General features: G+C 40.9%; 15 protein-coding genes and 6 long non-coding RNA genes across 52 annotated transcripts; 12 read left to right on the plus strand and 9 right to left on the minus strand.

Annotated features, from left to right (window-relative positions):
- Positions 1-47,450: 47,450 nt before the first annotated feature.
- On the minus strand, positions 47,451-69,917 carry LOC134421007 (uncharacterized). The gene is made up of 6 exons (XR_010028488.1): positions 69,811-69,917; positions 68,924-69,200; positions 68,329-68,660; positions 67,987-68,110; positions 65,484-65,655; positions 47,451-48,018 (listed from the first exon to the last, which is right to left on the minus strand). It is a non-coding gene; the product is annotated as an uncharacterized LOC134421007 (long non-coding RNA).
- Positions 69,918-72,202: 2,285 nt separating this feature from the next.
- LOC134421008 (uncharacterized) lies at positions 72,203-74,818 on the minus strand. Its single transcript, XR_010028489.1, has 3 exons — positions 74,680-74,818; positions 73,715-73,766; positions 72,203-72,571 (listed from the first exon to the last, which is right to left on the minus strand). It is a non-coding gene; the product is annotated as an uncharacterized LOC134421008 (long non-coding RNA).
- Positions 74,819-85,291: 10,473 nt separating this feature from the next.
- On the minus strand, positions 85,292-101,088 carry LOC134421460 (uncharacterized). Its single transcript, XR_010028597.1, has 3 exons — positions 100,440-101,088; positions 85,534-85,595; positions 85,292-85,405 (listed from the first exon to the last, which is right to left on the minus strand). It is a non-coding gene; the product is annotated as an uncharacterized LOC134421460 (long non-coding RNA).
- LOC134421461 (uncharacterized) lies at positions 88,826-162,472 on the plus strand. The gene is made up of 3 exons (XR_010028598.1): positions 88,826-88,885; positions 89,447-89,501; positions 162,426-162,472. It is a non-coding gene; the product is annotated as an uncharacterized LOC134421461 (long non-coding RNA).
- Positions 115,237-294,550, minus strand: PLCL1 (phospholipase C like 1 (inactive)). Its single transcript, XM_063162440.1, has 6 exons — positions 294,081-294,550; positions 153,015-155,486; positions 150,640-150,843; positions 141,037-141,112; positions 137,830-137,939; positions 115,237-117,150 (listed from the first exon to the last, which is right to left on the minus strand). Exons 1-6 carry the CDS (start codon positions 294,339-294,341, stop codon positions 116,968-116,970), a joined length of 3,306 nt encoding a protein of 1,101 aa, XP_063018510.1. The 5' UTR covers positions 294,342-294,550; the 3' UTR covers positions 115,237-116,967.
- Positions 294,551-296,021: 1,471 nt separating this feature from the next.
- On the plus strand, positions 296,022-325,774 carry BOLL (boule homolog, RNA binding protein). Of its 2 annotated transcripts, none has more exons than XM_063161393.1 (15): positions 296,022-296,265; positions 298,666-298,838; positions 299,901-299,969; positions 302,196-302,257; positions 307,487-307,630; positions 310,509-310,600; positions 312,731-312,785; positions 313,228-313,306; positions 315,764-315,930; positions 316,456-316,527; positions 317,202-317,249; positions 318,312-318,437; positions 319,898-319,972; positions 323,270-323,336; positions 325,152-325,774. In XM_063161393.1, the coding sequence occupies exons 5-14, from the start codon at positions 307,502-307,504 to the stop codon at positions 323,285-323,287; spliced, it is 861 nt and encodes a 286-aa protein (XP_063017463.1). In that variant the 5' UTR covers positions 296,022-296,265; positions 298,666-298,838; positions 299,901-299,969; positions 302,196-302,257; positions 307,487-307,501; the 3' UTR covers positions 323,288-323,336; positions 325,152-325,774. The 2 variants fall into 2 exon arrangements, with proteins under 2 accessions (XP_063017463.1, XP_063017464.1); XM_063161394.1 differs by lacking the exon at positions 296,022-296,265 and adding an exon at positions 296,931-297,127.
- A 7,619-nt stretch (positions 325,775-333,393) lies between these two features.
- RFTN2 (raftlin family member 2) lies at positions 333,394-360,564 on the plus strand. Of its 2 annotated transcripts, none has more exons than XM_063162442.1 (10): positions 333,394-333,599; positions 333,992-334,196; positions 339,050-339,233; positions 341,152-341,263; positions 341,977-342,289; positions 345,230-345,430; positions 347,714-347,835; positions 348,935-349,038; positions 354,625-354,703; positions 358,179-360,564. In XM_063162442.1, exons 2-10 carry the CDS (start codon positions 334,058-334,060, stop codon positions 358,446-358,448), a joined length of 1,524 nt encoding a protein of 507 aa, XP_063018512.1. In that variant the 5' UTR covers positions 333,394-333,599; positions 333,992-334,057; the 3' UTR covers positions 358,449-360,564. The 2 variants fall into 2 exon arrangements, with proteins under 2 accessions (XP_063018512.1, XP_063018513.1); XM_063162443.1 differs by having other exon boundaries at positions 334,050-334,196.
- A 2,260-nt stretch (positions 360,565-362,824) lies between these two features.
- Positions 362,825-381,345, minus strand: LOC134421463 (MOB-like protein phocein). Of its 2 annotated transcripts, XM_063162444.1 has the most exons (8): positions 372,163-372,265; positions 370,141-370,203; positions 369,597-369,697; positions 368,914-368,956; positions 368,583-368,669; positions 366,930-367,009; positions 366,057-366,168; positions 362,825-365,178 (listed from the first exon to the last, which is right to left on the minus strand). In XM_063162444.1, exons 1-8 carry the CDS (start codon positions 372,220-372,222, stop codon positions 365,047-365,049), a joined length of 678 nt encoding a protein of 225 aa, XP_063018514.1. In that variant the 5' UTR covers positions 372,223-372,265; the 3' UTR covers positions 362,825-365,046. The 2 variants fall into 2 exon arrangements, with proteins under 2 accessions (XP_063018514.1, XP_063018515.1); XM_063162445.1 differs by lacking the exons at positions 362,825-365,178; positions 366,057-366,168; positions 366,930-367,009; ... (3 more) ...; positions 370,141-370,203; positions 372,163-372,265 and adding exons at positions 377,058-377,414; positions 377,959-378,048; positions 379,241-379,405; positions 381,240-381,345.
- Positions 372,467-375,295, plus strand: LOC134421464 (uncharacterized). Its single transcript, XR_010028599.1, has 2 exons — positions 372,467-372,797; positions 374,665-375,295. It is a non-coding gene; the product is annotated as an uncharacterized LOC134421464 (long non-coding RNA).
- Positions 381,346-381,736: 391 nt separating the features above from the next.
- HSPD1 (heat shock protein family D (Hsp60) member 1) lies at positions 381,737-391,406 on the plus strand. Its single transcript, XM_063162446.1, has 12 exons — positions 381,737-381,830; positions 382,624-382,799; positions 385,530-385,782; positions 386,295-386,377; positions 386,886-386,981; positions 387,282-387,375; positions 387,751-387,919; positions 388,162-388,261; positions 389,073-389,318; positions 389,523-389,697; positions 390,292-390,470; positions 390,560-391,406. Exons 2-12 carry the CDS (start codon positions 382,626-382,628, stop codon positions 390,710-390,712), a joined length of 1,722 nt encoding a protein of 573 aa, XP_063018516.1. The 5' UTR covers positions 381,737-381,830; positions 382,624-382,625; the 3' UTR covers positions 390,713-391,406.
- Positions 391,407-393,060: 1,654 nt separating this feature from the next.
- On the minus strand, positions 393,061-402,883 carry COQ10B (coenzyme Q10B). 2 transcript variants are annotated; one of them, XM_063162448.1, is made up of 5 exons: positions 402,828-402,883; positions 399,302-399,436; positions 397,850-398,042; positions 395,661-395,762; positions 393,061-393,274 (listed from the first exon to the last, which is right to left on the minus strand). In XM_063162448.1, the coding sequence occupies exons 1-5, from the start codon at positions 402,881-402,883 to the stop codon at positions 393,107-393,109; spliced, it is 654 nt and encodes a 217-aa protein (XP_063018518.1). In that variant the 3' UTR covers positions 393,061-393,106. The 2 variants fall into 2 exon arrangements, with proteins under 2 accessions (XP_063018518.1, XP_063018517.1); XM_063162447.1 differs by lacking the exon at positions 402,828-402,883 and adding an exon at positions 401,428-401,558.
- A 6,156-nt stretch (positions 402,884-409,039) lies between these two features.
- Positions 409,040-432,893, plus strand: SF3B1 (splicing factor 3b subunit 1). Of its 5 annotated transcripts, XM_063162449.1 has the most exons (25): positions 409,040-409,123; positions 414,942-415,108; positions 417,175-417,276; positions 417,956-418,070; positions 419,902-419,981; positions 421,135-421,302; positions 421,455-421,689; positions 422,481-422,693; positions 423,094-423,215; positions 423,840-424,037; positions 424,129-424,230; positions 425,595-425,774; positions 426,216-426,302; positions 426,430-426,700; positions 426,974-427,119; positions 427,207-427,353; positions 427,474-427,599; positions 428,010-428,231; positions 428,478-428,660; positions 428,753-428,864; positions 428,952-429,072; positions 429,352-429,483; positions 430,349-430,621; positions 431,102-431,318; positions 432,271-432,893. In XM_063162449.1, the coding sequence occupies exons 1-25, from the start codon at positions 409,096-409,098 to the stop codon at positions 432,427-432,429; spliced, it is 3,906 nt and encodes a 1,301-aa protein (XP_063018519.1). In that variant the 5' UTR covers positions 409,040-409,095; the 3' UTR covers positions 432,430-432,893. The 5 variants fall into 5 exon arrangements, 4 of the variants coding, with proteins under 4 accessions (XP_063018519.1, XP_063018524.1, XP_063018523.1 ...); XM_063162453.1 differs by lacking the exons at positions 409,040-409,123; positions 414,942-415,108; positions 417,175-417,276 and adding an exon at positions 419,533-419,588 and having other exon boundaries at positions 418,004-418,070; XM_063162452.1 differs by lacking the exons at positions 409,040-409,123; positions 414,942-415,108; positions 417,175-417,276; positions 417,956-418,070 and adding an exon at positions 418,318-419,588.
- Positions 432,894-451,742: 18,849 nt separating this feature from the next.
- Positions 451,743-582,902, plus strand: ANKRD44 (ankyrin repeat domain 44). 9 transcript variants are annotated; one of them, XM_063162463.1, is made up of 30 exons: positions 451,743-451,840; positions 513,355-513,438; positions 522,009-522,087; positions 528,133-528,203; positions 531,755-531,955; positions 533,195-533,282; positions 535,064-535,206; positions 536,548-536,760; positions 537,669-537,747; positions 540,914-541,028; positions 543,953-544,035; positions 545,333-545,396; positions 547,712-547,780; positions 548,479-548,619; positions 550,525-550,608; positions 551,580-551,691; positions 556,964-556,990; positions 562,543-562,614; positions 564,014-564,215; positions 567,989-568,067; positions 569,130-569,247; positions 569,885-570,101; positions 570,740-570,827; positions 571,662-571,745; positions 572,951-573,096; positions 573,910-573,992; positions 575,131-575,213; positions 576,297-576,388; positions 576,697-576,768; positions 578,560-578,653. In XM_063162463.1, exons 1-29 carry the CDS (start codon positions 451,814-451,816, stop codon positions 576,732-576,734), a joined length of 2,982 nt encoding a protein of 993 aa, XP_063018533.1. In that variant the 5' UTR covers positions 451,743-451,813; the 3' UTR covers positions 576,735-576,768; positions 578,560-578,653. The 9 variants fall into 9 exon arrangements, with proteins under 9 accessions (XP_063018533.1, XP_063018525.1, XP_063018532.1 ...); XM_063162455.1 differs by lacking the exon at positions 576,697-576,768 and having other exon boundaries at positions 578,560-582,902; XM_063162462.1 differs by lacking the exons at positions 576,697-576,768; positions 578,560-578,653 and adding an exon at positions 579,981-582,902.
- Positions 582,903-583,912: 1,010 nt separating this feature from the next.
- Positions 583,913-614,507, plus strand: PGAP1 (post-GPI attachment to proteins inositol deacylase 1). Of its 3 annotated transcripts, XM_063162465.1 has the most exons (27): positions 583,913-584,065; positions 588,158-588,311; positions 590,938-591,113; positions 591,728-591,899; positions 592,974-593,134; positions 594,695-594,747; positions 594,924-594,990; positions 596,041-596,146; positions 597,889-597,944; positions 598,061-598,144; positions 599,499-599,548; positions 601,070-601,121; positions 601,346-601,423; positions 602,344-602,419; positions 602,692-602,765; positions 602,852-602,903; positions 603,594-603,660; positions 604,523-604,631; positions 604,985-605,023; positions 606,087-606,180; positions 606,862-606,952; positions 607,155-607,352; positions 607,584-607,716; positions 608,122-608,172; positions 609,347-609,570; positions 609,908-610,012; positions 610,835-614,507. In XM_063162465.1, exons 1-27 carry the CDS (start codon positions 583,913-583,915, stop codon positions 610,971-610,973), a joined length of 2,814 nt encoding a protein of 937 aa, XP_063018535.1. In that variant the 3' UTR covers positions 610,974-614,507. The 3 variants fall into 3 exon arrangements, with proteins under 3 accessions (XP_063018535.1, XP_063018537.1, XP_063018536.1); XM_063162467.1 differs by lacking the exon at positions 608,122-608,172 and having other exon boundaries at positions 583,926-584,065; positions 609,308-609,570; XM_063162466.1 differs by lacking the exons at positions 583,913-584,065; positions 588,158-588,311; positions 590,938-591,113; ... (1 more) ...; positions 592,974-593,134; positions 594,695-594,747 and having other exon boundaries at positions 594,923-594,990; positions 598,061-598,136.
- Positions 614,508-618,678: 4,171 nt separating this feature from the next.
- On the plus strand, positions 618,679-623,896 carry C8H2orf66 (chromosome 8 C2orf66 homolog). The gene is made up of 4 exons (XM_063162468.1): positions 618,679-620,937; positions 621,458-621,600; positions 622,483-622,674; positions 623,665-623,896. The coding sequence occupies exons 2-3, from the start codon at positions 621,478-621,480 to the stop codon at positions 622,654-622,656; spliced, it is 297 nt and encodes a 98-aa protein (XP_063018538.1). The 5' UTR covers positions 618,679-620,937; positions 621,458-621,477; the 3' UTR covers positions 622,657-622,674; positions 623,665-623,896.
- Positions 623,897-624,257: 361 nt separating this feature from the next.
- GTF3C3 (general transcription factor IIIC subunit 3) lies at positions 624,258-641,266 on the plus strand. 2 transcript variants are annotated; one of them, XM_063162469.1, is made up of 19 exons: positions 624,258-624,408; positions 625,440-625,542; positions 626,618-626,847; positions 627,211-627,334; positions 627,820-628,011; positions 628,258-628,423; positions 629,307-629,454; positions 630,528-630,600; positions 631,618-631,704; positions 632,741-632,844; positions 633,438-633,609; positions 634,051-634,253; positions 634,814-634,915; positions 635,829-635,964; positions 636,619-636,856; positions 637,216-637,406; positions 638,034-638,158; positions 639,446-639,598; positions 640,509-641,266. In XM_063162469.1, exons 1-19 carry the CDS (start codon positions 624,310-624,312, stop codon positions 640,629-640,631), a joined length of 2,769 nt encoding a protein of 922 aa, XP_063018539.1. In that variant the 5' UTR covers positions 624,258-624,309; the 3' UTR covers positions 640,632-641,266. The 2 variants fall into 2 exon arrangements, with proteins under 2 accessions (XP_063018539.1, XP_063018540.1); XM_063162470.1 differs by lacking the exons at positions 635,829-635,964; positions 637,216-637,406; positions 638,034-638,158; positions 639,446-639,598; positions 640,509-641,266 and having other exon boundaries at positions 636,619-636,780.
- Positions 641,267-663,744: 22,478 nt separating this feature from the next.
- Positions 663,745-807,505, plus strand: HECW2 (HECT, C2 and WW domain containing E3 ubiquitin protein ligase 2). 2 transcript variants are annotated; one of them, XM_063162472.1, is made up of 29 exons: positions 663,745-663,825; positions 708,783-709,123; positions 735,686-735,793; positions 747,239-747,333; positions 751,392-751,467; positions 753,211-753,380; positions 755,839-755,981; positions 758,751-758,851; positions 759,418-760,767; positions 762,013-762,108; positions 764,461-764,611; positions 764,965-765,068; positions 768,186-768,310; positions 768,905-769,090; positions 773,442-773,576; positions 776,282-776,384; positions 777,414-777,510; positions 780,997-781,080; positions 782,894-783,003; positions 786,444-786,564; positions 788,567-788,680; positions 792,281-792,433; positions 794,473-794,571; positions 795,694-795,823; positions 796,406-796,552; positions 796,950-797,064; positions 797,838-797,923; positions 799,280-799,392; positions 804,834-807,505. In XM_063162472.1, the coding sequence occupies exons 2-29, from the start codon at positions 708,832-708,834 to the stop codon at positions 804,943-804,945; spliced, it is 4,716 nt and encodes a 1,571-aa protein (XP_063018542.1). In that variant the 5' UTR covers positions 663,745-663,825; positions 708,783-708,831; the 3' UTR covers positions 804,946-807,505. The 2 variants fall into 2 exon arrangements, with proteins under 2 accessions (XP_063018542.1, XP_063018543.1); XM_063162473.1 differs by lacking the exons at positions 663,745-663,825; positions 708,783-709,123 and adding an exon at positions 729,557-730,000.
- Positions 807,506-818,061: 10,556 nt separating this feature from the next.
- On the plus strand, positions 818,062-832,031 carry STK17B (serine/threonine kinase 17b). Of its 2 annotated transcripts, none has more exons than XM_063162474.1 (8): positions 818,062-818,114; positions 820,216-820,374; positions 824,017-824,229; positions 825,873-826,017; positions 826,256-826,382; positions 827,241-827,289; positions 828,329-828,508; positions 830,360-832,031. In XM_063162474.1, the coding sequence occupies exons 2-8, from the start codon at positions 820,253-820,255 to the stop codon at positions 830,628-830,630; spliced, it is 1,107 nt and encodes a 368-aa protein (XP_063018544.1). In that variant the 5' UTR covers positions 818,062-818,114; positions 820,216-820,252; the 3' UTR covers positions 830,631-832,031. The 2 variants fall into 2 exon arrangements, with proteins under 2 accessions (XP_063018544.1, XP_063018545.1); XM_063162475.1 differs by having other exon boundaries at positions 818,071-818,114; positions 820,213-820,374.
- A 24,058-nt stretch (positions 832,032-856,089) lies between these two features.
- On the minus strand, positions 856,090-858,919 carry LOC134421010 (baculoviral IAP repeat-containing protein 5.1-like). The gene is made up of 4 exons (XM_063161395.1): positions 858,782-858,919; positions 858,041-858,150; positions 857,634-857,748; positions 856,090-856,488 (listed from the first exon to the last, which is right to left on the minus strand). Exons 1-4 carry the CDS (start codon positions 858,917-858,919, stop codon positions 856,300-856,302), a joined length of 552 nt encoding a protein of 183 aa, XP_063017465.1. The 3' UTR covers positions 856,090-856,299.
- A 5,875-nt stretch (positions 858,920-864,794) lies between these two features.
- SLC39A10 (solute carrier family 39 member 10) lies at positions 864,795-955,788 on the minus strand. Of its 11 annotated transcripts, none has more exons than XM_063162483.1 (11): positions 955,721-955,788; positions 938,155-938,302; positions 882,629-883,702; positions 881,561-881,762; positions 877,365-877,534; positions 876,196-876,414; positions 874,813-874,933; positions 873,135-873,503; positions 871,253-871,333; positions 869,348-869,538; positions 864,795-868,007 (listed from the first exon to the last, which is right to left on the minus strand). In XM_063162483.1, the coding sequence occupies exons 3-11, from the start codon at positions 883,691-883,693 to the stop codon at positions 867,849-867,851; spliced, it is 2,577 nt and encodes an 858-aa protein (XP_063018553.1). In that variant the 5' UTR covers positions 883,694-883,702; positions 938,155-938,302; positions 955,721-955,788; the 3' UTR covers positions 864,795-867,848. The 11 variants fall into 11 exon arrangements, with proteins under 11 accessions (XP_063018553.1, XP_063018555.1, XP_063018549.1 ...); XM_063162485.1 differs by lacking the exons at positions 938,155-938,302; positions 955,721-955,788 and adding exons at positions 909,043-909,134; positions 915,557-915,683; XM_063162479.1 differs by lacking the exons at positions 938,155-938,302; positions 955,721-955,788 and adding exons at positions 895,533-895,686; positions 915,557-915,588.
- Positions 955,789-1,058,289: 102,501 nt separating this feature from the next.
- LOC134421476 (uncharacterized) lies at positions 1,058,290-1,098,598 on the minus strand. Its single transcript, XR_010028601.1, has 6 exons — positions 1,098,491-1,098,598; positions 1,097,927-1,098,018; positions 1,076,722-1,076,825; positions 1,073,272-1,073,394; positions 1,059,231-1,059,395; positions 1,058,290-1,058,482 (listed from the first exon to the last, which is right to left on the minus strand). It is a non-coding gene; the product is annotated as an uncharacterized LOC134421476 (long non-coding RNA).
- Positions 1,098,599-1,101,104: the final 2,506 nt, after the last annotated feature.

Genomic DNA, 1,101,104 nt, shown 5'->3' on the forward strand with positions numbered 1-1,101,104 from the left:
GGCCATTTGCTTACTGCTGATCCCTGTGTGGAGTTGTGCCAAACTGTCCCCTCAGCACTGGGGAGTGTCTGTCACAGGTAGGGAGAATCTCAGGGCCCGGTGCTGAGCTCTCAGCTCACACCTGACTGTTCATAAGCAGTATAAACTAAAATCTAAGGCTACAGGCTAACGTGGACAGCAGCTTTTTCCTCCTTTCCTCTCCCCTCTTGGAGGATGTAGATGTGCAGTTGCCAAAGTCACAGCCAAAGCCTTCTTAGCCCTGAGCTCTCAGGGATGCTGTGCCATTTTAAAGACAGTAACCTCTATGCTGTGTGTAAGCAGCTAGAGAAAGGTAATCCAAAAAGAGCATGAACAGAAGGCTGGAGAAAGAACCTCTTGATTATTCAGTTTCTAAGAGGGGAAAATGCTGCAAGAGCACCAGAACCTAGGAATCCTGTTTTCTCACTGATGCTCTCTCCCATGGCTTTATTATCTCATGCTCATCCTGATAAAGGCTTTTCTGGTAGCTGGAGTATAGCATTGCTTTCCCATGCAGGATTTGGGGTATCTAATAGCATGGGTAATTTTATATGGTAGTCTTATTTTTCAGAGAGGACAGCAGTTCAAGTCTCTCTACATATTTTCTTGAGACTCCTAGGAATTTGTTGCATCTGAGATTCCTAAGTGGCATTAATTTTGACTGAAATCAGCCATCAGAGCATAGCAATACCAGAAAATACTGGAAAGTAAATAGCACAGTTGCATAAATCTTGCCTCCTTAACAAATCTTACCATGAAAAAATCTAAATATTTTAACAACATGTTATTGAATGCCAGGGTTATTTCTTCTCCCACATCCCCAGCTGAAGGTTCACATGGTGCTTTCAGCACACCTGTACTCTTATTAGGTTCTGATATTGCAAACAGTTAGCACTTTTTTTGCTTCAACAAGTGCTCTGGGAGCTGCAGAGCTCTTGCAGGACTGAAATGAGGCACACAGGCTGCTGGGCAGCCAGGGTTTTAGCCTGGATCCTGGTGGAGGGGTATAGCCTGCATTCCTGATGAGGCTTCCCAAACTGCTACTGCTGGTGGCTGAAAGTGTTTAAACACCATTCCCATGGGCAGAGGGATGTGCTGGCCCAGCTCAGGTGAAGAGTGCAACACAAGGTGCCCTGTTGTGAGGGGCATCATGGGTGACAAGGGCAAAGTCCATACTAGAGAGGGCTGGGCATGATGCTGGTATTGGTGTCCCAGTTTTGGCACAAGCACATGGCAGCTGTGCTCATGCCAGGAAGAAATAGGTTTTTTTCAGGACCTATGGCCTTTGGTGTGACCTGATGTAGGAAATGAAGTGCCTGTGGGAGGCATTAAGCCCTAGCTTTGGGGAGGAAGGAACTCAAAGTTTACCAAAATATTCCTAATCTCAGAAAAATGCTTTGCTTCAAAGCTCACGGGAGGATCCAAGCAGTCTGACATGCTTGTAGTGCTGTCCCAGCTCAGTGCGCAGGATCCAGCGTGAAGCCCACTGCCGATCGATCAGCGGGCATGGCCAAGCGCTGCTGGCACTCGCTCCCTGCTCAGCGCCGGCGCCAGCCAGAAACAAACAGGCAAAGTGCCGCGCCAAGGAGAAGGGAAACATCTCCTCCTTATTGCATCAATATCAACAGACATATTAACAATCGCGTGTCAACACGCACAGTTATTTATAGCCCCCCAGTAAACACGCTGCTAGGCCAAGTCTGGAGGTGCCCTGTGGAGGCACAAGGCAGGGGTGTGTTTGGGGGTGTGCTGTTCCCCTGGGAGCTGCCGGCGGGCTGGGTGCAGGCTGCTGCAGGCACAAAGCTGTGGAGGGCAGTGCTGGCGCTCCTGAGCATCGCAGCTCCGTTGGTGCCACGTGTCACATGATGGCAAAGCCATCTCCTCTGCCAGAAGGGGTCTGCAGCAACCACCACATCTGCTCTGGGCCCCACATGTGTTTACCCCTGTGCAAGCTTTGTACAGAGGCCTAGAGCTTCATTGGTGGCTGTCTGTAAGTGGAAATATTGCAGATTTGTGTTGTGTGTGCCATGGGCTAGAATAAAAGTGGTATCTAATAAGTAGAAGTAGGTCTGGCCTACAGCAGAGTGATGGAGGCCTTGGTGCTTGGACTCTGCAGGCTCTGGCAGTGACAGAGCAGCTTGCAGCAGGGATGGTGTCAGTCAGTGGTTCACAGCCTGCCATGGATGGGTGGGGACAGGGAAAGCAGCATTCCCGGAGTGGTCCAGGGAGGACCTGCAGGAAGGCTGATGATGATGAGTGAGCCAGAGCAACCTGAGGCTTCAGGTTCTCCCTCATCTGTGCAAGAGGTGGAAGTGGCAGTGTGGTGCTGTTGTAATGGCATTGGTTTAAGAATAAACTAAGCCTCAGTCCTATTCCATGTGAAAGCCGAAAGCATCCAGTCTCAGGCTTCTCCTTTCTTCCCTTGAACAACAGAAGTTTATTGAGTCCTACTGACTGCAATGAGGCTATATCCATAAGGAGAGGTAAATTAAGATCTCTGCTTTAATTTGAGAAATGTAAGTTTTTCTCTAGTAGCAAAAGTCCCGCTCTGCCCCCCAGGTGAATGTACTATCAAATACAAATATGTGCAGACAAGGCTGCACGGACCATTTGGGTGGTGGGTTGGTGGAGGAGATGCTGCCTCTCCCCTCCTGTTGCCAAGGGACATTGTGGCTGCCCTGTGTGGGGAGTACCAAAGCTCGGGTCTGGGCTGCTTTCCTGAGCCCCTGTCTGGATGGCAGCTCAAAGACCATCCGCTCCCTGCAATATTTACAAATATATCTGCCTCTGAAATCTGCCCAAGTTTATCAATGAGACAGGAATAACATTACAGAGCTATGCACACACATGTTATACATTCCCCCAGCAATAATTCCTTCCTCCAGCTATGCTATGTATTTAGTACATTCCTCCAGAATGATAATCATCAACATGCCTTTTAAAAAAGAAATTTTAAAAAAGCCAAAAAGATGAAAACAAAACCTAGAAACCTGACCAGATAGTGGGAAGAGAGTGCTGCAGGCCCTGAGGCTGGGGCTTCACTGTCCTGGCAGCCTCTGCCCTCTCAGAGGACAGCAGAGCTGCTGCCTGCTGCGAGAGCAGCAGTGCTGTGGTGAGGAGGGTGACAGCAGCCAGCCCCACTCACTGCCTGCCGGGCAAACGGAGGGGGCTGGCAGGGGCATAGGGGAAAGGAAGGCTGAAACATAACAGAAGTAATAGAAAGCAGCTTGAAAATCTTTTCTCTATTTATGTATGGACCCACAGAGGCAGGGGGAAGCCGTGTGGTGCGTTCAGCTGTTGTTAGCTGCCTTCCCTGTGCCGAGGGTGGGTGAAGTGCCATGAGACCACAGCGGGACCCGTGGGCCAGCTCTGAGTCCCTCAAGAGAGGGGTGTGCTGTTCTTTTCCAAAGCAGATGCTTTGTTCTTGGGCTCAAAACCTGCTTTCCCGCAGTTTGCACGTGAAGCAGTACATGGTGCAAGGCTGTTAGCTGTGTCATGGGGTTTTGTTTGTTTTTAAAACTGATTTGAAGGCTCCGTATCTGCTGATGTTCAGCTAATAATGAAATGTTCTCGGATTTTCTGGGCCAGGCTCTTGTCTTTGGCTTGTTCTCAGAGGAAAGCTGCTTCTCAAACTGGCCTCAGCACAAGGCAATTGCTGTTCCTTTCCTTTCATTCCACTTGCTTGAGCACAAGCACCCTGTGGCCAGTAGCTGCTCTCAAGCCAGCAAGATTGCAGGTGACTGTCCTGTGCTCGCTCTCTTCCCCTTGCTATCATCAGATGATGCTGTCTTTGGCCCCAGATATTTCTTCTGATTATTCCTGTGGTACCCCGGCCTGCAGTACTGCTAGGAGTGCTTTGGGCAGCATCTTCCAAGGCTTTCCTGGTTCAGGACTGGTGGGCAGTGTCTTTTGAGGGAGAGAAAGATGAGGAGGAGTTGTCTGTGTCTGTGCAGGATTGTGAGCCTGGCAGGAGCCATTAACCCAGCAGGTCTGGGTAGGAATTAGCAGCTGGAGATGCATTTCTCCCCCCTGCATCCTGCTCCCTTGCTTTGTGGGAGCTGTTAGCTATCTTGGTGAAGCACATGCTCAAGCATCTCAATGACAGCATGCTCCTTTCAGCTTGAACATGTTACCTGTTTGTTAGTAAGCACAAGAAATGGTGGAATGCATCAAAGATGGCCTTTACCTCAAAGGCTTGCATGGATTCCCAAGTTGCCCAGCTTCCTTCCAGCTGCTCCATGTTTCCCATGCCTCCCTGCACAGGGACACCTCACCCTGCAACTGTCACCAACTGAGCTGTGAGGCCATGGCATACCCAGAGATCCAAGCAGCAGCCACAGGTATCCAGGAGACCTGGTGGCAAGTGGTACCTGGAGGATCACCATGGTTAGGAATCCCCACCTTTGTCACCAAGCTGTGTCAGCTCCAATGCATGCAACCTCTGCTCTGTTGACAGGTACTGTATCCCACCCCACTGCCAGAGGAAAGGCTTCTGGGTTTGGGAAAAATCCCAGTCCTTCATGGATATATACCAGTACTGAATACTTCCTTAGACATTTTTATTCTCCCTAAAGGCAAGATGTTTAGGAAAAGCAAGCAGTTTTTTGCTTCTAACCCTCCCCATTCCAATTCTTATTTTCCATTCCCCAGGACAATTTAATCCTAGCATTTCAGCCAGGCAGCAAACTAAACTCTCCTGATATCCAAGGGGCAAAAGTACATGAAGTGGGGTTGCATGAAGGTCTGGGGAGGTGGAGGTGGTGGTGGCTTGAGTTTAGTGCCTGAAGTGCAAATAGTTGGTTGGGAGCGCGTGTGGAAGCACTGCTGTGCGCAGCACTCTCTGTCTGCATTCATCTTTCAGGCAACAAGCGGCAGCACGTTATCGGGTGTGTGAATACATATTTACTACGGTAGGCCCAGAAGGGCTTTTCAACAACTTTCCTTGCATGTGTTGCTAACAAGTCACTCTACAGATTTACCAAGTGAGCAGAATCGCAAATGTTTCTCTTTACAATGAGAAGTAATCAGAGGAGGTCTAAATGGCAAACAGCGATCCAATATATACATTTGTCACAGATATAATGTGAAGTCAGCTCAGCCTCTTTGATGTCACATAAACATGTCATTTTGAAGCGACTCAGTTTCGCTGGCATTTCATCAGCCAGTGCACAACAAACAGCGCCAATTACGCTCCTTCGCTGTTTATCGTTTGCCTCCTTTAAAATGCCCGTCCATTACCAGCAGAGTGGTTTGCAGTGTTTAGTCTCTGGTGGGAATGGTATTCCACAGCCCTCAGCCCCGAGGCAGATTCTCTCTTCTGCTGCTTAACCCACTGGTTTAATTATTGTGTGGGTTCAAGAAAAACCCCAAAAACCTACCCTGAAATGTCCTGTATGCCAAACCTTTGTAATATTTAGCCTCTGAAAAAAGAGGTGCTGTGGAGAGATGTGTTAGGAGTAAGATTTCTGTTTGTGGAGAAAGGGAAGGGTATGTCTCCTTGAACATCCCTGCTATTTTTTCTGGTTTCCTTTTCCCAAGGGGGAGGTCAGGTATGGCTCTCATGGCTGGGCCTGGGGGATTGCCATCATGGCGCAGGCACGGTGATCACAGCATGTCCCATTAGCTCAGCTGCACTGGGTCCCACTGCAGCCAGGAGAGTGCATGGAGAGCCAGTGTGAATTCCCACCGAAGTGGCTGAATCCCAGCACTTGTGCTGTAGCACACATTGCCAGTTAATGGAAGGAGGATGCAGTGCAGTCCCTTGTGTGCTGGCAGATGCATCACTTGTGACATACGTCAGCCCCCACGCGTACATGTGCGCATGACGTAGGCATCAGATCCTTCAGGATGTGCTTTCAAAGACTTTGGGAGATGGGATATTGCAAATGTGCTGCTTGAAACACTAATGCTACTAGCTGCTGAACTCACCGAAAAGAATACAGTTCTTCTGTTTGCTGCCCTGCTAGTAGTTAAAAAGTAATGAATCCTTTTATGCTTTCTTTACATAATAGGCTCTAGCCAGAAAACTGGATGTTTCCTCGTCAATAAAATAAAAAAGAAATTCCCAATATTAAAGGAACAAAGATGAAATTGAGCAAGTCTGATGTTATTGTGGTTAACAGTCAATAAGGAAAACCAGAGTTTTGTTCTGCTGACTTAAAAAAGCATTAAGCTGTAAATATCTTACTCTGTTCTATTTTAGTATTGGGGTTTCTTTCCTTTAAGTTTAATTCATGACAAAATTCCCTCCCAAAGTTTTGGTGTTAGTTTTCTTCCCCTTCTTTCCTCAAAACATCAAGCAATTTGCATATAAGGCCTTGTCTTCCTAAAATCTACCAAATTTCGTGGAAGGCAGTAATTCTTCATGTGCTAAAGTAATTCTGGGACTGCTGCATGGTTAAAATGGGATTTCACCACTCATGGAAATCCAGTCAAAGAATAGGACCACAATGTCTGAGGTTTGTGCTTGTGTGGGCAGAGCAGGGAGTGAGGTGGCTGCAGAAAGGCTGATGTAGCTGCAGCTTGAGGTTCAGCCATGGGTGATGGGACAAATACCTCTGAAAGTGATTAAGATACCTGAGCCAACATTAAATGTGGATACCCTCTGCTGACTCGTTATCAGAATGTTTTTGATGAGGCTTTTGTACATGTCTGAAGATGTTCTATGACAAATGCTTGTCTGGCGGGAAAGCCTAGTGACCCTTTCCTGACACATGGGAACCCAGATCCCAAATAATTTTACTTCTAGGGGGAATAGGTTCAGGCACACAAGTTGGAGCCAAGGGCTGCAAATCCAGCATGGCAGGGAACATGCTGGAAGAATAAGATACCTGAATAATTCTGAGCAGTTTATATACGAGCAAAGTTGGACCCTCGCATGAACTTGAGTTAGCAGGCAGATCACATTGGTCATAAATATAGCTGTGCTGTAAAGTGTGTGCACACAAATCCTCTCTATATATTTTAAGTGCACTGACAAAGACTTTGGTTGCAGTATTTAGAGGAGAAAACTGTTTTCTTTCCCCTGAGCCCAAACTGTTCCCAATGAATAATTTGTCCAGTTCTAATGTATAATTAACATCCGAAGGTGGAGGCTGCTGTCGCCTATAAACATTACCATATTTCTATATTCCTACTCTGCAAGTTATCAGTTTTAAAAAGGAAACTGCACATGGATGCACACAGGAGCGAAGCTGGCCCTGTGACCTGGCAGCAGCGAGTGCCACTGGCGGCAGTGTGGTCACCAGAGCCCCTCGCCTTGTGTCCCTTCACATTCCTCAGCCTGCCCTTTACCCCCAAAGCCACCTTCACAGCCTTTTCATGCTTCCCTGAAGGCTTTTTTTAAGGCTTTTACCAAGTCGTAGGTGGCCATAGCGGGACTGACACGAAAGCAGCTGCTGGTCCCTTCCTGCCTGTGAATGGGGGCTGATTGCTGCCTGCTGAAAACTTCTCAGGGATCCGTCCACAGAAACTATGGATGGGTTTTGGATCATCTGCAGAAATTTGATTTATTTGGAGTTTGTTTGTCAGTTTAGCTCTCTTTAATCTACTTCACTGAACAGACCCTAGGAACTTTTTTCCTGGCTTTTTGGGCTTTTACCATCTGCTAGCATTAATCACTCGATGCCAAACAGTGCCTATCATTTAGGAACAAGCACGTTGCAGAGGCCTCAGCCTTCTCTGGAGGGGGACCAGAGCTGGGCTGTGTGGTGCTCTGGCAGGGCAGTCACACAGCAGCTGCCCACTGGCATGGCTGTATTGATGCCTGTGCAGCTGCTAACTGGAGGGGAGATGGGAATCGGTGCTCCTGAGAGCAGAGCCCTGTGCCCCACATATCAGCTTGGTGAAACTCCATTCTGGGCTAGGGGAATAAATTAATAGCACAGCACTGGTGGTTGAGCCATGCCAGCACAATGAGCAAGTGGGTTGTGAGGAAGGAATTCACCTGTATCACCCCAGGGCCCCTGTGCTGCTATCAGAGAGGAGCCTTTTTGTTGCCTTTCATCTTCCGAGTTGGTTGAAGGAGGCAAGCACCAGGATCCCCCCCAGCAAGGCTGCAGCCCCAAGCCTTCACACAACTCTGTGTGTGTGTGTGTGTGTGTGGGATGGAGGGGCTCACCAGTGGCTCCAGCCTGCGTGTGCCCAAGCTGTGCCTTGCCTCCATCCTGGGGCTTTGTGGAGGCTCTCTTGGCACAGCCATTGGTGGGGCTGTGGGGTCTCTGTGCTGTGTTGCAATAACTCTCTTTGCGGTGTGCAGTGCATGGGAGCATATGGCTCTGTCTGGTTTGTTTGTTTGTTTTAGGGTTTTTTTGTTTCTTTCTATTTTGGTTTACTGTCACAAATAATTTAATTATTCCATGACTTGCCACTTCAGTTATGCATTGTCTCTGTTCCTGTTTGACTTGGGGGTAGCTGTTGAGCTCTCCAGATTTAGGGCTCAAATCTGCTCATCATTATGTGTGAACACAACACAGCCCATCTTGTAAAACTGGCAACTCTGCACAAGGTAGGCATGTGTGAGAGCTGATGTGCTGTGATGTGCTGTGATGCAGCTCACATCCCACAGCAGCCCTCAGCCCCCAGGAGTGCCCTGTGGGACCCAGAGAAGCCTGAGCACACAGTGGGTGTTTGTTAGCAGCTAGCAAATGGTGACCCACCTGAAGCGCTCATGGACTGTGAGGCAAGCTAAAAATCAGCTCAGAAGTATTAGTTGTTGCTATCAACAAAACCAGCCATGAATCTTTCTTAATTTGCCCTTTTTGTTCAGAGTCTCAAGTCTAGAGTCCCTCCTGTTCTCAAATTTTCCCCTCTTAGCTCTGAGACTAAGTAGTTTTAAACCTTTAAAACCACTTGTGTAACTGGAGAGGTCAATGAATGAGAGACAGAGATCAAGGAATCCCCTGAATTCAGCAAGCTGGGGCTTGAAGAAAAACACCTTTCAATAAAATGCCAAGAGATGGCTGTACTTAGCACTGTGTTGATGACTGACAGATTAGGTGTGGCAGCCCTTGCTCAGAAAATGGAATCACCTTGTGCGTTGGTCCATCACTTTTTATCAAACTATTCGTGTTCATATTTATATCTGTGAATCCCAAAAAGTAGCAGTAAACTCTCTGCTGGAGATGGATGGGTGACTTTAGCCTAGAAGCATGTGCCCAGAGGAGAACATTTGTTTGGCTTTTACCTATGCTTTTCTCCCATGAAGTGGATTTAGGAGGCATGTCCTGTGGGAAGATAGGGAAGCAAACAATTCAGCAGTATCTCAGTGGAGCTCTGAAGACATTTTTAAGACATACAGCTGTTTCTCTTTTTAATTTGGAGGAATACAGGCCTCACAAACAGGGTGGTTGGTTGTTCCTACAAATAAAAGCCCACAGCTTAAAGGCAAAATATTTTGAAGACAATGTACAATAAGACCCTTTTTTTTTAGCCATGTAAAAGCTGTTTTATGAAATTAAGCTGGAAATATCATAAGTGGGAAATGACCACAGAATAAATAGAACCTTTTAGAAAGACAGCAAACATGTGTTATTTATTTTCCTAGTAAATGGAAGTGGCAGATCCAATCAGCAAGAAACATCAGATAGTTATGACCATTTTAATCACATAAAAAAAGTTCATAAGTTTTGTTTGTGGTACATTTAACATTTTCAGTTTAGTGAAAGGGAGGAGGGGGGAAACAAGTAACTTGTGTTTACCAGCAAGCAAGAGATGAGACTGATTCTTCTTATACTGCCAGAAAGGGGACAAGAGGTAGAACAGTGAAGTGTCTGTGCCATTACCTTTTGCACTCCGTCTACCCATCTGGAAAGCATTATGACCCATTGCATCAGAAATATTTTAAAACTATCAAACAGTTCCAAAGCATGCACTGTACCCCATGAAGAGAGCCAGCCTTCATGCCTGCCATTTCAGGAGGCTTGCCATCATGCCAAGGAAACCTATTTTACATAGATCCATCTCTGCTTGTATTTGCTTGAAGGCTTTAAAGTCACATTCAAAAATGCTAATGCTAGATGTTAATTTTAGAGATGGGACAAAGCAAGGGTTATAAAATAGCTGAGATGAAATCCCTACATAATGACAAGATGCTGATATGCCATCAGTAGCTGCAAAAGGAAAGTGGAAGGAGGGTCAAGGAAATGTGGCGTGTCTTGGCTCTGGGGTGTGTGTGTCAATGCTGACCAAAGCCAACATAGTGTTTGTCCATCTTTCCCTGTCTTTTGGAAGTCATGCATCTCAAGTTGAAACCTGCCTCATGGATTTGTGCATTATAAAGAAAATAGTCATAAACAGATGCATTGAGGGCTTGATCTTCCAAGTGTCCTTGTAGCTGAAGTGTGTCACTGTGTCAGCCCCAGCACACTGTACAAGTCACAGAAGTTACAAAATATTCTGATTGGAAGGGACCCATGTGGATCATTGAGTGCAGCTCTTAAATGAATGTCCCATACAGGGATTGAGCTGAATGTGTGGTCTGGAAGAGCTGTACAACTTCAACTGCTCAGTGAGAAAGGTTAATTTTCTTCTTGGCAAATGTTCTATTACAGCAAGAGGGAAAGGCTTGTATGTGAGGGACACAGAAAGAAAATATACAAGCAATATAAATACAAGGGAGTATTAACTGTATGTGGAATGGACTGATTTATTAAAGGAGACAGTGTGCTTTTGCGGATACCACATGTGCTGTTTTCTTTAGAGTCAGCAGTAGATACAAAGCAAGCTCATATCAGCTCTATTGACTTCTACAGAGCAGTGAATCCAACGAGACTAGAAAGCAAAAGCTCAGGGAAGTTTATCTGGGAGAAGAAAAAGGAATTAGCAGTAGGACAGCAGAGAAGAAATAAACCCCAGAAAAATTTAGGTGGAAATATGCTCAAAGTCAAGGAACAGTGATGTTCTTTGAGCACCTTAAGTATTAGTGCAGGCAGCACAAGCATTGCCTCTCTGCTCTCCTCCACCTCACTTGCTTTCCATGTAAAACAAAAACTTGTTAGATCTGGTCTAAGAGTTCAGGGATTAACCTACAAAATGGGGTTTGGTGATACCTGGAGTATAACTGCCTGGGGCGTGCCAAGATCCCATTTTAGTGGGATTGTCCTTGGTGGGAAAGTGTAGACATTTAAACATAGGCATGTCCTCCTCTGGCCCCTTGGCAGGTTCAGTTCTGGGTATGTCAAAGATTTGAGGGGTTCTGGGCTCTCCAGAGGTTGCTCTTGCTCATTGGCAAAAAGAGCCTGATGCAACTCTTCTGTTGGAGAAAGCCTTGTATCACCTAAGAGATGTGACAGGTGTGTTGCTGTGTTTGTGTGGAGCAAATACAGGTTACAGATAAATGACCTCCAGAGCTGGATACCTTGGTTTAGCAGCAGTAGGAGAAGCAGCCTGGGAAAGCACAAACAGCTGGAAAAACCAGCTCTGCACAGGTTTTGGGGAGTAAGAGCACAGCATGTTACTATGGGGCTCACTGCCAGAGCAAGTCTCTTCAGTGTCCTTCAAAGTGCAAGGTCCGATGGGGGCACTAGCACATGGGGGCTCCTTTCCCAAAGGTTGGATTTGGGGTCAGCCTTTCTTGGAGGCTCATCACTGCCACTGCTTTGTCAGGGACCTAGAATCATCACCCCAGGATGGGATGGAGAGAGGTTAAAGCAAGATTTTGGCATGTGAGAAAAAATATGTTTCCACTTTTTTGAAACACTGAAATGTCAGAAGCACAGGCACATCTTGGCTGCTCCATCAGTGCTCAGTACAGGGCTGCTGACTCTCACAGGTCTCTGTCATGCACGTGCTCTGCCTCTGCATGTACACATACATAGTTAGCTTAAAATAAGCAATGCCACACAGCTGCTGAGTCAGAGACTTGGCCTGCCCGGCAGCCGCAGCTTGGCATCACCTCTGCTCCCTCAGAGGATTTCCAGCATAATTTAGCCTTGAGCTTGTTTAAGACCTTGGTTTGCAGCAGTCGAATAAAGGCTTATAATAACCAGGAAGATAAAAACAAGTCATAATGCTGGGTAGGAGAAAAGCAGAGCCCAAGTGTGGCGTGGCAGGAGGAGCAGCCACTGTTGTGTAGCAAAGCAGCCTCACATGTGGCGCTGCGGTGGATCCTGGGCACAGTGCTGCTGCTGCTGCTTCCAGTGCAGCCAGCATACAACAACAAAGTCATGCAACAGATGATGCCCTTTTCCTCTGACCCCTGATGTTTTCTAGAAAAAAGGAGCATCCATGACTCAACAAACATTAAATTAGTTCAAGTTACACTGTGGAAACACAGCACCACACCAGTGAGCAACCTCAAGGCAGGTTCTGTTGCCTGCTAGGCATGTTGTGCCACCCAAGGTGGGGATTGAAGTCCTTCTGGTATATGGAGACAGCCCTCAGAAATTTTTTGTGCTGACTTTTGGGCGGGAAAATGGCAAGCTCAGCACCTTAGAGAGATGAAAAACTGGTTTATGGTGACCCACACACAGCCAATATTTCTGCATCAAAGCATGAGTGATGCTACTGGGCTCAGATACGATGGTGGAAAGGTGCAAGTGTGCACTCATGAACAGGGGAAGAGCCCCTCACTGCAGTTTGGTGACCAGCACTGGACTTGACAGTGCAGAGTAATGTCTGTTCTGTATTCAGGATTCTCTCTCTCTCTCTTTGCCCCAAACACACACAACTGGGTAATTAAAGTCACCAAAATCTCCTAATGCAGGAAAGGTAGTCTGCATTTCATCAGGAGAAAAAAAAAAAAGCCAGCACTAGCTGCTATGCAGTGCTACGGACGATAGCTGGAAGAAGCCTAGCTCTTTTCTCCCTTGGAAACAGATTTCCCTTACTAAAATAGACTTTGGCTGTTGCACTCTTCCTACAGGGTTAAAGAGACAATTTATAGAAAAAAAAAAAATCCAGGACATGATGCTAATTCATCTTTGCATATTAGGGATCATTTATCCCTGCACATTGCTGCTCTGTGCCAGGAGCACCTTTGGGCTGTTGCGGCCCTGGGGTTGGTGACAGGATGGGAGCTGTGCCACAGACTGTCTTCATGGGAGCAGAGTGGGATGCTTCACTGCCAGGCTGAGCTGGGACTGGGTCTGGCATCCATGGCAGCAATGGTGGCTTGTAAAAGGAAGATCTAACCCTTGTACATGCCTTGGGTGGCAGCGTCCAGCACAGGACTGGTTACCAGCTGTGGGGAGCAGGAGGGCTCATGGCAACTCTCCACCATGTGGGAGTGATTAAAGAAAGAATTGTGCTGGATAGATCCCAGATGAGTTAACTTAATAAAGTTGTGGTCTAATTAAACCACATCCCTTGCATCTTATCTGTCTTCCTGCATGTTCAGAGCAGTGCCCAAAGACTGTGTTGGAAGCAAGCATTCACCTTGTGCTGCAGCCCAGTAACCACTACCTGCACCCAGTCACTGGGCAGAGCTAATGGAATTGCAGGGGGATATAATCTGATTTCAGGTTCTCGCTACCTGGCGTCATTGCATGCTGGTCAAGTGCTCCAGGGTTACCCTTTCCTATAAAAAGAGAGGCAGATGCATGGAACTCTTTCAAACATGGCTGTTTCTATTAAGTTTATCCAATTAACCTTGAGTAGTACAGAGGTCTGAGACCCGGGAACAAAACTCATCATGTAAAAGGCACATGAAGTCTTCAGTAATGAAGTAAAATGCCTGTGAGTTTAAAGGGTCTCTCCTGCTTACCCAGCACTTCAGGAGGTTTATTACTACCTAGCCTCTTGGTGGCCAGGCTGGAGATGTCACCTGGAGGTGACAAATCTGTGTCTGGTGCCAGTTAAACAGGGGAGGTGGTGTTAGGGGGGACTCGGCAGGGTGTTTTTGCAAGTGAAGCCTCACATCTGCACCTGTGGGCAACTGCTCAGTAAATGCAGAAGCTGCCAGTGTGGTTTGCTGTGAGTAGATGTGAATTTTATTGCAGTTCTGTAAAAGCCAGAACCAGAAGGTGTCTGGTATTGCTGGAGCAGCCCTGTGGGCTTTCCTCAGCCTAGCTGGAGCAGTAGAATGGCTCCAGGGCAGGACCTGACAGGGACCTGGGGTGGCTGTGTCAAAAAGAGCATTCTTGGCATGTCCATTGGTGCCTCTGTCTGCTGGCACTAGGAAGGGCTACCCACAAGCTGCTCCTCAGCATGGAGCTGACACTGGACAGCTTGGGGGACTGCTGCTATACTGATTTCAAAAAGAAAGGAAAAGAAAAAAACATTTTGCTCTACTTTTATTTAGGGAAACTAATGGTGACCTGTAAAATGCCATTGCTAACACATATAGAAGTCCTCTTGTGGAAATTTGTGACTGACTTGTGAGAAGATAAATAAAAGCTTCTCTTAAGTGGGAGTGTAGGGGGTGTCTGCAGGCAGACCAGACAGGCTAGTTACGTCCCACTTGGCACAATGATCACGGCTGCATTTTTGATTCCTAGCTCACACACAGCCAGAAAGCTGATCCCCAAAATTGTGTGCCATTGAATATTTTGGAAGGAAAAAACCACGAGTGAGTCCTAATAGGAAGGTTTATATTCTGCATATCTGGTCTATGTCTTGCTGCAGAAATAAACAGCCCTTAACTGAGAAATCTTTGTGGGCAGGAATATAATGGATGAAGAAGAGATGCCTGTATCATTTTGCTCAGTTGGTCATTACATGGAATTATAACTATTATCAATAAGCCTCAATGTCATTATTTCATATACTTGCCAAATGCAGGCATGCACTCAAATGAACATTCTCCATTAGAAATATTGCAGCCCATTAGCCAACTCAAGTGCCTGCAGACCAGCAGTGTGCTGCTCACCTGATCCAGGGATACGCTGTGCTGCTTCCACAGCAGCACCAGGGCCCCCCACACCCTCTTCCCCACACCCCAAGGGTCTGGGCAGGCTTCAGCAGGATGTGGGCACCAGCAGCCACCTTGTCGTAACATTTTGCTGAGTCTGAATGTCCTTCTTCAAAGGAAATGAAATTTTAGTGCCTGTGTAGCCATATCAGCATCTGCACTCTGTGCAGTAAATCTTGTTGCAAGTTTCAGGATATTTGTTTTTAAAGAGAGAATTAATAATAATTGTTTCCTTCCTAATGAAGATAAGTGTCACAGGAGACTCGAGCTAGCGTGTATTTCATGTATATGGTCTCAAATTCTTCTGTATCTCTCAGCAATTTATTTTCACTCAATTAATTTTATTTTATGATAAAGTAAATGGCCCACAGTGCTGATGGGCATTAGCTGTGGAGCTATCACATTATAATACAATCAGGTTAACTCCTAGCACTATGAGTTAACACTCCCATCTGCCACACATGTCCAAAAAATTATTATCTTTCTGGAAAAGCACATCTCTAAGTCTGCTGGTAACCTGCAGCTGGTTACTGTCACAGGCTGAAGGAGTGTGCACCCCATGGGGCTGCAGTGCAGGACCTGTGTTGCCTCTGAGAAGCACCAGAGCAGGTCAAGTGTGTTTAATGTGTTTGCTATTATTTATAGGATTTTTTTAAACTCTGCTATTCTCAATGTGTTAAACTTCTGTGGGTTTTAAGCAGCAATAGGAAAGGCTGAGTTTCAAAATATTGCAGACTTTGAAAAAGAAAGTTGGTATTTCCTGAAGATGTGCTGAAAACTTGTTACAAACATTTCTAGAAGGGTAATTGGCTGCATTTGAGAGAGGACAATATAAGATAATTCTTGTGCCCTAAGTTATGTGTAATATATTCACAGTCAGTAGAAAACACATTTTTGTTCAGGAGGTCAGAGGTGCCTGCCTGCAGCCAGGATGCATTTCCCAGCCTCTGTCCTGGTGTCTTTATTACATCAGTGCCTTGGGGCACTGCATCTCAGCAAGGTGCAGTTGGATGTGTCTCCAGAGGCCTCCCAGCATCCACTGGAAATTGGGGGAGGTGTGCTCCTGCAATGTTGATGCTGTCCTCTTGCTGTGCTCCCTGGACTAAGGATGAGTCAAACCACAGCTGAGACCTAATTCCATTTTACCCATCATGCTGGCATTCCTTTAGGAAAGGCTATTATACTCTTCTGTGACTGCTTCAGTTTGAAGTAAATGAGCTTTTGCTCAGAAAGAGGCTGAGTTCAAAGCCATTGTAAGGTTCAGAGCAAGGCTTAATGGTCATGTTTGAAATTTGTCCCAGGCAGGGGTTTGTTGTGGAAGTGCTGCTGCAGCCTTTGCTGTAGCATCAGCCTGCTCTGCCACAAGCACCCTCCTCTTGCTGGGGCTGCCAGGTGGCACAGGGACAGGCCCCCAAATGCAGGCATCCCACATTTGACAGGGGCCAGGTGGGCTTTGCCCTGCAGCTCCTTGCTGCCACCTCTGCTGGTGCCATGTGGGGCACCCACAGGGGGCAGCATGGGCAGGATGGTTTGCAGGCAGTGCCATGTGTGGCACTCACAGAGGGCAGCATGGGCAGGATGGTTTGCAGGCAGTGCCATGTGTGGCACTCACAGAGGGCAGCATGGGCAGGACTGTTCAGGGGCAGTGCCATGTGTGGCACTCACAGAGGGCAGCATGGGCAGGACTGTTCAGGGGCAGTGGTGGTTCAGGCAGGTCGATGGCTGGGCAGACACAGTTTGGTTTGATGTTGCAAGTCCTGAGCACATCAAGTACTCCACAGTGATTACACTGGGTTGGACACCACAAGTTCTTGCTGACTGGTGAGATTTGGAAACATTTGTTTTCTCACCCCCAGTGTAACTGAAGACTTTCCCTGCAGTCAGTACAACTGTAAACTTTTTTTTAACTTGGCTCTACTGCCCCAAGTATCACTGGGAGGTGATACTTGAGGGAATAACTTTTTACTGATAGAGATAAAAATGCCTTAGCCAATAATAACATACTCCCAGAGTCTGTGCCACCGATTTTCCCTCCCAAAGGAAATCCTTGCAGCCTAGAGCAAGTTTGCTGTGTAGAGAGTGTACAATCTGATGATTAAAAATGAATAGTTAAAAATCTTCCCAAAATTTAAATATTAAATCAACAGCAAAGTTTTTATCTCTTTGGTTTGGCCTACTCTGAACCTGACTTGAAGCAGCCCCTCCTGGGTTGCAGGAGCCTGGGGCAGGCTTGGCCTGGCTGAGGCTGGTTTTAGCTCAAGGGAGAGATCTGCTTGAGCTGCAGTGCCAGGGCAGCATCCCACCTTCCCTCAGCATCCATGCCTGCAGCACTGGGACACCATGGCTGCCCTGGGGAGACTCAGGCCAGCAGGAACCTGTGCAGGGGGCTTCAGGCAGCAAAATGGCAGTTTTATGGCTTAAGTGCAAACAACTAAAAATGCTTTCTGAACAAGCACCCAATAAAATTGCATTATTACATCCTGTGAACAGCTCCAAAATCCTTAACTTGGGGATATCAGCAGCTCCTCAGTGAAACTAAGCTAATAAACAAGTAGATAATTAACAAAGACAAACATGAATCTTGGTACCAGTGACTTCATATTAAGAAAACTTCTGGTTTTAATATTTGGCATGTATGCATGAAATAATTTATTGCTGTTTCAAAGCAATTTCAACTGTTAAACATTCATTGGTTTGCTGAAGGAAATAGTAAAAAAAATTCTTTCATGTGAACATTAGTTCTTAATTTTAACATTTCCTTATTTTCTATAATGGGATTTGATGTGGCAATAAGCTTTAGGAACAGATCTAAGTGGAAAAATATTGCTAGCAGGTGAAGGTTTTCTTACCAGATCCCTGGACTGTCTGCAGAGCAGGAAGGTTTCATCAGCAAGTATGCTCTGAAGCACAGTGCCTGGGTGTTAAAGAGGATCACCTCCCTCCCATGCCTCCCTGAGCAGCAGCCTCAGGGATAGCTAAATACATCCACAGAGGAACACAGAGCCCATCCCTGTGCTGCTGCTGCTGCCCAGAGTTTGGGAAGTATCAATTTATTGAAGGTGGATGTAAATAAGTGCATCAGCTTATGGCTGTGTGAGCAGCTGGGGGACCTGTGCATGGAAAAGTGCCTGTGTAGCCAGTTCAATTCTCACTGTGGGTCTGCCAACCCTTGGCAGCCCAAGCCTGGCCACAGGCATCTGGTAAGCCCTGGTTCACTGTCAGAGCTGGGAGAAAAGCTCTGCTCTGCCCAGAGCTGCTGCCAGTGGTAACTTTAGGTTTGTCAAAAAACTGAGTTGTACATAGAGATCAGGCAGTTTTGCACACACACAAATTCCGTGCCCTGTTATATCTGGTTTATGTTTGTGCATTGATGGAAGAAAGAAGACATTTTACTTGACAGCACTGTGCAGCTGAGAGATAATATACAGAAACATCTCCAAAATAATTCCCATCTATTTTTATTTTTCCAGCAGTTCTGGATAGTGTCATGGAATGGTACACCTTTAACTCTGAAAAACAAAAAGCCCATATGGGGAGGACTCATCATCTGCCCAGTGCCAGAGTGACCTTGTGCTGCCCCTGCTCAGCACGAGTGTTACAGCCACTGTGACCAGCCATGTGGCAGAGAGGTGGCTGCAATGGTGTCAGAGGAGCTTTGGCTGAAAGAAAAATCATTTGATTCTGAAATAATTTCTAACAGCTAATGCAATGAGAGCCACAACTGGGACAGGGTGTGCTGCGCTCTCAGTTTGCCTTGCCAAGTCCCCCTACTTGCTCAGCACTGGTAGCCCGTGGCTACCATCCCTTTGCAGTCCAGGCACCCCATGTGCAACATGCATTGGACGAGGTCCCTGCCTCACCACAGATCTCTGTGCCTGCATTAGAAAGTTTTTATCTAACAGAGGCATGGAAAAGTGATGATACGGTTTTATTTCCTAACCTTATTTTACTATTAGGGCTCTGAGATACAGGGAGGTATGGAGAGGAAGTAAAGCTTTGGCATACTTTTGGATATGAAATTTAGCAATTTCTTTGCAGTGAATTTAATCCCCAACATTTTTCCCACTTTAATATTCACTATTATTAGACACAATTAGAAATTAGTAAAGCTGAGGTACAAATTAACATTTGTAATTAAACTTTCTCTCCCTCCCATGGTTAGCATGAATTTGATGTCAATTTACAAGGAAGACTCCTCTCTGCAGCAATTAGCCTTCGAAGAAGTAGGCAGTAATGGAAAGCACTGGTTGAGTTAAAAAGACTGACAAGCCATGGTTATTTGGAGTTCAGGGGCGCTTTCTGCTCAGTGCGGGGCTGCTGTCAGACTGCATCCATCTCTGCCAGTGCAGACCCCGTGGCCACTGGCAATGCCCCGCTCAGCACCCACCCCAGCACCTGAGTGAGCCCCTGCCCGTGGAAAGGAGCAGCAGGCGAGCCCTGTGCGCTCGCCCAGCAGCCTTGGTGTTGAAGTTGGAGGTGCTCTTGCTCCTCTTGCCGCCACTCTTCCCCCGCGCCGCGAAACCGGGGAGGTGGGAGCTGCCCGCCTGCGCGGCGGCTGCCCTACATAGAGCGACTTCCCAGGCTTGCATCTCATTTCAGTGCAAAAGTCAAACTGAATGACTCATGCCAAATCTTTTTATCTTGTCTCTGCGACTGTCAGCGTAGCAGAACTCCAATGTGACTATACTTATTGGAAGGATTATTTTTAAGTACCAAGCATATATTTATATGTGCGTCGATACTTCATAATTTTCAGCTGAATTGATCTACTGGAGCAGAATAGTCCTTCTTTATAATAATCTCCAACATGTTAACTCATTCATCTGGGTAAGCCAACAAGTTCAAGTGAGGCCTCCAATATGTTAATTATTCATGCATGAATCTTTTATTTCATCGAGCCTCATCCGCCCCAGACTGCCTTTTCTAGGAAAGCTCTCTGTTGAGAAGAAAGCAACAAATACTGTACGGTGATTTGACGGGGGGGGGAAAATCATCTGCATATTCCAAATTATAAATTGTCTAGTCTCAGCCTTTTTTCTCTACTGCCATCTATTGTGCAGCAAAAAATGCATAGTTCAGTGGCTTAAAATTGTGAGTTCTGGTTTAAATGAGAAGGTTTGGTGGTGGCTTCTGGGTGCTTGCAATTGCTTTTGCTTTATAAGAGAAACTATTAAGTTAATAAGAAGAAGTAAAACTGACCAGGAAGCAATAATTAGGAGGCCTTAGGAGCACCTAAGAATATAGATAGGATCTGGTGTTAGAAAGTACAAAATGGGCTGCCGGGCCTTTTCTTGTAAAAAATCCCCATAAAGGGGAAGCAGGCCCTGGTTCCCTGGACAGTTGGCACCTGGATGTCCCAGCACGGGGCCAGCCCATGCGTGGCCTTGGGCAGAGTAGACCCCCAGGCTCCTGTCCCCCTGTTCAGGGCTTGTCCCCACCCCAGGGGAGCCAGGCAGGGCCCCCTTGTCTATGTTTCTGCTCCCCCTATCCCTGCACAGCTGCAGCCCCTCCAAAGGGCAATTGCTGTGCAACAGCAGCAGCTGACCAGAATGGAAATGGAGGTTTTGTCCTCTGCTTCTTCCCTCTTAGGGGCTGCCTCCTCCATCCAGAGTGTCACTGCATTTCTGCAGAATGGGTTGTGCCACCCGTGCAGCGAGATAAAAGACACTGTTGCTGTCTGTAGTGACAGTAACTGGGCAAAAATGCCTGCAGAAAGGTGTGTGCTATGGGCCAAGTGTTCTTCCTTGTGGGATTGGTTCAGGTGTGTCACAGGTGTTTTGTCTCTTGCTCGTATTGATTTTACACTAACCCTGCTCACTGGGTTACTCCTGGTTTACTCAATGTGATGGGAGAGCTCATGGCCAAAGCCAACCTCAGAGAGCCAGGGTTTTCAAAAATGTCATCTGGCTTCAAAACTAGGACCGTGGGAGTTTCCCCCAGGATTTTACTTCCAGCCCTGGTGGCCAAAGACTGGGACCCATGGTGGCAGAATGCAGCAGGCAGCCCTCGCCCTCTCTCCTTGCTCTGCTGATGGGATGTTGTGCATGTGGCCTACAGTGCAGCAGGCTACTGGTGACTCCTGGTTCTTAGGGATGCCTTGTCCAAGTTGGCAAAGACAGACCTGTCAGTAAAGGGAGGATTAGTGCCACTGGAATCTCAGGGCAGGCACCTCACTGGGGCACGGGGAATGCAGGGCAGAGGCACCAGCAGCTGCCTGTCCCGCTGTAGGGGCAAGCTCACATCCCAGCCACTGATTTAAATACACCTGTATGGCACCAAAAACAGTAAATCCACAAAGTAGAGAGAATTCAGCAGCAAAATCAAGTGCAGTATCACAGTAGCATTGATCTATGCTTAAAAAGATAAAATCCTAAAGATTATGATCAGAATATTTTCAGGTGAAAAGAAGGTTAAAATAATGAAAATTAGGATCAAGTAATGGCGAATATATAAAACTTAACAACCATCCTAAATACAACTTGCATGAAAGACAGCTGAAAGCCAGTTACTGGTGGTGTACATATGACAGAGTATTAAATTAGTTTTGAACATGTGAATGGTGTAATGTGCTGTGGCCCCAGGGCAGAAAGGAATACAGCCACCACAGCAAGTACTGTTTCCTCCACCAAGGGCCGTGGCAGTACCTGTTTTACAACTTCACAATTACTAAAAAGTCATCCATCTATATCTAAACCAAAATGACATTACATATTTTCTCAGATTTATTAGTAAACTACTAAGTAGTAACATTAAGCTTTTAGAAAAAGATTAACAACACTGGAGCAGTAACCTGTCATCTTAATTTAAGGGAAAGTCGCTGAGAATGCTCACTCTTTGTGAGGGAACATGCAAAATCCTTTGCTTAATGGATGTGGAAATGGTATTGGATCCCTCTCGCATCAGGACATTAAGAGCATGTTATCGGTTCTTTATTTGTTTGTTTTTTAAGTTTGGAGCTGCTTTTGTCTGGGGTTCGTTCGCTGCTGTGGCCGCTCCCCCGACCCCTCCGGAGCCCCTTCCCTTCCCTTCCCTTCCCTTCCCTTCCCTTCCCTTCCCTTCCCTTCCCTTCCCTTCCCTTCCCTTCCCTTCCCTTCCCTTCCCTTCCCTTCCCTTCCCTTCCCTTCCCTTCCCTTCCCTTCCCTTCCCTTCCCTTCCCTTCCCTTCCCGCTCCGCCGGCCGCGTGTGCGCTGTGCCCGCCGGTCCCGGGCCACGGGCAGCTGCCTCTGTCCCTCCGCTCAGCCCGGCAGCGCTCCTCCGAGCCTTAGACCGTCCTGTTTGGGCTTCAGGCTGATTTCCCCGTTATCAAAGGCTATTTTGGTGGTGCTGGGAGAACACGAACCTTTCAAAGAAGTTAAAAGCAGAGGTGGGAACAAATGCCTGCGTTAGCTGACATGTAACAAACATGATTTTTTTAGGCTGGGAGGAGCAATATCAACACGTATTTTTGTCTTCATTTGCTTCTCTCAAGCATCACGTATGGCAGCAGCTTCAGTCTAGGAGCAGACACTGATCTCTTCTCTCTGGTGACCAGTGACAGGACACGAGGGAATGTCCTGAAGTTCTGTCAGAGGAAGTTTGGGTTGGATATTAGAAAAAGGTTCTGCACCCAGAGGATGGCTGGGCACTGGAACAGGCTCCCCAGGGAAGTGGTCCCAGCACCAAGTCTGACAGAGCTCAGGAAGAGTTTGGACAACGCTGTTCTGTTGTGATTCTTGGGGATGGTGCTGTGCAGGGCCAGGAGTTGGAGTGATGATCCTTGAGGATCGTCACTTGCTTCTAACTCAGCATATTCTGTGATTCTGTGAAAAGTGCTCCTGGTTCCTGCTGTCTGGAACAGAGCTGCCCAGCAGCACCCCACAAACCCTCTTTTCATAGGAAGCTCGTGGTTTGCCAAAGCCAACAGATCTCCACAACACGTACGTTGTCCTGCACCTGTGATGGCAAACCTGCCAGGCTCTGCTCAGTGTTGGTAAATGCTGGAGACAGGGTATCTGTGGACTTGTTCCTGCTGGAATTGTTCCACGAAGCCACCCAGGAGCCCCAAAATTGTAGTGCCTGACTGTGCTGCCCTGCGTGGAGCTGTGTGGCAAGGGCCACCAGGCTCAGCTTCACCTGGTTGCTGCCAGCTGAAATGTGTGTTGGCTTGAAAAATGGTAAATTTGAACTGCATCCCAGCATTAATTTACATTTATATTGGAATCAAAATGCTGCTATGCTACTGTTGGGACCTGGTGACACTGTTGCTTACTATGCCTTAGTGTAAATGAAATAGAAGATGCCAAAATATAGCAAAGCAAACCTTATAAAAGCTTTTGAGTCCATTTGAACACAGAGGCAGGCTAAACAGAATTGTCCATATCAAGGCTGGACAAAAATTCCTGATTGTTTCAGGAATTCAGACAAGAAGTCCTCAATATGTGCTAGTGAAACCACATGTACTCAGACAGCCCGTTTGGCACAAAACTCCAAGCCCACTTTTACCTGCAATTATTGTCCTAAAATCTCTTAGAAAACCACGTAAGGGGAGAGAGCACACAAAAATCTTGCTAATGATTCAACAATAAAATATAATATAGGTACTGAATCAGTATTGCATTCTGGTCCAAAGCTCATTTGGGTCAAAGCATAATTCCAAAGGAATGGGATACAGATTGGATCAGCCCTTAATGAGGTGTCACAAAAGAAGTGTCAGTAAAATATACAGGCCAGCATATATTTTATGGGGAAGATAGTCTGAAGTCAACATTACAATTTACTAATTCAGTAGAACAGCTGGAAAAATAAATTTGTTTAGCTAGAATAGCACATCTATTTATTGAGCCTCCTTCTGAAGCTGTGCACATATCAACAGTAGGATTGGTCTCTAAAACACGGGGGAGGAGAGGAGGGGGATGATGGTGAATTCAAATTGATGCACTACTTATTCCACACTAGTAATTCAATTAATGATTTTATAGACCCTACGCTGTCTCACATTCTCAGTCGTTCTCAGGCAAATGAGATGGGGAATCAAACAATTAGCTGGGGTTGGCAACACAGCGGGTTCAGCCTGAGCAAAGTGCTGCACAAAAGCCACCCCTCTCGCTTCCTGCTGCAGTGTGGGGCAACAGGGAGCCTGCCTTTGGCTTCTGGAGAGGAGGCTGGGCAGCTGCTTTCACACTCTGGCTATCAAAAACTTTGGTCTGTTATTCTCACTAACAGCAGTGGACTGCTCAGCACCAATGCAAAACTCTTTCATCTCGTTACTCGTATCCATAACCTTTTTGGCAGCAGAAAAACCCTAACTGAGGTTTTCCATACTCGATCTTTGCTGAGGGCTGATGACATAAGGAAATAGTTGTGTGTGATTTCTGAGTTATGACCAAACTTTTGGTCAAAGCTACAGCAAAGCCAGTGCTTGAAATTTGAGATGAATGTAAACTTAATGCAGGAAATTGTTTCGGTACCTGCCTAAGGCACTGAAATTGTCCTCCTGCATTCACCTGAATTACTGAAGTGTTTGAAGATAAACATTTGCTGACATCATGGCCTGAGACCCCCTGGTCCATGCTACTCTTAGACCTGAATGAAGACAGGGCAAACAAAGTGAGGGTCTCCCATAAGTCATGGTTTAATATTTCATTTTGCTCGGGTACTTCAGAGCAGTATTTGTTGTTCTGCATCAGCAGACCTGCCATCAGGGAGTTATTTTGGTATGCACATGTGCATGTACATTGCAGACACCAGTCATGATCGTGTCCCCTACCCTGCCTGGGTTGGTTGGCTGGGTGTGTGTGGGTGCCCAACAAGCCCATGCCCTGGCACAGTCTGGGGTAACAGCCTTTCTGGATGAGCAGCAGGCATGCAGCATCAAGGCATTCAGTCTTTTTTTTCTCAACATTCATCCTATTAGTCATTGTTTTGTTTGCAAATGAACTTCTCTCTGAAGACTTCAAACTGCAGTTTTGCTAAGACATCTGACAACTGCCATCCTTGATCTCGAGGATGCTCTGTGCCCATGTGACAGGAGGCAAGCAGGAATGCCAGCTGGACACGCTGCCAGCGCTGCCTGTGCTGGGTCAGAGTTGCACCCTTGGTGCATGTAGGGCATGGCCTCAGTGCTGATGCCTGCTGCTGAAGCACACTCAGTTATTTTCTTCCTATGCAGCAAAACTACCTTTTTTTCAGGAGGCCAGTGGAGGTCTCTATATTTTATTCACATAATCCAGACCTTCAGTGTCAGTGCCTGAAACGAATTACTGTTTATATTAGAAACTTAGTTTAATAAATTAAGTCTGGTCTATGACCTGTCAAAGTTCCTATAGTCTGCAATTCATATAGAACAGATGCCTTTTCCATGACTCTTAACTAGAAGTGGCCAACTTGATTGCTTCCTTTTTGCCATTACTACATTCTGTAGGTTTAGTTATCTACTGCCTACAGAGAATTCAAAACAATTTAAAAGGGCATCTGGTATAAAGCACTCTCTGGGAAAAAAAAATCTTTCCATATACAATAACTTTCTGTTTAGGTCAGAGAATTATTCAATAATTGGCACTTGTTTGACTAGACCATTCAGAATCAGTTTGGTTTGGGTTTTTCAATTGTAGGTAGAATTACAGGACTTTTTTTCTTTCCAAACAAGCAGGTTTATAAGTCCTAATTTCCAGCATATTTGTGGCACTGCTATGATTAAGACCTAACAACTAATTTTTGTACAAGTAACAAACACATATTTCAAAAGTGCCATAAATAATTCAGTGATTTTTTTTTGCCCCAGATTGTTTATAAATTATAAATTTTCATTTACTCTGTCCTAGTTTTAGATAATACTGATAAAAATGAATAGCTAAAAGCAATGGTTTAATTGAAGAACAGAAAACAAGGGTAGGATGGTCAGAGCAGACCTCTCTGACTTGTGTTCCACTTTCTCAGTCCCCATCATTTAAAAGGCTGGACCCGCTAATACGGGCTGTTAGAAGTCCTCACTTCCAATATTTATGTTTTGTGAAGCACTCTTAATGCACAAACAGTTGTCACATGAAAAGTTAATAATGAAGCACATCTATGAGGATGAAAAGGGAGCGGGGCTGATGCTCACTGCATCAGGAGTTGCACATCCAGGCATTTCCAGGTAGTATTTTTTTCCGTGTTGCACATTAAAATGATTCGTCACAGGACCTCGAGCCTGCCAGCACAGCGGAGGGAGGCTGCTGGAGTGGGACGAGTCCCCACAAGGACCACAGGGAACAGCTGCCTGATGAAATTTTCATCGTGCTCCCTGCTAACATGTTAAGCTTTCGGGATGGGCTATAGCCGCGTCGTGGTTGGAAGTGAGAAACATTTTTCCGTGTTCCTGTGTCTGTCACAGCCTGTGAACAGAAACAGCCCCAGGACAGCCTGGGCTGGGGCACTGCAGCTGTGGTGTGGTGTCCTTTGGGCAGAGATCATTCTGTGGTGGCTGGGCAGGGGTGGCTGACAGTGGGGCTGTCGGAACCTCTGCATCCCTCACTTCTCCAGGAAGGCTTAGCTCCGTTACAAACGCATACCCCAGGACAGGGCTGTGGCCCATGAGTTTCCCATCTACATCCAGAGGATATTTAATGAAAGTGGCTATGGTTAGTGCTTTCTTTGGTGATCATTTTCACAGTTCATGCTAGCTGTGTCATGCCATTGGACACAGATTGTGTTCTTCTGGGAAGTTCTTTGCGTTAATGCTCTCCTCTTTGAGCCGAAAACCGGAGTAAGGCCAGAGGAAAAGAGAAATCTAAGCTGGATGGACCATCAGTCTGTCTGGTTTTGCAGCCTGTTCCCACCCATGGCAAAAGCCACTTGAGTTAGAGTACAGTGAAGGAAATTTTGTAATGCTAGGTTTGAAATAAAAAGTTAGTGAGTTTCTGCAAACTAGGAGCTTTCTCATATCCTGAGTTGTGAGAGGCCTCTATCTGCAGCAATGGACTCTGGCAGTCCCAATTGGGAGTGAACACTGTCCTGTCTTGCTGTTTCTTCGGAAATCCTCTTTGGGTTTTTACTGTGAAGATTAGTACTAGTAAATAAATGTGGTAGTGGTGCAAATTGCCAGGAAAGCTGACATGAGGAGGCACATGCTGACACCCCCTACTGCAATAGCTGTGTCAGCCAGTGAGCAACATCAACCTGCAAGACCCAAGGTTTCTGTTTGTGATATAGGGATGCTGCTCCATCCCACTGCAGCTGTGTGAGTTTACACAGCCAAGAACCAGGCCCAGAAGCCTTAAAAAACCCAACCAGTTACCCAGTGCAGGCAGGGAGAGGGGAGTGGGAGCTGCCAGGCCTCTGCAGGGAGCTGTGCTCCTTATCAAGGGATAACCAGCCCCAGGGACAGCCCACCCTGCTCAGGGCTGGGGCACACGGGGTGTGGTGACAGCACTGCCTGCTCCCACAGCCCCAGCTGCCACCGTCACCTCGCAGGGCTGGGCTGGAGTCAGGCACTCAGAAACTCTTTACCCTGCCTGCTCCCATCATTGATCACAACAACGCGGGTGATAGGATTACTCATTAGGTATAAAAGCTGTTTCCTCTGTGGAAAACAGAGCTGCACAAGGACAGTTATATATACATCTCAGTGTTTATAGTAAGTATACATATAAATTATGCATACACGTGTAAGTAATATGTAGAAGCATAATTCTGTTTGTGTGGGAGAGAAACATCTCTTACTGTGTTTGTGTAGACCCACACTCTAATGCAAATATGTTTTGTTGGACATTCAAACTCAAAACAAATAGCAAGTAGAAATCAGGACTGGGAAACCAGAATGTAAAAGGTAGAGCTGGGAGCACACTCTCTGCACAAGTACAGGGCTGGTGCGTGGGCTGCTTTCCTACAGGAGGATGAACAGCACTGGAGATAGGGAGCACTGGAAAAGTCTCATCACCTCACCAGTTTTAGTGCAGCACCTACTTTCTGTAAAATAGATGCCTGCAGAACTCATCCCATTGTAGTTGCTGGCAAAATTCCTGTTGGCTTGGGTGTTTTACATTGTACAATCATCTCAGGTTTCAAGTAAGAAGGAAGGGATGTGGTACTAAACGGCTCCTAAGTGTGTAATTGTAGAGGTTGATGGTCTGTGCCATGCATGTGTTTGGGCACAGGTTCAAGCACCTTGCTGAAAAGGGCTCAGAGTTGCTAACTTGACTGAGGTGCTGCTGCTTCAGTGAAAGGCTTCTCAGTTTATGTAACTGATTTTTTTATTACCTGTCAGGCCAAAACAGGCAAGGATCAATTCAAAGTGTTACTTCCAAAAGTACTTATTCTCTTCTCTCATGCTTCCTCTATGAATTTTTACTTAAGTCCAGTCAGAAATCCTGTGTAATTTCCAGCTGTGTATTTCTTGGCATTTTTAAATTAATTTATTAATCTCAAATTGTTGAAAGGTTGGTCTTTCTTTTCCTTGGTGTGCATGTCCTTTTCCTGCTGTAGAAATGACATGACTCCAATCTGCTGGCTATGCCCTTCTCCTTCAATTATTCTGTTCTGAAACTTTCTTCATGTTTCTAGCCCCCCCTTTTTTTTTAATGGCTTGTCTTTTTTTGACTTCTACCCTTTATTTTACTGTCTCTCCTCTCCACAATGCTCTAATTATCTTGAGTTTCCACAGCCATTTTGCAAGCCACTAGCCAAGGCAATTTCAATATATTTGAGCTTGCCAAAGTATTCTTGGATGGTCCCTGCAATGGAATTATACTGTACTGAACCTAAATTTGACCCGCTGCTGCTGCTCTGATTATAGTCCTGCCTGGTCTGCATTGAAAAACCCCAGCACATTTAAGGGGACAGGTTTCCTATTATCTTAAGAGGCAGCTGTAATTTTCCCACGTTTCTTCTTTGTCTAATTAGTTTAGAGAAGTTGTGTCTGTCAAAGCCACTCTTGATGGTGATCTTTGCGCTCCTTTTCTCAAGCTGAAATGCCATTGTCCCACAAACCATCAAGGCTTACTGTGAGAGACTCCATTATACAGCACTATGAAATGAAGCATTTTTTCAGCCAAATCCACATGTGCCTGCTTCATAGACCACTGGAATTAGAGGGACTCTTTCCACTGACTTCAGGACTTTAGATTCTGCTCTATTTGCCCTAAAAAGTGCAAGCTTTTGGCTAATGCCCCATGGCATTGTCCTCCCAGACTTAGCTTTACCTCTCATGCTTTTCACTCCCCATAAAAAAGTTTCTGCACTCACCCTAGATGACCTCCCAGGGCTGTTTTTCACTCCATTGCAGGACTTCTGTTTTTTCAGCTGTTTCACCCCGGCTGGAATCACACACACAGGGGATTCAGTGGCGGACAGTCAGAGAATTTTACAATAATTCTAAGGGTTCAAACGTAGCAGCTCCCATAGTTCATGTCTATATCCACACGGATGCTGTGTGACCCAGGACTGCACATCCCTTTTAGTGAGCACACGGAAAACCAGTGCACACAAACGCCAGGATCTGATGAAGGCAGAATTCAGGGCCGTTCTTGGGGGCACTTCTGGAGTGAACAAGCAGTGGGATGGCTCAAAATTGCCCACACCAGTCAAGACAGGGGGCACACTGTGCTGCACAGCAGGAGGAGCTGTCAGCCGGCACCTCAGGGCTCCAAACCCTGCTCAGCTTCCTGCTGCAAAGCCATGTCTTGTAACAGCCAGAACAGCACTGATCTGTTGTTTCAATTATTTCATTTCAAGTAATTTTTATCTCATGAAGAAAAAGAAATATCCCAGAATGCACTGGGCAATAGAAATAAGCATCTTCATTTTATTTTATTTTTGTATTCTATCACTGTTATTTCACTTCATCTTCCTCTCAGCTTCACCACACATACCAGCAAGCTCAGCATCATGATTTGTGACAATGTAGGTGTCCCTTGATGTTTTTCCATTTGCAAAGTGTGCTATGAGAGCCAATTTTCATATAAGGAAAGGTTAATCCAGTGATAGCTGCTGAGTAGCTGATACCCACTCTGGTTTGCTTTGAGCATCTCCCTAAATACCTGGGTCCTACCTGAAAGCATTTGGCAGTGAGCTGTTGGGTTCATGAGGCTGTTGCAATGGCACTGTTGAACAACACCTAGTTGAGGGTCTGTTGGGGTTCTGTGGGAATGGATTTGGGGGCAAATGAGCATCTTTGACAACCCAAAGCCTGGGAGAGCTAGGAATTATATGTATCATGGTCAGAGATTGCAAGCTCCTGGCTTCAGAGTCTTGGAAGAGTTCAGTGTGGGCGTCCACACATGAAGTCAGCCTGCAGGGGCAGAAAAGGCAGGAGCAGCTTTGGTTATCTGTCTAGATGAATGTCTCTGTTCCGTCTCACTCAGTAAAGTCACTTCAGAAGAACGTGATTTAAAAGCAACACAGCAAGTTTTTAGTGCATGGAGATGCAATCTCCCCTGGCTCATGCTCCCAGGCAGGAGAGCAAGGGCTGGCTGCAGTCACACACTTGGGTCTCCTCCCTGCACACAGGTTTAGGGTATCTGTGTTCCAGCCTGAGTATGAGCTGGGGGTGTCAGGACAGTGTCTGCAGACCTGGGGACTCACAGGCTGAGACAACTTGTTAGGATGGAGAACCAGTGCCAGGAGGATATTTAAACACTATCAACAAACTCGTCATAAAAAGCTGAATTACCTTAATATTACCTCCATATATATCTGTTGGCCTTTTGGGATGCCAATTCCTTCAAATTTAAAAAATCTATCAATCCCTTTTTGATGCCTGTTTCCTCCTTTCTGTTGGAACATACCCTTATTTCTGAAGCTGCCATACTGATACTTCTTTGCTCTCCTTTCAAGACGATCTAAGGATTAATTGTGAATCTCCCAGATATTTTTCTACAGGTTTAAACTCTGCAGATCCCCAAGCAATATGTGATCTATCTAGTATACCTGATGAGCTCTTGTTCAGTCTTGAAGCTGTTTTTCTCTCATTGATTTCTCAGCCACTCTCTTCCCTCTCTGCTGCAAGGACAGTGAGTAGTCACTGTGTGTGCATGGCTGGTGTCTGTGCTCCCTTTTTTTGCTTGTCCCCAGCTCCCTGATGATGTGTCCAAGGGCTAAAGCTGTAGGGAAGCCCCTGGCCCCTCTCCAGTCCCATAGAGCTGGGAGGGGCAGACCCCTCAGCGCCTCTTGGTTATTTCCCACCTGCCATGAAGCTTTTTCAGGCATTGTCTTGGCAATCAATGGCACTTCAGTGTTTTGTAAAAGGATTCTTCGTCCCTGTCCCTTGATGGTGTTGAGAGTCCCTGCTTACTCGCTTCAAGGTCTCCAGCACAGGCAGAGCGGTGGCATCTGCAGATCACAGGTGGCTCAGGTCCTTGGGTCCTTTTCTTTATCCTTGGAAGCCTTGAAAGTTTTCCCCAGATGGGAGGTGAAGAGTCTGTTAATTTCACACTTCAACATAATCTTTGCCCTCTATTTCTTGTTCTTAAATACGATTGTGTTATCCAAGGAGATGTTTTAGGGACTCAGGAACAATGCAGGCTTCTCCAGCTTTCTCATCCAGTGCTTCCACAATGCTTTTATTTCCATCATCTTGAAGCATTTCTTGCCATTCACAAAAGCTGACCACAATGCCCTGCAGGCTGCTATCCCTCTGGCTCCATGTTTGGAGGCAACCAGCCAGACAAGCTGGTGGTAAATATCCAAATCTTGGCAATGCTAAATAAATTGCCTTCCCCTGTGCTGCAGAAGGTAGGGGACAGAGAACACCTTGGCATGTTTCTGGCAACCTGCATTGCCGAACTGTGGGAAAGCGAAGGAGGAGGAGGCAGCCTCTGCTCCTGCCCACTGGGCATTGGTGCCCCAACAGAGGAGCCAAGTGCTGGGCATGAGCCCAGCAAAGCATGACACCCCCCTACCAGCTGGTGTCTTCTCTTTCCATCCCAGCCCTTTAATCCAAAGAGGTAGAGAGAAACGTGTGGCATTTGCCCGCTGTCCTTACGATTGGTCCTTCCTGCAGTCTGATGCGACCAGTGCAGCCCATTGCCTGAGCACAGCTCCGTGCCACTGGCCCAGTGCCACCCCCACACCATCAGGATCCTCTGGCACTTCAGTCCTTGGGTGCAGCAAGCACCAGGTTTTACCCAGAGACTGGTGATATGAAGAAATTGAGGCAAATAAGCATTTGTAGTTTACCATAAATGGTCACACTTCTAGTCAGATTTTCTCCTACAGCTTTGATTCAATTTCAGCCAATTAAAGTTCTTGTCCTCAGCTTGTCTCATACTGCAGGTCTTGTGCACAGTGGCTGTGGCTTGTGCACAGGGGAAAAACATAAACTTGCTGAGTTCCATCACATTTTTAATGGTGTAAATTTTTCAGATTTTCCAGAGTGGAGCTCGAAATATTTTAAAATTAGAATTTTTATGCAGAAGGATCTAAGAAGTGCTGTGGTGAGGCACCCACATGTGAACAAGAGTGAAGGACAAAATCATGGGCTGAGCTTGGCTGGGAAATAATGAGCCTGGGTAATTGACATGTTCATGCTGCTGCCATGCTACCTGGGGAACATCTAAGCATGGCTTTTGGCTGACACTACTGTCATCTTCTCTTCCTACTAGAGAAGAAACTCTGTGTGTATCTGCTACCAAATACGGACCTTCACTTCTGTGCTGTGGGGCCAGGCAGCTCATGGAGTGCCAGGCTGCCCTGTGCAGCCTGCAGACCACACTCAGACCCCACCCTCACTGAGCTGAGTTTATGGGAAGACTGAGGGATCTCCTGCTTCTCCCCTTCCCTCATGCCCAGATCCCCACCAGGGGCTCCAAGCATGCTGCCCAGTACTGTTCAGGGAGGGGGATTGGGGCAGGCTTGGGAAACAACAGGATGTTTTAATCTTTTCCTGCAAAGCTTTGCACAAGAACGGGTGTTATGTTTGGCTGCATAGAGGCGTCCTGTCTTAAAGAGCTGGTTTCCTTCTTGCCTGAGGGCGAAGGAATGATATCAACCAGATTTGTTGAATACTAGCAGTTTTATATGTCATCGTTGGGATTGTAAACACTTTAGGTTATCAGCCCTCTCTTCTTCCGATGCTTTTGCCTGGGCCCTGCATGAGGAGCCCCTTCCCCTTGTTTTTTGATGCTACAAAGACACTGCTAAGAAATCACAGCAGTATTTCTATTCTGCCCCAAAGGGTTCACAGCTGTAAGGGCTCCTCTAACCCCCAGAGCTGCTGCTGTGCTGTCCCCAGCAACATTTCTGTCATTTTAGGCCACGTGGGCTCTCCTGTGACCTCCTCAGTGGTGGCTGGTCCCTATCCCCAGGCTGCAGCAGCCAGGTGAGGGCACACGTCCCGACACAGGCACCGTTATTTGGAATGAACACATCTTCCTGATCACTTGGGCAAAGAAAAACCATATGTGTTTTGGATTAGTTTTCCCCAGATGTTTTTCAGCTTGCATTTACCCTGGAGCTGAATGGAATTTGTTTATGTGCTGCCCAGGTTTCCTGTTCCCATGGGCCCTGGCACTCTACCCCTGCAATGTCTGCACTGCCCCCTGCCCCTGGGACAGCAGGTCTGATCCCTGAGGGCTTTAGAAACTCTGCAGACTCAATCATCCCAAACCACCCATCCCTCTGGAGACCCTGAGCCCTGTTGTCCCACAGTGCTGGCAGTGCCCTCCTATCCCCAGTGTGGTGATGCACAGGTGGCTGCATCCAGCTGGTCCAGTGGAGTTTTGTCTCCAGCTCTCCCTGCTTCTTGCAGTCCCTCTCTGCTCTGCACCCAAATGCTCTGTCTGTGGCCTGACTGCAGCTGCATTACCCAGCACACAGCATCACAGGTCTGCCCATGGCAGAGCACGTTTCTGGGGATGTGTGTCCTGCTCACACCCTGGCTGCAGGTGAGGCAGCAGCTGCCAACCCTCCTGCCCAGCTGTGGTCTTCCAGGATCTGAGCCGGCCATTCCTGGCCGTAGGAGCAGCCCACGTGCCATACAGCGCATTGCACAGGCCCAGTTATCAGCTTGGGAAACAGCAAAGGGTAGGAGACCATGGTGGGAGGATGGACTTTCAAAAGGTGCTGGCAGCAGGATTCACCCACCCTGAAGACTCTGCCTGCAGCAGGAACCTCTCAGCAAATTGCGTCAGGTCCTGCTTTCAGATGTCAAACTTTCTCACAAGCTGTTTACCAACTCTGTATTCTGACTTCAGGATGTTTATTTTCCTCTATTTTTGTAAGACTTACTTACTTTTGCAAAATTAAGTGACAGAGCAAGGAACTGTGGGATCTTTGATTCAGTATCTTTCATTTTACCAAATAAGTGAAGGCTGTGGTGAGTTTACAATGCACTAACTGATGCTACCTGGTAGCTTGGTAGCAGTGGCATGAACTGGGGGACAAGTGACCCTTGCTGAAGAGCCCATCTTGATCCAGGCTGGCTTTCTCTGGGAGAGGTTAAGTGCACTCCAGCACTGATAACCATGATGTAAGAGGCTCTCAGAGATAACAGCCAGCCCTCCTTAAAACTGAGTGACGGAGAGATGATCATCTCCACTTGGCAAGGAATTGCTCGTACTTGTGTCTCTTCTTGTACTTAAGGAGAGCCTATTTCCTTCAGTCAGGGGGTCAAAATTGTGCTCTGGTTGCAGAGAGCTTGGGAGCAAAACATCCCATGGGTGCAGGAATCCCTCCTCAATTCCTGGTGTGCACTGAACCCATGCTCAGCAGCACCTCTGCATCATTTATACTTTAGTTCCCTTAAGAATAAATACACTGTTTCCTCTCAGCATTTTAAACAACTAGAGAGGCAGCACTACTCCACCAGCAACACTAAGGTCTATGTGCCTTTGACTCCTGCTTCAGTGTCCAAGCCCCTGGTCTCAGTTTCAGTGAGGAAAGGCCATCCCATGCAGCACACCAGTGTCAGAAGAGCTGGAGCTCATTGTTTAAGAGAGCCTATTAACAGAAAACTCAGATGTTTAGTCTTCTCTTCCCTGAGGTTTTAAAAAAAAATGTTTTCCAAATATTGTTGCATGCCATAAGGTCTTTCCCCCACTGCCAGTCGCTTCTGCAGTGCTTGGATGGGAGTCACGAATTCACTGGCAGGCTGTGCACAAACGCCGCTTCTGGCTCCTGCCGCCCCTACACCGGCCCCTGCTAGGAGGGATATGGCAAGTGCTGGGTCTGCTGCCCGTATGGCAGCCCTTATGGGGCAGGCTCAGGGGAAAGGGACGCCTGCCAGGGGGTTGGCCCCCTCTGGCTGCCATCACTCTGCCCCCTGACGCCTCCTCCCCTTCAGAAGCCTGCCTCTGCCGAGACTCCACTCCCCCAGCATCTCCCTGCTGCCATTCCTCGTCCTTGACACAAAAATAGGGGCTGTGGGGTAAATCCCATCAAAATCATGACTTACTGGGATGCTGATGCCCTTTGGGTTTCCTCATCTGCAGAGCATCACTGGTGACCTGCCATCAGCATGGTCCCTCAGTAACCCCATTCTCCCAGCTTGTTTTCCTTGGAAAGGCCGTGGCTCCTGCGGTTGCTGACAAAGTTTCTTTGTAAGCGTCCCGCAGGCTGTCAGTGCCTACTTGCCTGGCCAGCAAGGAGGGCTATCACTAATGTGTGTCATTCATCAAAGCAAAATTACATGTGTCCCAAAAAAAGGGACAGCATGCAGACAAATTACAGCATGCAGCAAATTGCTCACTTGCAGAGGAAAAAAAATACAACCCTCTGTTTTCCTCCCCTCCCAGAAGTAGGTGTTTAATTCAACATATTAACACCGAGAAATCTAATTATAGCTGCCGGATGAGGGAAACCCAACTGCAGCACAGCACAGCTCTTGCCCCATCCGGTGGGTGTGGTGTGCCACATCCCAGCAGGGTCAGCCCACGGCCCGTGCTGCCCTGGCCAGGCAAGGCCCCCGTGCTGCAGCAGGGACCCGGCGTGGGGAGCAGCACCGAGGCCGTCCCGCAGTGCTCCAAAGCACCCGGGGCCACAGAGGAGAGATGGCTGTGCAGGGTTAGAGATTTAGATCACGTTTTTAATCACCTTACTGCATTGAGGGACACTTGCTTTCTGTCTGGCTGCAGCTGTGCTGCTCTGGTGTGAGCTGGGACTGAGGATGAAGAAGAGGGTTGGCTGTGTTGGTGAGTAGCTGGTGCTAGAGAAGAGGGCATGGAGGGAGAGCCCCCAGGCAGGTGTCAGCCACATGCTCTGAGAGCCAGCAGCCCTCCCAGAATCCAAGGGCAGAGCATGAGCCTAGTGCATCCCTGGTGTGGTACCTGCCACAGTTCCTCTGTCCTGAGGGAAGGGGAAAAGGCACCTGGCCCCAGCCACCCTTGATTCCTACCTGGCTGCCCTTGCAAGAGCACCTGCAGGGGTCTGCTCATCAAGTTTTGTCTTTCAGATAGTAAAAGCCCCTCTTACATAGTTAATTGATTTTCATTAATCATGTTCTTCTCATCTGCTTGTTTATGTTCTTCACTATTCTCAGATCTGATCTGACATCTGAGTTACAGATTTCAGAAATTAACCTTCCTCCAATGTTTCTGTTTCAAGGTATCTCTATTTATTTACACTCCTGCCAAGTGCCTTTCAATAGGAGAGATTTCTACTTCTGGCGAGCAGAGGAGCCTATTGTTTTCCATGGAAATCAATTTTGCCAATGGGGCAGAACCTAAATGGATGATTGTGGGTCAGAATGTAACACCCTTACTGGAGCTCAGCAGCCCTGGGCTGCAGTGCAGCCCTGTCACAGCCTGGGCATCCCAGATACCTGCCAGGAAGAGGGAGCTGATGGCAGATCCCTCTGCTCCAGCAGGAGCCAGGCAGTAGGGCCGCCCTCTGCACTGTTGCAGCTCCCCAGCAAAGCTGCAGCCTGGCAATTCAGTTTGGTTTGCCACAGTGACCTGTGTGCTCCTCCATCAAACAGACAACAGCTGCCTCCAGGAGCAGGGCTTCTGTATTTCTCAAGCAACAATTAACCTGGCAATGACATTATTTTTTTATTTGTGGAGGATGGTGTGTGCATTATTACTGAGGCACCTCAGAAATAAAGCTGTCTGGCTCGCTCCATGTTCAAGAGGCAGAGCTACTGTCTTTTATGAAGCATCATGCAAAAGGCAAGAGAAGCTTCTCCCATTGAAGCTGCAATGAACTTTGCACAGGAAAATAAAACAAATCACAATTCTTTATAAGAATAAAGAAAAAGAAAAAGAGAGGGAGAAAAGCAAGGGCACATTGCACTAAAAATTAAAGGTAATTTTGGAGTGGCCCCAAAATAATTGCTCCCGTTTTCCCTGGTGATGGTGGTGCAGGCAGGAGGGGAATCAGGGAGTAAGAGCTGATGGGCAGCACCACACAGAGGCAGTAGTGCCCACATCCATGCTGGCAGAGACAGTGACTTTATATGCTTCAAAGGGATGTATGGCATGAGAGGGTAGGTACTTGCTCGGTTTTTTAAGCATCCTTCTTGGGACCAGACTGTCTGTACTTTAGCAATTTACCTTGACACAAATGTGGTAATGTCCCCATTAAATTTGCTGGGGTGGACAGAGTGGAATGTGGTACTGGAACATCTGGATGGCCAATGTCAGGGGGCTGCCTGGAAGGAAGTGCCATGGTCTTGCACTCAGGAACTCATAATTACTGCTGTTGTTAGCTAGAAGCACCTTGGTCAGGAGGTACGTAAGGGCTGAAGACCCAGCTGAATTAATCAAGCTTTGGGTGAACCAGGAGCCTCAGCTGCAAGGTGGCTATGGAAAGGGGAAAAGCAGTGATGGAATGTGTTGGTCCAGGCAGCCCCAGCAGAAGCAGCACTGAGCAGCACCATTCTGTTTGATGTCAAGGTGGCAGATAACCATTCACCTTCCCGGTGACATCATCGGTGGCTCTTAGCACTGCAAATGAGCCTGACCCCAGAGCAACCTCACAGCTCTTCCTCACCCTTGGCTGCTCTCACCATCAGACCACATTTGAGTCAAATGGCACAGAGGAGTAAAAGCCACAACCTGCAATCACCAACCTGAAATAGCCCAGAGGGACCGGTTCCTGACCTCTCAGGCTCCCTGTGAGTGTCTCTCGCCTGCTGGAGCGTGGGTGGATGCCGACAACCTTGTGGGCCACCTGCACCCCGGGTGCCCTGTGTCATCAGTGACGTGGTGGAGAGCAGTGCACCCAAAATGCCCCCTGTGACAGGATGATTAGGGAATTGCTGGCCAAGCCTGTATGTCCCCAAAGACCAGGTCAGCATTTGGCTGCCCTGCGGTTACAAACCCAGCCCGTGACCTTCCTGCCATCTGTTGTCCGGCCTCACAGTAATGGAGGGGTTTCTATTCTTGCTGAGCTGAGTCCCCTGGCTCTTGCCCATCCTGTAAACAAAACCAGCCCTCTGGAAGTCAGCAGACACCAAGGATGTAATTTAGTTTCTTAACAGCCTTGCTGAGGCTATTTTGGTCCACAGGCTGTGATGGTGGCACGGCGCTCCCTACTGCCTTGGTCAGTGATCGGGGTGAGGAACAGCCGGGGATGAGAGCCTGGCAGGACACGCTGATGGTCAGGGAGCTTCAGCTGCCCGAAGGCTGCCGTGTTAGTCTTGCTTCATTACAATTATCTCTCTCCAATGATCTCCTTACCTTCTTTCTCAGGTGCAGTAAGGTTATTGTACCAAGCACAAGCGTATTGGTTTTTCATGTCCCTCTGAAAAGTGAAGGAGAGCCCAGTTTTCCCCTCAGCCAGGTTTTTCTCACCAGCAGTGTCCTGTTGATAGTTTTACTCCAGGCAAGCCCTAAACTTTTTTCTAAATGGCTATACTTTGCCATGGTGTTGCTACATGGCATACTCATAGTCTCAGTGATAATGCACCATAAATCACTATTTATGAGCGCCCCAAAGAGTGTACTTTATTTTAAGTCATTCACATTAGTTTGGTTTTGGTCTGCAGACCAATGAGTGACTGTCAGAGCAGTGGGGCAGAAGGACGTAATCAGGAATATTTCCCTTTTGGGTACTCTTTAAGAGCAGCCAGGCAGCTGTAAAGGGAAACTTTACTCTTCATAAAATATTAGGGGCAAAAGTTAGTATCTTGTCTGCACTTTGTATTTCAGTTGCTCCCTCTCCTTTCACTCCCTCTCCTTTCACTGTGCAGCTTATTCCCCTGCAGCCACCAGGATTTTCAGTTAAGGCTCCCTTCAGGAACGTGTTCATTGCCATGAATCCAATGGCTGTGGCAGAAGCCTCACACAACCAGCTGAAATCCCATCACCTGCATCCCAAGGCTGCCATGGTGCTGGTCTTGGTCCCAGCATGCCATATGACCCTCTACAGCAACTCCAGTCTTGCCAGCAGCCAGCAACACCAAAACCATGTATTAAGACTTCAGCTGTCTGAAGCACTCGTTCATTAGGAACCAGACCCCTTTCCTCAGTGCTTCAACTCTCTGTATGCATGCAAACTCATTCAAAACCAAAATTCTTTTTCTGAATTAAATTGTCAGCCTCCCACTCAGGCAGATACATAAGCACTGACTGTGTAACATCAGCTCAGCTTTCTGTATAACACATGAATAAGCCTTTAAAATTGTATATTCTGCCCTGCAGCATTTATCTCATATTTTGATCCTGATTTCTCCCTGCTAAAACTCTTATTGGTCCCTTCAAGTGCATTGATGTTTTATGCGCTTCTAATTTAGGGTTCATTTGGGACTTGCCAGTTCTGTGATCATTCTGTATCAGTTTGTTCACTTACTAATGTATTCTCAAGCCACAGATTATGACAAATTTCTGGATCTGGTAAAGATAGCAACAAAATATTTTCTTCACATTTCATAATATGAAGATGTAGCAGTTTATACTTCTGAAGGAGATATTAATCACCATTTTAATTCCCTTTTTGAAAGAAAAAACCTCATTATTTCTATTTAGAAGCAAAGGGCAGCTTCAGGGGTAATTTTGAGGGTAGGGTAAGATAAGATGCTTCAATTAATTAATATTTAAAAAATTATAATGGCAAGTGTTGATACAGTACTCCAAAATTAGCAGAGATTTGGTGCCTGCCACAGACTAGTAGGTTGAAACATGGTGATTAATAATAATGCTTTATACTTTCAGTAAATTTCCAATCTATTGCATTCATGACATTTCTCATGACCAGTTGCTGAGTTCCCAGCAAACGTTAAAGGCCAAGAAATAGCATCTTGGAAGCCATGAGAGGAGGAAAACTCTCTTGGCCCCTGAGCCATGGCAGAGCCCTGGTCATGAGGCTGTGGCAGCCACTGCTGCTATCTGGGAGTCGCTGGGAACTGCCAGTCTCCAGCTCTGGCAGATCCTGCTAGATTATAATAGATGGCAAACCTCCATCGACTTTGAGCAAGGAAAATATCCCATTTTTTCATGTGCAGTGTGAATAATAATTAAAAGAAACATATGGGTTTTCAGCTGATGTACAACCACATAAGGATTATCAATGATATTTTTCCCCCATCCCTGTCCTTTGCCCCATGGATCAATTCGCTTATCTAAAGGCATCAAAACTCAGCAAAAAAAAAAAAAGGCGCCATGCTTCTTTTGTGTGCTTCCAACTGCAGCGCTACCTTTTTCTTCCCTCAGAAAGAAAACGCAGCCCGCCCTGCAATTAGCAGCAAAACCATGAATACTTTCTTCGTTAACCACAAATGGTTCTTTTCGCGACGAGCGGGCTCACATATGTTCTAAATATGTTCAGTTTCATTAGGCGGCGAAGCGCTGTGGATCTGCTATTTTATTCAGGAAGGCAAACAAGAGCTGCATATGTGCAACATAAGTTGAGGAGAATGGGAGAAACTCAAGGCACTTGCAGAGTGCCTGAGATGCTCGGACGTGATGATTTAATGTGGGATTGCACCCAGCTTGTTTCCGTCAGCCTTGTCACTAGCAGAGATCAGCGTGATCCAACCGGTGGTGCTCCCACTGGTGATCATCTGATGATCCTGCCTTTTGCCAGCTTGGAAGTCCTTCAGAAAAGTGCACCTGGGGGCTGCAGGTGGCCAGTGTGTGGGGATTTGTCTCTGCTGCCCAGCAGCAGTCCCCCAGGCTGAGGGACCAACAGCTGCTCCCCAAAAACCCTCAACAAAGGCAGCTGCAGCAGGATGTGCCACTGATTCCTGATACCTGCAGGGTGTGAGGGGTGAATTCATCCCAAGTCCAGGCCCCCACACTGGGGAACAGCCGGACCTCGGGGTGCCACAGCAGTCTGCAAGCTGAGAGAGATGGCTGGGGGCTTCCCCAGTTTATCTCCTATTGGAGAAAAATCTCTCAAGTTTTATCATTTGTAGTCATTAGGGATTTTTTGCTCATTGCTTTGTTTCTCTAGTTATCTGATCAAAATGTTCCAAGAATTGAAATTGGGGTTTTTTTTCATAACTCAGAAGCACATTCACTTTTTCTTTTTTTTTTTTTTCAAGCCATTTTGGACACAGGAAGCAAAGCAGCAGGTTTTTCAGACCTCAGTGTCCCTTTTCTGTCTCTTCCTGGAAGGCATGATGGACCAGTTCTAATCCATGTAGCACGTTTATACAGCGTAGCAAAGGAAGATTTGTGTAAATCACATTTTTTATGTAAACACATACAGTGTTAAAAATATTCACACCCTTGAGTGTTTCCCATCACGTGTGCGCTAATGAGGGGATTATGAAATATGTTTTCTGTGCTTTACACTTGGTCCCTCTGATCCCTCCTCTCCCACCAGAAGGGCAGGGAAATGCTGCGAGGAGTTGCAGGAATGTGCGCTGTGTCCTTGATCCCTCACAAGAGCTGGAGCCGCTGTGTTACTGATGCAGAGCCGTGGGACTTTGCATTCATCAAGGAGAGTTGTGTCCTATGGAATTGCAACCTGTTGCAGGCACCTGGGGGGACTGCAGTAGGTGATGCTGACTGAATGTCCACCCATGCCTGCAGCCTTGCAGTGCCCTCGCTTAAATTGCATGCACGGAGTGATATTCCTCAGAAATAAAGACATCACAATATAAACAAAGAAAAATAGCTCTCTGAGGGCCACAGGAAAGGAGCTGTTAGAAATTAATCTGTTGCTATTTGCTGATGGTGTAGAGATGTGTTTTAAATGCCTGATTTGTGGCACAGAAGCAGTTGTAAAGCACCAAATCAAATAAACGAGTGAGAGCTGCTGTTGTAGGAACAACCAGCAATCAATAAGTATCCCAATGTCTGCCACAACTCTATTCATTTTTCTTTCCCCTAAACCCAGGAATTCTATTAATAATGTCTTAGGCTGTGCATGGACTGCTCTGTAATCTTTGTGCAGTGCTGCTGAGCAATTTTTACCTCGGCACATCCCATGCCTGCTGCCAGGAGCTCAGGAAGCATAGAGTTAAATAAGTTTGCTTTTTCCTCCATCCGAACAATTGGAATCAGCAGTTTGCATTATTTTAAAAATGAATGCTTGGAATCAGCAATTTTCTTTTTCCCTTTTTTTTTTTTTTTTTAAGATCTTGAGGGGTTTTTTTATTTAAAGTGGAAAACTACATTAAGTGCAAGGCACTCAACAAAGAAACAGTCATAAAGCCTAAGTATTCTTAGAGTTATAAAATATGTCCGTGGTGGCAATTCTACTGCCAACAATGAAGTTTTAAGCATTAATATGCCTTCATTGCAGTTTTAATGCCTTAATATTGACTCTATAGCTCTTTTGGGTAATTTTGCTTTCTCTGGTACTTGAAAGGTGATGATGTCAGCGTTCTTCATACTGATTCATATGCAGGTTGATGAAGCTGAGTTATTTATTGAGTTCCATTATATTTTCTATAAACATTAGTTCTCAATAAACAGAGACATTTAGCCGAGGGTTTATTTATTAAATAGGTACTGTACAGATGGTTTTGCCACACATGATGTGCTGCAGAGGATATTACTCAGGAATAATCAGCTGTGTTATAGCTTGGCTAAATTAATAAGATGATAATGATGAAATTGATGCTTTTGAGCTAGGCTTGGTAAATGGTTTTTGCATAAACAAACTGATAAATTTGAGAAGCAATTACTTGCTTGTCAAAGATAAAAACACAACAGGGCCCATTTATAGTTAGGTCCTATTTATTTTTAAAGATTGTACCAGATTTTATGTTTAATACGCTGCAATTAAAAAATAATACTTAAATGAAGAATAATAAAAAACTAACTTTCTGAGCTCTCCTTCAAATCTGAAGATGCAGCATTGCTTGGTTAGACATCAAGTAAACTTTTTTCAAGGCTTTCACTACATCTAGAAAAAATATAATTGTTTTGTAAAAGATGCTGCCTGGAGTTGTGCAATGCAGACTCTGGCAGCGCTTTTGGTAGCAGTATTTGCTCTAAAATTAAGCTGGATTTCAGCTAGAGAAACACAATCTCCAATTCCCTGTTTAATGTGGATTTCTCTGCAGTGATCACACAAGCAAACAAAACACACGTACTCCCCACACATCCACCTCCAGGTACTTGCCAATAAAATAATGAAATGGGTGCGGAGAGAGGTAGGTGTGTACCTCTGTATGCACAACAAAGAAGACATCACTTGACTTGTTTGCTAGGAAGTGTGTGTGTTATGTGATTTTGCACACCAGCCAGAGTAGCTTATTCCTGTTTAGAAAAAACAAAGGGACAGGTGATGTGCAGCCCTTCAGGTGGTCCCACTGGGGGGCAGCTCCTGAGCTTCTGACACTGTGCTCTCAGAGAGGTAGCAGCCTCTACAGTGACCGTGGTTGGTGGTTGGTGGTTTCCTTCTGAGGCTCTGAAGGCACCTTATTACACACATTTTAGTTTCTTAATGTCCCTGAGAGAGAGATGTTGTCACACAGGTTTTTGTCACCTCCATGGTGGGGTCAGGCAGCTCTTGTGTGCACTGCTGCGACAGTGATGCTCCTAACAACTTCTTCACGTTCCCATGCACTGAAAGAAAGACTCAGGCCTCCAGTTATTTCTTTCTTTCCTTGAAAATCTCTGCACACCCATGTCTTCTACATAAAAATGCTGCTGTGGGACTGTCCTAAGTGACTGTACCTGGGGTGAGGAATCAGATGGCCAAACACAGCAAGATGCACAGGCATGTCATAACTTAGGAGTTTCCACTACACACTTTCTGACACAAAAGGCTTTTACTTGTAGTCCTAAAAGGATTTTTGCTTCAGTAATTTTGTCTGTAAGGACCTAAAGCCAATAGCAATGAGTGGGAAGAATCCAGCCCTGCAGGAGCATGCACCAGCACTGGCAGGAGATCCTGCTTGCCCAGGACTTCCCAGCTGGCAGTGGGATGGCACTGTCAGGAGGCTTTGCAAAGGGAGTGGTTGAGGAGCCCTTCCCTTGCTATTTAAAATGTCACACCATGAGCAAAAACCAGATTTCTAACAATCCTCCTTTGCTTTCCTTAAAAACCCTTTTCCTTTTTTTTAGGATATTTGCTCCTGAAGTACTAGTGCAAGGTATTCTATGACTTGATGTTAGCAAGTACTTCAAGTGTTTGTCTTGCAGCTGTTCATAAAGCATTTAAGGTCTTATGCCAACCTGAAACTCTCAGGAGGGATGAGCAAGAAAATGTATGCAACAATGTCTACATAAAGGAAAATTCATAGCATGTCAAAACTTTAGCTATATCTGTAAATTAGTCCACAACTAGACACAGTTTTTGCTGTTAGCTCAGATTGATTACCTGAATTGCAGGTATTCATTGTAACAAAATGAAACAAGAGCACTAGTTTAGCCTTAAAAATCTGAAATGAAGTTTTCTACAGTACTTGTGCCAAAGGTATGAAGCTCACAGGTGGGCTTTTCCCCGCCATGTGGGTCTGGGTGCTGCCTGCCAGGCTGCTGGGAGCAGCACAGCTCCTGCTGCAAAACCCAAACCAAGCTGGCAGCCACCACCTTGGCTCTGCCCAGCTCCCACCACCCCAGAGGGAGATGAGCCACTGGAATGCTGCAGTAAATGTTCTCTGGACCCAGAGCTGCCATGCTGCCTTTTTACAGTTCCCCCAGGTTGTGCTTGTGGGAAACAGAGGAGTTGGTTTGCATTCACAAAAATATTAGTTATATCATTGTAACTATTTATAGGCTTTCACAAATATTTTAAAGTTTTCTTGTTGCTCCTCAGGGAGATTGGAAATGATGTGACTTTTGAAAATAAAAAAATATGGTGCAGATCAACATGCTCAGCTGAGATGGATTTGCAGGGGACAGGGACTTCCCTGCACTGCTCCTCCAGGAACAAACTTAGCCCAGATATCAGTGTGAACTGACATCCCTGCTGCTGAACTGAGCCATTTTTAGCAAGGAGGTGTTGAGTAGGGAAGGATGAAGCCATTCCATGTTGTGGTGCCACATTTACCCAGGCTCGAGGTCAGTGTGAAATGGAGCTGATGGATGGCATGGGTTCACATAAAAGTAGGTCTTGGCAAAAGACTTGGGTGAGAACTTCCTTGGGAAAAAAGAGACTATATTCTTTTGGGAATTGCCAAGGTTCTTGAGGAGGGAAAAAATTAGAAAAGTCGATGTCACTTCAGTGCTTTCAAACAGAATTGCTTTTTATGTATTGCTGGAGATTTCAGGTTTAAAAAGTGAAGCTTTTGTTTGGTTTGTTTGGGGCTTTTTTTTAAAATACCATGTTCAAAGAAAATATTTACTTCAAGTAAAATAGTAAAAATTTTCTGTCAATGAAAATCTTCTCTTCCTGTACAGCTTTACAATACCCAAATATATTACTGGTCAACGAAAACTGAGACAGAATTTTCCCAAAATTCTGTTGAAGTTTTTTCCTCATTTAGACAAGGTCGGTGCTCAACTTTGGTTTTAGTAGGAGATTCAGTTCTGATCTGCGGCCGCCAAAAAAAAAAAAAAAAAAAAAAAAAAAAAAAAAAAAAAAAAGTGCTCTGAATAGAGAGAAAGCTGCAGCTGCCGCTGCCCAGGACGGGTGGCCGCAGGGTGAGCTGTGTGGAGCCTGCGGAGCCCGTGCCCTGCCCCTGCCCCTGCCCGTGCGGCTGAGCAGCGTTTGCTGCCGCGTTTGTCAGCGCACGGAGCAGCCGAGCCACGCTCGCTGGGACTCCTGCGCCCGCCTTGAAACCCCGCGTACGGCGGCGCTCCCAAACAGAATCATTCATTATTAATTAGGTCACAATAAAAAAAAAATCCTACGGATGCATCGGTGACACTAAATGAGCCGATCGCAAATAACGCGACTGTAATGAATTCCAAAGGAATAAATAATGGCTGAGCCATTAGCATAAAGTGCCAGTCGCAGCTCTGCGCTGCCCGCCTGCCCGCCTGGCACCGCTTCCAAAGCCGCCCAGCCGGGCCAGCGCGGGGGTTCCTGCCACAGGCTGCCGGAGCGGGGGGCGGGAGCTGTCCCAGCCCCTGGCATGCTGAGCGGGTCAGGATTCTTCGGTAACTCCCGCTGGGGCTTGCCGTGGCATCACCCCAAGGACGGCCACCCCAGAGTCCCTTTGCAGGCAAGAAATAAGATAATGTGGAAGCATTGAGGAAGATATTTTTGTACCTCTTGCTGTTATATATAATCAAAGCTTTTGTTCCATGTCCTGCGCAAGAAAATTAATTAGGACTTTATCTGACCAGGAGTTCAGTGCAGCGTACATTTAAAGCAGAGGATATCCCTGTGCATTTGTTTGCTGTCCATCATGGAACAATTATCTGCCCATTTAGGAAATTCAGCATTTGTTTCTATTTTAATAGAAGCTTCTAAGCATACAAAAATATCACACTACTTCTGATTGCAGCGTGCTTACAAACCTCCAAGAGGAAAACACCACTTGCAACCTCCCTCCTCTCACCCAGAGCATTGTCCCAGGTGTTTCCAGGAGGCCACTGGGCAGGCAGCAGCTCCAGCCTGCAGTGGGCCAGATCTGCACAGTGCTGTCAGTGACAGCACAGCCACCTGGGCAAAAAGAGAGCTCAGAGAGCAGGAAAATAAGACAGGATGAGCCTGGAGGGAGACGGGTGCAGGGAAGCAAAACAGGGCTGGTGGGGTTCTGGGAAAGTGCTCTTTCCCCCAAGCTATGTGGCTGTGATGTGACAAAGCGACATGGTAAACACTACACCAGTGGCTCTGGGGACTTTGGCCCAGGACAGACCCTTCCAGCCTCACCAGGCACCCTGGCATATTAAATAAGCAGAACAGGTAATGGGGTGGCAGTGGGACCTGTTTTGTCAGCGTCCCTTCCCTCCCAGCATCCAAGCAGACAGGCGCGTCAGGTGCTTATGCCCCTCTCATGTCTGCTGTTAAAAAACCCAGCCAGGGAATGTCATTAGAAACAGCCACACCATCTGCCTTTTCCTCCCCTCCCCTTTAAATAAGGAAACACCTTGTCAAACACATCCCACTAAATATCCCTAACACCCTCCCGCGCGCTTCGCGCTCAGCGGTTCATGGGATCGTGCACCATCTGGACCCTCGCGCTCCATCTCGCTGGCGAGGCCCCGGCTCGGACCCACCGCGTGCCGTGGCCAGGGGCAGGGTTGTACCACCCACATCCATGCGTGCCAGCAGGAGGTCAAGGAATTAAGCAAAAGCAACGAGTTCATGGGGAAAAAAAAAGACCAGCAATTCAGTATCATTAAACCTAGAAAATTAACCAAGGAGGACCTTAAACACAGACATTTATTAACATGTAAATGGACTGAGTCAGCAATTAGTTAATAGTCAGCATAATTGAATGAATATAGCAATGAAGGTGCCATTTAATTATTCTCATTTCGTTTAAGATAAATATTTACTACAATCGTAGGATTTCCCTTGTCTTTGGCAAGGAACACCAATATCAAAGTATCAAACTGTGTCAAAGTTCCTCAAGAACTTTAAAAAGGCAGGTTGCCACTTCCTGTCCTCACAGTGCTGATCCCTGATGCCATGGATGAGCATGGCCAAGGAGCACTTCCCACTCTCCTGTGCTTGGGATGGCTCCTGTGGGACACAGTGACCAGTGTCTGTGGGCCCCAGCCATGCAAGGTGGGCGCTGAGTGTGGTTTGGGGCTTGCACAGGCTCAGCTCCCTCCTGCCACAGCCCTGCAAAGCCAGGCAGTGTCTCAGGCACACGTGTGGCACACGGCCCCCAGCCCTGCTCACTGACCGTGCAGACGAGTCTTTGTTCTTGGTGATTACTGTGCAGACAACACACTCACCCGGCTGCACCGAGACACTGCGTACGCACCACGCGATCTGCTGATAAGGGAAATAGTGTGGAGAAGAGCCTAAGGAGATAGAAGAACATTATTTTAAATTATCTTGAACATAAAAACAAAGTGAGGATTTGGCAACCTTGCAGCAAAAACCTCAAAACCAGCTATTCCTTTTAAATAAAAACAAAAATGAGAAACAGTAACTATTAGAAATCCCACCTGGTGCTTTCTCTGCGTTAATGATGCTTCTTAAATTGCATGTGGGTAAATGGTAATTTTGTCTCACACCATTAAAAACTAATGGAACCCTTGATGATAAGAAATGCCATAGCTAGCTTGTTGGAAAACGTTTAATTAATAAAGTAATAAAATTATTGTAAACTAGTGCAGTTTCACAGAGGATTCAATGGGATATAAAACAGATAAAACATCCATGAGAGTTGATACAAGAAATAAATGCTCCTCTATAAAAAACAGCACTCTAAACTTAAGCTGGTCTGCATTATACTGACTTAATACAAGCTATGATGACACTAAAGCTGTTTGGATGGGCCTTTCATGGGAAGTGGTGGGAAAACCTCCTGAGTACAGACAGGTGTTTTCATGAGGAGCAGAAAGCCAGCACACCTTCCCCTGCACTGGTGTGAGCCCAAAGGCAGCTGCTGATGGGCTCTGCAGCCCTGTGAGCCCATGAGAACAATTCTGATTGTGTTATTGCTGTTACTGTCCTGACCCAGAGGCTCCAAAGTGAGGGACACCACCTCCACTAGCCTGAGTGCCTTCGGGGTGAGGCACCATCCCACCCTGCTGCTACAGCCACTTTGATGCATAATTTTCATTAAACAAGTGGTATCAGAGAGTGGAGAGGAGGCATCAGACACTTTCCTGCCCCAGGGAATTACCCCTCGCGCTCTATGTATCTGGATTTCAGCTCCATGCAGGTGGCCAGCTGGTGGCATGGCTGTGACACCATGCTTGTACACATTAGTGCATGTACATGACATCCCAGCTGCTCCAGGAAAAAAAGGGTTGGAGAGTGGCAGGTATGGGGAAAAACATGTTGGCAGAGAAGGCAGGTTACTGCTCCTCATCCTGCTGCTACCCCAGTTTGTGCTTCACATCGTCCTGCAGACATTTTCTAGCAAGCTTTGGGAACAGTTTCCTGTAACTGGGAGACTGTAGAGAGGCATTCTGCATTGCACGAGCTGTGCCAGGTACCCTGGTATGTACACGCCCACGTTCAGGAACCCATACTTTTCCATTACACTCACACCTCAATAATTTGCACATGTTTAGCTTCAGGATGTCATTTCCCAGGTGTCCAAACTTCCTTTTCTCCTGAGACTCAAGCTGAAATCTCAGTGACAAGCACCATCAGCTCTATTGGTGAGCAGCACTCAGCCCATGCTGACAGGACACGGGAGGAAGGAACGGCTCAGAGAAAGGCACGCACAGGCATGCCCTGGATTTTGGGGTGTCATGAGAGACACTTGCAGCACTGGCACGTGGCAGGCCCTATACAGAACCAGCACTGTCAGGACAGCAATGCCAAGCAATGCCAGCACTCTGAGATGGGCCACAGACAGATCTGGAAGGTTGGAACCAACATGGCCCAGTATTTTTCTAAACCTCCAATGACATTTCTCTGTAAAGAGCTGGAAGTGTTTCTCTAGTGGGCAGGCTTGCCTTCTTTCCCTCCCACATCAGAATAGTTTATGCTCACACTCTGCTGTGCTCCCAGTGTGGATGGTTTCTTTTACCAGAGCTTTGTACAAACACGATCACAGCCAGGGTCTCTGCCTCCCATATAACTAAAAGACATGATATTGCAGTATGTATAACTGGTACATTGCTGCAGCACAAAGGTTAATCTTGTGTTCCTTAGCTGCTTATGTCTTCGTTGTAATAAGGGGATGGTCAGACCTTACTCATAGAAAGTCTGATCTCCCCACCAAGCCACCACAGACACTGCTCTGCCACTCATGTAACCACAGCTTCTGGTTAGTGTTTGAAGCAACATCTACTTTTCATTTTAGTGTTTCTGGTTTCCTCAGCAGTCTCCACCTTGATCATAAGTTAGAAGGCATCCTGCTTGATCTGTAGTTTTAAAATGAAGTGGGTGATTTTTTTAAACAACATCAGCATAAATAACACTGCTGACAATAACAGTCACCCACTGCTGCCCAACTTCCCAGGTGCCACACCACCAAGGACCAAGGGCTCCTTACTTACTTTGGCCTCGACATTTGGAGAGACTGGCAATAGAAAATCTTTTCTCCACCCAAGGCACCATCCGCCTCTGGGAAACCTACTGTGGTTTCCTCTTGTAGGCAGGTTTATTTTTGAGGTAGCCTCAACAATGTGGGCATGGGGAGAAGGCTGCTGCTCTTTACTGAGGCAGAGTGAAAATGTTTATGGGGCTCCATAATTGAACCCCACTGGCAATACCAGCAATGACTTTTCTATTTCTGTGGTATGTGAGAAATGAAAACATAAGCGGCAGTGCATAGAAGATTGGTATGGCCAAAGCTGGGATATTTGTTCCCTGGCAAACTGTGGTTGCTCTTGATTTAGCCACAGTTTTCCCAGCTGATGTTTTGCAAACCCCACAGAAGATTCAGCTTTCAAGGCTGTGAAAGTGAACGTGGGGCTGGAAGCCGCCCCTGCGCGCACTGGCAGGGAGTCAGGCCGAGCCTCCTTCTTTCAGAAGATGTTGCTTGTTCCAGGACTGCGTGGCTGTGGGGGCAGTTTGGGGACAGAGATTTAATCTTTTATTTTTCCCATATGTCATAAGTATGTCTAAGATGATGACAAAATAATAAGTTGGTGGCTGCTGGAAACTTTTTTTTAGCAGCTGTGTTTTTAGAATATTATAATCAACCATCCTTTTGCCTTAATGACTTAAAGACTTCTAAAGTAAGTGGGAGTTTACTGTACCTTTTCTCAACTTAAAGCTCTCCCATGTGGGGATTATGACTTTGTTTTCAGGAAGGGAGGGCAGAAGAAGCATGGCAGAGCTAAAAACATGGAGTAAAGTTTATCAATCTGGATTACAGTATAAATTACAAAAATTACTGCAGTGATTTTAACTTACAGCCATTGTACTAGGAGCAGGAAAAGAGGTGACATTGTATTTCATCTGCACAATGACTGAGTCTCTTTGCCTGGGCTCATTTTTTGCAGAAATTTTAATGAAGCAAATGTAGTATTTTTTGGAAAAAAGAAAGGGTGAACTGTGAATAAAGGGAAAAGAACAATTAAAAGCTGACTGTTAATAAAGCATGTGGGTGACAGGGCTGTCTCCCCACTCGGTTCCGGCGCTAGGCTCAGGTAAAACCCGAGGGCTGTAGCTCAACAACGCACTCCTGTCTGTTAGTGTTAGATTTCGGGGGTTTTTTATAAATGACATGTTTTCTTTTGGCAGATGGGAACAAGCCTTGAAGAATAAATTTTTTGGAGGCAAATTGGCTGCCTGGAAATATATGTATTTAGGAACCTGTCGGGTGCTGTGAGTGTCAGCACCACCCAGCTGAGCTGGCCGGCACGGCTCTGCTGCTTGCCTGCTCCAGTCTCCTCCCAGACCCCCCAATTCCCCAGCCGACCACTGCCAGGTCAGAGCAAAAATAACAACTCCGATACAAGATTTGCTCTGGATATTGCTGATATTGCTTTGTGCCTGCCTTATAAAACTTCCCCGTTGGCTATTTCTCCAGCCAGGGGATTTTACGCAGATGAATGTGCTTGCCTCCCTCTCACCAGCTGCCAAAATCCAACTTATCTGTAAGTGGAAATAATGCTTGGCCTCGGGTCGATCAGAGCCGCAATGCTCTTTACGAGAGGAGGCGAAATAAAACCGTTCCCCGTGTTAACAGCTGCGAAAGCCGCCGTGCTGAGAGGTTAAGTGATTTGCCGGGTGTGAAGGAGGATGGTGCCTGGCTCTCGGGAACCCTTTTTTTGGGAGGGGGGTCAGGAGGGTGGTGGAGGAGGGGGGCACAGACCCCAGGCATCACCACAATTCCCATTCCCACAGGAGCACCTGGTGGGGAGAACCACCTGTAACATGCCTTCCCCCAGGCCAGGCGTAAGCAAAGTTTTACTGGGAAAAAAAATATATTCTGCAAAAATCCTCCTAAAATTAGGTACTGAAAGCGGGTGTTGGGTTTTGTGAGCCAGCATCAGAAATAGGTGGCAGCTGGAAAGATTTTGGAATATTTTAGAACTGCCTAAGTGTTGGGAGGTAAGCAAGGGGAGAGGTAGATTAAGCCAGAAGCCAGATGCCTTGAAGTCTAAATCAGTGCTAAATCAGAGCTCATGACCAGCACAGTCTCTTGTCTGCCTCAGGACATTTAGGCCACATTTAACCAAGAGAAATGAGCACCTTTAGTGATTCAGGACACTATTCAGGATGTCCAAATTAGAGCCTAAGAATCTGTATCCATCTTCAATATAGGTGGTGCAGCATCTGTTCATACTACAGAATAGTTCATTTCTAGAAATGTAGTATTTTTTTCCACTTTATTCAAGGGATGTGCTAGACATGAAGTGGCTATATATGTACAGGTAAAGGTAATAAGGAAGGCACCATAAAAGGCACACTGAAAAATTAGGCAGCGTTGTTCCCCAGTTTTGTAGGGTCGGTAAAACTGATAGCAGCTCCCTAGCAGTGGCTTCATCTCCACGCTCACAGTGTGTGTTCTTAACACCTTCCTTCTCTGCAAAACTGAAGTATTTAACCCAAAACATACAAACAAATCTGTTATTCTTCTCCTTTATTAACCTTCTGAGTCCTCTGAAATCACACACAAGGAGAAAGCTCTTCCCTTTTCCTTTGTCTAGGAGACGAGGTTTAAACTTTACATGCAGACACATGCATACATGTAAACCTACCGTGTAATCAGGCACATGCAGCTCACTTTCTTCTTCTCTATAAATATATATACACATATGTATATCCACAGATATGCAGGCATGTGCGCATATGTGTGTTACAAAGAGAGAGAAAAAGACTTTGAAAATGAAAGACAAATGTTAGAGAATGATATTCCCAAGCCCTCAAATCCCTAATCATGAGTTTGATGCAATATTTGCCCTAATGGGAAATGATAACTGGCACTATTCCAAAGCAAACCTCGAAGAAAGGAGCAATAAAAAAGGAAAATGCTAGCTTGGCAGTTAAAGAAAGAGGAGCCGAAGCGAGAACTGCTGTCGGAGATAATAAAGAATTAACCACAAACCCCTTTTCTATTAAGCACAAAAAAGGATATTAAAATAACATGCCCCCTCCCTAAATGTTTCAAGGCTTGTGTCATGCTTCTCTGCGCAGCTTCCCGGGACGTTGTGCAGTGCAGGGCTGCCGCCAGCCCCTGCAGCCGCCTCCCGCTCCCTTCCCGTGCGAGGGAGCCGCGCTGCTCCAGCGCGCAGCGAGGCACAGGGACGCTCCCGGCTTCCCGAGCTCCCACGGTGCTCCCCAAACCTTGCCCTCTCCAGGGACAGGGCACTTCTGACGGGCTCCCTCTCCCCTTCCCTCCCCTCGGGAATCCTACCCTTTGGGATGACTGCTGTACAATGCAGCTTGGCTGCTGTGTTTCCCACAAGGTCCATAGGCACAAAGATACCATTTAAGTGTACACTGATTCTTAGTGCACTGTTTTCCAGTTACAGCAGCAAGCAAATGTTTTTACCTTCATGTTCTTACTATGATTTTTACATTTAGGGCATTTTCTCGCTAGGAATTACATGCCATATATTACACAGAAAGTGCCACAGGTCTGGGACAAAAAAAAAAAAAAAAAAAAAAAAAAAAAAAGGTGCAAAAAAAATTGAATCAACAGCTGCCAGGTATAGGAAAAAAGAAAACAGAAGGGGGGCCCAAGGCTCTGGAGCCTCCTGGGGCATCCTGTAATGTTACCAACAAATAAAGATGCTGCTCACCATGTGTGTGTGCCTTGGATGCTCTCGTGGAGCTCTCCACAGCCAGGAATGCACTGGAGAGCCCCAAATCAACAGCATTTCTGCCAAATGAAATGTCAAATGATGTGCACGGTTTTAGTAACTGATATTACCCATTTTGTGATTACCCAAACCATTTTAGTAGCAAAATTGAAATTGAGCATTCTTTGAAATTTCCACTTCAACTAAACAGTAGATTTTACTATGACAATTTTGAGTTTGCAAAAGAAGTGGTACTCAGGGCACTGCTAGCCCAAAAGGCTGAAGTTACCCCTTTATATCATGTCAAAAAATCCCTCAATAATCCTACATTTCAAAGACATTTATGACCTAACTTTGGTTCATTGGCACATAAGAAGACATTAATGACACAGAGTAATGAAATATAACAACTCCTTTAGTACTTTCTTATTATCTGGGTCTTTCACATGCAGTTTGACAGGAGCTAGAGCAGCAGCAGTTTTAACAGCATTTTGTACCTGGTGCTCACAAGGAATGCCCCAAACCCAAAAAGGCATAAGCCAAAAAGGTGAAGATGCAGTAAGGAATCATGAAGAGTTTATTGTAAATGTCAAATTAAGTGTATCTGCAAATAAGGGCTTATTTTGAAAAACAATGTGTGGATTGCGCTGATCTTAACCACTGCAAGGGTGGGGCTTTAGAAGGAAAAGAAAAAAATGCCCAGCTGTAGCAGATAGTTTTTAAACCTAAATACCTTGCTTTTCTAGACTTTAAAAAGCCTTTGTGAAGGAGTATAATTCACAACTCAGGAAAATATTAATGTAATCTATCTTTCAGAAACAAAAATCAAAAGTCCCACCTGAACTATGTCCATGCAGAGAAAAGCAGAGTTAAATATCAGCTGCTTTTATCTGAGTGCCTAAATGTAAAAATACTTAACCAGGATTCTACCAACTATTACATTAAAACCCCATCATTTGTCTGCCAATACCAGTCTAGGTTAATTTCTTAGCTGAGCTTAAAAACCCCCAAGAGATCAATAAAGGTGTAGGTTTAAAAAATAACTACTGGAAATGATGAGCCAAGATCTTTGGAACAACATGTCCCTGCCTGAGGTACAGGCAAGCTGGTTTTTACATCAGTCACCTACAACTGTGGTGTCATAAAGTGGAAAAATACCACTGAGAGTAATTTTTAGCAAAGAACACCAACATCTCCTCTCACATTCACATCCAGTGAAACTCCATTCCGGTTAGATTCATTGGCAAATTGTAAATTCTTATTTGATTTATCAATCATAATTTTATATTGTTAATTCATATGTTCATTAGACAAATCCATTCCTCTAAGGTAATCTCTTAAGGTACTGCTGGCATGTGAACATGCACAAATGGATAATTCTTAATGACCTTCCAAGCTGACATATTTTTGGCATCAGTTTTCTGTATCCTAATTTCAAGCTGCCTGCCTCTCTGGTGTTATCATAGGGCTGACTTCACTACACAGTCAAGGAACTCTTGCAATTGGAAGTCGTTAGTAAGGTTGTTCCCATCAGATATCAGCTAACGAGGAACAATTCAAATTCTGTCTCTCCTTGGATGAAACCCCTGTGCTTCCAGCTGCAGAGGTCAGTAAGCAGGCTTCATTTCAGCAGCCCTGAAGGAGGAAACATTCACATCAGACAATTTGACCAGATTTGTGACTTTTTCAGGATTTCTGCAGTACATACTTTTTGCTCTGCAAATGCTTGGTGCAAAAACAAAAGAAAGGGAGGTTGGAACTAGATGATCTTTAAGGTCCCCTCCAATGCAAACCATTCTAGGATTCAAGGAAATTTAATTAAATATAGGTCATCCCAGGCTATTGTTCTGGCAGCTGCTCTGCACATTGCCCTCCCACAAGGCCAGGCAGGGTGCAGGTGAGCCACAGGGCAGTGGAGATACGGCTTAGCCATCACCTCTTTCAGGGGTCTGATGCAGGAGCTCATGAGGAGACCTGTGGGTGGACCCTGCACTGGCTGTGCTCACCAGGTTTGCAGTTGCACAGCAATCAGGTCAAGTACCAGAAAATGCAAGAATGGTTTCCATATTCTCAACGTGAGAGATGGTTTTTGCCCAGCTGAACGACCATTATTCACAGTGGTACCCAAACTCCAGAAGACTCTGGACCAATGTTATCCCTGCTGAGGCTGTCTGGTGTCTCTCTCCATCCCCAGCCTCACACCCTTAGTGCCGCTCATCCAGCACCATGAGAAGAGGAAAAACATGCTATTGTCTTAAACACAGGGTTCTCAGGGTTGCCAGCATTTCCACAGTGCTTCCTAGAGCAGATCCAGACAAGGAAAGGGAAATTTCTGGCATTTCCCAGAGGATGAGGGAGGACGAAGGAATACGCAGGGAAAAGGTGGGGTAGACACCGTCCACTGAGGGTTGGGGTTGGCTTCTGTGGGTTGGGAGGCAGGCTGGGAAGGGAGTGAGGTGCAACAGGGGAGAGAGAAAAGCTCCAGCAAAGAGCCCTTCCCCAGCTGGGGGCCAACGCAGGCGGCAGCCCCCCACAAAGGAGCCGCTGTGGCCTGGGGCTCTGGGTCGCAGTGGAAGCTGCAAGGGGTGAGTGCAGCCTGCGCCCTCCGCACCTGCCCCGCTACAGTCAGGGCCCAGCTGACACCCAAAAGTCAAAGAAAAGAGTTTGCATCCCTTCCTCAAAAGCACAGCTCGGGTTGCAAATCCAAATGTATGGGCAAAATGTAAATGCATTGTGACAAGCTGTACGGGGAATCAAAACAAGGAACAAGGAGCGTATGTTTCTTTTAGAGAAATGTCCTTTATCTCGCAGACAGAACGAAGCGTGTGGCATTCAAATGTTAAGATTTTTACACACTTTCATGAAATACTAAAGAGAAACCAAAAAAAAAAAAAAAAACCCAAAAGAAAAAAAATAAAAAAGAAAGCAACAAGAAAATAACCCAAGTCCATGTCACTTCTCAGCTAGTTTGGTTATTGCTGCTCCTGAGTACTGTAACATATGCACTTTCCCTTTTGAAAATGTATCAAAGTTGTTATTTTGGGGGTGGGATAAACTCTTACCCATGCATATCTTATGTTTTGAAGCCAAGAATGCTTAAGAACCTGCTCTGGATCCGCACATCAGATGCATAAGTGATTAGTGACAAGTGACACAGAAACAGAGAATGTGCTGTGTTACGATGAATAATAAACACGCGCAATTTATGCAGGCAGAGCGAGCGAGGAGATGGCATCCTGCACTTTTTCCATATAAATAATGTGAATCTCTCGGCAATGAAGCCAGGCCGACCAGGGAGTTTCTCCAGCCCGCCAGCCGGCGGGAGAGAGCGGGGACAGGCCAGGAGGGGTCACCCACCAGCAGGGCTGCTCCTGCCTTAGGGGTCATCGCAGAATGAACTGGTGGCCATTAATTGTCTCACAACTAGAATCACCACAGAAACAAAATTCACAGTGGGCACAATTTTTCACTCTCTGGGAGAAAGGAGCTTTTAGATAAAAGGAAAAAAATTACTGAAAAACACTCCCATGGTTTTCTATTTCTTGGGTTTCTGGATAGCATCACTACAATGATAGGGTTAGTGGTTCTTCTCTAAAAAAAATATTTTTGAATGAATAAACTTGATTTTTACATGAAATTTCTCCAGGAAAGGCAAGTACATGTCCCTGGGAGACTGTCGGGGCTGAAGAGAGCTGGCAGCAGGGGTTTCTGAAGGGCCATGGTACACCTGGCAGGTACCTCACCACTCTTGCATTCTGCATTAGCAAAACCACACACAACACCAAAAAATCCCCTAAATGCCAGAGTCATCTAGCCATTCATTCTTAGTCCAGTGATTTTCTTTTTGTGTGCCTCTGCCACACACAAACAGCAGAGCTGCAGGACAATGCACACACATCCTCACACAGTCCCACATCCCTCAGCCTCATGTTCAGCAGAGGGGATGGTCCCAGGCTTGACACAATGGGGTCCTGCAACATCCCCCCTTTGCCACCTTCTTTCCTCTGCCCCTTGCTGCCCTCCCACAAATGAGCCATCCTCCAGGGAAAACAGAAAGACATCATTTTTTTAATTAAAAAAACATCCACTTGCAACTTAACTCTGCACATTTTTTCCTGACTGTCCTGGCCTGCCAACTCCGAGCAAGCTTTTCTCTGTCATTTTTGCACTCTCTCTACACTTCCAGAAATGCACTTGGATAAAAGTAGAACTGAGAGGGGAAAATGCATATTCTGTTAAATAAAAATAAAAAAAAAAAAGTTGAAAAAAGTGTCTAAAAGATGGATGTGTAAAGAAATCATAACCGTACTTTAACTCTGAGTTTGAGTTATATAAACTGTACTGTGGTAATTACCAAGCTCCTCCAGATTAATAAACAATTACCATAGTAACTACACCATCATATAAAACCTATGCTCATGAATTTTTAAAGCATAAATGGATATATACGCTGGTTGAAAAAGTCTCCTATTTATTTTGTTCCTAGAAGACAAGGGAGAGAGATCCATTAAAGGATCTCATCAAGTTATTTCTTCCTCTGCTGGTTCCTGCAGCCACACTTCGGACAAGTGCCATATATTATGTACTAACTAGGAAAGTCCATTATGTGAGCAGGGCCTGGGGCTGGCAGGCAGCAGGGCTGGCCTCACACCCCATTCCCCTGGCAGCCCCTGTGCTCTCAGATCTTGTTTTCTCAGAGGGTTTAGGTGACAAGGTGCACCTCTTTATTTGCCAGAATTTAAGGGGTTTGTCAGCATAGCAAGCTATCCCTAGTGGTGTACTGGCATCTTTTTATTTTTTTTATGGATTATGTGTGAGAAAAATTTCAAGTGATATTGCATGACCACATACAGGGAAGACATCTCCATCAAATATTTGATAAGCTGACTACCATGAGAAAGTGCACACATGCAAATCTAACTTTCCACAGCACAGTGTGCCTTACTTCCAGCACTTCCACCAGTGTCCCACCAGGCTGACCCCACCAGAGGGCATGTCACATCCTGTTTTCTACATCTGGAACAATCTAGTGTGGTCTGCTCTTGTGCCAGTGCCCTGCACCCAGGATCACGCCAGGCACATGCGTTCAGCCACCAGGAAAGGGCTCTCTGCAGCCCCTGTGCCCCTTCATGGAGGGGAAGGGCCAGTGCTCCAGCAGAGCAGCACTACCCAGGGGCAGACCCCTGTTACCTGCAAGCCAACAACACAGACCCCTGAACACCCAGCAGGAAGGGCCTCCCAGTCTGGCATTGCCTTTCCCCCAAAGCCCAAGCAAAGCAGCCCCTCAGGACTGCCCTGCACTCCTCTGTCTCTGAGGTGCTCTTGACAAAATGTGCCCTCAGTTGTAGGAAGCATCAATGATTAAGAGCAGTCTATGAGATGCACCCGAGGTCATTAGGAAAAAAAAAAAGAGGTTTTCTCCTGCCCCAATAGGAACTCTTATTTTTACATTATCATTGACAAAACTTTGGTTTGAAAACTAGTACCCTAGTCCAGAGCTTTAACACAGCTGAGCCTGGCTTTACTGCACTTTGCAATTTGTTTGTAACATGTAAAAAAAAAATCTCAAAATGACAAATAACAAGACTATATATCAACCTGTTGATCATTCTGACAGGAAAGCTAAATAGCAGCCCTGAGTTTAAAAATAGTGTTCAGCATTTGAAGTAATAGTCTAAAACATGAGGCGAGACCTCTATGCTTCAAGTTTGAGCTACTTACTTTTGATAATTTTGATGAGCTGAAATAATATCTCCCTTTTTGCAAGAAAGTATTTCTTGAGACACTCTCAGATTTAGGAAAGCCATTAAATCCTTGTGGATTGAAGGTAGAAAAATAAATTGTATGTATTTTAGACTTTGAATGATCTTCCTATAGCAATTTTCAGGGAAAAAAACTAAGAAGAATTCTGCAATTTTAATCTCCTCAGTAGCTTCCCATTACTAAACAAGCAGAACACCACAGTACAAATGTGGATGTTACATGTCATCTTGATCTGCTGCTTTTTTCTTTCATTAAAGCTTTAATGCAGCAATTATGGCTACGTTGCCCTATAAAAAAAGGAAAAGGCAGTTTACTTTAAAAAGTGAAATTGCATAGCCTACTATTTAATTATACACAAATGTAAATGGCCTATTTTTCCATAACTGGTTATTACAGCACTGTTTTACTTTCTGAGTTTTCACAATCTCTAAAACCTACAACGCTTCCTGCTATATAATTGTTTTGCTACATTATTGTTTTCATCTTATTTTTTCTTTTAATGCGAGTGCAGCGGGATAAATCTTGGTTTTAAGCCAGCCAGTACTTCATCTACTTAAGCTTTTATAGATGAAGATTGCTGTAATTATCAGAATACCCGCTTATTTCTGAAGTATTATCTTGGCAACCTGCTGGCATTTACAACCAATTAACAAGCTTTGCCCATTAGTTGCATAAGGGGTATCACAGAGTAAAGCCATTGTGTGCTAATTTTCTATTTTAGATAATCAGTTTGGCCATCCAAAATGGAAAGGGGAAGAAAAGAAAGGTTTGACACCCAGTGGCAGACATGTAAAAATTACTACATGCCCCCCTGAGACAAAGGTATCCAGCAACTGCATGATTGCTTCACTGTCGTCACCACTGGGTTTTAAGTATTTATTCCCTTTGTCTCTTTTGGAAGAGAAAATAGAAAGTACAGCTTCAGCAAAGTAATCATGTCCTCTTTTTTTATTTTTTAAACAGACTGGCTTCTCCCTCTGTCCTCGCTTGTAATTTCACCAAATTGTACAAGTGTTAAACACGATTTAAAAAAAAAAGAAAAAAAGAAGGGGGAAAAAAGAAAGAGTAAGCAATAGAGAAGGAAGCCTGTTTGCCAGAGCAAATCTCAGCCTTCCTCCCCTAATCGCGGGGCCGAGCAGAGCCCTCATGCCAAAGGCAGCCCCTCGCTCGCGTCGCCGCACCGCGCTTGGTTAAAGCCATGTGCAGGCTGCGGGGTTAACCAGGCGCTGCCATGAGCAAATGGGCTCAGCCCCGGCTGCTGAGCTGCTGCCAGCCCCGGCTGCCTCCTCCCTGCCCTGGGGGGGGTTTAAGCTTTGACCTTTGGTCGAGGCACCGTTTCCTTTCCCTGCTCCTGGTGCAGAGCAGGGAAGATGCATCGCCATGTAGGTGCCCTGGGCAGGAGAATGCTCGTGCCTGTGACTGTAGTGCTGCATCCTCACAGCGCTCCCTGAAGTGCTCATCCCCACCAGACCCATCTCCAGAGCTGCCCCATGAGCACCCCAACCCTGCTCTGCTGCCCCATCCACACAGCCTTTGATGAGGCTCAGTCTTCCCTGATCTCCCACTGACTCCAGGCCGTGAGCTTGGCCCTTCTGAACATCTCCATCCCATTTTACATGCACAGCCAGGACCAGAAGGGTCTCCACCCTTGCCCCACACCACAAGCAACAGGACAAATGAGTCTCTGATCCTACCCAAAAAGCCCCAAGGTAAATAACAATGATTAAATGATTATGCTGGAGGCAACAGGGCTTACCCATTTAATTGTATATAAAATTAGACATTAGACCTGGTATAGATGCCTGTGTTTTGTAATAAGGAGAGAAACTAATCAGTTTAAAGATGAGCACAATTCTTAAAGCGTGGTTAGATCCCATTTACTCCATTGAACAGAATGGATGGATGGTTCATGTTGTAAAATGGTTTTATAAAATGTAGTGAACTGTACAATGACGTGTTTTATTTGCCTCCTGTGGTTTAGATTCATATTTTGCTTTAGCATAAGTTAAACAAAATTAAGACTACGATTATGCTAAGAGGATGTAGCCAGTAAAGACAGAAAATGTTGAACTCCTCAAAGTCATAAAGAATTGTCAACTGTGCAATTAGTAAAGGCTCAACATATACACTGAAGTCTATTAAGTCATAAATTAATGAGAAAAATGTAGTGCTTGGCAATTTAATGTGTATATTTGTCTTAATTATTTTAAATTAATTTCTATTGGCTACAATCATTAGAAAATTTAAGATTTAAGTAAGGTACAGCATAAACCCTCCTATAAAGTAAATCTAGTTATATAGCCAAACTATGTAAAAACTTATGTCAGCCACTGAAAATAAGTAAGAAACGTTGATGAGCAGAGTGCTGGGGACAGTTTGGAGCTCCCTGCAGCCTGTTTCCTCTGATGCTGCCCCAGCTTGAGCACCTTGAAGCCCCTCTACTGCTGTCAGGGAGCACAGATCAGCCACCTCCAGCATCACAAGAGCTCACACATCTCCTTTTTGGGCACCTCGGGGCAATTTTCCCCCTCAGGTTTCCATTTTTCTAACATGAAAAAAGGGAACTTGTATCTTAGAGGAATTTCTTTCAAAGTCTCAGGTGAAAAAGCTGTTATTTGCCCAATTCTAATTAAGTCATTCCCAGTCAAGAGCCGTGTGCCCCAATAGCCTTACCCAAGTTGATGACAGAGGCAACTGGAAAATGAGTGAGCAGAGAAATTCTCCCCAGGGAAATGAAACAGTACCCAAATTACCATAATATCTTCTGCATCTGCAAGGAAGGAGACATGTTCCTCCAGGACTCTACTCTTCATCACTAATATTATTATTAAATATTTACATACCACCCTAAGTTTGCATGACACAGAGATAAAAGATGCTCTCTTTGCACTGAAGATCTTAGAGCCTACATCAGACAGTGAAAGTAAAATTAGCAGAAAGAAGACATGATGACGATTAAGAAAAGGATCTAATGCTGGTGACCCAAAAGCATTTTTAGATTGTAACAGTATGTGGGACTAGGGCCCCTCTCCTGCCTCCAGACGTGGAGGGGACTTGGCAGCCCCAGCAGGAGCCAAGCCCCCCCTGCAGCTCTCTCTCTCTGCAGTGCTGCACCCAAAACTCCCTTGGATGGGAGACTCTGAAGGTAACAGCAGCAAGGACAAGGCCACCAGGCTTGAGAACTAGGGGCAGTGAAAGAGGAGAGATGCTGGAGCCTCCACCACAGGGGTCATGCTTAGGTGGCAAAAACCCCTTCTGGGTCCTCACTGCCCACCTATTATTTTCATTCACAAATTTGGTGATCAAGAAAAATACATTTTCTGCTTTTTATAATTTTTAAACTAATCTTAGCATAATCAATGGCAATGCAAGCTTTCCCCAGATTTCTCAGAAAATACACATTTGTTGATGGACCCGAGGCTTCATGCAGAGAGAAGCAGCAGCATACATCCAATCCCCTGAGACAACAAGAGGCAGGACGTGCAGGGCAGAGAAGGTGCAGTCTGAGGCTTCCAGCAGCACAGAGATGCAGGCACACATGCACACAGACACACACACACATATATGCACAGATACACATGCACAGACATATATAAATGCTCCCAGCAATTCAGTTAGATTAATTTGCTTTGGCTATTCCATTATTTTCCTGGTAGAGTACTTAAAGAATCAGGTTAAGCCTTTGCATTAGATACACAAACAATGCTCCTTTACCTCCACATGGGTGTTGTGAGACTTTAATTAATGTTTGCAAAGTGCTTTCAGAACCGCAGAAGAAAGGCACTATAGAAGTGTATAGTCTGATTATTTCACAGCATACAAAAGTAGAGGTGAAAAGAAGTAGTCTCCTCCTTATACATAAAACTACTGATCTCAACTCCTGCATTAAAAACACCCCAAGATGTTAAGGAAGAAAAGAATTCTGACCATGAACCTACTTCAGGCTTCCCCTTTGCCTTTTTCATCTGATTTCTGGTTGAGTGAAATAATAAGCTATTGTATTGCTGTAAACTCTTTGTAAGTAGATTTGACTAAGACAACAGAGTTCAGTGCCAGCAGCTACTCTGATCATTCTTTTAAATGGAAATTTACCGTCTGCTGCATCACATGGAAAAAATATAGAACTATTTTTCACAGCTTGTTCACTGAACAGATTATTGGAGGGAAGAAAAAATAAAAAGGCTTCATTTTCTACAGATCCCAAATCTTAGCGTAGAAAGTCTTGGCAATTTCCTTTTGAGAGGAGACAGATTTCACTTTCACATTGATTTAACAATGAGAAGTGCATCCAAAATGAGGGCCTGATTCTGAGCATTTAAATGGTTAGCCATAGCTGACTCCACAGCTTATCTATGGGAGCAAAACCGCTCACATCAATAAGCCTTTGTAGGATCTGGTCCTAATATAGAACCAGTTCTCAATGTCATAAAATCTTTTTTAACAGCATCTTGTGTTACATTTAATTTATTTCACATGGCCTCATAAAATAAGATAAAAGCTGGTAAGTCTAAAAGTCATATTAAAAGGATAGAAAAAAACCTCCCTACCATGTATTTGTGTTTATTAAGTATTATCTTCATGCAACTTACATACTTTTAACTCCAGAATTTCCAAATTGTTTCTAATCCTAATGGCAGTCATCAAGAACTAACAGTGAATAATGCAAACATATTACAACACACTCACTTTTTGGAAATGAAATCCCTTCCCAAAGCTCTCACCAGACAGGTCATCCCTTTCAGCTTGAGGCAGGGGCACAGGGCCTTACAAGGTGCCTTAGCCCTCATTTGGGTGGGGCATGGACCGATGAGGTACAGCTGTGTAATTTCCAAACTTAGCCCAGGAAGCTCCTGAATGACAGGCACAAGAAACCCTGGCTTGCCCCATGCATGGTTTAATCTGACAGTGGCCTAAAAAGTGTACAAGCATCTGTTCCTTAATACACAGAAAGTCTCCAGACATAAAAAACCATCCTTGGAGCCAAGAAGGATTCACTTTTTTAATGAAGGTGATAAAGTGCTTCCCCTCCACCACTGAAAATGTGCCTTCTGCTTCTGTCCAGGAAGGGGAAGGAAGGGACTGGAGCCACGGTCCCCAGGACATCAGCTCCACTGGTCAGAGCATGGTGCTAATAATGCCAGCGTTGAGGGTTTGATCCCATAAGAGCTATTCACCTAAGAGTTGGCCTTGATGATCCTTGTGTATCTCTTCCAACTCAGAACGTTCTGTGATCAGGGAGAGCTTACCTAAAGCCCAGGGGACACAGCCAGGGCTTCCCAAAACACATGCATGATAGCCTCTGGTGTGGTGTAGCTTGGCTTTCACAGATTCCCTACAGAAAACAGGCTCCTTTCTCAGTGGTTGAGGGACAATGTTCCTGGATCCTGGGGGATAGGTGGATTCAGGGATGCAAGTCAGGGGGTAAATCCTGGTCTACCTTTAGGGCTCCCAGAGGTGTGTGTGCATCTGAGTGGTTGGGTGTTTCTCCAAGGTTGGTGGTAGGGCAACCAAATGCCAGGTGGGCCACCTTCCTATTCACAGTATGGGTCCCTTACTTGTGCAAGAGTATAGCAGAATTTATTATAAAAGTGCCTTCAGCATCTCAGAACATGTCAGTGACCTTAGAGAGCTAGCTAGTGGTATGAGTACTTGTTTGCCAGCAAGAAAAAAGCTAAAAATTAAAAAATGCCAATACTGTGGTACACGAGCTAAGGCAATGTTCCATTAAAAAAACAAACCACAAAACAAACACATACACACAAACCACTGGCTCTTTTTTTCAGCTTACATTTCCTTAGTTTATCAATGATAACCATTACCATAAGAAAACTATGAGGTCTTACCTGATGCTGCTGCTAGGAAAATGGTTTCACTACAGAAGGCCAACACAGATGTCAATGTTTGAGGAACCAGCAGCAGACCCACTGCCTCTCCCCCAGGATGCACAAGCCAGAGGCAAACCCAGGGGCAATGTGGTAAACAAACACTGTGCTTCCAACTCTTCCAACTTACGCCCTGGAAAAGAAAAGTTACTTTTGATGAACTAAAAGAATTCCTGAGGACAACTTGCAGTAAAGATAAACTTTAACCATGATCTGACATGACAGTCAATAAATAACTTCAATATAATCACAGTACCTCTTTGGTAGGCAGTGGGCTAACCCAGCCGGAGATGCTTTTAGAACATGGCTGTTCTCACCAGCCCTTGATATTTTTCTTGCGATCCAGCAACATCACATTGAAAAACCTACGCCACAGCTGTCAGGGCTTCTCTCCAGCAGATAATTGAATTCCATTGTGACAAGTGAGCTCAAGTTTAGTGACACCATCCCTGCCAACCAAACAAGAATGAGAGCCATCAGCTGCACAGACGTTGATCTCTTTGCTGAAGAAGAGATGCCTGCAAGTACTTACCAGCATCCTCCCAGGGTAGGTGCTCAGCCCCCAGGAGGTACCTGATAATAACATGAGTACGTCTCAAAGGATGATTGTGCTGGGAGCAATGTGCTTATGCAAGAAGGCCTGACAAAAGTGGAGCAAGTCAACAAGTTTAAAGGACATTCAAGATGTTTTCCAAACCAGAAAAATTCAGTGTTTATCTTAGGCAGTTGCATGGTAGGCTTATGCTAAATGCAAAATAGGAAGCCATCGGTGTTTTCTCCCATGGACTGCCCTCTCAGGTTTCCCTTCTAGGTAAAGAGGTGTTTTTTTCCTCATCATATGTACATCCTATATTTTTGCAGATATGTCCATTTTCCTTAGAATATAGCTTTTAAACATAACTTATTCATCAAAAATCAAACTGCACAATAACTAGTGTTAACAACTACCCTTCCTTTGCTATATTGCTTCATATGTAAATCTGTTATTTCTCAGCTTATTACTGAACTATCCAGTTTTAAGTGCAGCTGGAGGAAAGCTGCATTTTTTCCTCACAAGAGAAGAATACTGCTTCTCTGCTGACATCCCAAAGAGACTCCCCCAGTTAATAATGTGTGGCCAGGTCTCACGTTTAAGAACTGCACGAGCCATATCTGTTCACTTACTTTGCTCATGGCTCAAGTGTTTCGAGGCAGCATTCCTGCTGCAGTAGCTCCAGAGACGCTAGTGGGATGTCACAGTTACAGAGGCATACATCTGCCTCAAACGTGCTGTGCCAGCCAGAGAACAGCTCAGATCCCACACAGCCCCCAGGCTCTCCCCTGGTACACAGGAGGAGGTGTATCTGGCCTCCAGGGAGGCACTCCAGGAGCCTACTGCGGAGCCAACAGCCAGAAAATGCAGCGCATTTGAGCAGGAAATTAAACCTGACTCTCCCATAGCCTCAACAAATGGCTCAGCCAGGCTGCTGCAGCCAGTCTCTCGGCAGTGTCTCCATCCCCTCTGAGAACTGAGCACCAACACACACATTCTGAATCAAAGCCGGCTGCCCCAGTCCCTGAAACGTCATCACTGGCAGCTGGGGGGGGAGGCCTGAGGCTTGACAGCACCTACATGCTGGGTGTAGAGACTTGAAAACATGGCTAAATCAGTTGGCCCCTCTCTAGATCTCCTCCTAGGCTCCCAAAATCTGCGTTTATTCATCACCCTATGTGCTTTGCTAGCAGCATTGGCTTCTCTGCTTGTCAACACGCCGACTTCTGAATTCTCAGTGCAAAGGAAGCCTTTCATGGTTTGGCATCTTCTTATATGTTTATGCTTCTCAGGATATATTCTCTAGCCAAGTCTTTAAGTTCTTACATTAGTCCCCAAGCCCAGACATCAATATGTTGCTGATCAGGTCTTTTCACATCATGCTGCTTTTATCTGGAATGTTGTTTCTGATGTATCCAGGGAAGCTGATGTTTTAAAGAATGTGGTTAATTAATCTTTTTCCTTTTTGTTTAAAATAACACTTGAGCACAGCTATTTCTTTTGATATAAGACTTCAGCAAGAAATTTGCCTTCTAAATGCTATTATGCTGGGGAGGTCCTGATCTGCATCTTTGTCCTTGGATAGCATAGATGCAGCACAGGGGTCCACAAACAGAGATTGATTGATTCCCCCCACCGCCCCCCTTTTATAGTCTACAATAAAAAGTTTCTTTAAAGGGGAAGAAAAGAGAAGCACATGCTTAATATTGAAGAATAGCCTGCTTGTGCTTGATACATTGGAGAAACAGTTCAAGAACACTTCATCCTCCTGCAACTATTTCCAGCACTTCTGCCAAGGTTAGGGAAACCTTGGGTTAGCTGCTGCCTGAATACCTTGGGCTGGTATCACTCTGAACAAGTTCAACTGACTGCTTGGATTTCCATCTTTATTCTGCCTCCCGTTGTCTTCCCACTTTGGCAAATAGAAATCACCTTCGACTTTGGGGGAGGCCTCAGCTGAAAGCATCCAACAAAGAGAATTCCTCAAGAGATGCTGGTTGGGGGGTCAAGGTCCTTTCATTGAGGCCCCAACTCAGCTGTGCTGGTGATCAGCCATCTGTCATAAAAATAAGACTGTAGATCAGCCTGGTCTGGGATCAAGTGGGTCAGAAAACACAACAACATAGTCTCATAAATGACTGAAAAATTAGACAAAAAAAAAAGAAAGCAGGAAAAATCCACATCCCTCATACTTAAACTCCCCTTTTTTCACACGAGTAAAGAAAACAGAAGTAACAGAAAGAAAAAGAATCAGGCAAGTATGACAAACTTTACCTCATTTTTCATTTTGGCTTTAAATGAAAAACACTGCTTGCCAGAACAATCCTCGGATGCCGATTGGTTTTGCACTCAGCTCCTCTGACGTAGGAGCCAGAGAGAAGCAGCACAGGACAGAGAACAGAGCGACCGACGGCTCCCAGCTCCCAACAGCTGCGGACAAGCAGCCCAGCACGGCTGCAGATGGAGGCTGCAGTGCTGCTCCTGCCCTCAGCCAAGCTGCCCCTCACACAGGAACCAGCCCTCTCACTGTCCTTTGCACTGCTCTGGCTTCAAGGGCTGCATCATTTTGTGTCTCTTACGGCGACAGGCATGTGGGTAAACCTGACCTGCTGGAAAATAAAAGAAAAATACAGCAAATTTCCCCTCTAATGGTTGGAGGTTTTTGTAATAAGAATCATGGTAACCACTGCTTTTTGTCACAGGACCATGGTCTGGGCCTAATTTTAACATCTTCAGTCATTTATATATAGGAAATGCAGAAAATGGGTGGGGAAGAACTCAAGCACTTCAGCAGATACAGGAGAGCAACACCTTCTTCAGTGAGCTCCCTTGGGGAAACTGCTGAAGGCACATTACCATGGCTACCTACCTTAACAGACAACTCTTTTTTTTCCCAGTTATTTCATGGCAGAAGAAGGAACCCCAGTGCCAGCTTTCTTTTTCTCCTTTCTTCCATGAGGGAATGCCAAGAGTGGTTCCTGCTGGCCAGCCCACCTCCTCCCATGGTGTCTGCATTCACCAACCCCTTCAAAATCTCCTGTGGGCCTGGGGCTGTCCCGCCTCTGCTCTCTGGGCTGCTGCAGATACCCTGGGGATGAGCTGCCAAACCTCTGCCACCATCCTAGAGGCCTGTCAGGGAAAGGGCCCTGCTGGGGGAAAGTTCAGAAGCGGGAAACAACATGAGAAGAATCAGAGATAATGGGGGAAGAGCACACGTTTATTGCCGAGGAGATTTCTGGAAGGACCAGGGTATATTTCATGACTGCCAAGTCTATTTTATGATACCCTTTTTTTTTTCCTTTCTGAACAATTGTGGTTAGAATACCATTATTAGCAGTAATGCTACTACTGGATAATAAAGCCTCACAGACTGGTCTGGAGCTCATGCAAAGAAATACAAAGATTCCCATTATCTTTGTCTCAGCTTCACAAGGAATAGCCAAATTACATAATTAAACACATCTACAGATTTATTTCTCTCCAGTTAAAATTTTTGCTTCCTAAAAACATTGTGTCTAACCTCATCAGAAAGAAAAGAAGGAGAAGTAGAGGGTGAGCAGAGAAAGGAAAGGCATCATATCATAAGCAGCTTGCAATGTTACAAACATGAGAATAATCTTTTTCTAAAAAAGAAAAAAAGCACCACTAACTTTTTCACATTTTAGCAAACTTTTCAATTAGGATTTCTTCCTGGGTATTTAAATATGCTTAAAGTAATGATTTGCTGTAATTTGTCTTTTTCCTTTGGAAACATACCGTGCTATTGTCAGCTTTAAAAAAGAAGCAATTTTCTGACTTTTGAGATTGAGTAGGTCACGGAAAAATTACTACTGTGGGAGCCTATAATTAAATCGAAAATGCAGCTGCACCTATAAAAAAAATAAAATTAAGTTTATTCTATTAATACTTGAGTCTAGAATTGTATTTGACTTTTCAGACACAGATCAGCTCAAACTGTACCTTAACTGCAGAACTTCAGTAGCTGCACAGCCCCTTGCAAAAGCAGACATGATATAGTACATACAGACGTATTTGCTGGTATCTGAATTAGAGTCAGTGTAGCATGATTGTCATTTTCACACGTAGAACCTTTCTTTTCTCTTTTCCTAGAAATGGCACTACATCTTTGGGTGTTGGTTTTGTGCTTGTTTTTTTTTAAGAAACTCAATTAAAATAAATCCAGGTAAAATCACTAATATTTACTGTAAATTTAACTAGAAGAAGTACAGAAGGGGGCTTTTGAGAAAAATAATGTAGTGCATCTGAATTGAATAAAGATCTTTTCCCAGAATTTGACTAGTCATGAAATGAAAACAAGGTTCTATACACTACCATGACACAAAACCAGGCTTTGTGTATTTATAAATAAAATTTATCATAGATCCTGACTGAGTGTTCACACGGTATCAGATACAGGCTTTGAATTAAGTATTAAGTGAAAATTTTGAAAAAAAGTTTGTGACCCACAAGAGATATTAAAACACCTAAAATATACAAAATTGACAAAAGCCTCACCAAGAAAATAAGATACAGATGTTGTCTAACAATTCATGAGACTTATTCTGATGCCTGATGATAAAAAATACTTCCACTGAAATCTTCAAGGAAATATATAAAATCAAAGAAGAAAAAAATCAGTCTAAAATAATGGTATTGATTTTATTTATTAATAGTAATCAAAATAGCTTTTTACAAATAATTGCATTGAGGATTATCACCTTTCATGATTTTCTAGTGTTATAATAGGTGGCATTCTACAGCTCTTCTGTATTGCATGATTCTATATATTACACAATAATTTACAAAACTACATTTCCTTAAAACCTCCTCTAATTCACTAAGTTTAAGCCTTATTATTTTCCTTTCAACCAAGAGGAAGGAAATTCTTCTTCTTCTTTTCATCAGTCACTCTCACATGTCCAGCTTTCCGTGCTATTATAAAGAACATACCTAAACCCATTCAGTTTATATAAATGTCTATACCCTATTTATTACATATAATAGGCTGAAATCCTTTCTTCTGCAAGCTCCACTATTTCAAATACACTTATGTATCATATCTAATACAGCTATCCACAACTACTGTGAGAGTGAAAACAGCATATCAGAAAGGCTAAAAGAAAGAAAAATATTTATGAGGAAGCATTATACACAGCACAGGAGAGATCTCTTTTTCCCGCTTCAGAAATGACTTGTGAGCCACAGCGCTGTTGCAGAAAGCGCCCACAAAACCTGGATCGTCACATACACCACTTGATTAAGCCCAGAAAAGGTCCTGGGAACCAGCAGTTTAATTATTTGATTTCACAGCTACAGATCGCTTTCTCCTGGCTGCCTGTTTGGTCAGAGGCATGATGATTTCTTAATTTTTTTTCTCTTTTCACTTTGTGCCGCAGAGCTGGATTTCTGTTTTCCAGCTGCATATATTCCACGGAGGAAAAGAAAACTGATCCATGAAGTTCCTATTTGCATAAAGTGCAGAAACATCTGTCACAAGATTCTTGTTGGTGGATTGAAGCATCAGGACATAGTGCCACTGATCATCTGCCTTAATACTATGGAATTCTGTTTGTGCCAGCAGGAGCTCCGAGCGAGGGTGTTTGAGGAGGCAGAGAAAGGAGAGTTTGCTCAGAGCAGACATATTCTTACTATGGCTTGAAATGAGGGATCGTGACGCCGACTCTCACTCACACTCGGGAATGAGCTCTGTCCCAGCATCAGTAAATGCCCTGTTCCCTCTGATACCAGTTTTTTTGCAAGTACAGATCTTATAAAGGTATGCAGTGATTTAATCAGCATCCTGCAGTTGCCTATAACACACAGCAGCTTTTTTTTGTTAAACCTCGTGCAATGAATGATCCGTGTAGCAGGGCTGACGTTAGAAAGTGCTCGCTCTACAGTGCTGGTTTGAGTTTTGGTTTTGGTTTAGGGAATCAAATAAAAAATCTCGAGGAATAATTATCTGTGTCTCAGATCAGAAAAAATTTCATTCTGTTTCTGTGTGTATATATAATGCATGACTACCATCATAAATATCAGGTGGAGCAGCCAATTCATTCATACAGAATACACAAATAGAGCAGAATCTCAATGAAATGTAATAGCAACAATTTAAAAAAACAGAATTACTTTAGGTCAAGTGTTATTTCTAAAAACACTAAAAGTACTTTTATTAATATGCAAATTTCATATTTTTGCATTACAGTCTGCTCTTTTTTATTAGAGATGATTTTTAAAACTCACTAGCTCTGTTGATAAAATTGTACAGACAGATTTCAGGCTGGCTTCCTCCCTCACAACTCTGAGAGTCAGAAATCAGTCTAATCTACAGTATGCAGTGCAAACAAAGTGCTCCTCTCAGCTCCTCTGTTTTGTGGAGTTTAACAGCCAGTCTGAGAGGAAAATAAAGTTTCTTCACATTTACTGTCTACTTACATCAGAAGTAGCAGGAAGGTGGTCGATACAGCACTACTCCCTGTTTTCTGTCAAAAAGCTCCGAGACACTCGGCTTCCTAAGCTAGGTCAGCAGAGATTAATGCCACATTAGTAAATTCTCATTCATCATTGTCACTGCAAAGCAACAAAGCTTTAAATATTTCTTATTCATAGCTGATCTCTGTAACATGTATGTGTATTGATTTTTTTTTCCCCCTGCTCCTTTACATTCACAGATACCTCAACTCAACTGCAAATGTCTGAGTGCAGGAAATACCTGCTCAGGAGAGGAGCACAATAGGGTCACAGGAAATTGTGAAACAAACAATTGTAAAAATAATAATAATACCCCAACAACTGCATCAGAAGGGAGCCTTGCTCTCATAAATGTATTTGTATAAAAAGTTTCTTTGGCAGCGGTTCACCAGCAGGCAGTAATCAGCTAAGATACTTCTTTGTAATTTTTTTGTTTCATAAATAATACAGGAGTTTACTAACAGGAAGTTTGTGGGAAGCAACAGTAAACAGTCTAGCAATCCATCTGTTATTGCGGAATGCAAGAAAGCTGAATCAGATTCTGTGCAAGTGGACTATTTTTGCTGTTTGTGCTAGCAAAGATGTGTGGGAAACGGGCATTTAGAGTCATTGTTAACATGAACTCCCGTGGACCTCCTTTCTCCCTCGCCTTGCAGAAAGGGATGCCTGGCTGCAATTTCAGCAAGAAGCCTGAGGATTTCTGTGGCTACAGAGCAGCTCGTAATAAACCTGAGCAAAGCAGGCAAGGCATTTGTATCAGACGTGAGATATTCAAGTGACAGTTACAAAGGGACTTTTGCTTCCTCGAAATCAATCTCAGAAAGAATGACTTCTAAATTAAAACACTCACAAACTCCTGTTAGCGCCTTCCTCAGCATCAAGATATTTATCAGGAAGAAGTTGAAGGGTTGGAGGGAACTGGAGTAGGAGGAAAGGAAACAAGGAAAAATAAGGTAACGATGGAGGTTGTACTGACAGACTTTCTGTGCCAGCACAAGTAGAGAGTCAAGCAAGGGTGAAAAAAAAGCTAGTATCTTTCCTGAAGACAGACTGTTCTGCTGGCATTGGTCCACCCTCGATATATTGCTTATGAATAGAAGGCTAGAAAGAGAGCGGGGGCAGGCGTGTAAATTAGTCACTACTACTACAAAAGCGAGCTTTCCTTGCCAGCGGCAACGCGGTGTCTCACCTCAGAGATTAATTTGTAGCGCTGAAGTGTGTGTCCAAGACAAAAAGTTGTGCTGCGAAATAAATGAGAGTCAGAAGTCTAAGTATAGGATTACACCCTGTGCTTACTAGGAATCACTTAATTTTAACAAGCTAACAAATTCTGCTTATTCACAACGCGTCTGAATATTACGCATTGTACTTGGTTTAGAAGAGACAGTAAATACGCAGAAAACCTCCGTCCAAAACAAAACCTGCTAAAAAGCTGTATGAAGTTGTCAAGAAACAAAAACGTCAAATTGCGGGGCACGGTACCAAGCTGATGGTTGTGCACCGAACAGCGCCGGGGCAGCGGCGGGGAAGGCAGCTCCGGCGGGATGCTCTCAAGTGTTTACAAGGGCAAAGCGACGCCTTTGCCCGCCGGCCGGCCCCTCACGGCGCTGCCGCACGCCGGGAGGAGCGCGGGGGCGATGGGCTCGCTGTGGGGCGGGGGGTGGCCGGTCCCGCACAGGGGAGCCGCTCCCGCCGCCGGGCAGGGCCGGCACCGCCGGGCGCAGCGCGGGCCGAGCCCCGCGGGATCCGCGCCGGGAGGGCCCCGCCGGCCGTGAGGGCCCCGCGCGCCTCCCGCGGCGCTCTGCTGCCCCCTGCCGGCCCCGCGCCCGCCCCGGCCCCGCGCCCTGAGGGGGCGGAGCGCGCGGCCCGGCCCGCCCGGGGACACCCGGGATTCCCCCGGGAAAACGGGAGCGAGCCCGGGGCGTGCAGCCCTCTGCCGGCCGCACAGAGACGCTAACGGAGCGCGGGCCTCGTGGCCCAGACTCACCCCCGCTCGGACAAGGAACATGCGGACTGTCAGTGAGGGTTTCAAGGCTGCGCTGTCTGCCCTGGAACTTCAGCAAAAATGGTTTTGCATGGCAGCACTGGACCCTTGCCATCGCAGCTGATACTGACAATTCAGTTCTTATCCCTCAAAGTGGTAAAGGACATTACCTGTGCTTGAGCAGGGAGCTGGGCCAGATGGCCCTTTGTGGTCCCTTCCAGCCTGACCCGTTCTGTGACCATCATTCTGTGAACTGCGGTTGTTACTAATGTTGCATCCTCTACATCAATTACTCCTGTACAATAGCCAGTAACCTAACTGAAAAAAAAAAAAAAAAAAAAAAAAAAAAAAAAAAAAGACTAAATTTTTGAGCATTTTCACTCAAACTGGTAAAAAAAACCCAGAAAATCCTTGTTTTTAAAATTCAGCATCTGAATCCGTTTGTCAGTGGCTGCACAGTGCCCATCCCTTCCTTGCACAAGCACCCCAGAACTAAATGACACAGCACCGCCACTCTACTGCAGGTCTCCCATAGGGGCACATCAGGGCACAGCAGTAGAAGTGAACTTGTCAAAATGTGTGTCAAATTGTGTGTCAAACAGCTGTGGCACTGCTTCCTATGACTCAGGCTGCAGCCTAGCACTGGCAACACCAAGTGTTTCTAGCTTCTTGATTTGTTTTCGTTTCAGTTTGGTTTTTTGAATATGGTAAAACCTACTGCTCCTGACTGGTTCCTGCCAGCATTCACCTCCAAGTGACAAAGCTCAGCTGAGTGACTTTTTTGCCTTGAAGACTGAGAAGGATACCTTTTATCTGATCATCTAAATCTTACCCACTTTTTCACAGTTCAAGAGATGTGCCACTGAGCTAGTTCTACCCAAAAAGAAAGAAAAAAAATTTGCATGGTAAGAATTGGTGTGATTTTTGTAACAATTAGCTTTTGCAATGCTTGTTTATCTCTGCATCCTGATGGGATTGATTTCAACACTCTTCAGTGTACCAGCACAGCCCAGGTATTGAGTGAGGGAGTTATGATGGTCTGGGGCTCCACCTAGGCACCAAAGCCTCTCCACAGCAGCAGCAGCAGCAGAGCTCACTTGAGCATGGCATGCACAAATGTGCACAGTTTTTCTGTAGTCAGAATGAGACATGGCAAGCTCAACAATCCAGTGTTCTCTGTCACCAGAAACTGCTGTGATGAAGGGTCCTGATGGCATTTCTGAGTATCCACTGATCTGCACTGCTCCTGAAGCCCTGGGTACCCAGAAAAGCCCATCCAGCAAATGTTTGGTGTTAGAGACAAGTGTTTGGTGTCACAGACATTTGTGCACCACAGGAGTTACAAATGTGAGCTAACTGCAGGCTGGCAAAAGGGTCCCAACACTGACCAGTCTGGACACAAAGCTTCCCTTCCATCCCTCACTCCCTCCCAGCCGTGCCAGACACATCTTGTCTCTTCACCCAACAGAAGGGTCTAGCATTGGGTGCCACTTGTACCATTACTTGTCTGGATTTCCTGGCAGAAGTGCTCTCCAGTGGTCCCAACAGGCTGAAGGAGATCCAACAAACTTCATCTCTTTCCCAGTGCTCCAAGGGAGAAAGTGGAGTCTCCACAAGCATGCCAAAACTTCCCACTTTTGTTTAGCCTGCCTTAACAACCCTGTTGGGTCTTTCCTTAGGCCTCACCTCCAGGCTGGCAAAAAGAAGAAGGCTGCTTCATGTCCTCCTTTTACGTGACAATCCTCTCATTCAGACACTTTGCTCAAGCTGCCATTGCCCATGAGAGTCTCTGCTCGGGTTTGTGGCCCTGCTCTGAGCTCTCAGACCTTCTCACACCTTCCACAGCAGTCAGTGCTCCTCCCTGCAATTCCTGCAATTCCTGCAGAGCCTGCAAGCAGGGACTTTCCACAGTGTTCAGGGCTTTCATGGAACCCATAAGAGCCAAGCATTTCTCCTGCAATGTTCAGAAGACACAAGTGAAGTAGATTGGATTCCCAAAATGAGTTTGTCACTGTAATTACAGAAATGGATGGTTATACTTCTCCTACATCTGATGGAGCGACACTACAGGAGGCAGCGTTTTCTAGAGAGATGAAATCTTTTTCTAAGTCCAGTAACCTCACTTGGATGAATCAATCTGTATTTTATACCACCCCTGTTACTGCTACTTCTCTTGCATTTGGAAGTGAACTCATGTTGAAAACCACCAGCCTGTCAATTAAAAGTGTTATAGACAGGGACCTTAGAAATTGATCCTAGACTAGAACCTTTGCCCAGATTTATTGGTTTGTGGTGGCAATTTATTTCCTCTTTACCAGGGGAATCCCTGTCTCTATAGTTATCTTATTTTCTTTGCTCCAGTTTTGTGCCCAGTTCAGTTACCTGATCCTTCTCCTGTTCATGGTGACCAAACCCACTTTATGGGTGGAACAGTATTTCCAATATGGCTTTGAAACTAGTGAGGATCATTTAAAACAGATTAAAATCACTGGAATTTTTTAAGACATCCAAGACAAACAATCCCAGATAAAGGAACTCTGAGATGGACAAACTACTGACATACTTGCTGACAAAAGAATAAATTTTCTTCAAAAAGTGGAATGCATTGCTTCCAGTTTGATTACTTACAGAAAGTGCTGCTGGGGATATATCAGAAATACATGTTATATCAGACCTACATGTTCTTTACTCTCAAATAATGGCAAATACAATTAGCACTAGAGGTGATGAGCACTGATGCATATTTTCTCCTGTTGGTGGTATAGCTCCAAAGTAGGAAAAATTACATTGAAAATACAAGGCATCTAAATAAGGGATGTATTCATGGAACTCAGTTAAAAGAAGACATTGTGTTTTATAAAGAGCAAAATGTCATTCCTAAAGAACAAGCTTAGGTCATCAGTGTAGTGCCCTCTGTGTGGTGTGGTGTGGTGTGAACACAGGACAGATTTAAGCACCTGCAATGGGCATGCCCAAAATGAGCAGAACTACCTAGAATCTACATGAAAATGGTGTGTCCCCAAATAAAGACAAAATTACCTGAAAGACTGAAACACAGGAACAATAATTTTAAATGTTTAACTAAGGAACATTTTAAACTAATTTTGCTCTTAAACAATGATATTTCTACTAGAGAAACAGAGCCTCAGAGATAGAAAAAAAAAAAAAAAGCCAGATCTTTACAACTCTGAATTCTACTAAAGGCCATCATGAGGTCAGTTTTTGTGATGTTCTCTCTGGAGAATTTTTCCAGCCCTAGCACTCTATACATATTTTTCTGTCTTTGCATAGTTTTCCTTCCCAGCCCCTCTCATTTCATGCAATAATACATCCTGTGTTTCAATTTGAGGCTATTGTGTAATGCTCCACATGTCACATCTTGGAACTAGAGCTTTCTTCTTATGCCTTTTTATTTATTTGTTTTCTGCCTTGCTTTGGGAATATCTCCCTCTGTCTGCATTTGCAGTCACGTTCACCAATAGCTCTGGTATTTCTTGAAATAATTCTGATTTCCATCTGCCTAATGTTTTCTCTGTCTACACAACAGCAGCAATACCTGCAGTGAGCAGCAATACCTGAGTGCTGCCCCTCTTTGTAGGACCTTATTTCTCCCAAACTTCTGAGAAGCAACAGGTCGCAGCTGCTCCTGCAGGTGACTCTGTGTATCGCTGTAAAACTGAACGTGTCAGTAAAAGCACCTGCGCCGATCACAAAAGGACAACAAAGATTCTTGCGCTTGAGAAACGAGCTGTGAGCTTCCCGGCCCTGTTCCAGCGTGGGACAGGAGCGGCTGCACCGGGATCCCCGCAAGGCGCGACCCGCGCTGGGCCGGGCCAGGGCGCGCTGCCGCCGCGCCGCCGCCAGAGGGCGCTCCCGGCACCGCCGCTCCCGGCCGGGTGCGGGATCAGCGCGGGGAGAACATCCCGCAGGGAGAAAGAACATCCCGCAGGGAGAACATCCCGCAGGGAGAAAGAGCATCCCGCAGGGAGAAAGAGCATCCCGCAGGGAGAAAGAGCATCCCGCGGGGAGAAAGAACATCCCGCGGGGAGAAAGAACATCCCGCAAGGAGAAAGAACATCCCGCAAGGAGAAAGAACATCCCGCGGGGAGAAAGAACATCCCGCAGGGAGAAAGAACATCCCGCGGGGAGAAAGAACATCCCGCGGGGAGAAAGAGCATCCCGCAGGGAGAAAGAACATCCCGCAGGGAGAAAGAACATCCCGCAGGGAGAAAGAACATCCCGCAGGGAGAAAGAGCATCCCGCGGGGAGAAAGAACATCCCGCAGGGAGAACATCCCGCAGGGAGAAAGAGCATCCCGCAGGGAGAACATCCCGCAGGGAGAAAGAGCATCCCGCAGGGAGAAAGAGCATCCCGCAGGGAGAAAGAGTATCCCGCAGGGAGAAAGAACATCCCGCAGGGAGAAAGAACATCCGGCGGGGAGGAGAACATCCCGCGGGGAGAAAGAACGTCCCGCGGGGAGAAAGAACGTCCCGCAGGGAGAAAGAGCATCCCGCAGGGAGAAAGAACATCCCGCAGAGAGAACATCCCGCGGGGAGGAGAACATCCCGTAGGGAGAAGAGCATCCCGCAGGGAGAAAGAGCATCCTGTAGGGAGAAGAACATCCCGCAGGGAGAAAGAGCATCCCGTAGGGAGAAGAACATCCCGCAGGGAGAACATCCCGCGGGGAGGAGAACATCCCACAGGGAAGAGAACATCCCGCAGGGAAAAGAACATCCCACAGGGAAAAGAACATCCCACAGGGAGAAAGAACGTCCCGCAGGGAGAACGTCCTGCAGGGAAGGTGCCAGTGGCGGTGGGAGGAGCAGGGAGGCTTCCTTGGCAGATGGGCACTTTGGAACACACAGGAAAATACATGAACAGGTGAAAAGGAGTAGGCAAGCGGGTGGGCACTGCACTTACAAATAAGAGGAAGGACGTACGTGATGAGGAATCGAAGCTCTGCTGAGGCTTCCCCAGTGCGTCTTTAGCAGAATGCGGCGTGAGTCTGTGAAACAGAGCATCCAGCATGAGTGAGGCCGAAATGACCCACATCTCACCCACATGTTATGGGATGTCAATCCAAATGTGGACTTCACAAGATGCTGTTTTTCATCCCACAAAATCCTTGAAAATTTTCTCTTAAGGGAACTTCAGGTCTTAAATAAGTCATATTCATTACTTGCAATCCAAACCCTTCCTTTTTAGTATATATGTGGAATCTAGGTATGTATTTTCTCATTGCTTCAGCCTAAAAAAATGCGCCGAACAAATGCTCCAACATTAAAGCTATATTCATTCCAGGACTTGGCAAGGCTGTATAAACCTCAAGTCAATAGCTGTAAGTGAACTGCACATTTTTCTCACAGTACATTTAATTAAACTCCCAAAGGTTTTAATTTTAAAAGACTTTTTAAAATTTTTATATTCTCCTGTTTCTTTCTTAATATAGACTGGAAGATTTATTTGTATGGTCTGATGGGAATATCTACAAGAAAGCATTAGAAACTGCATCTCCAAGCACCTTTCTTTCCCTGCTCAGTTACCAAATTTATTTCCTTCATTGGTGCTCAACCAGCTGCAAGGTCTGAGAAGCGTGTAATGCATTTTCAGCACAAAAGTGTCCTCTGTGTGGATTTAGAATTTGTTTGTGTATTAAAATAATAAAGTCCAGTGATAATTTGAGGCAACCTAGACAAAGGAAACTAGACAATGAGAGTTCAGCAGCTCCTCAAGCCTTTTCAATGATCCCACTAGGTAACTGTTCCCAAGGCTCAGTCACACTACCGGGAAAGAGAAAACAAGTCCGCATGGCATGGATTGGTACCCAGCCCATCTCTGCTTAGTCCCACCAACAGGCAAACAATCAGACAACAGTTACACAGATTTTTTGTGCCCAGCACATTTTCCTTCCCCAGGGAACTCTCAGCAGAGGGGACTAAAGCTGTCCCTGCTCCTTCTTTACCTCTTCAGGACCCAGCTGCAGACAGGGCGAGCAAGAGAACCCCTCCATGGGGTGTGACACAAGTACAAATTGCATCAATGGGAAACTGTTCCAGCCTGGAGATTCCAAAATAATCACAAACATCCACTACTTTCTTGAGGTTGTATTTTCCCAAGGTCATCATGATCAGTGTTTTGCCTATTAGATTTAAATTTCTTGAGAAAGCATGTAACTTTGAAAGGGCCAAGTTAGCTGTTATTGTTACAGTAACATACAGTGTCATTTTATAAATAATGACAAATTATTTTGGAATAATTTTTATGTCAGTGAAAAGCAGCCAGAATGCATGGAATTTGGCTCCTCTAGAAAAGTAGCAAACATTTATTTTATGTTCCACTTTCTTGAGGGGGAGGGAGAAGCTCATTTTGAAAAGGTCAAAATTTACAGGAGGAAAAGGAAAGCTTTAAATCCCTAAAATGCAGCAGGTTTAACTCTGTCCCTTTTAATCATCTGGACTGTATGAGCTTGATCTTGGCTGACACCAAATTAAGGAAAACTGAAACCACATACTGTAGCCAAGGATTTCTGTACTGCTCTTTTGAAGTAGCACAGACACATTTGAAGAGAGGTAAAACACAATTATGTGAGGAAAGCACGAACTGCAACCTGTAAGTGAGAAGTTTCAAAGCACTCAGGTCTTTGGTCGCTGCGTGGTAACAGTGACTGGCAAACACAACATATTCTGAAAATAAATTCCTTTCTCCATTAAATTAACTTGGGTTTTTCGTTCCCATCTCTTCCCCTTTCCACCAGCAGGGGTCTCACAGACATTGAGACAAAGTATAATCTCACAAATAATGTTAGGTTGGGTTTCTTTTTCTAGCCTTCCATTGCACGGCATCATAACGCTATTCCAGAGATATTCCTCTATCAATAGCAAGTTGGCCCTATTTAATGGAGGCTTGGAAAGTACAATGTCAAGTTAAATTTGTACCCACATTAAAAAAGAAAAGAAGAGAAAAGAAAAAAGTTTAGCAGCCCATAAAACTAGTAGGAATGTTTACACAATTTAAAAACATTCCAGCCAGGACTGCAGCTATTAAACAAATCAGCCTGTTCCAGTGTGTTTGAAGCCCAAGCACTGAAACACTATGTACTCAGGAGTATAATTTGAATTTAAACACTTCTTTGAAATTAGATGCTCTTTATTATCAACAAAAATTCCAGTAAAAATAACTGGGGACAAAGCAATCTCCTGAGTGAATACTATAGTCAGGGGGTTACAGGTTTGCAGGGCGAGATCCTGAGCAGGAGTGGTGCTGGTTGCCATGTCAGCTGAGGACTCCAATTATGATTTATAAATTTGCAGTCATTCTGTTAAGGGCACTTCAGCCCTTTAGGATAAGGATCTGGTGAAGAGCCAAGGTTTCAGTGAAGTCAATAGCAAAAATTTTTCATTGCACACGAAGCAGCCCTACTTCTTTCATTTCAAAAATTTCTAGTACTCATACAGAAAGACCTTATTAAATTGCTTGCATAGTACAGCCAAACTATGTTCTAATAGGTGATAAATTCCTCTCCTTTTTTGGCAAAATCCCTTTAGAGGAACTTAGCAACTCAGGACTGGCTTGAGTCCCTTTTCTGCATGACACTTCTAAATATTCCTAGCTGCAGGGCACCAGATCCCTCAGCACAGGGCTGATGGTGAGGCATGCTTTGAAAAGTGTCTCTCATGCAGTGTCTTTTTCTTTCTAAAGAAGGAAGCATGCTCCTAATGGTCATCCTACTGGTGCCTGAAATACTTCTATCAGCCCAGATACTTTTGAGGAGCTACTTCTTTTTTTAGGAGGTATTTTACAGGGAAAATATTATACCAGTTCTTTTAATGATACACTATGAAAGAAGAATACACCTCAGCTTCTCTTAATGTTGTTTTTAGATGTATGAACATAGGGCCTTTAAAAGCTTGATTATCTGTGCTGCTACCTTAGTCAGCAACCAAGACTTAAGATACATCAGCAGGTCATGAAAGAGAACAAGAGGGTGTCATCTTTAGAGGGGCTTTCATCTATCATAAACACAACCAGCACAGCAAAACTTTTCTTTATCACCTTTCCCCACACAGCGCCATCCAGAAGGAATGGAGAAGATTTTGTCCATTTGTGTTACAAACTCATATCAATGCAGTTACCAGATTTAACTATTTACTTTCTGAATCTTCACAAGTAACTTCTTCAGAGGACAGGATTCCCATCCAGTTGAAGCTTCTTGTCTTTCTGTCCCTGTATGTCCTATAAAACTGCCCCTCCTGTTCCTACTGATCCCTTGTGGGTACTTAAGAGTAGCTCCAGAGGACACAGCATTTGGAAAGTGGAACTGGAGATGTATGTGCAGACCACAGGAGTGCACTGAGTCTATTACCATGGCAGGGGCTGCAAACACCATGAAATGACCACACAAAATGTTCTCCTCGTGGGAATTTCAGATCAAATCTGCAAGCAGAAAGTCTGCAGGTGGAACTTCATCCTGGCTGTCCATTAATTCTCGAAAGAATTGAATTCCTTCCTCGTCAGAAACATTCTCTGATGTCCTTAAGAAAAAGAGAAGAATATTTCCACCACTCCAGAGAGATAAACCAAGACAGCAGCCCCAGTCACAAGCTATTGCAGGCTCAGTCACAAGTCTCAGGGCTGTGACTGGGCATACAAGCAAAAGGAACCAGCAGTCAAACTAAAGAGGACCAAAAAAGGAGCCTTTCCAAGTGACTCACTATAAAGGATAAAAAAGGAACTTGCATAGATGGCTAAGTTCTTCAGAGCACGAACGATCTCTTCTGTGTGCATCCCTGCTTTGGAATGTGAGCCAGCATCACAGCATGTGGGCAGAGGACTCTGGACAGCTTTCTCATGACATATCCCTGGCAATCCATCCATGTCTCAGCAGTTTCCTTGGTCATTATCCCACTGAAACAAGGCACAACAGGGAACATTGAACCATACTGCAGATAGCAAGATCCAGAATGTGTGCAAACCACTCTTGTGACATAGAAATTCTAGGACCCAAGTTCACCAACAGAATGGGAAATAGACTCCTCTGGCAACCAGATCTTGCCTGGTTTTGACAGGGAGGACAAAAATCAGATCAAACATGTTCCTGTGCTGTTTAAGACCAGAGTTGTGGAACACTGCTAGAAATGTGCTCAGTGTCCACATAAGAACCTTCATCATAGATATATTTAACACCAGATTAGCATTAAAGGCATTTTCCCTGCATAATTTTGCTTCTTAGTGGAGATACAGCCAGATATAGTGAGTCCATTGGTCTTTAGCACTCCATACAGATTGTCTCACTTCTTCCTGCCCTTGGTGAGCATAAAGCCCTCTTCCTTTCTGACCTGGGATCTCCAGCCATACAGTCCACAGCCTTGCAGGCATTCATAGAGGCAAAACAGCTGTTACAATTCCAGACTTGAGTTCAGCTGGAGTCCCCACTCGAGCTTGTTCCATCTGCTGCAAAGATGCATTTGTCTCTTTGGGAGCTCAAGTACACACCACACCCATACATCTTGTGCAATGTGAATGAAATCAAACAGACCTGCACATATTGGCTGGGTCTCAACTACTCAATACTCAAATAATAATCCATTTAAAATGCAGGGTTAACATGCAACATAAATAAAATGTCAGCTAATGCTACTAAAAGACAAAAATATGATTTGCGTAACTTCAAAAATCTCAAGCACCTAAAAGTCATAAAATGCATGTCTGAAAACATCAGTTCTCACAAACCCCACATTTTTTAAAGCTATAAAAAGCATACTTCGTCAGAACTGTAATGGTATTTGCACACCATTTCATCAAAACTCAACAGTACATACTTGTTTTGATGTGAAACACCAGCAAACTTTCTCAAAAGGCAGCACTTTCTGAAAAATCATTGGTGAGAGGATATCACATCCCTAAAAGTAACTTGTTAAATCCACTGATCAGAACTGAAGTTGTAAGTCAACAGCAATGGTCTTATGTCTGAATGATATGTTTAAGCTGCATGAAGTTAAAAGTCCTGCACTTGATCCCCTGTGTTTGTTTTCTGTGAGGAACATAATAGGCACCACACCGTCACTTCAGCAGGTAAATAGTTTGGTTTGGAATTACTGATCTACCTCAATTTTGTTCCAATTCAAAGTTGTTCTGGCATTTGTTTCAGCTTTCCTTTTTGACCCCCAAAAGAGCAAGATATTTTCTCTTTATACCTAGCTGCCAAGATCCAAATCTGTAGTTTCTGTGTTTCCCTGGTAACAGCTGATGATGTCATAAATTTACTAAATGGTAGAGGGAGATGCTATGCTCTGTGCAGCCATGAAAGTCTGGAAGAGAACAGCACACTGGCTCCCTGCCCAGCTCCAGCAGCATTCACTTTCTCTGCCTCTCCAGCTCTGTATCTGGATCAATTCTGAGTTCTCCAGAAGCCTTGATTCCCCTTGGCAATGGGAGTCAGAGAAATTATTTCTACTGTCTCAGTCTTGAGTGCTTTGTGAGCTCAGTTTGCTGAGAATTGTTTCCTAAGCAGGGTTTGTATCTGAAATGACGCTCTTGAGTTTTGGTTTGTCACCAAGGTAGGTGTGAACCTGCTCAGAGCTGGCAGTGAGCTCTTCTGCCACAGTGCCCTGCTGTGCACGGCCACCCCTGAGCTCCCCTGAAGGGCCGAACCCACAGCAGAGGTTGGCAGCTGGCTCCTGATCAGCCCAGGTCACTCTGCCCACTGCTGTGTCAGGATGCAGCTGGGAAATGGAGAACAAAGACAGCAGGTATAACATTCTGGTGTCTTACCTGGAGAGTGACTTCCAGAAAATGTGCTTATTTCCAAATAACACATTTGAATGTGTTATTTAGTCCATAACACATACCAATGTGCTGCTTCACTGGAAGTTCCATGCTATTTCACAAAGGAGTCACCTGCAAGCATTATAGCATATGCATGAGAGAGAAAAAGCTTTCCCATCATTAAATACTAGGAGGTAAAAGCAACAATCACAGAATGAGATGCATAAGAATTCTGTTGTTTGTGTGCTGCAGTCACTTACCTCCTAGTGTGTACAGGCAATGAAACTGGCATTCCAGTCCTGAGATATAGCTTACAACTACACTGAAAAGAAACAGGACTGCATGTTACTCCTACAGATTAAGAAATACACTATGGATTCTTATTCAGGGTATTTCTCTTTGAGGAAGAGGCCAAGGGAAGAGAAAGGTTTGTCACAGAGCTATCAGTGTGATTTGAATCTGATTTATCTAATGCTTTCAAAGCGAGATCCTTCTTGATCCTTCTAGACACTGTCCCCTGTCATGCCTCAACTGGACACTTTTAAGAAGATAGGAGGTAAGGGAATCTAGTACATAAAAAATCAGGAGGCAGCTGGTTGCCCAGGAGTGAGAGACAAAAGAGATTTTATATTTTTCAAGGTCTGTACTCCTTGTAAGCTAAAACCAAATCGACCAGGAGCAGATACAGAATTCCTGCAGCAGTTTCACCCAACAGAGATATTGTGCCTCTCTAATTTCTACCTGATTTGGAGTTCTGATGTATCAAGACTGAGGAAACACGTGTGCACTGCATTGCAGAGCCATATGGCTTAGGCACCACAACCAAACCCAGCTCAGGTGTCTGTACCTAGCTGTGTGACCTTTTAGCTAATCTTGTTATCCAGGGTTTTACTCTGGGAGTTCATTGTATGGATAATTGTCCCTGGTATTATTTTCAGAGTCAATGCATTGCCCATCTCCAGACAAAGCACAGAAGTTTCACTGGTGATCCCATCTCAGTCAGAGCACAAGAGTTACAAGAAAAAGAAAGAGGTGTAGATGAGCAGGAAAATAATGAGAGCTTTTCCTTCTCCATTTCATTGTTCAGATCCAGTTTTGACACCTAACAGCAGAGTAGTGCCTCACAAACTCTTGTCACAGGGGACATCCCAGGAAAGATCAAAGCTGCATCTCCTCAGAAATATTGCTTTTGTCTACACTGGGTGTTCCTTAAAGTTTGGTCTAAAGGATTTTGGAAAGGCTCTCCATCTGACAGCTGGTGTCTCTTTTTGACCTCTTCCTTTTCTTAAACTGACCAAATAAGGAGTTTGCTTGGGATTTTTTTCAGCACCAACAATTATTAAAAGAAATTACTTTGAGAGAGAAGATCCCCATAATTTCTGGTTTTGTTTATATATCTTTAGCCTAGAGCTCAGTTCTTGCATGAACCATAAGGAAAACAAAACAAAACCCCACAAAACCCAAAGTCCCTAAACAAATAAGACAAATAAAAGGAACTCAGAGCACAATGATAAACTCTATAGCAGTCCCTAGAAAAGACACCTAGGAAGAATACTACTACTAGAAAAGCAATTATCTTCACTACTGGAGCAGAGTGAGAAAAAAGAAAGCCCAAGGCTGAAATTGGTATAGAGCTTATTTTATTATTCTCTTTCATTAAATCATAAAATATTTGAAATCATTAAGAGGCCAAACTGGACAGCTGAGACCAATTATTATGGAAAATAGGACTCTTGGAGAGGAAACCTCTCCTGAATATTAGCAAGAAACATGGGGAGCTGCCCAGTTTCAGTCTCACTGGGGATATGGAAACATTCTTGGTATTTTCAGCATTTCAGCAGTAATGGCTAATGGACATCTGTTAACAGAAAGTAAGTGATGCCTAAAGAGGCAACCTGGAACAGAGGCCAGGCAGTGTTAAAGGAATAAAGTAGGTATTTATTGAAAGACCTTCAAAGGATGCACCTTGGGCAGTACAAGAGCCCAGTTGTGCCTACACCCAAGATGGACACCAGGTCACATGTTTTCATGCTTTTATAAATTTTGGTCCATTTACATATTGGGGTTAATTGTCCAATTACGGCTTCAGGTATGAAGTCCCATCCTCCCAGATTGCTCTCCTCAGCTCACTGTTGTTTATACTTTTTGGGCCTGAAGCTGCAATGGTGTCCTTGGTTCTCGGACTGGAAAAGCATTGTTTTGTCTAACTAAACTGTGAGGAGAACTTGCTAACTCTTTATATGAAGTTCAGAGTTATATACTAATGCAGTACAGGATCTGGAAAATGTGACAGTTAAAACTTAAGGCATCAAAGGATTTAATGCCCCACCAAAATGTTTTGTTAGCTTCTATAATAAACATCAAAGTATACCTGCACCTTAGACCCAAGGGCCAAATAAATATATAAGTATTTTACTATCTCTGTGAAAGCATAAATTATATCTGCTAATACAGCATTAAGAGCTATAAAGCATGAAGTGCATCACCATGTTAGGCTTAGAACAAGCTAATGTCATATTTTAACATCAAGTGTCCTTACTGAAGGTTAATGAAGTCAGGTTGTACGTTTGAAAATAATTGTCAAGGTAATGTTTAACAGTGTGACACTGGTGACGTTGGAATGCAAGAGCAAAGGGTCACTTAACATTAAATAGCTGACTAAGACTTGTTAGTTCTAGCATAAGGGGTGTGAGCAATGCATAAAATCTACAAGCACATATTCATATTTTATGCTTTTAAGGTGATACTGGCATGCCCCATGGTTTACAGGAAGGAAAAGCTGTTAGAAAAATAGATCTCTGTAACTAATTTAGCCTTCTTGCTTCCATCAAGCACAGGAGATTTTCATGATAAGACAGGGAAGAGTGTTATCCTTGAGAAGAAAATGCAGAACACTTGCATGATTTTAGTATAAACTTAAACCCTGTGACTTTAATTGTGCAAACTGCAAGAATTCCAGTGATAACTGCAGCTGATGTCTTATGGCGTTTTAGGACACAAGCCTGTCCAAAACTCCCAGATAATTAAAGTGTGCTGTCTTCACCTGTATGTAAAATGTAACAGCCTGATAGACATGGCTGGCTGTATCTTCCTTATCAGTTTCATTATTTGCAGAATGTGCAGAACACAGATGTGTCCTCCAATGGCCACAGAGTTTCCAATTGTATTTCTACCTTAGGGGCCCCTTATTTTTTCACTGTTCTCAGTGAAAGAGACTTTAAAGCTTGATTGGTACTCAACAAAAATGACACCATTCCTCTGTCCCAAATAACAGTGAGAAGTAGATGGATGTCCACTGAAAAATACCATCTTGGTGAATTTCTGAATTGGTGTCTTGAGGTTTCTGAAGCTGAGAGATGCTTCAGATCCTCTAATCCAAGGGATAAGTGCCAGATGTACTTGAGTTTTCTCATTTTTGTGTTTTTCTTCAGTAAGCAGAACTTAACTCTTTGCTGTGTCAGCATAAACTGCCTTTTTTCATGCACTGAGCTTGGTATGAAGACTGACACCAGCATGACATATCCTGCCCTGCAGAAGAAGCTGTTCCATACAAAGAGGTTCCATTAACAGAGCCAAATGCTGGGATATGAATGGAAATCTGTTCCTGAAGAGGTAATGCTTGAAGTGGCACCACTCCTTTGGCAGCCTCATATCATCACAAGATCTTTACTCAAAAGAGACTTCATCATCACCCCCATATGGTTCTGTCCCTATTTTCCCTCTCTCCATCTTTCATCTCCACCACATATCACAGCTCTTGGTACTTTGAGATCATTCTGTCGGGCATACAATGACCCCCCTGTGATGGGCACCGTGTGCATTCAACAGCTCACCTTGCAGGGAACCCCAGCTCCTGCTGCTGTGTGGATCAACAGCCAAGTTCCCACAGGCAGGCACGGTCAGCCTTTCCACCCTTCAGTGACCTACAAACAAAGGGCCTTTACTGTAAATCTCATTCAAACTCTCCCTCTCACTTAAAATGGCATTAGCCAGTGGCAGCTCTAAACGCACTGTAATGTTTTGACATCAAAAAAGAGACTCTCTATTACACTGCCAGTCTGCTCATGAGTTCACGCAGCAGCAGGGCAAGTTCAGGCTCATGAGGTAGTTACAAAAAGATGTTGGCTAAGGACAGCACAACTCCTAAAGCAAACTTTTCTGTTTATTGTGTAGTGGTATCCAAATCCAGCAGAGAAGTTTTTAGAAGAATTGACAGCTGGATCTCTGAGTAAGTATATTTGTCACTTCTGTCCAATATTGCATTTCAGCTTGATCCCATTGTCTAAACTCAGATCACCACCGTAACCACTCCCTGCCCTGCAAATGGAACTGAACCCATTACATCAAATAGCACAACTGATTTCCTATATCCCTGTCAGTGAAAGCCAGGCAATTGCAGGTACCTCTACTCCAGAGCAGTAGGTGCACACTGCAGATGTGCAGAGATTTGGAGTCACCAGCAGCAGCGAAAAGGTTCAGCTGCTCTCAGCACTGCATTACACAAGCCAACCTTAAAGAACATCTGATACTTATAAAGAAGAGATTAGCCATGGAAATGTTTAAACAACCAAAAGTCAGAATAACAGCTAAGCCTCAATAATTCCCATTTGTGTCTGGGAAAGTTAATTTTGTTAATTAGCAAATAGCAACCGAGTTACAATGGGAGCCTGTACTTTACCGTGTACTAATATATTATTTTTAAAAGGTCATATTGCATTTTCCTATATCATTAGTATTTGTAGCCACAAGAACATTAATAAACTATGAGTTTGCCCTTATATGTAGATAAATAGCTATGTGTATGTGTATGTATGACATACACACCAACATATAAACATTTCTTTAAAACTTGTAAAGCTCTGAAGCCTCAAAAGTGAAGTCAAAACACTTTTACTGCACAGAGTAGAAGATACTAGCAGCTCTCTGCTGCAGGGTCATTCATGCTTCAGAAGAGACACTTGACAAACACCAACAGGAAATTGCCAGTAAAGTAAAGCAGGACAATGTTCTGCTGGAAGGAAGAGTGACTTTCATCACTAATTGTCACTAACTTCCAGCCTTAAGTGTGCAAGGAGGAACCAACTCTCAATTACTTCACTTTTAGGTGTTGGCATGCATTTTCCCCTGGATTGTTGCCTTGTCCTTCTCTCATACCTGCCAACACAAATTGGAATTTACTCCATTCAAAAAAAAAACAGGGAAAGAAACTTAGGCCCTCCATTTGTTTTCCATAAAGAGTATTTACAGTCACTCCTTACCGTTTTATGATGACAAAGCAATCTTTGAATTTAACTTGATCAGCTCCTTCATGTTCTTCAAAGAGTGACATTTGGCACAATTACCATAAGAAAGTTTAAAAAAGAACAGGAGCAGCAATAACAACATACTCTGAACTTGCTCCTTTTGATTAGGAAAATGCCTTATAGCTGTCAACAGCTAAGAATGTCTTGTAGCTCTAACACTTCTTTTAACTGGAGACCTCAAAAGGCCACATACATCACAAAATGAGTCTGACAAACACTTTTGGTAGCAAGGGGCTGAGCAGACTGCAGGCAGAACTGGCACCAATACCCATGAGTGCAGCAGAGTAACTCTCAGGAGCCCACAGCAATACTATGAATACCTCTGTACTGAATGAGGTGCTGTCAAGATCCTCAGGCAGTTTTGAAGTAGACAAGGTTTTCCAGAGCAGGAATGGTTTTAAGTTTTGTTTTCAGTTTTATCATAAATATTATTAACAGGACTTTTCTCAGAATGATCAAATGACATTGGGATAAAGCTCTAACATAAACAGAATATATAATATTAATTGTTGACCCTTGAAGAACAGCTTGCTTCATTTCTAGGTTGCTGGTACTACTGTATGAAGAGTTTATTTAAAATAAATAACAAAGCCTCTGAGCAACAATGTATTCCTGTAATTGAGGAGGAGTGTAGGAAAGTAAAAATTGCAAAGTGATAAGTTTGGTCAGGTTTCCAGCAATACCTCACCCCCAAGACATCTAACTTGAGGTATGTCTATTTTTAACAGCACTCTGTAACTGACAGAGGCAGATTTCATCCTCACCTTTCACATACAATAATGATGAGGCAAAGAAAAGAAGTCAACAAGAAGAAAAGCAGCTGATACATTTCATGTTCTCTTTACCATAAGAAAGTTTATCTTATTAGGGTTTGACTGAAATGTCCAGGAAATGATGCATGAGGGGAGTTTCCCGTCAGTTCTGTTGAGGAACTCAGGATTCCCAGGAGAGTGATGATAAGCTGAAATGATGGGTTATGATAGGAGGCATTGCATATGCAGACAGGAAAACAAACCAGCTTCAGCTAAAGACATCCAAAACGTGTAAGCCTGAAAGTGCACTTAGAAACTATTAGCCTGGAAACATGCCTGCTTCAGCAGGAATGACTTGTCAGAGGAAAGCAGCCACTTTAGGACTTCCTAATCAGTATTTCACAACTGCTGCACTGCAGGCATTCCTCCTGGCAGTATTGCTCACTTGGCTGCCCATATGCCTGATTATAATGGTTGTTTCTTGGCCATGTTATTATTACTTCTACGAGGCAGCAGCCTTGCAGCTGCATGACATATGGAGCCCACAGGAATATACTTTTAACATATGCTGCATCTTGTCCTTTGCACTGCTCCCATTAAGCCAACACAAAATGAGGAGACTGGGACTGCTCTGTCCTCTTAGCAGTCAGTATGTCCTGGAGCAAGAGCTGAAAAGCTCCCAGTGCTGCAAGCCTGGCCTGAAGGATTAGGAACAGTAAGGATTAAACACTGCCATGTGTCTTACTAGACCTTCATGCTGAGTGTTCTTGCCTTGACTTTTTCCAGTAAAAAATCTTTTTTTTTTTTTTAAACTACTTTCTCCTTTCAAATAGAAAAGTGGCCCAGAGTACTCTGGTAAAACTCATTCTGAATAAATACTCAAAACACATTTTAAATTAGATCACATCACCATTGAGCCTTTGAGACTTACCAGAAGGTGAAGTACAGATGCAAGATTTACATGACCTATTCCTGATTTATGCCCATTTAAGTGATAATTAAATCAAAGCAGCTTTTTTACTACAGTCCAAGATCAAAGTCTGTGTCTTACCTGGCTAAAGAAATTGTATCATTCCCTTGGTCATTCATAGTCAGTTTAGAATTTGCAGTTCGACCAGGAGACTTGTATTCTGCTGGATACTGGAAATAAGCATTTGATTGTGGAAAAAAATCCTTCCTACCTCTCCAGTGAGTTGTATAGAAAGCTTCTAATGCCACTAATCTTAGCTTGAGGTTAAGCAATGATGCAGATATCTGTCTAGTCCATAGAAATGAGAAGTGGAAGCAGGTAGATAGTTTACCCTTAGCTTCTCTCACTTACATATACACCATATATACATGTACCTACACAACAGAACCTGCTGCATTCAAAACACAGATGGCACAGTGAGGCACAGTCATGTAATGCAGCATTTAAAATAAACCATCCTTTTCTGAAACAGCAGCTCACAAAGCTGTGCTGGGCATTAAATGGGACCTGAGCAACCTGACTTTCATGCTACAATGTGTTTCCAAACAGTTTGGGCTTATGGATTAGGTGGTTTTCCACTCATATCTATGCATGGTCTACACAGGGAAGGAAGCAATATCTAGAAGGGGAAATTGCTCTCCTATCTCTTCAACTGTCTTCCCCACAAAGGTGTAGGCTCTGATTTTCCATTTCATGATAACTTGCAGAGAGAGCAATATGCACAGGCTCAGCATTACTGAGGGACTCAGTCCTGGCAAAAGAGAAAGAAAAAAGAGGTTTTCAATAACTGGGGTTTTTTTAGCAACTTCAGAAGTTCTGGGAACAAAAGATCCAGCCTGGCTGTACAATTGTAAAACTAGATTGCAGTTTATGAAAGTCTGCTCTCATCAGGAGCTCAGAATCACCTCTTGAAAGGCCAAAGTCCCCTAAGTGCTGGTGACAAGCAGCCCTTTTTCTTTTCCCAATGTCTTTTGGCAGTCTTTACTTCCTATTTGAACCTGGGAGTAATGCCAGGCTGTTTCTGAAATATTCAGACCTGTAGACCATTTGTCAAACCTCTAAAGCAGAGTACAGCAGAGTGCAGAGAACAGGATAAATTTAGCCCATGCTGAGTCTCACAGCTGCATTCTCTGTGATATCCACTGCATTTCATTTAAATCTAACTCATGAACCTCTGTATTCCACCATGACAGAGGCTGTTCCCAGAGACACACTGCCTCTTTAAAGGGGGATCCTGTGCTCCTGGTGAAAAATAATAAAGCAGGAACCACAGAAGCCCTTTGTGTACACTTTATCCCAAGTCCTTTCTGCATTAATCTTTCTTAGCTGAAATGGTCAAAGGGGTCTTTTCCATGGTCATGTTTGGAAGGATGACAGCACTGTGTCAGGGCACTGTGAATGACAGAGGCAGTGGGTGTTCCCAGGGGAGCCCCAGCCAAGGACCAGGGAAGCCTGGGAGCAGCTCCAGCAACTTCCTGGGAATGGGGATAGGACAAGGCCAGGCCAGGATGTACCCCCAGGGGTGGGGGTCAGGTTCAGCTTGGTGCAGGGATCCAGGACCAGCCACAGTGCCAGGATGGCTGGGCAGGGCCTTGGGGATGGAACGGGGCTTGGCAGAGCCGTGGCTGTGCTGAGCTGAGCTCAGGCTCCCGTGGCAGCGCTGGTGCAGGGACTCCAGTGGGGCTCTGGCCCTTGGCTGGGCCCAGGAGAGGCCCCAGGGGAGGCTGGGCAGGGACAGGGACAGGGACAGCCCCCGTCAGTGTCCCACGGCCCTGACAGCCTGGAAGTCACACCATGCGCTCTCAGAGCTGTCACAGGGCTGCTGCCTGACACAAGGCTGCAACCATGTTTGCAAGGTTTAAAACACAAGGAGGAAAAACCTGTATGTAGGTCTCTAGCAGGAAATGAAGAGGCATTAGGGTTTGGATTTTTTGCATTTGGCAGGCAGAGGGCATACTCAGCCTAGACCTAAATATAGCCTTCTTTCTGCTTAGAGGTTATTTATTGTTTCTCTCTCCTGACACCAGTACACACAATATTAATTTAACATGCAGCAGATGCAGCCCTCATACAAAATCATACAATCTGTTCTGGAGAAATCAGTGTGCTGGGAGTGTAGGACTGGCCAGCTTTCCACCAGAAACCTGGAACTGGTATTGGGTATTGAGAAATAAGATGTTCAGAACCAGTTGAGGCAACTGGGATGACTGATCAAGAGTTTTCCACCTGACTGATTTTTCCAATAAAAAGTCTGACTGCTCCCCTCCAAAATTACTTTTTTTTCTGTCAGAAAGTCAGAACCACAGCTCCCTGCCCAGCTTCCTCTACAGCTTTTGCAGTTTTATTCCTGCCTCCAGGAAAATGGTGGGTTTTGTATCTTTGCATGTAAAATAACTGCATGAAAAAAAAGCAACTATTAATGTGTCAAAGCAAAAGCATTATTTTCCAAATAGAGAGACTCTGCTGTCAGTGATTAAATTAGCAGCCTTAATCTTAGCTCACATATTCATTAAACTAATTTTATTATGTATTAAATAGTACAGGACATATATCATCACTTAATTAAATAACTACTCATCTGGTGGAAATCTGACAGATCCTTAATTGTTAGAACTGAAGTATTTTGCACACAAGACTGTCCATTTGCTGGCAAACCCTGATACTGAATACAGTGAGCCAATTTAAATATGTACTATACATGGCACTCAGATAAATATTTACTAAGATGATTTTTTCTTTGCAATATTGCTTGTCTATAAGCAGACATAAGTTGAGTTTCCAGAGGTGGGGTGGGTGCCCCAGATAGTGGTCCTGGGAGTCTCTGTGGCTCCTCAATACCCAAGCTGTGAGAATCCTCAGCCTCCCCAGATCCTGGGATCCCTGCCTTTGGGACGGAAATGCTGCCCCAGCCGTGGCTGCATTTACAGCTGTGGATGAACCCAGCCCTGATGTCACCACTGCACAGCCAAGTGGGGCACAGAGAGATGGCAGGGTTGGGGCACCAGATGATGCTTCAACGATGGCACTTTTCTTATAACACCAAATAGTTTTAGGATGATTCCTTTCCAGGAAAATGTTGTGTTCCCTTGAACAGAACTATAAATGTGGAGAGGAAATTCAGATGTGCTGTTTCTTTTTACCTGACTCTGCTCTCCTCCATGGTGGGTGTGGTTCAAGGACTGGGGTCTGCTCCCAACACGGGCCTGATACAGGAATAGCTTTGTGTGTTGCTGCTGAGCAGCAGGTCCACTGCCCCCTGATCCTTGAGCAGCATTCACAAATCACATTCAACCAGTCCTTCTTTGCTGCTTGTCCAGGTTCCTTCTGTCCATTCAGTAGATGAGTTTGTACTTCACATTGCTGAGTTTGGGTCTACGTGGCTGCAGCTCCTGAAGGGACTCTGGTCTAAGTGCACTGGCTGCACCATGGCACGTGCCTTCTCAACCTCTTTCCCTTCCATTTAAGATCTCAAAACATATCCATGGCAACTGCAGCTCTTGCTTGCAAGAAAACAGAGACATTAAGAAATGCCTGGCTCTCCTTCCAGAGTTTGGTGTCAAAACATAGGATGCAAATTCAATGTCTCTCAGTTTCCTGGGAACCACGGCCATCTCCTTGGTCTCCATGGCCTTCCACAGGGACTCTGGGCCACTAGAGCACTATAGTTACCCTAAATACACAGCAGCAATCAAGCACAGCGCTTGGCTTGAAAAGACCCATTTCATGCTTAAAGAATTCTACAGAGATGTAGAAAAGGAGGGACAGTAGGAAGAAGATAGTGTAGGAAAAGAATTAACTCACTGTAAAGGAGCAAGACATGAAATAGCAAGCAGCTTGCATTTCATATGGGCAGAAAGGTGAGGCCTAGGAGGAAAAAAGTGATGTGTTGGAACAGCCTGTTCCAGCAAAGCACAAAGCTAAATGTGGCACACAGACATGTTATTCACCCACAAGCTCCAAACCTACAGAGGAAGCATACGCCTGTCAACATTTTGACTTATAATAGAATTAGCATCACATTACAGCAAAACCAAAAGAAGGCTTAAAAAGACAACTCTAAAAGGGAAGAGAAAAATGAAGGTATTGAAAGGGCTCATTATACTCTGCTGATCATGGCTGGCACATACCAAGAACAAAGAGGTGAGAGGGGCTGTATTTGTAAGAGTCTGCCACTCCCCAGTATTTGTGTACAGCCACAAACCACACTGATCCTTTGGAGGGACAACAGAGTGACATTAGAATGATGCACACCTGGCAAGGGAGACTGCTCTCTGCTGTTTGACTAGTCATCAAAATATCTGCTGTGCCTTTTTCTTTCTTTTTAATATTTTTTTAACTGCTGCTCAGACAATCAATGATTTGTTCGTAAATGAAAGCCATGTTTCTTTCTTCCCAGGGATACTACATATAAACAAAGAAAAGGGTGTTTCAAGACACCCTACTGTAATGTGTGTCTTGTTCCTTAAGGTTGCAGTGATTCTATCCAAGGCTGAGGTTTTAGAGAAGTTATGTTTCTTAAACCAGCTAATGCTATGGAGAAGAAACAAAGTTTTCTCAACCTTCTTGTGTATTCTGTTTTCTTTTCCCCAAGACCACGCAATTTTGTCTTTACTTTTTATTACGTCTCTCTACAAAGCTAGGTAGATCATGCCAGTTATAGCATTTTATACAGTAGTCATGCTGCTAAATCACAGCAAATTCTTTGTGAAAAGACACCACATACATTAAAGCTAAAAAGAAGTTTTCAGAAAATATTTTATCCTTTTGTGCAGGTTTTGGATCAAGGCATAAAAGCTCAGCATAGATGCTGTAAACTCAGCTGAGGAAAAGGAGTCAACAAGAAAAATTTAATCCTTAGGTGCCTGAGTTCAGGTAGGAGACAGAAAAAGTACCAACATCCCACACAGATACAAAATGGTGTCTTGCTTTTCTCCTCACAAAATTGAAATATTTAGCTTTGGTATCTAAAGGATGAAATCATCACTCTTGTTGGATCTTTGCCTCACACTTGTGTTTGATAAGATCAAACAACACATACCACAGCTCAGCTTTTCCTCCAACCAAGAGATTCTCTATTGGGATTTCAGTAACAACCATGCAATAGCTGGTGTGGCACAGAAACTGTGACCTGCACAGGAACCAACTAAGATTTGAGGGAAATGCAGAGGGTGACCCCTTGGTATTAACCTTTAGACCACGAATAAAGACTTTGAAATGTGATTTTACTTATAATTCTCATCACAGAAATGTAAAACAGCAGGTAAAGGAGGCTCAAATGAGGTTGCTTTTCCAAGTGCTACAACACTTTGGAAGATTAAAAATCAAGAAGCTGTTTAAGAAAAATGCATTACAGTGCAAGTCAGAAAAACACCTGGGACTATTTCTTCTCAAAAATTAGCTGTCTATTGTGTATTAGATTAGCAAAAATTGTTGTTTGAAAAGAGCTGATGGAAGAACCAAGGGCCAGGAGTAGGAGAACAAACACAAAGCAGGATGCACAAGGCCTTCTAGCAGCAGACTGCAAGAGTGTACCAAGAGGAGGGTAGGAAGGTAGGAGTTCTTGAGAGGTAGTAGAGGTACTGATGAGTTTTTCCACCCCACATAATGACACATGCTGTTTGTAATGAGCATCCCCAGCTGCACTGCTGCCATACCTAAACCTTTATCTCCCACCCTGGTTTTCATTTCCAAGCAGTGGAACATCTCTGTGAAACTCAGCTATCCCAATCCTAAAAGGAAAAGCAAGCAACATTGTCTTTCCCATCTCCCCACATCCTTTGGTATCTCTTTCCACATCTCTGAAAACACTGACATTTAACAAAGGTGGGCATACTCTCATTTTCACAGGCAACATCAAGACTCTGCAATCAATGCAGAATAGCACATCACCACTGAGGGACACCAGGGGCATTCCCAGTGGATCCTTCTGTTCCACAGACAGCTAAGAGTGCCAGGGAGGAGTGCCTTTTGGCAGTGATGAGGCTCTGAAGAGGCTGGGGCCTTGACAGTTTTCAGACCAGAAATGGGAGGCAAAGAGCAAGAAATGCCAATGATCCTACAGGGTTTATAGACCTTCTGCTCTTATTGAGTGCTGAGAGATTATTTTGCCTTTACACATCCAGCTGTAACCTCATCAGAGCCCAATGGAAACTAGTTAAAGGGTCTATGTTTGACTTGGGATTCCTTCTAGTTACTCTGGCCTTTTACCAAGTGCATTTGCCCATCAGACCCCCTCTTGTATGTGCCCCAGCACTGTGAAAGCACTACAGGGCTGATTTATAGTTGATTTATTAGGCTTGAGGAAGAGAGGGGGCTCTGACCAATGAAAATGCCCCTGTGTTACACCGAATCCTGAGAAAGCCAAAATGTAGCATACACATGAACAATATAAGATAGGCTACAGTCTTCCTCTTGTTTTTCAGACACAACAGAATAACTCTTTAAAAACCTGGTAAAACCAAGCAGGTTTAGACAGGAGCTACAGCCCATCTATATTTCCATCAGGAGTGGGGGAAAGGTGAGCAGTGTAAGCCTCCTTGGATAGCTCCAAGTATCTACAGACAGACAGACACACACACAGTGCCTGTGTGCAGGCTCCAAGCATGGTGGGAAAACCCTGCAGAACTGCAAGGACTGCACAGGAGCGCCAGCGTCTGCATGGCTCCATTTCAAACCAAACAGGGACAATATTTGTTGTTCTTAGCTTGTTTCTTAGCACTCAGGAAATCAAATACCATGCTATTCTTCCTTTTTATGCTGGGCGTTTAGAAGGCTAGTTGTCATTGGAGTGCTGTCTCTCAGGAAATTTTAATAGGGTTTCTTTTCTTAACAAATTTTATCTTTTCCAAGAAATAACTTCAATGGTTTAGAATGAGTTGCTGTGAAAGTTTATCTGCTTGATAAATATTTGTGAAGCTTGATAGATCCTGGAAAACTGGCAAGCCTGTGGAAGCCTTTACACTGGGTTTCAGTGGGAATATGCTCTGATCCAAAACACACTGCCAAATTTCACACCAGACAGCTAAGACTGGATAGAAAAATACCCAAAAGTAAACTAAAAATCTTTCTTATGAAAATATCAGCTGTTTGCAACATACAGATGAACACTGGATTTACCCCTAATCTGTCATTGCTCCTTTAAACTCTTAAATCACTACTAAACTGACTGTGTCTTCCCTGTAACCCTTCCATATGTCATTCAGGTCCATTGCCTCTGTGCTGTTTATTTAAGCCTACTTTGGCATGTATTTTCCCCTGACACCATTTTTATTGAGTGAGCCCAGCATAGCAGGAGTTTTGATCTCCTGGTGCCAGTTACATAACTCCTCTCCCCTTATCAGGAATTTAGGACACAGGCACATACTGCCCCAGATCCACCTCATGAAAGAGCAGATTAATTCCCTATAGAAAATGAAAAAAACCCCAGTGTTATTGAAGATAAAACATGCAGATAGTTCTATTCCCCTGAGGATGCTTGACTGGCATAGTCAAGGCCCCTTTACTTTACAACATATAATTAAAATAGACTGGAGGTCAGCAGGTTTCTTTCCTACCCACTCCCTTTTACCGCCTCTGCTAACTTGTAGTTAGACTTTCCTCATGAAACTTTACTTTTGCTAGAGAACTTGCACAAAACTTTGAGGCAGAGCTAAGAACAGATGCTGCCACTGAAGAATCAGCCTCATACTCAAATCCCAGCAGCCTCAAAACCGAGACTACCCAGCCCTGAGTGGGGAGACAGGGACAACAAGCCCCTTGGAACTGTGGCCTCCCATGCCACAGCTCTGCCCAACCACCCACCTGGCTGAGGGCAAATACTCTCAGGCCTCCAGAAAGGTCCAGACATCAGGACAAGACTTCTCCCTGCTCTAGGGAGGAGTTCTGCCTGAGAGAGCAGGTTTGGACATTGTGGTGACCAACAAACTGCCCTGCAAAGTGTCAGACATGACAATTTTATGGATCACTGTAATTAAAACAGGTTCAGGTACCTCGTTGCAATGTTCCATTAGAAAGTGATAATCCAAAGACCTCCATTTTTGGGGTTAGGTCATACCTCAAGGTCACCAACTCCTTGCCTTGGACCTCTCCTGGGAAGAAAGCACTGAGCAGAACTCCTGGAACTGCACAGAATCTTGACTTACCTGGTGGACATCCAGCTGCTGAGGGCACGGCATGCTCAGGAGGAGCTCCTTTCTGACTCAGTGGTCTCAAAATAAGGAAACTGTCGTCAGGTCCAAGAGATGACTTTGATCCAGCATCTTGCTCAGTACTTTTGTTGCAGGAGACAGGTTATTGTTACAATAGCATTTGAATACACTCTTTTGGGGCATAAAACATTGAGTACAAAGGGTCCATTTAACATCAGTGCTGAGCCTGGTGCACCAGGTCACACAAACCTTTTAGTGGGACCTTACGTGAAACAGAAGTATCACAACTTTTGTGCCCAAAGGTAGCACAGCTCAGGTTTCTTCTTGGAGTATGGGCCAATCTTTGATAAAGATGGCTCATTGAGGCTCCTTTGAAGTCACTGCAATGCAGGCTTTGCCACATTGCTCTAATAAAATGGCCAGTGAGATCTAGGGGCAAGTTCAGGGAAAGGGAAGCATCCAAGTTCTTTTTGGGTTTGTCTGCAAAATGTGACACATGAAATCTTTTTCTTGTGATGATCTGCTTTCTGGCAGGCAAGTCAAAAGGATTCAGTCATTGTCCAGTAAAGCTTTCGAGCAGGAATAGCCAGGAAATCAGTGCAAGAAGGAACAAACAATCAAACAAACACAAAAACTTCCAGGATTCTCCAACCCTAAAGCAAGGTCAAGCTTATGCTCAAAATGAACCTTTTTTTTTTTTTCCCAAACAGTATCTTGGCAAGAAGAAGAGGACATTTATAAGCACCTTTGGCTTCACTCAGATGACTTCCACTGAAGTCACCACCTTCTTCCTTTGTACGTTTGGCTACTGATGATGTGTTAATATGGGACACGTTCATCTCGTTTGCTTTGTGATCTGTCTCTGGAAGAGGCAGGTGCTGTGCATGCTGACCCAGCCAGGATATCCACAGGGCTGTGCGTGCTGGCCCAGCCAGGATATCCACAGCACCACAGGGCTGTGCGTGCTGACCCAGCCAGGATAACCCCAGCGCCACAGGGCTGTGCATGCTGACCCAGCCAGGATATCCACAGGGCTGTGTGTGCTGACCCAGCCAGGATATCCACAGGGCTGTGTGTGCTGGCCCAGCCAGGATATCCACATCACCACAGGGCTGTGCATGCTGACCCAGCCAGGATATCCACAGGGCTGTGTGTGCTGACCCAGCCAGGATATCCACAGCACCACAGGGCTATGCTGGCCCTGTCCATGGGCACCACAGGGTGACAGCAGTGACACCGCAGGCACAATGCCCTACAAAGGTGAGGTCATGACCAGTTTCCCAAAACAAGCCCTCAACAAGCTGGTGCTCAGGCTGCCCCAGAGAGTTCCTAATATTCATGGAGAGCCAAGTGAGCAGGCAGCCCCTCTGGCACGAGAAAGAAGTGAAAAATTCAGTGTCTGCTTCTGACACAGATGCACACAGACAGATTTTTATGTGCTTAGACTAGATTTCCCATTAGGACTGGGGTGTGCTGGAGCTGCTGGCCACCTGTGTCTCCTGCTGCTGCCCTGCAGCTTTTTTCAGAATACTGTGGGAGAAGAAATGCAGATGTATTTCTGGAAATTACACAGTGCTCAGGACATCTGGAACATCTTTCACCCAGCCAGCACAGCCACTGGCTTCAGCCACTTTGGTTTTATTTCAGCACCATGGTTCAGCACTGCTGTGACATTAAAACTGTCACTCCCACCATGGTGCTGCTGCTATCCCAGAAACCAGACAGGCTCTGGAGTCAATGGCTACTTCCATGGGAGAACAGGTCAGTCACCCAGAGGGGACGTGCACATGTGCAGCTGCTGGGACCAGAAACACAGGGCTTGAGGCTCCAGTTCTGGGGAAAATACATCCACATCTGGCTTATCTCAAAGCTGTTATCTGTTGGATCTCTTTCCCCAGGTCAGCAGGGGGAGAAAGTAGTGACTTTTTTTTTTTTACTATTTCATAGTTACAGTCCTGTGTCTCAGAAGTGCTGCTGGGACAGTTTGAGGCCCGAAACACCCATCCATCAGTCACAGGACAAGCAGCAATCTTTAAAAGCAGTAAAGCCTGAAATCCTGAGGCAGTGACAGTTGTCAAACAGCCAAATAGCCCTGCCCCACAATCCAATGTCCTGGAGAGTAACTTGATGACAGAAGTCATTTTTATATGAACTAGTGATGTACTTTCCACATCCCACATTTCAATTTGTATAGGTATCCTACAGTTAAAGCAAGAATTCTCCAGACAATATCAAGATGCTGTGGTGGCAGGACCTCAAACATACAGTACTGCCACTGCCAGGAAGAACTTGCAACAGGAACAGCCCAGCCTCACTAGAAAAGTACAATTTTTAAGAAGTGGACAAGGACTAGGCACTTTTCCAAAGCAAGATGAGATATCTCAAACTCAGCTTTAGGCTTCAGAGGGCCAAGTCAATGTGTTCTCTATAGGCTATGCTTCCTCTTTTGAAGAACAGAGTCAGATTTTACAAAGTTGCAGCAAAATTTTCTTAGGGTTATAACTGATTGGGAAAATTGCTCTGCTAGTGGTGCTCAGCAGGAAAGCAAACATCACAAGTGGACTGTTTTCCATCCCCTCACATCTTTTAACATTTTAGTGGCAGTGTCAGTAGGGAACAGGAAATCTCAGAAGTACTGAAAATAAAAGCCCTACAATTCCTTCACTGCAACACACAACTGAGTCATCAGCAAAGTTTGCCCTCAGCTCAGAGCTTTCCCATTCAAATAAGCCCATTGAAACCAGCTGTGATCAGAAGGTCTTCATCCTGCATCTAATTTACCCTGTCAAAGTGTTTCTTCCATCTGGGTCTCTGCAGGGAAGACAGTCATCTCTCTGTGATTCCACCCCTAGTCAAATCCCCTGTGCCCTACTGAAGGTGACAAAGAGAATATTTTCTGGAACATCCAACAATTAACTGGTACTGCACATTAGGAGTATCACTGAGTTCATAACATCCTCCTTCATTCCAATGTAGGTGGAAGCAGGACAGGTTTTGTCCTGCAGTGCTTGAGAAACTGTTCAAATACATTCCCTTTTCTGAACTTTTCAAGGTTCTCTGCTGTTCTGTTCATTTTTGCCATAGAAAGACACGTTTCCTGTAAATGTCTGTGAACACAGGAGGAAAATACAGACTCTTCCATGTATCTATCTGCACCTGATCAAATCTAGACTCAGTTTGGAGTGGCTCTGTTGCTATTTCTACTGCACTTCAAAAGAACAAAGCTTCTCTTCTGTCAGAAAATCATTCTGGGGAAGTGTAAGGCAAAATTATTATCTTGCATACTGCATTCCCAGCAGCCAAGCTTTGGAACAGGAAAAAGTCTAAGTTTTCTGTATAGTTTGACTGCTCAAATTACTTCTATTAATAATTTGTCAGAAGGATTTAGGATAAGCTTCTTGAAGGCATATTGATTATTTTGAACCCAGAACAGCATGCACAAGGCTGCCAAGTAAAAGTTATCCGTTCAGATAATCATATTCATGAGGTCAGCAGAGGACACTAACTCTCAGCACTTTGCTTTGTTTCCACATGATCTCTTCTCCCTGGGGTGTGAGATTAGATTGGGAGGAAAACCAGTTACCTCTCATCTCTCAGCCAGGCATCAGCACTCAGTGCTGCTATGAGTCAGCTACAGATGGCAGCAACCTGAACTCACACCAGGCCACTGAGGGAGGGAATTGAAAGGACTGACCCTGATGATGTCCCTTGCTCCTCCTTTGCCTCTCTGCTGCACACCCCACCCAACAGGGGTTTATGGCACTCCTCTGTTCACAGACACCGGCACTCTGCCCTGGCCAGTGCACCAAGGAGATCAGGGCCTCTGGCAGAGTGAAGGTAGAAGGTGGATTGAGGGTTTTCCCCATGGAAAATGGCCACCACATGCATCCAGTCACACATGGCTGACAGTGGGGGGCTGCCTCCCAAAATCATGAATATTACAGGACTTCTCCTGGACTAAACAACTGGGACTCTGCTGCCCTTGGACCCCAAACTCCAACTCTGAGCTGACCCTGAGACACTGGGGGCTCTCCCCATGGAAAATGGCACCGTTCATGCCCAGCCACATGTGGCCGACAGTCACATGAGATTTCAAGGCACAGAGCTGGGAACAGCCAGTAGGAACTCTGGGCCCACTCCTGCCATAGTACTACTTGGAGATTCGGTGTCCCTCACTGCACTGCACCAATCAGTGCAACTTCCTGGGAGCCTGGAGCACAATCCAGGGGCTCAGGCACCCCCTGGGACAGGGGCACTCAGCTCATCATTCTGCAGGACAGCCTGCTCACGTGGCAGGGAGCAGGGCAGGCTGGCACATTTGGGATGATGCAAATGGCTCTGACAGAGGGGCAGAAGAGAAAAGCAGAGACAGAGATAAGGGTGTTATCTCTATGGCAACTGCCAGGGAGCAGCACCGCGCTCACCGGGAGGGAAGGGAAGAAAGGGAGAGGGGAGAATGAAACGCAGAAAGCACAATCAGGAAATTGCTAACCAGGGGAAAATGGAGGTAGAAGAGGAGCAGCAAAGCCACTGTTCTGAAGGGAAAACAAAAGGCTCATGGTTTTTGTTCAAGGAGAAAGCGCTTAAGTTCCCAGCACAGGTCAGCTCTGCCAGCCTCGCCCTCTGCATCCTACAGGACACAGTCTGCTGCAGCCAGGCATGGCTTCTGGCAGGCCGGCAGAAGTTCCCCATCCTCTAATAGGGGACACCAAAAAATGTGTGAGATTCAGGTAACTGCACAGGTCTGTGAGCCTGAGATGGCAGCAGTACAGGCATCATACATAATGTACATGCATAATTTAAAGCGTGAAATATTCATTTTACTCAAACCACAGATGAATATTAAGCTCAGATAAAGATGCCAGATGGGTGGTGAATAAATTATATTCCCTTAAATGCATCTGAAACAATGTAAAATAAATATTGAAAAAATTAGCAGGCTGAAGATCATGCCAGCGGTGTACAACTTGTTTCATGTCTGCACCAGAGTACAATAAAAAGGTAGGCTGGATTAAAAGAAATCACATTTGTTCAGCTTTGCCCCATCCAGGAAGGCTTCAACTGTACAGTCTGGAAATCAAGGTGAGAAATTCACTCCTTATTTCCCACACAGTCACAGCACAAGTTACTCCCCACAGAAACATACTGTGTTTGCACCAGGCCTCCTGTCCCTTCTCCTCTCCCTCCTGGTTAGTCAGCAATCATTCACACGCCCTCATGATTGTCAGGAAGCCAGGTTTTACAGGAAACCAATTCCTGTGACTTCTCTTGACACAGGTCACAGAAAGGGCTCATTTTACCACCTTACCTGGCTATGTGGTATGGGCTCTCCAGCTTGCCTCAATTTCAGTAGCAGTGACAGAGTGGTTTGCACCACCAAACTCTGCTTCAGAAAAAACCACAATGCAAAAGCCTTGGCAAGCAGAGAGATGAACAGCCCCTTCAGAGCTGGGAGGGCATTCAGGCAGCACAGAAAATCTCAGCTGCTCATGCAAACAGAGGACAGGCTGCCAGCTCAGGAGTGGGTCAGGCTGAACAATGTACAAAACCCAGAAACCCCAGGCTGAGAAATGTGCTTCCCCACAAAACCTAGGGTATGGCTTCCTGGGCTGAGGTGCATCTGTGCTATGCCCAACCTCCCTCCGAAATGAAGGCAAGGAAAGCTGTTCTCCAGAGGCCATGGAAAGCAGCCAAATTCACCTGTTAGAAGCATAGGAGATGCTGCTCTCACCTTGGTGCCAGAGGAGATGGAGGCACTCAGGAAGTCACATCCCTCCATGTGACAACGGGCTGGCTCAGGTCCCCAAGCTGTGTTCTTGCTGCTGCAGCCTCCTCAGTGGCTGTGTTTTTGTGAGGGAGAGATGCTACCCTTCAATGATGGACAGGCTTGGCAGGGTGTCCTCAGCTCCTCCAGAGGTTGGGAACAGGGAGGATGGTGGGGGTGAATGAGAGAGCCCTGACCACCAGCCAGCACCTCTGTGCTCCTCTTTTCCTTCTGGCAAGCCTTGGGTGATGGAAGCACATCACCACACTTACTGCTGGGGACTAACTGCAATACCCTGCAGTGCTCACACGGCCACCCAGGGCAGCAGTGCCCCAGCTGACTGCCCAGTGGAGACTGACATCATCTCTTGTTGGCATCTCATTGCAGGGGTTCCATACTGTTATCTCCAACAGTAAAAGTTCCATACCTTCTTGGTGTTTCTCACGGGCAGCTCTCAGAGCACTGACTCCTCCTTCTTCACAAAGCAGCCAACTGACTCCAGCTCCCCTCTCACCCAGCCACCCCACTCTTTTATAGCACTCTGCTTCTCATTGCTTGCAGCTGTGGCCTGGTAAAGTCAGGCCTGTTCCTAATGTTTGATAATTGGCCCAGCTGCAACTCCTTAGGGGTGAGATTACTTTCTACACTATCTTTATTTCCTTTTATTTTATTCCCTACAATTTCTGCCTTGGGGATGAGCTGGGAAAGCTCACTGCCATACAGCTCAACCAAAGCATGAGGGACTGTACTGACAAAACACAGTCTCACAGGCTGGAATTTCTTTAGTTCAGTTAACTGCCCTATTCTCTCACCTTGCTGCCAGTTTTCCATTGCTCAGCTGTAGCCATCCATTAAACCAATGGGAGCTGCTACTGCACTTCAAAAGAACAAAGCTTGTCTTCTGTCAGTTCATCTACAGTCAAAGAAGCCACTTTTCCATGAAGTGAGGGTACACAGGACACCCAACTCTGGCTCACCTCCTCCACTGGAAAGTGGAGCACAGTCATGAAGGCCATTTGCCATCCTCCCACAGGTTCACACAAGACACCTCACACATGTAGCCCTCAGCTCTCAGCACACCCCTGCCAGTGCAGAGCCCTTTACAGGGATGTCCCACCCACAGTGGGAATGTGCTTCAGCTGCAGGAAACCTTTGGTCTTTTGTGCTGCCCTTCAGCACAAAACTCCCACCATCATTGTGATACACGGGCAGTTCCACTGCAGCAAAGAGTAGTCACACAGAGTTTGCTGACCTGCAGCCTGTGCAGACTGGGGTGTCCACACAGAACAATCTCTGAGGAAAAAAAAGTATGTGATCTTGTCCCAAAGGATGAGCTCAGATACCACTGTACGAAGGGACCAGGACAATTCTGTAACTGAAGCATTTTTGGGCAAGCCTCATAATGTGCATCAGCACAGCATAAGAGGAGATGTCTCTGTGGCTTCCTTTGAGATGACAGCATAGGTTCCCTTAAATGGTGGAAGCAGTTTAGATGCTGGAAACAGCTCTAAATCCCTTTCACATGATAAGTGAAACTCTTGAACTCTCTTGTATAACCTATATTTTTTCCTTCTTAAAAGAAGATTCATTGACCTGAAAGAAGGATTATTAAGTAAAAGACATTAGATTTAGGCTACCAGGCAGAAATCCTTACTAATCTTATGCTTGCTTAAATTCTGCTTTCAGAAGTTTCTGTCCAATCACTCACAAAACAACCTGTATTTGAAAGACAGACTGATGTCATTAATTACCTTTATCCCTCATCATCTCTCCGTCATCTGTCTTAAAGAAAAGCTTAACCCTGCAGTTAAAGCTTTATCTTGGACTTGGAAGCTCACAGAGGACAGGGCTGCATGGGAAAGGCAAAGAGCTGCTCTGCATTCCTGGGGAGAAGTTTGGTTCCCTGCTCTGCCACTGACCTCAGGTCCCCATCAGCCAAACTCTGCGCCGTCTCCATGTCCCTCGTGTGTCCAGGGAGCACAAGCTGTCCCAGCTGATGGAGGCAGGAAGCAGAAACATGGCAGGGTGCAATACTGTTAAAATAGTAAACAGTAAAATAATGACAGTCCCAGGCACAGGAGTCCAGGAGTCTCACAGGAGCTCTTCCAGGAAAAGAGGACAAAACTCTCCCTTCCTTGAATGGGCACTACAGAAACAGAGCTTTTATGGCCTATTCCACTGCCATCTGGCACAAACCAGGCTCTCAGCAGGGACCTCACAGGGCTGAGGCGCCTTTTCCAAGATGACATTCACTTGCTGAAGTGCAGTGCGAGCTCAGGGGTTGCTCACCCCGCTCTGGCATCCTCCTGTGCCCGTGCATCCCCCCAGTGCTGAGCCGGGCACGTGCCAGGCCCCAGTGCCCTCTCTGCCCCTGCTCCAGGGCTGACCCTGCCTTGGCAGGAGCTCTGGCGGGGCTGTGCTCCACACTGAGTCTCTCTGGCAGACAGAATCACACAGGCAACCGCCCCAAATCCCTGTCTGACGTCTCAGCCCTTCTGGATGCCGTTAGAGGCAATTTTCCGTCCAGCCGCTGGTTTTAATGGGATGTGCAGTTAAACAGATTCATCCTTTCAGCTTCACTCTGCAGAGCCTTCACTCTCCAGCTGCTGCTGCTCCTGTCCCAGGGAATTAGAGTGCTCTTGGTGTTTCTCTGTTGCAGGCAGGCACATTGCTCAGAGAAGTAGCTCTTGCCAAGAAAACTGTATAATCTAGAAAGCCACCTGCTCAGCTTTTGTTCTTTGAACTCCTTACAATCAATTTCCCTTTCCCAGGAGAAGGTGCAACTGTTTTCAGTGAAGTAGGAAATAGAGGATTCATGATATGCTAGAAAAGCATTGCCAGGGAAAAGGGAAAAGGTTAATTTGCCTCACTGTGGGGGCTGAAACATGTTATGTGGGAAAGCAGAGACCCCACAGGATCCCCAGTGCTGACCTCCCTAATTTCAGGAAACTGTCCCTGTTCCTACTGCAGTACCTTGCAGATTATTGTCATGTTCCCATCAGGCCAGGCTGCAATGTTAGTGCCACACAAAACAAGATGTGGCACTCCAGCTTCCTGGCAGGCCTCCATTTCCTCTCTGTCACTTTCTCTGTGACTCCTGCTTGGGACAGGAGTATTTGGCATTTGTTACAGGGGTTTCTCTCAGCTGCTCCCCCCATGGCAGAGCCACAGTCCACCTCAGGCCCCAGTACCTGGGGCAGTGAGCACAAGGGCTGTGGGACTGAAAGCCACCCCTTCTCCCTGTCCTTTGGTTTTGCAGATGTGCAAATTCATTGCATGATTCAATCATTTATTATGACAAAACTGTTCTTTGCAAACAGCAGCCACATGCAAACATCTGTCCCTATGTCTGCAGGGTAACCTGAATCCCCACCAGCTTCCCTGCATTTTCTTCTTCAAAGAACCTGACAAATGACCATAGAGATACATCACGAGACCTTGTACAAGTGTACACCTTGTGGCAAGCTGTCACAGCCAGCTCTCTTTTATGCAGATTAAAGTTTGGTTTCCCTTAAAAGATTTCCACTATAAATACTTGTAAGACATGGCATAAAACAGTCATGTTGGGATAACTGCACAGTTAAACCAGGTGGGACAAATGGCTGCCTAAAGTTACCTATTTCACTGAAAATAGAGGGTTCAGCTGCCCAGGAAAACCTGCCCTGCACAAGGCCAGCAGCCCATGCCCAGAACTGCTGCTCCAGGCAGTGCTCAGGAGAACCCCTGCTCTCCCCATGGTGCTGAGATGCTGCTGTTTGTGCAGTTTCTCTGAGCAGGAGCCCCTTGGGCCCCTCCTGAGGAGCTCTCAGTGGTTGGAAGGTACCACACAGGGATGCAGCTGAGCCTCTCCAGGATGTGGCTCAGAGAATTGTCTGTGCTCTGTTCACCTACCAGAAAAAAGGGCAGGGCTTAGAGCTACCTGTTCCCTTAGGAATTTGGGAGACTACATGAGCTGTATTTTCCTTGCTGGACAGCTGGGATCCAAAGGCCCTATGGTGTACAGCTTTATTTTACCCCATAAAAATTCCTCACCAGGCCTAAGCCTCCTTCCCATACACATCATTAATAAATACTATTCAGTCAATTTTCACATCCAGATTCACAAAAATAATGAGAGAAATCAAAACTGATATCCTTCTGTCTTCATTAATGCTCTCATCTGACTCCACACTGGGGACTTTCATCTACCCTTAATTTGATGTCCAGTAGAAACGTTTTTTTCCTGTGGATATTTGTGCTTATTTGATGGCAATTATGACCTTTAAGCATTAACAAAAAAAAAAAAAAATCCCAGCCAGCAGCCTCCATGCACAGAATGAGACAAACCATGATGTCAGTTTTCACGTATCTCTTTGAGACCTGGAGGGGGCAATTCCAACTGACTCACAGCTACTGGTTAATTGCAATCACCTTGCTAAGAGATATCAAGTTAGAATCAATAACTTAAGAAGACACCTGGGTTTGCCAACTCCTGGAGCCTGGATTGCAGGCAGTCACTTTCACACATCCTGCCTCTGCTCAGACCCTAAATACCACAGCAGGCTTTCCAGAAATACAGGACCATCTTCTGCTTGCCCTAAGGGCCATGTGCTCAAAGCAAGTCCAAGCCAACCTCAAACAGTTTGCAAACCTGAGCCAGTCTCATGGAGTCAGCATTTTTGGTTTACTCTGATGACATTTCAATGCCATACTCTATTCCTTCCAAAATGTTTTAGCTGATCAGACAAAGGTGCCCTGCCACACCATCAGCTGCCTGTGGGTGTTCACCTCTACATGGTTTTCATGGCCAGTGCATCAAATCCCCCAGAGTAACTCTGTTTCTACACCACAGTCTAACAGCAGTCCTGAAACAGCGCTGCCCCCTTCTCCCTCAGGAGTTGGGACAACACACTGCTTGCCTTGGCAAGGCAGTGGGAAGCTGGGATGGGTCTCACTAGGAATCAGCAGAGCAGTTTGTGTGGATAACCAGTTACTTAAAGACAAGATACCAGCAAAAAGTAGTTACAGCATCAGCAGGAGAAATTACAGCTTGGCTTTGCTGTGGTTCATCTGAGGCTCCTAAAAACAGCTGCACCAGGCAATCTCTGAGGGAGCTGCCACCTGCCCAGGGCAGCCCACACATCCCAGAGAAGGGTCCCTGTGATCACTGACTGGGTGCCCACCAGCCTGGCCCAAAAGCATTTCCTTCTTGCTGCTCAGATTCCATAAAAACTGGAGTCCATCAAGGAGCACACAGAAAAGGAGCAAACCAGATGTCCAAAGGGGAGTTGGTGGCACAGCTCAGCTCTAGTTGTGCTGCCCTGGCTTTGCAAACACCTTGTGCAGGAAGGCTGCTGCAAACCAGCAAAGCACAGCAGAGTCAGGGCTGGCGAATCCTGAAGGCAGAGTACATCCACACCAGCAAGCAATGGCTTTGCCAATACCGGTATGCTCTTCAGTGCTTTGTTTCTGCCCCTCAGCACACTCACCTTCCACCTTGGAAGGACCCAGCAATGCAGCACAGCAGCAGCCCCTACTCTGCCCTGTTTGCCAGGGGCAGGAGGCAGCAGCAGCAGCTTCTCCCCCACAATGGGCACACTCATGCTGCAACTGCAAAGCTCCCCTCTCCATCCATCAGCACCATAAATAATCACAGCAGCTCCTGCTGTCCATAACTTCTATCTTGTTTTTAATTGCTTTATGAGTAGCCTGTTCACCAGACACTATCTGAGGAAGCACACAAATAATTCATCTCTAGCCTCCATACGTGCTTCCAGACAAGCCAGATTAATCCTCCTTCTCCCACCTCAGTAAACCACAGGTCAGGGATGGGACAAATTCCTGTAGCACCTTCTGCTGGTGCAAACCAACCCCACTGGTTACCAGCCTGCTCCCTGGCCAAGCAGCCCTTTGCTGCCACTGCAGGGGCCTGATGGCTCCTCCTGGGCTCTCACCCAGTGCTCCCCCATGCACAGCCCCACACTCAACATGCCACCTCCTCTCCAAGCACACTTTTGGCCTCACATTTGCTTCCCAATTCTACTATATTCATGTCTTTCTAAATGAATGAGTCTCTGCTGTGAAACTTAACAGGGGAAAAAACTTCTAACATCATCAATAACTCAAACTTGCCTTTGGAATCATTCATTTTTCTTCCAGTTCCCAGAGGAGGGTGGTGTGGACTGTGCACAGCAAACAGCTGTCAAACACAACACTGTCTTCTGCTTAAGATTTGTCTGCTGAGAATTTGTTGTCCGCGTGTTTTCTTGGAACTACTCCATGAGTATTTTCTGCAAAAGCAATTTATTCATAAAGTGTTTCAAATAATCAGGAAGAGTGTAACATCCTCATTTAAAACATGACCTGCTTGATCAAGGCCATGTTCACACAGTACTCTCTGTTGCAGAGAAACAGCTGGTGAGACAGAACTTGCATCACATTTCTGGCTGGGTCAGTCACATCTTGGTTACTGAACTCACAAAGCCCTCAACATCACTTCAAAAAGGAAACATTTTTTCAGGGACTTGCCTGAGACTGTGCAAAGGCAACCTGCCAGGACTGTGCCAGAAGAGTGTCAAAGAACACTCAGGCTTTGGACCTGTGAAACACCTCCCAGCAGGTGGTGGGACTCCCCAGCTGCCCTTTGCTTGGTGTGCCAATCTGGAGACAGCTTCACTGGCACCATGTTATGGTAATGATGGACTTTCATGCCTCCCTAGGGCAGGGAGAGGGGCCAAAAAGAACCAAATCCTGGTTTATAGAATGTGTACTTCACCTACTGCTGCTGAGAGATGAGCCAGGGCCACCATGCTCAGCCCCACAGCAAGTGCTGGAGACCTGCAGACACTGCTCCTGTGACCCCCTCACCTTTTTTTGTGAAGCTTCCTGAGTCAGTCCCCTGCCTGAGGCTGCTGTCTAACCCTGCAGGAGTGGGACTGATGCCAAGAAGGCTATGACCTGATGTTTTAGACTGAACAGAGAGATGGGAGAGATGGTATATCCTAAAGGAAAGCGCTCTCTATGCATGCAATTATCTGATAATCCACTTTGGGAGATGAATCTCAGAAAGAGGAACAAAACTTTCACCTTCTTTGCACTGGAAAGCTGCATTATCCCTTTAAAAACAGGGAACTAAATACATGAAAAATGATACAGAAAGCAGTGGAACAGCATGGTGCTTTAAGTCATGCCAAATTCAGGAAAGGGTCAAGTCCTGCTGGTCATGTCAGCACATGAAATTTGGTAAAAACTATTCTTGCTGATTTAAGACTAATCAGGCCTGTGAACAGCTGGACTAATTCAGCTTCTTCCACCACTTCATGGCTGGATTCCTTCATGCATGTATGTAAGCAGCAAAATCCAAGTGAAACCTCTGCATCCATCTTTTTCTCATGGCCCCAGTGTCCCCTCACACGTGCAGGTCACACTGTGCCCCATGCTGGGACCTCTCTGAGCTGCCTGCCCCATCCCTGCTTGGGAAACATGCAGGAATTCAACACCTGAGAGGTGGCTGCCCCTCTGCCACACTTGACCAAGGTGCAGTTTGGTGGGGTCAGACACACAAGCACATGGACAAGACATCCCTGATCCCTGGAGGAACCGAGGCCCCTGGGAGTGGTGACTGTGTGGTGGCTCAGCCCTTCCCACACCTGCTGCCTCACCAGTGCTCACCAGCAGGGGAAGGATTTGGCAGACACTAGTGTCACAGTGCCTGGTTGTCCTCCTGAGAGCAAGAACAAACTCAAAGGTTTTCCAGAAATGTGTAATTAATCTGTGCCTGGGAAGGAAAACATCATCAGTCTTATCTTACAGTTGAGAGAATGACAGAGAAAACAAATACTGTAAAGATGGAGGGCTCAGTGGCAGAGTCAACTCAGGTAGATTCATTCCTGTGCTCCCTTCTGACAGACAGCTCCCCACACCAGTCCCTGAGAGCTTCTCTGATTTCCAGCTGTTCAATTACACTGTAAACACCTGCAAATGCCTGCAGCACCTTCCTGACATAACTCCCACAGAGGTGATACAGATAATACCCACCCATTCACGTGGGACATCAGGCAAATCAAACCAGCACAGGGCCCAGAGAAGGCTGTTGTTCCACTGCAAGAAGCCAGGCATGCCATGAAACACTTCCCAAAAAGGCCAGGCACTCAGTCCCCTCTGTGTGTTTGTTGCTGATGCTGGATATGATTTTTCCATGTGTTTGCCCTCAAGGCTGAATTTTTATTACACCAACTGGCACTTTATCATTCCCTTCCATTCCCAGCGATTTCAAAGGAGCTCAGAGGAAGTGAGATGAGCTTTTGCTGCCAGCCCCTCTCTTGGTGCAGGAGGAAGGGTGGAGCTGCTCCAGCTGTGGGGTTCTGGGTGCCAGCACCATGAACAGTCCCAAGTGCCTAGGGCAATCCAGGGTGCCCCAAATTCTCTGCTCCTGTATCTTGGCACAGAATGTGTGACCTTGGCACAGGACATGACATGAATGCTAAACATGGTATGAAAGGTGTGTGTGCATGCTATGGGACTTCCATCCAGCCACTTTGGGTTCTCCTAATGATCCAGAGTGAGAGCCATGTAGTACCCCCTCTACATGTGAGCACAGAAAGAAGCCCTTCTCTCTGTAATTTCACGTTCATTTGTTCCTAACATAGAGAAGGTATTTTGCCAGCAGTTCCTGTAGACACATTAGGACAGCCCTTTGAGAAAATCAAGATATTTCTAGATTTAAATGAAGCACCAAGAGGCCAGCCACTCACCCTGCCTGAAGCAACCTCTCCCTTCTGAGAGGGATGCTTTCCAAAGGCTGATCCTTTGCAGCTGATGATGCTGGGGTAACAGTTCCCATCATCCCTAACTGTAAGCAGTGAAGGCCAAGTGTTGTTTTTGTACAAACATAACCCAAGATGGCAAAACATGAACATGTACACTTACACCATTGATGTGGGCTTTATGCCTTGCCCGAAACACAAAAAACACTTCTCCAGACCTCAGCGAAGTCTGAATGCACACTCATAATCCAATGGAGAGATAAACACAGCATTTAAGGCTGGATCTGAACAAGGACTGCAAATTTTACTGAAATGGTATTTAAGGCACCTGAGTTATAACCTTTGCCATAACACAGCTGCTGTTAGAGCAGGACCTTCTCTGAAGCAACTTACCCACTCTAACCCACCTTTATCCAGGTTCATGTAAAATCACTGCAAAATCATGGGTCAAAGTTGTTTCATAGCTTTACTCTCTCAGTAATGTGCAACATGAACATAATAGTGTTATTAAGAAGTCAAAAATAACTTAACACAATAGCTATATAAGATTTTCCAATGATCAAACTTTCAGCAATTACTTTTTGTTAAGTTCAGAAAATTAGCATATTTGTTAATCAAATTAATTTAAAAAGTAGCTTTTAAAAATAAAAGCAATGCTTTAAATAAATATAGTCTTTTTATAACCATAAAACACTTAGTCCTGTTAAAGATAACACAAATATTCCACTCAAGCACAGTATTTAAACAATTGAAATGAATGTTGTGAGCACACGTGGGCCGGACATCAGGAGTGACAAGGATGCTCCGGGACATTCTGTGTCTCCTTTCCACAGCAGCACAAAGAGGCAGCCAATTCTCAGAACTTCCCCAAACACATGACATGTCGTAGGATATTTGTAACTGCTGCACAAAAATGCTGGCACCCTGTTTTTCCCCAAGCTATTTCTCTACACTACACCTGTAGCAGTTCTTCAGCCCTGCTTTTAAATCTCTAGCACAGCATGATTTCAACCACAAAAACATTAGGCCAGAGCCTGCTTGCTTCATCCAGCTGGCTCCAACATCTACTCAGAAGGTGGCAAGCAAGGCCTGACCTCTCACACATCTTGCACTAAAGCTCACATTTTGTGAAATCTGGAAAACCTTCCTTTTAATACTGGCACCACTGGCTGTTCCAGAACAGCCTGAAGGTCACCTTCAGCATTCATGACCACCAAAGGGTATTCACAGCTCTCCCCATAATTACAGGGCTGACTAGCTATGGTCATTACTACCCAAGTTAATGCCTATCAGCAAAGACTGTAGCTGTCTTGCAGATCTACAAGGTAGCAATGTTTTGCTGAAATAAACTAAATTAGCTAGTTCTTACGTTAGTATGTGTTGTCTGGGTGTATCCTGAAGAGCAGTTTGCTAAATTCAGCAAAAAATACACCTCAAATCTACTGCTAATCTACTTAGCAACTCTGATCATTTCATATCCTGTTTACTTGGCTGTAATTGTTCACTAAAAATCACCTTCAGGGTCTGCAGCAAACCACCAGCTTTGTCCTCACAAAAACAGCTGTCAGTGAAATTTGTTGTGGTTTGTCTGTTTGTTTGAACAGTGTAACAGTAATATAACCTATAAGTAAAATGATAAAAGCTGGAGAGTAAAGGAAAGCCCAAAACTGATACAAGTGCTCTCAATTTGTTTTGATCTTCAGAATGAATAAGCCTAGGCAAAGATGACAAAGGAACAGATTAGCAAATGGCTAATGCAATGCATGGAAGGGTGTCTACAGGATTTGCATGTGCGCACACACACACGCACTTGCATACAGACAGCTTGGCTTCATTAGAAATCTCACTACCAGAGTTTAACTTGGATAAATTAACTGCATTAAAATACTGACATTGTGAGGATTTTAATACTATCACACCCTGTAGAGGGCACTCCTGCGTGAATTTTTAAATGCTTTAAAAAAATAGTTTAGACTTATTGAAATCTGTGACAAATGTGGCAGCTCTCCCTCTCTCACAGCCTCCCATTCTCATCTCCAGTATCCTTCTCCTGTATTGCCTCCAGGCCCCGCTTTGCCTTGGCATCTGCCTGCCCGCTTCCAGCTTTGCTCAGTCCACACGACAGGCACGCCAGCTGGATCTGCTTCATGTTCTCCAGGGCTTCGTTCTTGGCGTTCTTCAGGAGATCTCCTTGGCCCTGGGGATGCACAGACATGCAGGAGAGAGTCAGGGATTGCACACATCGCTCAGGACCAAAAGCAGCAGTACTGCTCCTGTGTCCCTACAGGTCCCACCTCAAACCATCTCTGGCCCCTGGAAATGGGACTGAAGCCCCTCGTGCAGCTCGGTGCCAGCGCAGTGAGGAAGGCAGCAGCCAGCACGGGAGAGGGTGGGATGGGCACCAGACTCCTCCCACCTGCATGCCACCAGCCTTGGGAGGTAATTTCACCCTGAACAGAAGGAGGCTGCAGGAGAAGGCATTTCCTCTTCCACAGTCAACAGCAAGGTCCTGCCAGGGCAGTGATGGCACATGGCACCCCTCTCCCCAGGCCACTGCTCACTGGCATCACATCCCCCATGGCAATTGGCTGCGTGTTCCCAGCCAGGGGCCCCTCAGGAGCTGAGAGACCTTGATAACCCACCCCTCCTTCCACCTGGACTTGACACCCAGCCTGGGGCCCTCCTTGAGCAGGGCAGGCAAAGTTGTGCCCATATGAAACACATCATCCCACAGCATTCCAGTGAAGCCTTCTGAACCATTTTGTTTGGGACCTTCAAGAAGGCAAGTGGGAATGAACACCCTGCTTCTGTATCTTCTCAGAGCCTGTAAACGTGAGGTGACTAACAGGAGATCAATCCAATTTGTAACAATCAGGAAAACTGTGTTACATGAAATTTGTATTAAGGAGTTGGGGTTCAGAAATGGCAAAATGAATATTTATGCAATATTGATATCTCAAGTGCTGTGAAGCAACAAGGTTCTGGAGCTACAGGATACAAATAAATAAAAGCCAGGAGATGCATCTGGTTATTAAAACTCAGTATCAGTAAGAACTTGAGCTCCTCTTCTCCTAATGTCACCCCAAGCACAGCTTGCAGTACAGCACATGCTGCAGCTGGTTACACTCATGAGGAATTCCTCCACTGACTGAAATGTCACACTCAGATCCCCGCCACCCAGCCTGACCACCTGCAAATCACAGGTACTTTGGTGGCCTCACAGGACACAAGAGACACTTCAGCAGCACCTTGGGCTACTGGAGGGGTGACAGATCACTTCCCCTCCTTGGGTTCTCCAAACCAATCAGATGGGTTGGATGAGTCACAGTGTGACACCTTCCAGCAGCAGGAGCATCTCTGCTCTCCCTTTCCCCAGAGCCAAAAGGAAGGATTTATCCTACAGTGATGAGCACAGTTCCCTTTTTGCCAGTGCCTGGCACTGGGCTCACAGGGTCTGAACCCCTGCACACAATGTTCACAACCAAGGAACAATGGTGGCTTGCAAGGCTGCAGCACTGGTAAACACCACGTGGGACACCACGTCATCCAGGGATGGCAGCCTGTGCCTGAGAACACGATTGCCTCATCTCCTGGTGTCACAAATTTGTCCCTGCTGAACGATGCAAATCACCATCCAGATGCTGGGAATACAACTCAGTGTGAGAATAACAAAAAGCACTGGGACTGTGTGAGCAGCTCTGTGCTATTTGCTGTGAAGCTCTTTTGAAGGGATTTGTGTCTCAGCAGCATGACAGATCTGGGAATACACAGACAAAGAGCTTGGGATCCAGTCAGCAGGCACAATGTGAAAAAACAAAACAAGAATAAATTATGCAGCAGATATTTTTCATAGCTCTGAACTTACTTCTGTGTCAGAGGTTTTGCTTATGGTTAAAGACAGTAGGCAGGAATTCAAGAGCCCAGGGCTGCCTGGCGCACCCAGCCCACCTTGGTGTCCCCTCCCTGTCTGCAAATGGCACAGGAATAGTGGCAGTGTGTAGTGACAGAGACAACACCAACAAATGAACAAAGCACCTATCGTTAACAACATGATAATGTTACCAGAATGGGTTCTCAATCTATCTCCTCAATACATCTTCCATCTCTTCAAACTGCACAAATGCAGTTTTAAATAGTTTGGGTTTAGGATGAAATACCCCTGGCTACTACTTCTTATGCACACAGGACCAAGGACACTAAAGGCTTCACCATCAAACAGGGAAAAATCAGTGTGACCATGCTTTGCAGCCTTAACCTCTCCAAACCAAAACCTGGCACTGTGTGTACATGTCCAAGCACAGAAAAATCCTCTCACTGCAAGAAGCAACCCCTTTGCAGGGTGAGGTCAAAGCTTGGAAATGTTCCTCAGGGTGGCCCACAAACTGTGTTTGTCCAGGGACTGGGACACACGTGGACAGACACTATTTGGGATTAGATGCACTGCCTGGGGACAGCAGCCCGAGTCTGCCCTGCCAAGACTCTCACCTGAAGTCTGCAGAAGCCAAGGGACTTCACACCCCACGTGAAAGAGCCAAGCCACCCACTGTCCCTTATACATATTCTGATTTCACATTTGAGTAAACAGGCAGTTCAGATTACAGATTTTGTCTGAGGCAATGCACAACATGTCTTTGGGTTCCAAGAAGAAACACATGCCTGAGCATACTTCCAATATTTTGAAGACATTCTTATTTTACAGTGATCTAAAAACAGAAGTGGACTTATCAAAATAGTGCAATTCTATTCATGTACAGACCAATTGATTTGTCTTAGTCTCCTTGCGCTTTTTATTTTTAAACAGCTGGTTCCTTTGAGCAATACGAAGAAGCAAAAATTATTTTGAATCATCTGTCATGAGAAAATTAATGACAAAGTAGCCCTCTCTGACAGAGCTGTCATAATTCTAGAGACACATTAAAAAAAAAAATCTGTGTGCAATGCTCCGTTTGAAGAGCCATCTGTTTGCTTTGAAAACTGGCTGTGAGCATAATCCACTTAAGAAGAATGTCAGCAAAATTGTGTCAACACCTTAACAAACTAAATACTGGATAGAAGCTAGAGTAAACTTTACAAGCATGATTGCATTGAAACAACCTTCACAGACCAGTCTGTGAGCATCTCTGTGCACAGAACCATCCTGCTCACACTTACAAACAAAGCCTCTCTTTCAGACAAGGAGAGACCATGACAGTCCACCTCAGCATCTATCCATCTATCTCCCTTCTGCTACTGGTATCATCAGCCTTTCTGAAAATAAAAACTCATGAGAAAGTTTAAACTTTGGCAGGAGAGTGAATTAAGCCAGAAGAGACTAATCAAGTATTCTAACAAAAACTGATCAAGGGGCCATTTTCATTTAGCCTTGGGAACATTAAAAGTCAGGTTTCACACACCTAACTACACCTAACTGCAGAGCCTCAGCACAAATTAACATTACAGGACAAATAATGCAGCTTGTCAAGCAACTGCAAGATTCTAAGTCTTTACCTTAACAAGTTTATATTGCTTAGAAAACCCATCATCTGACATGGTTTTAAATATTGTTCAGTTCTTGTGACAAGCCATGAAAGGCTTTAAGAAGCACAAGTAGCTCTAGACAGACACTGGCAATGGCTACAGATGGGACAAATTCCATGTAGTTGTAGGTTCAGTTGGTTTTTTTTCAAATCAAATACCAAAGTTTTTGAGTCAAGATGACAGCTCTAAATACAACAGCAACTCACTCTGGGGCTGGGGAAATGAAAGCTGAGATTGGTCAGTGGCACCACTTTGTGTTCAACTTCACAATATTATTTATTTATACACATTGCATGTATATGTCTACGAAAATATAAATATATGGGCATGTACACTAATAATGACTGTTTCTGTGATTTCTAGGAAACACCTGCAACACAGAGGCCAGGCTGTGGCACCCCCAGCACCAGGGACCCCAGTTTGGCACTGGCAGCTCCCACAGCAGCACCAGGGGCCACAGGAGCACCCTGAAGGGCAAGAGTGGGCCCATGCAGGAGTGAACTGCACTGCCAGGTGCCCACACGAGCACCTTGCACTGCTCCTGGTGAAGCAGAAAATCCCACACTGTGCATTGGGGCTTTCTTGGCATTCCAAACTGGCTGTGTTTACAGGGAGGCTGAGGCAGTAGCTGTGAAAGCCATTTTCTAATCTGCTGCTTGCTAAAGCAGACAGCAGCTTATCTCCTGAGCAGACACATTCTCTGACAGCACATTATGGGAGCTTTTCTCTCCAATCCTCAAGGGCTGAGTAAATACAAACAAATAACAGAGGCTTTAACACCCATCCCACATCATGCTCGTGATATTACTGTTATTTTTTAACTTATTCTCAAAGAGTCAAGCTCTTTCATTACTATTTAATCACCAAGTAAAATCTCCAGAGGATGCCAGTGGATGCCAGCGGGTGGCTGAAAAAGCCAGACACAGTCAAATGAAACAGCCACTCCACATTTCAGAGGCAACACAGGCACAGCAACAGCATTGACAATCTGTGCCAAGGGACTCCAAATGCTGGAGAGCTGCTCTCACATTGGGATACTCAGTGTGGAGGCAGCATTTACTGCAAGGGGTGCATTTTCAAAGTGTCATAGTAGGACTAATTGCATTTAATATTAATAAGGAGGCACACAATTAAATGAGTGCATATGGCTTTGAAATGTAATCTTGGGTAGGAAATCATTAATGAAAAGATCAGACTGTTATGTTAAACTTATTACAAAAAGCAGATATTTTTCCATGCATCCTTCAAAGCTAAATGTGGGAACAATTGATTTGAATTTGATTATGATACATTCACATTTCAGAACAGACTACTCCAAAAACATAGTGTTGCTGAATCAGTGCAGACTGTAAAAACCCACCCTTTTCATTATTACTGCAGAGAGTTTGTCAACAGCTTTGCTTTATTGTCTGTGACAGAGATCATAATGCACATCCTGGCATGAAAAATTACTGTACACAAAGATTAGACACAAAGCTATAATCACTTCTCACACGCTGAAAATAAAAGATTGCAAAAATGAGTTACACCACAGAAAAAGCAGAGTCCAAATGTAACTTGCCAATTTATCTTTAAACCCTTGCACAGCAGAAATTCACTTCCTAACAGGAAAATAAAAAGGTCACAAATATAAAAGATGGCACTTAAATGGCATTCTTTGTGCTACTGGTGTATCATTTAAAGTCTGGGTTTTGGACACATCTGCTCACTTACCCATTTTAAACCAAATGCAAGAGCTTATTTCTACCTGGCTGAAAGCAGCAACAACTTTGACACTGAATAAATCAGGTGATCAGACCGAATGCTCGCTGGGGCCTGAGTCATCACATTTTGCAGGATGTGCTGGTGATTTCAGACATCAAACTGAGCATTTCATTTTGGTATATCAGCATGTTACTGACAACCAGAGACCTTCTCTCCCATTTCCCAAAGTAGGGTCTAGCAAAAATTTGCAAGAAGGAAACAACTGGGAATCAATTATATCACACAGAGAACAGATCTGAGATGTATGGAAAAGAAAACATCCACCTAGGGAAAGGCAGTCCCCATTACATATAAAGTGCTAAATCTCTGTAAGCAAGAGCAGCAAAGCGTAACTGCTGTGGAATAGATTATTGTGTGCAGTTCTGACACAAGGTTACACAAAGAAAACCAAATGAAATTATCTAAGGTTGTGCCAAGCACCAAGGTCAGAGCTCTAGGGCTGAGCTGCTCAATGCAGTGTAGCCAGCAGCTGGGACACCTAGGAGAACAAGGCTGAGGATGATGACAGAGAGGAGGAGATGGATAGTTAACAGGAACTATCTCCTACTAATTCTCCATCTAACCCAAATTATTCCTCATATTACCTTTTCTCCATTTACTTCATGAATCAGCCATATGGATGCTGGCTCCAGGCTTTCCTGCCTGTTATTGCACAGGGTAGGAACCCAAGCTCCTTCTCCTGGGAAAAGCACCAGAAAGCACAGAACCAACCCTGGCTGCTCTGTACATCCCAACTGGCTTACTCCTTACTCAGGGGAAAAAATCCCATTTGCACCTGATATTTGCACTAGTTTCAAAGACAAAACCACACCTGCAAGAAGCACTCAAGGCCTTGAGGGCACTCACTGCCTCACCAAGACACTCAGCCCCAAGGTGACACATCCCAGCAGCCTCCTGCCAGCAGGCACCTAACCTAAGGACAACTGCTGGGACAAGAGCTAAGGAGCAGCCATCTCTGCCAGTACCATTTACAAGGCACAGTCTCTTTTTCAGTGCAGCCAGCTGTAAGGGAGAGAGGACAACACCAGCATTACTCCAGGGGGCTGGGAAAATTCACAAGGCAACTCTGAAACAATTTGGTCCCATATAAAAGCAGAAAGGTCTTTTAGTAGTTCAAGGGAAAATGGGCAGGAATCTTGGATTATGGCACCATTCAGCAATGGCTTGCCCTAAGACCCAGCAGGATCCAGCGGATCAGCCTGGTCCCCTTTGAGACAAGATCTCTCTAGGTGTTCAGCTACCACAGCAAAGGGACACAGAGGAAGTTAATAACAATTAATAAATACATGACAATAAATAGAATTAATAAATGAATAAATAAATAAATAGATAATCAGCAAAGGAAGCAGAAATTAGAATGGCCCTAGTTTGTAACACAGACCAAACGTTCACCTCACGTGTGGCTCGGATGCCATTACACAGCATGGGCTGCACACACCCAGGGGATATGGGACTGCAGGTGGGCAGTCTGACCCAGGGATGGGGCCTGATGCTAACCATGTAAATGGGGTGTGTTAAAAACAATATTCAGGCTACCTGAAAACCAGTTCCATCTGATTTTAGTTACTTTTATTTAAACTCCCAAACCAGACCAATCTGACAGTTGCTCAGTATCAGGCCATCCCATGCAAAACCCAAAACTTTTACTCTGATTTAATTTGCCATTTGCATCTCACCCCAAAGGTCTGCATTGGGGAGGATGACCTAGAGGGATTTCCAGAGCTGTTCTGCATGAGCCTGGTTAGTTTTCTAGGAGGCTGGTGACAGTTCATTGCACAGCCAAGCAATCAACTCAAAGCACATGGCATGACATAAATGGTTGGGAAGAGGGAACACCATCTGTCTCTGCTGGAATGGCACTCCCTTGAAAAACACCCAAACCATGTCTTGCCTTCTTTTCCAGCTGTTGGAAAGGTGCAATTAAAATCTAAATGGCTGTGCTGGATACCAAGAGACAGCCCCCACTCCACCACACTGGGCAAGGCTCCCCAGTTATGACAGAAGTGCCAGTTCACCACTTGTATGTTCCCAAATTAAGTGGCACAGCCAAACACAGCCCCGAGAGCAGCCTGGGACGTGGAGCTGAACAAACAAGGAGAACCTCAATGAGAACAATCAGGCAACTACCAAAGAAGCAAATACTTAGAAAATCTTCTGATTCTGGCTGCTGGCCTTGCCAGCATGAGGATATCACTGCTTTGTGCAGCCATGGCAACTTAGGAAAGAGGGTCTATATTTGTAATTCTCTCACAGGATTTGCCTAACAAGACAAAGGCGAAGGACATATCTGGCCAGCTTGCTCTCAAACTCAGCTGAGTGCCTCCCCAAACCCTTGATCAAAGCCTGACAAGGAATTAACACCAAGCATTTGTTTGAACACCTAAGTGGCAAAAGCACTCATGCTACAGTCTTCCCTACTGATCTTTAAAAAGACCTCTTCACTGAAATCCAGGGGCTCTTGCAAATCAATTGCACTGTATGACTGCTAATTTATTCCTTTGAGCAGACATTTTATGTATATAAAAAAGTGGTCTTCTATTTTTGTTTTTTAAATAAATGCCTATGCTTCTGTCTCACATGGGCATTTAAATTAAATTATGTTATATCAGGCTGTCAAAAGCAATGAATGTGAACGTTGACTGTAACTGTGCTGCAGCAGGAATTTGCTTTCAGAAATAATGCCATTAATTTGATGTTAGCCATGTGCTGAGCAGTTCAGCTGCCTGTGTCTCTCAGGCACTACGTCAGGCAGACAGTTTGCAAGAACAGCCACAAATGTACAGACTCTTGCTGTCAACCCCTCCATGCTAGGAACCTGGCTTTTTTTCTGGTGATAGGTTTAAAATCATAGGCTTGGCTGGAAGCCCAGGAGTGCACAACTAATACTAAGAAAACCCCACATCTCTGAAGAAATTTGGGTACTGTTTATTTTGATACACAGCCATGAAATGATAATTGAAGCTGTACATCCAGGCATTTATTTTTTAGTTCCCCTTTCATCACAAAACCCAATTGCTCACAGGTACCAGTATCAGCACTAACTGGTAACTCCTGTAAGGACCAGAGAGAGTCCCAGAAAAACAAAACAAGGGGAATAAAGATGAGGCAGAAAGTGCACAATTTTTTTGGATTTGATTTTTCTGAGTAAATAGACCAGCTGCAGGAAAAGAGATGTTTTACAGCTAATGAAAGACCTGTGAAAGGCAAAAAGGCAATCCCCAAGCAAAACATTTGCCTGGCACCCCTTGTTCCCTGGTGCCCTCTGTGCTGACTCTCAGATGCACAGGCTACAAGCACACAGTTAACACCAAAATCATGTCCTTCATCACAAGGTAGCCAGCAAAATGTCCCTTAAGTTCATCAGAGCCTGGAAAGGGTTTAGTGGCCAACTCTGAGCTGATTCTGTTTTGACTGAAGACAACATGCACCTGGTGCTGGTTTGGGTTTGTTTTAGGAGGGAGGGAGTGTTGCAGCAATGTCACACAAACAGTCACTGCTCTCCTTTCAATTGCTGGAGATAACCAGCTTTAAAAATACCTGCAGCTGTGCTTAATGCAAACTGAAATAATCTAATCAAGATGAAATCAAATTGTGCCAGTCAGAGCAGATTGTTTGTGGACAGAGCACCTTCAGCACTGCTGCCACATGCAGCTCCCAAGGCTCTGCTCCTTTCTGCCTGCCACAAGCACCAGTGCCTTAGCAACCATGTGGTTTGCAAATGCTGCTGGTGCCATGGCTGCTGGCCAACACCACCAGCTGACTGGGCCATGGGAATCTGCAGAAGCCATCCAAGCTCCCTATTCCTACTCCCCCAGATGAGACAAGGCACCCCCCTCCTCCCCTTCATGCCTGAAGCTGTGGGCAGCCAGCTTCTAATCAGTTCACAAGCAGCACAGGCCACAAACAACTTTATGCTGATGCAGAAAGCTTTAAGCTGAGACAAAAGCCTCCAAATCACATGAAGGTTTAAGTGCAAAAAGAAAAAACAGCACAAACCACTGTCTAAGTACTAGGAGGGAACAGGTTTTTATAGAATCCCTGACCAAATGCTCTGACTTGCTTCATCCCTGTCCAGGGGTCAGCCCTGTCATTCTGGGGCCCTGTAGTCAAAGGTTTGCTGGTGAGACTGGACAGTGAGCTCAGTAAAAGCAGAGCTGAGCCAGTCTCTGTTCATGTTGTGCCTGCCATGGTTAAAGAGGCTCCTGTGGGCCTTACAGGGCTTGTTTCCCCTGGGAGAACTCCAGCCCTGCCTTCCCAGTGCAGATGTGACATCAAGCACAAACAGGAGCAGATAGGGTTATTTTTGTAAGCAGAACACTGACTGACCCAGCAGGCAGAGAGCTACTGAAAGGAAGCAACTGAGAGGGGAGGAGAAAATCAGCAGGGGTCAGAAACAGGCCTGGGTGGAAGTGAGAAATCTGTTTCTGTTTTTTAGAAGGATGGGAATTGGAACACAGGAAATTGAGTGAGCCAAGCACAAAAATTAGTGGTGCAGGATAGGGGTAGTATTCATTTACAAATTCACTGCCCCAATATGTCAATGAGGGAAACTGAACAAGCATAATTTACAATCCATTACAATACCATGCCACAGAAAATATGAGGCTTTTCAACCAAACTGAACTCAGTGTTTAAGCCATTACTACAGATGGCTGTTACAATAGCTCCACAGTTACTGGGGAGGCTTGGAGAATCTGAGTTTAGACTATCCAGCATCAGACCACTGAGCTACCCTCCAAAGGAAACTGTCCTGCTGCTGCTGCTCCAGTCCCAGCCCGTTTATCCCAGACTGCTAAATTAGGCTGCTCAGGTTGTTCAATTACCACCACTACCAATGTCTGAAAAGGTAAAAAAAAAAACAAAAAAAAAGGGGTTTTTTTGCTGTTCTGTGCCTTCATGTGGCTCAGCTCCTCCCCACTGCTACATACATCAGCATCCCTAGGTCACCAGCCAATGGAGTGGGAAGCCAGGGAACAGAGTGAGAACTTAGCTGCAATTATCACCTCTATTATTACTATTCAGAGCAATCACAGCCTATCAGTCAGGCTCTTCCTGCCAATACCAGACCTATATCTTATCTGTAGCACAGAGGGTACTGGAGAAAAGAGCTACTAAATATGCATTTTTAACTTACTCCTCTAAGTCTGACTGCTCTCATATAATCGCCTTTCTGACATCAGAAATGCCATCTTTTTCTTTTTGTGATCTAAAAATAAATAGCAGCTGCCTCAGCACATGAATCACTGGTTTTGTCTCTGCTTTTCTCCTCAAATGGATCCCACCTGCACCTGGGGAAATGACCCATAAGAAAGTGTCCTTTATCTCCCGCGGGTTTCACCACCTGACACTTGAATTCATCTGACCCATGTAAAAGAAGACTGCAGCTCTCAAAAGTACAAGATTGCAGTTTCCCAATCCTTTGTTCCTACAGTAAAAACTCACTTCCACCCACAAGTGTTTGGGCCTCTCATTTCCCTAGCTCCTGTGCAAGGTTTTTGAAATGCCTGCCGCATTTAGGGCTTATGGGGTCTACCATGATCGAGGGGAGAATAACTGCAGAGTAAATGCCTGGTTCTCACTGAACACCCACAACTTCCACTTAATGCAGTTTGTGGCTTTTCACTGTTCCAGCCATCCCTGCAGACCCATATTTCCAATAATCACACATGTAAACACAGAAGTCTTTACTCCGCAGCCTTCTACTGCCAGTGGCTCCAGACAACAAAAATGAATCAATACCACCATTGAGTGAAAGAGCATTTTACTTTAACCACAACCCTCAGAATATGTAGTGGTGGGGATGAACACTTTTCAATGTCAGGAGGCAGTAACTAGCACAATGAAACTGGGAAGGTCATGCCAGCAAATCACTCCCTGCTGGATTCAGAGTTTGGCTCCTCTGACTCATGTCACACTCACATAAGTACAGAAGAAGTCAGAGGTCCTGGCTAACAATTGCATTTTGCACATTCTGACATGTGGAGAGAGGTTTTCTATCAATGCTCAGGAGGGAGAAGGTGAGGACTTGGCTTTCACACAGAGACATGCCAGCCCCCAGCTTCAACCAAGCACAAGGGCCAGGTACTGCTCCATTACAAAATATATACCTGGATTTCACTGAGGCCACTGACTGTGCCAGGGAAAACCCAAATACCATCTTAGCAACCGCAGAGGAGGAAGTTCCAACGGAGCAACCAGCAGCTTTCATCACCTCCTGAGCTCCCCCAAGGAACTAGCTTAAATGAGACACCCATTCTGCCCCAGGGAGCAGGTTTTGTAGATGCTGGCATGTAATTCACACAACAAAAGGGGCAGTCAGCTTGTCATAATTTCTAAGCTCTGAGAAACTGTATGTGATCAGCTAACAGGAGCTGTAAGGAGCTCTAAATATACCACAAGAGTAATTTTCAGAAGATGTTGAACCTCTTATCACACATCATTCAAACACAACCATTTTAGATGAGTACCAGTTACAGCTCCCAGGGAATGGCACAGCACAGATTTAACAACAAGCAAATGCTGGAAAAAAGCAATGTACAAGCAATTCTCTCTTACAATTGGTAAAAATCAGTGCCCTAGTCTCTCCCTGATACTCAACAAATTCAGAAAGAAGCTGTGGGTGGAGGCTCCCTCATGAAGACCCACCATGGATGCCTTAGAAGCAGAGCCCTCCACTCCCTGACGATTTCAGTGGCATGAATAAACATCCAAGCATGGTACTGTGGGCTGCTGCCAGCCCAGGAAGGAAAAGGTCTCTGCAAACCCCTTGGTGAGTGCCAGGCACTGGGGTCCTGCCTTGGGCACTCACCCAGTGCCACCCAAGGGCTCAGAGCAAAGGCTCCCAGCCCTGCAGCACTGCTGCCTGAGCTGTGTGGGCAGGGCTGGCAGCCTTGCTTGGGTTACACTGCAATCCACAACACCTGACACAGGCAGTGGGTCCTTTTCTCTTGTTCTTTGTTCGTACAGCCATTGACAGATAGAAGCAAGAAATGTGTGGATTTCGGCAGAAACTCGTCCTTTCATTACAGCCTTTTTAATTCTCTGAACAAGGTCACATTGCCAGATTGGCACAAACTAGATTCCCAATTTCTATGTCTTCCATGTTGTGTTAATTAACTCCACTGCAAGCACAGCAGTGTTTGATATCCATACCTCAGATAAAAGCATCCCTGTTACAGGGGAGGGAGGGGGTGGTGGCAGAAGTTGCCTAAGTTCCTATGCCACCTGCAGTTTCTGCCTGCACTGTCTCTTCCTGAGAGTGGTCAGTAAAAACGGACCCAGTTTTTATAGCCAAGCAATCCTCCTTTGGTGGGGAATCACCTACATTCATCCATCTTTCCTTCACGCCACCCCTCCTCCTCCCACTGCCTCCCCTCAATAGCACCAACTTTCCAGCTCAGTTCTGCAGTTCTGCCCAAGCACACACACGCAGGAGTAGCTACTTCTCCTCAAAAGATGACCATCTTCAAGAAACTTGTGACCCTACCTGATGATTTTTCAAATAACCTCTTCATAGGTGATAATCTTGCTGCTGCCCAAAACAGCTTTCAGAGAACAAACTCTTTGTATTCCACCTTGACATTATTAATTACTTTTCCAGTTGCAGAGGCTTTGGACCCAATGAACACCCTCTCAGGAGGAGCTGGCCTTCACACCCAGGTGACAAAATCCCTGCCAGCCTGGTAGAGAACAGTGACGTGAGCAGCACAGATGGGACTCAGGCTGTGATGGGTCTGCCCCAAAGACACAAACACAGAAGTGCCAGGTCCCACACAGCCATCCCAGGACAAAGTTGGCACAAAATACAGGAACTGCATCTTGGTGAGGGACAGCGTTAGAGCCATGCAAAGCTCAGTCTAAACCAAGGGTGGGGGTCCCAGGTGGTTCTCCCCCCACACTGGCATGATTTAGATTATCATCTAAACTGGGGCAATGCAGAGGGAATGGGATTTGAGGCTGAGGAGAAGAAACAGTAAAGACTGAGATGACAATGAGGCACAGAGAGGTAATGGAATTAGGACAGACAATCAAGGAGAGGGCTTCACTGAGCTGCCAGCCACGCAAGAGAGGGAGCTGGGCATGTATTTTGCCTTTCAAACATCTTGACAAGCCTCCATTTGTCAAGTGACACTAAAAGTGGTTTTCTATGCACAGCACCTCAGTGTGCCAACCCTTGGCTGGGCTCAAAGCCCATGCTGCTGAGGTGGCCCTGGCACAAGGGTACCAGGCACAGTGACCCCACATGCTCCTGGCTCTGTCTCCCACCACAACACAATGCATCTCACCCTGCAAGCACAGCCAGCAGCTTGGCATCAGATCCATGGCTTTTGGCAATTTGTCACATCACTCAAAATAAAAGGTATCACAAGATTGCTTGAGATCCATCTCTGGCTTATTTTAGTCAAATTCAAGAACTCAGAAAGGTATCACTCAGGGCTTCTCATACCACCTTTCATTTTTTCTAATCTCTTCCTTTTGTGTCAAAGTTACTGTTGTTTTGCACATATATTTGATGGCTTGTCTCACCTCCTGTATACATACATGCATGTGTGTTTGCACACATACAAACCCACCCCAATGCAACTGAAGGAATAATATTTAGACCTGAGTTTCAGAACTCTGTATTATAGTAAAAAAAAAAAAAAGTTTATATCAAAGGAAGGCATGTCACAGTACTTGTTTTCTGGATGAACTTCAGTGACCCTCCATTTTTGGTCTGTCATACACTTGGGTCCACATTGACTGCAGGAAGGTCTTGTCCCTAAACCCACCATTGTGAAACTCCTGTAGGAACAGAGCCCTGGTGCTGAAGGAAGAAGAGCAAAGTGAGAAAATTGGTGGAAACACCCATTTCTGCTCAGATGACTCTGGCCATCAGCTCTTTGCCCAGCAGCTAGATGGCTCCCTGGGTCTGCCAGGCATTGGGTATCACCGTGGAAAACAGTACAGACTCATACCAAGCACCTTCCATGCCAAATACCTGAGCAGAGCTTAGATCCACAGCAGCTAAATATTCATCAGCAAGAGGAACTACACAGCTTCTCACAGGCCCTTCCAGTCCTAGTCCTATTTTTTTACCCAAATAGGTGATAAAGGCTGGAGAAAAGAGAGCAAACTGTGTGTTCTCCCTGGAAGAACAGAAACTATTCATTGGCTTTGGTTCTGTGTGTGGCTGGGGAGTGAGTGTTGCTCCTCACAAGCCCCAGCACTGCAGGCAGGTGAGTGCAGGCCCATGTGGGTTCCTGAGCCTGGACAGATAAACACAGACTCTGCCTGATCTGAATGTCTGGACAATCATTCCTTGCCAGTCAATGAAACACTCCTGGTGTGACATTGTTCAGTAAAACCCCAGCAATAACTGAGTAACAGGGGACAAAGTCTCTTCTCTTTGTCAGGCTACCCTGGGACTTCATGCCCTGCAGAAACTCACAGGACCATGAAGGAGATCATCAACAGCTGTGAACCCTGGTAATCTTTGCTCTGCTTAGTCCCTGCTATTGCCAGCAGTTGGCACTCAAAGATTTAAGATTGTCTGGGTGGCCTTCAGGCGTATTTTAAACGCACACAAATATTTAGCTTGTTCTAAATCCAACTCGTGTCTCGGAATTTTCCTTGGCCAAGAAAACAGAGACCTTGTCAGAAACACCATTAGGGCTTCAAAAACTCCCAGGGAACAGCCAAGTACCTGGAGAGGTCATGCTGTACTTGTTGAGACCTCTCACTACATCCTCCCCAGAGCAATGCTCTGGCAGCATGGCTGAGGGCCAAGAATAACAGGATATTCCAGTTGATTAACTAGTACTCCTGATGGACTGGGATTACAGTCCTTTTTCCCTAATACATAGTGTCGAAGCAGCTTAAGAAATTTCCATCACCAGATACAACTGACAAAATCCTCGGAGACTGTTGAAGAGCTCTGGCTCCTGCCTTTGGGCTTGGGCAAAACAAACAAAAAGTGCATTCACCACTTATGGAGGAGGTCTTTATCAACCCAATCAGTAGAGAACAGCACTCTGCTAGGTGTGCAGAAAGATCTGCCTATCCTACCTAATAATCACATGGTTTGGTTCCCTTGATTTATAAAATACACTGATCAAAACAGCTTGGCATGTGAAGGACAACACTTAACTCCTTATCTTGTAACTTAAGATCATTCAAAGGACTCTAAATCCCCTATCCATGAAAAATCTTGCAACACCTCCACATACAGAAGAGCCCTGGAGCCTGTGCTGAGAGCCAGGAGCACAGGCTTTGCCCTGGATCCAGCCCTGAAGCTGGCAGCCTCCACTGCACTCACCTCTGCATTCAGAGTACACAAAGGTCTGGGAACAAGCTGTGCTCCCATGTGGCTCCTCCAGACTCTTTCTCAGATTCTATAAAGAAAAACCTATCTACCTCTTCCCTCTTCTTTTAAATTAACTGCTTCCAAGTAAGCAGGTTGGTATTTACAGGACTAAATGGGTGTTGACCTTGATGCCCTCTCCACCTTGTCTCCAGCACTCTCAGAAAGCCAGCTTTTTTATTAATTTTCTCCTTTTTATCCTTCAGTTCATGTGTAAGAGACCAAGCTGATCTATGTGAAGTCACTATGTGAATCATTAGCACAGCCCTGCATGTCTTCATTTTTGTAAAATCTGCCACTCAATCGCAGACTGACTGGCTCAGATTTTCTCCACCGTAGCTGAGCACATCTTGGCATAAGGCAGCAGATCCTTCAAAAGTAGCCAGGGCACAGTCTCTGAAGAGGTTTAAAACTTTGAAACACTGCTCTTAGTTCAAAAGTTTGAACTGCCTCAAAAAGCAAATGCAAACAATGTGGGGACTAGAAAGCAGGAAAGATATTTAGTCTCTCTAGAAAAAGAGCCTTTGGGGTAACCACATTCAAAATGCATTTATCTGGGTATGAGTAGACATGAGGTGAGTTGATATGGAAAAACACAGCTCCAAGCCACACAAACCACTCCTGCCTACTGCTACTGCTGGACTATCACTGTCAGAAGATGACAGCAAATAACAAGAATTTGTTGCTAAGACACTATGGCTTATATTTAATCTATTTTTGACGTTTCACAAATTACTTATGTCCACAGAGATATGCTGGGAAAAAGAGGGAGATATGGTATCAGGAGTTTTTTGGGGTGAGAGGAAAGCCTAACTGACACTTAGAGTGAATAAAATGTATGTACACAGAATACAGCAGCTTTGTTGGGACTCATGAATCCATCATGCTCTCACTTGAGATCCAGATAGCACAAATTGTCATGCAAATCCTTTATTATTTATTTATGCAATAAATAATATGTGGCAGAAGAGATTGTTACCGTTGTGCTTAACTACATATAAGGTTCCCACGATTCTGCTGTGCTGCTCTGTTGTCCACTCTGCAGCATGCCAAGGAAAAAAGCCATGGTTCATGGCTAACTGCAGGAAAAAAGACTGCTATGAAAAGACCCATATAAATGTCTCAAGATTTTATAATACTATGGAGTATCCATTCAAATACATTTCCATAGTGCACTATAATAATCCTTAAATTAAGGCTGGGAATGGACCTAGTCCTTCCAAAGATCATCAGAAACTCTGTGTTTAAGGTGCTTTAGAATATCAATCACTATCTGACAAGTAGTTTTTGTTCAAAACTGATACCTTATAGTGCTGATAAATCTGCCTCAGTTTAGGTGAGGGCAGGCAGTCTGTACGTGCATCTGTCAGAAATCTCCCTTTTATCTCTGCAAGTAGCCTTAAAGTGTTAATTTGGGGCTCTGCCACCCAAGTGAGGGGTCTGGGATGCTGCAGGTCTCCCAAGCAACTGAAGGGCATCATCCTGCAAAAGTGCCATTCCTGCATAGTTCTGCTGCATATAATCACATACACTAGAGCTAACATTGATCACAGCCACATCATAAAATCGTGGAGGCCTCCCCCAAAGAGAGAAGTGCATTAGCAATTTAATAATTGTATGCCTTCTGCACTTGACAGACTTCTCTTGATACAGCTAATCAGCATTCATTTAAATGCAGGATAATTAACAGATACCCTCATGGATGAGAGCTGAAACAAGCCCTGAAAATGTAACCACTTGATGTCTTGTGTCATGCACTGATAGTTGGAGCCTAGTTAGACAGAACAGACAGACTTAAGACAGCAGGGGCAAAATCTTATCATGGGGAGCAAAAAAAGATTTGAAAACACATGCATATTTCAGAGCAGACTAGAATCAAAAATCTGAGTCTTTTGTCCTTCAGCAGAAGACCAAAACAGTAAACACCACTTTTATCTTCTTTTTCCCATGTTTTGTCTTTAAATAAGCAGGCATGTTGGGATATTAACTATCTGGATATTTACCATCAACATACAAGTACCTCTTGGTATTGTTTCTAGACTTTGTATGTGCTGACCCACCAAAGCACAAAGAGCCAAGAAAAATCTGCCTGCAGGCTGCCAAAGCATGTCTACATGAGAACAGTTAATCTGAATCACAGTCAACATACGCAAACTTGGTCTGACTTACTTGCCAGGCTCTTGGGACTCATGCAGATCCCAACTTCTTTGCTTGAGTGAACACCTCCTGGCAGTCTGTGACAGTTTTTCCTCAGCAAGGAGAGTAGTTTTGCAGGCTACAACTTTTTTCCCCTCAAACATTGTCAAAACCTCATATAGCAGTCATTGAGTCAGTGGTTTGCTCATGCGACAGATGCTAAGAGTGCCTCAGTTACTGCAAAATGCTTGGTACAAGATCCCATGGGAGAGGCCAACAGAGTGGGCTGAAGAGCCCCAGGAGAGGTGACAGCTGGCTCTGTCCTGTGCTGAGAAGGACAGGAGCAGACCCAGCCTGGCTCTGCAGGACATCACCCACATGTACCTGACCTGAAAACCACCCAGCGCTCCACAGCGGCACTGAGGGCAGGGGTTGTGTCCCTGCTCTCAGGACTCATCAGCTCAAGGTCAGAACTGCCCCAAGGAGGCTTCTCAGCTTCTGCCTTCCAGGCCCTGGTGCTCCCCTCTCTCCCAGCACAGGCAGGAGGAGCTCACTGCAGAAGCAGCCCCGGCAACCAGAGCAGAGGTGGCCCTGCCAGGCAGGAGGCAGAAGCACCAGCATCTGGGCAGAAACAAACACGAGCCCACACAACTACATAAAAGCTTCTGCTCTGGGAAAGTGGGAGTCATCTGCTTTAAAAACATGAAATACCTTATGAAAATTGATAATGACCTTCTGTGACAAGGGAGGGTCACACCAGAACAATTGCCTCAGCTGAACTGAGCAGCTTTGCGTGCCTCACAGGGTGAAATTAAGGGCTCCTAACACCATGGTCCCTGGGAGAGGGTTAACACAAAACTTCTTTCACTACCTTTGCATTCTACTGGCACTCAAATACAGAGAGAAAAACAGACAGAGCTGGTGCTGCATGGAAATAAAAGTGAAACTAAATTTAAACTATTCCTTCAATATTGCTGTGAGAGCATGATTCTTCTGTCTAGGGTACTTAAGTTATGCCTCTCAGCATTACTGACTGTGAACCTGACAGTGTTCTACACAACACGGAACCAAAAGAGGAAGATGTGACATTTTATAAATAATAATGTCAAAGCTGACTGGTTAGACTGTCACCAAGTTATAACATCCATTCTTTTAGTAACAATTTCACCTTCCAGCAAACAGTTTGTCCTTATAGTGGCTATTACTAACATGTAATTAAGTTTATATAAACTAAGGAAGAAATTGACATACTATTTTGATTCACCTCTAAAAAGTACCCCAGGACATTTTTAAACATGAAAAATGACCACAGTTGGGATTTTTATAAAATACACTTTAATCTTGCAGTCTCTAGCTATTTAATGATTTTGCCAGTAGCAATTTCTTATTGCATCTCTTTTATTCAAAGCTTACCTACTGCAATGAGTCTTTATAAAGAAACACATTAATTAAATATGCCTTGGCTTCACTAGCTTAGGAAAAGACTATTAATCATTTCACAGCACAAGAACAACATAATACCTGCTATTGCCCCCGGGCACCTCACACAAACCGACTCCTGCCACGTGATGTAATTGCCTCCAACAGCCCTGAGCACACAGAGAGTTTTTCTCTCACCAGCCATTCACTCCCCTCACCTAAAGCAGCTGATGCATTTGTGAGACGTTATGGGGTATTTTTTTCCTTTTCTTACAACCCCATAACAACATCTAGTGAAATGTATTTGTAATTCCACCCTGCCACTGGACACAGGGAGGACACCTATGGCTTGAGTGGGGCAGGGCTGTCGGTCCCTTCCCACCAAATCCTCCTGAGTGGCTCTCACCAGCACTGAGAGGACTCAGTGCTAAAGAGGAGATGCAGGTTTGTTATGGGCAGGGTCACTGAAAGACAGCATTTTTAAGGGAAAAAAAGAAAAAATATGACAGAACAATTACTGATGGTTTCATGTCACACACCCAAGACACAACTTCATTCCCAGTTTTCTAATGTCATCCCTGAATTGGACTTTAGTCAGAATGAAAAGATGCTTCATGTGCATTTCATGGATGGTTGTCACAAACTCTGTTAATATTTTATTGTGTGAGAAAGGTACAAAAGAAGTTGTGGATTACAAATGAAACAAGTAAATTATTCCTTGACCTTAACTAGATTTTTTAAAAAGCTCTTTTAAGGAAGTTGACAATGTGTGCTAGGCAGCAATTATTTTCCATGGAAACTGTTTCTTTGATACCCTACTTGTACATTCAATAATCATAGGTCACCCTCAGAGATGCAAACTTCATACTTGACAAACATTTAAAAAATCAAAACATTTAGAGTGACTCTAAATGTTTTGACATTTATTTTATCTAACACAGCAAAAGGTATTCAGATTAATGTTCAGAACTGCCTAGTGTGCTTTGGGGGCAAAGCAGGTGACAAATCTAGCTACTAACCTCAATTGCTCTGTGTGGAATAGGTTATCCATTCGAGTCTGTAACTTTGAACTGGTTGACTTTTCTCTTCATGAGAGGTCTCATTAACTGAGCTGGCACTGACTCCATTCCTCACTTTTCCACTCTCTCATGGTGAATCAAGGTATGCAGGAACCACAGGTGCTCCAGGTCTTCTCTAACCCTTCTTTACCACTAATGGCCTCTCCCACATACTTCTGCCCTTCAGCCTCTCTCTTCCCAACTCCTTTTTCCTTCTCCAGGATCTACAATATTCCTCATGTTTTTTTCTTGACAGCCCCTCCTACCCCCTGTCCTTCCCAAAGAGATGCTCCAGTTCTCATTTTACAAAAGAGGTATTTGACACACAGTGACCTCAAACAGGTCACTTTCAGGGTGCATGGGGCAGAATAGACAAACAAACCCATGTCCCTGGTCATACAAACCATAAGCCATCTTTCCTCTTCTGTTCAAGGCTTAGATAAATTCCCTTCACAGCTTCCAAATCAGAGGTGCAATAGATATATTTGATAAATATCAGTAAGTGGGGGTAATCGATACATCCCATTAAAAAAAGAACAATGTGTCTTCAGAATTAGTAAGATGTACAAACAGAGGAGCTAAAAGAACAAAGGTTTACTTATAAAGTTAATATGAGACAGGAGGTACTTTCTGTGCTTACCTTCAGCACTGTGATATTCCATGCAAAACTCTCAATGGCTTTGCTTAGTTTTCTTCCTTTCAAACCTTCTTTTGTCCCAAGGTTATGAAGCTCTTCATGGAACTCCATTCCTAAAAACACAGATTGTCACATCACTTAACGCACAATTGGTTTTCCCATGAAAATGTTGAGTGAGCATTTTCAGTCTTGCAGCTGGGACATCCTACTGTGCTTCCCCCCTTCCTTTTCTTTTTATTACTCCATCCTGGGAGAACATTTTCCAGAATAAAGGTGCCATGTAAAGTTTTGGGGCTGTGCTTCCACTTGGTTTGTGGCTCTCCTTGCCAATGCTGGGGTTCCACACAGGCACTGGGCCCTGCACAGACACTCCTCCAGCACTTCTCCCTGCAGCCTACACTGCTGACAATACTGTGACAAAAGGCTTGTCACTCTCCTTGAGTTGACGACTTTGCACCTTGGAAGGCTGTCTGGCACATGTGGAAGGTACCTGCTCAGCACAGTAAATGCAGGCTCCAATGCACATCTCCTCATTAATCTTAATCAGCGATACAGAAAAGCCCTTGTATTCCACAATGATAAACTGCATCAGAAGCACATAAACTCTAATCACAGGATTCTGACTCCTGCAGCATGGAGAACTGAGACTTCAACCACAGCCCTGTTGCCTTTCATTGCTAGTTTCTGTGGCAAACATCTGCAGATCTGTTGCTGGATACAAAAATTTTGGAAATCTGGGAGTAAATTAAAAATCTTAAGGTATCCAATTAGCCCACCAATTTCACAGGATCTGCACAGTGTATGCAACTGTGAGTTGCATTTCCTCTGAGTCTGGTGCAGATTGAGAGACAAAATGGAAAAGAGCTGCTTGTGTTCCCTTAATTTGTACCTTACAAAGGCCAAACTGGTACTAAATAACTCCAAAGTATCTGAAGCCTATCCTGGCTGAACAGCCAAGCTCCATCTCCAGTTGTTTCATAGCTCTCCCTCCCTTAACACTTCAGGATAAATGTCACTCATGAATTTGAGCTTCCTTGAAATGCCATCATAGAAATGCCAATGGAGAGAACATCTGTACAGTGCAGATGCAGAGGCAGCTTGGCAGGTGGCTGAAGGAGAGTCCAAGGCAGGCTTGCACTCAGCACAGCTTGCCCAAAGCACTCCTGGAAGACTAACATTGGTTTTCCTTCCTATGTGCCAACTCCAGGAGCTCAGTAACACTGAGGCTGTTCACCCTTAGACAATGCAAGATTTCTCCGTTGTTTATATTCCAAACCTTCACCAACTCACAGACTTTGCTTGTCAAGGCTAACAGAGTTCCTGCAGTACATACTTTGGAAAACTGTCTAAATAACTTCACCCCAAGCAAAATTTCCTTGCAGGTGTGCTTCATGCCAACTGACTTACAAATCATTTAATTAGTAAAAGAAAATCTTCAGATTACTTGCTTTGTCCTGGGAAAACATAAGGTGGCTAATGGATCTTAGCTGTAAGTGGACAGCCCTGCCTTCATGCAGCATCCTTTTAGTTATTCTTCCATCTGGACCTCACTTCTCCCTCTGTAACTTGGATACAGCACTGCCCCAGAAAGAGGGAGCCACAAACATTGTGAGGCTGCAGGCAGCAGGACCAGCTAAAGCTTTTAGCAGAGACAGTCCTTCAGGCTGCTGCTGACCCCTGTGCATTGGGCTGAGCCTACACATTTAAAAAAAAACAACAATAAAACACCAGTCACACAAGCACCAGTCTGGGAGAGCCAGCAGGACCCTGAGGCACACAGAACCCAGACCAAAACAGGCTATGAAGCAGAGGTCTGGTGGAACACATGTTCAAAGGAATCAGCACTGGGGTGAGGTAAAGGACAATGTCACAGGCAATTATACCTCTGACACCTCTTAATTTGGAGTGCTTCATCTCACCACATTTAAAGTGTTAGATAAAAATTTGCCTAGGTAACATTTGCAACAAACTAACTGGCAAATGAGCACGTGGAGGGATACCTCTTCTTAGTCCCTTCCTCTCTAAATCCCATGGCTTCAGAGAAGCACTTCTTATCTCTCCAGTTGCCTTCTCAATCATAAATTTTAAGGCTAAAAGAGCAAACAAAAATGAAAATACAAGATGCAGCAGCAAACTGAACACACTTGAAATAATTTTTTTTTTCCAGGGGGAAGGAAGGAGAGGGGAACTGCATGAAACTCTGGAAATCAGTGTGGTGGCATGGTACTGAATGGTATTTTCCATGCATATCTCCTGCTCACAAAGAGTCCAGTGCCCAGGCAAATGCCATGGGTTCTTCTTTCTGCACAGATCAAGCTCAGCAAAAAGATATTGCTGAGAGTCTGCATAGTTTAGTGCTAAGTATTGCTCTTAAATTTTACCTTCTAGAGATGCTCCTGGTGCTGCATTTCCTTGTTACTGTCCCTCTCCTTAACCCCCTGCACACGATGAAGGCTTGGGCAGAGGAATTTTATGCTGCTTATGCAGATCCACAGAACCCAAGGCATGTCCCAATGATGAGGTCCACACCCTCCAGCCAGACATGGCCACTTGCCTCTTGTCCCTTTGCTACCACAATGCCAGCGTGGCTAAAGAGCAGAGACTGGGCTCCATCTTGCTCTTGCACCACATGAAATCAGTTAAATGCTACTGTTGAAACAGCTTCCAGTTTCTCCTAATTAAAAAGATGAATTAAAGTATTAACTACAAGACAACAGTTTCATTCATTATTTACATTTAATAGAAGGAAAAGGCTGTAGCCTGCATCACTTGCCAAATTCAGAAATGCCTATCAGAAACAATAGTATTTATAATTGTTATAGTCCTGTGGGTATAGAAACCTCTTGCCTGCTCTGTTTTCAAAGGGAAAACTGAGCTAGAGAATGCACTCAAAAGCACCATGCCTTCTCACCCCCCTCTTTTTAGTGCCTTTTTGGTTCATTTGACTAATTTAAATGCTGTCAGACAGTTCAGAGCTGTAGAGCAGATGGAGAAATAGCTTCTAAGGTGAAAGCTGAGTATTTTTGTCTGATCCAACACCTGCATTGCTATTGGAAGATGAGCCTTCAGGAGGGTAGAGCATGCCAGAGAAAGATCAAAATGCTCACTTACATCCAGGTGAAAAACGCTGCATTAGTCACAAACTGTAAGTAAATTATGGCACATTATTTCCCATCATCCACCCAAAACTGCTCCCTATAAATGGATTACCTGCTTTCTGGCACTGAACAATCTTGTCATGAGTGGTGTCTGCCGTCTCAATAAGAACCCTGCTCTCTTGAATCATCTGTCAAAAAAAAAAAAAAAAAAAAAAAAAAAAAAAAATCAGCATTACTAGGGTTTCCTGAAGCATCTACACAGAAAGTACAAAGGTTGAAACTGAAGAGGAGGTTTGCTCTGAGAGCAATATGATAAATATTGGATCCTTCTTTCCTATGGAGGCCTCCCAGATCTGTATCAAGCTAAGTATCAGTTGCTCTGAAAATGTTTTGCTCCAAAAGTTCATGGACAGCTGTTTTACATCCGTGAGACACCACTGCAAACAATATGAAGGAAACACACGTGATTGCAGAAGAAAACAGATTTAGCAGACAAACTTCATTCTGTGTTCAACTAAGCCCTTTCTAGCTGGTGTTTTCTTAAAAGAGGAAGTAAGTATAGTCCTCAACACAGGTGGTTATTAAAAATGTTACCAAGTGTTGAATAGAGCTGATTTCCAGAGGTATCTAAGCCTGGGCTGGATTTTTTTCTATGCAACAGTTCAGACACCTATAGTAGGTCTTGAGTTTCTCCTCTGAGAAACTGAGATTCAAATTCTATCCTATCCTCAATATTTCTGTTGAAATTTAACAGAAAAGACAACACAAAAAACCAAAACAAAACAAAAAAATCCACCTAAAACCAAACAAACCAGAAGCAGCAGTTTCAACAAGCTTACTCACAAGTTTCAAGACACCTCCCTACTTAGACATCTTCCTAAAATAGCCCATTAACAGCAAACAAAGGAAGAGTCCATTACCTGACAAGTTTCCTGACCCTCCCTACATGCAAATACTATTCTCCTTTGATGGTAACAAGCTTCCAAAATCTCTCAGAAGCCCAGGCAGACAAGAATATTGTTCCATGGTTCTGTTTTGTGAAATTGCAAAAGGTGGTACATACATCTGTTACGGAAGGCAAGAACATGCTATTTAACAAACTGTGCCTGAGAATAACCTCACTGTCCTGGGATATCCATCACAAACCTCAATCAAACCCAAACAGCACGAGAGCAGCGCCAGTTAGAAAGGAACCAAACTCAAAAGTGACTGCCTAAAGTTACACCCTGAAATTAGAAAAATCACCACCCGAAAGCTTTGCAAAAATGCAGCAACTGCTAAAAGCCTCCCTGCTTTCAAATACACTAAATATGAAAACCCAACTAGTAGGTTTTGATGGTTTTAGTGGAAGACAGCATAACAGTAATAAATTAACACTTGCAAATTAGCACATCTTACTGTTTTAATTAGACACAAGGAATGAGAGACGCTTCCACTTGTCACACTCAAAGTTCCAAATTCTGGAGGAATTTAGATCCAAATTTTGCTTCTCATCTCATCTTTACTTCTAATTAAATGTACTAAGGCTGCATTTGACAAAAATACCTATGCCTTTCCTTTGATATAAAAAACAACACACGGAAAACAAAATCCATTATCAGCTTCACAGGCAGAGTGAAAAAAGCCTGACATACCTAGAGAGTGCAAAATTGTTTTTTAACAGAACATGCCCAGTGGATATGCCTGAAATTTAAATTACTTTCAATAGTGTCCTTTGCCTTTCATTCTTATTACTTACTTGTTCATGCATCACATTGAATTTTTTGCTCTTTGATATTTTCCCTTGTCATCTGGAAAGAAATGACAATTCTTACCCACTCTCTGGCTTTTCCGTACCACAGCACATTATCCTTTTGTGCTGAAGGAGCCATTCAGCTGACAACTACAAATCCCAAAGGCTGAGCAGTGAACACAGTACGAGTCCCAAAAACCCTGCAGGTCACTGGAGAGGCAGCCAGAGGCCAAATGTGCACCTCTTGCAGGCAGTGCCTGCACTGTCCAGTGCAGCCAGGAGATCCCAGCATCCCCATGGCACCTGCACCCATCACCCTGGGCTCGGGTCCCCACGGGGGCTGTGCCTGCATCCCTACCCAGCAGCAAGGCTTGCCCCGGGAGGTCAGCTGCAGCCAAGCTGGTACAGGACATCCTATGTGTCAGACTCTCCTGTGCTCACATCCCTCAAGCAGAATGTGACTTGTGAGGTTCTTATATATACACGTGCATACATACACACATACATATACATATTTAGAGCCACAAGAAAGTATCTCACCATGCACAAAAAGAGCAGGCTTGAGAATCATTCATCTACTGAGCCTACTCCCAGGAGTTTCTGGTATGCCTTTTTAAGGATTCTCAGATATGAAGGTATTATATTCATTTTTTAAGAGCAAAGTAGCACTAGGATGTCAATTTTCCCTTACTGCAGAGTAGGTAGAGCAATGCTCCACTCCTTTGATGCTGACATCAAAGTCTCACTACTCTCAGCTTGGCAAGAACAAACAATTAAAACCAGATCATGTAGCAGAATTTAACCTGTTCCCATCTTCCTATCTGCAGTAATCTTGACAAAAATAAGCAGCTTTTGTCCCATGACAAATCCTGAAGTGGTTTCAGAGTTCCTCAGCTCACTAACTAGGGTTAAAGGGCAACCTCAGTTCATCACCTGGCATCCTCCCTCACACGTTCTTCTAGGAAATAATGCACTAGGTAGAAATAATGGGACCCAAGGCAGTTTGAGGTAAGATTTTGGCTGGCCTATGGCACCTTTACCACCTCTGAAAACACAGTGTACAGGATCCTTTATCCCTACATGACAGACCAGACTCTGCCCCCAGCAAGAGCTGCATGTGCATTTTCAGGGGGCACGAGATCCTGGTTCCAAATGCTGCTGTAACAAATGGCAACAACAGGACAGGGCAAGGACACGGCCTGGGTGTTCACCTGGGAGAACAGACTGATTCAAACAGACAAGAGTGTAACAGGCAAGTAACTGCTATCCAAGAATAAATTCATAGCATAGGTTCATGGCATCTAGATACACTTTTTCTTTTTTGTCACTTGTTTTGAAATGAGTCCATGATTTCCCAGTTTGAATCATTCCCTCCTTTTTCAGCTGCCATCACATCTGAAACCCTGCTCAACGACGTCATCTACTTCTTCTAGAAGGGACAAGAACCAGAAGCCCTAAAAACACGACATGGAAGGCCCTGAGATTTTCTGCTGGGAAGGTAACCCCATAAATCACAGGATAGCCTGAGGTTTTCAAGCCCACTTTTGCCAGCAATATATCTAAACCCACCAAGCAATCTCAAAAGTGAAGAGTGAGCTTTCTGATGTTTGCAGCATGAATTTCCATGCATCTTTGCTCTGCTCAGATGTGCCCTGAGCAGCCCTCCAGGCAGCTGTGCAGTCCCAGCCATCTGGCTGGAGCCCATCAGGATGCTGTTTAATGCCAGCTCCCAAATGGCAGCTCGCTTCCATGAGTGACTCCCACAGAGCAAGAGATGTCCCACTCCCTCAGGACTCCTGTGTCCCACCAGAGTGTGTTAACTCCTGGATGCTGAGCTTCAAGGGATTACCATCCAAGTGACATTGACTGAAAAGCAGACTTTTGGGGGTGGATGTCGATATCTGGGTCCACTCAGAGGGAGGAAATTTTTATCAGCTGCTGAAGCTGGCAGGATTTCTTGGGATAACTTGCATTTTCCATGTCAAAAGGTAGTGATAAACTTTACTGATTGATATGTTTAACATAACTGGAGGGTTGAGAGGGAAATTGGACAAAAACAAGAATGAAAGCACACAAACCCTGATTCTGGTGTAGAGAAGTATAAACTTGACTCATCTCAATCCACCTGAAGCTCTCTGTAACAATCATGGTGGATTCTCAAAAAAAGCATAGGAAGCAGGAGCTGGCACAAACCCCTGAGTATATGAAACTCAGGAAGTGAAACAGACCAAGAGTTGAAAACATAACTGACCTGTCTCACTTTACTGTCTAAGAATAGCATGGAATATAAAATTTTAAATCCCAGTGCTTCACACAAAGAACAATGCTTTACTTTGTCACTTCTGTTAAACTAAATAAATTTTAAGTGAAATTTAAAATATCTTAATACTGAGGGCATCATATTATTCACATGAAATTAACAGGGTTATTTATTGCCTGTACTAAGGGCAGTTTAATCACAGGATCAGTACCAACTGAACAAAAGAATGTTCTTTTTACTTTAACGAACTCTTGTGCTAAAGACCAATTTCTTCTTTTCATTGTGAATTATTCTATAAATTGAAAAGGAGAGAGGAAATTAACACAGCAGTCTCCCCAAAGGAAGACAAAAAAAGAGGGGAAAAACTCCCGGTGGCAAATTAAAATACTCCTCCTGCTGGAAAGATAAATGAGAAAAAATGGACGGTTCAAGGAAACCTCTCATAAATATTCCAACATTTAAAACAGAAATTGACTGAACATCAGACTAAAAGGAAGCTTTCTCTTAGGTGTCTCCTCATGGCCATTGTCCCAATTTTCTATGCCTTTCATTGACAATGAAGAGTTTTGCCTGGTTCCAAAAAAAAAAAAAAAACCCTCAAAAACCAGCCATACCCACCATCAATCAAAAATAAAAGAGGTTACAAAAACACAATCAATTCAAAAAACAGCTGAAGAGAAAACTGAGCTCATGAAAATTTGAAGAGAATTCCCTTTAGTACTGAGTATTTCTTGCACACGTCTGGGACAAGAAACAACCAAGCCATCAACTGTGTGTCAGCAAGTTTTGCAAGAAAGGAAAGATGGGCATGGAGTGCCAGGACATGGGAAAGAATGCTGCTGGCCACCATTCTGTCCCTCACCTTGTCTCTGTCCCAGTACAGCTCAAGCCAGATTTCTGTATCTGAGTCTTTTCCTGAAGCAGCCCAGCATGAGAAAGAGCTATCAAGGATGGTTACCTGAGCTGGAAAAATTTAAAATACCTTATTGACACAAACAAGAGAAGAAACTGCATAAAATTCACCTTAAATTCCAACTTCATGTCTTCAGTTAGAAATATTTCTGGGAAAATATGGAATCATTGTTGCAGGATGTGATCTATGCATGAAGACCAGTCCTCTACAAAACAGCAGGAGCAGTGGAGGAAAAGAGAGAGGTCAGTTTTCAATATGCTTATGCTAAAACAGCACAACTGAAGTACCCAATTGGAACTTCCTTCTCTAAGGGAAGTTCTGATTTGACTCTCTTCTGGTTCTGTTTTAGAAGTGACTAATGGACATGGGCAATCAGAGCAAGAAACTTTGAGAGTAGCGGGTGAGAGAATTGTAAGAAGCACAGAAAGAAACAGGACTTTCCTTAATAAGAAGTGGAAAAAGAAACGAACTTTCCCATTCTATGTCCAATTTTGGATGGAAAATTCTTTAAAACAAATACAAATTCAAGACAATGTCCATGTGCTGGACCATGTGTTTGACGTCAGTGCATTATGACACTTCTTTGGCAGTGGATGCTCTGCTCTGCAATATCCCTTGTCTTCAGCTGCTTAGAAAATTGTGAAAATGCTCCTCTGGGGATGACTATATCCCAGCTGAGGTATGAATTTCAGTGAAAAAGCTCACAAAAATCTACTTAGTCATTTTGCATTTAGATAATAACTGGTAAAAAGGACTTTCTTCTTGGGAATGTAGTCATGCTTGCACCAAGACAAGCCCAAGAAGACTGAATATGAAAGAGCAGCAGACAAAGAACAGTACACCTCACACACACTTCAGCAGACCTCTGCTAGCATGCATGGATCTATACTCATGTCAACAAAACCACTGCCATTAAAATACCTCTTCTTATTTCCCAGCAAACTCACAGATGCTTCTTGTGAAAGAAGAAATCCCAAATCCATCTCCATGTTGGCCAAGATGTTCTTAACTATCCTGCATTTCTTAGCAGTACCTGCAGCCACCCTGTCCTTCCATAACTGTCTGCTTCAACATAGCTAGATAAGGCTTGAATACAGAGAAAAACATGAACGTCAATGTGAGTTTATATAACAAGTAGCTTCATTGTTCAATCTTTTTTACATTCCTTGTTATTTACGATTTGAAAACACATAAAGATAACTTGGATGTCTCATTTTTCTTAGAAAAAATTCTATATGCATACAACCCAGGAGATTGGGTAAAACCAAGAACATTTATTATCAATAGTTTATTGCTTGTGATTTTCAAATTATTCAATAATTTGATCTTGGAGGAAAAGAATGCTTAGCCAATAACTGAAATGCAAAGTGCACAAGTGTCCCTGAGTTCATGCATGCTTGCATCAGCACATGAATATATCGTGCAGACAAAGTAACCACAATCTGTTTCCAAACAATTCTCAACCAAAAAAAATTCCTAACTTCACAGGAAAACTGTTTGCAATGAATAATTCAACCATCTGTCAGGTCCAGCTGGGCCCCATCCCTTCTCTTCACATGGAGTAACTCCTTTTTAGGTGTGATCAAAGAACACCAGCATGAATTTGACAGGTTGTGAGGCACACTGCACATGCTGCCCACCTGAGCAACCACCAAGGGGAAGCACACAGGTAGAGGGAGAGTGAGAGCCCTTCCTCATGGGAAAGAAAAGCTCTGAAGAACAACTCTAAAAGTGGCAGGGTACACTATCCTAGGATGTGTGTATGTGTGGGAAGCAATGACAGCATGACCAGAATCCATTCAGCACGCTCTATGTAAGGAATCACTAAAGCTGTAAATTGAAATTAGCCACTCTACACTGCATTTCTGATCACTGACACACTTTTCAAAATGGCTGTGTATCGTAAACAGTCCACTTTATTTTCTTGATTTTGGCAAATCCTATTCCCTCCTGTCCTCTGCAGAAACTCTTATACAACCCAGTATTATTATTGAAGCCTCTTCCTACATGAGACATGGCCAACAGTACAGCTCCACTAAAGCACTGCAATATCTCCATAAAATGAGGGAAACACAGTCCCAAAAAACTGTTCCGGTTCCTCAAACAAAGCACATTAAATTTTATTCTAATAAAGTCTCTCTCAAAAGGAAATATTTAATCCAGAGCACAATGGTAAAATTAATTGCCCAGGAAAAAACAAACAAACTACACAAAGGGGTCTTTGTCTATCTCACAGCTGACAAAGGCTGAGCAGGAGGGAACAGACAGCTAATTGTTTTCCAGATCATTGTAGCAGGTTTCTGAGCACTTGCACCTCCATTTCCCTGGACCCTCAGCCCTCTTTATGCCCCATTAAGCACACAGGCAGAGTCTATACTTTCCGTGGTAAAATAAAAAGGTACATTCAGTTGGCAATTTTCTGTAATGGGGAAAAATTCTAACACATTAGAGTTGTTTTTATCAGAAATTATTTTCAAAATAGGCTTTCCAAAGAATGTGGCACATGTAGTGTTTTCAGAGCAGCAGCACTCAAGCTCCCTGTGCTGTGGGGCCCAGTGAGTGGGGCAGACCTGCAGTCACACTGTGAGATTTAGGGTCAAACTTTTATCCGTTTGACTGTAAAAGGAATTAAGAAGTATAGCCTGTTCATACAAGAGACAGGCCAATATAAACAGATTTTATTTTATGCATTTAAAAACGCTCTTAGGCCTTTTCATTCGAAAAGCGCTTTGAAGCGAAGAGACATGCAGCAAGCACTTGTGGATCCAGTTCCTTGAAGTCATATTTATCAACAATATAAAAGGCTGAACTGTAGCATATCTTGAATTAAAATCAATAAATAAGCTAAAATATTTTAATATTGCTTTCTACCAACATCTCCTTGTGTTCTTATTTGCATAAAAAATATTAAAAAGAAATACACACTGGAATATATGAAGTTATTATGTAGCAAGGAGAAGCCCCTTGTCAACATTGAAAATGCAAACCCCTTCCCAGACTGTGATTTCAAATATCAAGATTGATAGAGACAGTTCATTTATTCAAACACAGAAAAGGCTAAATAGATTTCAATATTCTGCTGCTGGCATTGTCTCAAAAGGCAAACATCCAAAATGTAGCAAAACCACTTATTAAATCCAGCTTTCTTTTTCAGAAGTGAATAGTTTTAAAAAAGAGGCAGTCACAGCCAAAGTGGGTAAAAAAAAAAGTATCATGTTCTCCTCAACAGAATTATATCTCAAATCAACCCTTGCATAGGCAAGGCATAACTCCCTTCCTCTCTCTCCGATTTTGAACTGTTTGCATGCTCTCTTGACATTCAAGTAACATTTTCCCCCATCGGAGACAAACGTGAGAACAATCATTATTTAAAACAGTTATACAAGTGTTTCTGTCTACATTCAAAAGAGGCCTTTCACCTATTTAAATTGAAAAAGTGTTTCCAAAGTATAAGGAGGCCTTGAAAAGTCCCATGTGTACTCTTCACTATATAATTACCAAGATAAGAGATGACACGTTCATTTTGGTAAAACTCCATTAAGCAGGCCTCCAAAGACAGAAAAATCTCTTATTTATGTGGTATTTGCTCTGTCCCAAAGACATGAGACCATGTAGCAAATCTACCCCAGAAAGATTCCATCTAAAATAAGGCAATCAACTGGATTTGCAAATCCTTGTTCTGGTATTGTTACAGCTGGCATTTTATTACCATAACTTAATCACTTCCAAGTACTAGAAACTATTCTGGAAGGAACCCAGGGGTTATTTAAGAGTACTTTTAGTATTTCGGTTTTAATCAACATCAGTGTCCCTTGAAAAGTGTGTTATTAAGGCAAAAAAAGAGATGGGAAGGAGGTGAGTATTTGGCACATTGATAGTTGGTCAAAGCTGTGACCACTCTCTGCAACTCATCAGGGTCTCTGGAAACAATTCAATACTCCCACCATCATTCACCATTTTACTCCTTATGAGCACAAGCTGCAGAAAAAACTGCTGTCCTCTGAACATGGGTTGTGATTCAGCCTGGCTGCCACAGTGCACTGTTTCAGTCAGGCCTGGCAGAACTGTGCCTCTTGCTATCGGTTGCTGCAGACTGCCAAAAAGGTTGGGCATCAGCAGGGCACCCCCACAGCCCAAGAGGCACAGTGTGATGGCAACTTCTGCTGCTGCAAGTCACGCACAGCTGTTGCTCAGTCACCCACAGCAGTGACATATGTCATACAACGAGCAGCAGCACTCAGCTGGAATGATTCCAGCTCATGTCTCTACATTTGTGCAAGCATTCCTGTACCACACTGACCTCTCCATCCCTGTGCAAGAAAATGGGTGTTTTAACCTTCCCTTCCAACCCTGCCATGCCCTCCCCAAGAGCAACACTGACTTCATCTGACAGTGCTGCTGCAAAGCGTAGGCAAAGGCAGGGATCAGCTCTGCCTGGGAACTGCCATGCTGCAGCTCCCTATCTACTGGCCTTGTGCTCTGCTGCGGGGAGGCCAGCCAAGGGCGGCACACAAATCTTGCTGCTTCCCAAGGACAAGGACTACCACTGCCAGCATGGGCTGAATTGCCACTAGTTTTGCAAACAAAGTCCTCTTCAAGTGCCAACCTGTGCTAGCCACAACAGTGTTTAAAAAAGGAAACAATAACAAAAAGCCCAGTGTGGCATTGTGGTGACTGAAGGCCAACTTGCAGAGCCCAAGCCATTTGAAGAGCCTTGTTTAACTGGAACACTTGGGTGTGTGAAAGCCATGGGCACAGCCTGATTCACAGCAGTGGGGAAAGGCAGAGGGAGCAGTGCTGAAGCGCTTACCAGGTCATACGCTGCCAGGACCTTTTTCTGCACGTCGGGCACGGTGCCCAGAGGCTCCAGATAAGGAAAGGTGTCCTTCATGCAGAGGGCCACCGAGGGCGCGTTGTCGCTGCTGACGAGGCGCGAGGACAGGGTCAGGATGCACTGCTTGAGGCTGGCGATGGGCGGCAGCCCACACAGCTCCTTCACCGACACCATGGCGTTCTGGGCAAGGACACAAACACTTCAGCGCGTGTGGCCGCTCTCCACTCGGTCGCCCCTGCCTGCCATCCCTTGACAGCCCGTTCCTCTTCTCCCCTCTGATGGGAGACAGTGCTATCCCGCTGTTCACCATCCCCAGGCCCTCCATGGACCATGGGATTCCAGCTCAGACAGGAATTCCCTACCAGCCCCATTCTCTTTCCCGCCAGCTCCAGCTTTCTCCCAGATTCAGGCATCCCAACTCTTCAGCTACTTTGCATTGCAAATCCAGCCCTAACAGGGACAAGGTCTGGTCCCCAGCATATTAAACCACCAGCCTAAAATGCTATTTCTCTTCCCAACTGCTTAGACTCCAATCGCTTTTGATGCTGTAATCACTTTGTTCTCCCATCATTATCATCCTCCAGCAAGAACAAGTTTGACAGACCTTGCATTTCCCATGGGAAAGGCAAGCAGGAAAAACTCACTTTGTTTTCAGCCTTACATTATCACATCATAAAGAAACACACACACTCTTTCTCCTCCATAGGTCACATGTAAGAAAATCAATACCGGATATACAGGTCAAACGAAACTGACACACCAGGATTTATTTATTTACCAGGTCAGAGGATATACAGCTGACATGCACCCATCACTTCGCTTCTTGAGTTGTACAAGAAGTGACCAAGATGCACAAAAACCAAGTAAGAGATTATAACAACCCATACCTTGCAAATGTTCCTCCCACAAGTTGGTGAAAAAAAACCCCAATAATTAGACAATGCCTGGCTATGTTCTTCTCATTAATTAAATATGACATGCAGTTCAACCCAAAAATGTGTCTTTACACAGCATTCTCCGTAACATGATCTTTTACTGAACTTTTGCTTGGAAGGCACAGTAATACTGTTTCTGAATCAAATTCAGAGAATTTTCATTTATATATTTCATATAGAGTGCCTGACCTAGACAGAAGGTGGAGTCAGCAGTTCAAACTAGTTACTTTCAAGGCCTGAAGGAAAGGAAAGGCTGGGAAGAGTTTCCCATTCTTAAAAATATGCTGAGACAATTCCTTTGAGAGTGATTTAAAGCTTATGTCATTTTGTGAACTTTTCCAGCTGTCAACATTTCATTGCTTTAGACTCCATCCAGAAAAGTGGGGTCAATGAAGTGCTACATGTTTTTCTCCTGTTTTCGAGAGAAAAAAATGAACTGTTTCTGTATCTTTACCAAGGAGATAGCTACAGCTGATTCCAGCTATTTGCTATGGAAAACCCATTGTTTAATGCAACTCAGTTTTGTTTCTAGGCAGTGCCTAAAGCTCAGAATTGAGCTGTCCCTTAATCAACCCCCAGTCACTCCCACCACAGAAGAGAGCACTGGAGATGCTGTTTGGCTTTGCTGCCACTTCACATGCTGCCACGCACCAAGGTCCAACCCAAGCCCTTGTGACAGTGCTGTGCACCTGGGCCCTGATGCTGCTGGCCACAGCAGGCTCTGCTGCATGCAGCAGCATGGACAGGGTGCCAGGGGACCTTCTGAGCCAAGACACGGCACTGGTGTCTGTGCCAGCCCTCAACCAGCCCAGACAAAACAGCTATTCAGCAGGGAGGAAACTGCAATCCAAGTGGCATTCACTGCCTATGTTGAACATCTGCAGCCCTGGGGCAAACAGTGGCAACACACACTCAGGAAAACATGCTGCTCTTTGCACAGTGGGTTTCTTTGGTGTACACAAGATCTTAATGACACATTCACTGACTGCTCCTTGTATTTCACCTAAGAAAATTAAGAGCATAACTCTCACTCAATTAGCAAAACAAAAGCTTCTTGATGCTTTATAGAACCAACGAGGAAATAGAGTCTTTGGGAGCAGAGGCAGGGGACACTAATGTACCCTCAATTCTGCTTCCTCAGGAAAAAAAATCAACCGGTAAAACACGTCAGGAAAGGGCATTAAAAATCAATGTGTCATTGATTTTTAAAACATTTCTGCCTAATCCTACGTTTGCTTGTTAGTTAGCACCTGTAACTATCAGCCTGCCAATGTCCATTTAAAGGCTGACAGAGCTGTGGGTCTGAAATTTCCCCAGCTTCCACCAGCTTTAGCGAGCCTGCCCTAGCAGCAGCGCACACCAGGACTTCACTTCCACACTCAGGCCACACCAACACATACAATGGAAGTCTCATACCTGCATATTTTCTCTCATGTCAGTGGCCTCTCGCAATGGGTGCACTGCCAGCTTGAAGATGTCATCAATAACCTTGAGACCAGTGTTCCTCAGCATGGTGTACTCCCTTGCCTTCTTCCCTATCCTCACTGAGAGGCTACGCTTCTGTGCCTTCCCGCCTCCACTTCGGTTGGTTATTGCAATGTGGACAAAGAGGGTAACGTGCTCCATGATGTCGCCAACAAACGAGCGCAGTGGGATGTGCCTGTATCCGGGCTGTAAGCACTCCAGTGGGATGGTGTACTGTCCTATGAACTCATCCCCAATGTAGTCATCATCCAAAACAACAAAGCGGATCATGGCCAGCTCCGGTAGATTGATCTGGAACTCAAAGCTTTCATCAAAAATAGGGTTATCACTGTTCTGCTGCACAGTTTTAGTTCTTTGTTCGGTGCAGTCTGCAGGAATCCCGTGTATTTCTATGCAGACATAGGGGTCTATGACATCCCCTTTTGCACACGCGCCCTTGGGCTTCGGAAAATTCTGCCCACTGATAATTTTGACGTGTAGGACCTGTGGGGAGACCCCAGGAACAATGCCCTTGGTATTTGCGCTGAAGTAAGACACCTCGTCACGCATCACTGAGGGCCTGAGAACATACCCGCACCCCCCGTTCTGTAGAAACCAACCAGTGTGTAGGTCCATCATGGGCCCTGGGGTCTGATAGTTCATTGCCACTATCTGGCAACCACAGTTCCAAAAATCTTGAGGATTTAAGTTACTGGAGTCTATCCTCATTGCACTCGGATATACCCTGGACAGAAACTTTTTGTTGTAGTTAACAAAATCTTCAGGGTATTCGTTTGCAATCCGACTGGCTTCTGCCTCACTGAAGGAGCACATTTCCCAATAATTTTGAGATTTCATGGATGTCTCAAAGTCTTTGTACTGGATAGATTTGCAAAGGGACACCAAGTCAGACAACTCCTTGCAGAGCCAGATCAGCTTTGGTTCCCTCGAGAAGTCCTCTGAAAGTCTTCGGGATATTTCAGCCTCTTCATCCTCATCTGTGACCTCTCCTTCTAATACATCCTGGTTGCAGGGCAGTTTCTTTCCCTTCACAATGATCTTCATTTTCAGTTTCTCAGGTGATGGGAGGTAGGCTTCTGAGGATAAAGGTGCCTCTGTGTACAGCTTGTTTCCAAAGATTCTTTTCATGTGCTGCACCACCACCTTCTGCTGCTGTACAGAGCAGTGGTTCCCCAAGCACAGAATAAGAGGGTATTCTGAGGCAAAGAAGGCCAATTTGTTTATTACTTCGATGACATTTCGAAAGGCAAGCGGCGATGTCATGTTGTTGCGGTTACAAATAATGGGTTCATTATCTGGGCCGTCACAGACGTCCAGTTCAATACTGCGGCAGCTCATCTTCAGAGCTCTGACATAACCATTGATATCAGCCGGCCCTCTGAGCTGGTCTTCTATTAGATATGTATTGTGGGATGCATTGATGTAGTAATGTGACAAAGGCTGTGTCATGTCTTGGACAATTTTTTTGTGCTCTGGGTCAAAAATATCACATTCTGAGGACAGTAAGTATTGAGTAAACCCATCAATGGCAAGAAAACCTTTCAAGCGCCCCTCTTCAGAAAGCTCATACCTGCGTATAATATCTAGACACATTTCTTCTGTTATGTGGGTCACTCCTTGCTCAGCCTCTAAAAACAGCATGAGGTCATTGGCATCCAGGTACTCTTTGTTTTTGGATATCTGCACAAGCAAGAAATACACTTCAGGTCTTGTGCAAAGCTCACTGAACGCTTCACAAAACTCTTCTTTTGTCACTCGTGTTGTCAGTTTCTCTTTGCTTTTCTGAATTTCCTTAAATTTTAATCTAATCTTTGATTCCTTTAAGGTGGGGTTAAGCTTCTTTATTAGTTCCACAGCTGTATCTTCTAACATTATGCCATTGCCATCAACATCTGCTGCTTCAAATACAGCTTTTAACCAGGCAAACCGTGGGGTATTATGGCTGTTTTCCATCAAGTCCAGGGGTTGTTTGCTACGAGAAACTAAGTACCTTAATCCTGATACCCAAATATTGGCCACATCAGCTGAATTGGCAACCAAGTCAAGGGACTCATAGTTCTCACCATGAATTACTGACAGTGCACAGTCCTCAGAAATCTGATCTGCTAGTCCATTATTCCTGAATGTCTCTGTGTTCTTCCCTAGTCTGATTTCTTTTATAGCAGAAATATCAAGCTTGGCTTTGTCCAGATCCTTCTTGGAAGGCTCCCAGCGAAGAGCCTGCAGGTCAGGATCCAGAGTAAAAAAACGGTTATAAATCCGAGAATTTGGACGAACTTTCTTCAATTCACACCCAGCCTGCATAAAGCTGATACAGTCGCTGGCACTGCTAATTTTCTTCTCTGATGGCATGCTGCTGAAGGACACTGTTTTCTTTCTTCCACATTTTTGGTTGGAAGGATCCTGTGGAATAATTACATTTTAAAAAAATTAGCAGGTTTTCTTTGGCCATTCCACAAGTGCATAAATAATAGAAAAGGTACATTTATGTAAAGATAATTAATGTTCTTCTGAACCTCAAAACAAAACATCTTATTCCTTCCCACGACTCAGTTCCCTACTGAGCTATAAAATATACTGAGATATAAAGCAACTTGACTGACTGCAGCATTAGAGATAGCAAGTTTACATGAGTGACATTTGCAGCTATTAAACTGTCCTCCAGATCTCAGCAGCTTGCTACAGCTGTGAGGAGGCAGTACCCAGTTGTGTACGTTATGTCCAGTTTCAAAGCAGATATATCACACTCTCGTCTCCCCACTTGTTTGGAAAAGAAGTTATTCTGGTCATTTCTGTGTACAACAACTACAAAGCACTGCGGGAAAATGGACAGCCAGACAAGAAATCCAAAGCCTTTACCTTTAGGATATATTTTCTAACTCCTCTTGAGAAAATACTCAGCCAGACATGTGATTGTCTTTTCAGTATCAACTACTTCTTGTAAACCCAGCTGCCTACAAAGCTGTCTGTAATGTTAGTGCAGCAACTAAACTTAAACTTTCCCTGCATATTATCAATTCAAAATATCTCACAATAATTATGAAGTATAAATCATTCTTTTCTCTGCATGATTTCCATCTACCCCATTAGTATGTAAACTACCCAACAGCTACCAAAAATATTTTTAAAGCATCACTTAAGACTGCAATTAATTGTGAAAAACTTGTTAAAATTGCTTTCCCTCCTATTTCCCTGGCCACTAGCAATCCTTCCTTAGTTTTCTGCCTTCTGCAGTTGAAGGGACCTCAGCTGCCTGAATTTTTAATGGAAAAGGATCCCCAAGGCAAGGAAATGTTGATGCTGGGACTCAGGCCTCCACTCTGCTGCCTCAGGCCCAGACACCAGACCTGCACCAGGCACCAGCTTCCCAACAGCCCCTGGGGATCTGCTCTGAGATGCTAAAACCCAACTCCCAACCCTCTGCAGCCTGGACTTCCCTTCCCTAGCTGGTTCCTCTCAGCTGCAGTTTATCTGCTGTGTCATTCAACCTGCTCGGGCAATACTCCTCTGCAAATCCTGTGAATAAACTCTAGCAGGGCCCTCCATCCACCCATCTCTGTCCTTTGATGCTCTGCCCTGAGCAGAACCCTGTGTAGCTCCCCAAGCCACAGAGCATCAGTTCTGATGCTCACAAGGGTCTCACCACTCTTCATTTGCATGTCTGTATAGACACTTTCAGCAAAGTAGTCAGTATCAATGTTTCTACAGAATTGCTGCTGTCATTCACTCACTTCATTCAATAACATCCAAAAATATTTCCAAACCCCCAGGCCCCTAACTACTGAATTTAAAGGCATGGGATCTACTGGGAACAAAATTAAGACCTCTAAACTTCGTATGACAAATATTTCTCATTAAACCAGTACAGAGACTTCTACTGACAAGAATAATTACTCTTGCCATTTATTTAGTACTTATGAGAATGGGTCTCAAAGAAACAGGAAGAAAGTCAATGAAGCAAGTGCCTCAGGTCAGCTACTTTTTAAATTACAGTTTTATGCTAAAATATTCTGTTCCTGCATTAATATACTGTGTCTTAATACACAGCTTTGGTTATGAACACCTCCAGGCAGTAGATACTAATGAATACAAACAAATGTAGTAGATTACTCCATGGGTTTTACAAGAGCCTCTTCTTTTTTATTTCCTTATGTTTACAGGAGCAGTATTTATATTTAACATTGATGATTAATTAGGATTATTTTCCTCATGTAGTTAGATGCATTAATGGCCTTGGAATCTGCAGTGATTCATTCCTTCATAGGTTCCTCAGGGCCAGACCTGGAAACCTCATCAGAGCAGCCTATCTGATTTATCTACAGGTCTGACATTTTGTCTTAACTAGGGAGGCACAAATGTTATGCAAATACTTTATTTTCTGCAAAAACTAAAAAACATTTATTTTTTAATAAGATGGGTCTTTTGATCAAAGCAAGTCAGGGAATTAATCAGCCATTTTTCAGGTATTCAGCTGGAAAAAAAACCAACTAATTGACCTCATGGACAAACAACAAAGGTTTCTTTTTAACACTCAGTCCTAACCCCTCAGGGATTCTGGTGGGGATTAGATTATCCTCTGTGTTGTCTTTACCTGCGTTCATTTTTGACAGCTACTTCTGGTTTTGTACTTAGTGATATGTAAGGAACATCAGAATTGTACAACAGCACTTTGTATCAGAGTGGGACTTCCCCGCATCTTTCAATCAATGGAACAGAATTCAAGCCTAATCCACAGACTAATTGCCTACAATTAACAGATTTAATTATTATTGACAGTGATGGGATTATTTTAACTGATACTAACAATGCCCTCCATCTAATGTAAATACACACAAACCCCACAGAACTGCAATTGCAAACTGAGCTCACTGCTGCATCAGCTATTCCCCTCTTGGTCTCTCCAGACTAGGAGCAGCCTCAGTCTTTCAAAGTGAGAGCTGTTACTTTAGATATAATGTGAAAGTTTTCATGCATAATTATCACTAAGTTAATTATTCTGATCTTGCAAAAAGTCAAAAGGTATTTCTTAAGTTCCAAAGCTGTTTTCCCAGACTCACAGCCCGGGAACTCACCTTTGCATTAGCACACACTCCTAATGCTTGAACGAGGCACTCTGGATGCTGACACCATGGTTCAGCCAGGCCACACACCTCCAGAGCCCCAGTGACCACCCTGGGGAGCACAGGAGTGTCCTCCCACCACTGGGCCCCACTCACATCCATGCCTGGAGGGGACTATTTCCATACCCTGTGCCTCCCCACTGATCTTATGCTTGTTCAACTGAGACTCCAGACTTTGTGGTCTAATTTTAGTGTAGCTATTGCTTTCTCTACCTAATCCAATTTCAACAGATTGATCTTCTAAAACAAGACATCCAGCTAAGAATTCTGTGCTGCAGTGTCTCCAGTGGCCAAACTGCTGCTCCATTTTACTGGATACTAAGAACAGGAACAAGTACAGTCACCCAGCAAACAAAAAGCTGCCAACACCATACGTGGATAGATAGGAAACATGATTTCTTGTGCTACCTGCCAAGAACATTCCCACTGCAAGTTATCAAAAAACCTCTCCTCAGTCTTCATCCATGCAAGAGCACTTGCTCCTCTTCATTAACCAAAGCAATCAGAAAGCACAATTAGATGCAGCCCTGAATCTTGGAACTGGAAAGCCCATCTTTCTCCAAGATGCTACAGTCATAAAAATTGATCTTACCTAGGTAACAGGACAGTAACTGGCCTAGGACTGCCCTTTACCCTCAGTCACTTGTACTGATGGAACTGAATTTATTGTGGCAGTGAAAGATGAAAATGTAACGATGATATTTCCTAAAAAAGATCTACATCAATGTGAAAATGAGGACCTAACTCATAGATTTTCCACTCTAGGATCTTTCCTAACAGGGACAATCACACTCTTTACAAAACACTCCTCCTGGAAACAAACAAAATCAGTTTGCATGCCATGTGCAAGCATAGAAAGGAAATCTCTGCTTACATGGGAAACCCTGTGTTTCCAAGGCAAGACACTTTCCACAGTGACCCAAAACTAGGGTTTCCTTCAGTTCTTTGGTTATCCCCTATAAGGTGATCTAACAGGATGACTCCATCTCCCTCCTGCTCCTGAGCCTGCACAGTATCAATTACACAAAATACCTCAAGACATCAAACACAAGACCACATCAATATGCACTCAGATTTCAGCGTATGCGCCGCTGCTCTGAAATCATTAAGGACCAAGGAGATATATCTGTGTGCTGGCCTGACTGCATCCTAACATTTTCTCAATGTTTTTAAAGGAAGGATTCAGAGCACCACTCTAAGCACACTCCCAAAATAGGAGAAGCTCTCCTGTTGAACACATCATCCTCGTCAGAGGGACTGGATACATAAACAGTAGGATCACTAAGCCATCAGCAGTTGTGGGAAAACTCCACCCCATTCACCCTGACCTCTGACTGCCCAAACTTCTGCTGTTTAAATCAAAGAGCTAACAGAAATAAATAAGTGGGATTTAAAAAAACAGAGGAGTTAACATGCTCTCCACCTCATCCCATCCTCTTGGTCAAAACTGTAGGACATAAATTGCCCATTGAAAGTTAGGAACCAGGGCAATAATAAGAACTAGATAGCAAACCTGCACAGAAAGGTCAAGCTCATGAATTATTATTTGTCTGACATTAGGTTTCCTGAACGCTCTCTAAAGCACTGACAGTCTTCCAGGATTCTGCTAAAGAGGATAAGAAAGGCAAAATCCATCACCTACCCAAAGACCCCAAAAACCCTTAAAGACCTGCAGGGTTCTTGTGAAAGGATGTGAAATTCAGTAATAATCCTGAGAAATAAACTCTTTCAATGTGATTAAGAGCTATTTCCCCAAAAAACAATTCACATTTTCACCAGTTTGATTCTAATCTTTGACATTTCTCTGAACCTAGCACTAAGAATCAGTAACAGACAGCTTAGTCTCCTCACAAATAGACTGTAATAAACAGTCCTAAAAGATGTCTGCTCTGGAAATTCCAGGTGATCCAGCTAACTGGCCAACTGATTACCTGATTTTCTGTTTTCTAGGAGAAACTAATTAACTCTACAGGATAATCTTTTTAGAAATTTCAGTTATACAAAGACAGAATCAGAGCCTCTGAAAACCTTAAGGCTTTCTGTACTTGTGGTGGAAAATGTACTTTTGAAGAGAAAGTAAAGAAGCCAGTGAGTCACTAATGGCACTCAAAGCACTGCGTAGCAGGTTGACAAATGACAGAGTAATTTTTCTAGAATGAAGTATGCCAGAGCAGGGAAGATTTATAAAAACCATCCAAAAAACCACAAAGTCAAAGCCTGGGCCAGGGCTGCAGCTGGATCTCATACACAGCCTGTGAGGCTCAGTCCATTTGATCAGATGTAGATCAAAGCTTGAACCCACAGTACCAGCACAATTAGAGCAGTAGAAATGATAACTGGAAACCAGTATTCATCCTTAGCACACAAAGCTTTCTTCTGTGAATCTCAGCCATGTTCTGACCATCCTCAGAGAGTATCCTTGGATTGCCCATTGTGCAGATTTAATCAACTCTTCTCACAGTCCCTGCTATCACACCAAATTAAGGAGCTAAACTGCCTCTAATCTTGCTTGGCAAGGCCTATAGGATCTAAGCATCAGGTACATACCCACTGTGACAACTCACATGTCAACAAAGAAAAGGCTGCCTACTCAAAATTCATTCAGGCTGACAACTCATGGCACAAAGCAGCTACCTTCACACAGGGGCTGAACAGCCAAAGCACCTTATCCCTGCTGCAGGCAGCTATGGGGATGCTGCCAGTCACACTTGTGCGAACACACAGCTCAAAAGATGGCAAGGGCAATGTTACTGCTGTGAGATCAACCTTGGTAGCCCCTTCAAGGCAAAATTCCTACTAATTCAGGGATTTGTGCATGTGGGGAACAAAAACCAGATCAAAAATTTAACACACACACTGTTAAAAGCTGAGCTACACATGTAATGGAACAAATGGAAAACTTAAGGCCAACCAAAAATACAAGATGAACACATACAAGAGAAACAGCTTCAGAACACAGTGTCCAACAACTCTCCAAATACCAAAATAGTCCCACTGGCATGTGTGCAAAGCAGTGAGTTGTCACTAACCAACAGCTTAACTCAAGCACAAACTCCACACAGAAGCCTCAGCACTACCACAGTTCATAGAGAGCAAGGACTGAGGGAGATCAGACACAGGAAAGAAAAGTGTCCTGGGGAACTGTGAGTGATATCTGTATTTACAGCAGGCTTCCTCAGTTCCCCAGGATTTCCAGGACACTGGGGATGGGCACTGGGCTCTCGCCAAGACCCATAATAATAACTACGGTCAGCTTCTCGTGAAAAAAGTCACCCTGCAAAATGGGCACAGTGCAAGGGCAGGAAAACTGAGTGAAGAAAATAGTCCCCATTTTGAAGATCAAGAGGAGGCAAGACTGTAATGGCTTGTCTGATTTCCTCTTTTGCTCCATTACTAAAAAACACTTTCAAGTACTGTTGTGTAAGACTGGAAGGCGATACAAAAGAATGTCTGGAGCAGATCTTCAGGAAAAACACCTGAACCAAAATGATTTGCTGTTTAAGAAATTCTTTGTTGTATACTTGTTTTTTTAATTTTCTTTTTTAAATTACTAGCACTACCAAATTTATTCCATTTTACCTTGAAGAAGATTTACCTTTGCTGTTTAAATGACAAATTAGAGCAAAATAATAAACCAGCAGCACATAAAGACTCCATCTGGAAATGCTTTTTGGAAATGAAAAGCACACAATGCAAGGAGGGTTTATTTTCTGGCATGATACCATGATAAGTTACCACTTTTCCCTTCTTTTTTAGAAATAGGGCCATGAAGCCAAGGTTGAAAAACTTCCAAGAGCACAAAAGATGAGAGCCTGCAATGAGGCTACCACTCTCCAGAGCTTTCTGCCATTGTTGTTGAAGTGTCATCCAACTGGTTTCCATCAGAGCAAATAGCTCTGCCTTTATGCATTAAGCAACATCTACAGAGAGAAACAGCTTCCTGTATGACACTTCAATACACACACACAATGTCTCCATATAAGCCTACAGAGGACACCACCTGATGAAGATTTTTCATGGATAATGTCCATTCTCCCTGTAGAAAAAGCCCCTTCACTAAGGACACCCCAAGTGCCAGATCTACTTTCAGCTGGAAGGAGGCTTATAGTTGGTAAGGGACTGACCCAGCTCATTGGGGTGTAATGTCTCCAACCACTACTACTCCCAAATATTCTGCTATTTTCAAGTGCTTGGGTTGCTTACAGGCTCTAATCCTTCCTAGTGCAATGATGATTGGACTCATCGTCCTGCAAGGAATATAAAGCTGAGAAAAACAGAAAGACGCTTTCTGTCTTCAAGCAGAAGTAGCAACATCAAGGTCTGGAAATGGGGATCTCAGCTGCAGCATTCCCAAGAGAACTCCATTGTACAAAGTTGTTATCCTCATTCTGTTACAGAACCTGAGACAAAAGTTAAGAGAATAAGAGAATGCCAGTAGCAACTCAGAAGGAAAAGCCAAATAAGTTTAGAAAAGACCTGGGTAAGGAAAAACATGCCCAAGTGGTATTTCCCTTCATTAAATCTCTAAATACTTAACTGGCACTGCATCTATGAGTGGGTAATTTTCACTGTCACAATAATGGAAAAGCTGCAAAAAGATTTGATTAAGAATAAAAATATTATTAATATTACCTATTTCCAACATTATGGAAAACAGAACTTGTCAGACTAACCTGATATCTGTGCTTTTATGATATAAAAAGTTTTGATGATACACATAAAGTCACTGTAATAGACTCTAATGTATTATGGTTTTTGCAATGTAGTTAACCTGGTAGTGAATGACATTCTGATCAAGAAGATACAGCAATAAAAATAAACTCAGAAGACATTAAATTAATCAAACACAAGATAAATGATAACTTTCAAATACAGCAGTAAATGTGAAACACTTATCATGAAGAAATGTTTCAAATGGGATCCTGCAGGGACCCATTCTTTATCCCAGTGCTATTTAGAATTTTTAGAGTGACCTGGAAGAAAGCATAAAATCAATACACATGGAGTCTGGAGATGATACAAAGCCAAGTTTCAACAGTGATGAATAACAGAATGTGAGTCAGCCGTCAAAAGACTGCTTGACAGGCAATACATAAAAAAATAAGTATCTTCCAATAAGGAACAAAATACAAGGTCATAATTCTAAAAACACAAGGGCCAGTCCCTATTTACAGGACTCTGACACAGGAGAATAATTTTGGGTAAAAAAATTCAACTGTTTCATCATGGATGATCAGCACAGAATATAACAGAAAGATCACACACAGAACAGTATACTTGGTTGTATAAATATAGTATCTACTCAGGATAGAAAAGTCCTAATATTGTTGTATTTGTCCATCATGTTTCTCAGTTTAGAAACTACCTTGAAAATTGGGAAGCTCACAAGTGCCACAAGAACCAGGAAGATTTTGGAAAACACATTCAAGTAAGGGATTACAGATTCTTTTAGTGTAATACATATATTGTCTGTATTGATAATTATTGTATTAGCATTAATAAAAATGTGCATGATTATAAGGAAAAAACTTAACAGACACCCCGTGCCCTAATTAAGGGATATCTGAGCACTTTTATTCAAAATGTAATGATATCAATTGAGTAGTTTAATTAAACCCTTAATCGATGTACTTTAAGAAGTCCTTCAAATTACATTTCCTTATGGATCTCCTAGAAACTCAAAATATGGATTAATGTTGGCATAGATTTTAGATCACAGAATATTCTGAGCTAGAAGGGATCCACAAGATCCCTTGTGATTATGAAGATGATTATATAAATATTATGTGAAGATCAGCACTATTGAGTGATACATTCTTTTAAATCCTGGAAATTGACACATTCAAAATCAAGCCAAGACTCTAAACAATAAAAGCAAAACTGACAATGGTCATAATGTGCCAAGGATGCTGGAGAGTCTTCATCACTTTTTCATCAGCACCTGACTCCTTCCAAAAGGACATCCCAAAAGATCAAACAGGATTTTATTTAAGCCCTATTTAATAGGGAGCAGACCAGACTTCAGTGCTATTTTTTGGCCTGATTATTTGGGTATTAAGTCAAAAATTAAATCCAGTGTTTTTCCAAGAGAAAACAGTTGAATGCGACTGTGCTTTCTGGTCTGATATCATGGCACTGGAGATTACCAAGCACTGGGGGCCCAAAATAGGGTGACCAATTTAATTTCATTCTGAATCTTACAGCAGTCCTCCAGGAATAAAATGTGTAATCCAATAAGCCACACAAATCTCTATAGGCTAATCACATTATTTTAAACCCTTTTTAATCAACTTAAATTATTTCTTCATTAATCACATTTATGCCAATTCAGATCAGCCCCTATACCTAAAATTAGCTATGAAGTTACAAAAATCAATAAAATTAGGTAATTAAACTGGTTTAACGGGATTTTTTTTAAATTCCAATTGTCAGTCATAACTGAATTAATAAATAGGTTGACATAAAATACATAAAGCTGAATATGAAGTATATGGGCAAGACAGGGCAGTGTTTTATCTGACCTATAATGCACAGGTCCCTGCACAGCTCACCCATGTGCATGGAGGCAGCACTGTCCCCTTTGTGATTTATTAACCCTCATACGGACACCTTGTCAACAAGCTCCATCACAAGGCAAGGATCTGGGAAAGCTTTCTGATTGCTCCTCTACAATATAGGCACTGCAATATGGCTGTATTTAACCAGAGGCTCAAAAATTCCCCATGTATTTTTTACTTTTATTTTACTCCCACCTACAGCTTTTTAGCTTTACATCTATGGGCACGGTGCATACCAGACATTCCCCTTCAGCACCCCTGGGCTGAAAAGCAAGATTTACACATAAATCCTGCCTTCTGGTATCAGAGGAGTTTCAAGGCATGAAATGTGCTCCTACACTGCTAAAGGAGTTGGCAGGGCAGAAAACAACGTACAAGTGAAACAATTATTTCAGTGGCGCACTTAGCAACGGTATGACAAATTAAACATCTCCCTTACAAGCAAAACACAGATTTCTCCATTAATAGAAAGGAAAGAAGGATTCAAGAAACAGCTGTGGTAGCCTCATTAAATCATATTATGTGACTCTCATAAGTAGGCATATTCCAAATTTTTACCAAACAGAATGTTTTCATTGCTCATCAAAATAAGCAGTAAATTAGGCAGGTTACAAGCACCTTGATAAGCTGCAAACTGCAGCATCATAAATATCCAATTTATTTAAAGAATAACTGATTTGCTATGGAGATGTGCTACAATTTTTAATTGCATTCCTTCAAAATTATCCATCTTCAAGTGCAAAACTCTTCTATTTCCCATATCTTCATATCTTTCCTAAGCCCATATCTTAGGGAGAAAAAAAATCCAATTGCTTATTTGGTTTAGGATTTTTTAACAAATAAAGGAATGCAATTATAATGTAGCTTTATCCTGGTCATATAAATATATTTGCTGAATAATCATAAATCTTTTATCTTAGAATTAAACTGTATGCATTCCTGAGTATTACAATCCCTTGGGTTTTATACTGAATTTTTACAGTTTAAGTATATCACCAGCCTGGTGCAATTGCTTCCATCCAGTTAATATTTAATTTTATGAACTAGTGGTTATAGGAGTTTTAGAAAAAAAATGAACTCTAACCACTGCATAACTACACTTCAGCTGTAACATAACTTAGTACTTATGTAGAGGAAGTAACACCTCAAATCTCCAATAGTTTTGTACACTTGCAACATTAAGAAAATGTTGAGCAAGAAGAAAAATGTTGGATTTGCAGCCAGAAGAGTGGGAACCTCCTGGCTTCTAGTTCAGCTCAGAAGCCCAGGAACACTCTGAGGAAGCACTATCTGCTCTGGATTTGTCTCATGGTTTCCACAAGACTCAAATATGTTTCTGATGCACAAATCTCAGCACCTTCGGTGAAAAGGCAGCTTCTGCCAGGGTCTTCACCCACCCCCTCACCAGGGGGGACACATGGCAGAAAAAGGGTGTCCAGCACTGGGGGCAGGAGCAGCTGGGCTGGCGTTTGGAGAAGCTTTTTGTTTTAAGAGGTCCAAGTTTGGTATTTGCCTTCTCAAGGACAGGAAGCCACAAGCCCCACTGCTAAACCACAAGCTTCCCTTATCTCGCACAGTTGTCACCAACACCAACACTGCCCAGAGCAATCTGAGAGGGCACTCAAGGACAGTTAAACACTGGCCACAGTTCTGTGAGTGTGAACAAGTGGTAGCAGAAGAGTGACATAAGTGAGCACTGGGAACCACTTCTGCATAGACAAAAATCAGCTCAGAACTCACAGTTCATTCAATGGGTCCTGTAAAATAGATGATGATTTGCAACAACTGTGTGATTCAGTTGTTGCTCATTTTAAGCTTTAATCTTACAAACACACACAGTTAGTCCCCACTGTCACACTGTTCATTTGTCAATATTGTATTTAGATTAAAATAGCAGTGACTGTGCATTTGTTCATCCAACAGCTCCTCAAATCCTTTTTAAACCCCAGTGCTCTGGCTTTTTGAGACTTTCAAAGGTAATCCCTCCCAGCAGAGAAAGAGAGTCTAAATTTAATGGTGTTTTTTACAAAAGCAGGTACAGTGAAAAGACAAATGTTGAGAAAAAGTCAGCTTCTTCTTGAATTATCAAGTCCTTTCCTTCTTTCTCGTTATTTTTCATCAGTTTCTTTAGTTGGATGTATGAGCAATGAATGCTCCCAAACACATATACTTTTCCCCTTTATTTATTTGGAGCAATATCTCTATTCAGCTGCAGGACTTGCTAACTCTTGGAAAGAAGAGGCCAGAGGGAAGCAAGAAAGCACCCTGGAGGAAACCAGCAGCAGTGAGTCCCTGGGCACAGGGGAGCACACCCATTCTCAGGCTGGACTGCTCCAAACCCAGCACACCTGGGAGAGGGCAATGCCTGAGCTCCATTTTTACAGATTATTAGTTTTTCCTAGTTGGTTGCCTCAGGAAAATATTATTGCTGTAAATAGACTGCTTAAGATTTTTTTTTTTGTAAGTGTCTGTCTTTAAATGGAATACTAAAAAAGGACAAAAATAGAAAAATATAGAAATCACCTGCTTTGCTTGTCAGCTTTCCATTTCAAAGCTCTTGATGAAATTTCTCGTCTTAGCCCTAAAGCAAAGCTTTATGCAATGAAGGGACAACATATTTTATATCTGTTTAATTATAATAATGAAGACTTTGGTAATGCATTTAGAAGAACTACAGTCTAATCAGGGCTGTAACCAGAGAATTGCTTTGTTATATCCAGGAGAATTTGTCCATCTTAATTAAGTCTCCTCTCTTAGACACAGAACACAGGGGCTCTTTCATCTGAACTACCTTATGTAATTGCAGAACAGCTCTACTTGCTGCATACAGCATGCATTGTTTGCAGTGCAGTTTCTAACACTATCATCATGTTTCCTAAAGCAAAAACATAGAAAAGAGAGAAAACAGCCTAGACAATGTCCTTGGATATGGTAAATGGTATGCACATACTTCTGTCTTGTAGTTCAGCAGAGGCTGAAGTAAAATATGAATGCCCTAATGCTCACATTGATCCAAATCACACTGAATTCCCTTAGTTCACACAAGGCAATTGTTGTTTATTTAGCTCAACTTAATGAATCCAGAATCTAGCCCACAGGAGCAATGTATGAGATCTGTGGAAGTCCCATTCTTAACTGTACCATTTTTTCTGGATATACTATTTTAAGGCATATTTGGAGTCAGGAGAAAAGTACAAAAACACTGTAACAGTACCAGATATTTTACACACAGAGTAACAAAAATTAAATATTTTTAGAACTACCATAGATACTAAACTCCATATCTTATTAATTTCAGTGGGATTTGTCACTGCTGTTTTCTCACTTTGCATCAATATTGAAGCTTATTAAAAATATGTTCCTCCTTATGCCTATACATAAGCCAAACCAATTTCTTTTCTTTCCTACAGGGTGTTTTCATCTAGGATCATTAGTAACAAAGAGAAAAATAATCAACTCTTGGTAAAGCAATAAAGTGGCAAACGTGTTTCTTAACTGTGTACTCTGGGAAATAATACATTTCTAACTCACTTTGCAAAGACAATTAAAAGTGACACATGACCTGTCACTGAGCTGCTCAGCTACTAGGTAAATTGAGGCACATCAGATACTCTGTAATTGCTAAATTACCCTGTTGATCAAAGAACACACTGGTAGCTCAGCAAACTGAAATAGCACTACTGCCCTCATATAAAAGGAATGTTCTACCCTGCAACCATTTGCTGGTATTTTAAAACTCAAAAACTGATTTCAGAGCTCCAAGTGAAATGTGTAACTCAACAAGCACTGCACTGTGCACCACCACAGCAATACAGAGATTTTGGTTGTAAAGTTGGTATAACCCCACCTCAATCTGTGGTTCCTTCCTAAACTCTCACAGAAAACTCTTTTCTCCTATTAATAAAAATGTTCCCAAAATAAACTCAGGTGCACTTTCACTGGGAAAGTGTACGAAACTATGAAAACTACACCATCCAGAAATCACTCAAAATACTAAATTACAAAGGAGAAATTTTGAAGGGGTCTGAAGATATCCTTTGATTTCAGGGTCAACATGGTTATCTGAATTGGGAGAAGCGATGTAACTAAACCTGTGAAGAACTGAAGGGAACTTTTAGAGTATTAACTAAGCTGGGTTGTTACCTCCCACAGTTTAGAGTTTATTTTTAGTGACAAAAGTATCATAAAGGTATCATTCTGGACACCTTTATGTGAAGCTTGGAGCTTCCTCTTTCTCTGCTGCCTGGAAATACAGGGCCTGAAATCAAATTCTGAAATCCAATAGGCAAATACACAAGAGTGTGTATGAAGTAGGTTTTCCTTGCATCCTGTTTCTGAAAAACTCAAGTACAGATGTCCCATATATTGTACACAGAGTCAGAGGTACTTACAACCACTGAAGCTACAGATCTGACTCCAGAGTGATATCCACATAAGCACAAGCTCCATTGCTTCGTTTTGCATGAAGCACAGATCTGATGATACATCCCCAGCTCCTGCTGAGTCAATGAAGCATTTAAACACAGACCTACTGTATTCAGTGAAACTTAAGAGATATTTTAGTGCTTTGCTGATCTCTGAGGCATCCACAACCATGCAGGAAACAGAAGGCAGACATGCTGTGAATGCTGCTGACATGTTGTAATACTGAGCCACAAAACCACCCCTCTGTTTTCAGAGACTGCTCGAGCTCTGTATCAAACCTACATGTTTTGTGAATCATATCTTCATGGTAGGAACAGAGCAGCATGCAGCAGAAATAAGTCAAACAGTTGTCTTGGTAAAATAAAATGTTTCTTTGCAGAAAAGACACCACACATCATTCCCAAGTGTTTTTTCAACATGATTGCTTGGAATATCTTCCAGAAGAAAAGACAGACCTCATACCTGAAAAACAACCCTTTTCATTTCTGACCATAAAGATAATCTGAGGGCAGGCAGGAGACATGGACTTGAAGCCTCTTAACCTGAACCATACGCCTTTCACTATGAGTTCCCCAATAATTAAGGTACAATAAATGGCTCAGTTTGGCTAATACTGTATGCTGGTTTCTTAAAAGTTTCATGGTAATTGTTTTTCCTTCTTGTATTTGAGAGCTCTTACTCACATAATACCAGAAAACATACACAAAAGTGCCTCACTACTTCTGCCATTTCCTTTTTAAAGACTTTTACAGTGATGACATGGAAAAATGTTACTTTCTGTAGACCTTGTGCAGAGCTGCTGCACAAACCCAAATCCAGGTTCCAAAGCAGTCCGTTATGCACAGCCTCGCCATTAAAACTGCACGTTGCCCACAGCTTAATCAGAATTTTCAGAGACAGAAAATGTCTCATGTTGATCAGATGCAGGTGTTTATTCTACTGGGAAAAAATGGGACTTAAGGCCTGGAAAATCATCTTGTGTTTTCTATTTAAGCCTTTGCAAAGAGACAATGTTTGGCAAATAGATGCATTTTAAATACACATCCTGGACATGTTTATACTCCATTTGTGACTAACACAAGGAATTGAGAGTAAAGCTGTGCTGAGTCCTGTGGCTTGAGACAGGGTACATGGGCATGAGCACACAGGCACACCAGCACTGGCGTGCAGCTGTGTAAGAACACATCACACACTGACACACAGCTAAGACAGAGCCATGAAGGGATTCCACCAACACTCTCCAAATGCAACCTGCATAACAGTAAAAAACACTTGTTATGTTCTGAGGCATTGCAAGAGCAAACATTTTCTCCACACAAATCTCTCCTTGAAGCCTAGAGGGCAATAGCATCTTGCAGGGATGATTACACAGCATCCAGAAAGAGACAGAAGCAGAACAGGCAAAGAACTCTATCAGAGAGAAACTCGGAAAACCAGCACAAAGCTTTTCTCTCTATAATTATCTTGGTAGAATAATGGCAGAATTATACAAAAAGAACAACTAGAGCCCCTTCCAGCAAACATTGCTACTGCCTGGATTAATCAGACAGAGCTGTTCCTGAAACTGATACATAAATTGACATTAGTTCAGTCTGCGTGTATAATACCAATTCAATCTCATTTTTCATACCAAATTATGTTGGATTTTAATTAAAATCTTTTAACTGAAAATTAAAATGTCAGTGGTGATGCACAGATGCTGCTGAAACAATTTATCTTCTCCCTAATGCACATAAAACAAAAAATAAGAAGAAACACCTAAGAGCAAGAGTTTGAAGCAATAGCAGCAGCTTCTCAGCAGCAGCAGGGACTAGCACCACAGAACTAAGTTTCAGTGGTCTATTTTCTTTCTTTCTAAACTCACATTTCACTGCCAGTAACATGCCAGCAGGATCAGGGACAGCCCAGCTGAACCCTATTAGTCAAATAGCAGGAAAACAAAAGCAAATAGCTCCTAAATGCAGTATAGCAGTAATAATACATGACTCAGGAAACTCCAAACAGCTTTTTCACTCACCAAGCCAAAAATGGCCCCTTAGCAAAACAGAAGCCTTGAACTCCACTAGCAACCCACACAAACACACACAGTGTGTGCTCATCTGCCTCAGCTTCCCCCAGCACTGGGGTGGGACTCAAATGCAGGGGCTGAACACCACCTTCCACCTCCCCAAAAACATTCACCAGGGGAGAAGTGATAACAGGGGAGCCATGCAGTGCAACACCCATTGCTCTAGAGAAGCCTAACCCCACTTCTCCCCACTGCTAATTGCTTCAAATGACCTTACTTAAGCGTGACACCATTTACCTACCAATAGCTCTCAGGGGTACTCCCCAAGGCCCATTTTGGACCTACTCCTAACTTCAAACTCACAACGATTTAAATCAGACTGTTCAATCGGCACATCCACAGGATCTCTGTCATGAAGTGAGATCTGCAGCTCTTCTCTCTAGAGCTATGATTTCTGATGTTTCCAGAGGTTCATCTGTTTGGTTCAAAGAACTAAAAATAATTAATGTTGTCCTCCTCAAACTAGTCACCAGCTTCAGCCTGAATTTCTAAATGCACACATGTTTTGGGCCCAGCACCATACACAACCAGGCTCTACTGATGCTGCTGGTCATTTGTTGAAACACTTTCTCTGAATCCACAAATAAAGCCCATTCCATGACTTAATTTCATTTTCTAGCTATGAAATAAATAAGAGAGACAATGAAATGTTGCATATTGCAATGAACAGTGAGTGGGGAGCCCTTAAGGAGAGTGGGAATATAAACAAAAATAAAGGCATGAGTCACAGAGTTCAAGTCATAGAAGAAAAAAGGAAAAAGACCAGTGAGAATAGCAATACACAAAGAGGGTGAAAAAATTAGAAACAAAGGACAGAAGAAATAAACAGGGGCCCATGTAGAAGTGGCTGTCAGGCATCAGCAGCACACTTCAGAAGGGGACAAGATAGAGCTTTTGACACCTCGCTCAGTTCAGCTTTCCATCCTCATTAAAAAAGCATCTGAAAAAGAAAACCTTGGTTCTCCTGAGAGCACATTTCCTTCTCAACAAATGTTACTGACAGTTGCACTATTGACGTCAATAAAAGGAGGGTACTTTAATCACTACAGCTAGTTTTGGGTTGCTGATTTGATGGTGAGCTGCTGCTCCAGCTGCTAATGGTTTGAGCCTAATTTTGTGACAATCTGACTATATTCATCCTTAGCTTCCTTGCTGCAGAGGTATCTAACATCACTCTAACTGTCAGGTCCTGGGAACTGAAAATGATTTCTCTACAGTATTAAAACAGCTGAAAAAAGAAAATGGATATTACTACTGGGCAGCACCAGCACTGATGTTTGAAAAAATATGGCAGTTCCACAGAGCTGAATTACATTACATATTTGCACAGGGCAATTTGTACAGGAAATACTCTTCTCCTTAAATGAGTCTTGCTCAGATCAGTCTGGGAAAAAAAAAAAAAAAAAAAAAAAAAAAAAAAAAAAAAAATAGAGGTCAGAATGGGAGAAAAGCCAGACTGATCTTTTCATCTGCCTGCAGAGCACCAGCACACCCCCAAGCAGCCCTGCACAGCTAAGACTGGGGATGCAGAAGGCAATCAGCAGTTCTTATCCTTAGGACTAAAGGTCAAACTGAACCAAGGCTCCAGTGGCAGCAGAGGCACAAGTGAGTGCCCAAAGGCAGAGACGCACTGGGTAGCCAGAGACACTCAGTGTGTCACCGCTTCACCAGCAGTGGCTCTGCCCTAACTTGTCAACAACAACAGCATTTTGTGCATGACTGTTTCCAAGGGTTTCCTTCTGCTTGTCCTTTGCAGACCCGAGGCAGGTTGGCCAGCTGGGTAAGCCCATCAGCCGGCACAGAGGCAGCAAATGCCTGTGACATGCAAGACACCCCCCACTCATGCGTGCGCATGGTGACTCACAGCATCCATTTCAGATGCCAAAACTGTTTAATAAACTACTAGTAGGCTTGAGGCTTGAAATTTCACAGGGATGTTTAGACTGAGAGCTTATACAGTTACAAACTTCTGGCTTTGAAAAAGGCTGTTAAAACCTATCTTTGGTCGTTTACACATCCTCTCCTAGTGCGAGACCTGCCATCTGCCTACTGTGATTTGCCAGTTACGCTGCCGTATCCGCAGGCACCGCGCTGCTAAAACACACAGGCAAAAACCTCTCTTGGAGTTCTTACCCACACACTGCTTTTAGACTGAGAAGGAGCAAGTGGCTTAGGGTTAGAGGCAGAGGGCAGAAGGACTTGGGCATTTGTGTCATAAGCACTGCCCTACAGAGAGGCTTTTCCTCTCCAGGAGCACTGGGAAGCAGTACCACCCCCAAAGTCCATGCAGGGAATCCCAGTGAGCTGACATCCCTCTGCTGCCAGTGCATTGCCAGTGGCCCCTCCATCACAACTGCACCCACCCCTAACAACTCCACCACCCGGCTTTTTGGACACTAAGCAATGACAACAGCTCACAAAATTGTCATCCCTCCCACAGACCCCTCATTCGACCTTAGACACAGTCAAATCCTCCCCCCTTGCATCAGTTCATCACCTGCAAGATCAAAACCATTCATGTGATTTCCATTCCTGCTCCACCCCATGAAAGCTGACCTAGGGGACCAGCAGATGGGGCAGCAGCAGCTGTATGTTCAAACAGGGGACTCACCCACCTGGCATACAGTAAATTCATGTCCCCTGTTCCTTCTTCACCTGTCTGAACCCAAATGCATACAGTACAATGTTTAAGAGAGAGGTAATTTGAATTAAATAGTAGTCCTAGCACATTCCAGGAGCATTCCTGAAAACCAAGCATTTGGATGAATTTTCTTCAAAAGCCTCTAAACAAACACCCAGCTCTACTGGAACACTGCTGCTTTTCCCTTACCTTAGTAACTGTGGGAGACTATTTAGCTCATTCCCCTTGCAACATAAAAGCCATTTCTCCAGTGAAGCCTCTACATTATAGATGGTTATTTTTTCCTTTATCATGAGCCTGCTGATAGTCTCTTTCCCAGGGAGGCAAAGCACCCCGCTGAATGATGAAGGTGGCGGCACAGAAACAATCACGCTCGCACAAGGGACCTCTCCCAGGGTTTTATGCTGTTTGCAAAGGCCTGACTCCAGTGCCAGGCTGGCTGTACATCACTGTGATTACACTGACTAGGTTATTCTGATTTACAGCACAGACAGACAGAGGCAGGAAATTGCCCCAGCAATGATGTACTAATGTCTACTCCTCTCCAGAAGCTCAAGGTCTCAAAATACAAAAATTTTTAAACCATGTTTTTGATAAGCATGACAAATCATATAAAGTCATTACAATTTTATTAGAGGAAACATTTTCAAATGCATTGATTAAATTAGGAATAATGACCTGGACCTGAAGTTATAAACCTCTAATCTCATCAGCACTAATGACCTCCTGAAATAAAAGGAAGTCAGCATCCTCATGGCTGAGACAAAGAACGCACAGCACACGACAACAGCTCTTATCAGCCACGCTGCAATGCATAACACTGAGAAGACAAAGAGTGGAGAGAGAAACCACAACCTACATGTTAAAAATAGCTTCAGCTATCTCAGATTTTAAACCCTGTTTAAAACTACTTAATTCTTGAGCACCAACCAACATTGAGAGACTTACTGTAGTCAAAAAGCAGCCTATATAAAAGCAATGTTACTCTGTATGTATTCACAATGAAGCACATGGAAAAATATGAAATGTGTTTGACCTATAATTGTCTTCCCAATGCAAATGGCTTCAGACATGCATATTCCAAGGTGTAAGTTGCATGCAAATATCCCACGCACCCAAGTGCTGATTCTGAAGGACATGCAGCAAGGAGCTAGTCACAAGATGGCATTCACCTTCCCACTCTTCTCTTACTGAAATTCCTCCTCCTCCTTGAACTCCCTTCACAGTCTACTGAGACAAGAAAGAAAAGGGAAGGTGTAGACTTCCACTGCATGTAGAGACTAGAGATTGATCCAGCTGCTCCTTACCTTCCTGGTGCTGACTGACAAAGAAAAAGTATTGTCACTGAAGAGGGCTAACTTATAACCTGTATGTCGAGGTGCCATTGCCAAGATTAGGGAGACCTGAGCCTGATAAAGAGCAAGGAAAAAAACAAATATGACAGTGCATTTTCTTAAATCTTCCCCTGGGTCCTGGAGGTCGTCAGGACTTGCTCTCATCCCTTATGTGACAGAGACAATCTCAGGGTCATGTGAAACCTTAACTCCAAATGCCTGCACACACTCCGCAGAGCAGCTGGAAAGCAAAGCATGGTGCTCACGTTCTGTTTCTAGGGCTGCTGCAAAACCTGAGAAGTCTCTTCCCACTACAGGTATTTCCTCCTGATGGAAACAGCCAGCTAAAACTAAACTGCTCATTCACTAGTGTGTGCCTAATTGGGGCCCTCTATGCTGAATCCTCCTTTTTATCCTCCCCATCAGCAAACATTATAAAGGGTGTTTATCAATTTTCTTTTTTTGCCCTCACATGTTCAGCTTGTTTCTCTCTCACTCTATGAAAACTGGAAGTAAGAGGAAACAATGGAATGAATGCATGCTATGTCTGTCAAAATATAATGTATGGGGAGAAAGCAAACTGATCTTCCTTAAACTCAACAATTACTAGCTCACATGTCTTCTGAAACACCAATATAAGAAACTTGTGATGGAAGAAGGATTGTTTTAATGAAGTTTGCACCTCAAAAATCTAGCCAGAAGAATAAAGTAATAAATCAAATAAGAAGAATAAAATAGCAAATAATGCAATGCTGTGGAAAACCAGCAGAATTATCTGAGTGCTTTTCCTCATCTTCCCTCATTTATGCAGATTTTATATACTTGTCTTTCTTCTAAGGACTACCTCACAAGATAATGCATGATTATTTGTTCATTAAACTTCAGCAGCGTTGTTTCATCTGTCAGAAAAATGGAAAATATTGCTAGTACATAGTTGTGAATTAGCACTATTTTTGCCTGTTTCACCATGAACTGAAATCCAAGAAACAAGTCTCACCTCAAACAGGGAACAATTTAGTATAACTTCCCTTCAAGACCCAAAAAACTCATCTTGCCCCTTCTCCTCCCCAGCTGAAGTAGCCTACATAGTGAAAAACTGAGTTTCAGAGCTCTGGATCTGAACCTCTGGGACCTTGCTGGCTACAGACACATTTCTGCTTGACAGAAATTAAAAAGATGCTCTTTATGCACCTTTGGGATTTCCAGGAACACACAAATAATCTCACTTGTGCATCCAGGAACAGGAGGGATTCACCTTTCACACTGTATGCAAATTTGGTCTAAGAAGAGTGCACACAACTAATTACTAGAAGTGGATCACGATAAGATTATTTTCCTTAAACTGAAATTCCAGATTCATTCTATGAGCTTGCTTGCCATTTGGTTTACCTTTCCTTTATTACAGGAATAAACTTTCTATTATTAGTCTGTCATTAAATATGCAGTGTGTGCAAACACTGATGAGTGTTTCTTTACCAAATTGCTCTGTTCTAACAACTGAGAACAACATCTTTTACTGCATTACACATAGGAAATATTTAGAACAAACAAAAAGAGAACATTGGCTACCCAAGTGCATTAAATATCTGATAGTAAAGTGAAAACAATACATGTGGTACTGCAGCTGCACAACATTAGGATAATTGAGTCTGTTCTCCATCTCTCCAACCACTGAGTTTCAGCCTTTTTTCAGTATTCTTGAGTTATCTTTTTTCATTGTAAATAGACTTCATTTCCAAACTCTTCCCATCTTTTTTTCTTCCCTTGAACTCACCTCTGAGAGACTTAATGAGGACAGAAAATTGATCAGCGAGTACATTTTATTCCTTATTTGAAAGCACATAATGTTTCTCACAAGTCCTCTTTGTAGGAAGATGCGTCTGGAAGTACTTCTCTTCTATAAATATATTAAGAAAGATGAAAGAGAGACACAGCAAAACCCAATGACTGGGTTAGCACAGATGTGCTCCTGAGATACCAAGGCTGCAATACCCCTTCCAGCTATGCACTGCCTCCCCAGATGGTTTTAGAACTTTCTGAGAGATTCTGCTTACTCAGGTCACAAACCTCCAGTTCACTTGGTGAAACTTGGCTCCCTTTGTGCAGTGTGAAGCTCAATCCTATTCTGTATTTTCTTATTAAATTAAAAAATAATTTGCATTAAAAACAAAGTCACAAACAGTGGTTGGTGCTCAAACACACATTTTCATCTGTTTATGGACCATTTCTTACATGGGGGAGTTTTGCCTCCCAGAGCTATCCAATTCAAAATTAATTTATAGCCCTGTCATCAGAAAAATAACAACAACCACAGCCTGACAAGACCTCAGCATGGGTGATATAAACAACCTTCAGCAGAACACACTGGGGTGCAAGTTAGTTAACATGCAAGTACAAGAGTAGTAGGAAATAAAACCAGCTAGCTACCCTTAAAAATACCAACACAGTGTGCTCAACATTTTCTTTTCTATTGTGGAGTGCTATAATTAGTGGTTAGTAAACAGCTGTGTGATGGCAGCAACCAGATGTTGCAACGGGGTACTGCACAGCACTGGTAGGTGTGTGAAAAAAGAGGCAACAGTTGGCCTAAAAGGTTGAATATTGCTTGGATTATTCTAATTTCTAAAAAAAAAAAAAAATCTTAGAAGTAAATTTAATTTAAAAGACACTCAGAAAATACACTGGCTCATCAGTCAGGCTATTAAAACAGTGTGTTAATAATAATTAAAAAGAAATACTGTGTTAACAATAAAGAGAAATTATGAAGAGCAATAACAATAAATTATATAGTTTGAGATAAAGCCTAGTAAGAGCAGAGATTTCCTTCTCCATATTACTACATATATTCTATGGGGTGGTGGTTTAAGACATTTCTCATGTTATACAAGAGTAATTTTAAAATTGAAGTGGAAAAGAGTTTGTGAAAAATGAAAGTATATTTAAGTGCAAAATGGACTCAAGACTTGCATTAAATGAACTGACCTTATCAGGCTCCATTCATCAGCATTTTTCACCCTCAACAAAAATGGAAAGTGGGTGGGGAGCTGTTTCAAGTGCTGTTAAGCTTCCCACTGATGTGAGCAGCTTACTTTAAACAAAAAGTTCAAGGTTTCTGTGAAAAGAGTAACAAACCCATCAGGATTTCAAGGGTGCACTTTCCCATGAATCCCTCTCCATTCTCAGTGCTGTGGCTGTGGGAACACGACGGCCTGCCTCACTCATGGCTCCTGTGTTTAATGTGACCATATCCTGCATGCTCCCTAATCTCCCCCAGTTCCTGCTAAACTTAACACTTATACTACATTGTTCAACATCTCCTTTGAAACTGCAAATTTTTATTTTCATTTGCAAGATATGAAAAACAGGGGTTTAAAACCATTACTCTGGCTATGATCGTTAGCCTGCCATTGATTTTCCATTTAGGTCTTTTCACTCATCTGTTACATTATAGACTAAAACTCCATCTCTGGAGCAAGCCGAGTGTACCCAGTCTGTCTCTGTGGCAGACAGAAAGTTTTCCCCCAGCCACACTGGGAGGTCAAACAGAACAGCTTAGGCACTCACTATAAATAAGTGGTCACAGTCAGCAAGGTGAATACTTTAAGGAGGGAGATCCAAGCCTCATCCCCTGCCAGGAGAAGCCAAGGGAAGGAGAAGGGAGCATATGGAGCCAGTGAAGCTAAGGAAGGGAAGGTCCTTGCTAGCTCATCATGCTGCAGCAGGAACACCCCTGCCAAGCCCATGGCATGTCCCTGCCTAGGGGCTGCAGTTCAACAGGGATGGGGGAGCAATTGCAGGAGGACACAGAAAGGTAAACAAGGATGCACCATGTCCTTTCATACAGATTGAATGCAGCCCATGTGCAAAGCAGTTTCAGCAGGCACACTGCCATGTGCAGCCAGGGGAAGGCAGCCCTTGGCCCACACAAGGGCCGGCAGGACTGAACCTTCGGGAAACACGGGCACTGCTCCCACCCATCTGCTGTGGATGCACAGAGAGCAGGAGGGGAGCAGGAGCCCGGCCCTGCCACAGCACAGCTCCGGGTAACAGCTGCTGCTGGGCTTCCCGGGGCTGCATCCCGCTGCGCACACCGAGACACCCTGCTCTGGTTCTGCTCACAGGGACATTTGCCAAGGGGAAGGCAGCTGGCAACAGCTACTAAATCCTTCAGCTCAAACTAGCGGAGACCCAACCTGCTGTGCCCCAGCCAGCTCTGATGGTGGGTCACATAAAGGGCTCTGCACTCCAGGTAGCTCATAAAAAAAGATTAAAGCATCACAGTCAATGAGACAGTTTCCTTCTATTTGCCCACTCAGGCAGAACAACTTGCCCTACAGATTAAATTCTGCCTTCCTCCACTCAGTGGAGGCACCAGGGTGCACAGGTGGGAGGCAGGGGAAAGGCACATCAGAACAGAGAGTGGCACAGCTGGGAAGGAGGGCCTGTCTCCCTCCTCTCCACTTACTCTCCCAGCAGCGGACCATTCCTGTGGGATGAGTGTGCTTCCTGCTGTGGCACTCACACAGACCCATAAGCTGCAACGCAAATATAAGCAAGCCGTTACAAAAATAAATTTTAAAGCATTTAGTTGTCACACAACTAAACTATTATTTTCATGGCATTTAGAAAGTCCATCCAGACTGACTGGTCTGGGATGGTCCATCAGACTGGGATGTACTCTCTGCTCCTTGCAAATGTGGCTTTAACTGATGAGAGATCACAAGACAAGCATTAGTGACATGCCTTGTTAAACACAGCCAATAATGCAACAGGGAAACCAGAACATACAGGTATGAAAACAACAGATGGATATTCTGCCAAAGCAATACTGCCTTCCTCCAAGGACAGCCTACCCCTACCCCCAGGGATGGTCATCTATCATGTCAGCATCCCTACCTTCCCCAAAAAGGGCAAATCTAGCTCCCCAAAGCTCAATATCCCTTAAAACTCTCCATCAGAAGGGACAAAAGAGAAAAAAGCAACAAATAAATGTAAATGAGGTCCATATGAGCTATTCTTTTCCATAAAATCTGCAGAGCACCACCCAACTGAAGTCCATATGAACAAAAAGCACTGGGCCATCTGGTGGAAGGGAATTCACTGGCCAAGCCTCAGGTATGGACCTGCACAAACATTTTTAAAAGATGAAGGTCTGCAAAGGAATATATACATATTCCTTATATGTATATACATATAAGGAATATATATATATATATATATATATATATACACACGTACATATAAGGAAAATATATGTATATATACTTTCACCTCCATGTGCCTAAAACCTATGAAGTGCTTCATTCCAGGTAACTAATTACAGCAGGACAAACACCATCATCATAGCTTACCAACTGCTTAATAAATCAAAGTTTTGTGGGTGTTAGTTGACATTTCTCAGAAAATGCAGTGTACTACTGAAAAACAGTGTTACAGAATTCTCTTCAAAAGCATTCAGATTGTTCTTCCAAGCTGACTGACAGGTTAATACTTCTAATGCACAGAAAATACCTGCTGCACAGTCCCCAAGAAGCCCTGCTCCCATTAGCACAGGCTGAGGTTTCTGTTACCACAGTCTCAAGAGCAGAGCAAGATAAAGAATCTACATTCTCCTATCTACAGCATCTCTACTGTAACTGCTGCTTACCACACCCCAGCACAATGCCTCCACATTCTTACACCTGGGGTTGCATTTACTGTAAGTTCTTCACAGATAATAAATCTGAACTTTGCGCCCTGTATAAGAACTTTCATCTCCCAATCTGATTCAGGCTTCTATTAATTAACAGTTAAGTACAACATCTGAGGCTTAATGGTCAGATTATTAAAAGCTATTTCAAAATTGTGCGTAACAGAAAGCATCAGCTTTTAACAGGAGCCTATGTGAACAAATAAAAAGACAAAAGAGCCTCTCATCTGTCGTGTGACTATTCACATTTTACTTAGCCTGGTTAGCATATTGCTGCTGTTTTCAAATTAAGATCACAACAATTTGCAGACAAGCATAGTTTTATAAAAAGTAACTCCTGTTGATCTGCACAAGTGTGCCAGTATGTTTGGCCTCACCTCACAATAACAATGGTCTGCTTTACACTAAGCTCTGCCTAACACCATGGTCTTCTGGCATGCTCTGTATTCAGCTGCACCTTCTGGAAAGAGCCTGGCATTTCTAATATACTTTAAATGCTTCAGACTCATTGAAACCAGCCATAGCACCTCCCACATGGTGCTTCTTTCAGGACTCCATTCCTGCAAAGAAGAGCCAAAGGCTTTGCCTTAAGCTCCCTCTGTCCCAATGCTTGCCTGGAGATACTGCAGGGCTCCCACAGCCACACAGCATCCTGGGCACAAGAAGGTCACTTTAATTAGTGGATGACACTGAGATGACTTCAGAAATGGCAAAGTCTTGCTCTCTCATTTTCTATTTCACAGCCTGTCCCCAAGTCTCTAATTATATATATTCACACCTCCACATGGAATTTAATAGGAGTAAAAAGAGATTGCTCATCTGAAGGCAACACGTATTTCTCCAAAATGTGGAAAGTTAAGTAAAATGTCACAAGCAAAGAAATTCCAGGTGACTTCAGATCATTTAACTGTCCTGAAAAAGTCCTCGCACATACCTTGAAATGAAAAGTTTCTTTCTATTAATAAAGTACATATACTTTTAAGAGTTTGGAATTAAAAATGCATCAAAAAAATGTTCTGTCTCCAAGCTGGTGCAAATCTGCATAGTTCTGCTGATTTCAACAGACTGGAGTACAACAAAAATATTTTTAAGTGGAAAAAATCAGTTAAAAATATGTGTACAAATCCTTTATTTCAAAGTTGAGGGAGCAATTCTCTTCTCACACCTATCTCTCAGGAGTTTTGCTAAAAAAAACCCCAAGCAAACAAAAAAAGAAAACCAAACCAAGGCATGAGGGCAGCACCAGCTTCAGAAAGCCAAAGACAGTCAAATTTCATTAGAATTGTCTGTTTTGCCTCTATCAAAATAAAATCCATCACTCATTCTTCTAACAAATTATTCTGGTCAGGTTATTTACTGATGTTTCTACAACTCAGTACAAATGAATATTTTCATCTAGAAACATTTAAGGGATGGGATGCTCAACAGATATATCAATGAACTTCCATTTCTTGGCAATCTGCTAAAGAGATCATTTCAACCAGTTACAGAAACCTAAAGTTCACTTTCAGAACACATTTAAAATTGGACAGTTTTATGCACCTCTGCCACTGTGGAAGGAACACGAGACTCAGCAAGACAACATTAAGCAAAACAGGAAGTTTTCTTTACCACAAACGAGTTTCTGACATAAGAAGAAAAGGTACAAAGTAGGAAGACTTCACTGAAAGAGAAAAGAAAAGCAAGGCTCCAGCGTCAAACCCAAGCATGCTACCTCTCAAGCTCCACCTGGGACTGGGGAAAGGAAGCCTGAGGGCCCCCAGTGAACCAGGGCTCATGGCAGGAGCACTGCCCAGTGCATTTCTCCTACAGCAGGGCAGCATTCACTGCCAGACAGGAGCAACCAGCACCCCACAGTGACCCTGCAGCATCCCACGGGCCATTCCCCACCCTGCCCAAGGGTCTGCTTTGGTTACCAGGACCATAAGCTGCTTCTTCCTCGTGCAGATGCTCTGGACTGTGTCCAGCCCACTGTGTTTCCTTGGAAAAGGCCACCACAGCCTTGTGAGTAGAAGGGTGGTCCGGGCCCACAGCTGAGAGCTGCAGGTCACCTGCACAGGGTGGATGAAAAACTAACACTTGCCCCCAGCCACTCCAACACTGGGACATTCAGGGGTGATGCATCAACTCTGCAAGTATCAGCTGGTTTGCCAATTCTTTGGTTGGGTTTGTTGTGCAACAGCAGGTTCTGTAGGTCCAGCTTCCCTCAAAAACTCTTCTAAAATGCACATGTCTACCACTGAAAGCTGAAAACCAACTGCAGTGACTGTGACTGTTAGGCTATTCACGTGAATGCATGGTCTAGATGGGACATCCTGAACTCTGCAAGGCGGAAATACATTTCCAGTGCTTTTAGTTTATTTAAAGAGGGGCAACTGCAGTTCTGTAAACAGACTATACCTCCAGCACCAAAGGTCTGAAGTCACAAAATGAGCAGGAATATCCATCTCCTGATTGCAAATCCCTTAGTAATCTCAAAAACAGGAAATGAAATAAAAGCCCACAAATCAATTGTATTTCATTCGCCGATCAAAATACCGGACGTTTCTTCCCAGAACCTCTGACCCTTCCTCAATATCTCATGGAAAATAAAGATTCAAGGGATTTCTGCTTAGGATCACATTTTCCCCTCCTATCTGTATCTTCAGCCATCAGGTCAAAGAAACCTTAGGACCCAGAAAGAGAAGAAACCACAGTTCCCTCCAGAGCACAGCTTGCTCTCATTGCTCCTCCAGCTGCATGGAAAGTGCATGGAAGTGACCCCTTCGCCCCCATGTCCTGACCCTGGGGGCTTCCACTCAGCAGGGTGCTGCTGCTCCTCTTCCTCTCCTGATGCTGGCTCAGCAGGATGAAGGCAAAGGTCACCCAGGCACCTGAATCTCCTACCATGTCCATGTCCTGCCACTCCACACCCATGTGGCAGACAACAAAGACACCACATTAATCAGAACCTTCTCCATCCAAGTAGTGTAAACTATTAGAATTATTTACCTAATTCTTGTCAACATCTACACTGCAAGATGTCACAATAGTACTATCAAACCATAGGATCATTTTCCAAATTTTCTGTGATTAAAGTGAAATTGTCCCTCTAGCCTCCTTCTTTACTGGGGGAGAACACTTCAGTTAAACTTGGTTTGGGCTTTGTCCTCCCTACTCCTCTGGCATCTTCTCCCTCTCTTTTAGTTTTTAGAGAAAACAGCAACCACCTAGTGCTTTCTCTGTGTCAGAACAGTCTCTCTGCATGCTATTTATGCTGCACCTTCTTTCTGGTCATGGCAAGTGCCTTCCAGGACACGTTTGCAGAAGTGAGAGACAAAAGCTTTTTTTTGTGCTAACAGGGTTGGCATCTAGTCCTCACGCCACCACTTGCTCACAACTACACTTCACAGACACAGTTCTCTTGCTCTCTTATTCCTTATCATTGCGGATTCTGAGACACATTCCCCTACTTAAATTCTGCTTGAGCTCAAGTTGTGAAGCATTAAAATGTTTTTAATTTCCCAGGAAATGAAGATTTAGACAGACTGTTCTCACTTTTCCAAGTCACAAGCACACACAGCCTTCCCCTGCTCAGTACATCATTAGTATTTCTTTCCAAGAACTTCACTACTTGCCAAATATACTATTTTCAGGAAAATATGCTTGGTGTAAAATCTTGTACGGAGGTGTTCATTAGCCAAATGCCACTCATTTTGCATAGTCTTTTTTTTCCTAGTTTGGATGCTTAGGAACATCCTGGAAGGCTAAGGGATGGATAGGAAAGATTTGTGTAAAATGAGCCACACATTTGCCATGAAATATAGACAAATGGGCATAAGCACCAGCTGCCAGGGATGAATGCAGTTGCAAACATGGACATGGCAGCACATGGAATGAACACGAGGGAAGTACAGCTCTGAGCAAAAGCTATCTTCAGGAACACCAACCAATGTCCTGCCAGTCACACCCTCCGATATGGATGGGACTCCCTGGACAGCTACAACTTCAGCAGATGAGGAAAAACAGTCTATTATTGGGCTGCTTCTGAAAAAATTAACCCACAGGCACAAGAAAAGAAGACGACTTGAAGAAAATTTTTCTGCCATCCTCATTTATGTGACCTTCTGACAGGAAATTAAACTCTCAACTCCATCCATTTAAAAATAGGAAGGAATAAACCCCATGTTTCAGTTAAAAAATGAAGCCACAGTGTTGACCACAAAGACTTGCCTAACTCTGCTTCTGCAGAATTTATATGTAGGTAAGTTGGTAGTTTGTATCACAGACCCAGCTTTGGAGGTCAAAAAAACCCCAAAAACCCAAACAGCACAAACATCAGGATTAGTTCAGTTTTGCTTTGGTTTTTTACACAAACTCATGGAGAAAAGTTAACAGAGACATTTTCACATTGGAAAGCCAAAGCCATACATCTTAGTCCATGTTATATCCCCATATTAAAACCACAGATTACAGCTGGTACTGCAAATACTTGAAGCCTTAAAAAAATCAGGTCATTTATTCAAATGTTCATGTTCTAAGACCCCTTTTAAAGTGATTTACCAAACTCACACAACACTTAAAAATTGTTTTTAAAAACTGCTTGTTCCAGCCAAGATTAGATTTGACTTCAGAATCTGCTCACATAGCTAAGACTACAGAAGGATTCAAACTTGGTGCATCCCATTGCCAATCCACCCATGAACCTGGAATTATTACACTCTAGTATAAAACATTTCTTCTAATTTATAAGCTTTATCTGAGATAACATGGTGAGTGATACTAGAGTAAGGAAGCTCCTCCAAATTTCATTTGAGGTTAAATATCTGATGTTCAGCATACGCAAAAGGGGAAAAAAAGTGTTCTGGTTGGAACATGAAGCTGACATTTCTGAAATGCCAGAGGACTGGCTTCTAATTTTGCCCGAGGAAAGACTACCAATATGTCTTTGCTTCTTTCAGCATTCCTAAATTTTCCCTGTCATCATTTTGAAATAGTGGGAGTCATCCCTCACAGCACAGCAACCCCAAGCCTCCCTGATACCAAAACTGACAGCTATGTAGCAGAAGCTGTGAAAAGTGTTTTGTCAGGTTAAAAGCAGAGCAGAGACATCTTAAAATAGGGCAAAACTCCAGAGATATCGAAAAGAATTCTGAGTGTCTTGAAAAATACCCAAACCAAAACTTTTAGAACAGCCAACAAATATGCTAATTCAGATACACTGAGACTGTGACTAAAAATTGAACCTAACCTAGAAATCCTCTGAAAATGAATAGCTACTGTGCTTCATACTCACAGACAGCAGCATCAGAAAGGCCACACATCTGCCTAGAAACCACGACAAGCTGGATGCTATACCAACAGCAAAGGAAGCCCTCAGTGCAGCTCAGAGAGGCGATGTGATCTATCTTTGCAGTTTACCCAGTCAACAAGTAATAAGGGCAAGCTGTTCAACTCCTGCAGAAATTACGTGAAATTGCAGTGTACAGAAGCACTTGAGTTGGATTAAGGGTAACTGAAAGAAGCTGGCTGATAAAGAGTGAGTTGCATTAGGCACTGAGGTGTTTAAACAAAGATTAAGAAGGAGTACATGTGTTTCGGTTGGGAGAACTGAAATAATTAAACATCACTAATCCCATTGTGTGGTGCAAATGGAGACTGTACTAGGACCATCCAGCACAGAATATCAAAGTTACTTTCTAGGCAACAATACAGCTTAAGTTTTACTTGAAAAAACAGACGAACAGATATTGTGTACAGGTTGAAGAAAATAATCTTCAGGGCACTTTCTTGGATATTTTTTCACACACATTGAATGAAGGGAAAAAAACACAGGGTACTAAAAACAAAGGGTCTCAACAGGTTCTGGTGGCTCATGATACTCCATTCCCTGATATAGCACATAAGCACATAGGGTACCTAACACTGCACCTCCACTCCCCCAGCAGCACGCAGGGCCTACAGTGGTGAAAGGGAGGGGAAGGAGCCACAGGGAGAGAAGTGAAGGCAGAATGGGAAGGAGAACCACAGTGACACCAGAGAGCCACTGAAGGGCTGCAGGAAAAGGACAGTGAGCAGGGGGAAGACAACCAAACTAACTGAATCAAAACACCCAAGAATCTCCAGGTTACCAAGAAGTAAACTGCAGGTGAAGGAACAATGCTGTGGAGGTTCCTCCTGTAGCTTCCTCTGACACTTTGGGAAGCTTGACACCTCTGTCAGCATCAGAGATGTGGAAAATATCAAGGGGTTGGAAAACAGCAGGGTTTTATTAAAAAAAAAAAAAAAAAAAAAAAAAAAAAAAAGAGAAAGCTCAACATTTACAGTATTTCCATTAATTTGTCACACAGAAATTTCTCCTTTGGTTTCACCTTTAATATGGAAGATGAGAAAAAACTGAATTTGGAAAAGAAAGAAGATTAAAAAAAAATCAGAGACAGCTAAGGAGCTTAAATTATGAAAATAACAACAGGAAGGGGTCTTTCCTACGGCCCAAAGCACATGCCCAAAAGACCTCTTTCATCAGCACAGTGAAACAACAGTATGCTTTCCAGCATGGCAGCAACGCTGCTGCCCAGTCTGTTCTAATAGCATTATTACTCTGTTAACCAAAAATCCCTATGGGCAACTCCTTGCTATAAGCTCTCTTTCTGGAAAAAACAAAACAAAACAACAACAACAAAAAAACAACCAACCCCAAAACAACAACAACAAAAAAAAGTCAGCTCTAAAGACCTTTTCCCTTTACCTACATGGTATTTTCATTGAACTGATGAGTTTGGTATTGTAATTCCTACACTCATTAATGCAGCCTACATTCAGAACCAAGACCTGCTCTGGAAGCCATGGCTCCTGTACATCTAGGAGCTGTGTTAACCACAAGGAAAGTAGAAATAAGAAGAAATTCAAACCTTTCTGTGTTCATTAAAACACCTAATGAGAAAATTGCTGCCTAGAGCAGTTAATGGTAACTCGTTATTGCTGACAAAGACAGAAGAGCTCCTTTGTAAATACAGTAAATCCTATTTCAGCTACTCTGGCCCTGAATAAAAGAGCCAGCATATTGTTTATTCTCAAAGAAAAGTGATGGGATTTGTATGGTCTGCAAGTACCTGAACAATGTACATATTCCACTGAAGTGCCAAGCTGTACAGAACAGGATCCTCTTCTCACTGAGGAAAGCTTTTAGCTTAACTGGGAGCAAATTAAAATCTGGCACACCACTAAGCTGGTAGAACAGTCAAGAGGACCTATCATGTCCAGAGATTTAGGAGCAAAGATAAACCAAAAAAAGCTTGAGTGAATCACTACATTGTGCAATAGCACAGAAAGGAGATGTGTACCACCATGGCTGAAAAGCACAGCTAACAAATTCAGACAGACTTACAGCCTGGCACCATTTTTATTGTTCTCAATTGCTTGAACCAACCAAACCTCTGAGGCAACAGGAAAGTCATGCAGATTTCAATCATGGTTATTTCTGGAACTGCCAAACCCAGAAGGGAATATTCTCTCCCACACATTTTTAATCAGCTTGGAAACACAACACAGGAATGTTTTCTTAATGTCTTGTATCACTGAACAGTAACACCTTCATCCCAAAACGAATTTTGCTACAAGAATCTATTCACCAGGGTGATGGAAAGAAAATGTTGCTAAGCTGCTCCTCACTCTATCAGTAGAGGCTGTAACATCACATTTGGGCTCCACCACACCAGTGCCCCGGGCAGACACACAGCACATATTCACACTATGCTAGCACCCACTCTGGAACAAACCAGTCAATGCTGCACTTCCTTGTAATTTATGGAACATAAACTTCAACACCTGTGAGTGCCATTATTGCCATACAAACTGCTACAGGCATGGAACCACCGAGCCTTAACCACAACTTGGATCTGCTATTCTTTCTGTACAGAAACTTTTCTAGCAGAATCTATTATAACCAGTATGGTATAGACTGGCAAGTGACAGCAAAGCAAGCTCTGAAGAACATTCATATGGACCTGCTTTAAGACAAAGACATCTATTTTACCATGCTAAGTTTAATACATTGCATTTCACCTGTTACATTAAGCAAGGGCAAGCCACTTTCACATACTCATGGCAGTGGAATTAAATTATGCAGAGCTAATTATGTGATGCACTGTTTAAAGCCTGTTATTATACATCTCAAATAAGGAGATGAAAAAATGTAGCTCCCAGATAAGTAGGAGAGACATGGATGTGTGTGCAATACAAACTTCCCCTAAAGGACTGCAATGCCCAAGACACCAGCTGTCTATGTGCACCATCTGGACGGAGCTCAGGTGTATGGCAGGGACCATGCAATCCTGATTGCTTTGGTGTCCCAGCTGAGGGTGAGGTATTTTGGCCGATGTGGCTGCCTGATCTCTCCAATTCCAGGTGCCCTCTTAAAGGAGACATGACTGATGAACCATTTTGCAAGGTAGCCTAGCAGGCAGTTGGTTTTTCTCCCCTGGTTTTCCTTGTCATGCACATTTTCTGTAGTCTGGAGGAACAGCTAAGTTTTGAAAGCCATGGAAATCATGCAGCCCCAAACTTTCAGTGAGACTTACTCTGGCACATATCAGGAGCAATCCTCAGTGACCAGTTTGGTTCCCAGCCACCCTCCTGCTCCCCAGGGCCAGCACAGCATCCCCACAGCACCTCTGGAAGCAGCACGGGGAGCCTGCCTGGCAGCCTCCCGGCAGCCGCCACTCCTCTGCCACAAAAGGCTGGCAGGGCTGCAGGGAGCTGTGCAGGGAGGAGCCGGCAAGGAGGAAGTGTTGTATCCTAGCATAAATACAGCTGTTTCCAGATGCATGCCTTTAAACTCACTGCTTCATTCCAGGCAGGAGTGCAAAATCCGACTGGGCTTGCACATGCGGCCACTGTGGCTAACCAAGGCCAGAAATCTCGAGAAAATAATTATTGTTTTTTGACCTGGAAAGGTTTGTCAAAAGTGATGGCAAAATTAGGCTTCATCTGTCCAAAGACTAAATCATAAGATACCCTGAGTTGGAAGGGATCCATGAGGATCATTGAAAACCAACTCCTAAATGAGAATAAAGAAACTCAGGAAAGCCCCCAGGAGCAAGCAGGGACGTGAAGCACAGGACTACCCTGCCATCAGCACTGTGGAATCCCCATCCCTCAGGAACATAAAGTTCTGGCAGATAATGCTGTCGTGGCTCCTGCTGATGCTGCTCCTGTCAGGCTCCCTGCTGCTCCACCCTAAGCCTCCCAGGCAGCTCACAGCCAGTGCTGCCTTCTCCTCCCAGCAGCAAGGGAAAGCTGGGCCTGGGCACAGTGAGCCTGCACCCTCCCAACAGCCCAGCCTGGAGGTTTGTCCTTCTGCAATGAAGCTACTGTAGCTCCTCTTATTTACACTAGGACTGACACCAGGCTAAAAACTGAAGCAAGCTTCAGGATAACAACAAATAAATGGTGTCCTTCAGGGTGATGAAGTTGAACTCCAAAATTCATTTCATGCAAGATAACAACAGTAATTTATAACAGTCTAAAGGATGTTGTACTTCCAAATCCAGTCCTAATAAAGTTATTTAAAAAAAAAACTTGAAAATCTCTGCTTCTTTGTCACAGTGGATATGTAATGTATTTGATTAAAAAGCTGAGCCATCATCAGGACACCAGAACTGTTTGCTCTGTCCTGGTTTGTACTGTGGGTCCAAACAGCCACAGCCAGTGTGATTGCAGATGGCGCAGAAGGTACAGGCACTGCACAGAGGTAAAGCTGCCAAGCAGCAAAAGTAGCCAAGTTGCATTCATCACCGACAGAGTGTCCCGATGCTAAGTCCTTCACATTCATCTTTTCCTGAGCTTTTCACTTTGCAGTTTATTACAACCAGAGCTTGGCTCCAGAACCTCAGTAACCCCTCCCACAAAGCCACATTTTTCAAACTGTCAACCCAAGCTGTCCTGCCACGCTCCTGATCTCCCACAAACGTTACTCCATATTTACATTATCTACATTAAGAACATTTTTAGTTATTCTTCCAGCCCAACAAATGAGCGTTCACAATAATTTGGATGCTGGCACTGCCTGCCTGAGGCAGGCAGATGCTACTGTGCTCAGTAGAAGAGGAAGCTATTTTTATTTTAGCATGAGAGCGGTAAAAGCTTCTCAGAACAAGCAGACACAAGCGAAATTGTTGCCTTTTTTTTTTTTTGCTGCTCCCTGCCCCTTGCTCTTTGGGAGAACAGCACTGCTCCTGTTCACAGCAGGGAGCCCTCATGGGGAGATGCAGTGCCAAAGGACAGCTGCTTTTTGATGGTCCACACGTGTTTATATGAAAAGTACATATCCCTTAATACATGTGGAAAACCAGACTGTACACATTGTACACTTCAGTACTTTGAAAGCAGCATTTTTAAAGGATGTCAGGAACCTCTGCTTGTATTAAAATGGTCGCTATCCTGTGGATCAGCTGCAATTATCTTATGACTCACCTTCCAGTGGTGGCGTGAATTTTGAACAATTACATATTTTAACTAAGTAAGAAGATAAGAAAATTTTCATTTTCCACAGAGCACGATCATTAAAACAAAAGCTTAATAGGTTTTTTTTAATCTTCCTTTCCTCCTCATCACATGATTTGTACCACCCTTTTCCTTAGATCTGACACTAGGTCATTAGGAGATACACACCAGCAAGCACTTAATTCCCTTTGTTCTCTCCATGCCTCTCAGTACTCCTCTGCCTTTCCCATGTCCATTGGCCTGCAGTTACACAGCCTGGCTCTCCCAGGATTTCACAGAAGGGACCACAGTTTAGCGTACAAAGTCTCCTGTGGGTCCTTGTCAACCTCAAATAATGAATGCCCAGACCATTCTCCTCACCTGCTTGAAGCTTCCATGTCTGCAAAATGCTCAGTAACTGCTTATACCCAAAAGAACTGCCCAGGAAAGCATGTAAGAGTTTTATCTGCTACCAGAGAAAGGGGAGCTGGAAAGACCCATGGATGGGATGCAAACACCTTGCAGCCCAGATCCCCAGGCAGATACAAGATGCACTCACCACCTACTCCTTAAAGGTTATGAAGACAACCCAAGTGCTGCACACAATAAAAACCCCTGTAACTACAGCACTGTTCAACCAGCTGAGCCATGCAAAAAGGGTTCTTCAAAAGCCACTCAGGTTCCCCATCACCATGTCATTCCTCAGCTCCACACACAAGCTTTATTGAATTACCAAACTGAATTAACCTGGCACAGCCCAACAACAGCCAGATACCTGAGCTGTCAGTAAATGAGAAACTGTAGCCCAGGTAGGTTTTGTTCACTGGAAGTGCTTGCACCATCCACCATGCTTAGCAAAATTGGTCCCCAAGGTCCCTAACACCAAGGGAAAGCTTCCCATTGATATTAGATTAGGCCAGATAGCAATCTGTTACCTTAGGGTAACTCTGAACTGCAAAGTGAGACTGAACTAGAGACTGCCTTACTGTTATCATCCAATTATCTTTATTTTTAGCTACACTTCTCCTTATCCTCTTCCCAAAACTTCATCTCCTTAGCACAGAAGAAGGCTGTGAGAGCTTTGAGAACATGAAGTACCTTATGACACATCTGTCTGTACATCTTCACAGTGAGAAAGTCTTAAATGCTGGCTGTAATGTCAAAAAATTACTAGGGCAGTTCAAAAGAAAAGACATATTCCTGTGCCAGTGTTCAGAAGCTGATAGGATGCTCAAAGGTCACAATTTTCTTGCCATTCAAATGGCAGCTCAGCTGTGCAAATTCAAAATCAGCAGACTGCAGCAACTACAGATAAGAGTCAATGTACCTTCAATGTACCTTGACTGTTTCCAAGTCAAGGCTATTTAAATTCTAACTCAATAAACTACTTGTGCACTCAGCATTTTGAGATTCAGTGGGCTGCTCGCTCTCCTAAAAGTTAGTGCTTTCCCAGAAATAGCCTCTAACTTACAGAGTAAAGGGGGAGAAAATCTGTTTGCTCAGCTCCATAGAGGCCAAAAACTTCCTGGTTTTGCCAGGAGAAGACTCTCCAATAAAGACACTAAAACTAGCAACAAAAAAAAATCCCTTTTGAGGACTTCTTGTGCCCTGGGGCAGAAGTTACCACTGTGCAGAACAATGCATGGCAAGGCATGTGTAAGTCCCCAGGGACTTAGGTGGTTCTGGTTCACTGTGGTTTCTGTACTCTGTCCAGAATCAGCAAAGCACAAAAACCTCTTAAAAATAATCACTACATCTTTACAAAAGTCTTCTTCCATGCTAAAATACAACCCAAAGCCTTTTAATTGCTTTCTAAAAACATGCCACAGGACATCAGTGATGCTCTGCTAGAAGTCCAACTGCAGACCACAGACACGTGCCTCCAGTGACCACTGAACCCTTCTCTGCTGGGCTCTGGAGTGGCACTCCATACACTAATGCCTCTGCATTCACGATGCAAAGCAATTCTCCAGCCTGGAGCTTCGCTGCATGTAGTAACAAGCTGTAAAAACACGCCAGCAGAATTTGAGCGACGTTGCCAAGCATCAAAATAGGAGAGCATTTAAACATTTGCAAATCTTGCTTATGATACAGCAGCACAAGGCAAACATAGCACCATTAGCATTTCAAAAATAGTTTCTGTATGAAAGGAAGCTTTAAAAATAACTTTGCTTTCTCCTGGCATCCCTATGCTAATAGATTCTTCTTTTAATTAAAAAAGTCTCTTGCATGCAGGCACCAGGCGTCATCATCTACTCAGACAACTCCAGATCCTCTAGCCAAACAAATGAGGATGTGGTGCACCTCCCACTTTCCCCCAACAAACCTGGGGGATTTTTTGCATAGGCTGGGGTCTCATCCTGCTCCAAATGTCCATGTTCCACTTACAGATGACAGTAAACTTGTGGTCATCCCTCCAAGAGAGCTCTTTCAAGTAAGCTACATCTCATCACTGAGAAACACGATTAACTTCTACTGAGCCAAACGGATTTGTTTATCCAAAGCCACCAGATTAATGCTTGTACTATCATTAGTATCATAGCAGACAGTAAAGTATTAAAGCAACAGGAATCAACATAAAATATAAGGTTAAAAAACTAAAAAAGTGAGATTTCTTCTGTAAGAAAGAGTAAGAGGATGTTAAAAACAAAAGTACTGTATTGCACAACTGCAGAGGTGCTGAGTTCCAGTTACACAGGCCTTCCTTCCCCATAAGATGCTTTGCTGGGCAGTGCCAACATTTTTCCAGACCATTTTATGCATGCGTTGCAAAACACATTGAGCTGTTTAATCTACCTTTTAGTACATTGTTTTTCCACTTTGCTCTCATCACCTTCTCAAGTACCCAGTCCAGGTCTGGAGTTTGCAAACACTGGTAACTAATCCAAGATTTATCCACCTGGAAATCTCATTAGCTAAGATACAAAAAGCATTGCTAAAATAAAGATGATTCATTTTATTTCTATTAGCTGAAAGGACATGAGAAACAGCTGAGCAGATTTAGAATTACTTAACATGAAACAACACTAAATCTGAGTACAGTACTGAAACAAAAACCATGAACAAGCAAGAACTGTGCAAGCAAGGTCCTCTGGAAAGCAAGTTAGTTACTAACCTGATTTTTAATCTGCTTCATCCAGTACAGCTTTGGTGGAAGATACACTCTGTCACTGTTTTCATCCAGGAATTTAATAGACTTCATCACTCCTCTTCCCTAATAGTTATTTGCTATAGATCAAAAAATACCATCTTACTTAATATAGCCTTTTACTTCCCAGCTCAAAACAAGCCGACAGACAAAAGCACTGGTAGCAGCCACAGGCAGAGAAGAGACTGCAAAGTTTCAAAGTATTTTGGAGCTGGTTGTTTTACGGAATTTCTATGTAAAGAAATTCATCCATCAGACTTTGACATCAGTTGGGGTAAGGAAGCATTTTTCTCTTACTAATCTGAAGAAAGTAAGTTGACCAGCAGGAAAGGAAGGGGACTCTGCTGTAAAATCAGAATTAAGATGTGCCCCAGTGACAAGGCACAGCCTTTCCAGGCCATCCTTCACCAATTAGCACTACAAACACCATGCCTAGTTTTAGCTTTAAGGCTTCTCGTAACAATATATTTATGTTCATGTTTAAACATTTTAAGAAGTGGGTTCAAATTAATATAAACTGATTAAATTCCTTAACTTCAAAAGTGATGGGTAAGTTTGGGCCTTCTATTTCAAGATAGCCTCCCTGCCACACCCTGGGAGGAGGGGGCTGATTTTCATGAAGTACCAGGAGATCCCCTGCCATGGATCAGAAGGACCAGCCAGAACTGCAGGTCGTGCTGGAGAGCTCAGGGTGAGCTATGCCAAACACCACATTGATCCAACACTCATCTTCAAATCCTGGCCAACTCATTTCCCTCTTAAGTGTCTGTTCCAGAGCACAGAGGCTCAATCTCTGTACCATATGACACACACACCTTGTGCTCCAGAGTGTGGCATTTAGAGTGGGCTCTGCTTTGTCCTAAACAAGAGGATATTCCCTTTCCAGGCTGCAGCCTTTTACAGCCGGTACCTTGTGGAAAAGCCATGTCCTGACACAGCACATCTCCAGGTGTCACACCTCCAGCCTGAAGAGCACTCACCCTACCAAGAGTGTACACTTATAAAGAAATTGCCTGCACAGATTTGAAATCCTATGGTTTTATGCTACATCAACTAAGGAAAAAAAAAAACAAACCCACAAATAAACACCCAAAGAAAACAACAACAAAAAATAAACAAACAAAAAACTCACACAAAGAAAAAAATCCCCAAAAACAGTCCCGAGAAAGAAACGCAGCATAAGCAGGAAGCCATGAGCTTTAGTCAAATCATGTGGGCAGACTGTACAGACACAGAGAGATAAGGAAAACCTACATTTTATGTACAGCAGGGAAGTAGGTCTGGGTAGTGGCACCATAAACTGTGCTGGCTGAAGATACAGTGTACAGCTCAAAACAAGTAGAGTAGATTGTACCAGTTCAGGTAATGGAGAAAGCTGTACCAGGAGCAAAAAAACTTTATTTTTTTCTTGGAAAGTATAGCTCCATTCCAGCTTAACTTTTTTCTTTTCTTCAGACAGTTTTGCCAAAAATATCCAAACTAAGACTAAAATCATCACATGCCATCAACAGCTGAATTACAGCAAATCAACACAGCCTGGGTTTGTACATCTATATCATATATATAACCAGGCTCATGAAGCCAAAATCACATAAGACATACATCAGCACATACTGCCAGTTTTCTATTTCACTCCTAACCTAGGAGCAAGGCAATTAATTTCAGAGGCCTGTGGTGCTCTCAACTCCAAAGCTGCTCTAGGCTCTCCCCAGGCTCTGAACAGCTGGTGGTGCCTGACAGAAGTGGTCATACTGTAGAGGCAGAAGTAGCAATTCCATGTGTGGCTTAAAACTTGTCCAAACCCAAACTCCTGCAGAGTGTGTTCTAAGCCCCAAACCAAACATTTCCACACACTCACTGTCTTGTGTCAGCAGTGCAATCCTAAAACCACACAAAAATGCAGGAAACTGATCCAGGTGTGTGCTAAAATACACGGATAAAATATGGATAATGCATTCCTGCACCTAAGAGTCAGCAACATCCCTGAAGGAGTATTGAGGGACACTTCACCCCTCAAAAAGCACAGAATTTCTCTAGAAGTTTCAGAAATTGTTCATCTGCATTTAAGTCATCTTCCTACATTTTAATACTCACAAGACACCTTGTCAATATTTATCAACAGATTAGACAGCCCTTCCCTAAAACTGCCAAATATCGTTATAGTCATTTTTTGGGAATTAGCACTGAGGAATATAAAAGCAGTTCTGGATAGCACTTTGAGCTGTGGCCCTCATTTCAGCTGAGTCAGTAGAAAAAATGCAGGGGGAAGGACTTACACTATTACACAGAATATGTGTAACACTATACAATACTTATGTCACACTGCACAACTATTGTGTAATAGTGTATTAGATACTGTTACAAAATGTTATATAGAAATATTATGTAATTGGTACCCTCAACCACACTCCACCACAGGCTAGGGAAGAAGGCAAGAAAGATAAGAAGAATTTATGTTGAAAATTCCCTCCATAGAGAAAAAGTCTACTCTGAATTATAGAAAAGATTGATCTCTTTCCTCCTCTCTCTCCTGCCCAAGAACTGTCCCTGTTGGTCAGGTCAACCACCATTCACCCAACAAGGCACACAGCCAGCTCAAGAGAAGCCTTGGAGGCTGCAGTGCTGAGCCCTGCCAGTCTGCCAGCTTTGGGAAGGACCTGCTGTCTTGAGCCAAAGTCCCAGGCACTGTGCCTGAAGCACCAGCCCAAACACGGGGCTGCAATCTTGGCTGGTGCCTTGCACAGGGAGCCACAGCCTCAGCCCTTCTCCCCTGAATGGTGACCAGCACAGCACACTGGGCTCAGCAGCCCCCAGCCAAGCTGCCAGACAGAGAACAAGCTGCCAGAGCACAAGCTGCTTCCCTTGGGCAGCAAAGGAAAAGGACCTTGGACCCCCCACCCCTGAGCAGTGCTGGATGTGCTGCCCCAAGAGACAGCCCAGCACAAGAGATGAGATTCAACGTGAGCATCACGGCTCTGCTCTCATGCCTGGCCTCCAAAGGCCCCCAGACAGCACCGCAGCAGTGCTGAATTGAGCCTCATAAATGTAACTGCTGAACACATTTTATGGGCATAATTCCCAGGGTCTGTGAAAACAATGTGTTCTGTCTCAATAGCATCTAAACCAAACAGGCTCTTTAACCACCCAACAAAGGCCTGTTTGATGTGCCACATTCCAGGAAGCACAGCTCAGTATGATTTTATCTGTGCCTTGTCAGGCCCCTTGCGCCTTTTGTTGAAAAACTAATACAGCTCCACAACAGGGGAGAAAATATTCCTCTCAGAGTATGCAGCCAGAACAAAAAAAAAGTTATTAAAAAAAGAACCATCACACCAACTTTCTCTGTTGTCACACTATTTTCTTCCTTCCATGGTCAAATGCTCACCTCCTAGAGGAGGGTCTTTTCTCAGGCCACCTGCAGTGACCAAAACATTTGTACTAGCCCAGCCAGTAAGATAAAAACATAAATGTGTTTTGTTTACATGCATCCTCTTCAACCCCCAGTATCTGTGCACTACCTATCTTGCTCTTAAGCTCTCTTAAGCATTAGTCATGATGATCATCTCACTAAATTCACTGGGACATCTCACAAGAGAGAAGAATGCTTGCCTTCTCCTGAGGGCAGGATACTTGTTCAAGATAAATTTCATTTTTTATATGCATATAGGCCTACACAAGCAAATAGGCTATGAATTTCTCTAATGACAGTGCATATCCAGGAAGGAAAAGTCAATACCAGAGAAAAAGAAGCCCTACCCAATCTCTCAAGCACTCAGAAATCTCTGAATGATCACATAAACAATGGCTGAAAGAGGTGAATCAAGAACCTGCTGTGCTTTCTTTGACCATTGTGAACACGAGAGACTTAGAAGAGAGTGTTGGGTGGGTGATCCTTTTCTAGTACAGGTCCTCTGGACAAATTTTAGATATCCACGACTAAAAGACTTCCTGGGCCAGCAGTGACATTTTTAATAACTTCCAAACAATTTTGTCATTATGATTTTGCTTTTTTGAAACAAGTTCTGCTTTTAACATTCCCACCAAAATATGTCTGACAGAGTAGTTAAGCTTAATGTTTCTTGTATGAAAAGAAGTATACTCTTTGGGCCTGAAAGTGCCACCTGACAGTTTCACTTGTGGTATCTTTGCTGTGTTATGAACAAAAATAAGCATTTGCTTCCAATCTATTTTATTCATACAGCTCCGAGTTTGTAGAGTCTGTATCTCCTTTCTGCAGTCTTTTTCTGGGATGAAGAACTTTCATCTTGGAAGTCTGTAGTCACTGAGAAGACAACCCATAGCTGAAACCATTGCTGTCACCACCCCACACTGTGCCCTTCCAGTACCATTTAGACTGGTCCAGCCTGGCTGAGATGAGCAGCTCTGCTCACTGAGTCACTGCTTCAGTACATTTTAAAGCACTTGAGAGCTGACAACTCATTTAACATATCTCAAAGCAATGTTTAGCAAATGCCTTGGGGTTATTACTAATAGCTGAAGGCAATCAGCATCCGCCAGCAGCTGCTGGCCACATTCTCTACCAATCTGAAGTCCCAGCTCAATTAATAAAGACACATTCCTGACAGCCTGGCTTGTTCTTTTTAACGATTTCATAGAAGGGCATTGACTAAAGCTTCATTCCTGCAAACAGTGTACACTCAGAGCATTTGCATATCTTGGCACTTTGGTGTCCAATGCAGGTGTCACAAAAGAGTGAAATTATCCTTCTTTTAATTTGTTCCCCTTTCTTTTATTAGTTTCAATTCTTATCTCTGTACTGAGTCCAAGAATGAAAATTTAATTTGCCACTGAGGCACCCACTGAGCTGCAACTGCATCCATGGCAGCCCAGCAGCACGCAGGGCTTTGCAGGGCTAAACACCACGAAGCCCCACTGCTGTTGCTGGTGGCACCCAGCTGTCCAGGATGGAGGACTCTGCCAAACACCTCCCCAGACACTGCCCTGCTGACTGGCACACGGAGCTGCTCCGGAGCAGATGCTGACACAGCCCCTCCACAAATGGCCCCAGAAAATGAGGAGAGCAGATTTACAAAAAAAGGAAAACATCCAAGACAGTTGTGACCATTTTGTTCCAGGGCAGCAAGCTGAAAATCCCTCACATAAGAGAGGGAGAAAATGGGGGAAGAGGGGAAATGTTGAATTAAAGCTGGCACAAAAGGATGCTGCTCTTCCAAGAAGCTGAATACAGCTATCAGGGCCTCAGAAACAGCCATTTAAAAGAGAAGCTCTTTTTAAAACACCTTCCCCAGAGTTTGTGCATAAAAAGATGCCGTTCAATCCATGGGCACTGAATCTGTTGAGCTAAATAACAGTATAATAACAATTCTGCACTCCCACATATCTATTTTATACACAAAACATGTACATATTAGTCAGCATGCCTTTGGAGCTGTGGTGAGCTTGTGAAGCAATCCTGACCTCATCAGCCGCCACTGCAGCGCCAACCATCAACTTCTGCCCACTGTGAGACCCCCCTGCTGCCTGTGCTGCTGCAGCCTTTGCAATTGAGTGCCTGCTCTGAGAAGGGAGCACAGATGGAGCCATCTGCACATTAGAATTGACTTTCATGGTTCTCTACACTACTTCATTTCTCTGTGGTATAGATGTGATCCCTTTTCGAGCTCAGCACCTCTCTCCCTGCATTTCAGGTTGCACTTCAGGCTTCAGGTGCTGGATTGCTTACAGCAGATTTTTTATACTAGCTCAAGCTGGGCTTGGTTATAATAGCTAAAACCAGTTTGGTTAATAATTTCTTACCTTATTTGTGTTAAGTGGGGCTCTTAGCTCCCTGCTCTTTTACCTTACTTTTGGCTGTATGAAAAAAAAAAAAAAGTGATTTACATCACTCTGTAAGCTGATGTTCTCACTATTTGTACTTCCATGTGCAAACTCTACCAACAAAACCTGCACTGTCAACAATAGCTATGGGAAGACATGAACAGGTCTCATTGTTCGTATCTACATGCTAAATTAATTTCAAAAATTCCAAGTTTTAAATCCACTTAGCAGGTTAATTCAATATGATGTGAGGTCTCTGGATTTAGCTTTTAATCAAAAAGACACATATGAATAGTTCCAATGATTTAGAGAAATCCAAGCATATTATATAAAGGCTTTTCTTTTATCATGAAAGCATATAACCCTATCAAAAGAAAAAAAGAGCTGACAAATCTACCAGTGGTTAAACCATAGTAAGTAGGAATTATATTTTTAGCCTTTAATACTTTGGAGTATTAAATTAAAACAGAGTCCCAAACAAGCTGGCCCCTTTATGCCTGTAGCTAACATTAAGCCAACCTAACCTGTGCTCAAGGGTTATGCATTTCAGCCCTTTTTTCAACACCAGAGGGGCCTAAGAGTCCCACAGGCCTTTGGAATCTTCCAAGTTTGTACAGATTTGTTAAGAATCAATATTGTTTCAGAGACTGCTGGAACCAGCCTCCCAAACTCTCCTGGGCATTACTTCTCAGTGCTGAAGGATTTCAAAACACCTGAGCAGACACTGCCTTGTCACCTCTGCTCCCACACAGAATCCCTTTCCATACACCCCCACAGCACAACAGGAGACATCCTGCCCTTCAGCCTGGCTGGAGCCTACACCAAGCATCTCCTCTCACCCAGTAGTTAGCTCTCTGCAAAGTGACACTTAGGCCATTGTCTCCTGAGACTGAATGGCTTATAATGAATTCCCACCTCCATCTTGTATTTACCTAAATATACAGCAGACAAAATAGTTTTCAATATGTAATTTTTATAAATACTACCTCAAGACACAGCCACTGGTGTACTGGCACATTATCTTCTTGTGTAGGCACAGTGCATAAATGAACAGGCAATTGTGGCTTCTCACATATGGATGTGGAAGAAGAGAGAGAAACCCAGTGCTTTGAAGTACTTCATCAACACACTTAGCATAATGCAGTTTGCTGACTGGGGCTTCCAGCAACAACCAGAATGTAAGCAAATTATAAAGATAAGGTTTCTAGAAATTATTGCAAGACTCATGTTTTCTGTTTTACACAGCACCAGTACTTTAACCCAATGACCTGGCACCTAATCTAAATGTGACATTTAATTAACGTTGCTTCCATGCATCACTTCCTCTTGCCACCACATCAGAAAGCTGCTCCCTGCATAAGAGAGCTTTAACCTTCGAGTGTGTGCTGTTTGCACACACACCCTGCAGAATTTGCATGGAGCTTGATAAAGGACACTGAGCCACTGCACTTTGATGATCTCCCCCATAGCTGTGGTCTCTTTGTGCTGGCTTGGCTAGGGTCCCATGGAGCAGAGCTGACCCAGCATGGGCAGGGGACTGGTCTGCCCTGTGGGACAGGGGACCTTGCCCTGCCACGTGGGAGCTGTCTGGGCAACTATTTTGAGCTGATTATGCCTCCTCCCCTGGGTACGGCTGCACCAGCTACTGCAATCTGTGCTCAAAAAGGCTGCCTGATGCCTTTAATGGTCATTTGTGGTCCAAAAAAATTTTAAAGGCAGCTAGAAGGGGCAACAGACATTTGTTAGTTCTACAGAGGAACAGGAATAAATAGTAAATAACATATCATATTCCAGACCCATCTTTTGCATTATGCAAACATCAAGACTCCTGTCTGGCTCCAGAGAACTTTCAGTCCCTCTTCCATGCTCCAAAATAGCAAGGAGCATAACTACAATAAATTTGAAGAGCTGCAGCACAAACTTAAGGATATTTGTATCTATCCTTTCCAAGATGGCAACCAGTCTGCCCCTACTGTTATCATTAGCTGGATCTGTGCCTTCTACTAGTGCCTTCTCACCTTCCATCTTCTATTTTCCCCTCCTCTGACTTGGAGAGGCACCCTGAAACTCCCTGATGTGCTAAAGTAAAGCTGAAAAACAGTCACTATTTAATAAACAAAACTGTGCCTGTTTTATTTATTTAGGCAGCTTCTGTGAACTCATGGTTGTATTTGCATAAGTGCTCCTCATTTTGACTAACTGGATGCTATTAAAAAAACCCAAAAAAATTGATATTTCATGAAAAACATACACTTTATGAGCTATTCTGCCCCTAGAGACCTTTCCCCTGGTTTTATTCTCCTGTTCTTTATTGTTAAGGACATTTCTGGACAACAGAATCAGGGCTTCTTAGTGAACGCCTTCTATTAAAAGCTATGTCCCATGAGAGCCAAATCTTGCTTGCCTTGGCCACACAGTTTTATCAACTTCAACAGAACTATGTTGTGAAGCAGACAGGACTGACCTCTGCCAAGAACTGTGTGCCACATCCCTGAAGGTTGCTCCTGCTACTTTGATGGTCTCACACCCCAAAGTCTTAACTTTAAACAGAAAGATGCTAAAGAACACAATTTCCTGCTGCCATATGTAGCTCTAAAGAAGAGAGAAGACAAAAAAAGTGTAAGACCTTTTTCTTACCAAAATGTTTCTATCACATTTCAGTGCCTGTTTCGCATAGATAAATTTCTCCCAATACTGTTTTTCTCTCCAGTACTTAAAATAGGAAAGTGCTACAAATGCAATCTTCTTGTGTGGGGTTTCTGATACCAGTTTGGGGATTAGTGAATTAGTCATCATTGTGCTGTGCTGGGACATGGAGTGGAAAGTTACTGCAAAAGGGAAACTAAGGTGAGCCCAACCACACCAGCTGGCAAATCTGCAGTGTCTTGAAGGCTGTTACAAGAACCAAGCTTTACACCAAACCCTCCTGCCATTGCGCCTTGCACAGATACATGACTTCATACATAGAAGTAACATCAGGCAATTTCTGAAATATCTCGGTTTAAAGCTACACATATGGAATACCTTCCTACAGGCAGCTCAGGCTGCTGCAAGGGTGTGCTTAGGTGACATTGTTACTGCTTCCTTTGCATTTGTACAATGGGAAAGTGATAAATATAATGCTTAGGAGCAAGGAGATTAACCACACAGTATGCAGTGCTGAGCTCCTCCATTCAGCCATTAACCACAGCAGTTCTACACTGACATCTCAGCTGTAGTGACACATCCTGTCAGAGCTGGACTCCTTTCTATGTATATTTTCAGTCCAAGCCTGCTTTTTTGTTTAAAAAATGATCGCAAAACAACCCACTACTGCCTACATGGGTCCATACAACATATATATTTTACCTCTGAAAGTGCTTTTCTTGCATAGCTGATTCATCCAGAAATTATCCCAGGATTCAAGCGTGCTCCAGTCACGAAGAGAGCTGGCTAATTCCTCACAAAGTGACAGCAAATCCACTAAATAGCATAGTCTTGTGCTCAGCCTTGCTGTGAAGGAGTGAATCTGTGGCTAATCCTTTTAAGACTGTCCATCACACATTGACTAGTAAGGACCAGTGTCACTTCAATGAAAAATGTTGTAACCTGTAAAGTATTCGTTGCTTTAGCAACTAAAGCAACATTAGTTGCTTTATTTCTGATAATTATAGCTGACAACGTGTATAACCTCACCTAGGTTTTTAAACCATTCAGTTTTCTTTTAAGTACAGAAGTTAACACTTAATCCGGAGTCCTTTCTTCTGGTAGTTAAAGCATTTTCAATTTAATTTCCTCAACTGATGAACCGTGTCAGAAAGAGCTATTTAGAACACACGCTTTACATTAGGACCTTAATTTGGTTGTGTTCCTCCTGGGGACTATTGCACTGACATCGCTTAAAAGATGCTGCAAGGGAAGCAACATCATCTTTTACCTGCACTCATACATCTTCAGCAGTGCACCCATAATAACCCCTGGAGGAGCAAGGAAAACCCTTGCATTCCTAGGAAGGGACACCTTAGGAGTAAAACCACCACAAGAAGTGGGCTGGGCTCTGGTGGGGCTGCCAAGTGTCACACACTGCAGGCAGCACTGTATGGAATCCCCTGGCCAAGGGGAGCAGCACAGCTTTCCGAAGGCAGGCAGCAGCCGCCCTGCACGCCCTGCCCACGCTGCCTCCAGCCCGCAGGCAGAGGCACCGACCCGGGCACCTAATGAGGGGAGTTACAGGAGTCCCAATTGTCTCTGCAATCAGTTCTCTCCCAGCTCCTTTTATGGCATTCTACTGTCCAGCTGGTACCAAAACCAGAAAATGAAATGGAAATAATCTGGAACACAAGAGATGATGCTGCTAGTGGGAAATTACCAACTCACTGACTGGAATTCTCTATACATCTTTAAGGGGATTACCAGTAGTTCTACTGAAGTCTCAGAACTGACTAGACATTAGGCTCAGAAAACACATACTTCCTTGGGGAAAAAAATATTATGTATCGCTTTCTCATTCATGTCTTTTTTTTTCCACATTAGAGAAGACAGGGAGGCAACATAGCTGCCTTACAATTCTTTTGCTCTACTTTATTGATTTCTCATATGAAGCCATGTTCCCCAGACAGTGATGTCATTTATTTCCATAGCAACTGTGTAACATCAGAGGACTACACCTAAGCAGGTGGAGGAAAACCTTTAGGGAACAAGAATATATTATGTCTCTGCAAATCTGCCTACAACAGAAAAGGATTTTTAGAAGATGTCTGAAAGCTGGTTCTGAATAGTCTTATTTTAAAAGAGTGAGCAGTAACTGTAACAATTATAATCCATTCTTCATTTGCAGTGGTCAAAGCAAACTCAGATGGGCAAAGCCTACTCCTCTCTTCTCTGCAAAGCACTGCTCTGTACATGCCACGTTCAGAGAAGTGGCAGAAAGACACAACTTTCAGCAGCCCACTCCAACCACCATAATCCCCTTCCTCCTGCACAGAAAGTGCTCACCAAGTTACCAGTGAACTCAGGCTGGTTACCAGCTTTTCAGAAGCAGGACTCAGCTTTCCAGATCAAAACTTAAAACTCAAATCATCCAGTGTGTGCCATCTCCATTGCTCTATGGCTTTGCAGTACAAACTTGTGCAGCAGCTGGCTCCAGCCACACTCGGAGGTTTCTCATTAGGCAGACAAGATAGTACATAAGCAGACCAGGGACAGCACCTTTTGATTAAATGAATCACTAATTATACTCATGATCTCTTTCAAAAGGTAGTTTTACCCAAAGTACCACCACAGGTTCTGGTCATCAAAGCTCAACAAAGTCCTAGACATGGCTCCTCTTCAGCAGTCAGAGTATTTGAGCCAAATGTGATCTTTTCCCTACCAAGCTGGCCCATTTCTCCCCAAAGGCAAAGCAGCTCCCACAGAACCACAAGAAAACCCTGCTAGAGTCCTTTCCTCAGCAGGCACTGCAGTGCTGGTGTCCAGAGGAGGCACCTGTCCCAAGGTCGGGGCAGAAGCACTGGGCCCCGCTGCTCCCACTCATGTGAGTTACAGCAGCGTGAGGAGGGAGAAGGGACACAAAGGGCTCAGAGATCACCAGAAGGTGACAGCAGCTGCACAATGCAGAGGCTTCTCAGCAATGCTGGGCTGGGCACAGACCTGCTCCCTTCCAGTCTTCCCATAGGGAAACACAGGACTTATGACAAATGACCAGATGTGATCAACTCTTCCCACCATCAGCAAATATCAAGTAAGCAACTCTACTTCCATCATTGTAAAATACTTCTATAATCTATACTGATCATATATTCCAGGCTGATTTCTGCTTTGTACAGAAAAAGTGAAGATGCTTCACATGGCAAATAAAAGTAAAAAATAACCTTTTTTTATCTGCAAAAGTCAAGAGATAAACACCTGAAACAACATTCAGCGAATGAATCTCTCATACAACAAAAGCACTCCACTGGCTCCAGCTGCCTGTTCAGCAGGTTGCTAAATCCGTTACTCTGAACTCCTGATCCAGTTCATTTTAGAAAAGGATAAACTGAGGCTTTTGCTTTTAAAAAATAGCAACAAGATGCCGGTCTTCTCTTTTCCTTTTAGCAAAGCAGATAAACTGAAATGAGATGCTTTGGATAAATTCAGGGTTTGAATTATTCATTAGCTTGACTAATTAATCTGCAGTTCAGTAGAGTTAATATTTTCTTTAAAGTAGCCTCAGAACTCAGAGAGATGCAGAGCAACAAATGACAGTGCAAACAGATTTCTCTTTTTTCCTATTACCACCACATTAGGCTGTGCATAAATCTCTCTTTTAACATGCAAATACTTTCCCATTGAGGTAACACACTGAGGATTTAGATTATTGCTGCCAGTAACCAGTATTTTCCATTTTTATGATCTCCATATCCTTCAGACACTTCCCTCTGCTTTATAATTCCATTGCTCATCCATTGTCAGTTCTCTCCTGCATCGGCAACCTGTTGTCAACTGTGATTTGATTTACTTTGTCAGTTATGCATCTTCTTGTGCCCTTTGGTCTGTGCTTACACATAAACTATATTGACAGCTAGAGACTTGACTGACAGCCCTGTGCGTTCCCCTTTCAGAGCTCAGCCTATAAATGCTGGCTGTGGTCTCACGAGGGCACAGAGACAAGGGGCTGACATCACTAAAGATGCCTCAGTGGCAGGCAGCCTCCCTGAAATACCCTGCATATATTCCCCCACTCTCAGATGGACCCCAAAGACATCGTGGGTATTCTTCAGCTGATGGTCCCTGCATGGTTGGATTAGGGAACACGTTAAAAAAATTAAATAAACTACTAATGAGTCATATGATAAAATGCAGTTCTTCCTACAGGATAGCTCATTCTCCAGAGTTGATTGACAGTTTCCTACATTAACTCCTTCTTTTGTATTGAATTATACCAGACATCCTGCTGAGGTGTTTAGCCTGTGCTGCAGTGCCTTATTGCTACTGTACAGCTACTGCAGGAAGGTTGATGGAAAAGCTTGCGAGGCTGCATCCCCTTCCTCCCTTTTCCCGGTACCCCCAAGGAGGAACTGCTCATCTGGGAGCAGAGACTGAGACAAAGAATATCAAACTAATCTGGAATCTCTTTCTAACCCCAACTGATACTGGGATGCACCACTATTACCTCTACCACATAATACCACCTGCCTAGGTGTTCCAAGGGCAATAATGGATTTTGCAGTCTGATATTAGCTGATATTACCTAGAACAGGAAAGTGGAGCATTTGAAAAGTACTTTCAGCTCTCCAATTAAACTTCACAGTGGAAAAATACTTTTGTTCGTGCAATAAGCTACAACCCTAATGTTTTCCTACTGAATTCACCAAGCAACAGTGAGAGCTCAGCCCAAACAGGATCAAAAACAAAGCAAGCTGAAGCAAACCCATTTATGTCTAGTTCTGTTCCTTTGCCTTTTGTGAGCAGAAGGACCATGTATGATGGACAGCTACCAGCCTCTTGAAATCAAATCAGTTTCTTTCAAAGAACATTTGTATTTTGTAAACCAATTAAACCACATGAATAATAGAAGCATGAATAGGCTTTTGTTTTATTCAAATTAAGATATTTTGGATTTGTGAAGCTGCAAATAGATATGACAAAAAAGGTAACAAGGATACAATAGAAAATTATGGAGCAGGGAGAAATTTAATTACATGCCTCTTTGATTGAAAGTTCAAGGTTCTTTTTATATTGCTTCATATTTATAAATTCACAGATCCTGTCTCATTGTTTTCCAAATATGTTCAAGAAAATAACATTGGTTGAAATTGTCCTTCCATGGCCTTTAATTTCAGCTGCATGCTGTTTAGATCCTTTTATTTCTATAAAATTCAAAAGTAGTTCCAAGCCATGAACTAACACGCTTCCTTTTAATGAAGCCTGGATTAAAATCTGCAGTCCCATAAGGTGAAAATCCCGCAGAATTTAACAGTGCACAACAACCCTTCCAAACAAAAAGTTTAGAGAAAATCCAAGCCAGCCAGGCAGAGCTCTATATCACTGAATTCAGCAGCTGGAAGAGCCAGGCTCTCCATCAAGTAGTTTTTTAAGTAGACTATTTAATTTCCATAAGCAAAATCCTCTCACTACGCTTAAAACAGAAACTCCTACTGACACAAGCAATGTGTTCTGTTTACAGCTCAGTTACAGCCTGCAGAGCTGACCACCCTCACCCCATCACCTCCTCATGGGGGAGTCCCAGCCTCCTTCAGCATCACCCACTAATTCCCATGCATTTGAATTTACTGGGATATTTGTGTTTTGCTGGATTGAAAAAAAAACCACCACGACAAAACATCTATAACAAGATGTGAATTTACAAAAATATATGCATGATAACAGCCTTCCTCATTTCAGAGATCATATTCAGGGTAATGGAAGTGCTCCAAATACTTGGAGTTCTGCTGTATGAGTCTTGAACAAGGACTTCAATCTGGGCCTGATCATATTCCCATGAAAATCAAGAGTTTAGTCAGTTTTACTAGGAACTGTGTGATGTGCATGACGCTGACAAGGGAACAAGACACCTATGAAAAAAAAAGGACTGATCTGGGTCTTTATCAACTTGTATGAAATGCATGGGGTCACTGCTGAGCCCCGTGGGGCTAGTGAGAACAAGCATTAGGAACATGACTCCAAAGAATAACGTGGTGTCACAACACACAGAAAACTGCCCCTTTCTTTCAGCAAAGAAAAACAGACTTCAGCCTTTGGGAGTATCTGTTTTCATTCTGCCATCCTTTTGAATGCAATCCACTGCTCTTTGTGGTCCCAGCTGTATAAACAAGCTGCCAGATGACCTAAAGGGATCTGCAGAAGTGGTAGCTCTATCCCTAAAGGTAAACAGCCAAAATATACAGTTTGTCCTGTGCAAGAGGTAAAAAAAAATCCTGACTGTTACAGAACACGAGCCAAAGGAGCCAATAGTGCAAGGTGCCAAGTAGCTCCAGAAAATCAACTCCCCATGTTGCCAGACCTAAAAAAGGACACAGTAATACAGCCTGCTGCTACTGGAAGGACAGTCATATAACACAATTTTTTATCCCTCCACATGACAGAAAAAAAATGTTGTACAAAGAATGACTTACAACAAATGAATTACATGAGGGTGACCTGACTTAGAATTCTGCAGAGGCTGCAGGTGACCTGTCTGTACAGTGTATCTGAATCCAGCTGGCAGCAAGGACACAGCCCTGGTATGCTACCATGTCATTTGGACAGAGATATTTTCCAGAGAAAAGCTGCACTTGAAATAAACTAAGCTGAAGGAAAAACGAGAGCACTGGGAAGTTATTCCAGTCCATTGGGCTGCACAAAACAGTTGTTTTATAAGAGCTCTTGCAGGGCAATAAATGTGGTGTAATTAATACAAATAAACCCTGGAATATAGAAAAGCATATCTGGAGTGAACTGAAGCTGGTAGCACCTACACAGAAGGAAAGATTCAAATAAGAGAAAAGATGTCATAAATGAAGTGAGGTGAAGTTTGCATTTTTGGAGAAACTTATATGGATTGCAGGGCCATGTTTGAAGGTGCTGCTGGCAGTGGTGCAATTGCTTGTGTGCAGACCTTATGCTGAGTTTGAGCTGTGCATGGAACAGAGCTGGGGTAAGGTTTAGGATTAGGAGAGTTGCATGAAAGTCAATTTTATGATGCATTTTCTACTGGGCTTTCTTTCACCTATTTAATGGGGAAGCAACAGAGCCCATAACGAAGTCCCAATTTTTAAACCATATCAATCTCATTGTTCATTGCACATTATGAATGGTATTTCATCAGTTTTAGATGACCTGAACAGATACAAACTTCTATGAAAGAGTAGCAAATGTAATATATAAGGTTTACAAACTGTAGATTAAAGGCCCCAGAACTATGAAGAATTAATATTAAACTTTAGCATATTGATGTTTGTCAGTTTGATATGTTGTTCATACAGCCTGATATGAATAAGGCTCTATATTTCACATAAACTTTTACTATAAATTACTTCTTCATACACAGTTCTCATTCCTGACAACTAAAAATACAACAGATGCTTTCTCATAAAGTTATTACTTATCATACTGCTGTATTGGTTTAAAGTGATTAAAAAGTGAGCACATGATGTGATTAACTATTTAACTGAGTGTAAAGGAAAGCCTGAGCTCTCCAGTTCCCAGCCTCATTGCTGCTTGATCTGGTGTTTTACAAGGCTTTTAAGCTACTATTATAAAAATCAAATCACACCATTGTTTCAGCTGCATCCATTAGTTTTGCTTTTATGAAAGCATGAAAAACACCTTGGAGCCTTAATGAATGTGTTTTAAGTGCAATACTGAGGACTGCTTTTACACCAGTATTAAATGCATTACTCATCCTGGGTTATTAAACAGAGCAGATTTTTTTAGCATCATTGCAGAATGACTTGTGCTCTGTTTATGTAGATATATTTATGTGTACATGGTGTCTTATTTCCAGCAGGTACCACATGACCAATGTCTACTTTGAAGGTCCTTTCTTTAATATCTAAGATATTAAATATCCATCAAGTTGGAGGGTTTCTAAAACAGAAAAGTTGGACCATCCTCACCTTTTATGTCCTTCAGAAACTCTCCTTCAGTGACAACTAGTCTCCTTTTCCAATTTGTTTTTAATTCATGTTGATTTGCTGCAAATGAATTAAGCTCAAAGCACTAAAAACATATAGTTTTTGCAAGTGTTTCAAAAATGTCTTAACCTGATGGGATGGGAGTTCCAGTCTTCTTCCCTCAATTTGGGGAATTCTCTGCTTTATGGTGAACTCAGCTGCAGCACCCACGCTTCCTGAGGGTGCTCAGGAAGTTGTTCTGAAACCCAGAGATTATGAGAAACCCTACTTGAGCTAAGCTGTAGCAAAACCTGCCCGTGCACATGCCTATGCACTCTCCTGCCATTTTCCTACGGGGAGGGACAACATTTGTCTCACTTGAGGTTGCCAGAACAACACTTTTCTTTCCCTTCTATCCCTCACACAAAGTGGTTTTGTAAGATTCAAGACCCTGGTCTGCTTTACAATGTAAATATGTGAAATGGCCTTTCAACATTCCAGTCTTAAGCATGATACATAGCACAGTGCAGAATAAGGGGGACTTTGTCTCTATAGAGCCTTTGGCACCTTTTTTATAATGTAACAAAATCTATGCACTGAATCTGAAAACTGCTAAGAATGATGGCAGTTTTTCATCTGGCTCTGAGCCATGCCTTTTGGCACCTTCATTGTGAAGGGATATGCAAGTGCTGGCTGAAAATACAGAAAGATTATATCACAATTTATCTTCACAAAATGTGTGAAGCCTGAGACTCTCTGGCTGATTCCAGCTGCAGAGTTGAAAGTTCATGTGTTCATGCAGAGTGCAAATATAATGCCAAAGGTTTATGCTCAGGCACATGGGCTCCTTTGTATCTTCATGTTGGTCTGTAGAGCAACAACAGAGCAGGGAAGGTGGGTGTGGACGTGTGTTAGTACAGCAGATTGGATCGTGACTGCAGAGAGGTAAACTGGATTACTTTGCATCTTCCATGAAGCAATCTATTCTATTCTCTTGCTTGCAAATCTTCTTTCACAGGACTTTCAGTTGACATGTTTCAATTTTTGTTATAGGTGAGATGAAAGAGCCAAAGGAGTGTCTGCTCTTGTCACAGTCAGACAGAAGAACATTTTTCTAACAGGATGTTGATTTCACTGCTGGAGAGTCTTCTGGGCAGCGTGGACTCCAGCAGGACCCTTTATACTCCTCTGCCACTGCTGAGGCACTGACAAGAAATGAACATCTACTGTTCATTCAGCAGCTCTTGAAGGTCAGCACGAAGTAACAGAGGGAAGAGAGCCACGGGTGGGTGCTTTCCCAAAGAGGCTTCAGCTTTCTGTGGTGGGAGGTGTTAGGTATTCATCCCTGAGCACACAGCACCCAGTGCCTTTCTGCAATGCCTGCCCGTTAATTCCAGAGAAGCACTAATACATTTTTGCTCATTATTAGGCTCCAAAATAGTAACTGGCACTCAGACTTTTTGAAAAGGAAGCTTTGGAAGGTTTATTTGTTCTACAAAGTATGCAATAGCATTTCTTCTCCTATTGAACCACCAGTCTAGGACTTTGGATCATGTCAACACAGAGCTGTGAATTGATGCTTCTTTCTCAGCTTTTCTTTGATTGTGAGTCCCCTTCCACAGAGGGACTCAGCTGTTATATTTGCAGGTTTCTCTTGTAAAGCTGGGGAGGAGTATGGTATCTTCCTGAAGATACTCTGCTCTCCTACTCTGTGTGTGTTTTGGGTTTGTTTTTAAACAGGGTTGTGGATTTTGAAGTTTATGGTGCCTGAGTGATGTCTGCTTCTCAGAGGTAGGATGAGTTGTTGGTATATCTGACTGGCACATCTGGCTTCCTGAAATACAAGCATGTTGTAGGCAATAGAAAGAGTGCTATATCATTTAAAAATGGGAATGACTATAAAATGCCAGAGGTACTGGAATGACATGTCATGCTCAGCTTGAGAAGGTCTTTGTCATAATAATTAAAATTTCCAGCCTGCTGTACAAATTATAAATTTGAGCAGTCTTCTGGGGCTAGTGTAGAAGATCTCAGTTGAATTGTCTGTTTGAATTTGACAACCAACAGTGATTAACATTTTCCTAAAAATTTAGCAGACAAACTGTGAGCACATGAACCATTTGAAGGACTGAAATTCCCTTACAGTGTTGCAAATACTAGGCTTGTGACTGCTTTATCAAATTTCTTCAGTTGATGCCATTACTGATGGAAATAGTTATTGTAGGTATTTCAGAACTATACCTAAATTACTGTATCTTTTTAAGATATATCAAGACATGGTTTAAATTAGGGAAACAGCTGTGTGTGACTAGAGGTTGGAAGGATACAATATGAACAATATGGAAGGTGAAAATACATAAATTTTAAATTCTGCTTTGTGCAGGAAGTCACATAATTACACTATTATTTCCTAGATTATAAACAACAAAATGAAGTAGAGGAAATAATCAATATTTTGCTGACTACCCAAGTATAAGAATGTTTATTGAGTGGAAGTGTGTGAAGTCACTGAGGTGGAAACCATATGGAAGTGACAGTGATATTAGGTTGTCATTATTAATAAGACTGTTGACTAGAACTGCCCTTTTTGATCAGCTGCTCCTTTATCCAAAGAGAAGCTTTTAACTGGGAAGAGTGAAGAGAACTGGAATTTATATCCACAAAAAGCAGAATACCAACAACCTCGGGGCTCACAGCACTGCCTGTTGTACACACAGCCTGTTTGGGGACTGTAAACCCATTAAATTCTGCAGTTACTGCAGAGATTGTTTTGCAGAAGTAATGTTCAGCTTCCACTGGGCATCCATCATGGCTAGATTTAATAGGGAATGGAAAAAAACTAAAAAAGCCTTGCTGTCTCCAAGTTGTTATGGAAATGAGGTAAGGGGAGGGGATGTGCTGCTGACAAGAGAGCACTAGCTCTTGCTGGACCAAGTCCTGCAGCATTCACTCAGGCAAAGATTGCTCCCAGGATGAAATAACGATCCTATTGGAATCAGCAGCAGATTCCCCACTGATGTTGATGCAGGCAAGATTTCACCCTGAGACTAGTGGAGAACTCCTTGGAAATTTCTACAGGGGAATGTAGGAAGAAGAAAGGAAGGAGCAGTGCTTGTAAATAAGAAGTTGTACTGTATGGAATATAGTAATATCTACCTTTTGTCTGTGCAGAAAGTCTGCAGGTGTAATTGAAATAGAAGGCTTCCTCAAAACCCTAACAATAACACCAATGTAATAAGTGCAGAAACCAATAATTGTGGCTGACTTCACAGCAAAGTTTAGCACAACTCTTCTTCTCAATTCAACCTGCATCTTAAAACTGAGAACCCTAGAATATTTTGCAAGAAATACAAAATCTCACTCGTGTGTTTTCAAAACTTGACCTTAGCAAACTTTAACTCCAGCCTTAAAGTACTCAGATCACCGAAGTTATGTTGAAGATAAACCAGCACGTTCACCCCCCAGCACCAGCTCTCATCCCACCTCAGTGGTCCCTTCAGGATATAGAAAGGGGCTTCTGTTCTTTTCTCACTCTTTCCTCACCACCATGGCCCCAGTGCTAATACCTACAACAAACCTGAACACCCTCTAGCCCCTCCTGCCAAAACCAACTCTCATGCCACACTAGCTGCTCCTGGAGAGGATCCAACAAGAAAGCAATTATTGCTTTCTCCAGGGGAGATAAGGTGGCAGCTCTGACACCTGGCCAGAAGGAAAAAGGGGTCCCCACGCAGACTCTGATGAACCTGTCAGTATTTCAGACCTAAAGCAGGCACCAACTAAGGGACGCTGCCATGCTGACTGTTCAGAAGCTATGGCAATTCTCTGTGCATTTCCCCACGCTCCCAGGCCTCAGGCAGGATGATTAATAGTCCTCTCTCACAGCTCTGTGAATGGGAAGATAACGACAGTGACAGATCACGGTAGCTCAGGCTCTCCCAGCTGCTGCTGGAATGTTATAAAATGCTGTGATTTCTTTACCCCGCGGGGAAGGTGTGTCAGCAAAGCTCGCTCTAGTTAAAACCCACAATTACCGCTTCATGCTGGTAACTCTCAGCTGAGAAAAAATCCTTTAACAGTCTAGCAAAGCACTGATCAGGGTGAGAGAGCTAAAAGGTCAATCACCAACTAAGTCAGAAATGTTTCATTTAAATTTGAAAAAGTTTAAACCGTTTTTTAAAAACTCATTTTTTCCTTTTTTAACTCCCAAGCCAGGAAGACAGATCTGCCATCCTTTCTGAAAGGATGGAGAGCCTGTCACTTGGTCCCTGGCACTTCCCTTCCTGATCCTAAAAACCTCTAAACATCACTAAGTCTAAGCTCCTACAGGGATCCTGATAAACAATAAAGGCAAATCATTCATGTTATCCTCTCGTAAAATCAAGCCTGCTTTTAGACGTCTTCCCTGCTCAGAAATGCTTGCAAATTCAATTTGCATGCTTAATTAGCGTCTATGCCCTCACACTGCTCTGTTTACACGAAGCAGTCTTCCTTACACAGCTATGAATCTGTATTTCCTCTGAGTATACATTGTATATTTTTATTCTTGAATCTAGTCATTGGCTGGTTTGGGTGCGAGACACACCTCAGCACTGAAGTGCCAGCCTGCCACCTTTGTATTTGTTTTGCTCAGGTATATTTATGATCCAGCTCTTGAAATTCCTTTCCATAAAGCTCTTCTGAAATACCTGAAATCCATTGTAGTTTCACCTGTATAACTGTGAAAAGCCTTTTGATGTTGGAAGTAGAAATTACCCTAGAAGCTCACACAAACTTGAAAAGTAACTCAAAGGATGGAGGGCAGGGAAGTTGAAATCTGAATGCTATATCAAAATAATAGCTTTTTAATGAGCATTTTTACCAGTTGTATGCCCTTTCTATTTGGACATGGATTTGGAGCACCTGTCTACCTGCAGCTCTGCTCAGCCTCCAGTGCCCTTTCTTTCACACAGAGAGAGAGGTTCAACCATGAAAGGGAAAATGCCTCCTTAGAGACTGGGAATGGGGCACACACCCACAAAGGTCCTGGAAGAATTAGATATATGTATTGCAGCAACCTATTGCAAGAGGCAATTAAGAACACCATGAACATGTCCTCCTAGGTACATATTAACTGTCTATTTGTGTCCATGATAAAATAACAAGTCTATTGGAAGAAGCAGCAACAACAGAAGTTGTTTAGCAAACAAATTTAACACAACCTGCAAATAGCCCAGATGCTGCTGGTGAAACCAGAAAAGCTTTGTGGCAAGATCATCAGAGCAAGACCAATTAAATAAATAACAAAAATAATCCCATAAAAATAATCCTATCCAGTTTATATCCTATGCCTAATAGCTAGCTAATAAGAGACGGCATCATTTTAAGTCTGGGAACATTTTATATTCCATAACAATACAGTCCTTGGGTAATAAAAGCTTGGAAAACATTGTGTTAAACTGTATTAAAAATATATCTCCATCTTGCAATACACAAAGGCACAATATGTGGTTATTTGTGCGCTGGAGTGCAAGGTGCATGTTGCTACAGTAAGGGTGAGCTCCATCAGAAATTACTCCAAAATCAAGCCCAAGTCATAAAGCTGTTTAATAAAAAGTACAGCATAATAAAGCATGGACTGAACAACACTGTGTAGCCACTGAAAGAGGGATATCCCATGGAGGGAGGAGGTTTTCTGGTATTTCTCTTGCCCAGGAGAAACACAAGCTCTATTGGGGTTGCTCTGCCCATGTGACACAGCACCAGGGCAATGAGAGGGTCAGACTGAATGCCCATCCAGCCCAGCACAGTGGAGAGGCAACAGCACAGAGCTTGATCTCAGTACAGACTGAGACGCTCTCCAGTGTACACTTTCAGTTTTTAGAAATCCAGAAATTACAACCTGCCACACAGATTGAGAAAAATGCATCTTTATAGAGACTCAAAGATGCTCTTGTTCCTCTAGCAAGCAATAAAGTATATTCCTCACAAGGTGCAGCACCTTATAGCCAAATAAAAGGCATGACTCTGCCTCCAGCAGTTTCCAGTAGATAGAGGAAAATATGGTAAAAGGCAGGGAAGTGGAACAAGAGACTTGCATGCAGCATGGTGTCAGGAGGGCACCTGCTTTCATGGTTCAAGCATCCTGCGGTTTATAGCTTTTAAAACACTGGCACAAGCCTTCAGGACCCTGTCCTACTAGCACGAACATGCCAGCATAGCAAGCCTGACTTTCACATGAATGATTCTCTTCTCTAAATCCCTTTTCCTTTGCCTGCAATGCTATTGTTCCCATAAGATCTCATTACGTATTAATAACCATTCACCCATTCATTCTGATTCCAGAAGGGAAGTACCAGCTACATAGTGGCTGACAAAAAGAGATTTTATTAATAGGTCTTAACATTTCACTCATGTTTCCAACTTCACCATGGTTTTTGAAACACAGAAAGTCTGGCACTCAGCCATGCTAACAGTCTACTTGACTTTTTCCAGAACTATAATCTAATTCTGTGCCTGCTTAGATCAACCAAGACTTTGACTCTTCAACTGTCATCTCATTCCTTTGTCAGCTATGTTTTCCAGCCAGCTGTCCTTTCATGCCTTTTTGTCTCCACCTGTTTGATGCAGAAGAGAAAAGTGCAGTGGGTTTAATCACGACGCAGCCTTCTGTGATGTAGAGTCATCAATCTCAAATAAGGATACTGATAAGAAGCATAGTAACCACCATGTGAGAATTTTAATCATTTCACAGTCTTCTCCACAAGAGCTCTGATTGGCATCTCTCAGCAAAACACAATGGCCCCAGACTGCAGCTTTGCAGCCCTGCTCACTTCAACTGCTTGCATGAAATGCAAACATATCCCTGCAATTCTGCATTTTCACTGCCACCATCCTGCACTGTGACCCTGGTAGTGAATGAAAAGGAACAGTATTTAGAGCTCAAATTCTTTGACCTGAGCATTTTTTTTATCTGTTCATAAAGCCCCATACTGTCTGATTTCTCTTGTCTTTCTACTGTTCTGTCCTTGGAAATGGAACAATAATCTATTTTCAACATCACGAAGTAAGTCTGTGTAAAAACAAACAGCCATCTCCATATCACAAGGCAATTATGGCAGTTTAGTGTTCTAGGTCCTCAGGCAAGTTACCCATCTGATAATAACCTAATTACTAGCCAAGGTTTGAGCATACATTTATACCTTAGCTGTGCAAAATAATCATTCTGATTTGAGATATTCTATTAAAAACCCCCTTCCCTTTTAAACGTGAAAAAAGTAGTTACCAGGACAAAAGGGTTCTATACTAAGCAAATCATACCTTCAATATTATTTTTTAAAAAATTTTTGTTGCTGTATTTTAAACAGCAGCATGTATACGTGCAAACAGATTCCACTTATCAGTATGTGAGTTGCACGCATGTGGAAACACATATAATAAGGAGAAGATTCAGTTACACATAAATGTATTTTCCATGTATGATTCACTTCTATTAGCACCTCTTGAAGACTGAAGAAAATGTACTTTGTAAATAAAAGCTAGCACATCCTTTACAACTATTTCCATCCTTTAATGGCCTGCAAGGTTTATTTAACAGTTCATTATTAGGGCAATCACAAAAGCCACCTTCATTCTCCCAGGCTGAACCCACATGGTTCTTTTCCAGATCCGGGCTTGCTTGTTTGCCTCTCGCACCCTCCACCTTCAGTCCCATCAAACAGGTTGCTTATTCCCCATTTCTTAAAGGGCTGACTAAACTCTTTGCCTTGATATCCAAAGATGCTGATCCGTTTGCAAAGCTGTGGGATCTATTCCATTTCATCTGGGAGTCACCAGGCATTTAAACTCATCCCTCTGTGTTCAAAGAATTTAATTTCCCACACATACTATACTGTACTACCTACAGATTTTTCACTATGCCTTTTCACTCTCCCTGCTCCAAATCAGACCATTTTTCTGCAATTGGAAGGCAAAACATCTCTCTACCACTGTCTCCAGCCTCCTCTGTATGCTTGTCTTGAACTAGAAGGTGAGAGAATACTGTAGCCACTATAGAGAAACCAGGCTGCCTACATGCTCATACATGCATACAACAACTGGACAATAACCAAACACATCTCTAGAGGTTATCAGTATCTGCAGTTCTAAAGAAATTATTTTCTATCTTTAGGCACCACTAGATCATGCTTTCATGCTTAAGTTCACGAAGATGCCCAGAAAGACAAGGAAAATCCATACAGTCATTGACAAGTTGATTTCAATTACTCTAACTCTCACTGCCAAGCAACAGTTTGCAGTTAAACTGCAAATATATCTCATCCTGAAAAACACACAAGTGCACTACAAAGAAAGGCATGTGTTCAAGAAGCTCCCCTTAAACAGAAGCATTCCTTGGGCATGAAAAAAAACCCAACCAAGCAAAACCCACTTTCTCAATTACCTATGCCTGGGAAGTTTCCTTTGGGCAAGCCACTTTTTTTTTTTTTTTTTAATTCCTGCAGAATTTAAACTCTGCCTGCAAAACATGAGTTAATAATCTCGGGTGGGTAAAAGACAGGCAGTTTTCAAATTATATCAAATGCAAGGATTCCTCCAGAAACTGCTGGTATCTCTGATACCTCCAAGCACTGCTATCACCTTGTCAATAGAGTAAAATTGGAATGTCTACAATTCAATCCAGCAGGATTCAACAATACTGGAGGACAAAACACACAGAAATAACAGAAATAAACAAGAACCACATCAACTTGTGAGAACACAGAGCAGCAGCTGAGGGCAGACACACGAAACACTGCAAAATAAAGAGCAGGAAGAGCGGGAAAAGTAATGTGTTCTAGCAAACCCCAGGATTCTAAACCCACTCCCAAATGAAACCAGCACTGCTGTCAGGAGGGGAAGAAAGTGAAGTAGCTCTGCTTTGCTTCCAGCTCTTGAGCAGAATATTCCTCCCCCCTGCACTCTTGTAGCACAAGCGGTTATGTAACTGCACAATGAGCCAGAAATAACTCAAATACACAGTAACTAACTATGGATGGAGACTCCAAGGTCAATGAGTGAGAGCAAAGGAAAGAAGGATCATTTCCTTCTCCTTTCCAGTAGTTGAAGGAAGAAGCTGAAATGCCTGAAGTGCAATCCCAGGGTGTCCACACTCAGCTAACACATGCCATTTCTCCCTAGAGCTGTAGCTCCTCAGCATCCTAACCACTGCCACTCATGAACAGGGGTTATTCATCAACCCTAACAGTGCCAAAAATATTGACTAGCCCTTTACAGTTAAAAGCTCAGACCTTCAAGGCTTTGCATGCAAGCATCCTGCTTTCAGCTGAGTTTTCAGTCAAGACTCCTTTGCATTACAATGCATATAAACAGTGATTGCATTTTAAAAGGAGCTGTAAGCAACTGGAGATACCTCCCTCTCTCCCCAAGGTAACTGAGCAGTAGCCACCAATGGAAAGAAAAAAGCAATGAAAATTCAAAGTGCATTAACATATGTTATTACAGAGGTGAGCTCTTTAACCTCTTTCTGACCAGACCCTTTCTTGTGACATTTAGCAGGCAGCCAAAGCTTTTAATGGAGGATTAGTGGAAAACAGCTTTTCAGCAGGCATTGACCAACAGGATTCTGGCACATCAACTTTCACCACTGTCTCACAAGACAGACAAGCATGTTTTATATCCAAATGTACTTTATATTACTTATTTAAACATTTCTGCATGTAAAAACTAACAGGCAGAGGCAATTTGATTCTGCTTGTCCCAACAACAGCTTCAAGGTTTTTTCTAAAGCACTATTTCCTTTCAATCGCCATTTGTGTTTCTCCCCTGCTATGTTATACTTTTCCGAAACTCAAGTTCAGTCATTTACAAGCTTCTAGTAAAAATCCCCTCTAAGACTAAAATTCACTTTATCTACTAATAAAAAGATAATAATCCAGCTTTAGTGGCATGTGTCCAGTCTTCTGTATACTTATGCCAACTTCAAAAAACAGAAGCTATTTAATACTTAGGTCGACTGGGACTTGTATACAAATAAATCCATCAAAAAGCATCATCCTTATTTTCCTTCTTCCTTATGCTAGGCCATCTGTGCAATCCATTGCACAGCTAGAGGGGGAAAAAAAGGAAAAACCAAACTGAAAGGAGATGCTCTAACATTAAAGGGAAACAGTTAGTAGAGACATACGCATTTCTGCTGGTGGCAGTGTCTTCACCAGATAGCACTTTGGAATTGAAGGAGAAAGTAATGCTTGTTTTAGGGGAAGTTTGTCCTTATCCATATCCTGATAGAAACCTCCAGCACACAACTTCCAGCTCCAAAATGTTTCCATCACATTTGGCTCTCAACCACACTAACAGATTTTTACACCACCGCCTTGTTTAAAGGGGTTAGACCATAGCCTTGCACCCTCTCTGCACACAGAGCATTATTTCATACAGAGCACAAGATTTCACTGCACAGCTCACCCCTGTAAATCAGCTCCACTTTACTCCTCAGTCTTGGAGAAACAGTAAATTGAAGACCATCTTGTCTCTCAGCTAATACTAAATCCAGTTGTTGAGAGACAGCACAGAACATTAAGCCTTATACAGGTCAGTGAGTCATTTCTGCAAAGGCAGTTTGGGTCCCTCTTCTTCACATCAGTTTTCTTGGATAATTGTATTTTGGAAGGGAAATAGCATCCCTTAAAACCTTAGCAAATGCACTACAGGAGACAGCCTGCTTGCACTACCTAAGGACAGCACAAGCCAGACTTTGGTTGTAGAAGCACCTCCCTCCTTTTAAGGAGTGACACTGGCATTAACCTGTCTCTCGCACCCTTCCAGGTGCAAAAGTCAGCCAGACTCCAGCAACCATTCACTTCAGCTCCCCAGCCCAGCTGTCAGAGAGGCCGAGGCACAAAAGGAGACTGAGCCCTGCCTGTTTTCCAGGGAGGAACAGGGTGGAGAAAGACCAACACCCATTCTTCTCCCTGACACCTCCAGGCTTGGCAGACAGACACACCCTGAAGATGTGGAGCATCACTGCAGGAGGGGAAACAACGGCACTGCCCAGTGACAAGACCAGAACTTTCTCATCCCTCTCTGCTTGCTACATATGGATAGACCATAAATATCGAGGATGCCTTATTGGAACTCTTAACAGATAAGACTCCACATTCTTAATTATGTGCCTGATAGATCTACACTGTGCCTAAATCACTGCATGTGGTATTGCCAGTAAATTAAATGTAAGAGTAACACAAATAAGATGGTCCAGCTGTTTAAGCCCCTGCTTCCACTTGCAAGCAAAACTGTGACTCCTCATCTACACAGCAGTCTTACAGGAATATAAACTGCCACTGCAGAAGCTGCGAGTGATTATTTTTTCCATATAAAACAAAACAGCCTTGTTAAATGCACAAAATATTCCAAGTTTCCACATTGTGTCACATTTGTGAACGCTTCCACTGAACACATCTTCGTTTTAGTATTTAAAGCCACAGAAAATCTGGAAACTGTTTTACATTATTCAAAAAACCAGAAATACATATGTTTCTTTCATTTGTAATTAAAATGAAATTGTTTTTCACTCTTCACTGTCATTAAATTAAGCTGCAGGCTTTATTGGAGCTAGCCTGTACCTTATCAGTCTGTTTCAGCTGTTCTGTGTAATAAACACAGATTTCAATTTCCACAGAGTCCAGTCTAACAGATTGTGGGTCTTGCCCAACTAACATAGGGCAATGGATGGACTGAAGTGTGCAAGAGAGGTGACTAAGATGACAGCAAGTCTGACTGACCATTCCATTAGAGCACTGGTGTTTCTGTGCTGTCTCTTTCCCACAGGACACTCCTACAGCACTGCAGCCTCAGAAGGGCCATCACTTCTCCATATGCTCTGTTGTGATCCATCCCTAACAGACACCAAGGGGGGCAGGGAGCCCAGCAGGGGAGCCACCTGTACAGACCCACACCTTGTGCTCACTGACTCTATTCAGCCTTTGTTTGCCACTCTCCCCTGCTTCTTCCTTCCCTGCTTGCCAGCTCAAAAAAACATCCGGAATTTCATGCCATTTGCAGGTTACAACCCATTATTATGGGACCTGCAATCCAGAAGCATTTGATATGACTTGCACATCCTGCAGAAAGATAAATGTCTGAAGGATCCCACAAGATGACCTGACTCCAGCCCTTCCACTGATGTGATAAATGAATCCTGCATAGGAAGGTCAGAGCAGCAAACATCTTTGCCTATAGCAAGGTTCTGGCATCTGGCACCACTGTATTCTCTATGTATGTTGCAACAGCCTCTATTTTTAACAGAAAATTGAAAACAAATTTTAAAACCTGTTTTTAAGAGTTACATACAATAGAAATGTGCTAGACAGTTCCACATTTCAACTCCAGATTAAAGCCCAAAGCTTGATAAGACCCATACTTTACATGACAGCATGCCAAGGGTCCAGACCTTCACTCTGCTGGCACTCCCAAGGCCTGGGAGGCTTCCAGAAAATATAAAAATATAAACAATTCAAGATTTCATCTTTTTAAAACAAACCACAGGGAAGCAGGGGGAGCATCAAACATTCCCCATACTTTGTAGCAGATGGAAATTTTCTCCCATGAACATCTACTCGAACAAAAGACTATTTGTCTTTAGAAGTCATTCACCCAAAGATCGCAAACCATCTTTCTCAGTCGCTGCCCCAGACAGCTTTGCAGATCTTCAGCTCAGTGATAGCAGTCATTTACTGAGTCAAAACCAGGTATCTATTGAGTTCGAACAGCTTGTTAGAAAGATGTTTGCTTTTCTCATCGTAATTTAATTTTACAGTTTCATTGTACCCTCCGCCTAATTAATCACCTCGTTTACTATGTTTTATATCCTTAAGTCTTTCAGTAAGTATCCACAGTCAAACCTACAAGTACTCCCCATGGACAGCTCTCCCTAGAACATTTGCTGACTACCCCATAATTAATCTCTAGTTGAATGGCTCAGCAACCATTTTCAGCCTCTACAGAAACAGCCTGCTTTCTATGTTTGTTTCATTCTTCTCAGGACCACTCATAAGAAATAAACAAAAAACCCCTAAAACTACATCATCTAAACAACATGTGACCTTCTGCACTTTTGATTTCAAACAAGAATTAACTTAAGGCATTCCAACAACAAGGGCTGTCCTCTGTATGTGAAGATGGAGAAAGGAACAGCAGAGACTTATGTTTTGGCCTATATTATTTTTCAAACTGCCTTTCAAAACAAGCCAACCATATGGATGTCATTTTTAAAAACTTGAGTCATACTGCCACACACTCTTCAGCATGACCTACCATTATAAATGAAAATTACTGTCAATTGAACATGAATTAGCTCTTTTGTTCCAAAAAGTGAGAGATGACAAATTGTTTGCTCCTAAACTAACATTACCCAAATATCCTCTAGATTGAAATATCACTATCCCCACTTGTCATCATTACCTAGTAGTGCAAACTAATTATAAAATCATTTTAATTGAGATCTAAAGGGTCCAGGAACAGTAAATAGTAAATTTTAAAAAATTTATTTGGATAATTACATTAAGTACATAGATTGTGCAATTATTTCAGCAATTGCAGACTAAAAACTGATTAAATAACTGTGGTTTTATATAGCCTGTCAACCCTGAAGGACCTACAGGCTCTGTAAAGCTACTGAATGAGGACTGTCAACCTTGGAATCTGAAAACCCAAATTTATATCAGCCTCAAAGGAAATCTGACTTGACTTTCTAGAACACAGTTCTTCACGCCAGTTGATGTTACTTTCATTCCCTAGTCTGTGAGAATACATTGACTGCATCCTCAGGAGCAGCCACATTCCCATGAATGAACTTCCATAAAACAACTGCCTGCAAACACATCACAGCAAGTCCTTCCAAACATCCAGTTTCAAAGACATGGGCAGCTAACCAGCCATCAGCATCTGTGGGACTAACACTCTGTAAAATATTTATGACCCTTAACCAGATTTTGCAGACGTTCCACAGCATTTATTTCATGTCTTTTACTACATTCATACTGCATTCGTCTGCCTCAACACTTCTTTTTTCTTAATTTTAATAGTGGCAAGAAAGAAAAAGGTTCATGCATAATAATATGAGTATCAAACACGCAAAAGGGAGTCTTGCTTTCTGAGGCAAGGAAACAAGCCCTCATATCCTCATCAGCTGTACAGCTGGATAGAATAGCTCAGTCCTGAGGGAGCCAGAAAGTAAAAATGCAGACTGAAAATGGTCTCCCTGTATTTCAGTATGAGCTAAAAGGGACAAAATACAGCACGGTCTTAGCAGCTTTTATCAGGGCATATCTGAGGCATTGCAGTATTTTTATACACTAGGAGCAAAGTAATTACAATATGCCAGACTTTGCAGTGTGCTCTCTGCTGACATGGTAAACATGGCCTTTTCAAACAGTCTGAGGTTATTCAGTCCATTTTACTACTAGAGCTGGATTGCTTTTGACAGGGTTTTTCCCATACTTCATCCAGTTTTGTTTCAGATGCCCCTAAATGGAATGTGATTATTTTACTTTGGGAGATAATCCCCAAACTGAAGAGGTCTCAGCGTCTAAGAAGAAATTAAGCCCTGTGAACCCTAAGAGAAATTGACCTCGGCTTTCCTTTTTTTTTTTTTAATTTCACCTCATCAGTCTTAGTCAGAGCCCTTCATAAGTATAAACCAATTGTACCTGATGCTTTCATGATAAAAGCTTGTAATCCATTAGAAAGTCATCTGCAACCTCAAAACTCAATTTACATATGACCTTTTAAGCCATCTGATCAAAATTATTCCAAGTCACTTTGGGTAACGTCAGGTCTGACCTGCAGACTAAGGAAACTCATTAAGGCCATACTGAACTGTAGATGCTGATGTTTCTCCCTGCAAAGGGAGCACATTTCTCAGAGGTTCCTCTTCAATTCCTATGTGAATCATGAGCCATGTCATATGTTTTATCTGCAGCTGACATCTGCTTTTGAACTGTAGGATCAGGAGGGACAATCAAGGGTACAGGCACAGATGCATTAAAACATTCCCTTAAGCCAATTTGTGGGAAGATATAACTTTTCTCTCCTAACTAGCACTTATGGCTTATTGTGAAAAGCAAGAAAATAATGTGAAGGTATTGCAAACTAAGTATGGCATTATGCACAGAAAGAATCCCCAGGACTGGTTTGTTACCATCACTGTAAAGTGATACACCATCCTACTTAGCATTTTTATTTACTTAATTTTACATCAAATACATCAGAGTAATCAATTAGCTAACAGTGTTTCTAGACTTCTTTCCTTGGAAGATGCATCTGATCTTCTGAGAGCTCTGGCTTGCAACATAATGATTTGTACTTCTTTTCCTTGGATAAATTCACATTGGAATTCCTTGGATAAGAGTCCAAAGCAAGCTGCCTTCATACAGCTCAGTTACACAACTGCCTAAAATATTAGCAACTTAGGTGTTTATAGAGGCCATAGGATTCATAACACAAAATCTGTGTGCTCTGACAGCAGATCACTGCTTAGCCTGGAAAGAAAAGAATTATTGTCATTCTGCTGCATTTGCTAAGGAGGGCTCTTCTGCTTGGCTAAAATCTGAACGAACTCCACAGCCTAGGAGGAGTCTTATCTCACACAGCCACATCCAAGGGACTTCATAATTCTTCAAAGCAAAAATCCCCTGCCAATTAACCAAAAATATCTTCTCAATCAAAGTAAGGATTAAAAAATTCCCAAGGGGAGGCTTTGGATCTGAAAAACGCACAGCTGGGTTGGAAGCCTAGAGGGGAGCCACAGTCCCCCAGATCCAGATTACCTCCTACAAGCACAACACCTGAATGAAAATAAAGAACATAAAAGCCTCCACCAGGAAGCCCTGCCCATGCTGTGAGATGAGGAGCCCATAAAGATGACCCAAAGAGACAGAAAGGTAGGCAACAGGATCTTGGCGGCGACTTTCTCATTTTTGTTTATCCCTGCCTTTGTAGAAGGTAAAACTGGGGCTGGAGTATCCTCTCAGTGCCTAGAGTTCACTTCTCTGAAGTGCAGCTCACACCTTAAAGCAAGCTGCACTTGCCAGCAGGGTGGCACTGGCTCCTGGCCTGTACTGGTACAGTCTCAGGTGTGTGCATTGGCTGGGCACACCCTGATACAGCACAGACCCTGAGCAGGCATTTTTAACAGGCAAACTCAAACAGAGGACTGGTTGTGTAGATGAGGAATTGCCAATCTCTACAGCAAGACCACAAGAGGTAAAGCACAGATTGAACACCACACAAAAAGGCATTTCATGAGAGCTTGCCACACCTGGACTGAAGCACTGCAATCACACATAGCTGCTGATAAAGTCCACTTCACAGCTATGGGCCTCACCAAGGCATTAGAAAACACAAAGCCAGCAGGTTAGAGTGAACTTTGTACACTGCCACTAAAAGGAGCTTGCAGCATATTCACAGTTTTCAAAGAGCTGTGAATATTAATACACAATAAGGCACTTACTTGTTGCTTATGTTTAAAAAAACACCTCATTTTAAATGCAAACCATTCACATCTCATTCTGAGATAGGAATGCAGCAGGCTTGAAACCTGCCAACAGGTTAAGTGGCAATTTGGACAAAACACAAGAGGATGCTTTGGATACTCCCCAGTGTGTGTGGCATCCCTTTCCTGCAGTCCTGCTCTAACAGTCTTCCTGCCACTTATAACTACCTATTTTAAGGCTACAAGGTCAGTCAAAGCACGGGCCTGACAAGGCAAGATGTTCTTCCTCTTTTCAGGTTCATTGGTCCACCACAGCCCCTCTGCATGCAAGAATGACTTATGCGGCTGAGGATGTAAAGAGGAACTGAGCTCAACACAGCAGCTACCATAAGGCAGCTCATCCTTCTTAACCAAGAATTTTCCTCCCTGTCTCTGTACCCCACACTGCTCTGTGCACAGCCTTCCACCTCTTCCTAGCACAGGAGAAGATGACTGGTCTCAAAAGCCAGAGCCAGCCCACGAGCTTGGCACTGAACTGCCCTGACACACAGCAACCCGAGCCCAAGCTGCAATGAAGGTCACTTTCTGCTCTGTCCCCAGGCAACTGGGGCCACACTCCGCAAAATGCAAAGCAGGAAGAGACCAGAGTTTCCAAAAGATTGTCCCTACACAGGGGTGCAGATTAACCATAGCCAACTAACAACTAATAGAGTCATGTGCAGTGAAAACAGGAGAACGAGACATGTAAAAGTCTGAAAGAGAAAGAAACTAGGACACAGGAAAGGAGGTGCACTTGGCTTAATTAGCAAAACAGTCAGAAAATATGGGGTATGGGAAGTCTAACAACAGCCCTTCAAAATAGGAATGATCCCTCTCCAACCTGTCTGGGAAGCACCTCCCCTCTCAGTGCAGCATTTGCAGTACTTTTATCTAATTACCACCAACAGGCATCTGCTGCTGTTTGCATCCTGGCTCTAATGAGCCAACGCAGCAGCCAGATCTGGCTGGAGCTGGGGAGCAGTACTGTGACTGCAGAGATTCTTTTGACCTGAAGTTCATCAGAAGTACCTGCTCCTCAAGGAGATCCAGGACTTGCTCAAACCTGAGAAAGAAGCATGAAGAAAGTGCACCAGACATTAAAAGAAGAAGAGTTTTAAAAGCAGGCAGTGAGTGCAACACTGACAGGTACACCCAGACCTAACCCCCACTGCTCAAACCACAGGGAGATATTTTGGAAGGGATCAGAACCAAAAGCTGCCTTTTATTAAGGCTGACAAATTCAAGCTTAGGAAAATCCACGAGGTTGTTTTTTCTACTACTCCACAAAGGAGCTGTATCCTATTTCCAACGTAAACATGAGACATGGTGCTCCAATTAGAGGTGTCTCTAGCTCCTAATGCGACTCTTAAGTGACATTTCTGGTTTACCAGCTTTAACAAAGTCTATTTTAGAAAGCCTCACAATGCACAAGATGCTCTGGGAATAATCTCTCAGCACAGAAGTAAAAAAAAATAAAAAAAAAAAAGATGGTTAGATTTCCTCATTCAAAAAATTAGGTATTTAACTTCTTACAAACATGCCTTTTTAAAAAATGTAGTAACTACTCCATGATTTTGTTCAAAGTGTACATTGGCACAAGGTTACTTACATTGCTGGAAAAACCAAGTCCTCTCCAAAAAAAATGCTTAGGAAAAGCTATTACTGACCCTGACAGAAAGGCACAGATGGTGAATTTAGTTCCAATAAGTCTGATAAAATGCTGCACAGTCAATAGATGGAATTACTCTCTCTTTCACATCATTTAGGCTATCAGCCCTAGACAACAGACGTAAAACATTTGTATCAAAAAAATCACTTTTAAAACATGTTTTCCTATATACACAGACTGAGATTTTAGAGTAGGAGAAAAGTATGGGGATTTTCTCTTCACTGTAATAACCTGAGGTATTTCCTCTTATGTTTTGAGAAGCTCTGACAGCCTTGCCTTAGTAGGAGTTTGAGTCACTCCGTTACCTTGGGTAGGATTATTATGTGAAATGTCAGTCTCCCTCCAATATAATTAACATTTTCCATGTAGCACTTACCAAGTTCATTGTTGATTTCTTTGTGCAAGAGCCTTGCAAAACTTAAGTTTGAGCACAAGCACCAATCTGAAATGCTTTGCCTGTATTTATCCCCTTCTAATCATATAACCTAGGGGCACACGGTTCCATCTACAATGTCAAGGCAGAGCCCTGGGCAGACAAAAGGAATCTAAATTCTGGGAGTATTAAACTGGGGGAATTAGAATTGCAGGGCTCTAACAGCTACAGAAGTGTCACTACCTGCTCATACCAAATATCAAAGTATCAAAGGAGACCTCTGGATGCCCCATAGCTGGATTTTCATGAATCCTTTTCTCCAAGACAGTAACATGCTGAAGTAGTAGCTGCTCTTCAGGTACTACTTCCAGTAGTAGTCCAGTTCCACAGTTACAAGTGTCTATGACTTCACTACCATGAGTGAAATTGCAATGTATTTCCAGCATCAGCACACGGGTTAGCAAAACTGTCCTTCATCAACAGTTTTAGGACATCTTCCTTCTTTGCACCAACAAGTATGATGGAATCAAAAGGAGTCAAAGGAGTCAAAATGCCTCTCTCAGAATGTAACAACCCCCATCCTGCCGTATTGCAGAGCTGTCCAGTTTGGTTTTTCAAACTTAGATGACTGCTCATACTGGTAACAGACCTTTCTATTCTGTTTTCTCAAGCCTGCTTTACACCCCCCCCCCCCCCACAAAATAAGAAAAAAATACTTTTTTTAAAATAACTATGTCTAAAAATCTAGCCGGAAGATGTTTTATACCCTGACTCAAATGTTTGCATAACATTTCCTTAAAAATGTTCTCAGACTACAGACTCACTCATAAAAGCTGTCAGAACATGATGAAACTGTTCTAAGCAACAATTCAAGAAAATGCAGAGATATTATCCTGCTTGTGCTGAACCACTTTTTCCAAAAACAGATCGTGGGGAGGAGACAGATTCTTTCCTGTGAGAAACAGTGTGGGGGGAAGATTATCTATGCCTCTCTATTCCCAAATGAGGGAGTGCTGAGGAAGAGCTACCTCTGTGAGGAAGACCCCCTTCACACTCAGCAGAGCACATGGCAGCTACTGGTACAAATATTTGACTTTAGGCTGCTGCTCAGAAGCCCTCATCAAACAACTTCAAACTTGAACCAATCTTACCAGCATGTTGAGAAGGAAGTCTCTCCAAACACTACCAAAATTATGAATGAAGTACAGGTATTAGGCATTCTCCAGTGACACAACCTGCTTCAGAAGCTGAATGAGACTTCAGGAGTCTGCTGAGGCAGAACAGTGTTTTCTGCAGAGAAATGCTGGGAGATCAGGACCACCCCTGCCTCCCGCTGCTAAGCTCCTGATCCTTAGAAATACATGTTGCTTAACGCTGGGTAGTAAAGTTACTTACAGAGTGAGGTGCCCATTAAAGGACTGGGTCCTTCCCTGAACAGTGAATACGTTCATGGCTTCCCAGTGGCAACTGTTGTGACTGCAGGATATAAGAACATTAACAATTACAACTGGATTGCAGCCATGCCCTTTGGATATATTCTCTGTGAAGGGCAGGTCTACTAATTAGAATGCTACAGCTCTAAAGTAACAAATGTCAAGCAGAAACTTCTGATTTTTTAAACTTCTTCATGCTTTTATTTTAATGTCTGTTTCACACTATTCATATAGTACGCAATTTTGGTGCAAAACCACAAGTATTTACTTCTTTAACCTAGCTGAGACCCTTCTCTCCTAAGACGTTTGAACACTCTAAACCATACATCTCTCCAAAAGAAATAAGATCCAGTTTCAAAATAAAACCTAGAAAGTTTGCTAATGGATCAGTGTCTGAACTTTAAAGACCTTAACCACACAGCTCCTCAAATCTACTTACTTGATGTGCTAAAGTTTGACTGGCGTGCACCAAGTACACTACCAAAGAGTTGCCTTAGGACAATTATATTTCCAGTTGTCTGAGTCAGCCTAAGTTTATCACATAAGCTCTTCCATTCCTGACATTTTGATTCTGCAACCTAGACACTATCACTTATAAAACCAAAACAAAGCTTTTCATTTTTAAAAAAGCGTTTTCAACAGAGTCAGTTGACATTTTTTACCAACAGCTCACTCCTTTTAAAAAACACTTTGAAATACACAAAATCCGTATTTTAAAATCATACCTCCATGCTAATTTTGAAAGAAATGTCAGGCTCACAGCAGGGTCACCAAGAGTCCTGCAGGCAATGTAACAGACATAGATGCTGGCATGTCTTTTCTGCTGCACACCAAGCTCCTGCTGCTCTCCCTTCCTATGATCACCCCCCAGGTCCTTTCCAGCACTGCTGTTTTCTAAGGGTCTTCTTTCACAGAGTGTCTGCATTTTTAATTATTTCCCCAAAAACATGCCAACTTGCATTTTTCCACTGTAAACCTAATTTTATTTCTTAAGTATGTTTTTAAGCTTCCAGAAACTTTCTCTCATTTACATTATTTCTCTGACTTGCCATGCAGCATGAGCAAATAAATTCCACTGTTGAGTTCAACCACCTCTGCAGCTCACTTCTGCCTTTATAGAGAAGCTGTTAAGCAGCACATGCCATTTTATGAAATCACCGCCAGTCTGGGTCAGGACTGCACACACCACCAGCTAGTCAGGCTGGGAAGAAGACCCAAGTCCACATGTCTGACAGCCTCAGTGAAAAATCTGCTTTCATTCTCCTCAGCTGAGCCCTTACACAAAACCCAGTCCCTGGATACTCCTCCCAGCACTGCATACTGCTGTTGCCCACTGTTTCCCTGAGTGGGAACACTCACTTCATCCCATAGCTGAGCAAGAAGCTCCTGCAAGACTAATCCCTTCATTACAAAGCAGTTTCGTCCTTTCCTAGATAGAGCCAGCACTTCATCACTTACTTGTGTAATTTGATCTAAAGTTTTGATCAAATCTGCCTGGCAGAATTTGTCCTTTATAACCTGATGTTGTTTATTGCTCCTTGATCTTCTCCAGACTTCCCTTCCCAGATCAGAGCCAAGAAACTGTCTCATTTGCTACACAGCTATACATAATTGTGTGACTTTGAGGCCTGTTGATTTTATTTCCACTACACCCCACACCCCCCAAGATCCTCCTTTTTGGGGCACCTCTTCCTTCTTTTCACCCAGAAATGAAGGCTGTGGGTTTCCACAGCTCATCTGGCTGTGTATATATTAAGCGTGGTTTACACTTATTTTTGTAATTCGGCTGCAAAAGGCAATTTTTTTTCAGATTTCTGAAAGGAGGTGTTCCCTAGTCCGTTAGCATTATTGGATTATAGATCATTCAAAGGCCTGTTAACAGCTGCTTTGAAGCTCCTGCATTTGCATTTAAGGGACAAAACTGACCTGGGTGCGTGTGAAGAAGTGAGGAAATGCAGGTTATTATAAATACAGCTCATCCCAGCTACCTGTACTAAGCCCCACTTCCAGAACTGCCCTTCAATCCAGTGGGGACCCATAAAAGGTGCCTGCAGGGTGAAGGATGGGGGATATCTCCACCAGAGCCTCCAGAAGGAAGCAATGACCCCAGCCCTGCCTCCAGGCAGGGCAATACCGTGAGCTGCTGGCTCCTGTGGCAGCTAATGGTTTTTACAGGTATTTTTCCACAGCTAGCCTAAATTGCTGTAGAGCCACCAGTGAAATAGCCCAGAGCACCTTCTTAATAGTGAGCATCCTTTAAATACAGACTCACACTGTTGGCAAAAGGGGGTTTCTGGTACAGATCAAGTCTTTCCTAGAGTTTTTTTAGAGATCAGTTCACAGTGTAGCTCTATCTGGAGACAGTGATAACTTTTACTACGTTCCACTGCACTGGGGATTTTATTTTTTTTAAGACACTAAAATGTCTTACACTAAAATGTTTTACACTTTACATACTCTATTCTCTCTGTGCACATAAATCCTTCTGTTGATAATGAGTGGGGTTTTTTTCACATATTTAAAGGAAAAGTGGCCTTTTTTAGAGGGTTAAAAGCGCTCTTGTAAAAAAGGACACCGAGCCAATAGAGAAATTAGGAACACTGCTAAGGACAGTTCCTAAGGAGTAATGTAACAAAATAGACAACTTTAGCACTAATGGTGTCTCATTCTGAGCATCAGGTTAGCATGATAGTTATGTCACATTTTTATTTTTCCTGACTAACAAGGTGGAGAAAGACTGCTCAATGTCAGTAATACACTATGTTAACCACAGGAAGCACCAGTCCATTCTTTCCTTGTACATTGCAGCTCTGTTGAAAACAAGAACCACTTGCATGTGTCTGAGCTCAGCCCTGAAGGCCTCCTCTTGCCAAGACTCATTTATCAGTTTAAGTAAACTGTAATGTAATTTCAAACAAAAGTTATTTGAACTAGTAGCTGGAATATTTCAACAAATAGCTGGACTGCTTGTAGCAGCTATTTGTTGCAGCTACATGGCTATCCTGTAGCAGCTTTCAAGACCAAAATTAGTACAGAGTATGTATTTTCTTCATAAAATAGTAATCTTTAAGGAGCTCTTCTTTTTTCTGAAATTATTGGCCACATATCCCAGTGCATAAAGTTGGCATCTTCCCAGTAAAAGCCAATGGAGCTATACAGCCTTACTCCAACTAAAATCCCAACATTAGCTGTGCTGTATGTTTCATTTGTCCGTGTATTGTTTTGGATTAATCATACCAGAACAGGATGAAAAAATACATTACTACTGTAAAAAGAATCACATGCCCTAACTACTCCTCAATCCTCTCCCATAGCCCTATTAATCATGTTGCTTTCTGTGAGCTGATGTACAGCATCTGTGAGGGTAATTTTCTTCTAAAAATGTGTGAAAAATACATTTCTTGGCTTATACGATACAGTGAAGGGGATCACATGAAATGTTGCAACTTTCATATAAATACAGCTGTTCTCATCTTTTTCCTAGAATATTAACTTTTCCTAATACACACTTACATGAATCACAAGATTCCACCTAACAATTTATGCCTGCTGGTAGCAGTTACTTGGAAAGGAATTATTTCAGCAAAGCCAGTATAATTACTAATGATCTCATGACTAGTTACTCTTTTTAGATGCTCAGTAAACCATCCGTAAATTCATTCCACCTACTATCTGTTTAACTTGTCAGGCAAGCTTACTGACAAGGGAGCAAGAACAACTTTTAAAAGGAAGGAACCAAACCAAACACATACGCCTTTGCCCTGAGCAATAAGTGCAACTACTGAGGCAAACCCAAAAAAATCCTAATCTGCTGTTGTAAATGCCTGTCCTAGCATCAAGCATCACTCCAAACAAGCCTGCGGCCACGTGCAATTACCACATGCACAGCAGCTTAAGCTAGTGGGTTCTGTCCTTTTTTTTGTTTGTTTGTTTTTGCACAATTAACTCTTCCCACTTTTCAGCCTCTGACCCGCTCCTTGCCCTTTGCAACCTCTTTTTCCTTTTATATGGCTCAGCAGTGCTGACAGCAGCTTGGTTCCTCTCGAGCAGAGAAGAAGTCACCTGCAATTATGAGCTGCAAGAGCAGCTACTCCCCATCTTCTACAGGATGGAGTGGAAGAAGCAGACGAAGCAGTTGACAAGAATCTGCTCGTTCCTGATCCATTTAGACACTTTGCAATCTCCTTTAAACTCTCCCACAGCTCTGCTAGAAGACAAAAGCCACCTGGACAAATGCAAGCTGGAGGCAGTATTTCTGTCTGTTCACAAAGCACTCTGAGGTGGCAGAGCAAACCCAACCCTTCACCAGCGCGGTGCTTCCAGGTTCTGCCCTTCTGACTCACTCCAGAAGCATTCAGTGCTCCTGGCTGCCCTTCCAAACACATGCTGGCATACAGAGTCTAAATTCAGCTCCACAGAAGCATGTTCTGGTGGCAAACAGAAGCTCTTGATCAAGTTAAGTGTGTTGTTTGCAGTTCAGCTGGTTGAATGTGAGCTAGATACAACCTGTTCTCCTCCTCAAAACCAATCCCATGGCAATCATGTTTTCTTTTAAATAGATTTAAGTCTAATGTTGTTTATACTCTTCTTAGCAGAGCTACAACCATCACTTTTCTAATTATTCCATACTCCTGCAGGTTATCTAAGTTGTGCAGCTATCAAAAGCCCCCTATCCTTTTACTTGTTTAGTTTCCATATTCTTTTGTGCTTATTTTTTAATAATTCAAAGGAAAATTCTATGGCGTTGGTTTCTGTTTTGTTTTGTTGTTTTGATTTTTTTTTAATAACCAATACTCTTGGCTCCAACAGTTAGTCACAATGGACTGCTCATTTTTTGGCATGTCTTCTGAGTATTTTTCAGCACATTCTCAATGGCATTATGCAATCATTTTGTTAGTCTCCACTGTTTCACTTGGCAGTAAGGTGAGTTATAAAATGATGTCAACTCTTGGAAAAATAGAACAGCCAGAGGACAGTTTCAGGGGTACACAAACACTAAAATCACATCCACCTGGAATTCAGAAATCTCTACTTGAATATCTGTGATCTGTTTTTCACTAACAGCCATATCATCATATCACAGTTATCTAACACACATGGAGCTACACAGCTACTCCCATCACCACTCCATTACCCACCCCACCTCCAACCCAATTAAAAAAGGGCACATTTGGTCCTATTTTTAGAGAACCTTTTGGACAACCAAAAGTGAACTCCCATCCAGTTCCCTGCACAAGACAAAGCAATGATGTACAGCCTCCCTCTCTGTGCTCTTCACTATTGGGGTTTGGTATGATAAGCATGCATGAGTCAGCACAAGGCAACAAAGCATCATTTGTCATCACCTTGCCACCTGAAAACCCTACTGAGCAGTTCTTCCTCTAGAAATAAAGATGTAACTAGATCTTCCAGATGCCTGAATACAGGTAGTCTTTCACAGAAGATACACAGCATGTTTTTGCCTCAAGTCAGTCAGTGGCTTCTGGCAAGCCAAATGTTCCCCGAGGAAACAATAATAAGCATGGATGTGGTGCTGACAGAAAAAAGCTGTTTCTTGAGCAGGCAATCTCCTTCCCCCCATCTTCCATGACACTGTATGCCAGGTGGAATAATCTCTTCAAGGGCTAGGGAATTGAAAACTCTGAATGCTCAGGATTAAAAAGTAAAATGTGAAAAAGTTGATTTTATTATTGAAGAGCAGTTATCTGAAGGTCACCTGACACATTCAAGAACTGCTGGCAAACATGAGACATGGGAATGGACATGTCTTGCCTCTTATCTCTAGACATCTACAATTAAACAAGTAACACAGTAGAGCTTCCCTCACACACAGACCCCGAAACAGTCCAATACTAGTGCTGTTTTTGCAAAACTGGCTCTGAGCATTTGGAACTTTTCCCAACTCCAAAGCAGCTGGCACTGCAGTCTGGAGATCACATTGCTTCATCAGGGCTTGTCATTAGCTGTTAGTGCTCCAGAGGGGACAGGGTAATGTTCACAGGAAGTAAGGGAAAAAGAAAGAGCCACATGGGTGGGGAGAGCCCCTCATCCCCAGTTCAGCCCTCTCAAAACAGCCTGACATAATGTGGCAAAAAGAAGACAAGGGAAAATCCTATTGTGAGGGGAACAGTCACAAACTGAGAGCCCCCAGGAATGTACTGTGCTTTCTCATACAGCTGAGCATGCCATTGTATAAGGAACAATTAGGGCAATGCATAACAGCCAGCAGAGCAAAGAACTGCTGACAAAAGCTAGTGCACCTATATATGTCAATATTTTCTAACCAATATCTACAAGTCTCTCTAAACTCCTGTCAGAATGAAATATGCCCCAAACAAGAATTCACATTTTTAAACAATGTCACTGAAATTAAATACCATACATCAAGTGGATAAATAAGAGTCTACAAGTAAAATCTGTGGGGTAAAGGCAGAGTAACCAAAACCCATGCCTCACTTTTGTAGCTAGAAGAAAGTATTGTTCTTTTTTCAGTGACTGCATTCCATTCTTAACACATGTGAGACCTGGAGAAGAAATGATCCTGAAAGCCTTTAAAAATAAAATTGAGCTACTATTTGTACTTTTCTTCTAAGCCAAGCTCTCCTCTGCCAAGCACTTGTGTAAGTATTTAATTGCAGCCTCAGGCATTAATCAGAATCATTGGGAGCACAGAGAAAAAAATCCACAAGTATCTGCAAAGACCACAAAGGTCAATGTAACAAAAATTTAAATAGTTAGGCTCTGTTTCAAATGCATCTTTAAATACCATCATCATGAACACAAAAATTTTTAAAAAGGCTAACTGTACGAAAAGCCAAGAGAAGATGTACAAGTTATTTATGGCACTACAACAGTATTCTTTCTTTCTTATTTAAAATACAGAAACAGCCCTGGATGCATAGTCTGTGCTTACAGTGTCTAGTGCACCATACAAGTCCCTGCCAAATCTGCTATAGCAATGCATTCAGCACACATAATGCTGACCTGGATTTTTTTTTCCTCAAACTTTATCATTTTGCCTTCAGGGTATTTCAATCCAAACACTGTTCAGAAAACCGTTCCTCAGGTAAGCATTTTTCCCTGTGTTTTATGTAATACACACTCAAAGGAGAGCAAAATAAGATACTGAGCAAGAAGAGCCAACTACTTGTACATCCTTGGAGAAGCTCAGCAGGAGCCATGGTTTGGTGCTTGTAGAGGAATTTCAGGCGGAATGCAACCACTGTTGCATTAACTGGTGCTCTGCCACTTTAGAGGCTCTCACTGGTGAAATCTAAATCTACAGGGGATGCCCAAACTAAGAGAGACTCAAGTCAGCCCACATGGAGAAATGCTAAGTTCATGGCCCCACTCTGAACTAGGGGATTGTGTTTGCTTTACCACGGTATGCAGCTCTCTGTGATGGGCCTCCCACAACAGTCACAGCCAGCTGCAATGAAGGAAGAGGAGGCAACAGGCAGAAAAAGAAGCAAAGGGATGATCTGGTATAAAGCAGAAATAAGGGAAGGAGAAGACCTCAAAATACTTCTCAGGGGCCTTGCTCCTCAGAGCTTTCTATTCTAGGATTCATCTAAATGGAGTCAGCAGACACTTCTCTGCACCCACAGCTTTGCTAAGCTCTCACAGTCTGGTAGCTTCAATAACGCAGAAACAAAGAGTGACTTTGCCTTTATTATGGCACTATGTGGTACACCATAAATAACTGCTTAGAAAGAATAACTAGACAAACACTTCAAATTGCATTTGTCAGATAAACTGGGTAGAAAACATTTGGTGATCATATCAGCCCCGCTATTGTACTTATTAATTTGCTTTTAAATCCAGCAAGCAACAGCACCGACAGCGTGTCTCTTAGTCATACATGACGTCTGGTTGTTCTTTTTACTCCTCATCCCCCAGAGGCCCAGTGAAAAGAATGGGGCATTAGAGAGAGGAAGGCTTGCTAGCCCTGCCAAATCCAGGGAATGCAGCCCAGCCATCAGAGCTCGCTCTCTGGGCCAAGGCAGCAGCGTGCTGTGGGTTCTGGTGCACAGGTACTCTGCCTGGCAGAAAGGAGACACCTCCTCCCCCCACCCAACATCTGCACCTCCTCTGCAGGCACCACGAGGCAGCACCAGGGCCTGTGGGGACAGCAGCCACAGAAGGACTTGAACCCATTGATGATTTAAGCCCTACACAGGATTCACCATCAATCAACAGCATAATGTGTATCAACTTCAACAAATATAACTATATGGAAAGAGTTGCTTAGCTGTTTTAAGTAATCTGAAAATGTGCAAAAAAAACCACTTCCTAACAATAAGGTGTGCATAGCTGGGAGTTTATTTTTCTATTATTTCTATCTGTTAATTTTTTTTTCTATTGGCATACCCTAACATTTGAAAATGTGCCACAGCAAATTGCAATAGAAACTGTCAGACGCTCTCTCAAACCTGTACAGTTAAGAAAAAACTTGTTTCATTGCTATACATTACTCTCTTTCATGCTAATTTTGTGGGTGAAAAACTGGTTAACACATCATCTTCTACGCTGAAAGCAGCCCAACTGGATTTTCCCTGCTAAGGGAGCAGGGGGCACGTGGAGGACAAGCAGCAGTGTCAGGGCCAGCGCTCCTGGAGTGCAGCACTGCAGCTCCCTGCACACCTTCAACAGCACAACTGCAGCTCTCAAATGGCTCCAGCTGCACCTGCTCCCACTTTGAAGCAGATACTCCATCACTGTGCCATAGCTTGCTTGCAGTTGCAACCAGGCTAAAAAATAAGCCTCTTTTTAAAAAGATGGGATTTCTCCAAGACAGCGGTTAATTTTAACGATGGCATTAACAAAGTAACATCCACCCATAGCAATGCCTTGGATGAAAATGGACATTTGTTCGCTGAGTTTACTCCCCGTCAGCTGAGTGAGTTTTCAGCCATAGTAACTATTTATTCAGCACCAATCCTTTATGTGACTGAGGTCACATCTCCTTTTCAATAATAAATTTGTATTTCATATTCGTCTTATGGAAGGAGACACTTGACCATATTGAAAGCTCTAATGCTTGGAATACCTTTACTATCCCCTACACAGCTTTTCTCAAGGCCCAACCAAAGATGAGAACCTTTGTAAACCATCCCAAAGGCATTAATTTTTGTCACTCAAATCTTTTTAAAGGCTCATCAGTGCTAATGAGCATCTTTATTACATTTTCAGCAGTAAGTAACTCAAGCAATGGCTCGCAATTAACTAATTGTATGTGTGCCAAGAAAGAAACACTTGAGTTTCTTTTAATAATGCATCATTATTCATTTACCAGTAGCCTAATAACACCATGACTATTATATTCAAAAAAAGTTCTTCCCATCATAACAGACAACCTGCCTGTATAAAAGAAAAATATCTAGTAACCTCTGTCTTCTAATGGGACTCACAGGAAATCATATGTATCCCTGCAAGTTCCTACAACAACTACTTTACTGCTTCAGGAAGAGGAAAACAAAAAAAATCACTCACAAAGTTAAACAGCTATCATTTCTGCTTGGCATTTTCAAAACAATAAATATATGTGGCAACTGCTTGTGCCTTCAGGCCACTGAGTTCCGACTTGATACCACTATCTAAAGCAAACCTATATCGTAAGAAACATCTCAACAACAAGCATAGTTTGAATTATTCAAATCCAAAATGTGAGCTAACAAATTCCCTTTTTTAAAGAAAAAGTGCCAATAAATTATCCTATCTAATCTGGCCCTGCAAGCAAGAGATTTTTTGTGACTTTTAATGCTATAGGCCTTAGCTGAAAGATGGGATGGGCTAATCCTTAAGCAAATGTTGGAGTTGTCTTGGCTGCTTCCAAGAGCTCCAGAGCATTTAGTGGCATTTAGCCCTGACAGAGTGCAATGTACTTGGATCCTGCAAATGCCATGGCAAACTTGTTCGCCCTTTGGGAGGTCTGTGCCCTCAAATGCAAACATTTGGGCCATGGTTCCTCCTATACAAATGCAGAGCGGTGGGTGGGCTACACTCCATGCGGCCGTGTCCAAACCTCCTGACCTGGCAGCAATCCCCAGTCCAGCAGATTCCCTCAGCATATGCAGAATTTTAACACACACTACAACAACATTTAAAATATGGACATGCTTAGTTTATTGGATCAAGGCATGAGTATCTATGCCTGTGCCTCCACACAGATGAAATATTTTCTGTGGGACTTGCTCTGGGCAAAATTCCTAAGCTTTTGCATTGAAGGTTTTCTTTCCTGTGCTGTCCAAAAACAGTAAAAGCAACCATGAAATGGAGTATATAAACCATTTCTTCCTCCTTCCCTTCAATCACCTTGCAAGTAAAAAAAAAAAAAAAAAAAAAAGGCCTGAACACAGTCTGGAGTTTTTTCCAAGTTTTTTCCATTATAAATATTTGTTTCGGCAGCCTATCCTGATTCCCGATTTGGTATAATTTTGATGTGATACAACCCTGTTTACTTCTGGTCTCTGCCAACATTATCTTCCTTTTCTATTTTGGTTCCACTAAACAAAGCATTTAAATGAAAAGCACACTATTTTTTTTTGTGTTCTAAAATACACACATCTGTTATAAACACCTATCCTTCCTAGAACCCTCAAAACACACACCTCACACACTCCAACATCCCTAGATTTCCCCTTGGCAATATGCACCAAACCAAACTGAGTAAAGCTCATTCTAACATGGGAAGCTGCAGCAAACAAAAACGTTCAGGTTCTTGAGTTTATTTTCAGCAGATTCATCAGTATGAACTTTTTACACCCACTAAACAAGTTTGAGATTGCCAAGTAGCAGCACACACTGGAAGTATCAACAGAGTCTTTCAGGGTGAAACAACATCCTGAGGTCATGTAACTGCTCCATTTTTGAGGAATGTGAGGGAAATGTATAAACAAACAACAGGCATGCTTCCTGTATAGCACACATATGTTACTTGTGTTAAAAATGAAGAAGCGTGGCAGAGGGGGAACCCAACCCAAACCTAAGGTAACTACAATATCAACTCCTTTAACCTGAGCCATTAATAACTCATCTTTTACAGCATAAATGATATGCAGTTCCGCAAGCTCCTAGTTGTTGAATCTCTACGTACATAACCATGACTCCAACTGTTACTTCAAAATAAAGAAATCAAAAAAGTGCTAGATCTCAAGGTCAGAAAAACAAGCAACTTGCAAAACAGGCCAACTGAGTTCTCCTCTCTGCCTACAGGACAGGTAAACCCCATCAGACTTTATGGACTACTGGAACTACAACATCATGCTACAGCTAAGAGTTCTGTTTCTTTATAAGGACCTAATCCAGCCTAACTCCAAAGTGTTCACTCTGTTATGAGTTATCAGATGCTGGCAGCAAATGCCATATTCTTAAGATTTTGCCAGTGGTTCTACAAGTAGACTGGAGACACATGAGACTGACAGCAGCTCCATCCCAATATCCTCAAAGTGCCCTTCCCCTCACTACACTCAGAGACACAGGACATATTCCCAAGTGGTTCCCCACCAAACATTCTCCAGATCCAATCCACAGTCAGCTGTCCTCAGTAGCTAATGGCATTTAAAACAAAGCAGGGCTCTCAGAGCAGACCCACTTTTATGGTCTGAGGAGGGGCATTTTAGGTCATGACAATCACTGGGAAGCCTTTCAAAGAGGGTGAGTATTGAGGTTCCATAAATTTTTAAAATCCCATTTGCACTGTCCCCATGTCCCATAATTGCTGTTACCCTAACACCTATTTTCAGTGGTAACACTGCCTAAGTTTGTAGAGGTCAAGCTTCCCACCAGACTAAGACCAGCATCTCCTTCACAACCACAAAAATAGAACAGATGATTGATCAAAGTCAATAGCTCTGTCCCCTTCTTCCCCCAGCCAAACATCCAGGGAAGTCTGGGCAGTGGTCGATTACCAGTTCAGCTAAATGGAATGCAAATGTACAGTATAATATTTCTACATAATTCTGACAGCAACTGCACACAGAATCTCAGGCTGTGCTGCTGAATACTCAGTATGGGTGTTCACATTCATACAGTGCTTCTCTCTGCTTTCCCAAAATTACTTTTTCCCCATTTCCCTTTATTCTTTATAGATAACAAGAGTGCAGGAGCTGTGGCAGACAGACAGTTTGCTCAAATATGGAATGACTTTGATTCAATTTTATCTTGTAGAATAGCTTGGCCAAGAGTCACTGCTTTTGGTAGGAAAACACTTCAGGCTCTGCTTTCATCAGCTCCACTCCAGCTGTCCTAAAAGACATTTTCAATCAACCAAGCAGCTCATTGTCCTGACCTCAACTGCAGGCAAGGGTTGACTTCTCAGAGCTTGAAATATTCTTCTGGGGAGCAGAGCAGGGATGGGGATCACAGGAGTGTTCATGTGAGGCAGCATTACTCAAGCCCTGTACAGCACTACCAGAACAAAGATGACTGCACTGGTTTAGTTTCTCCACAATCAGATAATCAGCAAGAATCTTGCATACCATAAACCACGGGTTATCTGAGGATCATGGAGATCTTGCTTCCTCCTCCTGAAGCTGCAGGTGCCTTTGCCTTGTGGGTACAATGTTAGGGGCTCTGCCTGCCCTGTGCCTTGAGGAAGGATATGGCTGCAACCCAGCTCCATGAAAGGCAGGCAGTGTCAGGAGACCACAGGGTGGGTGCAAGCAGAGCCCTGCAGGACTCCCCAGGTGCAGCACCAGGAGCCCTTGGCTGTATCCTAGATAAACATCAGTGCAGCCAACACAGTCTCTGGAGCCAGCAGAAAAGCTTGTTTGCTCTGGAGTTGGGTTTCTTTATTTGTTTTGTTAGGAAACAAATAAAACCTTACCAGTGGCAAACTATGCTAAACAGAAAATGTCTTGGACTGCCTCAAGACTTAAAACAAGAGTTTTAACATCAAAATTACTTACATTGCTAATTTAAATCAAGATACACTGCAACATAAAACTTTCAAAAAATAGAGATTTAAATCACTGTGCTATTTTATCAAGTCTGCTTCCTTCCTTGATTACTTTCCTAAGGAAAAGCCCATTCAATCTATGAAAGCACAGCTCAGTTCAGTAATGAAATTGCAGCTCTGTACATCCAATATAATCCTGTCCATTTTCCAGCTTGTAAAGAAACAGAAATAAATAAACCAAAAAAAAAAAATCCACCCAAACCCACAAAAAAGACAAAATTTAAAAATTAAAACAACACCAAGCAATATTTTCTACAATACAATGAGTCATACCTGCTAATGTCTTCATGCAAATGAATAAAAATAATTGCTAAAGTCTAATCTCCTGCATTTCCCAGTTTCTGCTTTTGGGGTTTTTTTAATCCTCATCTTCTCCATGTGATTCCTCTATATTTGGTATTTTATTATGCTCCTCTAGTCTACTTCTAAAGCTAAACCATTTTAAACAGCAGAATTACTCTCATTTCAGTCTCCAGCAGCTGGTATTCCTTGAGCTTTGCATCTTGTTTGTTGCCTTCATGATTGTTTGCACTCTGGCTTCATGGAGATCCTGCTCCTGCAGTCTGACTTCTTCAGGCAGAGCCCTGCAGAGCCAGGCCTACAGAGCTCTATCCCGCCCAATGGCCAGAACAATGTGCTCACACACACCCAGCAGCAATGCTGCACTCCCTTCCTTGCTATTACACTCAAATGGGTGTAGATTTATAGCTTTCTACAGTCTACACTTTGCCAAACTTAATCTGTACTTGCTTCATTCTTCAGACTCTCCGACAACATTTTAGTTATTTATTGCTTTCTTATCTTAACTCCTTCCTGTTAATCTGCATCATCTTTCTGACACTGAAAAATCACAGAAATAAATCAGCATTTTAAATGCAGATACCACAGCTTTATAAACCAGGTCTGTAAGTTACAAGCAGGCTCTCATTTAACTTTGGTCAAAGTCTCCTTGACCCCTGCTGCTTGTCAAATGTCTTGCCCCACTGAAACGTCTGCTTCAGCTTTCTTGTACAGAGAACCACACAATACACTTGATTACCTACAAGGCTGAATTTCATTCTCTCTTATTCACATTCCTCACGTCTCAAGCTGTCATATTTTGCTATTTCCCCCATCTTTAAATGCACTTGCAATTCCTGTCAATATGCTATGATCTGCAAGTTGTCTTGTCTCTGGTGTTCCAGCCTGGAAGCCAGGTCTCCATGCTTGCCTTGTGGAAACCTCAGGCAGACTGAGGACCTGGACAAGGTACACAACAGCTCCCTCCCATTCCAGATGTCTGCATTTGCTTCCAATACAGACCAAGCATCACATTTGAAGGCTGACAGCCATTCTCCACTCAAAACATTTCTCTTGTTACCCCCTCTAGCAGGTCACTCCTAGTCCAGACTGACTGATTTTGCACAAGTCCTGTACAACAGTAACACCTCCTGAATGACATCTGTATGATTTAGTAAGGAACAGTAGCATTCCAACAATTGGGATTCATCTACCCTCACCATGAGGCTCCTGTATTACTACAGACAGCTCTACACAAGTGCAAGCAGATGAATTCTTCACACTACCATTACCCAGAAGTTGTTAAGTCCCCCACAATCATTTTTCTGTGCTTTCCCAGACTTCCTCATTTACCAGTGTTGAGAATCTCAGCCCACACCAGCAGCACCCATCACTCAGTCACTCTGCCAGTGCAAGTGAGCACCAGGGAAGATGTGATGTCTGGAATTCACTGCTGCTCAGCACACAGCTGTGTTTGCTCCTGCCTTTAAGGAGAGAGCCCACACCTACTCCCTGCAAAGGCACAGGCCACAGAGACCTCCACAGCCTTTGTTCAGCATCTCTTGCTGAACACTAACCTTGTGTCTGCCACCATCACTCTTCCTCACTTCTTTCAGCCTGGCCAGAAATCCCAACCACACTCCTGCATGCTCTAAATAATTAGTAACACACGTGTCACACAACATAACCTGCATTATTTTTCGTCCCTCTTTTCTACCATCACTCCTTACTGCAGTAGCTGAGTATCTTCCTGCAAAAATCAATGCTAGGGAAGTCCCTAATGCATTGGTGGAAGCCTCTGGCACTTGTATTTTTGGAAAAATTACTTCCCAATGTAGGATGTAAAACATTTATATTTTAATAATAGCAGTTTCTCATATCTTGGCTACATATTAGGTATTTTTTTAAATAAACTTAATGGAAATTCTGTGATTTTAATTTTACTTGGAATATTGCTAAACCACTAAGTCTACTCTGGAGACCTACTGATTTATGGCCATCTTTTAATAAGTTGTATTTGCTCTGTTGAAGCACCTCTGGGTGCTATTGCAATGGAGCTATTTGTAATTGCAAATGAACAGCGAGACAGATTTTCTAAGCAAAAGAAATCCAGAGGGCTGCAGAAAATACACACAAGAGATACAGCTTCGCCTACATGATTGCATATAATTCAGTGAAATGCCAAATTGCTACATACTGTGTTTGAACTAGACTACAACAGCCCTTAGGAAGAAATGTGGGGTTTTGAGTGCTTCTGTAGGCAAACCTGGACAAACCTGTGTCACAGATGCATTATTCAGAAGATGCATAACAGAATTATAATACATTTATATTTTAACCCCTTAAGATATTTTTAAACAAAAAAGGGATTTCATACAGCCTGTGAAATTAAATCAGCAGTGCCAGGAAATGAGGCAAACTTCCAAAAAACACTAAAACTAACAAAGAGACAGTGGTACTCAGTTTGTAGAAAATATACCACAAGTGCTGGCCACACTACACTTACAATTGCCTTGAAACAATTTAGAGGAGGCTGACAGACCTCTGTCAAAGCTGGATCCTTCCCATCCTGGCATCTTTTATCAAACCACAAGGAGACAATAATAAAGGAAAGAGGAAATAAACACAGAAAAAACTAGCAAATAAAAAACACACCATTAATTGATTTGGCCTATTGCATCCTCCATGGATTTTGGTTTTGCCTTCTCCTTCACATGATTAATTCTTGTGCAGACATTATTACATTTTATGGTACAATGGGGATTTTAGAATCAAAGACAAACTGGTGTTATAAGCAAGTAAACACTGCACAGGATAACAATACACTCCACTGTATTTTGAAACTGCAAAATCAAGACAGCAACTAACTGGCAAGATGATGAGGAGGTCAAATACGTAGAAAGCAAAAGCTACAAGCTGTACTATAAACTAACCACCTCAATAAATTTAATTTTGATCCTTCTCCAAAAAGGTTCCTCTTCTCACCTCCCCATCCCTGAAAAAAAGCACTCCAAAATCAAAAGACAAAACCACCGGTAGGCTGTAAATGCCTTCAGCTCTCCTGGTACTATGCAGAGAAAGCACTACAGAAAATTCAACTTCACCTTGGGATTCAATAACATTATTCAGCATGACAAAAGGGTATTTCAAAAACTTGAAGTAGGATTCCAGACAAACAACCTGCTTCTCAGGAACACTGCATACCTAAGAGCTACTAGATAATTTCCACTTGCCAGCATAAAAAGCCAGGCACTACCTCCAGTGTGACAAGCTGTGCCAGAATCTGTCTCATGAGGATCAAGAGAGCTCTGAAAGTAGCTGGCAAAAATTCTGACTCCTAGAAAAACTGGAATCTCGGAGGGCACAGAATATGGGAGAGGGAAATCTACCCAGAATCTGTCTTCAGATTTTTCAACATTTACTGCAGCATTTGAATGACCTCTCCTGTCCTGCAGGGAAACAAAGACAGTACCAACAGCTACAACCATGTCCACAATCCAGTCATTCCTAGCATGTGGAACAAGTTAAGGCTTGATATAAGTCTTCAAAAACATCCTGAATGATAAATCAAATAGCACAGAAATTAAGTCTAAATACAAGCTATCGCATTGCTGAGAGCATAAATCAGGGGCCTGAAGAGGATGGAGAACACAAGTACACCATTAGAAACAAATTGCTGAGTCAGACTGATAACTTATTCTTTAAGAAAAACCTGATTACATTTTGGCCTTTGCCCCACTCAACCCTCAAAAGAGATTTATTCAGCTGATAAGCAGAAGAGCACGGCAGAAATGGCATATCCACTCCTCTCCCACAGATGAACGTCCCATGGAAGTATAAAAGGATGATTTCTGGAGAGTGATAGTGAAACAGCTGTGCATAATAATTGTTTTCAAACCTCTTTCCCAACTACGCTCCTGCATTTTTTCTAGTGGCAATCTGAAGTGTAAATCTAACAAAAGATCAAAAAAAATTCCCATAAAAGCCCATGAACTGGGTGTCTGTGCCCACATGCTACCCAGGCTCTCCAACTCCCTGCCCTGCTCAGCTCCAATCACTGCCAACCCCTCAGTTCCCTTTTTGTCCCTCAGGGCTACTGCCATCACAAACTTGCAGCCCAGGCTGCTTGGGAGGTGGTGAAGCCAGGAAGATTTGCTTTAGCCTAAAGAGTAGTGTTTAACTGTTTCTCTCCTGAAATACATTTATTATGTTTTTAAACAGTCAAGCCCAACAAACACTTGCTCTCCACCATAATTTCAGGCAATTCACTCCTAATTTCCACCAGACCCTGCTCTAGCACTTCTTGCCCATAGGAGGCAAGAAAACCACTGCCTAGGACAAAATAAAATAGCTCGGTGATGAAATGAGAAATTTGAAAGGCCTGGTCCATCTCCACCTAATGAATATGTGCCCTGCTCACTCCAGGACAACATTTAGAAACGTGTTCTATATAGTTCTCATGAGTTTTATAGCCCTGGGAGGCTGCATCACAAACCTGACCCCTTTGGACCCATCCAAATCACAGCATCTCACCATGCACCACAAATGCTGACAGTAAAATCCTGTTTCCTTGTTTAAAAGAATAGCTTCAGTGGATACAGCACAAAGGATTTCAATTGGATACATAAAGGATTTCAATTTTTATTATAGCTCTCACAGAAGGGCCTTGAATAATTGCTGCCTTCTAATCTTTATAATCTTTAATTTTTGTTTCATAGCACACTGACTGTTTTGTGGTTACGGCAGAAAAGGAAGGAGAATGAATAGGAACAGGGAGTAACTCAAAATCAAACCAGAAAACAGATACACCAGCAAATCCTACCCTTTCCTATTAGCAGAAGTATTTAAACAGAAACAGAGCTTCCCTTACAGGAAGGATAAACATGAAATAAAGTGAAAGAAAATGGTAAGATTGTTGAAAACTCCTTTAAGAATGGGTCCCTTCCAATTCAGCATATTCTATGAGCTAACTTGAGTAGTGCTTGCCCTAAAAAGTGAGTTTATTCATTTTTAACAAAAAAACCAATGTAATGTGGATGTACAAATATTCCAGTGATGTAAAGCCAGACTGAGACATGCAGATTTCTTCTCCCTCTCCCAGACTAAACGAATCCTAGGTGACAGCTCAGTCTTTATAAGAAAATTCACACATGCCCCAAGACCCTAGGAAAGACTTAAGATACATAGGACTCTGAGTATAATGGCGATTACAAGAGAGTAAACAACATATACATGCCGATTTATGATGAGGAGTCCAAACTTTCTTACTTGATATTTATTTTAATACAACAATCTCTAAGCAGCAAATATTCTATTTTTTTTTTTTAGTGCAAAACAAAAGCTATGTTTATTTTGGAGTGTTCCTGTGCCTATTTGTTTGCATAGTATTATGCAAACATTATTTTTGCTTGAGCCAACTGAACACAGTTTGCAGAACTCAGGTATAGAGGCAATGCTCCAGCAATGTGCTCTGAAAAACAGACCTTTCTTCTATTGCTCCTAAGAGAGGAGGTAGAACAAGCTCTTAGGCCTAGTGGGAATTGTGGTCTGACAAGCAGGGATAAGTACAAAAATCATGCAGTGCCTGAGGTTATAAACACAGTGTGCAATTGCTGCTTGCAAAGCTTCAGATACACAGGACACTGGCCATTATCATTGCACTTTATTTTCCCCATATGTCATCTGTGAAGCCAGATAAAACAGTACCAGGCTATAAGAGGTGTGGTATCTTCAAGGACAGGTTAAATCAAACTGTGCCATGAAAACACCATTTTCACACATGTATTTTTAGAATAATCCCAAGGATATAATTTTATCTTGCTCCCACACAGTGTCTTCTTATCAAGTCCTGCAGTCTGTGTTATAATTCAGAGCAAACAGCCCCAGCTGCTGCATGCTGCTGTTGCAAAAAGCCAGGGCTATTTATTGGCTTTCAAGCACCACAAAGTGAACTGCATTGCTTGCATGAAAAATGTGACAGAAATATTCTTAAACTATTGGCCTTTTATTCCAAATAGGAAAGAAGTCACCTCAAAGAACTATAAATTCAGAGTAGGAGGACCAGATCTAAGCACACCTCATTAAGTGATGCCATGATTTAAAAAAATTAATCATAGAATCACAGAAAGGTTGGTCTGAAAGAGACTTTAAATATTATCTAATCCCAACCTCCCTGCCACAGACAGGGACACCTCCCACTAGACCAGGCTGTTTAAAGCCCCATTCAACCTGGCCTTGAAAATTTCCAAGGATGGGGCATCCATAGCCTCTCTGGGCAATTTGTTTCAGTGCCTTACTACTCCCTATAATCTCAGAGTTTAGTTAGAAAAATAAGGTTTTAGCCCTCAAACTGGGAGACTTGAAAGTGTGAACTACGTGAAATCTCTATGTAATTATTAGTGCAGTCCACAATCCCTCTGAAGTTGTTCCAAATAGAGTGAAGGGCATTGTGTATTTGGATTTTTTTTAAGTTAGTAGTCTTGGTGACAGTGGAGGGAGTCTCAAAAAACATTAGCACTTTTTTTTTACAAGCCAAAATTTTACTGGTTCAGATTGCACCTCCATTTCCTTCCCATCTGTTCTGGTTTCTACAACTGCTAATAAAGTTGGGCCTTCGTGCTAAGCTGTGTAAACCCTTTTACATTGCAAATATTTCAGAACTACTCCTCAAGTATGACAGATCCAAGAAACAAATCACTGTAGCAGAAGGCATTAGTAACATCTTCCTCCCCCACTTCTTTTTAACCAAGCATGAGAAATTTGGATATTTCCATCGTTCTCTCACTGTGGGGAAGTCCTTGTCATTGACAAAATAAATACAAATTGTAATACTTTACAATGAAGTACTGTAATGAACAATCTCAAGGTTAAAACCTTGGAGAAGGAACTGGATGTAAGCTGTGGATTCATTATTACAGGCTGCAGCTACAGTGCTAGTATTCTCTAGGAAAAAACCAAAAACTTGCAATCATATCTCCTGAGTAAGTTCTATTGCTCTGGAGTTAACTGATAGGATCACAGCACCTTCACTGCTGATTAAAGGTAAAACAGTGTTCCCCCTTAAAATATTAAATATAAAAGCAATTAATAAGCACATACATGGGGAAAAAAATGACTGGTACATCTGAAGATCAAAGAATAAAGCAACAGCAAAGGAACTTCAAAGTGTTTCCTAACTGCTCAAGTTTTTACAAGGACATTTCCTTTCTCTTTTAATCCCTGATTAAATGTGTGCCAAACAGTCTGGCAAAAACTCCATCACCAAACATGGAAAAACCATTTGATGCAGGTCTCTGTATACTCAAGTGAGTGCACACAGATTTCTGAGAATGTCTGTTTTATCTTCCCCCAGAACCAGCAAGGTCAGTCTCACACACAACAAGTTGGCAGATAAAGCACAGCAGTAGGATTCCTTGCAACACTTCTGTTCTAATGCCCCCTTCTAGATGTTTCTGGTATTTCAGAGTGCTGGGCGTCAGCAGGGCATGTACCTTCTCCTGAAGAGGCAGCTCAAGGGGCCACAGAGCTGTAGCTGCAAAAGCAACACTCTCATCCTGCAAAGTAGACTCAACTGCCTTTCAAATGGGCAAAGGAACTCTCAGAAAAAATACCTTCCTAATATGATTTTTTTGCTAGAGCAGATTTACCCAAGGCATGCTGATGGCCCAGGTCCATTGCTGTACTTTGAATAATCAGGCTCTGTGCCAGGCTGTGGGGGGCTACTGACTGAGACTAGCACTTGGACAGCTTGCCTGGGCTCTGCACTGAGACAGAGGCCCCTTCAGAAGCTCATCAGCATGGCAATAAATTAAAAAGCAAGTGAAAACTTATTTGATGTCTGTGAAAAGTCAATAAACCTCTCATTGCAAAATCAGCAGTAGGTAAACTCCTTTTATCTCAACACTACCATTTTTCTTCTCTACAATACAGAAACCATAGAGCTTTTCTACTTAACAGGCCTCTTGATCTGTGTAAATCCCTGCTGTCTTCATTCTCAGTTATTTTAATAGGTACATGCAATTCTAAAGTACCCAAGCCTATAAACTGTGTGCATGGCTCAAGCCACATCTTCTTTGCACTAATCTGGTTTTAAAAAAAGCACAGGATGTAAGGCTAACATTTTCATTTCATGTTCAAGATATGGGCCTTCTTAAAGTGCTACCAACTGCTTTCCTTTTCTCTGGTCTCCACCCACAAACAGCAGCAGTCAACAGAAACTTTCTGGGGTTTTGTTCATTTTGGGGGGTTTCACTGGGTTTTAAGAGTTGAGTGAATGTTTTAGTCTGTCTTGCCTGTTTTCTATAAACGCAGAACATGAAGAATGAAAACTTTCTATCCATTTGGCACGTCACATTTTTAAAGTTTAACATAAATACAAGTATAATGCGTTTGCCTTTTTTTTAAACAAAATTATTTTAGGGTCTTACTTTTAAAGCAGTTCTCTTACATAGTAAATCTTAGTGTGCCTGATTTCAACAAGATATACAATAGGATGAACTCATTAATACCCATAGCATCACATGCATAAAGCATGCATGAATGGAAACCAGTAGGTGTTGTATTGCCTATAAAATCTGAAGAATTTAATTAATTCATTACTACATGTCAAACTGGTGGTGCAGTGGCACAGCACATCATTGGACCAACATTACTTTAATTAGGTGTTATTTGGAAGGAGATCATTTGCAAGGGGAAAAAAAGATACTGAACCCTGCAGTCACAAGTGTACAGCCAAATTTTGGACGGCTCTTGTACATGAGAAACCTAGATTAAAATCTACAGATGGCAAATCATTCTGAGGAATAAAAAAATCTTTTCTTGATCACTCTTTAAGGGCTGAATACTGTAGTCTTCTCCATGGCTGGATACTGCTTAAAGTTTTGTCATAATTTGAAGGAAAACAAGTGTTTATTTCAACTGGCTCTCCTCACTGTTTTAACTATTAAGCAGATGATTAATACTAACAGTGATTTTTCTGCCACCTCTAATTATATTCTTTGCTTCCACAAAGATTAATATAAAATTGGTACCAAAAAACCCAACTGTGAGTGTGACTACCACACACACCCAAAAAAAAGCTTTATCTGGGGAAAAACTAAAAGCATCATGTATGAACATCATACTCAGCCAATTTACTTGAAGAAGGAGGCCCTTAAAAGACGATTTCATATTCTGACTTCACTTGACAAATACTTTGAAATTAATCTGCAGGCTGAAAAGTAGAGCAGTATAACTGGGAAGGTAAAAGCTACCTTCAGTTATATTTAAAATACCATTTCCCTACTTTAGCAAAACAAGGATTGGTGTTGCCAGAGCCTCTCATTCTCCTCCAGCTTCTGTGCTCTGACTGAACTGACAGCCAAGTCACAGTGCTACAGCAGTAGGAATTGTTCAAAATATCACCCCAGTCCCATTTCCAAGCCAATACACCCCAAAGACAAAGAGGGGCAAAGTGTTCAGTGCCCCAGCCACCCTCAGCCCTCTCGTGGATGCCTGAGAACCCTGATATAAATCTAAGCTTTGGCCAAGTCACAGCACTGACTATCCAAGTTCACCAAATGCTAAAACAGTCTTACAAACTGGTTTAACTTTCAACCTAGAGATAAAAGACTCACTTCTGAGCTACACTGTCTCTAGGGTTTTCCTCTTTTAAATAATTCAGGCATGCATACCATAAGTGGATCATGAAATCATTTAACAGTGTATCAAACCAAAACAACAAGCAGTTATGGCTATTTTTATATCTTGTACAAACTAGGAATTACCCACCTGTTGCACTATAGTTTATTCACATTTACCTCTACCTGGCTTCCATTTTCATGCTAAAATGAGAAAAGTTACCTAAACAACTCCATTCAAATATATTTGCATTCAGATTTCTGTAGAGGTAGAAGGTAGAGCAAAACCAGAAAAAAACCTGCTAAACAAAAATATATTAAGTTCAGTATTCATTCAAAGCATGTGATAAAGAAATGCAACAAATGGTTTGCTGGAGCAGAGCCTTCTCACATTTCTACAAAGTTGTTGTTTGTAACGACCAGCCAAGGACCAAAGTGGGCATTCCTGGGATTTCTGATCCTGCAGCAACTTTTGCTCCTCAGTGTTTTCAGAGATCATTGGCTCTCACTGCCAGGATACACACAGAGGACCAGCCAACTACACTGCACAGCTGAGAGAAGCATGTGTCAGGCTCAATTTTTTCCTCAAAACACAACTAAGCTAATTCTAAAATTTCTTTTTTCTCCCCTAAATGAAGACATCACTAAATTTCATAATAAAATAGAAACCATCTAAGCCCTTCTCCCCCACTGGTAACAAAAAATACCACCCTCAGGGGCGAAGGGGCAGCAGCATCAGGAACTGCAGTGATCAAGGTGCTGCAGGACATCACAGCCCGGGCTCTGCAGCAGAGGAACTGACCACTGCTCCTCACTGGCATCAAAGGTATGTTTCCCTGGAAGGTGATGTTTGTGTAGATGAGTCACATTAGCTTTATTTCAAAGTAAACTAAATAGGGAGAATGTTCAGAACTAGCTCATTAGCTGCCTTCAATAGTACATAAATGTAGCGCAGTTGCCCTTAACTGCAGCTTCACAGTGAAGTCCCCATTCATTGCATTTCTTACCTTTTTAGAGGAACCTTCCCCAGGGTTTTAAAGAAAATCAAGTTTTCCCAACTGTTACATATCAGATGTCAAAAATTATAATAAATTCACAAGCTGAAAAGGACTGTCTTTGTAGAATACCCCTCCAGGCATTCCCATCATACTAGAATTGTCCTTGGATAGCTGGAAGGATCTTTCTCATGGAACAATCTTGCAGCTGTTACCTCACTTCCACATTCTCACAAGGTTGAGCTATTTTAGTTGGCACTTGCAATAAAATCTTTTCTTAAATGTCTTTGGCCCAGCAAGAAGAAACTGAACCCCAGGGACTGATGTCCAGAAATAAAAAATAACATCTATACAACTAAAGCACAGTAAGCAAGCAGTGAATTTTTAGACAAACTCATGTCCTAGTGGGGCCAGCTTTGCCTGCCCCTACAATGAACAAACCCCTCATATGAAAACAAGTTGAAACCGTTTATCTATGACAACAGCATGGACTGCACCTTGCACTAGTAAGAGGTTATGGCACAAGCCAGTAGTGACAGCACTGAGTGGGCAGGTCCAGCTGAATTGACACCCCGAGTCCCCATGCTTGTTTCAAACATCTGCTCTGTCTGTTCTCCTGGTCTACAAGCTCTTGAGAATAAAGAAAATTCTCTGCTTTATATAAATAGCAGGTTTAAAGGGATGTTGAGGACTATAATTAAATATCAAACCAAAATAGCTACCAAGGAACACTGCAGGAACGTTTTAGCTTCATATTTTTAGGGGCTTGGGTTGGCTTGGGTTTTTGGTGTTCTGGGGTTTTTTTTTTTTTTGCTTCTTTTTTTTTTAAAGGACATGTAGTACCATGTGCCTTTAAAAAACATACTCATGGCTGTAGAATAGAATAGTAAACAACAGCTTGAAACAGTCTTAAACTTTTTTTAATCAAAAACGTAATTAAAACCTCCCTAAGATAAAAGTCTAGTTTTTGTTCAAAGACTTATCATGTGTACAAGTTTCCTGCCAAGAAGAATGATTATGATATTGCCTATCAACAACTTGATCTACTTTCTCTTCCTGCTGTCAAAAAATTAAATTTTAATATTTTACAAAGATGAATATCATCACTATGACAACAAACCTATGACCTGGAGGATGCCATGAAATTACGTGGCAATAAAAATCAACAAAAGGAAACAAAGAATGAAGAATGGTTCTGGAAGCATTCCTCTCTCTGGGAATGTTCCTTTGGCAACAAACTCACTTCAGGAAATCTGCAGGTCCACTTAACAAGGAATGTTTTCTTCTAGGTACCAAGTGATAGGCCAAGTTGTGTCAGAGGAATTTTAAGTTGGATATTAGGAAACATGAAGGGTTGTCAAGGACTGGAACAAAGAACCCAAGAAAGGGGTGAAGCTGCCATCCTTGGAGGTATTTAAAGTGCATAGATGTGGGACATGGTTTAATGGTGGACTTGGCAGTGTTGAGTTAATGGTGGGACTCAATGATCTTAAAGACCTTTTCCAACCTAATGGATTTTATGATTCTTTTCTTAAATTTCCTTTAAAGCAGTCAGGTCTTGAAGCAAAAGGTCACCTCTGAGTTATTTTGGTTCCTCAGTTAAAGCATTTTTATGTGAGCTACAGTGGAACAAAGCCTGTACTTTGCACATGGGCATTTTTAAACTCATAGCACAGGTGCCTTGAAAATATGTGACAAATATGGAAAGAAATCAAGATGTATTCCCTTGTCATTCTGAATTGGCTTTGACTCCACTTATGTAAATTTAAAAGAAAAATGTGACCCTACTTTATATACTCTAAATATCAATTACCCTCTTTTACTTTCCATAACTTAAAATCCTTTCATATCTGTTTCATACCTTTTTTTTAATGGCATACAGAAATATTGCCTAAGGCTATCCAGATGTAATAAAGCATCTTTATCATCTTGAGTGATTCCACTTATTAAATCCTAAACCAATGTCAAATTAATATTTATGGAAGAAGTGGATTTCCATAAGTATTTCACAGCCAACACTATAAATGTCATTCCCAGTCCATATTTCTAACTCCTCAGTCTCAGCTACTTTGTGAATGATAATCAGTTCACTGCTCTTACTGTTCTATGACTGTGGCGCTGCATGTACCACAAACAAGGAAATGCAATGGAAATTAAAATATTTTTTTACATTATCAAAAAGTTTCATGCTAACAATCTTATTTTTAATTCGTGTAACCACTGAATTAATTTATAAAATACATAGCCAGTAGAAAAGACAGTTGGCATTTCTCTCTAAAATGAGAACTAGACTTAATATTTTTCAGCTTTTGTTTTAGACAGTTCACTTTGTCAAAATCTGTACTTCAGAGTAACTGAAATAACACGGTGAATTTTCCCAAACACTCTGGCCACAACAAAAGGAAAAATGTTTTGAAATGTTGGGCTTATTTAGCTCAGATTCAGCAAAACACTACACCAGAAAAAATACCTTTTAACAGTTTATTCCAGCAGTTCCAGAATAAACTATAAATATTTCCACAACATTAAATTTTCAAGCTCTCATAATAAACACCTGTCCACTAACAAATTAATGTTAGATTTGCAAACCACTGTTCCCTGTTACACTTCAGCCCCAGTCCCTCCCCACTGTGGAGGATCCACATGATCCTGTTTGCACTACTCTTGACCTACATGAGAAATTGTGGAAACCCCAGTTTCCACTGCCACTACGAACCTGCTAAAGGATGGTGGCTGTTCATGGTGTGCCATGGAGTGCTGGGAATTGGCTCCACAGCCCCTCCAACAGCAATGAAAACCCTGCACATTGCACCTTAGTTCAAGCTTGCACAAAAGGGAATGTAACTTCTGGCCCTGATTTGAGAACTTCACTTTCCTTTACAAAGGGGAAGCCAATGCACTTTTGAAAATGTCAATGCAATTTGCTTCACATACATCAGAATCAATTATTTTGACACATCAAAAACACTGCATTTGACCCAAAATTAAAAATTCCATGTTCCTTTATTTCAGTAAGAATAACCTTTGAATTACTTCTTTTTTTTTCTCCATCCTCCCAGTTTGATCAACAACTGGAAACATCAGGCATTTGCATCAAGTAGATGTTTTTCTGATCCAAAATAAAGAGAAAAGCTGAACAAGAAGACTATCAGTAGTAAAGTAACAGCAGAAACACAATGTTAGTGCTTTTCATGGTCAAAGTTCTTCAAGTACAGAGGAAAAAAAAAATCCCTCTTTTTCATCTGGATTACAATAATACTTGGATGACCCATCTAAGACAAGCTTTCCATTGTGCACAGTAAATGATACCATCCCAACTAACAAAAGACAAGGGCAAAGAGTAGGAGAGGAAACAAAATCATGAAGATATTAAATAACTCACGCACAGTCACCTGAAGTTATTGGAAGAGCCCATGACAAAGCCTCTGTGTTGTGCTCCCCATGCACCAGCTCATACTGAGCCTAAAAGCCTTCCCTGGGAAGCTGTTCTGGAAGAAACACTCCAGATGCAAGAACTACACACATGAAATTTAGAGAAAAACAAGTCACCAGTGCCCCTCCAGCAGCACTGCTACCATGGGACTTGCAGTTTCCAGCAAGGGGGAGCAATGCCAGGAGTGCCAGGATGCCTCACACAGCTCACGAAAATAGCCACAACCAAGAATGGTATCTGTACCTACAGCAGCTTCCTCTGCAGTCTCAAAGCCTTTGAAACACTCAAAGTCCTAGATGGTTAAATCTCACCAAACTCTTACATCTAAACAACAAAAAGGTGATTTGTCTGTCTAGTTTCCAGAGTGCCTGTAATATAAATCCTGCCCTTCCAAGCTAAACCAGGCAGACATGCCTGGAGACACTTTGGCAATCAGAGTGTGTTTTGAGAAGCTAACAAAGATACAAACATCAGATTGTATTCATCAAGGCACTTCCTTCTCTTGCATAGAGTTGTGGTGCTTAGGTAGTTTCATTTAACTAAAAACTCAGGGTCTCTTGGAGAGCAACCTAATTTTGATTATTGAAATGACAGCTTTAGAATATCAGCTCAAAACTTGTTGAATTTAATTCATTTTTTGTTGCACATTCAAATAAAATAAAGCAGCAAACCCAGAGTTTAAGTTACATGAAAGAAACTAACGTGCTATTGTAGGGGCCAACAAAACACAGATCAGTGTTTGTCTGTCATTCACTACAGATCAGCAAAACACTTGGGAATGTGACTTAAAAGCAGTTTTCCCTCCTCCTGAACTTTCTGCATGCTCATTTTCATCAAGCCATGAGAGGGCTAACAAAAACATTAGTACAAACTGAATTCACTTACAGGTAGTTGAAGGAGACAACACAAAAATTTCAGGTTCTCTTTCAGCTCTATTTATCTAGCTTTGAAAAACTGCCATAAATGCATTTCACAAAATTAAAGCCATGTTGATTTTACAAGTAAACAGTGCTGCCTACTTACAAATACAACTCTGCCTAAAGTAGCAATAACTTGATATTTAACAGGAAGCAACCAATTTCCTCCTCAGCCAGTAAATTCTAATACAGCAATGAAATTCTTTTATATATACACACATAGACATTGCTATCAATCATTAGGCACTGGTCCCTACACATGGACACATATTTCCCAATTACACTAGTGAGGCATTATGAAGGTCTTCACTGACAACTGTTTTCTCTGAAGATTATAACACAAATGCAACTTGCATCTGTCCCTCTGAAGAGAAAATGTTTAGAGAATGTGATGTGCATTCATTCATGCTCTTCCTTATGAGTCAATTTGCCTCTGGATTTCAACTTTTCAAGACTTGTATAACTTAAAGGGATGTGAGGCAAAAACGTGTGAATCAAACTTCTTAATTCTTTAGTGTTTTCCTTTTTTCCTTCTCTATGCTCCAAACCACCAAGAGCCCTCACAACAACTTTCTCCTGTTAGCTCCATCTCTCCAGACTCTTTCTTGCTATGTATTTTCCTGCATACCCCTTTCTAGATAGAGTCTCTTCTTTTTTTGGACAGCAGCACCTATTTTCCAGGATTTTGCCCTTTTACCCTAGTACTCAGATCTCTCTCCCAATCTCCTCTGTCACATTGACTCCATGTTGTGAGTAGTTTTTCCCTTCCAGCTGAGCACCTCCATATTTCAGATGACAAATGTCTTCAGTAAGAGACCAAGTTCTCCAAAAGTTTTATGTGCCACTCTAGTTGACCTTCTCAGTACATTATCAAAACAAACCCTTGGTCAGTTTGCCTCCATTGCCCTGCTTCTCCAACACCCTCTCACCCACTCCTTTCCTTTACCCCTTCTGAGAAAAAAAAAAAAAAAAAAAAAAAAAAATAATTAAACATAAGGGTGCTATAAAACTTGAAGAAAGTTTCCTTGTGCCCACACAGCACACCTGGCTGGGTGACAGCAGTAGGGCAAACACACTGCCCATCCTCACTGCTTTCCCACACTGAAAACATGACATGGCACAGCAGTCCCAGCCATTTCAGGCTTCTGCACCACAGTGTGTACCTTCTGTGATTTGGGTATTTGAGTCTAAAATGGAAACAGTGCAAAAACAAGGAAGCAAAATCACTCCAGCCAGATAAGCACATTAATCAAAATCTAACTGCACAGCAATCACTTACCTGCATGCAACATCTACAAACCTTAACAGCCATGAACAAGGGCAAAAGAGTAAGAAATGAGAGTAATAAGTGGCACAGCTACATGCTTTTTTGGATCACTTGATTGAGCGCACAAAATACTAAAAACTTGAGGTGTATTATTTCTTATTAAAAAAATAAAACCAGAACAGTCTGCATCTCTACTGCATAAAAAGTAACTTCAGAAAAGAAAAATTACTGCAAATAGTTCTATCTTTATTTCAAAAGCAACCCCAGAAGAGCCAGCAACAGGACAGTCAGTTTACCCACCTAACCAACACACAGTTATTTAAGAACCAGGAGGTACAACTGAATATCCTTCCCATATAACAGTAAAGGATATTTTAAAAACAAGTCCAGCCTAAGCCACACTGGAAACCAAGGGTCTCAACTTAATTCACAGAGGGTTTTGAGCTAAATCAGAAAACAGTCAGAACACCTAAGAACTTGAACATCAAAGGGCAGAGTGGATGTCAAGGCAGTGGGAAATGAGGTCATGTTGGCCTACAGCAGTGCCGCCTGAAGGGACAGCAGCCCTGAGGAAGGGGGGGAGGGAGGGAGGGAGGGAGGGAGGGAGGGAGGGAGGAAGGGAGGAAGGGAGGAAGGGAGGAAGGGAGGAAGGGAGGAAGGGAGGAAGGGAGGAAGGGAGGAAGGGAGGAAGGGAGGAAGGGAGGAAGGAAGGAAGGAAGGAAGGAAGGAAGGAAGGAAGGAAGGAAGGAAGGAAGGAAGGAAGGAAGGAAGGAAGGAAGGAAGGAAGGAAGGAAGGAACCAACAACACAATAAGTAACACTGGGAAATGGGAAAAATAGTCTCCTTGGTAAGGGGTTTTTCCCTCTTTAGACCTCATTTGATATTTTGTTACATAAACAAGTATTCTTTCCTTACACAGTTAACCATCAGGCTTCAATTTAAAACGCATCCATATTCAGAATAGAAAAAGACATGCTGAAATTCAAACAAGGGATTAAATCCAGCTCTTACGGAGTTTAACAACAGGAAAATATTAAAAGGCTGGTCTTGAATAACAATATCCTTAAGGCTAATATTAAAGTGCTTTCTTGAACAGGGGCCATGAGGAACCATGACCCTGATGATTGGGCAGGTGGAATGGGGAGTTAGAATAAAAACAGTTGTAAATTATTATTAACATCAGGAGCTGCAGGAGTCTATTTGTGTGTTTTGGTTCATTTTGTTCCATATTTATGTGTCTTGCGATCAGCAAGAGATATGTTCATGCAAATGAGTGGTTTGACTCAGAAGGGTTTCAATCCTGCCTGCTAAGAGAAGTTACACCGTGCTGCGCCCAACAGCTTACAAAGGAATAGAAAGAATAAGTGTCAGTGAGTTACAAAAATTGGTACTAAATAAATATATGCTAAGTACACATCCACCACTGTTACACAGGCACAGGTGCTGTGAAATTTTGACACTCAAACATATAAAGCAAGGAAATGATGAAATAAAACACAATTACCTAATTTCTTTTGCTCTGCAAACAGTCCTCCTTACCTGTCCAGTCTACATGATAAATTAACACATACATACAAAAACCACCCCAAAACCCCAAGTTCTTTGTATTACTGCAATACATATCTCTACTCCAAAGGACACAGGCTAATACAGCCATACCATTTCCACTGGCCTTCACAACATGATTCACTGAGAACTATGATTGATGTTTCTGCACTGGATGCATATTATATTGTAGTCAGAAAGCATTCACAATCAGATGAGCTAGATCACTCTGGCCATGGTTCTCCTTACACTAAAGCCCTTTACATTCTTCTGGCATCAAAAAGGAAAAACATTAAAGCAACTATAAATCTAATTGGTCCCCATTTAACTGCTTTTATCAATATGCAAACATCCATTTTCACACTGTCACAGACACAAAGCTGGACCCAGACACAACCCTCCACCGATTCCCTTGGCTCTTTTAAAAGAAAAAGCAAAACAAACAACTTCATAAGGAAAAAGCCCACAGCTAAATGTAATTATTAGCATTTTACTTTGGGTCCCACAAAAACAATGCAAAAAAGCCGATTGGTTGACTGAACTGAGAAGTTTGTACCAGATGCCATGGGATAAGATGGTAAATGGATTTCTCCTGCAACACAGCCCACAGGAACACCCAGCCATGGTGCCATCCTGCATCACATGCAGGGACTCCCCAGGCTGCCCAAGAGCTGCCCTGGGCACCCACTCCCATGGCATGGGTTAGCCAGCCTGGCTTGGTGCATCCCAAAAGCCCTGGCAGCTCCAGCAAACAACATTCAGAGGAGAAGGGGGCAGCAGCCTGATGCCACCTGTTAGTCTTCAGTGCTGCAAGGACTGTAGCTGGTATGGAGGAGGTAGCAACCATCTGCCACTGCCACAAGTGAGTGTGCAGAGCATCACCAGCTCGGAGCAGACAAACTGCAGGGAAAGAGCCGACATCTTCCTCATAAAACAGAGACTTAATTGTTGATAGGCCTGATTAATCCTAAGGTTACCTAACACTCTCTACCTTGTGCAAATTAAGTGCTGTCTTTCACCAGCTGAATTTCAAATCAGACAGATCTGCAATTTACAAGGAGGACATTAGAGGGGGGAAAAAGCCCGGTGCTTTTTCCTTGTCTTCATGTGTCAGAAAAACATGATAACCCTCTTTTTGATCTATTCTTGTAGATATATAATACTAAGGATTCTTCAAAACAAAAGCCTTTTAAATCATGTTCTAAGTAACACTCTTTTCTCCATGTCTCAGTTACTATGCTTATAAAATTAAAGATATGCCCTCAGTTTGTAGGCACAAGTAATTACTGCCTGAGCAACACTAAGCTATTATACTAATGAGAACCAAGGGACAGCTCATGAGTTAGTTAATAATCCTATCCTGAAAGCATCACTTCAACAGCATGCAGGAAATACAGCCTGGGGTATACACAGAACAATGACAAAAACATTCAAGAGATGATCATCAGGTAAAGAGCCACTCCTGTGTGCTGGTCAAACAGGAGTCTCAGAGAAAACATTCTGCGTGTATCCATGGAGGAGAGCATGAAAACATACATACACATGTGGTAAGCCACAGCATGATCACCCAGGCAATAATCTGCCATAGTCTCCCTTCCAAGAGCTGACTTCATCACCACCTTGATGATCTTTCAATACAGGAAAAGCTGTTTGTTTATGAGAGATAAAGGAAAGCACATCCCTGCTCAATTATTTAGGTGAGCTTTAAAGGAAAACACCACACATGGCAAAATGTCCCATGTCCAAGCCCTCACGAGGCTGAGAACTGCTTTCCTGAGGAAACAGGAGCTGCAACCCAGCTGTCTCCAAGTACAGAGCAGCCCGGGGGGGACCCCAGAGGCCAAGGAGTGGGAGTGCTCACAGGCTGGATGAAGGAGCAGCACTTCTTCCCTGGCCCTCACAAAGCAAATAAAAATTACATGGAAATAGTGAGGGGAGGAATATCCAGCATGTTCTTCCAAAACAAGTGGGAGAGGAGCCAGAGAGAGTGCACTGTGTGGAGAGCTGGAAAGAAAGATGCCAAACAGCTCTGGCACAAGCTTCCAGTACTGCAAGACAGCAGCACCAGCACAGCTTTGGTTAAAAAGCAAAGTGCCTCAATACTATTTGGTCTGATGTCAGTGCACAGAATCAGACCTACACACCAGTACAAGAATGATGGAATATAATCAAAAACCAAACCTGTTCTGCAAGATTTAACAGCACACAATGCAGAACAGAACAATTTTTCAGTGGATTAAACCTCATCTCTACAGAGGGGTCAAACTAAAATTAGAAAATAAATTAAATTAATCTGAGCATCTAGCAATTCTGACAAGGCAAAAGTAAGCCTTAAGCAACAATATTAACTTACTTTAGGCTTTCCCTAAATACTGCTGCTTTTACTTCCTCTTTTTTAATGCTTTGGTTATTTTAAATACATATAAAAGCAGAGAAAAGAATCCATGTTTACCTGTTTCTTTCCTGAGAATTAAAATTGTTTAATTATACTTTTCCATATTAATTAATAGCCAAGATATTTATCTGGTTCACCTCAGTCATATAAAACCACAATATAATCATGTTCATGAAACATCCAAAGAAAATAGATCAACACCTTATAATACAAATTTAAGGTGAAGTATCTTAGAAGAAGGAATTAATCAAAAATCCGGCCCAAATTAATTCCAGTAAGATTTTGCTGATTGACTTAAATGGACTTTGGATTGCATGTTTACTAGCTGTGCTCTCAGAAAGCAGCAATGAACATTAATTAACAAACGTGTTTTGATTTAGAGTACTCTCATTTTCAATGTACTGTTCAGCTCCATTGCACTGTTCCCCCACAAGTACTTACAACCAATTTTACACTTGAACTTGCCAACAATCAGCGCTTTCCCACTTAGGGATTTCAAACCAAAGTCTTTTAGCAAGTTAAATATTTTAAATCCTGGGGGAAAGGGAGGGAGAGTAGAAATCAAGAAGCATGCAGTATTGAAACAGTCCCTCCAAATTCAAGAAGCAAACAACACAACCACAAAAGGATTCTCAGTTTTCCATTCATCTCCCTCAGCACCAGGAACCGTCTGGGTCAGTGCCTGCTGACTGCCTCCCCAGCAATTTACAGCACACCACAGGTTTGAATATTGTCCTTTGTATGCACAGGATGGAGGACTGCAGGGACTGCAGAGGTGACAGAACCATGTGATTTGTTTCATTAAAAGCCACAGATAAGAAAGAAAAGTGTTTACAAATGCTGCTTTCTTTACTCAAGATGAAAAGGGGGGGGGAAAAAGGAAAAAAAAAAGTACAACAGAAAACCCAAAAAAGCATTTTTTGTCCATCATGATTCAAATTAAATTGGAGAAACAAACAGCAGCTGATAAGGTATCCAGTGATTGCTTTTCTCCTTAGGAACATCAATACGTGATAGCCACACATGATGCTTCTTTAGATAAAACTTGATCTTAAGGGTTACCTTAGGAGCTATTTTAGTAATCAAGTTGACCATGACCATACAGGTTCACACAGTGGGCACCCCAGAGGTATGTTCTGGGTCTTCATCTGGCACCTGCAAATGCTGTGGTGCTTCCACCAACAGCCCACACAGACAGTATCCACTCCAACATGAATCTCTGTGCTAACACTAATGTGCAGCCTGGGGTACCCAGCCAGGCAGGCAGAAGTACAGAATAAGCCATGATCTCTGCCTAAGCTTCCCAAGTCTTGGTGGCTCCAAGGTACATCCACAAATATCAGTGATTTGTTCAATGACTACCATATTTGCTGCCCCCAAGGAAGGGGAAAAACCACCAGAATTGAAAAGAAACAGAATTGATTTAACAAACATGAAGCTGGAAATGCTTTCTATGATCTTCAACTGTGTTTAAACATGGCCTTACCTCAGATTATCCTGAGCAGAGCCACAATAAATATTTAGCATAATTATTGCATTTGGTTTTGGAGGCAGTCCTAAGCTACTATACTTTGATATACAAACTCCCTCTGCCAGACTACAAACAAACGAAATACTATATTACAGTCTCCACAGCCAAGAAGGGTCCAAAATCCAAAACACAGCATGTGGCATGTGTGCTGCTCTGACAGGAGGGTCTCACCAGGTCCTAGAACTGGCAGAGCCAGCATGGAGGGCAGAGGAACACATCTGCATACACTTGTGGTGGCCACAATTCCCCACAGCTGTAAGGAACAAAGATCTCTGCCTCTCTTCAGCATAATTGTGTCCTCCTACCTTGAAAAAGGAAAGAGGTTGTTGTTTCACAGAAGTGCAACAAACTAAGTATATCCGTGTGAAGAAATATTGACCGTTCGTCAGGGGGTTTAACCAAACCATTAGGGCTTTGGGAAGAAGTAAATGCATTCTCCCTCATTTATTAATCCAATTGCCTATATTTGTAACAAGGCATTAGCACTAAGAAGATGCATTATCTCTGTGTTAATTATCTTTGCTACAGACTATGAAAAATTCTGTAAGAATGAACAATATCTCTATTTCAAATAAACAATACATGCTCATGAAAACACACTACCCCTAGGGTGTGCTGACTAGGTAATGACAAGGTATTGTAAATGCCTTTTTTTCCCCCCTCACATAACAATTAAAAAGAAACAGCTCTACTGTTTCCCCTTAAGGGGAAGATAGGTACTTACAGCATGACATTCTCTGCTGTGGGCAAAGAACTGAGCTGTGCCTTACACATCCTCTGATTCCCAATACCCTGGCACCAGAAGTGCCCAGCTCAGCCCAGCAATGCTACCTTTGAGGGACTGCATTCCTTTGATCCAGTAAACCACAGTTCATTGGTGACAGAGCTATGGTTCCCAGAAAAGGGCTGGAAGACCAAGATGACTACCAGCTCAGCAGAATGCTTTCTTTGAATTTTTCACAGTTGAGATTTGTCTGCAGTTTGCTGCCTAGAGAATAGGAACAAAATAGCAAAACTTTGTGTGCATGTAAGCAAAATTACAGTCCTGCTCACCCAAAAACTTCAGTAGAAAACAGAATTTTTCAGAGACAATAAGATCAAATGGAGCCACAAATGCTCTCCTAATGCAGACAAGATGGAAGGGGCTTTTTGCATTTGAGGGTACAGAGTTTTTATTTTACTTTCTTTACACCCCATAAAAGCTTTATAATGTTAATGCAAACCCATTACTCGTGAAAGTGAGAATACAAGGAAATCAGTGTGACCTACACAAGATGCAAGCAAACTGAAAAAGCAAAACTGATGCTGACTTCCTTGTGATTGTCTTCAAGATTTTTTCAGCAGATTAGACTGCTGTTAGGTAAACTCTGACTAAATAGTGTTGACAAAATATTTTTAGCTCTCTTTGAACCGTATGTTCAGAAGTCATTCACAGTGAAGGCCAATGAAACCATCTACTGATATTTTGCTCACTAGCAAAAGCTTGCCTTTTTCAGTTTCTTTTACATTTGCCAGCTTTCAATTCTGAGCTGAAATTCTCCCTATCAGCTACCTGCCTTTAGAGAACAAGAAAACAAAATTAAAACAACAAAATAATTCAGCAGGAAAGCTAGGAAAAATAAGTTGCCTTGCCAACATCTGGAGAAAGGTCAGGAAAAAGTTTCAAAGGCATAATTGCACACAAGCACCTACACTTGGAACATCTGACTTTGTGACCTTACTCTAAGACTATTTGAAAGAGCTTTTTGTACGTCATGTACTATTAGATAGGGAGTCATGTACCAGTTGAGCTTACCTCAACTTGTAGTTCAAAGCATGTGTAGTGGAAAGCATACAATGCTGTTGTTGAAAGTTGTCTTTTCCCAGTGATGGGGCAATCACTTGTAGAAAGCTTGTAAGAATCAGGCCCTGGAACATTTGTCTTTGCTTTCTGCAATCTGTTTCTATTTTAAAAAAAATATTGCACATATAGCCACAGAATTAAGAACTCCTTACTTACATTAATACCTGCCCTTACTGATACCTACCCTTGACCACGAAACAGAGCAGAGTCCGTATCTGATGTCTGCTCTTCCCTGCAGCCTTCCAAGAACATCAAGATCATATAACAATATTCAGATCAAGCATGAAGAGCAATGCAAGGGACAAGGAAATGAAGAATCATCTCTTGTCATCTTTGTGCTGTAGCAACCCCAGCAGAAGCTGAGTGTGTCAAGAAACAGAATGAGTAAGCAGTCAAGTGGGTGGTTCAATATGTTCATTTTCCTCCACTATTTCCATTTTAAGTGTCAGCTTCCCAAAATGTATTTAATTTGTACTATAAATTTTGATTTCCAAAGGTTTACCATGCTGTTCAATGAAACAGTCTGTACATACACATATAAAAGGAAATATTATACAAAACCAGAACGACAGAAAAGGCCTTTGTATGGAATCTGTTGCAGCTACATTTACTTCCAGACCTAAAAAATGGTAAAAGGTTTTTTGGCTGGATGGATCTAAAGATAAATGAGAAGCAACCCCCTACCATCTTTCCTTCACTATGCAGTCTGCACCGAGCAATCATCCAACAACAGCAGCAGACTGCTGACAGTGTAATTAAAGAGGCTTCTGTAGGCTCTTAATCACAACTGTAGCCTCTATTACAGCAATATCCTTCTGACTCCTCATTAAAGCACAGCACTATGTTGGAATAACCACATTCCATCGCTCCAGTTATTTAACCTTTGGGATGTCCTGTAAACGCAACAGAATTAATGAAAACGCTGATCTCGAGACAGCTTCATTGTAACATGGAGAACGCAAAAAAGGGCTTCTTGTTGCAACAGACAGATGAAACAACCCTTGCCATAGCCCCAGGAGGAATGACAGCATTGGTGAAAGCCCACTCCTCCCTGCCCCCTGCCATGACAGAGTCTCACCCACCCTACTCCTGGCTATGTCAATATGCATCAAGTAGTTTAATCAGAGAGAAAGGGGTCAAATGTGAGAAAATAGCCATATGCAAGTGAGCAGGAGAGAAGCAAAAAGGAGGGCAGCACATGGCAAATGGTACCCAGCAAAAAACCACAACAACAAGCAGAGGAGTTTGCCAACCTGTACCCCTGCCAGCCTCAGCACGCTTTCCACAAGACCATACAGCACTGTAGTCAAGGGGGCCCACTGCAGCCCTGTCCTACATCTGCAAACCATCAATATCTGCAAACCATCAATATGTGCCTCCAGCAATAGAAGCACACCCACTGCAGCAGAACCCCTGCAGAAATCCAGCATGGCAGGCACTTGCTTCAGCCAAACCTCAGGAGGCTCAGGCTGGCAGGGCAGCCAATGAACTCCTCTCATCTCAGAGGCAGACAAAGACACAGCTCCCTAACACTCTGGGGTGTGAGCAGATGAGAATAATCTGTGCACCACCTGTACTGACAGAACCAGAGGGACAGCATAACAAGCAGGTTGTCATAAGTTAGAATTGTAACTAACAGTAAAGCAACATTTAATGAAAAGTAGGAAAACTCACTGATCCAAGCTCAGAGCACATCACTACATAGACAGTAAAGTGGGAGAAAATCCCTAATGATACACTGCACACCATCAAAACCCATTCCTCACTCTAGCTGAATGGCAAAGTGGAATTCTGCAAGCTTGTCATAGAGAGGGATATACTGTATAAGCTCTAAATCTAATTGTCACTTTGCTTCGGAAATGTGATAAAAAATGGTGAATAAATATTAAATAATTGATTGCAGACTTAAAGCTTCAATAACTGCAAAAACTGTTAACCCCCTTATATTTACACTGTTAAAAACAGTGTGTCTCTTTATGCCTATCCAAATACTGCTGCAGAAGTGGTGTGCTTGAAAATGTACATGGAGCAGACAAAGTTACTCATTATCAATACCATGGTCAGTCGTCCTTGTTCTAGATCAAGTATGTATTGGGGCAGAAGCAGTATTCCATTAGGAGAGCTGCAGGATCCCCTCCTGAACTGCAAAGTCCAGCTACAGGAACAGAGGCTGATAAAAACTGCATGAGCCAAGTCTAGGATTTTTCCTTACCTGCAGACATGGCTCTCTTTGGGGAGTTTTCTTCTTCACTGACTTTTCTTTCAGAGCACTACAGACCGAGCTGGAGGGTAATAGAAAGAAAAGCCACAATTTTTTTCACTTAGAGGATGTTTTCCTCTCTGCCTATCAAGAGACAAGGCTGATTCACTTCTCTGCTGGTAAGGCTGGAGAACAACCTGAGGAACAGAACTATTAGGATTAACTGGGTATTCCATAATCAAGAGTTTTATGGGCATTCCTCCATAGCTGTGCAACAGATGTGAAACCTTGAATTTGCTAAGAATTGTGGCAGTTTTTAGGAGGTCTTTCCCTGATAGCACTGAACCATGAGTCTTACATATGAATCAGTTTACATCAACAATGCCCACAAATTGAGAGGGATCTCTAAATCCTATTTGCTGACACCTCCTGCTAAACTCTAGTTCACAATTATCCCACTATTATACTTTAATAATTTATGCTGATTAAAATAATTTCATCCAAGTATTTGCAAGGTCCCTGTTAGCAGTGCATCCGTTATGGTGGTTCCCCGTTCAGGTTTCCACATCCATACCAGTCAATGACCTCAAAAATTGCAGGTCAAGGATCAGCTGAAGCACAAACCCAGATACAACTTCTGTATGTAATGAACCCCCTCATTTGAGACTGAAAAATATTGTACTTTGTGAAAACAATGCCATCTGCCTAGCAATCCATCTCCTTATGAGCTGCAAAACTGCCCCTCCGCAGTACTTCATCCTTTTTGTTCTGTTTGTATAAATATTGGACAAAGACATGTAACAGCAGTTGGTATGGAGAGAAGTCAAATAGTTCAGTCCCCAAATAGATTTTCTATAATCCAAATTCTACCTTGCTGCTTATTCCTATAAGCGTATTCACAAAATCAAGTTATTGCCCACAGAGCCACAAACTTTTACCACAACTGACCCTGAACTTTTCAAAAGCAATACTAAATTGTGAGCTTAACAGTTGTCTGCAGGTTCCAGAGTACACAGTGAAACCAATTTAGAAGGTTTTTTCTTAAGACCAAAGTCACTGTGCACAATCCTAAATTTCCTTCCCAAGCCACCTGAGATCACTGTGGCACTTAAGGCCATTTAGGACAGTGGGAAACAGGTAAGACAGAAGCAATAATTCAATTTATTTTTATTTGTAAAGAAAAAGTTACTTTTATCTGTTAAAAAACCTCATTAAAAGTTTAAGGATGGCACATACCTCTACACAAGTCCCACCCCAAGTGACACTCAACATGTTTTGCTTGTCTTTTTGTTTGGCAGAGGAGTGAGAAGTCCAAGTACCAAGCTCTGAACTGGGCAAGAGGTACAAGCGCACTCTGTGTACCCAGAGTGCCAGTAAACTCCAATTATGGACCTTGCTGATGCAGTCTGTGCTCCTCACACTCATTCAGACCAAGGCACTGGACTTGAAATGTGTGAAGATCATAAAGAGATGATCTTGTACACATGGGCTCACAACAGACAAGTTGCAAGCAAAGTCTTGACCCACATCACTTTTAGATCATACAATATTTCATATTTTTAGTTCCTGCTAAATCCCTCGTTTGTGTTGATACCAGAAAAGGGATAAACAAATGCAACTGCTTGTTTTTAAATCTATATACAGTGAGTTTTACATGAATGTCTGTGTCAGGCAAATCAGTCTCGCATCCTTTCCTGACTTACTGCACATCTCAAATAGTCATCACATCTTTAAGAACAACTTTACAGCTGAGTATGAGCTACATGAAGCTAAATTTACATAGTGTTGTGGGGTTTATCCTGACAGTATTAACTCACTCAAATCAGTATGGGTTAGAGCATCTAATTCACTTTTTAGCTCTAGAAAAACAGGCGAAATAAATTCAAGATTAAGATTATAAAGTGGTGAGAAAATGTGTATATTTTTATACTTTACATGGTGTTCTCTGAACATATTTTGTCCACACACAATGACTTTCTTCACCAATTAAGAAAATTGCCAACTTAGAAAATGAATGTCAGAAAGAGAGGTCTAAGAAGAACTAGAATCATTTAGGTTGGAAAAGACCATCAAGTAAATTGACATTACAACACACATGTTTATGCTTATTTCATAAATTTATCATTCTCAGTGTGGACAAATAGAAAACCTTACTCCATCTCTGCTTTCTTCCTGCTTCTGAAAGAAGCTGCACACAAAGCTGGGGCTCCTTTTACCCCTTGCCTATATATACAAAGGCTTTAGATCACAGGGAACACCCTATGGATCAGCAACAAAGCAATTTTACTAAATCTATAAATTTATCTGTTGCTCATGGCAAACATCAGAGCTGATTTTACTTGCTTCTAGAAATAGTAAGTGACACAAGATTTTACAAAGATGACATATCCAAACCAGGATTTTTGCACACATTAACAGAAGATGCAGCAATGAAGAATGAGATTTGTATTCAAATGTTCAGTGTGAAGATTGCAAAGATCTATCTATTTCAGACATTCACCAGGACATGGAGAAGATTCTTCTTTTATCATTAACCATCATTGGGTGAGCCACAGACTTACCAGGTGCTTCTTATCCAACATTAGAACTGTCAGTAAAACTGCCCAAAGAGACTTGGAATATAAGCAATCTAGAGAGTAGTATTTTGTGTGCATGTGGGCAAATTGTTTCCTGTCTCAGTCTTATTTTTAAAAATGCCTCCATTATTATCTCTGAAGTCCCATCCACAAGTGTGCAGTGGATTAAAAAAGGCAGTATCTGGCTTAGTCTACTTTTGTAGTGATTTACATCACAAATTCAGTGGGAGACCGTCCGGGTGACGCAGAGGGCAAAGAACAGAGCCAGGCATACATAAGTGGTGCTTTGCAAGTCCATTGCCATGATTAAAATGAATAATCCAAGAGATAAGCCTCTCATTTCTCCAAGTACTCAGTCCATACTGCATCACTCTGCAGCAGAACATACTAAGCTTCTGTTTACATCACACAAATTGCTGGGGTAGGAATAAAAATACTTATGAATTACTTTAGCATTTAGACTAACACCTCTGTCTCAGTGACCATGTTTTCCTCTTCACATATCTCTGATGTACAGCTGTTGACAAATTCTGAATCTGAATTTCTCAGCAGAGCAGTATCATTTAGGAGAATTGTATCATCTCCGTTTTCTAACATAGTTCTTGCCTCAAAAAGTTTTGTCTAGTCCAAATTTATCTTTGAAATTTACTTTTATAGAAACTTACGTAACAGCAACACAGTTTAATAGCCCAAGCTCAGTTTTCTTTCCAAGGGCAGGCACTGCTACTACAGTAGGTCCTACAGTCATCTGCCAAAGCAATGAGGGCTTTGCTACCCTGGACTATTTTGTCTCACACCTTTTTAAAGCTGTCAGCTTTATCGCTGTGGAGAGGCTGCTGAGGAGACCCAAAGTCAATCAGAGGCACATCACAATGAGTACATGCACCAGTTTAGCAGCAAGGCTTCCTGAGGTTGCTTCAGCTCAGCAGCAGTTATCTCTCACTGATGCCAGAAAAACTTATCCTTTAAACATAATCTCTAATTCATCTTGATCAACATACATAAAAATTTTGTAAAAACATTTTCACAAGGCCTAACTAACCATTTAAAGATCTTCCTTGGATTAACAGGAAAAACCCAAGGTTTTGCTAAATGAGAACATATTAGTACAAAAAAAAAAAAAAAAAATCCGTGAAAGGCCACAAGTATTTAATTTACAACCAAGCCTGCAGTTCTCTGCTTCCTACTTTCACGACAAAATTGAAAAAATGAAGACAGGAAGAGGAAATAATAATTCATCCATCAGCTTTGAAACCTTTCTGGGCCTTGGAATAATCACCAAGACAGTATTTAGAGGAAGGTCCCACCCAGCACAATAAAAGTTGGCCTTGTCCACCTCTCACAAGTCAGAACTAAAAAAAGGAAACAATCAGTTTCCATTTATAATTACAAGATAATCCAAAAAATAACACATTTTCTTCATGTTTTCAGTTAACTGGATCTTTGAAATATCTCAATATGAACTAATTAGCTAAAACGCATCTTTCCCAAATCATAATACTGTAAGACCTATATTACATCTTAATTCATTGCATCTAGACCTATTTTGATCTAATAGTTTCTATAGAATAAAATATTACCAGTAAACTAACCCAAGGGAAGGTGCTTGTTCTTAACCATCACATTCTTTTAATTTAATGGCCATCTTAGTGCATTAGTTTACCATGCTGCTTTAATGTAGAAACTACATTTGACATCCAAAATTTTGTAGCTCCCAGGGTAAAAAAGGAAAGCATGTTAGCTTCCTTTATTTGGAACTGAAGGACTGTCATAACATGCTCTGCAGAAATGTTGCTTAACAAAGATGAAATAAAAATATTTACAGATTCAACTATTACAAGGCTTGGATCATCAGAAAATAGCTATCATAAAACAAAGCATCTGGAGGAACAGTGAGCAAAAGGACACTTCAGTACGCAAACTCCATGGCAAGGCCAAACACAGCAACTCCAGTGAGGAGAAAATCAAGGCAGTTGGGATGGTCATTATAAACCACTGCAAAATAAACTAACATGAGAAAGATAAGAAATGACACTTCTGAACAAACATCCTCTGAAAATGAGAGGCAAAATAATGTTCTGTACGCCTTGTCCCAAATCCCCTCAGCTGCACAGCAATATCCTCAGCCTCTGCAGCCTTCTTTGCTTCCAACTGTAATTCCCCACCTGTGAGAGCCTGAGGCTGCTGCTCACACACCCCTAACTCCCCAGCACATCCCCCCTGACTGAGCAGGGCTGCCTGTCCCGCTGCAGGGGCACAGCCCCAGCAGAGCTCCCTAGACAGGCTCCACACCCAAGAGGGAGCTGCAGGGACTCTGCCAGAAGTTACAAATTCCACCTCCCCAGCAGCAAGTTCAAAAGGATGGTCACAAACACCATTAGCAACTGGACCTTGGCAAGAAAATACTGCTTGGAATATTTTGCAATATGCCTCTTGCAGAACTTTTCCTCACACAAACTAAGTATGGTATTAAGAAACAAGAAACCAGTTCCTCCAGAAAATATATGCCATAGATTACCTGAATAGTTGTAATAGCCTCTTAAAAAAAAAAAAAAATCATTTGGTTACCAGAAATTGCAGATAGGACCTGAGAATTTCATTGCCTTAAATAACATTCTGGAGGCAAAAATTAGTAATAGGAAGTTAGTTATGAAAACGTTTTCATAAGAAGTACCATAGTTACACCTCTGTCACACAAATCAAAGTAATAGTTCAAACAGGTTTTTATATGCTCTAAAGCTCATACCTCCACCATTTGCTTCTTCAAAGGACGAAACAACTGAGAATTCTATTTATATGTTAACTAGTTTTGTGTCATTACTAGAATCGCCTTGAAGGGGCTTTTCTGCGGAGGGGGTTGTTTTAGCTCATATTTCTCCATCTTTGGAAAAAAATATTAGAGCTTTTATATGCAAAAACATTCAGAAGAACAAGCATCAGGAAGAAATTAAACCAGACTCAACTGCAGAATTTTCAATTATCACTAATATCCACACTACACTATACCTTCTAGACCTGGCTACAGTAATGCAGATTCTTCTCAGTGCTCTTCATATACTTTGCAATTACACCTTTTAATGAACTGATTTTTCAGTAACATCTCATTTAGATTTGACAACCCACTAAAATAAAGGTTTTTCTGTTGAGCAGACCTTCTCATGGATAAAAGGATCTTTGAAGAATAAACAAGTTACCAGTTCAGAATCTGTATATTCTGGCTATATATATATATATATAAATGTTTATATCCTATACATAACATGCAGTATCCAGAATAATAGCTATTTGGTGTCTAACACCAAGAATATTTCTCCTGGTGGTCTCTCTTGTGGGACAAGGAGGTTTCACCACCCTGGAAGTCTAAAAGTTTTGAGAAAGCAATCCACCTTTTCTATAGTAACACATATGTCAAAGTATTTTGCAAAAGAAGCAGAAGTAGATATTTTGTAGTCAGCAAATTTCAGTTCACATGGCTGTAACCTTATCAAGCAAGATATATTTGAAAAACAAAGCAGAACTACATAGATTTTGAGTAAAATAACAACTGCTGACTTCTGGTAACAGTAGTCTCCAGTTTTGCTTGGCTACAGAAGCAATCATTCTAAAATCCTTTTCAGTTTGTATCCAAAATAAATGTCTTAGAAAAGTTTATTTCCCCTCCTAAAAACTGCAGGTTGAGATGATTTTATCCTTCTCAAAAACATGCTTGAAGTAACTCATTGTGCTGTTCCATCATTGCAGCTCTTGCCATTGTTTCCTATGAAACTGATTAGCATAATACTATTTGCATCCTTCAGTTATTTTCTTTATCCACTGAAGTATAGATAATTTCATTCTGAAAATATTTTCAGGGTAGTATTTTTCTTCATAGTAAAAACTTATGATTTATAGGACCTGTAGAATATAACAACATTTGGGGGCTTCTTTCCAAAATAATGGAGTTTTAATGGTGCTGGCAAATTCCAAAGGCCATGTAGGAAGACAACTGAATTAATCTTTGAGACAACTCTATAGGGCAGAGCAGGAAAGAATGAAATATCAGACAGCTCTGATTCCCTATGTGGCAGCAGGAGGTCTTGATTTCAGGAACTAGCAATCAAGGATTTGTTCTCTGACCGAAGGATTCCCAAATAGCCAAGAAATTCAGTTTATAGCAACACCTCTGTCAAGAGTTATTTATGACCTGCCTAAATTATCACCCCACCAAAGCAGTTCCAGGAGAGGAGAGCAAGTCCAAAGGGAAAGTATCCTACCCAGTGAGAACACACAGACTCCAAGAGAGCAATCAAATACCACAGTGAAATTGCCTCGAGCATTGAAAAATTCAGAAAAACGATTGAGAACAATGAAGCCAAGACAGTGTCATTATTACACTGAAAAGAAAAATTCTGAGGCTAAAGAGGCCCCATCAGTCTGCAAAAATACGGAGCCTAAATAGCTCCAGGACACATTCCAACAAAAGGTGAATGCTGAATACCAAGTAGGATCAGCCTCCAAGAATCCTCAGCTTTTCACGTGGCTTGGGAGAGTAATGTACACAACCTCCACCCTCCTGTGCAAAAAGGAAGAACCACTTGCAGAAAGAGAACATGACATAAATACACTAAGATTGAAAGCCAACTGCTGCAGGAAGAGTACCTAATAACTTGTCAGACAAAGCAGTACATGTCATATTTGAGACAAAGGGGTCTACTTCAGTAAAAGCTGTTCCAAAGGAAACCCTGGATTTCCCCACCTGAACAGCTGTGGCCAGCAGGGAGAGCGGCGGTGCAGGCTGGGGCTGCAGCCAACAGCCCAGCACCAGAGACACTGTGTCCTCTTTAACCTCACTGACAGCAAATGCAGAAGAGGTATCTCACACCCTCAAAGCCCAATGAAGAAGACAATCAATTAATTTCTGTTCTCATATAGTGGTTTAAAAGTTTCATCCTTCTACAGAATGATCACAAAGACTCCTCCCATATTCAGTAAAATAATCTCTTTGCTGTTCTTTCTCATTTGTCTCTCCAGCATACTCTTCTTAATCACCATTGTAGACATACTGCTTTTGGGGAAGAAGCTTTTTTAAAAAAGTAAACAACCTTTTATTGCGCTGCATAGTGTCCTTAGGGAGTTTCTGACCTTCTTTCTCTTACCATCTAATCTTAAACACACATGAAGGATGAGGTTTTCATCTCTGAAACTATAACACATGAACTAAAGACTCACCACTATGTTATCATGGCAACAAAAATAAAAACTTTCAACACTACTGTGGAGGTAAAAGAAATAAACACAATAACTCCTACATGATCCAAAGTTAGTTTTCAAGCAAAAACTATCTAGCTTATTCCATGTTCTGAAGTCATGGGACACTGGAAGGGTCTGTCTCACTTTTGTTAAATACAGCAGAAGTTTTCAAAAACATGATAAAAAAATCCAGAACTTACTGAGATTCAACAAGCCTGCTGACAATATGATATTGTCATTCTTAGTAGTCCAGTGCTGGCACCATAGTGCAACACTCCTGCAAGTTTTGGCAAACCCTACTGTTGTCAAGGTGCTGCAAGGTGATCTTGGGCAGAACCCCAAACACACTGAAAGAACTGGGTCAATACTTAGCTTTGATCTGCTCAGGGACAGCACAGATAAAAGAGTGACAAGATAAATGCATCAAGTCAAAACACGTCTCAGAGTTTAACCCGCACTTAGCGGGGAATCACAATGACAGTGAACCTAAACTTTTTTTTCTGATAATCTGGATGTCTATGTGTGTTTTTTATTTCTTTAGTCAAATTGTCTTCCAGTATAGGCAAGGCCACAGACCAAGATCAAGGAGCAGATTTTGAGTTGATAGTAACATGGTTATGCTGGGGAGCAAGTGGGGGCAAAAATAAAAAAAAAAAAAAACTGAGCAAATATTCAGAGGTTGAGCGCCATCGCTGTGGCTTTTCCAGACACTTGCAAAACAGTGATCACATTGCAAACTATTTCAAAGCAGAATACATTTAAATCCAACATAGAGGGCAAATACCATGAATATGTAGAAAAAGTACAGCACATATACATTTTTTAACCTGACAATGTAATTAATGTTCTTTGCCATTAACTGATGACTGGTTGCTTTGCAGTAAAAAAAAATGTCCTATTTTTAAGTGGCAAGATAAGATTGGGAAAATAAGAACAGGCAAGAGCAAAGGTATTTGGCCATCAAGCAAGGTAAAGCAGATATTTAAAAATGGCAAGCAGCCTCTGTCAAAGACTAGAAATACTTACCCAAGGCCACATTAGGTTCCACTGCAAGCATTCTGCACTGCTCCCTGCTCTACACATGCAGCCTATTCCCCCAAGCTGCCAGACACATTCAGACATGCAAGGCTCTGTGTTCCTGACTTTTAACACCAGGCACTGGCTTCACAGCATGGACAAAACATGGCTAGCCAGGATAAAGCTTTCACACATGAACTATTCTTGCTTACAGAAAAAAAAAATTACAGGAAAAATGTTATGAAAAAAATTGAACTGGGCTCATGAGACCCTCCATTTCCCCCCCTTCACTGCCCCAGTCCAAGGGAAGGATTTTGTAGGTCCACCACAAGCCTTGGCTGTCGGTATGAATACATCTTTCCATACTATCCTGTATCTCCCTGTATTTTGCCAGTAATAGACACTCCAACACCATCCTGAATTTCCCTGTTTTGGCTCTGTGCATAGAGTAACTAACACAAGTAACAATTTCTCCAGCAGATTATTTATACAGGATTACATGGGAAAGGTCCTTCCACCAATATTTTTCAAGTTCTGCTTTCTCTTTCAGCCAGTCCTCCCCCTACATTCCACAACACAGGACATACTTTGAAGCGAACAGGAGCACGGAATTACTTCCTGAGCTGCTCTCTTCCAAGTCTCTGAATGCTCCTATGTGCAGTTATTTGGCAGTTAAACTTTTCTTCTTGCTTTTCACACCTCTCAGAACAAGGTACAGCGGTGTCCTCGGGGAAGAAGGCACTCAGACAGATTTGTAAAACCAACTACAAATCCATTATCGTAATGACTCAATTAATTAAGCAGTTAGGCATGGCTGGAAGTGACCTGCTGGGAGAGACAGTGCTAAACTTCTCCTATAGTATATAAACTACCAAGAAACAAACCCTAGAGCAGTCAACAGCAAAGGAAGCATTAATCATTATTATCACTGGAAACACCATGAAGCTTATCTTGAAAGTTAAAGAATCACTTGAGAAAAGCAGCAATTCTCCCTGATGCATTGCCTGGATTATTTTACTGCTATTGAGCACTAAATCATCACAGAAAAGAGAGAAGCCTGGCATTCTCTGGTTCTCAGTGCTCATCTGACACCATTAGAAGCTCATTTAACAGCTGTTATGGGTCCAGCCATCTCAGGTCTTTCCAGAAGGATGCTAAATACCTCCCTGATGTCTTGAGTCCAATGCTCCTGAATTTAGCCTCTCCAGCCTTTTTTAAAAAGGATTTAAAATTATAATTGCAATTGAACTGCCACAACCCATTCATCCAAGCATGACAGGTATCCCAAAAACCTTCCTGATATAGTAAAATGTTTTATACAGCAACCAAAACACATATCATATATGCAAGAGTAAAACAGTAAAAACAAAAAAGTTAAACAAAAAAAGAAAAGAAAACAAAATCCAAAACCAACCAAAACAAACAAACAAAAAAAAGCACCAAACCAAATGGCATACAAAACCCATTGTATTTTCAAAAACACGAAAGAGGGAGGAAATCTTCAAATTTTGTACCTCAACAAAATCTGGTGTAGAGATTAATGGGTAGCCAAGTCACCTGAGGAGCAACTGATGATATTGAGTTATACAAACATGCAGCATGCTTGCGTCCCTTCTACAACATTACTCTTTAATATAATTTAACTTTATATTTGCATTCATCCATTAATTACTTTATTGGAGCATAATAAACCCAAAGGGGCAATACAAGGTTATACCCAAATGCTCCTCATGGATTCAGCTATCAGCTCCTAATTACAAACATACAAAATTCATGAAGAGAAAATGCATTTTGAACAACCACTAAAATACAGGTAGGCATGACAACCAGCCCCCAAAAAAACCCAACCCAAAACCAAACACAAACAACAAAGAAAAACCACCACACAAACTATTTTATTAATTCAACTGTTTAGCTGACCTTTTACATACAGAGCCAGGAAAGTCAAAGAACAATTTGCCCTGCCCAAACTGCAAGTAACTGTAGGGGGATAGAATCCATTTGTTGCCAACTTATTGCAAAAGTTCCATACCTTCTTGGTGACTTCTCATGGGCATCTCCTCACAGCACCGACTCCTTCTTCTTCCCAGCACAGCCAACAAACTCCAGCAGCTCTCCTCATCCAGCTAACCCACTCTTTTGTAGCACTCATCCTTATTGGACACAGCTGTGGCCTGTTAAGGGCAGGGCTCCTCCTAATCTTTGGTGATTGGTACAGCTGCAATTCCTCAGGTGTGAGATTGCCTTCCGCACAATCTTTATTTTCTTACATTCTATCCCCCCACCAGTAACTGCTGTTTTTCTTCTGGGGGCATTCATTGGTCCTACCCTGAAAGATGGCATTCATTTCTAACTCCCACTATCCAGCACTCACAAAGGTAACACTCACTTGGGATACCAAGCTCTTTGTCAAAGGCTCCCAATTAGTCTTTTCTACCTAAGAACCATACAGACCAAATCCTACTTTGGTGTAGCAGGCCAGAAGAACAGACACAATGCCAGAAGAACAGACACAAGCTCCGGCCTGCAACACCTCTGTCCAAGCAATTCTGTTGGCAAGAGGAGTGCTCTGTATCTCAGTCTGCCACAGCAGCACGAGTCAGTCTGCACCTCTCTCCCACCTACAGCAGCTTTTTACAGAAAACACCAGCTCAGGCTGTAGGTAAGCACACCAGTTTTGCAGCACACACATCAATCTATGGATGCAATGTTTGGTCTTCTTCATTCCCTGCTTATTCTTATTTTCATTGCCATCTTACAAGAAACGGGCCCGGGGCCTTTGTCCACGCAGAAACTTGTTTTAATTAAGACCTAATGTAAATTACTATTTATGCACTGTAGTACCAACTTCAGTTTCAGCTACCTCCTGATGACCACCAGTTCTAAACTTGAGACTTGTCCATACAGTTTTTTTTAAAACCTTTCAAATAAACCATTCCAAGTTGTATTTACATTATACTAAAAAAGAGTAGGAGATGGAAACAAATTTTTCCAATACATGCAAGTAATTTAGCAGTGTAAATCATACTTGACCTTCTTATTCACATACTTCTGCTGCAATACTGAATTTAAATGGCCTTTTCTTCCTTTTGAAAAGAAGCTGTATCTCCCAATAACTACCACATTCAGTTCCTGGATTCATGCAAAGAAAAAACACCATAATTTCCCACTGCCAAAACGATGCCATAATGCAAAATTTTGTGCATCAAAAGTCAATTCAACATGTTCTGTGAATTTCTACTATCATGCAAAGTATATACACTACTTATATACATAAATGAAGGAGAAGATAAACTGAGCAAGAGGGAACTATGTTCTTTAGAGCATACACATATCCAGACACAAACATATACATAAATGAAGGAGAAGATAAACTGAGCAAGTGGGAACTATGTTCTTTAGAGCATACACATATCCAGACACAAACACTTCAGTGTTTTCCTTGAGTAGTATTTGGAGAACTGTGCAATATGTGCTCCTGGCTGCAATATGCCACAACACAAGCTAGAGACATTCTGCGATCCTTGAGTAGGTGTACAGATAAATAAACAAAATGGTATTTCAAATGAAATATAAAGTTCTAGATTATACCCCACCAATGGTGGACTTCAGCAGGGTCCTATCTTTTGCCTCACAACTGTTCAAAACACACAGAAAATGCTGCAACCTTCTTAGGTTAGAAAAGCTGGTATTTCTTCTCCTGGTGAACAGAACACTGTGCCCACACTGTTCCTTTCAAATCCTCAAATTTCTAAAAACTATGCCAAATGCACTTGCAGTAGGATATAGCTAGCTGTTTATTCAAGCTGAGAGCTGTGTATCATTGGAGAAGTTAAAAGCTGCTCTGAAGTGAGATACAGTTTCCTCTTTGCAGAGCAGGGCTGTGTGGAAGCCAGGCACCAGCTTTACACCAGTTTTCTTAAGTAAGCTAAGAAAAATGCATGGTGCTCCATAATGGGAAAGCAAGGTACTGCTATACAGGATAAGAGCATACTCTTAAGCTCCAGGGTTTTTTATTTATCAGGATTTAAGTTTTGATAATTTCAAAAGGAACAAAATGGCTCTCTTCCCCAGACATCACAGGCACTGCCACAAGCAGGTACAAGGTGAGGCTTCCCAACATCTCAGCTCTGTGCTCTGCCTTGCCCTGTTTAACATGCTCCCTGTTCCTCAGTCTCAGCTCTTCTTGGTAAACGGGATCATCCATGCAGCCCCAGCTCACACCTAAACATGATACTGGCCATTAGCCCTCAGAAAGGTGAGCTCTTTGGGCAAAGTCACAAGATTTTATCACAAGTGCTTGTATGTCAGCATTTCACAGCGCATGGGGACATCGTTACAGCCTTTCCTGGTCAATGCAAATGAGGATGTTAACCTCATCTCATTAAACCAACCTTTTTTCCTATCACTTAAGCTTTACCTGCTCCCCCACACCCATGCCCCTCCCTGAGCTCCTGAGCCTAGGCAAAGCACGATGCTTAACTCACATTTCACTCTCCCAAGCCAAACAATTTACTTATCCTCCTCCATCTACTGCTGCAGCCCAGCTTCTTCTGCAGGAAAATACCACGGTCCTTGGACTGATCTATGTAATCTATGCTCAGCATGAGAATGTAAAATAATTTAAGTAGTTATAATGGCTAAAATTTTTTTCAAGTCTTCAAAGTTGGAAGGTACTGCTGCAGGGAAAACTCCTCTGACAAGGGCATCAGGAGAATGTTCTGAAGGCCACAGACTCCAATTTGATCTCAAGATCAGAGATTTGGATCAGCCCATTGAAATCACTCACTTCTAAGCACTAGCCCTGTCCATCAAGGTAGTGTACCTCACTACAGTGTATGAGCACCTCCTTTTCATCCATAAGGATGTAGCAAAAAGAAGTATTGGATATGAACAGAATTGTAACCCTGCATCCAGCACACAGATACCACAGCAGCACTGCCAAGCAAACGAATGTATTTGCTGTGAGTTATCTATTCTCAGTTCTAATAAAAACTTAGTCTTTTTTGTGCTTCTAATAAGAACAACTTATCTAGAAATAATCCCCCAAAATTCATTCTTCAGCAGTATTAGTGCTGATATTTAAAGTCATACAGTTTTGCCAAACAAACCTTGCCTAGCTCAAAGTAGAATCAGCATAACATAATTAACCATATTTTGAAGTCTGAAAAACAAAATTGTGAGGTAAAATAACAGGGTTTAGTGATTGGCTATTTGTGTTCAATTCAATCCCTCCTCCGTTGATGGCAATGGGAAAATTGCCACTGATTTCAGACTGCAGAAACTGTGTTTATACTGAAAATCTGCATTGCTTTAGGGAGCAACTGCCACTGTGAATCATAACACTGAGGAAGAAATTCACAGGCTACGTGAATGCCATAACTTGCGTTTCCAAATCATACACAAATACAACCGATTTTACATAACACTGGAAGACAAGCCTTCCTTCAGGATACATCCGTGGGTATGTCCCAGGACAAACCGGTCCTTACCCCCGCCGTGCCAAGGCTTGGGTGTCACCCACAGAGCAAGGCTGGCTCCAGCACGTGAAGGCTCCATTCCCAATGAAGGCTGTGCTGCTTCCAGGCACTCTAGGGGACAGGGCTCCATCTACCTCTGAACACAAAATGTTGGCAGAGTCTTTGTTCTTATGTTGCATGAATTCCAACATCTATTTCTTAGCCAGTGCTTAGAGAATTTTTTATGAGAGCATTTACATGAGGTAGCCTGGAGGTGTGTCATACTCCAATGGAATATAGTACTTTTATTAAACTATTACATTTGCTAAATTAATGCAATAACCTCCTACATAGTCTCATTCAGAAAAAGAGGAAGGATCTTAAAGTAATCCATTCACAGTGCTTTCTCCTGACAGCTCTTGCTCAGAGTTCAGTAGTCCCTCTAGGTGAGCAAATGCAACTTCTAATCAGATATTCATGGAAGTTGTTATAAAATCAAATTAAAAGATCAACAACAAAAAAAATTTACATGGGTCTTCCCAGCAAAACTACAGCTTATAAAAAAATTAAATGCAAGAACCCAGAACTCATCTACATTTATGTTAAGTGTTGCCCATAATGTATTTTGCATCCTAAGAGAAAAACTAACATTAAGTCAAAATTATTCTTCTCCTTCTTCTATGCAAATAGGCTAAAACTGACAGAATCACCAAGATCATCTACTTTCTCAAAAAATCATCCCAACAATGAAAACAAAACTAAAACAACACAGCAATATCAAAGTTCAGTGGTAAGGTTGCCTAAATGCTACAGGGGTATGGAAAGTTTAATAGGTGATGCCCAAACAGGCAGCAGTCCTCACTTAAGAAGAGAGATGCAAGAAATATTCACCACCAAGCTGACAAGAGCAGGACCAGGGCAGCCCTCAATCATCCTCCCACTTCTCTCTCAACCAGAGCTGCCATAAATGTCTGTGGCATAAAAACCCTCTGGCTTCTGGCAGCCACTTTGTGCCCTTTTCCAGGTTCCCCAAAGCTGACATCATTCAGCAGCCAGTCCCCTAAAACACCTACACACCTCTAGCATGGTACATGCCCAGAAGACCACAATACCAGAGCAACCCAGCTCAGGCAGCAAACTGTCATTGTCCTGTGTGACTTTTCCTGCAGCAGAGCTCAGAGCTGCATCTGCAAATGTCATCCCCATGGCTGCGCTCAAAATTCTTCCTCCAGTCGTGGTCCTCCACCTCACCCCTGTCCTGCTTGTGCACCCTTGGCTGACTCCTGACTCCAGTGCCCAATCTCCCAGCCAGGCTCCCTGGTTTTATTTCAGCCTTGCCTGCTCCCCATGACAGCCGTGCTCTCTGCAGCACTCTGATTACATATAATCCAATTTTCTGAATTTCACTTGAGCTTCTAGACATGCTCTCACCCTGCTCTGGCCTGTGGCTTTCCTGGTACACTCAAGCACTAGAATCTGATTCCTGATCAAGGAGTTTTACCTCTTATTGCTATTTACTTCCTGCCTTTTTCTTGCAAGCATGGTGCAGCTGTCACTCTTAGGCAGTCTCCAAAGCACACCTACTCTTCAAAATGCATTGACTGCAGTAGGACCCAATATAACAGAATTTCTTAAATACATGGCATCTTCTTCATCAATACTCCTGGCAGAAGCTTTTGTCTGGCTGCTTGCTCTTCTGGTTTGGTTTTTAAGCAGACACACTCTCTAGAAGATCCATCAACATAAAATGGAAAAAAGTCCACCAGTATACACAAAAGCAAGATAGATATTTCCATGAGCAGCAGGCATCTCATACAACAAGTGCACCCTGCATTTTACCTAAGAAACTCCCTTTTTAGTTGTATTTACTCTCCAAACTACCTGGAAGAGTGAAATAGCATTAAATCTTTTCATAGTCTACAAGCAAAACAAATTAGTCATCCATCAAACCCATCTAATGAATTAAAAAAACACTGTGTTTTTAGCACAATACAGGTAATTAGGTACAAATGACTGGCAGAATCACCATTCAACATTAGCTTAACAGACTTTGGGTCCACAAAATAATAAATGCTGAGCACTGCATTTTACCTGATTCTAGACTTATTTGAAAGGTATGCAATTGAGCAGCCAGCTTCATACTGAATAGATTTCCAACTGATGTTCTTAGTGCTCATTCAGAAGTTGGATCCCAGTTACCAAAACAGGCATCCACTGAACAATGATTATTTGAGTCCTAATTACCAACCACTCTGCATCTTCTATAGCCATTTACACCCACACAAATCAATGTATGACAACTTTGAAGTATTCAAACCCATTTCCACTGTGAACAAATCTCTGAATAAAGAACTAGGCAGCAAATACATGCTCCTTTTACCCCTTCAAAGAGTACCACAGCAGCACAACATAGGTCAACCTGAAGGACAACCAGGATCCAGCAGGATGGAGAGCTTCTGAAGAAAATTCAATATGACTCTAATGAATGTTTTCTGTAGCTGTTTCAGCTGGGATTATCCAAAACATGGTGTGTCAGTACTCCCCTGAATAGGCCACTCAGGAGGAGCAGCCAATCTGAACAGTACACATTTACAGCTAGCATGTATTTTTTTAAATCCCCTCAGTACAGTAATACTTGGGTGCCAGTTACCTTTTAGACTGAGATACATCTTTAAATAGGCATCCCACAATAACATTACTTGATGCACACTGCCTCAAATAATAATCCCAAGGCTAATTTCATTGATGTAAGTGACTCTGGAAGAGGAGGAATACTTTACCTCAGTTTGATTCCAGCACAAAGTCTTAATGGTCAGAGACTTTCAGCTTAATAAATACACACTAAACAGTGAACCACAGCTGAAGATATTCATAATGAAGATATCACAATAATCTCAGCAATTTGAACACATTCCAGGGAGGGGGTTAATAATCACTTAAATGGGAATGGGCTGCCTAGGGAAGTGGTGGAGTCACTGTCCCTGGAGGTGTTTAAGGAAAGACTGGCACTTGGTGCCATGGTCTAATGGACACAGTGGTGTTTGGTCATAGGTTGGACTCTATGATCTCAGAGGTCTTTTCCAACCTAATTGATTCTGTAAAACTGCAAACATTGCACATAAGACTCTTCCAGAAAACAAAATTCTACATAAATAGGCTTCAAACCCCAGAATATTTATGATACAGAAAGATTTAAGAACAAGACTTTGATTGTAAGTACATCTCCAAACCATACAAAGATCATTATGAGTTCTCGGAACTTGTTAGCATTTAGTAAAGGCATTTAGCCATTTGTGGCACTTATTTTTTTAATCAAGTCTGAGTAACTCTTGAATTATCATGCACGTCAAAGCCTTCAAGTCACATTAGGCAAAGAAAAAAATACTAGAATACATGTGTTATTAAAAGTAATATTAATCATCCTTCCTCATATCTTCAAAAAATCACCCAGTATTACCAAAAATTACACCAACCTATCAAATATGTTGATTAAGTTCACAAGAAAAACCAGCTAAATGGTTCACCACAGCAGATGTATTATTGGTTCTACAGTAACTGCCTACATTTTCACATCTACTGTAGGGAAGAACAGAAAAAAAGTATACCATTAACTCAGTTAAAACATTTTTGTTACAGATGGCGATGATCTCAGTGGAGCTACAAAATTAATAAAATATTAGCATGAGAAACAGGATTTGCATCTCCACACAGATAATAAAATCAAGTTTTTGTAACAGCTGCCTAACATATTTGGAAAGCAATAGAAAGCTTTCCTCCTCTGCCACTGCTCTGTCCACCAGCCTCATTACTTCAGAATATTATTTTTAATCATTTGTGTACTTCTGCACAGAAGTCTTCATGCACATAATTTAAAACCAAATCAACCAGTATCACCAACTTCATCTCTTACTCCCAACCTTAACAGCTCCTACCTCTTACCTAGAAAACCTATCAAACAACTTCCTGAAAAAACCTGCCAGAGCTTGTGTTTGCAGAGCACTGGACTTGCTGTTATCCTACAGAAAGGTCACCTTTCAGTAATTCCAGTGCAAGACACTCAAATCACCTTGCCTCCTATGAACTGGTACAGAAAAATACCCCAAACACAAGGCTCTGTCCATCTGTACCCACATGTTCAATGAGATCACTGGTCATGTGTTACATCATGTACCAAGTGGAACCAAACCAAGAAATTGGACTACTACTAGAATAGTTAGCAGACATTTTTGCTATAAACTTCAAAAGAAAGCAGTTTGCCCTAGATGTAGATTGTTTAGGTTTGTTTAAAATTTTTCAAGCAGTAAAGTTTAGACAAGTCAGGGTAAAGGCACCCATTAACTTTTAGAAGACTTTTAGCCAGATGAGCCTTTAGGACAGCTTCCCAAGACCCACATGCCCAAATCTTGCATCTGAATCATTTTATATATAGCAGTTTCCATTGCTGTGATAATTACTATTGATAGCTTGACACAAAAAAATTCCACAAGACCTAAACTTTCTCATTACAGTGTTACCAACTTAGGCACAGCTATACTGGATCTACTGATGTTGCTTTGAGAAAAAAGAGGAAAGAGATGGAAGTCTGAAATTCCTACTGCCCCCCATGAGAATGTATGTTAGTGATAAACACAACAGGTCACATAACAACTGCCCATCCTCACTGATCCTAATTACTGGCTATAACTCATTTGACAAAAGCAGGTCTATAACCAGTACTTGTTCTGTCCAAAATTGTCTTGAATCGATGCTTAAGGAAAAACAGCGGTATATGGAATAGAGGCACAGTGAATATAAATAGCTATGCCACCACAATCCAAAAAGTATTTTTAAACCACTTCTCTTCTGTAAAGGTGGCAAATATTAATTCTAAATAACTAAATTAACAAAGTTTCTTTAATTTCTAAGGAAATTTTGTACTAGCAGTAATAGAAACTAGCTTCCTGGGTCTCTTAACAATTCATTTGAGTTCTTTTAACAAACAGATATTGGGTTAGATAAAGATCAACCTAGGCTGATATCCCAAGAGGAGTACATGCCTGGGGAGACATAAAAAGCAAGAAGTACAAAGTGGTCAATTCTTTGCTGCAGCTTCCCAAAGTTCAAGCACTTGTAGTTTAGGAACTTCCAAAGCCAGATGCCTTTGGTGCATTGTGAAGCTCTCTTCGTCAATTTGTCATTTCAAACCTGCTCAAACCCATTTACATGTCTGACTGCCCTGATTCCTGGGGCTGTAAAGTGCATGATTTACTCACATGCTGCATCAGGAAATACTGTCATTTATTTTCAACCTGCTGCTAAAGAACTGCCACTGGCTTTTTCCCTGACTTCATATTCTGTGAAAGGAGCGAATATCAGTTCCCTGTTTCCCACAATGTTTGGGAATTGACATACATAAAAATATCACCCACCAGTTACCTTTTTCCTGGTAAAAATCTATCTGGTGAATTTCCTATTTCATAGCAGTCTTTGCATGGCTAGATGTGTCATTCTTGCCCTTCTAAATGCCTTTTTAGGCTCTACCACATTATTTAATGTAATCTCAACTTACATATTCTCCTTTTTTTCCTTCTGGTACATATCCATAAAAGAATGCATTCATGATAAAATCAGCATTGGACTATCAAGTAGTTTATCAGCTTTAATGAATTTTACATAGCCATAGTTAAAGATTATTAAGCAGCAAGTGCCTAAATGCAAGCTTACACAACAAAAAGCTATGTAAAATCTTCTGGAGAATCATTACAGTCCTGAAAAACTGTCTTCTGAAAACAATCTTAAATAGTTACATTGCATAGACAGATGTGGTGTGTATTTAAAATACTTGAATTCTGTCACCACACATCAGAACAAACTGAAAGAAACTAAGTCTCACTGCTTTCATTGTAGGGTTGTTTTTCTTTAAACTGAGAACATCACAAACATAAATACAAGTCTTGAAATAAGACAGCTGGCTATCTTGATACACTTCCACTGATTAATTAAACTGCAAAATCCTAAATAAAACTTGCAGTTCTTAGGCTAGTAGTGTATTATAAGCAAGGACAACTCAACCAGCTTTTAAAGGAAAAGAAATCTCTACATGAAGCAGGCAAATAGCCTTTGGAAGAACTTCAGTGAAAGGAGTCACAGCTCTACTGTGACTGAAGTTAAAGTCTCTGAGTTAGAGAGTCTGCAGCTGCTACTTCAAGTTCATTTCATGGGCACAGTCTGCTGCGTTATCTGCTACAGTATCTTAAAACAAAGATCCAGGAAGAAAACAAACACATGATCCCAAAAGTTTGTCTTGCATGCAAACAAAGCAGAGAGAGATGCCTGATAAGAATTGACAGAGAAATATTTTGGTAGAAAGCTACAAAGTATTTCAGTAGCATTACATAACAAATTACACAGCCTTCCTACTCATTTATTAAAGTGCTCATACATGGCAATGGCAGAAGGAACATGCCAGAAGGAAAACAACATCCATTTACTCTGTTTAGACCCCCCCCCCCCAGGAAGGCTTGCAAAACATTACATGCAAAGAAAGCAGGAATCCAGTTCTCCAAGCACTGTCTTCTGCTCTCCTGGCCTAAAAGTGGTTCCAAATATTATTCTATTTGCAAACAACTGAACAACTGGGCCTGGATTATTTACAAGCAACAACAACCAAAAAAAAAAAAAACACAAGAAAAAAAACAAAACACACTTTGCAAATAATTTAGTCAACACATACTCCATCTTTAGACTTCCTAGAAAACATGTCAAGTTCTATGATCTCTTGCCATTCCTCTAGTTTTATCTCCAAGCATTCTTGCCTGATGATTTCAGGTTCCTCGTGGCAAACTCCCTTTCTTGCTCCAGTTCTGTAGTAAGACCACTTACCTCTTCCTTGCAGTAGGAAAAAACCCACAAAACCAAAGCACATAACCTAAAAAAAAACCCAACTAACGCACATTAGTGAAACAACCTAATGCACAAGAACAGCTACAACTATTTCTCATGAAATTTACCTCAATCTACAAAGCTGTGAACATCAGCAAAGCAAAATGGGAATAACAATTTTCTGGCTACACTTTGTTCTTTTTATATAAATGAGTTCTCTTGTTACTGAAGCCAAATATAGAGCACATGAACACACTGAAGATTATTTAGAAGGGCTCATATTTTACTCGCAATATATGCCAAGTGGATTTTGCTGCAGGGAAGGTTTTTAAAGCAAGTCCCTGTTCAGCCTTTGTACTTCACAGTTATACTGTGGGTGCCAGAACACTCCAATGTAAGCAAGTCTGGCTTCCACTGGAATTGAACTCTCAAATGCTAACCTTGAGACTTGCAGAGTTCCAAAAGACATCTGGGGAAAAAATGCTGTTAGAAGTGTACTTTGACCATCTAAATTTACAAAATTTTAACTTTTTTGCTTAACTGAGCAAGACCACTCATGTTTAAAGTACACCTTTAAATAGCTGAGAGATAAATGGGAAAACAGAGCAAGAATGTTCAACTCCTGCAGAGTAAGAGCTTGTCCTTACTGTGCAACTTCCTTTGCTTTCTTAAGTCACATTTTTCAGCAGATAAGATCAGCTTAGAGGAAGCAATGGAATACTATTTTGACTGTAGATTTATATGAACATATGGACATTTTGGAGTAAAATCAATATAATAAATCATTAGAAAATTCATTGCCCTGTAAAATATAATGCTTATGCAGAAATGCTGCATGTTGAAGTCCTGAAAAAAGAAAAAAAAATGGAAGTTGGAGGGTTTTGTCTTAATTCAAACTAAAATTTACATTTAACACCTGATGAATACATCCTAATACATTAGAAATTCCTGAAAACGCAGACAAATACATCATTTAATATCTACCCCAAGTTAATAGCATTTCCTAGTATAACGCCAATGGAAAACTGTGATTCCAAACACATTCATATACCACTGAGACAACCCTGAGGGAAAAGAAATGCAATGCTCTCTAAGAGGTCCCAACACTGTACCGAAGAGATGCACAGCCTGTGAATTCTCAAGTTCAGACACCTGCTATGAGACACAGCCGTGTTATCTAATTTAATCCATTTATTTAACAATTAAATTTAAGACTAATAATGGTATTTTTCATTCCACTCCTATCAAAAGATCATTCCAAACCCTTACAGGGCCCAGAGCAACTTTCTAGTTTCCAGACTGGGTCTACACATAAGAGACCTTTGCTTTTGTCCAAGAAATCTATTTTCCCCCTCATACAGTATTCACTCCAGAGACCTTATCAGCCCATCCTAGCTGTCCCTCTATGGATCTGCTCCAGTTTGAATGCATCATTCCTAAGCATAGGAAACTGAGTTTAGTCAGTATTTCAGATGAGGCCTTACCAGTTCCTCGTTTAAGAACATTAATACATTCTCACCTCTGTCAGGAATCTTCCTCCTTCTAAACACCATCCTGAGATAGGTCGCAAGGAACTTCCTCCAGTTAGAAGAGTGATTGTTAGCACTATGTGCTAATGGGCTGATCATTATCAGATGTGCTAAATTATCAATATCAATTAGCAACCAGTAGTGAAAATGCTACTCAGTCATTGACAATTATACATCGTTTATGAAATTAAAACATCTACCACATGGAACTGGTATAGCCTGTAAAAATAACGGTACATTTTTAACTGAAATTCAAGACTGTGTATTTTCAATTTTTGAAACCTTCACACGATTCTAAGAGAAAATATCATCTCCTTAGCAGTACAGTTACAGAACTTTGGTCCTGATTTAGCAAAGCATTTTTACATTTATGCAACTTCAGACTGGAAGCATTCCCATGTCAAGACATAGTGGGTGTCTTTACAAAACTAAAACCAACCTTAACTCTTTGCTGAACTTAATGGGTTAATACTTCAGCGCGAAACTTACAAAGGACCCTCGAGACTCTTTTGCATTTAACCACCTCGGTCTCCTCTGAACGTTTATAGCTTTAAAATGCAAAAAGCAAGTATTTCGCGTGTCTGTTCTCCCGTTGAATAGACATATTGAGCTGCAAGAGCTAAGCATGCGTCCTGAGCTTCCAGCATTAAGGTAGAGCTCTACCCAGCGCCTTCACACGTTTACAGATGAGAAGTCTTCTTTTCCGCTGTTCTCCCGATGCCTTCCAAGTGCAAATTACTAACAAGAGGATCACGTGTGACCATATGCTAAATTAAGTTCGCCCAGGAGATTTCATTCATCGGTTCCCCAGAAACTGACGATTAAGCCTACACACTTGCAAGGAGATGCCATTTAATTCAAAACCACAGAGTTCATTAAAAAAAAAGCCGGAAAAAAAAGAAGAATCAACATAATCATAAAACCATTTTCCTTACCAAACAATAACAAAGGCGGAGGCTATAAGGTCACGCCCGACCTGTCAATTTCACATTAAAGGTGCTAAACACCCGGTGCTGCTCCGCAACAACCTGTACTACAGTCCGTCTCCAAACACACCTTCTGTTAATTTGTGACACTGCATATTTTACTGCTCAAGAACTAAGAAAGCCAGCGCTGTAGAAGCTATTTACTCTGCCTTCCAGGTGCTTCATCACTGTTAAATAAGAACAGATACGAGCTGCTATGCAAAAACTTTACAACTGAGCGGGAGGCTGCCCCATGGGTCACGCTGATCCCTCTGAGCGCTGGCGGGAGCAGCGCCCCAGCACAGACCCCGAGAGCCGCTCGGGCCGGGCTCGCACCTTGCCCGGGGGCTCCGGGGAGGCGGCGCCGCGGCCCCGCCGTCCTTGCTCGCCGCAGGCAGGGCAGAGGCGCTGCGCGGCGGCTTCACCTGCGCGGGAGTGCGGGCAGCCCGTCCCTGGACGGGTCCCACCGCCCCTCTGCCCACCCCGGCCTCCTCCCACAGGCAGGGCGCACCGAAGGGCGGCTTCAGCCTGGCTAACCCGGCGGCGGGACCCGCGCAAACTTGGCGGCGGCGCGGCACAGCCTCACCTTGATGATGCTGCTCCTCCGCGGGGTGGCCTTGGCCGCCTCCAGCAGGCAGGCGTCGGGGTCGGGCGCTGCCGCTGGCCCCAGGCTGCCGCCGGGGAAGCGCTCCGCGGTACCCACGGCCGAAACGCCGCTCCGGCGCTCCCGCCTCCTGCCCCCGGCGTCCAGGGATGCCGGCTCGGGCTCCTCTTCGGCACGGTAAGCGGCGTCGGGAGGAGCACGGCCCGCCGCCGGCTGCTCTCTGCCGCCAGCAGCCTCTGCCATCGCCCCGCCGAGCGGTGTCAACTTCTCCGGGGTGCTGAGAGGGCGGGGGAGTCACACGGACGGAGGAACGGACGGCGTCCCGCGGCGCTCCTCTCACGGCACGGCGGCTGCAGCGCCAACTTTCCCCGGAGGAGCCATGTCGGTCCCCGGGACGAAGGGTGCCCGCGGGGAACTCCGCGGAGCCAGAGGAGCGGGGTGGGGGACGCGCACAGCGCGCAGGAAGTGCGGCCACAGCCCCGCGCTGTTGTGACAGGAGCCGGGCTTATGTTGACGGACGGCGAGCTCTGCCAATCGGCGGCGCGGCCGCCCCCCGGCGGCGCAGCGGCAGCCAATGGCCCTGAGGAGGGGCGTGCCCGCGGGACGCCTGGACGGGCGGTCGGGGCGGTGCGCGGGGGGCGGCCGGGGCGCTGGAGGAGGACTCGCAACACCTGGTCGCCCCCGCCACGACCTTGACGAAGAGGCCTGTGGAGGACCGGGCTGCCTGTCGGGAGCGTTCGTGCGCCGGGGCGGCCGCGGGAATGCTTCCCCGCGCGTGTTTTAGGCAGGTTTGGGCTGCCTTTGTGCCGGGGTAAAAGCAGCGTGTGGAAGGGGTGATTTAGATTAAATACCCTGCAGTGGTAGCACCGAGAGGAGGCACCGTGGTAAGAACGGGGACGCTGCCAGCGCCGGTTGTGGGGGCTGCGGCTGTAAGGGGCACCTTGAGGCTGCTGACGGCGGGCCGGCAGAGTGGATGCGAGCCGTAAGAGACCGCTCACAAAAGACATCCAAGACTCACGCTGGGCTTCCTCCGCCTCTTAAAAACGAGCCAAAAGCGAAGCAGGTTGTGCGGGGCTGCTCCGCTCGCTCCGCTCTCGGCCGCCGGCCCGGGGCGGTCCCGCTCCTGCCCTGCCCCTCACAGCCCCGGGCCGGCGGCTGGCAGGGCCGACAGCGCCCCCTGGCGGCCGCGGCTCCGCTCGGTGCCCGTGCGGGGATCCAGCGGGAGCCTCAGGGGAAGGGTTCGTGCCGGCGTGGTGCTGCTGTCCCTTGTAATTCTTCAGGGAGTATTTAGTTATAATGAGATTATCCACGTGGACACCTCAGGAAAGGTGGGGTGGAGTGCAGCAAGGGTGAAAGCCCAGGAAAGAAGTGAGAAAAGATTATACAGTGAGATGGAAAATAGAACGCGTAGGGCTGGGCGAGCTGGTAGTTGCTGGGGATGTAGGACTATTCAAAGGGGATGTAGGACTATTCAAAATTACAGTTATCAGCTTTAAAATCAGTCAGGCTCTTCGGGAATATTAATTTCTCCGTTTTCTAAAGTAATTCTCTAATGAACGTGTTTGGCACCTGTTGACAGTCACAGATTAAGGAAGAGAATAAAAGAAAACCTTTTTAGCTTAACCAGTCATTAGCTACTAGCAAATGCCTGGCTACAGGGCATAATTGCTACTTAAAGGATGCGAAATTTATATATATATATAAATTTCGCATAAAATATATAAATTTAGAGTTCCATGTTTAAAAAGGTCTACAACGTCTGTCTAGGGTATTGAGGCACTTATCATATTCAACACCAAGAAATGTTGAGGGACAGATCTAGATACTACTGAACTTTTTTCATTAGCTTCCTTCTAAATTTTATGTTAAAAAGGTAAAAAATACATGTTTACCACAGTTATTTTGCTTTGTTTCAGAGAAAAAAAAAAGTCACAAAATAAGTAACCCTAAAAGAAGATTGAAAATATTCACATTGAAGAAACATTTATGGACAGAACAGACTCTAAGGGAATGAAGGATTTAACCTCAGCCTGCATTGTACAAGACAGAGAATATCATACCAAGTCACTGCAACAAAGAGGAGGGGAAACACCCCAAACCAATTAAAAAAACTTATTATGTATCCACAGACTGACCTAAGAAGACTAATTTAAAGACAACAGAGAAGGTAATTACCATGAAGTGTTTTAATAGAGGCAATTATTGCTTCACGTAGAAATATGTTGCAGATCTTTCCTGTATGTTGTGAAATCATACTAAGTTTAATCATTGGTTTAATTATTTGGGAACAACCCAGTGATGTCATAGCTGAAGTCTGCATCTACCAAAAGCTCTGCAGTGTGTTGCACAGACAGATGTGTATAACTTAGTAAAGAACTTTATCCTTCCTAGCCTACGTTTTACACATTTAAGATGAGATTTATTGTCAAACAAATTGTTTTCTGACATCAAAGGTTTAAAACCTTTTAATTTTCCCCTTACATCACAACCTTTGACACCTGAAGTCTTCAACTGGAAAAGGCCTGCAGGGAATCTACAGATTTTAAGTTTCATGAAAATCAAACCTACAGGGAACACTGGACAAATTGTATTTTTTATCTGTTTGTCCACAAGATGCACAGGTTTTAGAATTATGTATGGTACAGCTAAGTGAGAATTTAGTTAAATTCTTCTGTAGAAAAGAATAAAAGGTTGTCTGTTTTTCTGACTGCATCTCTAGATGCTTCTGAGGCATCTGCATTTATCTGCTTTTCTTTGTAAATAACCATGAATTATGAAGGAAAAGAGCAATTGGTTTTGATACTTCTTGATGTCTAATAAAAAAGAGAGCTGACAAAAAGAAGGTTTACAGTAGAAGTGCTTGCACAGAAAGTTTAAAGAAAGCAAGATTGGTTGGTGATAAGCGTATATAACAGGTTCTGTGTTCAGTTTCATGCATTCCCCTGCACAAAGACACTGCTGTGTTGTCCATACCTACTTCAGATAGGAACAGATTTTTTGAGAAGAGTCAAGGAGTTCAACTAAGAAAGGTAAGGTAGTTAAAAATATCTGTGTGTTTGTCTGAACGTAAGTCAGCAAGTGCCTGCAATATCTATTTTAATGTGGATTTTTTTTACACTCATTTTGCTCCATCTCCATCCTTAAGGCACACAATTGTTCCTCAGTGGGCGTAGTTTGTATCATAAACTGGCTGAAAATACAGTTGTCTTGGAGCTGTGCTGAAGCACAGCTTACATAAGCCAGTACTTGTACCTAGACATTGCATTTTGGGAATGCCTTAAAATTAAGGGTTCTGCTGGGAGCCAAAAGTGGTTCTCCTGTACCAATTGAACAGGGCTGAAGTGTGAAAACTGACAGATTTTCCTATGTGATGAACATCTAATTCACAAGGCAGGGAAAACAATGGGAAAAATGTTTGATTTCTTCACAAATGCATTCACACTGACAGCAAATCATAACCAATTTTAGCATTGATGAGACATAGGCAAAGCTATTGATGAGAAAATGTTTTTCTAGATAGTTCTTAAAGAAGTGATTTTTTTAAAGCCTTAGCAGTTATTGTCTCCACTGTTACATCATGAACGTGATATTATAAAACAATAAAAAAAGAATGATATAATTTATTTATACAAATATGTACTTGTTGCTAAGTTTCACTCACATTTTGGCAAAGCAACCCCAAGTCATATTTTGCCTTTAAAGCTATAATTAAGCTTTTAGGCTGGGTAAAAAATGCAATGTAAAAAAATGCAACTGCAAAATGCAGTGTAAAGCAAATGTAATTAAATCTTCATTTTAAAACATACTGCATATGTTTTCAATTTTTATATTTTAAATATATTTACACACACATTGATTCAATGCTTCCTTTTTTTTTTTTTTTTGGTTAATTCTTGTTTTGTCTTGCTTCCTAGATCTTTAAAAAAGCTTCACTGTACTTACACATCACACTGTATCTTCTAGGTAGTATAAATCTTGTGTCTTCTCTAACTTAACAGGAGAGGCTTTTGTGATATGCCTCTATCTTAATTATGTTCTTATTCCAGGTGAAGTCACTGATGAATTCTTTTCAGTCTGCTGATACTTTCAGGCAAATCTAGTGTTTTTAATAATTAAAATGCTGTTGTTATAGAAGATTCCTGCCAATTATTAGCTCTGAGGAATAATCTTTTGTTTTAGGAGTATTGTTTTCCCCAAAGATATACCAATTAAGTGTGAGAAATGGTAAAATCAGGGCTTCAAATTAGATCATATTTGATCCTATTTTACAGCCTCTGCTTACTATATAGACACAGCCTGAGTGGAGCCTAGATTAGGTAAAGCCTGGAATGAAAAGGGAGGTAAAATCTGAGATAGATTCTGTCAACAGTCATAGCAGATAGCAACACTTGAACCAAATTTTGTAGACAAGAAAGGGTAGATTCTTGGTAAAAAAGCAATTCTTCCACCAAATTTGGCACCAGGTATAAAGAAGAAAGTGACATTAGAAATTTTTAAGGGAGAACGGCAAAATGTCTTATTTAGTTTTGTAATTAACTAACCATTTTTTTCCAATCTGATTTTCAAGGGTGGATGTTTGCCAAGAATTAAGTTCACTTACATGAGGATTCATGTTATAAGTCACACCCATCTTCAGATTTTTGGCCACAGTGATTGAAGTTTGAGAAGATAACGAGTAACTGAAAAAAAGGTTTTTAATGGACAGCCTGAGATAGTCCCAGAAGTCATGCTACAATCTAGGTAAAAAAAGAGTTTATTCATTTGTGCAAACAGTGAAGCTTTCTCAAGCTGCCCATGTTTAGTTTTTGCCTAGTTTTTAGAGAGGGAAGAGAAGGCATATTATATACATTATAGCTGAAATTTTCTTGAGGATTTGAAGGAGTCTTAAAGATGAATTCTTATTCAAATCTAATGATAATAATAATGACTCTTGTTTAAGGTAGGTGTAATTCCACTTAATGAGAACATTTACCAATGACTGTTTTTCTCAGAGTTCTTTTTAACTCCTGATCATTGCTTTTAGTATTTCTTCAGCTGTGACACATACATAGAAATTTAATTGTAGTTGTTGCTAACTTTTAGGCTATGTGAACCTGTTAACTACTGTGAAGAGTAGGATCCAATAGATGTATGATCAATTTCCTCCATTCTTTGGTAATTACTTAAGAGTAGGTTCAAGTGTACTGTGCACCTTGCTAGCTCAATGGATATATTCAGTGCTAGAAATGTGCATGGCACCCACACACTTACCTGCAATTTTTTGGGATTATTTGGCTTATCATGAACTGCACAGTTGCTGGGGAAGCAGCATTAGCTTTAAATGATACCTATTAGCCAGGAATTCATCCTACTAAGGATGGAAAGTATTCTGGTAATATTCTAGTTCAAAAGCTACCCTTACAGTTTCTGATCTTACTACCTCAGAAAGAAATTGCTACCAACATCAGGAGTAATGTAAAGAGTTTTGAGAAAACCTGCTCAATATACTGAGAATGGAATTAAGACTGTTCTTCTGTCTGTTAATCATACAACCTTCCCCCTGACTTGTTCTCTCTGAAAGATATTTTGCATTGCCTAACTAGTTTTGGACATAAGTTAATTGTGAGTATCCTGGACCATTGAGGTGCTATGCAATAGCCTAGCCGCCAGGAGAAAAGAATTCATTTAAATTCTTTCTGCCGGGTCCTGACAAGGATGTGAGGGAAAGTATCAAATAACCCAATAGCAGTGGGTCTGTGTGGGGAGAGCATTGGTGATGAGAGCCTGAAATCAGTTCCGTTGGCACTTCTGGTGCTGGTACAGGTCCAGTCCCAAGGACAGAAGATCTGCACATTGGAGAAGAGAACGGCAGCTCATGGTTTCAACTGAGAGGTCAGTTTGCACTCAGAAACTACTCCATGATGTGAACCAAGTTGCTAAATTAGGATAGTCCAGAGATTTGCTTCAAAACTGCCCCTTGATCCAAACAAAAATGCTAAACCAGATGCACCAGATGAATCAAGTAAGTGTTAAAAGTACATTGCTGTCTTTAGGTCACCTGTGCCTGACTGGCCTCAAGGAAAGAGCTATACCCACACATGCCTCATGTCAAAGAAAGCTGGTTTCCTGTTAAAAAAGTCAAGACAGTATTTCCCAGCAATATTTCTGACAGCTTCTACACTGATTTAAAGTGGTAGTATGTGCATACAGAGAAAAGATACCCTGTAAAGTCTTCCTTTTTAAACTGAAGCTAAAATTATATGCAGGCTGGTCTAGTCCTTGATACCACTTCCAAACACAGGGTTACATGAATTTGAAAACTGCTAAAAACATTTTATGTTTAGTTCTTTTTCATATGTGTAAAGTTGGCCCCTCTCTCTCATTCATTAGGAAAAGTCACCTCAAAAAAAAAAAAAAATCTGCTTAGTATCACAATGTAATCCTCAAAATAACTTAAATTCCTCTGGTATTAATTGAACAGGATTTTAAGAAGATTAAAAATTTTTTCCATCAGGGATGAAGTGTACTTAATCTTTTATTGCAAGAGCTCATGTTCCTTAATGTCAGGTTAGAAGGATGTGGAAAAAAAAGCCTAATGACTAATCTAAGTAAGCTTATTTTCCTGAAATTTGCCACTGTGGGAGTATAACATGCATAAATTGGAAGAATTGTTAATCACTGTTTATCTGTGTCTTTGCTGAGTGGGGTTCAATCAGCTGTTGGTTAAAATCTATATGCTATCCTAACTCCCACTGTACTTTACATCAGGATTAGCATAACTGAAGCATTCTGCAAACACAAGGCCAGGAGTGTTTTTCTCCCAAATACACAGATTTGCAGACTAATCACTAACAAAATGTGTTGGGCAAACTTAGAGTCACCTGTTTCCTTTGTGGTTTGGAAGAATCCTCTCATTCTAACCACTTACCCACTTTTTATCTCAGCCTAGAGGTACAATCAGACTTGGTAGCAAGATTTGGGAGATTCAGGTGTATTAAGTCTTCAGGCTATGCAGATGCCAAAAGGCAACAGAGCTTTTCTCATAGATACTTTGCATGTTTGATGGTCAAAGATGCCAAGAAATGGTTTTATGAGCAGATATTATACACAATGAGCCTCAGTGAGCCATACTTGAACATAGCACTTTTCAAAGGTTTGTGATTTGGGGGACAATAGGAAAAAACTAAGGAAGAATGGAAGAATGATGTCTCTTGTTTTATAAATCCCAAGGTCCATTGTGTGGGCCAAAACTTACACTGGATTATTTCCTATGAGCCACTACAAATAAAACAAAATGAATTTAAATTATCTATTTGTCCAAACACTTAAACCCCCTTGAACTGAATGAAAAGCAAAAGGTAAACATTTCAGAGCTCACAGATGCCCTGAGCCTGTATTCTACCAAATGTAGGAAAGGGAGTGAATTGAAAATTGAGAAAATAATACAGAAACAAAGCATAAAAATCCTGTAATCACTCACACAGATAAGTGATATCATAAAGCTAGATTCTAACTGAAACAATATGGAAAAACCTCTTCAAATTCAGTGCTAAGTAGGAAAATATTAGTAATCCATTTTAAAAATCAATGCTTTCAGTTCTTCCTATGTATCTACTAATTGTTTTTGAATAAGGGGGACAGAGACAAGAGGAGATGAGCAGGAATGTTGTTAGGGCAACCAGAAACAAAGTAGGAGCTAAAGGCTAGAGAGAATGGTGGAAACTTGGAAGGAGTGAGAAGCTCATAGAGGAGAGAGATGTGCCCAACCCAAGAAAGTGAATGCTGTGGGAAAAGGGCCTGCAATATGGAAATATCATATAAGAGAGATGCACCCATTTGAATAAATGGAAAACTTACCAGAAATTAGTAACTTCTGCATTTTCCACATAGCACTGACCATAACTTGTACACAGAACTTCTTAGGTGACCACCATCAGTGCTAACTGCCTCGAGAGGTCTTCTCCAAGTCCTTGAATACCTAAGAGCTCTTGGGTTTCTCAGTTTGAGCTCAGGGTGTAGAGAATCCAGTCACAAGCTTGTAAGAGAAATCAGTGTGTACATCTTCATAAGATACATATTTTTATTTTTTTTCTTTTAATACAATTGTGTATGCAACAGAGACAGAAGCCAATCTTCTAGCAACACCCTAAGAAACATTGTTATGAACTTCAGAGCAGGAAGTAAGTAATCTTTCATCAGGTACACCTTCTGACAAGGATATATTAATGCTTAAATTTCCATGAAAGGATCTTAAAAGGCTAGTGGGAAAACTAGAGTTGTTATCCACAGATAAAAATAATAGTAGCAAAAATGGTAGCACATCTTTTCAAGGTCAGTGAAATAGCAATTTCTTGTAAGGCCCATGTATTACTCATAAAATATACTTGTCTTTTTCTGCCTGGAGAATTGTTTTCCTCCTCCCAATTAATTTTTTCTCCCTATTTTTCTCTCTTGCTTTTTCTTTGGTTTATTTTTCCTCACTTAACCTCCTTCTCTGATGCTAAAAGAAGGACAAAAGGTGAAAACCTACAGGAACCAGCATAGTCAGACTCTTGTCTTTTACTGCCTTTTTACTGTCCAGCACTGCCTTTTAATTTGTGGGAGAGAGCAGCAGGGGAGATCATTTTGTGCTGTATATATTGCTGACATGTGGAATCAGGAAAAACAGTTGCACTCCTGACTTCCTTTGAGAGTGGCTCCCTCAGCCTGGAAACAATTCCCTTAATGAAGCAGCCATGCAGCCAGCAGCCTTTGTTGTGATATTCAAATCTTGTATGCATGGCAGTATTTTATACCAGCTCTACTCCTAATCTTGTTACATTTATAGGTGTGTTGAATTTTCTGGTTTTAAAGCATCACAGTAAAAAACAGCTCAGTCTTTCTCATTTATTTGTAAAAGTCCCATTTTTGTCACAACTGTCTTATTTTAAATGTAAGTGTCCCAAATTTGGGTTTTTAAACTAAAGGACGAGGTATAATGTAGAAGATACAACAATTAAAACTGTAAAATACACTTTCATGTCTCTGAATGTTTGTTTATTCTTTCAGCTGTTCTCACTTTAAATTCTCCAAATCAAGATATGAAGCACATGAAAGGCTTGGGCTATTCTGCCTTTCACATCATTAAAATGTAGTGCTGTTCTCAGGATAAGCTTTATTGCTGTCTGATAAATATTCATAAAATGAATGCAATTCAGCAGAGTTCTATAATCTCACAAAATAAGTGCTTTTAAAAAAATCCTATCAGCTCCACTAAAATTACCTTTACTTTTATACAAAATTGCCTTTACTTTTATAATTTTCGTGGCTAAAAAAACCCAAAAAACAATAGTAAGAGTTAAGCATTATATTGTTATATATTACACACACAGAAAAATTAGAAAGTTTTCTAGGATTGTGTGTTTTTATTCTGTGTGATAAGAGTAATGTTGCAGAAACTGATAGGTGTTGAAGCAACCCTAAAAAATTAAGGAGCAGCGTAGAGTCCCATAGGGACTGCAAGTCTGCTGTGCCTCAGGGAGTCTTACATGATGTGAAGGGCTGTTTGGTTTAGGTGGGATGGGTATAATTTGCATAAAGCAAAACACAAATATTTGAATTCAACTGAAATATAATATAGACATTGTCAAGATGCTCTTCCTTGAAGTCTTTATTTTGAAGCACCAGGAAAACATAAGCCACGAGAGTAACTGTTGTCATTATATTACGAAGGTTCTCTTGTCATTATATTACAAGGGTTCCACGTTGCTAGAGTTTCATACCTCCTTGATGTTTCTCATAGGCAGCTCTTCTAAGCACTGACTCTTCCCTGTCCTCACAGCAGCCAACTGACTCCAGTTGCCCTCAACCAACCACTCCACTCTTTTATAACACTCTTCTTATTTGCTACAACTGTGGCTTGTTAACATCAGGCCTGCTCCTAATCTTTAATAATTGGCTCAGCAGCAACTCTTCAGGGAGTAAGATAACATTCTATACTACCTTTGTTTACTTACATTCTCTCCCCCTACAAGTAACTAATGATAGTAGTGAGCCTGACATTGAGTCTCGGGGTGACTTAGCCTGTGCATGTTTGATCACTTTGAAAAACATTTTCCCTCTGGTGCGGTTCTTTCAGCATACACTTGTCTGAATATCAGCTCCTGCTGTCATCAGATCAAGGATTTTTGTCAGGCTGTACCTTCGTACCTGTATTGATTATGAGTTTGGCATTTGAATGACTCTTTTTTTTCAGACCTGTTTAATACCAGAGATATTCTAAGGGCAAAATGCATTTGCAGACAGGATGAAATCATGGAACAGGAGAGCAGGTTGCAGTGCTGTTCAGTAAATGACCATAGAAGTACACTTGACACAACCATTACTATTGGTGCTTCTCCTCCAGTTCAGTAAGAGCAGAAAAAAGAATATTTTGAGTTGGGGAGTGGTCATTAATGTGCTATTTTCCAGCTCTCTTGACCAGACCAGAAATTTTGTCTCCAAGCTCATCCCAGACCCACAGCTGTTTTCAAGCTAGCCTGCCTACTCAAGAGTCTTTTAGGAACCCTAGGAAGATTCTTTGAGTTGAAGTAGGACTTTTACTTAACATTCATGGCTGTTCAGTCTAAACTATGTTCTGACCCCCATCAAGTATGGCCTGGTAAGCCAAACACAGGTAACTGCCTCCCCGGGCATTTTTGGTTTTCTCCCACAGAAGCCAGATGAAACGTGTTACCCTGTTTTCCTCCCTGTTTCACACCCTAGTTGGGAGGATAAACCCAGCTGGGATTTGCCTCCCCAGGTGACGCGTAAATTGCTGGGGGGAGGTTTCTGGGCTGACTCAGCGCTTCAAAGCACGGTTCCGAGAGGTAGTACTGACACCTCCTCAGAGCTACCACCGCGGGGAGTCAGCCAGGACCACCCACCCCGGTGCCGGGGTACCCGGGGAGGGGGAGCGCAGAGCAGCCGGGCCGCCCGACACCCGCCGAGACATCGGCACAAGCGGCCGGGGCTCCGGGTACTGAGCGGCCGCGAGCCGCCCGCTCCGGGGGGCGCGGGGGGACCGGCAGCGCCAGGGCCTTGAGGCAGGGGGGGTGCCGGGACAGAAGCACGCCAGGCCGCCCCGTCGCAGCGATCCCGTGAAAGTACTCGGGAGCTGCAGAGATTTGGGGAAGGGGAGATTTCTCCGCGGAAGGCGGGCTGAGGTGTGTGAGGGAAGGGTCCCTCCATCGTGCTGAGCGCTGCGCTCACGTCGCCGCCAGGCTGCGCCTTCCCCCGCCCGTTGCAGGCCCGTCCCCCGCGGGCGCGCGTCAGCTGGGCGCGAGGCGGAGCTGAGGAGCGCGACGCGTGCCGGGAACGTGCCGGGGGCCGAGGCGGCTGCGAGGACCGATGGATCCCGAGGGCGCGGTGAGGAGCCCGGCGGGGCCGCGGGGCCCGGCGGCCGCCCCGGAGGGCGGGAGGGCGGGCGGGCAGCGGGGCCGTCCCGCTGGGGCGCCCTGGCTCGCGGCCGCCCGCGCGGGGCCGCCATTTTGTCAGTGGCGGCCTCAGGCTGTGGAGAAGGCGCTGGCGGCCCCGGTGTGCGGGACACGGTGCCGGGGCAACGGGGTCTGGCTCGGACCTTACACACACGGGCTCCGGAAAGCAGAGGTGTTTAGGGAGAGAAGTGCGCTTAATCACCAGGCCTTCGTGGAGTTAGCTTGTCTGACTGGGAGTCTGCTCAGTGTAAAGTGAATGTTGCGGTTCTGCTAGCGAACAGTTGCCAGACGCACTAAGTAATCGATAAAAATATTGATGGATGTAAATATCCGTATTAATTGGGGAAATTGATAAAAAGGAAGTTTACAAAACAGTAGAAACAAATATTTAGGCAAGTGATGTGCTGATGGCACATATTTGGTCTTTTTAATACTGTTTTCTTATTGCCACGCTGATGATGAAGCAGTGGTTATCGCAATACAGATTTTAACATGTGATACTTTAAACTCACTGGGATTTACCGTATTTACTGTTGTGAGTTCATAAGTGGTGTGTTTAATTCCTCATTTCTTCCGTTGGGGTATTTGTGTTTGTGGCTTATTTTAACATGTCAGCTCTTAAAATGCATACAGAGAAAATGCAGTTTGGGCTCTTGGAGGTAAGGAATACATTTTGGCTGTGTTGTCAACTGTTTATTGTTATAGTTGAATCCAGAAGTTTTCGTGCTGAACACAGTTGCCAGATGATGTACATTGGAAATTGCTGTGAGAGATGGAGACTGTAACCTGTCTTGTCTCTCAGGAGTTTTTTGCTGTGAAAACAAATCTTCTTGGGGACTGTAGTGACTGTGTTAGTTCCATGCCTACTAGAGGTGGGGTTTGTGCAGGTTAGTACTCTAGAGTAGTATTCCCGGTAGGAGAGATGTATACTGGATTCTTTTGAACAGATCAGGTTAACAGCCCCCAGGTGTGTGTGTGTGTGTTTTAGTACGTTCGGAAAGGACTTGGGTCTTCTCTAAAACTGAAATTGCATGAACTTAGCTGCATTTATTGTCTTTAAGATATCCACAATAGTATCATTAACCCATTACTTAGAATTAGTAGGAGTAACTCTTAAGTAGCTAAAAAAGTATTAAATAATCCTGTTGGAGAAATCAGTGACAATACTACATGGCTGCTTTCCAGCTATCATCTTCACAGTTAGGGTTGACTTTGTAAGGCAGTATTATTTTGTTTTGAAAAGAGTTTGCAGTTAAATTGTTTCACTGTTCACAAGTGTAAGCATGCTGGAACTTAAAACATCAGGCAGGCTTTACCAAATGATGGTTTCATGACATCCCATTGTGTTATGCTCTTTTACTGGGGCAAGAGCAATCTGGTTGTTCTTCTGCAGAGGGAATTTCTGTTCTGACCACTGTGTTGTGTTTGTAGGCCAAGAGGGCGTTGAATTAAAATACCAGTCTTCAAAACCTGTTTTCATCCAGTCTGTGGAGATTATTGATTTCCTGTGGTGGAATTATGGGTGCTCAGCACTTGGAAAATTAGTCAGAGGCTGTTGCAGAGAGTAGAGTTGCGTAAATGTTTGTGAGAGCACAGATGGAGTTTAAAATTTCCATTCTATATAGGTTGAAAATAAGGGCTTCTAGTAGAGCAAAGATACGTTGTATAATAACCTGAATTTTATGCAGCATGGTGCTTTGCAAGTTGAACCAAGATTGGTGTTTTGTTTGGAAGTGTTTAATATTGGACTTCAGACCATGGTGTATTCACCAAGTTACAGAATTGATTAAGATTGAGCTTGTTTGAACACTGAGCCACATTCTGAATAAAAGTACATGGTTAATGTTCAGCATCTGCTGTGCCTTCTGAAAAATTCCGTATGTATTGTCTGTTAACAGTTGTTTCATTTACTGATAAATAATGAGTAAGATTTTGAAAATGTTTTCTTTCAATCAGCAGGCCACTGATCAGATGCAAACAGAATCTTTACCTTCATGTCCCAACACTGTGTCACCAGTGAGGTTAAACAATCTGATCGGTTCTCCAAGGTTCGGAACAGTCACTCCAAATCGTGTCTTTGTTGGAGGAATTGATTTTAAGGTATTCTTCCCTCTTCTTGCTGCTAAATTATAATTTATAACAGTATAAAAATCAACAAGGAAAAAAGAGAGACAGTCATGTGTATTTGTTTTGCTGGTAAGTCCTCTTCACTTTAATAGCCAAACCTACAGTAGAGAATAAAGCTTTAAGCCTTGATTTCCTTAACAGTCCTACAAAGTTGGCTCTGTACACCTAGCTGCTAGAAGCTTTTCACACACCACTTCTTCAGAGTTTTCTTTTTTCAATAAAAATAGCTTTGTTATCAGCAGAGCTGATGGTAGAAAAACATGTAGAACGTTTTGTTTATGTATACCACTTAGTGTAATTTAATAAACTGTCACAATGTTTCATATGGCCAGTGGAGCAAACCTCCGTGGCTTTTGTTTCTCTAACACTTCTGGTTCACACAAACAATTACAGTGTGTGTGTTCCTTGCCATAGTAATTTTCTTAAAGGCAAGAGTTTGTTTTTAAAAAAGTGTGTAAGCTTCTCTGGGTAATTTGCAGTATTGATCTTAATTCCTAGAATGCTTGGGCCTTTGTGTGTTCCCTAAAATCTTTAAATAGCAGTGAACATTGGGCCACTCTTACCTTGTTCAGTTGCTTTTAACATTTGTGATAAGCTTAAGCTTTTTTCTTTCTTCCCACTTTAGATAATTAATTAAGCCATTGACTTTTGGTGCTTAGCTGTTGCTTTGTTCCCACCAAGAGTATTTTCTCTGCATCAATCCTCCTAGGCTGAGACCTTTTGAGTACTGGCTCATTTGAAGAGGAACAAGAATTGGCAATTCACCGAGAGTATTTTACTTAACAAGTGCAAGAAATTCCAGAATCTTCTATTTTATTTGGCAGGGGTAATTCAAATAGAGGTGTTCATATTCTAAGATGTACAGGGCCTTCAGTACAATTAGACTTCATTAAGTGGCAAGTAGCTTTTTGCACCAACAGTAAGCAAATTTCTGGAGCTATAAAAAGACCTCTCTTGCTCTCTTCTGTCTTCACTGCAATTTCAAAGGTTAAAATACTTTTCTGTCTAACATCAACACTTTTATTAATTGTCATACTTATTGTTCATTTTGAAGGGTCTCTTGACTTGGTTCAGTTGCTGATACTTCAAAATTTATTATGAAATTGTATTTTCGACAGCAGTTTAAGCATGTTTGTAATCATAAAGAGGATGGAATTTTTTTGCAGAGGGGTGAGGAAATAGAAGGGATGAAACCTCTTTAGCCATTTTAGTTGCTTTTCCATTTGGTATGACTCTTTATATCAAACACAGCCTTAAATTTCTGATCTAATCCTCAAAGGGTTTATATGTCAGTCTTGAATTGCTTTCTATTGGCAATCTCATGGCAAAAAGTATTGGGGTTTTTGGCATTTTTTTAAGTCAAAGGTCTTATTCAAGTCACTTGGGGTGATGCAAAAGCTGTTGACTTCATTTTTGTGGGAAAGGGAGACAGTTAATCAACAAAAACTTACTTGCTTACTAACAAGTTCTTTTATGATTTTGCCATTTTGTCTATCACTATGGCAGTGATTCCTGTTTGCAAGAGGAAACACCTGGTCTCTCAAATTTAGAGAAACAATTCAGCAAGGGAAGTTAGAGTTGGGAATATCTTCATCTTGGTCTGATGATGCATCTTTAGTGATGCAGGCCATGTGTCGCTGACAAAGGCTAATCCTAAACCTTTACCCTCCTTAAAGTATCTGAAAAGTGCCTTTGTATTATCATAAACAGGGAAAGGCAAGTCCTCAATGTGTTTCTACTAAGTTTCTAAATACTATGTTTGCACAGATGCTTGCAGATTTCACTGTGCATCTTAGAACAGCATTTCCTTCTCATCCTGCATTAATGCAATGCTCTGCATGTAAACCTTTGTCTTTCCAAATTCATAGTTCGTGTAGCAAGCCCTTATGTCCTTGGGTAGTACTTTGAGCACTACTCAATTTCAGACTTGGATGAGGAACATAAACCTTTGATGTGCTGCCGAGGATTCCCTAAATTGTATACAAACAATCAAAGTCATTTACTTAGAACTCAAACAGTACTTGGTATACTTGAAGTTAAGGAGGAGTAAAGATGAGTGGTGTGTGTGTGTAGCTGTGCTTCTCCCATGTGACGTGTAGCATTAACTAAGGGCTTAAAACTCAGAAGTGATGCTTACTGCAGCATATGTGATCTGTGCTTACATTGTAATAAAATATTCACAGAAGGCAGAGGAGTGTTCACAAAGCTCAGGTGAGTCTTTACATTAGAAAGTTGTCTTATTCCCTGCGTACTTTGGAAGGGGGCAGTTCCTTCCAAGTTGACTTGGACCACTCTCCATGGGAGTAACATTTTCTTTCTTACAGTGGGGAGTTTGTATAGTGTGCCTGTATGTATTTGCAGACTGTCATGTTAAAAACACTTCAGAAGGAGGGATCATGGTATATTCAGTGGATTTGACCACTAAATCACTGTGGTTTAGGGGGATCTATGTGACCTGTGTATATCAGTACGCTCTGTTGTATTGCAGTTGAAAGTATGGCAGTAATTTTTTGTACTGTGAACTGCTCTAGCATGTAATTAGCAGAAAAGAAAGTTTGGATCTAGTACACCTACTCATTGATCTTAACTGTAAAAGGACAGTTGTTACATAAATCTACTAATGAGAAGTTTCTAGAATTACTGTTGAATAATTAATGCAGTAGTTAAGTGGGCCCTGAGGCTCATACTTACTCATCCTTCTGTCTTCATAAGCAGGGTTGTAATTAGTTTGTAGCAAACTTCATCCAAAGTACATCCATTAATAGTCTTTAGGTAAACATTGAACTAATTAATTGAATAACTATGCAAACCAACTTTTCCTTTTTTTTCCCCTTCTTGATTTACTGTCTAGACTAATGAAAATGACCTGAAGAAGTTTTTTGCTCAGTATGGCAGTGTGACAGAAGTGAAGATAATAAATGACAGAGCTGGAGTGTCAAAGGGGTTGGTATAGTAGAATAAGTGTATTGTGGAAATTGAAAATAACAGAAAGCTGACCATAGTAAATTTGGTTTTTATAGTTCACAATATTTTATCACTGATGTTTCAGTTATTCCATGTGTGTGAAAATCTGTTCTTGCCCTTTAATATCTCTATATAAATGTCTCCAATTTGCATAACTAGAACTCTTAGTCATGTTATAAGATGAAGCTGTGTGTGGCTAGGGCAGAATTATTAGTTTCCATTTTTTTCAGGTTTTCTTAGTGACTATTACTTAAGTAGATGATCCTAGCAAGGTTATCTAGTTATTAAATATATTTTTATTACTGAAAGCCAGTGTGGAAAGGAGCCTGAAGTGGAGGAAGAGCTGAGGTACACCTGATTGTGGTGGAGTGCATGGCAGCAACAGATTTTTGTGTGAAGATTTCTGGAACAGCAGCATAGGGGACAAATCTGATATTAAATTGTGATTACTTACAGTGGAGACTGAGACTGGAAGTAACCAGTAGGAGAAATGACAAAGAACAAGTACAGAGAAATATTAAGATTGTGTAGTGGAATTATTGCTGCAACCCAAATGGTTGCATGGTGATGTCAATAAGGTGGGGAAGTGCATTGCCAGAGAAGGGAGGAAAGAGGGCTGAAGCAAAAAGGAATGTGCATGAGAGTTCACCTCAAAAGTTCTCTCCTGAGGAGTAAGGACAGTTTAATGCTGTCAGCTTAACATGTGTCAGCAAGTTTTATGTGCTGAGCTGCAGCTCTTAGCACAGAGAGTGCACTTGCATGACTTGGTCCCAGATCTGTCCCCAAGCCTCTTGCCTTTTTAGTAAATTCCAAGAAGTATCTGAGAATTGAATGTGTGTGTCCATATAGCCCATAATAATTATGCAGCTGTGATTACCAACATATGTCTCACAGCAGATCTGTTGGAAAATAATTACTTTCCATGCTGTTAGGATTTCTGTTGAACTCCAGGCACAGGCTTTGTTGCTTCTGCGTGACAAATGATTTTAAAAACTTGCAAGTTTGTGATTACATCTATTAGTTTATTGTCCAGTCTACAGAATGAAAAATCTGTGTAGCTAAGGTCCCATGCAGGAGAATACTTTGTCTTCTTTGAACTTGGAAATGTTTCCAGTTAAGAGATGCCAATACAAAGTACAGCTAGTCAGATTTATTGAAGTTCTTTATTAAAATTAGCATACAAATGCTCACAAAGAATGAAAACCTTGTATTGCAAAATCTGATCTGCTGGAAGGAGGGGTAGAAGCTCGCACCTTCTGTATTGTGACCCTGAGAAATGAACCATGACCCTAACAAACCATGTGCACAAAAATACACATTTCACAGATTTCAAAAATATTTGAAATTTAGGAAGTCAGATTTATTGGAAGAGGAGGAAGGGGTTTTGGGTTTTCTTATGTATGTGTTGTATACATTTAGATACTTACTTTGCACTGACAGTGCCACCAAGATTACTCTGGGAATTAATTGAGGGGGTTGGAAAAGCAGGAGTTCTGAGTGGAAAGACTGCTTGATTTATTGCAGCAGTTAAAAGGGGTATTGTGGTGTGGAAGACATGCTATGTCACAAGGTATGAGAATGGCTTCATCCTTGATCTCCACAGAACTCTTTTTAATGCTAATCCTGTTGAGAATTACAGGAAAATTCACAGATAATGGCTGCATCACTGCTTTTTTGAGAACTCAGTTTAAAATAGTGGATTGTGTTTGTGGCAGTGGGGAGCATTCGCAGTTGTTGCTGAAGTAGGTGGGAGCTGTACTATGAATTACAGTATAATATTAACTTGGAAAAAATCTCAGGTGTGTCACCTTGGTCACCTCAAGAAATGAAAGGTTTAGATCAAAATCTTTGTTTAATAGCAATGAAGGATTTTAAGGCATAAGCTGAGTAACAAGAACAGCTGATCATTCTTGGTAGTATATTGCCACGTACTTGAATGTAATTAAAAAGGTGCTAAGGATGCAGTTGTTAATTCAATCTTTACTCCTAGGGTGGTTTTTTTACCCATTAATTTACCTTGTAATGCCACTTGTAGTGTACATCAAGTAAGTATGTGCTGTGTTTGTAAATACACACTTGAGAGGCTTAGCTCCTGTCCTCTTTGTTTAGGTATGGCTTTGTTACATTTGAAACCCAAGAAGAGGCACAGAAGATTTTGCAAGATGTAAGTGACAGTCCCCATTATGTTTGTCTCTTAAATGAATTAATTGGTTTTGTACTAGGCCTGAGAACTCTAGTCCTCTGTTTGCCAAGTTGCATTTGAAGACAAGTTTGGTCTGATAGTTAGAATGGTTTAAGGAGATCTAATATAAGATTTTTCTTATATGAAATTCTGGTCATCCTCTGATTTTTTTTTTCTTTTGTCCTACTCTTCTATTTTGACTAATGTCTCCAGAACTTGCTTTTATATTGCAGTCTACTAACTATGTGTTAGTATTAGAAACAGACCCTGAGGAATTTGATCAGGTTCCAGACACATAGCCTAGGATCTGGTTTCAACATAACTTCTCTCGTGCTCAATGTGCCTAACCTACTGAGTTATTTTTCACTTCTCAGATACCTAGATCTGTGTAGAAAATAATCATGTCTTATTTCTTTATTGCTAGGCTAAAAAGCTCAACTATAAGGATAAGAAATTGAATATTGGACCAGCAATAAGAAAACAAGTGCGGAGCCCTAATGCTCGTATGTATTTTTACTTGCATTTGTGTATTATCAATATGAATATAAGTTTTTAACCAAGATGTACCTGGTCTGGCATGTGCTCAGAATGGTTTGCAATGGAAGCAAATGCATGCAAGTGGAAATGTTGAAATAAATAGATTTTTGGTGTCTTGGTTCTTTTATCTCTCAATGTGTTGTTTCTTTTACTTTATTGGAGAGAGTTACCTATCTAGGAATGAAGTGAATGGAAATTCAATTTGCCTGGCAGAATCTTATTTCTAAACATTCAGTGTGTCCTTGCAGGTTCTACAGGATAAAGCAGGCTCTGCTGGTTAGTGGCATTATTATTCATTAATTATGTTATTAAAACCCGTTAGGATTGTTGCAGCTTGCTTTCTTCAGTAGAAACCATAAGCAACGTGTGGTTATAGTCCCCACTCTCTTCTTGAGCTGTTTGTTCTAAGATATTGAATGGATACTGAAAATGTAGGCTATGAACTACCAACTTTGAAGATGAGATCTGTCAGTTGTCTTCAGTAAGGGCTGCATGTCAGAAATGTAAAAGATTTCTTAAGTGCAGCAGACAATGAAGTGTACTTTGGGACTTTGCTGCAGTATTTGTCCTATGGTACCTTTTGGAACAGTTAGGAAAACCCCATCCTTCCTTTTGCTCATCTTCATTCTGAGGCCAGAATACAGAAGAATGTTGATTTAGTTCTGAAGCTTTCTTTAGTTTATCATGCTCTGTTGGAAGTGGTTCATGTGTACACTGCTGCTGTTGGTGCAGGCACACTTGCTGAAGACAGGAAGTTTGCCTCCTCCCCCCCTTGTGCCCAAGTATGCCCCTTTTCCTGGTGTAAGTGTATGGGTTATTATTTGCTATGGGGAAATGGAATACTTGTTCCAACTGTATAGTTTCTTTCTCTAGAAATTATTCAGTATGGTCTTTGCTAAGTCATCATCATGAGATTGTATGCCATTTTCTTGCTATGCTTTATTTCACTTTCCATCTTTGACTTGTGTTTTCTCAGTTGTGTTGCCTGACTTGTGGGAGTTCCTTCCTCTGACTCTTGTAATGAATGTGTAAATTGATAGAAAAGGGGCATCTCTGTGTTTTAATTGAGACATGAGGCAACAGGGGTAAACCAAAAATATTTTTAAAAAGCTTTTCAAAGAAAGCTGCTGTATTCTTTTGAGATCTTTATTTGTAGACCAACTCCCTGTTGTCTCTCATGCCTAGGATAGATCTGTGATAGAGGATCATATTGCCATCCAGACACTTGCTAGGGCCTGGTTTCAGTAAGTCTGCTCTCATGCTCAGTGTATCTCAGTCACCAGAATGCTTTGTCCTACTGCAGCTCATCTTGGCTTCATGAAGCCAGAACACCTGGACTTACAATGTCACTGTAGAGCTGTGGGTTCCATTACATTCCACAGAATTAGAGAGCTGGACAATTAACTGCTGTCCTCTGTAGCCCACATATATAGTGCTTGTCTTTCATACTGTAAAGCAAAATTATTTTTAGCTCTTCTATCGTAGGATCGATTGGGGTGAGAGCTTTGAACATAATTGGGAGAGCCACTTGGTTTGCTTTTCCCCAGCATCAAAATGCAGTTTTTCATCAGTGAATTTTCTGTGTTTAATGAGGAAGATTTCTTTTTTGTTTGCCAGAGACTTATTCAACCCTGGCAAAAAGTTTGTGCAGTTACTTGTGCAAATGCTTGGTAGCTAGTGCACAGGATTGTTGGTCTTGGGATTGTATTGATATACTCATCTGAGATACCAGTAAGTGCTGTTCTAGATTGCTGACTGGAGCTAAAATAGCCTTTAGTTTTCCTAGGGTGTGCTTAACATTATCCTGACAAACATCTTAGTCTGTCTATGGATAATCTATCAGCTGTGTTGTATCCAGGTGTCTTAAGGCTTTTCTAGGAATTAGTCAAACTCTTACTATCCATAAAAGCTCTTGAATCCCTCTGTGACCCTTTTTGGTCATCCACTGAGCATTCTGGTGATCTCTGCAGTGTTCTGTCAGTTCATAAAATGGCACTTCATGGTGGTTTTTACCTTTGCAAGGCAAGGTGAAAAACTAAAACTTACTTAGTGATGTTGTTTATTTTGTGTTCTTCCTGATTTTTTTCTGTACTATGTTACTATTTTGTGATTTCAGCTTCAGCTGCAGAATTAATTTTCCCTTTTTTTCTCTCCAGAAATCTCCACATATTATGTGTTCTGTTTAATTATTTGTATGGATGTCATCTTCTGCAGCCTTTCCCATCTAGCTCTGGAGACATCCTGTGGCCATCTGCTTTCATGATCGTGTTTGAGAGGGAATTGAGATGGCATTAGACAAGCTGCTCCATGCTCTTTCCTTTGAATGTTTTCTTTCTGTGAAAAATCAAAAGTGATCTCTTTTTTCATGGTGTATACATCTGAAAAAAGTTATTTACAAGTAAGTTTTTAAATATTTATTCCAGGTTCTGCTGTGACACCACAAGCTGGTACAATGTATGCCACTACTGCTGTATCACCAGAAGCTGGTACAATGTACTTGACCACTTCCAGTGGATATCCATATGTTTACCATAATGGAGTGGCTTATTTTCATACATCTGAAGTCTCTCCTGTTCAGCAGCCATGGCCAGTAAGGAATTTATTTTGATATTTATGCTTTTCTATGGACCAGGATAGCTGCAGTGTTTTCAAGTCCCTTCTGCTTAATTTTCTTCAGCTATGCCTCATTCTAGATGTTTAATTGGCTTCCTTGTATTAGACTTTATTTTGTGTTGCTTGGTTGTTTTTTTTTTAAATAACACTTCAATTTATTTGCTTCTACGGAGCACTTTTCATTTGGTGTGGCCTATTGAACAGGACAGCTCATAATCAGTCTGGGCCTTGCCCCAGGAATAAGTTTTGCTATCTCTAGATAGTGATGGCCTAGTGCTTTCTAGGAAGGTGTGAGTGAATATGCCAGAGATTTTTGTTTGATCTAACATAAGCTGTTAGAAACACTGGATTTGAAGCAGTTTAAGTGTAGGTTTAAATTTTGTGAATGATTTTCAAAAGGGAGGGGGTGGTTCAGTGCCATAGTACTCCAGAGCTTTCTGTAATAGCAGTGACAGTTTATGAAATTGCTGCATTAAGATTTGTAACTTCTTTTCTTTTGAAGTCTCGCTCTGTTTCCAGTTCACCTGTGATGGTTGCTCCACCAGTTTATCAGTCTCCTACGTACCATTATCAGGTATCTGTTTGAAAATGATTTTCAGACCATCACTAATCCTCCAGCCATGCAGTCCTATTTGCAGCACTGTCCCAGGTCTGTTTATTCTTAGGAAATAGTAGTGTGAAACATATTTTAACTTCATTGAAGACTTTTCAGTAGAATACAGTTTATTTTGCTATGTAACTACATGGAAGTTTATTAATTTACGTCTTCTTTTGTAAAGACAAAAAAAGATTGTTGCAGGACAGCTGGCTTATCATCTAAGTCAGACTCCTGCTTAGAGTAGGGCTGGTTAAAACAGGTTTCTTGGGTACTTGTCCAGTCGAGTTTTGAGCTGCAACGATGAAGATTGCCCACAATGTTTCTGGAGAGCCTCTTCCTATACTTGACTCTTCTCATCATAAAGACCTTTCCCTTAAAGCCACATTTTTTAGTGGTTCAGCTTGGGTTCATTGATTCATGTGCTCTGAGCACCTCTGTTGAGAGCATGACTTAAGTTTTTGAAGTTTATTAAATGGTCAAGTTGGAGGCTGAGTGGAAATAGATAAAACCATGTTCCTGAGTAATTTGGGGCTTAATGAAAATCATATTTCCTCTTTTTAGTTAAGAATTAATTACAGATTTGAGAATAGTAGTATTCTATGTGTATTTGTTCTTCACCACATTAGTGACAACTTCTTGTTCAATTTTAGGCACCAACACAGTGTCTTTCAAGTCAGTGGCAGTGGTCTGTTCCACAGGTAAATACAGTTCATAGTTACAGCATCTTACCATGACTTTTCACCTAGTTAGAAGGCATGCTGTGCTTATCCAAGAGTGAGATATCCCACTATTCACAACTTGGTTGAAATTAGTATTAATTGCTATATTTTAGCAATGTATTTACAACATTTACTGTTGCAATGGAAGGCATAAAATAACATCTGTTGAAACATTAAATATAAGTCTGATGTAGAGCAAGCATCCTCCCCCTCTCCTTCCATTTAGCAAAATATTTGTATCAAATTACCTAACAAATTCTTTAGAAGCAGGTAAAAACTACCAAATCTCACCTGATAAAGAAATAGATATTAACTAACCAGTTAACTGATAACTGTGACATTTCATAGCGGTAGATTTAGCAGGAGCACTTGGACACACATTGGGTAAAATCAGAGCCAGGCCCTTGAAGTAGGAGGAGGTTATTGTTAACTTAGTCATTTTGTGGGGAGAGTTTGTGTTTTGTAAAAGAGCAGCTTAATATGGAAATCTGGACACTTGAGGAACTTGAAGAGTTTGAACCTGAAGGGAGGACCAAGTCCCTTAAGCTTGAGCTGTTGCAATGCAGCCTCGTTACTTTAATAGCAGCCAGCCTTGTCTGGTTATGGTCTGTTCCACTCTAATACATTAATCCATTGCTTTGAAATCAGGGTGCTGAATTACAGAGAGTCTCTAATAATTTTAAAACAAAAAACTTGTTTTGCTAATATAACCATGTTGCAAGGGAAAATTTAACTCTGGTATGTTTCTGTGATTTTGAGATTAAATTAATTTTACAAGTTTTAGGATTTTGCAATGCTCTCCAAAATGTGAATAAAATCTGAAAATCATGTAAAATTAAAGGACTTTTTTTTCTTGTACTACCTGACCTTTCTGTCTACTTCCCTCTTGCTTAGTTTCTTTAAGTAATCAAGGATTAATTTCACATTTTATTTTAAAGCTTTATCTTGTGTTTATATGTAGCAAAGAGGACTGTAAAATAAGCTCTTCTCTTTATCCTGCTTAAATTAGAACATTTATTAGAATAATATGTTTTATTTCAGTCTCCTACCTCTTCACCTCCACTCCTGTACCTGCAACCATCTGAAGTCTTTTATCAGCCAATAGGAATTAACCAGGAAGGTGGATGTATATCTCCACCTCTCCTAATGGAAGCTGCAGTTCCTGAGGTATTACAAAAAACGTAAAAAAGTATACTGAAAATTGAAGTCCTTATTTGTGATTGAAAAATACAACATTTTATTTTAAGCACTGGCTGTTAGAGTAGTGAGGTCAACTGTTCTGGTGCTTATGTTGATGTTAAATAATTTCAGTCGTCCTCAAATTAGAACATGTCTTCCTGTGTAGGAGAATGCTTTGATTCTGAAATATTTTAGAGAGTCACAAATGTATTGCAGACAGCAATATAAGGACTTGTCAGTTGGTTTTGTTTGCAAGTAATGTTTAAATAAAATGACAGTTTATTCTTTGGAATGTTGGGTTGAATATCCCTGAACCACAATAGCTTTCTAAAGTAATTCTTCTGTGAGTAGAAGCTTTTTCTAAATATTCTGGTGATCTGAATTAAGAGTGCTTTATTGTACTTTAAAAATTTCTTAAGCATTAGAAATGTTACTGATATCGAATCAAAAAACTGTAAGCAAAAAATACTTAATCATTCAATCAATCTATTCATGATGGGATATTAGAAATTGTAGTAGATGGCTACAGGAAGAACTGAATTACACACATTTTCACTTTGGTATTAATTGGTGCTTCTCAAACATTCATCCCTCATGAACAGGGAGGCCAAAATAGATGTTAAATTAGGACATCTAATTATTAATACTAGTATTCAAGTATGGTTCCAAAAGTAAATGGGTATTTTATTCCTACGAGAGAAATTCCAAAACTGGTATTTCAGACATCTGAAGTACAAAATTCTGACATTCTGAAGTAATTTAATTTCCCTATGAACATACTGAATAATACAAGGCTTGGGTTATGGGGATTTTTCTTCCTTTCTGAAGGCGCATAAATCTTGGTATATATTTTATAATCATAATAATATTAGCAGTACTATTTTACCTTTACTATTTCATGATTTTGTTATAAAGGTGTACAAAGGTCTGAAATCCATGAGCATTAAGAAAACAGTTGAAATTATTTAAGGAATATTTGGATATAATGTGCTCTTGGTTTACAGGTAGGCAATTCATTCATGTTAAAGGAAACAGTGTGTCAAATATCAGAAGAATGGTGTAAAATTCCAAGAATACTATGTATTACTTGTATGTAAATATTTTATAGGTATGATACTGCTGGGAATCACATTTTCAATGTGCTAGTCTACACATTTAAGCACTGTTCCCATTAGAGCTGAGTGAAATTTGTAGTAGAGAAGCTGCTACTGCTGTCAAGGAAAGTGATTTATGACACTGATTTAAGATAAGTTCACTAAATTTTGCTAATCTGTGGGGAAAACATAGATTTAAATATTGAAATTGGGTTTTTACAAAAGTCACTAGTTCAGATAAGCATAGCCCACATTTTGAAGTTGTAAGGATTCTAAATTCCTATGAAAGGCTTAAAAAACTTAACATCGTGAAAGAAGCTTTTGTGCTAATTTTTTGTGTTCTTTTTGTATCAGCTGTATTCTGATCATGGAGTTCAAACCCTACATCACCAGCCCTATGTCCAGAGTCACATAGCCATGCCTGCAGCTGTGAGTATCAAACCAAGATAGTTACAGCAAGCACAGCAGTATTGCTGTCTTCTTTCTTGAAGCAGTGACAGTAAGATAAGAGGGGAATGCTTGAAAAATCTTTTATTTATTAATTAGTACACGAGGAAATGGGAAATATTGGAAACAAACTGAGATTTTTCTTCAACTGAAGTTTTGTTACAGAGGGACAAGCATGTTACTTATTTTGGAACTAATTCGGGAAACTAAGAAGTCAAAACATGACTAGTTATTTTAAGACTGAGCTACAAAGTAAACTGCAAATAAGAAACGTTTTGAGAGAAAATAGTGAACCTTATTCAGCTCTTTAAGGTGATGGTTACAAATCCTTGTTTCTTTCTCTGGGTCTTTACCTCTTATTCATTACTTCAGCCTTAGAAAAGCACCTCATGTTGTGAAGAGTTGAGATTTTGAAACGCAGAAAATGAAAAACTGTCCCAGTCAGTCACCTGTGGGTGTTTTCTTGTGCAGTTCTGATTTAGAAAGGCCCTTTGAATATTATTCCATGTCACCTATTGCAAGTTGGATTTTTTTTGGTTTCCAATTTAAGGTCCTCTTGCCTAAATTAATAGGACTGTTGATGCCATATGTGAAATAATGTCAAAACTGATTTGACATTATTTGATTTGAAATAATGTCAAAACTGATTTTTAGAGATCTAAAGTTGTCAGTAATTAAACTTGATATTACAGCACTTACTCTTCTGTGAAAGGTGCTTACTCAGGTGCTTACATGAGTGAATAAAAGTCATGTTATAAGCTCTCTTTTCCACACATTTTAAACTTATTTTAGTTTCAGCATTTTTCCAGACCATTGTATAACAATATGTACTGAGTATTTCCAGCAGAGGGGGCTGTCACCCAAGTGTTGTCTTGGAATAAAGTGCTCTCTATTTCTTGCTCATTCTCTCCTGTTTTCTCAGAAGTCTTGTTACCTAGAATTAAAACTCTGCTCTGTTCAGGTCTCAAGTAGATTCATAGTTAGTTAAACCCTTCCAAAGACTTACTGAATTCTGACAATTTTATTCATTGCAGGTAGATGCTGAATAGTCTTTGTTTTAAATTTTATTTATTTCGTTAGTTTCATTTACTAGTAATTAGTAGTTCTAAAATATAACTTTTCCTTTAAAATTTTCTTACTACCTTTTCACATACCACTTGGAGTTTGAATATGTTTCCCAGGTACTGAATATGATCAGTTTGTGTTGTGTGTCTGTGGCTGAGCTCTCATCAATGATTGAAAAAGGCAAATGTTGGCAGCACACTGCTATGTGCTAGGCAAGTGCCTGTGGTATTACCACCTGCTCCCCAGCTGCAGAAGGCAACTGCCTGTTGGCTGAACTCTGCTTAAAATAGCCCAACAAATATATCTGCTGCTGGAAAACTGCCAAGTGGTGGCAGTAGTAATGCCTGAGGTAATGGCTGTACCTTGGAGGTAATCTGCTCATTGCCTCTATTGCACTATGTATTCCCAGTGCAATTCCTGGGCTTTGTCCTAGGAGCTGTAAGTCAGGTGGTGACAGTGGGATGCTACAGCTGCTATCCAGAGATTTTTGACAGCTGTAGACTTATAGCTTTCAAATGCAGCTCACAGCACATCATTCTCTCTGTTCTACCATCAGTACAAATAGTAGTAACTATTGAGTTACATCAACAAAATGCTATTTTTAGTACAAAGTTTTTAATAGTGCTAAATGAAAATTAGAAAACAACATATTCCAACTTCCAACTATAAATTATTTTGAGATCAAATTTTGGTATTTAAGATAAAGTTTGAATCAAAAATGCTAATCCCCTCCCTGTGTTTGTGTGTTTGCTAACGACATTGAATATATTTACTTTAAGCTTAATACTTTTGGCAATTAACAGCATGTTCTGTTGATGAGCATGTGACTTCAGATATTCGCAAATGTACAGATGGATAAGGCTAACATGCATTCTCAAAGGCTGCCAGATGATGCTTTTTTTAGGAAGTGAGAAGATTCTCATCTCTACTGGAGGTTTCAGATCATCTCCATATTAGAAGATAATATAGGAATGTTTGGATGCTTCCAAAGAGTTTACATTAAATAGTGTCTGGTAGCAAAAGTTACCTGGGCTATAATAACAGTGGAACTTTAGTGAGGATTGAAATTTGTCATCTTTGATTTCAGGCCCAGGACAAATACCTGTGAATTAAGTTTTAGTTTTGCTAAGTGTTTATCTGAAGTTCTGAGGCACTGGCCTGGCAAATGTTAGTTCTGTATTCTGTGTGTATATGAGGGAGACCCTGGAGGTAAGCACACAGTTGCAGTCTACAAAGTACACAATTGCAGTCTACAGAGTGAGCAAAGTGTAGAAGGTTCTGGCCTATGGATTGGGTAGGATTTGTTTTATTTCATGCTCTTAGCTTTTCTTTTTATCTGCCCTTTTGAGCTGCAGTGTCCCTTTTGGGGCACAGGCATAGTTCTAGTCTGTTGCAGTTACTGCTTTTCCTGTAGTTTGTGTCAAGCAGAGTTTTTGGGTGGGATCAACAGTACCAGACAATAAAGTGTCCTTTGTGCTATAGTTCATGGATGCTTGCATTCAGATCACAGTGGTGCATGATGGCCTTTGCATGGTGAGTGTTCTGTAAATTTAACTGAACATAGCACACTTTTTCTCTGCAGGTAAGAGTAATAGGGGAATATTTGTGTTCAGTGTGCATAAGCCATATAAATGTACATGTCTTTGTAAATATTTGTATAGATACACATGGAGGTAGATTGATGTAAATTGTGTCTATTATAACAGTTCTGGTGTCATCATTTGGGGGAAAGTTTAGTTATTTTATACTTGTACTGCATGTTATTGTCTGATGTTCCATGTGAAGCAACAAAAAATATTGCTGCGTGTTTTCTGTGTAGGTAAGTGAAATTGAAAGAGGATAAGCCTTTTGTTTATAGATATGTTAGTCTAAGAAATGTGAATCTAAACTTCTAGTTATATGATTGCCAAGAGACTTGTCACTAGCTGCAGCTAGGTCTGTTGCCTCTAAAATGGCTCTTTTAAACTCCACTTGCTAATTGGATATTAACATGGAAAGGTACAGGAAGTGCATGCTTTTTCTCATATTGTTTCATTCTGTGCCCTCTTTACAAACTTCTCCTTTTCTGTTTGTTTGCTCTTACTTCAGTTCAGTGGGTTTTTTTCTTTTGCTTTCTCTTTGTTTGATAACCGTGTGGAGAATCCACTATTAAAACATTTGGGCCACTCTAGTCTATCTTTACTGATTAATTTTTCTTTTTTTTTTTGTGTCCAGTCCTTCCTGTGTGGCTGAGATCCATCATCACCATAGGAGCTAGCAGCTGCCAGTTGTGGCATTTGGGGTCAGTTGTTTCATTGCAATGCTTGCTATTTATGATTTAGTGAATAATAAAATGTGCTCAGATCTAGCACAGTCTGCAGCATCACTTGCCTGCTTCCTGCAGATTGACACTTGCTAATAATTCTCTTCAGAAACCAAACTCTATATAATCAGTGTCATTCATTCCTGAGATGGTAATGTATATGTAAACTCATCATTTTAGTTAAACTGCCTGAATTTTATATGAGTTTGGATTGTTTTCCTTCAGAAAGAATGAATTTTTCTGTACTACCAATGTATGATTCTTTTATTTCTGACAACAGTCTTAATTCTCTTTTGACAACTTCCATTTTTCTTCTCCCTATTTTGTGCAATTTACAGTAGCTCGTGTTTATAGGGCTGTACTCTGGCAGGTGCTGAAGAATGCTTTTACTGTGAAAATGCTGCCTCTAAGTTGCTTACACTTTTTTAAAAATTAGAATTTTGATGAAAGGAGGCCTAGGGAAGAATATATGTTTTGCACATCTTAAAATTGGAGTAATTTTCTTACTTGATAGCCTTTAAACAGCTCACTGATTTGTAGCAGGGCCTTGCTGTATGTTAAGATGTGCCTGCATGATTTACCCCCAGCTGTGGCTTTTAAACAAATATTAGACGCCTACCAGTGTAAAACTGAGCATAATTTTCTCAGTAGACAAAGAGAATGTGTTTGTGTCCTACCTATACTAACAGGAGTTAAACTAAAGAAAAGGAGAAACACATTGGGGTTGAAATCCTGTAAAGTGGATATGAAAACTGAAGAGCATGGAACCTTGGAAGTTTTGAAAAGCAATGCACAAGGTGACGGGGAGTTAGTAGCTGATGAAAAGAGACTGATATCTTGAGATTTATAGTGGTTTGGATATCCTGATAGAGGTGTACGAGCTGCAGCTGTTTGTATTAGGAAACCATCAGAGCCAGAAGGGAGAGTAAAGAGTTAAATTTAATAAAACAAAAAAGTTAGTGATGAAAAGGCCTGGCATAAGAAATAAAGTTAGAAAAAATGGACAGTCTGAGTCTGTCATATGACATAGTTAAGTAAAGAGTAAAAGAGATGGACAGTGTACCTTTGGGATAAGGAGCAGCTGAGATAGGGGGATTGTAAGAGAATTTTATCTGTGGAAGAAGAAACAGAATAGTACAAGTATTCTAAAATCTGTTTGTGCCAATACCTAAAGTGGTAGCTGTGTTTTCTGCATCTTGCCATCCTTTTGTCAGCAGCTAGTGGCATCCACTGACAAATTATGTAAGCACAGTCCATTGCCTCTCAGTTTACAAATAAAACAGCTTTCAGTTTGTTAGCTCAGGTTTTATGGGTCGGGTACTAAAAACTTGATGTCAACATTATTGTAAGTACTCATAGTAAAACATTGCTCTAATCTACATTACAGAGAATGCTGAAGGAAAAAAAAATTGATTTGGTTACATAGGTTTTCACAGAATGCTCTGTAAAAATAAATTTTCTCCATCCAATTAGAAAGAGGATACAATTGCTTTAATACCTTGACATTCTTTAGTAAGACCATATGATCAATGAACAAAACTGGATTATTTTCTTTCAGTAAAAGCTTTCTGAATCCATGCTAAGATTCCATGCTTGCAAATAAAGGAGGGTATTTCCTGCCGCTGTGGGCTTTATGACCTAGGTGCATAAGAAAAATCTGTTTTTCCTGTTTGCACCAAGTCTGTGCAGCTGATGCAATAGTGGACTGTAACTATTCATTGGAGCATTATTAATGCAGTGAGTGGGACACACTTTGGAACAGAAGAAACAACCCAGCATTTTCCCTCTCTTTAGGAATTGAGGTTGCATTCTGTGAGAAGAAATGTTCTGCATCATTCGTCTGTGAGTCTGAAACCTCAGTATGCATCAAGTCATCAGTTGCCTCCTAGAAAAGATTACAGAATGGAAGCTAAAACTTTACACCACCTTCTACAGATGCTGTAAAACACTGGGGTTTTTAGCTCTGCATTTTGCTAAAATACTTCATCACAGAGAGAGTATGTTCTTCCTAACTTCTGATATTTCCTTGCAGGTTCCCCAGTTAAAATACCGCTACTCTCTGTCAAGTAATAGCTTGAAATTTTGTAGTTTGGTCAGGTAAAACCACATGAAATAATAATTTTTTCCCTGCACTTCCCTTCTTAATACAAACCCTGTTACAGGACAAGAAGGTGATTTCTGAAACAGACTACTGTATGTATTCCAGTTACTAGCCCAGACTGAAAGCCAACATACTTCTACTGAAGAGATAATGTCACCTTTAATTTCTGGTTTACATAAACTTTAAAGATTAGTTACAAAGTTGAAGCCGTTTTGCCACATACAGCATTTTTGTACTGTGGATAAAATCTGATTATTTAAATCCATGTGAATTTCATTTCCATTCCAAAATAATTTGTCTGCCTTAATTCTTCTTGTTATCAGTGTTCTCTACTTTTATAAGGTGTTTTACTTTGTGTCATTTTAGTGTTTGCAGTAATAATTTTTTAAAATAAAATTTGGACCCCTAGTTTAATAATGATTTGTTCTCATTCTAATATTTTTATTGCATATGCATTTGGTTTTACAGTTTTTAGCTATAGGAAAAGGAATGAAATGTCTACTTGAATTAGAAAAAGCAATGAAAATTTCTTTGCTTTTTTGGGGTTGTCTGTATGAAAATAAGGAACTCCCTGGTGGTATCACAAATTGAGATGAAAGACTATTTTTTCCTTGATTTCAGGAAAATAACTTTGTTGTTTAGTTGTGGTGTCATTTGTTTGGTTTTTGTTTTTGCTTTTCTCCTCACCTCCTAGGGTTCCTTCTATTCATTACAAAATCAGATTCCCCAAAGGTTGAAAATACAGGCTGTGTATTTACAGTAGTGCAAGTATGGTTTATTGCTTCTGTAGCACTGAAGCCTTTATTTTTTGTATCTAAAATATCCTTGAGTTATTCAATTTTATCTGTTTTGTAGTAATTTGGGGGCTTTCTTTTTGTATGGATTTGTTTTGTTAGTACTTTCTTCTTTTTAATCATTCAGAGATCTTGCCAAGCAGACATTGTAGTCAGTGAATAATCCATGTATGATATGTAAATCTCATTCAAGATTCTTCTGGTGTTCAGTAGTGTTTTGTGGTGTTGTCCAGGAAGAGAGTTAGAGTCTGGTTCTGGTTTTATGCTGTTTTGAAATTGTTAGGAAAGAAGATGCCATGTACTAGGTCTTGGTTGCAAGTTTCCTCAAGTGACTTTGCATCTTCTGCTAGGTAGAAAAATTTACACAAATATAATTTTAATAATTTCTCTTTTTAAGAATTTATTGCTGTAGCAGCTGTAGTGGATTGTTTTATCACTAAGTATCAAAAGTAGTACACAATTCTTTTGAGGACAAGTAGAGTTCAGCCTGTTTTTGGAGGGGGAATTCATTTGTTTTAGGGTCTCATGTTTCTGAGCAAGTCTGTACCACTAAACACATCTGTCCAGTTCTGTTTAATTTTCACGTTTTAGAACTCCTCGATACAAGGTTATCATAAAAATCTTGGCTCATCAAAGCCAGAATTCATTTCCATTGAAGAATTTTTACATAGTAAATATTTTTAATGAGGTTTTGTCTCTAAAGGTACCAAAGAAAGAAAGATTATGTTCTGGTGGAGCCTTACTACTTGTGTCAGGAAACACACATGTGACCCAGGGTTCTGGAGATTTAGTCCCAAGCCTGTATTTTTTAAATCTGCACTTTGTTTACCAAATGTGACTTCCCTGTTTTTAATTGTGCTTCAGAGATTCAAGAAAGTAAATTTTACAGTGAGTACTAATTTAAAAGAAGAGTGCTTAGAGGGAAGTCTCTTGAACTAATTGCTTGAAAGTGTACAAATACTGTGCAGTCACATGTCATCAGATTGTGGCTCTATTCCAGACACCCACAAAATGTAGTTTATTTTCTCTTAATTGATGCAGATGTTAGATTGTTGATAATGAGTTAATCCCATGGCCTTTGCTTCAGAGACCACTCACTTTGTTTTAGTTGCATGTGAACTTGATTGTTTGGAAGGTTACTCAGTGTCAGGCACTGAACTATCCCTGCAGTGTTCCCCTGTGGGGTGTGTAGCATCAGTCTGGAGGCACTGTTAGTTAGGGTTGTATCTTCAGGTCTTAACAAAGCTTTGTTTTGGTCTGAGAGACTGAGAAGAAACCAAGTAGCTCTGAATATTGGTTTTCCTCCAGGAACTGGCAGTCACTGTTGAAATACTGAGGCCTTTTCATTTATATTGTAGCTCATCTTTGTTCAGAGTGCTTGCCAAGAGTGATGGCATGACATCAGACAGCAGTGACTGAGCCAACCTTTCAGGAGTTGAATCTCTGTAGGAAATGTACCTGACTTAGCTGGGTGAATCCCTGTAGTTGAATTAAATGTGTACTGGGGAAGAACCACATTTCCTGAGTGTCTAAAGTTGTGCTGTTTTGATGTTCTGGCATTCATGGCTTCTTGTTCCTTTATACTGCACTGTCCTATTGTGCTAGTTCAGCTTTCTGGAATGTGGAGATTGCCATGCTGTTCAGCAGAAGTCATTTAGTTAACCATAGATCTTCAGATGAAGGTTTTGGGGGTTGGAGAAAGGGTCATGTTCTTTTTGGCCTTCTGCAGTTTCCCACTGATAATAGTGAGGCTCCACACTCATGCTAGGAGGGAATGTATCCCCATGTGCCCTGTGGGCATGCAGTAACTGATAGCAAATCACCTTTGTGCATTGGCTCTCACATTCCCATATTAGCGAACTAGGTTAATTTTCTGGCTTCCACCCCTTAGAATTTAGGAGAACTGGTTGGTTTCTTCTACTGAGAACCTGGTTGGTTTTCTACTGAGCTAGCTGTTACAGTATTTCTAGCAACTGCTGTCTGCTTATGTTACGTTTCCACTGCAGAAGGTTAGTTCTAGCATTTTCTATTTCATAAAATAAGTGCTGGATAAAAGCTTGGACAGGCAGAAAGTTACTGAAGTTGTCTCTCAGATATTTTTTTTATATCTGTTTGGCTGTTGTTTCTTGTAAAATGTAGAATTCTCTGGTTTATTAGTACTTTTGGTTCCTGCTTCAGATCTTTTGCAAAAGAAGTCTGTTGTTCCTGAAAAACTGTTTACAGTTTTCATTTTAAATTAGAATTTCTTTATATTCAGATACTCATTTTCCAAAAGAGCTAAGAAGTCATTGAGTAAACTGCATTCCAGTAGTAACTAGCAGAACACATGGCTCTCTTGAAATGTTTTTGTCTGTTTAACAAAGTTATAAAATGTGAAAATTTGTATGGCTGCAAAATAGCTTTTTTTTTTGTAAAATAGTTTTGTGCCTTTGTAATGTGGAAGTACTACAGCAGGTTCAGTTCACCTGCTTTAAAAACTTCCTAAGTTTCCTATTGAAATAAAAACTATTCAGCTTAAGTCCTTATTTTAAGGATGTAGAATACAGTGCTATGTGTGCAGTCCTGCACACTAGTCCTTATATAGCTGTTATACAGAAGATCCAGATCTAGCCCATTCAGTTTGTTTCTAGAATCCATGGGTTTAGTTGGTGGCTAACATATGGCTGAGTGTTTGATACTGTATTGGAGATACAGATGATACACTTGCTACTGCCTTGATAAGTGAGACACTGTGAGTGCACAGAGAGAAAAGTTGAAGAAATTTGCAGATCTCATTTTAGAGAACTGTTTACAATTTTAGAAATTAAAAGCTCTTTTAATTGAAACTGCTTGTAATACAGTAATAATAAACAAGCTTCTGTATTTTTGGATTTCTAGTAAAGTTCTGAGTTAGTAGCTACAAGTTTAATTCCAGCTGGTCTATATTTACTGTTTGGATTGTAACTTTTGTTTATTGTAGTATCAGAGTTTTAATATGGGTTGAGAAAAAATGAAAAAATGAAATTTAACTTTGATCATTAAACTATGTTTTAATGACTGCAAAAGCAAACTATTGTTGTCATCTCTGTTCATTGGTTTTAGAACGTTTAAGTTAAAGCTTACAGCAGAAAAGCTGGCTTTTCTGCTCAAGTTAACCTGTTTAAGAAGACTGTTCCTGTCACATTCACAAAACTCTTCCTTCAAAGGCAAATCAAAGGCTGAACAAAAAAAGCAAATTTCCAAACCTCAGAGCCTTCAGAATGGCATCCTGATACTTCGTTGGTATCTTTAAATGGAGTCATTCTAGAGAAAAAAGAAATGTCAGTGTTTTAGTTAAATCAAGTGCTCTTGGGAATGGGGGTGTGAAAAATATTTGACAACTGAGTTGCAGAATTCTTCTGATGGAAGCTTTTTGCTTTTTCTGTCATTATACTCACTCAAACAAAAACTTTACATTTGCTTTAAGTCATACAACAAAGGAAGTAAGCCTGAAAAAGTTAAAAGGGGAACTGAAGTTCAAAAATGTTGCAATTTGAGGTTTTTAATATTTAGGGGGGTTTTAAATGTGTTAAGTCCTCAAACTAGCTGTTAACTACCCTCAGGTTCCAAAGAAATCTGACTAATTTAGCTTGTGTTTGTAATTTGTTTCTTGTATCTTATTTATGTCTATGCCCTCTGTTTACATTTTGTCAGTGATGACTGATCTATAGCCAGTAACAATGCTGATTTCTTTATTGTTTTCCATGTAACCTTTATAAGCATGCTAACATTTCAGCCCAAATTGGAAATGTGCTTGATCCAAATATTTTATATTTTGACTTTGTTAGAGGGAGTTATTTTTTTTTATTGAGTCAATTTTGGTCCTAGTGAAATCTTTATTATTAATAATACTTTAGGTAATTGGTAGAGGTTTAAGGTATTTGCATTTCTGCTGCTCACTACATCACCCTTGAGAACAGGAATGGATCTTTACTGGTGGTACATCCATGAGAAGGTTATTCACTTAAAATTTTTCACTGATGAGCTTACCTGTAACAAATTCACTGATACAGGCTGCCCAGACTAATGTTTTTTGTCCCAGTGGTGGCCTAACAGGCTGGAAGATTGGAGATGTTCTCCTCTTGGAGTCCTCATCCAGTTCTAAGTCATGGGATTGAGCAGGAGTCATGTCATGGTTGTGATACACCTTCAATTCCATAGCCCTTAAACAAAGTCTGTGATTTATATTTTGAAATGGAAAATTACAATACTACTGCTTTTGCTTATTTTTGGAGTTAATGTAGTATTAAAGCAGTGTGATTCCTGTTGCTTTTAACTCACTAGCCAGTGTCCTAACCAGAGAGAGAAGGGTTGTGTCTAGGATAACATTAGGTATTTGGTATGCTGGTATAGCTGACTCAACTGCAGATTCAGTAATTCAGGATCTTTCTTGAGTTTCAGTTTAGGTACTGTTCATACAGGCAAGAAACATATTTTGTGTACTTGTATTGTTTTCATAATTTTCCTTACATTTTATTATTTCAGTGAAGAGAAAACTGATCAGGTATCATCTCCCATTCTTGATCTCCTAAGGTAATGGGGGAGGGAATGTTTAAACTGCATTATTAAATGGCTTATGCAGATCCTGGGTTTTGGAGAAGTAAATATTTTTATTCCTGTAAATAGGCTTTGTGTTCAGATGGGTTTGTCACAGATGTTCTAAACCTCAAGAAGGGTTGTCTTAACAATTGTCTGAACAATTCTAGCAAGAGAGATCAAAAAGGGATGCCAATGCCACTTGTTTGGCACCAAGGCCATAGGCAGAGCCTGCCCTGGCTGTCATATTGATTGCAGCTTAGCAGAGTCAGGAATAGGAGACATCTGTTTCCAAACTGCAGTTTCAAGCAGTTCCAGTCCTTTTGTTCAGTAAGCCTAGTAAGGTAATGAGAAAAACAAAAATGCCTCCCACACGACAGCTTTTAAACCTCCCTCAGACAAGAGGGAACAAAGCAGATCATGAGCAAGGGGAGGAACAGCCCTGAGGTGTGGGTAGACAGCAAGGCTTGTTTGTCACAGTCTGGTCAAAGCTGCTGTGCACAACTGCTGCTGCTGCTTCTCATCCTGTGCTGCCAACAGGCAGTCAGTAATCCAGCATGGGACCCACATCCTTACTGATGGGCTTCTCTTGCTGTCTTGGGATCATTTTTCCATTTGATCAGAATAAAAACTGTTGGGGATCCTGGAAGCCTTCCATGGAGGCCAAGTTCCTTTGGACTCATTGGTCCTTTGTCTGGCTGTCTTTACCTTAAGATCTAAAAATTATATCAAGCTTCAGTGAAGGTGTCTCATGCCCTTTCAGAGATGGCACTGTAAATACAACTTGCTGCTGAATCACAGGATAGTTTGAGATTTGCTCTTTTCTGGTACCCATTCCCAGACCCTTTGCATTTTGGGTCACTGGAAGTAGATTGTTTTGTAATTTGTATCCACTTGGTAACAGGAAATTGCAGCTCTTTAGCAGCTCTTGAATCTTAAGAATCTTGTGATGCTGTGTCTCTCCTGAGTCATTCAAGTGTTTTGATGCAGTTTTAAACTCCAGTGGGAGATGCTGCTCATTCTTGCTGATTTTGTTTTGTTTTCTTTTTTTTTGGTCTGTGCAACCTTTGGTTTTATTAGTGACTTGAGTCAAGTCTGCAGTGACAACTGTTGACTGAGTTCCAACTTGGGAGCTTATAACTGTTCATACTTATCTAGGATTGCACAAAATATGGACCATTGCTTTTATCTGGAACTGTTATTCTTCCTGGTGTTGTAAGAGTTTGTTTATATTATGGAAAGTCCTATCTTGGTGAAGGGGTTGTAACATTGTGTAAGCCTTGTCATGAAGAGTTCAAAATACATGTTCAAAATGGCCTCATTGAAAATGTAGTTATTTTAAGTTAAATAAAAATGAAAAAACAGCCTGCTGACAACTGGACTAGTGCTGCAAAAATCTTGTCTTACTTGCAGTTATCTTAGTCATGCCATGGCTTCATACAAGCAGTTACAATGAAACTTAAGGGGAGTGTAGAGTGAAGCAGCTGGACTCTCAAGGCTGAGTGGACACTTTACATGTATGGCTGATATGGCAACAGTTCAGGGATAACCTTTACTGAAAAAAAAGTAGTGTTTGGGAGCAATTTCTGTGTGAGAAGACTCTCAAGAAGTTTAAGAATTCTGCATATTTGATGTGTTTTCTTAGGTTTTAATTGAGAAGACAATGCTTGAGGATTTCCTTTCTGTTTCAGCACCTGGGAGCGTGTTTTAAAGACTGCAATAATTGCAACTTCAGTTCCAGGCTCTGCACTAAGTGATTATAATTTTTTTTTCTAGCATTAAGTGACTATAATCTATAATGTATGTTTCAAAATGTTGTAGTCTCTAGGCATATAATTCCTGATAAGTTACTTAAATAAAAAGTTAGATCACTTTGCTTGCAGGAGGACAGAAACCTGCAAATAGTTAATGTCTAACTTGAAGTTATTTTTTATACAAAATATTAGCATTTTTAATAAGGTATATATATTTCAGTTTTTTCTCTAGATGACTGAATTTCTTTAGGTGCAGTCTAAAAATAAAAAGGCCAATTTCTAACAGTTCATCCTGGGAACAGCAGGGCCACAGAAAATAACTCAGTGTTTTTTTCTTCCTATGCATTATTGTGATCTGCATCAGGTATAATGCAGACCACAATAATTACAAATGACTTGCAATAGTTAATGGAAGAGTAATGAGAGCCCTTAAATTATACTGAATTTTTCGAACCTAAAGAAAAGTTAACATAGAAAACTTTTTACAGTGTTGAAAGTCTGTGGCTGTACCAACTAAGGTGAGTTTAATAGAAAAGGATTCTGTTTGTTCAATACCCATGAATAATGGAAAACAAAGTTTTGTAATTTTTTTCATATGTAGTATTGACCAAGTCTTTACCATTTGAAATGAAGAATATTTCAGTGTGATTATTTTTGATGTTTTTCAAAACCAGTTACATAAGTTAATTTTCATGCTGAAGATTCTTATTGATTTTTCTGGACAAGAAATTACTACATATTTTTACACTATTACACTGTGTTCATGTTGTTTTTGTTTGTTTGGTTTTTTTCCTCTGTAAGAAAGTCCGTGTAGAAAGGAAATAGAAGCCAACTCTCAAATCTAAAATAAGGACTAAACAGCTTTTCATTTGCCTTTCTACCCTTTGAGATGCCAGAAGCAATTTCCTCTTGAAACTGACTTCCTTTCTGGAAGTGATTTTCATCTCCAACCATGTTGAGGCTCTTTTCTCATTCTTTCATTCTGACTAACTTGCTTTTTTCCTGTCTGACTTTCTACTGCAGTTGGGAACTTCTGGAGGTAAGTAATGACAGACAAGTTTCTGTATAACTTTGTTTTTCAGTTCTTCTTCCCCCCTTGCCCCCCCTCACCCAGTCAGTCTAGAAGGACAAACAAAGCACTATTGGTGTCCTCTGCAAGAGAGCACTGATAGGGGCTGGCTGTAAATTGACGTGGCATGGAAAATCTCTGCTAGTTGGGAGCAGCTCTAATGTTGCTGCGAAATCCAGCCTACTCATAGCCAAGTTTGTAGCTTGAAATCATCTCGAGCTCACTGCTTCTATATTAAAAATGAATGGAAAGTACCTTTGCTTTTCGGTCTGGGAACTGGACTTTTTCTCTGTTTGGATTTACAGCTAATAGGGGAAAAAAAATCGAGGGGAATTATTTGGTTCCTTTTTTTTCCCCTGTAGTAGGAGCGACAGATCTTGCTGCTCCCCCCACCTTTTCCTGCGACTTAATCATTTGCAGATCTTGCCATGGGGTGCGGACTGAGAAAGCTGGAAGACCCAGATGATAGCAGCCCTGGAAAAATCTTTTCTACACTGAAGAGACCACAAGTTGAAACAAAGACGGATTCTGCTTATGAATATGTATTGCTGGATTTTACCTTAGAAGGTATTTTTTTTATGCTGTATCTTTACTATTTTGAAGTAAGAAGGAACAGGATTTAACTTAGTTTTCTCTTGTTTGACTTACAGTAAATCTTAGGCACTTTTGTCAAAGCTAGCCAAAATGTAAGACTTTTATTTTGAAACACAAATCACGACAAAGGTTCTTACTTGTATAAAATTACAATGGAAACTGCTGAAGTATTTTTAACAACCAAACCCTGCGAATTATACAACTGTCCTCGTTAAGGAAGCTGGCTAGAAACTGTTAAGAGATTTTTCCTAGTTTCCTGTGAGTCACATACTGCCATCCGTACTGGCTTTGAATAATGGTTGTCTGAATTCAGTGTGACGGTTCAGAAAATACACTGTGCCTGAGCCTTAATTGAATAACAATTTTTTAAATGCACTCAACTTCCGAAAACAGGCTGTCATTGTCCTTGTTTCTTTATGCAGAAGTAAGTCTGTTCCTTAGTTGTATATCAGGAGTAACTTCCCCTCTTACGCCCACCGCAGTCTCTTGGTAGAAGTTTCTGTTATAAGAGTCTGAGTTTTGTCTTGCTTTTTTTCCCAAATGCTGTACTTGTAGTTGTTGAATAGTCTTTTGAAATTGTGACTGAAATGAAACTAAATCTGTATGCATAGCTAGAGGCAGACAGTGCTCTGTGGGATACTTCCTTCCCGAGGGTGTCCCATCTCTAACAGAGCAACTCCCTGTTCCACAAAGTTGAAAACATAAACAAGCCCAGATGGCTGCCCTCAGAGCACAGACAGCTCACTTTTACAGTCACTTTATAGTAACTTGCATTTTGTAACAACCTAGTGTACTGGAAATGCTTAATAACAAGGATTTGAAGTAAATGCTGTTACTAGAAGGGTTACATAAAGGGAAACAGTGTAAGTGCAGGTCTTAGTGCAATTGCAGGAACTTTTTCATAAACAAAATTTGGCTTTTGATTATTTTTTAGTGTTGTAATATTTTTATTTTAAATATAAGAGTCTTTTCATTAAAAAGCTGTATGAGACTAATAGAAGATATATTCTGCTAGGTTACATAGCACTAGAGATCTAACTTTGTTCTGTTGATTTACATAAAAAGTTTCTCACTGTTTTTTTTCCTCTTGAAGAAACAAAACTATGAAATAAGTAGTGGTAAGATATTGGAAATAAAGGTAGGCTACCTAGTGCATACATTAATTAACTACTGATACAGGAAGGATAAATTTTTTGGAAACTGAAGAGCATTCAGTGTTCCTAAATAGCCTCTGTTCCAGACAGTTTTTTTTTTGTTTTCAAGTTACAGTTTCTAATAGTGTTTTATAAATTACTTGTTTTAAAGGTGGCTGTGACCTTTGAAGTAATAACCCATCGAACATGTGCAATTAAAGGTGTAGCTCTGTTTTAATAACCTAGCACTACAGCAGTAAAGATTAATTTTCTGTTGTTTGTCTGATAATCAGAATTGCTCTGCTTCAGTGGAATTATGTTAAATAACTGAGATCAGTTTCAGATAGTTACCTCACTCTTTTTTAGGTTTCTTACTGGAAGTAAGGGGATTTGTAAACAAAGGTATCTTTCTGTTGAATCGTTCTAGATATGTGTATATAACCTTAATTTTTTTTTGAAGTCTCTATTTTTAGAGCTAAGATGAATACAGAAAAAGAACATGGTACATATTTCTACTGCCTTGGAGGCATTTTTCAATTCTGGGTGTTTCTGAAATGGGTGGACTGGCTCAAGTATGGTGGAGAATATACTGAGCTTTTTTTCTTTTTTCCTTCAGTCAGCTTGCTCATGTACTTGTTGCTATTTGAATGTCCTTTGGCTTAATTAAACTGGGACCCCTTTATCACTTCAGACCAAAGTTTTTCCTCTGCTGTCAAGTTGTGTATTTATGGCACTCATTCTGCTTAGCCTAATTCCAGAACAAAGTCTTCCTCTGCATAGGGGATTTACGTGTGCCCAAGTGATTTCTTGTCACTGGATCTTGCACCAAGAAAAACAGAAAGTCTGCACTTAATAATATTTTAAGATCTTACAGTAAACCATGTCCTGCATCAGGATAAAAATATAGCAAGCATAAATGTGTTATTTCAATTTAATATGCCTTATTCTGTGCTTTATCAGGTATATGCAACGTGAAGTCAAAATGAGCCTGCTGGGGAAACTTTCAGCAGTCCCTGATCTTTTCTCCCAGGCCATGATGCAGATCAGGTCAACCATGCTGTGGTCTGAATTTGCTGGCTGGAGTCCCTTTGCATCTTAACTACTTATTAGCTGTGCACTGAACCTTGGCTTCTCCCTTCCTGTTCCCCAAAATTCTCTCATCCCTACTGTAAAAATTATCTTTGAGTTCCATGGAGGATGATGGCCATCAGGGGAATCCCAAACAAAAAAAAAACCACAGCCAATCTTTTATTTTGGTGGACTGGAGTAGTACAAAGAAGAGGGAGCAGTGGACACTGAAGTGTAATTTTAAATGCTGGTTAGTGACTGTAAATCCCAAAGTCTCAGTCATGAATCATATCCCAATCACACAAACAGCTGCTATTTTTTGAAGTCAGTTTAACCAAAAAGTAGGGATAGTTTCTATATTTCTTCTAAGCAGAATGCTTATGCATTATCCACTATCCTCCTATTAGGGAAAAGAAGAAATATTGATGCAGCCTACTAAGGTGACATACTGTCAAGTTCCTGTCACTCTGAATACCAGTGTGAATATATGTGAAATAGCTGTTTTGTCATCATCTGCAGTATCCTGCATCTGAGATTTACCATGCATCTGGAAAGTTAGCTGGAGTTCTTATTGCCACAGTATTTTGCTACCTGTTGAGAGCACATCAGGAAGGGAACTTGTGTTATGAAAAAGGGTTTAAGACATTCATAAAATCAGGGATGTGGTGATCAAATTGCATCATTCCTACTTTTTTGGTCTGTAGGCTATGGAGCAGTTATTTGTCAATACATGGGCTCTTGGATTTACAGAGTGGAATCATGGGATGGGAGTATTGCTAATGACAAAATATCATCTGTTTACAAAAGGGAAGCTGTGATAGTGTCTGCTTAAAGAAAAAGTGCAACAGCCTTGTCCTTATGACTGAGAATGACAGTTTAGTTAATAGCTTGAATTTGCTGGATATCAGCAGTAAACCATCAATATGTGTTTTGGTGATAGTTTTTGGTAGTGTGTGTTTCCCTGGTATAAATTATCTTGGTTCTTCTTGATGGCTTTTCTGTTAAGGTTCTTACAGTGACAAGCAAAGTAGCCCATCATTCCTTTTCCATTAGTAGAAATTGGTGTTAAAAAGCATTTGAGTGTTGTAAAATACTAGTTTCTGATAGTTTGTGGGGGTTTTGTGGTCTTTTTTTAAAGCCCTCAGTAAGTGTATGTATGTCAATATTATCTACATTTTATAGAAAGCAGTGTAGAGAGGCTTTACAAAACACTACTTCTGAATCAGCAGAGTTCTAATTCAATTTATTAGAATAAAACATTTGTGCAAACTAAGGAGTCATATCTCCGGTTTATGATAGTTTAAAGCAGTAGGATAGACAAACTTAGTGACTTCTGTGTCTTAGGTCCTTAAATTCCTTGCTATTGCCAACCTGCACTATAATGCAGATAGAAGAGAGAAGGCAGGGACAAGAAATTAACTCAGCAAAGTGATGAGAGATTTATATAATTGCATTTACTTTATTTTTTTTCATGCATTTTTTTAAATTACAGAATCAAAGAAGAGTTAGTGTATTTAGTTATTTTCAGTTGTATGGTTTGATAGGGAATGTTCAGGGCAGCACATTACACTTGCTTGTATATTGGAAAAAGTGTTGCTTAGTTTTGACTGAGGCATCCTTTGATGCAGATGGGCACTGGTATCAATGCACAGAAAGTCCTGCAAAGAGGGATCCATCAGGATCCAGGCAAATAGGCTGCTTGGAGCAGGGCTCACCAATAGACCAGCACATTTCCAGCCAGGCTGTTTTGTTATCAGAGTTCCTAAGTGCAAAAGATGAAAGCTTTGGCAAATCCGTGCTGGTGTAATGACTCTTCTGCTGCTATTTGTGTATGAGTATTGATTTCCTGCTTTCTGAGGGCATCTAGAGTTCCAGCTGCACTTGTGAGAAACAGGAATTACTGACCCATCAGACTGACTGTAGCAGAATATGTATCTGTTACCAGTGTGGAATCTTCCTTTTCTCTTTGCAAAGGCTGTGGACCATTTTAAAAAGGTTCTCCAAGAAGTTTTCCCTTTATCTCTGTAGTTTTCCCTAACAATAATGTATTATCCAGTTGCTGCCTATTGATGCAAAATCCCTGCACATGCTGAGCGGGACCCTCCCTAGAAATCAGCTTATTTAGGTGATGTGTAAGTTTGGTGAAAAAAGGAACTGGGACTGTCAAAATGTCAACTGATACTCCTCCAGATCATTTCTAAGTGGAAAAAAAAATTAATGGAAACAAATCAATTGTCGTAGGCTTAAATCTGTTACGTGGAAATTTACCTGAAAACTGGAGTTGAGGGATACTGCATTAGTATGTTTAAGGCTTGGACTAGACAAAATAGTTGCTTTGTTAGGTTCAACTCTATTATGTGTTTAGATGTTAACACAGCTTTTAAATCAGCTTGGCAGACCTTGATCAAACAGACAATGTTGCCAAGTACGTTAAAAATAGATTGTATTAAGTTGTAAAAATAGGTACTTGAAGTATTTGAATAGTGTTGAATCATCCGTGAATCTGCTTTTTCTTGTATAAATAGGACTGTAGGTTTTCTGGGTTTGCATAAAAGGAACTCACCCAAAGAGTTTATAGACATACACAGTATCATGTGCTTCTCTTCTGCTTTCAATGCTTTGTAGCTTCTTCAAATCCAGAAGTGATCAGGATCAGTTCTGTGTTGGATATAGCAGCTCGGGTGGAAGAGTATTACAGCAAAGGCTATGTTGTGGGAGCTGTGCATCCCATTCTGCTGCCGGTGGGACGGAGGAGGAGCTTCCCTGCAAGTCACATGTATCGAGTGGTGCTCTCCCGGGTAAAGCTGAGGTAACAGGGAAATTACTTGAGTACATTGATCCTTTACTGAAGCCATTTGTGTGTGGGCTGCTCAATATTCATTGCTTATCAATTTGAAATGAGCACCTCAGATTGGCCAGTTAGTAGTGTCTTTAATTAATGCTAAGTACACACTAAGCTAATGTTTCCTTTGCCTTAGTAAATAGCCTAACAAAATCCAAAGTGTAATATCATCTGTCTTAGAACTTGCAACAAATAAGATTAACTAAAATACTAGGAGAGTAATAAGCTGCTTTAAACTATCTCATGCTTGCTTTTTCTTGGTTTTCAAAACTTTTGTCTTTCCCAGGGGAAAATGACATAGATTGTGAATTAATTTGTCAGGGATAGTTTGGGCTTTTCCTTATTAAGAAGAAAATCTTCATTCTGGAGCAGAGGTCATACAAAAGCTTTGTTTTGACACTGAGGGAGAGGCAGGAGCTTGTTTATGTTCCAGATCCATGGTCTTGTTTATTACTCCTGTTTTTACTGCATTAAAATCACCATGTGATCCTAAAAACACATGCAAAGCAATGTTACCATTCATTAGTTCCTTTGAATGCAAAAAAAAATAACCTCTTCTTATTTTGAATAACTAGAAAGTGGATTTCTTACAGCATTAAAAGCTGTGAAGCTTCCCCTTCTCTTCGGAGTCCTTATGTGATGCACAAAGGTTCTTGTCTTTATTTGAGGGCTGGGAAGGTGTGAATTGGAAGGTGCCTTGCTGCCACTGCAGTAATGCTTTCTCTAAGTGTTCATTTAAGAGAAATTCTCAAACCTTTTGATTAAACAAGCATTTTTGGGAGTATTTGCTGTTCATGCAGCTTAACCTTTATAGATTCATCTGCAAACAAGGTGAATGCTGTTCCTGTGGGCAGAAAGTGGAGTAAGAAAGCAAAATGCTTGCCCTGGAGCTGAGGCTTCCAAGAGCTGGCACTCCCAGCACATGGCTCCCATTCTTTGCCTTATCCCTGTAGATGTGGCATCCTTTGGAAGTTGTTGTTCGAACCTTTAGGCCCTGAATGGGTGAAGGATGAGACTGTAGCATACCTGTGAAACTGGTGTAGGTTCCAGTTTCCTTCCCAGGTGCCGTATGTACCAAGGCTGGTTTTGCTGTGGGCAAATACACCTTCTCCAACTACTGTTTGGAAGGTCAACTTCTATATTTGAATGTGTCTAATCATTTAATTTAGAATTGATTTTCTAAATGAAATTATTATACAAAGAAAGCATCAAATAAAATCCCATTATATTATTGGCGTACACTAAATATTGTCTGACTAATAAGTGGCTTTAGATGAAACATGAGTGCTATTCTGTGTCTTTAAATGGAAGTTGGGGTTTGTCAGCTTCAATATGAGAGATTCAAACCTTATTTAACCCTCAGTAAGTGTTTTTGCATTGTGTTCCTTGAACTTGCCTATACTGTTTCATTTAACAGCTGCAGATCTCCTTTAGTTACAAAAGCTAAGCAGCAGCATGTTAACAGTGTTAAAGGACCATTTCTATTCATGGTGTGTTTTCTACAAAACTGAATCTGCTTTGTGCTTACTAAATTTAGGTTTAATTTGTGTGTTTTGCGTTCTCAGAGATTTTTGCATTTATTTATTGCAAAGGCAGAGCTGTTTATCAGTAAAGCTTCATTTCCAAAATATCTTTCTGCGTGGTCTTTAGATTAAATTCCTGTTAAATATTAATATTCTCATCCTGGCATTGAAACACATAGTACCTGTCACTTTGTGTAAGAAACAGAACAAAGCACCAAAACCCATTGACTTCTAAATAGTATGAAGAAGCATTGTCAGGATTTCATTCATAACTATTCCTAAAGAAAAGAATTCTATATGCAAGCATTTGCTCAAGTTAGCAGCAAACTCCTGACAAAGACTGCTTTCTTTCTGTGTTCTAGCCAGAAGCATGCAGCACCCAGAGCACAAAGGCACCCCAGGCTGGTGATTGAGGAATGTCCTTTAACATATGAAACACTGACAAATGAAGTAGTGAAAGAACTGCTAGAAAAGGTAAGGGAGGTTCTTTCCAACTTCTCTTCAGATTTTTGTTTCTATCATAAGTGTAAGTTACATTTAGTGGTTGTGGTTTTAGTTTTGTGTTGATTTTATAGAAGCTACAAAATTTCTCTCAGAGTGAGAAAAGTTACTTTTTGTCAATATCTCTGTAAAGCTTTGGAAGTCTTCACTGAAAGCAAAATCAAGCTCAGTCTCTCATTATAAAACACTTGTATGATATGTGAATTTTATGTTTTTCTGAGTTAAGTACCCAAGAAGAAATGTTCTTTTCGTTCTTCAACAAAAAATACAACATGAGTCATGGCTCATGAGAGATACTGACCTTCAATACTACAGAAGTGTTTTTAGTATGACTGGCATCACATATTTAGAGAAATATTATTTACTGCTCTGCTATGCTGCTTATCAATACAACACAGTAAATAAAGTACTTTGGGTTTGTTCTAAAAGAGGGATTTTGTTTACTCTGAAGTCATACCAGTGTTGGCCACCCTTCTTGGCCTGACTCCAAAGGCATGCTGGAAAACTTCCATTTACTTTGAAGCAGGAGCAGCATCAAAGACCAGTCACCCTTCTGTAATACAGTGTTAGGCCTTTATGTCCTCAGCAGTTTAGTAAAGTGGTTCATGTATGTACAAGTTTTAAAGAAGAAAAAGATCTATGCAATTGTAAAATGACTTTGCAGCTAAGTTTATGTTGTATTGCAGGTTAATGAAGCTGCTAAAAGAGGAAAGAAGTTTGTGGGATTTGTAACACAACATTTTCCTCATCCTAAAGCCTGTAATGGAACAAGTGCAGATGGAGGTGCAGAGCTGGAATCAACACTGGGCAGAAGAAATAGGGAACACAGAAGAGAAAACTTTGAGGAAAACTATAAAAACTGGAATGAAGGGACATTGAGTGGTCACTCGTCTGAGAGTGGGATAGAGGAAGAAATGCATGGAGAAAGCAGACTGTTAGAGGATTCAGATTTCCAGTTTGGAAAAGAAGTCAGCCCTTCTAAACCACGGAAAGGAGATGGTAATAAATGCTGCTTGTTTGTTGCAGAAATAAGGTATTTTATTGAGGCATTGGAAAAAATAAAAGTCTTTTCTGTTGTATCAAATACTGGTTTTGGAAGATACCTCTACACATGCATATATAAATGCATACATATTTCTAAAAGAGTTGCCAGTAAAAAAAGCAGAAGGAACACTCACCTTCTGTTTTATGTATGTCAGCTGTAGTAATATATTAAAATGATATTTCAGTTTTCATATAGACTATTGTAGATGTGCTGTCAGAATTCTAGTTTGCAATTTAAAGAAAAAAAGAAAACCAAATGAACACCCCAAGATCACCCACAGTGTAATTGTGGCTTGAAATGTGGCACATTTCAAGGTTTTTTGCTCAATATGTGTATAACAAACATGTGGCAGTAAAAATCCTTTCTTTTAGAAGGATGCAGTTGTTATAAAATATTTTCTGGAATGCACACGTAGGTTTACTCAATATAAAATTATAAACACGTAATGATTTCAAAGTATACATTGTGATTCCAGTTGTGCCTGTTTCAAAGATGACAACAAAGAGAGCCCCTTCCAGCTAGAGCCATAATTTTACATGCTTCCAGGCAACTCACATAATGTACACCAAATAAATCCGTTCATAATGGATTCTTTCTGGTTAACGTGCCTTCAAGAAGTGTCCTGAAAGAGATCACTGAAATTAATGCATTGACCATGAAATCGAAGACAATAATTGTTACAAAATGAATTTCTTAGAGAAAAGTAAGCAGTAGAAGTATAGGAAGGAAAAGCATAATTGAAAAAATGCTGATGCTGTGATAGACTACTTTGTTGTAGAAGGATGAGGTGCTTGGTGTAGTCTGTGCAAAAAATGGTCTGAAACATTGACTTCTGGTACTGAAGCTCTTAAGGCCTCCTGGCTGCTAAGAGGAAAAGGTAGAAAGAAAGAAGTAATCTGAGTAAGAGAACTAATGCAAGACAGAATTATGTGGAAAGCAGGCAGCGTGAAACTTTCATGTCAGGCTGCATTCCCTGATGAGCCAGACATGTTTTAATTGCTCTCAGAAGCCACCTTTTCACTTTCCTGTTAAAGCAGCTCTTCAGTTTGTAGACTCTGAGAATGATGACTCTAAGCACAGAGATAATCAATGTCCCTCTTATTTTTAACACTTGAGTAAAAGCAGTTTTCCTACAAGTGAGCCTTTATAGCATAATCTGGTAAAGCTTAACTCTTCTCTTACAGCTTTAAATAGTGGGTTTGCTATATATTAGCAGTACTGTAAGGAAGAAGTGGAAAACTGGGTTCTGTTCAGGAGCAGTGTTTGTGTGGCTGGTGTGACCAGGTAGATCAGCAGTCAGTGCATCCCCTACATGCAGTGTTCTCAGGAAACTTCAAAAAGCTTAGGAAGGATATGCCAGGCTTCTCTACACTAGTCAAATAGAAAGTCACTGGAGTTCATGAGATAAAACTTCTGGAAACTTAACCACCTTTCTTTGTTTTATGTAATCGTCATTTTGAAAAATGCTGATGTGAATTTTCCAAGGCATTCTTGCATATGTGTAGGTATATACTGCTATGCCAATGTGCCACTTCCATTTACCTCTGCTCAAAAGAGGCAAAAAACTATGCCCAAGTTATAGATTTGGGGATTTTAAGTATGAATTTTTACTGTTCTATTGCTTTTTGAACTATTTTATTGAATTTTGACTATAATACATTGCTTGCGGAGGTAAATTTCTGGTAGATGTGAGGAATTGAATAGTTGTATTGGGAAACAATTTCCTTTTTCTGTAGAATAAGAGATCTTACTTCAATATATGGTAAAAGAAATTAAGGTTTGTCATGATAAACACATCACTTGGGATGTAAGCACCTGTGAAAGTGATAAAACTGTATAAAGAGCTATCTCTGATAAAACTGTATAAAGAGTTATCTCTTACTGAAAGCTCAACATTTTGTTCTGAATTTCCCTTATTCTAGGCACATGGTGTCACCTGCAGTGAGTGTAGTAACGCTACTCAAAGCAGAGAGGGATTCTTCCAGATATTGGTTCAGATTATTTAGAGTACAAATCCTATTATGGAAATTTCTGTTTCTGGAGCCTAGAGAGACTGACTTCTTAACTGGGGTCATCTTAGCAAATTCCTTTGTTTTGACAGTGCAAAAACTTTGATATTTAGAGGTTGGTTTGCATTGATTTAGGCTGCCCAGCAGTATTGGGCAATCCAAGAATATTTCTGGGCAGCTGCTTTGTTTTACTTCTCTACACCCATGACACACAAGTGTATTTGTAGAACACACTCACACAGTTGGGTTTTGTAACTTGCACCAGTGATTTCCTAATATGCTATGGCTATGTCAGTTTTTAGTGAGTGCTTGTGTGTGACTGGTTTTGTTACAGCTCTGTGTTAATACCTAGACAGAAAACCAATTTAAAGATAAATTGGTTTTGTATCCTTAATTTCCACTGATCCATCATCATTTTACTGTGGGAAAATCCCAGTAAGCTAAACAACTAATTATACTGGTACTTCAGAGAATAATGGGTTAAAGTCAGTGCAATGCATTCCTTATATGTGCAAGCTTAGAAGATTGGCTTTTGTTTTTATAGTTGTTAGTATTTGTAGCAGAAGTTCCACAAGTGGCAGAAATGAAGGCTGTTTGCACTGGTTTTTCTTAGTCCTTGTATGTTTTCTTTATGCAAACCCCAACTACCTGAAGAATTCAGTGACAGCCCAGCTGTAATAAGTTCCCATTTTCCTTATATCCCAAAGTGTACCTCCCCTCACACCTTGTCCTGAGTGTGTTTAGGTCTTAAGCAGAGCAACATTAAGAACCAATTATTAAAACTGTTGCTTAGAAATAGAAAATTATGTTAAAATAGGAGATTAGTAATATTACAAATTTTGGAGCACTGTCCTTGAAGTTCATTCTTCCTTTCTCTCTCCTTAGACAAGCTCTATACAGTCTTCAATGTTTTTGATGATGATTCTACCTGCTGGACCTACCATGAAGGTGTTTTGTCTATGAAAGTAACAAGAAAGGGGCCAGTTGTTAGTACACTGGAAGCAGACTGGCTAGAATTAACTACATTTTATTATAAACAAGGATTGGCCTTAGTTGATTCTTTTGTACACTGGGAAACTTCTAAAGGTGAGTACTGTCTCCAGGTATTATGAAGCTTTTGCTTGTTCACATAGAACTATGCAATTTGAAAAAAATTATGGTTATATTTTGCTTCTTGATGGGAGGGTATATATGTGAGTTTGTCAAGATGGATCTGTAACTGCCCCGAAAATAAATTACTCCCTTTTAGGTATCAGATTCCACAAATTTATAGTAGATGAGGTAATTGAAATTCTTGCTTTGTTTTATCAAATTGCCAATTTCCAAAGCAGCAAACTAGAGCAGCTTTATAACAAAATCAAACTTTTGTGCTAGTTCTTCTGGTTGGGTTTGTGCTTTTTCAAGGAAAAGACAATAGGATTAAATGTGTTTAGAACTCTTGAACTCTGTTGCTGGTAAAATATGTAATTAAGAGATTCGTTTCCATTTGAATTGGATTTGTCTGAAAGCCAAAAGTTTAAAGTGTGCAAAAACCAGTAGTAACTACTGTTATACAATTACTTGAAAAAAAGTGAAGAAAATTGTAGTTCCCTAGTGTTAGGAGTACAGACCAAAGCAAACTGAGATGATTAATAAATTCCAAAACAATTAACTCTTTTAACAAATGTTGTTTGATAGCAAACCTACACTGTATACTTCACCAAGGTGATGCTTTGGTTGCATTTGTACCTGTCTTGCTTGTACTAAGTTGCAATTTGTTGATGTTCCTTTAGAATTAATTATTGCAGTGTAAGCAAGCAAAGTATGGGGTTGCAGTAGAGAAATGTCTTGTCAAATCTTTGTTGAAAAGGCTCCAGGGACCTTAAACAGTTTTTTGTAATGCTCAAGATGATTAACAAGTGTAATAGATAATTAATAATGTATTAAAGTGGCTTTCATAAGTCACTTTGTCTTAATTGTACGAGGAGGTAAAACTACTGTCACTTTGAGCAGCTGCTGTATTTACTATGCCTTATGCTTTTTTCTGATAATTTTGATTTAAAACAATATGAACTCTTGGATTATTGAAGGCCTTAAATGAAAAAAAAAACCTGCAAAACACAAGGTCTTTGCAATTTAAATTATGATTCTTAAAAAACAAAAGCCTGACACTAATGACAACTGTTCAGTTTTCATTGCTCTCCATGGTTTTGAGTGTGAATCACTGTGTTTCTGTAGCTCTGCAGTAAATTTTGTGACTCAGAGGCACATAAGCTCATCAATGTAGATTTACTTCTGATGGAATTTGGCAGCTAGTCCCTCTCAAACTGCACATTTTGTGCACATGAGCAGTCTAATGCCACGGTTTGTAGCAGTCATCTTTTTTACTCCAAAACTGTAACTCCTTTTTATTGAAATCAGTGAAACAACCAAATTTCCTTCAGTGGGAGAGAGGTGAGAATTCAGACCTCTAGTTTTCATTATGAAGTTTTTTTAGAGCTGGAAAAGAACTCTCTGGAGATCTGTTACAGTTCACTGAAGGGTGGTTTTGCAGCTGTTGAAATTAATCTTTGCAGCTGTTGTCCAACAACAATTTTACGGTGTTCCATTCCCCACAGAGAGAGCTGTCTGCTCTTCTTTGCTTGAATAACTCCCCATCTTTAATACCCAGGTAATAACATGTCTCATCCAGTATTGGAGGGGATTTAATGCTGATATTCTGAGGATTACATGATTTTGCTGTACCAATTTAGTTGGTTAGTCAGCTGTCAATGTGAATCTCCACGAAAGGCTTCCCAAAGGCTGTTAGGAGGAAGAGAACCAGAAACTGAATCTTTATTTGATGCACAGCTTTAGTTTGGGCCAAACGGATGCTACCGGCCTTTGACATGTGAGTCAGGCACTTGTGCTCTGAACTTCCTTCCCATCAGGAATCCTCCTACAATTACTTGTTCAGGCTCTTCCTGTGGCCATTTGTGTATTTAAGTGGCTGTAGTTGAGCTTTACACTTCATGGTTCACTCATTTTTGTGCTCTCTCCCACCCCACCAAAAGCCACATGTCTTGTCAGGAGGACAATATTGAAGTTGAGGAAAAAAGGGTTGTGCCCATCCTCTGTAATGGATATGTTGAATACAGGGAACTGGAATTCATACTGGAGTATGGAAGGGGTTAATGCTTTTGAGACAGTTGTTCATAGTTCAATTTGTGTAGAAAAAAAAAAGGGATTTTAATAATAAGTTGACTTGCACAGTCCATAAATAACCACAAATTTGAGTTTGCTGAGTAATTTAATTTTATTTTAGAGAACTGTTCTGTGAGAAAGAAATGTCTTGTGTACATCTTGGTAATCTATCAACCTAAAACTTAATGCTTATGTCTGTGTTCACAGGGGATTATTTGCCCAAATCTTTAGAGGGATTATTTATCTATGAAGAAGAAGGTGCTGGAGTTCCAGGTTCTACCAGGAAAGGAAATGATGCAATAGTTGTTGAACAATGGACAGTCATTGAGGTAAATAGGTGATGATTTAGCAGTGCTATTTCCTACTGGTATTTTTCTTTGTTTTTTTCCTTTAGGATGCTGGTACCAGTGTTCCATAAGCATTCAGGATGGTTTCCTGAAGTCACCTGCATAGGCTTTACTAAAGCCCCAAATGATAAAAATGAAATCAGATTTGTGGGCATTGGTAAATGTGCATAAAAGAAATATGCCAGAGGAATTCTGGCCTGACATTTGTAAATGTTCATACCAACAAGTACAACTACCAAAGAAAACATCTTGGGGGATTTTTTGTGTGTTTCAGACCAATTTAGGTGTAATTTCAGCAAGTGCTGGTCACTTTTTTTTAAAAGGGGGAGAAAATAGCCAGATCTAGAAAAACAACAAGAGAAAATTGATAGTAAATTAATTCAGTGCGATGTTCAGATATGTATTTTTACTGCTAAATATGGAAGACTTGGGTTTCCTAATAAATTTACATCTGCTGCTGTAGTAGGTTCCAGCAATAAAATTACTTAAATTACTCTTTAGAAATATTCTTATCATTTAGGATTATTGCTATGAATGACATCTGAAAGCAGTTGTTGTTGGATTATGTTGTTGCATTTTCTTACTTGTGAAATACCCAATGACAAACACGTTTACAAATGCGAAAAAAATTAACATCAAACTGAAGACTTGTATATTTAAAAAAAAAGACCACCACCAAAATCCCACCAAAACCTTAAGTATGTAGCTAAGTGAAATGCTTATTTATCATATGTGGAGTAAATAAAGATGTCAATTGAGACACCTAATTATGATGCTTTAAAAGTTTTAGGCACTAATTTAACAAAGTGACAAGCTTAATGGGTGAGATGCTTTGAATTATGTCTTGATGAGTCAGAGCTCATACCCAATGTTAATAAATTCAGTTTTCCATGGATTTTGTAGTCTTGAACTTCTTAAGTTGTTTTCAGTTTGAAATAATGAATCTCCACCAAACAACAGTTTGATGTCATCTCAAAGGATTATCTCATTAAAAGTGAGAGGGGAGGTGGTGTAATTGTGTAGAAATGCCAATAAAACCTGTACAGAGTCTCTTTACTACTTTTTATGATTATTAATGTAGGGGTGTGAAATTAAAACAGATTATGGACCTTTACTGCACACTCTGGCTGAGTTTGGATGGCTGCTGACCTGTGTCCTGCCTACACCAATTGTACGACATGACAGGTACCCAGACTCTTGATTACAGCATTCTTGGTGTGTATGGCTGAGAATTATTCAATAATTACTTGCATACTTAAATGTCAAAGGAAGAAAAATACTGCTGATGTTAAATGTGTGTAAAGCTTGAGATGTAAGTAGCATTTTCATGAGGGCTTTGCCCTATCTGCTTAGGACTACTGATTTCAGTGAATCTAATTCTAAATTTAAAATACATTGTGTAAATCTAAACATGAAAGATTTTATGTAGGAAACTTTTTATCACCTACCCAGTCCACAGCAATGGGGGTTACTCATGCTTCAACTAGAAACAAGTGTTGAAATGTTTCACTAGTTTTAGGACCTTGGTGAACGACTGATTTAGACCATGGAAAAAGTCATGTTGTCACAAGACAGTCATGGAGTGTTTGTTGCAAATTAGGGCAGAGAATATGCTAATCCAGCAAGTTATTGGGCTTGTTTCTCCTCTCTAATATAGACACTATGGTTCAACTCAAATACAATACCAGACTACTGGATTTCAGGTCTCTAGCTGTAATGCTTAGTTAGAGCATTGATGGGACTCCTTTCTACATAAGAAGAGCTAAACTGCAGACCTGGATTCCCCATAAGGTTCCAGGCTTGCTTTTTTTCTTCTTTTCCTTAAATAACCCCTCCCAAGAAAAGATACAACACTAGATGAAGCATTCTTAATGCCTCCCTTCTCTCATCTTTTTTTTTCTTTTTTGTTTAAGTTCTCCACCCGTTAGATTAAGATTGCCAAACTTCAAAAGCAAACAAATGCACTGAGGCAGGTCTTAGGGCTCATTAACAGCTGTGGAAAGAGTGGATGGCTTGAGTAATCTTTGGATCCCAGGCCTCACTGTGTTAAATCAAGTCATGAAAAAGATGTGCATGGAAGATTCTAAGAAAACTGTTGCAAGAAAGTAGACTTCTGCTTAAGTGATCTGGCATAATTTAATCAACTCACCCCATGTAAGAAGGAGGCTTTTGTGATCAGGAAATAGGTGCTGGGTTTTTTTGGCAATGTTTTTTCTAATAGTTGACTTTTACCAACTGGTTAAATGCAAAGACAAAAGAAGTTTTGGTAAAATATGGCATGTTCTGTACCTTTTTTTTTTTTTGAGAGTCTCTGTTTTGCTTTACTATGGAAGAAGTGGTTTCCAGAATATGAAACAAATGGTTATCCTTTAATTTCTTCAATAATTTTGTAGTCTAAGTGTATTAGCTTTGAACATAGTGACTTATAGACTATATGAACTACCAGGCCTGGTTTTCATAAACAGCTGGAATTTTGGCCATATCTTGGTGCTTGAGAGTAAGTCTTCAGAATCTGGGTATACTCTTTGAAGGATGGCAGGGAGATTTTAGTAGTCATGGTGTGTCCTGAGTCATAGGATGAGAGAATATTGAACTTCCAACTTTTTGTGTCCCACAAGCCATGTAACTGAACCCATCCCACAGGGTTTGGACAGCAGGGTCAGGAATGTCCTGAGCAGCTGCTGAGTGACACTGGGAGTGTCAGCCTGTGCTTGCAGCACATCAAATGGTGCTGGTTTGTACCTCAGAGATCACAGAGCCAAGGCAGGGCCAACTAAAAGAGACAAAGTGCTGTAAGGGGAAAAACAATAGGCTGCAGTGCTGTAGGAAGCATTAACAGATTGATTAGGCTGGGGCTGTTCCTTGGACCAGTGGGAATGTACCAGGAAGATATTCAGGTCTCAAGCAGTGCTGTATCCCAGATGTGAAACAAGCAGAGCATTAATTGCAGTGCCCATGCTAAAGGGGTTCTATCCTGGCCAAATCTGAAACTGGATTTGTTTTGTACCCACACCAGAGTAACTCAACCTAAGAAAAAACATTTGTTTTCTGGCCTAAATGGTTGAGTAGGACTTTGTATGAATTGTCTAATGCTTGTTATCCCACTGTAGCTTGTGAGTTACTCTTGGAAGAAATAGGATGAATCATGCTTTGTGTGCCTGTAGTGTATCTCATATACGGCAATTCAATTTGCTTTTAAAAAATGAAAAAAGCTTATGAACAAGAATTCCTAATTAGGGATTGAGAACTCATGAGAATCAGAAAATGAATGTCTTCCTGTTTTGATAGGCTGAGTTGTGATTGATAACTACTATTTTTAGGCAATGATGGTGGTATTTAAAGAGGAGAAGAAATTCCTGCGTGGTTGCTGTGTGTCTGCTGTGAAAGATGCCATTACTGTGGTGGTGGTGGGTTATCCTAGGAATGCAAAAGTCTTAATAAAGAAGGACACTTTATGCTGCTCAACAGCTGTTTTTTTCCCCAGACTCAAAACTCTGACCTCAAAACCCCACCTGAATATTAAGTGGTTGCAGAAACAGTGAAGAAACTAAATAAGCAACAACTTGGAATGATATGACAAAATTATGTTTTCATGTTTACTTTTAAAATAGATTTTTTGCGTAGCATTTAAAGAAAATTTATCTATTATCAACATTTTTACTCACTGTAGTATTTTCCTCTGTTCTATCTTCGTTTTCTCCTAATTTATGGTAAAACTTTCCCTCATGTCAGATCTTTTGTGAGTATTTGCTTATAAATTAGTATTACTGCAGTTTTTAGTAGTACCATGAGTTTGTAGAAGTCCATACATGTTTGTCATTGAAAACTAGAATTACTTTTAAGGCTTTTTAAATTTTTCATTTAATAGAACCTTTAAGCCAGGGCACTTAGTATCCCGGGCTGGTGTCTGTCTCCAAACTGAAAGTCTAGATGCTACCCAGTTCCAAAGGAGTGCAAAGTTATATTTTTTTGAGAAATGAAAATACCCACAAAAAGCACACCTGCATACATGAAAATAATTTATCTTATTCCCTTTGGTCATTTCCAGAAAATCTTGTCTAACATATTTTCTAAATGTTTTTTACATCAAATATTTTTATATCAAATATGCATTAAAAAATGGATCTGTAAAAGCCAGAGCCATTGGCAGTACTACTGAGCTTGTAGCTTCATGGTGTTTTGGAGGACTTACAGACGTGTAAGAGGACACAGTTTTGCCCATATAGCATAAGCAGACAAACAAATTGCTGGTGTTTCAACAAAAGAGTCTCTGTTGCTCTTCACCACTCTTAAAAGAAGAGACAGGAAAAAGGCTTCAGCAGCCTTACTCTGCAGTGACCTTTATTTCCCTTCCCTGATTGCTGTAGTCCCTGAAATGGCCAGGGCAGGCTCTGGGCAATGCACTGCAGAAACACTGACTTTATGGTTATGCATTTATCCTGGCTCACCACTTAATCTGTATTTTCAAAATGCCCTGATTTATGAGGCAAAGAGGGGATGTAGAAATGTGAGAGAAGCTGTGTAGCTTCCCTTGCTCTGAGCACTTTTTCTCATTTAAATTCTGTGGAAATCCCACTGTCATTGAGTTCTTTGTGAATTAAGCTCATAGCTGCTTTGTCGTGTGCGGCATTTTAATAAGGTCAGACTTAGAAATTTGTTAATTTACTTCTTGTCTACTCACCATCATGTCCTTTTTCTGTTCTAGTAGAATTTGTACAAGCTGTAGCTCAGTGTTTGGGTTTTTTTCTTTTCTCTGTAGGAATGCAGACACTGTTACAAAATAAGCCTTAGGCTCTTCCCCATGCCAGAGACTGTGCTCAGCCTTGTTGCTTGGAAGAGACATTTTTCAATTGATCAAAAGAGACATAACTGAGGCACAGAGAAATACCTAACCAAGTGGAAGAAGGTTGCAGGATTGCAGATTTCCTTGTAATGACATGAAATCTAAACACTTTCTTTTAATGAATGCAAATAGTGAGGTAGGGACTCTTGGAACAGGAAATCTTGTTAGGCTTAAGGAAACGAATGAATTTGTTCTCCTGCATTTTTGTTTTTCCCACAAGCTGGAGTTTTAGTTCTGTTCTCATCCAAGGAATACATGCAAAGATATGCTGTGACCTGAGTTGAGCCAGACTGAAGAAAAGATTGTGAGGGGCCAAACAAAATCACAAATCCATCATCACTAACTATTGATCTGAGTGGCTGTTTATGCTGAGAATAGTACTGGTTTGTGTACTTTCTCAGAGCTTACTTCCAGAAGCTTTACTGGGGCAGGCTGTTGACAAGCTCTTCTGAGCTCATAGGAACAGTTCTAATCCCTGGTTTTTCTTGGAGCAGGTCCCTGATGTTAAATACAAACTAGTTTTCAGTTGTGAAACATGCACCAGTTGCCTTGACTTCATATGTGTGGTGTTTGATCTTGTGACATATCCATACTGAAGTAAAAGCTTAAATTGTTTTAGTAGTTCTTAGAAATGTTATGCATAATAACACGGTTTTATTGTTGATAGAATAGGTAGAATCATAAATACTTCAAATGAACTGCCGTCTCTTTGGTGTTTCTGTTTTGCTACTTGTTTAGTGCACTATTAAATATGTGGTCACCCTTTGGCCAAACAATTTCAGTGTTTTACCTTTATATGCTTAAAGATCTTACTGAATACTGGCCAAAAGCAGCTGAGGGGAGAAGAACTTATAAAAATATAGTATCTGACATTTAGAAGAAAACAGGATTTTTTAAAATCTTCATATTCTGGAGTTCTTGTCCTGAAATTGTTTCACTTTCAGTGACATGGAGTTGGGGTTTGTATTACATGTCCTATCCATGTGGTGACGTGTATTTCTGGTGGAAAGCTGATGGAAATACATTAAAACTTACAGGATGTATTTATCACCACTACTAAGGGGGTGTAGTGCTTATGAAATATCATATCAGTAATATCTGGTCTGGGGAGCAGCTTCACTCGTCGTGTTTATTTTTCTACAGAATTCCCTTTTGGGAAAAAAACCAACACCTTTTCTTTGTCTACCATAACAGTATTAACATCTGTAAAAGTTCCAGGACTGAAGTTGCTCTTCTTTTTTTCCCCCTTCTTTATTTTTCATACCAAATATTCTCTTGTCCTGCCTATGCTGGTACCTCCCTCATACAAAACACCTGGTGTCATTCATCTCATTCTTGATGCAAATCTTATTAAAACTGAGCTGCAGCCCTTTATCCATAGGTGGTGAGGCAGCAAGTGTCAATTAGATGACATTTTACAACTTTTATTTAGCAGTAAAGAAGGTTAATTCCCAAGTTTCATACCACAGAGTATTGAGAGATTTGCTGAAGCTATGGATCTATTAAGATTGGGCCTGGTTGTTGTGATATTAATAGGTAGTAATGTGTTGCTGTGTATTTAACAGTGAAGGTTAAGTTCAAAAAAGACTTGCGAAGGTTTGATTCAGATGTAAATGTGCAGACTTGGATTAAAAGCAGGAGCTCTGGTATTTAAACTTTCAAGAGCACACATGTTAAATAACTCCAGTCATGGTAATACAAGTTACTGGTCTGTCCCTATTTTCATGTGCATCACTTTAACCAAGTCCTATGCTTCTATTTTTAAAAAAATATCATTATAGAACTATTGAGGAATTAATAAACTGGATAATACTCTAGTCTGTCCTCTTCTCACTTGTGAACTTACACCCACCCTAAAGTTGACTTCAAATATGTTAGTGACAATTATTGCCTTGAAAACCTGGAAAACTATTTTCTTTAAATTTCAGTGAAGGAAATCTGGCCACAAAGCAAGTAATTTTTCTTCAGAGACCTGTTATGTGGAGTTCTGCTGTCCAGACACCAGAGGTGAGTAACATTTTTGCAGTATTAATATTAAAAAAATTATTACTTCACATAATGGTAAGATACAGAAACAAACTAGACTTGAGAATTAACAGGGGAAGGAACTGACAGAACATGGTTTCCCTGCAAACGAGTTCAGGTTTGTGGATGTTTTTTGCAGCTGGATCACATGTTATCTTTTTTCCTCAGCTGTTATCTCTTAAGCCATAGAGAAAAGCATGAGCAGGCTAAAAAACTGTTTTGTGCTAAGGAATTAGTGTGTCTCAGGTGAATGTGTTTGGCTATGCATTATTTCCTTGGAAGTCTTCAGGGAGTCTGATCAAAATCCTGCATCTCTTGCACATGAAACAGAAAACTGTTTTGACCTTCAAAACGTCAACTTTCACATTTTTAGAAGAAAGGAGTGTTAAGCTATGCTCTAAGGGATACAGTAACCTGCAGGTTATCAGGGTGAAGGGCTGTTGTTGCATGAAAATTTGTGACAGAGACAGAGGCTTTAAAATTCCTGCAGCTGAACCTCAACAACTGCAGGAATTGCAGTTAAACCTTAACAACCTTGTCCCTTTTGGGTGAAGGTTGTATCAAGTGCTTTGAGGATTAAGTGACTGACTAGTCTCCACTGCTCCAAGTCAGTGTCACAATTCTTGCACCAGCACACTGCTGCAGTAAATCCTGTTGTGGCCAGAGAAGAGTGAACTCCTGGTGGGCTTTTCTTTGCCAGGTCTTTTGACATACTGTGATGGGTTTCCATTTTTGGTTCTTTCTCAATTTCAGTGGCTGATCAGCCTTTCTCTAGTCAACATGTCTTTCCTGTGATAACCTTAAGCAGTTAGGAAAGCTATGAATGTTTTCACTCACGTCCAGCAGTGGAGTGGTAACTTCACAAACTCATTCATGGCATATAATTATATGGCAGTGATACCTAGCTGTTTCTTTCTCTATTTGTATGAATATTTCCATAATTCTTCAAATTTCTTGCATTTCTATTTGATCTCTCTCTGTGATTTTTTTTTAACTGTCTGTTCAATGTGTTGCCATCATCTGTGTTTTCCTTTGTTTAGTGCTTCTAAAATATAGTCTTCCTTTTTTTGTTCTTCTCCAGGCTTCTGCTTATCTCCAGCCTAACTTCCTTCTCAGTGTGTCCCCTGATAATTAGTACTTCCATGCCTGGAAGAACTTGCCTTCAAGATGTACACTTCAAGTCCTGTTTGTTTTTGTCTCTGCCACTGTCTCAGTTCCCAGATAGTTCTTGTATGCTATGATTTATTTCTTCATTTTCAGAATTGGAGCTTTTGCTTTTTTGCTCTTTGGAGTTCTGTGTAGTCTCCTTTGCCAGTGTCTTTATCTCTCTCCATTCATACCCTCTCCTAAATTCTGCCAGTGGATTTTTTTCCCTAACCACCCACTGTGTCAAAAGCACCTCCAGCTTTTATCTTTAAAACCTTCTGACTTCCTCCCACATGTCTGACTTTGTAGTCTTTACTTCTTTTCCTAATTCATTTCTGAAAGTACATTTTGGACCACAATTTTTGATAGCAACATTGTAAATGTATAAAGCAAAATCATGCCAGCCATAAAATAATGCTTCTCCTGATGCTTTCCTACTTCTTCAATACTCTGTATATAATAAGGGCATGAACTCCTGATACTTTAACCCTTGGGAAGGCATAATGTCACTTCTAACTATGTCTCTTAAAAGGCAGTGTAACTGTATGTCACAAGTTGGATTCTGCCAAGAGATGTAATACAAACCAGTTCTGTAAAAACATTCAGTCTCAGGAACTGATGAATCTTTGAGACATGGCTTAAATTAAAAATAGGAAGCATTGTAGTCACTGTTTAAATTCTTTCACCCTCTTGTAGGGTGATGAGCAGCCTTGGGTATACAAATAAAATGTGTTTTGTAGTTGTTGTTTTATTGTTGTTGGAGTGGGAAACATTTGACTTAAGCATTAAACATACTCAAAATAAACAAGAAATAGCTGATTTACAGCCGTTTACATCAGATTTCTATGTTTGAAATCTAAACAAAATGTGGTTTTTTCAGTACCAGTGAGTGTTTTTCTTCTCTACCAGAAATTTCATTGTGCTGAGGTCATTTAGCTTGGGCTAAATAGGTAACTGGGCTGAAGCTGAAACATTTAGCAGAGTTACATTTTCCTTCTGTTTTGCCAATTGCGTTGGTTTTCACCATACTTTTAATCCTCCATTACTTGGTCTCTTAGTCTCACAGGGTCTCTTTTCTGAGGATGGAGGATGTTATGTCCTCCCAGCTCATCTCTCTGCCTTCTTATATATCTGTGGGCAGTGAGTTATGGCCTAGTTTGTGATTTATGTGATAGTACAAAAGCCTCTTGGGTTTCAAGGGCTGTACTGTCTCTGTGGACTTTGTTTGTCACAAACCATTTGTTTTTCTAAGAAAGGGTTCAGAGGATGAAATGCAAGATTGAACCATGCAGTGCTTGAGGGGGTTGTTTTTTTCTTTTCTCTTTTTCTTTATTTCCCTTAAACAGATTTGTCCACCCTCTTTCTGTGACGTCCAGGCAAAACTTATTTCCTTCTGTTTCTCCTGAGGCAGTGCTGTTTCCCTTTGTTTAATTTCCCAGTGTTCCCTGTAACAGCTTTCCTAAATATGTTTCCTTTAGCCACACAGGCCATTGTTTTTACTGTTTCAGAAGAGTTTGAGAAAAAGCTTAGCAATGTACAAAAGGGGGACACAAACTTGCTGAAGCATAGTAAAAGTCTGTAAAGTGTTTGTGGAGGTTTTTTAAGTGTCTGCACTGTGTCCTTCTTGCACTAAAATGCAGCTCTGTGCTGAGGCTGGATTCCCTCTCAGCTCCATGTGCTCCTGCTGTGGGCAGGGCAGTGTCCCCTGGCAGACATCTCCTGGTGTAGTTGTGCCCGTGCTGAGAGCAGGGCTCCAGGCAGGTGGCTCAGGGCACTCCTGCCTTGCTGGCCCTGCTCCTCTGTGTGGCTCAGGGCACTGACATTATCTCTGGAGGGGCTGCACCATCACAGATCTCAGGAACTCAGGTAGCTCTTGATGCTGAACTGAGATAAGCCCTTTATTTATTGTTGTGCCTCAGAGAACCCTCAGCACAGTCTGGTAGCTCTATCATTTGCAGAAATCATGATCTGCTGACTTTCCTTTTTGACATTGGCAACCATCACTTCAACAGCAAAGATGTCAGGCAGTCCCAATGATAAAGTTAGACTGTATTAACCCTGAGTTCTCCTGTGCAAGGACTCTGTAGATTTCAAAGGGCTGTATAGAGCAGCCACTGACTTCTATCTGCATAGATTTACTATGGGAATGGGAATTGGCTCCTCATATAATGGCAATCTCTTGTTTCTTGAGAACTGCACTCATGATTAAAATGTGGCTACACCAAATTTATCCATGATCCATTGCAAAGTGTTTGGCTCAGTTGTTTTTCCCCTAAATAAACTAACATTTCAACTTTCTCTCATTTTTCAGAGGAAATCCTTAAGACAGATAACTGGGGAAGAAAAAGGCAGGGTGTCCAGCAGAAGTGTTGGATCAGACACGGCTACTTTCTGCCCTGTAGAAACTGGACAACCACCTGATGAGTTTCACCTGTCTCCTTCTAAACAATGTTGGATCAAGGAGGGATCTTCCCATTATGGAGGCTTCCCAGGATTCAGTAGCAGTGATGGAGTATTAAGGGAACTGGATGATGGACAGTTTGACCAGGAGGATGGAGTCACTCAGGTCACATGTATGTGATAAGTAAGTAACTGCATCAAATGGACATGTACATAAATCACACAAATGGGTTTTTTAAAAAAAAAACTACACTACTTTAAATACATTGGTATAATCCTATGACTGTTCCCAAACTCTTTTTTGTATTTTTGTCATTTTCCATGTTGAGTTAATCCTACTGTAGTAATAATACTACTGCAAAATAATTTGTTTTTCTGTCTGTCTTTAATAGTATAACTACATGACTTGGGTGATCCGCTAACTTGTTAATGCTTTTGACAAGCAAGGAAGCAAAAGCTGCAGAACAGTGACAGTTTGAATTGTGTGAGAGAGAAAGGAATGAGGATGTTTGGAATTTTCCACAAGCTGGAGGAATGCTTTTGGGTTTGTTTGGTTGTTTTATTGTTGGGGGTTTTTAAGGATGTTGTAAATATTGGTGGGGAAAAATGAACTGTCTGACTGTTGTTTAGTTTTTTTAATATAATTTTCACTTTTTTTGCCTTGCCGAAGTTCAAAAGCCTAGAGAAGTGTCAAGTCTTACAGTAGAGTGTTAATAATTTAAGCTGCATTCAGACTTGGTATGGACAGGAAAACTCAGGAGACTGTAGGTAGGTAACTTGTTCCTGAAATATAACTTCACCTATGCAGTTTTCACAGAGTTCCTTGTACTTGTAAGCCAGGAGTTTATAACTTGTATTATAATGATGTGTTCATAATGTACTTCTGAGTGGAAATTAAGAACTGCTCATCTCCTGAAAGATTAACTTGCAGTCTGCAAACATGTAGTTTGAGAAGCTCCCTAGGAAGCATTGAGAGCAGTGTGATGCTGCTAATGCATAGGAGGAAGATGTAGGCTGAACTTCATAGGCAGTATTAGATGGATGTATATATAAAATGTCTCAGCTAAATGTATCTCACACTGGATAAAGTGTATTGAGCTGCATCCAATACCAGACTTGATGTTCAGAGGAAAGGATCAAGTTGCTGTGCTTCCATCCTTGCTATGGGGAGGGGCTGCTTGCATTAAGGGAGATTAGTGCTGGCAAGGTGCTGTGGGGAGGGGAACAAACAGCAACTGCTTTTATGCTGCTGTCTGGAAGGTGTATTTTACAGAGGAGAAGCTGAATAAAAATGCATCTCCAGAAGGTAAATGTGATTATAACTACCATGTGCGTTTTTAATTTAGTTCTAGAAGCAAAAAAAAAAAAAATTTATAAATGCTCATCATCTCTAAGCTAGTGTAAAATAATTTGGTCAAAATAAGTCAGAACTGAGCAAATGTATTCATAACTCCACTCTGTGTTTGCAGTACAGCACACACAACACCCAGGGATTTTGGTACCTGTCTTTGTGTGTTGTGCTGCAAACGTAGATGTCATTAATCATTTACCTACAACACCCCATTCCCCATGGATGGCATCCCACCAGCTGCTCTGCACTCTGCCTAATCCACAGTGGTAGATGCTGGCACTAAATGCAGTGGGCAGATTAATGCAGTGACTGGAACACCAACAATTAACTCCAAATGAGCACCCCAGGAGATGGCCAGGATAGTGGAGGTTCAGCTGCAGTCTCAGAGCGGTTCAGCAAGAACATAGCTGCTTATTTCAATAAGCAAAACTAATTAATGCAGAAAAAAAATATCATTTTATAGGGCAGGGGGTGTAGGGGGAAAACCCATTCTACTGACATAGTTAGTATAGGGGGAGCTTAAAATAATATTGCTTTAGAGCTGCTTCCTGAGCTACTTACAAAATTCTTAGTGGCAGGCTTGCTTATTTTTTCTTTGAAAGAACAACTGTTACCTGTAGCAGGTTGGGAGGTTTTCTTGCCAAAAAATCTACAGCTCTGGAGATTAAGCTTCAACTACTTTTTGCCATTGCATGCTGTGGGGAGTGATGGGAGCACCTCCAACAGGAGGTACAGTAAGGAACCCCTCTGGCAAAGGCTCTTCTCCCAGCTTTCCCACCAGCACCTCCAGGTCAGGGATGTGGGGCATGAGCCTTGTGCTCATTCCTGTCTGGGGCACTGAGGAAGGAGGATCCCTCTGCTGGGCTGGGTGTCCCTGCAGAGCCTGCCCAAGTGCTGCTTTCTCTTGTGGCACTTCTCAGGGAGCACTGGTCATGCTCACAGGCAGCAGGGACACAGATGGGCAAGAAATATGAAATACAAGTTACAGCTGTCTCTGGCAGAATGCCAGGGAACTCTAGCATGTTGAAAGTGGAGCAACAGCTGGTCTCATATAACCTGGAATATGTTGCTCTACTTCTAGAAGTATTTTTAATGAGTTATCCAAAACTTGTGTGTAATTTTAACCATTGGTCATTTTCCATACAAGTTCAATCTGTAAAATGGGCAAAAATTGGTCCAGAACTCCAGTTCTGAATAGTTCAAATCAGAGCTTTTAAAGTATATCAAAGAAATAACCTTTTATAAAGCAAGATCCATGCATAAGATAGTTGACATTAGTGAACCCTAAATCAAAACTGAGCTGTATTTAAGTTACAAAGTATAAAGTAGTACATTTAATACAGTTACTCTTTCTAGAATGCAATAATTGGATAAAAATTATTTAATTTTTAACTGAGATCTTTCCATATCACCTGTTGAAAGGGCAGAAAATTCAAATAAAATACTATCTTTCTAAGAGAAATATTCTCCTTACAATTAATGAGATGTACACAGGAGAGACTTCTGGAACTAGGGTGGATATTGAGTATGCCCTGGATGTCCACAGGTACACTAGAACATCACTTTCAGCAAGAAAGGTTTCTTTTAAAATGAAATAAAGCCATCTTCTTTTTTAGTTATAGCCCTCAGTTTTGACTATGCTTCAGTCCTTGCTCATGAATCTCACGGGTGTTAACAATGCTGCAATCCTCTGGATCCTTTTCTGTCTTTTTAATGCACTATAGCTATGCTAAATTGTTTCCTCTGAACCCACAGAGCAATTCCTGGATTGTTAAGAACAGCTGGGCTTTTTTAATGTCATTTGTCTCATAGTATCAAAGTTGCCTGTGCTGTAGAATTATTCATCTGCATTGTTTGCCTTTGGCAGTCATGGCAAGTTGTTTGCTCAGCCTGTGTGAAGACAGGCTTGGATGCTGAAACTGAAAAAATTGAAAATGCTACTAAAACGAGTTATGAAAAATATTCTGGTTTGTTCCATGTAGAATTTCTGAGAGACAACTCTTACCTTACTTGGATGAGTGAAAAAGGGAGGGTGCATTTTGGGTATAGGAAATTTGATTTCAGATCCTCCTCACCTGGCTGGCACAAACCAGAGCATTAAAGTTTGCCTTTACTGGTGTGGTGACCAGCACTGTCCACTAAGTAAAGCAGCTTTGTGAATCAGAAGAATTCTCTGAAAAAAACAGTAAGTACACTTTCTGTAGTCAATAACAAGGCTTCAGCCAGGAGCCCTTGTGTTTGAAACATAATAGGAAAACCCCATTCCTGATTGTGACAACAGAAATGCTCTGCAACTATTAGAAAGAAGGCAGCCATGTTCATGAACCTCTGCAAAAGACTGTTTATACTTTCTGATGCTTAAATTGTTTGGAGAGGAAATAGTTTTCTAATGTTTACAAACAGGAAGAAACTGTCCACAGTTAAATATTTTGTACTTTGCTTATAACTGTCAGAACAGTTTATTTACATACCTGGTCAACTGCAATAAATGGCTGCTTCACTTGTTTTTGGTCTGTAAAATATTTTCTTTTTGTAAAAAGATCTTGTTCATATCTCTTCCATAGTTCATATAGGAAGGTTCTCACCATTAGAAGTACTTAGCAAATCAGTTCCAGTTTATAGTGTTTGTCTCACACTGACATTGACTGGGTTAGATCAATGTATACCTTGCTTCAAGTTAAAATCACCTTTTTGCAGTCTTGTCTGAACAGCAAAGCCTGATAAGAGTTAATGCTATCTAGTAAAAGCTCATTAGGTTTTCCCTGTTCTTAGTATATTCATCTTTTGAAGGCAAAAAAAGGAGATTGCTGTCTTGACAGCCTAACACCGTGGCTGATGTGCTGGAAGATGTGCTAAGCCAAAGGTGAGGAAAAACCCCAGTGACAAGGAAGAGGTAATGTGCCAGTGAGTGTTTGCTTACAGCCTGTGTGACATGCAGTCAGAAATGTGATTATTCTGTGTCTAGAGGGCCTCGTCTAGACCTGCCATATTTTCACTGTGGAACCACCATGTTCTGATTTGGAGTGTGTAAATCTGAGGTCTGACTTGCAAGTTCCTAACGAGTATTTTATTTCTCTGCTTTGGAAAGAAAGACAACCTGAGTTGAGCACACCTTGGATCAGAGAGGGGGGAGCACCCAAGGGTCTGTTGGAGACAGTTGCTGTGTTCTCAGACAACATGAAAAAAGAGAACAACTTGTCAAAATATAGTGGTATGGATAAAGAAACAGTTTAATTTTATCCTTTTTTTACAATATAATTCAAAGACAGTCTCAGTTTCCCTATGATGTAAAGTCTAAATTAAACCTGTTAATATTTATTAGACAAATCAATGGTTTGCTTAGGCTAACTGAAGTTTTATGGTACCATCCAGGCACATGTGTGTACACAGTACTCATGTAAACAATAGCAAGGGAAAATACAAGCAGTGTCTCACTTAGGCCTTATATAAAATCAGCTTAGTATAGCAAGTCAATTTTACAGTGCAAATCTGAATGAGAATAAACAGGATTCAAACTTCCAGAGTTTTGTTTTGAAGTTAAACTCTTAAAGCATAAGAGGAAGAGGTTTAAAATTTTAATGCAGTCCTGAGCACCACATCATTTTCTTCAATTTTGTAGAGGAAATGTAATTAGCAACACCAGTCCCATGTTTTTGCCTGTCCCAGTCACCACAGCCAATATACACATGCAGAGTGACTGTACAAAGGAGCCACACATGGATGGACCTAGAGCAGACAGCAACAAGCTAAATACATTTTACTACCTCCAGAAAACATCCTCCTACCTGCAGTACAAACTCCAAGGTCTCTATCAAAATCAGGTAACCTGGTCTATACAAGGCAAGTTACAGCTAAGTGTATAGACAGTAACTAAAGCTACTTCACTCTGACAACATCTCATGCAATTACCCTGCTGACAGTTAAATACAATGATAAACATGAGACAAGAAGCTGCTGAAGAACACAGCTGTTGAAGTACTTAAGCTTAGTCTCTCAATTTTCTCATTGTTCATATTCCCTTTACATCCAGGTGATAACAGTTGCTTGAGGTGTGCTTGATTCATATAAAGAAAAATAGAATTTAAGGCATGTTTAGTATATTATGAAAAAACACTTAGTAAAAATATGTGGACTCCCTTCTTTCCATGTAAATGTAATGCAGAAAACAAAGTGTAAATTACTGAAACTAGCTGAGCTAGCCCATTGTGACCTGCTGAAAGAAATAAAGGGGGCTCCTGTCAACCTCAGAGAAACAAGCTAACTTCTTAAACAGCAAAGCAAAATTCATTCAAGAACACTGCTACTGCTTTTAGACCCTGCATTCATGTACACTTAGCAGTATTTCTCTTATATGCATCTCTAAAACATTTAATTCTATCTTTCTAGACAAAACACAATTAAGCAGCACTCATGGAAATTGTCAGTTATTGCAAATCTGCAAACACAATTGAAACAAACAGGGAAACTGATAGGGAACCAGAAGCATGAATCCCAATCTTTCTGTCAATATGGTTAAGGTAAATGAAGAGAAACAAATGTACGTTGAAAACACAATTAACTCTTGCAAAGAATCGGGTTGGATATTTCAGGTATGTAGCATGTGTTGACTAGGAATACAAGCAGAGACTGTGCCAGGGTGTTATGTAGTGTAACATGAACAGCTGAGGTATAATCTGTAAGCAGTTGCCATAAATATGCACAGGTATTCTTTAGAGAGGTTGTGGACTGGAAACAGCAGAGGTCTGCCTTAACAGGACAGCACCTGTCTCCTGCTGCACACAAACCTCCACTGCTGACAAAAGGAAAGTCCAGAAAGTGTGTTAGATATATCTATCAAGAATATATATGTTCAATACCATAGTGAAATTGTCCTTTTGGTTAACACTATAGATCCTGTTAGTATCTGGATGTACACATACAGCAATATGCATATCCAGAAGTAAATCTTCAAAGCCATTTTAAAAAAATAAAAGGTAAATTAGGAATAAGCTACATTGCAGGAAGCTTCCTGCAGAATTATATATTTAAGGTGATAATCTTTGAACTAAGACTTAATATAGCTACTGCATTACAAAATGGCTTGCTGTGATATCTCACTTTTGCCCCACCCAATCAGACACATCTTCAGGATTGTAATTCAATGATTGTTTAGCAGCATTTTTAGAGAACTGTAAATTCTTTTATTAACAGGCATTATAAACAGATACTACTACTTTTATTTAAAAACCATGAGTGCCACATAGATGAATATACAGCTCATGAATAACTTAGAAGTATTTCCCATATTAAAAGGCAATGCACACAGCATACAAAAAGTATACTAAACAAAGCTATGAAGATACGTGATTGAAGTGTCTAAAGTGATATATACAGTACATAATTCATGTGTTGTTTATATTCAGTACAGGATTCTGTACTGCTCTTGCCATTATGCCTCACTCTCCCCTGACACTGAATTTTGCACTTCTTCTTCCAAAATTGGTACAATCAGGTTATCCTTGGACATCAGATTATACTTCATCACAAACTTAGTGAACCGGTGACACAAGAAAGTTTCATTCTGGAGGTGAAAAAAAGGGAAGAAAACAGTATGTACAGAAGAATTATTTTACACCATTATGAGGAACATGCTGAACAAAAAGCCTGCTCTATGTAATTGTCTCATTACATTTATAGGTCTTAGTCAAACTTAATTAGTAAAGTCATTGCTTCTTTTATATCTTTACTGGTTGCTTATAGTTACTACAAATACTAAGAAACCTACTGAAATTGAGGCTTCAGCCACAGGTCAATTTAACAGCACTTAGTGCATGTAGGAGGAATTTCAGAACCATACTTTTACATATTTAAATATATTCTTGTCTATCTCCAACACAACAGGGCACAATCATTTGTTCCAGAATCCTTTAGTGAGATTTGGCAAAGGTTCCCTTTTATATTTAGCTGTACCCCTTATCTCCTTTCTATCTATTAGTTTCGACTTTCCTGTTAAAAAAGAAAAGTTACTGGTTGTGCACAAGTTGCCCTCAATTACGCTGATTCTTTACAATTACACAATTAGCATTCCTTAACTGTTGTGCAACATACACAAACAGGAGATTATATATATTTGTAAGCAGTACTAACTGCATTCAGTGCTTGAATACATTCAGGATTCTTAAATATAAGATGCATTTGAGTTGTCTGTAGAAAAGCCTCCAATTCTGGCCTTTTATCTAAATGAAGGGAAACCATAACTAAATACACTAATTACATAAATGAATTTTTGTGTGTATATGTAAGTATAACAGATTTTCATTTCTTACAAAACTGGACTGTACTCTAATCAATCCTTCATTTGAATATAGAGAGTCTAGTAGGACTAAAATTATACAACTCCATCACAGCTGTAACTTCAGTAAATACCCTGTTTTCAAGATGTAATTTCAGACTACTTACTTCATATTCATCAAATATCTGCCGGTGATGAAAGTAAGCGTGTGAAAATATCCTGTAAATCCTTCGGCACACTGATCCTAATTTGGCTACAGAGGATTCCTTTATGCTAACCCTGTAAGCAGCAGGAGAAAGGTTACACAACTGTTCTAGTGAAATGACTACTAAGGTACATGTTGACAAAAATCTTGATTGTTAAAACTATTCTGTATAATTGCATATGAAATTTAGACTTGTTGGTGCAAGCTCCACATTTACAAATTGTACTCTGACTACAAAGAAGTTCTGCCTGTAACTAATCATCATCAGTTATTCTGGTAAAGGCTGGATCTCTGGTTTCTAGGCTTTATGGGCAAAGGAAAAAAAAAAAGACTTCCAATTGCACCTCCTTGTCTATGCTGAATTCCTCGAGAAGCACAATTTTGACTTCTCCAAGTTCTCTCTGATGTGCCCTGCCCATTCAGTTGCCTGTCTCTTGTCTTCTGCAATTGCCATGTCCCCCAGTAGGTTGGTGTTGGCTTCTGGAGGGTTTTGGTGCTGTCCTGTTGAAGGCATTTGAGGTGCAGCATCTGTCCAAAGGCCATCCTCTTGTCTAGGTGGGCACTACTCCAATGGAAGCCCCATACCACTAACAGGTATGACTAAAACAGTTTTTCCCTAAAAAGCATCCCTTAGCTCCAGTAAATGGCAAACTTTGAATAAGCCAGAACTCTTCCTAGGCTTAGAAGTGGCAATAGGCCTCCCAACTCCTCAGAGCTGCAGGATTTTTGATAGTTCCAACAGTAGTCCATGACACATGCATTTCATTTCTCCCTGGGCTTTTTCACTGTCTTAAGTTCCAGCCCCTTCCCTCCTCCCAAGAGAAAATGTTTTTACCTGCTGGGGAAATATTTATTGCTATTCAGAAGACATGCAGCTCCATCAAGTGTGTGCCGGGTGTAGTCTATAGCAGGACACTACAGAAACAGACAGTGAGTGAGCACATGCATGACATTGTCAGAACTTGTTTAAAAAGAAACATCATATTTTCTGATGCTTTGAACTTCATTGGTCATTTTTATCCCCAAAAGTTTCACATAGCTTGTCGAAAGGTATAAATATATGTGTGTGTATATATATATGTATATATGCATATATATGTGTGTATATATATGTATAACTACATTTCCTCCTTAAGTGAGTTATTTCTTTTCTCTGCTTCACAACCCATGAAAATTATTTCAAGAAAAGGTTACTATGGCAATGCCATTATGCATGTGAGTAGTGAATTCTATGCTTCTCCTTGAGCAAAGCTGTATCATAAAAATACATGCTAGAAGTACACTGAAAGGAAAGATGATTGTTACCTCAGCTCAATTTGTTTCCCACACAGTCAAGTTGCCAGACTTGTTCTTTTACAGGCTCTGAAACCAAACCTAAATCTATCAGTGCTTTTTGATTTGGCAAAGAAAACTAAAATCATACATGTAACTAAGTGTGTAACAAGCCATCCCTGGCTCTGCAATCAAGTACACCTCAAGGAAGAAAAGATAGACTGAGAGAAAGTATGTCCATTGTCCATTCACCAATTTCAGGAAAAAGATTTGTCAGTTCTACATTTCTCTCAGCAGTTCAAGGTTCCATCAGCCCCTCTCTGACCATAGTTGGTGGCTACTGCCACAGAAAACAGGAGATGAATGCTGCATGCTCAGAGATAAAAAGAAGCCTGAAGTTCTCCAGTCCAGCTGAGGACTACACTGCCAGACATGCCAAGGTGCTGACTAGGGGCAGGGGTTAAAGGAGAGAGTGGGAAGTTGGCTAAATACAAACATCTCAGGAAAGTAAAATTAGAACAAAACAAGAAAAAAGATCTTACAGGGCAGGAAAGATGAGGTTAAAAAGAATCAATACCTTATTCTGGAAGGTGAAATACAAAGATAAATATGACAAACTGCACTACCAATCATTACCAAAAGCAACAAAGACTTTCTGAAGGCAAAAAAAAAAAAAAGATGTGTTAAGTGTTTTAACAGAAAATTGAACAAAGTTTAAACTAACTGGACATGGAGGAAGACAAGCTAATGCCATGCTGATAAACCCACTTGACTAGAATCATGACTCCACCACCTTTTTGGAGTACCTGCCCTAAGAATGAGCACATGCAGTCAGGTTTGCAGTGTCAGGTTTACCCTGTGGATCAAGGCCAACGTTTGAAGATGAGAGCCCATTCTCAGCATGAACTCTTCTATCAGTTAAACAAAGAGCTTTTTTCCTTTGAGTTTCAGGCAGGGTCAACACCAACCCAGAGAGAAAAGGGGAATGTGCAAAGCTGCTAATACTGAGGTAAAAAAGCAGTTCCTTTTACCTCATCCTGTTCCTCTGTAAAACATTACAGAATGGTAAAGAAGAGTAGCTCAAATGATATTCTTAACCCACATAAGCTCTCAGTTTGACTAGAGAAGCCACCTTTAAGAGGCTCCTCGTGAACCTATTAACTGTGAAAGAAAATTCCTGCATCACTGGAATCAGTTTTCCAAAATACATCCATACCTCTTTGGGAGTTTTATGAGCTGCACAAAGAAAAATCCACTGTTCAGTTGCTGTCATCTGAGTACACGTGTCAGGGTGACATTCACTCTGTTAAAACAATTGTTCAGTTAAGGAAAAAACCCCAGCAGCAAAAAGGAGCTGATCTTTTCAAATAATTTCCTTGCCCTGTCCACCCCCCAAATGGATTATTTGCCATATGCCCTTAAAATACTACAAAACCTCCAACCACTGCTTAGCCCTGCATGTATATATTTAGAAGAAAGCTCTGCAATCTACACAAAACTAAAGAGTCTCCTCCCTGACAAAATGTCTCAAGAAAAGAATTAATTACCTGAAGCTTGACAGCCAGTCCATTGAGCTCAAGGCAGAATTGTCTAAAAGAAATTGAACACAGCAGCATCAAAATCAGCTATTTGTTTCCTCACTGCAAGTATCTCATAGAAAACAGCTTAGACACTCTGATCTTCATACCAGCAGATGGTCTTCTTACCCAGCTAAACAATTATATTTTAATTATTCACTGACAGCAAAGCTTGAGTTTAACATATCATTTAGTGGAAGTATTGTACTGCAACTTAAAAAACCAAAAGCGGATAAAAAGGTTTGTTTCCTTACAAGCAGAAAAAGAACTGTGAGACACTCCTGCTGTGCCTGCCTATTTGCCTGCTAGTTTCAGGAAAAGCACTGGGAGCATCTGGAAATCACATTACCCATTAGTGGAGATGGAGAACTGACAATACTATGAGAAAGTGCTATGGAAATTCATGACTGTATCTTCCTATTCAAGAAGTGAGGTGCAAATAGTTTCTTCTAAAGGAAACATTAAGATCAGAGCATATTCTAAATCTTTAGAAGTAACAGGGAATTCAGAAAATAATACCAATATTTAACAGTGGAAGAATCAAATTTGATTTAAGTTAGTTTTGATGTGTCACATTCAAATAGATTCACTACCAGCATCAGTGAACAAAATTCAGAACCAAGACAGAATATTAACAACAAATGGATTTTTACCTTAAATGTTCATACTTCCATACACCTTCATCCTGGCCTTCAGGAGGTTCAAGGATCTTATCAATGTTGGAACAGTCTGCCCTTATGTTTTGTTGAATATACTGGGGAGGGAGTAGAAAAAATACTAGATCTTGTAATTACAGTAAGAAAGTATATTTAGAACATTACATCTTGGAGGGGCTTAATTTTTACTTAAATTATTGACAGACTAAAAAGTTCAAAATAGATGGACAGGGTAAGGAAGCTGGTATTCAAAATGCCAGATCTGAAAAATGCCTTTCTTCAATTAAAAAAGGTAAAAGAACAGAGAAACCCCCACCATTTTCCTAAATCTGATTTGTTTAAACCAGACATGGGAATTTAAGTTATTTCTGGAAACAAAATTAACCATTAACTTGTCAATATACATAGGTGCTTAGCAAATTCACTGCTGTGCAGCAACACCCTAAGCAGATAAATAGCAAGCCCTGTTCAATTTTATATTCCAGAACACAAAACCTGGGAAACTGCACTCTTTAACAACATTTCATGTAAGCAGCAATACCTGCTGGACAGCTAATGTACTATCCATTTCTTCAAAGGATTCATCAGGCCAGTTGTAGAAATCCTGTTTTGAAAAAAGAAATTTTAAAGCAATGTAACAAAACCAGAGGGGGAGGAAGAAAGGCACACAGCCTACAATAAGCCTGAGCATGCAGGAAAATAGATGGAGTTGATACAATTCCAGGAAGCTGCATGTGAACAGAAGCAGCACACAGTCCTGGCAGGAAGAGAGAGAGAGGATTTGCACTCCCAGCACTGCAGCAGCAGCAGCAGAACACCTTGAAAGGAAAAGCTCTGCATGGCTCAGCAGGTGAGCAGCCCCGCTGTACCACCCAGAGCCTGTACCACCCATCTGTTCCATGAAATACAGCACACAGCACCCACTGCAGGTGCCACACCAGGCAGCAGCAGGCAAGAACAGGTCTGCAGAGAGCAGCAGCACACTCTGCTTATGAAACTCAAACTCCCAGTGGTGACACAGCAAGAAAAACATCTCTGAACTGAGATCACGCAACGCTGTGCTGGCCTAACCTGGTACCACATTCCCACCTCACCCTTGGTATGGTCAGTGTGCCTTAATTAAATTTTCTGGATGTTCATCAGCCTTGTTAATGATAAAGCCTTGCTGAAGTTTCACCTCAGATCCAGCTGCACCTGTGTGCTGCAGCAGTCCACCTGTGCTGCACCATGACCATCCCAACCACAGGCATTTTCTTACTGTGCATTTTTCACATCTAAAATCTGGTGCTGCTCCCTCATATCATGCAGAGATGCTGCATGTCAGCTTGCTGTAGTCATCCCAGCAGGTGCAATGACTCAATGAAAATGTCCCAACAGCAAAGCTTGGCAATCTGTTCCTGAGAGAGCAAGTCAGCTCTGGCAGAAATACCTCAAGTGCATATCCACTGTTGAAATATCATTACCTAATTGTATTTGCAAACTGAACAGCTATACCAGTGTCATCCAAAATAAAACATTAAATACAGCCACACACAAAGAAAAATCATGTCTATGGAGAGAAATTATCATCACTGTACACAAAACTCTTCAATCTACATGAATTTCATAATAGTTGACCAAACCTAGGTATATGTCCAGCTGTTTTTCAGAATACCCCAAATTTATCAAAGGCACAGATCTCCTTCTCACACAGGAGACATTCTGTCTCCTTTACAGATTAAAAATGCATAGAATGACCTGATTTACAGGATTGTGTAATAATTTTACCTCTCTGCTATGACAAAGAACAGGAGAAGACACTTGTCATACACAGCTCCTTTCCCACCATGAGATCTCCTCCCAAAAGCACAGGGGAAAGCCTCACATAGAGGTTTGACAGATCATCTCTCTGCAATAATCTAAAAAATGCAGTTTCCGTGTTTGAGGTGTGCCTGTTCCAGCTGACCGTGAAACCTCAGAAACAGATTAATTCCATTTCGATTAAGAGAAGCGATGTGACAGCAGAATTTCCCTGTGTGCAGTTACGTAAGGGAGGGATGACATCCCTCTGGGAGGACAGGCAGGTACGGTCGCTCTGACGGTGCCGAGCTCCCCGCGGAGCCCAGTGCAGGGTCAGGAGCTCCCTGCCGGTATTTTCAGAGCAGGAACAGCAGCAGTGCCTGACAACACCGGGGAGCCGCCCCGCCCGCCCCAGCCGGCGGCGCTCCCGCCCGGCTCTCGCAGGTGTTCCTTCTCCGCCCGGCCGGGGCCCCCGCCTGCGGAACGCGGCGCCTCCCTCGGCCAGCCGGGCCCGACGCGACCTCCGCTCCCAGCCCGCAGCCTGCAAGCCCCGGCGGCCTTTCCGCCGACCCCGCGGGGAAGGAGCCGCTGCCGGGTCTCGCCCTCTGCCCCGCGAACAAAGCGATCCCCGCAGCGGGGCCGCCGCCGCCCCGGCCTCGGTAGGCCTGGCGCGGCCCTTGGAGCGGCCCTCGGCGCCGCCCCGCCGGCCGCTGGGCCCCGCCGGCGGCGCTGCCCGTGCCCGCTCGCCCGGCGGCCGGGGCGGCGGCGGCCCCGCACAACTCACCTGGGCCTTGGTGCCCGGGCGGTTCCGCCGGAGCACGGCCGTGCCCTCCGCCATGACCATAGCGACCGCGGGGCCCGGATGTGCCGCGGGGCCGCGCGGGGCGGGGCGGGGCGGGGCGGAACAGCCGCGGGGCGGGGCGGGAGCGGGCCTGCGGAGGGAGGGGGGGCACGGCCAGAACAGCCGCGCGCGCGGCGGGGGCGGGCACGGGAACGGCTCTCGCGAGAGAAAGCGGGAGGGGTGAGTGGGGGTGGCCGTGAGGGGAGGCGGCGGTGGGGCCGCCCCGGTACCGTCCCTGCCCCTTCCCGGCCGGCAGCGCTATCGCGCTCTCCTCCGCGCGGCGCTGGAGGCCACGGATCCTTCCCTGTGAGCGCGCTGTCCTGCAGGTCCCTCTGTCAGAGCCGAGCTTTGTATTCCGGAGAGACAACACTGACACCCCCACACCCACAGAGCCGGGAGTGGGGAGGTTTGGGGCGGCCGCTCGGTGCTGCGCGGCGGGGCCGGTGTCGCAACGAGAGACCCGGGTTGCGAGGCAAAGCCTCGCACAGAGATTGAGTGGTTATTGGGAAATCCATCGTATTTCATCCCGTTTCATCAGCATCCCCCGCCAGCCTCGGCTGTGCATGCGCTCACGCAAGGTTAGTCCTCGCTTGGGTCTGTACAACCGAGCCCCTGATGCTATGTGCGACACAAACTATAAGGGTGTGGAATTAAAATTATTCTGAGTTTAATATTCAAGATTAATTTTTAAAATAATGAGTAAAACCCCACCCTAGCGAGGGTTGTTTGGGGCCAAATAATTTTAAAGTGGGTAGGAAGCCTTTCTAGGTCTCCACAGGCAGGATTGAGACCCTGTGAGCTCGGTGTACAGAGGGCACAAACTGCTGCGCTAATGGCAAACAGTTAGCCCAGGTTTCAAGGGTTACTGAGCCGGGTGTTGACTCTATTTGCGAAGAAAACAGAAAAGACACTGTTACCTCATAACTGGCTGATAAATACGGCTCCCTTACAAGCAAGAAAACATTTTGAAAGACTGGAGTGACTTATAGTATTTCTGTAGGGTGAGAAGAAAATTATTTGAAAGTTGTTATATTTCTACCACGTTATAAACACGTGGTAGAAATGAGTACAGAATAAGGAGGGGTGAATTGCTTCTGTCTGTGTGCAAGAACGATGAAGCAGCGAGGTATCGTGAGACGCCTCCCTCACACAACCAGGGAAAAATGGTGGCAGCTGTGGGGTGTTGGCTGCAAGGTGGAGGAGGCTGCTGGCTCCCTGCTCCCACCGCATTCGGGGTGACTGCTGGTTGTAGCTTCCCCCTTCACTCAATTATTTTGCTATAAATAACACGTTAAAACCCCTTCCTTCTACCCAGTGAGAACTACAAATTGTGAAACATTTCTAGATCGAGAACACTGAAAAGTCTCTAACTAGGCTTCCCCGTCAGAAAGAGAAGCGCCCTGTGAATGCTGACGGGGCTTGGGCAAGGCCGCGAGCAGGGCCCTGCCTCGTCCCGGGAGCGGCACCGTGCGCGGGCAGCAGAAATGAGGGACGGGGTCAGCAGTGACCGACCCGCGGGCTCTGCCGCCGGCAGGGCAGCTCCTCTCACGTTACACTGTAACGCGGAGCTCGGCCTTCCCGCCTGCAGGCGCCTGAGCTCGGCTTGCGCTGGTTACTTTTTTACTCCTGGCCCGCATTCCTGCCCCAGGCACGTCAGGGATGTCAGCTCTTCGGGTTGTGTGGCGAAACCCAGCTTGTGTAAGAAACCATCAAAAGGTTTAAAATTCTGAGAGAAATTGGTGTATTGGAACGAGGAGTAGAAATGTCCTAGTACCTCTTTAGGCCAGCTGTATTCCAATATTATTTTTTTATGAGATTGATATTATTATTAGCCAGTTTTGAAACACAAGCGGTTCTAGCTGCCTGAGTCCTTCAAAATTCAGCAGCTTGTTTGCATTATTCTTTTATTATTGTGGTTTGGTTTTTTTCCTATCACCAAATTCAAGGTTTAACCTTAAAGCACAGAAAAGTTAGGGACTTGATATTTCCATTTGTCCCTGACTTTTATTTCATGGCCATTTTGCTTTTAACATGGAAACAAATCTGACCGTGAAGAAATACCAGTCAGAGAAAAATATGTCTCTGTTAGTTCAGTCTGAAGATGGTTCATGTGTCTGCAGAAAAAAGGAAAGAAATCTGCCTCGTTTATTGAGATCTTAAATTCTGTAGGGTTATCTTGTGCTGCTCCTTGATAATTAACCCTGTATTCCTGGAAGATGCTTATTATTTTTATTTCATTCAATTTCAAGCTGTTTTTGAACAAAATCTGAACAAGGGTAATTTCACTTTTGGGGTTTCAGCTGGTCTTCATCTTATGGCCTTCACTAATGAAAATTTGAATATTTGGCCAAAAATTAATCAACCATGCATGTGCTGTTAGGGACCTGTCTTGTCCTTTCTTTTCTTTTGGCATATAAATGTTCCATCCTTTTCTTACTGTGGCAGGATGACATAACCAGGGTGAGAAAACTCTGAAAACACTACAGCTGCTGAGAATGGAAGCTATTCTGAAGTGTTAGGAAAAGAAAGTCACAAAAGATGGAGTCCACTCGGTTTCCTTGGGATTCAGACAGACTGAAGAAAGACTGAAGACTGTATCCCCTCATAAAAGCAGGTGGGGCAATATGCAGCATTTACACCAAAACTACATTTTTTAAACCATGTAGAAAACAGTGGAAAGAAGCCTGGTTTCCTACAGGAAGAACACAGCAAGGAAAGAGGGTTTGTGACTGTGTGTCCTTGCCTGAGGAACCCGAGGGATATGGGATTTGGCACACTGTCATGGCCTGACAGGCAGTGACACAGATGGATCCCCTTGGCTGGGTGGCAGTGGCCTTGTCCTTGCTCCCAGTGAGAGCCTTGTGGTGCAAGGATAGAACATTCCTGTCACTCCAGCAAGTGTTCCACTGTGTCCTCCATTTAATTAGGCCTAGGAACACTATTTTCCCCCCACATCCATCAATTACTTATTCCCACAAAGTGTGACTTCTGTTTTAAATCACCTACGTAAACTGTACTAGATACAGCCATGCTCAGTTTAATAAATAGGCATTTTATATTTTATTTCTATAATGAATAGGCATTTTTTATTTTAATAAAGAGGCATTGTATCAAGCTGCTGAAAACCTGCTGGGCTGAAAGTGGAGCTGGGGGCAGCCAGGTTGCGTGGTGAGGGCTCGGAGTCATCCTATGCAGTTTGTGTCTTTTACAGACATTAGGGAAAGAAATGCTGGAATTTTAGGCCTAAACATTTCTCTGTTGGCAGTTAACTCCTACTGCCCCTTGAGATGGGGTACAGTGTCTCTAAGCTGTGTGCAAATCTTTTAGATAGCTTCTCCTCTTTGCTGTGTGACTGCAGCAGAGTGCCTGCCTTATCCTGGGAGATAAAGGCCTGCTGGCTGCAGTGGGAGATAATGCTTCCCAGGGAGTTTGTGTTTCCTTGCACAATCAATTGTCTTGCAAGGTCCTTGGGGTGTGATTATCTGAAGTTTCAGCTTGAAGTTGCAGTGCTGTAACTACTAAAGTAAGACTGCAATAGGGCAGATTTCAAGATGTAGGTCTTTTATACTAAAAAGTATATTTTGATTAATTTAGCATCTTCCCTGTTTGTCCACAGTTCAGTGCAAAGTTAAGCCCCAGAGCAGTGCCTGGTCTGTTTTCAGCTCCAGAGCAAGCAGAGGGAAGCAGCCAAGGCAAGCACCCCACAACAAAGGGGAGCAAAAGCCATTGCAGCCAAGCCTGGCAAGTGCAGCTCCTGCTGGAATGGCTGGGTGACCAATGGCACCTAGGGAAAGGCATGGCTCCAGCTGACCTCTGTGCTGGCAGAAAATACACGGTGTTACTAACTGTGTCAGAGCTTGAGTCCCTCACTGCAGCATCTGAGTGGAGATCTGAAAAATATTTTGTTACAGTTCTTTACTGGTACCTCTGGCATTAGGGTTATAATGTATCTAGCAGGCCTGAGTTCCAATCAGCTCGACTAGAGAGAAAAGTGAAATTTAACTCCTGCCATTGAAGTTTCAGCAGCAATAAGCCACGTTCTGACTGATTTCACTGGGACTACCCCAAAAGCACTTTAAGGCACTGTCTGTTCTTAGGCTGCACTAATCCCTCTGTGCACTCCAGCTTTGAAAGCCTCCTCAGAAACACTGCAGATCTGGGTGCTCCTGCACATACAACCCCAAATCCTTGTCAAGGCAAGAGAAGGTGGCCAGGAATATGCAAATTTAATTGCTTCAGCATTACCTAAATCAATGTCTTGCTATTTAAGAATAGTTAAGGGTAAAGGAAATGCAATTTGTCAAAGCAGGTCTCTCCTGAGTTAAGGGAAAGCTCAAGGTCTGGGTGTAATGGTGTGGTAATCAGTAAAGAAACTTCATTTAAGATCAGCATCAGCCCCACTTCTGCCTGGTTGACAGCTGCTTTGTTTTTTTTTTTTTATTTTCTATTGTCAAAGTTTAGTGAGTGCTAAGTGACAATAACCATTAATTCTTATCTGCTCCATCTGGGAACTGGATGAGTCTGTCCCAGCACAGACATGACTGGTACCAAGCTCCTTCCAACTGCAGGGGACAGGCTGTTTGTGTGCCTTAACCTTCAGTGTTTCAGGGTCTGCAGGCAGAAGTTACAAGAACCCATCCTATCTCAGGAGTGCAATGTGCAAGGGAGCTGGATAAAAATCCTCAGCAAGCTGCATCAGTCTGGTAACCATTTTAAGCTCATTTTATATAAACTTGGTGAAAATAACATATTACTGCCATTGAATGGTGCAGAGAGCTCATTACACAATGGAGACTCAGTTTCACTGAGCAACAGCAGAAACTGAGACAGAAGCAGAATAGTTTTAGCAGTTTATTGTAAAGACCTTTACAATCTCAGTACAGAGATAAGGATATAAAATGATGTTGTTTGGGATAATTAAGGCTGGTTGGTGGTCATCCAAATTTCACTGTTCAATGGAACTCAAGCAAGAGCAACTGATTTCTGACTGTACATATTTTTATTTGTGTTCCATCGTTACAGTGAGATCACGAGTTATTTCAAAGACTCAATGCCTGTTTATTATAAAATAAAGGACATTATTTACATGATGAAAGAAAAATTTCAGCTATTTAGTGGAATGGATGACTGATACTGCAACAGGTTTAGTCCACATATTTCCCAAGAATGTCACCATCTCTAAACAAGTAGTAGTCCTGTAAAGAAAAGAAACATTAGCTTCAGTCACGTAAATATTTTTCTTGTTTTGCAAATACTGTCTTGTTCTGAGTCAGCATTATTGCAGTCATTAAGTACAAAATCAAAAGCAAGCTAACCAAAAAGTCAACATGTAGAGCTAGTCTCGAAAAAGTTCTTTTTCTTCCTAAGATACTCCTTGGAAGCTATCAAGTTACTACGTCTAGCAGTGGGAAAGCACAAGAACTGCTAGAAAACAATTCTGCAGGCCTTCCCTGCCAAAAACAAGGATGCCCCCAGGAACTCCTAAGCCTTTTTGGATTCCCTCTAATATGCACTTGACATGTGGAACATTTTGCCCACCCAGCAAAGGTCAGGTCAGAGGTTCCTGTGGTTGCTTCCCTTTATGCAGGGCAGAAATAGCAGTAGCACAGCTGTCAGAAGGTGGCTGGATCCAGCCGCTCCCTTTCTTGAATGGTGCCAACAGCACAAAGTACCCACAGTATTTAATACTGCTGCTTCAGGAACCATTCTGCTTTGCACTTACAAAGCTGGGAAACTTACCTTATCTTCCAGTACGATCTTAGTACCACCATATTCTGGGAGCAAAACCTTTTCACCAACTTTTACACTCACTGGCTGAATCTCGCCATTCTGAAAAAAGAAAAAAATCCTTACTTTTCTCTTACAGAATTCCTCCAAACTACAACAGTCCATCCATGCAAAGAAACATTCAGGAAATCACAACTCTGCATTTAGTTTTGACTGTAAAGACAAGTGTGAGGTCTTTGCTTGACTTCACTTAAGAACCATGAAACCCCCTTGTAAAATCAAGGGACAAAGTCCATCTCCATATTCTATAGCCAAGGATAATTTCCCTAAGTGCTAGTTTAAAAAGTACCTTCCCATTTCTGTAACTTTGACCAACTTGTCTGTTGCCATCAATTCAATTGTTTAGAAACACCTGATAGAGTTTAATTAATTTTTTATTATAAGCAAAACATTAACACATTAGTCTAACATTATCACCCTTTCACAACATAGGCTGTTAAAAGTCAGATCCTGACACAAACCAGCCTGGGATGCAGAGAGAGACTCATGGTAAAGAAAAGCCAAGGCAATGTGCCCAGGTTGAAATTTAACCTGCTTTCCAGAGCTGCTACTGACTGGACACTGCTCTGGAGGGGAACCAGCCCTTCTGCTGTGGAAGCCCCCAGGCACTGGCCTTGGTGTGAGCTGTCTTATTTCCATATACATATCCAATGTGCAAAATTAACAAGCACTTATTCAACACTTATTTGATTGCTGACTTTCTTTAATCCAATAAGCCTAATCCTTATGGACAATGATATTTTGCACAGCACAAGGCAGCCAATAAATAGGCATCTTATATTTTGTGGAACCCCTGCATTCTGGGGTTCCACCCTGCTCACAAGTCACAGTCATGTGAGCATGTAATAATTTTAACAAAGAAGTCTGCTGGTCCCTCAAGGTTTTGGCTGAGATGTGATGAAACAGGGTATCACACAAAACACTGTCTACATACTTAAAATAAACTAACACCACCAACACCTCCTGAAAAAACCCCCACCACCAACAGCAAACAAAAGAAACTCCACTCCATTTTACAAATGATTAAAGGAATGCTGGAATTTATTTCAGGACAACTTGAGATTTCTACCTGCTTTTTGAATCCCTACTTGTAATTTCAGCTATCACAGTCATCCATTTTTGTGAGCCATCACCACTTCTGCACTATAACCATCCCACTCCTATGGCAATATTCCAGCTACCACCACCCCATTCATTACTGGTTCTACCCAAAGGGAATGCTTTGAGGAATTACCTTTCCTCTGCCTCCAGATCCAACTGCTACTACTGTTGCTTGTAGTACCTTCCCTTGGGATTTTTCTGGTATCATGATTCCTCCTTTGGTTACTGTCTCTGCTGCACATCGCTCGACCAGTACACGATCAAAGAGGGGAAGAAATTTCCTAAATGCTTTTCCTGCCTGTGGAAGCAATTGTACATTGTAACAAGAGAGCCATTACAACAAAGACTGCAATTAAAAGGAGTTTTAAAACCCCAACACATAATGGTTTATTTTGAGAGAGATGAATAGTGTAAGACAACTGCTAGGCACTTATTTAGTAGCAGCAAATACGAGCTGTGATTGCATCAGAAACTCCTGAGGGCACAGGCAGATGCTGGGCAATCCTGACAATTCAGCTGCAAGAAGATGTACTCCAGCTGGGGAATAAAGCACCCACGGATGAGCAGACTCCTCTGCCTGGAAAGGCCTCTAGGCTTTTAACAGCACCCCTTAGTTGCTATGGCTTGGTGCACACAATTATTGATGATTATAGGAACTGCATTTCTCCAGTTCACAACCAGATCTAATGAAATTAAGGACTCCCTGGGAGAGCTGCACCTGTACTTGTGAACAGCTTTGGAATACAGGTCTAGCCAGGTGCCCCACTGTCAATCTTTCTTGGGTGCTTTGAAGCATTACCAAAAAAAATAGCGAGAACCTGAAGCCTGAGCCACAGTGCTAGTACTGACACCAACTTCTACAGAGTCAGAAAAAATTACAAGAAAGTTTAAGTCAAGGCCGTGAAAATGAGAAGGTAGGCATCTTTCTAGCTCAACTGCTTCAGTATCTGCTTCTGCTTAAGCAGAGTCAAGGTGAAGGGTTTTTATTAAGTTGTTGGATTTTTCCCTCACAATTGGTTTAGGTTTGGAGTTTTTTTGCAACTACTTTCTGCTATCTCTGCATTTCAGAACCAGCAGTCTAACTGCCATAGGCCAGATAAATGCAAGCAAATGCACTTATCCCAAACGCACGGGGGTCAGGAGGAAGGAACCTGCTTTGATTTAGAAGGAGAGATATGGCAGGTTGCCAAGTCACATGGAGATAGAGCTCCAGGGGACAGGTACAGAGCCCATGCTCAGAGAAAGAGCTGGAAGGGCCTGGCATCCGTGTGCCCTTTGCTGGCACTCATCGGCATCCACACACACTTGAGCAGCGGCAGAAAGCAAAGTCAGGGGCAGGGCACATGGAAGATGCTGTATTTGACTGCTGCCAGCAGCACAGGGATGGAAGATAACCAAGGGAAAAGGCTGCCAGTTCTGTACGTTTCCATTCTGAGAGATAATATCGCTGACCCTCCTTTATAAGAGCTGTCTACGTTTACCAGAAATAAAGCTGCCAGACTTATGACCATCAATATTTTACACTAAGTTTTAATTCTTCACGATATTATTATCCTAAGAATCAAGTATCACTGCGAGAACAAGGGCAACTCAGTGAAACTCTCCTTCTTCTCTATAAAAAATTTTACAAAACTTATAGAAAGCTCCGGAGCGTGGCACAGGTTTCTTGCCTCTCTCCGCAGAGACCCGCCGTGGCCTGCGCGGCCCTGCCCTGCAGCGCTGCTGTCACGGGGCCGCTCCCGTTACTGCGGCGGGAGGAACCCTGAGCTCCGGTGTGCGCGCAGCCGAAAGCAGCCCCGGCAAACCGCCCGCCACGTCCGGCCCGCAGCCCCCGCGCCTGCCGGGGAGTCGCCTCTGCCCCGCGGACTGCGTGACCTTGCGGCGCCGCCACCCCCCGCCTCCATCTTCTCCCGTTCCCCCGCGACCCAGCGCTGCCCGCGGGCACGGCAGGGACCGAGCACACCCGTGCGCGGCTGCTCGGGGCCCGGCAGCGACCCAAGCGCGGGGAGGAGCAGGGGCGCCGCCCTGCCGTGCGGGCTGTGTGTCCCCGCGCCGGCGGGCACGCGGGTCGGAGCAGCCCGGGAGCGGGGCCGCGGCAGCGCTGGGGAGATGGCGGCGGCCCCGGCACTCACCATGATGCTCCCGCGCCGCCCGCACCGAGTGACCGCGCCGCCGCCAGCACACACGTGAGGAAGGTCACGGCGTGCGCATGCGCGACCGGCGCCCCGCCCCGGGGCGGAGCAGCCCCGACCCCCTCCCCCGGCCCCGGGGACGTTTAGCGCCGCCGTTTTTTTTCAACTTCTGCGGCACCATCCCAGTCCCGGGAACGGCTGCGCCCCGGCGGCACCGCGGACCCGCCGCACAGTTCCCGCGGCGCCCCAGGCCGGGCCCCGCACGGAAGTGAGGTCAGCTCACCTCTGACCCGCGGCGGGCATGAGCGTTCCAGAAGGTTCTGGAATCGCCGGGCCCCGGAACATGAATGGTTCATGCTACGAGCCCTTACCGCATGCGCACTTGTAGTCCGCGGCTCAGCGCGGCAGGCGGGCTGTGGGCGGGCGCGGAGACCATGCTGGTTCCGGGGCCGGGCGGCCGGAGCCGCACATGGGCCGGCGGCGGCGCGGGGGCGGGGCCGAGGCGGTGAGTGCCGAGCGCCGCCCGCCGCCGCCGCGCCAGACGTGCCCGCGAGTCCGCAGAGCCGCGGTGCTGCTCCCGCGCTGCCGCAGGTGAGCGGGAACGCGGCCGGGCCGCCGGGCCCGCGCCGCTCTGCCCGGCCTGGGGAGGGCGTGGGGGCCCTCACCCCTTTGGCCGTGGTTACCGCGGGGGCCGCGCGCTGGGAGCGGCCGGGCCCGAGAGGCGGGAGCGGGGGGCGGCCGTGATGCAGGCGGTGGCGGGCCCGGGTGGCGGGAGCGGGGCCTGCACCTCCCTGCGGGCCGCTGGTGGCGCGGCGGGCCTGGCGGGCGGCGGCGGGGGGCGGGCGGCGCTGACCTTGCTGCGCGTGTCCTGCTGCAGCGCCATGTGCCCGCGGGGCCCTGCCCGGCGCGGGGGCTCCGGCGGGCCCGCGGTGGCGGCCGCGGCCTTGTCTCTCTTCTCTGTGCCCTTGGTGGCCTAGCGGGGTGGGAGCCGTACCCGAGCTCCCCTCGGCACGGCCCCGCTGCTGCAGCCGCGGGCGGGCGGGCGGGCGCGGCCCCCGCGCTGAGCACATGGAGCCGCGGGCGCTCCGCCGTGCCCTCGCCGTGTCCTGCCCCGCTCCGGGCGGGAGGCGCTCGGCCGTGCTGCAGGCCGCGCTGGGAGGAGCTGCTCCCCGCGGGTCTCGGCGGCAGGATCGGGGACGCCCGGCCCGGTACTTGCTCAACTGATTGTGTGTCTCCATTTCAGCCGGGCGAAAAATTAAAGATTCATCCTGCCTGCTTTACTTCCTGAATCTGTTCCCGCTGTTTTCCCGTAGAAGTAGCTGTGCAAAATCATAATGCCTTTTTTTTTGTTTTGTTTTTCTCTACGTTTCTTTTAATATTTTAGACATGCTCCGTTTACCTACAGTACTCCGTCAGATAAGACCAGTGTCCAGAGCCCTCGCCCCCCATCTAACACGAGCCTATGCAAAAGATGTGAAGTTCGGAGCAGACGCGAGAGCTCTGATGCTACAAGGAGTAGATCTTTTAGCAGATGCTGTAGCTGTCACCATGGGGCCAAAGGTAATAGAAGACTCAGCCTTTATGTTAGCACAGACCTGGCTGAAAATACTCTAACAGAGCAGTTGTTGGGTTTCTCTCGGTGGAGCTGCGCGATTGCATTTGCAGAACTGCAACGCAAAGGGGTTGGGGAATGGACAGGCTCCTGCCAGCAGCTGTAGTCTCATGTCCGCCAAAAGCGGGACAGTAGTGCATGTGCTTTTTGTAGTAACAAAGTAAAATTGCTTGGATTCCTGTGAAAGGTATGTTATATTTGTCTAAACAGTTTGAAGGTTAAGGAGATGTGCATAATGTGTTACCAGCTCAGTTGATAACCTGTAACAGTGCAGTAGATAATGTAACTGTGTGTGTCGTCGGCTTGTTTAATTAGCATGTGGGTGGCTTGGTTGGATTTTTTTATGATACTTGTTTTATTTGTTAATTTTTTTTACGAATTACAATTTTGTGTTAATTTACCTTTTAAATATTAACAAGCTTTAAAAAATATCCGAAGTGTAATGTTGAGTTCTCAGTTGGCTGGTGAATATTACCAGCCTAAATGAAATTTCGTGGTAGAAGCATTCATTTGTGTTACCCTATATTCTGTCCTGGAGAATAGAGATCTGGGAGATCTGGGTCTCTTGGAAAACCTGCTATGGTATTCTGCATAGTCATGCAATGTGCAGTAGGGCTTGAAATGAGATTCCTCTTTTTGAGGAACAGACACTGATTTTCTTGGGGTTTATGTGAATATCTGTTCCCTGTAACAGCATGTGCATGATAGTTCTCCTGAGGGCTGCTTGGTCTCTGTAACATCATTTCATGTATTTTCTGCACATTTTTAGTGCTCTACCAGCTTCATTCAAAGGCAAAAATGCCATAAAGCTCAGCAGGTGAAGGTTAAGGAACAATTGTGTCAGGAAACTGTGGCTACTACCACAAAGGAACAAAGTTTAAGTAGTAGTTGGTTAATTTAACTCCTGGTTTTTTGGATCAGGCTACTCTGAATGCTGAAGCACAGTTCTAATCCACTGGCTAAAGGGCAGTTGCTGATGCAATTTCATGCAACCTTAGGGGATTTTTGTTGGTTGTGCTGTTCTTCGTGTAAAAATGGAGAGGTTACTGCAGTGCCTGAGTCAGCCTCTGGCATTTTTAAGAAACATCAGTGTGGTGGGGAAACCTCCTTTGGGCCTGTTGAACATTTTAAGGAGCCCAGTTTGCAGTCTCACACAATCTTTTGGTATTGCTCCAGCAAGTTGAACAGAACTGGTTTGTGTGGGGGCTCAGCTTCCCAATACGCCAGACCATTCTAAATGCCTGTGCAGTTACTGGTGGTGTTTGTTCCCTTCTTCAGGAGCACAGACAGCAAAACACAGGTGTTTTTGCTGAGAGCAAGCCCCTTCGTGTGATTTGTTATCTGTGGGTTTTGTTGTGCTCCTCAGAGCTGCAAACCAAACATTAGGAATAAGACCATATCAAAGTACAAAAGAGAATTAGGCAAACTAGGAGACGTTATATGAAAAAACGTACTGGTAGCATGCTCCTCCAGGGAGGAGTTTTCTTACTCTTGATTCACCTTTATATTTAGAAGTGCAGGTCAAGTAAGATAGGAGTAGAGAATGCAATTTGGCACAACTGTTCCATGGCACAGAGGGAAATTTCCATAAGCTGCTGCCCAGGTTCAGCCTGAGGAACTGAAGCAGAACCTTGAGGCTGCTGGGGTGGTTGTGCCTCAGGAGCAGCGAGGCCTCGTGCCTGGCGGGCAGCCAGGGCTGCCTCAGTCATGGAGGCAGATGTGGGTGGGCTCTGGGCAGGGAGGGGCACGGGGCACGGAATCCTTGCCCGGCTCCCCTGGCCTGGGATCCCCCTGGGGCCGGCACAGCTGGGGCTGGAGCCGGACCTGGCACACCAAGGGAGGGACCTGGGACAGTGCTGAGCTGGGCACTCGCTCTGCCTTCCCTCTCCAGCAGCTCCAGCTCTCAGCACAGTACAGGAGATTCAGGGCAGCAGGAGACCAGAGGGGCTCCTTGAGTTTCTGCTGCTTCCAGCTCAAACTGGAACAAGATTGTTTGGGGCAGGTATTGGCTGTTGGAGTCACCTGTGAACAAGCAGGAGCATTTGCCTTACGGTGAACCTGTATGCTTCACAGTTTGCTGTGTTAGCTGTGTCCATTAGTTATAATACTCCAGCTTTTCAGTTGGATCCTAGTGTGAGCTGAGATGAGGAGAGCTTGGTAACTTGCAGTGTTTGAGAAATTACTGTAACGCATGAAGTGTTCTCAGTTGTCTTTGCTAATCACTATTTACTAATAACTGTTGAGGTTTGCAAGTCTGCTTTTTTTCCTTCAGCACATGCAACAAATTGAGTTTTGTAGTATTTGTTTTTCAATCACAAAGAATGTTGATTGTGAGCTAATGAAAATTTGGTTATTTGAATTGCTAAGTTTTTAATTTTGGGGTAAAATAGTAGCATTAGAGGGAATCTGTTCAGTTTTTTTCTCCAAGGTCAGTGTTAGTTAATTTCAGACTTCAGCAGTATGGCTGAAGAATGGAGTCATTCTGTGGAACTGTAAGGCCTTTGAGCCATTTTTCTGTTTTTGGAAAACCTTGGTATTAAAGTGTGTGTTTGAGAAGTCCCAGCTGAACGCCCTGTGTAAGGTGTTCAGCTGTGACTGTTCAAAATTCTCAGTTGAGCTCTTGATGGTAACATGCTTTGGGTTGGCTTGGATTTAAAATTTGGTTTTTGTCCCCCTAGGGAAGAACAGTTATTATTGAACAAAGCTGGGGAAGTCCCAAAGTGACAAAAGATGGTGTGACAGTAGCAAAGGCAATTGACTTGAAAGACAAATACAAAAACATCGGCGCCAAGTTAGTCCAAGACGTTGCCAACAACACCAACGAGGAGGCAGGAGATGGAACCACTACTGCAACAGTCCTGGCACGAGCCATTGCCAAGGAGGGCTTTGACAAGATCAGCAAAGGAGCCAACCCTGTAGAAATCAGGAGAGGTAACTTCTTCCTGTTGTTTTTAATGTTTGATCAGTGTCTTTTATTTTTCATGTCCTAAATTCGACTTGTTTTCTGTTTGAAGAGCCACCATAAAGGGTTATATGATCTTTAGAGAACACAGTTGATGTTTTTTTATACTGCAGACTCTGAGCAACCATTAATTTGTCTAATCATTGTACTATTTTAGTCAGCCTATTTAATTTGTTGTAAGTGAACTACAATTAAAGCCATTTCTGCATTTAATTAATACAATAGCCATGTAAACAAATCTGTTAGGAATCTTGATCATGACAATATTTCGCACCAATTGCAAAAAAACCCAGCACTGCATACACAAATGACAGTATGGAACAAGAATTATTTGGTTTTGAACATGCAGACAATGCATTTTTGCAGTGTGGATTTTTGTTAGAGAGGAAATCTGTTTGTTGTGGTGGGTGGGTGCTTGGTTTGTGTTTTCTGTGCTCTGTACCTTGCTTTGTTCACTCACAAGTGCCCTGTTCATCCTCAGGGGTGATGCTGGCAGTGGATGCCATCACAGCTGAACTGAAGAAGCTGTCAAAACCTGTTACAACTCCAGAAGAAATTGCACAGGTAGGAAAAAACACAATAAAATATAACCCAAATTTAGGCAGCTGTTTCTCAGAAAAAGTTTTGTGAAGTTAGGTTTGATGAAGTTAGGTTGTGTGCATCTTGACACTGGGTACTTTTCTTTATACGTCAGAAATAGTCTTGAATTGCACTGCTAGAAGTGAGTTCACAAGTGGGCAGATTTTTTCATCTTTGAGTTTCATTCCAAAGTCTTAAAACATAAATGTATGTACTTGGGAAGAATTGATGGGAGCAAAGCTCTGTTGTGAATGGAAGTGATGGCGCAGTACTGAGGGTGTGGTGGATCTGCTGGGTCTAGGTGTGTTGGTGGTGCTGGGTTATTTGTGCCTGTGCCTGCAGGTGGCCTGGGTGTGAGTCCAGGCAGGGAGTCTGGCTCTGCTGCCCTGCCTTGGCAGAAATGGCAGTGTTGCACATGGTTATTCTGATTTTTTCTTTATCATGAGGAAGCACCTTGCACTGGGAAATGAGATTAAATGTCTTATTCTTTCAGGTTGCCACAATATCAGCAAATGGAGATCAGGAAATTGGCAATATAATCTCTGATGCAATGAAAAAGGTTGGACGAAAGGGTGTGATCACTGTCAAGGTAGGAACTGGCCAAGTGACTCTCTTCTCCTGTTAGGGCTGGCTTCTGCAGCTCCCATTCCATAATTCCTCCCCAGCTGCAGCTGCTGCTGCAGCTCCCATTCCATAATTCCTCCCCAGCTCCTTTAGATCAGAGTTTGATCACTGTTCCCTCTTACATTCTTCCTGTTTTGGAGAGAAGCACATGAAACTGATGTGGGATCCAGAGCCTTTCAATCTATTGTGCATGACATGCTAAAGCTGTACTTGTGCTTTTGCAGCAAACCAGAGATTTTAATGCAGACTTTCTTGCATTCAACAGGATGGAAAAACTCTAAATGATGAACTGGAAATCATTGAGGGTATGAAATTCGACAGAGGCTACATCTCTCCATATTTTATTAACACAACTAAAGGTGAGTTACAGTAAGTTAGGTCAAAAATCTCCAGTGGCTTGTGTTAAAGGCTTTACAGTCCCGTATGCTGTGCACCACAGCAGATAGAGCAGGGGCTCCTTGCCCATCAGAAACTTGAACTTGCTAAAAGCTTGGAGTGTCAGGGTTTCCTTTTCCTTCCCTGCAAAGTGTTCCTGTGAATATCAGGCTGGCCTTGCAACACAGCAGAACAATGGAGAATTGAGAGTGGAGTCTTGGAGAAAACAAGTTGTCTTTTTCTTAATGCAGTTGGAAAGTGCAACCATTGCACCAAAGCACCTGCTTAATTTAAATTAAAAGAATGCTTGATATGTTTTTGTAATGGAACTGTTCAGATAATGCATGTTGTTTCTGCAGGGCAGAAATGTGAATTCCAGGATGCTTATGTTTTAATCAGTGAAAAGAAAATCTCTAGTGTACAGTCCATAGTTCCTGCTCTTGAAATTGCCAATGCCAACCGCAAACCTTTGGTCATCATTGCTGAAGATGTTGATGGAGAAGCCCTCAGCACTCTAGTTTTGAACAGGTGAGACTTAAAATCCTTTTTTTCCTATGGTGTAAGGCTCGTTCTTCTCTTACCTGTGCCAAAGAAACAGCAGCTTTTAACCCCCACCATGCTTTGTATCAACTCAGGCAGAACTCCAGTTGTGTCTAACTACCTTTTTGAGAAAAACCACCTCAGTTTGTGATGGTCTCTTTGTTTGCTTGACTGGTAGAGCTGCACTGAAATAATTTGGCATACTACATTCTCTGAATTTTTGTCTTTAGACTGAAGGTTGGCCTTCAGGTTGTTGCTGTAAAAGCACCAGGTTTTGGTGACAACAGGAAAAACCAACTTAAGGACATGGCGATTGCTACTGGTGGTGCTGTAAGTAATGATGTTTTCAGTGGCTTTTTGCTGCAAGGAATGTTAATGCTTTTCAAGGAGGAAAATACTGTGCATTTCTAGATCTTTAGCTTATATTTGCTGGGTTGCAGGCTGTATTCTGTTCTTTCAAAAATGTAACAGTAACTGATGTTCGAAACTTGCTGTTTTTAAAAATGCAGACTGTGATAATTGCTGTGTAATGCAGTCCTGGCCAACCATATGTCCTTGTAACTGACTGAGGTCACATGAGATCTCCTTGCAGGATTTAGGTTTTCAAGGGAAAGAAGGAACTCCAAGGCAATTGTTGCTTCCATAAACAATTGCCTGGACTCAGATGTGGCAAATATAATTATTTTAAATGTTTGGAATTGACTGAATGATTTTTCTTATTACTAAATTTTGCATATAGTTGATGCACTGATTAATGTCCCTTTATGCTGCCCTTTTTAATATGCACTTCAAAATCATAGCATGATATTGGGACCCAGAGGAGGCTGTTGAAATAAAACTTCATGTTTAAGGTAATGGCAGCACAAAGTAACCAACCAGCAAACTGTTCTTCAGTCAGTGACATGTCAAAATCTGCAACTCCTCAAAATACAAGGAGATGATGGTGACAGGACTGAAGGAAGCACCATGAAATGTGTCAGGGGAGGTTTTCAGGAAGAGGCTCTTCACCCAGAGGGTGGAACTGCAGCAGTGTGGTTATTCTGCACCGTTAGCCTGCTGTATGTGTTCATGTACTTGTAGATAAAAATATCTGATGTGTGAGGTACCTGTGGATTGCAGCTTTTCACATAATTTCTTTCAGGTGTTTGGAGAAGAGGGTTTGAACCTAAATGTGGAAGATATTCAGCCTCATGACTTTGGTAAAGTTGGAGAGGTCATTGTGACAAAAGATGACACCATGCTCCTCAAGGGGAAGGGTGAAAAGGGTCAGATTGAAAAACGCATTCAAGAAATAATTGAACAGCTGGAGGTTACCACCAGTGAATATGAAAAAGAGAAACTGAACGAGCGACTGGCCAAGCTCTCTGATGGAGTAGCAGTATTGAAGGTATGAAGAACTTGGTAAAATCATGATGACCTAAAGCTTAGGCTTCTTGATTGCTGAGCTACAGAAGAAGACTTGCCAGTGTAGGAGAGGGTGGGTTGGCTTTCTGGCACTTGTTAGGCATTGGCAGCTTAACCTGGTGGCAGCAGTGCTGTCCCAGCTGGGCTCCTCCCGCAGCCCTTGACGTGTGGCTTGCTGTGCTGGCAGGTGGGCGGCACCAGCGATGTGGAGGTGAACGAGAAGAAGGACAGGGTCACCGACGCCCTGAACGCCACCCGGGCGGCCGTGGAGGAGGGCATCGTCCCCGGGGGCGGCTGTGCCCTGCTGCGCTGCATCCCAGCCTTAGATGCCTTAACTCCAGCCAACGAGGATCAGAAAATTGGTAAGCACATGACTGGAGATGGGTGTGGAAGTGATACAAACACACTTTCCCCTGTCCTTAGGCTTTATCAGGTGGCTTTTAGTGAGTTTTTAGTTACTTGATCTTAGCAACATCACATTTCTTTGGTGTGCTGGTCTCTGCTTTTCAATGGGAAGGAGCTTTTTTACTACATTGCTGACTGGACTGTGTAAGACCCAGTAGCAGTAAAGCAGCAGTATCCCAGCACAGAGTGGCAGTTGTTTAGAGTTGGGAGCTGGCTGTTAAAGTCTTTGCAGACAGACAAAATCTAATGCTCAAGAGGCTGTGAGGCAAATCAAATGGAAAACAGCTTTGTGTCATGTTGCACATAGAGAGTAATAATACTTGTTACTATTTTTTGTAGAATTAAAACTAAAATGTGCATGAATATCCTGCAGAGATTGCATTTGTTGGCAAGTGTCAAGTAGCAGGGAACCTCTCCTCCTGGAACTGACAAAAATAACTTATGTTCTTGCTCGGAGAGTTTTCTCTTTGTATTGATCTCCAGCAGTAGGGCATTCCTTGGCAGTGGGAGTGGTGTTTGTACAAGGAGCTCCAGCTATCTGTTTGTTGCAGGCATTGAAATAATCAAGAGAACACTGAGAATCCCAGCAATGACTATCGCAAAGAATGCCGGTGTTGAAGGATCATTGATAGTTGAAAAAATCCTGCAGAGCCCATCAGAAGTTGGCTACGATGCAATGCTTGGGGACTTTGTAAATATGGTAGAAAAAGGAATCATAGACCCAACTAAGGTAACATAAAGCTCTTAATTGTCAGCTTTGCTTCCTCCCACCTCTTGTGATGGTCAGCAGGTTTTAAGTAGTTTCTTGCTTATTTTTAGGTTGTGAGAACTGCTCTGATGGATGCCGCGGGTGTTGCATCTCTCCTGTCAACAGCAGAGGCAGTGGTGACTGAAGTTCCTAAAGAAGAAAAGGAGCCAGCAATGGGAGGAATGGGTGGGATGGGCGGAGGAATGGGAGGTGGCATGTTCTAATTCCTGGCATAGGGATGCATCATGAGCTGTGCTGTTAAAGACTGACAGTTCTGACTTCAAAAACTTGAGCTATCAGTGTGAGAGGATGGATAGTGACTGAAGTGAGGCTGGTGTTGAAAAGAATCACTGTAACCATCAGTTACCGGATTTCATTTAACACACGTGTAATTGTTTACAGTCATTGTCCATGCCTACAGATAATTTATTTTGTATTTTTTGAATAAAGACATTTGTACATTCCTGATAACTGGGTTGCAAGATCCATCTACCAAGGTCCTGATTTGAACTTAATTAAGGCACTTGATATTCTATTTCAGAATTTCTTGGTGCTTGCCAGTACTAGAAAGAACTTGGAAGCCACTGTGCGTGAGACTAGACAATTGTGTACAAAGTAGGCAAATAGAGTTATGTGACCTTTATGTAATAAACTGCTCAAAAGTTACAAAATGTATCACCTCCTTCATCTGCACACCAAGCCATAGTTATGGGAGAGCCTGGACAGCCTGCTGTTGCTTCTAAGATGTAGTAGAAATTGACACTTATGCTTGAAAAAATGACAGGGCATTTCACTCCGAGGAACATTCCTTTGTCTAGAATGTTTCTCAGACATGCAAGTGCTTTAATTTTGGTAAGAAATATCTAAGCTGAACTGCACTACAGTTCTTTGAAATATTAAACAATGCTCTGAAAACAAGGCACGTGCACTGACTTTATTTTGCCCTGTCTATCTGGTTGTTTCACGTGCTGGAACAGGCCCAGTGCACCTTTCACACTCCCAGGGGAAGAGAAGTGCCCTGAGGTATCAAACAGGTGAGTCTTTGCTAAGAAAGAGTTCTGGGGGTTTTAGATCCTTCCTTTGCTCAGGTGTAACATGTGATTGCCTCCTCACCTTGAGCCTTCCATTCTTACCTTCCTCCTTTCTGGGGTGCAGGATTTAGTGATTTTGCACTAGAAATGTTGCTTTGCCTCTTTGTGTTCTTTGCCCTGGCATCACCACTAACATTGTGCAGTCTTTTCTGCTTTCCAGCCTGCAGAACAATGGTGTTCCCAAACTTGTGTATGTTTATACCCGATTACCTCAATCAAAACTGCTTTACAACTTCTCAGTTCTGTACAAATGACCTTCATCCACCTGTTGCTTTCCTCAGCTTCCTGCCCTTAATAAGAACTATCCTTCCACAGATGGGATGTGTGACATTCTAATTTTAAGTAAAATTATCTGAAACTCTTTCAGGGGTGTCTTTATTTTTAAACATACCTGTCTATGTTATTTAATATGCTGTTCTTCATTAACCTTATGGATTACATGTGCTGCAGAGAAAGGACCAGCTTCAGCACCTGGCCTGAAGCTTCATCTAATATCAGTAAGAAAATTTGGTAATGCAAGGCAGCATAAAGTAAGGATTTAGAATCTGTTCAAACCTATTCACTTGGTTTTTTCAGACTGGGAAGAGAACATTCAGGAGTAGAAGTACTGAACATGTATGTAATCAGGATGGTGTTATCACAGTGGGAGTATGGTACTGAAAAACCTCAAAGAATGGAGGTTTAGTGCTCTCTTACATGATGTATGATGAGAGCTGGCCTAGGCTGTTTTTGTCTGCAAGGAAGCACAGGGCCTCCTGTTACCTGCTTCCAGAGAGGACAGCACAGGTACCTGGTTCTCAGAGGTAAACCTTGCTTTGAAGTTCTGTTTGCATTAGGTGAGATGGAGGTAACCAAAGTGCAGCGTGTACCAGGGAAGGAGTGGCAAGGAGCAACTTCAGCCTGCCAAACCTACTACAGACTCCAGAAGACAGGTGCACTGGGCACCACTGGCTGTAGCTGAGACTGCTGCACTGGGATTACAGTGCTCCTTATGCATTTCATCCCTGAAAACAAGGGCAGTGAGAAAGCAGTTGCTGGTCACTCTAGGGGCAGTGGGAAATCCCTGACTTACCTCTGCCACTCATTTGAATTCAAAGCACCACTCCTCAGTGGCTGCCAAGCTGTGCCGTTCTCTGGGAAGGCAGTGTGTCAGTTGGCCTCTGCCTGGGCAGAGCTGGCCGAGTTGATGCTCTGAAGGTACATTCCCACCAAGCTGAGTTAATAAGTTACAGCACTGAAAAACGCCAGGAGCTTGGCTAGGGCAGAGCTGGGGCTGTGATTCCAGGAGCCGTTTGCGTTAACGGCAGGGTTACAGCAGCTGCCAGGTGCCTGGTACTGATAAGGCTTTAGGCTGCACTTGATTGCAGCTTTTGAACATTCTGTGTCTGTCTGAGCAGGTGTGCTTGGCACAGGGTAAGATCACACCCAAGCTCAGATAAGAAATGAATGCCCCAAAGGAGGAGCAGGGCACTTTGTACAAGTGAAGTGTACAGACAAGTTTATAGCTGGGGTTGTTACAGTTTCCCTTTACGTCTGATGAACTTCATGCAGCATCAGCTCCCGAGGAATGCTGGTTTCTGGGCCGTGGAGTTTGGATGCTCTTCTTTCAAAGGCAGCAACCATCTGCTTTACAACTTCATCAAAAAATAGTGTAGCAAGTTTTGAGTGTAGAAGTGAACGAAATTCAAAAGAAATCTGTTTAAGAAAATAAAGATAATTATTTTTCCTATATATACTGTTGTAAAATGCTGTTACAAATAGACAACTCCTCTCATTCAGTTCTCTGAAGTAGTCATTTATATTTACCTAAAATGTCTTTTCTTTTATAAATGGTTCATTACAAAAGAGGTTTGGGAAAATGAAAAACTACTGACAAACAATAACTTATTTTGTGTACAGAATTCACTTGAGGGACAAAAGCTGTCTGAAGAAAGTCCTGCGTGGCAAGACAACAGACTAACAGGTAAGCTGGAGCATGCCCAAGAAACTTAAAAGCGACTTGAAAGAGTTACCTGTTAAATGCCAATATTTTAAATCAGTCTTTCCTTTTGGTGGCAGTAGTTCTGGTAGGTTCAAACAAGCAGTTCAATGACTAAAATTACAGATTTGTTTGTGTGTCACAGCTCCTACTCCTGACCTGACACCAGCAGTCAGTGAAATGGTTGGGAGTTGGTTAATTTTTGTTATTCCTGAAAAATCAGATTTAATGCCACAAGGAGCAAATACAGCTTCTCCCCAACTCCTTATGAGCAATGCATATAACTGCAAAGCAGTAGCACAGAAGTAATTAAACAGCTTGGCCCATAAGCCAAGTGTAGCTTCATTTACATTTGTTTGACCTCAAGCATCAATAAAATTAACGTGCCTCTTGCAAGTCTGAGAGCTGTCATTGAGGGCATGCAGAGTTCTGCACAGTGGGGCTGTGGAGTCTGGCATTGTGTTCAGCAATTATGTCAATCTTAAGGTATGCAATACATTAATGAAGTTTGCAGGTGGTAAAAAGGGTGGTGTGCTTCAGTCTATGAACCAAATCATTTCAGAGCTGAAACCAAAGTAAGAAAAGTTCCCTGCTGTATGTGGATGTCTCCTGGAATCAGGCTGGCAAAACAGGATTCAGCAGCTGGTGGGAAACAACATAGCTCAAAACTCAAATAATGTTTTCTAAAGCAAACAAGCATTCTTGAAGTTTTCTCTGGAATATCTGTGATTGCAGGGCCTGTTTTGAGGAGTTTGTTGTGAAATGTTTATCATCCCTGCCTGCACATGCCCAGAGGCAAGGAGCAGCAGGACAGGCACCGGCAGAGCTTCAGCTCAGCCAACTGCACTGCCTTCCTTTGCTGCATCCAAACAGGGTAAGCAGTAAGATGTGTTGATAGTGTTCCCCCCAGAAAATGAAAATGTCCATGTCCAGTTCCATTTTTATTCCATTTAACTGAAGTTCTTGACCCAAAATGTCAAAATGTGGCTTTGGTTTGTGGAGGTGTAGTGCGGTTTTCTCACAGAGCCTGTATGTAGAACGTAGGCTTTTAAATGGTTGTTTAATTAAAGTTTTTTAACTGATTTATGGCTTGGGTTAAAAGATAGCTTATATATGTTAGTAGAAAGAACTGACACTTATTTGCCTACAGAAATGCAAATAACATGAGCACATATCATGCAAACCATTAAAAATTGTGATTCTTTGAGCACCTGTAGATTAATTTTTACTGTTAAACTGCATGAAGTGCAATATAGTATGAAGCTGAAAGTTAATAACCCAAGGAGGTTAATGTGCTAGTTTAAAAATACTCCAAAAGCTTTTCCTATTCACTGAAGATAATTTTCAAAGCAGGGTATTCCAGCAGATGGCAGCAGAATTAGCCCAGCTCTGTGTACTTTAGCAGCCTGTTCCAACTCCCAGCTCAGTGCTTTGTTACACACTTTGTTAAAAAATGCAAGAAAAATGTGATGGCAGACAAACCAGAGAACATGGAAGAGCAGTAACTGGAATGGAAACAGCTTTTCTGGGAGTGAAATCAGGCTAAATCAGGTACTGGATTTAAAGAGCAATATTTTGGGCTGCAGTGATATCCCATCACAGATTAGAGACAGCAAAAATCTATTACACTTGTGTTAGAGAAGGAAGGAGTAAGGCTTAAAATATGTGAAAGAGTAAAACTGGAAGACAGGAAATTAAACTGACCACACTGCAGCCCAAACAGGACAGATGGCAGGACACTGACTTTCTGGTACCATTTAGGTTGCAGAGTGATTAAAGAATATAGCAAAGTATGTTTAGCATTTCTCCTGCACTGGACTGTCTAAAAACTTCAATGTGTTTAGTACTGTAGGGTGAGAGGTGCCTGTCCCAGACTGTTTCAGGACACAGGGACACCTCACAGAAGGCTGCTGTTTCTGAACAATACTGAAGTGGTTTCCAACAGTAAAGTTTGCAAAATATTTTTTGGACAGAACTGACTAAAGCTAACTTGTTTTCTGTCTTTAAAGAAGTAGTAGAGGCATTTTAAAAAGTGCTCTCAGTTGAAGATAAGTGTTTCTATGTTCTGCTCCTAGCATGTGGTACTTTAATTACCATACTTACTGAAAAATCCAATGTACATGTCCTTGGATACCCAGGGATACCAGGGCTCAAACGCCACACTGTTTCCAAGTGATTAAAGAGTTTCCCATCTGTGCATGATGCCTAAAATAAAGGTTTGAAAATCAAGCTACAATTAGGCTTTTACAAATGTGACAAACAGGTATTACTGAAGCTTGTGTTTACATTTTGTTAAATAGTGATGGTTGTGGCATAGTTAAACCTGTTCTTACAGCACAGCCAGCATGAAATCCAATATGCAAAGATGGCAATTATGGCAAAGTAACTGAGGTCCTGAGTCTCATAACACAGATCTGTGGCATGATGCATAGAACATCCCAATACATAAACTCAACTAGTTTGGAATTTGTAGAGAAAATTTCTGTAACTTTTTCTTGGGTCATTTTTGTACAAGTTCCCATTGTTAGCCCAAGGAGCTCTGCTCCAAGAGACTGCCCCCAGGGAATAGGTGTTGTTTGGCTTGGAGAGCTGTGCTGAGGTGACTCATCTCAGAATAATCACCAGCACAAAAACACCGACATTTCTCTTTCCAGGAATGAGATAATGCATGGCCTTGCTACTTCTATATCAGAAAGGGAAGGAGTAGAGGGAAGATTAGATACAATGAGCTGGGCCTGCTTTTCCCTACTGCTATCAAAAGAGCAGGAAAAATGGGAAAACTGCCACTGTGTTCCCCTTTCTCCCAGTCCTAAGTAGCAAACTCACTCCATGCTTTCCCCCTCGGCAAAAACTGCTGTTACCAATCTGATTTATCCATTGTTTAAGCCCTAAAAAGGGGAAAACCTTAAGCAGCAAACCCATTCCCATCTTGTGCCTGAGCAGCACACAAGGTTCCTTTGCCTGGAGTTACTTGAGAGGACAGTGAAATGGTCCAAGCACACAATCACTTCCCTAGAAATGTTCCTGCACTTCTGTGGACATCATGTAAACCTCTAGGAAAAGTAATTGCAGCAGAGAAAAGGCTAATGAGCCTCAGGGGAGGCAATCTGAAGAAATGGCTTTCTCACCACTTTTGTGAGTCTTTTTTCTGAGACAAGAATTCTTCTTTTGAGTGAATTAAGAGGGAAAAAGAGTTGGTAAGCCAATCTGATAGCTGTGTGAAAGAAAAAACCTGTGTTCTCGGGAAACTGTAGAAAAGGAAAGCTCTCAGATTTTCCATTATAGCTGCTCAACTTTTTTTAATAGAGAATTTTTCTTTTCTTTCCAGAATCAGTAAGGATACTGAATAAAGGCATTTTGCATATTCCTTTTTCCAATTTCCATATCCCCTGTACTTCAGAAACTCATTTTCTGTTAAGTGTCTCTTATTAGGAAGCCTAGAAAAGAATAGTGAAATAGAATTTTCAAACAATTATCTTGAACAGCAATCAAATGCTATAATTTCCACTAGTTATTCCAAACCAATCAGGATCTGCCAAGGAAGAGTAAGTTTTGCTGCAAGGAATCTGTTCTGAGCCATTCTTTACCAAAACAGATTTGAACATAGAAGACAAACAAATAGAAGATCCAGGCATCATTTAAAATACTTTACTTGACACTTTTCTACTTTTATTTAATTATTGCTCTTGAAAAGCTGAAAGGAAAAATAGAACTGCTTCTCTTGTGAAAAAATTAATTGTAAAAAATTGACTTTAAATCCACATTTCCTTCTTCTCATCACTATATTGAATAACCATCTCTTCAGCACATTGTACTGAAGCTTAGCTTTTTTTCGACTTTTCATATTAACTAGTTAAAACTGTGAGAAGAAAAGTAATGACAGATAAGTCATTATTATTCATGAAGGCATCAGAAGCTAGAGTTGTCTGACAACTTTTAACTGAGTACTTATTTTGCATTCAGAGATGCTTGGACAAAATAAATTTAAAAAAATAAAAAAAAACGAAGCAAAAATGTTAATATCTTCATTTAATGCCTGCCAGCTTTGCAAATAAAGAACACATTAAAGAGTGATTTCCTCTCCCCCCTCATGTGGCAGGTTGTTTCAAAACACATTCAAATTCTCCCCAGTTTATCTAAAGTCTTTAAAGAAAAGCAATACAAGTTTTGAGCCACACAAAGAACTTCCAGCATCGATTTTGTTTTAAGGCAAGACATTCCTGGAATACTCAAATTCCAACACACAAAAGTTAAGGAAAATTATGGTTAGGAGAAAAGAAAAATGCAATTACCTTAACTAAATGTGGTCTCACTAGGGTTACAATGGATGTGTATCTCTCTACTACAGGAGGGAATCCTATTTCCAGCTCTGCTTTGCAGTACCCAGAGCGCCTCGAGAGAATGTCGGACTTTTTACACCAAGGAACAAAGAGTTTGTAATTCTCCACAACAGCAACAACTTCATACATCTCCTGCATGGAATACCTGGGAATGGACACAAGAACATTACAGTTACAAGGTATTTAAACTTCACATTATATTCAAAATCAAGGATGGTTTATGTGGCATAGGCAGTTGAAAGGTGGACATAGTCACTACCACTGATTTTGGAAATTGAAAATGCAGCTTTGCTAATTAAGAGGAAAGCACAGTAATACACTGGTGATTGTTTTTTGCATAAAGAAGCAAAATACCACACCCCATCCAGCAGTAGCTTTAGTGAATAATGAACCTAGTGCCTGCTACTTCCTTCATTGAGCCCAAATAAAAAAGCTTAATTAAAAAAACAGATGCAATGGGAAAACCTTCCAGCATCACAGAATGGCTGATGTTGGAAGGGACCTCTGGACCTCATTTATCCAACACCCCTGCTCAGGCAGGATATTGAAATCAGATGAAACACTATTAGGGCAGCATTTTAGCTGATTCTGCTGTAACATGGCAAAGTATTACACAGCTATGGGTTTTAATTTTTCATTCTGACTCTGAAACAGATGGGATTAAGCATGTGCCTAACTTCCTTTAAAATGAAGCATATGTTCAACAGCACTTAGCAGTGAGCACTATTGGACAAAGGCCCTCTTTGAGTGCCTAGGCAAAATCTGTTGCAGCTCAAGAACTATGAAAAAAAGGATTGTTAAGTATAGTAATAATAAAAAAAAGCTAATAAACAGTTCATACTGTTGTGGACCAGAGACTGGGAAAATCCCAGTATCATTGCATAAACTGGGATTTTCCCACTAGCTCTAAGGCAAACAAGGTTTCAAAATCTTTGTCTGTGTGAAGTTTGTTCATCACAGAACTAATTACTTTTCTTCTTTTAAAGAAATAAGAAAATCTTGAGAAGTATAATATAATGTAAGTGCAAACTTTAGCATGTGTTTGGGAGAGAATGGAACAGGGTTTTCACACCTGTTGAGTTATTCATATTTTACTAGATGAAATTCTTAGTGTATTACTCCATTTCAAGGTTGGCTTTGTCTTGTCATGGAATGGAACAGTTATTTCTGCTCTTTCTTGCTATGGGCCAAGGGCTTTGGGTTCCTACATTTTTAATATTATCTTTCAGGCTGGTAAACCTAATCTCTACAAATTCTGAAAGTCAAAACTCCTTTCTATGCTCCAGAGTCTTACATGTGACTTCAGGGATACCCAGTCTTTTGAACTACTAGTGTTTTGGATTAATTACAGCAAACACAAAATCAATAAGCATTTAAAGCATCTTTCCACAGTCTTGTACCAACCCTATAATTCTTCTTTCAGAATATTCTTTTCTTTTATTTATTAGTGGTGCAGCAACATTGAAGAAGTTTCTTGAAAAAGTGTGGCTCATCACAGGGGAAGTTCTGGTCATCAGAATGCCACAAGAAGCCAAGTGCCTGAGAGAGGGAAAATGCTTTTAGATGTGTTTCATATCAGCAAAATAAACAACAATGCATTCAGGTAAGACAAACCATCTCTTGTATAACATTATAGAAAATGTCAGCCAGATGGAAAAACAAAGGCTTGTAACAATATAAACTGTCAAACACACAAGGGCCACCCTTTTTTTTCTCCCTAAGAGGAGCTAAAAATAGCCGCCAGTGATGGCAGCAGTAAGTGGCAGAGTGCAGCACAAAGGGCCCCATTAACCACTGGCAGCTTGAGTTCATGCCCAGGTCTCACATGCACTCAGCCTGCAGAAGAGGCTTTCTAAACAGCAAAAACCAGGCACAGTTTGCAATGCTTTACCCTTTTGGAATACACTAATTAGAGAAGGGTTCACTTGGAAACAGAAAGCTGAACTCTGCTATAATCCCTCTGCTGCCACCCTTCTCTTAAAAGGACAATTTCATTTGAAAGTCTTTCAGAAGGTGCTTTGTTTACCCACCTTTCAACATTTTCTTCAGAAAATATCACTAGAACCTTGAATGCAGTGTTTTCATAAGTAAAACTCAACAAATTACCTTTAAAAGTACTGGTAACTCCAAGATTGCACCTCGGTGCTCTCTGTGAACATCTACACGAAAATCTAACAAATATTCACTGTGTGTAACAGTTCTGCTAAATCACTGATTTTCCTCAGATCAGGTCAGTCAAGATGCAAAATGCTGCCTGAGGAGCTCTGAATTTTGGCACCAGGAAAGTAAAAATGCCACTATTTGCCCAGAATGACTCTACAAACATAAGCTAACAAGCAACTCAGGTCTTTTACTGATCTTCCTCTAACTATACAATCAGGACTATACTTCTGATTCACGTGGTTAAAAATGGAGCCAACCTCTTTTACTCAGAACTAGGCTTCTTTGGGTTTGGTTGGTTGCTTTGTTGGTTTTTTAGACACAATGAACAGGTAGATGCCCTTTTTCTTTTTTTTTTTTTTTTTTTTTTTTTACCAAGCACCAAATTAATCAGCAAATTAGTTACCGATTTTGAATGAAATGTAATTAAAATTAGCAATATGTTCTTTAAAATCAGCATAATTAAGAATTCTTATGAAATACAGTAGTTTACCCATGACTGAGCACATCAGCTTACATGGTCACTGTATTAGGAGTCAGGTAAATAACAAACTGGTAGAGTTTAGAGGAAAATAATCATTATTAGCAACTGGTTAGAAACTATCTACAAACTTTTTAAAAACCAGCTCTGCAGCTGGGATATGAAGCATGATGCCTGAAAACACACTGTAATCACTGCAGTTGAAAAGAAACTAAAATGGGACAGAAGTATTGCATCAAAATTAAGAGAGAATAGGTCCACTTTAAAGGCCTTTAGACTCTGCAAATGTTGGTAACAGTATCTCAAGGGATGTGGACAAAGTCTGTTTTTTTCCAGACAGACCATACAAGACTGTTAAGGAAAAGCTTTGGCAGGAATGCTGGAAGAGTGCCAGTAACATTGTAGCTGCCTCAACCAGATTCACAGAAGGTGTTCAAATGTGTGGAGCAGACCTCATTCTGCACAGCTGATTTACATTCCATTATCTGGGATATGTACAGGACACAGTCCAAACCAGTCACCAGGGTTTGTCTCCTGGTTTGGTTTTCACTGTAATGCCGTGCCAGTCTATTGTTTCATGCAGTTTTATCTGAACGGGGCTGAAAAACAATCCCTCCAAATAATCTCTCAGCTGCTGAAAGACTGTGTCCTTGCCACTTGAGGAAGGCAAGGTTGAGAGGCTGTAATGCTAACAAAGTATGGTGAGACTCCGTCCCTCTCCCAGTTTTATCTGAAGAACAGATGCTGTGAGAATGTGCTGGGCTGGCTCCCAGGTCAGGGAAGCAGATCTCTAAGAAATCCCTTGATTACCATGGACTGTCACGTGTTTTTGTGAACCTGACCTGGGCCAGTGAAGAAAAGCCAAGCCCATTCTAGAATTCAGACACACCTGCCATCTCTGTATTTATCTCCTGCCAGTGACAGAAGCATCTCCACCCACTCCTGCCACTTGCTGCTTCCTCCCTGAGCACCTGAGGAGTGACCACGGCATCTCCCAACTCCCATGGCCTGAAAAGGAAGCATTTCTGGAGTATGACATGCACATGCAAGTGATCCATATTCTGTGATTCTTTTAAATTTTATTTTTTTAGTACCTACACAATTTTCTAAGCCTGAAGATTAACTTTTTTGAAAAAATGGCTCTCTTAACTCCTCAGTGCAAACATTTAAATTAGTGCCAGAAGCATGCCAGGGTAAATGTGTTTACAGTACCCCAGCTGATACTTTCATCAGGTTAGCAATATCTGACTTTATGGTCTGCAAGGCACGAGTTGATCCCATTCAAATTCTTTGCCAACAGCTGCTTGTATCCCAAAAAATGAGTGTACCAGCAAGTGTGCTCACTAGCATCTCAGTCTGAATAAGCACACGAGACTAATTTCCCACCTGAGCCCTTGAAGCCTGCTAGTGAGCACAGTGAGGTCCTGCCGAGCTGGCAGCAGGTACAGAGTGCATTCTGGGGACAACTGCGGCACTGAGGCGTCCCCAGCTCCAGTAGCACAGCGCGGGGTTTGATCCAGCTTGTGCTTGCTTAAAGCCAGCTGCCAAGATCCCTGCAGCTTCCACTAGAAACATTTTTAAACTGAATTTGCAAGCAGTTCCTTAATGGGTTTCCTTATACCAAACACCATCCCAGCAATTGATTTTGCCCTGGAGACTCTAATAAATTACTCTTTAAAACAGCAATTTTGTTGGCCAGGACTGAACGAATTTAATATTGCAGACACAATACTGAGATTATACCACAAAGAATATACACTAAAAAATGTGGTCCAGTGTTACATTTTACCACTGCACAGTTAACAGTTCTGTCAAATGGCTGCATGAAATTTGACATCATGACCCAATCTCTGTTTCACTTTTTGACAGTTTTTATGAGGATGACAGAGTTCGATAAAGAAGCACAGCAGCACTGCCACGGTGAGACTCCATCCCTCTCCCGATCCCTTCACAGCAGCACTGCCGTAACTGTGCTAACAGGTGAACCTTTTACACTAAGATTTTCAAATCGCACTCTCTCATCTGCTTGCTTTTTTTTCTTTCAGATGAAAGGTTAACTCTTCACCAAAGCATATTGTTTTTCTCAAGCTGTTGCAGCCAGCCTTACACACGCTCAGGTGAGAAGGAACTTGTTGCATTATCTGAAGCGGAAAACATCCGGGCGCTCCCTCAGCTTTGGACGGGTCGCTCCCAACTCTGCCACTGTCTCGGCAAGCCGGAGGCGAGTTTCTAACCGGGCACGCGGCCCCTCTCAGTCACGCCCGCGGTATCCGCGCCTCGCCCCCGTACCTGGCGGCGGCCGCCGTGGCCATCGCCGTGCCGAGCGCCGCGCCGCTCCGCGCCATCCCGCCCGCGCTGCTGCGGCCGCTGTGCCCCGCCACGCGCGGGGCTGCCCGCCCTGCCTGCGGGGGCGCGGTCACGGGACAGCGCGCGCGGCCGCGGCGCCCCGCCTGATTGGCCCGGCGGCGCGCGAGCCCCGCGCGCGGCCATAATTGGGCTGGAACGCGGGGGGCGCCCCCGGCGAGCGGCGGGAGCGGCCTCGGCCCCGTGTCCGTCCGCGTGTCCGTCCGCGTGTCCCGCCCCGTGCCCCATCCCCCGCAGAGCGCCTGACCCGGGCCGGTCCGCGGGAGGAGTCGCTGGTGCTCGTCCCGCCTCTGCTCGGTGCGTGCTCAGGGTTACAGTCAGCAGCAGCTTCACAGCAGGGCCACAGACCTGTCGGTAATCACAGAGCACCGTCTGACCACAACTTGGGCCAAAGAAATCAATTAATTAATCGACTAATTAACGCTTTCTCGTAATTCACCTTTCAAATAACCTCTCTCAAGGAAAGCGTGTGTTAAAATTACTCTGTGATTGGAGACCTGCTGTTTAAACACAACTCATCACACTTTTCATATTGTGTGTAATACGTGTTTACATAAATTGTTAAAAGGTAAGACTGCAAAATCTATTTCCATAAAAATAGTTTGGGTTGGTTTTTTTTTTTTTTAATTTTTTTTTTATTTTTTATTTTTTTTATTTAGAACCAGGTATAGTCTTGACTGGGAATCTTGAATTAAGATTGGTATTTTCACATCCTGAACTTGACTTGTGTCTGGGCTGCTTGCACTAGAAAACCAGCCTGGATATATTGCCAGCAATGTCCCTCCAGCTACGGGAGGAACCCGTTCCCTCCTATTTACAATGTAAATGAAGCAACGCTAGTTAAAGCTGTTGGACGCTGAATGCATTAAGAAGTGAGAAGATTTCTGGGCAAAAATCACAGTTCAATTATATAAAACTACAACAACATCCTCTTCAGAAAATTGATCCTTTTAATTATCCCAGCCTCCTTGCCATTAGCAAAACCACTCATCATTAAATAAGCACACCACCAATTTGGATGACAGACTCAATGGAGCAGCTTTTACTTTACCACCCCAGGGTATGGAGTTTTTCAGATAAGCTGTCCTGCAGCCTGTCTCATTAACTTGATGAGTAACAGAAATCGGTAAAATCCCATGACCTCCAGTGCAGGTGAAGAACAAACTGCAAAGCTGTATATATTCTATGTATGAGCTGTAGCAGCCAGAGAGCTGGGACTAGACAGCTGCGAGCTGTGGCAGCCTGAGAGCTGGAACAGAAGATAGGACAGCTGAGAGCTGGCAGCCTGAGAGCTGGAACAGAAGAAAAGACAGCTGCGAGCTGTGGCAGCCTGGGAGCTGGGACAGATATACATATTGTAATTGTAAAGTAAGTAAAAGTAAAGGGGGAAATGTAGGGGGCTGAGTGAATGTGTATCTGGGGGCCTGAGTTAACTTATGTATTGTATGTATGGCAGTTGAAGATCTCTCTATTGTATTAGTGACCCCGCCCTGGTTCTAGTTATTGTAAATGGGCTGCAGCTGTGATGTCCTTGATTGGGCAGCAGCTGTAGCCCATGGAAAGAGCTGAGATAAAAGGGGGCGGGGTGGTCGGGGAGAGGAGCCTGGGAGAGGAGCCCTGACCGAGAAGCAGCAACACCACTGCTGGGAAGATCTGCCATGGGAAAACCATCGAGAGAAGGTACGAGGCTCAGGAAATATAATTGTACAACAATATGAATACAACACAAAGCCAGAAATACAAACACAGCCCCAGTCCTGTGCTGTCCTCCCCTCCTCTAGCCCTTGTCACCGACCTCATCTGTGTGTTGTGCAACTCCCACGAGTGCTGCTGGTATTGGCTGGGTTCTGTGTCTGTCGTTCCAGCTTGCTCACTGCATCAGGAATTACCTCTTACAAAGACTGATGTCGTTCAGTGTTAGAATATTTGAAGAGCATTGAGAAGTTCAAGGTGATGGATTCCAAAGGCACTTAAAAGGGTTTTGCCTTTTTTGTTCTCTCTTGGTAGGCTCAGGATTAAAGTCCTTAAACCTTGCTTGATACCTGGTGCTGGAAGAGAGAGCTGCATTTACTAACTCTGACAGGAAGAGTGGCCCAAATTAATCCTTAACACCAGAGGGATGCAAGACATTTCTGATGCATCAGAAAGAGATGTACTGTAGGATCACACAGGCTGGGTTTTTTTCTAAATGTTATTTTTTTATAACACTACCATCATTAGAAGGTTAGATTTAAATTCTGATTATGAAGTTTACACTATTAAAAACAATAATTTTAATGACACGTTTCAGTGGGCAAAGAGTCAATGTTTGACAAGGAGAGCATATCCCTGTGGAAAAAAGGGCTATTTTTTATTCAGCTCTGTTCCTACAGATGAGTGAAAAGAGCAGCTGGTTTACCATGTTCCTTAGGCAGCCAGAGATATGCTGAGGAAAACAAAAGTATTGCCATTGTGTTCCTGCTTATACATGAGTTTTGAATAATACTTGCCTTTGAAAGATCTCAAAATACCTCGCAATTGTACACGTAGGCTGGGAAAAATTATCTACATAGGTGATTAATCAGGATAAAAAAATCACATAATTTTTTTTTATATTTCATATAGCACCAGTGGACTTGGTGTTAGTAATAATTGAAGTATTTGGCTGTAAAGGATTAGACTTGTTTGATCTTCATAAGGTTTTGGTGGACTAAAAAATCCAGAAGATGTTTAAATCTCAGTGCATATTTGCTCACAGATTTGAAATCCAGCTGCTCTGTTCTCACTCTGTCCCACTTCCAAAGCAGTGCTGTGCGTATGTATTGAAGTGCTCAGGGAGAACATGATCTGCACCAAGCCATGCCGAGCCCGGGCAGGCTGGGGATATTTCTGTGTGGGGAGGGGCAGGTGTCTGCAGCAGCCCTTGGCCAGCACCCTGCCCCTGCCAGCCCTGGGCCTGTGCCCGGCTCCTCTTGGCAGAAAATCTACCAAAACACCCTCAGAGTCCCTCAGGGGAGCCCACAGGACTGTGGGAGCACAGATGACTGTCCCATCCCATCTTTGATTTCTCTTCCTCAGCCCATCCTTGCTGGCAGTGACACAAATGGTTTGTGTTCAGGTTATGCACATCCTGCAGAACACCCTCACGTGAAATCCTCCAAAAAGTTTATCTTCCTGTGTGTTTTTTAACTCACTGGCTTGCCAGTGACAAAAAGGATCCTTTCTACATTTATTTCTTCTTGACATCAGAAACAAAAATGGGACTGGAAGAGATTTTATTTTGTGCTATTTTTTTCTTTTGCTCATATTGTTTGAGAAGTTTCCACAGAGTTGAAACAGCTGCTGTGGTTAAATATTTCCTCTCTCTGTTTTAAGAACTTGTGCCCTTACCTTTAATAGACACATGGATGTCGGTGATCTGTCCCTGGCACCTGGAGCTGAGCACAGGCCTGGGCAGAAGGAAGCACTAGGAGTTTGGCCCAGGTTTGTAGCTTTTTGCATAATGTCAGCTCGTTGTACAGCTCTTTACTTGGTGGGTGGGGGGAAAAATGGATACAAATAAAGAGTTACTTTTGGAAGAAGCAGCACGAGGATGTAGTCAAAAGCCTGCCTTCTTTGAGGGGACCAGTGCCAGAATCTTCTGCTGGCACAATAGCTGGGGTCAGTCAAGGACAGGCAGAGTCTGGATACTTCTTTCAGCAGCAGTGCCAGCTAGTGACAGCTTAAGCTGCCCTTGAAATTGGACCTGAATCTTACATAAAGCAGGAGCTGGAAGGTCTGTTACTTAGGTAAAAGATCTGCAAAGCTTGTGGGCTCTTAAATCCAATCTGCTTCAAATCCATCCAGGAATTTCTGTGAACTCTGTGGTCACTTGTATGTGTGGGAAAGGGATGGGAACTCAGTAGGGCTGGTAAAGCACCAAGTAACAGCCCTGTCTGGATCCTGTGGAAGCTGTGGGATGGAGTTCATGTTCAGGAGGCACAAGTACACATTCAGGCATTTGACAGCCAAAAAGAACCCAGGGCAGCATACAGAATTTGGTGGAAAAGCAGGGAAGAGACACAAACAAAAGGCAGTTCTCTCATTGTTTCATCACAGCACAAATTCTGTTAGCACTCACAACACGAGTCCCTTTAATGTGTGAAATGGCACATTCCAGAATGATTAGCTTAAAGTGTTCCTTGGGACATCATCCCTCACTCGGGTCTGCTTAATAACAGCAGGAATGAAATATTGTAACTGTTCTGCTTAGGAGAAGTGAGGCTGAATAAACAGGAGAAAGTTACTGCAAATTGATCTTCATGGTGAGCATGTGACATTCCCTTAAAATAGTCACATGCATTCAATTCTTGCAGTGGGGAATTAGTTTGCCTCAACCTTACTGTCACATGTCCTGGGCAGCTTGGTAAATATCTCCTTTTGTGGCCTATGAGTATGTGCAAGTGCATCTTCCCAGAAATGCAAATGTGAGTTTAATAACACTGAGAATAAAGGACAGAGGACTTTCTGCACCTTCAAGTGACAGTTCCTCTGAACATTTGAGTACATTTCGTTAGTAAATTATTAAAAGCAGAACTGTTCAGCAAACTCCTGCAAACCAATCAACACAAAGCAAAGACTGACAGATCTTTAGATCAGTTGGTCAATCAAATAGGCATGTTAACACAAAAACATGAGCTTCACATTGTTTTCTTTAAGATAACCCTCAAAAAGCCATGATGTGAACTACCAGCTTACATAAGGGGAGTGGTTAGTGAAGAGTCAAGATGAGTTTTGCCATCATGCATTTATCACCCTATTCAGAAAGAGTTTATGCATTTTACCTGATGGAAAGTTCTCAAGTCGACTTCACTTGTTGCAAAGGCTTCTGAGGAGATTAGGGACTTAGCAGGTGTATAATGAAACATGATAATAAATAAACTATAGGAATTTACACGTTACGCTGTGTTATGAAATACCATTGATGTGCTGAATCATTAAGCAGTTGTGGACTTTGTACCTAGGTTGCATAACCAGCCTCGGAGTTTTACAAAGTTGAGACAATAAAAAACTAGCTTGTTCACAGCACTTGACTGTAAGGGGGAGTTCCCAGGGCTTTGCATGTGGACAGAATCAATCCTAGTCAGTTATCAGGTATACAATAGACAGTGACGCTGAAATCTGTGTATATCACATCAATGGAACAGGGGGAAAAGTTATTAATTCCCAAATGAAACGTGGAAGTGGTGTGAGGGCAGTTATTGCAGAACAGCTAAACAATTTGTTTACATCCCCACCTAAGTCATGTTCATAAACATCTGATTGTTCCTCCTCTCTTCTAGACTATACTGAGTTTGCTCAAGTCTCTGATAAAATGCCATCAGTGGCTTTGACTGAGGTAAGTAAGGTGAAACAATTGCTCTCCAGGTTTTGTACACAACACAATTTTTAATGGCCTGGAGTAAGACTTAATTCCACTGCAGCAGCATATTGCTATGGACAGTTGTATAGCTTTGATTTCCCATGTCATCCGTTCCTGACTATTTTTGCCACTTTGAATTAATATAGTGACTTAAAATTCCAATATGTAGTAACTTTTACTTTTTGTTGAAGCTTACCTCTGTGGTCTTAGATTATTTCATGTGTGAATAAATGTCAGATGATTCTTAATTCCTTCTTCCACCTGCCAGTTTGGTGTCACCTGCCAATTTCGTAAACACAGTTACCCTTCCCTCTTTCGAGCCCTTACTAAAATATTGAACAGACTTGACCTGCCTGAAGGGCTGCAATCCGGTTAACCCCCATCTTGTAGCAATAAACAGATATCCGCTTTATTTCAGCTAGCGATCCGCCTGTTGGCACTGAGCCAGTTGCCCTGACCAGATGAAACCCACGTCAAGCAGTTTGGCAAACAGAGCTGAGCACCCAAATTCCAGAGGGGCACCCTCAGCGGCTGTGGGCAGGAAGTTTTCAGCAATCCCTGCCATATTTGGCTCCTCCATTGCCCCCGCCCTCACCGGAAGTTCCCTCACGGCGGGCCGGGCTCAGCGCGCGCCCCCGCCGTTTGCCGCACGGCCATTGGCTGAGCGTACCGTCCATCAGACGGTGGGCGGGGCCTGGCTCCCGGCCCGCGGGACGGCGGCCGCGCCTGCGCGTTGCGGGCCCTGGCGGCCCCGTGTGGCGGAAGCGGCGGGGCCGCGCCAGTTCCGCCTCGGCGTCGTTGGCGCTGCACAAAATGGCGAAGATCGCCAAGACCCACGAAGGTAAAAATAGCCCGGAAGGCCCCGTGTCCGCGGCCGCCCGCGCCTCGCTTGGGCATCGCCCGCTGCGTGTGTTGCTCCCCGGCTCCGGGCAGAGCCAGGCGCGGCTCGCCGAGCGCGGGCCGGGCGGGCAGGGCCTGTGTGTAATGGCGGCTGCGCTCGTCACCACCGGGCCGGGCGGGGGACGGGCATGAGGGGGAGCTCTCGCCGTGCTGGCGTGGGACGGAGCGGCGGCCAGGCCTGTGCGGGGCAGCTCGGTCATTGAACTCCTCTCTCCCGGTCTCCTTCTCCCATCGAGCCTCGGCCGGTGCGCCGTGCGAACCCCGCGGGGCCGGTGCGAGTCTCGCATCACAAACGCCGACACCGCGCGTTCCTGCCCCCGCCGAGCCCTTTGGCCTCGGTAACCAGGGCTGCGGGGCCGGAGAACGGCGCGGCCGTGCCCCGACTGACCCGCCGCGGTGCTGGCTGAGAAAAGTGCCCCGAAGGAGGGGAAGGATCGTGAGGTGTGGAGCGTTCGCGCTGCCATTTTACACAGACTTCCTGCGGCCGGCTGTTGGCGCAGGAACGGCGCTCCCGGGGCTCGCTCGGCTCCCGGGGCTCGCTCGGCTCCCGGGGCTCCCGGGGTCGTGGAACCCCGAGCGCTGTCCCAGGCGGGCTGTGCTTCTCCAAGGGGCCCTGAGCGCTGCTCTCCGGCTCTTCTCAGCGGGAATCAAAGCGCTCTCTGTGGGCATTGCCTGCGGCTGGCCCTGCGCTTAAGGATTTTCAGGCACCGGAGAAGAATTTGTAGAATTACAAATTACACTGCTTCTGTGTTTTTGCTTCGGGGTTTTTCACTCGTGTTTCTGTGTGCGATAGGTGTTCTGCTGTGTTTTTTGTTTTAATTTATATGCGTAATTCACTGATCGCAAACTACCTCTGGATGGTGATTGTGCACTGTGAGGGCACCCAGACATTCGTTGCCTTTTAGTAATTTTTTTTTTTTTTTCAGTTTTGCACAGAAAAAGCTTTTCAAATGGAAATCCATCATCTCCCGTGGAAGTGGGGTTAATATAGTGGTTAACACTACAGACCTAATCTGAGCTTAGGGATGAAGAAAAGCTTAAACTGTTGTGCTTACTTTTTTGAAATTTAATTTGATTTCTTTTTTTTTTTAGAATTTTAGAGTATTTTGGTACAATTACAGAAATTGTCTTGTCCTTTGTTTATATGCTGAGACATGTGTAAGAGTTGTGTGAGATAGTACCCAAGTGAGTATTACCCATCACAGTGCTCTGCCTCTCCTACTACCTAAAGAGATTTTTGTCTTAAAACAGTAGAATTGTTGAGGTTTGGTTGTTTCTTTTTCTTTTTTTTTTTTTCCCGAGCTGAAATTGCTTATTTATTGGAGCAAATGGTGATGATGCACTGACTTCAGTGAAGATGCTGACATGCTTCCAGTTGCATGTGTTTTGATTACTGTTGTGTCAGAACGGGTTTGAAGGGGGAGGGTAGTTAAATTAAAAATATATATAACGGGGTATGAGCATGTAAGGGGCTTTCCCTGCATGGAGGCATCAGCTGAGCAGCTTGATTATTTTGCTTCCAAGTTCTGTCCTGTCTTTTTTCAGTTCCTCACTAATCTTTCAAATTGAGTTGTTTGTTACTAAATCATCTTAAAATATTTTAATATATTTGTATTGTTTGTGAGATACTTATTGATGGTGCAAGGTACAGCTTGAGAGAAGCATCAAAACAGTTGGAGTTTGTGTCAGCTACTTAAAGGGGAGCTCTGAGGCTGAAAAGTGAAGTTTCAAGTGGCAGCTTATAAAGTAAATACGTGAGCTTTCAATGCTGTTGAAGGTCATTTTTAGTTTAAATTTTTTTTTCTTGCTGAGAAAAGAACAGAGATCTTCAAACATAATAGATCTAACATGTAAGAGTGCTAAAAATAAAGCCATGCAAGGGCAAGCTAAATGTGCAAAAATATGATAAGACATGAAAACACAGAACGTGTTTACTCTGTAAAATACCTCTCCAGCACAGGGTCTTATTTCTTTTTTTAATGTTTAGAGTAGAAGTACATGTGTGGTAGCAGAGCACATAGTTAGAGAGAGCCTCTCTTTGTGCTTGATGTTCAGTGACTTCAAATTCACATATGTTAACTTAAATAATATTCAGCATTTGTGATACGTTTCAAATCAACTGCTTGTCAAAGTTACTTCTGCTAAAATACAAAAATATAGAAATAATAGAGTAAAATACAGGAAAGGAATGATCAGGAGAATATTATCCCCTTCCTCTTTTTTCCCCCCCTATATCCCACTCCCTTTACTGTTTCTCTGTGAGTGAAGTTTCCATTCTGTCCTGCTTGACTAAGCCATTAAACAAGTAGTTTGCTTTGCACAATGTATCTTTAGGCACTGTAATTACTCTTTCTTAATTTGCTTTTTATTAAAGAGCTTTGTTAAACATGGTGTGAGCTTTTCAAAGGAAATGCCACTTAGCTCAGGGAAGCTAGCTGGCACGTCTTGAATGTCAGAATAGCATTTTCCACCTAAATATGTGATGCTTTGCAAACACAGGCTGCCTGTGGCTACAGCCTCCTGGTTCAAGGGCAGATTCTGTAGGATGTTCTAGGTGCAGGGTTCCAGGTGGGATCTCAGAGCAGAGGGACAGAATCCCCTGCCTTGCCTTGCCCTGCTGCCCACGGGGCTTTGGGTGCAGCCCAGGGCACGTTTGGCTTTCTGGGCTGGGAGGTGCTTCGTTTAAACTGGCACCTAGAGGCTGGTATTAATTGTATTAATTAAAAATTAGGGGGGCTATCAGTAAGGTTTGTTGAGTCTATATAGACTTTTTTTAAAAATAAATAACCCAGTAGATTTTGCTGTAGGAAAATGAGAATGCTCCTTACCCTGCTAACAGATATAATTTAAAGGAGAAGGCCAATTATGAATGACACCTCTACTCTCTTAAAGAAATATAACTGTTTTAAAGATAGTATTTGAGGACAAGGTCTTAGTATGTTAAGTGTTGGTAAGAACCATCAATAAGAAAATATTTTTGTGTTGACAGTTTCAGTGCAGAAATCCCCCAGCTGTTTCACTTAGCTGTTGGTGATAGTGGAGGTGGGAGGCCAAGCACGAGCCAATCTCTGTGGCCCGTCCTGCAGTGCAGGGGACTTTTCATGTGAATTTTGGTGTGTTTGCTATGTGCTGGAGCTGTATGCTCAGGTTGAGTCAGTGGACAGCTGATGAAGATCTGTAGGCAAGATCCATAGGCTTTTGCATGCTGAAGTTGGTTACAGCTGTGGAGTTTGAGCCAGGCCACGCAGGAGGCAGGGTGTTTGTTGTCCCACTGACTGCCCTTTGCAGATAAGGGGAGCAGTGGGGTTGTACCCTCACATCACCCCCTCGGTGCTGGTGGGGTTGTCCTTGGCAGAGATGGAAGCTCCAGGTGTGCCCTTCCACCCCAGTACTGCAGTGCACCAGGCTGCAGAGGGAATCAGGAGCTTCATCTGCTCCTCTCTGGGACAAACAGAAATAACTAAAAACTCTGTGGAGAGGGTAATTGAGTTTCCTTGGCTCCGTAGCTGTGCCATAGGATGATTGCTCACAACCTTAACAGGACACTGCAAGCACCTCTGAAGGCAACAGACAGATCCCTAATTTGGAAGTAGTTTCTTTCTGCTGCTTCACACAACTAACACATTGGAGAGCAATGTATTCCAAGTTCTGGACTCACAGGAATCCCCTGGGCTGTGCAGGATTTTCCAGGCAGCAGATGTACCCCCAGGCTGGATTCAGGAGGTGCTCATGCCAGCAGCACAAGGCTTTTGTGAGCTTTCAGCTCCTCATGAGTCTGTAACAGAGGTGGCTGAAATTATTCTGCTCTAGAAAGCCAGAAGTTCAGTGGAAGCCCTGAAATGGCCAGAGCAAGATTCTCCTTATAAGCCTTTAGGGTGTATCTTCTGTGCTTGGGACTCTTGATGACTTCAGAAACACATTTGTGCTGGGTCTCCTCACCGGACCAGTGCAGGAATTGCTGATTTGCTGCCAGGTTTGCTGTGCTTCACACGGAGGCAGTGCTGCTTTCTGCCTAGGTGAACTCTTAGTTCTGCTCTTCTCACTCGTAGCTATGTGGCAGTGTGTCAGGTAAAACTGTTGAGTTGCCCCTCTAGAGAACATGGCTTTGTACAGGAATCATAATTTGGCTTACTGTGGGGTTGTGGTTGGTTGTTGTTGTTTGTTGGGATATTTTTGTTTTTTTTTTTGTTAGTGGCAGTCCGTGATAAGAAAAGGACCCAGCTGTGACGTATAAGCTTGAAGTTTGCAGTGTTGACATTTTAAACTTTTAAACAAAGTAATTTTGATCCAGTAATTTGTATTATAATGCTAATAATCTTAGCTTTAGAAAAAAGTATTCTTATTTTTTGTCAGGTTTCCTAACAGGTGTTGAATAACGTTGTGTAGTGTCTTTTGCAAGACGGCTTGATGGTAAAAACATGTCATGTTTATTCATCATGAAAAGAGAAGTGAGCAACAGTAGTAAACAATTATTGAATACTCAGGATTTAAGATATTTGTGAACAAGATTTCCTGTAGCTTTTTTGTAAATTGACAAATTTCCTTTAAGTTAAGGTAGCAGGCTATAGCACTTCAGGTGGGAGAGGGAGAATCCCAGAATTATTCATGTTGAAAGGGACTTTTGCAGTCCAAAAACAATGTAATGCAATTCTTCCTTCCAGCCATGCTCCTTCATATTCCTGCAGCCATAAAATGCAACTCTTGGGGGTTTTCTTGGCCATTCAAGTAATTGTTTGATCTAGTGAAATTTACATTGTATGGATAATTGTTATTCCATATCTATTAACTCCAAATTCACATGGAAACAATAATAATTTTTACACAGCTGTGCCTCAACATAGTACAGTTGCATTTGTTGAAGATAGTTGGATTACTGCAATTTATTTTCCTCTTCCATTAGAACAGATGGGAGGAAGGCATGGTTTAATTTTGTTCCTTGTTTTTTGGATTAAGAAGTTAATATTCTTTCTGAAAGTACCGAATTTCTAGGGTCAGAGATGGCCACCAGAGTTGATTAGAGTCAGATCCTGATACAGTACAAGAATGACAAAGCTCCCATTTGTCCCATTTGAGGAGTGTTTTGTTGTCCAGAAGAACAGCAGTCTTCAAAGATGGTGGTGCAGGCAGGAATAATGATGAGGAAATAACATTTGAGCTTCCAAAGTGAAAAGACAGTCCCTAAGTTTTGGGGTTTTTTTATTAACTTGTTACCCAATGGCATATTGGAGTTGGATTTTTTATTTACTTATTCAAAGATAGTATAGCTTTGCAATATGTAATGAAACAAATACAGTGTTTTAATAAATTTCAGTTCTGAGAACCTGTGCAGTAATTCTTTTGAACAGAGTTGTTTAAATTAGCAAAATTGGTGATAACATTGTGAAAGGCTTTTTTTAATGAGAGGATGGCATTTGTTGTGAAAGGGTTTTGTTAGTGTAGTGTTGAGAAATACTGCAGTGGTGTAAATTAGCTTCTCTGCTACCTCTGGCAGAAGATGGGATGTGGTAACAGTGAGTTAAATAGTTTGCTTTAAGCCACATAATTAAAGTACACTTGCTGGATCATACTAAAACCTGAGGAGGAGCTTTTTTTGAATACCAGCTTATGAATTGTGATTTTGTAGTTTTGTGTGTCATATGTTTATTTCTTTAAAAATAATCTTTCAGGTTGGGCAAAAATCTGTTGCTGTACATAGTGACATGGCTGCTGTATTTGGTATGTTAGTGTAACAAGACTTTGTGTGTGTGTCTTTACCCTAGATATCGAAGCACAAATTCGAGAAATTCAAGGAAAAAAGCCTGCTCTTGATGAAGCACAAGGAGTAGGCCTTGATTCCACAGGATATTATGATCAAGAAATTTATGGTGGCAGTGACAGCAGATTTGCTGGATATGTCACATCTATTGCAGCTACTGAATTGGAAGATGTAAGTAATTTTATTTATTTTGTTTGTTTAGGGCCTGCATTGTAACTATTTCAGAATTGATTTTGAGTTACTTTTAGTAGCAGTTGCTTGAAGTAGAACCAATTTCCATTATAACCACAGTGGACCAAGTATGTCTTATGTTGGAAGCACATAATCATGAAATAATTTGGGTTGGAAGGGCCTTTAAAGATACTTTTGTTCCAACCATCTTGCCAGGGGCAGGGACACCTTTCACTGCACTAGGTTGCTTAAAGCAACCTCCAACCTGGCCCTGAACACTTCCAGGGATGGGGCATCCACAGCTTCTCTGAGCAGCCTGTGCCAGGGCCTCACCACCCTCAAAGAAAACCATTTTTTTCCTAATATGCAATCTAAACCTACTCTCCTTCAGTTTACAGCCATTTCCCCTTGTCCTGTCACTACATGCTCACATAAAGGAGTCCCTCTCCCACTCTCTTGGGGGCTCCCTTCAGGTACTGGAAGGCTGCACTTAGGTCACCCCAAAGCCCTCTTTTCCCCAGACTGAGCAAACCCAGTTCTCTCACCTTTCCTCAAAAGAGAGGTGCTCCGTTTCTCTCATCTCTTGGTGGCCTCCTCTGGAGTCACTCCACCAGGTCCCTGTCCCTCCTGTGCTGGCCCCAGAGCTGATGCAGGGTTCCAGGTGGGATCTCAGAGCAGAGGGACAGAATCCCCTGCCTTGCCCTGCCCTGCTGCCCACGGGGCTTTGGATGCAGCCCAGGGCACGTTTGGCTTTCTGGGCTGGGAGTGCCCATGGCTGGGTCATGGCCAGACTCCCTTCCACCAGCTGCCCCCAAGCCCTCCTTATCAGGCCTGCAGTTCCAAGTCTGGCTTGTACTTAATGAATTTTGCTTTAGAGCCCTGTAAGCCCAAGCAGAAGGCAAAAACTTGTGGCCTGGTACTTGCAGTTAGCCTTGGCTGGAATAATTTACTTTGTTCTGTTACTGCTGCCAGGATTACAAATGACAGTAAAAAATGAAAAAAATTTTAGCCAGCAAATTGTAGTGACTGCTTTAAGATTCCTGGTTCAAATTTCAGAGCTGTTTTTAAGAATTGGCTTTTTCACTCTGTTGTGTTTTCCTTCTGTATCCTGCTTGTAAGATTACCTTATGTTAATTTCTAATATTAAACATTGGACCATATTTTCAGTTGCAGGAACCATCAGATCTATATGTCTTATCATAAGTACAGAAGGCTTTATAATAAGTACAGAGGCAACTACATCATACACGGAGAGAATTCTATTTCTAAGAATGAGGAAGATGTTTTAGTTTAGTACTAGTTGATACTTGAGGGGTTTTTTTTGTGATGTACTTGTGTCATCTGCAGACTTCTAAGAATGCCTTTTTAAAAATTTCCATTGCTCTGGGGCTCACTGAAAAAGTTCCATAGTTTTATGAGCAGTTTTTCTTTTGGGTTTCTGTAAATAACTGAATAGAAACTGACTGCTGATGTAAAGGAATAGCAAAGGCAAGTGCTTGTTATTGCCATTGTGATTGAGTAAGTATAACTAAACTAACTTGAATCTGTCTCTGAGTAAGTATAACTAAACTAACTTGAATCTGTCTCTGAATTTTTTGCTGTTTCTGAAGCCTTTCTATGGTTATTAAGTCTTGTTCCATATATATGTGTGTATATATATGTATAGCTGACTTGTATGAAAATTAGTTTGAATATCTCTGCCCCAGTTCTCACACACCAGCTAGGGAACTAGTTAGGTTCTAATGGTAACTAGTTGGTTCTAATGGTGCTGACTAATGGTAGTGCTGATATGAAATACAGACTTTATGTCTAATTAGTGCAGATAGCATACTTGATTAAGTGTAGCATGCTGAAGATTACTTGAGCCTTTTTAGTGATATGAGCAGGTTTATCTGATGTACCAGTTTAGGAATAAGAAAAGCTATATGAGAAAACTTGCTAAAATTTTGAATTAACTATTCTACTTGTCCATTTTTGTCTTTTCTATGACTACAGCATGTTTATTTGATGTTAGTTTATCTAAATATAATACCAGCATGACCAGTTCACCATGTCTTTACTGACAGGATGATGATGACTACCCTTCCACAAGTCTGCTTGGCCAGAAGAAGCCAGGATACCATGCTCCAGTGGCATTGCTTAATGACATACCACAATCTACTGAACAGGTACGTTGTAATTGAAGGCACAGTAAAATACTCTTGTAAGCACTGAGGAAAGAAGTGTTAATAACAGGTTTTGTTTGCTAGAAATAAAACATGTATGTAAAGAGCTATGTTTTTTTAATGTTGCTGCAAGCTTGTTCCTGCTTTAGTTTGGAATTCCACAAGGTGATAAAGATTGGCACTTGTGCATGTAAAGCCAACATGAATATCGAAACTAAACTATCAAAATTTAAAAAAATTGAAATCCAATACTTTGTTAAATTAAAATAACTGGGAAACTTAATATCCTTTATACGTATCATTTTTGAAGGAAAATGTAATCACCTAAGTTTTACATTCCTGGAGTATTTTTCTGTAAAATCTAAAAGCACAAGAAGTAGCATTAAGTTACCCTGCAAAAAGAAGGGGAAAGGTCAACAGCATTAAATGCTTTGGTAACAAGTGAAGAAACTCTTAAAATACCAAATTTTATCAGAAATTATTTCATAAGAAGTTCTGTGTTTAAAAAACTGGAATTCTAGTTATGGAAGTAAAATTTAGTGTGGTGTTTTGACATTTCCTGCATAGTGGAGGCAAAAAATAATATAAGTCTTTTTAATAATACTTAAAATGAATACAGTACCTGACAATTTTCATATTAGTCTTCATAAATGTGTGACTAACAGGCTCTCTTGGTTTTTAGTATGATCCTTTTGCAGAGCACCGTCCTCAAAAGATTGCAGATCGGGAAGATGAGTACAAAAAGCACAGGCGGATGATGATAATTTCCCCTGAGCGTCTCGATCCTTTTGCAGATGGTAATTTATTTTGACTTTTCTATACCCTGTATGAAATTTTTGTCTTTAATTGTCTTTAGCCCTTTGATTTCTGTTGGCATGCTTATAAACTTAGTTTTGTTTTAAACATCCCCTTTTCATAGAGATTTGGTTGAAAATTTAGATGCCATATTCTTCATCTTTATAATACGAGTTTTCTTTCCAGGTAGAAGGACAAGAAACTTGTCAATGAGCCATTGCCATAGAAACACAAAGGGTTAAAGGTTTCTCTTTTCATTTCGTTTTGGGTTGTGCGTTGTACTTTGAACAACTTGTGTATTGAGTGCTCAGATTCATTCAGTACCTTGATAGTTTTCATTCCAAGTTATATAGACTTACAGGGTTACTGCTTTTGAATGCTAGTAGAGCACCTAATTCTTACCATCCTATGTAAATTTTAGGTGGTATAGCTAAAAGAAGCAAAAGCATATATAAGACTTTGATACTATTAATAGTTCAAGTCTGTTCTGATAATTTTAGAATGCAAGTCAGGAGAAGGGGTGTTAGTGGGTCTGAAATTTTCTTCAGGTGAGTGAGTTTCACGTGTGGCAATAAGGTGCCTGTTGGCTTAAAATTAGTAGCTATTTTGCAGGTTTTACAAATGAGAATTTCAGCCTGCATGAATTAGTAGGGATATTAATTATTTTACTTGCTTAATTGTAATTGATATAAACATGTATTGTCAGAATTCACAGGCCCATACTAACTGTCCTTAATTTCTTTCCTACAGCAGTACTGCTATATGCCAGTCCTGTCTGCATTCTTAAGGGTGCAGTTCAACACATCCTGTGTAGATTATGGTGAAAAAGTATTCCAAAGGAAAGTCCTATCAAAGCTAGTGTCAGACACGGCCAATTGGGCAGTGATCTTCAGCATAGAAATGTTTAAGAAGTTTATTTTTTTCCCTAAAGTATAATAGCTATACCACTTGTATAGCATATCAGCACATTTTTCTTAAAGAAAAGTGTTTTTCATGACAAGTCTCATTTCTATAAAGTTGGGCTTCTTTTAATGTATTTAAAAACTCAGTTAATGCAAGATACAGAGCATAAAACAACATATGGTGTACAAAACCCATTACCTGTGAGTATTGTTGTGGTGGTGTATGTACTGTATTGCATTCAGATCCCAATCACAAGTGTCCCTTGAGAAGAGAAGAGGGGGAAAGTGTCATCAAGCAGTATTTTGGGGTTTTTTATTTTGTTTTATTTTTATTTTTAATGAAGCCCTGTTACAATATGACACTAGAAGGTGTTTGAGACATGTCCAGATTTGTCAAACTTATAAATGGGTCTGTATGATAAAACAATTTAAACATTACTTAGGTATGCAGTAGTTATTTATAGTCAGATAACAAGTAGGATTTAACAGCTTACACAAGGTAATGTTTTGATGATAAATATCTTTCCAAAGTGTTACTAATGGTAAAGAGATAATTTTCTAGGCTTCTATTCTGCTGCTTGAAGTCAGAACTGCTGATGGAGACAAAGGCACGAAAGTGTACGTATTCCGGATTAGCAACCCAGGAACCCATCACTTCTGAAGACTCTTAACTGTGTTGTCATTTTATCATTTTTATCGGCTTTAAAATATTTGTTTGAAACTGCAGTAGTTATGTTTGTGTTCAAACAGGTTAAATTGATCAGCAAACTGAATAAACGTAAGATACATGTAATTTTAAAAAATTTCAATCAAAAAGTAAAATTAAATGATCATGGAATAATATAATACTAGAGCAGGACAGTAGAAGTCCATAGTTTCTGCTTATCCTGTACTCATTGTGCTCCATTCCTGTTGCTGTTCTCTTCTGCAGGAGGGAAGACTCCAGACCCTAAAATGAATGCCAGAACATACATGGATGTTATGCGTGAACAGCATTTAACAAAGGAAGAGGTGTGTGCAGGGGAGGGTTTTCCACGTGGGCTGAGTTTGATGTTACAGCCTTTGAAAGCGTGTTACAAAAGTGGGAGTGTAAATTCTCTTGACTTTGTCTTGATTTAAAAGCCCCTTTCTTTGCAAAATCACATTCTTCATATGTTGAAAGTCAGTAGAATGTAAAAACATCAAAAAACCATCTTTTCTATGTAATAGTAAAGCAATGCAGGGGAAAATAGTCTCAATACATTTTAATCTGGATTTAAATTTTTTTTTTTAATAGAACTTGTACTTTCTCTTGTTTATTATTATCTTTCAGAGGAGGAGAGAAAATCTTAACTGAGAATTACTCAGTGTGAGAGATGTTTGTTTTTGTGAGCTCTATGTATAGGAAGGCAGGAAGGTTTTAAAAGGCTTTTGATGAAGTACCTACAACAGTACTGCAGTACTGAGATTGGGTATAAGATTGGCGTTTGGTTTGAAATGTTAAAAAAAAGAAGAAAACCCAAAAATATGCTTTAATATTTATTTAATAGTTAAAAAGATATTGGTAATATAAACAGATCTCTTGTCTCATACCTGCAGTACCATCTGGCTAATTGGAACGAGACCTTGTGGTTCCAGTGACTTCTAACATTGATTTGTTTTGTCTTAAGTGAGGAATTATTTCATAATTTTGGCAGTCTTACTGCTTATGGATCCATTGAAGAGTGCAAAACAGTCTCTGTTAGTGTGCTGTTTCAGCAGTATCATCTTAGGATTTAAAATAAGAATTTCAGAGCTTTTTAGTGTCATGGGATGTAGCTCCTGTGAACATATTTTCTAAGTCATCCATCTAGTTTACTGAAGTGGTACTTATTTGAAACAGGTGGGTAGTGGCCTTAAAGCATATACCTATTGGTGACAGAAACTGATAGCTTCAAAAATTCCCTGTGCATTTGCTGTAAGAATGGCTTTTATGGAAAAATTAATTTAAAAACAGCCCCTCAAATACAGCTCCTTTGGCACTATAGAAGAATTTGGAAAAAGAGTGGCCTTGAAATGAAAGCAGTGGCTAACTGCAGGTTATTTGAGCAAAACCGCAAAAAAAGCATAAAAAGATATTGAAAAAGCTCTTTTAAAGGTATAATTTGAAAAATTCTTACGTTTTTGTTTTTGTGTTCTTGAACAGAGGGAAATTAGGCAACAACTAGCTGAAAAAGCTAAAGCTGGAGAGCTTAAAGTCGTCAATGGAGCCGCTTCTCAGCCACCTTCAAAACGCAAACGGCGTTGGGATCAGACAGCTGATCAGACTCCTGGTGCTACACCTAAGAAATTGTCCAGTTGGGATCAAGCAGAGGTAATGACCTATTGCTCATCAGCTGTCTACAGAAGGCGTTATCATTGCTAATCCTCTTGAGTGTCAGAAGTTTGTTACTGTACTTAAGAACAACTGGCAGTGTTTTATTGTATAGGATGAGATACTGACACTTTTGGTTTTGTCTCGTGCAGACTCCAGGGCACACCCCATCCCTGCGGTGGGATGAAACCCCAGGCCGTGCAAAGGGAAGCGAAACTCCAGGTGCCACCCCAGGCTCCAAGATCTGGGATCCCACTCCCAGCCATACCCCAGCAGGAGCTGCAACACCTGGCCGGGACACGCCTGGGCACGCAACGCCGGGCCATGGAGGGGCCACTTCCAGTGCACGCAAAAATCGGTGGGATGAGACCCCCAAAACAGAAAGAGGTATTTATGCAAACTGGGAGGCGCATCATGAGTTTGGAATGGTTAATTGTGCTGGGTTTTTTCACCTTACGTAAACGGTGAGTTCAGAATCCAGGCAAAAAGTAATTATATTCTGACATCTAGTGGTTGATGTGGGGAGTTGTTCTTGTCTGAGTTCTTAGCATCGGGTTCTGCCTGTGCCCAAGTGGCACCCATGAAAGTATCTCAGCTCCAATATGGAACAACAGTTTTGTCATAGCTAATGACTGCTGCAGGTTGGGTTTTTAGTGTATAAAGGACACAGTGAAAAAACACACGTCAAATTACTTTTCATAATATGTTTGTGTGTTGTTTTTTAATTGTTAGGGGTTTTTTTAAGAGGTTGTTATTAAAACAAGTTAGAGAAGCATCTTACCTGCCTAATTTGAATTTGACTTTGGTGTCAGAGAACAGTGAAACACTTGTTACCTGCTTTATATAATGCTTCTATCAAGGGAGTACATGGAGTACTCTGCTCAATTCCTAGAATATCTGAGTTGTTCTTGTTTTTTTTAGAATCTTTTTATGCTAAGGTTCAGTAAGAAGATGACACTTTTCTCATAAAACAAATTTCTCTGTTAGATCTTTTCAGTGTAAAGCCTAGGTTTTTTGAATATTCAGTGAAGTATTTGTTTCAATATTCAGCAAAAAGTCTTTACTTTTAGCGCCTACTATTTGTTAATATGATACTGAAAATGGATTTGAATATTGATAGTAAAATTGGAGTATGTACTGCTCAGCTTTCTGAGAGGATTTGGTGTGTTTTTCCCTAGATACTCCGGGCCATGGCAGTGGCTGGGCTGAGACACCTCGTACAGACAGAGGTGGTGACTCCATTGGTGAGACACCGACCCCAGGAGCGAGCAAAAGGAAATCCCGCTGGGATGAAACACCTGCGAGCCAGATGGGCGGCAGCACTCCTGTTCTGACACCTGGCAAAACACCCATTGGAACCCCAGCTATGAACATGGCAACCCCTACACCAGGTGAGCTCAGTCCCTTGTCCAAGGCTTCTCTTAGTGTTGTGGGAATGAAGCATTTCCTTCTGTATTGTCTTTTGAAACAGACTTCTGCCCAGCATGCTCTCCTGCCTGTATGAAAGCAGTCAGTGTATGCTCAGTATACTATTTTTGTGGCAATGCCCACAGCAACTTGTTTCTGGAGAGGAATTGAGACTAATGCTACTTACCTATTGCTGTTCAGTTTAGTTGGTAAAAAAATGATAAAAGGCTCTGTAAAAGTTTGATATCTTATTTGGCTACAGAGTTCAGGTGCTATGGAAACTTTGACTCAAGAGAGCATTAAAAAGTTAAGTAAACAAGTCATCTGCTTCTGCATACAAAAGGATTTTTTAAAAATACTTATTTTTTTAAAATTTGAATATAGGTCACATCATGAGCATGACTCCTGAACAGCTACAGGCTTGGCGCTGGGAGAGGGAAATTGATGAAAGAAACAGACCACTTTCTGATGAGGAATTGGATGCTATGTTTCCTGAAGGATATAAGGTAATTAATCCGGATTAAAATAACAGCAGACCATGATGAAGTTTTTTTCCTACCAGGGATTACTGGTTTTTTTTCCCTAGAAGTAGAATGTTTCACATAAAGTATTGATTGTACACGCTTGCTTGACTTGATTTATTGTAAATCCCTTAGAAAAGGGGGTCTAAAGGTGTTCTCACAGGCAAATCATTGCTGTGTTTCTCAGTGCTGGAAATGCCTGTCAAGGCCAGAAATGTACTTTGTATGGGCTGATAGAAACTGTAAGTCCAGATGTAGACAAACATGGAAGAGGGTCACAAATCCTGAGACAGCAAGAATACTATGTTGATTCAGTTATTGAAGTACTTCTTTAATCCTTGGAGACTTCCCAGTTTATTATCCCAGCTCTCAGCAATGGGAGTGAGCTTTCTTCTGAAACGTTGGCAGTACAGGATAAGTGCAAATACAAGCTCTCAGGGTGAGTTTGTATTGCTGGGAACATGGGATCTGTTGTACACAGTAACACACAAATAAATCCCCAAACAAATAAAGTGAAAGCTACAACTTCAAGCTTCAACGTTTTGTGTTTGATGGGTTCTTCTTTTCATATCTGTTGCAATTAAAACGAATTTTGTTCTTCCTTCTCAGGTTCTCCCACCGCCAGCAGGTTACGTGCCCATCCGTACCCCTGCTCGGAAGCTCACGGCGACTCCCACGCCCCTGGGGGGTATGACAGGGTTCCACATGCAGACCGAGGACCGCACCATGAAGAGTGTCAATGACCAGCCATCGGGCAACCTGCCCTTCCTGAAACCAGATGATATCCAGTACTTCGACAAGCTGCTGGTAAAGGAGATCTCACTCATGCTGATTGAACTTCACTGCTTTCTTTTGATTATATAGCAATGCTCATTTATTTGTCTGGAATTATTTGCAGGTTGATGTTGATGAATCGACTCTGAGTCCTGAGGAACAGAAAGAGAGAAAAATAATGAAATTACTTCTGAAAATAAAGAATGGCACGCCTCCCATGCGAAAGGTAAGATGAGTTGTCAGATACATTTATGCAATCTAATTTTTCAAAAATTGGTGTTTTCAGGTTTAGCTGTAGTTGTCCATCCATGGGATTGTCTTGAAGATCATTTCCTAAGCTTTGCTATCTATTGTGATTTAAACCCAACTGTTAACTAAGCCCCACACAGCTATTTGCTTCTCCCCTTGCTTCCTGTAGTAGGATGAAGGAGTAAAAGTCAGAAAACTTGTGCACTGAGATAACAAGAAATAATAGTAAAGGAAAATAACAGAAAAAAAAAAAAGGATAAATAAACCCCAAGGAAACAAGTTATGCAGATGGAAAACACTTGTTCACCACCAACCCAAGTGATGCCTAAGCAGTCCCCTAGCAGCGACCCTTGGCCAGCGTTCCACCTGGCTTGTATGCTGAGCCTGGTGCCATATGATGTAGAGCATCCCTTTGGGCAGTTTGGGCCAGCTGTCTTGGCTGTGTGCCCTCCCGATTTCTTGTGCCAATCCACCTTCTCAGTAGTAGCCTCTAGCCTCCAGAAGACGCAGAAATCCGAAAGAAAGGATTTCTGTGGAGAAATGTCTGCGACAGGGTGGGGTCAGAGGGAGAAAAGGCCCTGACTCTGTGTAAGCCCTGCTTGGCAGTAACTAAACATCCCTGTATGTTTAGTTTCAGCACTGTTTCCAGCACAAATCCAGAACACAGCCCCATACTAGGGGCTTGGTAGAGAAAACCAACTCAGTTTCAGCCAGAACAGCACACTCTGTTTAGTGTTTTTGTTCTTCCTCTTCTATATCTGTATGGCTTTTTGTTACTCAGTATAATTTAATACTGCTACTCTTTTAACAGTAATGTCAGTCACTAAATGGTGTGGGCTTTGTATAATTTTTGGGTTTTTTACAATTATGAGAAATTGGATTTATAGTGTGTTTTGCTTACACGGCTTTGTAACTTTCTGGATTTTGCTTCTTTCACTTAAATTAGCTACTTAGTGTAGCTCTTCTTTAAGTTTTGGCCTTAAGCACTAGGCAGCATAATAACAGTCTTTTCTGCAAATGCTCTAAACTGACCAAGCACCGAGCTGCCTGGATGCAAACAAGGGCTGTGAAGCTGTTTTCCAAAGGGAGCCAGTATCAGCTCACAAGTATGCTTCTCTTGAAAACTGAACACCTGGGCACTGACAACACAGTGTTTGTCACCACACATTTGTATTTTAACAGATCAACTAAAAAATGCTTGAAATAGTTTTGTGGTGGTTGGGGCAGATATTTGGAAGCCTGTGGATGCAGTGAGTTACATTTTACCTTGGTTGTACCTGTTTTATGATTGTTCAGTGTTGCTTCCTTAGTTTAACTGGCAGGTTTTCTGGTTTTGTTCAGGCTGCGCTGCGGCAAATTACCGATAAAGCTCGGGAATTCGGAGCAGGGCCGCTGTTCAATCAGATCCTGCCCCTGCTGATGTCTCCCACACTCGAAGATCAGGAGCGGCACTTGCTCGTCAAAGTCATCGACAGAATTCTGTACAAATTGGATGACTTGGTCCGACCATACGTACACAAGGTCTGTTGCATTTTGCTATTTCATCTCTGATTTGCATTTGCTATTTCATCTCTGATTTGCATATGAGAAGAGAATGATGCCACTTTTTTAAAACATATTTCACTTTCATATTTCTTAAACCAAACTTTAAAGTTTTTATAGTGTGATTGGAGTGTAGGCTATACAGTATTGAGGCATGATGTAGATATGATATATGCATATTTGGAGGTGGGAAGGACCTTATCTGATGTAGGTAGTGTCTCCAGGCTACATCCTTAAGAGACTTAAGAACTATAAAAAACAATGCAATAGATGTTATTTTTTCTGATCATTTTAAGGCTTCATTTTAAGGCTTTAAGCTTGAATTAATGGAATCATCTCTGTTTCATGGACTCTAATAGTGCTAGAAATACTATAGTAAGTATTAATAAAAGGAAATATTAATATGTTTATATTTTTTAGATCCTTGTCGTCATTGAACCACTGCTGATTGATGAAGACTACTATGCTAGAGTGGAAGGCAGAGAAATTATTTCAAACTTGGCTAAGGTGAAACAGTATCTTTTTTTAAAGCACTGAGTTAGCTTACATATACCTGCATGTTTACAGGCATGGCAGAACAATTAGCTGTGCTGTTCATAAATCCAACTGCTATGTTTTGTGTTTTGTCCTGCAGGCTGCAGGTTTGGCAACGATGATCTCCACAATGCGACCTGATATCGATAACATGGATGAGTATGTCAGAAATACAACAGCTCGAGCCTTTGCTGTTGTTGCATCTGCTCTGGGCATCCCTTCTCTGTTACCCTTCCTGAAAGCTGTCTGTAAAAGCAAAAAATCCTGGCAGGCCAGGCACACTGGCATCAAGATTGTACAGCAGATTGCTATTCTTATGGGTTGTGCTATCCTGCCTCATCTCAGGAGCTTGGTTGAAATTATTGAGCATGGTAAGTTCTGCTTTCCCAGACTAAGTTTTTTTTTACTCACTTTCTGTCTGAAAGTTTTTATATCTCAGTAAGGCACAGTGACAGTAAGGTCCTGGTTTTGTTGTTGCTGTGACAGAGAAACATTTCAGCTGACTCTGAAAGGTGAATAAAGACAAATAATTGTTCAGTATTCCTGAAAATAAGTTAATCCCTTTTACACTGCTGCTCTGTTGTTGCAAATTTGAACTTAAGTCACGAGTACAAGAAGTGGTACTAAGCCCTGATCTCTTGCAGGGCTGGTGGATGAGCAGCAGAAGGTTCGCACCATCAGCGCTTTGGCCATTGCTGCTTTGGCTGAGGCAGCCACTCCCTATGGTATTGAGTCATTTGACTCTGTCCTGAAGCCCTTGTGGAAGGGTATACGTCAACACAGAGGAAAGGTAAATCCAAAATGCTTTCTTTAGTTTGAACTGAAATGGATGTGTTCCTGCTGTAACTTATTAGAGACATATTTTGCATTTCAATAGGGTTTGGCTGCATTCTTGAAGGCCATTGGTTACTTGATTCCACTCATGGATGCCGAGTATGCAAACTACTACACCAGAGAAGTCATGCTGATTCTTATCAGAGAGTTCCAGTCTCCTGATGAAGAGATGAAAAAAATTGTGTTGAAGGTATGTCACAATGATAGTTTTGCATTGATACTGAACGTGTATAAAAAAAATTCCAAACAAAAGCAAAAAAACCCACACCCTACACCAGATTAAAATTGTTGGATTTTTATTTCCTGTCAGGTGGTAAAGCAGTGTTGTGGTACAGATGGTGTTGAAGCAAACTACATTAAAACAGAAATCTTGCCACCCTTCTTCAAACATTTCTGGCAGCACAGAATGGCACTGGACAGAAGAAATTACAGACAGGTATTTTTGGTCTTTTTTTAGCTGGGAAATTATTATTATTATATTTACAGTAGAAGAAAATTAGAATATTCATTCAGGCTAAATACTTATTTTTGTATGTGTCCTGAAACTTGATTTTTGTTTTACTAGCAATTTAGAAGTTGTGTAGCTAAGAAGATTTTCAGGTTCTTAGGAGGTTATCACAACATTTTACATATGTGAATGTCTTCATCACTTGCAAGGTGGGGTGGTTCACCCCATTTATGTTCTTTAAAATACTAGATGATTGCTAAAGCTAAAACTAGTTTTTTGTAGTTGACTTAATATGTTTCTTCAGACTAGGGAAATTATTTTCAAGATGTAGAAAGTAGATTTTAACTACTTTTCAGCATAATTTTAATGGTTACTTATTTACCATTTCTGTATTTCAGTTGGTTGATACGACTGTGGAGCTGGCAAATAAAGTTGGAGCAGCAGAAATTATTTCTAGAATTGTGGATGATCTGAAAGATGAGGCTGAGCAGTACAGAAAGATGGTCATGGAAACAATTGAGAAGATCATGGGAAATCTGGGGGCAGCAGACATTGATCACAAACTGGAAGAACAGCTCATTGATGGTATTTTGTATGCCTTCCAGGAACAGACCACAGAGGTAAGGCCTAGGGTTGCAGTATTCCATTCACTGGAATTGTAAGCCATCTCACTGTAATACAGAAATGTGTGCTTCTGAGTTAGATTTTAGAATGCCTTTTTAGATGTCAGTGCTCTAATCAGTGAAATCCAGAAACAATCTCTGGAATGTGTTAGCATTTTAAAAACAATTTTAGATTAGGGCAAGTTTAGGTAAAATGCAGTGATGCTGTTTGTCTGATTGTCCTTTATTGTTTTTTTCCTTCAGGATTCTGTGATGTTGAATGGTTTTGGCACAGTGGTTAATGCTCTGGGCAAAAGGGTGAAACCCTACTTGCCACAGATCTGTGGTACAGTTTTGTGGCGTTTGAACAACAAATCAGCCAAAGTCAGGCAGCAGGCTGCTGACCTGATCTCTCGTACTGCAGTTGTCATGAAGACTTGTCAAGAGGTATGGACTTCTCTTCCAGATTTGCTCTGGCAGGTCACAGTAATGAGAGAGGAGGGGAAAATGACCTTCTAACTCTTTTTGCTTGCTTGTAGGAAAAACTGATGGGACACTTGGGTGTTGTTTTGTATGAGTACCTGGGTGAAGAATATCCTGAAGTACTGGGCAGCATACTTGGAGCGCTTAAGGCTATTGTGAATGTTATAGGTATGTTTTTGTCTTGATTACTTGTCTGTTCAAGAGCAAAATAGAAAAACCACTGTAAAACTAAATGTGCCTCTTTGAATTCAATAGGTATGCACAAGATGACACCACCAATCAAAGACCTGCTGCCACGGTTGACACCTATTTTGAAGAACAGACATGAGAAAGTACAGGAAAATTGTATTGATCTTGTTGGGCGTATTGCAGACAGGTAAGCTGAGTAATGTTAAAATAGCTAACCTTCTTTGTGGGCAATTACTGTAGCAAAAGCTCAACTTTGGCTTCTGGGTACTCGTTGTCATATCTCTTGGTATTTCTGAAGTTGTGCCCAAAACTTGAAATATTTAGCAGACACGCTGTTGAATTACCTAATAAAGGAAATGCTTAAGCTTAGCTCTGTGGATAGCAAATGAATAGGTGCTACAGTTTGTGGCTTTATGTAAAAATCTCTAGCATCACTGAAGAGGTAACTCACTTTATTCTCTTTCAGAGGTGCAGAGTATGTTTCTGCAAGAGAATGGATGAGGATCTGCTTTGAACTGCTTGAGTTATTAAAAGCTCACAAGAAAGCTATCAGAAGAGCCACAGTGAACACTTTTGGTTATATTGCAAAAGCTATTGGGTAGGTTGGTTTAATGCTTGTCCACTTCTTCACACAGTTACCAAATATAGTGGTGATTGTTAAGTTTTCTGGTGGGAAATATTCAAACTTCTCTATGTTTTATATGTGCAGATATTGTTTTACTCATTTTGAAAACTACAATCACGTATTCTTGATTAACATAGGATGTTGCACTTCTGAACAAAATTTGTGGACTAATAAGGTTAAAAATCTTATTTGAGAGTAAGAGCTGTTGTCTCATGAATCACTGTGGTGTGCATTCACACCCTCTTTGTATTATTTCATAAACTCCTTTAAAGAATTTATCTTCTCTCTCTTTTTTTTTCCCTCCCCCCCACCAAATCACTAGTTTTATCAATTCTTTAAGGTTTGTTTCCACTAAGGTCATACTCCAAGTCAGCACATTGTAGAATGAGGCACAGTGGCCACTTTTATGTGTGTTCTGTAAGAGACTGATGACTGGCTGAATGCAGATACAGCACTCTCCTGGCTGCTTGCTCTAAGTGTTCTCCATGTATAACATAACGTATGTCTGTCAATACTTGTTTTTATACAAGTCTATAATTCCCTCTGGGATCAGAATAATAGTGGGGAGGCTCTGCTACTCTCCAGAGTTCACAAGTGGAAGAACAGAGGGCAGGGAAAAAGTTGAGTCTAGACAAAGTAAAAATGTTGCTATGAAAATAAATCCTTTAGCTGTTCTAGAGTTTGATGTTTCATGTTTAGCATTCAGTTTGTTTCCTAGTTCTCTACACTATTTATGAGGGCTAAACCATGTTTCTCTGCCACTTTTTTGAAGCTTAACTAATTTTATCCAAATCCTCACTGAGTCTATTGACATGGATGTCCATGTTGTCTCTTCCAGACCTCACGATGTATTGGCCACACTGCTAAACAACTTGAAAGTACAGGAAAGGCAGAACAGAGTATGTACTACAGTAGCAATTGCTATTGTGGCTGAAACATGCTCACCCTTCACAGTGCTGCCTGCACTCATGAATGAATACAGAGTTCCAGAACTGAATGTCCAGAATGGTGTGTTAAAATCGCTTTCTTTCCTGTTTGAATACATTGGAGAGATGGGAAAAGATTACATTTATGCTGTTACACCATTGCTTGAAGATGCTTTAATGGACAGGTGAGTGCACTTCTTCTGTGATGCAGTTACCCATAGCCATATTTTTAAGTATATACTTGATTGTTAATAATAGCAAATATGCATATTGTCCTTGTTTGCTGAAGGCTTTAAGTGAGCAGCATAATTTGGAAGCCATTATTTGCACACAATTTGGATTATATATGCTTCAATTTTACTAATAATTCTGAAGATTAAAATTATAAAAGCATCTTCAGTGAGTCAAGACTTCTTCCATTAAAACTGCTTTTGATAATTTCTATTGTTGATACTTCTGTGGAATTGGAGTGCATTAATTTTTCAGAAAATTCCCATCTTTTTTCACTTTACTGATTTTTGATACTCTGCCTCTTGCTGTTAGTAAGTATGGCTTGAAATGTTATTAGTGCTTTCAAGGAAAGTGTTGATGACAAGAAACAGTATGCTTCTCCAATCATGTTGCTTCTGAGTCTCATTCATTAATTCCCATTGTTCTCTTTGCAGGGATCTGGTACACAGACAAACAGCCAGTGCTGTGGTGCAGCACATGTCCCTTGGTGTTTATGGATTTGGCTGTGAAGATTCTCTTAATCACTTGTTAAACTATGTGTGGCCCAACGTGTTTGAAACCTCTCCTCACGTCATCCAGGCAGTTATGGGGGCTCTGGAGGGCCTCAGAGTGGCGATTGGGCCCTGCAGGATGTTACAGTACTGCTTACAGGTATGGTCTGTGTGCTGGGGCAGCAGAGAGAGCTGTCAGGCAGGACTTCTTTCCACCAGACAGAAAAGTCAGCTGAAGATGATTCCCAACAAAGGAAAAACGGCTTTTTGTCTCCAAAGTATTTTTTAAACAAATACTCTGTGCCAAGGACTTGAATAGTGGAAATAGGCAGCAAACAGAGGGTCTGGTATAGGGAGATAGCTGATTACATCACAGAACTTGTGTAGAAAGAGCAGGTAACTTAGAATATCAGTTGACTAAAATAGCCTGGCACTTTGATTTCTAAACTGGAAGGATCTCAAATTTTGAAGATGTGAACTAATGACTGGGGAATAAATTAGCTGTGGGAGGGGTTATGACAAGTAATCAGTGAGATAAATAAACGAGAGGATAGGATTAGTAGTTGTGATTTGTTGTTAGCCAAGAGAAAAAGTGAGATGTTTACAAGAGTGCAGCACTATAAACAGTGCTTTGATTAGACTTGGTACTGCTAGAGCAACACTGGGCAGTTCAGCTTCTGTAAACAGGGTGGTAAAATCTGAAGACTCCTTTTCTGTGTTATTTTGTGTCACAGCATGTGACAGTGGCTGTGTTGGCTATGGAATTAAAGCTCACCTAACAGGTGGGAAGCAAGGATTAAAGTCATGCAGGTCCGTGTAGAGAAGGTGTGACAGCATTTTAGTAATAATTTGCAGATAGGAAATTTCAGACTTTTGCAGTGTGGGGACCTCAACATGAAGATACTGAGGTCAGTAGTAAGGTGAAAGTCTCTTGCAGTGCATATTCCTGCAAGTACTGTTTGTATATTGTTAGTACATAGAAATGTTTTTCCCTAGAGCTTGTATGTTCTGTCCATTTATTAAATGCTTGTTCTGCAACACTTGATTAAATTCAATAAAGGAACATTTGAACTGCAAGCTTTTATTACATTTTGTTCTGTTCTGTTTTCTAGGGTTTGTTTCACCCTGCCAGAAAAGTCAGAGATGTTTATTGGAAGATCTACAATTCAATCTACATTGGCTCACAGGATGCTCTGATAGCACATTACCCAAGAATCTATAATGATGAAAAGAACACCTATATTCGTTATGAACTTGATTACATCTTATAATCTTCTTGTTCAGTTGTTTGTGTTTAATGCACAGCTGTTGTTCAGTTAAATGCTTCGGATTTCATGATGTAAAATTTTAAAATTTTGGAGATCAGTGTAGAGCTGGTCAGAGGCAGAGCTAGGTATCCAGTAGCATGATTTTTTAAATATGTCCTCGTTTTTTGATGTTAAACAGTTAAAGCCAGTAGTGACCAACAAAACAGTAATTACAAAGTACTGGAGGGATTTTGTTTTGGATCCATCTTTATGAAGATTTAGATTTCATTCCTTGTGTTTAAAGGGGAAGTTTATTTGAGAAATAAACATTTGTGTATAAAAACTAATTTGTGTGTGGTTTTTGGACAGAGGGGCTTGTAAAATAAGTCCCTTTGGATTAAGTATTTGTTTATGTAATGAATAGGTGGTATAAAACATTTTAACCCTTTTTGTCATCCACTAGCTTTTGAATAAATAAGAAAAATGTACCGACTGTAGTTAATGTGTGTATCTTTGTCATGAAATAATGTAGCTGTAGCCTGGCTGATGGTTGTAGTAGTATCAGTTTATTTTCATGGAAAAAGTATTTAATTTCTTCTTGTTACTGCTTCATTTGCAGTATCCTGGTGGACATGGCTTGTTAAATTTTGAGAAGTGAGCAGTTTTATTGTGAATTGCATTTGTAAAACCAGTTGTGAAAATTATGCGTATTGATATATTTACAGGCTGTGCTGTAATTCAATTAAAGAGCTAGGAAAGTTAAGTCCCCAGCACCTCAGATGAGGCAGTTTCTAAGAAAAGCATTCTCTTTTCTCATTTGCTTTTTGCGTGTGTACTACAAAGAAAAAGGTTTTGCTATCAGTAAAGCACCTAAAACCCAAGGATAAATGATTTTACTAGCAGTGTACATTATACCATGTTTGTAAGATAGCAGGAGGCAGTAGCTAGCTATCAGACACCTTGTTCTGTGAGTGCTTGACTTCAGTGATTCATTTCCATCTTACAAGTTCAGGGCAGTGGTGTTACCTGACTTGTCTCTGTCTCACATAAATGTGAGAGTCTTTAACTGTTCAGCATATAGAAAATTTGACCCTGCCTTTCAGGTCTAATTTTTTGTTAGGGGTTTGGGATGGCACAAAAGCAACTTGGGGCCCTTTTGTTAATAAAGGTGCCACTGCTACTTAGGAAAGGGGAAAAGTAACTTTTTTCAACAGCTGGTTTTACTGAAAACTTGGGTGAAAACAAGTTGCAACTTTTTGAAGTCTTTATTGCTGAACTATTTCCTCTGACAATAAGGTGCATTCTAGTCTATTTTTAGTGCTTTGTCACTGAATAGTGTTGTTTGTATTACAGATAGCCTGCCATCTTCCTTGCCTCAGAAGTTCTGCAAGACAGAACCAAGCAAGTGCCAGTATAGAGGGAGAAGGGCTGGAAAAAAGCACTGAATTTTGAGAGATGAGCCAAAAGAGAGCTCTGAAACAGGTAGGAATAGATGATGGCTCCTGACTTCTAGATATGCTTCAGCAAATTCATTATTCTTAGAAATAAGAAGTGAAATTGTAAAGATTTTCTCAAAGTGGAGAGCAGCTTCAAATTGTTACCATTTTTGTATTTTTGAAGCTTATCACTTTTAAATCTCAAATACTTTCATAAATCTTTTTGAGGAAGGTGCAATGTTTCCCTTGTTTCCTCAGGAAGACAAAAAAGGGAAGGAGAACTGTGTGATGAAACAGAATTGTACATAAAACTGATGTTCATGTTTGGGTGTTCTGCTATCCCAAGTATCTGGTATGAAGTCAAGTTTGAAGTGGCAGTATTTAAGTGCAGCTCTTGATATGCAGAGTCACCAGGAAGCATTTTTATCCTTGAGACTTTGTGGGTCTGTGGAACTCTTACCTAAAGAGGCCATCTCTGAATCATAGACTGATGGGATTTTCTGGGAGCCTACAGCAGCTTGTAAAGGATTTTGCTTTTATTGCTTAGCAAGCACATTGAGTTTTATTCAGCACAGGAAGATTAAGGAGGAAATTTGGGGTAAATAAATAACTACCTAGATACAACATTTGTCTATGTAGACAAATATGTTTATTTTCCAGTACAAACTAAAGTCATTATTGAATGGTAAAGTTTTACTCTGAGGTGGTGGCTGGTATTCACCTGCAGGCTTCTGGTTCTGGACAGCAAAGACTAAGGAGTTTAAATGAATGGAAAGATTTGGATCACTACTGTTTAAATTCCTTTAATGGATAATTAATTGTGCCATTGATGCAGAAAAACAGGCTAAGTGAACAAAACATCAGCTGTTTTGCTACTTGTTTATGAACTGGGAGACATTCCATGGCTTGGCAAGTGAGCAGTTAACCTAGTCACAGAATTTGTTTGGTATTTGATAAATACAAATAATGAGCAGACAATCCCTCAGCTTCCTTAATTAGGTTTTCTTTTAAAGGGAACCAAGTTCCTTTCCAGTTGTCCTCTAACCCCCTTTCTGGATTTACTAGAGCTCCTAGCTTTCTCAGTGAATTTCAAAAGAGGCTCTATGGACAGAAGCTTCACTGGCAGTTGATCATCCTGAACAGGCTCATCCAGCATCCAGAAAGAGGTGGAGGCACCTATAAGAAAAAAAAAGGTATGTGGTCTTTTATTTTAATCTATTTTTAAAAATTAATTACAATTATGTATTTAGGTAGAGACAGTGAATTAGGAGAATATAAGCCATACTTCTTTGGGCTCTTCCTAGTTTAGAATGTTATATTTTACCACTTAATGTGGGTTCTGATTTCATCAATTTTTTTTCGCTTGTCCTTTTTAATGGAAAAAAGGATGCATTGGTTGTATATACCTACACTTCCTTACAGTCTAAACTTGTCTATCAAAGGATGCCATGCCCCTTTACAGCTTGATCTGATGGAGCTAAAATTAGCCAAGGTTAGCAGTTATCCTTTAAGGTATGCTAATGTTAAAAGTGTGGGAAAATTTTTTTGGTTTGTCCAAGCTTCTTTCTGAGAGCAGCTGAAATAAGGATCTAAAATGTCCTCAATTTTATGTTTGGTTTTAGTTACATTTTTTTGCTTACACTTCTGCACTCTTACCCCTGTGTCAGACTTCCTTTCACCTTGTCTTGGCACAGTGGCAGTGGTGGCAGTGAGAGCACTGAAGAGAAATCCTCCCACCTTCCTGGTTGCCCTTGCAACTGCAGCAGTTCCTGGATGTGTGGAGAATCACTCACTGCTGGAAAAATCTCACTCTGATTCTGCTCCTCATACTGGGCCAGATCCAGGGGGTCTAGAAAAACACAGCTGCCAAATTTTAATTGTTTTAGAAAATACTAGGGAGTGCAGTGTGCAAATGTAGTCTGGTCTTTCTTGCCCAGCCTGAACTACAGGGGCTCTTCCTCTGCCAAGCAAAGTGGGGATGAGCCTGGTCAGTGGCTTTTTACATTCAACTTCTTGATCTTACAGTGAAATCATTGTAGGAGTCAGATTGAATTTGTCACAGTGTTCTGTCCAGACAAGGGAATGGGATGCCAGATTACTGAAGTGCTGCATTTTCTGTGATGGTCTTTTCTGTGTACCTCCAGAGGGAACACTGCAAAGCTTATTTCCAGGCCCAGCAGAGCTTCCAACCTGAGCTGCTGCTTGAGGCAGAGTTAACAAGTTCAGATTCATAAATAAAGGCATGCAAGTAACCCTGAAAGTATTTTTCATGTTGTTGTTACAGACATAAGGTCAAGTTTAATTCACCTTTTTTCAGAGATCCTGAGATGGCTTAAGGAATGGCAGTTGTTTTCACAAGAACAGGGTTTTCATGCCTAGAATAAGTTTTGAAATTTTTTGAGAGAATTTCAAAGAATTGTGAGCCAAGTATGAATGTGATCATTTTCAAATAAAATTGCATGTAAGAGTCCTCAGTTTTTAGCCAGACTCCCAATATTTTGTTCTTGTCAATGAAGTAATTCCACTCTGAAAAATGGTTGATTGTGAAGTAGCTTCTGACATGTTACAAAAGAGCTTGGAGCCTGGTATGGTTGTAATAAAGAGAATGTTCATAACAATAAATGCCAGGAATCATTAGGAATATTTATTATCAACTGTAGCATACCTTCTATTTACTGGCTTCACAGGCAAACTAAACCAGAGGGTTTTCCTTATCGATTTTACACCCATGTGATGCCCAGAGATTACATGGCACAAGTTTCTATTCTGTTACTTTTTACAAGTTTGTTACTTAAGACCACTTAAACCTTTTGGTGCAATGACTGTTGTGAAATCAAGTTTCAGCCAGTGTTGCATCACGCTGATAATTCTACATATTTTTCTCCAAGTTAAGGAACATATTTTCCCTCAGTTTAAGCTGCTGTAATGAATACCCTCATTACTAATAGACTGGGGTGGGACGGGAAACAGCTTTCAAATTTTGGTTCTTCACTAACTGTGGGAAGTGTTGATGTGCAAGTAAAGTGATTGCCTGTTACTTAATGTACATCTGTGAGCCAACTGCAAAACCTCACTCTTTGTCAGTTTAATAAAAATGGAAGAGATGAGTGTGAGAGTCTCTGATCCAAAGTATAAATTTGTACATCAGTGTGATGCCATATGCTGTCTTGAATCTCACCAGCAGTAATGGAAAGATTTCTGCTCCCCCTGGCCTCCAGTGGTTCCTGTGTGGTTTGAAGTGCACCCTCCCTGCACTCCCCTGCCAGCTGTACCCCTGGAAATCATGGTAGGGCTGGTAAAGGGATCTAGCACACCCCTGGGTAAGGGGTGCTCCTTCTCCACTCCTAACATGAGTCCCAGGCCAGATGATCTGGAAGTTATGGATAAGCTGATCTATTTGCAGGCTAAACAGCAGCAAATGTTTTGTGAATTCTGAATAAATGAGGAGGGAGTAAATTAACGGACCTGATCTATTTATCCCAAGGTTGTGTCAGATTGATCTCAAAGCAATTAGTGTGACTGACTTAGTGTGACTGTCAATTACTAGTGGTCATAATTAGAGTTTTGGGTTTTATGCAAGTTTGCTTTCTTGATGGGAAGAGATTTTGTTTGCTTGCTTGTTTGTCTTAAAAATCATCTCCAGAGTCTGCACACATTTGTTTCTTCACTGGAAATCTGTTCCTTTCAGAGGTAGGAGACATTTTGGTCACCTCGATAGACAAATGTTTTTTTTTTGTTTTATTAGCAACCATCTTCTTCACTGAGCTGGCCAATAAAATGTTTCAATACACTGTACAAGTCATTCCCCTTGTGCCCCATTTCCTCTGAGGGCTTGTGTTTCTTGCTGAAGAATGCCCCCTTTCACTGGTCCTGCTGCTCTGGAGCAGTGGTTTCTGTTAAAACCATCTCTGATCCAGGCCTGGGAACAGGCTCGCCCTTCACTGTTCACTCCTGGCTGTTGATTGAGACCAGATGTGACAGCTGTTCACCACCGTAGGGTGACAGGGTCTGAGGTGACTTATTTCTGGACTTTTCTTAGGTAACTTTAGAAACAGTGACCTTCAATCCCTGCCTGTCATCCAAAACAGTAGAGCAGAACTGTGTTCAAATAGTGGTTTTGCTTTGAAAGCCATATATTTTTGTCTCTGTTGAACTCTTAAGTCTCCAAGGATCTGCAGGTCTTGAGCCCAGCTGATAAAAGGAATGCAACTGGCCATTTATTATTTTGGCTAATAAAAGAGGATATTGTATATTAACTTTTTCACATTCCAAGGCACTAACAACAGAATGAAGGTTAAAGGCGTCTGATATTCACAATTAAAGAATGGAGCCTTTGTTTTTAGCACAGTATGCAGCTGAGACAGAAGGAATATGGCAGGAAATGAAAACCAGGTGGCTTGAGTTTCAGTTTTTAAGACCAAAGAAATGACCTTCAGAAAAATCTGTTTCCTCACTCAATAAAAGTAAGTTAAATATATACAAAATCCTTGAATTATTCTTTACATTAGTTTGCAGATGTTTCTCTATGTAGCTTACATTTCCACAGAATTAGGACAGTGATGTGTAGATTAGACTTAAAAACCCTACTGAGATAGAGCTAGAGCTTTCTGCAGCTTTAGGTCCTAAGTTCATTTTGACAGGATTGGAATGTACATAATATTCAGTGACTGAATTTTTTACTCATTTCAATATACATGAAACATTCATCTGTATGCAAATGTTAATGTTTATATTGCTGTAATACCATTACCAGTGGTTTGGGTTGGAAGGGACTTTAAAGATCATCTAGTCCCCCTGCCATGGGAAGGGACATCTTCCACTAGGCCAGATTGCTCAGAGCTCCATCCAGCCTTGAACACTTCCAGGGGTTGGGGCATCCACAACTTGTCTGGGAAACCTGTTCCAGTGCCTCACCACCTTCATAGGTGCCCTCTTTCAGTTAAAAGCCATTCCCCTTGTCCTGTCACTCCATGCCCTTGTAAAAAGTCCTTCTGCAGCTTCAAAGTCCCTGTCCAGATTGTGTCAGTACCTTAATAAAGATCACAAACACCTGATATTTTAAAAAAAGCAAAATCAAAGGCATAATTGTTTCTCATTCTCTCCTGTTTAGTATTATATTTATCGTGAAAAATGTAACCATGGTAACTTAAACTTAGTGTAAGGCATCCACAAAGTGCAATGACAAGTCATCATTTAATACAAGTGCAGATTTTCAGGTACAGGCCTTATTTAAAGCTTAGAAAATTGGGGACAGCACACTTTGTAAATCAGCTTGGGTTTTTTTCTCTTGAAAATGGTGAGCCTGAGTTCCTCGTGAGAAGCTGTAGGGTTGTTTTGCTACCCACAGCAGCAGGGAAGTTGTAGTTGCCATTAGAGCTCCAAACTCCAGTGCAGCTGGAGTCTCCTGCAGGAGGAGGCTGGATCATTTGCCTGGGTGATGCTGGAGCAGTGCTCAGGAGCACAGGTGTAAAGCCTGGTTATCTTAATCAGGTAGTGTGTTTCCAAAAACTGTTTTTCTTGGCTGAGGTTATTCTGTGTTTCAGGATGATGTTTGAAATTTCCTGCCACCTCCACACAAAGTATCATAGGCCTGGGACAGCAATGGGTCAAGATTCATTCAAGAAACTCAGCCTTACTTCTCCAGTCTTTTCTCTGACTCTGGTGTTGTACTGAAGAAGCAAGTGGGCTTCTTGATTCGCTAAGCAAGTCTGTCTTAGTCCAAGGTGCTTCATCACCACCCTGTGATTTTTTGATTTTGCTGTGTTGTGTGTAAGATTTTGGTGGGACACCTCTGCAGTGTTTACAGAAACAGAGATGTTTTATTATCAAATGCTGTCATGCATAGCATCTGCTTACTGTTTGTAGAAGTTAAGAGTTAGTAAATGCATAAGCATTCATGTGGCTTATATATTAAGATCTCTCTGAGTCACTGTCTGAAGATGGGAGAATAACTTCCCAGATATTCTGTCTTCCCATCTTAAGATGCATTTACCATGCCCATGTGCAAGAAGAACCCACATCTATGCTCCTGGGTGCAGGTTGCCTTTTCTCTTATGGCCAGTTACAGTTTCTTTCTATACTTCTCTGTGTTGAGGCAGCTCTTGGGCATTTCAGTCACTAGAGAGAGACCTGCAGTACAAACTTCTTGGAGTCACAATGTTTTCATACTTTGATTATTCTGTTGGTGTTAGAAAAGCAAACCTGCAGTTCAGGACAGCCTGTCAGCTGCCAGCTGTGCTTCCTTCATGCTGGTGTAATGCCATGTACCTCAGTCGTTTTTATGTAGTATAGGATATGCAGTGATTAAAAAGGCAAAACCAAACCAAAGCACAACCACCACCACATTTACATTTTAGTGTGTATCAGTAGTTTCTTGAACTGCATCTGTTTTCATTGTGTTATTTTTAATTACTTTTCAAGCGTGGCTTATAAAGAATTCTCCATTGTCAGAGGCCTCCAGTCTGGGTCCTTGCTGCCACTGCAGGATGCCTGTGTGATACAGATACTGCCATCTGGGAGATGTTTTGAGACTTCCTGTGCAGTTCAGGTATCAAAGAACTTCCTCACACATCTGTTAAAGGTTTTGCCTCTGTTCTTGCCTCCATTCAAGTTCTTGATGCTGCCTTGTTACCTGCCTCTGGAGTTTTGCTGCTGGGAATTGTGATTTTTTCCTCCCGTAGGAATTAACGTGCATCTGATTGTAATACTTCTGTTACCATTGCAAATCATCTCTGTAAACACAAGCAATCCTTTTATTTATTCTCCCCTATTTCAGGAAAGGGAGCTCTTCCCATTGGTAAAAGTAGTAATCCTCAACCCCACTCAGTTTCTCTCTTAACACCCCAGCTGATGAGCAATTACTTTTTACTTTAAACATGTTTAATCTGTTGAATTTTTATATTGTTCTACTCATACAGTTTTTTTCTTTAATTGGATCATTTTCTTGATACATACTATCCATTTATAAGGCTTAAAGCCAAAATAAATCTCCAGCTATCTTAATCAAGTACCAGCTACCACTGTGTTTAGCTCAAGTGCTTTTTTTTTACGCCAGAATATATTTCTTGAGGATGGAGATTTGAGGTCTTGGCCCAGTGTTATGTAGAACAATGGTCTTAACAAGGACATAGTTTTGTTTTGCTCTTTTAATTTACAGTTAAAATGTGGAGCTGTCTTGTACACCTGCTGTGTTGTCAAAAGTTTGACTTAATGTGCTTAAAATCAGGCAAGTGTGGGTGTAAAGAAGGAGCAGTGCATAGAGATTAAAGCACAGTAGTGGATACTGGGATTTCCTGCTCTGCCAGAGTATTTGCTGTGTCTTCATTGCAGAAATTGTCACAGTACCAGTTCTGGGAAACCATCTTAAGGGGAGTCGTGGTCTTTGAGTAAATCAGAGGACACTTGTTACCTTGTTCTGAGGGGGAAAATCTACTTAGCATGTGAATGATTAATTTTATCTGCTGTTTTCTTGAATGTTGTGTACACATTGAATACAGTACTTTGGGTGGTTTTCTGTTTCTTTCTAACTATGATACATCACTGGACGTTGGCCCTTTAGCCCCAGTTTCTACTGGGATGTTTCTGTGGAAAGAAGGCATCGTTTTTCCTCTGGAAAGAATGGACTTAGAGCAGGTTTTAGGGCCTGCAGGAATGAGTGTCAGCGTCTGACCTCTGAGGAGACCAGGAGATCTGCAAGCCAGGACTGAGCTGGTAAATCCCCTGTAAACCTTGAGAGTCACTTGAGGCCACGCTGCTCCTGGGGCTCGAGCACCTGGGAGAACTGTACACAGTTGGGAATGCTGTGCCAGCCATGCTTGCAGTCCCTTCCTCTTCTTTCTAGAGATATTGATGCAGATTAATCTGTTGTATTGTCTTTCACATTCAAGAACACTAAGAAATACTGTAGTTCAATAGCTGTTGAAAATTCACCCACTTATTTGCATCTAGGGTAGATTATTTCAAGGCATGTTTAGGGTGTGAATTCTTCCCAGCAGCCTGCCTGTAGAAGGCCTTGTGAGAGCCCTGCTGGTGCTATTCACTGTGACAGAACAATGCTTTCTGTCCTTCAGGAGGCAGGTTCCCTTTCCTTTCTAGGGCTTGGCTGCGTCTCATTGCTGAGATCAGAATGCTTCTTAGTGTTTCTTTTTTCATAGCAGCTAAACTGAGTTGCTGGAGTGAGCTGAGGCCATCTGTCCTGATGCTGGAAAGGAAGAGTACAGCCTGCTGTCAGCTATCTTAAGCTCCTGGCAAATCAGGGGTGTGACGTGGGGGACTTAGGAAGGAGTCTCTCGCTGAATTGCAGACCATGGTGATTACACCAGTCTGCCCTACTTGGCATACTGGTTCAAGATGTTGCTGTTTAGTGGGGAGCATCCCAGTAATGCAGACAAAGCTTTTCCTGCCTCTCTGACTGGGTTCTCCTCCCCTCTTCCATGAGAATGGGTTTGAGTCCATAACATACTGTTTGGAAAATTAGTTTCCTGCGTAGTCAACAGAAAAAAACGTGGAATCGCTAAAATATGCTACTGAAACATGTTTCCTGTGCTAAAGGAACTGCAAAACCTGCCAGGAAGTGCTGTGTGATAGCAGTATGATTTGTAACATTATTTATTGTAAGTAGTCACTAATTCTGCCATGACTGGACAGCAGAGTTAAGATGTTAATGCATTATTAAATCATTAGTACTAGTATACAAGCATAAATATATTCTTAATGTGAAGTATAAATCAAAAAAGCCATATCCTGATACACTCACATAGTTTTGCTTTGAGAAAGAACAGAATGAACTCTCACCTTGCCATTCCCCAGACACGCAGGTTTGACAGTTTTGAACTCCAAAATTCATCTCCCAGATCTGAACACTGGCTGCTTTATGGCACTGTTTTGCTACCAGCAAGGTGCTTTTTCATTCTCACTGTGCTCTGGGATTTGGGGAATTAGAGGGGAGTAAGGCAGCTGTACCGTAAGCTTAGAAGCTCATTTCTGACCTGCTTTTTTCTTGTATCTGTGGCTGTGTCTGGAGATGTTAATAGTGACATTATCTGGAGCACAGCCATTGACCCAACCTTCTGATCTTGCAAGAGGATCAAGGAAGACATCTGCACTCATGTAGAATTTTACAAACGTGCTTCAGGCTTTGTGCAAGTGCAGGGCCCATCTGTATGGGCTGCATCTATAGATTTTTATCTGGGCACCAGGCATGTGTGCTGAGCATTATTTATTCCATCCATTGCTAAGTCAAAATACTGTACAAAACACATGTATGAGAATATACAATGCCAGAAGAACTTTAGCCATTGTACTCTGCACACATAAAGAGTAATTCACGTGTTTTTTAGGAACATAGAGCAGATATTCACACTGTGTGAACTCTAAAAGTCTTCTACAGTGAGAGATAAATCCATTTAAAAGGAGATTGGATAGAATGCAACAGAGGTACTCAGTCTTGGAATCATGACTTTCCTCTCTGATACCTTGTTCCAACTTAAATAAATATAGGGTGGAATCCTCATTTCTTAGAGGCAAGGTAGTGTTTAGTTGGCAGTGCTTCATATTTTAGTCTGTTGGATCTTTCTTTTATTGAAAACTCTCTGCAATTCTTACCCACAGAGGCAGGGTTTTCATAAAGAACATGCAAGATGAACTGATGTTGATGTTTGTAAGCCAGAGCAAGATTATGTGCTATCCAAAAATCCAGTAGAAATAAAACAGATCAGCCACAGGATGTTCCTGTCCATGGCACTTTCTCCAAGGGCTCCACCAGTGGCAGTATGTGCTGGGCTCTTCCCCAGGATGTGTTGTGAGGGCAGCATGGCCATCAGGCAGGTTATCAGAATGTCACCAATGTCATTGCGGTTAAGGATGGATTCCTGCCTCTACCATTTCTCTCCAGTTACTGTAAGGCTTTAAAGAGACACTTAGGAGCTAAAGAAATTATTTTTTCCCCTCACAGGAACACAATAAGCCCCTGTCAAAACAATCAGTTGTTTATTTTGATGAATGTATGTGATTATTAAAAACAGAATAACCTCTCAGAGAAATGGAGCTTCCATCAAAACCTTACAAAATTCTTCCATTACCTTGTTTGGAAGTGAAGAGGAGTTGGGGTAGAGAATTCTTTGTTTTCTTTTTCTTTGGAAACATCCTTATTTGGCATCTGTAAAGCATTTACATTCTCTAGTTCTGGATCAAAGTCCTTTCATGGCTCATGTTACTTATTTCCTTCTTTAACTGAAGCACAGAAAGAAAAATGGATTTTTCTTCCCTCAGGCTTACAGTATAAACCATTGTGAAAAGTCAAATCCTAGTTTTTAGCAAGGAAGTAGTGAGCATAAGGAATAAAACAGCTCAAAATCTATAATCTGAAGAACCACCCTCACCCACTTCAGAATGAATAACCTGTAAATTCAAGTCCCTATAGCAGTTATAAAGCATGTAAGGTAAAATTTAGTAAAACTAAACTAAGTTAACTATGCTGCTGGATTTCTTTCAGTCCTCATGTTCCAAAGGTTTGTGCTTTTCAGGGGAAGACCTTTGTCCTCCTCAGCCTGTGTAGCAGCTAATACATTTGGCCAAGTATTGGGATACAAACTGCAGTTGGACCAGGCACTAGAAGGGTTACAAGAAAAACACTATTTTCTTTGTTGATGAGTAGCAGGATGAAATTTGGAGTTGGCAGAAGTATTTTCTGATAGAAGAACAAGAAACCTCTGTGTATCAGCTACGGCACATTATCTTGTGTTAAACTTGCAGGAGAGTGTAGATAGTTTTGTTTCTGAATGCAAAACAAACTTTCCAAGTCTGCCCCTCCCATTGGTTCTGTGCCCCAAAGAGCTTGGTGTTTCTGCTTATTTTCGGAGCTGTGCTGGCTGTTTGCTGGCTCTCTGCTGGCTCTCTGCCTTTTGTACACACATGGAGCTGAGCCCCATCACCCTCTTCAGCTTGGAGACAAGCTTCTAGGCTGTGGCCTGTGACCTTGAATATTAGTTTCCTCCTGTTTCCAAGTACTGCTACAGAAGTGTATATAATGCTTGGGTTTGATTTATCTTCTAGGAAGAATTTGGAGTATATCAGTTTTAGTATGGCTTGGAAGGATGCAATTAGCTTGAGGTAAGCCAGTGGAATAGTGTATGTACCCTTTGTTCTGCTGGAAACAAATCATAAATTCTCATCTGTATTTTGGTGTGTTGAGCTATTTAAATTGGTTTCCTTCACAGACCTTCATTCTGCGAGGTTCTAGTCTAGCATTTCTTGTTGTAAGGGAATGTACTGTAGTGGAAAGCATGTTTTATATCTAACCATAAAGCAATGTTGACTACAGGCTGTTGGGCTGATTTGTTTCCATTAGCTTGCATCCAGCACATCTGAACTTATTCCAGTGTTCCAGCATTCCTCCAAAAATAACGTTACTGATACCCTCTGTCACACTGTTCTCCCTACAGAGCTCTGAGCCACATCATTTCCCTAATGCAAGGGAAAAAGCCCCTCCCTTTGGATTATGAGCTAAACCCTAACATCAGAGAGAAACACAAACTGCCACAAAGGTGCTGCTCCCTCCTTGGTGGCAACTGCATATTGGTCACTGCGTTCTTCCACACCCCTTCTAATTAAATTCGACTTTGGGTGTTGCTTTTCATTCTTTGTGTGACACGAAAAATGAAATCTTCTACTTGCTTTTGGGCCCTGTGAAAAATATAGTTGAGTTTGGGGAAGGAATTTGCTATCAGAACATTCCCAAATCTTACCTGGGTCTTAAGAACTCGTGTTGGACTCCTCCTGCTCCGGCATAGCCCTTTCTTCCTCTCTGCACATTGAGAAGAGATTAATATGGACTCCCAGTTTTGCTTGTGCAATGTTCTTCACTCTCAAGACTGCAACCTTGGACAGCTGACCCAGTGGTTTCTTTCTGAAATTAATCTGTTTCAGCTGATGGATTTCAACACTTCAGGCATGCATCCATTGGTGTCCCACTGGCTACCCTACTAGACAAAAATGAAGATTACGCAGGTACTGTGAAGTGAAAAGACCAAGGATATGAAATCTTCCTATATTAAAATAATGATGACTTCCTGATGCAACTGAGATAAAAAATTTATATTTTATATTAATGTGACAGTTCAATAAATTTAATCTTGAGGATGCAAGTGAAAAGGAGATTTCAGAACTAAGGATTATAAGTAACTGATTGCTATAGTTTATATAGTAAAGTGGTGTGTAAAGAGAGGTTGGTGTAGTGTCCATTTGGGGACACTAAATTATATCTTTTTAGGGAGTGTGACTAATTAGATGAATACAACTTGTACAATTACCTGATGTTTCACTCAGAGGGGTACAGGGGATGTTTCAATATAACAGGAATCCTACCTCCTGGAGACTGCTGAATTCTTTAAAGGTCAGGCATACTTCAGAATGTAAGTCAGTGGAAAATTTCTCTTAATGTTTCCCCAAAAAGACATTGAAAATTTAAGATCTTTTACATACCCAGAAATTAAATAGAGCTGAGGACAGAAAATTTGAGTACCTCTTGTTAATCTGTTTTGCTCATCCTTCTTTTTCCCAATTTCTTTTTCCTTTTTTTTTTTTTTTCCCAGTACTTCAGTATCTGTTGGTATAGAGTGTCAGTTGTGGTGGAGTCTAGACTCCACAGCCAAGTCTGCAGCTCTATAGTGTGGTGAAGTGTCTAATGTGTTAGGGTTTTTTGTTGGTTTTATTTTTTATGTTTTGGGGTTTCTTCTGTTGGAAAGCTTAAAGCAGAATCAGATAACTTGGTGTTTTCCAGGGAAGAAGATCAGGAGATAAAAGTAAAAACCCCAAACAGCAAAGAAACACAGATCTCTCTGGCCCTTTTTATGTGATATAAGGCTTACCTGGTTTCTAGATTGAGCTCTGGCTTATGTGACAAATTGCTGAAAATTTTGTTGCAGCCTCTTGTCAGGAATGGTAAAGATGGGTATATATTTTCACAGGCAGGCCACTAACATGTTGCTTTAAGAACTGAAGTGAGGCTAATGCTTTCTACTGTCAGTGAAGTCTTTTTCTTTTGCAGAGATGCATTTCTAGACTGCCATAACCAGAAAGGAGTTGACCCTGTTTAGCCTGTCTAGTTGTCATCTGCCTTAATTCCTCCCCTGTTTTCAATACCTGGTGCTAATTACATGGACATCTGCAAGAGAGGTGCTCGCTCAGACCAACCACGAGGACACCTTAATGTATGAGGGAGTGTTTTTTTCCTTTTTGATTAACACAGCAGAAGGCTGTAATAATTATAATTCCAGCTTTAAATTCACAGCTTCTTATTGTATCATATGTCTAATGCTGTGCATTAACTACATGGCTGCAGAAGTATAATCAAGTATTTGAAATAAGAGGAGGAGGCCTGTGTCTGGACAAGTGGAGGTGCTGCCAAGGTCTCCTCTTTGCCCCTCTCTGTCCTTGTCAGTGGATTGATTCACTTGGTTTCATTTCACACTGTTCCCACCCCCTGTCCTGTGTATATAATAAACAAGTGGGTCTAGGAGGAAAAATAGAAGAATCATACTAAAACAGAAGGAAGAAGACTTGGAGAGGGCAGTGCAGGAGGGGAGAAACATCTGAGATGACCACTCCCTTCCCACCTCACAGTCACCCTGTGTGCTGGAGCAGTGCAGGAGGGGAGACGGTGACAGCAATGATTAGTTACTGTCTCTGGTGTTGTGCTTGTTCTGCTTGCCAGTCTCCTGCTGTGGCCAGTCTGCCCTTCCATTTCAAATTGACACAGCTCTGTATGTTTGTGCTTGTTTTCCCCACAGCAGACACTCAGAGTGATGCTTGTACATCACTCTGATCTGACTCCCACTGATCTGTAAGGGGGAAGAATGTGCAGCAAGATGTTCACATGCTGCTGTTAGGGGATAGGCAACAGGTAGGGACCAGAGGCATGCCAGGTATCTGGTGCTATTAGAAACAGTTAGAGATAACAAATATGTCTTCTGGTATCAGTTCTGTCCTCCATCCCTGCTCAGCACTGGCAAACAAACACTGCTGAGGAATATGCTGACTGTGTGTGCTTAGTTTCCTTCATGAGGCTGGAGCCAAACATATGTCTAGGAACAATTGCACCCTCCATCTGTGAGTGATCATCATGCTTAAATACAGCAGCAGACCTGGCTTTGGAGAGAAACACAGAGCAGAACTCTTCCCCTGCCTCTGCTCTACAGTGCAGGCAGAGCAGGAGCAGGGAGGAGGGTGGCAATGCAGACTTTTGGCTGCCTTAAAGTGACCACATCCTGTTGGGCTGCAGAAACATCAGACTAATGCAGAGATCTGTCTGTTTGAGATGCAGGAGGGTTTGTAGGGATTCAGCAGATGATTTGCAGGCATGTTTGTACAGGGTGCAGGGAGAACTCCTGAACTTGCTCTTATGTGTAGGCTGTTCACCCATTTCCCACCCTTGTCCCAGCTCACTACAGCATGTATATACAGTAAAATGGATTTATTTCAAGGAGATTGCTTTCTTCCCTGATAGCACATGGGAAGTGCATAACCCTTAACACTGAGTCTGTGGTGGCAGGGTAATGCTCAAAGCAGTGGCCAGTGGCCTTTACCTGAAATCCTTCCCCAGCTGATAGCTTGAGAAATAAGGCATCACAGCCATGTCAGAGGGTGTTCCTCACAAAGCAGGAGAATTTCCTTCTACAAGCAGCAAGACAAGCAGCATGAGGAACAAGCACCATGCAGGAACACTGTGGCACGAGACAGAATTAATGGGGAGTCTCTCAAGTCCTAAGCCAATACCCGAACAAAGACTTGCACTGTGACCCCATATGAAAATGACAGGTGAGATCTTAATCAAAGGCTGATCATATATGATCAGAAGATGCAGTTCTGTTGAAGTCACATGCGTAGATCTGTGTGCCTGGGAGTTTCGTTGAGCCCAAGTGGGAAGAAGAATGCTTTGAGGTTTTCCTGACACAAAATCTAAGTGAGGAAGTGTCTCATATGTGTATGACTGCTGATAGCAAATGGCTGAACAATCCAGTTTAGATGGAACTGGAGGAACTTTGGTTTTTCTGGGGACAAAATGAAAACGTGAAAAGTAAAAAAGGCAGACATCCGTGGTACTGGGCCCATACACTACAGAACATAATTGTGTTGTGGACAGAAGATGAAGAAATCTAAGTGTGGGCAACTGCAGCATATTTGAGGCAGTTCTTCCTTTCTGTTGGACAGAAATTGCTTAAGTGCTAAAGTTCAAAATTTCATGTTCCTATTTTGCTTTTTAAAATATGCAATAGGGGATTATGTTTCACAGAAGGCTTCAACTGGATGCACAGAACCCTCTTAGATTGGGTATGGGTCAGCAAGGAGCAAATGCACCCACTGTCCTTAGAGGGTTTCTTTCCATTTCCCTGTCAGAGGCCCAGTGTAGCCCTAGGGCTTTTTCCTTTGCAAATACAGGTTTAATCCAAGATGACAGTATCTGGCAAGCTCAAGTGTATTCTCATTAAGGATGTTGCACACCTGTTTTGGTGGTACTTTTCTTGGTATGGAAAGTGAACATTAGTGCTACAGGTGTGAGAGTTGCAGGCATGAACATTATTTGAAAAGTTAGCTAATGGCTTTGTGACTCTTCTTCAACAAAGGGCAGCTGAGCATTTGGCATCATTTCACTTGAAAATGTGTCATGGAATTATTTATGTATCAGCCTGGGCTAAGAAGTTGTTGAGTAAAATAACTCAGAAAAGCTTTTGTTGGTTGTGCATGACTGGAAGATAGTTGTTTGTGCTATTTTGTGAACAGGAGAGGAGGACATTGTATTTTCAGAGAAATCTTGGACTCCTTTACTGTGTGGTTAATGACTGTAACACTGTGACTACTCTTGGCAGTTCATGTGAATGATCCTTTAAATGGGAAGTAAATAAAATTGTAAGGACCTCTGTAACCTGAGAGCTGTCTGCTTAATATGGGATGTGAACACTTTCTGCAGTTCTGCATGTCCCTGGGGGCCTTCCAAGGAGTGGCATTGGAGGTGGTTGGTTCTCCTAGACTCCATCCTGTGGATAGAGGGATGGCACGAGAAAGAGGGAAAGAGGAGCTGGCACGAGACTCTGCTTGTTGGGAAAAAAACTTGAGAAAAATATTATAGCACTGTCATGACCCATCTCCTCTATGATCACTAGCTCTCATCTAGCCCAATTATTGACCTCCAAGCAGCTGGGCTCCTACTGCACTGCAAATTTCCATTCAGATGATTTATCTCCCTGACTGGAGTGTCAGTGGCCCCAAAGAAAGTACATGGATTTGTACTAGATTTTTGGATCAGAAAGTGAGGGGAGCAAAGAACGAATCTGAAAAATAATTTTTCTTAGATTGTCAAAACCAAATTTCTGGCCTGAATTGGTGGGACACAGAAAGTACTGGATTGTCTCACTGGGTTGTTTTTTGTTTTTTTCCTTTAAAAGACTACTTTATATTAACACTATTTTGCCATTAAGACCCCTTTAAAATAGTTGGAGTCAAAACGTGTTGTAAATTATGTGATATTTTTAATCCCCACTTATAATGATGCCTCAAAAGCCTGAAACCAACATCTGCTTCCTTGCTGGATTGGTTTTCTGCCATAGAAGGCACTTCCCTTTTTTTAACTACTTAAGAGTCACCTCATTCTGTAATTAAGTGTTGAAAAGCCATAAATCACTGTCATATTGGATGTGTTGCAGCATATGGGAGTTTCTTATTGCAGAATCTAACTTGTGAGAAAATACCTGGCTTTTGTGTGACTTGGAGGAGGGGAAGAGTGAATCTTCAGCCCTTTGCTCTTCAGTTACATGTCCTTGGAAAAAATGTAATTACCCTCATTACCTTCAGCATGTGTGTAACCACTGTTGCTGTGCATTGTACCAATGATTTTAATCAAATCACATGCTTCGAGGATTTAGCTTGTCAGCTCTGAGGGGTAAGAAAGAATGTAAATTTACCCCTTCATGCTTTTTTTCTTCTTTTTCTCTTCTCCCCTTGCCAGCCCCTGGCCTTGCATGCCTGGCTGTGCGCTGGTGCTCGAGTGACACTGACAGCCAGCTCTGAGGGAGGAACTGAAGTTTCCCTCAGGTCAGCTCAACAGGAACAGTGGATGATGCTCATTTTCTCTACAGCATGAGGCAGGGACTCTGGGGCTAGTTTGTTTGCTTGTTAAACTGTACTTATAATTTAGTATGTTAGTTTTTTGAAAAATTAAGTAATATATTGAGTAGGAAGAGATCTGGACTGTCAGGAGTTACCAGATTTTTCAAGATAGCTACTACAAAAAGAGATTAAAAAAACCCCAAAAGGCTCCTGTCAAACAGTTGTGTCTGTCTGATGGAATTTGACAAATGGATTTGCACGCCCACATGGAAGGAAGGCAGAGGTTAAGGGTTCGGCTTCTCCTTCTACCCGGGCTTGGGTCAGCACGGTCGCTGCTGTCCCTCAGCGCGGTGGGAACGGGCGCGGCCCCTCAGAGCGCGGCCCTCAGGGCCGCAGCCGGCGCGGTGCCCCCGGGGCAGCCCCTGCGGCGGGGAAGGGGCACCCGGCCCGCGGGCAGCGCCGTGTCCCTCAGCGTCCCTCAGGGGCCGCGGCTGCTCCCGTGGCGCGCAGCAGGTGCCCGGGACCCCGGCCGGGGCGCGGGGCGGGTCCGTGCGGGTCCCGCCCGGTCCGGCGGCACCGCCCCCCGCGCTGCCCGGCGGGGCGGGGGCGCCGAGAGCCCCGGGCGGCCCTCGCTCCGCTCCGCTCCGGCAGCGGCCGCCGGCGCGAACAAAGGCGGCGGCGGCAGGCGGCGGTGGCGGTGCGGCCGTGCGCGGCAGCCCGCCCGCCCCTGCTTCCTGGGCCGGACCAGGCGAGGCGGCCCCCGCCCCGCCGCGAAGCGGAGCCGCCGCCGCAGCAGCAGCAGCAGCGCCGGTCGCGGGGCGCGCTCGCCGCCCGTCGCGGGAGCTGCATGTGCGCGGGAGCCGCGGCGGAGGATGGCCGTGCTCAAGCTCGCCGACCAGGTGGGCGCCGCGGGGCGGGCGGGAGCGGGCGGCGGGCTCAGCCGCAACCCCCGCGGCGGTGCGGGCGGCCGGGGGAGGCCCTTCCCCCTGCCGGGAGCGGCCGTGGCAGCCCCTTCGCGGGGGGCGCCGTGCGGTGCCGGGTCCCCGCTGCCCGCCGAGCCGCCGCCGATGCGCCGCTCTCCGCTTCCCGGCGGACATTGTCTGCGTGCGGCGGCCCGGGGGCTCGGGGCCGGGCAGGGCGCAGCTCGCCGGGGTCGCGGCAGCCGGTACCGGGCGCTCGCCCGTCCCCGCCGAGCACCCGCGCCGCGGTCCCCGGTGAAACGCTGACATCTCCCGTCGGCGGGCTGGGATGGAGGTGGGTGTCGGCTCGTTCCGAAAGGCCTCTCGGCTCTGCCTATCGTTCCTTTGGCTTTTTCCATCGTTTCTTTGCCGTGCAGAACGTAGAAATCATTTTTCCTTTTACTTAGGAAGTGCCTCTTCGGATAAGCTGTTGCCGTTCTCCGCAGGCTGCTAGGAAAACCCGTAGTATTAACACTTGGATCGTGTTAAATTTAGCTGTGGGCAGACAGCTGTAATCAGTATTAAGTATTTCTTATCACTGGTAGCTAGAAGCATTTATAAATATTTAGTAAATTGATATTATGACTCCCACATCCTGGTTCATCCATATACTCTACCAACTGTTACACACTTTGCGTGCTTTAATCTGCTATTTTTAATTCAGCGTGGTCCGCCTGTGATGTGCAGCGTGGGTGTCCTGCAAGGCTCAGACCCTTCCTGTGGGGTTCAGAAGGACTGCCTGCAGCCAGCTCCTCTCCAAATACCCGTACTTGGAGATCACAAGCCTCGCTCGCAGTCTATTTATGCTTTTCCAAAAAAATCTTCCACATGCACAAAGCTGCCACATAGCACATTGAAAAGAGTTTTGAAAGCAGCAAATGATAAAACTGCTTCTAAAGTGAAATCAATACTGGGGGACCAGACTATAATGTGTTTCCATGTGTAACAGAAGGCAGCATTTATGGGCTGCCTCCTGACATGTCCCTTGCATATCCTCATCTTTACATCTGATGCTTATGACTGGCCATGAAAACGTTTCACACCATGAGGCTTCACTACCCCATTGTGCACAGACTGAGTGTCACAAATAAGGAGATTTAGGTAGGAGCTGTGTGTTAAATATCCAAACAGCACGCATTAATATTAAAAATACATGTGCTACAAAGGACCAAAAATGTACTATTTCAGTACTTTTTACATGTTTAGTCAAGCCCTTGAGTTTATTGCCTTTAGTATTTTTAAATCTTTGCTGACATCCTACAGTGAGAATTTTGCTGCAGCAGCAGCAGTAGAAGTCAAAATATGTATAAGACAAGTAGATCATGTCTTGATGAAGTCTGTAGTGCTGTAGAAAAATGATAGGCTGTTGTCTTAGGGTTCTCCCTTTTCGTCTTCTCTAAGAACTCTCAAAGTAGAGGGAGGAGGCTCCTCAGAGTTGCTGTGACACCCCTGCAGTGTGCCTACTTTGAGAATGCTCAAAATTTTGGTGAATGCTTGTCATTGTTCCTGCTCAGGCTGTGGCCTGGGACATGATAAGACAGGCTGATCGTTTTTCTTTGTGGAGATAGGTTTCCTGTTGTTTATAGAGGGATATGTTGGTCTACCTGTACCCATCCTACTGGGTCTCTTTTCATTTCCTTCATTTTCTTCAACAGATCTTTTTCTTTCACTTCTGAGAGAGTGGAGGAGGGGGAGGACATGTTCAAAGCTGGCTGTGGTGCTTCCTCTTAAGCTGAGAGCAGAAGTTTTTGTGTGCTTGGAGCTGTTGCTGGTGGAGCCATTGCCACCTGCAGCCCGAGCAGTGTCACCAAGGCACCGGGGCTGCACCGCAGCTCTGTGTGATTCATGGCAAGCTCTGCTGCTCGTCTATATCACACTGGGGGAGTGCTGTCCCCAGGCTGGCCCGCCTTCAGCAGAGAGACACAGAGTAGCAGCAGCCTGGTGTGGTTATGGATAGATTCAGTCAGAAGAGAGGTGAATCTCTGCTGGAAAATGATGTGTCTGAGAAGATTTGAATTTCTGTGTACTCAGGCTCACTGGGGTAGAGAGCAGGCTCCTTCTGCATTTCTTCCTGCTCTTGGAGACTGAGGCAACTGTGACAGTGATAACTCGCAGCGATTCAGGAAACAGTTTCCTTTTGCTTAAACACCAAAGGCCACAGCTCACAATGTCCTGCAGTGAGATTTGGAGTGAGGGACACTCCACACATCCCTGCAGTGCTCAGGACCTGGGCTGCTCTTTGTGCAGCGTGTGTGAGGTGCTTCAGGTCTCGGTTGTGATGCTCAGGGAAGGCTGACTCTGAAACCAAGAGCTCTGTCCCTGTCGCTGGGATTTCTGTAGCACGTGCTTCCTTCTGGATCCACAACTTTTTTGACCAGTGAGGAGAGCATGATGTAAGAGAGAACTAGAGAACCTCCTTGCTGGGAGTTTAAACATTTCTTTCTCTTAAGTGGCTGTTTCCTCCTTGCCTCCATGCTTGGCTTTTCTTACCAAGTGTATCTAACAGCACAGGTAGTATTCAGACAGAGGAGAAATTAATCACACCACTTCTCATACAGGCTTTGAAGACAGATGTTAATAGTTGCTGCTTTTTTGATATAGCTGAAAGGTGCTAAAGTGCTGCTACACTTAAACCTTAAAAGAGATTATCAGTTCTTTTAGCTGCATTCACTTGTTAGGCAGGAGAGCTTAGTTTAAGAGTTTAGCATTAGTGAAGGTTACTTGAATTTGCTTCCAGAGATGGTAATTATTTGCTCCTCAGTTCAGCCAAGAGAAACCTGTGAGTGGTTTCACCACAGGAAGTGTATTCTACCCTCGCTCATTTCTAGATTAATTTCTTTCAGAGATGTAACTAGTCACTTTTGAATTACTAAGCAGAATAAGTTCAAATAATTCATAAAACATAAACTAATTAATAGGATTATAATCTTTGTGCATAGTTGTATCTGTGCAGTTGTAAGCATTCTGATACTCTAAATATTTCTGTTGTCATATACAAATATTGCAAAACTTGCTCTAAATCTTAACACATTTATCTGCTCCTTTGTTTTTACCATCTCTGCTGTGAAGTTTAATTACAGTAAGCGCGCAAGTTGTTTTAAGGACTGAAAAAAACTCTTTTTCTTTTCAAGTATAAGAGTTATTGCTGTACTGTTCCCTATCCAAGTCATTGGCTGTACCTTTTCCATTTCAATAAGCATTAGTATTTTATATTGTGTGAGGGTACAGTTGTTCACAATAAAAGGTTGCAATTAAGCTAGAGCTCAGAAGGAGCAGCAAAGTGCTCCAACAGGTGAGCAGCCAGAGGCTTTCAGGTGTGGGTGGTGCTCTCAGAGGGTGAAGGTATTGATCTGCTTGTGACTTTCCTGGCTGCTTTTTTGAGCAGCAGTTGTTGCCTGGACCCACCTCTCTCATCCTTTGAGTTATCAGTAGGTGTAGGGCTCTTCCTGCTGCCTCTCTCCCTGCTGCTGTCTGCAGTTCTTTGCCCAGCTTATTCCTCATACCTGCACCAAGTAACCTGGTTTCTTGAGAGCTGTTTGTTTGCCTCTTGCAAACGTTTCCAGAGAAAGCCTGGTAGCTGGTGTCCCATCCAGTGTGCTTTTCATCTTCAGGGTTTCCACTGCTGATTCTGGGCAGCAAACAGACAATTGCTCCTGTAAGTGTGAAAGGGTAAAGTATCTTAAAATAATGCCATATGTAAACTTCTGTGCTTCACCTTTTGGAAAATTATTTTGGGAGAACCTAAAGTTTCTGTTGTGTCTCCATCTCATTCTCAGTTTTGCCTTGCCAGTTGGGGCCTTCCTTGCAGAGTTGCCAGCTCTGCCCCCAGCTTGTCTCTTTAGGTAACTCTGTCATGTTCTTTCTGTTTAAAGCCAGCAAAGTTGCCCTGTGCATGGCAGTTTGGTTTGGGATGCCAGCTCTGCCTTCACCTCCTGGCACAAGTGTGCCCATTGTGCCCATCAGAGCAGGGTGTGTGTGGGACAGGCATTGGTGCCTGCCAGAGGCTGATGCAGGCTCACTGCCTGTTGTTGGTTACAGCTGTGCATGTCTGCAGAGGAAATGTACCACTCTGTCTTTGAAAGACACCAAGAAGGTTTTCTATGAACAACAATAACATGGGAAGTTAGCTAGGAAGTGCAGCCTGTGTAGCTGCTTGTAAGAGATGTGGTGCTTGGTGGTTTCATGCCTGCACTCCCACATTCTGTGAGAAGCTTGCTGCGAATCTGAGACAGACACAGGCTCTAGCTAGCCTTGGGCCAGTGCATCTGGAGGGCCATAGTTTGCTGTGACTTCAGTGTCACCAGCCCAGGCCCTGTATGTTCAAGACAACAGAATTGCTCTTAGGCTGCCCTCACAAGCATGCATATGCATGCAGGAGGGTAATGGAGCCCAGATGAATGGTAGTGTGTGTACTTAGGCTGCTATTAACTGCGAGCCCTCATCCTGCCTCCTGGTATTTTGCCTGTTGTCCTTGATTGCTGAGGGTAATGCAGTGTGACTAGAACTGAAAGGACCATTTCTCTCCCTTCCCCAAATGTTTTCCTGTGTTTGACAGTTCTTTGCTGACCATCAGGATCTTTTTTTATTATGGTCACAGAGAAACAGCATTAAACAGATGTTTAAATAATTTTAAACAGATGTCAAAGATCATAAAAATCCGCTGGGCAAAGGCTGGACTTGTGTCTGAGCACACTTAAAACCAAAATGAATACAACAGTAACAAATAGTCTGCTAACAAAACCAATTACATTTCCAAGTGATGGTGTGTCTAACTTATTTCAGAATCATTCAATTGACAATAATGTCTTTCTGTGTATCCTTTCTCTGTGACATGTAAAAGCATCTGAGAAAATGCCCCTGCATCTACTGTATAAAATAGGAGTAATGAACCTGTGCCCCATGCCCACAGGCAGCCCATGAGTTAATTTGGTGTACCATGTGATGCCACAATCCCTCCCTTCCTCATATTATGACTAGATAATATTAAGGTGTGTATATTAATTTGCAGTCTTCTAAGTGGTTTTGAAAGGGCTCAGAGCCAGAAAGAGATAATCCATTTAGCAAAATACTCAGCCACAAAACTAAGGTAATTGTGGGGAAGGAAAGAGGAGGAATTTACCCACAGGAGTGTGTCTCTATTATTTTGTGTGAAATGAAAATGTGGTTGGACCAAAATAACTCCACTGTGGCTGCCACTGTCTTCCTGGAGCCATGATATTCCTAGGTATCATGCATACTGGGAGACATGGCTCCATGCTTTTTAAAATAAAATAAAAACTTTGGAAAAACTGGGATGTGCCAGAATTCCTGGTCTTGTTCTGACCTGTAGGAGTGATGGTGGCTGCCATTTGGTATAGATGGCACCTTAGCTCTGACACAGAATCATTGAATTGTTTAGATTGGAAAAGACCTTCAGGATCATAGAACCCAACCATAAACCCAGCACTGCCAAGAGCACCATGGAAATAGGTGTAACTGCCCTAAATGTCTCCAGGAATGGTCCTGTTCAAAGGAGGTGGCTTTGGGTCACCAAAGAGAGCAAGATACAGGCTCAAAAGGGAAGCTGTTTTTTTTTTTTTGGTTTTTTTTTTTTTTTTTGTTTTTGTTTTTTTTTTTTTTTGTTGGTCATGGCTTCTGCAATGTTTCACTTCCTGATAATTTTGTAACTTGTTTCAAGGTAAAAAAGAAGCACTTGACTTGGGAGATTTAATTTATGGCATGGTGTAGCGTGCTCAAGTTTGTAATAGATATTTCTTCAGCAGGGAAATCCTGCGGAGGTTTGCTCTTTGGTAATGCTGGAAAGGTTTGGAGTGGTTGTGCCTAGATGCCTGGCTGTTTTGAGGGGGGTGTGCCTGCCATGTTAGGGTGTTGGTTTTCTTGAATTCCACATGGCATCCAGCAGAATTTATCCTCCTGTACCCTCTTGAGGTGTGGTATTTTATCCAGGCCTGACAAGGGCCTCATGACCTCCTCCTGCTCATCTCTTCAATGAAGATGTCGTTGTCATGGCTACATTTAGTAGAGGAATAAACATTGCTCCCAGCTTGGGTGCTTGTGTAATGGCTTGGTTCCAGGAAGGCGATGTTTTTATCTGGATCCCTGCTCGAGGGGGGCAGATGTTTTCTGTGACCTGGGAGCAGCAGTGCCCAGGCTGGAGCTGGCCATCACTGGGGTCAGTGCCGCTGTCAGCAGCACCACCCTGGGCTGGGAACAAATCCCTGCGAGCAGAGAGAACTCCTGAATGTTTCTAGAGGTCTGTGTGGAGCTGATCCTGCTTGTTTGTTGCCAGGAGAGGCAGAGGCTGGGATGTGCTGGTGATGGGAAGGGTTTCCCTGTGCTGGCTTTGTGGTCTGTTCGGGGAGGAGCCAGGCCAAGGCCCTTCTCCTCTTCCTGGAGCTGCCCCACCACTAACAGATCTCTGCTTGTGGAATGAGCTGCTTACTCTTCAGGAGCCACTTCTGGAGTTTATTCTGTCTTCAGGCTAATAACCAATGCTTCAATTACCATAGTATGTTTTTAGGCTTTTTTTTAACCTCTGTGTAGAATTTTGGAGCTAATACTAACCTGGTGCCAACAGATGCCTACAGGAGCCAGATATTGTAGGTATAAGCCTATTAGGCAAATGTTGCAAAGTACGTTCTAATAGTATTGACCATTTCCTCTGTCTTTTATTCCTGCTTTTTTGAAGGCCCTACTTCACATACTGCCTCTGTATGTTGCAGATGGGCTAACCTTGCTGACAGACTACCTCTGTATTTTAACTCTTTAGTGCATTTTTTTTGGCTGTTCCTGTATTTAAATTAGCTTTTTTGTTGTTTCCAGAAGTACATATATGTCATTTGTCACTTTTTTTGTTAGCTGGAAAGCTTGGGCTGGCAAGTTCCCACAGCTGCTGTCTGTGGCTTCAGCCTTTTCTTCTTTGCTGCACTAGAAACATGTAGCAGCATGTTGGAAGCCCTTCAGCCTGGTGATGGGTGGGAATCAAAGCATTACAAAATTACATTTAAACGGGAGAAATTATTTTGCAGTTTCAACCAAGGGTTTGAGGTCATTCTTGGACGTTTGCAAGGAGTTGGTCAACAAATTACAGCATTTAGTTGTGGCTAGGTAATTGTGACATTCTGAAAGAGCGTGTGCTTTTTGATGACAGACATTTGCATGTGTTTTGCTTTTGGGGGAAGAAAAATCTTTCCTGTCTGCAGATGTACAACCAAAAATGGAGGCTGTTGAATGAATTTCTTCCATGCAGTGCTGAACCTCCTGGCCTAGCAGGCTTGTCTGCTTGATGTTTGTTCTTCGAGCTACGAGCTGGTTTTTATATAGGGACGTGCATTTTTGTGCTGGAGTTATTTGTCAAGGCTTGCTCTGTTGTTTTTAAAAGAGTTCTTGGGGAGAATGCCCTCACAAAGCCCTGCTTCCCCTCACAGCTGCATGCTGCTGCATCTTTGTGAGCAAGCAGGCAAAACCAGGGCAGTTAAATCCTGCATATGGTCTTAACTGATGTACCTGATGGCAGCTGTTTACTGAGCTGAGGCTTCAGCTCCTTTCCGTAAAGGAATTGGTTTCTTATGGAAAAGCCTTGTGTTATTAATTCTGTGTAGGATTGCTTCAAGTGCCACGTGTTGATATCCTTAATAGCACAAAGTCTGCAAATAATCTCTAGTGATGAATAATTTTCTATTTAAGCATTAGTGTTTTTATTCTGGTAATTTTTTGGATCTCATTATGTGGCCTGTTTTTTTCCTCACCTTGCAGCCTTTGTAATTTTCTAGACTTGTTCCTTGAACAAATGTCTTTTGTCCATGCAAAAGCTTTAGGAAAACAGTTGTTTGGTATCTGCTTGGTTGGATACCTCTAACTATGTGTCTCTGTAAATGAAGTACTGCCAGAAGTGAAGAGCATGTAACTTACAGAAATTTAAGACTAAAAATCAAGTATTGTATCTGCAGAATATCAACTGAAAAGAAAGCACCAGTCAACTGCACCATTAGGTGCACAAGCTTTCACATTCTAAATATGATCAAATAATTTCTGAAATTATTTAAAGGAAATGAGTGTGAACATTAATAAGCTTTTATATGCACTTTGTCATTAATAATGTAGATAATGCCATTCAAATGGAGAACATAACCCATTTCATCACAGTATCATTTTAACATGGTAGGCTCCTTGCCTTTCCAAGGTGAAAGAGCCATAGATTGCCTTCTGAAATCTCATCCTCTGATGAAGTTTTGCTTTTGGCTGTATCAAATCTAGACCAGCTTTGCAGGAATATGAGGAAGGTGCTTTGTATTTATAACAGACTGGTAGCAGCACCAGACTTGCTGTGCTTCTATGTATAAAGTTAATTTTCCCCATACTTCTAAGAGATAAAGGTGGACATCATGTCCTTGTCTCTAGTGTTTTTATTCCTGGCTCTCTAGGTGTTAGGGGTTTTTTTGTATTTAAGGTTACTTGTGTTGTCTTCTGTGCAATAAGTGCCACAAAGCTGTGCCTGTGCTGTGGGGCCTTGCTGGCAGCAGGGGATTGGTGCATCAAGCTGTGTGGTGTCACCAGGCTGGGCTGGTGTCACTGCTGGGGCCAGCCCTCTTGCCATGGGAGCTGGTGCCAGCAGGGAGCCTGGCATCTTGGAGCTAGAATCCCACAGTATTACCTGCTAAAACACTGATTTGCTCAGTGGGATCTTTAGTTGTTTCTCATGCCCAGGGTAAAAAATGAGAGAATAAGGGCCTGAAAAACCTTATATTGTCTTTCTGCTTCCAGCTGTTTTAATGTGCTTGCCAATGCAACATGCAGCATTTATCTCCAATTTAGAATCAAGAGAGGGACTTATTTAGTCATTGACTACAGGAACATTTCCAAAGTGTTCTACCAATGAAGTCAATGTGGTGTGCCAGGCTCTGTAGCCATTGCCACTGTTTGAAAGGAGCAGGCTTAGGTGAGTGATCTTGTTGCACCCTGCTTAGCATGAATCAAGCCTAGTATGAGGAATTTTTTTTCTTTAATGTAAACAAACCTTGATCCTTTAGCTATATCCATAATCCTGTTCCTCTTTAGGAGATGTGGCCCAGCTTCTGATGGAGTTTTCTGCAAGAGGAGCCTGTGGCTCCAATTACCTTTGACTGGACACAAATCTGAGATTTTTTTTTTTAAGAAGCTGCCAAGGTGGTTTTAGAGCTTGGAGAGAGGGGTGAAAGGAGAAGAGTTGTCCTGGACAGCTGAAGCAGAGAGCAGGAGGGATGATAGGAGGAGGCAGAGGAGAATGCAGGCACTGTGTTGGAGGTGCAGTGCTGCTGCCTGATGGCACTGCCAAGAGAAGATGTTTGTTACCCTTGTCACAGCTGGAGAACTGCTGCAGAGAAACTCTGTGACTTGAGTCAGGCTGAGAAGGGGGCTGGTGACAGAGCAGGAGCCAAATCCTGATGTACCTCTTTCAGAGGCTGATTCACAGTGATGCCCTTCCTTCCTTCCTTCCTTCCTTCCTTCAGGTTGCTTTAGCACTGTTTGCTGTGTGGGCTGATGCCAATCTCATGATGTTGCAAGGTGAGAAATGAACGGTGGCATGCATTGTCACAGTGGTGTTAAATTCAGTGAACATATTGGGGTTTTAGATATTTGTTCTGTAAACTGTAAAATCAGAATTGCTGCTGCTTAAGAGCAAGTGCTCTGTTAGGAAATGTTTTCTAGGTCACCTGGTAGGTAAAGACTTGCTCTGGCTGGTTGCTGTGGGTGGCTGTCTTTGGTCACTAATCCTGTGTCATGGGCTTAGTGTTGTGTCCTGGCAGTGCAGATGGTAAAAGTGAGATCAGCCTGTTATGCATCAATACTGCTTGTTTAGCCTAAATGTCCTAACAATCCAGGGCTGCCTGCCTCTGCCATGGAGCACACACACATGTGAAGCTGGGTCATTCAGATAAATGGAGATTAGCCTCTCAAATCTGAAAACTTACTGTCAGTGGATTAGAAGGTGCCCTTTGGGTACATTTCACACAAGCTCCATTTCATGTCTGGCTCAAACTCAGCAGTCTTAGAATCATAAAATCATTTAGGTAGGAAATACCCCTAGGATCATTGAGTCCAGCTGTTGAAAACACCATTAAACAACCATCACAGCTGGCACACTACAAACTCATCAGGGTACAACACAGTCCTGCAGCAGAAATGTGGTTTAACATAGTGCTGGCTGATTCCCATCCCATCTTCGAGTCATTTAGATACCTCCTTAAGTAGGGATCAGTACATCTAAATTCAATTGTAACTCAGGTAATCCACTTGGACACAAAGCAGGCATTTTAAACCCATTCAGAAACCCCACCCATGTCTTCTCACTCAGCTCTGCTTATTACAGGTAAATATTCATAGACATATAACCTAGTTTCTAATTAGAAGACATTCCTCCTTGCAGAACAATTTTCAAGAAGACTGGTAAATTTGTCCATGCCCCTGCTTCCCAGAGGAGTGTTATGTCTTTTCTGCAAACGGGAGCCAATGGAGCTGAACAGATTCACCCTCCTCCACAGCCAAGGTTCAGACCAGCTAAACCAGCCATGTAGCCTGTGCAGCCCCAAGAGTGAATTCTGCACACCTGGGCTCTCTGAGGATGTGCCCACTGTTGGTGGGGAGATGACACAGCCCAGGAGCACCTGCATGCTGTGGCTTGGCAGGTGCAGCTCCCTGGGGTGGCTGGTTACAGAAGCCTTGCCTTTATCCTCTTCCTACAGGCACAGCTTTCACATGAATCAGGGATTGCGTTTGGGATCTCCTGGTTCCTGTTCCTGGGCAGAGTTTGCCTATCTTTAATGGGGTTTTATGTGTGCTTGGTGCCCTCCAAGGCAGGTTGGTGATTCACCAGAGAGCTGTCTGGAGCAGGAGAGACAAATGACAGCAAACCACGGAGCAGCACATGATCTCCAGCACTTCTTGTTCCCGCAGGGCTGGCTGAAGACAGCTCCAAACAACTGTCTGAAAACCCTTGTGTGACTCCTGAGGGATGACTCTGTGCAGACACATGGTCTCCAACCCTTCAAAGATCTGCACCTTTCAGACACTTGTCTGGGGAATTCTTCAGTTGGCTCTGTGGTAGGGACAAAAATTCAAAGGAGGTCTACAAGCAGGTGTCCTTCAGTGCCTGAAGCCTCCAAAAAGCTTTAGCATAGAGCAGGCTTTCTCCTAGGGCTTGTGTACAGCTGCCTGTCTAGGACCAAGCAAATAGGGAAGGGTCTGACCCACAGAAGTAACAAAATCTCTTTATGCATTTTCTTTTCCTTTGAGATTATTGAGCTGTTCAGAGTTTGCTGGACTGAATTGCACTGCTGCTTGCTGGGATATTTTAACATCAAAAAAAAAAGTACAGTGACAATAACTGCTTCACCTCTGTGGCTACAATTCCAGCCATCGTGTCACATTTGTTTTATTCCTGATGCTGCTTCTGTTGATGTATTTTGTTTGCTTTCAACCAGTAGGCTTTGAGAGAGCACTCCAGAGTTTTGCCTGTTCTTAACAAAGTGTTCAGCTGATACATTAACTTAAAATTGAACATGTGCAGTAATATTTTTAAGCCACAGTAGATGTTTCACCAGTAAGGTAATTCTCTCTAAAGAGGGATAAACAGTTTGCTCAGCCAGAGGAGAGCTTGCTATCTTGTGCCTTATTGCATAAATTCATGCATGTTGTACTGCCCCACAGAGTTGTGCTGAGCCCTGATGTTCATAACATGACAAGTGTAATCACCATAAAAGCCATCTTTCTGCTGAGGTGTGCTTTAACCAAGCTGAAAAACCAGTCAGACCTATTTTATATTGCCCATGCCCCATTTTTGGGAAACAAATGTGGTTGAAGACAAGCTTTGTATTACCAGTGAGCCTTTAGAGGGTAGTAAAACTGCCTGCTGAAATATAAGTAGAAGGGGCTTTAATTGGTTGGGGTTTTCCCTGGTGCTCTCCTTACCTGCGCAGCAGAGCCAGGTTTGGGATACTGTCTCTGGTTTCTTGCTCTACCACCAGGCAGGTCTGGGTGCTGATTTGCCTTGAGATGTGGGAGAACTGCCACAGGCTGGGCAAAACCAGAGCAGCTCCATTGGCAGTGACTGCCCAGGTCCTGCCTCTGTCTGTGCAAAGCATTTGTTCCCCATCCTGAGGATTAGGGATCCAACCTGTGGGCGTCTTTCTTTCAGTGTGGGGGTCTGCTTTGTTAGGCTGCCAGCCCTTTCCCTAAATAGCTGCTAACCCTGGATTTAAGGAGACCCCAGAAGGGACAACAGAGTTCAAGTGTCTTTTTGATCTTTGTTGCTGAGGCAAAGTTGGGTCATGTGCTATGAGCTGATTTCAGTTGTGCTTGGAAATTTACTGCAACAGCTACTCTGAAATACTATTCCAAAGAGATATTTTGGTGTGGGCACTCATATTCTTGCATAAGAGCGTAGTTTGGTCTGTCTTAGTGCACCATGGAACTAAAATAATTCTGACTAACCATTCAAGAATAGTGCTTTTGGTAAATGCCTGAGCACAGAAAAGCCCACTACAAAGAACAAAGACATCCCCATCCCATACCAATTGTAAAGAGGATGTTCTTCCCAAGGTATTTAAATAGTTCTGTTCATTCATGTTTGTTTAGAAAAGAGCAGTGGTAAGTTTTATGTTGCATGGTTTAAAATATTTCATATTCATTAACAAACAAGTACCAATTAATTTTACATTATGATGCTTAAGGGGTAGACTACAAGGAATGGTATTTAGCTGTGGCTGTTTGGCAATTATGACCTTGTATATAATAACAGACTCAATAAATTCTTGATGTGAGAGAGCACCATTAATCAACACAGAGTTAATTAACTGTGCTGCTTACTTAGGAAGTGCTGTGCAGAATGGTCTGAATCTCTGCAGTGCTACTGAAAATGTTTGATTTGTCTGATACCTGCCTTGTTTACATAGAAATTTCCCTCAAAATTGATGCTGAAGAGGGAGCAACAGTTCCTCCAGGTGACTGAACACCGATCCCACAGGTGATTTTCTTCCATGGCTCTGACACTCTGGCAGACTTACATGGGTCACTGTGTCACTTAGGCTTTCTGTCACCTCCATGTAGAAGGTGGAAGCCTTTGGATGAGTGCTGCAGTGCTGGTAATGGAAAGTACTCTTGCATCAATGGCTTTGTATAGGTTAATCCTATAAGACTACCAGGAAATTAGGAATCATGGTGATAATTAAGAGTTATACTCATCAGCTCTAATTTAGACTTTATACAGGACTGTTTTTTCTTGTGTATTTTTTAAATAATCTGAAATGTAGTCTAAAAATGGGAAAATGAACAACCTACCCCTTAAGCATTAGCACATGCTCAGAGAGACAAGAATCTACCTCTGTACCCCTCACCCCTCCACACTCCAAAGAGATCTTTTCATTTTCCTGATAATGTGATACTTAGAAGTATGAAACTGTCTTGGCCTTTTGGAGTGGCCATCCTTTTGTTGTCTCAGTGTTCATATTAATGTGAAGGATGGATTTCTAACCTGGCATTGTACATTAAAATGTATCTTTTAAATTATATATGTACATTTATTTATATCTGTACATTTTTATTACATTGTACATCAGCTGTCTTTTTTGCTGTCTCTTGAACCACTTTAATATCTGAGGTCACTGTGGACTGTCACAGAAGGATTCAAAGGTCTGAGCCATGAGAATGCTTTAAGCTTGCTGAGAACAGTGCTCACTAAGAGCCAGTTTGGAGAGTTTGAGTTACTCCAATATGAGAGAAGAGAGAGAAAGCAATTGTTTTCTTGCTGCTGGAATGTGAAACCTCCTGAATTCATACGCCCTGTTTTTATTCTTGAAGTTAATTTAACTTAGAGGTATAGCACAAGCAGTCTTCTCTCTTTTCCTTTGTTTTAAAGTAAGTGCAGTTAAGTGTAATCCTTCATCTTCTGTCCCCTCTCTGCCATCTGGGCTCTTAGTCTTAATGAGAGCCTGTTTAGCAAATAGTAATACAAGAGTGGCTTGGTATTACTACCACCAGAGATGGCAACCAAATAGGGCCAGAAATAGATGAGCAGAAACTGTGTAGTCTGAAAGTGTAATGGAATGCTCTTTACCACTTAGAATGATGCAACTAATTATAGGGGCCTGAGAGTGGGGAAGGGAAGGAGAGAGGAAGAGATTTTCACTTGAGATCTCAGGGCAGAGAAAAGTGATGGTTCAGCCAGTCTCTCGTCTGCAAATGGGATTTTTCTGCTGCAACCACACAGCTTCTGTATTTGATATTGGAAAGGAAAGCAATAACTCTTAAATGATAGAAAAACAACTGTTCTTTTTTTTTTTCCCCACTTTTTTACTACCCATTCTGGGAAACAGAAGTCAACTGACACCTCTTCTTATTAACCCCAAAGTGTAGCTGGTGGTTGCGGCCTGGCATTCCTCCTTTTCCACCTCCCACCCAGCTCCCTCCCTGAGCAGCTGGTGTGGCTCCTGCTGGCTCTGGCTGCTCATCCCGTGCTCCAGCTGCCCTGCAGACAGCCCTGCAGAGAGCCTGCTTCACTCAGGTGTGTAACACCTCCTCAAATCCAGCCTTGGGCCTGCTGCTCCATCAATCCAGTGAATGGGCAATGCTGCACTAAGCTGGTATTAATGACAGCTCTTCCATTTCAGTGCTGTGGCCCTTGGTCCCGCACACAGATGTTTCAAGAGATGCACTACATGCTACATGTATAAATCCTTAACTTTTTTTTGTTTTTTTAATTTCTGAGTTGCTTTCAACCATGGTTTTCTTTAAAGCCATGCATTTTATTCCTTGTTTGGAGAAGCCCTTTCTCCCTTGCCTGTATATTGGTGTGGGGGGGGATACAATGTAAGAAAATAAAGATAGTGCAGAAGGTGGTCTCACACCTGAGGAGTTGCAGCTGCACTAATCACCAAAGATTAGGAACAGGCCACAGCTGTGTCCAATAAGGATGAGTGCTACAAAAGAGTGGGTTAGCTGATTGAGGAGAGCTGCTGGAGTTTGTTGGCTGTGCTGGGAAGAAGGAGTCAGTGCTGTGAGGAGCTGTCCATGAGAAACACCAAGAAGGTATGGAACTTTTGTAATAAGATGCCAACATTGGTGCGTTTTCCTTCTTCATACCTCTTGTGTTTTCAGAATGGTGGAAGATGGTCTGTGCTTTCCCCTGTGCCTAGCTTGTGTCACAGAGTCCAAGTACTGGGCTTTACTCCTTGATTTTACCCCCTTTTATGTTTCCAGCACAGTTTCTCTTTTCCCTTTTTTTTTGGCCAGCTGCTTCAGTGCTGTGAAGTCAGATGAAAGGTAGCAGTTAAAGTTCCCTTTGCAGCAGTCCTTCCCGTGGGTGTGCTGGTAAAAATCCCTTGGATCTCTGCTGAAGTTTCATCATCCCCTTCATTCTTATCTTCAGAAGAACTAGCATCATTCAGAAGTTCTAGGATCATTTTCTCCTGACGCCACAAAAAAACCTGAGCCGGGGGTAGTATAAGCAAGAGTTATTAGTTTTCAATAGTTTTAAGTATCATATGTAATTTGTGGCTCATCATTTCAGATGATTTCATGAAGACATTTTTCTCCATTTGTTTTGGCCTTATAAACAGCCCATATGCAGGTGATTTTATGAATATGTTAGGTGTAAGTTGAAGACAATAAAAGATACTAAAGATCAGTTGGTTCTATGATGTAGAAGACATACAAGTAATGGATGCAATCTGAGAAGGCTGAAAAATTGAAATGTAAAACAGCCATAGTAGCAGTGTGACATTTTAGACTATTTTTGATGGGGAAGATGCAAGACTGGAGACAGGCAAATGCTGTGCCTATTTTAAAAGGGGGGAAGTGAGAAACCAGAGAATTAGTATAACGCTAATACTTTGAGGTATACAAAGCAAGTTGTTGGACAGACTTATAAATATCTGGATGATGTTAAGGTAATTAAAAAAAGAAAACCACAGAAAAGCATGGAAACAAATGCTGGTCCTAATAAAGGGCCCATATCTTTACTTTTTCCTTACAAAGATGCAAAGAGGTGGGAAGGCTTGTATTATTTCAGATTTTGGAAAGTACAATACCATTTGTTATAGTTAATTTTTAAAAGGTGCGGCCAGATTGCCCAAATTTCAGCAGCAGTTGAACTTCCATGTATTTAATGGCATCCAGCCTTTTTTGATACTATGAGGAGGATTGTGATGTTAATTCCCAGAAGTCTTTGGTATGACAGAATTTTTGTAGGCTCTTAGAATCTCAGGATTTCTGAGAAGTGAAGTCTCTGCTGTTGACTTTTCTGCTCTGTTCGGGGAAATTGGACTGGGTGCACATTTTTTGGAACTTGCAGACCCCCAGCAGAAACTGCCCTCTGAAGGCCCCGGACTCTTGTGAGCTGCTCCAGCCACGAGGGGAATAATAGGGAACAGTGAATGCTGGGCTTGTTCCTCATATGGGTGTGAGGATAGAGGCTGACACCTGGGCCATTTTCAACTGTTCCTAAACTGAGGAGCTATAAAATAACCCACAGTATCTTCACCACTCCTTTCTCATGACTCTTCTTTGCAGACCCTCAGAAGGGAGCTCTTCACTTTCTGCCAGTGATGCAGCTTTCTGATCCAGCTTTTGCCATGGCTGCAGCAAACTTGGTCAATAGTACAGGACGAAGGACTCTTTTGGCATGGATAAAAATTACAGGATTTTGTTGCCAAGGCAAGCAATTCCAGTTTCAGCGTGCTGAAAAGGGGAAAAATATGCCATTGTCTAGTTTAGTGAAAGCTGTAAAACTGAAGGAAAATTAATGTACTCTAAAATATGTGAGGAATTTGACAGTGTCTGAATTTACCCAGCATTATAAGGTAGCAATTGCTTGTAGATACTGACTCTTCCTTCAGAAGCATTTTTAATCCTTAAATGGTGCACTGAAGTTGTTTTCTTGCATTCCAGTATGAATATTTCCATCATGTTACAAGACAGATGAATGAATGGGGAAGGGAGAGAGATAAAGTGATATTATCTGATGACAAGATTTCTTCTTAAGAAATCTAAAAGACCTGTGTATTGCAGGCATTCTGATTCTGTTGGTATAGCTGCAAGACAAATGAATGGAAGTTTTAATATTGGGATGTGACATGGGTGTCTTTGTATCAGAATTCCTCCCTGAAAAAGACTCTTGCTTAATGGCTTGCCAGATGAAGGAGTTAACCTCTTACAATATTTGTTATATATTTGGAATTTCGAATATTTGATTCATCTGGCTGCAGCTAGACAAACCAGAATTTCTGCTGCTTGTATGGATTTTAAAGGTTTGATATATTTGGCTCCTTTCTAACTTTATAATAAATTCCATCTGAAAGGAGCAGTGATTAAGGAGAGTTAAGAGAACAGATACCTATACACAGCAGATTTCAGAGTACATTTACCTGTTTCTCATGACAGTAGAACATGCACTGTAATTGCTTGAGAGGCCTTCTAGCTGAGGAGAATTAAGTCTAATCTTGAAAACAAAGGACAATTTAGATGAGGAGAGGAACAGTAGGGAATGTGATTTCCGCGTGCCACAAATACCTGGGATGGGTTATTTTGTGATTTGAGAAGCCTTTGTGGTAAGGTAGGAGCTCTCTGTGGCTGATGCCAGTTCTTTTTGAACTCCATGCTCTCAAACCACATGTAAACATTACCTTTACCTCAGTGGGTTGGCTGGGTCTCACAGATAGATTTAATGCATTCTTGAAAGCATTTGAGCTTGTTGATCTCTTTCCCATTCCAGTCAGTTCCTAATGAAACCACTGCAGGTGCTTGTTCCAAACAGAGGGAGCTCCTGGGGGAGCTGGAGTAGAGAACAGGAATGATGCACGGCTGTGTTTCCATTGGGAAGGAGCAATACAGACATCATGCTTACAGCATTTCCTTGTGCAAACCTTAGGAATTGTCTTTTCAGTGACTGTGCTGTTCCAACACGGACTCTTGGGCATGGCTCTTCCTTCTCCCCCTGAATGTAGAGCAAATGTCCATCTGGTTTTGTAAAGGTATGGGTTTGCACACAGGCAGCCACACTTCTGTGATGTTCCAGGAGGCCCTGGCCTATCTGCAAACTTCATTGCAACCAGTGGTGCCAATGTTTGCAATTCTGGGGCTGCATGGCTGAGCCCAGAACCCACTGCTCAAAGAGGAACAGTGCTGTTTCTCCCTCTCTTACTGTACTCCTCCAGAGCTTGTTAAAGTCAGTATTCACCATTTGGGGTTACTGTTTTTGTGCTGTCAACACTTGAATCTTTCATAAAAAACTTAACGCCATCTTTCCCACTTCATCCTGGCTCCAAACTGTTATTAAATTCAGTGTGTTGATCCCCTGTGACAATTCTGTCCTTGTTATCAGAGTAGCTGAGACCCTTTGGCTGCCTTTGCTTTTGCCTTCCTGAACTTTGTCTTGATTCCTTTTGAACCACCCAAAGACTGTCTCTGAAACTATCCTATAATTATTTTCATCTGTTTACTTTCTTTGAATTTTTCTCCTGCTGTATTCTTGTCTTCTGGAGCTATTTTTTTGCTTTATTTTCTGCCAGCTGTGATTTTGCTTGGCTAATGCTCTTGGCACCGTTGCAGGGTTTCTCTAGAGAGAGGGGGCCTCTGCAGATGGCCTGTGGGCAAGCTGCTGTGGCCAGGGGGATCAGCTCAACGTGGTCCTAAAACCAGCACCCAGACTCAAGGTCTGGTAAGGCAGAGCCAGGTATTTCTTCTTAAATGAGGAATGCTTTGTGTGATTGCACATGTGCCAGGGGTGATTTTACACCCAAGTACTTTGTGAACAGTGAAACTTCCAGATAGCTTCCCCTGTTTCCTGGTTAAAATAATTTCAGCAAAGAAATTCCTCATTGAAAGTCGTTCTCTATCACAGGGCCATAAAATATTGTGCCTTGCATTTTGTATTCTGTCTGGCTTTGAAGTATATGGTGCTAAAATCCGTGTGTGAAGCACTCTGTCATGCTGTTAGAAGGCGCCTACATTTATAGCTGCAATTCAGTTTCTAAAAATGTTGACTATTTTATTAAAAAGATTTTATTTGGATGTGTGGCTTAAAACAGCAATAAAGCCATATCCTGTCTCTAAAAGGTAAGTGTGATTGAACGTTCAGGAATGTGTTCAATATACAGATATAAATTAAAAATTCAATTCCTGAGTGCTGTAATAAAAGAAGAAGTCAGGACTAAAATAGCAATAGGCCTGTGAGTTTTATTATGTCATTGCTGGAATTTCTGTGAACAGTGCATAAAAGACCTGGATTGTCTGAAACTGGCTGTCCCAAACCAGCCAGAGCTCCTGCTCCCTAGTCCCTAGGAGCCAGGGAAGTGAGGATCTCTGCTGGCTCAAGCATTGTCTGCCAAAGGAACTCCCAAAACCGAGTGATGCTCCAACATAGCTGCTCTAGCAAGATGCCTTACAGCTGTGTGATTTCACTTTAATTGGAACTATCTGTTTTATTTCTGATCTCTGCCTTCCCTCTCCTTTAAATCCCAATTATTTTTCCCCAAAGGCTGTGTTGGAAAGGTGACTATTTTAGTTTGCACAGTATCTCTTGCAACCTTTGGACACTTGTGTATAAATTTAAGCTTGATTGTGACCCTGACAGCCAGCAAAGGAAATGAGTTGCAGAGCAGCTTGGGGCTCCTGCTCCCCTCGGCCCAGGCTGTGCCCACCTGAGCAGAGGTGCTGCATCCTGGACTGCTGCTGAGCACCTTGCTCTGACCTGCTCCATGGAGTAACCTGTGCCTTTACACGTGCTGTTCTGGGATTTCTGAGGCCAGCTGGCCTGGCACAATGTCAGAGCCTCCTTTTTATCTGGGGGAGCAAATAACAGGGAACATTGATCTTCTGAAAGACATCCATTGCTCCTTTTCTTTGATTCCTGTTTCACCTTTCAAGGTGAAGATAAGATGACATGGCAGGACAAAGTAATGGCTTGTGGGGCCATCTGTTTTGCAGGCCTGGTATTAATTCCCTGCATATGTGTTGTTGCTCTGCAATCTGTTTATACAGTATGTGCAGGTTCCGAAGAAATGTGTAGCAAGCAGAAGAAATGCATTTATCTTCTGCTGGCAGAGACAGCAGCCCTGCAGAACTGACTTAAAATATGGTTGTTTGCTTGTGGGATAAGCAGAAGTATCTCTTTTCTGGTTGTCAAGCAATTTCTTTGAATGTCACTTGTTTTTTACAATTAACCTCTCACAAAATACCTTAATGAACCCTTCTGGGCATTTTTAACTCCCAGCACAACTTACTGGATTTATTTTAGTTGTCTGTAACAATAATGGCAAATATTATTGCCATTCAGGAACTACCTTTTAGATGCGCAGACATTAAAGCTTGGCTCCACCAAAATTTATGGGCATGTTGCCATTACCTTGAGCAGACTAGCATTTCCCCCTTGGATGTTGGCTCCTGATCCTGGGAATGCTCAAGAGACAGCCTTGTTTGCGTTTCATATGTGTGTGTTTGCATGAGCTCCTTGGGCTGGAATCACCAGGCTGGTGGAGCATCTCTTGGAGGTTTCATACTGAAGTATTAATCCAGATGAGTAATTTTACACAGGTTGTGTTTAGAATTTTGGAAGATCACTCCTTATTTCAAACTTTGTCTTTAAGTTAGGTGTTAATGCTGGGATTGCTGAAATAGGCTGAAATTGAATGTATCTTGAGCCTACATGGTAACGTGATCAGACAGATCTTGGTCTTGCTTTTAACTTAATTCCTGATAATTAACAAATTGTAACAAAACATACTGGAGGAGGCACCCTGATGCTGGCATCTGGCCATGAGGCATCTTGGAGAGGGTGGAAAAGATTTGGTGAAGGGTTGGCATTTGGAGTGCACCCTCTGAAAGGACCAGGGTGCCTTTTGGGAAGTCTTTTGCTTAGTGGGTAATACTGAGAGCAGAAACAGAAAGGAGCTGAGTAGAGTGGTGCTGTGGTGGCACACAAAACATTGCTCTGCTTTTCAGCTGGCTCCTCCTGGGATGTGCTTCACTGTGGGGGCTGTGCTTGGCCTCCACCCCTAAGGGGGCACATGGTGACAGTCGTGGGGTGGCCAAGTACCCTGAGCTCCTGTTCAGGCTGCAGCACTGGCTCAGTCCTGTGACCGGCCTCAGCTGTGACCCGGCTGTGGTGGCTGCTGTGCTGTGGGACGTTCAGGAGGTGCCCCTGCTCTCAGAGGTGTTTGGTACCCTCTGTAGGCACCCTGCCAGAGGCAGGTTTTGGCACAGCACTCACAGGAACAGCCTTGCCACATTGCCCCATGCCTGCATCCCCATGGGCTGCCTCTCCTTCCCAAGCCACAGGTGTTTGCTCCCTGTGCACCAGGTATTTCCATGCTGGTGCCATGGCTGTGATCAAGGTGTCCTCCAGTGCTGTGTCAAACAGCTCCTGCCAGAAGGGAAAAGTAAGCTTTGAACACAATTTTTCTCTTGTGGTTGAGTCTCTTTTTTTGTGGCTGCTGAAACAGCCTGAAACCAGAGTGGTTTTCAGGATGTTGCTGGAAGGAATGGAATGGAAAATCATGGGGGTGTATCACATGGCACAGGTTCAGGAATTGTCTGGCACTTCTTGCTTTAATGTGATGAGCTTTGCTGCATTTGTTATCCTCCTGGTGACTCCATGCACTGGGCATTTGGGAGGACGAGAAAAGGGTGATCTTTTGCTAAATAACATCCATGTGTGTGAAATATCCTTATTTTCTGTCTAATCTTTTGTAGGAATGGCAATGCTATTAGTTTCTGACTAAGTACTTCTCGATTCTTGCTTTCTGTCCTGATCTCTTCAATGATGTTTTCAACTGCTCCACAGTTTTCTTTTTTGCACCCAGCCGTGTTTAGAATAATTTATATCCCTCTAAAATCCTTGTGAATAGCTTTATTCTGGTACCTGTATATTTGACAGCTGTTGCAAGCAATGCCAGTTATTCCTGAAGGACAGGACTGGAACTGACACATATTGTCCTTTCTATTTTGTATACCCGGTTCAAATCTAGGAAATGTTCCTTTTTGTATATGATTAATAAATCCCTGAAGTTAGTCACTAATAAAAAAATTAATCCTATTTCTTCCCAACAAGGCTTGTACCTACAGGAATCTTCTCTGGTAATGTAAAGGTGAAATTATTTAAGTCTAAACATTAAAAGAAAGCAGAGAACACAACGTAGCTGCCAACTAGTTAATTGTTAACTGTGTTATTTTAGACACTAAGGAGTGTTTTACTGATTTTGTAATTAGTAAAAATACAATTTCTTTGTGTCACGCTCAGGATGTTAGCTGCAAGTTTAAATGAATCTGCTGTCTTCAATTACATGTAAGCTGCATATCAGTTTGCTGCACTTAATAGCAAGGACATTCTGTAATTGAGGTATTCTGCACTGTGACAGACAATTTTATATAAATAGGTTTTTATATGCCACCATCATTTCTAATATTGAGGGATCAGTGGTCCATGAAATCAGATCTATGTGGCTATTCCTGGTGTATTAGCATTACCTAATTTTCTGTGACAAACTTGGGGAACACAATATGGTAGAGGGTTTTGGTTGCCTTTGTTCAGCTGGAAATGACCTTCATTTTGTGTTAACCTGACACCTGCACAACATTCTGTCCTGGTTGCCTAGATGTACAGATAAAGATGATAAAGTGACAGGTGCCTGTTTTTCTAGATGGACAGGTATTAATTCAGAAGAAGAATGAGAAGCCCAGTGTTCAGCAGGAACAGTGAAAATTCCTGTGTACTTACTTCCACATTCAGTAAGTGAAAAGGTACACGTTCAGTTTGTGTAGTTTTAGCAAGGAAGTTTTAAAAGAACTGTTGGCAGATTTGTGCATATACTGAGCAGTAATAACTTTATGTTCTGTAGTACTCTGTACACAGTTGAAATACAGCATATGAGTAGCTCATGTGACAGCTAATGTTATCTTTAAGAATGAAGAGTATTGTAAACAGCATATGCATCTACTTGAAATATTGATAAGCTGGGAGTAAACTCTTTCCTAACTGGCTCAGTTTGAGAGGTGTGCAACTCTCAAGTGTAATGTGTTGTGCTCCTGCTGCAAATGCAAAGATTTTGAAGATGCTTTCAAAATGCAGTGTTTAATATGACACTATGTATGTCAAAATACAGATGGAGTAATGCCAGGACTCGTACAACAAAAGATAAAACAGAGACTGGAAATTTTGTACAGAGAACAATAGTGTGAGCAAGTTGTCACACATCAAAGTATGAGTAGAAGCTTAAGCTTGCCTTCTTTTGAAGGTTGTATTGTATTTCTGATTTGGAAAACAATATTACAACTCTTTTATGAGCTGTCTCAGTAGTCCCTATTGCTTCTGTACCTGTTGGTGTAACCTTTGTTTCTTCCCTAAACTATGACACTGAGAAGGTTTTACCGCTTTCTTTAGGCCCCAGCAAAATGCAGTGGAAAGTCAGACTGACTTGGTGGAATGTGCTCATCACTAAACTGCTGCCCAGGAATGGGTCCCTGCTTCCCTGCCCTGTGCCACCAGCTCTCCCTGCTCTTTCTTGAGAAGAACACTCCATTATTTCTAGGCAGGGGGACATTCCCACCAGCAGCCCAAGCAGCTCAGGGGTGAACAGAGCTTGCTGGTCCCACACTGAAATAACGATGAGCAAAGTTAAGAGCTGCAGAGGGTTCTTCTCAAATGTGTTGTTAGCTCAAAGGAAACAGTGTTGGGAAGAGAGAAAGGGGTTGTGTTCAAGGAGCAGGGTTGACTTCTGTGCTTTCTCACAAGTGAGCTTAGGTGGGTAGGTTTTGGAAATTTTCCATACAAAGGCAAACAAACTGTGTGGGCAGTAGCCAGGGCCCCAGAGATAAGGCAGCATAGCAGTGTTTGTGCCATGATTTCTTTTGCTGTGCCTCATTAATAATGAAAGAACTGAATGATATAATGTGGGCTAATGTCAGGCAGGAGAAGCAGTGGCCTGGATTTGACATTAAGTCGGTGAAAGTGAGTGAGACTCTGCTTCACCCCACTCATTGTTATTCCAGTTGAATTGAAAACTACTTTTAATGTCTCCTGCTGTCTCCTCTTCTGTCAATCGGATGGGAGTCACAAACTAAGCTGCACAAATTGAGGCTTTTATCTGGAAAATACTTGACAATTTATGAATGGTCTGTTCAAGTGTTGAGCTTTTTTTGTTGTGTCCTCTGCTTTCCTTGTTCTGAAGTGTTGTGAGATCCCACCTTTGATCTGACTGATCTCTGAGATTGTGATTAATTTTGGCAGGTAGAAGCTAACATCTTCTGGATTGAGGATGGAAGTCAGTCTAGATTTCAGGCATTGTTATAGAATTGTGATGGTATAGCATAGCTTTCAAATACTCCAGTTGTTTTCTGTTGAGATAAATTCTTGAAACTGCTTCTTTAGCCTGTAAAAAAATTCAAATATGTTCAGTGTGTGAGTTCTCCCTCCTAAAATTTCTCAACTTTCTCTTATTTTCCTTCTTCTGTAGCATGTTCTAGAGGATGCTTACAAGATGAGATTTGGAGAATGAGTGATACTTTCAATCTGTGCAGAGCCTTTTCAGTCCTGTCTGCATTTTCTGTGTGTTCTTGCAGATTGAATTTTTCAAGGTTTGCCAAGTGATGAAGTCTCTAAGCTCAGGTAAAATGAATTGGATGCTATAAACATCCTACTTCCCTCCTTCCATGCCTTAATGGTGATCTCATTCCTCTATGCAGTGCAATTTAGGGTTGTTATAAACAGGAAGCATTATCAAAACAAATTGTCTGCATCCACCCCTAGAACTTCAATTATATTTCAAGATCTTGCTTGAACAAAATAGACTATATTTGTGTAAAAGCATGGAGCTCTGATTATATCACTGTATTTAAAAAAAAGAATTGTAATAGTATGTGAGAAAATTGTGACTTCCACAAGAAAAACTGGAAGATACCTAGTTCTAAAGTTGGCAAGGTTAGTTGGATAATAATTGAAGGTCTGCCAGGTCAATCTGTTCCATGCTACAGTCTAACAATTTTATAATTAAAGTTGCTTCTGCCTTCTTTCTCCCAAATAAATTTGGCAAAATGGTGTTCTCTCTCTAGCACAGGGAGTAATGAAAGTTACTGACCATGACTATGGATTACCTGGTGAACCCTTCAGAAGCAAGAGAGATACTGTCTTTGTGAGTCTCTTCTCCAGTTTATTAGGGCTCATTAAGCAACAATACTGCCCAATTATTTTTTACTAAAGTGTGCTTGTAGGTTCATTTTCATGAGGAATAGAGATTAAAAAACCCCCAACACCAAAAAACTATACCAAAAAAAATCCCCAGCCAGCCTTCGGTAACTTTTAAAAAGAGATATTAAGGCTAAATTGTAGCTGCAAATGTATTTTAATTTTCTAAAGCATTTTGTGTGTCTGTAGATTCTACCTGGGGACAGTGACTCCAGCTGGCTCCTGAGAACCCTGTCCCTTCTGTACCTGGATGGACTTCATGCCTGCATGGCCACTGCCTTCACTGGGATCGTGGGCTTGGTGGTTGAGGTTCTGCTACCTTTGCACCCTTTTTTATTATGTACCTGTGCTGTAGGCCACGGGGAAACCTCTTTGTTGTTATTTCTGCCATTTTATATGATACTTTATGGATGCACTTCTGCACAGACCTATTTGTCTGGTCCTTTTTGAGCCAAGCAAGAGTGCAGCTAGTACAAGCAGGTAATTTACAGTTTGGAAGCTTGGGAGCAGCGAGAGGTGATGATACAGAAGGAGATGATGAGCCACGATGGGGGAGGGTGGAGGCTGCTGACCAAAAGCTTGGGCAGGGTCTGTTCATTTGATTTTACCTTGCTTGTTTGGAGGTTGCTGTTGTTAAGCTGCCTGGCTGTTGTGGCTGGAAGCTCTGCTGGTTTCTGTTCTGGAAGGATGAGGAAGAAGCCTGTAGGTAAACCAGAAACCTCAGTAAGACGATCTTGCTTTGCTCCACTTCCCAATGTTTTTTTTTTTTTCCTTTGCTTGGCCTTGCGCTAAAGAGACTTTTGGGGTTACTTGAGGGGAAAGGTAGAGGAGCAGGATTGGCCTGGGATAGCTAATGGATGCACACAGGGTAAGTGGTGCTGAACGCAGGGCGCTGGCGTGCCCTGCCCCTGCTGCTCACCTCTGCTGTAATTACAGCAGGAGATGTCTCAGCAGGGAAAGTTGTTTGTGACCCTGGTGCTGCCTCTCAGTGCTGCTGGGCTGTTACTCATCCAGGCTGCTGTTGGAGAGCCAGTATGGCAGGGAGCTCAGGAAGTCCTGGGGTGAAGTGCCCTGCAAAACAGGCGTCCAGCCAAACCAGGTGGTTTGCATTTCTGTCGCAGCTTTTCAGAGCAAGCTGGTTATTAAAGCTATCCCAGACAAAATAGCACAGTTCCTCTTTCTCTCCTGGTGCATCCCAATGAGTGTATTCATTCATGTTAGTCATGCCAATCTCTTAAATCTTTATATGTGCATAAGCAAGGCTTGACTTTTCATTGAAGTTCAGCAGGTGCATAGATGTTAAAAGTGCTGTGTCTTCTGTAATTTTTTCCTTATGTAGCAATTTGGCCTTTACCAATAGCCTTAGGTTTAAACAGCACAAGATATAAAATGAGTTAGTTATGCTGCTATGCTTGTTTAAGAATAATTGTAAAAAGTGCCTTTTGGTTTCCGGGCACACACATTAACAGAAGGTGCATTTCAGTGGCTTTGCATGGTACCTGATTTTCACAGTGGTTCAGCTGCTGTCCTCAGGAAAAAAACCCAAAAACACAAGCAAAACCACCTTAGTGGGAGATTTGTGGAAATGCAGTGAATTTTGCTAGTGTTTGGATTTCCCTGCATCAGCCTCAGGAGAGTTTGATGCTGTGTGTCTGCAGAAGGAATATTGGTCAGGGAGCCATGACATCTTTAAAAAGGTACATAAAATCTGAGTCTGCCCTTAGGGGAGGGCAGCCCTAAGGACCAGTCGTTGCCCTGTAGCCAGTGAGGGCTGGGAGTGTCTGGTGCAGAACTGCCTGCCCTGTGACTGAGGAGGGACCCTGAGTGCCCAAAGCACCTGCAGAGCTGCTCCTCCCTGCCTGTTTAACAGCAGCACTGACACACTCTGGCACAGCCCAAACTAGTTTTTCTGGCATAGTCATGATATGTTATGCCATGCCAGTGTTGTAGTAAAACTGTAATTTCCTCTTTTCCCCTTGAATACCGTATTTTATATATATATATATAGATACACGCACTATATATATATATATATATACACACTGTATATATAGATATATGTATAGTATGCTGTACTGTCCTTGCTCTGTTGTGATGCAATAGCCTTGCAGAATCCACTGGAAAAGGGTGTATGTGATTTTATTTTACAATAGGGTGTTTATTTGTAATAGTTGACTTCAGCTGTCTTTTCCTGTTATCTTTGCAGTTTAAGTATCAGAAGGATAAAATGCTCAGCTGAAATGTGTCTTACCTATTGACTGATCAAATTTGAATACCAGAGGGCATTAATAAAGCCTTAACAATGCCATATGTATGGTAAACACAGTTGGCTTGTTTTAACAGAATCACGATTCTCTTGTCAGAAGCCCACAGTTTTATGGTGCAGTTGTTTTTTTCTACAAATCAGGACATGACAGTCCTTTATACCTCAGACTCTCCCTTCAGCCATCCTTACCTTTATTGTGTGACACCAAGTGCCAGAGGAGATTTGGCAGAAGAAACCATAAACAGCCTATTCCCAGCAAACTGCCTCTGCTCCTCCCTGCAAAAACCCTCATGGATTAAAGAGCATAAGAAGCATCTGATGGCATTGGATCCGCTTCTAATCCCTTGTTCCACTCCTAATAGGTGTCAGGTTCTGAAAATGAGAAAGGTGCAAGGATGCTGAGAGAACACAGATGGTGGGTGATCTTCCTATCCACTGAAGTATGCTCCTATTGTTTGAGTTAGATTAAGGCCTGAAATCTAGCTTTGGAGATATTTTTGGAAATATGTTTGTGGTATATATAACACATAGATGTGCATATATGAAATACATATACATGTATAAAGTGTTGCACATGTTATTGGTGAAGTTTTGACTTCTAGATACAACAAATTTCTTGGCCTAAGGAAGCACAGTGAAAGGATCCCAGTAATTGCTGGTAGTTTTCAAAACTGTCTGCCTGTGTCCTTGTTGAAAGAGCAGCTGAGTTGTCCACCCCAGCAGCAAGCTACAGGGTAAATTCTGCTTGAGATCATTTCTCAGTAACTAAGAAACTCATAATTGGTGTGAGTGGGCAGAGGATCTGTCTGTGGTGAGGCGAGAGCGGCGCAGCAGACACAGAAATTATGTGATGAGGTGGGCTGTGGCCTTTGTCCAGCTGCTCTGTGCTCTGCTGTGTTAATTGCTGCTCTTCAGAAGCCCTCTCCAGTTTTTTGATCCCCCTTCATCGTGCCAGGAGGAGGAGGGTCATGCTGTGGATGTTAAAGGTTAACATACTTCCTGAGAGACAGATGCTTCATTGTTTCCTTCCTATATGAGTTCAATTGACAATGAACTCTCAGCAACATTGAGTAGAATTGGCTGGTTTCAAATGCCTTCTAAATAATTAGCCAAAGCTGAAATTATTTATAATAACAATAAAAATCCCTCCAAAAAATAAATAATGCAACTCCAAATTTTGCAGTTCAATCTTCTTAGTTGTGATTACCTAATGTTGTCATTTTGAGGCTACTTTGTTGTTAATGTCTACTTTGATACTGTTTTACTTCTGTATTTTAAGCTGAGATGCTGCCCTCGCAGCTGTTTGGTTTAAATACTAGAAAAGGACAAATGAGTTCTGCCCATTCTTGTTTAAATGCCAACTCCATGAATGTCATTGTTGTTGTTGTTGTGATCCTAGTATTACAGGCCTTGTGTGAGCATTTATTCATATTTTAAAAATATTGATCCTTTTTTTAGTTGCAGAAGGGAAAAGGCATGACTTCCAGAAAAAAAGTTGACTTCTTCATGCATGTTTACTTTCCTTTAACTCTGGAAAACTCAAGCCTTTCATTTGAGACTTTGAAGATGTTTTCCGTCTGCCTCATAAACTCAGTGCTTGCTTCAAAGCACACATGCAATTTGTAGGCTTGTATTGCCTAGGGAATTGTTGGGAATCCTTGCTTGCTGTGTGGAGATGAATGCACACAGAAGTTCAAATGACTCCTCTATTTCTTTTCTTTCATCAGAACAGATTTGTGGTTTTTTCTTTTTCCTGCAAACAGATCTGAGCTTTTATTTCTCCATCCCTTCCTTTCCTCTCTTCTCCCTTCCCCTCTTGATTCCTATTTCTCTTTAAAGTGCTAGTGAGTAAAAACACGGGGGTAAGTAAATGGCCACTACAGTTGCAATGGCATTAATCTTTCATCAGGTAAAGACCTCCTCATGCTGGTTGTCATGGTGAGCACTCCACTGCTCTCCCCAGGCTGTGGTGCTGCATCTCTCCTCCTGCACGGTGGTGAAGGTCACTGGTGGCCAGAGGTGGCCTCTACAGGTGCCCAGGGCTGTGGATAATCCTCCCCTGCTCTCTGAGCAGGGCTGCACAGAAACAGGCAAAAACACCAAGCTGCTACCAAGCCTTTCTTCCAGATGTTCATGAAAACCAGCTCAACCAGCGAGGTATTAGATATGTAATTCATTTTATAAGTATTTCCATCTCCAGCTTAACAGGCAAGTGCTTATTAGTTAAAAAGTTTGCCAGTGCCTGAAGGAGCAGTCTGAGCAAGCAGCTTTTAAGGTGCTGAATGAAGCCCAGTTTCCAGGCATCAACAAAATGAAGTTGCCCAAGGACTAGAGATGAAGGGAGAGGGCTGTGGGGAGGAATTTCTTTCAGTAAGCAAGGGATAAAACCTAAACCTGTGGCATATTTTAGTTTCTGCCTGGAAAGGAGAAAACTAAAATTTTCTGGAGAGGGAAAGAAAGCTCTCCTATGTTTTGTGACGTGATTTGGGAGAGCTGTAACCCAGACCATGACCTTTGGATGGCCCTTAGCCCTGGCCCATTTGGTTGTGACATGGCAGGAGCTCAGCAGACCTGCCAGCCTGGCACTATGGGTCCTGGCATTGCTTCTCAGGCTGGGCTTGTGCTGGGGTGGAGGCAGCACTCTGTACAGTGTGCCCACACTTCCCACAGCCACTGTGAGCCGTGGCAAAAGGGGGAGGAAGTGGAAAAAACCAACCCAGCAGTGTGTATGCAATCCCCAGTCTGCAGTAGTGCCCCTGGTAGATAACTCCCCATTCCCTGCAGGGCAATCGGGCGCTCTCCCTTCTTGTGGTGATGTCTCCCTGAAATGCAGAATTATTTTTGGCTCTGCCATAGAATGGATAACATCTCACAGTTCAGCTCTTCACAGTCCTCCTGTGATGTGCAGTTGTCCTTCAGGCCCTTGGTTTCCCTGCTGTGCAGTAGGGATAGATAGGAATGAGTGTGTGTCGGAGGAACTGATGGAAACTTTACGTAGCACGAGATTTTGCCACAGAAAAGCTTGAACTTCATGGGAAATGTCCTAAACATGGTTACATCTTGACACATAATTTCTTATTATGTTGAAACTTTTCCCAGAACACACTGCAAGACAACAAGATGCTGCTTTAGAGACTTATTTAAAATTACTGCTGGGATGTAAAGCTCATGAGTATGTTGGGAGAGGGAAAAGACCCAAGCACAAACCCAAGGACATTAATCTTCAAAGGCTACAAAGCTGCGTTTTCTTAAAATGTTTTTTCATGTTTAACTTGAAACATTGATTAATGCTTATTATTTAACACAGGAATTCAAGGACTTACAAACTTTGGAGCAATGATTGTTTTTTTCCCTCAGATTTTATCTTGAAAAGCATGGAATAGATGTTTATTATGTGAAGAGTTCATGGAAGACTTTGGGATTTGCTCTAAAGAAAATTAATCTTTCCCCAGACAGCTTCATGCTGTCTAATAGCCTTTCCTTGTAGGCTGTGATAGTATCAAAGAGTGCTTTATTATTGCCTGCTTCATGGCCTCTGAAGGGAAGAAACAGAAGAACATTAACCTTTTCATATGTACATGTTTGAAATTATAAACTTAAAAATCCATGAATGTGCTTCTGTAAAAATATCTTCCCAGCTGGGTTCCTGGAGTCCAACTCATTTCACTGTTGTCTTTTGGTAGTGAAAAATGCTCTTGCTGTTTACGATGCGTTTTTTGGCTGGTTGCCATTGCTTGCTGTTTATCAGAATTCCTGATATTTTTGGTAGAGGAAATACCCGTGCTTTTTTGCTACATATAATCAAGTTAAGCGTGGCTTAATTTACTACTTTCTTGCTTTGTTTTGCTTTGTCTTTGTTGGTGGAGTCCTGCAGACATTTGTTTGGCATGCTGGATCTGCTGAGGGAATTTGTGAACATGTCTTTTGCATTCCCTGGTAACTGTTTGCTGATCTGCAATCTACCCTGGCATTACTCAATGAAATTTTAAAATTTAACAGCAGCTGGTTTTTTTTTTTGTTTTGGTTTTTTTTTTTTTTGTTTTGGTTTTTTTTTTTTAAATTCATGCAGGAACATTAAAAGAAAGACAGAGTCTGAAATTCTCCTGTGATTTCAGTTTCTGAAGGAAAAAATAATAGATGTATATGATCAGGTGATCTAGTTGTAGGCCTCAATTTATTAAAAAAATTATTTAACAAGATTTCAGGTACAGGTTACTTTGTGTGTAACATAACCTATATGCTCAAAATAGTTTTTCCTAAATAGCGATTGTTAACTTCTATCAAAGAAAAATGAAGGGCAGTTGTTCATGTGTCTGGAGTAGGTTAGAGATCCAAACACCAAATGGTGGCCTCTGTAAAGCAGACTGCCTGACTTGATTCTCTTAAGTATCTTGGTGAATGTCAGTGTCTCTCATCCTTAAATATCTTATGGTTATCTAATCTACGAGTCAAATAATGTATTTGTTCTAGATCTTCTTAGAACTGTGAGGGTTTTAATAAGGCATCTACCAGAGTAAAAAAATACTTGAAAAACTACTCTGTACCTTTTCCTGGTCCATTTCTATAGTTGGGACTGAAAATAAGAAAGATTATGGTGTGTGAAAATATTTGTTAAAGACTTTTCCAATGTCTGAAGACAGCTCTGGTCTGAAGTTCTGTTCAAGCTGGACTGCAATACAAGGGTCACTGGTAGGGATTTTAGGAGTTTATGGTGTTCATGTAGATTTTGGATGGAGCCTGCCCTAAAATAATGTGAATGTTACTCCTGCAATTTTACACAAACAAGCTATGAGCTTTCTTTTCTCACATCCTAGTATAGCATCATGATGTTTTTGGGGTGGGACTACCTAACAAGTAGTTTGTAATGGAAATTCTCATCCTCCTCTTGCCACCCTTTAGATGATTTGTCACCTCCTTCCTCCACCCAAGATGTTTTGCTAATATTTTGAAGCAAACAGATAATTGCAAGTAGATGTGACTGTGTTGCAGCATATCCTTCCTTTTATGCCAGCCAAGCTGCACTGGAAGGAAGCAACTTGAAGATCTTCAGAAGAAAATAAAAATCCTGTCTGCAGCTCATCTAATTTTGTTTCAGGTCTGAAATGGTTGCCTGTGAAAAGTGATTCTGTGCTGTCAAGCAAGAAGTGGTGGCAAAACATTTAGAAATGACTACATCTTTCCTACCAGTATTTTCCAGCATGATGAAGTGATGGAGCCACCTCATAAACCTGAATTTGAAAATTGATGTGTTTTGTTTGTCTTGAACATTTTCTTCATGCAGCTGAAGCTTACTGAGCAATTGAACTTCTGGAGACCCATATTTGCCATTAGATTTGTTGATTGAATTCTAACCTGACACTAACATATTGCTCTTCCCTGTGGCCTTTCACCAAAGATTTCTGTTGTCCTCTAAGTCCTCTCTCCATCACCTCAGAATCAACGAGGAACTTTGTATTTCAGCAAGAACTTTTGTGGTTTTGATTTATTTAGAATGAAGTAAGTGAAACAGTTGTCAAGTGAAGCTCTACATCAATGATTTTGTCTCCCTTTTGAAATAATGTCCTAGCTGGTTGTTCCTGCATAAAAGTCTGTATAAACACAGCTTGCCTGATTTTTTTTCATTTTATTTTGTAGAGAAAGCAATAATTTTTCTTTCTTTTTAGGGAAAACAGACAAACAAATATGGCCAGTTTGTTGTATCATGCCCTCATGATGAATTAGGCTGTTACTGTGCCAGCTGCCATCCAAATAGAAAGCACCACAAGAGCTTCTCCCAGCAGGACATGCTCGTTGTTCCCTGGAGAGGAGTGGGACAGGCAGGGTGGCAGGTAGCTCTGCCTCTGTTCTAGTGCAGGTCCCTGAGGGTGCTGTAAACATCCCTGACAGCCTGATTCTCTTGGCCGCATCTGAGGAAGCAATTAACTTGGATCTGGGCTGGGCTGTATCTGACTGCACAGCGTCCCTGTAGCTGAAATCATATGAGTGTTGTGTGGCTGAAATCGTTTGCCCATGGAATGGGAAACATTTTTCATTTTCTCCTTTTTCTGTGAGGGAAGCAGTGATTCACTCAGATGCTGATCTCTGTGTCTCAGAAGCACTGCTTGAAATACCCCTGGGCTGCACAGGCAGTGCTGCCTGCAGATCCTGCTGTGGGTGGTGGGCTCTGCCTTTGCCCTTCCTGGGGCAGTGTCCCACCCTCACCTCTGTGTTTCCCTGCCTGCAGAAAGGGGACAAGGCTCTCAGACCTTTGGGATTTGTAAGGGCTGCAGAGAATGGCAGTGCTGCGGTATGATCTCTGCTTCCCTTCTCCTTACCCATTGTTTACACTGAGCTCAGATAAGATGAGTATCTTTTGTTTTTCCTGTAGATAATAATAACAGCCTGTCTCTACCAATACAGGATTAGGTTCTTTCAGGAAGACGTGGGAAGAGGAAAATGAACGTGGACTTGGTGAAACACGTGTGACAGAAAGGTCTCAGGGCAGGGAAACAGCAAGGCTGCACTCTAGATGGGAATCCAAGGTGGCTTTGCTGAGCACTGTGCCCTTAGAGAACCTCTGCCTCAGCCACATCAGCCACTGCTCACTTATTCATCACCCAGCAAGGTCTCCTCACTGTCAGCATTTTCCCTTCACACTGAAATATTGAAATACTGAAATACTGTCTTGCTGCTTAGTCATAAAGAGCAATTGTCAGGGTGTCTGATAACTGTGACAAATAACAAATAGAAGTGTTGCTGTATGGATTGGTTAGTTTCCTTAACTGATCAGATCCATCTTGTCACTTTTCTTTAAAAAAAAATGTCTTTCTCTTCCTTATACCTGTTAAGATGTTTGTGTGTCTGTGAATACAAAAAATGGATCTGTTTGTTCTGGTAATGGTAGTCTTGGAGTAAGTTTCAGGTTGAACAGGGAGATGCTCTGCTAACATCATTTTGGCCAAAGCTAACAAGGCGAAAGCTTTCATTTTGACACTATGTTTATGGAAGCCTAATGCTCTGGATGTTCTTGGATATTTCTGTAGGAATGCAGGTGGGTGGATTCATGGATGAACACCTGAAAGGAATTTGAAATCTTCAGACTTGTCATGTGTTAATAGGAATGTAAGCTGGGACAGAGCCCTCTTGACTTTTTGCTGCTCTGTGCTGAAATGTGGGTGCTGTGAAGTAATTGGGAAGCATGTGCAGAGAGGAAATGCCTCGGAGGGTGTTCATAGTTTTGGATGCTAATTTGACTGTTGTGGGGGACTCATGGTTTGTGTCTCTCACTGATTCATTCATCAGCTCAAGGTAAATAGGTCTTGTAGGTGATTTGTCAGCAGATACTGTAGAGCTGGTCTCTTTGCTGTTCACATGATTCCTCTCTGCAATGTCTTCATCTCAGGGTTTTGCCTAATGCAGAATTCTGGGAGTCTGGGGATGTTTTGGTTCCATTCTGCCACAGTCTGTGTCCATGCTGTTTGGAAGCAAGACCAGTATTTCCTGTGGCCTCCTTTATCTCTTGGTGCTCTGTCTCGTGGAGAACTCATGCCTTTTTTGGTTTTTTTTTTTAATATTTGTATATATTTTGACTATCTTATCCTATGAAATGTTCTGGCATTTATCTTTAGCCCAAAGTTACTCAGATGATTTATTCCCTCCTTGTCTTCAGAGTTTAGGCTTACTTTAATTGAGACTTATTTGGATGTCAGCCTCTTGCACTGCAATTTGCCTCCAAAAGGCCCTTTGGAGCCTGTTGTGATAGGACAGAGGGTAATGGTTTGAACCTGAAAGAAGGTCCATTTTGATTAGGGATAAGGGAGAAGGGTTTTTTGTGATGGGGGTGGTGAAACACTCTCACAGGTTGCTTGGAAAGGTGCTACAAACCTGATCCCTGGTAACATTCAAGGTTAGGCTGGACAGGGCTCTGAGCAACATGATGTAGTTGAGGATGTCCCTGCAGGAGGGTTGTACCAGAAACCTTTAACAGTCCCTTCCAACCAAACTGTTCTGTGAAAAAGATTGCTACATCTGCACCTCTCAAAACAACTTTGGAGCAAAGTGGATGGGTTGTCCCTTTGTATTACTTTCTCTTTTGATATGGTTTATGTTAGTTTACTGTGTGTTTGGCTGCTTTCTTTGATACTTGTTTCATCAAAACCTTCTGAGATGTCACCTTTTGCAGTTCATCCTGCCACTCTAAAGGAAGCATTAAACTGAGTAGTGGATGCATTTTCGTTACCTTGCCAACAACATGCTGGGGAGAAACCTTGGGCTGGAGCAGCTCAAACTATCTGTTACTGCAAGTGTAATTTATAGCAGGAATTTTCTACTGCCAAACTGTCAAAATCAAGGGATTAACCCTACTGCCTTCTGAGAGGGGCACTTGTAGAAGTAGAGAATCCTGATGGTGTTGCACAAAAGATTAAATTGCTGGTGATATTGAGACATGGTTTAATGTTCAGAATATCTTTTCCTATAACATGTAAATGAAATCTAGGATGTGGGCCAAACTTGCAAGTTGAGATTTACCTTGCTATTTCCTCAGATGTTGCATTTTCATAATTTCTTGCTATCTATTTGGAAGAGACTCTCTCTTATTCTCTAAAGAATATGTGACAGTTAGGTGTCCTGATATGCTTTTCTCTTCTGGTTACATTTATTTTTTTTTTTTTTCTGTCTGAGAGTCTTTGTGAGTATTTTGCAATGCCAAAATAGCAAGGCTCCAAGGAAGCAAAAGCAGTAGAAATTGTTCATCATCCATGCAACTGGGAAATTTGTTTATCCTTCTGATTTGTATGATTGAGACTCATTGTATTGCTGGGTGCTCTTGGTAGCACTCTTACAGAGGGGTGACATTTTCCAAACTCTTTGTTTGGGTTTCTGGTTGTATCCTGACCCTACAAACACGCTTGCCCTGGTGATGCTGTTTATCTTCACTGAAAGGTTATCTGGTGCAAAGGATACTTGCTGGCTGGGCTGTAACAGACACCTGCCTTCAGTAATACACCTACCCCTATTTTCATTTTGTTCTGGTGTCATCTGAGTCGCTGTGATCCTGTGTTTGAAACAGGGGAGAGAAAAAACCTCCTCCTCAGACAGCTTAGACATAAGGAAAAGCTGTGGGAGACCTCATGGCTTTAGGGTCTGAGTACTGTTGTCTAGAAGCTAACTGTATCTTTAAGAAAAAACTGGATATTTATATTTGGTGTCTATCTGAAATCATGTTTACCCTACAGTGTTTATTAAACCTGAGTTAATTTTCCTCCTGTCTTTCCGTGGCTGCAGGAGCTTTGCCAGTGGTGCATTATCGTGGCTGTAGTGGAAGGAGGTGCAGGCCACGTGCCAGGTTCCTGTTCCTGCTCCATGGGCTGGCCTGGAGACTCGCTGCCCAGCAGGGCCATGCTGCTCCTGCCCATGCTGCTCTGGAGCTGTGGCTGGCTCAGCCCAGCCTGGCAATCCCTGCTCAGGAGCCCCAGATGCCCTGGAGAGGCTCAGACCTGCAACTGAGCGCTCTTCTGGTTAAAAATAATAATTATGAATCCTTAATTACTCTCTGTCTCTCTCCTGTCTCCCTTCTGTCCATTACTCAGAAGGGTTCTTGAAACAGAGTAATTAGCATCATGCTTTCACATGGCAGTCTTGTGCTCTTTTTAAAAATATAAGATCTCTGTGTCTGTTATCTTTTATTTTGTGTGATGAGCAAGGATTACTTGCTGTTTCTGGTCCTGTGATGTTTTTGTCAGGACTGCCTTGGCTGAGGTGAGTGCTGTGAGTCACAGCTCTGTCAGCCTTGGCTTTTCATCTGAGCTTCCTCACCCAACCGACACCCGAGGCCCAGGAGCTGATGGCTTTATTGTCACACTGCTTCCACGGGCACAGTTTGCTGTTGGTTCAGGTCTGGAATCTTGTTCAGTTTGGATGCTCACGCGGGGAATTTGCAGAGGAACTTTGGGATCTGACACACGTGCCCTCGGCAAGTTTGGAAGAAGCTGTTGCAGTCTGAGCTGTGTGCAGAGGTGGATTACCTGGGGGGGACTCCAGGGGATGGATGCCTGACATACTCAGCATGTGCATGTAGTACAAAGGTGCTGGGTGAGTGTGTGAGACACAGCAGAAATCTCTGTACTGATGTGGCTGGCTTCTGCTGCACATCTTGTGGCACCCTTGCAGATTGCTGGCATTCCTGGCCACAGTTCCTTTGTCTCAGTTGTTTTTTTCTACCAGTTATCCCAGGGGTTTTCCTCCAGCTCTGAAAAGCATCCAAATAAAACATTAAAGACCTGAGGGGCTGGTGAGTACAAGGGTTGTTCTTGGCCCAGCAGTAAATCACAGTTCTGGGATGTGAAGTGTAAGTTTTTAAGGAGGAATAACATGTTTCTGTAAAAGTGAAGAGTTTTCTGTAGGTTAATCCTACTCCATTATTGTCTTTAGCTCAGCTGTCTGGGCTAGGATGTTTCTGTGGAATGGGGTGAACATACACATTGCATGTCCACATATGCATATAACATCATCTGAATTATAATATTTATATGATATTATGCTTCCATGAGAAATTTCTGTTAACATGTCAGCCCAAGGCATTGTAGAGGTTTTCTGATTTAAAACATTCTGTTTTGGCCTCCCACGTTTAGAGCTGCTGTATTTTAATTTGTAGAGTGAACTGCACAGACTAAAATCAAAAGTAAACCCCAACAAAACCATTTAAAATTCTTCAATTCCCCCTAGTCTTTACTAGGATGTTTTAGTTTATGCAGTAACATCAGCACAACTAATTTTCTTTCTCGCTCAGCTGAATGGCTCATACATAAGAGATTATTGTTTTCAGTGCCTTACAGCATTTTAATGCTCAGCAGAACATATTCTTGGAGTGTTTGTAAGAGATGAGTAAATAAGAACCATCTTTTCTGTAGATAACTTACTTTTTCCTCATTCTACTGCTCTCTTCTCTGCTGATTTATTTATTTAGCAATTTCATATTGGGGAAATTTGGTTAAATTTACCTACCACCTAAGAGAATTGCATTAGTGTGTAGCAGTAATTGTAATTTCTTGGAAATGAGATTAGTGCTTGGGACCAATGCCGGCTGTGTGGTCTTGGGCTGTAAAGTCACCTAAACATGAGATGCTTGCACCTAGACATGGTTTATATTGGTCACAAGCATGCAGAGACAGCACCACAGTTGTTCTTCATTTTCCATGTTTTGCTTTTCTAATAAATTAAGCTCTATTTCAGTTTGAATTATCTGCGAAGAGATGTTCTTTTTAAGAATATGGATGCTGATCCATGTCACCCTCATGTGATACATTTGTCTGTCATTTATATGGGCTGGATGCAAGCTGGATGTTCTGACAGGAAGAGTTCAGTGTCCTGTGACATCTGTCTTGTGCCTTCTTAGTTACTTTATGAAAATTAATTTTCACTACTTATAGAAATGCATTTCATGTGCTTTATTTTGTCCAGACTTTATGCCTGTATGGAGAAGAGAGTGAAAACTGCCAGTCAGGGCTTTTTGTTGCCTTTCATGCCATATATGCTGGATATTTTCTCTTTGGGGTTAAACTGTGAAGCCTGTTGAAGCTAAAGTTTAGTGGGCTGGGGCTTTTACTTTCATGAGATGTTTGTCATTTTTTGCAGGTACTACTACTGCTTGAGTTTTTTTTAAGGTTGCTTTCCTTTTTTTCCTGCTTGAATGTCTTTCTCCAGACCTCTTTCCCTTAAACTTTTTGGAGATCTCAAGAGAATTTGAGGGAGTTGCTGACATGGAAGAAAATGAGATAATCATAGAAAAGAAATGTTGCCTCAAAGTTGTCCCAGACAGCTCTGAATTATGTCATCCATAGGACTTTAATTCCTCCAGGTTCTTGAAGTTATCTTTACAAGAAATCTGTATATAATTTGTGTCCATATATGGCAGGTTTTTAAAAGCAATCAGAGTAACAAAATGCTGTTGTTTAAGTGTTTTTGAGAAAGCAGAGTTCTTATACCTACTTTCTGTTAGATCTTAATCCTTGAAAATATTTTAGGTTTCTGGCTAAAGTGTTTCCCCTTTTTCAAAGCAACACTCTGAATGCAAAGTTGTCAGCAAACCTTGGTGTTGATTTTGAAAGCATTAGCAACAATCCAGCACAGGGCATTTGAGGCACTCTATGTTCTTCAGTTTTTCTCAATACTTATTTAACTGGGTTGAACCCTTGCAAGAGAGGAAATTTTTTTGCCCATGTAAGGGCTCTGATGGGCAAGTTCTGGCAGATTTGATTGTAGTGGAATGAATTCTTCTTTTTCAGCTACAGGTTCATGGCTTGCTTTAAACATTTTTCTGGTGAATTTTGCCCCAAGACCAGTGAGAACAGAAGGGATGGCTTGCCAGTGCTGTTGTCACTGTAGCAAAAGCGTGTCCCTGCTGGCAGAGGCTGCCTGAGGTGCCAGGAAGGGTTCACATGAGCAGTGCACTGAGGTGCTGGCAGCCTGGAAGGGATGGGCCTGGGCCCTTGCTTGCTCCTTGCCCTGCATTCCTACCTCATCCTGCATCCCGCTGTGCTGGGCTGCTCACTGAGCTGCTGAGGCTCAAAGCAGCAGGAAAGTACTCCCTGCCTCTCCTGGAGAGCAGCATTCAGCTCCCCAGAATCGTTTTCTGTAATGCTCATGGGTGTCAGAGGAGTCTGTGGGGGAGCAGGTTTGGGGGAAGTGGGGCTGTCCTTTATCCCGGGACAGCTTTGCTGTGCTGCAGGTGTGGCATGTGCCTTGTTCTGGTATCTCTGCTGCTGGAGAGGTGCAGAGTGGGTGCTTGGGGACATCAGCACCTCAGGCTGTCACGGTTCTCCCCCACCATGCCTTGCCAGAGCTGTAAGACAGAGTGAATTTTTGACCTGGGGAAAAAATAAAAAGCCAAAACACTCTGGCAGTTCAAATCTCCAGAAGAGAGGCAGTTCCTAAATTGGAGGTTTCAGTCTTTCTTTTCCAGCCCATGAAAGCTGATGTGACTGAACTTCCATATCAGCCTCAGTCTGACTGTGACCTGATAGCTCCCAATTTAGGGCAGTAAGGCTCTCTGCTTTAATTTCTGGAAAGCACAGAAGACAAGATAGAAAGAATTGAAGCTTTGCATTCTTTAGGCTACTAAATGGAGGATGCTGATGGATAACAAAAATTTGCAGTGTTTCCTAGAGAAGCCTTGTCTAAAAATGCAGTTAATGTTACAGGTTTTCAGAGGATTTTTATGCTGCATCAGGTTTAAATGTCCAAAAACTATTTGACAGTAAATGAAAAAAAAAAAAAAAGTAAAAATCTGAGCAATAACTCATGCTTTATGGAGCAAAGCATCTACCTCCTGCCCAGTTTAAAAAGAAACTTCCTCTCTAGATAGGATTTGATGAACAACATGTCTCTGCAAGACCTAGAAAAAAGAAGCATTAGAAGCTTGGTCTGCTCACAATAAGCAAAGGCAGTTTCAGAAGACTGATGGAGCCCATTTAAAATGAGTAATTTCTGCTTTCTGCAGGAAGAAATGCCCTCACCAGTGACTATGACAAAGAAAAAAAAATGTGCAAAAAGCAGAACCAAACCAGACAAAACTAGGGGAGAACATATGTTACACAGCCATAGCCAGGAATTACTACCTGGAAATACATAGGAAAGATATAATTTTTATGCAGCAAGTTTTACAGTAAAATTGCCTCTTTTCTAGTAGCCAAGATGTTTGATCCATAGCAAGTTTTATTTTGAATAATCATGGAAAACCAAGTTATTCACTGTGGGGAAAGGCAAAGTGAAGGAAGGGTAATAGTGATGACAGCAGGAGCAATGGTTGTTATCACTCAGCTTGCACACAGACATTGTCAAAAACAAGTTTTAGTTCTTCCTTGCACTCTTATGGAACAGAAGAGTTTGGGGTGATGAAGAATTGTAGTTTTTGGACTGGAATAACAAAAACTAGACTTCTAATCTCTGACCTAGTGCAAAAGTGATGGGGCCAGGTGATGTTTCTGCTACTGCTGTGATGTGGACGGGTGATTCCACTCCCAAACCTGGCACATTTAGATAGCCACTGGAATCATGGGTGAAGTTAGCATGCATTGAGCTTCAGTTTATTATTTTGATTTTTTTGTAACTTATTAAAGCATGAATGGCTCCTTGATACTCTCTAAAAGGTATGATGGTTTAATCTTCTGGTTTTTCATTTTTACCACTATTTAGCTCATTTTCTCCTTGAGGGCTTATTATTGAGTTCTTCATTCAGTGACATCGTTGCCCTTTTTAAATCAACCTTCTAGAATTTAACATATTATGTTGTGTATAAGGATGAGACCATTACTACTTCATTATTTTCACTCCAGTAATTTTTATATTACACTGAACACCCTGATTAAACATTTATCTGTAGAAGGCTATAAAGAAAAGGAAACGTAATTAAATATAGGAACTAAATATTGAACTCCTGACTTGAGGCTGAACTGATAAATGAAATTAAATTTACATGGGAGGAAAAAAAAGCATTGTAAAACTCATCCAGTATTGCATTTTAATGTTTTAGTCAGCCACATCTACAAAGCAAGCTTTATATATCAACTACAGTAACTGCTAATTTTTGAAGGTCTTATTTAGAATGCACTTATTGTAATTGTGTAATACTAGAGTTCCTTGGCCTTTGAAAAAGGAAAAAGAATGAATCATCTGCATTTAAAATTCAAGCAGCACTGATGCAGAAGAGTCGGGTATGGCATAGTTTGGTTTTCCTAGACAGATTTAAAAAACAAAGCAAACAAAAACCAGTAAAGCATTATACTTTATAAACAAGATTACTGAAGACAAATCAGGCTGTGTCCCTCATATAAATTCAGGTGTCAGAGCACAGCTTGCTTTTGGAAGCTGTGCCTATCTGCCCTCTCTGCATGTGTGCTCAGACTTCTTGGCACTCACTGTCCCTGAATCAGGAAGACAGAATTTATTTTCCTGTTGGACTAATTATAGTTCTTTAAAGAGATGAGTTAACCCTTCTTCTGCCACAGAGGGACTTTAGCAGTGAATCCCAAGTCAGAGTGAGGATGCTGCTTGGGATGGCTTTCAGGGATCGGCAGCGGCAGTGCAGTGATGCTTGCAGCCAGTCTCATGTTGGACGTGTGCTGGTTACCAAACTATCTGTGCACAATGTACTGCTTCCAGAACTACACTCTGAGCCTGGAAATACTGCTGAAGCCATGGCTCTGTGAGATACAGTTGCAAAAAACTACTTATGGTTAAAAGATTTTGGATATTAAAGTCAGAATGCATTTCTTCTGCTTTGTACTTTGCATGAAGTGCTTTTCATCTTCTGTACCTATGGCATGGTAAAATTACCTATTCTTTTCTTTCTGTCCTTCCTTCCATCCTTGTTGTGTTCTGTGGGTCTGAAAAATGGTTGGTTACGTCTCTGATGTGATGCTGTCTGGTTACATATGAGTTGTGTGTTGTCCTCTGGGCATACTGGGCAGCTGACAGATATGGTGGTGGGTACCTGAGTGATGGACCCCATAAAGTGTGGGTTCTAGGGCTGCAGACCACCTTGCCACTCTGCTGGCATTTCTGGACCAGTCCCATGGGGAGAAGGGGCAGGGAGGAGAATTTTCCCCCATCACTACATTAATTATTGTGCCATCTGTGTGACTGAGGGCATTGGTGGGATTTTTGGTGTGATATGAAATAGCAGCACTAGAAAGGGAACAATCATGGATCCAGTTTTTTTACTGGAGCTATTCCATGACTAATGCCAGCTGCTTAGGAAGGAAGGGCAGGCAGTGCCTGGGCTACTCAGCTCTCCCTCAGGCTGGGTTTTTAAAGCACAGGCCAGTGTGGGAACCAGCAGTGTTGCCCAAGGAATCCAGATGAGGGTAACAGAAATAAAGTGTTACCTTGGCAGTAGAAACCATGTGTGCATGAAGATTCTCTGGAGCAATTAATCTTTGTTTCCTCACTGCCTGGGTCTTCTCTCCTGGCTTTTGATTAGCTGCGATTAAGCCAGCTGGGCTCTCGACTCCCATGGGTTCCTCTGATGTAACCAGGATGCTCTGTGTCTGTGTAGGGTGAGCTGCCTGAACAGCTTGGAGTTCTCTGTCCCTCATCCTCCTCTTCTACCCTGCCCACAGTGCTTCAGCTGTGAAACTCCCTGTAGTGGATTCTGCTCCATTGATATGGATGTGGCTTTCAGTCACTGATGTGTTTTCCCTTTGGAAATCTTTGTGTCCAGTTGGTGCCCTGATGGGGACAGCCTTTGAGGTGAAGTGTTTTAAGTATGTACATTTGCATCTTTGCTTTTACAACCAGATTCAGAGCTGGGTAGCATTTTTCATACAGCCTTGACTTGACTTTATGGCACCTACCTTGGAAAGGGACTGGGAGTGATGTTCACAGTCTCAATCCTTGCTTCCATAGGAGAAAGAAGACAGCTGGGAGTGAGAATGAACAAGTCATCCCAGAGACCAAGTGCGAGCAAGGATTTTGAAGTTCTTGCTGTTTTGAATGGATGGTGGGAATGCAGTTGTGACCCCAGTGCTCTGATGCCATACAGGTTTATGAATGCCAGGTTCTCTATTAATGTAAATGCCTTTTGTGGGTGGAACAGGATGATGAGGAAAGCACAAACAATTTTTCCTAGCTTCTTATAACTCCATTTGCTAAGGTGCTGGGAGTTCATTTACAGATCTTATCACCATTTCTTCTATAAATGCCAGTTAACTTAGGAAATTCAATAATGCTGTCACTCAACAAAAAATTTGGAAAATCATCTTAGTGCTTTTCAAAATTTGAAAGCATAAAACCTGAAAATACCTGAAAGGAGAATGAGTCCTATAGCAATTTTATACATGCTTCTCTGTGCTTGTTTCTTGGTCTGTGGAGTTGGGATCTGCCCTTATGAGGGATGGAAAAATGCTTTTATCTCCAGCTGCAAAGTGTGGTGGCTCTGAGCCCCAGTTTGGAAAAGGAAGATGTGGCAGTTCAGGTGAGTTCAGGCTTCTGCTGAGATGCTGAGCTGTTACAAGGGAGATCTTCAGTATGCAGTGAGTATTCAAACCTACTCAGTAGCTCAGGCTGGAAGGTCTGTGTCTTTAAGAAACAAGTCATGGGTCATTTTTGATGTTAGATGTGTTTAGAGCACCTGCAAATTTGCCATTCTTTGTAGATGTATTTTTTTGCCATGTGCAGTCTGACAGTTTTCTGCTGCCTGTCTAGCTTGCCCACAAAGGGCAGTGGGTGCTTTATTTAGTTTGAAGGCAGCAGCACACACATTTACCAGACACATTTACCAGCACCAATGTGACTTTTGTCACTTTTCAAATGAGCAGTGGAGATCAGTAAGAGCAGGATGTGTCTGTGCCTCGATGAGCCAAGTCCTGGGGATGGACAGCTTGGGGGGAAAATGCTTCCCAGCTCCTCTGCTCAGCTGCTGCAGCACATATTGCATATAAAACGTGGTCTGAGACACCTGCAATGGCTTTGGCAGAACAAAATAGCAGAAGCTACTTGTTTCTTCTGACTTATGGGTTTCATTATAGCTGTCAGTGTCACCTTAGTGGAAGTGTGTAAATGCAGCATTTCACTTGCCTGTCAGCTTTAATCAGCTTTAGGTAATACAATTCCAATCTGCTATAAACCAGCACGATTACCCCTTGTAGGCTTCAGGAACCTCCAGCTTGTTCAGTGGGGGTTTTTCCCCTCGTCATGCAAACAGACTTGGCATTTGTTCATGTCTCCAGAACATGTTAATTACATTTAAAATATGTTCGGGTGTTTGAACAGCAGTATTTGTGAGAAATGATTAGGAGAAACGAATGTGAGAACTGGCTTTCTGACTATGAGAATAAAATTTCTTCCCAAATTTTCTTAAACTTCTTTGGAAATTAGCACAAATTAGAGACTCTAAAATAACCTCCAAGCAGAGGTGTGGAGAGATATCACCATCATAGGGCAAGCTACAGGCATTACTTGAATTCACCCCAGGTAATTCAGGTTGTAATTCTTGACTTTCTAGAAGCTCAGTTTTAAAATCACAGTGGAGTGTTTGAAGTGATGTGATCATTCTGGGTGCTGGATACCATTGTTTTTGTAAATCCATCCTTGACAGCTCTAAGAGTTTGCTTACATTTTAAAGCTATGTGATCTTTAATATATAAATTTCTTAATCTCCTTTTCATTATGTTGTTCCTGAATTTCCAGTTGAAGCTTGTGGGCACAGCACTGGGAATTGTTCTTATTCTAGGAAAACTGCTTCACCTTCATGACAGGCCATAAATTTTTTTTTTTAAGCTGAGGTGTGTGACAGCTCTTCAGAAAGATTTTCAAACTGAGTCATGTTTCATGATAACAGCAAAAGAGCTGCTCCCTGTCAGTCCTGAGCCACAGTGCATTGGTGCTGCTGGCACAAGTAATAATTAATGGGTACATGTCCACTGGACAGGACAAGTCTGAGTTCAGTCTGTGCACACAATGAGATTTCCTTACACTCTGCACTTCAGGACTTGGTTTTCAGTAGCCCTAAACCTGACTATTTTCCTTTTGTCCAAATATAATTCTTCATAATTAAAAACCCCTAACTTCTTTCAGACAATAGTCCATGCTTAATTTTTCCAGTTAAATCATATACAAAGGACAAATCTTTTTTAAGTGACAATTCTCTGGAAAGATGGAGCCTGTGCCTCTGAGATTGTAGCCAGGAGGAAGCTGCTGAGGACACAGCTCAGAGAGTTTGTGTGTTTGGATAGCTACAAACACACAAGGATAGCCCCATCCCCTGTTCAGGGCCAGGTCAAATGTTCTGAGCAACCTGGTCTGGTGAGAGGTGTCCCTGTCCATGGCAGGGGCGTTGGAACAAGATGATCTTTCAGGTGCTTTCCAATCCAAACCATTTTATTATTCTATGATTCTGTGTTAATTGCTGGGAGAGGAAACTTGGTCAATAAGAAAGGCACAGCAATTTGTGGAGATGGAAAGGCATAGGATTTGCACAGCAAAGGACATTTTGTCTTGGGGATGAAGGTAAGTGCAGATATCCAGCCTGAGTGGAGTGTGGCTGGAGGCTGGTGATTGGTGTCCTCCCGTGATTTACCTCCCCCCTTATCTCTGTTAAACACTTCTTAGCAAACTCTGTGGCCAGCTCATGCTCTCTTAATACAGAAAGCTGAATGGAAGCTGGAGTCAGAGAGCACTCCAGTGAAAAGCTGCAAAAAGTCTGGCCTGTTATCAGTTGTTACTTCCTGCAAGAGCAAGCAGCGTTGTGCGGTTCCATTATCTGAAACTGAGCGGGCTGGTGGGGCTGGGTGCAGCCATTTAAAAATGTGATTTGTGTTTTTCTTTCTTCGCAGAAATCAGCCAAAAATATTTCCTGGGGCTTTTCTCAGAATCTGTGTCAGTGCAGCGAGTTAACCAGTGACAGCTCTGTCTCAGGAGAGTAGAAATTTAGCATGGTGACACTAATGTCTTTATAAGATGACCTAGATTAGAAATGTCTTGTTCTTGGTTTGCAGAATTCTCTTCAAATATTTAATATGACTTGGAGATGTTTTGATTTTTTTTTTCTTCCTGTAGAGACAGAAATAAAATGACTTAAAATGCTTTTAGGATCCAAACAGTTTCAAGGGTGGGAATTCTAGTTCAGGAACTAGAATTAGTTAAAATACATCAGACACATGGAGTCTGTCTCCCTGGTCTACATATTGCTATGGCATGAATAGAGATGAGAAATTTCCTGCATTTTGTCTGCTGTTTATGCCTGTATGGATTTCGCCTTCTGAATTTCACAAAATATCCGGCTTACAAGTTAGAAGTTGGAATTAGATTATAAATGAGGCTGCTGAAAATGCAGGTTGCCTTACTCAAAGCATGTAGGTAACTTCTTGTTGAAGCCTGGAGGAGCAGGACCAGTTTTGGTCCAGATCACAGAGCTGGCTAATCCAAAGCAGGAGGGCAGGTGCCAGGGATGGCTTGTCCTCACCGGGAAGAATTTGCTGCTTTTCCCTCCTCTCTCTATTGTTACTTCCTCAAGATTCTGCCTGTGTTTAAAGAGCCTGAAATAATCTGTACAGGTATATGACTAGGATGGAGAAAGGTATATCCACCTTTTTTGTGAACATTGCCATTTCCCCCGTGGCTTAAAGCTCTCCGCCAACCATCATTTTAACTTAGTGCACTGAATTCCCTTTGGGCAGCCCCCATGTACAGTGTAGTTTCAGTTGGTGTGTGAGAGGCAGCAGATAACACAGAGAAGCTGTCATCTGCTCCTCTTACCCCAGAGGGGAAGGGATTCTGGACCCTACATAAAGTGGCTGCAAGCAGAAGAGCCCTGGACTTCCCCATGCACGACTCCCAGTGAGAGCACTATGGCAGGCTTTTGGGAACAGTCTGCTTCCTTTTTTTAGCTTCCTTCTTCAGTTATTTTTTAACTCCTTGCAATCATGGTGACTTAAGATGGTGAGATGGCCCAACCTTTCCCACCCCTCTGAAAACTTCTCCATCCCTCAGAAAGATCATGCAGATTCTTGTGTTTGGGATTTCTAAAAGCACCAAGCATTGCTGTCAGTCTCTTAGCTTTATTTGAAAGTTTCTGCCTTCAGCTTAAATGTGAACATTATTAGGTGGCTCTTAAATTTTGTTTAGCTTGTTCTGTAAAATCCAAGGTCTGTGACACAGCAAGGCTATTCTTTTCTGTATTTTTTCTGAAGTGTTGGAGTGAGCTGCACCCACCAGTGAAACAAGATATCAGAGAAGGAGACCTACAGGTCTTGAATTAGGATCATTGCCATGAAAAACAGGCAAGAGCTTCTGAAGGACTGAGAGGAGGAGGCTGTGAGAAACAGAGAGATTTGCTTGTTTAGCAGATCAGAGGGGCAGGGTAGTCTGAGAGTGGTTAAATCATGCAGCAAAATAGGACAGTGGTTTACCAAACCAGTTCCTTGCAAAGGGGTTAAGGGTAAGTTCCATTTCCTTGCAAAAGGGTAAGTGAAGGGCTAAGCCTGGGCTTAGCTTAGATGCTCTCAGCTTCTCATGCATTACTGAAGTCGCTTGTAAAAATCTATGAAAATTAGTGGAGATGGTTACTAATTTAGTTCTGCAGGCTCTGTTTTGTAATGTACATGTAATGTACATTTAGAATGAAAACTGTAAGGTCTACACCTGCTTATTCTTGAGTTCATGTATGGGGTTCATATCCAGTACACAATTCCAGACAGACATCCCTTTTCCAGGATGCCATAGGGATATCTAGTGGCAGTACAGACACGTTCCCTCAGCTTGTCCTCAAACATCCTCCTTTCTGATGGGCAGCATGACTCAAAGAGCTCCCTGTCAGAAGGAAGTGTTCAAATACCACAGGCATCCACAGTGGTGTGGCCAAGGAATCAATCACAAAAGAATGGTGAACTCCAACTGGCTTGGGAAATCCTCTGGTTTGTTTTGGCTTTACCATTTAGCTAGGTTACTGTAATTCAGATTTCCGGATCTCATTAGGCAGTTGATCAAGCTGCCACCAGCTTTTTCTGCTGTTGTCATTAGAGAGGTAGAGAATAATGCCCTGCTTAACAGCACAGACAAAAATGAGTGTTAAGCACATTGCCACTGCCTTGACAAGCAGCAGTTACGTGTTAGCTGATTAAGGGGTGTTTTGTATTAAGGGTGCATATTTACTGGGCTGAATTTAGCAAGACTAGTACATGAATATTCACGAAATAACTGAGTGGCTGTGTTTAGGGACTCAAAATAGAGATTTGCTGCTTTTTAATATAAAAACTGTTTTAAAAAAGCCCCAACTAATTATTTTTTAGCAAGCTTAGGTGCTGTTTTTTGCAAGCGTTTCTTTTGGTATCAGACTTATGGTGCACGACAACAACACAGAATAGTAAGCTTTTCACTACTGAAGTAGAATAATTCACAGAAAATAAATGAGAGGCTGAAGTGTTAAGCTATGCAAGTCTAATTAACTTTCAGCCTTAATAAGCTATGGCCTCTCTAGCAAAATTAAAAATGGGGTTTCAATTACAGATCGCAGCTACAGTTTGGGCTTAAAAAGGCATTTTTAAAAACAGGGTTTTTTCCCCTGCGTCTCTTGTATTTCTGAGCACTTTGTTTTGCAGAGGGGCCATCTGAAGTGGACTGTCCTCTGTCCCTCTCTTGTGTTTCATTTTGTTCCCTGGATGATTCTTTGCCCTCCTCTGCTGCAGAGAGGCTCTGATGAGACTGCTCAGGAGTAAGGGGGGCTTGCCTTGACTTTGCCAGGACCCTCACTCTGAGGCTGAGCCTTTTTCTCTGGAAAGGGAAGCCCCATTTGGGCAATGATTATCCCAGACCAGATCAATGTGTCTGGATGTGACATGGACAGAGAGAGGGTTTCTAACACAGCTGGGCTGTGTCTGACTGCCAACCTCACCACTTGGTTTGTATGACAGGAACTGGAAGGAAGCATGCAGAGACAGCTGCGTGTGCAAAATCAGCTGGTGCTGGGAGCTGGGGAGCCGAGCCCTTGTCTTGCCTTTCTTCTCATTGCTGAAGGGTTTCAGCAAGAGTGTGACCGTGACTGGAAGCTATTTGAGGGGAAATGGAGGGGAGGGAGATTTGCATGCCACTTCCTTGGCCCTGATGAGAAGGCACACACACCCCTCTGGCTGGTGCTGCCCATGCAAGGTCAGCTGTTCTCACACGCAGAGATGGACCTGACACATGGCATCGAGTGTGATGAGGGGAAGGCTCACGCTGAGTCTCAAAACTGTGGCAGTGGTCTCAGAGACATCTCGCAGGCTTTTCAGACAATAGACAAAGCTATTCATAACTTGCAATGGTAACTTGTTGGAAGAAAGTGTAATAGCTCATTATAGCTCTCCAGCGCATCTTTCTGTTTAATTTGTGTCTGTACAAAGCAATTTTGACACTGCTGGATTTGTCACGGTCAGATGCATCGTGCTCTGAAGATACTGAATTGTTTTCTGAAGTGAAGACAATTTTGAAACCTTTTAAAATTTCCGTTTAATTTCTTAGGCCTGGCTGTCTGACATTGCACTCATCAGCAAAGCTTGATTTTTTTTTTTCCTTTTTTTTTCCCTGTCAGCTTCAATAATTTGGTTGAGGTTGAGAACGAGGATATTATCAGGACATGTTGAATCAAACTAACTTTGCTAATCTGTTCCAGATTCAAAATAGAGGTAAAACATCTGCTTTGGTTGTTGAGCGGAGCTCCATGCCAGCTGTAGCATGCCTAATGTAAAGAAAGAGATGAAGTGGTGTTATGAACTGATCTTCATGTTCACACATAGTTACTCTGCTAGTAATGGAAATAACCCTGTCATCAGCCTCAGTAGTTAAACACTTTAAATCTGAATTTTATATCAACTATGCAGAAAACAACTATTAGTCACTAAAATCTGCAAAGGATTTTAGTATTTTATGAAAACAATAATAACCAACTGTGGTGCTCTTCAAGAGCACTGTGGGCTCCATGATCTCTAAGAGAATTGAGGAAACATCAATGTTAGTCATTCATGCCTTTTAAAGTATATTTGGCCCTGGCTGTGTAGGAGAAGGTGAGTTGGGAGATTTTCTGAGTTTTTCTGGAGCTGGCAGGAGGGTGGCTGTGGGGGTGGCAGCTGCTGACCAGGGGAATGAGCTGCACTGAAGTGCGTAGGAGACAGGCAGTGCTGAGGCTGTGTGTGTGGCATGCAGCACAAGGGGAGCCTGAGCAAGATCCACTTGAAATATAGTGGTAAGGCCAGACTAATCAGATAGTTCAGGTTTTGTTCAAGTCCCTAAAATGTCTTCTCCCTCCCTAATGTTTTTTTTTGTGATCCTGGAGCTGGAAGTGTTGCAGGTCACTTTTAAGAGGAAGATGAGGTTCAGGAACATGTGGGATTGTGATTGCAAAATGTATCTGTCCTTAACAGAAACTCTGTGCATGAGCTCATTGAAATAAACCCCATAGCTGAAATTACCTTCTGATGAGTGAATAAGATGGGATCTGAAATTCTGCTGGAGTCCTGCCATGTGTTAGTGTGCATCTAACCAAAGGCACTAGACTCCCCTTGAACTTTTGGAAATGCATATTTTTATTGATTTCTGCTGTAGCTTACCCTTTTTGCATTAACCTTTATCTTCACGTAAGTGTGCTGTGAATTTTGTTTGGCCTCCTTTGCTTTCATATGTTCAATCCTTTGCCTACTGAAGCCTGCAGAAAAGAATACCTCTGACTTTCAGTGATTGTTGGACTAGATCTATTTTTGAAACAGATCTTCTGCAGTTCACAGTTTGTAACTTAGCTAAATTGGCAACCCGTGTCCTCATTTGTGTTGCTCTTAATGGAGCAGAGATGCATCCTCCTTGTGTGCAGCCATTTAAGCTCTGTATATCTTGGATGTGGAAAATAGATGATTTCTTTTAATAACAACATTTATGTATTGCAAGTAGTTCTCATGTTTCCTTTAAGTTGTGTTCTGTGTATTGTGACCAGCTCTGATCTGTTTAGGTTTTCCCTGTAAATCATGTTTTAGAGCTCTGTTTTGGTCTTCAAGTCAAGTGGTGCCCTAAACTAAATGTCTCACTCCAGCCAGGGTAAGCAGTACTGAGCAGTGTGGAGGGACCTCTGTGTGCTTTGCGAGTCATAATCCTATTTTAAGTCTCTTCCTCTTTCAGAGCGTTGTTCAGTTACTTTCAGTTAGTAAAATGCAGTCCCAAATTCTTTCTTACACAGAACTGCTGCGTAACCACCCTGGATTTCTCACTGACAGGCAGGCTATGTTTTCCTCCATCCTGAGCAGTGTCCTACTCTTCCTCCAGCCTGGCTGTTTGTATAATTTGTCAAAGTGGTTATAAATTCTGATCTTGCCCTCCAACGTCCTTGTGTAGTCTCTTGTAGTTGTGAAGTATCTGCAGATTTATTGTGGCTCTCTGTTTCATAGCTGCCTTCTTTGTGTGTACAGTAATATAAAACAGACCCCGTCAGCCAGCGGAAGTCCTGATCTTACCAAGTAAGATCTTACAGGATCAGCTGCCTCTTTATAGTTCTCTAAATCAGGACTAATTTTCTAAAAATGAAAGGGTTTTTATTAGTGTGTGTGATGAGTATCCATGTGTGCTGCACATATCAGATAGAGCACTTAATTACAGATAGACTGGGCTATTACTTTGTCCTGCTGAGTGTCCAGGCTGCCAGATGAAAGGCAGCTCTTGCTGTGCTGCTGCACTGAAAGAGGACTATGGAAAGGGTTTTTTGAGCCAGCTGCAGTGTGTGTTGCAGCCCTTGCACACACTTGCCTTGGCAAGGAAGAGGGGTAAGTCACAGTTTCATAAGTGATAAACTGAAGGGAGATAAACTTGCAGCATTTCCGTTGCTTTTTTCCTTTTTCTGCTTGACTGCCATTGCTGCTGGTGGAGTTGGGTGCAGGCAGGATATCAGTGGTCTCCAGAGGATGTGGGGCCACTGAACGGAGGAGATGTCCCAGGTTAAGTTGACCAGCTGCATGAACCCCTTCAGCCCTCAGAGCGTTCCTCCCTCCACACAGATTTGGTTTTAATTGTCTTTTATTTTTTCTCTCTTGTGGAATTTAGCACCTAAACAATTGGTTAAAAAAAAAATTGCTTGAAATGTGTTTGAAGACAAGTGAGCAGGAAATGAAGCTTTTGGCAGGGTTGATGTTTTTCAAGCGAGTTTCTCCCCTAACTGCTTTATTCTGAAATCCCTTGTGAGGAGCGGACGTGTCACTGGGCTGCTGTTGCTCTGTTCTGCTGCTGGCAGTTTCATTTCTCTTGGGGTTCATAACCTCATGCTGCCCTGGCCAGCTCTCAGCTGTGCCTCTGGTGGGGACAGCGTGCAGGGCCCTTTGGAAAGCAGGTGGTGTAACATGGCACAGGGCCTCTCACTTGGAAGCTGGCTTCAGCTGATTTACACCAGCTGGAATTTGTGCCCCCAGAGATTTTACTGTCTGCTGTACTCTTGTTCAGAAACACTGCCTTGGTGCCAGGACTTCTTCCCTGCTTCTGACTGAATGATTGATGGATTATGGGGGAGGGGGGAAAACAAAAGACAAAAGCTCTGGGAAACAAAATATAGATATGACAAGAAGTGCTCAAATGGATAAGTAGTGCAGCACATGCTGCTGAGAACTTATAGAAGGAATTGGATCCTTTTTTTGGTACTGCCATTACAATCGCTGTTATTTAATGGTGCTGCTGATATGTCTGTTGTGAGATATTACACAACACACAGTTTGTATCAAGAAAAATCCCAAGAAATTTTGAATAAACAAGTTCAGGAGGAGAAGAAAAAATCGGGGTACTATTAGATTGATTATCCTCAATCTTTGTGGGTATTCCAACAAATTTTATTATGCTGTCTGTGACAGACTTTTTTCTACTAAAATGGGTAACAAATGCTGGTGAATATAACAAATGTTATGCTACTATGTTTATTTTTGTCTCCTTTAAAAAAGCTTTCTTATTTTAACTAGTCTGCATCGTGCTGAGTCTTTGTCTCCACTTGATTAATGTAACTTCAGGATAGTATTTATTAACTAATTTTCTGATCTGATCTGGAGGCACTTTAAAAAAACCCATCCACCCCCAGTCCTAAATGCCAAGACTAAAACCAAACCTAGCACTTAAATCAAGACTGGTGGACAGCCTCCAGTAATGAGAATGAAGGAAAGGACGCTGGGCAAACTGAATTAAACAGTCTGAGCTCTTTTCCTTTTTAGAAGTGATCTAAATTTAACAGGCCAAGAGTTATTTTGGTGCCTTTAACTGATAAGTTGAATGAAACCTAGGCAACTTGCAGCACTTTTCAGTGTGTACAGGAATTTCAGGATTCCAGGAATGGCAGGATGTAACCTTCACTTCACCTGGAAATATAAGCAATTCTTGGGGCAGTTGATAGGCTTCCTAATGAAAAATGGGAGGCAGCCAAAATCCGGAGCCAAGCTAGCACCAGAAATAGATCTGCCAGAGGCTTGTTTTGCACTGTCTGGAATGGCATATCACAAATTGTGCGAACAGAAATACCGGGCTGGGCCCAGCCTTGCACAAGCAGGATCAATTCTGACTGTTTTCCTTTTTAAGTATCATGAAAGCTTGACTAAATATGTTAAAGTTTCAGCTGTCTCAATATGTTGCTTTCAAGTAGGAGAGGGAAAAGGGTTGAGCACAGAGAGGACCAGGGTGCAGGTGGTGGTGGGGAGGCAGGGGTTTAGCTGGTTTATTCTTGTTACTTCACATGATGTGTGCTTTTGGGCAAGTGTAGTGAAGTATAGTCTGGTTTGCACGTCTGGTTTACTAAATGATTATTTGTGATTATGTTTAATTATAGAATCAGATCCATTGTCTTCTCTGTCTGGCCGGAGACGGGGAGTTTGGTGGGTGGGGTGTAAGCAAAAGCCATCCGGGCCTTGCTGAGTGGGAGCAAAGAGCCAGAAGCCTGTGGGAGCACAGCCTGGATTTCCAATCTCAAGCCCAGCTTGTTTTTGCAAAGGCTTAGCTGTATTGGAGGGGAAATCATTTAAAAGCAGGTGATGCAGGATGTGTTGTGACAGCCCTGCTCTCTTTTCAGGGTTGAGCCATGCTCTAAGCAGTTCAGGTTGTTCTTTTCCAAACCTAGTGTAAGCACTGTTCAAAACAAGATCTTTAATGGAAGGGTTATCATCAGACAATCTTGTTTCAGACAGCCCTACTGCTACTGCTTTAACCCTTTTCCAGTGATCATGCTTCTCCCTTCCTCCTTCATTACAGCTATTGTACATTGACAAAATCTACTTGTTCACCTAAAGCTGAGGATGTGATTTTCCCATCCAGAAGAGGCAGAAGGGTGTTTTGGCAGGCTGTAATTCCAGCCTCTGAACCTGGTCAGTACTGGGTACCAGGCACCCAGCTGAATTCAGCTGGAGGGGTGGGATGCAGTCCTTTGCTGCAGGTCATGCTGCCCAAGGCTTTGCAGTCTGCACCACCTGCCTGGCTGTCCAGCAGGATGGCTGGAGCTGCTCTGTTTCTGTAGCTGTTTGTGATTGCCATGCAGTCAGCAATGTACACCAGTGGTTAATCTCAGGTTTTGTAATGTTGCCAGCAATGGCAATATCTGCTGGTCGTGTTAGAATCACTGCATTCCAATTAATTCTGCACCAAATATTTCTGTAGTGTTCAAGTCTTTGTTTGGGAAGCCACTGTGGGAAAGGCTGAGTGCATGCCCATGTGGAACTACCTATGGAGTGTGTTAGTATTGCATGAATTATTCAGACATTTGGGAACAATTACTTAGGAACCACTTCTGCCTTCCTGAGAGGGGAGAAAGCACCAGGCACACTGAGCATTGTTTGTACCACACTGAGGGTCCTTGCAGGAATCCTCCCCTGATGCCCTGGGTGCTACTGAGCACGTGTCCCTTAGGGTTAGACCATGCTGGGAGCCACAGGTGTGCACTGGGGAATTTCCTCTTTGGTCACTGAGCAGTTGTTGGTGTTTTGATGAAGTTGCCATTCATCATTAGATGAAAGCATTGGAGGGAGAGGCTTTCAGCTGTGGGCTTGTGTTGTGCAGGCAAATGCAGACACCCCTCTCCAGTTCGTCTTTCTTTAAAAAGTTGGGAAAGTTGCTTTTGAAGCTGAACATATGTTCTGTTTGGAGTTTATGTATAATTTTTTACCTATTCTCAGGAGTGCATAACAGCAAATGAAGCTGTGATCAATTCTCCACTGCTCCTGTGTGCCCTGTGCCACTGCTGTGAATTCCTTTTTATGGTCTGAAAGACAAACACAGCCTGAGGCTCTGGAGAAGCTGTTGTAAATTATATAGATAGAAATGGGGGCCATTACAGGAAAACCCAACACTTCTTGGAATAAAACTTAAATGCCCATTACATCCCTCTAAGCAACTTAGAACACAGCATAGCAGCAAGTTAGAAAGCCATTGGTGCAGGCAAAGTGTCAGTGCACAGTGGCATCCTTTAAATGCTGGCCTAAAAACAACATGAAGATCTCTCAGCTTGGAAGTGCCTCTGTCATGCAGAGGTTCTTTTTTAGTTTTGGGAGTGTTGGCTCATGTTTTTTTGAATAACTTGAATATGAGTGTCATATAAGTTTGTTGGACCTTGAGCATTTGAACACAGTGGAACAAATTGAAATAAATAGCAATGTGTAGGCATGCATGCTGTCCTTACTGCAGAGGATTGATGTGCAATCCTTAAATCACTGGGCTAGTCTGCAATAAACAGACATAATAAGATAGAATTAAATTAATTGAATTTTTTTTTCTGCCGTGTTTGACATGTTGCAGTGTAGAGGGTATTTATTGATCTGCTCAGTATAAATGTTCTAAGTGCATTTGCTCACTTAACAGTGCTGTTAGTTTGTCACAGTGATTCCAGGGAACCAGTACACTCAATCTACAGATTTGATTCTCTCCACTGGCTTTTCAGCTGCTTGGACAAGTATTCCTTGAGTCACTTAGTAAAGATCTGTAATTGCTGTATAATACCTCTTAGCAGCCATCCAAGGGCAGTCTTCTCCCTTGAATACCAGCTCTGTGAAAGTACGTTGTTGGCAGAAGTGTATATAGAAATTCCTACAACAGGATTGCATCCTTTGAATTAACAAATTAAGAGCAAACTGTTTTGGTATTTACCCAGCAATTCATTCCTAAAACACAGTAAAAGGCTAACCCCTGATGCAAGGGAACTAGACTACAAAGCCTATTGAAAATTATCAGTATTGAGTAATTTCTGTACATGGAACTGTATAAAAACTAGGCATCAGGGAAATGCACTCTAAGAATTAAGAGAAATCCAGTTAATGGCTGTTCAGTAATCCAGTAATAAAACTTGTAAGTTAAAACTGCATTTCAGGTATTCATGTTCTGTATGTGCAGAGAGAAAAAGTCCTAAACTAAAATTAGGGAGAGGAGTAGCCTCCTTGCTTTGGCCAATGGAAGGAAATAGATGTATGTGATGTGACATAGCAGACAACCTTGTAATCTTGATTAGTGGGGGTACTTTCAGAAAAAACAGAGGTGTTTGGCTAAACACTGTCAGAATCAATACTACTTTGAAATGATTGTGTGTCTTGCTACATTGCCTTGCTATTTACATGAATACATGGATATATCCAAGTGTTTAGTCCAGGAACTTGATGTAAGGCAATTAGAACTAATAAAGGATCAAAATGTAGCTTCTGTTCACTCAGAGTTGCAAATGATTGTCTGTGAGATCAAATGGACATGGGAGTCAATCATCCTTTCCCTATCAGCCTCTACCTCCTGTCAAACAAATATCTGGCTTAAATAAGTCGTGCTCAGTGAGTCAGGATATGTAAAATCAAGGCAAAATGTTCAGTATATGTCACAGTTACTAACTACTCAACAAAAATGCAAAGTTTACTACGAGGTTCAGCACCTGCTTTGGACATAGTAATTAAAATTATGCTTGAGACAATCCCCTTACATGCTTCATCTCCTCTGGAGTCAGAGACTTGCCAATGCCCCTTGGTGGCAGTCAGGTCTATGGAGGAGAACTTCCCAGTGTTGCACTTTTTCTCTTGGAATGGCTTGTTGGCTCTGTGAAATCCAGGTGAGCCACAGGACATTCTTCCATGTGGGTTTAAATTCTGTTGCTGAAAAAATCACTGTGCCTTCAGTTCAACAAGTTAATTTTACCTGGTGGGTTGAAGTCCAGCTTGATTGCCCTGCATGCAGTAAAGATAGGAATATGTTGCAACTCTGGAAGGTGTCTGCAGACACATTTTATTTTTTTACTAAAATGCTTGTTGCAGCACAAAGTAAAGAGGCCTCTAATAAAACTTGTTGGTAAGTTTCATACTTATCATAGTAACTGTAGAAAAAGTAGCATGGAAAGGTTTTTGTTAGCTGCTGGAGTTCACATTTTCAGAAAAAAATGTGAACACTCCCGACTGAAATTCTCCTTAAGTAATTGGAAGCTCCAGAGAGCTGAGCTGATGAAACAGTTGTTCATCATTCCAAAACCCTGCACCCTTGCTTAATTCTAATAATAGTTATATATAATCTGCTCTCTGCTTGTGCTTTTCCCCCCCCTTTTATAATAGAGTTTAACAACTTCTTAACAATTTGAAGACTTTTAAAGGAAAATATTTCTGTTAATGAAATAACCCATTAACGATGTCACAAGTTTTAGAAATAATTTCCAAAAATATACTATCCTTTAATAATTAGGAAGGAAAACCATCTACCGTTCCGGAATTAAAATTGAAAAAAAAGCCATTTGAAGTCATTGATGCATGAATATAGTTATCACTGAAGATCAAAAAGTAATCTGTTCATTGGGCATCCATCATCAATGTGTGTGTTACTGCACAAGCCCCTTTCCATCCCTGTCAGCTGCTGAATGCAGCAATACTTTTTCCATTGTGCTGATGGATGTGGATGCATCTTCTCAGCTCTCACCTCAGACTGAGCAGTGATGCTGCGACATAGTTCTGACATGGATTTCCTGGGCAGGTCATTACACTTGACTGCACATCTTACACTGAAATGGGTCTCGATATGTAATAAAATTGCCTCAGCAATAAAGAATACGTTCTCATTTCAAAATGAATACCTTTGAAAATTAAGTAAAATAATGACATAGTGAATTAGAAAAATGGCCAGCAGGCTGCACAGCAGTGACTCAAGATGGTTATTAACCTGTACTGGTTTTATCTCCTATTGCCAGTTTTCAGGCTCTGATCATTTTTATCTCCTCTTTCCAGTTTCTAGGCTCTGATCTTTCTCCATTATCTCTGTGTCTTGCTGCTACAGCTATCACAGATAGATTTTATCATGATTAATTTATAAAAATTAAATCTTACAGGGGAAAAAGGTCTGAAGGATGAGACTTTTGAAATGTGTATATGGCAACTTTGTCCTGTCAGCAAAGGTTACATGTGTCAGTGGTGGGAGTTATACCCTGCTTCAGAGGCACCATGAACACTGGGGTTTGATCAAGGAGCTGCAGGTGGATGTGACCATGGTATGGGGGACAAAAATTGAGATGAGGCTCTTCTGTGTGTCACAAGTCTAAAGAACACAATGATATTCTCAATCTGCTTTCTGTGTTAAGTGGCTGATGCTAATTAGAAAGGTCAAACATTTCCTGTAAAACCAAGGGTTTGATTCAGATTTTTGGCAGAGGGAAGAAGGGTCAAGGTGCCTTATTTTAGACCTTCCTTTTTTTTTAATGTCATGATGCACAGTACTTTACTCCCTCCTTTTTTAAAAGAAAAACGTTACCTCTAACAGCACTTGAAGTCAGTAGATTTTTTTCCCCTTTAAATCTAATAGAGCTGAATTTTGAGTTTTTTTCTCTTACCTCTGTTTGAGGTCTCACATTAAATGTCACCAGAGTGTGACTGATACTTTTCATTGGGTGCTGAGCATACCTGCAAATGGATTCAGGGAATAATCTAAGATGCTGGGAGTATTTGTTTCTTGGCTACTGGATTGTGATTGCCATTCAGCTTGTAATTGAGGAGTTCTCTGCTTTCCTGCTGATTTTTTAAAAATTTAAATATTATGATAAATGCATAGAAAATGCAAATATTTTGGTGCAAACATAATAATTTCATAAACATTCACTGATTCTTCATAGCTGTTAATTTTAGGAGAGAAGGGTCTGGTGTTTTCATTCCCTGTTGGGAAATATTCTCTGCCCATTCTGACATGGCTGGGAAGGGAGCATGCTAAATGGTTCAAGTGAAATGCAATTTTTTTTCCCTTCCTTTTTCAAGCATCCACTGCAATATGTAAGACATAGACAATGGTGATGAAAGATGCTGCTTTAGTCCTTTTCACTTTTGGAGGAGTGGCAAGAATGAAATTCCTGTATGAATGTTTCTCAAGGACATAAGGGATTAATATGTCTTAAAATAGACACCATTAACTTAGAAATGTATTTTCCACATTTGAATAAGAAAAGATAGGGAGGAAATGGTATTTACTTTGTTCTTTCAGCCTGTTTTGTGCATTTTGAGACTGCCTGTTTACAAGACAGTTAAATTCTGTAGAATTTCAAGAACTGTTGCAGTTTTATGTGCTTAAGTAGTCATGCATGCTGCCATTTTACAGGATTATTTTAGATTCTGGTGATTGCTTGGCACCACAAACTCCTTTTTGCCAGTAGGACCACGAGGCAACCCGGAGTGAGACTTGGGGGGCACACTCTGTCTTCAGGAGGGTGCTGGTGAAAGCGGGGCATGTTTCAGCCACGTGCTTTATGGGATAGGGATCTTTGTGAATTGTCCCCTTCCTTTCCCGAGTCTCCATCAGCACAGTTCTTCTTCTTTTAGTTCAGTGTGCTGCCAGCTTGGTTGCTAGCTCAGATATTTGCTGCCAAGGTGGTTGGAAGGGCTGAAGTCACCAGCTGTGGCTGAGTGTGGCAGTGCTCCCTCCCCTGCCCGCGGTGACGCCAGCCTTGGAGAGCAGCGAGCATGGCACATTGTTTCTTCTGTGGGCCTGGCTATTTATTTCTGCATTCCCATTCATAATAGCATAATAACAGACTTGAGACAATAAGATAATTACTTTGCTTCTTGGGTGGTTAAAATTAACTGCGCTCATGGCGTATTTATTCGGGAAAAAAATACAAGTTGTTTAGTGATTGCCCAGAAATTCATTATCTGCATAATGTTCTGTTTCTAAATGTGTATGGCATGGCCATTCATCAGTGCCAAGTGCAAGCATGCAGCACTATCTGATGTAATTAGTTTTCCCCTTACATGCCAGGCAGAACATCTGGGCTAATTGTGTGTTGTTGACAAAAGTTGCTGTTCTAATGTGGGTCCCTGTTTGTGCACACACATGCTCATTATAGGTACAAACATGCTCATGATTTCAGTTTATCCTCAAGCAAACTGGTAGCTCTTACTGATGAGATGCTCCTGGTGATTTGGGACTGGGGTCACACCATGTCTCTGGGCAGATTTAGAAACTGTTAGCAGGAGTAGAATGCTCTCAGTTTAAACAGAAGATAAACAAACCTGTAATGCTTCTGCTTCTGTTTTTTTTTTGCAGCCTCCACTGGTCCAGGCGATTTTCAGTGGTGATCCAGAAGAGATACGGATGCTGATCTACAAAACTGAGGATGTCAACGCCTTGGTATGTGACTGGCATGTTGTGCATCATGCTTGTGGCAATGACAGTATTAAAAATGTCCTCAGTAATTGACAAATAACAGAATGGAAATGATTGGGAAGTAAGGCATTTGGGGCTTCAGTGCTGTCCTAAGTAGGAGTCAATGTAATTGTCTCCAGCAGATGACTTTAAATTTTCTAAGTGTATGGTAATTATTCCAAATGTGCAGGTCAGTCAGGGACATTGTTTTTTCTCTTACTGAGAAAATGAATGAAAACAGCTGAAAATTGCATATTTTTACTCTCTGTAGGGCTTCCTTTTATAAAGAGTATTTGCAGATCAGGAGCTGTTATGCATTTGACTCTATTTGAACTAAAGCTCCAGTATAATTCTCAGTAGTGAGAGTAAAGAAGCAGAATCTTGGCCACAATTTGCCCACAAAGGAATTACTGTTTTGCAGATTGACTTATTCTAGCCAGAATGGTAAGCAGCTGTAAACAAGTAGTAGTTGAGTGCTTTGGTAGTGAAAAAAGCATCTCCAAGTCAACTTGGTCTTTTTTGCAGAAATTGGGGTGGGTTTTTTCCCCCTCTTTGATTTTAACTTATATCCTTACTGATAGAAACAAGCCCTGCCAGTCCTGACTATAATCTGTGGCCTCTCAAGGTGGTGAGAATATAAAGTAGAAGCAGAATGATAATTTCCAGGTGTTTCCTGGACTTTTGAATCAACCTTCCTTTTCTTCATGTCTTTCTGTGATGTAAAGCCATCAGTTTATTCATTGCTAACTCCAGCAGTTGGCCTGGTATGGTCTTGGCACTGCAGCTTTTGCGGGTAGTGGGGTCCAACAGTCTGGTCCAGAGCTACCAAAAGGAGCTAGAGAGATGATCCTACAGGTCTGGTTGTCTGGGGTCCCACCCTGTTTGTTCTCCAGTAGAAGGAAAGACATGCCACTGTTTTAAATCTGATCCAAGACCTTGGTGTTAAGCTTTCCTCATGATTATCAGTGCCTTATTGCTTTCCTGCAAGTTCCTAAAAGTGCTTCCTTAAAAGAATCATCTCCCTTGAATTTCCTCCTTTGTTTTTTTTTTGCTGATGATTTTAAAGAAAAAACCAAACCCAGCCAAACAAAACCCCCTCAGCAAGGTAGATGAGCACCACAGTCCCCAAATTTCATCTGTATTTCATGCTGGATTTTCAAAGCCTCATTTCCTGTACGAGATTATCGTGTATTTCTCCAATGTTTTTCCATCTTTTGGCTGCAAGTGTTTTTCCATCTTTTGGCTGTTAGTGATGGTTGCTCGGGAGATGCTCTCAGCTGTCAGGTGCAAGATTAGATGAAGAACGCGTGTTTTGCAGATGAGTCCCATAATACTTAATAGAAAAAGTCATTGAATGGTTTTGCCCAGAATACTGCTTACAATGCTCAAAATCCAGCCAGGAATGCTTTGCCTCCTCAGGAGCAAAACTCAAAGCTGTTCTTTGAAATAATCAGAAAGATACCGGTCAACACAAACTCTGAAGGTTGTGTTCTGAATAGTGACTGCAGGGAAGTGTCAGTTGCTTAAAATATCACTGAAGAAAGATGAAAAGATTTCCCCCTCATTGTGCTGTGAGCTGGCAATTTGTACTCCGTGCTTCTGTTTCTATTTTAAGGGTGTTTTTAATTACTTCCACGTTAGCGTTTGGTTGCTCACATGAGAGGAAACTCTGACACCATTTGGCAGAGATTTGTCCTTTGTTGATCATTTTGGTTGGCTCTGTTAACACTGGAATAATTCAAATATAGGTAGGACAGGGATACAAAGTAGAAGTGTGGTTTTGCAGTAAGGTTTGGGTATTTCTGAAGTTTAAAACATCAGGGTATTTTTTATCGTCATTAAGAGAAGTATTGTAAAGTGCATGGAGGAACAACACAAAATTAGGAATGCATGTACAGACATCCCAAGAGAAAATTAATCTCAGGAAAGAGTTTGGAGGAAACCAGAAGTTTAAAAGATTTTTTTTTTTTTTTTGGTCTGGTAAAATAATTACTGACTTCCCAAGCCAAGGACTTGTTTGTTGATGGAAATGGCTACATTCTGGATACTGCTGTAATTGTGACTTCTACTTTAAACAAAGTGAAATCTGTTGGATTACAAGTGTGGTTTCAATTCATTCTGCCACTGTAATTGTCACTCTGACCTCTCCAGTCCCTACCTGTGTTCTGGGGGCACGTGATGCCACCTGTGCATCCCGAGGGCATGGACCCTGTTATATTTAGCTGGCAATGAGCAATTCCCTCCCCCTGGGTGCTGAGTGCACACTGTGTCCATGGGAAGTGTGGTCAGCATTCAGCAGCCTGTTTTCCCAGGACATTTGTGATGTCACTTGGGCAATCCACACCGCCAGATGAGTTGCAGGTAGACTTCTACACTTGCTGTCTGGTACATTTCAATGCTATGTGTATGTAGAGAGGGATATTTTGGGGTGCTGGTTTTACTTAGGGAAAAGTGAGAATGACCCCCAGAATCCAAGGACTAATCTGGATCCAGGTGTCACTCCTTCTTATTTGGGATTCATAATACATGAACTGTATAGCACCTTACATCTGCAAAGTCCAGTTGTCGTGTGCAATGTTATAAACCAAAATCCTCTCTGTGAAATTTCCATTTTTAACTTAGTCTTTCAGTTCAGTTTCTCTTCAAAATATCCAAAGTCAAAAAAAGTTAAAAAACCTTCCAGTATTCTTCCCCAAAAGTGATGGGTTGTTTGCAAGTCATTTAGTTATCTGTTTTTATTTTTTATCCCTTAATGCTGTGTTTTTTCTAGGATGGGAGCCTGCTTCTAGCTGCAGAGATTGCAGGGCCATACATGCAGGACCATGTATTTAGGGGGTGGTTTATTATGAGATAAAGAGGGAAGGAAGGAAGGAAGGAAGGAAGGAAGGAAGGAAGTCATTATGGAGACACATGTATCTGTGCAGTTCATGACTTTTCTCCTCATTATCCTACTTGGAGAGGCATAGATCTGCAGAAATGCCTTTGTCAGGAGGATTCAGGCTCATTCCAGGCCTTCCCACATGCACACAATTTCTGTATATTCCTATTGCCAAGCATGTTTCTGGAGGTGCTGTGAGTGCTTGAGGGTACAAATAGGCACCTATTTAGGGTTGTGAGTCTGAAAGGCTTTGCATGTTTGGGATAGCTGAAGAGGGTATTTAGCCTCTAGTAGTGCTGTTTAATATGCTGTTTATTTATGTAGGAAGTCATGGAGAAATTTTTTTCTACACAAATTATGAACAATTCTCTATTATGTAGCAAAATTGAATATAAAATTACGCTGATGTTCTCAATGCAAGGTAGCTAGCATGACTTCTGTTTAGATGAATTTTTTTTTTTTTTGCTTAGATGTTTTTGAATACTTTATAAAGAAAATTTTTGAACTGTGAAGAAGATTCTGCTGGGGAGCCCGAGAGTCTGAAATATTCTGGTTTGCATTGCAACAGGGTGGTAGTGCAGTAATGGTTACTATGTTATATATATATATATATATATCTGTGCTGGTGACTCATCTCATCAGTTTGAGGCAGTTTAGGATGTACAGACCATTAAAGTCTCATGGCAGGGTTTGGCTGTAACTGCATTATTGTCTTCAAAGGCAGCAGTATCAGCCTGAAATACTTGAATTTTCTAAATCTTTTCCCATCCTGAGTGATGTATGCTCCCATGCCTTAACACCCCCTATCCAAAGTCAATACTGTGCTTATGAAAGTGGAGGAGTTGTTCAAGTCTATCTTTTGAGTCTTACAGTGAACATCAGTAATCAAAATATCAAAATATTTTCATTCTTTAGTATAACAGTTTCTGTGGTCTCAATCTGGAATTAGTAATTAGTTTTTGAAGTTATGCTTTTCTAGCATAAAAGTCACTGTCAGCCTCATGGAAGGAAATTGCTAGATAAGGGGGGAGAAGAAAGATGATTTTTCTTGTTCTGCAAGATCAAAGTATTTGCCTCTTCTGCTTCATGAACACTTGGCAATTTAAGACTCAGTTCAGAAAAATCTTTATTTCTGAGGCTGAGCTGAAGACTGTGGGATGAGAGGTGCTGGAATGAGGATCTGCATTTTCAGATGGGAATTTCTGTTATGATGCAGAAGAAAGAGCACAAAGTATAAGTTATACAGCTTGACTTTCACCTGTGGTGCTCACAGTCAAACACTTTTATTTACTCTGTGAATTACAGGCTTTAATAAAAGAATGTGTGAGGAGGAGGAAATCTTTGAAGCAGCAGAGATTTTCTTGGTACACCATCAGCTTTTGGCTCCAAACAGTTGTAAATAGCCCAAGAAATAGGTGCTCATAAGCTTTTAGCCTCTTCTGTAGTTCCTAACAGTTCCCAGTATTTAATTTTTCTGAAGTTAACTTGTATCTGAAAAAATTTTTAATGGCTGTGCTATTTAAATGAGGTATACAACTGTAAATAGAGTGAATGACCAGGAGGTTTGTTTCTGTCATTATTTTGGTTGGAGTTGATCAGTGGAAGTTATATTAATTAATGTGCTTTATTCTGCCACCCAGGCACATTTTGAAGGTGGTGGGAATGCAAAGGCTTCAGTAACTCTGTTTCTATGGTGGATTAAACTCCTGTAAACTCCAACTATTCCTGTTAGCTGCTCAGTCAGTTTGGTGACAAAGAAAGGTTACATACGTTTATTTTCTGCAGATGTTGCATTTACATTTTAATAGTAAGTAACTCTGTCCTAAGCATCACCTGATCTGAGCAGTTGCAGTTGATAACAAAATTCAAATCTGTTATTTCCTTTGCCATGTAGGCTGTGTTGAGGAGAAAATGTATGTGTCTTTCCTTAACGTGCCTGATAATTTTACATGTGCTGATATGATTCATTCAGCTCACTGTTCTGCTAATCTTCGTGTACCCCAGGCTCTGATCCAATAGAGCACTTAAGGACTAGTCTAACTTTAGGCCTGTGAGGGCCTTATCCGTGCCACTGTGATCACTTGAACAGTTTAAGCATGTGTTGAGTGTTTTTCTTGCTGAGGCCTTCTGTTCCTCATTGCCTGGCTGTTAGATTCTTAGTTTCTTTTATCTGTATTATTTAAAAAAAAGGTGTACAGATAATATTAACCTGCAGCATCATCTTTTCTGTGAACTAGACTACTAATGCAGTTTAATAGAATCACAGAATGCTCTGGGTTGGAAGTGACATTAAAGATCATCTCCTTCCCAACTCCTGCCATGAGGGACACCTTTCACCTTCCACTACACCAGGTTGCTCCAAGCTCCATCCAGCCTGGTCCTGGCCCTGAACACTTCCAGGGACAGGGCACCCACAGCTTCTCTGGACAGCCTGTGTCAGTCCCTCAGCACCTGCACAGTAAAGAATTTATTCTCAGTATCTAATCTACACCTGCCCTCTTTCAGCTTGAAGCCATTTCCCCTTGTCCTATCACTACACTCCCTTGTGAGAAGTCCTTCTCCACCTCTCTTGTAGGCCCCCTTCAGGTACTGGAAAGAGAGTTTATCTCATCTCAGTGTGATTTTCTAGCCATTGTTTATAGCTTATCTACTGTCTCTTGCTGACCTTTTGTTCTTCTGAGAACTGCACTGGAAGCAGGTCTGATTATTTCTCTTAATGCTTTTTGTAATCCTGTTATCATCTCTTCCCCTCACTTATTCTCCTTGCCTTGATAATGTATGTTGAGGTTTGGGGTTCTGCCAAGCCTTTCCTTGAAAGGACAATTTTTATCCCTCTCTCTCTGTGTGTAGCCTCCAGTGTTTAGATCATTATGGATTCACTTTTGTGCTCCTGTTCCCAGCAGCACAGGACGGGGAGCTGGAGCTGGATGAATGTTGGGGTGCTGGGTACTGAGCCAGACAGTGAGGAGCTGTGGCTGTGAGGGACCAGGGCTCTGAGGGGACACATGGCTGTGATGGGACAGACAGACAGACAGAAGCCTCAGTTCCTCTGTTGGGGTACCAGTGCTGTGCACAGTCTGACCAGGAGCTCACGGATGTTCTCCAGGGAGCTGTTCACTGTGCACAGTCTGACCAGGAGCTCAGGGATGTTCTCCAGGGAGTTGTTCACTGTACACAGTCTGACCAGGAGCTCAGGTATGTTCCTCTGGTGAGTTGTTCACTGTGCACAGTCTGACCAGGAGCTCAGGGATGTTCTCCAGTGAGCTGTTCACTGTACACAGTCTGACCAGGAGCTCAGGGATGTTCCTCTGGTGAGTTGTTCACTGTGCACAGTCTGACCAGGAGCTCAGGGATGTTCTCCAGGGAGTTGTTCGCTGCCTGCTTGGCTGCAGGTGTGGTGTGTGGGTTTCTCCCTGCCAAACTCCTGAAAATGTTGCCTGTGTGCAAGTCAAGGCTGATTTGTGCCTGGTTGTGATAAATGGATAAGTTTCAGGGTTTTTTTCCTCTTGGAGAAATGAAGCTTAAATTCAGTTTTGTGAGTAACCCATCTTTCTCTGAAAACTGGATTCACACTCAATATGATAGGGCTTTGTATTGATTTTAAAAACTGAAAGCTTAGAAGGCTTACATAGTTAGTTGTTCCTGTTACAGAAGAGTAAAATTTTCTGTTTCATGTCCTTTCCTCCCTCAGAATATCAAATTTGCATCAGTTTTACAGTTTAATACAGAAAATTGCTTATAATCAACAAAGCACTGGGTAGCCTTGGTTCCATGATACAGAAAATTGCTTGGCCTTGTATTATTAGCATTCAAGTTCCAAGTGCTCTGCCCTTGCCAAACTTGGCTGTGTTGCACTGACAGGTACAATGGCTATTACAAGTTCTGTGTTGTAATAAAGAGAGCTTTATGCATTAATAACTGCAAACTAAGAAAAAAATAAAACTGGTGTTATTGTTGTATATCTGTTTGATCAGTCAGTGTATTTTTTGCCATGGATAGCCTTAGGACAGGGAATATGAAAGCTGTGGAAGATCTCACATACACTTATGTAGCCTGTAGAAGCTGTTCTGTGGTGTTAGGAATGAAGCATATGAGAGTAACTTGTGATATTGGTTCCTGAGGGAACACTGCTGCATGGACACTGCTTAATATTCTTTGGATTTGCTTACCATGTGAGAAAGTGAAAGCCTGTAAGAGATTTTCCTCTCTGACCTGTGACAATCAGAGTTTTATGTAAACAGTTTTCTGAGTGTTTCATGTGCATGCCCAATACCTAAGATCAAAACCCAATGCAGCACAATTTGAGGATTATGTACATGATGTATGTTTAAAAAAACCATACAAACACAAAAATTAAATATAAACTGTTCTGGTGATCAGTGGCTCTGTGCTTCTCAGTGATGGAAAACAATTTTCAACATTCCCATGACAAGTGTTTCTGCTACACAGATTTGTCCACATTTATAGCATACTTTGAAGATATTCCAAAATAGCTCATGGTTGATTATTGCTTGGGCATGTTGAAAGTGATATTTTTCATGACAGGCTCAGAGATCTTTTTCAGGGACAGGATGTAAATATTGGTAGGATTTCTCTGTTGATACTGTTTGCAGGAAGTGTTGAATTTGTTACCAGTTTAAAATATTTAATGCTAGTAGGTTGCAATAAGTTGGATTGCCAAGGTCTCTTAGAACTTATTTCTATGGTTCAGAAACCAAAATGAAATAATGTTTAGGACTGGAAACAGCACAATGAGCAGTATTAGCACTTCTTGTGATTGTTGTTGCCCATATTGTAATATTTAGCATTTTCTTTTAAAGACCTGTGTTCTGGAATCAGCTGAATAAAGCAATAAAATAAGGGGTTTTGTGAACACTGTATTTATACCCCTTGAAATAATAACAAAAAACTGCTGTGAAATGGACTCCTTAATTTGGAAAATTAGAGAAATCAAAAGAACCCTGCATGTATTTCAGAAGTTTATATATTTATATATATATATATAACTTCAGATTATATATGTGTATATATATATGTATATATATATATATGTATGTATGTATGTATGTGTATGTATCTTAGCAATTCTTCTAAGTTTAAAGACAGATTTGCCTGGTAATACATTATTTATGTTTAAAGGTCATTCAAGATGTACATGCCCATCTTGGGCTGCTGTAGATACCCAGGCTATGGTCTACAAGAACCTTTGTAGACCAAGAAGAGTTTGTATCTTGACCTTGTGTGTGGTTCCAAATAATTCTCCTGAGTTATCCTTTTGAAGCCTCTGGTGTTGTACTGTTGATGCAAACTGCATTACAAAGTCTGATATCCAGAACCATCTGGATTATGCTGCTGTGATACCTGAGTGGAAAATGTTTCTGAAAGAGACCTAAAGACGCTGTCTTTGCTCATTTTAGCTTTGATTTCATCTACCTATAACAGGATAACAGAGTAAAGGCAATATCTCTGCAAGGTCTGGTGGAAATGAGTGATTAAAAATAGAGGATTATTGGGAGTTGAGTTGTTGAATTCTTGAGTTTTGTTCTTTCCCTGGCTGAGATTGCATTTCTAATTGCAAACAGAAATGCACCCAGAAAAAGAAATATATACAAATCCTTTGCTCCTTTACACCAATGGCTGCACTTACTGACCATGTTTTATAACTCTGGTTTTGTAGGATGCCGAGAAAAGAACGCCCCTTCACGTTGCATCATTCCTGGGGGATGCAGACATCATTGAGCTCCTCATTTTGTCAGGTAAGGTACAGTCCCTCACTGCTGTTAACTGGTAAATCAGCTAATTTTAAAGCTGCAACAAAGCATATGAGAGTTTTGGGCATTGTTTATTTTTTGAGTTTCACAGAGCTTGTTGCATTTCTTGCAAGCTTAGAAAATATATTTAAATTTGGTGATAAAATCATAAAAAACACCCTGTGACTTAGCAGAATTAATAAACAAAGTAACTTTTAACAACTTATAAAGCCTTCAAACTGACAGCATTTGTGATTCAGAAACTTGCTGAAGCACATATTTGAAATATGGCTTCATATCCTGGAGTACAAGAATTCCCGCTAAGCAAAAATTATGGAATAAGAGCAAAAAAATTATTAATCAGCTTAAATGAGTTGTAAGTGCTATTTACATTAGAAGCATGTTTCTAAGAATCAGGAAGTTTATTTGGATATTAGAAACTGTATAGTAGGAAGTATCTAAACAAAAGAAATAAAAGTTTCCCAACTGTTGTAGTGACAGAAAACACGATCAAAATATGTCAGAACAAAGCATAAAGCAGTCATCTCTCAAGAAGGGAGCATAATTCATGGCAAACTCCTGGATGTGCTGGCAGATTTCAAAGCAGTGTTTTTCTAAGCTGGAGAACTGTAAGAGTAAAGCTTATGAGGATTTAAGAATGTGGGACTGAAAGGAACCTTATGGTACAAACTTCTAACCCCTTGCAGGCAACTTTGCTACACAGTTGGTTTCACAATTTTTTAGACAGCTTCTTCAAGTGAATTCCATATATTTTTTTAAAGTTACTTCAGAATTCTCAGCCCTTTGATTAAAAGGCACCTTCAAATTTCCAGCCTTGAATGCTAGATTAATTCAGGAAGGTATTTCTAGAGATGACCTGATCCAGCCTCCTGCTCAAAGCACTGAATTTCAAAGTCAGATCAGGCTGTTGATGGGTACATGCAGAGTACACAATTGTGTTTCTTTGGCTCACCACTCTAGCCAGACCTGGAGAAGGCAGAAAATGAGAACTCACTTTGCTGTAGCTGTGTTTCCTCTGTTCATTTTGGGGGAATTCTGGGTTGCTTAATTGCTTAGTGAGGGTAACTAGCTGGCCATACATCAGTTCTTCCTGCTCTACCCCTGACAGCAGCAGAATGGTTGAAAAGAGCAGTGCTCTGCAGACAGGTTATACTAGGGTGGGTTTTCAATGTGCTAAATGCAAGCATGATTTTCTTCCTTGGGAGAAAGAAATTAATAAATTTAATCTGTGCATGTATTCTTGCAGTGTGTGTTTGTCGCATACTGCTGTTCCAGTGTGGTGTGAGGAGATTGCAGGAGCAATGTGTTTTTTCAAGTTTTGCGAGCATCAGCACAGGCAATATCCTCATCAAGAGAAATGTGAAACAGTTTTGCCCATTTTTCCCAAACATCATTCCCAAAAATGCCCCAGTGAATGTTCCTGGTGAGGGAAGAAGGCTTTCTAAGTTCTAGCACCTCACTGCCAAAATGTCATCCATGGGTTATAGGGTTTGTCTGATCAACAGCATAAAATGTAGGTGGTGCATCTTGGGGAGTTTTTATATATGCAAGTGAGCATGAAAAACTTAAAATGTGGGCTTTTAAAAATTGAACTTTGTGTCAGTGGGACTGTGGACCTTTCCCCACTAGCTCAGCATGAGTCAAAATTAATTTTGTGTTGTGTATTCTACTTATTCATTGTTCTTTAATATATGAAGTATCATTACTCATGATGAGCATGAGTATTGTATCCAAGAGCAGGTTTGGAGGTTTCTGAGAATTGAAGGAGCAGGTTTATAATTTGTTATAAACACCTCTTTATGACTGTAATCCTTCCATTATCTAGGCTGCAAGGGCAGGTAGAGCATCTTCCTTTGCTTCACCTCTTCAGTCAGCAAATGCTAGTAGTGAAAGTGTATCATAAAATATAAATCTGAACATAACATTCCGTTACATAAGCAGGAAAGCTTCGTTGTCTGACTTAAAATGCAATGATGTTTTCACAGAGAGAAAGCACACAAACACTTGCTGTTGGTGTCAAGCAATATTCTCAGCATGAGCAGGAGCTAGGAGCAGTATCAGCACTTTTCATTTTGTTCAGGAGAGAAATGAAATTAAATATACACTTTCTGAGATTTGTGGTCTATAAACTGGTGGTGGCACAAATAAACGTAGTGTCTAATGAATGAAATTTCTGCCCAGGTGTGGCTGGAGGCAGACCAGGAATGGCTTTCTAGGTAGCCACTGAAATGGACTCTGTTGGAACTGGTACAGGAGGGAGAGTGCCAGATCCCTCAGCTGGTGTGAGTCACCCTGGCCCATTGAATGTCAGAACCAGAGGGGTTTGCACCTGCCCCAAGGTCTGATCCATAATCAGGTGGTTCCAACTGGGGAAGGGTGCTGAGTGGTTTTGGTTTTTTGAGTACTTTTCACCTCCTTCTGTCAGAAAGGAGAAGGAGCAAGGTAACCATCTCAGAGAAGGAATCTCTGTGGGTGCCACAGTCATGGAAGGGCAGGAGCAATTGTCTGGGCAAATACAAGCTGCATTCCCATTTGGGCTGGTTCCTGAGAGTATCATGTTTGAGCTCTGCCCCTTACCCCTTGTTCCCCACCAAGGCACTTGCTATCTTGGCAATATTGCCTTGCTTTACCCTTTCAGAAGGCTCTGGGCTTCTTACCAGGAAACTGTCCTTACATTTTGGTGGGCCTGTTGCTGTGTCTTACAGGAGAAGTCAGAAAGGTGCAAGTAAATAATGACATTAATAGGTTAAAGAGTACAGTTTTCTTCCTCCATTGACTATCCCTAATATTGGAGATTCAGGCTGTGGAATCTAGAGATGTGGATTTGGCAGATGTGCTGCACAGAAAAGTGTACTTTAGTTATGATAAAGAGATGTTAACTTTATTCCTGAAAGCCCACATCAAGTTGTTTATTTCAGATCTCAAAAGAACAGAGGCAGTTTCAGATTTATTTCCTCTTCTGGCAGAAAAATTTGAGAGTGAAAAATGGCAAAGATTACAAAACAGCCATATTAAAGAAAAGTAGAATACAGAAAGTTTCTTCTCTGTTGATTTTATCTGTAACATTATATGTTATGTTGTCTACTTCAGCCTCACAAACCCTACAGCTATGTCTTTCTGTCAGGCTCAGGAAGAGCATGGTGGAGAAAGTGAGGCTGAGAAAAGGCTTTACTCTGAAGAGCTTATTTTTTAAAATGGATATTTTATAGGATGGGTGGGTGCTGTGGCTATCTGAAAGGATTTAAAGTGAAATCTTTAAAGCAGCTTCTATTTTCAAGGAAGATTGTGCCATGACTGACACAATTTACACCAATTTGAGTGTTTTTCAGCCCTCTTTGTCCTTGTAGACACACAGATTAATTCATGGAGTATTGTAGGAAGTGCACTGAGACATGGTTAAGGTACTTGGTCCAGAGTGAAGAGAGGGACACTGAATTTCTGGTTGGTTTGGAGGATGTGTTGTGGGTTGGTCTTGTGAATTTAAGCTTCTGGTGTTTGTACACTCATTTTAGATGTGGTAGCATGTTCTAGAGCACTTAGTCTTTAAAACTGGATTTCTGTGTTATTCTGCTTTCAAAGGGCTGTCCCAGGATGGGCCCCCAAGTTTCTGGAATGCAAATGACACCTTTGAAAACATGAGCATTGCTCTCCCAGTGCCTCTGCTTGATCATCCTCAAAATGACAGATATTTTCTGTCCCCAAAGGAGTGCATCAGTGCTGGTGAAGTTTTTTCACTGTTGTTAACCATTGCCTGCGAAGAACTGCTGGGAACCTAGAAGCTGAATTATGGTGAAGGAAGTGGCAGTACAAGAGGAAATGTTTTGAAATATCTCTTCAGAAGATGTGCATCTCAGTAAATGCACGAGAGCATGTTGTGTAACAGGCAACAGGTGAATTGTGTAGCTCCTGAAAAACAGGAATCACAAACATATTCAGCTGATGCACTGCATTAGACACCTAAGAGCAATTTCACTGTTTCACATAAAGAGGCACAAAGAGGTAAAAGGATGTGGAAAACAGCTGAGAAAGAAAATACTGATAGTGTGCTGTGCATTATTTTATTTACACTAGTATTGTTTTCCTTTTACTGTTTTCTTCAGTTTTCTTGGTAACTGTTTCAGTTTCTCAAAGGGTAAGTGGATCAGTGAAGGGCATGAATAGCTACTGATGGAGATACTTCTCTAGGTATTCTCATCATCTTTGTACTCACCAGTGCTGCTGGAGTTGTTAAATACTGAGGAATAATACTGGTCATGCTTTCCTACTCTACATATTAGCCTTTCTTATTTGTAACCCTCTGCTTATAGGAGTTAGTGAATGGGTAGAGATAAAACAAAAGAAACCTTAGTTAAGAAATAAGGCAAAACCCCCCAAGGCAAATACAAAAACAATTTCTAAATCCAAAAAGTTTAGAGATTGCTGTTGATCACTAGGAATTCATATAAGCAGTTTCCATCTCCAAGACCCCTACCAGGCCAAACCAGGATAATGGAAGGTGCCTTGAAGTCCTGTCAGCTTCCTGATGGTGAAGAAAGTCATTGCTTTATTGGTCTCTAGAGCCTCTCACAGTGCAGGCAAAGGGCAGGATGCTCATGTGTCAACTGTAATGGCCTCCTCAAAAGGAAGAAAGAAGGCAAAAGCTTCCTTCCTTAGACAGAATAGTTAGAGAACTCTTTGAAACTCTATCTTTTCCAAAGGGTGTTTTTCCAGAGGGCAGGTTTTACCACCAGGTACCAGGTTCTGAGGTGAGTTTGGAGGATTGCCTCTAATTGTTGCAGTAGCTATGAAAGTGTAATTGTTTTTCTTGCAGCCAAAAAACTGCATCCTGACTTGTGGAAATATGCAAGAACTTGTTTCTTCTGTGATTATCTAGAATGATTCCCAATAACCACTGTGATTCACAGGCAAGCATCTTAATATTCCTGAGAATCAGCTCTCAGAAAGTACTGGTGATTCAGAGAGTGGGTTTATTAATTACAGCCTTTTGAATGCACTAAAGTTAAGGTGCAAAATGAAGCTTAAGCATCCCTTTGTTCATGAAGTTCAGAGGCTCACCCAGGCTCTGCTTCTCTACTTTTTTTTTCTGAATGTTCTACCTTTCTCAGACTAATGCTGCTGCCTGCAAACCTGTGAGGCACTATATTTTCAGGTTAAGCCCTTTTAAAAATAAGTTTCTCTAATCCTTATGACTAGATGTCCTTCCTGAGGTATCACATCTGTGAATAGCTTTAGCATTTCTTGCAAAGAAATCTTTTTGATCACACAAATGTACAGGATACCTTTTAAAAATAAAATTGGGGGTTTGCAGTCAGCCAGGACCACTGTGGTTGTCAAATATTCTTCCTTTACCCTTATTTCTGGCAAGCCAGCCCAAATCCATCCTCTTGCCCAGCTGCCCTTGTCAGAGCACCTGTTAGCACTGAACTGCACAGGAGGCAGATGAGTTGTGTTCTTCATCCCTGCTCTTCTGTTGTTTGCCCAGGAACACCCACAGAACCTGATGTAGTCGGTGCCCAGTTCTGTCTCCAACCTGAGCATTTCCTGGTCCTGTATTCTTGATCCCAGCAGGATTTGTGAAGCAGGGAAGTTATTATTTTTTGGTTTGCCTGATGGAGCTGGAAACGAGAAGTGGTTGCTCGGGCTAGTTCCTTTCACGTCTGCAGGTGGCAAAGTGCTTTAAGCAAAGGGTGCTTTTCTTCCCCACAGCTGTATCAGTTGATCTAAAAAAATACATCTACATAGACACATGTGTACATGCATACATTCCTTCCAACAAACCTTGCTTCTTTTGTGTCCTGTAAACAAAGCAATTTCTAATAATAGTCCTATCTAGCTGGTTCCTTTCTTTCTGAATCCCTCTTTTTCTATCTGACATCTGTTAATGCATTTTCAAGGTGAGCATGGTGCCAGGAGAGTCCTGGGGAGCACAGAGAGTACCGAGTACTCAGCTCTGGTCACTGGGAAGCAGCTGGGCAGGGCTCTCAGTGGCACACCCAAGGCATGCCTGTAACCTCTGCTGTCTGCTTGCAGGAGCTCGTGTCAATGCCAAGGACAACATGTGGCTCACTCCTCTCCATCGAGCAGTTGCTTCCAGAAGTGAAGTGAGTAAGATTTGATTACCCTGCTTTTGCACATAACCAACGTGGTGGGGGAAGGGCAAACCCTGCAGAGCCGTGGTGGGTGGCATGGGCATGCAAAGAGGGAAGGCATTTCCTGCATGCAGGGCTTTGCAGCTGGAGGTCAGTGTTTACATGTTACCTGTAGCTGCTCTTGAGCCTTCGTGTGCTTGATTCCCACCTTGCTTTACATTACCCTAGCAAGTCACAGGGAGCAGGAGCAGGACTCACATGGGATAGAGTCCACAGTGGTCTGCAGTGCCCACGCTATCTACAGGTGGTGAAAAAAGAGAAGTGGATCCCTGTGGGTGTGTGCATGCTGTGGGTGTGTGCCAGAAGGGAGTGGATGTGATCCAACATGCATTACCACATAATTTGTTTTGGTTAATTACATCTCAAGGCATCCGTTAGGTTTTCTGTTAATGCATTTGATTCATGCAGAAGGGAGGGTTTGCCCATGTTTCTTCTACTCGACAAATAGAAATATTCTGGGATCATGTTGTACCCCTTCCATTGCTGTCTTAAAAACGAGCAGCAATAACTACTGGGAGTGCAGCTCGGGCATTACTCTGTTTCCAACTGCACCATTATTCTTGGCTTTCCTTTGTGGACCTCCCTGTCTACTTTCACCCTCCCAATACTTCATTACCAGTGAGCCCAACTGCAGGCTGAATTGGCTGCTGGGGATGAGGGGAGGGGTTGTGAAGCAGACAGAGGATGGCTGTCTTCCAGAGCCTGATGGACTCGAATCACCTCTGTAACAATCCAGCGCTTGCCAAGCCTGGAGGCAGGAATCCTGGGCTCGCTTCTGAACTCGGGCATTGTTTGGCTGCTGGCTGAGCTTCCCAGCTGCTGGCATCCCCTGGAACCCTCTGAAAGGAATATCTGATAGACTGTGAATGCTGTAATGAGGCAAAATACAAAAAGCCATGTTGGGAAACAAAGATCAGACTTAAACCTTAAAAATCAGCGACAGTCTTGCTGATGCGGGAATTGCAGCGTGCTTGGTTTCTGGTTTTGGATGTGTCAGAGTACATGATTTTTATCATCAGCCACAGTCCTTGCAGAAAATGTATGTCTTTCTGTGGCTTTGTGTCTCATCTTTAACTCTTTGTCAGCTGAAGCACAATGAGAAAGGGTGCTGACAGTTCTGGTACCTCTCAGTGAGTACCCAGGGGCATTAGTGAGGCAGCAGGGGAAGGCATCAGCCTTTCATCCCTCTTCATGGTATATTTCATAAACACATTCAGCTTTCTTCTCCTGCCATTTTTTCTTCATTATTTATACTAGAATTGCTACTTTTGGTAACAATTTGGAAGCAGGATTTACTATTTTTGAGGCTCATTCAGTGCTGCTTTTTGCCTTCTTACGCAAGTGAACAAATGTGCAGCTTTGATGGTGATAGCAATAGATAGCAGTAGGTGAATTCAGAGTTCCCATTGATAGAAGATGAGTTGGTGGTCCAGAAGCTGACCAGTAGGACTTGGTGTAGTTTTGGAAGTTCTTGTGAGCACAGTTGTTTTTAGAATGATCACCAACAAATTTTATCAGTCTTTTACTATGAAGATTTCAGAGGATTCAGCAGTTATATCCTTGAATCCTTTTATATATTGATTCAAAGAATGGACACTTCTTTATTTATGTCTTAATGATTTTTCAGGGGCTTTAGGTATTGATGTTTATTTACAAATCAGCAACCCTTAGGGTGTAGGATTGTTAATGGATATATCAGCTTTTAGCCCTAAACAGTTTAAAAAAGTTCAGAGATTTCACTGTGATAATCTGGGATAGCTAGAGACACTGACTGCAGAGGCTTACACCACAGCTGGGTACTGCATGCATATGGGGAAATTATAATAAAAGGGTAAAGCTCATGCTCTAAAAACAATAGAATTAAAACTTTTCTATTAGGATTTTAACTTTTGATTCCAAATCTGAAAGAGCAGCAGACTGCAGATGTCAACAAAAATGTGTAAATTTTTTTTTTTTTAAATCTAAGTATTTTTAGCTTTGGATATTCAGTCCTTATTATTTACTTCTAAAAATTCTCCTTTAACTTTTTTTTTTCTTTCACTAAGAGTGCATGAAGTTTCCTGCTGACTTCATGTCCCAGCTGCGTAGGTCTCCAGTGAATTGCATTGAAATGACTCTTAAAATAGTAGGCCTAGTAATTTAAAAGACAAACTCCTGTTGAGACATCAACAGTCATATATCATTATTGGTGCAGTGTCACTCACTGAACAAATCTGTTAGAGGAGATTTTGTGACATGGCTGTAGAAAATGAAACTGCTGAGATCATTTGAGGACAAAGACATAAAACTCCCAGTATATATGTAGTGTTGATACAGACTGCAGGCACTCTCCTGGGCCATTCTAGATATAAAAGTACTATGTAAACATACTGTATGTGTTTGTTATTTATTAATAAAATTTTGGCTGGGCTTAACAGAAAACTTTGCAGTTTGTGGAGAAAGAATAAGGTACTGTGTAGGACTTGGGCTCTCCCACATACCAGATGTGAGTTGTATTTATCAGACAAGGCTGCTTGAATGCTACTGTGTCCCAGTAGTTCCTCTGTATTTTGTTTGTTTGTGGGGAGAAAAAGGAAGAAGAAAAGAAATGCAATTTGGAGAAAAAAATTGTAGTTTTTGTCTGTCTTGTTTAATGGCATATGCATGAGTAGAAGCAGAAATGAACTGATTATGAGTTCTCCAGTAAGAGGGGCTCTCAAGAGAGAACAGTACATTTTGTCACTGGGAAATATTTACTTTTAACCAACAAAATTAACCTTAAAAGTTGTTTTTTGGTCTCAGGCTGACAGAATGGATATTGCAGTCAAGACCCTTGGCCTCTGCTTAGGCCTTGGGGAGGAAAGGAATGCTGATGCTGAGCTGGGGACACACCAGCATTCTCATGTTTTTGCAAAGTTTTGTTTTCACACATTCTTCTTTATTTTCTCCTTTTTCCTGTGTATAAATAAAATGTGCAGCACTTTGCTGCAAAACACTTGATGTGCTTTTCATTTTGTGAATGATCCTTGTAGCAGTGTGTGTTGGGTTTGTGTGGCAAGGGTGGGGTAGTGGGGGTGTTGTCTGTGAGAAGCTGCCGGAAGCTTCTTCGTGTTGGACAGAGCCAGTGCCAGGCAGCTCCAGGCTGTCCTGCTGCTGGCCAGGGCTGGGCCCATCCCATCAGTGATGGCAGGAATGGTTCGAGTGAGTTAATTTCTTCACTGGAAGCACAGCTATGAGGTATTGATGGTTAATCAGCCAAACAGGATGGGCTGTCTGCATAGGACATGCTCAAATCCGCCAGGCAAGTTTTGACTGTGGGGCCTTTTTACTGCACTCACTGAAAGCAGAGGTGATGTGTGCTGGGCCATTTGAATGGACAGTGCCATTCCACAAGGCTGGGAGGTGGTTGGGATGGCTGTTGTTGCCTGTGCCTTTGCCGGCCCCCCTCATCTGTGTGCCGGAGCTGTCAGGGCAGCGCTGTGCGTTTGCTGGAGCTGAGGGCTGTGGCTGTGCTGCCCTTGCAGGAAGCCGTGCAGGTGCTCATCAAGCACTCGGCCGACGTCAACGCCCGGGACAAGAACTGGCAGACCCCGCTGCACGTGGCAGCCGCCAACAAGGCGGTGAAGTGTGCCGAGATCCTGATCCCCCTGCTGAGCAGCGTCAACGTGTCGGACCGGGGCGGGCGCACGGCGCTGCACCACGCCGCGCTCAACGGCCACATCGAGGTGAGCGCCGCCAGGCAAGCTCCTGCCTCATTCTCTGCTCTTGCACTGGGCTCAGTCTAGACTCTGTTGTTATCTTATTGTAACAGTTCCATACCTCCTTAGTGATTTCTCATGTACAGCTCCTCACAGCACTGACTCCTTCACAGCACAGCCAACAAACTCCAGCTTGCTTCTCAACCAGCTAACCCACTCTTTTATAGCGCTCATCCTCACGGGACACAGCTGTGGCCTGTTAAGGGCAGGCCTGCTCCTAATCTTTGGTAATTAGTACAGCTGCAACTCCTCAGGTGTGAGATCTGCACTGTCTTTATTTTCTTACATTCTATCCCCCCACAAGACTCTAGTCTAGTATACTAGTCTAGATTCAACTCTAGTGCTCAGTCTAGACCTGCTGTGGCTGGGTCTAGACAGAGCCCGTTGTCCCTGAGCCCTGGGGTTGCTGTCACTTGGCTGCTTCCCAAACTGCAGGATGGGTTTCCTACCTGCAGAAACACAGCAGTGGCTGTGTAGAACCAGGGTGTGAGTCAGATGTGCATGCACTCCTGGAGAGATGGAGAGATGGCTGTGCCACTGCTTCCAGCTGCTCCAGGGTCTCCTGGCTTCTTTGGGGCTGGAGTGCCTATGAAAATAAGAGTGGCAGAATGGAAAGAAGGGAAAACTGGTGGATTGATTTCATACTGAAGAGACATGCAGCTATCCAAGGTCCAGTCGCTCTGCTTTTCTAATTGGCCTTCTAGAAAATGTGCTTCTGTTTTCCCTACTTTTACAAGCAAACCTTCCTAGTATTATTTAATGATATGAAAAAGCTTACGTAAATAAAGCCCCTAGATTTTTGCCTCCTAGGTTTTGATAGTCTTTAGATCTGGGTTTAAGGGTCCTCCTTTTCCCATTCCACACCTGAAGATCTAGGTAGGGAATAAAAACTCTAAAGACTGGAACAGTAAGCTTCTGTCAACAAAAGTTGATGAGTTGATGAGTATGGTAATTAAAAGAAGAAAGAGGAATGGTAGGTCCTGTAAAATGGTGACAGTGTTTGTCCTTTAAAACACTGGACTGTAGGAAAGAGACAGTAATTCCTGTATCTAACTGTCCTATTCTGATTTTTTTTTAATAGAGAATATCAGAAATGATCATTCAGATGTGCCATTTTGTGATACCAGCTTTATTGCAAGATTGATTTGTTATAAATCTTCAAGTCTGTGGTCTGAGGGTTGCTTTATCTTCTGTTGTTACTTCTAGATGGTGAACTTGCTCTTGGCCAAGGGGGCAAACATCAATGCTTTTGACAAAAAGGACAGAAGAGCTCTTCACTGGGCAGCGTACATGGGTAAGGCTTGGGCTGCTGCTCCTTCTTTTTCATTTCCTATTCGCAAATTGGTAGCATGTCTTAAAATGGACAGGAACAGACCTGGCCATGGAAAGGGAGTGTTGTAATTACCCTGAAGAGGGAAGGGTTCAGCTGATCTAAATTAACACTGTCCATTTATGGGTTTGCAGCTAGGGAGATCTTGGCTGTGATTTCCTTTTTAAGGCAGTTAATTGTGGGCTTTTTGTGTTGCTTTTCCATTTTGGTCTTCTTATCCCGACTCTAAGTCAAACCTGAGCTATATTTGTGCTAGAAAAAACCCAGGTTATATTTATTTCAGTTTTTACTAAAAAGTACTTTCAATGAAATGCAGGCAAGTGTGATCAAAAATGTAGTGGTTTATTGCAGTGTATAAGCAGCTAGGTAATGATATTCTTAGGAAATGCACAATAGGCACTTTCTTCTTGTTAGGAGAATATTGTCACCTTTTATTCCAGAGTGTACAAGAGCAACTGAATATCTCCCCAAAAAATAAGTGGTGTTACCAAGTGCTGCTTAATTCAAACAGTTTGCCTTATCATTCTTTTCAAGCTAAAGGCAAATTTCTTACATTGGGACATTATAATTTTAAAATACAAGATTGTCTGTGATAGTGGTCACGCTTGTTCAAGAGCTTTTGTTGGCCAAGCTGTATATTTCAGGTTACAGTTGGTGGGGAGCTGTGCACCCTCAGCCAGGAACTCTTTATTTGACATGACAGAAATCTTTATTTTAATCCTGGCACTTTTAGGAATGAGATAATAGATTTCCAACTGTGAGAAAAGGATATTGTGTGGTTTTTTGATATACACAGACACAGATGGAAAGGCTCTTGCCAACAACTGTGATGTGGCTTTTGAGCTAACGAGCTTTGAACTTCACTCTCTGGATTTGAAAGGCTCTTACATTGTGCTGGGCAATTCCACGCCTCTTTTCCATTTAAATGTTTTCAGAAATTCATGATGCACTTTTGAAAGTGTTTAGATAACATCTAAGGCCTAAATTAGCAATGGAGTCTGTAGTGCATTTTAGATAGAAGTTAGATAATGTGATGAGAGCTGTAAATAAACCCTCATAGAGTTTCTGGAATATTTAATTATTTTTGGACACTCATTATCTATAGACTTTGTACATATGATTTCCTAGGTCCTGCACATGACAGAGCTGCCCTTGTCATGAAAGTGCTGTGCAACCCAGATGGAGCACAACTTTGTATGGTGTTTGACATAATAAGTGTTTAATTCCACGGCAGACAGTTCTGTCTCAGCATGAAGCAATAAGACTGTTCCTCTTAATTTTATAATTTATTAAGGTTATTTTTTATCTCTAACAAAAGCCAAGTAGTGTTAGCAGTTGTGTTTGCAGGTGATATCAATAGGATGCTGTTTTGGGAGACTTGCATTGCCATGCTCCTGTGCTCACTGTATCACTACTCTCTGTAAAAGGGAGAATAAAACACACTCTGTTAGCTTGAGAGAAATAAATGGAAAAGAGGCGTGGTTTTGTTCTTTTGGCAACTGGAAAATCAATTCAGTAAAGAGAAATTTGACACATTTGGAGAAGGTGAATGCATGGATTTCTTCACAAGGCCTGGAGCTAGGATTAGAAACATTTATAAAAATGCTTTTTCTTCCTTTGTAAAACTGTGGGAGCACTTTGAAACAGCAGTGAAAGGGCAGTGTGTTAGCAATAAAGCAGTAATCTGGGAGAAGTGATGCTGTGGGATGGTCTATTCATTGATTGCTATCTTTTATCTTTTGAAGGTCACCTGGAAGTTGTTGCCTTACTGATTAATCATGGTGCAGAAGTGACTTGTAAAGACAAGAAGGGTTACACCCCACTTCATGCAGCTGCATCCAATGGGCAGATTAACATTGTGAAACAACTCCTTAACCTGGGGGTGGAGGTATGTGGTAATGTGCACTTTATTTCTATTTAGAGATAGTCTTGTCTTCTTTCTTATGGATGCTGTTAAAGACAGTGACCTCTAAAGAAAAGAGGTCCCATTTATCAGACCACCTCATTCTTCATGTGGTTTATTGGTTCAAGAGTCTGGAGATATTCTGTATTAAAGAAAGGCTGATAGGGACAGTAAATTGCCACCTTGCTGAAGGAATCAGGAGATATATCCTGTTCCTGCAGAAGAAGGTGGAGTATTGAAATTTTCCTTGGGTCAGCATTTCCTTTGATACAATGAATGGTTGTTCTCAATGTATACACTGAGTACTTTACTAAACAGCAGCTCAGGCTGTTTCAGTTTACAGACCTGTATTTCCTCTGTAGCTGATAGATTGTTTTCAATCTGGAAAATAACTTTTTTTTTCAGGGCACAGACTTTTTGTTATTGCCAGTTCCTCAAAGCAGTGGTGAGATGACCAGAGGAGCCTGATCAAACAGTTAATCATAATAAAGACATTGCTTTTGTCATGGTATTTTCAGCTGACTTGACCTGCCAGAAAATTATCAGAAGTTCATGTTCACAGGCTGTTGGCTGTGAAGGGGAATAGCTGTTTCCTGTTTTCAACAGTGCCATGCTAATAAGTCCCTTTAAGTTCCACATTCTCCACCACTGGGGATATGATCTTAGAGATGCCTGTGTTTCATGGAAGGCTGTTCATGCCATTCCTGAGTCTTTTGTGCAATCTGTCTTGTCCTGTTTTACAGAACAGCAGTTGAATACTAAGTTGGTCATCAAGAAGTAATATAATCTTAATGACATCTTTATAATACTGAACTACTGAAAGTGGTTTCTTATTGAAGTGTAAATATCTGTGCACTTTCACATTGTTTTCACTCAGATACCCCCACTCCCTATCCAAAATGAAACTGTGTAAACAGCTGTTATGCCTGGTTCTGTTCACAAAAACTCAATAGTCACTGTTGTAATCTTTTTAAATATAAAGATTGTGAGCTTTTTATTCATCCTGCTTTTCCACTTACATGGAAAATCTTTCCGGCTTGTTAGGAATTTTGTCATCAATATCGTCATTACATAGTCCTGCTATCAGCTTTAAGCTTCACACTGGTTTTAGAGATTGTCAGCAGGATAAAAAGTTAATAATAGGAAAGGTAAAGCATTCCAAGGGAAGCTGTCTGGGAGTATAATTTGTCGATGAAATATGCTGGTGAGAACTATGCCCTGTGACAGTTCAGGCCTCCAGCTATTTCCATTTGCAGCGTGTGATGCATTACGTAAATGCTAAGCTGATCTCTGTAATTTTAACTATGTCTCCTTGTCTCATTTTAGATTGATGAGATGAACATCTATGGAAATACTGCACTTCACATTGCCTGTTACAACGGTCAGGACTCTGTTGTTAATGAGCTGATTGACTATGGTGCTAATGTAAATCAGCCTAATAACAATGGATTCACCCCCTTGCATTTTGCTGCTGCCTCCACTCATGGAGCACTGTGTCTTGAACTACTAGTGAATAATGGGGCAGATGTTAATATTCAGGTAAAAACTTGAATACCAGCTTTACAGTTTTACTTTAGCCTATTTTGCATATCTCATGAGGAAATTGTAACAACAGCTACAGCATGGCTCTAAATCCTTGATGGAATTGGAATGATGCTGAGAATGTTGATCATGAAACTGTTTGGGTGATATTACATCCCAGCAGGGGAGCTTGCAGTGCCTCGATAACAATGAGAACTCTAAACTCTAGGGCAATCACTTTCATGAAGGCACTAAAAAGTACTAAAATATAGTCCCAAGAGCTCTGTCAAAATGTTATCTCAGGGAATGGTGCTAAGTCAAAGAACTATTCCTTTTTAGTGTTTTTCTTCCCTGTATAATATAAATTTAATTAAACCTGACTCCAAAAAGTTCCCTTTCCAGGGTTGCTTGTTACCTGCTTTAGAGCTCCAGCTTACAAACTCTGATTCTGCTTAGGATATCTGAATATTCTTGAAGGCACAACTTACACATCTTAATGAAGTTAAAAGGAACTTGCTGTTATCCAACAGGAGGGTACTGGTATAAGTATTAGAAAACTTGAGGTCTTCTGAGTTCATACAAGATTTTGACTACTTTTGTTAAAATTTTTTGAATTTCAGTTTCCCATCTATGAAGCTGGCATTTAACTTCCAGCATTCAACACCCCTTAAGATCAGTGAATAGCCAGTGCACTGTTTAAACTCAAAATTATTAAGAAGTTAGGGATTGTGCTTGCCAATAAACCGTGCCAATAAACGTAAGTGATATGAGTGGAGGCTGGTACCGCTCCCATCTATTTTCTCATTGTTCAGCTTTCCTGGTCTCAGTTTCTTTCTGTAAAACCCAAAACATTGCTGTGTACTCACTGTATCTTTGCTTTCATGAGCCTTCACGTGCTAAAGCAGTGCTTTTTTCATTCCTGGCAGAGTAAGGACGGGAAGAGCCCCCTGCACATGACAGCTGTCCATGGGAGGTTCACGCGCTCGCAGACCCTCATCCAGAACGGTGAGTTCCTGTCAGCCCCTGGAGTGGCTCTCCAAGACATCAGGCATGTCCACTGATGCAGTTTTCAGTTGTTCTGGCCCAGAGGGCAGCTCTATGAACTTATGCCTTTGAGCTGAACTGACAGCTCTCATTCCATCATGTCATCGCAACCCGAGATTTTGGTTGTTGACAAAATTCCATAATCTTCCAGCTGACAGTGGTCTAGATGATCTACTGAGATTCTTAACCTGAAAGCAAGAGTTCAGAGGTGTATTCAGGTCTCTTTTCTGCTGAGAAGGATGCACAATTTTCTAGTTGTCCTCCTTTGGGAGCCCTGCTGTTCTTAGAGCTCAAACCATTTCTTCTGCTCTGCACTCAGCAGCTGTGCTTTTCTCATCCCTTGCCACTCACTGTCTCCATGAAGTGTTGAATATGTACTCAGCAGGGAGGAGCAGTGCTACCTTGTTTGCTCTGGCACAGCCAGGATTCCTGATTATCAGTCATTTTTCAGGCATCTTTTTTTGTCCAAGAGTACTATAGAATATAGCAATTGTTCTTGTTAGAGATCTGGCAGAGGTCTGTTTCTGAATGACAGAGGTTGCTATTACTGATTCTTTATTAAGCTTCCCAGTTTGGGCCACTATCTGACACAGGATGGTCTGGGCTTTGTTCATTGGCTGTTTTGTTGGTTTTTTCCCCCCAAAAATCCCAACTTGGAATTGAAGTGTGAAATGTTGGAAGTAGTTGAACAATTGTGCTTTAAATGTAATGACGCATTTAAACAAGATTGTGTTTTTAAATGGAGGTCTCCAGTAGATCATGATTCTTTCAGGTCATCGTGCAAATTGTTATCTCTCTCCTGGGATTAAAAAAAAAAGTAATAATAAAAGGGGATAGGGGCAAAATGCAAGAAACTGTGCTTTACTGCAATTTTTAGTTGTTTGGTCTAATAGGCTCAGGCTTAGAGCCATTGTTTGCTCGCTGTTGGATTTCTGTGTGAAAGGACTGGCAGTTCTTCATCTGCCCTTTATGCCGCCTCTTCCACTTACTTGGGTTTCACTTCTTTCTTTCTTTCTTTCTTGGTTTTCTGCCCCTCTAATTTTAGTGTTGTACACAGATCTCATTGCAAGTGACTTTATACCTCATTGCCATGGGATCTCGGGGAAGAGAGAAATGTGAATTATTTAAAGCAATAGAGTTTCATTCTGCAGTACTTAATGAGTTGGCTAACTGTGTCTCAATTTCTGGTTGCTGTCTCTAGCAGCTTGTAGAGGAAGAGTGGATTACCTTAAAATTGGAAAACTGCAAGTGTGATACCTTTCTTTAAAAATGAGGAAAAAGAAATGCTGGGGAATGTTACATAGGTCAGCCAAAGTGGGCAATATCTTGTGTAGATTTCTCAAGAGTAAAATAAGCTGGAACATCACAGTTCTCTTCTACAGCAGTTTAATAGGCTTTGTAAACACAGTACAGTTCTCTGACTTTTCCATGTCCAGTTTCTATTTGTGGACCTCCACTGGTGGATGCTCTACCCCAGGGAACCTGTTCAAGCATTTCACTGACCTTCATTCACCATTAAAAAATTAGAAATTAGAAAGTTTGGAAGGAACCTTAAATATCTTCTAGGTGTAGCCTGTCTACCATGGGGAGGTCATGCCTTGTACTAGATCAGGTTTCTCAGAGCCTCATCCAGCCTGTCCTTGAACACTTCCAGGAATGGGGAATCCACAGCTTCTCAGGGCAAGTGGTCTAGTGCTTTACTAGAGCTCTTCCTGTTGCAATTAAGCCTTGTTACCACCTGTGAATAGTGGACATGCAGTAAATATTACCATATCCTGATGTTAGCAAGACTTCTGACACGCTTTCAGGAAGCATTCTCACAGCAAACCAGCAGAGTATTAAAATACTGCAGCACTAGTGCATAACTGATTGTAAAACTACACTCAGAGATTAGTAATAAATGAATTGTTGTTGAAATGGAAAGTGTAGTGAGGGAGTTTCAGTTTCCCTTCTGGGTCTGGAACTATCCAGTGTTTTCATTAAATGTTTGGATAATGGAAAAGAAATGTGCTTTTAACATTTGGAGAAGAAAATTGTAGTTGGGAGAGACTTAGTTTGGCAGAAGATGGAGTCAGAATGAAAAATTATCTGTAGAACTGGAGACAGAGGTTATAATGCAAGTGGGGCAAAAGAAAAATCACCCACAGAGGCAGGAGTATCAGCTGGACAAGTTCAGAATGGCAACAGCCAGGTGGGTGGCAGTCCCTCGAGAAGGGATCTGGGGCTTCTAGAGGATCAGAAGGTTGTTGACCACAAGTCAGCAGCGCTGTGGTGCTTAAAGAAATGGGTAATGGATGTCCATGGTGCTGTGCAATGTCCAGGAGTGCACAGATAGGAGTGTGGCCAGCAGGCATGAAGTAATCCTGTTTGCTTAGCTCAGCATTGGGAGAGTTAGCTGTAGTACTGGTTTTGGCTTTTGCTTCCACAAGGATGCAGGCCAGCTGGAGAGGACTGGGGGAAAGAGAGAATAGTTGGAGTGCAGTAAACCTGACTGACAAGGAGAGACTGAAAAAGTTACAGTTCTTGGTCCAAAAAGAAAACAGGGACTTGTCTGTAATCTATCTAAAGAAAGAATCCATTTTTCCTGCTTATGTGAATAAAGCATAAGATGCCAGGTTTAAATTGCAAAAGGAAAAGTTCTGCATAAGCACTGTTTGGTTGTGCTTTGGTAAGACACACAAAAAGTATGCAGCACATTTGTTTGCAGTGTGTTCCTGATGGCCTCTGGAGTGAACTCTAATTTACATTGTTGTACAGATAAGGCTGAGTGGCAATGCCTTTACAAATGAGGGTGCAGTTTCAGCAGATTATTTTGTAGTTTATTTCAGGACACCCATTTGTACCTTTAGCTAGGCAACAAATCGAAATTACGTACTTGACCCCTGTACATCATCCCATTCCCACCACTGCAGGTGGAGAGGGAGGTGCAGGTGCTGCTGCCAGACCATGGCTGACAGCTGAGAACTTGCTGTGTGCTGGTCCTTGCTCTGGGAAATTCAGTGCCTCCTCTCTCAGTGGCTAAGAGAGCAGCTCGGGGCTGCTCATGGTGCTGAGACAAACAGCACTTGTGGTCCCTTATTCATGGTGAATTTTTCAGTGTTAATCTGTATGAAAATCTCTTCTGCAGGAGGGGAAATTGACTGTGTAGATAAGGATGGTAACACCCCTCTGCACGTGGCTGCAAGATACGGACACGAGCTTTTGATCAACACCCTCATAACCAGCGGAGCCGATACTGCCAAGTAGGTGCCTCAAGAGGAGCTGTTTGCAAGGATCAAGTGTCGTGTCCAGTGCCTGGAAACACAACTGCTTCTGAAGTAGGGAGGTTAAAACTGACAAGCATAATTGCACTGTACTTCAGTGGGTGACATGAGACTAGAATATGAACGATTGGGAAGTGTGCAGGGAAGCAAACTCTGCTCAGTTCCTGTTGTGCCCACTTGTGTGATTACAAGTTGTACAAGCACTGCTTCTTCCTGAAGCATTGATGTGGGACAGTGGTGGTAATGTACATGAAGTAGGGATGTGTGTGTTATATATACACACACAGAGAGGATTTTTGAGTATTGTTTAGTTATGCTCAAGTTCCTAGGGTCTGTTAAAAGGAGTATAAACAGAGGGGTATGAGATCAGGGTAATGCAGTGCCATGAGAGATATCTGTACCAGGTGTTTCAGAGCAGCATCTGATTTCATGAATGTAAGGTTTTGGAAATTACCTCCACATGTCTCTAAAATATAATTTCTCTTTTACATAGAACCTGCCATAGAAATCAGGGACTTCTCTCGACTTACCTAGTTAGGAAACCCTGCTTTCAAATGCAAATGTCTGGTTTGAATTTGGGAGAGAATTGCAGCTCTCAATATTTTGTTTATTTGCTTGGTGGTGTTCATGCAAGTGACACATTTGCCCATTCTTCTTTGCTAAGTACAGCTGTCACCCTACAAACTCAAAAGGTGGAACAGATCTTTAATTGGCATGGATAATGCAATTCCACATTAGGTTTCAGCTAGTGTCACTGGGTTTTATTAATACAGCCAGCATGAAGATCTTGGTATCTTAACAGACATGTAGGTTTTTCCTCTCTCTTTCTCCAGTACAGTCAGTCACTGTCTATTATCTTGAGGTTTTAGGGGAAAGTGAGATGCACTGGGATAGCCCACTCCACTCTTGGAATCAGGGTTATCCAGTTAGAAATTTCTATTTCACAGTTGGGTAACTGGAACATTGATCAAATAAAATACTTTTTCCAGCAGCAGAAATAAGTGAAATAAGAAGTTGGCTCTGAGATAGCAGGCAGATGGAAATGATGCTACTGCCTGTGCTAAATGTGCTTTCAATATGTGCTGCATGTAAATAACTCTGGGTGAGCTCCCCAAATAGGTTTAGGAAAGAAAATTCTGCAGCACTGTTCACAATAAGTGCAGACAGCTCTGCCAGGCTTTGAGGCAATGCACTGCAAGGGAAAGTGTGCAAGTGATGGGAGAAACCAGTGTGAACAGCACTGCAGAAATGGCACACTGGGTAGCAAATGTGCAGATAGGGGATTTCAGTGGAGACCAGCCAAAAACATCTGCTGGGTGGAAATCTTGACCAAAAAGATTAATAATATTGTGTTAGATAACTAGAGGGAGGAGGAGGCAGAGGGAAATGGATGTAGGGAGAAACAGCAATATGGAATGTCCAATGTTCCCTTAAATAAGTGAATCCGTGGCTGGAAAATGCAGCCTGTTTGTACAGATGCAGCAGCTCAGTGCAGCTTGCAATGTTTTCTTCAAAGAACAGGCTGTCAGATCATCTCTTAATAGATTTCCTCTAAGATATAGATGCTGCTAATAGTAAAATTCAAATCTGTACAGGAGCTCAAGTCAGTGTAGTGAAGCAGCAAGGAGGACATGTGAAGACAGAGAAAGAATGGGCCTGTGGATTCAGGAATTAATAAATTTTTTGAAAACAAACCCAAATTAGTTAAATGCATTTATGTATAAAATCTTGGAGATAGCAAGATATATTTATAAACATCCACATAAAATTATTGTCTTAAGCTTCCTAAGTAATTCTGATTTATGGTGTCTAGAAAGACAAGATCTTTTGTCTTTGGGTCTGTATCTGAAATCCTCTCCCATGAGATGATCATACTCTCCCATCCACCAAATGTCTTGCAGAAGTGAAGGACTGATAGGAATCCATCTGCTATTGTTCTGGAGTTTGTAATTTAAAAAAAAAATCTGCTAGAGCAGGCAGTAGATGATAATCTTGTCAAGCTAGTTGTTTTCAGAGGCTCCATGTTTATGTGCACTTGGAGAACTGCCAGCAGGGTAATATATCTAGAATAACAAGATGCTTTGCACAAAACAATGCTGAATGAAAGACACCAAGATGTCCAGACCCAAAAGTATTCTAAGACAGTGAACAGTGATATGCCTAGGGACTGAACTGGCATGATTTCCTGATATTAATTAAAGTTGCTGAGTGCTCAGCTTGTTTAAAAACTCCATGTTTGCCTGATATGGAATTAGACTGATGGTAAACAGGCTCAATCTAAAGGCGCCCTTTCTTTTCTTACCCATCATGTCTGCTCTGAAAGTTTATTGTGTGATTGAAAAGAGGGAGGAAAAAGTGAAAGGGGAGGTGAGGAAAGTAGCTGGAGCAAATAGGAAAATTAGATTATTAGTTCTTAGGCTGTGGAAGAAAACTGATATGGGAGCCTAAAGGAAAGTGTGAAGCGTCATCTACAAGAAAAAAAAAGGAAAAAAAAGAAAAAAAGAGATTCAGAAATAATATAGAGAATTTTTGGCATTTACATTTCCCTCAAAATGGCAGTTGCTGTATGTGTAGCTGGTGCAGAAATTTGTGGCTCACTGGGCAATTGACTCCAAGCAGTATCTGCTCTCTTACTTCCTCCCCTACCTTGGCTTTGCCTGGAATTTTTGCAAACCATCCTGCCACATTCTGTTCAAAGCAAAATGCCAAGACTTTGCTGCATCAGAATATTTTTAACTCTCAAGGAGGCTGTTAAGGAAATACAGATAAAAATAATGGCAGCCACCAAGAAAGAATCTTCCTAGAAAAGCCTGAGAAAATGTTGCCTTTCTGGAAGGAGCTTTTGATGTGCTGTGTGTGTGTATGTAACCTGCATTTTCTCACGAGGCTGTTGTCCCTTTCAGGTGTGGGATCCACAACATGTTCCCTTTACACTTAGCAGCACTGAATGCCCACTCAGACTGCTGCAGGAAATTGTTGTCATCGGGTGAGTAAATCCCCCAGTGTCCCTGGAACTCCAGCAGTGTTTGTCTCTGCTGCTTGCAGCCCCTTTCCATGCTTTGTTGTGAGTTATTCTAATGAGAGTGCTGCTGTGCTGGGCTGCGTGGGGCAGTGCACCAGAGCATGCAAGGCTTTCCCAAAGCCATGCTGGTAATTCCTGTGTTGTTCGTGCCCAAAGCTCTTTTCTCCCAGCAGGTTCAGAGAGTTTAGACTCTGGGGAGGGAGGGAATTTAGAACCCCTTTCCAAACTGTAGGAATGTGAGATCCTGTTTTGTTTTGGGGATTCTCCCCCTTGCCCACCAAAGGAGTAATTTTGAAGTTATCTCCCTGGGGTCTGCACTGGCACAGGGATTTACATCTCACTGATGATGATCTATTTTGCATGCAGCTAAAGTGTGTTTCTGAATCTATAGTTAAGTACTTAGGCTGGCCAAAGCTCTGGGGGCATGAGAGGGAAAATGAGTGGAAGTGTAGTGTCAAGAGAACAGGCTTGGGATCCTCACCAGAGTCCAAAGCAAAGGAGCCGGAGCTTCCTTATTGCCACCATTTCAAAAGACTCAGTAATCAGTGGTCAAATCCCAAATTCTGCTTTTCCCAGGCAAGAGTTCCTATGAGTTAAAAAATCCTCACCTAGATCATATGAGTTTTCTAGAAAACTCCTTCATTACTTAGCATGTAAAATGTCCTACAACTACTTTTTCCCTCTTAACTTGAGTCCTGTAGGGTATAAAAGAAATGTGAAAAATGATAATTACATACCCCATTATACTGAGACTTGGTGTGCTCTGGCCGTGACCACTAGATAGGAAGAGAAAACACTCTGGGTGAGCAGAGTTAGCACTGTCAGGGTGCAGCCTTTGGCCTCGTGCATCTTGATGAGTATCCCCCTGTGCTGCTGGAAGGCTCTTCCCAATCTGACAACCACGTGCCATGAAAACAGCCCCCGTTCATGTTTAGGCTGACTCTGTGGTTCTTCCTCGTGTCTCCATGTTCTCTGTCTTCCTGTCCTGCTGTCTCAGCCTCCCAAACACCCATCCCAGGCTGCAGACAGGGGTGTGGAGGAGCTGGATGTGGAAATAGGCTCCTGTCACAGCTCCTTTTATAGCGCTGCCAGCGCCAGCAGCCGCTCGCCGTCCCCGTGCCAGCCTCTCTGACTGTGCCTTGCCTTCTGCTTTCTTCCCAACTAACTGATTTTTCTGTCTCTGCGATGTTTCCTGTGGTTTAACTAGGACAAAAGTATAGCATAGTGTCCTTGTTTAGTAATGAGCACGTGCTGTCTGCAGGCTTTGACATAGACACCCCCGACAGCTTCGGGAGAACGTGCCTGCACGCGGCCGCTGCCGGAGGGTGAGTACTGCACCGGGGCTGCTCCAGGCCTTCTTGGGGCACGTTTGGGGCCAGCCAGCTTGGCTGTGCTGTCCACAGAGGAATTCATTGGTATGCAAGGCTGTCTGATGCCATAATTTGGGTCATTTTAGGCTCTCTTTTGCCCCTGCCCTTGTGTAGGGTGAGCTGGGTTGATTTGAAGCATGCGTTTCAGGCAGAGGGGAAAACTCTTTCTTTTCATGCCCCTGAGAAGGCTGTTTCAGCTTTCAGGCCTCCCTGAGAGACACAACAATCTCCAGAAAAGCATCATTCCCTAGGGAACACCCAGTGAGGAGCAGGAGCTGGAGCTCCTGGCAGGCTGCTGGCAGGGGAGTTACTCCTGGCCTCCATCTCTGGACCATGTCCTTGTCCAAAAATGCAGCTGTGCAGCAGTGCCCATCAGGTTGCAGTCTGGGAGTCCAAATGTAGTTCGTCTCACTCTCTCCCATTTTTCAGGTGCCATAAGTTTGTGAAAGAAAAACCAATGCACCAAAGCAACAACAAAAACATAACCAAAACCAAACCCACAGCCTCCAAATTAGAAAGTGAGAAGGCTGCCCCTCTCTTGGGGTGATGCGTTCCTGAAAAGTGGTGGGAGGGCAGAAAAGTGAAATTGAATTGGAAATTGAAATACTTCAATTTAAGATGTAAATGTAGCATTCAGTTATTTTAAATATTTCCAGATAATCCAGTCAGTGAAGTGTTGAGAGGTTAATCTAGCAAAAGGACACAAAGTTTGGCAAGCATTGAGTTTTTACTTTTCTGCTTGAGTACTTTATGGCTCAGAAGACTGCTGAAATGGAGCCTTGGCTACAGCCCTTGGATTCTCTGTGGTTATAACAAGCAGAAATGCTCATCCACAGCAAATACTTGGCAGTCATTCTGGAAATTGCTTTTTCTTCTCACTGGACCGAAATCTATATCGCAAAGTTTTTGTTCCTGAGGGGGAAAATCCCCAAACCCTGATAAAATTGATCCAAATATTGGTTTCATTATTGTTTTGGTATTATTCATCTTGATACTTCTTTCACTTTAGTGTAAGAGGTATGACAGTTACTTGGATGGAGATTATTTTAATATAGTTCAGATGCTACCTCTTTGATAAGGCTGCACCCCAGAAGGATACTAAAAACATCCTGGAAGTCATAAAGAGAAGGAGAGGCTTCAATAAGAAGCAAAAGTGACTAATGAAAATAAACCATATTTTCCCAGTGGTTTATTATGATTGTCATCACTAGCAAGTGTTTTTATTTTTAGTGCATTGTGATGAGTGTTCCATAGTTATTTTATGCAACAGCAATTTAGAGTTGGGATTGACCTACACCAAAATATTGCATTATTGCACCCAGTCCCTTTTTTTTTCCTGTAGCTGGAGATCTACAAAAGCCATTAGTGTATTTCCTGACACAGGCCTCTTACTGCCATTACATTAATGGGAGTTGCATGGGTGCTAGGGAAAGAATTTCAAAGGTCTGCTTGTCTGATTGTGAGCACAAGTGATGCCCCTGTGAAAGACAAGCAGTCTTGGAAAGTGCTGCACCATTTTGTCATTTTCCAGCTTGGAGTCCTACATTTATTTGTTTCAATTACAAAAGATCTCAGAATGTAGCTGGTTTGTTTTCTATTAACAATTACCTGGCTTTAAACAAGACAAAGAAACAGCCAGGCTGTGGTAAATTCTCCTCCACTTTAATAAATGCAGTGTTGATGTGACAATCACTATAACAGCCACACCCCTTTGCTAACAAAGCACTTGGAGATGGGCTTAAATCCATCAACAGTCATCAAATCATATCAGAATATACCTACAAGTGATTCTTGTGATTAAATTTCATTAAATAAACAGGATTTGAGCAAACTGCTTACTGTTGAATGCTCTGCTGAGTGGGGGTGGATTTCGTTAAATGTCACCTCTTCATTATTAGACTGGCATTTCATAAGCTAGCAACAACTTTATTTTAAAGCTCCCTTATAAAATACCAGGTCAGAATGGGTGCACTGCAGTACAGCTGCCATTGAAAATTTCCAAACATGCTGATCACATTTACTGTGCTCTCTTTGGAAAATTAATTATTTTCTTCTTCAGAAGAGAAGTTTGAGGCTTTCTAGTAAAAAAAAAGAAAATAATTTCTTTTTAGAGCTTCACTTTCTGTTAGATTGAATTTCAAGGTGTAGTTTTTGCACAGCAAATAGTACAAAAATAACTACAGTAACTTTTTCCTTTTGGGGGCCAGGAGACAATGGAGGTGTAAGCTTTTGCTTGATTCACCTTTTGTTTTCTTTACTTCTCTTTCCAGTAATGTAGAATGTATAAAACTCTTGCAAAGCAGTGGAGCAGATTTTAATAAGAAGGACAAATGTGGAAGGTAGGTAAATTACAAAGCTCTTTTAAAAAAGAAAGACTCTATCAGGCAAGGAAGAAAGGCCACCTCTGACTGAAAGTCATATGTTCTATGAAAAATGGCAGCAAAATCAGGTAGTTTGGCCTTCTCTGCAGAACCCTTGCCACTGCAGTTTTGTGCCAGCCACACAGGTGCAGGCTTCATTAAATCCATTATACCTATCCCACCCTCTTGAGTTTTTCTTTTAAAAAAATCACAGCTTTTCTTTTTTCCTTACTGCTTAAATTCTTGTGCAGGTGTGCCCAAGACAGCACCTGAGCTATGATGGCAGGACAGCTGCCACTGGATGTGCTTCCTGGAGGGTTTTCCCCCATGGAAAGCGTTGCCATGGGTGTTGCCATGCCAGCTGAGCAAGATGCTGTGAGGGACGCGGTGCTGTGCTCTGCCTCCCAGCTGGGAGAGGCAGCGTGTCTGCAGAGCCACAGCAGAGGCTCCCACAGGCACTGGGCTGTTTGCAAGACACAGATTGATGCTTTGTGTCCTATCAGGCTTTGTAGCAGCACCAGAACTTCCTGTTAATGCAGTATTTTGTTAAATTTCCGTGAATTAAAGTGCTGATATTGACTGATGGAAATCTGTAGGAACGCAGCAATGAAGATTTATCTTTATCCTCCTCAGTACGTGTTGGAATATGAGGTAACAAATTGCCACTTATGTTCCAGGACACCTTTGCACTATGCAGCTGCAAATTGTCATTTCCACTGCATTGAGACCCTGGTGACAACAGGAGCCAATATTAATGAAACAGACGACTGGGGACGCACCCCTTTGCACTACGCTGCTGCTTCTGACATGGACAGAAAGTAAGAGAGCTCTGGGGAATTCCTGCCTTGAGTGTTTCACTAAATCAGTGTCATTTCAGTCTCTTCATGGTGCTCTGCTGTTTGAGCCAAAAGAATGATCCCACTAGCACAGGAATTTCTCTCAGATGTGTGCATAGCTCCACAGAGAGTTGCTGTGCCTGGAAGCCAAGCCCCCAGATGATGTGGCATTTCAGCTCCACAGTTTACCTCTGAAGCTGCACACAATTCTGCAGCCAGCTTGCCCTACAGAGCTGTTTTCACAGTATTGTGTCCTCTGTTTTCCTCTCTGTGGTTTCCTCACAAGATTAAGCTCAGAGAATTTTCTGCATTTGCTTTGCAAGTCCATCAGAAGGGATAGAGCAAGAGACAGCAGGAGGAGAGGTTTTCAATGACAGACATTTGGCATTCTGACAGATTGGTGGGAAAGGTGGGATGGATCTAACCGTCAGTCTCACTCCACTGTCAGAGCAGATAAAAATGCTCACCCTGTCCAAACAGGTTGCTTTTTTAGAGACATGTCTGAGGAATAGCCTTTGTCAGAACACAGTGGTGTTCTTGTGAGAAGGAGCTGCAAGACTTAGAAATGCTGTGGTTACTGGCTGCAATTTTAATTCCCAGATAGTGGAACATTCTGCCAATCTCTTCGTTATAACACACTGTATAAACCAGACTCAATTATCCTGTTCTCTCTCTTCAAAATTGTTAGCAACCTGTATTTATTTTTAGTTCATCCTATGTTTTTCCATCTCACACTGTCTCTAGACACTAAGGATCTAGTTTTTTGCTTTCTTGTATAGTGAGGTCTGGTGAAAGTACAGCTGCATCTCTCCCAGCAGAACACCACCTCAGTGCCATGGCAAGGGAAGTTTGGTTTAACTGTAGGGCAGAGTTCTGAATGCCACATCAGAGCCTCAAGAGCTTCTTCATCATTTTCTGTGATAATACTGATATAAAAAATGCCTTCCCCATCACCCTCAAACCTGAACAGTGCTGGGGAGAAGGAGGCAGAGTCATCAGAGGTCTGTGCTTGGCATGAAAAGCAGCGTTGTAGGAAGGCTTTCACCACTGCCTGTTTCTAATTCTGTCTTACCAGGGTGAGGTGTTACTTGGGGGGGGTTGAGAATGATGATTCAGTGTGTGTTTTTCAGCTTTTGGTTCTTGGTAGGTGAGGTTCCTGCATTTAAACAAGCTCTTGGTTAACTTCAGGATGTTTCTACTTTTATCCCTCATTTTAAAAAAAAAGAAGCTTGTTTTAGTCACATCCTGAAATTTGGAAGAAGTATATGGCTTTTATTTGTCCTCACAATCCAAACCTAAATTGATTCTGATGTGGTGATGCTGTCTTCTTGTTAAATTTTTCAGTTTGAGATGTTCTGGAAGAAGCCTTATTACATAGATCAAATGCTATTTGCAGACCATGATTTAATAGGTCAGCAAATCTTTTTTTTTTTTTTTCCTGCTGAATGTCAAAAAACTTGCAAGGTCAGGCGATCTCATTCCAAAGAATATTCATCATTAACTCTGGATGTGGGTAGTTAATGAGCAGGGAGAAGAATCTGACTGAGATCACACAGTGTTGCCAAGATATTTGACAGAAAGTGAGGCCAGTCAGCTAATGCAGACTCGAGACAGTGATTTAGTATCAGTGATTAAAGTTGCTCTAAATCCTAAATGCTAGAGAAGAACCAGCAGCTTACTGCAGGAGGAAGCAAGGTGTAGTATTCCTGAGTTACTCTGGAAAGGAAAAAAGTGCACAACATTGCTGCAACAACTTGTGTAATGCTCATTGCTGGCTGGAGGAAGTCAGCTCCTTGAAGAGGAGGTTGGGGGTGGGAGCAGACTGCATCAAAATCACCGGTGTGGTATTTTGAGAATAAGTTGCATTTTTCTGTCCTCTGTGCTAAGAAGAAAGAATATTTTAGGTAACTCCCATGAAAATGCTGAAGAACTTGAAAGAGCCACTGAGATGAAGGAAAAAGAAGCTGCATTGTAAGTTTGGTGTCACAAATGCAGTTAGACTTCATTCCTGGAGAATGCCATGGCTTTGGCTTGCAGCCTTACACTCTGCTCTTGCTTGTTCTTTGCTCTGCTAAAAACAGTGCTTGGCTTTAATGAGGGCTAACTTAAAGGAAAGAGCTCCATTCTTTTCTCTGTGCACATATTCCCTGGTATTTCTGTTTCTGTGCTTGTTGCTGTTTTTAGTGGAAGATGTACAGCTTCAGTAATTTTATAATTCTTTAATATCATGTGCTTTAGTGTCACGTAGTGTCTTTAGTGTCATGCACAGCACAGTCTGTATGTTGCAAAAAGAAGTAGCTAATGGCTTTCTCAATGCATTCACTTGGATTAACATTTTCATCTATCTGCTTAATGTTTTTTTTTTTAAAATCCCCTTTATTATATAATGGCCTTACATTCACTCCAGATTAGAGGCTAGGCAAGGAAGTACTAATAACAAAATGACAGTATCTTGATGGTATAAGAGAAAGTGGCAAGAGCTAGAAAGAGCAAAAGGGATCTTTTGAAAAACATAATTGAAAAAAAAGCCAATGAAGAGAATATGTTAATGTAACTTAATTAAATCTTTTTTTTCCAGCCTGCCCTAGTGCATGTTTGGAGACTGATGGTTTGATATCTGAGTTTTTGTGTGAGGAGTAGCAGTTCTAGGCTGTTTATGTCATGTGCACAGACGATTTCAGGTTTTGTAACAGAAAATCAATTTTGTAATCTAGAGTAGCCACAAGAGTTGGGTTGAAGATCTTTTCCATGAAGTTGATCTTCAAAGACAAGTGGGGATTTTCTGTTTAAAAGCATGGTGAATGTGAGAAGCTGTTGGTGAAAAATGATTTGCTGCTCGAAGTACAGGATTCACTGCCAGTGTTCAGTGCCACTTCCAGCTGCAGCGAGGGATGAGCTGTTAAACCTTGTGAGCCCACATTTACCCAGTGAATTGTCCACAGGTGTCTCGAGTTCCTTCTCCAGAACGATGCCAACCCCTCCATCCAGGACAAGGAGGGCTACAACACCGTGCACTACGCGGCTGCCTACGGGCACCGGCAGTGCCTGGAGCTGGTGAGTGCCTGCCTTGGGGTTCCCTGTCTGCTGGTAGGGAATGTGCCTGTGCCAGGATGGGCAGCTCCCCCCATGGCCACTACTGGAGCTCTTTGGACAGCAAGAAATCCATGGAAACCTGCGATATGGGCAGTAAACTCAAATATTTGCACCCAGAGGTATCTTAAAAATGTTTATCTTGATAATCAAGTCCTAATTCAACAACCTGGTGCTTAAGGGTTGTCTTTGAGTGGAGTTAATGTATGCACAAATTAATTTTAAGCGTGATCAAAATATTCCCAGTGTATGCCTAAGTGCCAGGAGTAAGGGACAGTTGCTGGTAAATGACAGTGAATGTGCCTGATCCACCGGGTACTTTATCTGACCTGCATATTGAGAGAGTAAATAACTTTTGCTTCATACCTGCAGTTCCTTTTTTGTCTCTGGCACAACAATGGCAACACTGATAAAGTTACCATAATCAAGATCAATCAACCTTATATGCAAAGCAGCTGAGAATTTTGGGGTTTTTTGAAATTTTTTTAATTCCTTTTTTAATATTCTGGGTCTGAGTGATTAGCAATTGCATCTTCTAAGTTGCCAACAATTTTTAGCCAAACATTGGATTTGGGAGATGTATATAGAATGGATTTATAGATGTATCTGACTTGTTAAAGTGTCATTAAGGTGAGAGTTAACTGCTTGATATACAGGATGATCCAAAATTATATATATTATATATATTACATGTATTATTACTATATACATTATATATGCTATATAGTAGGTAGTATGTATTACATATAAATTGACTTTATTGCTTCCAAAAACTAAGCTCCAATTGGAAAATTGTATAGCTATTCATGCTTTAGTGAGAACACTGTGTGTTGTTAAGTGTTACGTGTTGTTTGGTTCTCTCTCTCTGTGTTGAAGAGTCAAGTATTTGGTTATTGAGAAGGAGCTCTGCACAGCACATGCTGCTCTCACACCACACGTGCCACAACAGGAAAATGCTGCAGCTGGTGCCAGCAGCTTGGGAACCTGGGGCAGTAGCTCTGCCAGGGCAGGCCTGGGGCAGAATTTCAGGTGGGGTGTTGAGCTTTTTTAGCTCCCACCTGCAAGCATGTATATTTAGGACACTTTAAATAGCACTGCTCCTTGTTGCCTGTGGCAGTGAGTTTGGCCTTGCCTTCTCCTGGCACTGATCTCTGGTGCCCGTGGGGCTGGAGGGGCAGCATCTTCACTGGGGATTCTCTTTCAGCCTCCCTGTCAGTCCCTGTGTGCTTGAGGCACAGACTGGGCACAGAGCAAGGCCCCCTCTCTTCTCTTGTGCTTGTGGCTGGGCACATTTTCTGCACATCTCAGTTGCAGGCAATGATCTGCTGTCAAATCCTGGCATTGCTTAAGCTGGGCAGACAAAAGGAAGAGCTGGGAATGCAGAGCATGTCAGAGGTGTTGGGTTTTCTTTTAATCTGGTGGGCCAGAGACAGCTGTGCAGCAAATGTTCTGTATTCAGGCAGAAAAACTCCAAGTTCTTCCCTGTCAGTCTTCCTGTATTTGTGACTAAAGCTGCTGTATGGAAAACCAAGGTCAAGCATCATTTACAGAGTTAGAGTCACCCAGCTGTTCTGTGTACAGTGGTGAAAAACAACTGCCACAAATTTTAGTCCTCTGCATGCACAGGATCAGTGTTTTGTGCTGGGGTGCCAGGATTTTTCCATTTGGGGAACCAGGATTTTTCCACTGGTGTTTGGAGGGTAACAGGCATGTCATTTTCTCTCTGGAATACAAAGGGTAAATGTGTCAGAAAGCATTTGTGCTCATCCAGCAGCAGGACCAGGATCTGTCATCTTTGTACCCACTGTCAGAAGAAGCTGACTCAGTTTTTTTGTCATGAGTTACCAGGTCCTGAGTTTAACAACTTTACATTTGATAACTCTAACTAGTTGATACAGGCACCACCATTACACTGATTTCTTTGCTATGCTGGGATTCAGGATGGCAAAAGGGCTGAAAGCAAAGTCAGGTGGCATTATGTAAATAAACCATTATTTTTCAGTGCTGTATTAGCTGTTATTTTACTAATTTATCCCCTGGGTAAATATTTTTGTTTATTATTGATAGCTGATAAATGAAAATATCTAGGAATCTTCTTGCCTAGAACAAGACAGTTCTTTATGGGCCTAAAACTTGTTAGAGGAAAGAGTTCATATAAAATATGGAACTTTAATTGTGGTCAAAACTAAGTCAAGATGGGTGCAACAATAATCTTGTTTTTCTATGAATCATGATTACTAATATTTCTCTACACACACAATACCTGACTTCAGCAAAATGTTAGGGAATTATTTTGGTGTTCCAGAATATGCCAAGTTTGTAAAAGACCTTGTAAGATTATTTTTTATTTGCCTTCCCCCCTCCCCCACAGTTTTTTAGTAGGTATTTAAGAGAACTTCTTTCTAAAGAAATGTTCACTTTTAAAAGTAGGTCCACAGAAAAAGGTGTGTTATCCAGTGGAGTTTCCTTCACTGGGCAATTTGGTCTGTGCTCTAAGCACCACAGTTTCTCAGCATTATAAAATATTTACACATTTGAATGCAGCTAGGGAAGGACTGGTTTATCTATAGAAACATATTTTCATTCTTTGACTTTTGTGTTTCCCATGAGTCCAATACCTTGGATGGAACTTAGCTGCATATCTTTGTGGGGAGGTATTGGGAGAAATAAGGATTAAGAGTGAAAAGGACATATCTTTGACCCAAACCAAATTTATGTTCTGTGTGTTCAACAAGAGCTCAACAAGAGAAGCTTTTTCCTGGAGGACCTTTAGGTTATCTGGAGTATTAGTGGGGTAGTTGCCCTGCAATGAATGATGTGATGTTGCTAAAAGAGAAGAGTGGAAGCTGATTCCTCAGCTGTCTCTCCATCAGTAGGGAGCCGTTCATAAAGGCTGAGTGGTGGGCATGTGCGCTTGCAAGCCACTGGAACTCCCACCTGCCTTCCTGCTTCCAGAAATAACCTCAGGTTTGTTTAGGCTGGGGCTGACTTTGCTGTTGGCAGTCAGTGACACTGGTCATCACTGCTACCTGGTATTTTAGTGCTGATCCCATGACCAAAACCCTTTGAAAAAAGGAAAAATATTGTGGGTTTTTTTACATTGAAATGATCTCTTATCACAAGAGCTTTATTGGTGTAAAAAGAGTGGAATTTAAATTGTAATTTCACATTAGAATTCTACCTGGAGAGACAGTCAAGCACTTTGTGCTGATAAAACCAGGTTTCTGTGCAGTGCTAGACCAAACAGAATGAAATGCCTGTCTCCTCCAGTGGAATCTCTCCTCTGACTATAAGAAATTATGGATACTTTTTATTTTAATCTGCTCTTCTCTTTATTCCATCAGCAAATGTAATTCCCTCTTTGACTGACAGAAATGGAATTGTTACAGGGGCTAAATCATTTAGGGACGGGAGGAGAGCGTGGTTAAACCAAAAGCTGTGCCCAGCAGAAAAGGCAAACCCCTCTGTGTGTGCTGGGGAGCAGGGGCTGAGGGAGGTGTGTGGCCAGCACACACTGGGAATGGAGAGCTGGGGAGCACCTTTATCAGAGCAGCTCTGCACTGCAAGGCAGATAAGCCATGCCTTCAAACACTTGGCTCCTTAACCTGGCGAGAAACTGCAGTCACTGACTCCATAAATCTCCAGTGTGGCTGCTGCTAATTACCTGTCTCCTACCAACACAAATGTGTTCATTCATCCATCTGAGAGCAGGACCTGGTAATTACTGATAAGTGACTCACAGCAGGGCTGCTATGGGTGGTAAAAAGCTTTTTCCACATGGGGATCTGGCTCCAATGCTCGTCCAGTGGCAGCCCCTGGGCCGCCTTCTGACCCAGATCTCTTTATTCAGGGGAAACAACCTGGGTTTTCTCCTTCATAGTTGCCTGTCTGTCTCCACAACCAACACCCTCTTTCTTAAAGGGATCATGTTGTCTGAGCCAGGGGCAGCAGTGTTTTGTGTGAGGAGTTACTTTCTACCTGTGTCTATGAGAGCTTTTCCATGTGGAGCAGAGAAGCACAAAGTCATTAACCTAAGTGGTTCTAAAAAGGAGAAGAACTTAGGAACTTAATGCTCAAAAAGAACTTTAATACACCTAATTTGTCTGTCAGTTGTAGAACCCCCCAAATCACAGTAGACTGATTTAATTGGTTGAGCTTTGATGTCAGCATTTGTGCAATATGTACCCGGACTCACTGTTTAAATAATCAGTAGGAGCCCATATAGGCTAGATACACTGATATAAGTTAGTTTATAGAAGTGCAATTTGTCTTAGATTTTATGTTTTGGAAAGCAGATAACTTGGATTCTAAAAATGTTTTCTAAAACGCTAATGCTGCTTAGGAAATCAACAAGGTCAGGAATTTACTGTTTGCCCTGGCACCCTGCTGGCACTTTGCTTTTTAGGATAGAGTATTGCTTAGCATCTCTGGGGTTTATTTTCTGTCTCTCTAACACATCTTGTCTTTTTTAGTCGGTGTTTTTATTTTCCTGGGGTGGAGAAGCAAGACACACTTTTGACAGAGAACAGCAAGGCCACTGCAGAACTTCAGGAGATATTTTTCCTTCAGTTAGGAAAGAGATTGTGGACTTCTGCCATTCCCTGAAATACCTTTCTGTGTATCTGTGTGTGTGGTGTTTAAATGTTATGTGTGAAGAATATCTGGCTCCCTCAAATCTACTGAATCCAAAGAAAAGGACGTTTGATCAAGGCGCATTGCATTAGAGTATTAGGCTCTCAGAGCTGTGGTCACTTGGATTTTAGGGGTGCAGTCAGGTTTATTTATCCAAGGCAAGATGTTTGCCTGCATGAGCAGACTTTCAAACAGAAACTGTCACTGGTTTATTGGTATTTGTAGGTTTGCAAAGCAATCTCACTTCATTAAGCAAAGCCTCTCACTGTGTGTGTATTATATATCTGTTGATCTGTGTTTTGTCAATTGAGGAGATGGATCTTAAACACTGTCATTATTCTCCCCTCTTCCTTCCTGCCTTATGAATTAATGTACCTTATATCCATCCACAGTGGCTGTGGGGTCATTGCTTCAGGAGTATTTCTGCTGGGTGTGGACAGTGCAGGATGGGGCACATAGGGTCTGGTCCATGGTTCTGTTCATGCACTGCTTGCAATGCAGTTATTGTACAGGAAAAATAAACCAAGAAACATTTTCAGATTACCATTACACTTGGGTGTTTCTGTCTTTAATTATTCTCATTCTGATTGACATTTTTAATTAGATTGGAAGCAAAACTCCCTTGGATATAGTGAGTAAATGAAAAGCGATTGCATGTTGTGTATCTTTATTTCAACTTCTTAGTATTTTGCAAATCCTTGTATTCACTCTGGTGAAGCCCGAGGAAGAAGAATCACAACTCTTAACCAGCATGCCATGTCCTTGAAGCAATTGCATGTGTGCTGCTTCTGCTTCCATTGGAATTCCTTCTTCCTGCTGCTTGCAGGCTCCAGCTTTGCTCAAGGCTGTTGCTTCTCCTCAGTCAGTCTCAGGGGCTGTGAGGCCAGTGCACGTACCTGGCTGGCATGACACTTCCCTGGATGTTAAAGTAACCCTGCATTTGGCAGTGTGAAATGGAACCACACTTGGCTGTTTTCTAGAAGTTTGTGGCCAATTTTAAAGTGTTTTGGAGAGGAAATGTAAATTACGTGGCTTCAAGCGAGCTTGAATTTATAAAGTACTTGTGTGTGTTTCAGAGTAGAGGCTCAAATGAGAGGAGAGTAGCAAAAATAACACTGAAATGCACATTTTAAAAATTGACTGTCACTGTATTTCACCAGTCCTCAAGTTTTCTCTCTAAAGAGGAAACTTCTAATAATTTCTCTAAATATAAGCCTTCCTATATCTTTTGCAGAGCTGTATGATTTTGCAAAAGAGAGTCCTTAAAGGAAAGTGTGAGGTTTTACAGAACCTCTGAGGTAGAATTTCTGGCCAGAAAGAAACATGATATATGTTATTTGAGTGTGGAAGTCCCAGGTTCAGATCTCTGCTCTGAATGACAAAGGAATTGGACTTCTACATCCCGAGGAGTAACCCACACATTATGCAGGCTGGTGCTGGGGGTGATCTCTCACTCTCATTTGGAGCTATTCTGCATTGTTTAAACACTCACTGGGTGACAATCACCTGTCCCTATGAGCCACTGAGTATGGCACTCCTGTGGCTTAACATGAAATGGTTTGGTATGGAGTGGAAGAGCTCCAAGGGAAGATCAGAGCCCCAGCTGAGAACAGCCCAGGGCCTGGAGGCTGCTTGAGTTTCAGACTTAGATATGTTTAAAGCCCTGAACAGTGTTCTCTGACATGCCAGGTAAGTGTCCTGTTTGCATGGTGGTGACTGCTCTGCTGGGTATTGGGTACTTAAATTTTGTACTGGGGGAGTTGCACAGAGCTACTCACACATCTCTTCAGGGTCAGCCTGAGCTCTGGTGAAAATACTTCTTGCTTAATTTAACTTCACCCATATCTGTGCATGTGAGTGAAATTGATGCCAGTACTGATGAATTGGATTTTTAAAGCCTGATCTTAGGAAAGCATCAGCACTAGGTTAAGAGGCACATTGGTTTTAACCTGATCAAATAATTAAAATAAAATAATTTGATCATGTGTATTTACGAATATGGAGAGAGCTTACAGGATTGCTTGGTTCCCCTGAGGATATATTTGTGCCACTTCACTTTTGAATTTTTCATCAATTAGGAATAATTCTGAGATTTTTAAAATGTACTTCCCTGATTAGAGATAAAGTAGTGAAGAGGTTCATTTTACTGCTCTTTTCTGTGTCATCAGAAACAACTGATGAGGGTTTTCAATCTTGTCCTGGCTACTTGCTGGAAAAGCCTTTATTTATAAGAAGCTGTTGGTGTCATGTTTTCCCAGAGCAGAGACAATTATCTGTTCCAATTTATCAGGAAATATGAGATGCAAAGTGACACCTAGCTCATATATTTGTATTCAGTTCTGAAAGTGACATTAAAAATCGTGACCAGTTGCCACTTCTGAATGACCTTGTGAGTGATCAGCAGCATCACTGCAGAATTCCAACCATTTCTTTTGTCTTTATTGCCTTTTGATCAGCTCTTCACACGTGTGGATGTATCTGAACACTGTTAGATGAATAACTTTTCAGAGTAAAGGCCATTTTTAGAATATACACAGCCAATCTAATGCTTTGCCATTTTACAGTTGGCGTGAGTGGCACCAAACTGCAGGGGCTCACCAGCAGTACTGCCAGGGTGTGTGTTGGGATGTCAAAGCTGCTTTAATAAACAGTAAAACTCTCAAAGAAAAGTCCCTTTAACTTCAGTGCCAGGTAGCACAAACCTGGGACATACCTGTTGGGAGTGCACTGCAATGGCTGTGCCTGGAGGTGCCTGTGCATGATGGCTTGGACAGATTCACACATTCTGTTCTCTTGGAAGATCTGAGATAGTTCCATAGTTCCCATTGTTTCATTGTCTATGGCTTGGACTTTCTTTTGACTCTTGCTTTGAAAAGTGCAGCTTAAACCTTTTATGCATGATGAAAGTATTATCACTTTTTCTGCGTTGTGGTAATTTTAAATTAGTGATATGCTCCACGAAGCTGCTTTTATTTTTTGGTTTTTTAATACCAGAGCTGAATTTTAGCATATATTATGAGGAAAATCATAGGAAGTATCCTGACTCATTAACTGGCATGTCTGAATGCCCCAAAAATGAAGGGGGGAGCCCACACTGTATCCTGCTATAGAGTAATTTATTATAACCACAGAATAAAATCAGACAGTAAATCCTCTTATGCCTGTAAATACCCTTGCTGCACAAATGAAATGGTGTGAACTGTAAAAGTTATTCATCTTCATGCTGAACTGGGGAAGAGAAGAGAGTTTATAATAGTAACCTTGTAGTGCTGTTAGTTTGTAAGACTAGAACTGAATAATCATGTTTAATCTTAGTCTGCATCTCCCAAAGCATTCATGTTCCTGAGTCTGAAGAAGACTTCACAAGATTACTTGCAGTATTAAATGATGCTGTCACAGGAAGTGAAAGGGTCATGCTGGGGATTCCCAAGAGGCAGAAAGAGAAGAAGGATGCCCTTCTCTTCAGAAAGGTTCTGACCTGCCCACAGGGAAGAGCCCCTCTCATGCAGGGTCTTGGCACAGTTCTGACATCCACCTGAAATCTGTCACAGTCAATACAGATAAATGCAATCTGCTACAAGGCAAACTTTTAAAGTCTCAAAAAATAAGAACTGCAGTATGCTGGGACATTGTCCAGTCAGCCCCCAGTAACCATAAACTGTTGGCAATTCATGCTTATTTGTGTGTCTTTGGTGAAGTGCAGCTCCACAGGCAGGGATGGATTGCAGCACAGCAGACATGCTGGGACTGCTCTGTGGGATTTAAGCTTCCATGGCTGCCAGGACAAATGACTCTGAATGATAAATTTACCTTTTTTAAAAACAGCTGCAACTATGGATAGCTTCTTCCAAGTATAATGGAGCTAGAGTCGCCCAAGGACTCACTGTTCTATGTGTTATTATAGCAAATACATGTAATTTACTATAAAAGCATCCTTAGAACCATGGAAACACTGGTAAAACTGGAGGATTTCTTGGTGACTTGGACTTGGTATTTTTTATCTCTTTCTACATTACATTTATCATTCAAGTGACTTAATTGTTAAAAAACAATGCTTGACAAGGAATGCAAAAAAACATTATTAGTGCTGTGTCTTTTATCTTCTCTTCTTGTTCTCCTTTATAATTTCTCCTCTTGCAGTGTATGGCTCTGTTTCTGAGAGCTTCCAGGTTTGCCATCAAATTCTTGTTTGCACTTGACTTTCTGATGGAGATATTCAGCCTTATGACTAATAAGCTCATTAAGCCTGGTCTGCACCAGCCTAAGCTGCTTTGACTAAGCCATGGAGATGCCTTTTGTGAGGGGCTCTCCAATCCCACAATTTGTGCCTTTAGAGCCTTAATTTTGTCAATTTTCTCTGTGGTTTTTTTCATCTGTTTGAAAGGCAATTATCTGCCTTGTTCCTGGAGACTTTTGGAGCCTTCTGACAGGTGAAGGGAAGTATTTACTTGTTATGATTTTGATCCTGGAATTTCAGCATGGTGATGATAAATATAATTAAAAATTACTAAATTATTCTGCTGTGCTGGCCTCATGGACACAGATCAAAGGCCACTATCAGGTAGGCAGGGGAACAGGCTTAGTGCTTGGCTTTGTTTAGTGGGATTTTTTTAGCTTGTTTACTCACTGGAGAAAATCAGATGCAGTTGTGTATTCATAGCTGGCTACGGCTTCATCCTGTTCACAGCTCTCTTATATAAGAGAAGAACAGTGTTTTAACTGGAGGTGGTTCCACATGGCAACACCAAATGAGTTTCTTAACTCTGCCCCAAACCTACCAAGAAACTGGTGGGAGGCTTGATTTTTTTTTTCCCTTCCTCTTAGCTGCAGGGAAGTGTTAAAATTTGCATTACCTGCTAATACACACACCTACCTGCTTATGATTTTTATCAACACATAGTCTTGACATATTGCTAGGCACAAAATATACAAGTAAATTACATTGCTGCCTAATTTTCTAGCTTTTCCATAGGATTCAGGATAAGAGATTTGTAACACCTTATGCATTATTAAGGCTAATTTTTATTGTAGACTAAGTTGTTACACCAAAAGTTCAGGCCTAGATCATTGTTTAGGAATATGGCATCATCTTGCAGCACAGGCAAAACCCCCTGTAGCCTTTTGTGGTCTCTTTGGAGAATTTTCCATGTTGTCATACCCTAAAATTGTCTAGATTGTAAAAAACCTGACATACTTGATTATTTTTCAGTCTTTGGATTAATTCCTTAGTGTCTAATAAAAACCCCAGAAACCAAACCAGCCAACCAAGTGAAAAACCTTGAAAAAGACTGAAAAATGTACTTCTAGCCTTAGAAAAATTCCAAGTCTGTTTTAGCTGACTGTCATGCTTTTATGTTTTTTATACAACCTCCCATTAGTGATTTTCTGTAAAATGTTAATTTCCAGCCCCAAAGCTTTTGGAGACTAACTCTAAGTAATTATTAAGCAAAAGGCCAAGCACATGAGAAGTGCCACTCATCAGTTGTTGAATTGTCAGTAGTATTCTTAACACTGTGCATGATTTTCTTTGCAGCCTCAGCTGGATAAGTTGTCAGGTTCATGTCCTGTTGTGGAGTGGTGCTTTTCCACAGCTCCTCCTTCTAGATGGGTAGAAATGTCCTTGGTTTTAAGCTGTAAAATGAAGAGGATTATACAAATTTGTTACTAGATATCACTGGATGCTTGTAAGAGTTCAGGGACATGTTGCATTTTGGAAGACTGTCATTGCAGGAGCAGATTGTTCTTTCAGTCAATTTGATAATTTATCAGTGATTCACAGCTCAGTTATAATTATTCCCAGTGCTAATTATGTGTCAGAATTACCCAAAACACTGTATCAGACATGGCTTGCACATGCTGTATAATCATGAAACTGAGCTTTCTCCAATGTAAATTTACTGAGGGCTCTATTCCACAAATCCATTGTTTTAAGGGCTCCTTTCTCACCCAAGCAGGCCCCAGGATTTCATGGAAACTAATTAATCAGGGTAAGGATGTTCATGACAAGCTTTTAAGCTGGTTTTATTGCTTTACCCTGTGCAGAAAAGCTTGAAAATACTTTGCAATCCTTCAATAATTACTGTGGCCAAAATGCATCTTTGCTGATTTATAGATTTATAGTCCATGAAAATTTATCCTGTCTCATGTAAAAATGTTTTAAGACTTTATTTTTTTTCTTCCCAGCTTCTGGAAAAAACCAACAATATATTTGAGGAATCTGATTCTGCAGCTACAAAAAGTCCTTTGCATTTAGCTGTAAGTACGAGATGTGTACAGCATTTGATCAGTATCTCCTAGAATAGTTCCTTAATCTCTGTCTTTGAAGCAAGTTTAACTGTGGGCTTGTTTTGAAAAAGGTGGGAAGGGATGTAACAAACCCAGGTTCTGGGCTGGAATCGTTAATTAAGTTTTAGGCAGTTGAAGCTCTTGGCTCTTCCTGACTCTAACACTTGGGTAAGAAGATGACACAGACACTGAAGTGAAATTAAATGGAAATTCACACTTGTATTTAGAACTAGGTTATAAATATGTGGCCAAAGCTTGAGCCTAGGCTTTGCTCATGGAATGAGATTCTCTGATGTTCTGGTGGAGAGGTGCAGTGCAAAAAGAATGTCTGGTACACAGCAGGGTGTGGGACGGGACCCAGCAGTGCCCTGTGAGAATGGTACAGACACTGGCACGTCACAATAGGATCCAGCAGAGGTGGCCTCAGAGATAACAGCTGTTCCCCTGTCCCAAGAGCTCAAGATTCATGATTCCTCTTCCCAGTTCCCTTGTGCACAATCACAGAATAGCTGGGGTTGATGTGGTTGACCTGGACCTCTGGAGATTGAGTCCCACCTCTGTGGTAAAAGTAGAATCAGCTAGAGCAGATATTTTCAGGGCTGTGCCCCATCACATTTTGAATGTCTTTAGGCATGGAGAGTTCACATCTTCAACTCTGATAACACTAACTATACAACTGGGTGTAAATAAAAAGGATGCTCCGAGTATGACAGTAGAGAGGAGGGCAGGCCCTACAAAGCTGATCAAAACCTTTCCAATTTCTGGCACTGTCCACTGGTTTTGCAATGCCACCCCTGTTTGTGCTGTTGGCCCCAGGGTGGCTGTAGGTCTGGAAGTGCATCTGCCTGTCCACTGTAGTTGTTCTACCAAATGATTCTGCTGGCAGGAATTCTCCATGAAATCTCAGCTGTAAACAGCAGGTCAAGTTTGTGTTTATATTTGCACAAAAATCTGGTTTGAGAATTGCTTTTGTTTAGTTGGAGACCAGCACATGTGTTGAATTCAGCACCAGTCAGGTGATAATCCATGGAGCTCTCTAGTGAATCTGGTTTTTGAAGCAAATGTTTCCCTGTCAGATACTGTAGCATGTGAAAAATGAATTGCTGATTGACCTGTGCTGGCTTGGCAAATTATTGCCTGAAATTTCCTCACTTTGGGTTGGAGCAAATCAAGAATGCTGTAATTTCTTGAGTACAGTGAAATTTGGAAAAATCCTCTCAGGCTGAAGAGAGAGTCATAAGGAATCAATAAAACAGATTTCTTTTGTGTTTAGGAAATATTCTGTGGGCTGGATTTTATTCAGAATTTATGGGAAAGGTCTTTGAAAGATGGAATTGTGTCCTTTACATGACATATTTCATCATTCTAGGCCTATAATGGTCATCATCAAGCTCTGGAGGTGCTTCTGCAGTCTCTGGTGGATCTGGATATCAAGGATGACAAGGGACGCACTGCTCTGGACTTGGCTGCGTTCAGAGGCCATGCCGAGTGTGTGGAAGCTCTCATCAGCCAGGGTGCTTCTGTCACTGTAAAGGACAATGTCACCAAAAGGACCCCCCTCCATGCCTCAGGTGAGTGGAATCTTATGCTGCCCCTGTGGTATGAACCCTCCCACACTGAAGCAGGTACATTTACTTACCTGCTGTTGCTATGCACATTTCTTCTAAAGGGAAGAACATTCTCACATGTCCTGAGGAGTGATACTTGTTTGCTGATGTTGTACATTTAAACCATTTTTCTACTGTTTCATTCATCTTTTTCTCCTCTACCCCTGTGGTTCAGTCCTCCCTCATACAGAACCCCATATTCCTGCATACCATTACTGCTCTGCCCTTACCTGCTTGCCCCTCTCTGTCACCACCTACTCCTCAGGAGGTGTGATGTTTCCCTCATGACACCTTCTCCTGCTGCTTCTTCAGCCAAATAATCAAGGGAGGAGGGAACATTTGCCTCGCTGCTTCTCCTTTGGAAGAAAGGTTGAAAAATAAATGTGGGCTCTGATTGGCAATGAAAATGTTCTGGTGTTCAAAACTTGCACCCATTTGCAGTGGCAGCACCACAGAAATTCACCCCCCTCTTTCAGGCTCCTCCTCCTCCTCCTGAGCCAGCCTGCAAACTTGCACTTGCTGGCAGCCTGCTCCTTTCCTCATGTGTGGGGTGTTAATTATGTAACATGCAAAATGAGCTGGGAAATGTAGACTTTGTCATTGATTTAAAGGTTATTATTTGACAGGTACCTGTCAGGTAAATGTGGAGAGGTGCCAAAGGGAATGTGTCTCCTGTGCTGTTCCAGGAGGGGCTCCGTGCAGGGTAGCAGTGGCCTCTAGTGGGAAGGAAAATTAATACCACGTGGATAATTCATTCAGGACCAGACTTAATGGTCTTTCTAATCTTGCTGAAATGCATATATATTCTGTAGTATCAGTTTATTCTCTGTGTGTGATCATGTTAGTGCAACCTCGAAACATGAGGTCAAATAGACTTAGCAATTTTGTCTGCAGTACTGAAGGAAATGCTCATGATAGACCCACACTGCATACTAAAAATGCTTCCTGTCTGCTTAAACTTTGCCCCAGAACTCAGCACATTTCTCCCCATGATAAATACTGATGGTTTGATTAATTGAAGTCAATATTAGTGCTACCACAAAACTAAGCTGTGGTGGTCAAGAGCTTTCCCTGTAGTTACTTCAAACATATCTTGGGATCTGATGTGAACAAGGTGTGACTTGGTCTGGAATGTCATCACCACAGCAAAGATTTGCATTTATTTAAAAATGTGGTTAGAGTGACATAAGTTTCCAGCTATCACAACTGAACTATAAAGGTACTTCGGTACTAAAGGTTCTTCAGTGAACGGTAACAAAGCCATATTTTTGTTAGCAGCTCTGACTTAAAATACTAATCTGTTGAATAAATTGAGTACATTTGTTGAATAGAAGATGTTATTTTAATACACACCTTTCTTACCTTCACATAATTTCAGATTGTGTTCCCCCCACCCCCTTTTAATTTGTTTTTGAATCACCTCCATTACTGTAGTACTGAGTACCTTCCACATGCAACAAGTGGGAAGATTCATTGCAGACTTTTCTGGTCCATTATGCCTTTTGCTTCTCAGACTAAAAAACATTCCCAGGAGTATAAATAAATTGTTCTTTAAATTTGCAGTGAAGCAAAATAAGTCAGATAGATATATCATAAAAACAAACACATATACAAAAAGTCCAACCATGAAAAAAGGCAAAAAATCCTACCCAGGAATAAAACACAAAAGGGAACATGTACCTGGAGCAGAATGGAAAGTAATGCAGAGATGGGTTGAGTATTTGAACTCCTTAGTAAAGGAAATTCACCACTGGCATGAATTGGAAAGCTTTCAAATGTGAGTTAAGTGCACTTCAGGTAAATATTCATTAAGACAATGTCTAGAACCTTCCGCTCAAAAGCTCTGTAGAGTTCTGTGGAAATGATCTCTGGAGTAAAGCTCCTGCTTTACCACCCCCTGCTCCAGGCATCCACCTGCAGGGTGCCCATTTCCACGTTCCCAGGGAAGCACTTTGGGGAGGAATGTTGGAGCAAGGCTGGTGCCACCTGCTGGGAGCTGCTGCACGTTCCGAGTCCGTGCTGCAGGTGTGCGAGGTCAGCTGGTGCCTCCTGAGAAATCCAGCACAATTCTGGCTGCATTATTCCCCGGAGTGCCAGCGTGCATTTGCACACACAGAATGAGCACTTGCTCGTGCTGCACTGGGAAGAAACAAGAAGGCAACATGTGCCCATGCCCTTAAACTTGTCTGCCCTCATTGCTCCTCATTACACCGGCACAATTGCTGAGCACTGAGCTCAGGAGGCCTCCGTGGTGGATTGGATGACAGAATTCTGCACGTTTGTGTCAGTAAAGGGATTTGTGACTTGAGAACTCACACTAATGAAGTGTTTATTTTTTTCTGACTGTCCCCATGAAGTAATAGATTTCCTCTGGGTTCATAACATGGAGAATTTCCTTTGCCCAAATGATATGATCCCTGTGTCATTTTATTACCACCAGCCTCTCCTCTGGCTAGCCTAGGGAATCCATTGCAAGTGTTCCCCTGGTGTTAGTGTTGTGGGTCTGTTGGCAAAACTAATGTTCCCTGCAGGGTCTGTAATGCTTAGCAATCACTGGGTCAGCTCCTAGGAGTTTCTGGGAGAATCTGTTCTAAAACTCATTTACCAAAATCATTTTCACACATCTTTGTGAACAAGTTATGATTTCTCTTCCTCCTGCTGGGAGAAAGAACAGACCTTTATTTCCCCACTTCAACCCAGTGAATCACCAGCCCTGCAGAACTGTTTACATGTTATCTATAGGTCATTACTTAGTGGTAAATAACTAAAAATGCCTTTTATTTTTCTGGGTGTAAATCAACTAGGATTATTTTTGGATGAGTAATTTGAATGTGATGATGTGCACCGGTTTCTCTGCCAGCATGATGTGACATAGGTGGTGTCCAAGGGTTTTGCCTCAGCCCACAGGGTGTAGGCAGTGTGAATGCATGACTTGCTGTAATAAGAACACAACATATATCCACTGAGCACAGGAGTTGTTTTTCAAAGAAGAAAATATCTGTCTCTTCATCCCATGAAAGTCTGAAGCCTTAAAGCCAGCTGACACACAGATGGGATTCAGTGTCAGGCCCTACAGAATGTAGAGACTCAAAGCTGTTTCCTAGCAGCAATGGGTTACATAAAAAAACCCAAAAAAAACCAAAACCCAAAAAACCCCCCAAAATATCCTCCCCCAGCAAAAACCCCAAACACCACTAAACCCAAATGTTTTGATAAGTCTCTTTTTGATAACATGGATAATCACAAAGGGAATTTTAGTCTCTGGTGTTACGTGCTTTTATGAATTTGACATTTGTATCATTGGTCATTCTTTATGGATTTCTATTTTTCCTAGCAGCACTGAAGTACTCACTTGTACAGTGCACATAAAATTAAGGAGCCTTGACAATGTACTTCCTACTGTGTTCCAACCCTGAGCACAGAAAGCCTTGCCTGCCTGCTCAGTCTGAGGGATTTTGAAATGCTGTCTGCTTTAGTAGAAATCTTCTCAGAAGGGAATATCACAATTTCTGTTTTACTCATTTGGGATTTTTGTATCTAAGAGAACAAGTCCTCATCTTCGTGAGGTCAAGGAAAAAGCAGCTCACCATTTCACTGGCACAAATTAAATAAAAATTGGGCGAATGTTGACCTGTTATATGGTGGAGTATTTTCCTTGTTTATAAGGGCATTTCTTATCCCTAAGCATTCCAGTGGAAGAGTATCTGAAATGAAACACAGGTTTTTTTCCTTTACAGTCATTAATGGCCATACACCTTGTTTACGGTTGTTGCTGGAGGTTGCAGACAACCCTGATGTGACAGACGCCAAAGGACAGTAAGTTTTCTTTGGGGGCTTTTTTTTTCAGCTCTGTAATTCTAATAGCATCTCATATTTCTCACAAAAAAGTACTTACTTGAAGTACTGTATTTCCTGCACTTTTCCTCATAGAATTTGGCAGAGATTATAAAGTACACATTCACTTGATGTAAGCCATGTGGAAAGGACTAATCATTAATCTTAGCCTCTGCTTCATACTTTACACAGTCTTTTATAAATCTTGTGGGCCAGATTCAATAAAAACTGAACAGGCTCCTGAGATGTTTCTATAAAGTCTTCTTCTTTCTAAAACATTGCTGTTCTAGGGTTTATTTGGTGCATTAGACTGGTGCAGTAGGACACAGTGTTTATTTGAGGTGACACATGCATCTGAAATGTTCCTACAAAAGCTTCACTGCTTCCTAAATGGCAGTTATAGAGGGAAAATAAGATATATTTTTAAAGTGAAAATGTGAATGGTTTAAGAAACTCATCTGGGGTGTCTGGAACATATAATGTTGTACATATAATGTCTGCACATTTAATTATAAATGGTATTAGTCTGCCTAGAAACAGATGGAGAATAGATCTCTTTCAGAAACAAATGAAAGATATGTTAGTCTAAATTTTAGCTTGAATTTTTCCCTCGTGTCCCTTCATCCCCCTTAAGCAAATGTGCAGCATTTGCAAAAGAAATACTTTGGGTCATTGTCATCTTGGTAACTAGCAAGGACACGAATTCACAAGACTTGGTATTGTAAAACTCTTGTGTCACTGGAGGTGACAGTAATTGTAGGTTATTAAGAGAACAGATTGTCTTGAATGGTGTTGCTCTGTAAACTGCTTTCAAGTGGGTTTGTTACTATTTCAGTCCTGGCAGTTTGTTGTTAAACATCTCAATAATTTCATACTAAAGGTTTTCACTTGGGTGTCATATATGAGCATGGGGAAAAGAAATGGGTTCATGGGTAGGAGTGGCAAGAAAGGCAGGCATTCCTGATTTCTCTGTGTAAGATAGCAGGGACAAAGAGTATCCCATTTTATAGCTCTGACTGCTCTGGTTTTCTTTTCTTTCCTTAGAACTCCATTAATGCTTGCAGTGGCATATGGGCACATTGATGCTGTTTCTTTATTACTTGAAAAAGAAGCATCTGTAGATGCAGCTGATCTCCTGGGATGCACAGCTTTACATCGAGGGGTGATTTAATTTTTATAATCCTTTATTATTTGTTTTGCTGTGACTACAACTCGCTTAGAAGTAGAGGGTTGTTTAAATCTAGAGAACACTGTAAATGATTGCAAACATGACCAAGCATAATCAATGAGATATAAAGCAAGACAGATCTGCTCTTAGTAATGCTTTGCTTTTATTTCACATTTGTGTTAATTAGTAATAATTAGACCACTTTTTTTTTTCTTTAGACACTTTGCAATAGTAGTCATTATTCTTATAACTGACCAGCTTAAGAATTCTGAAAATAATTTCTTTGAAAGAACTGGTCAGTAGTTATTTTGATTTTTCTTGGAATGGTGCAAGTAAGTCCTGTAAGTTTTTCCTAGGCAGATCTAATCTTTTCTAGTCCAGCTTGACTAAGCTGACTTTCCTAGCTAAGTCTAGCTTCCTACCCAATGTGGGGCTGATGCAAGGAATGACATTTATGCAGAACTTTATGGTAACTGCAGAGAGCAGTTCAGCAGGTGAGCAAAGGGGCTCTCATCTCTGCCTGCTGAATCCCATCCACACATTTCATGTTCATGGGTGTCAATCACATTCCGTATTTCCGGGGCAAGAATCTGTGTTACATCGACCTCTGTACTCCTTTCTTTGTTACCAGATCATGACTGGGCATGAAGAATGTGTTCAGATGCTGTTAGAGAAAGAAGTCTCTATTTTGTGTAAGGATGCCAGAGGCAGGACCCCTCTGCACTTTGCAGCAGCTCGGGGTCACGCCACGTGGCTGAGCGAGTTACTGCAGGTGGCACTGGCCGAGGAGGACTGCAGCCTCAAGGACAACCAGGGCTACACACCCCTGCACTGGGCTTCCTACAATGGTGAGGCTCTGCTGGGGCTGCTGCCCGGCTCAGCTTGGGGACATCTGGTGGAGGAGCTTGAAATGAAGAAGCAAATTTAACCTGTGTGCTGCCTGCATTAGCATTTGCTGTGTGCACCCTTCAGTTTGTAGCTCCCAGGGACTTTGAGGCTCTTCTGCTCCAAGTCACAAGAAGCCAGGATGAAATACTGGTTTTATTCATGTCCATGCTGAAATTGATTTCTCTATGACCAGGAATGCTTCTTTGAGCTCTTGGTGCAAGAGACCATGTGAATAGATGGATATTCTGAACTGAACCGATTATTCTAAAATGGATAATCTGAACTTGTTGCTTGATATAAGGATAAAGCTTCTCAGCATTGACATTTAAGCTTTGGATGTAATGCAACATACACGACATCACATTAAAAAGAGCTTTTTTGCTTTCCCTTTTTCTTAATAAATGCTAATATTAGCCCAGACCTCTCTTGCTGCTGCCATAAAATTTTAAAACCCTCTGATTTATGATGTAAGAGCTTATATACACATCATGTTCAATTTTGATCTTAAAAGTTTTAGATTCCAACCTGTGTAAGCCTAATATGAATTAAGTGAACTACCTGCTTTGTGCAACACTGTGAAATATCTGCTCTCTCACAGGTCATGAAAACTGCATAGAGGTACTATTGGAACAAAAACTTTTCCACAAGTTCTATGGTAATAGCTTCTCTCCATTGCACTGTGCTGTGTAAGTAGAAATCTCCAGGAACAACTGAGTGTTGCTTTAGGATATGTCTGCAGAAAGTAGCAGTATGAGAATAAAGCAAGCTTTTTTTTGGAAATTATTTGCATGAGCAAATGATTTTAAAGCTGATCATTTGAAATAAAATTCTTTGTGGCTGAAACATACTATTTTAAATCAGAATTTCTAGTAATTAGCTTTGGAAAAAAATCAGTATTTGTATTATTTTAAACGAGTGTGCAATTTAAGCATGTGTGCAAATTTAAAATGAAAATAGCTTTTACTCCAATATGGAAGTGTGTTACCTATACTGTGTGTCTACTACTGTTACTAAATGCTGTTCATTTTCATAAAGAAATGAGACAAATTAGCAAAACTCAGAAAAAGTATTAATTGAACATATCCATCAAATCAAAGAACTAAATGTATGAGTTGGAAGAGATGTGGGTTTCAGTACCTTAAACATTAGAATAAATCTCTCTTTATGTAAGTGTCTATGAGTGCTTTCCAGGCCCAGGGGTGTTTGACATACAGGCTAAGGATTTTAAGATATTAAGGGTTTAATCCTAGCTTTGTTCTGGACTTGGAAATTACCTTGGTGCATAGTGAATTAAAGATCAGCTTTGCTTTAAAGACTGAAATCCATCGTAGCAGATGCAGTTTGGTTTAAAGAGAAATTATGAATATGCAGAAGTGTGACTAAAAGCATTAAGACAAAGGCATATTAGGGTAACTTAGAAATAACCACTAAGAAATATTAATGGGAAATCAAGTAAACCAATATTGGAAAGTGAAAAAATACGTAGACATGGCCTTTTAAAAATGTATTTTCTTTGGCAGAATCAATGATCATGAAAACTGTGCATCACTACTCATCGGAGCCATCGACGCCAGCATTGTCAACTGTGAGGATGACAAAGGAAGGTAATTGTTCCTTGGACAGATTGCATCTCACGACTCCATTTAGTAATTTTCATAGTTCTTTCTCAGCCTCTGGCACTAATCCTTAAGATTTGTCATGCTGACTCTTTCAGACAGCAGTTTACACCACAGCACAGCTAAAAGGTGTCTCACTTGAAGCAAGAATATGAAGTATTCAATGTCAGAGTACATATGAAAAAATGTAAAAGTAATAGCATTTTGTTTGTTTAGAACATCTATGGCTATAGGCTGTTTGCTGGACCTGTTTTCTTTGTTAAATGTTTAAACACATTTATCTTTGCTAAATGGAGTGATACTAAGTACATACAGAAAAGTATTTCTTTAATAGTTTTCATGTTATGTTGGCATTCTCCAAGCACACAACTGAGAATATCTACCCAGCAAAATAGAACTATTACAGCAAGAGATGGGCATTCAGCCCAATCCTTCATTAGTCAAATTGAGAATCTCCTCACCATATATGTATATATTTAATTAAAAATGCTGAAATTCTAAAAAGTGAACACATATTGTTTTCTTTTATTAAAACAAATTTAATACCCTCAGTAACAGTGATTACATAATTTTGTGAGGGTAAGAGCACCTCACCTTTGCTGATATGCAAAACAGAAGCAGCACTGAGCTGGGCTGTGTATGAACTATCTTTCCTCTCTAGTAGTCACCCTTCTGACCCAAAATGCCAAAGAGCCACAGGGAATGAATTCCAATGTCTATGTCTTGTAGAAACTGATAACCTTCAAAGTGGATTAAATTCCTTCTGCCTTTTTATAGTACTGCAGTTACTTGTGGCTTGTTGCTGCAGTATCTTTGACTACAATTCAAAATATTTAATTTTTAAAATAATGGATCTGTTCTTTTCTGATAGTTCTTCCCAACTGAGGCTTGCTTAAAAAAAAGGTAAAATCAGATCAATAGGGGTGAGGGATTGTACTGCTTTTCATGTCACACAATATGCTCTATTAAAATAAATAGGCTGAGATTCTTCACAGTGTCATATCTCCATACTATCATATCCACCTTTGGAGACTGGCAATATTATTTAACTTACTTCAGCTGCTGCTACTACAACCTCCTTATCAAATTCGAGTTATCACCGTAGGGAAAAGCCCTAAAACCTCTTGCTCGTGGAGGTTTTTGGGGAGCTGGGGCTGCTGCCCCTCTGTAGCTGTGTGGCTGTTGCTCCCCAGGACTCCCCTGCACGCCGCAGCCTTTGCTGACCACGTGGAGTGCCTGCAGCTGCTGCTGAGCCACAGCGCGCGGGTGAACGCGGCCGATGGCGCGGGCAGGACGCCGCTCATGATGGCAGCGCACGGCGGGCACCTGGGCGCCGTCGGTGAGTGACTGCTGCCCTGGCCCTGCCCCTGCCCTGCGCCTCTGCCCCACAGGGGAGCCCTGGCAAAACTCAGCAAGGAAAATAGATTGGGTGCATAACATCCTTCTGCGGGAAGATAGCTTTTCATCCGTTAAAAATACTACTTCTCTGCAGCCTTGGCGAACATTTGCTATAACAATTTTGAGTCTTTCTTCCTCCCAAGAGCACGAGGGCAGTAGTAATTCTGTTCTCCTTTACTTCCTTGATTTTGAGGAGCAGTAAAGCTGCATGTATGGAAAAGGTTATGTAAGCTTTTCCATCCTGTTTTATAGGAAGCCCCATTCTTGAAAAGGCAGCTATCAGCAGCTGCTTTTTCCAGGCTAGACTATGTGCCACAGGCACACTGACTGGGGGCCTTATGGGCTTTGCAGAACTCCCTTTTCTCTGGCTTCAACAGCACAGCTGCACCCCAAGTTCTTTATATCCCCTTAGTCCTCTCAAAGCAGGATTTACAGTCGATCTGAGGCAGAGGTGATTCAGGCTCAAACTGCTGATCTGCAAATAGGGAAGTTCATAAATAAGTTAAGATCGATATATGTATGACAGTTTGGGGCACCACAAACAAGCTGTTAGCTCTGCATTTGCTTGCTGATTAACTGCACTAGATTAGTCTGTTCTCATTCACTAATTTCATTATTATAAGGCTTACATCATATAAAGACTTAATTAATTAGCCTCTATGCACATGTATACTGAAATAGTAATTTTTTCCTCTCTTTTGACATGTTCATGTGCCCATTGGGTTTGTTCACTGACTCCTACTCTATACCTCAGACTTTTTGGTGAACATTGCCAAGGCTGACCTGACATTAAAAGATAAGGAGTTGAATACATCTTTGCACTTGGCTAGCAGTAAAGTAAGTCAAACACCTCTCTGTGCTTTTATTCTCATCAGTCCATATGAATGTATGTATGTGTTTATGCTCCCAAGTTTTTTTCTGCAGTGGAAATGTGGTGGTCACAGTTGTGGTGAGGAAGAGAAAGTTGTTCCAAGCTTTTTCTCTTGTCTGTTTCAAAGTACTGTACATTGAGAAATAGGGATGGCTCTTATGACAGCTGAAACATAAGTAAGTGACACTAAGAGAAGTAAAGGAAACCCTTTAAGGTTTTACCAGATAATCTCACTGTAAAACAGCCTAACAGGTTCAATAATAAAGAAAAATAAAATTATTGTTTATTTATATCCAATTCCTGTGAAAGGAGACCAAAATTTTCCCCTAACAAAGCAGGAGTAAAACCAGAGGTATTGATTAGATGGATGATGGTGTCTCTTCCTAAGCCTTCTTCCTCTTAATTCCAATTTCTACTGCTATTTCTGCAAGAAAATATGCACAGAGGATTCCCTTTCCTTTTGCTCCTACCCACAGATTGGATTCCAATGTGATCATATTACTCCAGTTTCTGCAGACACATGAGCCTTGCTGAATTCTCAAGGTCCTTCAGGCAGCTCTTCCCCTGCCAGGACTGTAGGCTCAGCACAACTTGCGGTGCAGAAACAGGATCAGAAATAAGGCCTGCATCTGTATTATTCCCAAAGTTCCTTTGTTAGAGCTCTCTGACACTGAAGAGGTTTTCTAGCAGCTTATTAATAATACAGAAAGGCATTTAAAGACCCACAGAGTGTGGTGTTCGTTTCTGAGATGAAAGCATTCTCTGTCACTGTGCAGTTCTGATAAATCATCCACTGAATGTTCACTCAAGAGAAAACAGCATTCTCTGAAAGCTGAGGAAGTGAATTCATATTTCATGAATGCAGGGTTGAAAGACAGGTGAATGTCTACATTTCTAAATGTGCTAAAACATCCCAGCAGTAGTGGTTCACAAATGGTATTTTAAGATTCGCTTAGTTCACCTTCTACACAGGCTTACTGAGCAGCATCTTTTGTATTTCAAGTTGAGTTATTAAATTTCACTTTTATTATGTAACATTTCTTTTTGCCTCAATTTCAAACTCCTCAGCAAATTAACACTTTTGGTTTTTTTCCCTGACTACAGGGTCATGAAAAATGTGCCTTGTTAATACTTGACAAGATCCAAGAACAGAGCCTTATTAATGCAAAAAATAATGCATTGCAGACGTAAGTATAGCCTGATCCTCTCAAGTTCAGCTGATTTATCAGAATATTCCAGTTTACCATTTCAAATTCATGTCTCAGATTACTTAATAGAACAGTAAAGTTAATTTTTGATTTTTTTTGAATGCTTTCCCTTGAATAAGACCCAAATTGTATCGCACTCTCACTTTTAATTTTGATTCTGTTTGTGCCATTTCTATGCATGATCTGGTTGAAAAATTATACAAGGTTATTTATTTAAAGATTATATCAAAATGTCTATTAATCATGTGAACGTGTAAGTATATATCTGGCATTTTCTAGTGAACTTCACCCTAAATTTAAAAAATTTATTTAGACTTACTTAGGCTTAAGGTGGTACATTTAGTTCTCTGAAGGTTTTTTAGGTGATATTTTATGTGCAACTTCTCTCCATATTATCAGCTGCAACTGGTTATTGGCATGGGGGAACCCCACCACAGGAGATTCAACCATGAGTTCAGGTGGCAGATCACCTAGAGCTTGCAGAAGAATTTATTCCATCTTAGCCCTGTTTTCCCCTTCTTCCAACTTGAAAATGTTTTTCCTGTCCTGCTAGCTGTCCCCAAACCAGAGCATTGGGTGTTGGGCCAGGAAAGGAGCAAACCAATGGCTATTTTTAATTTCCAGCTGTTCTGCAGTAGCAGAGATTAGCAATTGAGTATTCAAGGATAAAAAGGCAATACAATGATAGTGAACAGCCTGTAGCAGCCAGAATTAAGGACAGAACACAGGCGTTTCTCAGCCTTGGATTCCTTTTCCTTTTAAACATCAATTATGTGCTGCAAACAGTGCAAAAATGAGAAAGATTTTTAAATAAAGTCTTTAGGCTGGAAAGTATTAAGCCATCTTTGTGTGCTTGCACAAAAGAAATCTTGTTTTATAGATGTGGAACATGTCAATTATTTCAAAGGCTGCAATAAAATTCAGTGCCTATGATACAATTGTAATGATCCAAGGAAGGAAACCATTCTCTTTCACATGCTCAGTATGCTTTAAGCATTGCCTAACTTTGTGTGGAAAATCTGTTGTAAACTAAAGTTGAATTTAGTTGTTCTGTTTTTGTAGACCTCTTCATATTGCTGCACGAAATGGCCTAAAGATGGTGGTTGAAGAGCTGCTGGCCAAAGGGGCCTGTGTCCTGGCAGTAGATGAAAATGGTAAGTAAATGATACACTTTGACAGTCTTCAGTAGGAGCCAGCAGGTAATTTTACAACAGACTGAAGCAATAGACTTAAAAGGTGATGATAGACTTCATTGATGCTTTTATCCTTCCAAGAACAGACAATGAGTTGTGTGAGTACCTATTAAAAAAAAGAAAATGAAAAGATACTCTTTCTTTAGTATAAGAATCTACTTTAAACATCACAGTGGTCCCTTTTACTGTTCATTTTGCATGTACTGTCAACAGCTAGTCTTTTTTAATGCCTGAGTGCAGTGGTAACTTGAATTTCCTAAACATGCAAGTGGCACCGGATAATTCTGACGCCTTGCAGAAGAATTAAGGAATTTGCATTCAATCAGCGCATGTTTTAATGGGTAGGAAGAAAACCATCAACATGTGTTTGAGTGTGTCCCAGCTCATTCTGAGATCAAACCTTGTGCTTGCAAATTATCTGACCAAGATGCAATTAAATTACTGTTGTCTCATAAAAATACATAATTGGTTACAAATTAAATAATTGTATTTCAGGCTTCAGTGAAGCCCTTCCCTAAAAATTATAAGGAACCATAGAATGATGTGATTCTACAATTACAGTTTTTAAAAATATCTTCCTGAAATCAGTTGTATTTTCTTACAATAGTAACTTCATGGCATTAATGTAAGAAACTGGTACCTCCATCTTTCCATATCTATAAAGTAACACTAAATAAAGTAACTACTCACCCGTCACTGCAAGACATTTGAGATCTGAGGATGAAAAGAACTGATTGGTATTTACTATAAGCCAAATGCTACTTAGCTATACTTGCATGAATGAGTTCCACAGAAGTCATCTGACCCTAACCTCACTTCAGAGATAGGTGACAGAAAAATGAACCAGACTATTTTCTAACCACAGATTTTATCCTTAAAACAGTACATACAAATCCAGCTAATTTGTATGTAACAAATGACAATCATATTTAAATTTTATACACATTTAGTTTTTCTAGGAACAGCATACACATTTTAAAAGAGATATGTTCAAGTAAAACCTTAGCACATTCAAAGAATATTAACACTTGGAACACATGGAAGAGGAAATGCACTGACTGCAATCAGTGCTTAAATTGTGGGTATTTTGCAACAAAACTGTATTCACTTTTTGCTTACCAAGTTCATGTGTGCTGCAGATCTTGGCTTCCTCGAGGCAGTAGGTACCAGAAGTGGCCACTGCCTCACATTACTATTGCTGCAGTGCTGAAGATTTAACCATCTGCCAAAGAATTTTTCAGCTCTTAGCATAAAAGGAGGATTTCTTGGAAAGGGCTGGAGTTCTGCACAGCAGCATGTAAAATGTACAGACAGTAAGTGTAATGAGCACACTGCCTTCCAGGGCTCATGTACATGAAGAGCTGCTTTAGGGCAGTGCTTGGACAGGACCCAAGTCAAACTGCAGTGAAGACAAGCTTCTAATAGCTCCCCAGTCCTTTGTTTGACTGACATTGGAGTCCTATTAGCTGTGTATTTGAAGTGTATGCCATGCTTGCTGAAAACAGCTAATATTCTTCTAACACAGTGTATATTTGGGTAACTAAACATCCATGTTTAGTTGGGTAACTAAACATCCATGTTTAGTTGGGTAACTAAACATCCAGTCACACCTGCTATCCATGTACCCCCTGCACTGGTCTAATTCTTTTATAATATAATTCCTAAATAAACTGCTTGCCGAGTTGAGTAGATACTCAACTGATCAATCTTTAAAATTGTTCGCTTACTAAATCAAAATTTTTTAAACTAATATCTTTCATGTTTCATGCAAGCTGTTGTTCTCAGAATGAGACTCGTTCATGCACACAGAAGCGATGCCAGTTTCTGTGCCTGTTGCTGCAGTGCCTGTGTTCTGTACTGGCCATGCTGTGTGTGCTGCAGAGCCGTGTTTAGCTGTGGTGCACCTGGCGCAGTGTTTGCTGCCTGGTTTCACACGAGCAGTGCTTGTTGTGGTCCCGGTGACTGCGGTGCCCCCAGTGTCTCTCCCAGCATGTGCCGTGAGAGTGAGTAACACGCCTGGCATGTGTAACCCCATCGTGTCCCCACGGTGTCCCTAGAGATGTCCCTGAGGAATGCCGGGTGCCCCAGGTGCCCTCAGTACTAACCATTGCCTTGTCTGCGTTTGTGCCCAGGTCATACGCCAGCCCTGGCTTGTGCTCCTAACAAAGACGTGGCTGACTGCCTGGCACTCATTTTGGCTACCATGATGCCTTTTTCTCCCTCCAGTTCAGTGACGGCTTTCAACTTCGCTTGTTTTAAAAAAGACAATTTGGGCAGGACGCACCTCTGCGATGGCTCCGCTGTGGGCACCATTAACTCTTATGATAAGCCCTTGAGTAATAACATAGGAACAGAGGATGGGTACAATGAAAATGATTCGGATTCTGAAACATTTTGACTCATTGGTATTCGAAAAATTATTGTTTCGTTTTAGCTTTAATTTTTGTCTTTTTAAACAGCTTAAATCCGACGGTTGTATTCTTAACTATTATTCTTGACAAGTAGTTATTGAAAGATTTGTAGTGCTGATGAGAATCAAGCCTTTAAATAACAAAATTAGAGGGATTTACTGGAACATATTCCTATTAGAGTTCTGCAGCTTTTCAGTTTCCTGATGTTTTCTTTAGGCCCAAAGTGCCCCTGTGGAAAGTCTCTACCTCTTATTTTAAGTAGAAAAAGAGAAAATGCCTTTTTTCTTTTTGACAGCACAAATAAACAGGGAACTGTTCGTAAAGAGTTCTTTCGTGTTTTAGCTGCACCTTTAGTGCACAATCCTATTTCCAGCATAACCTTCACAGATTCGAGCATCACCCCTTTCCTATGTTTGTCTGTTTCAAGCTTCCAGGGGCTCTGTTAATTAGATAATTTTTTTACATGAACCAAAGGTAAAGTTGTAATCTTAAAACTGCCTGTATTACTTTTCTACAGGAAATTAAACCTTTTACATTCTGCCTGTATTAAGCACTTAAACGTACGGAAGGCACTTTTTACAGTTCTTAGTTGCAGTACACAATTAGAAAAATGTAGTTGTTAACTCTGAAGGCCAAATTCTGCTCATCCCACCATATTTTCCCATGAACATCACTTCTGTAAAATGCTGATCACTTGGCCCTTATTTTTGTTCAATTCAGCACAAATGTTTATTTGCACTACAGAATTAGGGTCATTGGATGTTTCTGTCACCTGAGCCATTAATCATGAATCCAGTACCAGTAAAAAAAGGGGAGAGCGGGAGAAATCATGTGTAGACAAAGGTGTATGTAAAAGTTTCTAATGATTTGCCAACTTAAATGGCGCTTTTTTCCTTTTCTATGGTTAAATAATTTATTTTTACTGTTAACAGTATTGAATTTTAAAATACTTTTGCCAGTGTTTGGATTAACAGAGCAAAGGTAAAGCAATGAAAGCGTATCACCAAAAGTTGAAATACCAAACACCAGAAACATAGCAGTGTACCGTGTAGGGGACCAGAGACAGATGCTAAAAAAGCCTTTTGTCACCAGCTTTTAAAGCAGTGTCAACTTTGTGAATATGTTTACTCCTTCTGCCAAAGTTTCTAGGTCAAATGGACCCCGACCCTCCTCTGCAACAGATGTACAAAAGGAAGAATGAGACTTTGTAAACAAAAACAAAAACACAAACAAAAAACTATCATGAACTAACCAGCCGTACCAAGAGGACCAAAATGCTTCAGTAATTCAGTTGAAGACTTTGCTACTTTTATTTTTTTGTTCAAATGTGAGTGACATAATGAAGTAGTTTTTTCTAAATGATAAAAATATAAACTTTTGAGGTAAAATAGTCTTGGGTGAATTTTACATTTTATGATACCGGTTTCAAGTTGACATTTTTAAATGATGATGTGTTGACCACAGGTGGGTTTTTTCCCCAGACTTTAGAATATGTTCATATACTTTTAATGTAAATGTGTTTCTATTTATTTGAGATGAAACAAATGCCCAGGAAAAATCACTATGGCTTGTTCTTCTAGTTAGCATTCATGCATACTGAAATGAAATGTGAATCTGGCGAGACTGAGGGCCTGAGGAGCAAGAAGGAAGGGTGGATGCACACCAGGAGAGTGCCCATCTTGTATGGAATGCAAAGGTCCACTGGCTGTGTTGGGAAAAAGCAGAAAGCAAAACACTTTCCTTTGTTTAAGAGTTTGAGGATGCAGCCCCTTGCCAGACAGGTGAGAAAACCCACACAGCTGTGGCAGAGCATGGAGTCAGGTGTTCTGTTCCTGTCATTCACACTCAGCTTGTCTCAGGCCTGTGTCTGTGCTGGGAGGGTGAGATCAGCTTCCTCGGTGCTCACTTTTGGCAGAGTAAAGGAAAAGTAAGGATTTGAGTTTTAGTTGCAGTTTTTGGCCCTGTTCTGATGGATTGTTGAAAATCTATTGGCAGATTTCAGTCCTTTAATTAGGAAAAAAAATTAAATATTAATTTTATTTTGCCTTACTAAAATTGAGTATTTTTTCCTTGATCGTTAGCAATCTTCCAAAGTTTACAACAACAAAAAAAAACCTTTTCTCTCTACTCTGTAGTTCCTAAAGTAGAATGACAGAGAATCTGCAACCTCGCTTTTCTCCTCAGAAATAGCACCAAAAAATATTTTAATTGGTTTTTCTCATCATTTTTGCTTTTAAAAGTTGCAGAATAGCAATAACCACCTTACTTAAAACACTGAAAATAAGAGGAGAGAGCAGTTGTTAGAATTTTCAGTGGTGCCTGTTCCAAAATGAATAGTAATCCCAACTTTTGGGGTTTTTTTTATATAGAAGGATGGCATTGAAAACAAACATATGGGAAATAGCTGCCACCTGTCTAACAGCAGAATCAGCATTTTAATCTTATTTTAAGCAGAAATGTAGGCAGGTTCCTTGGCAGGATTACTTGTAAGTCTCACCCTGAAATACAGAAAATTACGTTATTCTACATGACAGTGCTTCATTAAGAGAAAACCAGCCCTCTTTATGAAAAGTTGTTATATTATTTGAAGCAGCCATTTAAAAAGTCTCACTATTTTCACCTGCTGCCCATACAGTTACCAAAACCTTTTTCTAATTGCAATATCTGGTAACACTGGTAATTGTGGAGTGCAACAGCTGCTGCATCTCAGAAGCAGAGGTGATTTATTTCTGAGTCACGCTGGTCCTTCCAGGAGCCAAATCCCACCTTTAGCCATGAAACCCCACAATGCTGCCAGGATGCAGCCTTCCAAAAAGCACAGGAATGTAGGCTGTGCTCACCTCCAGGGCGCTGCACAGGTCGTGTTTGAGGGCGCTGGATTTAGCAGGAAAACTGCCACAAGCAAGACACTGAGAAGTGCTCAGTGTTGGCCTCTCCCACATCTCACGTGAGTTACCAGAATCCCTTTTTTTTTGTATGCTAGCACATCAATCTGTAATTTATCACATGTAGAAATCAATGTGTAGTTTAGGGCAGGTATATAAGCATGCGAGTAATGTTACTCTTGTAAATAATCTCCTTGCCTTTCTGTGTACTCCTTACAAGAGTAATCCTACAGAATCGTTGCACTTAACCCCGGATCCTGCAGCTGACACACGTGGGCAGCTTCTGTGTGTGCACCCAGCAGAGGGCACCTGGGCAGGGGCAGCTCCGTGCCCGGGTGTGCTGGCAGGATCGTTTCATCCTGTATTGTAACCACAGCTGCAGGTGGAATCCAGAGCAGGGTGGGCTCCCAGGTCTCTCTCATAAATACTGAGTTACAACCTCCGGACTGCCTGAAATAGCTGTGAAATAGCTCAGGGGATTTCTGTTCATCGCTACTAAAAGGGCACCATAATGTGTTTGGTACTTTTATGCAGTCAACAACTGCCAGGTTATTGAATTAGAGCAAACACATGAAATGAATTGTTTATCCATTGTACTGTTGAGAAACTTGGTTATGTATTTGAGGATGATTTAAAAAAAAAAATTGTGATTTTTATTCTTAGTCATGTAAGAAATATTAGAGTGCCTTTTTATATTTGTGTATAATGGAAATGTTTTGTGAAACTTGTCTTTTTTTTTTTCATTTGAGTGTTATAAAAGCAATATATTACCAGTAAATTTTCATTTCAGACCTTCTTTGAATGTATAAAGTGTTTCTTCTTTTCATATGTTCTACCTGCATTGAAATGAAAATTAATATGCTAAATTTCTATAGGAATAATGTATAATTTTCGCAGTGCTGAAAATGCTTTCTTATTACACAAAAAGTAAACTTAGGTCAGTGTTATAGGAAAGGGCGTTTTAAACTAGTGACAATCTTGAGTGTGTGTATAAAATGTAATTTTATGCATTTCTTATGCAGTGATCTACATATTAAAGCCAATATCTTATGTTTTGTAGGTTTTGTCTTATATTTTATGCTTTAGCATGTGCAATATATCTTTACAAACCATGGTGATACGCATCTGGTGCCAGTGTTATATTTTGCATAACATTTGTAATAAACTATATAAAACATTGTTTGATGGTTTCGGTGGGGTTTTGTCGGTATTGTTTGCTTTTGTAAATTGAAGTTTAAGGACTTGGGTAAATGTCACATATGAAATGAGGAAAAAAAAAACTTAATTCATTCAATGACTTGGAATTCAACCTGAATCTTCTCAAGCACAGTTTAGTAACTTTTTAAACTACTGAATGCTGTATTAATGTAATAAAGAACCCTAACTGTAAACTACTATTGCAATGCATTCAGATGGTTATTTTTACAAATAAAAATGGTACAAATACAGTGGAAAACTGAGTAAATTTTGTTTCTTTTGGGGGAGCCGGGGAGGCTTAAGTATTTCGCAGTGAATATGAAAATGCAATTACTTCGTACTTCCCTCATATATAAATACCCTTTGCCCTAGAAAGCTGATTTTGCTTTCTTTGTAGATTCGGGGAAGGTGAGGAACAAAATAAACCACCACAGTAATTTATTTTTTTCTCAGTCATTAAATATTTAACTGTTTTCCCTGGTGAGCCCCAGCCGCCCTGCTGGGTGCGCCCTGCAGCTGGCTGGGGCAGCAGTCCCACAGGGACTAAAATGCACCAGACAGCTTCAAGACAGTGATAGTAAGGTGTTAAAAGTAACCCGAATTAAAGCAAACAAACAAAGGGTCCGTGGCAAGCGGGTGTGCGGGTTTATTTTCGGCAAGGTGCCGGCTCTGGCGAGGCTGGCTGAGCCCCGGGGCCCGCCCGAGCGCTGCGGGGCCGAGCGGCCGCGCCCCCTCACGGCCCCGGCGCGGCGCCCTCCCCATCATGGCGGACACGCCTCCCCCGCCAGCCGCGACATGGCGGGCGGGCCCCTCGGCCCGGCGGCCGCCCGACCTCCCCAACATGGCGGCCGCCCCCTGGCGCCGGCGGCGGCCAGGTTGAGGCGCCGGCCCGGCCGCCCTCCCGCTCCGCCTCCCGGGCGCGGCGCTCCCGCCCCGCCCCGCCCCGCCGTGCCTGTGTGCGCGGGGAGCAGCGCTCCGCTCCGCGGGGCGCCATGGGGCGGGCGGGCCGCCGGCTGCCCGCGCTGGCAGCGCTCTTCTACGGGGCGCTGGCGGCCCTGGTGCTGCTGGGCGTGCGGGACGTGATGTTCCTCTACGAGGAGAACCGGTGCAGCATGACCTACATGTACGAGTACCCCGAGTACCTGGTGAGTGTGGCGGGGTGTAACAGGTGGGACCTGCCGCTCCCGGGGCGGTGCCGCCCGCCCCTCCGCGGCCGGAGCCCGGAGCCGGGAGCCTGAGGCGCCGCTCCCCCGGGCAGGGAGAGCAGCCCCGCACTCGGGGCTCGCCGCCGTGCTGGAGCGGAGGGCGGTAAATGGGGCACGGGCAGCTGGGCCGGAGCGGGGCCGGGCTGGCAGGACGCGCTGCTGTGCCCCCGTCGTGTGGCGGTGCCCCTCGGGGGGACAGGGCGGTGGCAGAGCCGCCCACCTGTAACCCTGCGGGGCGCTTCGTGCTGCCGCCGTGCAAAACCTGCCCGCGGTCCGAGCTGCCGATGCCTGGAGCTCCGAGTGGCTCTGTGAAACCCAGGATGTTGGGTTTCACACGGGTGTTGGCCGAGAAAGGGGCTGGGCCAGCTCCTGTGCCAGCTTTGGCAGTGCCCAGGAGGCCGAGCCTTGCACTTCATGGCCCTTCTCGCGACTTCTTAGTGGGAAGTAACCAGTGTGTCAAAAAAGGGCAGAACTGAGCTTTGACTACTAGCGTATCTCTCAAGGTGGTGAACAGTGGTGCAAAGTCCTCTCGGTGAGCACTTTGGAGGTGTCATGTCCCGAAAGGTACATGGGAGAGCTTGTAAATACCTCTGAGGTCCCTCTTGTTTTGCTAACAGCCTTGTAGAAGTCTCTTTGAAAACCTGGGATCAGTTTGAGAGAATTGATATTTTCCACACACCATTCTGGTTTAGTGATGGAAGGATGTACATGCATATTTGTAAGTTCGCTGCTAATGCTGCAGCACGCAGTTGTTAGAAAACTATTTCTCTTTTTGATAGTAGTAAATACTACAGCATTTTCTCTCTTCTTAAAAGCATAACTGGTTGACTTCTGAACATTCATTTTTCATTATGTGAGTTCTAATTTACATTGGGAAAAATAGTAATTTTTCTAAATAACAGTTCAGAAGCAGGTTGCAAGCTGGCTTGCACAGTAAAGAAGATGAAAAGCAAAACTTCAGTGTCTAAATTCATAATGAAGCAGAAAGTTAATTTTTTGGGTGTCGTAATCTTTATTTCCTAACCTTGATATAGCCATCTTAGCCTACAAAAGAGGAATTAGGTATGGCTACAGGGATTGTTTTGTCAGTGCTGTAGAACAAATTCGTTTAAGCAGTTATAAGTACTTAAATACTGCACAGCAAGTTTTGAGATCTCCTGGCAGCCAGAACCTACTTCAGCTTCAGTCTGAAGCCAACCAACAGAAAGTTACTGGCAAAACCCGTGTGACAGTATTGGCGGGTGCCTGAAACTCTTGTCTGCCACCACATCTTTTGTGTTTACTCATTATGTAAGGGCTTAAACTCGGGCATCTTTAGGCAGGGTGCAAGGCTTAAAGGTGAGCAGTGGTTCCATGCAGGAGATGCAAGTCACAGCTGGCTGTATTGCCCTCTGGAATTTCTGCTTCCTGTGTAATCACTTTTGCCATGCAGAAAACAGTACTTTGGGCTGGGGGGCAAACTGTGAATTCATTTGGGTTTGCTAAGGTATTGTACTTTACAAGTAGCTTTTTATTATTGGTGCCTGCTGTGTGTGTGGTGCTGCCTTCGCTAGGAAACCCCAGGGTGGGAGTTTCGGTGGGAGGTACCTGTGCTTGCTTCTGGATTGGTGTCACGTTACAAAACAAATAACTGCTGGAGCAATTAAACAAGAAGATTAATTTCTTTTGTGCCCATCTGGGTGAGTTAGCTCCCAGTCAGCCTAGTAATTGATCATTGATCATCTTTTTTTGCATGAGTTTTAGAACTGCGTGGTTTGAATTTAACCTGCCCTTGCCCTGTTCAGCTGTACTTGGCAAGAGACTCAGAAGTTAGGAATGAGGAGTTGTTCACATAAACCTAATTTCTTACAGAACCGGGGTGAAAAACCAAGCCTGCACTGACGTTGTAAAGAGCTGCTGTAGCTTGCTACAACTGATTGCATAAGCAATGTCTTGGGAATTCACAGTTTAAACCCACTGTCATGGAACATGAATGTCTCTTTTCCTTTGGAGTTATACATTGCCACTTTGTTATAATATTTAAAAACTGTGATTTACCAAAAAATCCCCCAACCCCCCGGTATTTTGACAGTACAATTCTCATGGGTTGTGTGGGTTTTTGTGTTTGACAATGCCCCAAGGAAGAACAGCATGTTAATTTTATATTCCGTAAAAGTTTTTGAGAAGACAATGAACCGGGAAGTTTCTGTGGATGAACAGTTGATTTGATCTGTCAGGAAGTCATATAAGCACATCTTGCTGACACTCTGAGTTTAGTAATGGGAACTGCTGAAGGTTTTTTTCACATAATTTTGAAAGCCTCTCCAAAAGGAGCAGCAGAAAGGAATGAGAATGGGACAGTGAGGTGAGTGAAGCTGGAAAGGCAGGATGATGAAGGAAGGGAAAAGATCAAAGGATGATCTGAAGATAAGCCCTGAATGAAGCTTAAATTTTCTTCTTGTCACTGAAAGAATTTAACTCAAAGTCTCACACTGTGTTAATGAATCAAGATATTAAACAAATGTAAATAATATGCACACATAGATACATCTCATAGAATAGATATTTTTAATCTATATTAATAATAAACATCATTTAAATAGTTTACAAATAACCAATATACCAAAAATTTTGAAGGCCAAGGTGGGAGAAAACAGTGATTAGCTGAGCAGAGATAGACAAGAACAGGGGAAGGGAAGGAGTGTGGGGGCATCAAATTAAAGCTAAATCACCTTTATGGTAGATGCAGCTGAGAGAAAACAATAAATGATTTGAATTAAAGATGCTTCTATTTCAGAGAAGCAATTGAGAGAGACTCTACAGGAGATTTCTGATACAAAACTGAGTTTAGTCTTGACCTTGTTCTGTAAAAGTGTTTCCTTAAAATAGAAATTACACCTTAATACATGTGTCTTTGTATTATTTTTCTCTCAATTGTTACATAGTTGTAACATAAATAATCAAACACTGGAATGAGTGTATTTGCACTCATAAAAATTTTTAAAATTCTGTATCTTAGAAACTCAGAATTAGAAACCAACCAGCCTCTATGCAGGTGTTAAACCAAGGTAGTAGTAAACAAGAACACATTTAATTAAGACAGTGGCATATGACTCGAAGAGATTGACTTACTGGTGTGAGATTAATCCTCACCTAGCCCTTGGGATCAGAGAGATTTTGTTCTTTTCTCTTTGGGGATCCTAATCCTGTGAATCAGATGTGTGCTAGGTTAGGGGGTTACTGGTTGTTGGCTGACAGCTGACATGGACGTTAGACCTTGAGCTGTCCCAGAGCCAGGCACTTTGTCAGACCACAGACCCAGCTCTGGAGAGGAAACAGAAAAGGCCTCAGGGGACCAGGGGTTTGTTTTTCCTGCTGAGCTGTTTGAGGTGGTAACTGCTGTTGGTTAAACTCCACTGCAGGTGACATCTCTGTAGAACCAGCTGAGAGAATTCCCACCAGAGCTGCAGCTACCCTGAGCTAGCAGGTGGTACCCACATCCCACTGCTCTCCAGGTGTGACTCTTGGATCCTTGTGCTGCGATCCATGGCCTTGGGAAGGGTTCCAGAGCCATTCCAGTGCAGCAGGAATAGTTAGCATCACTCTTGTGCCCCAGTTTTTGCTCTCAGCTGCTCCTCTCCTGGGAGAATTGCTGGGGTTTTGACATGCCTTTTTTTTTTCTTTTCCCCACCTGTGTTATAAGGCTGGATTTACTTTAGGAATGTGCAGCTTTGGTAGATACATAATTGCATTCATTTATAGTTTGTTTCAAAGCTAATTGTTTAGAGTAACTGGAGCCATTCATTATGCCAAATAATACTTATTAAACAGTTTGTTTGATATTCCATTTTGAATTAGTTTTCTTTTAAAGCCTAACCCAGTTTTTCATTCTGTATTCTTTAGACTGTAAAGAATATTTTTATGGCTGATTTCTTCAGCCATAAAAATAAAATCACATGTGCCAGATGATTTAAATGGCTGGATAGCCACTGTATTTTCCTGTTTGCAACTCTATAAATAAGGTCCTTGTTTTCTTTTTAACTTTTGCAATAGAAAATAAAATTACCCAAGAAAACAGCCAGACGATACCCAGCGTATGAGCTGTATCTCTATGGGGAAGGGAACTACGCTGAAGAAAACAAAAATCTCCTATTGACAGGAATTCCAGTTCTCTTTCTGCCTGGGAATGCTGGCAGTTACAAACAAGGTAAGTGTTTAGCTGAGTTATAGCTTTGATACAAAAAAAGCTCTCTCAGATTTGTGCATTTGGTAGTTTTCTGTTTGAAATAATATCAGACAGAGTCATAATGATTGATCATATTAGTCTGTTTAATTCCAAACAGTCAAGTTCCATGTTTTTTGTTTGAAATCAGTGGAATGGCTAAGCTGTAATATTTCTCTGGAGCAGCAAGGCTTTTGAAAGCCACAGACAGTACAGTTTATGCAGTTTATGCTCTGGCAGCTCTGCACCCTTGCTGTACTTCTGATTGCAAACATCTAGTTGGTTTTGATTTGAACAATGTTTAGTGCAGTTAGTGCCAAATAAAACATGACCTGAATTTGATTAGGAGAAACTGAACCATCTGTTGTCTGTGATGTAAAGGAATTACATGCTATAGAAATTCATCTAAGCTTGCCCTCTAGTTTCATTATTCCCTACATCTTTATATTGTGCTGTTTTTTCCTTAACATTGGCTTCCCACTTTACACACAACCTCTTTTGTTTTCCCTGTTACATTTCTAGACTCCAAATGAAAAGCAGTAATCATTTTAAAGCATTTTTATTTTTCTGAATACCAAAGCTAATGGTACATGAAGTTTTGTGTTTCAATGTTTACTTTCGTACCTGCTATTCCTTCCAGTCTGGGTTTGTCAGACTGTTATTTTTGTTCCCTAAAATGTGCTTTGAAACAGTAAATAACACTCTCATGGTGTTAGAAAATGGATGTGTGGGGCGGGGAAAACCAACATGGTCTGAGCCCTGATTTCTTACTGTGATAATTTTTCCTTATATTAGCACTAAATTTGATGATTAAATTACCTGATTTCAGAGAACCTTTAGAGAGCTGGAGTTTTTTGATAATGTACTTGCTTAGCTTATAACAGTGTAAAATATTTTACCAATTAGTACTTTCAGAAAAGCCATAGAGACTTCCAGGCACAATAGCATCCAAAGAAGATTACAAACATAATGATTATGAGAGGTGCCATATGGACTTTAGTGATTGTGCATCAAATATTGCAAATCTGTGAATTAATGCTGTCTCTAAACACAGGGCAGTACATCACTATGCAGGAAATAGAATGGTACTCTCAGGGCATTTTAGGAATCAAAAGGAAATATCTGAAAAACAAACTTACTAGGTGAGTAGAAGTACTACATGCTATAGGAACAATAAATATTTTAGTAATGTTCTTTTTGGAATGGATTTAGGGAGACTGGCAATACATCATCTGTGCATTTTGGAAAACTTTTGTTAAAATTAATTCATATTAATTCTTACTTTGTTCAGAATTTATTGTGAGATGACACAGTTTTATTTTGATGCCTAGAAGAGCAGAGAAGGTGTTGCTATTGTAATTTTCTTAGTTGTTTAAAATATATTCATATTTGTTAAACAATGAAGACAGGGGCTGCTGCTGCCTTTGCTGGCCTTGTTATCTTCATAGAACCATTTAGGTTGGAAAGGGCCTTTAACATCATGGAATGCCAGCATTAATCCAGCCAAGCCCACCTGTAAGCCATGTCCCTGAGTGCCACATCTGCACAGGTTTTGAATGACTCCAGGGATGGCAACTCCAGCTTGGGCAGCAATATCTGACCGCCCTTTTGGGGAAGAAACATTTCTGAGGATCCAGTATAAATGTCCCCTGGTGCAACTTGAGGCCATTTCCTCTTGTCCTTTCACTTGAAAGAAGAGGCTCACCCACAACCCACCTTCAGGAGTTTTTCACGTGGTTACAGGCATTTTTGAAATATTAATTCATCATCTTTCATGGGCACTAAAATGAAATTTGTAAAATGTACAAAATTCAGACTTTGTGTAAAAGACAATCTGAGAAGGAGGGTTCTGCTGTTCTTTCAACCTGCACTCTAGGAGAATCTTGTTCTTGTGTGCTGGATTTGGGCAGACCTTTGTTACCATCATTTGTTATTTTATATAGGCACTTTTGGGACTTTCTCTTTTATTTTTTACTACCATGCCTTGTTATTTGCAGCTGTTATTGTTCCCATCCTGCATTGTCTCCATGGAAACTTGGGGACAATTCTGCACACAAAAGGCTGAATTGAACAGTAGCCAGGGTTAGACAGGGAAGACAGGTCAGAAGCAAGACCTTGCAAAGTGAACATTTTCTCACTCGAGGTTTTAGGTGGACAAGTGTCCTTTAGGATTTGATTTTGCAGTCCCCCATACTTATCTTAGTGGTGTTTGGGAATGTTTTCTTAGACGATGGCCTTCAAAGGAGTTTTCTTCTTGATGGCCTTGAAAGGAGTTTTAGGAAATCCTAGCAGTAGCACTGCCTCTACAGTTGGAATCAAGGATGCCTTCTTCTCTGGTGGCACCAAGAAGGTGCAAATGAGATGAGAAAAGCAGCCCTAAGGTGGAGGAACATGATCCTTGTATAAATTTGTTCCTGACATAAAATACCTCTGTTGTCAGCAGTAAGCTGAAAAGAAATTGTTTGGTTTAGAATGTCTTTTATAAATGACTTGAGGTGAACAATGGATTTAATGTATTTGTTTCCTAATTGATTCTGTATTTCAGTGTTTTTCTGCTAAAGTGATGCTAAGCAATGACTGTTGGACTAATTGCTGTGATTTCTTTTTCTAGTACGTTCTCTTGGCTCCATTGCACTTAGAAAAGCCGAAGATGTTGACTTCAAGTATCATTTTAATTTCTTCAGTGTCAACTTTAATGAGGAGTTGGTTGCATTGTATGGTGGCAGCCTGCAACGACAGACCAAGTTTGTGCATGAGTGCATCAAAGTAATCCTTAAGCTGTACAAGGTAAGTAGTGCCACGTGCTGAGTAGAGCACTTCCCTTTGGGAATGGAATTCTGGGCTGCCCTTCCTGCTGCAAAACTGAGGAGTGAGGAGTAGGAGAGGGAGACATTTTGAAGGTGATAATAATGCAATAGAGAATTACTTTAACGCATTTTTAGTATGTGACAATCCCAGAGTTTTGAGGAGGTTCTGTGTTGTGTTTCCAAATAAGTACTTCTGTGCACAATGGATGTCTTTTTCTAGTAGAGATGTAAATATTTGTAGTTTACTAAAATATTCATATAGCATTGCCTTACATCAAGTTTTCTCTGGGAAAGTTCTTTGATGTCCTCTGTTCCTAAAAACTTCAGAAATTAAAATCAGCTTAAGTTTACTAAGCTTACACAGGCTACAAAGTATTTCCTTTTGAGCTGGATAATTCATATTAAGCACATTTTCATGAGATAGCCAGTACATTTTTATTGAATTTGTAAGCTTGTTAAGTTGATGCTAATTCATGTTGTCCTTGAAGACCATAAGTTAATTGGAGTGGGGGGGGGAATCTACAGCTGATAAGAAAATAAGAACAGTTCAATGTCAGATCTGTTTCTGATGTGTCTGATTGCTCTTTGCTGAAGGATCAGGAATTTGCCCCGAGCAGTGTGGCAATAGTTGGGCATTCCATGGGTGGTCTTGTTGCAAGGGCATTGCTCACTCTGAAGAATTTTAAGCCTGAACTCATAAACCTGCTCATTACACAAGCCACACCTCATGTTGCACCTGTAATGCCTTTGGACAAATATCTTACTGGTGAGTATTGCATTTGTCTAACCACATGGTATTTATTTATTGATCCTCTCAAGCTGTGGTGGGGAGATTGTTGCTAATCAACAGCAAAATGTGCTGCTTTATTTACTGTAATCAATCTGTTCCTTTGTTACTCAGGTAGTTGAGGGTGCCAGGATACTCAAAGTCAAATGTTATATAGAATGGATTATGTGGACTTGAGTTTCTGTGTAATGCCTGGAGCTCTCAATAATCTGTAATTTAATAAGTTGCAGGGCATGTTACTAAATTTGTAAGCTTTCCAGTGAATGGCGTATTTTCTTTCTCTTTTTTCTCCTCTTTTGAAACTTGACCTCTGTAATGACCTTTATCTTTATTGGATGAGATAGTGTTAGTTCTGTAAAAGGTGATAAATTTAATGATTTTCATACCCAAAGGTTGTACAAGTGAGAATATAAATATAGATGTAATTACATAATTTAAATATTTACAAAAAAGATCATATCTTCTCTCACCTAAATAAGTGTGGCATAAAAATGAAGTATAATCATTACACATGTACTATACACTTCCTGAAAAGCTAGATTTGATTAAACTATACTGATTAAATATGTGTTTTGTGGTATTTGTGCTGCTATATGGAGATACTGAGGGAATTGGTGAAGGAAAGGGAACAGACATTAATTTTCATTGTTCTCTGTGACACCCAAGAGGAATGAATTATCTTTAGCTGCTGCATTTGATTTATTGTGCTTGTATTAATTCTCCATCCTACAATTGATTTCAGAGCAATGTTTAATCCTTACTGACTGTTTCTGGACTTCAAGTAAATCTGTGTCTGTCCTTCAAATAAACCTGTGGATTGCTACTCTAACAATATATGTGCTCAGCTGATAAAGAAAATGTATCTTTCTTAACTGCTACCTCTTTGGGTTAAAACAATAATTTTCCTCTCTTACATGAATCAAAAGTGATAATCAGAGCTCAAATGTCTCCTAGGGGGCTTACAGAAACTCTTAGTTAATGTTTATATAGCTCTTTTTTTTATATCAAATATCCTTATGGGAAAATGATGATTGATTTTAATATATTTTATAGATTTTTATACAGCTGTAAACAATCATTGGATTCTAAAAGCCCAAGATTTAAGAAATTTAACTACCCTTTCTGTGGCGGGAGGATTCAGAGATTACCAAGTTCGTTCAGGACTGGCTTTTCTACCAAGATTGAGTCAACATGACAGTGCCTTATCTGTTGTGGTAAAAAAGCAAACTGTTTTTTTTTTGGTTTTGCATGGAACTGTGTTAGATAGTTATTAACGTAGTGCATGTATCAGTGCTATATGGGCAGCATAGTGTCAATAAATGTGAAAATACTGCATGTTCAAACACTAGATGGATGCTGTATGGTTATAAAATCAAGTTGATGTAGTCTAAATGAGCCATTCACTGGAGGAATATGTGTGGCACTGATTGGAATCATCTATCACTGATAGTGTTTCTTCTTACCACCTGCTTGCACTTCTTCAGTTCCAGAACTCAGGTTTTATTTCCCTGTGTTTTTGCAAGAGATGTGTATGTGGAGAAAGGCGAATGTGTAGTATAGAAGTAGAATGTTCTGTTATAAAAGAGAACTCTGGCACAGCATCTTCTTTTTGTATTTGTTGTTTTTCAAAGAATTTAGGAATTGAAAGGATGTAGAGGATCATCAAGTCAAATTTTCTGCTTTTTGAGGCATCTATGCTTTCAAAATTAATCAAGGGTCATCAGGAAGTATTTAAGTTTGTTGTTCCATCCTCTCTCCATCAACTTGTTCCCTACATGGACAATGGAGAAGCTGGAAAACACAAGGAAGAGGAAAACTTGTCATTTCCAACTTCCATTTACTGCAGAAGCCAGTTTTTAAATGCCTTTCTTCTGACATCTGCTTAAAATGCTATATGAAAAAGCTGTCATTCCCTTGGTGTTTACCTCCCTGTGTGTTGTACAGAAAGCTGTCTATAAATAGGCTCAGCTCAGATCCTGCTAGGCTAAGAGGATTAACTCTGCATTCCCTTTGTCCTAGTAACCCTTCTCTGCATCTGCTCTACTTTCATTTCTCTTGAGTGTTGGGGACCAGAATTTTGCATGAGATTTCCTGAGTAGTGGTACCAGTTCCTCCTGGTTTTTGTTTGGTTTGTTTTGGAGGTCATGTTGTGGTTGCTATAGTTCAGTTTGTTTTTTTCTTCCCAATGATGAATTAATAGTTCAATTAATTTGATTCATGTTGAGCAATAGGTTGATGAGCTCCATTTGTGGGAGGTTTTTTAGAAAGTGTTAGTCCCTAAAATGTAATACATGAAATCCATTTAAAGCAAGTAACAGCTTCAGACTGACCAGCCTTTCTTTGTGGTGCTCTGATGGTTCTTGCTGTTGAGGACGCCCTTGGTTTCTCAAGAACAGCTTTCATTGGCATGCTGCTATTCTCATGTGCCAGGATCAGGTATTAAAATAGTAAGATTAGTCATAGAAGCAGTCTTTGAAGAAATTTTTGGTAAGTTTCCTCCTCTCCATTTTCTGCCCTTTCACCCCTGGTCTCTGCTATCTAACACAGATAGTTTTGTAATTTTGTTTTATCATTTCCATCTTGCACGTGCCTCAGTGCTTGCAAGATGGGTGACTGAAGAAGTCATTCTGCTGCACCCTAAGCTCTGAAACTCTTAAGATAAGGGCTGTTCTTTTTAATAATTGTGCAAATATGTTTAAATGAGGGGAAAATTTTCCATATAATTTTAGAATTGAGTACTAACAAAAGCTTAATGGTTTTCTTCCCCTGAACAGAGCTCAGCTGTGCCTAGAGCTTGGGCCTCAACTGACCATCTCTCCATAGTGTGGTAAGAGAATGGAACAAAGGTTCATTGACTCACTGTGCATAGCTCTCTTCTCCACTGTTAGAACTTTCTACTATAATTTACCTTCACTTTATTATTATGGTGAAGTCTCTTCTGACCAATTTTAACACCCTGGATCTTTCCTTTCTAGATTTAATTTTCCTTATTCTGTCTTCTAGGTGCAAAGAACTGATCCTGGCTACCATTAGAGCTTTTTTTGATCTCATAGATGAAAACACAAGGCAGGTCTGTATATATGATCTCTGTATATTTACCCATCACACTTTCTTCTTCCATCCCAGAATGTTTAATCAGGAGAGATATCTCCCTCTTTCACAGAAAGCTTTCTTGATTATTCTATGTCACGCTGAGAAGTTCCCATTTTGTACCAGTCACTGAGAAATCCCTTTGTGTTGTTTAACCAAAGAGTCAGAAATAAGGTGTTAGCTCAGTTTTCATTATTGACTGCTTGATGCTTTATAGCTGAGCTGTGGGCTGAACATTTCTTCCACAAAGCAGCAGGTTCAGTTGACCTTGCACCAGGATAAATAAATTTTGTTGGATCTGTAGCTGTGAATTTGACCTCTAATGTGTACATAAGAGCAGAGCCCAAGACACAGAAGAGGAAGGATTTAGGTGTTCCTTCTGAGGCTGTTTGGGACAGACTCCTCTAGTTTTTCATGTGTACTTATTTTATTGTGTGATTTTGAGAGTCAAAAAGAGCAGTACAGTTGTTCTGCAGCACTGACTGTGCTAGAGAGTAAAACTTTTCAGAAATCAATTCAAGTGGCCACAGTTTTGGAAAGTGGAATAGATAAAAATTAGTCCTGGAAGGGTTATTTGGAAAAAGCAAAACCAAACCAATCAAAAAACCAAAAATCCCGGCCAAAATCCAAACAAAAGTGAATCCCAGTGTGGCAATACAGCTGGATATGAGAGCTCAGATTAGCCTAAATGTGAGAATTTTTCTTAAGCTCTGGCCTGAGTTTCATTTCAGGAAGAATGCATGTGTGCCTATAAAGAAAGTTTAATGGAATGGTTTCCTGGGTTATGAGTAGGTGAGAATATAAAACTCCTGAAAGTTTTGGCTGTGCTCAATAATGTGTAGATTTTCTGTATTGCAGTGATTGAGTGTTGGTGGCACTTCAGAGTATTGAATTCAGAAGAGAAGGGGCTCAATGACTTCTAACAATCTCTGCTGCCTTCCCCCCCACAAAACTGCATTGCTAGCTGTGATCATGAGGTGATCTTAAATCACACACATTGGTAAAAATTGATAATGTGCTTTTGTTTTAGATAACTGAGGATCCAAAGAAGAGAATGTCTGTATTGAATCACCACTTTGTGAGACACCCTGCAAAGATGTATGAGGAAAATCCTGAAGCTTTTACACACCTCACAGGTGAGCAGCAGTTTTCTTTATAATAGGGTTCAGTGATACTGCTTTGTTAATGGTTAATCTTCTCATTAACAGTTTCAGAATACACTTTAACCTCCTTCAGGCAAACTAAAATAATTTACAGGTTACAGGCCTAAGCAATCTGTGTTTATTTGGTTTTGGTATTAAATTGGTTAACAGGGATAGGTGCAAAAATCTGTCACTTTTCTATGGCTCAGACTCTGAGGAGTCATATTTACACCAGGTTGTCCAGTAGGAGATCTCAGAAACTGGGAATTGCTGGATGTCAGAAGAGCAGTCTTATCTGCAGTGGTTGCAAGAGGGATTGGAGGGGGGTTGCAGAGCCATTCTGGTGATTTTGTTCTGCTCATGGAAATCCTGAACATTCAGACCTGCTCCATCAATCACTTTTCCCCATGACATGGCAGGGTGAAATGAACTGTTCACTGAGGGGTTCCTTCTACAGTTCCTTCCTAAGGATGCAGAGTTAAAAGTGAGAGATTTTGACTACATGGAGTTTTAAGGACTAAACACAACTTTTGTAGAGCAAAGCTTTATTTTGCTGAAGTGGGCTGAACTGTTTTACACAAACCATTTTATTTCAGGAATGTTCTCAGTGTAAGACATTGTACAAGTACCAATGTAGCTTGTACTTTGCTGTCCAGTTTTGGGCACCCTCTTACATGAGAGCATTTATGCATTGGCATCTCTGAAATGAGCGTGGAGCAAAAGACCACCCAAATGGGCAGTTCCTGAGGCATAGGAAATGGGGGAAGGAGGCTGAGTGAACTGAGGAATTTCACCCTGAAGAAAATGCTGAGGGGAATCATGTTGCTGTTTTCAACTTCCTAATGAAGAATTGGAGAGAAGATGAAGTTAGATTTTTGTCAGAGGTTTACAGTGATAGCATAATTAGAAAGCAGAAGGTTTCTACAGTTAGGCAGTAGAAATCGTGTTGTAACAAAAGATGTTCTAATTAGGTATTAGGAAAAAATATTTCACCAGGAAGGTAGTGAAACACTAGGACAGGTGCCCAGAGAGGTTGTGAAACTGATATTTTGGGAGGGTTGCCTTTTTTGGGTCGGTTTTTAGCAATAAGAAAAATTTCTTTTAAATTGGATTTCATCTTTCTGTCTTCCTATTCATGGTGACCTCTTGACATTTAGCTGAATTTCTGTCATGAATTTGTTACTCTCCTTAAATGGAAGAAAGATACAACCTCTTTGCATGACAGTTGGCATTGTTTGTACTCTGAGCTCTTCATTATTGCCTTACTCTTTTCCCTTGGCATATCTTTAAACTGCTCCTGGTTTTTTCTGTGTTACTCACTTTGCTGATGTTCTTCTGCACAACTTTCTGTATTAGCTTTCTAAAATGCTGACAGGGACAAAGATTGGGGCTGTTCCTAATGTTGCCTCATCATTAATCACTCACCCTGTAATTACACAAATATAATTTGGTTTATTTGTTTTGTTGCCTTTATTTTGTTTCAAAATCCATGGGGTTTTTATTTTGCCATTAGTATTTATTAACAGGATCCTAGGGCTTTATTGTTTCCTGTGTAACTGATGATAACTGTTGCATGTAATTGTAAGCAGTAGCAATCCTCAGTGTTGATTAAAGCACAAAAGGTTTATATCCATATATAGATAGGAAATAAGACCTTGGTGATCAGTAAAATACCAGGTTTTGGATGAAAGGATAATTGTTCCTGCAGTGCAGCATACTGAAATATTTATTTTTAGGAGCTTTCAATTGGATTACAGTCAAAGCCTCAAAATGGACTTACTCAGTTTACAATGTAAGTAATATTTTTCCTCATTGTGTGTTTATATTTTTGTTTGGTTGTTGTGTTGGGGCAGGGGGTTGTGGTTTTTTATTTTAATAATGAGCTTTTGTTTTTGGGGTTTTTTTTAGGATTCTGATGGAAAATATTTTTCATTTCCTCTTGCAAGCCACAGAAAATCATACAGTCATGTTTACTGTGAAAATAGTATGTTGGTGAGAAAATACTTCTTTAATGTCTGGCATTTGTTTATAAAGATGTGATTTTTAATTTCCATTTGCTGCAGTCCTAAGACAATTAATGAGCAGCTGTTGAAATTGCTGCCATCCATTTGCAATCACAGCCTAATGCATGTCAGAGGCACTACCTGTTTTAGCATGTCCCACTTAGTATTCAAGATCTGAAACCTCCAGTGCCACCTGAACCTCAGATGTTTTCTTTCCAGCTCTCCTGGTTAGCTCTAATTACTGTGTCCTTTGATTTAGTGCAGTTCTGTATCAATGGTTTTGAAGGAAGAAGTTGTTTTTAGTGCTGCTGTGTTTTTGCCATACTTCTAATTTGGGAAAGCTGTTTGTAGGTTTGCTTTCCCATAATAAAATTTATTATGAGCCTGGAAGGCTGCAGAGATCTTTCACTAAGCAAAGAAAGTGAATGGAAGACAGATGAGGAGACAGCACCATCTCAGTTGTCTCCTATGAAGAGGAAACACCATAATGTGCATTTCTTGTATTTTTAGCTTGAGACACAGATATTCAGCCAAATTTTTTTTCAGTTACTTATACAAGAATGAATTTAATCTCTTGGCAAACTGAAGATGGATAAATACACTTTTCAGAATCACATATTTACATTAGTGGCAAGAAAATTGAGATGCTTTCCTGTTTCATCCTGCCTGTCCCTGTTGCCACTCCTCCCCTTGCAAAGATGGCATTCATAGCACCACTGTGAACAGCAGTTGTGTGTGCTTGGTGCTTTTGTAACTTTCTCAGTGGCACCTTCAGTGTTTGCATGTGTGTTGTGACCTTAGCTGTGCTTTGATGGGATAACTTTTCCCTTGTTATGGTGTCTGAAACACAGGCCCAGCACAGCTTGAGAGGGGGAGGGAAGTACAAAACAAACAAATGTCTGAGAGCTGCATCATGGTGCTGTTGCTTCAGAACACTTAAATTCTCAAGGGATGGAGCAGTAGAACATTAAATATCTAAAGTATTCCTCTACTGCTTAAAAGAGTACCTTGAGATGTTCCTTTTAGTTAGAAGAGATTAAACATCGTATGTAAGATGGATATTTTTAAAAGAGAATTTATGAAAGCTTGTTTGCTTAACTTTGTATTTACTCATATAAAGGGTGGCAAATTGAAGTTGTGTAAAATGGTTCCTAGAAACCCCCACCATTCACTCTGAAGCTTCACCTTTCTGTCCTTGCAATTATAATTGCAAGATTGATATCAGTCCTTTAATTATCATCAGTTTTAACCCTTGCATTGTTTGAAGTAATCAGTATTTTGAATATATTTATAAATGCAATCACACCTAGGTAATGGAGTATTTTATGGTATTGACTTTACAGGACACAAGTAGCTGGATTTATGGCTGCATGAACACTAATTCATCAATGTGGTGAGTATGAACAATTCCTGTCCTTTATTCAAATAGGTTTTGTGAGGCTGTGTTTGAATTTAAAGCGTATAAATTATCCTTGGTAGGAAGGGATTGGGAAGTAAAATCATTATTGTAAATAATTCATGCTTTCTATATCACCAGGAAAACAGGAAAGAATAGCTTTTCTTAAAATAGGTGATATTCCTCTTCAGGGAGCTGTGCTTTTGCCCTTCATGGCAAGAGCTGGAGAGGGACCTTCCACAAGGGCATGAGGTGGCAGAACAGGGGGTAGTGGCTTTAAACTGGCAGGGCAGGTTTAGGTTGGATATCGGGGAGAAGTTGTTCACTGTGAGGGTGTGAGGCACTGGAGCAGCTCCCCCATCGAGGCTGTGGATGTCCCACCCCTGGAGATGTTCCAGGCCAGGCTGGATGGGGTCCTGAGTCACCTGGTCTGGTGCAGGGTGTCCCTGTCCATGGCAGAGCTGTTGGAACTAGATGGGTTTTAATGTCCTTTTCAACCCACTCTGTCATTCTGTTTCTTTAGAACTCTGTGACAAAGACATCAAATGTCACACAGAGCCTTCAGAAGAGTGGAGTAAAGCATCTCTTTCCTTCTTATTTTAAATTTGCTACTGTCATATGAAAAGTATTTAGAAGGACACGTGGTTTAGTGGTTGTATTTTATGACAGTAGTTACAAAATAGATTTAAAACATTGTCTTAGCTTAAATTTGTAAAATAGACTCAAAGTAAATTCATTCTACCCTTCAAATCAGGGAAAGCTTCCAGGCAAAATTGAACAAGCAAAATTTTTATCTGTTCTGGGGTCACTGAGGTGTACAGGCAGATAGTCAAATGCCACAGTTACTTTTTCCTGATCCAAGAAGTTGGCTGTGACTCCTTTGTAGAACCTTTGATCAGCATGAAGTGATGAAGTTACTCGTTCAGGACTGCTACTTAAACCTCATCTCACAATTGTGGGTTGGCTGTGGACTGTCCTGAGGTCATGAACACTGTTTAGAGAAACAGCAGTATTCTGGTAATCAAAAAATCAAAACCTGGTGACCAAATGGATGTGTTGCAGTTCAGTGTGTGAACACATTTTAGAACTGCTACAAACTCTTTAACAGCTAACAACATTTTTTATTTATATTCTCTATTTTAGGTATTTCCATAGAAAAATCTGTGCTTTTGATGTTTAACAGATGCTAATAAAACTGCATAATATTTCAATGCTAGTACAGTTTTAGCTGATGAAAAGTTTTCTCTTTGTGTCTGAGCTGCCTGGCTAATACATGCTGCAGGTTTTCTGTATGAGAGAGTTGGAGATTTGCTTGGCTTGGTTTTGCACAAATAAGATTTGCACTATCTGAAATTACTGCAGTTTGATAAATTACTGTGGTAGCAGTGCAGCCAAATTTCTTCTCAATTTAAAATGTTAATTCAGAGAGAGAGAGAAGCTGGTTTATTAATCCACTGCCATAATGCTGGGCCTGCATAATGAATATGCTCATCCTTTAATGTGCATGAATTTTTACAGCCTGGAAGCTGCTGATTTATCCTGGAGAGCTGAGTTACTTCCAACCACCAAGGTAAGTGTGGACCTAACTTGTAGGAGGGAAAGGTGTTTCAGGAGGTCGTTGCAAGTCATGGAGGAAGGAGCTGTTCTGTTTGGAGCATTGGGACAGATTGCATTCCACAGGAGAGGGTACAAGAGGTCAACAACTGGGAACTGGCAAGGGGCAAGCTAAGGGGTGTGTTCATTAATGGCTTTGCTACTTCCTTCTTTCTTTTTCTTTCTTCCTTTCTTTTTAAGGTTGTAATGCTGAAACTCCTGGACTATCCTTCTTTGTCCCACATTGTCATTCAGGTACCACCTGCAGTTGGCAATAAGGTAAAAAAAACCACATTCAGAAATTGCTTGCTTGGTGTATTCATAACTTTCAGGGGCTATGACAGGAGGAAAAGGAAGCATATTTAATATGTGCTGAGTTACTTTGAGAAGCCATAGACCCACAGTGTAGTGTGGTTTGAAAATAGCTTGTGTAAGCTCAGAAACACTTTGATAAAACACCAAACAATAAGGCATGAACAGCACTTGAAACATGTACAGGGCCATGGCTCTCAAATCAGTTCTTAGAGTTCCTGTTGGAGATTCTAATGGTAATCTTCCTTGTTCTTCTTAATCCTCTGACTGTTTTCCTGAATGTTCATACCTTTGAACAGTCACTTCTCTTACCCAGCTTAGCAGAGATTACAGAAAATGGAAGGCAGCACACCTGGGTTCTGGGAAGCATAGGTCAGATAGCTCTGCAAGTTCTTAAACCACAAATGATGTAGTAGCCTGAGTTGTGCAGAGTTTACCAGTTTGACTCTCACAAATGAGATGGATATCTTTGCAGCAAGAGCTCTCAGGATCCCAGTAAGAGGACATTTGGAGGCTTGGTGTGTTACCCATGTGGGTCTGGCAGACCTTTCCAGTTAGTCCTGGAAATGGCAGAGTACTGAATTGGAATTTCCAGTAAGATGGATCAGAGCTGACATTGCTTTCTGTGACACAAATACAGTCTCTGAGTCTGTGGTATATTAATCCATGAGCCAAGAAGTCATTCACAGCACAAGTGTGTGATGTTCTTCTTTGAGTGTATCTTCAGATAGTTGTGACAGAGGCATCTTGCAGTGAAATTAGCAATGCACAATGTTCAATAAGCAAAGATAGAGGAGACATCACTTGGGAAATGTAATTTGGCAAGTACAAAGGCTTTCTAGTTTTGTGCTTTGGTTTAGATCTGTTTTTAATATCCTCAATTGCAGTATACTTTGGGCTGTGAATTCTTCAAAGAGGATTCCAGAACAGTCCAGCTCCCTGTAACACACATTTTTTCATTTGGTAAGTATAGCATATTGCTTTTGGAAAAAATGGAAAACTAAAATAACTAACCTTTGGATAATAAATTTGCCTAAAAATATCAGGTCAGGAGGTTTTTGGGGGTTGCTTTTCACTGAAGCTAACACTGCCTTTGTTAACAACAAAGAAATAAGAAATGTGGGGGTTTAACAGATATGAAAGTATGTAATTCTCCTGGAAAAGAAATAATCTGAATATGTAGTGACTTGTCAGATAATTGTATCTAATAAGTGAAAATATTGTATCCTTTCCAGGGTTTTCTTCAAGCAAAATTCTCTTAAATTCAACTGGATTACTTTACAATGTACAGCTCCAGCACTTCAGCCAGGTAAGAATTCTACTAAAGTTTTTAAGGTAATGTAACCACTGTTTGTCTGGAGAAAAGTGAGTGAATTCTATTTTTTTGTGTTCTAGATATATCAAGCTTTCAAAATTTATATAGACAGTCACTGCCAGTCACTCAAAGGTAAATAGAAGTCTTCTAAAGTACAAATTTATAAAACAAATTGTTGAAAATTTGTAGGAGCTAAAGTGTTCTCATGCAATAGAGTTTAGCAATGCTGCTATGTGTCTGTGTTCAAATGTGTCTGTTGATATCTCTCACTTCCCTCTTTAAGAAGGATGGATCAACAAAAATGAGGAATTAGGATTTTAATGTTTGTTTTTCTTATTTCCCAGCAAAGGGAAGTTGAATTTCCATTTCAGTTTCAAGATTCTGCCTTATATTGAAAATGTTTCTTGAGAAAGGCACATTTGCCTAGGATTTTTACAAATGTGAATGTTGAGCTGCATAAGCTTAAACAGGATGTGTTGCTAAAGGACCCTGTTTCAAAAAAAAAGAAAGTGATGAATTTCATTAGACTGAGGTTTTGTTTCATATTGTAAAGCAGAACTCTTCTCAAAACTGTTCTTCTTTTAAACATTGATGTCTCACTGTCTTTTTCTGTAACAGCCTGAGTTTAACCATGTCATTTTTGTTTGCTGCTGACTGCTCTGATCTGCATTGCAGTGTCAATGGCAATGTAACTGCAAGCCCAGAGATTCTGTGTAGTGATCTGTGTGCCACCTTTGTTTTACTGGCCCTGGAGTTTTTAGAGACAGTTGCCACATGTTGTTCTTAGTTAAGTTTATATTTTTTAATGCTGTTCCATTTCAGAAAGAAAACCAAGTGTTTACAGACTTCATATCCCCTGGTCATATGAAGACTCAATAACTGTAGCAAAGTAAGGACTTTAACAATTAATGACTTCTTGATATCTTTTTAAAGAATATTTGCATCCTGTTGTGGTAGTATTTCTGATGTGAGACAGTTTCTCCAGTCTTAAGTGTTTGGCTTCTGCATCTTTTCCTCATTTACCTTTCTGCCCTTGCTGACACAGTTGTTTTGACTTTTCCTAGAATAAGGATACCTATTAATTGTTTGCTTAATAGTTCTCACTAATTTTCTTGTAAAAGAAGTCAGATATGCTGGTTTGAAATTCTCAGGATTATCATTGACCTTCTCATGAGTGGAGAACAGTGGCTGCTCTGAATGCTGGCTTCCTCCTGGAAGCCAGGGTTTGGATTACAGCAGCCCTATGTTTGCTTCAGCAGCATAGTCCTGACAAAATCAAATTATACAGCTTGAAATATATTTGTCACTTATGAAGTTGAACACTTGACTTAGTTTTAGATGGTAGGAAAACTGTATTTCTAGTTTATTTTAGAAGTCTTAAGGATACCTCACAATTCCCAGCCCCCTGTGTTTTCCAGCAGCATAATACTTTCAGGAAACTGAATTATATTCCTGAGGATATGTTCTGTCCCTTCCTGGCACTCAGCATACTTGCATGCTCTATGTGTTCCCTAAACTTGTCTGCCTTCCTTAGTGCCAAGTCCCAGGATAGTTCAGAGGAGAGGGAACTGAGGATGTTACACAGTTCTTTGTGACAGGATGAACAAGTTCCTTACACCATTTTGCTCACAGCTTGAGGTGACACTTGGTGTGGTAGATCTGATTTATGTGCACTTGTTGAGGACTGAGACACCTTTGGTTTTTCTGTTTGGTCATAAGGACAGCAGTGACCATGTAAGTTGCTGTTTCAGAGTTCCATCTCTTGCTGAGATTTCTGCCAAACTGCACATTGCTCAGCCCCACAGTGACAGCAGCCTTCCAGAGTTAAACATCTACTCTTCCCCAGACTGTCAGTATGAAGTGAGTAAAACAGTTTTATTTTATAGCTAGTTTGCATTGCTGGACAATTTTTGCATAATTCAGTCTTTTAAAACATAGCTAATTAATCTAAATAAATACTAAGCAAATCTAAAGGTGGGCTGTTTGGCCTTTTTCAAATGTAGTGTGTGTTACAAGTATTTTGCAACAGCTGGGTTAGCACTGAAAGTTGGACTCTAAAACTTCAAAGCATTTGCTTTTAATTGTCAATAGTAAGGTGTTGCACATTTTAGCTGCAGGATTTCTGTATTCTAGAACTTAAATTTGCTTCTTAAAAATTGAAGTATTTTGTACTTATGCTTACCACTGTATGAAACAATATGTTTTTTTTCAAGGTAATTCTGAAGACATCACTTCTACAGGTTCTTGGGCAAGTAAGAAAACCTAATACTAAATTGGTTTTTCTATGTCAGTAGCATCTATAAAAATTTTTGCTTCCTCCCTTCCTGACTATGGCACTTCAGGTTCCTTCTCAATGCCAAGAGGAGCACTATTCAGTGATCATTTTGCAGCCTTTTCCCTTGGCAAGGATCCCTCCTGGATGAATGTCAGGCCCTGGTCCTTAGAGGAGCAGAAAAGCTCTCTAGCTCTAAAGAGCTGCTGTAAATGTGCAGTATGTGGCTTTGTGGTGAGCTCAATATCTGTAGGTCACTTTAACTTTCTAGCCTGATGAGTCAGTGGTGTTAGAACTTTAAAATACATTTGGCATCAATTAAGTTGGGGGAAAAAGTCTAAGTAGGTCCTTATGTTCCTTTTCAACAAATCTTCTTTGGTTATCAATGAAGAATACATTTCAACATGGGGATCAGTAAAAATAGACTGGCCATCTGCAGCTCTCTGCAGCTAAAGAGTGATTAATTTGCAAGCACCTAAGTGTAGTGCTGGAATAAAACTGGCAAGGTTCTCTACATGAACTTATGCATTCAGAGCAAGGATTTTTCATTTTGTTGTTATTTTACAACATTTATAGACTTTATAGGCTATTGGTTATTAATCATTACTTGAGAGAGTGGAAGCCAATTAATACATGCATATAATTGCTTCCAAAAGTTCCTTGCCTAAAAGCATATATAACTATATGCAGATTTTGCTTGAAAAGTGGCCTTTAAATTGTTTTAAATTTACTTTACTGAAATGTAATACTTGATTTTTTTTATACTTGTCTTGACTGGGGAAAAAACCCCAGTTTTTTCTAATTTGATCATTTATCCAAACCTGTTTCATTAACTGCTTATGAGAGATTCTAATATTTCCCACCTATAACATTAATTGTTATTAGAGATTATCAAATATGCATTTAAATGAGAAGCTGGATCTTTTAAGAAAGATTTTCTAATCTCATTATCATTCTGGCTTCATGATAATATTTGTGTATGTGTTTTTAAAATATATTTTTATAGATAGAAATGAAGTTATCCCTTTATCCTTGTCTTTCAGATAGTAAGGTTCCATGCTGGTGCTTTTCCAGTCTATATTGTTTCTAATATTCTTCTTACTTATGGAGGACAACTGAGCACATTGAGATCAACAGGTAGCTTTCTAAAAATCTGCATATTTTTCTCTGTCACAAGTATATTTAAGGAAATTGTTAATTGAATTTACTGATGAAAGACTAGCTGAATGTGGATTTTTTAAGCTAAATATCATTCAACTTACAGAAATATTTGGGTCCATGCTCTTCTTTTTAATTTTTTTCTTGACTGGTAGTTCTTCAAGGCTGTGTTGTAGCAAAATATTTCTTTATTATTTTAAATTGCAGTGAAATATCGGTGTCGCACAGTAGTTTAGAACTATCAGAAATCTACCTAAAATACATGTAAAAGTTAGAAATACATTTGTTAATGTTCAGAAAACACTATTTCTTGGAGGAAGATGAGATTTGCATTACAGCTTTGGTATGCTGTCATGTCTCCAGCCAAAATGCATTTTTATTAAAATTCAGGAGGTGTTTGTTACAAGCTCCACAGTGTCTCTAGAAGCTCATGTGCCATATTACCTTAACATGGGTACCACATTATTACCTTAATGTGGGTGACCCAGTGGAGAAAGGGCTTGGTGGCAAAGTATGCAGCCTTGCAGTACTCTTACAAGGCATGGTTATCTTGTTTTCAAGTCAACTCTCATTGTGAGAATTTATATTTTGTTGTGGATGATGTTTGTTGAAGTTCATGACGTGGCAGTAACTACAGATGCTCTCTGTTCTTGATCCTAGGCCAGTGTTCAGACTTCTCCCTCCAACTAGTTAGGACAGCAAAGCCCTACAAAGTAGAACCTCTTATAAGCATTGTTGTGTTTCTGCAGGGGTGAGTTTGCATCATTTATTTGTTTCAAACAGAAGTTTTACTGAAACTGTTGCTAGGGAGGACTGTTATTTTATATGTAGTCACTGTAAACACCTGACTGTTATTTTGCTTGAAAGACTGTAATAGAAGGAATAGTTGATAGATATCTAACTGTCAGAGCAATTGGAAGTGATAAATAATACTGCTTTCATGTTTTTGGCAGGTTTAACTGGTTTAGAGAGATATGGGAGTCACTGTCACTGCCAGAGGTGGATGCTGCTGTACTGAGTAGTCAGGATGCATGGTTCCCCCTTGTGTCCCTGATTCTATTTCTTTTTGGGACAGGCATTGCCTACTGGAGTGGAGTATTTTTCTCTACATCTCTGAGACTCTTCTCTTCATTATGGTTATCTCTGATTAGGTAAAACAACTTGATGCTATATAATTATGCTCTTCTAGATGACTTTGACCCTGACAATTATTTTTTTTGTTTGTTTGCTTTGGTGTGAATGCTTGGGCAAGATTGAATTCTGGGCAGATTGAATTTATACATGATTTTATACATCTGGGTTTGAAAACAAGCATAAATTGATGTCTGAGAAGAAGTACAACAGGAGTTTTGTTTCTGGTTTGTTTTTTTTTTTTTTTTTAGACCTCCTGAACTTCAGAAAGATAAGTTGATTACACCCAGCAGACTCTGTGGGATGATATCTCTTGCTTTGGTTAGCTGGACCACTTGTGGTGCATTTGCTGTGCTCATTATTTATCTCCAATACTTGTTCAAGGTACTGAAAGGCTAAACATTTTGTATATGTAACTGAATTGAAAATTTTAGGTGCTTTGAATTAACCCCAGGTTAAAAGCAGAAATCCAGATTACCCTTTTTTATACATAAAGAAATGTTATTATTCTCATACGTGAAACAGATATTTCTAATTTATCACTGTCATAATCCTATAATCTGTAGAATTTTTTTCTTCTTTTGTTAATGCTTCTTACAAAGAAATGCGTGGTCTGACATGCCCACTACAACAATGCAGAAAATTGAAAATTTTAACTTCTAGCTGGCAATACTATAAGAACAAAGACTAGTAGCTCCCTTGAAGAGTAAGGAGTCCTCAATTTCTTTTCCTGTACTACAACTTCTGTGTGAAGAATCCTTACTAAACAAGCAACTGCTTGTCTTCCAGGTTGTAAAACTGCATGTAACTGTAAGAGCAGAGCAAAACATGCACAACAGGGTGAGTCTGTTTCCTGCTTCTGTTCCAAACTCTGGCCAAAAATTGTCTGGCAAACTTCTGCCTTGGTACCCTTAGGTTGTGCTGCAGTGACTGGGTAGGTGCAGTTCACTTGCTGCATGTGGGTGTAAAAGAACAGGCAGGCCATGAGCAGCCTGCTCCATCACACATGACTGCTGTTTGAAGTTTCTGCAATGTGAAATTCTCATCTAAGAAGACAACTCTGTCTCTGAATACACACAGATTTACAGGATTTGTCTAAATTTTGGTATTTGATTATGCATGGGTTATCTTTAAAAAAAAATAAATTCTAGGTAATAATGTATACTGCAGGTAAAACTGCTTTTTCTAGAGAGGCTTTTTCTTGTGTGGAGTTCAAGGTATTTTAGTCCAGAGATGACAAAAAAGATGTGTTAGATGAATTATGGACTGAGACTGTTGTAAACAGGGAGCTGCTAAAAACACAGTGAGGAAGTGTTGGGCTCCAAGTCCATGTGAACTTTATTTTCTGGATTACTTTAAAGTATAGGATCAAAGATGTAAGCAGGTGTGGATAACAGCATATGATAAGTACCTGCTCTTTTTTGCAAACATAGAACAAAGTCTGACACAAAAAGTTGTTGAAAGTTTCCTTTGGGTTTTTTTGAGTGGGTTTTTCATGCGTTTAGTTGAAAATCCTCTCCTTTCATCTCTATATAATATTTTGTTTCATTTGTGGGGGTTGCTGTCACTGGAAGTTAGTATCTGCCAACTCATTCATTTATCTTTGCTTTTTATTCCTACAGGTAATATTTTACTCCCAGTTGCATTACTTCCTATATCTTTCCTGTGAATGATCATCTGTGATTTTTCACCCCCATGCTTTATTGCTCCTTTTATTTTGTTCTTCCCCCTTCCAGGAACTGCTTTTCATTTCATTGGTGTCAGGGCATTTACAGTCTCCATTCTTTTCTTCCATAGACATGTAAACTATTAGTGTATGAGAAATTTCTGGTTAAATTTAGATACTTTAAAATTGGACTTTACTTTTGGTGGCTTTTTGAGGCACAAATTGCAGATTTTCTTCCTAAATCACAGCTGGTGTGATACTGTTAGGATATTTTTCCCTTCCTCTTTCCCCAGCATGAGTTCTTACAAGCCTGTGCACATCTTTGTGACTTCTGTCTTTCATTTCCAGGATTCAGGCCACTCAAAAGAAACTTCACAGAACTCCAGTACACACACAGTCAAAGCCCAGAGTTCAGTGGACAGCATTCCAGAAGCAACACAGTCTCCCTCCAACAGTGAAACATCTGCTGAAGCTGCTAACAGTCTTAAGATGCACACTACAGTCCTTAATTTATTCACGTGGATTGTGCTGCTCAACTTGCCATCTTTAATTTATTGGTTAAAAAACCTCAGGTAAGTTCTTAAATGGACACAGAGGTGGAAGAAAGTTACAGGAACATTTGAAGATAATAAAAATTATAAATGTTGGGTTCTTTACATTAGTTACCTTACAGTTGTAAAGAGTACTGTTAATTATTATTGTTTTCTCTATCCTGTCTGGTTTGTATTGTGGTGTAAATAGGTGTTAAGTGAATCAGTGACATGTTGAACAAAGTAATGTTTCAGAAGGGGTTTAAAATCAGGCTGGGATGCCATATTGATTTCATGTATATTTTTTGTCATCAGCACATGGATATTATTTGGCAGCCTAGTTTAGAAGTGATGTGCTTCTTAAACCATTTCTTTGCAGGTACAATGTTAGGCTTGATCCTGATCCCTGTAGAACCACAGCTATTGTCCTTGTATGCATCTTAGAAATCCTCATGAATTCAAGTACTTCTGAAGTGAAATCAAGGTACTGTAGCCCAATCTCTAGTTTTGCTTTCCTGCTTCTTTGTGAATTACCATTTGTGTGGTAAAAATTTATGTTGTAATTGTTCAGCCTCTGTAGAGATTCATGAACTCATATGGTTAAATCTAAAAGATGAACTAAAATGTATGTGAAGTACCTCTAGTTCAGCTAAGAGGAAAAAATCCCCTGTATTTGCCACATGGAAATAAATGAAGAATGTGCTGTCTAAGCAATTGGCTGCATAATAACTTCTTGAAATGTGACTTTTTAACTCACAATTCATTGAATCCTTTCAAGTGTCACAGAATCTAAATATGTTGAGCAATTATTGTCAGACAGTTACAAGGAAAAGGGAATTCTACAGGATTATAGTTATGTTCCTGTAGCTCCCCTTATGGGAGTAGAAATAGAATGTGTTCTCTACTGGATTAAGAAGTTCTGGGAATTTGGTTTTGCTGACAGAATATTTCTTATTGAGATATGAAATTAGTTAATGTCTCATGAATGACAATCGATAATAACAAATGTCATTTATCCTCTTGACCAGTACCTATTATCTCAAGTGATCTAAACCATTAAGTCTTCTTATGTTACAGAGAACAAATTTCTTAATTATTATAGTTTTAATGACATTAACCTTTTTGAATAATATCTCTTGCTTATGCATCAATTTTTCTGGCACATTAGACCTAGTTGTTCAGTTTTAAAGATTAACAAAGCCTTGAAATAGAAATTATTTTGCAAAGGAAAATTATATATGGCATTTGCATACTTTCTGCATGTGTGGCTACAAAATTATAATCTTTTTCCTTTCTATTCTTACAGTAAACTCTTGAAGATTGCAGCCAAAGTTCCACTCCCTTTGTCTGTTGCAATGCTGGCCTTTGGACGAATGCATTTATACAGAGTCCCACACTTTGTAACCTTTTCTCTTCTTCTACACGTGCTGTGCTGTTTTGTGTAATGTTCATTCTATATAGGACAATGCACCCCAGAAACTTAACTCTGGAGATGGGAAAAATTGCAACACAGAAATGCCTAAATTAATATGATCAGTAGTTTACATTTTGTGGGAAAGAGGACAGAACTGTGAATACTTTACAGAAAATTTATGGTTTTATTCATGTTGCTTAGAAAACCTTTCCTGGTGTTTATTTCATGTCTCTGAAAATGGAGTGATTTAACTGTGTATAAGCACATGACTCATATCAGTGCAACATCTCAATACTCTGCCTTGTAGACACTTTGGTATTTCACTGTACTGCTTTGTGGAAACACCTTTTTTACTCACTGTGCCATGCAGTGTCTGTGTTCTGAACTTGCATCTCTTGCAGGTCTAAAGTATGCTGGTTAAAACTCAATACATTTCAAGCACACTGTGACTATCACAAAAACCACACAGCCAAGTATACTTTGAATGGTTTTATGTTACATTCAAAAGCTGCCACATTTGTGTCTAGACAAACTAGAATGTACTGCTTATATAGAACTGTTATTTCTATCAAATCATTTGTTCAATCAGTGTGAGTTGAACATTTGTGAGATTATTGCAAGTTTTACACATTTTACTTTTTGTGAGAGTGAGAAGACAACAGTATTCTATGTAGCTTTCTATTCAGGAAGGATACCAGCAGATTCATAAACAATTTGCTGTAATGTTGTTTTAAAACATTGTCAGTTTTCTCTGGAATTTTGAAATTAATCCTTGGACTTTGTCCATGTGTGGAAGCTAGCAAACATTGAGATATGCTGTGAGTTACCAGTGCAGTTGCTGCTCTCTTTCTAAGTAGACAAGGCAGGCTTTATTCCTGTTGTAAACAGAGAACCAACCATCTCCTAATAAAAGCCAATACATAAAATGAATATGGAATAGTTGCAAATTCCTGTCCTGCCATACAGTGCTACCTTCTGCATGTGGGCAAACTCAGTAATAGTGGGAAATACTGACCATAATTATCAGCTCTGTATAAATTTTATCTTAGTGCCTAGATGCTACAGTGACTGCCGTTTGTAATAAAGCCTATAATAGCTATGTGTAAGGAATTCTGTCCCCTGGGCATGTGTTTTGCCAACAGAAGAAATCTCAGCAGTCCTTAGGTTTAAATGATGTATTGATTCTGTGTAGAGATGAGCTTACTACTTGCTTCTGTGTTAGCTGTCTCTGCTGTGTCTGAGATACCTGTTACCTTCATCTGGAAACACTAGACCAGCTCAGTCATCACATAGGAATACCAAGAGGAAATCTGCTGCTCACAGTCAATCAAGAATACTCTTGATCCAGTAGTACAGCCAGCCTGACCCATTAATTCCATCATATCTTAATAATCTTGCCTAAGTGCCTCAGTTATTTCTAATGTGTTGTTGGGGTCAATTCCTTTGAGCAGTTGGCTGGAAAGACTCAATTCACACTGTGACTTTCCAAAATGAAGGACAAATGTGAAGAAAGCCACGTGTGTTTTGTTTGCTTATATCCATGTCAGCAGTTCAAGTTATTAATAAGTCATTACAAGTGCTGTAACTGAGTAAGGGTATTGTAGTTAGCCAAACCACTGTCACTGTTATCAGTAATCTATGTGCTGGTGTTCTAGTCTTAACCTTTTCAAAAAGAAGGTTAGATTATTTATAGTATTTGTAAATCAGAAAAGTTATTTGAATAGATTATATCTTGATATTTTCTAATCAAATGTATGCTACAGTATATGTATATAAGATAATTTGTGTGACTTAATATACTTGTAGCTAAATGCACCAGTTGGTTTAACTAGGAATTGCTGTTCAGACATAGAAGAACAGAGTTGTTGTACTTGCAAATGGCTGTGAATGAAGGATGGTGGCAGAACTGCACAGGGCTGGCAAAGGGCTGTGAAATGTGCAGGGTCTGATTTCTGTGGAAGATAGTTTTCCTGAACTTTCATAGTCCCTTTGGCTTAGTACTCTCTTTTACTTCTGATTTTGTTTTGCCACCGTAGCAGGCTCTTTCTGCATGAATCCATTTGTTGGAACTGTTGGAAATGAAACAGACTCGATATTTGGTATCTTTGATAGCTTTCAAAATATGCCATGAAGTGAAACCTACTGAATTACAGCAGCATAGGATAACACTTTTTTTTTCATTTAATAATTTTTTTTTAGCTGGAGTTCTATTGATGATTGTTAGAACTCTTCATAAAGTGAGTTCTGGTATCTTGTGTATTTTCCTGCCTGATTTTCAAGTTGGAGGTAGGAATAGGTATAATCCTGAGTCTTAGATCCCAGATGACAAGAGTTTTTCACATCTCACTCAACACTCCCTTTTCTCAGAGATGGTTTACCTTAACTGGGGAAAGGAGGGGAAGTTTTACTCCCATTTTGAATTGAAATGCCTTGTGTGCCATTTAATAGATTTAAACTGTTGGCAGGGATGTGTGTCTGGATTGTGCAGTGATCGTGGACTGGACAACTTCAGATGTTTGGCAGATTAGGAGTTAATCCCAATTAGATTTGCCATATAATCAATGGATGGTAATAGGATTAGAACAAGTCTTAGAATTCATCCCATTCTGAGAGAGGATGAATTGTCCTACTTGTCATTCTGCAAAGGACTAGATTTTGTAACAGTCTGAGGTTATTTTTTAGGTAAAATACAATGATTGTTTGTTGTTACTTTTGGAGAAGGTGGTCAAGTAGGTAAATCTGGAGTTCTGCCACTGTTCAATTATTATTTCAGCAGAAACATAGGATAGCCCAATATATATATATACACTGTTAATTGCTTATATAAGGAGATGTAAATATTACTGAAATATTCTTAATTATGAGTGGGCTGCATTTATAAAACAGCTTTTGGCAAATACATTATAATGTCTCTTACTACCTTTAATTACATTAAAATTCCACTTTATTTTTCTTCACATTTTAGATTATCTGGACCATGTGGGAGGAGACCAGCACACATACTGTAAGGGTTTAGACCTCAGGATGCATTCAAAATAAAAACTATTTATGTGGATCTAATATGATCTTTTTATAAGCTCTTAGAGACAGAATGAGGAAACAGGGTAAGACCTTAAAATATTAAATGCCACTAACTTTTGGTACAGCAGAGTCTTTCTTTGACAGGGAGAGATTTAATGAGAAGCTTTGGTGATAGCTTCATACCCTGAAATTACTCTGGAAGACTATAATCTTTTCTGCTTGATGTCATCAGACATGTTCCTCACAATCTCATCATGCTGCAGTGACACATGTATCTAACACTTCATAGAAAGTCTCTGTGTCTGATAAGGAAAAACTCACATCTTCACTGGAATTAGCAAATGCACCTTGGAACTGAGTGAATTAATGTTGTCCAAAGCCAATCATCTTAGCTGTGATTTAAAAGTTGCAGTGGGTCACATTTTAGCATCCTGTGGAAAGAGGATTGGTTTGGGGGTTTTGGTGGGAGGTTTCTCTGTATGTTTTATTTCCAAGAAACCTGCAGTAAATGGAATTTAAGTTAGTATTATATCTGACATTTAGAGTTCTGCCCTGATTTTGGTTTTTTCATGTAGCAAATCCTTAGTATTAATTTGCTATGTTTCAAAACAAATAGATGAATAATGACAGAACTGTGAACAGTGCAGTAGGAATACATTGTAGAAGGCATAGAGACTGCTGGTATGTCTAAGTGAATTTTTCATCTATAACCTAATTGGACTAACTTTAAAGTCAGTGATTAACAAAATAAAATGCATTGACATTTAACCTCAAAAGCATTGCATATGTCAGTGTTTGATACTTCTCATTTTCCATGTGTTTGCCAGTAACAAGTGATGAACTCACTTGGTGTTCTGAAATCTGATAAATCTGATCCATCTGACAGCACAGAATAAAGTCTGTTATGTAGTCATTAATAAATGTAAACATTTGAGAAACTTTCATTTGAATCAAGTTTTTTCAATACAGGGTTGAGTGTGTTTAGACTTTTGTTATATTTATACTGAGATAAAACCAGCCATTTACTGACCTTTAACACTCTGAGCTATGAAAATGTTTTTGGAAGTGGTTGTAGAGTCTGTACAGAATTGTGCTGCTGTTCTAAGTCACTAAGCTACTAGAAAATTGTTAGTTGTGAAGTAGACTGAATTCTTGATGCTTATTTTCCATTTAATGTTTTAATGGTGAATGTTTCTCACTTAATTTACAGCTTTGACTTCTTGCATTTTTGTTTCTGGGAGATAATCAGTGTAGCTTTTGTAAGCACTTAGCACTGTAAAATATAAAATTCTCACCACTGTTCCTTTAGAGGAGACATTTGTCACCAAAGCTACATACTGCTGTTGTATAGCCTCCAGGAAATGTGTGACAATGAAGGACAATTCAAAACTAGTCCTTTTTTTTTTAAGTACAATTTTTACCTTTTTTTTAGAGCCAGAACTTTGAACTAGAATATTAGAATCCATAAAGTCTTAAAAATTTTGAAAACCTTTTGCAAAGACTATACTTCCTGATGTATATTTTTATTTATGGGTGAATGTGTTCAAAGCTTTTAATCAGCTCATGTGTCCTCAAACTCAAGTAAAAAGTATACACTTTGTCTTATTAATAGACACTGCTGCTTTTAAAAATGAATTTTAAGCATTTAGAGAGAAAATTCCATAGCTCTTACTTAAGCAAATCTGCCCAGCCCTCAATTTTTCATGTGTCTAAGCACATAACTGCCTCAAATATGTGCTTATTGCCTTGTAGGCTGAAAACCTGAACTGTGATATTTTGAATTTATTTGCTTAAGATGTAAGGTTTCTTTCTGCATTTTTAAATGCAGACAGATTTTGCTATTCATGCTGTCATAAAGAAATCCTGTCAGCATTGTCTCTCTACAGTTATTGGCAGCTTGTGCTCTGATTCTGTGGGAATGTGTGGTGTCAGAGCTGAGTTTGTCTCTAAAAAAGTGTGAACGTGATAATATTTGTTATTTGTGGCACAGCATTGTGGATCCTCCATCCCCATGCAGCTCTCTCTGGTTTGCAGTGTCCCTGGCCTGTAGTGCCCAGCAGGAGCTCCCAGAGCAGTGGAACTGGGACTGACCTGGCAGAAGTGCAGCAGCTGTGTCCTGCAGACTCCTCCTGCTTGTTAAAATATCAACCAAGACTGTTTCCCCCTCCAACTTCAATAATTCCAGGGTATATCTAAGTATCAAATGTGCAAGTGTGCTGATGTTCATTTTTGCAAAAGGCTAAGTGCACTGTTTTAGGATCAATTCAGGTTTCAGTATTTTCCACCCGCTTCAGTCTGGGTTTGGAAACAGGATTTGAGGCTGCAGCACCTGGAATGCTTTACAGAAGTCTACAGGTGGTAGACAGGACACATGATTAGAGTGCCAGACCAAAACTGAAATGTGAAATTCCTCACTGTGACTTTAAACTTGTAGCTTTCTAGAGAGAGAGAATATATATATATATACTGTGCCTTAAACCAGTAAATGAATACACTCTGACTGTAGCCTGTGGACTTCCATAGCCTTATGTTTGATTTTTGGAGTTGACCAAAAATATTTGTGTGGATCATACTGAAACTTGATTTGGGGAAAATGCTTTAAAAAATTATTTTGACCCCATTTTACTCTTAGAGAAATGAAGATTTATGACAAGTGCAGCATATTTTTTTGTTTGGAATCACACCAACCAAAAATCAGAAAGCTTTAGCTGACCTGAATTTTTCAAGCCTTTCTGTTGTGACCAGAAGAAAACTAAGGAAGGAAAACTAGTTGCAGATATCTGTCTCAGCTTTGAAGTCTATGTGTCAAATTATTTTAAAACATTTTGATATTTGGTCCTCAATTTAAAAAAAAAAATCAATTTTAGTTTAAGCAAAATACTGTATTTAAGCATTAAATAGCAAAATCCTCACCATTGTGGGAAGAAAACTAGACAGGGGCAGGGTTGATTGTTTGTGTTAAGGCTCCAGAAGTTTTGAATACTAAATTTTACTTTTTATGAAAAATATTCGCATATAAATCCCTGAAAGTTCAGATGTAGATTCCCTTTTTTGGAGAAAAAAATGACACTTTTTTTATCCTAACTCATGAAAGAAAACTAGAAGTACTTAAGATCTTAAAATCTTGATTTAATATAGTAGAAGGATTTCTTACGTGTATTTTTTAATACAAAGAGCTCAGGAAAAGCCACTGCTGGCTTTTCTTATTTGTCTCTAGAGGATTCTGTGTGTGTTTTGAACAAATTGTGATTTCCCCTCCTCCCATATAGCACTGAACCTTGCAAAGTGATGCCATCTCAGAGGTTATTGTAGTACTGGGGTTGTTTAGACATGCACACAAACAACTGCCTGCCAGCTGCTCACAGAGCTATTCACACAGCAAAGTTAGAAAACATTTCCTTTCACTGAGCTCCTGCTTCAGTCTGGCTGCCACAGTGCTGCTGCTGAGCATGGAACACACCATCTTTGTGTCTTCCCTGCTGCTTGAACTCATTCCAGTCACCTGACTTCTTATTTTGTGGTGATGTTTCAGCACTCCTGGCCATTGGTGATTTCCTAGCCACTGGAATATTCTAGTATTGAAACCCTTGAGAAGGTAGAACTACCTTTAAGGCCTTTACGTATGATGGTGACTCAAGAGAAACCGTGTAACTTCATTCCCCAGTCACTGACCTTTCAATTGTTTTTTCAAGCACAAAGTCAGAAACATGTTGGCCAAAATACCTGATTTGGGTGATTAGTGGGGAGGGAAGGATTTGTTGGTTGTAAAAGGACTTAAAACTTTGGAGAAAATGTGTGATTTTGGGGAAAAACTTATCACTTCTCAAAGCAATCTGTCTTAGAAGTTTTTAACTCTTCCTCTGTGTTCAGTTGTTATGTAGCTACCACAAATCTGATGTTGTACATGAACTCACTCTTAATATTTACAGGTTTTTAGAGATGTTGACAGGGTCTTATCTATAAATGTTTGAAGAATGCTATAGCAAATTACTGTGCTTATAAAAATGTTTATAACTAAGTTCTTACAGATCATGTCATGTATCATAAACTTCAGCCAAGTCCCTGTCTTGTGAGATGCTGAGAAAACCTTGGAGAAGAGGTATTTTCAGATGATGATGTAATTGCTGAAAGATGGAATCTCATAATCTTTAAAAACTGCATTTAGATACTTTTTTGTTGAGGGCAACTTGATTGGGAGCTGCTCTGGGAAGTTCCTGTTTTGTTTGGTGGTTTTCCTGGCTGCAGTGTGTACTTCAATTTGGTTTTTGTCTTTTTTTTACCTACGTGTGCATGACTTCAAGTATATTGTATAGCAAATGCCCTGCTAAAGAAACGCTTCTGTATATTTTTGTATGGTATTCCAACGTGCTTGCATTGGTACAAATGGTTGTAAATCCCAAGAAGTGCCAGTGCTGCTGTGTGTTACCTGTATGCTGTTGTACAGCCACGCTGATGAGTGTTGTGAGCAGTGTCTGCCTTTAGTCCTGCCTCAGGTACTCATGTGGAGCAGTTTGGTGCTTTTCCTTCTGACTTGTAATCCTTGGGATTCTAAGCAGAAAATAAAAGTAGTAAACAAAAAGCCTTGTGGTTGGAGCAGTGCTTTAACAGTGCTTCTTTCACACCTCAAGTACAGTGCAGTAAAGATAGTTGGATAGACAGGGTGAAGCTTGGCTCAGTGTCTTAACCCCAACACCTCAGGATTCATGGCTGGGAAATGCAATAAAGTTCAAAGTGTTTGCTGAATAATACAGTTCATCTAGAGCATCATATGTATAAAACTTGTTCTCAGCTAAACTAGTATATTTTAAACTTGTACATTTCAGAGGTGAATTGTACAAATTTAAAATATACTGTGTGGAACTGAGCAACCAATGCTATCAGCATTTTCATCTTCACAGCAATTTAATTAAACATACATGAACATTACTTCCTGTGCCAGAAATGTTATATAATTAGTATAGACACTTTGAAAATGTTTGATTTATTGAAGATGTTTATCAAGAAAACCTGGTGCTTAAATTTGGGTGCATTAAAAAGGCAGCCCCCTGACATCTGGCTTTGACAGCATTTATTAAACTCAGCTACTGTCCTCAAAAATGAGGTTGCAATTTAATTCAGTCAGTGTAAGTATACTAATAGTATTTTAATATGAATGTGCTCTGCTTATATTTGACTTTCCCTGAAGGAAAGAATTGAAATTACTAAAAAAAGACCAACCCACACATTAAAATGAGCTATAGGTCTAAACAGACTTTTTAGCTCCTACAGTTTCTCAGAGCTTTAGCTCAGGAAGCCACAATACAAGTGTGTATAGATTGTTTTTTCAGACAGCTCACAGAAAATATATGCTAATTGAATCTCTTGCATATCTGCATGCTTCATCAGTCACCCACATTGCCTGAGTTCCTTCAGTAACAAAGCCTGTTTCATATTTGCAGATGACTTCAGTATGTTTTATTAACTGAGTACACTGCATATCCCCAGTTCTTTGTAAAGGAATCAATGGAATAAATTAATTGAGGGGGAGAAAAGAGGTAGAAGAAAACTGCCAGCTCTTCTGGCTTTCCCCCCCCCCCCCCTCTTTCCAAAGATAAGGAACTAAAATCTAAAACCAAACTGTAAATCTTGCCTTTTCCCCTTCCTGACATTTTCTCTACAGAAGCATATTTCTACTTCTAGCTGAAATAAGCATCTACCTAGAATATCAACAAAGACAGTTCCTTTATGCTGGGACCTGCCTTTTTTGTGTTTTTTCTGGTGCTACTGCTCTGTTCTTGATGAGTCCGCTATCTGGAAGCTGAGTGTAATGAAACATAATTGATGTGGCTTAATGGATTCTCTTTTTTGTGTGTATGATTTTTTTAAAACTTCAAATATGCAGAATAATAAACAAGCTGGATAAGTTGTCTTGAATTTTTACATATTACTGTAGTCACAAAAATAAGCTGCTGAATTAGCAGAAGGGAGTAGAACAGAAACAAGTGCTAACTGTGGAGTTATCAAGTGTCCTCCCCTTGGCCAGTGCATATCCTGGGGACATCTGGTTTCTTTGTCATCTTTGGGAATGGTGCTTGGGATCAGCTGGAAAATTACACTGCTAGGATTTTGTTTACTGTGGTGCTAATGATGTTTGGGTGTCCAAAACTTCACCCTCCTGGAAGGGTGGTGGCAGGTTTTTATTTTGCTTTCAAAATTTAAACCAAAGAAAAATATAAAGCTTCCAGTCAGACACAAACATCTACACTCTGCAGTAAGGTGATGGTCAAATTTTTTTAAATTTTAACATGTCTATTTAGGGATATATGTGATGCTAAAACATGTATCATCTACATAGCGGAGAGAAGAGTGCAGTGAAATAAAAAATGTGAGCAGCTTTGATATGAAGAATGCTGTGCACTAAGGCCAAGGTAAAGTAGCAGAGTCCCCCTTGCAGCCTTTGTCTTAGTTTCTAGTGTGACAGGAGGATATTAACTGCTGATAAAATCAGGGTAGGAAAGCAATGCTTCCATTAAAATGTTATGATTTTGGATATTGAAGCAGACCTTACTTTTCCCTCTCTTTTTCCAGCATCAAGAGAGTGATCCATATCTCATTTACTTGAAAACCATTAGTCACCATTCTAGAGAGACAGCTAATTACTTTTAACTAAAAATAATATTTTGATAAAGCTGTGCCATTTCTCCTGGGAATTGTTTTAAACTTCCTGCATGCCTACTACCAATTTCTGCAATACAGCTTGGGAGGAATTTGTGCTGCACTGTTCAATAGCAACAGGTCTGAAGAGTACCAAGGATGAAATTCTCAAAGGTCTTCATGTCATGGTTGGAAATGGAATCATTACTGTATTTTTGAGCTCCTGCTAACGTCATTGACACCCACCTACAGTCTACTAGAAATATAAGTGCAGAGATCAGGTTGTTCACAGATTACGAGGAGACCAACCAAGAAGGGGCAAGCCAAAGCCAAATTCCCTGGTAAGCTCTATTTTAAACAATGTGAGAGGGAGAATTCCTTTTCTCTTCCTGAGTCAAGTTGTGAAATGGATCTCTAGTATGTTAGACCAGGCTGTATTAAATACCATTGCACTTGTTATTATATGTAGTAAAATGTAATGCAGTTTTATTAAACTGAGCTCTCTGGATCCTGAGTCACATTTTTGCATTCTCCTTGGAGCATACAGAGCTCTGGTGCTGTATTAGCCACTGAAAATGGCTTTATGTAATTAATGTAAACTTACAAATGTACTATTTTTGTGTTGAGTGTTCTGCTGGTCCCTCAGAAGAGAGTCCAGTGTCTAGAAATAGCTTTGGTATGGGAAACACTTGTTTAGAACAATTTGTTCTCCCGAGGACCTTAGTACTATGAAAACAAAGAGTTGCTAGCACATGGGTGTAATCTGCAGTGGGCAGACTTTGCTTGGATTCTCATGCTTTGTGTGTTGCCAGTGACAGCTCTGTAGGATGTAAGGAGTACGTGTGTTTGCCCTTCTTACAGGCAGTCTGTTCATCTCCAGCATGTGGAAAGGGCTGCTCCTGGGTCTGTGTGTAGTATTGGCTGTGAGAGGACTGGCAAAGGGGGCTCCTTTCCAACCAGAAGATAAATGGAAGCCTCTTGATAACCCCAGAAACAGAGACCTGGTAAGGAAATGTTTCAAGAAAGAGAGCTGAAGTTCTGTGTGTTTTTTTGTTTTCCATGAAGAGACTCCTTATTGTCTAAATTTAAAGGCAAGAGGGGGCCATTAGATGCAATGTTAGGAGCTGTGCACTTTGTATGGTCAATAACCATTTCTCAGTCAAGACGTACCCCTTAACTGAAGAGACATTCTCAGAGCACAGTAGTGCTCAAAATGTGCTTATATCTCCATCCAGCAGCTTTCATTTTTAAAAAATTATTTTGATTATACAGCCACTTGTTTTGTGAAACAGAAGAGGAATGATTACTGTGTTTCTTTCAGATGTGTGCTCTGATTGCATGTTGTTTCATCTCATGGAAGTACAAATAAGTTTGCATCAGACAGCTATGAAAATACCACTCAGAGAACATTTGCACAATCTTAAAAAGAGTTTGTGAAGGAAAAGAATCGGTTTCCTGTAATATTTCCTCAGTGTTTTAAGAAGCTTTAATTTCTCCTTGGAAGTGATTGCTGGGGAACAGTTCAAATCAATTGCCCATTGTTGCTGACTCCTACTGAAATGTTTCCAGAGGTGTCCTGTTTGCTGTCAGCAGGGGCTTGGCTGTGCCTGTTTTCCAAGGGTGCAGTTATCTCTCAGCCCCCGTGGGTCAGTGGGGAGCATAAATGAGCAGGACACAGTTGCTGCTCTTCTGACTTCTCACAAGATGCACAAGTCATGGATGGAGTGGGCATATGTCAATTAGGTTGCCTACATGTATCAGGTTATGATCAGAAGTGAGGATTTCATCCCACAGAGGAATAAACATTCCATCTAATCTGTGTCAGGAGAAATAATTAATCTCCATGGGCCATGCTCTGTTTATTCTCACGTCCACAATCTGCTCAGTTTTTCAGAACACTCCAGGCTTACTTCTCGGGCAGGGGTCTGGATCTCAGGAAGTTCCCAGCCACTTTCACTGTGAACAATGAAGGATCAAGGCTCTACTCAGATCCTATTGCTTCTGCATTTGCAGATTATGAAGAAAAGAAAAAGTCCTTTCAGGACTATTTCAAAGGCTGAAAGATTCTGCTGATGAAGGTAAAAGAGGGTGCCTTGTCCTCTGATGTTACGTATAACCAAGATTTTGACTGAAATATAAAAGCAACTTCTTTCTCAGAAGGAATTAAAAATGTAGTACCTTGACCCTTGCCTGAAGTGAGGTTTACAATTCTTGAGGCAGAGATTTATGAGATCATTGCTACTTAGATAAAATAACACAGGGTCCTTGTGCAGACCTCTATAGACCCTGATTTTTTTGTTTTCTCTTTTTTCTCCCCTTCTTCATATGGAGGAGAATTCTGAAAATTTACAGATAATAGGGGATGCAGGTTTTATGAAAAGAGTAAGATTACAAATGAGATTAATGGTTTCGTGTGATACATCTATATTAGGAAAGTTAATTTAGCATAAGTTCTTGCACTAAAAGCATACATTCTCCTTTGCATTCACAATGAACATTGTTTTCTTCTGGTTTACAAATTGCTGAGAATTTCAGTAATATTTAAATCAAAGCATTTGGGTGATTTACTCAGTATCTTGAAGTGCTTAATTTGTAATCAATATTTAGCTTAGGATTTCCAGCTCTGTCCTGTTCTTGGCCTGCTTAACACCTTGTCTGTTTATAATCAAAATCAAAGCTTTATTCTTATTATCATGAACCATAATAAAGACTGCACTCAAATTTTAATGCTAAATTCTCTTTTTGCTGATTTATGAAAAACAGAGGCACCAAAGAAGGTGCATTTTGTGCATTTAAAAAAAAAAAAAAGGGGGACTTCAGAAGGGATGCTGTACTTGCTGTACTATAAATCACAGAACCAGTGAGAAAATGACTGGTGGAAGTTTTGTCCTGCATAATTCAGGATGATTGTGGTAGTTCTTTTCAGTGCTCAGAACTGTTTTGTGGGAACAGAGGCTTAGCCAGTGGTTTTTTTGTCTTGGTTTTAGTCTTGGTTTGGATCACACCTTGGTTGCATATGGATATTTTTGTATTAGTCTCACGTATTTGTATTTTTTTTGTCTTTTTAGGCATTAATTTCAGAAGTCCATGCCAAGTGGAAACCTTCACAGCAAAATTTTACTGCTTTGACTTTTTAACTGTTACCTGACAATTCCAAAGTTTCTTCACTGTCCCCATTTCTGCCCATGGAATCTGGTGTCCTGCTGCAATGAGCATTATTCTGTCTGTTGACAAATGTGTGCTATGGCAGTCTGTGAGCAGAATTGTGCTTAAGTGTGAATAAACGGGGAGTGCATTTAACCACTGCCGAGTGTCTTTGTTAAAAGCTGGGAAATAAACCTTCCCCTGCAGTTTATTAGCACATGTCCCAAGGTGTTCTGTGACAGATCCCCTGTGGGTACAGCCCCGTCCTTGCTGGTCCCCAGGCTGCTTGTGCCTCACCCGGCCCCGCACGCCCTTTTCCGACCCTGCCGTGCTCAGAACTGCCCCCTCACCCTGAGTACGGAGTTAAAGCCCCTCAGGCCGAGGTGCCCGAGGCAGCAGAGGCCGCCGAGCCCCGGGCCCAGCGCTCGGTGCCCGCCCTCCGCTCCCGCCCTGCCCTCAGGCCCCTCAGCCGCACGGAACTCCCGCGGACGGGCGCTGTAGCGGCGGGCGCCATAGCGGGACGGACGCGGTGCCTCCCTCACAGGGCTCCCCCGGGCCGTGGCGGAGCCATGTCGGGCTTCAGCCCGGAGCTGATCGAGTACCTGGAGGGGAAGATTTCCTTCGAGGAGTTCGAGCAGCGCCGCGAGGAGCGCAAGAGCCGCGAGAAGGTGAGTCTGCCCCGCCTGGCCGCCCCACGGCCCGGGCCGCCCCATCATGACAACACCTGGCAAGCCACGGCCCGTGCTGTGTGTGCAGGGCTCCCGCTCGCTGCTCCTGCGGCTCCGGAGCTGTGAGTGTCGGTGTCGGCACCTGCAGGGCACGGCCCGTGCTGTGTGTGTGCAGGGCTCCCGCTCGCTGCTCCTGCGGCTCCGAGTTCCGAGTGGCGGTGTCCCGGTCAGCAGAAGGCCGCCGTGGGGGCCGCAGGACGCAGCTCTGCCCTCCCGCCGCTCTGGGCAGAGGCACCGGCCCGGCAGCACCGCCCGGCCCGCGGGAAATCGGTGCTTCGGGTCGGGGCAAGGAGCTGGTTCGGGTATGAACTCATCCAGATTATGCTGATCCAGCTCCCCCAGCAGCATCTGAGGGAGAGCCAGTGCGGCTCCTCGTTTGAATTCTTGGCAGCAGTAAATATAGGGAAACACGTTGTGTCCGACGCTACGTAGGCGGTGTGATTAAAAGAAAACAAGCGTGATTTGTCGGAGTGTTGCAGTTCTTTTTAACTCTGCTATATTTGTGTCAACGTGCTACTGAATTTCTGCATTTCGTGGCCTTCAGAGAGCAGATTGAGCAGAACTCAGCTGTCATGGAAGGATCAGTGTTACCCTGGGGCAGCATTCTTACCGGATTCATGACTGCTGTTGTGATATTGACTGGCTCCTGGAAGGATTTGTCACACAGAACTTTTTTTTTTTCTAATACCATGTCATCCCACCTCACTGTAGTGCCCAATAATCAATGGACTGGTCTCTTCAGTCTGATGTAGTGTGAACAGTCACCATCTGAGTCTCCCACATTAATACAAATATAAATGTCCTGAGAGCAAGGAATGCTGGGTTTTGTTCACTTAAAAACGCAGTGCTTATCCCACCTGTTTCACTGGCAGTGCAAAGACTGGAAAGCCAAATGGTGACTGTAAATATATGGGGAAATAAAAAATGGGTAATTCTATAGAGGTAATAATTTGTATTTTTGGTGTGTATAGGATGGTGAAAATGCATCTGCTGAGGAAAATGAAGAAGATGTAGAGGCTCCATCTTCATCCAGAAAAGCATCTGGGAAATCCCAAAGTCAGGATGAAACTGATGGTTGGTGTTTCTAACATAATCATTCCTATTTAAAAAGGCACTGGAAGTATTTGCTCTTTGATAACTGACTCCATAGGAGCCTGGCTCCATTTTTCCCCTTCTGGTCTCTGAAGGGACTGAAATAAAAGGGAAAGTAAATTAGTAATTATGGGATTTTTCAGATGGGGACAGGGGAAGATAAGTCTTATGTTTAGATGCTTTATATCCAAGTCAGAATAAAAATAACCAAACATATCCAAGTAAAAAAAAAACTAACCATAAACCCAGGTGTGGTCCCCAAATCCCTCTCCTATATAGGCAATGCATGATAGATTTATTTTTCAGTCTCAACTTGATATTGTGGTTATTTTTAATCATGTGTCCAATCCCCCAGCTCAAACTTTTGAACCCTACATATTTTGAATTTTGTATATAGATCTGTGGTCAGTTATAACCCTGGATTCAGTTTATAAATAGAAGCTGTAAATAAAAAATGTGAATTTAAAAGAGCATATGTGCCTTAAACATATTTACTCAGAGTACTTAGCATAGTTTTCTTACTTATTTTAAAGAATTCTGTTTTTTTTCCAGAGAAATGCAAATAATCTGTATTTTGTATTTACACATGTTAAAAGGTACTTGTTGTCATGGATGGAATGGTTACAACATCTTGTTTTCAATTGCTTTGAAAAATTGGTTGCTGGATTGTTGTGTAGTAGAATTGTCTGCTCACTTACAGCCTCTTCAGCTGAAAAGCTGATTGCAGCCAGCCAGCCCAGTGCTTGAAAGTTGCTTAATATTCTTCTGGATTGAGAAGAATGTTGATTAAACTGTGGGCTTCATTCTGTGTGTTCCTCCCTGCTTTCATTTCAGATATCCAAAAGATGTTACAGGCTGGGCCATGCCAGGCATTGGTGATGAATAGTGCAGAGCTTTAAAACCAAAGAGGCTGTCCATAGTTTTTGTGCATTTCTGCAGGCAGCACTCTTACAGAATAGCTGCTTCAAGTGGGCTGCTCTTTTCTCTGCACTTGTCCAGGGAAATAGCATGTTCTCTTCATTATATCAAAAACCTATTTTACTTCTTTCTCAACAAGGAGAAACAGCAGATGGGGTCAGTAAATCTGTCCATCGGGTCTTTGCATCCATGCTTGGGGAAAATGAAGAGGAGGAGGATGAAGAGGAGGAGGAGGAGGAGGAAGAAGAAGAAGAAGGAGGAGGAGGAGGAGGAGGAGAAGAGGAAGAAGAAACTACAGAGCAGCCTACAGCTGGAGATGTTTTTGTTTTGGAGATGGTTCTTAATCGAGAGACCAAGAAAATGATGAAAGCAAGTATTTAAACTTTCATTAACTTCTATGTGTCCTCTGACCATGGTCCATGAATGCCACTTTGTGTGACTTTTAGCTGCTTACTGGGAAACTTGCCTGAAAATTGTTCCATGTAAGACAATCCTGCTTATGCTGGTGTTCGTTATGCTTTCTTTGTTATAAAAGCACTGTTGTTTACTGTTTAAAGCCTTCAGAAATAATGAAATCAGTTTTCCCAGCATCAGAAAACTATGAACATTGGCAAGTCTTTTTTGCCAGTCATTTATTATTGCTAATACTTAAATAAATTGGGGTTAGGTGGTGTTAAGCACAACTGGATGTCTCCTGGATTTGGGCAGAACCAGCATCCCTTTTCCATTTAGGAGAAAAGACCTCGCAGCAAACTTCCCCGTGCCTTGAGGGGTCTGATGGGAGAGGCCAACATCAGATTTGCTCGAGGAGAGCGTGAGGAGGCCATTCTGATGTGCATGGAGATCATCAGACAAGGTATGGGAGAATGGACAGCCTCTGGGCTTTAAGGATGGGGTCAAGTGTCCATGTGCAGGAGCAGGATTCAGTGTGGCTTCACTGAAGATGAAAATAAACAGTATGAGCAAAGTCAGGTATAAGTAGTAGAATTAAGAATATGTGGTGCACTTCCTTTATTTTTTTGCTTATAAAAAGAAACTAGCACCCCAGTTCTGCAGAGCCCCAGGCCTTGGCTTAGCTTTACACAGTTTGCTTTTACTGTCTTTGTAGACACAAGATATAAGCGTCAGCATGCCTTGCAGTATAGAATAATACTATAAATGGTGTTAGATTCAGTCAACTTGTTTAATAATTTACAGACAGGAATCAGAAACTTGTCTGCAAGTTTTCCTGAATTTGAACAGCACATGTTTCATATAATTCTGATACCTGTTTTTTGAGAAAGGCAAGTTTCCAGTGTGGATTTTAGATAATAAATCTTATTCTTTTTTATCTTTTCACAGCTCCTCTTGCTCATGAGCCATTTTCCACTCTTGCCATGATCTATGAAGACCAGGGTGATATGGAGAAATCATTACAGTTTGGACTGATTGCAGCTCACTTAAATCCTAGCAATACTGAGGAGTGGGTTAGACTGGCAGAAATGTCACTGGAGCAGGACAATATTAAGCAGGCTGTGTTCTGCTACACAAAAGGTAGTGTAGCAAACATTTTAATAATTTAAAATTAATGCTGTGTGCTAATGGCAATAATTTTGTTATGTTCTCCTTTGAATGAATGATGAATGATATTGATGAAAGATGAATGATAAATGAATCTGTAATATAGGATGTCCTTGCAAAAACCCTGTGCACGTCCACTAACACAAATCAAGGAAATGAATGTGAAACCCACTGTTGCATTTCCTAAACTGTGCCGTGCTGCTGCTCTCTCTCCTGTAGCTCTGAAGTACGACCCGAGCAACGTGCGCTACCTGTGGGAGAGGTCCAGCCTGTACGAGCAGCTGGGCGAGCAGAAGATGGCCATGGACGGCTACCGGCGCATCCTGAACCTGCTGGCTCCCTCCGACGGGGAGCGCTTCATGCAGCTGGCCCGGGACATGGCCAAGTGAGCTGGGCTTGCACACACTGCCCTTTGCTTTGCCACGGGAGCCTCGTGCTTAAAGTGTGTAGCTCTCACTCAGTCGTGTTTTACCTGTGAACTGATTCCTTGTGGAAGCAGTTCTCTCCCAGCCTCTTAGGTGATCCAGAAAACTTTACACCAGCTAACCCACTAGTCACTCCTCCACACATCAAACCCAGATGATAGTTCCCGTTTGCCTACACCATCCTCTGATCCATTCCAAACAAACTAGGAGGCGTAGTAGCCCTGGCTGCCTCAATCCTATTCCTCACTCCATTGCTACATACATCAAAACTGCAATCGATGACCTTCCACCCTCCATCACAAATCCTGTTCTGAACCCTAGTGGCTAACGTCCTCATTCTAACCTCAGTAGGCAGTCAACCGTTACTGCCTGTTTCAAAACAGTTTAAGGTCTTTTGATCTTTGTGTTTGGGTAATGTACCAAAAAATACAAGGATGTGTATTATAACATTGTTAGTGAAGGTTTCATAAACAGGTTAATGTGGGACATGATTGATGCCTGACTCCAATGGGGGAGGGTGTGATGAACACTCCAGTAATGTCCTTACAAATATGGGAGAAAAAAATTGTTAATTATTCAAAATATGTAAAAGTTTTCAACAGTTGTATGGAAAGGAAAAACACCCCCTTTCTCACTGTCTTTTATAACATCCACTTGCTAATGAAAATCTTCACTGATGAAAATCTTCACTAATAAGCAAAAATCAGAGAAATATGAAAATCCTTTTCTCTTCAAAGTAGCTTCGTACTTCGTTTCAAAGTAACATCGTTTCAAAGTACTTCGGTTCAAAGTAACATTGTCAGTTATGTGAATTACCTGGTATCTCATGTCTGTGTTTTACAGGAGTTACTATGAAGCCAATGACGTGACCTCTGCTATTGAGATAGTGGAAGAGGCCTTTAGCAAGCACCAGAGCCTTGTATCCATGGAGGATGTGAACATTGCAGCTGAGCTCTACATTTCCTCCAAGCAGTACGACAAAGCTCTGGCGGTACGGACAGCTCAGGGCATCTGGGTGGCATTTTCAGCACTCTTTGCCTGCCAGAATGGATGGTTTATGTTCATCATTTATGTTCCTGCAGTGCTAAAATGGGGTCCTGCTTCTGTAAAAATAGAGCTCATCAGAAACAGACTGCTTGCTATTAGTTCTGTAGTAATTAGCATTTAAATTAATGGTTGGATTGAATTAATTGTAGGCTGATAGATTTGTACATTGTTCGAGTTTTAAAATTCTGGGATCCTTCCTCTCCTTCTCTATAGCGACCATAATCTTAGTAGCCAGAGAAGACCTTCGGGCTGGGTTTGTGAGTAATACCAGCAGAGGTTATTCTCCGAGTGGAAGGTTAAAATCATGACACTGAGTGCTCTGATGGTTCAGATGCAGATTGTTGTGACTTATCTGGCAGACTTGTGTTGCAACTAATAATTTATCCGTTAAGCACTAAGCATACATTCCAGAAAGACAATACATCTTAACTCTAAGGCATCAGGAATTAGAGAATATTGCTTATCTGGTCCAAATTAGTTAAATCTCACTTCTGAGGAGTATTTCCCACTTGATTTGGTCTGGCTTTGAGAGGGAAGATGTTGGTATTTGGCCATTGTCATACTTTCCAAGATTGATTGAAAAGACACTGTAAATTGGGACTTCTTCTTGTGAACATTCTTATTTGTTGATATTAAATTACTTAGGGTTTTTTTTTCCTTTCTTTAGATTTTATTCAGCTCTCTGTCAGAGCATAGTATCATGAGCCTGCAAACAATTCCTCTGACCTTTTTTTGTGCTTCTTCCCTCCTTAAATGTCAGTCAGTCAATTTTATGTACACAGCATTTAGCTACTGGATTTATTAATCCAGTAGAACTGAAGTCACAGAGCCATTTTCCTGTTTCTTTTTGAAGGTTCTACTTGGGTAGATGAATGCAGCTTTACCTCTGATAACTTCTGTGATGTCTAAAACTGTCACATAGGCTGGTTGCTCCATTTATGCTTTAAATCTTTGAAATCATCCAAGTTACTTTTGTAAACTTGGATAGTTTGTGAAACAAAAAACTTTTTGTTTCAGGTTATTACGGATTTTACGGGAATTGTACTTGAAAAAAAAGCACCAGAAAGAAGTGCAGCTGAGGAGAAAAAGGGTAAGTAGCTGTCAAGTGGTTCCTGTGACCCTGCTGTTCATGTGATTTGACATCTTTCCTTTACCTTTTCAACTCCTGGGTATATTTTGCTGCACTGTTGACAGGCTTTTCTCTATTGAAATGTGTGGGTGCTCTTAGTGAGTAACATGGTGTGACCTCAGCCTGCTGTAAGAAGTTACTCAGGTCTCCCCATCACCCTGCTGACTCACTGAAGACAAGGACTGCTCTCCAGGCAACTGGAGGGCTTTTAAAGTTCTAAACATTCCTCTGAGTGTTTACATCAGACCAGCTATTTCTACCAGCTAAATAACTTCTAAAAAAAAGGGATAAAAAGATAAGCTTAGTGGCAACTATGCTCAAGAATGTCAACCTTTGACCTAAGAGTAATGTTCTTTATACATCCTACATCTGTTATTAACCACCTAACTGAAATCTGGGTGTACTAGCTCATAATTTAATGAAGTGGGCTGTCTTTGAGAAACCTGCTTTATCAAAGTAATTTAATCTGAAAATGTTTATTTAGGCTGTAGAATGGACTCAGCACACTAACTCCATAAGGAGACAGTCTGTTTTGTAATTAAAGTGGTTGTCTCAGCAATCTGATCCAAGCACAATACAGGTATAAGATATTTCTGGTGACTTTTTGCTCTGATTGGCCAGGTAAAAACACATTTGTTTTATGAACAACTGTCTTGATGGAGACTTTCAGCAGATATTTTATAAGAAACAAAACTATAATGGGTCTAGGAATTAGAACACAATGTTTCCAAGTTACCTCCTGTGTGCCTTTGGTTGAGAGAAGGCTTCTAAAATAGAGCTGGCCTCCGCTCTCTGTTGCTTTGTAACTTTTATAACTTTTATAACTGCTCCCTGCTCTGCTGTCCTTAAAAAACAAAACAATACAACACAAAAAAGCCCCAACCCAAAGCAGGAGTCCACTTTTCAGAGTAAGCTGCCAGTCATTTATGGATTCAAAGGCAAGTAACTACTGGTTAATCTGATAATCTTTTTAAAAAGATACAGATGCTGCAATAGAAACTCAGGAAAACCAGGAGGCAGTGACTGACAGCCAAAGTCAGCCAGTTGCTGAATCCAGTGCCCCAGGTAAGTAATTTTTTAATTTTTTTTTTTTAATTTCAGACAAGTCTGTGAACTGATCATATGGTTAAGAACCAGCTTGCAATCATATAACATCTAGAGATTTCTGACAGCACAGAAACAGGGCTTCATCCAGAAAAGGATTCTTCTGTACTTTTCTTCTTTCCCTTTCTCAGAACTTCCCTCTAATCCAGACTGGCAGTTGTCATTTTTAAAAAATATATCAGTAGGGGAATAGTCACCCTTGTGCTGGGTATTGCAGTGTTCAAAGAATGATAAATTAGTCTGCATGTTGTGATTTGCAGTAAAGGGATGTGAACGTAGGAGGTAAAAGGGAAACCTTCGGTTGGAAATCCCAGTTTTCTCAGGTTTTAGCACTGAATGTCCGGTGCAAGCACTGAAGTGAAGGAGAACTTAACCAGGAGTTAAGGAGATGTCATGGCTGTATGTGAAGGACCTGTGATAATGGAATTTTATTGTGTGACCCCTCATTTGCTGATATTGTCATGGGTAGCTGCTGTGCCTCATGTTTGCATACTGATCAGGTTGCATTCAGCCTACCAGTTGTGTGAAGTTCTGTATTAACTCTGTTTAACAATGTGTTCAGGCAGTGCCTGCTACACAGGACTTCACTTAGCAAGAATGAGAACCACCTTGATACAGGGCAATTCCTTAAAAAATAAAGGAGAATTGTTAAAGAGAATCTTTTTTGATAAAGATTGCTAAGGAAAGCTTTATTGAGGAGGTACCTCTTAAGTAGGCAAAGGATCTAAGCACATGCTGTGGAATCCTACTTGGACTTGATGCAGACTGACAGCACTTGGTACCTCACATGGAATTATTTGTCTCAGAGGCAGTAGGAAGACGTTGCTCCAACTCTTGGAGAAGATAAAGGAGGAGGAAAAGAAGGGCAGACAAACACTTGCTAGAGCTGATAAGAATATTTTCTCAGTTCCTGAGCATGGCCTGGGGTGGATGTGGTGCTTGAGAAGTGCTTCTTAAAGCCTCTGAGTTGAGAAGGAAATTCTTTCTCTTGTCCCAGCTGTGGAGAAGGTCAGCTGCTGCATACCTGAGGGTGTTCCCATAGACATCACAGTCAAGCTGATGGTGTGCTTGATTCACCTGAACATCCTGGAGCCACTCAGTGTAAGTGGAAACCAACTCACAAGGTGGGGGTAATGTTCTAAGAAATTACAAAAGCAAGTAATTGTTCCTGTGTTCATAGACTTGAGGTGGTTGAGGGAGCTGTGGAGGTTCTTTTTGCTTCTCTCCCACTCCAGGAGAGAAACTTCACAGGCCTGTAATAGCAGAAATAAAATCTTTGCCCTTAGAAATTACGCCAGTGTACGTGACATTACTAAAGCACAGTAGGTCACAGCCTGTGTGCTGTGACAGGCCCAGGACCATATTGAAAGCTGTGAACACTAAGGAACATGTTTTCACTATGTTTTAAAACCATACTAAATCTAAAGATTTCTTTCAAAAAGGAGACTCCTCACTAATGGACACTTAAACCCACTGGATGTGTGAAATGTCTAGAATAGAAAAATGGGGCTTCTTCAGAAGTGCTGAATTTCAGATCTTTTATTTTTCACTTCTAAAGTAACATTTAATTAAAAGAAGTGTAGTTCAGAATGCAAATGAACAAAAAACATAGGATAAAAATGCAAGCTTCCAACGAGCATGCCTTAAAGAAATTGATTACTTGTGCTTTAGTGTTTGTGTGTTTTTTCTCAAAGCCTCTTTTGACTACTCTGGTGGAACAAAATCCAGAAGAAATGGGTGACTTGTACTTGGATGTTGCAGAGGCCTTTCTGGATGTTGGAGAATACAACTCAGCCCTTCCTCTCCTGAGCTCCCTTGTCTGCTCAGAGCGGTACAACCTGGCTGTTGTGTGGCTTCGGCACGCAGGTGAGAGGAGGCAGGACTGCTGAACAGGGGGACTGAGAGATGGTAATGCAGTGCTGAGCATTTCCAGGGACCTTTATCCAAGATCACAGCAATTTTAGATTGACTGGTTAAATGAGAATTGGTATTTGCAGAATGAAGCTTATCATGATGACTCTGTCAAGCATTTTTTTCTTCTTCATGTACACTTAAATTTACATCAGCTAAAAGTACTCTATGTTCATGTAAGTGAAGCAGCATCTATTCTGCATTTCATCCTGTGAAACTGTGGATACATCATCAGTGAAACTGTGGATACATCATCAGTGCATATATCTGAATATTAGCATTTAAAAATACATTTTTGGGGTGATTTTACTAAGAAGGTATGTTAATTTATTTGCAAACTTTGAAATCTTCTTTTTCTGCCACTTAAGTGTCTCGTGTTGCTTATGGTATTTCTAGAGTGCTTGAAGGCTTTGGGACACATGGAGCGTGCTGCAGAGAGCTATGCCAAAGTTGTTGATCTTGCCCCATTGCATCTCGATGCAAGAATCTCACTTTCAACACTTCAGCAGCAGCTGGGCCGGCCGGAGAAAGCTCTGGAGGCTCTGGAGCCAATGTATGACCCAGATACTCTGGCTCAGGATGCTAATGCTGCACAGCAGGTGGGTAACATGTTCTGTGCTTCCATTTAGGATGTATTAATCTGTCAAACTGTGCTACTAGTCCAACATGTCTGCATAGGACCAGGGATTCAGACTTATGTCCCAATGGGGAGCTTGCAGAGCACAGTGACTGATCCATTACAGTGGATCAGTCCTCCTGACTTTGTCCCTGGCCATTGTCTCAGCATTTCCCCAGTCCCACCTGATAACTTCTGTGCAATGCACAAACTTTCAAGCTTTTGGCCCCTGAGAGCCAGTTGTGACCCTGCATAAAGTTCATCAGCAGTTGCTATGTGTGAGCTACACAGTTTGGCCTCTGTTGATTGTAAGCAGAGGTTCTGAATCCCCTCTCCAGAAGGACCCTCACCATAGGTAAGAGTCATGCCAGATGTCTCTGAAATGGGAGAATTTGGAACAGTAACTCCTGAGAGCAGTTTAGGGAGAGCTCACCTGCTGCTGCAGATTCTTACAGCTTTGTGGAAACTTTTCCAATCCTATTGGTTTGTTTTATAAACTCTCTCTGTGGAAGAGGTTGAATAACAGTGTTCACTGTTGTCCAGGAATTAAAGCTTCTCCTGCATCGCTCCACGCTGTTGTATTCCCAAGGCAAAATGTATGGTTACATTGACACCTTGCTCACAATGCTGGCCATGCTGCTGAAGGTAAGCCAGTCTCTCCTGCTGCATTCTATGAAATTGGGCATGTGTGACTTGGGTCAAGACAGACTACAAATGAACTCAGGAGGAAAGCTAGTGGGCTTTTATATGTGAGTGGTTTCATAATTTTGTTAGGTAGTAATCTTGCAGGTAGCCTGCAATACTGGTGTTCCTGCTCAGGAACACCAGTCCTGCTCTGTGTTCAGAGCAGAGGACTGTTTGTGTGTATAATTATTGATACAGTGACTTCAACTCCCTGTTCTCAGTGTGCTTACAACCACTGAGTTATAAGCTGCTTCTTGCCTTTTTAACACTGAGCACAGAGCTTTTTTGTGGTGTTGATACTGGCTTCTATTTCAACAATTTTCCTTTTGATTTCTTTCTTTATTATTTTCTTGTGATAAAAGGACAAAATAAGAATTTGTTTAGCCAGTAAATACAATGGTAGCAGTTTTGTGTTAATTAATTTTGTTTATTTATAAATAGGGAGTGACTAAAAGGAATATTTAGACCTCCATTTTATCCATTTGCTCAATGCCTTAACTATTGTATTATACTGGTTGAAGAGCTGACTATGCACACACTTCTGAAAATGGCAGAGAAAGGCATTGTTCTTGTGCTTCTCTGCAAAGAGTCTTGATTTCAATAAACCCGGGGATGTTCCAATCCCAGGAGAAGTCTTTTCAAGTAGCTTGAAGAATTTGTATATGGCTTTTGCTTAGCCCAGTTTGCACTGGAGCACGAGGCAATGCAGAGAGGATATTCCTATTGGGAATGTTCTCTCTGAAGACCTTGCTCTATGGTGGTGTCACAGACTGTTTTGGGATGCAAGGTGAGCTACATGGATTGGCCATAAAGCTGCCTTTGTCATAGGATGTTACATTGTAATCTGAAATGCTGCCCTTAAATTTGTTTCTAGGTAGCAATGAGCAGAGCTCAGGTGTGTTTGATATCTAGTTCCAAATCTGGAGAGAGACACCTCTATCTTATTAAGGTGTCAAGGGATAAAATTTCTGACAATGATGACCAAGAGACAGCAAATTGCGATGCGAAAGGTAACAAATCACAGATTGTTTCTTAAAAACAAAGCAACAAGGTGAACTCCATAGTTCTGAAAAATGATAAAAATGCTCCTATTTTGCATGCTAAATCCATGCAGTCCATGTTAACATTGCTTTATTTCTAGAGCAAAGAAGGCAGCCAAACTAAAGATAATATATCTTAAGGGAACAGTCCCCATTCAGAGAAAAATAGTAAGATTACAGAATAATTCAGATTGAAAAGGGCCTCTAGAGATCTTATGGGCCAACATTCACCTCAGGGGAAATATCGTACACGCAAATCTAGAATGCAATACAAATACACTGTAAAAGCGGTGTGATTTTTTTTAGCTGGCCCAGGCTTGGTTGAGCCAGGCCACGTGCTCTTAAGCACTGCTTGATAAATTAGGGAGAGGGACTCATTGCATTCATGTAGTATGTTTACAGCTTGAACTGGGTGTATTGCCTGCTCTTTGTTCCCACTTTAAGAGGTTTTTTTTTTGCTGGTGTTTTATCAACAGCCCTTAAACTGAGAAAAAGTAAATACTTCCTATTAGCTGTTAGTGCTACAATGTCTTTGAAAATATCAGTTTGATGTATGCATCTATTTTGAAAAAAATATATTTCTTGTTCTAATTTTTCTCAACTTTCTGGCTCCAATATTTTTAGCAATTTTTGCTGTCCTCACAAGCGTTCTGACAAAAGATGACTGGTGGAACCTCCTCCTGAAGGCGATATATGCCTTGTGTGACCTCTCCCGGTACAAGGAGGCAGAGCTCCTTGTGGATTCCTCTCTGGAATATTACTCCTTCTACGAGGACAGACAAAAGCGCAAGGAGCTGGAGTACTTTGGGCTCTCTGCTGCAATTCTGGACAAGAACTTCAGAAAAGCTTACAACTATATCAGGTGGGCTGCTGGGAAGGCAGAGCAGTCTGTGCTGTAATTGCCTGCACTGAGGCTGTAGTCACACTGCTGATGATGCTGCTGAAGTAGGCAGGCTGATGCTTTCCAGCCTTGGCTAAATGAGAGAAGGTTACTAAAACTGAAGGAGCTTTCCAATAGCCTCAGATTCCAAAAATGCACAATGCAATAGGTTGGTTGATTTGGCCAGAACCATTGGTTCTGTTTTTCACTCTCATCTTTGCCTGACCTTCTCTTTGAGTTTCTGTTCTTTGTTATCTTCCCTGAACTGCTGAGATTTTATTGAAGAGACAGTATATACGACATAGCATTTACTAATTTCTTGCACACGTCTCATTCTGTAGGATCATGGTCATGGAAAATGTCAATAAGCCCCAGCTGTGGAACATCTTCAATCAGGTCACTATGCAGTCTCAGGATGTCCGCCACCATCGCTTTTGTCTCCGCCTGATGCTGAAAAATCCTGACAATCACGTGCTGTGTGTCCTCAATGGGCACAATGCCTTCGTGTCTGGCAGTTTCAAGCATGCTCTTGGTAATATCTTTCATGTTCTAATATCAACAAATAGAACAAGTGAAAGTTTATGTAAAGGGAAAGATTTTTTTTTATCAGAAAATTATAGGTTCACAATGCTAGTCTGGTGCTTTGATTATTCTGTACACAAATCAGAGCACTGCTGAAGGGTTTTGCTAATAAAAATTAAGCTGGCACGTTTCAAGTTTAGCACACATTGCAAATATAACTAACTTGCAAAGATAATTGGAGGCTAATAATGATAATAATGACAGAACCAGCCCAATTTAAACAGCAAATGCAGCTGGTTGCATGCTTTAAGCAGGCCTTCAAAGTAAACCTGCTGCTTTCAGTCAAGTCCTCCAAATGTCACATTTAAATTCCAGCAAGGACCATGTTTGCCTTCTGTGTCTGATCGTTTTCTGCTTCTGTTTTTACATCACAGTCTGCATTCTTCCTTCACAATCCAGTGGGTCCTGAAAATACACAATTTCCTTCCCTGTTTTTTCCTGTGTATTTTGATGTAGATATATTAAACTGTTTCTTTCCTTAGTTCACACTTCTACTTCAAATATTTTTTTTCTTGTTTGTAACTTTTTAAGGAATGCTTTTCACAACCAATGTCTTTATTGATTTATTTGCTTTTAGGTCAGTATGTACAAGCCTTCCGTGCAAACCCAGACGAGCCTTTGTACAGTCTTTGTATTGGCCTGACTTTCATCCACATGGCCTCTCAGAAATATGTGCTGAAAAGGCATGCTCTTCTAGTACAGGTGAGGCAGTGAGGTTCTTGTTACCCACAGTGTTTCCTGCCTTTGTATCTTGCAGATGGTTATGGCTACAACACACTCTGTTTAAATAATTTTTCATAGTTAAGGTGTAATTTCTAAAGAGGCAAGTGGTAAAGCATGAGCACAGATGAATGTGCTTTAGAACTATAGTTACACCATCTAAATCTCCTCTCCTTATGGTAAAGGTAGCTTGTTACCTTGATGTTAACAGCTGCCAGCTCTTTGTGAAAATATTATATAATATATATATTATATATATAATATTATATAATATATAGAATATCTTGGTGGTTGTAATCTGAGTTTTCTTTCAAATTTATTTTGGCTTGCATTGCTGTAGAGTGGAATCTATGCCACGTCCCCTTCGTAGCTATGTCTCATAAACTGCATTCTTGAGGCAAATTGTACAGGCTTGGAAAGTGGTTTTTTCACCCTGTCTTTCTTTTCCCCTTTTAGGTGCCTCTACACACTCTCTTTGTAAAGATCTTGTGAGCTCCAGTTTAGCTACCTTCAAATTTTCAGCTTCATTATTTGCATTTTTCTTTCCATCTGCAAGATCCAGTTACAAACCACAGACTGAGTAGTCCCAAACAGAATCTTGGAAGTAATTTCCTCTACTTTACACCAAGTATTTTCATTAACTTGAAATACCTTTTAATTCCTGTAGCTTCTGAGCTCAGTCAGCACAATATGGTGAGGATCCTGAGCTCTTGTGACTTCTGAAATTGCTGGAAGACTGTAGCTTGCACTGATCTTGACAAAAGTTACAGGTCCCCAACTGTTGTGACACAAAACCAGTTATGGCAATGTCCAACTTCAAGATGTTTTGAACTTGCAAACTTTGACCTAATTTTAATACTTTTATCCACATTTTTCTGTAAGCAGCCTGCCTTTTTTACAGAAATGCCCTGTTCTCTTTTTATACATTCTTGAACAATGTCCTATTTATATTACCCCCTGGCAATACAGTTCCCTTCTCTCTCTCTTCTCATTTCCTGCTTACTATACTCAGTGATTTTACATCATTTCTTGCTGCTATGGTAGTTAATTAGTAATTCAACCACAGTGACCTACTGGCGACCTAAATTATGATCATTAGCTGCTTGTGTCTGAACTAATTCCTCAAATTGAAGGAAGTACCTTCTCTGATTACCAGCATGGTCTCCAGAAGGTCCTGTGTTTACAACAGAATCATCACACTCCAAAATGGTAACAAAATAAAATGCACAGGAGGGGAGGAAAAAGTTGTGTGCTCAATTTCTCTTACAGGGATTCTCCTTCCTTCACCGCTACTTGGACCTGCGTGGGCCATGCCAGGAGTCCTTCTACAACCTAGGCCGTGGCCTGCACCAGCTGGGACTGCTGCACCTGGCAATCCACTATTACCAGAGAGCACTTGAGCTTCCTCCCCTCACCTTAGAGGTACTGTAACTTTGTAAGTTATGGACAGAGAATAAAGTCAAGAGAATGTGAAGAATTCCTTAGACATAGATAAAATAGGTACATAAAATCTCTGTAGTTGTGCCTCCTTCCATTTCTATTTTAATTCCTTGTCATTGGAAGCGCAGATCTGATTGTCACCTGATAATGTATTTAAGCATGTGTTAAGTTCAAAGATGTATGAATTTTGAAGGATTTACTCATAGGCTGAGGCAACAGCAGAAAGGATTGCTAAACAACTTTTCCTGTTTAAGTAGCTGACCTTTCTATAGATTACATGCAATGAATTGTAACTGGAAGTTCTGTATACTCACCCATGCTATAAAACAGCATGCTGGAGCAAGATGGACCAGTACTGGGAATGCCTAATTGCATCTGAGCCACAGTTTAATTCTAATTGATCTGTATTGGTTCCTAATTGATGTGTTGTACATCTACAAGTCTGGTCTGTGGAATGGGTAGGTAGAAACATTGCAAGGGTGCTTAGAAAAGGAGCAGCGTTGGTAAAGTGAGAGCTGAGGGGTGTTAGTCAGCCCTGGGAGTTCAGCAGTCTGTGACCCTGTAAAAGATGCAGGCAATATTCACGTTCTGATTGGAGAAACAAATTCTCAGCATGCAAAGACAAATTAGGTAGTACTTTGCTGGTTTATAAGCTGGCTATTTAACTTAGAGCTAACATTTTGAGTGTGAAATTTTATAACTTTGGTGATTAACAACATGATTTGGAAAGTCCTTAAAAAGGGAGAGCACAAGGAATACTTGTTCTGTTTCCATACAGCTGAAAGCCTTTATTGGCTATGAATTTGATTCAATTGTAATGGCTACTCATTGTTTCTTTTTTATACTATTTTTGTGTATTGATAGCTTTTTTTTTTAATCATTATTTTTACAGGGAATAGAAACAGATCAAACAGACTTGAGAAGAGACACTGCCTTTAACTTGTCACTCATTTACCAGAGCAGTGGGAATACCAGAATGGCTCAGAAGATGCTGTATACCTATGCAGTTGTGTGAAGAGGTTTGTGCAGGTGGAATTGATACCCTTTGGATTGACCTTTGCATTATGCAGTACTGGGGAAGCTGGTTTTAATTACAGATTTTTCTGCAGAGGGTCAGGGACATGGCTGGTGCTGTGTTGTGGCTTTGTGGCGTTCTTCTGCTTCTGCCCTTGGCCCTGTATCACGTGTGGGTGGTAACTGGCCATCCTGAGCACACCCCTGACGTGCTCACAGGGGCTGCTGTTAGCTCTTCTCCTGGGTGCACTGCTCTCTAAATAGATTCAGTCTTGGATAGAGAGTCAAACAGTGAAAACCAAGGCCCAGAGTGATTTGCTGAGGGCTTTTGGTGGGGGAAAATGTACAGTGTGCAGTATTTCAGCTAATTACCATTGAGGTTGCTGAAGAAGCCATACTCACTGATGATGAGGGTATTATAATGTATTTTAATGTGCAGCATTAAATTAAAATAATGTGGAACCATCCTAGAGGATGAGGAATTCAGTATTTCAAGACCTGTAAAATATTCTGAGTTTTCTAGGAGTTCATATTCCTAGCGGTTTTTGTATTTGAAGGGGATTGATCTTTGTATTACTGAAATCAATGTAATTTCTATTCTTTCTGTGAACTTGTTAATAAAAATTCTGAGGTTGATGATGTTTACTTATTCTCAGCTAACATATATCCTACTGATGGACAAACCTAAAGCCATATGGCACATACCAAATTTTAAGCAGCAAAATTTAATGAAGCTCAGGTGTGTTTAGCTTTGCTGCTGTGTTGTGCCACCCCTTTGTCCTCAGAAAAGCCATTTGCCTCAAGGGAGAGAGGCTCTTGCATCAGTCTGCAGTCCTACCACATAAATTACAGTTTAGGGCCAAATTTCTGGAGGAACAGCAGGAGACAATTCAGAGTGTACTTTGGCTACCCATAGGCTCCAGGGTCATGCAAGACTTCTCTCCCTGTTATACTAAACAGGGAGAATATACTTTTATTGTTATACTTGTTATACTTTTCTCCCTGTTAGTGTAACTTCTGTTATACTAAAGTACCACAAATAACATGTATAGGTCCCACAGAAACAGTAGTGCTAGGGGTCAGAGGAGGTGGTGAGCAGCTCTGCTGAAGCAGGTCAGAGTGCAACACCACCTGTCCTCAAGCCAGGTTGTACTGGCACCCCATAGAAGAGTAGGCCGTGATGAAGATGAGCTGATCTTTGGTCTTGAAAACTGTCCATGCTGTAATCACCTTCAGCATATCATGATGTGAGTCTCCTGCTCCAACTACTCTTTCTCCAGTCTTTTGTTCCACAGTAGGATAGGTTGAACAAATTCCACTAATTCTTATGAAGGTAAGGTGATGTGTGGTGTAACATCACATGCCTAATGAATTCCTTCTGTGCTCCTGAAATAGCCCAAAGCCTATGTTCTCTCATGACCCAGATATCATCTCCCATTATAAGCAGCCAGTCCTGCCAGTTCCTCCCTGCCCCAGTCACGTCAGCATCCAGCCACAGGCACATGACTCTGTCTTCAGAAATTCACCTGAACCCTCTGCAAACCAGTCTTTGTTTTGATAGCACCTACCAGGCCTTAGCCTAAAGCTGATGAAAGAGGGATAAAAGCAACCATGTAGCCTATCAACAGCATACGGTTTACAGTGATTACAAATAGAGTCATTGTTTTGTTATAAATAGTAATTTTACTATCAACCTCATAATGCAAAGAACCTGAGTAAAAAAGACACCGTGAGAGGTCAGAGTTAATTCAAATCAGCTGTTAGGGTTTAAACAAGAATTCGAGGTTCCCTGCAGGTGCGTGCCCTGTGAGCACCTTTTATCTGCAGCTGGCCTCAGCAATTGACACCTATCTAACTGTCAGAGCAAGTAAAGTGCCAGATTCTCCCACACCTGGGCTCTGCAGGGAGTCTCCTGGCTGCAGGTGATGCTGTCCCAGGGCTGGCAATCGCCAGCCACATGAGCTCATTTCCTGCACAGCTCACGTGAGCCTCTCCAGGGCTGAGCTGGGGGCCTGGTCCTTGCCCTGGCTGGCCAGGCAGGTATGAAGGGGAGACTCCTCACTTTTCCTCCTAGAGAAGATGTGCTGTTTTATGAAGCTGATGACTCTTTGGGAAATCTTTGTTGTTACTGAAGAAGAGATGAAGTTTTAGCAGTTTAATACTAACATCTCTAAAAAGTTAATTACATGGCTGTACAAGAGCTAACTATGGAGAAGGCTGAGGAAACTACCCAAAGAAGGTAAGCATGGCTTTTGGAAGGGTGTCTGTAGAGGGCATGGACAAGGGAAGCTAAACCACTGACATGGAGCTGAATGCAGAGCTAAATAGATTAGCTGTTAGCTTTCAGATCAGTGTTTGCTTAATGAACGTCAACCGAGCATGAAGTGTGTACAAAGCACCTTTTCTAAGTACACTACTGTCCCTTGAAGTTCTCCTGTACCTGTAATATTCTTGTTGCTCCAGTATGTCTTTTGGCAAAAAGACAGGAAACAAACTAAACTTGAAGAGGTCTGCTCTCCACCCCTGAGTGTAAAGAACTACAAAAGAAAGGCTAGAAAACTGAAATTATGTCTCATAACAGCCTGCAAAATACCATTCAGGTAATTTTTCTTTGCTTCCTTCTTTGAAAAGAATTTTTGCTTTTTCTACCTCTTTTTTTGGAGATGCTCTCTTCTTGGCTCGAGGTTTTCAGGACTTTTCAGGCTGTCAGACTTAGATGAGAGCCATCGTTGAGTTGCTGCTTCCAGGCCAGTTGTGAACTAGGCAAGGTGGTGTAATTATTCCTGCAGAGAGAGCAGAGATGGTGTGCTGTGTCCCACGTGTGAGGGGCAGGAACAGCACACCCTTCACATGTTTCTCCTGTACACAGGGGTAGGGACTCTGTGCTGCTCTCTTGCTGTGCTGTGAAATAGAGTGGCCCCTCTCTCAGAGGAGCGGTGAAACCAACATGGATCTCCAACACAGCATAAAATACAGAGGCATAGGAAAGGGGGAAACCAGATGCTGAGTGCCTGACTCCTGAGAAAATGAGGGCAGACTAACTTTACTTGACAAGTGCTACAGAAATACTCTTTGCTGTTGGGATCTCTTTCTAATCATAGAACAATACTTGGACTGATAAAGAAGCATGTAAGGCCTGAGGCTGGGGGACTTTAATACTTTTTAAAAAATTCTACTTCATGCTGGTTCATACTCTAGAAACATCTAATCCCTTAGGTGTTCATTCCAAACTACTACAGTAATCCATGCAGGCTATAATAATTTGGATATTGTGATACAACGATGTAAGGACAAATGATTCTGGGTGTGGTGGGTGGTTTTGCATGGTGTCACATACAGTGACATAACAGCAGCACAGGGGGGCAATTTACTTGGCCGCAACACTTCTGTTTGGTTGGCTAACAGAGATATTTTGATCCTGGTAAAAACAATAGGCCGGGGTTAACAAAAGCTCTTTATACAAACCCCACTAAATTGAACTGATTTATAGAAAAAAATGTTTTTATTTTAAAATATGATAAATGCCACTTAGTTTCACTTAGTTGAAAAGGACACATGTGCACCTCCTCTTCACCAGAGGATTATAGCTGAGATTGAAAGGGTTACTTGGTGCATATGCTCAATTAATATCTTGTAATCCAGCTTTTGTACTTCAGTCTTAAAGAAAAGAGAGCTGACAAAATATCTCCGCTTGCTTTTGGTGCAGAAACAAACCAGCATTGTTTGAAGTGGAACACAGAAAGGAAGTGACAATGTCTCTTTACCCGAGCCACTGTTTTCTTTTCTCTGAGTCTCATAGCAGGAGAAGCAGGAATCACTTCTAATTTATCCTTTCATAGAAATAATTCCAAGATTCACTCCAGCAACAAATTTAGTGTTAATCTAAGTCCAATGCCTTGGTCACCTCCTACTGTCACTACCATCAGGACTGTTGCATAAATGCAGCTTTCTTGCTCTCTTATAATCACTGCACATTCTGTGCTGTTTGAAGAAAGGTGGAAATCTTTTCACCACTGTCGCAAATTCTATTACATAGAGTTTCACAGGTTTCCAATCTTTCAACCAATTTTTACTCATCTATTTTGTTTTAATGCCCCCTGGTGGCTGTTAGCCATTCTGCTATTTTCACACATTAAGCAAATTAATTATCCCAAATCCTAGAGATGCATCTTGACTCCCAGAGGCAGTATGAGCAGCACTGAAGATTATTTTGATACAGAACTCTCTGACTATGCATTTGTCACTACACAAATAAGTAGAGAAAAGAAATAAGCACTTCCTTCCAGATGAGGTACTAAAGAGCTCAGGTTAAACAACCTTATCTTAGATGAATAAAAGCAAAGTTTTCCCTTTGAGGGGCAAAATAGGATGCTGGGAGGTATACTTTGTCACAGGTCAGTTTATTCTTGCTGACAAACAGCTCTGCCAGCACCAGCTGTACCTGCTACTGGGCACACTGGGGAAAAAGGAGCAGAAGTCACTACCTTGTCAGAAAACAAACCAAAAAGAAACCAAAAAACAAAAGTTCTCAGTATATAAATTGCTTCAGGTATAAATCTTCAGTTATATGAAACAGTAAAACAGATTTTAAAAATCAGAATGTCCTCAAACCAGCATATTTTTAGGAGTAGCTGCTCAGATTAGTACAATTGTCCAGATGGCCACAAGAAGGCCACTGTCCTAGAAGCACAGCCAACAGAAATGAAAAGATGAAAGAAACCTTTGACAAAAAATAAGTATAAGAATAAGAAGGCAGAGATAGAATTAAAATAACTTAGTAAAGAATACAAAAAAGTGTGACTTTTTAAATGTTTTGAATGCTCTATTGATTCATATTTATCTTAAGGGAGATGACAAAAGAATTCTGTGTCAAGTAGAAAAAATATATCGAAATGTTACAGATTGACAACTGTAGAAATGCAACTTCGATTATCAAATGACACACATTCAAAAGATGTTTCAACTAATTTGTTTCAGCAGTGTGATTTTATGACCCTATCAGCAGTTAAGTGTTTCTTAGGATCTCCAGTGTGTGAAAGTGGCTATCGCATCCAGCACTGTAAAAACATTGGTAGCACCGTATTACTTTTTACTCAACTTTTCTGGAACCAGTCAAGTATCCTGATCTAGGTGAGTGAGACTAGCAAGAAATAATGGAATGGGAACAAGTAAAAAATGGGAATGAAGTGCCAAGTGCAAATGAAGAGGGAAGTGATAAACCCCCTCTTTTACTACCTGCACTCTTTGGATTCAGTTCTGTTGCTGTCTGTAGCCAGAACACTCTCCAACTGACGTGTGTGGTTCACAGTGTTTCACAGTTCTTTCCACCATGTATTTTCTCCCATGCCTGCTACTCTGGCTTGCACAGGGCTGATGGCTGGGTGAGTAGCGGGTGTTTCTGGGATCTCTGAGTGGAAATCTCCTGTAACTTGCTCCAGGTGACCCTGCCTTGAATGGGGAAGGGGTGGAGGTGGGATTGGACTAGGTGATCTCCAGAAGTCCCTTACAGCTGTGACTCTCTGAAATGATTGAAGCTGAAATGGACGAAACACTGACCTACTCTGTGTGCGCTCCTGAGGGACCTGCAGCAGAGACAACTGAGGCATAGCTCATGGTGGCCACAACAGAGCACGGCTCCTGTTGGCTTCCCCCTCACATAATCACAGCATGTGAGTTCTCAGTTGGAGGGGGCCCACAGGGCCATAGAGTCCAACTCTTAGCCCTGCTCAGGACACTCCAAGATTCACACCCTGTGCCCTGGAACACAGAGTTCTTGAGCTCTGCCAGGCTTGGTTCTTTGACAGCTTCCCTGGGGAGCCTGTTCCAGTGCCCAGCCACCCTCTGGGTGAGGAACCGTTCTCTAACATCCAGCCTAAACCTCCCTGGCACAGCTCCAGGCCATCCCCCTGGGTCCTGTCACCGTCACCACAGAGCAGAGATCAGTGCCAGCCGCTCCTCTTCCCTTCATGAGGAAGTTTTAACAGCAATGGGGTTTCTCCTCAGCCTCCTCCAGGCTGAACTGACCAAGCGACCTCAGCTGCTCCCCACACGGCTTCCCCTCAGGGCTCTTCACCATCCTCATGCCGCTCCTTTGGATGCTCTCTAACACCTTAATGCCTGTTTTCATATTGTGGCGCTCAACACCGGACAAGGAGTCCAAGTGAGGCCACACCAGCACAGAGCAGAGTGCGACAATCCCCTCCCTGGAGGGGCTGGCGATGTTTTCTTTCATCCCCGGCCCGCTGCATCCCCTCTCGGGGCCGGGCCCCCCAGCCCGCGGCGCCTCATGAGGGAGCCCCCCGGGGCTGCCGCACCCTGCGGGGCCGGGGCGCGCCGGTGCTGCTGAGGGGGCCCTGGGCTGGCCCCCGGAGCCCCTCGGCAGGGCTGTGTGAATGAGCCTCGCCTCTGTCTGGTGCTTAGATTTAGATGGCGCTGGCAGTGCAGCGTTCCACAGCAGAGCACTGAAGGGGTTTAACTCACAGCAGAGCCCGGAGGGGGTTTTAACTCCGGCTTGTGGCGTGTGGAGGCTCGCACCTCCCCCGGCAGCTGCGCCACAGAAGCGAGCTGGCCTTCGCGCTAAGGGTTATTTTCACACGTGATTAGTTTAGTGTGCATCAAGTGATATGCAAGAGGAAATGGGTGGAAGCTGGAACACAGTAAGTTTAGATTAAATACTAAGAAGAAAACTTCACTGAGATGAGGGACGAGGCTCTGGCACAGGTTGCCCAGAGGAGCTGTGGATGCCCCATCCCTGGAAGTGTTCAAGGCCAGGCTGGTCGGGGCTCTGAGCAACCTGGTCCAGTGAGAGGTGTCCCTGCCCATGGTAGGGGATTGGAACCAGATGTTTAATGTTCCTTCCAAACCAACCCATTCTATGTTCACTTGGGGCCCTAAACAAGCCTTGTGTTTTATATTTGTAACCATACAGCTTGCAGTCATTTAATACAGATACATAGATCAGCAATTGTACTGTATTACAGTGTCTCCACTGTGCATCTGAGGTGTGGGGCTTTTAAAATGGTGCCCCTTCTTGTACTGAATTTGTTTTATGCAGAGAGGGGAAACTGATTTTGTAGCCTTCTGGTTAAAATGTAAGGCTGTGGAACTAGGAGGCCTTCTGTCTGAAGTAGGTAGTAAGTAGTAATGCAACAACCATTACGCATTAGATGTTCTGGGGACTCAAGTAAAGGTATTTAAGCTGTCTATCATAGAGATTTAGAATCTCCTTTTCACTTTTGGCAGCTCATGTGGCTTCTGAGGGACATCTCTGTGTGTCTCAACTCCTCCCATGCATTGGACAGGGACCACGAGCCACTGATTCCCAGCTGAGGATTTTCCTCAGGAGCAGCATGCAGTGTGAACACCATCAAAGGACCATTCAGGGACCCATCACATGGGCTTAGCTTTTCCTGAAGCTTCTAATATGTTGAGGTAATACTATTGATATCATATACGTTTGGGGTAGACTGTTTTGTAGGGCATGCTAAGATGCTCTTATTAAATGTTTATCTGGAATGGAAAACTAGATAAACATTTCTAAAAAAAACTTGTTTTTTTCTTCTAAAAAAAACCTTGAAGTCTGTCTGTAGATGGCAGCAGAGAGGAAAGATATTTATTAGGACCTCTAAATATGGTGACGGTGCATTTTATAACTTGTGCAACTGCAGCTGGTGGCTCTCCATTAATGCTGAAATTTTTGCACTTTACTGATGAATATAATTATTTTGATTTAAGGATCTTTTGGCATGAATGTTTATTTTGGAGGAGGAGTTGGAGCTTTTCTGAGCAGAGGGTGACTCTGCAGACAGGGCAGCAGTGCATTTGATCGGTGCTGTGTATGTAATAAAAAGATCCTCAGCTGACATAAGGATGTCATTGCTCCACTTGAGAATTTGCTCCAGAAAGCCTTTGCCTGGGGGATGTTGCTAGGAGGCTTGTGAAGAAATGTAGGATGTGAGGGAATATAAAAATCACTTGGGAGAAAGGAGATTAAAGTGATAAATTAAGTAACTCTTAAGTTTCTCACCCAAAGAAGGGATGGATAAATAGCATTGTTTTTATTGTACAGTTTCTCAATAACTGTTGGTGCTGTATTAGGCTTGTCATTAATGGGAAGATTTTGATATAATGACCATGTGGGAGTACCTGGTTTATGCACTACAATAGTGTGTGTATAGGAGGTGAGAACATAAAAGAGCAACTGATATGTGGGTCAAATGGAAATTGTATTTCAGAGATCCTTTCATGAGCTGGGGTAGGGTAACACTATTTGAAAGAAAGATGGCTAATTCTGACAGCACCTGATAAATTTTGAAACAAACAGATCAAATACTATTCTTACTTTAGTGTGCATTAGGAGAACTGCTTGATTTGAGCTTTTTGTTCCCATTTGTTATTTTACTTTCAGAAGTTGGTGTATAGTCTGATAAGAATTACTTTGTATAAAAAAGTAGGGGTAAAACATGTACATCAAAATGTCTGTAGCATGTTTCCCATGGGAAACTTTTAGGATGACTGTGATCAAAGGAATGAGTGTTGAAAGTTGAAGTTAAACAATTAGATGTTCTTGTCTGCTACAAATATCCTGTCCAACAGTTTCACAGAAGTAGTCAAAATAATCTAAGAATAGTATTTTCTTTCATTTTTAATGTTGTTTATATGGCAACAGGAGATGAGGTGGGCAGGTGCATTATGACAGCTCATCTACTTTTTTTCCTTTCATTCCTTTTTTTCCTACATTTCCTCTATACTCTGCCAACTAAAATTTATTCCTGGTGGAATAATGTACAAAGTTGCAAGATAAAATGGGATGGAAGAATGTTTTCATTTGTAGTTAAGAACAGAAGTCTGCTTTTGTTGCTTACACCTGTGCCTTGTGTGATGTGTGCAGCAGCTCACATAGCAAAGTAAATCTTTCATGTAAAATATATGTCAAAATCAGAAAATTCATATAAGGTTTGCAATGGCATTTCTTTTAGCTATAGCTTTTTTTTGCTATTCTGATAATGTCTTTTAATTTCTGCTTAGATTTGCCCTGTGTTTGGAGATAATTAAGTGCTGCAACTGTCATTCATTAACAAAGTTTTATTCCAGCATAGGTAAAATGCTTTCCTTGCATTGATCTTCTTTGAGTTTCTTCCACTGTTTTGAGGTAGAACTGAAGTCTTTGTTCAAGGTGGAGTCTGAGCTGCCAGCACTGTGGCAGTGCTTGTCTTGAGAATCCTTTTCATCTCACTCAGTTCCTTGCTTATGCAGAACACTCTGGTATGAAGGTAAATCAGAGAGCAAACTCCATTACAAATATCCCTTTTTTGATTCCTTGGGTGTCATGAAAGAATGCTGCAGCAGTAGGTGAAATTTGCAAGTTTGAATTGAGAGGTGGGATAAATGAAATCTGCTAAATGGGATCAGTTTGTCCATCCAGGTCAGCATTCTGCAAAGGGAGGTGCTTTGTAGGAGTCAGAGCCTCAACTACCCTGTCACTGCTGTAACTCTTTCTCTGAGCATTGCTTCAATTAGTTTATCCCATTCCTCCACAATGCTTTTTTTTTTATTGTATCAGATGCAAATTTTCTCTTCAGAACCCTGTGTGATTTTTACTTATCCTGTCTGCTCTGAAAATCTCCAGTCAGAGTAATACCACAAGTTCCAGTTAAACCAATAACAACGTTCCTAGTAATATTTTTCCCATTTTTAAATTAAAAAAATCGAAAGCTGTAAATTGTATCGACGTGTTTTTCATAAACAGAATTACATTTTGAGTAAGGGTTTGCCTCTTGCCCTAATGCCAGTGACACATAAGCTTAATGTATCTGCTGGCCTATTTCTGAAGGGAAGAGTCTCTAAGGGTAGGACACTGACGTGATAGCCGAGGTAAATGACTGCTGTGCTTACTGGCAGAATGACTTCTCCTTCAGAACAAGACTGGCAAAGCAGGAGAGCCCCATTAGTCAGTGAGATAACCAGCCTCAGATTTAAACCAGGCATGCACAACAAACAAAGGCATCACGCAGGATACATTAAATTTTAATTAACATTTTATATTTGAGTTCAGGCTTTGTTTATGCAGCCCTTTGTTTATGCAGAGGAACATTTTCTTTTTGCATATAATCAAAAGCCAGCCCGTATTTTTGGGAGGGATTTTGCCTTATTGTATACTAAACCTGCATTTTGCACTCTTTGAAGTGCTGTGCTGTTTTTGTGTGAATAACCAGGGACTGCTGCAGGGCTTTGGTGAGTGTGGCTCCTGTCCTGGGAGTTGCAGACTGATGTGCTGTTAAACCAGATGTGTGCATAAAAGGAGATTACAGTTTGCCTTTTTTCACCTCAGATTCTTGGCTCCACTTTATACAGAATTATTTTGTTTGTGGGAGGGAATGTGTCATTTATCTACTTCAAATTATGGTGGACCTGTGGGGACTGAGCCACGGGACTGGGGATTTGAGCCTGGATTTATGCCAGCAGCAGGGAATACCAGGAGGAGCCTGGCCTCCATTGTTAGCATCCATTTTACACTGGGGTCTAGTGGAGCACACTGGAGTGCAGTGCAAAATACCAGTTCCATACAGAGAATCCAGTCTGGTGTCTCTTTAAACAATTTCCAGCAGTAACAGGTAATAATGTAGCTAACATGTTGAGCTACACTGAGTAGCAGAGCTTGATTTATATTCAAAACTTAAACATTCAGCAAAACATATATAATACAAATACTAATGCTTATTATTTTGGACATCCTAAGGTCAATCTTTCTAAGCAATACTCTGTTATTAATGATTTTATTTTTAACTATTGGCTGTCATTTTTATTGAACAAGGCTTTTTTGTTGAAAAGGTGCTGTTCTGACTAAAAGGCTTAACTGCATTTACAAACAATGCAGGGTTTGCTTTCCTTCCAATGGTGCATTACTTAATTATGTTAAAATGCAGTTGCCCTAAATACTGCTTTATAAAACACTATTTCTCTCTCCTGACCTTGTTTCCTTATGTGCTGACAGATTTTATGTTCTTAACTCTCTACGTCAATCTGCAGACAATATCCTGGTTCCAGCTCATAACAAAGAGTATTGATGAATAAACAGTACTTATTTAGAGAGAACATTAAAACCCTTCTGCTAACATTTACCTTTGTCAGCCTGCTGACATCACATGGAGTTTGATGTTTTTCTCCTGACTTTTTTAAAAAAGTCAGATATGTACAGTAGCACTGGGGTCTTTGTAAGGGGCTTTTCCTGACACTTAGAAAGGTTGGTGTGGTTATGGACAGAATGCACAACAGGGCAGTGTCAGACCATTAAAAATCTATCAGAGTTTTGGGATATCTTTTAGTAACTGGTAAGGTGCAGGACACAATGAGCACAGATTCTTACCTGTATGGTCAAAGTTACTGAATCAGAGGAAAATTAGGCAGAATAAAACACTGACTCTTGCTGAAGTCTGTAGTATTTACTGGCTGAGCTTATAAGGACAGATTTTTTGTCCATAATATTTTGTGATCAGAATTCATAACTATGTACACCAAAAATGTATAATGTGCTACAATCTGCATTTTCAAGGTAATCACTTTTCTTTATAGAATTTGTAGCCAGAGTTCTGACCATGTGCTCTGATGTCCTGTGTAAAATGTCTCAGAAGTGATTCTGCCATAATTCATTCTGCTGTAGGGCAGAAGGATGGACTAGATTGATATGAGTAAATCAAAAGCCCACAGACCATGGGAACATCCTAAAGAAGAGATGGTGTCCCCATCACAAACATCATAGATTTTCATGTGAGTTAGAAGCTTTATGCCATTGACTTTTGACAGGCTAACTCAGAAATTAGGCCATATTATTATGATATTTTTCATAGATATTTAAAATTAAAATGATACATATGGTAACATCTAAATTCATAAACTTTGGTTGCCTAAATGCTAAATATTTATCACATGCCTTCCTACCAAGCAAAAGAGTACAACATTTTCCACAGATTTTTTTTCCTGAAGCACTATCTGGTCCTTGGATACTAAAAAGGGTTTGGAAAAAATGTTCTAGATGAACTCTCTCTATTCCTTCCAATACTTTCCAAACAACAACAACAAAAATGGAAGATCTGAAAATACACAGTACAAACAGACTGAAGAAAGAACAGAGTGTTCTGGCTGAGAATCTGATAGCTGAAATTTTGGGTACCAGCTAAGGTGCTGCTTTGTGAGTAAGTCCAGATAAATCAGTTATCTCTTCATTTGCCCCTGGACAGGCACATAGCTAGGGATCCTGTCCATCTCCTACAGCCTCACTAGTGTAGAAAGGCAGTGTTTTGCCCAGGTAATTGAAGCTTCTTTATTGACCTATACTCTATGTGTAAAATAATTATGGCAAAAACCCTCAATGCCAGAGCACAGGCAAGTTTTATTTCATAACAGAGTCCCTCTGTTAAGGTAATAAAGTTTGCATTAATCTGTCTAATCAAGGAAAAGCATCTTCCCTGATCAAAGGGTTTGGTGGGGCACATAGGAAAAATGATGAAAGTAGAACAGCCATGATTTGCAATGCACCAATATGGTTCTTTGTGAACACCTGTAAATATACTTTTTTTTTCTATAGTGCTGCTAGTAATTTACAGTGGAAGCTAGTTTTAATAATGTTCTTCATTCCACCTTTATACTCACCATATTAGAAGTTATTTACTATTCCATGTGGTTTCAGGGTTGACTTAATTACAGCCTCCCCATACCTGAAGGGAGCCTACAAGAAACATGGAGGAAGAATTTACAAGAGCATGTAAAGGACAGGACAAGGGGGAATAGCTTCAAACTGATAGAGTGTAGGTTTAGATTAGATATTAGGGGAAGGATCTTTCCTGTGAGGGTGGTGAGGCCCTGGAACGCATTGCCCAGAGAAGCTGTGGCTGTCCCATCCCTGGAAATGTTCAAGGCCAGGTTGAATGAGGCTCTGAGCACCCTGGTCTAGTGAAAGGTGTCCCTGCCCATGGCAGGGTGTTGGAACAAGATGATCTTTAATGTCCCTTCCAATCTAAACCATTCCACAAAAACAGGGCTACAGAGATGTCTTATAGCATTATTACAGCAGAATACTCCAACCTTTATGAAAAATTGCAATGATGAGGTCACACTTACAAAAAGAAAAAACAAATAAACAAAAACCTTCAAAACTGATTGAACCCTTCAATAATATTTTTCCCCCATCATAAAAAAATCACCAGGGAAAGGTTAATCCCTTTGTAGTGACAGTGGAATCGGCTGCTACATTTGAAATGGCAATTGCAAAGGAATTAAGCCTTGTGGTTTAGAATACTGCAAATTATATTTGCACCTCTTTTTTCAGTGAATTGAATAGATGCACTCAAGTACATTTATTATAAACAAGCAAAGAAAAAACCCTACCATCTGTCTATAAAATCAGAATTTAACCACAGAGTCTCACATGGAATTTAAAATTAAGCTTTTATAATTCAACGTAACAGCTTTATGTTTGACTGACTTCATTATTGCCAAATTCTGAGTTAGGATTTTTACTGTAAACAACTTTCTTGTGACATTTCTATGGCCTCTAATAATCTGATGGGAAAAAATAATGACCTAATTCTGTCTAATATTGTGTCTGTTTTTTACACTCATTTTCATTCATTTATTGTCAAATGAATGAAATATACATCTTGAATGAAAAAATTACATCTTTTTCTATGCAGCTGTGCCATTTTATGTTCCAGATCTTAATATTCTTTCCGATACTCACTTAGATAAAATTCTGACTGGGTTCATTTGAAAGTTCTTATTTCTCAATCCATTCTTAACACATTTAGATTTGAAGTCATGGACTTGTCTATTGTTCAGAAATTTAGTGCTGCACTTGGGTGCGATGAAAATGTACTTACAAAGCAGAAAGCTGAAAGCAGAAGCCAAGTGTCCAGAGAGCAGAAGAGAGTTAATATTTAGATTTGAAGTCAAAATAACAGCACTGTGCTCTCAAACAGACATTTTCATACTTTTTTCTTTGCTGTCTGTTCCCAAACATGGGATCACCTGTCTGTCACATGGGATCCTGTGCCATTTGGAATGCACAGTGAACCCATTCCATTTGCTAACTTGGCAAGAAAGCACACACAGTTTTACTGTGTGGGTATTCTGTCATTTCAGTGAATAGAACATTCTTTGCCATGCAGTTTGGTGGCTGCTAAAGCAGATGTAAAGTAAGAGATGGGACTGCTTGAAGAGAATTCGTAAGAGTTTAGACCTCACCTTTTTGACGGTAGTGAGATGTGACTTGGCTAAAGCTGTAACATCAAACTGCCATTTTGTAGCTTTTATAGAACTGCTACATTATAATTCTAAAATCCAGAAATGCATACCCCTGCCAAAAATACATTACATTTTCCTAATTTAATTCAAAGATTTAAAAGTGTGGGGTATCATGTGTGAGTCAATAAAATTGTTCAGTTCTAGTCCTCTGGTTCAAAGATTTGAGAAAATAGTGAGTTCTGGACCCATTCCAATTGGGGACTGATAAATCTTTGCTTAATTGAGCGTCAACCATATGGTCCAGCTCAAAGGTCTGAGGAAAAATAAGCTGCTGCTGCTTGATTTTTAAGCTTTACATTAGTGTGCTTGCTGTGGGAGAAACATTATTTCTTTTTCTGCCACTTTCTATTCATGTGTCAACCTGGCACTTCTCAGAAAAAAACAGCCCTAATACATTAAATAAATATAAGTTTCAGCAAGCTTCTCCAAATCAGGTACACTTTGAGGCAAATTAAGAGGTTTAACAAATGCACAGTAATGGTGTTTTCCAAAATACATCAAGTTGTAATCATGATGGTTTTTAAATAGTTACATTATCTGGAGTATTTTGTTTTTCTCATTATGTCATACCCGCTTTTGGGGAAGTGATGTTACAGCTTTGTGTGGAAGCAGTAGCATGATGTCTAAATAGCATTTGTTATTCATATGAATATTATGTGGAGATTATGCTTTTTTGCAGTAAGATATTCTACAACTCCACTGAAGTTATTCAGGCACTTTTGATAATAGTAGAGTACCTGAATTAGCCAACAAGGCTAAGCTAAGTAACCTTTACTGCCTTTTTTTTTTCCTGCTACATTCAGCTTTTTGCTAGGAAATTAATTCCACTCATGCTCATTGAGGTGTGTTAATTTAGAATTAAGTGTGCTATTCAAATCTAATTAGAACAGACTTTGCAGAATTTAGAGCATTTTTTCCTATTCACTGGTAAAATGCAGGTGCAAATATCCACCTTGCAGAGTACTCACCTTGCAGTAATCTGGTCACATTAGTCCAACTCACATCATCTCCAGTCTCTGCTGTTCAGTAATGGCATCTTTGTCTCCTGAACCAGAGCTCTTAGAGCGAGGTGTATTTTGCATGTATAGACTGCACTCCATAGCTGCAGAATTGTTCATAGAATACTGAAAGCAATCTCTGGAGTCATGCTTTAAAAATCTGTATTTATGATCTGTACCACATACTCAGACTTCATTAAATCTGGGAGCTGGTGTTTCATACAAGATATCAGGCAATGGAGAACAGCTCCTATAGGCTGCAAATGGTGATGCAGTCAGTCTGTCTGCAGGCAAACCCTCACTCTGGAAATCTGGATATCTGTCAGGTGGAGTGTTATGTCCATACTTTCAGCTTTTCAACATGTAAACCCAAGTTTCATAGTACACAGTCTTTATTATAAAGTTTGTAAAATGGACTATAAGCAAAGTCTCAAAAGTTGCCTTGTAAAACAACTGTTGTAGTAAAACACAAAACTAAGGCTTACATCTATCAACCAAAAGCAGCAGCAGGGTGTTGACATGGCAAAATTCTTTGTTCTGTGAATTATACCACAAAATAAGGAAGACAGAAAACATTTTGGTTTTTATATAAAGCAAAGTAGGCAAAGACACAACTGTAGAACATTTGTGCTGCCTACCTCAACTTAGTAATGTTGCTATAAAAACAAACCCACATTCCTCAGTGAGAGGAACACTTCTATGTGGTTTCTGTCCTCCTGGAATGACTGCCATGTGATTCCTTCTCTGAAATCATATACCAGCCCAAAGCCATGCATGGAATTTAAATGGTTGCCTAATACAGTGATGTGAGCTTAGCTGAAAACTGACAGGTATTCCTGATCCGACTGTGCCAGGATAAGAGTGACTCTGATGTGTTCCAGCTGCACTCCAGATGTCCTAAGCAGTGTGTCATCTGCTTATCAGAGCATCTAAATCTGTAAATGCATGTAGAAATTTGTTTTCTCCCTGCGAAAGTTTCTAGAGAACTTCTGCGGCCATACTCCAGACAAGTCTTATTCTACCTATTTTTTCCTGTCCTTTGAGCTTGTAATGTGTCAAGGATTGTGTTCTTGTCTCTGCTCTTCCAAAGCATCTTCAGGACTCCATATTTAGTTTCCAGTATGGAGATGATAGGAACAAGAGTTGACATTCAGCAGTATTGAGCAGTGTACACCCCTTCTCTTTTCTACAGCTAACACAGCCAGACAGATTGGGGTAGAAAGCTCAGCCTGTACTGTTCATCACTCTGGGGTTCTTATTTGGGCCTCATTTCTTATAGCCTGTTTTATTTACTCTGTGAACCTAAATACTTGTTCTTTTACAGTGTGAAGAATTAAATATTGTTACTTCTTCTAATCTTCTTTGCTACAGTCAATTCTTCTCTGTCATCATACTCTTCTCTTGAGCAATTTGTGAATTTGAATGTGATTTCATGCAATGGTTTTACTTGTTGATGTTTGGCTTAACTTGAGGTGCACATCCAAATTCGTCCCTTTTCAGTTAAGGAGTTAAGTTTGTATTTGAATTTAGGCACATGCTTAATCTAAAGCAAAGTCTAAGATCTAGAATGGCCTGGGTTGGAAAGAACTTTAGAGATCATCCAGTTCCAGCCCCCTACCTCATATTTTGTGGCATGGTAATGTGTGCCATTGTGGCTTCAGTTTGGAATCTTTATTTTTAGATATTGTTCACATTTCAAGTGGTCAGGTAGCTTACACTTCATTAAATAAATAGAATAACTTACATATATATTCTTGTGGAATTAATGCTTCCATTATTGCAAACTGATAGTTTACCACTGCTGGTTTTTTCCATGTGATACCAAGGAAAAAATGCCTGGTGGAAACTAACATTGAAGTTGTATAACACCTTGCAGTAAGAACTAGGTAAAAATATAAAAATCAAGCTCATCCTTTCACTTTGAGCCTGAGCAGGGAGTGAGATTATATTTGTGGCTATTAGGATTTGGTGGTTATTTTTGTAATTGTGCTGGATATGGTATGGTGACACTTCTACACAGAGATCTGGCTGAATGCTGGCTTTAAAGGCACCATCATTTGTATATTTTACATCCACTGAATAAATGTCTTCTCTCTCTTGATACGACGAAAGTGTTTGGGAAGGTAAAGCCCTATTAATTTTCACCATTCTGAATTGAACTCTTAGCCAAAATAATAGTTTCAGCATCTGTGCTTTAGATGACTCTGTGGATTCTTAAATATAAACTTATAGTCTTTTCATAAATGGAAAAGGATAGAATGTGTAAGAAAGCTATTGTGGATGGAAATCATGTCAAGTGTCTGTTTTGAATGGGACTATAAGAAGGTTTAGCTGGATTAGGCACAGGCAAAAAGCTTCTTTGTTGATTCCTCAGGCTTTCAGAGTGGCTTTATTTTTCTGGCATTAATGTTTATTTGTTCTGTGGCAGGATGAATGTGGCTCAAGCGTTTGATAGTTCTCTCAGTCCATGATAAGTTGAGTTTCCATTGCTGATCACGGCTGTTAGTGAAATGTATATTCATGCTACCCTGTCTGATAAAGGGCATTGAAGCTCAAGCGTAAATTGAAGAGAAGCCTCAATTTACAGTGAGAAGTAAATTATTTCTGCCTGAGCTGCAGGGGCATTTTCAAGCTCTGCTAATTCCACATTCAATCCTATGTGGGATGCAGAAGGAATTAATGTCACTAGGGTAACCTGCTGCTTAGTTGCCAAAGATGTTACTGCTTCCTTCCAATCATTTAAAGAGAATTCATTGCCAGGGTAGCTTGCTCACCTACTATCTGCTGTATTTCCTTACTGAGTGTGTTTACATGTAAGTGTTTCTGGTGTGGTAAGCACTGAGATTCCTAAAGAGATCATTTCAAGATTTTAGTCAAATTATTGACTCAATGTGTAATTCAAATAACCATTGTCTAGAGGTGTAAGTGTACGCAAAGAGGGGCACCAGATAAATATTCTGAGATTTGAGTCTTAGTGATATCAATGATGTGGCAGCTCTGCACCACCTGCTCGAGCCTTTTCTGCTCTCCCTCCACTGGGTAAAACCAAGGATTGTTCCATTACTGTCAGTACAGATCTTTAAATTCTCTGGCGTTCTGATACAGATTTGTGATTCTCTTTTCAGCCTCACTAATGTCTTGATGCCTTCACAGTCTTTATGTCATTTCTCTCATGATGTTGGACTGTTTCCCCACAGACTCTATTTACTTGCTTCAGCAAGAATATCGTAAAGAAACAATGCAGTCATTTTCTTCAGTTATGGAACATTTCTGATTTTACAAAAGCATGATCCATTGATATTACCTCACTAGAGGCTTTCTCTGCAGGTCTGACTGACACATTTATAAGTCAAATAGCAAGATCATGAAAGTGTGTTTTACAAGTGACATTTCAGTATTATTTTTTGATGCAGTGGGTCTAATGCTATATTACTTGCCTGAGGGTACAGTTCTAAAATTAAATCTCTGCAAGTGCCAACAGAAACTGACAATTGCTTTTATCATCATGATTTCAACTCCAATTCAGCGATCTTTATGCACATTTCAGTAACTATTTGGAAGCATTAGGAACTGCACCAGATTTCATTTCTGTACTCAAGAACTATTCCAATAATTTAATAAATGGCTATTGGTAGGATATTGCGTTAATATTGGCAATTAATATACTTTTCATGAAAGGTTTAGATGTTTCTAAATCAAAAGTCAGCCATGTGTTTTTTTACTCACTCTATTAATATTTTTCTCAGTCCAAGGCCAGAAGACCAACTCAGGTAAGTGCTCAGAGATACCCGTGGGGGTTTTGCTGGACTGGGGACTGCAGATTTGAGCTCTAACCAGATTAGCCCAGGTGGCCTGGTGCAGTGGGTTCCCTCCCTGTATTCCAGAGGAGTGGAGAGCTCCTGTGGAGCCCCTTGAGTCCCTGGCTGGATGAACGCCTGCCCTGGCACTGATAGTACCAGATGGCAACAGCTCTTGAGGGCTCATGGACCAGCTGCAGGTGGCAGGAGCAAACCCCAGCAATGCTTTCCCTCACAGGGCTCTCCCCTCTCTCTGCTCAGATTGTAGGGGAGTGTGGCCTCCCAGGGGCTGGACAACTCCACAGTCACTCAGGGACTCTTTTATATTACAGAAAACCTGCTGGGGAGCTGCAGATGGTTTTCACTCTCATTAAGTCTTTTGTGCAGCACAAAAGAGGTGGGACAGGTCAGGGAATATGTCCTGCAGATTTTGGCACCTAGGCTGATTCTTTCAATTAATACTTTCACCTGCTGAACAGTAATCTGTCCAGAAATCTTGTGAAAGATTACATTTTCATCTCACCCAAATGTTTTTTTGGTTGATCCTTTAAGCCTTTTCATGTTTTGCTTTTTAATAGCCATGGCAAAGAAGCTTATATTTTGGACATTCAGCTTGGCCCGTTGCCTTGTAAAGAGCTGATTAGCTGAGAAAATATCTTTGTGTAATACAGAAGAGTGTTCTTTGTCTTTTAACACTTCTTGCTGTGGTGTAGGCAAAGTTATCCCTTCAAAGGGTGTGTTTTTCATAGCCTGCTGCTGATCCCATGGTGGTAAATGGTGACCTTCAGTAATGATTCATCAAGTCCTTTTTGTTTCTTCTAAATGATAATGAAATGAAAAAGAAGGCAGATGGGAAATACTGATATATAATTTTATTTTCTTTGTACATGGTTTGCCAAAAGGTTACATTTTGCTTTTTTGTACTTGTCTCCTTAGTATTTGTGTGAAAGTAATTAATAGTGCTAAGCAAAATTTCATTTTAATATTAATTTCTTATGAATTACATTAATTATATGTCCTCTTTAGTTAAGTTACCGATGTCTAAGGTTAGAGCAGCTGAAAATGTTGCAAGGTGTGCATCCTTTTGTCAATATGTCATAGCTTCTTGTCAGGATATTAAGGACATTGGAAATTTTGGATGTCTAATTTATCATTAGAGTAAAAGGTTTCTACAGTCAATAGGATTTTGCATTTTCATTACTAAATAATTTTTGAGGCTGACCGAAAATTGTTTTTTCTTCTGTGAAACTTTTACCGAGGACATAACAAAACATTTTTTGGAAGCTTTCACATTCTAGTACTACTTCAGCTATTTTTATGTCCTCATCTCCAGGTGAGAGCAATTATAATTTTTCCAACTTTTACCCAATAGTAGCTTTGCCTCAAATGTATTGTAACTTAACTTTGAAAAGGCATTTGTCAGTCTGGAAAGGTATTGCCATGTGTTGTGCACTGCCCATCTCTGTTACAGAATGTTAGAGAAGGCAGTGGGAGTTTCTGTTTTTTCACATGAACTTTTTGGCAAAGGAGAGATAAGAAGGATCAAGGAGGGCTGGGTGAGAGCAATAGTTGTTGGAAATAGGAGGAAAGACATCTGCTCCAGAAAAGCAGGCTGGTTTCCTGTGGTTTTGAGTCTGTTGAAGGTAAACTGCCCATTGCCTCAGTGCAGGGCTCTGAAAAGTTATCCTCTTGCTTGCACAGTGTGTGAGCCCCCATGAAGACTGAAGTAGCAATTTTCTGTGGAATGTGTTTATTTTCTAGTGTGCATCCTGCTCTATTCAGGTGCAGCCAGAGTTACATCTGAGGAAAACAGGACAGAATCTTAACTCACCCCAAAGACATGAGAACTGTTAATAAAGGACTGGATGTAGCATCACATATAATGTGAATATGTCAGGAAAGCATGCATAGAAATCAACATGTTGTAACCATAGGAAAGCAGTAGTGCTGAATTTCTACAAGTACATTAGATTTTACTATTGTGATCCCAGCCATTTGTGTTTGGGGGAAGTCAAGAGGATTCATATGAATTAATGTTTTTGCTTAGTGGACAAGAACATTTCCAGTATTCATTTGAGGGAGAGAAACCCAAAAATCCAATGCATTGGATTTCTGTACTTTTTAATTTGACAGATGAAAAGGCTTAACTTATGGGAAGTCTTCACTTGTGTCATACAGTCAGAGGGCTTTAACAGCTTGCAAATCCACTGAGAATAATTCATTAGCTAAAGGTTTTCATCTTCTGGGTTTCTCATCTTAACATCAAAAAAATGTCATGATAACCAAAAACAAAGCACAAACAATCATAAATGTTATGAAACTCTTGGCACTGCACATATTTTTTTTTCTATTTTCATCTAGTTTCAGAAAGTAAAATAAGTGTTACGTTACTGGAGCTAAGCCAAGGTACTGCTGAAAAGAGTGATGTGTCTACAGTGTCCAAATAAACACTAACCTATATATGATCATTCAAATCTGATCCTTTAATGTAAATCCAATCTTCTATTGCAATTGCACATCACAGTAGTACATTCCTCAGTATAAGGAATGAGGGAAAATTTGTATAAAACCAATCATTTTCACACTGATCATTTGCACTTTAAGCTTTTTTAAAGTACTTTGGACCAGTGTGCCAAAAGGTGTGCAAGTCACAGAAAAGAAACAAACCAAAGTTTTAAAGCTTCAGGTAGGTGGAAGAGTGTCAGTGACTTTTATAGTTGACCTACTTTGGAATACAGCTGCGTACACTCCTATCTGGAGCAGCTCCTCCAGTACAGAAGGGCTGCAGAGCAAATTCACTCCTTCTATTGAAGCCCAAGCCCACAGTGCCATGGGCTTCACTACAGAAAGGATTTGGAGCCCAGGGCTTTGAGAATGCACTGTATTTACCTTTTATTTTGACAGGCATTAATTTAACATAGTTGCCATTTGGTTATTCTGAAGAAACCATGTCTACAGAAACCCATGTAGTTTCCCATATATATATTTTTAATATATATATATGAAAACAGATGTGGAATACAAAGGAGTAATGACTGATGTGCTCCTTGCTTGAGGGAAGATTTTATCTTATTGTGATTTAGAAAACAAAGCATGAGGTGTTGTCTGATAATAATAATCATAACCTTGATAGTGTAAGAATATGTCCATTTTTTCCTGCTACCGATATTACCGTGTTTTTGTTGGGCTGTGATTCTGCAGTGTTTCACATCTCTCTTCCTCTAGATTACTGTGTTTTGTACATATTAATGTATTTTAAGTTTTTGTTTCATTTGTGGGTTTTTTTGTAAGCACATTTTCCTATGAAAACAATCCTGAATTCATTGCGATCGACAAAGCAGAAGTGAAATTGCGGAAAAAGTCGGGAATGTAGAGCTGTCGGCACTCCACTGCTTTGAAACAGACGGGTAATTGGCACCGAGGGGCCGGTGAAGGCTGGCTCATACTCACGGCTGATGACACCGATAGCCGGCAGTGCAGATAACTGAGTGTGACTTAAAAAAACCCCGGCGTTTCACAGCACCACCTCAGTGGCGCTGGCTCGTCGATAGCGGTAACAATGTAGCAGCCGCAGGAGCCTTTCCCCCGCTCCGCACGGGGATCGCTGCTCACCCGCCCGCCCCATTTGCTCGCTCCTGGGGGTGCGGATCGGGCTCTGGGCCGGGGTTCCGCGCCGGGCGCTGCACCGGGGCCTGGGCGGCATCCCCGCATCCCCTGCCTTGCGGGCGGCTTTGTTACCGGCTGCCCGCCCCCGGCGCCGCCCAGGCCCGCGGGGCTGCGGCCCCGGCCCCGGCCCGGCCGCCCCCACCCACGGCCGTGCCCGATCGCGGGGAAGATGCCGGAGCGGAGGCGGGGGCTGGCGGAGGGGCGGGGGGCGCGGCCCCGCCGCTGAGACGGCGCGGGGGCGGAGGGCGGCGCGGGCGCCCCTGCGCGGGAGGCGCTGGCCCCGCCGTGGGCGCGGAGGGGCCGCCGCCGCCGGCGGGAGCCGCGTGCCGCAAGGACGGGGTGACTCCGGCCGCCGCCCGGCTCCGCAGCGGCAGCGGGAGCCGCCCTCGCCCGGAGCCCGCCGCGGGCGCGGAGCCGCAGTGCGCCCCTCGGCCAGGTGAGTGGGCGCCGGTGCCCGCGGGGGCCGGGCCGGGGCCGGGGACGCGGCGGGGCCGGCGCGGGGCTCTCCGCGGGCCGCGGCAGGTGCGGCACCCCCGGCGCGGCACCCCCGGGACTCCGCTCCGCGCCCGGCGCCCGCCGCGGCGGCCCCGTCATGCGGGAGGCTGGGGCGCCGCGCTGCCGCGGAGCCCCGCAGGGTTCCGCTCGGCTTCATTTAAATCGGGGTTGGCCATTAAATTATAACTGGTTTCCTGCCCGGGGAAGGCGTTCAGCACTTTGTGTTCAGCTGCGTTTATTTCCTCTGGGCCGTCCCCCTTCGCCGTTTAGTGTATTTATTTATTTATGTATACGGCTGTTCTCCAGATTCTCTGTAGCACTGTCCGTGGTGGGGAAGAAAGATCACCGCAGTTTTCAAGCGTGTTGTTTTCAAAACTGAGGGTCTTAATGTGTGTTTCTATTGCTGTATGTACAGAATATAGAACAATGACATTATGTGTGCGGGAAAAATGGGTTTATATTCGTGTCCTCACTGTTCTGTGGATTGTTTGTTGATGTGGAGATCTTGTTCCTTTCTTAGTATGTTTTTGTTTTTTTCTCTTTAACCTTTTCAGAGCACATCAGTACAAACCAGGGTATTTGAGAAAAATAAAATTCTCTTTTGGCCTGTATGATGCCACAATAAAAGAGAGTGTGGTATATGTAGTCAGTAATAGAGTTACATAATTTATTATCGCTTATTTTGTTCCTGGATATATGTCAGGAACACGGAGAGAGTATTTATAACATTTTTTTATCTCCTCCCTTTTCTGGGGTGCTGTGTGACAGTCTTTGCACTACACTACATTGTGCTAGAATATTTGCAAGAGATTTGGCCCTGAATTGCTCCTGTACCTGAAATACCATCACGGGCCTTACCTTGCTTCACTTTGTTGATATCCAGGGCTGCTTCCTGTATGCTCCAAAATTTCTTTTGTAGATTTTTGTTTTATGCCCTAACACTTTTTTATTATTTTCTTACTTTAAAAAGAAAAGTAAGTCAAACCTCTATAAATATTTCAGTAGTAGTTATTTACAGTTCTAAGGTACAGAAGGAAATCTGTGTCATGGACGAATTTAAAAAACCTTCCTCCTATATGCAGGTGAGCTGTTTGCTCACGTCTTCAACTTCTTTGGAAAAACTGTCTTTATGAGATGATAATGTATGGTTGCAGCATCAGGCCATAAGGCATGATGTCATTATTAGCATATGAAAGCAACAATCCCAATGATGCCTTTCAATCAACTCTGCTGTTCAGGCTCTAGATTTCCAAAAATGTTGTGGTTACTTTTGTGTCAGCTGGAGCTACCATGGTGGATGTTAGATGTTGGTCTGCATGTGTGTATCTATCTTTCTGTCCTTACTTATAGCACCTTAAAATGGGCTCTGAGATTCCATGGAGCTCATATGGTTGACTGGAAACCACTTTTAAACTTCTGCTTGGTAGTAGTTTAACTTGACAGGATTGTAGTTGAAAAGCCTCCCTTCTGTCCATCTGTCTTTATAAAAACAGCCTTCTGGTGATGCCAGAGCAAAGCCGTGCTTTGTTAGCACTGTGGATTTAGTTTGGCTTGGAGCATTTGCCAGCCTCTGCAAGGACCCTCTCTCTTCCTTAAAGACCTCTTGCTTTCTTGCTGTTTGTTTTTGGAGTGAATTTAGCTAATGGTCATTTCTATTTGTTTTATGCTTCCAGTGTTTTTTCAAACCTGGTAGAATGCAGTGTTGCACCTTTAAGAAACTCTCTGATAGTACAGTGGCTGCCAGCCAGAAACAATATACTGTTTTGTCAGATTTCCTGAGAAGAAATTGAATGAATTTTGTGTTTTTCCCTTTATGAGATTAAGTAGTAATGCCTAATGGAAAAGAAATTAACTTTTTCCTTTATGTGCCAACATGCTTTAAACTGCAGCTAAAGCTTCAATATGCTGCAAAATAAGGGGGATTTCTATGTATGAGGCTCAATCTGCAGATTAAATTCTTGAATAAATATGTGTAATTCCTATTTATTTTTCTTTTTTTAAAATCTAACTCAGCATTTTGTTTGTTCCAAAACTCATCCAGTCAGACAGTGGCAGAATGCTTAGGATATTGCATTTACTCCACTGGCTAATGAAGCACCTGTTTGGGTAATGTTACTGAATCATGGAAAACGAGATATAAATAATGTGCTTAAAATTTAGTAGCATGTTCAAAATCTTTTCTTTGAGACTGTCTCCAAATACTGCACTTTCATAGCATGGAGTGCTTGGAGTGGCTGAGCCTGATTGTATTTGATCCGGCTGTCATTATGCGTGGCACGGTCGTAACCTTTGTCTTCACATTGTCCCTTGCTGATCACAGGGGGAGAGGCTGCAGTGTAGCTACCACCAGAAGGAAATGTGTAATATCATTGCCAAAAGATGGAACAGAATTGACTGTTCAGTGTAGAAGTTCTCTAACCTAATAGGAAGGGACACACACTCCTGCAACCTTGGGAGCGTGTGTTGAGCGCTTTGAAGCTACTTGGTGGTATGTGAGGTGTTTCTCTAATCATGTCTTTTGGCATTTGAGAGTGACATGATCTACTGTTTTGATATTTGAGTTTAGTGTCTGAGAAAAGCTCCTTGTAATTTCCATTGAAATTGAGCTAAGCTGCATGGTTATGCAGGCAATGATGCAGGGCATTTCTCATGTGGCTCCACAACAACTTGTTTGTGGTCCGTTGGAATATCAGTGAGGAGAAGGCTGACAATTCCTGCATCTCTGGCAATAGGATAGAAAATGGTGATACAGCTTTGTGTAGCATGGATGCGTGTTCCAAGGATACATCTTTTGGGGAAGTAGGATATGCTGCTAAAATACTGTAGTACTTACAGAAGAGTTCAAATAGCAGTTTTTGGTTTTATATTTTTACAGAAATGTAGACATCAGTGCTTGAAATGTCTTTTCTCAGAATTGGTTGCCTACTTGAAGAAAGTAGTACAGCAGTTGCATGTTGTCTTTGGATTAGTTGTGTTAAATGACTGCAGTTGGATTGTGAATTCTTGTTGGAAGTGCAAGCCCTGACTGTTGGCTGGAGATGGTCACTCACATTACACCTGGATGTGTGTCAGTCATCCCTTCCAGCACCTAGGAGTCCTGTTACTTGGTTTGATGATAAAGTTGGTGTTAGGTTTCCAAGTCCTGCTGACAGGATGAACACATTTAGCTTTTGAGGCAAATGGGTAGTCACAGCCTTCATTTCACTCCGTGTTCCCTTGGAGAGCTGTTCCTTCTTCTCATGGTACCTGGTAGTGCTGGGGAGAAAATGACAAGTGACCCAGGCTAAGTCTGGTTTGGATGTAGCCATTGGATTGTGCCACTATTTTGAGTTTTGTTACATTTGCACACTTTTGTGTTACAACTGTATTTTCTTATGATTGGGGAGGACTAGAATGCTGATAGCAGTTCCTTAATGAACTTATGAAATTGTATTTCATAATTTGTTTCATAAATTTGTCATAAAGTAGGCAGTTTTGAAAAAATAGGCAATAATTATGTTTGAAAGAGAGATCTGAAAAAGGATCTTTTCTTTGAAGTGTATTTATCCATGTTTTTACATGGCACAGTTGTAGCTGTGTGTGTGAACAGTAACAATGGAAATGAATTTGAAACTGAAATGTGAGTCCATCATCATTTGGCCAAAAAACCCAACTAGTGCAGTCAAACCAACCCTAATAGCTCAAATGGTGCATTATTTGTACTTTAGAACTAAGGAAATACCCAAAACTGGATGATTGATGGATCATCTGAATTGTTTGCTTTTGGAGGAGTCATTGTGACATAATTAATCGTTTGGGGCTTTGGTCATGGAATTAGCACTGGAAATTAAAAGAATGCTCAAAATAAAGACTAGGCTGTTGAAATAAAATTAAAAATAACTATTGTCGAGCTGGTGTTTCTTGATTTGCATCATGAGATCAGCAGACAAACTGGGGAGTTGTTCATACAGTGTTTTGGTTCAGATTTCTCAAAGTCTGTGCCTCCTTTCATTTGTGAAGCTTTCATGTGTGCCTCCTTTCATTGTGAAGCTGCACACATAATTTGATTTATGGACTTTCAGTCATAAAGACTTTAATAGCATTGTCAATATCCCTACATGCCTTGTATTGACCACCGGTGAAAGATATTAGGTAACAAAAATTAACATTTTGATGAGAAGCCCACCTAAATATTGCATGGAAGACAGTCAAATGTGTTTTAAGTGCTGTGGTGGCCAGGATCCATTGGCTAGGATCCACTTGAAAAATCAGATTAAAAGTTTTTGTGCTTGACAAATCCAATGTCATTAGTTTAAAAATTCCCTGAAGGCTAGTATTGTAATTAGATGATCCCAAAGCATACAGCAGTAAATTTCATTTTCTTCCAGGAATGACCAGCAGCATCTTTAAAAAAATAAAGCATTGACTGATCCTTGTCAGATAGAGTAGGCAGAGTAGAAAAGAAGAGTTTTCCAGGAATAAATGTGACAGCTGAAGCTGCAGCACCTCATGGTGAGTGGAGTGGATCAGCCATAGCCTGGTGGGAAGCGGTGTGGTCTGTAAGGATCCTACTGAAAAAATGCTCAAAAGTGATAATTCACTTGGTGCCTCATATCAAGGGCATTAGATATTGCATGCTGAGCAAAATAGTGCTAAAATGATTACAAAACCAGCAACTCCCTTTGGATCCTGATTGTCACAAAAATCCATCTTTGAGTGATTCCTTAACCTTGCTCTCACAAGAGCATGTGAGCTTCATAGTGCTAGGCTACACAGCATTCCAGCTTCAGAAGTACTTCTTCAATGGTGTGTTTTCTTTATTTAAGAGACTTTTTAAAAAGGCCCCTCTGCTTGGTTGATCTTATTGTTATCCTGTATGATTATTGATGTGAGTCTGTTTTGAGCTGGTAATTTGATAAAAGAGATTTCTCTTGCTAAAAATAAGTAGTTCAGATTGTAAATGTATCATCTCTAAAATGTAACCATAACTACATAAACCCATATTTTATGTTTCTTGCTTCATTGCTCTAATAAAAATATCTACATTGTCTTCACCAACATAAATATTAGAGTCATGGAATTAATTTCCTAAGTATTTATATTGTAAAGGAAAAAATAAAAAGACAGCTCTTGTGCTCTCTGAGTCTTGCAGAACTTCCCCTGGGGAAGGTAAGGTGAGGCTGGGGCTGTACCTGCTGAACCTGAGTGCTGTCACAGGCACTGTGGCACTGTCCAGGTGTCAGAAGCTCCCTGGCCTGCCTTGGGCCAGTGCCAGCAGCCCTAACAGAGCACTGCTAAGGAAAAGCCATGGGCTAGGGAATCCCAAAATGGATTAGGGACAAGGCAGGCCTGTTCTGTGAGTCATGAACGTTTAGCACATGCTCTCTTTCCTGCATGGCTTCAGCATCTGGAACAGCACCTGTTCTCTTACAGGTACAGGTGTGGCCATAGAGATGCTACTGCATGTGTGTGGATTAGGAAAAGCTCCCACTGAATGCTCTTCATCTAGAGAGAAACAAGAGGCCACTGTCACTCAGGAGAAAACAACACTTAAGGAAGATTAGTGCATGTTGTTGTTTCATATCTGTGTGTCTGTATAAAAAATAAATACATATACATGCACATTGTTTCATAGAACACCCATCTTCATATGCTTTGAATAGTGCCATGTTGACCAATGCCCAGACTTTCCCAAAATGCTGTTAGGATCTTATAAGTGTGTGTACTCAAGTGTCATAATTTGAGTAAATGTCACAGTTTTAGATTGCCTTACATGGTGTTTTTGTGTCAAATGTTCTCCTAATAATCTCTGTGTGTGTAGATATGACATCACTTCTCTGTTTAATTTCCTAAAATGTGTTTAAACTTCCTTGTAATTAAATAACTTTCAGCAAAATACAACTTTGACCTAGCTCAACTTCATAAACAAGTCTTATTAACTTGAGTGTGTGCTATGAACTCACTCTGAGCTTCAGTAGTGTGTTTTATGTTGGGCTATTAGGTTGACAGGCTGAATTTGTCATTATGAAGCTATAGGTTAGTGTGGAGAACTAGCTGTATATTAAACAAAGACTTTATCTGATTAGCCACATGTGAAATGTTGTGTGTTGACTTAGTGTCTTAGCTGGTTATGTGTCATTTGGAAAAGAAAAAGCTGGATTGAGGGAGCAAAGGATTTAGCTTTCTACAGGATATGCTTCATGACTTGTGACTCTAAGCTGCAAGCAAACTTTATTTGTCAAATAATTATTGTGATCTTAATTTGCAAGATAAATTGATAAATGTTTACTCGTGTAAGTAAGCCCATGAAAAATCTACATTGGAATCACTCCTTGTAGGTACAGAGCAGGTTGTGAAGCCTCTCCCTGCTGCTGCAGTCTGGAGAGCAGCAGGGCCAGGACAATTAGAATCCAGGGAGTATCACAGCAGAGTCTGCTTGTGTGTCTTGCTGCTGCTGAGGATGCCTTGTCCTTCTGATCCTCCTCTATCCAAAATACATTTGGAATGTAAATCTCATTTGTTGCCTCTTGGGAAACCAGTAACAAAAATCATCTACTTGCAGACTGACGACCCAAGGCCAGTGTGGATTGTCAAAGGCTAGAAGTTGTCTTTTAAGGGAGGAGAAATTAAGGGATAAAAAATCAGTCTTCTCAACTGAGTTCCATGCTTAATGATTTTATAGGGGAAAGTAGTCTTGTATACAATAATATTGTTGTTGTTTTTCTTACTGTTTCAGACTCGCTGAGGTTTACTGAAAAAGGAGATACTTCTCTTCCTGGTTCCAACTAATCTAGATGGATATAATGCTTAATTGAGCTACTGTGATTTACACTTTTTAGATGATGCCAAGTACAGCTTAAATTGTTAAATGGATTAACAGGATGTAATCTGCTTTGACTGACGTATCTGATCAGTTTTCCCTCATTCTGTGTAATGTACTAAGCAACTACTTGAAAAATTTGGTAAAATGTAGTTTGCTGCAGAAAACCAGCAGAAGTATTGCATGGTACATTCACTTTTTCTGTATATGGGGAGAAGGTTTTCTCCTATGAATATTCTACTCTCTAACTCATTGGGTATCTGTGTGACTTCCTGTGCTCTCTGATCTTTGTAAAATGTTAGATAGATTTGAGTGAAGACATTTTATCTCACTAAAATGTAAACAGATGTAATAATATTTTTGTAGGTCTTTACTTAAAAGTTCAGTTCTTCTTGTCGTTACTCACCTGAAATTCAAAACAGTCCATGTGTGATCTCTTAGAGCATGCATGTTCCAAGATGTAGTTAGGTGCTCTAGCCATATTTTCATCTGCAAGTGGTATTTCACTTATCTATAGTTTGTAATAAGAAGCATGGCTAGAAATCTGAGGTGAATAGAATATAATCTATTTTCTGTTCAGCAGGAACTGAATTTTAAATTCTCAACTGATTGAAGTTTTTATCCATTATTTGCACATGGAGAAGTCCCAAGGAATAAAGAGCTAGAAGTGTTTATAGCCCTGTTCCTCCTGGATTGTGCAGGAAAATTTTTTGTATATGTTTTACAGTGGAAAGATTGAGTTGGACTGTGAACTGCCCCATGGGTGTGTGGATCTGGTACAATGCAGTTAGCAAAGCCCAGGATTAATGCTCAAAGAACTGGGGATAAAATGCCCTTGGTTGTAAGGATTCAGCTGTGGAACAGTCTGCCAGGTCAGATCACTGAAATCTGAACTGCTGCAAATGCTTCCAGATTTTGAGTTTTGAGGAAGCCCTTTCATGACAAGTGATGTCTCAATGTGCAAAGCTTCCTCTTGCTGCCCTTATCATAGAATGTTAAGGGGTTGGAATGGAATTTAAAGACCATCTAGTCCCAACCCCCAAATGTATCTCACTTTTAAAAAAGCATGTAGTAAAATAAACAGTGCTTTTGTTCCTTAAATGTGCCAACCTCCATTAAACCTGTTTAGGAGCCCACTATTGCTTTTGATTTAAAATACTGTAATATTGGTCTTGGGGGTGACATAAAACCCAAAGCCAGCATCCATCTTCCTGCCTGTTGAAACTTAGGATAGGAATGTGATGGATCCCCACAAAATCAAGCTTCATAAGTATTACACCTTCCCAGGAATAGTGTTCTAGAAAGTGTTATGCCTGGCTTACCCTCCAATTTTGAGTGATAGTTCAACCATTATGGAACTGATTATTTTCAATTCAGCTTCCTTACTGTAAGAGTCCAAGTGATTTTATGTAATATTACATAGTGAGATTCTTTTCCTCCTAATTGTAGTTGGTGTGTGTTTAAGGTGGTATTTTAATTGGAAAACCACAGAACTCTAATCAATTTAACCACAGAACAGGAACAATTAGTGGTTTAAGACTATGTATTCTGAAATGTCATGTATCCATTATCTTAAATTATTCTTTTGATTACTTTCTTTGAAGTTTTCCTATCTTATCATCTTATATGTCCCAGAGTGCTTTCTCTTCTGATTTCCTTCCTCTGCCTCTCTCTCTGTTTTGTCTTCAGGCATCTCTGCAATTATCTTGTCATTCTCATCCCTCCTCAGACCTCCAGTAATTTTGGATTTCTGCAGTTCTCTGCATACACATTCATACTCATGGCTTTTTTCATCCTTTTCTTGTCCTGTTTGGTTTAGTAAGGAAGGGAGCCTGGTGAGTGGCATTTTGATTACCCTTGCACTGGGTAACAGAAAGAAAAGTTTATTAGAAAAAAATATTTGAGTTGTTGGGGTCACGTCTGAGGACAGCCATGGGACTGTCAAAGTGTGAAATAAAATAAGGGTTGTATTCATAAAGCAGGGGATGTGATTAGAATTTAGCTCCATCTCCCTTTTTCCTGGTCTGTAGCAGATGCCTTGGGTCACCTTTTTCATCAGCTGCTGAACTCTGCTGGTGCGGTGACATTTTTTAAAGATGCTGCATCTGAGAAAGTCCTTGGTGTCAGATTTTCTCCCGTTTGTCAGGAAAGGGTGGCACATGGGAGCTTCTGCTTTCACCTCCAGCAGCTTCTGTGCATTAGCAATGAGGAGGAACATTCACTTGAGATTTTTTTACCTATCTTCCTTGAGGGAAGAGTGGGATGCTGCTTTCCAAAACAAGCAAATGGAGCAAGGACTGATCAGGATCTATCTGCAAACTCATTTGCTTCAGCTATGCTTATGGCTTTTTTTAGCAGTTGGAGTGAGTTTTACTGTTTTTTTTATAGAACTTAGCCATAAAAGATTAAGGTTAGTACCAGGACTTTTTTTAGTCTCTTCAGAAAATTAAAAATACAGTGGTATGCCCACACATAGAATACTAATTTTAGTTAAGATTTTTTTAGCAAAATCATGAAATTGTTAGAGCCATTTCTGAGCTGAGAACACATTTGTAAATTTTTAAAAATGTTTTCTGCATATGGTAATTTTAAGCCTGGGTCTAGAACGGTCCATGATGCTTTATTAGGTTTTGATAAGTAATTTTATCAGAAGCCAGGAGTGTGAGTAATAAGCAAATGTAAGTGATTTATATGTACTTTAGGCAGACATAAATGTTGCAGAAATAGAAGCACCACTAACGTGAAGCAACTGAGGTACGTGAATAATGAAAATCTTTATTGGTTTCTTTTAGGACAGTGATACTTTAATTGCATCTTCCCTTTGAACTCTTTGACACAAACCAATGTGTTTGAAATAATTCTTCTGGCACTTAAGATGTCCAGAAACCTTTTGTATTCCCTTTTGCTTTGTTATCTTTGAGTATGATTTGCATCAACACTTAGAAACTCCGCACAGTCTAACTTCACTGTTATAACTGATCTCACTGAAATGTGTTCGTGTCTCAAATTCTGCATTTTGATGCTTTTGGCTTTCCTCTCTAATATTCTTGTTGGAATCAGCTGCTCACAGCAGAGAATTGAAAAAGCAGCTGTACAAAGATTCCCAGTCATTAACTTGTATCAGTGTTCTGTGTTCCTCTAGTGTGCCTGAGCTCATATGTTGCACTTGGACTGTGGTTGTCTCATTTGAGGCACAGAATTATAGGCTGTGCTCTTGACTTGCTGTTGTACTTGATAGGAATTTAGCATTGGGTAATGCTTAAAGAGCAGCAACAGAGTTGCAAACTAACGTTCTGGGTATATAATTCATACCAAGACGAGCAGTTAGTAAATTTAGAATAGAGTTTCTTTTGGGAGTCTGTGGAGGCAAACAGGCAGTTTCAAAGGAGATGAACCACTTCTGCAAAATCTCAGTTTCATCGTAGACACTTGGTATAGCCTGGTGCTCAACACTGGGTTGCTCTGCAGTTATACTTGGTTGCCAGTCAACAGCTTTGCACTGGGAGATGGAAAAGTAGAAGGAATAGAAAGAAGGGAATTTTGATAAGGTAGTTTAACAAAATGGATCGGATCATGAAGATTAAAGTGTATCGCACTTATCGAGCAGGGGAGCAATTTAAGCAAGATTAATTTGCTGCCAGCCTTAACAAATCCATACATTTTCATTTGTTTCCATTCAAAGCCTGGGATGTAAGATGATGTATTGTTTAACTACTTAGGAAATGGAAGCTGCAATTATTTTGACCAGTGGATGGAAGGTTTGTCAGCTTTTCAGATTCAAAAGGAGCCTCTCAGATAAGTATCTTGAAAGTCTTTAAGTCAGAACATTGAAGGCAACATATGTAATATTTTATAATTATTGTATTTCCAGTTGCATGACTGTTACCTTGTTCTTCTCTGTGCTGTTGTTGTGAGGATAATTAATTAGCCTGATGTTTTGAAAAATTCCAAGGAAGATGAGTAACAGCTCACATGTAGCAGACACCTGTGATGTTTTTTTCTTTTTGCATGCAGTGGCCCCTAATCTCCCTAGGGCTACAGGAATGTATTAAACTTTTCATAATGGCTATGCTCAAAGCCAGTCCTTATTACAAGAGTGAGAGAAAGGACTTGGCGGGAAAAAAGAGGCAGAATTTGACTGGAAATAGTGTAACTGTTGGTTCCCCAAGGTTACCTTTAAAAATAAACCCAAATTGTTTGCTGTTGTGGTGAGAACCTTTTATTCTGTCTATGCTTTGCTTTCAGCGTGGAGGTGAAATGATACTTGACTTTGGAAATACTGTTTTATGTCAATGCATCCATGCAGTAATTCTGTGTAAGGGAAGACTTCTCCTCCTAGAGGAAAGCTTTGGATAACTTAATCACATTTCAGCCTCTTGACAAGTTGCAGGTGGTGCTCTGGCTGCTCTTCCAGAGAACAGTGACTCATCATGACCTACAGCACGGTTAAGGTACAGGTTAACTCACATTGTGCTGAGTTCTAGATGAATTATCACATACGCTTGAGGTTTTTTCCACAAAGTTTTCTAATCAGTTAAATGCACTCAGTTGTGATTCAATAAATGTTGTTCTTTTTTGACCAAAATGCTGAGCTCATTAAAATGCTTCTGGATTCTTTAGGAGAGGCTTTTAAAATACTTTATATCATTTACTATGATGATTTTATGAGGTGTTTCAGAATGAGGAAAATTGTGAGATAGAACTTGGAGTGGAGGGAGAGGAGGAGAGAGACTGAGAGCAAAAAAATTAGTAGCTACTGTGCTTGAAAGGAAAGATAAGTAGGGATAATTTTGCAGTTTTGCATGTTGCTAAGGACTGTTCACTTTACAGTACTTTTGTGAAATGCAAGAATTTGCTGTACATGTGGGTGATTTTTTTTTTTTTAATTGCAAATCATCTTCTCTGAAAAATTCTTGCTTCGTTTCTTCTTATAAACAGTTGGTCACACGATGCTTCTAGTAATTTGCTGGGAAAGTTTGTGTCACTGGCTATGATTGAACGAGGCAAATTTGGACCTTAATACCTGATTGGTCTCCAAGGCATTTTGCCTTAGTAGGGGTAAGGAAGAAGATTGTTGGAGTTCATCTAGAATGTGGTTGTAATGCATGTTTTTATGTTGCTTCTGTAGTGTGCACAGTATAAACCAAATCTGTTTTTAAAAGTTCATTTCTTATTTTAACTTCTCAGAATTATCTGCTGCAGAGCCCAAGTTAAAATGATATTGTTGGCTCCAAGTCAGGATGATTGTGGTCGTCTTTTTTTCAGGGAACGCTTTAAGTACTATCAGCCACATGTTTGTATTTAACATATATGTAGCATTTATGTTAGTAGTAGTTTTCAGAACAAGAAATTGTATGAGGGATTTTATGTAAGTTATAAAATATATTTCTGTTATAACTGATCTTTAGACGTGAGAGGAACTGAAAAGCAAAATATAAATTTCATGTCAGACACTGAGATGGTATTGCAGGGCTAATTTTGCACTCTCTCAAACTTTCTTCCTCATTTTCATACGGACCTTACAGGAAAAGGCTTAGTACAGGACTGGAATTCTGCATAATATAATTTATTAGAAAGTGTGTTTATCACCCTTCAAAAGGTGCCCACTTCTGTGGTAGAAATGTGGGACTGAAAGTTTGGGTGTTACGGCAAACTCAGCTGAGAAGGAAAGAAGGTACTGTCCTTGTCTTGAAAAAAGTTGCCAAAGAATTGTTGGCCAAAATGGAACATTAAGCAATAAATCTGTGTTTTATAATGGAGTGTATTTAAGACCTCTACTGTTTTGAAGGTGAAATCCCAACTCATTGAAGCATATTTGTCAGTCCAGTTTGGCAGAATGCTGAACTGCCTACTTAATTTCCATAGATGCTTAATCAGATGCCTGGGGGAGAGCTGCAGTTGCAGATGTTGAGAAGTTTAAGTCAGGCTCCTTCCTCTTTTGAAAATCAGCTCTATTTTTACAAAACAGAATCCCTAGATTATCTTTTAAAAGCAGGTTCTTGTGAGGATTTTTCCCCCTAGAGAAAAGGTTTTAAACAACAACAAGAAAAAGACAGAATTTCCTTTTGAAATGGAAAAATGTGAGTGTGGATGAAATGAATGCTTGAGCTTCCCATCTTTGAAATTACTTTTGAAAACAAGCATGGAGAAGTTTAAGGATATTACTGTTCAGAATATTCTTCTGTTATTTTCTTGTTGATTGCTGTAGATGCCTGTGTATTAAAATGCTAATTTTTTTTCCAGGTTAGCCTTTATTTATGATGCACAGTTTTTGACTGACTCATGCCTTGTGTGATAGGCCTTACGCGAAATGCAAGTGGATGTTCTTTTTGTGACTTTTATAGTGCTTGGGGTTTAATAGGATTACAGGGGCTTTAGCCTGAGGTCCTGCAAGTCAGTAAATCAGTGTCAGCTTGGTGCCAGGCAGGTACAATTCTGACCACAGAGGCATTAGAGTGAGCACTTGTGTGCTTAGAAACAGCAGCAAAGTGTGGTCAGTAATGCTCAGAGCCTGGCTCTTCCTAGGGCTGATATCCTCCAACAGTCTGTGTACCAGAGAAAAGCAAAATAATCCTTTATTCCACTCCCTGCTCCCTAGCCAAAACACTGAAGCTGAAATGCAAACCAAAGGTTGAACAGTCTAACTGGATGAAATAATCTGTTCCTACACTAGATCTGAACATCACCTGACAAGTGGATCCCTGCTCATTTATATGTTTGTTTAAAGTGTTCTGCAGGTCATCTAGGAACTTTTGTCTAAGAAGCATGGTTTGGGTATTAAAAGGAACCACCTTCTCCCTGTGATTCACAAGAACAAGTGAAGAAACAAGTTTGTAGATCAAAAGATGGAGACTCCAGGAAGAAGTGCTGTTCACTTCACAACCTTTACAGAAGTTCTTCCAGAGATAAACTGAAGCCTTCTCTTTATGAACACATCATGTGACAGGGATTCGCCCTCTGTCTTTCCCAGTAAACAGTTCCAAGGTTCAGCTGCAGTTACTGCTAGGAAATTGCAGAGTGTTTCAAGGTTGAATTGATGCAGCTTTAATTGTTAGCTGCTGGATCCTATTGCATTACTATCAGCAAGTTTGAAAATGTCTTGCTACCAGATCTGCTTCTCAGGGAGTAAGTGCTTATTTCTGGTAATCAAATGACCCATCAGTCTTCTCTTCGTTTAGCTGACATGGACAGGGCTCCCTGAGACTTTAAAAATGGAAAAAGTAGCTAGGAGAGGAAAATAAATGACATATAGTGATTAGAAGCATAGGATGTGAAGCAAATAAGATGATATTTATGAAACATGTCCCACTGCAGAGACAGAAACATTGAGAAAATCAAGAAGACCTTCAGGTCCTTTCCCAAGCCCTTGAAGTCGTCCACGTGAAACGGTGCCTGGCATGGATGGTGGTGCTGCCAGTGTGGATCTTAGCCAAGCACTGCATTGCAATTTTCCATGATTGCCTTTGAAGCAAAGACCATAAAACAGGAAGGTGTTAATACAAACTTACAGCTTGGCTGAGACACTGGGAATGATGCTGCTTGGAATTAGTCTTAGGATATTAATCCACATGTTTTGTTAAGAAAAACAGAAGAATTGTACGGTGTATAAAAATGTTTAAATACTTTTTTCCATCCAACAGTACTGACTTCCAATATACATCTGTATCCAGTGTTGATTTAAGCTCTAATTTTGGGCCCACTTCTGTGCAAATTTCCATTACGTGCATTATGGATGCACAAAGTCTGCTTGCACAAAAAGAGCTGTAGTGTGTTGTAATCCTCTAAATTTAAGGATTTGTAAGGTAGCAGAGGAAGGACTAAGAATAGCTCTAGAAAAATAGTGATTGAGGGTTGCTACTACCAGAACCATTCATCCAGCCTGCAGCCCACTCTCTGTGTGCTCTGCAGCTGTGCCAGCAAATATGCTGTATGAACAATTTGGACAGTTGTGGCCTGTTCCCTGTTTTTGGCTCAGCTTCAGAGTGAATCAGGAGGTGTGCACATGCTTTCTGGCAAAATACCCTTTTCAGAAGTGCTGGGGGAAGGCATGTAACCCAGTAATTATGTCTGGACAGACTTTGCTGCACACATGCCAGTTCAAGGCACAGAGAGGAAACCCAGGATTTGGTCTTCTTGGGTGCTGGAAGAGTCTCAGGTGTCTGGCGTGGTCAGGAAGAAGAGTGGTGTACTGCATTCTCCTCCTAGGTGCAGATCAAAACTTTGGCTGGCCTTGCTAGATGAGGTAATACTGAATCTCACCTCCCCAGGAGCTGTGTATTTGATGGTGCATTCTCCAGCCTGTATCATGTAGAGGGGCAGAACAATTGAATTGAATTCTGTCCTCAGGACCCAGTTCTGTGGCAGTTGCTACATCCTTCAGGATCAGGACCTCCAAATGAACTTTGTGCAGTTTTCAGGTGTCATTTGTCTTTTCACCATATCTTAAAATTTACTGCATTCCTCTTGTCTTTCTGTCTACCAGCTTTCCTTTAGTGTCCTTTTAGCTTTTTGCAGTAATTACTAGCTCTGATCCCACTGCTGTAGCACTTTTTTTATTTGAAAAATATGCAGCTTGGTTGATGATACCTGGAAGCAAGCCAGTAAAGGCTAAAGAATGAGTGGAAACAAAGTCTGCCCAAGTTTCCTCATTTGGAAATTAAATACCTGATGAGAATTTCATTGATTTGAGTTTTTCTTGGTTTTTTCTTTGAATAAAAGCTGTATTTTGACTGTAAGTGTAAGGTTATATTGGTGAGAATGTCCATATAACACAGGCCTCTCCAATACCTGTTTTTCCTTGGCCTGTGGAGTTAAGGGCACACCATTTGATGCTGTTACCCTGTGGAATCATGGAATCATTTAGGTTGGGAAATAACTTTACAATTCTGAAGTCCAACCATTAACTCAGCATTGCCAAGCCCACTGCTAAACTGTGTCCCACTGTGTACCATCTTCTTAGCACCTTCAGCGATGGTGACTCAACCATTTCCCTGGGCAGAGGGTTTCAGTGTTTGACAGATATTTTGGTGAATAAATTTTTCCAAATATCCAATCTAAACCTCCCCTGGGGCACCTTGGGGGCATTTCCTCTTGCCTATTCCTTGTTACTTGGGAGAAGAGACTGACACCTACCTGACTACAACCTCCTTTCAGGTACTTGTAAAGAGCAGTAAGGTCTCCCTGAGCCTCCTTTTCTCCAGGACAAGCTCCCTCAGACACTCCTTATCAGATTGGTGCTCTTCACCAGCTCCAGTGACCTTCTCTGGACCTGCTCCAGCCTCTCAGTGCCCTTCTGTAGTAAGAAGCCTGGAACTGAGCAAAGGATTTGAGCCTCACCTATGCTAAGTGTTTAAATAAATTCATGCTGCCTTCACTCATGTTGGGTGTCTTGTCTTCATCTGTGTCATCCTAAGAAAACAAAAAACATGTTGCAGATCATTGAAAGGAAGGAAAAACTTTACTAATTTTTTTTTCTGTGTGGTTCTGTGGTGTAAATAGCATGGCAGTGTAGCACTGTTGAAATTAGGAGTTGGTTGCTAATTAGTTAAATATGCCCTAAGCTAATTACAGTTCAAGTCTTGAAGTATGCATTTGTTTGGTGTAGAGCTGGTAGGGAGTGGAAGGTGTGTTGGGAAGACAGGCCAGGGAGCTGCCAGGTTTCTCCCTTGCTCCACAAGAACTGCCATCACAGGGTGGAGGCAAACTGTTGGATGGGTGTCTTTGCCTCAGGGAGGGGCAATAGAGCCCTAGAGGCAAACATTGTTAATAACATTAACTTTGTATTTTGTGCTGGTACTGTTTGTACATACTGTACAAAATTAGAGGCTCTGTGTTTTTAGGAAATCCCAAAAGTATAATGAAATTTGATGCACATATAGCTCAATGAAGCTTTGGTAGCTGAAAACCATTTTTTGTTGGTTTTCAGTGTTTCCAAGTCTTGTGAATTTTCTCTTTTTACTTGTATATCGGTAGGAAAAATGGACATGCTTCAAAGTACTGTAACAGCTGATTCACTCAGAGAATGTCTCTTACTGCTTTGTTTTCAGTGAAATGCAAATTGGCTTTCAGGTTGATGGTAATACCACAGACACATTGCAAATAGGAGATTATGTAATAAAGACAGTGTGTGTGTGTGTGTGTGTGTTATTTGATAAACTTAAAGGTTTGGTCTAGAAGGAATTCTGAATCAAACTACATAAGCTTTACAATGAAATGCAGGTGAATGTGAGATATAACTCGGGGTTAGGCTTCAGAAACGTTTAACTTGGATTAAGAACTGAGTGATTTTCAAGGTTGAGAGAAAATGTGTAATTTTGGTTAATGAACTGTTTAATCAACATGTCAGAGTTCCCTTTACTTTCTTCTGGAATCATCCTAGTTTGTCAGGTTTCTTTTCTTGTTTGGAGAAATTCAGGAGCAGTGTCTAAGATTTGACAGAAATTTTGGATAATTCATTGGTCTGATAAGGGCATGCTGCAGGATTTGGCAATTGATCTAATTTCTTCTTGAAATTAGTATATTGGGAGACAACAGACTAATGTGTTTGGTATCATTGTCAAGATAAACTAAAAACTGTGCTGAGCTTTGAACTTTGGTATAAGAAGATACAGTTGTATTGAACTGAGGGAAGGTTCTCTTTTAAAACTCCCACTAAAACTGGTTTTACTACACAATTGGTCCTGTTGGAGATTCTGAATCTGAGATTAATGATTATTGACATGGCTTAACTAAATAAAGGGGGCCTGAAAATGGCAGAAAGAAATCGGTGAGGGTTTTTTTTTCTGTATGTGGTTTTTTTTTTTGTTTTTTTTTTTTGTAGGTGAGGAATCACATTTAACTGTATGCTCCTAATTGCAGTCTGTAGTAAATTCGTGTGAGAGTTTCACAGTAACAAGATCAGACAGTGAATCAATCAAAGATGTTCTTTTATTGGGCTTGGCTTTTGCTGGTGCCAGTGATGTGGCTTCTGATCCATCAGAAAAGATGAGCTCTGCTTCTTTATCACTGAGATACCAGATAATTGTTTCTGTCAGGATCTCTTGATCTGTGTGCTTCCCATCATTGAATGAAAGTCTGTATTAACTCTCACTATGTGTTATGTTAATTTTTATTTGATGTTGGGTTTTGATTTTGTAGATGTCTGAAATTCTGTGGCATTGCTCTGATTTTTCAGCATTTTATGTCATCATTTGTTGAGGCTAATGGATAATGGGTAGCCTTGCAAGTGCCACTTCAGAGCCTGTGCAACATAAAGTGAATTAGAGCTTGACCCAGAATGAAACCCTTTCTCCTGAGGATTTGAAATTATAGAATGGTCTGGATTGGAAGGGACCTTAAAGGCACCATTGCCATTGGAAGGGAGTGCTTCCACTAGAGCAGGTTGCTCAGAGCTGCTCCAGGGATGGGGAGATCACAGCCTCCCTGGGCAACCTGTCCCAGTGCTGCAGCACCCTCACAGTAAGGAAGTTCTTCCCTGTATCCAAGCTGAATCCATCCTCCTTTGGCTTAAGCCACTGCCCTTGTCTGGTCCCTGCTCAGCCCTGTGAAAAGCCCCTGTCCAGCTCTCCTGTGGGCCCCCTTTAGGGACTGGAAGGCTTCTCCAGACTGAAGAGCCCCAGCTCTCTCTTCATGTCTTTGTACTTGTTAGTGGAGCTGAGAGTACTCTGGCTGAATCCAAATTTTCTGACTGATGTGGTCTACCACTCTCTACCTTCTTTCCAGTTCAAATTTTTAGGTTTAGTGATATATATCCTAATTTGGGTACCCACTGATGAATCTTTCTTTCTATACGTGGATGATTTCTGAATCATTTGCCATTAAAGTTTTGTTCTCTGTTCCAAGCAGGGAAATTTTAAGCCCACACTTCATTTTTCTGTGCATACTTTTATTCTTTCACTGCTGGTGTAAGCCCTTCACTGTGCCCCTCAGATCCTGCCCCACTGCAGTTTGTGGGGCAGGGTCACCATAAACACTCCCAGTTTCCTTGTTTGCTAGCATGAGCTGTTTCTTTTGTGGAATACTATTTGTGTAGTGCTTTTAGTAGCATGAGTGCTTCTTGGTGTAAGACTGTATTCCTCTGATACTGGATAAGCTTTCAAGAGTTATCATTAATCCTTAAACAAAGAGGAAGCTACAGAATTAAAAATTTTAAAACGTATGCCTGCGTCCTTCTTGGAAATGAGTTTCATCTTGCCTAACAACAAGAATTATGTCTTCAAGTCCTTCTTAGCCTGGATTGTGCTGCAGTTCTATTAGGAATGCAGAAAAATAAGTTTTCCACAAATAAAATTCAGAAAAGGTAACAGGGGCTGGGTTTTGCGGTATCTGTGAGTAGCCTAGCACTTGTGTCTCCAGGGTGGCTTGGTTTGTGAATCTTCACACATCCAATTCTATGTAAAATTGGGCTGCACAACTGGCATTTAGTATTGCATGGCTGATGTATTAAATAAGGAAACAGTACTTCAGACTCTCATGTAGAATAATATTTTGTTAACGGAAGAAAAGAAAATAAGAGGATAGGTCCTAAGTCTGGAGAAATAGAACTGTAGAAGGCAGGAGGGAGAAAGATTATATGAATGGATTCTACAAGGAATAACTTCTAAGGTTTTTATAAAAACAAGCATATTTTTTCAGCTTCTAAGATGCTTTGCCCTTTTGTAAGCTTTCTGAACACTAGGGGAGCTGCTGAACAGCTCAAGATTTAATAAGGCTTGGTAGAGTGGGAAAGTTTCCACAATGCTAAGTTGGCCTTTCATGTGCATTTTTAACTGTCAGGTGAGAGCAGGATAGTTAGAGCCATTCTTCAGGCACACATAGGACTCTGCCCTGGCACAGCTGTTCAGAAAATATGGCAGGTCCTACCCTGAATCAATATAACAGTTCCCACTGTTTTTTGAGAGCCCAATGCTTTCTAAAATGCAGGCTCTAGCAAACTGGGCATTATTTTGAAATTTTCCTGTGCTGTTGACTTCCAGATGCTTTTTATTTTGATACTCATTTATCTGCTTAATTTATTTTTTTAATATTCTTTGGGGCAGGAATTCTCACTCTGTGAGACAGAGCACCTTGTTTGATTCCTGCTTGGAGATATTTCTTAGTATCTTAATACATAAATATTCCCTGGGCAAGAGGGTATTTTTTTTTTTTCCTAAGTCCATTAAAGTTGGATAGGCCAATCTAAATCAAGCCTTACATGATGAAATCCAAGTTGGAAGTTCTCAAAGATAATGCTTAGGGGTGTCCAGTCAATAATGATTTTGTTTGGTTAGAGATTTTTTTGTATTGCAGACTGTTTCTTCCTAAGCACCCAAAACATCCAGGTTATCCAGGTTTTCACTTCTACCTGCTAGAGAACATGGTTGGGTTTTTCTAAATTAAAAAATTCTTAGTATATTTTTTTCTTAGAGTTGGCTCCCACTGCCCAGATGGCTGCCGTCATACCTCTTTTACCATAAGTAATGTCAAATTGAGGGATCTCTTCCATGGTTTTTGTGGCTCCAGGCTAAGTGAGAGCTTGTGTGCAGCCCCAGACCTCTGTGATATTTGTGCCACTTGCAGGGTGGGTGTAGGATAGCAAATCCTTCCAGGGAAGTGGTCACAGCCCTAAGCCCAGCAGAGTTCAAGACACCTTTGGATGACACTCTCAGGTACACGGTGGGATTCTTGGGTGCTGGGCAGGGCCAGGAGCTCGACTCCACAGGTCCCTTCCAATTAAGCATATTCTGTGATTCTGTGAAATTTTGGCATAGCTTTGATATCAGAATAGAAATGAAAACTTGAGGCTTGAATTCTTTCCTGCATTTTTAGGCTACATTTTTGGCTACGGCAAGTGAAGATTAAGACACGCAAAGAGCAAAGTCCACCATGGCAGTTCCATATAAACAAGTTCACCTTCACAATCATGGAAAAATGACAAGATTGTTATTAAAATATCAACCCCCCCAGCATTTCTAAAAGATTGATGAATTTAACCAGTGCTGAAGAGGTATCATGCACTTGTGTAGTATGTGTATCATCTGCATTTTTCGTCCTTTCTATTCTAGGCAGTTTAGGATGCCACCAGTGACGTTTCCATGTCAGTTGTTTGAGAGTGCTGGGATATTGTGGAAAGAATGTGAATGAAGAGCAGGGGTCATTTCTTAAACAAAACCTGACAGCCTCCTTGTGACTCCCATTGCTTGTGGACTTCATGCTGAGCAGTTCTAGTGATGAATTCTGACATGCAGTAAACTATGGTGCATCCAGGCACTAGAAAAAGTCATTCACACAGAGGTAAAAGGTGAAGTACCAGGTGCTATCATGCAGTAACTGGCACAGCTCCTTGAAAAATCAGTTCAGCTAATCTTGGTTTATGCCAGTCTCAAGTATACTCTCAATGTAGCTAAAACATGTTCTTACAAATAAATACATATGATAATAATTTTCAAAGTGAATGGGAAGTTACCTCACTTTTTACATATTAATCTACTTACCACTCTTCAAGATTACCGTTTTCTCCATTGTTTTCTCTAACACTTTGATCATTAGTAATTGTGAATATCACACAAATGATATATATCTAATTTTAAATTATGAATCTTACTGGGCTGATGTATGTGATGTTGGTGAGTGTAATGTTTTTCCTTCATAGGTTTGTAATTTTAATACATGAAGGAAAACAATCAGAATCATAGTAGTAGTGTTTCATGTTCTTAGAGGAATTAGTACAATACCAATAAAAGAAGCACAAAGAAAATACTACAGAAAATGAAGGGGATGAGTTATAAAATGTAGCATATAAAATAAAACAATACTATTAAGATTAAGGACTGTTACTAGATTGCAATAGTATTAGCCTGTAACTATTGTTACCAGTTTGTCTCTCCTGTCAGCAGTGTTCTTCAGTTTTGCTTTTTGAATTGGAACATTTTATTTAGACATCTCTCATTCCAACCTGTTTTTTTACTTGCATGGAAACAGATTATTGCTTTACTGTATCATATTTTTCTCCAACCATACATCTACAAGGGATATCTGTAATTTTGAGGATCTTTTTTCTTCCATAATGATGATCTGTCCATCTGTTTCCATGTGGGGTTCTTGTGCATTGCCATTGTTATAAATACCAGTGAATGCAGATACTGCAATGACTCACTGATGGTACATGTCTAATCTTTAAGTATCTCGGGAATATTACAGTGTTTCAGGCTTCATAAATACATCAGATAGATGTTGTAATGTCTTCTCATGGAGGTCTTCCTCAAAATAATTATTAGCATGTGGTAAAAGTCGAACTGAGTGTGTTCTACAGAAATGAAGAGCGATAAAGAGGGTTTTAATATCGTTTCCACTTTGCCAGTAACAATTCCCGAGAAATAATATTAGAAGAGTTAAGGAGCAGCTATCAAAAGTATTTATGTATGTCACTCACCAAAAATGGTTTTCCATTTAATCCTAGAAAAAATAGACATGATATATCAAATTTGATGAGTGTACTGGCAATTTAGTGTGAAGGCACTTCCTCAAAAGGAAGAAATTATTTGTTCTCCACAATTGCTTTTAGGAACCTAAACTTTGGGATGAATGACATTAAATTATATTAACAATTCTCTTGAGCACTATTAAATATTTTTGGAAGCTTAATTCTAACAAATTGGCTGTTACAAGCTTCTTCCTTCATCCTGGCACTAGTGATTTTAATTTATATATAATATCTAAAAGTCTGTACTTGTGTCCAACTCAATTTGAACACATGCCATGAGTTTTTCTAAGTTCTGCTTAAGGATTGTAAAATTAAACACAATACGTACACTAGTAAACATGGATCCATGTAATGTTGGTGGATGAGCTTTGTTAGAGCAAGGGCTTCCACTGCAAGGTGAGAGCATCTTAATTTTTATTTAGTTGAACTTTTGAGTTTGATATTAAAAAAAATACAACTTCCATTTGTGTAAGTGTCTGTATAAATATGTGTACGTGTATGCACACACATCCTTTCCATTTTACAACAGAAACTGAAAATCCCAAATCCAGACGCATCAGAATGGAGCTGCATGGCAGCTCCCCTTGCCTTGGTTACATGGGATAAGTTTTTTAGTACTACTGAATCAATATTTAATATTTAAGAAGCAAACATGAATATTTTCATAACAGTTATACTCACATTGTTATGATGTACCACAGCACACTGCAGCCAGTAATTCACTGCCAGTTCCCCAATGCTGAATTTAGGAATGATTTACTCTGCACAGCAGCAGGAGCGGCGCAAGTGAGGAGCAGTGGAAGGGCGCTTTGTGTTCATTGCGTTACAAAGCCGTGCCAAAACCAGCTTCAGTGTCACGCTATTGTTTTTCCCATGCTCAGGAAATACCTTTTGGAAGTGTCAGTGTGACGGGGAGGGAGTGCAGGGTGCGGAGCCGAGCATTCCCTTCTGGAAGCCGTGGTGGCCACAGCTCTCAGCCCGGCCTAGGGGAAGGGAGCGCCTCCGGCAGCCCCGGCGCGCAGGAGGAGAGAGAGCTCTGGGCTCACACAGTGAAGCAGTGGGCTCTGAAAGGAATTAGCAAAACATCTCATGAGGAAGGCTTCTTGGGAGGAAATATGATTATATCTTTTTATGGAGTTTAAGCTCCCCTGGGATTTCCTATCCATGCCGTGTCCTACCCGAAACCGCCTGAAATCAGCAGCTTTGTGAAAGCAGCTTCGATCTTTTATAGTTTGGTTTGTTTGCTACTTGTGACTTACATACTTGTGCTGGAAGCATGTATAAATTTTTTAAAAATGTAAAACAGCACTTCAGTTTATTCATGCCTCTACTCACCTGTTGTGAATACAAATTTCCTTGTGTATTTGAGACTATTTCAGTGTCATAGTGTGACCTGAGAGATATTCCTGTGTGGAATTCATTCCAATTACAGAGAGCATACATCCATTCCAATCCAGCATGATTTAACTGGCTAGTATGAGCATAAACAGCTTTTACTGAACTATGGCAATAGTGTTTTATTCTAGATTTTACAGTTTATGCAACATTTTGGTCTCAACTGTACAATGTAAAAAAAAGATAATAATTGAATTTAGCTCTTTGAAGGCAGGTTTTTTAGACAGCTTGCCATAGCAGTAATACATAGAGATGAAAGCAATATGGTATGCATTAAATAAGGTACTTTAATTCTTACTCTAAGATGTTTATTAAAAAATTACTAATGAAGGTGTTACCATACTGTGCTTGTGTTCTGTTCAATGCATGTATGTACGGACCCTGCAATGGGTGATGCTGTAAGTGATCTTAAGATCAACTGTGTTGAAAACACGTGATGGAAGTTCTGATTTCCAGTTGTGATCTGTGATGAATTAATGAATTGTTAGTGGTTTAATGCCTTCCTCTTTCTCCTGCCCTCTTTAAATACATTTAGGAAACTAGTGTTTCCATAAAGTCAGATTCATTACTAAAGACCCCCAACACTTGAGATAAGAGCCAAATGACTGCTGTACATAGTGCTTCTCTCCTACCACCCACAGATACCTTGATGCAGGGAAAAATTAAATTACTGTTGATTTTTTGCTGATTGCATTCAGTTGTTCTCTTAGATTATGGTTGTTGAGTTTATTACATTATGCATTTACCAGAAACAGAAAGGAGTTTTCTCAAATCCCAGCTACAATATAGCAGTATTTTGATTGCATTGAAAAATTCTGTGGCAATTCACAATGGATGTTTTGAGGAGGTTATAAAACATTATTTCTTTTTAAGTAGTAATTTATCTGAGGTCAAACCAATTAATTTACTCCTTGAGAATACTATGCATAATTTTCTGGGTTTTTGGGTCCCTTTCTCAGAAGGGTGGCAGAGAGGTGGCAGGGGGAGGCTTTGATGGAGGGGTAGAGGAAAGCAGAAGGATGCTCAGCCCCTCTGGGAGCTGCCTGAAAGCTGTGCCAGGGCCCTCAGAGAGCAGGGCTGAGAAGGGTTCTCCATCCCTGGTCTGAGGTGACAGAAAACAATCACCAGAGAGTGAAGCGGAGGAAAGGAAGGCAAAGACAGGCTGGGTGGGAGAGGCAGAGATGGCTGATACTCCCCATAGTGTTTGGGTTTTTGGTGTATATTGTACTAATCTTTTTTCATTTGTGTTACTTCAAAAACGTGGATGGGTTCAGAGTGAGAGACACACTGCATATGGAGCAATACAGTGCACTACAGATATTGACTACTGCTTTTATAAAGTCAGCGTAGCAGTTGTTGGGGGAAAGCTGATAAATATTTTGACACAAAAATAGAGAATGTCAGCCACTGACTGTGGGGAGTTTGGCAGTTTTTCCAAATTAGGGAATTTGGACTAGTCTTCCATTATTTTTGGCCAACTTTGCTGGCACTGTACTGGTTTATCAGAAACATTACAAATAATTTTCTGAGAGCAAATTCTTTTGGAGAAATAATATGGGACACTTTTCTTTGCATAGGAGCAGATCATATATGTAAAAGACTGACCAATGAGTCTTCCTTTTACTCATTTCACTCTGTTCAGATGATCTATATCAAGTGCTGGAAGAGTAGCGTGATTAGCCTCAAACTTACACATTCACTTTGTAGTGCATCAAAGGGCCTTAGGAACGTGCATTTGCAATACATTTTGGTAATTAGAGGCATGGAAAAATGCTGTTCCTGGAAAATTAATATAAAGAGTTGAGACTGTTATCTTTAGGAGGAGAAGGAAATCAAGGGAATGCTGAAAGCATGCCAGATTTTGAGTGTGTTTAGTGCCTGTAGCTGTAAACTCTAAAATTCATAATGCACTGTGAGATTAAGAGTTTGGGCAAAATACTGATGTGGTTGGGCTAGAACCAGGTCCTTGACCTAGAGAAGCTGCAATACCTGCCCCTTTAGTTTAAGCTTTTCTCACAAGAAGGGTAGCACAAGAAAGATTATTATTACATAAGAAAGTATTGTAAAATGAGTAGGTTTCTCCTGATAAATAAATTGGGTTTTATCAAAAGCACCACAATATTTGAGAGCAGTCCACTTTAAGTATTTAATTTTTAAAGAATTTTGGTACTGTTGTTAGCTTAGAGAGTCATTGCTGAAATAAACTTCAGTCTCTCTAATCAAGTGCTTAGTTTCAAACTATTATGCTTCTACATCCTGCAGGGCACAGACTAATATTTTCCATGAGTCAAAAGGGAATGGTGACAGTATGGGCAAGATTTGTGTGGTTTTTTTCAAGCTACACCTTGGCAATCAAAACATGCATTTTCTTCTGTTACAGTTTCTGGCTTGCAGATGTGAGATTAGATCAAGTGAAATCCACACTGAGGATAAAAATTTCAGGAAAACAGAAAAACTGGTAGTAAAAAGCATTACAAAATGTTTTAGTGGAGAGATCTCTTTAGCTATGTGCAAGAAGGCTTCTCCCTTTTTCCTTTGGTTTTCAGGACATGACTTATTTTTTGACACAGCTGGTTCTTACCATGCTGGCTGTGGTGAACAAAGCATGTTGGTTGTGTGTTCCAGGTTGGCATATTTGCTTCTTTTTGTTGATTTTTGTGTCCTTGGAGAACACATCACCTTGTTGTGTTTAGTAACTCAGATAACTTGCTTGTGCATATAGCTTTAAAAAGTCATACTTGGAGTCTAGTGATTTTTTTTCTTTCTTTTTTTGTTCCCTGACATGCTTCCTTTGTTAGACAATGAGTCACAAGCTGTCTCATCCTATTAATAGCTTATTAATTTTTAATTTCAAAGTCTCCTTTTGTAAATGTACTGTATTGAGTAAATCATTCGGAGTTTTCTGCTTCTCTAAACAATTATGCATTTCAAGGTAGTTCTATCAGTTTAATTCATTGATTATACACAAATTGTATGAATTAACAAACAACATGCTAATGAAATCTGCTGTTTATTGAAGGGTGACAGTTCTCTCAAATAAAACATGGCTCTGGAAAACTGTTCCTGGCAGTGTAGCTTGTTCATAATGTTCTGTTATTTGCTTTTTCAAATCCTAATTCCTAGTGGTAGGTATTAAAAAGAAGTAATTGGAAACAAGATCAAAAATATGAATTCTGACAATATTATTCAGTCTTTTTTCATAAATATTTTTAAAGTAATTTAAAATATTCACATAGTTCATGGCAATACAGTGCTAACATCTCTTAGGTGTCAACTACAGAAGGTGTCAGGGATACTGTGAAAGAGAATTGAGGAGAGCTTTATATAGAAATTCTCAGTTGAATGTGTCAGGAGGGTTTAAACCATTTTCTTAGTGTATCATACTTCAAAAGGTGTTTCAGGGACGGTTAAGATGATGGTGACGAATTCTGATAAGGAACGTTGAAGCAAGTGGAGGAGGAAGAGCCCCAAATTTACAAGTAATGAAAAATAGTCTTTAAAGTAGCAGTCATTTCTGTGATTTTCTTACTGATTTCACAGAATAACACTGGGAGCAGAGATTTAGTCCTGGGAATCTCCTTATTTAAGAAACTTTATTACCCGTATTCCTCTGACCAGTTCACGCCTCTGCACTCTGCCTTTTCTACTCCCTAGTAAAACCTGCACTGTGTGAACTTCAATTCTCTTAAAAGTAAAATGCAACTATGATTTTGTGAGGTTGACATTAGCTGTAAAATAGATCTTGTATTTCCAGTATCTCACCTACTTCTAGTTTCATCTTTAGCAAAAAGAATGGCATGTTATGAAATGCAGGGTGTCTACACCGTGGTTTTGACTAACTGGAAATCATAATGCTTAAAAAACCCCACCAACCAAACACAAAAAGAAAAAAAAAAAAAAAGAACCAACCCCCCAAAAAAGCTCCAAAAACACCCACAGAGCAACTGTTTAATGCCCATGAGAGAGTTGATGGTGTTAAGCTGAATATTCCACTGTCAGTCTGTTAATAATGGAAGAGTTTAGTCATAACTGAACTCCAACTGTGGATTAATAATGGAATCGTTACAAATTCTAGGGAAGAAGAAATGACCACCTTAGCTATGGCTCTCGTGTGTTATGAGCTTAGAGTTAGTGGGGCTTACAGGAAATGACATCTTCAACTTGAAAATTTGACGTGAGTAAAATCATGTTTGCTGCATGAAATGTATTTCTGAGCTTGTTTCGTTTGATGATTAAAGCAAAGTGATATCTCAGTTTTGTCAGAGCTTTTTTTTGTCATGAGAATGCTCTTTTATTTGGAAGACCTCAGGCTCAATGCATGTTAGGCTTTACCCTGGTGCTGGATAAGCCTTCCCAGCTGCTGCTGCTCCCAAGCACTCCAGTGTGGCAGAGAGGGTCCTGTAGCTTCAGCAGGTATGGAGGCGGCCTTTACCTGCTCAGCAGATGCTTTGTGTGTGTGCTTGAGGTGACCCAGTAAATGCTGGGGGGAAACATCCTCTGGCTGGAACTGGAACTTCAGGAATGATGTTTCACTGGCCACACTGTTTCTGGATAATGCTAAGTTGCATTTTACTGTGTGCTCCACCAAATATAACTGGAAGACATATTTGTGCCTTAGCACAGGAAAGTTTCCTCAGTCTGTAGGTAGATTGTAAGAGCTCCTGTTATATTTAGATCTGTTTGGTTATTGCTCACTAAATATAGACAATATCCAAAATTATACTTTTTAGCTTTAAGGAGTCATGTATTTTTCACTAGTTGCTTTTCTGGTCTCATATGCTTAAATCACTTTATTTCTGTTGCCTGGCTGTATGACACCCTGTGACACCCTCTGCAGCATTCTGTAATCTCCAGGAATTTCAGTGCCTGTTATATCATGCATATTTGATTAAATCCTCCCAGTAGCCTGTAGGTAGCAGAAGGTACTGCCCTGTGGCTTCAATTTCCTGTAGGCATGCCTGCTAAAAAAATAAACATGAACAAACCAACAGAGAACCTCATCAGACATTTCTCAGTGTATCCCTCATAGCTGGATGCTGGTTCAGATGTGGTGCCCATGGCATAACGCTTTTCCAAGGATGTGGTTAGAGCCTAAAGCCCCAGCACATTTCAGCCCCTGGGGCCCTGCATTCCCTGTGCACACAAGAGAACAAGTGGGACTCAGAGAAGAGTGAAATGTAAGAACTGCAGGTTCTGATTAGCTCTGAAAGGCTGGTGGCATGACATGGAAATGGTTTAATTTTCTGACCCTCGTGGAAGTTCCCTGATGGATCTGTGGCAGTATTTTCTGATCTTTTAATTACCACATCTCTCCCCCTGCAGAACAGTCTGTCCAACCACTAAGTGAGCTATTAACACGTTTTATCAGCCCATCGATTTGCTTTTGTGTAGCCGCTGCTCCCTGAGCGTCCGCTGGGCAGAGCTGAACTCCAGCAGATCAGCACCAGCTCCCTGCCCTGGTGGCCAGTGAGTGCCCTGGGAGAGATGGAGACAGTTCCAGACTGAGCACATCTTATCTTGACATATCCAGGCACGTGCAGCCTCTGGCTCCTCCTGGATGTAGTTCAGGACCTGAGAGGTTTGCTACATCTCTGGGGTTCATAGCAGAGAAAGTAAATTTTAATATTTCATCTTGTGTGGTTTTGCAATCTTTCGGTTTTGAAACTTCGTATTGTTGTATGTGCCTGTCCTTTGTGTTTATTCTAAAATAAGTATTTGCCAGTTTGCACTGAAACTTGGAGTGTTTCCTGGGGTTTTCCCTTGCACCAGAAGTATCAGTGGCATGCCTTAACCCTTGTATGCCACAAGCATGCTGTGCCACTCCAGGTGTACCTTTGCTAGGTCTTCTGTTGCTGTTTGCTTCAGGAGCTGAAGCTCTGAAGTAAGGTATTCAGGGAGACACACAATTACAGGGATGATCCAAATTTATACTGCCAATCCACTGCAGTACAGATGGGGGTTGATAACCCAGCACTTTTGGTGATAATTATGTAGAAAATGCCAAGAAGTGAAGTAATAGGTTTAAGAAGTTATTTTTGTGGAAAGGAAAGCTGTTGGCGTGAGTGTATGTCATGTAAATCTGCTCAGAGTTGGTCATGACTATTGGTCTGCAGTGGGAACCACTTTTACCTCTCTGTTAGGTTGGACACAGTTGTAAAGCAATTTTTTTCTTATAAGAAATACTAGAAAGTAAGTTTGAGAATAGCATGTTTTATAATTGAAGCTCTTTTTTTCTTTTAGACAAGATGCAACATCTGATGAGATGTAAGCAACAGTGGTAGATGTTCCTTGGTGATCAAGGAGAAATGGAGTTAAAGTAATCATGTTAAGAACTTAAAATATATTCTGCTTTGTTTCCTACAGTCAGTACTAGTGGGAGATGACAAACTGGTGGCTCAATATTGTGACACTTGGATGAAACACTTTTGCCATGTGGAGGATGGCTATTAATGTGAAGTCAACTAATACAGGCTATGTTGCATTAGTATTAGAGGCTTGCTGAGCTGTTTCCAGCAGTTGCTGCTTTTCCAACTGCAGTTGGCATCACTGATGTGTATAGGGGCATTCCAGTGAAGCCTTTGGAATGAATGGGTGATCTGCTTTCTCAGGGTCCATAAAACTGCTGCCCTTCAACAGCAGACCTGTGTTGTCGCCCAGACCTTGGTTGTGACCAATTAGCAAGAGTAACTAAATGCTGCCTTATATGGTGTTTGATTTTTCTGAAGGGTTTAGCTTCTGGATTTAGCATTATTTTAAAATGTGTTTTTCTGTTGCACCACTGCTTTCTCTAAAACCTGGTATTGTTTTGCAGCTCCAGCACGCTCCACGAGTTTTTGGTGTTGGCAGCTGTAAGACTTGCTTGTGTGTTAATCTGAGGTTTGTGTTTGCATTACAGAGTGGTGGAGGTGTAGCATTGTTAGTGAAGTACAACAACATCCTCTGCTTGATTGTGCTGCTGCTGCAGTTCAGGAAAAACAGCTTAAAAGTGCTGGTAGGAAACCTGGTGGTGGTTGCCTAAACCTGAAATTTTTTATTACTGAACTACTGGACTTGCATCACAGGGATAAAACAATTTAATGGTAATAAATAGTAATTTGTCTGTAATTGTATGGTCATGTAATTTATGATGGCCAACAATTTTAAAGAATCAAAGTCTCAAACTACATAGAAATCCATCAGGTAGCCAGCAGTGTTGATAGGAGACTGCCTTCATATCTTTTCAAAAAATGACATTGTAATTTTGGCAAACTGTCAAGTCCAGTCAGTATGTGGGTATTTGTTTTGAGTGATTTCTCTTTAATTCTGCTTAGTAATAACCTACAACAGAGGTTGGCAGTGGTAATTTGGCACAAGTGGAGGGCTGACACAGAGGCAGTGACATTATCTAACCAGAAAACTGCATTGCATCTTGTTTTTTGGGAAGGTGACCCTGTGAAGTCAACTCCCAAATGCAGGACAATGCAGGGACAATTCCATTAATAAGGAAAAAACCAACCAGTATTTTTTTTTTTTTTACTTCCTCCTCCCCCAATTTTCTTCACATTTTGTTTATGTTGTTGGGTTTTGATCATGTTGTATATAGCTATTTTTCAGTCTTTTTTTTGGACATTAATTCCAAAAGGCAATATTGAGCAACTGGATGGATCGTGGATGGTAGGGGAGGGAGGACAGTGTGTTTGAAGCCCAAAATGCATTTGTGAATAGTAAGGACACCAAAAATCAAAAAATATGTCAATTTCTTTTTGTTTCAGTGGTAAAAGCTGATTGTTTCTGAAAAATCTGACAAAATGGGGATTTCTGATTATTATGAGTATAATGCATCATAAGAAAAGCAAAGATAAATCTCGAGTGTACTAGGCTGTATGTGGAGAAGGGGGAAAGAAATATAATATTCTGGGTTTCCTAGAACACATGTGAATTTTACTCTGAGTTATCAGTTTTAAGTAGCTGTATGTCTATGCAAAGCTCAGATCATAAATTGTCTTCATAAAGAGCAAGTCAGGGACATTTTACTGAAAATTGCTATCACGTTATTGCACCTGTTTTACTGTTCCCCCTGAAAAAAGATTGAAATGGTAATAGGTATGTGATTTAATACTTCATCCATAAAATGCTGAAAGTTACCACTGCTGTAATGTGGTTTGCTTTTGCTTTTTAATTAGGAATATATCTGATGTGGATTAAATTACATTTTATAGTTGCACATTGAAAAATAAGTTACATTCAAAATCAAACAATTAATTTTAAAATACAGATTTCAGAGTAATGCAAGCTAGTACTAGGATGAAGTGTGCTATGATTTCTTTGTTTCCATTTGTCACACAGCAATTAGCAACTCTTTACTCAGCTCAATTAGAGCAAGTCCTTTGGTTTAAACACACCAAGGTCACTTTAAAAACATGAAGGCACAACACAACATGTAAAAATAAAAATAAATTCCCCAACATAAATCAGTGTAGGAAATTTAGGCCTCCAGATGAGATTGTCTGAAGTTCTGTTTATAAATTTGGTGGTATGTGTGCTGGGATTTCTTGGCTGTATTTATAAACACTGATTTCAATCTTCTTCCGTTTCCTGGGGCTGTAGCACCTACGCCCTAGGGTGGATGTATATAGAATTGGGGTGTGTTCCTGAATGTGTACACCTCCTCCAGAACTAGTGCAGACTTTATTAAAATCCTTTGTTCATCTGTAACAGGACTTGATGTTAAAAGCGAATGTTAAAATCCAATCAGAAAATTTGATGCATTTGGCTCAATTTCAGATTTCCTTTCTTGGTGGGGGGAAAGTAATGAAGAGAACATATTTATTCTGAAAATTAAATATTAAGATGAAAAGATAAAGATTTAAGTAGTTACTTCAGGGTTTTTAGGAAGTCTAGTGGCTACATCTGCTGCTGGTTGCTGATTGTTAACCAATGCAGGAGTCTTCTTACTAATGGATTCTTTCTAAACACACAAATTGCAGATGGGGACTGGGCTGTGAGACCTGTGCCTGTTGGGAGATGGATGAGCAGACTTTGCTGCACATTCCTGCAAGCCTTATGGCAGAGGGTGGAGCTGTTCAGAATCTTTTATGCCAAGATCCCAAAGGCTGGGGATTTTTGTGGATTGATGAATTAGGGCCAGTGATAGCAATGCAAAAATGTGCAGTGAGAATCCCTTCAGCAATGGTCCATTTCTTCACAGGATGAAGATGAATGAAAATTGTACAGCCTGGAGAAATCCTGTGATACACCGCTCTATTTTTAGCTCTACTTATTAAAAACTCATGCATATTTAATAGTAAAAGTATTAATTCATAATAAGCCTTAGCTTTATATAGCCTACTTTGTATTGTTGTCTTTTCATTAATTGTTCATGTAGCTTCTGAAAGACTTCTGCTTCATTTACTGCAGAAACTGAGGAAAGCAGCAAATGCAGCCGTAATCCTGCAAGGAGAAGAAATTACAGCACGTGCTCATTGAACTAAATAATGAATTGTGAGGTGTACTCACAAGGATAGAGGCACGGCTGGTGATGGCTTTGTTTCCTCAGTGCTCTGTGCTCTAGCACAAACAATTTCCTCATCTCAGAAGCACAGACCAGTCACAGCCAAGTGTGCCCTGGGATGCATTTGGGGGTGATGAAGGCGTGTTCCAGTTACCCCAGGAGCATCTTTGTTGTCAAAGTGGTGCTCCTTAGGACTCCTAACTGGTTTTCTCCTCTCTTGAATGTGGTTATGGATTGTAAACTGCAAATCAACAAGCTGTTAAGTAGGGGAAGTTTTTGCAGTCCATCTCTCTTCCTTTCTAGTTGAGATTTAGTGTATGTCTCTGGCTCTGAGGCTGTTCCCTGGCATAGCCTGTGCTTCCTCGGAGCTCTTAGCTTTGAGGAGAGAGGGAATTTGTATGGCATAGAATATGTCAAAGTGTCCTACTGATGTCTTGCTGCACCTCAAAAAATGCAGGCGTCTTCTCCTAATAACCTGTTGGTGTAAATTAAATAATCTGACTCACACAGCTGTGGGAGAGATTTTATCCAGGGCACAGTAACTACTTACCAATCTGACTTCTTTTTACGGAAATGATAAAGTGCTCTGTTTCTTGAACTATCCAGCTAAAATGTTTCCTTGAAATTATTTTAGTGTTTAAGAAAAAAAAAAAAAAAGTAAACCAGTTGGCACCTGAGAGTTCTGACACAGTGTTTCAAGCACAAAGTTCTGACCTAAAACATATTTTGGAAGAAAATCTGAAGTAGGACATAAGGCTGCAAGCTTCATTCTTTAAAACAAGTTATTAGACTTCAAAATGTTGTATGGTGCTATTTTGTGGTTGTAAAAGACAAAACTGTTACTGTTAAGCAACAGAACTGGTTTTGTTTAGAGCTGAAGTGTTTTGAATTAAAATTGATTTATCCTGTGTGCAGAGAGGGTGGTATCATCAGCACCTACATATACAGCCCTGCTGACTTTCTGCCTGGATTTATTTAGGTTTAAGATCAACATATGTGTTTAATACTGACAAACAATTTGGGGTTTTTTTCTTATTCTGGGCTCTCTTTCTGTGGATTATAAGGAAGTGATTTAAAGAAGGTAGGACGGGTGTTTTTTGGAGGAGGAATGTTTAGGGCTTTCAATCTCTGCAGTTTCTGCAAAGATTGCATTCATAGCTATTTGATTCTCTGCAATATTTCTAACTTAACACACTGGGCACCTTAAGTTGAACTTGAAAATATATATATGAGAAACATTATATTAGCATGTTTTTGGTAGTGGCACCTCCTCCTTAAGGACGTATTTGGAACAGTCAGCAGGCAAAAGCCATTGCTTTTGGGCTGGCATGACCATCATTCTTCTCCTCTGAGTGTCAGGGATGCCTTTGGTGGATATTTGCTTGGTAGAGTTTCATTCATTCAAGAAGCTCCATTAAACTGCAGACAAGCAGAAATGTTCTCATGTTTTAATTCAGCCAAAGAGTCTCCTCAAAACTTTATGGAAATGCAGGCTTTGTGGGGGGAAGATTATAACTGGCAAAATGATCTAAATTGAAATATCAAAAGGGTAAAAGGGGCAGAAGGATGGAAATTCACATTTATACAGACAGCATTTAAATTCACTCCAGCAAAATTTGTCAGTTCTTAAAAATAATTGTTTCCTGTTTTCCTCATCTACTGATTGTATCTACAAGTTTATTTATAAGACTTAGGTACACAAAGCTTTGGGTTGGTTTTGTTTTTAATTTTCCTTTGTTCTTTAAGGAGACCAATTGAGTCTTTTTTAAACATCTCCCACGCCCACACTATGATCAGTTTTACCAGACTGGAACTTGAAAAAATGGAGAGTCAAGGAAATTGCTTTGCCATGGACTGATGGGCACTCTTTTTTATTCTACTTTAGTCTACCTACATGTTTCAGTTACAGAATTCTCAAATTTGCAGTCAGTTGATGCATGTTTTGCACAAAGAAATGCCTTTTTTCAAGCTGATAATACCCCTTTGTGACAAAACTGAATAAACAGCATCATGAATTGGAACCTGTGCTGCTCTGAGAGAAACAGCATTCCTGTGTTCCCTGGAAACGTGAGAATCTCTGTGTGAGAGATGTACCTGCTCTGTGGTGGTTTGCTATCATTTCAGTGGGTGAAATCATTTTTATGTGGTAGAAAATTGATCTCAAACAGGCTTGAAAATGGGACTGACTGTATTGGATTTGGGCTTGTATGGGTGAAACAATGCATGTTCATTCATATTTATGTTCCAAGGATTTCCATCAGCATAGAATGGATTTCCAGTTAAAAATTGAGTTCAAATGAATGTCTAGAAATGCTTGTTGCATATCTAAATATAAATACACCAGGTTTTAATAACTGCCAAATAAATGCTTAAATCAGGCTCTGTTAAGTATCACTAAAATACAGCTGTCATTCAGTGATGTGACACTCATTGAGTAGTTTCTGCTTGGGTACTGGTTGCAGAGACTTGGAATGAAACTGCAGAACTACTCTCATAGTAAGCAGTAAATAATTGTACTGCTTCTTCTGTTAAGTGCATTATTTTATAAATGGCTTTTTGAATTGTGGCTTTTTTGGCCTGGCAGATTTCCTTTCTTTTTTCAAAGGAATACATCTTTTCTGTCAAGCTTTTTGGCATTGTACTCTTTCTTCTGGTTCTGTGTTTATTTCTTTCCTGAAAAGGCAAATGCTAAGTTTTTATTTTCTGCAGAAGTTCTGTATTTTGGTCTTTACTGTCCCTTGTGAAAAAGCCTTGGGAGAAAACTTATAATTGGGTAACTGTGGGCTGTTGCTGCTGATGTTCTGGAAGTCCTAAGGACAGGAGGGATTTCAAGAGAGTTGAACGGGTTACCCTTTTGGTTTGTTTTCTTTTTTGGGGGGGGGGGGGTTATTTAGGTTCCTGCGGGCTTTCATATATGTAAGAATGAGCATATATTATAGTTTAGTGACAGAATAATTGAATTCTAATTTTCTCATCCTGTGACAAAGGAGCTTCTCATAGAGAATAAAATTTGTCTCTAGTATAGACATTTGAAGGGGGCTGTATTTTGGATTGTGTGAGGTGGCGTCAGAAGTCTAAACTGAGAGCAGCTGCAACAGTACTTGAAGGGAAATTCTTGGAAACAACTGATCAACAGCAACTAGCAGCAGATAGAGCTGTGTCATGGACACTCAAGATCAAGGCCTGGAAGTGGGAATTCTGGTTTTAAAGTTTCTGTAGAGTACCATTGCATTGTGAATTATCCAAGGCCACAGTTCACAATATGTAGGGTTTAATGGCTACATGGCTGTACCCAAGTCTCTGCCTCAGCTGTGAGCTCCACTCTGAGGAGTGGTGCTGCAGAAAAGATTATTGAGATAAACAAACTTGGTTACAGTAGTTGCCACACCAGGAGGAGGTTAAGGAGGGCGTATAATATGGAACATGGCCTGTTGGCTATGAAATTGCCCCACAATCTCCAGTCAAATTTTGTTTCTTATGTGAGTAGTCTGGAGGATAGGAGCCTATCTGGTATTTTTAATTTAAATTTATGTGCAGTTCTTTTATTGCTACTTCAGTGAAAGACAGGAATGAATTTTAGGCAATTGACATCCTCCTGTATGTCTGCAGAGCAATGCTAAGATGCATCTGCAGGCCAGATGGATCTCACAGCCTGGCAGCTGCAGCTGAAGGGATTAGATGAACCCTCTGTAACCCCTTCCTTACAATTCCAGACAGGTTATCCAGGCTCTCAGTGTTCAGCTCCACAGTTCATGTGGCTGAGTTACCTTGAAATGTTTTAGGGCTTCTTCACCTGAGCCGTGGGGACAGCATTGTGGGGACATGGACATTTGTCTTCCTTGACCACAAAGTACACCAGTAAGTACCCTCCAAAACTGGCATAACTGTAGAGTGCTGGGCCATGCAGATGTGTAAGGATCTGGGCAGGTATTTGTGACTTTCACTCTTGGCCAGTGTGCTGTACACCAGCTTGCTCCACGCTGAAGCTTTTGCGTGGTAATAAATGCAGTAAGTTCTACTGAAAGCCCAGTGCCTGGTGGGCTGCTGTGTGGACTTGTCAGAAATATGCATAATTCTTCAGACTTGTGGCCATGATGTCAGGCTTGAGCAGGAACTTCTGCCTGCTGTAAGGAAGTTGCCATTGTTGGGTGGCAGATGGAAGCCCTGCTCAAGAAGCTAAGGTCATATGAAAGTGACATTTATTTCCAGGTAGATACAAGGTAGGACTCACTTTACAAATGAACTGTACAGAAATCTATTCAAATAGATACTCTCTTACATACTGAATGAATTGGGCCATTCTCTGGCCAAATAATGAATGGACTGTTTTCTTAAAGTGTATGTTTATGCTGAACTATATGTTTTTTTCCCTTAGGGTAGATTTTCAGCCAGTCTAAATTATATGGTGGTTTTGTAATCTGAGCTGATGTTTAACATCTGAGCTGAGTCACCAGGTTTGAGTCCAAAGCAGACTGGAGATGCATGAACACGTTCTTTCCTTTTTCCCTCCGTCTCCTGAACAGCAACATCCTTGTCAAATTACAGTGCAGTAATTTTTAGCTTTACTTTAAGACACGAGTCCAGTTTCCAGAAGCTTCTAGATGTGATTTCCCAGCAGTGAGTTCAGAGGATGAATTAGCAGACTGAAGGCAGAGTTTTCTCAGCACAGTTTACTCCCCTCATGGCTCAGAGCAGGGCAACAAGGCAAAAGGACATCCCAACAAAATTCTGCCCCCTTTTGCTCAGTCTGGAGTAACTGTAGTCTCCTCCACAGATCAAGAGAGAGTGGTTTTGGTCCTCTGAACGATTTTTTGGAGGAACTCTGCCTCTTCCCCTAAGGAGGCCAGCTCCCTGGCACAGCCAGCAGAGTGTCAGGCACGTCATTCAGTCTGGCACTCCTGTGGGGATCCTTTGAGTGGGAAAGTCAAAACATCTCTCTTGGGAGAAGATCTACAAAGAGCTGTGTCTTTCAAGATGCTTAAGTTGACCTTCTTGTCAATTTTCTTGCTTAAAAAGGAAATCTGGTTGAAAGATCATGCGCATATAGGTTTGTTTCTGGAACTGGGAAATTTATTAAGTTCTTTCATCATCATTGCTTCAGGCTAAACTGCTTCTCAGAGTATCCAGTAATTGTCCTATTATGAAAGTCTGGGGGGCTTTGTTGAAGGAGGAAGCAAGCAGATCAGCAGAAAAATATTTTTCCTGAATTTTACTTGTCTCTGTGCTTCTGGAAAGAACAATTTATATTTCAAGACAGTTACTATATAATTAATTTAATGCTGAATTAAAGCAACTTTTAATTTTATTCCATTAAAAAAGAGAGCTATTAAAGAACATTTAGTATTTCAGCTGTATGTAAGTCCTGTGTCAGCTGTGATAGTAGCTTCCAATAATTTTTAATATCTTTCAAGAGCTCCCCATATAAAAGTAATATCCAGACTGGCTGTTCAGGGAAAAACAGTGAATACAAATTTACTGTCAAATGTGTAAAATAGAAGAAACAGAGGGAAGAAACAGAGACTTCTTTATTCCTTTTTAATATTTCTGATATATCCTGAGTCTCCTTGTAATTAAAAAGAAAAATGGTGTCAGAAGTGTAATGATTTGATTTTTCCAGTTGATGACATCTCTCTTCTGATTTTTATCAGGTCACAAACTCTCTAGGTTTTCAGTGATCACTTTTTGCCCTGGGTTTGTTTGTATCATCTACCTGCATAAATAATTATTTAAAACATGCAGACCTATTGAGCACTCAGGCATTCCAGGTAGCAATATTGAACAGTTAGGAATGTATTTTAGCTGATGGATCTCATTACTTTCTGCCTGCTGTTGAGGCTCAGAACTGTGCAGTTATGTAATATGATGGCAGTTGTATTTTTGAAATACTGAATTTCATGATCTACTGGAATAAAATTAAATTTCTACTATATGATACAAGTTTATTAATTAATTAACTAAATAATCTCAAAGACTTAGGATATAGTCATGGTCATGTAAGTGAAAAGGCTTTATTACCCTCTCTTTGTTAATCAGTGGAGAAAAATAGAGATCCTAAAGAAGTGATTTTTCTTGGCTCTTGAATACTGTGACAGCTTTTACATTCATCTTTATCTTGGTGATAGAATAGGAAGCATCCAAATGTGTTAGCTTAACTTAGATTTGACAGAATGTTAGCTAATGGAGAAAAATCCTGCTAATCAGTCAAATACCTTCTGAGAGAAATTCCATTATGTGGAATGCAGAAAACTTGATGAGGAGAAATTCTTGGAAATATTCCAGCAGGAATAACAAGAAAATGACATCTGGGCAGAAGGATGAAGATTTTCTCTCATTTTTGTCAGCAGAGAAAAGGATGCTTTATGCCAGCTTTATCTGAATTTATTATTTTGTTGTACTTTTATTTTTTATTTTTCATAGACCAAATCTACTATCTGAAATAGCAGAATACAGGCCTGAAAGGAAGCTATTGAGTTAAAGAGCTATCCAGTTAATCCCTTTGTCTCGGGCCAGATCAGCTCCGATGATCATGCTGAGTAAGTAGCTGCTGAGTTTCACTGGGAAGGCCCATCTGTCCTGCTGGCAGAGGTGCACAGCAGCTCTGGAGGAGAGAAAAGCTCTTCAGTGCTGAAGCAGGGTGAGTGCAGAGTGGTGGAGCATACGAGTGAGTCATGGGTATCCATCACCCAGCTGCACAGGCAGGTTTTGCAGCCGACAGTGAATTCTGACTATTCTGCTTTTGCCAGAGTTTCTAGCAGCTTTGAAGCCACTATAGGGACTGGAGTTCTACCTTATCCCAGAAAATGTGCTATTTTTGAGTTCTGTGCAGAGAATCATCTCCAAATTCTAAATTTATTCAAGAAGCATTTTCTCAGCCACTTTTAGCTCAGACAGATGGTCAGTTTGAACCTTATATTGTAGCATTTATAAATCTTTGTACTGAACAAAGCAGTGTCACACAGTGTGTAATTGGAAAACCAGCATGTTTTCTGTTCTTTGTATTCTTAATGTGTTCTTCAGCCTGTATAATTATGGGGATTGGTTATCTCAGCATGGGAGAGGCATTTGAGAGATACACACCAAGCATGATCTGAATGTGTCCAAAGGAGAGCAAGGGAGCTGGTGAAGGTCCTGAGGAGGGATTGAGGGAGCTGGGGGTGTTTAGCCTGGAGTAAAAGAGGCTTGCGGGGGAACCTTATGGCTCTTCACAACTTCTTGGAAGTTGGGTGTCAGTCTGTTCTCCAGGTAACAGGCAAAAAGACCAGAGAAAACGGCCTCAAGCTGCCCCTGGGGAGGTTTACATTGAATATTCGGGACAATTTCTTCAGCAAAGGAGCTGTCAGATAGTGACAGTGGTGATCCTGTGTTAGGTTAATGGTTGGGCTGGATGCTGGTAAAGGTATTTTTCAGCCTAAGAGATTCAGTGATCCCGTGAGCGGGGGACATTCGGGTGTCAGTCGGGCAGGACAGTGTCTGCTGCCCGGGGCAGGGAGGCTCTGCCGGCAGCGGCGCGGTGACCCAAGGGCACAGGGGCGGGTGAATGAGCGCGGCACCGGCAGCGCCCTGAGCCCCGCGCGGAGCCCCGGCCGGGACCGCCGGCACCGGGGCAGCCCTGCTCGGGGTTAGCCCTGCTCGGGGCCGGGTTAGCCCTACTCGGGGTCGGGTTAGCCCTGCTCGGGGCCGGGTTAGCCCTGCTCGGGGTTAGCCCTGCTCGGGGCCGGGTTAGCCCTGCTCGGGGCCGGGTTAGCCCTGCTCGGGGCCGGGTTAGCCCTGCCCGGGGTTAGCCCTGCTCGGGGCCGGGTTAGCCCTGCTCGGGGCCGGGTTAGCCCTGCTCGGGGTTAGCCCTGCTCGGGGTTAGCCCTGCCCGGGGTTAGCCCTGCTCGGGGCCGGGTTAGCCCTGCTCGGGGTTAGCCCTGCTCGGGGTTAGCCCTGCTCGGGGCCGGGTTAGCCCTGCTCGGGGTTAGCCCTGCTCGGGGCCGGGTTAGCCCTGCTCGGGGCCGGGGTTAGCCCTGCTCGGGGCCGGGTTAGCCCTGCTCGGGGCCGGGTTAGCCCTGCTCGGGGCCGGGGTTAGCCCTGCTCGGGGCCGGGTTAGCCCTGCCCGGGGTTAGCCCTGCTCGGGGCCGGGTTAGCCCTGCCCGGGGCCGGGTTAGCCCTGCCCGGGGCCGGGTTAGCCCTGCTCGGGGTTAGCCCTGCTCGGGGCCAGCCCTGCGGAGCTGCTTTACTCTAAGTGCTGTGGGAAGAGGCTGGGAGCAGCACCCGTCAGCCACATCAAAGAGCGCTGCATAAACAAGAAATGAATCACTGCTAGGAGTAAGATAAACAGGGCAGCATGTGAACTCAGGCTTGTTTTGCATGGTGGGGTAGGATATATATTTTTTTTTTCTTTTTATTCCTGTGCTGGAACTCTTGGACTTCCATTCATGGATTTTTTTAAACTGTTGAATATTTGACTGTGTGAAATGGGCTGACATTTCTTTTCAATCTCCTTTAGTGAAGAAGGTCAGGCAAGAGGATTTTTCCTATCTGTATGTTGGGCATTAAGTGGAACTATTTCCCAGTTCAAGTCCCTCTATGATTAGTAATTGGGGAGTATATTTAGATAGAAATAATCCTGAACTTGGGCCACTTAGAGATTAAGAGGAAATCAGTTCTAGTTCTCTCTAAGCTTCTTGTCAAGTACTGAAGAAAATGCTGTGATACGGATAAGCAGCTTTGATACAGGTTTCACTTTTCTACTGAAACAGTTTGCTAAAGTTAGTATCTGCTGGTTTCCTGAATGCCTGTATTTTCCTATGCTTTTAATTCAGGTTGAACATTTCAGTTTGCCTTCATGAAACCATATGCCTGGCCAGCTTGGTGTGATACTCAGTGACCCCACTGCTCTGATTGTATTCAGCCTGGTGAGCTGAACCTTCATGGCAGGGCAGGTGCACACAGTTAATCCTGGGCATTGTCTTTACAATATAGTCTAGGTGCAAAGGCTGTGTCAGTGGTGCTTAGCAGGAACTGAAGGTGGGAGGATAATTCTTATTTTCAGTCTACGGTAGGATGTATGTGTTAATGTTCTGTTAGTTATTAGTGACAGGCATCAGGAATTGTTAACCCAATGAACTAATTTCTTTTGTAGGCAGCAAGGCACTGTGTAAGGTTTTAATCTCTTTTCTCAGTTGGAAATAATTGAGGAAGTGGCTCTTTTTGCTTTTCTGTCACTTCTTATGGGTTGGGTTTTATGGCAATCATCTTTTCCCCTTTTACACATGAGTGTTGTATTTCTCTCTTTAAAAAGATTCTTAACTAATGTCACTGTGACATGCTATATAGCAGAATATTATCTGACAGGAGGCATGAGGACTCCTTTGAGGGCCCCTTTACAACCACTTTTAATGATTTAGAAGATGCTGTAAAAACTTAAGAGTCCTGAATTGTTGGGGGGTTTGATTTTTTTTTACCTGCAATAGCAGCTCATTTACATGTGAGTTTTAACTTGTTGGTAGCAAATTGATTTCAGTGGCTTTATGTGGTTTGTTTGGATCACACTTGGAATTATGAATGGGATCAAACGAGTTAGCCAGCGTTTATATTTGTGGTTTACTTTACTTTCAGAAACTAATGTGTTTCACCAGAGTGATAGCCATTGGGACTTAGGAAAATGGACTGTTGCAAAGGAGTTAATGTTTTTCTCAGGCTATTTTCATCTCTCAAACTGTGGCATAGTCCTGGCTAGTACAAGTTAATTCTCACGTGTCCTTAACCATAGATGAGTTTGTCCATCTGCCACATATAAATTTTCAATATGTTCCAACAAATGCCAGTTCTGCCCTAGGTACAGTGTAAGACTCTGCAGCTGAAGGAAATTTCTTCATCCCTCCTATTAAAACTTTGTCTCTAACCTATAGTCTCCCTTCACAACCCTTATTTTGCAGTGATTTTACTGCTGTAAAACCACTGCATACAGTAGTTCAAAGACATCAGATCTGTGGCTGTGGGACAGAAGACAAACTTAATCTGTTAGTTAATGCTGCCGGATCTGTTGCTGAGGGCCGTGGTTCCCAGGCGGAAGCATGGGCTGCTTGCTGTGGTGGGCAGCCTCAGGAGCACATTGGGACCTCCTGACTCAGGGATAGAACTCTGTCAGGGTGATATTTAACACTTAAATGTAGTGTGTGCTGTCACATCACAGGCTGGTCCCTGTGTGTTTCACTGGCTTGTAAGGAAGGTGGTGGCTGTTTCTTACCAACCTTTCTGGTCTCAAAGCACTCTGGATTTTCAGATCTAGTGAATAAAACTTTGCATAGAGAAATGAGATACTAACTTGCCTGATTCTCATTTAAAATGGCCTTTTTAACCAAAGTTTCCCTTTTCTCCCTTTTCTCTGTCAGGGGCAGAGCGTACAGGAACATGGCAGAGAGGAGATAGTGAGCCCTGCTGATGTCCAGCACCAGAAATAAGATGTGTATGCAGCCAAAATATTCCTCATGTCAGGAAAGACTATGTCATGTACTTTGGGAAGTAAACGTGGTTGTCTCTGTGTCACTTCTGTATATGTAGAATTATTGAACTGAATTTTTGTTTCCTTCCTTCTCTGCATTATTTGATGCTGAATCATAAACAGTGTATGATATGCTGCACACAACTGGATAAGTTGAACTTTATTTTTCCCCTCTGTTCTTAGTGTTTCAAAACATCTCCCATTTAAGAAAAGCTGAAAAACAGCAAAAAAAATTTTTTTGAATGCTTGAAGAGTTCATACACTCAAATAGTATTGAAAAGAAAACTGAAGATGAGTTATGATTTATTGCAAGTTGTGAGTAATGTGAGGGCTTCTTTTCAAATGACAGTAATTTAGATGTAGTAATATAGACAGTAATGGATAATGGGTAACAAGTTCTGATTCTGAATATATTGTGTGGTGATATTGGCGTGGCCCTTGCAGGGAAGACACTTCAGGGAAGTGTCTGCTCAGGGCTGGAGGAAAGCAGTCAGTGACAGCTCCTTTGCTGAAGAAATTGCCTTGAAGTTCTAAGGCCTCTGTTTTGTAATGGATGGAGAAGGACAACAAAAATTTGACTGCACAGATGAATGGACTAATTTGATATGTATCTTTACTCTAAAGTACCTCAGTAAATGGTTTGCTATGTTTTTGTGTGGTATAGAGGATCTCAGAAGCTATGCTTTGTACCTTATAAGATGAAATCCTTACAAGATGATTTTATGGTAGCATAAATCTGGGATATGATATTTCTGCTGAAATATGTCCAACCTTACGTCCAATCTTCCACACTTAACTCATGCTGATCACACAGTGATTGAGAGTATTGTTGAAACTACCATAAACATCATGTACTGCTGGGATTTTTATGGTACAGGGCAAGTTCATTATGTCTTTGCTCTTAAGACTACTTCACTCTCAAGTCCACACTTACATTAGCTTTGTTACTGAGGCTGTTCTTTCATAGATTGTCTTGGACGATTTGCTTTCTTCTGTTTTCTGGCTTATAAATGTTATTTTGTGGTGTGTGGCTAACTCTGAATTTTGTTGTAAGTTTATCGTGGGGTTTTTTTAATATACAGGTAAATAGGTACTGTTCCTTGCAGAACAAAATTCTTTGCAGTGCTAGAGCAATGAAGAAAAAGATTGTACTCGGTCTGTTTCAGGCATCTATGGGAACATTTTTGCACTAATGCTTCTCCATTTAATAACTGACTGAGTCACCTCCTGTCTCACCTAAAACTGCCTTTTTTCCTTTGTTGTGCTAGATCTCTGAACAACAACTTTTTTACGTGAGTTGACAGACGTGGGGAGGAGATGGCCAGCTCAGCCCGAGAGCACCTGCTCTTCGTGCGCCGCCGCAACCCGCAGCTCCGCTACACCCTGAGCCCCGAGAACCTGCAGAGCTTGGCCTCTCAGGGCACCATGCCTGAGAACATGAACTTGCAGCGGGCCAACAGTGACACTGACTTAGTGACCTCGGATAGCAGGTCCAGTTTGACAGCCAGCATGTACGAGTACACCTTGGGACAGTCTCAGAACCTCATCATTTTCTGGGATATTAAGGAAGAAGTAGATCCAACTGACTGGATAGGACTTTATCACATAGGTAAGTCAGAGTTGTGCTGTCATATTTCTGTGTGTTTCTTGCTGTTTTGTCTCTTCCTCTTTTCTTTTCTGATATGTGTTCTGGCATGCTACAGAATTAATCTACAGATAAAGTTGAGGTACAACTGCAGAAAGTTGCCTTGAGTTCCTCTCTGCTATTCTCCATGCAGTGAGCTATGTAAAAACGTGATTCTGATTAATGTAGATCTGATTCCACAGTGACCTGCTAGAAGATGAAATGTGTTATTCCTAAACACTAAATACACATACAGTTTCCTGTTTCCACCTTGGCTGGTGGCTGGCTTACAGACTGGAAAATTTGAAGTATCATATTCATCATGTAACTTGATGTGCTTACAGTCCAATGCTTATACATTATCTTGGACAAGTAACCTCTTACTGTTTGTGAAAAGAAACATTATCATTTGTATAAGTCTTTGATTTTGTAGAACTAAAATGGCATCAGTTCTGAAGGAGTGAAAATTTCTGTTTACGAGGAATTCTTGTAGAAGGAAATCCTCTCCAGAGATTCTTCTGTGTGGGTTTCTTTGTGCTGTTCAGGCTATTTCATAGGAGGAGCTGGAATGAGCTCTAGGCTGCCATGCAAAGGCCTGGGGGTTGTGTGTGCATTAGCAGATAATGTGACTCCAAAGGGGTGGATCAGTAGGTCAGTTGGTACTGAGAGCGCCAGTAATCCATTTGGGTTGTGATTTTCCTCTGTGCTGTGTTTAATCAAGGATGCAAACATGCCTGCTGCATGTGTGGTTTGGAACTGGCCAAAGGACAGCCTTTATGTCCCTGCTAGGGAGGGAGCACAGCCAATACCTGGAACAGCACATGGAATCACGTCTCAGGAATCACTTCACATGCACTGAACTTAACCAGTGCTCACTAAGTGGGACTGATGGGTTCATTCATTCCAAGACTGTGCTGCTTCTCTGGACCTAATGACTCATGTAGAGAGAATGGTCAATTCAAACTGCCAGAAGCAGCTATAGCAGAAACTGATGGAGGCAGTTCTGACCACTGAAGTTATATTTGGCTGGGACTAAGTGTAGTGCAATGAAACTGGCCACAGCAGGGTTTTTGAGAAATACTTGCTGTGCCTCCTTTTCCCAAGATGTTCCATCTCTGCATCACTTAATGTTACATTCTGTGTAGATGCTGTTTCTAGTTATCTTTTTTTTAGTCTGATATTTTTTCCCAACATTATTGTAGTTCCACAAAGTGGGCATTATTAACTGGTGCTGTTCCAGTGCATACCTGGTTATAAAAGTTGGATTGGAGTTGCTGCATAAGCTGCTATCTCTCCTGGAAGAAACTGTGGATATGCACTAACTTTCAAGCCACGTAAATAAAGTGTCTCCATAATAAACAGAAGTGAATCTTCCCAACAGCATTAGCAGCTGAAGTGTGGTCTGTGCTGTAAAATGCACAGACTACTAAATGAGCTGAAACATTCTAATTTAAATACATTGAGAGCTTCATCTGCATGAAGGTATGACAGTCTTTCTTGTTGCTTTTTTATGGTTCACAGCACTTCAGGATTGATATTCAATAACCTAAAATGAAGCAACTCTGTAAAATTACTATTGGTTCTTACTCTATGTTGAAAGTGATTTTTATCTTATTTTCATGATTAAAACTATTTCTACATTCAGTCTGTTGAGTTCCTAAAGTACAAAAAAATATTAAGTTAGCGCAGGGTAAGAAACCTATGAGGAACACCCAAATTTATGCCTTCTTGGGCCTAAACCCCCCATTATACAACCATGTAATACCAGAGTATGTGAATGCTGCTTTGTTAAATGGTGGAAGGTCCAGAAGCTTTTGTCTCCATTGCCACTTGAAATCCATGGATGGTGGTGTGAGTTTTGATGGTGGTTTCATCATTCTGAATGATAAAATTGCACATTTTTTAACAACAGAGGTAAGGACAACAGAGGTAAGTCTGGTAGGCATGCCTGTCTATCTTTGATGTAAATTTTTTTATCAACTCTTTCAAGTGTTAAAAAAAACCTTTTAATTTGCATAACTTTTATAGCTGCAGTTAAGGTAAGTTAAATTCTATAGGTACAATCCAGGATTTTCCATCCTTTGTGATAATAGCTGTGAAGCACCTCCAGTTTCCACTTACTCCTTTGTAAGTTGAGGACACTTCTTATTTTCTCAGGAGAGCCATGCTAGTTGGTGAATATTTTTAAGAATAAAAGCTCTGTTCTCAAACATGTTATTAACATTTATTGTAATTGCTTGAGGTTCTCCATCCTGGTCTTTGTTTAAAATGAAAATTATTTCATTTAAGTCTCCCCTTGGGCACAGGCTCCTGAAGGCACTGGGAATTGTGTGTTGCACTAACACCAGGCAGCACTGGGGCTCTGCCAGCTTGCTGCTGTACCTCCAGTATTCCCCCATGTCTTCTAGTAAAGCACTATTTTTTGAGGAGCTAGGAGCAGAAAAAGGCAAATATTGTGCTCTTATTTTAAAACCCAAAAGCACAGTCCTGTGGCTTATTTTTTTTTAGTATTGCTTGTACAATTAACTGTCATGCAATCTGGATCAGTGTTTTGCGAGGAAAAAGTGGTTGTTAATTCTGTGAAGAGAAGATGGATATTCTAAAATGGGCATTATGCTGAGCTCTGGCATTTGCACAGAGAGGTTTGGCAAAGGTCTGAAGCAATCCAGGTACATTTTCAGCTCAAGTTAAATTTTGCAGAGTTACAGCCAGTATAAAAGGAATTGAAAATGGAACACTGGAAGCTGTCTTGCCTCTTCATTCATTAATTTTCTCAATTAGCATGTTCTCATTAATTTTCTATAATGAGCAGGCAGTTCTGTGCTTCTGAGTGTGGTTTTATTGCTCAGTTAGAACTGCTGTGGCTCATGAGGAATCCCACCAAAGTTCTTAACAGGAGTTTCTTTATAAGAGGCTGAGCAGAACCCACTGCACACATTCACCCAGCATGGATTGGTGCAGTTGGTAACAAGACTGTCAGCAATCAGAGTCACTGCCTCTGCTGTTAGTGCTTTGCAGGTGATTGATTGGCTTTCACTAGGGAATAGTAGATGGAGCTTTTCCCAATACAGTACAACTTCCAGTGAAGTGTTTTGCCTGCTAAATAGTTATGAAAATGAATTTTGCGTTTTTAAAATGAGAAAAGCCCAAGGGGAAAAACACAGAATCATCTTATTCTGAAGGACTGATTTTTTTTTTTTTTTGTTTTTAATGTGCATATGAATATTTTTTGGGGGACTTCTGGTTATTTTCTTTTTAAAAAAGGAAGGAAGTCATAAATGAACAAATACTTTGTAGAAAAGACTGTGTTTTATGAGACTTTGATTCACAGGATACTCCTTTATGGAAACTTTCAGTCTTTCATGTTTAAATGCAAGGAATTGAACCTAACTGAAAAATTCTACATAGCTAAATTAATGCTCAGTTTTTATAGAAAGCGTTTTAAAGAATGTTTTTAGATATATATGTGAGTTTGTTCACTTATACCATACTTTAATCTTCCTCAGTTTCATCAATGTGCATGTGAAAACATGGCCAGTTTTCTTGCTGAGGAACAGCTTTGTATGCATGTTCTTTTTCTTTCCCCGTGTATTCCTAAGGATTTCCAGAAGAAAAGTGTATGTGAGGGACATGGTGTATTCTATGAAGGCAAACATCCTTTTTCCTGGCTATTTCTGGATTTGTACTGGCTGAACTTTGAAAAGTGTCAGTAGCACTTCTGGAACAGTCTTGTCCATCAAGTTTTGTTGAACACTTTCTGTCTGTAGAGGAGCTGTGTGGGAGTGCAGCTGGCACAGCTGTGAAAGCACACGGGGTCCCACCGAGGCTGCGGGCGAGGCAGAAATGCTGTTTGCTCCCTGGTAAATCGGGCAGTGCTGTGTGAAACATGAAATTGTCACATCTGAAATGCAGGTTTGTCATTTTGGATTCAGCTTTCAGCTCTGCCTAGAATGGACTTGTCATTTTTTCTTCAGGACTGCTAGTGAGGATTGTCACTTGAGAGTGATGAGCATGATGAAATTTGAAGAGGGGGCTTTTTAGTAGAGATACTGGGCCTGTGCTTACTTTGAGAAGTTGAGGTAAATTTCAGTCTGTCTGTCCTAAAAAGGAAGGAAGAAATAATTTCTCGTCTCAAAAATTCTTGATTTTTAATTAGGATTTAGACTGAAAACCACCATCTTTTGAAGTTGTAGAAGACTACAGAATTTAATACACATCCTCTTAGACCCATAAGGTTTTCTTGTTCTATAGCAACCCAGGTTTTGCTTTAGTTTTTTAAAAAATACTGTTGTTACAAGCAATATTTAATATGTTGGAGGTTGTTTTTTATTTCCTCTATTTATGAGGAATCTGTATCTTGCAATGACAAGAGTGGTCAAGCTCTGTAATCCTGTGGTGAGTCAAGCTGTGACCAATATTGGCCCCAGTTGGAATCAAAGAAGATAAATGGATATTCAGTTTGAAGGAACTATGAGATCCCAGTTTTCTTGCTAGTGTGTTATTACAGCAACAGGCTTCTAGGAATTCCTTGGAAAGTGAGGGTTGCTCAAAGAGATGAGCAGGTGGACTCTGCACTGCTCATGGAATGGTGAGGGAAGTTGCATCTTGGTAAGTGTTACGGGTTGTCATGAAGTTTCATATTTAAAGAAAACAGGAAGTACAAAATAAGGAATAAAAAGTCAGCAGAGAGAAGCAAACCCTATTTCTGGTTAAAATAGATTATCTCCCATGGCCAAATTGCACAGGTTGGCCTATTTTTGTCCTAATTTACAGAGCCCTATTTATGAGCTGCATGCCCTCATTCTAGAGATCCTTAGCACATTCCAAATGCTGTCTGTCAAAGGTCATTGTATTTGTTTCCATTAGCTGCCTTACAGAAGCTGCTTGATTTTTTGTTGTACCTACTTCATGGATCCAAAACAGAATTATAAAACCAAACAAAAATAAAAAGAAACAAACCCGCCCCTGATATGAAGTTATATAGGGCAATTTAGATAGGCTCTGGGTTTATACTAAGCTTCCTAGGGTAATGGAGTTTGGAGTCTCTCCTTTTCAGGTCAGACAGGATTAAAAAGAAAAAGCTTTTGCATAAACTGCCTTTAGTATGCTTAAAATAGAGGCTCACTTTAGACAGAGGGATTATAAAATGTTAAAATACTTTATTCCTAGAAGATTTATTTGGTTTGCATTATAGAAAACGTACAAAGTAAAATCTTCATTATCTTCCAGAAAATTCTGATTATTCACTTGATTTTTTCCCTTCCTGTTCCTGTTCTGTTCTTTCCTTTTCTGTACTTTAAAATGTGAACAGTACTGTTCATGTCTGTTGATTAGTTGCTAGGCATAAAACTATTAATTTGCAGTTACTCCTCATTCTGGCTGCTGCTAAGGTCTGTAAACCACTGGCTTCAGTTTCTGTGTGGAAGAGTCTTTCCCCAGCTGGCTCCATGAGAGTCTCTGGCTTTGACTTCCAGGACACTGGCACTGTGCTCTTTGTCATCAGCCATAATGCCAAAAAAAGCTGCCTTGATAATTTCATTTGCTGGTGGCTTAATATTTAGGGATAGGCCACCTCTTGAGTGGGATAATGAAAAGTGGAGGCAGTCCAATGTAACAACTGTATCCTAAAGTGGGGTGAGGCTTTAGTGGTCTAAAAAAGCCTGTATAATAAACCAGGGGTCTTCAGAAGCTTTCCCTCCAGGTACTGCATTCCAATTTTATTCTTTCAGTTTTTCCTAGGTCCTGACCCACATACAAAGCTCTTTTTTCACCAACATGGAATTTCTCCTCTTCAGTTGTGAGCTGGTGAATTTTGTTCAAAAATAGTTTATGAGCATACTACCCATTTATAATACCCAGCATAATACCATTTCTTTCCTGCAGAAAATTAGATGACATGGGTAGAAAGTGCTTCCTCTATGTATTTTTCATTGCATGCAGTAGATGCCTGAAAAGATACCAATATAAAATATATACTTTTTTTTTTGTTGTAAGAAGAAAAATAATTAATTCCCTGCTAAAACCCTCAAAATCTAGGATCTTGTAGAATGATATAAAAATTCAAGCTGTGACATAAAAAGTCTTAGCAGAACATCCAAACTTTTCAGTTAATTGTGGGTTTTTTTCAGTTTTTCAGATAGCCCTGACCTGAAAACTAGACAAACGTAGCTGCAGGGAGGACATTTTCAGCTGTGTTGTCAGTATCTTTCCACTGCAAGAGGTTTTGGCATGACAACATTTATAATCCTTTGGATAGAAAGTGGTGTTCTCACAACCCTGCCTTTTTGAAGTGACTGTTCTAGCAGATGGGAAGATGGCAAATACAAACACTGGATAATGAAAAACAATGTAGACCTCTGGATTTGTAATATTCCCTTTTACTGTAAAACTGCCTTGTGTCAGCTTGTATTTTAATTTGCTGGAAGGAGGTTGGATTTAATTTTTTAAAAGACATTTCCAGTGCTGTTTTCCATCATGAACTCAGTGTGCTGTCCAGTATTTTCAAAGTAATTTGGAAAAACAGTTATTCCAAGTCAGTGATAACGGGATTGAAAAAGGAATTGCATAAATGCATCTATTGATTTTTTTAATGTGAGAAATAGACTATGGTTTAGTTTTGCATTATGCATAGTGTTAGAATTCCTCTTGTACATTTTTTATGAAGTTCTTGGCTCCTGTGTCTGCACAGATTTATCAATGACTGTAAGAATATGAATTGAGATGTGTTACAAGCTGAGTGTTAAATAGGATATGTTAAGGATGTGACTAGTGTAGGTAAAGCAAGTGGGACATGAAAAGATTAGACACAAACATACTAGGACTCTGAAGCTAACACTTTATTGGCAGATACATTTAATATAATTTTTAATATAGTCTGACATTGGATACACAGGTTCTTAAATTATAACTGGAGGAGGTTAAGGAAGGTGCCAGTACTGATTTTGATAGGCCTCCTTTCTTAGCAAAACTCATCAATTTATGCTGTTTGAAGGACAGAAAAGACACAGAGATCTGAAAGATACCAGATCTGAAACTTGTCTGGTATGAAAAAATTTTCAGGTGGGCCAGAGTGGTGCCCAGCCCTTGCAGGATTTGCCATTTGGCTTGAGGGAGGTTCTGGTTTGGGGTGAAGATGCTGGAGCTGTGCAGTTCCACTGGCTGTGCTTGGCTGGCGCTCACCCTGTGGGCACAGCAGGACCTGGGCACGGCTGCACTGGCAGCGTTCCCTCTCTCTGTGCCCAGGAGCAGCCAGGACTCCATTGCCCTCACTGTAATGGGCAGCTGATTTTCAGGCAGGCAAACCCTGTGCTTCTGAGCTTTGTTTCAAGAGATCTGCCTCCTTTGTGTGGCAGTCATTCAGAGTTAGTGTCAAACTGTTTAGTCTTCCGTCGTGTTTCAAGTCACTGATCACTAATGTGTCAGTAGTCCTAGAAAGTTCATAAAAATCAGTAGGTTCATTGCCCTTGTCATTCCTACCCTAACCTTGGGAAGAAATGAATCCTTTATATTCCAATGCGTGGTATTGCAAAAAATGAACCTACAATTTCCATATAAGTAAGGTCGTCATTCTGTATATACTGTAATAAGGCAAAGAGGAAAAATATATCTATTCAGACATGATGTGAGCTCTCATGCTCCATTAAATGCATGCTTCCTTGAGAATTTAAACTTCATCTGATGGTCAAAAATGTAGTTCATATGACTTAAGTCACACTTGAGGATAATTTTCAAGAGGGGAAAACTGAAAGCTTGGACGTAATAAGTGTCATTTGTGAAAAGGACTAAGAACTGAATGCTTTCCATGCCTTGCAAAATCAGGACCTTAATCAATGTTTTATCTTTGCCATAAAATGTGGGAGCACTTTCTTGTATATGAAGCTAGTTAAGCCTAAATTAGTTTGACTTTATAAAATTAAATGTGTGTAGAAAAACATTATAGTGCAGTAGTAGGCACATTTGGTTGTCACTGAGATAAATATCCAGTAATGACCTCATTAAAAAAGAAAAAAAATATTTCTATGTTCACTGTAGTTTAATTTGTATCTAGAGTTTCATGCATGACATAGTTCAGCAGATGGAAGCCTGCAGGGTGGGGGAAAATTAACTTCGACAAATTTTTCAACATAGATGTATCTCTTAATTTTAGTAAACTTCCAGAAAGGCACTTGCTTCCCAGATACTGAATAAGGATGCAGCAATCTACTAAAGTCAACAATGAGTAAGTTTTTTTAGGAGTTATTGATGAGGTGGTACTTAATGTGCAGGCAACAGCGTTTTTCTGATGTATACTTAAACTTGTAAATTTGAGCAATAGGATGAAAAGTGCATTGTCCAGTTCCTTTGAAAACCCCAAACCAAATGTACCCCTGCTGTGTGTTCAGAAGTGAAATCCCAGCCATCCCAGCTGACACCAGTGCCACTGCCCCAAGAGCTTTGAAGAGCTCTGGGTTGATCAGATGAGGAAAGGTTTGGGGTTTGGAAAGCAGTCCTAATTACAGCAGGTTGAGCTGAGTGTGCTTCTCTCTTGCTCCAGCACTTAAATACAAATCCCTGTGTTTCAGATCCAGGTAGGTGACTGTGCTTGGTGCTGCTGGTTGCTGGCTCAGCAGCACCAAGCTGGCAGAGCACTTACCCTGCCAAGAATGCAAACAGCTCTGGGCCAGTTCAGCATCGCGGAGGGGCTGGGGGACAGCAGCAGGGGTTCCCTGCAGGAGCGTGGCACCAGCAGTGGGAGGGACACTCCTGGCAGTAACTTGCCACTGGTCCTGCTCAGCTGCAAGGTGCAGCAGTGACCCCAGCAGAGAGGCTGTGATGGCTGCTGTAAAATGAGTGTGAGTCCAATTGCACTGTTTGCAATTAGTTACTTATGTGCGGGTTTACGTGTGTTGCTGGGAGTAGCTGAGTTGGTGAGCCTAGTTGCATTCAATTCTAGGTTCTGTTTGTTGCCTGATGAGTCCCAGGGAATTAATGCTTTTTGAAAATCCTCTCCTGGAAATGGAGAAGGAATAATGGAAATATTATATGTAGGTGCTTTCAAGATAATACACAACTTAATAAAACTTCCTTGCCTTCATTAGTCTACAGTTTTTTGTTCCTTTTTGCTGTTGCATGTTAACACCACGCAAGAGAGCACTTTTTATTTCAGATATTTTATACTAAACAGTTAAATAAGGAAAATCGTTATCTCTGTTCTTGACTTCTGATGATGCTCTTCGGTACTGGTTAAAATGATACTGCTTCTGAAGAACTGCAAAATGACCTTTATGTTTCTTCTGGCTTGGGTCTCATCCAGTTTAATCTGCAGAGCTGTTTAGTACTTATCATAAGCAGTGTTTGGCTTAATTTCTCTCATCTTCATGACATCAGCTTAGATATTTGAGATGAGAAATAACTATATTGGCATCCTTTTTGTTGAAGAGGTAAATCTTAATTGTGAATTATCCATCTCACTACAAAACTACTAAAGCCTAAATGTGAGAAAAATGATCTGGCAATGTATAGGAAAAAAAAATCATTCCTATTACTCTGAATGTGACAGGATGGTGCTTATGACAAATTAGCAGTTTTACTAGTTATTACTTGAAAAGTCTGTTTATGCCATCAGTGCATTACTCAGAAGTTAATTTATCTTGGAAATTCTAGATTGTCTTCAGCTGGAGTAGATTGCCAAAATCATGAGTGATCTTCCAACCTCTTTTCCCCCCTTCTTCTCCATCTATATATTGCATATCATGTGATGAAGAATAGGTTATAAGATGCTATTTTTTAGATAATGTCCTTTTGCTTAGGACTGCTCTGCAGTTAAATGTAGTAAATCAAGACTTTGTCATAAAATTCCATTTAAATTTCCAAAGGAAAATTGTCTTCTGTTTTGTTAGCGCATGAATTCTACCAGTTACTTTGAGGTGGCTTATTTGATACTCAAGAATATTTACTAGTGCCTTGAGACACTGATACATTGCTGGAAACCCCTGAAGGTAATGAGTCTGTGATGAGGTGATTTAGTGTTGTGTTACTCGTCTCATGGTAAAGGCTCTCTTGGGTTTATGGTTTGACCACGGACTCTGTGCCTCTAGGGGTAAGCACCAGGGTCTGAAAGCTCTCAGGAGGCATACAGGCAGCAGTGTTTTTAATTTAAGTATAGGGGAGATCCACTTATTTGTTTCAGGGAAGGTTTTTTTGTCTTTGCAGGGAGAAAACAAACTTAGGAGAACCATTTCCTGATTAGCCATAGTATGTTGCTGTTAAAGTGGGCGTGAGGAGAGTTACGAGGATGGGAAACAAACATTGCGTTTCACAGAAAATATTTCAGGTTCTTTTAGAACTCCTTCCTGCTCATTTCTTTAGAAATCTAAGACTGACTTATCTTATTGTGTGTGTATATTGGATGAATTTCTTCCAGGATGTGTTGGCTCATTTCCTTGAGTACTTCTAAATTTTCTGAATTTTTTTCAGTCACAACAGATAGCTCAAAAAGCTTTAAGGAAATGAGTCAACCTCCTGAAATAAATTGCTTACTGAATAGAGGATACTGTGTTCGACATCACAGACGCCCTTGATAGTTCTGTGGATACTAATTAACAGATAGTCTCTGAAAAATCTGTTCTATCCAGGTTCCAAAAAGATTTGGGAGACAAATATCCCCAGTGAGCACCTGAGCTTTCCTGTTAGGATTGTGGGGCATGCTTCTAGACTGACAGGTATTGGTGTGAGAGGTGCAGATGGGGATGTGACAGGCAGGCTCTTTAGTGAAAAATTAAGGATGTTGTTGAACTTAAGTGTAAATAAATGGGAGTAACATAAAGGTGCTGAGTTAAGGACTATGAAACTTTGATAAAACAACACTGAAATCTGAAGGCTGCATAGGTTTTGGTCCTTATTTTAGTACTCACAAGCAATTTGCACTCTAGTTCCAGGAGCCCTTGCTGTGAGTGTCCTGAGTGTCCTGCAGGTGCCCAAAGCAGGTGAGGCTGTTCTGTAAGGAAAGGCCCAGGGCCTGGCCATGTTTCCTTTGGGTTGCAGGAGTCCTAGCAGGGAGGTTTCCTTGCTTGGGGCTTTGCTGAGTCACTGTGCTGGCTGCTGACTGCAGTCTTATATAGTTACATTAAAAATAAGTAAGAGGACACCATTTTAGTAACATACACAGTAGGTAGGCACAGGATGCAGGATTTTCTTTGCTTCCCAAGGATTACTCAGCAACTCAGGGACAGAAATGAGAAAGCCAGCACCAAACACCATGATCTGGGATTTTCTGTCTGATGAGCCTAACTAAAAGTAAAACCAGATGGCCCTTAATATTTAAAAAGTTCGATGTCTGGATCTGGATCTGAACTTTGAGCTCTGAGGCAGCAAGTAATAAGCCAGCTTGCCCTGATTTGGTGCATTGCACAGAAAGTCCCTGATGCAGGCTGTAAATACCACATCTCTAAACAGAGGTGACATGCATCTCCAGACAGGTGACGTGCACTGTCAGGCACTCGAGGGCAATCTGAATACATGCCCACCACAGCAGAGAGAAGAAAGCCTGGAATATCTGCAAAGGAGTTGACCCTGTCAGTGTGCAAAGTGTCTCCAAACAGTGAGAGTTGAATAAAAGCAGGTACAAAATACAGCTCCAACTGCAGTGGAAGGAGACAGAATCTGTCTCTGGTTTTGTGGTTGTTGTCAGTGATTGTTGCTTGTAATTTGTGGTGGTGAACAATTAACTTGCTACATTTCTCTTGTTGGAGCATAAGTGTTGGCCGTGGTAGTTTGGTACTGTGATCTGTGAGCTTCTTGATACAACCTTTAGGAGTGAAGTAGCAGTGTGTGCAGGCAAAAGGACAGTATAGTCAGGGCTTATTAAATAACAAACAAAAGCATTGCATCAATAGAGGCATCCCTGTTGAAGAATCTGAAGAAATTATTGATTTATTTGGCAGGAATGCAGGAAAGAAAAACAATGTTTGACACAAGATTGCCTTGCAGCTCCAACTTGAGCAAAAGAGATGATATATCCCAAATGTGATAGAGAAATCAGCAAAAATAGGTGGCTAAAGCCATCACGACTAACTCCTGGCTCATTGTGACAAAATAGGTTTGGTGGTCTCAGCAAGGAACTAATAAAAAACTTGTGCATGTCTGTCAAACAATCCCCAGGCTGCAGTCCAAGGGAGCCTGAATCAGGTCAGGGACAGTGCAAGAATGCAGGCACTGAGACAGCAGTGAACACATTCTATTTCCTCCATCTGTATACCTTGCAAAAATAGCATCTTTGAAAGTGTATGTGCAAATTTGGAATGTGCTATGCTCCTGATCTATTTCTGGATTATCCTGGGTCTGCTTAAAGATTAATTCAGTGTATAAGCACGCTATACTGTTTGGTGGACAGGACTGAAAAAAACATGATGTGCTTCTGTAAAGTGAACTGGGTCAGACTTCAGTCATATGCTCATCCAAAGAACCTGATCTCCTGGTGACTACAGTGCTTCCCTAATTGTGCTGTTAAATTCTGCAATGTCAGCATGCTAGTGCCAGATCCCCAAATGGGACAGTCTGTGTTTGCAAGTAATCAGTGACACACAATATAAAATTAAGCAAAAATGTAAGAAACTGTAAACTGTAGAAACCACAGCTTGGCTGAAAATTATGCCCCAGGGACTTGGTTCACAAATATTAGCAAGGTTTGCAGCTCACTGTACAAACTTGTGGCTAGTTAGATGAGATATAACCAACCTGAATGGATCTTTTTTGTTTGAAGTTCTTATATACTTTTAATCCCATAGATACCTTTTTTGTTATTTTTGTGTATTGCTTGCCCACTTCTTGGATTTATACTACCACACTGAGTAGTTCTGGCTGTGCTCATTGGATCAAAATATGTGTTTGGAAACACTTGTAGGATTTTACTTCAGGTGCAGCATTAGTACGAAATGCTTAGAAAACATGTTGTCTTTGTATAGGTTTTTTGGGCTTCATAATGAGCTCAGATTCTTGGACCATTTATTCTTTTTGTTGGTTGCTTCTACATTTGGGTTAAATTACTGGGACATTGAAGCATGACAAAAGGATATTGTCAGAATATAAACATTTTTCTGTATTCCAAACCAGGAAGGTCCCTGACATTCTAATAAATTCCCTAAGAAACCTATTACTGGCAAATGACAATAGACTAGTTTGCATTCCCGCTTAAACAACTCATAATATTGAGGATAAACTTAAAAACAACAGCTGCTAAGGGAATATAAAATCCCACAAGATCCTTAAGAGATGTGTGCTGCAGAGACACAGAATAGAATGTTTTTTGACAAGTTTCAGAAACCAGAAGAATTTCTAAAAGGCAATGAGTACTTGCTTGAAACTGGCAAAGGAATTTTTTTTCTCTAAAAAAAAAAAAAGCATTTTTAGGAATGGACTTGAGCACTGAAAGTGAAATGCTGGCTGATATTGTTACTGTCAGAAGGTTGGAACAGGCTAAGAAGAATTTTGATCAATGTCAGAAACTGTAAGCAATAATCAAGTGCAATTGAAAGTGAAGCTGAGGAATCAAAAGGCTCTGTCCTTTCTCTCCTTTCAGTGATGAGTCAGTTCTCTCCACCCAGTGTTGAAGGATGCCACATTGCTGAAAATTTAGAGATTTCTATACCATCATAATAGGTTCAGGGTTCAAACCATCAACCATTTGAGAATGCAAAACTGAAACTAACCTCCTGGATTCCTAGATGTCAGCTGTTGTGTGTAGGAAAACACTTTTTGTATCTGATCTGTTCTGTGGGTGTACTGCTTCTTGTTTTAGCCCTCATTCCAGGCAATAAATAGCACTTTCACACAATCACACGCCAAAAAAAGAAATGTCTAAGTAAACACCAAGTAAAACAAGGGCTGAAAATGCAAAAGTGATTGAGGGTTAAATGAGCTCCACAGGGCTCTTGGGGAGTGTGTTTGGCACATACTTTGCCCTTCCTGGTTCATTCCAGGAAAGGAAAGAGAACTGTGGGGAAAGCTGAAGGTGGGACTTGGTATCAAAAGCAAAATGAGAATATCCAACTAGCTGGCCATAAAGCAGCTGGTGGATCACTGTGTGCAAAGGCTGGGTCAGCTTTTTGGTGATGCTGGCTCTGTAATTCAAAAGGGTTTGTGCTTTGAGTTTAGCACCCTTGCTAATGATCAATTAATTTTTTTTTTAATATGTCTTACAGAAAACTTTCAGTAATTCTGGTAGAAACTTTCACTGGCAAAAGCTACTTGTTAGAACTGCTGGAGGGTGTACATATGTGGGCAGTTCAAACACTTAATTCGGATTTGTGGTTACAGTCATTCTCCTTCATGGTTGTGAGCAGAGCCAGCCATCTGGCAAGGGAGTGCCTCCTTCTCATCACACATCTGAGAGCTTCCCACAAATGAGATTTCAGCTCATTAGGATACTTTATGGCCTTGTGGGGATTTGAGAAGAAATACAAACCTTTAATCTCTTGTACTTTCATCTGAGTTGCATGTTTATGTTCTGTTCTAGAAAAGAAATGTGTTTACCGAACTTAGCCTTTTGATTGCATATATACATTAAAGATTTTTTTGGTACAGTTTATTGAGAAGTATTATAAATACCTAATGAATTATTTGGGCCTGCAGCTCTTTCATTGACAGTTGTGATATGATTAGAGGGTTAGAAGTGTGAGCCCTTGCTGAGTGACACTGCTCTTGAGCTGATGACTTGCTTTATTTTGATAAGTAAAGATGATGAAGTTAGTTTCTGGGTATAGCTGCTTATGGCTGGTTGGTGTTGGTCTGTATCTCTGAAGTACCTGGAAGGTCTTGATGATCAAGATGTTAGATGTAGAGACATGACTGAGCTCATCCTTTGAGCTGTACCAATATTTTCTAGCATTTGTAAAGTGTAAATATTTCTGCCAGTAATAGGTCTGTTAGAATATGAATGGGAAAAGAGCATGTCAGGTGGATAATGCACCAGTGAATTCAGGTCAGTTTTTGTAGAAGATAATTGCAGAAATTGAGGGATTTGTGTCACTTGAGTAAGCTAGAATGAGGTTTTCAAATTATTGATGTGATGAGTAACTAGTTCTGGCTTTTCACCAATTTTGAGGATCATCTGTCAGGTGAGTTTTTTGAATTGATAAATTTATTAACCTAAAGGCCATGTAGCCTAAATTATAGATGCCTACAATTTATCATCACCTCACTTTTTAGGACCAGAGGATGAAAAGGGTAAATAAGCATGGTACTTGTCAAAAAGTGGTTGCAAAGTTTATGTGAATTTATAAAGTATTCACATGTCGTTATTAAGTTGTAGGGCAGGGGAAACAGGATGGCTGCTAATAATTAGACATGGAATGGCTCCTGTTAATTAGGACAAAAAGTTTTGTAGGTTATTAGATAAGTAGTAACAGGCTTGATACTTCCCTTAGCTACTTGGTAGGGAACCTGTCTTAACACTGGCTGGGTTTCAAATAATAATTTACCATTGCTACTGTAAACTCTGTATAAAACAGGGTACTTTCTTCTGCTGTATGAAAAGCTGGAGGGAAAAAAGGAAAAGGAAGCAGAAGGATGAGCAAAAAAGGAAAGCAGAAAACTAGATAATGTTCTGTGCAAACCTACAGATCAATAACAGCAAATATGCTTGTAATGAATTTTACTCTGTTTCATGGGTGGCCAACATGAGGCATATTGCAAAATGCTGCCTGGAAATGAAGGTGAGTACTCAAGCTGAATGTTTCAGTGACAGTTGCCAAGTACTTGTTTCCTATCTGATTTTAAAATTTCATTAATATAAACAGAACAAATGACACTTGGCAACAGTTTGAAAATGCAGATTTAAAATAACATGCATATGGTTTTGAAATCTCTTCTAGCCTGTTGTGCTTTTCCTGTGCATTGCAGTGATACGTATAGTGTTTAAAGGGCAGATGTACATTTCATAATAACTCAAAATGGTCTTTAGTTTTTAGATTTGCAAACAACAAAAAAGTAAAAATAGAACACAGTCATCAACTCTATTTGAAGTCCTCTCAGTTATGGCAATTGTGTTTGCTGACAGTTCCACAAGAAAAGCCTCTTTTTGAGGTATAAGTAATTTACAGAAGATCTACATGTGGAATGAAGTGCACCTAAGGTTAGTTTATGAGCTAGTAATGGCTGTCAAATGAGCCCATATTTTACTGAAATTAAACCCAGAAGAGATCATTACATCATTCAGTACAATCTACTGTGTTTTAAGGCCATTCAGTGTTGTCCAAATTTCTCCTCTCCTGAATATTCCCACTCTCAGAAGATGAAAATGTGACTATTGCCAGAGAGCAGCAGCAGACTGAATGGGAATAATGTTCTGATTGCAGAGTGGGAATGGCTCCAAGAACGTTTTGAGGCTGAGAAGGAGGGAAGGGGGATGGCCATAACCATGTGGCCTTTCCTGAAGTGGTTTCCACTGTTTCCACTTGAGAATGTTTGACCAGCTAAAAATGAACATCAAGCAAAACTGCAGGTTTCTCTGGGACCTTTCTGCACTTCGTGTCTGCATACAGGACCAGATGTGTGCTGGTTAATGAATAAACCAGCATGCAGGCCATAGAATAAATGACCCCTTACTTTTTCTGCTGCCTGAAGGATTACATGTGCTGTGTCTGAAGACAGCCACAGCACAGAAAGCCTCTCTGTAAGTGCAGCTGTGCTAGTAGCAAAATTGTGCTTTTGTTGGTAGCGTTTATTTACCAACAGAATTTCCCGGGGGCACGATAGGCTATGTAGACAAGAGCATGGCTTTGCTGGTATCACATCTTCCACAGCAGGAATACTTTGTTATATTTTTGAGTTTTTTCTGGCAAAGATTTGTGATGGGAATGTGGTCACAGATAAAAGTGCATGTCCTTTATCCTTGGAAGCTGCAAACCTCTTCTGCGTGCAGCTAAGCAAGCTCAGCAGCTCGTGTGCTGCCAGCAAACAAGTGCTTATCTGACACCATATAAGGCTGTGGCTGAGGAGGAAAATGATGAAAAACATTCCACAATAAACTTAGACTGGCAAATTTATTATGGCACAGAAAAGGTTAGATACAGGTTTTGTTTTTCTTATTTTTTTTCTTTTTTAGTTTAGCTCTGACAGCATTTAACCCCACAATAACCTTTAAATGTTAATTAGGAAAAAATGGCATGTGTTTCTAGATATTCTAAACACTCCTGTCCCAGAATAACAGGATTTTAGGATATTGGTGCATGCAGGGTTTGTTGTTGTGGAGTTCGGTTTTGGGTTTTTTGCCCTTGGCCTTGCTACTGTTAAAAGCAAGAAAAACTCCTGTAGAATACAGGATTGTGGGAGTGTCAGAATGAGACAGGCTGTAACAGTAAGGAGCATATTGAGAAAGAATTATGGTTGTGAAGATGAGTTTATCTGACTTTTACCAAGATGTGAGATGCAGTGAAGTGCTTAAAAAAAAAAGATGCTACTGGAGAGAGACAGGCTTCTTTTTTCCTTAGTGTATTGCTTGCATCTTTGCTGTCCTCATGTCCTCTCATCTTTATAATGCAATAGCCTGCTAAGTGATTGTAGTACCTTAGAATATCGACCTAGTCCGACTTTGGTAGCCACTGGAGGCCTAAATCTTAATTTCCAAACTGTTCCCTGTCTGGTGGCCACTGTTTTTGGCAGTCTCCATCTTCTGCAGACATCACTTCCCCTGACCCATCAGCAGCTGAGATGATTGTGCGTTGACAGGAGAGGTGGTGCAGCTTTTGCCTCAGCTGTGTGCTGCTTCTTTCAGGAAGAGGTTGAAACACCCCCGTGCCATATCTCCCCCCACATACAGCTAGCTGGACCTCAAGAATTAAATGGCAGGTGATTTATTAGCATTTTGCAAAGATGTTGGGAGTCTTATGCAATATCATGCAGCCTCTAATAGTCTTTGTGTCTAAGGGTATGCAGTACCATCTGTCAGGGTTTTATTCAGTGTCATTCTTTAGCTTAATTTTTGCTCTAACATTCATGCCCTTCTTGTTGTAGCCAGTCTTTAGTAGTGCAGTGCAGGAACAGCCAAGCATTGTGTCCCTGTGCTGTGCAGGATGTGGATTCCAGGGGGGCCAGGTCAGCTGGCAGGTGGCTCATGATGCACAGGGCACTTGTGCTGTGGGTCTGGCACATGTTTGAAACCTGAACTGTAGGTGGGAATGAAGTGCATGTCGTTTATGAAGGAGGATTAGTAAGATTTTCAGGAAAGATGTTAAGCTTGAGGTCATTTCCTTCCTCCTGTTACGCTTTTGAATTTCTGCCAGTAAGATGGGTGAAAGGGCTTATTTTTATCTTTGAATGCTTTGAATTTCAATGATGCCTTTCCTTTGAATACAGAGAAGTGGAATTCCACTTTATTCCTGCCATTCTACTGTCATATGTCTGAAGAAATGACTTCTATTTTTTTTTCAGTATCTTTGTGTCTTGCATTCTAGTTAACTAATCCTTTGAGCTGCTGCTGTGCCCTGAAATACCACATTGTGTGAGGGCACATGGAGATGCTCTGATCCCCGTGCTGAAGTGTTAGTGTACATAAAGAAGGAATCAAAATGTAGGGGTATAATTCTTGGAAAGGAGGAAATGACCCGTGTCAGAATATAGGCTGTGTATGAAAATGAGAGCAAGGATTTTCCCACTCTATTACGTTTCAATAGCAAAAAGGTTTCATAGTTCAGTGTTTGGATTGGGTGTATGGTATGGTGTCTGTTCTCTGCTTCTGCAGCTGAAGTAGGAGTGAAGTGTTAGAGAAGTTGATGTTATTCTTGGCCATCCTGTCAGTAACAACTAGAAAAATTAATAATGGCTCTTGCTGCATAAAGCAATAGAGTGCAATAAAAGTCAGCAGCATATTAATGTATGTAGTGAGTCATGAGAGGCATACGAGGGAATGCAAGTGGAGTTGTTCTGCTTTTTGCCCACAGCTCAGGGACAATCAGTGGAGGTAAATGACCCTTAAATTTGGTTGTGGAATAGGAAAAACTGCTGCTGTGCTGTGAGGAGCAAACACCTCTTTGTTTTCTGATCATGGGTCATGATTATGGATGATGATGATTCTTCACTGCTACTATAGCAGGACTGTGGCACCAAAAGACCAGAAGCTGTGTCCAGGGTGGAATTCAGAGTGTTGCCCAGCACCCTCTGGCAGTGCATGATTACCTTCAGGAAGAGCTGCAGCAGCAGCTTCTCTTGTGTGTGAGGCTGTAAGAGCATCTCTTGTACCTTTCTCTGCCTCTTTTCTGCTCTTGCTTTTCTCAGTTGAACGCTTGTGTCTTGTATTTCTGTTCCTTTCCAAGTTTTATCCAAAGTGTTCCGAAGAGTAAAGAGAGCTGTGCTAGTAGGATCTTGCAGCTGCTTAGGGAACTTTAAAGACTGTCCAAGAATTTTGTTCTCAGCCTTTTTTGGGGTTGCTCTGTTGGGAGAGAGGAGAGAGGGAGAAATGTTTCCAGCCATTTAGTACGCAGCTGGGTGTTAAGATTTCTCTTACAGTTTTCCAGTTCTGGTGTTCTTTTACCTTCTGTCCTTTGAAGATACAATTCCTAGAGGTGCTCATGCAAGCACAAAGCAATACATTAGCTTTCATCTCTTTGTTAGCAAAGAATCCATCCTAATTTCTTTGACTGGAAGTGTTTTTGAAAAATCTTCAAGCTGAGTAAGAACAGATACTCCTATAAGAGACAGAAGGAGTTTTTACTGGTTTTGGGGTTTTTTTTGTGTGTTTTTTTTTAAATCTGGGTATTACTAGGAAAATCAAAATTTGTTTTGAGAGCCTGGACCTACAGCTCCACAAGTGTGCAATTTCTTGAAATGTGTGCTGTGAAAAATTTGATCTCAGGCTACAGACCAGATTGCAGATTCCTTTAGGAACCTTTTGGTTCTTGAGGTGCTGCGACTGCTTTGGCACGGTTTGGGTCCTTGCCACTGGCTGAATGAGTTTTAGGTCAGCTGCAGTTGTTTCACCAGGAGGCCATTGAGGAGTCGGAGCATCTGGAGGAGTAGAGGCTAGTCCAAGCTCCTGAGGTGGCATTTACCACACTGAAAGAGGAGAGGTAGTAATGGAAGCTCTCTGCCACTGCTTGTCCTCCTGCACTCCCAGGAGTGCCCTGTGCAGAGTTATCCTGGGATTAAGGCAGCTCCATGCCAGCCAGACGTCATGGAGCAGTCCCCTCTTCCCTGAAATAACTGGATTTGTGGGGAAGTCATGCGGGAGAGCAAAATACTGCGTAAACAAAAGCCAGCACTCCCAGCGAGCTCCCGCTGTGCTCGTTGCTGTGGCTGCCTTGCCGTCATTTCTAGGATTTCAGGATCCTCCTGTTTACATCAGCCCGCCCGTGCTGCGGGGCCGTGGCCATGCTGAGGAATCCTCCCATGGCCAAGGCAAGGAAGGAAGTGGAGGGAGGATGGGGCTACGGCATCCTGTACCCTTGGGAGGGGAGTGGCTGCAAATAGCGGAGCCTGAAGGACGTGATACCTTCTGTGCCTTAGCACGCGCTGCTTGAACCCAGAGGAACCTGGGATAAAGGAGGAAAGGCAGATGATGGCGTGGAACTGCTCGGAACTGCCGCGGAGCTGGAGAACATCCTTCTAAAAGCCTTTCCTTCAAGTGACAGGAGGAAGGGAGAGGACAGACGTGCCTCGTGGAGCTGAGATTATGCAGCAGTGCCAACACACAGCTAAAGCCTCCAAACTTGAGCTGCACGAGCTGGGTCCAGAAGGCAACTTCTGTAGAAAGCACTGGTTGTGATTGGGACAAGGATGCTGTTTTCTATATCCGTCCTCTAAAACGTTACTGTTTTTATTCTTCACTTTGTTAATTGGGCTCTGATGGAGGAATGCAGTTTAGGATCCACAGGCATCCTTTGGAACGGCCAGGTAAGGCTAGAAGGTACAACTAAGTGTTCATCTTTAATTTCAGCAATGGTACTGTCTTTCATGAGAAATATTTGGTTCTACCAGGTAACCTGTGTTCACAGGCTGAGATGGCAAAGTGTGAAAATCAGAGAAACAAGCTCTGGTTTAGTGGTTAATATTTGTTTATACAGTACTAACTGATACCTAGTGTATTTTAAATTGATTGACATAATGTGATTTATTATAGTGATTGCTTGCAGTAGAAACCCTTGAACCTGTTAATTTACTTATTGACTTTCTAGAAAAGGAGTGAGGCCTCAGGTGATAAATTTTATCTTCTCCTTTTGATGTGTCCTAATATAGTTTCCAAGTGCTTTTAAGCATATTTTGGGTATAAGGAAGAAATATATATTTAGTTCATTATATCAGTAAACGCAGTTTACTTCTTTATGTAAACACTACTTCTTTATTGATCACCCATGGATTTTTATTTCTAGTATTTCTAGAATTGAAATTATTAGAGGTTATCAAAGTGAAAATATTGCACCAAAGTTAGCGTTGCAGACTTTCCTAGTCATTTGCCCCAAATCCACTGTATGTATTCTTTGGAATGTTCTTGTTAGTCTTACATTTTGGTGACAGTCTGTTTTACTGTTTGGAAGTGTGCTCACACTGAAGAGCAGAGTGCAATTGCTGGCATTGAGATTGAGGTATTTGGAAGCAATGCTGTAAAGTGCACGTCAGTTAGGTTTTTGTTTTACATTGGAAATGCCATCCTAGAGATCTCCTGAGGTTGGCTTAAAATCAAGTTCAGAAATATTCTCCAATGCAAATTAACCACAAACCTGTTACTTTTAAAGACTAAGTGAAATGATGGAGTAAAATAGGTAGGAGACCCTTCTTGGTAGGGTGTTTATGAGGGAAGCTGATGGCAGATCCACAGATCTCAGCCTTGGACAAAACTAGACGTAGCCTTGCTATTCTCCACCCTTCCAGCACTGCTGATCCTCGCTGTAAGAGAAGACCTGCCTAGAGAAATAAATGAGAGTGATGCTTTAAAAGCTTGGTACCAATACTCCTCTTAATAACTGAATGCATTGCACACACCATCTTCAGTGCCAAAAATTTATTGACATCAGCCTAAAATGTGAAAGAAGTCAGCATTCTGACAATATGAACTTAATTTAAAATTTTGAATTGCAATTGAACAATACAAACACTTCAAAAGATTTTGTGTAAAGCATCTTCCAGAAAGGGATGAAAAATCAGAGACTGGGATGTAAATCCCAAAGGAGGATAAGAGAATTATACAGGGATACAATGGTGTTACCAACATGATTGATCTTTTCTGAGCTAAGCTGCGTGGATTTTTCAAGAGCTGTGAGTTAGCCATATATGGTAGTGAAAGATGAAAATTGTTAAGTTGTATATAATTAAAGTTGACAACCAGAATCTATTAACATCACCTTTGCTCTGCAATGAGCGTCTTTATAAATGTGTTAGAGTAAAGAGATCAGAATGCAGAAGTTTGAACCTCTTAGATTGCTGTAGCGACCTTTGCTTATTGCACAGGAAAAAATTTAAATCAATGATGTTTCCACACCAGGAATTTGTGACTTCTATAGTGTTTTGGCATATTGAAGAATAAAAATAATTTATGTTGATGGAAGCAACCCTTTAATCACAAAACCTAACACTACTGTTGACAGAAACTGGGACCAGAAGATGAGTGCTGGTTTGCCTGCACTGTGCACTGGGACTGTAAGGCTTGTTTCAGATAATTTATCACTAGCAGTTCCTCTTCATCTGTCCTATGAAAGATAGATTGTTTATCTGTTTGTTGTTTTAATTTATGCAAGATGACTCTGTGAGGTGATGGGTTTCAGGTAGTTTATCCTTTTTTCCTAAGACAGAAATAATGAAAGATGTTAGACACAAAGAACAAAATGTGAACTCCTCAGAAGCCTCCTGACCCCTGATGTCAGCCAGTGGCTTAGCACGGCTTCCAACACTCTGTAACATCCTTATGCAAAACTGGGAGCAGCAGATGATAAAACATGATTGTGCAGCCAGATAGGCTGCAGAAATGGGCAAACAGGAGTCACCCCTGACATTGGGATGGGCTGGGGGCTGACTGTCTGCAAATCAGTTTTGCAGAAGAAGACCTGGAGGTCCTGGGGGACAAGTTGAGGGAGAGCCAGCAGTGTGCCAGTGCAGCTTTTCTTAATGCCTGGTTTGGCTGATTGTTTAGTAGTTAAATAAAGAAACACTGTTACTCAGAATGATTTTGCTTTACAGAGATTTCAAGGAGCATTACTCAGAGTGAAATTACACACAGTGATACATTTATTGTTACCCACTTTTTGTTGTAAAACATTATCTCAAATACTCTGATTTGTACAGGGGTTGCAGCACTGAGAATTTCTGTTCTGTAGTATTTTTTGTCTAAGAATTACTGAATATAGAGAGAAAGTGTGCATCTTGCATTGTTTTATTTCTTTCAGAAGTGTAGCCTCACTGGACAAGATACTGATGCAGTAAGACAGTATTTTGTTGCATATTTTATGTTCTGGGAAGGGATATTTATATCTACTCTTTGGCCCAGATTCTGGAACAGCCGCCAGTTTCACAAACAGCCACAATTATGTGCTAAAAGGAGAATAGAACTGCTTAGAATTGAAGTTCCCTATGGAATATATATATATATATATGGAGAGAGAGAGACTGTGTATACATGTATGTTTGGGAGAAGAGAGAAAATGAGGGAGTGATAATTCTGATGTTACTCTTTGTGCTCCTAAATGCTTCCTCTTTTTCGGTCAATATTTTCATGATTATTGTGTACTTCAGTGTTTTCACGCCATGCACTTTTTTCCTTCAGTTTTTCTTTTTAAAATCCATGAACTGATGTTTGAAGTTATTTTTCCATATGCATTAGTAATGTTATTTTTCCCCTATGTGAATAGCATCATAAAAGTACAAAAGACCCATCTGTTTCAGAAGAAAGTCAGATCTGACCAAAATAAATTCTGTAACTTGAGTCGATTGCTGACAGGCAATGGTCTGTTAGCATTTTCCATCCCTCTGTCTCCACCACCTTCTGTTGCAGTGGCAGCATGCCTGTGGGCAGAGTATCAATGATTTAGTCTTCATTGCTGCAAAGGAGTCCGTTCCTTCATGAAAGGGCTGAATATCCAGGCACTTCTGTAAATGTGGGATTTTATTAAATAAAGTGAAAGAAAGCATTCTGCCTTCTTGTAACCACCAGCTGGGAATTTAAGACTCAGTTCATGGAGGACCTTTTCTGAAGCTTACTAATATCCCTGTAAAAATTGCCATTGACTTTGCTTTGTGACTGGTTTAAAAAAAACCAAACCAGTTGCTTGTGCCTTGTTGTTGGAAATCTCACCAATAAAGATGTATTTCATTGCTTCAGGCTTTGTTCATTTGTTAAAAAAGCTTATGGTTATAATATACCAAATATCTGTCCTTCTTCTTGGAATCATGAACAGACTCTTCTCCAGTTGATTAAATACAGAGCAGATTCAGAACTAGAGCAAATTCAGAATACAGCAAATTCAGAACTAGAGCATGTTACATGAGATGTTTACTGTCAGGAATGTGTCTTCATTTACCTAGATGAAGTGAGAATGCTGAATAGCTTAAAACTCTGTGTTTCAGCTAACTGGAATTTTTAAAGAATCTGCTCACTTTTGGGGTGATATTTTGGATAACCAGGTTTATATGGTGGACCAGAACAGTCACTAATGTAGTGTTGCTGGAAGTTAAGCTGTATCTCATGGCTTCCCAGTGTTCTGTCTGGAAAAAAATAGGGAGCCTTGGGATAGGAAGGCCCTTTTTACATTAAAAAGTAAACAAATTCATCAACAGTCTATTCTTTTGGTTAGAGTGTCATTGCAAACCACATAGAGATTTTTTTATAAGGCCTGTGGGGTGATTTATAGGCTGTACATTCAATGCTCTACTTTATACAGCTTTGGAAAAAAACCCCAGCAAAAACATGGGTGAGATGCAGCTTTGTTCACTCTGAAAGTTTTTTACTGTAATGAAGAATAAATACATGCCGTTTAGGATTTTACTGCCTGTGTGCCTGACTTTCTGATGCATTCAGTTTGTGTCCTATCATGTTGATTCTGCACGAGAAGTTAAGCCTGAGGGCATTACAAGCTTGAGGATCACAAGTGTTAGGAGAACCCTCCTGTCCCCTCTTGTCATTGAGATAATTGTGAAATTCTCCTGGACGTGTCATGATTATGAGGTGTTGAGACATCAGCTTTCTAAAAATTCTCAAAGTTATCCATGGCTGGAGGCTTTAAAATGTCAGTAGCTTGCCATGACCCCTTCTTGATTCTCCAGAGCTCCTCTAGGTTTTGGGCAGTGTGTAAGTTCTCTTGAGCAGCTGCAGAAATCCAGTGTGTGGTCGTGTTCTGTGTGTTGGTTTGGTGGGATGAGATGTACAGACTGCACTCATCATAATTCATGTACACTGAGATGAGCCATCAGAGTGAAAGGGAGGAAGAGAATCTTCAGTGTGAGCTCATATTTTTAAGAGAAATGTAAGAAAGCTGCATTGTTTATTAGTCTTTCATAAATGGACATCTAAAATGTAGGCGACAGTTCTGTAATCTTATGTGAGAGTTCCTACCAAAGGACAAATGAAACTGCTTGAATGGATATGAACTTCATGAATAAAGCCACAGTAGACTAGATTCTTAGTGAAGTCTTTTTAAATTTGTGGAATACATTCAAATGTATATAATAAAAGGATTTTTTTAAAAAAGTAAGATTAAAGAATGTGCAGTATCACTGGAAAGAATTAGGATGTTATATTTGACATCATAGGTGTAGATCTTGTCTAGTCTAGTTAACAAACAGCTGCTGAAATGCACTGGTAAAAATGTCATAATACATACTTCCAAAGAACTTCCTGTACAAAAGAGTTAAGTTGGATTTATGCCAGCTTTGTCCATGTCATCAGAACTAACCTTTTTGCCCTTTAAAACAGCTTTTTCATTCATTTTCATTGGTTTTTTTCATTCATTTGGTGTTCTGGGTGTCTGAATACAGGCTGGAAAGATGAAACGGCCCTAAGAGTTGTGTTTGTTAGGACAAAATCTAATTTGAGAAGGGGTAAAACTGATATTGCTAAGCTGCTCTGCAGATACAGTTTGCTTTGAATGTTTTCTCTGAATGTATGTTGCTGAGTCTCTCCTTTCTAGCTCTGGCTTACTGACAATTCTGCACTTTGGGCCTCTAACTGGATACCCCTATTTACAATTCTGCATTTCCCAGCTAGGAAATGAATGCTAGATTTTTACAGAGCGGGACTGGTGTATAACATGGTGTGGTAACTCTGGGATGCAGTTTCCATCAGCTATACACTTCCAATAGCCTCTCTGTTGGAATAGGGAAGTTTTGGAATTTAATACTGTACCTTGGCAGGTCACCTTTTACAGGAAGCCATATATTTACCTTGGCTGTGTGTCTGTCTGCTCACTCTGCATAAATTGATCTATCAAGTGTACAAGAGAAGCTGTTTATCTTTTGCCAGTTAATTTGATTTCTTTGTTTTTTTAATTTAATACAGTAATTTTTTTGTATTTGAGCCTCTTGGAACAGAAAGCCAAGAAAACTTCTATTTTAAATACTGCTTGCTGAAATTATTTTTTGTCTTCCCTCCTTCAGATGAGAACTCTCCAGCCAATTTCTGGGATTCCAAGAATCGGGGAGTGACTGGCACGCAAAAAGGACAAATTGTGTGGCGCATTGAACCTGGCCCCTACTTTATGGAATGTGAGTACCTATTTATGCAGTGCATATTCCAAGGCAGGTCAGCAGGGTGGCATTTGATACCCATTTCATCAGTCCCTCTGATGAAACAGGGGAATTGATTGTATTGCTCTCGGGGGGAGCATTTTCCAGCGCGTTTGCTGGGCGCCATAAAAACAGAGTTGAGCTTAGAGGTACATTTGTGTTCTAGTGATGTTCTAAGACAGCACATTTCACTTTAAGGGAGGAAAGAGTTGCCTTGTGTGATGTGATGTAGTATATACACATTGAAAGATGAAGTCCCTTCCCACAGAAGTTCCAAATTTCAGCTGGCCAAATATTAATGGTAAGTGTGTGTGAAGGAAAAGGTAGTAAGCTAATAGTGCTTGCTGATGTGTTTGTTAGTGGGAAGGTTGGATTTGACTCTAGGAAGTGCCAGTGTCCTGTTCTGTTGCATCAGAATTTCTCAGCTGAAGATTTGTTGAGCTGGAAAATCCACTGGGCAGTTTGGAAATACTGAGAGTCTTTTTGTGAGTGAAATAAAAAGCCTTCAGTTGAACTGTGTGGTAGTCAAGCTTCGAATTGAAGAGCTACACCACTCCCTCAGATGAGCAGGGTTTATAGGAAGCTGAACTACTCTGCTGTGGGCTGGGTTTTTTTCTTTGTTGGTTTTTTATTGCTTTTTGATGAAGCTGTGCTATCCTACCATATAAAGCATATGATCCTAAAGAAACGGAGGTTCTAATCGTAGGATGTTGTATCAGAGCTTGCTGGAAACTCTGATGTGCCAAGCATCAAAGTGGCAATCAGTCCCAGAAGAGCTCTGAGTTGCTCTACCACCTGTTTAGCCTCACAGTAATGAATCCTCTTTCATAAGTTAAAAAAAAAATAAAAATACTCCCACTCCTTACTTCACTGCAATGAAGTAAAACGCTGCAGTGCTGCTTACTGTAGGTCTTGGCAGAAGTTTTTATTCCAATTAACTGATAGAATTGTAATACATGTATTTTAAGAGGTGTTGTATACCCTCTACTAAAAATAAATATTAATGCTTCCTATTTCTAGAACTCATCATTGAATCTTGCCAAGTTGCCCTATGTGTTACACAGCATACTTCTCAAAAAAAAAAAAAAAAAAAGAAAAAGGGCCTGAATAGGATAAAATTAAATTCCATTTTAGGAGTTCATTACATTACAATGATTGAACTGAAGAGAATGCTCAAGAAAATAATAAAGATAATTAACATCCCTGGTGCCAAAGACACTTGTATATTAAGGCAGATTAAAATGTCTGTTGGTAAAGTTCATTGCCTCATCTTTCTTGTACATGAACTCCTTCAGGGATGTTTGTATCTTTTAGCTGGCTATGTGTTGCTCCATAGTGTATTGAGGTGAGGCTCTTGAATAATATTTCCATTTCATGTGAGTAACCCAAACTAATGCTTCAAGTACTTCTAGTTTAATCAGCTGCAGCTGACTTTTGCAGTTTGCAACTAACTGCACATCACAGTCAGCTGATAGGAAGTGCAGGATGTGTGTTCTTCAGTCATGGTGAGCTTCACTAACAAGCACCTCTGCTGCCATGCAATGAACAAGAGACAAGCAATTGTGCAGCAGCTGAGAACTGTAAAAGGGAGTGTTCATGAGCATATGTTGCTATAGCACATGGTATGGTAGATAAATATGTCACCAGTGACACTGGTGTTTCTAGTGAGAGGTCAAAAACTGCACTGAAACACTTTACCAAATTTCTGATTCCACTTTTTAAACGAGAGATCTGTGACCATGTTTGCTCAGCAAGGTTTTTCCTTGTAACTTATAGGTGTTGAAGCAACACTGATGCAACTACAGGCGGCTGCTCTTTTCCATTTGTTTTCTATTCCTCAGCTCAGTAAGTCCCAGCAGGGGCAAAGGCAGCAGGTGGCTGCGCCCTCCAGGTACAACCGCGCTGTCGCTGTGGTGCAGCGCCAGGCTGGGTGTGGGAAGAGCTGTGCTGTGGGGTCCTTGCCACCCCCTGCAGACCTGGCACTGCCCAGCCTGTGCCAAACTTAGCTCCCCTGTTACCCTCCTTCTTCTGTTGTGGTGGAGATATGATTTGTCTCTCAGTCTAGCACTGCATGTGATGCCCCTGTCACAGCAAGAGGGAGAGACAAATGAGGAGTCTACCATTTCCAGTAAACACGTGCCAGATTATTAAATTTAAGCTATTTCTGATGCTTTAGTCCACCATTGTTTTCCACATTTGGGAAAGAGCTCTCCAGTTGTATATTTCTTATATTTAGAAAAATATTTGCTGTGAGGTAGAATACATGAGGTACAGGTCATGGTGCATGGGCTTTATCATATTTGCTCCTCACAGTAATGACATTCAGCAGAGTGTTACCAGTATCCCTGCATGTTTGAAGCAGCAGATACGTAAGGGGGGCAGCGTCTGGGGGACCAGCATGAACCAAATGTGTAAATGGATCAGTCTAAACTCAATTGGAGACTAGCCACAGCACAGGAATACTCGTTGCATCCAATCTGCTCTCAGCTGGGACCAATATTTGACCTGCTCAAGTGTGGTTTTTATTGGAAGGTTTCAAGGACAAAGATTTGTGGATGCTGTAGGTAACTTGTTCTAGTGCTGCAGTATTGTTACAGCTAAAAAGATTTCTGTGACATCCAATAAGAATGGCTATAGCTTAAATTTGGGGCCATTGCCCCTTTTAAAATCTCTGATAGAACTGGAAAGAGTAGAGATAGTAACATTTGTCTTGCCTTTAACTCCTCTTCACCAGACTAAACAGGGCCAGCTCCTTCAGCCTCTTCTCATATGTCACATTTTATCCATCCCAATCACTTTTGTTGCCCTCTGCTCTTCACTCTCTATTTTCTCTTTGCTCTTAAACCAAGGGACCCAAAACTAGACACAGTATTCCTCACCAAGTACCAAGTAGAGGAGAACAGTACTTAATTGCCACCTGTATACTGTGATACCTACATGATTGCAGGTTCCCTGCCCTGTGCTGTGACACCTACATGATTGCAGGTTCCTGCTCTACCTGTACTCAAGGAGAGGAAGGAAATGTTTTCTGCAAGCCTGAGAAACATTGAACCTGCTCTGGCAATGATGATGCTCATTAACAGACTTATGCTAAGTAACTACAATAATCCTTTAGGATTTACACTCAAAAGTGGCCTAAAGTTGTCATGTTGTTTTGGGAAGAAAGGGAATGTAAGTCACTAATGTTGGATAATGAGTTGTGTGTTCAGTCAGCATGCACTTAAACCAAAGACTCTGAATGTGGGTTTTCCCTGGCAGTGTCACAGCCTAGGGACATTATGTATCTGTTCACCAGTAATATCTCTGGAGGGTGAAGTACAGAGAATTATAGCATTGCTAATGAGCCATATGCAAACAAATCTCATGCAGAAGGAGTATTTCCATTTTAATTGCATTAATGTTAGTCAGTGGGAGTCAGCTGGGTTAGGCCTTGGACTCTTTCTGCAAAAAGATTTGTATCTTTTAAGAAAAACATTTTATGCCTCAGTTTGGGAATCTGTTTTTCCATGAGCATAATTATAAACTTATTTATAGTTTCACCAAGGTCTCTCAAATTTGAGCTTATGTTTAAAGGTAGACTTGGATAAACATTTTTCTGAATTTCACATTACTGTGTGTCTGGAGTATTGTAGCTCAGTGTTAAGATCACTTAATTTATTCATCTTAAAAATCCTTCCCTGGGGATTCAATATCTCCTATTTTTCCAAGAAAGTAACATGTAAAGGCATAGTTTGCCATCTGCTCTATTCAGATCAAGCAACCTGCAGAAAGAAGGGAGGGGAGAGTTTCCTCTTGGTACTGAAAACAGACGTTAATTCCCCTCAAAGCATCCAAAATTAGCAAAACAAGAATGATCAAAGAAAACTCTATTTGCCTCGGACAAAAATCAACACAAAAATTCTGTAGGCTCTGCCCTGGAAGGGAGAATCAAAGGAATCAACAGTGAAATAAAGAGAAATGAACTTAATGTATTCCAGAAAAACAAGCAGCCTCTGAGGGGAGTGACTGAGGAAGGGGAGGGAGGAAATATTATGCAGAGGAGAAGAAAAATATTTGCAAAATACCAGGTCCAGCTCACCATCACAAACAGCCAGTGTCCTTAAGATGTCACCTTGAGACAGTGTGAGTGGCTCTGAACTGCAGAGCCAGCCAGTACAGAGGCAGGTGTTTGTTCCTCTTGGTTTTCCCTGGGGAAGGAGCAAAAATGCTTTGTAGGCATGAAAGGGAACTCAGTCATTTTAGACATTCAAGAAGGTGAGTTTGAGGATCAATATGCCTGATATGCTGTTTCCTCACATAGCAGAGGTGGCTTTCAAACATCCTGCTCTGAGACTTGCTAAAATGTGAGTGAAGGAAAACAATGACTCACTCGCTGGATGGCTCCTTCAGGTTTTTTTTGGTGTGTAAACTACAGAAGGATTGCTAAACCCAGCTCTACAATTTTCACCCTCCCGTAAAAGGAAAAAAGTTCAAGGAGTATTATCCTAAACAGGTAGCAGTAGTGGGAAAATGCAACACAGCTTAATGCTTTTGCATTTAGTATGGTCATCTGGTATTTAGCATGGCATCAGGCTGTTCAGGTTTCTAAGTACATTGGGCCTTTATTCTCTGGTGCAAGGGAGGTTTCAGTTTCCCCAGAAATGATTTCAGATGGCAAGTGTTTCTCTGGGTATGGCTGTCTGTGAGCTTTGGATGGAAGCACAATATCCTTTGGGGCATGGTGATGGTATTCCATATAGAGAACAGAGGTAACAGAAAGATGGAGTGAAATGATCCATAGGAAGGCTGGTGATAGAAAAAACACGTGAGAAGAAGCCTGAGATTCATTTGGGACTAGCTGGTATCAGCTGCTGCTCATTCATAATCTGCAGCTCCCAAGTCAGGTTTCTGCAGTACAGAGGAGGACAGGTCATGCTGGAGATGCCATGGCAGGGAGATCAGCATAGGACAGTCACTGCCATGCAGCAGGGAACTGGTGCTTATGCACTTGCATGTGCAGTGTGCCCAGAAGTGAAAAGCTGTACATATTCCAGTAGGTAAAGCAGGGGGTGGTTACAGCTCAGCACTGTGGATGGGCATGTGCTCACTCTTGATTCTCTGCCATGGTCCTGCGTGGTTTATTAACATGGGTTTAGGCTGAGAGCCTGCTTTGAGATTGTATTGGCCTTGTATTTATAAGTTGTAGTTTTGGTCCCAGGAGTGTTAATTACAGTGTCCACAAGAAGCACCTTCACCTACTTTACCTACCTTTGTTGTTATTTATACCGTTTGATGTCATAGTCATTACTGTCAGTAGAATAGAAATACATTGATTTGCATATATTTTCTTTAGCAGTGCTATGGCTCGATGCTGTGAGCAATAATCCACAGTGGCAGCTGTTGGGATTCATCCAGAGACTGCCAGTCTTGTCACATCAATAATTTCCAAATCTCCCCTGGGACTTCTGTGGTTAAATTACTTCTGGTGCCACACTGCGATACTTGGATGCAGTGACTGCACAGATGCAGTGTGTTTTGAACTAAAATTTCATTTGTGCCATAGAATCACAGAATAGTTGGAGTTGGAAGGGTCCTTTAAAGGTCTCTAGTCCAGCCTCCCTGCAAAGGGGCCTCTTTGATAGGTCAGGTTGCTCAGATCCCTATCCAACCTGATGCTGAGTGCTTCCAGGGACTGGGCACCTACCACCCCTCTGGGTAACATATGCCAGCATTTCAGTACCCTCACTGTATGAAGTTTCATCCTTATGTCTAGTCTGAATCTACCCTATTTTAGTTTAAAACCATTATCCACTGTACCTGGTAAAAAATCTGTCCCTATCTTTCTGATAAGCTGCCTTCAAGTACTGAAAGGCTGCAGTGAGTTCTCTTCAGAACTTTTTCTTCTCTAGGCTGAGCAAACCCAACTCTCTCAGCCTGTCTTCATAAGAGAGGTTCTCCATTCTTCCAACCTCTTGGTGGCCTCCTGTGGAATCACTCCCCTCCTGTGCTGGCCCCAGAGCTGATGCAGGGTTCCAGGTGGGATCTCAGAGCAGAGGGACAGAATCCCCTGCCTTGCCCTGCCCTGCTGCCCACGGGGCTTTGGATGCAGCCCAGGGCACGTTTGGCTTTCTGGGCTGGGAGTGCCCATGGCTGGGTCATGGCCAGACTCCCTTACACCAGCTGCCCCCAAGCCCTCAGCAGGGCAGGTCTCGATCTGTTCATCCCCCATGAGTAAGAACATGAGTATACTAAGAGATATATTCAGAAGACATGGTAATATATGTGCTTGCATTACACTGGTACCATGTTAAAAGTGAGGTTTTATGTGGAGTTCTTGGTATTCAGTTCCTATTTCCATGAAATTATAACTTTTGCAAAAATAGTGTATTCAGACTGAAATGCCTTACTTTATAGCTAGCAAAGCAGACTTCCAGCTCTCTTTTTTTTTGTTAAAAGCTGATAGATATCGAAGGAAAAAAAATACCAGTTTAATAATTGAACTTCAGATACTTTTATCTTTTAAGGGCTACTTGTAACTAGAAGTATGAACAGAGTTTATTTTTTGTAATGGTTTTGGCCATAATGGTCAATGTTAATGAATGTTCTATGAATTTAGTTCATTACTTGTATCCAATCTTTATATTTTTACCATTCAGAATTTTACCAGTTAAATTCTGTAAAGGTCATGGTTTTCTCACATGGAATTGTTCTGAGCCTGGAACATTCATCTGTGCAGTGCCCTGCAACCAGTGCCCTTTCAGTGGTCTGTCTGGGGACTCATGGTTATTGTCCCTACTCTATTTATAGACATATTCACTGAGTTAGAAATACTTCTATTATTCTTGTGCTGGTTTTTTATGTTGTCTCTTAACAGCTATTTTTGAGCATCAAAAATAACTGAAACAGGATCAAGTCTTGTATTTTTTACATTTGTGGCAGGCTTTGTTGACTTCCTTATGCACATAATACCCCAGTGTTTTGTTTTAAAGGTTACATTATAGTTACTTTGCCAAACTGGAGCATAATAGTTCTCATAATAGTTCTCAGATTCTTATTAAATAAGAATCTCTGTTGGCAGCAAAGTGAGTGGGGCTGGTAGGGATAGGGATGCTCTGTTACCTGAACAAGCATTTGTCCACATTCCCTTTGAAGCAGGTTAGACGGAAAGACCAGTGGGACATAAGCATTTTCTGTTATTGATCCTACTTTAGCTAAAAAGCTTTCTGTAAGTCACTTTGTAGGTGGTCTGCCTAATGTTCCTGTAAAATAAAGTCTGGGATACACCTGCTGAGAGAGATGGCAAGTACCTGAGGGCTGCCAGCTTTGGCCCTTGCATTCTGCTGCTTGTTTGCTACTGCCCAGTAGGAAGTAATCAAAAATGCACATGCTGAAAGTGATGCAGAGAAGAGAATGCTAAATGTCCAAACAGAAATGTTGAGTTCACTGAACTGTCACACTACAGAAAAGTTCAACAGGCAGGACATACATAGCACTGCTAAATTTCTGCAGTTGTCTGTCAGGTTCAGATGGGAAAAAATAGGATTTAAATCTGTAGCTTTTTCATGGATTGCATCTCCCTTTATAGCTTTGTAAAGCATGAATGTGAGTGACTTCATTTGTTCTAGTTTTCTTAAATAAGTTTTGCAGAACATGCTCTCATATTTTTTCAATGAGTTACTGTTCTGTCAGCTTTTTCCTCAGTGACTGTTGGAGGACATATGTTTCTGTCTGCAGAGAGCCATGGATTCAGCCCAAGTACCTTCTGGGCACTCGGCTGCAGTGGCCAGGAAGTTTCAGCTGCTGTGCAGGTTCCATACAGTGAACCAGGAGCACTGTTTTGCTCTAGAGACTGTTCTGTTGTAACCCAACTTAGATTTGACTTTTTTTGAGATGTATCTGCTTATCCCTTTTCAGTGGAGATGGTTCCACCTCTAATACAGGTGTTTTGTTTGACTAAGGTCTGTCTGGAGCAAGTTGTTCTCACAGCAAACACAGTTGCTTTCCTGCATTATCTATCTCCCAGAAGGAATGCATTCTCCAAGGATTATGCTCATGTGTTTATGTATTCTTAGTATCTGTCTTTTATTAAAGCATTCTTTTGATGGGCAAAGGTAAAGTATTGAAGGCAGTAAAAAAGTAGTTAGTGAGGAACTTTGGGGAATTAGTGATGTTTTAAACCCAAGCTGTTATTTAGTGTAAGCTGATCCCTTTATTACTGAAGAGGCAAAAGTATATGGTCCATAGAGGTAACAGCACTATAATTTCATGCAGGTGTTCTTTTGAAATTCAAATGTCAATGTTTGAGTCCCAGAAACCTTTACTGATTCCAACATTTTTGTGTAATGGAGCTCTAAGACTATGGTTATGACATAGTAACAGCTATTAGCTTTAAAAGAAGGGGAATATGGTTTCACAGAGTTGTCAGATTAATTAACATATATATCACTTTTTATATGGCCATGTGATAGCTTTGAAAGAATCATAAATCCCCCCAGTTTAATTTTTGGCTTATTTTTAATTAAAGAAGGAATTTATTGTGGTCTGTATGTCTGCAGGAATATCAATTATAAAAGGACACGTGTAGTATCAAAAGTACATTAATTTTTCCCATGACTGAAAATTCTTTTGTGTTCTGAAACATCTTATTTGCTTTAATGATACAGCAAATGATTCTGTGGTCAGGTACAGATGTATCTCCTTTGCTGGGTTTACTGCTCTTAATGTTTTCATTAGGGATCCCATGCAAAGCAATCTCATTAACCTGTTGAGAAAGAATAAATAGGAAAGAAAAAAGAGAAGTGCCAGTTTCCCCCTGAAGGCAACACATGAAAACAACGTGACAGGAGAAATGAAAGAAACTGGGAAACTCTGTAGGTGACACATGCTAAAGTGCATTTAGAATAGGGAATAGTTCAGAGGAAACCTGTGTGTTAATATGGTATTGAACTCATTTTTCAAAATACTGAAGTCCTGTTTGCAGATAATTGGACTTACTGCTGCCTTAGAACAAGCACATCAGATCAGCCACAGATACTTGTTTTCAATAGATTTAGAAGTCAGGAATCCATCAGTCATCAAGAAAAACCTCTTCTAATCAAGATTTTTTTTCTGATAGCACCACACAAGACATGCCAAAAAGCTACATCCTTAGCTGCTTTGAACTTACAGGATTCCTCTGAGATCTCTTCTTCTGTTTATATTAATTGCAGTTTCTAGCATTATTAGCCAAGAAAAAAAACCACTTTGGTGTCTCTTACCCTATGAAGTGTTTGTATTGTTGCTGTGTGTAACATCCAGTCTTGCCAATCCATGCTCATTTTGCCAACATCTGCATGCCTATTGTGGGTAGCCCATTTTTCAATTTTGTGCTGAATTTCAAGCACAGCTTCTCTTGTATTAATCCCACTGACACAGTGCTAACAGCTGATCTGCCATTTCTGTAAATGCATGTGTGGATGCAGTGCTGTATAACGCCCAAACTGAATCAGTGTTGCTTCTGCTGGCAAGTGGGAGAAGAAGTCTCATTGTCATGTTTTTAAATGCTCTGCTTTTTCTAATTATTTCTAGCAATAAGTCCTGAAGTTTGGTATTTTGTTTGTTAGATTGTATTTTTTTTAATTTAATGTACCTGAAAGGGAATGTCAGATCCATTTCTTGAATCAAGGATTTTTCTATCACCAGCCGTATACAGGTATTGAAAAGTACTGTATGCTCATAGAAGTCATTGAGAGAAAGAAATATGAGGATGCAAAACTTACAGTATTGCATTTCAGCCTTTAGATAAATGTACCTGTCAGTGTAGTCAGAGTGTTTGTCCCCCATCACATTATGGATTGTCTGTGGATAGAACCAGCAGCTGGGTAACCTTTCTATTGCTAGATTTTGTTTGAGAGTGATGAATTGACAGAAGATAGTCGCAACAGACTGGATAAACAGTAGCTCCAGAAACTCTCAGAAAAATTAAGCTCAGGTTACAATAAAAATAAACAATGCAATAAAAGCAGGCAATATAGCTGGAAATTGGAAGTTTTGGTTGGAGTAGTACACTGTCTTTATGTTCTCAGTGTGAATAGGAAATGCTCAGACTTGAGTTCTTGTTACTTAGTATGTGCATTTTATAATGTGGAGAGTCCAGTACTTGGTATAAATCCTCCCAAATTTTGCAAGTGCTGAACCTCTGATTTTATGTGAGCTAGAAATTCTTGTGAGTCCTGGGTATAAGCATTGTTGGTAAGTAAGCAGAATTGCTCAGTTAAGGAGGAAACTAACCCATCATCCTGCCTGATGAGTTTTAAGTCTCATAAACCTTTGTAGGTGATTAGAAATCCTGTCTGCATTTTGAATTTTGCTGTAAAGCTTGTGGTAAATAGAGCATGTTTTGTCTGTGTGTGTGAACTCATCTGTGAGGAGGAGGAAGTGGGCTCAGCAGCTTCTCCACCTCCTGATTCCCTGGAGGCACTGTCAGCCAGACACTTTCCTTTGAAGAGTTGTTCTGAGGTGTCTCCTCTTTGTTCTGGGAGGAAGATAGTAAATAAATGTTGATATGTAACTGCAGCAAAGTTAAAAATAAATAATCCTTTTTGGCTGAGCAGGCTTGCAGAATGGGTTTCTGAGTAGGGATAAGTGGGTACCTCAACCCTCAAGGAATCAGGCCATATATGTCTCAAAATCATACACCAAACTCTGGGTTTTGTACTTCAGGACTACTGACATATTGTTAAACCAAGCAGAGGAATTGAACTGCCAAGACTTTCCTACACATCCTGTGTCTGAACTGGCTGCTGTAATTCCTGCCTGCCTTTGGCCATTGCTGTCTGCCTGTGGCCATCTCTGTACCCAGAGGTAAAACCCTCACCAGCCTTACACAGAAGAGTTTTCCCGATGGAGAAGGAAAACAGACATTGTTCCAGATAGGGAAAATCCCAGAGGATCAAGGGCAGCCATAATTATAGCTGTTCTGCTTGGTTGGAAGAATGCAGAGGAACTACAAGGGAGGTCAGGCTTCAGTTAAACATAATACTCTTTTGTTTGCAGCAAATGCAGTTTAGCAAACAAAACTTTAATCAGTGGGACCAGAAACATGGTTCAACATTTACCTTTCCTGTGTTCTGATATATAAAGTTATTCCAGCTTCCTTCACATATGTGTCACGTTCTTCCGAAGTGCTACAAAATCATCCTAGTGGCAAATGTCTTATGTGCCTTTTTCAGGGCTGATGATACAGTAGCAGAAATACAAGTTGCAGAATTAGGTAAGTTATAATTTTTGTCTGTTAAGTAACAGAATGACCCAACACACAACAAGGATATAACCAGCAGCTCTATTTTTAATTTCCTGTTAGAGTGTTTCTGAAGATAGGTCACTGAAAGCTGGACCCTTTTGTTGTGTCTCTTTTGCCTAGGGTCAGTCATGAAGTGTTTAATGTGGTTTTTGTTTTCTTTTCAGCTGAAATAAAGATCTGTTTTAAATACTACCATGGTGTTAGTGGAGCCCTCAGAGCTACTACTCCATGTATCACTGTGAAAAACCCTGCTGTGATGGTGAGTTTTAGCCTTTTTTTCATTGTATTTGTGGATGATTTATTGACAGGTTTTATAAAATGATAGTAGTAATGACAGTATTAACTGCCAGACCAACCCATCAATATCTCCTACTTTTACTATTGACAGCAATTATAAACAACAAAAAAAAAAGTGCTGTCTTACAAAACTATGAAAACTGGAAAGTGATTTTCATGGTTTTGTATTGCTCATAATAAAATAACAGTAAAAAGTCAAGGATTAACTGAAGTTTTTTATGCTAAGAATTTGACTTTGCTTGCATTCAGTTTTTTGCTACTTATAGTTTTCTGTAATTTAACACCATAATAGGAATTTTTCACATGATTATATAACTGAAACCATGTCCAGAGTCTCCATTTCTTCCTATTTCTTAAATATTTCCTAATATTCAGTATGAAACTGTTGCAGAAATGGCAATTCTTAGTATGAATTAAACTGGAAAAAACTCTGCTCTTGCAAAACTTACTGAATTCTTTCAGTGTTCATATACCATTGAAATTTAGTAATTCCCTGATTACCAAGAAGTATTGTCTTACTGCATTTGTGTTATGAGACTTGTTTAAGTTTTAGAAGAGTTTCTTTGGTTGTTTATGTAGCAGTGGAATAGTTGTTAAGCAGTAGCAGAAAAGGCTTCCAAACTTGTACCATGGTGCTTTTGCTGCAAGTGATTTATCTATCAGGTTAGTTCTGCAGCTAAGCTTCAGCAAGTTTCACAGTGCATTTGATTTGTTGTTGTTAGCTGCCAAATATTTAAGATCACAACTGTCAGGGTGGTGTCCTGACAACTGCAGTGTTGAGGATACAGTAAAGCAGAAATTACTCAGACTGCATAGCATTTATTCTGAACTTGTGCTTTTGCAGTGTTGTGTATTAGATACACAACATGCTATGGTTATCTGACCCTAAATGTGCTGTACTAGACTTTGTATCTCAATATACCAAATGTGTGTGGGTTTTCTCTTAGCATTACAAACCTAGGTGGTAGCATCATTTAATTGTCAGATCTCACCATGAGTAACAGTTTCACAGATGCATACAGACTCGATACTTTACAGGAGAAAATGTGTCATAATTAATGAGCCTGCCAGCTACTGTCTTTAATCAATTTATAAACTAAAGACAAGTAGTCTGATTTTGAGCAAGAGGAAAAAATGCATCTTAGAATAACCCTTATAATGGGCTGAGTGCTGCACTAGATCATTACTGAGAAGCAGTGTGATTATACAGAGTGGAGAAACCACCTAACTTTTGTATTTTCTTGACCTTATCGTGTAATCCACCAGTAGTTTTGGGATTCATTGAACAAAAGGACATCTGAACATCTATCATCTAACTGTGCATTTAATGACTTGGTAGTTACCTGGAGGGCTGTCTTTGAGAGTTATGGTAATTATTGAAGGATTATACCAGCTTTTGCTGTTTAAACTTCTTTCCTTTGAAAGGTAATGCAGGGTCCTGGGTATTGTACAGAATTCACACACCTGCTAGAAGGGGTAATTTTATAGAAACATTTTTGTTTGCATTAACAGTGCAGACTTCCAGAAATAGAGAGCTGTTAGATATACTGATCAGAATGTTGTATGACAGTTCAGATGATACTTCCTAAAAATGTCATACTGGGTTAGTTATGTGTAAGGTCCTGGGTATTGTACAGAATTCACACACCTGCTAGAAGGGGTAATTTTATAGAAACATTTTTGTTTGCATTAACAGTGCAGACTTCCAGAAATAGAGAGCTGTTACTTTTCCTGATGAGAATGTTGTATGACAGTTCAGATTATACTAACTAAAAATGTCATACTGGGTTAGTTATGTGTAAGTAAACCTGTTGTTAAACATTAAAACTTCACTGCATTTCCATGGTTTTGGTGTTGATCTTAAGCACTGTGCAATAGAGACCACTGGGTTCTCTTGGTACTGGTTCTGTCTTTTCTTAGAGAAATGCTGTGTGAGGAAGTGGTAAGAGTCATGGTGTGCTCACTCCCCTTTTTTATGGTGCAATAAATTTCTTGCTTCCTGGATTTTTTCATACTGATGGTGTATCACACCAGGTATTTCAGTCCATCATATTTTTGGATAAGCAGCTAACATTCTATTGTGTTACTTTGGCTCAGAGGAGATAGAAGACCTGATGGAGCATTTAGAAACACTGTTACACCAGATTACATGAGCTTTGTGCTGCAAAACTCTGTGTGTGTGATGGGATGAATTTTTTCACTTGGGGCAGAAGAATTGAAACTTCTTTTTAGATCATAATGGAACGAGGAAGAGGTTGTATAGAAAAGTCATGGAAGTGCTAGGTAACACTGTCAGCGTTCATGTTACTGTAGCTGAATTGTTGGCAAATTCTATTTTCTATAACGTGAAGTTAGCATTAAAAATTATATTATTTGAATGGAGTCCAACTTGTAGCAGAAAAACAGGTATAGAATGGGGAAGGCCTTTTTGTTGATGACTGACATTTTTAATAGGGAAAACAGTGTATGCTGAAATAAGCCTAAAAGAGGAAACTGGAATACACAGCATTCCTGTGGCATTGCTATCACAGTGAGATCACTCTCACTGCTTCCATGGTATCTGTCTGTAGACAAAGGGACACTGATCCATCCACTGATAATTAATGGAATTAACCCATTGCTTTTGATGCCTTCATAATTTTGCTACCACCTGTCACTATTTAGGCATCCGTATAAAATCACTGGCATAATAATGTCATGCTGGGTGGAAAAGGGATAGTTCTGAGCACTCTGGTGAGACTTGTCTTGCCCTGAGAGGTGGGAAGTGCCCATGAAGGCAGCAGTGAGGGAAGGGAATGGACTGGCTGGCGAGTGGCAGTGCTTGCTGGCACAGTGTGTCCCCTGACAAGACTGCTGAGGCCCACGGGGATGCCACGCCCCAACATCATGGCTGGAGAAATCCACATGTTTGCTAATTCCAATGAAATCCCAATGTGCTTGCTGATCATCGTGGGAAGTATTTGAAATGATACTATTAAGTAGCTTAAAGCAGTATAAAAAGGAATGACTATGTGTTTGTTGAATGCAAAGCAGCTTCCCTGTGGCTGCTGCAGCTCCAGAGTCATTTATCCATCTGGTGACTTCAAACCGCTGCTCAGCTGCTCAGGGCTGCCTCCCATTCTTCATCTACACTCACAGGTGTGCCCATTTTTATTCAGCTGATTTGCATCTTTCAATAGATCAGACCCTGTTCTATCACTGGCATTAATCCTCAGCACTGTGTTTGGCTCAGGCTTTTTCTGTGTCACCTCTCCTGACTGGGAGTGGGTGCAGTGCCTGCCCAAGGAGCCATTTGTCTTCAGAGATCTCTCTCCATTGATGTCTCTGTGATAGATTATTCAGCTGGATGCACATCTCCTCTGTCTTGAAAGACAAATCCTTCTGCTAGTTGAAAGAGACAGACATTAATACAGGAGAAACTTTTATTCTGAAGTGGTGCTTTACCTAATGAGGGATTTCAGTAGAAACCAAACCTCAAAAATCTGTGCAGCATAAGCTTTTAGACCACATTTATATTTAGATGTCTGATGCGCTTTTCTGTTTAAAAGGAGCTTTTGTTAATAGAGCTGAAAGCTTTTTTAGTCTCTCTTTGATCTTTGCCTTTTTTTTTTTTTGTTTTGTTGCACACTAAATTATCTATTTGTGGAAAGTGACAAAAGTTACATGTGCTGTCACTGGACAGCTCAGTGCTTTGATGTGTATTACAAATCCATGCTGTTGTTTGTTATTTTACAAAAGGGAAAGCTGTAAAAGATAAAGGTTTTCTCTGATTAATATTGTCTGCATGTGTGTTAGGCTGTACATGTTCTGTTTGGAAGATTTGGGCTACTGATATATTAGCACTGTGTGACATAAATAACAGATATTTTGCTGTAAACTAATGCTGTGGCTGAGGCTGTCTGTGGTGATAAGGCAGCTCCTTCCCTAGCATAGTACCTTAAAATTGTGTTGTCATCCTCAGGCATGTACAAAGCAGATGAAAACTTCTGTGGTATATTTCTTTTTTTCCCTCCTCTTCAGATGGGAGTAGAAGGCACAGATGAAGGTGCTTCTGGAGCTCAGCACTCTAGGAAGTTGGTCAGCTTTACCCTATCAGGTAAAAACCAATGCTTCTATCTTTTACAAATTATTGTTTAAAAAGATGTAAGTTTCTGTTCTAAATAACATCAAAGATGGAATGTTTTTCTTCATTAGCCTCTGTAGGAGCACACTCTAGTGGCTTGAAAGATGTCATTTCTTTAGAACTTCTGTTTGTTGAAAACCAGCCAGAATCATGGATCTCCAGGAGTGAAAGAAATGGATTTGATATATCCCAGCATGAAAAATTTAGGGAAATTTCCAGTTTGCACAAGGGACAGCTCCTCTCTGATTGAAGAGTGGAAAGCATAACTTGTAACTAAAATGCAGTCTGGCTCCATCACTTTGAAAAAAGCAATAGCTGAATGGTGATTTAGAAAGGGAAAAAATTCACTTGTAACAGAGCTAAGCTGTCACTACAGTGAAATAGCTGTAGGGGTGCAGTCTACCAGCTTCACTTGTTTTGAATAGCACTTTATTCCAGGGAAATCCTGTGTGAGACAGAAGCATATTCAGCTTGAGCAAAGGCAGATGAAATTCACTTCTGAATATTGCAGAGCTGATAATAAAATGTGCAGAGATTGTAAAGGTAGAGCAGAAAAAATGCACTGCTTTTTGAAGTGGCCTTTCAGTAGTGACTTGAGATAGAGCTGATAGGTTCTACAGACTCACATAGTGGACTATACAAGTAATTGCTTTGTGAGTTCTGAAAAACCTGTTTTGTTTAATAGACAGTTGTGATTCTGCCTGAGGAGTCCCATGAAATAATTTTGACTGATAGACTTGTGACATGTGTCCTGTAATGTTTTTGAGTTGTTCATTTACACATGACTCTATTTGGGTAGGATTCTTTTTTATTTTTTTTTACCAAATGCACAGGCATGGCATTTAATTTTAGAGCAGTGAATTCTGCTGGATGTCTAAACTGTATGTGCCAGTTGCATTGCTGCACGCAGCATACTGCTGTACTTAATGGAAAAAGAAAAATCTTGTGCTTCAGCAAACCTACAGAGAAACAGAGAAATATTTTACAGTTAAGTTTAAAATAGAATATTATATTAAAAAGTACCTCTTTATTTTTCTTGTTGCTGAAGCTTGCACTGTCATTGAAGTCCTTAGTCATGACAATATGCTCCTGAGGAAATTATTATTTATTGTTGTAAGTTGTGAGGGCAGCAGTACTGAGGCTTCCCTAGGAAAAAAAGAAGCCTTTTCAGAAGACTTTGCCTCCTTTTATGTGCGGTGGATTATCTGCTCTGTTGGGAGAAAATTGCATCATAGTCCAGAGCAGACTTGGAAAGTTACATTTATCAAAGACTGAACTTTTGGAAAGTGTCTTTTCACTGCATTACCCCCCATACAGTTTTTTATCTTCTCTCCTCACCCAGAAACAAAACAAGGGCTATGTGATTAATTTTGGGCTGTTTCTGTTGGGGTTTCTTTTTTTTCTTTGAGTGGAAATACCTTACTGAGAAAAATATTTGTAGGTGAGCTACAAGTTTATGCTTTTTATTTTACAAATAAGTGGAGGCTTAAATGTAAATGAGGATGTTGATACCTTTCTTCCTTATATTCTTTTGGGAAAACACTTGATTTCCTGCTGTACACTGGATCCAGTTAATGTGTGAGTACTTTTAAGTTGCTTTATTTAGTAATCTATGGTGAATTGATTTCCTGGGTAATATTTTAGGAATACACTACTTTGTGAACTAGCTTGAATTTACTCAGTTCCTTTTTCCTTCCTTCTTGTTTTGCTTTTTAGATATTAGAGCAGCTGGACTTAAAAAAGGCATGTTCTTCAACCCTGATCCTTATCTAAAGATGTCCATTCAGCCAGGCAAGAAAAGTACATTTCCTACGTTTGCTCACCATGGCCAGGAAAGAAGGTCGACTATCATCAGTAACACAACTAATCCTGTTTGGCACAGAGAGGTAATGTATCCCTTCTGGGAGCTGGCTGCCAGCTGATGCAGTGTAGCAGCCTTGCATTTTCTCCTCGTGCATTAGGCCTTACGCTCTGAAAGCCGTGAGCTTATTTTGTAGCTAGTTATTTAACGTGACACAGAAATTTTAGTATTTTTAGGAACCCTGTTGGTGGATAGAAGCAGTTATGGTCTGCATATTAAAGCTGGGTATTTTCATTCCCTTCTCTGCTAAAAAAAAGCTGAACTCACTTAGCCACCCCGTAGATTTCTTCAAACTGCAAAAATAAATTAGTTAAAGTTGGATTATATGTTGTGAGAAGACTCTTTAAGAGATGTTACACTACATGAGCATTCATGCTTAGTGATTGCACAACTGTTCATTTGGAAATGGTGTTTTCGTGCTGCGTAGCAAGTGATGAATATTCCATTTTGTCAGGCTGAGGGATGCTCTTTGATGTAGCTCCTGCAAGCTACACCTTGTCGGAAGAAAAACCCAGGAAGGTGTTAGAGCACCACTCAGCAAGGGGCGAAACTGGTAGTCTGCAAGTTTGCCAAACGTGCTTGTATTGTGTAAACTGTGCAGATCCCATGGAAGGAGATCAGTCCACAACTGTCGTTGAGTGCAGGAGAGCCATGTCTGTGCTTTTGAAGATAAGTGTTTATGTGGCAAAGTGAAACTGCTGACACACATCCATAGCCCTTTCAGGACTGCCAAGCCTGTACTGTGGTGAATGTTAGTGTATTCTTTGGGAAGATGAAAATTGAGTAGGCTTTGGGAAATGTTTCCACAAATCATAAAGCAAACAAGCAGTAAAGCAGAACTGAGCAGGGCCAGCATTAGCACTGCCCTAGGGTGCTTGGTTGTGGGAAAGACGGTAGATGTGAATAGTCCTAAAATCTTTTGAAAAAACAAAGTTCAGGTCTCTACACTGATTCTTCTGTCCAGCTATCCAGTAGCTAGAAAGAAAATTTACTCTTTTTATCCCCCCCCTTTTTATTCCTCCTCCAGTTCTCCTTGGCTTTGAAGCTTATTAGAAAAGAGATAATGTTCACTGGTGCACACATTGTATTAGCTTGCTTTAGCTGCTGGATCTTCCTTTTAGCAATACTCTGACAACAGCAGTTATGATCCCATTACATATTCTGTCCTAGTGGTGCAGGATTGATCCTGTTTTACACCTAATACTTTCTGCAAAGTAATTTGCAATATTGTAGCAAAGTGAGAGTGACACATTTCAAGTTCTGGTTATCAGAGGAACGCAGTTGTGACAGTTGCTCAGCATGAGGAAGGTATTTTATTCCTGACCCAGTTTAATTGGTTTTTTTGAAGATGTTTATCTGATGCCTACAGCTGAACTGAGGAGCTATTTCTCCTATTGCTCATTGTTCAATATATCTTTGGCTACCTAACCACATGTGAATTAGGCATTGTGCACAGGTGGTTTGCTCAGAGGTCATGAAGGTGGCAGATAGTAAAAGAGTAACCAGATGACCTTGTTTTTTCTGAGTAGGTTATGCCATGCTTTACTTGCTTATTTTGAATATTTTAAAATCTAGATGACAAATACATATTTTGGGTTTCTAAGCCTGTTTTCCTAAGGGAATTTATCATCGCGCTGTATGTATGTGTGTGTGTCTGCCAACATGCTTGCTTAACATTGGCCCTGTACCACATTTGAATCTTTTGGCCATTGTTGGGCAGACTTGACAGAGCAGTACAGATGTAAGAGATGAAGTGCTCACAAAATGCATGAAAATGAAAGCTGAAAAGAGTAACTCTGTTAATGTTCCCTGCAGGGAAAGGTGGAAAAATGATTTTACCAGACATTAAGAAATCTTCTGTAAAGTAGCATCATATTGTTTAAAGGCCTCAAGTGCAGGAAGAGATTCTCTTGGAGTTTGCTGGGAAGATTTGTCAGTGTTGGGGCAAAACTCCATAGAAAATTCTCCTTCTGTACTAATGCTGCTCCTGAATGTACTGTACACACATTGCCCTCCTGACTTCCTGTCATGCATACAAAACATGAGTGCCAAGCATGGTTTTGGGAGGGAGATTCTTCTGAGCACAGCCTGGAGTGAGACACTTCTTTCCTTCCTCCTGCATGGACCTGACAGAGTACAGCCAGGATTCCTTCTCTTCTTGCTTTCCCCTATGCAAATAGAAGCAAGCAGTAGGATACAGGGCGTTCTACTTTCTGACATACACCCTGAAAGTGCTTTTATCCAGTGCAGTTTCTTACTGAGCAATTCTTTTCAAGAAACTGTGAAAGGGGATGAGGAGCAGTAAAAAGCTAGTTACATATGCAAAAATTCTGTAATAAATGATGTTGACATTATTTTGCCATGTGGAAACTGCTGTCATCAGTCATTACTTTTGGAGTTTGCTGCACATTAGTAGTAATTAAGTACATTCTTTCTGAATAAAGGTGTATTGATATGGTGTCAAATATGTTCTTTCCTTCCAGAAATATTCTTTTGTTGCACTTCTAACAGATGTCCTGGAAATTGAGGTTAAAGACAAATTTGCCAAGAGTCGTCCAATCATCAAGCGCTTCCTTGGGAAGTTAACCATACCCGTTCAGAGACTTTTGGAGAGACATGCAATTGGGTAAATGAATACATTCTTAATGCTAGCTTGTGTTCAGCAGGAGGACTCAGCATCTAGGATGCTGAGAGCAAAGAGCAGCCTTTTTGTCTTACTCACAGCAAATTTTTACTACATCTATACTAAGAAATATATTGTAATTTTTAATAGCTTTATTGCCTGACTGGAAAATGGCAACGTTTCTAGCTCTGTCCTGAATACCCATGTTTCTGTTGATGTGTGTCTTTTTCTTTCAGCCTTATTTCTTTACATAAAAAATGCTAGTCACAAGAAACCTTACCCTCTGGCTAGCTAGTCAAAAAGCAAGGCATTTTCATAGTACTACATGGTTGTGTGCAAATCTTTTAGAACAAGCAGGTATAATTGACTGACTTCTTGTACAGCTGGTGTCTTTTTAATTGTCAGCTCACTAATCAGAGATGTAATATCCCTTCAGTGAATTGGCCAGAATTGCAAGGCTGGGAGTCCTTATTTTCAGAGTGCTTCTAGCACTACACAATTAAAATTGCCTGTTGTTATGAATAGCTTGGTGATGGGACTCAAAATTCACCTCGTGTGCATGCCTTTTTTAAAGGCCCTGCCTCAAAGTTTGCTAAAGTTAGTGTCTCAATTGACTTTAAAAAGCCACAGGATTAGGCCCATGAGGAATCATGGTGAAATTAAATGCATATTTTCTGCTTTAAAGCTTAAGGGCATGGCAGTGTCATCACACTTATACAAACTGGCATCCTTTTCCACAGATATTCCCCTCAAAGTAACAGGTTGCATAAGGGGAGAAAATCAAATTCAATTTGAAAACAGTTTTCAACTTTACATTTTCAAAGTGGTGTCTACGCTGGTAAGTAAAGGAAGAATAAAATTGTAAGAGTAGCTTAAAATTTTGATGATACCTTCTGACATAGAACTTTTAAAAGCCTGTCCATTTGTTTTGTAGTGGTATCCAAGAACAGTGATATATACACAATATAACTTTTCTAGGAAGTGCCTCACATCGAATTTCAACATATTGGTTGAACAAGCAGCTTTTTCTAATAAATTTGCACACTCCTATAAACTCAAAAATAACTCCATGATCTAGGCTGGTTTTAAAACCTAGTGCAGGGTGTGTATTTCCTTGCTAAACACCAAAATGTTTTTGTGCTCTGGGATTCCTGGTGCTGTGATTTGTGGAAATTACCAATTTTCTGTGTTCATCAGTTCTCACCTCTGTTTCTTCAAACCATTAATTTGGAAGACATTTCCTGTTTTCTTCTCTGAATTTCAGTTCTGTATAGTTCATATATCAAGTCATTTTGGGAAAGGACAGGCAGTATAAGAAATCTGTATTAAGCATATGGGTATTCGGTTGGTTTGCCATACTGCTATTAGAACTGACATTAAATCTTTGCCTCTTCTTCTGTCGTATACCTGTCCATTTTCAGTTTTTGTGTAAAGATTGACCAAAGGTTTTGAAAAGTAAAGTAGTGGTCAATGTAGATGTGAAGTAAAAATGTACCAAATACACAATTATAACTGCTAGTGCTCTTGCATTTTTTTTTTTTTTTGGTCAAGCAAGTATAACACCATCATTTTGGTAATGTCAGGGATGATACCTAAGGAATGAAAAGATGAAATCCAGAACCATCCTCTTTTAATAAATTCTACCCCAGTTTTAGCTGTAGTCAGAGCTCACAAATTTGTGTAATGAAATGGCCTGTGGCTTTAATTTCCTGGACAACATGATAAATGAGCGTGAGAATCATCTAGAATTGATTCAGCTGAATACAGAAAAGGCATTATTCATGACCTGGCTTCCTCTATTCTCGAATGGCATGGAGTAATATAAAACTTATGTAAAAACTGGAAACCTCAGACATTTGATGGTGATTTGTACTTGGAGTACAGAGTGAGGAGTCTGTGGCAGGTCCTGGAGACACTACTCCAGAGATTTGGTATCCTGTGGGCTACTGAGCAGTATGGAGGGGGGAGGCTGCTTGTCCACTCAGGGCTATTTTTTTTCCCCTAAAAGTTTATGCAAACTGCTGCAGCTTATTTCAGTAATAACTTGTTTTATTTTGCAGTAGGAGTGCTCTCAGTAAAAGAGAGGTGTTTATACCAGTATCAAGTTATTTGCATAGATAACAATAATTTCCTGTGGAGGTCTTTAGTAGCTCCCTCTTCTTCCTTCAGCTGTCCCAGCTGTGCTGAGGGGAGCTGTGGCTGTGAATTCTGGCTGTGCCTAAATAAAAATGTACAGCCTGGGATCTGATCCAAAGTGTCAAGCTGATATAAATGTCTAACCTAGTCTGAGCGCCACTGAATTCAGTAACTCTTAAAAACGTATTTAAAGATAAATTCAAGCATTAATTGTTTTACTAAATCAGAACATAGAAGTGCTTTGTTTAATGTGAAAAATTATGAAGTAATTATTTGTGACTTTTGTACATAGTAAAAACCACAAGGGGGCAGAAAGGTTTTGTTAATTATACACTGTGTTTGGGATAGGAGGAGGTTAGCCTAGAGAGGGACCTTTGCAATTTGATTTCTTTAGGACTTAAGATATTTAGGGATCTATAAGAATTGGTGGGGCACAATTTGTATTTGGAATTGATCAAACATAGTTTTTTAGGCTGCTTTATCCGTTAACAAAATGTATTTTATACCATGGTTAGTGTTTGTTCTTCTCCATGCAGACCAGAGTATGTGGCTGATTTTAATACCATAATAGGAATTAAATACTGAAAACATGAAGCCAGAAAAAAATTTAAAAAGCCAATATTTTTGATTTTGCAGAGACCAGGTTGTCAGCTATAATCTTGGCAGGAGGCTCCCTGCTGATCATGTTAGTGGGTATCTCCAATTCAAAGTGGAAATCACGTCTTCTGTTCACGAAGGTGAGAATTTGTCAATGATCTGGATCTCCAGACAGTTGTATGGAAGGAATTTCTCTGTATTTCTGTGTATGTGCTTTTCTGTTGTTGAGGACATAACATACTTTCTCATTTGTGTATGGCCCCCCCACTACAGATTTTTTCTGTTGGGATTAAAAATTTAGATATGGCACGTACTGCCTTGGACATGGCAGTTCAAGAACCACCAACACTTAGCATATTGTTTTTGATTTTCTTGGATAGATTCTAAATGAATCTGCCTGTGATTCTCATTGTATGCTTGGCAGTGCAGTGTCTTTTGAAAGGAAAATGGGAATCTTTAAAGTCATACTATACACCTCTTAATTTTTCTATATCCTACAAAAGAGTATACAGACTTACACAGAGAAAATTCTGTAACTGCTGTTCCAACACTGTTCCAACTCTGTTACTTTGATTGAAGTTTCTTCCCTTAGTTTTCTGATTGAAGTTAGCAAGCATCTTCAAGGATGTGTATTGTTATATAATTTAAGTAGAATGAACTGTGTGTTCTTGCTTGTGTTTCACCTTCAGTCCTTTTGTCTCTGCAGATGCTTCACCAGAAACAGTTGGAACTTTGCTAGGAACCAACTCTGTAAATGGAGACTTGGGGAGCCCCTCTGATGATGAGGACATGCCAGCAGGACATCACGATACATCCACGGTGTGTTCCAACGGCCCAGTCTTTGAGGAATCTTCTGGAGACACAATCCTGAGACATTCTTTAAGGACTAGTAGGACTCTGGAGACAGACCAGGATGAGCTGACCTCTGGTGGTTCAAGATCATCCCCTCCCAGAGGCCGCCAGGACTCACTAAATGACTATCTCGATGCAATAGAACACAATAACCATCCCAGGCCAGGGACATCTGCCTGTGGTGACCGTCCACGAGGAGCCTCCCCAAAACTGAGGAGTAGCTTCCCTACTGACACAAGACTTAATGCTATGCTTCACATTGACTCAGATGAAGAGGAGCACGAGCTGCATCAAGACCTGGGTTTTCCATCTTCTTTGGAAGATGATGGTGGCTTAGTAATGCTTAATGGTGCTACCAGAAACGTTGAAAGAAATGAAGTAAGTTCCTCATCAGATCAGGTAATGCCGGGGCCTGCAGAGAGCGAAAGGGTTTCAGCCTCTGATGCTCCTTTGCCATCAAGTGATGACCAGCAAGATTCTCTCCCAGAGCTTCCACCTCCGGAGGAAGGAGGCGAGACGCTGCAGGGCTCTCAGGCGGAGGCCGCAGCGGAGCCGGCTGGCAGCGAGTCCCCTGGCCCTGCAGAGGCAGAGCAGCCTCCCGGCAGCGCGGACCCGGGAGCTGCTGAGGCCGCAGGTGGGAGCAGAAGGGGCGTCAGCGAGACGGAGTCCATTGACCAAGGCTCGGAGCCTTCGCAGCTGTCGTCGGAAACGGAGCAGAGCGACCCCGCTCGCACCGAGAGCGTCAGCGAGGCCAGCACCCGGCCCGAGGGGGAGAGCGACGCCGAGGGCGCCGACAGCTCCTGCAACGAGAGCGCGACCGTGCGGCGCTCCTCCGTGGAGATGCGCTGCTCCTCCTGCGAGAGCGCCAGGTTTCCCGAGACCCCGGCCTTCTCCCCCCAGGAGGAGGAGGAGGAGGAGGAGGAGGGAGCCTGTGCCCCCGAGGCAGCTGCGGCGGAGCCGGGTGCCGAAGCACAGGAGCCTGCGGGCGCTGCTGGTTCTCTGCCTGCGGTGCAGTTACCTCAGGAGGAGGCGCAGGAGGCTGAGGCAGGTGAACTGCAGGACCAAGAGGAAGCAGAAGAAATCTGGCAAAGAAGAAGAAGCCTGCAGGCAGCAGCTGCCCAGAGCCAGTCTCAGGATGAAGAAATTGAGGGAGCGCAGGCAGCTTGTGAGGGTGCCACAGCACAGCTTGAAGGAGCTACTGGAGGTAACAACTGCAGGAGGCACTTTCTGGAGTGACCTTACTGCACCTGAAAACAAGATCCTTAAATTCTCAATTTCATTAGCTTTCAAGATTTTTTTTTTTGTTCCTTTGCATTTATTTCTTTCTTCAAGACACTTCTGGAGGTTTTTGATTTAATGAAAAATCCAAACCTGAAATATCCAAAATGTGTTTACTTTAAAATTGGATGTATTTTAATTCTTGAGAGAGTAGTGAGGAGGAGGAAAGAATTCCACAATACTACCCTGCTCACTAATGAATGTGGTAAGGAGGGACAAAACTCCCCCAAAAAGTATGAAATGCAAAATAGAATTTATATTGCACTCTTTTCTGTTGGATTTTTTATATTAGCATTAAAACATAAGGGTAATCAAAAGAAAAGGAAAAGTAATAATATTTTGTACACTTCAGACTCTTTATTTTCCTTTTCCCAGTTCCTTCTCTGTACAGATGGATCCTAGTGCACTGGAACCTTGGGAGGAGAGAAATGTGTTACCTAAGTTAACACTGTAAAACTCTTATTGATTTTTAAATTATTTTAACAGTTGAGAATTTTCTGTCTCACTAAAATCACTGAAAGTAGAAATGCGTCCCTAATGAATTGTTTCCAAGCAACTTTAATAATGGAATCTGTTCAGTTTCTTCAGGGACTGAAGTATATCCAATTAAGCGGGTTTCCAAATGCATCTTTTTCATAACATACCAAGGGCTATATATAAGCAAAAATTTCCTCCCTTCATAAACATGTTGTTGACTGGAAGTAATAATTTTGGTGTTCACTTCAATTACTTTTACAGCATTTTCTAGACATTTGGGATGCTCTTTATTAGGTGTCATGTTGCATCATGTTTTGCAGATCAGTTTGGCTGCAGCAAGGAAGGACAGTGGACAGCTCCACCTCCCACTCTTAAGGTTTCTGGGGCCAGGTGGAGCTTTGTCCTGGGATATGGCTCAGGCACAGGTTGTTTCCATGCCCTGACTTTGGCTGCTCACAGATGGATGCAGCACATCCCAGAGGTGATGTTTCCAGGACCAGGACATCCCAGAGGAATCACTTGCCTAGAGCTGTCAGCATAATTTATTTTGACCCCAAGAAAAGATGACTGTTAGATATATCCTGAAACATCATAGTCCTGCAGAAGCTTTAACACTGCTTGCTCAGTTTAGAGGTACCTCTAGGGCTTCCCCACATTGACTGAAAAAAGAAATGTGTGTGTGTTTTGGTTCCAGGTTCTCCAGCCAATGGCCACCAGCCCTTGAGGTCCCTGCCTTCGGTGCGTCAGGACGTTAGCCGCTACCAGAGAGTGGACGAGGCTCTGCCACCAAGTGAGCTTCTCCATCCTTTAATTGGGGCATAAGCTGCCTGTGGCTCATTACTGAGAGTTCATTACATTTCCTTTTTGAACGTGAGAACTGAGAATGAACAGCTGAGGAGTTGGAAGTGAGGAGTGATGATGGTTGGGTCCGGTGTTGTTGCTGTGATAATTACACCTGGGCACACAGACTTGCTGAGCGTCGCTCTTGCAGGGACAGTGCTGCCTTTCCTGTGTGCACTGCACAGGGGCAGGGAGATGAGGTGATGCTGCCTGTGAGGCACTGTGAGCTGTCAAACACTCTGAAATCTCTGAATACTGCTTGTGTGGTAATGATTTACAAAGGAATATACAACATCTTTCATATCTGCAGATTAATTTGCAGGTGACTGTGTTTCCTTGCATTTTTTGAGGCAGAGTGAAGATTTTATATTAAAATAAACCTGGACATTAAGCAACAGTTAGATGAACTTTAATGAACAAATGAATTGTAATTTCTCTAATGTATATGAAAAATACATTGCTCTTAATTATTGAACTTATTCATGTGCTTAAACTTCGAGAAGTGAAAATCTATTCAGTATTATGTATTCAAAGAAAGGACACCACCCCCCCCCCCCAAAAAAAAAGGTACACACCTGATAGGCAAACATAGCTTTAAACCAAATATGAAAAAAAAAAAGGAAATTCAGACCCACTGAAGTCTGTGGCAAAGCTCTGTTACTTTAAAGGAGTCAGGAATTAAGATATTTAGTGTAAAATGAACAGATCCTATTTCCCAGTATGGTATGGTATGGGTGTTTGCTCAGTAATTGGAGCAAGTAACTGGAAGGAGCCTGACAGCAGAACACAGATAGAACTGTGTGTGCAAAGCCAGGATGATGATATGGTTTTGCAGCCTGCTGATTCTGTTATAATCAGATTAATCCTGTGTGCAGATCTTCAAGTTAACTAACTGCCACCTCTTATACCAGTTCTACATTTTACAAACCTGTGTCTGGGAGACAGGTATTTCAGAAATGCACAGAAATAGCTGGTCCAGTTCTGTGGTTTCAGAAGAAAACTATACACTACAATAACTTACTGGAAAAACTGCTGAAATGTTTGTGGAAAAAGTTTTGATTGTGTAGTATTTAAACATTTCTGCCATTTACTGGGTTACAGCATGTATGCATGCATATACGCATCACTCCTTTACAGTCAAAGCCCAATACAATCTCTGTGTAAATAAATAATTTGCTAATACAAAAAAAGTCTGCTAATCATTGCCCAAATTCAGTTTGTTTTCTCTAAAGCTCTGCTTTCAGATGTGTGACAGGTTTCATATTTTAATGCTGAAAAATTAAGGAAAATATTAAGAACGGTATTTTGAGCTGTAAACTGTAATTTCTTTTGGATTATATTCAATTTGTTGTTTCATCAACATTTGAAAGTAACAATGAAAAATATGTGTCATTCTTTCAGTCTTGTGTTAGGTCAAATTAAAGAACAGGAGAAAGAATTTAAACATTGATCTTTTATTTCTGCCTCTAATGTGCAACAATATGCTCCAGTTCCTACACTCCTGGGGGAAAAAATTAATAAAGCTTGACCATGAAACATTGATGAATGACAATTCAGCAAGCTATTTGTAACACATTTGACTAACAGTGATTTGATGGAATTTAGCCTCATTTAGGAACACAGCAGAAGACAGCCTTGTCCATCACAACAGTGATGCAGATGTTTTACTTTGGAAGCCATTGCCCAAGTGTTTAAACTTGTGTATTTTAAATTAAGTGCAGGAAAAAATGGTTTTCTTCTGCAAGAGCATGTTACAGAAATGGTGACAGTGTCAGAATTGGACATAAACATGACAAGAAAAATCCCAACTTACTATTTAGGGCTTGACAATTAAGCAGGATAATGAATTCACAGATGTGAACTGTTTGAGGGATTTTTGGGGGGTTTTTGTTTGTTTGTTTGTTTGTTTTCCCAGTGAACAATTCTGTTCTTCCTGGAATATTTTGTTTACAAACTCTGGTTTTAAAACTTGAGTGTTTTTATTTTGTCAGCAGATACTACTTCCACTTAGACTTGCAATATAGACAGTCTCATCTAGACACCTGCCGGGGTCTCAAAAACTGTTTTTCAACTTATATACTAAATGGTTTGCACGTTTTCTGTAGCTGCAGGTGTCTAAGAATCAGACATGTCTGTTTCTGTATAGATGTGTGTTTTTTATATACATATGCATATGTCTACGTTGTAGTCGAAATTATTATTATAGAGACAATAGATGGGGTTACAAAAGTGACAGAGCTCAAACAAATCAACAAATAAGTCCCAAGCCCTCCATAGTTTACAGTATTTTATTGCTCCTTAGACTGGGAGGCTCGAATTGACAGCCACGGGCGGATTTTTTACGTGGACCACGTGAACAGGACAACAACATGGCAGCGCCCCACAGCTCCCCCAGCCCCACAGATCCTGCAGAGATCCAACTCCATACAGCAGATGGAGCAGCTCAATCGCCGGTAGGAGTCACCCTTGGTGCTTGTGAACTTTGTGTGCTTGCAAGGCTGAGCATGGAGACAAGGCCACAGCTGCTCCCACTGCTGCCCTTAGGTGGTTATTTTTGTGGGGCTGTTGCTTTTAGTTTGCATGTGAGTTTCCAGGGCTTTTGTGTTCCACCTGTGATCTTAAGCTATCTGACCAAAAATAATACATCTGACGATGGTTGTCAGAAATTCAAAAGGCTATTAATGCAGAAATTAGAGGTCAGTATATATTAACCTATATGGCAGAAAATATGGGCAGGCTCCCTCGGAGCCAGAATTGGATCATAGTTACCATGTACTATATGTAAAGTCCAGTTTTCCATCCCTAGGTACCAGAGCATCCGAAGAACAATGACAAATGACAGGCCTGAAGAGCACACAAATGCCGTGGATGGAGCTGCAGAGGAAGCTGAATTTCACCATTCTAATTCAGGTTAAAAAAAGAAATTAATTTTTTACCCCTTCTCCAAAGAAGGGAGCACTGATCTCACAGATGATTTAATGAGAGTACTTAAGGCAAACCCTAACTTCTTCTGCTGAAAGTCTGTGTGAAAATGAAGCCATTTGTTTTCAATTCTGTCTAGTTTTGAAGGTTATGACTCAGCCTGCTCAATATGCTGAAAAGTAGATTGTGAGATTCAGAGCACTTTTCTGTCAGTACCAGACTGGTTTAGAGAGCAGGACACTTGCAGTGAAAAAATTACAAAATTGTGTGATCTGGCTTACAAATATTTTGACTCTGCTATTGCAGTTTGAAATAGTAGAATGTAGAACTAGAAAGGGCTTCAGAAAGTCATTGGCTACATCTCTAGATAAATTGGATGAGCTGTTCCTAGGCCATGCTTGCCAAATGCTGTCTCATGAGTTCTTGTATTCTCCACTTGAGGGACATTCTTTAACTTTTTTAGACAGTCTTTATTCTTCTTATAACATACCCTTAAATCCATTGCTTCCTAGTCTTTCCTCGTGACTTCTGGACTTAGGTCTCAAATTAGTTTTTTGGCCAGCTCAGGATTGTCTTGAGTTTGTCTTCAGCTTCTGAGGAATATTTCAGAAAATCAAATAAAGCTATGACTCTGCTGTACTAAAGAGATTGTGGAAGTGTCTTAAATAAAACACTCCTTGTACATTACTGCAGAAGGTTTTGTTTGTTTTGGCTTGGTTTTTGTTTGTTTGTTTACTTTCTTTCTAATGGTTTGACACTAACCAGTGTTCAGTCTTTGATCTGCTAAAATCAAGTCCTGAGCCTTGTATGCAGAACTTTGGCACAAATGTCTGTTTTCATTGGTCTTTGTGAGTTGATTATCCCTACCTGCACACAGATCTTTGTACTTTCCTAATGTGCCCCTGTGGTTTTGAATCTTGTCCATTCTGCTGTCCAAGTACTGTAGAATCTCCTAATTGGAACAAGTTTTTTCTTCCCTATCCAGTCATTAGTAGAAATAATGAGTAGGACCAGAGCCAGAGAGATCTTAGTAAAACATCTTGGTGGACTCTTACAGCATTATCCCCTTCCTTCTGAGAACTCCTTCAAACCTCTGAAAGAGCCACCAGTGTCTCAGTGATTACTCCACCTTATTTCCTAACTGTTGGAGTGCATGCCACCAGACCTAAAGGCTTTGAAAACCTTGAATTTGCACCATGATCTTTAACCTGCTCTCTCTCACCTCCCTTTTTTCATTCTTCTGATAGTCTCTCCAGTGTTAACCTTTGGAATGAAGATAGGAAGAAATACCTTTTGTTTAGGGTTCTAAACATTATTACTTTTTTTTCTTTTCACTAAGCAGTTCTCTCCTTTGTCATCTTCCTACTGAAAATTTACTAACATGTTGATAAAGTTTTTTACCCATCCAGTCCCTTGCATGGCTGTGTGGTGCCCTGTGCTTTGGCTTGGTCTCTAGATGCTCTTGATGTACTCATTTAAAAGTCTCTCCTAAATTAATCTGATAAGCAAGCAGTGTCACCCTTTTTTGAGTTTCAAGTCATTGTAAAACTTGAGATTTACCCAAGTGTTCCCTTTTATTACTTGTACACTTCATTCACTTCTGTTGTAGCTATTTCCTTTTCTAGCTTTGTGCACGTACAGCCAGATGGTTAGTGCTGTACACAAGTTAAGCAAATTCAGGCCAAACCTACTCAGCAAATTCAGCTGAATAAACTTCTCATAAACCAAATTCATAAGCCTCAAACTGCAATAAAAACCCACCTGGTGACCCATTCTGGTTTCCAGATTGACCAGATGATGACAGAGGAATTACCTGCTGCATGTCACAGCATCTTCCAGGGTGTGAGAATTGCCTGGTGTACACACAAGTTTTGTACCGGTACAGAGTTCACATAAAACTTCAGTGAGTGTCTGCAAGACACTCCCAGCCCAAGTATTCAGGCACAGCTTCAGGAGCCTTTGTGCCACTCTGCCTTTGCCCTGTTCGTGATGTGTTCCATGTGGGACAGCTTGAGGTCTATTGTTTAAGTAGTGTTTCTAAAAACCCTCTTGTTTATTTATTTTACCAGTTTCCCTCACACTTCCTGGTTTCCTTTAGTGTGTTTATTTTATTTTCTCCATTCCATTTACTTAGAATCTTACCTTTGTTATTTTCCTTTTCTTTTGTTATTTCTTCTTACTTTTCCCTCACTTTTGAGTCTCATTCACTACCTTTTTCCTTGCTCTGCTTGTGTGTTATGATCTTTTGTATCTGTGATAGCTATGGTCTACATGATTAATATTCATTTGATGGAGAAGAGTGCCCATACTGCAACGTGTAAAAAGAAAAGAAATTGAAATGTAGATGGCAGCACACATTTTAGTGTAGTATCACTGAAGACCAGATCTGAACTTGCAGTTTTTCATTTACATTAAAAATACACTTCCAGATGTCTTCAAAGAGAATTGGGGGCAACAGTGTTCGCATTGTAGCAAACAACACTCAATATTTTTTCACTTCCTTCTTCAGTGGTACTGAAGAAAAATCAGGGCACTTCTGTAGTTGCTAGGAGAAGACACAAATGTTTATTGGAAGTTGAAACTTGAAAGGTACTTCCTTGGCAACCTGCTTCTTACTTACATAAGCTGTTTCAATACTGTATCAAGACGGGACTGTGGTAATGGCAGATTTATTGTTTGTTTTTTAAGAAGGAATGAAATATTTATAATTGTACAATGACTTTTGTATCCATTAGTTAGCTTTTAAAAAATAACTTGTCTGCATACAGCTACAGTATAGCAGTGCAGACATGCCCAGGGGACTTCATTGCATCTCATATAGAAGCACAAACTTGGTAATCCAAATAATGGAACATGATTTTTTTTTAATGGTTGTTTACAGAAACAACAGGTAAATGTTACTAAACTAAGATTGTAATATTTTCAGAAACTTCAGTGTTACTTTAGAAGAAATTTGGGTACATTTATGTGGATAATCCTCAGAAAATCTGAAATAGTTGTCTACTTAATGCTTTCCTTGCTTGTGTTATTCACATCAATATAGTTGTTTGCAGGGATGCTTTGGTAATAACTGCTGGAAATCTTTGACATTTACTTTGTTCTTAGATTTTCGAAGAGAGAATGTGCTGCCTCACTCTACCTCCAGATCCAGACTTACGTTATTGCTCCAGTCTCCCCCTGTGAAATTCCTTATCAGCCCAGAGTTCTTTACAGTGCTGCATTCTAACCCTGTGAGTATGGTGGCTACAGCTCAAAGGCTTTAATAAATGCAGTTGTTTTGTGTACAAAAACACTGCTCAGTGTTTGATGATAAGATATTGGTAGTACAGAGGGAGGCTAGATTCACTCATCATTATCCCCTGAAATTACTGGGCTATCAGGGCCATCATAGCTCTGCATGATAGCAATTTTTATTTTCCACTTGCTTCTTCATCCTTTTTATGATAGAAAATTATTTGTTTACGGAAGCAATAGCTTTCTTACTGTGCTTTGCACAGGGCGAGACACAGTTCTGGGAAAGACCTTGCTGCTTAATGGCAATATTTGTTTCCCCAAGATTGCCTTCTTTATAGCAAAGTATTTTAGAGGTCACACTGAACAAAAAACTATATTAATATATATATTTTCTTTGTTTGTATGTTCTTCAGTGCTTCTTTTGCATAGGTTCCCCCCAGTGTTTCTTTGTGTAATGGGATTTAGAGTGTAAGGAGAAGCAATTGGAGGAGTAACTTTCCTTCTGCAGGCCCACTTACAATGAACAGGGCTGTCTTTAGTGGCCAGAGCAGTTTCCCCTTTGAAGAGCCCTTGCTGTTGGTGTTTTCCAGAGTGCCTACCGCATGTTTACAAACAACACGTGTCTGAAGCACATGATCACCAAAGTCCGGCGCGACACCCACCACTTCGAGCGCTACCAGCACAACCGGGATCTGGTGGGCTTCCTCAACATGTTTGCCAACAAACAGCTGGAGCTGCCCAGGGGCTGGGAGATGAAACACGACCATCAGGGCAAGGTAACTGCACAGGGGTGAGAGGGCCTTGTGTTCATCAGTTTCTGAGATCAGATGGATGTACTTGAATAAAAAGGATGGTCTGGGACAGCTCCCAGGAGGATCACTCTGGTGCTTGTGTTTTGCTTAGAAGGAAAGAGATGGAATGGAGTAGGTTTCCTTAAGAGGTATTAGAGATCTTAAATGCTTATAAATCTCAATGATTTTTTTAAACAGGTATCGATTTTCAATTTCCTAAAAAAATATTTTGATATCCCTTTTACAGTTGTAATTTAAGTTTTAATGTAACTTTAAGCTAGTGCATCCTCAGTATCTGGAATGTTATATTTTGTGTAGAAAACGGGAGGATTAAAAATGAACTGTGATTAGCATGTGAGGAAGTGATAAGGCTTATCAGTTTATTAGGATTATTGGCATATTTAGCTTCTTGGTTCTTACATTCATCATTCTCAATGTGGTTAGCTGTGAGAGTCCATATAAATAATGATCTTGATGCTTGGAAAGATTAGACAATTCTAAACTAAAGGGTAAAAATACCTGAGGGTTGTTTCCTAGATTTTTTATCTCTGAAAAGCACTTTGTTTTTTCATTAGACACACAATTAGGAATGTGAAATTCTACAAACATTGTTCTTTGCCTCACTGTTTTCTGTTTTAAGTAATTTTTGTTCCATTAACTTCTTCAGAGGCCAGTTTTCTCCTGAAGAATGGGGAAATTTTCAATTTTCTTTAATATGGGGCAATTTTCTATTTTCTTTAATATATTCTCCATAGAGAGAATTAGACCTTTGGATTTCTGGGTTAGTATTTGGTAACACCAATGCTACCACAATGTTAATCAAGAAGAGGAAGCACTGAATAAATTCTTACTGGGATTTCTTCACTTTGAATTAGTCTTAGTATTGCTCATTTTCATCATATTGAATTGTCTGTGTCACAAGTGCCTATTTAGCATTCGAGAGACCATGGCCAGCACATGGCAAGACCAGTGCTTGGGGAGACCAAACTGAAACTGGACCTGCCTTTATTAAAGCATAAACCTAAAGAGAAAGGAGTAGAACTTAGCCATAACACAATATATAATTATGTTTCCTTTCCTTAAGTACTCTTCCCTGCTGAGAAGAGATTTTCCTCTATTTTTTCAAGTATATCAGTGAGAGCTCGGTGCTCTTGCTCACGAGGCACAGTGATGGTTCTGGCCCTGGTGCAATGCTGAATAGTGGTGTTTTCATTCCCCCGTGGCAATGTGTGCCTGTCCTCTTTGTGGGCTGTTTTCCAGGGTCAGCTGGGGACTGCCCACCTCTGAACTCCCCCCAGAGCTGCACAGCAAAGCCCAGCTCCTCTTTGGCTCCTCTGTGTAGCCCGTGCAGGAGATAACACCATAAAAAGTCTGGTGTGACTATAGTGTAGTTTCTAATGGGCATTACAGATGATCCTTCATCAGTCACTGACCACAGGGAGGCAGAAAGCCATTGGAAAATGTGGCAGCAGGAAGCATTATACAGGCTTAATAGGCCCCTGAGCTGAGCTTTGAGGTTGTGCCCTGCAGTGCCCATGTGCATACACACAGACGTTGTACAGATAATGCATTTGTGCAGTGTGTGTAAGCACATGTCCATATTTATTCAGATGCAAGTCTTTGTGCTTTTTAATTAGATCTCTGCAAGATGTGCAAATACGTAGGAATTTATTAGAGCACATTTTTGGTTTTTCTCTCTACAATTAAAGAAATCATAGTAATTGATTACTGAAGTCTTCAATGGAAAGAAAAGGTATTTTAGCAAGCTTCACAGATATTAACTGGAAGAATAACTAGGGCAACTATTCATGTTTAATGGGCTAAATATAGTTTTGGCACTACCTATTTTATGTCAGTCTCTCCAAGCATTGTAGATTTATGGATTATAGCTAGGCAGGAGTTATGAGAGGAATTTTTTTGAAAGGAGATTGTGAACCACAGTGTATTTTGAGCTGTGTGCCAGTGTCCAGATTAGCTCAAAGCATTGAAGCTCCAATGGCTATCTTCACCAAAGCTTCAAAGTGCTAATTTATGCTTTGTTTTAAAGTAGGCTACTACGAGCTGGCCTGCAACCATACATATTTAATAAGATATGATTGTCTTTATCTTCATGTCTAAACTGAGTTGTTATTTAAATAGAATGCTGTGGAACACTGCATGCAATACTAGAGTGCTGCATTAGCTCAGAACTGAGTGGTGCAGCTCTAGGGGTACTACCTCCTTTATTGAACCAGGATTTTTTAATAAGTGATTTACAGTATGGTGTTGACTTCATGAAATCAACCTGTGTTTTGCTGAAAGTGCATTACATCTTATAAATGTACACAGACCAGATAAAACAGATAGAAGGGCTTAATACCCCAAACCAACCACGTGCTAGTAAAGTAGGTAGATCTTTACCAATCAGGAGAAAAAATTTCAGAAAGACTGGCTGTGTTCCAGCAGTCCCTTCCAGTCATCTGCCAGGCCCCAAATATAAATTTCATTTTGTTCTTTCTCACTGGTTTTGTATTCTCTAATCTGTATACCTGCACTGCAGGGTGGCATCATTGTTTGCAGGGTAGACATCAGGCTCAGATGTAGCAATTAAAATTTCATTTATTGACACTTTAACAAAACACTTTACAGTGTTTGAACTGTGAAACAGTTTCACTTGCATGTCTGTGACTATGTCAGATGGTCAGAACAGGGTTCTTACTGGTCAGGTGATGGGATTCCTTCCTTGTAGGCACAAGCTACAGGTTACAGGTGATTGCTGCTGGGGCTACAGGAGGCTTGGTGCTCTTTTCTGGAACACTTTTAGGGTTCTGCAACTGTGGTGTCTCTCCATATGCTTCTCCTTCCTTGGGAAATGGAAGTATGAACATTTTCTCCCACTGCAGTCCATAATGGCATTTAGTTGCTGTATAGCATGACACACTGGTTTGTCTGCCTACCTTCACAGCAGTCAGAAGAATTGCATTTGCTCTGGTCTGGCTTTCCCAATCTGAAACAATGATTCCATGAATACTAGAAGCTGGTGTTGCTGCCAGAAAAGTGGTTCTGCTCTCCTCTCCTCTCATCCCTGGTGAGCTGACCAAGGTTAGAGGAGCCAGCAGGGAGAGGGACAAAAGGAGAGTAATTTTAGCCTGGACCAGAGCCCCTGATGGGTTCACTGCATGGCTACACAAACACTTGTGCCAGCACAAGGCAGGAAGGGCACACAGAGGATGAAACAAGTGGTCGGGAGAGGGAAAGATGAGAATGTTGCTTTTGCTGACACCACAGGAATAAATTGTTTGTGGAATTGTGGTTGAAGTACCTCACTGGTAGCCAAACACAGAAATGGCTCCTGCAGTCCCTGACCACCACTCTGCTGGTCCAGATTTTTTGATTCCTCGAGCCAGATGTCACTTTCCTGTAATTCTCCTGCTCAAAACTGAGGAATTTTCTTGCCACTTCCACATGTTTCCAGTATTGTGACAGAAAACACAGAGTGTGTTGAAATAGAACATTGCTGGTTTCCAAGTGCAACACTGGTGCTACAAAAAGTATAAATTTCAGGGCTTAGAGACCTTTTTGGTTCAAATTGGGTAGAATTGTAGAAGGCTTTAATTTCCCAGGATACATGTCCCTGTGACCTTGTTTTCAGCAAATGGTTGACTGGCCAGTATGTGGTTGTTCTCATCAATTGCCTGATTTAATTTTTTTTGTTGCCATCATCTTTGTGTTGTTGGTTGACCTTTCTTTTTGACTTTCAGAGGTCTTTTTTTTGCTCTGGAAGTGCTTTAGGGTTTTTTTTGCGTTTTGTTTTGATTTAAAAAAAAAGGTCAATGAACTTAGAATAACTGTAGCAGAAATACGGCAAAAATCCCTGTTGGTCTGTAATCATAGTTCATCACTGGATGCAAGCATACACTTGACATACATACAGCCAATTGTGTTCATAATTATATGGTAAATACTTCACAAAAGGTAATGGGTTTGCTGCTTAATGATGCCTTTTTAGCTTCTTATAAGGGAATGAAAAGGAGAATACACCAGGATTACTTTTATGAAATATTCAAGTCTTCTCTTCTTGACAGTCATAATAAAGCTTCCCACTTCTGATGCTTGTCAGATGAGAATTTCAAAGGACTTTAGAGACAGGAACAATGTAAGGCATTAAACAATTCATCCCTTTGGGTGGGATGGAAAGGTATTGTCCTCCTTTTGCAGAAGGGAAACGCAAGCCACAGTAACAGATTTTCCACAGCCCCACCTGATGGAATGAAACCCGGATCCCCAATGGGCATTAACCTCAGACATAATGAATGAAACCAGTGTTGATGAGTTCTGTCTCGTGTGTCCTTTGCAGGCTTTCTTTGTGGACCACAACTCGCGCACCACGACGTTCATCGACCCGCGGCTGCCCCTGCAGAGCAGCCGGCCCACCAGCGCCCTGGTCCATCGGCAGCACCTGACCCGGCAGCGCAGCCACAGCGCTGGGGAGGTGAGTGCGGCCTGGGCCTCCTCCTCCTCCTCCTCCTTGGGGGCACCACCAGCCCCTTTCACAGCATTCCGTGTGCGTGATCCTTCCATAACAGTGCACCAGTCATCTGTAAGGATTCACTATTTTTTCTACTAGCTGTTGTTGCTTTTAACATGTAGGCGTTCAGAGGAAAAATGTCAAATGTGAGTTTTACTTATTTTGAATTCGCAGTAACCCCACTTAACCACAGGAGAGCATCTGATTACAGATTACTGGTTCCTGTATCCAGTCTTTGACTGACACAATGTGCATTGTCTAGCATGGTGTCTGCCAAGTGTGTTCATACATAACTGTGCAGAATAATGGGGGAAAAGATGCATGTGTGACTATACATCTAGTTCTGCAGCTGACCCATGAAGTGTAAAAAAATCATACCACATACAGCCTTTATCAGACTGCTATATGCCTTTGAATATACATTTAATCTTTATTTTCTGATCAGAAGTACATGGAAAACACTATTTTGTTGTTATGTTGTCATGCACCATTTTCACTGGCAGTCCCCATAGTGTTGTTGTCACTTCCTTATGCTTGTAACCTTGTGTATGTGCAGTGACTTGGACTTCAGTTGTACTTTATTTAAAAACTTCCATACTGTCGGCTGTAGGTTGTCATTTTAGGAGAGGGCTATTCCATGCCAGCAATTAAATATAATACAATTCAGAACAGCAAGAGAAATTATCTGATTTATCCTTTTCTTAGCTCAGTCTTGTGGCAGATGAAGGTCTGCCAGGCCTCTGTTTCAGAGCAAACATGAATCTTGTCTGCCACTTCTCTAACAGGGATTCCACTGAGCTGCAGCGAGTGCCACAGCACCGGCTGCGTATCGTGTCACATCTTGTGTGAACATGGTTTAGTCAGCTCCTCTCCAGTGTCAGGAATATTTTGCAAATGGTTTTAAATAGCATTTCCCATCAGTTTGGTGATGTTGTGTATAAGGCAAGAAGCTGTATACCTTCATATAGCTATTTAGATCTTGAATAGGGTAAAGCAAGTATTTCTGTTTGATTGATTTGTAGCACAGCAGAATTTTTTTTGTCTTGATTTTACCCAATATCTACCCAAATTAGTTCTCTTTAAGCAGCATCCAGTAGCTCTGCACTTAAAACAGGTATTTGTCCCAGCCATGCTCCTGAAGTTGTCAGTGCTGCAAAACAAGTATAGTTTATCCAACAAGAAATGATCATATATATTTCATATACATGGTACTGCTTGCATGTCAAAATTTGTCACTCCATCTAGATACATGAAATTCTTTAACCATGTTTCTATATGCAATTTTAGAAGTGTTTCCTTGATATTGTTACAATTGTTGCTTGAATTAATTCCAGATAGGAATCTCAAGCATAGCAATTCCATACAGTATTACCATTCTAGTATTAATGATGCAATGATGTTCTTTTTACATATGTATGAACCTGAACACCAGTTTTTCCTCTGCACTTTAGGGCTTACGTATTGCATATTGCATATTTGCATTTTTTCCGTGTTTTAAGCTGTTGCATAAAGGAACTGTACATTATTGCAAAAGATGAGTATTTAATGAAAAAGAAAATCAAAATACTTTCGTTGGCTTTAACTTGCCATGAACTTTGATGTTTTGAAGCCACTGACCCAATTTTTACAGAGATGCTCTAAAGCAAACATGAACCAGTGTAAGGAATGCCTTTCTAGCTAAAGCTGAACTACAGTGTGAAGCTGGAGCTAATAATAATGGCATTCCTTTTCCAGCACATTGCCTAACAGGAAATAGTTCGACATTTTTCTGAAAGAATATTATGAGAGAGCAAAAAGGTCTTGGGACATATCTTGGGACTTTTGCTGCTTTGTGTTTTGGATTCAAAAGCAACCTTTTATAATTATTTGATCTTTTGCAATTAGATGTTTTATAGATCTTTGAGGCTTGGGAGTACAGTTCAAATGCTAACCATTACATGTAGGCAGATAAATGGAGAAGTAAACAAAGAGGTCCAGCAGCATGAAAAAGATGTTGACCAAATGTTTTATAGAGATAAAATACTGAATACTGAGAAATATCTGAAACCTCATGATGCAGTTAACCACAGCAGTTGCCCTAACATGACAAATGCCTCTAAGAACAATTTTATATTGTGGTTCTACCCTAAAAATTCTTCACGTGGAATTTTTTTTAAGTCTAGAAGGTGAATACTAGAAAAACATATCAGTGTTTCTGAATTACTCTAGGAGCCACGTTTTTACCAATTTTGGACTTGTTTGCCATGCCTGAATGTGAACTCACTTCTTTATTCTCCTTTGAGGCTTCAGCCACAAACTTCTTTCCACTTCAAATTTAGGGAAACTGCATTCATGCACAGAGGTAATAGAGGTGCTAATGAAGGAGCAGAATTTGGTTTCCAGAATGTTTCATGTAGATAAAGATGTCCATTAATTACGGGACTGTTTAAAAATACAGTAAATTTTGCATTAGTTTTGATTCTTTCTATTTATGGGTTCAGTATGCTAAATAATGTTTTGCTAGTACCTGTCCTAGCAGCACAGCTGCTTCCTGCTGCAGTGGTTACTGGGGATCAAGCAAAGCCTTGATGCATGTGCTTGGTTCTAAGCCATATAAATTCTCACTTTTCTGTACCTGAGTGCTTGTGCTGGCACAGAGACACTCACTGTGGTTGCTTGCACGTTTTCAGGTCGGAGAGGACTCCCGCCATTCAGGACCCCCTGTTTTGCCAAGACCATCCAGCACATTTAACACAGTCAGCAGAGCTCAGTACCAGGATGTGGTTCCAGTGGGTATGTCAGCATCCAGCCTCTGCTCAGAGTTCTCCATCACTGAGGGGCCTTGGCAGTGTGCACTGCAGGGGTTTCCATTTATTTGGGATGGCTGGAAGTTGCCATTTGTTATGATCCTTCTGTCCATCTGCATTTCCCTACTGTTCAGTTGGAACTTTCAGAGCTGGAAGTGTGCAGAACTAAATAAGTGATGTATTTTACCTTCCTGGCTCACATACTCTGTGTGCTCAAAGGATGAACTGAAGCCAGGGAATGAGATTGGATCCTAATTGGACTCCATGTATTCCCAGAGATTTTTAGCATTTTTTTTTTCCCACAACTTGTGAGCATCTATTTTGGCAAGATTACAGGAAGTGTTAATCAGCTTGGAATTAGCCATTAGCTTAACTTCTCATCTCAGTTACAAACACACAGAGTTACTGACTTCTGTGCCACCATGTACAGAATGTAGCTTGTTAAATCTAACAGCTGTCACATTGTGCTAAATCAAGATAAATTAATCTGATTAACTCTAACTGGCTCTTTGTACTGTGGCATGTTTACTTGAAAACCTCTGCCCATTTAAATCCTCCCCCTTGCCGTGGACATGGTGTGCATGCTTCACGGGCTCAGCCATTAATGAGGATTTTATATGGGTGTTTCCAATGGCTGCTTAATGTTTGAGAATAGATGCAGTGAAAACCAAGGTCCCTGCAATTTTATACTAACAATAACTCTTCTGGTTTCACCTTAGCTAAGAGTGTGAGTGATGAAATATAATAGAAACTGCTAACAGAATTATAGCTGTTAGCAGTGGAAAGGATATGCTACAATGAGATTTGGTTCATAATCATAAGAAATGTGTTCCTTAAAAGACAATAGAATTGGTAACCTTACATACAAAAGTATCAACCAAGTACTTCTAAACTTAAAACTGTGAAAGTGAAGTGTGTCATAAGTGTGTAATTATTGTTGGAGACTCAAAAGGAATGTCATCCTTTGTTTTGGGATCTCCTTGTTTCAGCATGATATTTTTGTGAATGTTTTCAGCTTACAATGACAAGATAGTTGCATTTCTGCGGCAGCCCAATATCTTTGAAATTCTCCAAGAGCGCCAGCCAGATCTTACCAGGAATCATTCACTCAGGTAAGAAAATTAGTGAAGTTTGCTATTCTCATTTCAGTAAAAATGGTAATTACAGGTAGCTACTTTCATTAATTAACAGTGAAACATAACAGAATGTAGACTTCTGATGACTTCAAACATATTTATAAAGCTGTGGGAAATAGTTTTTCACTGTATTTCTGTGTAACAGTCTGCTTTGACAAGGTTGGAGAGAACAGAGATAATGTTTAATTATCAGATAAAGGTACCTACAAGAAAATGTTTGGAACAACTGGCATAAGAGATTTGCTGATGTCTTCCTAATGTGCCAAGACAGCTGGATGGCACAGCAAATGTGCCCATTCATTCAGCTGGGAGCATGAGGCAGAATGGCATTTGGATTTGTCCTTATCTTTGCAAAGCACATTTACAGAAAGGCTGTCCTGGCCTCATGACATCTGGAGATAATCTTACCTCAATCAGAATTTTTTATGTCTCTCCAAAATTTACAAAATGGTACATCTACAGATTTTTGCACAGTGCCACAAGATCTGAGGAAGGATGATCTTTGTTGTGTGGCTGTTGTAACTCCCTCATATCTTTGGACTTGGAAATGGAAACACCAGCAACTTGGATAGTATTGGCCAGAACTGAAATGAATGTATCTGTTCTTCCTTGGACACTACATTTAAAAACTTGGTTTGATTGTTGGCAGTGTCTCTCCTGTGCAGTGCTGTGTTCCAGAGTTCTACCCACACTGGGTGGCATGGCAGCCAGCCCTGGTACTCATTTTTCTTCTGTTCTGTGTTACTTAGTGATCCCTTTTCCTCTGTGTCCTGCAAATTCCCAAAATTCAGCAAGCTACCCTATTTTGCAGTTTCCCCATGTGTAGCATAACAAGTTTGTGATGTGTTAAAGACGTGGTTAACCTTCTAAAGAAATCCTAGCTGCCAAACCTGAACCAACACACTAGCAGAATACAAGCTCTCTAGAAAACACAGCAGAAATCTGCAGTTCTCAGCATGTCAAAACACTTGTACCCATATCACTGCAGGCAAGTTTCCTCCACCAGGCTTGGTTTGAAATCTGCAGGGAAGTAGCATACAAACAATTTCTGGTTGCTTGTAGTTTCATTGCTTCATATTCTTTTTCCCAGGGTGCTTGATTTCCTGCAGTCTGATAGCAATCGGTGTAATTTTCTTCATGTGTGTTGTGGGTTTTTTTAACAAATTAAAGTTCAAATTGCTCACAAGGCTTGTTGGTATTCCCCGATTCTGCTTCTAGCAGAACCTTGCTTCCTGATTACAGATGCATCATTTCCCACAAACTTGATTTCTCAAGAAAAGTTGGGTTTCAGATTAGAAATGAAATATCAGAGGATTTTCTGTACCTCCTAATTTGATTGAGATTATATGTCCTTCTGCACATTTACTTTGGAAGGAGACTGAAGATATATGCCTTAACTGACTTTCCTCAGCAGACTGATTGAGGATTTTAATGAACATAATTTTTTTTTACATTGAATGGGATTGGTCAGAAAAGCCATTCTCTTCAGCTGAATGGTCCCATTTATTTGAAGTCATTAATTTGATTAGCGTAAATTATCTTCCATTATACTTCTCCTATATTCTTCTAGAGCTGATGCTTCAGTAAGATTTTAATTTTTATAAATATCCCAGTTTTGTTTTTCCCAGTTAGTCTTTTAAAGACCCTGACTTAGCAAATTATTGGAATCCATGTCTGTTTGACACAGAGCAACCGTGAGACTAAGCAACTCCATGGACATTACTGTAACACCTGAAAAATTAAGCCCTAACTAAAATCCTTCAGTGTAAATTCTTTGTGTAATTTTTTTTTAATAGTGATTAGTACAACTGCTAGTGATCTCTTCCTTTGAGGACCTCGGTGCAGTTGAAGTGAAATTATAATTATATTGAATATTCCTATTATTAATATTATTGTAATTATTACATAGGTGAGGAGGAAAATCAGTATTTGGCCAGTGGAGAAGGACATAGATAATTTGAAAAGATCTCTGACATTTTCTGTCTAAAATAATTTCTCATTACCTTAGAGAAAGAAGAGATAAGAAGTTGAGAGTCTATTAAAATATAAAATGAAAGTATACTACATGTAGAAAATTGCTGATCAGAAGTTTCATGGTGGAGTGGGAACATTATACTTCCCATATCTTTGTTAGGCATCTTGCCAAGATTAAATTTTCTTCCAGGCCACTGCAGGTAAATCTGAGAGGCTGCTAAATAATGTAAAGGGCTTCAGGCAAAGGCACCTGTTATACATTAAATATAATTTATAGTTTAATGGAAGGTAAAAGGCATATATATTTTTAAAAATCACTGAAATCACAACTCTCACTGGTAACACCAAGAAGTCATGCATTGCAATAATTTGGAAGGCTGCATATATTAGTTAACCCAGAAAATGTCCTTCTGGTTTCTGGTGTTGCTGACAACCGAACACTGAGATATATTTTATAATCCACCATTTATTTCCTCCAGCCTTGCCATTTGGGCACCAGTGTAAAGTGAAGTGGGCTCTGGAAGTGTCCAGATGTCCCTGCCAATTGCATGGAGTGTTTTTGATCTTCTTGTCAGTGTTGGTAATAGGACATGGTGTAGACAGACTTGTGAGCTGAGCTAATGCTGCTGTTCTCACACAGAGGTCTTTTCTGTTTGTTTGGGGGTTTTCTCCTTTCAAACTGGGACTAGGTTTAGGTTTTAATACATAGGTTTGGTTCTTGTTTTCTTTTCCTCCAGAAGTGTAAAGACAAATTAGAATTTATCTCTGCTGTGCTATCATACCGATAGAGAAAAAATATGAAGGATGTACTTGTATTACAGAATGCAAGGAAAGGCTCAGCAGAGAAAAGTAATAAGAATTCAAGGAATTATATTCAGTATAGATCTAAAATTATGTGTGTTACCATGCTCAGAACTTAGGATGCATAGATTCCACAGTCACCAAACAGGGTCTAGGAGAAAGGATATGTGTTTAGATGAAATACAGGGGAGAAGTACTGCAGATGTTTTTACTGGAAGATCTCTTAAGTGCAGTGTGGTATGAAAACGCTGGCTTTAAAATCACAAGTATACATTGTAATGTATGGCTTACATTTGTACAGAGATTCAGAAAGACAGTGAACTCATTTTTGCAATAGGAATGTATTTTTACAGGTTTCAGCCTCCTGCTTTGAATTAATAGACATGGACTTGAGTGTGAATTTTTGGGATTGATTTTTTTTTTACTCTTTTGGAGTAAAAGAAGCCTGCCCAGAGCATAAGCACATGAGCATTGAAGAGATGAGGGCAATGGGAGCATCCTTCCTCAGAGCAAATTAACTTTTTGGTTGTAGTATTTTACTGCTCACATGGGCTTGCTGTGGCAGGGGAAAAAAGTAGGGAAAACCATAACCCAGAGATTTCTGATATACTCTGTACTCGTTGCTGTGGTACACATTGATGCCTTATTTGCAAAAGGTACTTTGAAAGCCTTTTTTTGCTCACACAGGGAGAAGATCCAGTTCATCCGGACAGAGGGAACACCTGGGCTGGTGCGTTTATCCAGTGATGCAGACCTTGTCATGTTACTCAGGTAGGCACTGCTGCTGCCCAAGCACATGTGGAACCCCTTGTGGCAGCCACTCAGGAGCTTTCAGGGAGCAGTGTGGGCTGATGATGTCACCCAGTTGCTTCCCTTTCCCTCCCTGGAGTTGCAGCTGGGAGAGCTACAGCTCAAGGCTCAGATTTTATTTTCATCATGTTCAGTTCTAGATGGTAGTTGAATGTCACACTTTTCAAGTGCGACCTTCAGCTACTTGTGATTCATATGGGTTTGCCCAGACCACCTGTAATTGTCCTGTTGCATCCAGCCCTGATGCTTAGAAAGGTGGTACAGCTCAGACCTTTATTCATCAATGAGCCTTGTGCTACTTTTAGACTGCATCTGTTTATTACTGTGCTTTGGGAAGTGCCTGTTTGTAAAGGCACATACTTGAGAGGTCTTTTTATTACTTAATATCTCTCTTGCCTCTTCACTTGCTCTCAAGCATTGTCCCCTTTTGTAAAGGCAATATTCTTAGACTTCAGAAAATGGGAAGCTGATTCTTTAGTACTTTTCATTTAAGCTATTAACTTGAAAAATCAGGCAGATTTTTTTGCTAAAATTAAACCCTTTTATCTTGATACTGTCCTCTCATCCACTGTAAAAATTCATCAAGAAGTTCATGGGTACCTTTAAAATGGAATCTAGTGAAATAAAATTGACATTAGCAGTTGTATTTTGAGGCCAGGTTGCATAATGATAATCCTTTCTGGTCCCTAAATCTCCTAGTTATTACAGCTATTAAAAAATCTCTTTTTAAATCTATGCCTGGGTCTTTTTGAAATGTAAATATTGTTTCTTAAGAAACTTTTTAAGATGTGTAACTTGGAGGAAAACATCACATGGCCATGACTGCAAAAGAAACTGTGAGAAAGAACCCGTTTTAAAAAAGTCCATGTAAAAAATCTAGATATTTGTTTGGTGAGCAGACTTTGTAAAAAACATCTGTTGTTTGAACATTGTTTTCATTGCATTGGATTGGATAAGACAGGTTTACAGTTCTTTCTATAGCTCAATTTTTGAAAGTGATTTTTATGTACTATTGCAACAGTTTATTTGTGTCATGTTTCACATTCAAAATACCTTTTGATACCAGATCCATTCTGACATTAGATATTCTGTCCCTTTTTGGATTTCCTTGTCAAATTTGGGAAAAGACTGAAATTTTAATATATGTACATATGCATACATACATACACGCATACACACGCACACACACACAGAAGCAGTGATTAGGCTGCAGAATGTTTGAGTTTTTTCACTTAAAAAGTTGTGTATCAATAATAGATGAAGCATGAAGTAGCTGAGCTTGAACATGCTAGATGTGATTCCTGGTTCTGTTATTAAACATAAAATGTTTAATAGGACTGTTATTAAACATAAAATGTTGTGCTAACAAGCTTACCAGTCAATACACTTAACAAGTTCAGATGTGATTCTTAATCCTGGAGGCTTAGAATGTTTCTGAGTAAGGTTATTGACCCCTTTGTAATGAGAACATTAAAAAAAAAAAAAAAAAAAAAAAGAAAAAAAAAAGAGAGAGTGGCCCATGAATTTTTAAGGCTGATTAACTATATTTTAACCTTGAGAGGAAATAACCAAATAGCAGTTATTGCTTTCTAGTACTTTCAAAATCTGCTTGAGGAAATGGCAATAAAATACTTTGTAGCACTTAAAGTGTGCACGGTGAAAATAGGTGACTATCAAAGAAAACAGGTTAATAACTAGAGATTTATCCCTAGAAAGTGAAACCTGCTATTTATTCAAATAAACATGTTCTTTCTCCTTTTCTCCTTTTTGCCAGCTTGTTTGAGGAGGAGATAATGTCATATGTGCCGCCACATGCCTTACTTCATCCCAGCTATTGCCAGTCCCCGCGAGGCTCGCCGGTGTCTTCACCTCAGAACTCTCCAGGTAAGTTGCTCAGGCAAAGCTTCTGCAGGGCCTCCATGAAACCACTTCTCATCCTTGATAAGACAAGATCTAGAACTATTTTTGAACAAAGTCAACAAGTCCAATTGTATTTGACTGTCAGACTTGAACCTTTGCCTTGGCTCACAAGATGTTTTGCTGGATGTATGCAACTTGAGGGGTTGTGATTTTGTTCTGACTTGTAAAAAAACATGCAGACTTGTTTCTCGCTGGTGTGAAACAACTAAGTGACTGCTCATGCCAGCATCCTGATGCCTGGAGATTTAAAGCATGGATCTAATAGCTGAAAATTAAAATGGCAATGTAATGGGGCTGTGGGGCAATAAGGGACAATTTTATATATAAAAGCCAGCTTGTTATACTTTACCACAATTTCAAAACATAGCATACTGCAGCTGTCTGAATATTCACGTCAGAATGGAAGGAGACTGATATTTCAGATTCTGAGTTGCAGATTAGAACTAAATTATTGCAAGTATGACAGGTTCCATTTGAAAGCCATGTTGATAGATGTTGCTATGCTTAGTTTCCTCATGATAACAGATAAATCAGAAGTGACTTAAGGGGATTTCTACAAATTTGATAACAAAAGTATAGATAAATAGAGAACATTTAGAGTGTAAGCAACTCTAGATAGTTACAGACAACAAGAAGTTTTTATCAGAGGAAGAACTGTGATTTTCATGGGCATTTCCCAGTCCTCAGTAACAAAAAGCTTTGCCTTTTCATGGAATCAAATTAAATGCATTCATAAACATGTGGTAGCTTTTCCTGCTGTTGGACAAAGGACCTCTGTAAGATCTCTCTGAAGAAACTATCTGAAGACTTTAATGATCTTTGGCTTTCTGTGAAGCAGTGAAATACAGTATTCACATTTATTAATACTTTCAGTATGTATATGGTTTAGATATAACTGTTTCCCTGTATTGACAAGAAGGGAATGATCTGCATGTATGCATCTTACTTCCAACTGCAAACCTGGCAGTCTTTTACAAATAAAACCAGTTTTGGCTTCCAGAGTTAAGATTTCTTAATCACTGGTATGTGCACCAAAGCATGCTGGGCATAGTTTCATTCCAACAAAGTAATTTCAAAATATGCTCAGTCTTTTACATGTGATATTCTCATTTACTCACAGTAGCAGCAGACAGTAGAGAAGGAACAGTGATGGGTTTAGTCTTGTTCTCCCTAAAATTGTAATCTCTCTTCTGGCTCATAGAAAAATATAGAGAGACCATTGAATCTCCCTCTCAGTCTGCAAGCGTGCATGTTTGTGTTGGTGTACAAATGACTTTTTTGATGAGAAATTGTAAATAGCCCATGTTTCTGTGGAGGCTCTGTTTTTTCTCATCAGCTAAGCTGGCTGTGCTGCACTGCACGAGGTGGGGTGTTAAGGATCCATTGTTCAGATCAGTCACAATCACTTGTACTTTCTGTTTTGGAAAAGATGAATAGTCATGAAGCTACTCTTTATATCTGCTTCAGAATATAAGCTCTTTGAAAATCAACTATGATTATCACATCACTGGTGGTTTTAGCTCTTCCATTAACATCTTTTGTTCCCAAGGCGGAAGTAATTACTATAATTGCCCAGGAATTTCTTGGCATATGCATCTGATTTGCAGTGAGGAACTTGTCATGTGCTGACAGAATATTATGATGCTGATCTCTGAACCATGAATAATGTGTTATCAGATTCATGTTTTGTGGTACCCTTCAAAAAAATCTAGCTTCCTTGAGGGGTTAACATTAAAGTAAATTTTTGTTGCCTTTTCTGGTGACTGCATTTTTGTACATAGTTTGACCCAAAGCAAAACAAACAAGAGAGGGAAAAGGCCAATAGTTAAAAGGCTTGTTTACTGTTTCTGTAAGTTTTCAGGAGATTTCAGCTCAGTGTACCTTTAGAAGCTCTTGGTGCTTTCAGTAAAAGAGGAAAACTGCTATAGAAGAATCAATGACCATGATCTGTGTTTTCAGAGGGATCCTTCATGTTTCTTTTGGAGCCCTGCAGATTCCGTGATATTTACTATCCTCCCACACTTCACTTGAAGACTGGAACAAGTGTCAAGTGCGTTTCTGGTCGGACAGGTCTTTTAAGGACCTGTTAAATGGCATTCAACTTAGTGAGCTCACTGGCTGTCTCTGATCTGTGCAGAGATAGACTCTGCAGCTCCTTCCAGCCCCCACTTCCGCAGGATGTGCTGTCGCCGTTTCCGTCAGACCCATGGCCTTTGTGGCTGCTCTCCTTCCCCTTCTCTGCCCACAGAGGCTGAACGGATGCACCTCCTCTCTTGTTTTACCTGAAACATTACATTCACATGCCTTCCCCACAGTAGCATTCAATGTTTCTGTATTGGCCTAGCTTCATGCAGGGAGCCACAAACAAACTTGCATGAGGAACTGAGGTAAAAGACAGAACTCTGCAGAACAGTGCTGCTAAACTGTTCATTTGTGCTTTCAGTGCTTTACAGGTGACCACTAGTTCCAGAGAAGTAGTTGGCAACTTATGTGTATTTTAGGGCATGAAAAATTTTAAACATCATCCAGATTTTTTGTAGGATGTCTACACGGCCATGCGGCAGGGAAGGAGTTTAACTGCCTCCTTGGCACCCTGCCTCACAATCAAAGCAGCGGAAGTCATTTATCCAGGGAGGCAGTGGAAGTCCTAATGATGGCCATTTTCAGAACAGATGAGACTAAACACCTGATTTGTATACACTGTCCATGCAGTTGTAGGGTATGCCTTTTTTTTTTTTTTGTGTACAGATCTCACCTCTTCTTGGTTTTAAGAAATTGACCCTCAAAACCAGTTTTTCAAAATTAAATTCCCTTACATGACCATCATGTATGTTTCTGCAGCCACAGATTAGAAGTTCCACAAAATTAAATTTGGTAGTCTTTCCATTCTTCCTGCATTTTTCTTCCTTGTTACTTCCCCAGGGAAAATCTTCCACTAAGGAATTTCCAAATATTTTCCTTCTTCCTCTTGGTGCAGTCATCATGGGAAATGCAGAGTTCAGCCTATTTTTGCTTCATTTCTGAGTTGTTGTTTTCCTGATAATATTAAAACCAGAACAGAACATTTATTATATGAACTATTATAAAGGTAAGACATAAAGTGCACTTGAAAAACAAAAAGTAAAGTCTTTCTAGTTGCTTCGTTGTTTTTAAAATCCATCTTTTGCATTGACCTGGATTTGCTCTTTTAAGATTTACTTTTGAAAGATGATACTATTAGAAGTGAGCAACCAAAAAGTCTGCAGAGCAGATTTGAAGATATGCAGCTTTTACTCTTTATGGAGGTGACTAAACCAAACACATACCATGCATATCTCTTGCTATGAAGGAGTCTTCCCAGGAGCAGATGGGACATCCATCAGCTGGTGTCACACAGCTCATTCTGTGCCCGTTGCTCCCTGCAGGTACTCAGCGTGCCAACGCCCGAGCTCCAGCTCCATACAAAAGAGACTTTGAAGCCAAGCTGAGGAACTTCTACAGGAAGTTGGAGACTAAAGGATATGGACAAGGCCCAGGGAAATTGAAGTAGGTTGAAGCATCTCGTGAAACTGGATTTCTTTTCAGGCAGCTTGCCTTGCCTCGCACATCTGCAAGCTTCTTCCCATTAGAAGGAATGCAGATGTTACGGTTACCCAGGCATTTCTGGGAATAGAAGACCTGTAATAAAAGACTTAATGCCAGCATGTGATTCATAGCAGAGGGTACAGCAAGTTCTGAGCACCTCTATGCTTCCTCCAACTATGTTTTTGTACAGACAATATTACCAATATGGTGCAAAAAGAGCTTTGGGAAGAGGCCTGCAGAACAGGAGGCATCTGAATTCTTCCATTATGATATAAACAGTTACATTTTCTCATATCTTTTTCCACTAAAAAAAAAATTACAGAGACGTATCTTTTGTACATCATTGTTTGTTCTGATACCACAGTCCTGTTTAGTAAAGAGGATTCATATATTAAATGTTGTTAAACTCTAAAGATTGCCTTAAAAAAAATGGTAATATTTTTATTTTAGAACTCTGAATGGTAGAATACTTGGAGTGAGGTCTTCACTTCTTCATTTATTAGCTAACCATGTGATTATGTGCTGTTATATATAAGAATTGTTCTCACAAGATACTTTCAAAATTTTGTAAATTACCAGGTCTTGTGCCAGTTATCAAACTCATAGCCATGAGGCACTAGAACATGATTTAATCATTTCCTCTATTATAAAAAAGGGGTTTTCTATTTTTTGTTTAAATTTCCTTCAGCCAGTCACTTCTCTTATTTTGCAGAAATCTGTGCAAAGCTCAGACTTCATTCATGTGAGCTTGTTACAAGTTTTGCAAAAATGAAATGGGATTAAAATGCTGTTGTTTACGCCTTAAGAGGCAAAGATTGAGCAATGTCTGCCTAGAATGTAATGAAATCATAAACAGTTAAAGCCTTATCTATGAAAGCTTTGTCCTGAATGCTTGGGCAAACAACTGGTGGGGAGCATTTGCTCCTTGTAAAAATCTGTTCCATTTCTTACACCCTTTTTTCCCCTGACCTATTTGCCATCACACTGTAGATTTTTAAGCTGTAGTTTGACATGTGAATGGAAGTTTTCTTTGGGTTGCTTTCCCAGGCAACAGCACTGACCTGTTCAAAGCAGGGCCCAGCACAGCTCTGCTGCTGCCCGGGTCTCCTCTTTGCCCAGGTGCCTGCTCAGCTCCAGGCTCTCCCCTTGCATGTCCTTGGCAGGATGGCTCAGTGCAGTCACTGGGCTCTGCAGGGCCACAGGGGCTTTGCAGGAGCTGGGGTGGGTTCAGCTGCCTTCCAGCAGCTGCTGGCTGATGGGCACACACAGAAGGCAGTGTTTGAATATAGAGCAAGTGAAGTCTCAGGAAACTAATTGAACACATTTTTTTTTGGCAGAGGATAAAATGTTTAAGTAAGGAGGATTCTTTCACCTCTTATTTTAGATCTTTATGACACATTTTCACAATTTTTCTTTCAGAAGATACATTGTGTTTTCGCATGTGATGCTTAAGTGGGGTTTTGTACAAATAATTGCCATTCCTTCTGGAATTTTTGTACCATCACGCACTCAGGGATAATGTAGAGATGTGTGTTTCTGGCTTTACCATACTGTGATTTTCCATGGTTTTATCTTTTTCTGTGTTAAGAGGCTGATTTTTACAGAAAAGATGAGACTCTTGCTCACAGTTAAACTCACTTAGGGGCCCAGCTTTACAAAAGGATTTCAGACTTAATGAAAATGCCAGCTTTAGGACCTTTCTGCTTAAGAATTTAAGGAAGGACCAAGGTAGACAAAACAAAACTACTCTTTTTTGTACAATGTACAGTGTACAAGGGACATTTTATTGAAACATAAGGGAGAACATTGGAGGAGAACAGGAGCTTCCTGATCTGAATAAAATTATCCAGCAGAAACGGGTATCTCTGAAATCACCCGGGTTATTATCCTGCTGTGTAAATAGTTGTTTCCAGATGTGGTTCATGTTCACAAATTGCTGTTTCAAAATACTTTTGCCCTTCAGATTAATCATCAGGAGAGATCACTTGTTAGAAGATGCCTTTAACCAGATCATGGGCTACTCAAGAAAAGACCTGCAGAGAAATAAACTCTATGTCACGTTTGTTGGGGAAGAAGGGTGAGTAAAACAGGGAAGTATTTGTGGTCTGAGAACACAGTGTCTTGCAGCTCCTCTCTCACCAGATTGTTCTCTAGAGAGAAAAGAGGAACAACTGTGGTCAGGAAATGCCACATACACAAGCCTAGAACATACAGCTGTTCAAGATGGCTTCTTAAGCATTTTGCAATGTAACATGTCCTGCCTTTGCAGAAGTAATGTGAATGGTTATGTGAATTTTCCCAGTAGTTGGTGTGTGTTTCAGAATGTTGCTGGGAAAGCAAATTAAAAACCAAACAGCTTTCTTGTGTTATTCATATTTCTTTTCTCTCAGTGCTGTTGTGTCTCCAGGGCTTACCAAAAGACAGCTGCCATTTGTTGGAGGGAGTGTGCTTTCAGAGTAGGCTATGGGCTCAGTCCTTGATTTAGCCCTGTCTGAGACACTGGGAGCAGAAAGCCCTCAGTACTACAGAAGGGGCTCACTGCTTCTTCAAGCCAGGGCCTACATCACAAGTAAAAGCAACTGGGCTGTTGCTAGTTGTTAAAAAACCCCAAATATTCCCCACGCTTCAAAGTCACATTCAGAGAATGCTCAGTCTGTGTCTAATGAAAGTCTAATGTGTTACAGGTTGTGAGATGTGTTTTGCAGAGCAACATGTGGTTAGATTTCCTTTGCAAGTGAAACTGAAACAGTGTACTATTTGCTGCTTTTGTCTCTTGATTTGTGCCCCCTTTGGCAGGCCTTAAAGCCCACTTGTCTGTTGTTGAAACAGTTCATGAATATGTTTATAAATATTCAAACTTTTATTCCATGATATTCAGACAACTGCAGCACAGCACTTGGAATGCGGTAGTGTGGGCTATTGCCATGCAATGTGTGAGTCTTTAAAATGCAAAGTTGTAATAGAAACATCTCCTACAAGATTAGATAAAATTAATATGTCTTTGAAAACCTCTAAATCCTACTGTTTGTTTAAAATTCACCCTGAAGCACTTGGTGTTAATAAAGATCCAGTGAAGTCTTAAAATAATGTTAACAGCTGAGAGCCAAGTGCGGACTTGTTCATATAAATAATATCACCATGCTGTCTGAGGAAAAACTCAGAACTGGAATGGCAAGGTGGTGCACAATGAGATTATGCTGTATTGACAAAGGAGGGTGGGGATGCAGGAGCAAGGCCTGCTTTCTCAGCCCCTACCAGCCTTTACTTTCACAGCTACAGCCTCAAATCAGATTTAAAAATGAAAGGGAAATTCTTTAAATCATACATGAGATAGAGATTGATCCAGATACACCATTTCTTTTCATCGGATGTCAGAATTTTGCATTTCACCACTCAGCAGCATGAGGAGTGACCTGGAAATGGGGGTGACGCCTCCTGTCCCCATTGTATCCAGCTTTACATGAGACTCTAGCCTTAATGGAAAAGAATCAGTTCATTAGGAGCAAAGGGAAATTAAAATGACGTCAGTCCTTTATTTGCACATCTGTATTTTTAATGAAGAAAGGATGTGTGCAAACAGTATTGTTTCATCAGAGATGGTGCAAGGATATGTATCACATCCAACTCTTCATTTGGCCAGGTGAAGAAAGACAGGTCAGGGTGGAGGAGAGGAGGAATACTGAAAGTTAATTGTTTCCTATTTGCTCCTCCTTTTTTAACAGTGTAAGTAGGAGTTTACTTTTGCATTTCTTTTGCTCTTGGTAAAGAGACATAAGTCATAAAGTAATGGGTAAGGAAATAATTACATAATACAACATTTTAGTGACTCTTGATTTATTAATATATAAAATAGTAAGTGGGGCAACTCAGACATGGTTGTTGCTGTTCAAGTGATTTCTGTCATAAGTCTCATAATGTGTATCTTCCTCCAATCTTCAGTTTCTATACTTACCAATTGTGGTGCTCATTTAATGGTTGTTATACACTCATTCATTTTGGTAATAAATTACAAAAAATTAGATAGAAAAAATATGGTTCCTTGTTTTTCCTGAGTTCTTTGAACTACTAGGAGAAGCTGCTTTGCATTTAAGTGTGGTAGATCTGAAATATTAATGGTGGTTCCTAGGAGACATGAGTCATGTTGCCAACAACATATTACTCTCCTGAATATCCAAATGCCCTACAGTTGCAGCTGTTGTGTGGTTGCATACCTCTCGTATGAAGTTTTCTCACCCTTGTGCCAAGCCTTTAATTGTAGGATAAATCTGACTGGCAGTGCAGGACTCTCATGATTGATTTATTTAACATGACTCACAGTAACTGCATACAGAGGGAGCTGTGTGAAGTGCCTGATAGTCAAGCACACAGTTTCCTTTCTATCTCAGGATTTCTTAGTGTGTCTGATTATCCCAGAAGTTTGCAAGAATCTTGCAGACGAACCTTTGCTTGATCCTGGTATTAGTGCCAAGATTAAGATCCAACAGTTGTCCATGGTGTCAAACCATTTTTGATTTTTTCCTCTCTAATTTGTTGATGGGATCTACCCCTTCTTGCCAGGGTAAGGATCTGTTTCAGTACTTCACTGCTGAAGCTTAACAGAAGTGAAATGCTTCCAAGTGACTGAAGGGAAAATGTATTTATTCAGCTGAGGGAAGAGGGTTTGTCCTCAGCTTGATAACGGCACCTAGCCTTTACTTTCCTGACAGCTTCATCCTCATAAACAACTCTCATTTGTGGTTGTCTTCTGTAAAAGTCTGTGAGCCAAAACATTTGTAGTAGGAGTTTTTTGTGAAAGCTGACCTTCTCTGTGGTACCTGTGTCTGTGCATCGTCTTAGTACTTGAGTCAAATATTAAGTCTTTTATCTATAAAAGATGTATCTTTCTTTTTGTTAGGATTATAATAGTCTCTGCTCCCCACTGGAAAACTAGTTTTCTGTTTTCCAACTCTAATAGAGCATTAATGTCATACCTAACTCATTTCACTGGTGACCTGCAGAGTAATGTCACAATTCAGTCTCAGTGCATTGTCAGCAATGAATTTGTTTATCATTCAGGACGAAGAGGTTATTTAGATTCATTAGTACTGGAATCTTCAAATAGGGGAAAAAAGTAGAAAACAATAAATAAAAAAACCCAACAAAGGAAGTGCACTCTCCAAAAGACATTTAAATACACTCAAGTTTGGAAGACAGACAAGAAAATTTAGACCAAGAAACATAAATCACTGAAGTAATCTCAGATTATATTGCTAGGGAGAACACAAATATTATCCCTCCAATTGTCCTGTGGTTGCAGTCTGCAAAGACAAAATATGACCATTGTTTATTTTCATTGTTAATTTGTCAGATGCAGATAAGTCTGATTTTGGCTCTTTTCATGATTTGCCTTCTCCCCACCCCCAATTATTTGGTTATATTCCTGTGGCAGAGGCCACTGCAGATGGAGCCAAAGATTTTTTTCTGAGTGCAGCCCACATGGAGAACTTCATTCCAGTCCTCCAAGCCATTCCATTTTAGAATAGTCCCTTGAGAGTTCCACATACTTTGGCATTAGGCAATATGCACGGATAAGGGTTTTGGTTAAAATCTTACGAAATTTTAATCAAAATATAGTGTAAGGAATGTAGATTAAAAAAAAGGTTCTTACTTGATAGTAATGTCAGGTTTCTCTTTAAAGGTTGGACTACAGTGGACCATCAAGAGAGTTTTTTTTCCTGGTGTCCAGGGAGCTCTTCAATCCATATTATGGTTTGTTTGAATATTCAGCCAATGATACCTACACAGTACAAATAAGTCCCATGTCTGCATTTGTAGACAATCACCATGAGTGGTAAGAATTCTTTTCTTTTGTTTTTCACATACATTTTCTGTTATTCCCACTTGTAGAACAACTGCTCAAATCTGCTCAGACATGTAACACAGAATCTGATCTTTGTAACCAGCAGCAAAATAATTGCATTTCTTTAGACTTCCCTGATTTTGGTTTCTCTTGTGGTTTTTAAATGATCTTGTTTCTCACAAGGTCAGCAAAATTATGATTTGGAGCATGTATCATGGGATTGTCTCACAACACAACTCCCTGCATTTCTTGTACATTAGTAGTCATTTCATGAAAGCAATATTAACCTCTTGTGTATTAGAAAAAACAAGAAAAAATAGCAACACATTGACTTTCTGTCAGCTAAGGAGATGAAGGGAGGTTTCAGGCATGTATTACTTACTATATGTAATTTGTTTGAATCTTCCAAAAGAGTGCAGAGATTACCTCAGTGGAAAACCCCCAGCATACATATTGGAAGGAGATCTGTGGTGATATCTTCATTGGGGGTAGGGAGGAGATTGCTGATCACACAGCTTTGAAACAGTCTGTAAATTTACCTCTGCTTCTGAAATAGTTATCGAGGATTTTTGCATAATCCTATTTTAACAATTATAAGCCAGTTTAAATCACCCTCAGTTGATTTAAGCCATGGCATCACCATAAATCTGTAAAGCTGTGCTGTGACTATTAACAGAGAATTCTGCTGTGCAAGTAGTTGGATTACATTAATAGTGGAATGACAACTGCTCATCTCTGTAGGACAGATATGCACTGAGTTCTTATTTTTTGAAGGCCAGTTATGAAGAATGAGTATCAGAGGGGAATCTCATTACTAATTTTACAAATGAAAAGAAAATTACCTGCTTGGTAGTTCAGTTAGTGGAAGCAACCTGCCTGTTTAACTCCAGTACTTCAAGTCTCTATTGGAAAGGCAGACCAGCCTGGTGCAGAGGTGACAGAAAGCCCTTATGTGCTGTGCAGTTTCTGCCAATGTTTTTTATTCATCCCTGGCTTCTGCAGTGCTGGGCCAGAGACCTGGGGAATGAAGGAGGCATGACCCCTATCTCTTTCAGAGAGTGCTGGTTTTGTACAGCCCCAGGGGGAATTCAGAAAATGCAGCTGTGACAAGCAGTTTATGCATGGGAAGGCGAAGGCTCTGCATGTCACATCCTCATCTTACAAACATTGTACAAGCAGGTATCATAAAGCCCTAATTTTTTCCAATAAAAATGTTGTTAAGGATGCATAAACAGAAAGTTCAAGAAACATTTACTTTGAAAACAAACACTAGGCTTTAATCCAGTTCTAGAATTGTGGAAGAGCTTTCACAATGAATCTTGATTCTCATGGGAATATTTGCAAAGACCCTCCTATTTCAAGGTTGCTGCCATTTGTTCTCAACGCTGGCAAACTTCCTCCTTACACACCCAACAAAATAAAGATAATAAGGGAAGAGAGAGGTGAGAGAAGGAGATTTAGATCCTGTTGACATAGGTCTGGAGGGCACTGCTATACATAAAAAAACTTTCTGGCGCTGTTTGTGAAAATATACAGAGAACTCCTTAACCACAGTCAGAAGAGGGAGCAAGGAGCTCCTCTAAGTAGGAAAGACAGGCAGCATGAGCTGTCAGCCAGGGAAAGAGTAGCAAAACCTTTGGCCTCTCTATAACATGAAAACAAGTTAATCCTGTAGGGGTGTGAAATAAAAATAGACTGTGGCTATCATTTTGGGAGATAATGCGTTTATTATGGCTGCTCTGGCAGGGGCCGATTGGGTTAAATATGGATTTGACATTTTTGAGCAGTTGTAACTTAGGTATCTGAGGGATTTTCCACACTCTGCAGTCTTGCATTTTTTATCCTTTTTTTCCCTGTGCCTTACTGAGAATGTTAAAGAAACCCAAGAAATAAACAAAAAATACCACAATTTAGACATAGCTGTCTGATTTAATAATGCTGTTTGGAAATACATTCAAGTTTTGATGACAGAGCAGTACCAACCACAAAGATTCAGTATCACAACTGTAATGTAACTCTTTCTCTTCCAGGTTCAGGTTTAGTGGTCGAATTCTTGGTCTTGCTCTGATACATCAGTATTTGCTGGATGCCTTTTTTACAAGACCCTTTTATAAAGCTCTCCTCCGAATGTGAGTAGAATTGTTCTGTCTCCTCTTTTGTTTGGTTCCTTCCCCATCAAAGATGCCATTTTGCGTATGGATCATTTATGATGCTGTATTGACAAAGGAGATAGGCTATTATTTATAACTTAGTTAAACTGATTTCAATCCATGAGTTTTTTGAAAAATTTCCTTGTTTCTACTACCTCAGAATGTTGTTTGTGATTTGTATGAGAACCTCATGTTTTGTTTTAGCCCTGTTACTAGCTTTCTTCTACAAAATCTTAGACTTGAAGAGGTACAATGCGGTGCTGTGGGCTTATTCCAGATATTAATAGAGTTCTTATTCTTTTGTCATGCAGTGACTCACAGGATAGGATATGAATCACTTCATAACTCAGACTGCACCATGCATTCTCAGATTAGACTAATTGTTGGCAATCTCCATTTTGAGGAGCTGTACTTTGGTAGACTTCAGATGTAGTTTCCAGAACTACTGCTTCTGTTCTGGCTGAAACAATGAGAGCTGTGCTTGCTCAGCATGTCTGGAACATAAGACCTAATGAGCTTAAGGTGCTTTACTTTTTATTTGAAAGCTGGTTTTGAGAAGTCTGGAAGCAGACTTTTTCCTATAAAACATTGCATGTTCTAGTAGTGGGGAGTAATTAATACATTCCTACAGCACATACATTTTTAAAACACCTAAATGCTAGCAGAAGAATGAGGTATGGGGAAATATGGTAAGTATGTGGTAAGCTGGAAATCTAAGCAATTCAACAAATGATGGAGATGAGGCAGTGTAGCTACATAAACAAAAAGGACACTGCTTGATTTTACTATTTGAATTCTTTGTCTCTTCAATCTGTGTATTTTCATAATTCCTAAATGTGCTTCTCAGGAAACATGAGGCAGACTCACCATTAAGAAGAAATGCATCTTCAAATTAAATTCTGGAGTTTTGTATATTTACAGAGTTATTTTGTGTTCTACAGTAACTGCTGTTACCAGGCAAATAAACAGAGATTTGAAGTTGTCCTCTTTATTAATGTTTCTCTTGGCTCCCATTCACAGTCTGTTTTGTCTGAGTTTAGTTACTGAGCACAGGCTGCTGCCATCATCTGTATTTGTGTGTTTTCTGCTTTCTTCTGTCAGACTCTGTGACCTGAGTGACCTGGAATATCTGGATGAAGAGTTTCACCAGAGTTTGCAGTGGATGAAAGATAACGACATACACGATATCCTAGATCTCACATTTACTGTAAATGAAGAAGTTTTTGGGCAGGTGTGCAAGTTTCTTTGTTTCCTTGGTGCATTCTCCTGCTAGATAAACATTTATTTGGACAGAAGAACGAGTGTCTCTCCATGCTGCCTTGAACTTGTATTTAAAAAATTACTGCTGGTGAAATCAATGTTGAAATCTGGGGAGGAATTAATATTTGTAACAGGTCAAACATGTTCTTCTGGTTAAGGAGATTTTCTGGAGAGTATCCGAAATATCAGACTTTAGGGTTGCTTTGTAGGTGTAGTTTACCTGGATTTAATTGCAGCAAAGTTGCCATTCAAAGGTATTACAACACCTTTGTTAAGGTCTTATTCAGAAAACTTCAAAAGTCACTATAAAGATTGTTTCTTCTTCTCAATTTATTCTTAAATCTAATTATGAAGGTTCCTCAGACTAAATGGAATTTAAAATATTTTTTTAAAGACTTTTTGTATATTCTCTTACTTCATATATTCCAGTTTGCTAGTAAGGCTTAGTTAGTGATTTTAAGGAATTACTTCAGCTTAAAAATTTTAATTATTACAATTTCTTCTTTTGTCTTTATAATAACTGTGTTGTTACTTGGTCATTTTTTGTCCTAAGATCACAGAACGGGAACTGAAACCAGGAGGTGCCAATATCCCAGTCACTGAAAAGAACAAGAAAGAATACATAGAGAGAATGGTGAAATGGAGAATTGAGAGAGGAGTTGTACAACAAACAGAAAGTCTAGTTCGTGGCTTCTATGAGGTAAAAAGCTCCAAGATTAAATTTACTTTCTTCCTCCATCCAAAATATTTTTCTCCTTGTATACATTTCCAAAATACAGGGTCCCAAATATAATCAGAAGTGCTCTTGTAGATACTGGAAGGGGAAGGGAGTGTAAAAATTTTTTTTTTAATAATTTATATAAAGACTATGGTTCTGTATCTACTTTGCACTGGACAATACTCTCAATCACTGTATGATCAGCATTGAATCCTTGCTCTGTTTCTGCACTGGGTCTCTGAGACTTGTTTATTTAAAAAGAAAAACCTGAATTGTGAATTACCTGAAATGATACCTGGTAAATACCTTAGTAGCAGGTAGGGGAGGCATGAATCAGTACATGAAGAAATGTTGCTATGCATTTTATTTCCTTTCACAGGTTGTTGATGCAAGACTGGTGTCTGTATTTGATGCCAGAGAGCTGGAACTGGTTATAGCTGGAACAGCAGAAATTGACTTGAGTGATTGGAGAAATAATACAGAGTACAGAGGAGGTAACTTGAATTTTGACTTGTTCAGTAAGAGTGTTGAGGGCTCTGGATCTACCTAGTTTTCAAGACAATAAAGAACCATCCCATGAGATACATTTATAGTAACTTTTGAGCTTCTTTGGTTAAGTTGGTGTTGAGAGAAGGTAATTTTTCCATTTCAGTTTGCTTTCTGGCATTTCCTTGCAGCTCTTTCTTGGCTGTCCTTGCTGAGACAGCACGACAGGACACTCTTCTCCACAGAAAGTGCCATGTTCAGCTGCACACTGGGAGGTACCTCCCAGACCTGGGGGAGAAATGGAAATGGTAGCCATTCTTAGTTGGATATTTCTTTTTGGTTTTTTTTTTACACAATCAAAGTTGACAGGAAATTAGAAGCAATCACAGTGGCTGCAGGCTGGTAGTTGAAATAATTTGAGAACAACAGAAGATTTAGGAGCTGTGAGAGAGATGGTTGCAGCATCATTTGTAGCTTTGGATGGATAAATAGCACAGTACTGGAATATTTCAAGAACTGGCGTTCCTGTTAGTGACTGATTATTGGAAGAAAGGGTTGCACAAGGAATATAAATTTTTTTTGTCATAGTACATTCATTCTCTGCCTTCAGGATTTCTAAGCATTTTAGGAGTATTTCTCTCTCACCTTCTGCCATTTGATGCAATCGGATAAAGAATATGGCATTATTGTGACTAGGGCCAAACCAGGAAAAGCTTACTAACTATTCCCTCAACCACTTTCATAGCACCTAAAAGTGTAAAGGCTCTTGTTCTTTTAACAGGTTATCATGACAATCACATTGTAATTCGGTGGTTCTGGGCTGCTGTGGAAAGGTTCAACAATGAACAACGTCTAAGACTTTTACAGGTAAGAAATCAGCTGATCTGTGTAAAAATAATTAAAATTTGATGCTAAAATAGCCCCATCCTGGTTTAGGATACCCAGAAATGATGGTGATGTTTACTAGGGGGAATACCCTGAGTCAGAGGTTAAATGTAATAATTTCAAGTGACAGAAGCTCACAGGTATTTTTATAGATTTCTAAGTTTAGAATTACATTTAAGATACAATGGCTGATGTCAATAATCCTTTACTATTGTTTGATTAAAAGTACATTAAGACTCCTAAAGACAGAAAAGGAAAACTGTGTAACTGGTTATGTCACTAGCTAGAAATGTTAATAGTATTTACACAGCTTAGGACAGAGAAAGCTTAGATGGAAGTTCAAGGCTGCAAATTAGAAAATAATGATGCAAGCCTTTAAGTCAGTCCAATTTCATTTTCACTACACCTACAGGTTCCAGTCACCCTGCTGGTGAAGGACAAAATACCTCAAGAAAAGAATATTTATACATGTGGGTTTACTATTGAGTTAAATTTTTTAATTTCAGGCTACATCCATCCTGTCTGTAAAGAAACAGACAAACCTCCTCTGCAAAACATACCACGTTATTGATCAATATGAAATCTGCTGGTTTTAACAATTCAGTATTTTTATCTGATCACTGAATTATGAAGAATTTTCTTTTTTGAATCTGTTTAAGTATTTTTAAAAAGCCTGTAAAAAGGCAGTGTGGAACATCTCATGTGATGGAGAGACAGAAATGTCTGCTTGTATGTCCCTGTCACATCTGTTAGTCAGAAATCTTTGTAATATCCAGGTTATTACAAATTAAATAGTCTCTGATCTGTCAAAAGCTACATTTGATCTGTTCATGACAGGTTGTAAATAAAACTGCTCACCAGTCAGTATTTCAGCAAATGTCAGTGGGCATATCTAACCTTTAGAATTTTGTCCTTTTCTTACAGTAGTTAGTTGTGGTTTATAAAGCAAAGGAAATCCATATAGCTAAAAAGGCATAACACAAAGCCACTGGATATTACTATGTTTTGTATTAGTTCCTTTTAGTGCAGGAAACAGCAGCAAAAAACTCACTTAGGCTTAAGTCTGAGTAACTGGATACTGATAGTGTGTTATTATACAATATTTATGCAGCAGGAAACCTTTGGAGGAAATTAATCTGCTAAGCTCCCTCTTCTAGAGCCCAGCCAGGAAATGGTGTTTGCCCTTAGCTCCATGTAAAGTAACATTTATTGCTTGTGCCTCACAAATTTCCTTGCTTTGCAAATGCTTTTCCAAACGTGTCTGGGCTGTGGTGGGAGTGCTGCTGTGTCCCCCAGCCCCTGTGTGCAGCCTGTCCTGATGGGTGTTTGTGCTGCCAGTTTGTCACAGGCACGTCCAGCATTCCCTACGAAGGCTTTGCCTCTCTGCGGGGCAGCAACGGGCCCAGGCGCTTCTGCGTGGAGAAGTGGGGGAAGATCACAGCTCTTCCAAGGTACAGCTCTGGGGGCTTCACAGGGCCACTCTGGGGGAACAGATCGCCTGTTGGACAAACATTAACAAAATATGCAAATATACCTTCCCTCACATGCAAATTTCCTTCCCTGTAGTTGCAGTGTCTGATGCATCCCTTTTGGTTTGAACTCAGTTTTGTTCTCTTAAGCTGGACAGGGCAGTGCAACTGTGGCTGACATCCATATTGTGGTGTTTTTCTCATGGAAAATTATCTTACAATGATAGCTACTTCTGACTTTCTTTATTACATTTGATTAAATGTGCAAGTATTTACTTACTGAACATGCAGTTCACGAGTTAGGAGCAAAAATGAATATGAATTAAAATGAAGTAGCTCTTGTGACTATGACTGAAAGCTACTATCCTATTTTTTGCATCAGACACAGGCTTTATAGTATAGTTTAGTGATACAATTTTTATGCTTGGTCTGATGTCGAGGGTTAACAAATACTGAGGAAGAAAGCTGTGAGTGCAGAATAGGTGGGAGGGAGTAATTTCACTTGAGAAGAAGCAAGAGAGACAAAAAAGGTGAGGATTTAAAAGAGAACAACTAAGATCAATTGAAATAGGTGAAGAGGGTAAAGGAACAGTATCAGAGTCCAGGATATGAAAGCAGGACTTGAGATGTACAAGCCCTTGCAATTTATTTTGGGTAGGGCAAGTTTAGAGGAGTAGGATGAAAAGATTAAAAAAAAAAAAACTTTCCAGTTTTTGGAGCAGAGAAAAAGAGTTCTCTTCAAAAGGCCATGGTAACAATGCCAGGACTAGACTAATAATGTGAATGATGGAAAAAACACCTTCAACTTGGTTTCTTCATTGACAGAAAATTACAGGTTATTGTCCTTACTGTGATGAGACTGACAGCTGGGAGATTTTCTTTCACCCAGTTCTGTGATGCTGCAGCCTCTAGAATGGGTTAGGAGTGGTTAGACACAGATTAGTGTGTGGAGTGTGGGCAGCCTGACTCTGCTTCATCACACCTCAGCTTTAGTGTGCTGTGTACAGCCTCTGGAGGCGGCTTTGGGCTGGGCTGATCCATGGAGGCAGCTCAACCCTAATCATAAACCCACTCCTCATAAACAAGGTGCCTCAGGAATAACTTGCATTCAGAGTCTCATCTTAGACACAGGGTGGCTGTCAGAGACACTCAGTGTCTCTCTGACCAGCAACCTGTAGGTTTTTCCTCCAGCACAAGGTCAGAGGCAGAGATGTCTCTTGGGTTGGCTGCTGCCATCGGAACTGCATGGAGAAGGTCATGGACACAGAAGTGGTGCTGTGAAATCCACAGGCACAGCAGGTGGCCTTTAAACAGAGCCATCTTTCCTGTTTACAGCACAAATGAGAGCCAGGCAACTGAGGATTAAAGGAATCCAAATCCTGAAAATTGCTATTTCATATCAAATGTCATTTGGGGACCTAGTAATATCTTGTAGCCCCATAAGTCTCCTTTATAGTTTGATTATGATTGGCCTATGGACTAGCTTTGATTCTGTTTAAGAAGTAAAAGTTGTGACTTTTTTAAAAAATAATTTCTGACTTCAAAATCAAGATTTTTTTTTTTTTGTGAGTTTAAGTTAGAAGAGAGATTGCATGATTTTTTCCATATATTCTCTGAAGCTGAAATTCCTGGTGCTTGCAAGCAGAGTTGGAAAAGGTCAGGACCTGCCAGAACAGGATGTTCAGAATTTCCTCTGGAAAGGTTATGCAGAACCCTGGTTGTGATAAATTGCAGAATAAAACTGCTTCCAAAAGTGCCATATGGAGAAACATGTTGAGGATCTTTGCTGTCATAGGCTATTCAACAAGTGTAGGGGAATTGCCAGCTCCTCACATTTAAGAGATTGTATCATTCATTGAAATTTCACTTACCCCACTTTCCCTTGGTTGGCAAACATTTGAATTTTGTCTCTCTGGATCGTTTGTACCATACAAATTTGAGAATTAAAATAAAAACACCTGTGTGTGACAAACACCTGCAGTCATTATGAGCAAGCAGTTCCTGGTATTCACACATGGTAAACCTTGATCTCATAAAAAATGAAACCTCTTCCATGTTAGCACTGAAATGGGTTAAGCCCCAAGCCAAAAGTGCTGTTTGCATTTTTACATGTGTAGTTCTTGGATGCAGTGCAGCTTCAGCCTGGGTCTCAGCAGCCTCTCAGACCCCCTGTGCAAACACCAGGTACTGCTGGCTTGGAGGTAACACATCAGTAACTACAACCCCGAGTAGCAGCTTTCAAGAGGTTTCCAAACAAGCCCATCATGTGTAAACACATCGCTGGATCTGCTGGGAACGCTGCCCTAGGACTCTGTGACTCCTACTGATTCTCTGATAACTAAAGCTTTTATGTTAAGGCACCATCACTCACTCCTAGCAGTGTTGTACTTTGTAAATTGCCCTCTTAGCAGGAGTGCCTGTGAAATTTGATAGTGCTCGGTGCTCAGGTGGCAAAAATGAGGATTTAACAGGTCAGTGGACTTTGTTTCTTCCTCTGTTTCTAAAAACATAACTGCAGTGCTGAAAACACATAAGAATACCCATCCCCATCTCTTCTTCCTGGTCTGAGACACAAAGGGCAGCTAGGATAGTCACTTAGGTATGTGACTGTGGCCCCAGCAGCTGTGAATGTAAACACAAAAGTTTTCACTAGATGTTTGCCTAGTTCCCACTGTTCTGACTGCTGTGTAATCAGCTCTGCTGAATCCAAACAGTGAGATTTCTGTGAGGCACATGTCAGGTTGCCCAGCTTGCATTGCTGTATTTGACACTGACTAGGTAGCATGTAAAATGCCCTGGAAAAGTTGATTATTATGGGTCTAGCTTAACTATTGCTAACCCAGTGCCACTTCTATTTCCTTCTTTTACACTGTGTTGCAGATTAGACTAAACTAGGGGAAGAGACCAGTACACTTTCTGTTCACTCCCATGCTGAGAAATTGGTTCCAGGTTCATTGCTGTACATTATTTATTCATTCATGTGATGGTTCACTTCGAAATTATATTTATGTCTGACTACTGCATTTTAATCTTAAATCACTCTCTTTTACTATGGTAATCAAAATGAAGGGGAATTTAATTGGGAATCTGAGAACTTAGACTTTAGGAACCAAGATGGGTTTTTATGTTGTCATAGATGTGAGCCCAGGAAGAGGAACAGTCAGTGCCCATGTGGTTTGAAATGTTGGAATGGGAAGATACTACCCAGAAGCGAAAAACCACGTTTGTCTCAAGGACTTAGGAGGTTGTGTGCTGGGGTTGGAAAAGCTTGCATTGCCTCAGAAGACAAAAGTCTTGTTTTTGTCTTTTTTAATTACTTGGTTTTCCACAGTTAGTGATTCCATTTTCAAAATTGCCCTCAAAATAAGATAAAACTCAGTTCTCTTAATAAATGTAAACAACATGCCAGCTTACTATTAAACCAGTTAGTAATGAATCCCTTGCTAATTATATACTGTGTCTTTTATAATTTGTGGTTTTACAGCCCACACAGCGTGATCCATAGTTCTAATGAGTGGCTGTCAGCCCCATGGAGCAGAAGCATGTGGTTAGGCTCTTAATTGCCTAAGACTCTTCAGCACTCTACATAGAATTCAAGGGATCACTGAGTTCCTGTTGCTACTGGTCTTAAATTGGTCTCTTTCTTCATAAGAGGCTATTTTCAATTTTTTAAAGTACTCTGCAGGACATGGAGCAATATAGTCTGTATCACAGATATTATTTTATAAGCTTCTTGGAAAGGTGAAGGAGGAGTTAAAGCTTTCATCCAGGAGCCTTAGAGAGATGCCTGGGTACAAAAATTTTGCCAGACCCCTGGAATATGGAGTGGGGAAATGCCATCTCTGGTACACAGCATGTACCTGCAGTGTTCTTCTAAGAGTACTGGATTTGGGGAGGGTGCTAAAGGCAATGTTTTTTTAAGTGATTGCATATTTGGTGTTTGGACTGTGTTTATAATAATGGTGTGACCTTGTGTGCTGTGTATACATATCTTCAGCCTGATATTTTTATGACACTACAAGGCTGTAACTGAGTGGGTGTTTCAGCTTTAATGAGTCCCAGTTTGTGATGGATTCTGAGGTTTTTTAACAAGTGAGATTAACCCACTTCACTCCATGTTCCATTCCCATAGCTGGGAGCTACTTAAAGTGGCAATTAATGAATTTGCTCACGTGGAAGGCAGTACTTTCTGCCTCAGAGGAAGTCTGTACAGGTCTGTGGTAGACAGCTGGATTTCTGGGACTGGGTAGGTTAAATGAGGAGATGTATTTGCTGTGAGGAGGGAGCTTGTTCAGTCCTTCCATTAACATGTTACATATTTGTGCATAATACAGATCATGCTGATGAAGGACAGGGCACTGCAGGAGGAGTTTCATTTTCAGCTGGATTGAGCTTAAATAAATAACTCTATGATGTATTTTATTGCAAAAGATTGAAGTATTTGTAAACAGAGACCTGCTAAAATTCGAAAATCAATCTAAAGTGAGGCTGTGTTACAAAGCTTTAGAGCAGAAGAGATGCCTCTTCCAGTTTCTCTTTGCATCATTTCATCCTCAAGATCCCATCACATTAATAGTTACATTGTCTATTTCATTAGAGCAGACTCATCCACCTCAGTGTTTTAGAAAATACCATCCTTAGCATGCTCTGAGGTCAGGCAATGATATCTATGGTTCCATATGAAGAGAAACCTTTGTTATCTCCCTTTTCATTCCCTGGAAGAGGATTTGAGAGACAGTTCCAAATGTGTCAACAAACTTCAGGTAGATGGACTTCAAAAACTGAGAAATAAATTGCATGATCACACACTTCAGAAAGCAGGGCAACCTCTAGCAACCAGGTTTGTGCATGGCTTTTTTGTAATTCCAAAATCTGCTGGCCTCTAGGGCAGATCCATCCACAAGCACTATGCCTCAACAACACCATCCATATGCCAAGGAACTGTAGAAGGAAGAGCATCTAATTTATATGTCTTTTACCACTGTAGATCTGGAGATATGTGGAAATATCTTATCATTGCAAATACAGTATTCAAATATCGTCCATACAAAAAAGAAAGGCTGCATCTCAGAAGACACATTTAAAGCCAAGATTTCAGACCAGACTGTTTGACTTGTGCCATGCCAAATCATTCTTTTTTTTTTCTCATGCACATTTGATGGATAAAATCTATCCCATGCCTTTTGGACTGTCAGTATGTTTCTAAAGAGCTTCATAAATGCTTCTTACTGGCTTATTTTAACGAGAAGAAAGTAGATTAAACCTCACTACCTGTTCAATTGGAAAATATCATTTGACAGAACAAAGTCTTCCAAAAGAATACTATCTGCCCATCTCTATCCAAGCACATACCAATCTGTGTGTTCTCTTTTGAACTTTTCAAATAATGCACTTCTTCACCTCCTCTCTCTTTTTCCCCTCAGGGCTCACACTTGTTTCAATCGTCTGGACCTTCCCCCTTACCCATCATTCTCTATGTTATATGAAAAACTGTTGACAGCAGTAGAAGAGACAAGTACTTTTGGACTTGAGTGATACACAAACCACAGTGCCCAGCTCATTGGACTTTTGTGGATCTGTCTTCTCAAGGAATGAATGAACTTTTGTATTGGATTCCCTAGAGGAAAATTGTTTCATGGTGCAATTCAAATAATGAGGTTCCACGAAGGAGCTTGTGAAGCAATTAAAAAGCATTGTGGTAGTGGCAGAATTCTCAACAGTGAAACTAGAGTGTGCCTGGTGTGCAGGGAAAGCCAAGTCTTGCAATCCATGGGGTTTTGGGATGGCTACACTTCTTAAGTTTATGTTCTGAGCAAACCAGAAACGTGATGCCATGTTGTGATCCATTTGGCTACTGCAAAACTGACATGTACCCAAGGACTGGATTTCATCAAAGTTGTTCAATATAAAATTCAAGTCAAAATGTGAAATCCTTCAGTCCCTTACCTACCCAGTAAATTATCAAACAAAGCATACAACTGAACTTTTATAATTTTTTTTTTTAATTCATGAAGGTACATTACTTTATGCCATATGTTATAACAGCATAGTCTTGCTTTACCTAAGACTACGAGTGCCTGCATGGAGAACACCATAGAGCTCCAGTTCCTGGGGCAGAAGTGAGTTGGAAGGAAAATCAGCAACAAAGGATGTAACAACAGCTTGTGCATTGAGGAGGTTTGTGGAAATGCATTTGCCAGTGGTGTGTATGACAAAATATGAGCTGTTACAATGAACTTATTAACTTAATAAGACTGATTTTATGCTTTATACTGCATGGAAACTATTTTAAGAAGAAACTAGCAATTTATCACAGCATATCAGGAAAAAAACCCTAACACAGTGACTTCTGTTTATTTTTATAGGTTCGTTATATTATGTTTCTTAGAGTGTAAACAGGAAACAAGCAAACAAAAGTGTTATTTCTGTTTTGTCACTTTCCATGCTTGAACAGACATTCTGCTAGTGTTTATTCTTTAAGCACTCTCCAGGGAAAAAAATGCCTTTTATTTTTATAAGAGTAAAAAAATCTCCCGAAAATATTTTGCACTGAATGTACCAAAGTTGAAGGGACATTATGATCTGACTGACAGCAAATTGCATCACTATCAAATATCTATAAAAATGCTTAGGAACCAGGCTTTCTTCACAGTGCCATGTCTATAGATATCAGGACTGTGCACATAAGTAATAATTTTATAATACTATATGTGATATTGTAATATGCATTTATTTTAAATGCATCTGGGTCATTTTTCATGCATTGGATAACTTAATGCAGTGGAATTTAATACAGATATTTCATATGCTCCCCACAACTTTTTATTTGTACAGCACTGTAAAACACTAGCTCATTTGGAAAACCATGAATAACTTCTTTAAGGTGAGCCACTGGTCATAATGCCACTGTCCTGTATCAGTGAACACCTACAAGATGTAAACTGTTCGTAGTGTCCAAGCTTGCATTTTCACTGATAAATAGTTTTCTTATCCAATGTTATTTGCAGCAGTTTCTATGGCATATCAAACACTGCATGGACACCGATTTCTTTATGCTTAATTTTGCTGAAATACACGAGGCTTGCTCGCTTCTATTTTTGGTACTTTTCCTCCAGATGGTCTTGTGGAACACTCGTGCAGCTGTGCCTCATTTCTCGCACAGCTGCCGTCACGCGCTGCATCCACCGCATTTTCAAATGGCAGGAGTTGCGCTTGGACACTGGATGACAAGAACACGAATCCAGCTCTGTGCTGGCCCTTTGGTAGAGCTGCAGCACAGCGAGCTCTGTTCTGTGGGGAAGGTAGCTTTTGGAGTAACCTTCTCGCTTTGGTGGCTCTTGAAGGGGCGTCTGAGGGAGGTGCCTGCTTGTTCTGGTGGGAGGTTTGTTCCAGCAGAGGCGAGTGTCCCTGGAGATGTCGTCAGCAGAGACTGCCAGCCATCCCCCGAGGCAAAGGCAGCTGCAGCTGTGGTGGTGACTGAGAAAACCCTTCAGACTCACTGAGGAAATGGCACATGTGCTAAGGAAAAGCAAAATCAGGGCAAAAGCATTCTTTTATTTCAAGGATAATTGAGCTTCTGCATGACATCTGGGACTCTCTTAAGTAACTTAGGTTTTCTTAGGCTACTTCTGGCTGGTATGAAGTAGCAAAGAAAAATCCAAACACATCGCCCTGTTTCTACACGTGTATTTATCAGTCTTTGCTAAGATTGCATGTCACGGGTCCTAATACACATCTCTCTTCAGAACATGAACGAGCAGTAGGCAAACTGACTTTTCAGCAGGTCACTCCAGCATGGCTCATGTTTCATGGGATCCATTCACTGAGTAGCTAAAAGTCTGGCACTCAGAGCAGAATGCAACTTCTGATTGGTTGAGGGACTACAGAATTTTCATTTTGCAATACTGTGTTATCTGTGGTCTTAAAAAAGAGATTTCCCAGGTGGAAACTGTATCTACAAGTTTTGAACCAGATACTCTTTGGAATGAAAAGTTTAAATATTTGGCACAAAGTAAGTTTATACTAGTTTGCCTTTTAAGTTATGCTTTTGTATAAAACGGAAACAATAAATGCATCTTGTCAATTTTTATTTAAATATATCTACTGCACCCATTTGTTCTGTATTTATGCATGTAAAATAATTGAAATCAGCCATGATAATCCAATATTCTGTGAAGATGTGACAGGGTCACGAGTGGGGCAGCTGTCAGTTAGAAAATAGATAAATTTTAAAAAAATCCAGAGTCTTTGTAGCACCAAAGCCAAGAGAGACCAAGGAGAAGTTGCTGCTTCCTCCTTTGCTGCCAACATCCCCTGGGGGACTCCAGAAAAGCGCTGTGGGAAGGTTGAGGTGTCAGCTGGGTACAGCTCCCTGTGCTGCCTCGAGCACTTGGCTCTTTGTGACGTGTAAGGGATGCTGCTGCTCCAAGGGATTAGCAAGGAGGGAGTAGAGGAGAGGAAGCCTGAGCTTACTCAGATACCCACATCTCCTGGCAACTGCTTGGAATGTTCTCCCTTTGGTTTTGGAAGCCATTCCCATTTAATGTGTCCCAAGGGAAAGCCAGCTTTCATGTCTTGCAGCTTGGCTGCAGCAGGCAACCACAATGCTATTGCTTATGACACAGTGTAGCAGGGATGAGGGTCCACACAGAGCAAGGCTGGGGAGCCCTTCCAAAGCTCTGTATCTCCTTGGAGCTTTTCCACATGGTGCTAAGGAGCTTTGCATTTAGGAAGGAAAAAAGTGGACAGAAGAATCCCTTCAGCCAATGACAACTCATACTAACTTAACCCGCAGCATCTCCATCACACCGAGGCTGGCAGGGGATGTCCCTGCAGGAACTGTTTCCTGCAGCCCATGTTTCCTGCTCTGCTGGGAAGTGGAGCCACACATCACCAGCCAGAAAGCGGCTCTCAGGTCACTGCAGGCTGGGCAGGCTGGCAGCAGAGTGGCCTCTGTGCCACACATGCCAGGGCAGGGCCTCTCTTCCCCAGGTCACGGTGTGCCAGCCCAGCAGAGGTGTGCTTTGCTCACCTGGCACTACTGGCAATCAGGTTACAGCCAGAACACTCCTAAATACACCACAAAAGCTTGGAATCAATGAAGCTGTGCAGTGGGGCACCTGCTGTAGCAGTCACCATTGAGAGTCTGTGGGCCAGCAGCAGTGAGGGGAGTGGTGCCTTTGCCCACAGCAGCAGGGCACAGCCATCTGCCACCTCTGTCACAGCGCCAGCAGCACCTGGCAGGGCAGGACAGGAAAGCCTTTCCATCCAGAACTTCTTCCCCACCCCACTCCCTGCCTGCTGTTTTTCCTTGGTATTCATCAAACATTTCCCTCCTTTTGCTTTTAAACATCATTTTCATTCTCCTGTACTGACCTTACCATGAAAAATGCTAGCATGGCTTAGAGAGTAAGTGGGGTTAGCTCTTGTGCGTTCCCAGGCAAGGCTGCTCCGGGGCAGCACCACATGAGCTGCACATGGCAGCCGGCAGCCCCGGGGCACGGGGGCAGGGAATAGCTGTAATCTCGGGGAACCGGGAAGCTGGGCAGCAGTGCCCTGGCAGGACATCACACACAGCTGCTGCTGGGAGCTGGACTGGCAGAGCAGCCGACTGCTAGTTTGCTCTGTTTGAAATTATAGGAAACAGAAGAGGTTTGTGGTTTCTTATGTATTTTTAATCCTTTAAAAAAAGTTTTAAAAAAAAATTCCTTCTGGAGCCTTTGCAATGGTATCATCTGGTTGTTAAATGTAATCTCAGCAGTATAAATTCCAGATGTTTACTGAGTTTCTGCAGTGGTAGCTGCACAGTTTTATGGAGCTGCTTGGAGCAGACTGTCTCTGATCTAAGGGCATCCCTGTTCACATAAGGGAAACTTCAGCAGCTGTGTTTGAATGGCCAGTGTAAGTTCATGTCCCATAGCATAAAGCAAGTTACTTCTTTTCAGTGAATGAAACTTATCTGCATTAAATTATACTAATAGTGTTGGTTTTCCTGCCACTTTTTTATGTGGAGGGTTAATATATTCCTGTTAGCACTAATGGGAATTGAGAAGAAGGTTGCTCTCCAGTCATAAGACTGCAGATGTAGCTTTCATCTACTGTTGTTTTCCCTTTTCATCCTTTTCTCTCTAGGCAAGCAATTGAACTCCAAGCAAAATTTCAGAAAAATACTCAAAGCTAGCTTCTTAAACTGTTTGTGTTTTGGCTCAATTATGTGCTGTAAAGCAGAACTGCAGAAATGCTATGGGTTGACTGGCTCATCAGTTTAAGTAGAAAATTCTTTACGATTTTGTTAGTGCAATGACAGTGGCTGCTCTTGGACTAGTTTAACCTTTTGCCTAAATATTTCGCAATAAAAAATTTTTGGGGGTCGAATTTGAAATTACTTGTTTGCTGGAAAACTAAATATATGTTAGGTAAATAGTAGAGGAAAAGAATAACTTTACTAAAGGCAGCATAACCCACATCAGTTAGCAGTATGCAGAATTACAATGCTGACCCTCCAAACACAGAATTTTCACAATGAAAGATGTGATTTATATTTTGCATGTCTTCCAAATAGACCGTGAACTTCATAGTGCTTCTGTTCAGCTTTAGACTAACTAATTTTGGCATTAGGCTACTACTATTTGGGATATTCATTGCTGTGAAATATTTTTTACTTAAACATTTGTAGTATTTTTACTAAATATTTCCCTTTAGGACTTTACTTCATAGGTTTTGCTCAGAGCCATATTACTCTGTAGGTATTTTAAGGTGAAACCATGAGTATTTAATAATTCTGTTTTGTATGACTGACCTTCTGGCCACTGTTTAGAAAGGTTCCTCCTGATTTTTGGTAAAAGGATGACAGTCAAGGACTCCTGGAATGGTTACAATCCGTTGAAGTGTCTGTATATATTCTAAATGCATTTAAAAATACCTCCTGAGGACTATGTGAAATAGTTGCTACACCTATTGATTAGCCCCTTTCTAAGTCAATATTTCAAAATTTGAACTTGTTTCCTTTCAGATTACATTGCAGAATAATGATACTAAAATTTTAACTAGAGATGTATTCTGACAAATTTCTCAAAGCTATGATGGATGTGAAAGGGAGCTGAGCTATGCTGCTCTCAATCCTTTCGCCCATTAAAAAACTTCTGAATAATGAAACTTTATCTTTTGGGTTTCAGTTGTTTCTTGTTTTCAGAACTTTGAGCAGCTTCTCATTCAGCCCGTGTTAGAAAAAGCCTTGCCTACTTGGAGGCTTTTGTTAAGCACTCAGGAGGTATATTGTTCAACTAATTTAACATCCCTTTGTGCTGACATCATTAGCTTTTAAATGTATAGACCTAGAGAACTCCACAGGACTCTGGTCTCCCTTATTCTGGGCTGCCTTCCAAAGCCATCCATCCTGTCCCTTTTGACTGCACATAATCCTGCAATCACCCAGAGACAATTGCTGACCACCTACACTGACTGGAGCTGTAGTATCACAGTAAGACTCTGGTTTGGGTTTGCTTTCAAAAGCAGCTCCCTCAGTCCAGTCAACAGGATGACTGTTACTCTCACATCAGGACTGAGCTGTTCAATAAAAATAGTCATAAAAGTGGTTTTGAAAACAGTTGATTAGACATCCAAGGGTAAAATGTCTTTTGGTTTTGGTTTTGCAGAATTAATGAGGCAGGGGATTTTGCTTGCAATGTTTTATATTGCCAGAATTTGTGGGCCCCATGGGCTGCCCCAGGATGTTGGCCAGGTGGGTGCAGAGCCTTTGCAGTGAGGCAGGTGATGCTGATCCAGAAATCACAGCAGCAGGAGATCTGTTCCCGTAGTGAGGACTGTGCCTTCCACAGCTGGAGGCTTTCTCATGCAGCCCTTGAGCTGGATTTTCCCCAAAAGCCTGTTGTTTCTCTGATGCCTGCTACTTGCTATACAAGCAGCTCATGACACACTCCACTGACTATTCCACATCTTCCATTTGAAATGAGGATTACATTTTTCATAGTTAGAAATGCCCATCCAGCAGTGTAAGGGTCAATAAAAGAAGATTTTGCTGAGACATCATATTTGATTGCCATGCTGACTGCAGTCAGACGTTGGAGCTCACTAATTTTAAAGTAGATTACTGTATGAATAAGAAAATAAATCTGGGAAGCCTCATAAGTAATTCTAAGCAGGAATGTAATTGTAGGTGCTGTAATGATAAGACAGGGCAGTTCCACGCAGCACATGAGACAGAGCTGTGGAGGAGGCTGGAGTGAGCACAAGGCTGAGAGTAGGCTCAGAAAAAGGACTGCACTTTGAGGGTAGGGAGCAGGACAGTGAGCTGTGATGAGCCCTGGGATATAAAACAGGACACTTCCTGCTTGAAAATTAGGCTATGATAATGCACCTAGGAAAAAATGACTGCTCATCCTGAAATACATTGGTGTTACTGCAACTGCAGGACATGCTTTAACTGATTATTAGCTTTTGAAAATCTAAGTACACAATCAGAAAATTTACTTCTATGTGGTTTGTCTTTTTTGTTTTGTTTTATTGGGACTGGGTTTTTTTTTTTATTTGGGCCGTTTTCAGGAAAATGAAGGCTTTTAAATAAAATAAGGGTGGTGTCTGGAAGTGGTCTTATGTTTGTACAAGTAATGACTGTTTATTATATCTGCATTTGGCAAAGGATACCATTTGTGATAAAAGGTTAAATCATCACAACCAATGGTGACTTTCCTCTTCAATGTGATGGGCCAAATCCCTAATGTTTAGATGTGACAAAATGCAGATTTTGGGTTTTTTTTAAAGATACTTGATATTTGCATTATGGTTGTATAAGGACCACGCATTTTGACAAAGAGAAGGATTGAGGTGGCACTTCCAAGGCTTACTTAGGGTAATTAGAATTTTCTCAATGACCTAGGTAATGTTACCCATGCAGATGCAAGTCTTGATTCCATTCACACTCTAATGACATTATTTAAAAAAAAAAATACTGTGTAAGAGGGTGGGAGGGTTTCATGATGGGTTTCTGCACCTAAAAGTTGACATGTTTTTTTTACCTGAAAGATAAGACTATTGAATGATTGAATATGAGAGTCAGGAGAGGAATTCCTTGTGAGTTTTCTTCTGCAACATGGTCACTGAGATGGTAGGAGTTTATATAACTTGAAGTCCTAAATGAGAAGACAACTCCGATGTTGAACCATACTGGTTCAATAGTGCCATTCAGCAGGACATTTTTCTGCAATGAGTCTGCAACACTCAGGAGACTGCTGTTTATTATCAGCATTGCAGGGAGGAGGAGAATTATGATAATATTAACTACATAAATCACATGTGAAGGATGCTTTTTCTTTGCACGCTGTTTTCCCTGGGAATGACGTAGCCTTGAGGGCATCCATGAATCCTGATCAGCAAGGCTGCTTTTTGAATAATTGACTGAACATTTGTACTTGTAAGTGCTGGTACAGTATGGAAAGAAAGATCTTTAGAGGAGAAGAAGGTAATGAGGGATGTGGTGTGGAATACTGCTACCCGTAAGTCAGTTGATGTTCCTGCCCTTGCTAGGTTACAGTTTGGGTTTTTCAGCATGTTTCAAAGTGTGTAGAGTTTTACAAGTTTTTGTAGTGGGGATGCAGGCATCCAGAATCTAACAGGATTATAGGTGCATCTTCCTCATTTTTGACAATTACTTGATATAATTTTATACCAAGTTCTTTGTTTTTAAAGAATTTCAGGCACTGAGAATATGGAGTGCATATTTATTTCTAAGCTTTAAGTAGAACACAGTGTATTTTTTAATCCTTTCCATACTTTTCAGTTAAAGTGTTCACAAGACTGTATATCAAATACAATTCCAAGTTTTTCTATCTTTCTACAAGCCAGTTTAAGTTTCATCTGAATTTGGTACATGACTTTCACAAAACACTAAATGGGGAATACCTGCTTCAAGCATTAAGATGTTTCCCTCCTTTTCCCTATTTACATTGCATTACATTTCAGGATTTTTTTTCTTCGAGGCAGAGAGGAGAGATAGAAAATGTGTTGAGTGTGTTACAGGGGCACACAATGTGTGTCATTGTGCCTGGCTTCAAGGAATGTACTATAATGTTTGACTGCTCACAGATTTACATAATTTGAATACAGGACTGTTGTGTTGTATTCCCTGTTACTCAAAAACATTTGGGGAAAAGAATTTTCTGTGTATAATTTTATTTTCATACTGATCTCTATTTTGTTTAAGACCATGTTTCATCATGAAATCACTTAATTAAAATAAATCTTCTTACAAAATCTGCTTTGTAAAACATCTCTTTTATTGTGCCTCTGAATATGCTGCAACATCCTTTTTGAAGTGAATACCTTTAGTGTTGTATTCATATTGTTGTATATCATATTTCTCGAGTCTCATACCTTCTGGGTGGTTTTCTCACAGCAGATCTTCACAGCAGTGGTGTTGTTGCTTCTCAGTCAGGGCTCCTCTCCAAGGCTCTCCCTGACCACCCCACCCCCTTTAATCCCAGCTCTCCACGGGCTACAGCTGCCACCCAATCAAGGACATCACAGCTGCAGCCCATTTACAATAACTAGAATCAGGGCAGAGTCACTTCTACAATACAGAGATCTTTTACTGCCATACATATATTTACAATACATATATTTACTCAGGCCCCTACATTTCCCCCTTTTCTTTTAACAATTTTTCAATTACACAGTTACAATATACATATCTGTCCCAGCTCCCAGGCTGCCACAGCTCTCGGCTGTCTTGAATACATAAAAATCCCTAGATGTTCCCAGGCTCTTTTCCTCAAAGGCCATAGTTTTACAGCTCTCTGAAAAGCCATAGTCTTACAGCTCTCTGCTGTTACAGCTCCTTGATTCAAAGGCCATACTATATTCTATAGTCCCAGCTCTCAGGCTGCCACAGCTCTCAGCTGTCTTTTCTTCTATAGTCCCAGCTCTCAGGCTGCCACAGCTCTCGACTGTCCTATTTTCTATGATGTCAAGGGGTTCCATACCTTCTTTCGATGTTCTTTATCACGTCGGGGTCACCAGATGTTGTATTCATATTGTTGTATAATTATATTTCCAGAGTCGCATACCTTCTGGGCAGTTTTCTCACAGCAGATCTTCACAGCAGTGGTGTTGTTGCTTCTCAGTCAGGGCTCCTCTCCAAGGCTCTCCCTGACCACCCCACCCCCTTTTATCTCAGCTACCTCCATGGGCTACAGCTGCTGCCCAATCAAGGACATCACAGCTGCAGCCCATTTACAATAACTAGAATCAGGGCAGGGTCACTAATACAATACAGAGATCTTTTACTGCCATACATATATTTACAATACATATATTTACTCAGGCCCCTACACTTTAGAGCATTCTTTTTGCAGCATTTAAAAACCTTTAGAGAAACCACAAGATACTCTTTCTGACATCTCCTTTGCTAAGTGGTTTCTGGTGGTCTGTGGAGTTCGGCATATTACAAACCATGATTTTGGAAGTGGGAAAATTAAGGATTATTCAGCCATATGCAACATAATTTGAATAAAAGCTACATCTGAAAAAAAACCCCTTATGACAAACAAAGCACCAGAGCTGACAGCAAAATACTTCCCAGAAGTGGCTGTAACTCAGGAAAGCTCTCTTTTTCACAGGGAAATGCATTCTATTGTCTTTAATAAAAGTCAGTGGCCCCCACCAAATATTTCCTCCTTCTTTTCTAAGAGATGGTAGTGGTTAGAGTGGGAGAAACTGGTCTTTAACCAGTTCTTAGGCAAAGGTTCTCCCCACCACAACACAGCCTGAGAATGGTTAAATGGCCACTTGTCACTTCTCCTTTGTGTTACACAAACTGGAGAACCTGATAGTACAGTGACATTTCCATTAAAAAAAAAAAAAAACTTTTTCTAGAAGGTGATTTTGCATTCTCTTGCTGCTACTCAAGATGTGGTGCCAGCTAACTGGAGTCATTGAAGGAGAGCTGCTGTGGGAAGAGGTGAGGCTTTGGGACTGGAGCCCTCTCAGAATGTCTTCTCTGACATTCTTGATGTCAGACTCATGAGGTATTTTCATTCAGGTCACTGATAACTGATGCCACGTAGTGCACAATCACTCACTCGCTTTCCCTCGGTGTAAACACTGCAGTTGGCCTGGAGCCTGTGCTGGGTGACACTGAGGCAGCTGGGGGGAATCCAGAGATTTCCCACTGCACTGAGCATTGCCTTGTGTGAGAAGGTGGTGCAGAGATTTTAGCACGGGGGGGATAAGATTTTTTTTAATGACCTATATTAAATAAAAACGAGCTGGAGAAGGCTCAGACACTCTGAGCTTCCAGCTGTGCAGCTCTTAATGTTGTGTGCTTGTCCCCAGTCAGTGACACAGTTCCCTGCTGAGAAGGGTAGGTGCCATCTCTTCAGACATCATGACCTGTGCTGAAACCAGCATTCCTTGAGGGAGCAGAGCTTTTCCCACAAGGCTGGCTGCCTGGAACACCTGTGCCTCGGATCACCGGGGGCTGTGCATCGCAGCCGTGCTGAATGGCTGCTCATCAAGTGGGAATCGTTCTTTCCGTGAAAGCCTCTACAGGCTGAAAAGAGCCAGCTTTGTAATGAACCGATAATCAAGGTAAGCCAGAGAAGAAGTAACTAAGAATGGGAGTTATGAAGCTAACACCTTTAATTGCTATTTTTTAATGATCCCACAGACCAGGTGTATACATTAGGAATAATAGTAGTTCATGATCCTGTACTGTTGTGACCTTCAGCCTACCCATTTCCCCTCCTCCACCTTTGTTGTCCTTCTCAGTTGTGGTGTATCTAAGTAAAATTCCAAAGTCCTCAGGGTGGAGTCCTGTCAATTATACCCTTCTCTAAGTGCCATTCATGTTTCCATGGCATTATAGAAACAGATAACCAAGAGTACAATAACATGCATGTCATGAAGCATTTTTGGTATTTACTTGGTTTTCAAAACTTAAAGGGAGAGTAGAGCAAATCCTGAAGAGCATCAGTAAAGACAAAAAAGCAGCTAAGGAGACAAACATAAGCACTGTCATTTACTTCTTGGCACCACGTGCTATAATAACCTAAAACATCTTAATTGTGGCCATCATTTAAATTTACTCTGTGGCTCATTTGGTATGTTTGGAATGCTGCCTGCTTTTCATACTGCACAAAGAGCACTTCTCAACAAAACCAATTCTGTCCACATGTTGTATTTTTGTTTGACAGATGTATTTGAAATCATGTTATAATCAAGAAAGGGTATGATCTGGAACCCTGCAGAGATGGTGGAACTCTGTGGGAGAGAGTAAAGATTTTGGACTGCTTTTGTCAAAAATATCCACAGCTCAAAGTGCTAAAAAGCCAGATGGAAGTTCAAACAAGCAGGAGTTACATGTTTTCAGTAGGTACCTCAGTGTGCCAGCTACATGGTGTGACCTATTCTAGACTCTTCAAGAATGCTTTCTGCTTTCTTATCTTCATTTACCTTACTTTCATCTTAATGCAAGCCTTGCTGTGACTGCATGACTTAGGCACTGTAATAAACACAGCAATTACCCATTTCACTGGCAGTGCCATGGCACAAACAGAATTAACCCAGAAACTCTACTGGTGCACTGCTGAAATTAAATACACAGCTCTTAAACTCTTATGCTACATTACTATTACTGCCTTCATGATAAATGTATTATAAAACGGATGTTTGCAAATTTCTTGCTCGTTGGATTGCTTCAGAGGAAATCAATTTGACAAACAAATTGCAACTATTTTAGAACCCTTTCTGACTTCAACTTATTTCTGAACCATGCTTTAGGCTATTTTGAGTCTTTGAAACCACAGGTTGGAGTCTTTTAACTTTTTTTTTTTCCTGTTGGCTTCTCAGGAGGCTCTGAAGACCCTGTTTCCACTTGCATGCATGACTGAGAGATTGTCAAACATGCTCCGTGCGAGCCGTGTACTTATAGAGGAGAACTGAGAGCTCTCTGTTCCCGGCAGCTCTCGGTGAGAACTGTGAGAACTGTGAGAACTGTGAGAACTGATTTATGGCTCGGTTTCTAACTGGACTGGGCCGGTGCTGCGGTCTCGGAGCCTTCGCGGCCGCGTCACTCGCACAGCGGCGGCGGGGCCCGCACGGAGCCTCTGTCCCGCACGGCGCCTCCGTCCCCGCGACCGCGGCTCTGTCCTCGCCACGTCCCCCACCAGGACGGAGCGGAGCCGCTGCGGCGCAGCTCATGCCCCCGGCTCCCCACCGCGGGGGATGCGCGGAACGCCGTCCTGTACCGGGACCTGCCCGCCCACCTGCCCCGCTGCTCCAGCGCTCGGGGATGAAGCGGACACCCCGAGAAGCCTTCACTGCGGGGTGTCGCTGCCACAGCAGCGGGACCGGGACGCGCCATCGGCGCCTTGTGGCCCGAAGCGGCGGCTCCGCGCACCCCGCACACGAGCGGCCGCCCCGCAGCGCCTCGAGCCCCAGCACCCGCAGCTCCCTCACGGCCGGGCGGCACCTGCTGCTGGGGGCCGGGCAGCCGGCAGGGGGCGCTGCCCGCCAATCGCCGGGGCTCTGGGCACCGCAGCTGGGCGCGGATTGGCTGTTCTGCCGGGTGGGCGGGGCCTGGCACACGCGCTGCTGGGACAGCCGCTCCCCGCGGCTTGCGCTTTTCAAACGCTGAGAGGCGGCGAGAGAGCGGCAGTGGAGCCGTGAGGGACGGCGGGCGGCGGCCAGCGGTGAGTGTGCCCGGGCGGGGACTGTACCCAGCCCGGGCGAGTGTGCCCGGCCGGGGGGCTCCTGTGCTGTCCTGTGCTGTCCTGTGCTGTCCTGTGCTGTCCTGTGCTGTCCTGTGCTGTGCTGTGCTGCTGGCTGGGCGCTGTGGAAGCACCGCGTTGCCTCCCGCCCTGTGTCGGGTCGCGCCGGCGGCAGCGCGGGGTGCCTGTGAGGGCAGTCGGGGACAGGGCCGGGTCCCGCCCGGCCGCTGCCGCCTTCCGTGGTCCTTCGCTGCCAAACATCGTCCCGGCCCGGACCAGGGACTCGACGTCTTTAGAAAAGGTTAAAGGAGCTGGCTTTTTCCCCTGAAAACTTCGCTAGTTTAGTGGGAAGCCTTTTTTTCCTCATAGCTGGTTGAATCTCATTCTCCTGTGTAGATGACGTGTTTCTTTGTGGGTTTCTGCCTGCTGTGGGTATGTGTTCTTCTCTGTTCTTGATGATACTGAGCTAAAAAAAAGGAGATGTGGTGTCTTAGCGGAGAAACAACGTCAAGGCAACGTGAGGCAGAAGTTCTCCTTAATAATTGCTGTGTACGAATGATCATGTGCAATGAAAGCTTATGTAATAAGCTCGATAATGGTAATAAATTTGATACTGGTAATCTCTCGGTCAGTGAGGCCAGTTATCGAACACAAATGGTTTTCTGCTGAAGTACAGCAGGAAGAAGGTTCAGTTTAGGAGTTAAAGTGAGCACAGCCCTAAGGAGAGTCATGTAAAATTTCAGACAGGAAAATCATCCTCTTAAATGGTGAACTGCCGTATAATGGGGGCAGAAGGAATGCTTGCTTGTTACAGAGTGAGTCAAAGACTTGTGTATTGGATTGTATTGTGACCTTTTCATAATTTCTTGAAGAAGCTATTTCCTGCATATCAGATGATACTTTGAAGATATTTTTAAACTGTGTAATTTGGGTCTTTTTCCTGCTAAATTATGTACAATGATTTGAATCCAAAATAGTTCTAATATGAATATCCATGTTCCATCCCACACGGGAATGTGAACAATGCTGGATGGTAATGGCTTGCATTTGGATCATAATTAGTTTGAGTGCTCCCCCAGAAGTGTCTGACAGTGCATCTCTCGTTTTAACTGCAAGTGTATTTTTGTGAGCTTGCTAACTGTCTCTGAAATGTAATTTGCCTTATTTTTATTTTTTCACTAATAAAGGTAAACCTGCTCTTTAACTTAAAGAAGCCATCAATTACTACTTCTGGTATCCTTCAGTAACCTTTTTCTGCCTTGCTTTTGCATTTCACCTGAAGAGGTGCTTCAGGCCTATAAACGTGAACACCAAACCCCAGTATTTTTATTGGGTTTGGTTTTGTTGGGTTTTTTTTTTTTTTTCACTGTAGTAGAAATGCTGTGGGTGGTGTATCTTCATAATGTGCAGTTCTACTGGTTTATTAAGGTAATTTAATCAGGATTACTCCATCATTTGGTTCTAAATGATCTGAACTTGCAAAGAGGACCTTGTCCATTCATGCTTCTCTCTGACAATTAACTCAGCCTTAAAAAGGAAACTTGGAGGAGCTATGAGTGAGCCTAGTAACAAATGTGAATATTCCCACTGGGAAAAGAACCCCACTTTGTCCTCTTGTTACCTATTTCTGCTGTGTTGCTGTTAACAAACAGGAAGGGGTTTTGGTAAATTCCCCCAGGAACCAAATATCTGTTAAAAGTGTAAACTTAAAGGAAATGTGGAACTTCCCCAGAATCCAGAGAAGAGTTTCAGAAAGATGAAGAAAGGGTACATCTCATTAATAGTTAAGTAGCTATTAGCATTTTTATTAGAACTAAAGCTTATCCCTAGTATCTTATGGATATGCTCCAGGGAGAAAAAAAAAACCCCAACTTATCTGGAGTGTTTACATTATTAAATAAGCATGTCTTGCTTAGTATTCCTTTCAGGTTTTGTTTTTACAGTGATTAAATGTGTTGTTTTCAGGCTGCTGCTGAACAAAGTGGCTATTCTAGCTTTATAGCCCTAAACTGACAATATTTGTATACTTTCCTGTGCTGTAGCTATGGAATTTCCAAAACTCTTAATTGTTTTGCTTCAGCAGGTGGCTGGTGTAAGACAGAGACCTGCTGCTCCTGACCATGTCGAGGAGAAAGCTGGAGAATAAAAGCCTTTCTGGCTTGTTGGCCACATCTCTGCACACACCAATCAAGACAGAGAACTTCTACAATTTTTATATGCTTGAATCTAAAGAGCTAGGAAGGTAAGATTATTCCTTATTTTATTTGAGCAGAGGAATTTCTGCCGCAAGAAAATTCTCTGTACAGTGAGGCAAACCTGTAGGTAGTAGATGGAGAATGAAATATGCCCTCCTCCTTCCCTGTCCCCTTCTCTGCATCACGGTGGGTTCTCTAGGGACCAGGAAAAGGGACAGTGAGGCATGAGCTGCCAGCCTATTCCATGTCAGAGAGATCTGGCTTTCACAGATATGTAGATTTGGGATTATCTTCCATTCCCTGCCACATGGATTCCTGGGGCATGGCCTAAACAAGAGATGACATAGGGTGATACTGTAAGAAAAAGGATTTTGAGTTGGGTTCCAGGTGTTTGGGTGAGTGTTGTGAAACCCAGAAAACCAAGATCTTTTCTCTCCCCTCCCAGCCCCAAGCAGTTAGACTGAGCTTCAGACAAGCTGCTGGTTCAGAGCAGTTTTGCAGCCTTGTTTGCAGCAGTAAAATAGGAACTAAAGCAACAAAGCACCCAAACCCTCGATGTTTGTGACACTGTTTCAGCCACACAAGTGAGTGTGTGTTTTGAAATCCCTGGGTTAAGTCATACCTTGAGAATGCTCAGTGCACTGGGTGTAAAGCCCTGCCAGCCTGGTGCTGTGATCACGTTTCCAAGCTCCCTGAGCAGAAATGTGCCAGGGCAGTCTCACAGCTGTGCTCCATTGGGATCCTCTGCACCTGCACCTCCCTCTGTCAGCAGAGATGCTCTTCTGCCTGTGCTGTGTGAGCTCCTCAGCCTGCATTGTTCTCTTGGGTTTTTTCCTATTTTTCTAGCATGTGCTTTTTATCTGGTACACTTTTGGAGAAGTGCACATTGCAGCCCATAACTTTCTTCTTTTCTTAACTTTTGTCAGCCCTGCTTTTGAATTCTAAGCTCTACAGAAGCAGTTTATATGCAGCACCCTCTAAACTCAGGTATTGTTCCAACACTGGATTTTCAGACTCTGCATACTTGTGAGATGATATCTAAAGCAAACAAAAGTGTAGATTTTGTGTGAATTCCAGAACAGTTTTTAATTTTTTCTGTGCATGCAAAACCAGGCATAACAAAGTAATGCCAAAATGCAAAGAAAACTGAAGCAGGACTCTGTTTTACAAACATATTTGTGATTTCTCCTGGCCTAACTACATGTGTGTTTTTCATGTTTTTAAGTGTATAAATGCTTTTTAAGTGATGTAAAATCCATCTTTTCTTTGTAACCTCTCTAAATGATTAATATGCTTTAATTTTCACTTGCAGTTTTCTTTTTCCTGTTGAGATTATGTGGTAAATAGTTCTCTTGTTCTCTGCTTAAGCTTCCCAAGCCCCATTTCTTCCTCCCACACCCTTATCTGTTGGGTCCTTTGGTATTTAAGGCACTGACTCACGAAGCTGGCAGGTTAGGTTCTGTTTAGTGGGTTAAGTAGTTCTGTCCCTGGTGTGTGCGTGGCCTGGCTTCTTTTGAAGTAGTTAAATTTCTGTGGTTTCTGAGCTGAGATAGGAAAACATCCTGAGATGAGTTTTTCTTGCAGAGCTGGGCTGTGAGGGGGATGGTTACCCAGGCAAGGAGTGGGAACTGCTGCGCTTGCGTCAGTGCAGCGCTTCCGAGCTGATGTTTTCGTGTTCCTGGAGCAATTTCCACAGCTCGAAAAGACTTCTTGGTCTTATTTTTTTTGCCTTAATTTTTGCCTTAATTGGCACTCTGCTAATAAACAAGTGGAAATTCGTACATCTCAAATCTGGAGGTATCACTGACCCTTCAGAGTTGTTGAACCCACAGGAACCAGAAGGAAGATTTGCCAAAACTGCTGGGGAAGATCGTGCTGTTCTCATGAAACTGAACTGGTTCCCCTTTGTTAAGTTTAGAGACGCTTTGGTGGCTGGCAGGGCTGATGTGATGCTAAAAAGAGAATGTGAGCTGGAGGGGGGAGTGCTTCCAACTTGTGTATGTTATGAAATTGAGCTCAGTAACTTCAAATGCTCTGCAATAATGAGCTGGGTTAACAGCTGGGAAAGAACGTGGCTGTTTCAGGCTTAAAAATAGTTGTTAAGGTGAAGAGTGTGCCTGTATCAGCCTAAATAACTTCCACCTTTAAAGTCTAGTGCTTTTAAAAAAGGGTAGAGAAAATCTACAACTAATTAATGTTCAAATAAATGATGACAGAAGGCCTGTTATGTTGAATTTATTTTTAAGTTACAGCAGTATGATTCAAAGTAATCTTTAAATATTTAATAATTTAGGCACATTTGTGCAGTTATTTGCAAATGAAAATTGATTTTTTTTTGCATGAGATGCTCATCCCTGTTTTGATTAAATACTGAAGTCTAGATTTTTTTTAAGTACTTTTTTTAAAGAAATGTTCCTTTTAAGCGCTGGGATTTTTGCACCAGAAAAAAGGCAAAGCCTGTAAGGCAATGTGGTATTTTCTACTAAAGAAGACAATTTAGTTTAAAGAACAGAGCTCAGATGGCTCATTCTGAGCTGTTTCATTATGTTTGTCCTTAGTATGCTGTGGTAACAAAAAACACAGGTGGACAGGCTCATTTTGAAGAGATAAATGTAGGCTGTGCACTTTGTACAAAGCTTGATACTGTTTTTAGAACTTTACTTACAGTTTATTGCAGCCCTTCAAGTTGTTTTTTTGTAAATAAGGTTTCTTTAAATAAATAGATTTTTTTGTATATAAGGTTTCTCTTCACAGTTTGAAAATACTTTGCTTGTATGCAACCAGGCATTTCTGGGAGTGCCAGAAATATTAGTAGCTATAAATTATTTTTTTTTTTTCAGGAATTTATAACTTGGCTTTAAAAACTGCCATTTTTTCCTCCTAACTTTTTCAAAGATCAGCTTGGGGTTTTAACTACAGTATGTGGTTTTCTTCTGAAAACATTTTTTTGCCAAAATACGTTTTTGTTTCCATACCTAAACAGTTGGCTAGGAAATAAAGCAACACACTTGGTCTAACTGTAATTGAGGAAGAGAATGCTAAATGATGGGTGCTTTTCTATTAAGATGTTTTGAAGCATTTTGCAGATACCTGGGATTTTTGTAGCAGTACTGCATGGTTTGTGGAAGGAAATTCTCTTTATGATTAAATTTTTTTCCCACTGAAAACCTCCTGCCCCACCCATGCATTTAAATGTACTTTATTTTTCCTGTTCATTCTCTGCATTTCATAGGGGATTGCTTTGTTTGTTATTGTCCTGTAGGTGTTTTAATGAGGTTGAGGGTTTTTTAATATCTTGCAACCTGAACAGAGCTCTGGGCAGTCTGGTCAGCCTTGCTTTAAGCAGGAGGTTTGGAGGTTTTTAGGGACCTCCAGAAGTCCTTTCCAACCAAATTATTCTGTGACCTGACCATGAGAATGTCCCTGTAACCTGATACTCTGATTTAATGTTTAGCTAGGCTGTATAAAGGGAATTTTCCTGGGTCTCACCAGAGCCTCATCTAGCTTAGTGTCCTTCTACAGTGCCTGCAAGTCAATGTTCAGGAAACAGTGTAAGAGCAGGCCAAGCATGGCATTTCCCAATACATTTTTTGTTTGTTTGCAATTGTTTGCTGTGTCTTCTTATTTCTAATATTAATTTATGCACTTTTGATTTCCTGCATCTCAATGTTTCCCCTTCTGTTTCATAGAGGAAGATGTGCTGTGGTGAGAAAATGTGTAGCTAAATCCACAGGCCAAGAGTATGCAGCTAAATTTTTGAAGAAAAGGAGAAGGGGTCAAGACTGCAAAGCAGAGATTGTGCATGAAATTGCTGTCCTTGAACTAATGAAGTCCAATCCTCGCATAGTTAACCTGCATGAAGTCTATGAAACAGCAAATGAAATCATCCTAGTGTTGGAATAGTAAGTGTGCTCTCATCACATGTCCCATGTTTGCAGGAAAGCATCTTTCAATATAATAATTTTTTGTATGAGTTGCCTGAATGCCCAGAAGAATTGCAACAGTACCCTATATACATGATGCTAATCTTTCATTGTAATATACTTTATATTGTTTCCTTTAATGATGTTTCAGGCAGGCTGACTGGAAATAATGTTCTTGGAATACTGTAGAAGGTCCTGAGTGCCTTGATGCAATTTAAATAACAAGAAAAAAGTCACTGATTCCATGTACACAGATTTCAAAGAGGCTGAGCACATCCATGCCTGTGAACTTGCAGTTAGCACTTGACATTTTTTTGGTGACTGGGACTTACTTTGTTTGTTTTGAGCTCCTAAATTTAGTGGTTTTGTTGTTTTAAAATTGACTTTTGGAACAGCTTCCTAAAAAATTCCCATATTTTTTACAGATGTTCCCAAAGCTTCTTATTAGCTCTGAAAGCAAGTTTAATTTCGGAATTGAATTTGCATTATCTATTATATTTGTTGTATGTGTAAATTTTTGTGGGGAATGTAGGAAACAAAAATACAGCCTGTGAAATTAGTTCTTTCTTAGCTTTAAGTTTCTTGTACAAAGTATTTGAAGTGCTGTTGATGGTGGTCTCTGTACACCATGATATATTCTTTGGAAAATTTGAAGGAATTTTGCTAGATTCTATCTGTAAAAGCTTTTTTTCCCCCTGGAACTAGATGACCCCTAACATATAATTTATTCTAAGGCTTTTTTTTTTGCAAATCCTTTCCTGCAGAGCTTTCAGCTCTTTACCCATGTGGGTGCCCACCCATGCAGACCATAATATAACTTGAGTACAGCAATACTGTGGGAGCCAGTGCTGAAAACCCTGTGAGAGCTGAAATCCATGGCATCCTCTGCCCTTCCCCTCATGTCCATGTTGCCTTAAGGTCACCTGGGGGGAGGCATTTCTGGCACCTCCCATAACCCTAACAGTTTGTGCCTGTGTTCATTCATTTTGTCCAGTATCTCTTTACTAGACTCTCATTTTAGAGAGTTTGGTAAACTCAGCAGTGAAGTTTCAGCTCGGTGATCTGGAGTTTTGAGGAAGCCCTTCATCCTTGAGAGAGACTCGAGGCACTCAGAGCAGGCTGAGTAATGATCTCAAACCCAGCCTGGAAGGAGGCAGCTGACACTGCAGCCAAGTGGAGGAATAACTCACAAACCACAGCAGCACAGATATTTCCATGCTGCTTTACACTGCTCTGAATTATTTATGAACTGGTCTCATGGAAGACATTTTAGATTTGACTTGAAAAGAAAGGCTTCTTTGATTAGGGACTATGATAGAACTCAGCTTCTGGAAGGCATCTTCCCACTTGCTTGAGGGGATCAGAGCATTCTGAGGTTACCAGTCAAAGTGCTCTTTGCTGTCTCAGGCTATAAGGAAAGAAAAAGCATCATCACTTTTTTTTCCCCTTTTCTAAGTGTTTATATTAAGTGTTTCAGTGTAAATGTGTAAAAAGAAAAATATTCCCAGCCTCTCTGATATTACAGATATATGTTAGATAAATATGTGCTATTAAAAACATTTTTCCTTGCTGAAGTTTCAAAATTTAAACTTAATACATAGATGTTCTTCAATGTGTTTCAGTGCTGCTGGAGGAGAAATATTTGACTTGTGTGTCCCAGATCTGGATGACAGAATTGGTGAAAGGGACATTGTAAGGCTTATAAGGCAAATACTTGAAGGACTTTGCTGCTTGCATGAAAACAATATTGTTCATCTTGATTTAAAGGTGAGGCTGCAGCAGGCTTTGCTTTAGCACTTTATCTTCACTTTATTCTGTTCATCAAAGTAATTTGTTAAATACATTTAAAAGATGAGGAGAAGAAGATTAAATGCTATTATGAGATTAAATATTTTTAAATAGTGTTTAGCAATAAGTATTTCATACTAGAAGTGTCATTTAGTACATTGGGCTTTTTTTTCAGATTGTATTTTATTAATTAGGAATGTAATGTTTTCTGTTCTAGCCTCAAAATATTTTGCTGAGCAGCATCAATCCTCTTGGTGATGTAAAAATTGTGGATTTTGGGATGTCCAGGAGGCTGGAGAATTGCAATGAACTGCGGCAGATCATGGGAACCACGGAGTACCTCGGTATGGAAGGGCTGCTCACAGCCTCTCATGTGGGCTTTCCAGAGAACAGGAACACTTCATGGAGCACACTGAGCAGCTTACAGGCTGATAAAGAGCATCACAGGGCAAGGCAACATGTTTGAGCTGCTCTTTTTAAAGAGTAGTCAACAAATATTTGCACCAAAAAATCCTGAATTATATCAATAAGTGCAGCTCTCAATTTTATAATTTAGTATTTGTTAAATTGTTCTAATTAGAATTGAAATACGACATTAGCATGCACAAAGAAATGTTCTTTGAATTAATGGAACATCTTTAATGTTATCCAATATGATGACTTAATGAGATTAAAATATTTGTTGGAAAGGGAAAGATTGCTGTTAACACTTGGCCCTCTCTGAGGGACAAGTTTCCTTCATGGCTGCCAACACTCAGTGTTAAGAGCACTTCATTCTGCAGTGAATAACTTGCTACCTAGCCTATGCTAACAGCCACTGATCCTAAAATTGGCTTGGTCATTGTGGTGCAGCTTTAACATGCTGAAGACTCTATACACTCCCATTAAAAAAGCTGTATAATTCAAAACCTCTTAAGAGAAAAATGTGTGTGCATGCATCTGATTAGAACACATCTTGAAACTTGGAAAACTTGAGGCCATGTAGTGCCACTTCGGTGTCAACCAAGTAAACATCCATGTCTAGGCAAATGGAAATAACTTTTTTGCCACCTTGTGGCTTGGAAATAATAAATCTAATTATTGAAACTACATGTTGAGTCTCATAATAATGGCTGGCAAAGAATGCCAGAAATGTAGTGTATGATTCAAGGCCATTTAAAGAAGATATTTATTAAAGCATTTTTTTTTCCCCATCTCTTTAGCTCCCGAAATCTTGAACTATGATCCTATTACCACAGCTACAGACATGTGGTAGGTGTGATCTTCATTTTACTGAGGTTTGGTGGAATCCCTTAACAATCTAAGGGCCTGATGCAGTTTCATCTGGCTTCCAGGAATCCCCTTCTGTTGGTGGGCTGGCTGAAAGAGTGAGGGAAGGGATGAGAGGGATGAAGCCCTCAGGACTTACAGGAGTTTATGGATCTGTTGCACACTTAGTGGGAAATGCAGGTGGCTCCTGAGCCTGTGGAGGAGAGGTGTTTGTTCTGAGGGAATAACAACAGTGGCTGGATAACATACTTTAGGTATTACTTACTCCTGGGTGACATGCTTCAGGTATTAGCTACTCTAGGACACTTCCCTCCCCACTTTTAGGTTATTAAATAATTTTTTATACAAAGTGTAAGAAGGATGTAAACTTCCTACTACTTATTTTTAGGGAAATATCTGCAGAGTGAATCATAAAAAATGACAAATACTTTGAACTGACCCACAACTTCTTGTGGCATTTTAATTCTGATCTGTCAGATCACAAAAATGTTTTTATTATGCATCAAGAAACCACCTTAAAATTTATCATAGCTGGCATGATCTGTGGTACTCAGGTTGATGTTCTTGGGAGAAACATTTCAGCTAGAAGAGATTGTAACACAACTCAGATGTCAAATGTACAGAGAGGTTGAATGAGTCTTTGCTCTGTTATCCAGAATTGCAGTGAAAGATGGGTTTTGTTTGCATGCAGATTAGAAAGTCTTGTCTTTTTTTGCAGCTCTATCATCCAGAATTGCCACATGTCCCAAGAGTGGGCTGTGTAAAAGTGGTATTTCCTTTTCCTAACAATCTCAGCAGGAAGAAAAGGATCTATTGAAATTAAAGAGTTTTCAAAAATCCCTTCGTTGAGATATATACACCTGTCTTTCCTTGTGTGTGTATGTGCACACAAGGAAATTTGGGATATGCCAGGAAGCTTGATCTGCAGCACAGTAAACATGCAGGGTGTATTGTTCAGATTCTCCAGTAGCTTTACACATTTTGTTCTCTAGTAGCTTTATACATTGTGTTCTTACCTCAGGAACATTGGTGTCATCTCCTACATGCTGCTGACACAAGAATCTCCATTTGTGGGTGCTGATGTTCAAGAAACTTACCTAAATATATCTCAAGTTAACGTAGATTATTCAGAAGAAACATTCTCATCAGTTTCACAGCCTGCAAAAGACTTCATTCAAAAACTTCTCATAAAAAATCCAGAGTAAGTAGCAAACTTCTCCAGGCAAGAATCCTAAATTTGTGGAGCACCTAGAAAAAGTGAATGTTAATTTATGTGCTTAATGTCACTGACAAGATCAGTTGGACATTTCACAATGCATTGGTATTTTTGACTGGCTGTTTTAAAGTGCAAGTTTATGCTTTTCCATAATGTGTGAGAAGAATTTCGGATTCAATGTCCAGCTAAAATTGTCAGATATTATTTTTATTATTTTTACAGATAATGTTATTATTAGGGAGGCTTGTTCTTTGAGGTTTTTTTTGAGTTTCTTTATATTTTCATTCAGATAACAGATTATCAGATTTTATTAAAGTATGCTCTAGAAAGATCACATTATTTTCTATAATTAATGTAGTTTGGAAAGACAGTGCAGCCTCATTGCAATGCTTTCTTGTTTCCTGACTCTTTTTATTTAAATACCTTTATCTTTTTATTTAAATACCTCTCTTACTGTATTTTTATACTTGGCAGTGTCCTGCCTTGTTCAGTGTTCTAAAAATGATCTCAATCCAAGACAGAAACTTGTTTGTTTGTTTGTAAGACACACCCCTTACTCTGCATTCTTGGGGAGTTCAGACTTCACTCAAGACCTTGCAAAGAAGCTGAACTTTGAGAGTGAGCTGGTCAGGTATTGTTGATTGCAGTGCTAGATATGGTCACCTGTGGTGAGGCAGTAACCCTTGGCATCTCCAGAAAGCCTCCAGCAGGAGGAGTGAGCCTGCCTGCCTGCCTGGGAGAGGCTCTTGGGCAGGAGGAGAGGATGGGAGGTGATTCCTGGGAAGTGCCTGCTCTGAGGCAATGAGGACTCCATATAAAGTTACAAGAGTCCTTCCTGTCTTAACATCTCACGTACATGGTTTGTCAGGATCTGAAAGGATTCACAAAACCCCAGTATCATGAGGGAATCTTGTCTCTCATGTTTGTGGAGCACCTAGAAAAAAGTAATCAGTGAGGAAGAACCTGCTTTGATAACTCTTAGTGTGGACCTGTGGGATATTTGACATTCTGTCACAATTAATTCTCGTTTTCTCCTGAGCATCTCAAGAGTGTGCATTATATACTTAATAAACTGCCTTTTTATTATTCCCATTCCAACTCTTGATGGCACTACCTCCTTGAATTTTAAGAGGAAAAGTCTCTTAAAATTCTTAGAGAGTCAACTCTGTTAAGTTACACTTTTCTGACTGAAAAATATTCCTGTGTTCTGGTGGAGTGAGGGGGAAGTAGTGGCTTTGCTGTCCTGGAGCCAGTTTTCTGGCAAGTTCTGTGGAAGTTAACAATGCAGAACACAATTAAAACTTAGAGTAGCACTGTACTACGTTATCCACAGGAGCAATTTGCTAAGTCTGGTTTGTTTGGTAGGATCTGTATTTTGAAAGAGTTTATGCCAGATGAATTGCAAGAGTAAAACTAGAAAATGTCAGAGTTTGTGACATCCTGTTAACTTGGCTATCCTTGAAAGCATAATGACTGAATAATCATGAGCCTCACTGTTGATGGTCTGTATAAGACATATTGCTTTAAAAGTAAAAGCAAGTGCCCATTTATGTGGACCATGTTGAAAGCATTCCCAGGCACCATGTTGAAAACATTCCCAGAGACCATGTTCCTTGTTCTGATGAAAGCTTACCAGCTTTAGGGTAAACTGTCAACTAAATTTAGATGCATGTAGCCAATACTTAACTGTGTTTTGTAGCAGCTGAGGTAGGGGTGAAAACACCAATATTGACTCTTCAGTGTCAATTTTGCTCAGGATTTTTAGCATCAGAGCTATTTTGGTTTTTTAGTATTAGTGGAATTAACTCAAGCACCTTTCCCTTTCTCCCTGTGAAGGGACAGGCCCACTGCAGCAGACTGTCTGTCCCACTCGTGGTTGCAGCAAGGGGAGCTCCCACTCCTGTGCAGCCCTGAAGAGATCTGCTGCTCCTCTCAGCTGCCAGGACACACAGCCAAGTGCTCAGAAGAGTGGAGTGTAAAGTGCAGCTGCAGTGACAAGGAGGACAAGGAGAACATCCCAGAGGACAGCAGCACGCTCTCCAAACGCTTCCGCTTCGACGACTCGTTGCAGTATCCCCAGGAGCTGGTGACAGACTTTGTGTGCTAATGTACAGCACGGACTTTGCATGGAATGAATTCAGCATCATCTGTTCCAGTGGTGACAAAAAGGTTCTGGCTTGCCAATTCGTGCAGCATTGGCATGCTGGAAATGCACTTTGATTCTTTTATGCTGGTGCCTCCTTTTCTATCCATTGCTGGCAGTGGATTTAACTCCTGAGGAATTGGGATTGTTGCGCCAATGAAATGAATTATTTTTTTTAAGAAGATATAATTATAATATTTTTGCACTTTTCAAGTTCTAGTCAAAAGATGGTACTAGAGTGAACAAACTGAAACCTGAAATGAGTTTAAGCATAGCCTTTGCCAAACAGTGGTTGAACACATGCATGCTTTTAGGACTACCTTTTCTTTTAGTAAGAAATTGGGAAGGGAAGCAGAGAAGCTGAATCTTGCTGGTTTACTGGAGTTGCTGGCTACCATTCTCACCACTTTGGATAGAGGCTCAATTTGATATGTTTTGGGACTATGGTGCATCTCTTGGGGCCATTTGGAAAGTTGTTTTACCTCTAGGATCACTCGTAGTTCTGCCTTATGGATCTGGGCTACTTGGGCATTATCCTGCATATTCTGTGTGGTTATGCTGTGTTGGATCTCTGCAACACTTGGCATAGAAAACAGGTAGATTGTCAATCCTTGTGCTTATGGCCCTTGGCTTCTTACCATAAATTGCATTGGAAGATGAGGTTTCTATGCTGATGTGAATATTTGAACTTGGTTGTTTGCTTTAATCAAACCTCTGAAATAGTATAATCTACTGCATTGAATTTCCCTTATCTTAAAAAAAAAAAACAAAGCAATCTCCCCCAAAAAACCCACACAAACAAGCCCCAAAACACAAAGCCTCTAGTTAAAAGAGTAAACTGAAAATAACCATTATTGCCAGTGAAACAGCAATTAACAGTTTTTCTCTGTGTCCCTCTAATGTAGAAGTGTATCTTGCTGTCAATTAGTGTTGCCCATAATTATTCAGCTTCATGCCTGCTCTGAGAAATGGACTGCAGTGTGTTAGTATTTCAAGACAAACTACCTAAAAATTGTTTTAAGCCTTTAAAATTGGTTTGGTTAGTGGTATTTTTTAAAGTTCTGTGCCTTCCACTTTCACTTGTTTCTGGCTCTGAGGTAATAGTGCCTGTGTCAAGTTTTGTCTTAAAGCAAATGCCAGTTGTGCCTTAACAACCTGAAAGTAATACTCATAAAATAAGCCCCTTAATCATAACAGAGCCTGTGAGCCTTTTTCGGCAGTAAATTTATTAAAACTCTTACAGATGTTTTAAAAGTAAATGCCACTTCAAAATATTTCAATATTTTCCACTCCTCAAAGGTTAAATTTAATTGTCTCTAAATTGGATTTGTTTTCTGTAATAAAATACCACAATCTGATAATCTTTTTCAAGTGTGCCTGTGGATTTGTCAGTAGTTGGGCAGATTGGCATTTTGGAATACGACTGAGAGGTGAACCTGATGAGTGGTAAAAGGTTGTGTTTTATCTTTCTTCACACAAGGAAAAAGCAGGTTTTTTCCCAAACATTTCAGTGTAAGGTGTCACCAAAACTCATGGGGGGATTCAGGACTGTTGTCTTGGTGTGGGGGGATGCTCACATTGACAAGTGGAAAGCAGACTGAGGTGTAGGGCATGTAAAACTTCTCAGCTTCTGTTTGTCAGAAGAAGTTGTTCTCCAAGATTTCATGTCATATGAAATAAAGTAACAGGTTGGTGCAGCAGAGACAAAGCTCTGATAGCTGGGTGTGAATGAGCCACACCAGGTCTCCTCTGTGGATTAATTCTCATGGAGCTTTTCTCATTGGTACTGATTGTATATATGGTAACAGAATTACTTTGCAGGAGCCAGCTGTTGGATTGTGCTCAGGTACTTTACACTCTTACTTTTCAAAGTCCTTGGCTTTTCCCAGTTGGAGGAGCCTTACCTGACCTTTTGATTTTTGTCCACCATCATGGACTCCAGTTTGAACTGGGTAAGTTAAAACCACAAATTATTCAATACATATATAGAAGTTCAAGTTCACTTAAGATAAAGAAAAAAAATGCCAAAAAGTAGTGTAAATAAAGGTAAAAAAGAATGTTTAAAAAAATTGTTATAACTTAAAATTCTGTCAAATTCCTGACAGAAATTACGACTGAGTTGAAATTACAACTATTTTTTAGCATCTGCATATCAGCAAAATTAAGCTGATAGCATATGCCAGCATATGCCATCCAAGTACTTTATGATAAAGCTGTTATTTCTTAATATTTTTATCACAGTATCTGATGTTTACATTTCTTACTACTTTAGAGCTAACTTAACTTTAAATAATTGAAAATTGGTTTTATCCAAAGAATTTAAGTTTTGAAGACTTTATTTGTATTTTATATATGCTTAAAATATACATTGAATCAGACTTTGTTTAGATAAGTGTGTTTGAGTTATTTTAAAATATTATTGTGCAAATTAACTCCAGTTGAATGTAAATACATGCACTGTAAGCAACTGTTAGTCTGTTTTGCTTCTTCTCATATTACTGGGACTTTCCAAGTGTGAATGAATGCTGAGTAACATTTTGAGATGACTGAAGTAATATTTCTATGCAATTAATAACCTTTTTCTTTAAAAAAAAAATAAACTTTGCCATTTTCTCAAAACTTCCTTTTTTTTTTTTTTTTTTTTTTTTTTTATTCACAGAATCAGAGGCTGATTGAGGTTGGGAGGGACCTCTGCAAGTCCATGCTCCCTGCTCCAGCCATCCCACCTAGGCCTTGCTGGGCAGAACGGTGCCCAGATGGCTTTGGGTCTCCAAGGAAGGACACGGAGTCTCGCTGGCCAGCTCTGCAGTTCTCAGCCAGCCTCACAGCAGCTGGATGTTCTTGTGCTCAGATGTTCTCACGTGTTCCAGTGTGTGCCACTCCCTCTTGTCCTGTCACTGGGCATCCCTGATGAGAGCCTGGCTCCATCTTTGCACCCCCACTTCACATGATGGGATGTGTTGATAAGAGTCTCCCTGAGCTTTTTTCTGGCTAAACAATCCCTGCTGCCTCATCCTTTCCTTCTAGGAGAGGTGCTGCAGTCCCTGAATCCCTGTCTGTGTCTCACACTGGGCACTGCTCCTGTGTGAGGAAAGGGAAGGATCAGCTCTGTCACCCTGCTGGTGCAGCCCATGCCATCAGCCTGGTCCTGTCCCACTGCAGGAGCCCAGGGCCTTCTCTGCAAAGGGGCTTTTCCAGCTGGATGGCTCCAGGATGTGTCAGTGTGCAGGACTCTTCCTCCACAGCCCCTTTCTCCAGCCTGCAGAGTGCCTATGGACGGCAGCAGGAGCTGCAGGTGTATCAGGCACTCCCAGTTTGTGTCACCTGCAGCCTTGCTCAGGGCATGCTCTGCCCATCATGATTACCCAGGATCTTCTGGGAGAGTGTCAGAGGTCTGGGCAGGCAGTGCTGCTCTCCCTTCAGCTCCTGGCAGTCATTTCTCTGCAGAGTTGCTCCAGTCTGACTTCCCCTTGCTGAACCCATGCTGACTACTACCAGTGAATCATGAACTTAGTGGCTCACTTCCTGGAACTGTTCTCCACATGTCTGGGGTTTATGTAAAAAATGTTGCTGTTTCTATTTGTAATGATCTAGTTATATCTTGCTGTACTTAATGATGTGATACTTTTTATACTAAATTCTACTGCCCTTTCTGAATGGCTGTGTGTAAGACAACTGAAATGCAATCTTTGTTATACATATTAACTTCCTAGGGCATTAATGGTACATTTGTTTCATTTTCGAGTAGATGGCTGAAATAAAAAAACAACAAACCCCAAAACAAGTGTGCTTTAGAAAGGGAATTGCACTCAGAAGAGGGGGTTAACTCCTGGTGGCCTGGGTAGCGTTTCTTCCAAAGGCACATTTCATTGACAGAGCTTTTCCATTGTTTGAAATGCACAAATGGCCTTTCTTTTCAGTGAAAGAAACAGTGTGTCCATGTGGCTGCTTTGGTGTTGCAGCATTAAATTCAGAAATTATCTGAATATTTACATTTCTTGCAGTGAGAGTTCTTACCAGGAATGATGCCTAATTTTTTTTAACATATCAAATAAACAAACTATTCTGTTTAATGGCGGTTTGAAACAACTGGGAATTTCTGCTTTTTCAAAACTCCTAAAGGAGGAGATGTCTTTGAGAAATGCATCACAGTGACTTTAAACTGAGAGTAGATTAGATAATGAGAAGAAATTCTTGACAGTGAGGGTTGTGAGGCACTGGAACAGGTTGCTCAAAAAAGCTGTGGATGCCCCATCCCTGGAAGCGTTCAAGGCCAGGTTAGACAGGGCTCTGAGCAATCTGATCTAGTGGAAGGTGTCCCTGCCCATGACAGAGGGTTGGAACTGCATGATCTGCAAGGTCCCTCCCAAGCCATTACATGGTAATAAGTGACCCTCCTTTCACCAGGACAGCAGTGCTTGTGCTCTTGCCAGGTGAGGCAAGTTGAGTCTGAAAAAACACTTGGTAAAATTGGGGCAGAATACGAGTGTGCTATTACTGTGTTTGTTTCAGAAACTGCTCATCTTGGGCACTGAGAACCTGGCAGCTGACAGGCTTGAAAATACTGCTTGATCCACTCAGCATTGCAGAAATGAGCAAGATACAGAATGAATCAGAGTGTAGGAAGTCTGCTGAATTTAATGGTAATATTACAAGGCTGAATTGCCAAGTCATCTACCAGTGAGTAATGTGCTATAAGAGTAAAAGGAAACTTCTTAATAATTAAAAGCAGGTACAGGAATGATCCCATAAAAGTTCTTATCTGGTATCCCATGTAGTGAATAAACAGCAAGGTAGGTATTATTATTGTTGGGAGAAGAAAATCCTTCTGATAATGAAAAATACTACATGTATAAGCATTTTCTTTATAATGTCTCTCATGTTAGCAATCTGTTTCTTTCTTCCTTTGAGGAGTACAAGCAGGTATGCTGTTTCCAGTTTCCTAATCAGACAATAAACCCCAAAAGGTCACATGCTAGCAAAAGGACTCCCATGCCCAGCAGTGGAAGCAGTGTGTGCTGAATGTGCCACTGCTTGCTGGAGGTGTAGTTGGAATAGCAGGGAACTCCCTTTGCCTGGTTTCCAGCTGGACTGGTCCATAGCATAGCCAGTACAGACCAGAGCTTGTGTGAATCTCCCTATGCTCATTGAGTATGAGGGTATTTCTCATTTCAAAATCAAAACCAGGCTTTGGTGCTGGCTTGGATTTAGAAAATGCACTGGGAATTCCAGGTGATGTTGAGCCTTTTGCAGCTGGACAAAGCAGAAATACCCTAGTGGTTCCTTGCCTGTGGTACTTGAATAAAGGGGTTTTTATGGTTAAAACTTGCTATCTAGACTCATAATGCTCTGTGTGCAGTTCACAAGATTGGTTACAGGCCTGAATTGGAGCTCATTCATAGGCATTTTTCAGCAGGTTAGCGCTGTAAAATGTAGTGCTACCATTTATATATTGCTGTGAAAACATCCAGAAACCTCATTTAAAATTCAAAAACTATTCAACATGGCCAAAATAGTTTCAGATCCCATAGAAATTCAAACCTGGCCAGAGCAAAGTGTTAGAAGTCATACCAACTGTGCCAGTAGTTGATTTAGATTGGCCAAAGCATTGGATTCAGTGGAGGAAACACCCACTGAGTACCAATGAAACTGAATGAGATTTTTTATTTATATTTTCTTGTATTCTATAATTTTCCAGGAGTGTGGGGGCAGGTTGTTTAAGTCCTAAGTCACTGTGCACAAGATGGGCTGATGCATGATGAGGCACGTGGAAAACCTTCGGTTGCTGTTGTGGGTTATGCACCCAAGCCCATTCTGTCTTGGCAGGAATCATTTTTGCAAACAGAGCTGAGTTCCTTTGCATGTTGAGCTGAGGCAGCTGCCCCCTGCTTTGCCTGAAGACGAGCACCTGCACTCACTTATGCGTTATTAACTCCCCCGTGGGTTATTTCCAAAGGTGAGGAGGACACTGCCTCGGCAGCGGCGAACGGCACACGCTGCTCGGAGCCGTGCTCGCCATCCTTATTGCAGGTGGCAGGCACGGCAGGGCTGAGGCTTTTTGTGCAGGCAGGCAGACAATCGCGGGGCAGCCCTGGCACGGCTGAGGCCCGGCACAGCTGCAGACACTTTGTGGCAGTTTAATTCCCCTCAGGTGTGCTCAATTCCGTGAGAGCCCTCACGTGTGAGGCGTTCTCGGCCGAGGTGCGTCCAGCGCGGCCTCAGCGTCCCGGCCACGGTAACGCAGCCGCTGCCGGGCTCCCGATGCTGGGCCAGGCACGGCGGCCGGAATTGGGCTCCCGCCGGTTTCCAGCGGCCGGGATGGGGCGGTGGAGCCCGGGAAGCAGCGGTGCCGAGCTGTGCCGTGTCCCGCTGCGGAGCGCCGGGAGCGGCCGAGCGCGGGGCCTCGGGGCGGCGGCTGAGGCGCTCCCAGCGCCCGGGGGCACCGGGCTGACGGAGCGGGCTCTCTGAGCTGAAAGGTGCGGGTTTTAAAATTTATTATTATTATTGTTATTCTTATATATATATATATTTTTTTTAACCGAACTCCCTTTTATGAGTTAACTTTTTAGCGCTGCCAGCCCAGCCCTCGATCGGTGTGAGCAGGGCCTGGCGCGGCGCAGAGGCCGCAGCGCCCGGTCCTGCTGAAGCGCACGGCATTGGCACCCAACAATCAAACCGCGCTGTCTGCGCTGCGAACTCTGCAAAACGGGTTTACACGCAACACAGTCCTTAAAACTGCCCGGATCGCCTTTAATTGGCTTAGCAGGGCAAATTTAAACAGATGCTTTTGGTATGGGCTGCTGCTCCTGTAATGTTTCCAGAGAAAGTGACTCTCTCCTAGAGGCACCCCCCAGAAATTAATTTGCGTACCAAAGCTTCAGCTTGGTGCAAAGTACAAAATATTATGTCATTGTCTTGGTTTCTGCTGGACGAGAGTTCATTTTCCTCTCAGCAGCTGGCACAGTGCTGTGTTTTGGACTCAGTATGACAATTGCATTGATAACACACTGATGTTTTGGTTGTTGCTAGGTAGTGCTTACCCAAATCAAGGCCGCCTGAGCTTTATATTTCAGTTTCATTATGTATGACAGGGATTAGAAAGAGCACGTTCGAAGTTCAGAGTCACCTGATGGATTCAGGTGATTTTACCCAGGTCAGCTGTAAAGCTGCTGATGAAGCCGAGTCCATCAGATCACCTCGGGCGGGTTATGGGGCTGGGGCATTCGGGGTGCGAAGGGTTTCCGAGGGAACTGCGTGTATTGGGAGAAAATAATGAGGTGCAGGGATGTAGTTCCAGCCTGCAGAGCAAATGGTGCCGGGCTCCTCTCGGAGCTTTGCTGCAGCAGCCGGAGCGGCAGCTCCCCCGGTTGGCAGCGAGGGGAATTCCCACCAGGCACAGGGATGATGTTCTTTGCAGTGAACGATGAAACAGGGAAGTTTCCCTGCAGAGGCACAGGCCTTGGAAAGCTTAAAATCTCTGCTGGACAAGGCTCGGTGCAGTCTCTTTCAAAAATTTTTAATGTGATTTTAAAAATTCAAAAATGCAAGACCTTCCAGTCAGTTTGCAAGAACAGTAAAGTGACATCAGGGAAGGTAAAAAGAAACTATACAAATTTAAACAGAAATCATTGTATAACTGGTGGATGGAATCGTGATTTATTAAGCCCAGCCAATGATGCAATTCTTCCATTTGAACTTGTCATCAAACTTTAAGCTATGACAGCCATTAAAACAGTGTTGAAATAAACTGAACTTAGACCTTTGAATCTCAAAATACTGAACCAAGACTAATGAAGCGTATTCAATCACACAATTGTTCTCACTTAAAATAGTAGTAATAATAGTACAATTAGTAAAAGGAAAAAAGTTTATATAAAATTTAATACAAATTAATTACAATATTGTTGATTTCATCTTAATTTATTCTGGTTTCAACTTTTGTGTATGTTTTATTGTGTATATAATATGTTAGTACAGTGGCTTTTGTGTACAACCTGTAAATAAATATACATCTACTGGGGGGGTGTGTTCAAAAATTTCTTGCTTACTCTTTCTTGTATGATCAAGAAAGTTTGGAGGTCACATATGTAGAGGAGTGTGGTAGCAAGCAGTAATGTAGGTATTTAGAGAGTAATATAGCTATTTAGTTAGTGATATGGGCATTGCCTGGACATTTAAAAGCTGTTTTTCAGAAAGCACTGTGTCTGTATGTGATGCCTTGGGCTTTATATCAATGCCCATCTAGCCACTGTAAGCATCAGATAACAGGTGTTATGTTTGCCTAATTATCCCATCATTAAAAAAACCCCAAACAATATTAAAGGTAGTAGCAATTTTAATTGAACAGTCAAAATAAAAAAACTATAAAAACCGATAAAATTGGATACAATATTATTTGATTAAAATAAGGGATAATTTGTTTCCAATAACAGCGCATAAGCAAATGATAACGGCGGGGTGCAGGGCTCATGGACCCGCGCCACACCACGTCCCAGCTTGCCAAGGGAAGGTTCTTCCTTCTATGCCATGTGCCAATGCCATCTCCTCCCCTTTCGGTTCGTCACGTCTCTGTCTGCGCCTCATCACCACCTTTACCACCACTCGCTCTGGGGGTCGCACCGGTCTTTGGGGCTCGTTTGGGATGAAGAGTCCGTAGTCTTCCTCTGTGTCCTTTCACTCACCTTTGGGTTCCACATGTGCACCAAGCCAGTACAGTGTAAGCCCAGACTAAGGTATCACTGCATCTGCACAGCAAGGCAATAAATCCTTTATTAGCATTTATTAGCGTTTTCTGGGACCCGACCAGGTTTTTGCTCATTTTTAGCAACTGTATCGTATGCGGGGGACGGGACAGGTATAAGTGTAATTGTGTTAAGAACTTATGTCTTAAAAAAAGAACTTACTAAGCTGCAGCAAAATATTTAAATATGGATAACATTGTAACTAGATTAGTGAAGAGATTTTTGCTTTTATTTCTAGCACATCAGTCTCAAAATACAAAATGGAGACATGACAGCTCACTGATCTACGCTAAAAATGTCTCTTCCAGCAGCGCTGGTACAGAAATACATAAAATCATTTCAGACTAGAATTCAACTGATCAGACACAGAAAACACGTATTAACAAACATTCTATCTAATCTCACAAAACACACACAATAATAGTTAAAACAAAAACTCATTCATAAGAGACAAAGAACAAAGTTCTATTCATGCTAACTTCTAAAGATATACATTAAATAACTTTATTACTATCTTAAAGCTAATTCTACAGAAGCTTATTGTTATTTGTCACATCTACTGCTTGAAAAACTTTTCTGCTTGCATGAGAAACTTTTCTGCCATGCTAACAAAACTTCAGTCTGAAACTTACATACTTCTTTTAACTATTTCTTAAAAATCTTCTAACTTTATAAATTCCAACATCTTCAGCTTCTTTCCTGTGGTCCTTGAGAACATCTGCTGGGAAGGGGTGTGAGGGGGGTGGAGACCCTCCTCTCCCTCTCTTCTTTGGCATTACAACTTTTAACTATTTTATTATTCCCAAATATTAATTACCGTATCAATATTAATTACTGTTTCAATTTTTATCAGCACGAATCATACCTATTTATGAGACAGGTAGTTTCTGTAGTGTAGGCAGCATGCTAGGAGAGTTAAATTGCATGTTGTGCAGGCTTCTGAGCAGGCAGGGCAGTCAAACAGCGAATATCTCTTGGTTTTCCTGAATTAAATTCAAGCAATTGAATTACCTGTGGAAGACTCAATATCCATTCCCAATACACTGAACTTATCAAAGACCTGAGACCCGAGGGGTGGAGAACTTGAATATGCATTTACTTCTGCACAAGAAAACTTTAAAAAGCACTCATTGGCAAGTTGTGTGAAGTTAATTTTGCCTTTACAGCTTTTGTTGAATGATCATTTAAAATTTAGCAGATGTAGAGTTTGCAGCTTGGGAACTGTAAAATCCCATCCCCTCATTTCACAAATATCACTTCAGTAATCAACCCCTGCTGTTTCTTTGATGTATTTATGTTTCAGTTCAGCAAAGCACTTACATTCACCCTTGAAATGTAACTTGACTTTAGTCATTTGCTGTTCAGCAAAGTTCTGGTGCATGTGCCTGGTATTAAATGTTTGGAATATAGGTGGGTGCCTCAGCTGAATTTGGGTCTGAGTGATTTGAACTTTTGCTACAATGAGGTTTAATATCAGGCATAATTACAGCAAAATTTTCAAGCAAAAAGTGAAATATTTGCTCTCTGAGAATCTGGTGCCTTCAAGATGAACACGTGTTATGCTATAATTTTGCGTTGGAGAATAAACAAATTGCATTTCATCGTGGGTAATAAACTTGTCAAAGCCTCCCACATTTCTCCACGTGCATTAGCAGTAACAAGGCAAGTTAAATGCAAAGCAGAAGAATTGAGATGCCACGTTTCTCTAATCCATCTAATCACAATCCTGGTTTGCAAGAAAGACACTGGGAAAGATGTCCAAAGTTGTGGGTTTACCACTGTCTTCTTCTGAAGACTTCAATGTTTTGTCATGCATTAACTTGTATTTTGAACCATTCCTAGGAAAGTTTGAGCCTGTCAGTGAAACAGCCAGCAAAAAATGTTTGACTGAGAAAACTTTAATGGAAAGAAATTCCAAAGGGATTAAATGGAGTTCTTGACTATACAGAAACAGGAACCCATTTTTTGTCATCTCTAGGTGATATTCAGACCACATTGTCAAAATTCAGACTATGAGAGGATCTCCTTTCATTAAGCATTATGAAAAGAGAAAAAGGTGATTTTTCTCTAATAGAACATCACTAACTATTGTAACCAAACAAGAAATCTCTTCTGCTTAGTCTAAAGCATAGAGACTTCAAATGCTTTTGTTTATCCTTCTTAAGCAGCAAATTAATCTTGTTTTAAAGGGATAAAGCTTTTGTCCCTTGTCAGCCACACACAATTTAATCCCTTCAAGCTGATTTTTACTCTTAATTAATGATGTGGGAGTGCTAATGCATTGGAGATGTCCCTACATATTTTTAACACCCTCTAGTACTTAAGACAGCAGATGTTTTATATCAATGCCTCTGTTTTACCAGCTAAATCAATACCTTTGTTTTACCAGCTAAAATATATCTGAACTAGAGATTGAAAGGTTGAAGACTTAGAGAATTTTGTCTAAACTTTCTGCTTAAAATATAAAGCTGCTGAATTGTTTAGCCCTTCAACAATTAAAAATGTTAGGGCTTATGTAAAGGAGATGAAGAAAGTGAAGAAAGACAAATTTCAGGGATGTGATGAAGGATTTATATATTTTTCCCAAAGCAGAAAATTAAATTCTAACATTAAGCATTGTGTTCAAAATTCTGTACTTCCATCTTTGAGCATAGATTTTAATCTGGTTTTGTCTCTTCTCTCAATGAAGTACTAACCTCTTAAATCCCCCAAACATAGCCATATTGTGAAAGCCCAGAAGCCTTTCCTAGAAAGCTTGGCTATAGATATCTGGCTACTATGGATACCTCAAAACTCCCACTGACCTGCAGAAATGCCCTTTCAGATTTCATTACATAATCAGTAAATATGAATTCATATCCCTGCATGTGCATTCCACTAAATATTTATTCTCTGATTGCTACACTACCATAGTATAGGAGCTCCTTCCTTGTTCATGTCAAGTAGTTGGGTTTGCTTGTTTAAAAGGAGTAAGCTTGCCATGGTGATTTCATCATGTCAGTTTTCAGGGTGTTCTGATGGCTGACAGTGCTAATGCAAGGCATTGCTTCAATAGCACAGGGCTCTTGCTTCAGTCTTTGAGATTCAGGCAGTTACACAATGGTTGCTCTCTTAGTAAGCTAACAAAGCATGGAGAGTTCTGGGCTGCTGCCAAACAGAATCCCAAATTCCTTGTCTTCATTTTGGTGTAAGCAAGTTAACTGACCTTCCTGAACTTCCTCTTGCAAACTGCATTTTCTCTAGCTCTTGGTAGAAGTAAGGTCACCAGAGATGGGGTACCAGAGCTGAAGGATGAGAGAGGGGCTTTGTTTGGAGGAAATGGTACTTGTTGGGTACAGTGCTCTGTTGCCTAGAACCTGTGGCAGTGAATAAGGGAAGAAGTTAAATAAGTTTTCATATATTTAATTTAACAGAACTTGGTGCAGCCCATGTATGGGTGTGCTGTTGAGAAAATTACTGCTATGGTTCCTTGAATGAATTGTATATTTGTACAACAAATGAGTTATTGAGCAAACATACAATATCTATTTTAGCAGCATGCCCTTTTGGTAATTCCATCTCTATTGCCCAGTAGTATGACAGTAGTAAAAAATGTCCCTGTTTCTATATGGGAAAGAAGAATATAGATATTTGTTATAGGGTTATAAATAGCATTTTATTTTTATATATTTTTGCAAGTTGCTTATGTCAGTGAATTGGGAATAGAGAGAACTGCTGTCATCACATTTGTGTGATACTGGTGAGATAGTAAAAAATGTCAAATGGTGGTGATAAATAATTTTTAAATGATGCAAAAAAATTGAGAATACTTAGAACAAATGATAGACTAAAGGACCTTGAATTTTTTGCTTTCAAAGGAAGGGCTGAACAACTATTGAATTACATGAATATGTACCCATAGTGGGTGCAGTAATACTGAACTCCTTAATCCATCAACCAAATTTGTTCCACATCCACACTAGGAATTTGAAGTCAGCTATAAAATATGACTTAAGTATTGGGCCATTTACTACTTGAAATCTTTTCATTAAAACCACGTTTTTGTTGTCCTGTATGCAGGACAAAGCCTGCTTAGTTTTGGTTCAGTAGTTAGGGTGGCTTTCCTGTCTTTCTTCTGCAATCCCAACTATCCTAGCAAAAACAAATAGTGGCTGGGGCTTGGGTGTTTCTCAGAAGCCAGATTCCGTTAGAGGGAATTCGTACACAGATACTGTTACATGCTAAAATATGCCCTGCATTTATTCACTGCTACTGTTTGTCTGTTCATTGGATTCACCTCATTCAGGAACTCCTGTCACTAGCCTTACAAATGATCCAGTTGCAGAAAATAATGTGGCATTTATTAATGTTACTGCAGGAAATCATATGAGGTGAAATCTGCTGAAATCTTAAAGCTTCCACGTGTTGCACCTGCTGCTGAATTGCCCCAGGGGTGTCAGCAGTCTGCTGAAAATGCTTTGCTGGAAGGCCCAGTGAATGCAGCTGAGCTGATGTTCCTCTGCAGGGAATGCAGAGCAAACTTGTTCCTGCAGGAGGTTCTGGGTGAAAGGCTGAAGGTTCAGGCTGCTTGCCTTTATTTGGAGCCGTTCTCAGTTCTGACATCATGGCTCAGATGCCTGAAGGAAAGTGTGTAATTCAGTACTTGACTAAAAGAGTTGATCAAATCAGCTTTTCAGGTACATACTGCTGTCTTAAGAGTATGGAGTGAATTTGTGGTATGTACCAAAAACATTGCTTCTGATGAAACATAATCTATGTTCTGTTTCATCTTAGCTTCCTTACTTAGGGTCTTTAAAAAATCACTGGTTGAGACAGAATCAGAGAAACATTGATTGAGAGGGGCCTCTGGAGTTCAGTTAATCCGACTCCTTGCACAGAGCAGAAACTTTAGGCACCCCTCCATCAGGTCAGCTACAGCTTTGTGTATCCAAATTTCAGAAATCTCCATGAACACAGATTTTTTGCAGATTACCTCCAGAGGCTTCAGAGCTCCCAGGAAATAATTTTTTCCTGCTGTCCCAGCTGAATCTCCCAAGCAAAGATTTGTACCTGCTACTGGCTACAGTTAAACTCTCCCTCAATTTCCACTTCACCCAACTGAGCAAATCCAGCTCTCCCAGACTCCTCTCATGCATGCTCTGCAGATTCTGATCCTCAGGGAATTACCAGCTACCTTGTGATTCTGCTAATCCTGTTATATAATTCTAATAATGATTCGATAAAACTGCCTTCCTTCTCAAGATGTTTGCTAATATCAAGGGATTTCTAGGAGGATATTGCATTTTTAATGTATTTGTAAGTGGGTTTACTGAACTGTTCAAAAAAAGGCAAGAAATTGAGAACTTTGCTGGGTATTTCTGAATATTGTGTGCTGAATGATCCATTTTGATAAAATCACCTAATTCAGATATTCAGTGATACTCAATTACAATTTATTTTTTTTAATGTGCTACGTGCTATCACTGATAGGGGAAAAAAAAGTTTGTGCAGGAGAGGGTAAATGCGAGAATGGAAGTTCAGCAGCGTGTGGCTGATGTTGGCTACACGAACAGGCACCAGTTTCCAGAAGGTGGCACTGTCCTTCCACAAATGCAGGGACTGAGGTTCACGGCTTGAAAGGATGCTCTTCTCCAGGCTGTATGAACGGTCTGTCTGCTTCTTAAAGCATAAAGCTAATTTCAGTCTGTTCAGGCTGATTTTTTTTTGCATTTATATGACATTGGGTAATAAAATTTCTTTATTGGCTTAGTTTTTCATTGCAAATTTGAATAATCATACATTATTCCTTCATTATAAATATCTAATTTAAGCAAAGTGTGTTGATGAGGTTTAAATTCCTTAGTGGTTTAATTTCCACTTCTCATAAATTTTAAGAAAATCTTGGGTACAGAAGTTTTTCTGTCTTCCCGGGGCAGAAAGCAGAAGGAAAAAAAAGGCAAGGAAAAAAAGCAAACGTAAAAAAAGATCCCAGGCTGCAATCTGTGATATATTAAAAGTTATATTTGGAAACTAGATTATTGATGGTCTTTTAACAGGGTACTCAGGCTATTTTGTACACTTGATTTATGTGCTTTTCTTGATACTTTTTCCCCCCAGTTGACACTGGCAGTGTCACTGACAAAATAAGTTACACTGATGTTTTGAATCACTGGGAATGATGCCATTCCCTTTTTTATTTCATGCCTTAGTTGTAAATAGGAAACTATGTTGAAGCATAAATTATTATTTCCTTAGCTTTTTCTCATGTGAAATAAAAAAAACAAGCAGGAAGAATCCCATTTATAGAACTGGGGAAAGCAACACAGCTTTGATTTGCTTTACCAGTTGCAATTATTCCATTTGCTGTTGATAAATATACTGAGAAAGGGAACAAAACTCACTTTTCTCTTGACAACGTGTAGTTATACAATTGTGCATTAAAAACTGTTTTATAAACCAAACTATGAACTGTGCTGGCCTGCTGAGGTCTTGATTGTCTGTGCATAGCAGAAGTTGGTGCAGTTTGGTGTGATGTGAGGCAGGAGGCACAGGGGGAACGTGTTCCTGCTCAAAGGGAGGCTGGGATTCTTGCAGCAGGGAGCTGCACCCCATCTCGATCCCTGAGATCAGCACACAGCTCGGGGGGTGTCACCAAATGGGAAGGGTTTGTGTGACACCAGCAGGGCATTAAACCAAAGCTGAGTGCATATTGCAAACATTCAGAGCTTCTGGGCTCACACTGAACTTGGAATTTACAGTTAAATTCTCTGAAGCTGAGGAGGAGTTGTGGGTCCCATGTGCTTTGTCCCCCTGTGAGGAGTTTGTTTGTGGGACCCCTTTAGCAGCCCTGGCTGTGCCCGGCAGCGCAGCCTCTGTCCTTGGGTGTCCCTGTCCCCTCAGTGAGCCCAGCTGCTGCTCACTGAGCTTGTTCTGCCAGTCTCAGTGCCTGCCCTGGCAGGGTGGGTCTCCTTTTGGCCACTGCTCCTGCTGGGAATCCTTTGGGCACATCCTTGTGCTCTGATGTCCATCAGAGTTGTCACTGTCAGCAGTTCTTGTGAGCCCTCAGTAGATGGATTAGGCTGAACTTGTCCCTGTCACTCTCTGTGGAGTTGCTGATGATGGATGCAGTTGTGTGTTTTGTTCTCATCCTGGATGTGAGTTCCTGGCTGCGTCCCTCCAGGCACCAGGCACAGCAGAGGGACCTCAGGGTCGGCTGCCATTTCTGTCACCTCTGCTTCCATCTCGCCCCTGGCCATCCCAGCAGCACCAGGGTCTGGGGAATGCACTCTGCTTTAGGTGGGAGAGAGATGCCTCAGCACAACTTGTGTTCCCAGGCTTTGGCAATGGAGCAGGGCATTGGTATTAACAGCCCCATTTCCTTGCAGGACTTTGCCCTGATAGAACATTTTCAAGGGAAATATAGGCTGGATATAAGGAAAAAATTTTTTACAGAAAGGATGATAAAGTTCTGAAATGGTCTGCCAGGGAGGTGGTGGAGTCACCATCCCTGGATGTGTGTAAAAAAAGCCTGGATGTGGCACTCAGTGCATGGTTTAGTTGAGGTGCTGGGGCTGGGTAGGACTCGATGATCTTGATGGTCTCTTCCAACCTGGTCATTCTGTGAATTCTGTGAATTTTGCGTTGCAAAGTGAGGGGTTTGGATCAGTTCACAATGTCCTGGCATGGAACTGAACTGAAATAAATTGTGTCATGGTTTAAATTCAAGCCTGTAGTGGAACTGAGTAGAAGCATTTGTGTGGTTTGATTTCTTCATTGTAAATGTGTCATTTCCTACGTTTCAGTGTGTCTTTGCTCCCCAAGCCCTTACTTGGTGAGCAGGATTAAAAACTGTAGTGATGATTAGGCTGTAAATGGGTCATAAGGCAATTTAAATGCCAGAACCTGATGTTCACACAACTTCATTTCTTTAAAGGTCTTTTCAAAACCCTTTTGGCATTTGTATTAACTGAGATAACTTTCATCTTATACAGTAGATTTTCTAATAATTCAGATTAATTTAATTTGAGAAATTAATTTGGACAGCACTAGAAAGAATTTGGCAAGCACTCCATATCTTAATGTATATTTTGTCATCTGTACGGTGTACAAATACAAGAAACCCAGTGTTTATTCACCAGTGTGTCTTGACAGATCATTCAGGTCCTGTTGTGAAAGAAAAAAGAACAATTTCTTCTCTTCTTAAAACAAGTAGAACTTTGTTTTGAGAACAAAATTCTTTAAACTTGTAATTAGTTGGGAAATGTCTCAGGATCAGGGAATGCCATTCTTAGATCACATTACTGGTTAGTGTTAGTACTGAAATCAGTGTTGCCTGTGTACAACTGCAGTATTAATACTCCTGTCTTGTGTATGTATTTATATATTTTATATGGAAGGAAGGATTATTCTTTGCATTGAATTCTAGTACTTGATTACTGGTTAAAATGTGTCACTTCGTTGTTGAAAGTACACTAAAAAATCCATCAAAATGTATGAATTGTTCATGTTGCTTAATTGCACAATGCAGTTAATAGCCAGTGTAAATTGATGTTGCTCCAACAGAATGATGGGAGTTGTGCTCTTTGATCAATTGATCCTGTTTTGAAATGATTTTCAGAAATAATAGTTCATGTTTTGAATACTTTCATACATACAAGCTGCCTAACTACTTCTCTGGTGAACTCTGGCAATGAGCAAGGACAGTAAATTGTGAACCTGATAATGGTTGAGTAAAGCAGAATGTGAAATAGAGATTCATTTTGATTAAGACTTCCTGCAGGGCTGTGTGGTGATTCACTTGAAAACACAATAATATTTTTTATCTGGAATAATTTCTTTTCCAGAACAGACATCTGTGGACAGCAGTAACAGCAGACAAGATACTGGAAAAACTGAGGAAGTGCAATGAATTTCTGGAAATAATTCTCAAGGGACTTAATAAATACTTAGAGAAAAAGCATCTGGTTTTCCCCAGATTCTTTTTTTTTTTTTTTTTTTTAATTGAATTAGGAACTCCTTGAGTTTTTTTCAAAGACCAAAGACCTTAATTGGTATGGAAGTATTTAGCAGGGATCCTGTTAAGTAATATAACCTTTGCTGTAAGGAGAGCAGCTGGGTTTGGGTCCCCATACACAGACTTGACAGTGAGCAGTGACTGCAGTGCAAAGTCATACAAAAACAAGAACAGAAGTGGAAACCAGAATGCTAGTTCAGTGCCAGAGAAACATCCCTACAGTGCAAAGAACAGGACAAGAAATATTGTGAGGAAAAAAAATCTTAAAGGTGTTGGTTTTGTTTGTTTGGGTTTTTTTTAATCATGGAGAACTGTTGTGTTAAGATTGTGTCTGGTTGCTCTACTCAATCTCCTTAATGTTTGCTATTGCTGGGAAGGTATAAATAATAATTTTTTATGGACTGGAGGTGGATTAGCTGTAGAAGAGAGAATTCTTGTTTCTCCTCATTAGTTTATGCGCTACAGAGACTGAAAGTAAAGTTTTACATCTTTAAACTGATCTTCAGTAAATAATCTGGTAAGCATCTTGCAGAGGGTAGGACACAAGAATTATTGCTGAGGATAAACCTTTTTTTTAATACAACTTTAAATGGTCTTTAAGGTAAATTGTTCAAATGTTTTTCTTCATGATATATTCTTAGGTAGTATTGGAAAGAACAAAATGGAGACAGTAAAAGAACATGGGTATTTCCTGTGTTGCAGGAATTAGGTTGTGTATGCTGTTTTGTTTGCAGATATGTGCCACTGATGTTTTACATTTGGGTTTGTAAAAGAAAAAAAAGCATCTCAGGCCCCTGTTGGGCTCCTGGTGAATGAAGGGCATTGTACTGGTATCATAGTGAGAAGGAACTATTTAAATACAGAGAAATAAATAAAAGTAATATAGTAAAAAATAAGAAATACAAGAAAACATAATCACGCCTAAGACCAGCCATTCCACTTCTTAACTTTTACAATTTTTTGCAGGCAGCAGAGGATTTTCTGGGACAGGATAATAGACAGACTGAGGACACTGTCACCTTGGTGTCAGCAAAGCTGGCTAAGCAGAACTGAGTGACTCTGGGAGCACTTGTTGAGCTTGATGCTCGTGCTGAGGATGTTCTTGCATCTCTGGTAAGCAAAAAAGGCAAAGATGAGAGTGACTTTGAATGGTTAAGTCAGCTTAGGTGCTGCTGGGAGGTGAGTGATACCTCTCAATCCTATTAGAAGGTAATTTCTGTTCACAGTTTTTCAATTTCTGCTTGCTTGCTCACACAGGGAATGGTTACACTACAGTGAGAATTTCTGCTGATAAGAGAATACCTGGAACAATCATTTTATGGATTGCTAACTAGAATGGCCAGTAGTCAGATGTAAACAGTTTTTAATTAAAATTACTTGCTTCATCTCTGCTGAGTCTCAGTGCATTTGCTGAATTTGCAGGGAATGTTACAGACAGGATTTGTTGACTCAAAGACTGTATTTTGGTTTTGTGATGCTGCAGGATAAAGAATGCTATAGGGATGACAATTTTACTTAAAGATTTTAATTTACTTATAATGCACGAATAAAATAATATTGACAGTACTTACTGGAAAAATATGAGTGCTTTCACTGGATAGTGGTAGCATACAATGTTTTACATAAATCAGGACAAGGTCTCTTGTAATACAAAAGACATTTTATGTGAAATATAAAATAATAAAAAAGAGGCGGTCATGCATTAACCATAACTACAATTATTGGCCATGATTGCTTCTGTTTATCTTTTAGAAAGTCCATTAATTTCCTCAATAGCTAGACAAGACAGTTTTACTCTGCAATCCTGTGAGGAGGATCTTATTTTAGGTAATGTTTAGTTTAAAAACCAATGGTTTTGTTTGATACTTTATTATCTATTGATTGGTAATTTTTTCTTTATTTGACTTGCATTGAAAGGAGTGTCTCAGCAGTCATGCAGTTGTTTCCAACAGCATTGTGCCAAAAAAGTGAGTTTTTTTTGTTTTTCTTTAAATGGGTCATAACCATGGAGTTTTATAGTTACATTTCATTAAAAGGATAGGTCTATCAGTTCAATTTAACAGCAAAAAAGAGGTGAAATTACTGGTGGGATACTTATGCAAATAACCAATGGTACAGATCAATTCATGTAAGATACCTGATAAGGTGTAGGGCCTGATTTTCAGCTGTGAATTTTTCTAGGAAGGCATGGAAGCAACAAAGTTAACATCATGCTGCACAAAATTGGGGCATTCTTGAAATGTCCTTGGAGGTTTCTGATAGTCCCATCCAGCCACAGGATATGTTTTGGTATGCATACCTTTGATGCATTGAAGTGTAGTTTTTTGGTGCTGTTTCTGATTTGGAACATCTGGAGCTGAGAGTTGAGCAGTAAATCTGCTCTGGGCACCAAGGTCAGTGTGGCCCTTGGAAGCTGAGTCATAGCAGGCTTTATTTGGCAGAGAGAAGGTCTTTGTTACTCAGCTAAAAGATTGGTAACTGCATGCTTGGGGGACTTCTCAATTTGGGAACAGCTACTAATATTGTAATACCTGCTGTTAGAAAATGATTTTAAAAGGTGGACTTTAAAGAGCTGCAACTTACACAAATATGAGAGGAAATTTTTGACATGGCAGATAATTTTTATCTGTAAGAACTTTTGGATGTCAAGATTAGCCTGACTGAATGTTTTTGAGCACCAAACCCTGCCACTGAATTCAGCTGAAGAACTTAATGTCTACTTATTTTGAAAAGCGGATCCAGGCTAATGAAAATTGCTAAAAATGAAGAGAATCTATTTGAGGATAGATTTTGGATATTACCTCTATTTCTCCTTTTCCTTCAATGCACTTACTTTGGCACTAGAAATACTACAGATATAGGGCATTGATTGTACTTCTGGAAGCAAAACTACATGTTGAAATTAGAGGATGTATGCTGGCATTCTGATTGTATATGTAATTTTTTTCAAGTAATTACTGTATTAATAATTCAATCACTCAGGCTAAACAGTCGACAAATGTTAATGAATTCAAGACTTGTACAGTTCATCCTCCATTTCACTTTTACACAGCTTTGATCAAAATTCTTTTTGAACTAATGGAAAATGATTAGCATTTTAAAACTAAATAATGATAGCTTTTAATTTTGAAAGATGAGATAGAATCTACCTCAAATTGATGGTACATATTATGCCTGTAGTTGTGAGTTTATGGCTGGATATTAGGACTACAGGAACTGTATAGAATGCAACTCAGGCTTTTTGTAACAACAGATTTTTTCAAAAGCAGAATTAGTAAGCAATCCAAGGATAATTTGCAAACATACCCAGTGACTGCTTATGCATTCCTGTCAATGAAGAAGGATTTTATAGATGATGAAAGCTGTGTGTGTTGGGTTGATATCAGAGAACTGTTCTTTAATTATTCAAATACCAAGTCTGAAGCAGGATATGCTGAAAAAAATATGTGACTGAAACTTTGAAATAGGGAAAGAAGTAATGCAGGTTTTAGCTGAGTTTTACCCAAATGCTAAATTCCTATTTCTAGACTGTGCTTAACATGCAGCTTTCCTGTGTTCAGTTCAGCCTGCAATTGCTGGTAGCAGCTTATGTTGAAAATGTAACCTGGCTCCATCTCCCCCGAGTCTCTCTTTGGGCACTGACAAGTGACTGAGCCACATAGAAATTTGGGAGCTCAGCAGTTCTTCCAGTACATTTCTGACCCACTGCTGAGCACTGTGATGTGCTGTGAGAGTCTCTTTCTATCCCTGCTGATGCTACTGCCTCATCTGACAGATACTCAGGTTTCCAATCCCTATTGCTTCTCTAGAACTGTGGTGCTACTCAATTTTCCCTTTTCTGTGTTTATCAAATCACTCAAAATTCTTGTAACTTTACAAAGTTCACACTTTATTGATATCATGCTGTGCTAGTGGGTTATAAATGTGTTTTCTGAATCTCTCAAAGCATTTTACCTGTGAAAGCTTTCTTCTTTTGTGGGTAGGCTGCACAGATTTCCTTTCAGATGTTTTCTTGAACCTTTCTGAAAGGGAGAAGGAAGGCATCCTCCTTCAGCTGGTGATGGGTCATTCCCAAGCACAGTCTTGATCCATAACAGAGAAGGTTACTGCCATTTCTCCACCAGAACTTCCTCTCCTAAATTTAGGCTTTCCTCCACAATATCCATTTTCATTAGTGGAAAATTCCCTTTGTTTATACTTGAAAACAGTCAATTATGTATGCAACTGTACTAAAGCTGTTCAAAACTTCAGAGGGATATTATTATTTTGAATTAAATATAAAACTAAATGTGATTAAACTTTCTAGCAAGTAAGAACTCTTATTCTAAAGACAGTCTCTCAAAGAGGAAAATTGTTTTTTGTAAACAAAGAACTTTAGTGTTCACCTCTCTCCTCTTAAATTGCACTGAGAATGTGCCTGCTATGATTTCATGTGCTTCTGCTGTAATGACAGAAGGGAATAAATTGCCTTAAAAAGCACTTTGAGGTAAACATTTGAAAAGCTGATATTTCAATTTTGAAAGTTTGTATTTTTCCCTTTGGTAATGCAGGAAGATGGCCTCTGCTGATGGCTCCTTAGGGAGCTATCAAACAAACGAATAAAGAACATGGAAAAAGCCAATAGTTTGCATATAATCAAACTCGGAGGCCCTCAGTTTGTTACAACACTGGAAAACACATTCAGTTTGGCAATGCTGGAAGGTTGATGACTAAAGAAAGTGTAAATTACAGAAGGACCTGGAGGGGGCACAATTAGCTAAAAAATGAAAGTAGTGAATATCCAATGTTCTTGTAGTTAAGGGAAATATGTTTTTTCTCTCCTTGTTTTGAATCAAGTGAGTACTATTGAAGCCCTCACTCCAAGTTGTACTTAAAACTATAGTAAGTTACTTCTTAGCACAATATAATATTTAGTTAAATTTATATATTTAATTGTTTTATGAGAATTGCCATTTCTTTTTTTTCATATTAGAATAATAATATTTCTACACATTATCTTGCTTGAAAATCAGTTAAGGTGACAATTTTGAAAATAAATGTACTACTCTGTTTTAATTTTAAAGCGATTCCTTGGCTAAAACTTGGGAAGAATTCCTGGCATTTGTTTATTCCTCCTCCCCTGCCAACATTTTTTTTAAACTGCTGGGTGACTGGTACCACAAGTGTTGGCATTTCTCATGTCTAATACATCACCTTGCAATTCTGACATTCTTTCATCCTGTCAGGAATTTATTTAATTAATTACTTTTATCACCTTTCCCAGCTTGGATCTCCTGATGCTAGTTGCTCACCTTTTTAATAAAAATATTTACAAGACTTAATACAGGAGTCACCTCACATGCAAAAGCTACACTGGGCTTTTTTATCTGTAGTTAAGTTTAGCAGAACTGTTTAAGATATTGCTAGTAATAATTTTAGCCAGAGCTTGATATTTTGGGATCATATTTGAATGTACCTTTGAGGTAACCTTTACCACCAAGGCAGTCTGTGTTCTGTAAATCTAACCCTTTTGCTATTTGATATCTCAAGAAATCCCCTGTATCCCTGTGTGTCTAAATTAGAGTATGCAATAAATAAAATTACCTCACTTTGATTCTGAGCCTTTTCAGCAGAAGTACAATGATACAGAGCCTGAATCCCAGCTGCCAGAGTGGATTTCACCACCATCCCCAGGGAACAGTTGGTGGGAGCCCTTTTTGATGACTTTACCCAGTGAAGGCAAGAAGCATTCCAGCAGCAACTGAGGAAAGCCACAAGAGCAGCAGAGGCAGAGGTAGGCAGCCCACAGCAAACTCTCTGTGAATGAATAATTCACATAGCCCTCTTTGCTTCCTTCACTAGTCAGGCTCTTTTTACAACAGGCTCTATGCTGAGATTCTTTTAACCATTCTTTTCTCATTTAAACCATGTTACTTTTGTGACTTGAAAAAAATTTACATTTTGTCCCACAGTCATCTTTGTGTCAGTATTTTGTGCATAAATTGTATGGACATCCATTTAACTGATGAGGAGCCATAACTTTGAAAGGACTTAATGCTAATAATAACTCAGTAATTATTACAGTAATAATATTTAAAATTATCCATTTCTTGTTAATTGAATAGAAGAAAACAGAAATAGATTGAAACACAGATCAAACAACATAGCTTGCTCTCATTCTTGATCTGTCAAAAGCTTTACACTTTTTAATGATAATAGATTAAAATTAGGTAATTACCATTACCTAATTTTAATGACAATAGATTACAATTAGGTCTCAGAATGATCACCATGCCTGAAATACAGGAATGATCTTTAGAGTAGCTCTCTGCCAAGGGCTTGGTGATCTAGGTAATTGGGAAAAAGCTACAGAGATTTTCCACATCTTTGTTTCTACCTTGAAAAAATAATTTGAAGTAGTTTCTGCAAATTCTTACACTACATTTCAAACCACATGAATGGACTTTACTTTATTTGGTCTGAGATATTCAAGGTATTCAGACAAAAATTTCTTCTATCTTACTCTTCATATCTGACCATAACCACTTTGATGTCCAGGCAACACTTTTGCCAGTTCACTTTTCTTACTGTTAATTTAAATGATGAAAATCTATCACCAATATTCAGTCAAGTGACCCAGGACTTCTTAGACTCCTTAAAAAAAAAATAATTGTGCATTTTTTTCATTGTAAATATCAAGGCTTTAGAAATACTTTTTAATTAAAGAAACAGCATAAAGTATGCAGAGAGAGAAAGAATGGATTTTTGGTTGGAAATGCTCATAAAAAAGGTATAATGAGAGACATTAAAGGAACTAAGCAGTTCCAGCTTCTTCACTTGAGCAGATTGCAGGAAATGGGCAAGTAATGAAAACTAGGCTTTCTTTGGGCATTTACCAAACAAAGATACAGCAAGCTGAGGACTTTAGTTCTGTGGGAAATAGTCACTTCATGGATTGATGTATCAAGTTAAGGGATAATTTACTCTCAAACTAGGGAATTCATAAATGCTTTGAAGAATGTTGAAATACATGTTTTTAAGATCTCCAGCATGAGGATTTTCTTGCAGAGTGGAAAGACAAGTCAGGGGAGTTCCAAAAGCTGCTGTTCATTCACTGCCTGAGACCTGACAAAGTGGTGTACAAAACTTTCACCTTACTGAGAAAGGTCTGTCTGCATCTTAAAACCAAAAATATTTGCAAGCAGACATGCACTTGTATTCTACAACAGTCTCTCATAAAGGAAAACAGAAAATAATAAGATTTTTAAAAGAACTGCAGCAAGTTTGAAATTGTAATGAAAAGCTTTTAAAAACAGAATAGTAGGACTTTAGCTTTTGTTGTTTTAGTTGCGCGCCAAAATATCCAGAGCTCTTCCTTGAGACTGTCTTGCACACCTTGTGCCTACGCTTACAGTCCACCTGCTGTTTTTGCTGGATGTCTTTGTCTGTGTCAGTGTGGTCTGACCTAGAGAGACAGTTCGGGGGTAAGCAGGAGTGCAGACAGTGCAGGTGCTTCAGCAATTGTTGCAGACACACAGATCCATTGAGTTCCCTGCAAAGTGTTTTGAAGCAGAAGTGATTTGAGTCTAGGTATAAGGTTTTAACACAGATCACAGAAAGCACTCTTGTTGTGAATCTTTATTCAAAAAGCAATAAGTCAGCTTGCTAAAAACCAGAATAGAAGTATTTGCTCAGACATTTTTCCCCCACTGGCAGGGCAGTGGAAGTACTCTTATCTCCACACCCAGCAATAACAAGGAAGCACACGGTGAGAGCCAGCCCATCCCTGGCTGTGCTCACTCCTGATCCAGGAGCACTTCTCTACACACACTTCCTCACACACCTGCTCAGCTTTGGATTGGCACTCAGACAAAGACAGGGATGTTTGCACCAAAGTAAGAGACCCTTGTAGAGCCAGAGGTCACAGCTCACTTGTCCTGGGCTCCGTGGGGCCGGCAGCTGAGCCTCCCGGCTCCTGGGCTGCAGGCTCATCCTCGGCAGGCGGCAGTGCCGGCAGCGAGGCTCCGGAGCCGAAGTAATTCTGCAGCCTCTGCCTCGTCGCCGCGACTTCTTCTTCAAAAGCGTTTATTGTGCGGTTGCCAACTTTGCGCTTGAATCAAAGCAGAGATGGAGCCGTTCAGAGGAGCGCTTTAAATCTGTAGTTCAGCCACATCGCAGCCCCCTCTCCTCAGGCTGCGTTCGGGTATTGGTGTTTCACGAGAGCAATCATAGCCTGGTCAGCCTAGCGCACAGCCCTCCCAGCTATCCGTGACATATCCTTGGGGCCGAGTGTCCCCACCTGAGGCTGCTGCTTCAAATGTTTTATATACTTAGAAATACGGCCATATAATGGCCAAGACACAGATTGAACCTTGAAACATTGCTCTAAACCATTCACAGTTCAAGTTAGGTAACACCACTCTTAGTCCTCCTTCTAAGATATCACTGTGCCATATGTTCCTATTTTTTTGTACTTTAATCTGTTGCACAGATTAAATGCTTAACCTTGGCAGTCACCAGGTATATATTTAATACAGAATTTAATTATTTAATTATAATTTAGTTATAATTTAATTATAATACAATTATTTAGTTATTTATTTAATACATTGAATTATTAGCAAGGCAGAGGTCTTATTTGTGCAAACCCACCAACAACTAATATGCAGAACCTTTTACTGTTCCCCATCAGGGAACTTGGTTCACTTGATTTCTACTGTCCATAGGATTAGGGCTCACAGATCAGCTGATCTTGACCAACTGAGCTGCTCAGTTGTGTGCTTTTTTACATGTCAGCACTGTGGCATGAAACCCCGAAATGGGGAGGAGTAAAATATTAGAAATGAGGTTTAAAGTTTAATTAGGCAGATTTATATGTTAAACTGGACATGTGAAGCAATAATCTGGTCAAATTTTGTCTTTTTGCGCATGTTGTTCATCCCTCCTGAGAATGATAGAGCTGCTCATTGTTGAGTTTTGTGCTTTGATTATTGCACCCTATATTTTTTTTGTCTGCTGTGATGAGTTGTTGGAAAAACACTTCTAAAGGAAACAGGTGTGCATTCAAAAGCCAATAAATTACCCTGAGAACTGCTTAGGTGCAGATTTCTTAGCCAATAATGCACATAAATTATTACTTCAGAATAAGTCATGTTCTAGGCTTAGACAATCATTCCAGGCTGATGCTTGGAAATCTTAGCAAGAGAAGTTGTTTATATTCTAGCTTTGTGTTTCAGATATGTGGCTAACACTTACAATGAAGGTCTTCAGCCGTGTCAGCTCCAGCATGTAGTACTCCTCCATTGTCAGATCACCAAAGTGCTTGGGAAGGGCTAAGAAGTCACAGGTGTGACGTTTGGTGTGTTCCTCCCTGCAGCATAAACCCAGAATAAGAACAGATATTAAACCCACAGAAGTTTCATTTCAGGAGGGGAAGAGATCTGTATAGGCAGGTCTCTTCTGTATTTGTGCTGTCTATCAGCAGAAATTATATCATACAGAAAAGATGCAATAGATTCTAGTGGATCTCAGATGAAAGCTAGTTGAACAATTTCACAGTTACTGGGGCAAGATAAGCTCCCAGTTTTGTGTACTGTCATAGTGGAAATCGACAGAGACTTTAACTCATTGTAAAATTACTACATTGTTACATCTGTGCTTACCATGGGTCATCATTTGGTTCCCAGCCCACCAGTTCTAACAAGCAAAAGAAACATTTTGCTATATCTGGTTCACTTGCAGTTGGGCAGTGGATGAAGCCAGCCTTTGCCATCTGCAGGGGACAGTTCAGAAGTTTAGAGCATTATCCCACACACACTACTCATATTTACTCATATTTCCTGACAATTCAGAATCATATCTAGTCAGGACACTAAAAATTAAGTTTGTTCCAATAACCAAACACCTTCTCAGGTAACTCTAGCAGTATGGCTCATCTGAGATTCAGGTTGGCAGTGTCATGTGTGTGCCAAAGTAGAAGTGAGGTGGATTTTTTATTTAAATAATTTCCATTTCTGAATTTGAAGTAGTGATCATTCCACTTTTTACTTTATCATTCCACTACTTTAGCCTTCCTGCTGGATCCATACTTGTTTAATGTAGGCTGCTTTGTCACAAATAGAAATTTGCAATTAAAAAGACTATGTAACACAAGAAATTAATTTTTAAATGACAGGAACAAAAGAGACAACAAAAAGGGAACACTGTGGACTGAACACAATAAAATCAGTCAATCCCAACTACAGTATTTCTGAGCAGGGAACAGAGGAAAGCTGAGTATTTAACTTTTAATCTTCAGGCTTAGTGGACTTCTCTTGAACCTGAATATACTTAACAATGACTTCACATTCAGGCATAGCATATACAAATTAAGGCAGAGGCAAAACAAACATTTTCAGACTTACATTCTCTGGAGAGCACCTGCAGTTTTCCTGGAAGGGCCACTTGGTGAAGGTTTTCAGACGGTTCTCATACTCATACATCTCCTTATAGTCAATTAAGAGCTTGGAAGCTGAGCTGAGCTCCTGCAGCAGCCTCTCCATCTCTGCAGCCTGCAGCCAGCCAAGGGCAGAACCTCCCTCCTGCTCTCACGTTTAAAGCCTTTGCTAATGGCTGACACATTGCATCTGGAGAGCAGGGGAAGGCCTGACAGAGCCTCAGTCCCTGCCTGACACAGGTGAGTTCATGGCAGGACAATCAAGGGAAAGGAAGCTGCTGGAATTTCTTCCCCTTGTGTCACAGTCTGTGTCCTTGATCACACGGGACACAAACATTTTTTTAACAGAGAACTTTTTAACTTTGCTTTTTTAACTGAATGCACCTATGGTAACTGCAGATTTTACAGTTAAAATGTCAAAAATTGCAAGTTAAAAACTCTAGTTACAATACAGAAACTTTGCATATAAAGTTTTAAAAAATACTATCCTGATTGCAAGCAAAAGGGTTGAATTGACATTGCTATTTGAATCCTTCAGGCTTTCTTCAATTTCACATTCAGAGATTAATTCTTAGGATTGTCTTTGCAAGTAGTGTTGCATTTCTTTAAAGAGAAAGTGGTTATTTTAAAATATTATAAGTATTCAGTTATATTTTAAGATATTATAGAACATGGCCAGATGCTGGATAGTAATATTTTAAAGGTGTATATCTGGAGGAGTTTACAGTATCAAAGCATTGTCATGTTATAAACTGTCTCCTATTTTGGTACAGAGTCCAGTTAAATTCAATAGAAGTTTAAACATCAGTGTCTTCAACACTGCTGCATGCAGCAGCTTTCCAAGCCAAGATCTTAACACTTCTGAAGGATGTTGCATTGTGAGACTTGAAAATTTAAATCTTCTCTGAAATACAAATGGAGTAAGTGCAGAAAATAATTCAGGCCATTATTCTGTCCAGACGTGGTGACTGAAATGAGATTAAAGAACATTTGTATGGGACTTCCAGTGTCAGCTCTCAGGGCATTGTTCTTGCCTAGAGTTTCAAATGCTACATCATTGATTCCTCTGGGACTGTACTGATGTCTATTGTATGTGTAGGAATACTGTCCTTGAAATTTATATTCAGATATTTAGAGTAACATGTGTTACATGAATATAGGATACTTTAATTCTTGTTTTTTCTTTTTCCAGATAATACCAATGGTGCAGGAATTTATCATTCATAACCTGGGCCCTCCAAGCACTGATATTAATAGTTTCTCCTGACTCCATGGCAGCCTTTCTTAAGTTTGCTGATGATCAGGTATTTTAATCTCTTTTTTACTGTAGTTGATGTCTGTGTGTGTATGAGTGTGCACGTGTGAATGTATTTGTATGAAGCAAGGAACTTAATTTAACTAAAAGTTGAAATGCCAAACCAAACCCAAAACCGGGTTTAACTGCCCAAAAACATGGTCAAGTTTTTAAATCTCATACTTCTCTTTAGTAAGGCACTAATTCATGCATATGGATTGTTTTCAGGAATGAATAATTTGTCTGTTGTTTAAAAGAAACTGTAGGTTAAATATTTTGGCATATTTTATCATCTTGTGATGTCATGATCTATTTAACTAATTACTTTGTGTCATTTCAAATAGAAAATGCAAAAATGGGACAAAACTGTAATATTTTAAATGTTTCTTGTAAGCAGTCTTATCTGAAAATGCTATTTTTTTCAAAAATGCATTATGTGTAATGTATTATTTAATCAAAAACCCAGTCATATAGGACCTTGGAGTCCTGAGTGATATTTATGCATCAGAATTGAAATTTTTTTTTTGCTTTGATTGTTTTTATGGCATTTAAAACAAACAAACAAAAAATTCCCAGCAGCCCAAACCAGTTCTTATGTAGAAAAGTACTGCTAGAATACTAGAAAATAGGATTATACATGTACTAACACATCCTAAGATGAATTTCTTGCATTTCCTGCCTATAATTCTGTCAGAATTCCGTGCTGTTTAACAGCACAGAATGACAGGTACATTTCAAGTCTACCTGTAAAGGTGTCCTGCATTTTATAGTAGGTTGTCTACATCCTTCAAGAGAATGCTGTTTGCAGAAGTGTTCTGAAACTGTCAGAATTTCATAGGTCCAAAAATTTTTTATTTAAAAAAGATTTAAATGGATGGGTAGTTGGAACTTTTCACTGGAAGATACATAAAAGGTGGCATGACATGAAAGAAAATATTTAAATTGTATTTTAAACAATACAGTACATTAAATATCTGATATCCACTATCAGATCCTGACTTTTACAGTAAGTGCAGAATACCTGTGAGTAGTGTTGCAACTTTGTAAATCAGTTAAAGCCAACCCTGATGAAAGTGTGTCTATGATCTAGGGGAAGAGAGGCTCAGAAATGAAAGAGTTGTCTTCCACTGCAAGGAAATAGTTTCAACTACTGCCAATAGTGGAGTGCATTTATTTTTTATTTTTTTGCTTGTCTCATACTTAATCAATTGAAACTTGTTGCTGTGGCATTAATAAAAGGCTCTCTAGGTGTCTTTTTTTTTTTTTTTAAGAAAAAGGTAACACTGGGAAAACCTATCCACTGTTTTAATAATTGAATGTGTGTTTGCAATCACATTTTACATTAATTTGCATTATTTTTCTATAATTAATGTAGATTATCTAAATGAGACTGTGTATTTAGCTAGATGGTCTCAATTGAAAACCAAATCAAACATTTGTACCTGATGTCTTTGGCCAGAAATCAAACTTGGTAAGGATAAAAAAAAAGCTAAAATATTATATGAACAATATTTTCTAACACAGTGGTGTTAAAAAATGTATGGGTACATGGTCTCATGCATACAGTTGTACCTAATGCATATTAATGAATTCTACACGAATAAATAGCTATAAAAAATAAAATTGCTTAGAGGTTTCAAGAGACTCTGGAAATGATGCTCATGACCATTTAAACACCTCCTGCTGAAGGCCTTTGGTTGCCAAGAAAAGGTTTTCCCTGACTCACAAAGTGTGGGAGCAGGAGGAAGCTGGCTCTGAGTGGCTCAGCTCTGCTGCGCAGGACAGGAGAAAAGAAATGAGCTGTTCCTGCAAGGTGTAAAGTATCCTACTGCCACCCCTGCTGGCTGGCTGTGATTTATTCAGTGCCAGGGACAAGAGCAGCCCCTGGCAGAGTGAAACCAGCTGGGATGCAGCAGAGGAGCTCTGGCAAAGGGCGTTTCCTTCCCTGGCTGCACAGGTGGCTGTTTGCCACAGCAGCCTTTCAGGAATTTGCCAGCAATACATGGCTCTTCTTCGTGGTCCAGCTTCCCAAGCAGCTCAGCATGGCCAAAGGCTGTTCAAGTTATGGATGGGCAGGAACAGGGGAGTTCCTGTCACTGTCAGCCTGCAGTGATTTTGGTTATTGATGTGTTTAAACAGGCACATTCCAGCCATAACGTGATTAACAGGCAAGTGGCTCAAGCAGCTGCACGGAGGTGTTTCTTTCCTGAAGGAGAGAGGGGGGTGGGGGGTTGTGAGGGGGATGTCCTCCTATTACACGACCAAAGGTTCTGAACAAATGACAAATGTAGTTGCTAGCATGGAGGGAACCAGTTTTTGCCCTGAAAGATAATGATTTGTACGTAGTAAACATTTATTGATACTTTTTTGGGCTGGTTTGCTTTATCCCAATCCTCAGTGCATCACCTACTCATGCCCTTCCTGCAAGTAATTTTCTTTTATCACTCATAATTTTTTCTTTTTATGCATTTAAGAGGAGTCCAGCTTCTCCCAACCTCAAGAATTCAAGCATGTTTGATTTTCTAAAAAAATAAATAAAATTATGAGCCCAGCTATGGCCTTGTGATAGCAGACATTTACTTTAGAAAGATGTCAAACAAGTAGAGATATTTTTAGAAAAGCTTTCCATAAACTTGTATCCAGGGAGTTTCAGCTGCATTACTATGGAAATTTTTGGTGCTATTACTCTTCACAAGCAGCAATGGCTGGGTGACTTGAGGGATGATTATTAAAAAGTATTTCAAGGGCTGGAGATGAAATGGTTCAAGCATGAGCTAGCAGAAGTAATTAACAGCTTTTAAAGTTTCCAGTGAGAATTCTGGCTGCCTTCCAAGTGAATTACAGTGACAGTGATAGGGCTGCCCAGGGAAGTGCAGCGCTGCTGCTCAGATCTCTGTCCCGTTCTCCTGCAGGAGCTGCCAGCTGCTGCTCCTCACTGTGATGGGGAATGCACTGACACTGGGATTGGCTCTGCGAGTGTTCTGAAGATGTTATTTTCCTCGGAATTCATTACAAATGTCAATGATGTACTTGATCCAAGTGGTGTTTATTTTGCCTCTCCTGAAGGAGATGTCAGAACAACAGAATTACCAACAGCTTTTTATATTTTTTTTAATAGATGTATCTTTACTGAAACTGATGTGTCTCAGTGTTTACTCAGTCACTGTTTGCTTGGAGGCCTAATCTCATCTCTCAGGCCTTGTTTCAGTGACTTCTAAGAAAGGGACATTATGTAAACACCACCCAATTACTGCCATCTAAATTGACTCTGTGTGAGTCAGCACTCAGGGACAGTAAGTGAGAAACACAGCCCAGTGAAGTTAAAAGCATTTTAAAATAGGCATAAGAGAAATAGTTCATTATATTTACTGGAGGCAGAAAGGCCACAATAATCAGCTTAATTTATCAGACAGGAGTTGTGTCAGTCTCAGCAAACACCTTCAGGCACTTGGCAGGCAGTGGGCTCAGAGAGGGGCAGCAGCCCCTTACCCTTGGTATGTCATTTTAACAGAATTTTTGCCAGCTTCCAGAATTTTTCAGGAATTATATCTTTGTAAAATTTATATCTTAGTTAACGCACTTTATTCATCACTCCAGGAAAGCCTGTAGTGGTTTTGAACTACAGCTTGTGGCCTCTTGTGGGATGGTTGGCTGCTTTTGCATCATTTTGTGTGCTCTAGAGGTATTTTCTCCCCACCTTTTCTCAGTACTGAAGCTGTACTGAATATACAAAGACACTTGCACAGAATCCTTTCCCAGAGATCTTTGGAATGAGCACAAATGCTGCTGTTACCAAGGGTCAGTCAGGAACACAGCTGCTATTTGATGACATTCTTACACTGGTATGATGCAAAGCCACACACCACCTTACCTTGATTTTCTAGTGTATATCCATGTTACTATGCTCACATTCCCTCCTGAGTTTTCAATTTATTGTGTTGTATCTCTATTCCAGTGAAATTACTTTTTCACTTAAGAATGTTTTAAGGCCTTTTTTGGGGGGGTTCTATTTTTGTCTGAGGAAACATTTTCTATTATTGTCTGAGGAAACATTTTGTGACTGCATAGTCAGTTTACAGATCTACTTCCTCCAGCAGTTTTCAACCCTTGGCCACTTCTAGTCCAGTGTGGTACAGTAGTGCCACCACAGTTCAGGAATAAAAAAAAGGCACATCTGTAGGCAACTGGATTTTATTAGTTCTAAGCCAAAAACTTTTACTGCAGTAACAGAGGGGATTCTGCTGCTTCAGAGGCAGCAGTGCCACAGTGAATGAAAGAATAGTGAGGAGGGTTTTCAGGTACTAAACTCTGCTCTGGGCAGACCATGTTTCTGAAGGATGGGAGTGAGAATTTCCCAGGATGGGCAGCTTTCTCCAGAAGAGGCTATGAACCTTTTCCCTGAGCAGTCCAGTGACTACAGGATCAGCCAGACAATCACAGTAACTTTCCATGGAATCCCCCAATCCACTGTTTTGTTTTTAGTATTGCTCCCACCTGACTCCCTGGACATAAATGTAGGACAGAGCATTTATGTTGGTTTTGAATTGTTTAAGCAGCCCTGTTAAGCCAAGTATTTTGACAGCTTCCTTTTCAGAATTTCTTTTAGAGGCTTGTAGTGTTGTCTGCTGAACTGAAAGGAATACTAAAACACAAAAGCAATCAAACCTTAAGAAACTCAACAAAAATATCTGCTCCTTGAATTTTTTTTTTATTTTCTGAAGGCTCCTTATGTATAAGGAACATACATAAAATGAACACAACACCGTTGACAATGAACAAAACAGCATTTGATAATTTCCAGCTTTATAAAATTTTTTAAAAATGATTTAGTTATAACAAAAAAAAACAATAGCTCAGCAAGTTATCTTATTGGACCATTATCACATTTTAAACCATAGACTCAGTTGTTAATGGGGAGAGGAAAGAAAAAAATAATAAAAAAAAATCACACTGCATCTAGCAACTACAACATTTTCTAAGCATAATCACAGCGGATTGAGTGCAATGTGATTTACATCAGAATTCATATGGGATGTCACACAGTGACAGCATTGTAAAATATACAAGTAACATTTATGCCCTCCAACAAATACAAGTTAAATGAGACTCTGGATTCAAGCCAAATGGAATGTTGAAGCCAAGTAGAAATGTAGTGGAATTCAGATTGTCTGTAACATGACTCAGAAGTGTACATTAGAATCATCTGGAATTCAATACTGGTGGAAACACAGAGAAGTCACAGCTGTTACACTGCTCTGTTACACTTGCAATAAATACTAGAAAATAAAAGTAAACAATCTATATTCCATGAAAAATATAGTACCTACCTTCAACGACCATGTTTTTCCCTTGTCTGAAGATGGTCTTGGAAGGAAGTTAACTATTTTCCTACAGAGGCAGTGTATTGAGCTATAACCACATTCCAACTAACACAACAGTAAATATACTACCGGAAATACAGAAATCTTCATTTGAAAAGAATTAAGAGAAATAAATCTTAAAAAAAATAATTGGACAAAACATCAGCTGCATAATGACCCCCTTATATTTCAGAATTAACAGAAAAGAAAAAAAACTTAAGTCAGTCAGTTTAATACAAAGGAAACAGAGATTGTTTAAACTCAGCTCTTCAGAAGGTATCCAGGAAGTTTTGTCTCATTGACTTAACATGGGCACTATGCAAAAATGTCATCCAGGAGTTTTACACTGCAGAAATTCAGCAATCTGAAGCTAACAACAGTGTGTTTGGTAATTAGGGTTCTACACTAAATATGTTTAAAGAGGAAAAAAGAAAACCTGAGTTCAGAACATCAAATGGCCACATGCCTGAACTCTGGGCTTTTGGCTTCTTCACTGAAGAAACTGCACCCTTCTTTGAAATGGACCCTTAATACTGTTTCCTGATACTGCATTAGGAAGAAATACTGGCAACCAACTGATACCTTTAAAACACATGAGCTGCTCTCAGTAAAAGCTAAAACTGACGAATGAAGCTTCCAAAGGAAAGGGCCACAGGAAACAGGGGAAGTTGAAATGGAATGCAGAGACCCACTGGCTCTCATTAAAGGTGTCAGGATTAAGTGTTTTTAGCAGCTACACTGGCACCAAGCAGACCGGAACTTTAAACTTACGGCACACAGTCAAAGTACAGCTTTTACCTGGCACACACAGTAGAGAGACAAACTGGATGTTTGGGAAAAAAGCTACTACCATGCTTAGGACTGGTACTACAGAATCAACTTGCACTCCCCACAGACTTACAATTTATTTCTTTTTAAGGAGATGGGTACAAGAAGAACTAACTCATGTCTGGCAATAAATGCCTGTCAGCACAATCTGATCTAGGACAGCTGGTCCCAGCAAGTTAAGGCCCAAATTTTCAGTCTATTCTTCTAAATGACACATACCATGGTTCTACCACATCTGCTTTTTAATAATCTAATTTAAATACCAAAATTGTAAAAAAATATCATAGAAATGAACTCCTTTATACTGGAAGTAGAAATCTTCTTACATATTCTTTACTGCCAGAAATGGCTGGTGTCACAATGTCTGATATCAAGGCATTGAAGGAACAGATTTGATGCGCTGTTACAGTATCGTAAAAACCCTACCAGTACAACATCCACAGAGCATAATTTAACCCTTGTGTCCAGCTTCAGCAACTAGCATCTTGCACCTTGGTTTAACATGAAGAGGAGAAAACAGTCCAAAATAATAATTTTAAAAAATGGAGAAATTCCCACATGGATTCTCTTGTTAAAAGAGTTTGCACAAATTCACAGCCACAATTCTTCAGTAGTTTATGCTGCAAGTGGCACACAATACATGTTTAGCGTCTGTAAGAAAGAACCAGAAACAGCTCAATAACTCCAAGGTCAGGGATTTCCCCAAGCTAACACTAATTCTACTGCATTTTGCATTTTCCTACTAATATAAAGGAACAAACATCAAATAAATCTCAGCTGGGGAAAAACATCATCAAACTGACCCTCGACAGAAGTTACACTTTGCAGAGTACACAGCATCAGCCTGCCTTCTTACACAGGAGCTTTGCAATGGTGGTGTGCAGCTTAACACAGCTTGTAAGAATTTAAACAGTGTTTAGGCTTGGGGCTTCTTTTTAAAAATTTAAGCCAGCACAGTGGTTTCCAGTCATGTCCTGCTGTAAGACAGAATACTTCAAGTCACCACTACGCAGAAAGATCAGCACAGGATTAATACACACATATATATACAGAGGTGCACACACACATGTATGTGTGCACCTCTGTCTATATCTACACAGATCTATACATACATAGAGCTGTGAGCTACTCAAGACTCATGTGGCACTAAAAGTTTCCTCGGGTTCCTTGCACAGGTGTGAGTTTCAGCTGCAACATCTGGGTTCTGTCCAAGTGCACTAATGGAATGGTCTTTTCCCAAATGAGATCTTTTCCTGTACTTTTTCTTTCTTAAGCAAGCAGTGCTCCCTATACAGCACCCTGACCTTGGCCCTTATTTCTCAGATTTAGGGTTTCCTAAACGTCGCTCACTGGAGTTTAGGAGTTGTGTTGGGTAAGCTCATCTGATGGGATCAGAGAAAAGCAGAAGCCACTCTAGGCAGAAGGGAATCTCCTGTCCTTGTGTAAGCAGTGCAAGCACCACGTGTCCTCTGAGCAGTGTGCACACAGCCACACAGTGCAGATTCAAAGCCAGACAGCAACAGATTGGAACCACAGTGATTACCAGCATCAGGTCAAAACTGGATGTCAAGCACTATTTTGTCTTCATAGAGGGCAATCACCAGCATGATGGCAAATCCAAGAAGCAGGCCTAGATTCTGAAGAATAAACTGCCCCACAGGACAGTAACCATGCTCTTCATTATCTCCATCTCCATGAAGCATTTCTGGAAGCTAAAAGATACAGAGTAATTGAGGAAGTTATTTCACCTCTTTTCCATTTATACACTGAGAAGTTTACAAGATTATATTGTCAAGGATAAACACTCCAGGTTCAGATATAAAACCAATACACTAAGATACCGCTTAAACTCTACTGAACAACTACGTTCAATAAAAACACAATTATGTAATGTATTTACAAAACAAACTAAAAATGCCTTTCCTTGAACTTTCACTGGAGTATCCATGTAATTGAATATTAAGTTCCTCAAGATAGGGTTCAGCCCAATATTCTTCAAGTTCCGCTCTTTTAATTTTAAAAGAATTCAAGTCATGCTCAAATAAACATATGTCTTTGATTAACCTAGCCATACTCACATACACATCCCTTTTAAATATGGGGTGGTGTAGAGAATGGACAGAAAAACACACCTCTGTGAACCTCTGCTTACAGCCAGGGAGGAGTCAAAATCTATTCTTATTGTGTGCCAGGTAAAGATGTCTTTGAGAACAAGGCTGATTATGCAAACACCAAGACAAAACTGATTCCGTTTCAAGTGTCTCTTGCAGAAGCTTTCCACTAATGGGACTTTGACTGTTTGGTTACTACTATGATGGCTGAGGGAAAGAAAAAGCAATGAAGGAATGAAAGTACTGCCTTCCATTCCTTTATCCATGACATCTTCACTCAAAGGATAGGAAATAACTATCAGACACAGAGCTGACAAGAAAGTGATATATCAGGCATTATAGGCTACTATAGAACACCTGAAGTTGCAAGAAGGAACACTCTACCCAGAGATTCTATTTAACAATTTAGCAGGCCTCGAAAAGGATTTATTCACCTATTAATAGGTTAGACAGACTTTATAACAACAATATATTTACAAATTAAAGTCTCCATAATGAAGTGGAGAGCGTGACAAAGTACCCCAAAAGTGCAAAACAATCTCATCACCTTTGGGCTGGTAAAGACAAGAAGTGAGACAACTGCCTTATTTAAATGAAGCTCTGAAGCAGCTTAGAGGAGAGAAATCAAGACTGAATATAGGCTGGTAACATGTGCACAGCAGCACTGAAGGGTCTGATCTATGGTGCACACACACTTAGGATAATGCACCTAACACAGTGCGAGTTCTGGAAGCAGCAGCATTTTTCCACCAGGTAATTCTTTAAAAGCTACTCACCACATCAGCAGCTGCTCATAGTAAAAGTTCAGAGTCAACTTTCCAGACCGAATAGATGAGGATGAAGTGTCAGTGCAGACTGAGCCTGAGCAGCAGACTGCAGTGCAGCAGCCCCAAAGCCCCACGTTCCCACCCCGAAGGCCCAGCCCAGCGCAGGAGCCGTACCATGTCGACCAGGGCCACGTAGAGGAACATGCCGGCGGTGACGGCGAAGATCCACAGGGTGATGTTGTTGGCGTACTGGCCCACGGCCGTGCCGATCAGCATGCCGATGTAGGCCATCATGGCCGACAGCAGGTTGTACACGATGGCCTGCTTCACCGTCATCCCCGCCTTCAGCAGCACCGCAAAGTCACCTGCGGGGACAGCACGGCTCTCAGTGCCGCTGCCAGCAGCGCAGACACCCCTCAGCAGAGAGCGCTGCTGCTGCACGGGAACCGACCCCCCCGGGAGAGCTGCACTCAGGCACAGCCATCCCCTGAATAACGTGACTGAAAGGTGCCTGCTCATCCTGCTGACTGATTGTCACAAAGGCAGCAGGGATTAACTGTGAAGGGTGAATGCGGGAGTCTGGGTCTGCTCTTCCCACAGAGAACACACCCCTGTGCACACACTCTGAAGTTCTCCATGGCACATAAAACCAGAGGCTTAGTTAGGAACAATACCTGTGAAAATTCCTCTTAGCTACACACACCTCATTATGCAAATCCAGGAAGAGGAAAATGAGGCATTTGTCCCCACAGAAGATGACAATGAATTTGAATTTGAGCACTAGGAAGAGTTACATTCACAAAGAATGACTTCACATCCACCCTGAATCAGTTTTCTGGGTAAAGGCATGCCAGGGTAATGTGTTTTATTCTGAATTCAGGACAGCTCTGCTAATTTAGGTGCTAAAGTAAATATTCTGTAAAAATCAAGACTTCAGTCCTGTAAGCAGCTCTAATAGTTTTACTTCATTCAAACTGAATTCTTGTGATCATGAGAAGTGTGAGATGATATACAGAAATCAGGACAATTAATGTAGTATTCTTATGTAATGTTCTTATATCCATGCCTGAAATTATCTGCCTAATCTAGAATCAAAAATTAGAATCAAAACATATCAAAATTTTTAAAAAATATAAAAAAATAGGTATAAACTACTCACCCCTTATACAAGGTTCATTTCATCGTGCTGTGCTGTCAAGTTCTAAGCATTGTAATATACATTGCAATCCTTTATCTATTGCAGCAGCTTCACTTAACTAATGATTGTACAGCACAGGTCAAACCATGAACACCTGCTCTATTTATTTCCCCCCATGCCCACGATTTACCTATAGCTCAGGAGCTGCCTAAATAAAATGCTTTCCCTCATCACCTCTAAGGTTTTTGAAGTGCTTGTTTTACCTCTCTTTTGATCATTCAGACCCAGCAGCTCTCAAGTGAGCAAGCTGTGAGTACATACATAGGTCTGTCTAGCACAACTTCACATCAGTGGAAAACCAGAAAATTCCTCCTCTCTCTGGATGCTCTTTTTAAACTCTCAGGGTGCAGTAAATTTTCATGCAATGTGAAAACAACAGGTTTCACCATGGTTAGCTGCCTCCAGAAGAAATGCTTCAATTAGGGGGACAAGAATCAATGGCACTGGTAACAGCGCCTACAGGCTTTACCCTAAATGGCCACACCTGCTGAACTTGGCCACAGTTGGAACAAAGCCTCTTCTGAAGACCCCCACATGGAATTTTACTTCTGTAAACTTGTGTTTACTTATGTGACTTAACTTTGTGTAAGACAATGCCACACAGAGTAGTGTGAAACTCTAGAAAATGTAGAGCTATGTAAAATGTATGCTCCTAAGAATATTTTTAAAACATGCTCAAAAAGCTTTACAGAAGTGCTGTAACTAGACACTACCAACATAATCCTGTAGCAGTACCTACTCTGAAGCAATATTTCTCCCTCACTCTTTGAAGTTCTGGTCACCTCTGCAGCTTCTGCACTTCATTGTGCTTATCATAGTATTACAACAACTTTTAGATAAGGATTTTGTACAGATGGAGCACAGTTTCTACACTTAGTTACCTAATTCATGGGGAAGCTCGTGACAAAATACTGCTATAGATGTACTAATTCCTCCTGTCAGTCCAGCACTAAAAGCTGCTCCTAGAAAAAAAAAGGAAAAAAAATTAAAATTATATTTCACTATTTTCACGTCAGAAAATCAATTGACTTTGCAGAGCTGACACCCTTCTGTTAGAATGCACACTAATATCTTTCAGTATGTCTGTGTCCTGTCTGTATACAAAGGAAGCACCCTGGATGTGCATTACCACTGCAGGCTTCATTACTCATTTATCTGCAAGACAAACCCTGGAGAGGAGAACACAACTGGCCAAAAACGAGACATAAAGACAGCAAGCCAATAAATAACACCACTTTTAGGACCTCTCCAGTACATGAGGGCAGTTGGGAATGTACATGAGCAAGAGTCTGGCTCTCTCCTTTCCAGCTTGGAAATCCAAACTAATGTTTAACCCATAACCTCTCTAGCTCCTTTGTACTTATTTTCAGAGAACATATCAGCAATATTAGTAAGCCAGACCTGGAAAATAAGGGTAAAAACATTGCCATAAATATCTTCCAGTACTTTTGCATAAGCTAATTGAATTCAGTCAACTTTAATGTCATACCTTAAATAATTCTGAGATGAGAAAACTGGTATTAAATTTCTGTACTGTAGCAGAGAAAAGCACAAAAAGAGCCTGCAGTGAGCAGTCTAAACAGGCTGCATAAAGCAGAAAGAAAAGACAGTCTGAAGACAGAGGGGGAATTTAACTTTCCTCTGGATTCCTCATAGCTCGATACATTAAAAAGATGACCATGCTTTTCTAAAATCTACATTTTACCACAAATTCAGCTGTTTGGGCTTGACCCAGAAATATTCAGAAATGGAATTTCAATACTGTGAAGTTCTCAACAGAAGGCATGGCAATTGTTTTTGGCCTTAAAAGCCATTGTCTAAATGTCTTACCTGTTTTATGTGAAAATGAAGCAACAAGTTAGTTTTTAAGAAGTTTAGTTTCTTTAGAAGTTGTCATAAGGAAGTGGAGAAACTGTAGTAGATTCCATTGTTAATTAGAGACCTGGACAATTGCTTATGCCCCATCCTTCAAAATGGGTGTGTCCCTTCTGCCATTAGTTCAGAACCCTGTGTACCCTTACTCTTAAGCAGCTACCTTAGTAAAAAGTCCAAAGTGTCCACTTCAGTCCTCTCACCATTTTCCTGACTTGTATATCCAAATTAATACACTTTACAATTCAAATCACATTTAGAACATTGTGTGACTCCAAGTTGATTTAATAAATCTAATAAAATCTGTTTGGTACTTCCAATTTCTTCTGCACTTGGCTAGAAATAAATCTATACTAACTGTGAGCCAAAATAATATTTTGCTTAAACAAAGATTAAATTATCCTGAGTAATACTTTAAAAATATTATTTGTCACCTGACTCACAGTGTATTTTTATTTGCAGGTACTGTGTAATTCTATGTATTAAGAATAATATAAATAGTATTACTATTATTGTTAGTAAATATCATTCTAAATAAGGCTGAAAGGCATTTATTTATAATTCTAAGGCAACTGAGACCCAAAGAAGAAAGGTGGGTTACTGTGCTCCATAAATCCCAAGGTTTGCATGCACCAGTCTCTCCTTGGCAGAGACTGTGATTGTCACTGCTACTGATACGCTAATTTTAGTGCAAATAGCACAGAATGCTAACAAAAGGTAAACTATTACAATTGACAGCCTTTTTATTTCTGCTCTGCAGGAGACTGAACAATGGCAGTAACCACAGGTGCTAACTGGAAGCCTTACCTGTGATTACTGCTAAGTCAAATATTAGCAGAGTTACTAAAGGTAAGGAGAAACTGTTGAGAAATACTCAGTGCTTTTGCTTACCGATTGCTAAGCCATCACTAAAGTTGTGAATGCCATCTCCCATAATTACCATCCAAGCAATATTAGCTATCCCAGTATCTTTCAGGTCTTTTCCAGAATGACAGTGGCCATGGGAATGATGGGAATGTTTGTGATGCCAGTGGTGACTGTGTTTTCTAGCTATCATTTTATCTTCTCCATGGCTGTCATACTCGGAATCGTGCAGCTCGTGCTCTTGGGCGCCGTGGGCGACGTCGTTGTGAGAGTGGCGCAGGTTGTTCTCCTCTTCTGCAGACAGGTAGTTCTTGGCAGGGGGCTCCAGCTGCCCGTCCAAGTCAGTCAGTTCAGTTTCATTCAGTCGGTCTTCAGACAAAACTGAGTCATCTGCTCCTGCATCCAGTCAGTTGGGAGAGACACTGAGTTAATTCCTGTTTAACCAGCAACCCCTGCACCCCTGGCCTAAGGGTTAACTGCTCTGGGAAAGCAAAACAAGTATTTTAGCACATCCCACTCTAGCAACTTGGTTGTCAGCATTCAATCTGAAAACTAAGTCTGTCATTGAGACATTTTGTCACAAATGTGCATGTACAATCTATAAAATTCTCCACTGCAAGGCAGCAGCACTGCATCCATAGCGCTCAAAGCCAGTTTTAGCCCAGCCTACGCTCATGCCTGTAATTTTGCTACTAACAAAGTTTATGGTTCAACACTGGCAAAGGAGAGTTGCCAGAATGATGATAATGTCTTAGAGCTTTGGATGGGATCTGAATGGTTTAGCAAACCCCACCTGCCTCTGTCTGCATGTGCCCATACATGTCATAGCTCAGCCTCCACTGTCATGGAGACATTTCAAATGTATGTTCCAACCCCTGCACTGCTGAAAACTTTCCATGTTCTGTGTCAGTGCCCCAAAGCCCATTTGAGATTGTTTACATGGAGAAGGTTGCAGTCCTAACCCTCTCTTCTACAAACCAATCACATTAAATAAACCTAATTTGTGCAAATAGGTTCTTCATCAACAAATTAATTGTGCTGCCCTGCAGGCAACAGAATCGGAAGGTTATGATGCAAAGCCTTTGCCCTTCTCTCCCCCTGTGAGAAGGGAGATAGAGCATTTCTTCTGGGTACACGCAGAATGAGCGTCCACAGCCTGTCATGAAGGAACAGTGTGCAAAAGTTGTTTTGGATACTTGAGGAGTATTCAGGATGCTTGGCTGTATTTGTGGAAAGAAACAGATTTTGTTTATCTGTAACTGGTCAGATGTTGGGATCTTTAAAGTGGAAGATATCCCCATTTATTGTGTGGGTGTTCTTTTTTTATCTAATTTTTGCCAGGGCTGAGCTAGTCAGTAACAGCTTAACCAAAACACCAGAAACACCCTGAAAACAAACAAACAAACAAACAAACAAGCAAGCAAACAAACAAACTCCCAAAGACCCACAGCCACCCAAAACATGACTGCTTCAGAAGTCTGAGAACCATCTCTATGGCTTATTAGGAAATGTTCATAGTGCTCTCAGATCTAAAGAAAACAAAATAAAAAAGATTTAATAGGGAAAAGCCGATTAAGTCTTATTAACAATGATTTGCATAATAGCAGCAAAACTGTACAAGAGGTTACATGCTACACACCATGCCCCAGTAACCTGCTCCTACTTTGGATCTCCCAGTCAGAGAATTCTGACAGTAACTGCCTACCTGCAAGGGGTTTCAGCTGAAGCCAGTCAGCATCTGGTCTGTTATTTAATTTGTGATCAGAGAGTTTCCTTCCAATTGGTGATTCTTCCGGCTGGGGTTTTTTGCACCATTTCTGCTTACTCTGCAACAGAAAACAGGTAACATCTGGTTTGTGACAGGACATTGATGGAAATAACAGGGACTGAAACGCTGTCCAAAAATCTCCTAAATAGATCAAGCTACTCTCTCTTACCATGTATGACAGAAATATGTTACTTCAGAATATTGATCTTTATAAGGCTCAGCAACAATCCCTATTCCAGTGGGAGTTCTTAGCTACTTACCATGGAATCTCACTCCCAAACTCTTAGAGAGATATATTTCACTTTAGTCAGAGGGGATATTCTGACAAGGATTGCTCTTATAGCTGAGAAATGCAGCTATTAGATTTGTTCAAGAAAGCAAACTTGCAGCAAGAACAGCTCCTCTAATTTGTTCAACTTTATTTTTTTTATATTCCTGTAACTTCCTTGTACTTCCCTTTAAGAAAGCAGCAAGCTTTTCTCTATCTGCAGTCCATAGAGCAGATCCCAAGGATTTGCCAGAGCAGCCTAGGAGATTTAATTATTTAATTCATCTCAAAGAAGTTATGCATGATACAACAGTTTTCATCCTTTTATCAGAAGATCTAAGAAATGCCTCCTCCAACACACAAAATCTTCTGCTGCCTGTCCAGCTCAGACACCAAGTCTGACATGAAAACAGAGAAGCCGAAAAGTTTTCACAGTCATTTTGGGAGAAGCAAGTTGGATTTCACCAAAATAATTTTCTCCTCAGAGGTGAATGTCAAAGGCAAAGGCTAAAACTGAATTTTCATCCACACTCACACTCCCCGGGGTACTTGCTCTCCTTTTATACCCCCACCACAAATACAGAGTGCTCCCACCACTAAAAATCCACTCATTTTTTGAGAAACAAGTTAAAATTTGACCGGCAATTTACAGAAAGCAGATCTGAAAATTTTAGCATTTTTTTGATGTGGAAAACATGGACACCTCTGTTACAGTGGCATTGTTAGGTAAGAGCATACTGCTAAATTTCTTGTCAATTGTCTGACAATTGCTGGTTCTACAACCAGATCTTTCTTACCTGATGCTTTCTTCTGTTTTTGCAAATAAACCTAGGAAGCTTTAGATGCAGCTTCCTCCATCAGATTTCTACACTGTTCTCCCAAGTTCCCTTGTTGAGAAAAGCAACTTCTTTAGGAAAGGGATCCCTCACATAACATCAGACAGAATACACAGCAGCAGCAGCATTTGTTCACAGAGCAAGCACAATTCCTCAGCACTCACAAGGTAGCTTTAAGGAACACGTTTTTGAACAGCAAACAATTTCAGCACCTACCTTCTGTTTATTGTAATGTTTGTACATTCTTATACAGTGCTCAATGATGAAGAGAACATAAATGCCTCCAAGTGCCAAGAGCCCCTTGAGCACGGGGTCATTTTCCTCCAGGAAGCCCTCGGCGTGCACGGCGTGTGCGTGGCCGTGCCGGTGCGAGTGCCTGTGCTCGTGCACGTGCCCTTGGCCATGGTGGTGGCTGTGGTTGTGGCCTCCGTGCGACTGTGGGAGAGACAACAGTGACACCACTGGGGCAAACGTGACACTGAGGTGGCACTGGGCCAGAAGAAGCAACAGAAACCCCCACCCTGTTTTGCTTTTTCTTCACATTAACACATTTTGCACATAAGTTTTTCAATACATTATTGATTACCCTAATCAGTAAAAAAAATTCTCTGGGATTTTTTTTTTTTTTGAGGTGGTAGATTATGTAGCTTCAGCTTTTCTCTCACAATGCTGAAAATGAGACTAACACTCAGAAATATCAAAAGGAATTACCATTCTTAGTCTCCTATTAGCAACCAAGCCTTATGACTTTTTAAACTGTTACAGTCAATTACAGACTAAATTCTGATCTGAAATATGAACTTTAAAAAAACCCTAAAACCACAACCAAAAATGCGTATTAGAAGTATACAAAGAAAACATGTAAATATTAGTCTTTGTGCTAAACAATGGAGGTGACAGAATTTTAGAAAACACTTCCCCTTTTAAGAATTACAGTACACCACCATGAATTAAAAGCTTCTCACCTTCCTTAGGGAATTGCTCAATTCAGTACATGAGAGGTTACTTTCTCCCTCACATATAGCAAGCAGGCAGATTAATCCCCAGGAAATACTTTTAGGTACTGATACCCAGCTATCAGTAAACAAGAGACAGCAATACTGCTAATTTTAAAATACTCTTGTTGGGCTCCTGGGTGTTTTACAATAGTGTGACATCAGTTCAACAATGAATATGCAACTACTTTTCCCCACCTTTTGTTTAGAGAAACAACATTTCCTTCCCTTCTGTCAGCAGAAAGTCTCCAGAAGTGCTGGTGTCCCTCACAGTCAAGTCAATCTACAGGTGCATCAGTGAACCTTTCTTTATTGACACTATCAAACAATTCCTTGAAAATTCTAGACTCATTTACAATTAAGAATAAAAGGTGAGAAGACCATACTTACATGTGGCAAGAGATGGAGCAGTGCATCTCCACTCATTGTTCCTACAGCCAGAGCTACCAAGAAAGTTAGAAGAAATTTGAAGCACCATTGGTTAATGATGGGAACCAAGATCACACCTAGCAAGGAAAGCAGGCTAATGACGGTGATAGAGATGATACCACAAAACCAGGCTGTGGGAAGAAATGAACACAGAGAGGTTATCAGAACAACATCTGGAAAACTTCTAAGCCTGATTAATGACTTTCAACTATCTCTTAAGAAGGTGACTTTCCTTTAACCTAAGCTGTGTGATTGTTCATTAAAAAGATGCTGAAAAATATAAAGGCAGTACTGAAGTCCACAGCAAACCAGAACTACACAGGCTTATTCACAGCACAGTATAATGTAGTGAGACATCAGAAGACAATTAGCTAGAAAGAGCCCAGCAATTCTTCCTGATTGTTAGTTCCAGGCTTAGCTTTGTAGCCCTCCATGAAACTAAAAACTAAAGGTTTTATATTGGGACAAAGCCATCTCTACTACTTAACTCACAAGGGCTCTACAAGCACTAATGTGTATGCAACAGTTGTCTTTAATATGATTCTGATGCAAAATTTTTCTGGATTCTGTATTTCTCCCTGTTTGGAGTCACATGTTTAGTTTGGCACTGTTTATTTCTCCTGGTGCTTTGAAACATACACCTTTATTCATGAGAGGACTCAACCTTTGGCAGAGGAACTCTCACATCAAATGCTACAACACAAGCTGGAACAGCTGAAAGCAACTTGCTACCACCAAATAGCAGCATTCATTTTTTCTGAGAATCTTTACTGTTGCCATTAGAAGAAGTGATAATGGGATGTGGTACACCCAGCATACTCCTGTTAATGAGGGAAGATGTGAAAATTTCTACATGACATTGAAAAGAAGGAATTACAGAAGAAACAGATCCTATAAACAAAGAAACATGGCTCTTTCAAGCAGCATCTCACTCTAATAAAGTATTATCGTTAAGTTTTAGTACAGATGCTTTGATTTTCCTCTACAGGGTTTTTCCTAGCTCCACTTTTAATCAAAAATGGATGTCTACCACATTTTGCCAACTTTATGGTAAGTTACTGCTCCTGACTCAGAATCCCTAACATTTCCACATTTCAGAGTACAGTCTGACCTTCCTTGCATCTCTGAGGGCCCACAAGTAGGGGAAAACATCCTGGAAAATGGGGCAGGGTATGTGTGAGAGGAGAAGAAAAGAGGAACAAGTGTGTTGTAGCTGCTCAGTGTCAACATGAGGGTGAAACACCCCAAGAATTCTGTCTGTACCAAACCGACTATGGAGCAGATTTATACGACTTTGCCAACACAAGTGTGGCTGCTACAGGCTCGGTCTGGTTCAACACCAAAGCTCACAACATCTGCTGCTTTAAATTTTATTTTGGGACATTCATTCTTACTAAGTCTGTGGCTGTCATTCCACAACACTGCATAAAACAATCCAGCTGAAATGCAGGGGGTACAAGACCACATCCACTGGGAGAAAATGACTGGAAAAAACTTTTGCCAGTATGAGGTGTGCACTGACAGACATGAGCACTGAGACCATAGGAAAAGAGAGCTGGTAGCAAGGCAAAGTCTGCTGCCAGATGAGGAACTGAAAAACTGAGGCTGGAAAACAGGAATACAAAAGTAGGTGTAAAGTTGAAGCAGGACCATGGTGACCAAAATACTGCCACAGGTCCCCAGCCTGATCCCCAGAGCACTTCAGCCACGCAGCCTGGACCGAGAGGCTGTGCTGAAAACCCAGCATACACGGAGCTGTCCCTCAGTGCTCAATCTAGCACACATGCACAAGCAGCCCAGATAAAAATGACACAGCCTTTGGGCAGACACTGCCCCAAGGTGGGCACACTGGTGCTCAGTGCCAGGGTAGATGAACAACAGCCTTACATGGAGAAAAATGGAAAGGCTGAAGTTTCATCTATCACAGCAGGGTTGGCAGATACACCTCTGAGGGGCTGGAATACTCCTGTGGATGACACAGGACCTAAAGATGGCATCATGATTAAGGTAAAGCACATGGGATTAGAACATGGAATCTGTGCCCCTCTCAGATTGAGCCCCAGGGAGCACTGGCATCTGCACAGACAGAATTACAGCTTGGACTGATCTCAGACACTTCTCATCAACAGCTCTAAGCCATCTCCAGCTCTAAACTAAATGCTCCCTGTTTACTTGTGTGACTTCTACTGGCTTGATTCAGTAGCAGGGGGTGCCTTTCCTTTTCAGTTGTTTAGGGGCCTCAGTGGTGACAATGCCCCCTCCTCCAGCAGCCACACTGTGAAAGCTCAGTTCTATGGAGAAGCCCTTGAACATCCTCCATCAGAAGATGTCACAGAACTATCTGCAAGTTACAGGAAGAAAACCCAACATGGCTTCCTAAGATTTTGGCCATCAGTTAATTAAATTATCTTGCTTTAGAAAACCACAGTTAGCAGAGGTAATGGAAACCTACAGGCTGGTATCAATGAACAGAAGCAACACTGGTCTGTTAAGATTGATTGAAAGCTTTAACTGAAACTAAAGTAAACCACAGAAAGCTCAAGTTTAGAAGTGACTGCATCCTCCTAACTTTGGTGAATACTTCTATCTAAAAATGTTTATATTAGCTTAGGTGGGCACATGCTTTCATTTCCATACAGTCCTACAAGGTATAGGTTAAGTTACTCTATGACTGACATTTGCCCTACACCTCCCACAACCCCCACATTCCAATAAGGACTTGCTATTTTTTGATTCACTTCCTTACATAAGAAGGAACAATTATTATTATATCAACTGAAATCTTGCTGAAATTAATACAAGAGAATACAGGAAATTGTTATGAAGAATGATTTATCATTATCTAATCAAGCTGACTTTTTCTGCAGGTTTGAGAGCCAAATCAATGAGTTGGAACCCAAATTTTTACAGCTAACTGGCAAAAGTGTTATTTATACTCAAGGTATCAGATGCCATGTTAAATGTTCACAACAAGCTTCACTAATTTTGGAGATTAAGTCTCTTAAAATGTTAAAGGTCTTCAAACTGAGTTATTAATGAACTCCCTCTCTCATTACAGAAAAATAAAATGCAATCTTTTAAAAAGAAGCACTCATCTGTAGAAGCTTCCTAATTAAACTGGTCCAAAGCATGTGCAACATGACAGTTTTGTATAGGGTTTCAACATTTTAATTGGCAGAAAATGCTTAGAGTTGCTCTAGCAATGCTCTTGGTAGTCAGGCAGGGGTCAGCTCTTACTACAGAGACCACAGCACAAAGCAATTTGCTGTCACACAGAACATGCACTGTATCTGCTCTACAGCAATCTCTGAGCAGCTAACAAGACAGCACATGTGTCACTAGAGAAGATTTATCTATAAGAAGTTAATTACTTTAATGAATCTGCAATTGGTAAGAAAGATAACCAGCAATGCATTCTTCCCAGCAGTTATTAACATCTATGAGAATGCAGTTATTTCAAGCTTTATTTCTAATGATGCTAATATGCACCTATGTACTAATCAATCCTCACATTACCAATACTTTCATTTTCAAAATACCAACATTATATCCAAGATTTTTTAGATTTTTAATATTTTAATGCAACTAAACATCAACAGTTCCCTTATAATTTATGAAAGATAGCAGAGGCAGACATATTTAAAAGTACATTCAGTTATGAAATAACAACAGTGGATTCTACCCTTAAAGTAACTGCTTTAACAGTAGTAAAAATATGTTAACTTAGAACTATGGTGATGAGATAAGAAGTCTACTCAGTTTTACTCAGGGTACACACACAAAAAAAAATAAAACTGGCAACAGAAGATTTTGATGGAACACTTCTCATGTGCTTAGAGAGAAATAGTCAGAAAAGGGAAGTACCAGAAATGACAATTTAAATGCTCTTGTACTTGCTTATGCGTATTTTTTAAGTTCATGAAAAACTATGCATGTCAATTCTACAGCCCTGTAGCACTGCTAAAATATAAAAATAGTAAGACCTAAAGTCTCATTTTCCAGTGAATGAACTGTAATGATAGTGTTGTTCTCTAATCCTGAATTAACAGGTCCAAGTCAAATTTATTAAGAAATTTAGTGCCAAAGTAACACTGCAACTTTCCAACTTTGAGACAAACATATGGACCTCAGTCCCACTAAGAAAAAAAGACACCTACCTGATGCACCTGTTTTATCTTTATTCTCAATTGATGCATTTTTATTTCTTGCAAGATCGTCCAGCTCATCAAAATGTACAATACAGAGCCTTCTCTCAATCTGGTAGAGCAAAGCAGGACAGATGTACACGAAGAGCTCAGGAGATATTAGGGAGCTGGCTTCCAGACCATAGTACCGTAGCAGCTGTGTAGCATTTAAGCACTGCAAGCAAATTGTACAAACAAATTAAATATAAAAGCATCTATTTTCATGTATGGAAAATGCAGGATATTATTTGAGAACACAAAGCAGAAACTTTGGTCCAAATGTTCTACCAGTGCTAAAACATGTCTTAAACTGATCTAAGTGGTTTATGAGAGAAAGAAACAGTAAAAATATCTGCACTGCACACTCGAGTCTCCCCACACCTACATAACTTTTGATAGATGTCACTGAAAAGCAGTTTCCATATTCTTTACACAGTACAAGCAATGAAGAAAAAGCAACAGGTGAAGAGTGGAAATATGTAAATCCAAAATTGGTTTTTCAACACTTCTGTTTACCAACCTTCCGTGTTTTGAGTTTCACTTTTTAAGACAGTTTGAAATGCTGAACTCAGCATTCCCTTCATCCTTCTAGTTTAAAAATATGACTTTACAAGGTCCTACATCGGTACTTAACTGTAAGGGGAAGGGATTTATGGTGCTGGCAGAACTAATGAATGCTGAAGGACAGAACAGAAGAGCTTCCACCGAGCACGGTGCTACTGAAGCTACTCCTGCAATTGCTTCTTAATCTCTCAGGACAAAGATATCAGAAGTGTGCTGAAAAGATGCAGGTATTTTAGGAAAGTGTGTCTGTGCAGTTTTCAAAAATGTTAGTGATCTCAGATTCAGAACGAAGTCCAAAAAGGTGTGTGTGGTGGTAGTATTCTGGAATATTGGGAGGGGGAAAAGCTTTACAGATCAAATTCATACACTGTATTAGGCTATGGTCCCAAACATCCCCATTTATTTGTGGGTATGCACTTTCAGTTATTATGTGACAGCACCGAAAGCAAACTTACCAGCTCTCCACGTCACACTCACCTCTTCATGCTTGTGCTCATCCTCACCGTGGTCCTTGTGCCCGCGTGCCGCAGGGAGGGCGTGTTTCCTCACGCTGATCTGCTTGTGCGAGGCCTCTCGCTTGCTGGTGTGGCGGTGCCCGGTGGCAGTGCCCGCGCTGCCGTCCTGGTGGCCGTGGCCGGCGGAGCGGTCACCGCCGCGCTCGTGGTGGTGCACGTGCAGGTGAGAGGCGTCGTGGACGTGGTCGTGCTTGTGCACGCGGTTGTGCTCGTACTGATCGCCGCCGTCGTGCTCCGCGGCGTAATCCCACGTGGCGTCTCCCGACGTCTCGCTGATCTTCTTCTGCTTCTTCTTCTGCTTGCGCTGTTTGCGCTCGGGCTGCTCCTGCGTGGTGTTGGTGTCGGTGGCGGGCTCGTGGCTCTGCTCGGCGGGGTCGCCGTGCCCGCCGGCGTCGTGGCGCGAGTGGCGCGTGCCGTTGTGCTCGTGCCGGTGCGCGCGCGGGTGCTGGTGGTGCTGGTGCCGGCGGCTCTGGTTGTGCACGTGCTTGCCCTCCTCCTTCAGCGAGGGCACCGCCGCCTCTCTCTCGGCGTCACATTTGTGGTTTCTCTTTGCAGACGCACCCACCATGGTCTGGTTTTCTGAATCTGAGTGGCTGTGAGCATGGTTATGAGGATGAAAATGCTTTCCTTCCTGTACTTCCAAAGCATACAAGTGAGAAACATGATCGTGGCCAATATCATCATGATTTATCATCACTACTTTTACCTCTCCCAAACCAAGGCTTATTAACAGTTTTTCCAGGCCAAAAAAAGATAATCTTCCATTTTCACCATAGCGATCAAAAATCTTTTCAATGTAGTATTTTTGTTCATTTTCTGCTTCCAACGTTGAAAATTTACTGGGCATAGATTCTGTTCCTCCATTCTGGAAGTATGATTCATTTGAGATCTGATAGTCATTATGGTCGTGCACACGATCCTTTTTGGGACCGTTGTTGTGTCCATCTCCATGGCAATGATTGCACTGATGAAAAATAAATGTCAGCAAACAAATGATGCAAAATTTTGTGTGCATGTGTACCTTCATCTCTGTTTCCTACAAGAAACACAAAGGGATGCACTTAGCTGCAAAGCAATCTCAATGTCAATTTATATTGACATCAGTTTGGTACTTATGCCAACTGAATCACTCACAAAGCTTTTTAGATATTGGCAAGAAAAGAACGGCAATTGCAGTACTTCTACTGCAGAAATTGTGTTAATGTACTTTTCTTATCCAACATTGAGACAGACTGTGTATTTTAGAGATGTGGTTTTACAAACCATACTGACAGGAGGTGATGATAAGAAAAAGATTAACAACATTTACAGTCAGTCATATCAGAATATTTTTGTGCATATTTTCAGAGGCACCTATACTTATGATAACCTATAATATTGAAAATCTTGATAAAACACAAGCTACAAAAGAATGAAAATTATTTTAAAATAACAATGCTGTAATCTCCTGTTTACAGGGGTGACAGGCAGGTAATACAGCTGAAAACCCACACACCATTTGCTCTCTTTTTGTTCTGCTGAAGTGCCTCCACTAAACACACACTGCACAATTCCCTGGTTTGAAATCATCCATTATCAATGTACAAATAAGCTGCCATTAACTAACTTTAATGTATTGCTTATATGTTCATATTTTTAGTACTTTTCACTTACATTGGTTTACTGACTTCAAAGATCTAGGTGGACAGCCATTTAAAAGTAGGGTTATATGGAAAACATCTGCTTATGCAACTCAAAAAATACTGTTAATGCTGACAACTGTTGAGCTGAAAGCACTTAGGGCTGAATTTTAGAAATTATATCATTGGGACAATGTGGTTTTCAATTCAGTGTTACATGTAAAAAACTTACAATTCAACACCAGGTTATGAAGGAGACACTGCAAAAGCTTTTCTTGTGTTCAGAATTGAAAACAAGCCACCATTTTACCCTGCAGCAAATGCAGGAATGTGAGGGGACAGGACACAGGCCAGCTGTGCTTTAAGCTCTTACTCCTGCCAGTGGTTTCAGTTCCTGACGTGCACCTTGACTGGAGCTGCCGCTGGCCCTCCACTCCCAGACACGAGTGACCCGCTCAGCACATCCTGACGTGCCACTGACTCTCACACGGGACAGGAGAAATTTGCTTGTCCTACCCAAGCCCCCACAGCTGCTCACTTAAGTGTGCTTTGTGAAACTGGCCAGGAAAGTGCTCTGCAGCAAACTACAAACATTTGAAGTCCATTTTACTTTCTCAAAATATCTGTTGGAAGCTCCTATAGTTTTAACAGGTCAGCAAAGAAAAGGAAGGAGCTGCCGTCTAAGGACTTTATATGGTAAATAAATGTGTCAACACAGAAGACTGGGAAAAAGTCTTTCTCTTGTTAATCTCTACAAATCCCAAATATGAAAATTCACTTTTTCACTGGAGCTTCAAAAACGTACACATTTTTTTAAAAAAGCAAAACTCTTTTGCAATGCTGTCCCATTTAAAAACATAAGCCCAGAAGAATATCTGGGCTTGTTTTTAAATGCAAAATGTAGGCATCTGCATCAAAATTGATTCTATGGATGTCAGATAGGTCAGTGGCTACTCACTGTACATTAGTGGCTTATTTTTATAAAGAACTGGTCAATTATCAGTCTGGAATAACCACAATTTATCTCCAGTCCCCTACATTCCAGTTACTGATTTCAAGGCTGTGATAAACTTTTTCAACTAGTTCAGTATGGTAAGTTCACCCCCAAAATTAACTGAAATATTATTTTCATATATTAATATATATATATAAAGTAATACTACTATTGTAGGTAAGAAACCTTTTCTCCCCCTTTGCCACAATCTGGTAATACAATCAGAACAAGCAAAGTTAAATTATTCTCATTTAAACAAGCATGATCCAGACTAAAATATCTCTACCAGGAAATTCATGACTAAAGCATGCTCATAATCCTTTTCACAACCTCATGATCTTTTCCATGTGACTGTCTCATACAATACTACTAATACATTACTTGGAAACTTTAGTCATGCATCCCTAATTGTGGTGTTTAGCTTTCAATGGTACCTTTTCTCCATGCCCTAGTGGTTAAAATAGTTTGTAACCTATGACTGTCTCATTGCTGAAGAGCTGAGCAGTCTCAGAGCAGTTTCAAAATCAATTACTTGTCTGTTTTCAGTTAAATCAGTAATAACCCAAGCACAGTATTTTTGATCTTCTACTGTATAATATTCTGCATCTTCTACTGCATATCTTGTTATGGAACAGATACTTAAAAAAACAAATGTTCCCATAATAAAAAGTTTCCAAAAGAACAACCAGAAAGAATTAATTCTTTTTTTTTAAACGAGCTTCATTATTCTCTAGGCAACTGTAAATACCTGTCATGTTTAACCTGTCAGGCAGCACTCATGTGTATAATACTGGAAAGCTGAAGTCCAAGTTCTGTACACTTCAGTGGCACAAAACTGTGTATAGCTGATCTCATTATAGGAACATTAAGACTCTCAAATCCCCCAAGAGAATATGCAAGGGCAGCCTGAGGACAAGGCTCCAGCAAAGTTGAAAAAGACCCTGCCTATTACTGCTGTCAGCCTTAGCCCAGTTCTGTTCAGTGCTTGATTCCCTGCTGCCTGCCCTGCACAGCTCTGAGGGGCAGAGGAGGGAAAGCAGCTCCGAGCTGTGGGGCAGTGAAATAGGGCACCCCTAAAGGGCAGGGCTGAACTAACAGCACCTGCTGCACCTCCCTGAGCTGCAGGGAGAACGAGCAGAGTCCTTCTGACACTCAGGCAGCAGGACAGCCCCCCCAGCCAAGCTGCACAATCAGAAGGTGTTTGTTTGCAGGGGGCAGAGATGAAGGGGGTCCCACCAGAGGGCATTTCAGGAAGGCACACGGGGCTGCCCAGGGCACCCATCCCCTCCCCACACAGCAGTGCAAGGGATCATCCCCAGCAATGGAGAACTGACTGAGCTTCCACACACACAGAGCCTTCAGGTGCAAGCACATGGGCAGTGCCATGGAAAACTCAGCACATCTCCGTGCAAACCACTCTCTGCCTAGCGTGTTTCAGCTGCTTAAGCAAAGGCACCTGTGATCAGAGGTGGGTTTGGTTTTGTTTCTTTTAAAAATCTTTCTTTCATTCAATGTCCTTTGGATTTCTGAAATTTATCCACAGTTCTTACTATCTATTTCAACTGTTCTTTTTACATAGCACTTTATGCCTTAAAGCCTGGAATATAATTTGTGGGAACATCTTTGTGTATTTATCACCAACTGTTTCACTGAGACTAGAAAACTAGTTCAAGAGTTAGGCTTTACTTTAAAACAACAAACTTGGATTCAAATAATGCAGTCATACAAAATTCAAACTGAAATGAAAGCCACATCTGTTATTCCAGTACTTGCAGCCCACGCAGTACAGCATTTTTTCTGTGTACAATGCTGACAAGAATATTTTAAGTGCCCAACTTTCTTCCCCCCTAACCCTTTTCATTGTGTACTGCCAACAATTTTAATAACCTGAAATATTTGTAATATAAATGCACTGATTTCTTCCCTTCCCACGCTCCTTCCCAAGTAATTTCAGTTTCACTCCCTTGTTGTTCAACTTTCTTATCCTTGTTTTCTCTGAAGAACGTTCTGCTCATCTATGAAAAACATCTTTGACTCTTCTGAGTTACTCAGCTTGAATGCCACAGAGTAAAGTGCCTGAGCAAGATTTCATGGAGCACCCTAAGCCAAGGGGTGCTAAAAATAAGGACAAAGCAATATTCTTACCAAACTAAGGCATTCTCACTGTGAGGCAGGGCAAGTTCAGCACTTGTGTAATTCATTTCTATTAGGAACTTCTCAGAGTAATAGCTTTATGAGAAATGCCAATTTCTTAAGAAGAGAAATATTTATTAAGTACACAAAGAGTTTTTCTTACAGGTCCTAGAAATGTAACAGCGTTTCTATACTGCAGGTATTCACTCCAGTGTATGTGCAGGAGTGATGTATGCAGCTTCCCCCCATCCTGAACAGTGCACTACTTCATAAAAATATTCAGTTAAAAAAAAGACTGGAATCTGAAAATCCAAATGAACCTAATTCTACATTTTTAAAATTTCACATTTTTAACAAATAATAGAATACAAAATTCTATTAATCTAGCACACATTTTTAAGGTAAGTTTTTTAAAAAAATTAATGTGAAATTAATATATTGTTGTTACTGAAAGACATTTTAAGAAAGCCATAAACACATTTTAACTAAATAATAACAATCTGGTTTTGTTTTATCAGTGTTAAGCCAACAGCAGCTTCTGCTAATGGAAACAGGAAAACATGCTACAGATCAGTAAAGTTAAAATTAACCATTTCTGACTTCAGTTCTCACCCATCTCCTGTACTTTCTTCCTTCTTCAATTTCAGTGAAACAGGTTTGTGGATTTCAGTGAAACAGGTTTGTGGATTTCAGTGAACCTCATTCATTTGAAAACCTATAGCCCAGTAGGAGGGGCACTTTGTAAGAACAGAGCATTAACTAACTGATCCAAGCCCTGTTTGCCAAGTTAATACCAGATAAGACTTACAGAGTACTGAAAGCATTTATGCATAACTGAACACACCATGAATACTTCCTAAAAATCTGAACTGTGAAGTATTTGAAAAGCCAAGTCCCAAGCGTAATAAAATGATCTTGAACTAATACAGTAGCAATCTACCAGCTCAGTTATCCAGAAAGGAGCATTTATTCTGAACATAAGAAAACTGGAGAGCCTTCTTCAAAGGGTCAGTTATTTGTAAGAAATTGCTGAGTACGGGATCCTTCTCAGAGCTCAAGATAATATAAAAACTTCAGAATACTTGGAAGTTCTGTAAGTACTAGTTCTGCTCATCAAGAATTAATTTGCAGTCTTTCATATATAAACTGGATGTAGTCCATGAAACACCTATTAATGCACAGAATTTATAACAGAGCCAATTTGCTTTTGTGCCAATATTCTGTATTAAATATACTGTTCCATTAGATCCTATTAAGATACCAACCAGCACTTGTAAGATTGAAATACTTGAAAAGATAAACCAGTTACAGCTGCATTTTAATACTTCATTTTTCTTCTGAAAGTAAGCAAATTGTTTTGGTTACAACCAAAGCTAAAGTTCAACAAATATTTTAAGATGGTGTTGCACTTAAAGCAGCAGTGCTGCCTGCCCCCACTGCTTCACTCTCTCGTTCCCATGCCCACAAAACCATTTTTGGGCACCAGCACATTTGTTTGCTGATCTGTTCACTGTGCAGCTGTACAACTAGATTCTGCTGAAAAAAAGCCTAGAAAAAGAAAAAAAAAAGATTATTTTCATGACAGATTACTTTTCCTATCTGGCTCACTGTACAGCTGCACAAACACCTCAGTCCACACGAAAAAAAGAGCCACCCAGCTTTAGGTGGGAGCACCAGTTACTGATCTGGTTGATCTGCAGTCTAACAGAACATTCTGATAGAGCACGAATAAAACAACTGGCCACCTCAAAATGCACTCAAATAACATTGTAATTATTCCCTGTTGAAAGCCAGTTGAAAATAATTTCTCCAACTTTCCCTTCAAAACAGACTATAATATTTCTAATAAAGTGTTAAAACCAGTTGCAGTACTTTTATTCTTATAACTTACACCACTATCCTTGCACCACGTTGTAGTACTTGTGGTATGTTAGAAGGCATAAAAGGCATCTTTGATGAGTGTTTATTACCTACATCTTTATAAACCTCTCTTCATCACTGCTACAATTAGAAAAGGAATTATGCATGCCTACTGCTACACCAATGACTTATCTCACTTGAAAAAAAACAGAAAAATAAATTTAGAAAAGCTGTCAATTATGAAGTCCACTCAAACACGAGACTAAAGCAAACTTTTACATGTGCAATGCCAAGCTAGTGCCTGTGAAGGCCATTCCCAGAATGAAGAGGTTTCAAATTATATACTATTAAATCAAATCTGTATTTTTAAATCTGTATTTTTAAATAATGAACCAACATCACAGACTTTTCTAAGGTGCTCTACCAACAAGCCACTCAAATTCTTCTTAGCAAAGTTACTTAGTCAAGAGAACAAACCAGGAGGACTGCTACTCTTAGACAGCAGGCAGCTACTGGAACCAGCGACATCCTGAGTTAGTGAACTCCCAAGTATGTCTGTTCAGTAATTGTGGGAGACAAAGGAGTTTGTGAAGGTGTCCTGGCAGATTCAGAAGTAACACTTATCCAGTCTGACACAGGAATAAAATAGCAATGCGTATTTCAGCAGGCAAATCCACCAACAAAATACCCAGCTGAACCAGTTACTGTCATTTTCATCACATTCCAGGTGAGACCTCAACAGAATTCATGCCATTTCCCTGCCATCATTTATTTTAACCAGGATTATTCTGAAAGATCTACCTGGCTACTCATTACAGGTTTGTGTAGTGATGGAGGCAACCATTCAAACTGATACAATTACTGACTGGCTTTAAAAATCACTCACCACGACCAATAAACCTTTCTCAGCAAGGTATGAGCTCAGAAGGGACACAAGTTTAAGGTGAATTAATGAAGACACAGTATTCAATACCCAATATTACTCTTAGTGCAAGATTAGAGACAGGAGAGAGGCAAGGAAGCACAGTATTACTAGTAATATGTGAGGCAGATTAAGGGTCTGGAAAGGAAGGAAGTAAAACTGAAGCAAATTGTAACTGCGTGTCCAGAACAAAAACCTGCAGAGAACGTGAGGCATCATTTTGGTATTTCACTCCTATTCAATCACTGCTTGATTGAATACAAGGAACTCCTGTTTCACACTTTTCATAGGATATGGGCAAAACTCAGCAAAAAATGTGGGGTTTTCCCATTGCAGAGATACATTCCTTTTCTATGTAGAACAATGTACTCCTCTAGGTGTTTCACTATGAGAATATTTTGTTTATAAAATATAATTAATCCTTTGTCTTTGCTGATTTACTGTTAACAATTAAGCTACAGTAATGGAGAAAATTCCAGTAAATTCGTTTATTTATAGGATCTCTCAGGATTTTCCACAGATAAGTGGCAATTCGCCTTTCTCAATTTTATTTCTGTTTTAAGAACTCAACAACAGTACAATACAAGGCAAAGTATCATCTTCAAAGACTGGGAAATTATTTTACATCACTCAGTGTAACTGTTTACTGCAATTAATTTGAATCACAGAGCTTGATAGAAGGGAAACAACAATCATTTGCTATACTTGCTGCATTGGTATTAAAGCATCTCATCTTCATCTGTTCTTTTAGGAGGCAGCATTAACTCCTCACATTCCTCTCCCTACTACTCAACATACATAGTTAGCAAAAGGCAGTGTAAGAATTTTTGCCTAAAGTCACCAAAAATGAACTTCTGTGACTCTCTTTCATACTCTGCAAGACACAGATGCATAAATTTAGACTACACACTTTACAGAACTCAGTCTCTTATCTGGAGTACAAAACAGCAACTCAGTGAAAAAATAACTAGTTATGGGCATAATACAATGAAAAGCAAAATTTTATATATACATCCTGCTGCAGCTACTGAGTATTTATTTACTGAATGTATGGTCTGGGAGCAAGTGGACCCTGTTAATATAATGCAATGCCTCTGCTGGACAATTGCCTCAAAGCACAGTTCAGAACAGCAAGGTGGAACTCTATCCTGTTTATGTGTTGTAACAGACATCAAATAAATAGGAATATTTTATATTTAGCATAAAAACCTAGTATTGCAAGGCAACCACGTTATTTGGACCGTAGCCAAGTAGCATTTCTTAAGTTTTAATGTATGTTAATACAATTTGAAACTATTCTTTTTGGCTGAGATACTGTGTCCTAGAGACAGATGTTCAGGTCAGCACAAAAAAAGCTTCTATATTCTGCAAACAGCCCCAGACAATATATATGGCCCATATGATACTGTTTGCATTTCATGGATCAAAGTGCTTATCAGGCTAATGGAGCCCTGGTGGGAAGAGGCTTTCCTTGACAGGAATGGTTAGAGGAATTGCACAGAGCCCTGGGAAGTAATGCAACCATGATGTGAAACACAGAGTGCAGTCTGCCACTGGCAGTGAAGCAGCTTTTCTGGGCTGCTCTGTACAAGACGTGAATGAAGCAGGACTGAGAAGCAGCCCTGGCTCACTGCTCCCCCTTGCAGGAACACTCACCTGGGACATTGCTAGGGATTGAACTCAGCTGCCAGCTGTACAAATGACATATGGCTATCACGAGCAATCCTAGACGGAATTCTGAGCCACTCAATCTTATTTAAAATGCAAATCAATGTTAACAAAGATATTGCTCAAAAAAAATCCATAAGAAGAATCATGTTGAACAATGTCTACTGAGACTACCTTGAGGATTACATACACTTTTCCTTTGTTTTTCTTTGCTGCTCCAATCTCAATGTGGTTGCATGCTATTATCAGCAATTAGCTTGGTTAAAGGGTAACTATTTATAGATATCAAAGCACCAGGTGTAAATATTTTATCATTTACAGTTATCTTTGAGAATTCAAGGTATTACTTTTGTCCATTAATAATCATCACCCTAAGGAGCTATTTATGAATGTAGTATAAGTCAGATAATCTAGAGACCTGCATCTTTATGTATAAATTGTGTGACAACCCCTGCCTGGAATTTATGATGAATTACAGTGGTCTTTACTAAGAGCTGCGATTGGTAACTATTTCTAAATCATTTAAAACCTACATGCAGAAACATTGCACAAAGTCTCTGTTTATTGTATTTACAATTCTTTGCAAATTCTGCATGAAACTTTTTTCACCCATTCTTAATCTGAAGAGCATTTTATCTCACATATGCATTTTATCTAACCAACCACAATGTAGATTGATGACTTCCAGACATGATCAGTTAGACAGCAGCTTCCAGTACTACAAAGACTTTCTCCCAAAGCAAGATTGGTTCACCTACCTTGGTGACTTTAGAAGTGTGTCTTTATCACTTAAGATATTATTCAGACTTATTCACACTTATTCAGAACTGTGCTTATCACTTAAGCACCAAATTGAATGCTTATACAATTTCCTGTGCCTCTTAACAGTCCGGAAACTCTGAGTTTTAAGTCCTCTGTTAATATTCCACATTTTGTACAGATGTGCTACTTTGTTTAATACTGACTTGTGACTGTCAACACAGAACAAAAAGAGGGGCAGGTTTCTCTCACAGACTTCATGAGGCTACAGAGAAGGTGACAGTCAGATGAGAATGAAGCTCCTGGTCACTGAGAGAGAAAGGCCAGCAGCTGAGTCATTCCTGCTCTGCAGCAATGGAAAAAGCAGCCAGGAAATGGAGAGATGAGGCAGCACCATGTGAGAGGAGAACATTTCCAGTCTAATGAATCATGTCCCCCAGCATGGGTACAACACCCTACATGTAATTCCAACATCCCCTTCTTCTCAGAAGCTTTTCACACTGACATCAGCAAACCATCATCTTCCAAGTCTTTCATGCTGCTTTCCAGCTTTCTGGGTATTAAAACCTGTACAGACTTTGCACTATCACAGAGGTAACAAAAGTGACTTCAACAATTATTCTTTAGCTTCCTTACTCCTCAGATTTTTATTACATCCAAAAAGCCTGGAGCAATGGCACTGACTCAATAGCACTAAAAGAGTGTGAACAGGGGGACTGACACAGCACATACCTTTCTCTCCTTTAGGAGGTTACACCAAGGCAGGACATGGTTTCCAGCATTTCAATCAGTTTTTGAAATTTTGAAACAAAAAGGTTTTATTAGCTTTGCCTAAGTGGTACACATTTCCTTACCAGACCTTATTAGGTGTATTTCAAGTAATATCTCAGCTGTAATTAAAGAATGATGTAAGAGCAGTCTTAATTCCTTCTGCATTAAGTGTTACTTCAGGCCTTTATCAGCAAGATAAAATTACTAGTTTCATTTAAGATAACTTCAGTAGCCCACCCTCAAAGATAATACTTTTCAGATGATAAAATTGTTTTATATAATTGCTCTCTAAATTAAGTTGGACTCCCACAGTAAACCAGGAAGTTATACAGATTTTCTTCACATTAGAATAGAAATTGCTTCCCGAAAGGCATAAATTCTCCTAAGGAACTCACCCTGCCCCTAAAGCTCAATCCTGTGAAAAAATACCTGCCCAAGGAACAGAACTGCCATTAAACTTTCCTTCTCTGAAACTTCTACTGACATTTTTAAATGTGCTACAAAAAGTGAAGATAATCTGACAATTCTGAAAACATCCTAAAAAATAATACACTGTGACATACCAAGGGTTCTGACATCGTTGATCACCAAACTCAGAAGAAAATGGAATGAGGCTTTCTGGTATCATTTTCACTGCTGGCACATGCAGTTATGTCTGTCCATCAGTCTGTACTGATGCCACCATCCTTTCACCAAGTTTCACTCCAGTAAATGACCAAATTGTAACTTACAGAAAAACTTTAACGGACTTTGGCTTTTAAGTAGCTTTTGTAATTTTAATCAGCAATTCCAGCTGATGAAAACACATAAATGTTCTCAAATTGATTTACTTCATCACTGATTTATCAAGTGCCTATCACACATTCAAAACAAACTTCCACTTCTGTAAAAAAGAGACAGGAATAAGTCTTTACAATAGGCACAGTCATGATCAAACGACATTGAAACTGCAAAGGCAAACAAGTCCAAACACACTTCCTTTAGGACTATATACAAGCTTCAAGTCCGTGTGATCTGGGCACTACTTAAAAAGCCTCTTCAGACTTGAATCAGCCACTGCTTTGCAGAAAATGTATTAAGAATAGAAAGAGTAAATTAAAGTTGTTTGACTGACTTAGTGAAAGACCAGGAAGGAAACCTATGCCATGTTGGATACATTAATTTTGCCATACATATATATATATTTATCTCAGTGTCAAAGCAATGATGGTCAGCATGTGCTTTTTCATATCAAGTAAACTTTCTAGAACATGTCTGAATTACCCTGATGATCCAATTTAATGAAATTATTTTCTTGCAACGGGAAAAACATCCATTAATACAAAGCCTGTGAGCATATTTGAATAACTTTAAACCACAGCTCTGCTGTAATTGCACATTTCATGATTGACTGGATATATGCTACAAACTTAATACTCGGCTTTTATGTAAGCCAACCTGGAAGACCTACAAAGCACAAAGACCTACACAGATATTAATTGAAACAAAGCTCATATTTTTGGAGTTTTTTTTTTTTTTAATGTAGCCAGAATCTCCAGTCATATTGCCTATTCCAGAGAGGTCACAGTGTATAATAACCCCTCTGCACCCACCCATGGACACTAATATAATGCAATATGGAACTGCCACCATTAATCCCATCAAACACACACAATTAATTCACAGTCTGTCCATATATGTGGACCCTACTCTCCTTTAGAGATAGGTTGCATGGCTGCATACTTTTTTACTCTGAAGTATGAGTTAAAAGCAGTCTAAAATAAAAATGCTGCAGGACACCACCACTAATTTTACTTTAACCATTAGCACAAGAATTAAGCTGCTAAAGTAAATTTAGCTGGTCAATGTTCTTGGGGACCTCGGTGTTTTTTCCAGTTCTTGTCTTACATTACCATGCCAGACTATTAGCCTACAGAGTAACCATCAGTCCCTCACTCTGGAGTTACATAGCATGCCTCAGGCCCAATTCCTATTTCCCTGCACATCTGAAGCAAAGCACATTATTCAGCAGAGGAAACTCTGCATTCTCTGTTAAAGTCCAATTAAAAAAACTTCATATAATACCTTTTTAATATAGAAAGTTTTCTATTTTTATGTCACTGTGTCAGTTACTACTACCCAAAGGGATACAAGAACATACCCACTGGAACATGCCAGGATTACTTTTGTTAACTAGATGACAACTGCTTCCGCTGGTCTGAAAACTAACCAGGTCTTCCAGTGTGCATTTCTCAGCTCTGTATCAGGCTCGAGGTTATCACAGGCTCCCTTGGTGTTATGGTACAAGATCCTACCTTAATAAAAAAAAAACACATTATGATTGCTACTTACACACATACAGCATTAGGAGTGCTAGAAACCAGAAGTATTTCTACTCGGGCAACTCTTGTTCAGAGAGTCTTATCAACTAGCAGGCATGAACACTTCTACAAAGAGGCCCAAAAACGACAAAGATAGCTAGAGATTTTAAAGAGCAATTTTATTCCGCAGTTTCAACGTTAAGTGCGTGTTTCCAAAGGACGCAGCATAAGCAGCAGAGATGGTTCAGAACAGGAAATCAATGTTTTTTGCTCATAATTTCTGGGTCTGCAGAACACAGCGACAAAGCCTCCTGACCCTTCGGCCTTTACCCTTATTTAAGGTTACGTGCAGGTTACAGCCCGAGTGATTTTTCCGCAGCGGTTAGCGCTAAATCCCAACCGTAAGCCCTGCAAGATTTAATGGCCTGGCTTGTTCATCGCCCGCCGTCCCAGGCTGTCCCCAAACACCGCCAAGTCCGGGGGGCCCCGCACGGCGCTGCCGCCCCGCACACCCGCAGCGCCCACGCCGGGCGGCCAGGGCCGGCTCCGGCTCCTTCCCCCGCACCCGCGGCCTCCACGTGGCCGCACCGAGAGCGAGCTCGGCAGGGCCGGGCGCGCCCAAAGCCGCACTCCCGGCAGGAAGGCTGCCGGAGGGAAGCGGAGAGCGGGCACCGGGCGGCTCGAACCCGCCGGGACACGGGGCCCGCCGCAGCCCCCGACCCCCGCCGGCCCCTTTCTCTGTCGGCCCGAGCAGCCGCAGCGCCGCGGCCGCGTCCCGGGCCCCCCGTTCGGGGCGCGGGGGCGGGGAGCATTTACCTGCCGCATGGTCGCCTCACGAGCGGAGGAAGAAAGGGGGTGGGGGGATGCGCCAGGGCCGCGGCGGCGCCTCGCGCTCCGCCGCCTCGGGGGGAGCCCGGGCGCGGCCCCCCCGCCCGCCGCCCCCCGGCCCCCCGCGCGCACCCCGCGGCCTCGCGCCCCGCCGCCACGTGATGAGGCGGCCGCGCCGCCGCGCGCCCCTCTCGCCGCTCCGCATCGCGGGCGAGCCGCTGTCCGCTACCGCCGCTCGGTCCCCGCCAAGGCTCCTCGCCCGCACCGCCGCCCCCCCGCCCCGGCGCGGCCCGGGCCGGCCGCCACCCGCTCCGCGGCGCCGGGCGGCTGTGGGGGAGGGCATGTAAACAAATGGGGTTTTATAGCTACCTCACTCGAGTGCCGTGTGCATCTCCCTCTCCGCTCGGTACCAAACCGCCGCGGCGCCTCCTCCTCCTCCTCCTGCCGCTCCGCCGGCGCTATTCACAGAGCCGGCTACGCCGCGCTCGCCCTGCACACGCGGCCCCGCAGCCCGCGCTGCCCAATGCGCAGCCATTTCCTCCAGCGCTACGAAAGTGGCGTAGCGGCCCTGCCCGCCCGCCCCTCGCTGCGGCGGCTCCGCGCACGGCCCGGCCATGGCCGCCGGGCCCGGGAGCGCCGGAGGGAGCGCCGCGGGCCCGGGGCAGCGCAGCCCTGTCCCGGCCGAGGGAGCCCGGCCCGGGCTGCTCGAGGGGAGCCGGGCCTGCGGGGCCGGGGCCGAGCTGCTGCCTCTGCAGCCGCCTGGGGAGACGGTCCGTCAGCAACAACGGGGTATTCGTACCTTCCTATCGGGGTACCTTCCTACGGGGGTGCCTTTCGGGGCCGAGGTGGGCACTAACCCTCGTTTATTTCACTCCACAAACTCCGGCCAGGCTCGCTCAGGCCACTAAAGCCTGTGCAGGCAGTGAAGGTCTCCCCATGGCGAGGTGGAGCCCCTCGTCACGACACGCACCATTCCTAGGCAGTAACTATAGAGCTAAATAAAACCCCTAAACCAAACCTTAGGTAAACCAAAGCCTTCACTAGCTCAACGCCGAGGATCAGGGGACATTTTGGTTTGTAACGTAAGACCTGCAATATAGTAGAGTCTTTCACAACAAATCATAGTTTGAAATAGACCAGCATGTTTTGTAATGGCTATTTATAGAAAGCACGTTCAAAGGCTGAAGCACAGTTATAGGAACGTTTCAGATAAGTTTTAGGCTGTTTAATTTTTCTCTTGGAGAAATTTGCATACAATTTTCACGACATTTTCCTCCAAAAAATAGATAGTGTTCCCATTGCAGGCTTCAATCTGGAAGAAGCCTGCATTGTACCTAGAATGTATCTAGAAACAAGCCGACCTTCCCTCTATTTTCTATATTTTCAAGGATGCACACATTTTGCTTTTAGATTCTTATATTAGTGAATGGAACTAACCTAATTATTTCTGAAAATGTTCCTTTGTTAAACCAGATGATTCACACCAACACTACCTTAAGTCTGACCTGGCAGAGCCAGAGTCCTGTCCTATCCTATCCTAGTAATGTCTGAAGTCCGGGACATACCCCATGGTTACCTCCTCCAAAAGCCTCCCGAAGTTACATGATTTTTCCTTGTAAAGGATTACTCCTATTTGTTTAGCAACTAAAAGAAAGCTGTTACCTGTAAGAGTCTAAAAACCACGTAAGCATTAAACTGAAGTCATGGTGCAAGAGAAAACCAGAGTAAACTTCTCTAGATATGATAAATGTCCATTATAGTGCAGCTACTGTAGCAAACAAAGACGTGGACCTCTCAAATGACCTAAGCACATCAGCTGTGTGCATTACGCTACACCCATTTTTTGCTATGTGGTGCTGAATCTTTTCTGATTAGTCTCTACTCATGAAGTTCGTGTCTCAGTGACAGAATTTATAATTTCATATCTCCTCCAATATCTTTCTCTCTGTTTAGCATTTACTTTTGGGGGAAAAAAAAACCCCATAATTCCTCCCTCAGTTTTTGCTCTATGTGTTACCAAATCCATCACTAGACTATAAACCATACCAGTCCAAAGTCAGTGGCTCACATCAAGTTTTAGGAACTGATATAAAGTGATTACGAGGTAGTATACCAAAGCATTGGACCAGATCATTTTGCACGTTGATTTGAATGATTTTTACCTTGAAGCAGGTCCCTTATCTCTCAGAATTTTAGCACAGCAATTAAATTCAGATCTGATTATGACAATAATTATTAGACATTTATCACAGTGCCACTATTCATCAATAGACATGGCTGATTTGTATTGCTGTTTGCTCTAGAAATAGATCCACTGAGTGGAAAAAGAAATTTTAAAATTAAGTTTTCTTTTTCCATCAGAGTTTATTCAGGGAATTGTACTCAGTAATAAATAGAGCATATGGGGTTTGTTAGCTTTTCTGAGTAAAATTCAAGTAATGCAAGATCTCCTTAAAAATAAATCAAGAACTCTAATAAAATGAAATAGTGATTCTACACAGCAACTTTGCAGAAACTCACCCAGCCCAGGTGTACCAATAAATGGATCTCTGTTAGTGGGTTCTCCTCCCCTCCAGCTGTTCCCCACTCTAACATGTATCTGTTCATTTTAAATCCAGAAGGGGCCATTAGCAGGCCTGCCAGCACTCTGCTAACATTTCCTGCTAACAAATGAGTCTCATTTGTAGTTTGAGTTAGGTTAGAACCTTCCTAGTCAGTCTGCTCGTGGCTTTCTCCTGATACATTGAAAAGCCTGCTTGTATCTAGAATATTTTTCCTATAGTTGTACATTGTATCTTGCATTTAGGCTTCTTAGCAGTTTTCACCATACATTTTAGAGCAAGAACTGCACTAAAGTATTTGAGGAAAACAGAGTAGGACTTTCTATAAAATAGGTTCAGAAACCCACACCAAAACTTATTAGATCAGGCATTTACCATGAAAAAAGGCTGAGGAGTGTGTTTCCCTGTGAAGCCTGTGGAACAACTTTCTGTGCTGCAGGGAAGCTGGAACAGCAGAGCAGGGCAGCAGCACTGCAACAGTGCTGAGAGCTTGAGAAAACACCAATGTATGCAACAAACCCAGACTTTTCAAGCTTCAAAAGGAATATGTTACCATACTTTTAGAACAGAACTGGCTTGGGGTTTTTTTCCCTCTCCTCTTACAGGGCACTTCCTTGCTGAGTAGGACTCTCATATTTTGGGCTGAGGAAGGGAATTTTATATATTTATATACAGATCTCACACACTGATTTCCTGTCCCTCCTTGCAACAACCCAATTGCAGGTGAGGTGGTAGAAGGTTGACATGTGTATGTATACAAAAGAAGTAGTTTGTTTAGACAAATTATTAAAAAGAAACCCAACCAACCCAAAAAACCCAATCAAAACCCAAAGCTACTCCTTAATTCTGCACACAGATTTAGTTCTTGTATAGTGATTGTAAACAGAAGTTTACAATCTGACTGTAAACAGAAGTAAGAGTCTTGTGAGTATTCCTTGGAGAACTGGAACAGTAATACTGAAAAATATTTTAACTGGGAGAAATTAATGTAGAAAGCTGGTAGTTGAAGGTGTACACAAATCTTGTTATGTAAGTGGGAGAAAAATGTCACTACTTGTTGCCACAATGAACTTATTGGCAAATTCAGCTTTTTTTTTGGTTGAAGAGCCCAGCTAAATTTTCTTACTTTTGAAGTACTGATGTCTCATGAAAAAGCCAAGGTAATGGCTTGAAACATCAACTTCCTCCTTTTATTTTAAATAATCTTGTCCAAGATTTAATGAGAAATTAAGGCATTTGAATGTTAACATAGCTGGGTTTGTGACACATGTTAAATTTTCTTTCCTGCTCTTTAAAACATTTTTTCTAGTTTCTGTCCCTGCCTTTCATTCATTCTGGGAACCTGAAACAAAGTCAGAAATGCCATTTCTTCTGTGACAAAGACCAACAAGTATCGTTCAGTTTGCTAGAGAAATTCAGTGGCAGAGTTAACCCTGAGGAGAAAATGGCTAACAGGGCACAGGGGTTGTCAATGCAGACTTGCCAAGCAGAAAGATTTTACCCAGTTCCTCAGGAGTGGAAGAGTTTTGCTGCAGGAAGCTTGCTCACAAGTACACTGATTAGAGCTCTGAAGTGAAATACCAGGGAATCATACAGAAATCATAATTTCCTACTCTGTGTCTCAAATATGACCTGCTGACCATTGTCTCTTCTGCTCTGAATTTACTGGTGCATTTTCTGCCAGACCATCTGTGGTTGTTGTGTTTACAGATTTACCTGCACTTTCACTGCCTGGCACTTTGGGCTGTGCTCATCTCCAGGCACTGAGGCTGGTGCTGAAGCAGCAGAGACTTTGCTTATGGCAGGGACAGAAGGGAAGTGTTTAGGCATCAGGGGGAACTTAAACAAGCAGGTAGTGATTCTGTGATTAAAGCTTGTGCTTGGAAATAGGAAGTGATGTCCTCTGGGGGATTTCGCTGCCTCAGGACTGCTTAGTTTGCTTGCAGTGAATTTAAAGCCCAAGTTTATTTTACTCCATGGCCATATATATAAAAATGGGACTTTTAGTAGAAACTATATATGCTTTTTTTTCCACTCTCCTGCCAAACTGGGTGCTCTCTCTGAAGCCTTTGCTTGGCAGGTTCCTTTAATTAGCTCTAATTGGTTTCAACTGTGTTAATTCCAATGGTAAATCAAAGTAGATCTGGCTAGCTTTGCATGAACTAGTAAGTATAATTTGAAAGTTACTTCAGTTGTAAGATGGGGAAGAAAAGGGAAATCCATCTGAGCTTTTTTATTTTGTTTCTAGAAACCATTCTTATCCTCCTTCTCTTAGAACATGTAGATACCCCTCTGTTCAGACAGTATCTAAACATATATGAGCATTTGTACAGATTTTGAAGCAAAAGTATCAAAATCAATGATAATTTAATTAATCAATTATACCATCTGCATAATTTTAAATACAATATCAGTGTAAGTACCAACGGGAAGTCAGTTCAAACAGAAATCTAGGAATTTTTTGTTTGTTATTTTTTAACATGCCAAAACAAGATATAGGTTTTAAAGGTCATTGTTTTAGAAGTTTTTGAATTGGTCTCTTTGTGGGGAAGGGCTGGGCTTTTTTGTTTTGTTTTTAAACATGGGCTGACATTTTTAGAAAAAATATAAACCCTTTTTATTGGCTCTAGACTTAAGGTTACATAAACGTTAAAGGACATAAGCAGAAGGGTGTGATGCTGCAGCAGCAACCGAAGCTTTGGTGCACTCAAAGGTTTGTCTGCAATTTGGGAAACAGCCAATATGACCTTTGGCTAATTTTGCACGGCTAGCAAACACTGGCATACTTATCCACAGGAAAGCTTGCTGGCAAACTTGACTTTGTTAAATGACTCTGCCTTTGTTTAGTTATTATTTGTTTTAAACATAACTGTCTAGTCCTGCTCTCTAAGGCAGTCAAAAGCCCTTTCATTGGATCTGAGACAGGCAGGATTTGCTGGTTGCAGGTCTGGGATAAAATTTGACTTGGAGGATATTAGAAAGTGTGTCACAGCCTTCTTCCTCTCCTGCAGTCTCAGGTTTATTTATTTTTCTCCCTTCCTGCCTGCCTGCTGAAAACACCTGTTTGCTTGTGGCATCTTGTCTGTAGGCAGTGGTTGTGGGGAGATATCATCTTCATTCCAAAGGAAGTGGTGGGTGGGAAAGGCCAGTCAGCTGCTTCCTGCAGCACGAGTGGGGTGAGATTGCAGAGCACAAAGAATTTCTGGTCATGTTCACACAAGACCTCTGTATCAATAAATATGGATATTATCTGTTGGATCCAGGCAGGGTTCAAAACATTAAACAAAGCTGTGGTAGCTGCCTGGGTGGGGTAGAAATTCCTCTAAAGGCTTTCACTTATAAAAGCAAACGACTGATTCCAAAACTGACTCACCTGACCAAAGAGAAAATATTGGCTTTAATGTAATCTCTTTACAAGCTGAGGAATTTGTTTTACACCCTCTTTTCAAACAGAATGGAAAAAAATTAATGAGACTGGCCCTGACATTATTTGAAGAAATCAATGAGGAGCTTAAAATAAGAAATCAAAGGTCAGCATCTTTTTATTGTCAGTCCCTGTCAAATTTTAACCACTAATTTGGTGAATTGGTATTTTTATATACGACCTAGATTTAGCTGAGTAATGGAAGCACAGCTCTGCTAAAGCTGGATTTTAGTAGGCAGCTGGGGTGAAGTTCCCCATTTCTTTCAACTCTGTCACACATGGGAGTGGAAATGACAAATTTTGAACTCCTGCAATTCTGCCATTATCAGCAGGAAGAATCAGGAAGCCAAAACATCCTTAAGCTGCTGGCTGCCTGTTTGGGGCACCTCTGGGCCAATGCTCTCTGTGAAATTTGGCAGTGGAAAGGGAAGCCAATATGAATTTGAATGGATGTCATACAGCCTCATCCCATCTTTAGCACAGATCCAAAACCTCAGAGACACCTACAGAGAACAGGTGGGACAAGAACATGCAATGGCAGGGAAAACAAACAGGTATTGTTTGCAGAAATTAAGCAAATTACTAAATGGGTGTTTTGTTGGCTTTTCTTTAAACAAACTGTACCAGTAACAAAATCTAAAATCAAGAGAAAGGCTCTCAAAATCAAAAATATCGAAGGCTGACCCACAGTTTAGGGAAAGAATTAACTTAAGGTCAGCTGTATTTATCCTTCCATGCCTGGTAATTCAGAACTGGGAACTGAAGGGACCTGCTGGCCTTTAGGGCACTGTTAAAACTACATGACCTTTGATTTGAAATGCTGGTATGCACCTAAACTTTAATGAATTTCCCCCATCATTTACATTTGTGATTTTTACACCTGTATTTCATGATTTCTAGAGAAAATATATAAAGAGGCAGAAGGAAGAGTACGAATGATGTTAGGGAACACCCCAATTTCCAAACCTTCAAGTACAGCCATTTGACAGTGCTTTTAGGTGTTGCAGCTTTATTTTCCATGTTGCTGCCCTGATCCTTTGCACAGTTGGATGATAATTTTTGGGTTTAATGATGCAAGAAGGAGTGTAAAATTAAGCATAAAGATCTCTGAAGAAGAGAGTAAACTTTAGCTGATACACAAGAAGATGAATCATGGAGACACCTAAATATGGTCTAAATGACAAGAAATGTGAAAACCAGAGATGAGTATCAGTGGAATTACAGGGAGAGACAGACCATGGGGATGTGGGACAGTAGAACTGGGAAGAGAACAGAGAAATGTAAATGTTACATAACTATTTCTGGTCTGCATGACTTAGCAACCTCACTTGATACCTCCTTCAGCAAACCAGCAAACTCCTCTGAGAGCAAGTACAGCATCAGCAGGACAGACTCTCACAGTGGTGAATACTTCCTGTTATTGCTTAGATGGGAACAGAAGTTTTGGAGCATTTTCTCAAGCACGGGACCAAGGAGACTGCTCGTGACAGAGGGGATGTGGTCATGTGTCTTTGCTGACCCATCAGGTGATGGATTTGCCATGTGACGCATGCCCTGAGGACACTCAAGGGTGGCAATGCCAATAAGCAAGCAGAGAGAAAATCAAGCATTTCTGCAATGATTAGGCTGGACTAACTTAGCTGAGGTGTTGGACTGACATCCAGTCTATCCATCCATGGATATGTCATGCAAGAAAATGAACTCACAAGTTCAAGGAAAGAAAAATCACTCAGAGACAAAACTCAATGCCAGTTTTGTCAACAGTAAAATTGAAAAGAGAAAAAGAAAGAAAAAGTTACATTTGAAAACAATTGCTTTCACTCACACTGTTAGTGCCTTTCTACTCCTCTCAGATAACCTTGCCTTGTATTTCTTAACCCCTCTCTTCATAAATACAAATGAAAAATCATTTCCATATACACAAAGAGTAAACTCTTAATGATATTCTATAGTAGCTCTAATGAAATTATTGTGTACTTCTCCAAATGAGTACATGCCTTTTCTTGGTTAAGGAGAGCATCCCAAGAATGTTCAAAATAAAATGTTGAACAGCAAATGCAGTTTGTTCTTTATAAAATATTTACATTATTGAATGCATACCAAAATGCACCACAAGCATGCAGTGATGTAATTCAAGGCTAAATATTAATTGAAACAAACCCCAAATACTACTGCCTTTTGGAGAGATAGGGGCAAAATTAAAGGACTTGTGAGTGAACTGATATTTATTTTTTCATTTAACCATGCTGCCATCTCTCACCAACTGTCTGCTCATGGAACTGCTTCCAACGGGTGGCTTTCCTTAAATATGTGAAGAGTATATGTGTATGATTCTAAAGAGTTTTTCTCTCCTGCTCAGGTTTGTTAGTTATTTCTCAGAAGAAAAAAAATTACCCATGAAGTTGCTTCCCCTGTTCATCCATTAAAGTGAGTGTGTGGTGGCTCTCACTGAAAGCAACCTCAAAGCAGCTTTTGCCTATCAGGCCACTTATGTAGTTACCTACATCCAGTACCTTAAAACAGTTCATAGAATCATAACCTTACTTGGAGCAGCATTTACTTCAGAGAATCACCATTCTCTAGTTTTTGCAGACAGTTTACCATAAACGTAGCTGTGTATAATATAATTTGTAGCTGGGTTAGCATTATAATGTTGTTTACATTTTCAAATTAGTTTTCTGTTAATTGTTAGATGTATGAGAGAAATCCACTGGATTAATTGCAAGTGCAGTCTGAAGTTTGAAGGCCTATAATGTGTCAGATTTTCAGTTTACTAAAATTCTGAGAACAAGGCTCCAAAGCACGACAGAATATCCTTTGGCAAATCAATACACATAATGGAAAGAAGGAATTGGTACACAGGAGCTTCAAGGCATTGCTTCTTAAAGATAAACAGAAACTAAAACTAAAGTCAATACTTACTAATGATTTGCAAGGAAGCTTGAAATGAGAATATTTTAGTTAAGGCAGGTACTTGAAGAGAGACTGCTTGGAGCTCTCCAGCTCACATGAACCTAACTTGGGCTGGCTTATTGCCAGATTCTAGGAAATTGAAAGCCAGCTGACAGAGTTTTACTCAAATTTATCTCAGATGACAGAAAAGCACTGATTTTGGACAGTGTGATTCTGGGATAACATTATTTATATTGTGGGGATGTGTCAAATTCATAGCATAAGAATGACCAGAATTTGTTCCTGTTTTTCAAGGGGTTTTAGTTTTAAGGTAATGTGCTTTTCTTACTGTCAGAGAAGTATACAGATTTTAGCCCCATTGTCTCAGAAGACATTAACAATATCACAGCTATCACTAATTAGATGAAAAATAGACTGGGTATGCAGCTTCTAAAAACAGTGAATCAGAAAATGAACTGCCAGTGCCTGGAAGTCCTGCAGGCATCCCCTTCATGAGAGCAGCATGCACACACTATAGATCAGATCAGGCCACTTACACGATGTTGGGTGCCAGCTCCATCATTCAGGACAGCAGTAGCTGATTCTTGTCATTTCTCTCTTTCTCCTCTTCCTCCTGTACAGGAGGGAGAGACTGCATGGCCTTTAGTCATTTCCCTAAACAGGAAGAGTTGCTGTCTATGCAGTTTCTTTTTTAAACTACTGTATTTTTAAGGAGCTGTTTGAAAAGGATTTTGTTATTTATTATTGTATTGAAACTGAACCTTGAGCTAGTAAAAACAATATTATGGTAGTGCTCTAGTTATAAAACCAGAGCTGCTGTTTTCACAAGAGGGCACTTCAAATTGCTGCACAAAACCTTTGACTGTTGAGCACTGAGAGGTTTGCAGTGTACAAGCCCCAGTTACTGTGAACAGCCAAGCAGCAATAGATGGTTTTACAGAAGTTATTGCTGGTAATTTAGCTGTAATTTGAAACATAGAAAAAAGTGATATTTTTAGTGAAGGGTTTGGTGGATCAATATTACTGCAATGCTTTCAATTTTTAATGCCACTTGTGTTGTACAGAAAAACAGCACACAAACTGCATTTGTTTCCAAACTCAGTGATCTCCTGAGGCTGAAGGACAGAGTCCTTTGTTAAGGACTGTGTAAGTTCACTCTTAGTTTTAATATAACCTGATCAGCGGTCACTGAGAAAGCTGAGTGAGGAGGAAAGAACAGGACTTCAGGAGTTTGGCAGAGACAGATGGAATTGCCCCCCAAACATCTCTGTCTCTTCATTGCACCATAACAGTTGTGTCTTCCTGACATATCCCAGAGCTTTCTGTCTTGATATGGCTCATGTTCAGCCCTTTGGCTGGAGACACCAGTGAAGTCACCCAGCCACCTTGGATTATAGGTTATAATGCTCTCTAAAGGCAACACACAACTCTGCTCTCTTGTCCTCAGAAAATCTGCTTTCCTGAAGTGTGACGGATACAGTGAGAATTGCCACAGAAAGCTTTTCAGAGATGATAAAATCACAGAATTATCAAGGTCAGAAGAGGCCTTTGAGATCATCCAGTCCAACCATCCATCTTGTACTACCACTAACCATGAGATGATTCTTTATAAGGTAGTTTGTATTTTCAAGAATCTGCACAAGCAACCAACCTCCTTTTTCCTAACATGACTTCAGTGTACGGTCTCACCTGGGTGGAGCCCCCAAAGGGACATTCTGGCTTCCAGTTGTAGGAAACCAGGCCAGCAGTTCTGTTTCTTCTGAGGCAGTATTTCCATGTCCCTTTCTGTCAGTGTATTCTTCAAAAGAACATAATCTACCTGTCAGTCAGTCTCACCTGAGTGCCTGGCAAGATCCTGGAGCAGATTCTCCTGGGAACTATGCTAAGGCACATGGAAAATAAGGAGGAGAGTGATGACAGCCTGAGGGCATGGCTTCACAAAGGGCAAGTCAACCCCTGCTGGCATGGGGTTAGTTGGTGATGGATTAGAGAAGAGCTACTGACATCATCTGCCTGGAGCTGTGCAAAGCACTTGGCACTGTCCCTCACAGTGACATGCTTGTCCCTGAAGTGGGAAGACAGGGATTTGGTGGATGGATACTTGGTGGGTAATGGATTGGTTAGATGGTCATACTCACAGCCAACAGCTCAATGTCCCCGTGGAGACCAGAGATGAGTGATGTTCCTCAGGGGCTGGTGTTGGGATTGGCAGTTTTTAGCATCAGTGGCATAGACAGTGGGGTTGAGTGCACCCTCAGCAAATTTACCAACAGCACTGAGCTGTGTGGTGTTCTTGGCACACTGGAGGGAAGGGATGCCATCCAGAGGGACCCAGACAGGCTGGAGAGCTTGGCCCATGAGAACTTCATGAGGCTCAGCAAGGCCAAGTGCAAGGTTGTTTGAAGGACAGGAAACACAGTACCTAAACTCGTGCTGGTGGTTCCTCTGTGGCAGTGCTTGCCAAGGTGGAATTGTAACTGAAGAGTGACAGGCACAGAGGGATGAATGAGAAAAATCTGTTGCTGATAAGGGCTCAAATATGAGACTTCAGGTAACTATTTCTCCTCCCTGCCCAGTCATTCTTCTCACTGCAGGCCCTTGAAGTCTCTCACCACTGACTGCTGTCACACAGTGTCTCTCTCAGCCAGCCAAGCCCTGGTGACGCAGAGGACATGCCATATGTGTGCATTTGGTCCTGAGATACTGGTGAGGAACGATCTGCCCAGAATTAAGTTTTATCCCTCAACTACCATGCAGGGAGACACTTGGAGAACACATTCCTATTTGACATTTGCATAGTGAACCTACACTGGAGCAGACTTTCACAGCACCACTGAAGTTAATGCCTTAAAAAAACCAACTTCTCCTCAATGGACTTTGTTTGCTTTAGCCTGACCTTATTTTCAAGGGATTAAAATTTAGCAATAATATTTTTATGGTCTTGAACTCTCTTCTGTTTTTGGAAAAAGTCATGTTGTTAAGTTCAGAAAGGAGGCAGACATTTTTTTCCTTTAGTTTCATTTTGCCACGTTCTAGGAGGAGCAAAACCACACACCAGAAGCCTCCCAGAAAACAAAAAAGCTGACAGATAGAGCTTTTTTAGAGAACTTAATTCCACAATGATTTAAAAAAAATATAAATTGTGATGTACGTGATTTTGATACCTATAGCTCTACTACTTTGTTGAGATATTTGAAGCTAGGATTCAGTACAATTTAGTCTTAAGTACTGCAAAGCATCCACAAACTACAGGGAAGGAATGATTACTGAAATACCTAAAAACCCATATGTGAGTGACAAGGTTTTAATCTTTACCCACACACTCCAAACACATCCATTATCTTTGGCAGAAAGACAAAGCTGTTCGGAAAAATTGACACTGGTGTTCAGTAGGGAACAGGGAGTCCTGTGGAGACAATGGGATGTAAGACTTTCCTCCCTCCGCCCCCCATTGTGCTGGTGGCTGGTGAAGTTCCAAGAGGAAAAAGATTTCTAAAGGTTTCTATTACCCTGAAACAACCATTTTCAGTAGACACCTAATGAACCCAAAGCAAGTCCACTTGGTTTAATTTTTTTCCCTGAAAACGATGATCAAACAGATTTACAAAGGAACACGGTACTTACCCTTTACCAGGCTCTGATTCAAGAGTTCAAAGCATTTTGCTGCCTTTACACAGGCAAGTAAGTATTTACCTCACTCAGTTGCTTAGTAGCTCCTGTCAAATCAATAGGAATGTAAATGTGCTATTAGTGAGTGGTTACTCCTGCTGAATCATGTCCTTTGCATGTCACAGTCATTACTGAAAAATGTGTTTGTGACCATGCACCAAATTTGTTATGGAAGGCAGAATGTGCCACGACATCAGGCTGGTGCATGTGAGTGGTGGGGTAGGAGAAGGGGGATGATGAATATTTTCAGCTAAACTAAGGGTTTAGACATTTAGCAAATTCTGCCATTTTCAGAGAAATCCTAGATGCTAGAATCAAGTATTTTGAAAGCCATGTTATTTCTTTAGGTACACAGCATGCACATTTAAAAAAAAAAACCCAAACAACAAAACCCCAAAAAACCAAACCAGGACTTTGATTTCTGCCAGGTACGTGGCACTGTAACAACCACCAAAATAACATAACAAATCTGCTTTTTTAAGGAAAGGCTTCACACACACTCAATTCAGTAGGGACCAAGATGACAGTGTTTGGTTCTCTAGCTGATAGAAGCATTTAGGACCCTCTGGTATGCAGAAAAATATTATCCCAAATATTACATGGCTGAATGAGAAATGTAGTATACCAAGAAGCTGATACAAAACCTATGAAAATCAATATCCTCGCTTCAGTCAGCTCTGAAATAAACTCCAATATTAGTTTTGGTTCTCAAGGTTCAGTTTCAATAGAGATTTTTTTTTTTTTTTGAAAATGGCAGAGAAAAACATAAAAGATAAGCCTAACATCTACAATGAAGCAGAAATGCTCACCTATCATTAAGAGTCATGGCTTGCTTTCTTTCACATAAAAATCTTTGCACAGGAAGAAAGCTTCCCTTCCCTCTCACTCCTTCATGAAAATTGTTTTAGTTTTTACTTCCTTGAAGCCATCACAGAAAATTTCTGATTTTGTTCTAAGCAGCAAGGTGTTTGTGTTTGATTGCTTCCAACTGCCAGAAGCTGTTGCAGAAAAGTCTGCAGCATTTCTATTCCAGAAATTATGTACTGTCTGCCTTGCCTCTCTGCTAATGTTCATATGATATAATCCTACATATATCATATGTTCACATATATATCCCTCTCTATCTCTTCTGTATCTGTGTATCTGTCTTCATAGATATGCCCAAATCTAAAAATATTTAATGCAGAGATGGAATCAGGGTGAGTAATCTTGCAGATGAACAAAGCAAGCATCTTGCTATGAAGAAAATTAAATATTTATTGAGGTCAGAGGTGGAAGTTTACTAGATTAAGGCAGCACAGTGTGAATAGGAAACTAGCTGTGCCTTGAGGATGGTTTTGCAGCTGAAGCAGGGGAAGATATGCTCAGAGTGCAGTTAGCTCAGCCAAACCTAATTAGGTGCACAGCACTCAGCCTGTTCATAGACCCTGTCTCCAATGATTGACACTCCTCTTATGATCAGGCTGTTTTTATTAGAAGGCTGGGGGTTTACCAGATGATTTTAATGATCAATAAGTTCAAAGTAAAAGATAAGCTCATGATTTACCTGGTATAAATCTGGAAAATACAACGCATTATGCTTTGTGCTGTCAAGCATAAATTACCATGTTCTTTCCAGAGTGATATCTCTTGTGGGAGTAACTGGTTTGTTTTAGGATTCCTCATGTTAGATAAAATTAATGATGATACTTTCTTCTATTTACTTATTCAGAACATTTATTTGTACAATCAGCTCTAAGCTTAGAGTTTTCCAGGCGAATTTTTGAACACAGAATGAAATACAGGGATAAGAAAAAACCCTTTCAGGCAGTAAAGCTGCATTTTTAATCCCAGCAGTGATCTGTCTTTCTCTGTTAAAGAGAAGATGCTAGATGTATTTTTAGACCAGCTTAATTCCAGTATCTGCATGAGGTTTCTCCTTGCAGAAACAGGAGCAGTGCTTTGCTGTGGAGAATTGACATCTCATCTGTGCAGAGGCAAGGTGCTTTCTTTTTGTGAGAGAGGATGTTTAAGGTTAAGCCAATAATTATGCCAAAGCTACATGGAATGAGTAGTGTCAGGTCTACAATAAGAGGATATGGACTTAGAACAGCATTGCAGGGAACACCTGCAAAGTCCTTCATCTGAAAAGTCAGCCAGAGATTTGCTTCTCTTGAACTATGGTTTTTCTTCTATTATCTCTTCTGGTTACTGAAGACTTTTATTCACGTGCAGATTTACTGGAGGTAAAGTGTGGAAGTGGGCTAATTTAACTCTCCCTGTTAGTCCTGCCTCTTGCTGTTTTCCTCAGAGTTAGCAACCAGTGATAAGAAACCAGAGAAGGGTATGGGAGTGCATACCAATAGAGATAACAGTGAACAAATTGTTGAGGAGGTGGTAAGCATCTTTTATGCAGATGGAATTATAATAATGTTTTTTTCTTGGCCAAGACAAGACAGATACAGTCATAAAAAGCCATGAGTTTTGAAATTCTGCTAATCTAAATGCTCTTTTGAGCCCCATCTGTTTATGCTGGTGGGTACACTTTTAAAAGTCAGAATAAAAGAAAGGCACAAAGTGAACAACTAATATTGCTAAGCAGATGCACTGCCTTGCCCTTAATTCTCTCCTGAGAAGATTGAAGGGATAACTACCAGCTACCCTACATCTGAACTAGAATTGGAGGTACTGCTCTAGAGAAAGGCTTGGTGGGGGTGGGAGGTGTAAGTGAAGGTGTGTGTTCACTACAAACCTCAGTTTTGGGATGCAGTTCAAATATAGCTGAAGACTGGACAGCAGGAGTCCTCACATTGGGAAATACAGTTAAGATGTACAGCATGGGTCTGCTTCACAGAGGGTTTTAAAATGTAGTTCAAGATCATCTCAGGGTAATTAAAATCAAAGGGTCAGGATCAGTTTCAGACAAAATTAAAGAGGTAGAAAAAGCTCATAATTATATGTTCAGTGCCTTAATATAAGAAAATATAAGATTTGACCTGAAATGGAAAATGGAAACTAATCTGCAATATCCCTGTGTCACTTGAGTCAGGTGCCTAAAGGAATTGGCAGTTCCAAAAAGCCTTCTGCTCCCTTCCCTTTTGCACAGGTGGATGGCCAATGCTCTGAAGTAGTATTTTAGGGAAAATTCAAAAGCCATTGCTGGCCTGGAAGAATGCCTAAAAGGAAGCATTTGAGAACAGTAAAGTATCTCTTCTGACATACTTAACCAATTTTCCAAGGGACAAAGGTTATGAGAGGTTTCGATTTTTTTATCCTCAGTTTCAGCAATTTCCAGGCTGTATAGTACTGTCCCTGAAGCTCTTAGAAAGCAGTTCTAACTATTTGTCATTCACAAGCCACTCTTCCCACATTCAGGCTTTGAGCAGATTAAGATTCCAGATTTCTCTAACTGGTACAGCTCTAGGGAAGAGTCTTAAGAAGTTCCTTTAGCAATTACCTCAGCAGTGACAAACTCTAACAGTCTTAAAATTCAAGTGTGACATACATGGAGATCCCCATGAATATCTACTGGTGAGAGATGATCTGGCCTGTGATACTTTTGTGCTTCCTAGGAATCTTCAAGTCCTGGATAGAATCTTTTTTGAGAGAATAAATTATTTGGAATATTGATCCCATTCTCAGTGAAAGCCTTCAGACTCCTCCCATGCAGTCATTGCAGATTTGTGCAGTTGTATGAGGGTTTTCATGCAGGATTGGCTTTTATCTGTAAATCTGTGGTATTTTACTGCAGCTTATGTGCAGGAAGCTGAAGTTCCCTAAATGTGTCACATTTATTTTATACAAAGAAAGGGGTGCCCTTGCAAAGTCATAGCTGTGAGCAGACAGTCCCTACAACCTGCATAAAACCTCAGAGATGTTGTCTTTTCACCTTGATCAGAATGGAAAACTGAGCCTTAACTGACAGGACATAAAGAAAAAATATTCTTATAGAACTCTCTTTCAATGATGTCTAAAGAATCATGGTCTGAACATTAAGTTTTTCAATTTAACATTAACTGTATCAGAAATGATGACATAAAAAAGAATGGCACAGTGTCATTCCTGAGGCTACTCAAACCCTATGCAGGGGGACTAAAAGTGACTTAGTGATGAGAAATGCAAAACCTAGAAACCATTTCATGTATTTGGTATTAAAAAAATTTGATGTGTTTGGTTTTTATTAGTTTTCCTGTATGGACCTAAAAGCCCACTTAGTGTTTCAGTTAGACACAATTAATTAGCAATAGAATTTCTACTGGTCTGAGGAACAAGGCTTGTAAATGAATGCAAATAATCAGACTATGCTTGCAAGAATTAAGATAAGCATTGCAATGCCTAAGCTTGGAACTTGAAATTAGAAGCACAAGAAAATCCCAGTAAGTTACAAACCAGGAGAGATGAACAACACAGAGTTTTTGACAGTCAGTTTCACCCTGGCTCTCTGCCAGTAAATCATAATTTCCTTTAGAAGGAAAGAGTACAACTCATGGCTTTACTTTGAGATAATTGAATAGCCAGTACTTTAACACCTAGAATGAGATGTTAGTGTCAAAATGGGAGCTTAATAGAATGAGTTTAAGGGAATAATGAGAATATATCAAATGATGTGAAAGAACATAATAATCAGAAATACTAAAAACCCCAAACCAACCAACCCAATACAGCACTCCCCCTGCCCCAACACCTCCCTCAAATCTGTCTCGGACCAAGTTAGAAATCATAAGGGCAGTGGATACAAGAACAAGTTTGATAGAGTGGAAGGTTAAGCAGTACTTAAAACCTTAAGAAATCTGAACAGGCAAGACACTTCTTAAAATTTATCAGCATTGATTATTTTGTAGTATTCATTCAGTCCCAAATAACTTCAGAATTCCTCTCCCCTTCCACTGAGCACTCAATGCTTTCAATGTTCATTTCCTTTAGGCCTATCCAGGAGCAGCCATCACCTGCCTGGATAGTAATCAGATTATGCCAATGGTGCTCCAGAAGCCCAGATAAAGTTTTAACCTGCTGTGATGTAAAACACCCTTTCTTTTCAAGCAATTCAAGACCCAGTCTGATGCTGTTTTCACACAGCTTCTCATGCAACCTGATACTTCATGTGCATATGCAACCTGCCAGTCTGATTTAATTGTATAACTCAGTTTACCTGCAGTTTATCCAAGATCAGACCTTAAATCAAATGCTGCATTTTGTAGAAGTGCATTTGTGAAGATTCTCTCTTCTGCTCCCTGAACCCTTTCCCTCTGAAAGTTGTTTTTGGGGGACACTATGATATTGCAAACTCTAGATTTGGTATCTGATTTGATGTGGCAGCCCTTACCTTTGCTTGATTTTAGCTACAGATGATGCATCACTAGCAAACTAAATTTTTAATTCTATAACACATTTTTAATCTAACAAAAAAAAAAAAGAAGAAAAGAATCACTTTTATGCACACTTTAAAACATTCCTTGCCTCATCAGAATGTAACTAATTTATTATAAACCTTTTTAAATGCAGGTATTTGATGAATCCATTTGGACAAGTATGTAACCTTCAGCTCCACCACTTTCACATTACTGCTGATCTGTTTCATGTCTAAACCAACCCTAGAGAATAGTTCAAGAGGAAGTGATGTAGTTTGCTTGTTTCTTTTGGAGCTGCTCCTGAGCACATGCCTTAAACACTCTACACATGAATGATGGGAAGATAGTCATGGTGTGTCATTAAAGGCTGGTGATGAACACACTGACAGCATATTTCTCTCATTCATTACTGCTCAAACACTATAGCTGATCCACATATATTCTTCTCTTATTCAATACATGCCTACTCTTTTTTTTTTTTTTTTTTTTTTTGCAATAATCCAGCAGGTCTTTATTTGTCAATCTCCCTGTTTGCAAAGTAAATGGCACATACTGGGAGCCATATTTGTGCTGCTCATCCAGCTGCTAAATGCATTTGGAGTGCAACATGCTTTCATCTCATAAAGCTCTGCTTTGAGCTTTAGCACCCAGCACTCCCAAGTGAGGATTGTTGCAGAAGTTACAGCACTTTTGAATTCATACAAGAGATGGTCCCATATATCATTATTACATCTGATAGCATGTTTCCCAGTTGAGAACCAATTTCCTGGAAGAGTATTTTATGCCCACAACAAATTTTAATCTAAAAGTATGAGCCTGAATTTTCACGTTTATTGCTTCTCTTTACAAACTGAAGGATTACTTCTCTCTCTTTGCTCTCCCTGATATTTCACAGTCTATGGGACAGGACAAGCTAATTGATTCCTTGTAACTCCAAATTTATAAATTAGGCCAATTTTTAATCCTTGGGTTTACACCTGCGTCCTTAAAGATTTTGGAGTAAACTCAAATACTCATTCTGCATCTGCAACTTTCTTAAGAATTCTGTAGAAGTTTTTTATGTTTCTCCATTTCATTGTCTGGTAACATACTGTCTGCTCAGCTAGGATAACAAAAAGAAATAAGATACCCGCTATACTTACTGCCTGTCCTGGAGATGGGCTCTGTCTTCACAGGGAGGGAAAAGCGACTAGAGATTTTACTCTAACAAATGTAAAGCATTCCCTAATCCTCTCCATCCACAGCAGTGCCACAGAAGACTACTGGGACAATATTTTATGGAGAAGGAGGTCTAAAACACGTGGAGGATGTTTACATGATACTGTTGCCAGGAACTGACCATGAAACAGGGCACTTTTGGGAAAAAGCTTAGCATGAAAACTACGTAAAATTCCCTCCCCCGACTGCCAGTAGTGGCTTCGTGGATTCCCCTGAGATGATTTACAAACAAAGGGCACCTAACTGTGCAGAGGACATGGTTATGTAATTCTGAGGCAATTTCTATGCTACAGAAATAAGATTATAGCAGTAATAAATTATTTCCTTTTTTTTTTTCCTAGCATCAGACAATAGAACATCAACTATCAAAGAATTACGAGAGGTAATTTCTTTCCTGTTGCTTTTACGTCAGTTTTGACAGGAACTAATTACAGGTAGTTTGCTCAGACATGATACTAATAGCCTTTGTGTATCTGCTGGGAAAACTGCACATTTAACTAAATAGAGTTAGTATTATAAACAGAATTAGTGTGATAAACATATCTGAGATACTAAATATCCATCAAATATCTGTCTGTCTAAACAAGCTGTTTCAGCACTGCAAGCCAAGTTTAGACACATGCATTTTACTGTGTTAAATATGAACATTATTCAAACCAGGGCAAATAAGCTATAGATTAGAATTATTTGTACAGGGAACTGAAACAAATTAAATGCTCCCCATTACAAACCCATATTCGAGTGCTAAGGATTTGATCATTCAGCTGGGGTAGAGTTACTTACTTAGATAAAATTCTAGAAATCTGATGCAACTGTTTGTGAAGACTTATTACATTTCTCCTGGGCAAAGATTATAGATCAGCATTAACTTTCAAGACTTAATTTAGATGGTTGAGCTTACCTTTCATATTTGCAATAGTGCATTCTCTGTAAAATATAATGCTTTGCCATGAATATCTTATTTTATTACAAGAAATTATATTATGTGTGGAAAGATTTTTAAATTGTGTGACAAGCCAGTGTGAACATACCTACATAGAGAATATTTTAGTACTCGAAAAGTAAAAAATCATCACGATTACAGAGCACTTAGAAGAACTGCTCAAAGATGATCTCTCAAGTAGATTTCTAGGACAGAAAACAACAACAAGTAGCTTACTAAAAATTCATATTTAAATATGAGCTGTCTTCTAGATGCTGGTCTTTCATTACAAGGTTAAGGCTAATACAGTCCAGATTTGTAGACCCGTGAGTTTTCTATCTAAATAATTTTCAAAGCTATTACAAAATAGTCAGAAACCTTTTATTTCTTGCACAAATAACAAATAAACAAACAAACAACCCCCCACACCCATCAAGTTTGTAAACAGAATGTTCTGAATACAAATACTCTGTCAAACTCACAGGACTTCAAGCACAATCTAATTGCAAAAATTGACTGATTGAACTAAGAAATAGTTAAGGGATATGAATTCAGATATCTGCCAGAAATGAAATGTAATTTTATTTTTAGGTGATGCAATAAGCAGAAAGAATAACACTGCTACAGGACATACAGGAGACTAATTTATGTACAAACCCTGAGTTAATGAGTGGCACACATTTTAATGCAGATAGATGTAAAAGAGTTAGATAGGACCAATGAATAGATATTTGCTGATAAGAATGAAGCAGATGCGAATGCAGGGCAAGTAAAAATAGACACATCTTCTGTTAAAGAGACACCTAAAGCAGCCAAAGTAATTTGAAAAAAACATCACTAATGAGCGTGGATTCCAGGGAAGAAATGCCCAAAATGCCTCTCACATATTAAATATAAGCAGTGGCCTGATTTTATACTTTTTTAGATCTCCCTTGATACAGTCCTTTTTCTGAAATACACCACAAACCAGACTTGAGATACAGATATATTTCAGAATGCTCAGGAAGAAAACCAGGAGCTATGCAGGGAATCCTTTGCAGCAAAAGCAAAGCTGTTACTTAAGGCCTGAATACTGAAGACACACAGCACTTAACTGTTGCTGTAATCTCAGTCATTTTCAATGCCTCGACTTGTTGAATATTTCCTTTCATTGCTGTCACTCAGTTGCCCTTGTAACTCAGATTGCATTTACCAGTTGAGTTCTGTACAGGCTGTTTAACAGAACCCCACATACCCTAAAAGTGCAGTCCTGGAAGCCGTTTTTCACCTGTCTGGAGGATGGTCAGAGAACCTCCAGATTCTACATGCTCTCACACAAGAAGTAGCAAGAGAATTCATTTGTTTTCATAAAGGTAAGATTTGGAACATGTAGGATTTGACACGTAATATGTCACTGAAAGAATGAGAGCTCCAAACAGAGCTCTGTTAATTAATTAATTAAGGAAATTAATACCAAAGCAAACTTTGTTGTAATAATTTCAGATTTGCTTGGGAAGCAAGGGAAGCGATGGCTAGGATCTGCCATGGGACATCCTTTCTGGGAGAATGGAGGCTTCTCAGCTGTTTTTGAATGAAGGCATTAAAAAACTAAGGGTCTTTGGTGATCAATAAAATCCAAACCTTCTAGATTTTTTAGATTAAGTAGGTAGGCTTAGGCTAAGGAGAGTGGGAGAGCTAGCAGCAGACAGCAGCATGACGCCTATTCTGTGTCAGTATTAAACCAAAGCTTGTGCTGGCTGTAGAGATTTCAACTACTGGCTTGAGGTTTCATTTCTTGGAATCAAGATCAAAGCTCTGATTATATAGCGGCATTAACAATTTTTTTTTTTTTTTTTTTTTTACAAGAGGGGGCCTGTTACTGTTTGTCATGTTCATCCTGCCAAAATCCAGTTTGGGCTGTTGAACACTCCCTCTCCAGAGCAATCTGGTTTTGTTGCTGCCTGTTTTATTGGAAAGAACATCATGCTGCAGGGTATGCATTTAATAGTTAATATACTTATTATCAAGTGCAGCTTTTGCCATCCTCTGCATTTCACAACCAGGTAGGCTGGTGTTGAAGGATCACAAAATTGTAAATGTTCTCTGTTTTTTCATGTGGATGCCCACCAGGTGAAGAAGTGAGATTGAGCAAGAGCCCAAGCTGTTAGGAGAGACTTCTACCAAGGTCATTATCAATGGCCACCTAAAGCCACAGAGTAGCTTTAGCTCACTCACACAGTCTGATTAAAATCTGGACTATTTTCTGAGGGCAAAGTCATCTCCACAGAGCCTATACCTGGGGCTGCTTCACTCAGCAGCTTTGCATATGAATTTGGTTAATTAGCATTGAAGGAAGGCAACTGAGGACCTCATTGCATATAGAGGAGTCAAAGCAGAGTGCTGATGCCCAATCATCTGAAATCTGGGGCTTCAGCAGATTCTCAGGGAGAGGAGGATGCCACCTCCTCTCATCCAGCAGCTCTCTGGTTTGAGCTGGCTGTCCCTGTAACAGCCAATTCTTTGACAGAGAAGCTGCCAATGCACAAAGATATTGATGGTTTGAAGGCAATGCATTTTCTGAATTGTGTAGGTGTTAATTCCAATATATTTGCCTTTCTCTCCAGACCAGACACTCTTCCCCACTGTAGTGCAAAGCCTATTTCATTCCTATTCAGAAAGCAGCAACATGAATATCAAAACTCCATGCTAGCAGTGTATTTGAAACCTAGGCTTTTGTGAGCAGGGAAACAACTCACCTAAATATGGAAATGTTTGCTTTCCTGTTTGGAATTCCCCCAGGCATGTGCCTATTACAACCACTTACCTATCTTACCAATGAGCAGCTAAAGGGTGATGGTAGATAACAAATATTTAGTAACCAAGGCTGCATCTTTTTGCTTTACTCAGAACTCTGGGTGAGGGCATCCAGTTCCCAGTGAGTCTGGAAGTCAACAGGAACCCAAGAGCTGAGCTAAGCCTCCCTTTTGGCAAGAAAAGCACCACCTGGTGAACCACTTTGAAAGGCTGCAAGAAGTAAACTGGTTTGCAAACACGTAGTGAAGCCCTTTGTTCTCACACAGAGCAAGGTGGAGATACTTCCCTCCAGTGACACCAATCAGATGGGGCCTGAGGATGGCACGAGGGGCAGGATAAAAGGAAGGGATGGTGTTCAAGGTACAATGCCCAGCCCCATGTGCTTCCTACACTGTTCCTAGCCAGGTTCTCAGGTACTGAAAAATGATTTGTTTGAAGGTCACCCATTCTTCTGTGTTTAAACAAAGTTTTTGGTAAAGTGTTAGTCATTCACAGAAGAATTAAACCATCAGAGCTGTAGTTTCATGCCAAGAAATCATAATATGGTTACACTCTGGGCCTGGGTCCAAAGTGAAAGTAGTTTGTAAAGCCTAGTTAAAATATTTGTATAGTTTAAGTATTTTTTATGCTCTCTTCCATCCTTAAAATCTACACCCATGTATACACACAATTTCAGCATTATCTGTCTTTTACATGCTCTTTAATCAGCTGAATTAAAAAGCATTCCTGCAAACTGCATGTGTTCATAGGAAGTTTATGGAGGTCACTAGATTTAGTAGCACTGTATATTACCTTATCTTGTCCTTTTCTGAAGGAATGGATTCCTGACAATGTTTCCAACTTTTGAGTTAGGAAAAAAGGGACAAAGGAAACAAACATTTGAGACAAAGCAATCAATGGTCCTAAACTGGAAAAGCCTTCACTTGAAGATGAGGCAGTGTGACGATTTGCTGCCTTATCTGTGTTATATACTGGAACATAGTGCAGAGATCCTGAGGGCAGTACTGGGGCTGAAGGCAGAGCAGCTGAGCAAATGTGCCTCTGTAGGACTGGTCTAGTAGCTGTTCCTCACTGCCTTTGGCTGTGACTGGATAGAGGGGACAGAGAGGATGGTACAGGCAATGGATTTGAGTTGGGGCTACTCTGGTTACAGATTGGGAAGAGTTCAGTAATTTCTGGTAAAAAGTGAAGATATCTTCCAGTGGAAAAGACATTTTCTTCCACTCACTTAGAAATCTTTCATTATCCCCCACAGCTGTTTCCCCAAGTTTATGATTATCATCTTTATTTTATGAAGTATGTATTTTCTTACAGTAAGCCCCAATATCTGTCAATGAGAAGGTCTTGCTTGTCATGCTAAACCAGCTGGAGCTAAATCAGTGTTATGGTCCAAGACAGGCAGTAAAAGTGCCTTGTTGGAGCATAGAAAATTATGCTGACAGTTCTGCAGAAATTTAACTTCTTTAGGCTCTCAATCTCCTTCTAGCATGTCCTAAACAGAAAGAAGATAGAATAAGTACTAACTCTGCTACAGACTGGATGGGACTCTAGGAAGCTTGTCTGCAGTTTCCAAAGTTATCCTTTGCTTTTGGAAAGGACTGTTTTGGAAAAAGCTTTAAAGCAAGAGGATACATCTGGCTTTTAAAGCTATTGATCAGTTTATATGTTTCAGACTTTCACCAGTACAGACTAGAAAACTTTTGATAAAAGCAGTCTCCTGATTAACCTTTGCTATTCTCTTTAGTTTCTAAGTCGAAGTCTGCTGAAGTGTCCTTAATCTTTGCTACGTGGGCCTCCAAAGCCCTCTGTACCTTTCAGTGGATCCAAAACCATGCATTTGGGATTGTAAGCAAGAAACAGGGAAAGTCAGGAAGTCATCAATCTAGGAAAAAAGTAAAAGTTTTAACTATGGCTCCTCCCAACAACTGATTAAAGGCTAACACAGCAGCTTGGCTGGAAAGACTGCTTCCCTCCTGAGCCCCAAGGTAAGCAAACACTGTAAATGCTCTGGGGGAGTGGCAGCAGAAAAAAGGTGGAAAATTTCTCTTAGCAGCATGGACGTTTTTGAGATGGGTCCAAACAAAATCTGAGTAACTCTTCAGCTATGAGATGTTCTGATCTTAGCTTTGGATGGGAGCTCCACAGCTCATGACCATTGTTAGGTGAGAATTTATGTGGGATGTTTAAACACAAAAACTGATGTAATATGGCATATGGATGTGTTGCCAGACAGCAAACATGTGATGGTCACACACAAACATGCACATGATTTCTTTGGTGCTGGAGGCTTTAAAACTGTTGCCCTGAATGCTGGGTTGAAGAGAAGCATTCAGCTCAGAACTGGGCATCATTAACTGTGTGGAAAGTACCTGCAAATTGGACCCAAGTGCAGGGGGAAAATATGGAGGTATTGCCTTAACTCTCTGCATCTGTGATCATAAGTGGGAAAACTACCAGCTTATTGTGGTGTTGGACTGAAACAAAGTAAAATAAGAACAGAGAAATGGCTTCACTAACATTCAGTGGCTGTCATGTGTACCAGCATCATCTGGATTTAACAACAACAGATTAGCAGGATCATTTAAAAAACCCAAACCAACAAAACTGAAACATAACCGAAACCAAAAACCCAACTCAAAACCTCCAAACCACACCCTCAAAATTACAAAGAATAAAGCTGTTTTCATTGGAGAGTCTAGAAGAAGCTGTGAGTGGCTATACTGCCAGGTTTACTCAATATATATTATGTATAATTATTAAGTGACATATACATGAATTCATTTATGAGAAGCTATTAGGAGAGCTAAGGATAGAATACTTTGAATTATGATGTTAAGAGTCCAAGCTAACTGTAGGTCCATATAAAGCTAGTGAAAACCTACAGTTAATTACAGGCCATCAACAAAGCTGAGAGCAAGCCAGCATCACTAAGGAAAAAAAAGGAAACCAACTCCAAAAAATTCCACCATAGAAAAACTAGGAATGGCAGAATAAGTTAAGTAAGAGGCATCAGTATCACAGCACTACACAGTAACTCCAAAACAGAGGCTGGATAAAGACTGCAAGGGAAACCTTTCCCTCACACCAGCTAGAGAAGCAAGCTAATGATGTGAGTTAATGACATGACTGAGGTGTTCAAACACTGACTAACCATTGTTATCTCTTCTCTGCAGTACCAATAACACACCATGACTGCCAAGCTGAGCGCAAAAACCCCATCCCAACCCAAAACCTCTACCCTTGGCAGGCCTAGATAGAAGTATGGTACAACAGGAGATATTCTGATGCTGAGTATGGAAAGCTGCCCCCTGCCAAGTTCACTGTAGTTTGAGAAGAACTTAATAACCTCAGTTGCAGGGAGAAGGGCACAAGGCTGGAGGTGCCGCTCTCTGCATTGATCCTTTTGCTGCAGCAGATGAGGGGTGCAGGACAAGAGGAACTTCAAGGTGTCAGGAAGATGTAATGCTGACAATAAATTATTGAGTTCTGTTTTAAACATCACTGCTTCCTGTCATTGCAGTTACAGCCACAGTCAAGTCAAAATGTGTCTTTAATTGAAGTACTGGAAAACAGCATGTTGGGCTAGGCCTTTTGTGAAAGTCCATTTGTTGCAACTAGGTTTCAGTAGGCATTGGGCATCTGAGCTTTACTGGACTCAAAAATCTCAGCCTTAACATTTGCTATACACGTTTAAGGGAGGATTTGTGCATGTTATTGAGAGTAAAGTTAAGTGGATTTCAGGGAGAAACTTTCCAGAAATCAACACTAATTATGTTGCTTTGGTAGTAAGAGATCAAAAAAGTTATTACCAGATTAAGCATACTTTTCATATTTTGGAGGCTTTGCTAGATCACATGGCTCAGGTAGTTAATTTAAAATCTAGTCCCTCAGTGTTTCCCACTTTGCTGTACAGATAATAGCAATTCTAAACACACAGTTCTAACAGTTGGTAATTTTACTTTTGTAAACTATTTTATCTCTTACCTTTTCTTGATAAAACATTATCTGTGAAACAGAGAAATGAACCAAATATTATGGAGCATTTTAATACTTCGAACAAGGAAAAAACCCACAAAACCCTTATGATCCATCACTAGTTAAATTTGAAAATTCAGTTCCTTGAATTAAATTCTTCTGCCCGACACTTAAAATTATTTTTACTTTTCAGCCCATATCCATAAAGTATTGCTACTCATAAAACAAATCAAATAGATATAGAAAGAGATAAGAGCAAAAATTAAAAGCAAAGTCTGGTTAGCAATGCCATTTCCAGTGGAGAGATGAATTTCAAGAAGGTATGATTAATTACTGGTACTAAGAGCTGAATTATAACTACAGAGGTTCTAAATAGAGCCAGCATGTTTGGCTTAATTAATGATGGGAACAGCTGGGAATATGGACAGAAAGGCTGAAGGAATGGAAATGGCTACTGGCACTTGACATGACTAAGTGACAAAACAGGATGTGATTGTTGTTGTTTCCTTGCTTCAAGTCCTTTGGAGTCAAAAAGCTAGAAGGCATTTTAAAGTTTATTTCTTTCCCAGCTCATACCTTATTCATCCTGATGTTCTAAACTGACACATCACTTGCTAAAATTCTTGAACATCTAGAGGATGACAAATGCTTTATGAGTTTGATATAAAAATTGCTCCTTTATGGCATGGCAGCAGCAGGGAGATGGGCCTGGAATTCAGTTTCCAACAATCACAATGCCAACACAATTGAGAGCCCCAGGTCCAGCTGGGGTTGGTTGTATGCTTGTCACAAGATTAGCAGTGAATGCATTTTAAACTGCTGACAGTGGAATCCTAGGCAATTTCTTTTTCTTCATGCAGCATTTGTTAGCCTCAGTTAATATTCTAAACAAGTAACATGATCCAGGTTTATTTATGTCTATAATCTGTTCCATCAATCTGTTAAATCATATGTTTACATTTTGAGTAAAGGCCCAATTACTAAACTTTATTCACCTCTTCCAGTGCAACTTTAGCAAGAATTACTGCTGATGGTACCTCATGATATTTTAAAATACACTGCAGTTAGGTTTCACACCACAGTAAGATTCAATCTGCTGTTACTGAAGACCCACAATATTTATTGCAACTTGACTGTGAAAATTCCTGTTTATTAAATCTTTTAACCTGTAGTTCAGCAGCTCATTTCTCCACATTTCTGTGTGCTTACCATTAGGTCAGCAGTACAGTGTTCTCAGAAGTGGATAAATGCTTTGGAATGCTCACAGGGCTGCAGTGCTGTCACAAAGCAACGCGCACACACACACAGAGGATTAAAGGCAGCGATGCAGGCTTGCAGGCAGCTTTGCCCTACAACAGGGGCAGACAGTCCCTGCAGGATCAGCAGAAGGCATTTTACTTGCACACACAGATTTACAGAGCTTTACATAGGAGGTACTCAGTGAAGTAAACAAGATGATTTATCTGCATAAAATGAAGCATGCATGGAACTCTTCAAAGCCTATGGACTGAAGTTTCTGCCCACCTGTTCCCCAACTAAATGTGCTGGATTTTCACTACCCAGTCTCTTGCACACGCCATTTCTCTAAAAGCCCCAAGTTGGTAACATGGAGTGTAAAATGGTGTGTGCCTTGTTCACTGCAGAGAGAAGCAGTGAAATGAACTTCATCTAGTTAGGCGTTTTCAGCTTAAGAGGTTACTTTCACTTCTCCCTGTACACCTGTTCTGACCATAAAACTCATACTGTATCTTGGGAATCTTCAGAGCCTGTGCTTGAGGTGCTGCCACAATGCGTCCCATGTTTCAGTAAAAAAACCACCAGAATTTATTTCTCTAATGCTCTAGGACTCTCAGTTCTCATTTGAGTTTTACATTGAAAAGTCAATAAAACAATTTGTCAATTCAGTTTCCTTGATGCTATCTGTGTTTCTAAATGGAAGCAGATTTCTTCCAAGACACAGTATGTTTTTTTTCCACAGAGATTCTGTCTAAGCTGCATTACCTGACTACATGGCCAGATAAAAAGTGTCAGTGCAGATATTACTGTGACTCATTTGGCAGACAGCTATTTGTAAAAGATTGTAATTTTGCTGTGCGCTGAAACCACAGTTCAGCCAGTCTGTGAACAAAGACTTGCTTTCTCATGTTTCAGATTTTCAACTTGCAGCCTGCTCCCCAACACATTAATTAAGGGCTGATTGTCTTTAATCTCCATATTGCAAAGGTTTTATGGTCCTGCTTTGTATAGAGCATAGTATTTAGAGAAAGAGTGAGCTGATCCCAGCTGGCTTGTCTAGATGCTAATGATCTAAACATACATCTCTGGAGAGGAGCTTGTTCTCCTCAGTTACACTGACAATGAATCAAAAGCCAGTTGCATGCATCAGTGTTCAGATCAGGCCACTCTATCTAGTGCTGAATATTTTGGTTTGGACTGAGCAGAACTAATGTGAGACAGGATAATCTGCATGTGCCTTGTATTAAAAAAAACCCAACCTAAAAACCAAGGCCATAAAAAACTTCAAGCCCCCCAAACCATGACAAGAAGAAGCCATACACATATGATATCCTGCCATGCTATAATTTCTCAGCTGCAAGATTAAAAGATCAGATAATGAGAGAACTGATACTAAGGAAGCTTGACTAATTATTTGTGACCACAAAGGAATTCTACTGGGAAGAGGAGAGAGGGCAAGCAAGACCAGAAGAAAAGGAATCTGACTGATGGGGGTGGAAAATGAAGGAACAATTCAAGATTTCACACATGCCAACACATTACTTTCAACTGCTCTGGTTTTTATAGTTGTTTCAGGCTCTGATGAAGACTTTTGCTCCTTCAGCTGGTCACTGGTAAGATTTCTTCCACTGCTGTGTTTAGTTATGTAGACTAGGGTGCACCTAGAGTGCTGCTTTTACCATCATCAGGTCACTTACACCTGTGCTCTCTCCTTTTTCTGTTGTGTTTTGCTGTCTGTCCTTCCCTTGACCATCAGTGCCACCCCTGAAGATCATGATTCCCTTCCTGCTTCAGAAATCTGTTTTCTCTCTGAGCCACAACCATGTTGCAACATCTTTTGTGAGCTTCATGTCAGTAGGTCACCACTAGCTAAAGTAATAGCAAGGTTCAAGTCACCTGTAGGTCAAGGAGTTAAATACTTCTCCATGTCCATTTCCATTACTTCACTGGAACAGAAGGAGCCCCAAGACCTTCAAGGTACTTTCCTGCTCTGCATGAGATTCCTGGGTTGTTGTAGGGTGCAACTCCCATACTCTCTTTTGTATTGGCCCAATTTTGTCTTCATTCTCCACTATCCTTGATTATTTCTCTAAAACTTGTAAACTGGGAAATTATTGACTCCAGCCTTCTAATTTCATTACACCAACATTTCAACTGAACATCTGTGGCTCAGCTGTAATGTTAATAAATATTTGAATACAGGAAATGGGATGCTGTAGTGCTAGAGATAATGCGTATGTTCACTCAGTTCTTACAATAAACATCTTTTCCACATCTCCTTTCCTCCCCACTGCATCTGCTATGATAGATAACCCTTCAAAGCTTTGCTCTCCTACAGAGAAGCTGGAAAGAGACAGGGGAACTAACTGCTCCATCTATCAAGATTCCCTCTGGCCCAAATCTGTGTACACTCCCACAGGGGATTTTCAGTGGAAGCACATTTTGTGCTGCAGAACATGTGCTAGTTTACATCCTGTTTTCATTTCTGCAGAAAATTCACTTCCCAAACTGTAATGGGGGGAGTTTTTGTACTCTCTTGATGGCCAGGCTGTATAAGAAGCCACATTCTCTGAGCAACACAAAAACTTGGAGGATTCAAATGGGCACAAGGTGTGCTGGCCCTCTTGAGACTCACTGTTACTGTGCACAGGGTGCTGTGCAGACCAGCAGGATTACCTCTGGAGACTCCATCAGGAAAAACAATTATTGATTAACCACAGGAATATATACCCAGTACAGTAGTTCCAACTGATTCCTGCCTCTGTGTTTTCACTTCTAAAACACAAAGATATTATACCTTAATAATGTCTAATTATTCACCATCTCCACTACCTTTGCACCATTTCCAGCAGCACCACATTTCAGAGGATCTAGTACACCAGATTTCTTTCACCTTTATATTCAGCTCACTCATTTGCTAAATTCTGTGGCCTGGTAGATTAATAGCTTCCTTTACTAATGTTAAGAGTTTTTGCTACTTTTATCTTGTCATCTCTAAAAGTCCAGCCAAGAATATGCTGAAAACTTGCTTTTTTCCTAGGTCTTCATTAATAGGGAAAAAAAAAAAAAAAGAGGCTGGGAGGATAATTGCTTATTTTAAGCCACTAGCAACTCTATAAGGTTATGCAATTGTCAATGAAAATCTAGTTTGACCTACATACATTTTATTAATGTTGATGAACCAAAACAAAGGACATAAAATCTTATTATTACTATTTCACAAGATTAATAATATTTGATATGAAGTTACAGAGAAACAGATACAGTGTTTTGTACTATTTTCCAGTATATACTAAATACTCTTTAAAAGCATCCTGCATTTCAGATGCTGAGATGCAAACCTTCCAAGAATAAAATCTCATTTGTCCCTCTCACTTAACCAGTCTCATAACCAGTAAGCGAACACAACAGCTAAAGCCTAATCTGAAATGGTTAATGTCAAAGTTTCTGTATTAAAATATATTAATGTTCTTGCTCATCACTCCTCTCTCACAAGGCACATAATTATTTATCATTTGGGCTTGAACATTCCATGCCCAGTACATGGCTGAGTTTGGACTTTTATTTTTAAGAGCGTGGGTGAGTATGTGTGTAAGGCTTTGCCAGTTCTAGCTATTTACCAAGAATTATGGCAACAATTTTCTATGTCTCACAGAGCAGACTGTATGTACAAAACAGAATGAGAGAAACATGTCAAGGAGGGATCCTGTGCTGTTTCAAGAGAAGAAAAAATCCATCCAAGTTTGGCCAAGTTAAAAGCTTTTGATAGAAGCTCACAAATGCTATTTTGACCCTCCTGCCCCAGCATCTAAGTATCTGGCTGTGGTATAGGTTTACACTTGCTGATTGTGCCCAGCTTTCTTAGACTTCCTAGCACTTATTGGCTCTATTGACAGCTCTTCAAACTAGAAAGGGGAAGAAACGGACATTCCTAGTGGAGCTAATTCTGGATCAGGGCAGACACTGAATATGGGAGCAGCCTGTCCATTTTCCCTAAATTCTTGAATATTATTTTTCTATAATAGTTGGACTTGATGATCTTAAAGGTCCTTTCCAATCTTAACAACTCATAACATTGTATGACATTCAGGAGGAGGAGGAAAAAGATTTTTGGTTTTAAAGCAGAAGGTCAAGCAGAAAGGTACTTGACTTATAATTTTGGGAACAACCCTTGTACTAGCTAGGTCTCATGCAAAACTGTAGAAAATGAGTCTGCAAGTTCTCCTGCTGTCTTTTTTTTTTTTTTTTTTGTGGAAAAATCTTATTTCCATGATATTCATGACTTAAAAATATATGAGTTATCTCTACACTCATTAAGAGGAATGTAAAATGATATCCAACCCCAGCATCCTTCTCACTCTGCAGCCTAACAGAGAACGGCACAATGGGTAATGCTCTTATCTTCTAAATCTTACCCTAATATCAACAATATGCAAATAAATGAGCACCTACTTATAAAGTTAAACATAGTAATTAAACCTCTGCTATCCCGAGTCAGTATTGGAACTGTGGGCCTCATGGCATCTTGAAGCTTGTTGTTCTTCCCTAGCACCTTTATTACAGTCCCTTTTCTGTTCTTTGGACTTCCACAACTCACCAGAGTAATTTCAGGGCTTTCATTTCCAAAATGTTTGAAAATGGCAGCTACAGAAATAAAGCTGGCTCTTCATTTACTGTTCTCCTGCCTCCATCAAATCCCATTAAACAGGGGGAAACTATAGAGTTTACTTCATCACAGGACCCCAGTTTCAAATCAAGAATTAAGGAGTTGTGGGATTGCTTTGCCATTACTGGCACAGCCATTATTGGCACAGCTAGTGGTGGATTTGGTGTGGCACATTACTGACTCTAGCCCTGACTTCCTTGTGACCCCCAGTGTGCACACAGCAGTAATCCTGCCTTTTGGGCAGCAGGGAAAGGCCCAGACTGCATCTCACCTAGGCAGGAGGGAAGGCAAGGCTGCCTGAACTGCGCTGCTTTGTTTGCACATCGTTGGGTTTTTCCCTGGCTCTATTGAACCTTGTTTTGTTTTAGCCATTGTTCAGGTCTTGGCTGTACAGGACTTATGTTCTAGATCTCTATTTTTTCCTGTAATTTATTGGCCTTATCAGTAAAGATGGTTCCCTGTGGAGCAGCTATATTTAGTTGATTTTGGATTCAGTTTTAGTCTTATAGTGACAGCTGTGCCCTCAAGAGCAGCTTGTAAACAGTTCCATGGAAAGGCATAAAGCACTCCAGGGGCTCACCAGAAGAGGAAATGGGGCCACAAGTGTAGGACAGATAAGATCCCTAAGGGGATAAAAATAAAGTTTAACTACAGAGACCAATCATTTCAAATGAGATTATGATAATAGGTGACATGAAGGTAGGCAAGGGGTTTTGGGGAATCACATAGATGAGCTTTGGGTGATGTATATTAAAGAAGAAAGTGTGGTGCAGGCAGACTATAAGAAAGCCAGGTCTATTGCTTCATGCAGAAGAAGAAGAGTGAGATTTCACTTTGTTAAATAATAGTAGAACAGTTAGGAGAGGAGAACAGCTCTTTAGTGAGCTGTTGCAAAAAGCTGGTTTAAAAATTACTCCATTATCAGCATAGAACAATCCTGCTGGGAGAACAGAAGCCATATTCTTACCCTCAGACTCACATCTTCAGCTACTTCTACTCTACTTTCCCATGTTTCTTGTGGCACACTGTGCTTGTTGGTTGAAGCCCCTGCAGCTTTTCTCAAACCTCATTAGGACCAGCCTGGGCAACACCAAACATATCCATGGACAACTTCTCTAGCACTCACTATAGGAACTCTCTTCCCTGCTCATACAACAACTTTGGGAACTTCACTAAATTTAAAAGCTCTCCCACCAAAATGGTTAAAAGTGTCTATTGTCTCCGAAACTGTGACAGATGAGGCTATATAATTCTAAAAACATTAGTAATTTTAGGCCCTTGTCTTTGCATTCTAATGAAACTTGCAAAGGCTGTAGCCAATTATGTACCTTCTGCACACCTGTTATAAACACCAAAAGTATTTGGCTGGTGGTTCTTTCCCTCCAGTCTCTTTGATTTCCCCTACAAAGATTTGAAAGCATGCCTCATGACAGAAAATCCAAAAACATTTGCTACCTTCTTTGCAAAAGCTATTTTACCTGGATTCATTTTACACTCCTGAATACACTCTGCTAAGATTTCTCTGAACTATCACCATTAAGAAATGTTCCAGTAAGAACAAGGATATTGTTCAAACATTTTCTGTCTTAATTCCTACAAATTTCTAAGAAGAAAAACCCAATTCCCCTTCAGTCTCTTATGAGGTTGGAATATGCACCTGGACAGATAGAGAGTATGTGAGAGCTGCACTTGTATTGAAGGCACAGGTATATTTTTAAAGCAACCTGTGTCATCAAAACTTTTGTTTATTTCAAGTAATTTGGTGATCTGTTGTTTTATATGTTGTCACACAGAGTTCATCCTGATTTTCAGCAAGGAGTGGCATCAAGCAGAGAGGAAAACTTTTCCAGAGTTTCTATGTGGCGACCCAGCCCTGGCTTTTTGCACTGGTCATTGGCCAATCTATCTGCATTTCGACAGGGCATCTTGACCTATTAAAAAATGCACTTCAGGCTGATGTGATTTGGCTCAGGAATATTTACAGAACTCACCCTTCATCTGTCAGCATGGTCTCAGGCAAAGTTTAGGGATTTCACAAAAGAAGGGGAGGAAGCCTAAGGTATGGTACCTGTTACCATCTTATTGCAGGCGTTCCATACCTTCTTGGTGCTTCTTGTGGGCTTCTCCTCAGAGCACTGACTCCTCCTCCTTCACAAAGCAGCCAACTGACTCCAGCTCCCCTCTCACCCAGCCACCCCACTCTTTTATAGCACTCTGCTTCTCATTGCTTACAGCTGTGGCCTGGTAAAGTCAGGCCTGTTCCTAATGTTTGATAATTGGCCCAGCTGCAACTCCTTAGGGGTGAGATTACTTTCTACACTATCTATATTTTCTTATATTCTATCCCCCTACAGTACCTGACCCAGGTATGCAAATAATTGCTGTCCTATGTAATCCAACATTTTGGACATTTTTCTGTAGTTGGGTTATTCTGGCTTGCATAATTATAAATACACAACATATTTAGATGCCACAGAGCTAAAAAAATATAAAATCAGATCTTGTTTTCTTTTCTATTGTTTTCCAGTGAGTTTGTTCCATTTTGCAGCATGAGAAAACCCCCAGCATTCCAGTTTAGCCCTTCACACTGCTATGGCTCATCAGATGTTCCCAGCACAGCAGGTGCTCTGTGGCTTTCTATCCCCACTAAAGGGACAGTCACTTTCAGCGTGGGTGGCCATAGGCTGTAGAGCCCCTGTTTGCATGTAATTCATCTGTACAATACCTGGCACCAGTTTCAATGACAAATTTTCACCTGACACATGTCTATCAAATGTTCTCAAATGGAGAAAAATATCTCATTGGAAAAAAAAAAGTAGTTCTTAGAAAGCTGTTATAAAAACACACATGTAAGGACTGTAGACAACTTGTGCAAGATCTTTCATTTCACTTATCAAATGGTTTACCTCTGCTTGAGAAGACCCACAACACAGCTCAGTCTGGCAAATGCTAACTTTAGCCTTTTCTTACACAGAAGCATTTTGTCATACAATTATTGTTTATAAATATTCTCTTCTTCTTTCTTTCAAACTCCCCATTTCCAATGAAAGTTTTTCTCAAACAAATGTAAGCCACATCTGAGAGGTTGTTTTGTTTTGCCACACATAAGACCTTGAATTAATTGCTTCATGCTTCGTATGGGTAAAAGTAAACCACTGAAACCTGGCAACAATATTTGAGTCACTAATTCTCTTTTTCAAGCTATGTATTAATGCCAAGTAGCCCCCAAATTAACACAGATTAAAAAGAAATCATAAACCATACTAACATTTAGTGAAGCACACTGACATTTCACTTGCATAATGGGAAAAAAACCACAGCAGCTCTAGCTGAACTGTGCTGAAGCTGAGTGTGAATAAGCAATGTTCATCAATGGAAACATCCAAGGAACATAGACCACAGTGTTTCAAAGAGTTTGAGAGATTAAAGTTACTAGCAAGGTGTGGCTCTGATCCCATAAAACACACTAGCTACATCAAACACATGGAATTTTATGGTGAGCTGAAAGGGAAAATGAGTAAAGAAATTTTGCAGGGTTAAGCTTCTATTGTGATGAAGAGAAAGGGTTGTAGCATCTTTATAAAAGAAATGCCCAAGTAAAGGAGAGAAGACATCTGTAGAATTTTTTCAAAATTTAGATGTTTGTCTTAAGTATAACAGAAGTTTTACAGAGAGTACAATTAGTTTTTCTCAATTTTCCTAGGCCTTTCAGTGCAGTCACCCAGCTACATTTGAAGCCAGTTCTAAGAGCATAAACAAACCCTGTCCCCTAAATAAGATTGTCACCTAAGCCCTGATTATTTCTGGCTTATTGAGAATTCAATGGGCATGGCCAGAATCCATACTTTGGATTTGATTATTTTTAGTCCTTGTGGCACCATTTCCCCCTCTCCTGTTACCCAGGAGACAGCTATCCATTGTTTTCTTTTGAAGAAAACCCAAAGGTATGCGAAGCTATACAAAGCTATGCCTCCTGGTGCCATGTATTCCACACCTGATAACACCATTTTTGGCTTATTCTTCAAACATGCCATTCCTGTACAAAGTAGATTTGCCTCCCTCCATAACCCCAAATATTTCCTGCCTTCTTTCCCCAGATTTTGAGGCTAGGAACATATATAATCCCAGTTATCCTCTGATATCCTACAGATCTCCCTTTGCCTTAGAGGCTCAGTGAGCAGCAGCATCAACAGTAGACATTGCTCTGTTCTAGCAGCCTGTCCTGATTTCATGCACCTTCCTAATGGTGCTTTTCCTTCTGCCATCCAAGAAATTATCTTAGCTAAAAACCACTGCTGTATTTAATCTCATTTGTTTAAGGATTAAACAGGGTACAAAAATCCAACAGAAGATGCACTGAGCCTTCTCTGGTAACCATGCTGCCATTTCCTGATCTTCCACTCTTACCTGCTGTGATTGTGGCCAGTTGTGTAGCTAGATAGGAATATTATCTTTATAGAAGTATCCAGATCATCTTCTAGAATCATTTAGGTTGGAAAAGACATTTAAGATTGAATTCAACCACGCATCTGATGCTGCCAAGTCCACCAGAAGTGATGGGATGAGCGAATATGCTTTTCCAGGTGCTCTCTAGAGTGCAGATGGTGGTGATGATAGTGAAGATAAGGATTACAATTTTTGCTGTGCTTCTTTTCTAGTAAAACAGACATTTCCTCATGGACCTCCCCAAACTCCCTGCTGTACTGTTCCCACCTGCTGTGCCACTAGAACTGACTGAAGTGTGGTTGGACCGTAATTGGAATTGTTCAAAGTGACTGTTAAGCTTCCTGTGTGATCTTCCACCATCCCAGAAAGTGATCCCCTCCCCTGAAGGCCTTACAGACAAGCAGTGCAAAGCACACAACTCTCAGGTTTCCCACTGCCCTTCCTGCCTCAGAGTGTAGGCTGGTTCAGGCTGATGATTCACAGATCCATCTATTTTCAGCATGGCTTCTTGGCCTTTTAGGTCATGGCACTACTTTTGCTTGCAGGGACCTTGCTTGTGTGAAGATACCTGCCTGATGTCTGCTCCCAGCAGTCTTTCAGCAGCTGCCTCACATGCCCTGCTTTGCTCCAGAGCAGGCTTATCTCTGCACTCAGCAACACACTGCACTCATCTGAGACAGACATTATCTTCTCATTCGAGTGCAGCCCATTCACATTACGGAATGAATGCTCTCTACAGCACACATCCTGGTGGGAGGTCTCCTATCGGCTCTCTGAGCTTGTTTGCTCATTTTGATGAGCTGCTAATTCTGTTTGATCTGGGGAACAGGCACAGCAACAAGATACACACAGTGCCCCCAGCACCAAGTCAAGACAGAGGACACCCAACAGAAGCTTTGGAAGGAAGGGAAAGATTTTGGCTGACTTCCACTGTCCAGTCCAATGACAAGAACTGCTCCACACAGTGATCTGACTTCAGGCACACAGAGCCTTTTGAAGAGGCTTTGTTCAAGTGTAAAATGCTCAGAACATCTTGGTAGAGATCAGTAGATAGTTACCTTAGTTATGAATGGCTCCAAACCAATTCTCTGAACACCACTGAGTCTTAAAGGCAAATAGTACAGAAAATCAGCTGAGAAGAGGCTATTTAGAGAGATCTATGTGTTTCTCAACACTAGGACCACCACAGCTGTCAGGCAAAAATTATGTGAGTAAAAACCCAGTAATCCTGAAATGCGCAGTGTCCAGGCAGACAGTAGGCAGCTGGATGAGTATGGAATGCTCCTGAGCCACACCTGCCCTGGGAATGGACCAGCAGATTTGCCTGGTTAATGAAGACCTATACAAAGCAACCTATACAAAACCCTTATACACAACCTGCTGGGCTCTGTCAATAATGCATATTTTGAAGATATGTTGTTTGTATAACATTATGATATTATTCAATCACACTATGAGCAATGCTATCAGCATCACTTAATAAACTACTTCATATATTGCAAGTTGATAATTAAAAACTATTAACTTTTTTTGATGCTCAGTCCTACAAGAGAAATCTGACCTTGATCTTCTGTTTACAGTACAAACCTATTACATTAAATTTGCAAAAGAAGAACAGTACAGATCCCATGGAAGTTATTGGCCTGAACTAGCCAAGCATGAAGTCTTCTAGCGGAATCCTGAAAGGAGGATTATGGTACTAGCACACACCTATTAGAAGGATAATTATGCTGAAGAAATTAAACAACCTACACACGATGCCTCAAGCTGTTGTAGAGTTTTCTTGCAGTTGCTTTAGAAGGCCATTGGCTGCATCCACTTTTTTTCCAGATGCAGGGACATACCTTCCTTTGAGACTGTGCCAATCTAAACTACAGAGGTAATCATAGACTATAATGGCTTAAAGTTTAGACCAACTTCAAGATGAGAGCATTGAGCTCATGTTCAGGCTGGAACTGTGACCCTGGTTGTTCCAAGTCCAAGGACAGCCTACAACCAGGCTCTGTTCTTATATAACATTGTAAAACATTTCTAGGAGTCTCCCTCTTAATCTTTTAGCAAGAAATGCTTCTTATCCCAGACTTAATGGGGTATGACTGGGCAGCACAGGAGAGCTGCACCAACTGACAGTGCTTAACAAGGGCAGAGCTCTAGCTTTTCATCAAGAAAAAGCTTTTAGATAACAAGTTCCCTTCTGCTGCCGATGGCAAGCTGAGTCTGAAATGTACCTCCCCAGCTCTCCTTCTGCAGCAATCTGCATGTAACATTACAGAGAAAATAAAAATTAGAGCAACTTCAAAGGTGTTTTTTTTTTTTTAATTAAGACACCAACTGCAGCTGTTTTAATCATCAGGAACCAATACCAACAAAGGCTTTATTCTTGCTGGAGATATGCAATAAGGAAACATAGCACTAAGATTTTCAAGGTGTCCCTTTTCCTATAAAGATTAGATTAAAAATGTCAGTTTAAACCAAACAAAACCCCCCCTTCCTCCCTCCCAACCTCCACACCACAAAACCCAAACCTTCTGAGACAGAAACAAAAGCCAGAAGTCCCTGGAGCCTGTCTGTTGTTTCTGGAGGTGGGTCAGCTGGACACTGCCTTAGTTCTGTTTCCAGTTAACTGATATTTTTAGGCTATTCCCACTTTGTGCGTACTATTTGCTGAAAAGAACGCAAAGCTGCAGTAATATCTTATTATCTAAATGCCCTAAAGCCCCTCAAACCCTGAGAGAAAACATGAATAGATTGAGTTCTGTTCTATACTGTCATTTTGACAAACTAACATTTATGGTTTATACATAATTACATTATTAATACATAGCAAAAAAAAAATTAATTCTTTACATGTTCTCCTTATATCTAATAGTTTTGCACTTGACTCAAGGCCCAGTCCTTAAGTAACACCTCATTGCTCATAGGAATACGACTTCAAAACCCAGAGAGAGCAAGGCCCCAAACCCATCATTACAGCCAAGTGCAGTTTGTAATACTGTGGGTAGTTCTACTACACCACTGGTGAGGTTTGGCATAACTGAGCCTTCCAAGACAAAGGCAGACAATGAATCAAAGTAGATACTCTGTAACAAGCTTAAAATTTTAACAGGAAAAAGCAAATCATTGGCCTTGAAGTGCAGCTCCTGCAGTCCCACAGCGCACAGCCCATACTCAGCCTCAGCACACTGCACAATTTTCTCAGCTGTGGCTCAAAAAGCAGAGCAGTGCAAACACACTTACCTGGCTGTCCGTGGGCTACAGAGGTCCTGGCACAGGCTGCATCCCCTTTATACTGCAGGCCTTCCTCTGCTCCCTCTTCCCAATGTTCAAGTAAAGGAGAACTGTTTATGCTACTGCACTGATAAAAATCACCTCAGAGGGGCCCAGAGCTGCCCTCATGGCTCATAAATTATATAGTTTTACTCTGCTTGGCACAGGCTTGAACCCTGTTATAATTTAGGTTAAAAGACAACACAAAGTTTCTGCCTTTTCAGAGCCCTTCGGCAGTTTTGCTGCAAACCGCAGGGTCTGGTCAGGCCTCTACAGGTGTTCTTAATTAGGAGAGAATCCATGTAAGGTACAAGCCTTAAAGATATATGGCTCTTAAGCACAAGCCCTCAAAACTCAGCCATATCACATCTTCATCTTCACTGAGTTATGCTTACAAAGAGCACAGATAAAATAGTGTTTAATCAGAACTGCTGCTTCCCTTTGCAAGCAAAAGATAATGAAATAGCTATCCTGCAGTATGAAAGCATTGAGTTATCTCATCCTAATGTGAGTGCATGGTTGAATCACTTTCCTGTCTTTGACTTGCTTTAACACTTGGATTTAAAAAAAGTACTTCTGTCCTTAGAGGTAAGACTTGTGTGTAAAAAAACAGCATGGAGACTTCTTGCAAAATGTGGTTATTTTTGGGAGCAAATCACCTGGTCTCTTATTCACATTTTCAGGAGAAGACTGAATGACTTTAAAAAGCAAAGACTTCAGAGAGACAGCATGAAACCATGCATGGAAATAAATACACAGCTGTGGCCTGGATGGTCATTAATGATGCACAGCCTGTGAGGATGTATGGGAGTAACATTCTTCATTTTGAAAGAGTCAGAGGAAAAAAGCCACTAGCAATTATGCCACACAGTGCCATGAAATATATTAGACCCTTTCTTAATGATGGATAAAATGAGACAGGCTTAGAAAAGCGTGGACACTGTCATACCCCAAAGGATTCTCCTAAACAAGAGCCCTGGGTTTCCAAGCACCAAATTTCCAGAGCAATCTGTCAAGGAATTTATCATATAAAACAGCTAGAAGGTCTGGGATCATAGACATTTGTCCTTTCAAAGGTCATAAATTATTGTCAGTGGAGCATTTTCCTGCTCCCTAAATTATGAACAACAGACCTGTTCTGTGGCTGAGTTGGTTGGACCTTGATTTTTGTTTGTTGAGAGAGTGAGGATCATTTATGGCCCGTGGAAATTCCCTACCAGGTTCTCTGCAGTGGGTCTGTGCCCCTGGGGTTCCTGCTGCAAACCACTCTGAAGATGTTGCAATGTTTCAGGACTCTTCAGATCACCAACTCCAGAAGAATTTCAGGAAGATGTCAGGATTGAGGGAGCCAGGTTGGGATTCCACCTGTGCAAAAGCAACATAAGCCAGTTATAAAAGGCTCTAGGCTTGTGCTACCATATTTTGAGTGCTGTTGTAGTACCTAGGACATCTCTGAAACTTCAGGGATAACATAAGGCCTCTGTCTTTCCTAAGTATTGGACTGTGCCATCTAAATAAAATTTTGAGAGTCACGAAGGGAGAAGGAATGTTCATGCTCCTTTTGAACCTAATTTAGCTGTTATTCTGAACCATGTCCTGTAACTGTCCCCACTCTCTGTTAATGTTTATAGAAAGCCTAGGAACATTAGCTTTTGCCTTTGGGCTTCTCATCAAGATGTCTAAAGCATGTAAATAATTTTATAGAATCAACAACTGAGCTGTGAGGAAATTTGGACCACCTGATAAGGTCCCAAAAGAAAGTTATGCAATTTCTGTAGTGGATTCAGCAGACCTAAACATGAAATACATTCATAGGCAAATCTTCCCAGAGAGAATCTCTAGGTTAGATTTTGATTGTATTTATCTTAGCTAATTTACAGATGCCTTTAAGAAGGGTGCTTTTAATGTCTCTGTACTCCCACACATCCATGGCTATTTTCAGAACTACCCAGGATGCATTTGCATTGATTACAGTGCCCAAACAAGAGCCTACCTTGATACTAATGCAGAGCAGCTGGGTTTCAGGACCTGGACTACACATTGCTACAGCAGCAGCCTGAACTGCACCTGCCCTGCGGCAAATGCAGGAAGGGATGTTTAGATTTCCTGATTTTGGCCAGTGGATATTGTAAACCAGAATTTATGGGATGTACAGTGAGCAGCATGGCCCTCAAACTGGGCTGGAACAGGCAGGTTTCCGCAGCAGACAGTCAGACTTGCCTACAGGATGCATTTGGCCATGATTGTACAACGTGGGTTCAGGGAAGGTGAGAAAGAATCAGTGCACATCCCTGTCAGTGTCCCATAATAGCAATACTGTAACATAATAATAGCTTTATTCAGTAGCTGTTGTTTCTGAAGGCTTCTAAATGCTTGCTGAACCTTCTTCCCCATCTTTTATTCCAGAAACCCTCAGTGTTCCCAGCCTCCACTTTAACAGAACCTGACTATCTCCACAGAATTCAGAAGTCCCCTGGATGGACTTGGTGGCTTAGTGTTGGTCAGTGTCACCAACTGAGTTAGGAACCTTCATTTGCTGGTGGAGTTGCTTACCAGTGCCTCTCCTGGAAGTACATTTCAATTCTGGATGTCTAGAAAGTCCTCAGTATCACCTCAGAAATGTGCCAAATCGACATTAATTTTCAAAAAGTTCAAATATGAGAAGCAATTATGTCAAATAAGTTTCTTGGCTGACAGAAGCTGATGTTATCATTTAAAAAAGATCTGGCAAAGCCGCAGTGTTAATGATATGAAAAGTAAATAAGCACAGGAGATAATGCAAAGATGCTGAGTTGGGCAGGAAATTATTTCTAATATGAAGCAAGTCTCTCTTTTATAATACTCACACCACCAAAATGGATGCATTTAAATTGCTGTTATGTGCCCTTATTCATTGCTGTTTACAGAATATTTAAATTCAGAGTTCATTTAATTCTGGCTAGGTCAGTAATTGTGGTAATGAGCAAGGTCGACCATTTGCTTTAAGAGGAATAAATGCTCATTTACAAAATAAAATTACTTTCTTTTTGTGATTTCATACAGGCATAAAAAAAATCATGACCCTGTGCAGGCTCAAGTGAAAAGTTAGATTCCATGAAAGCTTAATTTAAAGTCATGACAGTTCCTTGTGCACTACAAAATCTGTCGCTGCTATGAAACTAGACCCTATTTAATACCCACACACGTCAATTCTCAGCAATAAATGTTTCAGATTAAAAAATTAATTATAATTTGATTAAGTGGTAAAATGTGGTGGTATAAATAATACCAGATAATCTGATAATTTCCTTTTCCCACTGATAAATTCTTGATAAAATTACTTGAGTACCAATGATCTACAAATGGTTTTGATTAGGGCTTCCATATTTTCAGTCAGTGGTTCTTCCACTTTGAATTGCTGTACAATGAATAAATATGATTTAAAACTTGTAGTGAGAATATCATATATATGAACAATTGCTTAATTCACGAAATAGATTATGGAGCTGGCTAGGTGTGTCATAGTTCAGCTTTTTAAAGTTGTTAACTTGCTTGTCTTGCCTTTACAAACAGCGAAATGGCTGCCTGATTTATTTTTTTTAATAAATATCTTCAGCATATTTTGTAATATTACCCAAAGTTAAAGAAGTCTTCTTTAAATCTGCTAGCTTATAATATCATGCAATCCAATTATATCCATTTTCAAAGGGTTCAATTCAAAGCTTTAAAACTAATATAAATCAGTTTCTTCATAATTTCTTAATAAATCACAGCGTGATCAGTGGGTTCTGTGAGACACTTCTGTGTCTTCTGCCTCCTCTGTAGAGAATGCATTGGAAACCAGGTTGATGTCTAATTTGGGGCACGGCATGACGAGTTAATGCAGACAAGAAAACCACAGAAATGAAACTCAACTGGTGTATGAAAAAGGTGGGAGTGGATTTAGAGTGTAGTTTTGTAACAGAACTCCCATTTTGGGGCAGTGGTGCCAGTGTGCTCACTGACTGACTTGAACCCTGGCAGAGAATCTGACAGCTCTGCCTGGCCATGGGGAACGAGAGAAAGGCCTGCCAAAGCCGTCCTTCAGATCTCTCACTGAAGAAGGGGGATGTTTCTTTCTGTGGGAGTATGCTATATTTAAAATTTATAAAGTAATAATTTAAAAGTAATAAAGTTATTTCAGTTTTGTAAAAGAGAAGAAAAACATTCAAATTTGGGCTTTGTGCAGTAAGGCAGGAGATCTCTTTTCTGGTTTTAGCAGTGAGACATACTTTAAAGGTGCCCAAGTAAACCAGCAAATTGTTTATTGCCTGTGTCAATTTCTCAGCTATAAAATAAGTTTAGTAGTGCGGGAGAGCAGCAAAATGCCACATGATAGGTATCTATTTCATGGTGATGGTGAAAAGAAACAGGAAACAAAATGAACTGTGATATGCAAGTAAAGACTGGAAGAATGTCACTGGGGACACTACAGTGGAAAAGGACAAGCAATTGGAGCAAAGAATATGAAGGAAGAGAAATGTGAAGTAAAAAGGAACAAAAAGCAGGTGGGAAACAGCCTGGTACTGTGATACAGATACTCATTTACAGTAAAGGTAAGTATGAGGTCTTATTAAATACATAACTATAATGCAAAATAATACTCTTGCAAAACTTGTTTTGTCCAGATGCCTGTGCTCCCGAGTCCCCTAAAATGTAGTTGAGGTATATCTCCATTTGAAGGCCAGAAGGGCTCTCCTAGTCTGATTTCTCTTCCATATACAGTGAGCATCCAGCATTCACTGTGTGGAGCACAGTAATTGTGCAGAACTAAATTTTTTAAGAATCTACATTTCGCCTATATTCTCTGAACCTTCTTGGAATATCCAAAGCTTCAATTTATTGAAGGCACTAAGTATAGTTTCTTCTTTCATGTGGGCAGAGATCAGTCAATGTGTCCTTAGAAGAGTTGCCAAAAACTAAACTGGCTTTGCTATAGTTTTCAGTTTAGGCTCAAAAGCTTTGTAGCTGTTATTTTCTTCATTTAACACAAGCTTTCAGTGATAACCTGTGAATCCAATTACAATGTCTTACTCAGAGGTTTCTGGTTTTCTTAATTTCTTTATAAACAACAAAAATGTTCCCTTAAAAATGCAAAATACCTTTTAATTTATGAATTCATTTGAAGAGATGCCATCATTCCACTTACTACCCTTGTGTTAAATTAGTACTTTTCAATTCATAGACTTCACCAATGAGCCCCAAGGACTTTGTTCCTTCCCTGCACATAATAGGACTTCCTACCTTCCTTTCTATTCTAAATAGAAAAGTGAAATCCTTGCCAGTGTTTAGGCTCTAGGCAGTTTTTGGCCTCGGTTTTATTCTCACAGTTTTTTCTCCCCCCAGTGCAGAGGCAGTGATTTTGCCTGTGGTGATGTGACGTGCTGGTGCCTGTGTGTGCAGGAACCTCTCCTTGCAAGGGAGGCTCTGCCCGGGCACCACGCACAGGAGTGTTGATCTCACTGGGAGCTGAGGCTGAGCCCAGTACCACAGGGCAGTGCCCTTCCTCCTGCACAACCACCTGGAACACAGGCATTCCCACCATCCATGGGTTTTAACCCCAGGCTTCCTAAAGTTGGAAGAAGGGAATTCACAAGTGGGTGACAGTATTGTGTCCTCAGTTTAATTTTGGGCATAGAACCAAGTTCTGAGGTTTGAAAACGAACCTTCTTCCCTCAAGTTTGCTTCCTGTTGATCTTACTCCCTGTGCTACTTCAGCTGCTGAAGCCAGCATAGTTTAGTTCCTATAGTCTTCTTGGAATTATGATATTGCCCCCCAAAAAATAATTTATATTGTTTAAAAATTACAGAAGCCAATGGATTGCTTATCCATTTGACATGTTTGCATTTACACCAGTCTCTGATAGTCTGACTTACAAGATGGTAGTTACTTTGGAGTAAAGAGTAGTTTACTTATTGAATCCAGTTTGGTGGATTCTAATAAAGGCAAAAATACTCATCTGCATTTAGAAATACAAGTATATAACTCTTCTGCTTATGTTCCAGTGAGGATGGCGAAGAACACTCAGGACTGAAAGGGTCAAATAGAAGGCTACAAATCCCAAGAACTTACTAGATTTTTATTTGTAAAATGTTACAAGCTACGAGAGGATCTAAATGCTCCACTGTCTTCCAGGGGCATGCCATTGAGTGTTTAGCAGATATTCCATTCAGAGAGCACTTTCTTGTGTAAAAGGGTTTCTTTTGTTTGTGACATTTTTCAGCTATTAGGTGAATCTTTATTATACCCCCTTCTCCAGTGCCTGAAACTGTTGTTGGAACTTGCATTCGTTCTCATATTCAAAATGATGTAATGAGAAATCAGCTAATGTGCTTAGTTTTTTAAGGAACTAACATGGGAAGTCTTGGAACACAAATTTTGGTAATTACCATGTTTGCTGACAGAAGCTGTTTGTGTGTTGATGGCAAGCTGCTTCTGTACTGTATTTTATGTGCAGATGAAACTGCATGTTTCAAAAAACAACCTTCAGAGCTGAAACATGCCTGATATGGAGCACCTTTCCTATCTCCTGGTAAAGTGCCTGAAGGGCAGGACTGAACAGAAATTGCTTGGGTATGGATTCTGACCTTGAAGGGTAAATCTCAGCTAGAAGGTTAATTTATACCCTCTTTTAGGAGACTGTGTTGTGAGTCGTTTCTCTTGCAGGGTAATGTGATGGAGCACAATGCTGCTGCTGAAGCTGAGATATCCCTTAGGTGTCTATTGAATCCATTAGGCTCTGAAAATGCAGCTCACTGATTATTGACTTACTCTGCAACAGTTTAGTATGTGTGTGGAGCTTTTGCTATCAAAAAGCTTTGGTGATTCCACATTAGAAAGTAATTTTCCATATGGCTTACTGGGAATTTAGGCACATAAACAGATACTCAGCAGTGATAATTAATGTAGTTTATTGAACAGCTTTCAGATTAGGGACATAATTTTCAGAGCTTTGTCAGTTTCTGTCTGAACATGGTGTTTATGTGCCTGGGAATTTGACTTTTCCTCTTGTATTTTATTTTCCTTTGTTCTCCATTTGGATGATAAAAGGTAAATGCAAAGGTAGGATTGTGCTGATGCAGTGGAAACATACTTCATTGCAGTTTATAGACAGAACCTCTGCAAGAAATTATGTTTATGTGATCATCTCATCTTGCCGCAGATGTTTTAGATTAAGCTGCTTCCTACACAGACTGCACAAAGTACATGAGCAGATACTGTAATATGTTGCCTAGAAAATTGGTATGGAGTAGGAGCTGATGTGAAATTACAATAAGCAGTTTAAGTGCAGACGTGGCCATATCCAGTTGTTTGCACTTAATGTTTATGAGCAGAAGAGGAGCTGGAAACAATAAGGACCTGCTCCATAACCAGGTCTGCTGGGTGTCCTAAGTGGATATAAATATAAATAGCAACATATGGGGTAGGGATTCATTTGTACTCTAAACAGTTCTGCAACATCTTTCTTTTGATAGAAGGAAAACAACCAAGCACAGAAGCCTATGACACTGTGCAAATCTGTCACAGGCAAGGAAAACACAGCCCCAGCCTCATCTGTTCTGAGCCTCCTCTGAAAGGAGAGGGGGAGGGCGTGCTTGGGAATTGCAGCTGTGCACATCCTGTCCAACATCCTGAGGGAAGCACAGGCCAGCAGGGCTGCAGCATCAGGCAGCTCTGACTCTGTGTTCCAGCAGAGCCACCTCTCTGTCAGGACACAGTCCCACGGTGCACGGGTGTTTTCTCCCCTGTAAATTTCCTCTCTCCTTTTCTCCCCTGCTTTTCTTTAGTTTTGGTGATTGTTTTCTTTTGTTTTTCATGCTTTTAGGTAAAATTCAGCATTTAATCTTTTTAGTAATTGGGGATGATTCTCTGGTTAATGAAGGTCATGGCTAAGGTTCCAGGATTAGGTATTGTTAAAAGCTGCTCTGCCAAGTTCCTCATACACAATTCCCAGCAGAATTCTCTTCTAGTGTTTGTCATGCTAACATAATTTCGATTCAGAATTAAAGACAAATGCTATTAGGACTCAATGAAGCAAATGCAGGAAAGGATCATTTAACATAACACTGATAAAACTGGCAGTAGATTAGAGGAAATTTCTTGTCTATGCAAGTGTTGTAAGTTTCTGCATTTATGACATTTGCTTTTAAATCTTAAGGTTTGATGCATTCATTTTATGAGTAAACAGATTTTTCTTATTTAGTTTTTTTTTTTTAACTTAGTGTAAGGTTCCTAAAAAAAAGAAAAATGCTCTTTCATGCATAAATTTTGCAGTCTGATTATGAACTAACAATATTTTTATATATAATTCACAATAACAGAGAGAGAATTTTGAAGAGATTTGAACACCTAAGTAATAGTATACCACTATAACTTCATAATACTTTGATAATTTGTAAAGCTTGTTGTGGGCTCAAGCTAATAATTGTGTCTTCACCTAAGATTCATAATAGGCAGAGAGTCTGGTAACACAGAATCTGCATTTCAGCGACTAATACCATCCAAACTCTTCAGTGACTAGTCTCATCCAAAAAAGGTCTGTTCTTTGAAGTCAGCAGATACTGGGTCAGACTTTAAAGGGAATTCATGCATAATTATATTATAAAAAGGTGAAGTTCCTTTTAATTTTTATATGAACACTTCAGTGACCAACATCATGGATTCCTTTTATACTTTATGGTGGTTTTTGGAGTGGGGTGGGACAGGGGGAGGAATAAAAGATAAAAGTATACCTAGTGGGGAAAAAGGATTTCCATCACATGAAACATTTCAAGGTTTCTATCTCCCTTTTAAATATGAACCAGAGTGAAAAAAAATTTAGATTTTCAGTATCTGAAATGCAATTCGGAAAGTGCTCTCAAGCTTGAAATAGCTCATTTAAGAAACTTTAATGCCTTTTTATTTTGACTCTGCTTTAATATGAAGTATATTTCAACTTTTTATTTTACTCTATTAAATCCTAGGAATTGGTCTGTATCAAAAGAGTTATAAGCACGCTTTTGAAGAAGTGCTTAATCGTTTTTCATATGACAGATCTGGCTTTCTCAGTAGCAGCTGCTGCTATCACATTCTGGTTAAGCTGACACAGAGAAACATAAAGACACCTCTCATAAGAGCAAGAAGTTCTTCTGGTGCTCCTGAAATATCTCATTCCTGGCTACATGTTTTAGAGGAGCCCTACAACAACTGACACTGCTTCTTCACCTCATCAGACAGGACTCCTCATCTCCATGAAGCAGCCTGTAAAAGCCTGTGAGTATTATGGGTCAGGATGCAGATGCTGCTCTTTCCTGGAAAGATTTATGCTGGCAGAACTCACTTGGATACCTTTGAAGAAAAGCAGCTGGAAAAACAAGGCGTCTAGGTGAATTCTTGAATTTCTTCCAGAGACAAAGTGACCCAGACTGATAATCTGTGCATTCCTACAGTGGCAGGAAAATGCATAGCTATGTCCCAGCAGTAATTCCCTCTCCCAGCTTTACATAGTTTTTCTTTCTATTCAGACTCATAGGTGATACTGTTAAACAGGCACAAGACTTTGATCTTTCCCAGAGTCTAAAGGTTTCAAACTGTAAATCCCAAGAATGCTGCAAAAGTCATTAAATGCGATACTGAAGAGGTTCTTCAAATAAAAAGATTTTGAGGTTCTACTGTAATGAATTCTCAAGCTGTTATCACTTGCACATAATCCTTTTTAATTGTGCTTCCAATTGCTTGTGAAAATTCAAATTCAGAACAGGTATTTTTGGTCTCACCCAGCTTTAACCGTTCCCTTAGTAATATCTATGCAAAGTATTAATTACTAAATTGAACTTGCAAGCATTTAAAAAATGGTTTCCTTCTCTCTTTGAAAGCATTTCATTCACAGCACAATTTCATTCATCAAAAGCATTGAAGCATCTCAGGATACCTGCATATTTATTTTTCCCTTGGCTCCCAGCTGAGCCACTGAATCTTATGCTTTCTTTTCGGACTTTTTGCTGCTCTGTGGAGCAGTCAGGCTGAGAATCCTCTGCAGTCCTCTGGGGTTAAGGAAGATGGTGTGAAAAAGAAGCCACAGAGGGAACACCTGTGCAACTAGCAGGAGGAAATATTGTTTTGGGAACAGAAGAATTAATTGCTGGATGTTGTGGCTGTGTGGAAAATTAGGTCACCCTAATTTTTCATACTATTTTAAGAGCAGGTAACTAATCACAAAGCAGTAGTGTAATAAGGTCAGAGAGTTTTTATGGGGCTGTTAGACAAGTCACAGACACAGACACAAGTGGGAGAGCTCCCAGGATGTGTGAGCTCAGCAAAGGAGCAGCTCAGCAAAGGTTTTGCTCAGTATCCTACCATATCAACAGTTCGTGCATTTTCTGATTAATCATAAAATCTCATCCAGCTGACTTCCAAAGCCAACTGGATCAGGTAGCCCTTTGTTCCTTAGACATGGAGCCCCTCCCTGTCCTTCTCCAACAGAAATTCTCCAGGAAATGTCTGATGTAAACCATGCCAAGATGCCACCAGGCTGAATTTCTTGCTACAGTTTTAGTATTTCTCTGGATTTGACTTGTTCCTTACAATGAAAATTATTTTGGTTATACAAAACATCTGCCCTACCTTTTCTCCTTGACATGTAGAAGTTTGAACACTGCTGTATTTTACTGGATTATTTTCTCCTTTTTTTTTCTTTTCTTCTTTTTAAATTCTGTTTTGACAGCCAACCAATTTTTTATCTCCCTTTGAAGAAGTTACTCAAAAGGGTAGGAACACATGAGCTAACTTCAGGGATGGTAAAGGAGAGGTATTTTTAGAGTAAGGGGAACACAAAGAAGAACTGGTTTATTTATTGTAAAAAGCTGTGGAGGTCCTTAGCTTTGAGGCAGGCTGATGGCATGTCTGCCACACTCGTCACAGACACTTCAAAGTGCAGAGACAGTCTACAGCACTTCAAGGAATTTCCCACTCTGCAAATAATGCTGCAGAAGAAACACTCAAGTACAAGGCAGCACAGCATTGCAGAAAATCCAGGTGGGATGTTTAACAAACCTAGTTTTATGAAGTAGGGGAATTCCATCAGGAGTGTGGACTATTTGCTTTAACACAATCATTCATTGGGATAAGAGAAGTAGAACTTGCTCTGTAGGTTCATAATTGCTGAAATTAAGCGTGGCTCATCACTCTCTGCAGTACTATACCAATTTACTGTGCTCTTTTATCTCAATTACTTTCTGTGTGTGTCTTAAATTTCTCTATTAAACTTCAGTAATTGTAACACTGTGGTAATAACATTGACATACTCAGTATTATATGATGGGCTATTTTACATTACTCTGACTGCCTTATTTATATTATAATTATTAGTGTCTATATAAATGTGATTCATTGAACTAATAAAGTTTTCAGACAACTGCCATAGCTCATTGATTTTTTCTGTGCAGAAATGTACCTTGCACTCTTAGTCGGATTTCCCTTCTCTTTCAAGGCTAGCATTGGACAATAAAGACCTTCCACTTTAGCCCCATAGAAATTATATTTAATACCTCATTTTTTCTTGATTTCGTTAGACTGACAAAGCGAATGGGAAGTACCAAAGTCATATTTTCCCAACTGATCTGTTCTTTTGTTCAGAAGTACTGCCAAAAGCACCCTTCTCACTCATCCTGATCATCACCAAACGATGATTTTTTGAGACTAAGCAGTTAGCACTCTGAAATCTTAGTGTGGTTCATTAGCCATGCAATTCTCCCCCAGAGGAATTTGGGCAATGCCTTTTGAAATGGCACAGTTGCTTCAGCCTTTCTCTGTCTGCAGAGCTGAATGAGTTCATGCCTCATGTGCTGTGTACCTTGTGTGTCCTGCAGGGACCAAGTCTGCAGCCAGTCCTACCACAACTTAAAAGTCAGTTAAGAATGTGGTAAATGAAGGTAAACATAATCCAGATTATAACCTCATGCTTTTCAGGTCTTCATTTACTGGAGTTTTAGCAAATCCTTCCAACTCCATCTAGCACATCACCAGCTTATAACTTAAAAAACTACACATAGTACATTTTGTGATAATAAGAAGATTGAGATAAATAACAATTATCAAAGAGATAGGTAAATATGGACTGTAAAAAGTTAAATCTATTTATGGCTCTCCTCCTGTGCCCTGGTCTAAAACAACTCAGTTGTCAGCCATTTCATAGGAGACTGAGGTTTCTCCCTGGTGGAATGCAGTTGTTCCCAGCTGCTTTTCTTTCCAAACAACTGTGATACGAGGGATTTCACTCCATCTCTCTTGTTTCTCTGAGCATTGACAGTAAACTGTACAGCACTGTGGGTTGGGATGATAATAATATGTTATATTGTGTGTTGGCCTTTTGTCCTTGGCATACATTGATTTTTTTCCCTGAGGTGACCTTCATATCCTGGTTGTGTTGAGCACAGAGGGTATTTATTTCAGACTCCTTCCCTGCATGCTTAGCTAAATCCTGCTGATGCTACCAGAAATTACAAAACCACTGTGTCAGGAGATCCCAAATTGCCACGTCTGTGGGTCAGAGATCCCAGTGCTGCGATTCCAAGCAGTGTTAGAACCCACTTTTAAAGCTTTTAGTTTTCCAGTGTCTGACTTACATTTCAGATATTTATACCAGCTGCTGGGAACACTCATAGCCTGTGACACCACCTGCTGGGTAACACCTCTGTGAAATGTTTCTCTCACTATAATCACTAGTGTTTGTAAGGGATAAAGGACAATGTAATTTAAATGAGGAATAGAATTTAGAACCATCAAAGGTCTGTGTTAAGTTTTTGCTCTTTTGAGGGTTTAATACTTTGTCATTAGTGGCACATATTCCCTGCTCTGTTTATTGGTGTAATGCACATGCAATTACACTCCCTATAGCTTCCTCTAACTAACCATGTGGGGGAAACCTGCAAAAAGGAATTTTTACACAGACACTGACTGGTAAACTTTACTGTAGCAGAGATTATGCCCTGCTATAGTAATATCAAGATGCAAAGCCTTGTTATTAATGCAGGCAGTTCTGAATGGAGGAGCAAACAGTAAGAAAAATGACTTTCAAAGTAATTATTTTGCAGACCGGGGAATAACTGTGGTATACAAAGCTGATTTATCTCTGTTTCTTTTCTGTCCACAGAACATTAATGCAGTACTTTTGGTATCTTCTCAGTGGAAAGAAAAATGGACAAAATAAGAAATTACTCAGCAGCCATAGGGAACTGGTGTCTAGGTCTGGAACTATAATTATACTCTAGGCTTAAATGATTTGCATTTTTACTGCAAAGTAGATTGTGGATAAAATGTTAAAGTCTAAATCCAAAGTAATACAGACCCTCTTCTTCAGGCTTTGATCCAAGAATCTGTGTTTGTGGCTGTGTAAGGACTGCATAGTCATTCCCAGACTACATTGGAAAGGAATGAGAAACAACATAGCTCCTGAAATGTAAGCTTCTAGACAGGAAAATGCCACAGATCTTCAGTGAAATCAAAGAGGAGAAGCATGATTTGGCCCTTTTTTGTGGTGCCCTAAGGGGATATGAGGTATAACTGTATTAATATTATGAACAGAAGACTCTCAAAAGGCCTGGAGTGTTTGAAAGGCCAGTACCTGGGAGCTGGTAAAATCCACCACAGGATATTAATCAGATCTCCCATGCTCCTTGCTACCATCTGGCCAGAAAAGGGGCAAGATTCTAATGGAAATGCTATCTATTCCTGGGACTGCTGGTCCTTGAAAAAGAAGCTGTCGATTACTCAGTAATTCAGCTCAAACTTCCTTCTATTTCTCCCAGGTGATTCAAACATGGTGGAATAAATCTGCCCCTCTTGCAGCCAAAGAGATTTGTTGTGCACTATAAACTGTCGTGAAGCTCTCCAGAAGAGAATGAATAAAGCAAATCTGTAGGAAAGCTAGTGCTCCCCAAGGATTTATTCTCTCCACATTTAAATATCCTCTTTTCATAGTGCTATCTAGTGCAATATGCAGCCCACCCATGAGTAAATATCAGGCTGTTGCACTAAGACCTGTCAGTTCTGGGGTCCCAAAAGCTGCTGCTCTCAAAACTTCTCCATTACTGTCCATCCTGAGCTATAAATCAAGAAAGGTGCACATCCCACTTCTTCACAAGCTCAGATAAGAGAATCAATTTAACTTCATGAAAGACAAACCTACTGGTCTGGAAGATTAATGAATAATTCCAATCACTTTATAGCAAAAGAGTCTCAGTGATTGATCCCAAACCAGACAAAAGCCTTGTCCTGCATTACAAAGCTGGGAGTCTGTACAAAGGGAAAAGAATACATAATTTGTGGATGTCACTAAAGTGCTACACATCCAATATAAGTAGCACTTTATGCAGGAAAGTCCCAGAAATAGAAACAACCAGTCTCTGGTGAACTGGAGGATAAAAGCTGGAATGCTTATCCAGTGAAAGGATCTTGCTTCGCTTCCTTGGTGTTTCACAAGCACTAAACCAAGCCCTAAACAAGCATTTACCACATTTGAGCAAGATACTTAAGCAGATTCTCTGATTATATCGGACAATTATTATTATCTAGGTTATTTTTCTGTGAAGATAAACTGCAATTACCTGCAAAATTTAAAATACATTAACAATGTAGTTATATTGCAGATATTTTGCAGTGTTGATATTGTCCTTCTGAACAAAGTGGTGTTTCAGGACTTTTCATTTGAATGTCTATTTTAAATAAAATGATTAAAGAAATGGATGCAAAACAATAATTAAAAAAAAAAAAATTACAGCAATGCCATTTGGTTGTCACCTTCATGTTTAAAAATATGCATTAAAGCCAGAACATCAGAGTAATGCAATTAAGATATGGCTTGCAAATGGAGCACCTATAAGTCATATTTCAGAAAAAAAAACCTAAAGAAGAGCCTTTAATTTGCACTAGAAGCAAACCTTAGCTGTTGTTTTCCTGTGCTAATTTGGTTTGTTGGTATTTACTTAGGTTTGAAGTGTTCAGATCCAAATCCTAACTTCCCCACAATGGAGAGTATGTTTTGTTCTTGAGCTTTTCATGTATTTGCCACATCAGTCAGTTTTTCTTTGAAGTTTCCTCCTGCTAAATTCATCCTGTGAAGACAGTTTTGCCCTCTATCACCCTGTGAATCTCACAGGCAAAAAATTTTTGGCATCATCTTGAAATGCCAGCAAACATTTAAGGCGTGGAAGAAAATCTCATGTTAAAAAATGCTATGGTTTATTATAGATGTATCATACCTGTAGGACCTAAATGGTAACAAACTTTTGGTTTTGTTCCTGTGAAAAACAGCTTGATTCTGTTAATTCTGTATATTACTTTATCATGGGTCCGTAATGTCTCGTAAATGCTGAAAAGGCTGTGTAGACTATTTCCTGGAACCACATGGGTGCTATGATGTTTCCTCACTTTTCCTGTTTGTCTTTTCAGAGGGGAAGAACATTCTGTGAGTTATGGGACAGGTGCAAGAGAGCATGTGCCCAAAGACTTTGGCTTCGAGCACAAGTGGCCACATGGATCTGATCAGATTTGGGTAGTTTAAAGGCCATTCATCACAGAGCCTTGCTCTGATGCTGCTGCAGCTTGACTAAGTGGGAGCATGGCCAGGGAAGAGAGGAGAGTAAAGGCACTGGGGCTGATGTGAGTCAAGTACACCTCAGGTTAAACAAAACTCTGGTGCCTGGGAGACACCTTGGCCACGTTTTGCCTGGAGCTTGCCAGGCAGCTGAGGGACCAGATAGAATCTAAAAAGGCACAGCAGGCTTTCTGGAGGTGTCCAGTGTGCTTGGGGTTCCATTCATCACACACTACATTTAGCTTTGATGGCTTTAAATAACAACCTGCTTGAAATCCAGTGGACTGTAGGGTTTCTAAACCAAAATACCAGAGGAAAGAGAGAAACTGGGAGGGTTCTCCTTCTACTCCTGTGCTTGTTGCTGTGTCTGAGCAATTTTAGGTCTCAGCTCTAAAACCTCACTGATGCTTTGGTGAAGGATTGTTTACTTGTTGAAGGATTGCTTGTTAAATATAATCACTGATACATATAAAAAACCATTTTCATTAATTGCATGAGAAAACACCATTACACATTTCAATATCTTAGAAACTGGGCTTTCCCTATGGAATGTATAGCTATGTATGAAAAGTTACAAGGATAAGGGTTGACTTGGAAGCTAAACCAGTTTGTGTGAGAAGTGAATTGATGATGGGCTTCTAGTGTGTTGCCTCACATGGAACATCTGGGGTTTGCAATCCTCCTGTTGGCAGAGTTATTATCCCTAGCAGCTCTTTGTCAGGGTATCTTATGGTAATGCATGCCAAGAAAGCTTACTTAGCAGCTATATTATGTATACTATGTAGAGCTCTGGTATATAATAGTGACAGAGATTCTAGAATGAGGAAGTTAAAAACAACAGAAACCAAAAAAGATTATTTTTAAATGGCTTACAAATATCAATTACATACACATTCTGATAACTTTGCATTTGCCAAGGAACTTGGATTTTACAGGCAGGAAGATCTGACCTAATTTTAGAACAAAGAGAACATATTTTAGCAGATGTTAAGTTAACTTGATTGTCAGCTAATAACATGGAAGTTGTTGTAATCCTAGTTATATACAGCACATGATGTTGAATATAAAGTACCTAAGCATTTTTCAGTATTGATTTCAATACCAGGGTAATTAAGAACAGGTGCATATAAATTAGACGTGAGGCACTCTAATTGTTACTAATGAAATCCTTTACAATAACTTTACATAATGAAATGCATAATTAAATATTAATGACCAAGATCATTAGTGGCAATTTTATTCCACTTACACATGATTTTGGCCTTAGGTGAAGCCTAATGTTTTAGTAAAGCTGTCATTCATGCTGCTGCTCCTCTGTTTGCTTTACAGCTACATCATATTCTAGCCTTGAAAACCTCCTGGATATTGATTTCTTTTATGGATTTAAAGGAACACTGCTTCAGAGTGACAACATAGGTGGCAAACCTAACGAATTACCCCAGGTATTATGATGAACCAGGAAATTTTGTGGCCAAGTATCTCTAGAGAGCATTCAGCAGGAAATCCAGCCAACCAGGTAAGTCTGCATGTTCAAAAATACACTTTGATTTCCTCTAGTGGCTTGAGGTAACACCTGATACTTCTCAGCTTTCTTTCAAGTGACTGTTGTCACTGCATTCAGCATTGCACACCCTTTTCCCTTTGGTGCCAGCTACTGAGGAAGACATTGATGAAACAGCTGTTTTTCTACAGCTGCAGTCTTATCCTTCAAGCTGAAGCCTAGCCTAGCCTTGTGGTTTTATTGCTTCAATACAGGATGGTTTGGGAATGAACTGCACAAGACTTTGCCAGGATGCTTCACTAGATCTGGCACAGAAATTTCTAGAATTTAGCCAAACAGCAGAGACTCTCAACCTACTTGTGTGTGATAATTCCTGCCCAACTGAAGAAGAGTGATAGTTCAAGTTCACTTGAGCATCTGCACTTACATTTAAGTAGCTGAGAAGGTTGGGGTCACAGTAACATTTCTACTTGATTACTGGTTCAATCTTTGCTCCAAGAAATGTCAATTGCACAGAGAAAAGGAGGAAATATTCCTAGAACTGTGTTTGTCCAAGCTTTGTAATAGGGAGTTGCCTTTAATGGCTGCAATTCCAAGGAGTTATTTACAATGCGCTTACTACCTGTAAAAATTCAGTAATATCTTTTTAAAAAGTCCCATTTTATACTCTTTGCTTGTTCTACAATTGTTTACAATATTAAAAGGTTGAGTTTAAAACATTAAAGCTTACTTCTTATACAGTCAGTATAAAAATCAGAAATAGAAGAATTTCCAAAGGCTTGGGTATAAGCAATCTAAAGCTCAGTAGCTGTGGAATAGGTAAAATGGGACAGGGCATTCACCAAATTTCCAGTGTTTCTTTATATAATGTGATCAGAATATGTTTGTTCTTACCAGATTCTTGCTTAACTATTTGTGCTAAAAATGGTTTAAAAAAAGGAACCAAATAGTGTTTTATACGTACTCTTCTTATAGTGCTGCATAAACTGTCTTCTCTGTTTGTCAATAAATCAGTCAGAATATATTGATTTTTTTTTTACCCCGGTGCTCTTGCATGATCTCCATTTATTTAATGAAATGAAACACACTTTGTTTTCATTTTATTGCATTTCTACTATGGCTTTCCCCCACTATTTTCTCTTTCCATACAATCTTCCTATCTGCCCTGAGATGCAGTTTGCAAAACCACAGCCAGAAAGTCAAAAATTTATAAGATGAAGCAACTGGGAAAATAAAATGGCAGGTGAAATTAAATTGAAATTAATTAAATAAATGATGCAATCATGCATGGAATGATGAATTCCAAGCTGAACATTATGACTCAGAAATCTTGGTGTTGTGACAGCTGTGTGAAAACAACAACTTTGTGCTCAGTGACAGTCAGAAAGGCAAAGGGAATGAAGCACCCTTCTAGTGCCTGCATTTCAAAATAGAGAACTCTAAAAGTGGGAAGCAGTTGTACATATACATAAACTCTGCCTATTCCTATGTTCTTCCCTTGGCATCACAGATGGAAGAGAAATCACCTTTGGGGTGATCCAGCCCTGGTGTGCTGCATTCCTGCTTTAAGCAATACAATGAGAGCTGATATTTGTGTGTGGGTAATGTAAAGACCAGTAATAAAACTATGATGGAAATTCTTGCTTAGTTACCAATATATTGGGGTTTGGAGTGCCTGTACCCAGTGCTCACCTGACTCTTGCTCTGGCTTCAGCCTGGCTGAGCTGTGTGTGCGACCAGGATCAATATATTCCCTGCTGTCCTTTCCTAGGAAAGAATTTGAGAATTGTCAGAGAGCTTCCACTCCTTAAGAAAGCTAACCTGTATGAGACTACAGCATGAAGAACACAAATTTCAGTTTTGATCTCTGTTTGGCTTGCTACAGAGCAGGCAACCCTTCAGTGTTATTTTTATAACACAAATGCAGTTCTATGGAGTCCCATGTACTTCTATTCTCCTCCTGTGTTTGTTTGGCAAAGAGAATGGTTACTTGTTCACAACTAAAAAAATTATATGTAAGAAAAGCCTACTAAGTGCAAAAGTAGGGGCAATCCCTTCAGGGAGTTCCTAAGGAAAAGACTATGGCAAACTGGGAAAAGATAGCACTGCAATTGGTGCTGTATTCCTACTTGGTTTCAATGGTCTTGCCTGGACATCTGCCTTTAGCTATTATCAGAGACTTTGGTCCATTGTCGGTGCATTCAATCTCATGAGTCTGATCACAGCATCTGTGTTTGTATAGTAACAGTGGCAAGCTACACTTTCACAGTCTTTTAAGAACCCAAATATCATAAGACACTGTTTTCAGATAAAAGTATTGACATATAATAATAATTTAGATAATAACTATAAGGGCCTCAATTCTATTTCAGCATCTTAATTAACTCAATATTATTCACCAGAAGAAAGAGATTGGGAATCTGATCACCCTGAGTGCATGCAAATCACCCTCATTTCAGTGGGCGGTTTGAGCAGACAAAGAGTCCAGGAGCTGCTTTGGCAAACTGCTGGAGAGAGCCCATCTGGGAGGGAGTGGCCAGCTCCTCCTGCAGGAGAGGATCTCACCCCGTGCCCAGCAGCTGGTGCCAGCACAGGCTGCAGTCAGTGCCAGCTTCAGGGATGGCTCTGCTCAGGCAGCCCCCTCTCACTGGGAAGGCGAGAGCCTGGAGTTGGATTGTGGATGCTGCAGGGATCTGGGGCAGGGAATAGGGGCAGGGTTGATGGCAGGGAACTGGCAGCTGTGGCTGCTGAGCCAGTGGCTGGATACAGCTGGAGCTGTCTCAAGGCAAATGGCTTCACTCCTGCTCTAATGGATTGCAATAATCAAGCCTAGAAGACGTGTGTGTGCATTGCTGTTGCCAAATTAGAGTTTGATAAGAAAGGACAGTTTTCTGGTGCTGCAGGGAGAAGGCGACATTTTAGCAGCCACCACGAAGGATATTAAGATGTAGCAAAAATCTCTAGAGAGGTTCACATATTTCTTATGTGAACAGAGGTCGCTGCCTCTGGTACAGTGACTTAACTGTATTTATGTTAATTTTCTACCACCAGCTTTTTCTTTTCACATTCAGTCATAGTTTTCAATGGGGTTCTAATAAATTTCAATTTGCCATTAAATTTTACAATGCTACTCTTTCCTTGTGCTTTGTTGCCCCTGCACTTCTGCCATTTACAGAGCATCATTTCCAACAACAGCTTCATGCAAGTGAATTAGAGAGAGGAAAAGAACTGAACCTCTCTGAACCTCCTGTGTGAAGGGCTGGGGGCAACAGCTGGATTTCCCAGTGATTTCTGCTCAAAGATGAAAGATTTGAGCTATTTATTTTTTCCTCTGGCTTACAACAGACTATGGTTCATCTGCTGGTGAACAGTGTTGGATACAAGAGACATCAAAATAAAAATGATGCAGTACTTTGTTCTCACTGAAAAACTGAGTTTAAAATGATGTTGACTTTTTATGTGTCTTGAAAGTCTATATACATAGAACACAAATTTAAAGAAATATTACTTCAATATGCTTGTGTAAAGCAGCAAGAGGAAGATATGCTGCATCAGGGTGCCTCCTCTCATATAGAATCCTCAAACTTTAATTTTATTCTGGAAAGAAGGTCATTCCAGAAGAATTTTCACCAGTAATCCCACTTCAGACCTTCTTGTGCCTTTAGGAGATATAAAGTTTTATCCAAAAGGAAATTAAAATAAAAAGCCCAGCAATGTTGCCTCTGAGAAAAAAAGCAGTGACGTGTTTTAAACAAAAATTTATATACCACAGGCAATTTAATGGGGAAAAACACATTTTAAACTTGAGGAGGAAAAAGCGCCTTCAACAATGTCATATGTATCAGTGTGTGTGTACATCTTCAAAGTCAAATCTGCCTAATCTCATAATAAAAGAAGGTTTTAGTCTTATCAGCAAATGGAAAGATGACATTAATACAGACAATAAAGACAGCATATTCTGATCATGCCTTAGCCACCACAAAGCTGTTAGCTCTGATAATGGAATTTTTAATGTTGATCATTACATAATAAAAACCTATCTAGATCTGCAGCTTGCTGGTGTTCTGTAACACAAAAAATATTGTACAAACTATTGGTTTATGCAAATTTTCTGTATCTCTGAAGGTCATATTTGTCTCTGATTCTCCCAAGTTACTGATATTCAATACTCCTAAATGATCACACTGGAGTGGTCTTGGATGCCTGCATAGTTCAGTGGCATGAAATAAAAACAAGGAATACCCTAGGTAACAAACTTTTACATTTTTGTGCTTTTGTATGTGCCTGCATTCTGTTTTTAGCCATATGAAGACAATCCCCTTTAGCTGTCTAAACCAAATGGATGCTAATTATGAGCTGAGGCATTGCTGGGGTAAAATGAACCAAAATATTTTGCTGCTCTCTGACTCATTAAAGCAGCACTTCATGTACTGATTCGGAAAAAATATTTCAGAAACACTGACCTCTGACCTTTGTTTAGGAAATAATATACTTCAATGGCAAGAACACTATATCTATTACTATTATTATTATTTACTGTCATAGGAATAAGTAGATTTGGAAAAATCAGGGCCTAGAGCAATTATGCGTTGAAATTAGAAGGGAAAGCAGGTGACATTGTGATGAACATATTGCTGTGATTAATTACCATTCATGGCCAGCCAGATAAACTGCCATTGGCACTCAGAAATACACACATAGTCTATGAGAAAATATTAGTTCTTTTTAATGTGTTGTTTCTAATAGTTTCTTAAGAAAATAAAATGTTTCTAAAACTCTTCAGAAACTGAGATTTCTCATTTTAGACTAGAAGTGTCCTGAAAAGCAGATTATTATTATTCTGGCAAGTGTTAAGAGTCATACTTGCAAAAAATTTGCCATCACACTTCAGAAAATCAGGAGATTATATGAAGGTTTTGTGTTAGCTATACTGTATTTCTGGAAGTACTTTTGAACTCAATTATGAAACATTGTGAAACTAATTTTAGAGAAGATAAAGCACTGGTGAAAACACAATTATTCTATGGCATTATGGTGCTGTTCAGGAAAGTAAGTATCAGAATTAATATTGTCTTTGCATTTTTGAAAAACATACAAGTAAAAAATATGAACATCTGCTAGTAGCTGATGCAGACTGAAACATGATTTTTCCTGAGCAGAGCAGAGCCTGTAGTGCAATAAGTAAGTTTTCACCAACACAAAGTTTCTGTCTTTCATGAGCACCAGCAGGAGATACTATTAAAGTGCTTTGTCAAAACTATGTCCAAAAATCTCTGGTAAAGACGGCTGAACGGTCAGCACTGGGGAATTCAATAAAGTCCATTCTAAGAGGTTTTTAACTCCTGTTTCGATAACTGACTTGGCATGGAACTGAAAAAAGGCTTTAGTTGATTACAGAGATCACTGTCGTGGGCAGAGTGAGTGTGTCCCATTATTAGACCAGTGTGTCGCCAACCTCGATGTGGCAGAAGCAGTGTCCTCAATCAGGGCATTACGGCACACCATTTTACAGATGTTGCGCTTTATGGCAGTATTTACATCAGTCGCGCTTTACGGCAGTATTTATGACAGTCGCGATTTACACCACCTTTTACGACAGCCGCAATTTACTGCCGTCATCACGACAGTCGCGCTTTACGGCCATTTTCACGGCAGCCGCGATTTATGGCACCTTTTTACGACAGTCGCGCTTTACGGCACCTTTTGCAACAGTCACGCTTTACGGCACCTTTTGCGACAGGTTTTTCTTGCCCATCTTGGGGTTTTCTCTGGTTTTTTCTTGCGAGTCTTGGGGGTTTTTTTCTGGGTTTATTCTTGCCCATCTTGGGTTTTATTTCTGGGTTTTCTGTGGGAGTTTTCTGGTTTTTTTTCTTGCCCGTCTTGGGGTTTTTTTTTCTGTGATTTTTCTGGGGTTTTTTTGATTTTTTTCTTGCCCTTCTTGGGGTCTTTTTCCGTTTTTTTTTCCTTTTTTTTTTTTCTTGGTTTTTTTCTGTTTTTTTTCTGGTCCATCTTGGGTTTTTTTCTGGGATTTTTCTTGCCCATCTTGAGTTTTTTTTCCTGGGTTTTTGTGGGTTTTTTTTTTGTTGCCCATCTTGGTTTTTTTTTTTTCTGGGTTTTTCCTGGGTTTTTCTTGCCCATCTTGGGTTTCTTTTACAGGGTTTTTTGGGGTCTTTTCTAGCCTATCTTGGGTTTTTACTCGACCAGGACCAAAAAAAAAAAAACCAGCCGGGGTGGGGGGAGAAGGCGGCTGGGGATTTTTTATTCTAAATTTAACAATGAGTTGCAAAACCTGAAAAGCAAAAGTCATATACACAAGGTTAAATGCAGTCAGCATGCGCTCACACATGCAGAGACCAGCAGACACAGACACAGCCACATGCTCTCACACACGCTCATGCTCGCTGCGGCCCTTACCTGAGATGCTGAAGTAGGTGCTTTGACACATCTTCTGGCTGCCGCTCCTTGACGTAAATGGCAGATCCTGGGGAAATCAGCAGCGTCGGGGACCTGTGAGATGACAGAAAGGGTCAATGAGTGGCAGTCCTGAGCTTTGGGAATGTCTTTGCAAACTAACACAAAGCACAGGCAGCTCTCTCCAGCTCTTCAGGATCTCAAGATTCTCTATCCCAAAAGATAGTGGACATTAAAAAGCTTTTAATTTCTGATTTTAGAAGTGCTCAGTCCTTGAACTTCCATGAGGCTCAAAGGGAATTACAAAAAAGTATTCCTAACATGGTATTTTTGCAAGAAGAACTGAATTACCTTTCCATTGCAAAGCTAAATTTGCTTATTTTCCATTGCAGACTGACAGATGCTTTCATTCTTTGACATTAAGAGTTCATCTCAATAATGTTAGTGCTTTACCTTTGAGTTACAGAAAGTAATGAAACAACAGAAAAGAAAATATCACTTCCAATAAAACAGAAGTAATTTGTTTAGTTTTCATTCTGTTTGTTTTCTTTTTGTCTTCATGAATTCAAACTTTCAATTATATAATAAGAAATCCCAGTTCTGCAATTTCCTTGCAGGCAGGTTAATTCATCTGACATGAACACTATCAGAAGGTTCAATCTTTGTCATCAAAGCTGTGAATTCTATGTGAGCAAGCTCCTGTTCCCATTGGAGTTAATGCTGCTTGGGCTTTCCTCTTAGGACAAATCTGAGGAGAATATATTGTTAATTTAGAGAAAACCTGAAAAGTAGAACAATATCTTTAAAAAGATCAATCAAGAACCCTAAATAGAACAAGATTTTTTAATTTAGATGTTAAATGAAGTCTAATTTAACTTTCATGTGTGGGGAATTATGAGTTGCTGCTAGAAGAGTGTGCATTTTGAGCATAGGATCTCCAGAGAGATTCTGTGATCAGAAGGATGGTGATTCTCTTTCCCATTCTGACACAGACTTTTCCAAGTCTTCAGACCCAAAATGTTGTGCAGAAGGAGAGTGCTATTTGTAACAATCATGTTACAAATGAACTGTACTCACAGTTTCTCTCAACTTTTGAGAGGAAAAGTCAGAAGCATTGGTGATTGAGATGTTTTCACTCTTTTGCTAAATACATTTTAAAGGATTTATCTCTGAATAAGCTCTCAGTTAAATGTCAGAACACATTCTTGCTTCAAAGCAGAGTTTAAAATGTGTGCAAAGGCTCCTTCTTAGCCTCTCTGCATGCCTTCTCTTTAGTAAAAGCATACAAGTGACACAGCTTTAAAATCACTGTGTGAACCAGTCAGCTGGATATCCCAGAAGTCCTTCAAGTGGAGGCTTGATCAAAATCCTCACAAAGGCAGGGATTAAAAGCACTGAAGCTGAGGTATTAGAGAGAACACACATATTTATCAGGTCACTGTGTCTGTGACAGAGTTCACTTGAATGTCTCAAACATTCCCTGTGCCTACCAAGAGCTTTGCTCTGCTCTGTGCATTGAAACATTCCTTTGGCACAAAAGATTCCAAATGTTGTGGTGGCAGAAGGCTCAGGGTTATCACACAAGTGTCACTGGTACCTTTCACACAGCTATTTTACTCTATCAAGTCAAAGTGTAAAGGACAAGTGGTCAAGGAAGAGAATCTGAAATACACAGCAGTAATTCTGAATAAAGCAGGGTTTCTCTTGCAAGATCATGGTTTTTTTCTCCAATAAGTATTGATACATTTTAGAGGAAATTACTATTGAGTGATAGTTGTAGAGGAAAAAGGGAGTGGGTACTGGTTTTCATTTTTCCTTTTAAAATACTTTAATTGTACTTTTCTTGTAGCCATTTTTAGATAATGGAATGAAAATAGGTCATCACCTACTAGATTTTGTTGATTTGGTGGGCACTAGTCCTTATAACAGAATGGCCCAGGTGATTTGCCAGGCCATTAATGGGCCCAGCATTCCAACAAGTGCTGGAATTACAATCTTTATGGACATCACTGGCTGATATTTGAAATCAGGTGCAAATGAGTGTTGGTACAGCACAGGTGATGGTGCATGGGGGAGCAAAAAATTTTATCAGAGGGCAGAAAATAGTCAAAAAGTCCTCTTTTACAAAACACCCTGGGTTGTGGCTAATGTGAAACACACATCTGTAGGGTTTTCATACTTCCTTGCTCCCAGGAAGGACCACTGAGGTCTGGGAAAGGCAGATGGACAAATACAAGTGAAATCCTGGTTGACATCAATCCCTTCAGGGTTCATGGCAAAGCTGCAGGGTGATGGGAATTTTCCATGTCTTTTTAGCATTAGAAATCTCAAACCCAATGATTCTTTTGGAAAAGGGAAAGACCAAAGATTCAGTCAGCTAATGAGAACATAAACTGCTGAGATCAAAGTGTCAGTACAAGCAATTGGTCTAAAATATGGGATTCTAATCACTGGAACTGATGGATAAAAAGAGAACCATTTCACATCTGACAAAGCAAAATGTAATTATTATGAAAGTGGTGATAGGGCAGGTAAATGACTTGCCCCCAAATTTAAAAAGTCAAACCTAGTTAATTTTATCTCAGCTAATAAAAACAGCAGTGATAAGACTGTTACAGATTGGTGAAAAATTAATGAAGTCTTTAATGAACTCTATGGCAAATTACATAAATCAGACCTAACTTAATAAATGCCCAGAAGATTTTAGTAGTGATTAGATTTTTCAGTTGCTGAATGATAAAGAAAATAACTCCAGTAAAATACTCTCTGTCCTACTGGAAGAATCTGCAAGATGTTAAAGTAGAGCAACCAGAGCCAATTAACAATAGTTTCATCAGATAGACCATTAAATAAGCTTAGAGTTTTATTTTGAAATGAAGAGCTGACCAGAGGATATTTTGAAAAGGCCTCATAGCAAACAATAAAGTCAATGTTTCTTTTTGGATGAACATGAGGAAAGAGCTGTTCATGCTGTGCAGACACACAGATAACGTTTCACACGGTGAAGGGTTTTGCTGGAGTTGGGGTAAGTGATAAGAAGCCTTAGTTTGTAATGTTTCAAAAATTATTTAAATAAATCCTAAAGAGAAACAAAAGACAAACTCAAACAGAGACAAGATGGATTCCAAGGGCTGTCCTAAGATTAGGGTTCCTCATAGCAGTTATGTGAGAGAAATTTGCATTAAATGCTCAAGTGTTTGGATGTAGACATATTTATAAACAGGCAGAAATTTCAACAGGGATATTTAGTAGTAGACAGAGACAGCTCATGGGCCTGATTTCTATGACATGTCAGTATGTTTGGAAAATGTAAATTTTCTTCTTTCCTCTGCGATGTACTTGCAATTAAACCATCAATAATCATGGTTTGAAAACTTAAGTTGAAAACTTAATTCAGATTCAGAGGAGAGTCCACACTTTGTGCAGGTTTTTCTAATTTATGTTACTTTTCAGGGACCAGTAAGGGAAAAAGAAGAAAAAAGATTGTGCCTTGTCTCCTAAACCATGCCAAGAAGCCTTGAACCAAATTGGGTCACATGAGAATCACAGACAGAGTCATTAAAAAGGCTGATTTACTTTAGAATTTATCAACTGGTGAAAAAATCATCCTTCCTCTTTCTCAGAGTTGCAGAGTTGTATCAGAAGTAATATTCAAATCAACTATGTTTGAGCCTATACAAATGGAGAAGTGCATTACAGGAGTTAAAGGTGTCAGAGAAGGGTGAGTGAAGAAGAGGACTGGTGGCTTGCTTCCAGCAAGATGGCACCAAACAACTGGCAGACTGTCAGATAATTTGTAAATGCATTAACCTGGTATTACTCTTTTATAAGAACATTCCTCCACTCCAATAAATGTTGCTACTCTGTACCCTCTGCAGCACCAGAGATTCCCCTCACATTTTCTGTATTTCAAAAAACCAACCCAACAAACCTGTTCTCTGGCTGCCTGGAGTCAGTCCATTGCAGACAGGCATAATGAGAATTTACTGAGTGTTGTGGCTTGCTGGTGGTGGAATTCACAGAGCAAAAGCCAAACAATCTTCCCACAGTATTGCAATCACTTAATGAAAATACAATGTAAGAACTGTCAGCTTAATACTTCCCAAAGAAAGATATCCTACCTTTTCCTTATTTTTTTTTAACTTTGTTTTCAAATTCTCCTTGGTACCATAAAGTAGAATTATGGGAAATTTCCTACTTGAACCTCAAATTATAGCACGAAGCCTTCACCCAAACTAATTCTCAGGACTTTAACATCAGCCTATTTAAAAAGACTTGTCCAGACGCTGGCAACCATGGAGGCTGTTTAATAAAACTAAATAGGATGGATATTCAGAAGTAGAATTTTACTGCAAACACTGACAAGTCATCCAGTACCCACACTGAAATGCAAGATGACCTCTGATCTCCAGACTCTTTGTGATATGAGTTTATACAGAAGCTCCCACTCTGTTCGGTAGGTATGGCACACTGTTGCAACAAGTGAAATAAAATGCAGCAGAGCAATAAAGAAAAAATCTTGTTTTGATAACACTTCCTCAGCAGGACAACTGAGCACTCAGCAAACATTTGTCTTTACACAAGGGTGCTTTTGGAATTACCTTTGAGCACCACTCCAGGAGAGGGGACCAGAGTGAGCTGTTGCTGCTCCCTGAGAGCAGGAACATGAGAAGGGAGGCTCTTTGCAGGCCTGGAGAGCAAAGCTGACTGAATAAAGTCAGTGAGGGCTTTCTTGTCACACAGATTGTACAGGAGCGCTTCCTACCCCAGCCACAGCAAGGAAGGAGGATGAGTTTGCCAAGGAGCATTGCCCTCTCTTGCACACATGTCTATGGCCCAGGAAAAGCTGTGCTGTTTCCAACCTTGGAGTTTTCCAGAATATATCTGGGTACAGCCCCAGGTAGCCTGGTCTTATCTGAAAGCTGCCCCTGCTTTGAACAGGAGCTGAGATTAGAGACCTCCTGAGGCCCACCCCAGTCTGAATTATCTGATGATTCCCAGAGCAGCTGGACCCTAACTGTGCCCAGGGACAAATACAGAATTTTCCTTCAAGGCTGTCCTTGTAGCTCTCAATTTAAAAGAAGTTGGAAAAATGTGTCCAAACTATTTGTATATAAATGTGCAACAATTTGTGATGAAAATGTGCTCCATGCAGAATTGTGCTGTAACCATGGCAACTTCCATTGAGATAGACATCCATTGTAAATCTAGTAGGATCTCATTTAGAAAAGATTTAGTTGTACTACTCACTCTATTTATGAATATTCCAATCATGTAAAAACCACCCCAGTTTCTTACAGAGTTGTTTTAAAATAGTGCAGCTGTGTTATTAAGAATGCTATCAGAAGCTTTTACATTGAACAGTTTTAAAATTTTATTTTATGATTCTTCTGCAACTTAGATATTTTGGAGACTAATTTGGAATAATTTGCTATAAAATCATTGCAGATTTATTTAGTCTGGCTTCTAGTATTCCACTCTTCTTTGCCTGATTATATTGTTTCACATCTAGACTACTGGGAAATATGTTTTAAAATACTCAGCTTCTTGTATGAGCATAAATCCACAAATAAACAAAGGTTCACCCCTCTTAGCTGTGAGTTCTCTTTAAAATTCTCAGCTCTTTGCTGCCTCTCATGGAAGCAAAATGTTTCCCTGTTGTTTCTGCCCATCTTGTAACCTTTCTCAGTGGAATATTGGCTTTTATTTCTCACTAACCTTTTGTAGATTTTCAGATGGTGGTCTTGTCTCCAAGGTATCAAACTCAATGTTGAAATTTGGGACAGTAGTTTTGTGTCTTGCTGACAGGCTGATTTACCTACTTACAACCACAATTTAGGATACACAGAAATATGTCCTAGGAGAGCTTAAAAATTTGCAGGGGACATTAAGGTTACAGTTTTTCTTTATATATATTTATTACTGTTGGTTTACTAGCTCAGTCAAATGAAGAAAGGGAATGAATCATGAATCATCTAAGCTATGCCTCCTTTTCTTAACACTAGAGCAGAACAAATCCCATTCAAGGTGTATTTCTTTGCATGGGAAGGCATCAGCCAGACATCAATAAAGTTGATATGTGCCAAATAGCATTTTAGAAATTCAGAGCAGCCTCCTCAAAAGAGCACAGCTCTGGGGACAGAATAGCGCTGGTGATATTGGATAACAGAGCCTATTCATGAAGCAGGGATGCATATAAAGTGGCTAAATATATTGGTAGTGATTTTAATTTTGTTGGGGGATGTCTTTATTTTTGATACTGCTCTGATCCCATTTATTTAGGGCATAAAATCAGCATCTGCAGATGCCCAAGGGCCTTCTAACAAACTCTACCTGATGATTAACTGTGGAAAACTATGAGAGGCCTTGGGGAACCTCCAATTACATGCATCCAGGCTTGTTCAGGCCTTGGGTTTTGTACTGACAGCATCTGCATTTCTGCAGATTTTAGAGGGAAGTAATAACTTTTCCTGGAAGAAAAACAGACCTCCTGAAATGGCATGGGAAAAAGTCAGCAAATCCATTATTAAAGCCCATCTGAAATGCTTAAAACAGACTCAGTCTTTAATAGAGAAGTGTGTTAATAAGTGAAATTGAATGTGTTGTTGAAGAAAATAATACTTCCACTACTCTCCTATAGATTTGTCTAATGGAAGAATACTTAACTCATAAGAGATGTTTAATTTTTCAGGACCTTTTGTGAATAATACCAAGCACACTGATGTAATTACTCAGTTCTACAGTTTCCTTCTCAACAAGAGAAAAGAGAAACGCTGCTTGTACATATAGAACACTCCAGCCAAACTCCCTTTTCCATCACTTCCAGCTCTGATACACCCAACTATTAATTCATGTCTTGACCATTTTAAAAATCTCTTTACAATCAGAACTGTCTCAGGGAAGTTTCACTTTATCAGCAATATTGCATCATGCTACAGAGATAACACAGCTCGCAGGGTAACACTGCCTGCAGGTTACAATTCTCTCTGATATCTTCATGGAAAAGGAAGAAACATCATCAGTTTTGGAGGCAGCTATTTTCTTCAGCTTGCCAGAGACTTAAAAGCAATTAATTGCATCTCATAGAAATATCAGTCTTTTACAGAGTGTTTACTTGTCCCGTTTTCTCACTTAACTTCCATTTAGTACAGTGGTTCAGGACTGTGCTTTAGAATTTAAGATTTGACCTACATCTCATCTTTAAATTAAAGCCAGTCCTCCCCTGCTGTGATCCCACTTTTCTAAATAGCTCCCTCTTATTTTTGAAAGGCAGCAGGATGCCACATGAGCATTTCTCTCACCCCACAAGGGCACGTGGGAAGGGGAAGATGTTTAGCAGTGAAACAGAAGGAGTGAACCAAATGCACCTGTGGCTTCTGGCAGGTATCATGAAAACCTGTAGCAGTAAACTTTCAAAACTGTTTGGAAACCAGACTTTGCCACCTTACAGGTTTGAAGTCAACACAGTCAGAGCCCTTCCAACAGGATTTCTGCCTCACCTGGAGAGCAGCCACTGAAACACAGGCTGGAATTGGTTTTTCTCATTGATGCAGCCAAAAGGAGGAGAAGGACTCCGGTGTACATAAGTATGGTGGGATGGATCTGCCTGGTTTAAACTACACGCTAGATCCCATGTGATTTTAGCCAGTGCCTTTGGAAGAGTGTCCCTGTAATAAAGGAAGGTCTTTTCTATCGTGTCAATCCTTCCTCCTTTATTGGAAATGGAACAGTGAAAGGGATGTGCAGCTTGTGGGATGGATGTGTTGAAAAAGCTTTCTTATAAATATAATTACTGTGACATGCAGTAGTTATGAACTGAAGTTTCTCCACAGTCCCTAAACTCGAATCTGAATTTTCTGAGAGCAGACATTCATACATGGAGGCAAGAACTATTTTGTTCTGACTGTGGCTCACAGCACTCACACTTGTGGCACTTCCTCATGGCAACCTCAACTTCTGTTTTTTTAACAGTGTTAATAGAAGCCAGATCAAAAAGTGTGGCTGCCCTTGGTTATGGACAACCCAACTGTGCTGCTGCAGCTGGCAAACCAAGTGCTAAAGCCCAGGGGCAGGAATTACTCCCTGTGCTCTTTTCTGTCACCCACCAACCCAAGGGAGTGCAAAACTATCTTGTGAAGACTCTGATCTGTACTTTTAAAAACCTTCCCCTTGTCAAGGCCCATCCTTTCAGTTTCTCTGCATGAGTATGCTCAGATAGGAACATCAGCTTTGTGCAGAGCACCCAATCACCACAAACCTTCCACATCTCATACAGATGGGGAGTGGAAGGAGCTGAGCTGATTGCAAGCTCCATGTGGCTGCTCCTTTCTGGAATGCAAGTAACTGTACCAGATAGTTGCACAAAATACTTGTTTGGATAACTTATCTTGGCCACTGTCAGAGCCAGACAGGAGGAAAGCACAGCACACCCAAGCTTTCAAAGCCAGCACCCACAGCCAGTGACATCAATACTTGAGGATCTCATGTTCGTTACTAGACAAATGAGATGGTATTTCTAACCCTTAATTATGGACCAAACAAAAAAAAATTAAAAAAAAAATCCGGAAAGCCTGGAGGTCTCTCTGTCATGGTACTGAAATCTGCTAAAAACCCCAGGCTGCCTTAATTCATGTTTGGGACTTCTGCCCATCTTTACTGCCTAATTAATTATAAAGATGAACTTGAAGGAAGTGCAATTATCTGTATTTTCTGCTGAGTTTCAAAGTGTTTGGCAAAGAGATGGGTAAAATCTTATTTGTTGAGCAGGAAATTTGTCAGTTATTATCATTTCAGGAAGCTAAAAGTATTTGAAAATTTGCCAAAACATTTCAGTCAAACGAGGGAATTTTACAAGAAATGTTTCCATTTTAAATACAGATTTGTTCAAAATAATATTTAAAATATTGCAGTAAATCATTAAAAAGAAACAAAATATTTAGAACAAACTTTTTGAAATATAACACTTAATTTGGTTGACAGTATGGCATTTTGTGTTCTGGCAGAAGATCATGAGATAATTTGTCTCTTTGAAATCAAAAATCCTTTTCTCTATCAGCACTTTTCACATAGGACAGAAAATTCACATCCCATTACCCCACCAGTGCCCTGGAGTCCATCATGGTTCATTCTTGACACAACATCCACTTGCATATTAATTCCCAAATCTAATGTGGGCAGTCCCAAAGCACAACGATGTTCAAATACAATCTTGTTCAGAACACCTTCCATGAGAGGTGTTCTTCAATTTCTAGCCAAAACCCTTTTAAACTAGGAAACCCCCACCATTTTAAATAGCCCTGCTGTTTGTTTTGAGCTATTTTCAGAAACCAATGTCAGGCCTCTCTGACGTGGTGCTAACATCAATCACAAAAGCAACAAACTGCATTTGTTGAAAGCAGATTCTGTATATGGATGGATTTACTTCTCTGGAAGGAATGGATATTGTACAGTAGCTACTGTAGAAAATGACAAATGAGGTTAAAAAATGCCTGATTAGTCATTTGGGCCCATGATTATGGGAAGTTTTGGAAATGGTTGATTTTAAACACAAAACTTGCATGGACAAAAAATGACAGTAAATGTTTATGTTTTCTCTGCAATGGCAATGGGGATTTTGGTTGGATTGGAAGCAATTTGAAACTGAAAAATAGTAATAGTAGCCTGTCACTGAATAACTAATCAGGCATGGAATCTAAGGAGATCATCCACAGAAGGGAACAGCTTTTGAGTACATAACCCTTGTTAACTCTTATTCTAGAATTTAAAATGGTTTGTTTCCACCTCAGGCTCTGAACTAGATTAAAAAAACACTACTATTCTGTTATAAGAATCATCAAAAATGATTAATCTTAAATAGCTACTCCACCTTAAATAAAAGAAATATCTTTTTTTACACAAATTAGTGGCAGCATAAAAACATTCCAACTGAGCAGCTGAAATCTTAATTCCTCCTATGAATTGGAGTAACAAGGTGACAGGAGATCATCCACCACTGCTGGAAACTGGGAAAAACCAGTTAAGTAATTTCAGTCTTTTCTCCTAACACAGAAACTGTGCTAGGAACTGGGTGGGACAGTGCCAAGGGAACCCTCACTATATAAACTTGGTGTTTCTCTTGCGTGTAAAGTTGCAACAAAACACAAACTGCATTGACCTCAAGAAGAATTCAATAAACCAAAATGAAATTGGTAAAAAAAGAAGTGCAAGGCTACTCCCTTGACTCTGAAGTCATCTATGCCATTACATAAACTACCTCCCTCCTCAGTGTTAAATCCAAGACTCAGCTATGAAGATCCTGAAAATGCTTTACTTTACTTGATACAAAATACCAACTAAACACAGATAAAAACCCAGAAGTGTTATGTACTTAAGTGTGATTGCAATAGTAGGTACATTTTCAACAAGCAAAACCATCTTAAATTTTTAACCTTTTGCCTTTCTTAACCCCTGCAAGATGGAAGAGGAAGCAAAAATAGGGATGGAAGCATTAGTCCTGTGAAGAATAAAATCCCACACCTGCTTTCTAAGACTTGAAATGAAGTTACCTAGGAGCCATCCTTCTTCACTGCTGTTTCTGTCCCTGCCTCCAAAAAAAGTCATCTGCAACTTATATGAGTATTACTCATATAAGTAATACTCATATATTACTTATCTTTGATTTGCTTTTCTTCTACTATTAGAGTGCTTTACTGTCTAATTTTATTGTGTGAGTGCCTGACAGTCTGTGATCTTCCAATCCATCCGTGCTCCCCATCCTTTAGAAATACATACTTCCAAAATCACAGCATTAGCAGGCCCAGTGACCTCAGCAGCTGCTGAGGAGAGCTTCCTGCTTTTTTTGTGTGCCACAGGACACACTCTGTGTCTGTTCTTCCAAAGGGAAGCTGCAGCAGACAGTCTGCAGGCAACACAAGTTTTGGTTGCTCTGATTTTATCACTGTTTTAGTATAGATATTGGGGCCATGTAGGGAAAAAAGAAGGTTGATATTGTCTTGAATACCATGGCTTAAAAGTCTTCAAGTTTGGTGTCCTGTTGTCACTCCTCGCTGAGAGGATCTGGCTGGTCTTTTATGTTGTTGTTATTGTTGTGCAGTAAACATTCACTGATTTTGTTCTTAATTCTGATATCTGAAATCAGCATTGTTTCCTTTTAATCTCTCCCCAGAGCAGTTTTCCTGAGCTGGCCTTGTTTTCTGGTTGTTAGTAAATGTATGGATCAAGGATGGAAATTATTTTAGATGACTGTTGCAATGTTTATTCATTAACTCAGTTTAAGAATGCCTGCCAATGCTGAAGGAAACATAACTCTAATGAAGTACTTACAAAATGTCAGAGAAAATCTAAATTAGTCTCTGAGGCTTTCAAAATATTCATTAAAATATATCAGAATGCAGAATGCTTTTCAACCACAAAGACAACTCTATTACTGCAAATTTCATTATGCATTTTCAGTTGAAATAGTCATATAGCTTTTAACATAAAGCAATAAACCTGATGCTATTTTGGTCCAATCTATACCATTTGAAAGAAGTGTAAGGGATTTATTTTCTAAAATCCATATTTGAGCAAGTTCTGCATAATTACATTTAATTCATATAGGAATGTATAGGAAACTTTCAAAGCTAAGAAGAATACTCTCTAGATTCAAGGTTTTCCAAAATATTTCCCCTTACATTTCCACTAAAATTAAACTCTGAAGGGTTCAAAGTACACTGAACAATGGCTTTCCTTAATGGAGAATAACCACGAAAACAGTACAAGACTGGTTCTTCTATTCTGGGATAGAGGAATTATCAAAATGCCTGTTCTTTCAATTTTCTCTTTATACCAATCACCAAACTGGTCTCTCTTTTTTATGAAAAATGCAAATGAAATCTTTGTTGCATGTCCTGGCAAATAGAAGCTGAAGTAAAAGAGTAAAATAGCTTAATTGGTATATGTGAAAAAGGGTGAAATAAATTTGGAAAACTAATTTTCTTTAAAAATTATAATCCACAGAAACAATTAATTTTTTCCTCGAGGAAATTTGAGTAAATTTGGTCCATGCCACATTTACCACTGATTTTCAAGTCTTGAAAAGAACCTCAGAAGCAGCAGGAAACATACCAAAGCTACTGATAAAGAGGGCAAGATTGTTGATTAGTTCTACTTTTTAATGTGGTGAAAAGTAGAAAACTTAGAATAGGAAAAGCTGAGGTTCTTCTGGTGTGTTATACAAGGCAAGTTAATTCTGACAGAAAAAGGAGTTAATATTTTTAATTTTCAGTCCTTCATTAATGGCTGTTTTCCTTTCTGCCCTGTATGAATAGGGTATTACTCTAAAGTTAACATGCATGGCATAATTATTTCATTGAATGATTTGCTAAGCCCTCATGCATCATTACCTCATTGAAATATAATGAATAATCATTTATGACTTGTCAGTTAATAATGTGCAATAATAAGGGCTGATAGAGGTTTAAACCCACACCTGAGGAGGTGAATGCCACGTGCAGCTGAAGTACCCAGGGCGTTCTCAAAGAAAACACTTTGGCAACTGCACTTTTACTGAGAATTCCTGACAGAGAATTTAGCCTCATGCCATATATCAGCTGTATATCATTAAGAGATACAAATATATGTTTTATTTTGTATATCAATGATATACATTGGCCAGCAGATTTCTCTGTGCTCAGCTGCTTTCAGACTCCTTAAGACATTTCCCTTGAAGTTCTTCTAAATAGTAGATACAAAATTTCTATGGAAAACTGTAAGAGTTTACTTAGCCTGGGACAGAGGTGAGAGTATTGTATTGGTGCAGAGAGCATGGGTTGTTTTTCTTTTGTATTGTGACAAAAATCTGTTAAGATTATGGTAGTGAGTCGTTAACAGATAAGACTATAGAAGCCTTTGAAAACCTCAACAAATCATTTAAAATAAAGAGACCAAAGAACAAAAGGATATACTCAGTCTCAGAAAAAAGCTGTATCAATACTATATAAATAGCACCTAGAGAGGCTCCTAGAAAATAAAAAAGCCAAGAATTCACCTTAGTTACTTTCAGCTGACATTGAACATATTGACTCAATTCTTGCTGTAAAAATTGGTCCCACCCATGGCCTTTGAAAGCACAAATTGTGTAAAAGATTTTCTGAGTCTTCCTTGAAAGTCTAATGCTTCACCACTCTAGTACCAGGCAGAAAAATTACCAGAATTTTCATGCATTCTATCCATTTTGCTGAGGTCAACAGAGAGCTTACCAGAAAGACACATTTGATTTGCATTTAAAAAAAAAAGGTGACAATTCTAAAGTGTTCCTGATAATACTGCAAAATTTCATGGTCACTTTGTTCCAGCTGATTTGATTGGCACCTCAAGGGAGGCCAGTAAATATTAGACAGATCTAAGCTTTTTTTCCTGCCAAAATGCTTTTGATGGATTCAGAGACTGTTTCATATGATATTTTATTAACTCTTGCAAACTGTATGAAAACAATTCAAAATATCTCTTAGATAAAACAGCTTTAGCAAGAGCTAAATTGAGTCCCACGATTCAGCGATATCCCATATGGTGCCTCATATGTCACAAAACCTGCCTGGATCTTGAGAGTGAAGGTGATTTTTTTTTTCCCTATAGGACTTCAATCTACATTAGAACAACCAAACACAAGTATGCTGTCCCTCCTGGTTCTCCAGCTTGGAAAAATGCTATTTTTATGCTGGTCTATGCTTAAATCAACCTGAGATAAATTGAGTATTTATCTTCTAATGATCACTACTTGAGGTCTTGGAACTCTCTTGATATTTGCAGGAATGAACCACTGAAGAACTTGGCTTATTAATAATTAAATTTATATAAAGCTATTGCAAATGCAGACAAACAGCATCCTCTCCAAGCACCTGCTGATACAATCTCCCATGCTGGCCTCAGGTGTGAGATACAGACTTCAAATGAAACATTTGGAACATCCTACTTTGCCACTGATTGACAGCAATAAATATTGTTTGTTTTTCATTTTGTTTATTCTCTGTGCTATCTCTGATGCCATTTTGCAAAAGAAGATGGCAACATAACTCTCAATTTGCTAAAGCATGAATGAAGAGTTGCAAAATGATTTTTAATGTGGGAAATGTGAGGCCATATGGAATTCCTTTTATGGCAGAAGCAGTCCTTTTTGCAGTTTTTCTTATTAGGTAACTTTCAATTCATAACGAGAGAATATCAGATTTCTAGGGAAAAATCAGGCAATTCTGGCACTAAAACAGCTGCCACATTCCTGAATGGTGAGCAGGGAGAGGCATGGCCAGAAATGGCTGGGAATTGGTTTTTAGTGGCACTTCACACCTACATCAGTCCCCTGGGGCAAATGCCTTGCACCCAGAATTTTTACTTTTCATTTGAAACTCAAAATGTTTAAAACTCCCATGTACAACCCCAGTTGTATTTATAACTGAAAAAAAAAAAGCATGAAAGCAACTATTACCAACAAACTTCATTTTGTGTCTTACAAAATCTGGCTGATATTGATATCACACAAAGATAATGGTTGTTGAGCCATTAAGTGGAAGAATGGAATGCATGAAGAAGAGGTTGCCAAAGCAACACCAGTTAATAGGCACACAAAGGAATTAATGAAGAGCTTTGCAATTTCTATATAAAACACATACATGGAATGAGAAATGCTATTTTTTTAACTGCAAAATTGAAGACCTCACTATTAGCAGATTCTGATTGGCAAGAAACAAAAACATAACAGCACTGTCCAAACACAGAATTTACTGAAACTCAAAAAAAAATTATGTAAAAATTTTGAAATCAATTAGAACATCAATAGGAGACATTAATGTGGCTGTAGTCCCTTTATGGTGATCCTGCTCTGATATTTCCACAAAACACAGTGGGAACTCTTGCAGTTTTTTCTCACTCCATCCTGACACATCAAGCAGCAGTTGGATTACTTGAATTCTCACAACTCTACCAGCAAACTGTATTTTACTCTGCTAGTTTGTTACCCTGGCAAGGGATGTGATAATTACTGAGATCACAAGGGCACCATCTAAAAACATTGTCACCTTCCAACTCAGTGGCACAAAAACACTTCTCTTACATGAACAGCAGAGCTTACTATTTATGCCAAAATTCACTTATGGGAACAATTTTGTGTCTGCAGTTAAAATAGCTGCCTTTTTTTTGATTACGTTTTTCAAAAGCATAACAGATTGATCTAAGTAATTATTTTTTTTTTATCCACAGGCCTCTAATTGGTCTGTCTTTGCCATCAGTTTTAATGCAAGCAACTCTAAAAACTACTATTTTCCATGTGGGTAGCAGGACTGGCCATTAACTCAAAGACTTTCCAAAGAGTGCTATTCCAACTAATGTTCATTCTGCAAGGCCACTCTTGTTCCCTCCAGTGCTCCCTTTGTTGGGCTTCTCTTCCAGGTAGGCTGCAGGCTTTTTCTGTCATTTGCCCGGGTGCTCTTTAACACTGATTCCCTTTCCTTTGTGTTTTTTAGCACAGAAATGAAAGTACTGGACTCCTGTGCACTGTAAGCTTTGGCTAGGATAATCAGGTTATTTGGTAAGAAAATCTGCTTTGACTTAGTCTTCCTACTTGCCACAAAAAAGGAATACCTCAGGCTAGCAGATCGTTGCTTTCTGTAACAACAGTGATTACCTAATTCTAGAAAAATGGCTTCTCACAAAGCGACCAAGAATCACAGTTTGATTGATAAAGGAGGGGACAACTCTCATCAGAGCTGTTATTTTGCTGATTATGTGAAAGAGGGCATAAATTAAAGAGCTTTCTGGCAGTAGGCTCTAATTCAAGAGTTCTCAGAATTTTGGTTTTCTTAGTAGGGTTGTAAGTGGGCTACCTCACACCTGTCCTTCACAGAGCTCTGCTGAGGCTGAAAACAGGGCAACAGCTCGCCACCAGATATCCACCATTTAAAAGGACGCATGGGAGAAAGAAATGGGCATTATTCTGGCATGACTGCCAGGAAGATTCCTTACCCAGAAGCACATTTTGCTGCTCATTTTTTTACTGTTCTACAGTCAAATAATTATAGTGCAGTGGCTGCTTTCCTATTCCTCTTTGAAAACAGTTCCACATGTTTCTCAACACATACCTCATTAAGAGCCAGAAACTGCCTTATTCTGGAGGAAATAAATTTTATGTAAATTGTATTATGTGGACAGAAAGAATTGGAGCATAAATTTGAGGATGATGTTTGCTTATAAAACAAGTGAGAACCGTGTCTGTTTATTAAAGAAAAAATATTCAGTGACATAATCAGGACTGTTTAGAAGAAAAAACCCAAGAGTAGTGTTTCAAAAACAAAGATGAACCAGAAAGATACTTTGGAAAAATCGCCTCGAAATACAGTGCCTAACCACTTGGTGTCACTCTTAACTCGTGCTCGAGTCAGCTCGGCACCATCGATGCCGGCAGGAAACACAGCTGTAATAAAGAAAAGTGACAGACGGGGCACGATTTCACTAGCTGTATTTTGGAAAGGAAAATCAGGTGTTCAGAGATTCAAACAGACTGACCTAACTGTTCTGTAGAGGTTGCATGGTGATTACATGTTTCACAACTGAAACAGACCATTCATAGTCCCTGTCATCCGCAAAACCTTCATCTATTAAATCCAACTGTTTGATTTGTTATCATCTCCTCTCTAGTTCTTAACATGGATTGCAAATACAAGTGTCCCACAGTTGCCATCTTTGTGCACTGTTGTCAATGGAAATAAACGAGCTTTGAAAAGTGTCACCAAACCCTTGTCTTGGTAACTATGGTTAGTGAGTAACTATGAATGACTATGGTGAGTGAATATGCTGCCTTGGTTGTAGGGTTGGACTTTTTAAATGAGCAACCTGCTCAATCAATTTAAAACTTTTTAAAGTAGTGACCCTAGAAGCCAAATTTGGTATTTGGCCTTTACTCTCCTGCGGGCCACATTGCTAAAATAAACTGAGTAGATCATCCTAATGCTGGCATGTGCAAACATCACCCTATTGCATCCTAACAGGCATAATGGAGAATAACCTCAGTCCTCCAGCCAGCCCCTGCACAGGATAGTGCCTTGCAGTGCATTCAGACCCACCATGAATAGGTTTTTCCCAGCTTTATGAGCAAAACTTTTGGCTGCCATTAGCATCACTGGGAGTGAGACAACTTTATTTCTCAGCAGAAGTGTCACTGACAATGCACCCTTCTCTTGGCCTAGCCAGTGGGATGGAGACAGAATTATGGATGAAAGCTTGAAAAATGGTAGCTCAGGAGACAGACACTGCTATTACATTAGAGCTTCTTAATTCTGCTAGCTTCCAGTGAGTTGACTTTCATATTTATTGCCCAAAGGGAATTTAGAAAAGCAGTATTTATAAAACAACATACTCATATTTATAGTGTGACTTATTAATGAGAGTTTAGGAACAACATGCTCTGGGATTTCAAATACTTGAATGATAACAAGAAAAAAGGGTAATAAAGCAATAAAGGTCTTCTCTGCTGGCTTCCTGTTTCCTGGCAATACTCCTGTGTTGGATATTTGGAAAGCGTATCAGGATTTATTTTTAAATGTAAGATCTTCCTACTCATTCTCCTTGTTTTCTACTGCAAAAGGTATTACGCGAAAGCAGCCTACCTCTCCCCTCCTCTTTCTTTATCCCACCATCCTGTTTAATGCTCAATTCCATCTTCCTTCCCCAGGGTGATTCTGGGCACTACAGGTTGTCATTTTCCCTGGCACTAAGAGCAGAAAGGCAAATATGGTGCCAGTGACTCAGACCTGCATTGCTGGTACCTCACTGGGGAGATGCAGTGCAGGAAGGGACCTGCCATCCTCATGCCCTGCTTGGTGAGCACTGCCTCCCTCATTAGTGCCTCTGCTCTCAGTTCCCTGCAATAGTTTCTAAATTCTCCTTTCCTGCTACCAGTCTTTCTGAATAATATCTAAGTTAACCTACTTCAGATTTTCTCCTGTGAGCTAAAAATTTCATTCTCATTTAGCAAAGGGGGTTCGCAGGCAAAATTGATTTGTTCAGAGTTACAGAAGCATTCTTTGGATTAGCAAAGAAATGAACTGAAGCCCACTGAACAGCAGGCTACAATAATACATCCTTCCTATCTTCATTGGCTACCTTAGACTCCTCCTTGGATTTTCATTTTTCTGGTTTCATATTTCTGATTTTGACAATGAACTGGGGTAAAATCAATTGAGAGCTGCAATCAAGAACTCAGATTTCTGGACTCAAGGATGAAAGTTGTTCCCTAGCACCTACAAAGCATGGATCTGCTGGACTGCACTGATCTTAAGTTGGTAACAGTGCCTAGTTTCATGTTCACCCCTTACTTCTGGAGGTACTGCAATGTAATGTTACAGAAAGCTGGTCTGAAGCATAATGGCATTGGTTCCAGAGCTGCTAAGCAGCAAGTGACTCAGGGCTCTACCAGAAAAGGTAAATTATGAGAAATGATGTTTCACAGCAAAGGTAACATCTATCAAAACTTGCTGACACAAAGCAATAGTCTTTTCAGCTCACTGACAAGCCTATCACCATATCAATGCATCAAGCCAATGTTTCCATTCACTCAGAATGTATCTGAATGGAAAAAAAACCCAGTAAACACACATAAACTGGTTAAATCAGGGGCAGCAAGGCAGGAAAGCTTCAAGGCTGCTAAGAGATAGAATCATTGCTTGATTGCCCATTTCTGGCTGCTCTGTCACAAACCCAGCACTGTTCCCAAGATCCATGGCACATCCCACAACCCACCAGCTGAGACTGACATAACACCACCATCTCCTGGTCTCTCAATCACAGAGGTTTTCAGCCCTTCATCGGTTCCACAGAGCCTCAGAGACAAAACCCATCAGTGCTGCTCGTGCTCATGGTGAGCTGGAGCTGCAGGTGCCCATGCAGGGGCTGCCCTTCAGCTCTGACTCTGTGTGGGCAACAGCCAGCAAAGGGCAGCTTGCACTGGGGGAAAAGGGCCATGGAACAGGAGTGGGCAAGTTCAGGATGACCTCCTCTGTTACCCTCCACTTCCCTTATCTCTCAAATCAGTTTTTAATCTCATTGGCACAAACCCTGCTTTCATCTACAGGTACCTGTAAGCACTGAGTTTTCTGTCACCCTGCCCTTTTCCCAGTGGGTTGCCTGGTCCTTCTCTCCTAGCAAACACAGAGAATCAACATTGTTGATTTGGTGAGTTAAAAGATACAAAATCCCATCAGACTCTAAATGTTTCACAAGTACTTGGTTAGTGGCAGTAATGTTACATTTTCAGTTAAAAACATTAACCAATTATTCTCAAGGTGTGTTTTTTTAATAAGTTATAATGATGAAATTAAAGGGAAAATTTAAGAATTTGATACACTTCAAGAATATCTACAAATATCAATGAAAACAATGTCATAATGAAAGCCCAGGACAGAGGGGCTGACTGAAAATACATTATTCCAGATAAAAATCCACAAATCCTACAGAAACAAGTAGGAGCCTTCCCTTCACTTTTTCCTCCCCTTTTCCCCTGAAAGCTACTGGAAGCCTACAAATATCCATGTAATACAAAGAGGAGAAATTTATATTTCATCTCTTTGGTCCCAGCCATACTCTGGCTTTTATGTATTTTATGTCAATTATTAAGCACGACTGCAGTTCTTATACTTTTAGGTGTTGAAGCAACATCCCATGATTAGTTTTTAATATTATTTTGTGATTGAATACTTGAAGTCAGCAATAGCCTTGTTCTACTCATGTAATTTCTTTTATTGTGTTGTTTTCCCATATAATATAGAAGGTTCATTAAGAAAGCAGCAAGCTGAGGGATATTACTGAAAGCACACACTTAAAGGAAAAGTACATAGTCAATACAAGCATATTAATTGGTGTACATCACACAACAATGATTCTTTCACCAATATGTTAAAGTTTTATGAGCCATTTTCTTTCTGCTTCTGTGGAAAAGCATTAATAATCAGGCAGCTGATCTAGGGTGCACCTATACCATATACCTTGTGTATTGACTGCTTGGGTCTAAGGATATCAGCAGAGCAGGAGATATTTATAGCTTTGCATGCTCCAGACAACCAAATATTGCTAAAAGTAACTCTAAAACAAGGTGAGATAATTAGATTTATCATGAGGTTGAAAGCATAAAGAGAGGGACCATATATATTAGATATTGTCTCCTCTACAAAGGAAAGATGGACTAATAAAATCTTGAATTAATGCATATTTTATAGACTCTACAACATTAAGGGGAAGATTAAACTTAAAGGTGGCCATTTCAGGCTTTACAGAGCATTTTATAAATTTATTTCCATCCCTTGAAGTAAAGTGGGTGTAATGCCTGCAGACCAAATATGTTACCAGAATGAAGTAACCACCTATAGCAGATTTGCCTGGGATGCAAAACTGCAGAGACACCTTCACATTCAAATTCACTGTTTTTATACCATGCATAGAAAATGATGTCTTTTTATAGGAGATACTTTTTTTTTTTTGTTTTCTTCAAGTTTTACCATTTTGGTAGATTTCAGGAGGCATTTAAAATTCTCAGAGTATCAAGACTGAGGGAATAACAGGATAAGTTACTGTAATTTGATTGAGTGAATTTGAAAGACTCAGACTATGATACAAAACCTACTGGAGCTAAATGAAAGAGTTGTACTGTCTGAAAAATGTAACTTTATGTAAAAATCACTCAAATTCACAGAACTAAAGTGTGTTACCATATTTCTGAGCCTTGGGATCCCATGTGTTCTACATTTGAAAGTAGAATCTGTACTGACAAGTAGCCAGAAAGAGTATGGGAGAGTCAAGGGATCCTGAAGGGCAGAAAGCCCAACCCAGCCCCAGGAGCCTCTTGTTGGAAAATCAAGGACAGAGTGAAAAATTGAAGAAAAAAAATGAGGAGGAATGCTTCAAAGAAAATTTCATTTAAGTGATGGAGAAAGTACAATGTATTTGCATTCAATATACTTGGCACACCACACCAAAGAGAGCCAAGAGATTTGATTTATAAGTTTTCTATTCCCAAATGAGACCTACATAAAAATGGTTAAGTTTATCAGTTCATCATAAAAAGGAACCTTGCCTTTTATTATGGAAACTTACTTAAAAGGTGTACTCTCTTTGTACATGAACAAAATTGGTTCCAATGTTTAAAAGTTTCTAGACTGGGAGAAAGTCCAGTTACTGCAGTTATTTTAGTTACCAAATGAAAGAAAACTAAGTCGGTATAGCTTAAAAGTGAAATAAATTATATTATTAGGAAGATAGTGTTTGGATTTTCAAAAAAAAAATGTATTTCTACACAAGTATAGGCAAGATAGATATAAATCAGGAAGACCAAAATCAGTGATGAATTTGCTAACGACATAAATTCTAAAACTATCTTCTTTCAAATATGCCAGAGTCTGTAGGGACAATACATGTTTACAGTAAGAAAGATGCCAAAAAGAATGAACTTTTTCTCCTACACTTCTTGAAAACTAATTCAGTGAAGCTATAGCACAAATGTCCTTTATGATGGACATGTCAGACAGACCATCCAAGTATCAGTAGAATAGAATTAAAAACAGATTGGTAAAATGAATAATCCACAAATCCCCAAGACCAAGAGATGTTCAGTAAGATGTTCTAGAGGCAGTCAGGTATGAAATTACTATAATGTGGTAATATGTAATCTTTTGCTTATAAGTATCTTGGTGCCAGAAAAATAGAGGTGACTGATGTAACACCAAGATTTCAGGACAGTTCTTAGGGGATTTGAAGAACTACAGACTAGTAAACCACTTGCAAGGACTTTCAAAATGATCCCAGGGCACCAAGAGATAAAGTTCTAAAAGGCCGCATAAAATTTAATGCACAAAAATCTAAACTGTTATAAATTGAAAAACAATTGCAACTTTAGACAGAGTTTGAATTTGCATTACATTTTTCATGCCTACTCTTGGTGAAGATTTCAGAAAGCTCTCATTCTACTTCTGATGTTAACCACGGTTTTTGAAACTGAGAAATTAAACCATAGGTTTTTAGCAGTCCCTGATATGTGCTGCATAAACCCCAAATTTGGAGGCAAAACTAAATTTAGAGATAAACTGTCCAATATGGAAGTAAAAAAGAATATTTCCATTTCTATCCTTATTGAAATTCCAATGAATTTTAGTCAACTAAGAAAAAATGTAATTACTGAATTTTTAAGCATTTGACTAAGTAATATCCCTTGTAATTCAGAGTCCACTTGAATTTTATATCTTTGATTAAGCAAAAGGCTTATTTTCCTCATTTGACATCTTTAACCTCAGTCTTTTTAAACTGTGTTCTGAATAAATCAAATATGCAAAATCAATTTCCTTATCTGGACGCAATTCATGGGCCAGAATTTATTTAACTCTTCAGATTATTTACCTTTTGTAATTTTGCCTTTTGCTAATGAAATAATAGGGCACAGCTCTGGCGGGTAAATCTGACTCCTGGTGAGTCTTTCCTGGTGAGTTTTGTGTTCTGTGAATGAGAGAGGGGGCACCACTTCAGTGGGTGACAAAAATTTCCTACTCTAAGCATTACACAGATAAGTAAAGAATACTTTCTTTGCACTATGGGAGGGAAAGACTTAATTAGACTTAATTAGAACAGAGCCTGCCAGGTATTTTACAGATGTTTAGTAAAAACTACTTGCAGAAGCTCCCCAAAAGAGATTGATGGTAGATTTTTATGAAGACGAGGTTGTGCACTGTTTTCTGCATGGATTTTACTTATTTACAGAGGAATTACACTATGATATGCTTAGATACACACAGAAGAAGATAAAGGCAGTTTGGCCCAGTGCACAGAGGTGCACAGAGTACACTGTGGTCCCCTCCTAACTCACCTCTGGTGAGTAAAGCTCTGCACCATCCGGTGCAATGGCCATAGAAACAGTACATCCATAACCATAAAAAATAATGAGAAATTTAAAAAATAGTGGAACAAGGAACTAACAAAAACCTGCCCTCATAGGAAAATGTGCTTTTACCCGTAATATTTAAAAAAAACTGGCTTATATTTTCCCCTAAGTAACATGGAAGAAGCATTTTTTAGAAGTATTTGAAGACAAGATCTCTTTATCTACAACCAAAATGCCTTCCTCTCTAAAGTACAGTGTAGTAAGTGATTAACCAGCACCAGCAACACAACACAGCTCTTAGCAGTGAGAACTGGAGAACATAATCAGCAAATAATGCAAATTACTGCTAATCAAATAAATTAATTCATTGCTTATGATTAGTGAAGAATTCAATTCCATCTGCAAAGTGCTGTCTGTAGGAAATTCAGCCCTAGAATATGCAGCTTGATCAGTAAAGTTTGTAAATAACTTTGCAGCTGAGTGTGTTGTTCAACTGGTGAAGTTGTAGCTCAGTTGCCAAAGTACTTCAAAATATCCACAGCTGAGATGTGGAGGAACTCAGCTAGAGAGACAGGTGCCCGGATCTGTGACAAATGCAACTAAATTAGGAGTGTATTCATCTTCACTAACAGCACACACAAAGCAGAGTATAAATAATATCTCAGTCATTGCACTGCTCAGCTCAGCACAACGTGCAACCACATGACCTGCAAAGTGTAGTGTTAAAGTAATTAATGCATCTCAGTGAAGACAGAGAGAGTCTGGTCACTAGCTTATCCCCCTGGTGGCCATGGTATTTGGGCTGTGCCTACAGGACAACACACTTGCCAGGGCATAGCACTGAACGAGGAAAACATGCAGCTGCAATGCATTTTCCCTTCCCTAATTTCCTGCATTACTAACAGAATGCAAAGTCCTCTGCAGAATTGAAATAATGTTCTCCAGGGTTGCATCAGGAAGCTGTGGCTCATGAGCTTTTAGAGTAGCTCTTTTCTGTTAGGGATAAGACCTGGAATTGAAGTATCATGTGTTGAGGCACCTTCCACCTGTGCAGACTTGTGACTTGGTATTTTATGTTTGGGTTTGAGCTGCAATATCTGCAGTTATGGCAGGAATAGTTTCAGTTGTTTTGCTGTCCTGAGCTGGAGGTGACTCCGCAGTGGTGGGTTGTGCTTTCATATTCAGTCCTAGTGCTGCTCAAACTGGCCTACATAGTTAACTCCTGCATTCTGCTACCAGCAAAGCAATGAGTTAAACTGGAAATTCATGTGGCTGAAGAATAAGGCCCTTCCCTTCCAACCTGCTTTCAACCAGACAAGAGTCCTGCTCTAGCTTGCTGCTCAGTGACATGAACAGCTTAGGGAAGGGGCAGTACAAAGACAGGAGTGTGGAACAGGGTTTGCTGGTGCTGCTTCTGCAAGAGATGCATGAGGCACTATAGCATCACCAACTTTTGAGTCTCAAGAAATCAAAGATCACAGCCTGGGCTCTTTATAGACCTGCTCACAACAGCTACAATCTCAGTGGTGATCAAAGCCAGCCAAGAACCTGGAACTATTGCTATGCCTGCCGATAAACAACCACAAGCATGTCCTTACTAATATTTATTTACAAGACACTTCTATAGACAAAGCCTGTATTAATGTCTACTAAAATGTGGAGAGTTGAGAACACAAGATGTATGTCACACTTTCAGTGACCCCTAGGTATAGATGCCTAACACCTGAAAATACAGGATGGTAGAAGATAAATAAAAGCTGTAATACATATGCACTTTACATCATGTGCAAATAATTCTTGCTCTAACTAACACCCAACTGCCTGCAAGCTGAACACACAGTGACACTAGATCCGAGTTAAAATTATTTTTCTGTTGGTTTCCTCATATAATCCACTCAGAGCCTGGAATTAAAGTGACATTTTGCTCTCTAAGGTGCTCTAATTAAAAATTCCATTCATATTTTGTTTCTTACTTTCATACCAAATTAACTTTTTAGAAGAGATTAGCATGGCAAATACATCCTGAAGTACAGAATGCAAGTGCTTCTTGCATAAACTCTAGGAATAAACATCTTAATAAGTCAATTGGTGCTTGAAAATGCTTCCTTTGTTAACTCTACTTTACTAGGAGCACAAAGAACAGTAACTGCAAAGCCTTCCTACTTTGCAGAAGGAGAGGATGGTCACATACATTCATCCATCACCATACTTTAAAACCTCAATGAGCCAAGGCACAGATGGTCAGAAGGGTGGTTCAAAATTCCTAATGTTACAGAAGGAATGGCTTTTAAAGTGAAATGAAATCATCTGTATTTTGTAGGGAAGAACAGTCCACATCAGAAAATCATAAACCTCTTTACTCTAGTTTACAATTTCTTGGCTTTAGCAATTACTAGGGTCTAACAACATGGTATATATCACAAGTAGAGTCAAAGTACATACTTTATAAACTTCTAACTTGCTTCAAGTGAAATTTACTAATTTCATAACTTTGCAGGGAAACACATAGTTCATCCTTGACCAAATGCATGTATTTTGTAGCCTATTGGAGAGTGATGGTTATCAGCAATTTAACATTTAACAATCCCCCTTAATCCTGCACTGGATGACAAAATGACCACTGCCTTCACTGGGCCACAGAACAGGTAAGAACAATGCACACAGCTACTTCTACAAAGCTGAGGTAGTTGGCCATGGATTTGGACATCCAATATTACTTGAGGAAGAAGCAGCCTTAAAACTTAGTGTCCACTAACTTGAAAACCAGTTAATCTCATCAATCTTCCCTGTGTGCACACAGTCTCAATCTCTATGTAAATTCTTTGGGCATAACCTACATTTTTATTCAAGTCTTTTGTGAAGCATGGAAGTCCACCGAATAAAGCAGAATAATCCCAAATAAATCCTCATTTTCCTCATGAATGCCAATCAAATTTTAGTGACTGAAAAATCTGCTTGGTGAAAATTGTGACATTATCATTCATCATGTTTATTTCACAGTTTGCTGGCACTCAAATAGTTATAGAGGAGTGACAACAGGGATCTGCACATAAAGAGGTTAACTTTTCCCAGAAAATGTGCTAAAAAGAGCTGAGAATTGATAGAATGGGTGCTTTATAGCCCAGATCCTGCAGTGAACTACAAGTTCAAAACAATTCTGTTACCCAAACTATGGCATTTTCTGCCAATATTGGTCCAATTAAAAGTTCAGACTAATGAACTGTTTGAAAAAACTTTGACAGAGGATGTTATTCTGCAAGGGCTTTGTATCAGCATATGCAATATTTTATAGGACAGCCATGCATCTGCTAAGCCAATGTATTGAGCTGTTCATACAGTGTTTGTTATGTGATACAGGGCCTGCAAAAAGACCCCACAAGAGATGTGGGCATGGAAGAGAATCCATGTCATCCTTTCTATTTACAACTGTGGGGAACAGTTTGACTGGGAACAGCTGGGATTGTCTAATTGATTTGAATATGCATTCAACTTGTTGCTTAGATCATCAAGTTGGTTATGTAAATGAGATTTCTATGGAAGATGATGAGTACAGGTTTTTATATTTCCCTTCCATTCTCATACGGTGGAATGATGATAAAAAGCATTTTCACCAGGAAAATAGCAGCAGTGTTTCAGACAATCATTCTACTCTGATGGTGGACAGCACTATTAGCTTGATTTACACAGAGCAGGAAGAATTGGGAAATTTTTTTCTGCGTTGTAAAACACAGGAAAAAAAAAAGGAAATGTTTTTGATACAGATAAGAGTCTGTAGATCCTAATCTAGGAATTAATTATTCATTACACAGATTTCTGCACCACTGTGAACAGTACAGGAATCTACCATGATTTTGGATCAAGGTGCATCATGGGATCCTGAGGGGTGGTACCAGGTTTGCACCTTCACTGAGTGCAAGACCAATTTAGAGCCATGAATTTGGTTTAGAAATTCAAGAAACAGTGACTTAGTAACCTTTGAAGTGCTACAAAGAAGCCTTAGAAGCATTTCAGACGTCACTCAAAGATGTCAGCTTTCCTAAAAAATGGTTTCACAATTAACTTTTTCATCTTCTAGAAATGAATCTCCGAAATTGGATATTACCACAGGAAAATAAAGATCTGCTTCCAAATGAATACAGTAAGAATTCCAGACAAAGTCTTCTACAGATATTACACTCCCAAGCATGTGTGGTGCCATAAGCCTGTAGAAGGTTGGCTTTTGGGTTAACAGTTGTGTTAGGCTAATAAATAGATTCTAATAGACTAGCATGTGAAATCAGGCATTTCCGTTTCAAGATTAAAAGCAGGAAGAGAAACCAATATTGAAATGGAGTTATTTTGATGGTTTCCATATTTTTAAAATTACAATAATTATAAAATAAAAGCATATGTGGTTTTTAATTACTTTGTAGTTTTATTAGTCTTCATATTTGAATAACCTTGGAAACCCAAATTATTTTTTAAAATTTTTTCCAGTGCTTAAATAAGTTAAAATTTACATATCATTTAGGGGATAGACATTGGCAACTAACTTAATGACACTTTTTAGGAGTAAGAACTGGAACCACATCAATGATGAAATTTGCATAGAAGTATTCTGGAAACCAGACTATTTGACTTTTTTGGACATTGTCTTATTAATGTTCCTAGCAGATTGTACTTCTAGAAGTGTGGGTTGCAGTTAGAATAGCAAACAATGTGCAACAATTACATTAGAAATTAAAGAATGAATATAGTAATCTGGAATTGCCTGGTTGAATTGATTGCCATTGACTTTGCTTTTTACATTTAGGCCAGAAAGAATGTAATATTCTGCTTTCAAATGATTCAATGTTTTCAGAACATTCCTGTCACTGTGGAGTGCAAGTCTCCTGCTTTTTTATGGACATAATATCAGTGTGTAGGTAGTGTAAATACTGAGGCTTAAAAATCAGGCACAGTTTCTTTCATTAATACAAACAGCAGTTTTGCTAAACAAAACAGTTTAGTTATTACTGAGGTAGACAACTTTCCTTTTAAATCACAAGAGCTTTCATCCTCTTAGAACATTTACTTCCTTCTTTTGGAATGTTAAATAGTTTCCCTTCCAAGCTGTCCTGGGGAAAAAAAAACATCTCTAGTTTCAGCACAGTGGAGCAACATGTCTATTATTTACAGTATAATGAAACTTATCCTTGGACAATAAAGAGCTAAGGTATTTGATAGAAGTTTATTTGTGAATTTCTTTAATATGTGAAAAGGGCTGTTATAATAGAGATAGAAAAATGTATTCACAAGCATGAATGCACACAGGACCTGTGATTTCCTGTTTGAAGCCTCTATGGCCACTGAACCATCACAGAGATTTATTGGCCAAAGGGCCCTCATGGTTTGGTTACCTGTGGTTATCCAGCACATATTTTTGTGAATATTTCATTTTTCATATTCACCCTTCATGTAAGACTTTAAACTTTGTGCATGCTTCGAGCTGTGTTTTTTCTGGTACTCTCAACAGGCAGAGTCCAGTCTTTTGAGGAGTCTCAGAGGTGATTTCCATCTGAAGCCATTGCCATTCAATGGCTATATAATGAGGAGGCCAGAGATCACTCCACTGCTACTGAGCTCATGCCAGTCATGAGTACTACAGATGTTTATTCTATCAGCAGATGGAAACTTCATGGGTCATTTTGCCTCCTTCCCAAGGGTAAATGTCAGTTTGTCTGAGACTTGAAAACTCGCTTTCTTGTCACCAGGTCAGAACGCTGACCTAATGAGTAACAGCAACATTTTAGGTTAGACATGGGGGAATCTTTTGATACATTAGCTGCTGACTCAAGCATATGCCCATGAAAATGTGTCCTTTCCCCTTTGAGGCTCAGGTTCTATCTTGCATGTTTGATATCAAGGCTGTTATTTTTAGCAGACATCATGTCATTTTTACCTTTGAGAATAGTTTTAATGGACCATGGATGAGCCATCAGAAAAAAAATAAATTGACTCTAACCTGAATTCTACGCTACATAAGGTACATCATTAACAACTCTGCACTAATGCATCTTAAAATTCAGACTGAGCTACTCATTAATTATGTTCAATAGAAGCATGAGATTATTCCTTCTTTAATTTATCAGTACAGCATTAAAATCATACAAGCACATTTCAGAGACAAGCTATTTGTTTCCATAATCTCCAAAAATCAGAAGCCTTATAAGAATCATAGCTCAGGGATCAGACTGGATAGTTGACTGTAATTAAGCAGGTGAAACTACAGCCCAAAAATATTCCGATATTCAATGCAGTGCCAGAACTCATTGGACATTGTGGGTGCAGTTCTACATATGTTGTTATGCTTGAGTGTCTTGTGTAGCATAAAAAGAAGAAAACTGATAAAGACAAGTTTAAGGTCCACTTCTTCTGATTTTCAGATTGCTCAGAAATTGAAAATACTAAAATTACCATTAATATGCCTCCAGTCTACTTGGAGTAGCCAGTTGTTTGAAATTAAACATATTCTATATGCTCATACAGCCCATAGTTTCCAAACAAATTATGGGTTGGAAACCCACAAAGAGTAAAATTTCAGTTAACACCATTTTAATCGCAAACTCTAAAGAGCAAAAAGCAACCGAACAACCATATGTTTCCTCTACTCCTTTAAATTTATAAGGTCAAGATTGCCTTAGTCAATGAGGAGTGAAAATTACTACATATTTTTAACAAGAACCACTGTGTTACAAGGTGTGAAGCAACCCACTCTGACCTAGTTGACCACCATACCTGTGTAAATTGATCATAATCTCTTCCTGAAGAAAAATTAATTACACTACGAATATTCAAAACCAATTAACTACAAGGCATATTGAACCCTCACACAGTCCATAAAATACTCCTGTGTTTGTTACAAAAAAAAAATCTAACAAGCAACTTTTACATGACCTGAGACAAATTAATACTATAATAGCCTCTATAAGAATTTTACTATCTAATTTACCATTCCCTACCTATTCTATTTATTCTTACATAATAAAATATTGTTGTAATAGATTTTAAAAAATCTCTTTACTATTCCTCTAACAGAACAAGATAAAGAGAAATTTATGATGTTCACAATACCAAGGATCAATCATTGCACAACGACAAAAGTTTCAAGAGAAACGGCTTCCCAAAACATGAAAAATTCACCAAATACATGTCAATAGCTAATAACACAAACTGTAACTTCAGTGAGAGGAAAATATCCCATCTAGGAAATAATACTTATGAAAGGTAAAGAAAATTTAACACTATTTCTCCCCTAAAGCCACTTACAGCACTACTTCTCACAACTGATATCCTTATTTTATGCACACATGTCCTTCTGACCTGAAAGGGCAATGAAGCGAAATTTATCATGTCTACAGAGTGACAAACCGTTAGAACACCCATGTTAAAACCCATGCTTGCCCCACACTCTCTGCTAGATTTCAAGTTCCAGTTTTGATTGTTGCTGATATAACCCTATTTAATGAAGTTAAATCAAGTTGGTAAGGATTATCATCTTTTAAGCCTATGCAAACAAGATCCTCTGAAGTGGAATCACTTGAGTCCATATTTTCCCAGAAGCTGTACTGAAGTTACACTGCTGTGCTACACATCTGACCTCTGATCCCAGGGCCTGAACGATGCCAGGCTTTGTACAAGACTTGGATTTGGTGGGCATGTACACTTTTGAACGATATGCACAACTGCCTTTTTCTAGAGTAGTTTTATTATCATCCCTGCCACTTTCCTGCTGCTGGATCTTGCAAAAGTTACACCCTATCTGTACCTCATTTCCCCCATTTCTGGAAATGGAATATTATCATTAATCAGAGCAGCCTTGGGGATCCTGCAGTTCATTGACCAGGGCTGAAACACTATTGCTATTATTACTCTAAAGCAACTTATATTACTGCATAGCTGATGCTGCCCTGAGTTGTCCCAATAATCTGCTTTGTGATTTGAAGCAATTTCCTGATATGCAGCTGAGAAATCAGCTTGAGTCCAGTCTTAAACCTTTAATGTCCTTCTAATTAGGCAGTTACTTATATGAAGAACTGTTCCTTAGAAGGAAGGTCTTCTAGAACTAGGTTTTTATTGTATGGAATAAAATGTTGAAAGCATGTTTTTAATTATTCATGAAGGTCACGGCTACTTATAATAAATACATGTATATCTATACACAAAATAAGTTTTGAGAATCAACTATATGGTGGCCTCAAGGCTGTTTCAACTCTGCACGTTCAATCCTGGATGTACATTCACCTCAAACAGAAATTGCAACAAATGTACACAGCTGGGTGGATAACAATCTGAGTATTATTGTTTTATAAATTGTTCCTCAAGAAATATTTTAGGAAACATTTTGCATGTGCTGTTACTTTATCCTGTGTTATACAGTGAATATTGTTTCACTTTCAAATATTGGAATTCTAATCCTTTGCCTCTTGAGAGCCTGACTCATCGCAATTTCAATGAAAGAGTTGGTTTTTTTGTTTTTTTTTTTTTTGAGACTTTTCTTCACATTTTTTGTTTCAGAACTCTGGGTTACAGGGCCATATTCTTGTCTTTTGTGTTACAATGTTGTCCCTGAAGAAATTCGATTGCATTTTACTTTGGACTCTGTGAAACTGACAGTGCTGATGTTCCAGCCTGAAGATCAAGGTACCAACGATCCTCAGAAGAAGGTACATTTCCCAGGGCACTGGAGATTACACATCTAGCAGAACTGAAATCAAAGGCATGGTAAGTGATAATATCTAGAATCTTTCTCAGATCCTGCAAAACACAGTGGAACCAATCAACAAAGGGAGACTGGATTTTTTTTTTCCTCTTGCTTCATTTCAGTGCATAAATGGAATTCTAGTTCTGTGTTTTTGCTCAAAATATGGAAAAGCCAATAAAAAATGTCTAGAAATATTATTTTTTCAGTTTTAGCAATTAGAGAATCTCTTGGGTTAATGTATTCCCTACATTACCTGTTTTGTAATTAAGAGAACAGTGTATTAATTACAGTTCCTAAAATTCTATGAAATAAACTTCTTTACAGTTTTGTCTCAGGAAAACTTATGCAAAATCTATAAAGATCATCTAATCAGAAAGGCCTTTGAGGACTTTGCTGGCTCATGGAGTCAAATATAAAAATGAACACAGGAGCAGGGGAAAAACATGGACTATTATATAAAAGGCAAAGAGAAGGACAAAATCTACTTAATAGATAAAGAAATTACACTGTAATTTTTGAGTAGATGGAAGACATTGTAATCTGCTCATTAGAAGGAAAGGTGACACCAATCACAATACCCAGAATCAGGATGCTGAGATATCCTTCTCCAGGACTAAAATTTTCTAATTACTGGGAAATCAGATGAAGGGAAAATGTAAATATTAGGTGGTTGCTCTGACTTTGAATGACTTCATCCTTCTTGTAGTGAAGCAGAGCTCAGAAAAATAGGGAAATCACAGAGAACAAATGATGAAATCTCCATTCCAGCACTCTACAGGATGTTATACAGAACAAAGGTTCATCAGAAAGGAGCAGTCTCCAGCCTGGAGAGAAGATGAGTCCGTGAAATTGTGAATATTCTGAAAGTTCTCTTGGAGGTCCAACAGGTGTTGATATCCAGCATCATAAATGTACTTGAAGCAATGAGAGCATTAAGACAGTGTATACACCAAGAGTACAGTAGAATACTCAACAAAGTATAGTACTCAAACCACAGGGAATTGATTGACCTTTAAACACAAGAAAACAGAATTTAGAAGGAAAAGAGTAAAACTAATTTCAGTCAATCCTTTCCTACTGGAATCAAATCACATATGAATGAGAGCTGATGGTAATCATTATAAACCAGGGTTATAAATCTCAAAAAAGCAGTAAAGAAAGAAAAGACATGAAAAGAAGCCTACAGGTAGCTGAATCAGTGAATATAAACCACACTTGTCTACAAAACAGTTCTAGCAATAACTCTGACCTACAACTGAAAGTGGATAAGAGAAATAAAAATTAAAAGGAATGTACATTTCTTTGTCAAAGGACAAAATGGAAATATTTTTCAGGAAATAAAAGCAATAGAACATATATAAAAACTGTAGTAAAATGTATCATTTTAACAATTGATCCATTTCTAATTTGAAAGAAAAAAAATGCCCCAGCTACAAATAATTTAAAATTGGATGGGAAAACCCTCCAAATGTGTGTTGTAATTTCTAAGGGAATCAGTTATTGAAGTCAAATTTGTATTTACACAAAATCTGAGAACAGATGAATTATTTGTCTTCTCTGTCCTTTTAAAATTAATAAGCCTATTAGGAATATTTGCAATACTTTGTAGAAGAACCAGAAGTCCAAAGTATGAATCAGATTTCCATGTGAAAGAAATCTTAGGCTGTGATGTTCAAGTACTTGATGGGTTAACAACATGTGCCAGTGACTACTTTTAGGCAATCTCAGAGCAAACTCTTGGTAGGTCTTTTTAGGTCTCTCTTGATTAGAAAGAATTCTGACTGTCAAAAATGTACTGGCTGCTCATGGCAAAAACCCAAAAGTTCCTTTTCTCCTTCTTGTTCGGAAGCCATGAGGAATCATGAGCCCACCTTTCTGATCTTCCCTGACATGAATCAAATGGCTTGCAGGGAGCAAAACAGTGCTGCACCTGCAACCCAAAACTGCTAATGAGTGATAACACCCCCAGGAAAACACTGCTGGAGCAAAGAGCAGAGGCACGTGGTTTAACACATGTCAGGAGCTCCTTGGCTTGGATTGAAGCATCAGCAGCATAGCAAAAGGAAATTCGCTTCCCAAAAGAACTGAGATGCGTAGAAACCTAAGACAGTACAAATACTGTCAAATAAATGTACTTTCCAATGCTAGAACACAGCAGACACTGCTCCTCTTTGCCATGCTATTACCCTCCCACCCTGCTAGAGATATGTTAAAGTGTTAAACAGGAAAGCAGTGCTCAGGTACCAGAAGCTGTCCAATTAGATAGCAGCTGTCTGCTCACTCATGGTCTGGGAATGAGAAAATGGAAGGGCCCCACTGAGGATATGAAATCTCAGCACTTCCCTAAAATAGCTCCTAGTCTGCTGAGGTGAAATGAAATATTAGGTGATAGGTAAAACATGTAAATTATTAATTTTGGATTGAATTGACATTCACACGGTACAGCAGGCAAAATTTTCTCCCATTTTATCAGAGTGATTCCTACTGAATTTGGGTGGTAAATGTTTGGGTTTTTGCCTCCCAGTTAAATTATTGCTTCTATTGAAGCCAGAATCAGCTATGATCTATAAAAATGGATATTTGTGTTCTATTGTTCCATACATTTCCCATTTAAATTTTTGCTTTTAGTGACCATATTAAACATCTTTTAAAGGAAGCTATCAATAAATATTTACAAACAGCCACTTGTAACTGCGCACACAGCAAATGTCTCAAACTAAGTGTCTGAGCTATTTGTGAATGGGATTTGCTTCTCTTGGTTTTTGACTTTTCATACTCCTGGTTATCTCTCACTTTATTCACTTATATATTAGAACCAGAATTTGTGAGCATGAAATAAACAGTCACATGGCAACATCCATGGGAACTTTTACACCCATAAGAAATTATTCAGATGAAAAAATATTGAGACTAATGTTAAACATTTGCCCTTTCACGAATTAATTATTGGTGCAAGATCTGCCAGATGAAGAGGACTACTGATTTCCAGGTTTTTTTTAAAGTGGATGACAATATTTCATGTGTCTACTGAAAATAACTTTTCAAGTTTACTGCTTTCACAGCACTGGGAAGGATTTTAATTTCTAAATTACTTTTAAGAAAAAAAAAATCCTCCATTAAAAATAAAAATTATGGAATATGCAAAATTATTAGGCTTTCATTTTCTAGAATACTTCCTAAATTTACCATTATTATCAGTGCAGATTTATTATCTTAAAGTCTCTGAACAATTGCCAGCAGGAGTCCAAAGCCCAACAGAGATCAAAGCTTGAATTGTACTTTTGTACATTTACAAAAGCAGCCTCTAGCACCAAAAGAATTGACCAATCACTTTAGGTAGGAAATGCACGGCTACTCTTGGCCATTTTCTTTTGAGGTGACATATTTGCTGGGATCTCAGTACGCACCAAGTCCCTACACCTCTTAGTAGTAGGTGTATGGACATGGTGTGTACTGAGATCATCTCTGCAAAGCGCTGCAAGATTTTACATCTGCCCAACCAATTTGCCTTTAGGATAGATGGATAGAAATCCTCCTGATATAAACCATGCTCTGAGACTCCACCTGCAAACCAGCTCTTGATCACAAGTCTGTAAGAGATCATAAGAGACCCTCTTACACTATATGGACTCAAGAAGCATTTAAAACTTTCAGAAACTTTTTTGACTCTCCACCCCTGAAAATCTGTTTTTATGTGAGGCTTGTAGCATATAATAGTGGAGGGAACATGAAGATGAGTTTGGAATAGAAAAAAATAAGGGTGAGACACTTGTCTTCGTATGAAGTGGCAGCCTGTTAGCTACTGATAGAAGTTCAGATGAGAAAGGTGTTATCAAAGTTACTGATAATAAGGTTACTGTGTCAGATCCTGGGAGAGGCTGAGCATCTGCTTGTCATCCCCAAGGATGAAAGAAAATGTTTCTCTGTGTATAATCGAAGGTGTAATTCGTAAAATTCACTCAAAGTCTCAGAAGATGCTGTAACAGCAAAAAAGTACTACAGCACCAGCTAACAATCTTGCTTCAAAACAGGATTCTACCACTTTGATGTTCCAGTTATTTGTACATCTCTGCACTTTGTATTATTTGCACCCTCTGTATTACTTGCACTTTATTTGACAAAGCAGGAAGATTTCTTCAACTATAAATGTTGTTTTGGGATTTATTTTTAAAATTTATTTTGGAAAGAGTTTGTGGGAATTCTGAGAAAAATTTGGAACTCATTGATTTGTTATCTTTTGCTTTGGTCAAAAGCTGAAAGCATTCTGACATTACATGGACTCTTCAGAAAGTCAGAGCTTAACTGCCACTTGGTTTTACTTATTTTTGTTTTATCTAGCTTTGCAAATGTTTGCTTGTGACTAAACAAAGTAATACGTGATAATGCCACAACAGGCCACCAAGATCCAATGCAAGTCACCTCAGCCTCAAAATAAATTGCTTCTCATGAGAAAGGGACTTGCCATAAGACAAAGAGGGATGCCCACAATGCTATTTAAAGATGTAGTGTTTGGCACAGGGCGGCATACAAAATGCCACGGAAGAGGTTACAGACACAACCCTACCACAGCAATCACAGCACAACCCTGAGGCTGTGAATTTTACTAGCTCAGGTGCAGTTTGTGAATCCATGCAGTTATGGTCTACCCCAGCTTTAGAGAAAAAACAAGTGAACATTCTTTGGGGAGAAATGTGGCAATGTTGTAGGCATGTAAACATCTTGGATACAGGGAGCACTTAATTATGAGCTTGTCTTTTTGAACAAGCTACAACACAATATTCCCTCCCAGTATATGTTTTTTTCTTAATTTTTTTTTCATAAATTCTCATCTAGGCAAGGGAAAATATATTTTCAGTGAGATATCCATTCTCTTCAGCTTCACACATTTTTAAGCAACTGTGATGCCATAATAAGGCACTAACACAGCATCATGCTCTGCATACCAATGGCTGCATTTCTTATGCAGCCTCACTTCTGCCCAGTGGAACTTTCTTCAAAAAGCAACACAAATTATTGCATTTGCTGCTAGATTATATAACAGAACTTCACATAAATGAATAAGGGAAACAATAACATCTTTTCCTCAGCCTTTACAAAACTATCAGCATGTCACCTATATTTTAGAGGAGGATGGAGGATAGAGGATCTTTTTTTCTTATATACTCCTTAGCTGAGTGTGCCTTCTCATCTTGCATTTACCCAGAGGAGAATATTCTTAGGTCAAGAAGGGGATAAACCCTTGTTTTCCCTGGCAGAGTAGGAACAGCTGCCTTGCTGCTTTGGTACACTCATCCCAGTAACTGGTCTGGACAACAGCACAACTTCTCACGCGCTTTGGATAGATTTGGAAACTCACACAGGGCAGACCTGCTGATGTTTCTATGAAGCACTTCATCTGTCAAGATGGAGCTCCAGTTCAGCTCCCCAGGGTCATGTCCCCTACCCCCAGTTAAGCTCAGTTGTGAAGTAATGTCATTCAATGAGTGCAACTGACCAGGCACCTAAAGCAAAGCTGGTGCTTCTCTACTCCGCTGGATGTCTCAGACATGCCAGCACAGAGCCTGGCATGAATGTCTCCTCTTTGCAGACTTCTAATGGAAAACAAATCTAACCTTTCTTTTCTCATTTGGAGAGAAATTGATTCCCGTCAAAGGAGCAAAGGAAGTTAGGGGAACTGGAGGATGTTTTGCAGAAGAGAGGTAGGGTGAAGGTTATAATCTCCCCAAGACTCAAATTGCTCCTACAGATTCAAGGTCTAGTTTCCAGGCAATGTAAAGGCAGCACAACCTGTACACTTCAAGAGAATTTGGTTTCATACCTGCATAATGGAATTTTAATAGACAGTGTGCCTCTTTTAATGGCATCTCTTTATGACCAATGACTGGTACTGCTAAATGTGTCTACAAGGAAAAGATAATAAGGAGCCTTGCGACTCTTGAGCAATGTATTTTCCCAGTAGGTAATTATTTACATCTGAAAAATCCTCTGCATTAAATGTGGCAAAAGGATCTTTTAAGTTCAACCAAACCCGAGTTTTGAATGGCAGCCTTGTTTATTGCAGCAGCAGCCCAGTGCCACACTTGAAGGGTTGGAGGTTAAATGGAACAGACTCAGCCCAGCTCAGCTCCAAGGATGTTGTTTACAAGCAGAAACAACAAAGCATAATAAGACTCTAGGGGATAAATTAGCAGTAAGAAGAAAAATCTCCCAATTAAAATTTTCCTAAAGCTTGAAGGCTTAAAGCCATTATGCAGTGGTCAGATCCGGATGTAAAAACAAAACAAATTTCCCCCAACCCTCTTAGCTGTGATGAGGCTGAGACAGAACAACAGAGGGAGTACATTCAGAGCCAGACAGACCATAGGCAATCTGTTCTAATAATAGGTGTGTGTCTAGACTTAGGGCCAAGTTCTGAGAAACTACTATTGGTAAAATCAGTGAGAACTCCGCTCAGGAAAAAAAAAAAAAAAAAGGCAAGGTACTTCAGAATTTGGTCATAACATATTAAATACTGCACTCACAGTAAAAAACTCACACAACAGAGACACATCAAATGAATCCTTTTTCACAGAAAAAACCTGGTTCTGGTTGACTTTGTTAGTATGTGCCAAGCGATGCAGATCTGGATCTTATGTCTTAATTTTTGTTTGAAAACTTGCGAGATTTATGGAAGGTGTAAAGAATAAACCTCAGTTTCTGTGGAGGTAACAATCTTCTGTCAGAGTATTCTGTCATCTACAGATTCTGGGCTAAGAATTGAGAGTTCTGGATTTCTTGTCTGACTCACTGACAGGAACACAAGCACAGAACTTACTCATGTGAGCACTGGATGCCCACCAAAATCTTGTTTAATTGTGGCCATACCCCAATTGTGCATAAAGAGTAACTGTCCAGTAGGATGTAAAGAAAAGCATCAACTAAGTTTCTGTATTTTATGTATTTCTTATTCTGAACATGCAATAGATAGAGTGCCTAAGGGAGACTTGAACAAATGCAAAACTTCTCGATTTCTAGACCTCTCCAATTTTCAGGTTTTTATACAGCTCAAGTCTTCTGGGAGGGAGAAGTTAACAGCTAAGCCTTCCTAGAGTGAGAAACAGGTTGTGCGGTGATATAGAAGTTCAGATAATACCAGGGGAATTTGAGTCTAACTCCATCTGCAGGGTACCAAAACAAAGCAGCTGAAAATTTCCAGGCATATTAATACCACCCCACCTTTTCTTGAGCTTACTTAGAAGGTATCCCATCCTTCATTAAATTCCCCTCAGCCCACGTATCTTTCACATCTTGTTGATTTCATCCAGTGTCCAAGTCAAAAAGTAGTAGTAAGAATTTCAGGTTCTTTGAACTGCACAAGAACACATATTCCAATTTCTACAAAAGCCTTCCGACAAGTTCAAAAACTGTCATTTCTTTCATGAAATTGTTTATTGTGAAAGAATAATGCCTTCATTTTTACATTTCTGTATGTTGGTGCAGACAGCCTAAAGTCCCCTTGAGAATTCAGTAGCAAGTTAGCAAGCCTAAAGTCCTGCAGCTCACTGAAAAGTGCGCAACCATCCTGGAGCTCTGTCCTGTAGAAATAGGAGCAGTGTTCTAGACCCAAATGCTGGAATTTCCCCTCATGTTAACTGGATATAAAAATAATCACAAGCCAGTTCCTAACAGAAGCATCCTCTCTTCTTGTTGTACTCACCTCAACATCAGCAGGGGAAGCCAAAGTTGTGTTAATACAACCACCCACTGCCATCCCACCCCTCACTAAGCATTTACAGCTTTCTAAGGTGAGCCAAGATTACAATTTCCTCAAATTTCCCATTTTTTCTGATCTTTAGAGCTTCTTTTCAGGCTGTCTGTCCTTCACTTTACATATGTACAATAAACTGTTTTTCTGCATATACTTTAAAGCAAAAACTAAACATTCAGAGATTATTTCTCCCAGCTGACAAACAGCTCATTGCTCATTCTTATTAAGCCAGCATGTAAATCTATGAAAGGTGACCAGGGAAACTGGAAGCTTGCTGCCATCATAAATCTGCTGAAGTGCCTGCTAGATGCATGACATGCTCTCTTGACATCTTTGTGCTCCTTATGATAACCATGAGTGCAATAAAAAAAGAAAAAGGCATTAAGAAATAGGGAAGAAGAATGCATTTTATGTTAATTTTGTCAAAAAAGTCCTCAGGACTTATTTTATGGTATTGTCAGGAAAGCTGAGGGAGATAAATAGCCTGGAAATCTCTCATGATTATTAATGAAGGTGACAGTGCTTGGTTTGGCTTCCTCTAAGTTACTGCAAAATTGTAATTCCATTGGTGTTTTTTATTCAACTCTCTCTTCCCTTTCTGTCAGCCAGCATCTTTGTTTACTTTTGTTTGTATCAAAACAAAGATCATCAGTGTCTGCTGAAAGACTTTGGCTGATGTCACCATGCCTTGGAGAATGTCATGAACTTTGCCAACAGTTTATCTCCTGCCTGCCTTCATAGCTTTGTGCTTTCCAAGCCTGACTGAGATTGTGCTGCAATGCAGGGATCCACTTCATGGTGTTTTCTCTCCTTCAGTAATTTTGGATAAGACTAAATGATGAACAAAATCTGGGCAGTCCCTGAGCTACACACGCTTGGCATCAGTATGAACCAAGCAAAACAAGACTGTATCTCCCAAGAGCAGTCATTTCCATGTATTGTTTTGCTGAAAAGTAGGATTTTCTTTATGCAGCAAGAATACAAAAACTTGGAATGCTTCAGAGGTCCAGTTGCAGAAGATACAGGGATAAAGTGAATTACAATCTGTCCAGGATACCAGGAGTCCCAGGCACCCCAACAAGAATTCCCAAGGTAAACACAGCCTCACTGAAGACTGCAGAGTTCTGGCATCTATTTTTTATAAATTGGTTGTTGAGTTAGGCAGACTAGGGGCATGCTGGCACCTGTGCAATGTCTCTGTCTTCCCCATGTGTATATATATATATATATATATATATATATATATATATATATATATATATATATATATATATATATATATATATATATATATATATATATTATGGTTTCCCTGATTAATAAACATTTATTTTTCTCAGATGTTCATTGACTGGCTTTGCATAACCAGTTATGAAGCAAAGGCTCACCTTCAGAGAAGATTATAGATGAAGTTTTTACCTTGAGAGATGCTTAAGACTAGCAGCTTTTGGGGAAAAACAGCACAAAAGGAAAAGTATTAATTACAATTTACAGTCAAATAAGATTAACCCTTCAAAACAAAAATCCCTTATTACAACTCCAGAGTGATAATAGGTAATTCTTGTTTGCACTGTGTAGGATCTTAAGTCAGGAATTTGAAGGATTTACTAAAACAGTAATGAGATGAAATTGGTTCACATTGTGACTTAGCAGGTCTTTAAATACCCAGGAAAGATTCGATGTATGGGACCTAGTTACATCCACTAAAATAAATCTGTAGATATTAATGCAAATCAGATATAACCCCCAATATATAGAAAATATTTTAATGTTCTTTCTTATTCTTAATTATTCTAAATATGAAATGTATAAATATGAATTATGGTTTATGACCTTGAGCAAATGATCCAGATTCCATTATTTTTGGCAATCAATTACTATGAAAGTAGAAATGTTGCGTATTTCCAAATTCTCATTCTAAACAGCACAAGACTTTAGAGCCGAGAGGGCCACTCAACTATTGTTCAAACATTACATTAATAATTGACTATATACTTTTTGAAAAGCAGTGACAGTGTTATGGTGCTCCATTGTGGCTGCCACTAAATCCTCAAATACTGGAAAGAACCCCAAGATAAAAATAGTCCCTGTAAGAGAGAAGATCATGAGCTTCTCCTGTCTTGTTTTTTTTTTTGGTTGTAATTAATATGTTATCTCTAAACCATACCCATTCCTAAGTGTGTTTGAAAGACCCAAAATAGGCTTCTTGAGTAGAATATGCAGAATATTTGGATTCTGTAAACATACATGTGGCTCTGCAGTGACAGACATCCAAAGCCATGCACATCAAAAGCTGTTGACACCACAAAAACTGTGAAGGCACTAAAAATGACAAATTACTGCTGACTGCTCCTATTTTGATCAACAGTAATTTATAAAGGCAGTGGAAGCTGAGATAGGTAGAGAAAAGAAAAGCAAGTATAAAAATAAATTCTTATCTCTTACGTGCTAGCTCAGATTTAGCATCTTTAAGAGCTCACTTGAAGGCAAATTTAAACCCTGGTAAGGCAGTTAAAAACTCATCAGCAAGATGTTGCAGAAGAACCATTTTAAACACCAAAGAAAACTTAAATATTGGAAGAAAAGAGATTAAAAATACAGTGAATGGAGTAATTGCATCCAGTATCTTTGGCATACAGAGACTTTCATGTTTAGCATAGGGCCTCCACACAAATCCAAGGGACTGAGTCAATCCCAACCCTACTCAGATGAAATTAAATGGTTCTGCTGTATGAATTGGAGGAATAATGGTCTAGAGCAAACAGGAGGAAATTGACTGCGAGAGGATAGGCTGCACATGATACTGTCAATTTGTTTATACCTCAGCTTCCAAATACAAGCCACCTGAAGCATGCACTGAGCTGACAGAAAGGTATGCCTCACAGAAGTGGCACTGGAATACAAATAAATTGGATGGCACTTAGAGACCTGAAAGCCACTGAAAAGCAGTGAGATGAAAGGCAAATGCCACAGCAACAGCATTATTTTCTCCAGAGCACAGAAAATGTAAAAAAGAGAAGTAGGAATAGGATAAAGAGGAAAGAATGTGTTTCAATAATGAGGTGCCATCCATTTTCATGGAATTGAAGCAAATTCAAGGCAGGACACTTTAAACGGAACTGCATTTCAAAAATCCCCCTCTAATTGTTTTCTTGATCTAATGTGCAATACGGAAACATAAGAGGAACCAGCTGTGGATTGTGGTGTAGGCAGCTTTGTCTTCACCTGTGATTTCCATTTTGCCATAAAGTACTGAGATTAATATTTGTGTTGGAACTGCATTGTAAAATATTTCATTTGCATAATTGTACTTTGTCTAATGTTTCCAAATGTCTCTTAATGAAACACTATTCCGTGATACACGGCTATGTTAAAATGTCTCATGACATTAGCAAGTTTAGAAAGCTGGCATTTCCCACATAATACTCAGCCTGCCGAACACTTCTACATAAATGCACACTTTTTAACCAATCAGGCATGACTTGTTCATTTTTCATAATATTATGGCATATTACATCTCAAAATAAAAGCTTAGATACTTGCTTTTCAGATACATGAATTTGCAATTGCTATCTGAAATAATATAGCTGCTAAACCAGAATGAATCAAATTTAGATGATTATTGAATTGCTTTTTGCAAAACACATGAAAGCAGGTGACAGTCTCATATTCCTTTAAAAATAATTTTAAGTGGTTTGTTTTTTTTTTTTTCCTCTCAATACACCCATGTGCTTCATCAGCTGCATCAGGACTGCTAATACCAAACTGTCCTTTCTCACTGCAGCACAACAAGACAAGCATAGGGACTGTGCAAGAAGTCAAACAATGCAATGGTTGGGAGCAGAGGGAAAACAAAGTATGTGCATTCAAAATATATATCAGGGATTGTGTTGCAGGTTAATGGAGCCTGCTGATTGCTCTGTGTGTGCAGATCTGTACAGGTGGAAAAGGAATAATGATGCAATAAAGTGCCTGGTTACACAGCAAGCATGTTTAGAATGATGACAGATAATTGTTGGAATGTAAATATAATGAGAACCATAAAACTATTAGTTTTCATCTTACTCCTAATTGCAACAGTAACTTTAAACAGATAAAGAGGACATAAAATTCAGGCAGTAAATGAATGAAAAGTAGTTCAGAAAACTAAAACCCCTCATGGTATATAAATTACAAGTTACTTCACATCAGTCTCTATTAATCAAAATTTTAATACAAAGCACAAATACTACGAGACTATCATGAGCTAGAGGGAGAAAGGAGGTGGCACCTGCTGACACCTTCAGTTCCTGCAGCAGAAGGGAAATAACAGAATTTACTAAATGAGCTCCTTGAAAACACCTCTGTTGCTTTGGAGAAAGTCATACTCCCTTCTCTGGCAACAGAACTGGCAACAGCTTAATGCTGAGCATGTGAGCACCCGAGATGTGGGCACATTCAGAGATGCCTTAATATCACAAGATGAGCTGCAAATGCCACCAACATTTTGGTTACAGTTGTGACTGATCTCCCAAACTGTCTGTGTCCAGATAAGTATAAATTATTTCAGTAAAGTAACACACTTGATTAAACCCTGACCCATGCCAACGTGGGTGCATGCATATGCATTCATTACAAAAAACATCCATTCCCCCGCCTCTCTCTCTTTTGACTTAAAGCATTCATACATGCTGCTGACCTCTGACTCCAGTTTGCCACTGCTTTGACCAGCCTCTATCTGAAAATTATTCTGGACAAAAAAAAACTCTGGAGCAAAAATGAAGTTTATAAAGAGTTTAATTTTTAAAAACCCCAGCATTAATTGGTATTCTGAGAAGACAACAGTCTGCTGCATTTTCTGTTACATGATATTGGTAGATACAGACATAAAAAACTGTTTTAAAAGTATTTATTATGGTACTGAAGTGAAAGTCTGTCTCTGGAGATCCTTTATGGACCTACAAAGCTGCATTATTGGAGGTTCAGTTCTACATAGCTGGTGGCAGTAGAACCCCAGAGCTGCACAGAGACCCACATGTGCAGATAGAGGCTGAGCTGGGTTAGGGCTGACAGCATTTGCAAATCCTCTCTGCTTTGCTGGATCAGATTTTATAATTACAAAACTGCAAATGAAAATGGTGGTGCTGGAGGGAATTGTTTCTTAAATTGTGGGTCTCCATAAATATTATGAGACTGAGGTACTGCCAGCAGAGACAGATGAATCACCTAATATTCCCAATAAATATGTTTGAACTTTTCAGTGCTTTTACTCCAACCATGCTTTCACCCCTTTGAATTTACTTCTGTGAACATTTGGAGCAATGAAATTTTGCTAGCACAAGATTAAAAACATATGCATGATTTTCGTGGTAGCTCCTCCTGGTGGACCACAGAATATTTAGGATGAAAAGTGCTCACAAAAATAACTACACCTTCTGATACCAGAACTGCTGTCCCATTAGGCTGGTCAGAATAAAAAGGAGCTATCTCCAATAATTGTTTTCTCATTGCTGACAGGTGCAATTCTGCTGTTTCTGCTTCTTCCTTTGCCTGTATCTCTGACTACCAATGTAAGCAGCTGAGGCTTCAGGGTTCCCTCCTGCATACTCATTGCCTAACACTCCATTAACATGAAAAGAGGAAATGAAGGACACACTTGACATTGATGCTGCATGGCCAATCCCATCAACGTGTCCTTGGATGTTTACCTCTTCTGGCATACTCTTGTTCATAAAAGGAAACTGAGCTAAACAGATTCTCTCTGTCAACTCAATGTTAACAATCCATTTCATTTGCTTTCCTTGTGAGTGGGAGCAGAGAGAGCATTAATATGAAGACAAAACCCTGAAATGAAAGCATTTTCATGTTCTCATTAAGGTGTATAATATGGAAGAAGTATTAAATATTTGTATATTATAGGTATAGAGCAGTACCAGCTGAGCTCAGTATTGGGCAGTAAACATAAGGACACCACAGCTGTTCTCCACTTTGAACCTGCCTTACCACCAAACCACCAGTGAGAAATACTTCATTGAAACTACTGTCCAACAAGAAAAAGCCCCAATGCAGACCATCCAAGGAATAGTTGCCTTGAGGAGCTGTGGAAGTCCAACTAGGCCGAGATGTAATTTCAGTTTTGATGACTTACTGATGCCTTGAGAGGCTACCTGGAACAGAGGCCAGGCAGTGTCAAAGGAATAAAGTAGGTACTTATTTAAAAGGCCTTCATAGAATGTAACTTAGGCAGTACAAGAGCCTGGCTGGGGCTACACCAAAGATGAACTACTGGTTGTGAATTTTCACACTTTTATAGGTTTTGGTTCATTTCCATATTGGGGTTAATTGTCCAATTACAGCTTCAGATATGAAGTCCCATCCTCCCAGACTGCTCTCCTTAATTCACTGTTATTTACACTTTTTGGGCCTGAAGCTGCAACTGTGTCCTTGGTTCTCAGGCTGGAAAAGGATTGTTTTGTCTGATTAAACTTGCTAACACCTTCTATGAAGTTCAGAGTTATATAATAATGCAGTACAGAATCTGAAAAATATGAAAGCTAAAACTTAAGACACCACTACCATACAGAAACATAATGCAAAAGAAAACATTATTAAATGTATTCTTCTCTTAACATACTGGTAAAACATAGGGAATAGCTCAATTAAATACCTGTGCTATAGAACGCACATTAACTGCTCCTAAAATTGCAGAATCCCTTTCTGTGAAATTGATCTCTCCGACCATAAAATGAGACCTTTACTTCTTGGTGCACTCTTTTGAATTGCATGGCACTTCACTGGCTCTTGCTGAACCGAAGCTGGAGAATTAAGCCACAGAAAGGTCACTTTTTTTCCTTTCTGCTTGGTTGCTAATTAATGAGATCTAAACAACAGCTTATGCCTCAAAGCAAAGTGGATTAGATTGTGTGCAGGGAACTTTCCAAGCTGAGGCAAAACTGTGTGGCCTAGGCTGTGACTGCAGCACATTGAGCTTGATGTCCTGTTTCATGAGCCCCCTTCACAACAGCCAGTAGGTGGTCACTATTTAGAACTCTTCAAAAATCCTCTAAGTTTATTTATGAACATCCCAAAATTTTCCTGTGCTAATTACCATACAGAGAAAAATCCTGCCCCTATCCCAATAATAGCAAAGCTATAAAAAAAAAGTATCTCCAGCTTAGCAGAGGCAGCAGGAAGACAGAGCTACACTTCACTGTTGTATACCAAGTAATTTCTAAGTGAAAAAGCCTTATGAACTGTCATAGCCAATTTCTTCTCTGGGGGACTATCATCTGCTCTGCAAATGAGGATTTTATTTTTTCACAGTCCAGTCAAGAGATTTGATCTTCCAGCTCTGTCTAGAACATCACAAAGTGGGATCTCTAAGAAAAAACCATTACATTACAGTCTCTAGCTAGTCCTCCCAGAATATTTCCCTTAGACTTGCTTAGACTCCTTTGGTTTATCCTGCCCACTGTTTTCCTGATATGGGTACCCTGAGTCTGGTTCAAACCTCTATTTTTCTGCAGAATGCTACCATGTCCAATTGGAGCATGCCATTATGACAAAATTCCTGCGCGGACAATCAGTATGGAAGAGAAAACACCATGTAAATGTGGCTGAGGTGCTTCGGTACCATGGATATAAGAAAGACTGAGTCCTTGAATCCCAGCTGCTTTTTTGTCTGTTTTGGCATTTATTTGGCATCATCACAGCTTATTGTGCCACTAAAGCCAGGAACCTGTTTGATAAGGTAACTGCACACAGGTGTTTCAATATATTTGAGAACTGTGCCTGGGTGGTTATGGCTAACTTTTTATCCCTGCATGTGCAATATGAACCTGCTAAAATAATCTGCCAGATCAAAACACTTTATAGTTCATTAAGTACGTGACAAACTTTCACTGTTCAGACCCATCTCTATCTAAGACCAAACTAGTAAAAATCTTCCATCAGACCCAAGTATGTAAAACTTGAAATACATCTTTCTTTAATGCATACTTGCATGTAAAACCTTCGAGCATTGCAGAAAACAAGTGTTAGGATAAAATTACAAATAACCTCCCTCCCCCATGAAAAATGGCTAAAGGTGCAACCAACTTAAATAGTGGAGCTGTAATATATGAAAAGAAAAAACAGTAAACATGCTTTTTTGGCTCTATACACATGATTTTGTCACTCATTGGTGCAGAGAAAGGGCCAAGATGTTTTATGCATGGGGACCTGGTAACACTTGCTACCCATTTTTCACTCATCCAAATTCTGTATGTCAGAGGTGATCCAGCCAGCAGATCCAATAGATACCCATGCCTTGCAGTCTGCTTCTCTGGTGTAGTCCTTATAAAAAAATACAGCACCTGCATTTGCAGTACCCCCCACCACCCTGTGGAAGTGACTCACACCGGAGTGAAATACAACGGCACCACTCTGCAGCACCTTGGGCAGGTAGAACTCTGTGTAATGTGCAAGGCTAGAGGACTCCTTTAATTGCAGCTGTTGTTTGCAGAAGCAGGAATGTTGCACTGGATTTGCTCAACAGTCCTGGTGGTGGTTAATAGCACAGGCTTTGGAGGAAAGCTTTTACTTACAAGTCACTCCTTTCTCATCTGCCACAAGTGAGATTGATGCAGAGTGCACAAACCTACCCATGGCTAAACCCTGCACAAAGCACTGGAAAATGAATCCCTTTTATTACACCAGCTATAACTCTGAGTATTGCTTCACCATGGAAAGCAATTGCTTTCTGATCTCTGAGGTGATCTGTTTGTCCTGAAGCAAATGAACTAACAACCCTTGTAACAATCCAAGACAAGATAGAAAAGGATCTACTCAGCCAGCCCATTTCTATGTAACAAGTCAAATTAGACTTCACAAAATAATGGACTCTCTTAAATCAGAACATGAAAAACACGACTAATAAGAAATATATTGTGCATAACATGGATAAAGCATTTAACAGATTGCTGGCTTCCTGACACTCACCCTCTGGGCTTATATGCCATGAATGAAATTGCTACTGTGCTGTTAGTAGGTTTTCACATTTGTGCCTTACACACTGAAGCAGTCAGATTTAATTGGTGAAAAGAAATGACAGTGAGCTCAGAAGCTGTAGAAAAGTTAGATTAAATGCTGTATTAAAAAAAGAAAAGTTAATCTTGAGTCCAAAACCTGCGGGAAATCTTTGTGTGGAAAGTAGAACCACGTGTATTTTAAATAAACTACAATATGTTTACATTATATATACATATTTAGATGAGAATGAGCTGTGGCAGAGGTACTTTTCTGCTTCATAGCTGAGAAATTTTCAAGGATATAAACTATAATAAGCTATGACAAAAAAATGGAACATTTTCTTGACAGCTTTTTCTGCATTAGAATTCTGCTTTGTTTAGCTACTTGAAAAGTTGATTATAAAGTATTTAAGTACAGCCTCCCTGCATTCAGCACTTCTGCTGTCAGACATCACATCCAGCAATGCCTTGCTTAGCTTACAGAAGTTTGGCCAACGTGTGGTAGCCCAGTTGGAAAATAAAATACAACTGGCACACGCCCTCATTTCCCAATTGCAATGGCCCAAAGAATAAATACTGGCTGCTGCTGAAAGGAACATTTCTCTCTAAGCCCTGAAAGTGTGACAATGAATCTAGAAGGAAGACCTTTATTTTTTATTACTGCTAGCAATTTCTTATCAGGAGAAATACAGGTGGTCACACCTGCTGAGATCTCCCCTGTGCACATATCTGGAGATGTCCTTGTGGTTGAGAGGCTGGAGATGCCCCTGCTGGGCTCTGGTGTCCTGTACAGCCTGTCAGCTAATGAGGGCAAGAGGGCTTCACTGTGAGAGGCCATTCTGCAGAGAGAAATGATTTCCAACACAATCTGCTGGACTTTTTGCCCACCATCAAGATCCTTCCAGGCTGAGAAAACTTTTGCAAAGTGCCCTGGAGGATGTCCTCACCCTCAGAGACTGGTCAAGCTACAAACACTTGCTGTCCCTCCTGTTGGACCTTGCTGCTTGTGCTTTGCACATGAAAATGAATTCCATTTCAAGCTGCAGCTATCTTGCAGCACGGAGAACACTGACACCTCTGAAAAGCAAACTCTGCACAGGGAGGTTAGCATGGCCTGACCTGTCTCCATGGCTTTATTTAAAGTAATTAAGGACTATTCTCAATATCAATTTCTAGGACTGTAATAACTTTGTTAACACAAGTTAAAGATTTGAAGAGCAAAACAAAACTTGAAGGAAAAGACCAGCTAGTTATTTTCATAATTTCTTTTTCCAAATCCCACCGCACTCTTCTAAGTGAAAATCTATTTGCAGAAAAATGCAAGCAAATTGTCAGTGATGTTTTACCTACCAGCAATTTAACAGCCACCTTCAATTCCCAAACAAAACTTGAAATAAAACACTACAACTAGGTTAATTTGAGGACTCACCATTTTCATTTCAAAGGCTTTTTTTAACATTAATTTGTCCTGAGGCATAAATGAAATACAGAGAAACTGTATTAGATTTTAATTTGCTAAAAGTAGATTACAGGCCTTCTCCACAGAGATGCTGAGCACTCAGTTCTCACAGAAGTAAACTTTATTCCCCACAGTAAAGGCAGCAGGAGCAGGTACACACTGAGAATTGCAGGGGAGAATTTTTTCAAGGGGTTGACCTGTAAAGTACAAACATTCTAACTCTGAGCCCCCAACATAAAACCAGTACAGAAACGCAGGTTTAGCAGAGCTAGACTAGGCATAAAAGTTAATTTTGTCTTTAATTAAATGCTTGAATTTAGAGGAAAACTGTTTATCCAATATGTAGGCTGAAAAAAATCTAAGCTTTCTCCCCCCATCTTATTATTTTAGATGTTTATCTTGTGCTATGGAATGACATTTCTCAAATCTGACCAACTTGAAAGGCAGACGTGCATGTGAACACAGCGGGAGGATTTCAAAACCACTGCTGAGTTCAAGTGACTGTCATTAATTAGATTAGGGGACAAGCCCTTGCCACATGAGGCTCTTTAGGGCTGGTAACCCATCAATGGTGCAGAAGCCTCTTTGTGGCAGGAGGCTTTGAAACCAGAAATGGTGAATTAAATAACCCTGGCTAGAAATCTAGATGATAAACAGATCCAAGACCTCCAAAACTCTGGGCCTGTGCTTTGTTTTGCTGCTGTCCATTTCAATTGCTAAGGATTTTTTCCAACTGAAGGCAAAAATGGCCCCCAAACCTGTCTCAGGATTGCCCTAGAGACCAGTTTTCCTGCACAAGAGTGGGTAGGAAGAACTAACTTTGCCTTCAGGCTCCTTCCATACAAGAGTGGCTCCAATGGGCTGTGCTATAAAGGACTCTCCTTTTAGCCTGCATCCTGCAAAGGAGTGAGTGTCTCAAGTGATGTTTCACATGCCTGTTTGAAGCAGCAAAGAGTCAGAGAAGGCAAAGAACGAGCCATTAGTCATTCTGCTTGGGAATAACCATGAAGATCATGTGCATCCTCCAGCTCCTTCCTCATTAATATCTTGTGAGGGCTTCCAGGGTACGTGATATCCAGAGGGACGTTACTCTACTCCCACACCTATTTTGTGGGGCTCTCTATGACTGCCAGTGAAAAAGGGCAGATTCATTATTAAGCATGGAGAGATTTCAAAATCCCTTACTCAGAATCCAAGAGTGTTTGCTTTCCCTTCCTTCCACTGGCAAGTCAATCTGAAACAGAACAATTTTCTTCTGGGGAAAAAAAACCCCAAACCTAGTTTTTTCTGAATCACAAATAAACACTTATGTTTAGTTATTAAAAACCCAAATATTTTCCACACAAGCACTCCTCCTGCTGATATCTTAGCCACAAAGCACTGAGATTTATAGTGCTTTTTCCTGTCTTCTTTTCTAACTGATTTCTTGTGATTCTTTTCTCTACTCTACTTTGAAATACACTTTCTGAGCTGCAGAGCACAGAAACACCAGGTTGTAAAGCAAAATCTAGAGGTCCTCTCCTTAAGTCAGTTTCCAATTTAGATAAATGCATATTACTGTAGCATTCTCTGCTCCCCTGCAGTTGTTATGGAGAACATCTGCTACATGCACTGGGGTCATTATTTGGTGATCCAAGGTAAAAGACAGGTTGCTAAGGGTAACCACCTCACAATTAGTCCCTGGAACCACATGAGATTCATGCAAAATCCTGATTAATAAGAAATGGAACAATAAATTTTTTCCATGAGGTCACATGCAAATCTTTAAAACATGTCTTCCACAGGAGGGAGTAGGAAGGAATTTACTTTTTCTCTACAAGAATTATTTGTACCACTTTCTTATGGTCTCAGATTTAAAGGCCTACACCCCACCAAATACGTCTGAAGTAATTCTCTCCTGCTGGAAGACTCTTCCTCACTGCCTTGCAGGGAGAGATCTGTAAATAGCTTTTTTCCTTCATCATTTGAGGAATAAATGTCAGGCACAGGCAAGATGCAGACTTATATGCCTGGTTAGTGGAAAAGCACAATAGTATTACACAGTGAAACAATAATCTAGCCAACAAACTTGCCAAACTTAATAAGTAAAAAATCCAGTAACAAAGTAATTTTAAATGGAGATAATCAAAATTAGACAAGGAGGTAGCCCTCCCTCTCAAGCAACTATACAACCTCTCAAGAAATTGGTTTTAACTAAAGCACCTTCAGTTGCAGGCAGTTTCCAGACTTACCTGCAACTGAAATAATTAATGGATAGTAAGAACATGAAGAAATTTCCAAAACAAAGTAAGTACAAGTTAGAGTCCATATGTTTTTACTGACAAAGCATGTGACTGCAAGCACACGTGTATCCTGAAGGGAGTCCTTCATAGGGCACACTCAGTCCTAGGAGTGCTTGAAATTATATGGAAAAAGACATTTTAGTGTTTCATTCTGAAAATCAGCATGTTTTGAGGATAGCAGGAAGCTATAGTATCATTGAGGTGTCACTGGGAAAAAGAATACGTTGGAAATCAGGATGGTGATTCCAGTTTGCCCAAGGAATTCTGCTCACTGGGAAGGTTTAAAAGATCATGCTGTACCCAATTCTACTAGCAGAAGCATGTTGGATCTGTCAGGCAACAGAAACCTGAAAAAAATCCCTATTAAATACTCTCCACTGTGCACTAGAGGGAAGAATTCTTATCTCTAGTTTGCAGTACTGATGGAACAGGAATAATTGTTGGCTCTAGGAAAGTTAATGTGGAAGGCACAGAAAATAAGAGTAACATCTTGATGGCTATATTTGCATTTTTGCCTTTAAGGAAACACATGCTACCAAGCTTTCCAGAATCATCTCAGAGTGAAATACACTCTTCAGAAGACTTTGAAGGAATTCTTTGTTCTTTATTAATATGAAATAGGATTCTGTTAGAAAATAGGAATATAGGAAGCCACAATATCAAGCAAGCATACTGGAAGGGCAAACAAGAAACCCCTCCAGGCACAACACCCCCTTTCCTACCACAGAAGTGATATGAGAGGTTGTAACATTTAAATTGGTCAGGTACATTTCTTTCTCAGTAATATTACCATCATATTCAAAACTGCATTCATAACAATTTAGGCAGTTACTCCAAACACTTGAGTTACAAATCTAGCAAGAGAGAAGAAAGGCACCAAAGCAACACAATGCTTATGATCCAAGGAAGGCTATAGCCCTGATCTTGTAGGGTACCTTATTTTAGCCAGACAAAAATCAGCAATGTGTTGATGATATTTCTCTATCACATCATATTCTACTTCCATGTAAAAAACCTCAATCTCATTTGAAAAGATCTATTCCAAATCCAGTAGTAAAGCCAATGGGGACCACTATGATTTCATCTGTCTTATGGTACAAATGTAAACTTTGTAGCACATTTTTTCCCCATAAAAAATGCCCCAAACATTCATTGGTGTAATTTATGGAGACTATTACCACAGGGATTACTAAGGATGACTAAGATCCTCCTAAAAGGGGTGCATTCCCAATAACTTAAATGAAATTTAATAGGAAATAGGTATTCTACTCCCAGAGGTCTCTGAAAATCATGACCAAAACTATGTTTCATGTTTCTTTGTATTTCCATCTATGTGCAGCCATAACGACAGACTAAAGCTAAGAAATGCAATTTGTATTTCTTCATTCCAGATCCCCAGAACTCTCCCAGATGTGCATTTACCATGAACAAATTACTGAGGTCTGAAGCAACTGTAAATTAATTTACCACTGGAAAATTAAAGAGAGCTATCACTGTATAACAGGAGTAGAGGAAAGTTGCTTATTATTTACCTGAAGTAATTTGAAAAATGCTTACAAATCCTTTTTCAATTTTCTTCCTTTGCCTGAACATAACACAGTTACCAGTTGCTACTGAGGATAAGAAAGTTGATGCTGTAACAAGTGTGCTATTTTTAATTTACAAATTTAATTTAATGCAGGTGGTGTTGACAAAAATAAACAATAGAATATTATAGGTTAGTCAGAATATTAGAAGCACAAAGAAAACTATGCTAATGTTACATGAATGGGAGCCAGGAAATAGGACTGACTGACACTACTCATTCTCCAGTGTATTGGACATTAAACTTCTATGGATGCTTTTAAAAATGCAAGTATAAACAAGAGTCTGAAGTCCAGTTGGAATACTTCACTGAGACTTGAAATAGGCCCTTGTCAGTGAAAGCCCAGGTGCCTTGCAGCCTTCTCCCATCCTTCCATGTAACAGCTTATCTTGGATCTAAATAAATTACTACCAAAGGGATTTAATGAAATTCTTGACTATTTTGTATCCAAGGCACAAATTTTCTTCTAGTCTTTTTCAAGATTGTTCCATCCACAGGTGGAGGAGATCCTCTCAGCTTTGAGGGACCTTTTCAGTTCCATAGGCTACAGCTGTTTTTGCAGGATTGATCCAGTGACATGTGATGCTGAAAGGGAAGAACTAGAACCTGAAATAACTGCAGCTCTACCTGGTACCTTTCCAAAGCAATCTGACTTCAATTAGTCAAATCAGGACACTTCACATGTCTGAATTAACAGAGCCCTTGTCTCAGCTAAACTTACATACTTGATGGCAATAGAAAAAGTTGTTCATGATAAAAGAATCAAAACACACTCATTTTCCCACAAATTCTCAATATTACAGCTTGTTTGCTTTAGTTGGTGGAATGATCAGGCAAACTCTTACAACCTGCACAGTCTGACTCTAGTGAATAGGACCCTGTGCAGGTAAGAAGGCTGCTGGTGTCTCTGCTGTGAAGATGGCAATAAGCAAACTTGAAACATCATAACAAAAAACTGAAACGTGTTTATAACACTCTGGATGACAATATATCACTGTCTACACTTTTAATAATTAGTTGTGAACTAGAAGAAGATTTATTTGAATATTAAATAGGATGGAAGATTTCTGAAAGGTGAATGTACATTACAGACCAGGTAAGCTTATGGAGCCTTTTGAGACTTACTGATGAACACTGAAGCTGGGACAGGTGATGACAATCTCTGAATTAAATAGCAAATCTAAACGCTATTTATCTCCTTAATCAATCACAGTTAATCCATTTATTAATTTATAAGCCATGCTAGATTTAAATTGTGAAAAAAGTTCTGAAAAAAGTTATACTTTAAGACAGTTTCAGGAGTCTTTCTCACCATGACATAAATGAGTATAAACAGAATATATTTGTTACATTTTCACACCACAGGTTACTTTCAATACTCTTTGCACCCTGACCAAGCCTGCAGTGCTGGGTCACGGTAACGCAAGGGCAGGACCTGCCCCTGTTCCCTGAACCTCACACCACTGCCCTCAGCCATTGATCCAGACCCTCCAGATCCCTTCTGCCCTCCAACAGATCAGCACTGCTGCCCAGCTTGATGTCACCTGCAAACTGACAGGGGGTGCACTTGACTCCTTCATCCAGATCTCTGATACTAAATAGGAGCAGCTTCATCACAGCCCTGGAGAGAGAGTTTGAAGGAAGAAAAGCCTTTGATTTTTATCATTGTTTGGGACACACTTAACAGAAAATCTTTGGGGGAAAGAGAGCAGAAAAAAGTCTTAAAGGACAGTGAAACCTCTTAGACATGATCAGGAAGAATTATAGAATTCCATCCAACAACATTGCTTAGCTCTGTGAGGAAGTGTTGAATTATATGATCATTATGGGTCCCTTCCAACTTGAGATGGTCTGCAATTCCATGCCATTAATTATTTAACATGAGCATTATGTACTGAGTCACACTTGCCTTTGACATGCATCATATCCTGTTAGGGACAGTGCAGTCTAATGCATAAGCACTCCAGTTTTCAGTACTGAGGACTGCACAAATACAAGGCAACAGATTCAGGCTCAAGTGTCTATAATTTTTTTTTTAAAAGGAGAAATGGAAACATTAAACTGAAATTCTACTGCAGTATATAATATAGTAAGATTTCAGCTTTACTGTCTTTGTAGGCTGCAGTCACCATTTCTCAATCCTTTTGCTTTTCTCCTGCACTGAGTGAAAAAGTTCAGCCTAACAGCTTCAGTGCTTCAGAAAAACCAGGTTTCTAAAACACTTCAATAAATTCATAATGTATTCCTTTAGAGATGCAGCTTCATGAGTTCTATGTTTACAGTGACTTAGCAATACTGGAAAGCAGATTAACACCAACTTTACCCAAGACCTCAAGACCTATAATTATTTTACTTCAGACAGCAAACACAAGGGGGTGGTGGAGATTGCATCATGCTTTTTCTTGCCATTCTGGGACATATTTAAGATCTTAACAGTCCTCCTCTACCTGCCTCTTCTGACTCATGCACTTCCTACTGTCATTCCTTTGTAATAACTTTATTCCTTCTTCAATTATTTTCGGGTAAATTCCAGCAAACTGGTGTCCACAGAAGCCACCTGGCTCCATGGTTTTGTCAGATGATTTATCAGATGAATATCTACTCCCTGATAGCTCCCAGGGCTGCAGATGCAGTTACAGCCTTAAAGATTTCAATCTCCAGGGCATTAGCATAAGCCAGTAATAAAACCTATCATTCAGAGCCCACAGTCCAAGTCACACAGTGAAACTGAGGCTTCCTTTAACAACAGCTTCCCTGAAGCTGGATGACTGAAAATAAAAGAGGCAGCATGCATTCATAAATTGGAGCAAATTATGGATTACTAATGTGGCTGGAAGTAAAATTAACAGTACATGGCCATAACAAGTTAAAACTCTCTCTAAAATATATACTTCTACATGTAACCTATTAGGATTTTTTTTTCTTTATATTGTCTTTCTAATACAAGAGAATGATCTAGTAAAAAAAAAAAAAAAAAAGGCTTATTTATTGGAAATAGGCATCTTTGTCCTTTGCAGAGGCCTTTGGGCTCTCCAGCAGTATTTGACCCATAATATCCTTGTTCTTCAAGAAAGAATTATTATACACAAGCAATTCACTCCAATAAACTGTTTTTCCCCCAATACATTCCAATAAACTGTTTTTTATCTTTTAAATATTTACTTCATCATCATAAAACCTAAAATCTTGCAAAAGTCAATTGCTTTAAGGAAGGGTTCCATCCTTCACTACCAATCATAATATTAAAATGGGAAAGCAGAACATGGGTAGTAAAGTAAATGTGAGAAATGCTTTTAGCATAAAAAAGCACATTCAGAACAGATAGTTAAGAGCCTGGCTGCTTCTGCAAAATAGGAGCAATGATAGAGAAAACAATTCGTCCATACAAAGCAGTTCAGAGTTCCTTGAAAGATGCTTTTCACAACCACTATCAGTGTAGAAAAGGCTCTCGGGATATCTGTAAGCTCTCACTTGTATTTTGCATTTTGGCTGATTGACTCTCTGACAGAGAAGTTTTTTTTCCCTCTTCCAAAAGCTTTTCATGATGCATGTGTGGGTCTTGATCAGGCAGGTAAGAGTAATCAACAATAATGGTGAACAGAAGCTGCTGTTCAGGCATCTTTTCTGAAAGAAGTATTTATAAATATCTGCACTTACAAACAATTCATGCTACAAATGAGCATGAATAAATGCACATTTATTGAGAAGAGAAATCAATAAGATTTAATCTGGATTTGATTAACTTTAAATTGTTTTGAAAACTGGACTAGTTTTTCTTATTAAGTAAATGCTATTATTGTTGTGCAAGAAGATTTACTTTATGTTAGGGTCATGAGCAACCTCTGCTACCTGAAGATTCTATTTAAGTGCAAGTTTCACCACAAGATTATTTTTAACAACTGTCCACTTACAGTACCAGACAAACACTCTGTGCTGCTATGAATAGAAAAAAGCAGCATGCAATTAAAGCAGCCTTTTCTCAGCTCTGCAAGGGGAGGCTGATGTCCTGCTAGCAGTGCATGGTGAGAGCTATGCCACTGGACAGGATATTCTTATCTTCAGTTCTGTGTAAAGAGTTCAGAATTAGGCCTTTGAAACACACAATTAATTGTAGCCAGTTTGATAATTTATTACATTTATAATCTACCACATTTCTGTCAGAATAATTAAAGACATCAATGAAGTATGTTCAGTGATAACATAGGGAATATTTAAAGGATTTTTGAAAAATTTATCACAGAATTGTGGGCTATAAACAACAGGGGTTTGAAGTAACACCATCTTTAGCATGTCACACTGTGCCTGGACATGATTTCATTATATAACTGAAGCTGAGTTTAGAATTTGCATGCAACATTAAAGCTTATTTCTGATTTAAGTATTTCACTGTAAAAAAGTGTTAAAGAAGGAAATAGAGAAACATACTTTTAAGGAAACTAAGGGGATGGAGAGAAAAAATGCTTATTCTTCTTCTTCCTGGAACTCAAGAAATAACTGAACATTCCTGTTTATCCACTGAATTAGATTTACAAACATCCACTGATCTGATATGCAAACTGTCTTTGCATTTCAGAGACTCTCTCTTGACTCACCCCAAAACCAGAGCTACAATGGGTATTGAGGTTACACCTTTCTTTCCTATGAGTGCCAAACACACAGATCTGGGTGGGGTGAAAAAAACCCAATCCACCCCAAACCACAAAACCCCCATGCTACTGTTGTGGTGCTTTCCAGAATTGAAAAGATGAAAGTACAAGTGAAGATCTAAATCACATGGTGCTACAAATACCGTATCTAAAAGAGGTATTAAAGCCTTAGCAACAGGAAATAACATCTGGAAGAAGAATCATCACTTCCATCATTGCAGGAATAAAGCAATATCTTGCTGTTGATGTTCAGCAGTTGTTTCATGAGGTTAACAACTCTCTGGCCCTTTGCTTTGAGAAAGATTGCCCCTTACAGCCCCGCTTACTTGATCATGCAAAGACTAAAGGTCTGATTAACCCACACAAAAAAATCAGGAGTATTTCTCTAACTTTATATAGACCCTCAAATCATGTGTCATTTTCAGTGAGTTACTATGCAGAACTAACTTAATACTCAGTTTGTGATGAAGCATACAAAACTGAAAGCATTTCCTGTCATTTTTAATTTAAGAAACACAAAGCCCAGGGGGAATTTTAGATATTCAGTTATCTTTCTCCACAATTCCAGCAATCTGGAACAGGTCTATTTTTCTTTCTCATTAGGTATCTAGGTGTCATAGCAATACTAATTTCTCCTCCAAATAACCATCTGCAAAATCCTGTTACTTATTTGTTCAGACAAGATGACACTAAAAAGCACACTCTTTCTTCATTACAGTTCCAGCAGCAGTAAATTGTCACTCTAATATGAACAAAAAACTTCAGGCAGGAGATTTTCAGACATTTTGTGTTGGCTTAACGTCACTTTCCACTGATTTTTCAGGAAACAGAACTCTACTAAATGAAAATCTTCAGTGAGATTGAGGAATACAAAATTATGATGTCCAAAAATAAGGGGATTAAAACAGTCTTTTGTAAATTGCAAGCCTGTTGCTTGTATACTACAACTCAGTGATTGATTTTAATACTGTCTGCAGCCAGTGACACGCCTAAGAATATTCATAATATTCAATATTGTTTAGGGGATTTCAGTGGGAAAAGGAACTGGCAGAGGGAAAGGTTAAAACCTTTACTGAATTTGCTCCCAAAACCAAATTTTTTCTTAGTACTGCTGAAAAGACAAAGATGTTATGGTTTGCTAGAGGTATTCTGACCTGCTTGTCTGTAGGACTTGGCAAATATTGTTGTAAGGGGAATGAACTGATGAAGTTCCTTTTCCTAGCCACCCATGAGAAATGCTCAAAACAAGGACTATCCTCCATGAGTCAGGTTTACCCCAGCAGAACCGTCTCTCAGTAATATTTTCATGAGAAAAGACAATTTTGTTAGGATTGTCCCAAGTGAATAATTGTCAATATCATGTCAAATAACCACACGCACCAGAGCTGATCCTACTAGGTAAAAAAATGTGAGTTCCTCCTTTTGCTGCAGAGCCTTTTGCTTTGCATTAAACCCCTCACAGAACACTAGTTTGCTATCAGGAAAGGCAAAGAAAGACTGAATGGCACCAGCTTAGTCTTGAGCTTGAAGGTGGATCTGAAAAAACACTACCAGCACCAAATGCATTTAACCCAAGACTCATTCAACTTGAAATAAGTCAAGTCACTGCACAGAGTCTAGTTCCAAACAAATTAAAAAAAAAAGAATCAAGCCTCAGAGTTTTTCATGTTAGCAGTGAGTTGCAATGTGTGTGTTAGCAGGCTTTTGGAAGTGTTTCTTGGAAATAAAATTTGAATAATCTATGTGTTTTAATTTAAATAATTTATGCATAAAGCGCTGCAGAGTTATAATTGTAATTATAGTGTTCAGCTCAGTAGCAATGAGGTACATTTGAAGTTGGATTCTGATTGTGCTGTATATCTTATGCTCCAAATTTCATTTTGTTTTGAACAAATCCTTTGGAGCACAAGAAGATGGCTCAGAGCTTCACAAAAATTCCTGAGTGAAGTTTTAGAGAGTTTCCTTGCTAGACAATTTTTTTTTATTATTATTCCAAGTCTGAAATCCAATCTTGCATGCTTCTGTGTCATAGTGATAAAGTAAAGGTGGCTGAAAAGTGCCCCTGGTCAGAGAGGAAGGACTTTTCTACTTTTCTCATGAAGGAGCAGCTGTTCCTACCAATAATTTCCTGAAGCAATAGGCCTGGAGTGTAAACAATATTTTATATGGATGGCAGTGGAACAGATTACATTATTTCTGAATTTTTCCACTTCACTGTGGAGAATGGATTAACCTTGTGTGACAAATTCAAATCTTAGTTCCTTGAAATGAATGAAAGGGTTAAAGTATTGTAAAGAGGAAAAAATTTCTACAGAATATGTAGTCAGAAGATTGTCATTAACTTGGTTCAGAGAGAGAGACCACTGTGGCATTAGGAGAACTTCAGAGGTGGCATATTGAAGCCTGAACAGACAAAAGGTTTGTTCCTACCACTCATATTAATACTTTTTTTTTTTTTCCCGAACTTGTAACACATGCCCAGAGACAGATATGAGGAAATTCCTGAATACAGATATTCAAGATGCTGGACAAGTATGAGGGGAATGGACAACTGATACTTGTGTGCTTTTCCTAATTAAAGATGTACTGCCAGCACTGGAGATCAGAGAGGGAATTATTGTTACAATCTAGTAGGACATACCTGGTGTTTGCAGTAAGAACTAGATGAATAAGTAATGCTCACCTTCAAACACTAACAATGAACTCAAAGGTCTCCAGATTTCAAGTCCCTGCAGCAGTAATCCCAGAGGACAAGCAGCAGGCAAGGGAGCACACCTGTGGATTCCACTGCTCCTGAGCAGGTCTTGCAAGAAGAACCCATCTTCAGCCAGGCTCCAGGCAGAAACAGTGGGCTCCAAATATTGAATAAACAACTGCCAGATTTTCAAGGGTGAATGTTCAATGGACCCTTCAATCTCAGGAAGAGGTAAAAGTTTATACCTCTATTTCTTTTCACAGAGAATACGTTAGTCCATACCATCCTGCTGCTTGAAAAGCAGCTCTGGGAGGTAATGACATGATCACTGGTTGACCTCTTGGCCAGTTCTGTATTTAGCTCTTTCTACTTTGCCCAGTGCTAGGTGTGACGATGGATGATCACACTCATCCCTTACCCATGCACACCTATGTGTGCAAGGTCACTATGTCTTTCCAAAATAGGGATTAATGACTAGTCTGTAAGACCTTGTGAAGATTTCATGTGAAAGAGGCAAACAAAATCACCAAAGGAAAAAGCTAATGAGAAAGAAAGCAACTACATTTATTTCAGTAGCCTTCCTACAAGCTTATTTGAAAGTGTTAGAAGCAGTTAAACCAGAGAGCTCCACAACCTTAATGTTTCAGCTGAAGAATTAGAGGTTCACAGATCTTGCCAGACAGGAAAGCAAGGTAAGTGCAAGTTCCTTCTACACTGCCATCACAACATGCTTCCACATGCATTAATAAAGCTGTCATTATTCCAGCTAACCCCTAAGTTTCTAATCAGAAAGTAAAACCCCCTCCTGATTTTATCTTCTCTTCAACACCTACTCATCCCTGTAATTTTGTTTTACAACTGGAAGACAATCCATTTTCTGCATTAAATGAGTTCTTGCAACATTAAGTCTGAATCTAAGCTGGTAGGACCTTTCTTCTCCTTTATTTTGAGTGACAGCATTTTCCTGGGTTGATGTAGAAAAGACATTTTAGGTGTCTGGAAGAGACAAAAGCCCCCCAGAGCCTCGACCACCAATCAAAATCCTGAGAAAATGCTGAGCTCAAAAGCCTTAAGGGTCACATCAGCATGTCTTTAATATACCTCCAGGGATGGTGACTCCACCACTTCCCAGGCAGCCTGCTCTCCCAGGGGACAGCCTGAGGCCATTTCTTAACCTGTCACTCCTTGCTCTGGAGAAGAGACCGACACCTGTCTTGCCACAGCCTCCTGTTGGGTTGGTGTAGAGAGTACTAGGGTCTTCCCTGAGACTCCTTTCTTCCAGGATAAACTCCCTCAGCTGCTTCTCCTAAGAGGAGTGCTCCAGCCCTTACACCAGCTTCATTTCCCTCTTTTGGACACACTCCAGTACCTCAATATCTTTCTTGTAGTGAGTGGCCTAAAAACACACAGTAATTTCAAGTGTGACCTTGTCATCTCTGCTCTAGTACTGCTGGCCACATTCTCTGTGTAAAGCCAGGATGCTGCTGCCTTTCTTGGCTACCTGGGCACACTGCAGGCTCAGAGTCAGACCCACAGCTCCAGGAAGTCATGTTTAAGGAGAAAATGTCTGCTAAGTGTGGCCTGTTATTCCAAAATTAAAGTATTGCAAAGATCCAGATAGTGAAACTGATAGACTCTTATTCTTAGAATTGAATAAATTGAAGTTGATAGATACTGTGCTCTTGATCTGAGATAAGAAGCTTTATCAAAGCAGTCAGTTGGATAAACAAGCAATCAGCAAGGTGTTAAAAAAGGGATTAAGCAGGTGAAACCTTCAGAAGGTTTGCTTTGCTTCCTTAGTGGTCAAAATGAGAGCTGCCATAAGCTTTGCAGCTTCAAGCTTCTCTCAAGTCACTATGAACACCCACCCACCCACCCGGTATTAACCAGCCATTTCAAAAAACATAGCTCAATGTATAGATCAATTTTGATTAGGACTGCACTTACATTTTCAGCTTTGCTAAAGAAACCTAGCACCAGCCTGCAAACACTAGAACACTTGTCTGTATTTCTCAGTGTCACACTGAGAAATACAGACAGCCAGAGGGAAAAAATATAAAAAAAATCCTGCTACTTCAAACCCTGCAGTCCTTAGTTTGGAGTTCCAACTGATTTGCATTGTGTTTTTCTAGCAAAAGTTCAAGATGAAGAGATAGTAAATATCAGATTAGTGGGGAAAAATTTTTGATTTTTTCTCGATGCCACTGTTTCAATAGCAAAATTGTACTTCTCTATTTCCCAGCATAGAAACAGTTAAGGTTTTGAATCTGAAGTGGAAGCAGAACAAAATAAGTTAAAAAATTGAGAGCAATTATGTAAGATTTTGTACCACTTTAACTGAGTTGCTATTTAAGCTTACTTGAATTTTAAATCTGCCTTAAAATCAGTGTCTGGCAGGTCCAAATCATTATCCCTGATTAAAAAAAAGCAAAATATTCCCTTTCAAGACAGACACATGGATGGATGGTTTGGAAAAATTCTGCCCCATAAAAAAATTACCAAATCCCCAGTAACATGACATGAAGTCTGAGACAACCTGGCTACCTTCCCTGCAGAAAGTCCAGGAACATATTGGCCCACAGGAGAGTTTGCATGCAGAATAAACCTCTAGAACAAGATATGTGATGATAAACAATACTATTCCAAACTGGTTTTTTTCACCACTCTGAAAACAACATTGCTGTTTCAGCCTGTGATGGTGCAAGGATTCAGCTGTGACAATGTCCCTGCCAGTCCAAGCAGCCAAGGCCATTCAGCAATTTTACCAGGCTTCTGTGAAAGTGTCTGAAACAATATTCATGCTGTAATAAAAAAAATAAAACAACAAATCAACCACCAGAAAACACACCCAAATCCCCCAGCTTTAACTGGCTTCAGTAGACCATGAATGAGTCAAAACAGGGCACAAATACACTGACAAATTGAAATGTAAAGCTAAGAAAAAGAATATAAAGGAGAGGGAGCACGTGTACAGATTCATGCTGGCACATGTAGGCAGACTGTCAGAAGCTCAGCTCCCTCATGGCAATATTTCTATCCACCTGACCTGCTGTATTACACACACCCAGGCTGGGACAGGTGGGACATGACTAAAAAATATGTTAAAGAACCTGACAACTGTGAACAGGCTATCAATAGAAGGGTTCAGATTACCTGTAGCATGGCTCTCAGAACAAGGCCCTTGTTTTTAATAGCACATTCACTCTGTTCATCCCACAGCAGGCAGCTGCCTCTTAGAACTGATGGCTGAGGTGGCATACATTGATGCCAATTTTCCAATTACTTCCCAAACTTTCCTGTTTAACAAGTGAGCTGCACAATGGCAGTTTATTTACCTGCTGGCAAACCCTTTCTTTGAAGGGTCACTGCTCTTAATTATAGTGGCACCTGTGCACTGCTTTGCTTTTAAGCCTGTCAAGGTTTCCATTAGAAACCCATTTCTGGATGTTTATTCTGCAATACCCTTCCAAGTCCACTGTGGGTTGCAGCATGGCTTGTAAGGTCTCAGCAAGTATTTTTTCTAAGTAATCATGGTTCTCTTGTTCCATCCCAAATAACTCAGGACTGACTCTACTGCTGCTTTGTGGGAAGCTTATACCTGCCTTTTTTTTTTTTAAGGAAACAAACATTTTAGAGGTAGGAAAACCCTTAACAGAAAGGACACTCCTACAAAAAAGTACAATAATCTTACAAGAAATATTGGTCTGTACAGCCAAACCCCAGGGCTCCATCATTTGCCAGCTTAAATTCTTTGTATCTGTTGGAATGAATTGTTCTGCCTTGGCTCACCATCATTGCTATTTGATATTGACTTTTTATTTTCTTCTCCACCTATCTTGCCTGTTTGGCATTCTCTTTTTCCTGAAGTCAGGAGACAGTACTGCTGTTGAAGAGAGGGTACACTAAACCATGTAGATTATCTGCTTTGTATTTCATATTTTGTGTAACATTGCAGACAAGAGAATGGAAGGCAGCCTCTATATGTTCTCTTATCTGAAGCAGGAGGAAAAAGTACCCAAAGAGGAAAAATACCAAAGCTATTCACTTCTGTTCCATCATGGTAACATACACACAAAGACTGGACCAGACTGTCTCAGGGACAGTGATCAAATGGTTCCAGAAGGAGAAACCCAGCAGAGAAACAACACCAGCAGTAATAAGCAAGCAGACACTGGAAAGAGACTGATGTGTGCAGTGCTACCTGTAGCTGAGAAACAAGTGACACATGAAACATAATCACTTTTTTTTTGGTGGGAACACAAACCAAGTTTCAAGGCTCACATGACACACTGCAATCTTGCAGGACAAGAAGCAGTGTGACCAAAAGTCCAGCTCATTGCCATTTACACATCAGGTTCATAAACCCTTATTCAATTCTTAACATAACGAGCTGAGGTTGTTGAACTACCTGAGGTGCCAGCCTCTGATGTACACCAAACCTCCCAAGGTAATGCAAAACCAAACAATAAGTCCATGGAAGAAACTAGTGCTTTGGAATGAGTTCAGTTTCTGCTTTGGCATTAGGATGGCACCTGCTGTGAGAGGAGATCCTTGCAAAAGGAGTTCCTGCAGCCAGAGTAATTGCTATGCACATGTACACAGCAGAAGGGAAGGGAAGAGAATAAAGTGTTTGTCTTAGCATTGATGGTTACACCTGGGGCACCCTGCCTTCCTTCCACAACCTTGCATTGCTTCTGAAATGCAGAAGGATTTTTTATTTTCTAACCTGCTTCTAGTCATGCACTTTCAAATCCCTAATGATTCTCCATTTTGATCACAGATAAAGGCAGCAAAAGGGAGCAGGTTGTGAAAGCCACTGTGTATTCCTTAACCCAGCTACACAAAACCTTTTGTGTTTGCTGTGGCCCTGTTTGAAAGAGTTATCCACCAGCTGGGAACAGAAATATTCTGTCTTCAAGGTTTCTATCCTCTCCTGTATTCCTTTTCTATGATCATCTGAACAACAGAACCTTGCTTTTGATCCCAAATGGGTTATTCAATAAATCATTCCCATTCAAGTAAGTGAAACTACAACAGCAGATTTAGAATAACAATGACAAATAGATAGAATTTCTGGTCTTTGACTGCCAAAGTTGTTCAACTCTAACACTTCTTCCAACATAGGAAGTGGTCATTGTCTTCTGACGTGTAAACCAAGTTAAACTTCAGTTTTGTCCAGACCCCATAAACTTCATAACTTGAGAAGTGACTTAATAATTAATATAACTATGAATTAAGCAGAAATCTAATTACTTCTTGGCCAGGTATTAGTTCCCCTTGGGCATTAGGAATCTATTTTTCTTGTTTGATGTCTGAATGCCTAAGTAGGAAAGAAATACAATCCTTTTTGTTTTAATGAAAATCCTCCAAACTCCAAAAACCCTACAGAAAAAATCATCTCTATGCATTACTGTTAGCTGCACACCACGAAGCATTACCATGAGTCTGAATGCCCTTCATGATGCCTGTTTAAATGGATTGTTTATTTCCTCTGCATTCATGCAGTAACTAACACATTGCAATCATTTAGTGACCATGGATTTGGACATAAGTGAACCAGTTTCATACAACCACAAATATTTAGCCATGTAAAGAACACAAAGTTTTTATAGTTCTGATATAAAAAAACTTGCACAAATATGTGGCTGCAGTAAGGGAGACATGGTCTTCCAGGCCTAAGCTGCAACTGCTTTTTCACTTTCAGTAGAGCACCAAAAATTAACAAAAGTATTTTTGCCATGATAAAAATACCACAGAGACTATTTATTACACAAAATACGTTTTTTTTTTTTAAATAGAGAATATCCTCTCATCAAAAGTGACACTGAAATTAACAAATAATAAAGAGTTCTTGATTTCCTCATTTTAGATTTGCAACCCAGAAGGAAAACTATCTTCCCTTGAACTGAATTTATCTCTGCCAATCCCCTGCAAAACTAAATTTCACGTCAAGAGTGAGATGGGAGATTAATACCAAATCTGAAATCTGGCTTGGAAAAGTGGCCAAAAATAAAAAATGTAAAATACCCTAAAGAACCGATACACTGCAATAAATTTGTTTTACTCTTAAGTTTAAGGCCCTGCAATGCAGGATTTCCAAGTGTGATAGGATAATCAAAAAGTTATATGACAGCCACTACCATAATTTTTACTACTTTAGATAAAAAACACTCCTTTTTTTTTTTTTTTTTTTCCCCCTAGGACTGCCTGAGATACAAGGTGCTTGTCTTTAATTTGATGCCACCATCATCAAGCTTTCAATAGTCTTGACAGGCTCAGGGCTCTCTCTTTGCCCCACACCTCTCCAGAGATTACTGTAGCACCATAAACTATAAATCACCTTTAAAGGTGACCCCCAAAAGCAACAAACAGACTTATTCCCTTTTGTTACTGATTAAGAGGTAAAGACAGAAATCAGAGATTCAGAGTTGGATAGTCTGGTTAATAATTGGTAATTTTTTGTGTTTGTTTATTTTGGCTGTTAAATTTACTTGCCACTAACTTTATCTTCCCTAATTTTCCCATGTAACTCCCACATGCTTTTCCCCTTTCTATGCCAAATTCAATACCATTAAAATGTGAATTGCAGCAAATGTCGGATGTCCAGGCAAAATTAGGGATATATTTGCAAACATGAGACACAAATCAAATCAGATCCTCATCCCTTTCCCCTCTTCTTTGCATTTTAGGGCTAAAACAGGAACTAATCACCACTGAGAAAAATTGCTCACTATTTTCTTCAGTCTAGGTATCTCTAGATGAGACCAGGGACACCTCACACTGACACAATGAGGTGATTGTTGTCAGCTGTCCAAGAGCAGGATTATACACTTCAGGCTCTCAGTGACTGAAATTCAGGGCTTGCTGCATTCAGGGGGACTGACACCAATCAGGTGTCAGAGAAAAAAAGGGTTCTGAACTGCAGTGACTGAGATGTCTTCCACCTCTGCCTGGAAGAAGGAAGAATGAACAAAGACCATCTCAAGACCTCTGGCTGCTGGAGACAATGGATTGCAATTTGCACATCCATAGGCCAACCACTCATTGGCACCACAGCCTTTAAACCTGGCTCTGATAGACGAACTCAAAAGCTGCAGTGAAGAGTAGGAGCAGAGGGAACTCTCCAGGTCCCCAGCAGGACAGAAGGCACCCTTACTTTCTTCAGATGGCACATCCTATTATGTCTCTATTTGACCTCAATTATCAGAAATCTCTGGGATTGTTATAAATGTCTCTGTGATTTTCCTCTACTTACAATCTATACTTGCATGTTTCTGGTATTGTACATTCTTCAGCATCAATATATTTTTGAAAGTCATCTGAATGACATTCAGTGGTTAAAAATAACACTTAACCTTTGCGCCAGGGGCAATATTTCATTTCAACAATTCAGAATTATAATAAATCAATTCATTAACCCAGAGTATTTTTCCTGGTTTAAGTATTCAATTTTTTTTTACATGTATTATGTACAAAACAGATAGTATGATTATTTCTTTGAGAAATGTGACAACAGCCAACTTCTTAATAAAGCTAAGAAACACCAGGTGAATACATTTAGAAGCGAGCAGTGTCTGCTCTGCATGCACTTTTTCTTCTACTTAAGCAATTATTATTTCATTAATTCACAAATTTCTTAGTAAGGAAGAAAGTGATTACAATGCTTTATCACTGACCAGAGTATACCAGAAGTTTTTACGTGGTAAAGAACTTAATACTTTGCTGGTAATTAAGACAAATTTGTTAGTGTACGTACATACGTTCATACTCTGTTTACATATCACAGTAGCAGATGATACCCTGAGTGCTATTTTTCTGATATTATCACACATCATTCTAATGCCAGACTTAACTGTAACATCAACATACTTGTACCAACTCATGTTATAAAAGAGATGCTGAAGATTCCAGAACGCAAACCAGAAAAACAAGGTAAGATCTTAATTATTTTATCTTATAGTTAAATCAAAGAAATTACTATATCTTGAAAATGAAAGTTTCAGGTTACCTTTCACTACAGCTTGCAGACCAGTGCTATTTTAAATACAATTTTTTCCATATGCTTTGCAATATCGATACTGCGAGGAACTGACTGCAGTTTTTCTATTGACTTCAAAGGTGAATCAAGTCCCATAACTACTTGCAATGGGGGTATCTTGAATCCTTCAGTATGGGGACATTAACATGTACAACACAGAAATATTATAAAAAATAGAGCAATTTTAGAGTTGTTACAATTCAAGGAATTGGAGCAAGTGTGATCTCCAATGTTACCTCTGCCATTGTGTTTCCAAAAAACCCTTAAAAAAGTAACAGCATCAGATAGTCCCTCACTCAGGCCTTGTAGGAATTGCACCAACACTGAAGCCTTCCCTACTTTTTCCTTTAAAGAAATTGCATTTCACCATCACCATTTTGGGTGCATTTGTAACAAGTAAACTGAGTCTTGGAAGTATTTGAAGAGCCTTGCTGTCCCCTGGAGCTATATTTACATCATGCTTACTATCAGTTATACTTTCCAGAGAAAAAGAAAAAAAGACCACAGGGCACTCACCAGCTGCCGCAGGTCCGCGCAGGTGCCACCAGCACTCTCCCTTCTTTTTGCTGGGCTCCTGTCACTGGAGATGCTTCAACCAGCTGGGACAGTGACCCAGGCCACCAGAGAGCTGCCTCTGAAAAGGCTGTTCCCCCTCAGTCTACCATCTTGCTGCCTTTTCCACACCATTTCTTGAAGACTTTTCCCCGCCTAAACCTCAGCGCCCCTTTCCGTCCAGGCCCCTCACACACTCACCCTCACGTGAGGGGGCGCCCAGGGACTGCACACGTTCCTCAGAACCAGCTCCCTGCTGCTCCAGGGGCTCCCCAATATAGAGACATGGTTTGTGGTGGCTGGGAGTGGGGCTGGGCTGAGCCTCATCCCTAATGAGCTACAGCTGTGCAGGACAGGTGACTGCTATTGAAGGTAACGAGCCGTGGAGTGCTGAGGGGCACTGACCAACCACCACAGGGAACAGAGCGCGCACAGGTGCGGTGCATGGGGGATGGAGGGGGTGAAAGGTTCTACTGAAGAACAATAAACTGCTGATGCTTGAAGCCTTCTTTGCTGTTAATTGTACCTCCAGTGTCACCCCAAAAATCACACAGAAGGGTTACCCATCCCCTGCTTGCTGTTGGTTTAATGCTGCCCCCCCAAAATGCTGCCCTGCTTGCTTGGACTGCCTGGCTGAGGGGCTGGCACCTCAGGCTAGAAGGGACTTCATTTTGGCAGGGTCCCTGAGCTGCACATGCTGAGGGCTGTTTGTGATGTTGATAAGTGACCTTCTCATGGCTGGAGAAGATACAGTGAGAGAAAAAGACTAAAACCCACATCAGACATTAATTGTGTTTGCCCAAGATGTGCTGTCATTCCCTGGCAGGCCTCCCTACACCTCGCATATCTGGGCTGATTTCAAGGATCTGGCAGAGGCAGAAAGCTAAAGAAGTACAGGGTTCCCACAAGCATCATCAGAGTTGGAGCATTTTTTTCACCTTTTGGCTAGAGCAGCATGTTCACAATATAAACCAGCCATAGCATGTTGAGTGACAGTCTCTTGGACAGCAAGGCCTTATGCAGGGAAAGAGGCAGAGCAGCATCGCTGTCGCTGTGGGAGGTCTTCGGGACAAAGCCCCCTTCTTCACCTCAAACCAGAGTTAGTAATTTAACAGGAGAAATAACTTGTTCACTTATTCAGAATTTTTAAAAAACACTTTGTCATCTTGAAAATAAAGCCTTCGGTGGTTGGTGTATTTGCATGGAAAGCTACTGTCATGGAAGGGCGATGCCTAGAGCATGGAAGCAAGGATGCTGCTGTCTCTCTGGGTGTTTGGCAGCTTTCTGGAAGGAGATTCAAAATGTCTGTGAGACAGACACTCTGTCAAATCTATTTTAACAGGGAGAGGGCCAAAACCTACAGTTCATTTACTGGGTGCCCCTGGCAAAAAATATTTACCTTCAAGATTTAGAGTAAGCACCGGGAGTCTGGTTCGTAAGGCCTGAATATTTTGCTGACTCATAGTATATATAATGAAAGCTTAATAAAATGGAATATATCTAGTTCATGAAGTCTCTTGATACTGTGCTGTAATTTAGTCCACCAACAGCCTTTATTTAAAGTTGGATTCCATGAGCCTGTTATAATGAGCTAAAAAGTGCACAGATAAGCAGTTATTTCTGAAAATGCGGCTCCCTATCGATATATATTTTGCACAGCCTGTATATCTTAATTGAATTGAAATGAGCATGGGACCCTAGGGTTTTTTAGGTCTAGTGAGGCATTAAATACTCCAAAAGCACAATAAAAATGAAAAAAACCCTCTATTTCTCCAAACTATTGAATCTTATTGCTCCAGCTGTGGGCAAAACACAAAAAAGCATTGCTTGAAGCTCTTCATGGTCTATATCTGCAGCCTTCATGCCTTCATACCTTCCTAATCTTACTTATCTTCTGCCCTTTTGATTCATCCATCCTTCTAAGTATTTCTATCTCTTCTTCAAGTTGCCTTACATGTGCTCATTTTTTTCCTTCTTTTCTTTTTAAAGCGTCTCATTCCAGGAATACTCCTGCATTGCTTAGAAAAAACCCACAGTTTTGGCAATAGTGACAAACCATTGTGCCCTCTGTTCAGATGGGGTTCTATTTTACTTGTTTCTAATGAAGCTGTCTCTGTTGGAGCTGAATTAAGATCATGTAGACACATCCTGTAAAATTTTTGAATAATCTGGATTATGTACATTACTGCATATGTCAGCATGAAAATGAACAGTCACTCCTCTGTGTATTAAATACACAACAGGTTGAAGCTGATGTGAGGAATGATCTAACTCAAAGTAAACAGCAAGATAAAAAATCGTTTTCCAAAGTTAATATTTTAAGAGCTTAATAACTATTAATTCTAAAATATGTTCTTATTTATTATCATGCTTCCTGCCTACCATATACCAGAGCAATCCTGAATGCTCTAAACAAGGCACTGATGAATCCATTTTTGAATTAAATTTGGAAACACCAAAGGGTAAGGCACTTAGAAGAACGATCTGAGGTCTTGTATGCTTACCCTAATTGAGCTGACTCTCTGAATATTTTTGCTTGGGAATCACTCTTGGATGATACTATTTACATTGTCACAGAGGGAGTATTACTGATCACCTTCCACCACCATGACTGTTACAGTGTCAATCAAAAACAAGCAGCTTGCTAACATTCAGACTCCAGCTGTACAAATGTTCTCTTTTTGGGGCTCATTAGTTTGCTCCTGCTGGCATCTTTTCAGCCAGAAAAAAAAGCCCTCATGTTCTCATTCAGTACAAACAAAATGGTATGAAAATATTTTGCATAAACTTGAATTCTAATTAGCTAAAGATGGTCTTTCTTAAAAAATAATCAAAAGAACTAATTCAGACATTAGAACTACAAGTGACACTGTTAAGATGTATGGTTTTTACTCTGTTTTTTGATATCTGAAACAAAGTTCACTGGTAGTGGGTAGAAATGGCAAGACTAGGCAATAGACTTGAAATCAAAGACTAAATTATTTCATTATGACAGAAGGAGTTGTTGCTCACAAATTAAGTTACGTTAATTCAAATGCCAAGCGAATACTTTGATGCATTGTAGTGTAGAACTGGACAAAGAAAAGAATATCTACAACATTATGTTATAAATTGCTAAATTAATTTCATCTGTAAGGAGAAGAATATTGATTTAATTTATCTCATCCAGTTGGTAGTGTGACTGAAGAATAACTCAAATTCAGTGGCACCAGCTGCACAGATGATGGTACTGTAGCAGAGATTGTGAGAAAAGGTGATCCAAGAGTGATAATTTCATCAGAAGAGCTCAACCCCAGTCTGTCTTCAAGAGAAGGCAAAGTACAATCTGTGGATTCAACTGCTCCTAAAAGTTATGATAACCTTTGTAACATCTGTGAGTTCAAGCTATGGTTGATTTTTCATGTACTTAGACATAACTGGAACACACAGACTAAAACAGTGATGACGTGAGATGTTGATCTGCTGGTATAAATCAGGAGAAACTATATAATAACAAAGGAACAAACAAAGTTATAATTAAGCGATGAATCAGTTAATAGGTGTTTATATAGCTCAGTAATATGGGCTTGATTCAACATCATATTGAAGTAAATTTAAATATATCTGAATAACATTATTCAATTTTGGATTAAGCTCCTTTTCGATATATTTTAATATTGCTTTAAGAATCTTTTGTACTTCTTGAATTTGAGGTTTTGAGAAGTGTGTTTTTTCCTTATCTTTCTTAAAGTAAAATATTATCTTATCTTTTCCACCCAAGGACTCAGTGTGTGACAGCTTAAGCACATGAACAGCCACCTTTAAGTTAATGAGATGATCTGTGTGCTAAAGCTCTACATTTTTGTAAATTATCACTTGAAATAAAAATTCAGATATCACCATGAATGACAAGAAATTAATTCCAATATTCATTGCAGTTGATACAACTCGAAATAGTTGTTCAAAGACACTAAAATATCTCATCAACATATCCTGCTGAAGCTGAAATTTCTTTCTTTGATTGTCTCAGCTTCATTTCAGTTAGGGACATGCAAGAAAGCCAAGACTCGCTATATTTCTTGCAATCAAAGAAGCTTTATTTCACACCCTATTTACATATTTGATCTCTGAAGTAAAGCATTAGAGACTATTTTATATAGTCTTATTTTGCTATAAAGGCAACCCGTACAGTTTATCAGAATATGAATAAGTGCAAATGGAAAAGAAGCAGGATTGACTGCACAAAATCTTTGCTCATGGTTGCCAAACAAACAGGCATGTGAGGAATAAAGCAGACAATAACCATTTAAGGAAATCCTGAACACACTAAAATATATCTAAAATCTGAATGCTCTTCTCTGTCTTGTCTGTTTTTAAACAGTCTCTTAGAAAAAAAAAATTCCAGGGCTTTGTGTTAGAAATGGCATTTTCAAATGAGTAAATATGAGGTAAATGTGTGAATTCAAACCAAAGTATGAGGGATTTAGTCTCTGTTGTGTCAACAGGATTGGAATGAATCAACCTGTAAAGCCTGATGGGAGCACCAGGCTCTCCCCAGAAACGTGTACTTACCTTAAAATATTTTCTTACATTCATGTCCAATGTGTTGTTTCTTTTTTGTCACCAGCAGCAAAAACCTTTCATGCACTTTCTATCTCCTGGTGGATTTATATTGTGTTCTTCTCACATAGTTTTATATTTCATATTTCAAATTTTGCTTATGTAGTTGTGAATCTCAGGCAAAGTCTTATTGTCCAGTATACATGCAGAAGTTAACATTTTTTTTGACTAATTTTCAGAGACTCAGAGTATCACAGAGCCTCAATGAAGTAAAATACAATAGTCAGGCTAAGAAAGTTACAAGATTTGTGCCTAACCTGAGACATAAATTTAGTGTGAGAGAGCATTATGCCTTGTGCAATAGATTATTGGGGAAAGTCTTGCTGAGAGGATGGTGCCTTCTGTGGGATCTCACACCTTAAATCTCCTTTTCAAGCAGAAGTTCACACTGATATGTCTCAGAATCTTATCATGGTACCAAGACTCCTTTTGCTCTTTGAGTGTATTTTTACTCTAAACCAATGCTAATAACAAATGAAGTGGCAAAAGAAATATGAAAAGTATTGTATTGTTTAAGGCACAAAACAGAGATCTTCTGTTTAGTCTCATTATGTAAACTATCAGCAAGTATCCTCTGACTTTTGTAATTGTAGTTCAGAAATAGTTTGGGTGCTCTTAATATTTATAATATGCAGTGTTTTGTATTTCTTACAAAACTTTTAATTGTTTGATCTGCATCTATAATCAGTGATAGAAAACCAAATAACATCTGATTTTGGTGCAAGTGTTTTACAGCTCTTCCTACAGCATGAATCAAATTACAAGATAACCAGTTCAGCTTGATGTTGGAGCTGGAATCCTTTCACTGCACCTAAGATATTAGATCTTACTTTAATATTTAAAAAATGCTAAGTAAGTCACATAATTGTAATTAAAAAATAAAATACACGAAGCATAGGAAGAACAAGAGAACAGAAAAATTAGAGGAATGAACAAGAGGGAGAGTCAAAGTTAAGGCAAAGCATCTTACTGGTGTGTTTTGCCAAAGGCCAGAAAAAGTTTCCATGCAAAGTTGTTTTCCTGTTATTCAGAGTTGTGGCTGAAGTCAAACCAGCATGACAGCTGTGCAAACTCCCCTTGAAAACCTGGTATTTCACACATTGCCTTGGCATTTGAGCTCCATGAGGTTCCTCTTACACCAAGCAATTTTCTCTAGAATGATAGAATTCTCATAAAGGTCAAGTCTTATCTTTCTAAGTATCATTAGACCAGAGCTAAAACCTCTAAGTTAGAGCTGACAAAGTTAGCAAAACTAAAATGCCATTTACTGCTCTCTTTCTTGACCACATCTCGAGAAAATGTGGAGAGTTAATATGTGCTAGAAGGATCCTGATTACGTTTGTGAAAAATTCTTCTCTTCCTTTCCCCCAAAATGTCTTTACTCCCAGAAGTGTGAAGAATAACAGAAAGCAAAAAGAACCTAAATGCATTCTTATATTCCAACTATTTTACTAGGTGCCATCATTTTATTAGTCTATCAATTTATGGAAAGAAGCACAGGAATTCATAGCTTTCAATGGCATTTTAATCCTGTGTTTTAAAGCATCACTCTGTAGCTTGCTCTCTGTGTTTTCCATGACACTGAAGTCTGTTCTTGCTTGTAGTTAATTTTCAGCTTGGCTGACTGACTTTTGACGTTCCTGCTGAAAGTGTCTGTGGTGCTGCATCCTTCTGGGAAATCGACTATAGTGACTGTTTATTTCATCTCTATTATCACACCACTCTGCATATATTATCTTATGGATATCTGCAGCACTTCTGTTCCAGTTTGCTGAACTGCTTATCCTGGAAAAGTCAAAGTCACTGGGAGAAAGTACTTATTCAGACAATGCACGTTAATTCAACAAGGAGAGTCTCTGATTAACACAGCAGGACTGAGTTCTTGTGAGTACTCCGCATTCTGAAGCTGAGTGCTGATTAAATCAGGAAAAAAGCCTCTGTTGCCTTCCTAAACAGGACCTGGGCAGTCAGCCTGCAGCTGCCATCCAGCTGAACTTGCCAGACTTTGGCAAGAGATAGAGCTGGCTAAAGAAAGTTTCTCAAGCCTCTGCAAGAGTAATTTCCTTTCCATCTGCCATTGTGGAACATGGTTTGATTGACTCAGCCAGCAAATCTTGTCAGTTCCTGGAAAAATGATGCCTTTGTAGTATCACTTGACCTAGTTCTTCTCATGCCATTAGCAGCACAGTTTTCAGGAGCTTTTAGTCCAGCTACTTCCCTCAAAGGTGCCACCATGCTATAATTTTAGTGCTGCTAGTTGTCCAGTGCAGAAGGAAAAAATCCAGCATAGTTATGTATTGTCCTATAGTTATGTATTGGCTGTGATGCTAATCTGAGACTCTAGGTTGAGTAACAAAATTCCCAGCATCATAGGATATCCAGTTTGGACAGAAGTGTGACTTCTCCAGAAATAACATCAGTTCCTTCCTACAGCTTTGATTTTGCTTTGCCTGCACACCCAAAGACCATGAAGTGGCTGTATCAGCTGTTCAGTCAGTCCTCTCATCTGAAAAGATCAGCACAATGGGAAACACGGTTTGCTCAGAAGGCCTGATCCCATCTAAGCAAACAGGAAATTTAGCATTAACTGATACCTGAGCTGCTAAATTAAAAGAAAAAGCAAACCCACTGAAATCCTCCTTTTATTCCATCTATTTTTAATTTTCAAACTTTCCTTTGATCAGGATGAGGAGGACTAAAATACACACATTTTTAAAATACAGTAAGTGAGAATTGACTGGAGAACTCTTTCTAACTACATCAGTGGATAAACACCAGGGAAATGGAATTGGTGCATTAGCCAAAGACTGACTACACAGAAGCAAACGGCCATGAATACATTTAGGAATATATTAAAAGAATGATTCTAATCTTCAGATGTGAGAACAGCTTTCTAAAGCTTTGTAATAAACCTAAGATATTAAGCTTGATTAGTTTATGATCATGTTTAAGCATAATTGCTGAGACTGACTAGATATTTTAGGGAGCCCCTTCCAGAACTGAATCCTCTATTGCCATCTCTCTATGCTGAGGTCCCTGACAAAACATAATTTCCAAGTAATAAAAATTACATAGGAAATAACATATGAAATCTAATTGTTTAACTGTGTGCTGTTCTCCTTTCCAAACCCAAATATGCGGATTCTAACCATATATCTCTCTTCACAATTAACTATTTACTCTAGTACCAGAAATCAAGGCTAATTCTAGGCCTTCATGGCACCAGACAAGTTCTGTCTTACACAATGGCTAACATGAGCTTTACACCCTATACAAAGATATCTCCAAAATACCTTGCAACTAAATTGGAGATACCAAAACTGTGTCATTTGGGATTATAATCTCTGTGTTTCTGCAACAGAGATGTAGCAGCCTTTAACACGTTAGGGTAGATTCCTGGGAGGAACAGCTCTGTGTGTATTCCTATAACTAGAAATTCCAACACTTACAGGAAGATTCAGCACTAAAAGATACATTACATTTTCTTGTTAGGAATGTTAAAGATTTTTCAAAATTCATTTTTCCCCATCTTCCTAGTATACTTGACACTAAGTTAGTTGAGGGTTAAGTACTCATTCTTACTGGAGCCAATAGCTAACATGTTTGGAAGTCCAGTTAATTTCTTAAGCTATATTAGCTTAATGAAGCATGTATAGGCTCCCATAGTCTTTTGCACTTATATGACAACTTGTCATTAATATTAATTAATGACACATCAGTGCACATTTGAAGTGAATGATGAAAATGTTCAACCAACCGTGAAAATGCATTAAAACAACACTCAAGCAAGGCATCAGAAAGGCAGAACCTAGATAAACATGCACCAGGTTTTTGCTGTGGTAAGTTGAACAATAATTGTTTTTACATTGTAGGAGGCCCCAAATGGATTTGACTGATTGCTTCTGCTTTCCCAGCTTGCTGCTGTTTCTTTTTTAAAGATATTTCGTCAGTGACGGATAGAATGGAAGACAGAAGTGAGTAATGGTGCCAGAAATATGGGAAATGCAGATGATACCAGAAAAAATCAGAAAAAAATTTTCTACATCTGTCCATAGATCAGAAGTTTAGAGACCAGGTTAGGGTGTTTTCAGCCATTCACTCCTTCCTCAAACTGATGATAAAGGACTGGGAGAACAGATTTGACAATATTTAGTCAGGTGCTCAGTGTGAGCCAGAAAGCATAACAGTATTTTAGGAAGAAAAATTCCTGTTCCTCCTCTGCCTTCTCTTTATATAATTTGTTGTGCCTGTTCTTGTACTGCTGCTTTGAATTGTGTTCATGGAAAAAATAATAGCTACTGTAATGGCACTTTGTACTTCAGTCAAACTTTTCAGACAAGGATCTCAAAGCACCATTTAAAGTTGCTTATTCCAGGCATATTTCCAGCAGATGTGTCTACATGTGGACCAAAGCAACTTCTGCATGGTTCTGTGTGTCCAAGGAATGTCAGGGGTTTTATAACCACAGGGTGGTTATAAAATGAGTTGTGGGTTGAGAGAATTTGTTGCTAAGAGAGAATTTGTAAGAGGTAAGTTTTGTATGTCAGCATTTAAGGGGGAAATGGGCTTAAAATGGGAATGTATATGCACATTTTGACTTCACAGCCCTGCAGAAAACAATGGGAAGAAGCTACTGACAGCAGTAGTTCTTCAGCTGGATAAATGGTCCCAAACCTGGAAAGCTCTGTAATGCCTTTTAATTGGGTTGCACAATGGCTCTACATGAAATAAAATTAAAAAGTAGCCAAACCTTAAGGGGGAAAACACAGATACTTTGAACTCAGTAACAAAATTCTCAGGATTTCATTTTGAAAAGAATCCCAATTGTTGGAAGAAAGAGGGTAGACTTAGGAAAAGAAAAATTCCTTATACTAAAATTCAGCAGATTGCAAAATATTTCATAAATGAAACATTGAAAATGCTATTCCACGAGCTGATAAAATTTTCTTCAACAAAGCTTTTGTGAAAATATTGCTATGTGTTGGATGAAATAATAGGCCTTTTAAAGCTTTTAAATTTTTCTACACTTCTGTTACAAAAGACACAAAAATCAATTCTTTCCAGTAGTTCACAGAATAATTTCACTTTACTAAACTAGAAATGTGCCTTTTCACTTGGCTGTGTCCATTTAAGACATTCTAATAAAGTATGTTTGACTATGAAAATTTCTACCACATTATTTCAATAATCAAATGATCTCACACTTTTTTGGGTAAAATTAATCTCATTCTAACAGTGTGTCTTAGCTAGGAGAGAGCTGGGGTTTTCTTGCAATACTACCATAAAGCACAAATTTATTTTTATTTAATGCAATAAGGATGCAAGGGCTGAGACAGGAACCTTGCTTCTGTAGAAGTAATTCTTTTCTTATGCACTGCAAATGAAGAATTTTGGGATCTGCTTTTGGTGATTGGAAATTCAAAAGTAAACCTCTCAAAGCACTTAATTTTAAATCAAATATGATTAAGCACCTCAAATGTTTACTATATGACTGGCAATTTGACTTCACCTAAAAGAAAATTGAAGGAACATGAAGAGTTAAGAAGAAAGGTTGGACAAATGACTTAGGAGTAATCCCGACCGAAGCAAATTCTCTTCAACCTGCTGATTTGATGGGGCGGGGATTTCACCTTGAAGTGAAACTAAAAGTGCAAAGATTCTCCTAAGTGTTTGTGCTGTCTGGCAACACAGAACCCCTAGTAGCAGGAGCACACATTAAAACATCAAAGCCTTTATTTGCTCTGTGCCAGTTCAAGGTACATTGTGCAGTTCTAAACACTTCAGCATAACTTTCCTCTCCTAATGTGAGAGCTATTTTCTCCTGTAAAGAAGAACTAGTAGCCATCTTTCTAAAGACACATCTTTCTAGTGTCACGCTCTCCTAAATTGCTTGCTCTCACAATAAAATAGGCATTTTCTTAGCACAAAGGAAATGGCTAATTAAAATTTAAGTAACATAATGAATATCTTGGATGTTTTTAAAAGAAGAAGTACTTGAGGAGCAACAGCTTTTCCTTACAGTTTTTAGTTTTTCTCCTTTACAATCAAGAAACAGCACTTAGGTAAACTCAGTTTAAAAAAAAGTTCTATATTTCATATATAGATGAAAAAAATAAGTGGTGACAGACAGTAAAAGAAAGAAATGGAAGTATAAACAGCAATAAAACTTACAAGGCAATTTACTACAGTGTGAGGCCTGATTTCTACATGGTTGGGTCCTCAGTTTTTATGCTCACCCACGCTGAACGACATGGAGAGCAGAAGAGTGTGCCTAAATCCTGGTGGTTTCACTGGGATGTTCACAACTGAAAAGCTGGCAGGTGCCACCAGGACTAAGGATGGACTAAATTAATGGTTTTGACCATGTGTTATTTCACATATATTGGTGTTCCCTGGAGGACAGCAAACTATTTTCTCAGACCAGAGAACTGAGGAATGAGAGGAGACTTTTACCTCTACATACAGTTGTTCTGAGACTGCACAATTACAGCAGTGTAGTATAAATTCAACAATGTTTTATTATAGACAGTTATTTTTAAATATATTGCCAAACCAGCAACATATATGAATGCACTAAACTTATGGGAGAAAAGTAAAAAATAGTTAAAAAGACCCTTACCACCACAGGAAAATAAATTCCTCCTCTTGTACTTCTAAGTCATGGCCATATTTACCCTAGCTAAAGCAATTTCTTATCACCATTTAGTTAATTCTTATAGCAGATCTCCCAAATATACCTGTTAATTTATCTGAATATGAGGTTCACATGCCATGGACCAACAGAGGCAAGCCTGGCCAGGTCTCTGATGCTGCCTTACGTGTCTCTTGCTCCATGTGGAAAATCCATTACTGTGCCTTCAAAAGTAATTTCTAAATACAAATGCAGTGGCGAGCAGATTCTTGTCTCCTACCTGTCTTAAAAGATAGGTAATTTCCTTGCCCTGTGCTCCCCTATTTTCCCTAGAATGAAGTATAGGGCAGAATTTTATTTGTTGAGTTATCAGCAGTAACTCAGGCTCACTGCTGACCTAAATTCTTCCTGCTCAGAATCACTGAAGTAGAAAATAATGAAGGCAGTGTTGTTTCTCAAATGCAAAACTTGAAATTACTGGAATGCCTGCAAGTTCAAGGCCTCCAGATTTACTATTCAATTCCTTATAATAAATTCTTATGTAGGAAATTTTACCTATTTGTTAGCTATTCCTGTACTGAACTAGATAGCTTAATATAATAGTTTATCTCTCCTTTTTTTTCTTTTTCCTGAAAGCCCTTGTTATTAAAAAGATTGTGAATATCATTTATGGTGGAAACAAAATCCACAGTTTTATGCCCAGCTATATATTTTTTATTTTCATGCCCATGTGGAATTTAGTGCTTGAGCACAGCATTTTGGAATATCTGCAAGGATTTGAATGATATTATGATGTCTTCTGTTGCTGTTTGAATGTAATCATTTGGCCAAAGTAAATATTTGGAACTAAAATGTCTTGATCTTCTGCTTTCTTCTTTACGAGGGTGGATATTTTTATGCCAGAAAGATTATTGTTCATGGTGTTTGGTAGTTTTCAAACGATGTATCATTTTGAGCAACATTTCTTTGAGAAACAACCAAACAACTTCATTAAAGCTGGTGTTGGCACATGTCAGTGCTGCAAACAATCTGCATGACAGCAGCAGCAGTTTTCATCAGTGACATTTTTATTTGACTAGAATAAATTACTCCAGCTAATAGAAATTAAAGCTCTGAGTACAGCTTTGGTCACCCCAGCAGGAAATCTCACCTAGGACAAAGATACCAATATGGGAACCACCCAGTCCCCCTTGCACACTCAGGTGTGTTGGTAAATATCTTCCTTTTGCCGCTTCTCTTACTTCACTGTGTTTACTGCAGTTGGCCAACTACTGATTTCTGGCTGACATTAGGGATTTTTTTTTTTTTGTTTTAATACACAGGGAGCTGTCTACCTGTCAAAGATTTCCTCTCAGTCCCCAGGGGTGAGAGGAGCTGAACAGCATGGCTGGAGAAAATAAATTGCTGAGGACTGTTCCCTACTGTGCCAAATGCAATACAGAAATACAAATGAGAGCAAATAGTGCAGGCAAAGCCTCCCAGCACTGTGCTGCATAGAATGGCTCTAGACAGAAGCAGGAGGAGACTTGACATCCCTGGTGTCCATAAAGGCCAGGGACACCCCATCCTGTCAAGCGTTGTGGCTGCTTTAAGGTGTGCTACTGCAATGTTCTTTGGCCTTCATTTCAAAAGCAAACAATGCATGATGAACCTTTAGTTTTACTTCCTGATATATCAGAAGAAAATTGAACTATTATGTTTTTTCCCTTACAATGTGGTTTTAGGGGATTTCGGAGGACTGCATATCAAACAAAAGAACAGTTTCTCTTCAAAAAGGGTATCTGCATACCATAGGGATTAATTTTGTTTATGTGAAGGATTTTTGTTCAGCAGCAGCTGTAGCCTGTGCATGTTTGCTTTCCCAGGAAAGTGTTGCTGTCAGCTGCAATAAGATGATGGTTGAGTTTCCCTCTCAACTGCTGCCTCTGCCCTGTTTTGGTGTTACTCATACGTGGTGCTGCTCAAGGCAGGTCTAGGCCCTGTATGGGCTCTGTGTGGACAGTGTCTGTGCAGCCACACTCTGCAGCCAGCTCTGAAGAGAAGGAATGAAGGTGGAGGTTGGGCACTCTGCTAATATGGCTTTTTGCTGCCTATGAAGTGTTCTGGTTTACATGAAAATAACTACTTTACCATAAGACAAAATTAGGAAATATAAAAGAGCCTGGGTAAGTTGCATAAAGTAGCTGGATTCATATACTGTGAGATATCCTACTAATAGAAGATCTAGCTCTGCTAATGTAATTTTGTATTATTCATATTGCATATTGAATTTTCACTTTTCATATTGCAATTTGTATTTGATCTCATTATTATACTCTCCTAGACTGCCATACCACACCGGGGAGTTGTTAGGTTGAGCATTTGGTCTAGTTTTATTTTCTGATTCCTGCTGTTCCCTTTAGAGGTGTCATTAACATGAGAATTTGGTGCTCTATATTTTCAATCATTTGTGTGCCTCAAAGGGCTCATCAGAACTCATTATTTGAAAGTGTGAGTGTGTGCAATAGAGACAGAGAGAGCTATACAGGGATATATATTGTATGTGCATGGTATATATTGGTATGCCTGAAGGGGGAAGTTAATGACTGAAGTCCTGTACATAAAGCAAGAAACTTAAATATGTCATTACTATGTAATTAATGTTAAAATAAGAAGGAGGTTATATTCTGAGTTCCTCTGAAAATCTAGCTACTCATGCTTAGATAAGTAAGACTTGAAGTCTTTAACTACAGATCCTTATGCATGACTGAACTGCTCTCTAAATGCAGGTATGTGGGTATAATAGAAGTCAAATTAATGTATAAACATTTCCACTTCATAGCATGGCAGTATTACACAAGGCCTGTTCTAGGGTGGTATTGAATACTGGGAAAGGATGCCCCTTGAAACAATGCAATTTATACTTTGAAGGTTACCAAAATCAACACTGAGACTATAACATTCTTGTTGCTGTTGTTATTATTATTACTATTCTTTCCGGGTAATAATTACTGGCTGCTCTGTTCACTTCTTTCCTTGGTAATACCTAGAGCATTTTCATTAAGTTAGATGTTAATCTTTACAGTATTATCTCTCTTGTACAGTCTCTGTGTGCCTCAGTTTTTTTTTTTTCTTCCCTCTTTTCTTGTTTCTTTTCCTATTTCCTTCCTCATCCCTGACATTGCAGGGCCAAAAGTTTAGACTAACCTTTGCAGAAGGTAACTTGACTTCATTGAAGTGGTCCTTGTGGCTCTGTGTAGTCTGGTGGATGGGTTGTTTGTAGTTCTGTTTCCATTTCAGGAAAACTTCCTGAAAGCCTGAGACAAGCCTGAGTTCTAATTACACTGAAAAAGGGGCATTTTTATTAGAAGAAATTAATTCTATGGCAAATGATATTTTTCTTCTCACTACAGGGCTTTCTTGTTGTGATAAAAATGGCTCTTAAATGGCACAGATCCCCTGTGAACAACATGAGAAACATAAGGAGTAATTCTTACATGGAAACAGATAATTCATTTCAGACACTTCGGAAGAGTTAAAGAAAGACATCCTCCAGTCAGGGATGTAATCAGTAAACCCCCTAATCTATGTGGAGAGCTTTATTCATATTTCTTGGATAAAGTAAGAATTCTGGTACTCTATGAACTTCTGCTAAGATCAGTTTTGGTCAAGAAGTCACCTGCTTAGGGAGTGCTGTTCTGCTGCCTGGCTTTCCTACTACAGGAAGAAAATTAGCAGATCAGATCCCGTTTTGTGATCCTCTGCCATTGCATTTTGTATAGAAATGAAATTATGCACCTGGGAAAGACTGGAACCAGCACTGATGGATTCTCCTCCATTACTGCAAATATATTTCCTGTGCAAGAAACTCCCTGGAACTCAACTACAACCCTAGTTTCATCCCTTGAAGCTCAGTGTTAGCCAGCCTACAGGTGTCTGTCATCTCTGCTTCCTCTCTGCTGTAAAGCTGCACTTGTTCACTCGTGCCACAAAAGCAAACGTATTCTCCTGTCCTTTGTAGGCACTTTTCAATATTGTTGGCATCAGCTTTCTTCCCCCCGTTGTCTATGGGCTGCTGTGAGTGCTCTCCAGCAGGTCCAGGTGGCTGGATGTGTGTCCCCTGTTGAGGCAGAGCACAATGCTCAGGACAAGGAAATCAGGAAATGCGCAGTGCTCGGAGAGAGTTGAGATCAAACAGGAGGGCTGCTGCTCTCTGCACGGGAACGTGAGCTCTGCAGCACATCTGATACATGAGTGTTTGTCTCTCAGTACTGCCAGATGGGTATAAATCTGGCCTCTCAGGATTTGGAGTGCTAAATTTGTCAAGATGGCATTGTGAGTGTATTAGCTGCTGGCTGCTAAACTCTTTGTTCACCAAGAAGGCTGCTCTTGACACTTCCTGATAAGCTCTGTGAAATGTTTGACATTTTTACTTGCCTTTTTTTTTTTTTTTTTTTAAATTTCTAACCAGTGTTTCTCTTGCCCAGGACTTAAAACTAAATTTGCTTTAAGCTATGTGAAATAACATGTAAGTAAATAACATAAAAATCAATGCAGCGATTTAAACAACATCTTCACTATTTAAATCTGTCTCCAAATTTTCCCACTGCTGTGATACATTTTTGAATAGATATGGTCTTTTAAGAAAAATCATATAAGTGTATTAATTTTTATTTCTAGTCCTTGAACATAAGATTTAGCAGTAAGTTTCCATCACAGTCAGGTAAAAACCCTCCCCGGTGCTGCTTATGCCAAGATGTACAGTAATATCAATTGGTTTATTACCTCTATTCTTTCTAAGGTTTTGATTGCAGCCATAAACCCCAAAAGGACTCATTAAGCTTTTTTCACTTTTATTTCCATGTGCTTGGAGCACTCTTACAAAAGTCCTAACCTAAGTAAAACTATTCTGAACGTGTTCTAAAAATCAAACCAGGTCCTAGCTCAGTAGAAAGAATTTGTGGTCTTACAAGAAGTCCTTGGTTCTGCACACTGGTTGTCATTAATTTTAGGCTCTCAGAATAAGGGATAAAGTTTAGCATTCCACAAACAACAAGGATAGATCTAATCAAAGAGTAGAACTAAAACTGGCCAGGTTCAAAGACAAGTTTCTGATGTTAAGGTAGCTAGAAAGGTAAATTAACCCCAAATTTAAATTCGATGAAGTGTGCACAATCTGAAGTTTTGTGACATACAATAATTTCTGCAGATTAAAATAATTTGCAAGAAAAGAGGAAGAAACATTACCTTGCATGTATTTTGGAGGACGACAAGAGTCTGTCTTTGATGACCATACTTCCTCTCTTTTATGTCCCCTTCTGAAGTATTTTGTTTTTCTTAATGTTTTCTTTTTCACTGAACAATACATATTTGTCTGGGAAGTCAGCTAGTGTAAAGTGGAATAGCTCAATTGAAGTGGACATTCATTCTAATTCACACCAGTTCAGGACTAGCCTCATGTACCAGGGCTACACAGTCCTTTGAAAAATTACTACAATTTTTTTTTATATAATAACAGAACACTGTTCTTTGGGCTATGGAAAATAACTCAAGCTTCAAACAACATTATGTTCAGTAAAAATATTTGGCCTAGAGAGTATGGTGTTGATTTCCCCTACCATAAAAGCAGACTTACTTCTACAACAGCTTAAATAAATTACTTGTTAACATTTACAGCTGTTAACTTACTCACTCATCCCATCACAACAGATCAGTGTCAGCTGGAGTGAAAATTCTCTTAAAGCAACTGCATTTAACAAGACAGGAAAAATTAATTCTGGAAAGCTGAAACATTTAATTACATGCTGCTGCCTGGGAAGGAACCACTTTCCTTGGCCTGGCATCCAGTGAGTTTCCCCAGGCTCTGGGTGAGATGTGCCTGGACATTGTTCTAAGAGTAACACAACTTGAGAAACAACTTGATCCTGGCTCTGAGTGGCTTTCTGAAGAGGTGTGCCTGTCTCAGAGGGGCTCTGGAACCAAAGTCCTGCCATAGGAGTTTTATTGGTTTGTTGTATTGTAATTGGTATGAATTGGCAAGGATGGGATCAAAATAAGGAAGTGTCTATTTGATGATAATGCCAATGAAGTACAGTGCATTTTTAACCTCAAATATATTTACCTTCTCAAACTATTTACCTTCATGGGATGCAAAAGAAAGTCAGCATTCTCTTATGGTGATTCAATATTGTTGCTTTTTTTGGGGGGGGTCCACATCTATGATCGCTGTTCCAAATATTATGAAAACTGTTCCAAATAAAATATGTAGTTCCATTGTATTTGACCAGCAACAGTTTTTAGGCTGCTCTAATAAAAACAGAAAGAAAAGCAAACATGACTTGAATTCTGTCAATGCAAATTAAAAATATGTTAAGAAAAAAATCTGTTGTTGGTAATGGCCTCATATAACAAGGTTATAAATAAATTGCTCACTGTTCTCATGTATTTTTAGTAAACAGAATTGGGAATAACACAACAAATCCCCAGTGCCCAATTAAAGTCTCTTAACTAATTTAGCAAATACATTGTAAATGGGTAGCTGGAGATGCTTTAAGTAAACATACATTTCACAGAGGAACTTTAATAGCCAAACAAATGGAAAATCAGTTCAAATGCTTTAGCTTTCTCAATTGTCCTAAATAAATTAGTCATAAGAAAACAAACACAATTAACAAGCACAATCATCATACTCTTATACTCTTTTTTTTTTAAATTCAGATGACAGCGTTTTGCTGTGTGTGTCTTTCATGAATGTCTTAACTGAGAAGCAATTTACAAGGTGTTCTAAGCCTCAGTAGAGTTCTTTTCCCTTTTTACCCAGGGTTGCAATTATTTTGATGTGCTTTGCTTGTTTTGCTTTCAAATTATTTCCAAATGAATGGCAAAAAAAAAAAAAACAAAGCAGCTCACTTCAAAAATCGGAGGCAGTTAACTTGGCGGGGCAGTAACTGTGTGTGTGATTTGAGAAGGAGGCACAGATCTCTGCTGCGCTCCCTCGGCAGCACCGTGCCAGCCACCCGACCGCTGAGACGGAACACCTGCCTTTCCAGGGAACAGGGCTCTGGCACCTTGCCTGCACAAATCCTGTCCTTGTGGAATCCCTGCAAAGAGTGCAAACTGTGCACCAATTAAACAGGACTGAAGGACACACACAGCAGCTGAGCAGCATGTGTGCTGGGTCTGCCTGGGACTGCATCAAGCAGGAAGATCAAGTGTAAAAGGAGACAGCTGTGGAAAATCTACTCAAGAGCGAATAAAATTAACTCAAGTTAACAAATCAGGAGGCAGAAAACAAGAGTACAATGTATTTTTTTTTCCCTCCAGCACTTAAGACAATAAAGTAATGGATGGAGTAATGGATGGTGACTGAGTTTCTCCCTCTCCTTCCCTCATGACCTTTTTATATATATAAAACATTAGTAATATCCCTATCAATCAGATGTATTTCATTCATGGTTCTTTCACTCAAACTCATAAATCAAACAACAGATTCTTCTCCCTTCACTGTGAAAACTTATGCAAACTGCAGGCTTTATGCTTGCATATTCATAGGAACAACCAGACACATGAGCTGTGTATCCAGGTATCAAAAAAGTAGCAGTCAGGATGTCTTGGTCTACAGAAAAACTTAGCATACTCCTCTGAGTTGCATTCTGGTTTATGCTATATGGAAAAAGGAAAGCAAACCATGACTTAATAATTTGGAAAGATTGGTCTCATATGGCATTGGTGAGTCAGCCCCTTAGTCGTGATCAAAACTTCAGACTCATGTATTTTTGAAAAATAGGAGAAAGAGTGAAAAAGAAGGACAAAAATGGTCCTGAATGCTATAAAGAAATGCCTTGTGATGCCAAACAAAAAAGATTGCTGAAGTGAGTTGATGAAAACAATGAAAAACTACTCGATCAAGCTCAAAACCAATATTCTGGACAATTTCACATCCTATCTCAAAAGAGTTAGTCTTTGTAGTAAGAAAAACATAATTCTCATAACTTTAGAAGTAAGATGTGACAGAATGTGTATGGAATAAATAAGTTGTTAATGCATTTAGGAATAGTTATGTCCAAAAAAGATTAAACTATGAGAGACCTACCAGAATTCCTGCAGGCCAAATTCAGATACAGTTCTTTAGGCATTTCTTGACTTGAAGAGCATCAGTAATTAAAGAAAAGTCTGTTAGGCTTCATTTGCACATTACAGTGAGGAATAACTGCCTGCTACTTCAGATTTATACCTGTGCATAAGTGAACTTCAAATATCTATATGTCAATATTAAAAGGGAAAGCACTAAACATATTGGTGCAGCAAATGTCATAGTGCCATATTTCCTAAAAGCTGTGTTTCTGATGTAGCTCATGCCTATCTAGAGAGACTGAAAGTTTTTTTCTAATAGACTTTGCTAAACTGGATGTGTTGGTTGGGTGCTGAAGACAAGATTCCTTGGAGGAAACTGCAGCGGCAGTAACAGCAGGAAAAATTCATTTATTTTCAGTATTGCATTGGGTAAGATATGGAGAACACGAAAGAGACCAGCTAGAAAGGTGGGCAGATGGGCTGCTGCTCTTTATCTGAACCAGTTCTCACATAGTTATCTGAACTTCCAAGAGTTTTCCTGAGGGAAGTTCCACACCACTGGCGATATTGCAGAGGGAAAGCACAGTGCCTTCTGCTGAAATTGATAAAGTCTCTGATGCTGACAGGGAACAGTTAAGAAACCAGTTCTGATTTTCAGTTTTCATCAAAATTGGATTTAAAATCCACACAAGATGGGGTAATGTGTTTGCAGTAGCTAATCCAATACTAAAGAGAGATGCATTTGAATATTCAAGCTTAGATGAAGATGGGAATGCAACTCATAAAAGCACTTTTTAACTTCCTCTCCATAGAGATAATGAAGTGTTTTCCCAAGCCAGCCTGAGAAAGTACCTTTGGGAACTGGTTTTACTCTTAGCTGTCAGGTGCCTAAGCCTCCTGACCTTAAACTGGTCACTCTGTTGCTAATTGTTCCCTGTTCCCATTAATGCCTAATTAACAAAGCCTTTTAAAGTCAATATTGTTAATAGAAAGATCTAAGAAAATGTAATCAAATTACTTCCATAAAATTAACATTTTTGACTTTTACTGGGTTATCTTAATAAGGCAGTTTTATGAAAGGAAATTTTATACAAATTGAAAGCAGGCCCTAAACCAACAATGAATGGTACTGGCCCATTCCACCACACAATGACTTTCCCTTGCCATTTTTCACACTTGTGATTCTGTGCAACTATGAGGACCTGTGTGTAGGTAAATTTTGCCCTTTTTCCACCCCAGAAAAAAAAAAGTCTTGCTCCCTTTCTCTATTTCAGTTTGTGTTGGTTTTTTTTCCCCCACACAAGTTCTTCTTTAATTAAAATGCATTGTCTATAGAAAATGAATTGATAAATCTACATGTGAACATGGCAGGAGGACAGAAAATTTTCCCCTGCCATTTCCATCATGACCTACAGGAACCACCACAAGACAACTCCCCCTAATTTTTTTCAATCCCTTGTCTTTCCTCAGCCTGCCAACCTGACAGTAGTTATGGAAGTGATTTTGTAATATGGACCAGACTCAACCCTGACAGCTTATACTGCAGCACTCTGTGAGAACCCCATCCCTCCAGAACATTTATCTGAGAGGGGTAATTCTCTAAAGGGTGCCCAATTGTCCCATTTAACGAGAGGGGCTGTGAGCAGGCAGCCCCAGAGCCCGCCAGGCACTGCTGGGCAGGGGAGGGTTTGAGGCAGAGCTGCTCTCTTTCCCAGCTGCCGTGCAGTGCTGAGATCAGGCTGCTCTTCTCTGTGCCTCACAAGACTAGGCTTAATAATGTTGGATGTCTGCTTAATTAGTTTGGGGATTTTCTCTGGATCTCCTCCACAGAAAATCCAGCCACTGAGGGACAAATTAAAGATTCATGTGTCTCTAGTGGCAAGTGCCTCTATGATAGCTACCACACCTTCATGCAGCAAACATTTGAATACCCCATGTTTTTAAAAGATTTCCTCAGGCACAATATTTCATAAAAATTAATAGACTTAGGGGTGATATTTCCTCTCTGGTTCTCAGGACCAAACAAAACAAAATGAACGAGTTGATTTAGGCTGAGCCTTAGGAGTTTGGCATTCATTCTGTCATTTAAACAGATATATTGTAGTGTTTTGAACACTACTTCCAACTTTAGATGTTGGTAAGTACACTCTGAATCAACTGCAAAGAAAGGGACACAGTTCAGCTCTCACATTCTGTACAACAAGGAAGTATCTCATGCTTTTGAGAAAACCATGGTGTGTAATTGAATGGAGCATGTCTTTAGTGACAACTGCATTTCAAAAAGGAAAACCATGACAGCAAACAGCCCTGAACCATGTAAGAAATCAACCTGCAGTTTATTTTGCTTTTCATTATGTTGAATAATGTAAAATTTACACAAAGGCAATATAGATGGCATGTTTACCACTTGAACATCGATAACAGAAATTTTATAAATTTGTATTTTCACATGTATTTCATGTTTTCTTTAGAACCAAAAGATGTTTTAGAGTAATATCTTTTTCACTGGAGATGACATAGAATTTTACCTATCTGACTTGTAAATAGCTCATTTCTTCTTGAATGGTTTTACAGAATGAGAGAAGACAAGTATTCTTGCTAATTTATCAAAATCATAACTGCCCTAGACTGTTAAAAAAAAAAAAAGTTGATTTCTCATTTATACTCTTTGAACTTCATGTGACTTTGACTGGTAGGATGAGAAAAACTTAGATATTCTGTTTGTCATATAAGGGATCTTTGGTGCATAGTAAAGAAATCTATATAAGTTGACTTCAAGGAGTTTATGAGATTTTAAAAGTGGCCTTGTGGGTTTGTAGCAGTTTCAGAGCAGTAGAAGCATGGTGTGCCATGCAACCTGCAGCCTTTATGCTCGCCATAACTCACTGAAGTGTGTATGGAAGAGGATAATTGCATGTAGAGAAAAATATCGCACTTGCAGAGGGCAAACTGCACCAACATATATCCCTGCGTGGAAGTATTACTTGGGAGAAAAGGATGTCCATTTCCCTGTCCAGTATTTCTGAATTAGTACCAGTCTGTCTTTCTTTTTTTCACTTGAGCCCTTTCTTGCAAAGGCAAATAGTGAGCAGTCTTTCCTTGCACATACAGGGAAGCAAATAATTTTAATGTATTGGAAGTCTATAAACACAGAGAAATTAATCATTGTGATCCACAAGATATTTCTCTGCACTTCTTCACCCGAGTCTTTAGTCAGCTACTCTTGCTCAAATTCACAGCCATTGATAGATACCTATTTCTCTCCCAGGCAGAACCCTAAATCTGAAATATGTGTTTTGGTGGAATGGATGTGCTTGGTAATCATGCCATGCTTTTTAATTCATCTTCAGACTTACGTGCAAGTCATGACAATGACAGGTTCACAGTTACTAGGAAGGAAGGACTAAAGGGGGAAGAAAAAAGGCAAATTTTCCTAACAATTAAATTCAGCCATTCTCAATGTTATTATATGGTCAGTTGAATACTTTTTGCAAACTTGAGGCAGGAGCCTCCTAAGAATTTTGTGCCTATAGTTCCTACTTCTTTTTAGGGTAAAAATGACAGTTGATTTCTTTAAGTCAGCTCTGATAAGAGCACATCTCTGCCTGAAGACAGTGATTCTTTCTCTGCTCTGTTTTCATACCTCTCCACTCTCATTTGGGAGAGGAGAATGTTAGAGAAAGAGAGGAAGAACTGGAAAAGGCATAACATATTTAGTGGAAAAAAATCTCTATACCTGGAGAAACATCACAGAGAATTAGAGGATTTTTGTACTGTTTTAAAACTGATGTTTTTTTGCTGTTAGCTTTGGCTTTTCTTTTTAAACACAGTGTTTCCCTATGCAATATGGTATTGCTGTATTACTTCATGAATTAGGAGATGGACTTATGTAAAAGAATTTTTTTTTATTTTTACCATATTATTAAAGTTCCCAGATGTACACAACAAAAGATTTTCTTTTTGGCTCTCTGTAGGGAGGAGAATATGATTATATAATTCAATTTCTGTTTCTCTTCCCTAATTTACACATGCTGGTGCTTCTGTTTATCCTAGGTTATTATGGAAGGTGCTGTGGGAAATTTCTGGTAATCAGGCAAATGAAGGGTTTAGAAATAGAAGGATAATTGATGAAAAATCACTGGTAAAGGAAGTGTGAAATAATCTCAGTTTTTAATTGGTGAGGCAGGCTACCAGATTTCTACAGCTGCAGTCTCAGGTGCTGTACAGGGGGTCAACCCTCTGTGCATTGTCACCTTTTGCAGTTAAAGGAAGATCATACATAACTGGTACCTGCACTAGCTGCTCTCCATCATCTGGCCTGAAGCTTTATTCCAGGCAAGTGTAAAGGCTCTGGGCAGTGTCTGCCCAGGATCAGAGCACTGTGTATTTGCTGAAGGCAGCACTGTGTCCCTGCCTCCCAGACCATTCTTCAGTCTGTGCACGATCACTCTCTGTGTCTTCTTCCCTTTCCTCATTTACAGAACCCAGTCTGGAAGAAACCTTTATTACTGTTTTACTCGTCCCTTCTCATATAGTTCTCCCACTTTTTGTTTATTTTCTCCCTGCCCACCCCCTGCCATGGTTTGTAGTATTTTCCTTTACATTCTTCTCTTTCATATAAATTTTCAACTTTTCCTTGTGAATCCCTACCAAGACTTGTCACTGTCTTTCTCTGTTTTCCAGGTTTTCCCTCATTCTATCATTCTTTCCTTCACATTTATCTCTTATCTCCTTTACTTTATTCCTCTTTATAGTTCTTGTCTTATTCCACTAGAAGCACCCTGAAGTTGCTCTTTACTCTTCCTCCTGACTAACTGCCAGGGTGAAAAACTTCACCAAGAAATAGGAATCTCCTAAAAAGCAGTGCTTCTGAGTGCTCTAATACATGTCTACGTTTTATAAACTTGAGAGAGAGAAAGCAACACAGAAATGTTGTACAGAAAATTGTTAGCCATTTTCTCAACGGGGGAGAATTCACAGCAGAGACTTAGACCTCCTATTTTGACATATCCTCCCACAAAGAAGATACCATGTCAAGATAGCAGAGCCTGATATTGCCTGGCACACTCTCACCTGTAAAAGAGACATTGGAATAAGCTGGGAACAATTCTGACCCAGCCAGTGACCTAGATTATGTTAGAAGAAAATTACGTGTTCTGGAGCTGCACTGCATGTTTTCCCAAATGCAAATGAATATAAGGCATTTAATATCTGCTACTTTTCCTTGTTTCTGCACCAGACACTGTGGAAGTGAAATGCTGATTGGAACTGGCCTGTTGACCTGAGATCTGCTGCAGCTGTGTGTCTCTGGAGCACAAAGTAGTCAGCCCTACAAGTGGGAAAGGATTCAGTTGGGATTAAATGGCTGGGGGGGCCAAAGTCAGAGAGAACAGGAACAGCATCTCTTGAAGATCCTCGCAGCAAGCACCACAATGGGCAGGGCTGGCTTGAAGGCAGTCTGCTCATCTGTTACAGGCTCCTGCTGCTTGGATGTGTAAACATGCCGCTTATGTCTGAGCTGCTCTTGTTTTTATTCACTGTGCAGGTGTAAATGCATGTAAGAGCAATGTCAGTGCCACTGGCAGCGCTGCCATCCAGCATTTCCTGGGCTGTGCTGTGTGTCAGCAGAGCCCACTGGCTGTCAGAGCAGGGGGTGCAGGGAGGGGGGCCCAGGGACCTGCAGGCACTGCCCTGCTTCCAGCCTGTCTGCAATAAAGGCACCCCCTAGGCTGAGTGCCCCTGCTCACATCCACGGCTGCTGTGTGAGCACACTGGTCAGGGAAAGAAGCAGCCTGAGATGGCAATGGAAATAAACTGTTCTGCTTGCTGATTTACACCTGTGAAATCTTGGACCTTCCAGTTATTGCTTCTTATTAATGTGTTAAATTTAAAACAATACACTACAACCTGAAAATATTCTGTAAGTCATTGTACACTCTCGAGTCTAACTCAGAACTATTGTACATTTCTCTGTTGTAGGAATATCTGTATATTGAAAATATCCATATACTTTCTACCTTTCTTGTGAATGAAATGCAGTGTGAATGACATTTGTCAAGACTGAGGTCCAGAAGCATGGTGATGGCTGAATCATCAGCCACTCCTTGTGGAAAGATCCATAAGAATTTAAAAGGAGAAGAAACAAGTCTGATTTCTCTTTTTTTTTTTTTTTTTTTTTTTTCCTTAATAATTCAGAACAACTGCTATTCTGCTCTTCAAGAGTTACAAAGAGAATCAACCTACTAATCTATAACTATTTCTGGATTTGAGTTTAATATTTTTCCTGTATGTAAACCTGACAACATTTTACAAAAGAAGACAGCATTAGTGTCCCTCTTTTGCAGATAAGGAAATTAAATGATAAATAAATGAAATACCATGAAGAAGAGCACAGGAAAATCCTTCCAGTGTAAGAACTAGGCCAATGACTGTTCTGGTGTATCTTAAGCACGTTCTGCTCCAGACCTGTTGAGTCCTACAGTTCAGTGGAATGACTTCTGAAGTGGTACCTAACTAAGGAACACTAAGGTTTTTCCTTACTGACTGAATTCTCAAATCTAAATTCTTAGGATATATCATATCTTTGTATCTAAATCCCTGCATAAACAATGGTCTGGGAAGTGAGAGTTATGAGAATTTATATACTAATATATTGGGACATAATTAATAAAGTTAAAGCAATGAATACATTTACTCTTACTTGACAGGTTACATAATCTGTGAAGTGTGCTGTGATGTATTGTTCATGCTGGTTGATGAGAACTGAATATTTAAACTAACATTTCAGAAACTACACGTGGCAGGGTTGATTTTCCTGCATTGAAATTCTATGAGCAATTGCTCATTTTTATTTAAATATTGTTGTGGTGTGCTGTAATGTCCCATTTTGGCCTTCCAGGTCATTTCCCCAGGTGTGCCTATACCTCTCTCCCTTCCCCCTTGCCCCCATGCTGAGTGAGTCCTGTCAATCAGGCTGAACATTCCAGCAAGGCGTCGTGTGGTTGGTCAAGTTCAAAGGATGCCACTCAGGCCTGGGGGTCATTGGGCTGTCTGGGTGTCATCTTCCCCTGAGACCCTGCCCCTCTCACCTGGTTGGTGGCTCACCTGTACCTCCCCTCCCCCTGTCCCTGAGCTTAAAAAGGTCATCAGACCATGCGGTCTGGATTCTGTTGGAGCAGTTCCTCACGTTCAGACCTCTGTAACCATGGAATAAACCTCTGGACATTAAACCCTCCAGCAGAATCCATCTCCTTTTTCTCTTCACCATCGCCTGAAGCCTTCCCTCCTGAGGTAAACGGGGTTCCTAACAAGCCTGGACTTGTTCAGTGCCCAGCTGCAACCACCAGCAAGCCAAGGTATCTCTGGGGTGATACACCGCAGTTGCTGCCTTTGGCCCGGCAGCGAGGGTCAGACTGGCCCAGGCACAATCTAACTGGTAATATTGGGAGCTTTTTTCCAATAAATACAGCTGTTGATACTAGAATGTGAAGTAGTCTGAAGAAAAATATTCAGAGTTTGTCCTAAAAATATGCTTTTACAGTTTTGTTTTTGCATAATAAATACCAGCATTGTATTAATATCACGTTGAAATTAATTGTGTGAGGTAAGCAATTTAGTGCTTTCATAGCAGTAAGTATTACTGTCATTGTATTTCATTACAACTCCATTCAAATCTAAGATGTCTCAATACACATCTTGGCCAGGACTCCTGTGCTACAATGTTGCAAATGCCAGCTAACTGCTTTTCAATGATTTTATAATTGCTTATAATTGTATCAGACAGGGCTGTCAAAGGTGAGAATTTATTTTGTGCCCTCTAATATTTGTGTGGCAAATTTCATTTGCTTTAGAGCACTCATTTGCAAGAGATGAGCACTCTGCATTTCTGAAGTCTCACACATGAAGAAAAACATTTCATAGAGTTTGAACAGAAAAAATCCCAATGAAAGTAGCTCTTAAAGTGCTGAGACATTTTAAAAAAACCTCATGTCTCTTTCCTGGACTGGTTGGAAGCACCACAGGAGTGTTATTGGCACCTCAGAACTTGTGCATTCAGATGCTAAAGAATTATACAGTCACAGAATCACAGAATATGCTGAATTGGAAGGGACCTGGAAGGAAGAAAGCTTCTTGGGGAGTTGAAGAAATGTTATTTGAATGATTTTAGGAATTTTCTAAGGAACAGCTTCTCTCTCTCTCTGTTTTTAAATGGCTTGTTTAATGAACCTCTTTCCCTTATTGGTGAAACTCCTTCTATAAATAAAAGTGGGAAAAAAACACCTGCAAAAGGTTAACAAGTAGGAGTTAACAAGTTAACAGGAAGAAGTGAAATTTGGGTAAAGAAACTGACTGAAAACATCCTCCTGCCTCATCAGCATGTGGCAGTGGAGACCATTGTGCAGTAGGTGTCCAGTCAATTTCCCGATTCTGCAATAAAGCTCATTTCTGAATAATAATAAAATAAATACCCTGCTGTTTCATAATTTGGTTTGCAAAGGAGTACTTTGCCTCATTGAAGTCAAATCACTTCAGATTTAGAGGGTCAGAGAACCATGAAATTTTAGCAGTATTGATAATAAATCATGCTAGACAAATTGTATTGCAGTATTTGGAAAAAACCCCTAACTTAAATCAGTATATGAAATAACTAAAAGAGGTGTAGGGGGCAAATCTGTTGTTGGCAGAGGGCCCCCACTACTGGCACTTACAGGAAAATGCGCAGCAGAAAATTTGCAACTATTTCCTGTTCCATTTTAAAGAAGTGCTGGGGTCTGCATTCCCACCCAAGGGTGTTTTCAGGTGCCCTCTGTGCTTGCTTGTGGCTCCTTGTGCCCATTTTCCATGAGGTGCTGTCAGAACTATTCTGAACACATGGCTACAGTAATCCTTTTCTTTTAAAATTGCATTCCTTACCTCAGAAAATGTTCGGTTTCAACTCATAACATTTTTTGGCATTACACAGTCTTTTAAAAGCCAGCCTTACTTGCTTTTTCAGTTATATGTCCTTTTATTTCTGACAGGCTGCTGGATGACACACAGTGTTTGATATCCCATGACTGAAGCACGTGCAGAATTCAGAAACCAGGCTGAATTAGGCTCACCATTATTAATGAATTTTGAATTATGCTGTTAATCTGTTTGTGAGTTTTACAACTCTTTCATTCTGAAAGAAAAAAAAGGCAAGCAATGCAAACAGACAGTCAAAAAATGATATCTAGTTATTGGGCCACATGTGGTAGAATGCTGAGATTTTATTTTCTTCTGGAAATACTACCTCTTATAAAGCCCATCCATCATTTGTAATGAGGGCTGTCAGGAATATTTAGCTGAGAAATAGCTACTTGATATGCTAATGGTGCTCCCTTAGTGAATTCCTTTGGTTCTGCTGCCTGACATTAATGGTTTTCATAATCTAATGAATGATGTGTGTAATAGAGGTAAGGCCACAGGGAATGACATTTTCAAACTAAGGGAAGTAGTATATATGTATTTTATAAATATGTGCATTTTTTATATATAGACATGTATATACACTCAGAGGGAGAACACAAAATTGCTTCTCCAAGTTAGATAAAATAAACACTAGGGAGAAACTACATAGATGGAGCAAACCTTTGATACTGACACTTTAAATTCTAAAATATCTCTATTCCCAGGACTTCATGAAATATCCAGGAATGTAATAAGCATGAAGACTTCACTTCCACAGCCCTTCCTGACTCTTGTTTCAGAAACTGAGACTCTGTCCTGCAACTCAAGGGCAACCACTCCTCTCTCCCAGCAGGATCCAGGTGGGCGGGAAGAGCCAGGAACCCCCAGTAAATCCCTGCAGAGGGGAAGGAGGTCCCTGCTGCAAGGCTGAGAGCTGGACCCTCAGCCTGGGGTGCTGAACTCACCATGCTGACCAGTACCTGGTGCAGTCCTGTATTTCTATCTCCCCTTGTCTCTTCTTTCTGGAGGAGGTGGGAAATGGATGCTAGTGCAACATCTCATGTTCCAGAGCTGGCAACTCCCTTGTGGGCTGGTGCTTTGTCAGCTGTTTTTAACCACAAAGTTTTGTGGCCATCTCTATCTGGCTAAAAAGACAGGGAAAGTAGGTTATAAGATTGCTCTGAAAATCTACTGGAAACCAATTTGCTCTTTAGACAATTTCATCAGGGGGCGATATTCCAAATGCCTGACAACCTCAGCTTTTAGGTGCAGTGGAGCTTTTGCTGTCCCTCCATGTCACAGCTGCAGATTGATACTGTGATTTGCTCAATGCTCAACTCCCAATACCCATTTTTCTGGGGCTGAACTTCCTGCTGTCTTTGTCTTCAGAGCATCTGACTCTGGTCCTGAGCTCACCACTGTTACTGTTATATTTTCTGAAAAATCCCTTTGCCAGGATTTCTTCTCCTGGGAAGCTGAGAAGCCTCAGAGGAAAATAAAACCAATAATTATCTGATCCACTTCTATGTTTTTCGGCTTTGGAATGTGGTTTGGACATTGTTTACCAACTGGTCATTTTTGATTGGTATCATGTGAGTTGTTTTTACTTAATGACCAATAATGGTCCAGCTGTGTTGGGACTCTGAAAACAGTCAGGAGTTTTTCATTAGTATCTTGTTAAGCCTTCTGTAAATATCCTTTCTCTATTCTTTAATACAGTTTTAGTATAGCATTCTATAATATAATACAATACAATACAACATAATAATTAATTAACTTCCAAGAACATGAAGTCAAATTAATTTCCTTCCTGCCATATTAAAACCCTGAAAATACCACACACCACCAGCTCTGAATGTCAATAGTCACAGCGAATCAGGCATCCCACAGTGAGTTTCTGTAGGGTAGTGACTGAAGCCCCTGATGATCTAAAGACACAAACAAGAAGTGATTTGGGCTCACAGAGGATTGCTGCTGCAGCTCCAGTGCTGTCCTTGCAAACACACAACAGCATTAGGCACTGGGGAGAGCGCGATGGGTGTAACATGAATTACATTGATTCTCCATGGATCTGAAAACGTGCACCCACAGCAATTGCTCTGTGTGTGGACATGCAGTATATACATTAGAATCCTGAAGAAGGATGAATCACTGAATGATAAAGTGGCAGTGTGCAGGCTGTCACCAGAAAGTTTCTCATTATTAGTTTCCTCTTACAAGGATACTTGCGTCAGTTTTTTATACTTTTAAAAAGAGCAGGAAAATAAAATTAATGACAAAAAGATAAAATTTATGAAATCCATAGATGACATTAACTTGTGATCAGTTGCAAATATCAGAGACCCAAACCAAATTAAAAAGAGTTTAAAGTATAGGCCAAAAATAACAGGCAAGCCTTAGATGCCTTAGAGCCATTGAAAATTAAAGTAAATCTAGAGGAAATTAACAGAAGAGAAATTCAGTAGGAGGGAGAGATCTAGGACAGCACAGCACTACCAATGTGCCGGGAGATAACGATCAGAAATTAGAAATGATTTTGCAGCTTAGCAGTGCAAAGTTAGGGAAGCGTGCAGAGTCACTATGCCATGGAGCAAAAAAAATAAGGTTCTTTTCTGTGGGTTTTTAGATGTAGGGATATCTTCATTGGAGATAAATGTCTGGGCAAATTAAGTGAAATTCAAAGATGAGCTATAGAGTCATTATTATAGTTGGGGGGATTTACTTGAGATGAAAATTAAAGATGGAAACATGGTTTATTTGAGAGACTAGAAACTAGTAATGCTGAATGTGCATGAATAAAACAGGAACAGACCTTTTATAAAGGAATAAAAATATTTGTGATTAAGAAAAAATCGTTGGGAAAGCCTCCAGTACATTAAAATGCATCAGTTAGGAAATAACCAATGGAAACCTGATGCTAATGACAATGCAGAAGATTTCAAACTCGATTTTTCCTCACTGGATATTTTACACCACTTTTTAGAGCCTTGTTGAGGCAGGCAAGGGCCTGGGTTGGAAATGGTCTCATTGTGATTCTGTCTTACCTTCTGCAGGTGCTTGTAAACTACTTTTTGTGATTTCTTCCCACAACTCTTTTCAGGAACTTGTGCAGACATGCAGCCTGACTGCCTTGTTCAGGTTCTCTGAGGATTCCTTTATCAAAGTGAGGGCACTTTCTATTTTTAGCCATAGTGAACAGACCTGATTTTTAGGAAGGTCTTGTACAGCAAGATCCTGCTTGCTTCCAAGTTTTCTGTGAGTCCCCAGAACAAAAAAAAGAGCAGTCCTCATGGCTTGCATCACTCACCTTTAGAATTTTCAGACTGAGAAACATCTCCTGCAAGGATTCCACATCCTAAATTATACTTGGGCTCCTATTTCCCCTTTAGGTAAAAGTTAAGAGAGTTAGGAACTTGGATAGCTTGTTCTTAGGCTTAGGCTTATAAATTTTCTAAATAATAGGGAAGGTTTCATAAAATACTGTAATAATATTTAATTAGGTGACATATTCCCCATTAAGTCTGTATCTCACACATAAATAATGGCAACAGTATGTTCCTGCTTAAAAAATGTAATGATCTCTGTAATCTAATATGTTGGAAAATTTTAACTATTCCCAGAAAGATTATTAATGATCTTACTTGAATTTTATTTGCCCTTCTACCTGACATATGGCACAGTACAGATGGTTCTGCATTGTAGCATCTTTGTTTTCCCCTAAATTTAAATGAATGCATTAATTTATACATAATTTCTAAATTATACTTTGTCCCAGTTGAATTAATACTCAGGTTTATTATTTAATATATTGTGCAACAGAAGGAAGCAGCAACAAGTGGGATATCTATTCTTTTCTTCTTTCTGACAAAGTGTCATTAATTTCTTAAGGAATGGTCCTGACATTAATTTTCCCTGTGTGCAAAGACAGCTGACTATCTTAAAATTAAAATATTACTGTGGAGTTCTCATGTTCTCCTCGGAATCATTAATTCTCTTTGATGTAACTATTAGAGAAGTGTTTGTCTCTCTCTGATTTGTGCTTGTACCAAGTCAGCACGATGAGGTAACAGTCCAGACCACTGCTGCTGTGAGAAATATTTGTGTTTAGTTCAACTGTGATGTAAAAAAAATGGCTGTCATTTGACTTAATGTGAAGCTGTAAGTGATAATTTTCCTTTTTCTACATTGGACGCCTGTAAGCTTTTTCTTCAAATAATTGCCAATATTTGCTTGCTAATACTTCCTGGCATTTCAATTATCAGGCATAATCTAAGCAAAATGACCACCCAGCTCCTTATTTATTCTACAATGTTGTTAACTGTTAGTCCTTTTTCCCCAAACATGCATAAAACAGACTAACTTATGATGAAATTTAGCAGCAGTCTAAAAAGATACAGCTGGTTCATGCTGTAACATATTTTATGTCTCAAGAGAGAAAAGTGTAAGTTGTGGCTTTTGCTTTAAATTCAGATGATTGCATAAAATACACAATTAATCACAGATGGGTTACATCTGTGGGGAATGGGAAAACAGCCCCCATTGTCATATATACTTTACATTTCCAGAGCCAAAGTGTCACCTGTAAACAGTTTAAACAGCAAGTCCCATATGCTGAAGTCTTGAAATCCTTCCCCAATGGAAGTTAAATGGAAAACCTCATTAATACCCAGTAAGGCAGAGGTGCATGTGAGAGATTCCCACTGGTTGATTTACTGTGGCACATGCCATGAGTATGGAAATAAAGGAGAGAGTTATTTTCAAGTGTATGAGTAGAGAAAAGGTAAAAATTAGGGTTCTCTGCTATCTGGGGGAATTTATACCATACATGTTTTGAACTGTTGGGGAAGACTCCCAGGCACTGGGCTGGAAATCTCATTCATGGAATCTGGATAAAATTTTGTTATTTGGTTCACATACTAATAATAATTTGAGAAAATCCTTGATATTCTTTACTCTTTCAGGCACAGTAGGACAAAAAGAGTTGTTTCAGTGACCTCAAATAGGAGAATGCATTCTAAGTTAGGCCCTTCCTAAAACTACATGTGGTGACCACCTGCTGTGGAGCAAACACATATTTTGTTATGAAGTCATTTGAAGTTATTCAGCCTCTCTTTGTGCTTACTTGAGGTTAATTCCATACATCTGAAAACTTACTCCAGTGTGATCCTCAGAGAGGCATCCAAGTGATGCTCACCAAGAGCAGGTGAACTGCCTATAAAACCCATTGATCTAAACTACACCCTTGGAGTAAGGGAAGCAGTGATGTTTAGTTAAAAGGAGCTTTTAACACTCTGCTGGCATTTTAAACCACTGCTGGGTGTGCTCAGAGTTCTGCATTCATTTATTAAACAGGTAGAATACATTTGATTGGGCCAAAATCCCAAATTGACATCAATTAGTGTAGCTAGTCAATAACTGGTACAAAGATTCATTACTTTGTATTGGTTATGGATTTGGCTTGACTTCAGGGAACCCACTCTGGTTAATGGTTGGCCTGGATGTAGCCCTCCTAAAAGCAGCAAAGGACTGCTCTTGTTCAGTATGTTAATCTACATCCATGTTTACTTTTCCTTCTGATGTTTGTAACACTGGAAAATTTCATTAAAAGCAAGTGGCCAGCATGTATGCAGTCAGTTTTGTACATCACAAGGTGCTAGAAAACTCCAGAAAGAATGCTGCAGAGCCAGCCCTCCCCTCATGCCTCAGCAGCTGGAATGTAAAGCTCCACTGAGGAGGTGAGGAATATGAGCTGTACCTGATCATAATAAGAATGAGAGCAAGTCCAGACATGAACAAATGTTGACACATTTAGTAGGCAGAAAATATACTATTACCAAAGAAGTGTCATATATGGTTTCAGAAAGCAAACAAGCAAACAAAACTAACAGCACAGGATATGAATTTGTTATTGCATTCACAGCATTATTGTATGGCTTCCTAAACTAATTTGTTATTACATGATGAAGAGAGAGGGGAAAAGCTTCCTGTCTCCAGAATGTCACCTTTCATTAAAATTGTGTTTGTCTGAGATTTTGTTATTTGCAGTTGCTCATCTGTTAAATTAGAAGTTTTAATTCTTCACAGTTTGTCACCTTTTTAATTCTGCTCTGTTGACACATACTTCTCGGCAATGCAGGAAGGCTTGAAAATGAAATTTAAAAGAAAATTAGGTGAAAAGAGGATAACAAAGTGAAGCACTGGTTCTTTGCTTTTTCTCACTAAATGCAAAATGGTTCTGGGAGTCTCAGATGGATGGATAACAGTGGAAGTTACCACCACGACATTGCACATGCTTCTGTGCTTCTGATTTAGGAAAACCCACTGTCATGTTTCTGGAAAGCACAGAGTATGGTAGGCTTGGCTTCATTATGTTGAGGAATAGGAAATTCCTTTAAATCTCTGTTTATCTGAAGGAATGGAGTGATTCTGAACCACACATGGCCAGGCACTGTCAGTGCTGTTTGCCTCTTGAGGGTACTGGGTGGCTCTGAGTGCAAGCTGAATGGAATTGTGCCTCAGCTGCTTTTCTGCATTCCCTGGAGCTGGTGCCAGCCAGCAGGGAGGAAAGCCCAGCTGCTGTACAGAGCCTGGTGCTTCCTTAGCACCCTTCAGCAGCACCCAGTGTGGGCTGGACTTACAGTTTAATTCAGGAGTACTCAATAAACTCTTGTTTTCTGTGAAGGAAATAATCTCCTCTCTCTGCAAGTGCAAACACCTGCAGCTGCTGGAGTCAAAGTACTCCACTGATGTGTTTGGTTCAGGGGCAGGTGAAGATTCAAGAGAGTCAGATTTCACCCTGGAGTGTGGCAATACTTGAGTAATTCATATTTGGTAAGGGAGAGGGAGCTTTTGCAACAAAAAACCCCCAAACTGAACCTGGGCCTCCCATCCAGCCTGTAGCACTCATCAAAGGGTACCATCATCCTTACTGGGATTTGGGCATAAGCAGCTCTAAAATAAACCTTGTCAAGATTAGAGCCCAGCTTCCCCAAACAGAGGAATTACATTCTTGACTGAAATTTTGGTTGGTTCTTTTTCAGCTCCAGAGGGAATCAATGCAAATGTATCTGAATGATACAAACCCCTCCATTCAAAATCCTATGTACTTGCTGAGCAGCACACCTGACCAGAGGAGCCCCCCACCACCTTTTCCCTTGACATGTGCCATCTGGCTGCTTTGTAGCATCTCATATTCCTCAAACTACAGCAGCTTTGGCAAAATTCAGCTGAACACTAATTGCTGGTAAGATGGACTCATTTCTGAAAGTCAGTCTAAAGCTGCTTCCTTGCATCTTTCCATTAAGGACAGAGAAAGAAAAATAACCCCAATCAGAATCGGGTTTCAGCTGGCTAGATAACCACATGCATAGATGTATGAAATAATAACAGAAAATGTAACTTTTGGGCACAACTGAAATTCTGATCTCACTCTAGACACAGCACTGTGTGTGTGGGGCAAGGATGTGGCATCATTCCTCAGCACATGGAATACATAAAGGAAAAGAACAGGGGAAATAGAGAAAAAGAACATTTTTTAAAAGAAAGAGTTTTTGTAATAATCTGAATCATACAGCAAGGAGATGTATAAATGCAAGCTTAGGTCTCTATAGCCCTGCATACTCCTGCAGTACCTCATCCTTTATCCATGGTGTAGCTCTGTGGAAAGGGAAATTCAGTAGACAATTTCTCCAAAGGTGAGAAAAATGAAAGCAAACCAGAGAGACAGAGACCCTCCTTAAACTGAGGAATGTGACCAATTTAAACAGGTGATGGTTTTCTCTGCCCAAACAGAGAACAACTTGATCTGCTGAAATTCCCACTGGTGTTCTTGAACCAGTTTAACTAAACTGACCAACTTTTGTTGACAAAAAGCTCTCTTGGTGGCTCACATCTGTTCATTTTTCACCTTTAGGTGGCCAGCACTCTCACAGGTTCAACTGGAATTCTCCTTGAAGAAGAAATTGAGACACTAGAATAAACAATATAAAAGCTGTGTGTAGAATACAGCATCATGAACTAAAGTATTTCGTCTTTTTAAGTATTTATGTCGATTTTTTCCCCCTCAGATTTAAATGGCTGGTTTTAACATGGCATTCACTTGAATAAGCCTTAGGAGTGAGTGTACAAAAGCTGTTTTCCTACACATAATTAATATGGTTTTATAAACATGCCCAGTTCTATGATGAAATTAATTGTAAAACTACTTCTGATCTAATCGCTGTTTTACTTTTTCTGTCCTAATAAGGGATCAGGTTACATCCCAAAATTCCATGCTTCTGAAAAATACAGAGAAGGTCATGCTCAGCATCTGCACTACTTACACCTGCACTCAAAATGCCCAGGAGATTTTCTAAACACATAAAATAGATGACATTGAACAGCCAGACGTTTTCTACTCACATTAAAATACAATTATAGCAACAAGAAACCAGTAATTTTCTCCCCACAAATTTAAGGTTAGAAAACATGGAAAAATGTAAACCTTGAGTTGGATTTATTTTTCTAGATTAACTGCTAATTATTTCTTTTTACAACACTTTAAAAGCTGATATGCAGTAGTTTGAAGGAAGCAATGTAGCGCTTAAAATGTGTAAATAAAATAAGCAGGACATTACTGATTTTGATACACATAACTGGTTTGCTGCTCAAACAAGATTCAAATATCAGTCAGCATCTTGTAACCAAGGGAAGTAGGTAGTTGCATTTCCATATGGTGTCCTGAATCCCTTCCTTACTCTCATATTAAACTAGTAGAGTGGAAGCACACACTTTGGTGATAAATTTCATCACCTTGATGTTTTTCTTAGTGTTTGAGTGAAATCAGAGTTTTGATCAACAGAGTTTTAAATGGGAAGCTTATGCAAAATATTTGAATTTTATTATGACTGTGGTTATGCCACAATACGGACAAGATTAAGGAAGAAGCCTCTCCTATTATTCTTCTATTTATTTACTTATTCAGATTAAAAATAATAAATTATGCTTATCCAGGACCTTAGGCACTGTAACACATCATTAATATTACAATAAAATCTCAGCAGTATTAAACTAATCGCTCAGTTCGACACACTCCTACACAGATTCCTTCTCAGTCTTTCCTTGTGGGAAAAAACCCCCACAACACTGCCCTAAATATTATCTAACTCAAACAAACTTTTGAACTCAAACAAATTCGAGGTGTGTGAAGGAAGCAATTCTAGAAACCTGAACTTTTATAAAAATGACTTGGTACAGATTCCTTTGTTCTTTATGGTGAGGAATGGGATGTTCTGGGATCCCAGCTGTTCCCTGCTTAATACTTGCAGGTAACATGTTTTTTTGCAGGCTGGTCCAATGATGCAATTTGCCATGGCTGTGATTGTCTGATCATTTTTTGAGTGTCAGCTGTAGATGTTTTGTTGGAGTTCACCTTCAGTGTTCTTTTTATGTTCCAATGAACCAGAGTGGACTTGGTAACCACACCCTGTACTACAGGTGATCACACGCATCCTAAAACTTAGTACGTATTTCGAAAAAATATATTACTTGGATTTTCTCACACAATCCAGTCAAAAGGAAAGGATCAATCATTTAGGGGATGTTAAATATAAGTTATTAGTTATGTGTCACTGTTTGATTTTCTGAAAAGACAGGGAAATGCAGCCAGTATCACCAGAACTTCCTACAGAAAGAAGTCAAATCCTTGAAAGACTTGCTAATGAAAGAAGAAAATGAAAGGACATTTGAATTTCCTTTAGTGAACCTATATATACAGGGACTTTTCCTCCTTATTAACAAAAACATCCAGTATGGCAGTTCAGTCTGTATTTTGTTGATTGTTTTAACTAATCAGCTGTACAGGGAGAGGCACAGATAGCCTCACATCTGTTGATGCCTCATAGATATCTTCTTGAATGGCATTTATTGTTTTCATATGAGTCCGTTAACTTAGCTGAAATTTCATCAGTAGTCACTGTATAAGAGAAAATTACACCATAAGGATATGCAACTAGTATAGTTCTTTTCTTAATTTGATACCTTAATGAAGACACTGCTAAAATAAGGACAGCAGTTGTGTACTGCTTTGCACAACCAAACCACTCTAATTATGACAGGACTTGTTGCACATGTTGAATTTCACAGGAGAGGGTTTTTTCCCCACACTTACATCCATTTTCAGTTAATTATCTGAATCAGAGATTACAAGAATGAGGAAACCTGTAAAATCCATGGCAGAACCAAGACTAAATTAAAGTTGTGTTTCTGGAAGCTTGCTGTCAGACTGCAGTGCCCTGTGGGAACCATTTAAAGAGCTGCAGACCTGAAGAAGACTGGGCAGAATGTTGGCTGCAGACAAGGATGTTATAGAACACCTGAGTATTCTGAGTTGGAAGGGACCCACAAAGACCGTGGAGTCCAGCTCTTAAGTGAATGGCCCATTCTGGAATCAAACCCACAGCCCTGGAATTGTGAACATATTCATTATTGCCTCAAGTCCCACAAAACCTCCTGCCTTTTCTGAATATCTTTTTGGAATTCTTTCATGTCATGAGGGCAGAAAAGTAAGTTTTTTGTATCAGCCATATGAAACAGCAGAGGCCAAAATCCAGAAGGATTTTGGAACAAAGCTTTTCCTTTGGAGTTTGCCTGGCCTCATCCTTTCCCTTCTGACCCACACAAGGAGGAAACAGAACAAGGGAACCACAGGGTGGTGCTGATAGCTCATTCCTGATACTTTCAGTATTTGATTCCTTTGGAGCCTGTCTTCCCAGCATTGGCTAAGTCAAAGCTATTTTGTTAATCATAACATCACTAATTTCCTTTCCTGCTGATAGCTGCATGGTGGTTTTGCTGCTGTCACTCCGCAGTAATGAAATGTCATTGCAGGTGGTACAAAATGTGGCAAAGTTAAACAGTTGGGAGCAAACAGCCTTCTCAGTTACAGCAGCTCGATGGCATGGATTAAGCTGGGGGGAGATTCCTTCATATTCTCAGGAAGGTTCACCTCTGCTCTCATGCAAAGAGTGTTGCATAAATGGTCTGTGAATTCTCACTGCTTGGGCTTTCTGGGGAGAGTGCCACAGATTCAGTTCCATGCCTGGCCTATCGTTTCTCACTCACATGATCTTTTCTAGCCACTGAAACCCTCTCCAAAGCAGGGCAAAGTAACCCAGGCTGCTAAGGCATCCTAGGCCAGCTGCATCCTGAGAATGGCTGAGAGAACACACTGCATCCCACATCTTCCTGAGCTCATGCAAGTGAAGGGAAAACAGGAGGAGCTCCAGCCTAAGTCACAGTTACTTCCCAAATTATCTCCTTGTGTGCCCCAGCCCATATCTGTGTTGAGTCCAACTGTTTCTTTCACTGATTGGAGGGCAATTTCAGTTAACAGATGAATTCAAGGCAATCACAATATGCTCCTAGAAAACTGGAGCCCAGAAAGCAAGAAAGACAGGAAAAAAAAAAAAAGGAGTAAAAGGGAAAAAACCCCCTGGTGTGTCATGAAATTGAAACCCAACAATTATAATTCTAATGTTAATTCTCTCACCTGAAACGATTTCCAAAGATTTGATTTCTAAAGCAGTCATACATATGGCAAGGAATGTTTTAGGGGAGAAATTCCCTACACTCCTGCATTAGTCACCACATCTCAGAATTATTTCAAGTGAATTTAAAGTGCTTGTGCATCATGGCAACGGTAGGAATAATATTCTAGGGGACCCCATCTCCTCTGAAGTATTTCTCTGCAGCTTCTGAGCAGAGACAAGGCATTTCTAATGGTGCTGCAGAAGCCTCCTGGGCAGTTTTACAGAGTCATTGCACTCAATCTGTGCATGGAAAAATATTGCTCTCTTGTAAAGCAAATAAAACCAGGAAAAAGCTTAGAGTGAGACAATATATCTTTTCCCCCCCAATTTTCTATGCAGATCAATACAAACAGTTCAAGCTGATTGAATGTAATTCTTTGCCCAGATCAGATCAAAACCATAAAAACTAATGCACTGAGGTAGTCACCCAGTCTTGCTTTAAACATAAAACTTTTTCCCCTTGTAATGCATTAATTAATCAGGCAATCTGGTTGGTATATGGGAACCATCATTTACATTCCCATTTGCAAAATGTGTGAGAGCTTGTTACATAAATTCATATGTGATAACTTTTTTGAAGTTCCATTTTGATGGAAGTAGAGTTTGATAGTTCCCTTTCTATATGCTTAGGTCAGAAATTGCAGCCTCTCAAGAAATGTGTTCTGCACAGCAGCTGAGTATGTTATTGTAGAAGCACTACTGCATGTCCCACATAACCCAGTAAACACAGAACCTTGTCTCTAAAATATTGGTGAAAAGAGAAACAAAAGTAGACATAGGCCTACTTGAAAAGCATCCTACTTCCTCAGAACAGGTTCCATTAAAAATCTTCGTTAAGAGCCTCTCTTACAAGCTTTTAGAAACCAAAGTGCATTGTGTGGCCCCCTGAAACCTGATGAAGAGCCCACCAGTGATTTGTAGCTCAGGGAGGCAGAGCACCACAGTGGATGTTAATTGCCATCATGGCAAAGTCTCTGTCTCCTTTTTTTCCCCCAATGGTTAACATTTTATGGGCAATGAACCACAGGAAGTAACTGCTACTGATTATAATGAAAATGCTGAAACCTCTTAAATTACAGCATCAGCCATGAGCAGCACTGATGTAATTACTCTGTTAATGATCAAGTAATATTTAAGTACTCCTGTGTGATTTCCTAGTATTTTTCAGTACTCATCTCTAATGTCCTGTGGAGGGTTGAAGAGCTGCTGCCATTCCCCTGCTGGGTTCCCATGCAGAGACTCTGAAAGCTGTGCTAGACCCACTTAGGTCTCACAGCAGGGACCAGGACTCCTCCTGCTGCTCTGCTCCTCCTGCCGAGGAGTTGCCCATAACCACCTCTAAGAGCCCCTTCCATCCTGCTCCAGGGCTCCAAAGAGGCACCAGCACTGTGATTAGGTCAGGATTTTCATAGGAGACTGAAAATCTCTCACCATTCCCTTCTCTGAGTCCTTTTGCACCAAAGGCAGAGCCAGGACACAAAAGGCAAGGAATCAGAATGGCTGCTTTGGCAAAGGGAGTGTGGAGCACTCCTCCCCCCCCCCCATAATTCTGAATTTTCACTGTGCTACAGGCTTTTTTTGACACATCTCTTGCAAACTAGCATCTGGTAATTTTGGAAGTACTGCCTTCGTGTGTCTAGATACTTTTGGGAGGAAGGAAATAGAATGCAACTGTGGTTCCAGTCTGACAGCTGGCTCCCAGGCACACCTGCCATGGAGCTGCCTCAACACCAACTGCTCTTCCCCTGACAACCTTGAGCACAAGGCTAATCATTATTTACTGGGAAAGCAAGTGTTTGATGATATCACTAAAAACTTTGTTCTGTTTTGTTTCTCTGCTTCTTGTTTTTATTCAAAGAAGCCTTCCCCGGGTCTAGTGATGCAGCTATAGGTTTGGAAATCCTATAAATCCACAATTAGATCATAAGATAAGGAAGTTTACTTTTAAATTGATATTATAGAGTCTTAGAATCCAGAATGTCTGTGCTAAAGCCACCAAAGCCTTTGAGTCACAATGAATTTTTGAGCCTTCTGCACTGGTCACCGCTTTAATATTAGCTCTTCTCCACAGAAAAGGATCTGTATTTATGGTCTGCTATTTTTTGACTGGAAAAATTAACCCTGAAATTTTCACATGTGATATTTAATCTTTTGTGTGTTTGTATTGTGACTATTCTGCTTGGGGAGAATAAGTCCAAAATGCCATGTGTGTGTAGCTGAGCGTTGTACCTGTCACTTGAGGGGAGGGCTTGCTCCAGAGATGGTGATCCAGGCAAAGTAAAAGATGAGAGCTGTGACACATCATTGCTTTTCTCTTTAGCAGGAACAGCAGCCTCACTAATAACTCTGACACTTGTCAGAGCCTGATGCCCTGACACTGGTGGAGCAATACAAGCACAGGGCAACGTGCAATCCTGCTACAGTAGGGAAAAACAAACGGATGCAAAAATGGAGGCCTGAGCAAAGTGAATCAGGGAGACAGCTTGTGAAAGAGACAGCAGTCTCAGAGCTTCTGCAGTTTAGTCATTACTTACACAAAGCTGACAGCATGACAAGAGATCTTAAAGAACAAGCCAATAGCCTGTCCCCAGGCTGAGCAGTCTGGGGAGGTTTATGGCTAATTAACTCTAACTGAAGGTACTCCAGCCAGCCTGCAGCTCTGCTGCACTCCTTCCTGATCCACAGCTCTCCTGTCTGTGTTTGGAGCAACCAGGCTGTGTGCTGACCTTGGAGGCACATAAGTACCCAACCTGAGCCCTGAGCAAGGAGGACAGAGATTCCCCAGGAGAAATCAGGAGCAGAAGGCAGAGAGGACAAAAAGGATTACTGTGTGAGTCAGAAAGAATGACAACATTAATATCAAGTGAGGAAAGAAGGAAGGGTGGAAGGGTGAGCCCATTTGACCAAGAGTCCCCTGGCTGGGTGTGGAGGAGTTGGAGAGTGGATCTGCAGGAAGGGGCATCAGAGCAGGAAAATTCCTCTTCCTGAAGGTATAAAAGATGCCAAGCTCAGAACCCCCTCCCACCACACCAGCTCCAGCCCAGGAGAAGCCCTGCACACCCCACAGCCATGGCAGGAGCACAGAGCATCCCTGGGGAATTTTCCAGCCCCAGGGAAGGACTGGCTGGAGCCAGCATGGCACAGTCAGTGTCTTGCGTGTGTGAAAGGCTGAAAAGCTGCACTTCAATAGTTCAGCAAGGACAGTTCTTATATGTCTAAGCCATAGGGCAGAGAATTTTTTCAGAGGCTGGGAACTGTCTGACTCCTACTGTCCCTGCTCAGGTTCAGCAGATGAGCACCTCTATCACATCACCCTTCCTTTGCAGGATAAAGTTGCTGGAAAAGTACTTGGCTCCACTCATCCATATGCTTGTTCAGGGCTCTGCCTCCTTTTATCCAAATATCTTACGTGTCTTAGAATTCTAGTAGACTTTTGACACACTACGTGACTCACCAAAGATACCTTCTGTGTCCTTTTCATACTTGTCAGGTGTACAGAGCTTGGCAGGGACTCCTGAGCACTGCTTATCTGTCATCCATAAACTGCTGGAAGCACATGATGGAGGGACAAGTATCTCTAAAAAACCAAAACAAAAGGTGACTAAAACACAAGTAAACAACCAAGATAATTTTTATATTTTCTTATAGGCAAGTATGTGTAGTTTGAGGGCAAATATTTGAAGATGCTAAATAGCAAGCAGAATTAGTTTTTCTCCAGATAAATGTCTTTATTTAATTACAGAGAACTGACTGGCAGACTTCTTTTAGTATTCAGAGATGCTTTCCCCATAAATGCCAATTCAGCAAAAGGATTCTTGATTTCTAAATGTGCATCACTAATTTTGATTTTCAGTCAGTAATCTCAGTGTGAGCATAGACTGATATTCTGCACACACAGATTCTTGCATCTTGTTCTGTTTTACAGAAAACAGTTCAATCCTGTACATTAAGCAGATTTTGTAAGAAGTTAGTAAGCAGTGAAAGGAAACCTATTGTAAGTAATAACCTGAAACCAGAATTTTGCTTTTAAACAACACTTCAGGAGGTCCATAGGCATATTTCAAATGATATTTTAATAACTGATGCTTAAATACTTTTAAAGCAGCCCTGTAATTAGATGTGTCTCTTTGAAACTTTCAGTTAAATAATTGCACACTAATGTAAAGAAAAACAGCTTTTCACTAAATAATTTTGCTTTCATCAGCTGAGATTAATACACTTAATAAGCAGTTGTTATTAAACTAAACATTCAATAATGAGTCATTAGAGCTATATTAAATCCTTAGGGCCAAGTGCTGCAGCTTGTACTCCTGGAAGTGGGCAAAGTTCCCATTGCCTGAATGGGAGCTTTAACTGTACACTAATTGTAGGACTTGTCCAAAACTAGCTTGAAAAACTGATAAGGAAAAATGAGACTGTGTTGAAGCTGAGTTTGAAAAGAGACATTTCAGTTCTTACCTATTCCTTCTGCCTTAAGTTATACATTTACATTATACCTGCATATATTTCTTGCACCATTCATCATTGTACAACAGTTAAAAGGGATGTGCCTAGTTCTAACTTAATGAAATTTCAATTTTACATGACTACTCTAAAAGTCATCATAGGAACTACGATATCTCTGGAGATTTTGTTCAGTTTTTGTTTCTTCAATATGATGTGACTTTTGAGTAAGAATATCATTCAGATCTAAAAATTGATTTAAAAATCACTTTTAAATCAAAAATTCTGCCAAAACCAACAAAATTATGAACTTAGTTGATTTAAAAGAGAGAGTTCTGTAAAATTTGTCATCTTAGAAGCCACAGGACACATTCTAAATTATATATTTTTCTTCCTTTAAAAGTAGAAAAAATTAGCATCTTGCCTTTTTTTATGATCTAAAAATCTTCAAAATTGACTGTGATCAAGTGAAATACCTAAATTTCTAACAGGAAGTTAAATGGTCCTATGGATAAATATCTTTGTTCAAAATGCAAAGTCCTGTGAACATTAGCAAATATTCCTTCACATGCATTCGGTTTTAGTAATGATAAACTTTTTAAATATGAAGAGGTGTCCAAACCAGCTGCCAGCACTTCCACTGAAGTTTAACTCTGGCATTTTAAAAGCCCTGAGAAATGATAGAACGATAGAACAAATATGTAGCAGCACTTGGTGGGACATTCCAGTTCACAAAGATCTGAACCAAAGGACTTCATTGGCCAGATCTGATTACCTTTTTATTTAATGATTCAAGTTGCATATTTTTTGTCCATGAAATTTAAGTATTAACTCTGCAAAATATTTTCAATAGATCAGCATTGGATATAGGAGTTTTAGGTTTTGTTCTTGTGTATAATTTCTGAGCCATCAAGACATCGTCTTCATCACTTGTAAGCAAGAATTAACTTTCCAACTTTAAAGCACAAATACTGTACTTTCTGTTAAAGTGACAAGAATATGCATAGATTTATTATCCTTGTGAGACATGAAGCTAATAATTTGAATTTGAAAACAGTATTCAGTTCTTTTTAAAGTTTAATACTTGTAGTTAAGAACAATTTAGTATAGCAATAGTCCTTGAAATGTTCAAATGCTTTTGAGACTTGATCCCTGAATTACCACTATAAAAAAGGAATTACTCCTTTTTTTTTGTTTGAAATAATGTTGTTTAGGAGTTCAGGCTGCAGAATGCACAAATGCCTCAGTGTGGATCCCAAGTGGAGTTTGTGCTTGTTATTTAAATGAGTTGGTTTTGAGCTTGTTAAGTAGAGTAGCATTTGAGCTCTCTCAGCCTAGAGCTCTACAAGGTGAATGACTTGCACAAGGACTCCTTGTCACTCCTTTCCAATTTTCCCTCAAACTCCCTCAAGCCCTAAAAGAATCAGTTTCACTATAACAAGAGTTTAGCCTTTAACATGCAAAGCTCACAAGCCCTTAGTCTTCAAAAGGCCAATTTAACAGGAACAAGAAGAAAACCCACAACACAAACTTGTTTTGTTAAGTCTGCAGGTGAACTGCATAGTTTGTGGAAATTCTAAATTCTCCCCAAGCCTGACACTGGAAGTTTGAGTCTAAAAGAAGGATATAGGATACTGATATATGAATTGAGTCTTATTTAACACCATACAGGTTTAAAATAGTTTTAATGAATGACTTATTAAAATCACTGACATGTAATTAATGGAGTACACGATCGATTCACCAAGGGCAGTAGTGGCAAAGCATGGCACTGCCTTTCTTTGGGCACAAGAACTGGTCTGTGGGTTTAGGGCAAATGACAGATCTGATTTCTCTGTGTCCTGCCAATGAAACTGATCCATCTCGTGAGATTTTGTGGTTTAAGCTGAAGAACATCACAAGGATGGTAAGGAAGGTAAGATTCTGGCTAATGGGAAGCTAATGACAAGTCATAAAAACTGGGAATAATGAGGTTGCAGAGAACTTAGTGAAAAGGTTGACCTGGCATTAGATATCAATCAATATTTTTGTCAATTGTGTGACAGAAAATGAGAAAATGCTATTGAAATTGCTTGTGAGGCTGGAAATGTTCATTGATATGGGAAGTAAACATTTGGGTGATAAGGAATGCACTTAGGAGATCCTGTATTATGAGAATTTCATCCCTCCCAGGGAAAGTTTAGCTAAATGATTTTCTCATTCAGGACTGCTAACTTTGGTGTTGTATTTACATTGCAAAAAGGTTCCTACTAGGGTATTTGCTCTAGTATTTTGAAGCACAAGGTAATTTTAAAAGGTGGTGATTGTGATGACCTCTGTGGATCTGTGAGCACATGCTACCACTGCAAGGATCAGCACATCCTTGCTGGGAGCCAGGCACACACAGCACCAGGAGACCCTCCTTCAATAAGAACAGAGAGCCAGCCCTCTGCTCTCATTTTTAGGATACTGGCCTAATTACCTTGAGGTCCAGTTCATTGTGGTCCTGTAGGAAATCTCAGCTGGAAATCTGAAAATTCTTGCATTTCTCTCATAGCTGCACCAACAGGCAAAATAACAGAGGCTCTGTAATAATTAATTTATAAAAATAAATATAAATTGTAAATACACCATCACATGAGAACATCATTGCTGTATAACTCACCTGATAGAGGTCAGCCATTGTGCTCTGTCACCTGCAGCTGTGAGTACTTGGGCTGAACGTGATTCATGCAAAGTCCCAGGGACAAATTGCTGCAGAAATATTTGGGTGGAATTGCAAGTTCACCCTCAAGAATTATTATGTTTCGGTGTGTTGTCAGAGTCTGAGCTTAAGGCCAGAGTTCATTAAGGTCAGACTGCTGCAAGAAAACAACAGCACAGCTATGTGGACTTTTCCACACAAACCCATGCTCTGAGTATCTTCTATTGTTCCTGACAAGTTTTAAGTTACAATATCAGCCATGTCTAATATGCTGAAAGGTTGGTAAAGGAACTAATAAAAGTTTGCATTTTTTCAGGCATGTGTCTTGTTAGAAGAATCTGCAATAATTTGAGTAGCAATGATGGCTTCTAAGAGAATTGTCACATACATAATGCCAATGATTTCCAGTATCTTCTGCTCTCTGTGGGAGGATGGACATATATTACTGGAATTTGCTTTATAATGATGCACAAGAAAGGCAGTTCATAGTCCCAAATCAATTCTTATCTGTCTTTTTAAGATCAAGACTACATGTGATTAAATTTCAGAATAGATACAACTGCATGCTACTCCCACTCTAAAGAAATATTTCAAAAGCTCTTTAATAATATTTGTTCATGGTTTCATTATTTTCCCATCATATTTATTCTTTCCTCTTTATGTTCAACATATGTGTTAAGTCAATGAAATTTAAGAGTAGATTCTGAAAGAGAAATGGGAGCACCTTACTTTGCTGAGCTGGGTGCAGCTATACCAAATTACAGGGCAATGTCTGTTCTTACAGTAGGATAACTGGCTCCAATTGGTAATGTTGATATCTTTTTGCACTGGGATAGCAAAGCAGGACTTGTCAATAATCTGTCATAGCAAATGAAATGGGGAGGGCAATGTGCACTTGGCCAGCAGTGCTGAAGTGACAGGTACCTGAACTAAATGCAGCTCACAGGTACCACTCATTCCCCCAGAAACCTCATCCCACACTGCAGGTTCTGTTTCTCTCATAACTCTTCTCTTGAACAGATTTAGCTTTCCTGTAAGCAGGCAAATGGTGAAGAAATAAAACAAAAATAGATGAGTTGTGAACTTTACTATTGGATTGACTAGGTTTGCTGATAAAAAGCCTGTATCTAAAATGAAGACATTATATTAGATTAATGATCCAGCTACCATGCAGCAGCAGCAGCAATGTATTTTAGTTACAGCATTTTTGATTGGCTGAATAAAATAGCTTATTTACTTGTAAATACTTAAATAGAAGCAAAAACATCCTAAGTGACTTACATAATGATCCTTCTTAAGAAATGATGAGATATTCACTTCTGAATCTATTCATGAAGAAAAATTAATACAACCATAATAAGAATGGGTACATTTACCAGCCAGATGACAGAGGAAGGGTCTAATAAAATAAGCAATACTCATGACAATGTCAATTTTCATATTCAGAAATATTCCTGAAATTAATTGTTAGAAGTGTTTTTCCTATTAAGGATGCTTCTGTGGGTGATGGATAGAAAAAATTAATTAACTTAACATCCCATTGTGGTATTATTCCAACTGACATCCTAACCTTGACCCATCTCTTCCCTCCTGTATTACATTCACTTGTTTATTGTGTATTTGCCTCACCTGTATGGTATTTCCCCATGCCACATGATATTTCGTAAAGTAGCAATCAAGTTTTGAAAACTCTGGTAAAAGTGGTATGTAGAATTATACATTGATACATATTTTTTAAAATATCTACTTAAAAAGTAAATTAAATAAAAGTAAATTAAATAAAAAGTTTAACTGAGAAATTCAGATAGTTATTTACTAGACAAAACTCTGACCTTCAAATGGCAGTTCCTTCAGCATCCCACAAATAAAGAACTAAAGAAATACATTAGATTGTTTAATTGTGATTGTTTTGCACAGTGCTTAGCACAGTTGCAGTCTCCACCTGCCCAGAACTTGTGAGTGAGGTGATGTGCACAAACCGAATTTCACTGAATGCAGGATTATTCTATTGAAGCCCAGCTCATAGTGAAGGAACTGCTCCAGTGAGTCCAGAGTGACCTGGAAAGGCATTTTCAAATCTGGTTTCCCTGTCCTCAGGGGCTACAAACCCAAATTGGGATTTCCTCTGGGGTGAGGGAGCTCACAATTGCCCCTGCATCATGGCTGGGGTGCACTGAGGTGCCTGTGTTTAGATTAGGGGACACTTGGAAATTATTTTAGCTCTTTGACAAGCACCAGGAGATGGAGCTCCAGACTGCACAGCACAATTTCTTGGTGCCAGAACAATGAAACCTGTTATTTCTGCCCTGTTAAATGCTTCTTTCTTTTCAGCTCATCATTTACAAGATTTCTTTAAATCATCTCTCTACTTATGGGAATTAAATACTCCTCGTTTGAAGCACTGTATTAACCCCAGGGAGCAACTGCTAATGTTTTTCTTCATGGATCTACAGCCTAAAGTTAAAGGGAAAAAAAATCTGATTAGGGAGAAATCAGAACAGACATTGATTTAAAATAGGTTTTGGGGATTATTCTGGTAGTATACAGTAACTTCAACTCTATCATCTTCTCAGTTTTACAAGTGTATGGAAATGCTCAAAAAGTAAAATTCTTTGGAAAATCCAAGCAGGTACATCCCTACTATCTCCCTTTAGAAATGGAAAGCACAATTTTTTTGTGATGTAAAAGCATAGTAGTTAGAAAGGGGAGAAGGAAACTACATGAAAGATATCCATGATACAGTGAGTGATTTCCTTCACTGGCATTTCAAAAATTACATATTTTGGGAGTTCTAATAATTTTAGGTCACATTTAATCACTTCTGTGAAGAAAAAGAGTCATTGCTTTGTTCAAAGCAGTGAATTTTGGAGCTGTCTGAGAAATCATTACCTACTATGGAGGTCTAACAAGAAAACTGTTCTCACATGTAACCTGAGAGCAACATTCTAATAAATCCCTTAAAAAGTAAAAATCCCTTCATGAAACTAAATTAGTTCAATTCTGGTTAGCCTCCCACCTCATGAGAGGCCTGATACAGCAATTAACCTTGTTTTTAACTGATATTTAAACTTAAAGTGTATGCACATGCTTTGATCTCTAGTCAGATTTCTGATACCAATCAGGGAGATTGTCTCCAACATCCCAGAGCTGCAGGTTCCTCAGAGCATGTTGCTATTAACATTTCCCCAGTAAAACAGTTACATGTTGAGAATAAAACTTTAAAAAGCTATAAAGAGGCTTAAGAACATAATTCATGCTGACTTTAACTTTTTGTGTATGTGTCAATATATTTTCATTAAATCACAGTAAATTAAACGGATTTTCCCCCCTCTGTGCTATGTAAGATTAGAAGATACAGTAAAAAACAGATCTTGTTTTTATGCTATAGTGTTTCAAAAGTGTCATATTAATTCTGGAAAAAATAGTCTACAAAAGAGCTTTATGCTAGTTATAAATGTTTGACATAGGAAATATGTGGAAGACCAATTATGGGCTGATCAGAAATATCTCTTGACATTTTTAGAGTGCAATGTGCAATGTGAGAAGGGTTCACAAATTTAATTATGACTTTTCCAAATAGGGTTCTCCAACTCAATGGGAGCCACCACACTTACTGTTTTAAGGAAAGATAGATTTTTATGATAGAGGGAGGGAAAAGAACATGTCTCCAGGCTGAAGTGGTTATCAGTTTTTAGATCAATCACCCTTATGTAAGTTTTTCCATTGGTAGCAAGATATTAAGATATTTACAGCCAACATATATCACACTGAATGGATTGTATGAAGGAAGATGGAAAAATGAGAATATAATCAACATGCAGACTATAGAGCTTTCATTAAAAGTCTAAATAAGATAGCTGTTAAATAACTTACCTCAGAATGTCTTGCCAAAGATTAGAGAATGAAGCCCTGCTGTAAGCTTAATATTTCTTTCATATTTTTAAAATTGGACTTACCAGCATACCATTAAATTTCCATTTTCCTAAATGACTCTTCCATGTTTATACTCAAAATACTTGGAAATCTAAAACAAGAGCATACAAAAGATTATTTTTTTGATTTGTGAAATTCATGGAATGAACTGGCCATTTGAGCTCCTAGAACTATGAACAGAATTTCTGTTGTGAAGGCCATGGGCTGCCCTCACACCCTTGTTACCACAGCACACCTGGATGTGATCACTGCAGTGCAACCTGAGTGAATGCACAGATTCTGCTTGAGACAACTGCCCAAGGCTGCAGAGAAAAAGAGGAAAACTCACTCTAGACTGTTAATTCAGAGCCCTGCTGTACACCTGCACAGGTACCACCTCTGTGTGCTGCTGTTCTTGTTCTGCTGCTGGGTCCTTGTGCTTATGTAGAACACAGCTTCCTCTTCATATCAAAACAAGAAACTGGGCTCAAGAAATGCCCCCAAAGTCAGAAAAATATTAGTTTAACTGTGTGCAGCTTCCCAAACTTTGGTCTGTTGTGGATAAGTGACGCAAGAAAGATAACTAGTCCCAGTTTTGGCAATTAAGAGGTGGTCAAATAAATTAAACACTGCTATACTTGCACTACTTCAGATATGTTATACAGTCATGAAGAGAAAAAGCCTCTTCTGGTCTGTTGAATTTTAAATGCTCCCTATGTGAGACAAATTTCTGTATCAAAATACAGTTAACAATACAAAATGATGAGAATTCCTGTTTCAGTATGATAACAGGATCACAGAAAGTGCTCTTGTTACTCCCAGAAAAGAGGGTGGGTATATATAGAATATGCCTGGTAGCAGCTTCTATAATTAACCTCCAAAAGTAGTTAGCATTGTAATTCCCTGTTTTCAATCACTTATAGCTTTATGAAACATCTCCCTTTTGTGCTGCAATTTTCATCCTGGATTTATGCCAATGTCAGCATTTCAAAGTATGAAGAAAATCCTCTGTATTCCCAAGAAGACTGAGAATGCACACTCACAGGAGTGACAGTGCACAGAACTGCAGTGGCTCTCTGCAGCTCTGTGCCCCAAAGTTCTGCTTGAATGATGCATTTTGCCAAGGATTGGACCTTGCCAAGGCCCAAGACTTTGTCCCAGGAGTCAGAGTTAGTGATTTGTTCATATGGAAAAGGAAGATCATGTACTAAATGAGCTTATGCTCAGGGAATTGACACAGGTTTTTTTTTTTCACACTTTCTCCACAGGAAAGCCTTTGTTGGCTGAGAAAATTAGCAAAATCTATCCAACCTCCCACCTCTCTCTTTTAACTAGCTCTAACTGCTGCCTTACATACTCATAGTCCCAGTCACTTATGTTCCAGTAGCAGGATACATGGACACTTGAAAAGAAACCAGACAAAGTTCTCATATCTGTGCAATGCTCACCCACATACTTAAGCATTGTCCCTGTTTAGAGCAAACAGAAAGAAAAGATTTTTGGTGTGATCACAGTTTTCATAAATACCTGCAAAGTGTAAAATTTTTGATGTGTCTGCAGTCATAAATATGTCTGTTAAGCATGCAGTTTTTAAAGGTCAAGTAGGACTCTTTAAATTTCTTGTGATTACAATCTTTACTCTGAAAGGATAGCAGTGTGTGCTTACTCTTGAACTGTTTGTGAAATACAGCAAAATGAAAAAAATCCCTAGGTCTGTAAAGCTATGGTTTAATATATGGCAAAAGGAAAAATCTTTTGCCTCTCAAGCTGGTAGAACCCAAGGTGCTCTTTTTATTAATTGATGTAAACATTAAAATAAATTCTCTCACCTATGTATGCATCCACTTTCTTGTGGAAATGCACACAAAGAATCTGTGATGTTTCCTCCTGTGCTCAATCACATCTTTGCCTCTTAAGCATTCAGCAAAATCAAGACCAGTCTCATGGAGAGTTTAAGGGATCTGCTAAGGTCTTTCTTCTCTTCCTCTTAACCTCCAGCATTGCTGCCACCCAGGGAGATCCAGGGAATGCTCTAGCTTAGAAAAGAAAATAAAAACTTCTATATGGGCAACTGTCCCCAGTGATCTGCTGCTTTTAGGCCCTTGGCTCTGCTGATCCATAACTTATTGCACTGAGCCCAGTTTCTCTCCAATGAATTCTCTTCAATTCATATTAGAAATGGAAGGGAGAAGTGATGTAACTCCAAAACCATTACCTTCTCCCCTGTGGATTGTTGCATGAACATGAAATTGTTGCAACGTACATGAAAATGTACCAACAAACCAGCAGTGCCTATAGATTCCCTGCTATGCCAGCAGCTGTACAAATAAAAGCACATATATAAAGGAGTCATAATCTTGGCTAAGTGTAAGATACTACAAGAAGAAAAAGCATCTTGACTAGCAGGAATTTTAGCTTGATTTTGGGCAGAGAACCTATGGACGTAGTGGCCACACTACAAAGGCAAACCCATCAGTACTTTGTGTTCAGCAATAGGAAAGTAAAAATTTGCTCACTCAAGGATGCCCAATGTTTTAGGAGTTGGCCTCTATTCTCAAAAGTTTTAGGCAGTTCAGAGTCAAAAAGTGGCCAGATGCATAAATATGCGGCAATTTGGAAAAGGTGCTTCAGAAAGGCCCCCAGCAGAGGAGGTGCTGACTCCAGCAGATGCAGAAGAGTCAGTCACACTTGCCCAGCTCTGAGCACCACACACAGAGCTGCTTCCTGCACTGCAGCTGAGCAGACACCTCTGCACATCTGACCCAGACAATTTCTGTAGTTTTTACCTGGCACTCTTGCCTTAAATAAAGAGATAAGAAGCAGACTGTGTATTTTAGCCCCCTTCTTCTTTCCCCTCCCTTAATTTTTTTAACATATTTTACCTAGTCTTTAAAATAATTTTCTGCTGCCCATCTCAGTTATTTAAATTGTGTATTAAAGGTACCTAATTCCCTGCACATCTGCCTGTACTTGGGCATCTCCTAGACTCTCCTGGCAGTTTAAACACTGGGCCCCTTGAGCTGAGTCTGAGGTTTGCCATTGCAAGCCTGATATCTTTCATTTTACAATAGCAATAAATGCCACAAACACACTAAATTTTTTTTCTTGATTTTGTCTCATTGATATTGAATTATGGTTTCTGAGAGTTTTCTTCTTCTTTGGCTCCACAGGCATCTCCAAATAATTTTTCCCAATTAGGATTGGTACATTTAGCCCAACAGAACTGGGCAGGAGTTCATTTGCACCCATAGTACAATTTCACACTCAGATAAACCAATTCCAGGTAAAGGAAAACCCAGTTCCTTGTCCTAATAAATGGTGTAAAAGGCCAAATCATCAGAGCTAAACAGTGGATCCAAAAGACCTCTTGTTTGATAACCTATTGCCAGCCTTCAGACAAAGGAAGAATTATCTGGCAACAATAGAAAGCTCCTAAAGTCAAAAAACCAGAGATTCAGCAAGTGATACTTCTTGTAAATTATACAGCATATCCCCAAGGATAGGAAATATGAATCTGTGGAATTAAATGACAGTTCTCAGATTGGTTTTAGCCAGAGGTTAAGCCAAAGGCTAAACTTGTCCTTACTGAGCAGGAGGCCACAGGCATGAGGCTCACAGCTGAAGTGTCCAATTACTGTGGTTAGATCAGGTTCAGCACTGGCCTTGATGTGTGTTGGCTTTCTCTGCCAGCTCTGAGACAGTGCTGGTGTTAAGTTATTGCTTTAAAGATCCTTTTATGGTTATTGATCAGCATTTGTCCAAGAACCCTTCAGGGTGCACTCAAGGGGTTACATAAATGATTGGCAAAAATCCACAAAAAGGAACTTGCTGTGTGTGAGCATCAAGCACCCGGGGGTCTAAATTTGGGGTTGAGTATTCAATTTAGATAATAGTTAAGTACAGCACTGAAATTAGTGGCCATCGGAATAAGGAGCTTCAGGAACAACCAAGGGTCAAACCCATAACTCTGTTTTCACACATCTTCAACCCAATTTAAGGGCTTTAGCTAATATACACAACTTGTAAACCTTTCTGTTTCTGGAGACAATGGTGGTGCTATTGTTTGATGTACCACTAAGTAATTGGCTGATGGTTCTGCTTAAGTAGAAAATTTGACCTTTTTCTAGTTTTTTTTTGCTACCATCAGTAAATTATGCCCAGCTGAATTCTAAAAGCTTCAAGCTTTTATTCTTCTCTAATGAATAAGCTATTTACTTCATTAGAGTGATGCTAGGCTTACAGGGGCAGAGTTTTCACATGGCAATAAAATGGCATGTGAGTGGTTATAATGGCACTTCAAGATATCCCTCTCATATTCAGTAATTTATTATTATTCCTTCAATTATACGCTCAAGATAAGAGGTTAAATATTATCAGGCTGTCATCACCTTTATATATAGAGTATATATAAATTGGAGAGACCTTTTTAGTGGGGATATTTCCTTCCAAACAGTGCTAATGGCCATTGTGCTGGATGAGTTGTTTTCAAGACCCAACTCATGCTGGCAACACTGTGCTCTGGTACTCAGTGACATATTTTAGCAACCTCAGTGAAGGGGACCAGACTTTGATGACAAAAAAACTGCAGGTTTGAGGCTTCCCGAGACCTCACAGAGTTTTATCTTTCTAACTATATTCCATTCCTTCATACTGAGTTAGAAATTTTGTACAAAGGGTGGTGATGCCACCTGTCAAACAAAATTCCTCATTCTAATAATTCTAGGGAATCAGCCTCACTTTTTAAAGAGCAGTGAGGTTTCTCTTCTGCAGCTCCATGCTCTCTGGAGGCTATTTCTTGACAGGTAGAGTATGATGGCTTCCAGTTGTTCAAAAGTATGTCTCTTGCCATCATTGTACATGGCTAATTGCATTTTATAAAAATGGTTTGCAAGTGATTTGTGAGGGAGATGTGCATTATAGCTTGCACTTCATGCTCATTTCCAAATTAATTTATCTCACATAAGTGTTTTCTAAAAGTCAAGAACTAAAAAATATAACTAGGAGTAGTTTTCAGAAGTCTATTACTGCAAGTTCTTCTACAGGGAAATGAACAAAATAAAGTTTAAATGCTTCTTCATTGCCAATAGCTCCCCTTGATCCAATTATAACTTCTTTACCTAACGTTACACAAGATTGATTTAAAGATAACTGCCCAGATTGATCTGAGAAGAAATGCATTAAAACATTTATGTTATTACAATATACACAAAATGCATTAAAGTAATGAGACCAGCCTGACAGAAACTCACAAAATCAAAGACTTTCACAGGGGAGGTTGAAATGTCATTTTTAACACACCCAGCAGAGAGATTACAGCTTTTGTAGAAAAAGAAATTACATGCTTTTTTGAGGCTCCCTAATAAAGAATCACTCAGGCATACTGTAATGGTTTCAAAATTATATGGTATTTTAATCCTTTGCATTTGTCTTTGTATTATGTAAGTTAGATTTCTATCAACATTTCAACACTCTGTCTTAGTCAAATTATTATCTTTTCATTACTTTTTCTTTTTCAAGAGTAGCAGTACTTATTATTAACTGTCTCAGTTCTAGAGACCCTTCTTGGTCTCTCTTTCAGGAAATTAGTAGGATTTTTGTTTCAGCCTTGATTTTAGATCAGCAGTAAAGTATTTTTATATACACAACCAAAGAACTTTGAAAACTAGCTCTTAAAACCTAAAGTCAGGGCAATGGCTATTGGTAACAGCACAAAATCCTCAGATTCTTCTCTCAGAAGCAGTTTCTCCAGCTCCAAGTCCCATGGCAATTCATGCAACTGCAGCATGAGTGCTATTCGATACCTAGCACAAAGTCATACCTGTTGATGAACAAGAGGTTTTTACTGTCAAAGCAATGGTGAGGGATAATATGGAGATCTAATAAACACACTGGACAAATTGAGAGGTATGAGGACTAAATATCAAGAAAATCTGAGCATTCACGTTTTTCATGTTCAAAACCCTACTTTCTTATTCCAACTACTGCTCAAGTATCTGTCACAGCTGAGAAGGCCAAGACACACAAAATATCATCATACAACTTCAGAAGGCTTCACCCCATACAGCCTCATAGCACCTTACCTCTTCAGAAAGCTGCAAGCATCTGCCCTTCTTGTTCTTCAGCCCAACCTTTTATCCCCTCCTGTTGATGCCCTGCACCTGTGTGCCCTCTGTTCCCTGTGGTGTTGGTCAGTGCCCCTGGGCACTCCATGGCTCGTTGCTGTCAGTGGGGATGAGGCTGGGCCACAGCCCTGCTCCCAACCACCACAAACTGTGCGCCTACAAGTATCCAGCTGGTCAATTGTCAATGAATGTCTGAAAGTTCAGCAAAAATATAAACCAAATACAAATCTTTTTTAATATATGAACAGATAAGCTAAAAATGAATTTTGAGAAGAGACAGCTTCTAGGCTTGTCTGCAGTAACTTTTCTGGTGTGGGCCCAGGTGGGCCTCAGCTCTGATTTGGGGTGTATCATTTTCACAGTAGGTCTAGGCTGTAGTTTAAGACGTGCTAACCCCTTCCCAATTCCCCTGTTATTAAATATCCACCTCAATAAAAGATTACATTTTTAGGATCATCAGTGTGCAATTTCCAGAAAGCACAATTAATCAGTACTTTCCTGATCCTTCCAGGCCAGGACAAAGGAGAGTTTTAGTTCACTCTTTTGACCATCACAGCCTATTTTCTAATTCTATCTTCTGTAAGAGCTGGCCTGGGCCTTTTGCCACTGTCAATGACAGTCAAACACATAAATTATTGGATGTGGTGACTGATTTGAGACAGGCAGCCATCACTCACCAGGACAAACTACCTGTTCTGGCAGGGCTCAGGTACATCGAAGGCCATCATTCTTTCCAGGAGAAACAGCCTTAAGGACATTAGGGGCTGCCTCTGTGTTTCCATGTTACAGAGATTTCAATGCACTCCTGGTGTCACAGGCCATTCTTTGGCTCGTCTTGTAGATGAGAGAGACTCCAGGTAGAGAACCTTGACTCCAGGATTTTATGCTCTCCTCTGAGAGTGGATGCAACTGTCTGGCAAAATTTGCCCCCGAAAACTTGAGCTTTGTCTTGTGCCTATTTACCAAATGCAGTGTGAATGAAGAAACAGTTGTGAAAAAATCAGGCTCAGCATGAATTTAAGTATGGTTCAGAATGGTGCACCTGAATTTCAGAAAGCTTGGTGCTCATTAACTGAGAGAGTTTGTTGTGTCTCCCCAAACCAAGACACATTGCCCCTAAAAACCACTTAGTTCTTGAGGACAGTTCAGCACAAGAGTAGCATGGTGTATGAAGGGCTATAGTTTAAAATAACTGCTGACAAAGAAACTTCAGTGGGAAACTTGCCAGGCTTATAAAAGGAAAAGATACCATAGCAGAATATAAAAACAGATAAATAATAAATTGCAACTTCGTCTGGAGCTGTGGAGTGTGCTAGTATTTACGGTTTTGAAAGGTTTTATGGAGAAAATATTTTATTTTTTATGTTGTGAAATATATAGCAACATAAAAATGTAATGGTTGGCTTAACCTATAAAGAGTTTTTTAATCAGTAAGTTCCTGACAGAAGGTGGAATTTGTATCTCAGCACAGATTTTTTTTTTTTCTTTTAATTTTCAAAGTTCAAGATGCCTTGAAGTTTCCTGACGTTATAGGATAAATTTTCAAAGCTCCATGCAGGAGAGATGCCAACATGAAAAACATCAAACAAACGCTGAGTTATGTTTGTGCATCTCCTGTGTTGTGTTTTGATAATTTCTCCCATATATCTGCATAAAGATAGGGTTTGTGAGCACAGTGAAATTATAGATTGAGCTGGCTATTTTCCTTCTTCCACGTTATGTGGAAATTAATAAAGTAATTAAATGTTACATTTACTGTTCATTGAATTACTTGGTTGTTTGGTAATTATTAGTGTGATTACAAAGTGACATAAACAACTGTGTGGCTCAAATGTGCAATTATGTACAATATATGCTGAGCTGACACACACAGAACATATTCCCCTGATTGTGCAGGTAATTAATAAGTGCTCATGCAAAGCAGCCTGTGCTAAGAGCTGTAAATACTGCAAGAGAGTCCATTTCTTGTTCAGCTTGTGCTGGTGTTTGCACTGAAGCACGCTGCCAGTGAGGTCAAACAGAGGCAATTTGACTTGTTCATTGCTAAATGTCATTTAAGTGGATGATAAAGGCAGTTCTGCTCACCAGCAGCTTCCTTGTCTGGCTGCTTTGTCTCTCCTGCTGGGACACCTGTATATAATGGCATACTGTTGTAAGAAAGTGGTAATATTGAATTACCAGAGATTTTGAGGATTTATATGATTCTGGCCTTGATTTCTCCAGTAATGTTGCACAATTCTGAAAAAAAGAAATTTTCTGTGTTTGCATATGGCAACATTCATGTTATTATTTCCTATTTTCTGGTCTATTTACTGTAAAATAAGGCTACATGTGACTGCTACTACTGTCTGCTTTCTGATCATAATAAGAGAGATGGTGTTCTTCCATTTCCTGAAATAACTTTTTGAAAAGACAGAAGTTGTTCATCAAAAATGAATGAAATCATGACTCACAAGGTTGAACCACAGCTATCACATAAACCATACCTGTGTAGTATTTTGTGAGGAAGGTCAGCCACAACTAAACACTTTTATACCAGACATCTGCTGGGTTCCACTTTTGCTAGGAACAAATGAACTTTGTGTATCTTTATTGTATCTGACTGTGAATATGGAGGTGATCCCAGCTCTGGGGAGGTGATTCCACTTCTTTAACTGCACTGGCCTTGATTTTGATTTTGCTGGCTGGGATGCATGTGAAACCTAAAGAGCTAATGTAGGTAGCAAGGGTGACAGTAGGACACATTGTCTTCTTCTGCAGCCACTCAAATTGTGCAGAAGAGAATGAGCCATCCTGATACCTCATTCTTTCCCCTCCTTTTTCTTTTTCTCCATGCATCCATTCTACACCGTGCTGAAATTTTATGCTTTCCATTGCAGTCAAGTGTTTGTCAGTTTAAGGCTGTGTATAATCCATTCATGTGTCTCAACACACTAGTTATTCTCACTAGGCTGGAAGGGAGATAAAGAAGAGCAGCATAAAACTAGGACTGTGCATATATGTTACAGACATTTTCTTCTTCTTCCAAAAACTCTGGAACCTCTGGTATCACAAGACCTTGAAGAAAAATCTTCCACCAGCACCACAGCACAGTAAGTTTGCTTCACCCTGGGCTGATGACTTCAGCTGTGTTTTCTGCATTGCCTCAGTAATGTCCATAAATCTTGCACGTTTTGCTGCTAGTGCAGGTCCAGGTATGGCTTTTGGTGTCACTAGGTGCTGCTATTTCCTCAGTCCCTTTAGCAATTTGAATCATTTCCTGAAGAACTTCAAGAGACTGATTTATGAGGGCATTTGGCTTCTGCAGAGAGGCAAAACAGAACGAAGCAAGGGAGGAAGAGGCTTGAATCTGTGTCCCAGGCAGCTCTGAATGGGAGAGAACCAATGCAATTCCAGCCTGTGGATAGCCAGTATTGCTGTGCTGCACACTCACTGTGACCTTCAGGCCTGTGCTGTGCTGCACAAACCTCTCAGCCCAGGGTAAACACGCCCAGCTCAGTGAGCAGAGGAGACTGGGGCAGGTCCTGCTCTGTTCCACCACTGCCTCCCCTCCGTGGCACCTTGCCTGTATCCAGGGGTGCAGCAAGGAGTTGGCATGTGAGCACCCCTGCTGTTTGACAGTGGAAGGGATGAACAGAGTCATTTTTGTGGAGGAAAGTCAGACAAAGTTGAATGACAAAGGGTTGAATCTCTTATGGACATGGTGTGCTGCACACACAGCACAAGCCCCATGGGTGCTTAACTGCTCACTGTTCCTGCTGTCTAGAAGGACACAAGATTTTCTATGCTAATCTCTCCTTGTAATGCCAGCTCTAATAAATGGCATTGTCCTCCACAAAACCTCAGAGAATTTCTTACTGCCTGCACCTCTTACTGCAAGCACCTTAACAGACCAGCACCTCCTGCTGCAAAACACCCACACCCTGGGTGTGCAAGAGAATAGCACTCAAATGAGAAAACCTGAATATCTTATATAGTCTTGGATGAACTACTGCTCTGCACTGTGACTTGGCACAATAAGCCCCTGGTGAAGGTATTCCCTGTGTATTATCATCAGCTACAAGTGAACAAGTACAATGGACTGAGCCAGGATTTATTGAGTCCTGATTCATTAAGAGGCAGAGGCAGGTAGGCTACAGCAACGAAGTAGGAAAAGCCATGTAGGGGACAGCACTCAAATTTAATGCCAGGAAGCAACTTCTGTGAAGATGAAAAGACAACATTCATCCTGACATTTCTCATGCTTTCTGGTTTTTTTTTTTTTTTTTTATGTAGTGGCAACCTCTGCTGTTGGAGGCAGAAAATGGATGGTCTGAGTGGAAAAGCTGTGAAAGAAAGAGCTTCTGCTATGGCCCTGATCTGCCCTGCTGGGTGCACACAATGGGGCATTGTATTAAACCCTTACAAAGTGCTGTTGCCCTCCTAGGTCTCTGGCTTTTTTGCAGGCTTGTAAAAAGTTATGCACAGGGATAGTTTTTGAACAATACAATCAAGCAATGTAAAATAGTTTGCAGTCAAGCTATTAGGCCAGGGATCTGGACCAGATTTGAAGAATCAGATTTGTCTCTGAATGTGAAAAGGAACAGAGGAGAAACTCATGAAGAAAGAAATAGCATTAAGCTAATACTAACCCAGTTTCTGGCTTCATTTTCTAATTGCCATGTTCTTGTTGTAAAATGCTTAGAAAAGCAGAAACAAAATTCAGTGTTTGCTCTTCTTTCACCCCTTGCCTCGTTTTATTTTGTCAGCACTATGGTGTGACAGAGAGAGACAGGGATAAAAACCCTGCCATTTAGCTGCTTCTGAAACACAGCAACCACAGCCAGTGCTTGAGAGCTTGCAGGCTGATATCCACTCTGATAATGTCAGGAAATGGAGTCATCATATTGGTTTTGCTCTTGGGCAAACTCTTCCAGCCTTTGAGTAATATTTGTGTGAATGCTTTCTTCAGCTCTTTTCTGCGGACCCCAACAAAGTAGTCCCTTGCACTCTTAAAAGTAAGTGGGAAACAGAAGATCAATCCTGCAGACCTTAACCTTCCTGGGTAGGCTTTCCTTTCAAGAGGTCTCTGTGCCTTTTTCCATTAGGGAGTTATCCTTTTCCTCATTTTGCTGCAGTACATTTTCTGCCTGCTTAGTGGGCTGGTAGAAAAGCAGGGCTTAACACATCTTTTAGACATGGATCTCATCTCTTTCTGGACATCTTTTTGAAAAAAATGATGGTAAACAGATATGGAAAAGTCAGAGGATACAATTGTCACTGGTGTGATGATGTCACTTTATGTTGTTGTTTTTCTGTAGACAAACCACTAAGGTGTCACCTCCTGATGGCTGCTTGATAAACCCAACACCATCTTCCATTAATTTCCTTGGGAACAAAGTGCACTCAGTGGAATGTAGCTTTGGCACTGGAGTCAACAGGAATGATTTTTTTGACCTCCGTTTGCTCTGGACAGGGTCTGTGGTGTCCAGCAGTGAATTTATGGTGCCACCTAAACCCTTCAGGGTATGCATGAGTCATCTCTGTGGTGCTGAGGCAATCTCAGTAAATAAGAACAGACAGCTTCTTTCTCAACAGGTGAACCAAATCCCCAAAGTAAATTTTTTTTCCCCTCAAGGAAGCAAAAGGTTAATTTGAACTGCTCATGGTCTTCCATGAATCAAATGAAGTAATCCCATGCCTGAGGTTTAAAAGCATCCGTAAATTAGAAGGGTGTAGTGTGTAGATCAAAAAGAGGGTTATCAAAGATTAATAAAAAGAGAGAGAGAGGCAAGAGAGGGAGAGAGACTGCTAGAACCTCTCATAACTCCAGCCTGGAAAGTACAGTTCACCTACTTGGGGCCTGTTAGCACACACTGTATTGTACAGCTCAGGGCAACAATACAAAAATGTCAGAAGGAAGACATAAGGTAATTGAGAATGTGGAAAATAAAGTCTGAAAAAAAACCCCAACAAAATGAGGAATGACTATATGAGAATATGTAGAGAAAAAAAATGTAAAAATCTAAGGAAAAACTTCTCAGCTATTTTATCCCGTATGAAGCTTGATTATTTTTTAATGCCAGCTCTATCTGAAAGGCAAGTTATATAATGAAAATACGGGAAAACCCAGTTTTTTTTCTGGAAAGTAATTCATTGGGTGGAATGAAAAACTGATTTCTTAGGGGAAAAAAATAAAAAGAAGCTGATCATGCAAAGGGAAAAACCTTCTATCACAGAAGGAGTAGTGATGACTCTGAGAGACCAACACATTCTGTGCTCTCTAATGGTGACAAAAATTTCCCCAGGCCAAATTAAATTGCCAGGAGTATTGCAGAGGACTGGTCATGTATCCTGATTTTTAGCTAGTGACTGAAGTCCTCTACATCCCCTAATACTCAGTATTAAACAGTGTGAATTAGTTCATGCCACGCCATGCAGGATGGGATTTAGGAGGCAGTGTGCAAGGCAAACAGTGAATGGTGCCCTTTTGCAATGGAGATGTCACAACAGTCTCCAGACCAACAAGGCTTTCACCTGGCATGCACATGCCTGACTTAGTCCACTTGGGCAGAAGCTGTGTTGTCTTAATAAGACAGAATCTTTCAGTCACAACAAAAAAAAACCAAAAAAACAAACCAAACCCACAATTATGCCATTGAAACACTGCAGTTCAATTACTTTGCATGCTTGCCTCTGGTTAAAATTTTATTGAAGTGAGCAATGTTCAGGAGCTCATATTTTGCACAGCAATCCGTGTTGCCAAGCAGTAGTTGGAAGAGCAGAAGATGGAGCAGAAAACCAAAAGACAATGCAGAAGGAATTTCAAAACACTGTAGAAGGGTGAGAGAAATCTCATGCCTAATTTGTTTTTCATAGATAATTGTTTATGATTGAAAAGCGTGGGGAGAAAACATTAACATTTGAGTTGGAACAAGCAGATTAAAACTTCCCTCTCACAGTGCTCTAAGTGTTGACCTACCAAGACTGCAGTGGTATCAGGGTCTTGGCAGATCAGGGAGTGTCCTGGCATACAGCTGCCAGGCATGACACCCTGCCAAGGTGGGTGGCTCTGTGCTAAACAGGAAATCTCTGCATTTCACATCCCCACGAACGGAAGGAGGGTGGAGAGGGAATAGAAGGCATGAAGAACAAAACGCACAGCAAAGACCTGCATATTTCATGAGGACTCATTTTCAGTGGAAGTCCCTGTATAGAAAGCTCTGATGTATCATCTTTCTGAGAGTGGGGCTGTAATATGAGACAGCACACAATCTTGGATTGTGTTATCACACACCGCAAATGCCTTTCAAGGGTTTTGTCTTAGCAAGCAGACAAAGGCCTCGACCCTGTGCAGAGTGCTGTGTGTCAGCCTCACTGCTGGTGTACAGCAGCAGCTTGTGCTTGTTGGTACCTGCAACATTGAAATACCCCAGCCCATTTCCCCCTTTTATTCCAGCCTAGCTGGGCTCTGCTGCTGTGTCTGCTCCCCTGAGGTCAGAGCCTGTCTGCCCATCTCCTAATTCTTTTATATCACCTTCATTTCTCTAGAAAAGAATGGTCAGTATTTTCAAAGCTGTGCAGGTAGCCTGCCCTAAAAGTTGTGTGCGTGTCTAGGGCAGACCTGTCAGTATCCTGGCTCTGCATGTTTATCAGTGGGGAGATTAACCCCTAATGCTGACATTTTGGGGCAAGGTTCAAAAGGATGCACTCTGGTCAGCCTAGTACCTTTGCTTTATTTTCAGTTTATCATGCAACTTATCACAGATTTAAACAATGCCATCATCCTTATTGTCCTCCACTGGAAGTTCTCTCAGTGGCCAAGAAAAGGATGGTCTCTCTAAGTCTCTTAGTAAGGCCCTGACCCAATGCCTGTGGAGGTACGAATGAAGTTCCCTCTTGCCAAAGTGAGCATTGGACTGGATCCTGGTCACCTTTCTTTGTCGTTGAACTGGCCTGCAAACTGCTGGAAAACCTGGATTGGTTATTTGAACAGCCATAATGGTGCGGATTGAAGTCATGTTAGTAACTCATCAGCTAACAACATCAGTGAATATGTTCAGATTATTTCCCTTTAACATGATGCTAATTTATTGTTGAGGGACATCATACTTGATTTTTTAATGTGTCAATAATTAAAAAATAGTGATTTGAATAAGAGACCCAGTGGTTCAATTAGAAAACTGTAGTATGTGCTGGAAAAATAAAATTGAATAAAAAGAAATAAAATGAAATAAAAAAAAATGCAGCACCATAACAGGAGATAACAGGTAATTAACTTTTAAAAATGCACTCAAATCTGTCATTCAGTTACAGAAGTTGTCCAAAATCTGGTGAATAACAAATCAAAATAATTGTTCCTCACTATTACTATCAATTCAATTAAAGTCTAAAACAACTTCTCATCATGACTATTCTGAAAGCCTTAAAAACTGCTGTATTTCAGCATTCCCATTCATGGTGTTCAGTTCTAGAAATTCAATTGAGAAAGCAACCAAAAAACTGAAGCATAAACCACTATCAACTTTGTATTCCAAGGGAAAGACATTCAAAGTTTTATATCGACATTAATCACCAGCTGTCAGTTAAATAGCTAAATAGGCCAACTCTAAATACACCAAGATTTCACTGCTAATATTTTGAATCTGCATTTAAATCACCCTTCACTCCCATTCCATAAGTCAATGAATATTACTCCTATTTTCTGTGAAGTCACGTTCCTAATTTCTTCTGAGCCTGCCCTGAGGTTATGTCCTGCATGGTATCAGAGGTTGTGCTGTTACAGCCAGATGTCAGCCGTGAAACAATCCCTGCTGTACTTTGGGTATGATATAATAGCAAGATCCCACCTCCTGGAAAATATCTATTAGTACAGCAATGGTTGTCTTTATTTGTAGCCCAGGTTTTTCATTGTTCCTAAGCTTTTATTGATTTTTTTTTTGCCTCAATGTTGTGTTTTGATTGCATAAATGCATGCAGGGCCCCAGTTATGCATCTGGAGAGGTATTTGTTGTTTATACTGCATGTGATCACCAGTGTAGTTATAGAACTTCAGTCACCCAGCCAGGGAGCAGAAATAGTCTCTCACAAGCTGAACATCTATTTGCACAGTGTGCTCCTTGCATAGATAAAGCCAGGCCTCTCAAAATGGGCACAGGCTGGATTGTGCCCTCAAAGATCTCTGTACTCCTACAGAAGATACTTAAACCATAACCACTACAGCTGCAAGGGGATTGCCCTCCAAAAGAGACCCCTCAGCCCACCCCTCTTCCCTCACACCCAGTTTTGCTAGCTGGCTTCTCCAACAGTTGCTGCTCATACATTTTTTGTCCTGAAGAAAGGTGCAGAATGAGCAAGGCACCTGCCAGTGTGTGTGCTCTGTGGCAGAGACGTGCTCAGCATGGGCAATACTCTAGAGGGAATGTGAATGCGAGCAGAAAGGACAATGGCATGCAATAGGATTGTGTACTTTTAGGACATGTGGCTTCTAAGGTCACATATTTGAACAATATGTATTTGATGCAAGATACTTCTTAAAGGTCTCACTTTATCTAAAATTTTGTCTAAACACTATCAAAATTTGGTTCTAAGTTGCTGTTCAGCTGTCCAAGGTGGTTCTAAGGTGCTGTTTGAAAGTTACATATAAGTACCCTTGAGATTTTTACTCCAGAAATCAAGGAGCAGTTTGCAAACTGAATTCTCATCTTTGAAAGCGTTAGTGGGGCCTTTTGTACATGATGTGCTTATTTTGTGTCAGTTGTGATAACAATGAAAGAGAAATTGAACAGGTGTGGTACAGCAGAGAGAAAAGCCTTGATTTGACACCCTTAAACAGTTTCAATCAACAGGAAAATTCAGCATCTTGCAGAATAATCCAATGTTTCCTAGTGCAAGTATTGATGGAGAACAACTCGCAAATTTGGAGTGGCACAGCAACCCCCTCTGATTGCAATTGCCACTGACTACCTTTGCAAAGTGAAGAGCATGTGCCTGTGTGGTTGCACACCTGATAAAGAAACCCAGGCTCTGACAGTGGTCTGATTATCAACTGCACAGCTGAAGCCCTACTTAACTACTAGGGTCTAAATAATTCATCATTGCACAGGCTGGAGCAGCAGTGACTGAGCCTTGCTGGGTAGAACAAGACTCACCTGTCTCCACTGATTTTCCCAATCCACATTTTCAACTGTAGGGATAATGGTAAAGATTACATTTAGTGCACATAATAATTTTCTAATGTGTAATAACTAAAAATTTTGTTAAAAATAAAATAAGTTAAAAACCTTACAAAGAGGCAGATATTGTTTTCACAAGTGTTGCTGCATCTGGAGCATCTCTCTGTCTCTAGTTAACATACATTACATGGTTTTGTGTAGATTAATTCCCTATTTAATATATTATTTCAATGAGTAAATTAAGCACAAATAGTTGTGCAGTTCTCTCTTCCTTGTGAGGAGTTAAAGCCTCTTTATTTTATGCTGGGGCTGCAATAGAGTTGGGCAGGTTCTTCCCTATCCTTAATGATTTTTTCTTCTGACATTTAAAACTTCCAATTAGGAATTTACTTTGGGCTGAACATCTGAATCATTAGGGTTGGACAAGACCTCCAAGATCATCCTGTCCAACTTTTGACCAAACAGCAGCTTGTCAACTAAATCACACCACCAAGCGCCACACTGAGCTGTTACTCGAACCCTTCCAGGGACGGTGATTCCACCAGCCCCCTGTCCAGCCCATCCTAATCCCTGACCACCCTTTCCTGATGTCCAGCCTGAACCTCCTCTAGCAGAGTTTGAGGCCGTTTCATCTTGTCCTGTTGTTAGTCCTGAGAGAGGAGACTGAGACCCACCTTTCAGGAAGCTGGAGAGAGCGGTAAGGACAAGATGAACAGACCCATGATATTCTGAAACCAACTGGGAAAAACCACAACAAACAAACAAACCAACAACTCCAATGTTAGACCTACTTACATTATGAAGTAGTCCAGTCCTCAAAGTGCTTCACTGCTTGGTGTCCTCAGTATTGGAATTTGTCTCTCATTTTCAGCCTTCTTCCGAATATTCTAAAGTAGAGTAAAATAGAGTGGTTCTTAAAAGGTTGAAATAATGGTTGTTGAAAAATAAAAATATTTACATTGTAAATTCAAAATCACTACCATTTAAAAATGGTAGGAGGTTTATATCTGCTCCCAGCAAAGACAATAGAAAGCAGCTCACAGTGGGTGAATATTTTGAAGATTATGAGAATATGGGTTATTTTATCTACATAACCATTTTGTACTTGATTCAAAGGCTGTTTGTGTAACTGAAAAGCTTGAGCATATACTATATATTGGCTATCTTTTATGAATTTTGTTTGCTCTGGAAAAGAAAACAAGAGTAAATAAATAATCATTCCATCTTAATAAACCTATCAATAAATCTATTCTGTTTAAAAGTATGCCGATGATTTTGACAGTTCAAAGCCAATCTTCTAAAAATTGTGCAGACACGACTTATCCCAAGATATTGTGCAGCTGGAATGCTGGGTCTTACCTCAATTCCATAAATCTAGAGTTATCCTTTTGTTATCATTTGCTCTTTCCACAGAAATAATTTGTTACAAATTAAGTTCTAATGAATTGCCTCGTTATCTTTGCTGTACAATCAGTTCTTCCCAACTGCAGGCACAAACCTTTGGAAAGGTTTACGGAGATTGATGTGGTGCGTTGGATGTGCACCAATAAGCCAAGATTGCTACATGTGATTGTTTCATAACAATTATCACAGATATTTTAAAGACAGCTTTCCTTTCTTTTGGAAAATGTGGGTGGGAAAAAGAAGCAGCAGACTTTTAAACAGACCTTATGATTATGACTTAATTATCTTTTCAGAGATATTTCCATTTCAGCCTGCACCTGTTTTTCTTAGGAGAAATTAGTCTTTCCATTATTTTTTTTTTGTTGTTTTTCTTCCCTCTGTCTCTGGTCCCCCATTTTTATTTGTATTCCTCTTTTAGGGCAGAGGATAACCTCAAGCAGAGGGGCCCCAAAGACTTTCTGGGAGCCATCCTGTGTTTACCCTCTGATGTCATGTGAGCTTTCAAGTGCTATTACTCTCTTTCAGCCCCTAATCATCCCCTGACAGAAATATTTAGCGTGCACATTTATATTCTTTCCCCCAGGATACTCACTCACAAGACTGTCATACCCGCCTCAAACAAAAACATGTGCCCTCAGGAGCAGGATCCTCTCCTGAGTGAGCAAGCCCAGGGTTTGAAGAGTGAGTTATTCCCATGCTGACTCTGGCCACACGATGTCAAACTTGCTTTAGCATTTCCAGGGAGCAATTTGCATAGCACCAGGCTTCACTGTGAAAGCGTTATTTCTTTTTCTGCTTATCACAGCTTGTCCTTTTTTTTTTTATGGATTCTGCTGGATGTACGTATTCTCTGTGATCCTCCAAGCTGTTGCAGGTTAGCCAGACCCTTTGCAGGTGCCCAGAACCCTTCCAAGAGGACACCTGCAGCACTGGCCCAGGCACTGAGGGTGGCCCCTCAGTTCTGGAAATAAAATCTGCACTCTTCACCTGATTGTTCAAAAGCAGAGATAGATTAAAGACTTTATCCATACAGTTCTGCCTGAGCTTTATAGGGAAAAGGATCCACTGAGTTCAGTGGGGGCAAGATTAGGATGGAGCATTTGCACATTCTGAAAACAAAAGTGATGCCTGTAGTGCTGCCCAGGATATCCCCACACTTTGAGTGACATGGATTTCCTGCTGTGCACACATGCAAAACCTGCATCTCCTCAGTAGGGAAGGGAGCTTCATATTTATTTTATGCCTGGAGAGCCAGGCAGCCTGCTGGCTCCTTGAGATGCACATTAGATTTATGTCTTCCTCTAGGAATTAATGAAACTGCAGGAATTATGATGAAAGATATGGAGTGATTTATGAATGTCCGTCCGTCACAGTTAGTCATTTTGCTTGTTGAGGAGGTTTCCAGGTTTTATGAACGCTGCTTTTGCAGGTTCATTGCCTCTTATATATGAACAATAAACGTCCTGTTTCATGGTGGAAAAATGGCTTGATAAAAAATAGAAAAAAAAAAAAAAAGCAATGTCATAAGGAGCATTTATAAACAGCTCTAGTGTGAAGCTGTGATCTGATAACAGCCATTCAGAAAAAACGAGGGACTGTCACCTGGAAAGAGTCCTTCAGAGCAGGGCAGTGATAGATAATAAAAACCAGTGCTCATATTGTGGGCTGGGAACTTGCTGCTTGACCCTACTTGCTATAAAGTTTGATCCTTCAGTCTCTGATCTTTCACACTTGAAGCCAGTGGGGGTTTTTTCATCCTAGCACTAAGCAAGTCCCAGGACTTCAGTGGAGCTAGTCTTTGGCTCTGTGTGTCAAATGAAGCACGTGTGTGAAGGAGTGACATCAGAGAGCCAGAGCCCACCTGAATCAAAACATTCAACAGTGAACCATGGACTGGAACAGCCTTTTGGTATTTGTTTTCACAGGGAGATAGATGGCTTTTGTAAGCTCAATGTCTTTTTTTATCCCAAGGCAGGCACTCATTGCTTGTGGTCGTGTTTGCAGTATTGTATGGGCCAGACAAATCCAGCCCTCCTCACTTTCACACAATGAATTTTTCTCCTAATTTAATGGGTCTAGGATTTTGACCATTTGCTGAGAAATAATCCCTGAAAGAACTGTCCTGTTGGCTGGGTTTGTAGTGTCGATTCCTCACTATCTAATTATATTTTCATTTATCAGATTTGGACTACAGGCCATATTAAAATAAAAAGAAAGTTAAACAGTTAAACTGTTTGAAACAGTTAAACTGTAATGAAAACACCATTCTATCTCTTATACTTCTTTCTTTCCTTTCAGCATAATATGGGATTGTGGTCTGGGTACCATACCTAAAACATTGTATCGATTAGCTTTGCAAAGGAAAAAGACTTCCTGAGATACTTTCTTCATCCTTATAATAGAGATTTTGGCATTGTTTATTAATTCTTTGAAATATGAAGTTGCATAAAGGCAAGTTTAATAAGTAGTCCTGGGTTCTGGATTTTCCCTCAGTCTAATGTTCTCAGGGAAATGAAACACAGCAGTGGGATCTGCAGGCTTTGGAAAAATTCACCATTCAAAATAGCCA

This window comes from Melospiza melodia, chromosome 8 (genome assembly GCF_035770615.1).
Source record: "Melospiza melodia melodia isolate bMelMel2 chromosome 8, bMelMel2.pri, whole genome shotgun sequence".
In the NCBI taxonomy this organism is placed as follows: Eukaryota; Metazoa; Chordata; class Aves; order Passeriformes; family Passerellidae; genus Melospiza; species Melospiza melodia.

Coding starts and splice junctions, on each gene's coding strand:
- GTF3C3 (XM_063162469.1), top strand. CDS start 624,310: ATGTCGGGCTTCAGCCCGGAGCTGATCGAGTACCTGGAGGGGAAGATT. Junction 634,254..634,813: donor ATGCTAATGCTGCACAGCAG/GTGGGTAACATG, acceptor ACTGTTGTCCAG/GAATTAAAGCTTCTCCTGCA. Junction 635,965..636,618: donor AGCAAATTGCGATGCGAAAG/GTAACAAATCAC, acceptor CAATATTTTTAG/CAATTTTTGCTGTCCTCACA.
- C8H2orf66 (XM_063162468.1), top strand. CDS start 621,478: ATGTGGAAAGGGCTGCTCCTGGGTCTGTGTGTAGTATTGGCTGTGAGA. Junction 621,601..622,482: donor ACCCCAGAAACAGAGACCTG/GTAAGGAAATGT, acceptor CAATCTGCTCAG/TTTTTCAGAACACTCCAGGC.
- LOC134421463 (XM_063162444.1), bottom strand. CDS start 372,222: ATGGTCATGGCGGAGGGCACGGCCGTGCTCCGGCGGAACCGCCCGGGC. Junction 368,670..368,913: donor GACTGGCTGTCAAGCTTCAG/GTAATTAATTCT, acceptor TTGTTTTAACAG/AGTGAATGTCACCCTGACAC. Junction 366,169..366,929: donor AATAAATATTTCCCCAGCAG/GTAAAAACATTT, acceptor TGCTGCTTACAG/GGTTAGCATAAAGGAATCCT.
- COQ10B (XM_063162447.1), bottom strand. CDS start 401,543: ATGGGAGTTGGGAGATGCCGTGGTCACTCCTCAGGTGCTCAGGGAGGA. Junction 395,763..397,849: donor TGAGACCACATTTAGTTAAG/GTAATTGCATTT, acceptor CCTTTATTTTAG/GCATCATGCACAGATGGGAA. Junction 393,275..395,660: donor CATGTACATTGGATTTTTCA/GTAAGTATGGTA, acceptor TTTCTTAAACAG/ATTTCTTTTGAATTTCGTTC.
- SLC39A10 (XM_063162476.1), bottom strand. Junction 876,415..877,364: donor TGCTCCATCTCTTGCCACAT/GTAAGTATGGTC, acceptor TCTCTCCCACAG/TCGCACGGAGGCCACAACCA. Junction 869,539..871,252: donor CGAGCTTCCCCATGAATTAG/GTAACTAAGTGT, acceptor CTGTCCCCGCAG/GTGACTTTGCGGTGCTGCTG.
- PLCL1 (XM_063162440.1), bottom strand. CDS start 294,341: ATGGCAGAGGCTGCTGGCGGCAGAGAGCAGCCGGCGGCGGGCCGTGCT. Junction 141,113..150,639: donor TCCTGGCAGCGTATGACCTG/GTAAGCGCTTCA, acceptor TTTTTTTGACAG/ATGATTCAAGAGAGCAGGGT. Junction 137,940..141,036: donor TGTTCAGTGCCAGAAAGCAG/GTAATCCATTTA, acceptor CTGTGTTTTTAG/GAATGGAGTTCCATGAAGAG.
- BOLL (XM_063161393.1), top strand. CDS start 307,502: ATGCAAACAGAATCTTTACCTTCATGTCCCAACACTGTGTCACCAGTG. Junction 307,631..310,508: donor TTGGAGGAATTGATTTTAAG/GTATTCTTCCCT, acceptor TTTACTGTCTAG/ACTAATGAAAATGACCTGAA. Junction 312,786..313,227: donor CACAGAAGATTTTGCAAGAT/GTAAGTGACAGT, acceptor CTTTATTGCTAG/GCTAAAAAGCTCAACTATAA.
- LOC134421010 (XM_063161395.1), bottom strand. CDS start 858,919: ATGGAGAGGCTGCTGCAGGAGCTCAGCTCAGCTTCCAAGCTCTTAATT. Junction 858,151..858,781: donor GCAGGTGCTCTCCAGAGAAT/GTAAGTCTGAAA, acceptor TGTCCCCTGCAG/ATGGCAAAGGCTGGCTTCAT. Junction 856,489..857,633: donor CACGGCTGAAGACCTTCATT/GTAAGTGTTAGC, acceptor CTTTGATTCAAG/CGCAAAGTTGGCAACCGCAC.
- STK17B (XM_063162474.1), top strand. CDS start 820,253: ATGTCGAGGAGAAAGCTGGAGAATAAAAGCCTTTCTGGCTTGTTGGCC. Junction 824,230..825,872: donor ATCATCCTAGTGTTGGAATA/GTAAGTGTGCTC, acceptor AATGTGTTTCAG/TGCTGCTGGAGGAGAAATAT. Junction 827,290..828,328: donor ACCACAGCTACAGACATGTG/GTAGGTGTGATC, acceptor TTCTTACCTCAG/GAACATTGGTGTCATCTCCT.
- ANKRD44 (XM_063162455.1), top strand. CDS start 451,814: ATGGCCGTGCTCAAGCTCGCCGACCAG. Junction 451,841..513,354: donor TGCTCAAGCTCGCCGACCAG/GTGGGCGCCGCG, acceptor TTTTTTTTGCAG/CCTCCACTGGTCCAGGCGAT. Junction 537,748..540,913: donor GCAGACCCTCATCCAGAACG/GTGAGTTCCTGT, acceptor TCTCTTCTGCAG/GAGGGGAAATTGACTGTGTA.
- PGAP1 (XM_063162465.1), top strand. CDS start 583,913: ATGGGGCGGGCGGGCCGCCGGCTGCCCGCGCTGGCAGCGCTCTTCTAC. Junction 591,114..591,727: donor TAATCCTTAAGCTGTACAAG/GTAAGTAGTGCC, acceptor TCTTTGCTGAAG/GATCAGGAATTTGCCCCGAG. Junction 594,991..596,040: donor TAGATGAAAACACAAGGCAG/GTCTGTATATAT, acceptor CTTTTGTTTTAG/ATAACTGAGGATCCAAAGAA.
- HECW2 (XM_063162472.1), top strand. CDS start 708,832: ATGGCCAGCTCAGCCCGAGAGCACCTGCTCTTCGTGCGCCGCCGCAAC. Junction 760,768..762,012: donor GCTTGAAGGAGCTACTGGAG/GTAACAACTGCA, acceptor TTTTGGTTCCAG/GTTCTCCAGCCAATGGCCAC. Junction 764,612..764,964: donor ATGGAGCAGCTCAATCGCCG/GTAGGAGTCACC, acceptor TTCCATCCCTAG/GTACCAGAGCATCCGAAGAA.
- RFTN2 (XM_063162442.1), top strand. CDS start 334,058: ATGGGGTGCGGACTGAGAAAGCTGGAAGACCCAGATGATAGCAGCCCT. Junction 349,039..354,624: donor CCAATTGTACGACATGACAG/GTACCCAGACTC, acceptor TTTAAATTTCAG/TGAAGGAAATCTGGCCACAA. Junction 354,704..358,178: donor CTGCTGTCCAGACACCAGAG/GTGAGTAACATT, acceptor CTCATTTTTCAG/AGGAAATCCTTAAGACAGAT.
- HSPD1 (XM_063162446.1), top strand. CDS start 382,626: ATGCTCCGTTTACCTACAGTACTCCGTCAGATAAGACCAGTGTCCAGA. Junction 386,982..387,281: donor AGGGTGTGATCACTGTCAAG/GTAGGAACTGGC, acceptor TGCATTCAACAG/GATGGAAAAACTCTAAATGA. Junction 387,376..387,750: donor TTTTATTAACACAACTAAAG/GTGAGTTACAGT, acceptor TTGTTTCTGCAG/GGCAGAAATGTGAATTCCAG.
- SF3B1 (XM_063162449.1), top strand. CDS start 409,096: ATGGCGAAGATCGCCAAGACCCACGAAG. Junction 422,694..423,093: donor CATGGCAACCCCTACACCAG/GTGAGCTCAGTC, acceptor ATTTGAATATAG/GTCACATCATGAGCATGACT. Junction 428,865..428,951: donor GGCTATTGTGAATGTTATAG/GTATGTTTTTGT, acceptor TGAATTCAATAG/GTATGCACAAGATGACACCA.